Here is a 1,150,861-nt window from a genome sequence, read left to right as displayed (position 1 = left end):
TATATATAAAATAATGATTATAACTTTAGGAAAGGGCATCCGGGCTAGATAATGCGATCTGGAATCGAATAATCGATTCCTCAGACTAAATAAATCGATTTTTTGAATCGATATGTTCAATTTTCGGTCACATTGCAAGTGATGAGCAGAGAATGTTTCTAAAAAGCTTAGATATTAAGTATTGGGAAAATAATTGTTATTATCGAATTCCCTGCACTAAAAAAAACCCCGATTTAGATGATAAGAGATCTCAGAGATTGGTTATTTTGGTATTTTCCTTGTTTTTTATAAAACGGATTCATATTTACATTGTAAATACAAACTTGAAAAACAATAGACTTCTTTTAAAACGATCTCTAGTCCTCGATTTCTTTATCAATCGATTAATCAGGCTGTGATTCGAATCGATTTGAAAATCGATATATTTTGGAGAGAATCGCCGTCCCTAATACGGGACTCCCACAATAGTAACTTGTAAATGAACGATTTATCGGCGAAAAAAAGCTTCAATTTGATAACACTAAATTGATTCAAGATAATGCTTCGTAAAACTTGAAAAAAAATTATTTTACTTGGAAAATTTTGGATTACATAGTAATTAATCCCGATGCTACACGGTTGACAACGTTAGAAATGTAATAACCCTATACGCGAATATTTATTTCACGTACACTTCGGATGTTTCGATCTCGTACAATGTTATGACATATGTCAAAATTACAAATTAAACTTTAAAGTACTGAAAAGACGTCTAACGCATAATTAATATTTAATATCTTTTTTGTGGAGTGAACTATGCATTTTGACAACGTCGGGCTATTTATAAAGGAAATTTGATCACATTTGCTAATTTAATAAATAACAGGGCCGGACTTACTATATGGGAGCATCCACTTAACAGCCCTTCTGAAAGGATTGATTTTTTGATTTTTCATTTTAGGGAATTAATACAACTATACAGAATTTCAGCTTTCCTTCTCGTGATTTCAGTTTAGGGTGATTTTTGGATTATACGACTGGGCTATTAATAAAGAGCAGGGCCGGACTGATTAGGACGTAGCGCAAAACAAGGGAAATTTATTCGGGTGTACTTAATTTGCTTCATTTTCGTATTTTGCACATTTTAATACTATATACGAACATCTATTTTTAACCCCTTTTGAAAATTGTCATAAATTCCGCAGAAATCGCCATTTTTTTCAAATTTTTAACTCGTTTTCAAGCCTATTAAGGCATACTCTACTCTTCTATTTGGGGTAATTTATCATATTAATAACTCTTTTCACTACATTTACATTTTCTAAGCAAAATTGAAACATTTTTTTATTAAATTATGCAGCAATTTTACTTGGGGTAGTTTCTACGGTCCTCAAGATGGATTCTTTTACTTTTTTGGGGTGTCAATTAATACAAATATGCAAAAATTCACCTTCCTTTCTCGTGATTTTAGCTCAGAGCTATTTTTGGTCTCTAGCGTCCAGACTATTAATAAAGAGCAGGGCCGGACTGACTAGGATGTATCGTAACAGAGAGAAATTCATTCCAATGTAATCAATTCTTTTTTTTTTCGTATTTGCATATTCTAAGCAAAGTTGAAGAATTTTTATATAATTATGAGACTTTCACGTATATAAAATTGGAAATTTTACGAAAATTTATACCACTTGAGAGTAATTTCTACCCCCGCGCGTCAAACCTCAAGATGGATACTTTGATTTTATGTATTGGGGTGTTAATTACCAACTACAACTATGCAGAATTTCAGCTCTGAGAGTTTTTTGGTCTCTAGCGACTGGACTATTAATAGAGAACAGAGCCGGACTTCGGATTCACTTAACTCACTTTCTTTGCCTTTCTACTAGTTTTCAAGTATTTTAGGGCGGTTTTCTCCCTTTAATCAGGGGTAAATCTCCGTAACAATGACTTTCTAATATTTAATGCAAAATTGGAAAAGTTTTCATCGAATTACTGCACTTCTACGCATATAAATAATAATGTTACGTGAATTTTTACCACTTGGGGGTAATATATAGGGTCAACACTCAGGATAGTACTTCCATTTTCTATTTTGGGGTGTCAATTATTACAACTGGGCAGAATTCCAGCTTTATTTCTCGCGATTTCAGCTCCAGAGTGTTTTTTGGTCTCTAGCGACCGGACTATTAATAAGAGAGCAGATCCGGACTGACTAGTACGTATCCTAATAGATAGTTATCTCTTCGGATTCACTTAACTCACTTTCTTTGCATTTCAATGCTAATGTCAGTTTTTCTACTAGTTTTCAAGTATTTTAGGGCGGTTTTCTCCCTTTAATCAGGGGTAAATCATCGTAACAATGACTTTCTAACATTTTATAAAAAATTGGAAAAGTTTTCATCGAATTACTGCATTTCTACGCATATAAATAATAATTTTACGTGAATTTTTACCACTTAGAGGTAGTTTATATGGTCAACCCTCAGGATGGTACTTCGATTTTATGTTTAGGGGTGTCAATTACTACAACTGAGCAGGATTCCAGCTTTATTTCTCGCGATTTCAGCTCCAGAGTGTTTTTTGGTCTCTGGCGACCGGACTATTAATAAGAGAGCAGAGCCGGACTGACTAGTACGTATCCTAATAGATAGTTATCTCTTTGGATTCACTTACTTTCTTCGCAGTTCAATGCTAATATTCAGTTTTTCTACTAGTTTTCAAGTATTTTAGGGCGGTTTTCTCCCTTTAATCAGGGGTAACAACGACTTTCTAACATTTAATACAAAATTGGAAAAGTTTTCATCGAATTACTGCATTTCTACGCATATAAATAATAATTTTACGTGAATTTTTACCACTTAAAGGTAGTTTATATGGTCAACCCTCAGGATGGTACTTCGATTTTATGTTTAGGGGTGTCAATTACTATAACTGAGCAGGATTCCAGCTTTATTCCTCGCGATTTCAGCTCCAGAGTGTTTTTTGGTCTCTAGCGACCGGACTATTATTAAGAGAGCAGATCGGGACTGACTAGTACGTATCCTAATAGATAGTTATCTCATTGGATTCACTTGACTTACTTTCTTTGCAGTTCAATGCTAATAATCAGTTTTTCTACTAGTTTTCAAATATTTTAGGGCGGTTTTCTCCCTTTAATCAGGGGTAAATTATCGTAACAACGACTTTCTAACATTTAATGCAAAATTGGAAAAGTCTTCATCGAATTACTGCATTTCTACGCATATAAATAATAATTTTACGTGAATTTTTACCACTTAGAGGTAGTTTATATGGTCAACCCTCAGGATGGTACTTCGATTTTATGTTTAGGGGTGTCAATTACTACAACTGAGCAGAATTCCAGCTTTATATCTCGCGTTTTCAGCTCCAGAGTGTTTTTTGGTCTCTATCGACCGGACTATTAATAAAGAACAGGACCGGACCGACGTTTCGTAAAATAAAGAAATTTATTGGGATGTACTTAATTCAGTGTTAATAATATATAGGAATAAATAATAGCCCAATTTATTTTTAAAGAACATTTATTAAGAAAATAAATAAATTTTTACATAAAATTAATTCACTTTTTCGGTGATCAACTAAAGACCTTTATAAGTGTCCTATGGTTGAATAAAATGAAAAAAGTAGATATAGGGAGAGAAATAAGTAAAGGAACATTAAAAAAATGTATTTACACAATTCGACGGTTATTTACATCAAATTAAAAAAAAAAAAAACCTTCCTCATAACCTACTTTCGATTTTATCGTCAGTTTCAAAAGCTATATTATGAATTCCATCTTCGATTCGTGAAGATTTTTCACTTTTCCTTCTAACGCTATTCCTAAGTCGAGATCTACCGGCGAAATGTTCGCTAATTTCATACAAACTTTTCCCTTCGGTTTCCGGAAGTGCAAAATACAAACCTAACGTACCCAAAATCCCCACTGCAGAATAAAACCAAAAAACAGCCGGTAAACCGAACGTACCAACCATGGTTAAAAAAGTTTTATTGGCTACGAATCCAATAACGTATCCCAAACCAGCGGAAAATCCGGAGGAAAACGCTCGAATTTCCACCGCGAATATTTCCCCGATAAGAATAAAAGGCAAAACTCTTATCCCTAGATAAGAAAAAAAACCGAATAATATGAGAAATAGAGTCGGTATCCAATTATAGGGATTAACTTCCGAAGTGTTGGTTTCATCGAAATAATTGATATTATTAAAATAAGCGTAAGTGGCGACGGAAAAACAACAAATTCCCGATAAAAACACAGAGAAAAAATTGAGTTTCCGTTTCCCAAGGAAACTGATAGACGTAACACAAACCACGGTACCGACTAGTTGCATAGCACCGACAATAATCGTCGAACGATAAGAATCCAAAGAAACTTGCATCGCGTCGAAAATTTTGATAGCGTAAACTTGAAAAGGACCGTAACCGTTGAAAGTATTCAACACGAAAACGAAAGAAATAAGTAGACAAGGATATAGGAAAATCCTTTTCGTAAATACACTCAATTTTTCGATTCTGCTGTTCACATTATCTTGATTCAAATGGATTTGTTTACTGAGTTCTTGGAATTCGTCTTGGATGTCGTCTACGGAGGTCCACCCTCTCAACCAAGCGATACTTCTTTTCGCTTCTTCTGATCTGTTTTTAGACAAAAGCCATACCGGAGTTTCCGGTACGAAAGTTAGTGAAATAAAAGATAAAATCGGTACTATGCAATTGATTAGCGTCACGGTACGCCAACTAGTACATGTTCCTAGTATAAATTGACTCAACATTCCTAATGTTACTGACATTGTACTGGTGGAGGATAGGATGCCTCGTAAATGTGGCTGGGTTATTTCAGCCACGTAAGTCAATACCTACAAAAAGATTAACTCAAAAATATCTTGCTTCTCGTTAAATGATAGACGTGTTTATAATAATACTCGCAGAATCACAAAATGTCGGCTAACGCACCAGGGATGCGGTAAACGTAGGGAATAGTAGTAGATTTCGAGGTTATGTTAGTGGTTTTGTTAATTTTTATTCATGACAAGGTTCTCACTCTCTCACACCTCTTATTTGAAAAAATAGACTAAAACTTGTCAAATACTAAATGCGCGGAATTTGTTGAAGAAGTTTTATTATTTCTTTCATTCATTTCATACCAAAAATTGGAAAAAAATTACAACGTGGCATCGATGTAAAACATCTGTGATATAACTTTAACGTTTACTGTATATGAATAAAATAGAAAAAAATATTTGCAATTTCTTCAACTTTCTAGACTTTTTTTATATACTTTTATTAATAAATCATCTTGATTTTAGGTCTTTTTTGATAGAAAATTTGTTTAAAAAAAATTGACGTTTCGAACTATCATAATATTTTGACAATCACCGAAATAAGTCGTTTCTAGTAACTTGATTTGAGAAGTCGGCCATATTGTCGTGGTGAACAAACAAAAAATTTATTTCATTTGTTTATAGAGAATTGATTGTTTGTAGCGCTTTTTTTATTGAAATTAATATCTTTAGCAAAAAAAACGAAAAAAAAACACCAGTATAACCATAATTTTAATGTAATAATTTTCCACACAAGACAATATAGCGGCTAGTTATGACATCATCCCAAAATGACATATAGGTCGAAATGTCAATTGTTAGCTGTTATTTGAAACTTATTCTCTATCAACAAACTCGATTTATCAAGAACAAAAATATGGAATATCTCCTGTATATAAAATGATTAATATATAAAAACAGTAATTATGCGACATTATAGAAAAATAAAGTGATGTTTCGTATATAAATTATAAACTTTTCTATGTTATATACACGTTAACGTACTTATAGACACAACTGACATATGTCATCAGTCAAAACATAACGTGATAAATAATGAAACGTTTGAATTTATTATTTTTTTATTACTAAAATGTTAAGAAAATAGTAATTATTATTGATATTACAACATAAATTTTGTGTTAGTGTTACTAAGTTGACAAATTAAACGAAAAAGTCTTCGAGACTTGGAAAAAATCGAGCTCAAAAAATTATCAGTTTATTAAGCTGCGATGATCTAGAAAAATATCCAAAAACTTCCTCAATGTACAAAAAAGTGAGTATGTGTTTGTGACAAGTTGATAATGCATTCATTGAAAAAACAAACGTTATCTTATAATATAAATATATAAAAAGGCTTGGTTGATAATAAAACAGTATAGTGATTAATTTTGACCAATATGAAGTTTTTAAATGAAAATAAAGACTAGAATCAAAATTATTTCCACTTACCGGAGCTTCCATTAAACCTCCACTAAATCCTAATATACAAAGAGCTAAAAATATCTGCCATACGGTGGTAGAAAAAGTTAAAATAATCCATGCTGTAATGAAAGGAATATTGATAAACTGCATCGCTCGTTTTCTTCCAACGGCTTGAGTAACTGACCCCGACAGCAGACATCCCAAAGGAATGCAAATTAGATTCAAAGAGCCTGAAAAATATGGATAATCTTTTCATTTGTAATAGAATTGTGGATTCAGAAAGAACAGTACGTACTTATCCACGATATTTCTTCTTCGTTCAATAAAACGCGTTCTGATAAATCACGTCCAGAAACACCTGGAATTAAAATAGTTGGAAACCCCAAACTCATCCCGTGGACGAATAAGAGGCAATTCTTAATACACACAGCTATAATTTGAGGAAGACTTCTTCTTAAAGAGCTATAAGTTGGCTTTACACTATTTGAGACTCTGTAATGAACGTTAACATCAGTTATACTCTCATTTAATTAAATAACCATCAATGGTCGTTGTGTTTGACTTTTTGAGAGTAAAGTCCTCGTAGTGGAAAGTTTGGACAGGAGCTAAAACGCCTATTTGTAAGAGAAAGAACTCTTTGTTCTTTTCTATTCTCTCCTTTCAAGAAATTAATGGCGACCGCATTTTCCAGTTGCAAAAATATTCTCATTTGACTCGTACCTTCTTATAATTTAATTTATGTCTATAATTGTTATATCCTTCATAAAACTTGTATATAATTTGAATATATGTCCCAATATTAAATAACATTGTTCGATCATTTGAACAGACCATTGTTTCGCGCGCTTCTCTTATTGAATCCGCCATTAATTTCTTAATTTGACGCCAACCAATCGCGTGAACGACCACTCGTGTCATACTTTCTAATACAGGGACTTTATTTGGAAGTATCTAAATAGACACGTGGTGACAAGGATAAGGGATTATATATCTAAGAAAACTATGTGCTAATAAAAAATTAAAAGCAATAAGTGATATAAATAAAAAAACGCTTGGGTTAGTTTTTTTTTCAATCATAAGTTTCCTGTTCGTGTCGTAAATTGATAATGTGGTTACAGTCAAGTCAACCAATAGGAAATAAGAAAAAAATTTTAAAAGATTTTGAGAACAATAATTGTTACAACACTGATTAGTTAACACAACTGCCAACATTTGAACTTGAGATTTTGTTTGGTGATTTTTCATTCAATTTTTATTTCGTGTTTTATATTAGAATTTTTTTTCGCTTTGTCGGTATTTTGATTGGTATGTTTATCATTATAGTTATAAAATTATCTGCTCTATTAAAAATGATTTATTGTTTCCTGTGATTAACTCGATTGAATATTTATTGTTTATATTTTTTCGAATTTATACATCCATCTATCATTTATTTTGAAATAAACATTTTAATGTGGTATATTTGGATGTTAAAAAAAGTTTCAACTTGAAAAAATATTTCCATTCACTATCTTAATCGTTAATGAAATTCAGATATATTTTATCAGAATTTATATTTTATACTTCCAACAACATTACTCAACATATTTTTGGCATATTTTATAAAAAAAAAAAGATAAAAATATGAAGAAATTAGATTTTTGTACTACATTTTGTAGGAAAATGAAGAAAACTACAAATAGTGTTTTCAAACCCAACTTTTTGTACGTTCAGCTGATATATGAGAAAAAAACCAGTTAAATAAATGTTATTGATGAAATTTAATATTGTAAAAATTTCCCGTATAAAATTTCGTTCAATTCCAAGCAAAATTAGATATTTTTTCCTCACTTTATGTGATTCAAAGTCACGAAATTATATTTTTTATAATTTAAAACACATACTAAAAAGATAATTAAAATAAATCACCATATTTTAAATTAATTTTAAATGTTTATTATAAACAGAAGATAAAGATAATGAAGAAAATTTTAAAAATTGATTACGTGTATGTTATTTCTAGTATTGGAAAAAATTCTTAGAACAAAGTATCTTTAATAGCAGAGATATTTTCCCATTAAAGTGCTAATAAAATGTCTACCGGATATACTTTCAAAGTAATTACACTCGTTAACAAACAAATCGACCCAAGTAAGTCTCTAGTAAAACATCTGCAGCTTTTATTCTCTTTGTAAATACTGCCCTTCAGGACCTGCAGTGTATGGACGGGCATTAGGAAACTGACGTAGGGGACGAAGTGATCCCCCACCGCCAGTTTCAATATAAACCAACTCGGTTTTTGCTCTACCTCCTCTAAAAGCCACTTTTTCTTTTATGCAACACATTGCGAATATTTCTTACACTTCTTACACTCTTCTATCCCTACCATGCAAACACACTCTGCTTTCGTCTGAGAAGACAACGGAGCCCCATTGTTCGTCAGTCCAATTAACGTGTTTCTTGTTTGTTCTTAACGGAAATGTATATTGTTAAAAAAAAGAAACAACTTGATATAAAACCAAGATAACTACATTGGTCAAAAGGGAGAGAATCCAAAGTCCTTATCTACAAATCTGTCATCAAGCCTATATGAAATTGAGATGTGGGGTGCGCTTACAAATCTAATATAAATATTATTCAAAGATCCCAATCTAAAATATTCCATCAACTAGTAAATTTTTTGCTCACTTAGTTTATTTTTAGCATTATTGGAAATCAATTTATAATATTTATTTCATAATAAAAGTTAATTTACAACATCCTGCTAATGTGGTAGATATTGAAATATTAATAATATTGAAAGCATTAACGTTTAACTATCAATTTAGATAAAACATGTATACAATAATTAATAAAAATAATAACTTACTGCTCCATAATGACAAATAATTAGAATGTTCACTACGGCCGCCAACTACTCAATGTTAGCTAGACATTTAATGCTAAGTATGTACCTACTGTAGTCGGAATAATCTATATTTGATTTATTGTCCTCATTTCTTATTGATAACATGTCGAATATTGTATTAAACAAGATTATAATTATTATGAGTAAATGTTTTTGTTTTGTCTGAAAAATAATAAAAGATTCGTCAATTGAATTGTTTGTTATTGTTTACAAAAGAACATTTTTTTCTAAATCTGTTTCCCAAAAAATTTCACAATTTTATTGTCACAAATAGCATCATTCCTTTATAGATATAGCTCCAACTTTAACACAATTTATAAAGTTCCAGCTGAACAGAATTTTTCATATAAAAATGAAGATTTTGAAACCCTTGTTTATAGTTTATGACTTATCTGGTGTAACTTTAAGAAAATAAATTTACTACTAACCGATTATCTTCAGATGCCATGTTGGGAGAAACTGGATTTACTACTTCAACATCTTCACATAATACTAAGTAAAATAAACTTTCTAATTGTGCAGTATATATTTATTCAGTAATAAACTGTTCAAGGTAAGTGCATTGTTTATTAATGTCACGTCCTAAGGCACTATACTAATAATATTTTCATTTGTAATTTTATATTATGCTAATATGGAAGTACAAGAACAAGTATTATCTAATAAACAAATTGTAAATGAAGAATCTTCTTTATCTCTATTTGTATTTACTGTACATAATTTGTTGAAATATGGTTTTTAATGTCATAAATTGATCATTAAATCAAATACTATTAATTTTTTAAATACGTTTTCATTTATACAAGAGTTTTGGGAATCTTTTGACCCAAATTTGTAACTATGATAAAAAATAACATTTATATTGGAATTTGGTAGCAAGAACCTTCAAATGTTAGATAAATTACCAATCAAATCAAACGTTGAAGATTTTTTTGAGAAATTTTCATAACTAGATCAGTTTTGAGCATGTTTTAGATCAAATTTGCTTCTACTATGGATAATAATGTTTATACATTGGAATTTCAAAATAGGCACCTCCAAATACCAAATAAATTACCGCTCAAATCAAATATTGAAAATTTTTTGATATACTTTCCTCTATACCAAAGAATTTTGTGCATTTTTTGATCCAAATTTGCAACTACAATAGGAAATATAACATGTGCATTAGAATTTTATAGCAGGAATCTCAATATTCTAGATAAATTACCAATTAAATCAAATATTGAAGATTTTTTGATACATTTTTCTTTACATAAGTTTTTTGATAAATTTTCATATCTAGATCAGTTTTGAGAATGTTTTAGACCAAATTTACTGCCATTTTGGAAAATATAATATTCATACATTGTAATTTTATATTAGACACCTCCACATGCTGGATTCATTAGATGATATACATACTTTAAGAAATAAGCTTTAATGATTAATAAATAATTATATTAAGTACTAACTTACCCTTAAGAATTAAATAATATATTGTATTATGAATCGATCCAGTTAATTGTAATATAAGACACTTTGGAATCTGTTAGTGACGCTAATACAGCTCTTTTTTTCACTGAAGTTCCTAACCTACCGAATGCGATTACTTCTAATGGAGAAATATTTTCCTCACATTCGACACATTTAATTATAAAAACCGCGTGATGGCAAATAGGTTCTCCATTATACACTAGAAAATCTCCACCAAACTTATGTCCTTGTGTAATATAATAACCCCTTTCCCACAAATCTGAATAAATTTCACTTTTTAATTTACTTGTAATTTTTAAAATATCGCTTATTGTAACTGTTTTTTTATTTGTTGTATTAGATGTACACAATTGAACGGGCCAAATCATATTTTCTTTTGTTACTGAAGGTGTTCTTTTTAGTTGATCTTCTATAATTTCTTCCCTACTTCGGTTTTCATTTGGTTTAGCCATAATTCTATCAACTATTTTTTCGATTTGGACTTTTCGGGTTTCTTGATATTCAACTATTTGAGCTGATAATAATGTTGTTTCATACTCGTCTAATCGATTTTGATCGTTTTTAGTTTTGATTATTTCTTCAGAAGCTTCTAGTACATTAACAATATTCTTAGACAAGAGTAAGCAAGCTTCTTCTGGGAGAATTTTAACTGGTAGAGATGGTGTATGTAAAGAATCTCCTACTATTTCTCCTATAATTCTATAATTTTTTCTCAAAACTGCCCAATCGTCCACATCGTATAAAAGTATTTCTCTATTTGTTAAATATAAGTTAATCATTATTAGATAAAAAAAATATAGTTAATACTGCTACTAATTATTGTAATAATAACTAATCATACTATAATTAAAGCTAAAAATAGTAAGATTGTTTTTTTTTATTACTCTGATGTTTTTAAAAACGTGTTTTAGGTTACATTCGAAATTTGACATAAGCAACAGGTTGATCAACACTATTTTGAAATTAGTCGATTTTTCGAAACGTTGTATTATAAAACCGGCTAGCATTTAAAAATGTAATTTAATATAATTTATTTATATTTCGTTTTTTTTAGTTAGGTATTCAAATAATACAACAAATAGTCAACAATTCTTTATTGAAAACTGTAAATATTTACAATTTATTTGTGCTATCATTGTTTTGCTCAAAAATTGGCTAAAGCACTAACAATATTGCAATAGGGGCAATATTTTTATAACATTGGCAATAAGTGTTTTAAGTCTAATAGGAGCAACTTCTACTTAGTATATAAGTCCGCTATCAAGATTGTACGTGGGGCACTAATAACAAAAATTGGTGAAAACGCTTAACTTTTAAACTTGTTGGAAGCGTTGTAGGGACGTGAAATTTGGATAATTTCGAAAAAATGGCGTAGTTATAAGATAATACAAGAAAAATTTGTGATCATTTGAAAGTTCGAACCAAATACACCCCAAGTGTACTTTTAATAAGTATTTATTGATAATTATGAAACTAAAACAAAAAATATTCACTTAAAACTAATCAATAAATAATAGGGTTAGTATAAAAGGTTTATTTTTCAATAGTTTTATTGGATCACAGACAAAAGTGGAAAGAAAATATGGAGAGGTTCAGAAATTGAAGAACCAACTAATTTTTTACCAATTTTGCCTTTGAGTTTATAAATTTTTGTAACTTGACAATTGTCAAACATTCAAATTGAATAATGGCTCGTGCTATATAACGAATGTACCTAAATAAGCTGTAGAATTTTTCTGATTCTAATAGTTCTCAAATTTCCGTTACAATCACTATTTAGGTCACATTTTCATTTAGAAAGAGAATAATGTTTCTTAAACCTTTCTTTAGTGCTGAAAAATAATGTAGTTCTGGGTAATTTTCAATTGTAAACCAATAAAATTCATAAATATTCATTAATTACAACTTTAAGTTTGTTTTTGACAGTATTTTTTAAAAAATTTATCATAAACTGGATTATTTCTTCAGTATTTCACTTAGACCTTTGTATAAGTTTTCTGGATAAATCATTTTGATTTTTAGGTTTCTTTTCATCAAAAAATGGTAATAATTGTCGTGCAACCTATTTTACCGGATTTTTCAAATTTTCCATCAAAAGAGACTTAAAATCAAGACGATTTAACATGAAAAACTTTATTATTTGGGTTACTGATCAATTTACTTGAGTGAAATCATCAATTTATCAACCTCTCCGTATTTAATTTAGAATTAATACAAAATAAATGAAATTTTTTTAACACTAATATATTTGATAAATTCAATACCATAATTTTTATTTTTTTATCTCAAAACTACAGTTAAACGAGGTAACTTTAATGTGGAATATACAGAGTTAGATCATTAAATAAACAATTATTTATAACTAATAAAAGTTGTTTTGTGGAAGCAAAATTTTCATTCTTTTATTTATCTTTGTCAAATGTGTCATTTGAACTACTTGCAATTTAAAATTCGACCCGTTTTTAAATAATTTTGGGTAACTAGTACAAATGGGTCATTTGAAATACTGGTTGAGAAGTCTTGATTTTTCTTTACCTGTTACAGAATTCGACGTATTTTTCAATTTATGTTTGTCTGGCTATTAGGAATATAACATTTGAACTACTGGGATTCAAAATTTGAACTACTGGGATTCAAAATTTGAACTACCAGCTAAGTTAAAACAGGCACATTTTTGATAAATTTTTTTATAATTATCACGATTATTCTGAATTAATAAGGATTCTGTCAGATATTTGATATTATCTGATAATTTAATACGAATTGAACCACCAAAATGTCCTAGAAATATATAAATGCGATTTTATTTTTAATAGAATAAATTGACAAAAAGATGAGTTTAAGTTGAAAATAAACGTCAAATTTTGATATACGTTAGTAGTATTAATTAAATCAGCATTTTTGCTATTTATATCTTCTAAATCACCTAGGTAGTAGCGGAAAATGTTTGCATTGAACAACAATGAATTCAAAACAAAAAAAATGATAATTTGCATTGTTTCTGAGTCGATTTAGCCCACAAGTCTTTTATTTAGAATAAAAAACAATAAATAATAATGGACAGTGAACAGAACATAGTAAAACTTAAGACATAAAATCAAAATTTCGACATATTTTGCATCCTATATAATTTTCAACTAACTAAGCGTTGATTAAGGCAACTTTTTGATAAGCGACTAACAAATCGCAAGTGAAAATAAAGGAAACAACTGAATTATTTAACGATATACATAGTAAAGAAAAATGTTAGGTTATTCTTCTTTTTCTTTGTTTTTACAACTTGTACGTTACCTATATAATTATCCACTAACTAAATATTCTGAAATTCTAAAATTTACTATAAACGGAGAAAAATTGACAAGAAAAAAAAAGAGAAATGTTGAATTAAAAGTATATTTTAACACTGGATATCAATTTTTAACGCAAAAGAGGTTTAATCATCTAAATCTGAAGTTTTAATTCGAATTTTGACGTTTTTTAAAACCAAATCTGTGAACTTCACTAAGATTTTTTTAAATATATAGATAAAGGACTAGTTGCAGGGGAAAGAAGAATAATTGAAAATACCGAACAACTTAACCTAACTTTCTTATGTTTGAAGTAAACAATATTTCTACCACATTAAGAAAAGTCTAAAGAGGAAAGGAGTCGCAATATATTGAACTCATTTTTTTTTTGAGAAAAACGTTATTGCGCTTTAAAAATATATTATTTCGATATTTTAACGACAACAAATAAATAAACGAAAAATTTATATATGTATATAAAAAAAAAATTATTTAGTTTCGCTTGATATTTCAATGGTATTATTATCACCGATTCGATCTAGTACTTTTTCGAAAGCATTCAACGCGGAACTTAGAGATAATTTTAGTCCTTTACTAACCGGTACCAAAGGAAATTCGGGAATCAAAGGATCCACTTCCAAACAATAATTACGTAGCCGTTCGCACAATTTACGACCGTTTCTTGTAAAATGCCAAATTATTTCTCTTTTAAACGTTTCCGGAGGCGATTGCAACATTTCCTTCATCGATTGAATCAATTTCAATATCACCAACTCGTTGTAGGTACGAGAATTTTCATAACCTAAAAATATATATCATTAATATTTATTTATTAATTTTTGTTTTAAAAAAAATTATTACCTTGTTGTGTATCGGTTTGTTTCTCGTATCCAGCTTCGTTGTAATAAGGCTCGGAAACTAGAATCAATCCTTGGATGGAGACTATCAGTTGTAACAAAGTACTATTCGGACCCCAAACTTCGGTACCCCTCCCCATCCAAGTACCCAACAGCGATATACAAACTTTACCTTCGACGTACAAATTCGGATTCAATCTTTCCGAACTGTAACTTATGTAATGTACTATAGGAGGCGATCGAGGATAATCTGTACTTAGTTGTATATCGAAGAGAAATAAACCGTCTTCGTAAGGGGTTTTATCAGGTCCCCGAATTAATACAGAAAGTAGATCTATTCGATTGCTATAGGAACGCACCCAAACTCCAGACGGAAGGGAATCTTTCAATAGTTTGTATTCTTTTTGAACTGATTTTAAGAATCTGAAATATATGAAATTTATTTAGCAACCATGGTTGTGTGAAAGCGAAAGATTACTAGTGAAGAGTAGGTTAGATAAAATCATGAAAATCATAACCTTAAGTAGCTGTAATGAGCTTTAGTAGTCTTATTAATCATTAATTAGAAGAATAAAGATTTACTTGTAGTATATTCTATTGTAAAATAGTCAGAACTTATTAAAAAACATTAAATTGTAGGTGAATAAAATTAGCACATAACAGAATTAAGAAAAACCAAATGTTTTGCTACAAAAAAGATGCTGTAGCTTTAGCTTTTATCTGAATCAAATAAGCCATTAATCTGGCAAAGAAGACCGGGGTCCCAAAAAGTCATCAAACTATGATCATAAAGAGTAAAACCCCAGGTCTAAACAATCCAAGACAATTTCTATCTTATTTCACTAACTGAACCCAAAAAGTCCTTTCATTAAGCAAAAAAGAGCTAAGGAAAGTTACTGGCTTCACCAGACACTTTCTCGTGTCGACATCAAGAACGAACAAAAGGAAATGTATGTATAGATTAGGATGTCATTTTGCACTGGGGGGTGATTAAAAATTGTCAGAGGAGATCAGGAAGGAACAAAATGAAAGTTGCAATTGATGTAGGAAGTTGAGTATTAAATTAGGAGAAAGAAAACACAATAATGAAAGAAGCAAATAAAAATGTCAGAAGTTGAAAATTACATTAGAGGAAAGCACAAGAATTGAATCCAATTTTTATACGCTAGAACAATAATTTCGAGTAAAGGAGATCTAAAATCAAGACAATTTATCAAAAAAAAAGTAATATAAATATTAAAATATAAAGTAATAAATCAAATTTTGAAAAAATAGAATGTAATGAAAAGACAAGTAGAAAAGGAAATGATAAGACCAAATAAGGAAGATGAGAAAATAAAAACCTTAATTGAAATGAAACACAAGATATAATAGAAACATCAAGTACAAAAGGACACTTGAAAAAGTAGGTATATGTTAACATAGGACAGACATCAAAATATTTAGAAAATAGATCTAATATTCATAAAAACAGTGAAGAAATAGAAATAGTTCGAAATAGAACACAGGAGATAATTGTGGACATTTGAAAAGGTGGAATAATTAATTAATTTACCTTTGTAGATCTGTCGGTTCGAATTTGCTATCGAAATAGTGATGGGTAACTGGCGCTTCGTCCAATAGTAAATAAGGTTCGTTTTCGCTTCCTTTAGATAGAAATTTCGATTTCAACGGACTCAACGATGAAAAAGAATCGTCAGGCGTGGTTGGTACGCTCGGTAGGGGCGTCGAACTACAAGGCGTCGCAACGTTTTCCGAAGCTTTAGTTAGTACAGTTAACGCTTGATTACCACCGATACGACTTATTATTTCTGCATAAGCTAAATCCATACGAACTTTGAGCATCGAAAGTAATTCTAAACATAGATTGTCTTGAGAGGTAGACGAAGAAATGTCGGTGCTATCTGGCGTTAGAGGAGTCGTAGGTGCTACAAAATACATAAAAAATGAATTGAATATTTAATAGGAATGAAAAATACTCACCGGTCGATTCCTTACAATCCTTCTTCTCGATTTGCGCGTTTATTTTATTTTCCAATTTGATCATTTTATTGATATTCTCTTTTTCGGCTAATTTAATTTTCGATATGGACGGACAAAAATTGTCGCTCGAAAAGAGTCTACCCTTTAATTCGATACCGGAAGATTTCGCTTTTTCTTTGGCTTGGAGTAACAGCACTTGGAAATGTTTACTTTTCAAACTGAAATACGAAGTGCCCAAAAGTTTATCCAAATAACTCGAATTTTCGTAAATCAACAAAAGATCTTTCACGAACTGTAAAAGAAGAAAGAGGCTAAGTTGTTATTTACCGCATATCTGGACGTTTACGAATTTATCATATATTCTAAAATAGAAAACTAAAGACTGTACTGACAATTTAGAAGCATCGGGGGGTTCTAGAATGATAATAAGTTGACTTATGACATCTGACAACAATTTAAAACCCTCGGTGGTTCTAGAATGATAATAACTTGACTTCTGACATCTGACAGCAATTCAAAACTCTCAGGGGGGTTTCAATAATTCATTTAATTATAGTAATCTGAGGTTATAAATTTTCTCATTCGAATTTTGACATTTTTCTAAATTCGAATTTGTCGATTTTAGGCCACTACTTTTATATACAATCGAATATTCTTGCAAGTTCTTTAAAATCAGAGCGGTTCTAGAAGTTTTGACAAAATGGTATAGGCTCTAAACGAAAGGATAACTGTTGACAACAATGGATTAGAAAGTTTCATAAAAGTCGATTTCTGACATCTGATAACAATTTAAAACCCTCGGGGAGGTTTAATTATTCATTTAACAAACTATTTTTCTTAAAAAAATCAATTTCACCATATATTATTCTGTTAATAACAATCTCAGTATAAATTTACTGACCATAAAAGTTTCCGATATAGTGTGCTGTTTAAAAGCATCCCTCAAATAAATAATCCTGTTTCTGACAAAATCCAATCTGGCAGCTAAATTTTGCAGAACGGTTTCGTCTGATAAATCCCCGGCGTAAGATTCTATACTTTCAGTTTCCCAAGATACGCAAGCGGCGTCTTCGTCTGAAGATTCCTCGTCTGTAAAATCCAAATCTGATGTATCCGGAATGAGTTCAATATCTTGCGGCCAACAGTTTTCTTCCGTTCCATCTATCCATTGGACCTTGACGTATCCCTGAAAAAAAAATAAAAATTAAATCAGCAGATAGTCGTTACAGAGTTTGAAAAAAATATTATAAAAAGAAAATTGTTATTGGCTGGTTCGATTATGGTTTCATCATTAACAACATACATTTTACAACTATTCAGTACCGATAATTAAATTACTGACGCACGATCATTCGAACCCAGATTGCACAAATTGTTAAAAACATACTTTGATATCAGTAACAACTGAATACAGTGGCTCCATAATAATCCTGATCTGAATACCATAAAAAAAATGGTGGTTTTTTCACCAATTGTGCTTTTATGGTTGACTATTAACAATTAAAATGGCCACCTAGAAGTCGTGACCTGAATCCTATCAAAAAACGTTGATAGCTCACCAATTGTGGGTTTGTTTTATTTGAATTACTTGTTGTGGCAACATAGTAGCAATAATAATGATTTCATGAGCCGAGTCTTGTCAAAAACATCAATTTTCAATAATTGTGGCTCATTTTGTTTGATATACTTTTTGTGACTGTCCTATATAAACTAAAACGGCCCCCCAAAATTTCTGAGCAAAATCCTATTAAAAAACGTTGGTTTTTCACCAATTATAAGTTTGTTTTGTTTTACTCGCTTCTAGTAGTTACTTAGTAACCATTAAAGTGGCCTCCTAGAAGTCCTGACCTGAATCCTGAATCAAAAAACGTTGGTCAACACCAATTATAGTTTTGTTTTGTTTGAATTACTAAGTGTGGTTGCCTGGCAACAAACAGAGTGGCCTCCTAGAAGTCCTGACCTCAATCTCATCAAAAAACGTTGCTTTTTCCACTAATTGTGGGTTTATTTTGTTTGTGTTGCTTTCTATGGTTGGCTAGTAACAACTAGAGTGGCCTCCTAGAAGTCCTGACCTGAATCTGATCAAAAAACGTTGCTTTTTCCACTAATTGTGGGTTTATTTTGTTTGTGTTGCTTTCTATGGTTGACTAGTTACAACTAGAGTGGCCTCCTACAAGTCCTGGCCTGAATCTGATCAAAAAACGTTGCTTTTTCCACTAATTGTGGGTTTATTTTGTTTGTGTTGCTTTCTATGGTTGACTAGTTACAACTAGAGTGGCCTCCTAGAAGTCCTGGCCTGAATCCTACCGAAAAACGTTGCTTTTGTGGGTTTGTTTTGTTTGAATCAATTGTTGTGGCTATCAAATAACGAATAGAATAACCTCTGGACTGAATCATATCAAAAATGTTAGTTTTCCATTCATTGTAGGTTTGTTTTGTTCGCGTTACGTCTTTTGGCTGTCAATATAAATTAATCAGTTGTTAATATGTTGAGAAAGCAAAACTGAAAATTCCTAAGCTACAATTAAAAAATTGAAATTGCAATGAATTTAATTTAAAATGAAAATTCTTACTTCGATGCAACTGTCTACAACTTTTCCCATTTTGTCATTTTGAGTTGGTTTGGATTTAACTATGCTACGTGGACGGAAAACGAATTTCGTATGTTTCTTTAAATCGTAAACGCTCATTTCATTCATCGACGATTCGGTTAGTTTCTTTTCGTTATCTGAATATGTGAACCATTTAATCTAAACAAAGTAAAAACAAATTTAATTACGAAGGTTTCCATATATATTATCAGCTTTGGCAACACTGAGAAAATTCACGATCCTTTCTATTAATTTTCAACTAATAATATTCAGAAATGGAAAAACACGACCTGGCAACACCGCACTATGATCCAATACACATGAAATTGTATGTCGTGACGTCACAATGATACCCGCTAGAGTTTTTGAGCGTGAATTTCAAAAAGGATCTACGTTATACGAATTACAACGTTGCCAGATCTTATAATTTTTCAGTAGATGCACTTAATTAGGTGATTTATAGTAAATTTTCGACGTTTTTTAGTGAAAACTTGATTTTTTAGAATACTTATATTGGAAATATTCGATTTAATTAAGACGTTTAGTTACTTTTGGGCTTAAGATAAATGTTTTTATCAATTATTTGTATTATAAGTAACAAAATTACGACGTTTATACATATAAATTCATTTTTTTATTAAAATAAATAGAATTCACCATCATTTCTACTAATTTTCGAGTAACAGTATACTAAAATCAAATCACATAATCTGGCAACACCGCAACACATTGAATTACTTTATTATAGGTCGTGACGTCACAATCATACCCGCGAATTTCCAAGTGTACTCAAAAGTACATATTGTTACGAACGCGCCTCCACCCTGGAGGGGCTCTGTCTAGATTTAGTGGAATTCTAAAATTCAGTAGGAGCCTTTGATGTTTCTTTTTTTCTATAGCTTTTTATTATAGCAGGCGGTTTATTTACATTGTTTCTTTTGAATAATTTATAGAAATGTCAATTTATTTATTTGTTTCCTTACTTTATTTTCTAGAGAATTCTTTTGGATTTTCTATAGCGCAGTTTAGTTCAGTTTATAATAAATAGTAATAGTAAACAGAGCGAAACAGAAAGTAATCGAAGAATTTAAATAAATTAGTTAAGTGTTAGTGATAAGTGAATATTATTATAAGTTAGTTAAGTGTAGTGTAAAGTGTTTAAATAAATTAAATAAGAGACAGTTTTTATTAATTAACCCCACGAATAGAAATTTGAAAAACATTATACTATATTAGATCAATCGAACTAAAACGAACATTGCCAGGTCTATTAATTTTTCAGCAGATCTACTTAATCTATAGATTTGTGTTAATTTTTTAATGTTTTTTAACTAATTTTCTCATTTATAAGTAAAAACTTGTTCAAATACAATTATCAAAAATGTCATTGGTCCCGAAATGATTATTTAAAAAAATATACTTTAATTAAATTAATAAATAAAAAAATTTTCAATAAAAAAAAAAGAGGTTGAACTCAACGTACGTTGGCAGTTCTTTCCAAAGAATTGACATATTGAACGACACCATAATTAACGTTATCAGCAGTATTTTCATGTAACACCCATTCACCCGGAAAGAATTCATGATCATCCAATGAAATAGAATAATACAATGTAGTTGAGGGTATATCGTTTTCTTCGGTACCGTCTTGCCAAACTACATCTATTTTTGATTCGATGCATATCACCTGAAAAAAAGATTTAAAAAAAATGACAAATTGAAATAATATAATAATTTGTACATACCTCAACAGCTAATGTATTGCCAGGTATTAGATCTCTCGGTTTTGGTGGGTAGTGCTTCTTCTTTGGTTTGGTGATACTAATTTGGGATAGTTCACCATCTTCAGATTCTTCCGATTCCTCTGTCCACCATTCTTCCTCATCGTTTGCAGTTATTTCTTCGTTTGCTGGGTAAACTAATGATGAACGACTAATTTTAGATATTCTGGTATTCCTATAAATGGATTAGATGTTATTCCTGTAGTTTTATACTAAGAAAATTGGATTTTCCGAAAAATAGGAAATAGAACAAAATTTTCTTTCAGATCCAGAACTTTTGAAAAAAATCAGAAATTTTTGACATGCTTGTATAAAAAATTCAATATTTTCGAAACCATTCGTGATATCGATATATTTTTGACATGAATCAATAGATAAAACGTCTATCTACGTGACTGTGTATATAGGATGTCTTCGGTTCCATATTTGTAGAAAGTATACAGGGTGAAAGTTGAATTATTATTTTTATGGAAAAATAACACTATAAATTTATAGTATCTACAGTTGTGGAATGGCAACGTTATAATACTAAAAAGTCAAAAGTGGAATGTCGATTCTATCATAAAAAAAATACAACAGCCCTTTCGTCATCACATAAATTCAGCTGAATTTCTACACAAAGAGGTTTTTTATACGAGGAGTTCGAGAAATATATCAATTACAGGAATAAAAAAAAATGATAAATCATGTTATTTCCAGGGATTTAAATGTTCACTCATTCAGATATAACATTTTTACAAATCAGCTGGTTTTTACAGCCTAAAACAATAAAAATTTTTGAATATAATGTAATTTTTTATTTTTATCATTTTAATATTCTGAAATCTTACCAAATTATTTTTTTGAAATATAAATATATTGTTTTATTACTACTAAACATGAAAATATCAAAGTTTGAAACCATTAATTAAGTTAGGTTAGGTGTACAAATGTTATTTATAATTGCATTTATTATTTATCATTTAAAGTCCTAAAACCATTTGAAATCTCAAATCAAAATGTTTCCTACATTTTTTTGTAAATCCACCATAATAGCAAACAATTAAAAACAAATTCATTAAAGAGGATGATTTTTTAGAGCCAAAAAACTAGGGGATCACTTTAATATACAATCATGTTCCCTGATTATTGATACCAGCTACCATATATAAAATAAAATTGATAAATTAATAAAAACATACTAATTATACAAAAAAAAACATAAATACTAATTTTCTGTAAAAAACATTGATATTTATTATAGTACTTACATTTTGGAATTGCAACTGACAATATGCCTCACTTTAGGCACATCCGGTTTGTACATCAACGAAAACTTTTTCATCCAGTCTTTTTTCTTCAACAAAACATCACCAGATGATAATTTCAACAATTTACGATCCGATAATTCCAAAAATGTATCACTAGGATGTTCCAGCACCTTCAATCTTTGAAAAATATAACAAATAGATAATTAGATATATAACCCCCCACATGAAATACCCACTTTTTTATATCTTCTTGTGATATTTCCGTTATATTCGAATAACCCAAATTGTTATTATACCAAGCTACTTCTATTAACACGTCTTCGACGTTTTGGACGGTGAAACGTTGACGAGTTTGGATATTTCTTTTCATAGATTTTGATTTTTTTATCCAATGGGGCTGTTCAAAATTGTTCGGTATACATATCTACAAAAATAAAAAATGACACAATAATTTGTTATTTGGACTTCAAACATCATGATTACAGTTTACTATAGATCATTTGGACTGACAAAAACAACCTACAGGGCCTAAGACAAGCGAAAACTATCCTAGGAAATTATAACCAGAGAAGATCTGCTAAATGTATCAACTCAAGTAATAACAATCTATGAATACTAACAGGAGTTCTATTGGGGTACTGTCGCCTACAAGAACATCTGAATATGCAAGACTTTTGGCAGATAATGCAACTTGCAGGTTCTGTTGAGTTTGCTGCAAGAAATAGGGATAAAATTGATCCTTTGAATGGTGTCTATAATACCCCAATATATACATACATACATACATACAGTTTACAAGAGATCATTTCGACTGAGAAAATCACTAATTTTTCAAAACTTTCAGTTTTTCAAGTGGAATAATAAAACAGAAACAATTCAAAACCGTTACTCAAATAATTCATATAAATTTATTCTTTTTTACTTTTTAGACCTTTTATTCACGTTTTTTTTGATAAATTGTCTCTTTTAATGAAAAAATTAGTTTTAAAACTAATTTTCTATTAAAGGAGACTTAAAATCAAGAAGATTTATAAAAAAATTATGTTTAAAACAATAACATAACAACAGTTTGACATAAATTCACAAATTTGTCAAAAAAAATGTCTAATAAATTAGAAAAATGAAATACATACCACTTCTTGTCCAGGATAATATGCATCAAAAGATATCCTGTTCCTTTTGGACAACCAATAATCATCAAGATCATGATTAATACTAGTGAGAACATCGACTATTGAACCACATTTTGATTGCATTGAAACCATTTGTTCCACAGTCTAGCAGACAAAAATTTAATTTATTAGACAATTTCTGAAGGTGATATTTTATTTAACTCACTTCGATTCTTCCGAATTTATTACCCAAGCAAACTGCATCATCAACATCATAAGGCCTAACACTATGTAATCTTTCGCTGGGAATATGTTCAACGATTACATCAGTACCGACAATTTGTATAGTAGCAACTTGCTTGGTATCTTTGCAGTATCCTCTTTGGGTCTCTTTTCCATTTTCTAATCTTCGCACAATATCACCTGGTATTATGCATCTGTTAATTAATCGAACTTTGCTTTGTCTCCATACCTAAAGTATTTTTTTTTAAATAATAGCCTTTTATACGGTATTTTCTTTTTTGTTAAAAAATATGACCTTAATACTTAAAATAAATATCCAAACCTGTTCTCGAGAATTATTGTTCCACAAAACTCTAATCTGCCCTTTTTGCAAAGTATGATTTTCATCTACATCTGAAGAGCCTTCGTAACTATCAACAACAACTCCAAAAATTATTTTCTTGTGCTTATCAAATCTATAAATTATATCGTTTGTATAGAATTCTTTAACTTTTGTATTATTAGAATTAGACATGGCTTCACTAAATACTGTACGTTTTTTACTTGAGCAGAAATATATCTATTTAAAAATGCTTTAAAACTTTTTTTTTCTATTTCTTCGATAGCAACTGACATAAAACTGACGTTTAGCATAAACAAAAAAATGCCGAAAAAATCAGGAATGCTCTGCATATGTCTATAGTCCCATCATCCGTCAATATAATATAAGTGTTTATTACTAATATTGTTACTAAGAAATTACTGAGTATACTGGAAATAATACCACACTTCTATACCAACTGTAATATATTTACAATGTCAAAGGAAAATTTCTTAAAGCAGGTTTTAAAGGATGCTTAATATTAAATACTTGATTAATATACAAAAATTACATAAATTTCGATTGGAATTTGTTTTTTAGTTGAATACAGTGACTCTACTGTCTTGTGAAACTTGTTTAATTGTTTCAGTATAAACACATCAAAAATATAACATAATATAATTATCACTTCTAATAATTGAATTTTTATTATGTAAAAAAAATATTATAATAACAAGTTGATATATTACGAAGTTGTTTTATTATCCAAATTCATATAAAATGCGTTTCAATGTTTTTAAATGGTAGTAGAAGAATTTAATAATTATTAGTAGTATAACACCATTCAAGTTAGTTATTCAATAATAAAATCTACGAACAACGTAAGTGTAGTCACAGTTTAAAGTTGGAAAGTTTTATCGTAGATGTCCCCCATTATTTTCAAATGTAATGTTGGTTGTCTAATCTGTAAAGTACAAATAGAAAATATATAAATTTAAAATAGCTAGACATTTTTAAAAAGAATTTTGGAATAATTTATCACATATTTTAAAAAATGTGGTTTCTAATATATGTTTTTTATTATAATAATCGGACAATTCCACTTTTAATGACGGTGTTAAAGTGATTATTTACGGGTTAAGAATATTTTAAAATGGCGTTAAAAATATTGTTAACAAGGTTTTGAGATTATTTGAATATTGAAATGCAAATTCAATTTTCAAATTTTAAATTCAATTTCATTCCAAATTCGCCTATTTTATTATCAAAGTAGGGCAGTTATGCAAAAAACGTTGTATGATATTTATCTTAAAAATGAATCTATATCTCGCTCTGCTCATTTCACTTCTTTACTCTCAAAATAAAATATAACTGACAACACTCATATCATAAATAATGATTTTGAAAACTGTATTCAAAGTAAGAAATATATTTTTTTATAAAAAAAGTTTCCTTCGAGCCGGATTTGAACCAGCGACCTATGGATTACTATTCCTAACTTTCAACTACAGTCCACCGCTCTACCAACTGAGCTATCGAAGGATATACTATTGTTGTTCCAAATGTAAATTAGGTATTTATTGTTTAATAAACAGTAATTATAATATTTATATTAATAAAAAAAAAACTTCAAATATTATGTAAAATATCATTTTAAAGGGTTTATATACCCTATAGTTTCAAGGCATAAAATTTATTTAACCATCAGTACTAATCATTTTCGTATTTCCTGCTGTATAACTTGAAGGCTGTGAGAAAATGTGTTATCGTGTATTATTGTTATCTAAATTATGTTCCTCCTAATAATAATAAAGAGAACCATGAGAAAGTACCCGAATTATTTGGTTATCAAAAATATTATCGGAATTTATCGTCAACAACACATTGTCTATGTATTTATCGTATTCACGAAAATAATATCTACCTATAACTTTGAATAACAATATTTAATGTAAACAAAAATTATAAGGAAGAAATTGAGGTTGAATTTAATTAATGGAGTGCAAAAACTGATTATTATACAAGAAGTAGTAGTAGTAAATTATACTTCTTAGATCTCTTCAAATGTTTTGTTTTGGATAAAACTTTTGACGCAACTTTTCAAGATACTTACTTTGGGTTTCTGGGGGGATCCAGTTTTGGTTGTTTCGAATATATAAAAAACAATGAAAATATAATCGTATACAGTATGTCCGTTAGTGATATGACGCGTTATTATGAATAAATATGTAATGAAAAACTGTTGAATTTATTTCAATATCAAATATGTCAATAACCACATTTTACGCCGGGTAGATATAACTATAAAATTTGAAATTAGAGTTAACTTACTTTTTAAACAATCTGTTTCTTTTAAAAAACCTTAAATAATAACAAATATACACACAAATCAATACAGCAAGTTTTATTTATATATAAAAATAATACTTAACCTCAAATTGTTGCATCGCCTATATAGTTTTACTTTTTTTATGGACACCGCCTCATAGAAATTCATATCAACATATCAAACCAAGTTGTCGCGGTCTTGAGTAATGGAGTTCAAATAATAATTAGTGGTAGGTTTTGTGGAAAGATTTTTATTAGCGAAACAGAACACGGGCAATGTTTCGGCACTAAACCCTGCGGTTGAAGTGTCGACCGCGTTTACGATCTCACTGTCGTCGATTCTTGTTGGTTATATGTCGCGACCGCATATTTTGCTATTCATCATTGGCTTTTATGCTTTTCCTATACGATTTTTAATGTTTTCTCCTTTGACATTTCAAAATGTATTGTTCGACTATAAATATTGTATACGAGCTGTTTCATACTATGTCTTTACAATGCGGGCGAAAGTTTACTTATAAAATGTTTTATCATATCTTGTTTTATCTAGAGCAATGTTTCCCAACGTGGGCAATATAATTGTTGAGGGCAATTCGAAAATGGACATAACCCTTTTGCTAAAAACTTCTTTTCTGTTCTAAATTACGTATTACATTCAGTAATAAATATTTTAATACAAAAGAGGCACCGATCAACCACCCTGTGTATTAATATATATTTAAACAGGTAAACTGGAACACGTCATACTATATCACTGTCACTTGCCTGCCAACTTAACTAAATTGAAAATTAATATAAACATGGTGACCAACTTTGACTCGATATGAAACAAAATAGTGTGAGATAGGGATAGGTCGGGTCAGCTGTCAATTTGATCAATTCTCAACAATATGTGTACCTCGTATTAATATTTAATCTATAGAATATTATATAAATGGCGCAATCGGAAGCTTATTCAGATTCTCTTTCCGGTTGTTGAAAGATTGAAATCGTTTTGAGGAAATAGTAAGACTCACAATTCAGGAAAAAGAAAATTATTATCTAAAAAAAACGACGATAAAAAATAACTAGTATCTAGGTATCTACGTTATCAAACAGGATTTCAATTAATATTAATCTAATTTGTGGCAAAAACCACGGACAAAAACCCCAAACGAAATGATGACAATCCCGGTATAGATAAAATTCAATATCACTTAAACACTACCTAAAATTTTAATAATTAAAGAAAAATCATCTTCTTTTTTATCATTTTTTCTTTTAGGTTAAGAAACAGAAAGATATTTATACTTATTTTGGATAGGGATACTTTTAAGCAGGCTTGTGATGAATTATGGAAGGGTAATTTGGTGTCGGCTGAAATATTAGAAGCAAAAGAAAGGATTCTAAGAATCAAACAGCTTTTTACGACTGAATAGTCGGCTTGTGAAAGAAGAAAAAGAAGAAGATCTTAAATAGTACTATTATAAATGACATTAATTACATTTCGACTGTTTAAAACTGTTTGATAAAAACAATAAAACTGCGCGATTAGTGTATACATTGTTAAAACAATCCCGTACGTTGTCATTTTTTCCCATACACATGTCCAATACGAATGTTGTATTTAAACTTAAAAAAATAGGTATCGCTTTTGTGGGCGTTTCCACTCATATTTTTATAAAAATTTATCAAATTTATACGTATTAATTACTGGAATTTGAAACGTCAAATCAACAAACGTTCATCAACAGCCTTCTGCTACAAAAATATTTTTATTTACAAGAGTAATGAACAAAGTAGGAAAGTTAATCAAAGATCTAGATCCCGCCCAAAATCCCGCCTTCTTCCGGAAAGTACGCTATAAGTTGAAAACGCTTTCTCACACCACAGTGCGCCTTATGCCGTCTGTTATACGAGTGAAAATATAAACAAAGTGTTTCGCGCGTGCGTTTATCTCTTTCTTTGTTTAAACGTTTCCTTGATTTACAAAACACCATCGCCAGTATTTCCACAGTAACCGCAGTTGACTGTCGAATTTCTCGTGTGGTTCGTCGCGCGTTTTTACACAATTTTATAAGTAGATGTGCGGTTAGTTGTGCGCAAATAAGGGCCAACGAGATGATCCCTACGGCACGTGTTTCTTTGAAATAACCCGCGACAAAGTGTCTAATTCAACATTTATAACGGTGAGTGTATTATTTATTTTTATATATATTTTTTAGGATTGTTACTACGTATTTACCAATGAATCATCGTCAATGTAATAAAAACATGTGAAAGTCAGACGATGCGTGCTGGTCTTAAACCGGAAAGGATTGAAATTTTTTTGGCAAATTTAGTTTATTCTAAGAATTTATAGATGACATTGAAAAAGTCGATAAAAGATTCATTCATAACTACTTGATGGTTAGAGACGATTTTAGTTTCTAACAAAGAATTTAATTATTATAATCAGAAAATTTCGTTTGTCTAATTTATTTTTTTATTAGTTCATCGTATTTTATACAGTATAAATCATTTAAATTGAGAATATAAATGTAAAATTTGGTATTAATCACCCTTTTAGATCAATGTAATTTTGACAGTTCAAATCACTGCTCATAATCATCAGTTTTTTTAAGTATTATTTCATATTTCATTTATATTTTGTGGTTGTATTCACTGGCAAGCGAATATGATATTTTTTAGTAATGAAAAGAAAAATTCTCGCCATTTAAGTATAGTTTTTCCATTATCAATTGCAGATTGTAAAAACCCTTGCCGACAATTTTGTTTGATATACTATAGGCGTGGATAGATAGAAAAATCGTTATTATACCTGAATATTAAATTATAAAACGTAAATAGACGAGTAAAATGTACCTGCCTGTAAGGGAGTTTGGTTTAAACAGGATACCAGACGTGTACTGAGTCTTTTTTGTATCTCATTCGTCTATTAGAACTTCGGTAGTCTTTTATTAGGTTATTGCGCGGTGCTGAAGCTATCCATCCACACTCTCGATTTTTTTCTCGCGTCTTTTATCTCGCTCCAGAAGAATCGATGCGGAGCTTCTCTTTAACAACGTTTTTAACGAAAAATTTAATGTTAACGTATATCGAAAAATAGAACTTTCTCTTTTTCGTCTTCTTTTTTCATTGTCCCTGTATATACTTACGTAACGAATTTATAATTTAATAGAGTGGAACGTAGACATTAAACTATTTTGAATAATGTAGATATTATTATAACATGAGTTTGCAAAATCTGTGTCTGACTAATTATTTAAGAATATTTAGAAAAAACAACAACAACATACATTCCTAGTTTCAGTAAATTTTCCGAGAATCCCCATAAGCCTACGCTTTTAATTTCTTATGTAAACATAGTTATTTCTATATAATTTTATCTGTATTTTCAATATTCAAATTCAAATATATAAATTGCAAAAAAAGTCTTTGTCGACTAGTTTTATTCGTGGGATTGTGGCAATAAAAACCAAATAATCGGAAATTGAAGTTAATCTCGTTCTTGAACTAGCCCGATGTCTCATTTTTCCAAAGTCTGTCTAAAACTGAGTAAAAAATCGTTGCATGAGCTGAACTTTTATGGAACATCTCTAGACCAATGGGTTAATAGCCTTACAGAACCAAAAAAAAAATGATATATAGTTCAGAATACATCAGGAATGTGTTCAAAGCTATTGAAAAGTCCTTTCTTATAAATAATTTATACTTTGATTCGTACCAGACTCATTGGTGTGGAGGAATCATCTTCTTCGTCGGAATCAGAGTCGTCTTTGTCTTCTTTGGAACTCAATTGTGTATCCTTGCACTTCAGGAGAAAGGATTTTGGTGAATGAGCAGTCTGCTTTTGGTACATCAAGTTCCATAAAAAGGAGGTTGAAAACTGGATAGAAAACGTCTACTTTAAGTCGTTCCTCAGAAGATTCTTCATTGGATTTCTCATGGAATCTTTTCTTTTCACGGAATCTAGTAATCTTCAGTTATATTTATACTTTGGGTCGTACCAGACTCATTGGTGTGGAGGAATCATCTTCTTCGTCGGCATCAGAGTCGTCTTTGTCTTCTTTCGAACTCAATTGTGTATCCTTGCACTTCAGGAGAAAGGATTTTGGTGAATGAGCAGTCTACTTTTGGTACATCAAGTTCCATAAGAAGAAGGTGAAAAACTGGATAGAAAACGTCTACTTTAAGTCGTTCCTCAGAAGATTCCTCATTGGATTCATCATGGAATCTTTTCTTTTCACGGAATCTAGTAATCTTCAGTTATATTTATACTTTGGGTCGTACCAGACTCATTGGTGTGGAGGAATCATCTTCTTCGTCGGCATCAGAGTCGTCTTTGTCTTCTTTCGAACTCAATTGTGTATCCTTGCACTTCAGGAGAAAGGATTTTGGTGAATGAGCAGTCTACTTTTGGTACATCAAGTTCCATAAGAAGAAGGTGAAAAACTGGATAGAAAACGTCTACTTTAAGTCGTTCCTCAGAAGATTCCTCATTGGATTCATCATGGAATCTTTTCTTTTCACGGAATCTAGTAATCTTCAGTTATATTTATACTTTGGGTCGTACCAGACTCATTGGTGTGGAGGAATCATCTTCTTCGTCGGCATCAGAGTCGTCTTTGTCTTCTTTCGAACTCAATTGTGTATCCTTGCACTTCAGGAGAAAGGATTTTGGTGAATGAGCAGTCTGCTTTTGGTACATCAAGTTCCATAAGAAGAAGGTGAAAAACTGGATAGAAAACGTCTACTTTAAGTCGTTCCTCAGAAGATTCCTCATTGGATTCATCATGGAATCTTTTCTTTTCACGGAATCTAGTAATCTTCAGTTATATTTATACTTTGGGTCGTACCAGACTCATTGGTGTGGAGGAATCATCTTCTTCGTCGGCATCAGAGTCGTCTTTGTCTTCTTTCGAACTCAATTGTGTATCCTTGCACTTCAGGAGAAAGGATTTTGGTGAATGAGCAGTCTGCTTTTGGTACATCAAGTTCCATAAGAAGAAGGTGAAAAACTGGATAGAAAACGTCTACTTTAAGTCGTTCCTCAGAAGATTCTTCATTGGATTTATCATGGAATCTTTTCTTTTCACGGAATCTAGTAATCTTCAGTTATATTTATACTTTGGGTCGTACCAGACTCATTGGTGTGGAGGAATCATCTTCTTCGTCGGCATCAGAGTCGTCTTTGGTGTCTGTTTTTGCCGCTAAGTTCCATAAGAAGGAGATTAAAAACTGGATAGAAAACTTCTACTGAGTTCCCATTTGTAGTTTCTTGTTTGAATCCTGTTCCTACGAACCTTTAATCGTTTCAACATCACTTACAAAGCTCTTTGATGGGCTCGCTTGCATCAGGAAGAAGTGGTTTTGAAATTTCTCATAATTTTAATGAGTATGTTGCAGAAAATGTATAAATGAAAAAAATGGGGTCTCTCGAGGGGCCCCTCTGGGCCTAAGGCACGGGGCAATCTGCCTTCTTTCGACGGCCTTGAATTTAGTACTTAACCTATAATTATTAAAGATATTTCCACCCAGCGAAGGTATTTTGTAAATTTTACAGATTGCATCTAAAAAGGGGCTGTTATCCTGGTTGAGATTGGATCTAATTAAAATTCAAACCAAAATCCTCAGGGTTCCATAATTATTGTTTCGACTTATATCGATAGTCCTTGAACCTAAATTCCTGTTGGTGATATTGTTTGTTTATTCGTTTTTCAGTGAATGTATGACAATTTTTAAGCCGATCTTCAACAACTCACCCAGGTGATGCATCTACCAGTTCCGGTGCAAACTTGCAACGTTTCAGAAGAAGCTTGGCCGAAATCGACCATGGCTGAGCCTGCTTCAGTCTACCAAAACTCAGATTTCTACTGGTTCGAACACCGAGTCCACGAAGTGCAATCCGAACACCCCGGCGAACTTGTCCGAACCGGTAGTCCGTATATTTTGTGTACACAGTTACCGACGCATTGGCGATCGAACAAAACTTTACCAGTAGCGTTCAAAGTGGTAGCAGTGGGGGATATAGGGGATGGAACCGTCGTTACGGTACGGGCGGGGAACGACGAAAATTGTTGTGCAGAACTTAGAAATTGTACGGCTGTTATGAAAAACCAAGTGGCTAAATTTAACGATTTAAGATTCGTCGGACGAAGCGGTAGAGGTGAGTAGCATACCAATTTATTAACAATTACAGGCTTCCGAATGTTCTAAATCGAATTTTCTCAACTTTCCTCGTCATTATATACCGAATTTTCTCGTAAATAATCAGAATATTCGACAATTATAGCTTATTAATGATTATATAGACAAAGGACAGTTTATATAGAAAAAGAAGAATAACCTAACCTACCGAATCGATCATTTAAGGTCACGTGACTTATGACAGACGCCCTGGAGGGTATACTTTGGTTAATATGCGTATAGTTCAAGTTTTTCTGTTGTTTCTTTGATTGCAGATTTTCTAAAAAGGTTGCGTCATTTTCAAAAGCACACAAAGTATCATTAGAAAAAATTTTACATGCTTCTTGTTGGTCAAATGTGAAGATTTTAGAGGTTCTTTGTCAATTTCTATAGATTCAGCAATACTTAACCAAAAAAACCAAGATTACCGACCGTATTTTCATTCGTTTTCGACGTGGAAGATCGACTCGAACGTGAATTATCATCAACATCTTCTCGATCATTTTGAAAACACTTGAATCACTCAAAAATACGTGGACGCGACATAAATTCATTCCCTTTTACTCGTTTCGATTAAGTATAAGTTTCGGTCGCAAATTTTCCATTTCTTCATCGATCAAACAAAAAAAACAGTCCCTATACGAACTGAGGTAACGGCTACACTGGTTTGTTTATAGAAACCGTTCGTAGGCCTCCAGATAGGCCCGTCGTGCCCCACTTGACGTCCGATGTCCTTTAAGAAGCCGATCAGGCTCTTTGGCTTGAATCCTTTGATGTCGTTAGGCAGGTTACTAGTCTGATTTTGCGCCTATTTAGCTGGAGCAGTTGTTTGGTGAGAGACAAACGGAGTCCATCTGTACGGGTCTTCGCTTATCTCATGCCGGGCGTCTCCATCCATCTCTGCCGAGTCCACCTAGCGAGAAGGCTGTTGAGAGACGTAATGACTGCGCTTTTGGCCACACCAAGAATGGATTCCGTGCCCATTGGTGGGTTTCGACGATGCCAGTCTGGCGAGCGAGTCCGCTTCGTCGTCGTCTTTGTTGCTCGAGTGACCGGGCACCCAAACGAGCTGGAGCTTGCACTCTCTTACACTCCAGCACTAGCCACTAGCCTAGAGTTTACCTTAGCGAATACCTCGGGTTGGAAGGCGGTAGCGTGTTCCCCAAGCGAAAAAGATTCGCTTATTTTGGGGTGTTCCCCGCAGAAACCTGCAACATTCCTCCTAGAATCGTCTGTGTACCAGGTGGATCACGATCAGTGATGTGTACCTCCAGATCCTTATTATAAACGGTCGAAGGCGTCATTTGGTCGCTGCCCATCGGAATAATTGGGCATTCACCTGTCTATAGATACGGTAGACATTGCATTAGGTAATTGGTATCGGAATAATATAAACAATATTCCAAAACATTGCAACATAATGTTTGTTTACGTTTGAAACACTCTACCTCTTGAGTAGCGAGGTCCAAAGGTATGAATCCGTGTCAACATTGAATAAATCAGTTGAATTCCAGACGTCATTTCTAACACACAAATCGAAGCGTTCCTAGTTTCATATTAATTAATTGTTTCCTCTTTAAGTTCCTTTCGTCCAAATTTAATTTTGAAAACCTTACCAGCGACTCTGAAAGGCAAATTAAAATGAGGCTATGCCTCCAAAATTTTTGATAAATTGGTTGTATAAAGAAATCAAATTCGAGGTTCGAAGTACTGTGCCGCGACGTTCCACATCATTTCAAGGTTCCACTAAAGTAGGAAGACCACGGAAAAATTGAGGTTGAGGAAAAGTTGAGGACCTGGTTCAATCACGTGGTGTTGCGGAATTAGTGACTGCTTCGGAAGTAGCAGTACGTGCAGAAGGGAAAACATAAACGAATGTCCAGTAGCTGCTTCTTCTTCTTCTATTATTTAGACTCTAAGTCAACAACGCACACATACAAGCAGACTAGGAAGTGGTCTATGAAGGCAGGTCATGACTTCTTGCCATCCTATTATTGTTTAAGTAAAGCAGAACAAACCTGTTTGCCACCAAACTCAAATCTGGTGCTGAAATCAAACTCCAAGCCATATTGGATTAAACAGTTTGGTAGAAGCTCAAAAAGGTGTTATAGGTGGTGTGGTTCTGGATTCGTCGTTCACTCTTATAAGTAAATGGGGCTGTGACGGAAGTTTGTTTTGGTAGAATCCTCGACCATCATCTACGATGTTTTGCCGTCCGATCAAATTTATTTTCGCGAAGGAAAACTCTGAACTGACGCTAGTGGAAACCCATAAGGTCTTGGAAGGAATAAACAATTTATTTCCAACTTCAGTAATGAGTGGTGCTCGGGAAATTTCTGTACAGCACAATCTTCTGCTGACTATGACAGATGGAAAAGTGCGCAACGCCTTGACAGAAACTCATTCCTCACAGAAATGCTTTATTTGCGGTGGTACTCCAACGATGTTTCAAGGCACTTTGACAGCAATCAAAATCATTTTCGGTTTGGTTTGTCAACTCTTCATGCGTGGATTCGTTGTTTCGAATGTTTGGTACTCATTAACTACGACAAGAAAAGGCAAGTGTAAAACAACGCTCCGAAGAAATTAAACAACGTTTCAAACAACAAATGGGACTAATTGTGGACAAACCAAAGCCAAGATTCGGCTCAACTAAGGACGGAAACACCTCTCGTGCGATTTTTCGGCAACCCTGAATTGAGTGCACAAATCACAGGATTGGATGTTCAGCTCATCAAAAAATTTTACGTAATACTGAGTACATTGTCCTCTGGCTTCGAAATACACGAAAACTTCTGTCTAGAAACCAGAGAACTTTATCTTAGTCTTTACTCATGGTACTATATGCCAACCACGGTACATAAAATCCTCATTCATAGCACAGAGGTCAAAAAACCTTAAATAGTTCCAATTGGCCAGCTTTCAGAAGAAGCCCAAGAAGCAAGGAACAAAGATTGCCGCAGGTTCCGGGAGCACAACACCAGAAAGTGTCCACGTGTTGCCACAAACACGAATTTGTGGCAACAACATCTGATCCTCTGATCAGATGTTATGATGAAGCAGGGTCAATTGTGCACAGAGATTTTAAAGTTGATTGTAGCTCCTACAGTAGAGCCTCCACCTCGGACCTCCACCTCCACCTCCAACGGAATGCTATGATTTTGTCAAATCTGCTTCAAAACAAAGGAAACCCAACTGACTCATCTTCATCAGACGAATCAGTTTGATTTAATAGTTTTAGATTATTTATTTTATCTTTAAGCTTTCGTACCACTTTTTTCTTTGTATCATCAAGTTTTTATTTATAGTTTAAATGTAATTAAATTTTGGAGTTCTGTAAAAAAAAGGAAGAAGTTTGAAATTTGATTATAATTTCATGTGTTCAATTTCATATTTTTGTTTTATTTGAAGAAATAACAAAAATAATTTTGTCCAACTGTGCGTCGCCAAAAATTGCCAATTTGCCACTGGTTTCGCAATAACAAACGTCAATTTTCACATATACAGTGGTGCCACTACAGTGACTTGCTAGTGACAGTGTGGACACCTGAGAATGGCCGCCATATTTAACCCAAATTCAGCTGATTTAGCATTTGCTTTTCTCATAATAAAGCTCATTTTTAACTAAAAAACAATACGAGAATCATTTATTTTGTATCGTAGTTTGGTTTAAACATGGCCGCCACTCTCAACTGTCTATAAAGCCACTGTCACAACTCATTAGCGCCACCTATTGTTCGATTTTAATAACTTGGTACTATAAACATTGCAAAAACTTTGACTTAAATTGAATATTTTAAAAATTTTTTGTTTTTCAGAAACAAAAATTATTTTTTTTTATCTATATTAATATCAAAGATATTTATTTGAATAATATAAAGTCCAGAAGGTCTATTTTATTTATTCAATGACGTATTTGTCATGAATAAACATCTATTCGAGAAAATATATAATAAAATGACCTCGTACACGAATGCTGGTGCATAAAGTTACTTTCCAATTTTTCTGGAATAATTTTATTAACAAATTTCGTAGAATCTATTGGGATTCCCTAATAATTCCAACGCAAATGCTATATTTAAATTTTTCCATTTAATGTCTGTTCTTTTGGATATTTTTTAACAAATTAATTCACGATATCACCAATTTTCTCTATCACGAATTCTAAATAACTTACGTGAATTATAAAGTCTACGACTTCTGGACAGATATTTTACAAACTTTTGAGGATTGGACCATGCTTGAGAAGAGAAAGACTGAAGCTCTTTAGATTATATATAAGTAAATTAACTGAAAAAATGTTTTAAAAAAACTACCTATTCATTAAGTTTTATAACCTAAATGTATTTTTCAATTAAATTTATTAGACGATGACATCTGAAAGTTGTTCTGTATTCATTTACATACCGAAAGTTGCGTTTTGAGTGTTTCATGTAGTACAAATGACAGTTCCGTACTGCAAAACACTTTCGGAACGCTCTGGAGTGACTCTAGTCACTTCAAAGTTGACAGTTGACAGTTTCACTTCGATGATTTTTAAATTTCTTAAATTATTTGTTTTATCCGAAGTTTTGTCTACATTAATGAATAACAATAACTACTTCTGATCTTTTTTGTACTGTGAATTAATGAAACTACAATTATTATATTGTAATAAGCTACTTATTAATAATAAAATATTTGCAATAATTTCCGTTGTTTTACATAACTACTCCCCATTTTCCTATGAGTGCAAAAGCCTGTAAGAACCAAGTAAGTTACGAAATTGGGTTTAAATCTTATTTCACAAAAGTAAAAACCAAAAATTTTACTTAAAATGTGAAGTTACAAATAGAATCGCAAAGGGAGTTGTATAACTGCACTTCGAACCAATTGTTTAGGGCAGCTGTGATTGTGAATACACATAGTTGTCTGGAGATGGCACTCGTCCGAAGATGGCACTTTAAGAAGAAGAAGAATCAATTTCTTGTAGTGCATTCTAGCTGCCATATTGCGGTGGAATCAATTGCAAAGTTTTCTTCGTCTAACCAAACCCAATCGGGATTGGATTGAAAAGTTTTCTAATCAAAATCATACGAATGTTTCTAAAATAAACAAGGCATTCTATACTTTGTTCTAAAAGTACCAATTTCCTTCCCGTTACGTAACAGAATCATTTTTTTATTTCTTATTCATTAAAACTTCTCATCTGATAAAAAATCGTATCTTTCATAAATTCAAAATGTATCAGATCTTCGTGGTGAGGTACTCTAACCAACAACCTGCGGATGTGGTTGGAATTGTCATAAAAATTCCGCAACTTTCGTGATTGCAACATTTGAAACAACAACTCGAATATTTACAAAAATCAGTCGTAAAACTAAAATAATTACGAATATTGTACATTTGTGAAATCTGTCTTATCTAAAATATTATACTGATACTGATTATACCGTTATTTTAAACGGAATGCTATGGTTTTTATTAAATTTTTGGAATCTACGCGAAATTTCAATATAACTTTATATAAGGCATCGTATGTCTAAAGTCCACCATTTTTTAATTATTTCACTTTTTGAGAAATTTTTGGACACATGCAGCCGTCCACTAAAAAACTTATATTTCCAAGTTTAAGTGAGTCAGACCTAATATTTTTGGGATTCGGACAAATAACACTTACAGCTTTCAAAATCTGTGAAAAACTTGACAAACATTTGTATAGGATGTTCACAAAATGGTGCCGAATATTGCTATCTAAAAACTTCCAAAACTAAATTTCCATTTTCTGAAACTTCCGGTTAAACTGTTATTTTAAGCGGAATGCTATAGATTTTATTAAATTTTTGGAATCTACGCAAAATTTCAATATAACTTTATATAAGGCATCGTATGTCTAAAGTCCACCATTTTTTAATTATTTCACATTTTCGAAATTTTTGGACACATGCAGCCGTCCACTAAAAAACTTATATTTCCAAGTTTAAGTGAGTCAGACCTAATATTTTTGGGATTCGGACAAATAACACTTACAGCTTTCAAAATCTGTGAAAAACTTGACAAACATTTGTATAGGATGTTCAGAAAATGGTGCTGAATTTCGATATCTAAAAACTTTGAAAACTAAATTTCAGTTTTCTGAAACTTCCGGTTACACCGTTATTTCACACGGAATGCTATGATTTTTATTAAATTTTTGGAATCTACGCAAAATTTCAATATAACTTTATATAAGGCATCGTATGTCTAAAGTCCACCATTTTTTAATTATTTCACATTTTCGAAATTTTTGGACACATGCAGCCGTCCACTAAAAAACTTATATTTCCAAGTTTAAGTGAGTCAGACCTAATATTTTTGGGATTCGGACAAATAACACTTACAGCTTTCAAAATCTGTGAAACCCTTGATAAAAATTTGTATAGGGTGTTCACAAAATGGTGCCGAATATTGCTATCTAAAAACTTCCAAAACTAAATTTCCATTTTCTGAAACTTCCGGTTAAACTGTTATTTTAAGCGGAATGCTATAGTTTTTATTAAATTTTTGGAATCTACGCAAAATTTTAATATAGCTTTATATAAGGCATCGTATGTCTAAAGTCCACCATTTTTTAATTATTTCACATTTTCGTTATTTTTGGACACATGCAGCCTAACACTAAAAAACTTATATTTCCAAGTTTAAGTGAATCAGGTCTAATATTTTTTGGCTTCGGACAAACAATACTTACAGCTTTCAAAATCTGTGAAAACCTTGATAAAGATTTATATAGGGTGTTCAGAAAATGGTGCCAAGTTCCTCTTCGAAAACTGAATTTTTTCAAATGGCAACCCTCATTTTTTTCCTGTAAATTAATATATTTCAAATTAACGTGCAAACTTAAATTTCCAACGTAATCGCAGAGAAAATGTAGAAAAAAATATTTTTTTAATGTAAATAAACAATGTTGAATAATTGAAAGCTGTTTTTAATTCTAAACATCTTTTCTTTATAACAATTTTCGATATTGTTTACTCTAGAGCAAAAATCACATTTTTTGACAAACCTCGTATACGACTGAAAAAATTTAACATCTGATGATTGAATTTTAGGTTTTGGACCATGCAGAACTTTTTATAACGAATAACTTTTTTTCGTAAAATTAATAATGAAAAAGTTTACAATATGCCGCCAACTTACGTGGACAAACTGTATAGATTTTTTTCTTTGGGGTCGTATAAAAGATATAGTGTATGCTTCGCCGTTAACTACAAAAGAAGACTGTCAGGAAAGAGTTCGGAATGCATTTCGAACTCTTTAACCACAAGAAATTCGAAACGACACTCAGCACAGGTTTTTTAGAAGAATCCATAAATTTTTGGAAGTTTGGGACAACCATTTCGAACATTTACTTTAGTTTAATTTTTGGTTGTGTTCTTCTCTTTGTGTAGTGTTTTTAAAGTATTTTAATTTTTGATACTTTAACTTTTGTTATTCATTATTCGCCGTGACAATTAAAAACCATGAAAATTTCAGTTTTTTCAAGTTTCTACACAAACCGTTAATTTGAGATTTATAAATTTACTAAAGAAGTCTCCTTAATTTAAAGTGTAGATTCCAATGGTAAAGAGAAAAATGTGGGCTGCCATTTGAAAAAATTTAGTTTTCAAAGTTTTTAGATATCGAAATTTTTTGAACACCCTATATAAATTTTTGTCAAGGTTTTCACAGATTTTGAAAGCTGTAAGTGTTATTTATCCAAATCCCAAAAATATTAGACCTGATTCACTTAAACTTAGAAATATAAGGTTTTTAGTGGACGGCTGCGTGTGTCCAAAAATTTCGAAAATGTGAAATAATTAAAAAATGGTGGACTTTAGGCATACGATGCCTTATATAAAGTTATAATGAAATTTCGCGTAGATTCCAAAAATTTAATAAAAACCAATAGCATTCCGTTTAAAATAACGGTGTAACAGAAAGTTTCAGAAAACTGAAATTTAGTTTTGGAAGTTTTTAGATAGCAAAATTCGGCACCATTTTCTGAACACCCTATACAAATTTTTATCAAGGGTTTCACAGATTTTGAAAGCTGTAAGTGTTATTTGTCCGAATCCCAAAAATATTAGACCTGATTCACTTAAACTTGGAAATATAAGGTTTTTAGTGGACGGCTGCATGTGTCCAAAAATTTCTCAAAAAGTGAAATAAGTAAAAAATGGTGGACTTTAGACATACGATGCCTTATATAAAGTTATAATGAAATTTCGCGTAGATTCCAAAAATTCAATAAAAACCATAGCATTCCGCTTAAAATAACAGTTTAACCGGAAGTTTCAGAAAACTGAAATTTAGTTTTGGAAGTTTTTAGATAGCAAAATTCGGCACCATTTTGTGAACACCCTATACAAATTTTTATCAAGGGTTTCACAGATTTTGAAAGCTGTAAGTGTTATTTGTCCGAATCCCAAAAATATTAGACCTGATTCACTTAAACTTAGAAATATAAGGTTTTTAGTGGACGGCTGCATGTGTCCAAAAATTTCTCAAAAAGTGAAATAAGTAAAAAATGGTGGACTTTAGACATACGATGCCTTATATAAAGTTATATTGAAATTTCGCGTAGATTCCAAAAATTCAATAAAAACCATAGCATTCCGTTTAAAATAACGGTATAACCGGAAGTTTTAGAAAACTGACACTAGTTCCAGTACTTTCCCATATACATATCGATTCAGCTCGTCGTGAAGAACTTTGTACATGATAGAGAATATACACCAAATACTGGGATAAGTTTTCCTTATTATTTAGATCCCGAAATGCTTCAATTAGGTCCAGAAGCACTGTCATACGATGTTCCAAATAACCTTGTTGGGATTTTCCCGAGCCCAATGGCGACAATTGTATCGATCGACTGTACCACCTCATGAAAATTTCATAAAATTCCAAATATCAATCATTTCCTTAGAGGACTTAACCAAATTGAACTTTGTAAGGATCTAGTTTTTCTTCTTTTGAAAACATTACTACAAACGAATGAGTAAATTTTTGTTTTAAGGCAATCTATGTCGAAGTTGCAAAATAGTAGTTTTGTAATGACAGCAATGACTGTCGTCAGAACCTCCATCCTTAGAATTTCTATCTTTTCTCTTTGTAAATTTTGTAAATGGTGTGACGTTTATTGTAGATTCATTATTCATTTTACGATGGGTCCAGTATAGTCCCAGACTTGGGCCAAGTATTCAGAACTCTGACCCTAGCTTGCGATCCGTTATCCAATGTCCCCCGCTTGGTTTGGAAGCTTCGACCAGGCCTCGTTGCCTAGATAAACCCAAGACTGGTCTGCATCCCATTATTACTTTTAATGTCAAGATGTCTATTCCGAGGTCGGATTACGTTTGCCAAGGCCAGGTTAGCCCAAGCTAAGCCTCGTCGTTCAAGTCTGAGGACTCCTACATGGAAGGCCCTGATAACGTATAAACTGCTTGATACCAAAACGATATCTAATTCTGCACTTTCTAAGAAACCAGGCGACAAAAAAATACTGTTGGTTCGATAGAAGCATCGGATACAGCATGGAGAAATTATGGAGATTCCTAAAGAAACAGGAACTAACACTAAGAACGTGTGTCGTTCGCGATTGGTTTCCCTTCTGGCAAACAAATGCTGTTATACTATTCGGAATTGACAGTTCTACTTGGCTCTAATGGAACTGAGGCGACATGTCGAGTTATTTCGCAAAAACATTCCATTTGCTACGAAGTTATAATCCAAAGCGAATAAATCTTTTCGACAGCCAAATATTCATGAAATATTAAATGTATGCGAGTGGAACTAACGCCCAAGTAGACCTCAATCTCTTGGTATGTCATACAACGATTTTGAGCGACCTTCAATACTAAGATTGAATTCGGAAAACCAGGGAAACACGGTGGATGGAGATGGTGCTTCATCACCAAGAGTCGAAGCGAGTTGTTGGTTTAATCCACGTCGAAAGTCGCGATGAATTTCTAAGTATCTAAATAGAATTCGTACATTAAAATATCACATTTGACACATTGACAGCAGTGTTGCCATATTTCAAAACTTACGAAGCAATAATCGTGTATACCGTACATTCTAAATTTGGTTTAGAGGCCGCCACTTGGATATCTCTCAATTTCATGTATTTTAGAGACAAATATATAAAAAAAATTAAAAAAAAAACACTTTCGTCAATGATTTATAACATTAATTTCCAAACTATGTACGAATTTTCTTTTATTCGTGCGTGAAAAATCGAACAGAAAGAAATAGATCCACGGACCCGTCATTAAAAATTTAAGGTGCAGTTGTTATATGGCACATGGCACGAGAATAATATTTTACCACATTTCATGAAAAAGAAATTACAATAATTGGGAGTCACATGTGGCATTCGCCAAACTATTGCTTTCTTGTTGATGCGTGGTAGGTAAGGACGAATTCTTTGACCCCTTTGCGTGACACTCCAACGTAGTTTCATTATCATTTGAAAAGAATTATTTAGTCCGTTTTATTCATCGCATAAAGATAAATATACGACTCGTGGAATGTTAGACACTACAATTTTAAACGGACTTAAAACTTGTATCCATTTGTTGCACTGTATTCTTTCTCTTCAGTCTTATGTTTCTTGTTTATTTTTTCTTTTATTGATTTCTTCTTCTATTCTTCTTCTATTACACATTCTATTCTTCTGTTTTCGTTTCTTCTTCTATCCAATACGTGTGCGTGTCTTTTTTTCTTTTCATTAGACGTTCATTGGCTTTTTAGATATTTATATCTTTTTACGTTAATGCAATTTGACTTCTACATAATTTTAATCTTTCTACGTATTTTCATTTTATCTATTTGATTATAGAAGACTCTGTTTCCCTTTTTTATGTTTGTATATCTTATTCACAAAGAATCAAAGACTTCTATCACCAATGAAAGCTTTCCATTTACCCAGTTTTTTAAATAGACAGGATTTAAACTGCCTTACTTATGAAATATCCCACTCTTTATTTAAATGATAAACTGATGTGCTACCAAGACCCTATCATGATGAAAACAATTTTGAAAGAAACTCCTGAAGATGATTTCCATATTTAGGTACTCCAGATACCCGGAGGGCTGATCACTCTTGTTCGTATCGAGAAAAGCCACACAAAAACCATTCCAGTGCGAATGCGGCTTGTTTATATGAATATTTCATTAAAACTCCTGAAGATGATTTCCATATTTAGACACTCCAGGTACCCGGAGGGCTGATAACCGTTGTCAGTATAGATAAGAGCCACCCAAAAACCATTCCAGTGCGAATTCGGCTTGTTTATATGAATATTTCAAAAAAACTCCTGAAGATGATTTCCATATTTAGGCACTCCAGGTACTCGGAGGGCTGATAACCGTTGTCAGTATAGAGAAGAGCCACCCAAAAACCATTCCAGTGCGAATTCGGCTTGTTTATATGAATATTTCAAAAAAAATCCTGAAGATGATTTCTATATTTAGGCACTCCAGGTACCCGAAGGGCTGATAACCGTTGTCAGTATAGAGAAGAGCCACCCAAAAACCACTCCAGTGCAAATTCGGCTTGTTTATATGAATATTTCAAAAAAAATCCTGAAGATGATTTCTATATTTAGGCACTCCAGGTACCCGAAGGGCTGATAACCGTTGTCAGTATAGAGAAGAGCCACCCAAAAACCACTCCAGTGCAAATTCGGCTTGTTTATATGAATATTTCAAAAAAACTCCTGAAGATGATTTCCATATTCAGGCACTCCAGGTACCCGGAGGGCTGATAACCGTTGTCAGTATAGAGAAGAGCCACCCAAAAACCATTCCAGTGCAAATTCGGCTTTTAATGTAAATATTTCAAAAAAACTCCTGAAGATGATTTCCATATTAGGCACTCCATGTACCTGGAGGGCTAATCACCGTTGTCAGAATAGAGAAAAGCCACACAAAAACCACTTCAGTACGAATTCGGCTTATTTATGTGAATATTTCTAAAAAAACTCTCGAGGATGATTTCCATATTTAGGTCATAGTACACCAGATACCCGGAGGGTTGGTCCCTGTTATCAGAATCGAGTAAAGCAATTCAAAAATCACATTGATACGATTTTCGGTTCGTTTATGCAAATTTGAAAAAACTCCTGTAGATGATTCCCATATTTAGGCACTCCAGGTACCCGGAGGGTTGATAACCGTTGTCAGTATAGAGAAGAGCCACCCAAAAACCATTCCAGTGCAAATTCGGCTTTTAATGTAAATATTTCAAAAAAACTCCTGAAGATGATTTCCATATTAGGCACTCCAGGTACCTGGAGGGCTAATCACCGTTGTCAGAATAGAGAAAAGCCACACAAAAACCACTTCAGTACGAATTCGGCTTATTTATGTGAATATTTCTAAAAAAACTCTCGAGGATGATTTCCATATTTAGGTCATAGTACACCAGATACCCGGAGGGTTGGTCCCTGTTATCAGAATCGAGTAAAGCAATTCAAAAATAACATTGATACGATTTTCGGTTCGTTTATGCAAATTTGAAAAAACTCCTGTAGATGATTCCCATATTTAGGCACTCCAGGTACCCGGAGGGTTGATAACCGTTGTCAGTATAGAGAAGAGCCACCCAAAAACCATTCCAGTGCGAATTCGGCTTGTCTATATGAATATTTGAAAAAAACTGTCGAAGATGATTTCCATATTTAGTTTACAGTACATCAGATACCCGTAATGGTGGTTACCATTGTCAGAATTAAGAAGAGCAACTTAAAAACTAACTTGATGCGATTTTTGGCACGTTTGTGACAATTTTTCCAGAAAATTCTCGAAAATCATGTCCAAGTCTACGTTCCGGTATATCAAAGGTGCAGAGGTTAGTTTGGGTACTAGATTCAAGAAGAGCAACCAAAAATCACCCTTTTTCGATTTTCGCTTAGTTATTTGTATAAAAAATCCTGGAGATGATGTCCGTCTAAATTCTAGACTATCAGGTACTATAAATTTGAACGGCGATGTCAGATTTATGAATAGACCACGATTTCATAGAAAAATGCTCCAGAAACCTGGAATTCGCCACCATTGCCAGATTCGAGAAGATCGAGGTATCGAGGTGGTGGTTAGATTGTTAGATTTGAGAAGACTTCAAAAGTCACCAAGACACAATTTTCGAATTTTCGTAGAAAGCTTTTGAAGATGATTTCCAGGTGCACCAAGTCCTCAGATGGTTATTACAGATATGAGCAAAAGCTTTTAGTATTAACTAGCCACCATTTTAGTTAAAGTATAGTCTTGAATCTGGTTTTTCGTCTAAGTATTTCAATTTTCTGCCAAAGAATTTGTTTCTAATTATGTGCCTCACTACTCCACGCATTTTTATAATGACCAACCGGATTTTTTTTCGATGAAAATAAATTTATTACATACATTACCCATTTTTGTTTCTTATAACTTTAAGAAGTGATTGTCGGCTTTTCACTGAAGATTTTGTGGTTCTAATTAAAAAATTAAGCACTTTCAAAAGGTTTGTCGTATTGGAAATACCCAACAATGGCTTAATAATATATTAAAAAGCAGTAAATGCCAAATAAAGCTGCATATTTTAGTACCCTTCGACACGTTCTTCAATATAGCAACAAAATTGATTCTGACACAAAAGATTTATGTATAAATGAGAGATTTGCTGGTACATATCATCGTTTTTATGACGAACAATCCAGAAATTATGTATCATACAACATTTTAATAAACAGGTGTAGTACATTCTTCTTTATTAAAAAGAAATTGTGAAGAAAATTGTTTTCTCTTTCCAATCTAGTAAAAATCTAACAATATTAAGACTTTTGTTGTTATTTACGATAATGATCCAAGAAGTACCTGGTCCAATGAAGAAAACACAAAAATTTTCGAAAAAAATATATTTATCTTTCAATGTAATCTTCTTCTAGCTTCATACACTTTTCCCACCGATGTTCAATAAGTTCGATACCATTTTTATTATAAGAATCGTCATCATCATCATCATCATCATTCAGCGTTATCTCGTCCACTGCTGGACATAGGTCTCCTCCAAATGCTTTCAGTTTTCTCTGCTCTGAGCTGTTGCTACCCAATTCTTCCTGGATTTCGTCTGTCTATTCTCGGTCTCCAATTCCAGAACTCTTTCTGTCCATCGGTTATCTTGTATCCTTGCAACATTTTGGAGAAGGTTGGATTGGAACAGGTGATGGATTAACGACGAACCGATCTTAATCAACATCATCATCATTCTGCCTTATCTCGTCCACTGCTGGACATAGGTCTCCTCCAAATGCTTCCAGTTTTCTCTGCTCTGAGCGGTTGCTACCCAATTCTTTTAATATAGTCAGTCCATCTCGTAGGGGGTCTTCCTGGATTTCGTCTTTCTGTTCTCGGTATCCGATTCCAGAAGTCTTTTTGTCTATCGGTTATCTTGTATCCTTGCACATGTCCTGCCATTTTTGTCTGAGTATTTGGTCTATGATATCTTTAATTCCAGATCGTCTGCGCAATTCGTCCTTCCTTATCCCATCCCTGATAGTGATGCCGAGCTTAGACCTTTCCATTTTACGCTGTGTAATTTGCAATTTAAGTATTGATCTTCTAGTTAATGTCAGGATCTCCGCGCCATAAGTCAGAACTGGGAAGACGCATTGGTTAAAGGCTTTTCTCTTAAGGCCGATTGGCACATCTCCTTTGAACACATCTCGCAATTTACCAATCGAAACCCATCCACGAAACCCTTCCTAGTTTCGTTCTTCGAGACAGTTCTGTTGTTTGGTTGTCTCTAGTAATTTTTATCTCTCCACCATCTGAATATCTTTGTTGTCCACATTTAGTGGCTGGCTAGGAACTAAATTTGTCATCATATTGGTTTTATTGAAATTTATTTTTAGACCAACTTTCCTTGTAGCGATTTGCAAATCTTGTATCATGCTTTTTGCCTCGCCTAATTCATCAGTTATGAGGACAATGTCTTAGGTGATGTAGCCTGGAGGTGATCGTCAAGGTCCTCAAAATAAATCTTCTTTGTTGGAAAATGTTTGATCACCGATTAATAATCCTAGAGAGACAAATCTGGTGAATAGGGTGCATGAAGTAGCAATTCAACAACACTTTCTTCTTAGCCAAATGCGGTCGTTTTTGCTTGATTTCTTCCCTCAATCGTTGCATAATATTCTGCGTTTGATAGTTTTTCCTTTTTCAAGATAATCAATGGAAATTATCGCACGCGCATTCCAAAAAACCGACGCCATGACTTGCTTGCAGATGGAACGGTCTTTGCCTTCTTTGGAGCTGGTTCTCCCTTTTCAGTCCATTATTTTTTTTGAGACGGGAAGTAATGGATCCACGTTTCAACCATGGTTATGGAACGGCCCAAAAATTCGTCTTTTTTATGGGAAACATTGCCAAACACTCGATTGAATCATCACCAATTTTTGTTTAGAAAGTCATTGAAAATATCCACTATTGAAGGCTGCCAAACTTGAAACATAGATTATTTACTTGGTATTTTTCAAGCAACTACCGCCATCTCTTGGTCAGGACCATTTCTCGTAGATATTTGTTTATAGTATATCTTATTATCTATTTTGATTGCAGGTAAATCGTTTTCAATAACAATAACGATTTCAACGACTCCCCCTCAAGTGGCGACTTACAACAAAGCCATTAAAGTTACCGTTGACGGACCACGTGAACCTCGCTCAAAAACTAGTAAGTACTTTTCTCAAGAATTGAATTGAAAGTTACGATTTTCAATAGATATTACATCACTTCGATTTCAAATTAAACGACAACCGTTATATAAAAATTAATCCGAATTAGAACAAATCATGTATATCGTTAATTAAAACGAACTAAATCAATTCGTTTGCTAAAATTTGTATAATTGAACGATTAGAATTTGGGGGGGCTACACGATATTTGACATTCTACCAAAAAAGTGAAATTTTTTTGGTGTTTTTGCTTTGAATTCATTTCTGTTCAAAAAAATTGTAGAAGTGATTCGAATTCCCCTTTTTTAATTTGTCGTAAATTCAAAAAAACTTATCAAACAAAATACAAAATATGATGATATCATAAATAAAGTTTCGTAATTTCATTTACAATTATCAAAAAAAAATCCTAATAAGCCAAAGGTCGACACGGCTACAAGTTGAAAGAGCCTCTTGACTGTATAAATAGAAGAAATGTTTTTAACATTTATTGATCTCAGAGCCGCCTTCGACATGATAGAACGTACAAAAGATGGACTTGCCTTAACGTGGACACAGTGCAAGGGCACGATTTCCGTGGCGCCTGGATTTGATATGCCATTTTGTAAATCGACCCAAAATAAGTCGAAAATGAAAAATAAAATCTTCCGATATCTCGCAACGTTTTCGAGATATCGATACTTGAAGTTGGAAAAATTTATTTTTATTTAATATTTGTATATATCAACCTAACTTTATCGTGGTGCACTTTGAATGCAAAAAGTTCAAAAATCGTGAATTTTTTACAGCCAAAATTATCTTAAAAAAAAATTTTCTCCGCGTGAGGAATATTTTAGTTTTATTTTATTATTATTTTTTTCTTATGGGGGGCTTCGCCCCTTCGACAACCGACAATTCTTAAAGAAAAACATCAAATTATTCATGTATTGCTAAAATTTTTATAGCAAAATGCCTCATTTTGCTATAAAATGTTTTATCAATATAATTTTGGAATTTCACGGTAAATAATATAAAAATTAAATAAAAAATCTTTCCTTTATTGAATTACAAGATTCATATTGAATTTGAAATGATAAAATATTCATTTGAAACGAAGTATTGAACGCCATCTGTTCAAATAAAGCGAATTATTGAACTAAAGTTTGATTATATCTCGAAAACGAATCGAGATATCGAAAAATTTCATTCCTCATTTTCGATTTATTTTGGCCTAATTAAGCCAACCACGGAAATCGTACTCTCCCCAGCGCAAGCACGGCATTGTTAACTACTACCTAACGCAGATGCTGTTTGGACATGGATATTTTCGAGTATACCTGTACGAATACAAATACCAAAATGCCTAGCTAGTACCGCAGCCAACGACATGAACTGAAAACCACGCTGGGTCAAGGCAACAGTAACAACCTTTGCCATAAAATGTTTGCAGGACCTACGACGCGAGGCACCATCAAAATCTTGAACATCGCATCAACTAAGTTGGAGTTTCTGGAACCGTTTTCATTCATACTGAATACACTTTTTACACCAACACTCACAATTACCCTGTCTGACGCGCGTTTCGATAACCAAGTTATCGTCTTCAGGGACTGAAGGTAAACTGAGTTCTCTGGACAGTGTAATTGTGAGTGTTGGTGTAAACAGTGTGTTCATCGATTGAGGATGGTGAAATAACACATGACGGTGGTTTCCGCGAGGAGTATAGGCTCGCAGAAGACATGACTGAGTGGGTTTTAGTGCACACGAGCAGCATACTTCTGCCAGTACTGACTGGTAGAGCTGTACCCTCCAGGGAAGGCTTTGGAGACATAGGTTCGAGAAACCGCCTATTTGGGGCGCGAGGTTCAATCTCACCTGGACTGCTGATCTATATCTGAACAGGTTCTGAACAGAATAAGGAGGCCTAACCTACCCTCTTACTTTACTTCATATGTATAAAACCTACATCTACTCCAAAATCGAATATAGATCAAACATCTCCTCAAAGAAATCTTATTTTGCCAGATTATTCTCGGATACTGACTATACAAGTGCCGACTCAGCACCAGTAATACCGTTTGTGTTAATATTAACTCCAGTTTCGAGGACATAAACACTCTTTGTCAAAAACATCCTTTTGATCTCTACTAGACCATCTCTTTCCTTAAAGCCCAAGTCCATATCATGGGCTGTTGGCTGCTGGTTTTCTGCAGTTTTTCAGTGACCTGGTGAATCTTTTTAACAACGAAATGGCTGATGGTAGAACGCAGCTGTATCCGTCACCCGCATTATTCAAAGAATCGATTGTTTGTCCGGCATTTCTTTCTTCTCCACTCTTCTTTTTTTTTCTTATTCTATCGCAGTTCATATCACTCTACCAACCACCATTACTGTAGACTTGCTTATGTCAGGGCCAAACCTAATAAATCCCTTCTCGAAATGTCCTCATCCAAATCATATCAACCCACGAATCACTGTCTTTCTGTCCATCAATTTCAACTTTTGATTGTGAACCTCGTATGAAAATACAACTTGAAAAAGTGTACGAGTTGTATAATACAGGGTGTTCAGAGACTTGATGAAAATATTTGGTGTGACATAAAACTTCGTTTGTGAGTTTTAGTCTTTTATAGTTGTGATATCAGAACGATTTTTTTTGGCATGTATAACGATCTAAAAATCTACGTATATCCTAAACCACAAATTTCATCGATTTTAACAAAAAGTATCGATTGAAAATCGGTAAAAGTTAGGGATTGTTAACCATTTGGCACGAGCCGCCCCTGGTCTTCGGATAGTTATCTAGAATTATGTATTCCGACAAACACTACATGGACGCACGTAAATATCCATTGAAAGTTCGTAATGTTCGAATGTATAATTTAGAAAATACAGGGTGTTTCAATAAAAGGTGACCCCGTCTCTGGGATAGATAGAAAACTGAAAAATTTTTGTGATTTGGACAGAAAAAACTCCATCCGTATTCAAGATAAATATTTTCCAATTTTTCGCAACTTCGAGTGTCTATAACTAGGGGCCGTACGAATTTTTTTGTACCGGAACACCCGTATACAATCCCGATAATTTTACGAAGAACGAAATTTTTTTACAGTGTATTCAAAAACGATTTTACGATCGGCGTATTTTGTCGTCGGATGAGTTTTCCATATTTGACGTGAAAATAGAACGTACGACCGCAAAATAAATTTGATTCGTTGCGGTACGTCCTGATCCTGATCAAAGTAAAAATATATTCGAATTTTGTGTTATTAATGTTATGAATATCTCAATTAAATTAAATTTAATAAATCGGACTATACGTTCATATATACCTCTATATATTGTCATTCGAATCGTGGAGCATGGAGTCAACCGCGGACGTTAATTAAAATTTTAAAGTGGTTAATTCCCGGAAATTATTCATGTTTTAGAATTTAGTGTCATGTCGGTCGCATAACATAAATTTTATTGGAAAAAAACCGGAATTATTCGATTATTCGAGTTATTGTTTATCGATAGGTATAAAATCGAAATTATTCACTCGTATCGTTAGTACATTTGCGATATCGATTATGTTCGTGCGAAAAGTCGTGTGTGATAAATTGTACGAAGAAAAAATATAGTTTAGCAAACTAACAAAAGCGATTTCAAAGCACATCAAACAAAAATAAACATTCAAAAATAAGGCGCCTCGCGAAGTAGGTCTCAGACCCAGCCTGACCTAGAGATGGCGGTAGTTGTTTTATAAATACCAAATATTCAATCTATACAGTTTGAAGACGCCATGTTGTTTAGTATTTGTTTGGTAGCCATTAATAGAGAACGTTTTCAGTGGATTAGTCATTGTTTTGTGATACATACTTTCATTTGAAAGGGTTTAGTCCAACCAATATAAAAGCTGAACTAGATTCTAGTTTAAGTGAGACTGTTACTTCGTTATCAACAGTGAAATATTGTGTAGCAAAGTTTAGACGAGACCGTACGACCTGCGAAGACCAGCAACGCAGTGCAGTGCACCAAGTGGTGCTGGTTGATCGTCCACTGAACGTGCGCGAGCTAGCAGACATAGTAGGCATTCAAAAAGTGCATATAACTGAAAATTTGGACATGAGGAAGCTGTGGGCAAGATGGGTGCCGCGTTAGCTAACAATGGAACAAAAACAGCGCCTTGAAGATGATTCCATCAAGTGTTTGGTGATGCTCCACAGAAATTAAGTCGATTTTTCGCGACGTTTCATAATCATAATGTTCACCATTTTCAAATCGACACCAATTTGCCATTTTTAGTCATTGTAGTTTCTTTTGTACTCAACGAAACCATTTTTTTCTTCCAGTCTTGCAACTAACCATTCCGAAACTTGTTTAGAACGATTTGAATCTTTTGCAATTTATTTTGGGAAAAGCATTTGATATACCTTCGAAATCATTATCGTTTTGTGATGAGCTTTGTCTTTTGATGTCTTGTTCTAAAGGTTTTAGGGTTTCGATAAACTTACCGCTTACCTATACTAAGGTACAACACTACATAGTGGAAAGAAAAACATACCACAATAAAATAATGAATTTTACAATACAACAAATAGCTTCATGACAAAAGTATTTGTTTACCCCACGGTGGCCATATTTAAATAGACATCAGCTGTTTTTGACAATTCATTAGATTGCTCAATTGACACGAGTCAATATGTTAGCTACTTTCCATTAACATTCAAGTGAACTGAGGCATTCAATTATGTAAATATCCTCAATAACCACATGAAATTGGTGATCCAACAGAAGTTTCGATTTTGTTTACCCCACGGTGGCCATATTTAAATACACATCAGCTGTTTTTGACAATTAATTATGTAAATATCCTCAATAACCACATGAAATTGGTGATCCAACAGAAGTTTCGATTTTGTTTACCCCACGGTGGCCATATTTAAATAGACATTAGCTATTTTTGACAATTCATTAGATTGCTCAATTGACACGAGTCAATATATTAGCTGCTTTCCATTAACATTCAAGTGAACTGAGGCATCAAATTATGTAAATATCCTCAATAACCACATGAAATTGGTGATCCAACAGAAGTTTGGATTTTGTTTACCCCACGGTGGCCATATTTAAATACACATCAGCTGTTTTTGACAATTAATTATGTAAATATCCTCAATAACCACATGAAATTGGTGATCCAACAGAAGTTTCGATTTGGTTTACCCCACGGTGGCCATATTTAAATACACTTCAGCTGTTTTTGACAATTAATTATGTAAATATCCTCAATAACCACATGAAATTGGTGATCCAACAGAAGTTTCGATTTTGTTTACCCCACGGTGGCCATATTTAAATACACATCAGCTGTTTTTGACAATTAATTATGTAAATATCCTCAATAACCACATGAAATTGGTGATCCAACAGAAGTTTCGATTTTGTTTACCCCTCGGTGGCCATATTTAAATACACATCAGCTGTTTTTGATAATTAATTATGTAAATATCCTCAATAACCACATGAAATTGGTGATCCAACAGAAGTTTCGATTTTGTTTACCCCACGGTGGCCATATTTAAATACACATCAGCTGTTTTTGACAATTAATTATGTAAATATCCTCAATAACCACATGAAATTGGTGATCCAACAGAAGTTTCGATTTTGTTTACCCCACGGTGGCCATATTTAAATACACATCAGCTGTTTTTGACAATTAATTATGTAAATATCCTCAATAACCACATGAAATTGGTGATCCAACAGAAGTTTCGATTTTGTTTACCCCTCGGTGGCCATATTTAAATACACATCAGCTGTTTTTGATAATTAATTATGTAAATATCCTCAATAACCACATGAAATTGGTGATCCAACAGAAGTTTGGATTTTGTTTACCCCACGGTGGCCATATTTAAATACACATCAGCTGTTTTTGACAATTAATTATGTAAATATCCTCAATAACCACATGAAATTGGTGATCCAACAGAAGTTTGGATTTTGTTTACCCCACGGTGGCCATATTTAAATACACATCAGCTGTTTTTGACAATTAATTATGTAAATATCCTCAATAACCACATGAAATTGGTGATCCAACAGAAGTTTCGATTTGGTTTACCCCACGGTGGCCATATTTAAATACACTTCAGCTGTTTTTGACAATTAATTATGTAAATATCCTCAATAACCACATGAAATTGGTGATCCAACAGAAGTTTCGATTTTGTTTACCCCACGGTGGCCATATTTAAATACACATCAGCTGTTTTTGACAATTAATTATGTAAATATCCTCAATAACCACATGAAATTGGTGATCCAACAGAAGTTTCGATTTTGTTTACCCCTCGGTGGCCATATTTAAATACACATCAGCTGTTTTTGATAATTAATTATGTAAATATCCTCAATAACCACATGAAATTGGTGATCCAACAGAAGTTTCGATTTTGTTTACCCCACGGTGGCCATATTTAAATACACATCAGCTGTTTTTGACAATTAATTATGTAAATATCCTCAATAACCACATGAAATTGGTGATCCAACAGAAGTTTCGATTTTGTTTACCCCACGGTGGCCATATTTAAATACACATCAGCTGTTTTTGACAATTAATTATGTAAATATCCTCAATAACCACATGAAATTGGTGATCCAACAGAAGTTTCGATTTTGTTTACCCCTCGGTGGCCATATTTAAATACACATCAGCTGTTTTTGATAATTAATTATGTAAATATCCTCAATAACCACATGAAATTGGTGATCCAACAGAAGTTTGGATTTTGTTTACCCCACGGTGGCCATATTTAAATACACATCAGCTGTTTTTGACAATTAATTATGTAAATATCCTCAATAACCACATGAAATTGGTGATCCAACAGAAGTTTCGATTTTGTTTACCCCACGGTGGCCATATTTAAATACACATCAGCTGTTTTTGATAATTAATTATGTAAATATCCTCAATAACCACATGAAATTGGTGATCCAACAGAAGTTTCGATTTTGTTTACCCCTCGGTGGCCATATTTAAATACACATCAGCTGTTTTTGACAATTAATTATGTAAATATCCTCAATAACCACATGAAATTGGTGATCCAACAGAAGTTTCGATTTTGTTTACCCCACGGTGGCCATATTTAAATACACATCAGCTGTTTTTGACAATTAATTATGTAAATATCCTCAATAACCACATGAAATTGGTGATCCAACAGAAGTTTCGATTTTGTTTACCCCACGGTGGCCATATTTAAATAGACATCAGCTATTTTTGACAATTCATTAGATTGCTCAATTGACACGAGTCAATATATTAGCTGCTTTCCATTAACATTCAAGTGAACTGAGGCATCAAATTATGTAAATATCCTCAATAACCACAAGAAAATTCTTCTCCATTATCGCTGGTGATCCAACAGATCCAACAGCGAAAGAAACGACAAGCTTCGCTCGCAGTGCAGCCATTAAATAAGTATATGATTGAAAGCAAGAGTTTTTCCTTAAAAATTACTTTGATTCATCTGTAAAACTTAACAACAAAGGATTTTCTGGCCCCCCAAGAAACTTTACCACTGGAACAGCACATTCTAATAGATTCATCTTTCCGTTTGAAAGCATCGCAAGAATCTTCTTCTTTTTATTCTTCTTCTTCCTCATCGTACGTTAAGATTTAGTGTTTGCATCAATGGTTCGCCTAGCTGCAGCTGGGATGATGAAGACCAGCTCTCATACCATCTTGTAGGTGGTCGGGATGTATTCCAGTAGCCTTTGTAAGTTATCTTCTTCTTCTAAGATGATCACTGCGTCATCAGCATAACACACAATTTTTTATTTCTTTGTTTCCTAGCCAGTATCATTTTCTAGCTTGCTTTATCTCGTTTATAATCTCGTTTTTGATATATGTGTAATGATCGGCGTTCAGGTCTTGCCTGCGATTGCTCTGGCGTTTCTATCGCTCTTCTAGCTGCCTGCAGCGTAGCTTGAAGGACCCCGTACCTGAAGAGGAATTCCAGCTGCTCTCGAAACACTTTGTCGCTCTGCTTGGTGTTGTCTTCTCATATCTGCGTGACCCGGATGGCGGATGTGATGGCTTTAACCTCACTTTTAATCCGAGTTGACAAAATTTGCTAAAGCACAAAGTCTCAAGCTTGGATGGGTAAAAACTCAGTTAGGTCTCGTTTGGAAGACTGAAATGGATGTTGTTGTTGATATAAATGGAAAGCAAATAACGTTTTTATCGAAAAATTATTCTGACGCGAATTGTACTTTCAGTAAATGATATTTTATACAAAAGTCCTTCTTTTTATAGACATATGTTTTTTTATCGTTTCTATACAGATTTTTTTAATAAATACTGTATATCCGATGAATAAATTATGGACTAAATTGTGCCTTATTGTTATATTTGTTTAGGCGTTCGATTGTATTTACACCCCGGAGTAAAATAGATTTTTTTCAATGGGTATAATTTTCTGCACGCAATGTGATTCGTAATGTAGTGGTTGAATTTAAAAAAAAAATACAGAAACAGTAGGAAATTTAATAGACCTCTATACACAGTGGGAACATGAAAATCTAATATAAATACATAAACGTCATAATTGTCATTGTCAGATGTCAGTTTCGTTCCAGCTGACTACTTGATCATGCGCAATATGAAAATTGGGTTACGAGTTCGAGAAATTGAACTTGTTGGGTACAAGTTCAAAACTGTTTTGATTAATTTTTGAGTCATATAGATCTCAATACATATTTTGCATCCTGTATCGAGCTTTTTACAAGGTGTGCTTGCGGCAAAGATTAGCAGCTGTCTGTAGCCAAACCAGTGTAGCCGTGGCCTACGTTTTTTGTCAAATTTCACATGAAACTTGGAAAATCTGCAACTGAAACTAATAATTTATTGAAACAAGTGTATGGCAATGAATGTTTGTCGTGTCCACGTATTTCTGAGTGGTTTAAGCGTGCTCAAAATGGCCGAGAAGATGTTGAAGATGATTCACTTCGGGTTGCCCTTCAACATCTAAAACGGATGATTATAAATCAGGACTTAACAAATAATGTGTGCGGCAATTTTCATATGAAAATTTTAACACGCGAAAAATCTGTACAAAACAATAAATTCGCAAAAATATTTGACCCAAACTTATTAGAAACGTGTGACGAATCTTAGTCTTTTACCTATGATCCATGCACTGGAAGAGTCCAACTTCGTCGAGAGCCGAAACTTAGCTAAACAAAACTCAAAGAAATGATGATTGTTTTTCTCGATATTCATGATTTTATATACATTTACTGGATTCCTGAAGGTGAAACTGTCGATCAATATTGTTATTTTCACGTTCTTACTGAACTCCATGAAAGAGGAAGTAAAACCCATGGCTTCTTCATCAGGACAATGCGCCAACTCCTTCCGCACTGTCTGTCAAGAGATTTCTAGCCAAATACCATATCCCAGTGTTAAACCACCCCTTATATTCGCCAGATCTTGCACCGTGCGACTTCTACCTCTTTCCTAAATTCAAATCTGTATTAAAAGAAACACGTATCCTGAAGAAACTGACAGAAAAATACTGTTTCGAAGTAAAGAAAGAAAGGAGAGGTATATATTGGAGGTGATAATAAAGAAATATACGTTTTTTTTTAAATCTCCGATCGTTACTCGGGCAGAAGAAAGCGCTGTAGGCGACTGCAAAGCTCTCGCACTACACACTCCGCCATTGTTGATACACAAGCGTCAGTCGGCGTTGTGCTACAGCCACGTAAACATGTCCGCCATTACTGATGCTCCCGATCCATCGGAGAATGAGTCGTGTGTATGGGGAAAACCTTATGAGTGATAGTGTTGTGCGATTTTTTTGCTCAAGAGTCAGTTTTTGTTGAAAAATCGATAGAAAAATTCTTATTTGCTATCTTTAGATTGTACGGGTTGTCCATGTAAAAGTTACGGATTGTTAACCATTGGGCACGGGCCGCCCCTTATCGTCAAATAGTAGTACTGATTATGCAACTTTAAAAGCCTTTAACTCAAAAACGAATGGTCTGTGACTCATTAGTCATTTCTATTCTATCACCAGGTTCAAGCAACTTTTCAAAATTGTTAAAAACACGTCTCCAAACAACCCCAAAGAAATATACAATGACACTTGGTATCATCAAATAAAACTTTCCCAAGAATGGCGACACCGAAGGGCTAAATGCAATATATAAAGGGACGTTGTCTAGTTGTATAGAGGCAGAACACACTAGGTGTTGCGGCATGAGTTAATTAGGACAAATCATTAACAGATGTCGGGCCATCAGGAAACGGAAAATTCTACAAATAATTTAGTATTAATGGCGCGGCACGGGGACGTTGGAAGGGAGGAAATGATGCATGGAGGGCTTAATAACTTCCGTAAATAGGATGATAATGTTAGTTATGGAAAATGACGTTGTCTCAATGGAATTGATGCCAGTAATTGACGGATAATCAGGTTGGTAGGGACACGTGATTAATATACATTTATGACAGATGAATTATTAGAAACGAAAAAATCTTTACAATTATTTTAGTTACATACAACAAAGAAAACATATTTTAGAGAAAAATATATTTATTTTTCTCCTATTAGCTCCATACACTTGTCCGAGCGATGTTCAATAATTTCGATACTCTTTTTATAAAAAGAATCGTCAAGCTCCTCAAAATAGGCATTAACTGTCGCCATTGTTGGAAAATCTTCGGCCGCCGAGCTATTTTTTTAAGCCAGGGAACAGAAAATAATCTATGGGGGCTAAATCTGGCTAATAGAGTACTTAAGGTATCAATTCAAACTTTAATTCATTCATTTTAGCCACTGCAACAACGGATGTTTAAGCTGGTGCAAACAACACTTTCTTCTTAGCCAAATGCGATCGTTTTTGCTTGATTTTTTCCCTCTCCGTTGATAATTTTTCCTTTTTCAAGACAATCAATGAAAATTATACCACGCGCATTCCAAAAAACCGACGCCATGACCTTCCCTGCAGATGGAACGGTCTTTGAATTCTTTGGAACTGGTTCTCCCTTTTCAGTCCATTGTTTTCATTGTTTTTTTGTCCAAATTTTCAGTTATATGCCTCCAAAGATTCGCGGAAGCATTTTGTTCTCAAAGTTCGTAGTCTTTCGGATAAAGATTAGGCGCCAACGGAGTAACGAGTGTCTGAGAGAACATGAAGTTGGTTGCCGCTAGGAAACGGCTGTTTTGGTTAGATGGGATGCGACCGATGTACGATTGCTGGTGAGAGTTTCCCGCATCTTCACTCTGTTAATGGAGTCGAATGCTTTGCGAAAATCTAGAAAGATATTATATGTTTCTATCTAGATCTAATGCGTCGTTAAATTAAAATTTTCATTATTTGATTGGTACGTTTTTCTTATTATGATAAAATCGTTTTCTTAAATTTTAATAAAACAATCGAACCGATTCAAGTGAATGCGTATCACGAAATTTCGATCGGCTCTGGAGCACTCTTGCATCGAGAGAAGATAATGAGCTTCGGTCAAGCACCAGGGCCAGTTCTGCACTAGTTCTATCGATGCAAATGGGGTAATTACTTACAGAATAATGAGCCAGTAATTGCAGCAATAGCAGATTTGTAAATTGCTAATCTGACGCATTTGTCAGTGATTGGTTTCTATATGCGTGTCTGTGTGTGTGTGTGTGCAACTGAAATTCTCCCGTATTTCAGTTACATTTCAAATGTAATCCTAAAATAAGAACATTCGGGAAACGTTACGGGTTCGTTCCCATACAACAATCGAAATATTTCGTTTCCAAATTTAAATAAAATACTATAAAAGAAGTTTGACATCAACGTTCCACGTCATCTGTCAAAATTTCGCATAAATCTGACAGATACATTAGTTTTAATACTCATATAAAGAAAACTGTCTATGTTGTTATTGTACCATTATTTTTACGTGGAAAAACAATTGAAGAGAACTAGAAAAAGTTACGTAAATATTATCTTGTGAGTGCTAAGTCCCTTGAAAAGCTTTGTAGTTGGTTCTTCGCTTTTAAAAGTGCCATATGAACACTATAAAAGAAGTTTGACATCAACGTTCCACGTCATCTGTCAAAATTTCGCATAAATCTGACAGATAGATTAGTTATAATACTCATATAAAGAAAACTGTCTATGTTGTTATTGTACCATTATTTTTACGTGGAAAAACAATTGAAGAGAACTAGAAAAAGTTACGTAAATATTATCTTGTAAGTGCCAAGTCCCATGAAAAGCTTTGTAGTTGGTTCTTCGCTTTTAAAAGTGCCATATGAACACTATAAAAGAAGTTTGACATCAACGTTCCACGTCATCTGTCAAAATTTCGCATAAATCTGACAGATAGATTAGTTATAATACTCATATAAAGAAAACTGTCTATGTTGTTATTGTACCATTATTTTTACGTGGAAAAACAATTGAAGAGAACTAGAAAAAGTTACGTAAATATTATCTTGTGAGTGCTAAGTCCCTTGAAAAGCTTTGTAGTTGGTTCTTCGCTTTTAAAAGTGCCATATGAACACTATAAAAGAAGTTTGACATCAACGTTCCACGTCATCTGTCAAAATTTCGCATAAATCTGACAGATACATTAGTTTTAATACTCATATAAAGAAAACTGTCTATGTTGTTATTGTACCATTATTTTTACGTGGAAAAACAATTGAAGAGAACTAGAAAAAGTTACGTAAATATTATCTTGTGAGTGCTAAGTCCCTTGAAAAGCTTTGTAGTTGGTTCTTCGCTTTTAAAAGTGCCATATGAACACTATAAAAGAAGTTTGACATCAACGTTCCACGTCATCTGTCAAAATTTCGCATAAATCTGACAGATACATTAGTTTTAATACTCATATAAAGAAAACTGTCTATGTTGTTATTGTACCATTATTTTTACGTGGAAAAACAATTGAAGAGAACTAGAAAAAGTTACGTAAATATTATCTTGTAAGTGCCAAGTCCCATGAAAAGCTTTGTAGTTGGTTCTTCGCTTTTAAAAGTGCCATATGAACACTATAAAAGAAGTTTGACATCAACGTTCCACGTCATCTGTCAAAATTTCGCATAAATCTGACAGATACATTAGTTTTAATACTCATATAAAGAAAACTGTCTACGTTGTTATTGTACCATTATTTTTACGTGGAAAAACAATTGAAGAGAACTAGAAAAAGTTACGTAAATATTATCTTGTGAGTGCTAAGTCCCTTGAAAAGCTTTGTAGTTGGTTCTTCGCTTTTAAAAGTGCCATATGAACACTATAAAAGAAGTTTGACATCAACGTTCCACGTCATCTGTCAAAATTTCGCATAAATCTGACAGATACATTAGTTTTAATACTCATATAAAGAAAACTGTCTACGTTGTTATTGTACCATTATTTTTACGTGGAAAAACAATTGAAGAGAACTAGAAAAAGTTACGTAAATATTATCTTGTAAGTGCCAAGTCCCTTGAAAAGCTTTGTAGTTGGTTCTTCGCTTTTAAAAGTGCCATATGAACACTATAAAAGAAGTTTGACATCAACGTTCCACGTCATCTGTCAAAATTTCGCATAAATCTGACAGATACATTAGTTTTAATACTCATATAAAGAAAACTGTCTATGTTGTTATTGTACCATTATTTTTACGTGGAAAAACAATTGAAGAGAACTAGAAAAAGTTACCTAAATATTATCTTGTAAGTGCCAAGTCCCATGAAAGGCTTTGTAGTTGGTTCTTCGCTTTTAAAAGTGCCATATGAACACTATAAAAGAAGTTTGACATCAACGTTCCACGTCATCTGTCAAAATTTCGCATAAATCTGACAGATACATTAGTTTTAATACTCATATAAAGAAAACTGTCTATGTTGTTATTGTACCATTATTTTTACGTAAAAAAACAATTGAAGAAATCTAGAAAAAGTTACGTAAATATTATCCTGAGGTTGCTACGTCCCATGAAAGGTTCTCTGAGCTAAAAATTCCCATATGAACAAGATTTCAATAATACTTACTAAATTATATGCCTTTCTGAATTTAATGGAATGTTTAGATCTTTAAACGCAATCAAAGTGAATTTTCTATTTATACGTCATAATAGAAGAAACTGGGATACACCATTAAACTCCAGAAAAAAAAAGACAGCTGAAACGATGAAATTCAACCAAGATCCAGAGAAAACGACAACCGACAATTATTTAGAAGAAAGCAAAACAATGCTGATTTGCCGAAACGTGTTTATATCGAAAAATATGGGGTTTTAATCTTTTTCTCCAATATTGCGATGTTTGTCTTATCTAAATAGAATCATACGAGGAGTATCTAACGAAAATTTTGGAAAAAGTATTATATATTTTTCAACGTGATCCCTTTTTAGCTCCATCCACTAATTCGTAATTTTGGCCATTGCAATAATAGTCCAGTTATTTTAGGTAAATTTAGGCAAGAATATCGGAAAACCGAGATACCCAGCTATAAAGTTGTTTAAACTTGTTCATTTGATATTCTAAAACTCCTCTAAAAACTCACTTATAATTCGATGTGAGCAACTTTAAAAATCGGGGGTCAAAAGTCAAAAAAATCGATTTTTTGCACATTTTTTGCAAATAACTTGTTTCCTATGGGTTTTACGCTATTTGTATTTATTATCAATATTGTAGAGCGTTAAATTCTCCACAACTTTTATTTGAAAAATGTTTTCATATGGTGAATCGTTTCTGAGATAGAGGGCTGAGCACGCGCGGTTAGAACCCCATTTGAAATCAACTGGTAGTCCCGATCTCTTATAAAGTTAATAAATTATTGCTAACTGTATAAATATCAATAATTTTCATTTTTCATCAACAATTACATTATATTTAGATATTTTTTGCTTAATTATTTATTTCCAATCAAGTATAAATTCATTTAATAGCATTTACCTTAAATGACTGGACTATAACGGATGTGTGAGCTGATGAAACAACATTTTCTTCTTAGCGGCCGTTTTTGCTTGATTTCTTCGCTCGAACGTTGCAATGAGTTCGCATATTACTCGTATTTGAATAGTTTTCGCTCTCGCATCCAAAAATCGACCTTACCTGTTGATGGAATGGTCTTTGCCTTCTTCGGAGCCGGTTCTTGGACCCATGTTTCATACTTGGTTGTGAAACGGCGCAAAAATTCGGTGAAACATTGCCAAACACTCGACGGAAACATCTTCGTTACGCAGTTTTAGTTCCATTGTGAGCAAACGCGGCACCCACCTTGCGTAAAGCTTCCTAATGTCCAAATTCTAAGTTAATATGCGTTGTACCGAACTTTCTGAAATGCTCATTATGTCTGTTAGTTCGCAACTACCGCCATCTCTAGGTCAGGCCGTGTACTTCTGGAACCATTTGAAATGTGCTGGATTGTGTGCATAGAATCAAAAATCTAAAATATGTTTTGATCGCGAAAGAAATGAATTAATTGAGGCGTTATTTTTTCCAAAAAAATGGTATTATCTTTTATTCAAAAATCAAGAAGTTATTGATGAAAATGGATTTGGAATAACGACTGACGTCTCTTGATTGACAGCACAAAACTCTATCCCATAAAGTATTCTATTTTATATAAATATACTGGGGTGTGTATGGTCATAGTTCTTCTTCTTTTTCTCGCTAAACAAGGTGGTTACACTACATTTTCCTGTTTTATATGTCTTTGGAACAGTAAAGCTGAAAAAGCCATTGGGGCAAGAAGTAAAGAATTAGGAATCCTCGAAAGAAAAGTTTGTTAAATATCTAGTTATAACCCAGAACACTACTTTTCTTGCATCTGCGCTAATTATGGAAAAAATTGAGTTAGAACTGATGTCTTGGACAGCTCTGTAAAACACAATTTAGAAATTAGATCGAATTTGTAGTAGATCTTCTGTTATGAATCAAAAATATGGCATGCAATCCACTTGAGGAGTCGCCTGGATAGGTTTCCGGAAAATTTTTGGGTATTTTGGGATACGAATATGATGTTTGACTATTTTTCACCATTTTCCAAAGTCAATAGATCATAAAACGAAGGAATTTCCAGCTTAGAAATAGAAAACAGACAAAAAAATCGAAGATAAACTGGAGATGGAGCTATAAAGAAGTTATCGACAAGATCTGTGAATATGTGTCATCATTTGATGGGATTTTAAGGGTAATATACTCTGTAGAATGGTCCGTAATGTATTCTAGAAGGTCTGCCGGAATTTTGTCGTTCAGTATTTGGAGAATTTACCGATATATGATGAGTTTTGTAAAGCTAACACTTGTTTTAGCCAGTACGCGGGTTAATAATATATTAGACTACTAATTGAACCAATTGATGTTTTATAGATTTGTAATTTGTGTCGTACGTGTTTCCTGTTAACAAATTACCCGGCAAATATAGATAAATTATCCAAAATGGTGATTTATGGTTATAAAATTATTTCGAATGAATTTGGATGTTATTGTTTTGATTTCGAGCTACTAAACATTTTTTACTTTTAAAATTCTAACAGAAAAAAACGTTAGGTTAGTCGATTTGACTCCTATTTTGAATCACAACAGCCGAAACAATAAGTTTACGTGAAAAATTTATATAACCTTTTTGGGTTCACGCTTCTAAATCAGTCATGTCAAAGATACGGGCCGTTTCCGGCCCCTGGGCCGTATCGATAAGGCCCGCCATCGCAAAGAAAGAAGAATCATGTTTTTTAGAGTTTTTAGACTTCATTCGTTTCCTCTACGGATGTTTTAAATACTCGTACTCTCAAATCTGCGGATGTTTATAAGTAATTTCAAGGGCAGCGCGTGTCCTTGACAAGCCATCTCTTAGCAGCAAGCGGAAATATCCTATTATTTTAGTCGAGAATTATAGAATCTTCCACACGCTTCGAGTCTAGACTAGAACGTTCCTTAACCATATAAAACGAGTGCGTCGGCGCGACGTGAGTCAGTTGAGTCGAGTAATCGAAGCGATACGGCTGGAGAAGGATTTTAATTGTACCGCGAAGTAGTGATTGTGAAGATATTGTGCAAAATTATTAAAACAAAACTAATTTTAAAACAGATGAGACCTAAAATCAAGACGATTTAGAAGGATAAACATATCAGATCTAAGAAATAAGAAATTTAACCTTTTTTTTTCAGTTCATGAGCAAAAGTTCTAGTTGTGTCTCTAAATATAATTGTCCACAATCACACTCGTTAGCAAAAAAATCGACTCAAGCGACATTCTTACAAAAACTAACCACTGAATTGCGTTTTTCTTAGTAAAATCTCAAAGCTAATCGTATTAGCTTCAAATTTATATAAACTTTACTCCCCTTTTTATGCTCGTTTAAAATACTGAGCCTTACAAAAGGTTATCTACCTCTCCCACTACCAATCGTCGATTTTCTGCGGTTTTCCTGTAACCTGGTGAACCGACCAAATAGTCAACGATAAAGAATGATGCAGCTGCAACTGTATCCGCCCCATAATTACCCAAGAAGAGCCTTTTTTGTATAGAGCACTCTTTTTGACACGTCGTAATATCGGTCGTTTTTTTTTTCTCTTGAAACAGCGCACATCACAGACCAAACACCACAATTCCAGCTCTGCAGAGGATCAACTCCTATATCAGGGCCAATTCCAACGAATCCTCTTAGTTAGTCGACTGACTCTACATCAGTCATTACCAAAAGATTGGTAAATTATAAGAAGACGCAGTTCCGAAAGAAAAAGTTGTACGTTCGGGATAGATGACCGATTCATGGAGTGTTTAGACACTTAGAAGAAGGTTTAAGGCAGTTAACCTTGAGCCAAAAAGGTCAGCTACTGGATCCAAATAAACCCCAATTCATCGAGCAGTTTGCCTGCTTGGTATCGATAAAAGAGGACAAGTATACGGAAGACCTGGAGAAAGATTCGCGTAAGAAAACGAATAAGTTCCTGGATGATTTGGGCGGGCATCACGTCATTCCCTAAGCCAGTATCATCAACGAAAACTTGATCCTAATGCAGGACAATGCCCGTCCACACGGCATTCATGCTAGAAATACCAAGTCTGGCTATTAAATGATGAAACTGGTTACGAAAAAGGGTTTTATTATAAAAATTATTATGCAATCGAATGCTACCCTTCAATATACACCCCTCCCTTACCTTTAGAAATATTTGGAGCCAATTTGGCATAAAGAGTTTGCTTTAAATAATCTAGAATTTTATTTTCCAATCACCTTTGCGGTTGGTTTGAGGCTGGAAAGTTATACAATCGACACATTACTACAAAAAATGGGGCACGCGATGAAAAGTCTTTGGACAAAAGTAAAGCTCGGCTTGTTTTCACAATGGATCTTCAATCTTCTTTGTCCAATGTTTAAGGCATCGAAAATTTATTACAAAAAAAAATGGTGGTTCACAACTTTACCCTATATAATGTGAAACAAATCACGCATATTGCTTTTTTTGGCACGAAGCTGGTGGAAAAGTGTCTTCAGATGAATTTGCAACAATTTTGTACAATTTCATCGAATCCAATACATCTGAAAGGGAAGAAATTATTTTGTGTAGTGGTGGATGCGTCGCGGAAAATAACTCCTTTTGGTTCCAATTTCCAAAAATCAGCAAAATCTTCTGAAGAATTTTGTGCTTTCGAAGACGATTTGTTAGCAACGTACCATGATTTTGCATTTCAACAAGTTCTAATTGAATATTGGCAGGATAAATGACTATTTCAGCCAAACTTAGTACGAAATCTTGAAATCTCCTCTCAAATGACTGCGATCAGCATTTAATTTTAGATTGGTATTTAGAGTAATTAACAGAAACAATATTCGAATGGTAAAGCCCCTTTCTGCTCTAAAAATTGCGTCACCTGTTCTCGCAAGTTGAAGGAACGTTTCGACATTCTTCCCCTCGAAAGCCATTGCGCTGCACAATACAGTTGCAACTCTCCATATTCTCTGATTTCTTCTTCAATTGACGTCTGTTAAAAGCTTTTGCACATATGTAATTTATGTATTGTTAAACCACACTTGCGCGGGCCATTTAAAATTCCTTCCAGGACGCGGGCCACACCGAGGCCCGCGGGCCTGGAGTTGAGCAGTTTGGGCCTAAGGAAACATGAAAAAGCGATTTATCAATTTCAATATATTTAAATTAGAATCAAATCCTTATAAATCACAAATTAATAAAATTTGGGTGATTTATAAGTCTGCGAGATGCGTTTTCTAATCTATCCTACGAGTTTATTAATTTTCGTTTAGCGATATTTTCACAATTAATTTCGAGCTGTTTTGTCATTCATCCTCAAGTTAACGTTATATATATATTGTTAATAATATTTATTTCCTGAGATAACGAAATTGTGATTATCCGCAATTAATAGACCATTGTAAACAAACTTAGGTTAACGGTCTTTGAATAACTTTTCGCACGAATCAATTGAAAAAAAAAAAAACAACTGTTTACTCAGTTATTCAAAACGAATAACGGTACATCTGCAATTCTTCGTCTTCTTAATATTTTTTCCATTTAAAATGAATCGATTTGAATCACATAATATACCGGATGTCCAGATGATTATGAACAATAAAAGAAAAAATTCCTATTTTTCGTTTGTTTTCATTTGTTTTTTGTATTCCGAGCCAAATCTATAAAAGTTTTTTCGCGCTCGAAACACTTCGAAGCATGTTCTTTCGGAATTACTCGACATAGAGCAATGTAGAACGGTCCATTCTGTACGATACACCGTGTTCGAAAAAACCAATCGCAGAAGTCCAAGACGACCACGACAATACGAGATTCCACACATCAGTTTAAACAAAAAAAGATTTTTGAACAGTTAAAACATCGATTTGTTGGTTCATCCGTAACGTGATCAGACGTCCCGTTTGGAACGGGACTGTCCCTTTTTATAGTTACGTGTCCCGGTATCCCCGAAATGAACTCTCGGACGCCGAATTGTCCCGTTTTCTGAAAGCGCGCGAAAATTTGAGTAGTCGAGTCGGCTGGACGCGAGCTGTGTGCGAGTAGAGCGAGCTCGCGTCGAGCGACGACGCGACGATAGCCGAGAGTGGCGAAGACGTCACCGCCGAGGGTTGCCACTGTTTTTTATTAACAAGCTTCTTGATATTTGGCTGCAACTGTGACAAAGCACACCTCAAATCCAGATTCACAAAGGTACGTTGAAGAAAACTGGACTAGGAGCTTTAAAGATTCCAGACAAACTTGAGGGTAAAGAGGAGAATATGTCAACCAAAAATCTTAAATGCTCATATTTGGAAAGTCTGATTTCGCTTGGGAATCGCATTGAAGGTCGATTGAATGTTCCTGCATATCCCCAGGAAGTGTGTCAACTTTGACTTTGAAGGGGTCTCTCGTAAACTTTTCTTTCAATACCAAATGACCTGAAATAAGTTCCTTCATTTTATTTATTCCTTGTTTTCATCGAGGAGGTCATTTAATTTTGGAAAAGAGAAGTTTGGCTCTGTACCTGAAGTCGACGTTGCCAAAGACAAATCTTTTTAGTGGAGGCCTTGACTGCTTCATACGTTTTTCTGACATTGGAGCTTTTGGTTCAAAAAGTTAAGGGATTCGAAGAAATCTGATAAATATGCCAAAAAAAAAAACAAAATTGACATCTGTAAACTTGGAGTACAATCCTTTGCTTGATTATAACATAAGCATGCTACCTTTTGACAGCCACCGAAACTCAGTGTGAAAAAAAAGAGTTTTTTGGTAACTGTTCAATTCTTGACACAAAGCCCTAAAAAGTATGGTTTTCAAAGTACTGGATTCTACATGGTTCACAATTTTTATCGTTGTGTTAAATGCAGAATTCGGTGCTTCTGGATATCCGAGAATGTATGTTTAAATTGGCAACTGGATCCATTCCTGCACTTTCCGATCAAATAGAAATAACACCAAGTACTGATGTATCCTGGAATATCACCTCTCCCATATTTCTGGAGACTCGCCAATCCGTTACTTGCTATCTTACATTCCCATATATCATTCCAGATGTATTGATCTTGAAACTCATTCTTGATTACCAGGTAAAAGATGTACCACGAATCGCGTTTGATTATCAGCGTCCTGTCGGGGATTGGGATCTGCTCTTCAAGTTTTTCTAACCTAACCAAACTTCTTCCGGAAGAAGGTTGATCGTGCTTTCTTCCACAAAAGTTGTATCTCAAGATTGGGGATCATGGAAATTTCCACCCATTTTGTGAAATAGTACATCACGACTAGGATGCATTTAGCACTACTGTTTGTCGTCGGAAATGGTCCTTTCAACATTATACTGTGTCTTACACCAGTTCTTCATAGCGTTGGAGCTGTTCATCAAGGATTCTCTTTAAAAGGCCCTCTTCAAGTACAAGGGATTCCCACTGAGCCCAATATACTGGCAAAAATCTTGATACTTCCTGCCAGGTAGGTTGCTGTCAATATTGGCCGAAATATCATTCTTCAGAATTGAAATCTTCTGTGAATGATACAATGAGAACCTATATTCTTGGGGTTCTTTTTCTTGGCCAACTCAACAAATACTATCATAGCTTGAGCCCCATCAGTGCCTATTCCAATAACTTTCTCTCGTGGAAGGTGCAGAAAATATATCAATAGCCTTGGTGGTTGTTTCCAGTGATTTTGAAAACAATATTTCCTCAATAAATCTGCAGTAAAACTGGGCATGTTTTGAAATATCAATCGTTTCATCACAGTTTGAACTACCTGAGATTTCAAGTCGAGGGACATTGGAATTTTTGATATCATACGACAGCTGTCTTTTCCGAGTAAATCACTACAAGCAGTAATCAAACAAGTGAAACTTTTCTGTTTTAAGGTAAAGCTGGCTACAAAAAACAAGAGTCGATAAGGTGCGCGCCATTTCAGCTTGTAAACTGGCGGCCCCAACTTAGTACATCACCAAACGCCACTTCTTAAGGTCAGCACAGGTCGGATATGAAAATGCTAGCCGGTTTTCCGAACGAAAAAATTGGCTGAAAAACCTCATAACGTACGCGCGTGAAACCTTTGGTAACGTGGGGTTTAAACCTCAAATAAGAGCGGTGTAATAGCGCAAGAGGTTTCGCAGGTCGGAAAACCCTCGTAAGAAGAGATCGAAAATGCCGGAAAACTCATAACGTGTGCGCGCGAAACTTATCTACTAGGTTTTTGGGCAGTGTTATAGCGCAAGAAGTTTTGCTTATTGGAAAATTATTTTTGACGTCTCCATTCGAAATATCTGTTTGAGCTACCCGAAATTGAAAAAAAATCATCAGGATACGATGAAAACTCGCTGAAATATAATCATTTTTTATCGCGCGCTTGATTTTATAGCACCTACTCGAGCCGCCGTCAACAACGCAAAAAACGGGCTTCTAATTTTTCTTAATTCATTTACTGCGCCAATTATCAATTGATTTTGATCAAGTTTTTCTTAAAACTTCTCGCAATAGTTATACTTTTTGATAAAGTTGCTCAGTATTGAGTAACAGCTCGTGGTGCTTCAAGAAACTGCTCCAAAAAGCAGTTTGAGACCCCAAAAACCTAATAAAAAAGTTTCACGCGTTTTCCGATCACTTCTTACGAGGATTTTCCGGCCTGCAAAACCTCTCGCGCTATTACACCGCTCTTATTTGAGGTTTAAACCCCAAAGCTCAGGAGGAACGGAAAAACTTCGGATTACCGAGGATTTCGATATAGGGAGGTTCGAAATCTACAGTTAACGGAAACTGAAAAAAATGTGAGTGGGGCAGTTATAGGTCGTTCTGAGAAAGACAATGCTTCTCGGAACGCTCTGTTCAGATTAAACGCTTCATATTTTTCCGAGTGGGCTTCCGTATGTAGAGGTTTTACTACAAAAACTTCCAAAAACAACAGGTGCGGTGTAAACTAGGAAATTCGATATATGGAGGTCTTCTAAACCGATCCTTCGATATGTGGAGTTAAAAATAACATAGGAAAGATAGACAGATTCAAGGGGAATAAAAAAAAAACAAGGAATTCGTTATATCGATGTTCGACTCTATATTTTTTAATTTGTAACTGACTATTTCTCAATAAATAACCGCAGAAAGTATTTTTTTTTTCATTGACTACTTGTTAATTAACCTAAACAAACCAATTTTGAGTCAAAATATAAATGGTCACGTTAGTCATCCGCCGTACAGTCCTTGTTTGACACCTTCTGATCCCCGCACAAAAATAAAAGCGTTTGATGCGTTCAAATCACAAATGTTTCGAAGGTACCTCAATCAATTGGTATACAAAAGTGTATTGAATATTTTGGAAATACAATAGAGTCATATATTTAGTTGTAAATATTTGTTTTTTGTTTCTTCAACTCCCATACACTGTAACTTTATGAAAAACTTGATGAAGGCGCTAAACAAAAATAGTGATCCGTTCCGATTGCAAAAGATCGTCAGTTCGAAAACTTCTTATCTGTCAGAGTGAAAAATCTGCTTGGAAATCATACAAAAAGTTTGTTGAATAGTTTTCGGGAAACAAAAAACTGACAATCGTGAAAACGTTGTGGATAAATTATACTTCAGGTGGAGGTATAATCTAATTTAACATTCACGTTTAAATCGAAACGTATTGCTTGTACAATTTCTGCTATCTAACAATTTTATTCAAATATGATTTGTATATAAAAAAAAAATCATTAACGAATAAATGATAAAAGAAATCAAAACATACGGTAGCAACGAGGTAGGTTAGTAAATTAGCCATAAAAGCCGCTGGTCAATCACTACTGGATTGATATTCTTCTTCTCAGTTTGTCTACTCTTTAAATCTTTCCGCAGTGGCGTTACCGATAAATTTATATCTCGAAAAAAAGGACAAATAATTGGATATTTCAACTATTTTCATCTAATTTTTAATACTGTTGAAAGACAAACAGATTTCATCCTAATTCGATAAGATTATTTTGCTGAAGTAGTTAGGTGTGGACTATAATTTGTAGATGGCGCGGTGTGAAACGTCAACATCAAGTATTGACCGTAACATGGCGGCTCTTTTCATTTTCGTGTCATTTTCACCAGTTTTTCTAATTAAAAGTTGAATAATACTTCGTGTTTTTGTTAATAATAACTTCAAATACGAATGGACAACACCAAGGAGAGCCATTCTTTTTTTTCTAGATCTCTTTTCACAGTATTCGCTTCAATGTTCATTCTTCTTCTGTCAACTAGGGCCGTCTCTATTAGGGCTGGGCTCTATTAGGGCCTCATAGTTGTACATCCGATACTGGGATAGCCTTCAACTTCAGATGAATTAGAAAGTTTTTATTTGACAAAAATTCGTCAACTGAAATTTCCTGATTTTTCCCATGCCCAAATCGTTGATCAAATTCTACTTTTTCTGTGTTTTTTAAAAGGAAATAGTGCCGCTACTGTCGCGAGACAGTAAATAATCAGTGATAGAATACACGCACCGCTCCTGATCTTGATCTGTTATAATCAAAGTCCAGTTCGGATCACGAACACAAAAATCCAATTTACAAGTGTTCACAAATTACCTGCGATATCAATTTATTCGAACCTTCTGGCCTTTTTTTCTCTAACGACCAGGGCCGGTGTTGACGTCTAATCTCGTCTCGAACTTACGCAGCCATATAAAAGTCGAAGTATTTTAATCATGGGAACTAAGTTTTACGGATTCGGTTTCACACTTGACGGAACCAAGACAGTTTTTTTCGGTTCTACCCGTATATACTATTTTTTTAATTATTTTCATCGCGTATTATAGCCCAGTATAGGCCCAAACTTGCGTCAAGTATATACAACTCTGGCCCTAGCTCGGTTTGCAAGCCTCGACCAGGCCTAGTTGCCTACATAAACTTTATTCAGTTATTCAGAGTTGTGCCAAGCCTGGCTGACTATAAGATGGCCGAGATCGGGTTACCAGGTTCAGCCAGGCTTGGGTGAATATGAGATGGTTGAGATAAGTTCACATAGAGTTGGATCAGGCTTGGTTGACTATAGAATGACCGGGGTTAAGTTACCAAGACTTCAACTGGGCCATTATCGGTTTGTCAAGGCCAGGTTTCCCAACGTTGACCCAAACTAAGTCCCGTCGTTCAAGTCTGGGGGCTCCTACATGGGTTTTCCTGAAATACTGGTTATTTATAAGGTTCCAATTTGATATTGACATACACTTAAGCTGTGATTTTTGCCAATTTGGAAGACTGACAACTCATCTAGGTCTTAATGCGAGTACCGTAGCCAAAGTGAAGAGGCGATGGGAAAAATATCAGGAAAGCGTTGCTATAAAATTAGTGCTAGCAATCCAGAGTTGTGTTTGCACTTAATTTTGTGTATTGTGATCTGGATTTCGTGGTTGCAGACCACCAAATTCAAGATTTGTAGATGTTGACGAGAGTAGTAACAAATTTCCAGCTTGGATGAGAGCAATCGGCTGGTGTTTCTAGAGAATTGGTGCAAGGTTAAGCTCTAAAGTTTACCTCGTGAAGCTTGTAATATAATAGGTCGTAGGAAGCTATCTTAATCCTTCCAGTATAGAAGACGGATGAATCCACCAAATCATTGACGAGGTCTTTACTTAAATCAAACCGGAAAGCAACAGAATTCGCAAACCAATACGATTTGTTTCAATGTTTTCATTCTGTAGCTCTGTTTGGTAATAACAACGGAAGACCTCATCTTTTTACCTTGTTTGTTTCATTGTAGATCACTATGAGCATTTTTCCCAATGCCCAAGAAACACAGGAGTCTACATCAACTCAAGTTCTTCTAGGTTGATTGGTAACAAACAAAAGCCTCAAATCCTTTTTTTTCTGTCTAATTGTCCTTTTTTTGTCAACTTTCAACTGTGATTGCATCTTCTTTCATTCCTTGACACTTTCTACTTTCTCTTTTCTAGTTTTAGCATTATCCCAAGTACCTATAGCGAACTGACAATTTCAGCATTTTTGAATCCTTGAGCCGGTCCTATCGGTTTTACTTTCGACTTGGACTTTAATTATTTTTTTCATCGTACAAATAGATATTTTTATTGATGCAGATGGGTAGGATACTGGACAGGATCGGTAATGGGAACTAGAATCTTGAATTACATAGATTGTGAATGGAAATTCCACTAAAGCGTAGTAAATTTCAGATTACTAACTTTCCATGATCGATTTTTCATATCCCTAAATATTAAGGATTGTCCGCCCCTAACATTTTTTACAAAAATTTTCCATTTTTTTTCATAATGTGGTATTAGAAAATTGAAGGCCGTTGAAGCCGTTGAGCAGATATGCCTTCAGATAGACCCGTCGTGCCCCACTTGACGTTACCAAAGTCCGATGTCCTTGGAGAAGCCGATCGGTCGCTTTGGCTTGAACCCTTTGATGTCGTTAGGCAGGTTGTGGGGTTTGCCCAGGCGTTTAAACCGCGCCTGTGTGAGTGCAGGGCACTCACAGATAACGTAGTCTGCATTTCGTCCTTCCCCATGCACTAACGGATCATCCGTGATGCCCATGGTGACGTCTTGGATGGCAGTGACCGGCTGGAAGTCCGGCCACACTAAGAATGGTTTCTGGGCCCATTGGTGGTTTCGCCGACCGACCCCAGTCTGGCGAGTGATTCCGCTTCGTCGTTACCTTTGTTGCCCGAGTCACCGAGCACCTAAACGAGCTGGATTTTGCAGCCCTGATCAACTATCAATCGATCAGCTTTTGGCCATTTTGTTTTGGTTTTATTTGTGTGTCGATCGTAGCAGTGACTGTTATACGTAATATTTTAATAATTAGGTGCAACTCTCAATTTCATTTTACCGTCATCGTAAGTTTATCATTAATTTCCTTCGTTGTCAGCAGTAAAATATTGGGTAGCAAAGTTTAGACGAGACCGTACGATCTGCGAAGACCAGCATCGCAAAATCCACAAAGCAGTATTCGATGATCATCGACTGAAAGTGTGCGAGCTAGCAGACATAGCAGGGATTTCAAAAATTGCATAGTAGCTGAAAATTTGGATATGAGAAAGCTGCGCGCAAGATGGGTGCCGCTTTTACTAACTATGGAACAAAAACAGCGTCTTGAAGATGATTCCATCGGGTCCAAAGAAGTCAAAGACCGTTCCATGTGCAGAAAAGGTCATGACGTCGGTTTTTTTGGATAGCACGTGGGATAATTGTCATTGATTATCTTGAAAAAGGGAAAACTATCAACGGAAAATATTATGCAAAGTTTGGGGGAAGATATCAAGCAAAAACCACCGGTTTTGACTAAGAAGAAAATGTTGTTTCGTCGATACAATACACCAGCCTATACATCCTATATTGCAATAAACAAAATTAATAAATTAAAGTTTGGATTGCTACTTCTTTCACCATATTCGCCAGATTTAGCCCTCTCGGATTATTTTCTATGTCCAGACTCAAAAAAATGACTCGATGTTCTAATAATGAAAATTTGATGGTTATTTTGAGAAGCTTGAAGATTCTTATTATAAAAAGGGTAATTAACTTATTGAACATCGCTGGGAAAACTGTATAGAGCTGCATACATAGAAAAATGAATATATTTCTTTCCAAAACATCAACCTCAAAATATTTTCTAATGTAACTAGTTTCTCAAAATATTTTCCTCAAATACCTTGAAGGTATATGCTTTAAACGGTTTTTCTCTTTATTTTCAGGTGTACAACATCAATCGTATAGGAACGTAGGTTTAGGACAAAGACCCTTTTTGGAATCGACGCCCTTTTCCCCATTAAGGGATTTGGAGATGTATAAAAACAAAAGTGTACGACTGTCGCAAACTGTTGATGGACCCTTAAATTCGTATAAACAGGAATCATCAGGTTAGAATCTAATGTATTATTATACAAAAATTTGGACAAAAAGGTGTTAATTCTGAATACGAGGGTTGCTACTAAAGTTTTGAGATACAAATATTGATTGAGGTGCGTACGAAAACGTTGATCTCGCAATTTATTTTTGATCTACGGGTAAAAGATGCCAGTACATCGGATGACACATCAATTCGATGTTCAAATACGTTTTTGTTCGAACAAACATGTGAGAACCCGCATTGTCGTGATGGAGAATGATTCGCCTGGTGTACCATTTAGAATTGACACTTCTACGTTGCTCTAACGGAACCGAGGCGACATATCCAGTTAAACCGGAAAACCAGCGAAGCACGGTGGCTGAAAGATGGTGTTTCATCACCAAAAGTCGAAGCGTTTGATCGGTACACTGTAATTGGTTTAATCGCACTCATACGACGACACGTTCTGAGTACGTTCACCCTTTAAAATGTCAAACTTCATTATTGCAATGTCATATTTGACATATTCACAATCAGTGTTGCCATATCTCAAAACTTGAGTAGCAGCTTTCGTATTTCGAACTAAACGGGGTTGATTGATATCTTATTGTGAATGTCATTTAACTACCTTTGCAAAAATACCAAATATTTCACTTTTTTATTAGCAATTCGCGAGAAATAAGATGAAAACTGTATTATATTGATCTGATTAAATAGTAATCTGACATGGTGCGGATCAAGTGCTGGTTTTTTTTATCTACCCCGCGTAATTCAAATTCTTCTTCGTTTACGTCTAACATTTACCTCGTTCGTTTGTTTTATTTCCGTTTCTTTCGACTAAATCAAAACTAAACTAACTTCAGTAATTCATTTCTAAGCAGGTTGTGCCTTATAAATCAAGCGAACTTTCTGTTCAAAGTAAATCCTCTTAAGTTCCTGCCGAAATACAATAAGTTTCGTTATATGATCTTTGACAAGGACAGAAAGCTTATTAATTGCTAACTAAAGTTGCACGGGAGAGGCGTAGGAGACATTTGACCACAGTCTCTGAGGGAGTGCTGCTGACACTACCGTAATTACCCCGCGTAAATGGGGGAGAGATGTGACAAGTCATCTTTTAACAGCCGAAACTTCCATTATCGCGAATCTGATATGTTTCTTAATATTTTTTCGGAAACCGGTAATTGAATATCATATCGACAAAATTTAATGACGTTTACGGTCGTTTCGATTAATCCAAAAGGTCGACGAGACGTTGGGTTAATCAACTATTTTGTGTAAATACCTTTTGAATCATTATTGTATACTTCTGTTCATTGAAATAGCGTACAAGTGTTGGGACAGATGTTTGCAATCTTCTATCGACATTTTGATCTTCACGTTTAGAATTTGGTGGTCTGTAAACGCGATTACGTCCGTCATTGCACGACTTGAATGTTTTTTTTTTATCTGCGAAGACAATTTGAAAGCGCAGATTCTCAAATCCGAGGCTTCAATTCGTCTAAATACCGTAGAAAGGATACACCAGCAGCCGATTCAAAAGGACGTTCTCTTAAAAAATTAATCAACGCAACATCTTGTGCTTACTTTAAGACCTAGATGTCTTCCTTCCATTTTGGCAATACTGGAAGCTTTCTGAATTTGCGAGAATCATTAAAAGACTAACTACGTGCAGAAGATCTTTTGAATTTTCCAAAAAAAAATTTATGGAAGCGTCTAACAACAAAAAAATTCTATTGACACTTCCAAACTAGTGTTTTAAGCATTTAAGTTCAAAGTATGTGCCTCGAAGTCTCAGTGCAGTGCCAAATTAGCTAGATTTTTAGAGTTCTGTCGTCAGGACCGTCAATTTTAACTGGTGATGATAATATGAACTTTTACATTGATCCGACCTCCAAAGGAGATTCCGTAAAGTGGCATCGGAGAGGAAAGCCCGTGCCAAAAGAAGCAAAGGTCACAAAAAACATCTAAAAGTGATGGCTACAACGGTTTGGGATTGCGAGGATATCTATTTGTCGTCAGGACCATCAATTTTAACTGGTGATGATAATATGAACTTTTACATTGATCCGACCTCCAAAGGAGATTCCGTAAAGTGGCATCGGAGAGGAAAGCCCGTGCCAAAAGAAGCAAAGGTCACAAAAAACATCTAAAAGTAATGGTTTTGATCGATATTAGCGAATCAAATACTACAGCGCACACATTACTCTGATTTACTCAAAAAAATGCGAGGTAAAATCAACGTGCGCTTTCTTCATGACAATACTCGAGTCCACGATACTTCGTTTTCCAAATCTACTGTACATGGACATCGCTTCATCGTATAGCCTTGATCCGACACCGTCTTAGTTCGAGGAAACTACCTTTTTATGATGTAAAATGAAGGACGGATTGACTCACGTTGCTCCAAAAAGGACCTTCGCCTTCAAAGAGATATTGGTGCATCATTACTCCAATGAAGATAACCCCGTGGAAGATAAATCTTGTTAATATGCTGGAAAGTGTTAGTAACACCATCAGCACAACCTTCTATTGCAGTTTCTTGGATCAAGTTAAGATTCTCCATTTAACAGCTATAATACACGTTTTTTGATTTGTTTTACTAGTGAAATTAGAGTCTCTTTATAACACCAGAATGTTGATATTAAAGATATAAATTGTTTATAAATCTTTTTAATTGCTTTGAACATTATAAATAACGAGTGATTTTTTTGTTGGTATCTTTTTGGCAACACTATTTTTGACAGATCACGCGTGAATCGTGTCTTGTGTAATTGTCAAATTGTTCAGTCTGATCTATAATTTAATCGTGAATCGGCTTACGAATGAACAACGATTGCAAATTATTGAATTTTACTATCAAAATTCATGCTCGATTAAGAGAGTCCAGTTTGGTCGGCCTACTGAGGGAACTACTCGTTCGCAGCAATTGGGCATCCGTTACTCCATTACGTGGAAAATTTAGCGAAAGGATTTGGGTGTAAAACCTTGTAAGATACGACTGGTGCAAGAATTGAGGCCCCACGATCTCCCACAGCGTTTGGTGAATGGACGCTGGCAAACTTGGCACATTTTTTGTTGAATGGATACGTCAAAATTGCCGCATCTGGAGTTAAGACCAGCCAGAAGCATTGCAATCGATGCATCCCGAAAAAGACATTGTTGGCGAGAACCATCGTGTGATGATTGATGATTTTTTTGCCCAAAATGGAAGAATTGGACATTCCTGACATGTAGTTTTAACAAGACGGTGCCACATACCACAGGAAACGCGAAACAATGGTCAAATTAACAGCCGCCTTCAGTGAACAATTTGGGGCCCGTCGATTGGCCGCCTAGATCGTGTGATTTAACGCATTTGGACTATTTCTTGTGGGGCCATGCCTACAGGGATAAACCAGCAACGATTGACGCCCTGGAAGCCAATATTGAAGCATTAATTCGTGAAATACCGGTCGATATGTTGTGCCAAAATTGGACCTTGCGCATGGGCTATCTAAAGCGGATCCGCGGCCAACTTTTGCATGGAATCATCTTCAAACATCATCGTTCTATCTATTCCAATAAAGATTTCATCAATTATTTCAAATTTTTTGTGGTTTTTTTCAAAACCAAATCCTATATCTCTTAAAAAATCACTGATTATTATTATTATAAACATTATATGGTTATTTTCTGAAGTTGATAAATTGGCGTTAGATATTGGACATTCTGGTGATGGTTGCTTTTTTCGATTACAAGTTTCTCGTTAGACGAAGCTGATTTGGGGAAGTTTTTTTGTATATCTTCTGCATTTTTAGGAATCTCATCGATTTTATCATCGCGGTATCATATAAATATTAATATGTCTTACAAATACTCCTGACTACTCACACGTACACACTTAAATTGTAAACCAAAAAGTAGATAATGATGTGACTCACTTTCTGTTTTTTTATTCATATGGAATTGGATTTAATTGACGAGAATTACTTAGTCATTCTATTAGACTAGAATACGAGGGTTGGTATTTAAGTTTCGAGATATGGCAACACCGATATCAAATATTTAGGTCAGATTTCATACTTTCGCGGTCCCCTCGTTTTTTGGTTCTACAAAATCGAAAAATCATTGGATTTCGATGAATTTTTCTCAAAAATCTTCGTTTTTACGGTGGATTTACGAAAAAAATTCATATAAAAATCATGAAATCATATAAAATCTTCAAGTGAGATACTTCTTAGATTTTGTGCATATAAATTCGCGGCAAAAACGTAGATTTTTGGAAAAAAATCATCGAAATCGGATGATTTTTCGAAAATAACGCAGATTTCTTCTTATTCCTGCAGATCAAAAATAAATTTTCAACGTTTTTCTATACCTGCACCAACGGTTAATGCGCAATTATTTTGGAGGAACCTCAATCGGAATGGAGGAACTGCTTCGACAATTGTTTGATCTTAATGGAGAATATTTTGAAAAACAAAAAATCCATATTCAATTATAAATATTCGTACATCTATCTCAAAACTTAAGTACTGCCCTCGTAAATTATATGAAATATATATCGAGGTTTTTCTATATTTTAGGATTTTACTTTTTTGGTAACAACCTCAAAAATGCATATTTTGATCTATTTTCTCTGCAAATAGCATCAGTAGAACCTCGATAAGTCGAAAACCTCCCAAACTTGAAGAAATATTTCTTTCCCTTCCCCTTCAAGCACCAAAATCTCCCAACAAACTGTTTCTGTACATATTTTCCCTCCATAACTCGAATAAATAAACTTGGACCCCTGAATATCTCGAATATAAATTTATTACCGTTGGAATTTACGGCAATTCAACTCAATTTTGACCTCCACGTGAAAAGATTGATCAGCAATTAGTGTGAAACATAAATCGAAAACCTTGAGTCTGGTTGAAATATAACAAGTACTCGAAGCATTGAAAATTGGAAGAATGGAAGCAATGGATGGTTGGAAAAGTTTGAGCGTAGACACGATCTTGTTTGTGGGGAAAGTGCAAGTGTGATAAATCAAAAAAACTTCGCTGTTTCTCAAAATGTGAATCGCCGCCATTAAAATATGAAGCTTAAATGACTTCTGGAAGCTTCCGAAACTGGCTCATGGACATCGATAAGAAAATTATCAAAGAAAGAAGATAATTAAAACTGTTTCGCTCTCTGTGGTTTTTCTTCGTCATTAATCGAAGAAGAAGTTGAAGATATTTCTCTAAAACCTCCTGAAGATGGAATATTATCGGACGAAGAGATTTTTCAATAAATGCAAATGACACCCACACGCACCCGATTGATTTCCAAACGAGAATCGTATTAAATACTTTACGTACTCAGTAGACAAAGAATTTAACCGGACACTGCCTTCTAAGACATCACCATGGGCATTACGGATGATCCGGAGTGCCGTTGATGCATGGAAGAGGTCGAAAACACCTGGGCGAACCCCACAACCTGCCTAACGACGTCAAATGGCTCAAACCAAAGTGACTGATCGGCTTCTCAAAGGACATCGGACTTTGGTAATATCAAGAGGTCTATCTGAAGCCCTATGTGTTCAACGGCCACCCACATCCCTTGGATTTCGAGTTATAGAGGTGCTACTGTATATATGATTTGCAATGCCCCTCGTACTTGTCTTCTGTTCGTAGACGCGAGGGGTTAAATTTCATGAGAATTTCACGAAGGGAGAAAATGATTTTGTAAAACGATATAAACAAGAAACCTTAAAGTTCGACCTTCCTTTCGGTGTATATAATGTACACAGCTTAAATTAGAAAGGAAGTTGGCCAAATCAGTTTTTTTTTGGAATTTTTTAATACGTTACGTCTCAGGTGTTTTGATGCAATAAAAATTGCACCTGAAAGTAGTCAACCGGAAAGATGGACATGTAGTTGATGCGTTATTATACTTTTCAACTTTAAAACTAAGCCGAAGGTTATACGAGGTGTCATCTGTTGCCAGTTTCACGAAAAACTACATTCTCGTTTTTGTCGTTTTCGTATGCTATTAATTTCACCTCCACTGTTTATACCGTTTCAGATAGTTTTTGTTTTGATGTCATTCTTTGACCTTCCAGAGCCTTCTCCATCTATTTCTTATTAAGTAAGTTAAAACAGTCCAATATCTATCTGGTGTTATCATGTTTTCCCACTTTCTGTTTAATTGAGCGTGCTACATCTAATTTACTTAAAACCAAGATGTTATCCTATAAAATTGTTACGAAATCGTCCACTGGTAAAGACCGTAAAGCCAGTTCTGTTTCATTATTTTAGTCGATGATAAAAGTTGGTGAATGCGTCTTTTTTGTACCTACTTTCGATGTAGCGCTTAATTCTTCGTATTTTTTTGTCAGCTATTTACATTATATTTCAACGTCTATTCATTTGCTTGCGGAAAATTAGAGATTTCCACGAAATCGAACAATCTGGAAAGTGGAATAGTGTATACATAAACGAGTCTCTAACAGCCGCAAGACTCAGTTAATAATTAGAATAATGTTTTTCTTTACTCATTTGACGCATATTTGTATTACCGTCAATATTAATTTTAAAAGAAAAAGAAAACAGAAAAATTTTGGGACAAAATTATTTCCTTTTAGCTCCTGCACTTTTGGAAAATCTTTGACCACCGAGACAAAACTTTCTTTTTAGCCAAATGCGACAGTTTTTAATTGATTTCTTCGCTCAAACATCGCGTTAAACGCTTTGACATACATACAATATTGCATGAGCATTTCGCTGTCAAAAAGATTTGTTCGCGTTGGTTACCGCGACAATTTGACAGTCTAACCTAACCTAACATTTTTGAACAGTCAAAACATCGAATTGATCCGCCGTACATTCCTTGTTTGACACCGCAGATTAAAAATAAATTTCGAGATCAACGTTTTTCTACACCTGAAGCAGCGGTTGTTGTTGTTTCGAACCAAATGTTTTGGAGGTACCCAATCGGAAAGGAAATTGGTTCAACTGCGTGCAAAACAATGGAGAATATTTCGAAAAACAATTTTAAATTGTTATTTTTATTTATCTATATCAAAAGTCATGTAGCAATCCTCGTAATAAACCAAGTAGTTAATTAATTTGACAGGTAACTTTTGTACGGTAAAAAAACTTGGTTGGAGCCTGGTTAGGGGGCTGGGTAGTCAATTATACAATTTTATATGATTGAAGTCGCTTCGAAATGACTCCATATCCAAAATCACTTTATCGCATCATTAATTTCATTTCGAATTTGAAATATCCACATGTCGTTACAAATACCATATTCGAATATTATTTCTGAAGATTTTTTATTTATAATCTGTATATTATGCATTTAATTACGTGGGTATATTTTATCAAATTATCGATAATATTTGGGGCAGATAAAAATAAATCAATTGCGAAACTAAATTATTATCCTAGATTAAATTGGTGTCAACCACACGACGATTTCCTGAATTATTTTTTATTTATCGATAACTATTAATAGTTAAGTTTTTCATTCGCTACTTTGCGGTATTCGATTGGATCCGATTAGTAAAATATCATACAAGCAATAGAAGTCGATTATATTTTGATAATGACACTTAATTAACTCATAATATAATCTATTATACTTGAGCGCATTATACAATTACTCTGTCCCTGGTATATAGAATATTTCGGCTGAAATATCCCCGACATACAGCTGAAAAACAAGGTTGAGCGCTTTTTAACAGATTTCCTCAGTGTCTACGGCTAATTCGCCGTCCGACAAAATACGCCACGTGTGTTACCGGCCTTACTCCCCTTATAAATAAATTCCAATTTGGGATTGTTGTGAGAAATAATAGTAAAACATTGCTTGAAACTAATTTCAATCTTTCACGGGTTCTTCGCTTTTCACCTTTGATATAACACAAAAACTGGACAAAAAGAATGTGATCATCATTTTTTTTTTCTTACAAAATCAATTTTAATTTTACACAGATTACCGATTTTCACGCACCGATTTGATACTCGCATTATATACTAAACATTAGTAGATATAATATTGTCTATTGTGTGTTTTCATTTTAAAAAAAATTGCTTGACGTTTATCGGAGGAATAAAAGTCGGTTTGATATATCGGCATCTTTCAAAAGGTATAATTGATACCGGAAGTACAATATTGGCCCTATTATTAAGACAGACCTGTCATTATAGCGATACAAGCCGCTCGCGGTTATCATCTTTGCGTCTCTCTCGTTTTTAGTAACAATATGATGGCGTGGAAAATTAATACACAAAAGGCACGCAAATACTTTTAATTATATTAACAGAAATTAATTTGTTTATAATACCAATGTTCAAATCTCGTTTTTCAATAATTTTATTAAATCATTAGCTTCTGAAATTAACTAGTTTCTAGTTCTATGATTCTAATGTCAAATCGATTTGGTCACACCCCCTGGCGGCCATCTTGAAATTGTTTAAAATATTCTCAACAATCATTATGAATAATTTTCCAAAAAATCAACTACAAACTGTATTTCTTTATATTCCTGTTAGATTTCCAGACATTCGCATTTTTTATTATTGCAATTTGTGACAATGTGTGTGGCTTTTCTATCCAATCTAATGGTTGATCACATAATACCATAGAATTAAAGAAATTAGTCATCTGGCACAGGTATACCCATAAATCTTTCATTACGAGGAATTTCGTCACTGTAAAAAGGACCGCTAAATATATATAATCGTTAATCATTAACAAACGTGATAATATTTTTTTAATATATATAAACTCGATATAGAAATAATCCAAAATGGTTTTAATAGAAATAGTAAAATCGACAACATCGCAAATGTAAATTAGAACTAATTCAGAGAAAAAATAAAAGTATAGAGGTATCATAAAATTATGCAACCTTATATACACTATTTAATTAATTATAATTGAAATTATAGAAACCTCAAACTACATTCACACTTTTCATAATGACGTTACGTTTTACGTTAATTTTAGCTAAAGATTAACGTTAAATGGCTACTTTTTAATAAGAACAATCGGTGAATCAAATAAGGGACAACCAAATTCGTCACACGATACATCCGAGTAGGCTTGTCAGTTACAGTTAAAAAGAACAACGATTACTCTTTTGTTATTTCTGTATAGATTAATAAGACAAATACAGGACCGTATTGAGTTTATACAATACAATTATTATTGAAATGTCGTAGGGGAAAGGAACCAAAAGTTTTGGATTAGAAAGTTTATATATTAGATTTTAATGGTAAATATAAACAATTCAAACTCATAATAAAATAGAAATTTAATAGTTGTGAATATATATTTTTTTATTTATGTATTAAGGTTGCTGATGTCAAAAAATATTTTGTTGAAATTACGAAATACGTAATAAAAGGTCCTAGAATTGAAAAAAATGTTTAAAATGGACTTAAGATAAATTAAACGAAGAAAACATCTTGGAATTTAATTCATTCAAAAATCTATCACTAGAATACAAAACACCAGAAGCAAATGAATTAATGACGGTCCTGTTCGGGTACGGAAACGAAAAAAAAAATTAAATGCTTCACAGATTTGAACATTCGATATTCATGCTCAATAATTTGTTTCATTCAGTTCGAGAAATCGACGTAACTTCGATTATCAGTTTCTGTAATGGATTTTTGGTTCATTTTAAAGTTACTGAAACACAGAAATTCAATTAAAATATGAAACAGGTGATCGATCGCGTTTCCATTACGTCGAGTCCTTTCTACAATGATATTAAAACAAACGGAAATAATAATATTCGCGAAATTTTTAATAATACATTGAGGTTAAGATATGACAGAAACGAGGGACATAAAATGGACGAAATGAAGTTACGATAACATTGTGGGAGAGATTAAAAGTCGTACGAGGTATAGTTATTAAATAACAACAGCTGTTATAACACATAATAACATCCAATATCCAACCTTGAAATTCATTACTAACTAATATAAAAATATTTATGCAACACAATAAACAACTTATTTTTAGAATGTCTAAAAGAAAATTTTAGTTTGCGGTAGCGTTCCTAATTCGTTATTAGATCGTTTTAAGAATTAAAAAAGTTTTAAACAACCGATGAATGAACTTATCGTCTACGATCTCGGCGTAAGCTTCGGTACTGAATGTGAGAAAATAAGACGATCTCCTCCATTCACAAATTCTTCAACGGTTCTAAAACTTTTTATTACACCTTCCTGGCTCGGTAAAAAGCAAATTGATATTGTGCATATTACTGATATTATTTGCCCGCTATCACTTCTTGCGTTTCGGTTCGAAGAAGAAAATTTACTTTATTGAAATCGTCTCACGGTTGTTTTTATTTTATATATATATATATATCGCTTTTTATGATTATAGAATACATATTTTCATTTAAAATTGTTTGACGATGCGGTTCCATTAAATACCGATTGTTTTTATATGAGGTTTTTATGGGAATGAAAATTTATTATCATCATCGTTTCGTGTGTCAAACTTTCATAAACAAGTCGTTGCTAGGTTACCCAAAGCGAATGCGCATCAGTGTTGTCTGTAGAAAATACCAGTGTTGCCACGAGTTTGTTTCATTTATTAGGAAGGAGCTGGTAACGAAAACGGCTGTTTGATAATTATTTATGAAACATAATTTGTTTTGAAACTCATAATTTACCTATAAATCAATAAATATAAGAGTATGTGACAAAGTGTAAGTTGCAGAACGTACCTATAAATCTACATTACGTCAACTACAACTTCAGAGCATACGTAATTAGTTCTATGCTTGCATCGGTCCTCGAAGGATTTTTTTGGAAACTATGATTGAGTTAACCCGATTATGATCTGATTGATTGAAATTATCCCAGATCACGTTCATTCTTGTTCGGAAACTGATCGAGTTAATCGAGTCTATGGGTAAATGCGATCAGCTGAAGAGGTATTTCATTTGTCTATGGTTTTTTGTATTTGACGTTCGAAATTGTGATCTAAATCTCGTTCTGGGTTAGGATTCTTAATCAGCTGATCTATCTGAACGAACTCGGGGTACAATTTGCGAAAAGTTCTAAAATAATTGTTAAAGATCAAATTTATGGAAAGAACGAGTGGGAAACCACGAAAAAATAATATATTTATATTACGTAAATATCTTATATCTTAAAATGTTCTATATGTATATATTATTACGTCTCATTATTCCGTATTCGAAATTTGGCAATACTGTACTTATTCTAATAATAATAAACACGACAATTTCTAATAGTTTTTATTGAAATTACAAAAATGCAAATAACGGATAATGATACTTAAATCGTTAATAATCTGAAAAAAATACCAAATATTGAACAAAACCTATATACAGGGTGTTTTAATACACATATCTAATGTAATCTATTTTGTTAAATGGTTATTCCAAATATTGTTTGAGTTATAACGGCCATTTTGAAATGAAAAGTAAACGGAGAGGAAAACGTTTTTCCACGTTGCCAAGTCAACTATTTATACGAATAATGTTATATTTATATTTGTCACAACAAAATTCTGCTATAATTTTAATATTGTTAATTTAAAAATAAAAATAATAATTATTTATGAAACTATTAAGCTTTGGAGGCAAATTGTGGAAAATTTACATGAATAGACTATTGAAATCAGATGATTTCTCGTTTTTTTTTAGAGCTTAACCACGAATGGTCCGTAATAGTACTTTTAGGTCTCTATTAATTAAAATTTTGTTTAAAAGCATATAATATTGACGTTTCGACTACTTTTAATCTTCATCATAATATTTTGATACGGAACATCAATATTATGCTTTCAAACGATAACAGGGGCCTAAAATCCAGATAATTTAACAACAATATCATATAAAAGAGGTCTAAGAAGTAAAAAATTAAAGAAATTTTTTTATACATATACTTTAAATAAGAAAATTATTTAGTCGTACCGTCAGCTATCGAATGAAATTGTCTATCACGATATTCTTAAAAAAAGTAACCTTCTCACTGGCCTTGTTTAGTCCGACTATCAACAACCACCCAACCAGGACCGGACCGAGACACAATATAATTGTACGTCATTGAATAGAAAACATTATAAGAATGTGATCAAAATATATCGTTTACAACGTCTCCTCGACGTTTCGTTACATACCATCCATCATCAAAATCTAAGAGTTGTTATTGTTTTTTTTTGCGATTCTGTTCAACTTTGAATGAAACCAGTTTTCCGATTGGGTCAATTTAGTTTCAGTAGATACCCACAACTCGGATTACATTAATTCACCCACTGTATCATTATCTGTTTATCATTTTCTTCCCATTCAGTACATCAGAACTCGATAATAATAACGAAAATCATTCACAACATCCACAATATTTACGTGAGTAGATTGATCTGCTTAAGCAGAAGTTGAAAGCTAAGTCCGAGAGTTTATCGGGATACAGTAAGTGCAAAAAAAGCAATAAAACAACTAGGAGCTATGTCTGATAACAACACCGACCATCGAAAAAGTATTGGTCCTCATTATGACTGACGTAGTTCAAAATACCAACAACTGGAAAGCATCGGAAGCTGATATAATATATCTAAAACTTCTGGTATAAAAAATTCCCAAGCGTACGCAAGGAGTTAGCGATATAATTTACATAACCAAGAAGTTCTAGTCATATAGGGTGACTCTTTAAGTCCGTTGTAGTTTAGCCTTGCAATGATATGAATTACGGTTTTTTAACATCAAAGCTAACAGAAAAACCAACTTCACCATCTCCCATCGATTCTCCACTGATATACGTGTGGAGTTTCGACTGTCTAAGTCATAAACCCAACGGAGATATCGTACAGGTAATGGAAAACAGAAAAACCTATAAAAACCTGGAATTTCAGCAGGTTAAGTTACACTAGTCAACAAACTTTAAACTTTTTTTATCACTCGAAAACTTAAACCAAATTTCGAATGTACTATGGCTACCAAACAATATATTAATGGAAAAAAAATATTGCATCAAGTTTCTTCGTAACGAACAATAACTTAGTAGAAGTGTAAGTGTAAAGTCTGACGTCAAAAAAGTATTTAGAAGGGTTAAGAGGTAAGCAGATTTACGAAGATATCCTTAATACCCTTTGGTATCAATGTTTTTCGTATGCGACCGTGAAAAATTGGACTGCAAGCTTCAAAAGAGGTAAATTTTGTATTGAAGATGTCACCGATCGGGATAACCAGTTTCCGTGTCAATTCTCGAAAATATCGATGCAGTTCATGATATTATTTTATCAGACCGTCGAATTGGGGATACAACGGATATCTGAAGCACTGAATATTTCATACGAACGCGTTCATCATATTGTTCACGTCAATTTGGACATGAGAAAAATTGCTGCAAAATGGATCCCCAAATGTTTGAATGTTGACCTAAAAGCGTGCATGGTTGAGATTTGGGTACATTTCTACGATCCAGAAACAAGCAACAATCGATGGAATGGCGACACTCTGGTTCCCCAAGACCTGAGAAGTTTCTTGTCAAAAAATTTGCTGGAAAAGTTCTTGCTTCAGTTTTTTGGGATTGCCATGGAGTAATCATGATTGATTTTTTGGATAAGGGTAGAACAATAACTGGAGATTACTATTCGACATTACTACGGGAAAAATTAAAGAGAAAAGACCCGGAAAGTTATCCAAAGGTGTTTTGTTTTTGTAGGACAACGCCGCTGCACACAAATTTCATGTTGTCATGCAAAAAATTCGTGATTTACGTTTTGAATTATTAGAACACCCCCCTTATTCACCAGATTTGGCTCCGTCCGACTATCATCTCTTTCCTCAATTGAAAAAAAAGTTTAAAAGCTCGTAAATTTTCTTCCAACGAAGAGGTAATAAAAACTGTGGAGTTCTGGTTTGCGGAACAAGGAAAAACATTTTTTTTAAAGGTCTTGAGACGTTCGAGGTTCGCTATACTAAATATATCCAATTAAGAGGAGAATATGTTGAGTAATAAAATATTTTGACAACTTTTTCCAGCTCATTCAGCTTTCCTCCAAAGTTTGTATCCTTCATTAGTTCCCGTTATTTGTGGACCAATAACTTCTTTAATTTTTGCCTCGTTATACCTCTTTAAGGTATAAGAATCCACATTTTTCATCAGACCGAGCTTTATATGCACCGGTGGTAAAAGTATGTTAGGTCAGAGTTCACTAACGGATCATTTTTAATAGGTTTGTGTCAAATGAGGACGTAAACGACTATTTTAATGAAAAAGACTGAAAAGACTAGAAAAAGACTACTACTGGAAACCAGGATGGGGCAAAATCTGATTTTTATTAAAAAAGTCAAAAACCATTTTTTTAAAAACATCAAGATTTATTTGATTTTTAAAATTTGAACATTTTGATTCTTTGAAATTATTGTTAATTATTTTAATGTATAAATCTAAAGATTATAATACAATTTGCGGTTCAAAAACTTGTGACAACACATTTATCGTGCTTCTTGCAAGAAAATTCTTGTCGCGATTTGTTTTCCTTCTAATACACTCACTATACAGTGCCGAGTACTGCCGAGTGAGGCACGAACGCGTTTGTTGCGCTTTTTGCAAGAATATTCCTGTCGAGGCTTGTTTTCCTTAACCTATAAATTGACCCAACAATTTCACGCATTTCGCTAACTAATTAGGTTAGTTAAGTAAAGTGAAAACATATAAATAAAGTAAAATGGGCTTCTTCAGCTGCAGTACAACGCGTATTCAACTCTTTGGATCTTGTAAACTCGGATATTAGAAACAAAATACGTAATAAAATTTAGGTATTACGTTTAGTTTAAGAATTTGGAATTATGTACTTCCTTTTTTGCAGATACTTCTTTTGATTTTTGAGAAAACTTTTATATTATGTTGTTATCTGGTTCTAAATAAAAAAGAAAAAAATTGATTTAAATCATAATTTTAATCAGCACAAGCCTGCTTGAAAGGGTTAGAAAACTTATAGCATCGTTGTAAAAAATGTATGCAATCAATAATGTTCAAAAATGAAAAACATTATGGGAAAAAATGTCTTCTTTCTTTCCTCTTCTTATTTTTTCATTGCCTTATACGTTGCGAACATTCGCTATTGTCTTGTTTACTGTGTTTCTAAACAGATCAACAGATGACACTCCAACCCATGGATGCCGTCTTCTCCCTGGTCCCCTCTTACCTACTTCGTCTTGAATAATCAACTGCAAAAGACGATATTCGTCTTTGTATGTGAACAAAATACTCCAGTTTCCGTTATTTTTTTTTACTATAAAGACGACTTCCTTTTCTTTCCATAATCGCTGCGTAACTTCCATGTTAGTGAAGTGCTCAGTCCAGGATATTTTCAAAATACGTCGATATCCACCTTTGTGGTCCAATCCTCTACACCAGGGGTCTCCAAACTTTGAAGCCGTAGTTTGGAGTTAGTATTTCTTTGTTGGACAGAAAACTTCACAAACAACCCTCGTATCTTTCAACACAGAAGATTGTGAATAAATAGATACAGAAATCTCAACCTTCTGATTCCTCTTCGTGTTGACGATATTATACCTCTAGACCCGAATCGAAAATTCTTTTTTATTGTTGATAAAAGCGAATTATTATTATAAAAATAATATTATTAAGAACATTATCTGAGATTAACACCGAAACAATTTTGTAATTATTATTATTAAACAAAACAAAACAAAAAAATCGACAGAAATCTTTGTGTAACGTTCCGCACGAACACCCGGTATTCCGATTCAGGTCAGTATCGCGTACTTTGTGTTTTGCCACGGAAGTTTTATTTTAAACATCGTTATGCTGAAGTGAGTACCAATTTTCCATCGATTAGAAAAACCACTCAACCTATATTATTACTTTTCGATTATACCGGATTTATTTGGTAATAACTTTTATTTTAATAATTTAGTACAATCTGTATTTATTATTACACTGTTTACCTATTGTGTTCAGTAATAAAATTTGATAAAAAACTCCTAATAATACGGCCATGTTTTAGTCACGTGATGTTTTACGACAAATAGTAACAACGACGTACATCACGGGGAACAAACAGTAGCGTTATTAAAATATATTATCGATAATCGAGAAATCGATACCAACAATCGATACCCTCTATTCGTAACGTCTTATTTATAATAAATAATACAAGTTATTCGAAAATTTTATCCTCAAAAAGATGTGCAGTTGTTATTAACTAACTGATAATTTTTATGAGCACTTTCTAAATTGTCGTTCACTGGGGGGAGGACATAATAAAGCTATTATTGACAGAAATGTACGTATATATATCGATTGATCATTCTAGAATGACGTCATTGACAGTTCGGTCAGGTTTAATTTTATGTAGAAAACTTTTATATGTCATTTTATATGATAATTCGAAAGAAAATTACTTTTTCCAAATTTCACAAACTAATCTACAACATACGAGTTGTGATAAACATATACGGTGAATTATTTTATTAAAAACAAAATAAAAAAGTGTAAAATTTAATTAAATAAATCAAAGTACTATCATTGACTTGTCTTACCTTATTTAGAAACGGTTTTCATCTGATATCTTGTAGCATGACACTTCACGTCATTTCTTAAGGTCAGAAAATATTAAATTCTTTCAAATTTGTCGAAATAATTGCAAAGAACAATGGGAAAAAGACAAAGTCACAATTAAAACAAATGTTTTGTTTGCCACTTAGTCAAAATGGCCGACTTGTCAAAATCACGTGTTCTAGAATAGTCCATTGTGGAACTTATCTTATTAAATACGAGGGTGTTTCGAAAGTTTCTGACCAAATAAAAAAAATAAGCAGTTTGAATTCACTTGCCTAAAATTTACGGTCGTAAATGATGGTTCAGAGTCTCCGTCTTAATTATGTAGGCGTATGGCCTTCAAAAACAGCTTAAAACTCAGCCTATAAAGTTTTTACTTTTTGGACTCTGGTATTCAGAAAATAGTAATATTGAGTATTTTTTACCTCATTTATAAACCATTTTTTGAGAAAACTAGATCGGGTAGAATCGATTTTTTAGGTTATATGTAATTCAAATATAACTGTACAGTCTCTACGACAATAGTTATTAATACGTGAAATAACAATTAAAAGATACGAGATATTTAATTATGATTACAATAAAATACTTTTAATTATTTCATTATTAAATTGTAAAATCCACTTACCTCTAATTTAAATTACCACATTTTCGTATTCCCCCTGTAATAATTAATTCCTGTACCTACATCTGGTGGCGCTCTAATCAACTGTCATTTATTAAACTTTCTCCACGTAATGTACACCAAATTTAATAGTGTAAATTACACTTTTGAAATCCAATTTAAAGAAAAATAATGACAGATTTTAAACTGAACAACGTAGTATATAATATAAATATTAAATTATTTATTGATAAGTATTATTATTATACACTATATCATATTACAACTTATATATTTATATGCTATAAAAATACTTGTAGGAATGTGAAGTCTGTATCGGTCATTGATATTATTTTCTTGCTTGATTTGTGAGTAAATATATATTTTATATAATAAGAATGCCGAGTTCATCTTATTTAACGAGTCGCTGATGTGTAAAGCTGCAACCGAAATTCAATCCATATTCTACTGCTATCCGTTACTGTGTAATGTAAGATAAATTTACTGCTTCACTGACTTTCAATCAGTTGCAAGTAGAAACCACCATTTTTCTCAATCGACGTCATTCGAATGCCCATTGTGAATGAATCTTGTATCTGTAGTATTTTCTATAATGGAACTCTCAATGTTTATATTTATTTTTTGTTATTATTTCAACACGGATAAATCGTATACCGACCACTGAGATTTATTCGCAGATAATACAATTTATATATCTATATGTAAAAAAAGTTTTGAGAAAATAACTTTTATGAACACGTCAAAATATATTACTGTTTATGAATTGAGAACTGGCAACATTGGTGTTACCAAGTGAAATATTCCGTAATTTTGTTTGATATTTGACAAGGGAATTCAATCGATTTTTTTTTGTATCTCAATTATCAAAAGAGAATATTTACATTTATATTATGATTAATTTTTTTAGGAATTAAAAATTGATTTCGATACCATGAAAAGAATAAAAAATCTTCTAAGACTATAATAATTATTTTCAATTTTTGTAAAACAATCGAAAACGAAAGGGTATAGCGAATCGTGAATAGTCGTGTAAGATCGTTTTGACATTAATTCTTGCAATTTTCGACCAAATTAGCAATCCATGTCACTTAAATTTCAAAGAAAATAATTTTTTATGATGTTTATAAATACCAAAGAGGTAAAAGGTGAAAATAAAGAAATTGTCTGACCTTCGTTAAACAAAAATTGAAAGTCATGACACATAATTTCAATATAATAATCGTGGCGGACTTACCGCCATGTTTAATATTCAAAAGACGTTGCTACGATAAGACATTGTATGTTAAACGTGGTTCATATACGATTCTTTGAAAAATCTTTAACCAAAAATAATAAATCGACCCACATAAAAGAAAAATTTTATTCGTCATAGTTTCTTTTCATATATATATATATATATATATATATATATATATAAATTAAACTTTTGAGGTACAGTTTTATACTGAATATTTAAATGTAACAGATATAAAAAAATATTATAACGACATATGATCGTATTTACATTGTTGCCGGAACTTGTTTTTTATCTTTAAAATTATTTACTTTTTTCCCACTGCAAATAATTATTATTAAAATAATGATATTCTCATTTTGTACCATTACCAAGCAATAAAATATATTAATTAACTTATTCACTAATTAATATTTATGATTTTCAGATGACAACCCGAGCAGTACGACACATTGTCCTTCGAGTACTTGGCCTGAATATACAAATTCGTATGCCCCGTATAGTCCGCAAACAAATTATGACCCGCATCAAGATTCAACGTACGCTACTCACGTACACCTCCCGACAGGTAAATAAACTTTTTTATTATTTTGTTTATTATTCGGTTTATTTTTAATTACAAAATCAAATTTTGATAATATTGGGTATGGCTTATTTGTATGGTAAAAATTTAAATACAGTCAACTTTGAGAAAATAATTTTTTTTTAAAGTTCTTCCAGATTCGAGTTCGAACGAATACATCACAACGTCCCTGACGTCACCGCCGCCGATATTCAACAGTGCCAAATCAGATTTAGATATGATAAGCACGAGGTATCCCGACAACAACTCCTATTGTCCCAACAATTGGTCGGCGAACCCATCGTACAACAACAATTATTACAATCACACCTACAACCAACAACAGTATTTGAATCCGCCGACGATGGTGGTTTATCCCTCCCTTTATTCGACTGTGAATCAAAGCCAAATACATTTTCATCTACACGCGCCCAGTGATAAATTCGATCCTTATAAAAACGAACCTTATATTAAGGGCGAGCAATATTTAACGGATAGTAATGCTCTGACGAACCCTCAAAGGGTAGAAACGGTGCAAAATAGTGATGTAGTGCACGCACACGTGGATCCTTTAAGGATCGAAGAATCGGAACGAACCGCACAATCCCAAAATGATCCTTCGGTGTGGAGGCCGTACTGATATATTTTAAGTTTATTTATTATTGTAAAATATAAAATTAAGATTTATTAAATCGTTTTATTTAGATTCCCTTCTTCTATTTCAGTAAATGTTTTAAAATAAACTAGTTCACAATTTAAAAAAAAATCCCAAATTTCCAGTAATTATTCTAATAGATATGGAAATAAACATCTTTGTACTATAATTTCTAATATATTTGTAAAAAATTCAGTAAATTGTCCCAAAATGTATAGATCAGAATACCCAAAGTAAATATACCACATACATGGTTAACACGTTGACTAACAACTATGAAATAACTCATAATTTACTCCCCGAAGGAATTTTTGTTACATAATCGAAATAAGAAATAAAAGCTCACATTACCTACACCTTACCATGATAACTTTGTATTTAAATTAGTATTTTTAATGATAAAATGCGATTAAACAAAATTGTGAAAATTACTGCAGTCAACGAGTTAAAACTTGCTAGATAGTAAAACTAATGTATTTTTATGAAAATCATTTAAATATAATTACTTACTGAATTATTATTTTCAATAATAACGTTTTCTTCATTCTTACAATGTTACAAATCAGCACAAATATACAATTTCATTTAAACAATCAATGCGATAATTCTTGGTAAATTTCTAATATCTGCTTTTATAAATTTGATGTTCATGATTTGTTTTATTGTTTCAACTACTAAAAAGCAACTTTTTCGTTGGTTTAAAATTATTTTTTGGTAATAAATACAATTTAAAGATTTGAAGCACAAAATCTGTTTAATATAAAAATAATATAAACAAATGAAAATGACATACGAATATTGACATTGTACTCTAGTTCGAAGAGTCGGAGATTGATCGATTCTACTTTATGATCGATTATTCTCAGTACTTACGATGTCAGCGCCTATTTGCTGCTTAAAAATACCAGAAATGTTATATAATTGAGATTATTAGAAATTCAATCATAAAACTGATACACATTTCATTCAAGTTTTGTTATAATTTTTGAAAAGTATTCATTCTTGTGCTATTCGATTCTCAATATCACTCGATTCTTCTACTAAACATACAAAACACGTTAACTCGTTCCAATCACGACGCATATAGTTATCCATAGTTTAAATTTATTTATTATTAAATTTTTATAACCATTATTTAGTGTAATAAATTTGTATTCATATATTTGGTATCCTTTGGATAAAAATTATGTGAATTAAACATTTTTTTAAATACATTTTGATAAGTGTCAAATAAACTATTTTTGAATTTTATAATTTTATTGACATATGTCAACAACGTCACTTCGAATTAAATATCAACCAGAAAATATATACTTGAAAATATCGAATAAATTGTAGTAAAATGGATAAAGACGAAGAAGAAGTAGCCATTAAAAAAGAAACATTTTTTATTTCTGGTATAGTAACAAGCCCATCGTTTCAAAGATGTAGATTCTTAGCTATAAAACTATACAGAAGTTTCCCGAAATTGTATGAGCAACCGAATATTAAACCAATGTTTAATGTAGAATGGGAAGAATACTTAACAAAGGTACAAATCGAATAAATTATTTAACAAATTACTCATTATATCAACTTTTAAAACGTTTTAAACTATAAACACCACTAATCAATTAATTTGAAAATGTTTTGTACGAGGTGTCTCAAAAGAATGTTCACCTTTGTATTGCTTATTGCGCGAACGCAGCTATTCGATGGGGCGCGGGAGGTATGTCAATCGTTAGCTTGGTTTTGGGGAATTTAGTCACTATGGAGCGTTTCTCGGAAGATTTCATTCAGCAAAATTATTTTTTCTTTGAACCTCGCAGGGGAAAGTGTATGGTGCTAAAAGGAGATTACGTAGAAAAATAAATATATTTTTTTCCAAATTTTTTTGTTTTTTTTGTCGAGCCAGGTATTTCTCGGACCATCCTCGTATATCATTTGCAGTTCAAAATATTCAAGGAACTAGAATGTGGAAATCCCTCGTTTTTCAGATGAAACGTACTTACGGCAAAAAAATATGGGCATTAAAAAAACAAGTGACGGTTTTTGTAAACGATAGCTATTTAGGAGATGATACAGATTTCGTTAACCATCTTCAACAGAAATATCATTTCTCCTTGAACTTAGACCTGGATAAAATGGGAAGGTGCCATCTCGTGGAAATGTTGAGAAATATAATGGGTAAATACGTAAGTCGAAAAAAGCATAAATTCACATTTTTTGATAACAGGTATCCAAAATTTTCATCAAGCAAATAACTCATTTTAGAGGCAGATAGCTTATTTGACGATATCGATTAATAACCAAGTGATCGGTTCAATGATGTTCGAGGTAAATTGAATTTAAATCTCAAAAAGTTATTTCTAAATCAATAATATTCTAGTTATATAACGATTTGGTTCCTCTAGCTTCTGAAAATTTCCTTGAAAGATGTAAAGACATGGAAGACGGTTATACAGGAACGCCAATTCATAGGTAATAATTATTTTTCATTCGCAATGAGAAATACGTAACATGGTAACTACAAACGGCAACCCACCATACTTAACTGTAATACGTTATGTCTAATATTTTACATGTCACCACGGACCCATCATACTTATATGAACTGTGTTTTGCCTAACTTCATATCTTATGTGTCAAAGGTGGCAACCCACCATACTTAACCGTATTATGTTACGCCTAACTTTATATATATTACGTGTCAATACGACATACCAACCATGTGAATTGTGTATTGTCTAACTTTTATGTGTTAAAACGAGCTAAAGATTGCAACACACCATACTTACCTGTATTCAGTTCTGCCTAACTCAATTTCAGGATTGTGAAAGGCGGTTGGATTCAATGTGGAGGTTGGAATTTAACAAACAAAATAATGCCTTGTGAGAATTACGTAATTCCACATGACAGGAGAGGCGTTTTATGTACGACAAATATTGGAAGACACAAAGAAAATTCTACACAGTTTTTTATTACATTAGCTCCAGCCCCTTGGATGGACACCAAATATGTTGCTTTCGGGTAAATAAGTGTCAAATTAGATAATATCAATATTATTAATTTATTTACTATACAGGACGTCACAAAACATCATCTTGATTACTGAATACCACAACAATTTACTTGTTTTTGTTGCTTTTGGGTAAAAAAGTGTCTAATTGGATATATTGATATTATTAATTTTTATATTAAACAGGACGACATCAAAATATATTCTTGACAACTAATTATCACAAAAATTTTCTTTTTTACGGTTCATTTTCAGTATTGATACTTTGTCCAGTATTGTAGGCAACTACTTCAAGGAGAAGAAATATTGAGAGCTATCGAAAACGTCCCTACTTATTACGAATCACCCAAATACCCCATAGACATAATAATGAGCGGGGAAGTAACCTTGGACGGTATACCTGATTACTTCACTTCGACAGATCATCCCGGATATCAGAGTATTCAACCCACGGATGACATGTGCTATAAAGACAATTATAATATGGTACCAACAACATCTAGATTCTCTATAACGAAGTTTAGACATGGTTTGTACAGTTTGGAAACAGATATGAGGAATTATCTGACGTTTCCACAATTACCGGATTATCTAATGCCGAGAATTGACAAAACTGGATCCGAAGGAAGTAAGTAACAATATTTTATGTTACAGTAAGTTTTTTCTGACAAGTAATTGTAATATTGATAAACAATGAAGATTCACTTTTTTGAGTAGTTTTATGGTTTAATGTCAAAAAAGAAGACGAAAACAATTGTGTAACTACCAAAGTAAAATTAGTCACTTTCTAGTCATTTTTGGTAGAATTAGATATAGAGTGATTTAGGTGAACCGTCTATAAGTAAATAAGTGATTTATGTTTATAATTGATATAAAATCATTTTATTTTTCAAGAAAATCTCGTGTTCACGTATTTGTTATTACTATTTTGAGGTTATAGCAACTTTTGTTATTTAGATGATCAAAACAGTGACCGAAATTGATTGTTAGTGGTTGATTTTACCATTTTTCACCTAGTAAGTGTTAGTTTTAGAAAAAAAAGATGATTTATATTAACAAAATCTCGTTTTCACGTATTTGTTATTACTATTTTGAGGTTACACAAACTTTAGTTATTTAGATTATAAAAATGATTGTTAGGGGTTGATTTTACTATTTTTTACCCTATAAGTGTTATTATTAGGAGTTTACATCAACAAAATTTTATATTACAGGTAGTACTAGTACTCTCGATATAGGAAAATTCGTTACATTGGACGTACAACCTCTGGTGTTACAAGATTCCGTTGTAGATTTTTCCAAGACTCAAAATATTCTAAAAGATTGCAAAATGCCAACCCAGAGCAATACTACATTGTAGAAGTTTATATATATATATATATCTTTATAAATATATGTTAGTGCCTCGTGAAGGGTTTTTTTTTCTAATTTGAATCACAGACTGGTGAAAACAATACTGGAGATAGAGGAAGAAGAAAGGAGGGGAAAGGATACAAGATAATTTGAGATCAAAAGCAATGAATAGAAGAAGAAGAAACATGGAAGTTATTCAAAGAAATAACGTTCGAAGAAACGTAGGAAGAGTGAAAGACAAAGAAACTAGAGCTCCAAGTAGAACATTGCTAGATAGAATTTCCTTCTTTTCGCTGTAACTTTGTTTTCATTCAAATAGTTAAGTAATTTGGACGCTACATTGTTTATAAAAGCAATGATAACAAAAAGGAATTTGAGTGGATAAAAAAATTTTGAATAGAAAGTTACAAATATTGATTTTTGTTAATATATAGTGTGTTCCAATATAAATATAGTTTTCGATAACTAAAATCTCCAAATGTATTTCAACTCAACACTTTAATTAAACACATTTTAATTAACAACAAATAAATTTTTAATCGCACTCGTTAAATACCTTAATAATTACGTGAGGATATTTCTGTCTCCAAAGATTCACCTGAAAGAAAAATGTTATCCTGTCAAGGATAGGAAGGAAACCGTGCAGGATTACGTACCTCTTCCATCGATATGGAATCGCAATAATACAAATCTAGCAATTGAAGTTTCGGTAAAGACATTAGGGCTTTTTCGCAAATCTGACTAGAGATATTTTTGATACCGAGGAAATCTAATTGAGTCAGTTCTTTACAAGATTTCAAAATCGGTGCTATCAAATTGTCCGTAAGTCCTCTCCATTCTGATAATATCAATCTACGATAACATTTTTATTATTTAATTCCTGCGTCAATAATTTGAGTCATTCAACACGACAGTTCAGAAAAAAAATAAACAAGATTCGAAGGCTAACCTGTCAATGTATTATAGGAGCAATGTCAACCTGCCCTACTACAGCCTTAGAAGCGCTACTCCAGGTCACCTAAGGATTCTAGAGCTAATAAATCTGGAAACCGATGGACCAAATTCATAGCATGTTGGACAAAGATACCCCATTCGAAGTGGTAATTAACGACCCCCAATCATGGATTGGCAACCAGGAAAAGCTGGGACAAAAAAAATCAATAACGAACTGAACAAATAGTTAAAGATTGAGATGGAGTCTTACTGGAGAAACACTCCAAGTTTAAGATGATCCGATAGATTCATAACCTTTTCAGTTTAGAAGTCTGAAGAACTCGTGATTACTAGAAATAACATGAAAGTGGTGGTCGGTTTTGTGGCAGGTCACTACCCCGTCAAATACCACATTAAGACGATGGGCATGTTTGGCTAACAAATAAGTGTCCTATACTGTAACGACTATTATCAAAAGTCTTGAGAAGGGTTCCTGAAGTGCTGATATGTAAACAAATATGTCACCCAGGTAGTAGTATTTACAGAAAACTGCTTGGAAAATGTTTAAAAAGTACTAGTACTTAAAAATGTGCCTTCAACAGCAAAAATTGTGGGGAATTGGTTTGGGAAGTACTAGCACATGAAAAACGTGCACTATACAGTAATAACTATTGACGGAAGTCTTGGGAAAGGTTCCTTAAGTGCTGATATGTGAAAAATGTGGGCAAGGTAGTACTGATGACATAAAACAGTCCGGAAAACGTTTTAAAAGTACTAGTACATATAAAAACGTACCCTAACCAGCAAGAACTATAAACAATTCTTGGACATGTACGGAAAGGTTTGTAGAGTGATGATATGTTACAAAAATGTGCCCTGAGTAGTACTAATTACAAAAAAAACTGTTCGCAAAAAAATTTAAAAGTAGTACTACTTAACAAACGTGCTCCATACAGCAATAACTATCGACGAAAGTTTTGAAAAAGGTTCCTAAAGTGCTGATATGTAAAAAAATGTGCCCCGGATAGTACTTATTACAGAAAACAGTCTGGAAAAGGTTTTAAAAATACTAGTATATAAAAAAGCCCTTCTCATAGGCGATAACTGTCGACAGAAGTCTTGAAAAAGATTTGTAAAGGACAGATATGTAAAAAAATGTGCCCTAGATAGTACTCATTGCAGAAAAAAGCCTGAAAAAGGTTTAAAAGTTACTATTATATGAAAAAACCGTGTCCTAGGCCTCAAGAACTATAGGGGATTGTTGGATACCTACAAAAAGATTTGTAAAGAGATGTTATGTTACAAAAAAGTGCCCAGGGTAGTACTAACTTTTTAAAAAACTTTTCAGAAAAGCTTTTAAAAGGAGTACTACATAAAAACGTGCTCTTTACAACAATAATTATCGACGAAAGTTTTGAAAAAGGTTCCTTAAGTGCTGATATGTAAAAAAATGTGTTCTAGAGAACCATCATTATGGAATAACAATTATATGAAGGTTGAAAAAGTACTAGAACATAAAAAAAAACGTAGCTCGAATAGAAAAAACTATAAAAAATTTGCAAAACGGTTTGCAAATTGCTGAGATGCAACGAAAATGTGCCCTAAATAGTACTCTTTACAGAAAACAGTCTGGAAAAGGTTTTAAAAGTACTAGTACATAAAAAAACCGCCCCATAGGCAACAAGTATTGTCAGAAGCTTATAAAAATGTGCCCTAGGGAGCAATAATTACAGAATAATAGCAAATAAAAGGTTTTGAAAGTACTAAAACATGAAAAAGACGTACCTCGAACAGAAAAAACTATGGAGAATTATAAAAAAGGTTTGTGAGGTACTAGAACATAAAAAACCCGCCCTATACGGCAATAACTATTGTCAGAAGTATTGAAAAAGGTTCCTAAAGAGCTAATAGGTAAAAAAATATACCCTAGATAGTACTAATTACAGAAAAATGTTTGGGAAAGGTTTAAAAAGTACTATAACATAAAAAAAAATATGTCTTGGTGAGGAATCGACATAGAGAACCCTCAGACGTCTAAATAGAGTTTCGTAAATGACCATTACATAAAGTAAAACATGCCAAAGGCAACAATAATTATAAATTACCATCAACAACCATGGATAAAGATTTCTAAGTACCTATATATAAAAAAATATAGACCATACATATTATAAATACCTTTTCAATTTCGGACATCCCTCGGCGATATAATTCAAACAATTCCCAGGATCTTTGTTAACGAAACACCAACCAAGATCTAATTCGGTCAAATTATGACAATTGCTCAATTGCTTTACACCTTCGGCAGTCAAAGAAAACGTTTTCCAAGAACTCCATGTCGACAATTTCTTATTATATTCAACAGCAGTATCGACAACTTGATCTAACCGTTGGATATTTTCGCATAAATCTAAAAATTATATTTTTATCTCAACACCTTCCACCAACATAAAGACAACGAAAGATCAATCATCGTCCTCCGCTAGGGTTGAAAGAAACACACCAAAGGAGATAAAATAGGCTACGAAATAGGAAATGACGGAAAGAGAGAAACAAATAAAAACGAATATTGAGGGGAAAAACCGATAAAAGTCTATAAGAATCGGTAAGCTATGAAGAGAAGACACACAAGGAATGATGAAATTAGAAGACAAAATCCCTGAAATTGATGGAGCTAACTACTGAGGTATGCGGAACAAGTTAAACAACAAACCAAGAGGAACTAACACACTGGTGGAATGAAGAAATATAAATGGAGATAAAAGAGAAAAACCTAATGAAAGAAGCTAAGGATAAGTCTTGGAAAGAGTTCGGAAAAAGTATGGAGAAATTAGCAACTCGAGAACTACAAATGGTAAAATTCTAACTGGACTATTAGACACATGGAAGGTACATATAGAAGCAAATAAAGACGAAGAACAGTCAGAAATAGAAGACGGATATACAATAGAAACAAGCGCAATATGTGCAGAGCCGAAACTAGAAATGAAAAAGAACGAGATGATAAAGGCGATAGAAAAACTAAAAATAGGTAAAACAACGGGAATGTAATATGAGATAAAGACGAAAATGCTGAAGTAAAGTATTTGATTATTCACTTTGAGGCAAATAACAGATACAGAAAGTGGGATTTACGATGCAGAAGTTGATTTAGAGAAAATCTTCGATGGTACAATTTCTTTTTTTGTCATGGAAGAAATAGCTAAAGAAGTGAACGAAGGAGTAGAAAATAATCTAAAAAAAAAAAACGAAATAATGTATGCGAACGATCTACTAACATATATAATATAATAGAAGGGCTACAAAATAGAATACAGAAGTGGAGTAATGATAAAGATACGAAAGACAGAAATAATGAAAATATCAAACGAAGCAGAAGAAATAACTGCGTAATTACAAGAATTGGAAAAGAAGAGTGTTGACGGGTTAACGTCACTCAATAAATCGTATGACTAACTAAGAAAAACACACAAAATCTCTTTCAAGAGCAATTACAATCATTCCAACGCTTCTTTAACTTCTCGATGCCGTGTTTGTAGAAGGATTTGTCTTTTAGCTCAAAATAAGCTTCAGTTTCATCAATTCCTTTTTCCTTTGAGTCACTGGCGGGCAGATTTGGACAATACGGTGGTTGAGGAAGCAATTCGAAGTGTAATTCATCCAATTTAACCATCCTTAACATCGAATTGTGATTCGGTGCATTGTCTTGGTGAAACAGCGGCTTTTTCTTTGATTTTCGTATTCAAACGATCCAATAACTCTTTGTAGTATTCGCTATCGATCGTCTTTCCCTTTTGAACAATATTCCAAGCGTATCCCAAAATACTGAAGCCATAACCTTCCCAGCTGACTGTGACGCCTTTGGACGTAGTTCACCGGCTGCAGTCCATCCAGATGTTGATCGTTTCGGTTCCGGAGTGAAGTTATGGATCCATGTTTCATCTATTGCCACATATCGACACGAAAAATATGTGTAAACATGGCCAAACACTGTTCTGAATCATCAACGCGTTGTTGTTGTTGATAGACTGTGAGTAAACGCGGCGCCCACTTTGAAAAAAGCTTTCTCATCGTGAAGTTTTGGAGTAATAACATCAATTGGTCGATCAGAACGTTCACCATCGTCGGTGTCTGTACGACCACGTAAAACAAATAACAAATTGTTCTTTTCGATGGAGCAGAGTCCGGATAACAAGTTTGAAGCCATTGCTGAGCTTACGTCATGTGGATTCGACAATGGCCGCGCCATCTGTGTGTCAGTCACACGATTTATTGAGTGATATTGAGGGACAATCGTAAGACCAGAAGGAAGAATTGAGTGATAACACCAACCACCAACGCTGATATATTGTTCCGAATTTTGGATGTTGGAAGAGATCCGATAAAATAAGGAATGAAATGAGGGTTACAAACATAAAGAAGAGAAAAGCAGGCCCTGAAGGACATGGAATGGAGGAATAGCAAAAAAACTGGAAAAAACGAACTGAACTGGAGTCGATTTGGGGCTAATATAGATCCACACACCTCTTCAAGTTTATACGAGACCGTTACTAGTAAAAAATAACGTGGATGTTGATTATTTTGATTGAAACTTACCTAAAATAATAACAGATAGATGCGGGTTCGATTTAAGTATCGATATAACGTGACAATCGTGAATATTGGTCGAGGTAAGATCCAAACAAACCAACTTATTCAAGCTAGTCAATAACGAGAAGTTAATGGTGAAACACGATTTGACATTATTCAATCTTAGATCTAAAATAACAAAATTCGTATGAGGACGTCGAGAATATTTCAATTTCAACATTCATTAGTATGTTGATTGTGGAAATATGTTACCTACTAGTTCTCCACACTTGGACGTTTCCAACATGATCTGACAATTTAAAAAATTGCAGTTCGCTAAAGATAAGTGAGTGAGAAATTTCTGATTCGTTCCGATGAATCTAAAAACATTTTTCACTTTGAAATTTTCCTATTTTGAGTTCTATGTGTGTTGTTATAGAAAGTAATGAACAATTAAATGGTGTAGAGTGTATATCAAGTTTTTTTTAATCGATTCTAACTAAATCTGAACAGTTGAAAAAAAATCGAGCTTTTAGTCGATTATTTTGATGAATTCTAATCGAAATCTTAATGATTGAAACATAGGAAACTCGAGGTTTTGGAATTTCGATTAGGTATAAATTGATATTTTATATATCGATTTTAATCGAAATCTGAATATATGAGTTAAAGAACTCGAAGTTTTGAAAGATCGATTATCGAAAAATTGATTTTTTCATCGAATTACTACCATAAATGTTGATGATTGAAGAATACATCGATTTTCTTATCGATTTTAATCGAAATCTGAATATATGAGTTAAAGAACTCGAAGTTTTGAAAGATCGATTATCGAAAAATTGATTTTTTTTTTCGAATTACTACCATAAATGTTGATGATTGAAGAATACATCGATTTTAATCGAAATCTAGAAAATGAGTTACAAAACGTGATGTTATAAAAGATCGATTATCTAAAAATTGATTTTTCATCGAATTACTACCATAAACGTTGATGATTGTGGAATATATCGATTTTTTTATCGATTTCAGTGTGAATCGAAATAAATAAGTTGAAAAACTAGAAGTTTTAGAAGATCGATTATGTAAAAATTGATTTTTTCATCGAATTACTACCATAAACGTTGATGATTGTGGAATATATCGATTTTTTTATCAATTTCAGTGTGAATCGAAATAAATAAGTTGAAAAACTAGAAGTTTTAGAAGATCGATTATGTAAAAATTGATTTTTTCATCGAATTACTACCATAAATGTTGATGATTGAAGAATACATCGATTTTCTCATCGATTTTAATCGAAATCTAGAAAATGAGTTACAAAACGTGATGTTATAAAAGATCGATTATCTAAAAATTGATTTTTCATCGAATTACTACCATAAACGTTGATGATTGTGGAATATATCGATTTTTTTATCGATTTCAGTGTGAATCGAAATACATAAGTTGAAAAACTAGAAGTTTTAGAAGATCGATTATGTAAAAATTGATTTTTTCATCGAATTACTACCATAAATGTTGATGATTGAAGAATACATCGATTTTAATCGAAATCTAGAAAATGAGTTACAAAACGTGATGTTATAAAAGATCGATTATCTAAAAATTGATTTTTCATCGAATTACTACCATAAACGTTGATGATTGTGGAATATATCGATTTTTTTATCGATTTCAGTGTGAATCGAAATAAATAAGTTGAAAAACTAGAAGTTTTAGAAGATCGATTATGTGAAAATTGATTTTTTCATCGAATTACTACTACAAATGTTGATGTTTGAAGAATACATCGATTTTCTCATAGATTTTAATCGAAATCTAAAAAATGAGTTACAAAACGTGTGTTATAAAAGATCGATTATCTAAAAATTGATTTTTCATCGAATTACTACCATCAACGTTGATGATTGTGGAATATATCGATTTTTTTATCGATTCCAGTGTGAATCGAGATAAATAATTGAAAACTACAAGTTTTAGAAGATCGATTGATTTTTCTTTTGATTTTTTTTTTCGAATTAGTACCATAAACGTTAATGTTTGAAGAATATATCAATTTGCTTAACGATTTTAATCGAAATCTAATTATTTAAGTTAAAAAACTCGAAGTTTCAAAAGATCGATGATCTAGAAAATTATTTTTTTTGTATTTACTACGACAAACGTAAATGGTTGAAAAATTTACCGATTTTAACCGAATACTAAATAAATGAGTTAAAAAACTCAAAGTTTTCAAAGATCGATTTTATATAAATTCATCCTTTTCCTATGTAAAACCACAATTATGGCTGTTTTACGAATATATCAATTTTCTAATCGAAATCAATTGAATAATGTGTTTAACAATCGAAGTTATAGAAAATCGATTTTCCAGAAATTAATATTTTTCAGATTACTACTACTTAATAAAACATCGCCGTTGAAAAAATATATCGAATCAAATAAAAATCTGAAAAAATCGAAATTTTTTCCATTCAATCTACTAGTTTCAAATATTTCAAATATTAAAATCCAACCAAAGACATAGTAATTCTATGAATCCAATGAATATAGAATATTTTAGGTTATGTGGATAAATAAACGTAAAGTATAATAAAAAATCCAAATCATTAAAATCGACCTGACATTTACCATAGGTTATAAACACAAACAAACCTCAGATTAAATTTTTTTAAAAGAAAAATTGTTTGTTGTAGTTTTTTTTTAAATAAATTTAAATGGTTAATGTATTAAATTAATAATCCTTAGCACGTCACTTTGTTCTCAAATGTTAAATGAACAGATTGCAACCAAAAATTAAATTATACATATTCTATTGTGTCCTAAAAAGCATTTTAAAGTTTAAAAAGTCTCTCCTGTAAGTCGTTTTCCTTCCGCACCCTTCAATCATTACGCAACTGTCTAAATTTCGAAATTATTTAGTAAAAATAAACTTACATTGCGACAAGTTGATCGAAACCATCGATATCATTACCACACCAAGACAAATCTAATTTTTTCAACGTCTTTGATTTATCCATAAAACACTTTATAGTATCACAGTTAACAAGGTGCCAATATGGCTGAAAAAACCATACAAATTTATATATAGCTCATGTTGATCAACTACGAAATCAATTTCTCACCTTTAAATTTAAATTTTGATACAAAATAGCGTCTGAAGTTATAAAATTCCATCTTTTATTAACTCTCGAACATCTACTTAAAGATTTCAAATCCAAATATTGGAAAATATGTAAAATAACTTCATTCTACAATTCGAAAAGTTGACTTAGTTTTTTGTACATAGGGAAAAGTGGAGCACGATCAACTAGTGACAAAAATTTTTCTAGTTTAGTATTTGTTTAGCAACCATCAATTCGTAAGCATGGAAAAAATTGGTCATCGTTATGTGATACAATACTTCTATTTGAGAGGCCTTAGTCCAACCAATATGCAAGCTGGACTAGATTCTACTCTGGGTGAGACTGTTCCTTTGTTATTAACAATTAAATATTGAGTAGCAGAATTTAATCTAGGCCATATGACCTGCATATTGCCCTAGACAGCAGTAACTATTGTCAGAAGTCTGAAAAAACGTTCATAAAGTGCCGATATGAGACGAAAAAAGGTTTAAAATGTAATAATACATAAAAAAATGTTATTATGTCTAAAAAATTCCCAACAAATGTGAAAACTGTTTGATATATTTCATCAAGAGATTCTCCTTTTCTATTAACAACTTTTTATCAGATAATTCATAAAAAATATACCCTCTTACAATAATTATATATTAAACTAAAAATAATAAATATGTTTCTCAAACTTACCGGTAAATATGAAAAACAATCTAATCTGTTGTTCTGTTCGTCTGCACTTGAAATATTCATTTTTGATGCTTCAAGTTCCACTATTTGAACAGAACTTATACCTCTCGACATTATAGCTTTCTCTATTTGCGAAGCAGGTTTATACCCTCCCAAAAGAATAGCTTCAATAGAATAATGATATTCTAAATGGCTTTGGTTAAATTCCAAACGAATTGTACTGAAAAATGAACTTTAATCACATCTATTATTAAAATAAATAAATATATATATACTTTATTAAGTAATTGACTTCTCGAATTTTAGGATGAAATTTTCTAGCATTATGAGGTAGTTTTTCCGGTGCGCCTTCCCATAATAATATCCACGGTCTATCAGTCCTAAATAATAATTTACCCCAAATTCTAACTACTGCTCCAGGATTAAATACTTCATATACACATATATCTTTTGGAAGAACAGCACCTTCAAATCTATAAATAAATTAACAAAGTAGTATAATTTTTCCAAATTTAGAAAAAATCATCTTACTGGACGATAATATAATCTTGAGCTCCCAAAGGATCGTAATCCTGAGGTCTGTAATTTGGCTGAAGCTTCTCACTACATTTCAACCAATTACCATAATGTCTCTATGAATGAGTTTAATTTAATTATAATAATTATACTTAAATGGCAAAAAACTTTACGAGATTTTGTTATAAGCACATTATGACGTATTATTATTTTACTTACCAAACAATAAGCTTCGGGAAAATCTCCATAAGCAGGATAATGTTCGTATTTACCTATAACATTATTAGGAGAATAATAGAAACTATTAGAATAATTATATCTTGAAGTGTAATCTACAACTTTTTGAACATAATATTCAATTCTCCCCATGCTGAAACACTTTATTATTCATATCAATTATTTAATTTATTTATATTTTGGATTATTTTTGTTGATCACCAGATAATTTTCTGTCAAAGTCATATGGTAAGATACGATGTTCCATTTTGTGCTTCCGGATTCGATCAGATAATATAAGTTTCAAATAAATGAACGCAGATTATAATGGAACGTTCGGAAAGTAATCCGGATCCCGTTTACTGTAATTCAAAAAGTGAATTTTCAAAATTGTTAACCTCCTAAACGGTTATTTTCATTAAATTTAACAACAAAGTGAATAATATGTTATTGAGCCTTGCATTGTTATATAATTTTTAGCCTTTCCGCCATAAAAATAGCTCTTTGTTGTGAAATACGTGTATGTCGTGAATTGCTGATAAATACTCAGTAATGATTATTTAAACACCTAAAATATAATACATAATTAAATTGAGATTCATAAAAAAACCTATAAGTTATGAATTATTAAAGTAGTAAAAATAAACTTTTTGTAAATTGAGTTTACATTTGAATTTTCCGCCAAAAATTCTCATCAAAATCTTGTTTTAGATAGAATCCGCAATCAGCTGATAGGTGATCTATCTGATCCAAAATCAGTTTTCAAAATGTAATTTATATTAAAGAATATTTAATGATGATATGTATTGATTATAGGTTTTCTCAATTGAAATTACTTCTAAAATTAGACCAAAGTAGGTCGTCACGTCAAGATTTTATATTTTAAAAAAAAATTTCAATTGAAAAAGACCTAGAAACAAGACAAATCTTCATAAAATACATATAAAGAGTTGCTAGATATAAAAAGTTGAAGGTATTATATATTATATGTTTATAAATTCTAATAATATCGCATAGAAAAATTATCACGAATTATATTGATAAAAACATAGCATAATAGATTATGCAGTGCAAAGCTCGAACGCAGTAAATTATTATTTTTTACTCTATGTCAATAATCAAACGGATATAAACAGAAAGTGTAAATAGTAGGAACAGTTTTTAAATTGAAAATATTTATTAGTTAATGTTTTTTAAAATACAAATTTACAATATTTATTAGAATGAAACTTTTTACATTTTTTGTTTTAATGAAACTCTTTATTATTTGTTCAACTACTGTTAAAAGTAGTGACCAATTAGGTAAAATATGGGGCCCCGGTTTATCTCCGGAAAAGATGGTAATGCCAGCTAGATATTTTTTTGTTAATCTCATAACCAACAATGGGTAATTATACGTTAATTTTAATTGATATTATTTAATATTTTCTCAAATTTATATCTACAATGTTAAATCTAACTTTATTTTCATTTTAGGAGTACAGTTGATGAAAATACACAGTTACAGGTAGTAGTGGATGGAAAAACAAAGAATAACAAACCATGTCGTATATGGACTAACGTTCTTGATAGAAAAGATAACAGTTACATTGTAAGGTATAAATTATATGAAACATGCTCTTATTTAAAAATTTCTGTCACCTATAATAATGAACATTTAGCAAAATCTCCCTATTTAATAAATGCTCCCGTTAAATCGGATGATTGCGTTTGTCCCACGCGAAATATTAACGAATCATTAAACGCGTGGGAGTGTGGGTCTGTACCAAAGTTTATAAATGATAAATTGAGTGTGTTTAGGAAGATAAATTGGACGGAACAGAGGAAAGAAGTAAATATTTTTGTAGAGCGATTGAATAAACGAAAATAAACGATTTTTATTTGTAGATTCTAGAGAGATTTAATCAACCACACTCTGTAAGCCTCTGTCATTACATAGTTAAAAATAATAAAATATACAGAAAATGTTATGGGAAATATGTTGGTTTTAATATATTTGTAGATAATATATTGTTATCATTAACCAGAAAAGTCGTTTTACCAGATGTAGAATTTTTTTCGAATTTGGGCGATTGGCCTTTATCCACTTTAAAGAAAAAATATCCGATTTTTTCTTGGTGTGGCAGTACTGATACCTTTGATATTATAATGCCCACTTATGATATAACCGAATCTACTTTGGAGAATTTGGGAAGGTAATGTAACTTTTTGTTTAATTTTGGTTTAGCGAAAATCGATTTTAGACACAAATTTGATGGAAACTGACTCGATTTAACCTCTCTCTACTGAACGGCCCAAATTTCAGTCGAAGAAACGAATATATTATAAAATTTTTGAATTAACTCCGAAATTAAATGAAAAATAAACTTTTTTGGGTGGTATTTGTACCATTTATTATGATTATTTTTATTTTCTTTGTTATCTTTCAGTAAAAATTTTGGTAAATGTTTGGAAGTTGTGACCATTTCATTTTTTATCATAAAAAATCGAAAAACTCATATTTTCAACATTTTGTTTATTTTTTCAGTGCGTTTAAGATTAAAATGAAATTTAAGTTATAACCATAAAATCCAAAACTTTTCTCGACTTTTTTTTCAATCTATTTGTCTTCTTCTTTGAGAAACGTAGTATATTTTCAAAAAATACGTAATAAAACACAATTCAAATAAAAAAACAATTGAATTTAATATTCTAAACAATTTTTACAAATCCTAACCTAACTTTATTTAGGTTAGGATTTGTTGTTAGACTTTTAGACATACAATGTCATTCGAATACTTGTTGTATTTGTAAACAATGGAGAGATTTTTATTTTTAAATCCTTAATCTCATGCACATTTATTCGAAACTGTCTGTCTCGAAACTGTTTTTCGGATTTCCTGCCGTTTTAACCAATAAAAAGCATTTAAATGTACTGTCGGAAGTCAGAAGAAATGTTAGTTTAAGTGCTTTGAAACGGACGCCTTCAACAGGCAAAGCATAGGGGTCAAAATTGTTTATAATTTTTTGTCATATCGGCACTTCTCAAGGTTAAATAATACATTAGTTAAGTTATAAGGGATGTAGAAGAAAACCAATCTAGTACTAACATTTACATTTTTTATGGGACACTCTATATTCACTTCGATCCATTTTGTCGAAATAATGAAAAATAACAATACGAAAAACACAAAAAAATCACAATTGAAACACAAGGTTACGTTACAAAATGTAGAATGAATGTTTTGTGTGCCACCTAGGGCAAAATGACCCGACTTGTCAGTCACGTGTTCTAAAATAGTCCATTGTAGAAATTATTTTATTAAATACGAGGGCTTTTAAAAAGTTTCTGGAATGTTCTAAAGATAAGCAAAAATTATCAATAAGAAATAAATCCTAACCTAGTTTTGGTTAGGAATTGCGCAAATTTCTTAATAAGTTGAAAACATTGTTCAAATCATGATATTCAATAGTGTTTTTTTAATTTTTCGTCTTTGTATTTACTTTTCGAAAAAAATACGACTTTTGAGTACAGTTTTCGAGAGACAAATCGGAGAATTTGAGGTTTTTTATTGAACAAAATAATGTTTAAATTTTTGGCTTGCAAACTAAAATTCGTCGAAAATATTAAGAAAATCGAAAAAAATATATTCAAAATACTAATTTTTCGATTTCTGAACATCAAAAATGGGGTAGATCTCACTTCTAACATTCACAAAAATTTATTGTCGAGGAAAATTGTGCTTTTTTGTTAGGTTAGGGCTACTCTGAGTTATATTTAAAGTAAATAACATGTAGAAATCAAATTATGTGAACCATTGAGAGCCAGTGGCGGATCCAGAGACCTGTGTTAAGGGAAGGTAACCAAGAGTTTGAAAACCAAAATTTTAACATTTTTTTACCTATTTGACTCCGAAATATAATAATTCAAACAATTTTCTTAAATTATTAAAAATTTTGAGAAATTTCTAACTTAATTTATGTTGTTATGATTTATTTTTTGTTGATAAAAAATTTTTAATTATTTATACAAATTGTTTAAATTATGATATTCAATTGTTTTTTTTTTTCACAAATTGTTTGTACTTTTCGAAAAACTACGACATTCTTTAAAAAAAAATTTCAAGTGTAAATTATGGGAGACAAATCCGGAAAGTTTGTGGTTTTTGGATTTTTTATTGGTCAAAAAACTGTTAAAATTTTGTTTTGTGAACTTAAATGCGTTGAAAAATTTAACGAAAAGACAGAAAAGTTATTGGAAATATTAATTTTTCGATTTCTTATTATTTATTCATTGTTTTTTTTTGTACCGAGAAGGATGGTTTCATGTGGAGGGCGAACGCTCCTACTGGTAGTACTAAGGTAATTCTACAATTTATTTCTCCACTACTGTGTGTAGTATGTATGTAAAAATTATGTAACTTCCCTCAAATTTCGTTTCTATGGTCTGAAATTTGTATCGTTTGATTGGTTTTCGTTAAAACGAATTTTTTTTCTACATTCAAAGTATATTTTTACATAAATATTGAAAAAATTATTTCAGAGTAACTCTGGATGTACTCTCAGTACAGGGTAATACTGATGGTCCATGGGAAACCCGAATACCCAAATTATTTTGGAGAGGTAGAGATTCTAATCAATATAGATTAGAATTGATAAAACTTTCCAAGGAATATCCGGATTTAATTAATGCTTCTTTAACTAATTTCTTCTTTTATAGAGATCAGGAACATATTTACGGACCAAAGACTGAACATATATCGTTTTTCAAATTTTTCCAAGTAAGTAATCATTCTCACAATTTTCTGCTGTGACAATTTGTCTTAACCATCTTGTTCTTTGTGTTATAATTCAGTTCTAAAGATCTTCTAGATCCTTGGCCTCAATCTTCTTCACTATTCCTCTTCATTTCCTGCAGTCCTTTGCTACTTGCCAGTTTTTCTTTGGGATTCTTCTTCTTCTTCCTAAAGCTTCATTTTCACAATTCTTTGCAATGTGTCCTAACTCTTGTTCTTTGTATTCGAACTATTTGTGTTATAGTTCAGTTTTACAGGTCTTCTTGACACTTGGCTTTAATCTTCTCCACTATTTTCTCCATTTCTTTCAGTTTTTTATCCTTCTTTCTACTAGATCCTTACTACTTCAACTATATCCCACTTAAATTCTTTTAGCTATTTTTTCTTTGGGATTCCTCATTTTCTTTTCCCTCCAGCACGATTCTCACAATTCTTCTTGACCTTTGACTTCGATCTCTTTCACTATTCAGTCCTTTGTTACTTTTCTCTACTTATTCCTTTCTATTTCATCTATATCCTGCTTGACTTCTTGTAGCCATTTTTTCTTTGGGATTCCTCTTCTTCTATTTCCTCCATCAATATTTTCACAATTCTTTGTAATGTGTCCCTAATCATCTTGCTCTTTATGTTATAGTTCAGCTCTACGGGTCTTCTAGACGCTTGGCATCAATTTTCTTCACTATCCCTCCCATTTCCTTCAGTCTTTTGCTATTTCTCTTTATTCAATCCTTCCTACTTCATCTATATTCTGCTTGACGTTTCGCAGACAGTTTTTCTTTGGCTTCCTCTTCTTCTTTGTTACAAAATAGTACAGAAAGATATCTTTGTCTCTTCTATACCCCAATAATTACAATTTTATGGAATTTATTTATAAAACATTTTGTTTCGCCGTCCTTAAGTCTTCCTGTTTTTAGTACAAATATCAGTTAGCTATTGATGGTACAGTAGCAACATATAGAATGCCATATTTACTAGCTGGTGGTTCGTTAGTTTTCAAACCAGAATCGAAGTATTTCGAACATTATTATAAAGATTTAAAACCTAATGTTCATTATGTACCCGTTAAAAGTGACATCAGTGATCTTATTGAAAAAATAAAATGGGCTATAAATAACGACAAGGAAGCTAAAAAGATAGCTTCGAATGCACAAAAATTTGTTAATGAGAATTTGTTACCAAAAAATATATTCTGCTATTATTTCCACTTATTTAATGAATTTAGTAAAATTATCACCAGTAATATAGAAATTTTGGAAGATATGGAGTTTATTGAGCAAAAGAAGATGGAAAAATGTGATTGTAATAACAAAAAAGACGAATTATAAACTGTTTTTTGTATTACAAATGAATCTCTAATCTTGAAATAAAATTACACATTTACGATTTATAAATAAATTTATTTACAATTAATACCATCATTTTTATTTAAAAACCTTTACTGTATCCTGTTTTATCGACATTTATTAGTATTATCTCTAATTCGTGAAGAAGTTCTCTTTTTACAGCATCTGGTACCATGGATCTAGCTTTGGGTGTAATCTGAGCTATGAGCTCATCTACTGTTGGTACACGATTCTCTCCGTTATCTAAAATCGCTTTACGACATGCCAATTTTACTTGATCTCTCCAACCACTTTCAATAAGACGAGTCTGAACCAATTCCCTTACTCTGGAATAAATTTTAAAAAAAAGTACATTACAATTTAAATAACAGGTATTTCAGTCTTTATCAAAATATGTTTTGATAAAAACTGAAATAGGTCGGAGCGTCAATTTCTATCTGTTATTTTAAACTGGTTTTCGATCGAAAGAAACCTAAAATTAAAGTAAATCATAACGAAATACATATAGAAAAAGTCTAAGAAGTAAAAATTTAAAGAAAATATGAGTTTATATTCATACTAATTATAAAAACAAACCTATCTAAGCCCTGATTTATATCCAAGTGAAGACTAATTTTTGAATCGTAATCTTGAGGCATTGTTTTTAACAAAATGTTTTTAAGTTTTGACAAATTGAGGTTAGTTTTATTCAGTAGTTGACAAATTAGGATTTTTCGTAAACTATGATTGGGTTAATCCGATCATGATCTGATTGTTGTTCGGAAATGCGTTCAGCTGAAGGGTTTTTCATTTGTCTATGGTTCTTTGAACTTTAAGTTATTGATTACCCTTAAATGGCTGTTTACCATTAATCCTATTTGACATTTGCGGTTTTTATACTTTCGGCATTTCATGGAAGCATTAATGCCCAAAAAAGTAATAAAAATCGAAAGTACTTGTATATAATATTCTAAATTTAAAATTTTCACCGGAAATTGAACATGTCTTTCTTTCGGAAACTGTGATCTAAATCTCGTTTTGGGGTTAGGATCCTTAATTAGCTGATAGGGTGATCCACCCGAACTCGGATTATAGTTTCCGAAAAGTTCTATTGTCTTTATCAACAATGGTACATTGAACACGAGTGTATATATATATATATATATATATATATATATATATATATGTGCATATTACTGCGGTAATATATCGTCTTATTCTACTTTAGCTGAAACTGAGACTACTTAGTTCTTTTAGGAAAAGAAAATTAATACTCGCAATTAAATTATATTCACATTTTTTCTATTTCTAGCCAAGATATTAGAAAACGTTGAGCGCACAAAACTTAAGTGTACTAGGTTTACTCACAGAACATACCCAAGTATGCTCTGTTGAGTTGCCTCCGTGCTCTTGTCACTGATTTCTGTATTGCTCTTTTTCTAATAGAAAGAAAAGGGCAAGTTAAAATTTGAGTTTATGCCGCCAAGATTTTGTTCAAAATTTTTGAAGACATTGAAAATCTAATAATTTTTTTATTTACCACTTTATTTTATATATATTTATTATTTATTATAAAAACACTACCGGATGCATTAGTGAGCAATCTTCTTCATCATCGATGTTAAAATAGTTTTCGTTAATATTTCAAACTGCACTTTTCGGTTTTTTTAATATTATGATTTTATTTGTCTGAATTTTAAGATACGAAGATAATAAATCTCTGTTTTATGCATAAAACAGTTGAAATATGTTAAACATCCTGGGGTAAAAGAAAAGAAAACGCCAAACTGTGGACGGTGGAAAAAAGCACCTGTTTTTTTTCTTTTTTAGAAAACTATAGTTTTATAGCATTAATAAATTATTTTAAATTCTATATTCTCATACTTAAAGTTAAAATCAGATCTATTATATTTCAGAGAATATTATTTAATTGAATAAATAATATAAATCAGAAATGTAGACATGCGCACTTTAACAATTTCCTCGTGCTTTGCTTGGCAACGAGCTTATTTAACCTTACAATTGAAAATAAATCGGGAATGGGAATAATATCGTAAAACAAGCAAAAATGCAGGTTTCCGATCCTAATAACGTTAAAATTTACAATTTAAGTGCTGGAAAATCTTTACCAGAGGTAAATATTTCCATTTTTTATCATGTAACTATCATTTTTTCAAACGAAACTTTTAGTGGTTATCTGAGAGGAAAAGAAGAGCATTATTAAAAAAAAATGTTGATATTAGAAGACGTATTGAACTTATTCAAGATTTTGATATGCCCGGACTTAGTTCAACAGTAAAAGTTTCAAAAGATGGTCAATATATACTTGCAACAGGTATTTACAAACCTAGAATAAAATGTTTTGATGTAAACAATTTATCATTAAAATTTGAACGGTGTTTTGATTCGGAAGCAGTTACTTTTCAAATACTTAGCGACGATTATAGCAAGGTACTTAATAACTAGATTTTTTTCCATAATTTTATAAAAATTAAAAATTATTTTAGCTCGTTTTTTTGCAATGTGATAGATATATAGAATTCCATGCGGCTTTTGGTCGGTACTACAGACTTCGAATACCCAAATTCGGTAGAGATATGCAATATGATTATCCTAGTTGTGATTTGTTTGTCGTTGGGGCTTCTTCTGATATTTATAGGTTGAATTTGGAAAGGGGACAGTTTATGACACCTTATACTAGTACAGCTTCATCTATAAATAAATGTTGTATCAATCCTTATCATCAGTTATTAATTTGCGGTACACAAGAGGGTAAAGTAGAAGCTTGGGATCAAAGAAGTAAATCTATAGTTGGTACTTTGGATTGCGCTTTTACGTGTTTTAACGAAAATAAAGAGTAAGATTTTTCTTTATAAAAATAGATTACAGGTTTTTACGGGATTTTTTTTAGTATGGAAAGTTTTCCATCAATAACAGCTTTAAAATTTAATGGTGCTTTACATTTAGGCGTCGGTACAGCTTCAGGACAAGTACTTTTATACGATTTAAGATCAAATAAACCTTTTTATATCAAGGATCATATGAATGATTTGCCTATAAAAGATGTAGAGTTCCATTATCAGCAGGATTTGGTGTTTTCTTTAGATTGTTCAGTATTAAAAATTTGGGAAAAAAATAATGTAAGTACCACTGATATAAATATGTTTGGAATATTTTTGTTTTGTTGTTATTTAGGGACAGTTATATACATCGATAGATGCTTCTACGGAGTTTAATAATCTTTGTACAGTACCTAATACGGGATTGTTATTTCTTGCCAACGAAAATCCTAAAATACAAACTTATTACATCCCCAGTATGGGACCCGCCCCTAAATGGGCGAGTTTTCTGGATTCCCTTACTGAAGAATTGGAGGAAAGTAACACTGAGAATGTTTACGACGATTACAAATTCGTTACTAAAGCGGAATTGGAGAATTTGGGACTTGATCATCTTGTAGGTACTAAATTGTTAAGGGCTTACATGCACGGGTAAGTGTTTGTACAATAAATATTTTATTTATGATAATTTTTAATTATTTTTAGTTATTTTATGGATATTCGTTTGTATAAAAAAGCCAGAGCGGTCGCGAATCCGTTTGAATTCGAGGAATACAGAAAGAAGAAGATAAAAGAAACTATTGATAAAGATAGAGAAAATAGAGTGCAAGTTAACAAACTTCCTAAAGTTAATAAAGATCTGGCGCTTAAATTGATGAACGAAGAACAAAATAGCAAGAAGAATAAAGTTAATGCTGCTAATTTATTGGTGGATAACAGATTTAAGGCGTTGTTTGAAAATCCAGATTTCGAAGTAGATAAAAATGCAGATGAATATCGATTATTGAATCCGGTATTGTCTCGCTTGGATACTGCTAAAGCTAAAAAATTGAAGAAATCTTTGATATCGGAAGATTTCGAACCGATCGAGGTGAATATAATTAATTACGAATTTAATTGGAATTGGAAAAAATTCTTAATTTTTCTTAGGAGGAAATGGAAGGTAAAAATAGTTCCGAAGAAGACACAGAAGATGAATTTGAAGAAGAAAGTTCGGATGATGAACATACATGGTCGAAGGAACTTAAAAAACAACATAAAATGATAAATGAAGAACACAGGCAGCAAGAACTAAGGAAAGCCGAAGAAGATTTGAGGAATTTGGAAGAAGAGATTAAAAAACAACCAACTTTGTACGAATTCAAACATGGAGATGAGTTCAAAGGGCTTAATAGTATTAAAAAAAAGACTAACAGGTTAGTAATTGTTATTATAGATTAAGTGGGAAACTTAAATAGGAACACTCTAATGGTACCTCCCTGGACAAGGCCACTCCAAAAAGTGGGAAAACCAAAATAGAAGCACTCTGATAGTGTCTTTATGGAGAGGATCACTCAAAAAAGTGGGAAAAATACTCTAATTTTGTTTTACTGGAAGGGATAACTCCAAAGAATGGAAGAAAATCATTTTGATGGTACTTTTTTGGCCAAAGTTACTTCAAAAAGTGGGAAATCCAAAATAGAAGCACTCCAAAGGAGTCTTCCTGGGAAGGAACAGTTCAAAAAAGTGGGAAACTGAGAGAAAAGAACTATGATGGTGGTTTACTGGAAAGGATTACTCATAAAAATGGAAGAAAATCATTCTGATTGTACTTTCTTGGCCAAGGTTACTCCAAAAAGTGAGAAAACCAAAATAGAAGCACTCTGAAGGGGTCTTCCTGGACAGGATCACTAAAAAAAGTGGCAAAACCGAAATAGTAACACTCTGATACTATCTCTCTGGACATGATTGCTCCAAAAATGGAAAAAACATTAATAACAAATAAAGTTTTATTGGAAAGGATAACTCCATTGATGGTGTTTTTCTGGCCAGGATCTGCCTAAAAAATGGGAAAAACAAAAGCATCTACCCCTACCAGGATCATTACAAAGAGTGGGAAAAGCAAAATAAAAACACTAATTGAGTTTTACTCGAAAGGGATACTTCAAAAAATGAAAGAAAAGCACCTTGATAGTGGTTAGGATCACTCCAAAAAGTGTCTTCCTGGACAGGATTGCCCCAGAAAATTGAAAACTGGAATAGAAGCCCTGACAAGGATTATTTCAGGAAGTGGGAAAACCAAAATAAAAACAATCGGATGGTGTCTTCCTGAGAAGATTCGCTCAAAAAAGTGGAAAAACTATATATAAATAGAATTAGAATTTTTTACACTGTCTCTTGTACAAGGTGGAAGATTTGAGAAAGATGAAGAAACTTTTAGGAACAAAAAATAATCTAGAATCCAATACAGGTACTGGAATTTATTACAACTCTTGAACTTGGTATGGAAGACACAATTGACTTATAGTTTAACCCCTAATCATCTGTCTACCTACAAAAAATTGTTTTTTTTTTTATTTCATATCAGCCTGTGAATAAATTCCTAATCTAAAAAAATTGTTTAGTCGTGTTTACAAAAAAATCAAAACATTGGCAATGAACGTGTTAAATTATCATCTGCACTTTTACATATATGAAATTGTTGGTTACGCTTTTCCACTGTCTCCTGTGCTTGGGTTAGGAGGACCAAGTACGGGTCCTGGAATTTATCAGGATTCTAGAACAGGTTATAAAGGACACAATAGACTTTTAGTTTGTAGTGCAATATAACCATAAATTATCCGTTTAATAACATCCTGTAAAGAAAATTATTTCTAGGGCTCCTCTTAGTGAACGGTTAAAAGAAGAAGATGCCTCAGTTAAACTGTTGGGTTCCGTAGGTAATCGAGAAATGACTTTCTCGACTAGGAAAAAGAAGAATTTTTCATTGGAAGAGAAGAACCGAAGACATCGAGAAGAAAGGAAACGTTTAGTACGACCTGGTTTCACAATCAAATCCAAATACAAAACGAAATTCTCAGGTGGAAAACGACGTTAATATCATGTAAATAATAAGTTTTATTTCAGTTATTTGAAGTTTTTTTTCTTTTCGGTACCCCCCTGTAGTTTTTTAAATTATCTCCCTTAAATTATCCCTTCGGTAGTGAACGTGTTAATTTTTGAATCGCATTGTTGCCAATTATAAAATAAACTAAATTGCGGCAGTGAACGTGTTAAATTATGAACCGCATCGTTGTTACTATAAAAAATATCTTGATATCGGCTGTTAACGTGTTAATTTATCAATCGTCAATCCAAACAGTTTCAGTAAACGTGTTCAAGTATGAATCGATCTCCACCTATACTTTTATAGAAAAAAATTAAACTAAGTCGGTGAACGTGTTGAAACAGCGATCGTGCTAATTCATATAATAAAAATATATCATTTATTAACCATAATTGCAAAAAAAATCTGAACAGTGTCAATGAACGTGTTAAAATATCAACCCTATCGTTACCTTCGAAGAAATCTTGACATCAGCAGTGAACGTGTTAATTTATAAATCGTATTGTTGCCAATTATAAAAAAATCCAAACAGTGGCAGTGAACGTGTTAAAATATAAAACGCTCATACCTTCATATGTGTTTCCATGAAAGATAGTCGAAGCAGCGGCAGTGAACGTGTTAATTCATCAAACGCACCGTGGACCATTATAAATCAAGCTTAGCAGTGGCGGTGAACGTGTTAATTCATCAGACGCTTATATCTCCACGTTTTTCTAAAAACCCTGGCAGTGAACGTGTTAACCGTTCATATCTACAGCGATTACCTTTCAACAGTATTTATCACAAAATTAATCGTTTTTTTTATATTTACATTAAACGATACCCGAAATTATTTAACATTGAAAGAACGTATTGGTATTACACGTATTTATGTACAGAGATTTATTAATGCCCGATAATTAAAGGTTATCATAAATATGCGTTGAAAAAAAAGGATCACGTTGAAATTATATCTTTCATTACAACTCCGAGTTTTATAAAAACACCATGTGTTCTTTATAGTAAAAACGTTCAATATATTGGTATCGGTAAGTTTTTAATAAATACAAACACGAAAGGTATTTTAATTTATTATTTTAGTACGTAATATGAATTGATATGTTAGTAAACAATATGGCTTCCGGAGAAGAAATCACAAACTGGTCGTCCAGCATCGAGGTACGTTCCGTTTTTACAGAATAGTATGGGTTTATAAACAGTACCGGCTTAAGGGTGATTTACGTCGGGATTAGTTGAAATAAAAAATGTTTTTAGGACACGGAGATTGTTAGCGTTGTAGTACCTGATAGTTCTACTCATCTAACAGTTACGGTAGTACTGAATTATTGTAAGAAGAAAATTTTAATACCGTATTTGCGTTATTTGAGTTTCATTGGATTTCGACCGCTTTTGAATGATCAACAAGGTTCATGTTTTTGTGGAAAACTTCTAAATTTTCTTTATACTTGCCTTATAATTGTTGTGATGTTAGTTGGATATATGGTACACTACATGGCTTGTTTCAGGTGATTTTTTTTAAGTTATTTTTTTATAGTACGGGGAAAATTTTTTTGATGAGTTAAATGGGGGTGGTAATTGTACTAGAAAAAGGAAAAATTCGCTCAGATTCGCAATTGGGAAGTAGAGGGTGGACATTTAGGTTTACGCGTAAACTGTATTTTATATTGAAAAATATGGCGGATAAAATTTTAGAGGATTGAAAAATCTACATAACCTCAAAATTTTTGTGGAAAATGTGTTTTTTTTGTTATTAAAAAATTGGTAGAGAAGTAGTTTTCATTGTTTTGAATCGTTTTATTTTTTATTTTAAAAAATGCAAATTTGTTTCTGATTATTATTACAGCTACTTTATTTAAAGGGTTGTATTCAGGTAAAAAAAATTGATATTCCACAAATTTTAATAAAAAATCGATATAATTTTGTACAAGGAAAAAATTTAAAATTAAAAATGAGTTTTTTTTGTACTTTTTCCCAAGATTGAGGTTAGGTTATTGAAAAAATAATTTTTTATACGGTTTTAATCGTTCGAAAAACTTATAAATATTTTAAAAAATCGATATTTCAGTATACGAAAAGAAATTGAAAACCAAAAACCGTTTTTTTTTCAAAAACAGGATACAGAAAACCGTTTTTTTTGTTTTTAAAATTATTTTCTTATAAAAAACCATATCGATTTTTGTGAAAAGTGGCATATTGGTTTGTTTTTTTCTTGTATTGAAACTAATTTTCAACAATTCATTTCAGGAGCTTTACGATTTTTTGAAAAACAGTTACTACAATATTTATCGGGTTGTATTCCAGGCGAAAAAATTAAATTACGGCAAATTTTAAAAAAAATCTGTACTGTTTTGTATAACAAAAAATAAAAAATTTAAACAGCAAAATTGAGGTTAGGTTACATGGAAAACAATGTAAAGTCAAAATTCGGTTTTCTAAAAAACATTTTCTATAAATTTTATTCAATTTTAATGAAAGTGTTTTTATTAATTTTTAGAAAAATCGATACATTTTTGTATTAAAAAGAACGGAAAATTAAAAACCTGTTTTTTTTGGGTTTTTCGTGCAAGTTGAGGTTAGGTTATGTGAGGAAGAGTTTTTTCATCGTTTTTTTTGAAAAGTGATGCTGCAAAAAACTGTTATTTTGCTTTTTTAATTTTATAGATTTTGTTAAAAAGTGGTGGGAACGTATTTTAACTTGTTTTTGGTTCAATTTTATTTTCTATTTTTGAAAATTTGAATTTACTCAAAAAATTTTGTTTATATGCATATGTTTATAGGATTCAATTGAAGAAACACAGATTTTTCAAAAATCAGAAAAAACTTGAAATCAAAAATTATTTTTTTTCCAAAAAAAACCGTTTTTTCAGTTTTTAATTTTTTTCTTCCATTTGTAGTTTTATTGAAAAAATGGCGGTTTTTAATACTTTTATCGTTAGTTAGACTTTTTTAGAACTTGTTATTTTCAAAAAACTAACTATTTACGAATTTTTTCAAGAATTGAGGTTACAAAAACCAGTTTTTTCATAACAGAAATTATAAATTTGTGGAAAAATTGGCTGCTGGGAATATTTTTATCCCGAATTAAATTTTAAAACTTCAAGAAAACACAACTTTTTTGAATTTTTTTCAAAAATTGCGGACAAAATTTTTTAATTTTTGTTTTTAATTTTATTTTCTTATAAAAACATTTATAGATTTTTTGAAAAATTGCTCGGAAAAAATTTTTTATTCTGAATAAAGTTTAAAATTTCCTTTTTTTAACAAAAAACTAACATTTTAGAAACTCTTTCGAGATATGAGGTTACAAAAAACCATTTTTTTCGGTTTTTAATTTTTATCTTTCAACATCGTAGATTTTTCGAAAAGTTGGCCGAAAGGATTATTACAATCTTGATTTAAAATTCACACTTTTTCTATTTAAAAAAACTAACTTTTCATCAATTTTAGAAAAAAATCTAAACATTTTTATACAAAAAAATTGAAAATACCTTTATTTTTAATTCATACACCAAATTTTCTACATCAATATAATAATAAACAAATTTGTATAGAATAAAACCAAATTTTGATTATATAACCTCAAACTAAATGACATTTAAAGCGCTAAAATTGAATTAATCTCACTCTTTTTACATTGAGGTTAGGTTAAAAAGCAACCGAAGCTAGGCCCCTTTCACACCAAACGAATCCGAATCAATCTGGATCACTCCGAATAAAGTTGAATCTGATTCGTCATCTCCACTCTTTCACACCAGCTGAATCAACCTGAATAATTCTTACCTGGAATGTTTAATTCTTCGCCAATCAAGTGCCATCTCGAATCAAACCCGATTGAACCAGATTCGTCCGGTCTGAAGGCGGGAAAAGAGTCCCTTCACATTTAAACGGAGCGCTCGAAGCCGAATCTTGGTGGTCAATCAGATTCAACTTGATTCGGAATGATTCTGATTGATTCGGATTTGTTTGGTGTGAAAGGGCCCTTATAACGACGACAAAAGCGAAATTCTAGAATAAAATTATATTTTTTCTTCATTTTACCGCGTTTTTAATATAAACAAGCGTTTACACGCATCCACCGGTATCGTTGACATATTATTGACGTCTTATGAATACTTTTTCTCTCTGTGAAAATCGATGTCATCACAAAAACGAATCACGTCGGCTTCTCTCGTTATCATAACCTAAAAATATCATTTCTATATATGAAAAATCACACGTACATTCAAAAATAAACTTTTGAAGCCTTTCTATTGACAAAAATAATTTCGAAATCGATAAAATCGATTAATCGATTAATCGATTAATGTATCATTTGATTGATTTGTCAAGCATCACTAAATAACAATTATTGCTATACAAGGAATTATATCTTTTTTTAGGAGAGACAGGGGATTTTATTACGTGTTTTCCAGTTCAAATAACACCCTAAAAGCGGCTTACGACGCCATATTTACAGAAACCTGTGATCGACCGATCACTTTCACATTCGTTTTACCAAGTTTGCTCCATCTATCGGCCTATCTACATACCTTGATCGTTTTTAGAAACACAGACGACGAACAGCTTCCCGTACTAATGGAAAGGGTGATATAACAAAATTTTTTTTTTTGGATTTTTTTTAATAGCATCGTCGTTGGATGGTTTGCAGGTGTTTCTCGCGTCGACTAATCTATCGGACGGTTTCATAAGTCAAAGAAAATTAGTGAAAATACTTTGGTTGTTCGTTATGTGCAGTTTGGTGTGGATAAGCGTTTCGTTTATCATTTCTATTTTTATGTTGGTCAAAGGGGATATTACTTTCAGATGGATTGAAAACGGGTAAGTATTCAATAATAAATTATCTATTTAATATATTTTTTATCCGATAAATCCGTAATTTTACCAATTTCTTAGCTAAAAAGGCAACACTGTACTAATCCACAATCATCTACCGAAATTTTAATAATCTGCGTCATCATTTCGGGGAGAAATTAAAAAAAAAAAAGAAATTTAGCGTGTTTGGGTGGTAAACAAAGTTTTTAATGAATGACAGATCATGCTGAACGTTCTGGTGGCTAAATTGAGGCTTTCCACAACTTTGCAGTATTGGTTAACGATTTCCAAACGAGTTTTGTCCCGTTTCCTTTTCCCCCCAAAGACCGAAAATTGTCGAAACAACGGCAACAGTTTGTTATCAACCAATAGATAGATCAATGTTACTTCTTCAGATATATTGTGGTCCTCTACATCCACTTTGATTCTAATCCTATTAGCCTATGGGCTGAATCAAACCTCACTCTTTCCTAATCAGGAAACTTAGCGAAATTCCAAGGGCTCTGCAAGGACAGGGACCACGTCAAATCCTCTTCTTCCTTTCGAGGGCTCTGAAAAAACAGGACCAGGGAACCCACTACCTTCAAAGCATCGGTTTCTACGATGTTTTGTCAAGATCCGGCTTAAATTCTGCAGAACTCCGGAGAAAAAAAGCTAACAGCCTCGGATTCTAAGGTTGCTCGACGTGCAACCCTCCTTCATCCAAGGCTTCTAATCCGGAGATCGATGTAACGCCTATTAATAGACCAACAACCCCTGGTAAAACAACGAGTTAGCCCCAAAAGCCGTAAAACTCCACCCTTCTTCGGCTGGTTAGGAATCATATCTAATTCATCACAAGGTTCAAGTCAAACTACATCGGCCGCGACCTCCAATCCATTGCTTCCAACCCGAGGTCCAAGCAAAGCCTGTTAAGAAGGCAAGAACCCACAGAACTAGTAGCCCCAAACACCGTAAAACTGCACCGGCAATTTTATGGCTTTTGAGGCTACCAGAAATCAGAGGAACAATCGTATCTGCAGCTGGCCGTGAGGCGAGTAGAATAGCTGCCGGATTTCATGGAATTTTAGTTATAAGTTATCCTGCGGGTGAAAAGGCTTTACGAATTCTTAGCAGTACAATCGCTTACACATATTCAATCGCGGATATTTAAAACTTGTAACTCACCAAATTTGACTAGATTTTGTGAAAAATGCCAAAAAATCCAATTTTCACTTAACTTTTTATAATTTTTTAGTTGGTTGCCGGCGGTGTCGTTAAAAATATTATTTGTTGTCTGTACGTTATGGCAAGATTTAATACAATCGGCAATAATATCAAATTATTGCCTTCAAGCGCAGCTGTTGACTTCCCACGTACGATTCATGAGGGATAAACTACTACAATTTCCAGTACAACCTTTAGAATGGATGAGGGTACGTTTAAATCAACAAAATCGCGCATCAAAATGATCTAGGAAACACGATGAAATTGTCCCTTAATTTTTTTCTCGTTTCCTTCAAATCAATCATCAAAAGTTCGTAAAATAAAAATGAAACAAAAGTACCTCAAAAGGTTCTATGGCTTCCACTTGCAGTAAAAACAACGTGGCACGCTGAAAATGAGGTTATCGATTTCCAGTTGGTTACGGTGATGGTCCAAAGATCGAAAATCCCACCTAGAGCAGTATTTGCAAGACCTGTCGACTTTTGAGCTCGCTTGCAAACGCCCAGAACGTCAATTCATCGGGACTCCTTTCTTTGGAGAAGTGGAATCAGCTACCGAGGAACGTCTTTTCCGAACACTACAACATACGGAAATACTACTCGAGTGTAGTAGAGTTTAACCTCTTGCACTTTCTTTTTACATAAAAAAATCTATTAGGTATGCTCTGGAGATCAATTTTCAGTTGGTTGATGGTGGTCCAAACTTGCTGCTTCCTGACAAAGCTTTCCATCGAATCATAAAGGCGTTGGCTAGAACTGAGATCAGGTCATGGCGAAACATCGATTTGCGCATTTCCAGATCTTCGTTTACTAGACATGGTGGGTGTGTGTCGACGGGCATTGTCAGGCAAGAGCTAGAAATCAATTGGTGCAAAGAAATGCTGAAAAAATTGAATCGCGGTGCTTCAAAAGATCGTGACAGGGGAAGAATCCTGGATCTATGCATACCAACCCGAAACTGAACAATAATCGACTGAATGGGTCTCTTAGGACGAGCCAAATCCAACAAGTTGTTCGCGCTCGAAGCAATTCGATGCAAATGATCGCCTGTTGTTTCGGAATAACTAGACATGTCGCCACTGTTTAATTAGAGCAACGTAGAGCGCTCAATTATAGCATTCGTTTGCCAGAAATTTCGAAAATGTCAGGGAAACCAATCGGCGAAAACGAATCATTTTCCACCACGACGATGCGAGCTCTCACACATCAGTCCAAACAAAAACGTATTTGAACATTCAAAACATCGAATTTGTGGGTCATCCGTCGTACAGTCCTCGTTTGGCATCTAATGATTTTTTTTTACACCTGAAGAATCGGTTAAAGGCCGGAATCCACTAGCAACACGCCACCCCACGCCACGCCCTCCCAAGTCGTGTCGAATATAATGATTCAAAACTCTCAGGTGTAACTGACGCGCGTTAAATCGAGTGAATGTCTCTCTCTTGCCGTGCTATGCAAAAAAACAGTCGCAGCAGCATATTCTTTTAAAAATTAAGGTCAAGCTACTGAAAATTTTTCTGTTTAAAATCATAGAATAAAACGAGCGAGTCGTCACTTGTACACAACGATGTACCACGTAAACAGACGTCGTATGGCGTGGAGTGGCGTGGCGTGTCTTTAGTGGCCTTCGACTTTGATGCGTGTAAATCACGCATAATAATACCGGGGTACTTGGAAAAGTATTAAATCGTGTTTCCTAGATTATTTCGTATTGTGTATGAACGTTTAACATAATTTACGTATTGCTTTAGGACATAGAGGATTTTAAAAAACTGTTGAATCATTTTAACAAGAAAATTTCTCCGTCGGTATGTCTGTTGTTAATCATGGATATATCGTTCGCTCTATCTGGAGCTTTATGGTTATATATTTTGCACGTTAGACATATATCGTTACCTATACACGGACTCAGTGCCATAAATATTCTAAATGTTTTCTTTTGGGCTATTATTGCTATAGCACCAATCATACAAGTAAGTTGTTTTAATACTTTTTATTTATCCACGCTGTTTTACGATTTATTTCTGATTGTTTTAATTGTAGGCTTTTTATACTCGTTTTATATACGAGACGTGTACATTAAGCCTAAACTTTCTTCTATTTTTCGACATAATTATTTATATCAATGATGTACCAACTTCTGAGTCGTAGATATTTGCTGCCGCATCTTCCACCTCTTAATCGGTCGTGGTATGCGTTCCCCCCAAGTGCTTCTTAAATTTACACAAAAGATGGTAATCACTGAGGGCCAAGTCTGGGTTATAAAGCGACAGTATTCGATCCAAATTTGTTAATGAGATCAATTGTGACACGAGCGGCGTGTGGACCCGCGTTGTCCTGATGGGAACGCTCTCTATTTGTGAGCATGTGTCTCTTCTTGTTATAAATCGCGCGCTGAAGGCTCTTCAACGTCGTGCAACAACCTTTTTCTGTCCCGAAACACTCGCTATCCCTTTGCCGGAAGAAAGCGTTTGCTTAAATTCCTCCGGTGTCAGGTACATGTCCCAATTGAAAATAGAGTCCAAAAATTCCTCTGTAGGTTCGTCTTTGATTTATCTACACCTTTTGAGCACATGTTGCATATTCATCCACTTTTTCCCATATACCTCACATATTTGGGAATTAATTCCGCCTGAGGAACGTTTTTGCCCACTAAAAAATAGAAATAAATCAAATAGAAGCTTCATCTTTGACGACAAGAACGGAAGTTTCCCAATTGTCGCGTTACAAGCGTCCGTACCTCCTTGGGAACCTTATTTTATGGACAACCCTCGTATTATAATCGAAAAAGTCATTACGATCCCTCTCTCTGTCTTTTGTCGTTGTCTTTATCTTCATCGCCTGTCATCATCTTCTCATCTGTCAACAGCAAGGGATATTGTGAGGTTATCTCATTGATTATCGCCCAATTCTTTTTATTATATTGTACAAAATCCTTTTTCCGGATACTTTTAATTTTATTTCATCAAGAATTTGAGTTGATGAAATGATATTTTTAGGCTGCTAGGTTGTCGAATTCTTGTAAGGTACTAAAAACTGTCGGGCAAGAGGTTAGGGCCCGTCCCTATGTTCATCAGGATACCCCCATTCAGGAATTGGACTCTGTATTGCTGTATACGACTAGTTTGAACATCGATGCCAAGTTATTTTGTATATCAATTACAGGAAGAAGTCTTATTTTTTGTATAACATTGGCGTCGGTTGTTTTTTTGGTTCTAGGTCAAAGTCATTATTTTTTACATTGAAATAGCGAGAAATGTAATTATTCAATAAATATTTAGAATTTCACTCGTATTTTTATTTGAAACTACAATTTAATAAACCATTTTGTTATTATTGACATATGTCTACAAAATTTTGACAGATGATTGACATATGTCTATTGCTATGTTAAAAGTTCAAATTATCTGAAATAATCCCTTAGTCTTTTTCTGATAATTCAAATTCTTTTAATATTTCGATATATTTTTAATTATTTCTCGAAGACAACCTGTATACTGTCTAGAATACACCATGAGTCGGTCGCGTGATACATTTTCAAGCACCCAATAAAGTCTAGCATAGATAAAATTTTTCAACTGTTTTCCTCTAATTAATTCTTACATCTGCGTATTTCTAAAGTATATTATCATAAAAACAACTAAGTGCAAGAAATAAATATTTTCCAATTGTATTCAAATACGTAAAATTTCACTTTTGATTGCATTTTTTTATGTTATCAAACCGTAGAATTAATATTAAAGATAGAGAGAGCGAGTGGGTCCACAATGCTGTTAGAGAGAGAACATCGGTGTAGCTACTCTGTTCTGATTGGATTACAATGACAGTTCCGAGTGGTGAAAAAGGCAAAGGAGGTGAATAACTAGTTTTGATTTTTACAGTGATTAGATAGAGAGTGGTAAACCGATGCTTTTTCTCTCTTTTTAATACATATTCTTTAATATTAACTGTATGTATATTATGCTTACTCCAGCATTGCCAGCTTGAAATTACCAGAAAGGAAAACGATTGTTCTTTGGCAATGACTAGCCTAAGCTATAAAAAAGATTTTATGCCACTTTGCAAATGTTAGATTGAATTCTCAATTAATTCCACAAAATACGTTCAGTTTTTAAAAAATATAACAACAAAAACTCCTAATTTTGAGATTGAGACGTGAAATATTTTGAATTAATTTACCATATATGTGGAGTAATTGCAGTATGGTTGGCAACGCTGGCTTACTCCCACTATAAATTCGTTCTTGTTGATTTAGTTAGTCCAACCGGTAGCATTACATAATTAAGAATTTGTAAAATTTTAAGAAATTCGCTATCAACTTACCTCTGTTTAACTCGTATTTATTTTCGTTGGTATATTTTAAAATTATTAATGTTTCTAGTTGTGTAAATTGACATTTTATGCTTTGGGAGTGTATTAAAATAGAAAAATGCATTTCCAAGGTAAATAAATTTAGATATTAGTATTGAAAGAGCCGTAAAACTTACTTCCGGAATGTTGTGTCGCCGGTAATATTTCTGTTTTAACAGATTATCTAAAGAAAACGAATGCAATCAAATGCAGTGATTTTATAGAATTTATACGCGATTGAAACAACAAAAGCATACAATAATTATCTAATAGTACTGTCTGATCAATATTAACAGAAGAGTATGAATAAAGTACAATAATACGATTTATAATTCTGCAATACCGCTACCGAGTGACAAATTGAACGTTTAAAATTAGCGCCATAACCGGAAATAGCATCACTGAAATATAAACAAACTATAACGATCATTCAATTACAAGCAGTGTTACTAAAATGTGCAACAGTAGTCTTTTTTAATAAGTTTATGTATAAGAACGGGTTTATAATTATGATTCATAGAAACTTGAATTTTTTCGGAATACAATGGCGAAAAGTTGTAGTGTTTATAAATATAAACTAACCATATGATCATTCAATTACAAGCAGTGTTGTCAAAATATACAACATGTTGTTTCGAATAGTGTAAAGTCTTTTTTAATACGCTTATGTATTGTAAGAACGGGTTAATAATTATTATTTATAGAAACTTGAATTTTTTCGAAATACAATGGTGAAAAGTTGTGTTAATAAGTGGTTTTGTGTGTGGACTTGAATAATAGCATTCAATACTGTAGGTAAGTTGTTTTTGCACAATATATCTCAAAGGAAATAAATAGTGAGCATAATTATTATCGAATTGATTGATTATAATGTGCAATTAAGATAAATACATTATTTATTTTTACATTTGAATAACAATAAAATATTATTCAGAATAAACTATATGAGGTTGAAATCCAATGTAACGCCGCCAGTATTTCTTTATACAGGGTATTGTTAGAAAGATCAAATCTAAGCTACATTAATAAAGAAAAATCGTTTATGCAAATTATTTATGATTTATTGTAGAAATATAAAATCGAAACATATTCTCGTCTACTGAAGTATTTCTTCTGGTTCCAGCTTCACTATGTTTTCGCTTATTTCCCAAATATTCTTGCAAAATTTTTTGTTACCACATCCTCTTGGTTTCAATTTCGGTAAAAAGTTTCCATAAAATATGCCTGTAACTTTTTCGTATTCCTTAGAAACACTTAATAGTAAAGCTGGTTGGCAAGCTAATTTTGGATGCTAAAAAAGAAGTACAAGAATTGACTGGGAGGTTAGGCCTTTGGAAAGAAATAGTGTCTGGTCTAATTTAGATATATTGGTGAATTAGATATTAGAATAACTTTATTTGTATCTCTTTCTAATATCTTCGATTGCGCAGTCTAGTATTACTTTTTCTATGATCGAGCTAGAATGAGGTCATATTTCAACAGAGTTGCCAGACTTTGAAATAATTTTTATGATATTTAAATATTAATAGAATTATACAGTTTTGATCGTGGTTTATAGGGATTTATTGCATAATCAAAAAATATATATACTTACAATAGCACCAACAAATACCAGGAATTTTAAAAATTGGAAGAAAGACCAATCTAAAATATTTTCCAAATTTTTCTCAGATTTTGAAAATATAGTTGTATTCGCTACACTAGGATGGTAGGTGTTACATGTGATGTTGAATTTTTTAAGCTTTTCTGCGAAAATATCCGATGCGACAATAGTAAGGAATTTTGTGTTTGTATAGGCTAACCAATCTAACCAATTTGGAGGATCTAAATTGTCTTGTTTTGATAACGACGGGAGTAGCATATGTACAAACGATAATAACGAGCTCGTGAAAACTATTTTCCCTTTTCCAGATTTCTTCAACAAATCTAGAAATAATAAACAGATAAAATATTTATTACGTGTAACGATAATTATACAGGGTCTTTCAGTAGAAATTTTGGCAGTTGATAACGGCCGTTTCATTAAAGCTGCACCTGTCAAATTTATTGTCATTTATTCATGATGTTTTTACCAAATCATGACGATAAAATGGTTTCATCAAAAAATCAAGCTCAATTCAATTCAAATTCAATAAAAAATTCAGCAAGATTTGCCGAAAACGTCGAGGGGCTCACAAGTTCTCAGCCTTTTTCAGACAACATTTCACTAATCAGAAGCTGTAGCTAACTATAAACGACATCTTGTGTTCTTTGAATGGATCCTGAAGATTCATTATATGAACAAACAAAATTTTGGATTGTTCTATGAGTTCCAGGACAGTCTAATACATTCGTGAAAAGTCTATTAATTATAATTGCACCGCATCGGATCTAGGCGACGTAAATTTTGTTTCGTCGCTATGTGCCCGGCTTCCAGAGTGAGAAAAAAGGAAAAAATAGCATGATGGCACCTTCTAGACCAAAATATTCCTGAATTAAAATAGCCTTCCGTTCGGATCTCGCCGCGGAAGCTGGTCTATTAGGCAAAAACTACTTTACCATACCCACCAAAAGCTACAATCGAATAAACTTCATATTCTGGTTCTAATAGCAACAAAGGTGAACTCAACAACATCCAAGGTTCACCTTGTATATCCTTCATGTTTTATTTTGGACTGGCCGTCTTCATTAGGAACGAAATATCTTACCAGCGGGAAGAGAATCTTGTTCTTTCAGAACTCGATTACCTACATCTCAACCATCCAAACGCAAATATTAGCTGGTTGAATGAAACAGAACTGACGATGAAGGGCGAGAAGCAAAAGTTTTTGCCCATAGTCAACTTATCAATGAACCAACCAGTGTCCTCGATCTTTAGCCTTTTAGACCCGTTTCTAAGTAAAGAACCTGATCTGTATAACGCACCACTCAGAACATCAGACCAGCGACCGGACACTGCCATCTAAGACGTTACTTTCACACCATGAGCGTCACGGATGATCCGGAGTGCCGCTGGTGCATGGAGGAGGACGAAACTGCTGACCACGTTATCTGTGAGTGCCCTGCACTCAGACGGGCGCGGTTTAAACCCCACAACCTGCCTAACGACATCAAATGGTTCAAGTCAAAGCACCTGATCGGCTTTTTAAAGGACATCGGACTTTGGTAACGTCAAGTGGGGCACGACGGGTCTATCTGAAGACATACGTGTTCAACGGCTTCACGGCCGCCCACACCTACGAACTATGAACTACTCAGAACATCAGATTACAAATTAACTGTAGCAACGTGTGTACTAGAAATTAAAACTCAGGATCCACCTAGACCATCTTGATAAATGCATTTACGGCAACGTTTCTTAGGTCCGGCGAAGCATGTCAAGCTGTCCTCAATTGCAGTTCGGAGGTCGGGAAGGATGCGTGGTCCTTGAGAAGGCTCCACAGGAAGAAATCACAGGGTGTGATGATAATGATGATAATGAACATTGAGGTATCTGCATCAAATGACGGATGTTCACGTTTGTGCGTCGGCAACAGAGCCCGTTTTTAATAATTTCTGTTACGACTTTCACACCGTTGAACGATTTGGTAGCGGCGAGTTCGGAAATTGTTGTATCGGTTAATAATTCATCGTGACACATACACAACTATGACTGTCTGACTTATGCCGACTTCTTTTCTTTTTAATTGACTTTAAGGCGACAAATACTGTGACTTACTAAGACAGTTCCTTCAAAAAATTATTGTAAAAAGGCGAGGCAAACTCGACAGTCCACACTGTTCGCTTTCCAAGCGCCACTGTACACGAATGTGGCTTCACAGATATTGAAAACCCACCATATAGTCCTGATCTGGACCCGTGCGATCGTTTTCTATTTGAAAAAGCTGAAGGTCGAGATAAGGGGTGAAATATTCAACGGCGACAATGAAATTAAAAAGGCTTAAGCACCGCACTACGTATTTCGGGAAATTCTGGAGATCCGACTACAATGTTCAAATTACTACAACACCAAATTTGTACACAGTAAAAAATCATAAGAGTTTATTTAATTTGAGATATTTACTCACCTATAAGTAAGTGCGTTAAAAGAAAATGGCTGTAATAATTTATCTGCATCGTTGGTTGTAATCCATCTTCTGTTAATTCTCCTTTAGACAAGCCGATACCAGCGTTATTTATCAAAATATCTAACTTTTCTTCGGTTTTGTTTAGTTTTTGAGCAACTCGTCTTACGGATTTAAAAGACGCTAAATCCGCATATTCTAAACTGATATTTGGGTTGTCGGTCTCTTCCACGATTGAATTTTTAATACTTTCATCAACTATTCTATCTATTATGATAACTTTACATCCTCTCGATGCCAAAGAAAGTACTATTTGATATCCAATGCCTTTAAACGAAACATGAAAAAATAATTTAAACGTACTCAACTAATAATAATGAATAATTAAATTTTTTAACTGATATTTTTATTATTTCGTAACAAATATGCAAAAGTTTGTGTGCCCCATCGAAGTAAAATCCTGGTTACGTGCCTGTTGTCGAAATGTCCACTCTATGAAATGAAAAATGTCAACAGTGATAAAATGATTATTGCGGTTCTTTTTTTAATAAAAACAAATTTGAATAATACAGTTTAGGTATTTTTTCGGCCATAAAATTTACCGATATTAACCGCCCCTTTATAAAATTACCCACCTGCTAATGTAAACAGGGATAATTAAGCTATTGAAAAGTGGTACGTGTTAGGACTCAATAAATATTGACAGATCTTCGCTTTCTCGTCATTATTAGGGATGGCAAATGTTAGTGAATCCCTTATCCACCATTTTTTAAATAATGAAACGTGGTACCCAACTACCATATATTAATAATTGTTCTTCTTTCTTCCATAATAGGTCCTCATCCTTGCTCTAGATTTCCATTCCACATCTTTCGTAGTCGACCTCTACTCCCTTGCTATTTTCACCAATCTATCGACTTTATGTTGGTTCCATTGTTTTTACGCTGTGATATCCATTCGTCTGGTAGTGTTTTCTGAGATCTCCAACAGTTTCTGATCTAATTTGCTCTAGTTACTTCTCCTTTGCCCGTAGTGATTGTGGGCTGACTGAGTTGCCTAATGGCATTGTTGCCGCTCCCAAGCCCGGGAAAAAGAGGAGAATGGGGGGTAAGTTTAGCAGCCTACTCCCGATAACTCTTTAATATGCGTTTTGATTGAACCAAACGCTTGTTTGGTTATCACAATCGTTACCTAGGTCAATTCATTTGTTACCAAAAGTGAATTTACTGTTCCGGATCAAACACCTAGTGTTGGTACGTCTCACTCCATGATCAAACGATTTATTTTAAATTGGTAGTCAAGACAGCTCGTGGAGGACTTCCATCACCAAATGCTTTGTTATTTCCGTAACAACTCCCCTGATTTTCATGTGTTTTGAGTCGATCTTCTGGGAAGTGCGCCGGACTATGTCATAAATTAATTATCGCGGTTCTTTTTTAATAAAAAAAACTTTGAATAATACAGATTAGGTATTTTTTCGGCCATAAAATTTACCGATATCAACCGCCCTTTTATAAAATGACCTACCTGCTAATGTAAACAGCTATTGTATTGAAAAGTGGTACGTGTTAGTGCTCAATAAATATTTTTTCTATTATCGGACGAGTATTTCCGTTTTAAAAATAAAGATCCCGCCAGTGTTTTGTCTCTAATAATAAAGAGAATATAACAAAAAACGTAAATATAAAATAAGTATTCTATTATGAACAATTTAATAATATTATAGCTTCGACTAAGGATGTACGGGATGAATAATACTGACCTGAGCTTCCTCCTGTAACGACTGCCGTTTTCCCAATCAAACATTCGTAACTTTCACATTTCAAATGACCAAACCTTGTCGTTATTATTAATAACGTCAAACAAACAATTATAAATATAACAACAGTTGCTAGTATGAAATATCCCAGCATTATTAGGAGTCTTATTATGAACTGAATGTTTTCCAAATGTTTACAAGTAACTCGTCGAAATTTGACCTTAAGAACTAACATATAATTTCGGAATCAATTTCATAATTAGTTGTACAAAACCAGTTTCTCTTTAATATTTCATTTCATTTAAATAAATATAATACAGGGGTGAACTCGACTATTTTAACAAATGATTTAAAAAGATCATTTTAGTTTGAACGTTGCAATATTTAGAAAATATAATGGTAATCGAGGAAATGATGTCGGTTGTCGTTTTCCAACCTCTACCTTTAATTGAATGTAAAAAACAGATTTTTTATTATATTATATTTGTAATACCATACTGTTAGTCTGGTAAAAAATAATAATAACGTGAACTTTGATCATAGTTTGAAAACTTACACCGTACTTAGTTATCAAGGATGCTTCTAAAATTAGTTTGAAATTATCAATAATTTGTGAATGATAATAATATACTCAATGTCAACTAATTTTTTTTTATCGGGTTCGATATAAAAATTATTTTTCTTCCTAGTTTTGCTTTGTTGTTTCATCGAGACAATACACCAGCTCATACATCCGATATAGCAATAAACAAAATTAATAAATTAAAGTTTGTTTTGCTACCTTATTCGCCAGATTTAGCTCCCTCGGATTATTTTCTGCTTGGTGGTCAATAAAGAGGTGATATCGGCAGTTGATGGCTATTTTGAGAAGCTCGACTCCATAAAACTCTCTCCCACTCTTCATGTGTCCAATTTATATGTTCTCTAACCCACTGCAACCTCTTAATTTCTTTTTAACGTCTTAAAAGAGGTCTGCCACCATTCCAAAGAGACCAGCTTCTCTCAATTTCACTGTGGAAGAACTCAAATGCAAATCCCTAGATTCATTGATCTGAGCTGCTGAGCTATCTCAACTGTTGTGGTTTTTCGAAGCCTCCTTGAACGTTTTCTACCTCCAAAGCTTCCGTTGGATGCATATTTTTCAAGTTGTAGTCCAAGATATGTCGAGATATTTGGACTTCACGAAAAGATGTCGTGGTCCAAAAAGTACAAATCACAGCACGTCTTATAAGACTAACTGGAACTAAACTACAATCATAAACAACAAATAAATAATTCATAGCCGGTACTTGCAAGTTTTAACTGGTCGCACTTACCAACTTTGAACCGGTAACGTATTGAAATCCTACCAAATCCAGCATTTAGTCCGGAACTTGCACCGTCAGATTATGAACCAACAAACAATTTAACATAGAAAAAAAAATTAGTGCAAATAAAACACAATTATTTCAATAAATAAATTTAATTCTATATTTTTAATTATTCAAAGTATAAAAATATTTAGTCAGTTTTCGGAACCGGTGATTTCGTTGCATCGTTTGAAAGGGTCACCACCGTCATAACCTACAAAAATAAATATTATATATGACGTCAATATTACACAATAATCAAAGTATGTTATCAATTCATCAAATTGCATCTATACGATTTTATTTAATATTAATATGAAAATTTAAAAAAATAATTACGCTTTTTTTATAATATGCCGTATTAAACCCTACGAAATAACTGATTTGTATTAGTACATTCACTCAGCACATTGTATTCTAACCTCAAATTTACTTGTCAACACTTCTGTCATCTGTCAGATAATCTGAATCGAGTTATTTCCGTAAAACAAAGGTTAGTGCTCAATCGATAAGGGGTGGTGAATTTCTCTATTCATCCGATTTAAATTAAATTAAATCTGAATTTGGATTAAACGAGTTCGAACGTCAAATAAAGGTCACGTGAATAAATTAGCAAAAAAAATGTTTAGATGATGTCCGTATTCGAGAAAATCAAATTTCAATATCGAAATTGATTGGGTATAGTTTAAATATCGTATACAGAGGATTATACAGGGGCTAGTATGTACAAAAGTTGAAAAAAATCGACGGTTTAGTGCTCGAATTAAACATAGTTAGTAGTCAACGGGTTCTTTATGTACGCGTCAGTGACAAGTCTCAAACAAAATGGAGGCTTGTATTTTCAACAATCAAAAATTGGTCTTGGTTGTTTCGCTGGTGACGAGGAGTCTTTAGAAGATGACACACGTGCGAGAAGTCCATGTTCTTTCACTATGATCGCGTCAAAAAAAAGCAAAGGTCACGAAAATCACCAAAGCAGTAATGGTAACAATTTTTTGGGACTGTGGGATGTGGCTTCGCAGAGATTGAACACCCATCATATAGCCCATATCTGGAACCGTCTGACTTGAGTTAAGAGGTAAAAGATTCAACAGCGACGATGAAATTCCGAACTATTTGACGCTGAAAAGTATGTGGAAATAAAGAAAATCGATATTGGAAAATAATCACAACTATGGTGGCTTATTATATGTGGTATAGTCGAAAGTTAAAACTTCTGTTTTCAAGACCTTTTTTTCTAAAAAATCAATTCCAAATTGTGGTAGATTTAGAAGATTTGGAAATAACGTTCATGTATTATCGATAATTTTTGATTTTACGTACTTTGGAATGTCCCAAAAAAGTTTCAACAGTTGAGTTAGCTGGTGGTGTATATGCTGAGATTCCCATAAGTCCAAACAATGGATGAGCGGACGTAGGTTTAGGACTCGTAGCTTGGAGATCGTTGACTGAAATACAAGAATCTTCTTAACTATTTATCGTAACTTTCATATCAATATGTTTTTTCAAAACCAATAGAGAAATTTATTACTTTTTTTACCGCTTTTTTCGACTATACAACCGCAAAACATTCTTTTCACCACTCAAAAGATTCTTTTATGATCCTCGTAACGGTTTTTTTTAGTTTTATGAATAACCAACAATCACACATGGTCAAATCAGGTAAATAGCGTGCTTTCAACTATTGCCCACAGAATTATCTTGACAGACCTTCGCTTTCTCGTCATTATTAGGGATGGTAAATGTTAGTGAATCCCTTATCCACCATTTTTTAAATAATGAAACGTGATACCCAACTACCATATATTAATAATTGTTCTTCTTTCTTCCATAATAGGTCTAACGCCAGTTCGATCTTTCCTCATCCTTGCTCTAGATTTCCATTCCACATCTTTCGTAGTCGATCTCTACTCCCTTGCTATTTTCACCAATCTATCGACTTTATGTTGGTTCCATTGTTTTTACGCTGTGATATCCATTCGTCTGGTAGTGTTTTCTGAGATCTCCAACAGTTTCTGATCTAATTTGCTCTAGCTACTTGTCCTTTGCCTGTAGTGCTTGTGGGCTGACTGAGTTGCCTAATGGCATTGTTGCCGGTCCCAAGCCCGGGAAAAAGAGGAGAATAGGGGGGTAAGTTTAGCAGCCTACTCCCGATAACTCTTTAATATGCGTTTTGATTGAACCAAACGCTTGTTTGGTTGTCACAATCGTTACCTAGGTCAGTTCATTTGTTACCAAAAGTGAATTTACTGTTCCGGATCAAACACCTCATGATCAAACGATTTATTTTAAATTGGTTGTCAAGACAGCTTGTGGAGGACTTCCATCACCAAATGCTTTCTTATTTCCGTAACAAACTCCCCTGATTTTCATGCGTTTTGAGTCGATCTTAGACCAAGGCAATAATTAGCTTGCGAAATTCTTCTGGGAAGTCGCTAGTCGCTCAGTTCGTTGCGAGAAATCATTGCCTGCATCATTCAGTTTTAGGTAAATTGAAGCAGCGGATTATCTGCGGATTTGGTTCAATGAGTAAAGAAAAGTTCGCTTTCATTCATATCAGTGGAAGTTTTCTTTCGCGGTATCACATTTTTTTCTGTTTTGTTGTGGAGGTCGCAACCGGAAATCTTTTGTAGCAACATGGGGTAATGCCAATCCATGCCGGATGCTACATGTTGCCGATTGTTGCCTTGGTGTAACACCGACTTTAGATGTAGTTGCTGGTTGATAGATTGGCCACCCAGATCTAACACATTTCCACCTATTTCTTGGGACTGATCACACAAAAAATTTGCACGATTAGTACAAAAGAAACGAACTTTGTCCACAAAACTTCTACTTACTCAAATGCGGCCACTCGCTATAAACCACTTTGAGGTTGACATCATTCCCGGAATCTCCCTGCCTCGATTCCCTATTTTCCGGCTCAATTCTCACGGAAAACTTGCGAGAATCCAAAGTAACATTGTTTTCGGTTCCGTTTTGTACTTTGGGTGCCATACTCCAGGATACTGCCGGACTAGCAGTAACAAAACTATAAGCTTGCGGGGTGACGACGTAAACCTTTTCCTTAGTATAAGGAGATACTGTTGGATGAGCTGCCCTCCAAGGAGATCTACGCAAAAAGAAACGACAATATTTACACAGGATATCACAAGAATTAAGTAGATCATCTCACCCAGAATCTTCACCAGCACTAGATTTCGTGGGGGAACCAATAGATGGAGCTTTAGTATCAGCGGCTATTATCAGATTAGTTTCTACGTCTGAATCTTGTGAAATAATTTCTTTTCTTGAAGATTCAGCTGAATGATGATCGAATATATATTTGGAAGGTGTAGTATACGTTTCTTTCGGGTTTGTGGTGAGATAATCCCCTGGGATTTGTTTGGGGGTAACAGCACCTTCTAATTTTTCTTTAGAATAAGATTGTTGAGTCCATTTATCTATACTTTTTTGTAATGTTATAATATCGTATGGTAGATTTCCTTTATCTCTATTAGCGGCTATGAAATCGTTAATATTATAAACGGCGGTACTGGAAGTCGAAAAAGGTTTACCGGAAACTTTAGTTAATCTAGTTGTGTCAATGTCATTCAAATATTTCGACCAATCAGATTGTTCGGTAGGCATTGGTGGGGTATAAACAGGAACCAGCGTGGTGTAACCATCTATTATACTTTTAACGTTATCGTGGGCTTTATAAAATTTATTATTAGTGTAAGGTACTATTAGTTGTTTTGTTTTTTGGGTTCCTTTCCACGTCGGTTCCAATTGGTATTTAGGTTTCCAATCTTTGTAATCTAAAGAAGGCGATTTAAATGTTTCATTCTTATTAAAATCTGTTTCGACATTCTCCACTGGTACTATCAAAAAGTTATGTTTTTCGTTGGTGGTAGTACTTCCTTTATTTGGACTAGCAACTGAACCATTTAAATTACTGGCTGATGTTTGAGAATCATCAACAATTATTGGATTTTCACTAAGTTTAATATTATCGTCATTGCCTTTTTCGAAACCATCTTGTTGCGTTTTTGCGATACGATTATACCCCGCTGAATCTTCATTAACTTCAACTTCGATTAGAGGAGATTGAATCACGTTTATTGGATGCTCAATGCTCGCTAAATAATCAGCTACATTAACACTCTGCTGCACTTGAACGTTATCCGTACCACCATATTGATTTTGATGAAAATCTACATGTTGGTATTTAGGTACCACCGGCAGTGGGTTCAAATTTAAAAAACTTTGTCCTCCGTAATCGTCACTATCTCCACTCGGCGCTGGTATCGAATCGAAAGGTCGATTCAAATCCGAATGATCATTGGTGATCGGATTACCGTAGCTATCAGAAGGTACAGGTGGAGGAATATAATTTGATTCCACCGGAATGTTCGTCAAAGCAGAAATATCTTCTACATTGAAAATATTCGGTCGTTGAGTTCTTGGAGGGAATTTATCGAAACTAGTCGGTGGCGGTGGTACCAGATCCGAATTAAATCCATTAGAAACTGGTTGAAGGATTGTAGACTTGATCTCTTGCGCTGGAGCCATCAAAAACACCGGAAGCTCATTATGCGATTTAATTGGACCATGCAACACATAAGGGGGTATCGGGGGATCAAAATTTGTACTTTGAGGACCATTGAATTCCGGTGGACCATAACTAGGTTTTGGCGGGCCATAGTTTGGTTTCGGCGGGCCGTATTTTGGTTTCGGCGGGCCGTAGTTTGGTTTCGGCGGGCCGTATTTCGGTTTCGGTGGGCCGTAATTATCTTTAAGTGGAGGTCCATATAATACTGGTGGTAATTTGTAATTCAGTGGAGGCGGTAACATGTAATCAGCTATGAAAATGTCTCCACCGGTATTGGGTAAACCCAAGTTGTTTGTGATATGTGGTGGTCCATAATAAGGTTTTGGAGGAGAGTTTGGTGTATTGATGAATTGGTTATTTGGTAAGACGCTTACTATACTAGTATCTATACTATGTACATTAGATAAAAGACTAGAAAAATCTTTGTTGGGTACTGGTTTAATTTTGTTATGGCCGATTATTGGTATCCAGGGTTCGAGGTTACAAAGATTACAATCCCTGTCATCTTGTCTATAAGGGGCGGGTAAATATTGTCGTCCTCCGTAACTCGTTTCTGCTGTAGCTAAATCTTTTTTGTTTGGAAAAATCCAAGAAGCTACTCTAGATAATAGAGATTGATTATCTTTTCTGTCTTCAATTGGTTTTTGTACGTCTTCGCCTTGCGTTGAGATCACCAGCCAGAACAGGGAGAAAAGAAGAAGCTGTAACAAGAAAAACATTAATAATTCAACGGATGTTTTCACTTTGTGAAACCATTATTAGCTCACAAACGTAGATTAGGCACCCACCATTAAGAATTGTACTTTATACAACAAGCGAAGATAATTTCAGTTAAATTAAATACAAAGATGAATTACTTATTTTAAACTTTTATATGTGACTTTAAAAGTCTAAGTTATCATTTAAAACGCTGTTAGGAAAAAATTTGAATGTTTCATATAATGATGAATCTTTCTCGATAATGCGATTTCTTTTATATACCAATCGAATAAATAGTCTCACTTTCATCTATTCAAGAACAAATTATCATTCATTTTAATGTCTCGTCTCTCGTGATCGATAACTTTTCTTTGAGAACTCTTTTCACAATCATATGATTGTTTCGTAAAGTGAAAATTTTTCACATACACATCCGCAGTGAATAGAATCTTTTAGTAGGACAAGTGCGAAGATCTTAATCTCATCGACCTTGGTCACGACGATTTTATACTATAAACTTTTTCACCTAAACTAATTCGTATTCGTAAATTCAGAAAAATATAAGTCCATAGGTACAAGAAATCTTGGATAAAAACGTACCATAGCAAACAAAAATAAAGATCTACAGAAGGTGCTAGAATTGTATAATTAGAAACTATCTAATCAACTTTGTTAGTTGAAGGAAGGATTGGATTCATATTGGGGTCCAAAACGACTTGATGATCATTGAAAAAATTCTTTTCGATGCTCAAAGGTACACAGTTGATATATTACAATCAGAAGTTGTATCTTTCTATATCTTTGTTATTTAAAAGTTTTTCTTTGACGTGATGGTGTAAAATAAGACGTGGGGCAATAATAGTATGATGTTGAATCAATATTGTGATCCACAACGACGTGGTGATCATTAAAAAAATTCTTTTCGATGCTCAAAGGTACACAGTTGATATATTACAATCAGAAGTTGTATCTTTCTATATCTTTGTTATTTAAAAGTTTTTCTTTGACGTGATGGTGTAAAATAAGACGTGGGGCAATAATAGTATGATGTTGAATCAATATTGTGATCCACAACGACGTGGTGATCATTAAAAAAATTCTTTTCGATGCTCAAAGGTACACAGTTGATATATTACAATCAGAAGTTGTATCTTTCTATATCTTTGTTATTTAAAAGTTTTTCTTTGACGTGATGGTGTAAAATAAGACGTGGGGCAATAATAGTATGATGTTGAATCAATATTGTGATCCACAACGACGTGGTGATCATTAAAAAATTTCTTTTCGATGCTCAAAGGTACACAGTTGATATATTACAATCAGAAGTTGTACCTTTCTATATCTTTGTTATTTAAAAGTTTTTCTTTGACGTGATGGTTTAAAATAAGACGTATGGCAATAATAGTATGATGTTGAATCAATATTGTGATCCACAACGACGTGGTGATCATTAAAAAAATTCTTTTCGATGCTCAAAGGTACACAGTTGATATATTACAATCAGAAGTTGTATCTTTCAATTTCTTTGTTATGTAAAAGTTTTTCTTTGACGTGATGGTGGAAAATAAGACGCGGGGCAATAATAGTATGATGGTGAATCAATATTGTTGTCCACAACGATGTGGTGATCATTAAAAAAATTCTTTTCGATGCTCAAAGGTACACAGTTGATATATTACAATCAGAAGTTGTATCTTTCAATTTCTTTGTTATGTAAAAGTTTTTCTTTGACGTGATGGTTTAAAATAAGACGTATGGCAATAATAGTATGATGGTGAATCAATATTGTGATCCACAACGACTTGGTGATCATTAAAAAAATTCTTTTCGATGCTCAAAGGTACACAGTTGATATATTACAATCAGAAGTTGTATCTTTCAATTTCTTTGTTATGTAAAAGTTTTTCTTTGACGTGATGGTGTAAAATAAGACGTAGGGCAATAATAGTATGATGGTGAATCAATATTGTGATCCACAACGACGTGGTGATCATTAAAAAAATTCTTTTCGATGCTCAAAGGTACACAGTTGATATATTACAATCAGAAGTTGTATCTTTCAATTTCTTTGTTATGTAAAAGTTTTTCTTTGACGTGATGGTGTAAAATAAGACGTAGGGCAATAATAGTATGATGTTGAATCAATATTGTGATCCACAACGACTTGGTGATCATTAAAAAAATTCTTTTCGATGCTCAAAGGTACACAGTTGATATATTACAATCAGAAGTTGTATCTTTCTATATCTTTGTTATTTAAAAGTTTTTCTTTGACGTGATGGTGTAAAATAAGACGTGGGGCAATAATAGTATGATGGTGAATCAATATTGTGATCCACAACGACTTGGTGATCATTTAAAAAATTCTTTTCGATGCTCAAAGGTACACAGTTGATATATTACAATCAGAAGTTGTATCTTTCTATATCTTTGTTATTTAAAAGTTTTTCTTTGACGTGATGGTGTAAAATAAGACGTGGGGCAATAATAGTATGATGTTGAATCAATATTGTGATCCACAACGACTTGGTGATCATTAAAAAAATTCTTTTCGATGCTCAAAGGTACACAGTTGATATATTACAATCAGAAGTTGTATCTTTCAATTTCTTTGTTATGTAAAAGTTTTTCTTTGACGTGATGGTTTAAAATAAGACGTATGGCAATAATAGTATAATGTTGAATCAATATTGTTATCTACAACGACGTGGTGATCATCTGAAGAGAAGATATCCATGGCAGAGGTCACCAACTGGAGATTCTGCAAGAGATCTACTCCTGCGCATTCCATTAACAACCTTGAAGAAATACTTCTAATGCCTTGGGACACAAAAATCCTTGATTCCTTCGGGAGGAGATAACGTATTCTTTTATTGTGAGTTGTAGGAGGTTCAACACCTTTTGTGTTACAAAAACACATAGAAATAACATCGAGCAAACGCTTTTTGTTGTGCAGACACCATTTTGACCACTAATAAACACGGTTTTAATAGAAACGCGTTGCTGCTATCTATCGGAAACAACGTTAAACTCTTTCTAACAGTTTATAGTTGGATCAAATCGTATTCATAGATGTATAGCTACCATCTTTCTAAATTTTACGATTCTTTTTAAATACCCCGTATAATTGCGTTCTAAGAAAAACGAAATGCATCTATCTGATGAGTTTTTTTGTTTATATAAATCAAGGCCATAGAGAGTATACTTTAAATGGTCGTAGTTGTATTGAAAGTAAGAGAAACAATGAATGATGTCGTGTATATGTTAATTTGGTATCCACCTGTTTATATTGTTGAGTAAAAAGTGGGTAATAACGTGGGATACGAGGTTTATACCTGTTATTGTGATTAAAATAGTAGCGAACATTATCATTCAACAAAAAACAAATAATTTTTTTAAAAATACGAAGCATATAAATATTCTGTATTCTATACAGGGCGTCCCACGACGAGAAAACTATCTACCGGTTCTACCAGAAGTCGACCCTGAACACCCTGTATATTGATACATTTTTGAAATTTGCGTAAAATTTTAGTATACTTTTGTTCAGAAACTTTTTTCGAAAAATGCATACTTTTTTAGTTATTAATTTTTTTGTAAAAAATTTCACCGTTGCAGACCCTTATACATTATTTTTTTTCGAAAATACCCTTAAAGATATGAAAATGGTTTCTGTTCGGTTGTTTTTAGCAATGTCAGGAGTATTTAAATCTATGCTGCAAAATTTTTCATCCTATACAGGGCGTGTATAAAAATTGTTCAAAATTTAACTTTATAAATATGAGATTTCTTTATTTTTTTTGAACCACGGTATTTGTATGTATAGGAAAGTATACATGTATTTGTCTTATTTTTCACTCCTGAATGCATTAAAATGGAAAAAACCGGGTGGTTCTATTTAAAAAAAAAGAAATTTGATATTTATGATATTAAACTTTGAACAATTTTTATACACTCCCTGTATAAAATGAAACATTTTTTAACATAGATTCAAATACGTCTGACCTTGCTAAAAGCAATCGAACAGAAACTATTTTTATATCTTTAAGGGTATAATCGTAAAAAAACTATTTATAAGGGTCTGCAACTGTCAAATTTTCTACAAAAAAATGAATAATTAAAAAAGTATACATTTTTCGAAAAAAGTTTTAAAACAAAAGTATACTAAAATTTTACGTAGATTTCAAAAATGTATTAATATACAGGGTGTTTTATTTGAAATAACAAAGTTACAGTCGACTTCCGGTAGAACCGGAAGTCGGTCATCTTTGAAAATATTTTAGTTAGAAAGATCGTATTCGAAAACCCAAACGTAGAAATTTTCATGATTTTACTATAAGTATTTTGCCCCTATATATATAAAAATGAGATGCTGTTCGTTAGTCTCGCTATAACGCGAGAACGGCTGGACCGATTTGGCTCATTATGGTCTAGAATTATTTGTGAAAGTCCAAAGGAGGTTTTAAAGGGGAATAAATTTGAAAATACTCGGAAGTAAATGAAAACAACAATTAAATTCAACGCGAACCATAATATTTGACATTTGACAACTAACATTTCGATCCGTCCTCTATGTCGATCAAAACCTCAGACAAAGACCTTCTATCCACTTAAACAAATCATTGTGCACCAAATTAATCATATTTTGTTATTAGTTTGTGATGGATTGCTTAGTAAATCAACTTTACGAGATTGTGGATTGTGGACGATGTGATATTGTCGTCATTCCGCTTCGTGATCAACCGAGTAAAACGAGAGTGTGGATAGCAAACACATCTGCCGCCTCCAGTCGCCAGATTCGAGAAGAAAACCTCTAGGAGGCGCCTCGTGACAGTTTGAAACGGAAACGCACGCAAAGTTTTGGAAAACGGACTCGGATTCATCTTTTAAATACCTTCTCCTTCTTCTGGGTAAACACCTATGAAAATTGTGTAATCACGTGCGTGCATAATCATAAATCGTTTAGATTTTGGTGTACATTTTCCACTGGTTCTATTGAACTACATATTTATTCATGGAAAAATATTGTTAATTGTAACGAATAAACTGTTGTCTGAGTGCACATACTAAATGGATATCCTTAATTAAAATATAATAAATATCGTAATTAAAGTCAACTTAATTGAACAACAATCAGTTATTCTTATATGCTTAGTGCATCGTATCGCCATCAGCCATTCAGGTCATCGCCGATACCAATAGATCTTCTGGAAGAAGAAATGACAAAAATACAAATAAATACAAATAAATTTTTAAAAATCCCCATCGATCCCATGTGTGCTACAAAATTTATTCGGGTCAAAGGTCAAACTTTGAGGTTTTTTGAATTTCTCTCGAAAACAGTAAGTTGTATAAAAAAAAACCTCTAAGCAAAGTTGTAGATCTTAAAATTCTCTACAAAAATTAACCCTATGATTTTTTTTCTAAGAGTTACCATTCCTGAGATATCGCGATTCTAAGAGTCACATTATACGTGGTATGCCAGTCAGGCTCTAGATGTTATCTTATTATTGATATGACCTTGGCAATTGACACAGTACACATGAACACAGCAATACGACTTTTTACAGCCACATTTGGCACTACAACTTTTTTTAGCAATTACAATAAATAGTTTTTTTTGGAGCAGGTAGAGGTGAAGTTTGAATCGGTTCTAGAGTATTTCCAAACCCAGTCTTCTGAGTTGGGTTAGGTTAGGTTAGGATATAAGACTTGAATAGCAAATGTCGATGCTGGAGCTCAATCTTTAGCACTAAAAAGGTGGCTTATATGTATAATGTGATTCTTAGAATCGCGATATCTCAAAAATGGTAACTCTTAGGGAAAAATCATACACACCATTTTTGTAGAGAATTTTAGGATCTACAACTTTGATTTGAAGTTTTTTTTAATAAAACCCACCGTTTTCGAAAAAAATTTGAAAAACCTTAAATTTTGACATTCGACCCTGAATTACTTTTGTAACACACATAGGATCGATGAGGATTTCAAAAACTTTATTTGTAATGGTAAATTCCAGCTCTCCACCAATATTTGACTCTCCGGGAATTTTTGTTATTTTAAATACCTATATTGACCGGACTATAAAAGTTGCACCTTGTATATATTATTAGTTATTTTTAATATATCAACTAGCAGATGTAATACTTTTAAATTTGATAGTTAGACTGTGGAAATTGAAATTTTTTTATGCCAAAAAGCGATACTTTTGAAGATTTGAATTTTTATTTTGATACAACTTGCTGTTTTCGAAAAAAATCCAAAAAAATAGCAGATGTCGATGCTGGAGCACCATGTTTGTAGAGATTTTTACGATCTACAACTTTTGTTTCAAGTTTTTTTTTGATAAAACTCGCCGTTTTCGAGAAAACCTCATAAAAACCTCAAATCTGGACCTTTGACCCCGAATAAATTTTGTAGCACGCATAGTATCGATGGGGATCTTTAGAAATGTATTTGTAATGATAAATTCCAGCACTCCACCAATATTTGACTCTCCGGGAATTTTTGTTATTTTAAATACCTATATTGACCGGACTATAAAAGTTGCACCTTGTATATATTATTAGTTATTTTTAATATATCAACTAGCAGATGTAATACTTTTAAATTTGATAGTAAGACTGTGGAAATTGAATTGTTTTATGCCAAAAAGCGATACTTTTGAAGATTTGAATTTTTATTTTGATACAACTTGCTGTTTTCGAAAAAAATCCAAAAAAATAGCAGATGTCGATGCTGGAGCACTATTTTTGTAGAGATTTTCAAGATCTACAACTTTTGTTTCAAGTTTTTTTTTGATAAAACTCGCCGTTTTCGAGAAAACCTCATAAAAACCTCAAATCTGGACCTTTGACCCCGAATAAATTTTGTAGCACGCATAGTATCGATGGGAATCTTTAGAAATGTATTTGTAATGGTAAATTCCAGCTCTCCACCAATATTTGACTCTCCGGGAATTTTTGTTATTTTAAATACCTATATTGACCGGACTATAAAAGTTGCACCTTGTATATATTATTAGTTATTTTTAATATATCAACTAGCAGATGTAATACTTTTAAATTTGATAGTTAGACTGTGGAAGTTGAATTGTTTTATGCCAAAAAGCGATACTTTTGAAGATTTGAATTTTTATTTTGATACAACTTGCTGTTTTCGAAAAAAATCCAAAAAAATAGCAGATGTAGATGCTGGAGCACTATTTTTGTAGAGATTTTTAAGATCTACAACTTTTGTTTCAAGTTTTTTTTTTTATAAAACTCGCCGTTTTCGAGAAAACCTCATAAAAACCTCAAATCTGGACCTTTGACCCCGAATAAATTTTGTAGCACGCATAGTATCGATGGGGATCTTTAGAAATGTATTTGTAATGATAAATTCCAGCACTCCACCAATATTTGACTCTCCGGGAATTTTTGTTATTTTAAATACCTATATTGACCGGACTATAAAAGTTGCACCTTGTATATATTATTAGTTATTTTTAATATATCAACTAGCAGATGTAATACTTTTAAATTTGATAGTTAGACTGTGGAAGTTGAATTGTTTTATGCCAAAAAGCGATACTTTTGAAGATTTGAATTTTTATTTTGATACAACTTGCTGTTTTCGAAAAAAATCCAAAAAAATAGCAGATGTAGATGCTGGAGCACTATTTTTGTAGAGATTTTTAAGATCTACAACTTTTGTTTCAAGTTTTTTTTTTTATAAAACTCGCCGTTTTCGAGAAAACCTCATAAAAACCTCAAATCTGGACCTTTGACCCCGAATAAATTTTGTAGCACGCATAGTATCGATGGGAATCTTTAGAAATGTATTTGTAATGGTAAATTCCACCAATATTTGGCTTGTTACTTCACCACTATTTGTATGTTTAAATTGACCGGACTATAAGTTACTATTTCCTTTTAATCGAATTTTCCCGATGGACTTTTTCTTAAATCAAAATATTAGTTTATAAATCAACGGTATAAATTGACGTAAACGTTTTCTTGACGAAATTAGACAAAAGTTTATCGACTCGCGTGCTAGTGAAGAGAATCAGTTCGTTAAATTAGTTTCTATGTTAGCAAAAAACTGTGCATGAAAATATCGCTGGATCTGTTGATTAAGTTGAAATTTCATTACCACGTAGCCTAAGAGACATGTTTGTTGGTTACTCACACTATTTAAATACGAGGTATATCCACAAAGTAAGATAGAAATTAATTCATCATTAAGAATTGTACAGAGTTGTACTTAATATAACGAGCGAATATAATTTAAGTAAAATTAAATACAAATATTAATTTGTTGTTTTAAAGTTTGTTATATAACTTAAAAAGTTAATGAAAGTTACTCATATGGGTAAAAAACTTTGTCGGGTACAGTTTTATAACAGTAAAATCAAACTGGGGATAATTTAATAGTTATGACAATTTCCTGGTAATTGTGACTTACCAAATTTTTCCCCCGTGGTCTTAATTTATCATCTTCCTCACAATTACTGTCGTTTGAATCAATTACAAGTCTGTTTAAAACTGATACATGTTGCTACATTGGTTTTCAATTCTCGTTGTTAGCATTTGAACATTTTTTCATTATCAGTTCCTCAACTAACTAATTTAACTAACGCGTCTCGACAATTAAGATCATTGACACATTATCTAAACATTCTTGGAGCGAACTTCCTACCTGGTGGCTACGGCGCTTATTGGAGTATTGTGTAAGTTTCTGAAGTCGATGGACCGTTCAATTTAATGTAGCTTGTTCAGTGGTTTGCCACAACAATTCAAGGATATGTTTCCTTTTCAGTTCTGCCAGAATACCTTGAAGATTTGGCATTATGTTTGATACCAACACACTGTAGATTGTTTTGCATATTGTACTTAACCTGTCGGTTTGATTTTTGGACAAATTTCGAAAATATTTCTTCTTCGTGTATATATAGGTATTCAGTATTTGCCAGAAACATCTTTTGGACATTTCTCGACTAAGAAGTTGACTAAAAACAATTCAAATCACTTTTTTTGGGCATCTCTTCTCAACTGTTTGGATTCTCTCTTTGCTAGGTTCTAGTAGGACGTTCACTGAATCTGCAAAACGTCTTGATGATGGTTGATCTTGAGGAACTTTTATTTAAGGATAATTTTGACCTTTAATACACTAATAACTACCGACTGGGAATAAATATAATGTAGGAATTTCAAGAGTTTCGTTTTTTGTGTAATATTGTTGTTTATCTATACTTTTGAATGATTCACTGATTATTGGAATTGAATATTGTCGCAAAGGGGCGTCTCTTATATAAGTATTTATACTATAAGGGACGTTGTCAATTCTCATTAATATTAAATACCCACATATAATTAAAAATGCTGTTTTCATTATTGTACCACTGAAGATGGAATTGAAACTGAACCAGGAAAAGGAAAACTCTTTCACTTTTAAGTTGGTAATGTCGCCATCGGAATTTACTAATTGTTTAAGGTAATACCGGTTTCAGTAACAACAGGAAAAGGTATAAAGATAACAAAGAATTTCAGAGAAAACATTGTTTGTTCCAATAAAACATCGAGATGTTTATTTAGTTGTAACACGTACATGAAAATGTGTTTAAAAAACAATCCGGGTTAAGTTAATACTTGTAGAAAACAAAATTAAGTGAAATCTAAAGAAACCGATCAACTATATTGTTCAATATTTATATAAATTGTTGGAGTATGCGAAGAAATGTTAATCGATATTGTAGGAATAAAAAAAGTAATTTCAAGCTTTGGAAAACCTACGAGGACGGTCCCAGAAGTACCTGAACCAACAATAAAACTTAATAATCTTCTAGCTCCACACACTTTTTCCCAGCGATGTTCAATAACTTTTCATCGTTGGAAAATCTTTGACCAACGAGTATGGGGACAGAAAATAATCCGAGGGGGCTAAATCTAGCTAATACGGTAGCAATTCAAACGGATGTGTGAGCTGGTGCATTGCCTTGATGAAACAACACTTTCTTCTGTACCAAATGCGACTGTTTTTGTTTGATTTCTTCGCTCAAACGTTGCAATAAGTTCATAGTTTTTCATTTTTCAAGATAGTCAATAAAAATTATCCCAAGCGCATCCCAAATAACCGACGACATGACGTTTCCTGCGGATGGAACAGTTTTTTCCTTCTTTGGAGCGGGTTCTTCCTTTTCAGTCCATTGTTTCATCATGATTAAGGTGCAGTGCAAAAATTTGACTTTATTTCTGTAGAACAATGCCAAACACTCGATGGAAACTTTCATGACGCCGTTTCTGTTCCGTTTTGTGTAAAAGCAGCTTTCTCATATCTAAATTTTCAGTTAATTTTCAGTCGACGATAATCCAGTGGATTTTCTTCAACATTTCTGGAATCGTCACCTTATTTGGTCGACAACTACGATGCTGGTCCTGGCAGATCGAATTCAGCTTTTAGGTTCACTATTGATGATATTTTTCAAGCAACTGCCACCATCTCTGGATCAGACCAGGAACTTCTGGGTCCATTCTCATACATTAAGTGAAAAATTGTATTCTTAATGAAGTGCATTAAGGAGAAATAAGTTTCCGAAATTCTAAAGTTTCAAAGTATGTACAGAGCAAAACAGAAATCAGGAATTTTGAGTACAAACTAGCGCGGTCTGTAATTTCTTAGCCTAATATAAAAAGAAAGTTCATTTTGCACATTATGTATGTCGTTTGCTTTATAGTCTACCACAAATCGTTTGACTCTATTCGGCATGACTTACTGCTTGACATCAAACAGCGGAACTGCGAACTAGCGACTCTCTAACTACGGAACGCCTTCAGATACTTAGAGGAGTCCATCAGGGATGCATGGCCTTAAAAGACCATCAAAAGTATGCCGACCTACGAAATCACAATAAACGTTCATAAAACCAAACTAATGGTCATAAGCAGACAACGACACGTCGAAGCTCAATTACTTGTCAATGGAAATAACATAGAGGGACTCAAAAAATTCGAATACCTTGGATATATGTGGGGGATTGCGATGAGGAAGTTAAAACTCGGATAGCAATTGCAAAAACAGCTTTTACAAAGTTTAATGAGTACCTAATCCGCCGAGAAGTCCCCCTAACCCTTAGATTGATAAACTGTTATATTTGGCCAATCCTTTTGCACTGTGTGGTCCCTGAAAGAGAGGTCCTTGAACAGAATAGAAGCAATGGCCGTCGCGCAGGCTTCTGCGGATCCCATGGACCTATCAAATAACGAATGAAGAAATCCTGCGAGGAGAGGACGTAAACAACATTCCTGGCTACGGAATATAAGAGACTGGTGTGGCATTCAGGGTGCGGCAACAATTTTTCGTGCCTTCGAAAGTTTTGTTACTAATATAAACAGAAAAGTTGACTAATGAGAAAGAAGAAAACCCTTCGTCTGTCTGGTTTAAAAAGGTTTATTGGAGTTGGCCCCGATATAGGAATTGCTCCTCTGCAGAGCTGGGATTGTTGTGATAGGTTTGTGGTTGCGTTGCGAAGAATCTTCCAATCCGGAAAACAAACGGTTACTTCCAGGTTTAGGGATATATTTTTCAGTTTTTTTGTTGGTTTTTCTGTTATTTGTTTTGGTTAATTTTTTGTTTTGTTTATTATTTAATTGGAAACGGGTAACAAGGAAACGGGCGAGTACAACTAGGTCTCTGCATTATTCCGTATCGTCTGCCATTTGGCTGATGAACCGGTTACAGGAAAATCGCTGAAAATCTGCAATACCGACGATGTTTGACGGGATTTTTTTGTCTTTTTATTGTACATTGTGACATTGACAGACGTATCGATTATTCTTAGTCGTTAATTGACTCATTTCTACTTTATAATAGTTTCTTGTTTATCGTTTCGTGAATTTTGTTTTACCCTCGTATATTCAACTGAGTTTTTTAAAATTTTAAAACTTTGGTTCGTCGTATACATTTTTATTTTCAAACATCTAATTATCCAATTATTTATTACTTTCACGTAGCTTCAAAAAAAAAGAAATAGATAAATAAAAATTCAATAACAACATTCATTTTATACGATTCAAGTGAAAATGTATTTTTTTTTTATTACTATTTACTCTTACTTTTACTTGCGGGTAATTTGGCAAAAAATTTCTTTTCAAACCAATCACGTATTATAAGATGGCGACTATCCAACTGTGAAAGCTATCGAAAGCAACAGCCGTTAAAAAAATAAAGTTACTGTAAAAGCTGTTAAGTGGAATAAACAACAATTGGTCGATATTTGATTATACTTCTAATTATTTAACTATAAACTTTATGATCCTTAAATTTAGCTAATTTATATATTGTATTTTATTCTATCATTCATCCTAGATTCATGTGTATGTGCGCACACAGATGGCGCTGCCAATGTCAAATCCACATGACGTTTATGAAGTACCAACTGTCAAAAGACTATGTGTCAAAGTTTCATAACAATTCGATTGTTATTTTCAAAACAATCGATTCAAAACAATCAGAATACTGTACAAGCTCAGCAATGGCTTCAAAAGTCTTATCCGGACTCTGCTCCATCGAATAGAATCATTTGTTATAAATTTGCTGGTTGAATTTAAACGTGGTCGTACAAACACCGATGATGGTGAACGTTCTGGTCGTCCAATCGAGATGGTTACTCCAGAAAACGTCAAAAAAATCCACCAATTGGTTATATCTAATCGTAAATTGAGATAGCTGAGGCTCTAAATATATCAGAAGGCAGTGCGTTTACAAGTATGCATGAACATTAGACCAACAACTCATTGATGATTCAGAGCAGTGTTTGGCCAGGTTAACACGTAATAAATCAGATGTTTTGCCTCGATATGGGACGATGAATGAAATATGGATCCATCACTTTACTCCAGAATCAAAAAATCATCATCTGCGGCAGGTGAACCACGTCCGAAGCGTCCAAAGGCACAACAGTCATCTGGGAAGGTTATGGCTTCAGTATTTTGGGGTACGCATGGATTCTTGTTCATCGAATATCTCCAAAAGTGAGAGACAATCAATAACGAGTTGTTGGATCGTTTGAATGCAAAAATCAAGTAAAAATATCAAAGAGTTCCATCAATTATCAATTCAGTAGCAAAAATGGTGAAATTTAACGACTTACACTTCGGACTGTTTCCCCATCCAACGTATAGTCCGGATATGGCACCCAGTGACTACTGGCTATTCGTTGATCTCAAAAAAAATGCTCGTCGGTAAGAAATTCAGCTCATATGAAGACACAATTGCTGAAATTGAAGCTTATTTTGAGGGAAAAGACAAACCCTTCTTGTAGAAGGCAGGAGAAGTTGGAGAAGCATTAGGATAATTGTATTCTTCTTTTTCTTAATTAGTCATCGAGTCGCTGGTGCTATTTGGTCATAGCCAGTAAAAATAATTGCGCATTTAACTGCTTTTAGTTGCTCCAATCTTCATTTCGTCGAGGATATTCAACCTGCTGACCTCATAGCTCCCAATTATATCGTTAAGTCCACCAATGGAATATCCAGTAGAACCACAAGGGCACTAGTTAGGGAAGTTTGTAGTTAATCATCTTTTCTTCCATCTTCTGTAGCAATTTTTTGATTACCTACAGATTATCTTTCAAATTTTTAATCAGCATTTAATACTAGATGGGTGACATCTAAATCGTTCTTTCATATAAACTATTTAAACCAATAATATTTATAATATCATTGAAACAGTAATTTGTTATTTACTCACCTTATATCTAACCATATTTCTACTTCTAAATCTCATAAAATCATCCCTTACATATTTTTTGGTTTTGGGTACGTTAACAGCAACTGAAAAAAAAAACAGAAATTTTAATAACTATGAAAAAAACGAAGAAAAAAGTGACTTTTCCGTGGTTATCTTTAGTAAAATATCGGGTAGCATAGTTTAGACGAGACCGTACGATCTGTGAAGACCAGCAACGCAGTGGTCCACCAAATTAGGTGACGACTCCAATTTCCATTGAATGTTTGGTAATGTTTCACAGAAATAAAACCGTTTTATTAACCATGGATGGCAACGTGGATCCGTCACTTCACACCCGAATCAAAAGAACAATCAAAACAATGGATTGAAAAGGCAGAACCGGCTCCAAAGAAGGCAACTAACTTTCCATCTGCATACAAGGTGTTATCCGTTTTTTTTGTCCAGGTACTTCTGGGATTATCCTCGTAGTAATGGTACTAGCAAGCAATGACTGTTTAAGTAAGAGAAAGTGACGTGGTGATTTATTTATATATGCCCGGGTCTTCAAACATTCGTCTGCGGGTTCAATCTTAATTAAAAATTAGAAATTCATGTCGATTAGTTATAATTATAAATACGAATCTAATGCATTTAATTGCTTTTAATTGATGACTTTTGCTGACTGTCACTATCAAAAATCGACGATTTCTAATAGGTATTGGTCAATTAATGTAATTCCAACTGAATTTTACAAAAAAATCCATTTTTTTCAAAAGATATTTTATAATGAAACTGAAATAAAGAATTATGCCAATCGTAAATTACCTGTGTTAAATTTCTGATATTATTTATTGCGTTATATTGTTCATTGTCAGCTTCATAATATTTATCCATTGATTTTTGATCAAGTCAAGTCAAGATAAATCGAAGTTCATGACAACGACAACACCACAAAGGAAAATAGTAATGAGAAGTTCAAACATACAACTGAACGAAGAAAAGGCAATAAACTTAAAAGTTAGAACTTCAAACATATAACTGAACGAAGAAAAAGGCAATAAACTTAAAAGATAGAAGTTTAAACATATAACTGAACGAAGAAAAGGCAATAAACTTAAAAGTTAGAAGTTTAAACATACAAATGAATGAAGAAAAGGCAATAAACTTAAAAGATAGAAGTTTAAACATACAACTGAACGAAGAAAAGGCAATAAACTTAAAAGTTAGAAGTTTAAACATACAAATGAATGAAGAAAAGGCAATAAACTTAAAAGATAGAAGTTTAAACATACAAATGAATGAAGAAAAGGCAATAAACTTAAAAGATAGAAGTTTAAACATACAAATGAATGAAGAAAAGGCAATAAACTTAGTAGTTAGAAGTTTAAAAATACAACTGAACGAATATAAGGCAATAAACTTAGAAGTTAGAAGTTTAAACATACAACTGAACGAAAAAAAGGCAATAAACTTAAAAGTTAGAAGTTCAAACATACAACTGAACGAACAAAAAGGCAATAAACTTAGAAGTTAGAAGTTTAAACATACAACTGAACGAAGAAAAGGCAATAAACTTAAAAGTTAGAAGTTCAAACATACAACTGAACGAACAAAAAGGCAATAAACTTAGAAGTTAGAAGTTTAAACATACAAATGAATGAAGAAAAGGCAATAAACTTAAAAGATAGAAGTTTAAATATACAAATGAATGAAGAAAAGGCAATAAACTTAGTAGTTAGAAGTTTAAAAATACAACTGAACGAATATAAGGCAATAAACTTAGAAGTTAGAAGTTTAAACATACAACTGAACGAAAAAAAGGCAATAAACTTAAAAGTTAGAAGTTCAAACATACAACTGAACGAACAAAAAGGCAATAAACTTAGAAGTTAGAAGTTTAAACATACAACTGAACGAAGAAAAGGCAATAAACTTAAAAGCTAGAACTTCAAACATACAACTGAACGAAGAAAAGGCAATAAACTTAAAAGCTAGAACTTCAAACATACAACTGAACGAAGAAAAGGCAATAAACTTAAAAGTTAGAAGTTCAAACATACAACTGAACGAACAAAAAGGCAATAAACTTAAAAGCTAGAACTTCAAACATACAACTGAACGAACAAAAAGGCAATAAACTTAAAAGTTAGAAGTTCAAACATACAACTGAACGAAGAAAAAGGCAATAAACTTAGAAGTTAGAAGTTTAAACATACAACTGAACGAAGAAAAGGCAATAAACTTAGAAGTTAGAAGTTCAAACATACAACTGAACGAAAAAAAGGCAATAAACTTAAAAGTTAGAAGTTCAAACATACAACTGAACGAACAAAAAGGCAATAAACTTAGAAGTTAGAAGTTTAAACATACAACTGAACGAAGAAAAGGCAATAAACTTAAAAGTTAGAAGTTCAAACATACAACTGAACGAACAAAAAGGCAATAAACTTAGAAGTTAGAAGTTTAAACATACAAATGAATGAAGAAAAGGCAATAAACTTAAAAGATAGAAGTTTAAATATACAAATGAATGAAGAAAAGGCAATAAACTTAGTAGTTAGAAGTTTAAAAATACAACTGAACGAATATAAGGCAATAAACTTAGAAGTTAGAAGTTTAAACATACAACTGAACGAAAAAAAGGCAATAAACTTAAAAGTTAGAAGTTCAAACATACAACTGAACGATCAAAAAGGCAATAAACTTAGAAGTTAGAAGTTTAAACATACAACTGAACGAAGAAAAGGCAATAAACTTAAAAGCTAGAACTTCAAACATACAACTGAACGAAGAAAAGGCAATAAACTTAAAAGCTAGAACTTCAAACATACAACTGAACGAAGAAAAGGCAATAAACTTAAAAGTTAGAAGTTCAAACATACAACTGAACGATCAAAAAGGCAATAAACTTAGAAGTTAGAAGTTCAAACATACAACTGAACGAACAAAAAGGCAATAAACTTAGAAGTTAGAAGTTCAAACATACAACTGAACGAATAAAAAGCAATAAACTTAAAAGTTAGAAGTTTAAACATACAACTGAACGAATAAAAAGCAATAAACTTAAAAGTTAGAAGTTCAAACATACAACTGAACGAACAAAAAGGCAATAAACTTAAAAGTTAGAAGTTCAAACATACAACTGAACGAAGAAAAGGCAATAAACTAATAAGTTAGAAGTTTAAACTGAATGAAGATATAGATACATACCTCTATATGTGACCCAGCCACTCTATTCCAGTGCCAGTTTTTAGAGCAACAAAAAAATTATGGACATAGAACAAGGAGGAACAAGAAAAAAGGAAAATCAAGGAAAAGATGGTACGCAGAGGTAATGGAAAACCTAAGAAAAAGAGAGAGAAACAGAGGAATTCAAGACTGGAAAACGAAAGCAAAAAATTGGAAAGAGTGAAGGTAATGAGTTCCATGCTATGGGCTTAAAAGGCATTAATTTCACCATTTTAAACATCAAAGCATATTAAATCGTCTTTCAAACACAATATTTTTTTTATTTTTGATCTGATGAATAATTAGAAAAAAATATGCTTATAGTGAAAAGTTTACAGTGGCCCCTCTCAACATTATATGTTGATGAACTAGACTTATGAAATATACAGGGTGTAATTAGTAAAGTATGTTTATTTCGCAACAAAAATATTCAAATATATTTTGAATTATTGATTAAGTTAAGTCGTATAAATATTAAAAACTTACTCGATTATGTTTTTTTTTACGAAAAAAATAGCACTAGAATATCATCGACAATACGCACTAACCGATAAATACAGGAACGCACTCTGCAAACAACAAATTTTCATGAACGTCTATCGAAGCGAGTGAAAGCTCTAAAGCGCAATTACTATGTGGGAAAAACGTAAAGAAATACCACTCCGACCGTGTTGTACCGACGTTCAAATCATCAAATAAACTAAGAAGAGTCACAAAGATGTTTTATACCGGCGTGACCCATATAGGGGTACCGTCAAATCGTTTTGATACCTACCTGCTAGCGGAAGACATTCGTGGGGTGATACGAGATTCACTTTTGGTCTGGTATTTCATAAATCTAGTTGAGGAATGCGTTTGTGGTAATATCTATGATATACGCGCAATAAAAAAATTTATTTCATTTATTTCTGTTGGCATTTCTAAAAAATATGATAAAATAAACTCATTAAATGCATTCGAACTAAATAATTTTGTTTCAATTAGAATTAAAAACGTTTATTAAGATTTATGAAACTTGGGGTCGTTTATAGAACGCCAGGGGATGTTGGAAATATAAAGAAAACCCCACTAAAGAGATGGGCAGAAACTTACATGGGTATTTGAAAAATAGATAAATAAATTGAAAGAAATTCTAGTGAGACTCATAATTGAATAAACCATCCCCTTAGTAATATCATCCCTATAACATGGCGTATAAAATTGAGCTATAGTTTCGAAGAAGATAACATCATTATATTCAATTTTTAATTGATTATAAATTACGTTTCTAAACTGGAAAACAATCATAATTTTAATTCACCGAATTTACTATTTATAAGTATTTTACGTGATATTTTCATTGCATTAATACCCAAACTTTTCTAAATTTTCACCAATACTGACTTTCCAAGCATCTGTTTAGTGTACTAAATCAGGTCCGGACTTAGTACAAAAGAGCAACGCGAAATGAAGAAAAACAGAGACAAAAACGTTTTTTTTATAATTTAAAAATAGAATAAATGTTTACACGAGTTATTAAATAGCAACAAAATAAAAAGATAACCAAAAAATAATACGAAACGACGGAAACATTATCAAAGTATAATTAGAAAACGTATCCTGGAATGAATCAATCATCCCAGGTGCGATGAATAAATAAATAATAATAATAAATAAAAATGTAATTAAAGTCTTGTTTTAAAATGATCTCCTTGTTTGTCCAATATACATTATAATATTAATTAGAATGTAGTTGATTCGAATGTATCGACCTTTGAAAATTAAAAAATTTGGGACGTTCTATATATTTTTTACGCTTCCTTATCTCAAAATTCGGCCATCAAAAAAAATTCGAATGTTCTAAGACATTTCGTATAATTTCATATATTTTTGCAAAATTTTTTCAATTTTCCAGTATCGAAATTTAACAATAGGAAAATTTGGGACGTATTTTTGACGTATTATGAAATTTTTTTCTTGACATTTATTCCGTTTTTATTTTCGATTTTTCAATTTAAATTTCATCATTAAAAATTGTTTTTATGTGTTTAAGCATTTTTTTTATTTTGTGATGAACAAATTTGAAAATTTTGACGTTTCTTGCTTTTTTTTGGTTTTCGTGATACTGAAATTCAGTAATCCAACGTTCTGTCTACCGTTTATTGTAATTTATCAAATTCTGGGACGCTCTGTATATTTCTAGTCGTTTTTTGCCTTTTTTCTCGATTTTTTTGTTTAAATTTTATCATAAGAAATATGGAAAACATTTTCTATGTTTTTATATGTTTATTGCACTTATACTTTTATATTGTTTTGTTGCAATTTCTAAAATTTTTACGATGTCGAAATTCAAACATTTAAAAGTGTCGTTCTGTATATTTTTGTCGTATTTTGTGATTTCACTCAAGTTTTTCTGATATTGATTAAAATCAGTAGTTAAAAGAATTCAAATTCGTCCTGTATATTATTTATTGAAGTTTAACAAATTCTTGGACGTTCTGTATATTTTTCTTTGCGTTTTTTGCATTTTTTCTGTGCTTTCTAATTGAAATTCAATTTTTAAAAATTCAGGAGTCATTTCCTATACTTTTATATGTTTTTGTTGCATTTTTTAAAAATTTTGTTATGTCGAAATTCAACTATTTAAAAATTTGGGACGTTCCGTATATTTTTCACGTATTTTGCGATTTTTTTCCAGTTTTTCTGATATTGAAAGCAAGTAATTAAGAAAACGAACGTCCTGTATCTTGGTATAGTATTTCTTGGCGTTTTTTGTCTTTTCTTTTAGTTTCTTTTTACATATATTTTCATTCAAATGTGATTATAAAAAATTTCTTTTATTTTTATACGTTTTTGTAGCACTTTTTAAATTTTGTTGTATCTAAATTTGATTATTGATAAATTTGGTACCTTCTGTATATTTTTGACGTGTTTTGCGATTGTTTTTAAGTTTTTCTGACATTGAAAGGAAATAATTAAAAAAAATTCAACAATTTCTAGGACAATCTGTATATTTTTCATGTTATTTGCTTTTTTCTCCATTTTTTAAATTGAAATTTGAGAATTGCAAAATTTTGAATTATATTTTTGATGCATTTCTTTTTTAATATCGAGATTTTATAAATGAAAAAAATATGACGTTCTGTATATTTTTCTTTGCGTTTTTTGCATTTTTTCTGTGCTTTCTAATTGAAATTCAATTTTTAAAAATTCAGGAGTCATTTCCTATACTTTTATATGTTTTTGTTGCATTTTTTAAAAATTTTGTTATGTCGAAATTCAACTATTTAAAAATTTGGGACGTTCCGTATATTTTTCACGTATTTTGCGGTTTTTTTCAAGTTTTTCTGATATTGAAAGCAAGTAATTAAGAAAACGAACGTCCTGTATCTTGGTATAGTATTTCTTGGCGTTTTTTGTCTTTTCTTTTAGTTTCTTTTTACATATATTTTCATTCAAATGTGATTATAAAAAATTTCTTTTATTTTTAGACGTTTTTGTAGCACTTTTTAAATTTTCTTGTATCTAAATTTGATTATTGATAAATTTGGTACCTTCTGTATATTTTTGACGTGTTTTGCGATTGTTTTTAAGTTTTTCTGACATTGAAAGGAAATAATTAAAAAAAATTCAACAATTTCTAGGACAATCTGTATATTTTTCATGTTATTTGCTTTTTTCTCCATTTTTTAAATTGAAATTTGAGAATTGCAAAATTTTGAATTATATTTTTGATGCATTTCTTTTTTAATATCGAGATTTTATAAATGAAAAAAATATGACGTTCTGTATATTTTTCTTTGCGTTTTTTGCATTTTTTCTGTGCTTTCTAATTGAAATTCAATTTTTAAAAATTCAGGAGTCATTTCCTATACTTTTATATGTTTTTGTTGCATTTTTTAAAAATTTTGTTATGTCGAAATTCAACTATTTAAAAATTTGGGACGTTCCGTATATTTTTCACGTATTTTGCGGTTTTTTTCAAGTTTTTCTGATATTGAAAGCAAGTAATTAAGAAAACGAACGTCCTGTATTTTGGTATAGTATTTTTTGGCGTTTTTTGTCTTTTCTTTTATTTTTTTTCCATATATTTTCATTAAAATGTGATAATAAAAAATTTCTTTTATTTTTATACGTTTTTGTAGCACTTTTTAAATTTTGTTGTATCTAAATTTGATTATTGATAAATTTGGTACCTTCTGTATATTTTTGACGTGTTTTGCGATTGTTTTTAAGTTTTTCTGACATTGAAAGGAAATAATTAAAAAAAATTCAACAATTTCTAGGACAATCTGTATATTTTTCATGTTATTTGCTTTTTTCTCCATTTTTTAAATTGAAATTTGAGAATTGCAAAATTTTGAATTATATTTTTGATGCATTTCTTTTTTAATATCGAGATTTTATAAATGAAAAAAATATGACGTTCTGTATATTTTTCTTTGCGTTTTTTGCATTTTTTCTGTGCTTTCTAATTGAAATTCAATTTTTAAAAATTCAGGAGTCATTTCCTATACTTTTATATGTTTTTGTTGCATTTTTTAAAAATTTTGTTATGTCGAAATTCAACTATTTAAAAATTTGGGACGTTCCGTATATTTTTCACGTATTTTGCGGTTTTTTTCAAGTTTTTCTGATATTGAAAGCAAGTAATTAAGAAAACGAACGTCCTGTATCTTGGTATAGTATTTCTTGGCGTTTTTTGTCTTTTCTTTTAGTTTCTTTTTACATATATTTTCATTCAAATGTGATTATAAAAAATTTCTTTTATTTTTAGACGTTTTTGTAGCACTTTTTAAATTTTCTTGTATCTAAATTTGATTATTGATAAATTTGGTACCTTCTGTATATTTTTGACGTGTTTTGCGATTGTTTTCAAGTTTTTCTGACATTGAAAGGAAATAATTAAAAAAAATTCAACAATTTCTAGGACAATCTGTATATTTTTGACGTATTTTACAAATTATCTAGATTTTGTGATATTAAAATTCAATAATCAATACTTTTGGAACAAACTTTTTCTATTCAATATAATTAAATCCAATCCTGTTTCTAAAAAAATTAAAAATAAAACATGTACAGTAAATATCGTGTCCTACTGCAAAATAATCAATAATTAGTATGAGCAGCAAGTCCGTGGTTTATTTGAGTATGAATGCAATAAAATCTAAACGACTTACACAAGCCCGGTGTCGCATTTCGTATTAGACACTTTCCCTTATGCAAAATAAATGCAAATTTCTGAAATTTTGATGGCAAGTATGTGGAATATGCACGAAAGAAAAAGTCTAACAAAGGAAAACGGTTCGGTTCGAACAATTATTCTAAAAACATTTCGAACATTCAGTAAAAAAGTCACGAACGCCATTTTGTTAATTATTGAAAGCGAACAAATTGTTTCTTAATACCACAATGGATCTTTTTTAATTTGAATCATTCTGAATATATTCAAGCACACAAGCATATTGCAAAATAAAAATCAGGTATTGGCCACTGTCACATGACAAACCCTGTATTATTTATCAACGAATTCATTCCATTTGCCTGTACCACACTGTATAAAAGAGTCGAGGTGATAATTCATTTAAAAAAATATGTTGTTGCTATTTAATATCCGAGATATGGCAACACTAACGTCAATATGTCAAATCTGTCATTGTCATCATGAAGTTTGACATTTGACACAATTCATGTTCAAAAGATGAAATGATTTTGTATGACTTTTGGTGCCACATAAACCAACACTCACAGATAAATAGTTTACGGTGTGTGATCTTAGTGGAGAATATTTTGAAAAACATTTATGGCATTTATCCAATTATGAATATTTATTTTTATTTGTTTCAAAATTTCAGTAGCAAGTGTAGTATTAGAATAGTAAAAGTTTTAGGCACTAATTTCTTTTCGTTCGTCGGTGTTATCTAAAAATAAATCAAAACAAATTCGTCATGATGAATCAATGCATGAAAATAAATAATTACACATGCATAGACTTCCATTATTTAAATGGGATTTCACGATGTAGGCGAGTGGAGACGAATAAAGATACACTTTACACACATACATACACACACACACTCACACTTTTTCTTAAAATTCCAATCATTTCTTCAAACATTGTTATCTCTCGCTTTGTCGGGTGTGTTTAGAAAATAGAATCTTTGTTCTATTCAATAATATTTTCCCATTGTTGGTAACTGTGGCAGGTTAATTATGTGCGGATTAAAATTATTCAAAGGATCTGATAAAGCCTTTTATGGGTAAGTTATTAGTTATAATTCCATATAATATATCGAATTGAATTATATTGAATTGTATATTTATTATACAAATTAGGTCATAATTCACGCAGATGAAGCTGTTATTCATCGAGTGAGTTATGATCTTTTCCACGAGATAAACACTATATTGTATCTTGGAACTACAACAACATATATTAAGATACGATTTATCATCAATTTTTGACTGTAAAAATAATATTTTGGTCTAGTACTGCAGGTATTTAAAGCCCATTCCCATTAACTTCTTTCACCTTCTTCCTCGTCTTCAATAAACTATTTCCTGGCATCTTTTAACTTCCCAACCATCCCTTTGAACCCTTATTGGGTATTTATACAGATTCTTCAGTTCTTGGTAAATCCTTTGACAGTTGATTGCTCTAGATCTTATTAACTTAATTAATTATAGATGTCTTCTTCATGGACTTCTTTATTTGTCAGGTATTAGAATTCTTTCAATACGCTATATGGTCTTTTCGAAGCATTTTATCAACATTTTCAATAGTTGGTCAAACAAGGCGAGGTTCATCTTTAAGATCAACATCACACAAATCGTGTATAGAGAGGTATACTCTTCAGGATTGGGTTATAAATTTGATTCAAGATGGCCCAGAGAACAGGGTTTGTTTTCTCTGTTTTCTCTTATGTTGGGATATATTTTAGGGCTCTTTCAGGTGTGGGATCTTATGGATTCGTTACCTATGGTGTCTCTTTCAATTCAATTAGAATAACTGCAATATCGTTAAATAAATATACTGCACCTCAATCTCCTTGATATTCATGATGTAAATTCCTAGACTGTATTTCATTTACATGAATATAATGAAAACATATTAGTTTAGCGTTTGAGCTATCGTAGAATCCATTTTTAATCAGGTTCTATTAACAATTGAATTGGTTCTACTTTTTGACTAGATTTATGAATTAAGCGAAAGGTCTTTTTTTGAGAGGGCTATTTGTAGAAGATGACGGCTTGGCTGAACAGGGAAAAGACGTACAATAAGAAAAAAACTCGTTAATCACGTTTGTTTTATTCAATTTTTATTTATATTCGAATTGCGAACTGTCTTTCGTAGGAACGGATCCATTTTTTGGTTAGGTTAGGTTTACTTTAGCTTCCCTTAGAATAGGTTTACCTCAGCTTCGATTAGGTTTATTGTAGCTTCCATTAGAATAGGTTTACTTAAGCTCCAATTAGGTTTACTTCAGCTGCGATTAGGTTTACTTTAGCTTCAACTAGGTTTACCTGAGCTTCCATTAGAATAAGTTTACTTTAGCTTCAATTAGGTTTACTTTAGCTCCCCTTAGAATAGGTTTACTTCAGCTTCAATTAGGTTTATTTTAGCTTCCATTAGAATAGGTCTACTTTAGGTTCAATTAGGTTTACCTCAGCTTCGATTAGGTTTATTTTAGCTTCCATTAGAATAGGTTTACTTCAGCTTCAATTAGGTTTACTTTAGCTTCCCTTAGAATAGGTTTACTTCAGCCAATTGGGTTTATTTTAGCTTCCATGAGAATAGGTCTACTTTAGGTTCGATTAGGTTTACCTCAACTCCGATTAGGTTTATTTTAGCTTCCATTAGAATAGGTCTACTTTAGGTTCAATTAGGTTTACCTCAGCTTCGATTAGGTTTATTTTAGCTTCCATTAGAATAGGTTTACTTCAGCTTCAATTAGGTTTACTTTAGCTTCCCTTAGAATAGGTTTACTTCAGCCAATTGGGTTTATTTTAGCTTCCATTAGAATAGGTCTACTTTAGGTTCAATTAGGTTTACCTCAGCTTCGATTAGGTTTATTTTAGCTTCCATTAGAATAGGTTTACTTCAGCTTCAATTAGGTTTACTTTAGCTTCCCTTAGAATAGGTTTACTTCAGCCAATTGGGTTTATTTTAGCTTCCATTAGAATAGGTCTACTTTAGGTTCGATTAGGTTTACCTCAACTCCGATTAGGTTTATTTTAGCTTCCATTAGAATAGGTCTACTTTAGGTTCAATTAGGTTTACCTCAGCTTCGATTAGGTTTATTTTAGCTTCCATTAGAATAGGTTTACTTCAGCTTCAATTAGGTTTACTTTAGCTTCCCTTAGAATAGGTTTACTTCAGCCAATTGGGTTTATTTTAGCTTCCATTAGAATAGGTCTACTTTAGGTTCAATTAGGTTTACCTCAGCTTCGATTAGGTTTATTTTAGCTTCCATTAGAATAGGTTTACTTCAGCTTCAATTAGGTTTACTTTAGCTTCCCTTAGAATAGGTTTACTTCAGCCAATTGGGTTTATTTTAGCTTCCATTAGAATAGGTCTACTTTAGGTTCAATTAGGTTTACCTCAGCTTCGATTAGGTTTATTTTAGCTTCGATTAGGTTTACTTAAGCTTCAATTAGGTTTATTTTAGTTTCCATTAGATTAGGTTTACTTTAGCTTCAATTAGGTTTACTTTAGCTTCGATTAGATTTACTTTAGCTTCGATTAGGTTAGTTTTACTTTAGCTTAAGCTAAGTTATCTAATCTTAATTGATTGATAATGACAGTTCATAAATTCAGTCAAAAAGCCGGAAGTACATCATTCCAATTATTGTGAGTAACAATTTTTGACAAGTAGATAAATGGATTCTACGACTTAGAAAACGCCTAATCAGCGTGGTTTTTATTATGATTCTAAACCGGGTTCTAGTTTCTTCAATTTTTAATTTAAAAACTACGAGAAACATAGAAAAAATTTTATATAAATACGTAATTTTATATTTTGTTTGTTTCAGTTTTAAAGAAGGTAAAGGAAGTCAGTATAATATACCAGGATTGGAAGCAGACGTCAAAATATCAACAAATAATGAAAACTATAAGAAAATTAAATCAGGATGAGAATTTATTTAGGAAAAAAAAATTTAAGCAATTAATATTTATAAAAAAAATTAGATGAATTCGTCAAAATTATTAATTAACTTTGTAATTGACTAAAATAAGTTTTACGTCATCCCGTTGAACTTAACTAGCAACAAATCTATTAGATTTCGAGTCCTGAATTATTTCAATGTCCTTTCAAATCCTTTTTTGTTATTTTAGCACGATTTTTTTTCATAATAATCCACAAAAAATAAAATAAAAATATTGTCGTTTTTATGACAACAAAATCGAATCAATTGTCTAGTGTATTAACCTTAAAAATGTAAATAAAAGTTGTTTTATATGAAAAAATTAATTTAAATACCTTGATTCCCATTTTTTGCTCAATAATTTCGAGAATTTTCCAGAAATATCGATGGCAGTGCGTCAGCACGATCAATATGTCACATTTAGCGATCGGACTCGTCAATTTTCAAGAAATAATTAGAGATTATGCAACTAGTAACATAGCGGCTCACACAACGACCTTTGGACTGTGCGAAGGTCGAGCATGTTTCCATCTCGAATTCTCCTCTACATAGTATCGACCGTTCTGCTAATTCTGATCCATATCAACTTTTTATAGCTTCAAAATACTTTCAATTTTTACCAAACGCAAATCCCTAGATTCATTGTACTGAACCGCTATCTCTGGGTCCGTAAGTCGTCGTAGTAAGTCAATACAGTACGTTATATTCAACGCCAAAACTCCTGGTGCAGGCACGTTCAAGCAAAAGTTGAAGGCGACGTCTGTCACCCATTACTGCGTCTGGAATTTCTCCAGTCGAATTCTACCTATTGAGGAAAATACGGGCCGAACTCGATACTATTTTTCCCCCAAAGGAATCAGAATCCTCATCAACTACAACGCCTAAACGTTCCTTATCAGTAGAGGAGAGGATCCAGGTGCGCTTTTGTCGTTGTAACTAAGTGCGTTGATTCGCGCCATTACATGGTGAAACTAGATGCTGGACGTGTGCTGAAGCGACACATTAAACAACTTTTTTCGTCCAGGGTGCTAATTCCTAGCGGTTCAACTGTTGGCATTCCTCAAGGTCGTCCTCAAAACCCTACTCCAGAGAGTCATGGTCCAGTTCCAACAGCAGCCAGCAATCAAAGAAGAGCAGCTGTCTACAACGCAAGAACTCGTTCCATTCGCACCAAAAAAACTCAGGCTCCCTCAGAGACTATATAAAATAAAGATTTTACAAATTTCATATTAGTGGGGCAGATCTGCTGTATCTACAGTTATTGTTTATTATTCCATACATAACCTCAAATTTATGCTTCACTACTTTTCTTAGGACTAATTTGACCAGACTATGAATGAATGAATTTACAACGTAATTGTTTATTAATATTTCCAATACTATGAAAAATGATCTCATGTTTACAAACATTCAGTCACTTTATTTATATCTTTTTATTATTGTAGTTTGTAGTAAAGTTATTTGCTCAATGATTTTTCTATTCGGAATCGCGGGTGTCAATTTCTGAAACTAAATATTTAGCTCAGTTTCAGAAACGCTCGAACCCATCCAATTAATATTTACGGTTTTTTTTTATCATTGTACGAGGATAGTCCCAGAAGTACCTGACCAAACGGATATTTATTTCTAGTTTCACACAATTTTCCCAACGATGTTCAATAAGTTCGATATCCCTCATTAACTGCCAGGATTAAGTCTTCATTGTTGGAGAATCTTTGACCACGGAACCAATTTTTTCAAGTCTGGGAACATAAAATAAACCGAGGGGGCTAAATCTGGCGAATAATGTGCCTGACAAATAAAATTTGCATGATCACTACGCTGTCTGTTCCATTTTGAGTAAACGCGGCAACCATCTTGTGCACAGCTTTCTGATGTACAAATTTCCAGTTAATATGCGTTGTACCGCACTTTTTAATGCTTGCAAGCTCGTCCACTGAAGTGGACGATTATCCTGTACTACTTTGTGAATTGTCTGCGATGCTGGTCAATATTTTAGAGTAGAATCTAGTTCGGCTTTTATATTGGTTGGGCTAAGGCCAACATAGGTGTTGACGTTATCGTCTACAAGTGAAAATTTAAGGTCAGGAAACAGGAAAAAGTCCCTATAAAACCTTAATTCGTTATCGACGCCAATGGAATGAAAACACATGAATTTCTAAAGCGATAAATATTTTATTTAAGGGGCAACGACAGTTGTATTTGAGTATGCGATGCCGGTGATCAATTGCTAAAAAGTAGGTAGACGAAAATTTCACTGAATTAGTTTCAAAATAATGATTTTATTTCATTGCTTCATGGTATTACAAAACGTTAATATAATATTCCGTAGCAGCAACGATTGTTTCAAATAGAATAATCGAGATTAAAGTTTCTACATACTTTCGGTTGACATGGTTAATACTTTCAAAGTGTTTCAAAAATATTTTCTCCTTTAAATACTTGAAATTATAATTTAAAATGTAATTTTTTTTAATATAGGCGTTCAGCTCTTAATGGAGAGCCCATATTTTTCTATTAAACCATATAAAATAGGAGAAGGTAGTTGTGTGGTAAAATGATGAAAGAAATATTTTTTTGGATAATCAGTATAATTATAAGAAAATATTTTAATACAATGTAACTATTATGAACGTTGAAATAGACGTATAAAATCATAAATATTATTACTTTACAAAATCAATTATTAAGATGAACATTGACATTTATAACCTGCATCGCAAAGTTGCTTTTCGGGATTGAAATAAGAATTAGTTGGACAAGAATATTTGGTTTGTATGACACGACCACTACTCAGGATGTTACACAAGAAATAAGTTTGACAAGTCTTGTCGTTTGCATTTCTGAATCTACCTTTAACAGTACAGGTGAAGTAATTTGGATCAGAATTGAAAGAACATTCATCAATAGACGTAGTATCAGTAGAAACCCCCAAAGTGCTGGTTGATTCCGTTGAATTTCCTATTGTAGTTTTGATATCATCATCTTCAGTAATCATTTCTTCTGTAGTTCCTTCGATTATGTCGGTTTTAACTCTTTCTGTGGTGATTTCAGTCATTTCTTGTGTCGTGATCGCTTCAGTTGTAGTGGTTTCTGATGAAGAACAAGGACAATCATAATCTGCATCGCAAAGTTGCTTTTCGGGATTGAAATAAGAATTAGTTGGACAAGAATATTTGGTTTGTATGACACGACCACTACTCAGGATGTTACACAAGAAATAAGTTTGACAAGTCTTGTCGTTTGCATTTCTGAATCTACCTTTAACAGTACACGTGAAGTAATTTGGATCAGAATTGAAAGAACATTCATCAATAGAGGTAGTATCAGTAGAAACCCCCAAAGTGCTGGTTGATTCCGTTGAATTTCCTATTGTAGTTTTGATATCATCATCTTCAGTAATCATTTCTTCTGTAGTTCCTTCGATTATGTCGGTTTTAACTCTTTCTGTGGTGATTTCAGTCATTTCTTGTGTCGTAATCGCTTCCGTTGTTGTAGTTTCTGATGAAGAACAAGGACAATCATAATCTGCATCGCAAAGTTGCTTTTCGGGATTGAAATAAGAATTAGTTGGACAAGAATATTTGGTTTGTATGACACGACCACTACTCAGAATGTAACACCAGAAATAAGTTTGACAAGTCTTGTCGTTTGCATTTCTGAATCTACCTTTAACAGTACAGGTGAAGTAATTTGGATCAGAATTGAAAGAACATTCATCAATAGAGGTAGTATCAGTAGAAACCCCCAAAGTGCTGGTTGATTCCGTTGAATTTCCTATTGTAGTTTTGATATCATCATCTTCAGTAATAATTTCTTCTGTAGTTCCTTCGATTATGTCGGTTTTAACTCTTTCTGTGGTGATTTCAGTCATTTCTTGTGTCGTGATCGCTTCAGTTGTAGTGGTTTCTGATGAAGAACAAGGACAATCATAATCTGCATCGCAAAGTTGCTTTTCGGGATTGAAATAAGAATTAGTTGGACAAGAATATTTGGTTTGTATGACACGACCACTACTCAGAATGTAACACCAGAAATAAGTTTGACAAGTCTTGTCGTTTGCATTTCTGAATCTACCTTTAACAGTACACGTGAAGTAATTTGGATCAGAATTGAAAGAACATTCATCAATAGAGGTAGTATCAGTAGAAACCCCCAAAGTGCTGGTTGATTCCGTTGAATTTCCTATTGTAGTTTTGATATCATCATCTTCAGTAATCATTTCTTCTGTAGTTCCTTCGATTATGTCGGTTTTAACTCTTTCTGTGGTGATTTCAGTCATTTCTTGTGTCGTGATCGCTTCAGTTGTAGTGGTTTCTGATGAAGAACAAGGACAATCATAATCTGCATCGCAAAGTTGCTTTTCGGGATTGAAATAAGAATTAGTTGGACAAGAATATTTGGTTTGTATGACACGACCACTACTCAGGATGTTACACAAGAAATAAGTCTGACAAGTCTTGTCGTTTGCATTTCTGAATCTACCTTGAACAGTACAGGTGAAGTAATTTGGATCAGAATTGAAAGAACATTCATCAATAGAGGTAGTATCAGTAGAAACCCCCAAAGTGCTGGTTGATTCCGTTGAATTTCCTATTGTAGTTTTGATATCATCATCTTCAGTAATAATTTCTTCTGTAGTTCCTTCGATTATGTCGGTTTTAACTCTTTCTGTGGTGATTTCAGTCATTTCTTGTGTCGTGATCGCTTCAGTTGTAGTGGTTTCTGATGAAGAACAAGGACAATCATAATCTGCATCGCAAAGTTGCTTTTCGGGATTGAAATAAGAATTAGTTGGACAAGAATATTTGGTTTGTATGACACGACCACTACTCAGAATGTAACACCAGAAATAAGTTTGACAAGTCTTGTCGTTTGCATTTCTGAATCTACCTTTAACAGTACACGTGAAGTAATTTGGATCAGAATTGAAAGAACATTCATCAATAGAGGTAGTATCAGTAGAAACCCCCAAAGTGCTGGTTGATTCCGTTGAATTTCCTATTGTAGTTTTGATATCATCATCTTCAGTAATCATTTCTTCTGTAGTTCCTTCGATTATGTCGGTTTTAACTCTTTCTGTGGTGATTTCAGTCATTTCTTGTGTCGTGATCGCTTCAGTTGTAGTGGTTTCTGATGAAGAACAAGGACAATCATAATCTGCATCGCAAAGTTGCTTTTCGGGATTGAAATAAGAATAAGTTGGACAAGAATATTTGGTTTGTATGACACGACCACTACTCAGGATGTTACACAAGAAATAAGTCTGACAAGTCTTGTCGTTTGCATTTCTGAATCTACCTTGAACAGTACAGGTGAAGTAATTTGGATCAGAATTGAAAGAACATTCATCAATAGAGGTAGTATCAGTAGAAACCCCCAAAGTGCTGGTTGATTCCGTTGAATTTCCTATTGTAGTTTTGATATCATCATCTTCAGTAATCATTTCTTCTGTAGTTCCTTCGATTATGTCGGTTTTAACTCTTTCTGTGGTGATTTCAGTCATTTCTTGTGTCGTGATCGCTTCAGTTGTAGTGGTTTCTGATGAAGAACAAGGACAATCATAATCTGCATCGCAAAGTTGCTTTTCGGGATTGAAATAAGAATTAGTTGGACAAGAATATTTGGTTTGTATGACACGACCACTACTCAGGATGTTACACAAGAAATAAGTTTGACAAGTCTTGTCGTTTGCATTTCTGAATCTACCTTTAACAGTACAGGTGAAGTAATTTGGATCAGAATTGAAAGAACATTCATCAATAGACGTAGTATCAGTAGAAACCCCCAAAGTGCTGGTTGATTCCGTTGAATTTCCTATTGTAGTTTTGATATCATCATCTTCAGTAATCATTTCTTCTGTAGTTCCTTCGATTATGTCGGTTTTAACTCTTTCTGTGGTGATTTCAGTCATTTCTTGTGTCGTGATCGCTTCAGTTGTAGTGGTTTCTGATGAAGAACAAGGACAATCATAATCTGCATCGCAAAGTTGCTTTTCGGGATTGAAATAAGAATTAGTTGGACAAGAATATTTGGTTTGTATGACACGACCACTACTCAGGATGTTACACAAGAAATAAGTTTGACAAGTCTTGTCGTTTGCATTTCTGAATCTACCTTTAACAGTACAGGTGAAGTAATTTGGATCAGAATTGAAAGAACATTCATCAATAGACGTAGTATCAGTAGAAACCCCCAAAGTGCTGGTTGATTCCGTTGAATTTCCTATTGTAGTTTTGATATCATCATCTTCAGTAATCATTTCTTCTGTAGTTCCTTCGATTATGTCGGTTTTAACTCTTTCTGTGGTGATTTCAGTCATTTCTTGTGTCGTGATCGCTTCAGTTGTAGTGGTTTCTGATGAAGAACAAGGACAATCATAATCTGCATCGCAAAGTTGCTTTTCGGGATTGAAATAAGAATTAGTTGGACAAGAATATTTGGTTTGTATGACACGACCACTACTCAGGATGTTACACAAGAAATAAGTTTGACAAGTCTTGTCGTTTGCATTTCTGAATCTACCTTTAACAGTACAGGTGAAGTAATTTGGATCAGAATTGAAAGAACATTCATCAATAGACGTAGTATCAGTAGAAACCCCCAAAGTGCTGGTTGATTCCGTTGAATTTCCTATTGTAGTTTTGATATCATCATCTTCAGTAATAATTTCTTCTGTAGTTCCTTCGATTATGTCGGTTTTAACTCTTTCTGTGGTGATTTCAGTCATTTCTTGTGTCGTGATCGCTTCAGTTGTAGTGGTTTCTGATGAAGAACAAGGACAATCATAATCTGCATCGCAAAGTTGCTTTTCGGGATTGAAATAAGAATTAGTTGGACAAGAATATTTGGTTTGTATGACACGACCACTACTCAGGATGTTACACAAGAAATAAGTTTGACAAGTCTTGTCGTTTGCATTTCTGAATCTACCTTTAACAGTACAGGTGAAGTAATTTGGATCAGAATTGAAAGAACATTCATCAATAGACGTAGTATCAGTAGAAACCCCCAAAGTGCTGGTTGATTCCGTTGAATTTCCTATTGTAGTTTTGATATCATCATCTTCAGTAATCATTTCTTCTGTAGTTCCTTCGATTATGTCGGTTTTAACTCTTTCTGTGGTGATTTCAGTCATTTCTTGTGTCGTGATCGCTTCAGTTGTAGTGGTTTCTGATGAAGAACAAGGACAATCATAATCTGCATCGCAAAGTTGCTTTTCGGGATTGAAATAAGAATTAGTTGGACAAGAATATTTGGTTTGTATGACACGACCACTACTCAGAATGTAACACCAGAAATAAGTTTGACAAGTCTTGTCGTTTGCATTTCTGAATCTACCTTTAACAGTACACGTGAAGTAATTTGGATCAGAATTGAAAGAACATTCATCAATAGAGGTAGTATCAGTAGAAACCCCCAAAGTGCTGGTTGATTCCGTTGAATTTCCTATTGTAGTTTTGATATCATCATCTTCAGTAATCATTTCTTCTGTAGTTCCTTCGATTATGTCGGTTTTAACTCTTTCTGTGGTGATTTCAGTCATTTCTTGTGTCGTAATCGCTTCCGTTGTTGTAGTTTCTGATGAAGAACAAGGACAATCATAATCTGCATCGCAAAGTTGCTTTTCGGGATTGAAATAAGAATTAGTTGGACAAGAATATTTGGTTTGTATGACACGACCACTACTCAGGATGTTACACAAGAAATAAGTCTGACAAGTCTTGTCGTTTGCATTTCTGAATCTACCTTTAACAGTACACGTGAAGTAATTTGGATCAGAATTGAAAGAACATTCATCAATAGAGGTAGTATCAGTAGAAACCCCCAAAGTGCTGGTTGATTCCGTTGAATTTCCTATTGTAGTTTTGATATCATCATCTTCAGTAATCATTTCTTCTGTAGTTCCTTCGATTATGTCGGTTTTAACTCTTTCTGTGGTGATTTCAGTCATTTCTTGTGTCGTGATCGCTTCAGTTGTAGTGGTTTCTGATGAAGAACAAGGACAATCATAATCTGCATCGCAAAGTTGCTTTTCGGGATTGAAATAAGAATTAGTTGGACAAGAATATTTGGTTTGTATGACACGACCACTACTCAGAATGTAACACCAGAAATAAGTTTGACAAGTCTTGTCGTTTGCATTTCTGAATCTACCTTTAACAGTACACGTGAAGTAATTTGGATCAGAATTGAAAGAACATTCATCAATAGAGGTAGTATCAGTAGAAACCCCCAAAGTGCTGGTTGATTCCGTTGAATTTCCTATTGTAGTTTTGATATCATCATCTTCAGTAATCATTTCTTCTGTAGTTCCTTCGATTATGTCGGTTTTAACTCTTTCTGTGGTGATTTCAGTCATTTCTTGTGTCGTAATCGCTTCCGTTGTTGTAGTTTCTGATGAAGAACAAGGACAATCATAATCTGCATCGCAAAGTTGCTTTTCGGGATTGAAATAAGAATTAGTTGGACAAGAATATTTGGTTTGTATGACACGACCACTACTCAGGATGTTACACAAGAAATAAGTTTGACAAGTCTTGTCGTTTGCATTTCTGAATCTACCTTTAACAGTACACGTGAAGTAATTTGGATCAGAATTGAAAGAACATTCATCAATAGAGGTAGTATCAGTAGAAACCCCCAAAGTGCTGGTTGATTCCGTTGAATTTCCTATTGTAGTTTTGATATCATCATCTTCAGTAATCATTTCTTCTGTAGTTCCTTCGATTATGTCGGTTTTAACTCTTTCTGTGGTGATTTCAGTCATTTCTTGTGTCGTAATCGCTTCCGTTGTTGTAGTTTCTGATGAAGAACAAGGACAATCATAATCTGCATCGCAAAGTTGCTTTTCGGGATTGAAATAAGAATTAGTTGGACAAGAATATTTGGTTTGTATGACACGACCACTACTCAGGATGTTACACAAGAAATAAGTCTGACAAGTCTTGTCGTTTGCATTTCTGAATCTACCTTGAACAGTACAGGTGAAGTAATTTGGATCAGAATTGAAAGAACATTCATCAATAGAGGTAGTATCAGTAGAAACCCCCAAAGTGCTGGTTGATTCCGTTGAATTTCCTATTGTAGTTTTGATATCATCATCTTCAGTAATAATTTCTTCTGTAGTTCCTTCGATTATGTCGGTTTTAACTCTTTCTGTGGTGATTTCAGTCATTTCTTGTGTCGTGATCGCTTCAGTTGTAGTGGTTTCTGATGAAGAACAAGGACAATCATAATCTGCATCGCAAAGTTGCTTTTCGGGATTGAAATAAGAATTAGTTGGACAAGAATATTTGGTTTGTATGACACGACCACTACTCAGAATGTAACACCAGAAATAAGTTTGACAAGTCTTGTCGTTTGCATTTCTGAATCTACCTTTAACAGTACACGTGAAGTAATTTGGATCAGAATTGAAAGAACATTCATCAATAGAGGTAGTATCAGTAGAAACCCCCAAAGTGCTGGTTGATTCCGTTGAATTTCCTATTGTAGTTTTGATATCATCATCTTCAGTAATCATTTCTTCTGTAGTTCCTTCGATTATGTCGGTTTTAACTCTTTCTGTGGTGATTTCAGTCATTTCTTGTGTCGTGATCGCTTCAGTTGTAGTGGTTTCTGATGAAGAACAAGGACAATCATAATCTGCATCGCAAAGTTGCTTTTCGGGATTGAAATAAGAATTAGTTGGACAAGAATATTTGGTTTGTATGACACGACCACTACTCAGGATGTTACACAAGAAATAAGTCTGACAAGTCTTGTCGTTTGCATTTCTGAATCTACCTTGAACAGTACAGGTGAAGTAATTTGGATCAGAATTGAAAGAACATTCATCAATAGAGGTAGTATCAGTAGAAACCCCCAAAGTGCTGGTTGATTCCGTTGAATTTCCTATTGTAGTTTTGATATCATCATCTTCAGTAATCATTTCTTCTGTAGTTCCTTCGATTATGTCGGTTTTAACTCTTTCTGTGGTGATTTCAGTCATTTCTTGTGTCGTCATCGCTTCCGTTGTTGTAGTTTCTGATGAAGAACAAGGACAATCATAATCTGCATCGCAAAGTTGCTTTTCGGGATTGAAATAAGAATTAGTTGGACAAGAATATTTGGTTTGTATGACACGACCACTACTCAGGATGTTACACAAGAAATAAGTCTGACAAGTCTTGTCGTTTGCATTTCTGAATCTACCTTGAACAGTACAGGTGAAGTAATTTGGATCAGAATTGAAAGAACATTCATCAATAGAGGTAGTATCAGTAGAAACCCCCAAAGTGCTGGTTGATTCCGTTGAATTTCCTATTGTAGTTTTGATATCATCATCTTCAGTAATCATTTCTTCTGTAGTTCCTTCGATTATGTCGGTTTTAACTCTTTCTGTGGTGATTTCAGTCATTTCTTGTGTCGTGATCGCTTCAGTTGTTGTAGTTTCTGATGAAGAACAAGGACAATCATAATCTGCATCGCAAAGTTGCTTTTCGGGATTGAAATAAGAATTAGTTGGACAAGAATATTTGGTTTGTATGACACGACCACTACTCAGGATGTTACACAAGAAATAAGTCTGACAAGTCTTGTCGTTTGCATTTCTGAATCTACCTTTAACAGTACACGTGAAGTAATTTGGATCAGAATTGAAAGAACATTCATCAATAGAGGTAGTATCAGTAGAAACCCCCAAAGTGCTGGTTGATTCCGTTGAATTTCCTATTGTAGTTTTGATATCATCATCTTCAGTAATCATTTCTTCTGTAGTTCCTTCGATTATGTCGGTTTTAACTCTTTCTGTGGTGATTTCAGTCATTTCTTGTGTCGTAATCGCTTCCGTTGTTGTAGTTTCTGATGAAGAACAAGGACAATCATAATCTGCATCGCAAAGTTGCTTTTCGGGATTGAAATAAGAATTAGTTGGACAAGAATATTTGGTTTGTATGACACGACCACTACTCAGGATGTTACACAAGAAATAAGTCTGACAAGTCTTGTCGTTTGCATTTCTGAATCTACCTTGAACAGTACAGGTGAAGTAATTTGGATCAGAATTGAAAGAACATTCATCAATAGAGGTAGTATCAGTAGAAACCCCCAAAGTGCTGGTTGATTCCGTTGAATTTCCTATTGTAGTTTTGATATCATCATCTTCAGTAATAATTTCTTCTGTAGTTCCTTCGATTATGTCGGTTTTAACTCTTTCTGTGGTGATTTCAGTCATTTCTTGTGTCGTGATCGCTTCAGTTGTAGTGGTTTCTGATGAAGAACAAGGACAATCATAATCTGCATCGCAAAGTTGCTTTTCGGGATTGAAATAAGAATTAGTTGGACAAGAATATTTGGTTTGTATGACACGACCACTACTCAGAATGTAACACCAGAAATAAGTTTGACAAGTCTTGTCGTTTGCATTTCTGAATCTACCTTGAACAGTACAGGTGAAGTAATTTGGATCAGAATTGAAAGAACATTCATCAATAGAGGTAGTATCAGTAGAAACCCCCAAAGTGCTGGTTGATTCCGTTGAATTTCCTATTGTAGTTTTGATATCATCATCTTCAGTAATCATTTCTTCTGTAGTTCCTTCGATTATGTCGGTTTTAACTCTTTCTGTGGTGATTTCAGTCATTTCTTGTGTCGTCATCGCTTCCGTTGTTGTAGTTTCTGATGAAGAACAAGGACAATCATAATCTGCATCGCAAAGTTGCTTTTCGGGATTGAAATAAGAATTAGTTGGACAAGAATATTTGGTTTGTATGACACGACCACTACTCAGGATGTTACACAAGAAATAAGTCTGACAAGTCTTGTCGTTTGCATTTCTGAATCTACCTTTAACAGTACAGGTGAAGTAATTTGGATCAGAATTGAAAGAACATTCATCAATAGACGTAGTATCAGTAGAAACCCCCAAAGTGCTGGTTGATTCCGTTGAATTTCCTATTGTAGTTTTGATATCATCATCTTCAGTAATCATTTCTTCTGTAGTTCCTTCGATTATGTCGGTTTTAACTCTTTCTGTGGTGATTTCAGTCATTTCTTGTGTCGTGATCGCTTCAGTTGTAGTGGTTTCTGATGAAGAACAAGGACAATCATAATCTGCATCGCAAAGTTGCTTTTCGGGATTGAAATAAGAATTAGTTGGACAAGAATATTTGGTTTGTATGACACGACCACTACTCAGAATGTAACACCAGAAATAAGTTTGACAAGTCTTGTCGTTTGCATTTCTGAATCTACCTTTAACAGTACACGTGAAGTAATTTGGATCAGAATTGAAAGAACATTCATCAATAGAGGTAGTATCAGTAGAAACCCCCAAAGTGCTGGTTGATTCCGTTGAATTTCCTATTGTAGTTTTGATATCATCATCTTCAGTAATAATTTCTTCTGTAGTTCCTTCGATTATGTCGGTTTTAACTCTTTCTGTGGTGATTTCAGTCATTTCTTGTGTCGTGATCGCTTCAGTTGTAGTGGTTTCTGATGAAGAACAAGGACAATCATAATCTGCATCGCAAAGTTGCTTTTCGGGATTGAAATAAGAATTAGTTGGACAAGAATATTTGGTTTGTATGACACGACCACTACTCAGAATGTAACACCAGAAATAAGTTTGACAAGTCTTGTCGTTTGCATTTCTGAATCTACCTTTAACAGTACAGGTGAAGTAATTTGGATCAGAATTGAAAGAACATTCATCAATAGACGTAGTTTCAGTAGAAACCTTCAAAGTGCTGGTAGATTCCGTCGTATTTCCTATTGTAGTTTTAATATCATCTTCAGTAATAATTTCTGCTGTAGTTCCTTCTATTATGTCGGTTTTAAGACTTTCTGTGGTGATTTCAGTCATATCTTGTGTCGTGATCGCTTCAGTTGTAGTGGTTTCTGATGAAGAACAAGGACAATCATAATCTGCATCGCAAAGTTGCTTTTCGGGATTGAAATAAGAATTAGTTGGACAAGAATATTTGGTTTGTATGACACGACCACTACTCAGGATGTTACACAAGAAATAAGTTTGACAAGTCTTGTCGTTTGCATTTCTGAATCTACCTTTAACAGTACAGGTGAAGTAATTTGGATCAGAATTGAAAGAACATTCATCGATAGAAGTAGATTCAGTTATATAGTAGGAAGTACGTTTTGCAACAGTTTCCGTATTAGTAGTAGACACTACAGACGGTTGATACATAGTTGTAGATTCAATTATCGCTGGAGATAGTGACATAGTGGTATCTGAGTATAACGAATCACCATTATTTGTAGTTAAATTATTATTGCAAGGACATACATAATCAATTTCACATAGTTTCGTATCAGGATTGAAGTACGTAGCAGGCCCACAATTCAATTTAGTTTTTAGAATCAAAATTGGGAAAATGACATTGATACAATGAAAATAAGAACCGCAAGTAAGATCGTTGTAATTCGGAAAACGTCCGCTTGTTTTGCATTTGAAATGATTCAAATTCGTTCTGTATAAACACAAATTTGAAAATCTTGATTGATGCATTTCTTCTGTTGTTGTCCTATTTGTTGTCGCCGTGGTTGTTGTAGTTAGATGATAGGGGCATACATAATCTTTCGTACAGCTTATAACATGAGGATTGAAATATGTCCCAACCGGACATGACAGGTAAATCCGTATAAAATTTTCCGAATTTTTTATACAAACAAAATATCTACGGCAATCATAATCGGTTTTATCTGGAAACCATCCGTTGGAGTAGCAGAAAAACTCACTGGCATTGCTGAAAGGTTGTAGCCAATCTATTCTTTCGCATTTATCAGTAGCAGCCAACTTGAATGTCTAAAAATAAACAAATAGTTAAAATTATGGTTGGAAATGCGATTAAAATCAATAATCTTGTATAAAAACTAGTTTTTTTTTGGAAATTGTTGAACAATTTTTAATTTTTACGAGAAAATTCAGGTAAATGTCAAAGAAAACGAAATCGTCTATTGATATAGACCGTGAAGCCAGTACTGTTTCTCGAAGCCAAAGTTTGTTGGACGCGACGGCGATTTGTACTTATATTATGATTATTCGTGACCTGTTTTTATAGATATAATTTCAAATAAGACATTTAAATTTGTTTAAGGCAAACTGGATATTTCCACTAATCGTAGATTCTAGAATATGTATATAAAACGAGGCTCTGGCAGCAGTAAGGGACAGTGACAGTGAAGATAAAAGAGAACTAAATGGTGGCTTTTAAATAAATTAGTGAATAGTTTAGCGTGTAAGTGTCAAGATGTACGCTAAAAATTACAAGTTACAACAAGTTTTTCACGAAAAATCACTTTTGTATTTATTTCGCTAATAAGAATCGATCTACTACTAATCTACAGGCTTATACAAATCTAAAAAATTTGTAATATCCAATTGATTTAATTAAAAATACAATTTTAGAATGACAGAAATGGAAAATTGCATTACCCAGTCGGATTTGAACCCGAGATCGTTTGATAGCAGCGCGAAGACCTCACCGCGCGACTGTCGACGCATTTTTCTTATAAATTTTGTGGAAAAAACTCATAAACAAAATTCAATGAATGTTATTTTGATTAATGATGTCAACAGTAAATAAAAATTCAAATAGTAGTCTTATTACTTTGATAATAATAAAAATATTGAATAATCATCACCTTATTGAATGCATTTATTTATTATCTACATTCATTTGCTTAAAATAAACAAAATTTTTAGTTTTCATTCACTAAATATTTACAAAGCAATAAAAAAAATTCACTGACGTAATTTTTGTTTCACATTTCATAGACTTAATAGCCAACATAAATCGTAGGTAAATATCATCTGATTCATTATTTTGTATTGATATTAGTATTATTGACTTTACCATTTAATCTCAAGTCTTAAATAACAACTTTCTGCATGTTTCCTATACTCCAAATAAAAAAAAGTTGTAAGGAACTATGTGGTTTTCAAAAAAGCATTCGACGTAGTAAGATTGGCCTTTATTTTCGATATTTTTGGCAGCCTATGATATCCAGATACAAAATTTTGATAAATCTTATTCGTTATTACAAAATTTATATATCCTCGACGTTGCCATATGTACAGTTTCTGATATATATATATATGGATTTTTAAATGGATTCGACCATATGTGTGAATCATCAATAAAAAAAAAACATTTTTCGTATCCAATTAAGAAAAAATCAATAATAGATGACGCTTATACACCCCGTTTGTCAAATACTCAACCTAAAAGTGAAATAAATACTTTGACTGTGACCCTTGCAAAGGATATTTTCAATGTTTCCATTTTCCAGCCCCCCTGCATGAATTACTAACTTCTGCCCCTACGTAACTGGTTTCCGTAGCCCTTCGTTGTCTTTTGGAAAGCAGATCAGACGCTTTGGCTTGAACCTTTTGACCAATTCAGATAACATTCCCAACCAACAGAAGAGGGTGAAACTGCGGTGGCTGGATCCGCTGTTGAATGGAGTCAATCTGTATCCCCAATTTCACGTAGTTACCACAGGGTCCTGCCGCAGGGGCAGTTTCAAGGCTTTTAGAGCAATTTCGTTGTCCAATGGGCGTAGAACTATTGGTGTTTCGCCTCTTTACAGGCTATAACTGGATCTGAGTGGAAGAGGGTTAGAGCTCGAGGCAACCTTCTTAAAAGTACCTAGGAGAGCTTCGATATTACTAGAAACCGATGTTTTGGAAATAGTGATTTTCGTGGTTGCTCAGAGCCTCCAAGGGAAAAAGAAAGTGCGTTTTCCAATGTTCAGGCTATTTCAGGATTAACTAGATGGGCGGAGAAGTTCGTAGATTGATACATAGATGGCGTTATATCTATCTCAATAAAATTTCTATTAGATATTAAATATTTTCCGAACTTTTCAGTCCACTTTAAAAATATCTTGCTTGAAAATTTAAAAAGTGAAATTTGAATATTACTAAATTAAACACTTACTGCCAATAAAAGTATGAATATTCCCATAAACATCACTATCAACTTGCTAATACACACATTAGCAATATGGTAATGATTTCCTAAACAGATTCAGTTAATCTTCTTACATAGTAAATACAAGAGATTAAGATTAGGATAATCAAATGTATATGACTTAATTAACAAAAAAACATGAGCGGTAAGATTACAGCAGAGCTTACAAATCATTAAGAGTAGAGTAAATTATTTACAAATAATTTCTTTGTGTATATATGAATAACAAATACCTCGCGTATTATCCACTTAACGACGTTCAAATTCTTGGTACAGACTGATAAGTCCTAATATACAAGGAGGTGTTTACTGCTTGCCCGGGATCGACTGCTTCGTACTGTGACTCTTGGCAATGTATCACCACATCAAAAATCCGCTCATTGGTCCAGTTGGGATATCACTTCTATGACTACTCCCAGCCCTTCATCTTACTTCAAGATATTCCTGTAAACCATACCTGATTCCAGGTATTTATAGAATTTAGCAAGTCCTCCCGTTATCTTCTCAAGACACTTGTAATTTTCTGTCTTAATACACTTTGAGGTGTCCAATACTTGCTCTACGAACGACTGCTAGCCCCAGGATGATATTCTAATAGTGACTCTGGGCGAGGTATCACCAAACGTAATCCAATCAATCATTGTAGCACTATGGGCAGCAATGCGCCTTATTAAAAATAAGGGATCTAATTTCAAAAAAGGTTCTCACTGGAAACCTTGCTCGTCCTTCTGGAGATGAGCAGACTCTCTGGGTATCTTCTCAAGGTTATCATGATCTTGAATGCTTTTCCTGGCTTATTGTAACAGCACTTGGTATATATAAACTGTGTTGATGGGTCAAAAGGTATCTACTGACTGCTCCAGGATCGAATGATTCCTGCAGGGTCGACTGCTTGCCCTCAAATACTATTCTGTTGGACTTTCAGCTTCTTACGGTGACTTGCTCGTCTTTCTGGAAATGAGCAAACTCTATGGATATCTTCTCAAGATTTTTTATGATCTTGGAAGCTTTTCCTGGTTTAGTATAGCAGCACTTGGTATATTTACACTGTGTTGATGAGCGGAAAGGTATTTATAGACTGCCCCAGGATCGACTGGCTGCTACAGGTTTGACTGTTTGCCCCCAGATGCTATTCTGTTAGACTTCCAGCTTCTTACGGTGATTTGAGGCGAATTTACTCTCTGGCCAGGTGTAGATTGGCTTTCAGTACCAATTTGGATCTTACTCTCGTTAATTTTCAAAGGTCAGTCATCTAAACAATAGCTAATTTCCTAGCCGATTCATTGCAACTATAACCGACCTCAAATAGTTGATCTATTTACAAAAAAGGCTCTCACAGGAAACCTTGCTCGTCCTTCTGGAGATGAGCAGACTCTCTGGGTATCTTCTCAAAGTTTTCATGATCTTGGATGCTTTTCCTGGCTTATTATAACAGCACTTGGTATATTTACACGGTGTTGGTCTATAGTCTGCCCCAGGATCTACTGCCTGCTATAGGGTCGACTGCTTGCCCCCAGATGCTATTGCGATGGACTTCCAGCTCGTTACGGTACCTTTAGACGAATTTACTCTCTGGCCAAGTGTAGTTTGGCCTTCAGTACCAATTTGGATCTTACTCTCGTTAATTTTCAAAGGTCAGTCATCTAAACAATAGCTAATTTCCTAGCCGATTCATTGCAACTATAACCGACCTCAAATAGTTGATCTATTTACAAAAAAGGCTCTCACAGGAAACCTTGCTCGTCCTTCTGGAGATGTGCAGACTCTCTGGGTATCTTCTCAAAGTTTTCATGATCTTGGATGCTTTTCCTGGCTTATGATAACAGCACTCGGTATATTTAAACTGTCGATGCACCAGAAGGTGTCTACTAACTGCCCCAGGATCGACTGATTCCTTCCAGCTTGCCCTTAGATGCTATTCTGTTGGACTTCCAGCTTCTTACGGTGTCTCTAGGCAAATTTATTCTTTGGCCAGGTGTAGATTGGCTTTCAGTACCAATTTGGATCTTATTCTCGTTAATTTTCAAAGGTCAGTCATCTAAACAATAGCTAATTTCCTAGCCGATTCATTGCAACTATAACCGACCTCAAATAGTTGATCTATTTACAAAAAAGGCTCTCACAGGAAACCTTGCTCGTCCTTCTGGAGATGAGCAGACTCTCTGGGTATCTTCTCAAAGTTTTCATGATCTTGGATGCTTTTCCTGGCTTATTATAACAGCACTTGGTATATTTACACGGTGTTGGTCTATAGTCTGCCCCAGGATCTACTGCCTGCTATAGGGTCGACTGCTTGCCCCCAGATGCTATTGCGATGGATTTCCAGCTCGTTACGGTACCTTTAGACGAATTTACTCTCTGGCCAAGTGTAGTTTGGCCTTCAGTACCAATTTGGATCTTACTGTCCATAGTTTTTAAATCTAAATAATAGATTACTTTGTAGCCGATTCAATTTTTGATCTATTTTCAAAAAAAGGTTTTCACTGGAAACCTTGCTCGTCTTTCTAAAGATGAACAGACACTATCGGTATATTCTTAAGATTTTTATAGTCGTGGATGATTTTCCTGGTTTGGTATAGTATATTTGCTGTTTCTTTATATACCAAGAGATTTCGACTGCTGGCTAGAAGATCGACTGCTTGCCACAAGTTCGACTGTTTCCTCCAGCATCGATTACTTGTCCCAGGCTGATATTCCGCTCTACTTGCAGCTTTTCACAGTAACTCTGGACTAAGTATCACAACACTAACTCTGTTCGAGTGTAGTTTAGACTGATATTTCAATTTCTTATAAAGAGATCAGTCTGGCAACGCTATCGAAAAATCGGCATAACAACAGCAACTCTCATAAGTCTTCTCAAGGACCGCGTTTTTGCAGGAGGACAAAGCAACCTTCCCGATTTCCGAACTGCAATTGAGGACAGCTTGACCTGCCTCTCCATTGAGAAACGTTGCTGTAAATGCATTTATCAAGATGAGCACCAAAACAAAACTTTATGTGATCTAGGTGGAGTTTTGATCGCTCTTCAACTTTCCTTTGTCTTTGAACGTCATTTATTGGTCGAAATTGACTTCCAGGTATTATAACTATTAAATCACGTTGCCAAATCGTTCTATACCGGTTGCTTTTGACATATGTAGAAGATTTATAGGATGTATAGGTGAAATAAATGATAAAAACGAAGAAACAATTAGTTAACTGAGTTTATTGTATAATAATTTTCATTTATTGTTAATTTAAGAACAAGTCAAAGTAGAATCACATGTTCCTGTGGCATTATTGAAAGGTCTTCCCGTTGGACAACTGAAATTATTCAATATGTAGTACCCATTATAGTAAACGCACCAATAATAATTATAACAACCGCTACCGCTAAATTTTCCAGCTTCCGTACATTCAAACGTGGTGGAATTCGTAGTTGTAGTTGAATTTGTAGTAGTCGTAGTATTACTACAAGTCGATGAAGAGTCACATATTCCGGTCGTACTGTTGAAAGGTCTTCCAGTTGGACAAGTGAAGTTGTTTTCGATGTATGCGCCGTTGTATAGAACGCACCAAGTGTAACTGTAACAATCGCCGTCGACGGCGAATTTCCCCGCCGATGTACACACGGAATCAACGCCGTAGTTCTATAACCAAGAAAATAATCAATCAATATAATTCCTCAGTTAGGTTGTAAAACCTAAACCTAGTTATTTATATGATCCACTATACGTGTTGATGATAAAAAATGAAAAATTTTGATTAAATGTGGTGATTGTGACGGGAAATATATTGGGCAAACTAAAAGATCCTTCACTGTCCGGTTTAAAGAGCACACAGCTCGTGTTATAAATATTAATAATGTAAAATTGTTAAAGAATAAATGTGAAGATTCCCGCCAAGAAGGTTTAAGTTTACCTTCGGTCTCTGAAGACGTTAACTTGGTTACCGAAACGCGCGTCATACAGGGTAATTGTGAGTGTTGGTGTAGCTGTGACTTATTCGTGAGGTAGGTTCCTATTAAACTCATGCCTAACGCTACGCAAGTGCAAAACATTGATGTAATATTTTGAAATTTCGTTTCTTATGTAGTCAAAATGAACGAATGATCTGATGATTCTATAAGAAACTTATTTAGTCTTGGATATTTAGTTTGATGCCTTCCTGATTGAGTATTTAGTTAGCTTTGCAGCTTCTCATAATTTAATTTAGAGTTAAAGCCATCAATATTCTTAATTAGTGGATTATGTGAAGTTACATATGAAAAAAAAATAAAGTAAAGAAAATATGAATTTCCCACAAGAAGCCAAGAGTGTATAGCCGACAGGCTAACTCTTGACTTAACTTAAGACTTACTGGAATCTCTCATAGAACTCGGAGGAGAAGAAAAAGGCTACGCGCGAAACAGAGACGCGAATGAGGATGAGGATCTGTCGAAATGACAGGGGGTTGGTGGAATGTCCTTCTTCGCACAAATACGTGGATTTATCCGGGGGTGGATGCTTAGAGGGGCGGTCTCACGTCTCTTTTTACTTCTATTTTCTGCCTTTTTACTTTCCGTGCCACTTTAAACAACTATTTTATTTTTTTCCTCCTTTTCAAGCTTTTCTTTAATTACTTCATTCATCATCCTATCCATATCCATTTTCTGTGCTATTTTCATTAATGGTTTGACCTCTGCTGATACTATTTTGCTTGCCAGTTTACTGTTGATTCTTTGTGTAAAACCTAAGTGATTTAACAGGCCCAAAATGCGTTTAGATCCTTTAGATTGTGGCAAGAATTGTTGCGCTGTTACAAGATGGTCGGAGGCAACAAGAAACTGCAAGAATTGTTGGTGCTAGTCTTTGTGGTGTGCAAAGGGTGTACCAGACTGGCCTGATCACTAGAAGACCAGGATCTGGGCGAAAAAGAGTTACCACTCAATGAGATGACCGTTTTTTGGTGTCCACAAGTTTGCTGAATAGGACAACTACTGCGGTTTCACTGCGAAATCAATTGGAACAAGTGGGAATTGTCAACGTTAGTGAATGGACTTCATGCTGCTGGACTGTCATGCAGAAGAATGGCTACTGGTCCCCCGCTGCAACGCCAGCATCGCACTGCAAGATCGATATTTGCCAGAGATTGAGTTCGATGAAATGTTGATGACTGGAGATGGGTATTGTTCTCAGATGAGTCGCGTTTTTGCTTCACCGGGTCAGATGGACATCGACGAGTGTGAAGAAAACCTGGGGAGAGATATGCTGAAGTTTGCATTGACGAGCGTCTTCCATTTGGTGGTGGGGCAGTTATGGTTTGGGCGGGAATCACTGCACAAGCTCGTACAGAGTTGGTCTTCATAAAAAATGGCTCCCTAACCTCTCACAGGTACATTACGGAGGTGCTAGAAGACCATGTTATGCCTTTCATAGTGACTATGGTAGAAAATGGCATTAATTCCTTATCTATGATTGTTTTTAGGCTAATTAAGATAAGATGTAGCTTTCCAGTCTTTGGGTATTTTGTTTTATAACCACCCCTTTCCTGTTTGTCCTAAACATTTAATCATTTCCGCTTCTCTAGGAGCTAAGAAGATAGAAAGTCAACAAAGAAGATCTACAACATTTTAGAATAGGTGAAGATACAACACATGAAATAAAAACAGAAAGAGAATGTAGAGGAAACATCATAGGTAAAATTGCTGAGTATAAATGAGATAATAGCATAAAGTGTGGACGTTTTATGAATTGGTTGATGTTGTTGCTATTCTTTTATCAATAGATTATGGTTTAATCGTGAATAAACAGTTTGAAACGATGATCTATTTCAGGATATTTCGATGTAGCACCAAAAAATTATAAATAAATGATATTAACAACGTTTAACAATTAATGTCGTATTCAAAAACATAGTTTTATATGTTTATTTACTTAATTGTTTTAAATGAATACAAAATAGATAAAATTTACAAAAAAAATCAACAAGGAATGTTTTACGAATCCTGTAAACCTGCAATTCATAAATTAAAAAAAAATTGTTCATGTTGGAATATCAATTTAGAAAGCTATATCTTGTTTAACAACTTGAAATATTGAAAATTAGTATTAATGATGTTTTCATCGTGTCTAAGTCATTAAAAATACATTTTACGTGCATTTAAATCATTATATAGTCTAGTCAATTAATTTTAACCATCGCTACTTCGTCAATTAGTAGAATTTTAGAAATTATTTGGAATACAGTTGAATAATATATTATAAAAGAGCTTTTATTAGAAACCACACCCGATTCCACACAATCTATAAAAAGTGTGGTTCTTACAGATGTCGGCATAAGTCAGGTAACAAATTAGGAAAAAGATTGCAGCCCCTAAATCACAAAAGGGATTCGAATGAAGGTTACTGCCTATCTTCAACAATTTCAAATTTTATTTCAATTGCATTTCGAAGATCGAGAAGTGTTGAAGAGTGTTGGATCGTTGTCCATTTGTCCACGTAAATCTTCGAGCATTTCCAGATAACTTTGGCCACTCACACACACACACACACACCCCAGGCAGGTTTAATTATTCTTCGATGAAGACGTAAGGATTCTGGTCCTTCCAGTACAGGCAGTTATGCCGATTGATCGTTTCAGTTTGAAAGTTGCTTCACTCGACCACAAAATGGAATGCTGGAACTGCGAATCATCCTGAACGCATCCGAGGTACCATTCCAATCAACGATCCAAATAATTCTCGCTCAATCAACGCCAGCGTTTCCATATTTTCGTTAGTTGTTACAGATACAAGTCGTCGAGAACGCGGCGCGTCGGCAACAGAGCCCTTTTAAATAAATTTCAGTACGTATTTCACACTTTTGAACGATTTGGTAGCGGAGTTCGTACGTGTCATTCTAAAGACGCGTCTACTCGAAGAACACGTATTATCATAACACAAACACAAATTTCTGAAGTATGAACGTGCTACGGCGTTGCCAGACTTATGAGCCTTGTCGGAGTTATACCGATTTTTCGAGAGTTTTGTCTGACCACCACAACCCCAGTCCTGCAGAGGAATATTTGCTACATCGGGGCCAAACTTAATAAAACCCCTTAACCTCTTTAAAAATCGGATTATTTGTGTTTCCGCACATGATATGGTCACGTCGCACTGTCACGTGGTCAGTTTATGATACTTCCTTAGAATCATTTCCCGCATTTATTGTTTATTTCTGTATGAGAAGCTGTTTTTCTATTTTGCTCACATCTATAACAAAAACTACTGAATTGCCATTATATAATTTTTTTGTTTAATATTCACTGCTTAAGACCAATAATCAACAAAATTAAAAATACGAGTATACAAGGGATAATCAGAAAAAAGGTTACAAGGCGATGTATTTGAAAACTACGTATTATGTTGTTTCTTCCAATTGGAAATAGATGGCTCTACATTTTGTTTGCGGCCAGTAGATTTGGTTGCGCGGGAAACGAAACCTCTATCCACATTCTCTCGAAGTGTGAAACACTAAGTAATTCCATGGCACTACACCTGGGAGCGCTTAAAATAGAAGACGAAGATTTTGTGGCAATCAAAACTATTCTAGACTTTTTAAAAGAAGTGGGATCGATGGATCAGCTGTAAACACAATAAAGGGGTACACAATAGATCCTTTGGGTTGCAGAGACGTCAAATCTATATATACATACAACGAAACTAAACACTTTTCTTTACTCGACTTGTAACGTTTTCTTTGATCACCTAGCGTATATTAATAAGTGTCGTCGTTTATGAATCGCATGTAAGTGATGAATCGCACGATCCTGTAGCTTCGTTAAAAGGTCTACCAGCGGGGCATTCGAAATAATTGATGACATAATTTCCATTAGAGTAAACGCAATAATAATACGATAAGCAATCAGATGAATTCATAGAATATTTCCCTACAGGTGGACAACTTATTGTACTTGTTGTTGTAACAGTTGTTGTTATTGTTTCAGTCGTTGTTGTGGCATCCGTTATTGTGCTACTTGCATCTGTTGTCGATGTATTTGCATCTGTTGTTGATGTGTTTGCATCTGTTGTTATTGTATTTGCATCTGTTGTCGATGTATTTGCATCTGTTGTTGTTGTATTTGCATCTGTTGTCGATGTATTTGCATCTGTTGTCGATGTATTTGCATCTGTTGTCGATGTGTTTGCATCTGTTGTCGATGTATTTGCATCTGTTGTCGATGTATTTGCATCTGTTGTCGATGTATTTGCATCTGTTGTTGTTGTATTTGCATCTGTTGTTGATGTATTTGTATCTGTTAATGTAGTTTTTATTGTTGTACTCGAATCTGCTGATGCTGTTGTACTAGCATCTGTTGTTGATGTTGTAGTAGCATCACTTGTTGTGTTCGTTTCTAATGTTGTCGATGTTGATTGAGTGTTTGTTGTTGTAGAAGTGGTTTCTGTATTAGAGGAATTGTTTAATTGTTCTATCAAGGAGTTTATCTGAAACAAATAGATTTTATTGGGATCCTTGCTAACTGATATAGTATCTAGCAATGAATTGTTTGTTTCGCTATCAAAATGTCGCATTTTATATTTGATTTTCTTTTTTATAGATCAAATATTTGTTATTTCTGTGCTTTATTTCATCAAACAACATTTTCATATTTCCGCAAATCGATTTATAAAGGGCTAGTATTGAAATAATTTTGATACAGACTTAATTTCATCATTTCGCAATGTTTAAATTGCAATTTGTTTTATTTGTCTTTCCTCAAGGTCCCAAGCAATACTTGGAATTAATAAAAACGTCAAAATAGTAAATTAACATCTTGGTGCTTCTACCACAGCAGGCTGAAGGTTTCTCCAAATTCCTTTCATAATCGTCAGCTTCGCTTAATTCCCAGCTGCAATGCAATGAACCTTTTGAAGGCACTCCATTCCGATTGCAGTGCGCTTTGACATATGACCAAAAGCTGTTTGTATACCAGTCGGAAGAAACCTCTCTTGTGGCCCCAAACATCTCCAAAAGACTGGTTAAGTATATTTAACAGTGCTGCGCGTAGCTCGAGCTGTTTCCGACCAGCAAAATTTTGTACCTGGATAGAAAATAGATTGTAAGTGCGTTCGCCGTTTCGCCAGTTATACGAATTTTATGCAAATTCAATCGATTTGTTGATTTTTCAAACCAGCCATTGCTGGTAACGAAATAAGCAGAAAAGCTTTCAGCTTCTTGACGTTTAAGGTTGTCATATAAACAAATCTTGATTCATTGGAGCATCTCCAAGCATTTGCCCCTTTTTTATGAAACACCAGGTCTTTCCCGAGTAATTTTGGACGCACCAATAGGCGTCCTTTATTCACTTATAACCAATCAAAGCGTTCGCGTAAAACAAAGTCAGTTAACGCGAATTTTAAAAACCGTGTTATAACGAGTTAATATTGTACATTGTTGAAGCCTTGGACCTGATTCAAAACATCCTGCGAGTGTGGTTTCAAATAAACGAAGATTGTTTCAACCTTAACCTGAAGATGGCAGCACTGAAACGAAAAAACAGTCGAGATAATGGATTGCAAGGATTGAAGCTGCTCCGAAGGCAAAGACGCTTTCTTGGGATAGTTATGGGAGTGTGTATATATGTACGTACTATCCTCAAAAAAGTAGCATAATAACAGGAGAATAAATTTGATAGGATAAATAAAGGAATTGCAAAAACGCGATCGAATTTAAAGGAAAAGAAAATTATTTTTCACCAAAATTTTCGGGAACTGATTGTTTTACAGCTTCAGTATTCACTAGATCTAACCCCCGGCGACTTTTTCCTGTTTTCTAACTTTAAAACCTCGCTGGCACATACGTAAACGCCTATTTTGGGAAAAAAGACGGCAGAATCATTTGTTTTTTATACCTGCGCACGTTCCGATAGTAAATTACTCCAACGATATTGGCGCCATCGGACGGCAACGCTAAGAACTTACCGAACTGTCCAATACCAAGATACTTCAATTTATTTTCATCATAATCTAATAAATTTTATTTTAGATTGGTGGTGAAACGTTCTTTAATTATTAAATATTGTTTTTTGCGCATTTTAACCTAACCTAACCTAACCTAACCTAGAATATTAATTGACATGGACGCGAACTGACGTCAATAGACATCAATCAACATCAAATGGCAATCGACTTATAAACTTCCTTTAATAAATTATTGGCTCTAGTAGTGGATAATTGAGTACTTACCTCAAATATTATAACGAGACCTGCTAGAAGTGCAGCAGCACCGACCCACGAAACGCTGGCCATTTTGAATTAGATCAGGTTTCAGAATAACGAACGTTTAAATTAAAAACTTTATTATAATTATATGTAGGATAATAACATTCGACAATGCAAATATTTACATTTTTATTATTTTACTACAATTGTTAATATAAATTAATATCAACGTGATTAAACTTAATTCTTCTTTGGGTTAGACTCTTTATTATAACCGGTCTGTAAACTACTTCTTTTCGTTTTATTTTCATTTTGAACCACAACCAAACATTCCTCTTCAACTATAAATACAGTAGAATTTTCATCTTCAGTATATTTTATAGAGGAATTGTTGTTTTGCTTTTTTATATTCACTAGAATTTGAACCTTCAACACAAAAGAACGATTTTCGTCAACAGGACCTGCCAGAACGCTGTCAGGAAAAAACCATTTACCTAAAGAGATTTTAGTACTATTAGAAGTACCTATAAGAGCTCTGCTTTTATCCCTTATTTCCTTACAAGTACCAAGACCGTCTAAAGTACAATTGAAGTTGCGAGCTAGTAAGGATTTTTTAATTTTGTTTCCTATCGGTTTTTCGGGTAATTCCGTATTGTTTCCATCTTTGGCAGGCTCTAAAACGTCTATAACATCATTTTGATCACCGCCTCCGATTATTTCGTCGGGTATACTTCGAGTTAATTCCCCGTTTCCATACATGGCACCGATACTCTTCGTTGTATTATCTTCTTTATCGAATGGCTCCTCAGTTATATCTTCGATATTTCTGTCATCAAAAATACTATCTTCGTCTATAATTCCCAATAGATTATCTTCTTCGATGTCACTACAATTCTTCAAAACGTGTTGTACCAAAGGATTTATACTGATTTCGATTTGTTTCCGTTTCAATTTAGGCCAAACAACGTAATGTTGAGATAGCACGGGTCCTGCACCACAAAACAAAGTTTTATGTTCTCTGATAACGTAATTATCATTTTCTTTAACAGTAGTAAAGTTCAACATTTTCTTCGGCTTCTTATTTTGATCTAGAACTTCGAAACAAGACACGTTCTGATTTTCTTCTGGACTACCGACTAAATTTCCCGGTGAATCTATCAATACCGAATATGCTTTTGATATTGTCTTTTCTTTAGTACGTTTATTTTCGGTAATTATGTGAGATTCCGCCCAACATATGGCGGTTACGTCAGGATCGCTGTTATGGAGATTGATAAGAGGTTGATTGATGGAATCGAGCTCGTTGTTTTTAAGTACGGCATCTTGGATATCGTCTAAAACTGACGCTACTTCTCGAAATGGGGATGATATGGAACCCTGGAAGAAATTAATCATATCAATCAACAAATTCCCAAAATATTCATTGTTTATAAGAACGGTCGTGATATGTTGTAGATCCACACAATTATGGATTCTGAACACGACATTGTCATCATCTAAACCATCAAGTTATCCGATAGACATCTTTGTTACCAACAAACAAGGATTCTACCTAAAAATCGACACCACAAGTGCGCTAGTGCGCTGAATATGAGTCAGCTTGCTGTTTTTAGAGTTTACTGTCGTTACCAAGAGACTGGAAGACATGGAAGACGTGGTTCCGGAAGGAAAAGGTGCAAATATGACCGAGTGGTGTTCAAATTCACCAAGAGCTCCGAGAAACACGGGAAGCGCTTGTGAGTAACTGGACATTCAGAAGAAGACTTAAGGCAGGTAACCTTGAGCCACAGAATCCAGTTACTGGCCTCACTAGGACTTGCCAGAGAACGCTTTGGACTGACGGACAATGGGATCCGTTCTCTTGGTAGCGTGCCTGCATGGTAGCGATAGAAGAGAACGAGTCTACAGAAGATTTGGAGGAAGATTCGCGCAGTGTTGTATAATGTTGTTTACGAGACTTTTCAAGACCTAGAACTTCTATGGATATTGATGTTTGGAACTTGCAGGAGAAAAACCGTTTATTTGGCTAAGTAACTTCCATGGCAGTGAATCAAAGACTATAATAAATAATTTGAGGTTTGGACCACGCGGATACATCGAGGGTTGTTTATAAAGTCAACAGGGGATCAAAAAAATTGGTGGCGCCGTTTATTTTGCGTCCTAATTGATGTGGCGTTTGTAAATACTTATAACATAAACGATGTGGAACCATCAAAAGACGTTTTCCTGATGAGACTAACGTTAGTTCTAATAATAGAAGAGGTGGACATGGATATTCCATTCAATCGTTCAATTGAGGCTTCATTTTAGTTGTGGAATCGGTAAAATGTTTAGGAAAAAAATGGAATTAAATACGTTATCAATATTTTTAACTAAATTGATACTCCAATCATAAAATGTTAATAAACGAATAAAATGTAATTAAGCAGAGATTTTGTAATAATTATAAAAAGTAATAAAAACCATATTATAATCTAAATTATTCAGTATCATGATTATAAATATATATATTGTTATTAATTCCCATTTTATAAGAATCTCGTAATCTTTCGGTAATTTGTTTACCATTTTTATAACAAATGTTGTTTGTTGACGGGTCAGATTTCAAAGAAAGCAACAAGGAATGGAAAATCAGTCGAAGTCTATTTCGAAACAAAAGAAAAATTGTATAGAAAAGTTGGAAAAGCGTCGGACTTTTTACCGTATAGAAAGCTTAAGTTTTGATGAAGAAAAAAGTTGGATATAGATGTTTTGAAGATTGGAAAACTTTTTTGGAAACGAAATTTCAAACCAGATATATTTAATTTATCGAAATTTTAAATACTTGACGTTAAACACGTACAGATCAGTATGATAATTCAATTATCGAATACTACAACACAAATATATGTTTTCAACTCTTTTTTTCTATCAGAAGGTCGATTAAATAAATCAAATTAGCCTTTTATCGATTATTCTGAATCATCAGAAGTATTCATCTGTTTAATAGACATTCTAAAAGCATTTGACAGCGTTTCAAGATGTGAACCTGTACTTTTAGGCCTATTTCCTATAGAAATTATAACTAGATGTTCGGGGATTCCCCGAATTACCCTTTTGTTTGTATCTGGGACTCACATTAACTCACAGGTGTGCGGAATTTTCACCGCTTTTGAGCGGGGATATTTACATACTTTGCTGGGATGTTTGTAATGCCATTTCAGGTGATATAAGTGGGTTTTTATTTTAATATTTGCTTAAATAAAAATGTCCTTTAAAAGAAAACACAAAACATTGTTTTTAAAACGAAAAAGTGAAATTATTGAAAGACTTAACAAGGGAGAAAGTGGAAAAGTGCCGCTGAGTATGAGGTTGGAAAATCTACAATCTAAAATCGACACGTAGGATTAATTTTAAAATAATTTTAGTGCTTTTCTTTGTACAACTGGTTCCTAAACATGTACATACGATCTAAAAATGAATTTTATTTTTTCGAGCAGTCTAAACACATCAACAATTTGATACATTTTGCAAATTTAAATCAATTTTATGTCAGATTGACAAGAATAATCATTGATTTAACACTCTTTGGCTACTAAATCAACATTTCATGGTAAAATATACATATATTATTTAGTAATTACCGTTTTTTTGCGTTTCATAATAAAGACTTTGATAAAAAACAACTGCTTTGGTAATTCGAATTATTTCTCAATCCGAACCGCCTTGGATTTTATTAGTTCGGAATATCGAGTCTGCACAGTATATAAAATTCTGGTGTGGCGGTGTTTTGGCTTGGAATGGAATGGAATATAATAATTATAGTACGATAAATTCTTATTTATAATTCAAATTTCCTTTTTTGTATCGGTCGTAGCAGTGACTTTTATACGTCCTATTTTGAATTTTCTGTGCAACTCTCGTGTTTTAAAACGTTGAGCCCCAACCAAAATTGATAAACTGTTCCCTGTTTTTACTGTTCATATGGGGTGTGGATCCCGGGAAAAACGAAGTAAAAGTTTATTTGATATAAAAAGTGCGAAAATTTTTGCGCGCGGCCCGAGGAAAAGATTATTTACTACAAAAACTTTCCCCCTCACACAAAAAACATCATTTTTGAATTTATGCTTTCATGTAGACTGTACAAAAATGGGTTTTTTTGGGGATTCTATATGAGATCAAAAATAATGCTTTTGAATGTGTTGAAACATTCAGAATGATGTTGCCTGAGTTCTTCCTCAAGGGTTGGTAAGATTAGTTTGATTTATGGCCGATCCAAACTGTGGATAGTCCTCACAACAATATATTCTTCCCATTGGGCCATGGAGAAGGTTTCATCCATTCTGGGCTATGCGGAGAGTTCAATAACGGGCCGTATGGGACTCAACGTATTAATTTCAGTCTCAACGTGAATTCTTAATAAAGTTCAAGTGCAATAATTATTTATTAATAACTGAAAAAACGGTTTTTACTCTCATGTATTGATGAAGATATAATTAATAGTCGAAACGTTAATATTTTCATGAAACAAACATTTAAGATATAAAAATTTAATATATTAAGTTCACGTACATGGAAAAAAGAACTAAATTGAAACCACTGTATATTACTTACTTTGATTAATAGAAAGAGCAGGAATTGGCACTTAATCATTGTCAATAATCACAGTTGTACTATAATTTTTCTATCAAAATCTCGCGTTTAAATATAAACCAAAAAATAAACAAACCAATATTTATTAAAATAATAAATATTATTTTCTTTTTCTTGTAAAACGTGATAAATGTAACAGAGAAAAGATCGTGATATGCATCATAACTTTTTTTATGTCCTAATACTTTTTATTGAATTAAAGTAAAAAAAAAATTGACAACAAAGAAATTTGTTTAAGTTACGGCACTTATTCAAGACTTGAAGGCCCATAATTATTTACTAATAATAACTAATATTTACAAAAATATATTTCAAAATCATTAAACTCTGTTTTGTTTATTTTCAGCTACTCTTTTTGCTATAACTGTAACTCTCCATCCATTTCTGTAATCTGTTCTTTCTCTCCGCTCAGTTATTCCCACTCTTCTCCAATCCGATGTCACATCTCCTATCAATTTCTTTCATTTTTCGGACTATCTTCTTCTTCTTGTAATTTACTATCCTTCCATTTTTGCTACATGCCCCAACTACCTGATTCTTTGGGTTTAGACTATTTGCGTTATATCAGGCCTTCGCCTGTATTTAAAAGGGTTAAGAGGTAAGCAGATTTACCAAGATGTGCTTAATACCCTTGGTGATCAATGTCCTTCGTATGCGACAGAGGAAAATTGGACTGCAAGCTTCAAAAGAGGAAAATTTTCCATGGAAGATGATGACCGATCGGGAAGGACAGTTCATGACATGATTTTCTCAGACCGTCGAGTTGGACTAAAAAGGATCTGATCTGAAGCACTAAATATTTCATACGAACTTGTTCATCATATAGTTCACGTCAATTTGGACAAACTGCTGCAAACTGGATCTCCAAATGTTTGAATGTTCACCAGAAGCGTTCGATCTGTGCTCGATTTGAAAACGATGTAGACTTCTTAAACCGAATTGTTACTATGGATGAGACTTGGGTACATTTCTACGATCCAGAAACAAAGCAACAATCGATGGAATGGTGACACTCTGGTTCTCCGAGACCTGAGAAGTTTCGTGTCCAAAAATCTGCTGGAAGAGTTCTTGCTTCAGTTTTTCTGGGATTTCCATGGAGTAATCATGATTGATTTTTTCCAAATGGGTGGGAAAATAGCTGGAGATCACTATTCGACATTACTACGGGTAAAATTAAAGAGAAAAAACGCGGAAAGCTATCCAAAGGTGTTTTGTTTTTACAGGACAACGCCCCTGCACACAAATCTCATATTGCCATGCATAGAATTTGTGATTTAGGGTTTGAATTACTAGAATATCCCCCTTATTCACCAGATTTGGCTCCGTCCGACTATGATCTCTTGCCTCAACTGAAAAAAAGTTTAAAAGGTCGTAAATTTTCTGTGGAGGTCTGGTTTGGACAAACTGCTGCAAACTGGATCCCCAAATGTTTGAATGTTGACCAGAAGCGTCCGATCTGTGCTCGATTTAGACGATGTAGACTTCTTAAACCGAATTGTTACTATGGATGTGAAATATGTACATTTCTACGATCCAGAAACAAAACAACAATCGATGGAATGGTAACGCTCTGGTTCTCCAAGATCTAAGAAGTTTCCAAGTGTCCTAAAATCTGCTGGAAAAGTTCTTGCTTCAGTTTTATGGGATTGCCATGGAGTACTATGTAAAAAAATTCGTGATTTAGGGTTTGAATCTTCCTTATTCACCAGATTTGGCTCCGTCCGACTATGATCTCTTTCCTCAACTGAAAAAAAGTTTAAAAGGTCGTACATTTTCTTCCGACGAGGAGATAATAAAAACTGTAGATTTCTGGTTTGCAGATCAAGAAGAAACATTTTTTTTAAAGGTCTGGAGACGTTGGAGGTTCGCTGTACTAAATGTATCCAATTAAGAGGAGAATATGTTGACTAATAAAATATTTTGACATTGAAATTTTGTTTGGTAAAAATTTTTCAATATACCCTCGTATTAGGCTCGTTGTATATTTCTTTCAGCTTATCATTTGTTCTGCTTTTCCTTGATTCATTGTTTATTTTCCCACACTGCTATTTTTTCAGCACTCTTCTTGGTTAACACCCAGGACTCACATCCTTTGAGTAAAGTCGCGCTGATCATTGTTTTTTTCGTATTAGTAATCGGTCAAAGGAATCAACTTTTTCAAAATGATATTCCTCGTTTTCCGTTTCTGAAAGGTCTGATAGGACTCTTGTTAGTATTCGTAGGGTGATACATTCATCAAATCTTCTCTGGTTATAGTTTCCCAGGAAAATATTTGCCTGTCTCAGCTCCTGTTGGTTGTCCCAATAATTGGTTTTGCTTTTTCTATTATCCCGTAGCTGATACCACAGAAGGGTTCAGGTCTCATGAAGGGCTTGACTGTAGATTAATCCCTTGGTATTAAAGGAAGAACCTCGTCATAATCGACCGCCTAGTGCTGTAAGAAAACTGGGAACCGAAGATCAACCAGTTATATAAGATGTGAAGACGGATCGATGGAAAGACATATGCATGAGGAAAATTTGATTTGATAGACATGCCTTGCAGAGCCATTAGTGTCTATGCTGATATTTGTTTTATCTTTTGCAGCAAGCTGATGACTTAGTTATATAGGGGGTAGTGCAAAAATTGTAAATAAATGCAATGGCGGATACAGTTTTGTTCTGAATTCTGATTTTGAGACGCTATAGGTTTTGGATAACGTTAATTTCAACTATATTGTTGTTACGGATGAAGCACTTCTGATTATACCGGAAATATATGTCAAAATACGAAATATACAGGGTGTCCCACGAATAGCTAAAACAATCTGTATATGGCAAAATACTTGTAGTAAAATCATGAAAATTTCTACGTTTTAGTTTTCGGATACGATCTTTTTAACTAAAATAATTTCAAAAGACGACCGATTTCCGGTAGAACCGGAAGTCGATTGTAACTTTTTTGTCTAAAAACTTTTTTCTAAAGTTGTTATAAGAACATGTTCTTTATTTGCAGAAAACATTTAATATCTAGATAACGGTAAGGTTTAGGTATGAATTTGCCTTATTTTTTACCCCTGATTGCATTAAAATAGAAAAAACCGGGTGGTTTTATTAAAAAAAATTAAGAAATTTGATATTTATGAAGTTAAACTTTGAAAACTTTTTATACACACCTTGTATAAAATGATAAATTTTCAAACATAGATTTAAATACGTCTGACCTTGCTTAGGGCAACCGAACAGAAATCATTTTCATATCTTCAAGGGTGTCTTCTTAAAAAAATAATTTATAAGGGTCTGCAACTCTTAATTTTTTTACAAAAAAATTAATAATTAAAAAAGTATGCATTTTTCGAAAAAAGTTTTCAGACAAAAATATACTAAAACTTTACGTAGATTTCAAAAATTTATTAATATACAGGGTGTTCTATTTAAAATAACAAAGTTACAGTCGACTTCCGGTAGAAACGGAAGTCGGCCATATTTGAAAATATTTTAGATAAAAAGATCGTATCCGAAAACCGAAACGTAGAAATTTTCATGATTTTACTATAAGTATTTTGTCATATACAGATAGCTTTAACTCGTCGTGGGACACCCTGTATTTCAATTTATATTGAAATTCTATTTGGAATTTTAGATAAAATGTTGCAGAAGTGGTTGAATTTTGCTTTAATAAATACCGATACCAAACGAATTAGTTTAAAAACCAGGGGAAAATGTGATAAAATACAGGGTGTTCTATTTAAAGTAAGAAACTTATAAATGATTTAAATTGTGTATGTTGAGGGCTAAATTTGAAACACCCTGTATGAAATATCAATAAGTTGGACTTATGGAATTAACGTGTGTACGTCTGTTGTATATTGGTTATAATTTCACGACATTAGTTTCGTTATTATTGGAAATATTGTTATCCAATGTGGACTAATATTTTTCCAAAAATATCTCGAAAATACTTCAATCTTGTTTAAATATATTATGGAAAAATTTTATCCAAAATTTCATGTAGAATTCGAAAATTAAATAAAAAAAATTTGGGTTCTATTCAAAATAACAATTTCGTAATTTTAGATTTTTAACTAATTCCACCATTACTTTTAATTAAAATTGTTCGCGACTCACCCTGTACAGTTGGTTTATAAATAAATAAAAGTTAGTGAAATTATCATCATTGTTATCGATTAAAAAATATACTCGAAATTATGGATTCATTATTGATCCAAGAAGCCCTTCAACTTTTGCCTCAAAATAGGCTTCAGTTTCAGAAATTGCTTCTTAATTTGAGCTGAATTTCTTACTGGCGAATAATTTTTTTGGGATCAGCGAATAGCCAGTGGTCATCGTGGACCAGATCTGGACTATACGGTGGTTGAGGAAGCAATTCGAATTGTAATTCGTTCAATTTAACCATCGTTGCTATCGACTTTGAATCGGTGCATTGTCTTGGTGGAACAGAGGTTTTTTCGTCGACGCTTCTCCATAATTTTTGCATTCAAACGATTCAAAAACTCTATGTAGTATTCGCTATTGATTGTTTCTTCCTTTTGGATATACTCGATGGACAATATTCCATGCGCACAACAAAAGTAGATTCACTTAAATGGCTGTCACTTTTTTCTGACTAATCGAAATGTCATGAAATTTTGACACATAGTTTTTAGAAAGTTGGTACTTCGTAAACGTCATATGGATTTGACAATCGAAGCGCCATCTATGTGTCAGTCACACGACTTATTGAGTAATGTTATATGATCCACAAATTTTATCCTAAATATAAATTTTTGGGGATCTAGCGGACAAGTTTTTAGTGAATTTATACAAGGATGCAGTTATTTTTCTTACAATAAAAGGAAACCTGAAAATTCTGAATCTATACGAACTCATTGTTTTTTAATGAGATAATTAAACGGTGAAAGCAGTTCATCGGATCGTGTTAATGCGTAGAACGTTCATATTAGTCATAGACATTAACGAGAAGATCGATAAACTTTAAAATTTCCCGTTTGACCTTTAGTTATAATTTTGTTAACGATATCAGTCTGTGTTGGTGTTTTGTAATTACGTACGTGCATAAACTAAAATGATTTCCAATATATTAACAAAATGTGTCATATTCTTATATTTGATTTTATTGGTGAGTCGATTTTTACAATTTTCGTCATTAAAATATTAAAAATGCAGATTCACCAGATAAATTTCGTTTAATTTCGATTGGGGGTAGAAAATAATGAAAAAATGCACATAAAATACTCTTAAAAACATCGAAATTTAGAAAAAATGAAATTTTAGATGTTTTAAATGATGTTTCATCAATTTTGATGTTTTTACAACAGAAACAATAAACAATTCAAATTTATGACTCAAAACTTATGAAAAAAAATTGAATTTTTATATTTATTTTATTTTTAACATATCTACAAAGTTATATGAAAGTTATAAATCTCTATATTATCGAAAATATGTTATTTCGAATCTATTTCCAACTAAAAAGTAAAAAATTAAAATATATTATTTCTTTTATTGATGGTTTTCTTCCAAAACAAGGAAAAATTTCCTTTTTAATTTTCTCAGCCTCAAATTATTCGATTTTATTTCTTTATAATTTCCTTTAAACACAAATTTATAAAGGGCCCTGACGATTCTTAACGTTATTCAAATATCTTTATACCAAAATATATGGGGTTTTCCAATAAGAGCTGCTGTTTTGATATTCAAAGAAAAATGCCATTTTTTGAGATAAATGATCGGATGTTTATTTCATTATAAAGAGAAAGGTATGCCGTTAATAATGGAAAACAACATCAGGCAAATGGCCGCCACGACTGCGCTTACAGGGACCATATCCTTTTCATGAAATTTTCCGTAACCAAATTGCAAAAGCGGCTGCCTTATGTCCTCGATAGCCTCACGAATTCCATCTTTGAGGTCTTGAATCGATGCTGGACTGTTGGCGTAGATCTTATCTTTCACGTGGTCCCAAAGGAAAAAGTCGCAACGTGTTAAATCACAAGATCTCGGTGGCCAATTGTGATCAACTCAACGGAAATTTTTCCCGTGAAAGATCGAGATGGTTTCGTTGCTTGTGTGGCACGTAGCGCCGTTTTGTTGAAAGTAAACGTTGTCCAAATCAATACCATCCGATTCCGGCCATAAAAAATCATTAATCATCTCTCGATAGCGCAATCCATTCACCGTAACTGTTGCTCCAGCCTCATTTTCGAAAAAGTAAGGTCCAATGACACTGCCCGACCATAAACCGCACCAAACACGCGTTGAGGATAGAGAGGATTTTCAACAATAACTCTTGGGTTTTCCGAGCCCCAGATTCGACAATTTTGTTTATTGACGTAACCACCATGGTGGAAATGGGCCTCATCAGTTAAGATGATTTTTCGATGAAATTCCGGATCATTTTCATACATTTCAAGGACCCAATCAGCAAAGACACGACGTTGTTGATGATCGGCCGGCTTGAGTTCTTGTGTCAATTGAACTTTATAGGCCTTAAGACCCAAATCTTTATGCAAAATACGGTGTAATGACGTTTGTGGAATGGCTAATTCCAAAGAACGACGAGGAATGGACAAATCTTCAACACTTTGGGCTACAGCAGCAATATTCCAGTTGTTCTTGAGCGACGTGCACGGGTTTTATTCTTCACATCACTAACTTGTCCCAACAGCTCAAATTTTTCCACCAATTTCTGTATTGCGGTCTGAGAAGGTGCTTCACGTCGACCCAAAAATGTTTTAGTTTTACGAACCGCCTCTGCCAAACTTTCACAATTTTTATAGTGAATTTTAATAATTTCAATGCGTTGTTGAAGCGTGTATCGTTTCATTTTCATTAATGGCGTAGTTTCTACTTGTCAAATGTCAAAAAGTGACAGCTTCAAAAGTGACATAGCGGGCTATTCAAAATAACACCTCTTATTGGAAAACCCTTTTTAATAAATATTTTGATAAAGACTAAAGTAATAAGAAACGTGAATTTTTCAAAAATTATTTAAAAAAACTAATTTTAAACCGAAGAGACTTAAAATCAATCAATTTAGAAGCATTTATATACCAAAAGGTCTAAAAAATGAGAAATCAAAGAAATTTATATCAAAATATCGATACTTTTGATGTCAAATTATTGATATTTATTTTTAAATATAAAATTCGTTATTTTTTATCAATAATTTTGTTGTCATTCTATTAATAATGCACAAATATCTATTTATAACAAGAAATTATCTACTATCAAAGTTTTTCGACATTGGAATATTTTTTTATATATAAGATATAATGATCCGAGTGGTTTTAAATAAAACTTTTTACACCACGTGTATTTATTCTACATGTTCAAAAAACTGCCTGGTTGGACTCCTCCTCTCTTATGATTCCAACACTGGCCTCAACCCCCCATGCCTGTTGAGCCAATTAATTGTAACTTATGACTTGTTACTTGACTCGTACATAGGTGGCGGCACAGCTATTATATTAAATAAATACACAATTCATAATCTATATAATACAATTTTGACAATTTTCCCATTAATCACGTTTCGAATTCTAAAAATATATCGATACTTACACAAATGTGTGAAGTAGCCTTTTTTCGACGATTGCGACAATCTCATGAATTCAAAAATGACTTTACACACGAATTGCATACAATATTTTTTCTACTAGAGAAAATTTCATCAAAATACAAAAGTTTTAATGGTAATTTTCCTTATAAAATATATGTTTATTAATATTTTGTGCTTTTTAATCAAAATTACAACAAAATAACAGACGAATGTGTGTTATTAAATTTTTCAAATCTAGAAAAATAGAAAATGGCATCAGCGCGACTTGAACCTGGGACCTTCCGCATGTAAACATCCTTCTCTATCCACTACACTACGAAGACGTTAATAATACGTTTGTTACGCACTCGAAAGTACGTACTTTACGCACGGTAGTAGAAAAAAATGTTTCTAGTTCCCCAGTTCGAGCATGGTGGCAGCACTGCGGTCTCATAATGTCTGTCAACTGACAACGTGACAATAATAATCATTTGGTTAGGTTAGACATGTAATTGTGCTTCAAGACGTGTGAAAATGCAAATACACAATTGAAAAGTGTTTTTATTACGTTTTTTCTAATGTTTACAACGCCTTGTATGATATAGATATTTTTTTTTCAGGTACTACCCACCAGTACATCTATGGAAATATCCTGTGCTAGGAAAGGATTCCTTTGCTACAAAACAAATAAATTTTTCCAATGCGTCCATAACAATGGAAAATATTTTCCATCTGGGGCGCCAATAGATTGTCCAAAAGGGTTTATATGCAAAGACAATTCCGAATTAGAATGTGACGTCGAAGAATTTTTGATCGAGAGATAATCATAATAAAAATTTTGTTCTATATACTTTCAATTTTTTTTTGCTTCACCAATAATTCCTTTTCTGTAGCTCGCTTTATTATTCTTCAAATCTCTACGCTTATTTTTTTATCCTTTCTCATATGGAATAAGAGCCAGTACCCCTAATACAAATGTTAAGCTTGCCTCAAGCACAGTTGCACAATAAACGTATCGGTAACTAAGTTATTAACTTACTACACCAATGTACAACATCACTCATTAAGCCGTGTAACTGACACACAGATGGCGCTGCCAACTTTCGAAAGATTATGTGTCAAAATTTCGTGACATTTCGAGTTTTGCGTGTCAATTTATCATTGCTTGACGTGACATACGATTGACGTTTCAATTGAGGTACAAGTTTTACACTAGGTGGAAAACGACTTTTATAAATTTTGATTGTTGAGGATTCTACAATACGGCCGAATTATGGTTTTTACATTGTTATTAGATAATTCGTTTTCCAAAAAATATAATGAACTTCGTTATACATATCCATCACAAATTACAAAGATCCTTCCAGAAAAATTAATGATCTGACAACAATGTAAACATCACCATAATATTGGCCGTAATATTAACTCTGTATTAAATCTGTTATTAATATATTTAGTTTGAATATATTTGGTAATGGTTTAATTATGATTTTTTGTAATATTTTCCACAATTTTTTTTTCTAAACGAATCTATTATTATTTGTAATTCACTGGTAGGTTTGGTACTCATTATAAGTTGTTTATTATATTTCAATCAGTCTTCAAATCGATATAAATGAAACTATTCAAAAAAACATAAATAAATACCTTTATTGATAAACAAATCACAAAATACTACCACTTTCACTTCTTCTAAAAGACTTATTCATATATACAATTACATCTTTAATGATAGGTATGACCAGCCAGGTCACACCGACGACGAAATAACAAATGGCAGTAGTTAGGGGAAAGAATGCCGCTAAATCTAAATTGTAAATATAAATTAAATAATAAATTAATATCACAAGACAACCGGAGATAGTGTTGAGGATTCCTTCCAGTCTAGAAAACTTTCTTTTGCCTACGAAGAATCTGTATACGGACATTTCCGCAAATCTCGATAAACCATAACCGAATCCGAAAAAGAGGCAGCTCCAGGTGATGAAATCGTTGGACATTTTTCTCTTTGTTAGTACTGAAAATATCGAGACTTGATGATATATATATATATATATATGAAGTAAACAAAAATGTTATATTTATATCTAATCGCGCAACTAACGATTGGAAAAAGATTGTTGGCAACACCGACTTTGGGCTTTGTGAGAATCATTTAGTTCCCAATCCGCGTTGCCAAGTTTAATAGTTGACTTTACTCGTGAGAATAGTAAACATCCATTGAAGAGGAATAAATAATTTTTAAAGGCAAATGAAAAAATCCGTTAAATTATTCATTACATTTAACCACCGGTCTACCAGGATAGAAAATAACGTACGATCGTATAATATGACAACGACCCGGCTAACTCGATATATTTCCAAACAATAATGAACGTGATCCGAGTTAGTTTCCGAACATTCAGATCATGATCTTATCATAACATTTTAATTATTTTGTTTATTGTGTAAAGGTATAGTGAAATGCATATTTCTTCAATATACTAATTATATTCAAAGTTTGGCAACGGTGGGGAAATAGCCCCATGCGTATAACTCACACAACTAGTAGAGAGAGATAGCGAGAAAATTTGCCGGTTCCTACACATGCGCTGAGTAGTAATTTCGTATATGTATTGTTCACAGACTGTGTTGTCGATTTAAAACATATTTCCTATATTTTAATTGATTTTGAAAACAATGAAAAAGTTTAAACATGAATAATATACAATAAAAATAAATTTACATAACACATGTATGAAGTCGTGTTTTAGAAGAATATTGATTAATAGTTTTATTTAATATATTTGTTAGATTGAAAATTTCAATCTAGAACGATTTTTATACTTTTTACATTTTATTTGGCAACATGGTTGCTCCATATGTTTGCTGTCTGTCAAAGTTTCAAATTATGATATTAATTTAAAGCATTTTATTGGTTTACGTTTATTTGTAGACGTTTTGTTAATATTTTTATCATTATATTTTATTTTTAAGTAAATTCTATTAAAAAATGTTTTTTTAACGAGTAACTTCAGTTCGTGAATGTTAAATAACACTAAAGTTATTAGTTTTGGTGATTTGAATTTATTTATACAAGTTTTATTAAAATTTCCACCATTGTATTTCACTGGTAAGTACCTTCTATTGATAAATAAATTTTCTTAACAAGTAGGTTCAGTTCGTAAAAAATATCGAATTTATTTAATACAATTTAAAGCAAAGAAATCCATTTTTAAAGTTAGGTTATGTTAAATAAATATTTGTGTTCAGTTTTCAATCATATGGAACTATTTTCATACTATTCTTATTGTTTATGTTAATTTATGATGACTTTCATCAATTTTTATAACGTAAGTCTTAAACTAAAGCCGTTTTTACACGTTTTATCTAAATTTTTCAACGGAAAATAATCAATTTATGATATAACAAATAAGTAACTAGTAAATTTAATTTCAAACAAATATAATTTACTTACGTAACATACTGCAAGTGGAGAAGGCGAGTCCAACAACAAAGGTAATCCTCAACTTCGTAGCAGAGAATTTCATCAATAACGGTAACAATACCAAAGATAAACACCAAGAAAACGCGATGTAAGACAATAAAAACGCCATGTCTTCTTTTTTATAACCGTCATTTTTCTTTAGAGTGATATACGGGGTAAGAGAAATGAAAAAATTCGAACTTACACCTAAAAGTACTTTCGAAATCATAATTGGATAAAAATGTGGATCGGTAAGGGACCGAAATAGAGGTACGAACACCGTATCTAACAAACAATCTTTCCACGATCTTATTCTTCTTTTCCACAAGAATATACTATAAGGAGAACAAGAACAACACGGTTTCTTTTTATCGAACTTCATATCTTTCAAAAATAGATTCTTCTTTTCGGTATAATTCGGAATATACTCGATGTTCTGAATCAGTTCGGGTTTTATCACGATCTCCTTCGGTATCACAATTTCCTTCTTTTCGATCCTATTCAATTCTTCCAGGGCCGTACTGATCCTACTCAACCTCTTAGGATCGATCACGTTGATGTTAGTTTCGTCTATTTCGTCTACTTCTTCAGGTATTTGCGGTAAAATACTCACACCGGCGTGACTGTAGTATAATTGAACCGTAGTGGGGGTTAAAGGTGCCGGGGGTAAGTAAATATTATTCGTTTTATTATAAGATTCTTCTTGTATTATTAAATCGTCGTTATCTTGGTTTTTTCCGTCGTCTTCGTTATCGGATATTTCCTCGTCGGATATTTCGTCGTTGTTGTATAATTCTCCGTGTTTCATATCGGATGTATTAGCAGAATTTGCGAATACTTTCATCTCTTTCATTTGCTGCGAGAATCTATTTAAAAAAAATTGATTATCATACTAAATAAATGGAAAATAACGTTTCACTTACGCTGGTAAAGTTTGATATCTACCCATTCCTGGTGATATATCACGGTCTTGTCGAGGTTCTTTCAAAATGAAACTAGCGGGAATAACTATGAGGATAATACCAGCGTAAATCATAGTTACATAATTCATCGTATAATTATCGATCAGGATTAATACTATATGAGGCATTATCATCAAACTTATCGCCCTCGCTGATTGGATGTTACCTTCGAATGCTCTTTCCCCGCTCTTGTACTTTTTCCGAACCAAATATTTTAATTGAGTATATATTATATTACTAAAAATACCTCCGAATATTCCGTAACATAATATATGATAAGGTATCATAATTCCACCGGCTAAACATATCGCAGACGCCGATATCAATGTTTTATAAGGAAAACATCCTTTATTATCCCAATATTGTACCAAAAGATGTGACCAAGGTGCTGAAAATTTAATGGGAATTGGTGAAAATATGACATAAATTACAATACAATTACAGTATTTGATCAATTTGCTATTACTACAATTTTAAAAATAAATATTATCATTCTTAAATTAATTTTGTTGATTTGTACAAAAAACCTAGTACAACTCTGTCTAAAATCAAATGCGTATACATTGCGTTCGTTTCTTTATAAATGGAGTATTCTGGTTAACCGATACTAAACGAACGCTTACTGTCAAAATTTTTATCTGTTCTATGTTACACTATAATTCTGTACCATAGAATAAATCTGATATTATAGAGTGCACCGTTGCGTAGTTCTAGGTTTTATTACTGCTTATGTCAATTTTGTTGCTTATCAATAAAAATGTTATTATACATTTACATATTATTTTAAATGATAATTTTAGATTATATAATATGATAATGATAAGATTTAATTGTATTTAATATTTGAATAAACTATTACCAAGACATAAGTGTTTTCATTTACTATTTAGAACGTTGAAAAAACAATACTAAAAATTTATAAGTTGACCATATAATTAAATTTTTCGAAATTTTGCTCTATTCAAAAATATATATAGTTGTTTCTTTTTACAATTGAATTGCTTTTCTATATTTTTTAACTACAATTTTGGAAATTATTATATAAATTCTCATAGTCAGGAATTAAAGCACAAAATTTAGTAATTTCTGAGCAGTAAGATAAAGATGCATCAAAGTGCATTCAATGTGGAAGAGCCTCAGGAAAATTTTTTAACAAAAAATATACATAAAAAATGAAAATTGCATCTTGGGGGGTTTTGGAGGTCGCTGGACACGAATATCAAAGCGGCGATAAACTTCGAGCTACCGACATCGACATCATGAATATCCTGCCAAAGAAACAGCAGACGAAGATTTCTTTCACTATTTTTTTGGTAAAAAAAATTAATTTTTATAATTAAAAATGAGCTAGTTTCTCAGTGTTATACCAACCCTTTTTTTGTCGTGATATTCGTATTCAGCTAACTCGAAAACCCCCCAGGATGTATATATGTATATGACCAGGTTCATAATGAATGTCCACGGGGCTCCAGGATACGACCTATAAACCTGCCAACCCTCGGGATGTATATATTTCACCATATTCCTAATGAATGTTCACAGGACTCCAGGATATGACCCATAAACCAACCACTCTTAGTGCCAACCCCCAGAGTGTATATATTTCACCAGCTTCTTAATGAATGTTCAGGGGTCTCATCCCTAGCACCAGGTGATCGATGTCATGATATTTGTGTTCAAATTTAAATCCGTCTTGCTGTTCAGAAATTTCTAGGATTTACTATTTTTTTTTTGCTTCATTTATTCGACTAACATTAAGAAATAAACAAACATTTTTTTTATATCACCAAGCTACAATACAGGCTTAGAACCTCTATAGATACAGAAAAACCCTAAAGAATAAAAAAAAACAAAGAGAAACTGAATTAGAAAACAATTAGGATTCGAAATCGCATCAAGAAGACCTCTAAATGAGAAACAATTATATCTGGCATCTGTGTAAAGTAAATTCCAACTAAAAATGATTTTAAATTCTCATTTATTTCATTCATTTTGGAAATTGAAATACATTCACGTTTCAAATTTAAACGCCTAATTACCTGATACATTCCATGCTGCTATATAAATAAATGTGGTCCATGTGACCTTTTCTACAGGATAAATCCCTTGTTCAATCAAATTAGCGAGTATAATTCCATAACATTGATATACAGATGCAACTAAAAACTAAGTTTCATAAATGTAAAACAATGAGAAGAAACTATCCCAATTTTTAAAAACATATCGGTAAGTAGACAACCCGCAACACAAAGCACGCGTTCATTATTACAATATACATGTATATAATAGCAAAAAATATTTGATTCGTATATTATATTATATAAATAATTTAATCAAAACAAATTTTAGGTATAAGACTTTCAACTTGTACAATAAATTTTCAACTTATTTACAAATCGAAAAGAACGCTATCTAGTAGTATCTTTATAAACTTATCCTATCAGTTGTCAAATCAAATTAATACGTCGTAAATTTTAATTATGAAATCTTATTAATTACATTGTGATATGATAAAAAAACTCACCTCAATAATACCCACTGCAATTTTCAACACAAACTTTTCTTTATGGTTTTTATAATTTTCCCTTTCACCTACATTGTTTGTGAACGTTGAAGAAACTATTTCGGATAAAGTAATACTCCTATTCATGTCTATTCTTACTTATGCCTTTTCATTTAAACAGATTTATTTTCAAATATTTTCATTCGAAATCATTATTGCAACGTTTTTTCAAGTAATGCACAGTTCAATCCTACGGTTATCTCTTATCTATTTGATTAAACATTATCAGGACAATAACGTATTTATAAATTATCAAAATTGAGTCTATTTGTAAGATGTTAGCTTGTGTCATGTTATATGTAGACTGGAATGGGTAGCGAGTTTTCAATTTACCATTTTGATATCATAAATAAACAAGTAAACATTCTTTGTCTGTATATCATGGATAATAGTCATCAAATAAAGATAATTTTATTGATAACTGAATGCAATTATTTGTATAAGTGTAATGTATGTTGCCTAAATATTAGTGAAACATAATAAAAAAATAAAAATAAAACTAGAAAAATTTCTAAAATAATCATATATATCATATAAAATCAAATTTTTTCATACGCTATAGCAAATATTACTTAAAACCTATTAAATTATTATAAACCGTAAATATATCTGTCAATTGTAATCAAAACAATTTTTTTAGGTTAGTTTTTAATAAAATGTCAAAATGCAATCTTTTGAAAGAATATAAAAAAAATGTAGTTGAATTACAAAATCGTGCCAAAATTCTAGGTTTAAGTAAAAAAGAAGTTAATCAAGTGTTCAAAGAATCATTCGTGAAATTACAAAATGAGTTAAACGGCTCAAATTTGTCCCAAACTAACAAAGCTCAAAAGATTTGTACCAATTTAAAAAATGTACTCGTTTTATTTACCGCTTCTTTTATCTTTATTTATATTTTACTTAATGTTCATCAACCAACGACGAGTATAGTTTTAAGAAATGTCCAAGGTTTAACGTATCCAACACTGAAATTTGTAAGGTATCTCTCTGTTCCAATAATTAAGTTATTTCCTGCTCTTACAGGTACGAATTCGTTATAAAAAAATCAATATTATTCATATTTTTTTTCTTTTTGTATAGATTTATATGATGAAACATGTCTAGTAGAAAATCCCTATTTTTATGTAGCGGATATGGAATGTTGGCCTTGTGAAAATGTTTTTACTGTATTGAATATTTCAAAATTCGAAGATAGTTACCTGAAATCAGGAACTGCTGCTCCGTATATTGTAAAGGTAAGATGAATTCATATTTTCAAAATAAATCTTTAAAATATGTATTCATCAGTCAACTCAGAAGACTGTAAACTTTGAAAAGCTTAAATACCATTATGAACAAAACAAAAAAACTTTGAATAAAGAAACTAGAAGACTAAAGTCCACAAATTCAAGTATCATCACTTTAGAAGACTTATTTGGAAAAAATAATAATTTAATAGCTTCTGATCCAGACTTACATATCTCCTGGCGCATTACCAAAATGACTTCTGCCAGGATTATCCGGCAGCTGTTTCCAAAACCATTTTTTCTACCTGATAGGTAAATTATTCCTCCCAAAAAATTCAAAATGTTATAGTATTTTGTTTACAGGTCAGGTCAAAGTGTTGAAAGATTCGTAATGATAGATGGTGTTCAATCAGGTCCTTATGTATTACCAAACACCGAATGTAGTTACGTATTTATTACTCAAGGGTCAGGGGAGAGAACTATTGTTCTAAAACCTTCCAAAGAATGCACTTCCAAATGTCGTACTATATCAGTAATATTGAGGCCGTCTTATATTTGTTAGTATGCAAATTTATTATATTGGGGTGTGAATTCCGAAAGATTTTGATGAAATTTTTACCAAACCTTATCTTTGATTAAAGTAGATTCTTCCTAAAATGAGGTTTACCGATAAAGCGTCGTTTGCCCCCCAGCCCAATTCAAAGTTTTAACTATTTTACTAAATATCTTCGAAAATATTGATTGAAAAAAAATTCCAAAAGAATAGATTTACCATAAAAATGTATATAACCTTTTTTGTAGAGCTTTTTATGAACTTCTTTTATCGTTCAAAACTTTTTTGTCTAAAATCAATATTTTCGAAAATATTTAGTAAAATTTTAAAACTTTTAATTGGGTTGGGGAGCAAATGAAACTTTATCAGTAAAAGCCTTTTTAGAGATAAGATTTTGCAAACATTTCATCAAAATCAGGATATTTTATCCTTGTTATCGAAGCTATTTCATTTTGAAGTGATATAATTTTTTCGTATGTTACAGTATCATATAATTGGTGGTATTGGCGCCCTATTAGTCTTCCTGTAACAAATGCTACTGGACCTTCCGTAACTTATATCAATTCATACTGTTAACAATTTTATGAAAAACTATTTATTCTATTTTATCTCGTAGATTTAAGTGGAGTCAATAAAAGGCTGATTTTACAAAAAAACTGTTTTATTTATTTATACCCAAATTATACCTGAGTTAGGAAGTCGAAATACCGGGTTGTCAGGGAGGTAATGCATTAAACTCTATTAATTAAATAAAAAAATTCAATGTTTCATTTTTCGTACGTACCCTGTAGTTTTTTCCCATTGTATACGTCAACAGACTATTGACAGAAATGGTGTAGGCCTATTAAAATAGCTGTCACATGAAACCAATAATCTGCTTATCTCATTTGATTCAAAAAGTTCTTTAAGATTCCTATCAGCGTCGAGGGTCAATAAGAAATTGCATCTTACTTTCATAACCACACTTCCAGATTTATTTCAATTAGAAAAATATACCTTGGACCAAATTACTTATTTGGGAGTACTAAATTTTTTAATTAAACGTGATTTTCATCCTTTTTTTTTCTAAAATGATTACCCATGAGAGAAAATTTATATATTTATATGAAGGCAAGTATTTCAACTGAATTAAGCAAGACATGCATTGCAACGACGTACGTATGTTATAACAAAGATATACAGGGGTCAAAACAATAATAATGAAATTATTTAAATAATTAAACAAGCAAATGAAATAATTAAAGTAGAGTAATGCTGTTATCTTCACTAATGATCAAACATTTAGATTTCTTACAGTGATGTCGCTGGAACTGAGAGTTCTAGATTATAAATTCTCAATATTCATTCAGAAAGACGTTGAAATATCAATTTTTAAGCTGTTTTGTTCTTATTAAAATGTTTAGGACTTTTAATCAGGTGAATTATCCAGATATTTAGTATCTTCTCTTAATGGTAGTTAATGCAGCAAAAGGGTAAATTCTGAACATACAATTTTGATGTTACGAGGTACTTAGGATAAGTTATAACCTCACTAAGTCGTAAATTTGTCCATTAATGTTTGTAATGAATAATTTTTGGGGTTTTTAAGGATGATATATTCTCTTTAGGGTTGATTAATGGATAATTCAAGTGATTGAAGGTATATTAAATGAAAAAAAAAATATTATATTATAAACTTCTATATTTCCAATTTGCAAAATTTTTTTCATAATATTTAATCGAAGAAAACAATTTTTTGACTGTTTATTTAACGAAATTGTACTGAGATATGAATAAAAACAAAAAAAAATCAAAGTCAAACAATCGGATTTAGATAACACAAAAATATGAGTTTTTATAATCACTTTCATAATCTGACTAATTTTGTTCTAAAACTGTAGGTACAATCGTTTTTTTTTCACAATTATTGAAGTGATTTGTTAAGAAAAAATCAGATGATAAATTAAAAAGGGGTAACGTTACTATCCTTAACAGATACACCAAGAAATCTGTTGTAATTTCAACATTTAAAAAATTAGAAATACTAAATGTACTACCAGTCAAAATCTAAACAACTGCCACCATTAATGTTATCAGTAGACCTCAAAAATAATTTTACCTTCCAAATACCTCGATCTACAATCCTGTACTAAACTTTAATTAACCCAAAATTTTTTTTATTCAACTTTCACGACCTGTATCTCAAAACCGCTACCGTCGACGACGCTCCTATTTATTTGAACCTCTTAAAATTTGAGTTCTCTATCACCATTATTTACCCCAACAATATTTTTTCAACTAAAGATACATCATTACATCCAAATTATAAATTAGAATGAAAAGAAAAACATTATACCTACAGTTTAATAAGAATAATCTATACAAATAAATAAATAGCATACACACACACATCAAATTTATTCAATTTTCTCCCTGATTTTACCCTTTAAAAATATAGGAATCAACGAAACGATCCCGAATACTAACAACCACATCAACGAAGTCAAATTGAAGGCTGTATCACTAGCAGTCATCTCCTGTAAAGTCTGCCCACCCTGTATGGCTATGAATGATGGTGGTGCTACCCCAAAGAATGTACCTACAGCGAAAGGATATAAAGGCACTCCAATCACCGGGGCTGTCAAATTAATAAACCAATTTGGCAAGAATGGTGTCACCCTTAAAAACACTATATAATTAAACATATTGGATTTGTGTTTTTCTACTTGTACTGCCCAGTTCCTGGCTCTTTCCGGGAAATAACGTAGCACTAATTTTCTCCCTAATAGTTGTGATAGAAGAAAACAAAGTGAAGCTCCTAACATCGAGCAAGTACAAACTAGAGCTAATGCTGTGAAAAATGGAAATAAAAATCCAGAGAGGATCGACAGAAATAGTGATCCAGGTATCGCGAACGTTTGAAGACTACATATCTGTTAAGAAAAATATATTTTTTTCAATAAATATTCCATAAAATTGAATCTACCTGCAAAATTTAGTTAAAAAAAGGATACAATATATATGCAATGAAAACACCCGCCATAACTTGATAATAATTATCAATTTTATATTTATTCAAAACAATTCCTAAATTTTTAGCATCCTCTATATTCCAAGGTACTTTTAAATGTTGTCTTTCTTCGCTAAAAAAATGTGATAAAAGTAAAGAGATACATTAACGTATTCTATTTTTTACTCACTCTGTTACTTTAGGGAATGTACTATAAACAAGAAATAATACTAATATAGATGTTAAGAATATAAATACAACAGATACTGTTGCAAATCTAGTTGAAAGTGAGTTATTTGAAGATTCATCTAAAAATTAAAATACGTATGAGAATAGCGTTAAAATAATTCTATACATATAAAGCAGAAAGGGTTACCAATTATCGGTATTTCGTTCATGGATATGGTGTTCTGGGTTTCTAACGGATTAAAGGATCTTCTGTAGGAATTTCTACCTTTAAAAACGAATCGGGACTCGAAAGGATAGGAAAACAAATCTGAAGTTGAACTAATTTCTTGACACTGAATAATATCACCTGTTATTCTTGAAGTCATTTCGGAGCTGTTCGAATTAAATCACTAAATCTTCTCGTTTATTAATTAGAAATATACTTATAACAAAAACATAATTTTCACTATATAATAATACAACTTCTGATTTTGATACTGACTAGACATAAATAACTTCAAATACATGTGAGAAGTATGGTTAAGCGCATGTGCGGTACACGTGTAGGACCGTCAAAATCAGGTGACTTTTTTAATTATAATTAAAAGAAAAAACTTGGAAAAATAATAAATTATCCATTTTGAAACTATTTCATGACGATTATCAATAAAAAATAATATACATACGTAAATAATACTTTGAATTAAAAGTTTGTAGGTTATGCAACACAATTTACACACAAGTTAATGAATTGCATAGCTATTTGATTTCCATGTTATGAATAACGACCAGGTCCGTGCTCAAAATATTTATTCGCTATTTTCCAAAATGGTAAGAAAAATTAGTGAAAATATAAAAATATGCGAAGAAAAAATAAAACTGAAGAGGCTAAACTCATTGTATTTAGATCAATATTTGACTTCTTTCTTAACAATAATAGTTATTGCCTCATTCTATAAATATGCCACTGTTCCAGCTCTGTTCTAAACTAATTTGTTTTGGCTTAATCGTTTTTTTTTTGTTATGAATTTCGTTTAGATCACGAAGTCTGCTTAATATTGTGATATTTATTAAAGTATTGTTTTTCATTTTCTATAAATAAATAACCTTACGACTGAAATACGATATATCCCATTTTTTACCTGCTCTTTAAAATTACTTAAATTTGAAACCTTATATACTGGACAGTTGTTACCGAATATAATTCTGTTTTCAAAACATAAGATTGCGTATTTTCGGCACATTCCTAAGGGGTCTGTTCCAAACCACCCTTCAAAAAACAAATTTAGTCATTACTTAGCTTAAATTTGAACTCCGAAGACATTACAAACAGCACGCATTTGAAATATATACGTGAGCATGTGTTTGTATAGCTGTTTCTTGGGTATCTGTTATTTCTGGGTTAGGGAGGGTCTAACGACGTTAATATGGGGTGTTTTATGTTTTATGTAATAATAAAGACACGGCAGATAAACTTTTATTATTTTCAAATATTTCTTTGAACCATAGACGGTTCAGTTGAGTACTAAATCAAAAGAAGAAAGTAAATACAACATTCCAATGAAATAAATATAGGTTATGATTGCGTTCAATATATATACGGGGGTTTAACTATATGAAGTTAGTATTTTTAATCATAATCGTCTACAAGAAGTTAAAACTAATTACTGTCAATTTAAGGAATATATGTTCATGTGTAAATACAAAGTTTTACGAAAATGCGTGTCGAATATTTCTATATACAAACAAAAACATCGATTTTAAAGAACCTTCGAGGTCGCTATATTACAATATATATTCAGAAAACGTAATGTTTGAAATACAATTAGAATATTATAGTCATGTGCGTGGGGAAGAAACGGAAGTGAAAAAAGAGAATATAACGATTTCTAACGCTGCTAATGTATACCAGGTGACACACATTATAGTTGTAATAGTAATAATCATTGATAGAAAATTTAGATTTAGAATTATTTGTTCCAAAATGAAATTTGGTTCCCTCTTTAGTGTTAAATGTATAATGACGTTCTTGTACATGAAAATTTGAACAGTATTGTTTCTAAGTGTACAAATATCATCAAGGTTGGAGAAGCAACCGTCTATAGACTTTTGAAAAACTGAAAACAATTAGGTTATGAAAGCGTTTGAAATGTGGATAAAATAAGGATAAAAAGAGAGACAGTCATAGTGAGTTTATGAGTGCAAGCAAAGGCACATGGATAAATTGAAGGTTTGAATGTCAGATTTGATAAGAAGTGACGTAAGAAATATTCATAGAAAGCGAAATGTTAATCACGTCATCAGCTTACTCGACATTAAACGAACAGGGCTCAAAATGGACGCCATTACATTGAAAATTATATAATTTGATGAATTATTTGTAATATTAGGGTAGTTAAAAAAATGATTTGGTCACAGAAAAAAATGTGAAGTGATCAGTATTTCTATTAACACTTTTACGTTTAAGTCGACACATTTATGAACTATATAAAATAGTTATAATGTGTAAACTAAATTGTTCATCATCTTATTCGTGGAATAAGTCTTCAATGTCTTTATATGATACGGGGTTGTACGAAAAGTGAGCTTCTTAATGCCCTACAAGCTTAAAGGGAAATGTTAGGGTAAATCCGACAATAGTGCCGTGCACAGTGCAAAAAAAAGTTATTTTCAGTATTTTTTTCCATTTTGTTAATTTTTTACGCATTTTTATTAACAAGAATCAATTTTTTATCCATTAATCAAATTATAATGAAATGTAAAGAAAGCATGAAGAAACGAAAACGTAACCTAAAAAATATGAATTTTTCGATTTTTCATGACCAAAACAAGTTAAACCCCACTAATAATCGATTCTTACAAATAATTCGAAATATCTTGATCACATTAAATCATAGTATCATGAAAATTCAATTCTCTATGCTTTTTATTTGTCTATGACACAATGCAGATAAAAAAAGAAGAAAAGTGTAATAAGATGTTGAAAATGACTAATAATTAATAAAGATATAAAAACCCAACACCTAATGCTAATCACAACAAATAGAAAGTACAATTAAAAAAATGCAAACATAACACTGATTTATTTGGTGGACCATCCCGTATAAAAAAAACCTAACAGTCTCGATAGCGTTATTAAAATAGGAAGTTGACAGTAAACAATAAACACACAGAACGTATCTAGGATCAGTTAAATAATACTTGTACCCTATATTATATTAAAAACAAAATCTCATTTTTTTGCCAAATCTAAATTTAGAATTATACCTGACGCTATTCAGGACGTTGAATAATTTCGAAGACTGAAGTCTTTACGCGAGACGATCGACTTTGTGAAATTTTCAGTTGCGTTTAAACTGTCGACAGAGGTAGGCGCACACTTGGAACACTTTTAACCAAACGCGCGAAATTGTATGCGAGATCTTGTTTTTGAAATAGTATGTGTCGGAAAAGTGACAGGGTTTTTGTGAGTGTACATTTTCGACATTATTGAGGATATCTCAATTCTCTACGGATGGCTATTCCAGTAGTTTTCAGGGTGAGTTTGTGTCTATGCATTATTGATATTTCCAATTATTGCTTAAGAAAACTTGTCATGAACAAATTTTAAAGAGTATAGTTGCTTTGTTTATATTGTGTTTGTAGTAATATTGGTAGTAATAACATATCTTAAACTACGTTTCGAACTGTCAAAAAAACCTGTCACTTTTTGGCTAAAAGTACAGACATTGCAAATTTTTACCACGAGCTGCTTGACATCGTTTTATTTTATAAAAATCCTCCTATTTATATTAATTGTGAAGATGTGTCATTATAAAACCCATTACACCAAACTAAATATATTCTAAATATACAAAACTCATGTCATAATTCATTCGAGCTGATGCAGAACAATATACCGTACTTAACCTTAAATTTTGTATTTTGACAAGGAGAAAAAAATCGTTTCACATGGTAAATAAATGAGTTGAATCAATTTACTTGCATCAAAAACTGAATCTGCTAAAATCAATCTAGTGATATTTTTGAAAAGAATACATTAAAAATTAAGTGATGGATGTTTTTTTTTTCGTTTTGTTGGCCTTGAAATAAATCGTCCTCCGTCACTGCGTCTGTTTTGAGAAATAACAAATTTAATACGGAACGAAACATTGGATTTAAACGTAAATTTTCTATCGTTTTAGCCTGTGTTTCGGTCTAAATTGACTCGAGGCTAACATAATGTTTTGAAAGATAATATATATACGTCTATAAACTTTCTTTAGCAAATATATATCTTTCATTTTGATTTGTCTTTTGGTGTATTTTCCACACTTTATTTAACTTGCTCACTTACTTTGTCTGTTTATATGAAATTTTCTAAATTTGAATCAACGTATTGGCTTGCAATTTCGTATAATTTCTCACTTTTGATGACACGGATGATTCGGTAAATAAAATGGTGGAATATTCAATAATATTTTTTATATTCTATATTTATGACATTTTATAAAAGATTCGGCAACTCTATGTGTTGTAAATGAAAATTTAATTCATATATCATGGTTTCTTGCACAAAGATTACATATTTTTAACGTTTAAACCCTTAATAATCACCCTAATCATTTATTAATAGTTTTTTCTTCTTAATATTTTTAATGACGTATTTATATTGTTAATATAAAATATTTCAATAGTTTATTGTATAATAAATATGTAATTATAATAATTGAATCATTGATAACCACCCTTACGATTATTGAACATCATATATTATTAATTTTCCACCCCTTATTCCGTTTTATATGAACAAAATATTTTTTTGGATTCTTCTTCGTAGAATACCAATTTTTAGACTTGCCTGAGACAAAACATCCGAAAACTAAGTTTTTCTATAGACAAAAAAATGTATTTTGGTAAGAAATTTGTTTTTTTTTTCGAGGTATGTTTATATATTTTCAAGTGTAATGAATTATAAAATCAAATTTCAAGACATGATCACGAATCATTTATTTTTTTATCCAGAATAATATCGAGATTTTACAAACTGTTGATACAATCTGACAACAGCGCCACAGATATTTGGCTATTCGACAAGAGACACGCGCTTTCTCTTGCTTGAGTTATAACTATTTTATATAATACATAATTAATAAATTCTTATATATTTATGACTAAAAACTATAAAATTGCATATAAAATCATTTTGTGTTTAGTACATTTGAAATTCAAACCTTAACCTAAGTGACGTTTTAGGTTAGATTTTTGGTAATTTAGATAAAAATGAAAGCTTTGAATATTTTTTTTAATGATTATAAATTTCTTTTCAAGGGAAATCTCGTCTTTGTTTAATATATCATATTAGTGTTTTGTATTTCATCTTTATTTTCTCTAAAACGAAATTTTAATTAATATTTTGTTGTCTGTAGTCTTTTCGCCGGAAATGGTTTTCAATTATACTGTTAAGAAGGTCAAGTAGGGACGACCGCAGGTGTTCTAAACCTCATTGTCTTCTTAGTCGTCTGTTTTTCTTCAAATCGCCTCACTGTATACTTTAAAAATCCCTTTACTTTTTACGATAAATCACTGTTTTTGTCTTTCTCGAAGAAATTGAAAGAGATGTAAAGCAATTAGCGCGGCGGGTAATTCGATAAACTTTTTTCCCATTATTTTCTTTTGAAAATGTTTTGAACAATTTCTGGAACGACAAATTTATTTCTACTCAGATATTGGTTTGGAATCGAACTCAATGGGAGATCTTTTGTATAATTCACTACCATCGTTTTAATTTATAAACAAAGTAATTAATGGGATTGTCGATAAGATCGATTTAATTACCTTTTCCTATTCATTAAATCGGAAGTCACATAATTTCATACTTATCTTTCGGAGACGCAATGTCGTCTACTAATTAATTCAATTATTGTAATAATTGATTCACTACATCTGGCGCATATAGTATAGTCAAATTAGACGAAATCTAACACAATCACTGGGTAAATAATAGTAGTTGACGTCACACACCGCCATTGTTAGGTCAGAGATCACTTTCCAAAGTTTCTACTGCCTTGACGATAGTATAAATGTTTAGTAATTTATTATTTTTTCGTATTAACACATTATCATCGCATACAACAGTAAACTAATTAAATAACTTTAAAGAACACAAACTTTATATAACAATATGACAGCCGTGACGTCACGATCCGGTTGTCTATTCAACAATCATTCTGTTGACAATGATTTAAAACAGTAAACAACTCGTATGAAATAATAGGACGATTTATATTTGTTTAATTAATTTTTCTTTGATTTAGAATCTAAATACGAAATCATGTCAATTTTCCCGACTACTTTTGTCAATAATAGGTACAACGAATTATGACTTTCCCTTATAATCGTGATTCTACGACTCTCATTCGTATATACTCGGCACATGCTTTAATTCGACGTCAGTGACCCTTTTATAAAAATATACCTGCACTATACATCAAAGAAAAATAATTGGAAGCCTGTTGGTAACACAGACGCGATTTACTAAAACGGAAAGAAGGCACAAATGAGAGATTATTTATTAGTTTTTAAATTTTTTTAAAACTCAACGGATATTGATATTATGATTCGAACATCTGTGCAATAGATATTATTGATATTATTATTTCGAACTATAAAAAAAATGTCAAGATGGCGAGGACAGGGTTGCCAGTTCTCATTGTATAAATACAGTCCGTTATTCACGTTATGTCAATTATACCGTTATCTGTTTTTACTATCTTATGTTGTTGTAATTGATTTGACTATTGGCATGAATAAATATAGTGAGATATTAAATTAAATTATTTTGATATTCGATTAGGAAAAAACACTCGTCTTAAATTTCGTCTGAGTCGTTTAAATTGTCTTAATAGAGGTCATTTGTTTCTTTGATTCGTTCAATTCAACAATTTAAGAGATTTAACAAGATACATTACTTAATTCGACTATGAAGTATTATTGTTCATCATCAAGCGTTATGCGTAGATATCTGCTAAATTGTTTTTATTAAATCATTCTCAGAATAAATTCAAACTTGATTAAATGTAGCCCGGGAGTTGATTTGAATATTTTACTTGAATTTAATAATATAATTGCATTGTTTTTTCTATTTCCATTGTAATTAATTGCCGCATTTCTACTATAAAAACAATACTACTCGAGACAGATCTCAGATTTGAACATCTGCTTCGTCATTAGGGTCTCGACAAAAAAAAGTATCACATAAAAGTTTATGGAGTTGTGTTGTCATGAAATCTGATTTAAACGTTATTTTGGGAAACAATTTTTAACTATTATTAACTCAGTTCTTTTTATTTAGTGTTTTTTCGTGATTTAATACAAAAAAAATAAACTGTACTTACGTATTTTATGAATAAATTGTATAAAAAAGTAGTACTATCTTCGAAGTGCCAATACCAGTGCCGTATTCAGCTAGTAATGATTAATTTAATAAACATAGTACATAATACGTAATTTGAATAGTTAAATTGCCCTCGTATATACTTTTATTTAGCAAATTCACTAGACTTTAGAGAAATAAAAGTCTAGAAACCGAGATATTTTTAAAGAACCAATGAACTCGAAATTACTTGGCTAGTCGCTGACATTTTTTTGCGTTTTTCTTAACCGTTTTATGTCGAAATACTCACGAAAAAGATATTGTTTTCTCGAGAAACCGTGACAAAATTTTTATATAACAAAAAAACCTTGATTTCGATATGGATTTTACTTACGGTATTATAATTTCGAAATCGGAATTCGTGCTACGAAATTGTCGTGTTAAGCAAAATATTACTTCAATTTCAGAGGTTTTTTTTTCATTTTTCACCATAGAAAATAGTTTCTAGCAAAATGGTTGATATGATCACAACAACCAGGGTGGCAAACTCACAGAAATCCTAGACACTAAATCAATAAATAAATATATTACATCATTCACTAAGTCGTGTGATTGATAAACAGATGGCGCTGCCATTGTCAAATTCATTTGACGTTTATGAAGTACCAACTTTCAAAAAACTATGTGTCAAATTTCATGACATTTCTATTAGTCAGAACGCTTTTTTCCAAGTGGGTGCCGCGCCAACTAACAGTCGATCGAAAACAACAACGTGTTGATGATTTAAATCAGTGTTTGGCCATATTTACACAGATTTTTCGTGTCGATGTGTGGCAATAGATGAAACATGGATCCATCACTTCATTTTGGTATCAAAACGATCATCATCTGAGTGGACTGCAGCCGGTGAACCACGTCCGAATCATCCAAAGTCACCACAATCATCGGGGAAGGTTATGGCTTCAGTATTTTGGGTGACGTACAGAATTTTCTTCAATTTTCATCAATCATTACTCTAAACTTATCTCTAAATTTAAAGAAACGAGAAGTTTAGCTATAAATCCACGCTACGCGTGTCACATCTGACCCCCAGCTGGTTCTACAATCTACGGAGTTATTTTTCGCAATGCCCAGTGCAGTGGCAGCTTCTAAAAGGCGTTTAAAAGAGATATCCTCTATCGTGGATATATTATAAGATATTTTCTTTAAAGGATTATCGTCATTGAAATCAAAACGCTTATCTAAGTAGTGGCAAATGTCATAAAAATTTGAAAATCGGACCCTGTACGAATCTGCTTGCTTCTTGGTTTCAGTTTTCTGTCTATTCAGTGTATTTAGTTTTTACACGGTGGTGCATATATTAGCAAGAACACAATTGATCCGTTTGAAGAGAGCAGTAGCCGAAAAACGCCCGGAATAATTTTCCATCGTGATAACGCTCGGCCCCACGTTGCTATTCCGGTTAAGAACCATTTGGAAAACAGTGGATGGGAAGTTTTACCTCGCCCTCTTTATAGCCCAGACCTTGCCCCTTCTGACTACCATTTGTTCCGGTCGATGCAGAACGCCCTCACTGGAATACGGTTCACATCAGAGCAAGATATCAAATTTTGGCTTGATTCATTCTTGATTGCCAAACCGGCGCAGTTCTTTTGGGATGGGATCCACAAATTGTCAGAAAGATGGGAAAAAGTCATAGCTTCAGATGGGCAATACTTTGAATAATACTATTTTCGTAAATAAACGTTAAAATTTTGAAAAAAAAAACCGCACGAATTAAGTTGTAAACCACAATATATTTAGATTCTTAAATTCAAATTACCTGTGTTCAATAATCTTGATCACTACATAATAATTAAAACAAGCTTCAAGTGGATATAAAACAGGAAGTGATCACTTTTGTTATATCAGTAGCGCGTACATACGAGGGCTAGTTAAAAATTAAACAACGTATAAATATCATAATACGATTTATTCAAAAACCAATACTTGACCTTGCTAGCTTTCAACGAGGAATGTTTCCCACGTTTATAACCATCATCAGCGACTTCATCAAAGACGAACACACGAAACGGAAGGAAGAACAAAAATTTGTGTAGAGATGTATATAGTACGTCAAGCGGAGCCGGTGAAACTATTATGGTGGCCATATGTTTAAAGCTCGGCTAATGCAAACAGCATGACTTTCGAGATTCAGGCTTCCATAAACGCTTCAAAGAATTTAAAAGGAATATGTACCCACAAACCAAACAGTCAACTTTTCTATGCATTAGCGGAGTTTACGAACGCCATAAGGGTTTTGAATTGATTATATATTTAAGGATATTGCGTAGTATGTGATAAAATTTCATAGTTGTGCACCTTTTGTGAAATTTATATCTTTAATTCTGTTCGTTTCGCGTAACACAAATCTAGGATGGTGGAAATCAATCGCGAGTTACCGACGACAACATAAATATCAAGTTAGAACTGAGATCGAAAGCCCTATCTCCGAAGAACAAAATTTTACAGGAAAACCAATTTCTTCACCTGCATCAAAGTTTTGATACTTTAAAAGGGGGTTTTGATGTGTACAACTTTGTTTTAATGCTAAATTAATTGATATTTCATATTTATTAAGAAAAACTGCAAAAAGTTCAACAATTTTGAAGTCCTTCAATGCAAAAAGATCCCCAACACCAAGTTCTTTGGTGTTTACTTTTCCTGAGTTTGATTGTCGAACACACTTAACAAAATAGAGCTGAACTGCTGCAGCTATGCTTAGTGTGTACAATATAGAGAAACAATTGAGTTGTTTGATGACTCAGCCGCTAGGTGGTGGCGAAAACAGTCAGTCACATTGACATCTTTGATGAAAGAAGGCCCTAACTACAGGAAACCATGCAACTAGGCCCTAATTCCATGGTAGCACGGTTAACTTGAAGAGTAAAGGCACTAAGTACAACTCTTTGTGGATTTAGGGTGTTTTTAGTATTTGTTTGTTACATAGGGCCTTTTTTTCTTGAAAAACTGGAGTTAGAGCCAATATAAATATAAAATACAAGACTAACTTATCGGTAAGATAGAGCGGGGTCTGAACAACATTGCCAGACTTTTAAAATAGAATGGAAATTAAAGAAAAACATAGTGCGGGCCATGAATTCTGATCTTAACATCAGAACGTCTGACTAAAACTTCTACGCCACTATGAAAACGATTATTTGGAATAAAAATGTTCGTTCAAACACAAGATAGTCAGATGGGGGAAAATCTGGTGCTATCTGGTGGGTGTTCGATGTCTGTGAAGCCAAAATATTATAGCCATTCCTTTTGGGAACTTTGCACATTCATGAAATTCAAATTTCAAGAACTGACCTCAACCTCAGAATCCATTAATGGGTATCTCAGCCTCAGACTATCTCAGCCTTGTTTTGAATCTTATTAGCATCGCCAGAATCACGCATTTTCTCCGAAGGTTCACCTCAACTAATTTAGGAATACTCAATGTAGATAATAGAGTGAAGAGTATTAAAAATTTGAGGTTAGAATCAGCTTTTAATGAACTAGTATTGGAAATCAAAAATATCTCTTTGGAATTCTTCTAATTGCCACTTCAAATAGCTCCCCGCATAGATTTATTAATGATTTTAAATAAGGTAGAAGTCGAAACGTTCATTAAAAATTTCTACTGAAATTTTAGATGATAAATGAACGGCAGAGACAAAGATATTTCCAGCAAAACGGACAATAATAATTTGCACGAGATCGCTCCCAAAAATAAATAGAATAAAACCAGGAATAAATGAAATAGAGTAAGCAGACTTGGACCAGACGTCAACAGTGACGTACGTCAATGGAAATTTCGAAAGGAAACAAAAAATTCGTTGAATAATTTTACAAAATAAAAAAGAAATTGTTTATTAATGAGTATTTACTAGAAAATATGTTTCCCTTTTGTGATTTTTCTCTTTTATAGCATTTTCTCATGCTAATGTAGTCGTAGAATCATAATACCTAAACACACTATTTTTTTTGAACGGTTCACAACCAAATATCAACGTACTTTAATCGTCAGACTGTTAATACAATTATTTTCTTTCTTATTTATCTCGATGACCAAATAAAAATATAATTATTGATATCGTTTCATCAATATTTAAACTATTTCATTAAACAGACATTATATGTATTGATATAATAGATCTGGTTAATTTCATTTTTTGTTTGTTACATTTTATTTGAATCATATTGTTATTTGATATTATTAGTCACATAAATATCGCTATCACATGGTACAGCCTGTATAAAAAATATCATTTGATTTGTTTTAAAATCGATACTTGTTTGGATGATATACGAGGGATATACCGAAAATCTGAAGTCACGTTTACACATTTCTTAAGATATCTCGTGACTGTAAAAAGATATCGTCATACGGTTTTCGCTATTTTAATGTTAATTTAGTTTATTTTTAAAAGATATACTGGAATTTTCATGATTCTATTTAAGAGAAGTCAAGAGAAATCACAATATCTAAAATATATAATCCAACGCCCTCTAGCATTCACGTTGCTAATTAAAATGATTACAATTTAAATATTTTGTATTACTGAATAAAATCTTTTTTATACAACATCAGGTTTATCAAAATCGGCTTAGCAGAACCGGACTTACAGATATTTTTTCATAACAAGGTTCCTACTCTCCCCCATCTTTTATTTTAACAGATAGACTAAAACTTGTGGAATAAAAAATGACCAGAATTTGTTGTAGAACTCGACTATTGAATATAAAGTGCAACTTAATTGGGAAAGTTTTGAAAAAATTTGCTTTTTAACGTTTTACGCAATAAATCCGTTCCTTAATTGCCAACCCTGTACATTTTTTTTAAAACATAATCATTATATTATAATTTTGAAAAGAAATATCGATAATCAACATTAATTTGTTTCTATTTGTTTGGATCTCTCTCGATAGCTGTTTATTAAAAACAAACCTGGCTAAATATGAAATATTAGAATAAAAAAACATTTATTAAAGCGATTTAAGTTTGAAAACATAGTTTCGTGACTCACCTGTATTTGTTCAATCACAATTTCGACACAAAAATATCACTTTCACTCCTAATAAAACGAAAATTAACTTTATGCAAGCGATATTCGATGTATATTGTGTCTGAATCCGACCCTGTGAAATAAATAACAAAAAATTGTGTTTGTGGTATTAAGTTTAAAAGGTCCGATGTTTCCGTATCTTATTAATCGTACTTTTCACTGAGTCTCTTTATTTAAGACCGCGTTTCACTTTCGACGTTATTTCGAGGGAAAAAATAAGACTGTGACGATATTTATCTATCTAAGTTGTCACTTAATATTGTTACCGGGGAACGGACCCTTAATTGATTAAAAGGCAAGGCGTCGAATTTGGGTAAAAACTACTTAAAAGCTTTCACGTCGAATCCGCACCCGCGCATTCTGTCCAAGTAAAGTATAACATACAGCTGCTTTGACTTTAATTATTATGATGCAGAAATTTATTATAACTTTTGTACGTGTTCGTTTATTTTGTGTTGACTGCTGTAGCAAATTCTTAGATACTTTTATTGTAATATAAATACGGAAACATAGTTTTTAAAATAGCACACTTTTATGCAACTGATCAGACAGTTTATATATAATGGCAAATATAAAAATGAAAGCCAAAGCGATGTTGCCAGATTGTACACAAAGTACGGTAGTTAGTTTTTAAATATTTTTAAATACATTTTCACGTTTGAATCTTGTAACATAGATAAATATTTGGAATAAAACTTGAAATACAACGGTCAGATTTTTTTTTGTATCAGCAATTTGTGTATATATTCAATATTCAATGACGTCAACGTAAACGTCAAATCTATAATTAGATTTTATATAATACAAAAAATTACAGTTACGTTCAATTGCGAAAAGAAATAATGACCCTACACCCTACAAAATGAATTTTATCTCTTCACTTTTTGTTTATAAAATTAGGAATAAAAAAAACCTCATATGGTTATTACTGAATTGGTATATGTAAATAAAAATTGTATTTAAAAAAATAAACAGCATTAGGATGTAATTTCCATCCATATGCAAATACAAATAAATTCAACATCCCAATCGTACATGTGTCTACCTTTTGTCTACTGCTACCACAGAGACTGGTGTGTTTATTTTCGTATGCTTTTTAGACATTTAGTTGGTTGTTTTGATTATTTGGGAGCTTCCAGTACTGACATTTATTGAAGATTTTATTTATGTCACTTTTCCATATACGAAATTTCTCATACACTTAAATACCTAATACTAAATTATATTATTCAGAAAGATATGGCAACGTTGATAGCCAGTTGTTCTCATTGTACGTACAGTGTTGAATCTTCCATATAAAAAAAATTTAGTGACTGAATTTAGGTTTACAATAAAAGCTACTCTTGAGCTACCTAATTTTAGTTCTAGTTTAATTCTATAACCTATTCTGAATTGATAATAAATCTATGATTCAGAACGCACCTGAATCTGCTTCGAAATCAGACACGCGAACAAAGCTATTTATCTCTATGGATATCATGGAAATTTACAGAGACGTACTAGTTTCTTCACGATTAATATTAATAATGAATTTTTAAATGGTTATAGCAATGATTTAATCAAATTTAAGATGAAGATTCAAATATAACATTGAACCAAGTATATATTTAAATATATTTACCTCAACGTATCTTATACAGGGTTAATTAAAAGTATAGAAACATCTGAATATCTCACAAATAGAAAACGAAATTTAAACGTCAAAACTAAACATACAGGGTGATCTCATAAAGCGTAGTGATTGCTATGGTGAATTAAATTATATCAAGTTGTGAGCTCTACAGCTCCTTAAGGTCCTATATATGTGTAAATTATTAAATGCGTGTTTCTTGCATATAAATAAAAAAACGACATTTTTCATTTCTACAATCAATCCTCGAGAAAACTGATAAAAAGTCGTGGATCAAATTTCTATAGTACTTTGGAATTCTCTCGGGAATTTCGTATATTAGAAAAGCATTGTGTGAAGTTAGAAGGAATCCACTCGGGACGAATGATGTGTCAAAAAGTCTCCTCATATATCATCAGAGACGTGACGAAATATTTCTGGAAATATTAGAAACAACTAAACGACACGGCGGCTCAAAAAAATTGATCAATACGAGGCAGTTTGAAAAAAAATTAGAACAAAAGAGAGAAACTAGAATGTGAAAACTGTATAGCCATGTTTATAAAGTGCTATATACTGAAATTGATGGACACTAATTTGGTTTTAAACCGCTCTACATCTGCTCAATCTTCGTCTTATTCGAAACAGCGTGTGCAACATACATACCAACTTTTTATCTACTTCAAGCAGGCCTTGGAATGGACCAAACGTAACGAATCGTTTGTGGTGATGAAGCTCGGCTTTGAAACACTATTTAGTTACTCTAAGCGATACTAGATGGTACTAGATGTACTGAAACAAAGCTTTAACAAGAAAATACGGTAAATATTGGAGGTTATGTCTTCGAAATTGAAGACGGCGAACCGAAATTGATAAATAATGATAGAACCTCCAAGACAATGTTCGGTTCTTTGATAAAAAAGTATCTACAGGTGATGTTGATGACGAAATGAAGAGATTAGTTGTTAGGTAGAAAAGGTTGAATAACCTTTTGTTTATTATATATTTTGCATACATATATTTTTATATTAGCAAAATTATACGACTAGAAATATAAATATTGACTGTCGAAGTACCACTATTTCCACCATAACCTACACCGGAAGACGGAAACGTTCGCAACAACACTACTGAAGACACTTTATACGTTTTTAAAATTTTAATGACTTTTATTTATATTTAATATTAGATAGTTGACTAGAATATTTCGGCATTGAAAATATTTATAATAAGGTAATTTAGAATGTTAAACAAATGCCGGTAATCCTAGCAAAAATTACAAGATAATCGTATATACAGGGTGATTAATGTGATAAAGTCCTTTGAGGCGTTTTTTTAATGAAACACCCTATATTTTATTGCATATTTTGTACCAACTTGACTTCCCCATTACAATAATATAGGGTTGTGATGTGTTCTATGGGGTATTTAAAAATTTATGACCGATTTTTCATAAAAATCGCGAAAAATAAAAACTACAACGTATTTTTCGATAACTGCCCGTTCAGAACTGCTAAAACCAGAAAAAAAATGTAGTATGTGCTTTATATATTACGAAAAAGCTTTTGACAGAATGCAACACCATAACCTCGTTCAAACACTGAGGCGATTTGACATAAACCAGGAAGATAGTATCGATTGGAACCAATCACCTGCAGTTAGACTTGACAACGAACTCTTAGAGGCCCAGAAAATGCTTAGAGGTGTTAATGACCTCTCCAAAGGCTCCTTTACATAATTCTAATACACAGTGGGTTTATGGGAATCAATACCAACATAAAAAAGACAAAATTCCTGGTAATCACTCGTAAATTAGATGAGCTCCTGAAGGCTGGACAATGAAAGTTAACACCATGAACAGATTGGAGGCGTTTGAGATGTGAATTTACTGAAGAATTTTGGAAAATCAACGTAGAACTTCTGATGAGAATAGAAGGAAGAAAATTGGGCAAAAGTGGGATGTCATAGTTCCACAATACCAAAAATTAGACAGGGAAATGAATTCATACCACCAGAGACGAAATAAAATTGTCAGGAGTGCGAGAATTAGTAGCGCGTCGGCAACAGAGCCCGTTTTTAAGAATTTTTGGTACGTTTTCCATATCGTTGAAACGAACACGTGTTATCAAGACACAGACATAACCGTTTGAAGCACGAACATTGTTTGAATCGTTTTCGATTGATTTATGCCGATTTTCTGTGTTTAACACACAATTTTCATAGAAAATCTGAAGCGAGATGTTTTCGGAATTATGTATGATTAAAAAAAATTGGTTCGGTTAGGGGTTGATCACATTTTTCGTGTCGTGAGTTTATTGGAATAGAAACAAACAGCTTATTTGAACTTATTTATCATTAGACGCAATTTTTTATGAAATAATTCGTTAATTTTGCGACGCAGTGTGTATATTCATTTAACAAATCATCGCCGTAATCTATTACCTTCAAACATTTTATCGTTCTAACCCTATTTTAACGTCGAGAGAATTCCATGTGTTTGGCAACGGTACGTAGACGTTTCGGATCCGATATTTTTTTTGCTTTGCCATTTTAGAGAACATCTGGATGTGTCGTTAATAAATCTGTATAACAACACATTAGTTTTTTTGTTTTTGTGTTAGAGACAAGCGTTAAGTACATCTGGCGTGCTGCTGAAATTATTGTTAAGATGGTTTTATTGAAGTAATAAAAAAATATCGATAATCAATTATCTTCGATAGTAACGAACATATTAAGTGCTTGTTATCCTTTTTGTGTCAACAAGGACATGCGTACGTTTGATAAATAATAGAATAAACATTCTTCTAACGATTTTTTTTGTTTCGTTTCCGCCGGTTGAGATTTGTTTTTAATTACATCAGCGGTACTTACTTACGGATTCGTAAAGATTTATTATTATCGGAAACGCTAACAGTTATTTTTATGGTTTTACATTTTGGTGTTGCTAAAAATCGTGTTATTCGAGGAAGCGAACACGCAAGAACCGGATAGTAATCCACGAGAACATCTCCCAAAATATTGAGTTGTATCTGTCAGATCGACAGTAATTTAGGCAAGCTAAATCTGGATACTGCATAAAGCGGAAGAGAACGAGTCGAATATATGGGACACCCGGTATATTAATACATTTTTGAAATTTACGTAAAATTTTAGTATACTTTTGTTTAAAAACTTTTTTCGAAAAATGCGTACTTTTCGAGTTATTAATTTTTTTGTAAAAAGTTGCAGACCCTTATAAATTATTTTTTTACGTGGATACCCTTAAAGATATGAAAATAGTTTCTGTTCGGTTACTTTTATCAAGATCAGACGTATTTAAATCTATGTTTGAAAATTTATCATTTTATACAGGGTGTGTATAAAAAGTGTTCAAAGTTTAACTTCATAAATATCAAATTTCTTAATTTTTTTCAATAAAACCACCAGGTTTTTTCTATTCTAATGCATTCAGGGGTAAAAAATAAAGCAAATTCATGTAAACTTTCCTATATATAAACCTACAACCTAAACCTAAAAGTATACGTAAAAAAAATTGAGCTTGTTAAAAAATACAATAATAATTTAAAACCTCAAATATCTCGGAAATGACTAAAAGTGGGAATTGGATTAGTAAATACAATTTGATTAGGTTTTTTCACAGACTTTGAAAAAATAAACAGAAATACTTTTATTTCTTAGTGCTTGTATCAACGGGCCAAAACAAAATTTAGTCCATACCTGCATCTCTACAAATTTACAGAAAACTTTTAATACCTGGATAACGGTAAGGTTTAGGTATAGGAAAATATACATGAATTTGCTTTATTATTTACCCCCGAATGCATTAAAATAGAAAAAACCGGGTGGTTCTATTTAAAAAAAATAAAGAAATTTGGTATTTATGCAGTTAAACTTTGAACACTTTTTATACACACCCTGTATAAAATGAAACATTTTTCGATATAGATTTAAATACGTCTGATCTTGATAAAAGTAACCGAACAGAAACTATTTTCATATCTTTAAGGGTATCTTCTTAAAAAAATAATTTATAAGGGTCTGCAACGGTCAAATTTTTTACAAAAAAATTAATAACTCAAAAGGTATGCATTTTTAAAAAAAAGTTTTTAAACGAAAGTATACTAAAATTTTACGTAGATTTCAAAAATGTATTAATATACCGGGTGTTTCATTCAAAATAACAAAGTTACAGTCGACTTCCGGTAGAACCGGAAGTCGACCATCTTTGAAAATATTTTAGTTAAAAAGATCGTATCCGAAAAGCCAAACGTAGAAACTTTCATGATTTTACTATAAGTATTTTGTCATATACAGATAGTTTTAACTAGTAGGGGGACACCCTGTATCTAAAATACTTTTTAGGAAATATGTGTTACCAACTTTCTACACTTAAATTCCCTGTCTACCAAGTATTAATCGTATTTACGCCTAGTTTCTTATTGTTAACTATAAAAATGTCAAAATTAACATAATGAAAACAAAAATATGATAATTACTGTTTGTAACTATCGACGTTTCGACCTTATTTTAATCTTCTTCAAAATACAATTAAATTTTTGTTTGTTGCAGGTGATGGTGTTAACCTATACCTCCATCCTACTACTGACTTGCTTTTCGTCGTTCATTCTAGCGTCGTTTTGCCCCGAAAGACAATATCTAAACGCTAAATTACAAATATGCATGAACTGCACTCAATGCAAAGATAATACAGTACTTTTAAGACCTTGTGAATTCCATCGCGACACACAATGCGGGCCGCTGATCGAGTTATTGAAAGCGATGGATACGGGCAACCCGCACCGTCACAAACATCAAATGCACCAACACCAAAAGCCCGCTAAAGACGAAGGAGAAATTATCTGGAGGTTCGGCGACGATATTAAGGATAACACTCACGATTCTGGTGTTAATTCGGTAGAAGACGAACCTAAAGCCGCCGCATCGGAGGTAGCTAGCTCCGAAGCGCCGTTTTCCAGTACGGAAACTTTGGTTTGGGATTGGCAAGCTATCGCGTTGACTTCGGCGGTATTTTCGTGCATACTGTTTTTTCTAGTTATCACCCTCTATTCATTGCATCAGGCTAGGCAGTGGAGGAGGTTAAAAGAAAATTTCGAGGCGGGTAAGTCGCTTATATAATTCTATATTAAAAATTCGGTTAAATATGATTGAAAGAATTTTTTTTTGGGTCTTTATCTTCCTTGTTAATGTAAGGAATGTGCCAAAATGTTCTATTTTAATATATATTTCACTTTCACAACCACCACCCATGGATGAACTTTATGATATCTGCTACCAGAAACCAACCAGAAGCTGTTTGAATAACTAAGACATCGTTTGGAAGATCTATGAATTTTGATCTATGATCTATTTACAGTTTTCAAGAAATTTCTTACGAACTGCTATAAAAATAGTCTTGTATTTGGTACTGTTGGAAATATCCATCTTCCTTTCTGTCTCGGGGTCATAATCGTGAACTTTTTTGGCACCTTTTTCACAAATTCCCATGTTTTATGTCAACCACAAACGTTATCTCATTATAATAACAGATTGACAACTCATTATTTTGTATCACACCTTGTATATTGAATCATTTTTGACAATATTTGTGCAGCATCATGAAATAAATGTTCAAAAGGTAATTAAGAAAAATTACACATTATTGCAAGCTATCCTGAATGCGGTCCTGACTCCTGTCTAACGTGTTTGAGGCGTGATGAACTTTTGCACAGTTCGATTTAAATTATTAAAATCAATATCGAAGGAATACTGTAAAATTATATCAATATCCTGTGTTTTTAAATTCATATTTAAAATAGAAATTACTGCTATAAATCGTGTTTATTGCCCGCCGTTTTAACCACGAGATTGAAATTAAATTTTTGAGTCCAACGTCATAAAATGTTTTATAAAAGTCGTTACCTTAAAACGTTTGGCAATAAGATGCGATATTAATTCAGAAGAAAAGTATTTATATTGATACTGTCGATGGTCTGGTAGCAGAACCCTGTTGTGCGCATGTCAAATTGAACATAGACAAAACGACATGTTTAAACCCACGTGTTTAAAAAAAGAAATTTATATCTGTTTAAAATGATATTTTCATCCTTCTAATTAAGTTTATCTGATTCGCCCCTGATTCTTTGGCACGTGTTATAAAATTATAATAAAGTTGTTACAGTTTTTCTTCTTCTTCTTATCCGTTACACAAAAAGTTTTTTAAGCAGACGTACATTAGTTTAATATACACACATACGTGCGACATATGCTCAAACTTGTAGAAAGATTTTATAAACATGAAATATAGGAACTCACTTCAATGCCTTACATTGTTTACATAATTGCTATTTGGGTCATTCCTCTTACGGAGGTTAATATAAAGTTTAGTGTAAACATGTCAAACAGTAATACGCTTGGTGTAGATAAATATTGAAAAAATCGTTAAAATTGATTTAGTACATTCGTGACACGTGCGATTTGGATATTCGATACGTAGCAGTTGAACTTTGAAAAAATTATAAAGTATACAGGGTACATAATAAAGATAAAAATAACGAAACTATATAAAGAAACTAATAATACGTTCGTCCTTCGGAAAACAAAATAATACAAAGCATATACAAAATGCACCTGATGCATTGTAAATAAATACAATAGTTATAAGGTAGCTTTTAAAGATTAGTGCAAAAAGAACGTCACTTCCGTACCGACGAGGCCACACAATGGCGTGTTCCGCATTACAAATCAGACATATCGGAAGCATCCGTTTAATGCGCGGGAATTCATTTCACAAAGAGTATAAATTACTATCATTTAATAATAATTAGAAGCGTTTATATCCATTTATGAAAAAACTACTTCAAATCGTTGTAAATGTTTTTTTTTTTCTAACATGAACTTGACTATTTATGGTACAAGTGTCAAATTAGTATTAATCGATCCAGTTTTGAATCGATTTTTGTCTTTGATATTAAACTCAATGTTCCATAGTTAGACAAGTGTCAAATGATATTGTATAGAACATAAGATGTTTTGAATAGATTTTTTGTTAAAGGGAAGATAGTTAGTTTAATATTTCATGGTTCAAAATGTGTCTGATGATATTATATATCGAACAGAAGTTGTTTTCAATCGATTATTTTGTTATGCTAACGTTGCATTTGATATTAAATTTAATGTTCCATGTTAATACAAGTGTCAAATGACATTGTATCGAACAGAAGTTGTTTTGAATCGTTTTTTGTGAAAGGGAAGTTAGTTAGATATTTAACTTCATGTTTCATGGTACGACAAGTGTCTGATGATATTATATATCGAACATAAGTTGTTCTGAATCGATATTTATGTTATGCTAACGTTGCAATTGATATTTAATTTAATGTTCCATGGTTAGACAAGGGTCAAATGATGTTGTATCGAATATAAGTTGTTTTGAATCGTTTTTTTTGTGAAAGGGAAGTTAGTTAGATATTTAACTTCATGTTTCATGGTACGACAAGTGTCTGATGATATTATATATCGAACAGAAGATGTTTTCAATCAATCATTTTGTTATGCTAACGTTGCATTTGATATTAAATTTAATGTTCCATGTTAATACAAGTGTCAAATGACATTGTATCGAACAGAAGTTGTTTTGAATCGTTTTTTGTGAAAGGGAAGTTAGTTAGATATTTAACTTCATGTTTCATGGTACGACAAGTGTCTGATGATATTATATATCGAACATAAGTTGTTCTGAATCGATATTTATGTTATGCTAACGTTTCCTTTGATATTTAATTTAATGTTCCATGTTAATACAAGTGTCAAATGACATTGTATCGAACAGAAGTTGTTTTGAATCGTTTTTTGTGAAAGGGAAGTTAGTTAGATATTTAACTTCATGTTTCATGGTACGACAAGTGTCTGATGATATTATATATCGAACAGAAGTTGTTTTCAATCGATTATTTTGTTATGCTAACGTTTCATTTGTTATTAAATTTAATGTTCCATGTTAATACAAGTGTCAAATGACATTGTATCGAACAGAAGTTGTTTTGAATCGTTTTTTTTGTGAAAGGGAAGTTAGTTAGATATTTAACTTCATGTTTCATGGTACGACAAGTATCCGATGATATTATATATTGAACATAAGTTGTTCTGAATCGATATTTATGTTATGCTAACGTTTCCTTTGATATTTAATTTAATGTTCCATGGTTAGACAAGGGTCAAATGATGTTGTATCGAATAGAAGTTGTTTCGAATCGATTTTTTGTTATACGAACGTTGAGTTTCATATTTAACATGAAGTTTCGTGGTACGATAAGTGTCTGATGATATATATCGAACAGAAATTGCTTTAAATCCACTTCTTGATGAAGGAACTTTTGTTTGATATTTAACTTTATGTGTCGTGGTACAAAAATGACAACTGACATTACGTCAAAATAGCTACTAAGAATCGATATAAAAACGAGGTATCGTCCATGAATACGGGAGTTTTTAGCCACTAAAGATCTAAAAGTATGTTACATCTGCCTTACTTACCATATGTAGCACCGCTTTTTGCACTGGATATCTTTTCTCTTTGTTTTCAATAAAATAAGTCATCGTATTTTTTTCATCGCACCTGGTAGTTACATTGTAGTAGGAACGTTTTGTTTTATATATAACTTATAGTTCCGTGGTACTACGACAATTGACAGATTACATCGAATAGAAGATTCGATAAATTTAAAAGTCATTTTTCTTACATAAATTTCGTGGTACCACATGTAAAAAAATCATATGATATCTCCAAGTATCTACTTAAAATAGATTTAAATATTTATTTCTCGTAGAATGATATTAAAAAGTGTTTGTTGTTATAGGAACGTTCATTATATTGAAAAATTTGATGTTTAGTGATGTGACAATTGACGTTATATCAAAAAAACTGCTTAAGAATCGATTTAAAATTTTAATACGTTGAAAAAAAAGGATTATTTTTGTATCAAACTCGACGTTCCGTGGTACCAAAAGCGAGATATAGAAAAGAATTTACTGTAGAATCGATTTAAATATTTATATGGTTGTAGAAATGTATGTAATGTTATTAAATCGAGTAGAAGCCATTGTGAATCGATTAAAAAGTGTTTGTTGTTATAGAAACGTTCGTTTTATAATAAATTTGATGTTTAGTGATATGACAATTGACATATCACTTTGAATCGAGAAGAAGTTGTTTTAAATCGATTTTTCTTATCAAGTGATTTTTTAAGTAAGTCTATTTCGATATTAATAATAAATAATTCAACACCGACATGAAACTCGAAATAAATTCCACTGGAGAGGAATCTCGAATGATTGAATACTTTTTTTTATATTCAACTGTTATATTAACTGTATAAACATACATTCATTCATTAAGTGAACCGATTTACAAGGAATAAGGCGTCGCCTAGTCGACTTTTTGATCGGTTGATTTTGTATGCGCTTTCAGTACATCTTGAATTAATTCTTTGTACGTCTTGGGCCACCTATACTTTGACAGAACCAAAACAAACCGCAAAACCTCAATTAAATACCACGAAAAGGATTATTACTATTAAATAGTGATTGATGTATCGATAGTTGTTAATAATTAAACGATTACTAACCCATTCACGAAACAAATTTAAAAATATTTATTTTCAACTATACCACCCTGTATTATAGCGCAGTGACTAATGTATTAAAATCAGATCATGGACAATGTGATTGTCAATCAAGTTGAGAAGATAAACATCAAAAAGACATTAGTATTTATAAGCACAATATACTTTTGGTCACAATAGAATTTGCGACACATGTTGTATGTTTAAACTTTCTAAAAGTGCCTTTTATGGATGTTTTCAGTATCTACCATAATGATTCTCGTAATCCTTATTCGTATAAAATTATTTATCCATGTCACTTTAACCTTAAATTTGTTGTACGGCAAGAATATATAGTTTTGTGGTCACATATATCTCAAGCATTTTTAGCAACCATATTTCACAGTGAAAATTACGCAAATATTGAAAAGAAAATTATAAAAATCCATTTAAATATTCGTATTAACGAGTAGGGGCCATTTTGAATCGATGGTTTGTAATATGACAATTGACGTATCACATCAAATAAGAAAAACTAACAAATCGATGCAAAAGTATTGATCGATGTTTTCAAAATATATCTCGATGTATCTAATGATATTACATCAAGAAGAAACTATTGTAAATCGATTATTAAATGTTTATATTATAGGAAAGTTTGTTTTATAAAAATTTGATGTTTAGTGATATGACAATTGATGTTACATCAGAAAACTGTTTATAATCGATTTAAAAGTGATTTTTATCAATATAACGATTAAAAAAAAAATTTGCCTTGATGTTTCGTGAAAAAAGGATACTAAAAATCGATTTAAATATTTATATTCTTGTAGGAACCTATAAATAATATTGAATCGAAAAGAAATCTTTGTGAGTCGATTAAAAAGTGATTGTTGTTTAGGATCGTTCTTTTTATAAAGAATCTAATGATTAGTGACATGATAATTACCTTTTCATGAAAAAAACTGTTTAATATTCGATTGACAAATGTTTTTCGTCAAAATAAACGTTTTTTTAATATGACTTAATGTTCGTGGTAACACAAGTGAAACAGACCATATGATATCGAAAAATACCTTCTGAGAATCGATTAAAATATTTATATTATTGTAGAAATGTATCTAATATTTTTAAATCGAGTAGAAGTTATTGTGAATCGATTATAAATGGTGTGTTGATATAGGAACGTTCGTTTTATAAAAATATCTGATGTTTATTGACATGACAATTGACGTTACAAGTAAAACTGGTTAATAATCGATTGTGAAGTGTTTTTCGTCAAAATAACGATTTTTTAAAACTATATATCTATATTTCGTGGTACTACAAGTGAAAAAATCATATTAGATCGAGAAGAATTGACTTAGAATCGATTGAAATATCGTAAAAACGTACCTAATGATATTGAATCGAGAAGAAGCCATTGTGAATCGATTAAAAAGTGTGTGTTGATATAGGAACGTTCTTTTTATAAAAATATCTGATGTTTATTGACATGACAATTGACGTTACAAGTAAAACTGGTTAATAATCGATTGTGAAGTGTTTTTCGTCAAAATAACGATTTTTTAAAACTATATATCTATATTTCGTGGTACTACAAGTGAAAAAATCATATTAGATCGAGAAGAATTGACTTAGAATCGATTGAAATATCGTAAAAACGTACCTAATGATTTTGAATAGAGAAGAAGCCATTGTGAATCGATTAAAAAGTGTGTGTTGATATAGGAACGTTCGTTTTATAAAAATATCTGATGTTTATTGACATGACAAGTAAAACTGGTTAATAATTGTTGTGAAGTGTTTTTCGTCAAAATAACGAATTTTTAAAACTATATATCGATATTTCGTGGTACTACAAGCGAAAAAATCATATTAGATCGAGAAGAATTGACTTAGAATCGATTGAAATATCGTAAAAACGTACCTAATGATATTGAATCGAGAAGAAGCCATTGTGAATCGATTAAAAAGTGTGTGTTGATATAGGAACGTTCTTTTTATAAAAATATCTGATGTTTATTGACATGACAATTGACGTTACAAGTAAAACTGGTTAATAATCGATTGTGAAGTGTTTTTCGTCAAAATAACGATTTTTTAAAACTATATATCTATATTTCGTGGTACTACAAGTGAAAAAATCATATTAGATCGAGAAGAATTGACTTAGAATCGATTGAAATATCGTAAAAACGTATCTAATGATATTAAATCGAGAAGAAGCCGTTGTGAATCGATTAAAAAGTGTTATGTCTATTGCAACGAGTGTATAAGTATATGTTCTTATATATTTTTAACCTATCATTCATACTTATTGAGAAATCGATAGAATTTGTAAATTTATATACTATAAAATGCTTAAAAGCAGTTGAATACTTGATATATGAATGAAAAGAAGTAGATAAACGAGTTTTTAAATAATCCCGGTACATCTCGTCGATTTATTAGAAAATACGAAGTCAATTAATCATTTGAACACTCGATGTCAGTTGCCATTGATGCGTTTTCCGCTTTACACGTACTTTTATCTCAACTAGAACTGCTGACGTCAGTAATGAACGAAAATTATTTAATATATCGACTGTCAAGTGCTTTTTCCAAATTTTCAAACCCATTCATAATCGATTCATTCTACAACTTCTAACATAAATAATATTTTATTAAGATAAAATATTCATACAATTATTTGCTGATATTTTGGAAATTTCGAATATGAAACCTAAAACACGGAATGTAATAACTTTCGCAGCACTTTAATAACTCAATTAACAATAAAGTGATTTCAATAATGTGACGAATGTCAAACGTCAAACTAATAAGAACCCGGTCGCTGTCTTAAATACTAAACTGTCTAAGGGACACTTGGAATCCCTTAACTATTACGTTGGTTCCCATTAGTATAAGACAAAAATTAGTTAATCCGAGACGTAAAATAAGGGATACTTTGTATCACTTAACAATATGACTATCAGATCTTAATGTTTCCCATCAGGATTGTTGAGATAATTTAGGGAAGTTAATGATAAGTTTAGTTCCAAATCTACTACTTTAACTAAATGAAATCAATTAAGCAAAAGATGTCATGAAACCTTAGAAAAGCACCTGGATGTGACTTGGTCACAAGTGGAGTTCTGGAGAAACTTCCAACATAAGATTTCGAACCAATAACCGTGATATTTGATGCCTTGGTGAGTTTGGGCTATTTCCAATCATATAATTCTCATCCACAGACATCAGAAAAATACGGAGTCATGTCGAACGTAAAAGATGTTGCTCTGCAAGTTCCGTTGATGTTACTTTGGCATTCGACAAAGTTTAGTAAGAAGGACTGATGAAAATAAATTGACTTAACCTCTATTTTCGAAGTATTGCCTCACAGAAACACACTTTCAAGTGAAATATAGGGAATCGAATTCGCAGTTGCAGCAAAGTTCGGAAAGTATTCTTACCATCATCAGAGAAACTTGTCGCTCGTTTCTATATCTAATTTATCGTCTTCAGAGAACTTTCCCAGCGAAGTTCTTTCTTTTTATAATAGGAACTCCTCAAAATATCCATTAACTGCCGATATTACTTCTTCATTGTGGGAAAAACTTTGACCACCAAGTCTGGGAATAGAAATTAATCCGAGGGGGCTAAATCTGTCGAATATGATCTTCACGAAGCTGTTTTTGTTTCATTATTAGCAAACGCGGCACCCATCTTGTGCACAGCTTTCTCAAATCCAAATTTTCAGTCGCTTTGTGGATTTTCTTCGACATTTCTGGAGCCGTCCCCTCATTTGGTCTACCATTATGCCCCAAATAAAAAAATATTATACCACGATAACAAATTTTTCCATGTTTACTGCCAAACAAATATTAAACAACGAGGCGGCTTCAAACTTGCTGTTTAGAATGTGTACTTTCTAATTCAGTGGTATTTTCAAGCAACTACCGCCATCTCTAGTTTAAAATCAGGTAATTCTGGGACTATCCTCTTATATTAAAATCAAGTTTACGTCTTTCAATGTTGTAATTTCCAAAATTTTAAATTCACAAGGTTATAGAAGTATATTATAATAATAAGTCTGATCATGTATCTTTTTAGTATTCAGTTTGATATTTCGAAAGACTGGTTTCAAAGAATGTCGATGTTATTTAAAAATCTATCGTACAACAAGTAAATACGTTGTTTGAAAGTGAAACAAAAAACGTTTTATAACAATTTATTATAGTTAGTTATGTGTTAACAATAAAAATTTTCTCAACTTGATGCATTTCAAGACTATGGTGTGGTTTTTAACCTTGTGTATCATTTTCCTCCACTATTTTCTGTCTTCTACTATTTCCTACCGATTCGTAGCTCCTGGTACTTCCAGGTCTTCGTATATTTGATCTTCCCATCTGGATCTCGATCTTCCTGTCGGTCTATTTTGATTATTTTCAAGAGGGAGTCGTCTTTCATTGTATATGTCCGAACCAACTTAGTATCTGTGCCTTTACATACCCTATTATGTCTTCTTCTTTCATCTGGTTATTTATTTCGTAGTTCATCTTCGGCTCCGTTACTTTGGAGTACAACAACATGCCGTTATTTACGATACTGTGGGCTCCAAGGTAATCCTGGTGCACATACTTTTTGCAATCGTCTTCAAACAAAGATTAAATGAAAGAAGACATTTCGCGATTGAATGCGACACCATCAGACCTAACCTAGCCTATAACATGAGAGGCTGGTTTTGTTTTTAGCGGTTTTATGTGAAGTTATGATAACTGTCAATCTATTTGAATGCGACGACGCTAGTTACTATTTTCTCAACGACCCTCGTATAGGGAAAGTGTCGATTTAATACTATTACTTGTCCAAAAGCATTTGGATAATTGAAATATAAGGAGTAGATAAAAATATTTTGTTCATTTAAACTGAGGCTGGCAATTAACGTGTTAATTATAATAACAAATGATAAAAGAAAATTGAAAACTATGTTGTTTGAATCTACGAGCAAAACATCGTAAATCTTCTTTTAATGACGTTGAGATTTAAATCGGTTCATTTGTCATATAAATTCCTCCCAGTAGATTTATTTATCACCTTAACTAGTGATCGCATTAAATTCTCGTTTAGTATATGAAGCTATCTATTTCTTTCGAAATAACTAGACAAAGATTCCCACACTAGTAAATTAAACTTAATTGAATGTTTACTTTTTGTTGTTTCACTTTTTGACTTACCCTGTATGTAGGTATAACAAAACAATTTATGTAATCGTACTAATATTGGGTGTAAACTTCGTGTCAATAAAAAAACATCCCAAAAAAACCTTCGAATTTATTTTGAAACATGTCAAAATATTTTAAAATTCAGTTATGTCGTCCTTATACAACGATGAATTTTGATTAATTGCAGTACATGATATAAATATTCAAATAAATCGAAAACGTTGCGAAATTTTCGTACTGGTATGTGGTAAGTTATTAGCGAAAAAAGTACTGATATTTTTTATTCAAACTAACACGTTGGGCTCGGCTTGTCGAAACCGTTACTTAGGAAAATTTTTTGTTAGGTATATCAATCAAAACAATCTCCAGTTTTCCATTTTGTAGATTACTAACACCAATTAACTGGACTATATTAACTTTAGACAAATAGATGTCGCTAGCAAAGACACCTGAATATAATTTGTTCAAAAATAAAAATGATTATTGAATAAAACCAAAATGTTATAAGTCTTATATAATCATAAATTTTCCACAGATGATGTTTGTTGTCATTATGTTAATTATTATATAAATAATTTGATTTTCCATTATAAATAATGCTAATGCGCAGTCGCCATCTTTCCCTTCTAAGAATCAGTCGTAAATTGAATATAATTAATAACAATCAGTAATAGATACTTCAATGAATGTAACTCGGTATAAGGAGTTTTAAAAAATTAAAAATTTATAATATATATTTAGTTTTTGTCTCCATATCTTGTGAATTTACGCATATTAAATATAAATAATGTTACACTGGACTAAAAATGAAGTTTTGACATTTTGTCGAAATCGTTACGAAATTTTAGTACTGTTATGTGGTAAGTTATTAGCGAAAAAAGTACTGATATTTTTTATTCAAACTAACACGTTGGGCTCGGCTTGTCGAAACCGTTACTTAGGAAAATTTTTTGTTAGGTATATCAATCAAAACAATCTCCAGTTTTCCATTTTGTAGATTACTAACACCAATTAACTGGACTATATTAACTTTAGACAAATAGATGTCGCTAGCGAAGACACCTGAATATAATTTGTTTAAAAATAAAAATGATTATTAAATACAACCAAAATGTTATAAGTCTTAAATAATCTTAAACTTTCCACAGATGATGTTTGTTGTCATTATGGTAATTATTATATACATAATTTGATTTTCTATTATAAATAATGCTAATGCGCAGTCGCCATTTTCCCTTCTAAGAATCAGTCGTAAATTGAATATAATTAATAACAATCAGTAACAGATACTTCAATGAATATAACTCAGTATAAGGGGTTTTACAAAAATTAAAAATTTATATTATATGTTTAGTTTTTGTTTTCATATCTTGTGAATTTACGCCTATTAAATATAAATGATGTTACACTGGACTAAAAATGAAGTTTTGACATTTTGTAATACATGCGAAATTAATACCAATTTTTTTATATATTTTTTTAAATAAATATAATAAAAACTTGTACAGTTTTTCAAAATATTACGTATCTTACATTGAAATAAATAATTCATATATTATATGTAAAAAAATGTATTATGAAATATGAAGCGCCATCTATTAAACATCGATTGTATTACTTACTACTTTCGATCATATTGATAAAACATTGCGATCTAGATATAGAACTAATTATTTGTAAAATGGAAGCCTAAAAGTAGAAAAAAAAATTTGAATACTCCAATTTATAAGTTTAGATGCTTGAAAATCTTGAAAACTTATTATTATTCCAAGGGTATTGTTTACAAAACATTTATTTCATTTTGAAGACAAGTCTAGATAGCGTCCTTGCTTCTAAAGAGCTCGTAATATAACCTTGAAGTTAAAATACATGTTACCGAGGTACTTCCAAAAGTAGTTTATGATAATACGTGACTTTAATCGCTTGAAATCGCTTTTTTTAATTAATTTTCTGATAGAAAATAATTTTTCAATAGTTATTCCACGAGTATAAAAATATATCATGGATAAATTTTATACGAATAAAGAAATATTTGATTTTATAATAAAATGACAATTGAATAACAGCAAAATTCTCAAGAAAATTACATAACGCAATAGATTCGCATCTAAATTTGTAACAAAGACGAAAATAAGTTTCTCTAACCGCCTACAGTTTTAAAATTAGACAACAACATCTTACTCGACATATGCAGTTTGTCCACCATCTTGTAAAATATTTCAATTTGATTAACACGAACTCGCCATGGCCAATTTATCACAGATATATTCTGAATGAAACGAATAACAGTGACAGGTGCTAAACTGAACGTTCTCCGCATTTAAGAGAAAAAGGAAGGCCCCAGATTTTAATTGAACTTTACCTTAAAACAGGAGACATACAGTCTCAAATTGTGAAAACTAAAATAGACACCTAATACTTGATTTAATTCAAGAAGTGAAGATCATTATCATGGGCTTTTCAATGCCGGGAATTGTGTCGAAACGTTTATATTCTAGTACCATGGTGTTAAATTTGGTAATAGAGGTGGATGTGGCCAACAAACCACGAATTAAATGTCGTTTTTTAATCAAATTGCGTGTGGTACGAGGGGCGCGTAAATTTTATCAGCAATTGGTACGGGATGTGTCAACCTCCTAGAAACGGGGTCATATTTTTGATTGAAACAAATACGAATTAAATTCGGTTATTTTTTTTTCATGAATCTCCCCTTATACCGTTTCCCATTATTCCAATTTACATTTTAAAGAGCCTATTAAATGTATCCATCCATTTATTTCAACACAAATACATTATCCCTAATTCTTCTTCCTGCCTATCCTGTTTTTCGCATCCTACGTCCTGTTTATTGTTCTTAAATTCAATTTCCTCTCGTATTTCATTCAAAATCAAATAGTAAATGAGGTTTTTGTTATAAACCATTTATTTATGTTGTTTGAAATCGATCAAGTAGATAATTATTGTTTTAAATATGATTTTGACATATGACATTGACATGTTTATTCACAGTATGCAATTTTCTTCAGAACTTCTCTTTATAACGAACGGTTCCCGAATTTTTTGCATCAATTATAGTAGTAGGTCGAGCTCGATGATCTAAAGCAGTGTTGCCACAGCATATTTATTTTCGTATTTCTCTAGAATTTTGGTTTTAAACGAAATTTTTCGTATCATAATTTACATTTGGGTTTATTTAATATATAAAGGAAGATCTAGTTTCATTTTGATTGTAAAAAAATGATTTATGACCTTCAGATGATACGAAACTTCTTTTATATTGTCATACACGTTCTAAACAAGGTGTTACTAAATTTGAGCCGAAAATGTTTGGACAAAAATCTGAAATTACGGTTTTAAGACCGCAGATTTAAGAAAAAAAGGAATTGTAGTGAATAATACAATTTTTAATCAACAGCCAAGCCAAATATTTTTTAAATTAACAGTTTTTGGTGTTGGAGTATAGAAAGAAGACGCAGGGCGATAGATCCGGCGAATAGTGTGGGTGTGTTATCGCTTAAACCATTGTAGAAGTTTTTTCAAATCGATTGAGTACTTTACGATAGATTATTCATTACAAGGTATGTCCAAATGGACCGAACTCTTCCTGGATCATCCCACGGTTACAAAAGAAGCAATTGAGTACCGTTTTCACACTGTATTCATGCTCCTAATCATTCTAGAACCTAAAACTGAGTCCCAATCAACGCGGAATTGGCAGGAGCATTATTTTGCACTCTGGTGGTTTTATTTTAAATCTATCCAGTACTTAACGCTTGACTATTCAATTCACGGTGTGTCCAAGTTGAAAGAACTCCTTCTGGTTCACCCCGTGGTTACCAAATTAGCAGTTGAGCATCGTTTTCACGCCATGTTAACGTTTGCAGCTAAAAATTGCCTCACAATTAACGCGCCATGGCAAAGTGTACTGTCTTGCACTTTGTTCGAGAAATTCGAGCCGCAGTCTGTCCAAGTGGAAAGAACTCGTTCTGGATCACCCCGCGGTTGTCAAATAAACAGTTGAGCATCGTTTTCGCGCGCTGTTGATGCTTGAATCATGCTAGAAGGTAAAAACTGCTTCAAAGAGTTTTCCGCTTTGGTGGTTAGGTTTCATGGTGTGTCCAAATGGAAGTAACTCCTTCTGGATCACCCCGTAGTTGTCGAAGAAGTAATTGAGCATCGTTTTCACTTTCTACTCGTTTTTTGTCTTGGTACTAGCAACTATTCGCTTGGTACCGACAAAACCATACAATTAGAGGAGCTTAGGATGAGTTTCTGTTTGTTCTAAACAGTCTTCTGTCTGATTCAAGTAAAATTTTGACTGTATGATATCAGAAACATGGCGGGAACTAACAATATAGCGAAATTATCGCAGTTTTTTCGTGTTCTAAATTGAAATTTTCTAGGGTTCGTTAACTTATGAATCTAACAGCAATTAGACAAGTCGTTGAAAGCAACTTTAAACGGCCGAGGTTTTTTTCAGTAATTTATTACAATATCAGCATAAATTTTGCGTATTTTCTTTGGCTTATATCCAAATGAAAACAATAATAACTTAGACTAGGTCGAAGCGAGTTACTACAAACAGTACAGACAGAAATAGATGTTTGTATTAAAACTGTTTAAGACTGACATGATTTTTTTAAGTAAATCGGATTTTGTTGTTTGTTTCTATAGAAATTTACACTCAAATTTCAATTAAAAGACATAACATTCATGATTTTAGTATATAAACACGTCAAACTGGGATCTTAAATTTTTTATTCTGCTACGAATTTAAATGTGCCCATTGTGTATGGTATTTCATAATTTTTGATGAATTTTCACAAAAATATTTTGATTCAGTTCTCGTATAGTTAATTTAGAAATAGCTCGAACCTTTTAAGGCTTTTCCACGTATCTATGGGGTCAACTAGATACTATCCATTACAGCGAAAATTTCTTGTTTCACTAGCTGCGAAAATGCACTGGCGGCTCTAATCAGTACCGCGAGTTCTCGGTATCAATCCACGGCACAAATCGTGCCCTCCACATTCACGGTATGCTCTAAATCCCGTGGTAACCCGCCGCGAAATAGACGTAGAAGCTGCTGCTGCAACTTATCATTATTTAGACGTCCAAAACACGAAATTAAGTCTTCATCGAATGATCCATATACGTATAAACCAAATGGGCTCCAGCTCCAGCCCATTAGCAACTTGTTCCTTCAAATAAGAAGGAAATAAGTTGCTATCAAAATTTCATCAGTTTTTGGTGTTGGAGTATAGAAAGAGGACGCAGGGTAATAGATCCGGCGAATAGTGTGGTCGTGTTATCGCTTAAACCATTGTAGAAGATTTTTCAAATCGATTGAGTACTTTACGATAGATTAATCATTACAAGGTATGTCCAAATGGACCGAACTCATCCTGGATCATCCCACGGCTACCAAAGAAGCAATTGAGCACTCCTAATTATTCTAGAAGCCAAAACTGCGTCTCAATCAACGCGCAATGTGAACGTGCATTATTTTGCACTCTGGTGGTTTTCTTTTAAGTCTATCCAGTACTTCACGCTAGAATATTCATTTCACGGTGTGTTCAAGAGGAAATAACTCCTTCTGGTTCACCCCGTGGTTACCAAATAAGCAATTGAGCACCGTTTTCACGCTGTATTCATGCTCCTAATCTTCTAGAAGCTAAAATTGCGTCCCAATCAACGCGCAATGGTCAGAAGCATTATTTTGCACTCTGGTGGTTTTCTTTGAAGTCTATACTACAGTACTATACATACTATAATCATATATATATTTTTCGATAAGGACGATAACTGGACGGCAAAAAATAATACGTTTCCAGGCATCATGTATCTTATTTGTATCTTTTTGACGCGGGTTTTGCGCATCCCACAGTATATTTCATTACCGAATGAAGAAAAAAAGGTAACAAAGATTTTCTTCGATAGTTATTTTGGATAATTCCATTATTCGTCGCCAAGTATCACTTTTTACGTTCCACGATTCTTGTAACACTAGTATGGCCGCTTCTTAGCATTAATTCCCGCGTTAATCTCTTTGATGTACCGCCTAACGCCAAAAGGCAATGGAAATGCCGTTAAGGCCTCTTTCATGCACGCGTTTTTTATCGCTGGTCGCGGGACGACAAGAAACGCGGCGTTTTCTAAAAGCGCGTTGTTGCATCGACGCCAATCAGCCGCTCGCCGCCTGAGTCGCGGCGTACTGAAATCCTGTCGCGTGGAATTACAAAACCTGTCGCGACAGGCGTTTCGAAAGTACATTGATTTCAATTGGTGCTTCTATGCGGCGCGTTTATTATCGTCAGTTTGGAGAGTTATGTTGATGTGTGAAGAAGTACCATGGAAAATCTGGACGTTGAATTTTTTATTAATACAACAAAAGAAAAAACATGTTTCTTTGTACTTACCTCAACGTCAATGATAACATTTTCCCTGGTTCAAACGCAAATCCCCGTCCACATTTGTAATAAAAGTGCTTTTTGGCTTTTTTGTATAACATGCGCCTCTAAGAAGTCTTGCACTGTTAATTGGTTGCACATCCCAACCTCTCTGACGTTTTTTTTCAATGAAATTTTTATATATCAAATACGTAAAAACACACGGATCCATTTTTAATCACTGTCGTTGTATGGTCCACTTGCAACAGTTGAAATTGATCAAATTAGAAAGCGGCACGCGACAAGAAACGCTTGTATATTGTTTCATAAAATAACGCCGCGTTTTTTGTCGCTGGTCGCGGGGCGACAAAAAACGCGGCGTTTTCTAAATGCACGTTGTTAAATGTGCACTTTTATGCATCGACGTCAATCAGTCGCTCGCCGTTTGATTGACGCGTCGCGACAGGCGTTTCAAAAGTACATTGATTTCAATTGGTACTTTTATTATCGTTTGTCGTCGTTATTTTGAACAGTCAGTTTGCAGTTTATGTGTGAAGAAATCGTAGCTATACCTTCGGTTAACGTCCAGTTCATTTGCGACTCTATTTTAAGCGTGCTTACTTCGAATACACATGTCCTTTGTAGCCACCTGGCAAGCAAACTAAGACTGTATATTATCAGAGCTTAATCACTACGTTAATTAATTCAGTTTTTTATAATATTCTGACACTATAAACAAGCATTTCAAATAACACGTTTGTTTGAATCGAAGGAACTGCCGCGCGATCGCAGCGCCGCGCCTAATAGTAATAGAAACGGAATTTAAATTGTGGATTTACCTCGTATAACCAGTAGTTGTTCATAGAAATATGTATTTATTAATAAATGCGATTAAAAATTACGAATATTCTATTTAAAAAAATAATGAGCACCTGCATCTGGTAACGGAAAGGCACGAGCCAAATCGTTCGAAAAAAAAAAAGTATCACCTATAAGTCACGTCAGTCATCCATTCGATACTTATATATGAAGAGCTTAATTATTTTCTAGCGTATCCAGGAAGTCCTAGAATAAATTAGGGTGTAACACGATTTCGGTTGTTAGGTTGTCAACAATGTCAACTATTGAGTAAATTACGTAGGATCTTGTAAGTCATTTTTTATTTAAAGACAAAATTTCTTTTTCGAAACACCATAAAAAAGATTGTTTCGTGAAGAGAGCTTCGGTATCCGGTTAGGGATTAATGCTTAATGTTCTTTTGTCGTTTTTTATACGAGGAATTCTAGAAAAATAGACCCAAATGACCATTTCTATTGATGTGGCATGCTTTTGAACAAAACTGATATACAAAACCGCAGAATTACCATAGATATTTGTTTAATCAAATCAGTATAGTTATGGTAGTCATAGTACCGGGAGTGATGTGACAAAAACCGCCGTAACCTAGTACAGCCGCGCGCTGTTGCCAAAAGGTTTATATCTACGAAGAAACTGGTTAAATTGGTTACTCTGGTTAATTCGTTTTGTATAGTACATTGTATTGGTGTGGATCTAAATGCCAGAGATCTTCGTCTTCTAGCCGACATTGCTCCAATAGGACACTTTTTGGTATTTGTAGATTTCTCTTACCCAGATCGATACATTCAATAGAATTTCCATGGTTATGATTTCCCACGAGTAGTTTTGACTATCTCAACCCCTGAAAACTGTTCCCTGTAACCGGTTTTCTACTTTCTTTTCCAGTATTTTCCAATATTTTAGCGAGTCTGACAACTATGTCATTTCCCTCATTGGACATCTCAGTTTGTCCAGGTACTCCTAAATCAGTTTGGATTGCATGAAATTGGAGCTTATAGCTAAAAAAATGATGATCTCTTTGTGATAATTTTCGGTATATTTTGAGGCATATCCCAGATTTGATCATTCTTTGAGATCAGCCCAACGACAGTCCCAACGCAGAGATCGTGCCGGAGGATGAATTGTTCCTGAGCAAACTGGTCCACGGAATCCTCTACCCCCAAAGCAACTCTTGCTACTGATGTCGAAGCCCTGACATGTGCTTTTGACAAGGCTTGTCTCAGAAACCGCAACAACCGATATGCGGAGAAAAAAAAGGAAGGAACGTGGATCGTATGGTTTCCTCTACTTCCACCCAGGGCTTCCTACCCGGAAGTTTAGGTGAAGCCTGTTAAGATTATACTCGCAGTTTGGCCCGAAATCGGAGAGACGATCGTCGAATCAGCAGATAAATTTTTTGTATTTTTGTATTTGATGGTAGCTCTACAGAGATCGGCATAAGTTCGGCAACGCTGTTGAAGAACATTAAAACGAAAAATATTCGTGGTTCACTCAATTGTGTCTGTGTCGTGATAACACGTGTTTCATCGAGTAGAAGCGGTTTTTCCGAACTCGCAGCTACCAAAGCGTTCAACAGCGCGGAAGACGTACCAGAAATTTTGAAAAACGGGCTCTGTTGACGACGCGGCGCGTTTTGGATGACCGGTATCGGTTGCAATTGACGAAAATATGGAAACAGTGGCGTTGGCGTTAGTTGAGCAGTCGAACCAATTAAACCAGGGGTGTGTGTGTTTTTTGAGGGTCACGTGACCGGCCAAAGTTATCTGGAAATTCTCGAAGATTTAAGTGGGCAAATAGACAACTAACCAACACTCGTGAACATCCGTCATTTCATGCAGGATGTTAATTTGAAAGACGAGGATTAATTAGTAGTCATATGATCTGACACCATGTGATTCCTTCCTTTGGGACTTTTTCAAATACCGTTTTTTCTTTGCAAGATGACCGCGCACCCTTCTCGACCTACGAACTGCGATTGAAGAAAAATTTGAAAGTCTTCGCGGACATCTTGTGATTTGCTTCGACGGAACTGCTTTGATCGAGATGGGCATGAATTTGAACACTTTTACCAATTCTTTGTTGTATGTTAACATTCGTGGTAATTAATCACTTGAAAAGGCCAAGAAAGACAAGAAAATATCCTAGTCATTATTATTTTGGTTCGTACAATAATATTATTTCAACTGGCGGTATAATTTTTTTGTCACACTGTAAATACATTCAAATTCTTTCGAAATCTTTTCAGTCTATCGAAAATAAACAATTTTTATGATTTGATATATCGTTTCCTTTTTAAAACATGGCAAGTTTTCATTTTGGACATTAAATATATAAAAATTCGATACCTGTCTGGATATTTTCGATTAAAAAAAAAATAAACAGCGTTCGAAAAGGTGAACTTGGATAGTTTTGGCGTCGAATATAGTTTATTTTTTCAACGTGCTACCAGGTGCAATATCTACGGCCGTTAAATATTTTAATTTTAAGTTCGATTGAAGCAGAAACAGATGCTGATAAATAATTTCATTTCCAAAACAGTGGCGTAACAAAAAAATCGTAAAATACGATGAAATATAGAATGAAACACGAATGAGTTTAATTTGGTTTTCTACGATTCATATTGTAAAGAATGTTTAAGAAGATGAAGATTTAAGGCGACGAAAAAAGGACGAAACTACAAAGGAGACAAAGTATACTATAAAAATATGAAATATACGTGGGTGGTTCGATAAATTCGTTAATTTTTGTATAAACACAAGTTTTTGGGATAGTGTTTTTTCCATTTGTTGTCCTAATACTCTTCCGCCCAAAAAGGCACAAAGATTTATAAAGAAGAGATATCTACCACCGATATTATCTGAAGAAGATCAGAAAGTCAAAATTTGAGCAATGTACGTCATGCTAGGAGGAGAAAGACTCGACTGAACGTTCCTTCTACTAGTTGTCAGACAATCATCAGAAAAATGATCGAAGAAAAGAAAATATGAAGCGATGTAGGCAGCAGAAGATCAGAAAACTTCCAAAAAAAGTTCGAAGGGCGACACATAGATGCCGGTACTAGTTTTTGAGTTAAAACATTTTGATTGAAGCCACCAGCGACTTTTTCCTGTTCTCAACCTCAATAGGATGAACGTTGGGCATGAATCTTACTACTAACTTTCGGCTCGTGTAGTGTATACAATTTTTTCTTCGTACCTTCGGTCGAAAGTACTTTGTTAATTTTACTTTTTTCAAGTTTAAATGTTGCCAAGCATGTTTTTCATGCCTGCCCCTGGTACTAATGACGAAATAACGTACTTTCGACCGAGGTATGAAGAAAAATCATACACATTTCAACTTTCGTCCTTTGTAGTGCAATATACGCGTGTCCGGTGGCAGAATTAGGATTTGAATTACGAATTTTTCCGTATTAGCGGAGGGGTGGGATTCGTGTGCAATTGCTCGTCGAAGATTTTGTCCACGTTACAATATTCGAGGGTGGAGAGTGAAGATTTGATTAGATCATGGGTGCGAAGATTCCGAGGAACAAGTGCAGCGGAAAACAACCCAGCCGGACATCAAGAACGAATGACAACATTGAGTTCGTCGCTGTAATCCGCGTCAGTCCGTTCGTAAGGGAGCGACTGTCTCGGGGCTTCCAAAAACTGTAGTGAACGAAATATTGAAGAAGGATCTGAAATTTCATCCATTTAAAATTCAAATTGTGTAAGCGCTTAACCCTGATGATCACAATATGCGTAAAAATTTCTGAGAGACATTGTTGGAGCGATTTCGCACACTATCTTTTGGAATGATGAATGGAGGTGCAAAATTGCCACTTCACAGTCCCAAAGCGACGAATTGGACCCTATTTATTTGAAAATATGTTTCCAGTAAGATGGCGCCACGGCACACACTGCTAGGGAGACCACGGCGATGCTTCGCGATTTCTTCCCTAGCAAAGCGATATGGGTGACATCCCATTGTCACCCAGGTCCCGGATCTTACCCCCATGGACTTTTTTCTGTGGGGTATCTCAAAAGTAAAGTGTACGAAGCAAGTCAATGGGGGGACTTCTCCAGAGAGTGGCAAGAAATACCGAAGCCCCAGGTTCCAAGAATATTATTATGTTATGTAGATTTTAAATCGTAATTTTACCACATTTTTGGATACAAAACTATCTCTAACTACCTCTATTTACATTATTCGTTTATTTCCAGATGTGGAAGAACTTTCTGCAAGACTTAGTCTAATGGCAGCTGCCGGCAGCGAAAATCAGCTTCTGAAAGAAGCGGGTATAACTTCTACAAGTTCACAAGATGTCGCTAATTACCTGGATAGCAAATGTGTATATTTGGAACAATTACTTAGCGGTAAGTATTTTATAGTTACTTTTGAACACTATAATATGTCGATATTTGTTCCATAAAATGACTGATTATTTTTTTTTTCTTAATAATAGCATTTTATCGATTCTACCTAATTGAAAGCAATAAAAATAAGGTTAATTTTCCTTAGTAATAACCCAAGGACATTGGTAATTGTTCCAATAAATTTTGGAACAGATTTCGAAAGCTTGTTGCTTGGAAACTATAAGCAACAAGCTTGAGAAAGTTTTGAGAATTTATCAATGTTCGAGTGATAGAAAATTTGCTAATTAGAGAAAAATACAGAGCAGAAACAATTTATTTAACAGTGCAATTAGCAAAAGAACAATGAGAAAAGTTAAGTGAAGATCCAGACTAATGGAGATGTATTTCCAATACGCATGCTGTTAATAATTTGATTATGATCTTCTTCATCTATATTCATGTAGGATTGGCATTATTTCGAACCAAATTGTTAAAAACTCCTGCTTTTGTACACCAATTTTGGCCATTCGATTAACCGCGGGCCCCTTTTTGACATAAGGGGTTTTCTAATAAAGACTTTTTTTCAAAATAAAATAAAAACCATTTGAGATATTGCAAAAACTTTATTATCGGATTAAAGTACATTCAAAACATTTATGAATGGAACTCGTCTCCGTCCATATGCCCACCGCGGGCACGTTTGCAGCGGTTGATTCGTTGGATCCAATTTTCCATGATTCGGCCGAAACGGCTGCTATATCGCGTTCAACGTCGTCGGTTTATTAGCATAGACCAATGACTTGACGTAGCCCCAAAGAAAAAAATCTAGAGGCGGCCAATCCACTGGTCCATGAGGTAACACGCTCATCAAACTTGTTCTTCAATAAATCGATTGTAACGTGTGCTGTGTGGCTCGTGGCGCCGTTCTGTTGAAACCACATGCTGTCCAAGTCCATATATTCCAATTCGGGCCAAAAATCATCGATAATCTTGGCGCGATAACGATAACCATTCACCAGTAACGTCGTCGACGATAAAATATGGCACTACGACGCCGCCGGTATGCAAACCGCACCAAACAGTTGTCTTTTATAGATGAAGTGGTTTTTCATTAAGCACATGTGGATTTTCACTCGCCCAATACCGCATATTTTGTTTATCGACAATCCCATTGAACCAGAAATGAGCTTCGTCTCTGAAGATGATTTTGCGATGAAATTCATCATCTAGGCGCATCTTTTCCAGGCCCTCGCCAAAGAAGACTTCCAGCACTTCGTAACCAGTCTCGTTATTTTGATAATCGACTTGTATTGAAAATTCCAATCGTGAATAATTTCAAGAATCTTTTCCGATTTACTGTAGTAGTAAATAAAAACTTTCATGTCTCGAAATAGGTATTAGTTAATTCAATATTCGACTTGAAACTAAAATACATTTTTATTTTATGCGTACCGATGTATAAGACATCCTGCGGATGATATATGATCGAGAACATTCTCCGAATATATTTGGATGCGGTTAAACTAGATTAAACCGATTTTTTCAAAGGAAAAAATAATTACGTGATGTGATGTAATTCCGGGTCTAGTCGGCATATTTGACAGGAAGTTTCAAAATATACCTACCTACCGACTTAAATAAGTTTGAATGAGTTATTTTGATGTTGACGAGACGAGGCTTGGATTTCCTGTATCAAAACGTAATTTCTAGAATCATTTAACTTGAAATAGAAAATGATTTCTCGATTTCAATAAATGATTTTCGATATTTCAGTTAATTGTTTATACGACTAAGATATATCAGGTGAAAAATTCATGCTATTATAAATTAAATCTGGATTTACGTAAATAAATTATTTGCTGTCCGAATAAAACTCTAAAAGTGAGTTTTAGAAAGTTTCCATTTCTCTCTCTCTCTCTCTCTCTCTCTCTCTCTCTCTCTCTTTAATAATAATTCTATATTCACAGGGCTACGATATTTCTAGAGTTTCATATGGCAACACTGGTTGTCAATGTCAAATAATATATTGAAAAATGTCAGTCGAAATGTCATAAAAATAAAAAGATCATAGACATATGTTATATTGATCCTTATACATATGGATTATTTATTATATGAAAAACTACGTTATATAGAGAAGTTAGACAACGTTTTCGAAAAATCGTTATAATTCCGGCAACGATGTTGAAGAAGATTAAAACGAAAAATGTTCGTGCTTCAGTCAATTGTGTCTGTGTCTGTGTCGTGATAACACGTGCTCGTCGAGTAGACGCTTTTTCAGATTGAATAACTGATACAAGTTCACGTTTCTTGAAAGACTTTTTTTTATTACGTCACATTTGCGTCGAATTTCTATAACAATTTCCAAACTAGCAGCTATAATATCGTTCAAGTACCAGAAATTGTTAAAAACGGGCTCTGTTGTCGACGCGCAGCGATCTGGTCCGTAAAGGGTATCGACTTCGCTGGAAAAATTGCATTTTCTTTATTGGGTCAGGACCATTTTAGTAATAAACCATTTTCAATCCTTGTAACTATACAAAGTTGTCACTAAATCGCAATTTTTCATTTTCAGAACGCAAGGAAGGGGATAAAGTAGGGACCATACCAAGAGGAAACGTGTATATAGAAGAAAGCAACTCGAAAGGACAATAAATAGAAGTTATACTAGTTGTCATAGTATCTATCTCATTGTAGCTATATGTGTATATAATTGTTATAGATTTATTTTTGTTTATGTTTATTGCTAATTTTTATATAAAAAAATCTGTCTACACAAAACTAGCAATGTACAGACATCATATAGACAAAATTTTATACAATTCGATTGCCCGAATAAGAAAAAAATTTACAGTACGTCCTTTGATTCTGTGATCTTCCTTTTGTACTTCCATACAAACCTGGAACATCATTTCAGACAGCTTTATGGAGGTGAATGTGCTACAGCTCTTCATAAAGCCCTGGAGCATCATTTGAAACAAACTTTATGTAGTTAAATGTGCTACAGTTCTTCATAAAGATCTGGAGCATCATTTCAGGAGAACTTTATGGCGGTAAATATGCTACAGCTCTCCATACAGACCTGGAGCATCATTTCAGACAAACTTTATGGAGTCAAATGTGCTACAGCTCTTCATAAAGTACTGGAGAATCATTTCAGACAGCTTGATGAAGGAAAATTCTCTGATTTCAAAGTTAGTTAATCCCAATACTCGGATACAGGTGCCTGCTGACAATGGTATACAGAAATTATGTGTTCTGATCAACCTTCTCCTTGACAGGAATCCTGTGACAGCTGATGGATTATTCCTACTTAAGACCACAGACTTTTCTCAGTGATAGTTTCCACAAAACGGTCTTGAATGTATAAGACTTCCATTCTTCAATTCTACACCTGTAGAATAGTTGAGGTTTGACTACAAAGGATCTTAGCACCCTTTTTAGTTAAATATTTACTTCTTCATTCTCCATCCTAGTTTAATCATGTTTCTAGATTAACTATGACTTGATTATTTGGGATTTGATCCCTTTAATTCATTCAATTGTTAGGAATTTTGCTTAAAAAGTATTAGAATGAGTTCCAATTCAAGTTAATACTTCCAATGTTAGAATTTTTGCTTGAAAAGTGCTAGAGTGGGTTCCAATTCACATATATTCTTCCAATTGTTAGGAATTTTACTTGAAATGTGCTAGAAATAGTTCCAATTAACTTCCATTCTTCCATTTGTTGGGAATTTTGCTTGGAAGGTGCTAAAATGGGTTCCAACTGATTGGATTATTTCTGTTTGGGCCCCAAATAAACCTTTGCCTATTTCTGATTGAGCAGAGTGGGTCGACTTTCCTATTTTTTCCAAAAAATTACCTGTTTTTTGTAAATCCTATACCAGGAATTCTAGAAAGGGCACTTTACTTCCTGTTCTCCTTTTCCTAAATACACTTTTGACTATCCTGACTATATAAGACTCTATGATACTTTCAGATAGGATAACGTCCTTTGCTATCGTTGAACAAGTCTTCATGGTCTCTAATATGCTCTAATCCATGCATTTTGCTTAGTTGACTGTTGCTTGAGTTTTTTCTTCCAGATAATTGCTCTATAGGCATTATAGACCTTAAAATCATAGTGTACTACTAGCACAATAAACAGGGGCTACATCCTCACTTTTTATACACCATTAGATTGTATCAAGCAATAAGAGCAAATAATTTAAGCTAAGAGAAAATGGAAATGAACGTCCCGACATTTAAAAACATTATTCAAACAAATTTTGATCTTAGTCAAGTTTTGGGTCGACAGATTTTTAATCTGTGCTATTACTTATATTAAGTAATCATATTAATCATGTGTACAATGAGAAAATAGAAAAAATAATTAAAAAATCAGTAATTTAGAGAATTAGAAATTGATCCACCTAAGGCAGATCATTTCATTGGAATTATTTTCTAGAATCAATCAATGTGGTTGTACTACCAATTTCCTTTAATAGGAAATGTATTTTTTGCTTAGTATGCAAAAAAAACCTCAAATATGTCAACATTTTCTGCCAATTGATCTCATATCACCTTCAAAGTTAGAAAAACAAAATATCTAGTAATTTACCTCATTTCCCCTAGTTTTTCTTATTTTTCAAAAAATCCTTTTGTTTTTTTAAAATTCTTTACCTACCTGTCGTTTTTATTTCATTTTTTACCCTTTCACCCCTTTGTTTTTCATATTATCTCAACCACTTTGATTATTCATCATTCAATCCTTTTTATATTTTTTTCTTTCTCATTCTATTATTTCTCTATATTGAAGAAAACAGTTATAAACATAAAGTTATATTATTTTCTCATTGCACCTCTCAATATACCTAATACGTCTGAATAAAAGTTAACTGCACAATTTAGTTACATGATACAGTTACTAAAAAGTTATTGAACCCCATAATTTTTTTGTTGAATCTTTGATTTTGTAAAAAAACAAAATATCAGATAATTTCATGCCCAAAAAGTTGCCAAATTTTCTATTTGAAATATTAAGATTACCTTATTAAAATGAGTAGAATCTACTTCTGTACATCTCACTTCTGAATCTCTAACCTTCAGGTACCCTCTAAGTATTTACTACATCCAGTTAATGTTGATGGATCATTCTTTGTCTATTATTTAATCCCAAATTTGTCAGCAGATATAACATTGAAGAATTTGATATTTCTAATATTATATTTCACAATAACATGAAATTAATTTTTTTTAATTAACTTGTTAAATACAGATAAAGATGTATTACGTTTTTTTAAATATTTGTAAACACGTTTAATAAACAATGTCATGTCGTAATACAAAAACGTCACTATAATAATTAAATGACATTATAGGAGCGTTCGGTATTATAGACACAATAGCACACTTTTGAATATGGGATATGTTCAGCAGTAACTTTTATTAAATAACCAAACGCAGTTCTGTCATTTATTATCACTAAAGGTGCGGTGTTAAAATTAATGGTAAAATATTATAAAATATTTACCTCGAAGTTCATTCCACTTTTCAAAACAATAGTAAACATCTGATAATCTAGTATAATGCAATAATACCCGATATAAAAAGCTAAACCCTTAGTTTAACTGTATTAATTTAAGATGACGTTCCAGGCAAAATTGTACCACGTGACCTCATTTAACGCTTTAAGACAGCGTCGAGCGTCAACATGAAATTGCACCTTAATATTATTTTGAAATATAACTTATTTAAAATTAATGAATTCCACAAACGGAACGTGACTCGTTAAATATATTTTTTTTTTCTAATTACAGCTAATGTAGTGGAAATTTTCAATATTCTTCGAAAATAAACTTGATCTGTTCAATGTTTCAAATTTAATTGAAGATCCTAGAAATGGAACATCAACATCGACTTTAATTTTCATTTAGTTGATCTAAATAATGTACCAGATGTTTTTTGCAAACTCGAAAAAAAGATTGTTTAAATTTTCCAAAATGTATTTTTAACAATTTTCACTGCTGGATTTGTTTACACTGTTCATAGGTATTAACTTTTTTTTTATATATTAGTGTCGTTTTGTAGATAATTGAATATGTATTTATTAAAAATAATATATGTACATTATTGCCAAATAAAGATTTATTTATTTTAAATTTTGTACTTTTATTTAAAGTAGAAACGTTACTAATATGTCAGCACAATATTCATATTAATCGAATCAAAATGTCTATCAACTCAATAGAAATAATCGTTATGACTAATATTCCAAAGGTCGGACTTTTACGAATTGTTATAAAGAAGAAATTTATTTTTTAAATTTTTTGTATTTTATTTATATGGTTAACATAAACATATTCACCAAAACTCTTTTGATAAAAATATCGATATACTGGGTGAATAAGTTACAATATACAAAATTAATATTAGCCATTAGTGGAAAGCTGATTTTTTTGCAAAATGAAATATTTATATAGTTCAAAAAAGTGACGTAAAATTTAGTCTATCAACTGGATGTGGACTATAAATATTAAATAGAAGATTCCTAGACAGCTTGAACCACATTACCATCATCAGGGAAACGGATAAATGAAAATATACATAACAAACGTCAGAAATGAAATGTAAACACGTATAGGTACCAGAAATACAGGCCCAACAACTTTTCCCAGCGTAGCAATTCAAAATTTGATTTCATCAATTTTAAAAATAACACAGCAAACAAAATTCACATAACCTCAAAATACGGTAATATCAAATTTAACTTTTAATACGTTCAATTATTAATGATATCGTTGTCTCTTTTTACGGTTACTACCACCAATTCCAAGAAACTATTACGTATGTCTTGTAGTTGGTCTTATGAAGAAGACAATCGATTTTATATGTTGTTATGTTTGAAAGAAGAAGATAGTATATAGTAAATATGTGTTAGATAAATCGTGATGGAATACCGTACTTTTTTCTGTAAAACTATTCGTTAATTTTATAAACTCTAGTACATAACCTCAAATTCGAAAATCCTGTGGCAATATGGGCCAATTCTGCCCTTAGCAAACAGTAACTTTCGAAATGATATTCACTTTCCAAAAACAATACCACGTCAAATTATATATACATTAATCTCGTATAACGTCACTAACGACTTATAATTTTCGTTTTGTTTACTTTAGAATGATAATTTAAAAACGTTTTATTTTTGAATAGTCTTTCGTACAAAAATAAATATCACCACCAGCTGTAAGTCTAAATGTAAACATATGTATATATATATTTTAGTCCCATCATCAAAATTTGTTTCTAATGCCAAATATTTCGAGATTTGACTTTGCCAAATGGTCGAGTGGGAGTTCATTCATGCCCGTTGACTTAATGTTTTGATTTCAATTTAAAAAAAAATCATTAAGACTTCGCCGGCGATTTCATCGTTTTGGATAACTCGAAATAGAATTTAATTTAATCAAAGAAACCTCGAGAAATTTATCGAAAGTTTACGACTATTTAGATACATAACTAAATCCATATATATTTGGCATTTTAAAACTAATTTATCCCATCTAAAACTTTTATATACTACGCCTTTTTTTCTCTGTATTCATAATGTCATTTTAATGGTTTCTATTTAGTACTTAGTATCAAACAATGTAAATATTTAATAATATAATAAAAGAATCCCATTAACAATAAGAAAATCCTTCTTTCAATTCATTACGTTTTAACACGTTGCCAAATAATCACCTAAATATACACCTTCCTTTTTATATTATCAATTTTAACCTGTCCGCCCAGCCTCCTGTGGTGAGGAAACAAAAGAAATCCCTTTTTCGACCCTAAGAATGAAATTTATTTTACCTCTAGACGCCAACGTGTATATCAAGTGAATTAAATAAAGAAAAGTTAACAGGCAACACACTTTACTGGACCAGCTCGATTCAAAATGTTAAAGTCAACTTGAATCCCAATCCCGTATAGAGGTGGACGTAAATGTTTGAAAAACGTTACGTCTTTCTACTTAACACAGTTTGACGTAAATCGTAAATAACTTATGATAAATTAGAATTTAATTAGAACGTAAGAAGGTGGTTTCGGAATTTTATTTTTTTGAAGGATTTATACATATTTAAAACAGGGGGTACGATGAAAAGGGGAAACATAAAAAACCACTTAATAACTTCTTGATTCACGGCTTATTCTAGTACTTAAATCGTACCAAGTTAATTAATAATCATTTTGAACGATTTCTTTGTAATCCAATGATTGTTTACGCATTTTTTGAAATTGGTAAACATGTCAAGTTCACAATTGAATTTTAGACATCCGGGTAAATTCGTTACCGTAAATTAGTCCCGTCCACCTTTATAAAATATCTGCAGTAATTCGACAGGGTCGCATTTACAATTTCTGTTAACACATACAAAAATGTTGGTGAAATTAGAGTGTCAGATTTTATTCTTTAGATAATATTTTATAACTAGTAATTCGGCACGAAGGGGAACTTTTATTTATAAATAATGTTTTAAAATTAAAATTTACCTCATAAGAAGTTTTATACGTTGATAATTAATATACAGGGTGTTGCGGCACTTCAAAAAATTTTTTGTCATAAGTCGTTTCTGAGTTATAAGCATTCAAAGTTGCGAAATCAGAACTTATATTTCAGTATATTTTCTTAATTATTCATTCGAACATTATGAAATTTTAATAGATGATTACGTATGTCCGTAACTTTTACAGGGACAACCTGTACAATCTAAAGATAGCAGAAATGGATTTTTTAATCGATATCTTAACAAAAAGGTACTCTTTGTTTAACACGATAAATATTTCGATTTACAAAGCTAAAAAAATACTGTTCACACCGACAAGATGAGTTTTGAAAATTTTACACAAATAAAAGAAATTTATAAAAACCGCAAAAATGTATTGTAGTATTATTGATAATTAAACTCATACTGTAATGCCAACAAATAATTATTTAGGTAACAAGTGTCAAAAGAAGCCGATTTCGACGAATGTGAATGTTGACGACAATCGCATGTGCCGAGAAAAGACCTTTACACACGAATTGCATACAATATTTTTCTCTACTACCAAAAATTTTAGAAGTTTAATAGTAATTTTAAAAGTTCTCCTCACTCCCGAATATTTCGCATCAAACCACGGAACACCCTGTATTATATTTTGCATTTTATAAAATTGAATTTTCTTTATAAACCTATTAAAAATAATTTGCTTGTGTCGAAATTATAATAATTAAGTATGTAGTTCTTCTACCCATCACATTATACCCTTTTAGTAAGAAAAAAACGGGAAGATCTATTTAAATATTTTTAATCAATTACCAACTATTCTAAATAGAAATTAAAGTTTCAAGTCTCTTTTTATTTAGTTTCTTTTTTTTTTAGTTATAAATAATATTCCCGACGTCGTTTAGTGTCGGTCCGTCTCTGTCCGACCAACATTCCCACTTCCTCGGCAGGTCAAACCTGGAATGGATGAAAAGCGGTCAACACAGTGTACAGGTGTTTTTAAATGTTGCTTTATTTTATGGTGTGGTGAATATTAACAAACATATAACTACGTAAGTCAGCTTTTTTCATCAATTTTATAGGTCAAATTAGTTATACAAAGTTTGCAGGTTATGTATACTATCGACGATAGTTTAAAATTTGTTGATATGTAGTGCATAAAATGTGGAATGAGTGCAGTGGCAGTGAGCGAGTACTTACTGGGACTCGGGCCTCGTTCCCAAATATAACGTTACTTTTGTAAGTAGTACTGTCGACGTGTTCTTTTGGATAGTACGGTACTCGCAACATACTTTTCATTTTCGCGATTTTCTCACAATATCTACGTTCAATTTATGTTACGATATTTGTTTTTGGTATTGTTATTATTTTCGTGATGTAACAGTACCGTAAATCGTAATTTGCTTAAGAGTCGAACACTGCGATTTCTACTGATTTTGCAATTATAGTAACCTATTTTTTTCGGATGGTCATTGCCCTTGATGTGTTCTACTAATCAGGTTATTGTATCAAGTTGTAAGTGTAATTTTCTATTATTTTTTTAACGAAATTGTTCTGGTTATTTATTTTTTTCATAATGTGATATGGACGTATGTCTTATCTAAGATTAATATTTTGTTTGGGTTCTGCCAGGGTCGGCTCTCATTTCTTTCATCGGGGTAGTTTTAAAATATCTTTATTTGTAATATAAGATAATTATTGACCATTTCTCTAAAATTATCAATTCCTCATTACCGAGCAATCGAAAATTTCCAGTAATTATTGGTTTTGTTTTGTAAATATTCCTTTTTCTAAAAATTTTAATAATCACACGCTAATTTCTTATAAAATAATTTGAAAATTTGATTGACCAATAGAATTTTGAATAAAAAAACCAGATTTATCCACCCTTAATCATGAAGTTCGTCCTGTGTACAGTGTTTTCCAATGTTTATATCAAACAGTTTGTTATAATGATTTAAAAATTGAATATTTATGTTGTTGGTTTTGATGGGGACTATAAAATGATTCCCCAAACAATTTCATAATTCAACCACAAATAATCTTAATCTGCATGGTTTATAGGTTGGTTTGGGAAATTTATTATATCCGTTGCTGTAATTTTAAGATTCATTTGTAAAACAAAAAGTTATAAAGATAACTGGACTCAGTTAATCATAAATAATATCTAATTTTAATTATTCCTTACATTTATCTTAAGAATATTCATTTAATTACCTATAATTTAAAAGTTTCCAATACGAAGTTAGTTTTCATGTTTTTAACAATATTTTGTAAAATTAAATAAAACAGAGGCAATCTATGACTCTTGTTGTGATGGACTTTATTTAGCTATCAAATTCCCCTTTTTTCTAGTTCTAATAACAATTTTAGGGGTTGATGGAATCACAAGCTCAAGCAAAAGTTAAAATTACCCTTATACGGTGATCATGGCTAACACTGCTGCTGAGAATGAGGCAGATTCAGGCAGTGGTGTAGTGACGACACACGTAACACCCAAAGAAGAAGATGCAGATCAAAACGAAGCCGATCGATTAGTTACTGGTTCTAATATAAATTACGATACCACAGAAATATTCAAATGTATTAAATGTGATTTCGAGGCCAATACACAAGTACAATTGACATTACACGTTACAAAAGTTCATACTACCAACGAAGCCTCTGCAATGGAAGTAAGAAATTAATTTGTTTATTAATAATTTTTAATTTAAAATGAATTATTTCCAGGTAGAAAATAATAATCCCCCTCCAGATAGGGCGCATCGAAAAATGTTCGAATGCGACGTCTGCAATATGAAATTTTCCAATGGGGCAAATATGAGACGCCACAAAATGCGCCACACCGGAGTCAAACCGTACGAATGTAGAGTATGCCAGAAGAGATTCTTCCGAAAAGACCATCTCGCTGAACACTTTACCACGCACACCAAAACTTTGCCGTACCATTGCCCCATCTGTAACAGGGGTTTCCAGAGGCAGATAGCTATGAGAGCCCATTTTCAAAACGAGCACGTCGGCCAACACGATTTGGTTAAATCGTGTCCTTTATGCAGCTATAGAGCTGGTTCCATGAAAAGCCTCAGGATACATTTTTTCAACAGGTGAGTTTTTCTCGTTTTCTGTGGTAATATAATTAATTTGAATAATTTCAGACACGGTATTGATCTCGATAATCCCGGCCCTGCTGGTTCTCAAGCTTCTCTAATAGCTGCCGCTGCCCAACAGGGTTTCGCTATGGACGGAACTCTAAATTCTCTGAGTCAATTCACTGGAAGTTTATCAGTGAGCGTGACGGGGGGCGCTAATTATAGCGATTCCGGGGATTCTACAGGAGCCCGTTCGACCGATAATGCCACGCCGCCGATGCATTTTTTGACGCCTCACGTGGAGATTTCCATGACTGATGCTCCTGTGCCTGTTTTTTCACCATCCCCGGTAAGTTAACTTTTATATTTTTTATATCACGGTTTTAGAGAAAAATATTAATTTTTTTTACATATTTTACTTTATATTCTCTAATCACTGTAGTGCAATTAATTTAATTAATATTGATTAAGTTAATCCTGAACTGTCATTGAATCGAATTTTCTGGATGCTTTCCGGACAAGATTCTCGAAATTTCTAGAAAAAGTCACTAGGTGACGTAAAAAAAGCGCAGAGTAGGACTGGCGAATACTGACGACATTTAAACTTTATTTAATATTTTTTGTAAGAATTTGTACGTTGATATATTATCTTGACTTTAGGTCTCTTTCAATTGAAATTTCGTTTAAAAGCATAAAATCATGACGTTTTGCCCTATTGCGGTATTTTTTTGTATGTATCATGTACACCGCTACCCAAATAATATATTGTGTCATCTTTTGTGCTGTATTTACAGCCGATCTATTAATTCCATTCCTGTAAGATTTTAGACTGTCCGATGGCTGTAGCTGAAAGAGATCTTCTTCTTCTATTTCATACATTCCCAGGTGTCGTGCTCTGGAGCCCCATAGTGTCTCACACTTTAAAAGAACATAGATATAGAGAGGACAGAATTTGCATCCTGCATTCTCTGCTAAATCTTCCAATGTTATACAAAGGCCATTGTAGTCTTCTATATATTCTCAACAGGTGTCTCCATGTTATTACATATCTCAAACCAAACAAATACTGACTTTGAAGAATTGGTTGTTCCAATTTTAATAGGCCAACCTTTATATAACATTAATGAACAATTCGCAAAATTAACCTTAATATTCATTTTATTAATCAACATGTATAAAAAGTTTTTTATGATTATTAAAATTATTCAATATCAAATTTTTGTAAACAAATTTCAACTGCAGAAGTTTACTTTTCTTGTTTCCTTGATATTCGTATTTTTTTGAAATTGTTAATCTTATATCTGATTTTAATATATTGCTTTTTTATTCAGCAGTTAATATTAATATATCCAATAATCTTTAATCTTTTATTAAATAGGAAGCAAAAACTTACCCCTTCTAAAGAAATTTGGATCTTATTTTAAACCTACAAAGAAAATCATCATATTCTATCTTAATAATATACCAAACAAATTTTTACCATTATTTTTCTAAAATTATCAAAAGTATTTGATGTCTTTTAACTTAATTTTATATAACCTATGTTTTTGAATGATTCCTCTTACTTCATGCAGTTTATGTTTTATTCTCATTGTTCCCCTAGCAATGAGGCCAACTGAATCTTTTTTGCAAACCTTTGCTAAAATCCCCTGAATTTAGTTAAAATACCCTAACATTTGATGAAATTCTCGTGTGACGCCATAAAACATATTGGTAACATTCATTAGTTGTTTTATCACAATAAAGTAGTTTGAAGGTATTTTCCCCGTTAATATGTTGTGGATTTTAGTTATTAAAAGTAGTATTAATTATAAAAATTACTGCGTTTCACGTTGTTTTTGGAAAATGGAATTTGAGATATTTTATTGAACGTATAAAAGTGAGTATATAATGTTTATTCTAATTTAAATGGTTAAAATAACAAACAAAGTGAGGTTATGAAGTGAAAATATGTTCAATTATTGCAATGATAATAAAAACACACAAATAATAGCAGTATAAATAATGAAATATGAACTTAACACTAAGTTTTTAGAAAAAAATGTCTTAATTTCTTTACGTAACATCATTTTCATTTACACTCATCTTAATATATCAGTTTTTGAATATCAGACCCGTTAAAAACAGATTAATTTTCATAATATGGTAACATTCTTGCAACTAAAATAATATATTTTTACCAAAATAACAAAGACCGCAATGTTTATAAAAAAATTTAATGAATTAATGCGTACTTGTACTGGAAACCTATTCAAAAAAGGGCAGTACCAATCAAAATTTATAAAAAATAAGTGTATCTATTCAACCATAACAATATTTATTGAGTATATACAGACAGTTTAAAACAAATGTACTAAATTTTGAATATTGATACAGTTAATTACATAAAAAATTTGTTTGCTGTTCTTTGATTCCTTGACATCTTTCACTGGTTTATTTAAAATATTTTGTTTATATAAGGAAAACTTGGATACCTGATAATGGCTGATATCAGTTTTTTTTCTTATAAATTCTTTTTACTTATTGGTACAGTTCTGAGCAGACTTTACTGCAAAATTTAATATTTGAAATACTTTCAGGACTAATAAACATTCTCTTTTTTTTTCGTTTTGAGTATTTTGGCTTCAAAAGTACGTTTATGAATATTAGAGCTATTTTACACTTGTTCTTTCATAACTGTTATATTTTTCGTTTTTTACATATTTATTATCTTTTTTGTATTGTAAGAGTATATGCTACAGAATATATTTAAAAAAAAATATGTAGGGAGATCAACAAAATTCGAATCAACCTGGCCAAAGCAGTGATCCTCAAAGAGTGAACGGGGATTGTCCAAATTCCCCTCAATCTGCAGATTCCAATTCCAACGCTCCATCTAGCAGTCATATCCAACCAAACAGCTTAAGAATCGACCAAGAAACCAGCATCACCCCATCCATATCATTGATTCCCATAAAACAAGAACCAACAGAAGAATATGAAGGAGCTAAAAGAAATGGACCTGTTAATTTAAGCACTTCACCTTCAGGTATTTATTATATAAAAGTTTATGATTTAAATCTTGTATATTTATTTAAACCCACTCAAAAAATAGGTGAATGAAGTTTTAGGTCATTTTCTGTTATACTCATTAAGCAATTTCTACAATTTTATTAAAATATTGTATTTTGTATCCTCAGGAACATAACTGGTTATGCTGAAGCTTTCTTCATTCTGTTGGATTTTAATACAGTCTTCTTTTAAAGGTTTTATCACTTGTAATGTAAAATAAATGTCTTGGTCATGATTTTCTTCAAATAAGTCCAATTTTTTCCTTTTCAATTCGTTCGTGGTTTATTACAGAAAGAAGCAAACAACTTTCAACGTAAAGGGGTTTGTTTGATCTATATTGTAACAATATTTATGGTTTATTCCTTGATTACATGCTTTCTTTCATCTTTTTTTGAATAAAGTTAAAAAAAGTTCAATAATAGTCTAGGAAACAAGCAATGAGTTCTAAAATAACATCACACCATAAGAAACAAGGCATTGTTTTTTTTCTATAGTTATTTGTAATTATCTTTCAATTCAGGTGTAGATTACACCATCCAACAGGATCAGAAGCCTTAGTTAAGTCAATAAAGATACAAATCATTGTATTTTTAAGTAAAATTTTATAAATTTTGTTTTGAGATGTGCCAGAAACTAAATTATTTATCTTATAATCAAATATTTTATAATTTGTTTTTATATAAGTTATATTTATATGAACAGGTAGCATACAGATGCAGTCAGCAACGTCTAGTAGCTTAAGTTCATTAATCAAGGTATCTCCGTTGAAGAGTCTGTTAAGAGACGATCTCAAAAGAAAAATAATATCCAGAAATGGTTCGAGCAGTAGAGGCAGGTCAACAGCTTCCCCCGGAGCTAATTCCGAATCGCCAAATGATCCAGCAACCACTACTAATGGTACTATTACTTCCACAGGTACCTACTGATATTGATAATTTTATATTCGCCCCTTGAATCCATTTCGATGACTTTTAATTGATTTTTCAGGTTTAGAACAACCTTCGGATTCTTCTTTATGGACTCGGATGAGTAAAAGAGCGTTGAACGGTCTTCAATGTATCTTTTGCGGTATAGGATTCCCAGATCAAACTCTCTATTTTCTACATAAGGGATGTCATTCTGACGCGAACCCTTGGAAATGCAACATATGTGGGGAACAGTGTTCCAATGTGTACGAATTCAATTCTCATTTGTTAAGTAAAAGCCACCAATAGCGTTCGGTGAATCCGTAGGTTACTGGAATATATTATTTTTGTTTTGTTGAACTATTTTGTACAGGAAGTTGTACTATTGGACCTATTTTTTTGATAGGAATTGTTTTAAATAATTTCCATGATGATTTTATAGGAAGGAATTTGAAATTTTCGTTTTTTTTTTTTGGTATTTTAATTGTATTTTAGAAGAATTCGTTGAATATGGTATAAAGTGGAAAAAGATGAGACGAGGAATAACGTCATATCTCAAAAAAGTTGTATTATAACCTATAAGAAGCAATATCTCTAATTGTTATTCCTTTATGTTCAATTTAATTTTTATACTGTCGGTTAGGTTTTGTTTTTTTTTTATTTTCTAGCATATATCTTTTCTTTTAGGGATTAGAAATTATTTTTTGTCTTTAGTGAACCATATTTTTGTAAATTTATCAAATTAACAACAAAATTTCTGTTTTTGTGTTCTTGAATCGTTGAATTTAAACTCTTTATAGAAAGAAAACCTCAAAAACCCTTTCATTTTTGGTGGGAAATTTAAGTATCTTTGAAATACGAGGGTGAGTTGATGGTTTAAATTCTGTTTTCGGAAAATTTACAATATCACAAAGAAATTCTTCCATTTTGCTATAACTTTTTACCGTATATAGAAAAAAACTTTGAAATGATTCTATTTTCGATGGAAATTGATGTATATTTGAAACAAGAGGCTGTTTTGATGCCTTAAATTCTATTTTTCTCTGTTTAGTTCACAAAATTGTTGAAAATTTTCAAAAGAATTTCCATTTTTCGATCCTATATAGTTGAATTTAAACTTTTTTTAGGAGAAAACCTCTAAAACTTTTCGGTTTTTTAGGGAAATTTAAGTATTTGTGAGATACGAGGGTGAGTTGATGGTTTAAATACTGTTTTTGGAAAATCCACAATAACATGAAGAAATTCTTCCATTTTGTTTCCATATTGTTATAACTTTCCTCTGTATATGGAAAAAACCCTTGAAATTATCCTATTTTCGATGAAAATTGATGTATATTTGAAATACGAAGGTGTTTTGATGACTTAAATTCTGTTTTTTCTCTTTAGTTTACAAAATTGTTGAAAATTTACAAGATTATCAAAAAAATTCCATTTTTCGTTCCTATATAGTTGAATTTAAACTTTTTTCAGGAGAAAACCTCTAAAACTTTTCAGTTTTTAAGGGAAATTTAAGTATTTGTGAGATACGAGGGTGAGTTGATGGTTTAAATTCTGTTTTTGGAAAATCTACAATAACATGAAGAAATTCTTCCATTTTGTTACCTTATTGATATAACTTTCCTCTGTATATTGAAAAAACCCTTGAAATTATTCTATTTTCGATGGAAATTGATGTATATTTGAAATACGAGGGTGTTTTGATGGTTTCAATTCTGGTTTGCTGTTTTTAGTTCACAAAATTGTTGAAAATTTACAAAATCAACAAAAAAATCTCAGTTTTTGTTCCTATATCGTTGAAAATAAGTTTCATATATAAGAAAGTCCTTGAAACTATTTAGGAAATTTGAGTATCTGTGAAATACCAGGGTGGGTTGATGGTTTTGAATATCATTTTCTGTCTTTGATGGAACATATTTTTAAAAATCTATAAAATCAATGAAAAATTTCCTCCGTTTCTTTTTATACCCTTATAACTATATATAATATACAATAGAATCTTTGGAAATTGCTTGTTTTCGATTGATATTCATGTATATGTGTAATACGAGAGATTTTGATGGTTTCGATAGTGATTTTTGTCTTCAGTATACCATATTTTTGAAAATCAAAAACAAAATTTTTGTTTTCTTTCCTATATCGTTGAAACTAATCTCCATATACAAAAAAATCTCAAAATTATTCAGTTTTTGATAGAAATTTATGTGAAATACGAGGGTGTGTTGATAGTTTAAACTCTGATCTGTCTCTTAAGTGGACCACATATTCAACAAGAAATTTTCTCTTTTTGCACCTACATCGTTATATATAAATACCCTCTATAAGAAAATTACTCAACTATGTATGTCAAAAATCAACTATCTATGAAATACGAGGGTATGTTGAAAGTTTATCAATTCTTCGTTATATTATTTATTTAAAATACCTCAAAATTTAAAACAAATCACATTAACGTGTTTCTAATTTTCACGAGGTGCTTAAGTGTAATGAACATTGTTTTTTAATAATTTTTTTCCACATTATACCAAAAAAAATTTACATATCAATAATGAGTAATAAAAAAACGACTTAGTGCCTACGCCGAGGCCTTACCTAACTCAACCTGATAATTGCTCTAATTATCCGTCCATTGTTAAACAAATTGTTATTAATAATATAAATCCTATTTACAAAAATTTTCCTAAAACGTGTTAAATTCCTCCCACGTCTAAAAACTCATCGATTAAGAGACTTTACACTTTTATCAAGTCCGGGACAAACTGTATATAAGTTTAATCGATTTTTTTTGTATGATATGCTCAATATTTATACTCGAAATATGGCGTGGGGGGGAGGGGGTAGATATTTTGTTATTTTTGAATTTTTTAGATAACGCAGTTTCGAAAATTGTGTATCGGTCTTGTTTTTTGAAAAAAAAGTCATATTGAGCAAAAGTACCTGTGGAACAATGAAAATATGACTTCAAATATTAATATATAGGGATATTTTAGTCTTTAGTTTATCAATTTTTAATTATTCTATACTTATTTGCATTCCATTTATATTTTTCAAAAAAAAATGTACAGTATTTATTTTAATTCGAGATATTTCAAAAAAAAAATGTGCAATAACTAGGGACATTTTTTTTATTGATTTTATTTGTGGAAATAGACCGGGGTCGATAATTTTGTTACTAAAAAATGGAAAGGGGGGTCAATCTTTAAGGGTGTAAAATGTTTTTTTTTGTTTCCGGCAAAATTACAAGTCATATGAAAAAAAGTCAAAAAGCGAAGTTGTAGGTAATGAAAAGATCTAAAATTTTTGTAATAACATTTTCTTTACATAACCTTAAAATTTGAGTGAAAAATTCAAGTTTTTTTCTTTTATTTTTTACAAAAATTATTTTTACGCACTAAAACTTCTGTTTTCACACTATTTTCACATAACCTCAAAATTTTTCACTTAAATTTTGGGGTTATGTTAAAAAAGTGTGAAAACAAAAGTTGTAAATCCTTTTATTACCTACATTATTGCAATTTAACTTTTTTAATCAAGATAAACTGTTTTTTAAGCCTTAAAAACTCCCCACTTCCACTTCCCGACCTCAGATCGCCCGTAAATTATTTTTTCTTTTATTTTTCTTATATTCTCCTTATTTCCCAATGTGTTACATCTCACTATTATTTTTTTTCACTTTTTATCATTTTTATTAGTACAATCCTATTGACTGCGCCACATATATAAACTAATTAAATGTATATAATATGTTGTTGATTTAAAAAAAATGTCTCGTTTACGTTAATAATGCAATATATACTGTGGGTCTAAAAAAGACTCAAAATTTTGATATTTACTAAATACGAATTATTTTATTTTATAAGAATTATGATGATTTATTGATCATTCATGGTATATATTGTTGCACGTCTCTTTATACTGATTTTTTGTATTGTTTTCTTTGGTGAATAGTTCCGGAAAACATGTATACAATGCGGGCGAGTTAAAATATTTATTTTCCGTATTTTGAAAATTTAATCACGAAAATTCTTTATGCTTTTTTCTTAATTTTGTTTTTCTCGGTATTTCGAAATGAATATGGGATCAAATCCTACCTAAGATCGAATCATTTTTTGGTATTTTGAGGTTAATATGGACTCAAATCATATTAGAGCTCAATAGTTAGTTGGAACCTCGTAATTGTGACTATTTTAGAAGATATAAAGGATTAGTGAAGGATAGGAAGACAAAATAATGTTCTGGAAGTATTTAGGAACAAATTGGAAATCTTCCGGATGAACTATATCATTAACGAAGACCCAGAGGGTTGATAATCATACAATTTTTGTTGTTATCACCCCCTTTATACCGAAATTTTTTGTTGATTCCTGTTTGATTTACCATTTTCAAAAAAGTTACGAGGGTTATATCAAACGTTCTAGTGATGAAAATCATTTCTAGAGATTTTGTGTAGTGTTCTTCGTTTAACTGTTACAAATAACAAAATTATACAACGTGGACGGTTTAAAAGGATCTATTTTCACACTTAGGAACGAAATCATGAAAATTTTCGTTTATTTCCCCGTAACTTGGTTTTTCTTGGTCTTTTGACGCTAATAAAGTCTCAAATCACATCTAGAATGAAACTGGAGCCGCATTATTAGTTACAACGTCGTAATGGTAACTATTCTAGAATATATAAACGAGTTGTGAAGAATAAAAAGATAAAAGAACGTTCTGGAAGTATTAGGGAACAAATTGGAAATCTTCCAGATGACTATAATTAATAACTGAAAACCATAGGGTTAATAAACATACAACGATTGCTTCATTGTTCCTTTTCATACTAAAAAGTCGCCAACGACAGGAATTTAAGTGATTTATTTTCAAAATATTGCCAGGGTTATTCCAAATGATCAATTTGAAATTTTTTATAAGTTTAATTTACTTTCATTATGAATATTGTATACATAATTGTAATTTTAGGGAAACATATACATTCCTTCTATCTAGATGTGATTATGAAGAAATGTACCTATTTTATATTTATTTTTATTTATATATATATATATATTGTAATATGTAAATCACAATTTGTTGTATTTTTCGGTGAGAGGGGTAAATAAAGTTGAAATTTTATTTTATAATTATTTCAATCATTTTTCCGATGATAACAGACATCGCTCGACGAGGAATAAGGTAAGTGGAATGCGTTAATTAGAAAAAAAAATTAAATAAAAATTCCTTTATTCGTATCTACACTACAAACAGCAACCCTTAGAAAACTAAATGTATTTGTAGAAGTACATGCAGTAAATAGAAACGTCGCAATATATTTTCCCACAGTTTAATTTTTCCATCCATTTAATTAAGTCAGAGTTTTTCCCGTATATTTAGTATTAACCTCGTATTGTATGACTACATAATACCCCCTTCCAAATTATTTTAAAGTAAAAAATTTACCAAATTTATTCACCACGTAGTTTTATTCAGATTCATATTTGAATAAAAGATACAGTTGAAGGTAAAATGCACGGTTTTTAGCACTGAATTTCATTAGAAATACTAGCATGGTTTCTCATATACCAAGCATGTGTGCCGTGTTTCCTCTAGGCCCGTGAATTGCATCAGAAATGTACCCTTATTGTTATTTTTCTGTCATCACTACCAATATAGTAACTTTTTTAGTGATTTCTAGTGTTGTGATTGGGACATGAAAATTATATGAATTTATGTTGGCAAATCTGCATGTATTCACTTTGACTTTTGACATATTATTAAATGAATGTGTATATTGTAAACAAATGATATCCGTAGACTCTAATATTATTTCAAGCACTAATAGATTTTCTATGCCCTGTAAACGAATGTTTATATTGGTTCAATTATTATTTAGTTTTGGATTCTAAATTTTCATTCAGGTTTCTTAAATTACTCTTACAAGTTAACAAACAGACTATAGTGGTAGTAAAGTCATGTGAAATGTAATATTAGATGGTTAGTGTTATTAGTGAAGTTGCTTTGTTCTCCATTCCTGTTTATTTCCATTATAATATAATATACAAAGTGTCTCAAAAAAAATTCCAACAGTGAGTGAAAAATTACATGCACTTATAGTTGATGATTTGATTGATAAAGAGATCTTGAAATGTGGAAAAATATATTAAGAATGTTTATATAACTGTTTATTATTCTTGATAATACTACGAATCTGCAAAATTTTCTTCATTAAAAACGAAACAAACAGATTCAAAGAGAGATGTACGAAAATTCTAGAGAGGATCGAAGATGTGAGGAATTAGCACCAAGTAGAAACAATAATTCAGAATAGATAAAAATAGAAATAGTTGGTAAATGAAAAAATATTATTAAAACCTTCTACTTTAACTAAAATTGGGCCAAGGAGAAGAAAAAAAATGATAAACAACAGCTATGAAAGAAGGAGAAAAAAATATGATTTAGAACATTGCAGATGCGTATTTTTACAAAATGTATAGAATCTAGTTGCTGTAACACTTTTTTATCAAATGGTACAAGAACTTATTCATTTTGATTATGATGAAAAAGTTGAACAGATACTCAAATATCACTATTAATGAAGCTGTTACTAATATCCCCAATAAATTTCAATATAGATATTTAATGAAAACCTACCAAGCCACAAAATCAGAAAATCTATGAAAAAAAAAATGAAAAATGAACAAAATTGAACAATTTCTTCTACTTATATATCAGTTTCTTTTCTTTTGTTCTTTCACCTTGTTTATATTTATATGGGTTTCAGTTGTTCTTCTAGAAGATATTATAAAAACAGTTCTATTATTATCAAGTCTTACAAGTTACTTAATTTTCTATAATGGTGCTTTAATTTTCTTACAATTCTATTATAAAAGTAGATTCAGTGTTTCAACCAAACAAATCAAAACTTTTATAAATATAAAGACAAGACACAACCCAATAACACTCCAAATTTAACTAAGAGGTGATCTGGAAACAAACAGAAAGTTTTACAAGAAATTCAAGATGTTAAATATAATATAAACAAAAATATTCAAGTTTGTATTCAATTACAGAGTGGAACAATTTATTATTGTATAGTCATTTTAGAAGCAAGGTATTCAGCTATGCTTGTCAACAATGAAACCATATCCAATTATAAATATTTGCTTTTATTTGTCTATCTCAAAACTTAGTAGCAACCCTCGTATATATTATTAAAAATATTAATTAGAGATGAAAACTTTTTATTGTAGATGCAGTTTTGACAAAATATTATGTAAATCACTAAATAATCCGAGTTTATAACATATAATTGTATTTACGTCTAATTGAAACACTTAATCATGTTTGTTACTATATAAAAATTGAATTTTACTTAAAAACAGCGAATGGCGAACTAATTTTGACGTATATTCAGATAAAGTGCTTTTAAAGTGACATTATAAAGCATTTAGCTATGTTAACGTAATAGTTTTCAACTACACTCGGTATATTGTTCGCTAGCTTTGTCAATTAAGGTCATCGTTTGGATATACATACTTTCTAAATTCTAAAACGTTCATATATTAGGCGTTAATAATATCTAAATCTGTAAAATTTTATATTGTCATTTAAAAATACTTTACCGTGTTATATTTGGTGCACCCCATATGGACGATTTTTAAGTAATGGCAAGGTATGCGTTATGTTGCTAGTGAAGTAAAATTTCAACAACTTTCCGTTGTACGCCACTGTGTTAATTTCTATAATTCAGCTTTTTAGTAACAATTCTTTAAATATATAGTAGTAGCAGCGTTCTCCGTGTTTTTCAAAACTAAAAAGGAGAATCAATCAATTTTTCTATATCCCTATAGCATAAAGTCATAATTTCAGATTAAATATAAAGTATCCAAACAAAATTAGCTCGATTTATAGCTTTTTGAAATTTGTATGCGCATTTTTTTTACATACAGTGGTTGATATAACCTCAAATTATGACGTAAAACTAAATCTGCGTGCCACAGTGACGTAATTTCAAATCTGCAAACCCAATTTAAAGTTGTAAATAAGAAATGGAACGATTTGAAATTGTGATTATTCGTACTGATATGGTCACAAATACAAAATTCTAACATTCAATATTTTGTAGCTTTATGATAATTGTATAAAATAGTTATTCAAAATTTGCAGTTTTACATTGAGAGACAAATTCTGAGAAGTACCTTTTAGAATCACAGAGTGATAATTTTTGATTTTGAAGACAATAAAATATTAATTTTTGATACAAATATTGTGAAAGGTAATATGAAGTAATAATTAATGACAATGATGTGGCCGCCATCTATCGGTATCAATTGAAACCTGAATGTTTGTTCTTTTCCCGTTGAGTTCCAAGGCTGATATATAGATGGCGTCGTCACTTCTACGAAAAAAGTTAGATCCACGTAAATAAAAATATATGGAAATAAATGAAATGTAAGGAGAATTAAACACTGATTAAAGATTAGGAAAAAAAATGATTTAGGAATTATATATTCTTTTGAATCATATTCGAAAAACTGAGAGAACTGACAAACATCTACTTTGAAACTTTACTAGCAAATTATGGGGGGAAGCTGGAATGTTCAGAATAACAATCAGTATGTTGACTTTTATACAATTGTGAATTTTGTCGATTGATTGAATGTATGAAATGGTTAACGTATTTCTAAATTTGATCACTTTAATCTATTTAAATTACAAATAATAATTTTTTTAAGCGTGTTTAGCCAAAACCCTTTCTATATACAATAACAAATAATGGGTTTTTTAAATTACGAATATCTAGTATATATCTATAGATAATATTACGAATCAAGTTGTGAAAAAATTATCCAAAATAGCGTTAACTTCTGCGATACTATAGGGTGGCGTAAAAAAAACGCAGAGATTACAGTAGCATAATATTAAAGGAGGAGAGCTGTCAATGACCGCCCAACGACACAATTTTGTAGAATAGATCGACTAGTTCAGTGTTGCCACACGGTGAGGTTTTTCAGTAACTTAAATTGACCAGATTCAACGCAAGTTAGCCGAAAAACTCATATACATATCAAAGCACGTTTTACTAGTTCAAAAAACACAAAATGGAAAAATGAATTAGAAGTGCAATAGGCTAAAATATGCAGTCAATACGCAACAAGGTGGGTGTAGCCGTAGAGCCTTGAATCGATTGCCCCACCTTCTCCCACTTATTGTGACGATAAAAAGCCAGCCATTATCGTCGCATCGTTGGTACTCTTAAATCATTGTAAATACCATCAAAAGTCACCTATAGTTTAATAAACGTCAAATTTCTGTTAAAAACATATATTCCCGTCATACTAATATTAATTTTATAATAAGTAGAGGTCATATATTTAAATTTGGTTCAATGTTTTCACACCATGATTTTACACTTATTTTAACAATTGGTTTTATTGAATTAATTTTTATTACATCTACAAACTAATGGTCTTTTTCGGGTACACATGGCGGATATATTTTTATATTAAAACGTCGAATATATTTTTCAAATCGTAAAATCAAAGAAAGGCACACCTTTGAAGACAATAAATAATTTTAATAAATCTTGCAATTAATAACTTGCTCGGCTGTACGTACGCCACTGTCTACCTCTGAAATCGACATCTTGTTATTCAGAATTTCGATCTGTAAGCGATGCCTTGTTGCCAAGATGTTGTGTTTGAGCGGTTTTTAAGGACAGTTCTGTCATTATATTGTTTGATTTGAAAATTGTCTTCCTAACAGTGATTTCAATGTTGCTAGACCGTTAAAAGATTCATATAATTATAGAATGAATATCAAAGATTACTATGAAGAGAAATGATAAACAGATGTTAGGTTCAAGGTTATGTCGACACTTTTTTTTAATTTTTTATTCTTATCTAATTACAGATCCATTTTTGCCTTAAATCAAATAAATTATGATATTCAATAAAAATGATATGAAATTTTAACTATTTATAAATAAAATTTATAAAAAATGAATATAAATTGAATTAAATAATTGTCAAATAAGAATGAATAATTCTAAATAAATGTGAAAAAATTCGATTCAATAAAAATTCTATTTTTCTAGTTTTTACTTATATATTAGTGGAACGTATTTGTTTTTATTTTTAATATTATTATTTTTCAAAATATTTCATGACAATGCATCGATTTAAAACGTAAAAAATGTCCTAAAAGCTTATTAAATGAATACAATCTTTCGCGAAAAGATGTTGCCACGTTTATAATAAATAAGTGAACTCGAAGAAACAATTCGGTCTACAATAAAGTTTAAAAACAATATATTTTGTTTAAAAGGAATATATGATATTTTACCATTATCATGAAATGATATATTTCCATTTACCCGCTTAATTTATCTCACTACACACTACAACCACCCAGCCGAAGGTCCATTATGCCCGCTCAGCGGTATAACGCCGGATAATTTAGGATGACCGTGCGTCCCCGAAGAGATCCTGTTATACTCCTCATCCGGAGTTTGAGTCGAGCCAGTAGGATTACTAGAAGAAGAGTTGAAGATCAGCGGTTCCCTCGATGTACCACTTGGTGGAATGGTGGGTCCTACTGTATTAACGCTTTCTTCTGTAGTGGATGGGGTTAGAGTGGACGGCACTGTTTCTGGGATTTCCATAGAATCTTGTTGGGATTGAGTCTTTTCGTGGCGCGGGAGCAGTTGAACACCTTCCGGTACTCGAGTGGGAACGCTCGAAGCTCGTTTTAGAACCTGTTGGAACTATTTAGAAAAAGTATGATTAAAAAAAGGGTTTTTTTCTGTGAAGGGTGAGGGGGGAGGGTAAATCACACTTACTTTCTTCGGTGGCATTTTTCGATGGTGGTGGCTGTGTTCAGGTGGGTTTGCTGGAGGCACGATCGGACTAGAATTCCTCGACGCTGAAAATTTCTTCCTCTTCTTTTTTAAAAGCGCCAAACCTTGTGCGATACCGTGTAATTCTCTTTCTGGCGGATCAGCCACATCCAAGCTTGGATTCGAATCCGACAGACTGACAGACCTTTGAAATAGAAAATTATTTAATTGAAGTGAATGACTCGATTTTTAAAATTTTCAAAATTTTTGATATCATTATACAAAACATTTTCAAATTCATGTGGGTATTTCTAGTGGAAAATCCCATAACAAAATTTCCTAAGCATACTCTTTTCGGATATATCACCCCTACTAATCTTCGAACTTTATAAATTCCGTGTAATAGCAAATATAGGTTAGGTTAGGTTATAGAGGGGTTAAATTAGCTGCCCTTATTTTATTTATTACCATTTTTCGAGACTTAGTTTTGTGAAATAAAAATATTACTTAAAACTCCTGTTGATTGGAAGTCATTTAAACATAAATTTGAGACAAAATAATTAAAACTAAATTTTACTTGTTGAGGTGATAGTACATTATAGAAGTAATCACCTCATCAGTTTAGAAATACCCTGTATGTTTTTAATTGTGTATAGTAATAATTAGTATACATTTTTTATTGTGTCAAAAAATGGTTAATTATATTTTCCTTCTATTGGGAATTCCCCTTTATGAAACATTTAAAGAAATAACAAAATATATTAATTTCCTTTCTTAATATTTGCATTAAATAATGAAATCTCATTATATTCACGGTTTAAAAACTTTTCATTTCTTTGTAAACTTTTTGTAATGTTGGTTGCATACTTTGCTACTTTCAATAGTCGATAAAATCAGGAACGTTCGCCTGTTGTAAAATGATCATTTTCAATTTTATATAAAAAAAAACTTGCTTAAAGATATAAATAAGATTCTAATGAATTGAAAAGGTATTTGAAATGAAATATATGGTAAATTTTGATAATCATTTTCGAACTAATACCGTGATAATTTTTATGTATCAGTTTTTAATGATTTCAAGTCTCTCCTAAAAATTCAGTAATGTTGGTTGCATACTATGCTTTTGCCTTTTACAGTCTATATTTTCAGAAACGTTTGTTTGTTACAAAATGAATTATTTTCAACTTTATATCAAATAAAACGCGTTTAAAGGTATAACTAAGATTCTAATGGTTCAAGAACGTATTTAAAATAAAAGAAATAATAAATTTCACTGATTATAATCGAGCTAATACATTGATAATTCTTAGGTACTCAACTATTTTCAAGTTCTACGTTAACATTCTGTAATGCTGGTTGTATACGAGGATGTTTTGTATTAAAGACAATAATGTTAATACAGGAACGTTCGTTTGTACCAAACTAGAACGTATTTGAAGTTATTAATGATATTTTATTTGAAACAAGTAAAAGCGAAAATTACACTGATGATATACCAACTTTGCTAACGTTTACGTACAAGTCTTTGTTAAAAATCTGTAATGCTGGTTGCGTACGACGATGTTTTGTATTAAAATCGATGATATAAGTTCAGGAACGTTTGCTTGAACCAAATTAAAACGTATTTAAAGTTATTAATGTTTGATTATTAATTGTTTAAGATTGCATCTAAAATAAGTAAAATAGGAAAATTTTATTAATTATACACGATTTAGTAAATGAGGACGTCAAGTAGAGATGTGTAATAAGACATTGTCTAATCTTCAATGACGTTAGTAATGACAGCATTGCGTATATGGTTATAAATAAAATAATTTTTAAATGTATTGACAATATAAACAAGCAGTGCCGGACTAGTACGCTCAGTTCAGTTTAAATAAATAGTTTAACATTTATGAAATCATTAAATAAAGAGTAGAATATGAACCAAAATATTTTAATCAAATTTATTTTAAGAAAAGTGAGAAGGAACAATAAAATTTTTAGCGGAGACTATGGAGAATTTGAAAAGTAGAAGAAAAACTTTGCAATAAATGATTTTATTACAATTTTTTTCTTTATTGTTTTCAAATATGGAAAAATGTAATTACCTGTTATCGTCAGACGCAGGACTATTACTATGACTGTGAGAATGATTAGTACCGTTTTCCCTACAACTATTACACACCGAATCTTCGGAACGAGACCTCCCTATAAGTCTGGATACTTTTCCGGTTTTGGCCGCTTCTATAAGTGTACCCCAACGTCTTTTGTGCGAATGACTCCTCTTAAAATTCATCCTAGAAATTTTTTCTCCATAAAATAACCCACAAAACACGTCGGACAAATTCTTTTACCTTTTATGGTGACCGTTTCCCTCGTTGATACTGCCTTGAGAAGACGATACCGTGCTACCGTGAAGGTGTAACTTCCTCGAATGCGGCGTGAAGATTCCCGATAAAGTAGAACCGAAAAAATCGTGATGGGAATCGCCGTGGTGATGCTGTTGTAAAGACGCTATGAATTCGGCGACGGGTGGTAAAGACGACGACGTCGTCGAAGGTTGGGGAGCTATATTGAAACCTTTCATAAGCCGGCGTTCTTTTTGTCTATTTTTCTTTCCGCCAGTACCTAAAGAGAAACTTGATTGTATAATACATTTTTTTTTATTAATAGTCGGTTTATTAACCACATCCAAATACAAATCGAAGGCAGTTTAGTAAATGAAGCTGATACGAGGGTTGCTTTTACAAAAAGTGAAACAAAAACGAAAAAACTCGAAAAGACGAAAACCTAGGTATAAGAGAAGAAGTATTAAACAAGAATAGAAGGACTAAGCTCGAATTTCTGGAACCGTTGGTGATATTTGTACTGAACACACTATTTACACTACCACTACACTAATACTCACAACTACACTGAAAATAAAACAGTTTTATCTTCATTTTATGAAGACGATAACTAAATGTTTGTGTAGTGGTGGTGCAAACAGTGTGTTCAGTAAGAATATGAGGAGACTGATTGAATTCTGATTGATTTCCGTAGAGAAGTAATTTTCACCTGGAAAATTCTAACAAACCTCAAATCAGATTATTACGAAATCCATTACAACATCGTTAACCGTCCGTTTCCCCCATTCCATTCTTCTTAAACTGATCTATGTGATTTTGAACATGTTTAGTACTCTAATACAATACTTCCGGACCCGATGAAATTCCTGTAGAATAGGTAATAACATGATGACGAAAGCATATCTGTAGAAATGGATCTTCATCGCCTTACCCAAAGATAACTAAGCCAGAAGGGGCAATTACTCATTAGCCCAATGAGTCATACTTTAAAAATACTCTTGAACAGATTACTCAATAGATTTTATGCCAAATGTGAACATAATATTGACCAATTTGAATTTCGTAGCGGACTTGACACGCACGAAGTCCTTTTCTGCATTAGGACACTACTACAAAAGAATAGTGAGCTTCGAGAATATATCTAAATATGTTTTATTGACTCTGAAAAAGCGTTTGATCAAGTTCAACACACAAAACTTTTTTAACGTCTAAAATCATATAACTCAGACTCTATTGTTAAACCTATACTAAAATCAAACAGTAGTAGTCAGACTATATGACAGTGTTAACAATGAAATACCAATAGAAAGCGGGGTAAGATAGGGTAGACAAATTCCCTGAATAAAATGGTAATCCGTCTACATCTGAGTGACCGATACCTAACCTAGAAAACTCTTAATATCCAAATAGCATAAAATTACATTTAACCTCCCCAATATACCTGATTTTGGTAAAAACCAAAACCTTCTACCTGCTCTTTGTCCTATATTTACACAAACCCAGGGGAGGCGTTGAGGATCGTGGGGAAAGCGAGAGAGAAATACCCTCGACATTAAGACTATCGCCATCATTGAAGACTTGTGAATGTTGCTGGACATCGTGCGCGAGGCTGGTCGAAGATGGTTATTTATATCAACAAAATGAAATGGATAATAAGATATATCGATTTTCTCACTTAATATTTGCTTTAAATAATGTAATTTCATTAAATCCACCGTTTAAAAACTTTTTATTTCTTTGTAAATTTTTTGTAATGTTGGTTGCATACTTTGCCACTCTCAAAAGTCGATAAAATCAGGAACGTTCGTTTGTAACAAAATAAATCATTTTCAACTTTATATATAAAAAACTTGTTTAAAGTTATAAATGAGATTCCAACGAATTAAAAAGGTATTTGAAATGAAATATATAGTGAATTTTAATAATCATTTTCGTGGTTGCATACTGTGCTTTTGCCTTTTACATTCTATATTTTCAGGAGCGTTTGTTTGTTACAAAATGAATTATTTTCAACTTTTATATCAAATAAAACGCGTTTAAAGATATAAATGAGATTCTAATGATTTAAGAACGTATTTAAAATAAAAGAAATAATAAATTTCACTGATTATAATCGAGCTAATACATTGATAATTCTTAGGTACTCAACTATTTTCAAGTTCTACGTTAACATTCTGTAATGCTGGTTGTATACGAGGATGTTTTGTATTAAAGACAATAATGTTAATACAGGAACGTTCGTTTGTACCAAATTAGAACGTATTTGAAGTTGTTAATGATATTTTATCTGAAACAAGTAAAAGCGAAAATTCCACTAATGATATACCAACTTTGCTAACGTTTACGTACAAGTCTTTGTTAAAAATCTGTAATGCTGGTTGCGTACGACGATGTTTTGTATTAAAATCGATGATATAAGTTCAGGAACGTTTGTTTGAACCAAATTAAAACGTATTTAAAGTTATTAATGTTTGATTATTAATTGTATAAAAATGCATCTAAAATAAGTAAAATAGGAAAATTTTATCAATTATACACGATTTAGTAAATGAGGACGTCAAGTAGAGATGTGTAATAAGACATTGTCTAATCTTCAATGACGTTAGTAATGACAGCATTGCATATATGGTTATAAATAAAATAATTTTTAAATGTATTGACAAGTGACGTCGCAATATAAACAAGCAGTGCCGGACTAGGACGCTCAGTCCAGTTTAAATAAATAGTTTAACATTAATTAAATCGTTAAATAAAGAGTAGAATATGAAGCAAAATATTTTAAATAAATTTATTTTAAGAAAAGTGAGAAAAAACTATGGAAATATTAGCGGTGACCATATAGAAATTGTTGTAAGAATAAAAAAATAATTTTTTATATGGTTTTCAACTAGAACCGAAACGAAAAAATGTAGAGAATGCGTCTAAAATAAGCAAAACAGGAAAAATTCATCAATTATACTCTATTTTGTCGAAGTGTAAAAGAAAATATTGAAGACTTGCGAATGTTGTTTGACAGCGTGCGCGAGGCTGGTCGAAGATGTAGTATATATATCAACAAAATGAAATGGATGATTGCATATAGAACCAATAGCACATTTCAAATATTTGGGTAGCTGGACGTTTAAAGCTAGTATCATGAATAAAGAGATGTGGTTCGATCGGATCCCGTGGACTGCACAAACCAGTAATGAAGAGAGACTCAATAAGGATCTCCTAAATATCATAAAAACAAAAGAAAAAGTCAGTTATTTCGGGTATATGATGCGGAGTACCAAACCTCGCCTGATTATTCAGGGAAAGGTTGATGGTATAACTTGCAAGAAGCTTTCGTGGATACGAGATATTAGATACCAAATCAACCAAATTATCATGGAGATAGTCCACATTTGAAGACAGGCACGACACCGAAAGAAGAAGAGAATTGCTATGGTTTAGTGTAATGTAGGGTGATTCTTATGGCAGCAGTTATACGAGGACGGTCCCAGAAGTACCAAAGAAAACACAAAAATTTATTTATTTTCCATATGTGAAGTGATTTTTGTTCTATTCGGATTAAACGTGCAACCAATCTTGCGCATAACTTTCTCTTGTCCAGTTTTCTTTCATCCAGTATCGTTTCATAGTTTTTATTCAACATTTCCGGAGTCGTCACCACTGCGTTGCTGGTCTTCGCAGGTCGTACGGTCTCGTCTAAACTTTGCTACCCAATATTTTACTATTGATAACGAAGGATCAGTCTCACCAATAGTAGAATTTAGTTCAGTAGGTTGGACCAAGGTCTTTCAAATAAATTGGGGAGGCAAGGTGCTTCTGGGACGATCCTCGTTCATAATAAACTAGCCGTTGCTACGTTCACCTAATCACCAAACTAGAGTTCATAATTGACGTTTAATTTATAATAAAATAGATTAAAAAACACTCACCCATAACATTGTGCGCTGTCGAAGTATTCATACCGGAATTTTTGAGGATTTCGATAAGTTCGAATCGGAACGCAGAAATGTCTTGTTTTATTTCGTTGACGTCGTCCTCGGTGACGCCCTGATTTTCCGCTTTTCGTTGTTCGACCGTCACGTATCTTCTAACTAAATTTCTCATAATACCCTGTCCGCACAAATAATAATTGTACTCAAAAAACTGTTTCTACTATTGAAATATGTTATTTTTGGATAGAAATATTTTTGCCAACAATTGAAATGAATTTATTCGTATTTTACGCTAATGCAAGAATTAAAAGTAACAAATAAATGTTTCTTAATGATATTTCTTTCGAGAAAAAAGTGAATAATTAATTTGTTTACCTGATATCTGAAGTCTCGTTCGTTAGCTTGTTTTACCTTGCGCTGAAATAAGATGATTTAACGTTGATTAATTTTATTTGTAATTGAATTTCTTATGATTTCAATTTTTTCACTTATAAATAAACGATATAAATAAAACGTATTCAATCAAAATAAAAGTCAATAGTCACAGCTTTACGAGGATGATTCCAAAAGTACCTTTATTTTTCAACTTAATCTTTTTTTAGCTCTATACACTTTTCCCAGCGATGTTCAATAACTTCGATTCCCTTTTTATCTTCAACCAACGAGCCTGGGAACAGAAAATAATCCGAAGGGGCTAAATCTAGCTAATACGGTAGCAATTCAAACGGATGTGTGACCTGGTGCATTGTCTTGATGAAACAACACTTTCTTCTTACCCAACTGCGGCCATTTTTGCTTGATTTCTTCCCTCAATCGTTGCATAATACTTTCCGTTGATAGTTTTTCCTTTTTCAAGATAGTCAATGGAAATTATTCCACGCTCATCCCAAAAAACCGACGCCACGACCTTCCCTGCAGATGGAACGGTCTTTGCTTTCTTTGGAGACGGTTCTTCCTTTCCAATCCATTGTTTTGATTATTTTTTTGTCGATAATGAAGTGATGGACTCACGTTTCATCCATGATTAAGAAACAGCGCAAAAATCCGGGTTCATTTCAGTGAAACACTCGATGGAAACATCTTCACGACGATGTTTTTGTTCTATGGTGCGAAAAGGCTGCACCCATCTTGCGCACAGCTTTCTTATGTCCAAATTTTATTTAATATGCACATTTTGAAATGCCTGCTATGTCTGCTAGCTGGGGCACTTCAAGTCGACGATCATCCAGTGGATTTTCTTCAACATTTCTGGAATCGTCACCTTATTTAGTCTAAATAATAATTTATTTGAAATTAACCTATCATTATTGAGTGTCCCTTCTCCTGGGCTTAATAATAGCGTCCAATCGTTCGTCACATATATGCTCTATAGGGTTTAAGTCCGGACTACACGCTGGCCAATCCATAGCGACAATCGCTTACTTTAATATAGCATCATAAGACTTCTGGATCTTCCTGCAAATAAAACTAAAACTACTGCTTTACGAGGACCTCCTGAACGTTTTTTGAAAAAAAAAAACCAATTCAACAGTAATTTGTGGAGCGGTGGAGTGGAGCTAGTTCTGAACAAAAAAATTTCTTGGAAGTATGATCCTGAACATTGTAGTTTCTGAAGTCTAGTTTCCAATCAAATGGCAAGCCAAAACGTCCAAATTAAGACAAACCCTTCATCAAAATGAGAAATTCATTGAAAAATTCGTAACTCACCCTTATAGTTCGCATATGTTCTTTCTTAGCTGCTCTGGAATGTCCGCAAAATTTTCTCCTCACCCAACAAATGATGTACCACAGACTTTTAGGAGTGGGAATGATATTAAATGGTACCGGAACGGTACCACCTTCTTCGAAATAGCTTATCCATAGTTTACTGCGGGCAAATTTCCATTCAGTATCGGCACGTTCCTAAAAAAAAATTGCACTTTCAGGTGTTATTTTTAACATCATCTAAGAGATGAAATTTAGTATTTGGTGCGTTAATGTAAGAACCCTGAAGTGGAACCGGGGTATTAAGGCTGTACACCATGATTTGTGAGAAGATAGACGAAGAAATGTTTAAGAGAGAGATTTGATAACCAAATTTGTTATTTCAAACAACACCCAACGTTTTTCTACACCTGAAAAAGCGCTTGAGGTATTGGAGGTACCTCAAAAGTGTATTGATCTCATTGGAGGATATCTTAAAAAAATTTAAACCATATCCAATTACCAATATTTGTTTTTATTTATTTCAAAACTTGAGAAGCAGTTTTCCTTAATTTTTGCAATAAAAACTAAAGCTTTAATACGCTCAAATTTGTATAGAGTATATTTTAGAGCTTCTTTTATAATTTACTACCTTTCTCATCAAAGCAATAACTTTCTAAAACTTAGTTCCGTATCCTGAGGTTATTGGAAAGTGAAAGAGAATCTCGAAAAAGTTTCGAAAGCGATAGCGGTAAATTTGATGAAAAATTCCAAATACAAAACGTCGATGGATGTACCACTGATATGAAATCGTGGAAACACAAATATTTTATTGGTTTCCACGATAAATTCAATTCCGACTTCCACGAAAAGAAGTTGTTAGTAGAATGGTAAACTTAATTATAATTTACAAGATACTGAATGCGGCAATCAAAAACGGCAATTTTCAAAAAAATTCTGATACGTATTTCCTAAAATTTTCTAGTTTTTTAGAAAACTCTTTTCCATTGATACCACCGAGCATTTCCTCCCCTGGCAGGAAGTTTGAGCAAATATTGAGATGATTTTGTGCGAAAGAAAAACATTCAAACGACCCTTCAAGGGAAATAAACTTATTCTTGATTTGCACATTCAAAAATTTGCACCAAATGCATCATTATCATTAGAATAATCTGTTATGTTCAGATATATACAAAGGTCACCGAGAAACCGACTATTAAACATCTTGTGGATGCGATTAATGCAGTCATATTTAAACAACACGTGACAGGAGCTCTTCGTGCAAATAGGAAGAGTCTAACATAAGAAATAATCCGTTGACATATGAGGAGAACATGTATCTGTATCCTTCCATTTGGACGGGTCTGTCAGATTCTGGAGTCGCCATACATGTTCTCCTCATAATTCGACGGGTTATTTCTTATGGTAGACTCTTCCTATTTGCACCAAGAGCTCCTGTCACGTGTTTTTTGATACCTAATTTGAATTGGTTTATCTTTTCCCGTATCTTTCCATTTGGACGGGTATGTCAGATTATGGAGTCGCCAGACATGTTCTCCTCTTAACTCGACGGGTTATTTCTTATGTTAGACTCTTCCTATTTGCACCAAGAGCTCCTATTACATGTTTTTTGATACCTAAATTGGATTGGTTTATCTTTTCCTCTATCTTTCCATTTGGACGGGTATGTCAGATTATGGAATCGCCAGACATGTTCTCCTCATAATTCGACGGGTTATTTCTTATGTTAGACTCTTCCTATTTGCACCAAGAGCTCCTGTTACATGTTTTTTGAGACCTAAATTGGATTGGTTTATCTTTTCCTCTATCTTTCCATTTGGACGGGTATGTCAGATTATGGAGTCGCCAGACATGTTCTCCTCTTAACTCGACGGGTTATTTCTTATGTTAGACTCTTCCTATTTGCACCAAGAGCTCCTATTACATGTTTTTTGATACCTAAATTGGATTGGTTTATCTTTTCCTCTATCTTTCCATTTGGACGGGTATGTCAGATTATGGAATCGCCAGACATGTTCTCCTCATAATTCGACGGGTTATTTCTTATGTTAGACTCTTCCTATTTGCACCAAGAGCTCCTGTTACATGTTTTTTGATACCTAATTTGAATTGGTTTATCTTTTCCTGTATCTTTCCGTTTGGACGGGTATGTCAGATTATGGAATCGCCAGACATGTTCTCCTCATAATTCGACGCGTTATTTCTTATGTTAGACTCTTCCTATTTGCACCAAGAGCTCCTGTCACGTGTTTTTTGATACCTAATTTGAATTGGTTTATCTTTTCCTGTATCTTTCCGTTTGGACGGGTATGTCAGATTCTGGAGTCGCCATACATGTTCTCCTCATAATTCGACGGGTTATTTCTTATGTTAGACTCTTCCTATTTGCACCAAGAGCTCCTGTTACATGTTTTTTGATACCTAAATTGGATTGGTTTATCTTTTCCTCTATCTTTCCATTTGGACGGGTATGTCAGATTATGTAATCGCCAGACATGTTCTCCTCATAATTCGACGGGTTATTTCTTATGTTAGACTCTTCCTATTTGCACCAAGAGCTCCTGTTACATGTTTTTTGAGACCTAAATTGGATTGGTTTATCTTTTCCTCTATCTTTCCATTTGGACGGGTATGTCAGATTATGGAATCGCCAGACATGTTCTCCTCATAATTCGACGGGTTATTTCTTATGTTAGACTCTTCCTATTTGCACCAAGAGCTCCTGTTACATGTTTTTTGAGACCTAAATTGGATTGGTTTATCTTTTCCTCTATCTTTCCATTTGGACGGGTATGTCAGATTATGGAGTCGCCAGACATGTTCTCCTCTTAACTCGACGGGTTATTTCTTATGTTAGACTCTTCCTATTTGCACCAAGAGCTCCTATTACATGTTTTTTGATACCTAAATTGGATTGGTTTATCTTTTCCTCTATCTTTCCATTTGGACGGGTATGTCAGATTATGGAATCGCCAGACATGTTCTCCTCATAATTCGACGGGTTATTTCTTATGGTAGACTCTTCCTATTTGCACCAAGAGCTCCTGTCACGTGTTTTTTGATACCTAATTTGAATTGGTTTATCTTTTCCCGTATCTTTCCATTTGGACGGGTATGTCAGATTATGGAGTCGCCAGACATGTTCTCCTCTTAACTCGACGGGTTATTTCTTATGTTAGACTCTTCCTATTTGCACCAAGAGCTCCTATTACATGTTTTTTGATACCTAAATTGGATTGGTTTATCTTTTCCTGTATCTTTCCGTTTGGACGGGTATGTCAGATTCTGGAGTCGCCATACATGTTCTCCTCATAATTCGACGGGTTATTTCTTATGTTAGACTCTTCCTATTTGCACCAAGAGCTCCTGTTACATGTTTTTTGATACCTAAATTGGATTGGTTTATCTTTTCCTCTATCTTTCCATTTGGACGGGTATGTCAGATTATGTAATCGCCAGACATGTTCTCCTCATAATTCGACGGGTTATTTCTTATGTTAGACTCTTCCTATTTGCACCAAGAGCTCCTGTCACGTGTTTTTTGATTCCTAATTTGAATTGGTTTATCTTTTCCCGTATCTTTCCATTTCGACGAGTATGTCAGATTATGGAGTCGCCAGACATGTTCTCCTCATAATTCGACGCGTTATTTCTTATGTTAGACTCTTCCTATTTGCACCAAGAGCTCCTGTTACATGTTTTTTGATACCTAAATTGGATTGGTTTATCTTTTCCTCTATCTTTCCATTTGGACGGGTATGTCAGATTATGGAATCGCCAGACATGTTCTCCTCATAATTCGACGGGTTATTTCTTATGTTAGACTCTTCCTATTTGCACCAAGAGCTCCTGTTACATGTTTTTTGATACCTAATTTGAATTGGTTTATCTTTTCCCGTATCTTTCCATTTCGACGAGTATGTCAGATTATGGAGTCGCCATACATATTCTCCTCATAATTCGAATGGATATTTCTTATGTTAGACTCTTCCTATTTGCACCAAGAGCTCCTGTTACATGTTCTGTCGAATTATCAGTAGAACATGGCAACATACGTGTCCAAATGGAAAGTAAAATGGGATATGACCAAAAACACCTAAACAAGAAAAGATGAAACCAATTAATTAATCAATTATTATCAAAATATGTCATCCTATTATTCCTGACAACGAAAAATGAAGTTTGTATTATATAATTAGAATAGAAGGTCTTTGGTTTAATTTGAACGCGCACGAGTTCAAACTATCGAAATCAACTACGATGGAAAACATCATGCAAAACATCACAAAACGCCCAAAACATGTTTTCAACGTTGTAAACAGGGAATAAGGACTAGAAGCTCATATGCATGCCAAAACCTGCGTCTTGTGTACTCACCGATATCAGTTGATAAGAATGATTCATCATGGCGATCAACAGATTGAGTAGCACCACTATGTTGATAACGGAATAAGTGCCGAACATCAACATCCCCCAAAACCTCGTAAATATTTTGATTTCGTTCAACTCGAAGCTTTCCAGATCTATTAGACCGAATACTGCCCAAAAGAGAGTTTGACTAGTTTCGAATAGACTGAAATGAAAACAACAATTTTAATGAATAAACAATTTTCGCGTCCAATAAAACTCACTTTGAAAATCTCCTCCATATCGTGCAAGCGTTCGAATCCGGTTCGGTTTGGTTGTGGTTCAATTTAGCTCCAGTTTCTTGTCGACATCTTTGTTTTTCGGAATCGGCGTAGTACCATAATAACTGGTTCAAACCTGTGATATAATTATTGATAGAAATCATAATAAGAGTAATTTGATGATTGAGGATGAATAAATTGATCTTCCTAGAAATTATTTAAAAGAAACAATGTAAATAAACCGCCTGCTATGATAAAAACTTATATAAAATAAACCCCAAACGAATTCCGGGTAATTCCAGCGTAAATCCAACACGATTGCGCCGAATTTTAGAATTCCACTTCATCAAGGGATGCAGTAACGCGTTCGTAACTTGGGTATACAGTGTGAAACTGTATCAACAGGATATTCGAATTGAAAAGTGTTTGATATGCCTAATGAAGATTTAAGTACCAATCCTATCGAATTATTTCACTGTGATTTGGTACTTTTTTTTATTTCTGCAAGGTTTAAATACATGTCGGGTCAATGTTTTAACAATTTTTTTTTCAATATAAACCGTCTTCTACCATTTTGTTAATTCTTATTGCTTCATTTATTATTTCTTGTCAGTTTTCTACACATTGTTGTAGATGTCTTCTGTCATTATTATCATGTTTTTGGTGATAGTTTGTCTTTAGGTTTCGTGTCAAAATTGACGTTTCGACCTTCTTCGGTTATTAGTAAACTATGACACAGCTGCTTCCATTTCTTGCTATTCTTATTCATGGTTTCTCCGCTGTCATTTTTATTTTTTCTGCTCTTTAGTTCTCGTATTTATCATGTTCTCCCAAAAAATATCTCACATATTTTCTCCATATTTATATGTCATTATCTTCTCTCCCTATTTTTGCAATGTTGCCATTTTCGTTTCCAATCAGATCTTGTTTTATGTCTTTTATGTTTATGTCTTTTTTCTTTTTTGCGTTTTCACTGACCCCAAAGGATAGTTTTTGATTTCTTTGTCATCTTCTTTCCAAATTGTTGCCACGATGTTATCTTCGTTTGTTTTTATATCTTTATTTGCATCTTTAGTGTTAACCAGTGAGATTTTGTTATTATTTTTTGTTTTTAATGTATTTTCAATGGATTCAAAGGATAATTTTGAATTTTCTTCGTCATCTCTTCAAATTTTTGTCACGATATTATCTTCGTTTGTTATTATATCTTCATTTGCATCTTTAGTGTTAACCAGTGAATTCTCGTTATTATTACTTGTGCTTATTCTGTTTTCAATGCTTCTTGAGGAAAGTTTTTGATTTTTTTGTTATCTTCTTTCCAAATTCTTGTCGTGATGTTATCTTCACTTGTTATTATATCTTCATTAGCATCTTTAATGTTAACCAGTGAGTTTTTGTTATTATTATTTGTTTTAATGTATTTTCAATGGATTCAAAGGATAATTTTGAATTTTCTTCGTCATCTCTTCAAATTTTTGTCACGATATTATCTTCGTTTGTTATTATATCTTCATTTGCATCTTTAGTGTTAACCAGTGAATTCTCGTTATTATTACTTGTGCTTATTCTGTTTTCAATGCTTCTTGAGGAAAGTTTTTGATTTTTTTGTTATCTTCTTTCCAAATTCTTGTCGTGATGTTATCTTCACTTGTTATTATATCTTCATTAGCATCTTTAATGTTAACCAGTGAGTTTTTGTTATTATTATTTGTTTTAATGTATTTTCAATGGATTCAAAGGATAATTTTGAATTTTCTTCGTCATCTCTTCAAATTTTTGTCACGATATTATCTTCGTTTGTTATTATATCTTCATTTGCATCTTTAGTGTTAACCAGTGAATTCTCGTTATTATTACTTGTGCTTATTCTGTTTTCAATGCTTCTTGAGGAAAGTTTTTGATTTTTTTGTTATCTTCTTTCCAAATTCTTGTCGTGATGTTATCTTCACTTGTTATTATATCTTCATTAGCATCTTTAATGTTAACCAGTGAGTTTTTGTTATTATTATTTGTTTTAATGTATTTTCAATGGATTCAAAGGATAATTTTGAATTTTCTTCGTCATCTCTTCAAATTTTTGTCACGATATTATCTTCGTTTGTTATTATATCTTCATTTGCATCTTTAGTGTTAACCAGTGAATTCTCGTTATTATTACTTGTGCTTATTCTGTTTTCAATGCTTCTTGAGGAAAGTTTTTGATTTTTTTGTTATCTTCTTTCCAAATTCTTGTCGTGATGTTATCTTCACTTGTTATTATATCTTCATTAGCATCTTTAATGTTAACCAGTGAGTTTTTCTTATTATTATTTGTTTTTAATGTATTTTCAATGGATTCAAAGGATAATTTTGAATTTTCTTCGTCATCTCTTCAAATTTTTGTCACGATATTATCTTCGTTTGTTATTATATCTTTATTTGCATCTTTAGTGTTAACCAGTGAATTTTTGTTATTATTATTTGTTCTTATTCTGTTTTTAATGCTTCCTGAGGAAAGTTTTTGATTTCTTTGTCATCTTCTTCCCTAATTCTTGCCACGATATTATCTTCGTTTGTTATTATATCTTTATTTGCATCTTTAGTGTTAACCAGTGAATTTTTGTTATTATTATTTGTTCTTATTCTGTTTTTAATGCTTCCTGAGGAAAGTTTTTGATTTCTTTGTCATCTTCTTCCCTAATTCTTGCCACGATATTATCTTCGTTTGTTATTATATCTTTATTTGCATCTTTAGTGTTAACCAGTGAACTTTTGTTATTATTTTTTGTTTTTATTCTGTTTTCAATGATTCCTGAAGAAAGTTTTTGATTTGTTTGTCATCTTCTTTCCAAATTCTTGTCGTGATGTTATCTTCTCTTGTTATTATGTCTTCATTAGCATCTTTAATGTTAACCAGTAAGTTTTTGTTATTATTATTTGTTTTTAATGCATTTTCAATGGATTCAAAGGATAATTTTGAATTTTCTTCGTCATCTCTTCAAATTTTTGTCACGATATTATCTTCGTTTGTTATTATATCTTTATTTGCATCTTTAGTGTTAACCAGTGAATTTTTGTTATTATTATTTGTTCTTATTCTGTTTTTAATGCTTCCTGAGGAAAGTTTTTGATTTCTTTGTCATCTTCTTCCCTAATTCTTGCCACGATATTATCTTCGTTTGTTATTATATCTTTATTTGCATCTTTAGTGTTAACCAGTGAACTTTTGTTATTATTTTTTGTTTTTATTCTGTTTTCAATGATTCCTGAAGAAAGTTTTTGATTTGTTTGTCATCTTCTTTCCAAATTCTTGTCGTGATGTTATCTTCTCTTGTTATTATGTCTTCATTAGCATCTTTAATGTTAACCAGTAAGTTTTTGTTATTATTATTTGTTTTTAATGCATTTTCAATGGATTCAAAGGATAATTTTGAATTTTCTTCGTCATCTCTTCAAATTTTTGCCACGATATTATCTTCGTTTGTTACTATATCTTTATTTGCATCTTTAGTATTTGTAAGTGAATTCTCATTATTATTACTTGTTTTTATTCCGTTTTCAATGCAACCTGAGGAAAGTTTTTGAGTTTCCTCGCCATCTTCTTTCCGAATTCTTGCCAGGACGTCTACTTTTATACCTTAACTAATATTTTAACTTCTGTCCTGTCTATTTTGTATTTTCATGGACAATAGTTTTGTTTATAAATTCATTGTGAAAGATGATATCTTTTAGTGTTGATATATCGTTGAACAAGCCATTTATTATGAAAAATACTTACCGCAAGAGAAAGCGAACAGTACTAAGACGTAGAGGAAAAAAAATTTCATGATATCCATTACCATTCTGGATAGAGACACCTGTAATGGCCCCAAATGTGGGTTCACCGAAAATATGTACACAAGTTTCAGAGAACTGAAAAAAAAATGATAGAAAAAATTTGTGCTTTTTACGAAGGTGGAAATTTGTTTTATGAATATATATTTGGAAATGGGGTAAATTTTATGAATTATTATCATTAAACATAATTTGTGTCGCTGCCTTTTGACTGTTGGTTCTTGAATTTCGACCTTAATTGTAAAACCAATTTCTACTACGCTTTCAAAATGTATAAAGATGGGATTCTGTGTGATTAAGGTTATTTTCGTTTCTGTCTTATATAAATAGTCGTCATAGCTTTCCTATCTCATTTAGAATGAAAGACATTATTACAAGCTTCTCTTTTATTCTGTTTAAATACGCTTTAACAGTTTCTCATTGTTCTGAAGAATTAATTAAACATACAATGCGATGAAAGCTTCGTTACCGGTATATAAAAAAGTGTTAAAACTAGCTTGAAAACGATCAACATAATCAATTTCACTGCGAAATATGTTTATTTCGTTTTTTCCTATATCCCGACAGGTGTTCATTAGCGACACATGTTTATTATGAAGGACATAATATGAATTATGAAACTGGCAAAGTTTTGACAACTAGAAACACTGAAAAAAAAACGTCTATTCTCAAAAAAACAACATGTATTGCCCAAAATGGTCAATGCATTAATAAATAAACTGGTTAAAATGATCTTAGTGTGAATTTAATGTTTTTTTAGAAGAAACAACGAAATTCTACACATTTTTATACTTTACTTGATCATAATTTCAGTCCCAGATGATGAATAAATAACTATTCGAAAGCCCTGAAATATATTAGAGTTAATACACTTTGGTACTTAATGTTGCCACAATCCCACTACGAAAACGTTATATATATAGTGGTTGAATATACCTTGTGAGCTGCGTTGTATAAATGCTTTATGGATAAATGTTTTGAGGTGCAGAAAATAATGTATAAGGAAAAAATCAACTAAAACTACTAATAGTTTCAAAAAGTATGAATTAACAATAGCAAATTATGGAATAATACAAAAACTAGGAACAAAGGATAGAAAGCGGTTGAGAAATAACAATAACCGGGAAAAATACGAAAAAAAAAAAACGAAAAACTCCTAATAAATAACAAAACTTACGAAGACTACAAGAATTTTGGTCAAAACTACAAGAAAATTGGGAAGAGTCTACTAAATAAATAACAAAAAATGCAGAGAATTAGTAAAAATAAAGAAGAAACCACAAAAAAGTAGATAGAACAAAAAATTATAAATAAACAAAAAAAAAAATAAAATGACTAACACTAAAAACTTCAAAGAAATGACAAGAGCTACAGAAAAGTCATAGAATATTAGGGAAAAATTATCTAATTTAGGATTAAATGACAAAAAAATATGAAAAAGTGCAAAAATTACGAAGAGACAACAAAAAACTACAACAAAAAAAACAAACACTACAAAAAGGCTACACAAAATACGAATAAATACACAAAAACCTACAGGAAAATAAGAAAAAACTAAGGAAAAGTAAAGAAAACTGAAGGAAAACTACAGAGAAACTTCGAAATAAACAACAGAAAATGTGGCAATGGGTTAAAACTAAGAAGAAACAACAAAAATTTCCATAGAAATAACAAAAAACTCGGAAAGAATAGAAAACTATGATGCCAGCTACCAAAAAATATATTATTAAATAAAAAACTAAGAAAAAACTTTCAAAACTAAAGGAAATATCTGAAAAGTACGAAATTATCAAAAAAGATTAAGAATAATCAACAAATATTGAGAAGAACTAACAATAACAGAAAACTCAGAAAGAATAGAAAACTGTGTTGCCAGCTACTAAAAAATTAAATAAAAAACTAAGAAAAAACTTTCAAAACTAAAGGAAATATCTGAAAAGTACGAAATTATCAAAAAAGATTAAGAATAATCAACAAATATTGAGAAGAACTAACAATAACAGAAAACTCAGAAAGAATAGAAAACTATGTTGCCAGCTACTAAAAAATTAAATAAAAAATTAAGAAAAAACTTTCAAAACTAAAGGAAATATCTGAAAAGTACGAAATTATCAAAAAAGATTAAGAATAATCAACAAATATTGAGAAGAACTAACAATAACAGAAAACTCAGAAAGAATAGAAAACTATGTTGCCAGCTACTAAAAAATTAAATAAAAAATTAAGAAAAAACTTTCAAAACTAAAGGAAATATCTGAAAAGTACGAAATTATCAAAAAAGATTAAGAATAATCAACAAATATTGAGAAAAAATAACAAAAATTGCATAGAAACAACAAAACAATGAAAAATGTTTAACAAATCACAAGAAACAACAAAAAATTACGACAGAATCAAGAAAAACTGAGAAAAAACGACAAAAGTTACGTAAAACAAACAAAAATAACGGTGAAACAAAGAATTATTAGGAAGAAATGACTAAAGCCAATAAGAAGACAACAATAATTACGAAGAAGCGACGAAAAAGTAGGAAAAATAACGAAAAAAACTTAGAAAAAGCAACGAAAAATACGGAGAGTTAACAAAAACTCAGAAGAAACTACAGAAAATTATATGGAAACAACAATAAATGAAAAGTATGGAGGAACCAAAACTATTAAAAACAGAAAAATAATGAGAGAACAAAAAAAATGCGGAGAAACAAAAAAACTACGTAAAAACCACAACTACGACTAATTACTTATATCATCATTCTGGGGTGGACCGACTCCCATTATTTCAATATTTCTTCGTCTATTATTCTTTATTATTTACAATTAACGATTCCTGTCATTTTCAAAACCTATTATATTCATTTTAAACATTTTTTTATATATTAAGCTTTTTTCTTTGCCTTTTTATTCTTTTCATTATATCTTCATCGTTCATTTTTTTCAGTATTCCATATTTCAAACGTTGCCACATCATCTCAATAGTATCTTTGCCTTCTAAATATCAAAATTTATTAGTTCTTTAGGAAGGCGTTGTCGCTTATCATATTTCGATGATTTGATATTCCTAGATCGGTATGATTCTGCAGCTTTTCCATAATTTCCATTTTTTGGAATACAACGCGGTATAAACCGATGAAAAATAATGGTAGGAAATGAAAATTTTGGCGGACGCAATTGGTATAAATTTTGGCGAATGTGTCACAAATAAACAATCAATAATTGGTTCGAAAACAAGTTATCGTTTCAGTTTTTTTTAAATATTAGTACAAATTACGTTTCAAAAAAAAATCCGATACTAACTCAACTCAAAATATCTATAGTAACTAATTTGTATCGGGCTTATTTCTAAACAAAAGCGTAGCAGGAGAATTTATCTAAAACGCAACTTTGTGAAGTCGTAATGAACTTTTTAATGGAGTTACTAACTTCGTTTAGCATTTGAAAGCAAAACAAAACGGAATTTAAACTTTTTGAGGTTATTTTCTGGCTTGTGAGGTATTAAAACCATTTTAAAAACGCCGAAAAGTTGATGTAGGTGTAAAGGCGTTTAATTCAATTTTTCGTACAACTAAATCGCAAAGAAAAATCTATTCTTTCATCTAGAAATTACTCTTATAAGGAGGTATAAAAATTAAAGAATTTCTCAGATATAATAGAGTATTATCGGTCTAGAAAATATCAAGAAACAAAAACTAGGAAATGAAATGATAATTGGTAATGAAAAATAGAAATAAGCCATAAAAAACTACAAAAAACAATCAAATCTACGAAGAAAAATATGAAAAAATTATAAAAATCATGAAAAATCAACAGAAACTATGAACAAACTAAGAAGGAATTATCAAAAATTAGGAAGATCCTGAAAAAATTTACGAAGAAATAATAAACATAAACAGAAACCTCAACAAACTACGATGAAACAAAAAAACTATATGAAACTACATAAAACTATGAAAAAAGAACGACAATAACAAAGAAACAAGAAAAATTAGATGGGAAGAACGAAGGATTGAGAAAGAAATATAAAAATCAATTGAAATTACGAATAGAACAACAAAAAATCACGAAAACTCAATAAAAATTGTAACGAATAAGAAGGAATGATAAAAAACTAAGAAGAAACAATAAATATGAAAAAAAAACTCCAAGAAACTATGAGAAAACAACAAAAACTACGAAAAGGAAACAAACAGGAAAAGAAACCATAACAAACTAAGAGTTAACAACAAAAATTAGAGAAAACTAAAAAAAATTAAGAGGAAACTACAAAAACTGCGATGAAACAATAACAAAAAATACAGAAAAATAACAGGGACTATAAAAAAACAAAAAAAAAAAAAATAAAAAAGATTAAGAAAAATTACTTGGGAAGAGCATAGGATTGAGAAAGAAATATAAAAACCAAGCAAAATTACGAATAAACAACAAAAAATCAAAAAAAATTGATAAAAATTACTAACGAACTAAGCAGGATAAATAAAAATTACAACGAATGAGAAGAAATGATAAAAAACTGAGAAGAAACAAACAAATGTGAGAAAAAAACTTGAAGAAACTATGAGCAAACAACAAAAACTAGACAAAAATAAATAAGAAACTACAAAGAAACAAAAAAAAACAAACATGAAAAGAAACCGTAACAAACTACGAGGAAATAACATAAATAAGATAAAACTACAAAAAATCTTCGAGGAAACTACAAAAAGTGCGATGAAACAATAACAAAAAATACAGAAAAATAAAACAACAAAAATAACAAAGAAATAAGAAAAACTACTAAGGAAGAATATAAGATTGAGAAGAAAATATTAAAACTAAGGAAAAAGCAACCAAAATCACGAATAAACAACAAACATTATGGAAAACGAAGAAAATATTAAGAAACAACAAAAGAAAACTTCTATTTAGCCACAAAAGATGTGGAGAAACGAAGAAAAAACAATAAAAACTACGATAGAAAGAACAATAAACCATTAGCAAGAGTAAACAATGAAAAAACTATTTGAGAAAATCAAAAGATCGAGAAGAAACAATAAAAACCTACGATAACACAAACAAAAAATTTGAGAAAAGATTATTGAGTAAAAAACTACGAATGAACAACAAAAGTTGAGAGAAAACAATAAAATCTATGAACGAAGAATAGCAAATTACTAAGAAATAAACAAAAATTACATAGAAATAATGAAAAACTACAAATAAGGAACAGAAACTGCGAAGAAATAATAAAAAAATATGAATTATTCATAAAAACTTCAAATAAACAATAAAAAACTACTTAGGAGGAACAAAATTAAGAAATTTCGGGGATACAACAAAAACTACAATGAAACAATAACAAAAAATAAGCAACAATAACAAAGAAACAAGAAAAAAAAGTTGGAAAGAACATAGGATTGGAAGAAATATAAAAACCAACCAAAGTTACGAATAAATAACAGAAAATCAAGAAAAATTAATAAAAATTACCAACAAATTGAGAAGGATAAATAAAAATTACAACGAATACGAAGAAATGATGAAAAACTGAGAAGAAACAACAATTATGAGAAATTATGAGGAAACAACAAAAACTAAAGAAAAATAATATGAAATCACAAAGAACATAAATAATAGGAGTAAAGATTGGGAAGTGACTACGAATAAATGACGAAAACAACAAAAATATAGAGAGATACAATGAAGACTATGGAAAAATAACAAAGAAATAATAAAAAGCTACAAATAAAGAACAGAAACTGCGAAAAAATAATAAAAAAAATATGAATTATCCATAAAAACTACAAATAAACAATAAAAAACTACTTAGGAGGGACAAAATTAAGAAATTTCGGGGACACAATAAAAACTACAATGAAACAATAACAAAAAACTATAAAATAAGCAACAATAACAAAGAAACAAGAAAAACATTAGTTGGGAAGAACATAGGATTGAGAGAAATATAAAAACCAACTAAAGTTACGAATAAATAACAGAAAATCAAGAAAAATTAATAAAAATTACCAACAAATTGAGAAGGATAAATAAAAATTACAACGAATACGAAGAAATGATGAAAAACTGAGAAGAAACAACAATTATGAGAAATTATGAGGAAACAACAAAAACTAAAGAAAAATAATATGAAATCACAAAGAACATAAATAATAGGAGTAAAGATTGGGAAGTGACTACGAATAAATGACGAAAACAACAAAAATATAGAGAGATACAATGAAGACTATGGAAAAATAACGAAGAAATAATAAAAAGCTACAAATAAAGAACAGAAACTGCGAAAAAATAATAAAAAAAATATGAATTATCCATAAAAACTACAAATAAACAATAAAAAACTACTTAGGAGGGACAAAATTAAGAAATTTCGGGGACACAATAAAAACTACAATGAAACAATAACAAAAAACTATAAAATAAGCAACAATAACAAAGAAACAAGAAAAACATTAGTTGGGAAGAACATAGGATTGAGAGAAATATAAAAACCAACTAAAGTTACGAATAAATAACAGAAAATCAAGAAAAATTAATAAAAATTACCAACAAATTGAGAAGGATAAATAAAAATTACAACGAATACGAAGAAATGATGAAAAACTGAAAAGAAACAACAATTATGAGAAATTATGAGGAAACAACAAAAACTGAAGAAAAATAAAATGAAATCACAAAGAACATAAATAATAGGAGTCTCGAGGGAATAATAAAAAAACTATAAAGAAAGATTGGGAAGGGACTACGAACAAATGATGAAAACAACAAAAATATAGAGAGATACAATGAAGACTATGGAAAAAAAAAACAAAGAAATAATGAAAAACTACAAATAAAGAACAGAAACTGCGAAAAAATAATTAAAAAATATGAATTATTCATAAAAACTACAAATAAACAATAAAAAACTACTTAGGAGCGAAAGAAACTTAAGAAATCATGAATTCAACGAATAAACAACAAGAACTATGAAGAGGGAGGAAAACATAGAAAACGAAAACGAAATGAATAACTCTTTTAGTGTACCCACCGTATAGTCCAGATATTGCACCGCCCGACTATCATTTTATCCATGTAGCCAAGTTTTTTATTACTAAATTGAACCAACGAAATTTGATACTATTCCAAACATTGGCAAAAAGTCATTGAGATAATGAAGTTAACTTGCAATTAAAGCTTTACGTATTCGTTAATTGGAAAAGCGACTAAAGGCATTATTTCAAAGGCAATCAGCTCAATTTTTTCTACTTTTTTCTTTAATTTCTAATACAAAAATCACCTTGTACAGAATATATTAGTTTAGAATTCATAAATCAAACAAATAAACGAACTACGATCATAAATAATGGTTTCAATTCATCCGAATTTCAATCGTTCCCAAATTCAGACGACTTCCGATTGAAACCGATAAAAACCATTCGAAATTAATTCGATAATGTGCGTTCCACATTGTTCGTCCGATAAATTGTTTGGTTATTAATGGAACTCATTCGATAACGAACGTTTTCGAGTGGATGCGTTCGAACAATCCTAGACGCGAACGTCACTTGATTATATTCCGAAAGGATCAATTCTACAATGACACTCTTAGACAGTGGAGTGGCAGTAATCAGCGAAAATATCAAATATTTTAAATCTAAGAGTAGAGGACATTACAGACGATGGGAACAATCGAAATAAAAATACTAAGAAGTATAAAAGACATAAATTTGTTAAAAATGCAAAAATGAACATCCCAGAAGGATAGAATGCCTACCAATACGGTCATCCATGTTAGAAATAAGAAGAAGAAGAAAGAAACGTCATTATTTCTGTAGACTGATTATTTTGCATGTTTCAGGTTCTTCATATATGGTTTTTGGAAGTTAATTCAACATGAACGTGGTTCCTAGACTTTAGTTTATCATCTTCCTCTAACATTATATTGTAATTTGATTTTTTAGACGACTCCGTCGGAAAGTTATTCGTTCTGTATTAATTTACATACCGAAAGTTGCGTTTTGAGTGTTCCATGTAGTGAAAGTGACAGTTCCGTACTGCAAAACACTTTCGGGACGCTCTGGAGTGACTCTAGTCGCTTCAATGTTGACAGTTGACAGTATCATTTCGATGATTTTGCATGACATTAAATTTTTAATTTTCTGAAATGATTTGATTTATCCGAAGTTTTGTCTAAATTAATGATTAATAATGAATGATGATGAAAAAAAATTATTTTGAGTCCTTGGTATACAAATAAATATTTCTAAAGGTTCTGTATGACGTCTACCATTAATTACACTCTATGGTCGTCTAGTTTTGAGGCGAATTTTAGCGAAGCCTCTCACAAGAAGAAGTTACGGCTATGATTGTCTAATTCTAAAAGGGATGAATCTCGAATTTAAACATGACGTAGGAGCAAATATATATCTGGAAAATTAAGTGCTCAATCTGTCATTTTATAACAATAGGGGGATTAGATTAATGGTTTAGCTGTAAGGAGAAGAGACGGTGGTGTAAGATCGAAAAAAGCATAAATGAGATTTAACAGTTATAATATATCTTATTTTTATAACCAGGTAGATTAAAAAATATGAAAAATTGGTGTATGTATATAATTACGTATATATATGGAGTTGTTAATAATTTTTTTTGTACAAAAACGTAGATAAAACTTTTTTCTTGTTAGTAAATTAGCTGTAGAAGAAAAATATTATTTAGAATGAATGTAGGGACAAAATTACATTTTATTTATAACGTTTTAGTGTATATAATTAATTCCTATTGGTGAAACTTTTTCCAAAAACCAACATACATAGATTGAAACTCAAAATGTATCTCTCTGGTCCACAAACGGTTCATAGCTGATACAAGAAACTGTATTGGACATTTCTGAACCAAAATGCAAGATATCCATACCTCTAGATCCATTTTTCAGGTAGAGTTTCAGATAGAAACCTAAAAAGTACACCTACATTCTCTCAGATAGCCAAGCAGCCTTGAAGGAACTGAAAGCTATTGAGTTTGCATCCAAATTAGTGTAGGAGTGAAAACAAACTCTGAAAGTACTAGCTAACAGAAAAAAAGTAACACTAATGTGGCTTCCAAGCGACCAGGGTATATCAGGAAATGAAGAAGCAGACAGCCTTCTCAAAAAAGGGGCAACGACTCCATGACTTGGACACTGTCGTCTCTCGAGACGCCACATCAATAACGAACTGAACGAATATCTAAAGAATCAGATGGTGTCTTACTGGAGGAACTCTACAAGATTAAGATAATCCAAAAAATTCATAACCATATCAGTTAAGAAGTCTGAAGAACTCGTGATTACTAGAAACGATATCAAACTGGTGGTCGGTTTTGTGGCAGGTCACTACCCCGTCAAATACCACTTTAAGACGATGGGAATGGTAGATCTGCAGATTCTGAAAGCAAGCCAAAAATAGAGCGAAAGTTCTGCCCATGTGGTTAAAGCACTTAAGTAGATTGAGAAGTGGGACAGAAGAACCCCCCCAAAAAATAGCCTGAGCTTCTCGTGATTACTAGAAATAACATGAAAGTGGTGGTCGGTTTTCTGAAAGGTCACAGTCAAATACCACTTCAAGACGATAGGAATGGCAGATCTGCAGATTCTGAAAGCAAGCCACAAAAAGAGCAGAGCTTAAGTACATTGAGAACCTAACCTAGTCTCCTTTGAGAGGACTCTATCTATTTTGGAAACAGAACAATAAGATGTTGAGTCTTGTACAAAATAACCTCCAAGTATGGGTGGGTGTGAAGTCAAAACGATTTCCCAAAACAATCTAAAATCAACGTATATGAACGACAAAATAAAAATGAAAAAAATGCCTCAATATTTATTGAAATTGAGCAAAAAATGGTATGAATTATATTGATGGAAAATAGAAAACAGTACGATGAAAACTAATAGAAACAAATTTAACTAAATGTCGTAAAAAATCCTAACCTAAACACAAATAAAAGAAGAAGAAATGATATTGTTCATACAAAATTTAATATAGGCGAAGGAAAATTTATTATATACCATGTAGAAGTGAAAGAAACAAAAATAAAAGCTTCAATACGCTGTATATCCATTATTGTTCATTTTTCTTTCAATTTCGGGTCTATTTTTATAAACACAGACTTTCCAGCTTCTCAGAAAACATTTTATCATATGAATGGAAAACGTTTCGTTAAATTCCAGTTTAGGATTCACCTTCAACAACCAGCAAGACTAGAAACGTTGTTAGTGAAAAATGTTAACTTTCTAACCGTATCCGCGAAGAAATTTCACGAGTTTATCGTGAAAAAGCAAATGGAGACGATATACCCGGTGTTATCACATTTTCTTTTATTAAAAACTATGTGAAAACCTAATTTAATTTTTCCGTTTTGTAGCAATTCACTTGAATAAGAGAGTAGGGACACTATTAGCCTCCAAAAGTAACTTTTGATAAATGATTTTAGGTCTTACATTGTTGTAAAAACTTTTTGTTTTCGAATTGGAACTATTTTTGAGCTCGAAGGATTGTTTCTAGTTTCAACCGTTTCTTAAGCTTTTTTAGCCTTTCTTTTTAAATAAAACTTCACATGTTGTTTAATATGCTTGGTTTTCTGTACAACAAACTCGTTAAAACAGATTAATAAACCAAAATGTGATTTAATTTATCTTAAAACGTTGCGGTTTGAAATATAGTACTAGCGAGCAAAAAAAACTACAACTAAGAAGATAAGTATATAATGCAGATCGAGTAGACAGTAAAATTTCATTTTGAGAAACTTACCTAAATATATTCGCCGCCGAAAATAAGCCTTCAGATATTAACATGGGGTCCCAAGCGTCCCAATCTTCTCTTCTGATTTTCGACGTTTCCGGTGTCAATTGAACCTGAAATATCAGACTAACCTGTAAGGGAGTGGATAATTTTGTATTTTTAGTATATAAAAATTTCAATATACAGGGAATAGTTGGAAAAATTAATTGATAAACGTAGATATTAGAAGACACGTTTACTGATTGATATATGAGGAAAAAAAAAAAAAAAACGTGAAGAACGTACTATATCCCGTGATAAATATAGATTATTGATAAGCAATATTAGTAATATTCATATTGAAATGTATAATTTATACTCCACGGGAGTCTCTTCCTAAATAATATCCAGCTAGGCAAACGTAATGTTTTGAGAATAAAACATAGAAAAGTTTTTCAATAGAATTCACATTAGTCGCATAATGAAAACATCAATTCATGATTATATTAATTTATCGAATGCCTGATGCATATTTCGAAAACAAAAGATTCGAAATTATGAAAATTACACTTAACAATACAAGTTATAATAATATACGCGGACTATAATCATCAGAATTTTATATTTAAATCAATTTTAAAAACAAATTGTACCAATATTTTCAGGAAAATTTGTTTTATGGTGCATTTTTGATAAGATGCGGTTTTTAATAATTTGTTCACTTATTTTCTTTGTGTATTTTGAGTTTTCTATTATTATTTTCATTCAGTTATATAACGAACATCGTTTACCTGGTATATGGAAACGATCCTTAAGGCTACTGTGGCTACATACAAAGAATTGGTGATGAAATCTATGACATTCCACATATCTCTGACATATTCTTCTAATCCTACGTCCCAAAGTTGTTTTATTTCGCTCCATATTAAACCTATGGAAAAAATTCACTTTGTGAAATCAAAAGACGTTCACATATAAACTGGAACCAACGAATTTATTTTTTTCTACATAGAAATAACTTTCAAAAACATCTCCCCAAAATTTCAGTACAATGCTTCAATTATTTTAGTCTGAGTGACTTTATAAAAACGCAGATGTTTTCCTTTATTATTTGAACAAGTTTTAAACCTCGTATTACCAATATTGTGAAGCTTATTAAAGTCTCGATTTTTTTCTACATTCAAATATCACTCAAAAACATCTCCCTGAAATTTCAGTACAATGCTTCAATTATTTTGGCGTGAGTGACTTTATGAACACGCAGATGTTTTTCTTTACTATTTGAACAAGTTTGATCCTTCTTGTTTCCAATATTGTAGAGCCTATCAAGGTTTTAATTTTTTTCTACATACAAATAACCCTCAAAAATATCTCCCTGAAATTTCAGTACAATGCTTCAATTATTTTGGCGTGAGTGACTTTATAAACACGTTGATGTTTTTCTTTACTATTTAAACAAGTTTGAGGCTTCTTGTTTCCAATATTGTGAAACCTATCAAGGTCTCGATTTTTTTCTACATACAAATCACCCTCAAAAATATCTCCCTAGAATTTCAGTACAATGCTTCAATTATTTTGGCGCGAGGGGTTTTATGAACACGCAGATGTTTTTCTTTACTATTTAAACAAGTTTGAGGCCTCTTGTTTGCAATATTGTGAAGCCTATCAAGGTCTCGATTTTTTTCTACATACAAGTAACCCTCAAAAACATCTCCCTGAAATTTCAGTACAATGCTTCAATTATTTTGGCGTGAGTGACTTTATAAACACGTTGATGTTTTTCTTCACTATTTAAACAAGTTTGAGGCTTCTTGTTTCCAATATTGTGAAGCCTATCAAGGTCTCAATTTTTTTCTACATACAAATAACCCTAAAAAATATCTCCCTGAAATTTCAGTACAATGCTTCAATTATTTTGGCGTGAGTGACTTTATGAACACGCAGATGTTTTTCTTTACTATTTGAACAAGTTTGATCCTTCTTGTTTCCAATATTGTAGAGCCTATCAAGGTTTTAATTTTTTTCTACATACAAATAACCCTCAAAAATATCTCCCTGAAATTTCAGTACAATGCTTCAATTATTTTGGCGTGAGTGACTTTATGAACACGCAGATGTTTTTCTTTACTATTTGAACAAGTTTGATCCTTCTTGTTTCCAATATTGTAGAGCCTATCAAGGTTTTAATTTTTTTCTACATACAAATAACCCTCAAAAATATCTCCCTGAAATTTCAGTACAATGCTTCAATTATTTTGGCGTGAGTGACTTTATAAACACGTTGATGTTTTTCTTTACTATTTAAACAAGTTTGAGGCTTCTTGTTTCCAATATTGTGAAGCCTATCAAGGTCTCGATTTTTTTCTACATACAAGTAACCCTCAAAAACATCTCCCTGAAATTTCAGTACAATGCTTCAATTATTTTGGCGTGAGTGACTTTATAAACACGTTGATGTTTTTCTTTACTATTTGAACAAGTTTGATCCTTCTTGTTTCCAATATTGTAGAGCCTATCAAGGTTTTAATTTTTTTCTACATACAAATAACCCTCAAAAATATCTCCCTGAAATTTCAGTACAATGCTTCAATTATTTTGGCGTGAGTGACTTTATGAACACGCAGATGTTTTTCTTTACTATTTGAACAAGTTTGATCCTTCTTGTTTCCAATATTGTAGAGCCTATCAAGGTTTTAATTTTTTTCTACATACAAATAACCCTCAAAAATATCTCCCTGAAATTTCAGTACAATGCTTCAATTATTTTGGCGTGAGTGACTTTATAAACACGTTGATGTTTTTCTTTACTATTTAAACAAGTTTGAGGCTTCTTGTTTCCAATATTGTGAAGCCTATCAAGGTCTCGATTTTTTTCTACATACAAGTAACCCTCAAAAACATCTCCCTGAAATTTCAGTACAATGCTTCAATTATTTTGGCGTGAGTGACTTTATGAACACGCAGATGTTTTTCTTTACTATTTGAACAAGTTTGATCCTTCTTGTTTCCAATATTGTAGAGCCTATCAAGGTTTTAATTTTTTTCTACATACAAATAACCCTCAAAAATATCTCCCTGAAATTTCAGTACAATGCTTCAATTATTTTGGCGTGAGTGACTTTATAAACACGTTGATGTTTTTCTTTACTATTTAAACAAGTTTGAGGCTTCTTGTTTCCAATATTGTGAAACCTATCAAGGTCTCGATTTTTTTCTACATACAAATCACCCTCAAAAATATCTCCCTGAAATTTCAGTACAATGCTTCAATTATTTTGGCGCGAGGGGTTTTATGAACACGCAGATGTTTTTCTTTACTATTTAAACAAGTTTGAGGCTTCTTGTTTCCAATATTGTGAAGCCTATCAAGGTCTCGATTTTTTTCTACATACAAGTAACCCTCAAAAACATCTCCCTGAAATTTCAGTACAATGCTTCAATTATTTTGGCGCGAGGGGTTTTATGAACACGCAGATGTTTTTCTTTACTATTTAAACAAGTTTGAGGCCTCTTGTTTCCAATATTGTGAAGCCTATCAAGGTCTCGATTTTTTTCTACATACAAGTAACCCTCAAAAACATCTCCCTGAAATTTCAGTACAATGCTTCAATTATTTTGGCGCGAGGGGTTTTATGAACACGCAGATGTTTTTCTTTACTATTTAAACAAGTTTGAGGCCTCTTGTTTCCAATATTGTGAAGCCTATCAAGGTCTCGATTTTTTTCTACATACAAGTAACCCTCAAAAACATCTCCCTGAAATTTCAGTACAATATCTCAATTATTTTGGCGTGACAGGTTTTATGTTTTTCTTTATTCTTTGAACAAGTTTGAGGCATTGTGTTTCCAATAATGTGAAACCTACTAACGTCTGGATTTTTTTCTTCATACAACTAACTGATGATGATTTGTTTTGTATAAAAACGAATCAAATTATACCAGATTTCAAGCTCAACTCAATTTTGATTACGTTCAGATACCGCGTCTCTACGATTTCAGATCTTTCATTCATTTATAAATTAGCATGATAATAAATTGTTTCGAATTATGCAGATTTAGTGCTTCCCTCGACGGAATTATTAGGTTTTAACATCAATTAGTCGATCACAATTACATTTTTTGCTTATTATCAACAAGAAAACGTCTTTTTTTATCTAGTTTTGTCATTTATCAACAATATAAATAGTTAAAATGATTTCGAAATAGAAAAAGGCAACTTACCACCAACGTATGAAAGAATTATCCATTCAACCACCGAGGGTTCAGCCCCTCGTTGTATAAATTCTTCTTCTGGAGTACCCATACCGAAAAATGATTGAAGAAACTGCCTTTGAGATGCCAGAATTAATAAAACTGCCGAACAGAAGATGCAAATGTAAATAACTGGTGGATATGTTTTTAAAAAAGATATTCAAAAGAATTTCACTCTCACATAGATTGGGATGGACAAATTGAATCATTTAGAAACTGAAATATTTGTTTGATTAATTTTTATGTCCAGATTTCAGTACTTCCAAACGAAGAATCCCACGGACACGCCACCAAACACAAAGAAGTTCTTTTTTTGGAACGTTAACCCTGCACAGTTGTACTTCGTGATAATTTACTACTTTTTGAGTTATGCATTATCGTATACGATACTTTTTTCGTCCTCAGTGATCAAGAGATGAGAAAAAAAAACGGTTCTTTCTAATTATTCTCAAACGCAAAAACATCCGAATCACTCTGCGTATTATTTTTTCATTTTGAGTCCCCCTATATAACTTGCGTGATTATCTGAATGTTCACATCGTTTTTTGTCATATAAATTCATTGTTCAGCTGTTATTTCAGTCCGAAATAATTTAGTTCCTGTTATTTTTGAAAATATTGACACAAATGATGACCCGAATGGGATATCTTCAAATTTATTGCTGCGTCCTCGTTACACAGACAGTCCAAAGTGGAATTTCGGGCTTGTACCTGTAGTAGAAACGTCAATTTACCCGTAGGATCTATTCAGGATGTTGTCGGATCCTTAAGTTGGACGTAAACCAAAAAATTACGAACATCATCTAAAGAAATGATCTATTTCTGATGTATTCCTTCAATATCTGATTTATAAACTTCGGTTTTCGTGACATTTTATTACTTTGTCGCCATGTTATCTAGAATAGCTGAAATAAATGGGGGTTTGATACTGAGAGAAGGATTTCCTTATAAACGACGCGTCGTTCAGCTCGCGTTCAAATAATCGGGTGATTTACGTCTTGCACGTTTCCAGACAGAGATATTTGCCAAGGCGTTTCAAGAATAGCCTTTTCGTTAAATCGAATAATCACAATCGAGTACATTTAAAATTAAAATGTATTTATAATGTTTATTTAAGAGAAACATGACGAGAAAAGACAAGATGATGATGAAAGATATCACCAAAGGTGACTGCTTGGTCTTCGGGAGTACAACTTGGTTATGTAGTTGTAGTTATATCTTGCTGATCCAGATGGAATACCTCTAAACTAACAAATCCGTTATGGAAACTCTTTGTTCTAACACATCGGAAACGTATTCGGGTTCAACCCATAACGAAAAAAGGAAAAAAGACAGTTCCCAGGAACTACCATCCAATTGCTGTAGTCCCTGCAATTGCCAATGCGATGAAGAAGGTCGTTAACCATAAATGAAGATCATACGGTTTGTCATCTTCACTTATCAGCTGGTTTAGTAGCTTTCTATCCATCCAGGTCGCTATCGATGGACACATCTCAGAAAGGTTTGGTGTTTGGATCGATTACCACCATCAATATCGATTTTGGAAGCATTCTGGCTTGTCGGGGGTTGAGGTTTGGAGTAATATGTTCTGGCATAGTCACGTGGCTGATTCAGCCAAGGCACCTTCACAAAAACTTCTTAAGATCAAAAAGCTACATCTTCTAATCATCTACAAGATTCAGGTTTGTCTATTTTTTTATTATTACTCGCTAATTTGGAGCTTGGCTCGGACTTATAGGCGATCCAGAGCTGACCAGAATCTTGGATAGCTTGGAGCATAGAAGAAATGGCAAATGCTTTTCCTAAATTTTCCTAAAATCGATTTCGCCTTTTTTGGAGCGTGTTCACCTTCAGCAATCGACTTTTCGTTCTTTTTAAGAGTGTATTGGTCGATTCAATTGAAAATCAATGTAAAAAACCGAATCATTCTGCTTATATTGCGTCGATAAGTTGAAGGAAATGTTTTCAAACGCGCTTTTGGTCCAAAGCGATATACCGATGGCCATTTCCGTCTCTGAATGCTTTCCAAAACCATTGAGTGAGCTGGTTGTCACAGGTTTTGGCCGGCACGTGCTAATTTCCCAACTGAAGCCTCCACTCTGTCTTCTATTCTTTCTTGGCTAGAAATTCCTGGTTTACTACTTTTGGGAGATTCAGAACAAGGTATTTCCACTTTACATTCGACTACAGCACGGTAAATGCTTCTGGATTGTTACATTTTATTGCATCTGGTGTAAAAAAGGACTTATCTAATTAATGTTTGACCGTTAATGTTCAGTAAGAGTTCGGAAACTTGAACTTTTCAATTCCATTTGATGAAAGAAAATTTAGGTGATGAAGCTTTCATTTAAAATTTAGGTGGTGGAGCTTTCATTAAAAAATTTTGGCGGCGAAGCTTTTTCATTTAAAATTTTGGTGATGGAGCTTTCAGTTTAAAATTTTGGTGGTGAAGCTCTTTCATTTAAAATTTTGGTGGTGGAGCTTTTTCATTTAAAATTTGGGTGATGAGGCTTTCGTTTAAAGTTTTGGTGGCGAAGCTCTTTCATTTAAAATTTTGGTGATGGAGCTTTCAGTTTAAAATTTTGGTGGTGAAGCTCTTTCATTTAAAATTTTGGTGGTGGAGCTTTTTCATTTAAAATTTGGGTGATGAGGCTTTCGTTTAAAATTTTGGTGGCGAAGCTCTTTCATTTAAAATTTTGGTGATGGAGCTCTCATTTTAAAATTTTGGTGGTGAAGCTCTTTCATTTGAAATTTTGGTGATGGAGCTCTCATTTTAAAATTTTGGTGGATTCGTTATTAGCGCGATCGCCAAAATATTAAAATTTCATTGAAATCGAAACGTTTAGATTACAAGGATGTAATTACTTACAAAGAAACAGAAAGTACGAAGCGGAATGGCATATGAACTTGATGAAAGGTTTCCGCATGGTTTGACCGATAACGGAATGCGGTGCGGCGATGTAGGCGATAGAGAAAAACGGAAACAGAATTCCTATCCGGACGATCTCTAGCGCTTGCAAAACCATATTTTTACGTCGAAATCCCGGTAAACCCTCGTACCAAAGGGAAGCCAGAAGTTGTTGAACGTTAGAATGGGCGACAAACTAAAACAAAAAAAAATTGCTATACATATTTCGATTCCTCTATAATTTTAAAAACTTTTTCAGTACGTTAAGTAAGTGAAACCAAATAAATTTAACATTAAAATACTTTCAAGTAAACATCGATAGTTCAGACTTGAATTATCTAGTGCATTACGGTTAATTCTATACAGGGTAATTGATTAGTGTGATAAAGTTCGAGATCTCCTTTGTCCTTTGAAAATTTGAGAGATTGTAGTTGTTATTAGTCTTCAAAAATTATTTACAATCTTATAGGGTGTTTTAGAATGCTGTGCGATAATTGGAATCACCGCGACTTTCTCTTTAGAATAATATGGGGTTGTGATGTGTTCTACGGGGTGTTTCAAAAGTAATAACAAGTGCAGTACCCTGTATAATGTAGGAGAAATCCAAGATTGACGATCTGATGCGGCCAAAGCATTCGAATAGTAGTAAAAATTCTAGAAAATTATTTATATCGTTGATATTCATTGAATCTGGTACAGGGCGAATCGAAATATTAATACATTATTCTTTCGGGTTTTTTCAAATGGATCGCTCTGTACTTTATGTTCTATCTTATGTCTCAAATTATTAGTTCTTATTAGAATTTTGAAGTTGGATCTTAAACTGCATCCTTATAAGCTCCAATTGACACAGGAATTAAAACATACCGACTTTAGAGCATGGTTGGCATTAGCTGAAGAAACGTTTAGTCGATTTTCCACTTTTGGCGACATCCTTTTATCAGATGAGGCTCATTTTCATTTAAATGGGTTAGTAAATCGTCAAAATTGTCGTTATTTATTATTAATGAAGTATCAGAAACCACTGTATAGTCTGAAATTAACGATTCACGAGGACGAAACATCACCGTTAACACCGACCGCTATGTTGCGATGCTAGAGAGATATTTGACTGCAGAACTTGCGAGATCAAGAATATCGGATACGAGAACTTGGTTCCAATAAAACGGAGCGACCTGTCACACATCAAATGTCTCTATGGCGTCTGTGAGACAGATGTTTCCTGCATGACTGATTTTCCAAAAGAGGTGATATCCCTTGGCCCCCACGTATTCCTGACTTAACGCCTCTTGATTTTTTCACCTCGAACATAAAGTCTACATGAACAATCCGAGGGACACAACCCCTTTTTCGAGAGGGCCGTCATTTAGATGATGTTATTTTTAGAAAATAAAGTTTATTCAATTAACTAATCACATATTTTCTTTCAGCAATACCTAATGAATCATTATGCTCCTAAATGATCTTGATTTTCGGTCTCTTCTGTTTCCAAATTAGATTGATTTGGTATTTTAAACTTTCAACGACACTCCAAATCTTGCCGTCACAATGGTTCTAATTAATAAAAACATTTTACGAAGTGCGCTTGAAGAATCGTATTTCAAAGGGCCAGGTAACGATGATGCCGGTTCAACGATCGAAATTGCACTTTAATAAGGAAATTTTCCTTCGAAAAGTGGAAATGCAGACCAGGTTATTATGTCGAATAACTCATGACACACTTTTAGGACGTTGAACCTTTTTATAGAAAGATGTAAGAGAATTTCGGTCGATTTTAATAAAGACCATTCGAGTCAATTACATTTATAATTAAAATATTTCGAAACCTATGAATTTTGAAATTTTTTACAAGAATACGATTCAAAAACACCGAAAATCTTGATTAATTATTTCCCAGACGATGAATACATAAGTTAGTCCACTTTGGTGTTTCATTGCCACGTTCCCAATAAGAAACCGCTCACAATATAGCTGGCAACGTCTTCTTTACAATTCACATATATATATATATATATATATATATATATATATATATATATATATATATATACGGGGTCTTTCAAAACGTTCGCACGCGAGTTATATCACTGTATTAAGCGAAATAAATCGATTAATAATCATCAAACAATCACAAGTCTATAACGAATAGAATAATCGCAAATTAACAATAAAGTTTAGCCAATCAAAGCTTGTTGAACGTTTAACTTCCTCCCTAGGTCGAAAGAGCCATAAAAGTATTCAGCTGCTGCCGCATTTTTGAACTTTGCGTTATATATACATGTGAATGTGTGTCGATTTTTAATCGATTTTTTTCGCTTAATGTAGTGATATAACTCGCGTGCGAACGTTTTGAAAGACCCCGTATATATATGTGAATTGTAAAGAAGACGTTGTCAGCTATATTGTGAGCGGTTTCTTATTGGGAACGTGGCAATGAAACACCAAAGTGGACTAACTTATGTATTCATCGTGTGGGAAATAATTAATTAAGATTTTCGGTGTTTTTGAATCGTATTCTTGTAAAAAATTTCAAAATTCACAGGTTTCGAAATTTTGTAGGAATATTTTACAAGAATACGATTCAAAAACAATGAATACATAAGTATTCGATAGCTCGGATAATATATTAAAGTTAGTCCACTTTGGTGTTTCATTGCCACGTTCCCAATAGGAAACTACATTAATACATTAATTAATAGCATTAAATTTTTGTAGTTTAGTATAAACAAAACTTGATAAACGACATGTAACACATCACTTACTTTTTTTTGCCTTAATTTTATAGCTAACTTCAGTCTGTTCAAATGCATCCTATCTCCATGTTCGAAAGCAGGTCCCGTGGGGTCGTGATTTAGAAGAACCTCTAATTCGTAAGAGCTTCTGGTATGGTCTAATAGAGCCGTTGCGAAATCCTGACATTGTTTCCTCAATTCTTGGTACTCACTTTTGAATTCGTGTTCCATGAAACTTAATCTGAAACAAATCGCAATATTTTAATTTCAGATCAGTTTTTTAATACTATTTTTTTTGTCGGGTGATTTTTCTCGTGATAATTTCCATTTTTTCCTCATAGTATCACGTTATATAAACACGTTCACTGCCGTTTTCGATCTTCTAAATCATGTGCATAAGAAGCGGTCACGTGAAACGTGAAAAAATCCATACAAACTGTTTTTTCTAAAATTCAATTCGTGCACTTTACGAATATTACGAATAATAATTAATACACACACTTTATACAGGGTGTTCCCGTCTCTAGGATAGATAGAAAACTGAGAAACATTGAATACAAAGGACGTCGAAAAAAACTCTCATAGAGGGCACTAGTTACACGGTTTATACTAAGTAGTATTGAACATAACTTTTTCGAAATTAGATCGATCGAGAAAAATTTCAAGTGAACTAAAACATCATTTAATTTTACACCGAAAAGATATTCTTGAAAAAACTCGATACTGTGAACCGTTTTCGGAATATTTTGATTGGAAAATCATGAAGTAATAACCGATACTGGTATGAACGTTCGGGAGTGAGGTATGAGGTGACGTTGCATTCTGTCTTTCAATTCTTGAGGTGAATTTACCTCTGTAGCATAAACTTTTTCTTTGAAATACGACCGAACTGTATAATCCAAGGGATTAAAATCGTATGACCGAACCCATTCTTGGCGTGGCCAAAAGCGTTGTCACCACGTCTCTCAACAGCCTTCTCGCAAGGCGGTTTCGACAGAGATGCATGGAAACGCCCAGATAGATGGACCCCGTTCGTTTCTCACCAAACAACAGACCGGACACTGCCATCTAAGACGTCTCCTTCACACCATGGACATCACGGATGATCCGGAGTGCCGTTGATCCATGGAGGAGAACTCAACTGCAGACTACGTTAGCTGTGAGTGCACTGCACTCACAAGGGCGCGGTTTAAACACCTGGACGCACCCCACAACCTGCCTAATGACATCAAATGGTTCAAGCCAAAGCGCCTGATTGGCTTCTCTCAAAGGACATTAGACTTTTGGTGAGGTCAAATGGGGCACGACGGGCTTATCTAAAGGTCTATGTGCTCAACGGCTTCAACGGCAGCCCACAACTACGAACTATGAACTATCGCATGACCGAGGAGGCCAATGAATCGTAGCTTCTGCTATCAAAGAAAGATGGAGCTCAATCGTGCTTAAAACATAGAGATCTTCACTTATTTAGCGTTAAATCTTCTAAAATATCGAATAAGGGATTGTTTAAAACATATTAAGTTGTTACCTAAAGTTGCTGCCCGCCAAACATTAACTTTAATTGAGTCTTGGTAATATGATAACCTTTTGACATGTGGTATCTCTTCACACCAGAAGTGTGCGTTACGGTTAAATATACCACGTCCGTAAAAAGAATACATTTTAAAAAATTGGTTTGAAGGCTTGTCCTTTCTTGGAATGTTTAACAAAAATCTACTTTACCCGGTAGATCGTTTGGAAAGAGCTCTTGGACTTTAAGTATCCTCCAAGAATTTGAAGATGACTTATTTGTTTGTCTTACCATATGGTTCTTGTTGTTCTTGGCCTACCAGAATTTCTATTTCCAGTTTCTCGACAATTTGGTAAGTTTCTTCGGGGAAACTTTCCCGCATAACGCGTACTGAATGACAGTTTTCTGAATCTCTGCTTTCGTTCTTTTCCTCCATTCATGTTGTTCCACTCGTATCCCTCCAAAACTTTCTCTAAATACTCTTCTTTCTTTTGCACTTATCCCCTTACACCGTAGATTCTTAGCTTCGCCACCCTCGAGATATCTTTGCACCTTAATAAGTTTCCTAGAGCTCCAACTGTTTTATCTTGTCGAATTCCTTAATTTCGTCCACTTTACTCCCAGTTATTGAACTCTATCAAAGAGGAAGTTCTTGTTTTGGTCTGTTGTTACTGTTAATCGGTTTTTGTTACCAATTTCAATATACTTGGTCTTATTTTTGTCGAAATGTAGGCAATAACTTTTTGCTGTCTTTTCAAATAGTCAAAACATTTTTTGTAGTTTTTATTTTGTTTTGAGCACTACGTATTCTGCATATTCCAGGACTTGCTTTATGTTATTATGAATAATCCACTACCCCTTAGAATCACCTCTAGCAGGGATAAATTCTTAATTTACTCCATTATCACTCCTGTTAAAAGTAAAATATTTCTCGTCGTCGTTGATGATTTCCAAAACTTTAGCAGATGTAAACTTGTTTTCATTGAGATAATTGTGGATTCTAAGAATATTTGAGTGAGGATTTTCTTGATTTTTGAATTACATTTTGTTCCTTTAGAATGCTGCAACCAAAGCTTCTCTCTACTTTTTTGGCTTTTGGCTTTGTTTGGTCTACCCTTCTGGTTGAAGATATTCCTTTTGGACATAATCAAGAAACCAAGATAGTTAAAATTGTCAACCACTTCGTAGCCTGCAATTTCTGATGTTTGTGGAGAATTGTCCACAAACTTCTCGACAGTTATCGTAAATTGTTTGTTCGGTTATTCCAATTCTTTCAAAGTGATTGACCGTAAACGATTTCTTCAGATCTTTATTGACTCCTCGATTTTTTTTCTTTTAGATTTTTCTTGAAACCGAGCTTCTTTCATGTTTATACTTGGAACATTTGACAGCTGTCAAATTACTAGCTAAACTGTTTAAAAACGTAGGAACTTCTTGTAGATATTTTTGAATGAAATTTTGAATTGAAGCTGGCAGTTAACGTGTTAAAACTACATGCGAAAGTGTTAAATATTGTTGTCGAGTTCGTTAGTCTAATGATATAAGTCATGTTGAGTAGGTGAATTGTTTTTTCTTTGTAAAATAATTCGGATAAAGGTATTTCCATATTATTTATAAATTCAAATTTCTAATTGAAATTTTCTACTACATTTTTTAAAAATGTTAATGTAGGAGTTTATTGGCATAAGACAAAGATTTATTAAAGCTTTTTTGACTTAAGTGATCGTCTTTTATGTGACATTTAATAAATTACATCCCTCTTTTTTCACTTTTTTCCTAACAAAGATTGATTCTTTGCTTTCTGGATGTAGACAAGAGGGTCTTGTCGAGTTTAGATACAAGACACAAATAATTGGGAATGTTAGACGTGGGATAATAGCGAAATTTTTCATTCATATTGAATTTTCATAGATTTATTGAATTTTTCTTACAATATCCACTTATTTGATATTGAATTCGAGTTGAATTTCGTCAAAATGGCCTTTCTGCGTTGAAACTTACTTATACCAGTTTAATTTTCTCACAAAATAACTTTTCTGGTTTAATTTATGCCAAAAATGTTTTTTTCGGTTCAAATTATATCTAAATTTTAGCTAAATTCGATTTTCTGAGCTGGATTTTGTAAAAAACAGTCTAATATTTCAATATATAACATTCTGTATCCATAAGGTAAAAATTGAATCAAGAAAAAAGTTTTCTTATCGTGAAATCTTCAATTAAAATTAATCTGACGGTTTCGTGGTGAATATCGACGATCTTAGTAAATTACAACACGTCAGTTCGTTATTCGCCCGGTTTTTTTTCTTCCGTTTCGTTTTCCACGTTTTCACAGTCCTTCTTAAACATTCTAAACCAACGAAAAAATCTTGTACGTCCCATAGAATCATCAAACATAAACGTATATAAAACAGAGTTATCACTTTGTATGGTAGAAGATTTGTAGATGTAGACTTGGAGAAAACATATAAAAAAAGTTTTTCATTATACTGATATCAATTTTCAATTATCTAAAATCGAATAAATTTGTTTATATATTATTCCGATAGCGTTTTCCCTCATTTCCAGCTAGGTCATCTCACATATATTGAATTTTCCAAGTTTTTTGCCGTAAACCCTTAACGAACGATGATGATACAGCAGTTTTTTAGTAACTCAGACGTAATTAGCTTTTTATTGAGCTCGGTCTAAATATTACCTCGCAACAACAACTTCGATTATCCATTCAAAGATAAAAAGTAGCGTTTAAATTCTAACGAGAGAGAAAATAACGTTGTTCATAGACTTTTTTTTCCAAAAATAATCTTCATTGATGTCTGCTCCGAATATTTATGCTGTTAGTTGAAATATACACTGTAAAATTCGTATGTATATTGATTTTAGTTCACCGGAGACTTCGAAACTACTTCTTTTAGGCCAAACAACGTGTAAAAGTCTATTAAGATTACATAAACATCGTTAAACGTTCAGCATTTCTATCTCTGTTCCTATTCTTTCTACATCTTCTCTACATACTATTATCTTCTTCCATTCTGGCTATATATCCCATCTTTTGAGCTCCATAGTTTTCCTAGTATTTTGTCGATTTCCCTGGTTTTATCTCCTTCGTTGGTCATGTCAATCCCAAGTATTCGAACTGCTGGATTTTATCAAATCTATATTTGCTCAGTCGTCATTTTTACATGGTAAAATTAATCTTCATGGGATACATAAATAAGTTTAGATGACTAGAGCAAATTAAAGATTATTGAGCACCCATCGACTCTATCGATGATGTAGAGCGTGGAAGATTCAGGCAGTTGAAACCCCAGCAGTGTTTGTCGAAAAACTAGAAGAATGTCAGAAGAAATGATCTGGATCAATCGATATCTAATGCCTAGTAATCACCAGACCAATTTCCACTTTATAATACCAAGAGTACAGAAGTCGAGCCCAGAAGAAGATCAGTCTGAAGTAAGCAGTTCAGAAATATAAAGGTGAATATTTTATTTGGAAAAGACACATTTTCAATTGATTTGTTGAGCTGGTTGTTGTTGTGGAGACGAGTCGGTGTTCTAAAGAGACTTGGCTGGAAAATTGGACGAATCCAGTTGAGTTCACTCTATTTTGGAGTAAAGTCTTTAATTTAGGTTTTGTTCAATTGATTTCGCATTCACGGATTGAGGAATTGGTAGAGGCATATTAAGAAGATGAAGCGGTTTACTTACTATGGATTTTTGAATCGAATTTGGTCAAAGATTAGCATTTCTGAGTTGCTTTCTGAGAAAATGTCACCTTTCTGCTTTATATTCGTCAAAAATCACTACTCTGAGCTCAATTATAGTGGAAACTGGCTTCTGAATTCATAATTGAAAATTGCTCTATCAATCAAGACATTTTGTGTGAAATATCGCCAAAATTGTTTAAATTGGATTAAATATCACTTATAGGTTGAGTTTTGTAAAAAATATCGCTAAAATAGTTTATCCTCGTTAAAACTGTAATTTAAGGATTGAAATTTGTGAATAATATCGCTGAAATCATTTAACACCGATAAAAATGCTATTTAAGGGTTGAATTTTGTAAAAATATTGCTAAAATAGATTATCCTCGTTAAAACTGTCTTTTAAGGATTGAAATTTGTGAAAAAATCGCTAAAATCATTTAACTTCAATATAAATGTTATTTGAGGATGAAAAAAATCGCTAAAATTGTTTCAAATATCATTTATTGATTGAATTTTGTGAAAAATATCGCTAAAATCATTTAACTTCAATATAAATGTTATTTGAGGATGAAAAAAATCGCTAAAATTGTTTCAAATATCATTTATTGATTGAATTTTGTGAAAAATATCGCTAAAATCATTTAACTTCAATATAAATGTTATTTGAGGATGAAAAAAATCGCTAAAATTGTTTCAAATATCATTTATTGATTGAATTTTGTGAAAAATATCGCTAAAATCATTTAACTTCAATATAAATGTTATTTGAGGATGAAAAAAATCGCTAAAATTGTTTCAAATATCATTTATTGATTGAATTTTGTGAAAAATATCGCTAAAATCGTTTAACTTCGTTAAAACTGTAATTTAAGGATTGAAATTTGTGAATAATATCGCTGAAATCATTTAACACCGATAAAAATGCTATTTAAGGGTTGAATTTTGTAAAAATATTGCTAAAATAGATTATCCTCGTTAAAACTGTCTTTTAAGGATTGAAATTTGTGAAAAAATCGCTAAAATCATTTAACTTCAATATAAATGTTATTTGAGGATGAAAAAAATCGCTAAAATTGTTTCAAATATCATTTATTGATTGAATTTTGTGAAAAATATCGCTAAAATCATTTAACTTCAATATAAATGTTATTTGAGGATGAAAAAAATCGCTAAAATTGTTTCAAATATCATTTATTGATTGAATTTTGTGAAAAATATCGCTAAAATCGTTTAACTTCGTTAAAACTGTAATTTAAGGATTGAAATTTGTGAATAATATCGCTGAAATCATTTAACACCGATAAAAATGCTATTTAAGGGTTGAATTTTGTAAAAATATCGCTAAAATAGTTTATCCTCGTTAAAACTGTCTTTTAAGGATTGAAATTTGTGAAAAAATCGCTAAAATCATTTAACTTCAATATAAATGTTATTTGAGGATGAAAAAAATCGCTAAAATTGTTTCAAATATCATTTATTGATTGAATTTTGTGAAAAATATCGCTAAAATCGTTTAACTTCGTTAAAACTGTAATTTAAGGATTGAAATTTGTGAATAATATCGCTGAAATCATTTAACACCGATAAAAATGCTATTTAAGGGTTGAATTTTGTGAAAATATCGCTAAAATAGTTTATCCTCGTTAAAACTGTCTTTTAAGGATTGAAATTTGTGAAAAAATCGCTAAAATCATTTAACTTCAATATAAATGTTATTTGAGGATGAAAAAAATCGCTAAAATTGTTTCAAATATCATTTATTGATTGAATTTTGTGAAAAATATCGCTAAAATCGTTTAACTTCGTTAAAACTGTAATTTAAGGATTGAAATTTGTGAAAAAATCGCTAAAATCATTTAACTTCAATATAAATGTTATTTGAGGATGAAAAAAATCGCTAAAATTGTTTCAAATATCATTTATTGATTGAATTTTGTGAAAAATATCGCTAAAATCGTTTAACTTCGTTAAAACTGTAATTTAAGGATTGAAATTTGTGAATAATATCGCTGAAATCATTTAACACCGATAAAAATGCTATTTAAGGGTTGAATTTTGTAAAAATATCGCTAAAATAGTTTATCCTCGTTAAAACTGTCTTTTAAGGATTGAAATTTGTGAAAAAATCGCTAAAATCATTTAACTTCAATATAAATGTTATTTGAGGATGAAAAAAATCGCTAAAATTGTTTCAAATATCATTTATTGATTGAATTTTGTGAAAAATATCGCTAAAATCGTTTAACTTCGTTAAAGCTGTCATTTAAGGGCTGGATTTTGTGAATATTATTGCTCAAATCGCACAATTTCATCGAAAATGTCATTTATAGGTTTAAGTCTGTGAAAAATATCACTATAATCATTTAACATTGTCAAAAATTTGTGCAAAATATCGCTAAAATCATTAAACTTAGTTAAAAATGTTATTTAAGGGTTAATATTTGTGAATAATATCGCTAAAATCATTTAACTCCCATATAAATGTTATTTGAGGATGAAAAAAATCCCTTAAATTGTTTCAAATATCACTTATAGGTTGAGTTTTATTAATAATATCGCTAAAATCGTTCAACTTGATCGAAAATGTCATTTATAGGTTGAAGTCTGTGAAAAATATCACTATAATTATATAACATCGTCAAAAATGTGACGTATGCGTTGCAGTTGTGAAAAATATCGCAGAAATCGTTTAACTTTGTCAAAAATGAAATTTATAGATTAAATTTTGTGAATAAGCCACTAAAATTGTTTAACTTCGTTTTAAATATCATTTATAGGTTGAAGTTTGTAAAAAATATCGCTAAAATCATTTAACTTCAATATAAATGTTATTTGAGGATGAACAAATCGCTTAAATTGTTTTAAATATCACTTATAGATTGAATTTTGTTAATAAGATCACTAAAATCGGTAAACTTTATCGAAAATGTCATTTATAGGTTGAAGTCTGTGAAAAATATCACTATAATCATATAACATTGTCAAAAATGTGACGTATGCGTTGCAGTTGTGAAAAATATCGCTAAAATAGTTCAGCTTCGTTAAAACTGTCATTTAAGGGTTGGATTTTGTGAAAAAATCGATAAAATTGTTTAACTTCGTTTTAAATATCATTTATAGGTTGAATTTTGTTAAAAATATCGTTAAAATCGTTTAACCTCGTTAAAACTGTCATTTAAAGGTTGGATTTTGTGAATAATATCGCTAAAATCACACAACTTCATCGAAAATGTCATTTATAGGTTGAAGTCTCTATAATCATTTAATATCGTCAAAAATTTTACTTAGGCGTGGAAGTTTGTGAAAAATATGATTAAAATCGTTTAATTTGATCATAAATGGAATTTATAGTTTAAATTTTGTGTAAAATCTCTTTTCCGTTTCCACTCTCCCCTAGGCCTCATTCGAGTACTTAGAGTAAAATTCATAGCATGAAATTTACGTAAAGTTTCCCGAAAAATAGGACGATCAATTTAATTTAATGAGGCTCACACTAATATATTTGCATTTTCAACTATTTTCGAGTTCACTTTCCGCAGCTATTTTCCAAGCTACCTTTATTATATCACCCTCTATAACATTTTGTCCTTGGCAAAACTGAAAATTAAAATATATAACAAAGTTATTTGAATTGAATCACTAAATATTTATCAGTTTTTCAGTATAAACAGAAAAAGCTTTCAGGAATTTGTTAGGCGTCAGCGCTTTATTCCATCGTTAGTAACGAAAATAAACAACAATCCAACTTACCTACGCAACTCCCAAGAGAGTTCGAAAGCGGTTAGAATGGGATCCTTCGAGGAGAGGGCTATAAGGGACGGCGAAGCTAGGGCTCTGTAAGCGTTGATCCTGCTTCTCGAGTGTCGCAAAGAGTCCTCCATTCTAGATGTAACACACTCGTCGCAACCGCATCTGAAAGTTTAAAGGAGTAGCTAGGTCAGTAAGTTGATTAAGAATTTATTGGAACTTTGATAAAAAAATTCGATTTTGTCGACTATAAACTAGGATAACGTCCAATTGAGAAGATATCGTACGGTAGAATCGTAGCTCCCGCGGTAAATCGTACGAAAAAATAACATCGAATATCTTATTAAAATATATCCATGTAAATTCATGAAGAAGATGTTGTATATGAGTAGCAGGTTTCGTTGATTCATGCTGGTGGCTTACTGCCTATTAAGATAAAGTTTATACTGCATTCTACCGTAAGTTTACTGGTCGGATCTGTGGACGCATCACCACATCACCTTGATTGTTCAAATCAATAACGATTCAATCCCAATAGACCTTCTGGAAATTCTGGAAACGACGGTAGAATACATGAAGCAGTAAAATCAGAGAACGTTGGATATAAGGAACGTCAAGGTCTTCTTTGGTATACAAAGTAAACGGTGAGTGGATTCACTACTCAATGAAATGATGACACAAATTTGTTTATTCAAAGTCTAATTTCAAGCTTAATTTGGAGTGTCAAGGACGTAAAGTAGGTAAAGACAACAGTTACCAATGTAAATTCTTTCTCGTGCCCAAAAGTAAACGCAATCTCTTGCGAGATGTGAGTTGATTTCATTGGAGAAAGATCTGGTACATGGTAAAAGTGACGCGATGCTAAAGAAAGTGAAGCAGAACCATGGACAGAGCAGAAATAACGGTCCTCCCGAAGTTACACCGGAAGTTCCAGATGTTGGAAGATGAGGAAATGTGGTGGGAGTTCCAGCTGATTGAGAGGATTTGTGGATTCACCCCCGAGAAAAATAATTTGAAAAAAAGGATCTGCTACTTAGGAAACAACTTTTTGTTAAAGACAAAACAGGGAATGGACAGAAAAAAATTAGAAAACTCTTAAGGAAAAGCGACGCGATGCTAAAGAAAGTAAAGCAGAACCATGGACAGAGCAGAAATAACGGTCCTCCCGAAGTTACACTGGAAGTTCCAGATGGTGGAAGATGAGGAAATGTGGTGGGAGTTCCAGCTGATTGAGAGGATTTGTGGATTCACCCCCGAGAAAAATAATTTGAAAAAAAGGATCTGCTACTTAGGAAACAACTTTTTGTTAAAGACAAAACAGGGAATGGACAGAAAAAATTGGAAAACTCTTAAGGAAAAGTGACGCGATGCTAAAGAACGTGAAGCAGAACCATGGACAGAGCAGAAATAACGGTCCTCCCGAAGTTACACTGGAAGTTCCAGATGGTGGAAGATGAGGAAATGTGGTGGGAGTTCCAGCTGATTAAGAGGATTTGTGGATTCACCCCCGAGAAAAATAATTTGAAAAAAAGGATCTGCTACTTAGGAAACAACTTTTTGTTAAAGACAAAACAGGGAATGGACAGAAAAAAATTAGAAAACTCTTAAGGAAAAGCGACGCGATGCTAAAGAAAGTAAAGCAGAACCATGGACAGAGCAGAAATAACGGTCCTCCCGAAGTTACACTGGAAGTTCCAGATGGTGGAAGATGAGGAAATGTGGTGGGAGTTCCAGCTGATTGAGAGGATTTGTGGATTCACCCCCGAGAAAAATAATTTGAAAAAAAGGATCTGCTACTTAGGAAACAACTTTTTGTTAAAGACAAAACAGGGAATGGACAGAAAAAATTGGAAAACTCTTAAGGAAAAGTGACGCGATGCTAAAGAACGTGAAGCAGAACCATGGACAGAGCAGAAATAACGGTCCTCCCGAAGTTACACTGGAAGTTCCAGATGGTGGAAGATGAGGAAATGTGGTGGGAGTTCCAGCTGATTAAGAGGATTTGTGGATTCACCCCCGAGAAAAATAATTTGAAAAAAAGGATCTGCTACTTAGGAAACAACTTTTTGTTAAAGACAAAACAGGGAATGGACAGAAAAAAATTAGAAAACTCTTAAGGAAAAGCGACGCGATGCTAAAGAAAGTAAAGCAGAACCATGGACAGAGCAGAAATAACGGTCCTCCCGAAGTTACACTGGAAGTTCCAGATGGTGGAAGATGAGGAAATGTGGTGGGAGTTCCAGCTGATTAAGAGGATTTGTGGATTCACCCCCGAGAAAAATAATTTGAAAAAAAGGATCTGCTACTTAGGAAACAACTTTTTGTTAAAGACAAAACAGGGAATGGACAGAAAAAATTGGAAAACTCTTAAGGAAAAGTGACGCGATGCTAAAGAACGTGAAGCAGAACCATGGACAGAGCAGAAATAACGGTCCTCCCGAAGTTATACTGGAAGTTCCAGATGGTGGAAGATGAGGAAATGTGGTGGGAGTTCCAGCTGATTAAGAGGATTTGTGGATTCACCCCCGAGAAAAATAATTTGAAAAAAAGGATCTGCTACTTAGGAAACAACTTTTTGTTAAAGACAAAACAGGGAATGGACAGAAAAAAATTAGAAAACTCTTAAGGAAAAGCGACGCGATGCTAAAGAAAGTAAAGCAGAACCATGGACAGAGCAGAAATAACGGTCCTCCCGAAGTTACACTGGAAGTTCCAGATGGTGGAAGATGAGGAAATGTGGTGGGAGTTCCAGCTGATTAAGAGGATTTGTGGATTCACCCCCGAGAAAAATAATTTGAAAAAAAGGATCTGCTACTTAGGAAACAACTTTTTGTTAAAGACAAAACAGGGAATGGACAGAAAAAATTGGAAAACTCTTAAGGAAAAGTGACGCGATGCTAAAGAACGTGAAGCAGAACCATGGACAGAGCAGAAATAACGGTCCTCCCGAAGTTATACTGGAAGTTCCAGATGGTAAAATATGAGGAAATTTGATCGGAAGATATGATCTGTGTTACCTTTCAACTCCTTTATTGATTTTAATATTAAATGTTTTGAAATATAAGCTCGAGTATTTGTTTTATTCATTTTTCTCAGTTTTTCTACGAACTTCTGTAGCCCTACTTTGGATGATTAATTTTCATATTAAAAAGGTATAAAATTATCGATAAATTTCATTAAAGAAAAGTTGTATGACAAAATATTTCCATTAAAGTGAACGATCAGAATATAGGAGAGTCGGAAAAAGAAGATGACGTGCTTAGAAAAATACCTTGAATTCTAAAAATACTGATAGGATGTCGATATGACGATACTGAATGTAAATATGCGTTTCATCAAAACTCCTCCTATAAAAAACATGGAAAACACTACGTCAACATTTTATTCGGATTAAAAATTGCAGTAGAGAATTTAAGTGAAGCTAGAAGAGTCTCAATTTCATATGAAAATTGAAACAACAAAATTAGTTCGAAAAAAGGAAACCGTTCGCCATAAAGAAACATTCTTAAAAAAATTATCATAAATTGTAATTGTTTATCGAAAATACTGACAGGGGGTGTTTGATATATGCGTTTGGTTTCTGGTAACTCGTCAGAAACCAAAAGTTTGTATAATCAACGCTTTCCGTGAAGAATTATACCCGACTGCGATCAGACTCTGACTGGCGTCATAACTTGAATAAAAATTTACGTATAAATGAACTTTAAACCTAAAAAAGTGAAAATTTATGTAAAGCCATGAGAATATCAAAATTTTTTGGTGAGTATCTGTTTCAAGGACCTCAAACTTTCAAATCTACTCAAAATAACAGATTATGAGTTCTTACCTAACGTCATGCGGCATTGGTAACGTAGCGCCTCTATCCAACAGAATTTTGATAATTTCGTAGTTATCTCTATGGGCTGAAAGGATCAGAGGAGTGATGTCCGGAGTGAAAGTCGCTGTATCTGGAGGAAGAGCTTCCCAACTCTGTAACAAACAATAAACCCATTCGATTTTTTCTGTGACGATTAAGCTGTTACAAGCCAATATAGAAAATAGTAGGAAAATTTTAGCTTTTCAATTGGATGTGAAGAAAATTTGATATTAAGGTATTGCTAATGACTTTCCAGCATATAAACTGACTTTACTCAATGAAATTTAAGTTCTATAGGACTTACAGGCTAGTTAATTATTTTTGATTAGATGAAAATTTCTAAAATGACCTTTTCTGAGTGTTCTTTCGTCCATAGTTGGATTTATTTGATTAAGAATAGCTTCTCTAAAGTTAATCTCATCAAAAATGAACTTTTTCAAGTATAATTCCGTCCATATTGGATTTTATGAGCTGGATTTGGTAAAGGATCGGTTTTCTGAAATTAATCTCGTCAAAAATGAACTTTATTGAACTTAATTTTGTACGTAGCTGGATTTATGAACTTGATTTGTTGAGAGATCGTTTTTCGGAAATTATCTCATCAAAAAATGAGCTATTTCAAGTTTAATTCTATTTATATTGGATTTTATGAGCTTGATTTGGTGGAGAATCACTTTTCTGAAATTAATCTCTTCAAAAATCAACTTTATTGAACTTAATTTTGTACGTAGTTGGATTGACGAACTTGATTTGTTGAGAGATTGTTTTTCGGAAATTATCTCATCTAAAAATGAACTTTTTCGAGTTTAATTTTACCCATATTGGATTTTATAAGCTTGATTTGGTGGAGGATCACTTTTCTGAAATTAATCTCTTCAAAAATCAACTTTATTGAACTTAATTTTTTACGTAGGTGGATTTATGAACTTGATTTGTTCAGAGATCGTTTTTCGGAAATTATCTCATCAAAAAATGAACTTTTTCGAGTTTAATTTTACCCATATTGGATTTTATAAGCTTGATTTGGTGGAGGATCGCTTTTCTGAAATTAATCTCGTCAAAAATCAACTTTATTGAACTTAATTTTTTACGTAGCTGGATTTATGAACCTGATTTGTTCAGAGATCGTTTTTCGGAAATTATCTCATCAAAAAATGAACTTTTTCGAGTTTAATTTCACCCATATTGGATTTTATAAGCTTGATTTGGTGGAGGATCGCTTTTCTGAAATTAATCTCGTCAAAAATCAACTTTATTGAACTTAATTTTTTACGTAGCTGGATTTATGAACTTGATTTGTTCAGAGATCGTTTTTCGGAAATTATCTCATCAAAAAATGAACTTTTTCGAGTTTAATTTCATCCATATTGGATTTTATAAGCTTGATTTGGTGGAGGATCGCTTTTCTGAAATTAATCTCGTCAAAAATCAACTTTATTGAACTTAATTTTTTACGTAGCTGGATTTATGAACTTGATTTGTTCAGAGATCGTTTTTCGGAAATTATCTCATCAAAAAATGAACTTTTTCGAGTTTGATTTCACCCATATTGGATTTTATAAGCTTGATTTGGTGGAGGATCGCTTTTCTGAAATTAATCTCGTCAAAAATCAACTCTATTGAACTTAATTTTTTACGTAGCTGGATTTATGAACTTGATTTGTTCAGAGATCGTTTTTCGGAAATTATCTCATCAAAAAATGAACTTTTTCGAGTTTGATTTCACCCATATTGGATTTTATAAGCTTGATTTGGTGGAGGATCGCTTTTCTGAAATTAATCTCGTCAAAAATCAACTCTATTGAACTTAATTTTTTACGTAGCTGGATTTATGAACTTGATTTGTTCAGAGATCGTTTTTCGGAAATTATCTCATCAAAAAATGAACTTTTTCGAGTTTGATTTCACCCATATTGGATTTTATAAGCTTGATTTGGTGGAGGATCGCTTTTCTGAAATTAATCTCGTCAAAAATCAACTTTATTGAACTTAATTTTGTACGTAGCTGGATTTATGAACTTGATTTGTTGAGAGAGCGTTTTTCTGAAATTATCTCATCAAAAAATGAACTTTTTCGAGTTTAATTTCACCCATATTGGATTTTATAAGCTTGATTTGGTGGAGGATCGCTTTTCTGAAATTAATCTCGTCAAAAATCAACTCTATTGAACTTAATTTTTTACGTAGCTGGATTTATGAACTTGATTTGTTCAGAGATCGTTTTTCGGAAATTATCTCATCAAAAAATGAACTTTTTCGAGTTTGATTTCACCCATATTGGATTTTATAAGCTTGATTTGGTGGAGGATCGCTTTTCTGAAATTAATCTCGTCAAAAATCAACTCTATTGAACTTAATTTTTTACGTAGCTGGATTTATGAACTTGATTTGTTCAGAGATCGTTTTTCGGAAATTATCTCATCAAAAAATGAACTTTTTCGAGTTTGATTTCACCCATATTGGATTTTATAAGCTTGATTTGGTGGAGGATCGCTTTTCTGAAATTAATCTCGTCAAAAATCAACTTTATTGAACTTAATTTTTTACGTAGCTGGATTTATGAACCTGATTTGTTCAGAGATCGTTTTTCGGAAATTATCTCATCAAAAAATGAACTTTTTCGAGTTTAATTTCACCCATATTGGATTTTATAAGCTTGATTTGGTGGAGGATCGCTTTTCTGAAATTAATCTCGTCAAAAATCAACTTTATTGAACTTAATTTTTTACGTAGCTGGATTTATGAACTTGATTTGTTCAGAGATCGTTTTTCGGAAATTATCTCATCAAAAAATGAACTTTTTCGAGTTTGATTTCACCCATATTGGATTTTATAAGCTTGATTTGGTGGAGGATCGATTTTCTGAAATTAATCTCGTCAAAAATCAATTCTATTGAACTTAATTTTGTACGTAGCTGGATTTATGAACTTGATTTGTTGAGAGAGCGTTTTTCTGAAATTATCTCATCAAAAAATGAACTTTTTCGAGTTTGATTTCACCCATATTGGATTTTATAAGCTTGATTTGGTGGAGGATCGCTTTTCTGAAATTAATCTCGTCAAAAATCAACTTTATTGAACTTAATTTTTTACGTAGCTGGATTTATGAACCTGATTTGTTCAGAGATCGTTTTTCGGAAATTATCTCATCAAAAAATGAACTTTTTCGAGTTTAATTTCACCCATATTGGATTTTATAAGCTTGATTTGGTGGAGGATCGCTTTTCTGAAATTAATCTCGTCAAAAATCAACTTTATTGAACTTAATTTTTTACGTAGCTGGATTTATGAACCTGATTTGTTCAGAGATCGTTTTTCGGAAATTATCTCATCAAAAAATGAACTTTTTCGAGTTTAATTTCACCCATATTGGATTTTATAAGCTTGATTTGGTGGAGGATCGCTTTTCTGAAATTAATCTCGTCAAAAATCAACTTTATTGAACTTAATTTTTTACGTAGCTGGATTTATGAACTTGATTTGTTCAGAGATCGTTTTTCGGAAATTATCTCATCAAAAAATGAACTTTTTCGAGTTTGATTTCACCCATATTGGATTTTATAAGCTTGATTTGGTGGAGGATCGCTTTTCTGAAATTAATCTCGTCAAAAATCAATTCTATTGAACTTAATTTTGTACGTAGCTGGATTTATGAACTTGATTTGTTGAGAGAGCGTTTTTCTGAAATTATCTCATCAAAAAATGAACTTTTTCGAGTTTAATTTCACCCATATTGGATTTTATAAGCTTGATTTGGTGGAGGATCGCTTTTCTGAAATTAATCTCGTCAAAAATCAACTCTATTGAACTTAATTTTTTACGTAGCTGGATTTATGAACTTGATTTGTTCAGAGATCGTTTTTCGGAAATTATCTCATCAAAAAATGAACTTTTTCGAGTTTGATTTCACCCATATTGGATTTTATAAGCTTGATTTGGTGGAGGATCGCTTTTCTGAAATTAATCTCGTCAAAAATCAACTCTATTGAACTTAATTTTTTACGTAGCTGGATTTATGAACTTGATTTGTTCAGAGATCGTTTTTCGGAAATTATCTCATCAAAAAATGAACTTTTTCGAGTTTGATTTCACCCATATTGGATTTTATAAGCTTGATTTGGTGGAGGATCGCTTTTCTGAAATTAATCTCGTCAAAAATCAACTTTATTGAACTTAATTTTTTACGTAGCTGGATTTATGAACCTGATTTGTTCAGAGATCGTTTTTCGGAAATTATCTCATCAAAAAATGAACTTTTTCGAGTTTAATTTCACCCATATTGGATTTTATAAGCTTGATTTGGTGGAGGATCGCTTTTCTGAAATTAATCTCGTCAAAAATCAACTTTATTGAACTTAATTTTTTACGTAGCTGGATTTATGAACTTGATTTGTTCAGAGATCGTTTTTCGGAAATTATCTCATCAAAAAATGAACTTTTTCGAGTTTGATTTCACCCATATTGGATTTTATAAGCTTGATTTGGTGGAGGATCGCTTTTCTGAAATTAATCTCGTCAAAAATCAATTCTATTGAACTTAATTTTGTACGTAGCTGGATTTATGAACTTGATTTGTTGAGAGAGCGTTTTTCTGAAATTATCTCATCAAAAAATGAACTTTTTCGAGTTTAATTTCACCCATATTGGATTTTATAAGCTTGATTTGGTGGAGGATCGCTTTTCTGAAATTAATCTCGTCAAAAATCAACTCTATTGAACTTAATTTTTTACGTAGCTGGATTTATGAACTTGATTTGTTCAGAGATCGTTTTTCGGAAATTATCTCATCAAAAAATGAACTTTTTCGAGTTTGATTTCACCCATATTGGATTTTATAAGCTTGATTTGGTGGAGGATCGCTTTTCTGAAATTAATCTCGTCAAAAATCAACTCTATTGAACTTAATTTTTTACGTAGCTGGATTTATGAACTTGATTTGTTCAGAGATCGTTTTTCGGAAATTATCTCATCAAAAAATGAACTTTTTCGAGTTTGATTTCACCCATATTGAATTTTATAAGCTTGATTTGGTGGAGGATCGCTTTTCTGAAATTAATCTCGTCAAAAATCAACTTTATTGAACTTAATTTTGTACGTAGCTGGATTTATGAACTTGATTTGTTGAGAGAGCGTTTTTCTGAAATTATCTCATCAAAAAATGAACTTTTTCGAGTTTAATTTCACCCATATTGGATTTTATAAGCTTGATTTGGTGGAGGATCGCTTTTCTGAAATTAATCTCGTCAAAAATCAACTCTATTGAACTTAATTTTTTACGTAGCTGGATTTATGAACTTGATTTGTTCAGAGATCGTTTTTCGGAAATTATCTCATCAAAAAATGAACTTTTTCGAGTTTGATTTCACCCATATTGGATTTTATAAGCTTGATTTGGTGGAGGATCGCTTTTCTGAAATTAATCTCGTCAAAAATCAACTCTATTGAACTTAATTTTTTACGTAGCTGGATTTATGAACTTGATTTGTTCAGAGATCGTTTTTCGGAAATTATCTCATCAAAAAATGAACTTTTTCGAGTTTGATTTCACCCATATTGGATTTTATAAGCTTGATTTGGTGGAGGATCGCTTTTCTGAAATTAATCTCGTCAAAAATCAACTTTATTGAACTTAATTTTTTACGTAGCTGGATTTATGAACCTGATTTGTTCAGAGATCGTTTTTCGGAAATTATCTCATCAAAAAATGAACTTTTTCGAGTTTAATTTCACCCATATTGGATTTTATAAGCTTGATTTGGTGGAGGATCGCTTTTCTGAAATTAATCTCGTCAAAAATCAACTTTATTGAACTTAATTTTTTACGTAGCTGGATTTATGAACTTGATTTGTTGAGAGATCGTTTTTCGGAAATTATCTCATCAAAAAATGAACTTTTTCGAGTTTGATTTCACCCATATTGGATTTTATAAGCTTGATTTGGTGGAGGATCGCTTTTCTGAAATTAATCTCGTCAAAAATCAACTTTATTGAACTTAATTTTTTACGTAGCTGGATTTATGAACTTGATTTGTTCAGAGATCGTTTTTCGGAAATTATCTCATCAAAAAATGAACTTTTTCGAGTTTAATTTCACCCATATTGGATTTTATAAGCTTGATTTGGTGGAGGATCGCTTTTCTGAAATTAATCTCGTCAAAAATCAACTTTATTGAACTTAATTTTTTACGTAGCTGGATTTATGAACTTGATTTGTTCAGAGATCGTTTTTCGGAAATTATCTCATCAAAAAATGAACTTTTTCGAGTTTAATTTCACCCATATTGGATTTTATAAGCTTGATTTGGTGGAGGATCGGTTTTCTGAAATTAATCTCGTCAAAAATCAACTTTATTGAACTTAATTTTTTACGTAGCTGGATTTATGAACTTGATTTGTTCAGAGATCGTTTTTCGGAAATTATCTCATCAAAAAATGAACTTTTTCGAGTTTAATTTCACCCATATTGGATTTTATAAGCTTGATTTGGTGGAGGATCGCTTTTCTGAAATTAATCTCGTCAAAAATCAACTCTATTGAACTTAATTTTTTACGTAGCTGGATTTATGAACTTGATTTGTTCAGAGATCGTTTTTCGGAAATTATCTCATCAAAAAATGAACTTTTTCGAGTTTGATTTCACCCATATTGGATTTTATAAGCTTGATTTGGTGGAGGATCGCTTTTCTGAAATTAATCTCGTCAAAAATCAACTCTATTGAACTTAATTTTTTACGTAGCTGGATTTATGAACTTGATTTGTTCAGAGATCGTTTTTCGGAAATTATCTCATCAAAAAATGAACTTTTTCGAGTTTGATTTCACCCATATTGGATTTTATAAGCTTGATTTGGTGGAGGATCGCTTTTCTGAAATTAATCTCGTCAAAAATCAACTTTATTGAACTTAATTTTTTACGTAGCTGGATTTATGAACTTGATTTATTCAGAGATCGTTTTTCGGAAATTATCTCATCAAAAAATGAACTTTTTCGAGTTTAATTTCACCCATATTGGATTTTATAAGCTTGATTTGGTGGAGGATCGCTTTTCTGAAATTAATCTCGTCAAAAATCAACTCTATTGAACTTAATTTTTTACGTAGCTGGATTTATGAACTTGATTTGTTCAGAGATCGTTTTTCGGAAATTATCTCATCAAAAAATGAACTTTTTCGAGTTTGATTTCACCCATATTGGATTTTATAAGCTTGATTTGGTGGAGGATCGCTTTTCTGAAATTAATCTCGTCAAAAATCAACTTTATTGAACTTAATTTTTTACGTAGCTGGATTTATGAACCTGATTTGTTCAGAGATCGTTTTTCGGAAATTATCTCATCAAAAAATGAACTTTTTCGAGTTTAATTTCACCCATATTGGATTTTATAAGCTTGATTTGGTGGAGGATCGCTTTTCTGAAATTAATCTCGTCAAAAATCAACTTTATTGAACTTAATTTTTTACGTAGCTGGATTTATGAACTTGATTTGTTCAGAGATCGTTTTTCGGAAATTATCTCATCAAAAAATGAACTTTTTCGAGTTTAATTTCACCCATATTGGATTTTATAAGCTTGATTTGGTGGAGGATCGCTTTTCTGAAATTAATCTCGTCAAAAATCAACTCTATTGAACTTAATTTTTTACGTAGCTGGATTTATGAACTTGATTTGTTCAGAGATCGTTTTTCGGAAATTATCTCATCAAAAAATGAACTTTTTCGAGTTTGATTTCACCCATATTGGATTTTATAAGCTTGATTTGGTGGAGGATCGCTTTTCTGAAATTAATCTCGTCAAAAATCAACTCTATTGAACTTAATTTTGTACGTAGCTGGATTTATGAACTTGATTTGTTGAGAGAGCGTTTTTCTGAAATTATCTCATCAAAAAATGAACTTTTTCGAGTTTAATTTCACCCATATTGGATTTTATAAGCTTGATTTGGTAAGAATGTCTTTGTCGAGTTTCATTTCTTGTGATACGAGCTTTTATCAATTTAGTTTCATCCATGGTTGGATTTATAAAGTAAAAAAATATAAATATCACATCAAAAATTAAATTTTCTGTACTTAATTTCTTCCGTAGCTGAATTTTATGAGTTTAAATATATGAAAATGACTGTTTTAAGTTTTTTAAGTTTAGTTTATCAAAAATTAGGTTTTTTAAACTTAATTTCATTCGTATTTTATGGCTTCTTTGAGTTTAATTTCGTGAAAAGTGACGTGTCTGAATGGAATTCCATTGAAAATAGATTTAAAGAGTTTTATTTCATCAAATATGATGTTTTGGATTAAGTTTCGAAGAAAATTCGCTTTTACTAGCTAAATTTGGGCAAAATTGTTTTTAATTTCAACGGAAAAAGAAGTTTTTGAGTTTAAATCAATCACAAAAAAAGCTTTGATAAGGTAAAGTTAGATTTTGTTCTATAAATTCAATTTTCTGAAATAATGAGTTAATTTTGTGCGAAGAATTTGCTTTTTTGAGTTTTATTCGATAAAACAATGGCAATTTGCTTGAATTTTACTTAAATATGGCTTCAATAGTTGACATTTATGATAATAATTTAATCAAAAAATACATTGCCAGTTCAGTTTTTTCACAGACATGAGTTGAATTTGTTCCCAAAATAGCTTCTAGCTTAGACTTTTGGAATGCTCTAGTAGATTATCAACAACAGATATGAAATGTATGAAAGATTAGGATTAAATCGTACATTAAATACGAGTTTCAATGAATTCGCAGTCCCTCATTCCATTATTTATTATCATCTCTACTTATATTATGATTAAAAAAATCCAAAGCTCTTCCTAGATCCAATTTTTTCTTTCCGAATTGTTTGAATTACCTTATAAACCTGAATATACTGCAAAAGAAGTGCAATAAAGACATTTCTCCTTAATAAAAAAGAGAAAAAATAAAAGTGATTGAAGATAATAGGAAACATTTTGCGTTACAGACATAGAATTAAATAACACATATCAAAATAAATAATCAAATCTATTTTGGGGGTTTAATCAACAGAAATATGTCACACAAAACTTCTACAAGGTAAGTTTTTTTAAAAAAAAAAATCAGAATACATAAAAATGTTTTGAATAATTTACTCTTTCCACTTTATTCCTAAGATGTGTCGAAAATATATAACAAAAGGTTTTTTCCTATTTTGGAGCTAAGATATTTATGTCGTTTTGAGCTACAAATAAGATTCGGAAATTTTGTAGTCACTTGGAGAAGTTTTGGGTCATTGAATATAGATACCAAGGTCGCTGGGCTTGTCTCCTGGAAAGTAACACAGGAATGTTTTGATTAGAAAATCTGGAACAAAGTTTTTTAATTTCTAGTTTTGTTTAACAAATAATTGTAACAAATTGTTTGTTTTATAAATTTGAATTATACCCAGCTTGGTAAGATGGGTGGGGTTTCTCCCATGACCAGTCTATATATCAAACCCCGTCCATCGATAAAGGATTGTTTTTCTGAAATTAATCTCATCAAAAATTAACTTTATTTAACTTCGATTACTCGACTCAACTGACTCACGTCTCGACGACTCACTCGTTTTATATTGTTAAGGAAGGTTTTAGTCGTCTCGAAGCGCGTGGAAAATTCTATAATTCTCGACAAAAATAATTGGATTTTTTGAACTTGATTTGTTAAGAGATCGTTTTTCGGAAATTATCTCATCAAAAAATGAGCTGTTTCAAGTTTACTTTCATCCTTATTAGATTTTATGAGCTTGATTTGGTCGAAGATCGTTTTTCTGAAATTAATCTCGTCAAAAATTAATTTTATTGAACTTCGATTACTCGACTCAATTGACTCACGTCTCGCCAAAGCACTCGTTTTATATAGTTAAGGAAGATTTCTAAAAGCTGTCAAAAAGATGATTCTTCTTTTTGTGATACATTGCGATCGTGGGCCTTATTGATACGACCCAGGGGCCGGAAGCGGCCCGCGGGCTTTACTAGATATTTATGGTAATCTGATTCATAAAGATCACTTTGTATTCTGCTAGGATTTCAACAGGATCGAGTTAATGCGACTAGATTCCGTATAATTAGGGATTATGACTTTGTGGACTTTAAATAAGGAATACAATCAGAATATCGGATATTATTGAAGTCTCCTTGTAAACTAAGTAAAAAAATTATTTTGTCGACTTTATTTGAGAGACATACCGGTCTATTTCCGTTTTCTTTGCACCATTTATCGTTGCAGTTACGAAAGGAGCAATTTCCGCATCTGGGAATTGTATTAACTGCGTCTCTTTTGATAACTCATGTCATTCAGAAAACGGTAATGGTACTGGAAGTGGAAATATGTTACATAAACGGTCCTCTGAAACTGGGTTAATTTATTTCCATATGAATTTAACAAAATAGTTCATTATTCATCACTCTTATCACACTAGGTTCATAAATTAATTTGTTTTTGAGAAATTGATCGTATCATCAAGAAGGATTCTTGGAATTATTTATGAAAGCAGATGTCAAATAGTGACAATTTTTTGATGATACTATTCTATTAGTTACCTAAGTTTGCATCTTTTGGTAAATGTGTGTAGTTCAATAATTCCTCGCGTCGTTTTTTCCAAATATTTCATTATTAAATGTTGTCGTTATGAAATTATTTTATATCACGTCCCAGATATAGTTTAGTTCCACACTAAGGCCGGGCTTCTTCACTTCCTGAAAGTCCCTACTAACTATTATCTACCGAATAATCAAAAATAGTCAAAAACCTCGCAGGGCGGGTTTATTCACTTCCTGAAAGTCTCTACTAACTATTATTTACCGATAATGCAAAATTCAGTGTCTTCACCTTCTAAACCTCGCAGAGCGGGTTTCTTCACTTCCTGAAAGTCTCTAATAACTATTATTTACAGAATAATCAAAAATTCGGTATCTACACCTTCTAAACCTCGCAGAGCGGGTTTCTTCACTTCCTCAAAGTCTCTACTATCTATTATTTACCGAATAATAAAAAATTCGGTGTCTTCACCTTCTAAACATCGCAGAGCGGGTTTCTTCACTTCCTGAAAGTCTCTACTAACTATTATTTACCGAATAATGAAAAATTCGGTGTCTTCACCTTCTAAACCTCGCAGGGCGGGTTTCTTCACTTCCTGAAAGTCCCTACTAACTATTATTTACCGAATAATCGAAAATTCGGCGTCTTCACCTTCTAAAGCTTGCAGTGCAGTTTTCTTCACTTCCTGAAAGTCGGTACTAACTATTATTTACCGAATAATCGAAAATTCGGTGTCTTAACCTTCTAAACCTTGCAGGGCAGTTTTCTTCATTTCATGAAAGTTCCTACTAACTATTATTTACCGAATAATCAAAAATTCGGTGTCTTAACCTTCTAAAGCTCGCAGGGCAGGTTCCTTCACTTCCTGAAAGTTCCTACTAACTATTATTTACCGAATAATCAAAAAATCGGTGTCTTCACCTTCTAAACCTCGCAGGGCGGGTTCCTTCACTTCCTGAAAGTTCCTACTAACTATGATTTACCGAATAATCAAAAAATCGGTGTCTTCACCTTCTAAACCTCGCAGGGCGGGTTTATTCACTTCCTGAAAGTCTCTACTAACTATTATTTACCGATAATGCAAAATTCAGTGTCTTCACCTTCTAAACCTCGCAGAGCGGGTTTCTTCACTTCCTGAAAGTCTCTAATAACTATTATTTACAGAATAATCAAAAATTCGGTATCTACACCTTCTAAACCTCGCAGAGCGGGTTTCTTCACTTCCTCAAAGTCTCTACTATCTATTATTTACCGAATAATCAAAAAATCGGTGTCTTCACCTTCTAAACCTCGCAGGGCAGGTTCCTTCACTTCCTGAAAGTTCCTACTAACTATTATTTACCGATTAATCAAAAATTCGGTGTCTTCACCTTCTAATGAAGTAAACCTCCAAATAAATTGAGTTATTTGCCAAATAAGTTATTAGGCAGTTACAAGTGTCAATTGAATAGTTTAGTAGAAACTTAACCTCCAATATAAATCAAAAGTGGTTTGTTTGTTTATTATTTATTATTATTATTATTATTATTATTTATTATTTGATTAGTTCATTATTGGAAACATTCTTCATACAAATAATTAAATATTTAAAATGGATGCTCTCAAGATTTAGAAGATTTGTTTGATGAAGAATTGATTGAGGAAAAATTTCAGAACGAGCTTATTCCGTTCGTTATCAATTTTTTGTCCTATAATGAATTTTTTTTACCGTTTTCTTTTTTCTTTTCTATCAATTATTTTCAATATAAACCGTAATTTCGAGACCAACACATCTTTCTCCAACTACTTCAACATTAACCTTAACAAAACACGTGCAAATATAATGACGCACAGATAGTTGTCACAAACGTCAATGGAAGAACGTTTTTTTGGCTTATTTCTTTCCTTATTCAATACATGGACGATTGCTATATAGGCATCTTTCATAGTGTTACCAACTGTAGACTATTTGTTGAAAACATAATGAAGTGACAACTAGGGCGAAGAAGCGGTAAACATTTATTCGACAATTAAAAGTTCCTACTAAATTATGAGACTAATAAATATACTACTTACGTGTGGTTCACCTTTACGATGCACAGTTTCTTCGTGTTCCAATAAAACTTCGACGGCTTCGACGAATTCCTCGGAGATAGCATGCAATAAAGCGTCTTTAGTTTCCACCCTATGCTCGATCAACAATTCCACCATCTCTAAATTCTCGTTGTCTATGGCCATAAGGAGGGCGCTTCTACCTAACGGATCTACACAGTTTATGTTTATGTAGTTCGTTTCTTCTGCTTTTTGAAGCATTCTAATGAAAAATAAGAGAACTTTTAATAAATATATTGATTAGTAAGAATATGAAATGACGAAAAGTTAGTAATCTAATTGTAATTATATGATTAGCAATTTGAGGTTAGTTAACATCTTAAAACGTTGTTGCGGCCTCTATGACGTCAACAAATTTACGAGGATGGTCCCAGAAGTATCTGGCCTGACGTAGAGATGGCGGTAGTTGCTCGAAAAATACAAAGTAAATAATCTATGTTTCAAGTTTGAGGACGCCACGTTGTTTGGCAGCCATCAATAGTGAACGTTCTCAGTGAATGTGTATACTTGTGATACAATATTTTTGTTTAAAAGGATGAACTAGATTCTACTCTAGATGAAATATTGGGTAGCAAAGTTTAGACGAGACCGTACGACCTGCGAAGACCAGCAACGCAGCGGTCGACCAAAAATCCATGAAGCGGTACTGGATGATCGTCGACTGACAAGTGCTTGAGCTAGCAGACATATCAAATGATTCAGTCAAGTGATTGGCAATGTTTCACAGAAATGGAATCGAATTTTTGCACAAAAGAACAATAAAAACAATGGACTGAAAAGGGAGAACCAGCTCCAAAGAAGGCAAAGACCGTTCCATGTGTAGACAAGGTCATAGCGTCGGTTTTTTGGAAATCTCGTTGGATAATTTGCATTGATTATCTTGAAGAAAGGAAAAACTATCAGCGGCTAGTATTATGCGAACTTATTGCAACGTTTGATCGAAGAAATTAAGCAAAGACGTCCACATTTGGTAAAGAAGAAGGTGTTTCATCAATGCAATGCACCAGGTCACATATGCGTTAGCGCAATGGCCAAAATTAATGAATTAAAGTTTGAATTGCTACCTCTTGCTCCCTATTCGCCAGATTTACCCTCCTCGGATTATTTTCTGTTCCGCGGGTCAAAGGTTTTGTAGAGCTTGACGATCTTTATACTTCCCAGGAAAAAATTCAATCATCTGAGTCGTGTTTTTACACAATAACCACACAAATTTTCTAAAAGAAACTTTTTCTAAACTAAAAGTCATATATTCTAGAGAATTCTTCGTTGCGTTGATTGTACGAGGCTTATCCATAAAATAAGGTTCCTGACAAATTTTCCCAATGAAAAACATGTTTATTGGCATTCAATAATACAAATTTGGAAAACTTAGACTTTCTTCTATTTTTTGACATAATCACCGTTCAGATAGACGCATATTTACATGAAGTTTACCATCTTTTTTATGCCACGCCGCGAGTATTATCACTGGGGGCGGCTTCCACACGTTTGACATCCATCTTGCACAAATCTTGGCATATCCTAAGCGGTCTCTTCAAATTTTATGAATGCAGGATTTGTTGACATCAAGAATCCTCCTGTTAAGGTCCCGAATCGTCACCCTTTGATCTTTCAACATTGATGTACATCGGTATTTGAATGCTGTACACTCATACACCTCACATACTTGGGAATGAAGGTCCAGCGGAAGAACAAAAAAAAATGAACCACGGAGAACGCACCTGACATAAGAATCCAATTGAAGCTTCTTTTTTTAAGGTTAAAAGACAAGACAAGATTAAACGTTGTAACAAATTTAATGAACAGCCCTCGTAGAAGATTTTCCACCAGTTTCGAATAAAATTAGATTTTAAGGTTTCATTATTTGGTAAACTAAAGAAGTTACCTTTGGATTTACATTTACCTTCTCGTCGATGCTACATCTCCTCTCTCGACTGCTAATAAAAACTTCTTTTCGTCAAGCGTAAGCTGCGCGATTTCCTGGTGGGGTCTTATGACGTTTTCCTCTTCCATCATACCATGGATACTGTGCCTCTATAATGAAAATTGAACATAATTAGATTGGATATAATTGTCTGAGCAAGCCTAGTCGCAAAATGGTAGATTAATTACATTAAGCGTCTAATAATTCGTTTGGTTGAAATTGAAATGCAACTAATTGTTTAGACTATTCCCACGACCTGGATAGAGCCTGAGAATCATTTAAACACAATAAAATGTAGAGTTAACTAAACCTACAGTTCAAAAAATTACCTAATTTCTGTCTTATAATATTAATGTGATTATAAAGAATCATAAATCTACCTATTTAACTTTCACTTACTATTCGTTAAGATTTATTGTAAACTGACCATCCTCAACGTCTTCCTTAAGCAATTCCAGATGTACTTTAGATACTTGAAGTTATATTAACTTATCAAATTACTTACTGTGTTTTTTGTATTGATGTGGCGTGATGACCATGAATATAATTAATTGTAGCTGTTGTATACAATAGGATTAGTATTTAAGATTGCATAAACACGCATAAAGTGTTCTATATAGTTTTGACATTCAACTATAACTGTAATCATTGAAGCCACTTTATTCATTTATATTTTATGTTAATAAATAGTTTTTCAAAGTTGTGAACTCCCAAGAAAAAAATACAATAAAGTTTTTATCAAGATTTATTAACATAACCTTTAGTGACTGTTGATGTCTTCCAACCGCCATGTTTCTTTAGTGTCATCAAGTCTCCCCCTGAATCAACTAAAAGTGTAACAGATGAAATAACCTGATAAAACTGGTTTTTACCCATAACCTGATTGATACATTTTCTATGGATAAAGCAGGCAGCTGCTGGACGTAGATTCTGTCAATTTTGACTTATTTCAGACAAGCTCCTGCAATCTTAAATATAACAACAACCTTGACCATCATGACCATCAAATGAACCTCATCAGGAGCAATCACTAACTTTTGTACTCGTAAACATCGCAGCTTTCTTGGGCTTGTAACCTTTCCCTTTATGTTTCAAGAATGTAATTACGAGGATTGTCCCAGAAGTACTTGGCCTGACCTAGAGATGGCGGTAGTTGCTTGAAAAATACCAAGTAAATAATCTATGTTTCAAGTTTGAAGACGCCGCGTTGATTAATATTTGTTTGGCGGCTATCAATAATGAACGTTCTTAATGAAATTGTATAAAATATTTTTCTTAAAAGTCGTTATATCAACCAAAATTAAAGCTGTACTAGATTCTACTCTGGATGAGACTGTTTCTTCGTTATTTACAATAAAATATTTAGAGTTTAAACGAGACGAAGACCAGCATTGCTTGGTCGACTAAATGAGGTGACGACTCCAGAAATGTTGAAGAAAATCCTTGAAGTGGTACTGGATGATCGTCGACTGAATGTGCGCGAGCTATCAGGCATGGTAGGCATTTCAAAAAGTGCATATTAACTAAAAATTTAGATATTAGAAAGCTGTGCGCAAGATGGGTGCTGCGTTTGCTCACAATGGAACAAATATTTTGCCATGGAGTGTTTGGAGCACAGTTTTTTAAACATGAATGAAACGTGGGTCCATCACTTTACACTCGAAACAAAAGACCATCAAAACAATGGACTGAGAAGGAAGAACCGGTTCCAAAGAAGACAAAAACCGTTCCATCTGCAAGCAAGGTCATGGTTTCGGTTTTATGGGATGCGCGTGGGATAATTTTCATTGACTACCAACGGCGAGTTTTAGACGAACTTATTGCAACGTTTGATCGAAGAAATTAAGCAAAAACCTCTACATTTGGTAAAGAAGAAGGTGTTTTATCAATGCAATGCACCAGGTCACATATGCGTTAGTGCAATGGCCAAAATTAATGAATCAAAGTTTGAATTGCTATTTCTTGCACCCTATTCGCCAGATTTAGCCTCCTCGGATTATTTTCTGTTCCCAGATTTAAAAAAAATCGCTCGGGGGTCAGAGGTTTTGTAGAGCTTGACGATCTTTGTACTTTCCAAGAAAAAATTCAATCATCTGAGTCGTGTTTTTACACAATAACCACACAAATTTTCTAAATGAAACTTTTGAGCGAAGAAATCAAGACAAACTTCATTAATTCTACTTCACTGTTGCCGGATTTTGTTGTTGTACCTGCATTATTGGATTTTGTTGTTGTACCTGCATGCATTTTGTTTGCAATAATTTTTGTGACACTACTTTGGCTACTTCTAGTATTTCCGGTGGAGTCGAAGAAAACTCGGAATCAAACATTTTTACTTTTAAACAACCACCAAACAACCAAGTTTTTCAATCGAATCACAAAATTGAATTGACAGCTCTTTGAGAAGTTTTCTCAGCAACGCAGCTCTAATTGTCTCTATAAGTACAACATAACCTATAATTTCACGTTTTCTGATTCCTTGTATAATAATACTTAGATAATACGTAAATAATAATAATAATATTCGTTTTATTATCTAAAATGTTTTTTTTTTGAATAAAAAACTATATATCCGTAAACTTCTACTTTTAATCAGTAATAACTAATGTTTAAGATGAAAAATTGAAAGTTCTATGATAATATTATGTAGTAAGCGTTGTTTCTATGAAAATAATTTAAAATTTTACGAAATTTTTAAATAAACAATTTCGTTTAATTTGTGGTAACCAAATTGAAGCCTTCATTTGTGTGTAAACAATTTAAGTGGTCATCAATTTTGTTTATTAACATTTCAATGGGTTCCAATATTATTTCAAAATATTTATGGAAATCTATTTTCAAGGTTTGAGTTATATATATAACTAATTTCCAGCTTCGCGTTTGCATATTGAATAAAAAATATGTTTTTTTTAATTTATGGTTTCTTAGACTTTTTGATATATTAAATCATCTAAATGTTTTGATAAAGACTTGAAGAAAAGTCGTAACGTCAAATTTTATATTCTAAAAATTATTAAAAAAACTAATTTTAAAACAGAGACCTAAAATCAAAAACATTTAGATAAGCAAATAATTGCGTTAGGATGATTTTCAATTTCGCGAACATACTTTATGTGAAAGTTGCAAGCGATGATTTTATTGCTTACATACTATTCACAAGAATAATTTTGACCTAAATCTTTTTATATACAGAGTGTTTCAAAAAAAGGTGATCCCGTATCTGGTATAGATAGAAAACTAAAAAATATTTGGGGTTTGCTCAGTAAAAAATTTTCGTACGCCATCCGTATTCAAGGTAAAGGACAAAAATATGTTTTGGAATTTGATACATCCAATGAATTTGTTTTTATGTCTGAGTCTCATAGATGGCGCTAGTTACACGGTTCATACCAAGTAGTATTGAAAATATAAGATTTATCAAGCAAAATTTCAACTTAAACATCATTTAATTTTTAACCAAAAAAATACAATTAATAAAACTCGATAACCGATGCTAGTATGAAGTATTGATAAAGTTATTAATTATTATTATTGATTAGAAAATATTACGTGAAGTAAAAATTGTTTGTCGCGTAAATGAGACCCCATCGATGAAACGGATACATTGAAAAAAATTGGGACTGAGGGCTTTCGTTTCTTGTAACGTTTCACAATAATCCAGTCTAATAAGTATGGGCACTCAGTTATTGGATGTCTTAGTATGAAACAAACAACAATTTGATGATTATGTATTACGGTTTTGGGACTCAAACTTTTACACTGCAGTAGTATTTTCTCGGAGCTTGCCATATTAACTAAACGAGCGAAGATCTCTATTTTTTAGGAACGATTGAGCTCCATCTTTCTTTGATAGAAGGTGTCAAATCAAAGTATTGGTAGAGGTGCAGAAACTCCGATTCATTGGCCTCCTCGGTCACGCGATTTTAATCCCTTTGATTACACATTTTTGTGGTATCTTAAAGGAAAAATTTGACCTCATTGCTGATTCCCAACCGTTTATAAGATCAATGGATTCTTTAGAAACAAAAAACGTCCTTTATCTTGAATACGGATGGCGTTACGAAAATTTTTCACTGAGCAAACCCCAACTATTTTCCAGTTTTCTACTTAACCCATAGACCTATTTTTGAAACACCCTGTAAAGGATATAAAAGAGAATACGTTATGCAGAAAAGGCTTAAATCATCAACGAAGAAAAAGAAAAAAGAAGAGAACTGGGACGTCGTAATTGACTATGAAACCTCGAAGAGATTACCTTGAAGGGAAAGGGTTTTAGTGGATCATACAGCTCCACACAGAGGTCTGTCACATATGACCTCTGATGGTGCGGACGTTGGTTTCCCTTCTTTTCCAATAAAAATAAAATCCAGATGGATTTCAGTGGGACTTTATAAAAAGATTGTTAGTTGGGATTTTTCACCTATTGATCAGTACAACTTACTAAGTTCAGCTAACTGTTTTCTCTTCGTCTTGCTTAGTCCAGATGTATTGTAAGGTAACTTGCACTTTTTTTTAGCTGTAGAAGATACTACTTTAACACCACTGTTGAACAGGTTCCTTTCTGATGTAGGGAAGGATCAAGTTAATTGTATTTTCCTGTGGAATATCTGAGCTTAATGGATGCAGATTTATGGTATGACTCAGAATTTTGTGTTTTGACGGTAGGTTTTTCCATATTTTATACAGTAGTCCTTAATGCCAGACCTAGTCGAATACCTATAAGATATCTAAGAATGTAGTCGATCCATATTATTTGTTTTCAACTGATTTGTACAATTTTTTATGACTTGATGGACTTTTTTACGAAATCGTGTTACTTTCTAAATCTAAATTGATGTTAAGGTATTAGCCGATTGGCTTTCAGAATCTATTTTCTTCATAAATACTTCTAGAGTGGTCTGGACATAGCAGTTAATAAAGTAATTTCCATTATTATAATTGATTATTGCTAGAAACAAAATTAAATCTACTTTGAGTAATGGTTTCAAGTTTGAAAATGGTTTAAATACTTCAAAATTTTATTGCGGTCAACTCACAAATAAACAACGATGCAACCTTAAAAGAATAATGTGAAAAATGTCTGAAATTCAACTGAAATGGATGATTTGCTATACTAACTTTGACTTTTTTGTCTATAGGTGGTTTTTCTAGAAGACACGTGGATGTGCGTGGAATTTCGATGCATATTTCCGATCCTCGCTTTATATTAGACACCATACGACCGTCCTCATTTTCTTCTTCTTCTTCTTCTTCCTCATTTTCCGCCGTGCTTTCTGGAACAAAATAAAAACTAACGAACTGGACCAAACATAAGTATATAGTCTAAAATCTTAGGTTGACAGATAGATGGCGCTAATAGTATGTTTTTCAGTTAGTTCTAACCTCGAAACGTAAATAAATTTGACAGCTGTCTAACTATAACTTTATTGTTTATAGCATTTTGAGTGCAGTAGCTTGTCAGTTTGAAAAATTTACTAAAATGTAAATTTGCGCGTTAATAAGGAATTACTTTGTGAAAAAAAGTACTATTGAGGCTTAGAAAGCGTTATTCGGACTTTGCCCCAAGAAAATCAACCATTTAGATTAAGTTTAAATAAGCACCAAGGACGATGTAAACATTGGACGTTTCCACCGACAAAAACATCAATAAACCTCACAAATAATTTCGGATAACTGTGAGTTGAAGCTAATTGAGATAGCGGAGACTCTGAAGATATAGAAGGAACGTGCTGGACATATGAATAACTTTGTTCTGATTCCGGATCAGTTTATGAACTGACCGCATGTGCACTTTCAAAATTATTGTCTCGACTCCAAAGCTTGGAAAGACGGTTTAAAAGGTTAAGACACTAGTATTTTTGAAGCATTGGGTAAAATATTGAAAACGGTTACAAATCAATAGAAAAAAATGACAAAATTGCATGAATAGGACTTTGAATTGCTTCCTCATCTACTAAATTCCCTAGATCAATCCCTCATTGGCTTTTTCCAGTTCTGAGACCTCGAGATGATGCTCGCAGTTCAAAAATTTGGCGCCAATAGAGAAGTGCCGAAATTGAAGCCTATTTTGAGGTTAAGAACATGTATTTGTCATGGTGTAAAAGCTACTAAATTCGAAAATGACTATATAATTAAAACAAATTAATTAGGGGTTGTAGGTATATAATGAAAACTTTGAGGTACACAATCCAGAGAAGTTAGAGTTTTTATGTCCACAATTGAGCCTCCAAGCATTTTCTTGAAATCTACAGTGTGAAACATCCAAATTGAATAAAGAATTTTATGGATTCGTAGTCAATGCAACTGACCATTTCTTAGTCACAAGTAGATTTCTTTTGACCAAAGTAAGTCCTGAAAAACAAATATTTCGTTAGTGTTTTGCACCGGTTCTATTAATGAAAGATCTAATGGGAGTTAAGAGTTACATTCTATGGAAAAAGAATATGTAGAAGATGACCAAAAAGTTTTTATAAACCTACCAAATCAAAAATATCTACAGGGACTTGCATGCAAAGGCGATTTATAGCCTTTAGATAGTAGTCTAGAATTATTTATTCACTCTACATGGACATACGTAATCATCCTTTGAGAATTCATAATATTCGAATGTATCATTTAGAAAAAAAACTTAAATATAAGTTCTAAAGACAGAAACTTGTCAGCGAAAAATTCGGGAGTGGGACAATCATAAAGGCCAGGGGCGACTTATGCCCAATGGTTAACAATCCGTAATTTTTACAGGGACAACCAGCACAATTTTTTGAATCGGTTTTTAAATAAAAATATACTGTAGACTCGAGAAGTGTGTGAAAATACAAGGTGCAAACTTCTAATATTTATTATAGTTTTTATTTGTTAGAATTTTTCTACTTTTCAATCTTTTCCTTATATAACTAACACGATTTTTGACAGTATGCAGTTCAATTAAGAATGTTTGATTGTTTTAATACCACCTGCGGGTATTTTTACAATTTATGATATTTTTTTTCAGATTGTTTCTTTACGGCGAATTATTTTCTTGGTATGTACAACGATCTAAAAATCTACGTATCTCCTAAACCATAAATTTTATCGAGTTGAACAAGAGTACCTTTTTGTTGTAAAATCGATTGAAAAATCTATTTTTGCCATCTTTAGATTGTACAGGCTGTCCCAGTAAAAGTTAGGGATTGATAACTATTGGGTTAACCTTCAGATAGTAGTCTAGAATTATTTATTCACTCTACATGGACATACGTAATCATCCTTTGAGAATTCATAATATTCGAATGTATCATTTAGAAAAAAAAACTTAAATATAAGTTTTAAAGACAGAAACTTGTCAGCGAAAAATTCGGGAGTGAGTGGGACAATCATAAAGGCCAGGGGCGACTTATGCCCAATGGTTAACAATCCGTAATTTTTACAGGGACAACCAGCACAATTTTTTGAATCGGTTTTTAAATAAAAATATACTGTAGACTCGAGAAGTGTGTGGAAATACAAGGTGCAAACTTCTAATATTTATTATAGTTTTTATTTGTTAGAATTTTTCTACTTTTCAATCTTTTCCTTATATAACTAACACGATTTTTGACAGTATGCAGTTCAATTAAGAATGTTTGATTGTTTTAATACCACCTGCGGGTATTTTTACAATTTATGATAATTTTTTTCAGATTGTTTCTTTACGGCGAATTATTTTCTTGGTATGTACAACGATCTAAAAATCTACGTATCTCCTAAACCATAAATTTTATCGAGTTGAACAAGAGTACCTTTTTGTTGTAAAATCGATTGAAAAATCTATTTTTGCCATCTTTAGATTGTACAGGCTGTCCCAGTAAAAGTTAGGGATTGATAACTATTGGGTTAACCTTCAGATAGTAGTCTAGAATTATTTATTCACTCTATACGTAATCATCCATTAAGAATTCATAATATTCGGATGTATCACTTAGAAAATATACTTAAATATAAGTTCTAAAGACCTCGTAGAAGCGAGGGGTCGTACGAGAAATTTTTTTCTATGTCGCAGTTTTATTTTTCCCGACATCTACTCACAAATTATAGTTACTGTACCTTGAGTAAAGATGCACAGATGACTTCCTTTTAATCTTTTGAAATAAATACAAAAATTTTTTTTTGTCATAATTATAAAACGGTTTAATGTTAAGTATTATTATACTAACGAAGTCACTGCCACCAGATATTTACGTTTACTGATTCTAGTTGCTGTTTTTTTCACTATAAACAGCACGATATTTCTGGGATGAAAACATTATTTCCATCACGTCATGTCACCTCAATACTCCTAATAGGATTAATTTTTATGCAGAAAAATAAAAGTTTCGTCCTAAGGGACATGGGATATTAGTCGGGATGATGATTCTAAGTATTTATTCAAAATATAAATTGTTAAGTATAAAATAAAAGTTATTATTACCAACATTTGATGCATTTTCTAAATCTTATACTCTTTATTTTAATACTTTTTCCACGCCAAAAACTGCTCTATCGATATAAATGGAAAACCAAGTTTGATCAATATTTTCATCTCAATAAAATATGTAATAAATTTTATATAGATCAAAGATACTGATGGCTCAAAAATATATTATTAATAACATTGAACAACAAGGTTTTTTCCCACTATAAACCAACCACTGCTTGGTTCGATTCTTGGTTTTGGAAAAGATATTTTTTGTTGACCAGCGGAATTAGTGAACACACTGTAGTAGAAATATGTGAATAGGCTTCAATAAATATCAAGGAAAACGAACAGACACAACTACCCTGAACAAATCTGCCGAAAGAAAAAGGAAACACAGAAAAAGTTGCCAAACAGATTAAACCAAATCAAAAACGTTGCATTAAGTAATGATCTAACAGATCTGATAGATCGAAAAATGTCTAATTCGAAATTTAAAAACATCTCCTCGTATAACTTTGATATTTTCACGACTCGAGCAGTAACTGAATCTATCCCAGAATTACCTGGCTTCACCTAGAGATGGCGGTAGTTGCTTGAAAAATTACAGCATGTTTCAAGTTTGAAGACGTCACGTTTTTTAGTATTTGTTTGGTAGCCTTCAATAATAAACGTTTTCAGTGAATTAACTTAAAAGACGTTATCTCAACCAAAATAAAATCTGAACTAGATTCCACTCTAGGTGAAACCGCAGAAATAGCAGAGTTTAAGCGAGGCCGTACGATCTGCCAGGACCAGCATCGTAGTGGTCGACCAAATGAGGTGACGATTCAAGAAATGTTGAAGAAAATCGACTGGATGATCGTCGACTGAAAATGGTAAGCATTTCAAAAAAAATGCATATCAACTGAAAATTTGGACACAAGATGGGTGCCGCGTTTGCTCACAATGAAACAAAAACAGCGTCGTGTTTCACAGATATAGAGTTGAACTTTTATGGCGTTCCTTAACCATGGATGAAAAGTAGGTCCATCACTTCACGTGGGAAACAAAAAAAAACAATCAATGGATTAAAAAGGGAGAATCAGCTAAGAAGGCAAACACCGTTCCATTTGCAAGCAAGGTTATGACAACGAACGGTGTTTTGGTATGTTCGTGGGATAATTTTCCTCGACTATCAACAGCGGGTATCAATTAAAAATCTAGCACAATGCACCAGCTCACACATCCTTTAATGCAATAGCCAAAATTGATGAATTAAAGTTTGAATTGATACATCATTTACCAGATTTAGCCCCCGCGGATTATTTTCTGTTCCCAGACTTGAACAAATAACTCGTTGGTCAAATGGTATCGAACTTATTACTGGGAGGAATGTATGTGGAACTAGTAGAAGATAACGTTGAAAAAGAAACGTATTTTTTCCCAAAATTTTCTTTGTTGGGACAATTACTTCTGGGACAATCATCGTACAAGCGAAAATAAAATCATACGACAAGAGAAATGACGTCATAAAAGTAATAGTTAATTTTACTGACGACATTTTTCCGAATGAAGCTGCGTTTTTTGCGTAAAAATGTTTTTATTTCCATCAAAACCTTTAAATACCCTTCGAATGAGTTCAAAGCCCAAGCAGGACTGTTTTTCTTCAATTTCCAACACGTATCAATAATTAATAGTAAATGTATGTTGTAGAGAAGAATTTGGCGAATTAAAAATTGCTGATTTAGGTTTAAAATCATTACATACAAAATTTTGCTTCAATAGTTTCTTCACCACCTGTAATATTACTCGATTTATTATAATTCCTGCTCGAAATTTCACTTTTTCTTGTCCTTGATTATGATTAAATATCCAGTACGAATACTTTTGTCGATTAACCTCATCATTTAACTTAAAAGCAGGTTCATCATAGATTAAAATGTTATACGTTATACCAAAATACAAGTCTGCAGTTTTCTATCAGGATGAGGATTATTATACAATATATTTGTTCTTCAGTAACTTTTTTTGCTCTATTTATATTTAACGCAAACTATACATCTTGTAATTAAGAATTCTCTGTCTACAATATTTGAATGAATCAAGTCATCCAAATATTGATGATAAAATCTCAAAAATCTTCATGTTAATCCATATAATATCGGACGCAATATTGTCCAGCTTCAGAACCAAATTCTGTTTAGTCGTCAAAATTGAGTAACGCGGCGAAACGAGGGGAATGAATCGGCAAAATGGGAAGGTGTTGTTTGTTAAATGTTCATAAACACCCTATTATTAAATAGGGCGATAAATTAATAGATTCTCATCCTCTAAATCATCGTTTTACATCAATTAATTTATATAATGACTTGTTTTTAATGGAACTATTTATATTAAATATAAATTGGATATTGCGGATCAAATTGATCTTTACTATGACGTCGATAGTTTTAGAAATCATTTTTTCTTATTATTTCCACTGTTTACGATAGATATATCTATCAATTTCGTAATACAGACACTAATTCCGCCACAGAAACATCTCTACTCAAGATTTAGGGTTTTGTCTTTATCTATGTTTAAGAAAATGCTTTGAATTTAGCCCAGTTACTGTTATCTTCAACATAACCTAAAATTCTACTTCAATCTTCGTTCGGTATAGCTCGAAGTGGTGTTTGTATAAGATCGAGGATGTGATTGCCCTTCACATCATCCAGTAGTTAAAATAGAAGCTTTTTACACGATACAGATACACAGATTACCAAATTTAGTCCAAGACATGTTTTTTAGCTAAAAAGACCTACACCAACATCGTTGAAGCATAGAAAGAATTCTGATGTGAGTCATCTAATTTGGAGCTGATCAGTTTGAAGCTAACTTCTTAAGTTTCGTACTAGGCATCTTCAAAATCAAAATTTTGATCAATCCAGTGATAATTTTTTACTATCATTCCGAACCACAGCTTGCGACGTCACCGTTCGCGTACGAAGGCTTCTTCCTCTGCATTGTTTTCAAATCGCAGTTTTCCAAGTGCCGCTTTAAATGAACCAGGTAAATAATAGTCGCATGGCGACAAATCGGGACGATAAGGAGGCAGGTTTCACATTTTATCCTTCCTCTGTAGGAGACGCAAGCAAACTTCCCAGCGTGTGAAGTTCTGCAATACCACGTCGGAGGTACTCTCTCTAAATGCCACGCGTGTTTATTCAAAAATTTCGATTTATATTTGGAATTAGAACCACCTGTATGTGGGATTGTGAGTTTGTCAGTAACTCTCCTTTGAATTAAGAGAAAGTAGCTTGTTAAATGAAAATATCGTATCGTATCTCCGATCTCTGTGTTGGAAATCAAGCGATTCGCCAACCTCACCAACTACAACGTAATGGCTCGATACAAGTTTCGACGAGATGTAGGTATATAAGCAGCGAAGGCCTTATAGAGGGTTGTATCGAATAAAAAACGGAGGTCATAGAAAAAATATGCTTATGACGTTGCGGCGGCGCGACATGAAAAAATATTTTATACGGGACATACAAAAAATAGTTATGCTAAATTCCAGAAGTAGCTTCTGGAGACTATTACAAGAAATGTTTGTTTGTTCCAAACAAAAAAATATTGGAACTGGATTGTATTTTCAATTAATTGAATAATATACAAAAAATAAATGGTTGTGTCTAGTTTTAAGTCACTTTTTATAACAAATTCATAGTAATATAAATATCGTTCCATCGTTAAATATTGTTATTTTGTGTGTGTATCCGATAACTCTTTGATTGTCTTCTTCTGAGGTCTTTCTGGTGTTTTCATCATTCACAAACTTTTTACACCTATCGCTCATTCTTTCAAGCGGCTGTACCATTTCTTTTTATGGTATCAACTCTTTTTGATACCGGTTTAACGTTTTCTTTTATTTTCATTTCGTATTTTGTTTATTTTTGTTACTCCCAGGATTATTCTTACATACTGAGTGCCGCCTGTATGCTTGTCATATTCTGTCGCTTCTACTAACCTCTTAATTTCGATACTTCACTTCACTATTATTTAAATTACTTGTTTTTCAAAAAATTATGATTTGAGAGCTAGAATTTCTTGTAAGATTGTTTTCACGGCAAAGAATTTTGAGCAAAGAAAATTTTAACGTTACAAAATATCTTTGTGGGCCTTCAAATTGGTGGAATCAGTTTTTTTGCTGGTCCGCCCTGTATTCGTGGAATTGTGAGCGCATTCCAATATTTCGCAGGTGTAAAGGAAATCATCCATCAGTCCATCTATTAATCCATCAATCCTGCATTAATTTTTCTTGCAAAAAAACGTCGAAATGTAATAAACACAATTACTTTTTTTCCGTACGGATTCTTGGTAATTAAAACACAGTTGGTGTGAGTATAAATAAACTTTTATAGCGGAAACGAAAAATTATAAAAGAAAAATAATATATATATATATTGATATCATTGAAAACCGAGTTTATTTTCGATTCATAAATCGCAATGTTCAATAAAAAATATTAGATGGATTTTGTGCTGTTAATATTCATGGAAATTTAAATAAATAAACAGATTCATAAAGAAAAAATCGATATTAAACTATAATATATATAAAAAAAGATATACTATGAGTTTATATGTAAAATAAACGTAAAAATATGTCATATCGTAATACTGATTATTATACTACAAAGGGAGTTTTATAAGTAATGTCGGTAAGGCCTCAATTTGACACACACATTAAATTGTAAGTTTAAATACTTACAACAAAAAACAAACTACGTACTTTCAACGCATTTTTTACCGTTAAAATCAAGTAAATATTAACAAAAATTGTAATTCACGATTATGGTCCCAGGCCTGACCTAGAGATGGCGGTATTTGCTTTATAAATACCAAATATCAAATCTATACAGTTTGAAAACGCCATGTTGTTCAATATTTGTTTGGCAGCCATCAATAAAGACCGTTTTCAGTGAATTTGTACACTTATGATACAATATTTTTATTTAAAAGGCGTTAGTCCAATCAATATACGAGGGGATACCCAAATATAACCGGAATTATTTTTTAAATGCTATATATTTACAAATATTTACAAAACAACCTTATCCCCTTCAAAATACTCCCCACTAGAAGTAATACACTTGTTCCAGCGTTGTTTCCACTGTCCGAAACAAAGTTTGAACTCATCTTTAAAGATGGCTGCAAGTTCCTGTCTCGTTATTTTCTTGATGTCTCCAATGTTTTCAAATCGCCGTCCTTTCATGCCCCTTTTCAAGCGTGGAAACAAGAAAAAGTCACACGGAGCCAGATCAGGCGAGTAAGGTGCGTGGGGCAGCGGAACCATGTTATTTTTAACCAAAAACTGGCTAACAGAGGTGGCAGAGTGTGCAGGTGCGTTGTCATGGTGGAAGAACCAGTTAACTGTTTGCCGAACCCAGCTCCAAGATATTCCAATGATTTCAGACAGTTGATCAATAGTCTGTCGACGGTCTGAGCAGCACAAGCTCTCGAATTCTTTCAACATTTTCATCGATTCGAGTAGTTGATGGACGTCCAGAGCGAGGTTTGTCATCAATCGACATGTCGCCATTTTTAAATCGAGAAAACCACTCATACACCAGAGTTTTCCCCATAGCTTCGTCTTTGTAAGCAGTTTTCAACATTAAAACAGTTTCAGCAGCGTTTTTACCGAGTAGAAAACAAAATTTCACCACGGCACGTTGTTCCCTTAAAATTGCCATCATAAAAAAACGAAGCAGCAGTGAAACAGCACTAGCAAAAACGGTCACTAGTGACGAACAGAACGTGGCTGGCCAACGGCCCGCGCGGCACTGAACTGGCGACGAGTTGCGCTAGGCAGGCGGCAGAAATCAGTACTACAAAAGCTTCACCCATGGCAATGCTATTCCTGTTACTTTTGGGTACCCCCTCGTAAAAGCTGAACTAGATTCTACTGTAGGTGAAATTGCTCCTTCGATATCAACAGTAAAATATTGGGTATCAGAGTTTAAATGATGCCTTACGACCTGCGAAGACCTGCAAGGCAGCTTTTTAATCTGAAACCTATTCTTTTGAATGCGATGTCTAACGCGTCTGTAGACAAATCAGTGTAGCCGTGGCCTCACTCCGTAAAAAACATGCGATTTCATGCATCAGCGACATTTCGGATCACGTGTTATGCCTTTAATATAAGAATGGCGTCCTAAATAACCGTTTGGGGTTAAAAGACATCAGTTTTTTCTCAATTTTCTAATCATTAAATAACTATTAACATAAATCTTGAACATTTAACCTTCTGTATCTCACTAAAGGACAGATTCATTGATTTTATTAAAAATATTATTATTATTGTTATTTTTTCATTGTATAAGAACGATTTGGTTGATCACTAGAGTTGAATTTATTTGAAAAATAAACAAAATTCCGTAGATTCAAAAATTGTATAGTTGAATAAACGAAAACAAAACTTACTTTGTTTCCAGAATCCAAACATTTTAAATTTCTTTTTCATAATCACGCTTAAGAAAACATAAAACGTTGCGGAAACGTTTTCATAGTTCAAAACTTTTCCGTCTATTTTTTTTTTGTGTGAAATAATCGCGTTTTCCCGATGCAGGTCGTATTGCGACTAGCAATAGAGAAAATACCAACTGTCAAGATTTTTGTTTATGTGAAGTAACAAAGAAAAATATACAACTGGAAATACGGATTATTTTCATCTAAATTTATGCCGCTTGAAAAAGAAATCGTTTGATTTGGTGGATTTCAATGTGAAGGATGTCTTTTTGTGATACTAGATAACCGCTTTTTCAAAATTAATACACATAATAAGATTGCGATTTGATATTTGCTTGTTCTGATGTATCTGTCGAAATTTTACATAAATCTGATTAGTTTTGAAACTGATATAGTTTTCTTCGATGAAAAGAAACCATAATAAACATTATTTTTCACGTGGATGGGCAATTAGAGAAACCGAGAAAAAATTATGTAAAAAGTACTCTGTTGCACGAGATAATTTGGTGCCGCGACTCCTTAATGCTGATCAAAAGCAACAGAAACATAAACGTACACAAATGCATTTTCACTGTAGCTGGAACTTGAGCATACCCCGAAAATAAATAAACCTGTTTCCAAGAAAGCAGAAATTGTCGCCAATAAGGTAATGCCCACAGTGTTTTAGTATTCTAAAGTTTAGTAAAAGTGAAAATGATAATTTATCAATATAAAACTGATTTTTTTATACGTTTTGAGGACACAAAACAGCTGCAGCTGATAAACAACTGGTTTGATTTGGACATATGGGAATTAGGACGGTGAAGAAGATGGAGAAAACTTAAGAGGACAGGCTGTATGAGCGGAATGATTGGAGAAATCAAGAATAGAAAAAAGGTACAGAAATGAATTTCTGGTGAAAACAAGTGGGAAGATATCTAGGATTGGGATCTTTGAAACCAAAACGTAATGGAAGATATTAAAGAAAAGCAACTGGTCTGGTTTAAACATGTGGAAACTAGGAGAGTAAAGAAGATAAGAAAATCTTGGAAGGACAAGCTGTATGAGCGGAATGATTGAAGAAATCAAGAAGAAAGGAAGTTGCAGAAAAGATATTGCTACAGAAATGACTTTCTGGTGAAAACAAGTGGGAAGATATCTAGGACTGGGATCTTTGAATCCAAAACGTAATGGAAAATATTAAAGACAAGCAACTGGTCTGGTTTAAACAAGTGGGAACTAGGAGGGTGAAGAAGATAAGAAAATCTTGGAAGGACAAGCTGTATGAGCGGAATGATTGAAGAAATCAAGAAGAAAGGAAGTTACAGAAAAGATATTGCTACAGAATTGAATTTCTGGTGAAAACAAGTGGAAAAATATCTAGGATTGGGATCTTTGAAACCAAAACGTAATGGAAGATATTAAAGAAAAGCAACTGGTCTGGTTTAAACATGTGGAAACTAGGAGGGTGAAGAAGATAAGAAAATCTTGGAAGGACAAGCTGTAGGAGAGGAATGATTGAAGAAATCAAGAAGAAAGGAAGTTGCAGAAAAGATATTGCTACAGAATTGAATTTCTGGTGAAAACAAGTGGGAAGATATCTAGGATTGGGATCTTTGAAACCAAAACGTAATGGAAGATATTAAAGAAAAGCAACTGGTCTGGTTTAAACAAGTGGGAACTAGGAGGGTGAAGAAGATAAGAAAATCTTGGAAGGACAAGCTGTATGAGCGGAATGATTGAAGAAATCAAGAAGAAAGGAAGTTGCAGAAAAGATATTGCTACAGAAATGAATTTCTGGTGAAAACAAGTGGGAAGATATCTAGGACTGGGATCTTTGAATCCAAAACGTAATGGAAAATATTAAAGACAAGCAACTGGTCTGGTTTAAACAAGTGGGAACTAGGAGGGTGAAGAAGATAAGAAAATCTTGGAAGGACAAGCTGTGAGCGGAATGATTGAAGAAATCAAGAAGAAAGGAAGTTGCAGAAAATATATTGCTACAGAAATGAATTTCTGGTGAAAACAAGTGGGAAGATATCTAGGATTGGGATCTTTGAAACCAAAACGTAATGGAAGATATTAAAGAAAAGCAACTGGTCTGGTTTAAACATGTGGAAACTAGGAGGGTGAAGAAGATAAGAAAATCTTGGAAGAACAAGCTGTATGAGCGGAATGATTGAAGAAATCAAGAAGAAAGGAAGTTGCAGAAAAGATATTGCTACAGAAATGAATTTCTGGTGAAAACAAGTGGGAAGATATCTAGGATTGGGATCTTTGAATCCAAAACGTAATGGAAGATATTAAAGAAAAGCAACTGGTCTGGTTTAAACAAGTGGGAACTAGGAGGGTGAAGAAGATAAGAAAATCTTGGAAGGACAAGCTGTATGAGCGGAATGATTGAAGAAATCAAGAAGAAAGGAAGTTGCAGAAAAGATATTGCTACAGAAATGAATTTCTGGTGAAAACAAGTGGGAAGATATCTAGGACTGGGATCTTTGAATCCAAAACGTAATGGAAAATATTAAAGACAAGCAACTGGTCTGGTTTAAACAAGTGGGAACTAGGAGGGTGAAGAAGATAAGAAAATCTTGGAAGGACAAGCTGTGAGCGGAATGATTGAAGAAATCAAGAAGAAAGGAAGTTGCAGAAAAGATATTGCTACAGAATTGAATTTCTGGTGAAAACAAGTGGGAAGATATCTAGGATTGGGATCTTTGAAACCAAAACGTAATGGAAGATATTAAAGAAAAGCAACTGGTCTGGTTTAAACATGTGGAAACTAGGAGGGTGAAGAAGATAAGAAAATCTTGGAAGGACAAGCTGTATGAGCGGAATGATTGAAGAAATCAAGAAGAAAGGAAGTTGCAGAAAAGATATTGCTACAGAATTGAATTTCTGGTGAAAACAAGTGGGAAGATATCTAGGACTGGGATCTTTGAATCCAAAACGTAATGGAAGATATTAAAGAAAAGCAACTGGTCTGGTTTAAACATGTGGAAACTAGGAGGGTGAAGAAGATAACAAAATCTTGGAAGGACAAGCTGTAGGAGAGGAATGATTGAAGAAATCAAGAAGAAAGCAGAAAAGATATTGCTACAGAATTGAATTTCTGGTGAAAACAAGTGGGAAGATATCTAGGACTGGGATCTTTGAATCCAAAACGTAATGGAAGATATTAAAGAAAAGCAACTGGTCTGGTTTAAACATGTGGAAACTAGGAGGGTGAAGAAGATAACAAAATCTTGGAAGGACAAGCTGTAGGAGAGGAATGATTGAAGAAATCAAGAAGAAAGCAGAAAAGATATTGCTACAGAATTGAATTTCTGGTGAAAACAAGTGGGAAAATCTCTAGGATTGGGATCTTTGTAACCAAAACGTATTGGGAGATATTAAAGAAAAGCAACTGGTCTGGTTTAAACATGTGGAAACTAGGAGAGTAAAGAAGATAAGAAAATCTTGGAAGGACAAGCTGTAGGAGAGGAATGATTGAAGAAATCAAGAAGAAAGCAGAAAAGATATTGCTACAGAATTGAATTTCTGGTGAAAACAAGTGGGAAGATATCTAGGATTGGGATCTTTGAAACCAAAACGTAATGAAAAATATTAAAGAATCAACGGTTCTGGTTTGAATGTGTGGGAATTAGGAAGGTGAAGAAATCAAAAAGAGGGGAAGGTGCTGAAAAGAAGTTACTACAGAAATGGATTTGTTGTGAAGACAAGTTGGAAGATCTAGGATTGGGATCTTGGAAATGTAAACATAATAATGAAGGATAAGATTGATAGACAACTGGACTGGTTTGAACATGTGAAAACTGGGAGGGTGAAGATGATAAGAAAGTCTTAGAAGGACAATTGTCTTTTACACAATTTTCTATATACAATTATTGTTTTATATACGTGTATCTGAATTCCTTTTGAAATTTTTTTCATTCCCAGATTTTTTTCTGAAACTCATTTATGCCTGTTATAAGTTATTATTAACAAGTTTCCTTCGATTTGTGTGTCCAAACACCTAAATTCTATTTGTTTCTGTTCAACGTTTTCTTTTTTTTTGTAATAGCGTCTGAAGTTCCGGAAGCATTCGCTTAACGGTAATTTATAATTGCACCTCGTATACTAATCATTATGTATTCACTCAAATTATTATCAATCAATTTATAAACAAATAATTATACTTTATCTACTTTAAACACAGAAATATATGAAGATTAACGCACCAGTCATTTTCTTTCAGAGATTGTTGTGAAGATGTTGTTGAAATGGATTTGCTGTGTGTTTCTAATAGTTTTAATAATAGATGTCGATCTAATTGACTGCGGTTTTTGTAAGTATTCAAACTATTTTTTATAATATTAACATATATTTTACTTTCTAGTATTATATTAATAATATTAAACCATATTTTCCTTCAGAAACTTTCCAATTAAAAAAATGTTGTTATGAAGATTACGAAACTACATTTTTCTCATCAAGTTATGATTATCTATGATTAGTATCGTTTTTAATTAAAATTTTATGCCCTTGGTTGACTAATATCAACTTTTTAACGATTTACCGATATCTGCTAATGTTCGGATGTTTAGAAAAACATTTTCAAAGTGAAAACATTTTCCTCTGAAATCTTCGATTTACTCCAATGCGAGTCACGTACATTTATGTAAACTTAATCTCAAAGTTTCTTGAAAAATCCGTTTTTCTTGTTGTTTCCATCGATTTCATTAGATTGTTGCCACTAGTACGAGGGTCGTTCGAATATGAATCGGAATTTTTGAGCCGAGGCTACGTAACCTCGTTTTTTAGTGTACTTATAGCAATGAACGAAAAGAATGTCGTCAACGTCTGACGCGATGTATTACTGAAGAAAAAGGCATCATAATAGGTAGCAAATTTTCAGCTAGATAGGTACCAAAACTTCTGGAGCATAAATTCACACGCTAAGAATTTTGCGTGCGTCTCCTGTAGCTATAAGAATATTCTTATTGGGTATTGGATCACCTTCTTTATACCCCCGATTTGACGCTATGGGATTATTATTTATTTAGTCTATAAATCTAGAAAAATCGTAAGGATTTTCAGCTCTGTAACTTAATGATAAAATTTTTTGTAGCGGTACATATTTGAACCGCTCTCGTAGCATAGATAAAAGTCTAAGTTTTTATCTGATGTCTTTTCGAATTTCTGTAGTTTTCGAAAGAAACTATAATATTAAGAATCGGTTGTATTTGAATTGGTACATTGAAAAACAACATAAGATAAATTTAGATAAATTGGTAGACTTATTTACGCAAATGAGATAACTTTACGCCGGGTCAATCCTGATTAATTCTGAATAACCAAATACACAATTTTGAAATAATAAAAATATAAGAAATCGTTTTTTACATTCGTATATATTTGTCTATTTGGAAAAAAAAACAGTTAAAAATAAAGTTTTATCTTAAATCTATGTAATTATGAATTATTCAAACTTGGTATGTGTAAGTGAAAACGGCGGCTATTTGTGAACCACTAGCTACTGAAGGAGGACAAGGTTTTTAATAGTGCAGGGCATTTACGAAATTAATAGTAGAAGAAAAAACACCGCCATCGTGTTTTAGGGGTTAAATAAAAGTTATGTGTATAAAATTCATTTTTTGTCTATGCGTTATATTTTTAAATAATAAAAACACCAAAAAATCGGTACAAATTTTGTTTTTTCAAGACTCGTCTATAGGCAGTATTGTAGAGAATTGAAAAATCTACAAAATAAAATTTTATAAATTGAATTTCGATAATTTGTTGCTTAGATAATTTAACGGAAAGGAAAAAATTTTTAATTTTTTCAATTATTTATAATTTGTTCAATTTTGAATATAAAGGTTTCTTATTTAATGAAAACCGAGATCTCGATGTATTTAATCAATGCTCTAAAGATGGGCCCTGCGGCCCCAATAGTTTTCGCAAAATGGCAATTAAACCATAGGAGGCTTTTTTAAAAGGACTCAGTTTTTTTATTTGTTTTGACTTCAAAAAGTGTCCAAAAAAATTATTTAATAATTGAAAATAATTATTCATTTATGCTACACGTAGTATTCAAGCTGAAAAATGATTGTTTCACTGTATTAGGGTACAAATAAAAATCTTTTTATAAACAACATACAAAAAAGGAGTATTTTTGAATTTTTTTGTATGGAATCTATAAATGCATTCAAGTAAGGCAGTAAATACGAAATATTTCCCCATAAAATTAAGTAAAAGATCAAAATCGGCCCAATAGTTACGGAGATAATTAATATTTTTCAGCGCTCTGTAAATTTGAGCATTTTTGAGCGCGCCGGAGCAGCGGAAAAAAACAGTGTCACTTATACTGCCACCAAATGCGCATTTTCAATAAAAGATTATTGAAACTTTTATTAATAAAAATTTCGAGCTTCCCCTACAAAATGACGCAAAAAACATTCCCTAATATTGAAAAACAAAGCCGCAGTGAATTTAAAAAGAAAATGTCCAACATTACCCCAAATTAAATTGTCGGCTTTCCGAATATGACATTTGGTATTACGATATTTTTATAAAATGTTTAATAAACAATATATTTTTTATAACTTTTTTTTAACATTTTTTGAACACTTTTTTGAGATCAAAAAAAATATTTAAAAATCTAAGATGGGGGATATGTATTTAGTTCAACTCTTGTTCTTTCCAACGCGACTTTCCAAATGATGATAGGACCATCCGGTGGTAAAAATTATCCTTTGACAAAAAAGGGCCTATTGGGGCCACGGGGCTAATCTTTAGAGCATTTATTAAATACATCGAGATCTCGGTTTTCAGTGGATAAGAAACGTTTATATTCAAAATTAAACAAATTATAAATAATTGAAAAAATTAAAAATTTTCTTCTTTCGGTTGAATTATCTAAGCAACAAAATATCGAAATTCAATTTATAAAATCTTATTTTGTAGATTTTTCAATTCTCTACAATGTTGCTTATAGACGAGTCTTGAAAAAACAAAATTTGTACCGATTTTTTGGTGTTTTTATTGTTTAAAAAAATAACGCGTAGACAAAAAATGTTGAATTTTATACACATAACTTTTATTTAACCCTTAAAACACGATGGCGGTGTTTTTTCTTCTACTATCAATTTTGTCACCAAAAGCCTTTTTTTTCGTAAGTCACCTGGCCTAAACCTAACCTAACCTAAAAGGCAACGAAAACTAAAATCGTAGAGGCGGAAGTTAGATATAGTTTATAAAAAATGAAAAAATTGATGTATTCTAATTTCTTCGTTTATATTCAGAAGCAAATAGGGCGATTTTCATGACGAAATTAACTTGATCATACCCCTCCATCCGTTTCTGTTCTCCTCTTATCAAATCTGATATTATTTCTTCTATCCATTCCTTTTTTGTCCTGCCTCTTCGTCTTCTAATTCTCTATTTCTCTTTTTGTGCTACGCGTCCCTATCACGTCGTTATTCAGGGTGTCCCACCAGTTAAAAACTATCTGTATATGACAAAATACTTATGGTAAAATAGTGAAAATTTCTACGTTTGGTTTATCGGATACGATGTTCTTAACTAAAATATTTTCAAAGATCCGGTTCTACCGAAAGTCGACTATAAGTTTGAACACCTTGTATATTAATACATTTTTGAAATCTACGTAAAATTTTAGTATACTGTTGTCTAGGAACTTTTTTCGAAAAATGCATAATTTTTGAGTTATTAATTTTTTTGTAAAAAATTTCACCGTTGCAGACCCTTATAAATTATTTTTTTACGATGATACCCTTAAAGATATGAAAATGGTTTCTGTTCGGTTACTTTAAGCAAGGTTAAACGTATTTGAATGTATGTTGGAAAATTTTTCATTTTATACAGGGTGTGTATAAAAAGTGTTCAAAATTCAACTTCATAAATATCAATTTTTTTCATTTTTTTAAATAGAACCACCCGGTTTTTTATATTTTAATAAATTCAAGGTTAAAAAATAAGACAAATTAATTCATTTCAACCCTGAATGCATTAAAATAGGAAAAACCGGGTGTTTCTATTCCAAAAAATAAAGAAATTTGATATTTATGCAGTTAAACTTAGAACACTTTTTATACACACCCTGTATAAAATGAAATATTTTTAAACATAAATTCAAATACGTCTGACCTTGTTAAAAATAACCGAATAGAAACCATTTTCATATCTTTAAGGGTATCCTCGTAAAAAAATAATTTATAAGGGTCTGCAAGGTTTAAATTTTTTACAAAAAAATTAATAACTCAAAAAATATGCATTTTTCGAAAAAAGTTCTTGGACAATAGTATACTAAAATTTTACGTAGATCTAAAAAATGTATTAATATACAGGGTGTTTCATACAAAATAACAAAGTTACAGTCGACTTCCGGTAGAACCGAATCTTTGAAATTATTTTAGATCAAAAAAAACGTATCCTAACACCCAAACGTATAAATTTTCAGGATTGTTACTTACTTACCATAAGTATTTTGCCATATACAGATAAATTCAACTGGGACACCCCGTATATTTTTCAGTTTTCTATCTTTATGACTTATTGTTCACTTCCACGCTATCTTTTCCGTTTTATCATCCGTTATCACTTATTTAAAATTATATTCCTCGTTTTCCGTCTTAAAAAGTCTGTTTTTTTTCCACGATTCATCCATTGACGTTGTATTTCCATATATTTAAACTTCCCGCCATTCACCTAGAAACCGAATCTTTTCGATTCTTTCTCCAATCGATTATATGATTACTTCCATTGTGAGGTTAAGGAGTAAAATGGATCCACCCGCTTCAGCCTCTTTTTTCCTTAAAAACTTTCTGATAGCCGCTAATTTTCAGACAATACTTCGATCTCAGTTCCATCCAGAGTCAGACATCTAAAAATTCTAAGGCCTCGTCCAACGTTGTCTTCTCTATTGTATCATAAGCTTGCTTATAATTTACAAACAATAGATTTTGCACTGTACGGTTTTGAAGATGGAAATCTGCTTTCCGAAACCTTTGAACGACTTCATGGTTATGAATTGGTCACATGACTTGAACTTTATAATATAATAGTGCGGCCCTGCATAATGCCCTTCGATTAAATAGTCATAAATTGACGATTTTTCGATATTATCGAATTTTATAAAGTTTCAGTGAATTATTTATATTTCAGTTTCTTCCTCTCGTTCATCTGGCTCCCGCAGTTCGAGTTCTCGAGGATCTAGCTCATCGGGATCCCGTAGTTCTACGTCATACGGTACCCGAAACTCGGGTTATCGAACCACCCCACGACCTACTAGAAGAACTACTAGGTATTACCCTGTAACTACAATGCCTACTAGAAGAACTACTAGGTACCATCCTGTTACTACAATGCCTACTAGGAGAACTACTAGGTACCATCCTGTTACTACAATGCCTACTAGAAGAACTACTAGGTACCATCCTGTTACTACAATGCCTACTAGGAGAACTACACCTACTAGACAACCGCCATATAATCCACACTACAATTCTTCTAAAATAACTAGTAAACAGCCGCCTTATAATCCATTCTTTTCTTCCACGACCAAGCAACCTCCGTACAATCCCTTCTGGACGAGTACTAGTAGAACAAATCATTCTTCTGGCTTGGGAGTCACTAAGCAACCACCTTATAATCCTTTTTTAACACCTACCACTAAAGCAACCTTCTACTCGTCGACGCCTTCTCATCATTTCAACGGTTCTAATTTCCATACAACCCCATCTTATAATAATAACAATGGAAGACCTCTAGGGATACATACGACGAAGATGACCTCACTAGGAAGCGGTAGAAGTGAGTATGAAATATAATGATTGAGATACATTATTTTAATTGAGTTTATAATGATAAATATGTTTTTTTATTTCAGATAATTATACAAATTCCAATCAAAATAACTGTGAGTATCTTTTATTAAGTACAACTTGATTATAATGATATTTAATTTTTTTTTTATATATTTTTTTAGTTGGTCAAACACCTAGACCTGTATATACGACGAGTAAACCCAATTATCAACCAAAATATAATTCAAGTAGACCCATAAATCAAGGGATACGCCCTACGTACAATACAACCAAACCTTTTTATCAAGGACCCGTTTATAATACATCAAACTACAAACCTGGTAAGAACTTTTTGATACCCATGTATAATTATTCAAATAAATTTCTTTAATTTCTTGTTTTTTGGACTTTTTAATATATTCATTTTAGGTTTCTTCCGTTTTAAAACTAGTTTTTTTAATAATTTTTTAAAGAAAGATGAAATTTGACGTTGCGACGAAGTTTTTATCAAAATTTGATATTGACACTGACAATTTGCGTTTTAATTTTTCTTATTAGAACATTTTCTATTTTAATTTTATTCTTATTTTGTTGTTCATTATGTAGGTGAACCCACGGCGAGTTGAAACTACCTGTATATGGCAAAATACTTATAGTAAAATTATGAAAATTTCTACGTTTGGGTTTTTTGGATATAATCTTCTGAACTAAAATATTTTCGGAAATGGCCGATTTTGGGTTCTACCAGAAGTCGACTGTAACTTTGTTATTTTGAATGAAACATCCTATATATTAATACATTTTTGAAATCTACGTAAAATTTTAGTATACTATTGTCTAAATACTTTTTCCGAAAAATGTATACTTTTTTAATTATTAATTTTTTTGGAAAAAATTTCCCCGTTGCAGACCCTTATAAATTATTTTTTTACGAAAATTCCCTTAAATATATGAAAATGGTTTCTATTCGAGTGCTTTAAGTAAGGTCAGTCGTATTTGAATCTATGTTGGAAAATTTTTCATTTTATACAGGGTGCGTATAAAAAATGTTTAAAGTTTAACATCATAAATTTCAAATTTCTTTATTTTTTGGAATAAAACCACCTGGTTTTTTCTTTTTTAATGGATTCAGGGGTACAAAATTTTAACGATTTTCGAAATTATTGACAATTGACTAATGACAGTTAAATAAGTGTCATTTATTTCAAAGCCACTAAAAGTATACATTAAAACTTGTTAAAAAATACAATACTAATTAATAACTTCAAATATCTCGGAAACGACTATAGGATTAGTGAATGCAATTTGATTTGATCTTTGTTTTGACCTTAACAAGATAAAAAAATATATTTTTTTATTTCTTAGTGCTTGTATCAACGGGTCAAAATAAAATTTAATCCACACCTGCATCTCTAAAAATTTACAGAAAACTTTTGATATCTGGATAACGGTAAGGTTTAGATTTAGGAAAATATACATGAATTTGCCTTATTTTTCACCCCTGAATGTATTAAAATAGAAAAAACCGGGTGGTTCTATTTAAAAAAAATAAAGAAATTTGATATTTATAAAGTTAAAATTTGAACACTTTTTATACACACCCTGTATAAAATGAAAAATTGTTCAACATAAATTCAAATACGTCTGACTTTGCTAAAAGCAATCGAACAGAAACTATTTTTATATCTTTAAGGGTATTTTCGTACAAAAATAATTTATAAGGGTCTGCAACTGTCAATTTTTTTACAAAAAAATTAATAACTCAAAAAGTATATATTTTTCGAAAAAACTTTTTATACAAAAATATACTAAAATTTTACGTAGATTTCAAAAATGTATTAATATACAGGGGTTTTATTTGAAATAACAAAGTTACAGTCAACTTCCGGTAGAGCCTTAGGTCGGCCATCTTTTAAAATATTTTAGATAAAAAGATCGTATCTGAAAAGTCAATCGTAGAATTTTTCATGATTTAACAATAAGTATTTTGCCATATACAGATAGTTTTAACTCGTCGTAGGACACCCTGTATAAAAATACGCAAATTGTCAGTGTCAATATCATATTTTGATAAAGAGTTAGAGAAAAGCTAAAACGTCAAATTTCATCTTACAAAAATTATTGAAAAAACTAATTTTAAAATAGAAGAAACATCAAGAACAATTAGATGCATTATTATTAAAATATCTAGATTATTAGTTTTAAATTATTCATCAGAATTTTGACGTATTTAAACGAGTTTAAGAGAGAACGGTACTGCTAGAGTGGGAAAGGTACAATCGTGTTCACTCGTCTTCCCTCGTTCCGCTTCGTGTTAGTTTTTCAGTCGCGAGTCGAAAGATGATAATAAAGTGAATTATTCAAAAATTCATTCATAGAATAGTGTAGAGAGCTTCTAGGAGGCACCTTGCGAGTCTGACTCGATCTTGGATTTACTAGATAGAATACTTGATTGTTCGATTGCTATAAAAACCGATTTCGAGTGTAATAATTACGAAAAATTTTCAGTAGGTTCATCAGTTAGACCCGGTAATGCAGGAGTGTACCAACCACCAGTGGGTAAGTAAGCTAATTAAATATAATATTACAAGAAAGGTTGTAAAGTCAATTGAAAAACTACTAGTACATTTCTATGATATTTTTGAGAAATTATATAAAATTTTTCAAGATACACGACTAATGAGGTCATGGTCGTCACATTTTTTTTGTTTGTGATGATAAAAACCATAATAACTTTATAAGTTGCGTAAAATTTACGAAAAAGACCATGAGATCATCAAAAAAGACGTTTTTGTTTGTTTGACATTGACATTTAACAGTGACAGGTTGTCATTGTCAACTTCAGTCGAATTTGGGTTAAATATGGCGGCTACTTTGATGTGTCTATCAAACGTTGTTCTGTCATATAAATTATATCAACGAAATATTTTACTAGTTCAATAAAAATAACTAACTTACTATGAGCGCTGTATAAACAATGGATGTAAGCTTTATTTAGGTTAATATTTATCAAATTAACAAATATATTTCAAATAAAATTCTCGAGTTCTCTTAAAATGGCGGGGACAAATAATTTTTTTTAATTTTTTTGCTAAATCGTTTATTCTTGATTGTTCGATCAAATTTGATGTTTGTTCGAAATTCATTTTTTCATCATCATGTTCCAATTAACATTTCTGCGCGTGCGCAGTTTATACAAGATTACGCGGTTCATTTGAATCTTGTTTATATCAACCAACACAAATAATAATTACACCGGCAAACAAAAAAAGTGCTTCGTACATTTGACCGGACCTTTCGAAGCCTTTGTATTTTAACCCGCTGAATCCGAATCCGAGGTCAGTTCGACCTGTATATTCCTAAAATTTCAAAAAAACTTGAAAAAACCGAAAAATAAAGGAATTTGTCAGTTATGGTGATATAAAAAATTTTTTGGAACTCAACCAAATATGATTATCGTGCATTTTGATCCGCCGAATATAAGTCTAAAGTTTATTATGATCATTAGTTATTTAAAATCTAAATAAATGTTAAAAAATGCTAGAGGATTACGATTTTGATGATGTAAAACATTTTAGGGAGCCGATTTATGATTTTCATGTATTTTTTTACTGAACAAACGATAACTGACTGAGATTAAGTAGAATAATAGAAATAAACTCATAATTGATTACCTTAAGAGCTGGGTTAAGGCCAAAATTTTGTTAATAACTTATAAAAAATGAACAGTGACTCAATATTGTATTCGTTTGCTTATTATTTGACTTACTTTTCACAATAATAAAACTATTTGCAAAAAATGTTAAGTACAATATGTACAGGTACGGTAATGGCCGTCGTTAGCGGGAGCTCAAAACACGTTTTTATTTACATGAGAGTAAAAACCGTCTTTTCAGTTATTAATTAATAATTATTGTACTCGAATTTGATGATTGAAGTCAAATTAAAATGAGAGTTACACAGAAAAATCAAATTGATACATATAACAGTCACTGCTACGAAATTATTATGAATAAGAATTTATCGTACTATAATTATTATATTTAATTGCCATTTTGCAATCCCTTCGCGGATATGTGGATAAATTAAAAAAATCGCGAAAGAAAAATAGGGATTGATCGTAGAGGGGTGAAAAATGCAGCGTAATATAATAATAAAAAATAAAAATATTGCTAAAAACATTGAAGTTTATAATTATGAAATACAAAATAGGGTTTGATCGTAGAAGGTTGAAAATTTGGGGTTGTGTGTAAAATTTATCTAAAAAATTACAAAAAAAGTTAAGGGTGGACTACCCTTTAACATTTAGGGGGATGAAAAATAGATTATCTACCCGATATGCACACAAAATTTCATGAGAATCGGTCAAACCGTTTCGGAGGAGTTCAAAAACACCTCGATCGGACAATTTTATATATTAGAAGATTTTTATTTTTTCCTAATATTTTTATGATTATTTGCAGTACACAGAAACAGCACGTTTACTACTGGTTCCGGACGATCTCCAAATTATCCCGTACAACATTTAGTTAATCCCGTACAACCATCACATACGACAACTATAATCAACAACAACAACAACAACAATCATTACTACGGACGACCTGGTTATTACACCCCAGGATCATCAGGAAACACACACGTGACTATAATTAACAATAATTACAACCCGAATCATCACGTGATCATTCCTTCGACTCATTATTACAGTTACGGTCCGCCAGCTCTAGGAATAAGTGTTGTTAATACAAATTACTACGATCCGTTTAGTACCAGTCATTATCGTACTACTTATCATTATAGTACCTACGATACCGGTAGTACTTCTTTAGGTTTCTTCTTAGGTTATCAATTAGGTAGGATAAATCGACCTAGTTACTATTACCATAGTACTACGTACGTAGATCACGAATACGTACCGAGATACGATCATTACACAGTACATCATTATTATCACAACGCTGATAATATTCCCACCGAAGCGCCGATACAACCTAACGCCGTCGTGACATGCGCTGGCGATAGCAGTAATTTATGTCCCCCCGGTAACTATCCTTTGTGTACCAACAACGGAGCCGTGATGTGCGTTGTATCCGCTTCTTCGACACAACCGTGCAGTACTAATTCTAGAAAACTTAATTGCGTAACTAGTACTATACCGTGCGAAGGTAACAACTCACCGGAATGCAAACAAAAATCCTCAACATCTGTAAGTATACCGTGCGTTTCTACGGCCAGTATCGCAGCTGGAGTCAACTATGTTAATAATAGTATAATCGTAACCGACGCTGGCGATACTTCCGTTAAAAATTTCTGCGTTACTGTTTTAGCACTACCAACTAAAAACGAAACTAAAACTAATACTACCATAGAACCAAAAGTACCATTCCAATATACAACAAATATCACAGGGGTAGATATATTAGGATACTATTTAGGTTATAAATTACAAAAACTGTTAGAACCTAGTTATAATTATCTAAATTACGACGCTAATTATAATTACGTAGAAAAGTACGATCATTACGACGTTTTCCATTATTACCACGGAGGTAATTTCCTAGCGGAACAAGTGGAATTCAAAGCGGAACAAATGATGAGTTGCGCAGGAGATAGTGGAACGTTCTGTCCATCGAATACGCTTTCTTTATGTCTAAACGATGGTTCAGTAGCTTGTGTAACTGATATATCCACAACATCTTTTAATAACTATACTAAAACTAACTATTTAAATAGTACCATTGCCTGTGATAAGTTAAAATCGCCTGTTTGTATATCAAATCAAACTTTAAATTTACCAGTACAAATACCTTGTATATCTAAGGCTAAAGTTTACGCTAATGTTAGTTTTATGGTTAAAAATTATGGTAACGGCATCGAGAATGTTTATTATCGTACTATCGAGGTAGTAAACGGTACTCAAAATGTCACTGCACCGCGTGAATTTTGTGTAGCTATATTAGTTACGCCAGGTATTAAATTCCTTAGTACTACGCCGGATAAAAGACAAATAACTGGTATACCAAATAGTAAAAGTTACCAAAGTCTACCAAAATATAATTATAACCCAGGGAATAAAACCATAGAAGCTTATATGGCTTATAGGTTAGGTATAATGGCGTATCCTACTATTTATTACATGAACGCTTATTGGTTTTCCGTTGACGGTACTATCCAAAAGTACGATCATTATACGCCGATTTCTTATTATTCGGGTAAAGAAGTTATACCTAAATTTTTGGAATTTCAAGCTTTCGATTTGAGGGCTTGCGATGGCGATAGCGGTTTGTTCTGTCCTACAAATACGTCTTCTATTTGTTTGAACGACGGGGCGGTGATGTGTTTAACCGATTTGATGTTGACGGTGCCTTGTTTGAAGTACAACGACACCGTTTGCGTTAGATCGACGGTATCTTGCGCTAATAATTATCCTTGTCAAAAGACGAGTAGGAGTAAAAGGGTTAGTATACCTTGTATTTCGACTGCGACTATTTACGGCGATGTAAAACTCGAGAGAAATTATATCTATAAGAAAATACCATCTGCTGCTAAATTATATGAGAATTTGCAACCGATTCCTGGTACTAATGTCAATAATACACCTGTGTATCATAAGGCGCAACAATTTTGTGTTACCTTAACCGCTTTACCTGCTGAAAGGATTATTTCGGAAGGAGAGAAGTTCCTTGAAGGTTCAGAATCTTTATTTGGGAGAATTACTTCGAAAATCTTCGGGTTTTAAACTTGTTGTAAGTATTATATGTAAATAATTAAAATAATGAAAAGTAACATTTTTAAAGGGGTAAATGTTCATCTAGAAATATATTCCAATAGGAATAGTAACCTTTGAATCAAGGGTCAATCCACGTTCTAACCTTTTTCTTCTTTTTTAAACTAAAGTTCATTGCGTTTTGATGTACCTTTAAAATAGGGGTGCAGGGAAGTCTCTCATAACTTTTAGTTTTTAACTACTTTTTCTATTCAAGGATATTTTTTTCAAAACTTCAAAAATTTCAATACTTTACGAGCTGTAAGTGAAAAACCAAAGCACCACGTTTTAAAGGTGTGTAATTTTTTAAGAATTACCAATTTTTTTACGGTTTGTCGACTAGATTATTCCAGGGAAATCTCATAAAACGAAAATGTACTTATGACAAAGAGTTTTTCCTGTCACCGGAAATTATAATATAGGTTAGGTTATTTCCTTACTTCAACCACAAAATACGTACCTCAGATTTTTGATTTTACAATGTTTTAGACAAACTTGTACTTTTTTATTAATAGATTAATAAATAATTAAAGTGGAAAATAGCATTTTTTATTTACGATGGTAGTTAAGAAATAAACCGTCATTTGATTGGAAAGACGACTCGGAATGGCCTCAATCGTCTGCACAAGCAATTTATATTGCCACTCATACTAGTTTGTTGCATAACTTACTTTTGGTACGCTAATTATGGCACGCATTTTCCAGAAGACCATACAGACACTATAAAATTTCGCTTATCATAGTAATTCACTTTATTGATTCTAAAGACAGGCTTCTAGGCAGCTTTTAAGCCCCCAAATATTTTTTTGAAGTTCATTTCACTTACAAGCAAACTTCATAACCTTCCAATGGTACTGGGAAGGTTTAGTTTGTTTAAAGACACTTCTAAGTGTTTAAAGATAGTTGAAAGTTGTCAGAATAATTTTAGGTAGTTTTTAAATCCTCAAACATTTTTCTATAAGTTCATTTTACTCACCAGCTTGCTTTAGAAACTTCCAGATGATACTGGAAAGGTTTAGTTGGTTGTAAGAAACTTCTAAGTGTTTAAAGATAGTTGCCAGAATAATTTTAGGTAGCTTTTAAATCCTCAAACATTTTTCTATAAGTTCATTTTACTCACCAGCTTGCTTTAGAAACTTCCAGATGGTACTGGAAAGGTTTAGTTGGTTGTAAGAAACTTCAAAGTGTTTAAAGATAGTTAAAAGATGCCAGAATAATTTTAGGTAGCTTTTAAATCCTCAAACATTTTTCTATAAGTTCATTTTACTCACCAGCTTGCTTTAGAAACTTCCAGATGATACTGGAAAGGTTTAGTTGGTTGTAAGAAACTTCAAAGTGTTTAAAGATAGTTGCCAGAATAATTTTAGGTAGCTTTTAAATCCTCAAACATTTTTCTATAAGTTCATTTTACTCACCAGCTTGCTTTAGAAACTTCCAGATGGTACTGGAAAGGTTTAGTTGGTTGTAAGAAACTTCAAAGTGTTTAAAGATAGTTAAAAGATGCCAGAATAATTTTAGGTAGCTTTTAAATCCTTAAACATTTTTCTATAAGTTCATTTTACTCACCAGATTGCTTTAGAAACTTCCAGATGGTACTGGAAAGGTTTAGTTGGTTGTAAGAAACTTCAAAGTGTTTAAAGATAGTTAAAAGATGCCAGAATAATTTTAGGTAGCTTTTAAATCATCAAACATTTTTCTATAAGTTCATTTTACTCACCAGCTTGCTTTAGAAACTTCCAGATGGTACTGGAAAGGTTTAGTTGGTTGTAAGAAACTTCAAAGTGTTTAAAGATAGTTAAAAGATGCCAGAATAATTTTAGGTAGCTTTTAAATCCTCAAACATTTTTCTATAAGTTCATTTTACTCACCAGATTGCTTTAGAAGCTTTCAGATGGTACTGAAAAGGTTTAGTTGGTTGTAAGAAACTTCAAAATATTTAAAGATAGTTAAAAGATGCCAGAATAATTTTAGGTAGCTTTTAAATCCTCAAACATTTTTCTATAAGTTCATTTTACTCACCAGCTTGCTTTAGAAACTTCCAGATGGTACTGGAAAGGTTTAGTTGGTTGTAAGAAACTTCAAAGTGTTTAAAGATAGTTAAAAGATGCCAGAATAATTTTAGGTAGCTTTTAAATCCTCAAACATTTTTCTATAAGTTCATTTTACTCACCAGATTGCTTTAGAAGCTTTCAGATGGTACTGAAAAGGTTTAGTTGGTTGTAAGAAACTTCAAAATATTTTAAGATAGTTAAAAGATGCCAGAATAATTTTAGGTAGCTTTTAAATCCTCAAACATTTTTCTATAAGTTCATTTTACTCACCAGCTTGCTTTAGAAACTTCCAGATGGTACTGGAAAGGTTTAGTTGGTTGTAAGAAACTTCAAAGTGTTTAAAGATAGTTAAAAGATGCCAGAATAATTTTAGGTAGCTTTTAAATCCTCAAACATTTTTCTATAAGTTCATTTTACTCACCAGCTTGCTTTAGAAGCTTCCAGATGGTACTGGAAAGGTTTAGTTGGTTGTAAGAAACTTCAAAGTGTTTAAAGACAGTTAAAAGATGCCAGAATAATTTTAGGTAGCTTTTAAATCCTCAAACATTTTTCTATAAGTTCATTTTACTCACCAGATTGCTTTAGAAGCTTTCAGATGGTACTGGGAAGGTTTGGTACTCACTCTACCAGAAATTCTGTGCTCGATTAGTACCGAAAATGATCACGATGATGAATAAAACCATTTAGAGTTTCTCACCGACACAAAACAGTAGTCTGTAGGAAAAGATTTCCCAACCTGAATAAAGGGAAACCAGAAATTTCGATCCTATTTCGTATGGAGTCAAGGATAATGCATCCTAAGCGCTAATATTAGTTTTTCAGGATCTCTTATTGAAATAATAATGTCAATATTCGTATTAAATATTTTATTTGTTGCTCTTGGATTGTCTATAAAGGTTAATTCAGGGAAATAAACTGTCTAACTAACTAAAGTTTAATTTAATAGTTATTATAAAGCGCGGATCATATTCAAACACCCTGTATTTTATTTAAAAAATAAATTATCAATATTTCCACAATATTGATTGACGTACCAATACGATGATTCACTGTAGTACCACGAATTCGTATTCTCAGCGATTTGATTACACTGACCACGCTACGTTGCCAAAGTTACTTTTACCAAATTCATAGGTGAAGTTTTCATAGTCTTAGATTGAATTGTATCAAGGAATAGTTAGTTTTGTATTCAGTATTATTCGTTTAAATTATTATGAATAAGAACTTTAATTGTTTTAATTGGACTTATTGGATTTGTTTGAACATCAGGCAACCGCGTGGTCGACTTCGTCTTTTAAGATTTAACAACATGTAGAGTTAGTCTGTTTAAGTTTATCGTTGAACTGTGTTTTCATGTGTGATTATTAAAAAAAATGTGTAGAATTTCGAAAGTTTTTGTGATTCTAATATGGACTAACGTTTGTTTGGTATACGGTCGTCGTGGTGGTGGTGGAAGTCGAGGGGGTAGTCGAGGTGGTGGATACAGTCATAGCTCTTGTAAGTATACAGATTTATAACAAATATTTTCTTAATCTAACTTTATAATAAATAAATTCAAAACTGTTTCAAATAACGAAGAATCAGGTGATTGTAATAGAGAAAGTTAATAGTTTAAATCATTCAATCAAAAAAAGAAATAACATTGAGGTCGTTCAAATCTGGAACAAAACTAAATAGGTTATAAAATTGGTTATTGATATACAGGGGGCAACAAAAATGATTTATTCACTCTTTGTTTTGTTTTAATACGAAATTAATATCGTAGAGTGTTGATTTAAACTGATTTCCGTGATGAAATTGTTTTAATAATATCCACACCATGTGTGTTAAACTAACCGATATTCACACTAAGCGGTTTAAATTCAATCCATTTGTCAAAACGTTTATGAAATCGAAACAGATGCGAGAACTGAATTTGAAGTCTAAATTCAACTATACATTTAATGCTATTTATATTTTTAGCACATCAAGTATTTATAACGTAAATTAGTTTTTCAAAATATTTTCAATTATATACCAATACATTTGTTGCTAATGCGTTTCTTCCAGTCTCTCTTTGAAAAACAAGTCATTGGGATACAAATCAAGGCTGTATGATGGATTGGTAATTAACTCAACTTTCTAAGAGGTTGAAAATTAATTTATTTCATCCAGTGGTCTAAGAGATTTCATTATAACGATAAAGAACAACGAAGTGTTGTAGTAGAGGTTATGTTCAACAATGTAGAATTCACACCGAAAGTATCGGTGACAATAAAAGTCAGTCAGCATTGTCAACGTCAAAAATATTAATAACAACGTATAATTCTCATCAATTCGATCTTCTGTCAGGTTAACAATTCATTTACTTCAACAATAGACGAAGAGCTTTCATTGTAGCCATAAAAAACAACGAAATGTTGTAGTAGAGGTTATGTTCAACAATGTAGAATTCACACCGGAAGTATCGGTGACAATAAAAGTCAGTCAGCATTGTCAACGTCAAAAATATTAATAACAACGTATAATTCTCATCAATTCGATCTTCTGTCAGGTTAACAATTCATTTACTTCAACAATAGACGAAGAGCTTTCATTGTAGCCATAAAAAACAACGAAATGTTGTAGTAGAGGTTATGTTCAACAACGTAGAATTCACACCGGAAGTATCGGTGACAATAAGAGTCAGTCAGCACTGCCAACGTAAAAAATTTAAATAACAACGTATAATTCTCATCAATTCGATCTTCTGTCAGGTTAACAATTCATTTACTTCAACAATAGACGAAGAGCTTTCATTGTAGCCATAAAAAACAACGAAATGTTGTAATAGAGGTTATGTTCAACAACGTAGAATTCACACCGGAAGTATCGGTGACGATAAGAGTCAGTCAGCACTGCCAACGTAAAAAATTTAAATAACAACGTATAATTCTCATCAATTCGATCTTCTGTCAGGTTAACAATTCATTTACTTCAACAATAGACGAAGAGCTTTCATTGTAGCCATAAAAAACAACGAAATGTTATAGTAGAGGTTATGTTCAACAACGTAGAATTCACACCGGAAGTATCGGTGACGATAAGAGTCAGTCAGCACTGCCAACGTAAAAAATTTAAATAACAACGTATAATTCTCATCAATTCGATCTTCTGTCAGGTTAACAATTCATTTACTTCAACAATAGACGAAGAGCTTTCATTGTAGCCATAAAAAACAACGAAATGTTATAGTAGAGGTTATGTTCAACAACGTAGAATTCACACCGGAAGTATCGGTGACGATAAGAGTCAGTCAGCACTGCCAACGTAAAAAATTTAAATAACAACGTATAATTCTCATCAATTCGATCCTCTGTCAGGTTAACAATTCATTTACTTCAACAATAGACGAAGAGCTTTCATTGTAGCCATAAAAAACAACGAAATGTTATAGTAGAGGTTATGTTCAACAACGTAGAATTCACACCGGAAGTATCGGTGACGATAAGAGTCAGTCAGCACTGCCAACGTAAAAAATTTAAATAACAACGTATAATTCTCATCAATTCGATCTTCTGTCAGGTTAACAATTCATTTACTTCAACAATAGACGAAGAGCTTTCATTGTAGCCATAAAAAACAACGAAATGTTGTAGTAGAGGTTATGTTCAACAACGTAGAATTCACACCGGAAGTATCGGTGACAATAAGAGTCAGTCAGCACTGCCAACGTAAAAAATTTAAATAACAACGTATAATTCTCATCAATTCGATCTTCTGGGGGTTAAGAATTCAATTGTTTCTTCATTTGTTTGAGAGCTTCCAATTTTATTACGAAAATTGATAAAATACGGTTAAGGTTATATGCAAAAATGTAAAGTTTACATGGATCAGTGACAGGTAGTGTTGCTAAGGTCAATAATATAACTAACAACGTAAAATTCGTGTTTTCAGTAAGTTTTATCAACTGCTTCCATTTATTGAGGTCATGGGAGACATAATAATAATAAAATACGGAATTGGATATTCCTAACCGCATAAAAACATAACGTTTTATGTAAACTGATCTACTTAAGGCATCAATTTTCCTTTCGACAAAAAAATGATCTACATATTTGATTTGATATAAATATCTCACAGTTTGGCAACAGTGCTCGATAATTCAGATACTTATTACGTCACAAATCGTCAAAAACGTCAGTACTCCAATTTATCAATTGTTTTGAGTGACCTCAGCTACAAATAAAATTTTAATCGAATATTCTGTTTTACTTTTAAATGGACGCTGGGTAATTTTAGTCAATTTGTCAGTTTTAACAAAATGCGCGCTTCAATAACATTGATTCTGTTTACCTTCACTGTAATAAACGTCGTAAAATGTAGAACCGGTCACGGCTCAAGTCATAGTAGTCACAGCTCTAGTCACGGTCATAGCTACGGTCACAGTTCTTGTAAGTCTTATATACATTAATCAATATAATTTTCTTTAACGTCTTAGACTTTTTTATGAATGAGTATTTCCATAATTTTCAGCACACTCCTACTCCCATTCATCACCATCTTACTCTCACCCATCGTACTCACATCCTTCTTACTCTCATCCATCCCCATCGTACTCACATCCTTCTCCATCTTACTCCCATCCATCCCCATCGTATTCACATCCTTCTCCTTCTTACTCCCATCCATCACCGTCGTATTCTCATCCATCTATATCCCATCCGGCCAGTCTTTCGTATCCAGCTTACAAACCTCTTCCTTCCGCTCCGGTATATCGACCAATCGGATGGAACACCCAGAGTAATACGAACACGAGACCCATCGGATTCGGAGACAGTCACCCAGGACCTGTTGGTCCACCTAAACAATCATCTACACTAGGAAGTTCCTCTTCGAATAATGCACCAGGTGAGTAAGTTGAAGATAAACGTTTGACTCATTTTACAAATTGGAATCGTGTCTAAATTTTGAATGCATAGTGCGATGAATTCAATAAAGATCTAGATTAACAATTTTTACCACAACAAAACGAACATTTCCGCGTATAATCCACCAAACGCACAGATCCATCTATTGGGATGTAAACCTGGTTTCCCAGTACCTTCTGGTAAGTCACTGGAGGGTGCTACTGCCTTTTGCGTTCGTATGGTCATCTTCAGTGATCAAATGAACAAAAAACGGTTCTGTATGGTGCCGTTGAAGCATGTGGCTTTGTTCCCTTCGCACAGATTGTTGTTTAAGGTTAGTCAAGGGTGTTTGAAAGCTAACCAACTGTCTTTGTCTCGATATAAGTCATAGAGATGTAAGATCTAAGAAATTACTAGATTTAAATGGATTTCGAAGTGAGCAAGTCTCAATATCCTTAGAATGAGAGACAAGACTTGAAAGTACATAACGATGTGACAGATGACACTTAAATTTGCGCAGAAACTTCATTGCTTTCCGGTCAACTTTATATGTTCTTGAGTATTCTTAGTATAATGATGAAATTCCATCGATTCTGGATAGAATTTTTTATTGTTTGTTTTGGTACTAGTTTGATTTCTGTGGCGCCAGGATTTGGCCAAAAATGAATAATAAAAATTGCCGATATCTCGCTTTGTTTTCGAGATATCGATCCTAGAAGTCGAAAAAACCTAATGCTACCCCACGGGGGTTTTTCCTTTGAAAGTATTCGTACTTCTTGCTTGATAAGCCCGGAACAGCATATTTTTATATTGAATTATCGATGAAATCTTCAATCGTATCATGATAACAGGTCCTCGCGCGGATTAAGAAACTATGTTTACCGAATTTCAACAACTTCTCAACCCGCCGCAACCAAAGACGTAAAAGAAATTCTCTAAAACGGGCTCTGTTGCCGACGCGCCGCGATTTTGACGACCGGTCTTCTCTGATCGTTCTTTACGAAGAATGCTGAAACGCATGCTGTATCGAGTTTACCATCCGCGTCTTCTCCTTCACATCAATGCGCATTTTGGAGAATGGATAGGCAGACGAGTAGTCGTCGAGTGGCCCGAAAGGTCATGTGAACTGAAACTATGTGATTTCTTCTTTCTCAAAGACCGCGTATTGGCAAGAGAGTGTGTGAAAGAGTTGTTCAATTAGGGGAAACAAGGGTTCCATAAAGGGGTAGTGGATAATCGGCCACTGAAACTGCGCGAGCTAACAGATATTTCAAAATGTGTGTTCATCGCATATTAACTTAAAGATGGCGCGTTTGTTAACAATGGAATAAAAACAGGAGTGAAACAGGACTGGACTGAAACGGAAGAACCTACTCCAAAGAAGGCAAAAACCGTTCCATCTACAGGCAAGGCCACGGCATCGATTTTTCATTGTCTACCTTGAAAATGCGAATTTATTGCAACGTTTGAAGAACGAAATCAAGCAAAAACGGCACCAAGCAGCACCAGCTGATACGTACATTATTCCAATGGCCAAAATTGATAAATTGAAGTTTGAATTGCTACCTCATGCACCATATTCGCCAGATTTAGCCCCTTCGGATTATTTTTTATTCCCAGATTGGGAAACATGGCAAAATGGCTCGATGGTCAGAGATTTTTCAATAATGAAGAGGTGATGTCGACAATTAATGCCTAAAAGGAGGTTACGTTGAAAAATAAAAATATTTTTTTCCAATATTTTGTTTGTCGGACCAGGTACCTCTGGGACCACCCTCGTAATACACTCATATATTTATAAATTATTGTACAGAACCCGAATGATAATAATACGTAATTATCATATTTATTTTATCCCAGTTGCAGACGTTGTTTATTCTAAATTGTTATTGTCTTGTTTCTTTGAATTAAAGGAAGTCAAAAGTTTATTTATCGGAATATTATGTTGAGATGACATTCTTTAAGTTTGTTATTACAACGATAAGATAGCAATAGTAGCGGCAAACAATTTAATTGGTTGATAAAGAAATAAAATCGAATGTTCAAAACAACCTATTTGTGTAAAAATGGACGATTTTTATATTTGTGATTAGATCAAACTTGATGTTAATAAAATCTTGAACAAATTTATTGGAAATAAAATTATCAGTTCACTTTATTTTATAGAGGGTGTCTCATGAATAATGTCTTGTTGTCGACTTTTTTGTGTGTATGAATGTACGAACCAAAAAACACACATTTTAAGTTCCATTCCACAAAATGAAGAATATAATTTTTTTATAACCGTGTTGAATTGTTGTTAGTTTTTAAAATCTTTATTTCTGGAATCTAATAGTCTCCGGACAACATTCCAATTGGAAGAACATCAGCTTTTATTATATCTCCTCCCTATTTCTACACCATACCAACAAGACATTGTTTACAATATTACAGAAAATCTATATACTTGATTTTGGTGATGACGCCAATGATGGGTTCACAAAAAAGCATCTGGCTGTGATTCCGTCTTTGGTTGTCCCAAAAGCTAGGTTTGGGAATGTCAACTCACAGCCCCATGTCAGATCTTAGTCTTCCTTTTATCCCTATTGCCTTTCTTTGACAACTATTTTATCGTTGGGATCGAAAACTTGCCATTTGCTTATTGTCGTACGGTAAACAAGTCTTAAAAGATCGGTTCCATTCATGGATGAAGTGTGGACAACCCATATTTACAATCTTCCTTAAGTGGTTTTTCCAAAACTTCATCGTTTTCGTATTCCACAAATCTGTATAGATGTGTCTGTTAATGCTGCAAAAACTTTTCCGTCTATCATGGAAAGTTGAAGAACCTGGTTAATAATTATTTCTCTATCATTTACGATAACTTTCGTTGGCATAAATTTCTTGATTTGCTCTTCCACTTTTTTCATTTCACGTTTGGAAATCGTCTACAAAACCTAGCGAACGAAGGACGCCGATTATCCGTCTGCCAGCAAACAAATATTAGTCCGCGCGAGCTGCAAGAGAACCTGCACAAAATTTTTGTTTATACTTGTAGTTCCCTTAGCCGTATTACTTAAAAGAAATGGTCCAATTTACAGTTGTATCTTCCTGGTTAAAAATAGTGCTTTGAGCCTGTACGAGTCTTCTAGCTCTATGATCCACCAGAGACATCATAAATCCCATTCACAAGAAGAAGGAAGGAAAATATAAGAGTATCTATCCTTAAGGGAACTAAATTAATAATCTCCAATGAAGAAAAATGTCTAGGAGTCATCCTGGATACTTGGAACCATCACCTCGACAAGGTAATTGCGAAAACTAGTGTGATTTTTGGCAAGAAATTGGGACTAAAGCCTAAAATGGTATTCCTAGGGAAGTAGGATATAAGAACCGCCCAAAAATAGTCTTCTTTGTACAAAATATTTTCCAGATTTACGTGCAGAGTGGCTATAAAGCCCAAACGACTGGATTATTTGTCATCGATTCATTGGTGAAGCTTGAAACATTGTCCTTAGAGGGAAATTACTCTATATGAAAATCTGCTCACCAATTGCACCCATCCATAAAACTTTCCAAATACTGAGCAGTTTTAGAACTTATAGTTAATGCTCTTCGATTTAAATCGATGGATATGATCGCGGTGAAGTTTTCAGAAAGAATCGTTTGCTTGAAATCTTCGTTGGAGTTTGATAGATCAAGTACTAAAAGTTGTAGTTCTTCGTAAATCGAAACTATGGACATCTCAATTGCTCATAGAGCCTTTAACGTAAAAACCAAATTTCAAAATTGATTTCTTCTTAATTCCAGTTTAATTTTATTTACGATTAGATTTATCCTACAATTGTTGTATCCCTAACTTTTGATTGAAGTGAATTAAAACTAAATTCTTTATTTGATCGCTTGTTCCAGCAATTAGTAGACCAATAGGATTCGTTCCACCAGGATCCCCGGGACACGGTAAGTACTTGATTATAATTGATTTATGTTTTTACGAAGGCTGCTACTACAAATAAAACCAAATATTTATAAAAGAGAAAAGAACCGAAAGAAAGATAATGACACACCACAGGAAGGAGAAAGAAGAGCGAAGAAAAACGAAGAAATAAAGAGAGAACTGGGGAAGGAGAATATAGTAAGATACTTGAAAGCACAAAGGCTCAATCGGGCTGGTTATATAATGAGAAGAAAACCAATTGAAATGACCAAAAGAATAACGCAATGGATCCCATTGGAGCACTCAATATAGAGCAAAATGCCGGAACCGAAAATAACAAAAGCACCCAAAACAAACGACAAACTGTAGAGAAAATAAAAATTAGAAAACGAGGACTGATCCACCTAAAAATAAAGGATTTAAAGCGCCAAGACCGATAGCCATAATCCATGGGATTGAAAGGCTTGATGATGATGATGATGATGAGACATGACTTTATAGTTTTTCAAAATATTCTCCATGAAGAAATCATTGGATACCAACGGCTGTTGACCCATCAATGTTTTCGTTTGAACTAATTTGCGAAAGTCCGCATTGTCGTGGTGGATTGTCTTCTGCGATTGGTTTCCCTGAGTTTTTCGAACACTTCTGGTAAACAAATGCTGGTCTACCATTCACAATTGACCTATGTTGCTGTGATTAAACAGTGGTGACATGTCCAGTTTTCCCGATAAAACTAGCGACCATTTTCTTCGTGCGTTAACAACTTCTGTTGCATTTGGTCGATCTTGGAAGACCCATACGTACGGATTCATAAGCGTAGGTTCATGAATTCGATTGATTGAATTCGGAAAACTAGTGACACAGAGTGGTTCGAGATGGTTCTTCATCACCAAAAGTCGAAAATTTGATTTAATACCAAGTTGAATGTTTCAAGTATCTGTTAACAACTCAAATAGCACTCGTATGATACCACGCTCATTTAAAATGTCAAACTTCATGACAGATTTGACGTATTCACATCAGTGTTGCCACATCTCAAAACTTAAGTAGCAGTCCTCGTATAACTTATCTCAAAATAGATATTTTATGTAAATTTGTGTGCTTGTTAATATTTTTTGTTGATATTTTAGGTACAGGGGCGGTTGGACCTCCAAAAACAGTTGCTGGCGTTGGAAATACACCTTCAGGTAATACTTAACCTCAATCTTTTATTTCGTTATTGAATTACGTTGAAAGGTAATTCTTTTCTATTTTCTATTCAGCATTATTTTAATATTTGCTTTATTAATTGAATGGTTGTTAACCAATATTATACAATTGATATCCGTGACAAATATTTTTCCAGAAACGTATCATCAATTAGTTTAATAAGCAATAAGGCCAATTAAACCAATTAACGTTATCAACGACGATGTCGTCTCTGGACGGAGGCACTGAAACAATTAAATAAATTGGTCAATGACGTCGCCGTTTATTTTCGCGTGGGTTTCCTTCTGAAACGAACAAATATTTATTTGCCACGTATATAATCTTATCATAACATCTGAGTGACATTCTCCTAAATCGCAATAAATTTTTAATCAACCAAAACATTAATTTCTTCATTTGAGTCTATTGATGTCTATCGTCGGTTAGTCGGGCTCAAGTTGTGTCTGTTGGTTTTTCATATCATGGTCTCATCTTAGGTTAGGAATTGAGGAATTGCATCATGAGGATGACGTCTAACCTAACCTAACTTAACTTAACCTAACCTAGCATGTCTCGTTCCATTGATTTTTGTACAACCAGGAGTTTCTTAGTGATTTTGACCTTGAATGTTATATTTAAGCCAATCTGATTATTAATTATTACAACTTGTAAACCCCTCCACCACTAAGTGATGTATATTTTTTTTTTATTTTCATATTCTTTTAACTGATCGTTATTCCTTCAACTGTTGTAAGTGCTACGGCTACACTGGTTTGTCTACAGAAGCGGTAGGCTTCAGGCTGAACAGTTGACAGTCGCTTACTCTTGTTACATGCTAGCAGACTCGTTACTTGATATTCACACCTGGTACATCAATTTTCTTACTGATTTATTTAGTTTAACGATTTTTTTTTTCAGGCGGGCATTACGGAGAACGACCACCAGCCTACAATCCCCACTACAATCCAGCAGGTTACGGTTCACCTTCGACAGGTTACAACTTCCCACCTCCAGCTTACAGCCCGGCCGGACATCCCGCTTATAGTCCAGGAAGTTATCACGCTCCTCCAGCTTATAGTCCAGGAAGTTATCACGCCCCTCCAGCATATACCCCGCACGCGTCACCGGGAGTTACCGTTATTAATAATAACTATCATCCACCAGCTTACGTACCTACTTATCATTATAGTACTATAGATACAGGTAGCGGGAATTTGGGATTCTTCCTCGGTTATTCCTTAGGTAGACTTACATCTCCGAGTTTCCATTATCATTCTAGCAGTTATTACGATCCAATACCGAGGTACGACCATTACACTGTTCATCATTACTACCACAACAGTAATACGGTACCAAAAGAAGCTACCATACAACCAAACGCGGTAGTTACTTGCGTCGGGGATACAGGATCTTTCTGTCCATCTAATACCACCTCTTTATGTACCAATAACGGAGCCGTGATGTGCGTAGCTAGCGCTTCGACTACAGTACCATGTACCGATGTACAAAATACGAATTGCGTCAAAAGTATGGTACCTTGTTTGAATAATACGTCTCCAGAATGTGCAGGAACTTTGAAAAAAACAACTGACGTTACTATACCATGTATTTCCACTGCTAAAATATTCGCTAACGTCAGTTACGTTAATAATAGTGTTGTTATAGTCGATACTAATTCGACTAGTATCGATATTAATAGTACTACTACTGTTTCAACTGTAACTACTACTCCACAACCGACTACACCTCAAACTTTTTGCGTTACTATTTTAGCCCTACCCGCAGAAAGAAAAATTCCTGAAAATGAGAAAGTTATCGAAAAGGCTGATCAGATTTTCGGTAGTTTTGCTACGAAAGTGCTGGGCTTAGCGTGAAGTGCTAGATTTCTTGTAACAAAATTTCTTCAGCCCACCCCTTTCCGAGCCATCACGCTGTAGCGACTACAATGGAGGTTTTATTTTTTTTTGCTAAAATTTAAGTGAAATAACAGTAAATAAGTGGTGGTAATTTAACCCCGCCATCACAGGAAGACTGAAAAATAAAAACTCAACTCAAGTCACCAAGTTTTTAGGGTGCAGGGGTGGGCTTAGGAAATTTTGTTATAAGAAAGACCAAATTTTGTCGCATGAATTTAGAAACACACTGTATTCACTCAATTTTTGCTTATAAATCGTCAAACAATCGAAATAATAAGAATGTTGACTTATTTTCTCAACTTGTTTTTTTTATGAACATGAAAATAATAATTGTATATAAAGAGAATAAATTTTTATTAAGAATAATTATGCGTTTTATCAAAATTACGAGTTCTCACGATGGAATTTAATAAAAATCGTATTTTTTGCAATTTTGAAAAGTATCGACTCGCCCTGTAAGTCTTTATAGACATAAAGTTACTTGATTTCTTGTTTCGAGCAAAGTACAAATAAAAATCATTCAACATTCAATGAAAAAATATTAATTACATTCACGTATGATGAAATTCAATAAAAATCGTATTTTCAGTAATTTTGAATAGAATCGACTCACCCTGTAAGATTTTTCAGACATTGGGTAACTTGATTTCTTCCTTGAAGTAAATTACAAGTAAAAATCATTCAACATTCAATGAAAACATATTAATTACATTCATGTATGATGAAATTCAATAAAAATCGTATTTTCAGTAATTTTGAATAGAATCGACTCACCCTGTAAGATTTTTCAGACATTGGGTAACTTGATTTCTTCCTTGAAGTAAATTACAAGTAAAAATCATTCAACATTCAATGAAAACATATTAATTACATTCATGTATGATGAAATTCAATAAAAATCGTATTTTCAGTAATTTTGAATAGTATCGACTCACCCTGTAAGATTTTTCAGACATTGGGTAACTTGATTTCTTCCTTGAAGTAAATTACAAGTAAAAATCATTCAACATTCAATGAAAAAATATTAATTACATTCATGTATGATGAAATTCAATAAAAATCGTATTTTCAGTAATTTTGAATAGAATCGACTCACCCTGTAAGATTTTTCAGACATTGGGTAACTTGATTTCTTCCTTGAAGTAAATTACAAGTAAAAATCATTCAACATTCAATGAAAACATATTAATTACATTCATGTATGATGAAATTCAATAAAAATCGTATTTTCAGTAATTTTGAATAGTATCGACTCACCCTGTAAGTCTTTATAGACATTAAGTTACTTGATTTCTTCTTTGAAGTAAATTACAAGTAAAAATCATTCAACATTCAATGAAAAAATATTAATTACATTCATGTATGATGAAATTCAATAAAAATCGTATTTTCAGTAATTTTGAATAGTATCGACTCACCCTGTAAGTCTTTATAGACATTAAGTTACTTGATTTCTTCTTTGAAGTAAATTACAAGTAAAAATCATTCAACATTCAATGAAAAAATATTAATTACATTCACGTATGATGAAATTCAATAAAAATCGTATTTTCAGTAATTTTGAATAGAATCGACTCACCCTGTAAGATTTTTCAGACATTGGGTAACTTGATTTCTTCCTTGAAGTAAATTACAAGTAAAAATCATTCAACATTCAATGAAAACATATTAATTACATTCATGTATGATGAAATTCAATAAAAATCGTATTTTCAGTAATTTTGAATAGTATCGACTCACCCTGTAAGTCTTTATAGACATTAAGTTACTTGATTTCTTCTTTGAAGTAAATTACAAGTAAAAATCATTCAACATTCAATGAAAAAATATTAATTACATTCATGTATGATGAAATTCAATAAAAATCGTATTTTCAGTAATTTTGAATAGAATCGACTCACCCTGTAAGATTTTTCAGACATTGGGTAACTTGATTTCTTGTTTCAAGCAAAGTACAACTAAAAATCATTCAACATTCAATGAAAACATATTAATTACATTCATGTATGATGAAATTCAATAAAAATCGTATTTTCAGTAATTTTGAATAGAATCGACTCACCCTGTAAGATTTTTCAGACATTGGGTAACTTGATTTCTTCCTTGAAGTAAATTACAAGTAAAAATCATTCAACATTCAATGAAAACATATTAATTACATTCATGTATGATGAAATTCAATAAAAATCGTATTTTCAGTAATTTTGAATAGAATCGACTCACCCTGTAAGATTTTTCAGACATTGGGTAACTTGATTTCTTCCTTGAAGTAAATTACAAGTAAAAATCATTCAACATTCAATGAAAAAATATTAATTACATTCATGTATGATGAAATTCAATAAAAATCGTATTTTCAGTAATTTTGAATAGAATCGACTCACCCTGTAAGATTTTTCAGACATTGGGTAACTTGATTTCTTCCTTGAAGTAAATTACAAGTAAAAATCATTCAACATTCAATGAAAACATATTAATTACATTCATGTATGATGAAATTCAATAAAAATCGTATTTTCAGTAATTTTGAATAGTATCGACTCACCCTGTAAGTCTTTATAGACATTAAGTTACTTGATTTCTTCTTTGAAGTAAATTACAAGTAAAAATCATTCAACATTCAATGAAAAAATATTAATTACATTCATGTATGATGAAATTCAATAAAAATCGTATTTTCAGTAATTTTGAATAGAATCGACTCACCCTGTAAGATTTTTCAGACATTGGGTAACTTGATTTCTTCCTTGAAGTAAATTACAAGTAAAAATCATTCAACATTCAATGAAAACATATTAATTACATTCATGTATGATGAAATTCAATAAAAATCGTATTTTCAGTAATTTTGAATAGTATCGACTCACCCTGTAAGATTTTTCAGACATTGGGTAACTTGATTTCTTCCTTGAAGTAAATTACAAGTAAAAATCATTCAACATTCAATGAAAACATATTAATTACATTCATGTATGATGAAATTCAATAAAAATCGTATTTTCAGTAATTTTGAATAGAATCGACTCACCCTGTAAGATTTTTCAGACATTGGGTAACTTGATTTCTTCCTTGAAGTAAATTACAAGTAAAAATCATTCAACATTCAATGAAAAAATATTAATTACATTCATGTATGATGAAATTCAATAAAAATCGTATTTTCAGTAATTTTGAATAGAATCGACTCACCCTGTAAGATTTTTCAGACATTGGGTAACTTGATTTCTTGTTTCAAGCAAAGTACAACTAAAAATCATTCAACATTCAATGAAAACATATTAATTACATTCATGTATGATGAAATTCAATAAAAATCGTATTTTCAGTAATTTTGAATAGAATCGACTCACCCTGTAAGATTTTTCAGACATTGGGTAACTTGATTTCTTCCTTGAAGTAAATTACAAGTAAAAATCATTCAACATTCAATGAAAACATATTAATTACATTCATGTATGATGAAATTCAATAAAAATCGTATTTTCAGTAATTTTGAAAAGTGTCGACTCACCCTGTAAGTCTTTACATACATTAGATAACTTGATTGATTTAATTGATTGAACTATAAAATTGTTATAGTTACGTCACATCCTAATAAACGAACCTGTCAATATCAATAAATCGTGAGAGAGTTTTTATTAATACTGACTTACCCTGTAGGTTTTGAAAGACAATAATTAACCTAAATCCTTTCTATTTGTAATGGAATTAAGAGATAGACTGTTACAGTATAAAAAAATTAGACTAACAAGATATAACTTTATTAATTCGATCTTTTATATCCCTTGGATGTTTTTCAAACAAATCTTCCAAAAAAAAATCAATCATAAACCTGTCCATGAATAATTCGCATTTATCTTATCCATACTTTTGGTCTACCGAAAATATTCAACATAGAACGTCTTCTATCCGAACTAATTAGAGTTCCAAGTCGTCCAGATCTACCTTATAAAAACGATGACAGAACCTTTCAACCTTTTGGATAACCCTTGTATATAATGGAACACTTTTTGCATACAAAAACTTGAATTGTGTCTTCTGTTATCTGATTAGAAGAAACTGATCTTCTGTTGTCTTTCTTTGGCGCTATTCTAAATCCAAATCTTCAATCGAAAAATCAACTTAGTCTTCGACTTCACTAATTTAAAGCTTGTAGTTAATAGGATCATCTACTTCGACATTGTTCTCATCATCTACTTCGACAGTTTTTTTATCGTCTACTTCAACATTGTTATCATCAACTACTTCAACAGTTTTTTCATCGTCTACTTCGACAGTTTTTTCATCGTCTACTTCAACATTGTTATCATTAACTACTTCAACAGTTTTTTCATCGTCTACTTCAACATTGTTCTCTTCTGTTATTTTGCAATAGTCACACTTCTTCTGTTGAAATGTGATAGTCTGGATCTGGCTCATCTGCTCCTATCTACAACTCAGTATACACCTAGTGTAACAGCATCGTCACACCACAATGAGTCAGAATGTTACGTTTCAAATGGATAGCGTCTAGTTTGTTTTTTTAGAATCAATAGAAAGAACTTGAAAGTACTTATTTCTTTTGCTATAATAATGTTTAACATTAATGAAAGAAGTCTTTGTAGTAGAAATTTTTTAAATTAATATTAACAAAAATACTATAAAAGACAACTCGATAGAAAATAAGAATTATCTTTAATTATATTGTTCAACTTTCTGTGATCTTAACGAGAAAAAACGTTTTTGCCAAAAGTTTCTGTGTTAATAAATATTATCACATTTAATTATTATGTAAGAAATGAAAATAAAGTTTTTATGGTACGTTTTTGTATGATTTTTATCCAAACCAACAAATCTTTTGATGAAATTACCGTATATCAAATTTCGGTAAAATATTCGGAGCTGGAACCACTGGAAAATAACTGGATAAACGAGAGTAAACTTTGCATCAACTATACTAAACAATTTCATCCAGAATGATCTTAGGGGATGCAGAGAAGCGGGGTAGCAACATTCAATGGAAATATTCAATAGTTTACCAAATCGATGGATCCGAAGGTGACCTACGTAATTGCCCGCCAGAATACCCTATTTAATCCCATTGGACTTTGTGCCGTTGTTTGATATATATCATATTCTCTTCATAACTTCATTTAATAAGTAGTGTGACACATTTTTTGCCAAAAATCGATTTTATTTATCAATATAATCACCAGTTTCAGTAATTGTTTCTTCATCTGAGCTGAATATCTGAATTTGAGATCAGCGAATAGCCAGTAATCACTGTAGACCAGATCTGGACTATACGGTGGATGAGAAAGCAATTCGTTCAATTCAAACATCGTTGCCATCGATTTGTGAATAGGTACATTGTCTTGGTGAAATAGTGGTTTGTCTTTCGGCATATTAGACCGATTTTCATTGATTTTTGCATTTGAATGATCCCACAAATCTATGTAATATTCGTTTTTGATTGTCTCTCTCTTTTGGAGAACAATATTCCATGCGCATCCCAAAATACTGAAGCCATAACCTTCCCTATTGTACCTTTGGACGTTTAGGACCTGGTTCACCGTTGCACTCCACTCAGATGATAATCATTTTGATTCAGGACGCAAAAAATCTGATTTACTACGTGTAAACATAACCTAACACTGCTTTGAATCATCAACACGTTATTGTTTTTGAACGATTTACTTAAACGCTGAAGAAAGCTTTCTCATAGTCAAATGTTCATGCATAATTGTAAACATACTGATATCTTTACGGTCTTAGCTATCTCACGCTATTTCAATTTACGATTAGATATAACGAACTTAACCTAACCTAACCTAAACATCAATTGGACAACCAGAACGTTCACCGTCATCGGTGTTTGTACGACCACGTTTAAATTCAGTAAAAGAATAACAAAATGTTCTTTTCGATGGAGCGGAGTCCGGATAACACTTTTGAGCTTGTAGAATATTTTTTTTCTTCAAGAAGCTATGATAAATTAACACACTGTCACTTCTTTCTGACCAATTAAAATGTTCCGATATTTTTGACATAGTTAGTACTCCATAAACGTCATATGTCACATGACAGCGCCATCTGTGTGTCAGTGATATTTGAGAAAATGATTGAGTAGGGGTTGTTCTGCTTTTTAATATGAAGCAATTACGTGGTAGTCGTCAGGATATTGTTCCGTTTAAAAACGATAGATTGAGTTTTAGACATTAGTGACTAGATAATCCTCATTATCTTGTACGTAAGTAGAATTAACGTAGTTGGTAGAATTGAAGCTTCTTGTATAGGAAAATATCTTGAGTCTAATCCGATTTATTACAACAAAATATAATTTATATTAATTTAACAGCGAATTCTCCAAATATATCATTAATATCGTTAAAAAGTTCTTCGCCTTCTGTCAATTTGGCAGGTAAAGCTAAAACTGTAACACAAAATATATCCGGCGGATAAATTTTGATCAAATCTTGAGCTATGACAGTACCGTTGACATAAACCAAATTCACGTACATCTTTAACATCGATATACAAGGAATATCTATCTCGAAATATTTTTTCGTTCCATTTCTACATTCCGGTAAATAAGGAAAACAAGGAAGCTGAGCTTGAGCACAATGTTGGTATGGTCCTTCGTCGCATCCTAGTGTATCCCATAAGCTACTGATACATCTGATTGCTCCGTTTTTGGTACAAAGCGCCCAGGTACCATTGGGACAGAAAGATCCTGGATTCCCTTCGCATATGGTTATATCACGTGGCAAAACGTGTATTTCTTTCAATACTTTATCTCGGTTGTGATAATGATGATGGATTCGATAATGATAATTTCGTCTTGGAACCGGTAGGTGTTTTACGGAATTGCTCAGAAATAAACCAAGTGATCCTATTCCGGTATCTAACACTGATGTTTCCGATGATATATCTTTTTGATCTAAAATATGAAAAGATACATGAATAGCAATACGGATTTATAGGTAATTCATTATAAAAATGTATGTACGAGACTGGCCCAGACATGCGTAGTTCACGTATAATTCTATTGGAATAAAATCATATGATACAATTGATCTGTTATTCAAAATTTGACATTGAAAGCTGTTGTATGTTTTGCTCAGGCACCATTTTACATTCTGAAACGACATATTTGCGTCCTTGGCTCCCTTCATAACGCACATCATTACGGCCATCTTTAAACTTTCCACACCATCACTCATGAAGTTTTCCCCATACACACGACTCATTTTCCCATCGATTTCTGCAACAATATTCCCTTCACACTTCGGAATTCACATTAAGTAGGAGCATCAATACTTGCGGACATGTTAACGTGTCTGGAGCACAACGCCGACTGTCAACAATGGCGGATTGTGTAGCGCGAGAGCTTCGCAGCGCATCGGAGGTTGAAAAACCAAAGGGCCTTCGTACAAAGCAGCATTGGTAGGTAACTTTGAGTTAATTAGTTCATTAAACAATCAATCAACATCTATACATCAACTAAAATCAGATAAAAGATCATGAACAATTAAAAAAATCAAATGAATTCCGTGTCTGGACTCGAATTTAGGAATATACTGATCGACAAAATCTTTAAGAACATTTCCAAAAAGATATTGATGTAGATGTTAGGTTAGTTGCATCATGCTTGAAGAACAAGTGCTATAGATCGATATTAACCAACTTTTCATGACCAGAATTAGATTATATGGACATCAAACACGTGGTTTCAACACGTGTACAACCAGATATTCTTCATGAACGATTTGAAGGTCCTTTCAAGTGCACTAGCCATAGAGGTTGTGGGATTTGACTCACCTAGTTTTTTCTGGTGGGTCTATGCGGATAACTTACAAATTCCTGCGGTCTTCATCTATATCATCGATAAAATTTAGTCTGATCATAGAAAAATAACATTCCAAAGTTGTAATGACTGGACGATGCAGGTATTTAATAACAAACTTATCGTCAGACTACGACGACCTACTTCAAGTATTAAAACTATTAAATGTTGAAATAAAGTTTATAAAAGGAAATATTCGACGTACTTACATAGTTTTTTGGATTTGTGGCAGCACGAACAGCTCGAAATTGTTAAAATCAAATATAGGAACAAAAATTTAATATTAACAAACATAATTTAATCGTATTGGTTTCAATTTATCTCTGTTAATATGACTTTCTTGAAAGGTTAATAAAATGATAAACGCAATTTTTATTCGGCATGATTAAATTTAAATAAAATACGATACATGAAAATCGTTGCAAAAATTTAATTAACCAGTTGTAAATCGGTAGGATGATTATATTTTATTACATAAATATTAAAAGCTGTCAAATTCCAGGAAAGATTTGATTCAATCAATAATAAAAATAAGATGAGAGCTCCGAAAGACCAAGGGATAGGAACGGAACTAAGAAGGCTTTCTGCAATGACCATGCAGGAATCAAAAACAAGTGTACTGACTAGTAAAGCTCAAAAAGTAGTAAGATAATGTGGGAGAAGAAATGGGAATAAAAATAAACGAGATTTATGAGTTATGGCAAAGAAAAATACAGCAATAGAAATATATAAGTAGACGATATGAAATAGAAGAAAAAATAATTCACATCTGATGAAATTTATCTTGGAAATGAGAAGACGAAGATTTGCAAACAACTGCACAATTTATTTCATTCAGTACTTTGGAAAATTTAGAATCCATAGAATGGCTTTCGTAAAATACGTATAAAGCCAGTGAAGATATATCAGGGTACAATTTGCTGTCACTTTTGCGAAAATAATTCGATTCTTCGATTTAAACAATGAATTTAATGAGATGTTCAAAGTTTCTACAAAAAATGAAACAGAAGTTCGAAACAAAATGTTTCAGTGCTTTTTGAAATATTCGTCCTTAAGGTTTAAACATTTTGAAAGTCTTCCACAGCTTCTTGAGGTGATGAAGATTGCTGTCCACCCATTAGGTGATAAATTTAGTAAGAAATTAATTTGATGATTTTCTTCTGGTATACGGAATCCCTCCGGAGCGTATCTTACTCATACTTCATGGAAAATCGATTTTATTACAGTATGCGATATCCTAAGAGAATCCTCCATCTATCTGTAAGTCACAAGCCGAACTTCTTTAACCCGTTGTGCACAACATCGAAATGACAACCGATTGTTTCGTCATTAATCACTGACGGAGGCATGGCCGTGACGAAACTCTGCAAACCAAAAAGTTGGACGAACCGATTGAATGCGTTGTTATTGAGTCTTTCTTAAAATTTTTGCACAAATTTACTTGTTCTAAAAGTCATTTTCTTGATTGTCACTAGATTCGCAGTATCAAACGTCAATGTTCAGAGTAGTGCCAGAACCTATTAACGCCATCTATTGTTCGATAGTAAAAACTTAAAAGGCATCTTTCTATGTTTTATTTAACTCAAAGATGTTTATTAAGTAAATGATATATTCTCATAAATGATACTTGGAAAATGTAGTAGAAATAATTACATTCAATATAAAAATACGAAAAATTTCCTTCTTCCAATATTCATCTAACAAAAGACCTCCATACAAAAAGCGTCGCTCGTCCTCGTATCATGAGATTAAGGGATATATCTACAAAAATATCCAGATAAATTTCCAACCAGTTTCAATCGAAAGACATTTAGTTCAATAAATAAAGATTTTCTCGTGTATTTTTTTTTTTATATTTCCGATCATTTATTTTATCCTTTATTTGAAATGCAATGAGAATATATAAAGTACTTACCGACATCGGCTGGCCCTGTGTCATGATCCGTCCATTCCGAAAACTGAAAAATAAAAAAACACTTTTACAAATATGGAAGGTTTGAAACAAAAACGTCACAATTGTGAAAGGGAACCGTCGTTGATGATACAGATTGATATAAATACGACAGCAACTGATAAAGTTTTGAGATATGGCAACACTGATGATAAGTATGTCAAATATGACATAAAGTTTGACATTTATAATGGTCAACGTACTCAGAACGTGGATTAAACCAACAGCGGTGTGCCGATTAACTCGCTTCGACTTTTTGTAATAAAACACCATCTCAAACAACCGTTTTTGATTGGTTTTCGGGATTAAACCGTTGTCGCACTTCGCTACAGGATGGTAAACTCATATTGTAAGATTGTCATGTGACATACCGTGAGATAGAGACATACTTGGGCGCTCGATTAGTGCAAAAAATATTCAATCGCAGTGTTTTTTCCATGTTTACAAATTCACTGAAAACGTTCACTATTAATGGCTACCAAACAAAAACTAAACAACGTGGCGTCTTCAAACTTGAAACATACGTTGTATAGATTGTGTACTTTCTGATACGGTGGTATTTTACAAACAACTACCGCCATCTCTACGTCAAGTCAGGTACTTCTGAGACCATCTTCGTATCACCCTCTAAAATCTAATCTCTATTGTACTGGATGAGCTAATGATGCAAAATTAATAGCACAGTTCCTTATTAATGGTTAATAACATTGATATAATCAACGAAGATAATTCAAAATCATGCCGGGAGTGAGTAATCAACCGATGCCACTATCATTATAATTGTCGTTCAAAACAAAAGTTCGACGTTATGGAATTCCAGTAAATTGACGGTTATAAATTACGAAGATTAATTAGAAGAAAATAATTAAACCCATTATTAGAGTGAATTTCAATAAGTGGTTTAATAAAAATTAATTTAAACGCTTTTAATATTCAAAATGATGATCTCTCAATCACGCATCTTTACACGTCGATGAAAAAGATTGAATTTAAATTGTTTGGATATTAGAATCCTTAATTGTTCTTCCTTATTATCCTTTATTATCCTATATAACCAACTCGAACGAAAACAAGCGACACGATTGTGTTGGACCCCCCTGTAACTTCGGTGTGGATAATATCAGAAACCTGAATTTGAAGTAACTGAATAAACATTTCATAATCACACTATATTTCAAATTTCATTCAATTTGAACTAGTAATTTGATAATTATAACTAGTCAAAGTTTTTTCACGCATTCAATGACATACTGATCGATCATCAAAAGTTAGAGGTACTTCGAATATATATAGAAGCTTAAAATTCATAATACAATTAGTGTTTGGAGTGTTAATCAAGAAAATACTAAAATATTTTAAAATTCTAGTTCATTTTTTTTGTTAAGTGCTAAGTACGCTGCAACCGCTGATCTGATATATTCTACAACAACCTACGTAAGGGAAAAGTCTTTTTATAAATCTATCGACTGCTGAAACTAGTTTAGATTTCGTATAGTACGTGAACTTGAAGGCTAGTACCATTTTTCAATGTTAAACTCCCTAACTTAACCTAACCTAACCAAACAACAGAATTTTTATGTTGATTATTGCCCTCAGAACAGTGGTTGAGTTTTGACAGCTGTCAACTTTACACACGTGTCTTTTGGAGGTTAGGATTAACTGAAAATCATACGTCAACTCACGAACTTCTTACCGAAGACTAAAAAGCATTTAACCTGTAGGTCTACGTTCAAGAAGTTGTACCAGAAAAGAAAAAAAGAGGTAGTAAACTGTGTAATTTAAATTTAAATGTATAACCTCTATTTTCAACAAAACAAATTACATTTTATTTTTCTGCAATGGTAAAGTGAATATGAAGAAGGAATAAATTATGAATTCAAATAGAAATTCATCAAAAAGGAACGATTCAAGAGAGGATTTATTCTACGTGAAATAATTAATATTTAAGTAACGTTCGGGATGATTTCATTATAAATACATACACTAAATATTCATAAGAACTGTCTCGATGTTATTTGGGAAGCTTGATTTTCAAATACATATAAACCCAATCTAATCTCGGAACATCCTGTATACTACTGCGCAAAATATACGATGTGTAGAATATAAAAATATACACTAGAAAAAAAAATTAATTATTTGTATAATATGCTGATAATTTTTAACTTATCATACAAAATGTATTACAAAAAATAATCGAAAGAAAACATAACGAACTGAAATCCACTTGTTTGGATTATTGCTTAGTATAGGTTCGTGATTACAATTTGATCCCATTATAACGATGAAAATTCATCTGGGTCTCTGTAGAGCTCTAATTCATTGACTCCAATGATCCAATGAGTGTTAAATAAGATGTTTACCTATTACCGTGTATTATCATGTTTTAATATGTCTTTTAAGTAGCTGTCCAACAACCGTCGCGATTCAAAACTAGTTCAGAACTAATCTTATAATCATGGAGAACTAGATTTTATCGACAACGCAAGTCGCTTCTAAATCGCCTACTTCCTACCTCAATTTGAACTAGTAATTTGATAATTATAACTAATCAAAGTTTTTTAACTCATTCAATGACATACTGATCGATCATCAAAAGTTAGAGGCACTTCGAATATATATAGAAGCTTAAAATTCATAATACAATTAGTGTTTGGAGTGTTAATCAAGAAAATACTAAAATATTTTAAAATTCTAGTTCATTTTTTTTGTTAAGTGCTAAGTACGCTGCAACCGCTGATCTGATATATTCTACAACAACCTACGTAAGGGAAAAGTCTTTTTATAAATCTATCGACTGCTGAAACTAGTTTAGATTTCATATAGTACGTGAACTTGAAGGCTAGTACCATTTTTCAAGGTTAAACTCCCTAACCTAACCAAACAACAGAATTTTTATGTTGATTATTGCCCTCAAAACAGTGGTTGAGTTTTGACAGCTGTCAACTTTACACACGTGTCTTTTGGAGGTTAGGATTAACTGAAAATCATACGTCAACTCTTTTAAGTAGCTGTCCAACAACCGTCGCGATTCAGAACTAATTCAGAACTAATCTTATAATCATGGAGAACTAGATTTTATCGACAACGCAAGTCGCTTCTAAATCGCCTACTTTGGTCAATAAAAATCTGTTCACATCCGCTTAATTCACCAGATTCACAGCCATGGGAATTCTAACTCTAATCGAAATAAAAAAAAGTAAAAATAGGAACGCGAGTGACTATTTTTGACGGCCAATACACACGAGACGGCAGCAATTTCTATGAAACTTTTTTTTCGAATTTCGTCATATATTTTTTTAAATATTCTTCGTGTATCGGAATGTCTGTTTTCATTTTGTAGAAATTGATGTATACAAACTGTTAATATCACTATAAACAAATTTTAAAATGTTAATAGAACTGATCAATAATTCCTAACCCTTACAAATCGTTCAACAACCTCATATCGATCCATTTTCGTTCTTAATACCTTAGACGCTCAAAGAAAACGAAGTTTCGATGATAAATTATGACACAGGAAAAAATATTATTAACGAGTTTCACACAAAAAAATCTACGATCCAAAGAAAACAGAAGTTTCTAGACTTAATTACAACATTGTTTTAATAGAAAATAAATGAAAAATTTCAATTCAATCACGAAAAACTGGAATTTCACTGTTCGCAATTATTATGGAAAACTATGATGTAATAAAACAACTTTTGAAGCGTTTAATTAAAGTTAAGTACCACCCTGTACATGTAAAAAATAGTATAAAGTAAAACGAAACGAATCCAAACCGATTATCGAACTCTCTTTGACTTTTTACTCGCCAATCAAAATTATTAAACGAGTTCTCGTAAAATCGGCATATTTCCAACAACTCTCATAAGTCTGGCAACGCTGTCGAGAAGGTTGTTCGCGTTTCGGTTAAGTGTGTGTCGTGATAACACATTCTCATCGAGTAGACGCGTTTTCAGAATGAATAATCGTTTTTTTTTTGTTACGTCGTAAATTACTGAATTTCAACAATAATTTCCGAACTCGAAGCTACTAAATCTTTCAACAGTAAAGAAGACGTACCAGAAATTCTTATAAGCGGGCTCTGTTACCGACGCGCCGCGATCTGGACGAACGGTATCTGTAACAACTAACGAAAATATGGAAACAGTTGAGATGGCGTTATTTGAGCAGTCGAATCGGTCTTTACGTCCGCGTCTCCTTCAAACACTCCAAGAATTTCGCTGGATGAAGCTGAACGTTCTCGTCGATCCGTATTTTTTTGAGGATCAAGTGAGGGGTCAAAGTTCGAAGATATTCGTGGGCAAATGGACTCACGAACATCCGTCATTTCATGCAGATTGTAGCTTAGCCGCACTAGGCATTATGTTCATTTTGGAGAGAGGATAGATTCGTTGAGTGGCCCGCACGGTTATGGGACCTGATACCCTGTGATTTCTTCTTGTGGGACCGCGTTTCTCCAAGAGGACCACGCACTTTTCCCGATCTCCAGACTGCAATTGAAGAAGAATTTCAAACTCTTTATATGCTTTGCCGGACCTGCAATGATGTTCTCGGATCCATACAGTATCAAGTCCGGATATTGCAACAATTTAGTTGGTCTCAAAGTTAATTTTGTGGGATAATTTAATAAACAAAGCGAATATTGGAAAGCGTCTAATAATTATGAATAGGAAGACCTGGTTTGTCTGGGTTACATCCTCGCAGTTGTTTTGATTGCTCTAGCCTCTGATAGTACTCCAAAATTGGAATTTCCTTCAGGTCGAACAAAGATAAACCAATAAATCAAATTCTAAGTTATCTTCTGTATGTTAATAAGAGATTCGTACATTCTGGGTTTCTATATCAATTTTTTTTAGGAAAAATGCGTTTTTATATTATTATATGGAAAAATTATAATTTTCAAATTTCATATACAGCGAAAATAAAACCCATAATTTTCCTTTACCATAAATGAGTCCCTTTTCCATTCAATCGAAATCTTTACGAACGGGGTAAGTCATCGACCGGCACCGGGTCTTTGACACCATGACCTGGTGATTATTGCACCGTCACGGTTACCCATAAACCCAGAGTATCGATATGGGGGACGAACGAAGTCACGACTATACCAAATACGTCGCGTGTGAGGGAAAACTATTTAGGGTTGAAACGTAATGATTTCTGAATATTTTTACCGTGATAAACAATTCAAAAATCAATTTTTATAATTTCTTAAAATTCCATGTGTGCATAGAAACGTAAATTCAAAACAAACCAAAACCGAATCACAGTATTCCTCAGGTTACAATTGAGGTTAATGACGCCCTACACAAATCGGTGTATTTTAGACATCAACGAAACACGCAAATCGTGGTTTTCCCACAGAAAGGGTTAAAACATAAATACATTGTAAAGGGTTGTTTATTTACAATACATAATTCTATAATAATATTTGATAGAAATTCCGCTTCGATTTCCTTCTTAGAAATTAAGCACTTCGATAACCTTACCAACTACACCGTCACGGCTCTATACAAGTTAAGAGGAGATGTAGGTATATGAGTAGCGAGTGTGGTATTAATTAAAAAAAAAACACGTTTAGCCACATCAAACAATTTTCAAAATAAGTTTAAAACAATGATAAATGAAAAATACTGCTGGATGTACTAGAAATATGGAAGGAAACGCCTCACGCCAATCGAAACTAAACAACAATCGACCGTGTGTATCTTTAAAGATGAGGAGAAACCAGGAAAAGTTCCAATAGAGCAATGTAGAACGCTCAATTCTGTTTGGTAGACAAGCAGTTGTATGCAGGAAGTATGAGTTAAACTAATCGCAGAATTGAATCATTATCCATCACGACTGTTGAAACAAACACGTTTTTGAACAGTCATAACATCGAAATTATGGATCATCTACCGAACAGTTCTTGTTTGCCACCCAATGATTTATTTTTATTCCCGCAGATCAAAAATAAATTGCGAGTTCAACGTTTTTCCCATACTTGAAGAAACGATTGATGCGCTCAAATAACATGTTGATTTGTATATCAAATTCATCGATCTCTTTTGCAGTGTTTTGGTATCTGTCGTGAGGATTTTCGCTTTTCACCCATAACGTTTTTCTGCCTAGTGTTTACCGATTTCATGTTTACTATCTTAGTTTTTAAAAGTATAAAGGTGTTAATAATTCGTTACTAACTCTTTTTCGTGATTTTCAGTAAAACGGTAAGTTTTATCATGGAAATACCTCAGACAAAAATTGTAGATCATAAAATTATCTATAAAAAACGTATCAATACTTTTTTTTCTACGAGTCACCGTTTCAGAGATATAATGATTCAAAAAGTTGTGAAAGTTCTAAGACATTATAAGTTTTACAACTTTTTGAATCGTTATATCTCAGAAACGATGACTCGTATGACAAAAATTATTGACTTTCTTTGTAGATAATTTTATGATCTACAATTTTTGTCGACAGTTTTTTTTGATAAAGCTACTGTTTTGCTTAAAATCGCGAAAAGCTCAATATTTGACCTTTGGCCTTCAATAACATTTTTTCCACTGAAGGGAGTGATGGGGAATATCATTTTGAATTATATTTTAAACAAATTTACTGATTTTTAGCTTGATGGGAATTTATGTAACTTCGAATGTCTAGATTTTAAATTTTCAAGGTCAAAGGTAAAATAGTGAGTTTTTCGTGATTTTCAGTAAAACGGTAAGTTTTATCATGGAAATACCTCAGACAAAAATTGTAGATCATAAAATTATCTATAAAAAACGTATTGATACTTTTTTTTCTACGAGCCACCGTTTCTGAGATATAATGATTCGAATAGTTGTGAAAGTTCTAAGACATAAGTTTTACAACTTTTTGAATCGTTATATCTCAGAAACGATGACTCGTAGGAAAAAAATTATTGACTTTCTTTGTAGATAATTTTATGATCTACAATTTTTGTCCACAGTTTTTTTTTGATAAAGCTACTGTTTTGCTGAAAATCGCGAAAAACTCAATATTTAACCTTTGGCCCTCAATAACATTTTTTCCACTGAAGGGAGTGATGGGGAATATTATTTTGAATTATATTTTAAACAAATTTACTGATTTTCAGCTCGATGGGAATTTATGTAACTTCGTATGTCTAGATTTTAAATTTTCAAGGTCAAAGGTAAAATAGTGAGTTTTTCGTGATTTTCAGCAAAACGGTAAGTTTTATCATGGAAATACCTTTGACAAAAATTGTAGATCATGAAATTATCTATAAAAAACGTATTGATACTTTTTTTTCTACGAGCCACCGTTTCTGAGATATAATGATTCGAATAGTTGTGAAAGTTCTAAGACATTATAACTTTTACAACTTTTTGAATCGTTATATCTCAGAAACGATAACTCGTATGACAAAAATTATTGACTTTCTTTGTAGATAATTTTATGATCTACAATTTTTGTCGACAGTTTTTTTTGATAAAGCTACTGTTTTGCTTAAAATCGCGAAAAACTCAATATTTGACCTTCGGCTTTCAATAACATTTTTTCCACTGAAGGGAATGATGGGGAACTTTAAAATTTTATTTTTAATTATATTCTGAACAATTTTACTGATTTTCAGCTTGATGTAAATGTATGTAACTTCGAATGTCTAGATTTTAAATTTCCCCATCATTCCCATGTATGGAAAAAATTTTATTCAATGTCAAAGGTAAAATAGTGAGTTTTTCGTGATTTTCAGCAAAACTGTAAGTTTTATCACTGAAACACTTCAGACAAAAATTGTAGATCATAAAATTATCTATAAAAAATGCATCAATACTTTTTCACCTGCAAGCCACTGTTTCTGAGATATAATGATTCGAAAAGTTGTGAAAGTTTTAAGACATTACAACTTTTACAATTTTTTGAATCGTTATATCTCAGAAACGGTGTATCGTAGGAAAAAAAATTCATACGTTTTTTGTAGATAATTTTATGATCTACAATTGTTGTCTAGGGTATTTTCATGATAAACCTTACCGTTTTGTTGAGTAATCGCGAAAAACTAATTTCTTTGACCTTCGAACTTGAATAAAATTTTTTCCGTACACGGAGCTGATGGGCAACATACAAATTTTATTTTCACTTGTATTTTAAACTTCACTCTTATTTTTTGATCTAATTTGACCTGACTACTAGGAGACTTTTAGTAGAACAATTCGAAGCAACTTAAACCAGTTATTTGTCGTAATTAAAATGGGACTTTGTAACCTTAAATCCTTCCTCAGAAACTGGTATGCGGCATCAGTTAAATTAATATTAAATTGGACGCCACTAGCTTTTTAACGAACCACGTTTATCCAAATTAATATTTATTGCTAAGAACAATAAAAAAAAGTTTCAGCAACAAATAAATTTATTGAAAAAATAATTAATTCGCATTAACCGCGTATCCAAAAGAGCACAACGAACAAAAACAGTTATAAATTTAAAAAAATCAGACTAGGATTCATCTATGGAAATCTGTGATGGTTGCAGCCCTCAACTGGATTCCCAGATGTTAGAATTGAAGTTGAGTTTGTAGTCTGTTGATTGATGTAGAAACTCCCAAGAAATCTAATCAATTTCGAGGTTTTATTGAATTTTTCGAGGCGATAACAAATTAATTTCTTCACAAACTCGAAAATTAGAATAAATAAATCCAAAGTGACTACTGCGCCACAATACGTGAACAGAATATTTAAAATGTAACTAGTCGAATGGCAGGTTACAACTTTTTAAACATTTTTTCCTTGTTTTAAGTCGAAATAACCCTCTTACCACTTGCGAAGAGTCTTCAAAGTTACATATAGATTTTAATAATTCGTGGAGTTGTTGAAATAACATTCAACGAAACAAAAGCCTCATATATGAGTTTTTTCCGACATTCATGGAGAGCCCGTCCATTATTTTTCAAATGATTTATTGTATTTTATGTTTGTTGGTAACGATATATGGCGTCATTTGTCTGCAGAAGATTCGAATATTAAATTGTTTTATAGGGTTGTAAAACGTGCTCTGAAAAAAATTCATTACATTTATGGAAAAATCTCTTTATTCGCAATTTATATTTTTTTATTTTCTCGTTTTATAATATACGTACTTAATCTGAAATAAACAGGTAATTTAAGCAAAATTTTCGAATTATTAAACTGCGGAGTAGACATCATAGAAAAAAGAGCGTTAAATCTAAAATTAATAACATTGTTTACACGATTTATAATCCAGTGATTGCTATTAAAACAATTTTATGGGAGAACCCCAGCCCTCGACTAGCTCTAGAAGTAGATGCCAATTAATTTCCACTAACAACTCCACCGAAATTAATTCAGAAACATTCTTTTGTAAATTTATTCACAGACAACTTCTGCGCGTTTCCGCTTTTGTTGTATACAGATTTCCGGTTTTTACAGCCCCTAAATTAAAATGATCTTCGAATTTCAATACAGATATTTCACCCAACTTCGGATTTGTCTTAAAAGAATGATTGAATACGGAAAAATAGACAACGAAATTGAATAAAACAGCGGGATCTGATGAAACAAAAGATAAAAACGATGGGGACGATATTAACGAATTTGGTAAACCGACAAATGGTGATAAATATAAAAGAAAGGGGGCACAATATGATGTGAAAGCTACAGACAAATAATAATACTGAATACGATGTACATAACTGCGATATCGCTAACAAGAAATCTAATAATACCGAAAAACAAATAGGAGAATAAGGCTCCAGAAATAGAGGACTGACTTGAAACAAATTGTCTAATGAAAGTCTAAACTAAAATTACAGAAATTTGCAAGAATAATTAATCTAGAAAGAAAAGTTTATGATGAAAACACAAGCAACAAATCTAGCAAGGATATCAGAAACATTATTTGCTTGTCAACGTTGATAAACTGCGAAAAGTTCGCGCTTTGAACGCCCAATGCCCTTATATAAAGGTCTTGAAATGAGAATGGCGCTTAATTATCACATTATGTAGCCCCAAATGTGATCGATCCATCACATAAGGAAAGTAGTTTAAAGGTGACGATCGCGATCAAATGTCTCTACCAAAAAATCTGTAGTACCCATTCTTATTTTGATATTACCATCACAAAACCTTTAGTGTCTCACCGCCAGTCTTAATGAAAACCAACTCCATTGAAATGCCCGCCCAAACCGTTCAGGAAATCCCTCCAAAAACCACGTTTTCATCTTTCTCCAGACTTTATCTACCACTACCATTTAGGTATAAACACAATCATAGACGGGCTGCTTGGTGGGTTGGGGTCAATTAGGGGCCAGTAGATGACCTTTTCGACTCAAAATTAGCGGTCCAAAGTCCTCTTCTGAGTGTCCAACCACTCTTTATGTTTCTCTGACCTCTTGGTTGGACTTGGATGATGATAATGAATCTCGAATGCAGTTGGTGGAACCACGTTTTCGATTAAAGTTACCAGTCTCATGGTAAAGACAGTAAACTTTGGAAACATTAGATTGACCCATGAATGCCGTACGGAACCTGCAGTATGTGCATTGTCCTGCATTAGAATGAAGTTTTCGCCGATAGAATCGGCGTAGTGAACGAAATTATCCCCTAGCATTTCTTCTACGTATCAGTTCGCCGTTAATAGCCATAAACAAGTTTAAACACAAACCAAATCCATTGAAATGCCCGCTCAAACCAATCAGGAAATTCATCCAAAAGCAACAATTCTTGTCTTCTGTAGATTCGTTCTTATCTACCACGTAGGCACACACACATTCCTAGCTCGGTGGGTTGGGGTTAATTTGACGCCAGTAACTGACTCAAGGTTAGCGTCCTCTTCTGACTGTCCAGCCACTCAGAACCACACTTTATGTTTCTCTGACCTCTGGGTTAGACTTGGATACCAGTAAGTTACCAGTTTCATGGTAAAGACAGTAAACATTGGAAACAGTAGATGTTTAGCGTGCTGGCTAGTTCTCTGACCTCTGGTTTTATCACTTGTTGTGTCCATTTTCAAGGTAGGATTCTTGTTTGGTGTTCAACTTTTATAAGGGTCAGTTACCCCTAATTAGCACTATTGTAAATAAGTATGAAAAGGGTGGTCAATGACTAGCGATTGCAGTCGATTTTTTGTCCGCGAGTGTATTCTTTATCTTGAGTTGTTATCAGAAGTGTGTTTCGAAAATTGATAGACTGATAGACGAAAATCTTGTGGTACTAAACTTATTTTGTTTCTAATGTTTCTAATTTGAATATTAGACGACTTATACCGAGTATTAAATTAATTAGATCATGATATAATGCTTTTAAATAAATGGGAAAATGAAGTAAATCACTGTTTTATTTCTTTTAATAAATAGGCCTATAAAATCAAATTCTCCGATGTAATAAACTCCACGAAAACGTAAATAAATTATGTAAGTTTTTAGGTTGAATAATCGAAAATGCATTAAATATATTGGAGGCAAATTGAATTTATACAGAGTATAGTGAAAATTTAGTACAACGGTACACAACTGACATGAAAAAGATCTTCCTTAAATCGTCTATAAGGGCTCAGTTTTAAGAAGAAAAATGACTGAACACCCATCTTCCATCTCAACTTAAGAAGTAAAACAATAAGGGAGACTTAATATTTCAAAAATTCAAAAATCTGTTCAGAAAAATTGTGGATTTCAATTTCTTAGCCAAGTAGCTAATATTTTAGAGAAAGATTTGGATCCTGCGATGATAGGGAACTATAAAACCGCCCCCAATTACATCAGTTGATGTGGAAAGAAGTTTTTCCATTTATGAATCTTTATATTCACACAGGAGACAAAATTTTCCAAATTTGCTTTGTGTAATAAATAAATATTTACATTCAGGTTAAGTTTGGTACCTATACAAAAAAAAATTGAAGTCAACATATTTTCAACATGTTTGTGCATATTTTGACAAAATGATTTGCATATTTATGCGCATATTTTGGGGTTTCCAATTGCATATCTGGGCTTTTTTATTCATACGAACCCTCGTTTCTTAGTTTAGGGCATTTAAATCAGGACTGAACTGCATAAAAACCGCCCCCAATTACATCAGTTGATGTGGAAAGGAGTTTTTCCATTTATGAATCTTTATATTCGGACAGGAGACAAAATTTTCCGAATTTGCTTTGTGTAATAAATAAATATTTACATTTAGGTTTAGTTTGGTACCTATACAAAAAAAAAATTGAACTCAACATATTTTCAACATGTTTGTGCATATTTTGACAAAATGATTTGCATATTTATGCGCATAATTTGGGGTTTCCAATTGCATATCTGGGCTTTTTTATTCATACGAACCCTCGTTTCTTAGTTTAGGGCATTTAAATCAGGACTGAACTGCATAAAAACCGCCCCCAATTACATCAGTTGATGTGGAAAGAAGTTTTTCCATTTATGAATCTTTATATTCGGACAGGAGACAAAATTTTCCGAATTTGCTTTGTGTGATAAATAAATATTTACATTTAGGTTTAGTTTGGTACCTATACAAAAAAAAAATTGAGCTCAACATATTTTCAACATGTTTGTGCATATTTTGACAAAATGATTTGCATATTTATGCGCATATTTTGGGGTTTCCAATTGCATATCTGGGCTTTTTTATTCATACGAACCCTCGTTTCTTAGTTTAGGGCATTTAAATCAGGACTGAACTGCATAAAAACCGCCCCCAATTACATCAGTTGATGTGGAAAGGAGTTTTTCCATTTATGAATCTTTATATTCGGACAGGAGACAAAATTTTCCGAATTTGCTTTGTGTAATAAATAAATATTTACATTTAGGTTTAGTTTGGTACCTATACAAAAAAAAAATTGAGCTCAACATATTTTCAACATGTTTGTGCATATTTTGACAAAATGATTTGCATATTTATGCGCATATTTTGGGGTTTCCAATTGCATATCTGGGCTTTTTTATTCATACGAACCCTCGTTTCTTAGTTTAGGGCATTTAAATCAGGACTGAACTGCATAAAAACCGCCCCCAATTACATCAGTTGATGTGGAAAGGAGTTTTTCCATTTATGAATCTTTATATTCGGACAGGAGACAAAATTTTCCGAATTTGCTTTGTGTAATAAATAAATATTTACATTTAGGTTTAGTTTGGTACCTATACAAAAAAAAAATTGAGCTCAACATATTTTCAACATGTTTGTGCATATTTTGACAAAATGATTTGCATATTTATGCGCATATTTTGGGGTTTCCAATTGCATATCTGGGCTTTTTTATTCATACGAACCCTCGTTTCTTAGTTTAGGGCATTTAAATCAGGACTGAACTGCATAAAAACCGCCCCCAATTACATCAGTTGATGTGGAAAGGAGTTTTTCCATTTATGAATCTTTATATTCGGACAGGAGACAAAATTTTCCGAATTTGCTTTGTGTAATAAATAAATATTTACATTTAGGTTTAGTTTGGTACCTATACAAAAAAAAAATTGAACTCAACATATTTTCAACATGTTTGTGCATATTTTGACAAAATGATTTGCATATTTATGCGCATATTTTGGGGTTTCCAATTGCATATCTGGGCTTTTTTATTCATACGAACCCTCGTTTCTTAGTTTAGGGCATTTAAATCAGGACTGAACTGCATAAAAACCGCCCCCAATTACATCAGTTGATGTGGAAAGGAGTTTTTCCATTTATGAATCTTTATATTCGGACAGGAGACAAAATTTTCCGAATTTGCTTTGTGTAATAAATAAATATTTACATTTAGGTTTAGTTTGGTACCTATACAAAAAAAAAATTGAACTCAACATATTTTCAACATGTTTGTGCATATTTTGACAAAATGATTTGCATATTTATGCGCATATTTTGGGGTTTCCAATTGCATATCTGGGCTTTTTTATTCATACGAACCCTCGTTTCTTAGTTTAGGGCATTTAAATCAGGACTGAACTGCATAAAAACCGCCCCCAATTACATCAGTTGATGTGGAAAGGAGTTTTTCCATTTATGAATCTTTATATTCGGACAGGAGACAAAATTTTCCGAATTTGCTTTGTGTAATAAATAAATATTTATATTTAGGTTTAGTTTGGTACCTATACAAAAAAAAAATTGAGCTCAACATATTTTCAACATGTTTGTGCATATTTTGACAAAATGATTTGCATATTTATGCGCATATTTTGGGGTTTCCAATTGCATATCTGGGCTTTTTTATTCATACGAACCCTCGTTTCTTAGTTTAGGGCATTTAAATCAGGACTGAACTGCATAAAAACCGCCCCCAATTACATCAGTTGATGTGGAAAGGAGTTTTTCCATTTATGAATCTTTATATTCGGACAGGAGACAAAATTTTCCGAATTTGCTTTGTGTAATAAATAAATATTTACATTTAGGTTTAGTTTGGTACCTATACAAAAAAAAAATTGAGCTCAACATATTTTCAACATGTTTGTGCATATTTTGACAAAATGATTTGCATATTTATGCGCATATTTTGGGGTTTCCAATTGCATATCTGGGCTTTTTTATTCATACGAACCCTCGTTTCTTAGTTTAGGGCATTTAAATCAGGACTGAACTGCATAAAAACCGCCCCCAATTACATCAGTTGATGTGGAAAGGAGTTTTTCCATTTATGAATCTTTATATTCGGACAGGAGACAAAATTTTCCGAATTTGCTTTGTGTAATAAATAAATATTTACATTTAGGTTTAGTTTGGTACCTATACAAAAAAAAAATTGAGCTCAACATATTTTCAACATGTTTGTGCATATTTTGACAAAATGATTTGCATATTTATGCGCATATTTTGGGGTTTCCAATTGCATATCTGGGCTTTTTTATTCATACGAACCCTCGTTTCTTAGTTTAGGGCATTTAAATCAGGACTGAACTGCATAAAAACCGCCCCCAATTACATCAGTTGATGTGGAAAGGAGTTTTTCCATTTATGAATCTTTATATTCGGACAGGAGACAAAATTTTCCGAATTTGCTTTGTGTAATAAATAAATATTTACATTTAGGTTTAGTTTGGTACCTATACAAAAAAAAAATTGAACTCAACATATTTTCAACATGTTTGTGCATATTTTGACAAAATGATTTGCATATTTATGCGCATATTTTGGGGTTTCCAATTGCATATCTGGGCTTTTATATTCATACGAACCCTCGTTTCTTAGTTTAGGGCATTTAAATCAGGACTGAACTGCATAAAAACCGCCCCCAATTACATCAGTTGATGTGGAAAGGAGTTTTTCCATTTATGAATCTTTATATTCGGACAGGAGACAAAATTTTCCGAATTTGCTTTGTGTAATAAATAAATATTTACATTTAGGTTTAGTTTGGTACCTATACAAAAAAAAAATTGAACTCAACATATTTTCAACATGTTTGTGCATATTTTGACAAAATGATTTGCATATTTATGCGCATATTTTGGGGTTTCCAATTGCATATCTGGGCTTTTTTATTCATACGAACCCTCGTTTCTCAGTTTAGGGCATTTAAATCAGGACTGAACTGCATAAAAACCGCCCCCAATTACATCAGTTGATGTGGAAAGGAGTTTTTCCATTTATGAATCTTTATATTCGGACAGGAGACAAAATTTTCCGAATTTGCTTTGTGTAATAAATAAATATTTACATTTAGGTTTAGTTTGGTACCTATACAAAAAAAAAATTGAGCTCAACATATTTTCAACATGTTTGTGCATATTTTGACAAAATGATTTGCATATTTATGCGCATATTTTGGGGTTTCCAATTGCATATCTGGGCTTTTTTATTCATACGAACCCTCGTTTCTTAGTTTAGGGCATTTAAATCAGGACTGAACTGCATAAAAACCGCCCCCAATTACATCAGTTGATGTGGAAAGGAGTTTTTCCATTTATGAATCTTTATATTCGGACAGGAGACAAAATTTTCCGAATTTGCTTTGTGTAATAAATAAATATTTACATTTAGGTTTAGTTTGGTACCTATACAAAAAAAAAATTGAACTCAACATATTTTCAACATGTTTGTGCATATTTTGACAAAATGATTTGCATATTTATGCGCATATTTTGGGGTTTCCAATTGCATATCTGGGCTTTTTTATTCATACGAACCCTCGTTTCTTAGTTTAGGGCATTTAAATCAGGACTGAACTGCATAAAAACCGCCCCCAATGACATCAGTTGATGTGGAAAGAAGTTTTTCCATTTATGAATCTTTATATTCGGACAGGAGACAAAATTTTCCGAATTTGCTTTGTGTAATAAATAAATATTTACATTTAGGTTTAGTTTGGTACCTATACAAAAAAAAATTGAACTCAACATATTTTCAACATGTTTGTGCATATTTTGACAAAATGATTTGCATATTTATGCGCATATTTTGGGGTTTCCAATTGCATATCTGGGCTTTTTTATTCATACGAACCCTCGTTTCTTAGTTTAGGGCATTTAAATCAGGACTGAACTGCATAAAAACCGCCCCCAATTACATCAGTTGATGTGGAAAGAAGTTTTTCCATTTATGAATCTTTATATTCGGACAGGAGACAAAATTTTCCGAATTTGCTTTGTGTAATAAATAAATATTTACATTTAGGTTTAGTTTGGTACCTATACAAAAAAAAATTGAACTCAACATATTTTCAACATGTTTGTGCATATTTTGACAAAATGATTTGCATATTTATGCGCATATTTTGGGGTTTCCAATTGCATATCTGGGCTTTTTTATTCATACGAACCCTCGTTTCTTAGTTTAGGGCATTTAAATCAGGACTGAACTGCATAAAAACCGCCCCCAATTACATCAGTTGATGTGGAAAGGAGTTTTTCCATTTATGAATCTTTATATTCGGACAGGAGACAAAATTTTCCGAATTTGCTTTGTGTAATAAATAAATATTTACATTTAGGTTTAGTTTGGTACCTATACAAAAAAAAAATTGAACTCAACATATTTTCAACATGTTTGTGCATATTTTGACAAAATGATTTGCATATTTATGCGCATATTTTGGGGTTTCCAATTGCATATCTGGGCTTTTTTATTCATACGAACCCTCGTTTCTTAGTTTAGGGCATTTAAATCAGGACTGAACTGCATAAAAACCGCCCCCAATTACATCAGTTGATGTGGAAAGGAGTTTTTCCATTTATGAATCTTTATATTCGGACAGGAGACAAAATTTTCCGAATTTGCTTTGTGTAATAAATAAATATTTACATTTAGGTTTAGTTTGGTACCTATACAAAAAAAAAATTGAACTCAACATATTTTCAACATGTTTGTGCATATTTTGACAAAATGATTTGCATATTTATGCGCATAATTTGGGGTTTCCAATTGCATATCTGGGCTTTTTTATTCATACGAACCCTCGTTTCTTAGTTTAGGGCATTTAAATCAGGACTGAACTGCATAAAAACCGCCCCCAATTACATCAGTTGATGTGGAAAGAAGTTTTTCCATTTATGAATCTTTATATTCGGACAGGAGACAAAATTTTCCGAATTTGCTTTGTGTGATAAATAAATATTTACATTTAGGTTTAGTTTGGTACCTATACAAAAAAAAAATTGAGCTCAACATATTTTCAACATGTTTGTGCATATTTTGACAAAATGATTTGCATATTTATGCGCATATTTTGGGGTTTCCAATTGCATATCTGGGCTTTTTTATTCATACGAACCCTCGTTTCTTAGTTTAGGGCATTTAAATCAGGACTGAACTGCATAAAAACCGCCCCCAATTACATCAGTTGATGTGGAAAGGAGTTTTTCCATTTATGAATCTTTATATTCGGACAGGAGACAAAATTTTCCGAATTTGCTTTGTGTAATAAATAAATATTTACATTTAGGTTTAGTTTGGTACCTATACAAAAAAAAAATTGAGCTCAACATATTTTCAACATGTTTGTGCATATTTTGACAAAATGATTTGCATATTTATGCGCATATTTTGGGGTTTCCAATTGCATATCTGGGCTTTTTTATTCATACGAACCCTCGTTTCTTAGTTTAGGGCATTTAAATCAGGACTGAACTGCATAAAAACCGCCCCCAATTACATCAGTTGATGTGGAAAGGAGTTTTTCCATTTATGAATCTTTATATTCGGACAGGAGACAAAATTTTCCGAATTTGCTTTGTGTAATAAATAAATATTTACATTTAGGTTTAGTTTGGTACCTATACAAAAAAAAAATTGAACTCAACATATTTTCAACATGTTTGTGCATATTTTGACAAAATGATTTGCATATTTATGCGCATATTTTGGGGTTTCCAATTGCATATCTGGGCTTTTTTATTCATACGAACCCTCGTTTCTTAGTTTAGGGCATTTAAATCAGGACTGAACTGCATAAAAACCGCCCCCAATTACATCAGTTGATGTGGAAAGGAGTTTTTCCATTTATGAATCTTTATATTCGGACAGGAGACAAAATTTTCCGAATTTGCTTTGTGTAATAAATAAATATTTACATTTAGGTTTAGTTTGGTACCTATACAAAAAAAAAATTGAACTCAACATATTTTCAACATGTTTGTGCATATTTTGACAAAATGATTTGCATATTTATGCGCATATTTTGGGGTTTCCAATTGCATATCTGGGCTTTTTTATTCATACGAACCCTCGTTTCTTAGTTTAGGGCATTTAAATCAGGACTGAACTGCATAAAAACCGCCCCCAATTACATCAGTTGATGTGGAAAGGAGTTTTTCCATTTATGAATCTTTATATTCGGACAGGAGACAAAATTTTCCGAATTTGCTTTGTGTAATAAATAAATATTTATATTTAGGTTTAGTTTGGTACCTATACAAAAAAAAAATTGAGCTCAACATATTTTCAACATGTTTGTGCATATTTTGACAAAATGATTTGCATATTTATGCGCATATTTTGGGGTTTCCAATTGCATATCTGGGCTTTTTTATTCATACGAACCCTCGTTTCTTAGTTTAGGGCATTTAAATCAGGACTGAACTGCATAAAAACCGCCCCCAATTACATCAGTTGATGTGGAAAGGAGTTTTTCCATTTATGAATCTTTATATTCGGACAGGAGACAAAATTTTCCGAATTTGCTTTGTGTAATAAATAAATATTTACATTTAGGTTTAGTTTGGTACCTATACAAAAAAAAAATTGAGCTCAACATATTTTCAACATGTTTGTGCATATTTTGACAAAATGATTTGCATATTTATGCGCATATTTTGGGGTTTCCAATTGCATATCTGGGCTTTTTTATTCATACGAACCCTCGTTTCTTAGTTTAGGGCATTTAAATCAGGACTGAACTGCATAAAAACCGCCCCCAATTACATCAGTTGATGTGGAAAGGAGTTTTTCCATTTATGAATCTTTATATTCGGACAGGAGACAAAATTTTCCGAATTTGCTTTGTGTAATAAATAAATATTTACATTTAGGTTTAGTTTGGTACCTATACAAAAAAAAAATTGAACTCAACATATTTTCAACATGTTTGTGCATATTTTGACAAAATGATTTGCATATTTATGCGCATAATTTGGGGCTTCCAATTGCATATCTGGGCTTCTTTATTCATACGAACCCTCGTTTCTTAGTTTAGGGCATTTAAATCAGGACTGAACTGCATACTGTCGAACATAGTGTTACTTACAAAGGAAAAAATTTAAATGTAGAAAAATTTAGTTAATTAGCCTACAACTAATCAAATAAAAATAAAAAATAACTATAATAAATGTTCAAAGTGGGACTTCTACACACTTCTAGAGTCTTCGGAGGATATTTCTTTGAACTTGCGAAAGATTCTTCCCTGTCTTTCGGATACTAAGCATTTAAAAGATTCTCAAAAAAATGAATCCATTGCATTCAATTCAGGGGAACGTGGTGGCCATGTAAATGTACCTCCTCAACCAATCCACCTATTAGAAAAAATGTTATTGACATGATTTTTTTACGTCATTTAGGAAGTGAACCACGAATGTTTAAAGGAATATCACATAAAATGGATGGGAAATCATTTTGGGGAAATTCTAAGTATCGCTGACCATTTAGGTTATTATCAAAAACAAATTTGGACCTACTAAATCGATGTTGATCCCTTGTTTGAATTATACCGTCAAAGTATGAAACCAGCTTTACTAGTAAACAGTTTTTTTCCAATAAATAGAACAATTCATTATATATCTAGAGATGTTTGATTGTGTTTTAATACATCCTGCGGTAATTTTCTTCGGAATGTTTCTTTATGGCGAACGCTTTACTTGACACATATAACGATCTAAGTCTCTGAACTGAAATTTTAAAATTAATCAATCATTGGGCGTGAACCGCCCGTGGTCTTATTTATTCCGTCTTACACACTAAAAAACGTCGTAAGAGAAAAATTTTTTTGTATGCCACAGTATTATTTTCACCAGACCGAATTTTTTTGCATCAAGTTCCGGAACGCTCCGTATAACCAAACAGGCTGGTTCGGTCGTGTTCAGAATTTTATTTTATAAACATATAATTAATTATTTATTCTAATTAACTTATTTTCACATACAATTACTTCGTGATCAGTTGAAATATTCAATCGGCGAACTTATAGATAAAAACGAGATATGTAAATCAAAATCTATATTAATTTGGTTGTAACAATTTTTGTGGCAACCTTTTCGTTCCTTACCTTTAAAATGAGGACGATTTCTTCAATTTTAATCATAGTTTTAGTTATTACTAGTTCACATTGTGTTGTTATTAAAAATTCAGGTAAACATAAAAGTTTTATTTTACTTTAGACAAAAGGTATAATTACAAACAAAACGTGGCACTTAGCGATTGTTAATTGATATCAAGGTACAATTATCGTAGTTTTGGAAGGTTTTGAAGAATACAGAAGAACTGGAGCCCCTCCATCTTCTCTAATCGCAGCGGTTAAGCAGTACAACACCCAAAATTTCTCATCTGGACAGTTTGATAGCGATCCAGCATGTGCGACTTGTTCCATTATAGCCGATAACATGATAAAACAAAGAAGAAGTGGCACGAACGACACAGAAATTCAAAGAGAATTAATATTTTTCTGTAACCTTTATGAAGTATATGATGAAAAAGTTTGTGAGGGAATGGTTAATATAAGTTTAGTAAGTTGGGTATACGTAGATATTTTCCACACCCAAAACAACTCTCATTTTCCATTTTTCAGTCCACTTTTTTATATATACTGGATAATACTCCGGATCTTGAGGGTAGCGATGTCTGTGGTATTACTCTTCAGTATCGAAATTGTGTTCAAAGTGGAAGATTCAACTGGAGCATCGAAATTCCTCCGGAACGAAACTTTATTAAATTATTAGTAAGTTTCACATATAAATCATTCGGTTTGGGTACTATCAAATCTTATATTTTTCAGTCGACATCAATATCTGAAAAACCTATTAGAATTCTTCATATATCTGATATTCATTACGATCCTAGATACACTACAGGTAAAACTAATAATTGCAAAGAACCAATTTGTTGCCAAGACGATCAAGCTGATGGTCAAACAGAAGAAGAAAGTTGCGGTTACTGGTCTGATTATTTAAAAGCAGATTTACCTTGGAGAACCGTCGTAGATGCTTTAGAACAAACTACGAATCATGTAAGTAGTTTACAGACATGTAAATGGGCCTTAAAGTCTCTTTGTCTACTGCTCTAGTCTAGCACGTAGGCAAAAGAAAATTACTATTAGTATCCACTAAAGTATCTTCCTACTAAAATCTAACTAACTAAGTTGTTCTGTAGAATTTTGATTCAAGAACTTGCTTAAATAACACCACAGACATGTGAAAATAGGACTTATCACTTAAAAAATGGTTTTATCGTGAAGCAAGTCAACACTTAGCAGGATATTAGTTCCGGTAAGCACGTAGGCAATAGAAAATGACTATTAGTATCCACTAAAGTATCTACCTACTAAAATCTAACTAACTAAGTTGTTGTTCTGTTGCAATTTTGATTCAAAAACTTGCCTAAATACCAGACATGTGAAAATAGGACTTATCACTTGATAAAATGGTTTTATTGTGAAGCAAGTTAACACTTAGCACGATATTAGCTCCGGTAAGCACGTAGGCAATAGAAAATGACTATTGATATCCACTGAAGTATCTTCCTACTGAAATCTAACTAACTAAGTTGTTCTGTTGGAATTTTGATTCAAGAACTTGCTTAAATACCACCACAGACATGTGAAAATAGGACTTATCACTTGATAAAATGGTTTTATTGTGAAGCAAGTCAACACTTAGCACGATATTAGCTCCGGTAAGCACGTAGGCAATAGAAAATGACTATGGGTATCCACTGAAGTATCTTCCTACTAAAATCTAACTAGCTAAGTTGTTCTGTTGGAATTTTTATTCAAGAACTTGCCTAAATACCACTACAGACATGTGAAAATAGGACTTATCACTTGATAAAATGGTTTTATTGTGAAGCAAGTCAACACTTAGCACGATATTAGCTCCGGTAAGCACGTAGGCAATAGAAAATGACTATTGGTATCCACTGAAGTATCTTCCTACTGAAATCTAACTAACTAAGTTGTTCTGTTGGAATTTTGATTCAAGAACTTGCCTAAATACCACTACAGACATGTGAAAATAGGACTTATCACTTGATAAAATGGTTTTATTGTGAAGCAAGTCAACACTTAGCACGATATTAGCTCCGGTAAGCACGTAGGCAATAGAAAATGACTATTGGTATCCACTGAAGTATCTTCCTACTGAAATATAACTAACTAAGTTGTTCTGTTGGAATTTTGATTCAAGAACTTGCCTAAATACCACTACAGACATGTGAAAATAGGACTTATCACTTGATAAAATGGTTTTATTGTGAAGCAAGTCAACACTTAGCACGATATTAGCTCCGGTAAGCACGTAGGCAATAGAAAATGACTATGGGTATCCACTGAAGTATCTTCCTACTGAAATCTAACTAGCTAAGTTGTTCTGTTGGAATTTTGATTCAAGAACTTGCCTAAATACCACTACAGACATGTGAAAATAGGACTTATCACTTGATAAAATGGTTTTATTGTGAAGCAAGTCAACACTTAGCACGATATTAGCTCCGGTAAGCACGTAGGCAATAGAAAATGACTATGGGTATCCACTGAAGTATCTTCCTACTGAAATCTAACTAGCTAAGTTGTTCTGTTGGAATTTTGATTCAAGAACTTGCCTAAATACCACTACAGACATGTGAAAATAGGACTTATCACTTGATAAAATGGTTTTATTGTGAAGCAAGTCAACACTTAGCACGATATTAGCTCCGGTAAGCACGTAGGCAATAGAAAATGACTATTAGTATCCACTAAAGTATCTACCTACTAAAATCTAACTAACTAAGTTGTTGTTCTGTTGCAATTTTGATTCAAAAACTTGCCTAAATACCACTACAGACATGTGAAAATAGGACTTATCACTTGATAAAATGGTTTTATTGTGAAGCAAGTCAACACTTAGCACGATATTAGCTCCGGTAAGCACGTAGGCAATAGAAAATGACTATTGGTATCCACTAAAGTATCTTCCTACTGAAATCTAACTAGCTAAGTTGTTCTGTTGGAATTTTGATTCAAGAACTTGCCTAAATACCACTACAGACATGTGAAAATAGGACTTATCACTTGATAAAATGGTTTTATTGTGAAGCAAGTCAACTCTTAGCACGATATTAGCTCCGGTAAGCACGTAGGCAATAGAAAATGACTATTAGTATCCACTAAAGTATCTACCTACTAAAATCTAACTAACTAAGTTGTTGTTCTGTTGCAATTTTGATTCAAAAACTTGCCTAAATACCACTACAGACATGTGAAAATAGGACTTATCACTTGATAAAATGGTTTTATTGTGAAGCAAGTCAACACTTAGCACGATATTAGCTCCGGTAAGCACGTAGGCAATAGAAAATGACTATTGGTATCCACTAAAGTATCTTCCTACTGAAATCTAACTAACTAAGTTGTTCTGTTGGAATTTTGATTCAAGAACTTGCTTAAATAACACCACAGACATGTGAAAATAGGACTTATCACTTAAAAAATGGTTTTATCGTGAAGCAAGTCAACACTTAGCACGATATTAGCTCCGGTAAGCACGTAGGCAATAGAAAATGACTATTGGTATCCACTGAAGTATCTTCCTACTGAAATCTAACTAACTAAGTTGTTCTGTTGGAATTTTGATTCAAGAACTTGCTTAAATACCACCACAGACATGTGAAAATAGGACTTATCACTTGATAAAATGGTTTTATTGTGAAGCAAGTCAACACTTAGCACGATATTAGCTCCGGTAAGCACGTAGGCAATAGAAAATGACTATGGGTATCCACTGAAGTATCTTCCTACTAAAATCTAACTAACTAAGTTGTTCTGTAGAATTTTGATTCAAGAACTTGCTTAAATAACACCACAGACATGTGAAAATAGGACTTATCACTTAAAAAATGGTTTTATCGTGAAGCAAGTCAACACTTAGCAGGATATTAGTTCCGGTAAGCACGTAGGCAATAGAAAATTACTATTAGTATCCACTAAAGTATCTACCTACTAAAATCTAACTAACTAAGTAGTTGTTCTGTTGCAATTTTGATTCAAAAACTTGCCTAAATACCAGACATGTGAAAATAGGACTTATCACTTGATAAAATGGTTTTATTGTGAAGCAAGTTAACACTTAGCACGATATTAGCTCCGGTAAGCACGTAGGCAATAGAAAATGACTATTGATATCCCCTGAAGTATCTTCCTACTGAAATCTAACTAACTAAGTTGTTCTGTTGGAATTTTGATTCAAGAACTTGCTTAAATACCACCACAGACATGTGAAAATAGGACTTATCACTTGATAAAATGGTTTTATTGTGAAGCAAGTCAACACTTAGCACGATATTAGTTCCGGTAAGCACGTAGGCAATAGAAAATGACTATGGGTATCCACTGAAGTATCTTCCTACTAAAATCTAACTAGCTAAGTTGTTCTGTTGGAATTTTGATTCAAGAACTTGCCTAAATACCACTACAGACATGTGAAAATAGGACTTATCACTTGATAAAATGGTTTTATTGTGAAGCAAGTCAACACTTAGCACGATATTAGCTCCGGTAAGCACGTAGGCAATAGAAAATGACTATTGGTATCCACTGAAGTATCTTCCTACTGAAATCTAACTAACTAAGTTGTTCTGTTGGAATTTTGATTCAAGAACTTGCCTAAATACCACTACAGACATGTGAAAATAGGACTTATCACTTGATAAAATGGTTTTATTGTGAAGCAAGTCAACACTTAGCACGATATTAGCTCCGGTAAGCACGTAGGCAATAGAAAATGACTATGGGTATCCACTGAAGTATCTTCCTACTGAAATCTAACTAGCTAAGTTGTTCTGTTGGAATTTTGATTCAAGAACTTGCCTAAATACCACTACAGACATGTGAAAATAGGACTTATCACTTGATAAAATGGTTTTATTGTGAAGCAAGTCAACACTTAGCACGATATTAGCTCCGGTAAGCACGTAGGCAATAGAAAATGACTATTGGTATCCACTGAAGTATCTTCCTACTAAAATCTAACTAACTAAGTTGTTCTGTTGGAATTTTGATTCAAGAACTTGCCTAAATACCACTACAGACATGTGAAAATAGGACTTATCACTTGATAAAATGGTTTTATTGTGAAGCAAGTCAACACTTAGCACGATATTAGCTCCGGTAAGCACGTAGGCAATAGAAAATGACTATGGGTATCCACTGAAGTATCTTCCTACTGAAATCTAACTAGCTAAGTTGTTCTGTTGGAATTTTGATTCAAGAACTTGCCTAAATACCACTACAGACATGTGAAAATAGGACTTATCACTTGATAAAATGGTTTTATTGTGAAGCAAGTCAACTCTTAGCACGATATTAGCTCCGGTAAGCACGTAGGCAATAGAAAATGACTATTAGTATCCACTGAAGTATCTTCCTACTGAAATCTAACTAACTAAGTTGTTCTGTTGGAATTTTGATTCAAGAACTTGCTTAAATACCACTACAGACATGTGAAAATAGGACTTATCTCTTGACAAAATGGTTCGCTCTTTTTATAAATAGTTACCTAAAAAACTGTACTTTGAAAGAAGTACATCTGAACTGCAAAAGCAGTTTACTCATTCAACTAAGTTAGAACCAGCTGACGATGAGCTAGAGGTTAACTTCGTTCGTCCAATATGTACCTACTATCTTTTCTTTGTTTAGTATGGAATATCCTGATTTTTTAATGAATCTTCTCAGTTATGAGAAAAAAACTGATACAGCTTTTTCCTTGCTTTGTTTAAATTCAAAGTGGCATATAAGATCAATGAATGGTTTCAACAAGGTCTTAAAGGGTTTGGTTAAAGCCTAGTATAAGATGGGCTATACTTCAAATTTCAAGACTTTTTTTGTATTATTATCTAACAAGCAAAGGAATTTACGAGACATTCTCTATACTTCAGAAGACTAAATAGACCTTAAAATTGAATTATGACTCTTCAAATGTCTTTTCTAGGTCTTGGAAAACCTTTCACCCATTCAAATCTCTGGTTTTGTTTCTAAAATTTTATTGAACACGAGCTAGGTCACTTCAAAGTTGAATTATCAATCTTCAAAAGGTTTTTCTAACTCTAAGAAAACCTCTTTTCCATCTTAACATCAAGATTAGATTATTAAATTTTCTACAACTTGAACTGTGCCTTCTTAAAGTTGAATTATCATAAGTCAAACGTTTTTTCCAAGCCTCTTTCTTCAAAACTTCACTCAACACGATTAATATATCTCAAAATTGAATTATGACTTTTCAAAAGTCTTTTCCAGATCTTGGAAAACCTTTCACCCATTCAAATCTCTGGTTTTGTTTCTAAAATTCTATTGAACACGAGTTAGGCCACTTCAAAGTTGAATTATTAGTTTTCAAAAGTTTTTTCCAAAGCTTTTTATCATCCAGATTTCAGGTTTTGGACCAAAACCTTACTCAACACGATTTATATATCTAAAAATTGAGTTATGACTTTTCAAAAGTCTTTTCCAGGTCTTGGAAAACCTTTTTCCCATTCAAATCTCTGGATTTGTTTCTAAAATTCTATTGAACACGAGTTAAGCCACTTCAAAGTTGAATTATTAGTCTTCAAAAGTCTTTTCCAAAGCTTTTTCTTATCCAGATTTCAGGTTTTGGTCCAAAACCTCACTCAACACGATATATATATCTCAAAATTGAATTATGACTTTCTAAAAGTCTTTTCCAGGTCTTGGAAAACCTTTTTCCCATTCAAATCTCTGGATTTGTTTCTAAAATTCTATTGAACACAAGTTAGGCCACTTCAAAGTTGAATTATTAGTCTTCAAAAGTTTTTTCCAAAGCTTTTTCTTATCCAGATTTCAGGTTTTGGTCCAAAACCTCACTCAACACGATTTATATATCTCACAATTGAATTATGACTTTCCAAAAGTCTTTTCCAGGTCTTGGAAAACCTTTTTCCCATTCAAATCTCTGGTTTTGTTTCTAAAATTTTATTAAATACACTTCAACGTTGAATTATCAATCTTCAATAGGTTTTTCAAAAGTAAAAATATTTTAGATTATAAACATTTAAACTTATTATATTTTAAATATTTGGTTTTTAGGAATACGATTACGTTTATTTCACTGGAGATATAGTGAGTCACAGGATATGGAATACCAGTGTTCAAGAAAATGGTAGAATCATTTCTAAAATTTTAGATGCTCTTTCCCAGTACTATAAAGTGCCGGTTTTTCTTTCCATAGGAAACCATGAAACTCATCCATCGAATTTGTAAATATGATTTCAGTTTAGTTTATCAGTTTTGTAAGGTACCTCAAACTGTACCTACCTTTCTTCGACCTGGAAATGTTAAATCATATACTACTTAAGTTTTGAGATAAATAAAAACAAATATTTATAAAACCAACCAATTGTCGAAGCATTCCTTCCATTCCGATTGGGGTACCTCCAAAAGAATTGATTTGTACGCCTTAACCGCTTCTTCAGGTGTAGATAAACGTTGACCTCGCAACTAATTTTGTATCTACGGGATTAAGAAGGAATATTTGGGTTCCAAACAAGGACTGTACGGCGGTTGAACCATCAATTCGATATTTTGACTGTTCAAAAACGTTTTTGTTTGAACTGATGTATAAGAGCTTGCTTGGTAGTGGTTAAGAATGATCGTCTTCTGCGATTGGTTTCCCTGATTTTTTCACACTTTTGGCAAACAAATCCTGGTGAATCATTCAGCATTGACAAATATTTTTACCCGTCAAATGTCCATGCAAAAATTTCTGCCACAACAGTCAAAAGTCGAAGTGAATTGTTGGATTAATCCACGTCGCAGCAAGTCATCGAAAAATGTTCGCGATTTTATTCCTTTTTCAACCAAAATAAATATTCTGAGTACGTTCACCATTAAAAATGTCAAAATTCATGATGGAACTGTCAGATTTGACATATTCACATCAGTATTGCAATATCTCAAAACTTGAATAGCAACCCCCGTACAAAATGAATATTCTGAGTACGTTCACCATTAAAAATGTCAAAATTCATGATGGAACTGTCAGATTTGACATATTCACATCAGTATTGCAATATCTCAAAACTTGAATAGCAACCCCCGTACAAAATGAATATTCTGAGTACGTTCACCATTAAAAATGTCAAAATTTTCGATAGAACTGTCAGATTTGACATATAAACATCAGTATTGCTCAAAACTTGAATAGCATTCCCCGTATTTTCAAATCATAGAAATTATATAAAATATTTAAATTTAGGAAACAATATTGTAATTTCTTATGTTTCCAGATACTCTGAAATAACCTCTCCAGAGAATTTATCATCGAAATGGTTATTTGATCTAATATTTCAAAAGCTTTCAAAATGGCTACCGGTTGACGATATAAAAGACACTATATTAAAGGGAGGTTACTATACAGTTAGTCCTAAAAAAGGATTCAGGGTAATTGTATTAAACAGCAACGTTTGTAATATAAACAATTGGTAAGAATTATTTCCATTATCACCGAATACTGTTTCTGGTCATAATAACATCTCATTAAAATGGAAAGAGAGGTCTAGACGAAGGAGAACACCCAGACAAAAGCTTTTGAAGGAGATTCGTATAGAAATAGATGACGTAGCCATAACCCACAAAGATATAAATGCGATCGACCTCAACTCAAACCATTAATCTTCTATTTTGATAAAACTTTCGTTAATAGAAAAAATATTGTATACAACTCGTGTGTAAAGGCCTTTTTTTCGATTCGTTTGATCGTCGCATCAACTTTTTACGTAAATAACTGTTTTAGGTGGTTGTTGTATGATCCCGTGGATCCTTACGGCCAATTAAAGTGGTTGACGGAAGTTCTCAAAGAAGCTGAGCAAAACAACGAAAGGGTTCATATTTTGTACCACATGCCTTCAGGAGGGGGTGTATGTTATTCAGTATGGGCTAGAGAATTTCGAAGAATTGTTGCTAGGTTATTTAACGATAAAAAAAATTCGTATGAAAATGATATGTGAAGAATTATTTGTAGGTTTGCTCATACTATTGCCGCTCAATTCAACGGTCATACACATAGAGACGAATTTTACGTTTTTTATAATATTTCGAATCCAGAACAACCGATTAATATGGCGTGGAATGGAGCTTCTATAACTACATTTGATTTAGCAAATCCAAGTTTTAAAATTATATCTATCGACGAAAAAACATTTGTAAGTATTTTATTTGTCTTTTATTAACTATTTCCCACTAGTTTTCGTTGGTTTTACTTCAGTTATTCCGTTGTAACTAAATATCAAATTGTTGTTTTTGAGGTTATGTCAAGATTGTAGTATTTAATCGAGAAATATTTGGTTTATGGCCTCATTCATACATACAAACCTTCTATTTAAAGATATCTATATTTCTGTACGATTTTTGACGCAATTCGATATAATTTTTTTCGTTTTTGACGTTTATAGTTTGTAGAATGTTCTAGATTTCGAAGAATGGACCTACAATCTTACTTTGGCTAATCTAACGCCCGAAAAAAATCCTTCTTGGTATAAATTATACGCATTCAAAGAAGCCTTCGATGTTGAAAATTTAGAAGCAGACCAGATTCACAATCTAGTGATGAAAATGACGCAACGTCATGCACTACTCGATCTTTATCACAGGTAAACTCTTTTTTAATAATAAAAAATTGAATTCTTTCATTGTAGTACATATATAATATACACAATATACAAAATACTCCACCTCTACAATTTTAAATATTAAATACTTGTCTTGTTGAGAGAGTTTGAAATATTTTAGGTTATAAACACATAAACTTATTTGAGGTTATGTAAGAGAAGAATGTTGTTTGGGATTACTACAAATCCTACAAACTGTACTTACTCAAACTTATGTACTTAAATTGATCAGGATAAAAAGAATGTTTTCTGATGCTTGTGAAACACTTTTAAAGAATTATAATTCAATTTAATTCCAATATTTCTTCAAGTTTTGCTTTGAGTATGTACAGTTTGTAGGATTTGTTGTAATTCCAAATAACATTGTGCTCTAACATAACCTCAAAAAAGTTTATGTGTTTATAACCTGAAATATTTTCACTTTTAAAGGTTAATAAGTCAACTTTGATTTGGTATAACTCTTAATCAACAAAATTTAAGAAACAAAAGCCAAGATTTGGGTGGAAAAGAAGTTTTTAATGCCTGGAAAAGACTTTTGAAGAATCAAAATTCAATTTTGAGATATATAAATCGTGTTGAGTAAGGTTTTGAACCAAAACCTGAAATCTGGATAAGAAAAAGGCTTGGATAAGAAAAGAGTTTTTCTAAGAGTTATAAAAAGCTTTTGAAGACCAATAATTCTACTTTGAAGTGGCCTAACTCGTGTTTTAAAGAATGTAAGAAACAAAACCCGAGATTCGGATGGGAAAAAGGTTTTCCAAAACCTCAAAAAGACTTATGAAGAGTTAAAATTCAATTTTGAAATATTTAAATCGTATTTAGTGAAGTTTTAAAGAAAGAGGCTTGGAAAAAACGTTTAACTTATGATAATTCAACTTTAAAAAGGCACAGTTCAAGTTGTAGAAAATTTAGTAATCTAATATTGACATTTGGTTGAAAAAGAGGTTTTCTAAGAGTTAGAAAAACCTTTTGAAGATTGATAATTCAACTTTGAAGTGGCCTAACTTGTATTCAATAAAATTTTAGAAACAAAACCAGATATTTGAATGGGTAAAAGGTTTTCCAAGATCTGGAAAAGACTTTTAAAAAGTCATAGTTCAAATTTGAAATATATAAATCGTGTTGAGTGAAGTTTTGAAGAAAAAGGCTTGGAAAAATCGTTTGACGAATGATAATTAAACTTTAAGAAGGCACAGTTCAAGTTGTAGAAAATTTAGTAATGTAATCTTGAGATTTGGATGGAAAAGAGGTTTTCTAAGAGCTTTTGGAAATTCATAATTCAATTTTTAGATATATAAATCGTGTTGAGAAAGTTTTTCAACCAAAACCTGAAATCTGGACGATAGAAAGATTTCGAAAATACTTTTAAAAACTTTTGAAGACTAAATATTCAACTTTGAAGTGGCCTAACTCGTGTTGAAAAAAATTTGAGAAACAAAACCCGAGATTCGGATGGGAAAAAGGTTTTCCAAAACCTCGAAAAGACTTTTGAAGAGTCATAATTCAATTTTGAAATATATAAATCGTGTTGAGTGAAGTTTTGAAGAAAAAGGCTTGGAAAAATGTTTAACGAATGATAATTCAACTTTAAGAAGGCACAATTCAAATTGTAGAAAATTTGATAATCTAATCTTGACATTTAGATGAAAAAGAAGTTTTCTAAGAGTTAGAAAAACCTTTTGAAGACCGATAATTCAACTTTGAAGTGGCCTAACTTGTATTCAATAAAATTTTAGAAACAAAACCAGAGATTTGAATGGATAAAAGGTTTTCCAAGATCTGGAAAACACTTTTGAAAAGTCATAATTCAATTTTGAGATATATAAATCGTGTTGAGAAAGTTTTTGAACTAAAACCTGAAATATGGATGATAAAAAGGTTTGGAAAAAACTTTTGAAGAGTTAGAGAAACCTTTTGAAGTTGATAATTCAACTTTAAAGTGGCCTAACTTGTACTCAATAAAATTTTAGAAACAAAACCTGAAATCTGGATGAGGAAAAGGCTTGGAAGAAACGTTTTACGATTGATAAATCAGCTTTGAGGAAGCACAACTCGAGCTCTAGAATATTAAAGAACCGAAACTAGATATTTGGATGGAAAAACGGTTTTCTAAGGCTTAGAAATGACTTTTGAAGATTATTAACTCAACTTTGAGATGGCAAAACTCTATTTCTAGATAAAGTATGAATTGAAACCCGATATCTGGATAAGAAGAAGTTTTTGTATTTGACTATTTTGATGAATTGGTTATTTTTTCAGATACAAATTCAGAGAAGGAGATACTGAGTTGGCGAAAGGATGTGACGATGACTGTAAAAAAGATTTGTTATGTTCAATGGTCAAAACTCAATACGGAGACGATTATATGTGTAACAAAGTCAAAAAATTATTTGACAGTATTCCTGACGCAAAACTAACTTCATAATTTTTATAATCTAAGTAAATTAACATGATATTTAAATAAAATAGTAAAATCGGAGAGAACTTTGTCTTTTATTATATATATTCTTTAAATCTACTAGTGCTGATCAAAAAATAAATATAACAGACATAACCAGAGCTCAGAACTCACTCGTTTAAATCGTCTTGGTAGAAATCAGGTCCATAGGTTTCCATATCAATGTTCTAAGAGATATAAAATAAGAAATATTCAAAAAAACTGGATTATTATAAGGAGATTTTCCAATTAGATCGTCGTCATAATGTCCAGACCTGGTATCAGAAATCCAACAGGACAACAACACTCATTGAACCTCTAAACAAAATCGCCACTGGTATAACGTAAATTTATTCATCATCGATATTCCAGGGCGTCCAATATTTATTGTTTTCTCCTTTCTTGATGTGATATTGGGGATCCCAGTGAACCCAGGCGTATATACTGTACTTAGTCGCAGATCTCACAAAATTACTCCCAGATTTACCTTTAGAATTTATCTACAAGTTTTCAGCTTATATTTTATTCATTATAAACCTCCACGATTTGATTGTGTATGTTAAATTGACAGTAGATAATTTTTTTCTGTATTAACAGATTCATCGATTCTGTTATTCATTCTGGTACCAAAAATATCGATTTTACGTAAGTATTTCATCGAGCTTCAAAGCTTTATTATAAAAAAGACTAATGATTCATTTTTTTCATGATATTCTTTCCAGAATTTAAGGCGTCATTAATATTTAATAATACAAGGGTAGTTAGATAAATCTCACAATTTATTGAACAGAACTTCGACTGAAAAGAAACGATTCTAACCGAGCTTCAAAATTTCATTATAAAAAAAAATACAATTGATTCAAATTTTTTATAAACTCGTCTTCGATATTTGAAGCGTTTTCAATATTAAAAACGATCAAAAAATACGAGGGGAGTAAAATAAAATGTCTGATATCACTTATTGAGAATTGAGGATGGTCCCAGAAGTATCTGGTCTGATCTAGAGATGGCGGTAGTTGCTTGAAAAATATAACTGTATCAGAAAGTATGTTTGTAAGTTTGAAGACGCCACGTTGTTTAGTATTTGTTTACCAGCCATCATTCATTCATGAAAACGAGAAATCGCTTTTTAATCACGTGTTTTGTTCTATTTACATCCACTTTATTACTAGATTTAGTACCACGCGACTTATTGAACCTATAAAATGTGTTAAAAGGGATGATGCCTTTCCTGGCATTGATAAAAATAAATTGTTATTCAAGTACTTCGAAGAAAAATCAAATTTTCTTCATATCTCGGTCGAAAGTACGTTTTTTCTACACTAATAGTGAATCAGGAGGAAGCAGACATCAAAAACATGCTTATCAATATTAAAACTTAAAAGATACACCACACGGTCCGAAATTTTAAATCCCGGTCCTGCCAGGATTTCCGAGACGAAGCTTATTTATCACATTAAGTAATTAAAACGCTAATTTCAATTCACATCCTGTAAGTACGATTATTTTTGCGCCGACTAAATAATAAACATCCGGCAGCAATTTCAAAGACATTCCCTAAGGAAAATAATCACCTGTCACATTTGAGGATATGTGATGTTGTTGATAAAATCGTCTCTAGTTGACTCGGAATCCATTATTTTTGTTTTCTCAACTGTCCCCAATTCCTTTATCGTGTAATCGATTAGATTTGTTCTAAAAAAATCTTCATGTTTCTTTTGACATAAGGGAAATTAGCAAAATCTTAATAAAAAAAAAATGGAAAAGCAGTTACATGGCCTGCTACTTCTTCTATTCTCTTCAATAAAGGAAAATGGCAAAATATTACAAGCAGCCAGGGCCGCAATTTCTAATGTCAATATAGCTAACCTAACCTAACCTAACCTAACTTTCGAAATGAGGATAGTACGTACAAGAACAAGAAGAAAAAGAAGAAGAACAATTAAAGGATTGTATAATCATGCGTAGTCGTGCAAGATCATTTAGGTTCTCTTTTTTTCTTACTTTTTGTATGCTCTAGTTCAATACGCAAATATTTAATAATCGTTCGAAATCTATTAACGAAGATTAGGCATCTACTTTTTTTCTCGGCGACTTAACACACGTCAAGGATTGCATCTGAAGAACTGTGATTTCAAAAACAAACCAAAAATCTTGGAAAAGATCAAAAATTTGCTATTATCCGTTAAAACAGAACCAGATAGAATAACTAAAATGTCTTCAAATGTAACATATTTGTCGGTGGTACTTTCTTCTGCCTTATCACTTGCTATCGATGAGTCATGCGACGTAAAAGACAAACTGTTCTTTTTGTTAGATATATATCTTCCCAAGGTCCAAAATACGAACTTCTAGAGAGCTAGCGCTCTAGAGACAAACTAGAGGAAAAGATATAGCGAATGGCGTGCAAAAATGCCTTGAAAACAATGGGATTAATTTGAATGATATTCAATAGCAATTGATGGAGCCAGATATATGACAGGAAAAAAATAAAGAGGTAACAACGATTAACAACGATTCTTGAATGAAAAATGAACCACGAAATTCTGAAGTTTCAGTGCATAATACACCAAAAAGCGCTTCGTCGTGGTTATGAATTTAGTAATCAAAATTGTTAATGTCAAAAGCACTCTACCATCGCCAGTTTAAATAAATGAAGACTCAGTATGCCGAATTTCTTCTTCATAATAAAGGGAAAAGGCTTTCCATTCAACCTCTTAAATTCGACGCATGGAATAGTCTTCCAGATTGCTACAATTAGGTGAAGAAGCTAGCAGTTGGAGTGCTGACTACGAGGTCTGGTTGGCACACACCTTTCCAAACGTTGTTTCCATTGATCGAAGCAGTGCTGGAAGTCTTCTTTTGGTGAGTGCTTTTAGGAGCTCTGCCGTTTTTTCCTTTATCGCTTCCTACCACTCAAATCGGATCGCCTTTCAAAGCAGATCTTTTTCTAACCATTCAAGGAAATCTGACAGACTTTTGTCATGTGTAATTCCTCGTGTAAGGTTTTTAAAACCGGTTCTTTATCGGCGTTTACAGCCTCAGCAATCATCCGAATGCTCATTCGACGATTTGGTTGATTTTGGTCACTGCTTCCGGAGTTGAAACAGTCACGGGGCGACCTGGGCGCTGGTCATCTTCAGTGCTCTAACTAAAGCGCCTACACCACTCAAAAACAATTGAACGAGAGAGAGAATTGTCCCCAAAGGCCTCTTGCAACAATTTATAGCATTCGATCGGAGTTTTTTTCAATTTAACGAGAAATTTGAGATTAATACGGCGCGCTGTCAACTTATTTAATAGCCAGACCTCGTATCTTCGGATCGACATATTAGTGCCCACAAGCGTTCTTTTGCATGAATATAATTAAAAGTAAAATAAGAAGCTAATTAACAAATGAAAATTTGGAGTCGTGTTTGAAACTTGAAACAACAAATTATGACCCAAATTTACCAAAAATTTCGTTTGCTCAAATGTATGTTATTGAAGTTAGAGATGTAAGTAAAAGTTTAACTGTTTTTTTACTCAAATGATGTTGAGATGTTGTTGAAAAAAATCTACAAATATATGAATAAATAGATATTTTTTCTCGAAAGTAAAAGATTAGTTTTGATATCAAATCTTCATGCAAGTACTACAGACAATAAAAAATTTTGTGGCTTTTTAAAAACTCTGAAATTGTGATTTTTGGTTCTCCTGACTCAAAAGGTTGCCGACCCCCGGGAAATAATAATAAAAAATTGTTTAAAAAATGTGGTAGTGTGTATGACATGTTTTTTTAAGTCATATTTAATAATTTTGTACCAATTAAGATCAAAAATTGATGACCACCCTATATATTTTTTCAATTATCAAACATTCTAACTTCGTTCGGAATTTGAGATTGAAAACTGAACAAAACAATTTTCATATCAAAAAGATATTTTGGTTTTTATATAAGTATACGAATTGTTGATAGTTAAAAGTTAAAAATTTTGAATACCACAAAAAATACAAAATAAAAATACAAAACTAAGATCACAAGTGTTTGGATTGGCAACATTGCATATTCTATCAGAAAGTGGACAGCTGTGTTCATAGCGAGACATTTTGATCCTTCAACAAGATAACCGCTTCACATAGAGGCGGCAATTAAATCTTTTAAAAAATTAGAGGTTACTGGACGTTATTAATGAAAAAATAGTCACTTTCGGTTAAAGGGAGCCAAAGAAAAAACAAAAATTAGTTGCAAAAAATGGATGAAAACCTTGGAAAATCAACTCATCTAAAATCTAATCGATATTGAATAACGAAATTAAAGTAACTATCAATCAAAAGGCATATATTTATGAGTATATTTTTTTGCAATCAAATTTACTATAAATTTTTTCATAATCACTCACTCCAGATGATCTTCCAGCTTTCGAAATCCTTTTTCTCACTTACCTTCGGGTATTTTATGACGTGGAGAGGTCGAGGGAAGCTACGAGGAATGAAATATCATTTGCAATACTGGTTTAAACTTGTAATCGGAGATAAGGAAAGTGATGTGGGCTCCAGCATTGTCCTGGTGCCACCTCCAGTTAACTATAATGTCTGGCCGAACGTCTTGAGCTACGCTACGTTCAGTATCTTTAGTTGTTATCAGCTGAGGATCATGTTTGCATACATCTAGGATATCTCGGCTTAAAAATATTTACTATAAGTCTAAAGTCGGTTTTGTTGTTCAATGGAAACGAAAAGCCATCCGTTCCGAAGCCCCAAAGCATAGTCCGGTCAATTTAGATATTCGAAGTTACATAAATTACTATCAAGCTGATAATCAGTAAAATTGTTTAAAATATAATTAAAAATAAAATTTCAAAGTTCCCCATAATTCCCTTGATTGGAAAAATTTTTATTCAAGTTCAAAGGTAAAGAAACTGAGTTTTTCGTGATTATCAGCAAAACGGTGAGTTTTATCATGAAAATACCTCAGACAAAAAATCTAGATCATAAAATTATCTACAAAAAACGTATCTACGCTTTTTTCCTCACGAGCCACCGTTTCTGAGATATAATGATTCAAAACGTTGTAAAACTTATAATGTTTTAGAACTTACCACTTTTTGAATCATTATATCTCAGAAACAATGGCTTTTAGGAAAAAAACTATTTATACATTTTTTGTAGATAATTTTATGTTCTACAATTCCTGTCAAAGGTATTTTTTTGATAAAACTCACCGTTTTACTTAAAATCGCGAAAAACTCATTTTTTGCACTTTGACCTTGAATAAAATTTTTTCTATACTCGGAAATGATGAGGAACATTCAAATTTTATTTTCAATTGTATTTTAAACAATTTCACTAATTTTCAGCTTGATGGGGATTTATGTAACTTTGAATGTCTACATTTTAAAGTTCCCCATCATTCCCTTGATTGGAAAAAGGAAAAAATTTTATTTAAGTTCAAAGGTCAAAAAAATGAGTTTTTCGTGATTATCAGCAAAACGGTGAGTTTTATCATGAAAATACCTCAGACAAAAAATCTAGATTATAAAATTATCTACAAAAAACGTATCTACGCTTTTTTCCTCACGAGCCACCGTTTCTGAGATATAATGATTCAAAACGTTGTAAAACTTATAATGTTTTAGAACTTACCACTTTTTGAATCATTATATCTCAGAAACAGTGGCTTTTAGGAAAAAAAGTATTTATACATTTTTTGTAGATAATTTTATGTTCTACAATTCCTGTCTAAGGTATTTTTTTGATAAAACTCACCGTTTTACTTAAAATCGCGAAAAACTCATTTTTTGCACTTTGACCTTGAATAAAATTTTTTCTATACTCGGAAATGATGAGGAACATTCAAATTTTATTTTCAATTGTATTTTAAACAATTTCACTAATTTTCAGCTTGATGGGGATTTATGTAACTTTGAATGTCTACATTTTAAAGTTCCCCATCATTCCCTTGATTGGAAAAAGGAAAAAATTTTATTTAAGTTCAAAGGTCAAAAAAATGAGTTTTTCGTGATTATCAGCAAAACGGTGAGTTTTATCATGAAAATACCTCAGACAAAAAATCTAGATTATAAAATTATCTACAAAAAACGTATCTACGCTTTTTTCCTCACGAGCCACCGTTTCTGAGATATAATGATTCAAAACGTTGTAAAACTTATAATGTTTTAGAACTTACCACTTTTTGAATCATTATATCTCAGAAACAGTGGCTTTTAGGAAAAAAAGTATTTATACATTTTTTGTAGATAATTTTATGTTCTACAATTCCTGTCAAAGGTATTTTTTTGATAAAACTCACCGTTTTACTTAAAATCGCGAAAAACTCATTTTTTGCACTTTGACGTTGAATAAAATTTTTTCTATACTCGGAAATGATGGGGAACATTCAAATTTTATTTTCAATTATATTTTAAACAATTTCACTAATTTTCAGCTTGATGGGGATTTATGTAACTTTGAATGTCTACATTTTAAAGTTCCCCATCATTCCCTTGATTGGAAAAAGGAAAAAATTTTATTTAAATTCAAAGGTCAAAAAAATGAGTTTTTCGTGATTTTCAGCAAAACGGCGAGTTTTATCATGAAAATACTCTAGGCAACAATTGTAGATCATAAAATTATCTACAAAAAACGTGTTTATACTTTTTTCCCTATGAGCTACCATTTCTGAAATATAACGATTGAAAAAGTTGTAAAAGTTATAATGTTTTAGAACTTTTACAATTTTTTGAATCATTATATCTCAAAAACAGTGGATTGTAGGAAAAAAAGTATTGATACGTTTTTTGTAGATAATTTTATGTTCTACAATTCCGTGCTGAGGTATTTTTTTGATAAAACTTACCGTTTTACTGAAAATCGTGAAAAACTCATTTTTTTTGAACTTTGACGTTGAATAAAATTTTTTCCATACACAGAAATGATGGGGAACATTCAAATTTTATTTTCAATTGTATTTTAAACAATTTTAGCGATTTTCAACTTTATGGGGATTTATGTAGCTTCACTCTTAATTTTTGGTCTAATTTGACAGAACTAATAGCAGAGCCAAAAACCACATTATTAAGTTAAAGATAGGCTTATAATAAATTTTGTTAAAGCCTTAGATAGTCAATGGAATGCGTTTCTTAATTTGAAACAGAAATTTCCTCGTATAAGTGATGCAAAACTTGAGAATATGTCTTAAGCCGTATTGCCTCTACTACCATTTAGAATTATTCCCCTACAATCTGGATGTTGTTTCAGACGAGCACTGGGGGATATTTCAGCAACAAATTGCTCAGATAGGAAAGCGCGAAAGTGAAAAACGTGCCCCAAAAATTACAATTGCAAACTAAAACTACAAATTAAAAAACTGATACTACTATAAAAAAATCATCTTACCTTTACTTTCTTGCCGCGCTTGGCGGCAATAGACCGCGACTTTCTCCGTATCCGATCCAGAGATAACAATTAAAAAAACTCACTATTTAAAACGAATCTGCAGTTCTCTTTAGTTCAAGTTAAACTTCGATAAACTCCCTTGGGGCATTAACTTTTCCACTACCAAAGTTCCGTCGATTTTAGTTACTCTCGTGTTGTTGCAAACGTCAATATTCGCCTGAAATATGGAAATGCCATGTTTTTACAATCCCATACTTCTACATTTCATTCATATTCGTATTCTGGACAACTTTGTTTATGCTAATGAAGTTATTCATGTTACCTTCGAAGTTTTTCGTAACCCGACTGAATTTATTATAATTTGTTTCACACAAAAACTGATAGTTTCCGAGATATAATAGTTTAACATTCTTAAAATATTCTAGAGAAATCTACGATTCAACAACAACAAGTACATCAACACAGAACTTACATCAAGATGAGGAACGGATTGAGAGATGTACCAGTAAAGCTCAAGGTATTGACGAAATATCAAAAGAGATAATCAAGTATGAAAGTAACACGTTACACAAAGAACTACGGACCATTTTCAATACAATACTTGACACCAAGAGTATACCACGGTCTTCATCATCCCTGCTGCAACCATTGAGGTAAACACAGGACTAAATCCTTTCTTTCACACACACACACACACACAACCAGTAGACTTGTCTTCATATCCTTCAGCCACCAGGTCTCTTCAAATTTTCGATATTTACACCATCATCAGCAAATAACGTCCCAAATTTCCAATACCAGCAATCTGAATCGAACATGGGGTACCTGGCCACACCGGAGTACTCCTTTCATAGGATCACAACCTTTCCCAAAAAATCCATCAAATCTTAGTGATAAAGAAGTGGGAAAACGGGAAGAAATCAAAAATATAGAATAAGACCCAGGTCTGAAGCAATCGAAAAGATTTTTTTACTATTCCGTGAGCTGGTCTGGAAAGGCTCTTTCATTGAACAAAGATGAGTTCAGGAGAGTTAGTGGTATGGTTACTGCATACTGTACGATGAAGTACCACTCGGAGAAACTCTCGACAGCTCTTGTCGCTTCTGTAAAGAACTGAAGGTCCATAGACAAAGACTTACGGGACTTGTATTCGAGCTTTTAAAACACCTTCTTGGTGAACGGTCCGGGATACACAATAGATCAACTAGAAACTAAAAAACAGCGAAATACTTTTTTATTTTCCAACAAAATTGCCTTTCAAGTCTAAATACTTGGTCTAATGACGCTTCAACCTTCAGACAAAAATTTTCCCAAGTCTATAATTCCGTAGAATGAATATCATTCAATTTTCTTGCTTTATTAACTCAAATTTCGAACTAATTTGATACCAGACACTACCGCAGCTTCCTCTAGATTCGTCTGGTGACAGAAGCAGTGAAGCAGACTTTTTGACCTTCGTGAAAGCACCCTACCGGTCAAAAGTTTTTGCCCGCAATGATCCCAAGCATTCCTCGAAGTTGTGCAATTTGGAAAGTAATGATTTGGCCGTCTTAGTCGCCCGACTTCAACCCAACTGATTTATTGTGGGACAAATTGGACAGAGAAATCAAAAAGCAATGTCCTACTTTCACTTTACATCTTTGGAATATCCTGAAAAAGGAATTGTCCCTATTTGATTATCATTTGTCAGTTTATTCTGTATTAGAAATCGTGTCAAAAATACTTTGAAGTTTTTGTGAGACTTTTTTGTAATTTATCGTGAAAATACCATGAGGGTATACCCAATGTTGTTATTGCTACCAAAAACATTTGCTCTAGGTATTTGTGAATGCCCCTCTAAGTTTAGATCCAATAAATATTAGACAACGAAATGACAAAGACAGAAATGGAAGCCATCAACCGACCTTGATCGATCGTTCAAGGACATTTGTGGCAGATTGACTCAAAAAGTAGAACTAGAACTAATGTGTACCTAGAGAATGAATCCAACTAATGCTGAACCCTGAAGGTAAACAGTTAGCTGCAGTTTCTGAAGACGATAACTTGGTAATCGAAACGCGCGTCAAATAGTGAGTGTTGGTGTAGTGTTAAGTGTAGTGTTAGTGTGAACAGTGTGTTCAGTATGAATACCACCAACGGTTCCAGAAATTCTAACTTAGTAAAGCCAACTAATACATAATACAGTGTGTTCTTACGCAAACTATAGGGTGGGCAAAAAAACATTTGACCGTTAATGTATAAACAGTAAATTCTAAAAATGAAATTGATTTGTATTTCTTTTAATATTTGAAAAAAGGCTTAATGGAATTGAAATCGTTGTGGTACGTACTATAATCGATAAATTTCGATGTTTATGTGTATTTTTATTAATTTGTACAGTAAACTTTATTATCGACATTCGAAAACTAGCGATGTTAAACACCGTATCTTATCTAGACAATATTCATAATCATTAGTGAGAATAAACACGATATTAGATTAGCGATACGGATAAACTAAAACATACATATATTAAAATGTTTTCTGGTATAACATTTAAATTATACAGGATGTCTCGCGTACTATTCGAGCCGGTGCACTTTCAATTAACATTCACTCGATATCCCGAACCTTACGTTCTAAAATTCAACTTGGTGTTCAACAAAAAGCATTTTTGAGTTGGGCGTAATTTAATCAAATAACTACAGAAGGATTATTTCAGTATACTACGAAGAATGTAACATTCTTCTTCTTTTTCTTCATCGTACGTTAGGACTTTTTCTGGATATTGTAAACTACGGTATCCAGAGAAGAATGTAACATAACCTATTTATTTTCCTAGTTTTTGCTGCCGTAACATTGATAAAACATACAGGGGGCTGCAACTTAAGTTTTGGGATAGACAAATGGTTTAATTCACGTCAAAAGTCGTAGGAAATCCTCGGACGAAAATGTTTGCGATTTAATTCAATTTTTTAAACAAAATGAATGTTTCAAATATCAGAAAAATCAAGTGATACTCGTATGACAACACGTTTTTAATACATTCACCGTTAAAAATGTCAAACTTTATTATGACACATCCACATCAGTGTTGCCGTATCTTAAAACCTAAGTAGCAACCCTCGTATAAGATGAACGTGAAATATACTATGTCCTAACAAAACTTTTCGTTAACTAAAAGTAAATAACGACGAATAGACTCTAAAACTATGTAAAATTCGTCGTCAAAAACATTATAAAAAATCAAGATTTGCTATTTCAAATCGATTATGCAATTTATGATCAAATGTACCAATAAAAATTACGTTAAACGCTTGCTGAAATGATTTTAATCACTTCGGTTTTTCGATAGGTCTTTTGGATTCTCACAAAAAGTCAAAAAAGCCTTTAAAAGGCTACTAAATAGCTTCAAGTTTAGAAATGATAATCCTTGAGTCCCGAAAAATGCTGGAAATACCAAACGAGAAATCGAAATTAATCGATTATAATTTCACATTAGTAATTCGAAATGACTTATACGAGTGCCGTTTTTTTTTCAACCTCCGATCGATCCGTGCAGACGCTACTTGGGTACTATGGATTCCGTCATTGTTGACATTCAGGCGTCAGTCGGCGTTGTGCTATAGCTACGTAAACATGCCCGCCATTATTGATGCTTCCGCCAAGTGTGAATTGCGAAGTGTAATTCGTTTTTTACACGCTGAAGGCCGTTGTGCTGCAGAAATCCATCGGAGAATGAGTCGGGTGTGTATGGGGAAAACTTTATGAGTAACGGTATCGAAAGTTTGAAGATTGCCGTAATGTTGTGCATGATGAAAGGGGAAAGGAGGCAAATCTGTCGTTTTAGATGACCTGGTTCAACGAGTTTAGAGAATGGTTAAAGAAAACCACAGATTTACCATTACTGCTTTGTCTACGAAATTCCCAGAAATTTCCAGGTCTGTTTTGTAATCTTTGTCCGCAGATAAGACAAATGACTTAATATCCCCGTGATTATGTCGAAAAGTAAGCGTACCAATGTTTTGGTAATAAAATATCGGAGGTTGAAAAAAAACGGCCCTCGTAAATGTGGCATAGACGTAAAAGATGCTAAAAAAAAATCGAAAACTTCGTACTTAATGAAAGAAAATGATTACAAATTATAAATTAATGTAAAGTTGTGAACCAGTCGAGTAAATAAACACGCTATTGCAAGTAACTTACTTTATATCGAGTTATGTATGCAATTTTTCATACGAAAAATAATGAATTGCATTTATTTTCGTGAATTTTGAGGAAGAACTTAGTACTCAGTGAGTTTTTTTTCATAACTATGAAAATATATTTGCGACAGATGTGAGGAAAAGTACTTTGACAGTTACAGACATCTAAGAAGCAAAACTTAGTTTTGGAATTGGATTATATTGAATAGAACTTCCAAGGATATTTGTTTTCCTTATACTTTGATTCATCGCATTTTTTTATTGAATTAAACTTCTCATTCTCTCACTTTATGACGGAAGAAATTTTGAAAAACAATATAAATATCTTTCATTGCATTTTTTTAGAAAGTAGTGTTTTATAACGATGTAAATCAAGTTAAATCTTTGAGTTGGCAACATTGTTTTATTTAACAGCCCATTTAACAGCTGATGATTGCTTTTTGTTTAGTTTGCTTTGACATTTCATTACATATAGACCTACACCAGAACAACTCTCGCAAATTATTGAAATTGTTTATGAAAATAAAGTTTCTATTCGTCCCTTTTTTATAACGTCCTTAATCAGTTTATCTTCAGACGATAACTTGGTTATAGATAACCAAGTTGTCGTCTTCACAGACTGAAGATAAATAGCTTACCTTTGGTAAACAGTTTAATGCAGTCTCTGAAGACGATAACTTATGTATCGAAACGCACGTCAGACAGTGTAATTGTGAGTGTTTGGGTATTGTAAACAGTGTGTGCAGCTGCTGTACAAAGAAGCATATAAGGAGATCCAAATCAACCATTTATACGTCGACAATTTGATATTTTTTGAAGGGATCTTGGTCTGTTTTTCAAGATACCATTTGGGCAGGGATTGAAGCCAAAAGATCATCATATGCGCCGGTAACTTTACGTATGGGTTAGAGCACAACTTTATATTAAATTTCCATTCAAAATTTGGTTCTCTATGGATAGGTAAATAAGCAAAATTGTTAAGAGGATAGTCCACAAGCTTTCCTCGAAAGGCCAGTACATCCACAGACTATTCATTGCGCTTTAAAGTACTAATTTTTCCGTTATTTGGACATGTAGTTGGAACAGGACGGTGTCAAATGCTACAAGACGTCTATTGGAATAAATTTACTCGAAAAAAGTATTTAAAAAAGAATCAATTTATGTAATAGTTCGATTAATATGAGGGTTGCTACTTAAGTTTCAAGATATGGCAACACTGATGTGAATACGTCAAATCTGACATTGTCATCATAAAGTTTGACATTTATAATGGTGAACGTACTCAGGACGTTTCGAATGTGACTTTGACTTTTTGATTGGTTCGCATTGGATTTGACAATCGCTCAAACAAAAACCTGGTGTTTGATGATGAAGAAATTCGACTGTATGGGCCTTTCCCTGGTAATGTGGAGCGCGGTATGGGTTCGCTTTGGTGGTGGTTTCGCTGGAGAATGGATAGTTTTGTCGAAAGGTAGGAGGGCTTTTGACCACGAGGCCGGATACTCGCGTCCCTAGATAATGGGACACCTTGATGAAGATGAAACGCTTTGTTCAAAACTTGAGTACCAGCCACAAATATCGTGTTATTTAACACCAATTGATTATTTTGTTTGAGGTTATGTTATGAAAATGTGAAAATTGTAGAATATTTCTTTGTTGTAAACTTATTAATTGCTGATTCTTAGTTTCATTGTCTAGTTGGGACAATACTAGTTGTTAGTTTGAGCTTTGTTCCGCTTCTATATGTAGAAGTTTATAATTTACTGAAGCCTGCGGGTAGCACCATGAATTTTGACTAAATCTCTGTAACCAGACATTTCGATGTTATATTATCTAAACTCACAACTTTACCAGATTCCCGAGGACGATTCCTAGCAAATATATTAAAGCTGAAGATCTAAATATTGAAGTTATAAATAATTCTCCACATACGAATATTTCTGCTACTAGTATTGATGGAAAAACATTTACATGACATTCCATTATCCATTATTAATAATCAAAATATAAAAAACAACTTTACCAATCAAAAACCACTAAATCTTATCGAGAAAATCACAGCAAAAATGTTCCTGTCCTCGACACGTGATATATCCACGGCTCCGTTTTATAAATGACGAAACCCCACCGCACGAGTTGATGCGAGAAAGAAGGAGCGCCGGTTACTGACGCCTGGCGTCGAATTTGTACGTCCGACGTCGTGATTATCTCCAGACGCCGCGCCGAACGTGAAACTCTCCGCGAATATTGATAAAAAAACAATGGAAAAGAGAAATTGTAAGAAATTAAGTTTTGCTAAACAATTTAGGTATTCAAACCGTTAATTTATACAATTAATTAACTCAATGCTTGTTTTTTCCACTTCAAACTCGTGTTATCATTATTTTTTAATAATTTTGATTAATAAATGAAATGGGGTAAAATTTTGTATTAACTTCACGTCAAATGTCTTGTCGTACGTCACGTCAAACGTCATACGTCAACTATAACTTTTTTTAGGTTATCTCACGATATTCAGGGAGGTTTTTAATAAATTAAAAATGATTTTAGATTAAATTTGTATTACAATATTTTTATAACTTTTTACAAATATTGGTCTCATTATGCACAGTGGTAACTATTTCGCATAACAAATTTTTCTGACACTCTTTATCACATTCCTTTTGAGCCTCAACTGGTCCGTCTTTGTAATAATACCTGGATAATATAAAAATGATGAAAAAAAGTTTTGAGAGCAACAAAAAATCTCACCTGTGGTACAAACTAGCTAAAGTTGAGTTTTTATTTAAACTATTGAAGACTAAAGCATCCAATTCGGTCGGAGTTAGAGCGTTTTGAGTACCAAAAGCTTCTCTAAATGAATACAGTTTTTTCCAATCGATACTTTTTTTTTCATTGGCAGTTTTCAAATCAAAAGTATATGTTTCGGTGTCCCAAACATCCTTAAAATATTAAAACCAATAAATTTTGAAAAAATATCGAATATTCTTCCTATTTTATTTGTTTTTTTTTTGTTTCCAATTGTATTAGTTCTACTGAAAATGGAATATTTTTTCGCTGTCGAAAAATCGGCATAATCCGACAGAATTTCAACAATTTCCGAACTCGCCGCTACCAAATAATTCAAAAGTGTGGAAAACGTACCAGAAATTCTAAGAAACGGGCTCTGTTGCCGACGCGCCTACCGATTACCAACTAAAATATGTATGACTGGCGTTAGTTGACTTGATTAGTGTACTGGAACAACCAGAATCCTCATATTGTCATTGAAGAAGAATTAAACCTGCCTGGGATGTGTGTATGGGCAGGTATTTCAGCGAATCACTGCGAAAACTTCATACTAATGCAGGACAATGCCCGTACATATTTGTACGGCAGGTATTTAGAGGTTGTTTGTCGCTATGGATTAACCAGCGCGTGGCCTGGACTTCAATTCTATCGAGCATCCATGGGTTGAACTTAAGAGAAAAGTTCAGGCCAAAAATCCTGTACATAGAAATCAAAACTGAAGAATGGGATAGCATCGAACAAGATCGAGTAAAGACCACTAAATTTTGATGGGTTAATTCCAAATAAATCATTATTTTGACGAATTAAAGTTTGTTTTTTGTTTACAGTTTTCTTTCCTTTTCGTTTGATATTTTTACTTCGCCAAAAAGGTAAAACCGTTGAAGGTGTTTTAACTCAACTCTCTTTGGACAGATCAACTATTTTGAGGAGGAAATTAATAAAAATTTGACAATTATCGTTTGGAGGATACCGTGATTTGTATACTTACAAAACCAGTACTATCCACCAAATGTACTTTATAATTAGGAGCGCCTCTATCTGCTATTAAAGAGCCCCCATTGAAACTGACTCCTATAGGTTTATCATCGCTGTTATAGTGAACGAAGAACTGATCCCTGTGCGTGTGTCCGTTGAATTGTGCCGCAACTGTATTCGAAAATCTTCAAACAAAAATTTCTCAAACTTATCGTCATTTTTGTATTTAATAAACTACCTACCTGTTAAGAATTTTTCGAAACGCCTTACCCCAACTACCAAGACAAGAAGAAGTTTGTATATGATACAAGATGTGAACGATTTCTTTGTCTTTTTCTGCTTGTTCCAGAACTTCTACCAACCATTTTAATTGACCGTAAGGATCGTTGTTGTCATAAAGATTCCACCTGGGTATTGAAAATAGAAACTGGTATCAAAAATTTGTACTTAACGTGTTTTTCTTTTGGTCCGAATTAGCTGGATTTCAAACATGATATTTTTTGCGCTATTGCGTCTTCAGATCCATTACTACATCTGTTATTCTGTCCAGGTCAACTTCCAGAGATTCCAGGAATAACAAAATCTAATCAAATTTCTACTAGGGATTCAAGTATGTTCAAAAAAATCGCCTCTTTCTGTCCTATTCGATTCGCAACAATTCTTTGTACACCATTCAGAGCAACCACAGACGCTGATTGAGTAAAACAACAACTGGAATTTTTAGTATAACCCCTAGATTTGTAAACCGATAAGAAACGTCCAAAAAAAGCTACTAAAGGTAATACTGATGATTTTTTTTCGAAATCCACTGTATCTATGTACTCCTGCTAGTTAAACAGTGACTAGACAGATCGCCTAAAGCAGCAGTACGACCAGGCATCTTCAAGATAAGCTGTATCTTGCATTACGACAACGTACCAGTCCATTCCTCTTTAATTGCGCAAGAGTTTTTAGCAAAAAAGGATTCAAAATGCGTTTCTTTCACGAGGTTTTCATTTTGGGGGAAGATCCAACGAATAGGGTACCTTTCGTATCATTCTGGAAGCGTCACATTCCAAGTACAATGACTGGATACTTTGTCGAGATGCAACATCCATTTCGTGATTTCTAAGTACACACTATCCAGGTACGAACTTTTTTCGGACCATCACTAAGGTATCAAAGATGGATTAATCACAATAACCGCAAAAGAGAAAGCGGGGTAGCATGTTTGCTACTAAATTAGCTTTCCTGCAGTTAGTACATCGATGCCAGACATAGAATATTGTCATCGAGATGTGGCAAACTTCTCAAAGATTTGGACATCAATAAAGATTATGCGCAGACAGCTCCCAGCATTAACTATCCTAAGAAATCTTGAGATATCTTGAGCCTGCTAGCCTGATTGATCAATCGTGGATCTACTGACTTATGTCACTAAAATATGGACTGGAGCTATGGAGAATCAGCTATCGAGGCACGTCTTTACCGTTCATTACAATCCATAGAAGCTTAAACTCAATACCTACAGGCAACTCCACACGGCAGACACCAACTAGCGAGCTTTTTTTGTCTTTAATGTGATTGTGTGTTTGCAGTGGATGGACAAGTTAAAAAAATAGCTAAAGAAGTAGTATTATTATTAGATTAGCTCCGTACTTACCAGTTTTCTATAGAGCAAACGTTGTTGTTCAAAACTACGACTCTAAAACCTTCTCTTACAAGAACGGTATAGAAACCTCCTCTTCTAATAGTTTCTTTAATCGAATCGGTATTCAACCACGCAGACCATTCATCCAGAATCAAATCGTACAACCACTGCGTGTTCAAATCATCACCGATAGATAGTGGAGCGAATCTGTAAGAAACGTCCTCTTCGTATCAAAGATACAGATGAAGAATAAGAAAAAATTTCGTTTTATACTCACACGTTCACTGGATGGGCTTCGTGGTTCCCGAGAACGGGATAAACGGGAATATCGTTAAAAGTAGATTTAAATAATTGCACGATTTTTTTAATAGTATCGGTATTTGATTCTCTGCTCGTTTCCCAAACTCTATGAGACACTAAATCGCCAGTGAAATAAACGTAATCCAAATCCTAGGATACGTAAAATAAATAATGATTTCAAAAATCTATCGTTTACTTCACCTTCTTAACCATTTCTTTGAAAACTTCTTCGACCAATTGTAGCGGGGCGTCGGAATTCGATGAAGCGCCCCAGTAACCACAAGCTTCTTCGCCCGATTTGGCGTCGTTTTGATCAGATTGACAGCACAGAGGCTCTCCGCAATCTACAGCTTTACCTTCAGTGTAATTAGGATCGTAATGTATGTCTGTTATGTGTCCGATTCTGAAAGTTTTAGCACCGGTCGACTGAAAAAGAATTTCCTTGAATTTCTCGAAGAAATCGGGCTTTTAGCGCACCATTCTTGACGATTCCTATGTAAAATGACCTCAATGATATCCCCTACTTATTTTTCTCGGCAAACTCACCAGCTTACTCAATCGGAATTCCTTGGAAGACCTCCGACACCAGATAACTTCTTAGTTAGAAAGGAGGTAAGAGCAAGTGGCCTTGTTCATCATCCTAAAAGGTTTATACCCATTTTGGCACGAAGAAGAAGGTCAACTCCTATTGTCCAGGCCCGCCTAAAGACGACGACTACATGGCGCCCAACTAATGGGATATCAACCAACTTCCGAAGGAGAAGGCGAACACCGAGCCCAGACCACTGCGCTTGCCTGAGGGTTCCAACCAAGAAGATTCTTCCGACAGGAGGGATGTCGTGCCATTGATCGGTTCTGTTAGGAAGCCAGAGAGGCGGAATAACATAAATACGTGACCGAATCGATCCTACGACAGTCAGGTGCACTTGGTCGAACGAGAACCTTCTGGGATTGAGCTCATTAAAGTCAGACATCGTCCTTGGAAGACCTCCGACACCAGATGATTTCTTAGTTAGAAAGGAGGTAAAAGCAAATGGCCTTGTTCATCACCCCAAGAGGTTCGCATCCATTTTGGCACGAAGAAGAGGACGAGGCCCTCCTAAAGACGACGACGACGGTGAAACCTTTTAGATGAAGACCTAGTGTTGTGCCTTAAGACCAATTCATTCATAACAGAGCTAAAGATGTTATATGGCCCAGGCAAATGGAGACTGTTTATAGATTCGTCAAAAACGAAATTAAAAGTTGTCCTTTTGGCAAATGGGAATGACTTACCATCAATTCCAGTTGCATATTATGTTGACAAGAAGGAGACGTACTTTACACTGACTTAAAAGTAGTTACAGGCCTGCAGTCAGGATTCACAAAATATTGCTGCTTCCTGTAGTCCCGAAGGAAAATATTTAGTTACCATTTTTGCATATCCAGCTTGGATTGATTGATCAAGCAGTTTGTGAAAGCAATGCGCAAGACATGTGAGGCGTTTCAATGTTTGAAAGCGAAGCTAAAATCAAGAAAGGAGTTTTTGTGGGTCCCCAAATTAGAGAACTAAGTTGGAATTTCCGGAACCGTTGGTGATATTTGTACTGAACACACTGTTTACACCACCACTACACCAACACTCGCAACTACACTGTCTGGCAAGCAGTTTACCTTCAGTATCTGAAGACGATAACTTGGTTATCGAAACGCCTAATCAAAAAAGAAATCTGAACTGAAAATTTAGGAGCAGTCTCCGATGAACATCCATCAAGACACCGCTAAGATGGAGAAGTGGAATGCAAACATGCTGCCGCAGTACTGCTGGGTTTTGGGAAGAGACAGCTTTACCTCAGGGTACAAAAGGATTCCCCTGAAAATGGTGGGCGATGGAAGAAACCGGCAGTTACATTTGGATTCATTTTACATAAGAATCGCCAAGCTTGATGAATTTTTTTGCAGCAGTATTATTGGTGATACATTACTTCTACTTTTTCTACAGTTTCGCCTTCGGGTATATCCAAGTCCCAATCGAAATAATCTTGACCTTGTTCGCAGTCCAAAAGCATGGCGCATATATTCAGATTATTTATAGTAGCTTCTTCAACAATGTAACTCAAAACGTCCTGAAATGTTGAAAGTGAAATAAAATATTGCTCTAAAATTGAGACAGAAATAAATGAGGGGAATGCTGCAAGAAGATTTCTTAATAGTTTTGGTACAATGGAACATCGATTTTTTTCACTTTTTTATCATTGTTCATTAAACTATTTTTTGTTTTTCATATAGGAGAACAAAGAGGAGTGGAAGTCACCAAAACATTCAATGCAGATGCAGCAAGAAGATTTCTTTTTGGTTTCGGTTCAGCTGAACGTTGATTTTTTCACTTATATCAGTCAGATTGTATCAGATTGTTAGTTTTTTTATTTAGGAGAAGAGGAAGAAGGCGAGGTCCACAAAAAATTCAACTATCAACAACCTAGAGCTAAAAAGGTGCAGAAAACTCTCTAAGAAGATCTCAATCTTGTTTTGGTGGAGCTGAAAAGTGGTTTTCACTCTATTTTCTGCCATTTTCTATCTAATTTTGCGCTTTTTCATTTATAAGAAGAGGAAGAAGGAAAAATCATCAAAAAACTCAATCCAGAACTGTGAAAATAAGGAAGATGCAGCAAGAAGATTTCTTTTTGGTTTCGGTTCAGCTGAACGTTGATTTTTTCACTTATATCAGTCAGATTGTATCAGATTGTTAGTTTTTTTATTTAGGAGAAGAGGAAGAAGGCGAGGTCTATAAAAAATTCAACTATCAACAGCCTAGAGCTAAAAAGGTGCAGAAAACTCTCTAAGAAGATCTCAATCTTGTTTTGGTGGAGCTGAAAAGTGGTTTTCACTCTTTTTTCTGCCATTTTCTATCTAATTTTGCGCTTTTTCATTTATAAGAAACGAAAGAAGAGAAAGTCATCAAAAAACTCAATCCAGAACTGTGAAAATAAGGAACATGCAGCAAGAAGATTTCTTTTTGGTTTCGGTTCAGCTGAACGTTGATTTTTTCACTTATATCAGTCATAATGTATCAGATTGTTAGTTTTTTTATTTAGGAGAAGAGGAAGAAGGCGAGGTCCACAAAAAATTCAACTATCAACAACCTAGAGCTAAAAAGGTGCAGAAAACTCTCTAAGAAGATCTCAATCTTGTTTTGGTGGAACTGAAAAGTGATTTTCACACTTTTTTCTGCCATTTTCTATCTAATTTTGCGCTTTTTCATTTATAAGAAAAGGAAGAAGAGAAAGTCATCAAAAAACTCAATCCAGAACTGTGAAAATAAGGAAGATGCAGCAAGAAGATTTCTTTTTGGTTTCGGTTCAGCTGAACGTTGATTTTTTCACTTATATCAGTCAGATTGTATCAGATTGTTAGTTTTTTTATTTAGGAGAAGAGGAAGAAGGCGAGGTCTATAAAAAATTCAACTATCAACAGCCTAGAGCTAAAAAGGTGCAGAAAACTCTCTAAGAAGATCTCAATCTTGTTTTGGTGGAGCTGAAAAGTGGTTTTCACTCTTTTTTCTGTCATTTTCTATCTAATTTTGCGCTTTTTCATTTATAAGAAACGAAAGAAGAGAAAGTCATCAAAAAACTCAATCCAGAACTGTGAAAATAAGGAAGATGCAGCAAGAAGATTTCTTTTTGGTTTCGGTTCAGCTGAACGTTGATTTTTTCACTTATATCAGTCAGATTGTATCAGATTGTTAGTTTTTTTATTTAGGAGAAGAGGAAGAAGGCGAGGTCTATAAAAAATTCAACTATCAACAGCCTAGAGCTAAAAAGGTGCAGAAAACTCTCTAAGAAGATCTCAATCTTGTTTTGGTGGAGCTGAAAAGTGGTTTTCACTCTTTTTTCTGCCATTTTCTATCTAATTTTGCGCTTTTTCATTTATAAGAAACGAAAGAAGAGAAAGTCATCAAAAAACTCAATCCAGAACTGTGAAAATAAGGAACATGCAGCAAGAAGATTTCTTTTTGGTTTCGGTTCAGCTGAACGTTGATTTTTTCACTTATATCAGTCATAATGTATCAGATTGTTAGTTTTTTTATTTAGGAGAAGAGGAAGAAGGCGAGGTCCACAAAAAATTCAACTATCAACAACCTAGAGCTAAAAAGGTGCAGAAAACTCTCTAAGAAGATCTCAATCTTGTTTTGGTGGAACTGAAAAGTGATTTTCACACTTTTTTCTGCCATTTTCTATCTAATTTTGCGCTTTTTCATTTATAAGAAAAGGAAGAAGAGAAAGTCATCAAAAAACTCAATCCAGAACTGTGAAAATAAGGAAGATGCAGCAAGAAGATTTCTTTTTGGTTTCGGTTCAGCTGAACGTTGATTTTTTCACTTATATCAGTCAGATTGTATCAGATTGTTAGTTTTTTTATTTAGGAGAAGAGGAAGAAGGCGAGGTCTATAAAAAATTCAACTATCAACAGCCTAGAGCTAAAAAGGTGCAGAAAACTCTCTAAGAAGATCTCAATCTTGTTTTGGTGGAGCTGAAAAGTGGTTTTCACTCTTTTTTCTGCCATTTTCTATCTAATTTTGCGCTTTTTCATTTATAAGAAGAGGAAGTAGGGAAAGTCATCAAAAATCTCAATCTAGAACTGTGAAAATAAGGAAGATGCAGCAAGAAGATTTCTTTTTGGTTTCGGTTCAGCTGAACGTTGATTTTTTCACTTATATCAGTCAGATTGTATCAGATTGTTAGTTTTTTTATTTAGGAGAAGAGGAAGAAGGCGAGGTCCACAAAAAATTCAACTATCAACAACCTAGAGCTAAAAAGGTGCAGAAAACTCTCTAAGAAGATCTCAATCTTGTTTTGGTGGAACTGAAAAGTGATTTTCACACTTTTTTCTGCCATTTTCTATCTAATTTTGCGCTTTTTCATTTATAAGAAAAGGAAGAAGAGAAAGTCATCAAAAAACTCAATCCAGAACTGTGAAAATAAGGAAGATGCAGCAAGAAGATTTCTTTTTGGTTTCGGTTCAGCTGAACGTTGATTTTTTCACTTATATCAGTCAGATTGTATCAGATTGTTAGTTTTTTTATTTAGGAGAAGAGGAAGAAGGCGAGGTCCACAAAAAATTCAACTATCAACAACCTAGAGCTAAAAAGGTGCAGAAAACTCTCTAAGAAGATCTCAATCTTGTTTTGGTGGAGCTGAAAAGTGGTTTTCACTCTTTTTTCTGCCATTTTCTATCTAATTTTGCGCTTTTTCATTTATAAGAAGAGGAAGAAGGAAAAATCATCAAAAAACTCAATCCAGAACTGTGAAAATAAGGAAGATGCAGCAAGAAGATTTCTTTTTGGTTTCGGTTCAGCTGAACGTTGATTTTTTCACTTATATCAGTCAGATTGTATCAGATTGTTAGTTTTTTTATTTAGGAGAAGAGGAAGAAGGCGAGGTCTATAAAAAATTCAACTATCAACAGCCTAGAGCTAAAAAGGTGCAGAAAACTCTCTAAGAAGATCTCAATCTTGTTTTGGTGGAACTGAAAAGTGATTTTCACACTTTTTTCTGCCATTTTCTATCTAATTTTGCGCTTTTTCATTTATAAGAAAAGGAAGAAGAGAAAGTCATCAAAAAACTCAATCCAGAACTGTGAAAATAAGGAAGATGCAGCAAGAAGGTGTCTTTTAGGTTTTTGGTTCAGCTGAACGTTGATTTTTTTTATCACTAGCCTAGAGCTAAAAAGATGTAGAAGATTCTCCAAGAAGATCTCAATTTGGAGCTAAAAGTTAATTTCAACACTTTCGTCCCTCTTTTTGCATCAAACTCAAAAGGAAAAAGAGGACATAAAAAACTCAATCTAGAGCTGGGAAGATGCAGTAAGAAGATCTTATTTTTGTTCTGGTTCATCTGAATACAGATCTTGACTTTTTTGTGTCATTTTCCATCAAACTTTCCATTTTTTTATTTAGAATGGAAGGAGGAAGTTTGATCTAGAGCTATAAAAGTAAAGATCAACATAATAAGAAGACCTCTTTCTTGTTTTGATTCAAATGAGCTTTAATTTGATTTATTCCTGTAACTTCTAGTGGGACTCTAATTTTTTTCATTTAAATGCAGTTTGAACTTCCGAAAAACTAATGTAGTTATTCTTGAGAAGCTAGAGATTAATTTCGAAGTAGTTCCTCGTGCAGAATCGCTCAATAACCTCAAAATTTTGTGTAAATCTGGCCTACAATTTTAGGCCATAAATCCCTAACAAATAATATCATCTAGGTACTAGACATATTACATATCAACGTAACTTACTTGATGATGATAAAAACAGTATCATCAAATATTATTAACCTCTTTTTCATCGAGATATCGTAACTTATAACTTAATATTCAGTTCAAGTTGGAACTTATGTAATTTTTCTGCAATTTCAGGATGTAATTTTGATCTTTATGGACTCAAAAGTAGCCAAAATGCTACATAACCTCAAAAGTTACGCCGCTATTCTAGGAGCAAGAAAGAATCAAAATCATACGTTTCCTAATTTAATTCAATATCATTATATAAAAATATTTCAAGTCTTTTCTGTTTTAAAATTAGTCGAAAAGTTAATTTTTCATCGATCTCTTAAAAACCATTGAAAAAACTAATTTTAAATCAGAAGAGACCTAAAATCAAGAACATTTAGATGTATTAATATATCAAAAGGTCTAAAAAATAAGAAATTAAAGGAATTTATTTAAAAATATATAAAAAAATAACAAAAACTTACTACGTGCGGACCTATAGCCCCTTCGCAAACTTTAGCGTCTTCAATTTTTAAAACTTCACAGAAATATTCGCCTTCAGAAGATAATTGAACGTTAGTCATGCCGAGAGATTTCTCTCCAAGTAAGAGACCTATCAAAACATCACACAAAACACAAATATTTTGATCAGCTTCTATACTTTTTCCTAGTAAAAGTGAGGCGTAAAGTCGATTTCCTTGGATCTTTTGCATCACACGTTCAGGCCATCGTAACGAAGAAACGATATCTATATTAAATATAAATAGACAAAGTTATTGAAAACAAATATCTAAACCTTCAAAAGATCGTTTCAGAAGAAATGTTTTTATAAAATATCAACCAAAGTGAATCAATAACAAACATATTTATGGTCAAAATAACAACATAACCTCAATCTACGAGTTGCGGCAAAAAAGTTAGTTTTTTTTATTAGACTGCTACAACAGAATACACTAAGAAAAGTTTTCTATTCCTACATTATAATTAATTGTATACATGTGTCCATTAAATATCTAAATTTTAATTACGAAAATTCCATTCGGTATTCGTTCTAAGAGAATCTCTGTGTGGTGAAAATTTTTGTTAGCCGATAATCAACCATCTCTTCAGTGATCTCTTCTTCTACCTCTGAGTTATTTGATATCTTCCACTTTGCGAATATATTGAGCAGTCTAACGAATTGTCAAAATCAGCATTTAAAAATGGCCGCCGTGGGGTAAACAAATGCTTGTTCCTAAAGTTTTTATGTGCTTTGTTAAATTTTAGACCTTATAATTTGCAGTTCTATTGCAAAATGGCTCATTAAAGAGCTGCTACTTGAAAAAGTACGAATTTTCCTCCCGAAAGCATGGCTTTGTTATTTTATTTTTTTCGACTATGCAGTGTTGTTCTTAGTTAAGGTAAACGGTAAATATAGTTTGAAAGGCATATACATTGGAAACTAATTAGCAGAATTCTGAGTTATTATTTTGCAACATTCAAAAGTACTCAATCGTGTTCGATAAACTCAAATGCAACAGTGGAAAGCTTACTTGCTGACTGACTAAAAAACCTTTAAAAATTCCAGTTTCCGCTGTATTAATTTCAATGAAAGAGACCTAAAAAAAAGTATCTATGGTTTCCTCTTAACATCATAAAACCAAAAAATAATACAAAACAACTTCCACTATCGAGAAAAAACCAAAAAAAACCTAACACGGATACATTCGATAAAATTGATTGTTTACCCCACGGCAGCCATTTTGATGTGGATTAGCTCTTTTCTTATATTACCAAAATTTTATATTATTGTTTCTGAACTATCCTAGTATTCTCATCCTAGCTTTTTGGAGAATATCATTTTTATTAGTTTTTATAAATTTTCCTTTAAAAATCTCGGTATGTTACTTGCCGTTGTCACCTGTCACTTCACTTTTGATTCTAGTGCTATATTCATTTTTCTCAGTGTAGTTATTTCAGCTTCATTTCTCAGTGTATTCTGCTACACTTTACATCATATGTCGTTGGCGATTTCATAATTCATGTGTGTGGTTTTTCCTACTTACTTACTTAAACTTACTTTTAACTCAAGTTTTTAGTTTCATGTTGAATTAGAGGATTTCAAAGTATTTTTAAAATGAAGAACTACGCGTTTTAGTCTGGATACTCAGATTAGATAAATATTATGTGTTCCAATTTTGATATTACAAATGATTTATCTGATCAATATTTTTATCTATACATTGTTTGTTAATAAGAGTTAAAAATCATAAAAAATGACATAGTAATCAATCAAGTATCATTATCGATGTTGTTTAGTTAATTTAAAACAATTTCTCAATTTGCATTAACATTTTCCAAAAGTTTTATGCCATAAAAGTACCACACATGAGTAAACAAATAGAAAAAAAAATAACTATTAATAGATTTTTCCAAATGTATCTTATAGAATGACCAAAATAAAACCAAGCAATAAATAAAGAAGAATTTAATTTCTTACACATATATTTGATTATAAAACACTCACCAGTTTTATTAGCATGTGAGTATACGATACATATTAATAGACACACCCCTGAAAAATACGTAAAACTTTTCATTGTCTATTACACGTTTTCACTCAATGACCACCAAAAACTTAGTGAAATCAAAAAATTTAATTCGAAAAGTATATCTATAAGTACTCATGTTTAGATTAGATTATGTTTATATTCAAATAGGTTTAAATTATTCGATTCAGCGTGATTTTTTTTATATCTAAAACACTATTTTCATTGTGTTCTCCATAAACGTCAAGATTTATAATTATTACTTGTATGTAACCTGCAATCAAGTTACATTTTCATTTCCAATGTTTTCAAATTAAAACACTGTATTCATATATGTAAAATCAAAATAAAAGCATAAGTTGACCTAAAGGGTAGAGATATATATGTTTATACATGATGAATAAAAAAATAAAAATCATAATTAAAAAAATTATCAAATTTTGACTTATATTTCAAAACGAATACTGAAGTGCGCATGCTGGTACGTTGACAACTACCAAAGATAACTAATATGTACGGAGGGAACCACTAGATACGTATTACATTAATTATGCATAAAAATTGTAAGAAACTAAAAAAATTGAAAAAACCAAGCATCCAAAAGACTCTAACAACTCAAAACAACGCTGAAAAGTTTCTAATGACAAGTGACGTTTCCTAATTATCTTGATATGCTACAAAAATTTCAATCATTGCTGATTTGTATACTACTAGGTAGACAATTTACATTACAACAACAATATAAAAATTGGTGAATACCCAATAAATAACTCGTAATTATAGGCTATAATTAAATTTTTGAAATTTGAAACTAATTTTGACTTTTTATTTTATATATATTTCCAAATTTTAATTTAATTTAATGAGTTTTTACTTGTACATGCTAGTGAAATTTAGTATTCATAAAAGCAGAAGTACTTAACCTTGTTTAAAAATCTCGTAATTTCAAAAAATAAGTATTTAAATAAATATGTGTATTTAATTATTAAATAAACATATGTTTTGTTGCTTTGTTATCAAATAATATGTTATTATTACGGGTACAAGACGTTATAGATAGGTATATTTGTTAGAACAATAAAAATGGATCATTACGAAAACAGGAAATTCAAAAGATATTTAGGATATTTCTTAATTTTATCTTCTATACTCATATTTTGGAAAATAATGACAATAGAAAAAGGTAAGATAGTTGATTTTTATAGTTTTCAAATCTATTCAGTTTATAATTGGAATTGCATTGAATGTTACCAAAGTAATCATCTTCAGATTGGTAATTGTGAGTAGTGGGAATAAATAGTATGCTTTTCTAATTGTTAGGGAAAAAGTTACATTTGAAATTATTCATTGCAGACAATGGGTTATTAATAGGAGATCTTAAGGATAGATTGCGTATATACCAATATAAATTGCATCTTACACCTCAACAGATGATTTTATTGAATATGCTCGAGAATGATAAACATTTAGACGATATGCCTTTTATTTATGCCATAACTCCTACATATTATAGGTATTCACTATATTAACAATAATATTAGTTTATCTTTGTTTCTATTTGTTTATTTTTATTGTTAATACGAGGGTTGTCCATAAAATAGAGTTTCTAAGGAGCAACGAACTCTAGGAACGTCGTTAGACGGGATTAAACGAGGCTGGACTGTAGCTTGGCTCCTTTTCTTCCAGTTTCCGCCCTGGAGAGATGTTTACAACTTTCATTCTTGTCTTGGTAGCTGTGAAATGTGGAACTTCCATTTCATTCTCACTTTAGATGTGAATTATGCTCATTGATTTGTTTTTTGTGTGTAAAGAACGTTCCTCCAACTATGTGAAGTGTAGAAAAGTGAGCAACATGGTGTATAGAATTCAAAGACGGATATAGACAGAAAACCTCACACAACAGGCATTATTCAAGTTTAATATGGTGCTTTCCAAACATTCAATATAAACATGTTTTTCATTGTGAAAGTTCGTTGGGTACCTTATTTTATGGACTAACCTCGTAAAAATTTACCTCTTGTATTTAATACATAGTGTATGAAATAATTTCACAGGTATGTTCAAAAAGCTGAACTCACTAAAATATCTCAAACTTTAATGCTTGTACCAAATATCCATTGGATAGTTGTTGAAGATTCCGAAGAAAAAACTGCTTTGGTGACTAATTTAATAGCAGAATCGGGGTTGAAAGTAACACATCTCACCGCTAAAACACCCCCGTTTGAAAAACTTAAAGCAAAGGTATTTTAAGATCTTCAATAATTCGAAAATTTCTTATAATTTTTAAAAATTTTTCCAAGGATCCAAGATGGAAACGACATAGAGGTGTAGAACAAAGGAATAAAGGACTCAGTTGGTTGAGATCCAATATGCAACTGGGGAAAGATAAAGGATACGTTTATTTCATGGATGACGATAACACTTATAGTATTAAACTTTTTTCAGAGGTAAGTGGATAATTTTTAGACATACACTCGTTTTATTGAATTTTATTTAGATAATGAAAATTAAAAAAGTGGGTGTTTGGCCAGTTGGACTTGTCGGAGGGTTTTCAGTTGAAACTCCTATTTTAAATCGGGAAACTGGTAAGGATAAAGTGTATTAGTCCTGATGTGGTTCAATAAAAAAATTTCCATAGGGAAAGTGGAAAGTTATAAAAGCGGTTGGAAACCTCAGCGACCTTTCGCTATAGACATGGCTGGATTTGCTTTGAGTTTAGATCTAATACTAGCGAAACCGGATGCGAATTTTTCTTATAAAATGGATAAGGGCTTCCAGGAGAGTCAATTTTTGAGTTATTTTACAACTAAAGAAGAATTAGAACCTCTAGCGGATAATTGTACAAAAGTTTACGTGTGGCATACTCGTACAGAAAATCCAGTAGTTAGGGCTGAAGTTAAAGGTTATGAAGTATAATTTTTATCCATAAAAAATTTAATTTTAAGAAAATTTTCTGATTTTCAACAATTTTGTTTTGTTTAAATCGAAGATTTTCTCACAAATTCGTATTTACAGGGTGATGTGAAATATTTGAGATTACAGATTTGATTATTAATTTTTCTTTCTATAATGCATATCTATATAATAAAAATATATTTTATACAAGGGGTATATAAAAAGTTTTAACTCATTTTATATAAAAATCATGAAAAATTCAATTTACAATAACAAAATCTGTAAAATATAAAATTTTATAGTTCGATTTTGTTATATTTGGTAAATTTATTATAGGGTGGGTCAAGATATATAATTTTTTCTACTAAATCGCCCTGTATTCTATATTATGATCCAATTTTTTAATAAAATTCATCATTCCTTGTACTTGTCAATTTTTTTATGATCATATTTTTAAATTAGTACTTAATGAGTTTTTTTTAGAAAAAATTTTATAGCTTCTATAAATTTATTTCTTATTTACCTTTTCTGCAGCTGAGGTATGCTAATCTAACTTAAAATTGTGATAGTTTTGCTCATTGTATTTTTTTATATTTTTAAAAATAAATTATTTGTTTATATTTAAATTGTTTTATTATTTCTCAGGTCTGCCGTTGATTTATTGTAGCAAATATTAAGGATATCGATTCAAAACCATATCTAACGAACTGGTTCGTGAAAAATCGAGATCGATTTTGATAAATCGATATTTTTTCGATTTAATATAAATAACGATTTCTATAAAAATCGTTGTATGGAAAGTTGTTCATAGACAAATCGAAATCTCGTAAAATCGATTTTGAAAAAATCGATTATTACTACAAATGTTTCAGAAATACTCTAATGGAACGGATCGACATGTGAATTAGTCATTAATAAAAAAAATCGAGAATTAAACATAATGAATGAAATCTGATTAAAGTTACCAAAAACTCAAAATTTTACAAAATCGATTTACTACCTCAAATGTAGTGGTTTAAATAATATATCGATTCAAATCGAAAACTGAAAACATCGATTTTATAAGAAACGAAACTATTTCGATTCACTCCACTAGTTTTTATTTTCAATATTAAAATCCAACAAATTGAGCTTATTATAGGTTATGTAAATAAACGTCAATGTATTTCTATTAAAAATGGGGAAAATCGAACGGCTTTTATCGAATAATAACAAATTGAAAACTCCGACATTCTCGGGGGAAAATCGATTCTAGTAGTATCGATTATCATTCCCCAAAAATTGATTCTATATCACTTTTTTAATAAAAACAACGAGAGGGCAAAGAAAAAAAATACTCATACTATAAAAAAAATGTAATTTCACAATTATTTACAACAAAACAAAATGAAAAATAAATACCTAACAATATTTACGCGGAATCTAACAATTTATTTAACGAAGTTGGTACCCAAGCTGAAAAATTTTGTGAATAAAAAATAACGTTTCTATCGATATAACACTGCATCCCGTTGGAACCGATTTTATACACCTGTTTCGCTTCGTGGTACTTATTCGGAATTGGTACAAAGAGCATTCCCCTCTCCTCGCATTTCTTCATCACAAGATCCTTGAATCCTTGAGGAATCTTTGATGCCGTTTTAACAGCTTCGGCTATCGTCTACAAAATTAACAAGAAAAAAAAACAATAAAAAACATCACATTACCTCAAAATACTCACCTCTACTCTAGGTTGTGTTACCGGTGGTGCTTTAATACCGTTTTCTTCCATATTTTTCAAATATAAAATGGATTCCTTAGCCCCCGGTTGGTCTACGTTCACAGCCCTGTTCATCATCTCCAAAGCGTTATGAAAATGTTCTAAAATAATCGAACAATAAAAAATTTATAATAACAAAAATGGAATCTAACCTTTTATTGTTGGTTGATTGATTAATTCGTCCGAAAGCATCCTCTTCCAACCAGAATACCATTCTGTAACTTGAGTATAGTTCGGATTGTGATTTAACCACATAGCCAACGTTTGTAACCATCTCGGAAAGAAGAATTTATCCAATATCAATGTCATATTACCGACGGAAATCATATCGCTCCAATCCATTACCCAATTCCAAGGATCTGTAACAAACAACATACTAGAATCTTTAGACAGGTTTCGAAACGTTTGGATCGCATCAGAACAATCGACGGCTTTTAATTGCTGTTTAAATCTAGCGAAACCATTGAAATTTCAATGTTATGAGTTAGAAAATTGATCGGAGAGGTTAAACAAACATCCCTGAAATAATTTAGAAAACAAAATGGAAAAGTACAATTTGAGGCGTTGAGTCAGAAATGAGTGAACGTCACGACAGACGACAGGAAAAAACTACAGTTGACTGATGATAGATGACAGAGAATAAACGACAGTTGACTAATGATAGTTTATGTCAAAGATGATGGAAACGACGTATAACACAGAACAAACGACATTTGACATCAATGATAGTGGAAATTGTGGATGACGTCACTTCCTTTGACATTCGCATCCAAAATGGCGGAACAACTCACTCCTTATGACGTACTTCTGGTCCAGAACGTACATAGCTTATCTACTGACATCAATAATCGAATAGAAATTACAAATTCTACTCCAATCGACAGATTTAGATCTATTAGAGTCTCGTTAGTACATAACAATGCTGTTGGATTAATTTAACTGGTTTTATACGGGGTAGTATCAAACATTTATATTAGATTTTACAGAACAGCTGACGGAAACGATAAATGACAGAGAACAAACGACAGTTGATTGATAATAGATGACAGTTGACGTCAAAAATGGAGGTAGATTGCGGATGACGTCGCTTCCGTTGACATGACTTATTTCCTTTCCACAACATACATGGCTTATCTACTGACGCCATTAATTGTCTAAAAATTTGAAATGCTCTTGTGGTCGACATGTTTCGATCTATTGGGGTCTAGTCAGTACATGGCAACGCCTATAATCGCCGTTGGGTTCGTTTAACTGGTGCAGTCTTCATGTTAAACATTTTACATATTTCGGTGGGTGTTTCCATTCCGGTTACGGTAGAGAAAAAAAATTAAATCAAATCGAATGTCTTCTCGGATATAAAATTCGTCCTACCTAAGTGCTGTTGATGGGGATTAATGACTAAAGACTGCATACATATTTGCAATTTGGGTACGATGTGTTTTAGCAAAAAAGCCACGAAAGATCCTTGAGATAGAACTCTCTGCCAAGGTTGGAGCATCAATTTTGCCGATCTATCCGAAGGATGCCAATTCGTTAAAGCGTTGCCTAATTTTTCTTGGATCACTGGGTAGACGGAAGTTTGAAGTTTTTCATCTGTAAAAAAAATTAATTTCTCTATAAATTAATAAAAAACTATTTCACTAGATAAAAATTGATATATTTGTGGGATTTATAAGGACTCACCTAATAATGGTATCCAAGGATGTATCCAGACGTGTATGGGAATAGTATCGGTGACAGGATTCCAATTATTGACTTCTTTAAGTATTCGAGGCATTATTAAATGAGTGAAAACGTTTTCCAAAATCCACTGAGGTAATAACGGTTTCCATATATCGATGAGGGTAATCAGAGAATCGCAATCTCTTGGATTCCAAGAACTACAATAAAAAAAATATACAATTAATGATTTATTCGAGGCTATCAACACATAAAATCCAGAAGATGATGAAACACCAGTCATTCGTACTGTCAACGAGCCCCAACGGAGAAGAGACCATTTGGATATCCCCAAAGAAATCATTAAGCAGAATATCTCGATACTATCGGCATCAAGGATTGGATGGAGGATACAAGAGATTGAAATTAATTGAGACATGTGGTACAACATACGATTAGAAAGATAGGAAATTTATTGGTCTATATTTTAGAATTGATGATTGGAATGATATTTCGAATAACATTTATAACCTCAAATTAACACATAAATCGACAGATTCATAACCAAAATATTAAAATAACGATAAAGTCACGTTCAAAACTCGCTGCAATCAATTGCTTAGTTGTATAAGGACTCTAAGGACTCTGAATTTGAAAATGGTTTTATCAACTAATAAAGACAGGCACCAAAGATTTGATGGAGAATGCAAGGGATGGAGACATCTTATCTGAATACATGAGAGATATGAAGATATTGTTATATGATCAGAAAGAAGGTGATAGGAACTATATTTTAGAACTAATGGTGGAAATGGTATTATAAATATTACTTATAGGAGCCAAAGTTAAAGGATTCATAACACAAACGAAATTAAATATCATTTGAGGACAGCTGCAACTAATTGTGGTGCTAAATAGACTCTTCGATTCACTTTTACCCACTGCCAATAAAAATTTCAAATCTTATCTTTTGATAAACACAAAAATTGGTTAACAAATTCACCTGAAATGTTTCCTGGTGACTTTTTACTACGTCCTAACCTAAAAATTGCATATTTTTTCTAACTGTTGATTACAAGCAAAAATAAAATCACTAAGACTTTCTAACAATGAAACATCAAGTCAATGGTAGTGTGTCGAAGCTCCAACAAAGAAGAAACTATTTGATACCTTAAAGAACCACAATAGTAAAATATTTCAAAATTAGCTGGATGTAAAAATAGTCTTATCAGCAGGAATTGATTAATAAATTGACCTGAAATCTTTCCTGGTGACTTTTTACTACATCCTAACCTAAAAATGGCAGATTTTCATCTAACTGTTGATAATAAGCAAAAATAAAATTCAGAAGACTTTGTAAGAATGAAATACCAAGTCATTCGTAACATGTAGAAGCTGCAACAAGGAAGAAACCATTTGATTCCTTAAAGAAACAATACAGAAAAAGATCTCAAAAAGTTTTGCATCTAGAATTGAATTTTTGATGGAAGAAATTAGAAAAGATAGCAACATGAACTAGTCCTAAGAGCTCAAGTTGACAAATTCATAACTAAAATGAAATTAAATAACATTCGAAGACATCTGCAATCAACCATGGAACTGAATAAAGATTCACTTTTACCCACTGCCAATAAAAGTTTAATAATGGTCTTATCAGCTGATAAAGAGATAAAATGGTTACCAAATTGACCTGAAATGTTTTCCATGTGACTTTTTACTACATCCTAACCTAAAAACCGCAGATTTTCATCTAACTTTTGATGACAAACACCTGATTTGTAAATAACTATTATTGGGAAAAGTTAAGGCACAATGTATAAACAAAAAAGACTAAATTAAAAAACGAAATTGAAATTTAAGAAAAACATAACCTAAATCATACTCGGATATCCTTTTAGAACTACTAGGATTCCCATTTTCTTTCATAGAATTAAAAAGATATATATAAAATATAAAAAAAGGGATAAATATATATGTTACCGCTAAGTTTTCGAAAAAAAAACACAAATTAAAATATTTCTCATCTCCGTCCCATACACATAAACAAAAAGGTACAAAGCTTAACTTACCTAACACAAGTTCTCATAACAGGCATCCAAGTATGCCAAATTAGATTATCATACGGCTGTATTCCCATTTTATTACCTTCTAGATTCCCACGTTGATGAAACCGCCTTTCCAGGATCTCCTTCCATTGTCCGTATACATCGGTGTACTGATGGGGATGAATCAAAGGATTCCAATTAGCCAGAGCGGATGTTAACAAAGGACCTATCAATCCTGGAGCCAATTCGCCCAATTCGTACAACTCGTATTCTTCCCGATGATCTTCCTAAAAGGATTATCAATTAAAAAAGGATTAAAAAATGTGAAAAAAAATTCAATTGAATCACCTGTAATTGTTTGAATATATCGGCGATTTGGCCTAAAGAATAAGTCTGTGAGGTATCCATTAATTTGTCAACTATATTTCGAACGTTTTTTAAATTATTCAACAGAACGTCCTCTTTCCTTAACGCTTCCTTCAGGGATTTTTCCTCTTGTTCCAAAGCTATGATCCTGTCTTCGTTGAATCTTGTATTTCTGTCTATTCTGATGATATCCTTTAAAAAAACAATTATTAAGTAAAAAATTATTCAACAATTATTTTTGTATCCTATTTGAACTACTGAAATCGATTTTGTAATCGTTTGTCGGTTTTGGGGGCTGCTTTGACTTCACAAGTAGATCACTACCCTAAAAAGGTCTTATATGTGACATTTACAATGTAGCAGACCTGGTGTTTAGTATATTTGACTCTCCAACAAATAAAAAGGGTAGGAAACATTGATGCACCCCTTTTGTATCTTTCATAGTAGTTTTGGGGATTTTGTTTCATTCCACTAACTTCAGTTGACGCGAAGCATTTCTGGACACTTTTTGTACTCCCCTACTCTTTCTTTTAGCCTGATGAGAGAAAATCCATTTAAAGTTGTGCAAAAGTGATTTCTTGATAATTTTTCTTCACAAGCAGACCAACTCCCTAAAATGGTCTGTAGCAGATCTGGTGTTTGGTATATTTGACTCCCTAACAAATAAAAATATTTTGTGTCTTAGTCCAGGGGATTTTCTGTCACTCCACTACTAACTTTAGTTCATACAAAGCATTTTTAGACTCTTCTTGTATTCCCCGTAAATTTTCTTTGGTGCAAAGGTGGTTTCTTGACAATTTTTGAAAAATTTTATATTTTCACTACTACCTATAGAATTAGTAGTAGAAAAACAATTTTTAAATATTTTTTAGAGGAAATTCTTGAATATGTAAGCTCTTACGGAAAAATCATTGGTAAGTCCTAGACTAATAATTCCAATACCCTCATTATCCTTACGGTATCCTGTATCTTTAATACCTACTTCTTTATTTAAATATTTTGGAGTCGCATACTTGAAATTTGCTATTGAAAATAATTGCATTTTAGGTTAGAGGGTGTAATTAAAAAATGATTTTTGATATAATAATAAACCTAATCAAATAACTTGTATTAAAATTATTATTAACCCTAATATTAGTTACATTATTTTTTTATAAATGTTCTCTAATATCTTTGATGTGAAGGGCTTGATAAAAATCTAATTTGGTAGCTAGGAATTTTTGAAAATTAGGTAAAAATGAAGTAACGGAAATAAATATATATTAACAAAGACAAATAAAAGAAAATATATTATGGAAGAAAAGATAGAAAATGAAAGAAATAGCAACATGAAACATTAGAGAACTAGCAGGAAAGGAAAATGAACTAAGTGAGAATTTGAAAAAAAAAATACTGAAAGAATAACTAAAGCATAACAATAATTATCATAGTGTATGGTCCAAATGAATATGCAAGTTTGAAAAAGAGAAAATATTTTTGGGACATATTGAGTGAGACAATAGAAGTTGCTGGAGATGAGTAATCCATTTTTAAGCCATTCTCTTCACTCCACTACTAATTTTGGTTGATGTGGAGTCTTTTTAGACATTTTTTGTGCTTCCCGCAAACTATGTCGCTGTTTTTATTTGTTTTAGCTTCTTGAGTAGTATTTCTTGTAAATCCATATCCGTATATGTATCATTTCCAACATTGTATACCTGGAGTTTAGTACAGTTCTATTTTTGCACCTATCAATTTTTTTAAAGTAATCCTGATGATTGGGAGTTATTCTCATCACTTCACTACTAATTTTGGTTAATTTGAAGCCTTTTTAGACACTTTTTCTACTTCCCACAGACGATTTTACTGTTTTTTTGTTTGCTTCTTGAGTAGTAATTCTTATAAATCCATTCCTCAAAATGGTGTTATATGTATCATTTTCAACATTGTATACTTGGGACTCCATACAAGGTATTCTACAGTTCTATTTTTGCTCTTTAACAAACAGAAATCGAAGGAATATCCCTTATTATACACTTATTAAATCTTCATAGTATTCCTAAGGATTTTGAATAATATTTTTCATTCCTTTATTAGCTTCAGTTCCAATGACATTTCTAAATACTTGAATATACTTCTGGAAGACCATTTCCTTTTAACCTGAAATAATACAAATTTCATTAACTTTAAAATCTACTTACTTGTTCACACATATCGACTAATAAATCTAAATTATGTTGAATTTCAGGCAAAGCAAAATTCGAACATTTTTTATGGATGACATCTTCAAAATGTTCAACTCCAGGAGGTGCTTTTAGTCCGCTTAGAGCATGATACCCACTAAGAACTCTCTGTTGAGGTCCTGTCATATCTATTACCTTAACCTTGCTGAGTTCGCTAAAATAAAAAGGATATACATTAAAAATAATTGTTAATAAACAATTAGTTATAAATTTAATTTGCTGGTTTTAATTATAAATTGAAAATAGAATTATTGCTTAATGGTAATATTTGGAATTTCAGATAGTTTCGTATCCGAACCCTTGCTTCTATCATTGAAAAAGTTAGAATAAGACAAAAATGACTACGGATTAGACACAGAATGATACAACAAAGAGAAATGGAAAAGTTTCTTGTACAAACATATTCCAAGAGAACAAATTGAACTTTAAATCTATTTTACAACACAGTTTTTGACTAATAACTTTCTTGTCCTCTATTTTATGAACTAAATTGCCTATACAGTTCCAAATTTCAAATAATTTCAAGGGAAAATGTTTTTTTGAAAAAAAATAAGGGTGTAGAAATTTATAAAATAATAGTTATACCCATACTAACATAAAGTTTGCAAACGTGGACAATGGACAAAAGAGATAAAGGAAATGAGATTCCTACAGAAAACTGGGAACAAGACTAGATTAGACCACGAAAATACAATCAAATATTAGATATAAAACTTGCAGAACAATATATAGAAGAAAATCAACTGAGATGGTTCAAATATGTGAAAAAGATGAGTGACGAAGTTACTGTAATGTATCTTGGAGCTAACCAATGATGGCTGACCATATTCTATGTATTAAAACATTCAAACTATTTATTATGCAAGAAAATAATTATTTAAACTTGGTTTCAATAATCTGACTACCACACTATCAAGAAGCGGTTTAAATACCAAAATCCTATTATACATAAAAGCTATAAATAATGATAACTATGGTCGTTAGATTCATATCAATATAAAATAGAAGTAATTTGATAAGTTAATGGAACTTCAAGTGTCTAAGGGACACTTGGAATCCCTTAACTATGACGTTGGTTCCCATTAGGACCAGTAAGTGTACAATAAATCTCAACGAATACAATAATCAATTTAAGTTAGGTAGATAAATTTAGTCACGTTAATATAAGACAAAAATTGTATAATTCCAGAGATGATACATTAATGGTAGGTAAAACAAGAGACCCTTTGTATCATTTAACTAAATGATTAACAGATCCTAATTGGTGCAATATTGCCTAATTTGGAATAGGAAATTATTGTCCTGGAACAATTACTTCCATTCTGAAGGGAGGGGGGGTTACAAAGTCCAACAGTTTGTTTTTTAATTAAAAATTTCCAAATCGTACACCCATAAGGGTGGATGAACTAAAGTATACAATATCTCCAAAAAAATTCACAATAATCACATTTAGACCTCAACTATATATTTTTTACCTTGCATTTCCCAAATTTCTATAAGCTCCTGGTCGTTTACCTTTTTCGATAACATCGTCAACACTTCTGTAATAATATCTGCTCTTCTTGCTTAAAGATTCAGTTTTCTTCCACTTTGATTCGCCTTTCGTTTCGTCAGTTTCGTTTTCTATTTCCATCTTCAATGTATTATCCTAAAATAGAACTATTATCCCATAATTTTTAAATTGAAAAACAGTTTTACCATCATTTTAGGAATGCTGGCGGATTTTTCAGGTCCGTAAGCCCCAATAGCTCCTCTTCCTTTTCTTAAATGAGCTTCAACTGGAGCTGAAATACCTTGTAGGTCTTTTCCGAGACCTTTCCCAGGTTGAAAACCCATTTGAAGTAACAGTTTAGCTCCGATTCCTTTTGTATGCTTTTCCCAATGACCTACACCTTTATTAATCAATGATTGATTTACAGTACTCTTTGTTCTCATTCCAGCTATATCAGTATTTATTTCAGTGACAGTCGATTGGATGGATTTTTTATTATTACTGATACCGAAACCTGAAAAAACAATAAAATTCGGAAAATAAATTTTAAAAAATAAAAATATACAACCTGCTCTCGTTGGAATTTCATCCTCTGATTCATCTGAACTATCGCGTAATTTGAAAGATTGTTTTGTTTCCACTTCCTCAGAATCCTCATCCATTTTAGTGGTTTTTTTCTCATCATCCTTTTTCTTACCAACTTGATGGACTCCACCAGCTACAAATCCTATAGGTGCTGAATAATTTTTCGGTTGTTTTTTGTATTTAAAAGACTTCTTATCATCTTCTCCGTCGCTATCGTCTGCCCATATGCCTATTATACAATATAAATACGAATATCTAATATATTGACTTGATTAAAAATGTTAAAAATGATAACTCCACAATTGGGAACACAAAATTGAAAAACTTATATACAATATATGAAAGAAAAGTGTTTAAAATGAATTTGTTACCATAAATTTGGTGGTGTTTACTCTGTTTTTTTCTAGTTCTATTAATATTAAACTCATTTTCCAGATCATAGTCTGTGATCTCGAATTTTTCCATTTCGTCGTCAGACATTTTAATAAATTTTTTCCCAATTTTATAATAAACAGAATTATTTTAGTAAAGCATAATCATTTACGTTTTTGTACAACTGACCAATTGACAGTTGAATGACAGGTGTTATACGTTCTACCAACTTTCAAGTTATTCTTTATTTTTATATTTATTATTAAAAATTATTTATTTCCCTTAAATAGATATTCTCAAAAAATTAACACACAAAAAAAGTAATAAAATAAAAAGTTCTAGTATGATCTAAATATTATGGGTTAGAATCCGCAATCAGTTAATAAGTGATCTACCTGAACCTGGGTTATAGTTTCTGAAGTATAATTAGATGAAATTATTCGATAAATTTAGATAAAATACATTAATTTATCAATAAATTTATGTTTAGGATAAATTTTTACGAATTCAAATCATTTTTACCTTTTATTAAGTAATATTAGTTATTAATGTTGGTATAACTGATTGACTGAGGGCTAATTATTAGTAAAATGTAATATAAAAAGAATAAGAGGAAAAGGTTAACTTGTCTTTCTTATTTCTAGCTTGTTGAGTATTTACAATCTTAATAATTTTGTAAATAGTACTAATTACGACGAAAAAATGGCAGAAGCTATGAAGCAAACTGTAGCTTTTATGTTAAAAGGTATAGAAAGGTAACAATTTTATGATTGTTCAAAAACACATGTATATAACCTAATTTGTTTGCAGATATAATCCAGATAATTTACCAACTTTGGAACGTTACGTAGAAGTTCAATCGCGAGAAAATTCGTACGATTTGGAAGCGAATTTAGCTGTACTCAAATTATATCAATTTAATCCTCTAAGCTTCAATATTGATATAACTTGCCAGATTTTGTTGAAAGCATTGACGAATTTGCCACATACAGATTTTATTCTTTGCAAATGTCTTCTCTATGATAAACAATTGTCTCAAGAACCAATCAATCAAATTGTATATCTAGCAGATATATTGGAACAGTGTGATTTCCAACGTTTCTGGACAAGAATCCATACATTACCTGATTTATTCCAAAATATCACTGGTTTTGTGGATTCTATTAGAAAATTTGTTTGCCACGTAGTTGGAATTACCTACCAAACGATTGAGAGATCTCATTTGGCACAGCTCCTTGGTGACGTTGACGACAGTACCCTCAAGTTATGGGTGAAGAAATATGGATGGAAAGAGATGTCTGGGAACTTGATTTTCATTGCTAACCAAGACGAAAATATTAAAACCAAAAATATAAATGAAAAAATTGATTTTGAGAATGTGGGAGCTATTATGGCGTCATGTCGTTAAAATATAATAAAAAATTTTGTAATGAACTTTGGTTTTTTATTTCAATATATTTAAACAAGTAATTATTGATTTGAAAAAATTACAAAACTTTTAATTAATTAAAAACTGGAATTACATAACGAAATAATTACAAAACATTATGGCAAAAAGTTAAGGACTCAAAAAAATATTTTTTCTTACAACCCCCAAACAATAACATTTTGGTAAAACATTGAAAGTCTCAAAAAAATATTTTTTCCTATAACCCCCATGTTATTTGATTACAAAATACTTTGAATAAATACGTGATTTCCATTCCTAGAAAACAAAATTCTTGCAGCTTTATTATACAAGACGTATTAAAATTATCTATAGATAAAGACAGGTCTAATTTTAATAATTAAAATAAAATATTTAAATTAAAATAGTTGCTACGTCTCTATTAAAATTAATACATTTTTATATATGTTTAAATCGTTATAAGATATAATAAAGGGGTCCATGGGGAGGCAGGAAGCATACGCAATATTTCCAAAAGTTAACATGAAAATTTGCTGTATTTCTTTCTTAGTGACTTATATACCAGGAATATCATATATATGATTGATTGATTTTTATTGTATTTAGTTGGTTCTAAAGTATGTCTTAGATAGGCAACCAACTTCACTTCAATGTGATATATGTGTGGACTATAATAGGGTAATAATTAGATCAATCAAGTCAATATACCAAATATTGAAGCATTAACATTTTTTAAACTGCTTACAAGCTTAGATAGTCGCGAAACAGAATATGGTTTGTTATATTGTGGAAATTATGAATATTTCCTTATTCATGAATCGTTATTTGTATAGGAAATTAATAAATTGATAAAAACAGTTGTTTTATCGATATTAGCGGATGGTTTATTTTCGAAAATTCAAATATTCTTATATGAGTATTCGAATACGACTTGTCCTTAGTCATTATCATTGTTGTTTATCGTTTACAGTACGATAACAATTATTATAAAATAGATACTCCTTCAAAGCAGGCAACCAGCATAACATCGAAGTAATGTGTGTGGACTATACTTGTTCAATAAATATCTCTATAAATCAACCGTACCAATTAATCGACACTTATAGTAAATATATAGACCAAACGTTTTCGTGGTTAATGTTCGCATTCCTACTTCAAACTGTTTATAATAAATCATCAAACATCGATAAATCTAGTCTGCCTCTAAAGCATTACTACGTTTATTGAACTGTTTATTTCTTTGTATCTGAAGTTGCGTGTTTTCAGTCTAAGTAAAAATTATAGTTGGTAATTACTAAAAATAACTGGAAAGTTACAAGTTGCATGAATGCGCCATGTTAATCCTCGTGTTCGTCTGGTTTTATCCTGTTTTTTTTTGCTCTACGCGCCTTGTAGTTTTATAAATAAAATGGCGTTTTCCAAACGTGCGTGATACGAACTAAGTATAAATAAACGTTAAGTGCACGTCATATTCTCGTTGAGATTATACTATGTTTATATCACCTCTTCCACTAAAGATATTTTGACTATTAGTTTAATAAACCAGTGGATCGATATATTTCTTTCTAAAAAAATCGAAAAAGTAGTCTACAATATTTTTTGTTGTACTTAAAAGCTTGTTACAGAATCGATTCTTTAGTAAAAGTCAAAAAATCGATTGTATGAACTGCATTATTGGACTTTAGAGCTACTCATCCTTTGACATCCTTTTGAAATACTACCCTTAAGTAGGGGGAAGGTTAAGAGTATAGTACAGAAGTTTCCAAGCTTTTTTTTGATAGACCACTTTCAAAATTACTAGTTTCAGTTTATATATTTACATCTAAAGATGAAAATTTACATATACTGCTGTTGGAAAGCCTCCCGTTGATTCCTGGCGATTCATCCCGTGGACATTTGGGTTCACCTAGACCACTGCGACATTTTTTTAAGCAGACTTGCACGAACAGTGTCGTACTGATTAAAATAAGAAATACTACGTCCAGTTCTTACTGAACACACTATTTACACTACCACTACACCAACATTCACAATTACACTGTTTGACGCGCGTTTCGATAACCAAGTTATCGTCTTCAGATACTGTAGGTTCACCAATATGAATATGACCAACGGTTAGGAAAATTACCAGTTCTAGCCACAAAATGGTGGGGTATTATGGAATAAGAGTGCTGTGTACTGTTCGTGGACCCAAAGACACAAACTTATCTTTGGCATCTTCGGATGCTTGCTTAGACATTACTTCCTGTGCCATCAGAAGTAACTGATCTGGTTTTTACAATTTTAGATATCTTAGGATTGAACTTTATTCCACTAGGATTAGATATTGCTGCAAAAATACTATTTTTTTTCTTCGTAAATCTTCCTTTTTACATGATTTTTAGATGCAGGTGTTTCCGACCTATAGTTCCATAGTCAATATGGAAGTGATTGAATTTGATTGGCCAAAATTAAGTGAGTGGTAAGGATTCTTCACTGCATGTCAAGGAATTGTTCGAAATCTTCTGCTTGCTGCTGTTTACCATCTCTTGCAGTTGGAATTTCTGTGATTCTACGATGAAATCTTCGTCGCCCGTCTTTCTAAAACCACTTATAATTTTGGACATTCAAATAGGCCTTTACGAAAAGGTCATTAAAGTCAAAATGATTTGGACTGTTGTTTATTTTCAAAAACTAATTCCCTCGCTACAAAAAGTTCTTAATGAGCCCATTATTGTTTTATCTATTGTGACGTGTGAGGGTCGTAAGCATATCATGGAGACAAAATACTGAATATCGTCTTCAGAGACTGTTTACCTTCTCCAATTCCAACTTAATGGTGCCGAATCTTTCAGCAATTGGCCTAACGTGTTCAAGAAAGCAAGAGCCCCATTTGCTTTTTCCCTCTCATCGAACAGCCTTCGGCGATATTGAAGACTCTGTTTGGGTGGTGTTAAATCCCTTCATAAAATATCAAAAAAAAACCCAAAGCTCGAGAAAAGGAAATTCCAGTAGGCCTTTCTTTCTCTTTGCAAGTTGGAAAGCTTTTCCTGTTATTCCACAAAAGGTCCGGTCCATTGCAAAGCATGTTGCATTCCGAAGATTTCTATCGGTCAGTCTCTTACCTTCATGTTAAAGTAAAATATTTGTCCAGAAGATGGTGCCACCAGATTTTCACAATTTAGATCTAAAAGTCGTGAAACTTGTTTGGGATCGCTTAAGGTCTGATAGTCTTCTTCTTGACCTGAAATCTTCTGTAAACTTATTCGAATTATGAAGTTGGAGGTACACTCTAACAACGATATTAATTCCTTCGGCCAAACTACAGAAAAGGATTACACAAACGGTTGGTATTAATTAGGACACAATGAAAAGTGTCATCAAGCAAAGTTTACTGTAAAGAATGTAATAACATCTTTTAATATCGATCACAACGAATTTGAAACGTTAAAATAATCATGATTATGAATTATGTTGGACAAACTAAGAGATCTGTTGATGTTTGGTGCAAAGAGCATCTGGCTGATTTGAGAACGTCACCAATTTTTATTTGTACATATCACAGTTGTATGTCAGAATATGTAATGTGGAAATTTTATTTATATTGATACGAACATTCTTTTTTGGTTATTGGGACTGGCCTAACGCAAGTGTGAATTCACATAGCGACAATAAGAAAGTCGACAAAAAAATATTTAATCTCAGCACCGAAGACGCAGTTTAAAATATGCATAAATAATGTAAAAGAAGGCATGCTACATTTTAGTCTGCCATATTTATTGCAAAAGCGTTCATATAAGTCGAGGATTTATTGTAATCATATGTGAAGTCCTTGCACTGAGCCTGCATCAAAAATCTTCGTACGCGGATTTTAGCGATTTATATAGGCCGGGTGAAAAAAATCGATTATCAATAGGATTAAACATATTAGAATTATCCTTAATATGAAATTATTTGTGACAAAAAAAACACGAAATCCATTATTTTTTTTTGTAAATATAATCGTAAATGGAAATATGTGACAAAACTAAGCACATTTTTTATTATTTATAAAATCCTGCTGGACGCAGTTAATTTTCCCGAACAGTTGCAGGAATTTGCATTGATAAACATCAAGAAACATTAACGCTGGCTCAACACCAAAACCCCAGTTGCCAATTACTGGAATTTGCGATAAGAATATTATTTTTTAGCAAAATTGGCCAAATTTTTTCAAACTTCTTGTGTCTCAACAATTCCTCTAGTGATGAATGGCGGTCTTAGAAACGAAAACCAGGGTGCTACTTCGGAAATGTGCGATAAAGATTTGTATAGAAATATAGAGACATCAATAGTAGCTCAGAAACGAAACCCAGTTCCCTTACAGGAATTTGCGATACGTATATTTACTGATAAACGCTTAAAAACATGATCCCTGGCTTGAAAACGAAATCCAGGCTTGCTACTGCAGGAATTTGCGATATGAATATGTATCGACATACAGAGACATCAATAGTAGCTCAGAAACGAAACCCAGTTCCCTTACAGGAATTTGCGATACGTATATTTACTGATAAACGTTTAAAAACATGATCCCTGGCTTGAAAACGAAATCCAGGCTTGCCACTGCAGGAATTTGCGATATGAATACGTATCGACATACAGATACATCAATAGTAGCTCAGAAACGAAACCCAGTTCCCTTACAGGAATTTGCGATACGTATATTTACTGATAAACGTTACAAAACATGAAAGCTGGCTTAAAACCAAAATCCAAGTTGCCAGTGCAGAAATTTTCAGTTTCTCATGACAAACTTTAATTAATAATCAGAATATTTACATTCTTTTAGTTAATTTGCTCGCGATTGCTATGTAATTAGACATTTATTAAGTCTTTATGAGATTTATATCCAGTAATGTAGCTTCAGTTGCCTCATAATAGGTCTAATGGCCAATTTTTTCAGTTTTTCTATGTTTTTTGATATCAACAATTTCTCTAGTAGTGAATGGCGGGCTTAGAAACGAAAACCAGGGCGACATTGCAGAAATTTGCGATAGAGATTTCTATCGACATATAGAGACATCAATTCTAGCTCAGAAACGAAACCCAGTTCCCTTGCAGGAATTTGGATTAAGGATATTTATTAATAAACATATTAAAAAACATCAACGCTGGGTCAGAAACAAAACCCGAGTTGCCACTGCAAGAATTAGTCGCAATAATATTTGTCGACGTACGTTAGGGCTTGAAATCAAAACTCGAGTTGCCGCTGATGTAGTGGGAATAAATTTATAGCGACTCCTTATTATGAAAATATTATTGCGTATTTTTGTGTGCGCTCATCAACAAATGAGCCGCGAATAGACAAGACAATAGAGTGTTTCTGTTACCCAGACAATGAGCGACTAGAACAGTCCCTGTTTTAAACTTGCCGCCGTACCTGTATACTCTTTCGGTCCATCGAGACAGGTAGAGGGGCACGGAGAGGTGTCTTGGAATGCAGTGGGGGCCGTGGCACTCACCACCAGCTCAGTTCATCTCGAATATCGAGACCGAGAATAGCCCGCGAGGTTTTTTCGTCCGCGACAGTTCTACTTGTTTTTATTTTGCACCGAAAGTATCAAAAATAGTCTGGATTACATTTAATTCGTGATAAATTGTGTGTGTTGCTATTAAATTGTGCTCTTATGTTCTTTTTGGATTACTTTTAAGTGAGAAAATATAATTAATTTCAGGTACATATATTCATTTATTTCAATTGATCCGAAAGGTAATCGAATTACAGTTTGAAAATATTTTTTTTAAACATTAATGTCTCAATTGATCGTTATTTTGAGTTACGTATGTTCAAAATGAGTATTTTAAATTATATATTTATAAACATAACCTTAAAAATTTTTTTTGGACGGTGTACAAGTACAAGTAATACTTGAAAATTAATGGAAATGCACGTTTGAGGAATTTGAAAATTTGGGAAACTATTATAAACAAACCTAAAGATCGACAACACATCTTCGGATGTTGCGGAGCATGTTTTTACAGAAGATAGTAGCGCTTTTGTTCTGGTTATTATGGCAAGTGTGTATATGTGTCTTTTTTGGGGGATGTTCTTCTTCTTAATACTCTTTTAATTTGGGGAAGGTAGCGGAACTATCTAAGTGAATTTTTATTGACGAATGGTTGTTTTTCCAGTCCAGTTTCCACCATTTCAAATCCAAAATCATCTACCGCATTGATATTTTATTAAATATGATCATTTATATGGTAATAAACTGGCTGTTGTTGTTGACAAACTTTTTCTATTACCATCACATTTTCTTTTTATTTAATTTCGAGAATACTCTGAGAGTTGGACTGGTTTTGGGTTTATCTATTTGTTTACATCATTTTCGATTCATCTTAATTCACTTGATGGAGTTCAGATGATGGAGTTGATGGGTATTTCCGTGTTCTTTAAACTTCTAACATTATAAAGATGTGTTCAGAACCACTCAAAGACTCTTCTTCTTAACTGAGACTTTATTTTCCTTTCCAGCAGTCCGTGTTGTCTCCTTTCTTGTGAATGAAAATAAAAATACCAATTTCAATCAGTTCCATAACAAATTGTTGCCAGTAGGGATCATTTTGGGATCATTGATTTACGTCCTAAGTCTTTCTATGATTTCTATAATTAAAACTTCTCGTTAATTAGAGAATTTTATACGGGAGATCCATGAATAGAAGCGAAATAACGTCTCTGTAAAGACCATAACTTAGTTTTAGAAATTCCATCTTCTTCAGAATGAATTTCTTCAATTCTAATGATACTTTTATTTGGGTGAAAGTTTTTTGAGGTTATGAAACGATTTGGAAGATAATAGAAGAATTAAATCAGTGAAAAAATAATCAAAGATGTTATCGAGAGTGAATCGTTGTTAATGTTGATATAAACCCTCGTAAGTTTGTTTATCTTAATGCTGATTTAATATTATTACATTTTAAGTAAATTGATTTATTTACTTAAGATTTTTTATCAGTATTATATGGGTAAAAAATTCTCGAAAACCAGCATAATCTAATTATCACAGTTGACTTAAGCATAATACCCAAGAAGGCCAGGTAGATGTCGACCTTAGTCCTTTTATTATTTTGAAAAGGCGCTCTGTTTGTATAGCGAGAAAATTAGGCGCCAAAAATAACAATAGATGAAATGAAGCGTGAAAAAAATTATCTACTCCATTTTGTGAAACTTTCGAGCTGTAATTGATGCCTGGTATCAAATCTGTAAAATATTTTACCTGGAATTGTTTCGCAATACCATAATTTTGAAGCAGCTCCTCACTAATGGTCAATTTTATAATTTTAAGAAAGACGTCCTGTATATCATCCAAGAGACATTTTCCAAACCATTAATTAATGAAAAAGCTGCTTAATTAAGATGTGAAAAATAATATTTTCATTAATATCATCGTCGGTATTACAACAAAACCGTGAAATTTTGAAATTTCAAATGTAAAATTTCTTACTTCCATGGTATTTAGTCATAGAGTTTTGTTGGTGTTGAAGTTGAGGTAAAGCAAAAGCCATTGAATTAACTCTAAAGAAAAAACTGTCATTAATAACCTATTCAACGACAGAATTGATTCATTTTTTAAATTTTTTGGGTAATATCATAGTCGTGCATTGTAGAATAATGAAAATAATCAAAACCTCATCAATGTTTATCACTTTAATTACAAAATCATCATCTTTTAATGACCAAAATATAGATCTTCCTGGTATCATAATGATCTAACCTTTTTTGGCAACAGTTATCCACTATACGCGTTGGAATTCATAGCTCGGACCATCTGGAATGTTTCCAAAATACATAATTCTACCAGAACAACAAGATTTTACTCCTTAATCGACTTTCATTTGCTCTGGTTATTGCTCTTCATCCAATCAGTTCCATTTTTCAAGTAACAAAACTTCTATTGAAATGATCATCTTTCAGCAGAGCCTTTCGCTAGAATCTGTGTGATTGAACACCCACCATATACTCCCCATTTGGCCCCGTTAGACTAGTTTTTGTTGGCAAATATGAAAGCCTGTTTCTTCTTCGATATCTTTTCTTATCCTGGCTCTAGATTATCACTCCAACTCTTTCATGGTCGACCTCTACTCCGTGTTCCAATTGGAGATTTATCCTTGCCAAATTTCTCAGTCTATTGTCGTACCTTTGTTTCTTGTCTTCTTTATTTCGTCATACTACTTTCTGAAGACATCCCGCGATCTAATTTGCTCCAACTACTTGTCCTTATACCTCGTCTTCTACGTCTCCATAACTGCTTATGTCAGGTCAAGTTTTTTTTAAATTTTCCTTTGAATTTGAAGATATTGAATAATCTTTGATCATCTTCACGTTAAAAAACATGATCGCTGGCTTGAAAACGAAATCCAGGCTTTTCACCGCAGGAATTTGCGATATGAATACGTATTGACATACAGAGACATCAATAGTAGCTCAGAAACGAAACCCAGTTCCCTCACAGGAATTTGCGATACGTATATCTACTGATAAACGTTTAAAAACATTATCCCTGGCTTAAAAACGAAATCTAGGCTTGCCACTGCAGGAATTTGCGATATGAATACGTGTTGACACACAGAGACATCAATAGTAGCTCAGAAACGAAACCCAGTTCCCTCACAGGAATTTGCGATACGTATATCTACTGATAAACGTTTAAAAACATTATCCCTGGCTTAAAAACGAAATCTAGGCTTGCCACTGCAGGAATTTGCGATATGAATACGTGTTGACACACAGAGACATCAATAGTAGCTCAGAAACGAAACCCAGTTCCCTCACAGGAATTTGCGATACGTATATTTACTGATAAACGTTTAAAAACATTATCCCTGGCTTAAAAACGAAATCTAGGCTTGCCACTGCAGGAATTTGCGATATGAATACGTATCAACATACAGAGACATCAATAGTAGCTCAGAAACGAAACCCAGTTCCCTCACAGGAACTTTGATACGTATATTTATTTATAAACGTTTAAAAACATTATCCCTGGCTTAAAAACGAAATCTAGGCTTGCCACTGCAGGAATTTGCGATATGAATACGTATCAACATACAGAGACATCAATAGTAGCTCAGAAACGAAACCCAGTTCCCTCACAGGAATTTGCGATACGTATATTTACTGATAAACGTTTAAAAACATGATTCATGGCTTAAAACCAAAATCCAAGCTGCCAGTGCAGAAATTTTCAGTTTTTTATGACAACCTTTTATTAATAATCAGAATATTTACATTCTTTCAGTTAATTTGCTCGCGATTCCTATTTAATTAGACATTTATTAAGTTTTTATGAGATTTATATCCAGTTATGTAGCCTCTGATGACTTATAATAGATCTATTGGCCAATTTTGTTAGTCGTTCTGTGTTATTTGATCTCAACAATTCCTCTAGTAGTGAATGGTGGGTTTCGAAACGAAAACCAAGGTGCTACTTCGGAAATTTGCGTTAAAGATTTGTATAGAAATATAGAGACATCAATACTAGCTCAGAAACGAAACCCAGTTCCAGGTTTGCACTGCAGGAATTTGCGATATGAATATGTATCGACATACAGAGATATCAATGCTAGTTCAGAAAGGAAACCTAGTGGCTTTGCAGGAATTTGCGATGAGGATATTTATTAATAAAAATATCAAAAAACATCAACGCTGGATCAGAAACAAAACCCGAGTAGCCGCTAAGTCTTCATAACTGGTTATGTCAGTTCCAAGTTTTTTATTTTTCCTTTGAAGTTGAAGGTATTAAATAATCTTTGAAGATCATCTTCATTATCGACACATCTTCCTTAAAGTCGTATCTTCTTATTAAAAACATTTTCCACAAAACATTCCATCTACTTCTTATTACGTATATTAACTTTGTTTTACTTTCGCAGAATGTGTGAACGTTGACGAAGATGATCCCGATAAAAGCGGTAGTGTGGTTGGCAAACCTGTTAATCCTAGCGGCAACAGGAGCCGAGCACGTCCGCCAGCTCGAAATATCCGAAGGAGTACCAGTAGGAACAAGAATCGATTTCATAGGCGACGGTGCGTCACCCGACAGCGGTCCTCCTTATTTAATAGTACCCGTAACAAGCACCGTAGAAACAGATCTATCCATCGATCATAATACGGGAGAAATACGAACTAAAGTACCTTTGGATCGAGAAACGAGAGCTAGTTATTCCTTGGTAGCGATATCGATTGTAAGCGGTAACAACGTCGAAGTTATTGTTAAGGTTTTAGACGAAAACGATAATGCTCCTACGTTTCCAGTGGCTGTGATGGATATAGAATTTCCGGAAAATACTCCTAGAGATGTTAAAAGAACGTTACATCCAGCGCGCGATCTAGATCTCGATATTTACAACACGCAAAAGTATAATATAGTTTCGGGAAATATAAATAACGCTTTTAGACTATCGTCTCATAGAGAACGCGATGGTGTTCTTTATTTAGATCTACAAATCAACGGCGTATTAGATAGAGAAACAACAGATTCTTATACTTTAATAATTGAAGCGTTAGATGGAGGTACGCCGCCTCTAAGAGGCGAGATGACAGTTAATATAACCATACAAGACGTCAACGATAATCCGCCGGTGTTTAATCAGAGCAGATACTTCGCTAGTATACAAGAAAACGCTACGATCGGTACTAGCGTGTTAAAAGTAACAGCTACCGATGCCGATGCCGATGAAAACGCACAAATTGAATATTTCATCAATAGAAGACAAAGCGATAAAGATAATATGTTTCGAATCGATTCTTCTACCGGTTTAATTCACGTTAATAAACCTCTGGATTTCGAATTGAAGGAGTTGCACGAATTGGTAATAGTTGCTAAGGATCACGGTTTACAACCGCAAGAAACGACGGCTTTCGTTTCGATAAAAGTGACTGACGTTAACGATAACCAACCGACTATAAATGTTATATTTTTGAGCGACGACGCTACTCCGAAGATAAGCGAATCGGCTCAACCTGGTGAATTCGTAGCGAGGATAAGCGTCCACGATCCCGATTCGAAAACCGATTATTCCGACGTTAACGTTACACTTTCAGGAGGCGACGGTCACTTTGGTCTAACCACCAGAGACAATATAATATATTTGGTTATAGTATCTCTACCTTTAGATAGAGAATTGAAACCTAATTATACTTTGAATGTCGAAGCTACCGATAACGGTAATCCTCCTCTTCGAGCTACAAGAACCATCGATCTACAAGTAACGGATATAAATGATAACGCTCCAGAATTCGATCAGGATGTTTATAAGGCGAACGTTATGGAAGTTTCGGATCCGGGTACGTCGGTTTTACAAGTTATCGCCGTCGATAAAGATGAAGGTAATAATAGTGCTATTAGTTATTCTCTTCTCGATACTCCGGATACGCATTCGGGATGGTTCCGTATCGATGCTAGAAGTGGTTTAGTGACTACGCGCGCTCATGTCGATTGTGAAACTGATCCAGTGCCTAAATTGATAGTAGTGGCTACGGATAACGGTTTCCCGCCGTTGTCTTCATCGGCGACAGTGTTAGTGACTATTCATGATGTTAATGACAACGAGCCTATCTTCGATCAAAGCTTTTATAACGTGTCCGTGGCGGAGAACGAACCCAAAGGGCGATGCATTTTAAAGGTATGTTTTTGTTTACACATTCTTTTATTCTAAATCTCTCGTATCTTTCGTATCATGTTGATTATTAGATTTTTTACAGGACATTTGTACAGGGTCCTTCACGACGAGCTGAATCGATATGCATACGGGAAAGTACTACGACTAGTGTTTTGAAAATTTGCTTGCATGGGTTTTCCAAAATGCTCGTTTCAACTAAGATAATTTTAGTCTTCTGAAACTTCCGGTTATACCGGAAGTTGACCAAAACTTCGTTATTTTAAACGGAATTCTATGGTTTTTATAAAATTTTTGGAATCTACGCAAAATTTCAATATAACTTTATAAACAGCATAATATGCCTAAAGTCCACCATTTTCTAATTATTCCACTTTTTGGAAATTTTTGGACACATCCACGAAAAACATTATATTTCTAAGTTTAAGTGAGTCAGGTGTAATATTTTTGGGATTTGGACAAAAAACACTTACAGCTTTCGAAATCTGTGAAAACCTTGACAAAAATTTATGTAGGGTGTTCAGAATAAGGTGCCGCTATTTAAAAACTTCGAAAACTAAATTTTTTCAAACGGCAGTCCTCATTTTTCTCTTTACCATCGGATTCTACGCTTTAAATTGAGAAGACAACTGGAAGTTTTTTAGATAGCAAAATTCGGCAACATTTTCTGAATACCCTATACAAATTTTTATCAAGGTTTTCACAGATTTCGAAAGCTGTAAGTTTTATTTGTCCAAATCCTAAAAATATTAAACCTGTATCACTTAAACTTGGAAATATAAGTTTTTTAGTGGACGGCTGCATATGTCCAAAAATTTCGAAAATGTGAAGTAATTAAAAAATGGTGGACTTTAGGCATACTATGCCTTATATAAAGTTATATTGAAATTTCGCCTAGATTCCAAAAATTTGATAGAAACTATAGCATTCCATTTAAAATAACAGTGTAACCGGAAGTTTCAGAAAACTGAAATTTAGTTTTGGAAGTTTTTAGATAGTAAAATTCGGCACCAATTTCTGAACACCCTATATAAATTTTTGTCAAGGTTTTCACAGATTTTGAAAGCTGTAAGTTTTATTTGTCCAAATCCTAAAAATATTAAACCTGATTCACTTAAACTTGGAAATATAAGTTTTTTAGTGGACGGCTGCATATGTCCAAAAATTTCGAAAATGTGAAGTAATTAAAAAATGGTGAACTTTAGGCATACTATGCCTTATATAAAGTTATATTGAAATTTCGCCTAGATTCCAAAAATTTGATAAAAATCATAGCATTCCGTTTAAAATAACGGTGTAACCGGAAGTTTCAGAAAACTGAAATTTAGTTTTGGAAGTTTTTAGATAGTAAAATTCGGCACCAATTTCTGAACACCCTATATAAATTTTTGTCAAGGTTTTCACAGATTTTGAAAGCTGTAAGTGTTATTTGTCCAAATCCTAAAAATATTAAACCTGATTCACTTAAACTTGGAAATATAAGTTTTTTAGTGGACGGCTGCATGTGTCCAAAAATTTCGAAAATGTGAAGTAATTAAAAAATGGTGAACTTTAGGCATACTATGCCTTATATAAAGTTATATTGAAATTTCGCTTAGATTCCAAAAATTTGATAAAAACCATAGCATTCCGTTTAAAATAACAGTGTAACCGGAAGTTTCAGAAAACTGAAATTTAGTTTTGGAAGTTTTTATATAGTAAAATTCGGCACCATTTTCTGATTACCCTATATAAATTTTTGTCAAGGTTTTCACTTATTTTGAAAGCTGTAAGTGTTATTTGAAATTATTTTAGCTGAAACGAGCATTTCGGAAAACCCATACAAGCAAATTTTCAGAACACTAGTCGTAGTACTTTCCCGTATGCATATCAATCCAACTCGTCGTGAAGGACCCTGTATAGTGGGGCTGTCACGCCATGTGTCCTCGCATTTAAATACTCAGAATTATCCGTATAACTTTCTCAATAAAACAATAATCCTTTGATCACGAGAATTTCAATTTACCTTCTTTTAAGAAACTTCTTATTATCCTAAAACCATGCAATTAACTTAATTCTCTACGATATACCTGGTACACGATTTAGGAAAAACCAACACACTGCCACTCACCCAGATGATTTTTTTTGAATCGAAGAGACTAGTACTCGCACGCCTACATATATGCGGAGCTACGCTGCTTTCAGAGATTTCGCACGCGCGATTTAGTTTAGTTTATCGGCTTGTTTATAATTCTGTGTATATTGTTTTGTTTGGTATTTATGTATGTATAGAAAGTCTAAGTAGTTATCGAACTTTGATGCAATGTTTCCGAACGAACTAAATACACAAAATTTCACACACTATTATAGAACATTCGTGAGAAAAAAATCGAGGCAATTTCGACATCCTGTACGAAATCTAAAATTTCTCCTATGTATCGGTTAGCCATTAATCTCCTTATCACCGACAGTTTCAATAAAAACCAAACATGGTTTTTGCTTCCGTTGAAATCCCCGCCTAAACCATCCAGGAACCACCTCCAAAATTCACGGTGCAACACTGCCGAATCTTCTTTAGGTCTCCTTGAGACTCGTCCTCGTCCAATTAATTTGTTTTCTGGCAAATCGTAGAGGGGCTGGGCTGCTCGGTGGGCTGGGATTGAGCTTAGCTGCCTTAAGTCTTCTTCTGACTGTCCACTCACTGCTCGGTGGTCTTGGGTTGAGCTTAGCTGCCTTAAGTCTTCTTCTGACTGTCCACTCACTGCTCGGTGGTCTGGGGTTGAGGTTAGCTGCCTTAAGTCTTCTTCTGACTGTCCACTCACTGCTCGGTGGTCTTGGGTTGAGCTTAGTTGCCTTAAGTCTTCTTCTGACTGTCCACTCATTGCTCGGTGGGCTGGGGTTGAGCTTAGCTGCCTTAAGTCTTCTTCTGACTGTCCACTCACTGCTCGGTGGTCTTGGGTTGAGCTTAGCTGCCTTAAGTCTTCTTCTGACTGTCCACTCACTGCTCGGTGGGCTGGGGTTGAGGTTAGCTGCCTTAAGTCTTCTTCTGACTGTCCACTCACTGCTCGGTGGGCTGGGGTTGAGCTTAGCTGCCTTAAGTCTTCTTCTGACTGTCCACTCACTGCTCGGTGGTCTTGGGTTGAGCTTAGCTGCCTTAAGTCTTCTTCTGACTGTCCACTCACTGCTCGGTGGGCTGGGGTTGAGGTTAGCTACCTTAAGTCTTCTTCTGACTGTCCACTCACTGCTCGGTGGGCTGGGGTTGAGGTTAGCTGCCTTAAGTCTTCTTCTGACTGTCTACTTACTGCTCGGAGGGCTGCGGTTGAGGTTAGCTGCCTTAAGTCTTCTTCTGACTGTTTATTTTCACGCAGAATTCTTCTTTTTTTGTTAAATATTGTACACCGTTGGTCAAAATGCTTAATAACAGTATTGTCCACTCTTTAGTTTCTGAATTTTCCACAGACACCATTATGACTAACTTCTGTCTTATCTGTATTGGACACAACAAGCCAGAGATTCACATGTCTGCCTTTTGTTCAGTTTTTCAAATTGTGTGAGTGTTCATTCTGCTGATAGAAGTTTAATATATGAATTAACTCGCTTCATTATAAGCTATTTTTTTACCAACTCCTTTTTTAGGTTGAGAAGTTGTTTTTTTCTATTTACTTCAGCGTAGATTATCAAATATGACGCATCAAAAAATTGGCGGTGTTTTTGTAGTAATACGTTGCATATGATGAAGCTGAGGGCTTTGTTACCCGAAATGTTTTGGTATTAATTACATTTTGAATGCTTCAATGAATCTAAAACGCCTCGATTACATTTGAATATAATAAAAATTGGACAAACTTCTATGTTCTTCATTTCTAACCTCAACATTGTTAATTTCGTGTGGTTTTTTAGTACTCCTTGTATATCATATGTTTAGTTTTGCGTAATCTTCACCTCGGGGACGTATGAATACCAAAAATCATCGGCTTGGTGAAATGTCAAATTTACTTTCCAAATTATACATCGTCGGTTGTGATGAGATGAAAAACTGTCTTAAATATATTTGTTCAATCCTAATTGAACATGCTGAATTTTTTAATTGTTTTTAAATTGAATTTCTTCAAGAGAATCAAGGTCCTGTCGCTCCTAGCATATTTGTAACGTTACAAGTTTCATATTTGGTACCAGTGGGTGTCTTTTTTACTGCAGCCAAATAATTTACCTTTATACGTTGTAGACAGTGTTTTGTTTTACTTTTACGATCATATTAGTTCAATTTTTTCTTCCTTAGATCTTTTTAACACTCTTTTGTTGAAAAAAATTGACCTCTCGACCTAATAGTTCATCTTATCTATGATATTCGTCATTATCGTCTTTTATTTTTTTAATTTTATCTTATTATAGATTTATCGTTACAAGTAATTGACTACCACTCGTATAGTGAAAGCAATTACGTTATAAACCTGTTTTGAATTTAGTATTGTCGAGTTCAGCAATAACGAAACGGTTCACTCTTATTATCAGGCCTCGCCTCGAAAAAATTCTATTGAAATTTTCGATAAACGAAATAATTTGTAGCTTCCTTATTAGATTTTGAAAAATTCATCAATCAGATATCAAAGTCTCTTAAGAATAACTCCATAACTGTTTACTTCGCTTCTATAAGCGATATTTATAGTGGGATCACGTCTAAATCAAATCATATTTAGAGAGTGTGAAGATGAATTTGTTTCTGCCAGCATTAAATACGAAATTTTATTAATTTTTATCTGGGTATGTTCTTGAAACTGAAAGAATCTCAACTGTACATAAACACCGACAACAATCGACCCTAGTTGATGAATATTACAACGACGACATCATAAATAACAAGTTGAAATGATTATGAAAGTGATTAAATATGATAACTGTACATATTTGTGTTGGTTATTTTTTTATTTGATTCCTTTATCCACATTAGATTTACTAAATCATTATCATTGGGAAAAGCTTAAAAACATCAAGTTGAAAGATATGCAGGAGATGAAATAGTCCTTGGAATGATTATAGCTTGAGGTACATATGAATCCAAGAATAAGAAGGAACCAGATGGAGAAGAAGTTTGTTGTTTGGTCATATTAATAGAAATCTATCTTTTGAAGGTTCTTTCAAAAACTTCTGCTGTTTTGTCTACCAATCTACCATAGAAATCTTATATAAAATGACAGCTGACATATTAGAACGCACAGAATTAATCACGAGAATATTGATAATGTTGATAATATTGTTAAAAGTTTTTAGTTGTGAGTCGTTTCTGCTTTCCACGTCTAACAAATGCCGGCCACGAAGAAACATTTTGCGGTTCGAGAACGAAAAGAAGTCGCAACGGACTGAATCGGGTGCATAAGGCAGGTGATCTGTCACGGTGATTGAGCTTCGGGTCAAAAACTCACATCCACAACAAGTGACGTGTGAGAGAGCGCATGATGAAGGATCCACCTGCCTCCTTACGCCAAATCCGATCTAAATCGAACCACACGAGCTCTAAGATTTCAATGTCAAAATTTCCGTTCAATCTCTGGTCGGAATGGACAAATTTCTTGTGAATAATGCTACTAGATCAAAGAAAACAATCAACATATTGGACCTTGAGTTGGTTCCTTCAGAGAATTGTCTTCATAAACTTGTCACAAACACTCAAAGGCCACTTTTCTCTAGTTTTGCAAGAAACTTGATGTTGATGCGCTGTTCCTCAATTAGAAAGAGCTTCATGGCGACGGCAAGTGTTAAAAGGTAACTTTCAACAAGCTCGTACTTACACGAAGAGCGCTCCGACTCGAACTGAGTGCTGCTACAACAACAGTGCCTGAAACCTATAAAATAAAGTTATAATTCAACTTTTATACGTATTTTCCGGATAAACCTCGTATACAAACAATTGGGTGGTTTTATTTTCACATACTCGAAATTTATACTATATATTGTTATTGTTAGTAGGAAGTCTTCGGTTTGTCCTTATTAAATACATAATTAATGTTTGTTAAATTCTGATTTCGAAACTTGTTTTAGTCACACCACCTGCTATTTACTTTTTAATGCAAATCATGTTTGGTGGCCTACATTTCGTGTTGTTTCGCTAGCGATACTGATGCAGTTGAAAATAGTTTCTATAATTTTAACATTGTTGTTACAACTTTTAATCGTTTATTTATTTTTTACGCTCCGGTGCTATTTAACGCTTCCAGAAGTGTTGGATATACAGATTTTCATGTAATGCTTTTAATTGTGCTCTGAAGCACGTAATTCATACAAATTTGTATCACTTTAACGCACTATTGACTGTATAATGTTATGGTAAAATACTCTTCCTAACTAAAATATGCTAAATTTGTAGTTTGTTTTTTGATATTTAGTTGCTGAAGCCGCGATTTTGTTGCTTAAGTCGTTCGCGAAAAATATCCAGTCAACTAGAGAACCAGCAGTAATTTTTGTGATACATGCTAGTTTGAACTCCACTTGTTAGACAGAAAATGGGGAGAAGATTTAGTTGCTTCATTGAACAATGCTCAAATGAGCCTAAAGAATAAGCAACAAAATCGATTTTTAAATGTGGTCCTTTTGAAATAATTTTTAAACGGCTCTACAGATCGATTTCAAAAATTTATTTGCTGTTAACCTCAAAAAACCACATCGATCGCCGCCAGTCTCGTCGAAATTAGTTGATTTGTTTGCGAGTTATCGTTGAAGAAAAAAAACGAAAATAAGGATTTTTTCAACATTCCGCTAAGAGAATTGAAAATTTCCAAAAATCAGGAAATTTTGTTTTTACCCCGTTTTTCGAAAATCGAGTTTTCCTCAGATCTCGACGTTTTGAGGTCCTAATAAGCTTCCCTGAATATTTCTGCGATGATTTTCATCATATTTTTGCGATGAAACTCAAATTTTGAGCACAATTCAGACCAGCAGATTTTAAGAAATCGAAAAAATTTTTTTCAATGTGGTTTAACGGCTGATATATATATCGGGCATGACAATGCAAGGTCAAATCAAATTACATTGCAAAAGTTGGTTAGGACTGTCCACCATACATTGCTGATCTAAATCAGATAGAACATTAATGGGATGAGCTAAAAAGAAGAATTCGAGTTAGACTTTCTACCCTAAACAAAAGAATAGTGACTTAACATTGAGATGTTATTAGGGCAAGAGGAGGTCATACCCATTATTAAGAAATCAAGTTGTGAATTGTCGATTCCTTGTAGGGACTTGTGCCATTAAAGCTTTTCTGTATTGTAATTTCGTTTTCTAGCTACGTTTTCCAAATATTGCAACATTTTCTTCATGCATAATGGTGATAGTCTCCCAGTATCAGCATTACGTCCTTGATAAAGGTTATTTTTGTTCTAAACTCCATAGTCGGGCTGCTCGGTGGGCTGGGGTTAAGGTTAGCTGCCTTAAGTCTTCTTCTGACTGTCCATTCACTGCTCGGTGGGCTGGGGTTGATTTTAGCTGCCTTAAGTCTTGTTCTGACTGTCCATTCACTGCTCGGTGGGCTGGGGTTAAGGTTAGCTGCCTTAAGTCTTGTTCTGACTGTCCATTCACTGCTCGGTGGGCTGGGGTTGATTTTAGCTGCCTTAAGTCTTGTTCTGATTGTCCATTCACTGCTCGGTGGGCTGGGGTTGATGTTAGCTGCCTTAAGTCTTGTTCTGACTGTCCATTCACTGCTCGGTGGGCTGGGGTTGATGTTAGCTGCCTTAAGTCTTCTTCTGACTGTCCATTCACTGCTCGGTGGGCTGGGGTTGATGTTAGCTGCCTTAAGTCTTCTTCTGACTGTCCATTCACTGCTCGGTGGGCTGGGGTTGATGTTAGCTGCCTTAAGTCTTCTTCTGACTGTCCACTAACTGCTCGGTGGGCTGGGGTGGATGTTAGCTGCCTTAAGTCTTCTTCTGACTGTCCATTCACTGCTCGGTGGGCTGGGGTTGATGTTAGCTGCCTTAAGTCTTCTTCTGACTGTCCACTAACTGCTCGGTGGGCTGGGGTGGATGTTAGCTGCCTTAAGTCTTCTTCTGACTGTCCATTCACTGCTCGGTGGGCTGGGGTTGATGTTAGCTGCCTTAAGTCTTGTTCTGACTGTCCATTCACTGCTCGGTGGGCTGGGGTTGATTTTAGCTGCCTTAAGTCTTCTTCTGACTGTCCACTAACTGCTCGGTGGGCTGGGGTGGATGTTAGCTGCCTTAAGTCTTGTTCTGACTGTCCATTCACTGCTCGGTGGGCTGGGGTTGAAGTTAGCTGCCTTAAGTCTTGTTCTGACTGTCCATTCACTGCTCGGTGGGCTGGGGTTGATGTTAGCTGCCTTAAGTCTTCTTCTGACTGTCCATTCACTGCTCGGTGGGCTGGGGTTGATGTTAGCTGCCTTAAGTCTTCTTCTGACTGTCCACTAACTGCTCGGTGGGCTGGGGTTGAGGTTAGCTGCCTTAAGTCTTGTTCTGACTGTCCATTCACTGCTCGGTGGGCTGGGGTTGATTTTAGCTGCCTTAAGTCTTCTTCTGACTGTCCACTAACTGCTCGGTGGGCTGGGGTGGATGTTAGCTGCCTTAAGTCTTGTTCTGACTGTCCATTCACTGCTCGGTGGGCTGGGGTTGAAGTTAGCTGCCTTAAGTCTTGTTCTGACTGTCCATTCACTGCTCGGTGGGCTGGGGTTGATGTTAGCTGCCTTAAGTCTTCTTCTGACTGTCCATTCACTGCTCGGTGGGCTGGGGTTGATGTTAGCTGCCTTAAGTCTTCTTCTGACTGTCCACTAACTGCTCGGTGGGCTGGGGTGGATGTTAGCTGCCTTAAGTCTTCTTCTGACTGTCCATTCACTGCTCGGTGGGCTGGGGTTGATGTTAGCTGCCTTAAGTCTTGTTCTGACTGTCCATTCACTGCTCGGTGGGCTGGGGTTGATTTTAGCTGCCTTAAGTCTTCTTCTGACTGTCCACTAACTGCTCGGTGGGCTGGGGTGGATGTTAGCTGCCTTAAGTCTTGTTCTGACTGTCCATTCACTGCTCGGTGGGCTGGGGTTGAAGTTAGCTGCCTTAAGTCTTGTTCTGACTGTCCATTCACTGCTCGGTGGGCTGGGGTTGATGTTAGCTGCCTTAAGTCTTCTTCTGACTGTCCATTCACTGCTCGGTGGGCTGGGGTTGATGTTAGCTGCCTTAAGTCTTCTTCTGACTGTCCACTAACTGCTCGGTGGGCTGGGGTTGAGGTTAGCTGCCTTAAGTCTTGTTCTGACTGTCCATTCACTGCTCGGTGGGCTGGGGTTGATTTTAGCTGCCTTAAGTCTTCTTCTGACTGTCCACTAACTGCTCGGTGGGCTGGGGTGGATGTTAGCTGCCTTAAGTCTTGTTCTGACTGTCCATTCACTGCTCGGTGGGCTGGGGTTGAAGTTAGCTGCCTTAAGTCTTGTTCTGACTGTCCATTCACTGCTCGGTGGGCTGGGGTTGATGTTAGCTGCCTTAAGTCTTCTTCTGACTGTCTACTTACTGCTCGGTGGGCTGGGGTTGATGTTAGCTGCCTTAAGTCTTCTTCTGACTGTCCACTAACTGCTCGGTGGGCTGGGGTGGATGTTAGCTGCCTTAAGTCTTCTTCTGACTGTCCATTCACTGCTCGGTGGGCTGGAGTTGATGTTAGCTGCCTTAAGTCTTCTTCTGACTGTCCACTAACTGCTCGGTGGGCTGGGGTGGATGTTAGCTGCCTTAAGTCTTCTTCTGACTGTCCATTCACTGCTCGGTGGGCTGGAGTTGATGTTAGCTGCCTTAAGTCTTCTTCTGACTGTCCATTCACTGCTCGGTGGGCTGGAGTTGATGTTAGCTGCCTTAAGTCTTCTTCTGACTGTCCACTAACTGCTCGGTGGGCTGGGGTGGATGTTAGCTGCCTTAAGTCTTCTTCTGACTGTCCATTCACTGCTCGGTGGGCTGGAGTTGATGTTAGCTGCCTTAAGTCTTCTTCTGACTGTCCATTCACTGCTCGGTGGGCTGGAGTTGATGTTAGCTGCCTTAAGTCTTCTTCTGACTGTCCACTAACTGCTCGGTGGGCTGGGGTGGATGTTAGCTGCCTTAAGTCTTCTTCTGACTGTCCATTCACTGCTCGGTGGGCTGGAGTTGATGTTAGCTGCCTTAAGTCTTCTTCTGACTGTCCATTCACTGCTCGGTGGGCTGGAGTTGATGTTAGCTGCCTTAAGTCTTCTTCTGACTGTCCACTAACTGCTCGGTGGGCTGGGGTGGATGTTAGCTGCCTTAAGTCTTCTTCTGACTGTCCATTCACTGCTCGGTGGGCTGGAGTTGATGTTAGCTGCCTTAAGTCTTCTTCTGACTGTCCATTCACTGCTCGGTGGGCTGGGGTTGATGTTAGCTGCCTTAAGTCTTCTTTTGACTGTCCACTAACTGCTCGGTGGGCTAGGGTTGATGTTAGCTGCCTTAAGTCTTCTTCTGACTGTCCACTAACTGCTCGGTGGGCTAGGGTTGATGTTAGCTGCCTTAAGTCTTGTTCTGACTATCCATTCACTGCTCGGTGGGCTGGGGTTGATGTTAGCTGCCTTAAGTCTTGTTCTGACTGTCCAATCACTGCTCGGTGGGCTGGGGTTGATGTTAGCTGCCTTAAGTCTTCTTCTGACTGTCCATTCACTGCTCGGTGGGCTGGGGTTGATGTTAGCTGCCTTAAGTCTTCTTCTGACTGTCCATTCACTGCTCGGTGGGCTGGGGTTGATGTTAGCTGCCTTAAGTCTTCTTCTGACTGTCCACTAACTGCTCGGTGGGCTAGGGTTGATGTTAGCTGCCTTAAGTCTTGTTCTGACTATCTATTCACTGCTCGGTGGGCTGGGGTTGATGTTAGCTGCCTTAAGTCTTGTTCTGACTGTCCATTCACTGCTCGGTGGGCTGGGGTTGATGTTAGCTGCCTTAAGTCTTGTTCTGACTGTCCATTCACTGCTCGGTGGGCTGGGGTTGAAGTTAGCTGCCTTAAGTCTTGTTCTGACTGTCCATTCACTGCTCGGTGGGCTGGGGTTGATGTTAGCTGCCTTAAGTCTTCTTCTGACTGTCCACTAACTGCTCGGTGGGCTGGGGTTGATGTTAGCTGCCTTAAGTCTTCTTCTGACTGTCCACTAACTGCTCGGTGGGCTGGGGTTGATGTTAGCTGCCTTAAGTCTTCTTCTGACTGTCCACTAACTGCTCGGTGGGCTAGGGTTGATGTTAGCTGCCTTAAGTCTTCTTCTGACTGTCCACTAACTGCTCGGTGGGCTGGGGTGGATGTTAGCTGCCTTAAGTCTTCTTTTTACTGTCCACTCACTGCTCGTGAGTGGAATAATGAATCGGTCACATCTCTCGGATGTGCGCTTTTGAATTTGAGGAAAGTTACCATTCTATTGGTAACTTTGAAAACAGCGAACTGACCATTGTTCATTGCAGTTTATTAACTCTCATATTGATACTGGTTTCCACGGTTGTGTTTATCAGCATAATCAATTATCATTTCTTTAAAAACTTCATCAATTTTTTTAGAATATTTACCATCTAAAAACTTCACTTTCACATTTAAACATTTAACTAACGCATTGCTGTTTTTTTACGAGGTTAAATAATAAACTAAAATCGGTTGCCGTTTTTAATATACCGTTATACGAGATATGTTTGTCGGAATGTATCTTTCGATCTTTTGATAGCGAGAACACCGTTGTTGTATGTATCTCTTTCAGTTGTCTGTACAGATAACGCAAACATGAGAATGCAATGATACTTTTTTTAATTTCTTTGTAAACAAATTTATTGCGATAAATGTTATTGTAAATATTTACGAATAAAAAGTTCCGATTCAAATTTAGAATAAGAAATATACGGATTTAAACATGCTAGAATGAATTATGAAGCTCTAAATCATTTTCAAAATGAATTAAAGTGGTTACAGGAGAAGTCAAATTCTAATCAATTGGTAATTGTTCAAAGTAAAAACCTTCGGCTGTCTGGAAAACTATAGATTTCAAATAGCCCTAAAGACATACACAAAAACCTCTGGATAAATCAACTGAAGGATATTCCACCAGCTCATGTCACAGTCTTCTTCTTTTCCTTATAGTATCGTGGAAGATTCCAGCAGGTCTTCACGTCTTGTTAAAAGTTAGTTCACAAATTCGCGTGTTTTGCTTCCTGGAATTGTTATTTCAAAAATTATTCCTGCTTAGTTCAGATCGTAACATTGAAGATTTAGTCGCTCGTGCGTTGGTCGGAATGTCTCTGTGTAGTTGGTTGCCTCGGATAAACGCTTTGCAACCGTCTTCGGCAAAAAAGATCCTCGAGGTATAACTCGGAACTTTGCCGATGTTTGGACTTTGGGATTGAATCAAATAATAGATACTGATGATGACAAAAATAAAATTTATATTGCGATTATACTTAGTAAGTGAAAATTGAATACGATTTGTGTTTTAGCTTCCCTTCAGCTATCTTTTTATGAATTCATCGAGTCCTAGGAGTTTTTTGGGGAGATTTCCTTTTTGATTTTGTGTTCCAAACAAATAAACTAACAAAGTTAGTTAAGTAAAGTATGAAAATGATATATATCTTTTCAATCTATTTTTATTTTTTATTTTCGGTTTATTTATAGCCCGAAAGCATATCAAAACACATACAGTTTCACCATTCCAAATAGTATGTAGCCTCTATTGTTCGGTACGGAAATTTATGCGTTTCAAGGATATCTTTCAACAGGTATATGGCCCCCTGGTGGGAGCCAGGATTTTGACCCATGAAGGTGGCATATGGCGGTTATATTTTCGTTTATGTAACAACATATGTACGATGATATAAAAAAGAAATAAATTACGTATAACTTGTGTAATAAATGAGAAACAGATAATTATTTATAACTTTTTCATGTATTTTGAGCTGCAGGAGTCCACATTCTGGGCCTCTTTGGCAGAAACTTTGTGAGTAAGTAGCATTACCTAATTTGGGGCAGATATTATAGAAAAACGAGGATTTAATTCGACATTTAAGATACAAACTGATTAATTTAGATGTGCCTGGTTTACCAGTACAAAATTTAAGACTATAGTTTGGTTTCGAAGGTTCCCAGGATCCAGATGGTCTCAACAGATTTGCTGTTTGAGTTTAAGCGACTTCCGACCCGTCTTGCATATCACAAAGGCCAATATTTAGAAGTTTGTGATCTGAATATGGAAAATCCATGTTTTTCTCATGGTTAATTATATGTGGTTTGTGTACGGGTCGGAAAATCAACCGAAATATATGTTTTTTCGTCCGATAATAATTAAAACAAAAAATGTTTTCTATCAAAGGTGTTTCAGTGCAACCTATGTACCAAAATACCTGTTGAAATATTGAAAAATTTAGTTGGTTATCCTACAACTCATTAATTTTTAATGTCACAGTATACGAACACATAATATTCATAATTATTTCACAAGAAATAATATAAAACTGAATAACTGGCAATCTCGCAGTCGCAAAATAAAAAGAAACACTCTTAAGTTGTCGAACTAAGTATATCATAGTAACTCAACTGTTGGTACGGTCAATTTAGACATTCGAAGCTACATAAATTCCCACCAAACTGAAAATCGTTTAAAATATAAATAAGAATTAAAATTAGAACGTTTCCCATCATTTTCTTCTAAGAAAAAAAATTTTATCCAAGGGAAAAGGTGAATGAAATGGATTTTACGGGATTTTCAGCAAAACGGTAAGTTTTATCATGAAAATACCTCAAACAAAAATTGTAAAACATGAAATTGTCTATAAAAAACGTATCAATACTTTTTTCCTCACGAGCCACTATATCTGAGATATAATGATTCATTAACGAAAACTAGCATAGATTGAAAATTTTATCGTCCGAGTCGTAACTTTCAACTTGTTCTTCTTCTTATCGCCTTAAAAAAAGTCTGACTTTTTTGCAACCACTTTTAGCACTTGCAAAAAATGGTATTCAGCAGTTTTACCGACGCAAGTGGATGTAAAGTTTGAACGGGTTCTAATATATTGTTGACCAACTTCCAAGCTCAGTCTGTAGGGTCTAAATCATAACCAAGCCGCATTTTGACTTGGTAATATACCCGAAAAATATGTGGATGAATAACAACTGAGGTTGGATGAAGACAAGCCAATTAAACTCGTTTTTTACTTCTTTATTTTCAACAAAACATGCATATCGATACTTATTTGAGCAGATAGGAACTCCGTATTGTTCACTCAAATTATTGTTTTTAAAAACTGTTATTTCACCCTTCCTGTAAGATAGAGACGTCGTGTCGTATAAATTAAGGGACTGGGTTTCATTTTACTTGATATTCTTATAGTTATAACTTATTATCAGTGTCAGTGTAAAGTTTGACGTCAAAAAAGTAAATCAGAGTTGGAGTATCGAGCCATCATCAAGTACCTGTATTTAAAAGGGTTTAAGAGGTAAGCAGATTCACGAAGATATGCTTAATAACCTTGGTGATCAATGTCCTTCGTATGCGACCGTGAAAAATTGGACTGCAAGGTTCAAAAGAGGTAAATTTTACATTGAAGATGATGACCGATCGATGCAGTTCATGCCATGATTTTATCAGACCGTCGAATTGGATTAAAACGGATCTGATCTGAAGCACTGAATATAAGAACGCGTTCATCAATAGTTCACGTCAATTTGGACATGAGAAAAATTGGTGCAAAATGGATCCCCAAATGTTTGAATGTTGACCAAAAGCGTGCAAGGGTAGAAACGTCGCGTTCGATCTGTGCTCGATATGAAATCGATGTAGACTTCTTAAACCGAATTCTTACTGTGGATGACACTTGGGTACATTTCTACGATCCAGAAGCAAAGCAACAATCGATGGAGTGGCGACACTCTGGTTCTCCAAGACCTAAGAAGTTTCGTGTCCAAAAATCTTCTGGAAAAGTTCTTGCTTCAGTTTTTCTGGGATTTCCATGGAGTAATCATGATTGATTTTTTCCAAATGGGTGGGAAAATAGCTGGAGATCACTATTCGACATTACTACGGGTAAAATTAAAGAGAAAAGACGCGGAAAGCTACCCAAAGGTGTTTTGTTTTGCAGGACAACGCCCTTGTACACAAATCTCATGTTGCCATGCAAAAAATTCGTGATTTAGGGTTTGAATTACTAGAACACCCCCCTTATTCACCAGATTTGGCTCCGTCCGACTATGATCTCTTTCCTGAACTAAAAAAAAGTTTAAAAGGTCGTACATTTTTTTCCAACGAGGAGGTAATAAAAGCTGTGGAGGTCTGGTTTGCACAGCAAGAAGAAACATTTTTTTAAAGGTCTAAAGACGTTGCAGGTTCACTGTAATAAATGTACCCAATTAAGAGGAGTAATAAAATATTTTGACATAGAAATTTTGTTTGGTTCTATAGTAGATGTTCTCTAGAGATGTATAATTGACGATTTCAACTTTTACAACTTATATATCAAAAACGGTAGCTCGTAGGAAAAAAGGTATTAATACGTTTTTTGTAGATCATTTTATGATCTACAATTTTTGTCTGAAGTATTTTTATGATTAAACTTATCGTTTTACTAAAAATCGCGCGAAATTCATTTTTTTTTTCGACCTTTGAATAAATTTTTTTCTATACACGGAAATGATGAGGAAGTTTCACATTTTGTTTTTAATTATATTTTAAACAATTTTACTGATTTTCAGCTTGGTAATATATTATCACTCTTATTTTTTGGTCTAATTTGACCAGACTATGTATATATAGTAAAAAAAAAAACCAAACAGACTAGTATAGAAAATACAGACGATCAAAAGTAGTAGAACATGATCGTCAGTCCATTGGGTCTATTAATGTCCTTATTACGTGTGTCAACTCGATGAGTGAAGCACTTGAAATATGTCACATATCTGGTCTGTTCGTGGTAATCCGCCGTGTGATACGGACTATACAATTAACAGTCATTTTCTACAACTGCGCAACTCTTACTTTTCATTCTGTAACCGTTTTGTTAATTGTTAGCGATGTGATGATGAAGTTACTCGCACTTTTTTTTATCGTATCGGTTTTTGGAATTGTCGTGGACTCTAATTTCCGAGAATGGCGCATGCGATCATATATTTATAATATCTCTACCATTGGACATTATAACTCGATATTACAATTTTTTTTACGTTTTTGAAGCTGAATTACTTGAATTTGATCTATATCTAGACCTATTTTTGCCGATACAAATTTCATTTTTGATATAGAAGCTTTCGCAATTTTAGTAATAACGATTTTTTATGGACTATCATCAATTGGCGGCTCATGGTAACGATTATTCCTGTGTGCGAGGTCTAGCTATTGAATAACTTCCCTCCCCTCGACACACACCTTTCCATAAGTTTTTTCCATTCATCGAAGCAGTGCTGGAACTCTTCTTTGGGTTCCAGAAGACTAGTTAACATGGTGGGGCTTTTCGATTGTCTTAAGCTCGAAATGCTTCGGAACTGATTCAATATATGGAATTTCTTTTTGGCTGATTGCTTTCGTATTGCCTGGTAACTACATTTGGGTTACTTTGTTTTTGTTTTAAGGTTTTTCGTACTTCTACACAACCTTTGATGCGCACTAAATACCCTTCTGTACACATACATTTTTAGAAGACGCCATCTGAAAGTTATTCGTTCTGTATTCATTTACATACCGAAAGTCGCGTTTTGAGTGTTCCATGTAGTACAAATGACAGTTCCGTACTGCAAAACACTTTCGGGGCGCTCTGAAGTGACTCTAGCCACTTCAATGTTGACAGTTGACAGTTTTACATCGATGATTATGCATGACATCCCAAGTTTTGTCCAAATTAATGAATAACAATGAATGATGATGAAAAAGTAAAAAATTAATATTGACATTGCAAATATCATTAAGTACATTATATTGTTCAATAAATGAAATGTTTATAATTCTCTCTATCATTTATTTTCTTTCCTCAGTGTAATTGAAAAAGTTTTGGATCTTATGCATCGCAATTTTCGGACAAAGTAGCACTTTCAGTCCTTGGAATACAAATAACTATTGTTGACAGCGTAATAAATAGTGAGTTTATTCCCTAGTGGTATAGAGAGCTCACATTTTGGTTTAAAAATGCCCAAATCAGCTTCTTGCTTTAGCTTCGAATCATCTATATACCAGAAAGATGCATTTAGAGCTTTCTCTAGAGCCCATAATTGATGAATATTTATTGAGAATATGTTGTGTGTTTAAAGATGGATTTGCTTGAAAAAAAAAAAATAGTTTTCTGATGTTGTAGACCTTCAGTAAACTATATTTTAGTTGTTTGACGTAAAAGTGGATCTCTGCTTCAAGACAATTTTGTATTCCAGTTGCTAGACATAGTGTCTAACTTCTTATTCATACACTTAATATAATATAATATAAAAGTTGATATTATACATGAGATTTCCAATAAAAACCGAAATTAATTATGAACTGTTTATCAATTTGAATAAATAATAAATTGCAACTAAATTTTTAACTTTCTCTTCAACGCCTACTCGTTAATATTTGATTGGAATAAGCTCTACACCGGCGGCGGTTAGCAATGCTTTTATTAGACTATAAAATACTCTTATCTCTGTCTTACATATTTTTAGTGGGTTTGGCTAAACAGATGACAAATCGTTAAAATAAATCATTGTATTAATTTGAATAAAAAATAAGGATTTCATTCGATTTAGGTTACGAGCATTTGTCACTACTTATAAGATAGTACCCAAGATATGTCAAAGAATATCGTGACAGGTGGTAAACTGCACACCATCTTGATACTCCATCTTGATACTCCATCTTGATACTCCATTTTGATACTCCATCTTGATACTCCATCAACAATTGGTGCCCATAGCTCGTCATGAGTTCGTATCTCACTATTCCATAGTCTCTAACAATTCGAGATAACATGGATAGAAGAAGACTTGGCAGAAGTTGCTGGTTAGTTCTAGCTCTATCTCAAACCCATTAGATTATTTCATTAACTGTTTTTTTGCTATATATCTACTTTTTTTTCGTTTCCTTTTATCCAGTTTTGTACTTTTGAGTTTCTAAATTGAATTGAATACATTGCAATGCGATTGCATATATTTTGGATCCAGAGTTTTTGGTTCTGGTCTATTATAAATCTATTCCAGATCTCTCTGCTGTTTTGGAAGTTTCTTTTTATCATGTGATGTCGTTTCTGCTCATTCCAAATATCGTGTCTTAATCTACATTTTAAATTTTTTCTTAAAGCTAAACTTTTTCGTTGTTTGGACTGATGAAACTAGAAAAAGTATCTACAGAGAATCATGTCACCAAAGGCGATTCGAAGTGTGTTTCTATGGAGGAATCATGGGAAAAATAATGTTTAGATAACCGAAGCAATAAATTTAGTTCGAATGAGCTGTTCCATTACATCAATTTTCACGATTTAGAACAACCAATTCACCTAATATGAATCAAGTAGATAATTTTCTGTAAATATGAATTCGATCATTTTTTTTATATGATCGTATCTTAAGAGGAGAGACAAATATGAGTATGTTCACAATTAAAAATGTCAAACTTCATCACGGCGATGACAGATTTGACGTAATCACATCAGTGTTGCCATATCTCAAAACTTAAGTGGCCAGCAACGTATTTCATGCTTGGTTTAAATTATTTCTCATCATAGTGATATTAACAATGGAATAAGGATCAATGTTTCTCTCGCGTGCTAACAAACATCACAATTATTTTTTATTTGAATGAAAAATTATAATTACGTCGACGTCACGATAACAGTTGTCATAGAACTTGAGAAAAAGAAGCAGAAAAACAATTGTGACGTGTTTCCGCTTCGAGGCAATGACGAAGTGGGTGATTATAATGACATTAGCACATCAATTGTTTTATATAGATTCCTTTTTTTTTTGAAATTTTTTCGTCGCTTTTATGGTACAACGTATCGCAAAATGCCCAATTAAAAACGAATTTAGATCTGGTTAGTTCACTAGACCATTAAAAAAAAAGAGATTCCTGATTCGAGGATATGAAGAGAGAATAAGACAAAATGTAAATTTGTAATGACAGTATCCATTAAACTCAAATAATTTTCGGTCATTTTGGTTATAAAAAAGGCGTGTAAGTAAAAAAATTAAATACTCATCAAATTACGCATTTTTTAAAATTCCTAATTCTCGTTTTCGTTTTTAAAAAGCTGTACAATGACATTAACTTACAGGAAAATCAATTTGTGTAAAAACTCATTTTGGAATTTAATTCATAATGACCATTTTAATAATTCAACACACTAAATATGAAGGCCTTGGGCCGAGCGAGAATTTTTTTTATTTATGACCACACCGGTAAAACTTATTGTGTTTGTTATTTCGATGGAATCTGACAGACACATTTCGGAGTTTGCGCATTGTGGTAGTGGGGCGTTTGCCTGTCAAGCTGACGCAAGGTTGTCAATTTTATATAAAAAAAAACTATAAGCAAATTGGTATTTCGTTTTTGTTACTTTTATATTTTTAAAAAGAGTAGACCCGTGTTGAATTGAACAAAGGATTTCTATTTACAATTTGTGTATTACCGAAACATTTTTACAAGTGATGACCAAGATTACCATGGATTTATTTTACTAACCTCAAAAACATAAGTCTAATTCTTCTTTTTCTGTTGACCACTGAATTATAGTTAATAAGAGAAGCTTTACACTTGTAAAAAAGTGAAACTAATAACAACTCGTTGTTTAAAGAGTGTATATTTTTATTATTTTAGATTTCCTATACATACAATCAATCTTTCAAACCTCTTCGGATTATTTTAGTGCCAGTGATTTTTTTAACAAACATATATTAATATTTGAACAAATTTGAAGTATCTTATTTTCGTTATTGTGAACTCTATTGAAGGGCCGATTTTTTTCCACATACAATTAACCTTCAAAAACGTTTCTCTAAAATCTCTGCTCCGTACATCAATTATTTTAGCCTGGGTGATTTTCTAACAAATATAGATTTTTCAGTAATATTTGAAAAAATTTGAAGCCTCGTATTTTCATTACTGTGAACTTTACCAAAAGCCTGATTTTTTTCAACATATAATTAACTTTCAAAAACGTTTCTCTAAAATCTTTTCTCAGTACATCAATTATTTTAGTCTGGGTGATTTTCTAACAAATATAGATTTTTCAGTAATATTTGAAAAAATTTGAAGCCTCGTATTTTCATTACTGTGAACTTTACCAAAAGCCTGATTTTTTTCAACATACAATTAACTTTCAAAAACGTTTCTCTAAAATCTTAGCTCAGTACATCAATTATTTTAGCCCGGGTGATTTTTTAAACTAGAAGATACTTTTCATTAAGATTTAAACAAGTTTAAAACCTTGTGTTTCCAATATTGTAGATCCTATCAACGTTATAATATTACATAAAATATAATTAACCTTTATAAACGTTTCTCTAAAATCTTAGCTCAGTACATCAATTATTTTAGCCTGGGTGATTTTCTAACCAATATAGATTTTTCAGTAATATTTGAAAAAATTTGAAGCCTCGTATTTTCATTACTGTGAACTTTACCAAAAGCCTGATTTTTTTCAACATATAATTAACTTTCAAAAACGTTTCTCTAAAATCTTAGCTCAGTACATCAATTATTTTAGTCTGGGTGATTTTCTAACAAATATAGATGTTTCAGTAATATTTGAAAAAATTTGAAGCCTCGTATTTTCATTACTGTGAACTTTACCAAAAGCCTGATTCTTTTCAACATACAATTAACTTTCAAAAACGTTTCTCTAAAATCTTAGCTCAGTACATCAATTATTTTAGTCTGGGTGATTTTCTAACAAATATAGATGTTTCAGTAATATTTGAACAAATTTGAAGCCTCGTATTTTCATTACTGTGAACTTTACCAAAAGCCTGATTTTTTTCAACATACAATTAACTTTCAAAAATGTTTCTCTAAAATCTTTTCTCAGTACATCAATTATTTTAGTCTGGGTGATTTTCTAACAAATATAGATGTTTCAGTAATATTTGAACAAATTTGAAGCCTCGTATTTTCATTACTGTGAACTTTACCAAAAGCCTGATTTTTTTCAACATACAATTAACTTTCAAAAACGTTTCTCTAAAATCTTAGCTCAGTACATCAATTATTTTAGTCTGGGTGATTTTCTAACAAATATAGATGTTTCAGTAATATTTGAACAAATTTGAAGCCTCGTATTTTCATTACTGTGAACTTTACCAAAAGCCTGATTTTTTTCAACATACAATTAACTTTCAAAAATGTTTCTCTAAAATCTTTTCTCAGTACATCAATTATTTTAGTCTGGGTGATTTTCTAACAAATATAGATGTTTCAGTAATATTTGAACAAATTTGAAGCCTCGTATTTTCATTACTGTGAACTTTACCAAAAGCCTGATTTTTTTCAACATATAATTAACTTTCAAAAACGTTTCTCTAAAATCTTAGCTCAGTACATCAATTATTTTAGTCTGGGTGATTTTCTAACAAATATAGATGTTTCAGTAATATTTGAACAAATTTGAAGCCTCGTATTTTCATTACTGTGAACTTTACCAAAAGCCTGATTTTTTTCAACATATAATTAACTTTCAAAAACGTTTCTCTAAAATCTTAGCTCAGTACATCAATTATTTTAGTCTGGGTGATTTTCTAACAAATATAGATGTTTCAGTAATATTTGAACAAATTTGAAGCCTCGTATTTTCATTACTGTGAACTTTACCAAAAGCCTGATTTTTTTCAACATACAATTAACTTTCAAAAATGTTTCTCTAAAATCTTTTCTCAGTACATCAATTATTTTAGTCTGGGTGATTTTCTAACAAATATAGATGTTTCAGTAATATTTGAACAAATTTGAAGCCTCGTATTTTCATTACTGTGAACTTTACCAAAAGCCTGATTCTTTTCAACATACAATTAACTTTCAAAAACGTTTCTCTCAAATCTTAGCTCAGTACATCAATTATTTTAGCCCGGGTGATTTCTTAAACTAGAAGATATTTTTCATTAAAATTTAAACAAATTTAAGGCTTCGTATTTTGAACATTGTAGATCCTATCAACGTTATAATATTACATAAAATATGATTAGCCTTTAAAAACGTCCCTCTAAAATCTTTTCTCAGTACATCAATTATTTTAGTCTGGGTGATTTTCTAACAAATATAGATTTTTCAGTAATATTTGAACAAATTTAAAGCCTCGTATTTCCAACATTGCAAACCCTATCAAAGTTCTAATTTTTTATAACGTACAATTAATCTTTAAGAACACTGTTCTAAAATTTTAGCTCAATATACCAATTTTTTAAGCGTTATTGATTACATCTTGGACTTGGAGCTTCTTGGGTTTCCATAGCCACTTTATTCGCCGGATTTATCTTTCCTAAAATAAAATAAACTTCGATTCTGATCTTGACTAACTTCTTTGTCACACATGGAGTCTTTTGAGACTTTATTTGTATATTTCTGTCCACGAGGAAAATTTAGGTCTACGATTCTTATCATTATTATTTATTATTATGACTCCTTTGACCTTAGAATACTATTCAATCTCTAAACAGACTATAATAATCTGTAGTTTATAGTCTCATCAAGTGATTAATTATTAAAACTAACGAATTTTACAATAAAGTGTTAAAAATGACAACAATTTAAAATAAAAACGCTTATATAATTAAGTGTTAACAAGTTTCAATAAAATCGAACTGGTTTATTATGCATATTGCGAAATTACAAATAAACGGAACACAAAACGCGGAGTCAATGATTCGAATTAACCATATGACTAGTCGTGTTGAGAATCTTCCTAATACCTTCCCATCACGCAATCTTATAATTTATAGAGAATGTTAGAAGTGCTTGTCTACGATACGTCAAAAATTTCATTTTAAAATTATTACCGAGACTTTATAGTCGAGATATTGAACTTTGAACAGTCACAAAGACACTGTGCAATCAATCTAGTTACTAATCAAGTTAAAAACTATATTTTAAGACTCTACTGGATCCTCAGCTCTAACAATATCCTTTTGTACTCGAGGTATTCAACTTTCAACAGCGAGAAAAACATTTTTTCGTATCTTTGATTCTATCTTCTTCTGTAATCGAGATATCAAATCGAGAAAAACAATCTGCAATGAATCTGAATATATTGAAGGACGATCAGAACTCAAAATTTTTGGTTCTAACGTTTTTCTTGTTAAAAATCATATTTTCGAACTCTTTTGGGAGCTCAGCTCTTTTAAGATTCTTTTGGTCGCGCCCTCTATGATTTCTCCCATCTAATTAATAATTATTTTTACCAAAATGTTTAGCGAGTTTCGAGGACTGTTTATACTATACTTATAAACAATTTTTTGCAGTGTACGTATCATTTTCTAAGTGTATTAGTTTGTAGTTATCCGATTTGAATAAATTGGCGAATGGTTGTCATTTTTCTTTGTTTAATGTTTACTTATTTCAATATTATATCCGTAAAAAGTTAGGTTAGGTTAGGTTAGATCTTTGATTGATGGTTTGACATTTAACATCTATAACCTATTTGAACTACAATTTGAATGGTTTTCTAATCACCATTCTCCAATTTCGTTGTTAATTTCAAAACTTTCCTTATTAATAAAGGTCCAATGGTATTAAATCAGAAGTTTTCTATGGCTACAATCGATGTAACATGTAAGATTTGACACTTATATTATGTTAAAATGTTTGTTTATTTGTTGATGGACAATCTAACCTCACTTTCTTGTTTTTGTTGTTCAGCTTCTGAAACAAAATGTAGTCGAAAAATTTGTATAGTAAAAAAACTTTCAAGATTTTTCTTCGTTTTAATTCTCACGTAGCATCTATAAAAAAGGGTCCAAAAAGGGAATATTATACTGTGAGGTCTTTTCGGCAGTACCTGTAATAACAAACGTATTTTATTATATTTGCCAAATTTATTGTGTTTCATAAAACTTGGGACTACTGTGTCCATCAACAAATTTTACCTTATGATCTTTTTTCTTAAACGGCGGCTTTTTAAGAAGTAGAATATACTCGTGAAGAAAAAATGCAAATTGTGTGTACAGGTATTATGACTAAGGGCTAAGTAAGTGGCAATTTGAATGCCAGTCTTCTATAAAACTTCTTTTAGCACATTTTAGAATGTTTGAAAAGAAATAAAACTCAATAAATTCCAACAAATACAACAATTGAATATGTAATTGATGAGATATTATTTCATATTCAGATTATATTTTCTCTTTGTTTTTTTGAGTATCCTACTGCAGTTTTGAGATATGGCAACGTTGATATGAATTGACGAGCCCAGTCAAAACATCGAATTGAAGAATCTTCCACCGTACAGTCCTTGTTTTACTAGACCTGAAGAAGCGGTTGATGCTTTCAAATAACATGTTTTTGAGGTACCTCAATCGGAAATAAAATTGGTTAAAACTTAAAAAAAGTGTGTTGATCTTAATGGAGAATATTTTGAAAAATGTTAAAGCCATATCCAATTTTAAATATTTGTATCGGTGTATCTCAAAACAAACCTTGTTCAAAGGAGCTTTCTCTACAATTTTTGCTTTGATCGCGAAACTTCCAAGTCCTATAATTTAATATATTAACACGCTTTCTCTTTAACTAATATAAAAAAATTAAATTTGCTACTGCTACATGATGATTTTATTTTTTTTTTACATCAATTATTTTAGCCTGGGTGCTTTTCTAACAAATTTTTCAGTAATATTTGAACAAATTTGAAGCCTCGTATTTTCATTACTGTGAACTTTACCAAAAGCCTGATTTTTTTCAACATACAATTAACTTTCAAAAATGTTTCTCTAAAATCTTTTCTCAGTACATCAATTATTTTAGTCTGGGCGATTTTCTAACAAATATAGATTTTTCAGTAATATTTGAACAAATTTGAAGCCTCGTATTTTCATTACTGTGAACTTTACCAAAAGCCTGATTTTTTTCAACATACAATTAACTTTCAAAAATGTTTCTCTAAAATCTTTTCTCAGTACATCAATTATTTTAGTCTGGGCGATTTTCTAACAAATATAGATTTTTCAGTAATATTTGAACAAATTTGAAGCCTCGTATTTTCATTACTGTGAACTTTACCAAAAGCCTGATTTTTTTCAACATACAATTAACTTTCAAAAATGTTTCTCTAAAATCTTTTCTCAGTACATCAATTATTTTAGTCTGGGCGATTTTCTAACAAATATAGATTTTTCAGTAATATTTGAACAAATTTGAAGCCTCGTATTTTCATTACTGTGAACTTTACCAAAAGCCTGATTTTTTTCAACATACAATTAACTTTCAAAAATGTTTCTCTAAAATCTTTTCTCAGTACATCAATTATTTTAGTCTGGGCGATTTTCTAACCAATATAGATTTTTCAGTAATATTTGAACAAATTTGAAGCCTCGTATTTTCATTACTGTGAACTTTACCAAAAGCCTGATTTTTTTCAACATACAATTAACTTTCAAAAATGTTTCTCTAAAATCTTTTCTCAGTACATCAATTATTTTAGTCTGGGCGATTTTCTAACAAATATAGAATTTTCAGTAATATTTGAACAAATTTGAAGCCTCGTATTTTTATTAATGTGAACTTTACCAAAAGCCTGATTTTTTTCAACAAGCAAGTAATCTTAAAAAACCTTTTTCTAGAATCTTAGCTCAGTACATCAATTATTTTAGCCCGGGTGATTTCTTAAACTAGAAGATATTTTTCATTAAGATTTAAACAAGATTAAAGCCTTGGGGTTTTCAAAATTGTAGACCCTATAAACGTTCTAATTTTTTTCTAACATACAATTAATCTTTAAGAACGTTTCTCTGAAATCTTAGCTCGGTACATCAATTATTTTAGTCCGGGTGATTTCTCAAACTAGAAGATATTTTTCATTAAGATTTAAACAAGATTAAAGCCTTGGGTTTTTCAAAATTATAGACCCTATCAAAGATTTCTTATTTACTAGACCTGAAGAAGCGGTTGATGCTTTCGAATAACATGTTTTTGAGGTACTTCAATCGGAAATAAAATTGGTTAAAACTTAAAAAAAGTGCGTTGGTCTTAATGGAGAATATTTTGAAAAATGTTAAAGCCATATCCAATTATAAATATTTGTATCGATGTATCTCAAAACAAACCTTGTTCAAAGGAGCTTTCTCTACAATTTATGTTTATTTTTGGCTTCATTCAGTAAGTTTGTCAACTGAAAAAAAAATATGGTAATGAATTATGTTACGTGAAATTAATTATGCGTGTATCTGGTTGATCGCGAAACCTCCAAGTCCTATAATTTAATATATTAACACGCTTTCTCTTTAACTAATATAAAAAAAATTAAATTTGCTACTGCTTCATGATGATTTTATTTTTTTTTTATTTTCGGATCCATGTGGTTTCTCGCTTTCTCTTCACCTAGACCTCGATTCCGAAACCACGAAAACTTGTAAATAAAAAAATTAATTAATTCACGATTGTTGAAAACCAAAAAATCAATCGGCGGCGTACGATTCAAAAATCGACTGACGGACAAAAAACGGGCCTTACCTTTATTGGTGACTTTCTCTTTTATAGAAAAAGAGTTCTTCAAAGCAAGTTGAGCGTTGAGAGATTTTCCAGTGGCGGTTCTATTTCCAAGAAATAATTTATTTTAATCTTACGAGGATGATACCAAAAGTACCTGGTTCAACAAAGAAAATACTAAATTTCGCTAAAAAATATATTTATTTACCATTTAGTTTCATACATACAAGCTCAAAACCGACATCAACTCTTCATTGCCAATCTGGGAACAGTTTAAACTCTTCAGGAAGACAAGCTAGACTTCAACAGAAGATTAATCACTAGGTGTGTATTGGAGATATGTAATTGTGAATTTATGATGATAATAGACGTCCTAATGGTAAGAAACAACTTGTTGCTTGTCCACCAGAACTCAATCCAAAGGAAAATATGTGAGGTCAGCTAAAAGGAAGATCAGAAAGCGTCGGAAACGTAACAGGATTCATCCAGACATCATCAGTTGAAAAATTGTACTTTTTTTGTTTTATATACCATTTTCAACATTTATATTAAAACAGGTAGCAAAGAAAAGCATCAAATATCTTTTCTAACAAAGATTTTGAACACAAAATCAGATGGTCTAAAGAAAATATACAGGATTCGTTTGATCCTCTTGATAATGAACGAAATAGTAACCGAATCCTTCACTATATATAACCCAAGCGTTGTAAATGGTTTACAGCGTCTTCAGGTGTAGAAAAAAAGTTGAACTCGCAATTTATTTTTGATCATTGGGCGCCAGACAAGGTCTGTACGGTGGATGGATCATCAATTCGATGTTTTGGCCGTTCAAAAACTTTTGAACATTAAAAATGTCAAACAAAAAGCAGCTTCTTCTAACATCGGGCACAACGACGAAATTACGTAGTGGAATTTGCTGTTAGATGGGTCAGAGATCAATTAAAAGAGTGGAAAGATCATGTGGATATTGATCGTACAGCAACACTAGTCAAAAAGAGTTTACCAACTGAAGAAAGATCTCCGGGTAGACTACTGACCCTGTATAATATGATAATCTGTAAAAAATACCGGGTGTTGTCTCGAAACAACTAAATTTCCCACTATTAATAAAGGTATGTGCTGGTGAATATATTAATAACGATTTATTAGCATTAACAAGGCATAAAAATTAATGGATTGAATAAAAACGTATTAAGTCCACAACGACCTTGATTTTAATGTGTCACCCACATCGATTTCAAACTATAGGCTTGTCTTTGAATTTATTTTACACATATAAATATTTCCATTTAATTACAACTATTAAGAGCTCTGTAAAAATAAAAAAAAACGGTTTGCGTGTGTAATTGTACTATTGAAAGAGAGAGAAACAGCATCGGTTTACCGATCTCTATGTTCCTCTACTGAATAATGTCGTTTCCACCAAAGGAAACTTCGTTGTTCCAATAAATTAGAGGTAGTGACTTACAGATATTCTTTCTCTTTTTATTAGTTATAGTTAGGGTTGAACTTGATAAGTTTTCATATATTTCGTTCTCTTTCTATCTATAATAACTGTATTATCTAAAAACATCAGTCGTAGTTTTAGTATTTTAATATTTTCTCATCAATTTGTTTTCTTTCTGTATGTCGTATTAGCTTCCGAATCAACCTTTTCAGAATTTAATTTACTATTTGCAATTTACATTTTTTGCAGTCCAGGAATGTAATTTTTCCAAATACAAATATCATTGTCCTCTTCATTATTAAAATAATAACCCAAAAATAAAGAAAAAAAAGTATTTTTACTATTTGATTCTGATAAATTTAGACGCTTCACTAAATTGTATGAAACGAAATGAATGAATCAAAAAAAAGTCCCGGTTTTCCGATACATTTCATAATACCAACTCGTGGCCTATAGATTTCAAAGATTGCAACAGCAGGACAACGAAAAAAAAAATGCAAGGACGACTGCAATCTTCGTGTTGTACTGATTTTCGAAATATATCAGGCTTAGTTTGATTAAATATTCAAATTTGAACTCGTAGTTTCGTAGTTTATCTACATAATTTTTTGGGACTTCGTTGGCTGGATTTTTTTTTAGTTTCTCACAGGTGTCAATAGGTATTTACTTAATTGTACAATAATGACATACAGGACCGTCTTATACAACAACAATTTATTGAATATTTAATACGTACATTCCTTTTTTGGGTATTTTAAAATAAAAAGCGTTCAATCTGTGCTCGAATGGTTACTATGGATGAGACTTGGGTACATTTCTACGATCCAGAAACAAAGCAACAATCGATGGAATGGCGACACTCTGGTTCTTCAAGACCTAAGAAGTTTCGTGTCCAAAAATCTGCTGGAAAAGTTTTTGCTTCAGTTTTTTCTGGGATTTCCATGGAGTAATCATGATTCATTTTATGGATAAGGGTAGGAAAACAACTATTCGACATTACTACGGAAAAAATTGGAAAGAAGAGACGCGGAAAGCTATCCAAAGGTGTTTTGATTTTGCAGGACACGCCCCTGCACACAAATCTCATGTTACTATGTAAAAAATTCGTGATTTAGGGTTTGATTTACTAGAACACTCCCCTTATTCACCAGATTTGGCTCCGTTCGACTATCATCTCTTTCCTTAACTGAAGAAAAGTTTAAAAGGTCGTAAATTTTCTTCCAACTAGGAGGTAATAAAAGCTGTGGAGGTCTGGTTTGCAGAGCAAGGAAAAACATTTTTTTTGAAAGGTTTTTGATATTGAAATTTTGTTTGGTTCAATAGTAGGTTAAGAATTTTTCAATATGTCCTCGTATACAAGAAGTGATCCTCCAAAGGAAAGAAAAATAATCTACAAGCAAATGAATATGAATCCAGCTTCCTGGAGAAGCTTCCTTCTAAGAGATGAGGTGTCACATCATTGTCCTTAGAAGGACAGATAATTTTGTGTAATCATCATCTTCATATGGATTCAATTGCTTAACTTAAATCCTGATTCCCAGAAGGATTATATAAACCAAGCTTCCTTCTAGGAAACTAGAGCTTACAAAGAAATATCGATGACTCCAGGTATTAAATAGATAATATTGTGAAGAAAAAAGAATCTTGATAATAGCAAAGCAGAAGGAAAATTATAAAATAAAAAAACATAAAATATAATATGTGAGGTTAGCTTAAATGAAAAATAGAAATAACAAATTACTAAACATTAGAAATTCCAAAAAGAAATAACTACATAATAATAAGAAAGCAACCATGGAAGGAATGGCCAGATGATGATGGTGCAATTGTATACTTAAAGTACCTAAAAAGAAGAACAGGAAAGGAAGAGAATATAATAAAAATGATAGAAGAAAAATATGGAAATTATGAGATCAAAAAAAAATTACGTAATAAGTAGCCTGCCATAGATCTTTCTCCTCCAGCTCTCTCCAGCTTCCTCGTGGTCTTCCTCTTCCCTTGAGGTACCTACTTCAGATCCTATTCAGGTATCCTGTTGTCTGACATTTCTCTGTCCTTCTTTGATTGCTACGTCGAGTGTTCCACCGTGTGTTATAGTATTCATATTCCTTGCAGTGTTTTATTTCTGTCTCGTTCTCCAGGTCCTCCAGGTCGATGTCTTGTGCTGTTGCTCTGATGCCTGCCTGCTCCAAGTGGTTGTAAACCCATCAGATAATTCTCAGTTATCTTTAATTCTTCGTGTTCGTTGGACTGCTTTTAGAATTCTTGTCCTTTTCAATCAGTTGTAAAGTTGTTCAATGTGAATCTGGCGGCTCTAAAACCAGCCTCGATGTCCTTATATTCTCTTTCGATTTTGGTTTGCAGTATTTTGTAAAACAATCTGCTAATTGTACTGATCATTGCAATGCCTTTATAGTTTTCGTATTGGTGTCTGCTGATCTGGAATGTCGACAATGTGGGGATTCGTTTTCTTAGTACTTCCACACTTTTTATACAGTTCTGGAGCAGTTTTTTCATATATTCGTAGAGTGTCTCTGTTCCTGCTTTAATTAGTTGAGCAGGAACATCGGGGATTTTCCCTTTTCTCTGGGACCTAAATACTTCTTCGATTTCTTTTTTTGAACGAGCCTTACTGGAGACGAAACTACATTTATTTGTTATTCTCATTTACGTTGAATTCTGGTCTGTTTTTAGTTAATAGTTTCCGAGTTTCCTGAGTTCAAAAACTTAACTCAGCAATTTTCGAGTCAACTCGTATGAAAGTTTTGACTGGATGCCAATTTAAATACGGTTGGACGCTTATGTCGAAACGAATCGATCACGATATTAACAAATAAAATCTAATGCCGTCAATAACTATATTTCGCATATTACATTTTCATCATCATCAAAATTCTTCTTCCTAAAGCGTTTTTAAAATTTGACCTACAATTTCTAAGTCATTATGCTGGCAGCGTTATTTGTTCGCAGTGGGTTCCGAATACCGAAGAACCCCGCGGTGAATATTCCAATGGACATACGTTTTACAAAATTAATATGAACGTACTGACTGTCGACACCTTTGAAACGATATTGTTTTTTTGTGATGTTTTTTTATTCGATTTGATGAAAGAAAATTTTTTATTTAATGTATTAAAGTGTATCAGTATCAATGAATACGAAAATATAAAACAACGTTGTGAAAAAAAATTGCTACGTATACGATTATAGTCCGTTCGTTCAGTTGATGATTACAGTCCATTCATTAGACGATTATAGTCTGTTCATTGGAAGATTATAGTCCTTTCATTAGACGATTATAGTCCGTTCGTTCATTAGATAATTATAGTCCGTTCATTGGACGATTATAGACCGTTCATTGGACGATTATAGTCCGTTCATTAGACGATTATAGTCCGTTCGTTCAATAGATAACTATAGTCCGTTCATTATATGATTATAGTCCGTTCATTAGACGATTATAGTCCGTTCGTTCATTAGACGATAGCAATTACGTACTGACTGTCGACTAATTTGAAACTATATTGTTTTTTGTTCGATTTGATGAAAGAAAAGTTTTTATTTAATGTATTAAAGTGTATCAGTATCAATGAATACGAAAATATAAAACAACGTTGTGAAAAAAAATTGCTACGTATACGATTATAGTCCGTTCGTTCAGTTGATGATTACAGTCCATTCATTAGACGATTATAGTCTGTTCATTGGAAGATTATAGTCCTTTCATTAGACGATTATAGTCCGTTCGTTCATTAGATAATTATAGTCCGTTCATTGGACGATTATAGTCCGTTCATTGGACGATTATAGTCCGTTCATTAGACGATTATAGTCCGTTCGTTCATTAGACGATAGCAATTACGTACTGACTGTCGACTAATTTGAAACTATATTGTTTTTTGTTCGATTTGATGAAAGAAAAGTTTTTATTTAATGTATTAAAGTGTATCAGTATCAATGAATACGAAAATATAAAACAACATTGTGAAAAAAAATTGCTACGTATACGATTATAGTCCGTTCGTTCATTAGATGATTATAGTCCGTTCATTAGACGATTATAGTCCGTTCATTAGACGATTATAGTCCGTTTGCTCATTAGACGATAGCAATTACGTGAATGATAATGATAAATCCGATAGTACATCACTATTAACAACACTGGTACGACTTTTTCGGCAAACCATACTAGTTTGGACGTGCAAGCTATCTGAGAGAATGTATATGTGCTTTTGACTTGAGATTTCTATCCAAACACTTCTCAGCACATTTGACTGATGTTCCTAGACGTACGAAGAGGTAGCATTGTGGTCCAGAAATGACCAGACCAGCTTCGAACCGGGGGGATGATAATAACTATCAAAGGATAATGAGAAAGATCTAATAATGAATGAAACAAATGATAGCCAAAGTGAAAAATAAGATTCAGGTGGAATAAAACCAGGAGTGATGAAAAAACTAAGGAAAAGAGAACCCATGTAGAGTCTCTTTATATCAACCTTTCTATCTGTGTCTTCGTTCTACTTATTATTTGGTAATTATAACAAATTTTACTATCAAAACATGATATTATTGAAGAATGAACAATGAACTAGGTCGATATGATATAAAGGTCGATCCCGAAGAAACATACCTTCGCGGTCAGCCTTCAGAACAAACTCGAGAGTAGTGTGCACGCCACCCCTCGCCACGCCTTTACACATGAGACGATTCTAAAAATTACTAGACGAATTTTTAGTGAGCTCCATAACGTATTTTTATGTTTAAAATTATGAAATAAAATTCAGTGTCGTATTCAATGTACTATATGGCATGGCTTAGGGTGGCGTGGCGTGGAGTAGCGTGGCGTGGCGTATTTCTAGTGGATTTACATGGATCCCCTTTTTCTTTTTTTCTTATATCTTTTTGTTATTAAAATAAAATAAATGATAGAGAGAATTATAAACATTTCATTAATTGAACAATATAATGTACTTAATGATATTTGCAATGTCAATATTAATTTTTTTCTTTTTCTTCATCATTCATTGTTATTCATTAATTTGGACAAAACTTCGGATGTCATGCAAAATAATCGAAGTAAAGCTGTCAACTGTCAACATTAAAGTGGGTAGAGTCACTCCAGAGTCACTCCAGAGCGTTCCGAAAGTGTTTTGCAGTACGGAACTGTCACTTTCACTACATGGAACACTCAAAACGTAACTTTCGGTGTGTAAATGAATACAGAACGAATAACTTTCAGATGGCGTCGATTAAAAGTAATTTTTGTCGTTTTGTAGACAAAAGAAAACAACCGGACTATTTCATTGTCGTTCATGTTGTTGAATTTTTCTTTGGTGGTCGTATTGTATATATATAAAAACTTTCTCATTCACCACTCTCGAGAAGACTGGTTTCATTGGGTAATTCAGTTAATTTTCTAGTCATAAGCTTAGTTTCAAATTTTAATTAATTATACTGACGAGGTCAATTAAATTAATGGTTTTTGTAATACATTGCTCGAATTTGATTATTATCCACGGTTGATGTTGCTGCTTTCAGCTACGAGATTATAGAAGATATATATTTATAATAAATTTTAGTTACAACTAAATTAAGATTGATTTAAATATATTCACTAACGATAATTGTACTTTTTGTGTCTTTCTATTATTTGTTCCGCAAACAACAACATACAACAGTAATTTCAACGTCAAAAACACTTATTTTTCTAAAAATGTGTTTTAAGTCGACGTGGATCTTTTTTTATCGAGAAATACCAAAGATAAAAACAAAAACTAATTTTCTAGATTTTCTAAATTCAAAGTGAACTGGTGGAAATGTAACTTTAGACCAGCAGAAATTAGATCTTAGATCTTTCGTTTCCTTAACTAAATCGTGAGAAAAATAGCTGAAGAAGCAACAACATGGAAGAAACTTCGGTTTAGAAAAGAAAAATGGTTAAAATGTTTATTGACTCACCACAAGAATGAGTCAAAGAGCTGTTGATTGAGCGGTTACTATTCCTGTTAAAATATACAATCGATTATAGTCCGTTCGTTCAGTAGATGATTATAGTCCGTTCATTAGACGATTATAGTCCGTTCGTTAATTAGACAATAGCAATTACGTACTGACTATCGACTAATTTGAAACTATATTGTTTTTTGTTCGATTTGATGAAAGAAATTTTTTTATTTAATGTATTAAAGTGTATCAGTATCAATGAATACGAAAATATAAAATAACGTTGTGAAAAAAAATTGCTACGTATACGATTATAGTCCGTTCGTTCCTTAGATGATTATGGTACGTTCATTAGACGATTATAGTCCGTTTATTAGACGATTATAGTCCGTTCGTTAATTAGACGATAGCAATTACGTACTGACTGTCGACTAATTTGAAACTATATTGTTTTTTGTTCCATTTGATGAAAGAAAAAGTTTTTATTTAATGTATTAAAGTGTATCATTATCAATGAATACGAAAATATAAAATAACGTTGTGAAAAAAAAATTGCTACGTATACGATTATAGTCCGTTCGTTCCTTAGATGATTATAGTCCGTTCATTAGACGATTATAGTCCGTTTATTAGACGATTATAGTCCGTTCGTTAATTAGACGATAGCAATTACGTACTGACTGTCGACTAATTTGAAATTATATTGTTTTTTGTTCGATTTGATGAAAGAAAAAGTTTTTATTTAATGTATTAAATTGTATCAGTATCAATGAATATGAAAATATAAAACAACATTGTGAAAAAAAATTGCTACGTATACGATTATAGTCCGTTCGTTCAGTAGATGATTATAGTCCGTTCATTAAATAAAAGTGAGGATAAAAAATAACAGAATGTGGAAAAATAGCTGAAGAAGCAACAACATGGAAGAAACTTCGATCTAGAAAAGAAAAATGGTTAAAATGTTTATTGACTCACCACAAGAATGAGTCAAAGAGCTGTTGATTGAGCGGTTACTATTCCTGTTGAAATTGAAGTTTTGCATTTAAATTATCTTATGTTATTGTTAATCTTGTACAGAATAGCATCAAGAATTTTGTTCGATTTCGATGTAAATTGAAGTTTCTTATGATAACAATTGAATTTTTGATATGTAGTCCAGGCCACCAAAGTTTTCACCTCCGATTTCCATGAAAGTGCATCGATTTTAATGAAATTTTGACAGCATGTAGGGAATACTTCAAAATGTAAAGTCTACCCTACGAAAATGTTTAAAATAACCGCGGAAATTGATAGAGGTTTTAATTTTAAGTAAAAAATGTTCAAAGCATTTTTTTTGAAAAATCGTTAGTTTTTTAGTTATGCGCCATTGAAAACTACTATTACTACGTTTTTAATCGATTTTTCATGAATAACTCAAATACTTTTGATTTTATGAGAAAAAGAGTAGAGAGCAAAAATAAAGCTTATAAAAAACCCTAGAAAATGGTTTTCTCAAATTTGTTTTAGGCATGATACAAACCGAGTTATGATTTATTGTAGGTTGAATATTTTTATCGAACGAAAATTTTTTTAAATTAAACGTCGAGTAACGGAAAAACGGTCAACTTTTCGAGGTAATTGTTTATTACTTTTTTCAAAATACTTTCAAAAAGCTTCAAAATGAGAGTAGGTGGAACTCTTTAGGATAAAAACTAAGAAAGTTATAGCCGAAATAAGATCGATTTATATTCTTTTTTATAGAAAAACTTCAATTTTATCTTTAGCAATAGTACTCGAATTGTAATAAAAATATAATCCAGTGATGATTTAATTTATTCACGTACTTATAATTATTTTTAAAAGTTTGAACGATTTAGAATGCATAATTTCGAAAAAAAATATGTTTAAAGTCGAAAAATCATTTTTTCATTTTTAAAAACTGCTAATTTTCTTCAAAATTCCTGAAAAACTATAAGATATACATAAAAATTGATAATAAACAAAAAGTTAGTGTTTTTTTTAACAAAAATTTTGCTTTTTCCAAATTTTTTGTAACTTTTAAAACAACTGTGATTTGATCTTTCAAATTATACCCTAACGTATGACTGATATCGTTTTCGAACTTTTTGAACCTTGTCCTTCAAGAAATAGAGGGCTAAAAAAATTTAAAACGTTTATAAACTTATAGTATATAAAATTTCCTATAAATCTACGTTTTGAGCGACTAATTTGCTTGAAAATTAACTGAGATATGCCCAAAAAACTAAATACACATTTTGGAGCAGGTAAATTTTGGAGTATAAGTGAAAGTATGCATCGGAAATGTAAAAAATTTTTCCATTTTTTTGTCTTAAGGGATGATTTATAGGGGTTGAAAATTTTTAATACATAATATTCAAGTTGAAAGAGATAAAAAATGTCAATTTTAAATAAATAAACCAAAAAATTGTATAAGTACTTCTGTAAATATTTTTTTCGAAATAGGGGATGATTTGTGGGGGTTGAAAATTACAAATACAAAATATTCAATTCAAAACAGATAAAAATATGTCCAATTAAAATAAAAACAGTTATCAAAAAGAATAAATACGTCTATAAATATATTTTTATCAATTTTTTCGAAATAAGGGATGATTTATAAGGGTTGAACATTTGGGCAAAATATTTGAGTTGAACACAAACAAAAAGAGTCAATTTAATATAAGTAAGCTAACACAAAGTAATTAAATAATAGATTTTTAATTTTATATTAACCGGGGGTGCTTTATAAGGGATGAAATACATCAAGCAGTGTTGGAAAATTATAAATACTATATTAAAGCTTTAACCAACCTTCATTCAAATCTTAAAAGTATTTCAAATGTTTATACTTATAATTTTATTGATTTTTTGCAATAAGAGGTAGTTTTCACCCTTAAGGGTAATAAGCACATATCGGCATAGGGTAGATTTTGAAGATAAGGTCTTAATTCCAAATTTTCATGCAGATGCGGGTTGATTATAATATTGAACCATAAATTTGTTTATATTTTTCATTTTTCTCCAAAACCACGTCATATTTATTTTTGGAAAGGGCATTTTCTAGGCTAGTTTTTAACTAAATTCCATCAACCCTGTAACGTGAGGGGTGTACGCAACCACTAAAATAGATTCTATTATCAACTCGCACGCAGATATGAAATTATTTACGAAAAATTTCAACTTATTAAAATTTTAACTATTCTGCAATTAATTAAGAAGAAAGTCCAAATATGATAAAATCTTTGACGTTCACCAACTTGATTGACATTTCTTTAGAGACTTATACAACCGTTATGTTACGAGAATCGGTATCGTTTATTAAATCAAGAAAGCAAGTACTGATTTTACATATAAACATTTGAATAAATTAGTTAATTGTGAAAAGTGTACTTTCTCTCGTTAGTATTCTCAAGTTTAGATTTTTCTAATTAAAATTGCTAGAATTGTCTTTTATCCAGTATTCAGAAATCTATTTTTACCTTTACGAGGGTAAATAAGAAATTTGTATCTATCATAATGTATATCCTAACCGAAAATAATATCAACTGTCAATTCTAAATAAGATGCTGCCAAATAATGTCACCAGCTGCTTCTAATCTAATCATACCAAAAATTGAAAAACTGAATTAACTTGAATTGGTTAAGCGTCTATCATATTCTCCAGTTTTGGTATCGAGTAACTTTTATCTAACCTTAAAATTTGACTTGAAACATAGTAAAACAGTTCCCGTTAATTCAATAAGAAATATTTCCGAATAAACCTCATGAAATTTCCCCTTGATCATTATCACGTGTTTATATTTTACCCAAAATTCATTTGAAGGGTTGAAGACTGTAAAGTTGCATTGCTACAACCCTTCTTAAATGAGTAGAACAGGGATAGATAACAAATTAAGACAAACAGCAAAGGTAAAGGTGTAGACCATCATCTATTGATATAGAGAAAGTTTTTGACCAAGTTCTAAAGGCAAAAATATGGAAAAAGTATAATAGATATTAACTTATATACAATTATGAGTCCGAGGTTATTTATCGAATTTTTTTACCTTTCCACTTTTTTCAGAGTATCGATGGGTGGGCCCGATGCCTCACCCCTGTCCTAGAAGAATAGGATTCTATATCGGAGTTTCTTATCGTAGATAAATTGCCTTCTCTACGGCTGATGATCTGTATCTACCCTACTATTGCTTTTATACTACCCCTAAAAAGCAGGGCTGCCATTTACGCCGGATCCGACGTATCAGAGCTTCCCTTTTCGTCTTCCCCACCGGTGTAGCTTTCATCCGTAACCCTAATCAAGAGGCCTCAACAAGGAACCAGCAGAACCTTGGTTTTACTGCCCGATCCCTCCTCCTACGTTACCTCTTGCGTGGTAAGGTCCCAGGCAAGCAACTGCTGTGGTACGAACATGTGATGAAGATGGAGCTGAACTTGTGGCTGAAGAAAGCGTTGATGCATCAACCATAGAATAGAAGCAGACGAGGAAGACCCTCAATTACCTAGAAGGAAGGAATTGAAGAAAACATAAAAGACAGAGCTATCCAGGAAAACGAGTGGATAGATAAAAAAGTGTGCAAAGACAGCTCTAAGACCTCCACTGTCATTCAAGGAATTAATTAAACAAAAATAGTTGAGTAGGTGGGGTTATTTACAAATAATGGACGATTCAGGACCAGTAAAGGAAATATGGGGCATTAAATGGGCAAAAATGAAGACCTAAAGTGACGTTTTGAATAATTACTTTCCCTTCTTGCTAGTGGCTGTTTTGTACCTTTATATAATTACAATTAATTTTTAATATCTTCAGGGGTGATCCCTGAATGTAAATCCAAGTGAGCCTCATGGGGGGGGGGCTTCACTTCAGCCGCCATCTTGAAAAACACGTTTTATCAAAAATCTCGAGAACCGCGTATCGTACGACAAAAATTGTGTAAATCATTATTGTAGATAATAATATTTGCCATCTTTTTTATTTGAAACTTTTTTTTGTATAATGTATAGGGTTTTAATTATAGCGCCCCAAACTTTCTTCAATATGGTTTTTGCTAAATATACGCTAAATCGTAAGAATTGTTATTATTAATAATATTATTATTATTAATTAACGTTATGCTTGTATTATGCTATTTTATATTGTAGAGTATCATTTTATATTGAATATTATAACATATTGTAATATTAAAAATGATTTTCTCTGTCTAAAATTGTCGAAATCACTAAAAGAAAAAGAACTTTACGAATTTTACTTCAAAAAAACTATAAATGATACGGGAAAAAGTTTCCGATGAAATTTATAAAAAATTTTATGCTCTATAATTCAGCTACCACCATTTTTAATTTATCATAGACCATTAACCAAATATTTAGAAAAAATCATATTGAAAAAAGTTTGGAGCGCTATAATTAAAAACCTATGAGTTATACAAAAAAAAGTTTCAGATAAAAAAGGTGGCAAATATTATTATCTACAATAATGATTTATACAATTTTTGTCGTACGATACGCGGTTCTCGAGATTTTTGATAAAACGTGAAGTCCCCCTACATGACGCCCACTTGGATTTAGATTCAGGGGACACCCCTGAACATATTAAAAAAATACCTGTTTCCGTACGTTTTTTTAGTACCTACTTTTTTAGTTGGGGCTCTTGGACTATTATACAATACGTATAATGTAAATTTAGTCATAAAACATGAACGAACCCTCTATGGTATTACCACTTTTTGATAAAGACAAAAGTCAATAGACAAAATATAAATACATCGCTAGAAATTGTTTATTTATCTTGACTCATTTTCAAATAAACAAAATATAATAAATATCCATGCAAATAATTGCATTATCATTTCCATATACTCCATTTTGGTAATGTATACCAATTTCAGTAGACGGCAGTCCAATATGAGCGTTCGATTGCCTAGCCCCAAGTGTTAATAAATTTATCGCGATGAAGAAAAAGAAGAATACAGTGTCTTCCGCATATGTACTATAGGCATTGATTATAGAAAAGGAAGTTGAAAATATGATCAAGAAGATGGTTGGTAACTGAGGTAGCTGCCGGTTTGTTAGTACGGGCGATGTACGTCAAATTTTAGTGAGGTTATGTTATCATACTTAGAAACAGTAGATTTTAATAATAAAAGAAATTATTCTCAAATTCAATCATTATATATTTTTTCCACATGGTATATTGAAGACATTGTGTCTTATAAATAACTATATTAGTTCAAACTTCTTTAATTTCTTAGACCTTTTGACATATCAATGTTCTTGATTTTAAGTCTTTTCTGTTTTAAAATTAGTTTTTTTTAATAATATTTGAAAGATTGATAAAAAATTGACGTTTCGACTTAACTTCAGTCTTTATCAAAATATTAAGTGAAAGAGACTCAAAATCAAGAACATTAAGAAGCATTAATATAGTTTAAACTTTGAATAATTTCAATTTAATAGAGTTACTTCTTATAAATCCGAATCGGAATCAGAAGAAGAACTCCTGCATGCAATATTCACAATGATTGGTTCGATTTGCTTCAAAGTGCATTGTGCTCTATCTTGACTCGTCTTGAAGAATCGATTGTTGTTTAGTTTCGATTTCATATACATAGATCTATGATTCGTCGCCTAATATCATCTTATACAAGTCTTTTGAGCACCGCGTTTGATTTTTATTCAGCATTTCTTTGCACTAATCGACACGAGCGAACAAATCTTTCTAACAACCACATGTTCACGCCATTTTGTTAATATATGCGAGTGGAACTAATGCCAAAGTTTGCCTCAAGTTAACGCAAAATATCGATGGTTTTTAAGTTTGAATTCCTTGAACCGTTCACTACACTAACACTCACAATTACACTGTTTGACATAACTTGGTTATAGAAACGCGCCTCAGACAGTGTAATTGTGAGTGTTGGTGTAGTGGTGGTGTAAACAGTGTATCGATGGTTTTTGGATTATTATTATTTGTTTTAGCTTTAGTGAGTTATTTTTTAAATTGTTTTTTAGTTTTTAGAAGCTTATGTCTACAAATTGTAACAATTTTTTGACAATAACGTATTTCTCTCTCTCATAACAGTCGAAACGAGTTGATCGACGTACTGCTGTTGGTTTAATCCACGTCGAAAGTCATATGTCAAATGTCAGATGTCAATCCTTATATGGTCAATGTCAGATTTGTCATATTAATAGCAGTATTGCCATTATAGCAATTATGGTATCGAGTTAAATGTTTTTATATTTGTTTTCGTCGTCCCCTGACTATAAGGACCACAAACGGAGTCGTTCGGACAGTATCTCCGCATTGTTCGCAGCCCTGTTTTCTCGTATCGGATCTCGAAGAGATCGTCGAAAGGGAATACGCAGCGATAACCTCGCTTAATGGTTTCATTATTATACTGGTTCCGATAGCGATATAAATCATCCGAAGCGATCTCGTTATAACATATATCAAAATTAATGCTGCAATCAGTAATTAAACAGCTAGGATATTGATATTTTTTTCGAGAAAAGAGTCAAATGGAAGGCAATGAAGGGTCGCACTAGAATTAAAATACGAAAGAAGAGAGAAAAAAAGAGAGAAAGAGAAAGAGAGTAGAACCGCTGTGCCATCATAAACTAATTTCCACTGATCGAATTCCTTATCAAGATCAAATTAACTCGGTGGAATTCGGTCTTGCTAGTGGAATATCGCGCAAACATCTTCGAGATCTAGTTACGCAGAGTCGGTTTAAGGTAATACACGATACAATATCGATTGAGGATGTTGCATAATTTTATTTAAGATAAATTCTAATTGGTAATTGGGATGATGAGTTAGTTAATCAGCACGACATCGAAATTTTTATTAAAAAATAAACGTAATATGTATAAGAAACTAATCAATTAAGCGGCTCTAAACGTAAATATATTATTACTTACATAAATTTATCTAAATTATAAGTTTAACTTTTAAATTCGTTGTAAAATGATAGAAAAAACACGTGGGTGAGATGGCGAGGTAACATTATGGATGAGAGTGTTTTACCTCTCAATTTTTTACTAAAACCTGCTGCGGTAGTCTTCTTATGTAATGCAATCTTCGTTGCTACATTGCTTTCTTCTCCGCAGGCACTACACCAGGAGTTTTCTTTCTCAAATGACACTCTTTTATCTTCTAAGAAGTCTTGCTATTAAATAACGAGACTGGTTACGAAAAAGGGGTTTAGTTTAAAAATTATTCTACATTCGAACGCTCTCCTTCAATTTATTCCCCCTCACTAACGCCACACACCTTTCCATACGTTTTTTCCATTGATCGAAGCAGTGCTGGAAGTCTTCTTTTGGTGAGTGCCTTTAGGAGCTCTGACGTTTTTTGCTTTACCGCTTCCATCGACTCAAATCGGGTCCCTTTCAAACCAGATCTTTTTCTAACCTTCCAAGGAAATCTGAGCAGATCCGTTGAAGCAAGAGATTTTGGTCAGAATTTTTGGCACCAACTTTTGACATCTGTTTCTTTATCTGCGTTTACAGCCTCGGTAATCACCCGGATGCTCATTCGACGATCTTTACGTACAATATGGTTGATTTTGGTCACTGTTTCCGGAGTTGAAACGGTCACAGGACGACCTGGACGCTGGTCATATTCAGTACTCTCTCGGCTCTCACTAAAGCGCTAACACCACTCAAAAACACGCGTACGAGATAGAGAATGGTCCCAATAGGCCTCTTGCAACTATTTATAGCACTCAATCGGAGTTTTTTTCAATTTAACGAGAAATATAAGAATTACCTGAAGAAGATAAGTTGTTGTTGTACCGAATATCATGATTTTGATTTAGTTTTGTTTTTAATGATGGTTTTATTAATTCCGATTGCGACGTCCCCTTCATCAATAGTACGTGGACATTTTCTGAAGATATTTTATGCTAACCTTGTATTCTTCGACAGAGCCACTACCTCATGAGTTTTCTTTTTTCTTTCTCCTTCTTGGAATATTAAATCTTCGTTAGTTCCGTAAACATTGTGCTATACTGAGTATCTTTCGTTTCATTTTTTTTGTTTCCTTGGTATGCTTCATTCTAGTAGCTAATTCTCGATTCTAACTGCACAGCATCTGATTTAGGTAAAATGTCACGACACGAGGTGACTTAAAGAAGGGAATTCATTCCAAAAGATAGAAAAATTGATGCTCGAAACTGACGATTATTGTTTAAGTTAACTAACAGTTTAATTATTACGGAAGAGTGTGCTTTCCAACAAATTGCTTTCCGAACTGTTTGTTGAACGACTGAGTGACTTTTCATTTCACAATTCTATTGGAATTACATGGAATAATCCCATTTCTTTCGAAGCCAGGTTCTGCAATCTGATAAAAACTCTTCATCGATTCAAAAACTCTGTCTAAACACTCATCTATGTACTGAATTTGTATTTAATTTTGGAATGGTGTGCCAAATATTCAGCTTCTCAAAAGAAAGGATGTTCTAGGTGTCTGAAGACAAAATCGGAGTTCGTAAGTCACAAGGTCTTACAAATACTTCTCTAAGTGGGATTATGTTGAACAGCTTGGATAAGATTGTCAGGATTATAGCTGACGAAACGTAAATCTGCAAGTTTCGTTCCATTCTAGACATTACGGTAATGCCTTTCTTTTAGGAGTACGTTCTATATTAAACCCAGTATTATTTGTAGATGTTTGCGGATATTCTTGGAAATTGATTTTTCTTCGGTCAAGATTTTTGCGGTCCACCAATTACCTGGTCTTCTAACTGCACGACTTGCCCAGTTCCATTTCAAACTCATAATACAAATTCTTCGTTATATTACCTGGATTTTGTTTAAGGTAGCTTTTGCTGAGGCTAGAGCTTTATCATAGGTACCAGCATCTTTCTCTTTAAGCTGATTAAGCTCACCAAAAGCGGCCAATAATATTGGATCTACTACACATTCTAGTTTCAACTCAATAATATGAACCGGTTGTATCCTGTTAGAAACGTCTTCATTATTTGATGTAAAATTGAAATAACGAGAATTGAAAGTGAAAAATATTCCGGAAACGATAAATTTATAACTGAATAGTTGTGATAAGAAGCCACCCTATATGTTAAACGGCATCTGACATAAGAAAACCTTGGTTGGTGGTCACCCAGTGTATCTCTACGCATACAATCAAACAGATAATATAAATTGAATGGAGTTTATTTCCCAACAAAATCGCAAATCTTTATCTTAATCGTTTTGCATACGAGCAACGCGACTTGAGCAGATATTTGACAGACAAGCTCTACAGTTTTAGATGTAAATAAGCAGTAACTGATGGTACCTACAAGTCCTCTCGGTACTTGTTGGAATTATGTGGCAGTCAGCTACGACTTCACTGTAATTAAAATACAGATTGTCTCAATATAAAATTATTTCTATTCGTGTTTTTATTTTTTCTACGTCCGGTATAATATTCACGTTTTTATTCATTCATTTGCGTTTAGAAAGAATGTTATTTCTGAATCGGTCAAAAATTTCTCGATATTCGTTCAAGAAAATCCGTTTTGTGTCTAAATAAATTAGTGTAATAGTAATAGTGAAGAAAGTTTAAACTGCACACCAGAAGATGTTGAATCTGCGACTGCAGCGACTATGAATCTTCTCCCTGAGAAATCCAGGGAACAGTATATAATTATTTTATGGAGTGGCGTGCTATAAAAGGCATAAACAGCTTCACAGAAATAGTTGTTTAAGCTACTTTTGAAACTAAATCCAAAATGTGAAGTTTTCAGCACTTTGGTCGATTATTCAAAACTGAAAGGCGCCCTAATGGTAAATAACGAGGTAAATACTCGAAAATCATCGCATATTTGAAAAATAAATCAAAAAAAATTTAAATATTATTTGTAACGTCCTTCAAGTGCAAAGGTAGGAATTATATAAAAGCCAACGACCCACCAATATCAAAACAGATCATTTTTTTTGCAGTATAGAAATGGAAAATGCAAAATCAAAATAGTTTCAAAAATTCCCTCGCTTTACACAACATATTTTAATTTACTTAATCCAAAAAACTACATTTCGAAGCTTTTCGGCGTCTCTATTCCGGTGGTGATATAATTCAAGTAAAGAAACGGGTGGAAATCCAACACAATTGTGAAGGGTTACGTAGACGACTCAATAAAAAACAAAAACAAAATTTTAACGGAAACAACTAGTTTGAACAACATTGTAAATGTTGTACCAACAATCCAATAAGTACTAATACAACTATAGACAATGTTATTTCTTTAAATTCGTTAAATGTTGCCAATTCAAGTACCAATAGTAACGTAACTTCTTCTTCACTACAAATTAATAATGCTCACAGTTGTACTTTTAATATTACTATCACAAACTAAAAATTGATAAAAGTTTTGTCGAATCCTTTTAAATCAACGGACGTAGAAAAAGTTTTGTGTGAAACACGTGAGTAAAATAACTTTTTTTTACTACGAATTGCATATCATCTTTATAATTAACCATAACAATGTCTTGCCAAAAGAAAAGTTCTGGTTATGGTTGATTATAAGTTTGGAAATTCAATATTTTTTGGTTAGGTTATACAAAAATAACGTCATCAAAAAATTTGGCGTATTTTCAAACTGTGAAAGGCATACTTCTTCTCTTTTCATTCATGGAACCAATGAAAAGCTGTAAACGACATGGGGAGCTCACTGTCTTGATTCCAAAGGTAATAGTACTGAACAAGTGAACTCAATACTTGGTACGTGAAATCCGCAGACGTGAGGAATCAGCAGGAGGATAGGTTTAATATGCCTCGCTTTCGGTAAGCTTCATCATACCTTCAGATTTGAAATCCTTGTCAGTTTGAAGGGAAAAGTGCTCGAACCTGTGCCGAAACTCTAAACTCAACAAAAGCCACCATAAACAAAATCCTTGATTGAAATGTAACTGGGCAAGTCATGTGGTCAGAAGAACAGATAACAAAGGCCAACGTTGAAAAAACTTTTTTACTGAAAATACCTTATTATTATGTTTTTTAGGTTGCTGAATCCAAATATGAAAAAAATTGAAAAAATAGGTCTAATGAACCAAGACCGACTACATACCTATCTAGGGGTATTTAATGAACGAAGTAGTACTGCTGAAATACATGTTAAACAGCTGATGTTTAGTTTAGTTTCAACCTAACCTCAGTTTCACTTTTCCGTGTCCTGTATGTACATGTGCTCAGTACAATGCCTAATCGCGATTGTAAAAACTCTGCTGACAGTTTTTTTTTATATTTGGGGCGAGTTTGTTATTAAAAAACACCAAAGAAACATTACAGATTTTGTAAAAGTGGTTTATCTAGCATACTTTGGAACTAAACTAGGAGATCAGGATAAATCTTGGGCGCTGCATAAGATTTGCTATACATGTGTTGAAGACCTTAGAAAAAGGTCAAAAAAAAAAAGAAAAAACACTTCAAATTTTCTAGAGGGAACCAAGAAATCATTCCAACGACTGGTACTTTTGCAGTTTTGATATTACTGGTCATAACTCTAAAAACAACAAGGTAATAAGCTACCCTAACCTTCGGTCCGTTCTCCGACCAATAGGGCACGGTGTAGAGATTTGCCGGTCCCTGAACCACCAGAGGACTTAAATTCTATTGCAACAGAAGAAATGTAGAGCCTAAATTGTTTACTCAGGTCGAGCTTAACGAAAGAAAACCTCGTTGGCGGCTGGAACTAGCGCTCATGTGTATAGGAAGAGAGAACAAAGTATTTTGAACAAGAGGGTGATTTGGTGTAATGCTCAGACATTCCTGATCTAATGAGTGAGTTTGGAAGAAGACTGGAGGCTGTTTATTGATTCATCGAAAATAGTTTGAAGGCTGTTTTACTACACAATGGTAACGTGTTTGCTTCTGTACCTATCGGTCATTCTGTACATATGAAAGAGAGCTACGAAAATCTAGAAATAGTGTTAAATAAAATTGGTTATTCTGCACATGGTTGGATGTTCTGTGTTAATTTGAAAGTAACGTGCATGCTCCTTGGTCAACAAGGTGGTTTTACCAAGTTTCCTGTGTGAATGTGGGACAGTAGAGCTAGGAATCAACATTGGTGCAAAAAGAACTGGCCTACTAGAGACTCTTTAAAGCCTGGCAAAAGAACATTCCACGCAAAAACCTTGTAGACCCAAAAAACGTGTTCCTACCACCACTACATATTAAATTAGGCCTAATGAAACAATTTGTAAAGGCTTTGCCTAAAGGCAAAATATCTCTGTCTGAAATTTCCACAACTTTCAGGAGCTAAATTGAAAGAAGGCGTCTTTACCGGACCTGACATTAGAAAAATGATGTTAGACGTTAATTTTCAATCCACAATGACCACAAATGAAAAAGAAGCATGGGTATCCTTGGAAAAAACCCAGAATATTGTTGCCAAAATGCTAAAAAAGTTTAAAGAGTTAGGATGTTTGATGAGCTTGAAAGTTGACTTATTGAACAGCCACCTCCATTACTTTCCGGACGATTTAGGAAATGTTTGTGAGGAGCACGGTGAGCGTTTTCACCAGGATGTTAAAGTGATGAAAAAACGTTACCAGGGCCGCTAGAACACCATGATGGGGGATTACTGTTGGTCACTTCACCGGGAAGTTCAGCAAGCGAATCATCGCAGAAAAAGTTGCACAACAAGTTTTAAAGAAAAAAAGATATTAGATTATAATAAAATAAATATTGCTTGGAAACTATGGGTGATACAAAAAAAACGAATGCCAGATTTGGATTCGGCACATAAAAATCCATAAGGATAAAAAAAGTTGTCAAACAAAAGTTTTTTGTTGGCATGTGTAATTGGTGAGCCTAAAGAATTATTAGGTGGAGGCTGATAGAAGATGCTATTAGAAGCAGAGGACATCCACGACACGCTGGTCTGACGATATTGAGAGAATGGTTTCCAGTTTGATAACAGGGACCATGCACAGTGGCAAAGATCAAGAGAGGCTCATATGTCCAGCAGTGGACAAGACTGATGATTTAATCTCAAAACTTATCAATATTCTATTAGCAATGCATATGAAGATGCTATTAGAAGTAGTGAACATCCACGACACGCTGGTCCGACGATATGGTTTCCAGCTGGACGACAGAGACCGTGTACGTAGAGGCCTGTATGACCAGCAGTGGATTGTTTGATTGTTTAATGTCATGATTCTATTAGCAATCCATTGATTCTTCGATAATTAGCAATAAATTGTTTAATATTTCTACTTTAATATTTTTAAAGACGTACTAAGTTTGTTACGCAGTATTTAGTATTGGAATCGTGATTATTCTATTAAGAATCAAAAGGTAATTTTCAGCTTCCTGGTGAGACGTAACAAAAAAAAACGGTTACAACAGTTTTAGTCCGTGCTGCGGTCGTAATAGCAGAAAATATATACTTTTCTCATTATACAGTCATTTTTGACATGATTATCCGCGTTGTTCTTCCAGATACAACTATAAACTTGGATGGATATTATTATCCGTAGCTAGTAGATACCTATTATTTCTACTCTGATGGTAGAAAATTATATATTGAATGAAATAAAAGTGGATTTTTTCGACTTTATTCCATTAACCTGTCATTAAAAATAGAATACGGACAATGAAATTGTAAAAAGATAAATGAGTGTCTCAAATACGTTGAATTCCTACCAAAACTATACAAATAACAATCTAAAAGTGAAGAAATTAGTATTGTTTATAATATTTTTATGTAATTTCAAATATTGGGTGTGTCTTAATAGTAATTGAATAAATTACATTTTTAGACGACGCCATCTAAAAGTTATTCGTTCTGTATTCATTTACACACCGACAGTTGCGTTTTGAGTGTTCCATGTAGTACAAATGACAGTTCCGTACTGCAAAACACTTCCGGGACGCTCTGGAGCGACTCTAGCCACTTCAATGTTGACAGTTGACAGTTTCATTTCGATGATTTTGCATGACATTAAATTTTTAATTTTCTGAAATTATTTGTTTTATCCGAAGTTTAGTATAAATTAGTAAATAACAATGAATGGTGATGGAAAAGAAAACATCAGCGATGAACAGTTACTCGAATCCGCGCCGTTGGTGTCACTAGAAAAAGGCGAAAAACCCAACGGGCTAAAATCTGGGAAAGCTCTACTTTATAGTCTACATTGTCGATGTTTATAAATTCTCTATTATTTACTTTGTTTCCTCGGTGTAATTTTTTCAATGGAAGAAAAACCGTTTAACATCCACTGCATTGTTCTTATTATGCAACCACTAGACAGTACTTCGACTAAAGCCCCTAAAAGGTTCTGTGCAACCTTTTTGGTAGTACTAGTAGTTAATTTCAAAAAGTAATACACTTTTGAATCTCGTTTTTTATTTTTCTTTTCCACAAATCACCATATTGTGCAGTAATTTTCTTTTGTATCCAACATTTGTATCAATAGAATATTGGGGTTTGAGTTGGGCATTCCCAAGAATGTTTGTTCTATTATGACATTTTTATATTCCAGTGAGAAGCTGGGTGGGCTCATATTTCACCTCTTCACCAATTGTTCAATGTTGACTATCAATCGCGTTAGCCAGACTCTGTCTTGGTCCCTCCTTTCCATCATTGAATCTTCTCTGTCCTGTTTGATGTCTTTGTGTGCCTCATGTGTGTCAGCACCAATGAAAAGCGAAACATAACCTAATGACTATTTGCTTTTGAACTCCCAAGAACGTCAGTCTTTTTTCTGGACATAGAATCTCGCTTTTTCCTTTAGTAGGTGAGAGTTTCATAGTTAGATCTGATTTTTTGACGTACGCATCAACTAAAACTAGTGATAAGTATCTTGAAAGTGGTTTACGAGGAAAAAGGTTTGGGAACGTCTGGTTTAATCCATCTTCTTGTGAGGATGTTATTTATGGAAGATACAGTATTTAGAAAACTGTAAATCATATATTTCTGCGATAAATGTCACGATTAAACTTGATTTGTTTAAAGTTGTTGTTTAACATTTTTCTAACGACACCAAGCGTTCCATTTCTTCTTTTTTTTACATCCTCAACTGTTTATTATTATTATTATTCCAAGGTATTGGAATTTCTTCACCATTTCAAACACACATCTTCTCTCTGCTTCATTTCAGATCCATTTTTTCGTCTTCAGCCAATCTTCTTATATTTATTTCATCACATTTTTATTCTTTGTAACTATAACCATGAGGATGGTTCCAGAAGTACCTAGCCTGACCACTGTATTCGATAGGACACAATTTATACAGGAAATGTTTCAAGTTTGAAGATGCCACGTTGTTTAAAATTTGTTTGACAGCCATTAATAGTGGACGTTATCAGTGAATTTGTAAACATCATCGTTATATGATATAATACTTTTATTTGAAAGGCATTAGTCCAACCAATAGAAAAGCTGGACTAGATTCTACTTTAGGTGAGACTGTTCTTTCGCAACAGTAAAATATTGGGTAACAAAGTTTAGACGAGACCGTACGACCTGGGAAGACCAACAACGCAGTGGTTGACCAAATGTGGTGATGTCTCCGGAAATGTTTAAGAAAATGTGTTTATGTTTGATTCACCACTTTCCCTTTTAATCTGTCAACTTTACCGAGTCTTCAGTGAAGAATGAGATTGTTTAATCCTTTCTAATACATCTTTTATCCTATTTTTCTCTTGTAGGATAAGAAAGGACGCTGAGACTACGGATAAAGGACTTTTCAATTAAGTTACTTCATAGTACAAATATTATTTTCATTTCTAACACATACTTTTCTTTGAAATGCGTTAACTCAACCAATATAGAACCTAAAGTAGATTCTAACCTGGGTGAGACTGCTCCTGGCAAAGTTTAGACGAGACCGTACGAACCTGCGAAGACCAGCAACACTGTGGTTGACTAAATGTTGATCAAATGTGGTGATGTCTCCGGAATGTTTAAGAAAATCCACAAAATGGTACCGGATAATCGTCGACTGAAAGTGCATGAACTAGCAGACGTAGTAGACGTTTCAAACGTGCGGTACATCCCATATTAACTGAAAATTTGGACATGAGAAAACTGTGCTCAAGATGGGTGCTGCGTTTGCTCAAAATTGAGCAAAACCTTCACACCCGACACAACAGAAGAATTAAAACAAAGAAATTGAAAAGAGAAACCGGCTCCAAAGAAGGCAAAGACCGTTCCATCTGCAATCGTCGGTTTTTTGAGATGCGCGTAAGATAATTTTGACTTAGGAGAGTTGTTTCATCAAGACAATCCATCAACTCATACATCTGTTATTGCTATGTCCAAAATTAAAAAATTAAAGTTTCTACTTCTACTTCATGCACCCTATTCGCCAGATTTAACCCCCTCGGATAATTTTCTGTTTCCAGACTTGAAAAAATCGCTCGGCGGTCAAAGATTTTTCAACAAAAAGATGCGATGGCGGAGTCAATGGCTATTTTGAGGAGCATAGCAGCTTATTGTATTATAGTACTTTCCATTGTCCTTTCTATTAGTTTTATTAACTTGAGTGATATTCTGGAGTATTCCAAAGCTTTTTCATTTTAATTGTCGATTGGAAATTGTGTCAAATGCCTGCTGGAAGTCCACAAATAAAATTTCTATATTTATATTACTATCGCTTGACTTAGCATATATGTATTGCAGTAATATTTGAGCTCGTAGGCAAAAAACTACTTTAATAAGTACTTATATTTTCTTACACTGTATAAATTGTTCAAATAATCAAATAATATCCCGGGTTATTATTATAACAGCAACATTTGTACCTAATTAAAATGTTTTAATCTGTCATTGACAAAAGGAAGCAGATAAATCGAAATAAAATCGAAAAACGATCAAATAATCGATATCAAACTTGAATCGATCGTATTTCTGTATATATATTATATAAATATATATGTTTCAATATGTATATTCTATAGAAATACCGCTATATCGACAAAAAGGCACTGTAATTGCCATTATTTCCATCTACTTTTTAAGTACATACTTTAATGTGTAAGAGTCGACACGTGAAATTCCTTTTGGTTCACTCTAAGCTCGGTTCGTGAATGCTCTGTTAGCTTTCGATGTTGCCAAGTTTATTAGTTTTATTTGAAACGTCGTGAAAATATACAGAATTTTTTTTTGTATCCTTTGAGAACTTACAAGTCATCTAAGATCACAATATGGTTGCTAATATATGATGTGTTATACAGTAATGTAAAAAATTAATATTTCGATTTGTATTTTAAATTATTGGAAATATTAGAAATGACGGAGAAATAGTGTGGGCAATAATTTACATTTGGAAAAGGTATTTGTAAAGTGGGTCACGATTGCTTAATGCTGATTAAAAGCTTTCAAAAATCAAAATGTAACAATGATATTACGAGTATGGTCCAAGAAGTACCTGACCCGACAAAGGAAACACAAATATTTTGGAAAAAATATATTTATTTTTCAACGTAACACTTTTCCAAGCAATTTTCAAGAAGCTCCATACTTTTTTTGTAATGAGAATTGTCAAGCTCCTCATCAACTGACATAACCTCTTCATTGTTGAAAAATCTTTGACCACCGAGCGATTTTTTCAAGTCTGGGAACAGAAAATGATCCGAGGGGGTTAAATCTGGCGAATAAGGTGCATGAAGTAGAAGTAGAAACTTTCATTTTCTAATTTTGGCCAGTGCAATAACGGATGTATGAGCTGATGGATTGTCTTGATGAAACAACTCTTCTAAGTCAAAATAATCTTACGCGCATCTCAAAAAACCGACGATTGCAGATGGAACGGTCTTTGCCTTCTTTGGAGCCGGTTTCTCTTTTCAATTTCTTTGTTTTAATTCTTCTGTTGTGTCGGGTGTGAAGGTTTTGCTCAATTTTGAGCAAACGCAGCACCCATCTTGAGCACAGTTTTCTCATGTCCAAAATTTCAGTTAATATGCGATGTACCGCACGTTTGAAAGGTCTACTACGTCTGCTAGCTCATGCACTTTCAGTCGACGATTATCCGGTACCATTTTGTGGATTTTCTTAAACATTCCGGAGACATCACCACATTTAGTCAACCACTGCGTTGCTGGTCTTCGCAGGTCGTACGGTCTCGTCTAAACTTTGCTAGGAGCAGTCTCACCCAGATTAGAATCTACTTTAGGTTCTATATTGGTTGAGTTAACGCCTTTCAAATAAAATTATGTGTTAGAAATGAAAATAATCTTTGTACAATGAAGTAACTTAATTGAAAAGTCCTTTATCCGTAGTCTCAGCGTCCTTTTTTATCCTACAAGAGAAAAATAGGATAAAAGATGTATTAGAAAGGATTAAACAATCTCATTCTTCACTGAGGGCTCGGTAAAGTTCACAGATTAAACGGGAAAGTGGTGAATCAAACATAAACACATTTTCTTAAACATTTCCGGAGACATCACCACATTTGGTCAACCACTGCGTTGTTGGTCTTCGCAGGTCTCGTCTAAACTTTGCTAGGAGCAGTCTCACCCAAATTAAAATCTACTTTAGGTTCTATATTGGTTGAGCTAACGCCTTTCAAATAAAAGTATGTGTAAGTCATTTATCAGTAGTCTCAGCGTCCTTTTTTATCCTACAAGAGAAAAATAGGATAAAAGATGTATAAGAAAGGATTAAAAAACCTCATTCTTCACTGAAGGCCTTGGTAAAGTTGACAGATTAAAAGGGAAAGTGGTGAATCGAACAGAAACGCAAAAAACTATACAAACAGCAAGACAAACAATGTTCTCAAAATTAAAGGCGGTGATTAGCTGGATTCGTGATACTTAAGAAAGCCTCTACTAAAAAAAATTATTTTTGGTTGGATGTGCTTGAAAATAAAGTATGAAGGAAAAAAATCTACTAACCTAACCTATTTCCAGATATTTGTCAAGTAAAATGTGTATTTATTGATAGACTTGGCAACGTGTGTATTAAAAAAGGACTCGAAGTATGGCCGCGAGGTAGCCCATTCCTCTTACCTTGCATCCTTATTCTTCTTACTACTGTAATTTCTTCATCTTCGTCTTCAGTTAGATCGACGTCTCTCTTTCTCGAGCAGGTAGCTCTTGCTTTTACCTGACCGCGTGCTTCCTAGAGTTGGACGCAATAGTTATTTATCCTCGTCAAGGTGTTTTTCTATGTATTGTTTCTTTTGAAAAGGATAAATTACTTAAAAAATTATTGCAATTATTGCTTCTCGTATTCATTTAAGTGAAAGTTGGACTAGTCGTTCAAAAATCGATTCCGGTTGCATTCGAATTATCAATCAAACAGAATCAACACTTTCTGATTGTTTTTTTTTGGGATTAAATGATCGAAATAACAATTTTTGAAAATCGAAAATTACTTTATAACCTTCTCGTTTCTTTTTAGAATCATTGAAAGTAATCAATTTTTCTTTAGTCATTTCGTCAGATTTTCGGTAGCGGTATGGTCTAATCTTTATAAGGATATTATTAATTGACTACCATCTCTACTCTCCCACCTTTTCTTGCTCGCATAGCTTGCACGTCTAATACGTTAAAAATAGTGATGTCAGTCAATACAATGATTTACAGAGAGTTGACGATATTGAGGTCAAGCAGGAGCTTATCGTCGATTCTTATAAGGACTAATTATCCTGACTTTTTTTTTTATCATTATCTTAACGGTGTCAGCATTATTGACAGGATTTAGTGTGTCGGTTTGGTTTATGTGAACGTCTCATTTAATCTCGTCTGCTGTCTTAATTATTCAAATTAATTTTCATAATTTTTATGCGTTTATTAGTTTTGTTATCTTCTAAAAGCTTCTTAAAATATTCCTTGGGAGGGAGGCTTGAAGTTTTCTTCAAACTAAGCTTGAAAAAACTAGTCGAAATAATTTCTAAATTGATTTGTTTGTATTTTTAAAAATTTTGTACATGAAAATATAACTTAAAAATGTATTATTTGTTTCAGGTAAGAATTGCAACCATTTTAAAAATATAATAGTAAGTATTAAGATCCATATTAAACTGATATGACTGATTGAGAAAAAAATTAATACTTCTTCACTTTCAACCATTAAGACTTCACTTTTAAATTATTTTTTAGATTTTTGCTGCATATCTTGAGTTCTAACTGAAGTAATTTGTTCGTTTCGGTCTGAGGATACTCAGTAAATTGTTCCTTTTTATTTGAGACATAATATGAGTGAATTGGTTAAGTCAAAGGACATTTAAGTGCGGAGATTAACTTCACTTCCAAATATTTCAGAGATTTTTTCCAATCAATGCTGCATATCTCGATTTCCAATTGAGATGGGTCGTTCGCTTTGGTCTAAAAGCACTCAGTAAATGTAGATCTCTCATTTGGGATATAATATCAGTGAATTGGTTGAGTCTGAGGAGAATCAAGCGCGAATATTTAACCTCACTTTCAAATTTTTCCGAGATTTTTGCTGCATATCTTCAGTTCTAACTGAAGTAATTTGTTCGTTTTAGTGTAGAAACACTCAGTAAATTGCATTTGCTGCATATCTTGAGTTCTAACTGAAGTAATTTGTTCGTTTCGGTCTAAAAACACTCAGTAAATTGCATTTGCTGCATATCTTGAGTTCTAACTGAAGTAATTTGTTCGTTTCGGTCTAAAAACACTCAGTAAATTGCATTTGCTGCATATCTTGAGTTCTAACTGAAGTAATTTGTTCGTTTCGGTCTAAAAACACTCAGTAAATTGCATTAGCTGCATATCTTGAGTTCTAACTGAAGTAATTTGTTCGTTTCGGTCTAAAAACACTCAGTAAATTGCATTTGCTGCATATCTTGAGTTCTAACTGAAGTAATTTGTTCGTTTCGGTCTAAAAACACTCAGTAAATTGCATTTGCTGCATATCTTGAGTTCTAACTGAAGTAATTTGTTCGTTTCGGTCTAAAAACACTCAGTAAATTGCATTTGCTGCATATCTTGAGTTCTAACTGAAGTAATTTGTTCGTTTCGGTCTAAAAACACTCAGTAAATTGCATTTGCTGCATATCTTGAGTTCTAACTGAAGTAATTTGTTCGTTTTAGTCTAAAAACACTCAGTAAATTGTTCCTTTTTATTTGAGATTGGTTAAGTCTGAGGAAAGTTAAATGCAGACATTCAACTTCACTTTTAAATTATTCTGAGATTTTAGCTGCATATCTTGAGTTCTAACTGAAGTAATTTCGATCTACAAACACTCAGTAAATTGATCCCTTTTATTTGAGATATAATATGAGTGTATTGGTTGAGTCTGAGGAAAATTAATGTGAATTTTCTCAGAAATTACAAAGAAATGCGAACAAACTCCGAATCCGAATTTTTTTTCAATTAACATGTACATTTTGAGCTATTTATAGTTATTTATATCAGCTTCAGACTTGACTGTATAACGAAATGACAAGAAACAGTGAAACTAGACATTGTGGGAAAAAAAATTCAAATGAAATTATGGATTTAGAACCTATTTAGAACCAAAAAAAATAATAGGAAGATTTTAATTTAATAGTTCGATTTATATGTATGTTTATAAATTATTATTAGATTGTCTATGACAAGAATGTTATGATAAATCAACTTTTTACTAAAAAAAATCAAATTTCTGCACTTTTTTGCGATATTTATGCCTTATACATTAGATTTTTTCTTTATTTGTCAATACAACATTTTCCGACTAATGGTTTACCCCAAAATTGTACATTAAAACGTTAAAAAAAATGATGGATTCGAATGTTTTCGGTTTCGTTTACATTTGCTGATAAAGTTTATCAAAATAATGTATATTTTTTCAATATTAAATCAAAATAAAGTGAAAAATAAATATTTTTAATGAAAGAAATGTATTTGGACCTTACAAAAGGTATAAACCAAAAAGTAATTTTATATTTCGTCTTTTGACTCTAGAAAATCGAAAAATCATCCGATTTCGACGAATTTTTTTTTAAATCTTCGTTTTTACGGCGGAGTCACGAAATAAATTATGGGAATAATCAAAATGGAAACTTATATTGGTTTTCGGGGCATTAAATGTTCATGAAAATGCGTTCATTCACGTATAATTCTTAATAACTTTTTTCCAAATAATCAAATGAAGTTGTTATATTTTTTTTTCATAACTTACACAAAAAAACGAACAAATTGAAAAAAAAGTATCCAAAAATGTCAATTTATTATGTTTTTACAATTAAAAATAATACAATTTATCTTAAAATTGACTTTTTCTCACATATAATCGTTTGTACTTTTTTTTCAAATAATCATTAAAGTTTTATGAACAAAAACATTCTCAAAATCATTTATTGTAATCCAGTGTACAATATTAAAAGTTAACTTTGAAATATTAAAAATTTTCATCATTAAAAACATGGTATCTTACTAAGGTTGACTGTTAGAGATAAAAAATTAACAAACAAATATTTTTCAATTTTTTTTCTCAAAATGTTCGTTTTTTTGTAGATTAACAAAAAAATTTAAAAAAAAATCACCAAAATCGGATGATTTTTCGATTTTCTGTAGCCAAAAAACGAGGGGACCTCGAAAGTATAACCAATTGTATTTTTGACATCAATTTTGAGGTTATAAGAAAAAAGTGTAAATATAAAAGTTGTAGATCTTCATATTATCTACAATTTTATCATCTAACTTTTTCTGTAGTTTTTCTAGAAATCAAGATAAACCGTTTTAAACTTTTAAAAAACCACCCCTACCTCAAATTTCCCGTAAATTATTTTTTAGTTCGATTCTCTTCCTTCTCCAATGATTTTCATCCAACTTTTATCATTTAATTTAAACAATTATTTCAAATTCTATCGATTTAAATGATAATAAACTGTTTATACCCTGAATTAGTGGGATTTAAAGACAAACGTAAATTGAAATTATAGTCTGTTTTATAAAAATGACGTTCCTATAAATAAATTCTCTAAACCTTCAGAAATCTTAATTAAATAATCTAACTGTATATATAAAAACCGGCCATTAATACCGATGGAACCGTAGTAATAAAAAAATCTTGCGTCATCCACATTTTACTGAACTTTGTTGTGATATATGTATATCATAAAGTAATAAAATGTTAACGAAATTAATTTTAATATGTTTTTCGAATAAAGATATTTCGAGATTAGTTAATATACCCAGTGGTCAAAGAAACTCTAGACAAGTCTAATGACCTAAATGTTAAATTGGACTTTTCAATTTCATTTTAAAGTATAAAGAAATTTAATACCTAATGAGTTTATCTTTGCATTCACTTTCTTATTTGTTGTCGCCCTGTATCTCCACGCTTTTAAATTCGAGTTTTTTCCAGTTTTTTTATTATATCTTTCAATGTAAATACATGATTCTGACTTAAAGCTGCTTAGCGAATCCTCTTAATCATTTTCGTGGACTTTCAGTACCACTTAACCTAACATAACCTCAATAAATACCGCAGTCTGTTTTCTACATTAACTGTATTTTTGTTAAAAGTTTTTTCAACCTTTTTACTTTGCATTTTATAATTTTATTCTTATTACATTAATATTTATCACTTTAAATGAAAACCTTGTATATTTTCGACGCATTAAATAGATAAAAGTATTAGATAGATGTGAGGTTATGTCCTAGATCTATCTAACACTTATAAATAATAATGAACTTTGATTATGAGGTTATGTTATGACTACGTTTGTATTTATAGCGGACATTCGGTATATTTCCCGGCATCTAATTAAAATATCTGCTGTTATAAATCGTATAAACGCGAGATAAACTCATGGGTTTGTTCGGTAAATAATTACGGCACTTTTGCGGAATTCCAATATTTCTTATCAGCTACTGAAACAGATGCTTTCTTGTGGTTTGCCATTTTACTCAATCGCACTCATTTAACCATAATGTATAAAAGATCGAGTGTCGGCCATTTTAAGCGAGATTAGTACAGAACCCAACATAGATATTCAACTTGTTGCCGGTGACTGTCTTTCTCTTCCTGCTTAGATAGTGAAAACTTTCTGGCGGCTAAATGTAAAACACTTTGTATCAGTGGCGACTCGCCACATTATCAATAGTGAAAAATATGGAGATTTTCGTATCGATTATGAACACTGTAGAGACTTTTGTATTAATAATTAGTTTGGAAACAGTACGAAGTCTTTTCAAGCAATTATGAGAGCTTCGTGCAAGGTTTAGATCTTTATACATTCATTATGAATGGTTTTTCGAAAATTTGGAACCTGATCTTTAATTGTAAGAGGTTCGTAAATATCTATACATCCATTATAAAAGGTTTTCGAACACTTTTTATTTATTATAAATGGTTTTTTAACAATCTGGGTCAATCTTGTTAATTGTGAGCCCTTCTTAAATTATGTAGAACCTTATATATCCATTATAAATGGTTTTCGAACGTTATGGAACCCTTTTTATTTATTATAGATGGTTTTTGAACAATTTTAGGCCGAATTTTCGATTGTCGTAAACGCTGTAGAGCCTTATAAATCTATTAATCATAATTTTCGAACATTATCGAATCATTATCGAACCTACTTTTCACTTGTGAGAACTTCCTTAACGGTTTAGAGCTTTATTTTTCTATTATAAATGGTTTGCTAGCATAATGAAACCATTTTTATCAATTTTAAATGGTTTTCGAAGAATATAGAACCTACTTTTCACTTGTGAGAACGTCCTAAATGGTTTCGAGCTTTATATTTCCCTTATAAATGGTTTGCTAACATTATGAAACCATTTTAAATAATTTCAAATGGTTTTTGAATAATATAGAACCTACTTTTCACTTGTGAGAACTTCCTAAATGGTTTCGAGCTTTATATTTCCCTTATAAATGGTTTGCTAACATTATGAAACCATTTTAAATAATTTCGAACGTCTTTTGAATAATATAGAACCTATTTTCCACTTGTGAAACTTCCTAAATTGTTTAGAGGTTTATATTTTCATTATAAATGGTTTTCTAGCATATCAGAGCCATTTTTATTCAATTTTAAATCGTTTTGAACAATATAGAATCTACTTTCTACTTGTAAGAGCTTCCTAAATGGTCTAGAGTTTTATATTTCCATTATAAATGGTTTGCTAACATTTGAAACCATATTAATTAATTTCAAATGGCTTTTGAACAATATAGAATCTACTTTTCATCTGTGACAGCTTCCTAAATGGTCTAAGCTTTATATATCCATTATAAATGGTTCTATAACATTACGGAGCCTTTTGTGAATGGTGTTTGAGCAATTTATAGCCTCATTTTCAATTTTGAGTACTTTGTGTATTGATGTAGAACTTTATATATAAATTATACGTAGTCTGGAGCCTTTTATATTAATTATAAATGCTTTGAAGAAACCATAGACCACTTTGAATCAATTACGAATGTTTTTTCAACTGCGTGGCCTTTTATTTAACATAATAAATGCTTCTGAACAAATTGTTCGCTTAGGAATGCTTTGGAAATAGTATACATCATTTATAAATGGATTTTTTTAACAATTAGGATCCTTTTTTCGATTATGAATGGTGTGGAATCGTATATTTCAATTATGGGTTGTTTTTGAGCAATATCGAGCCTCTTACATCAATTTATTATCAATGCTTTTGAATATTTTGAAGTTGTTAAATACATCAACTGTGAGAAGACGTTTGGATTGATGTCGAATAATTTTCAAACAATGTGGAGAATTTTGTTTATTAATGGACAGTCTGGAGCATAATAGAGTTTCTTTTCCACTACGAATGTTTCGTAAATACTGAACACTATTTGTGTGAGTTATAAATAGTTTATGAACAATACAAAGCGTTTTGTGTTGTTGTGGAATGGTTTTTGGACAGTATGGATCCTTTTCTACGAATCATACAAAATTTAGCAACATTGTAGAGCGTTTTTTGAACGGTTTTGAACTTTTATAAGAATCGTTGATTATTTTGAACTGTTTGTAGTCGTTTTATCAATAATTGATGCTTCTTGAACGATGTACAGCTTGATGTGTCACTTATGACTTATTTTTTGTTAGTTTAAAGCCTTTTTTATCACACGAGAAAGATTTTTGAATAGTATGAAGCCCTATTACAATTGATTTTCGAACAATATGAAGCGTATATTAAATTTTTTTATGCGCCGCTACTGGTAAGTGCTAACGCTAATTCTTCGGAGACGAATGTTTCAAGTTTTATATCCACGAGATTTTTTTTCTCGAACATGAGACACGATATACTGCACGTTTACATAATGTATGATGTAAATTTTTGAATTTTATTGTTCCGTTGCAATAAGATGCAAATGAAAATGACTTTATGCAATAAACAGTCGAGTGAGAATCTGATGATGATTCTGCAAAAGGGGACAGAAAAAGTTTATGTGAAATTGACGCCTGAGGTTGATTAGAAGTTTATTACTTTATTTAGTTGCGGTAAATACTTTAAATTCGTTCTAAATAGAGCTAATTTCATACATAACGTTAATGTATCGTTTCGTAGAAAGTTGTGACGATTTTAACAAACCGTGGTCTGTTTTGAGGCATTCTACTTTAATTTTTGTGCTTCTACAACTATCTTAATCATAGAATCCCATTATAGTAGCTTTATAAAAGATTGGTTGAACGTTGGTAACAGGAAAAGTATTTTAAAGTTGTCGAATGCTTACAGGAATGCTGTAATTTTGATAATAAGATGGTTTTCAGGAACAATCCATAATAAAGAAGCATAATTTGTTTATAAAAAATAAGTTTTTATCGATATTTTTCAATAATTAATCGTTTATTTATAAAAATACGAGTTCAAAACGTCTCGCGACGTTGTCGATGCCTCTATTTCCACTTTTCTTTGGGATCTATTACATTTTTTTTGGCCATTTTTTCTCCCTCATCCTCTGCACGTGACTGTACCAAATAAACTGCTCTTTCAAGTTTATTTTTTCTTTTATTGTGTCTTTTTGACCTTCTTAGGGCGTCCTTTTTTTCTTTTGTAAGTAGTGGGACCTAGGGCTAAAATCGACTAGGGGCCCACATCAAAATCAAATCAATCTAGCCCCCCCTAGATACTTCCTGAATCCGACGCTGTATACCAACGTTCATTTTTCCATCAGTGGATCGGTTATTGCTCTAAACCAACTCTAATCAACTTCTTCATAATTAGTGTATTCAAAAATGTTCACTTTGTTTAAAAAAAAATGATTCTTCAAAATATTTGGTAGATTTTTACTTGAAGGGTGCTTTACAAAGAATTAAAGTATATTTGATATACTAAAACACGTGTTTTTAATACACATTGTACATTTATTCTTTTTCCTTCATACTCTCGTATATTATAAAGTTGTATTTAAAATGACAAATACAGACAGTTTCACATTATACCTTTTGTATCAGTTTTACATCATATCTATAATTGCTTACATTCATATATGGAAAATACCATAACGACTTAACAAACGAATATAGAAATCTACATGTACATAGAGTTAGTCTATGATATTTCATGGGAAACAAATATAGATGCTGCGCTATCTTATAACAGATCTATTTCAAATTTGTTTCGTTGAAGAACTTTATTAACAAACTAAATTCAAGTAAATCTCCATAATAAACGTTGTTTTCATCGAAATATTTTGAATTTTGTATCCTTTATGATCTATAACTCTATAGTTTAACGTTCAAATAGGACAGCTGTCAAAATTTAAGTTCAGTCATTCCAATAGAATGTTTTCAAGTTAACAACTATCAATTTTGGTTTACTAAATTACGTGGTGGACCCCAAAAGAAATTTTTATAGCAAAAATCCATCAATTACACTATGAATGTTTCCTTCATCTGCCCTGCTCTTAAATTCAGCCTCAAGTGACTTTTTCTTGTTACTAAACTTGATGTAATAACTAAGCCAAAAAAGATTTAATCCCAAGAAAGAAATCATCTCATAAATACCTTTTTTTCAATAAAAAAACCTGTGTTGTATTAGAAATAATAACTAACTTATCAACTTACCCTCGTAGTTTAATTTATAACGATAATATTCAATAAAATAAGAGTTCAAGACGTAAAGTATAAATTAGAGTAAAGTTACAATTTACGAGACATTTATGAATATCCTCGTAATTTTTATTTTCTCTACCCAAGAAACTGAGGCTATCAAATGGAATTTTTAATCATTTCAAAGTCAAGATGCAGTTAATTACGTCGGCCATTAAACGCAGTCAGTTCTTAAGCGCCTTTCACAGAATTAAAATAAATTGAATATATACAATAACTACCTATTGTTTTAAAACATTACCAAAGAAAATTATTATCTATTTACAAGTAATAATAAGCACCTAACTTTATATATATATATATATACGAAAATAGAAAGTTTTTTCTGTAGAATTGTGACGATAATTTATGTTTTCAATTGAATTTGTAATAACTCTTAGTAGAACCTAAGTCGTGGAAACACAACAAGACAAAAGTCTGCTAAAATAAACCCCACTTTTTATTTTACACTTATTACTTACGACAGAAGTCGTAATCTCGACACGGTACTAAACCATCGAGTTTCTTAAGGAACTCTATCAAAAGAAATCGATAAATATAAAAAATTATCAACATTAAAGATAAAATAACATTTAATACGTAATGACATAAAACTTATCAATATAAACAAAAATATAGACAACACTTACTACACTTGTCAAATGAAGTTTAATAGTATAGGCAACACTTATTACGCATTTGAATTAACGAATGTAGATTAATTTTCAAGGTTAATAATATAGGCAACACGTAATACTGATCCTCAATATATAATCGTAATTAGAGTCAATATTTAATGCTGATTTCAATGCAAAAAGATTAGAATTAATAGATATATAGCCAAAATAATTGTCACAAGAATATATTTATCAAAATATTCGTATATTTCTGCAAATAATAACATCTCGGAATAATAATTGACACGTTTCCATTTAACTCATCGATAATTGATTGTAAACTATAAATTGATGGGATAAATACTTTTTTATTGTCTCTTTTTCAATAAAAATCTTTTCTTTACTTTGTTTGTTTGGTGATATTCCCTGATTGAGAAACCTTCCTCAAGTAATAGTATCCTAAAAAGTGTATATATATATATAGTGTGGCGCATAAAGTATTGTAAGCCATATTGTGGAGTGAAAACGCATAGATGCGTGCAACATTGCCGGTTTGTTGATGAATACATTGATTTTTGGAGTTTGTATTCACTATTTTTACAATATTTTCTTTATCTATTGTTCTTTAGGTCTTGAAAGATCCCCATAAAAAGGGAGGTTTACAAAAACCCATAGAGAATAAACTAGCGTCATCAGAAAAACTTCACAAACATTTTTTCGAGAGTTATAGTCAAGTTTTGACAATCTCCAACTCGAATCTTTGGAAATGTAGTTATTCAAGGAGAAATCTCAATATTTTCATGCGTTCCAGCGGTATTCATTATGTGTATTATTAAATAAAAATAGAGTTTAAATTACAAATAATTACATATTGGAATATTACGAATAACGGATCTTTCGTTGAAATTCATTTATAAGAAACTTAATAAAACCGTTAGTAGAACAATCTTTCCGAAATATTAGAGGTTATGTAGTGGTAATATTGTTTTTATTACGTAATAGAGTTATCACGATTGCTCGAAATGATTATATACGAGCTTACGATTTATTCTATATTAATGTCGACACGAAAATAACAGTTTCATCTCTATTAGAAGTACTTAAAGGCGTATACTTTCAATAGTACTTCAAAAATAATGATTTATCATATGTCTAAATCGTTGTACAAAGTAGAAAAACGTTGACCTCTCAATTTCTTTTTGATCTGCAGAAAGAAGAAGAAATCTTTGGGTTCCAAATAAGGACTGTACGGTGGACGATCCTTCAATTCGATCTTTTGACTGTTCAAAAACGTTTTTGTTTGAAATGATGTGTGATAGTTCTCATCGGCGTGGTGGAGATGAAGATTCATCTTCATCGATTGGTTTCTTTGATTTTTTCCAACACTTCTGACAAAGAAATGCCGGTGTACCATTTAGAATTGAGCGTTCTACGTTGTTCTAATGGAATGGAATTCGGAAAACCAGTAAAACACGGTGGTTCTAGATGGTGCTTCGTCACCAAAAGTCGAAACGAGTTGATCGGCATACTGCGGTTGGTTTGCCTCGTAGGAAGTCGACTTTACGCTGAACTCTTCAAAACTCCACGGGGCATCTAAACGACTATGTCTAACGGTGTCCAACGGTGCCCAACGGTGTCCAATAACTATCGTTCAAAAAATTAACTCCCACCGATTGCCAAGACCACGGAAAAAGTCATTAAGCAGCAAATAATCTGCTACGGTCAATAAGGCTTCTAAAAACATAGATCTCTTGGACTATATCACCTAGTAATCCTTCGGGATTTTCTTCGTCCTCACTTACCGACTGATCTAATAGTCAGATTCATCGATGTCGCTTCAGAAGGATTTGAAACCATCGCCATCATCAATTCGACTAGTTGGTGTTGAGATTAGGAACAATGTCTCGGCTTGGAACTTTCTTTAAGACTGCTCGACAAGGCGCATATTAGATAGTTCACCTCCAGTCTCTGAAGATGATAACTTGGTTATCGAAACGCGCGTCAGACAGTGTAGTTATGAGAGTTGACCAGCGACATCGATTGTTCTTTCAGATTTGAAGAAGACGGGAATTTGGTACAAAAAAATTGTCCTATAGGTATTAAGAAACGTGCATAGGGGTGCAGAAAATACCCAAAAAATAAAAATATGAACAAAACAAAACGCGTTGAAAGTTGACTTTTGTCTTTTGTATATTCTGCTTCCATGTGCTGTCTTTTAAATTTGACATTAAATATCACGCGACAGTTAAATTTCAACTTACAAGTTGGTAATACAATGATTAGTAAACAAAGTTAAGGTGGCAGGTGAAATCTGAGGTTTAGAGTTGTTTCGGTTTCTGAAAGTAACTTTGCACACAGGGTCAGGTACGACTGGTGTTCATTATCGACCATAATCGTGATAGAAACCGATTATTAAAGCCAATTCCACTGTTCGGCTGGTACTCGGCTTCAAATCACATTTTAATATAAGCACTTAAAATAATTTTGTGTAATAGCAGTGCCTTAACGGTATTTTCATGCATGTTCTTTCGAGATTTTTTTTTTAAATCCTAAAAATGATGTTTTGTAATTTTTGCTAAAGCTTTTAATGATTGCGTCAAATTAAATTGGCACTAAGATAATTATATCGATTGAAAAAGCAATTTTTAAACTTTAAACTTTCAGCTTTTAGACATATTTCTATGCCACCAACTAAATTTGTTCCTGAATAGAATCATTTACAAAAATATAAGTAAGTATAAAAGATCTAATCTTTTGAATAAAATAAACTTGAAACAAACAAAAGGAATCCTTTTTTTATTAAAACAAATAAAAAAATGCTCGGTATGAATTATTATTTTCGATTAATTACATAAGACGTTTTCCTGAAATACTGATTATTTATAAGGTTTCAATTTGATATTACCAAACACACACAGTTATTATACAATCTGTTAATCAATTTAAAGCTTTCTGATAATCTATTTTTTTTGTTGTTGTGCGCGAATAAACATAGATGACGACGTCTGCGCGAAACAAGAAAGCTCAAACTTCCAACGGCGATTTATTTCTGGTCAACGCAAAGTCAAGACGAATCAGAAATTGTAAACGCTCAAAATCGAATGATAAATCAATTGGGATCATTAATCTGCCTTAGTTAAACCTAAAAGTGTTAACAGAAATATTTTATCAGGTCAATAATTTGCTTCAAACGACAATTATCTTGTTTCGGATTGGTTCAAATTATCAAGTAGAAACTTCTGATAGTTTTTATTAGATTTGTGGATAGTTTATATTTTCAAACAAAAGAAGACACATTTTAGATTCGCGATTAAGTGCAAATTTGGAAATCATGATAAAAATCGGGCGCCATCAAGAGAAAACGTTTACCTTCCATTTGGTTCACTAAATGCTTTGGAAAGAATGAAGAAATGATTGTTAATTGTGTGTTACCAAGACATTGGGATCTGATAAAAAAAAATAAGGCAAGTTGCGTCTGTTATTAAGCCCATATTACATTCGATCTACTACATCCAGTGTGACCCGGTCATTAGAGCGCAAATATTATAGATAACAATGAATCCTCAGTTTGAAAGCCTTTTAGCTGTTAGGTGAAAAATCTGCTTGTCATTAAATATTCATTTTCTGTACTAGCATCTTAGTTTTATCCCTGAAACGGTAACGTGCTCACCAAGATGGCCGATTCATAGACTTGAATTTCCGTTTGACGTTCCTGTTGACGTTTGCTGTTTGTATTTGACGTTTGACGTCGCCGTCTGCCGTTGGTGACTTTCAACGAATTTTATCTTTTCCCTTCGGCCGTTCGTTGCAACTTTCTTAGCTAATCACATCCGTTTGCGTTTGTCGCGTTTGTCTTAATGAAAAAAACTCGGATTATAAACAAAAACTCACGAAAACAAAAAGCAGTACATACGTCAAAGCAAAATTTTTAGGTTAACGACAGCAACGTCAATCGGCAAACGAAAAGTCAAATTTATGAATCGGCTATTCGAAAAACTACATCAAGTATTTTGAGATGAAAATATGTTAGGGGATAACTGTTTGTCTATTATAAGAGAAATTAATTGAAAAAGCAAAAATTAGTCATTATGAAACTAGTGGAATCGTTATTTTGTAGGGGTAAACAAATTAAAAAAAGGGGTTAGTACGATTTTAATTAACAGTTGTTGTACTTATTACCCAATCGAGTAGCGACCGTTAAATGCGGAGGTTCTTCGTTTCATTAAATAAATTACAAGTTGTTTATATTTTTTTTATTGGCTATCGACATCTCATTCTGATCGGATAGGCGTTTCTAGTTAGGTTACATTAGCAATTCAAAGTTTCGAAACGAAACCCATACACACACAGAGTTTAGCAAGTTTAGAATAGCTGATAGATTTTTAAGATAAACGTATATGCAAATGCGGTATGTAGCTCGGTTTTATTTCAATTCTGAGGTTAACAAAGATTTTTTTTTTAATGAACTAACTACCGTAAGGATAATTTAAAGTTGTACTATGTGGGAAGATACAGGGCGCAGTTACTGTCTTATTCTCAACATGATTTAGATAATACGACGTATTTGAAACTAAAAGCCAATCCATAGGATCTTTCTGGATGTTTCCGCAAATAAAACTACCACTCCTGACATTCGAAAACCACCTCAAATCCTTTTTCAAAAGAAGCCTTTCGTTCAACAGTAATTTGAAGAAGATTATACTCAAAGATCTGGCTGAGTGGAGTTGTTCTGGATCTCTGGGTATGGAGGAATAATAAATTTACTTAAAACTATGAGCCTGGACCTTATTTGTAGCAAAAGAAATAAGTCACGCTGGGAAATAAAGAAAAAACCGAGTTGAAATAGCTTATTCATAGCAAATCCAGCAAATTTCCATTCAATATCGGAAAGTTTCAGTATTTGGACGGGCATTGTCATGCTTTAGGATGAAGTTTCTTCTATGGTAATCACATCTTCCATCAGTCCAATTGATGTGTTCGTTGACAAATCGTAAACGGATCAGGTCTTCTGAGGGTCCAGCTATTCACAGCCACTCCTAGCGTTTCTCAGACGTTTTATTGGACTCGCACCCCGACGAGGTCTCGATTTCTCAGCGATGTGCCTTCAATAAAAGTTACCATTCCATTGGTTGTCTCAGCAGACTGACTTACGGCCAAGTCTCGTCGAAACTGGTCTTGTCGCAGTAAGATGACCTTACAACCCTTAAGAGACATGGGGATTGGAAATCAATTATAGTGTGTTTACCTCAAAAATTTTGATTAACTGGGTGATGCAATATGATGGAATTTTCGAAAAAACGACATCGATGTAATTTTTTTTATCATTAAACTACATCTCAATCGATTTTACTTAGAAAAAAAAACCTGGGAGCTTATAATTATAGTTCTAACCACGTTTTCTGTATGTGTATTTCATTATGATACAGATTATATACACCATAATAATATCACGTTATTGATCTGTAGAAATACTATGCTTAATAATTAAAAACCTGACATTAAGAACCGTTATTTTTTTTTGATGGTCGAAAGCCGTTCCCGTACATATATAAAATCTACTTACAAGTTAATCTTTTCGAATTTTTAATAGCGTCTTGTTTGCATAATCTCAACAAGTGTTATATATTCTAAAAAAGAAGAAGCCTGTAATAAGAATTTTGTTTAATGCTTTATATGCCGTATTAGTAGTGACGCCACATCGCCATTTTTAAATTTCCAAAGCAAAATAAACTAAATAAATATTTTGAGGTTATTTATAAGTCACATTTTATCAGTTTTACATGGAATAATGTCAATGTCATTCTTTACGTCATAGAAACGCGTCCTATTGCGACAAAAGCGACATCTGTTTGTTTCATTAAATCATAATCGTACTTTTTTTACCATTCAGCTATTTTTGCTTGTATTGTTGGAATCATCAACACATTTTGAACCGTTTTCGTTCACTTTTAACGTGTTTATTTATATTAAGAGCATGATTTAACGAAAATTGTACCACATCGAGCGCTGTGATCGATTCAGTTCACTCAGTTCACCAGCCAAATGGTAAACGACTGGGAATTAGGGATGGGTATCGGTAGACAAAACATGGATGTTTACCATCGATGTTTTTTCATTTAGTGAACAATAAAAAACAATTCAGATCACTAAAGTAGTTTCAAAATTTGCATTTTCAACGCAAAAAGCTTCTTCTGGAATGCATATACTGTATGGAACTCGACCTCAAATAACTTTTTCCAATATCAATTGCAGATGATAAAAACCTTTGCCGACAATTTTGTTTGATCTACCTTTGATCTACCATAGGCGTAGTAAAATATAAAACGTACATAGACGAGTAAAATGTACCTGCCTGTAAGGGAGTTTGGTTTAAACAAGCTACCAGACGTAAACTGAGCCCTTTTTGTACTACATTCGTTTTATTTTTCTGGAAAACAATATTTGAAAGCAAAAACCATAAAGGAAAATAAACTTATTACAAATAAAACAAAAGAAAACATTCCAATTCCAAAGTAGTCGGAATCGTCTGAACTAAAGTCATAATTTGATTGAATTATGAAAGGTTGTAAAGAAGGTGATACCACATAATCATCTTCTTCTTTGATAACATGTTCAATACAGTTTTTCCACAGCTCTTGGAAGGTTTACTGCTAGAACTTGTTTACTCATTTCTGGAGACTGATTCATGATAATCAGCTGCACAGTTTTTAATTTTTTCAGCAGTTTTTAATAACTTTAGAACATTCAAACAACAATCTTGGGTTATTCTAGTTAATTCAGCAATTCTTATTATGATTGCATTATCATATTCGAATATATTGCTAAATCTTTATTATTAAATTTATATCTGTCTTTATTTTCACGCCATATTTCTACGCCTTCCGACAGCTTCAGCCAATAGAAATGCATTTATGTTAACGATTCGATTGGTAAACAGTGGAGATGATGAGTCCACGTGGACTAACGGTTTGTTAGATGTTTACCGAATTATATACGGGGAGTAAACATTATATTTTAACTATCTCACGTTGCTATTACATCACAGTTGCTAAAGCCAAAGGAACAGGACACAATGAGATTATTTTGACGGGAATTTTAAAGTCATAATGACAAGAAGTTGAGGTTATGTCCAACAATGTAAAATGTACACCGGAAATATGAATGACAGTTGCCAATAGATACCATTTTCCTAAAACTAATAGTCATAGAAACGTGTGAAGTTGTAACGCATGCGCCAAATAAACAAAATATATAGTTGTAAACTTCATTCTAGTGTAATTTAATTATTATATCATCGCTGATATACTGACATCTACACGAAAGAATCTGTATAATATATCAATCGATCTTCGTAAGAGATAATTCATTATAATCCGAAAAACCTGTTTCGGCAATCATTTACAAAAATACTCATTAGTCGACAGTTCTTTATACATAAACGATAACTGTAATATAAAGTCGACCTGCTAAATACTAAGTTTAACGTTCGTATAGAAATATTCAGAATTTATTCGAGCTATTGTAATATATCGATTCTCGATTAATAGAATTCGGTTTATTGAGTAGAAATTTCCCACAACATTTCACGTTAATCGATTCTATTACTGTCAAAAATTGTTATGAATGTCTTAGTATTAAAATTTGCTATTATTATTGGAATTATTTAATTAAATAAAGATTTTTTTTAGGTTTTGATGTCAGTTATAGTATCTAGTGTTTCTTTTTTAATTTCTAATTTATGATAGTCGAAAAATATATTGAATTAATTGAAATAGATTAAAAAATCGGTTTCTGAACTTCTGGAATGTCTTCCTCGGAAACTATTCGAAAATTATGTCCATATTTCGTACTTTGAAGATTCTTCTTTTGCGCTTTGAGTTTTCTCGGTGTACTCTCCCATCTGTTATCGCTTCTCACTATCCTGTTTTACTCCTTTATATCCTCCGCCACTTCTTTTCAGTTTCTTACCCTCACAGCTACATTAATGGTTCCTAACGTGCTTTCGGTCGACCTCTTGGCTCTTCTATGGCCGACCTCCGTTTCAGGATCTCTTAAAGCTTTTGGATTTTTATCACCTTATTTAACCTCGTTATTGATCTCGTGGTTTATTAACCTTTTTAGGTATCTTCCTTGAGATCTTTCTCGAAAATCCTGTTCATCTTTTCCCGACAGGAACGACGTTTCGGCTCCATATGTAATGACCCTCCGCGATTACGGATTTGTCCAGTCCGGTTCTGGGTGTTTGACATATTTGATTACATCATTAACATCTTTCAATGCGACTTAGTTTGACCATATAAACGATAATTATCGAGTCAAAAGGCATAGGAGACGAAACATTTTCAATACGACATAAAAGTAATAGTCGCGATTAGAATATAGATCAGATATATGTTAGTCGTTGTGTCGAAGATAGTCATACTATGAAGAAAAAATACTTTTATTATATGGTACCGACTAAAAATATTCGAAGTAGCTTGAGCTTCATCATTTCCAAGAAGTTATACAATGATACAATAAACATTTTATTATCCACATCACTAAGAATTTCACTGATTCAATTGTGGGGTTATTCAGTACAAAAGGCTGCAACGGGTTGCTCCAAGAGAAACTAATATCATCGTTGATAAACCGAGCCTTGAAGCACTCTATCGCAATCGAAAAAAATTACCCTTAAAGTATAATTAAAATTGTGATTCTTGAATAATTTTTTTATTGCAAAGTCTAACCAAATAATTAAATTATTCGTATTGACACTTTTACATGTCAGTTGTCAAATTGATCAATACCATAGAACTATATTTTTTCCTAATAGTTTTAGTACTTAGTGTGACCATAAAACTATACTTTATATTCGTGATTATAGAACTGTTGGATAAAATACAAACTATTTCTGAAATAGAGATTCTTGAATCCTTTTTTTATTACCAAGTCTAACCAAATAATAAAATTATTTGTATTGACAATTTCACATGTCAGTTGTCAAATGATCAATACCATAGAACTATATTTGTTCCAAATATTTTTAGTACTTAGTGTGACCATAAAACTATACTTTATATTCGTGATTATAGAACTGTTGGATAAAATACAAACTATTTCTGAAATAGAGATTCTTGAATCCTTTTTTTATTACCAAGTCTAACCAAATAATAAAATTATTCGTATTGACAATTTTACATGTCAGTTGTCAAATGATCAATACCATAGAACTATATTTTTTCCTAATAGTTTTAGTACTTAGTGTGACCATAAAACTATACTTTATATTCGTGATTATAGAACTGTTGGATAAAATAAAAACTATTTCTGAAATAGAGATTCTTGAATCCTTTTTTTATTACCAAGTCTAACCAAATAATAAAATTATTCGTATTGACAATTTTACATGTCAGTTGTCAAATGATCAATACCATAGAACTATATTTGTTGAAAATACTTTTAGTACTTAGTGTGACCATAAAACTATACTTTATATTCGTGATTATAGAACTGTTGGATAAAATACAAACTATTTCTGAAATAGAGATTCTTGAATCCTTTTTTTATTACCAAGTCTAACCAAATAATAAAATTATTTGTATTGACACTTTTACATGTCAGATGTCAAATTGATCAATACCATAGAAATATATTCGTTACAAATATTTTTAGTACTTAGTGTGACCATAAAACTATACTTTATATTCGTGATTATAGAACTGTTCGATAAAATACAAACTATTTCTGAAATAGAGATTCTTGAATCCTTTTTTTATTACCAAGTCTAACCAAATAATAAAATTATTTGTATTGACACTTTTACATGTCATATGTCAAATTGATCTATACCCTAGAAATATATTCGTTACAAATATTTTTAGTACTTAGTGTGACCATAAAACTATACTTTATATTCGTGATTATAGAACTGTTCGATAAAATACAAACTATTTCTGAAATAGAGATTCTTGAATCCTTTTTTTATTACCAAGTCTAACCAAATAATAAAATTATTTGTATTGACAATTTTACATGTCAGTTGTCAAATGATCAATACCATAGAACTATATTTGTTCCAAATATTTTTAGTACTCAGTGTGACCATAAAACTATACTTTATATTTGTGATTATAGAACTGTTGGATAAAATACAAACTATTTCTGAAATAGAGATTCTTGAATCCTTTTTTTATTACCAAGTCTAACCAAATAATAAAATTATTTGTATTGACACTTTTACATGTCAGATGTCAAATTGATCAATACCATAGAAATATATTCGTTACAAATATTTTTAGTACTTAGTGTGACCATAAAACTATACTTTATATTCGAGATTATAGAACTGTTGGATAAAATATAAACAAATACATTTCTGAAATAGAGTTATATTGTTTAATGTGGAAAAAACATTCAATTGTGGTGTTATTTAGTACAAAAGGCTGTAACGTATGTTTATGTAATGAAACTTAATTTTTAAAAAGTTGAGACACGTAAGATTATGCTTTAAGGGTGGTTAGGTCAATAGATATGGTCCTATGAAGTGCAGGATTGCTCCAAAAGAAACTAATATCTTCCGCGAAGAGATATATTTTACAGATGATGTTTAGCACTCTATTGGCTTGCAAGAAGACATCGTTGTATCAACCCTTATAAGATTACTTCTGTTGGTACGGTTTGACTTGAATCATTCCAGAGGTATTCCCCTGAAACCGTAGTACTGCAATTAAAACATTAAACACAAACGAAAGCCTTGAAAAAATCACAAAAAAGTTGTTGCAACGGATTTGGTGGTTTAGGCTGGAATGTGGATCAAATTCCTCTGGAGTTTAGTTCTTGTTTATTTTTTATAATGAAGTTTGAAGTATTTTTGTTACTGTTACTTCACCTTCTAAAAGTACGGTTGCTCCGTATATTTTTAAAAGTTAAAATCGACACGTTCCCAAGGTATTCGATATACAAGAAAGTACTTTAATAAAACGTAAACCACCGTCAGAGGTATCAAGATACATGTTCGGTGTTCTAGGGTCAGACAATAAATACTACATAGTATTTAGTATCTGAAATACAATCGATAGGTATGCGGCCAGTCGGCAAAGATTTTTTACATCGAATTTCACACTTCACCAACGGTATACATTGCAAGAACGAAATGTATCTCCCACTAATGACCTTTGAACTATAAGTTATGAGCTAATTTGTTAATATATCTATAGGAAATGTTTCACAAAAAAACTTTTAGATAATACTCCCTAATAAATTGATATTAAGTGCTGTTTGTATGATACACTGGTCTGAGTTAAAAACTTCTATATCCAATGCTCGGCATCATATCATATCATCATATCCAAAAGGCTGCGTGGCTTGTATCCTGTTTCTTCATTCTCATTCGGAACGTATCCTTGATAAACTATTTGGTTTACCGATACAAAAAATGCAGTAATGTAAGATCCAGAATTATGGTTATACTCAATTTTCCAAACATCTCCAACAACTCTACATCTCTTTGTAAAGTTTCAAAGTCTTTAGGAAAACGATTGACCATCTGATCAGATTGTCTTCCACCTTCCAATAGTTATTGATCTCGAGTATTTGATTCCTCGACCTTTTACATCTTTCCTATCCATGATGTGCTCTTCCATTTAACAATACTAAATACAGATACACATTTCTCTGAAGAATTACCTCAACAAAATACCCCTTGACTGACCGATACCTGACCAAGGAAGTTCCAAGTGATCTTTTCAATAATAGGATACGATTAAATTCGATATACCTGATACACTTTTTGGGAAAAACCAATATAACTGTATCCTTCTATTTTCTCATTGTTCCATACTTACAAAAACCCAAGGGAGACGTTTGGAAGCGCGATCAGAATTCGAACACCGAGATCTCAGCGAAGCTACGCCGTTTCCTTCCAGAGATTTTTTGTTCCTCATGATAACATTGGATAAATCTCTTTTCCAGCGACTATGGCTTGGATCCAGTTCCACAGACTTGTATTGTTTCTGTTATTCGTAGTCCTCTGGATAATATCGTAAAGATAACCTCAAAATTTTCCTCTTGCAATTAGGATTCTGTAGTTTGTATGCTTTGAAAATAAGTGTGTTGTTGGTTTACGTATTTTTGAATTGTGTGGAGCGGCAACAACCTTTATTCTTTAGTTTTTATCTTTTCCCAAAAATAATAAGCGTCATAGCAACAGCTCCAACTGCCTGCTATAAGTAGAATAATTATCAGAAAAATTCGTTGCACCAATTCACTTTGATACTACTTGTAATTTTCACTTTGAGTTGAAAGGTTTCAAAAAAAATATTGTTGGAATAGCAACTAGTTTCGGCATACCATCTGACAATTAGACCCATGTTTTAAAACACAATGGCATGTTTTTGGAAAATATAATGGGAGACACTACGAGCCGGGCTTGTTAGCTGAAATGGAAAACGACGTTACATGCGCTTGGTACGAAATATTTTTTTTTAAAGCCATAACTGGATTTATCGTTGCATGTAGATATCGAAGGCCTTTTTTAGTAATGTCTACCGTTCAAATTAATACGCTGTGAATTATTTTCCATGCTGTAACTATATACGGGATATGTCGTATGTAAATATTAGAAAATTCGAAGTCTTTCGTTGGCTATAATGTACTTTAAATAGAAAAATATCCCCTAAAAGTTTCATTTACTCGCCCCATTGAAGGCTTGTTATCAAAAATTACGTGAAATCGAAAAAAATTACCCTTAAAGTATAATTTAAATTGTAATTCTTAAAGTGTCACTCCAATTATTCGTATTGACACTTTTACATGTCAGTTGTCAAATCATTAATACCATAGAACTATATTTGTTCCAAATATTTTTAGTACTTAGTGTGAACAGAAAAGCAACACTTTATATTCGTGATTATAGAACTATTGGATAAAATATAAACAAATACATTTCTGAATTAGATATTCTTGAATCTTTTTTTTATTACCAAGTCTAACCAAATAATAAAATTATTTGTATTGACACTTTTGCATGTCAGTTGTCAAATGATCAATACCATAGAACTATATTTGTTCCAAATATTTTTAGTACTTAGTGTGAACAGAAAAGCGACACTTTATATTCGTGATTATAAAACTGTTGGATAAAATATAAACAAATACATTTCTGAAATAGAGTTATATTGTTTGATGTGGAATTTTTTCACTTTACCCTAATATAACTAACAATGTTTTAACCCCAAGGCGTTCTCTTTATAAACATTACCTGTATAATATAAAAAAATGTTTCGCGTATTATTTATAAATAATTGTATTAATTCTGTGGTCCTTACAACGAACATAGATCACAGAACTACACTTCTAATATAGTTTTGTGAATTAAATGTCAACTGTCATACAATAAAAAAGTTTCTCGTTTATATACGTGAACACATTCATTAAAGTCGGCCATTTTGTAATCGATTTAAAATTTTGGTGCTTGGTTTCCATTATTTCACGCTCAAATCCAAAATATGTTCACGATATGAACGTGAAGAAAAAGAACTAAACAATCTGTTTTTTTTTGGAAAATTTTGTCATTGTTTTCGACCCTACTCGTATATTTCCGGAACATGTGTAAACAAAACGAGTATTAACAATTACAAATAGCATAGTGAATTCGTTTGGATTGCTACAGAGATAACATTTAAATTAATTAAATTGTATTTTCGATATACAACTTCGAATATTTCGTTTTTAAGCGGCTTACAACGAGATATTTATGCCCGCCAGTAAATTGTTCTCTTATTTCAAATCAGTGGTGTACCGGAAACCGTCTCCATTGGAAAAAAAGGACACTAGACTGAAATATTTTAGTATCATTCTAAATGTTTGTTAAGCAGTTAAATTTCTTCTGGATTAAAGATTATTCCATACTACAAGATCTAGACTAAGGAATTCTCAAAAAATCTGGAAAAAATTTTTGATTTCTAGTACTTACAGTTCATCAGAATCAGATATATTATAGTTTCTTCAGAAAGAGATATTTTTTCACTTTTTGACTAATTAAGCGACTTCCACTGAATAGAATAAGATCAAGAAATTAATTTTTCACCTCCTAGGATATTTATCATTTGAAGAAGAAGATAGTGCCAAAAATACCAGTCATCAACCATGAGACAGATTGAAATTTCCTCAGAAAACGGAAAATCCAAAGTTTTTTAGCTCTATTGACATCTCAAACAACTCAAAGCTGTTGAGGTCTTACTTGAGGAAAAAAATCATCGGATCCTTTCAACTTTTTCCAAGAATCTTCGATTTTTAGGTGCAAAGATCTTTGTCTTTGAAGACATGATTGACTCAACCTCAATTGGAAGTCATCGGGAGTCTCAAAGTAGTTGAGGTTTAACTTGAGGGAAGAAAATAAGCGAATCCTTTCAGGTTTTCGAAATAATCTTTTTAGAAGCAAGGATCTTTGTTTCTGAATTGAATTCGCCGTAATTTATCAAGAATCAGCTAAATTGTGGTTTCTTCAGAAAAAAGATTCACGACTCAGTCATCAGGAATGATAGAGATCGCCATTTTCCACCAAAAGACAGGTTTTTCCGGATTATCAACAAATCAAACAACTCGTAGTATCCAAGCTTGTGCTGAATGAAATACGATTAAAAAATCCGCGGGGAATAAAGTACTGTTCAAATCCAACTAACTTAAAATGGAGAAAGTGTCACCTTAATCTTACCATGACAACTAGAGCCACCTGTTGATTCAAAAATCAAGCTCCAAACTTGTAATGCTACAACTAGATATGTTGAGTTGTCTAATTGTTGTTTCAACATCAAGTTATCATGAACTTATATAATTTTGAAAACCGAAATTTCGCCAAATTTGTAGTTACCTGGTTGCGGTACTCACCCCACGATATACAAAAGGTGTTGCGCCCCTGTTTCAGCCCGTCTTGCAGTCTAAACGAGTTCACCAAACTCTTTCGAATTCCTGAACAGATGAAACTGGCAAATAAATAAGGTTTTGCTCAAAAAATCCAAAAATTTTATTTTATTTGGTATATTGATGGAACCAGTTAAGAAGAATTTAAAATCCTATTTGGGATTTGGGACTATATTAATCATACTTGGTATATGGGTGGTGGAGGATTTCTTTGACTTTTTATTAATTCTTATAATCGGCTGCTGTCACCGATCTGCAAAAAAATTGCAAGATATCGTTAAAGTTAAATAAGATGAGGCCATTTGATAACTTATCTGAGGGTTTCTTATTCTGTACTAAGATTAATACATTTCTCTATGCGTTTCTCCATGTATTTGAGTCCATATTCGAAGCACTTTTTCCATTTCAACTTGGAGTTGAGACTAAATCAACCAGCTGTATGATGGTTGTCTATCAATTGGTTCTTTTGGCTGGGAAAAATTTATAATATGCTGTTTCATGATAATAAATGATTCTTCGACGTTTACCATTAAAATTCATTGCACCAATAAACGCAAATCTTCTTCAAGTTGTAAGTTATACGTGGGTGATTCAAATATAAACAGAAATTTTTGAATAAACGCGCGAAAAATTTAGTATCGTTAAAGTTGTTGCAATGTATGTTAGACTATTACCATAACCTTGTATGTAAGTAATAATTGTGAAAAAAGTGTATAGAAAACGAAAACGGTGTAGAAAAACAACAAAAATAGAATACAAAGTGTCTAGGAATTGACGGCGACATATAAAAAGTGTCTAAGAATTGACAGCGGTATATAAAAAGTGTCTAGGAATTAGAAGCGGTATATAAAAAGTGTCTTAGAAATGACAGCGGTATATAAAAAGTGTCTAGGAATTGACAGCAGTATATAAAAAGTGTCTAGGAATTGGAAGCGGTATATAAAAATTGTCTTAGAAATGACAGCGGTATATAAAAAGTGTCTAGGAATTGACAGCAGTATATAAAAAGTGTCTAGGAATTAGAAGCGGTATATAAAAAGTGTCTTAGAAATGACAGCGGTATATAAAAAGTGTCTAGGAATTGACAGCAGTATATAAAAAGTGTCTAGGAATTGGAAGCGGTATATAAAAATTGTCTTAGAAATGACAGCGGTATATAAAAAGTGTCTAGGAATTGACAGCAGTATATAAAAAGTGTCTAGGAATTAGAAGCGGTATATAAAAAGTGTCTTAGAAATGACAGCGGTATATAAAAAGTGTCTAGGAATTGACAGCAGTATATAAAAAGTGTCTAGGAATTGGAAGCGGTATATAAAAATTGTCTAGGAATTGACAGCATTACATAAAAAGTGTCTAGGAATTGACGGCGGTATATAAAAAGTGTCTAGGAATTGACGGCGGTATATAAAAAGTGTCTAGGAATTGACAGCGGTATATAAAAAGTGTCTAGGAATTGACAGCAGTATATAAAAAGTGTCTAGGAATTGGAAGCGGTATATAAAAATTGTCTAGGAATTGACAGCATTACATAAAAAGTGTCTAGGAATTGACGGCGGTATATAAAAAGTGTCTAGGAATTGACGGCGGTATATAAAAAGTGTCTAGGAATTGACAGCGGTATATAAAAACGCTTTTTAGGTACTTATAGTCTTGAGCAAGAATTATGTACCAGTGCTTGTTGCGCAACGCGTCATTATTCTTTTTGGACAAAAATAATGTGAAATTCGCGTTAATTTTGAATTTGTCCAGCTGCTTTTAACTTTTTGAAATGGCTGCTTGAGTGACACCCAAAGATTCTGTTGGGCTCTTCTTGTATTTGACAACAATCTTCATCGAGTAATGCTTCCCGTTCTACATCTTCAAACTTTTTTGTCTGCCCAGGACGTTCATTGTCTTCCAAGCCAAAATCACCACTTTTAAATCGTGCAAACTACTTTTGGCACGTCCGCTCAAGTAGAGCATGTTCACCATAAACTTCCACCAAAATACAATAAGACTTTCGGCAGCATTTTTCTTCATATTCAGATCTTCTTTTTTATTTAATATTTTTGTTTCCATGGCGTACGAAATCACTTGTTTTATTAATGTTTTATATATTTTTATTTTGTTCTCATTTACGAATATTCGTACTTTTGAGTAACGTCTAAGTTTTTTTTTGGTTTATTCCTAGACCGATTTTTCCTGTTTCTGTTCTAATTTTGTTGATTGCTTTTATTAGTTCTTCTCTTGTATCAATTCTAGATAGCAAAATATTTATTAAAACTTTCTTTAAAAGTATAAACATTGAATGTTTTCCAATTTTGTTTTAGTATTGATAACTTTTGTAAAGGAAAAGTATTCATTAGCATGTATCGGAACAGGTACCCATTATAGACACCCACTATCTCCCTTAATCCATCGGAATGTCTGTTTTAAGTGATTATTTTCGTTTATAATGAAAATAAAAAAGTCGATAGTATGTCTTATGCCCAAATTCCCACAATAAGTACCGAGCACATTGTTCGGATTCGACGAAAACTTTAGATGGGCTTTACAATTGACAAACTCGTATTTTTAAGTCTTTAAAGGAATCTGATAAAACTTAGCCCTTAAATTCGCGAGTCGATGTATTTACCAAACTTCTTCCTTTCTCCAGGACCGGTTTTACTTCATTAAACAGTTATTTATAAGAAAAACTCGTTACTACTTTTCTATTTTAATCCACTTTATTTCTTTATTTATCTCATCTTTCATTTTTTTAATAATTTCAATCAAAGGATCTTTATTCATTTCCTGCCATTTTGAAAATGAAAAACGTTTCTTCAAAGGATCATAGTAATTGGCAAATATCTAATACATCTGTCAGATTTACGTAAACTTTTGACAGATGACATATCAGAAACATGGCGGAAACTAGTAATACGAGGGTAGCTTAATAAATATTTAAACTACAAATGGAATACAATTGAATATAGCCCCATTTGAATAAATTTTCCACCTGATGACAGTGAATTATTGGCCTTTATGAGTGGAAAATATAGCGAGTGAAGGAATTGAATTAAGCTCTGGAGCAGGAGGATTTTTTGGACGTAGTATTCTCATATGTCTTCACAAAAATATATAACTTAAATTTTAGTGTGTTAGAATGAGTTTAGACCGAAATAATTTCCAAATACAACTTCAAAAACACATATTAAGGGTGTGGAGGACAAAAAATATGTACAAACTGTTTTATATAACTGAATCAGCACCCAGTAGGCTCACTTGAATAATTTTTGCTTTTGTATGTTGCATTAAATTGAGTTTCAATTCTTCTAGTGTCTAGTTGCGTCCCTTCAAGATATGCTTTTGTTTCAAATTTCACCAAAAACGTTCAATTGTCTTCACTTGAGATACATTAGAAGCATTCCTAGACTTCTTAATCAACTTGAGGATGCTTTTTCTTCATGAACTGCATTAATCTAGATGTAACACAATGTTTTTTATATATTTTGACGGTTACAGAATTTCCAGGACAAATGTTTGTTGAAGAACGGCCACGAGAATATATCGGCAACACGACTAACGCATTTTTACACCTTTACATAACATAACCTCAGATTAATGAAATGGTTACTTTTCCGTCTCACCTCGTATAAGTATTACGTTAATAAAAATAAAATGAGCTCGGCACGAGAAGTCTTTGCTAACATACGCAACAATTAAGAGCAAAAACGAAATGGAAAACGCACTCTTCCAAGAAACACTAAACGAATTCGTTGTAAAACTAAAAGTCACCTGTATCGTAACTTAGATACCTAGTTTGTTAGTGTGACTCTCGTTCCGTGAAGGTGTTGGAATTGTCGACCGCCGCCATTTCTATTTTATGGTGATAATTAGAAAGAATGTCGCCAATGCCGAGTTGACTTAGGACTACAGCCTTCAACTTTATACACCGAATAGCATCTTGCGGACGTCTCTCGTATTTTCTCAACCACTATAGTCCGGTATTTATTTGCTCAAATAAAACTTCACAACATTTAAGTGTCGAACTTATTTACGGATCTGATTGCGTGGAAACGTATAGTGATGAATAGTTGATTTGTTTCGTCAGTAAAATTCTTCACTTTCTCTTTTTGTTGTTGTCGTTTTTTCAGCCAAAACATTCGAAATCCTTTTATGAGTATTAAAACTAATTCATCTGTCAGATTTACGTAAACTTTTGACAGATGACATATCACATACATGGCGAAAACCAGTGAAGGAGGATTTTAGAACAATGGCTATTCGTTTTTTAATATAACCTTATTTGAATAAATTTTCTGCCCGATGAGAGTGAATTTTTTATTTTCCCTTCCTCCAAAAGTCAAGGGCTATCTGATAAACAAAAGCTAGGCAAAATATTGTTCAAACGTTCACTCAAAAATGCACAGTTGTATTTATATGAGCGTTAAAACTGATTCATCTGTCAAATTAACGTAAACTTTTGACAGATGTCATATCAGAAACATGGTGGAAACTAGTAATACGAGGGTAGCTTAATAAATATTCAAACCACAAAGGAAAAAGGAGGATTTTAGAACATTTGTCATATCATAAGATGGCGGAAAAAAAATTTTAAAATCAATTTTTTAATATAACGTCATTCGATTCAATTTTTTGTAATGTAGAAGTAAACAGTAATCACAAGACGCCAAATCCAGATAATATGATGGATAGTACAGCGTTTAGTAACGCCAATTTGACTAAGTAGAGGATGAAATCGTGACCAATTGGGTTGTCACAATGAAGGAGCACTCATTTTTCCTCCAAATGGGCCAGTAATTTGGCATAATATGTGAATTAAGCCTCGGGAATCCCAGAAAACAGCGATCATCATTATGACCGGTAGCCTTCTACAGTTTAGACTATTCCTAGGCTTTAGGCATAGAATCAGAGCTCAGAGGAACAAAAATGTATGAAGAGAAAAGCCGGGGAAGTGATTAACCACGATAAATATTAAATTGCCATGATTCCGCTAATCCATAGAGCAATAAATAAAAATATCGTAATGATAAACCCGGTCCTGTTAGAACGCATATGTTCATGATGAAATTTAATTTGACAGAGTCCAAGATACACCATGTTATTAATTCTGTTTTATCTTAATTGAGACGATGTTTTACACCGAAAGCCCAACTATGTATGCTTAATAGCTCCATTCCTTTAAATTTGGTATAGATATATAATTATTTTGAAATGGTTCATAAAACTCTGCATTCCCGACCGGTATAAGAGATTTAAGTGCCTTTTCTTCTCTATATAAGTCAACAGAGACGTAGATAAGGGGAGTCGAGGTCCTTTTTGATATCCGCAAACTACATATTGAGATATTTTTGGAAATACCCTAGTGTAAACTATTGATTCGAGAAAGATGTGATTATAAAAGAAAGTGAAAGACGCTTTCTCCAGAAACAAGCAAAACTTCACTGGAACTCCGAGAACCCTTAGTCTCAGACTTTACAACCAATCGAAGGCAGTACATTCAAAAAGAAAATAATATATCTTTAAAAAACAGCGAATCATCAACCAGCAGGTTTATGATGAACTTTACAATGGTGACCACCAAATTTCAGGCCACCATCCCATAGGAATATCCCAAATAAGATTCTGTAGAGAAAATAATTATCCTGATTAAGCAAAAGCCACAAGTTTTCAAAGGTTCGTTTAGGAGATATTTTGGTATATCTACAAAAGCTTTTTGATGTCACTAAGTGATTTTTGTTGATTGCTATTGTTCGTACAACGAAACTAGGATTAAGATCCGGATGAAATATCGATGATAACCAAGTAAAGAAACGTAGTACATGATTGCAAATTACTTTGCTGCAATGTCGTCATTATGTTAAGTACCTTACGTACTGTCTTCGTATTTGATTTATTTCTCTAGATGTTTTATTCCAAAATAAAATAAAAATTGTTTAAATACCTGGAAATAGAGAAATTTTGATCAAAAGATAAAAAAACGTTCGTAGTTTTCACATCTTGGCATTTTTTTCTAATTATTCCCTATCATACGACATCAAAATTTTGTTTTACTAATTTTTTATTTTCTTTTTATTGCAGGTGAGATAAATCGAAGGATAATTAATTCCCAGTAATTCTGTAAGTAAAATTTAATCGGGTTACACACATATGCATCTCGCACGGTGCGATGTTAGTCATCCTTTTGATGTTAGTAGCAAAGTTACTCTCCGCGCACGAGCTAAATCAAGACGCACGCTACCTGTAGCTTCAAAACACTTTTCTTCTCTTAGGATCATAACACATGCAGTTGCCTTTTTTTACGTACGACATCAGCAAAAACATTCGAAATAATATTATGAGTATTAAGACTAATACATCTGTCAGATTTACGTCAAATTTTTGACAGATGACATATCAGAAACATGGCAGATGCACCGTGCGAGATGTATGTGTGTAATCTTGCCTTAATATCATCGAAATTTTATATATAGTCCGGTATTTATTTGCTCAAATAAAACTTCACAACATTTAAGTGTCGAACTTATTTACGGATCTGATTGCGTGAAAACGTATAGTGATGAATAGTTGATTTGTTTCGTCAGTAAAATTCTTTTTCTATTACTTCAAAAGACGAGGACAGGGTGATAAACGAAAATCAGTCAAAATATTGGTCAAAGATATCAAACTTTTCTCCTCTTAGGGTCATAACACATGCAGTTGACTTTTTTTACGTACGACACCAGCCAAAACACTCGAAATCCTATTATGAGTTTTAAAAGTAATTCATCTGTCAGATTTACGTAATATTTTGACAGATGACATATCAGATACATGGCGGAAACTAATGAAGGAGGATTTTAGTACAATGGCTATTTGTTGTTGAATATAGACCCATTTGACTAAATGTTCCGTCCGATGAGAGTGACTTCTTTATTTTCTCTTCCTCCAAAAGACAATGGCAAACTGATAAACAAAAGCTAGACAAAATATTGGTCAAACGTTCAGTCAAAAATGCACAGTTGTATTTATATTAGCCTTAAAACAAATTCATCTGTCAGATTTACGTAAACTTTTGACAGATGACATATCAGAAACATGGCAGATGCACCGTGCGAGATGTATGTGTGTAATCTTGCCTTAATATCATCAAAATTTTATATACTTTTAACTGCTAATGATAGTTTAGCGGTTCTACAAGATCTACGGATTACCCGCCTCATTAAAAACTTTCTTTACTGCACATTATATTGAATACATTGTTGCTATGTGCATCATGGAATTTATATTGAGTGCGAGCTGAAAAAAGTTTTGAAAAGACAAAGAAATAGTCAGTGGCATCACGCACAGTTGGACAAAAAAGAACATCACTTGTTCTTGGTACAATTTTTTGCAAAATTTTGGTCCATATTATTTGTTCTATCACAGAAATTTTAAATTGGATTGAAATAGAAAGTAACGAACGTGTCCGAATGTATTATGAAAAGTATTTAGATATGACTATGGTAACTGTGTATCTGCTCTGACTCATGGAATTAGTTAGTAGTCCGCTTTGTGTGGGAAAATTCACGAATTACAAATTTATGAAAGAAGGAAAATGTGACAGGAAACCTAAAATAGAAAATAGACAGTAGACAAAGTTTCTTCTGGAGTCTCATCATCATCATCATCATCATCATCATTATCAAGCTATTGGATTATGGCTATCGCTTTTACGCTTTAAAATCCTTTTTTGGGGTGGATTACACCTCATTTTCTATTTTTGTTTTCTTTATAGTTTATCATTTATCTTCGTTGTTTCTGTAATTCTTTTCGGTTCCGACATTTTGCCCTCCACTTTCTCTTATGTCCTCCTCTATTTCGTTTCTCGGCCTGCCTCTTCTCCTTGGCCAAAATGGGGTTCAATGCGTTATCCTTTTGATAATTTCAGTTGATTTTCTTCTCATTATATGTCCAGCTCATTTGAGTATTTGTGCTTCAATGCATCTCAATATATTTTCGTTCCCCGGTCTTTTTCTATTTATTCGTTTTTCTTCGATCTCTTTTCTCCATCTTGTGTTATGTTACGTGATTACTGGTCTTATTTTGGAGGTTTTGTACATTGTTATTTTGTTTTTGTTTTTTAATAGGTTTCTTCCATAATATTTACAGTTTTTTTGTATCCTTTCCTTTATCCTGTCTCTGGATGTTTGTCCCAACGTTAATCCTAGATAGACAGATACTATTTCAAAAGTATTTGTAAGTTTTCAGTTGGTTGGAGTCGAATCATACCATGAAAAAAATTAGAAACCGAAGAAGAAATATAATTGATTCAGATCAAACATGGGTCAATTGAGGACCTAAACGCAATAGATTTTGGAAAATTAAAACTGTTACAAGTCGAAGACGAATTTTTGAAATGATTTCTGTTGTAAATCCACCAACACGAAAAGGACGCAGACTGATACACATCGGTAGCTGAAACTGTTTTGTTAGAGGTGGTTTATTGATTTTTGAAACTACTTATGTCTTTAATAATGCAAATTATTACTCTAGATTTTCATAAAAAATGCTTTAAACCAAGTTGCTAGATCAGCAACATATTATTACAAACTAAGCCCGATTCAATTGGTATGGACACAAATAAAGTTGTTTTTGGACTTTACATCATACAGTTAAATAAAAATATAAAATTTAAAAGCTGAACAATATTACTGATGACATGATCAAACCACTTATTTTGATTATTGTTGATTATCTTTTGATTACGATTCTGATTTTGATTTGGCTTACGAATGCTTCATTATTTTAATACTCTCTCAATACCAAACATAGACTATAACCAAAACGGCACGTATTATGTATAACCTTGAACATTCTCGCCGAATTAACCCTTGTCTTTCGCACCCTAAGGGATTAAAATCAACTTTATTTAAAAATGCCATGTTTTAAACACAAGATGTGCGCTTTGGGAACCATTTTATTTCAGTTAATTTGAATTATTGAATTGAAATAATGCCACATGATATTTAAATAGCCATAACCTCACATTTTTTTGTTCAGTGTTATTCACCTGAGGCAATTGTATTAACATTGTTTCTACTTTGAGAAACGGAATGTTGGTGAGTTCAGCTATTAGTCTTTGGAAAAGAATTTAATACGTCAGGCTTTTGAAAAAAGAAAAATCGTTACTACCCATTGTTTCGGATTTACATACTTCATTAGATTCGTATTTTAGGAATCTCGCAAAGGTTAATTGTTGTTTCGAATGAATTGCTTGATTTGCCGCCAAAGACAACCAGCAACGGCATTTGTACCATGTCGTAAAATTCATAAACTTCGTCATGTTCACTTTTCGAAATTAATTTAACGAATTACTGGATATTTTTTTGTAGTACCTCGTACGGAAACTATCATCGAATCCTATTACTAAAAAAACCACGTTCATTATTTCGGGCATCTCTATCCCGGTATACCGAAACTGAAACTGAAAAAGGTCCAACTATCTCTGCCAATAAACCGTAAATGTGTGGTTAATTTCAGAGAACCTTCGGAAATGACTCCATCATTATACATAATTAGGCATACTTTTGTTGAATTGATTTGAAATATAATATCATCGAAATTGTGATTATGCCTGCGTATGAGAATTTCCATTAAGTTTTTTTGAGTACCGATAATGACGGGCTAAGAAAAAAATACTAAGTAAGAGCTCATAAATTTTTTACACCTTCTCCAACTTGTTGAAATAATACTAAAATAAATGAAGAAGTCTTTGCGTCATCGATATTAACTATTATAATTCATTTTCTTCTTTGTCCGATGCTTTCACGACGTAAAGAAGAATCAGCATTGTTGATTATAGCAAATTAGCTTCTTTCAACACAATTATGAATAACAATATTTGAGAATGTATCTTCCTAGTACCTTAATTCAATCTTTTATATCTACCCCGAGAGTACTGTTACTATATTTGAGGTTAGAATGGATGAGCTAACGCGTAAAGTCTGTCAATCAAGTGGATCTTGGATGCTAGGTTTCAATAATATTGAGCTAGAGCTACAAAATGAATCGAAGCGTTTCTAATGGAGATAAAATTTTGATCCTCGACGTTAATATAGAAACCAAAGAAAAGTAATAGCCATGGTTGTACACAGGAAACAATAATAACCTAGAAAATTTCTCCAGTTGACGTGTCGTTTAAGCCTTGATGGCTTCCAAATCTCTCAAATGCCGTCCTCGTAGCACCATTTTGCTTTTCGGGAACAAGAAAAAGTCACGAGAGGCTAAATCGTTTGAATAAGGCGGATGGTGATTGAGCTTCAGACCAAAAAGTCACGTACAACGTGGGACGTGTTAGAGCGGCCGTTTTTCACGCGTTTTAACAATGAGGTAATGAATTTCTTGAAGAATAGTGTTACTGGAAATGAAATTTTGGTCCTGGACGTTAATATAGAAACCAAAGAAAAGTAATAGCCATGGTTGTACACAGGAAACAATAATAACCTAGAAAATTTCTCCAGTTGACGTGTCGTTTAAGCCTTGATGGCTTCCAAATCTCTCAAATGCCGTCCTCGTAGCACCATTTTGCTTTTCGGGAACAAGAAAAAGTCACGAGAGGCTAAATCGTTTGAATAAGGCGGATGGTGATTGAGCTTCAGACCAAAAAGTCACGTACAACGAGGGTCGTGTTAGAGCGGCCGTTTTTCACGCGTTTTAACAATGAGGTAATGAATTTCTTGAAGAATAGTGTTACTGGAAATGAAATTTTGGTCCTGGACGTTAATATGGAAACCAATGAAAAGTAAAAGCCATGTTTGCATACAAGAAACAATAATAACCTAGAAACTTTACTGTGAAATGATTATTCTGTGGCAAAACATTAATAAAATCAACTTGTTACCCCAAAACGTTTCAGTCTTCCAGAATTTGAAAAAGCAGCACTTTTGAATGTGTGAACCTGAATCCAACGAACAGTTATATAAATAGAATAACGTGACATACGAGGTTTGTCTAAAAATAACTTCATTTTTACAATTATTCAGAATGTACTTCTACCAAAGCCGTTTCCACTATTCATAACTTTGCTGAAAGTCTTCAGTTGACGTGTCTCAAATGCCGTTAGACCAAAAACTCACGACACGACACGAGCTCTAAGACGTAAAAATTTCGCTAATTTCGTTTCACTCTCCGAATGGAAGTGATGAATTTCTTTCTTTTTTACTCGACTTTTTTGCTCTCAGTTCGTACGCTAGCTTCCGTTCCTTGCCCCACATCGAATTCGTAAAACCAAAAGTCGTCCTCAGACCCTGCTTCCTCTACTTCCAACCAATCCTCGCAGCACTACACCCCCTTCGATTTTTGTTCTGAAGTCAAAAAATTCGGTACACAATTTCTTCATTTCAAGTTTTTGTGAGAGAATTTCGGTTGTTTTAGGGATCATTCTGACTATCAATCTACGGTTTTTAAGAATACAAACTTCAAAATTTTTAACCACTTATTCACGGTTGGTTCCTTCAGATAATTGTCACCGTAAACTTGTTTTGAAAACTCAAAAATTCTCGTCTAGCTTTGCAAGAATCTTGATGTTAATGCGCTGCTGATAGAAGGTAAAAAATGGTAACTTTCGACTTCCTACTTACACGAAGAGCGCTCTAACTCGAACTGAGCGTTGACGGGATTGGCTACAGCTGCTGTGCAACCTAAGGACTCCTGAAAGCTGTAAAATAAAATTAAACTCCAATACGTGACATTAAATATAATATTCATGCTTTCGGGGCTAATTGTAGAAATGATTTGCTTAAAAATTTTATTCTAGATGCATAAAACTAATCGAGAATTGTATATTCAAACTCTGATCGTTGAACTAGTATCAACAATATCTATTATAAGATTCTTACTAAGGTATTTATATATAACATTTCCAAATTTCGTTTTGAATGTTGCGTTATCTATATATCATCTAAATTTTTAACTAACTTTGTAAAACTTAATTTTTTCAAGTACCTGTACTTAATTAATTGGACGACAGTACTAATCAAATGACATCTCCGTTGCTAGTACTAACACGTGCTATGCAATAGCCAACGTCACGAAAATAATGTTATTCCTAGACCTCACAAACAAATACTTCCTTCCCCAGGTTCTCGTGAACTAGTTTCATGTAATTGACATATCAATAGCGTCCGTACAGCACTAAATACTATGCCTGATTCTAAGATATAGATATATATATATAGTACCCAGTTCGGTTTTTTTGGTTCATGACATTACAACTACGTTATAAAATGTAACGGGTACTAACGTGCTTTCAGTGGTACTTCCTTGAGAGAGTTTTAACATATTTGTGTTTTAGATTCTATAAAAATTCATCCATTTATTGTTAATTAAGTCGAAAGTACTTAAAATATTATACGTGGAAAAAATAATGTTGGTTCTTGTCATTGTAATAATTTGGAAAAATTCCTTCCTGATCCTTCCAATACGATCTTTGAGGTAAAAAAGAATGAACCGTCGGTTCTAGTGGAAAGATAATAGTTAAAGGGTTACTACACCCCCTTTTGAAAACGCTGTGGTTCACCAGGGGTTACTTCTTTGTCTTTTGCTATCAACTGTTTTGTTTTTTGGTATCAGAGATGTAGTGGTTTCATCTACAGTTCTGAATGGAGTTATTTTGGCTGCTAAATGTCCAGCAGCTTAGTACTTCGTCTTTGGTGATTCTGTCAGTCCAGGGTATCTTCAGGATGCGTCTATAGAGCCATATCTCAAAAGTTTTTCGATACTTTGAGCTTTCAAGGTTCAAGTTTCCACTCCGTACAGTGGCATCATTAAACTAGAGTCTGAAAAAAGTATCGGTGGCGTATCTAGATGTGACACTCGACATTTTCCTTTGAATAACTTAAAAGGCTAATGATCCTTTATTTTGCATATAATAAAAGTATCCTAAATTCTCAAAACAAAAGACATTTTTCCAATCCCCTTCTCGTCCATTGTCTTGTCTCCGATTTTGCATTAATTAGTCCATCCCAACGTTTACGAATTTACATGTAACAGTGAGTGTATGCCATAAATTTGGATTCATCGTCAGAGGATGTCGTCCGGGTAAACGAGAAACGGGACATCAGTTCAAGAGAGAAGAATAGTCTCTTTAACAAAAGAAAAAAGATAAGTTTTGTGATTCACGAGAGCAAGATAGGCATTGCCAAATTCAAAAGTATTATAGAAATAAAACAAAACGAGTATCGGTTATTCCACAGTGGCGCGCTTAGAAACTCGAAACTAAATTTTCAAAAATGTTCCATTAATATTGTTTTTAAAAAAAGCTCAATACCTACGAGGTATTTGTCCTTTTCGCGATCAAATTTTTCACTGCTCTTTTTTCCCAAATTATGTCTCCAGAAAAATACTTCTTTTATCTTCTTTTTTTGCACCCTGTATTATTCTTTGTTGTATCATTATTACTAAAAAACAACTTTGAATCCTTACTGCTAATTTTCTATTGACTAGCAGTGCTTTTTTATCTAGTTATTTTTAATTTCTTCAATGCCGATCGTGTTCTAGTTACTTTTATGTCATCTGTCATAGTTTTCTGTCAGTTACCTAACCTGAATTTTGTATAGAAACTTTGAATCTTCTTATTCATGATGCTTCTAATGTCGTCATGATCTAACTGTCGATGGAAAAGGAAATCTTGAAGATATATGACCTCGTGTGGTATCATTCATTCCTCCCATGTAAATTGGGAGATGGTTAAGAAAATTATGAGAAATAAGATCGAAGAACTTCATGGTAGTGAGTTACTACAATATCCAACATTTAGTCCAGACCTTGCACCGTTAAATTACTATTTATTGTATCATAATTATTACTATTAATACAAATTATTATTTTATATCATTTAAAATAAACTTGTCCATTCCGCGTTGCATCCCAATCAAATTTTTCACTGTTCCTTTTTCCCAAATTATGACTCCAAAAAAATACTTCTTTTATCTTCTTTTTTTGCCCCTGTATTATTCTTTGTTGTCTCATTATTACTAAAAAACAACTTTGAATCCTTACTGCTAATTTTCTATTGACTAGCAATGCTTTTTCTTCTAGTTATTTTTCATTTGTTCATTGCCGATCGTGTTCTAGTTATTTTTATGTCATCTGTCATAGTTTTCTGTCAGTTACCTAACCTGAATTTTGTATAGAAACTTTGAATCTTCTTATTCATGATGCTTCTAATGTCGTCATGATCTAACTGTCGATGGAAAAGGAAATCTTGAAGATATATGACCTCGTGTGGTATCATTCATTCCTCCCATGTAAATTGGGAGATGGTTAAGAAAATTATGAGAAATAAGATCGAAGAACTTCATGGTAGTGAGTTACTACAATATCCAACATTTAGTCCAGACCTTGCACCGTTAAATTACTATTTATTGTATCATAATTATTACTATTAATACAAATTATTATTTTATATCATTTAAAATAAACTTGTCCATTCCGCGTTGCATCCCAATCAAATTTTTCACTGTTCCTTTTTCCCAAATTATGACTCCAAAAAAATACTTCTTTTATCTTCTTTTTTTGCACCCTGTATTATTCTTTGTTGTATCATTATTACTAAAAAACAACTTTGAATCCTTACTGCTAATTTTCTATTGACTAGCAGTGCTTTTTTATCTAGTTATTTTTAATTTCTTCAATGCCGATCGTGTTCTAGTTACTTTTATGTCATCTGTCATAGTTTTCTGTCAGTTACCTAACCTGAATTTTGTATAGAAACTTTGATTCTTCTTATTCATGATGCTTCTAATGTCGTCATGATCTAACTGTCGATGGAAACGGAAATCTTGAAGATATATGACCTCGTGTGGTATCATTCATTCCTCCCATGTAAATTGGGAGATGGTTAAGAAAATTATGAGAAATAAGATCGAAGAACTTCATGGTAGTGAGTTACTACAATATCCAACATTTAGTCCAGACCTTGCACCGTTAAATTACTATTTATTGTATCATAATTATTACTATTAATACAAATTATTATTTTATATCATTTAAAATAAACTTGTCCATTCCGCGTTGCATCCCAATCAAATTTTTCACTGTTCCTTTTTCCCAAATTATGACTCCAAAAAAATACTTCTTTTATCTTCTTTTTTTGCACCCTGTATTATTCTTTGTTGTATCATTATTACTAAAAAACAACTTTGAATCCTTACTGCTAATTTTCTATTGACTAGCAATGCTTTTTCTTCTAGTTATTTTTCATTTGTTCATTGCCGATCGTGTTCTAGTTACTTTTATGTCATCTGTCATAGTTTTCTGTCAGTTACCTAACCTGAATTTTGTATAGAAACTTTGAATCTTCTTATTCATGATGCTTCTAATGTCGTCATGATCTAACTGTCGATGGAAACGGAAATCTTGAAGATATATGACTTCGTGTGATATCATTCATTCCTCCCATAAAAATTGGGAGAAATAAGATCGAAAAACTTCGTGGTAGTGAGCTCCTACAATATCCAACATTTAGTCCAGACCTTGCACCGTTAAATTACTATTTATTGTATCATAATTATTACTATTAATATAAATTATTATTTTATATCATTTAAAATAAACTTGTCCATTCCGCGTTGCATCCCAATCAAATTTTTCACTGTTCTTTTTTCCCAAATTATGTCTCCAGAAAAATACTTATTTATCTTCTTTTTTTACACTCTGTATTATTCTTTGTTGCCTTATTATTACTAAAAAACAATTTTGAATCCTTACTGCTAATTTTCTATTGACTAGCAGTGCTTTTTTATCTAGTTATTTTTCATTTCTTCATTGCCGATCGTGTTCTAGTTACTTTTATGTCATCTGTCATAGTTTTCTGTCAGTTACCTAACCTGGATGTTGTAGAGAAACTTTGAATCTTCTTATTCATGATGCTTCTAATCTCGTCATGATCTAACTGTCGATGGAAACGGAAATCTTGAAGATATATGACCTCGTGTGGTATCAATCATTCCTCCCATGAAAATTGGGTGAAATAAGATCGAAAAACTTCGTGGTAGTAAGCTCCTACTATATCCAACATTTAGTCCAGATCTTGCACCGTTAAATTACTATTTATTGTATCATAATTATTAGTATTAATCCAAATTGTTGTTTTATAGTATCTAATATAAAATTGTGTTGATTATTCCATTAAATTGTAAATTTTTTTAATGACAATAACTCTTATTTTCTTTCTTTAATCAGATCGATGTCGAAATTCATGTGTGAAAAAAAATTTGAATCCAAAACATCTAGTCCTAAAGCATACTGTCTATTTTCGTATAATTATTTAATAAAAAAAATGAACATTGGAAACAAACACCCCCTATGTTTGTATATTTTGTAATTCTCTTCGCCGGCACTGACTCAACGGTGCATTTTCACGTCGGGGTGATGAAGGGGGAGCCATTGCTACATTTACTTGTCTCTTTAACAAATTTACTGCAACCGATAGAAATCTGCAGGTCGCCGAAAACCGTGGACAAAGATGAATTTGAATTCTTCGTAGTTGAAGTTATTTTTTCCATTTAACGATTTATAAATGTGAATTTCTGGAAATGAATCGGTTTATTTATATTTAAAAACACCTGACGATATCTATTAAATGTTCGAAGTGATAAGAAACCACATAAAGTACGTCATGAAGTTGGTTGAAGTTGGAAATGATCAAATGACGATTTAAGATCTGGGCAATCACAACCATTCAATTATTACAAACCCCTGCGAAGAAAATAATTCAAAAAAACCTTTCAATTGTCAACTTACATAATAGAATAACTAAAAACTCACTATCTTATGATGAAGAAGCTTGTGAAGGACTTTTATCGCCAAATTCGCATCGTAAGGAATTTTATTTGATCACCAAATGCGTTTACTTGGCGATTTTCTCTTAATATCTTCACCACGATGTTATCTGCATCTGCATCTGCATCTATTTCCTCTCTGCATTTCTATCCAAGATTGCACGCGTGGTATTAATCACTTTCCCTTCGATCTTGCTTCCAGGACTTTTTCTATCGCGCCAGCTCTTGCTTCCTGTGCTATTCCCGCGCCTATTTTGCTGCTCCTAATTTGAGCACATGGTAATTTTGTAAATACCTTGATCCATTGATCCATTTTCAACGGTTTTTTCTTTAAGAAAAAGACAATGTCTGTAGCTGCGATTGGTGATTCTATGGTGTCAAAATCGTGGTAGACACCAGGTAAAAAGGAGCGTTGACATCCTTGAACTACGGATAAGACTCCAACGAGCTTTTAAACGAAATATCCATTTCATTAAATAAACTTTCGGTTTCTTTAGTTTTCAAATCCGATCACCCTGTAGGATTTTGAACGAGCGTTTCTCTGTAAATTGTGGATGTGAAGAAATTAACAGCGATACTTCTGTAATAAGATATTGTGAGGTTTCCTTCGTAGCGAAGAGATGTTAGAAAGATGGTCGTGAAAGAAACACGTTTAGTCACTACTTAAGGCAATTCATCCTGTTTGAAAAATTGCTGGTTTACATCAGATTAGACGTTTGCGATGTGGTCAAATTTATTATTCGAATTAATATCACTAGTAATAATACTGTAATTACATTGGTGAACATTTTTATTTGTTTTGGTGTATCTTCGTTAGAAAAATTATTATTTCGTTTCAGACATATTCATTTTTTTTATTTTCGGTTATATCTATGAAAAATTTATTTTTCAAACTCAGCGAGGTACAAATCGAAGAAGGATTATTTATTGGCCCACAAGTACGGAAACTAATCAAGGATACAAACTGAGTAATTTGGAAAAAGTCGAATGGAAATGTTTTGTGAATGTTGTCCAAAAAAAAACCATGAGGTGGAAAATTATAGACTTAATCAATGAGGCTTCAATTTCATAGGAAACTTTAGGATGTTATATGTCTTTAGAAATAGATATCCTGCACTTTCATCTGGATTTCTTCGACGAAAATTTGAATACTGTGAGTGACGACTATGACGAAAGATTTCATCGGGACATTTCGTTAATAGAAAAGCGCTATAAAAGGAAAAAAGTCCAGGAATGTCGTCAGATTACTGTTGGGATCTACCAGAAGTCAAGCATTCACGAAAATCATTTAAGGATTAAGTGTTGTGATGGTTGTATTTATAAAAATATTTGTCTTGGTATCAGAAAGAAACCTGATGTGTCAATTTTCAATTTTCATTTATATATTATTGTTTGGTGGCTATAGTATATTCAAAATTTGGTACAATTTTTGTATATTTTGTTTGTATATTCGACCGACAACGCTCTACCACATAAAGATCTCAATAATTCACTCATTTTCATATAGGAATACGAACCGTTACGGGGCCTAGTTGCTGAGATATAGTGTTTTCAAAATTTGAAATAAAAAATTTGTCATAAATCAAGAACGCTTTCAAATTTTTTTTACAAATTTCGTGACCAATATGCTCCTTAATAAAGTAATATTTCGACATAAACAAACTTTGAAAATATTTAATCAGTAGCGCGCTGTCAGGGTTAGTTGTCAGTTTTATACCCCTATTTTTTACGCCACTGAAGCAAATTCTTTTTTTAATTTTGTTTTAAATTGCCTGACTATTTTTAGTTGAAAAAACTAATAACCTTTTATGGAGTTAAAATGAACGGTGTTGTAGAAAATTTGCCTCTAAACAAAAGTCTGCAGGTAATTAAATACTACTCAATGTTTCTAAATTATAATCTAGTAGACACGTGTCATATTTTTGATAATTCGCGACACTTTGTATGTTTGACACGATTTTCCAAAATATGTGTTGTATACCGACGAGGGTAGATTTACTAGTGAAGGAATTTTCAACTCTAGAAATAGTCACGTTTGGGATGGAGAAAATTTGCACTTTGTTCGAGAAAAGGGATTTCAGCATAAATATTCGGTTAATATGTGGGTGGACATGGTTGGAAATTACTTAATCGGGCATTAAATTCTACCAAATAAATCAAATGGATCAATTTATACGAGCTTTCTGAAAGAAATGTTGCATAATGTACCGTTAAATATAAAACAACACATGTAGTTTCAACACGATGAAACATCTGTTCATTTTGCTACAGCGGCAAGAAATTACTCAAATAGACGCTTTAGAGAAACATGGATCGGTCGGGATGGACCAAATTGTTAGCCTCCGAGATCACCTGACTTAAATCCTATCGATTTTTAGGACTATATGAAGTCTTTAGTGAACGAAACACTCATCGAATTTGAACAAGATCTAATAGCTAGAATTCAAGTCAGAAATCATTCAATCCCATCAAGATTTATTCTCAAAGACACGTTTTTCAATGACAAAACTGTGTATTGAAGTAAGTGGTCAACAGTTTGAACAACTACTGTGATTTTGCCAATTTTGTTATTGTTTTAATACATTTTTGTTTGAAATTGAGATTACGAATAATTTTTATTTGTTTTGAACTAATATAATTCTAACTAATTCTACTAAACCGTTCATTTTAGCTCCATAAAAGGTTATTAGTTTTTTAACTAAAAATAATCAGGCAATTTAAAACAAAATTAAAAAAAGAATTTGCCCCAGTGGCGTACGAAACGGGGATAAAAGTGACAACTAACTCTGACAGCGTGCTACTGGCTTCTGATTAAATTTTTTCAAAGTTTCTTTATGTCGAAATATTACTTTATTACGGAACATATTGATGACGAAATTTGAGAAAAAAAATTGAAGACGTTCTTGATTTATAGTAAATTTTGATTTCAAATTTTGAAAACACTATATCTCAGCAACTAGGCCCCGTAATTGTTCGTATTCCTATATCAAAATGAGTGATTTATTGAGATATTTATGTGGTAGAGCGTTGTGGTTCGAATATAGAAACACCCTGTAGAAAAACGGACGTTTACTAACAATATTTCCATATAAACGTATCATAGTATTGTGAAAATAGTTTGGGGTGTGCGTGTATTGCGGGAGGACCCCCGCCGATCTACCTTCTTGAGGTGGCATGTTTTTCAGCAGGGGGTCCTCGACCCTGTTACCTGCCGCTATAAAGTCGGCGAGCTCCGTTCGGGGACGCGGTTAGATAATAGCTGTCATCGATCTTATAATGTATATGACATATTTCGAGATAATGGTGATAATGAGTGAAAGGTAGAGGGTTTATAGAAACTAGTTTTATATTGATTCGATTCTCTGTATTATTATACTGCTTTAAAAACGTTTAATAGAATCCGTACCCGATGACACGAATCATCACGCAAATAAGAAGGTTTAAATATTTTGGTGAAGCTTATAGGGAAAGGTTGAAGCCTTTAGAAATGGTGAAAAGTGAAAAAACAAAAATAGTAGTAGGATCAAACCGGTGGGAAACGGTGGGGAATATAAAAAAATTGTGTGTGTCAGCTCCGACGCACGACTGGAGTTTACTCCTTAAGTTCGATAATAAAACCAGACGCAAAAAGAGTTTATTTCATTTAAAAAAGATTGATACTGTATAAAAGGGTAAATTTGTTATTTAATGAAAATAATATACATATATAAATATATTTTATAACTAATCGACGAAATATTTTACATTAAACTTTTTATAATAGTCAATAATCTCGATAATTCATATTTGGTTGATTATCTAATTTTATGTGTTGTTTTCAAATATATATTTATATGAACTACATCGATAATTATTGAAATATTTAATAAATACAAATTGCACATGCTCATACATATAATACATGAATTATAACGTACCTTGCAACCACGTGTTTGTTAGATGTTCCGGCAATATCATCTACACCTCTTTTTGACATAGTTATTTGTAAATACTTTCAGTTCACTTTAGCGGAACACAATGATAAAAATTAAAACTTCACAATAACAATATTAATTATTGATATTTATAACAAAAACAGCAATATAAGTATGTCGATACTGACAAATTAGAAAGGTGCGCACCAAAAACGTAACGAGGTCATTCATCGATAGATTTTACTCCTCACATTTTAGTCTTACCGGGCCCCTTATATATGCATATCGATTCTTAAGGAGTAAACTCCAAGAATATTGAAATAAATTACGGGAAGTTAGAGGTGGTGAGTTTTTAATAGTAATAAAAACATCTACAACTTTCTTATTTACAAATTTTTCACAAAACTTCAAAATTTATGTGAAAAATTCAAGTTTTTGGTTTTTCGTTTTTATCTTTTTTAAAAGAAAATTGTCAGTTTTGGATCTTTTGAAGTGGAAACCTCGTAACAGCGACTATTTCACGACTATTATACGCGATTTTTTTTTAGTAAACGCTATCACAAATTTTCTTGATCTATAGAATAGAAAGTACAATTATGTTATCACAAATTAACTGCACTTAGGACCATTTAACAAAAGATACACGTGTTTATTACACTAAGAAAATTTCGAGGTTTCGTCGATAGAGCGCAGCACGATTAATATTAGTTTTTATCTCTTTAATATTGTCAGTTACGAGCTTATCCATCTGTTGACGTCGAGAGGTTATTTCAGCTTTTTTTTGAGATACGTTTTCACTCTAGATAATTGATATTTTTATACAGGTTGTTTCTATATTCGAACGACAACGCTCTATAACATAAAGATCTCAATAAATCACTCATTTTGATATAGGAATACGAACCGTTACGGGGCCTAGTTGCTGAGATATAGTGTTTTCAAAATTTGAAATCAAAATTTACTATAAATCAAGAACGTCTTTAATTTTTTTTCTCAAATTTCGTCATCAATATGTTCCGTAATAAAATAATATTTCGACATAAAGAAACTTTGAAAAAATTTAATCAGAAGCCAGTAGCACGCTGTCAGAGTTAGTTGTCACTTTTATACCCCTTTCGTACGCCACTGGAGCTAATTCTTTTTTTAATTTTGTTTTAAATTGCCTGATTATTTTTAGTTAAAAAACTAATAACCTTTTATGGAGCTAAAATGAACGGTTTAGTAGAATTAGTTAGAATTATATTAGTTCAAAACAAATAAAAATTATTCGTAATCTCAATTTCAAACAAAAATGTATTAAAACAATAACAAAATTGGAAAAATCACAGTAGTTGTTCAAACTGTTGACCACTTACTCCAATACACAGTTTTGTCATTGAAAAACGTGTCTTTGAGAATAAATCTTGATGGGATTGAATGATTTCTGACTTGAATTCTAGCTATTAGATCTTGTTCAAATTCGATGAGTGTTTCGTACACTAAAGACTTCATATAGTCCGAAAAATCGATAGGATTTAAGTCAGGTGATCTCGGAGGCTAGCAATTGGGTCCATCCCGACCAATCCATGTTTCTCTAAAGCGTCTATTTGAGTAATTTCTTGCCGCTGTAGCAAAATGAACAGATGTTTCATCGTGTTGAAACTACATGTGTTGTTTTATATTTAACGGTACATTATGCAACATTTCTTTCAGAAAGTGCGTATAAATTGATCCATTTGATTTATTTGGTAAAATTTAATGCCCGATTAAGTAATTTCCAACCATGTCCACCCACATATTAACCGAATATTTATGCTGAAATCCCTTTTCTCGAACAAAGTGCAAATTTTCTCCATCCCAAACGTGACTATTTCTAGAGTTGAAAATTCCTTCACTAGTAAATCTACCCTCGTCGGTATACAATACATATTTTGGAGAATCGTGTCAAATATAAAAAGTGTCGCGAATTATCAAAAATATGACACGTGTCTACTAGATTATAATTTAGAAACATTGAGTAGTATTTAATTACCTGCAGACTTTTGTTTAGAGGCAAATTTTCTACAACACCGTTCATTTTAACTCCATAAAAGTTATTAGTTTTTTCAACTAAAAATAGTCAGGCAATTTAAAACAAAATTAAAAAAAGAATTTGCTTCAGTGGCGTAAAAAATAGGGGTATAAAACTGACAACTAACCCTGACAGCGCGCTACTGATTAAATATTTTCAAAGTTTGTTTATGTAGAAATATTACTTTATTAAGGAGCATATTGGTCACTAAATTTGTAAAAAAAATTTGAAAGCGTTCTTGATTTATGACAAATTTTTTATTTCAAATTTTGAAAACACTATATCTCAGCAACTAGGCCCCGTAACGGTTCGTATTCCTATATCAAAATGAGTGATTTATTGAGATCTTTATGTTATAGAGCATTGTCGTTCGAATATAGAAACACCCTGTAGAAATAAATGTTTTGCAACAGAATACATTATTCAACAAAATAGCCTTAGAAATTTTGGAAAAAGCTTATTAAGTAAGAGGAAATATATTTTTTATAATTCTAATTTGACGCGGATGTAACGGCGTGCATAATTTTTTTCTAACATTAAATGTTATTTTGAAAATTTGAACAATTTCCAGTATCTTATTAACACTTGAAAGAATCGAGTCCCGTTGGAAAAAAAGTTTTATCGTCATTTTTCAAAAAGTTATTGAATTGTTAACTAATTTAATCTAGAGTACACCCTCTATAAATGATTCCTGCTTGGTATTTCTTCTTCTAATTTTGTTAATTTTTCTCTATTTTTTCTCTAGTTCAGTACAAATCTTCTCGTTTAATTTTAGATTGTTACTTTTTATTTATTTTGTAAAATGAGCAAAATTAAAGTTGGAAAACTTGCTGTGAAGTTTTAAGTTGTAGACTAATCGACTAACTTTTTTTTTCTTATGTAAGTAACACGACAATATGCAGATCAATTAGAAATGTTTTTTTTCAATAAATAATTACAGTTTATGTTAATTTTCTTCAGAATGTCCCTTTACGACAAACGATATCCTTTATTTCCTAATTTTTCAAGTCACGGCATTTCACGTCGACTACTCACCCCCGAATTTTTTGTATCAACTTTCGAAACACCCTGCGTAATAATGAAGAAAATAATTAATCAACGACCTACAACAATAAAAAGTGCTATTAAATAATGATGCTAATGAAAAATGAACAATGGTGTAAATTTTCACCGTATCGCAATATACCAGATCTAATTTAAGTTACCACACAAGAAAAGATTATCTCTAAATCATTACAATTGCAAAAAAAATCTAAATTACCATCTATTGGCGTGATACTTTAAAAATACAACCGTTTGTTTCTATTTAAAAAGAAAATAATTTAATTGTTAAGTCATTAACTTTTAACAGCAAACCCATTCCCTTTTATGCTCCCATAAACTGTAATGTAATGCTTCGAAAACCAATTTCCACTATGCTATTTTAACATGGATTTTTGTGGTTCGTACGTCTCCGCATCGTTCTCTTATATCGGCGAATTTCACAGCAATCTGGATAAATAGCTAGAGACAACTAACAACGCTGCGTCACTCGTATCTTATTAATGTCAATTATATTTCTTGGTACGAGATCACCTCCTGACATTCACTTGAAATTAGTCATGTTAAATTTATTAAGTTTCCATGTTATGGTTGAGTTTTAAAATTGTTTCAAAATAAATACAGAGTGGAATCTACCTTGTTCGCAATAAAATACTTTATATACAAACTGACACATGACACATGACACATGACACATTTATTAATTATCGATAATATAGTTACACATTTTTACCGACTCTCCAGAAGCTTTTTGATGCCGGTATCGAAAAATTCCATTCGAAGCTTGGACAGACGTTTACGCGCAACCTTTACCTCGTCATCGATGTTGAATTTTTGACTCCGAGGGCTTTTTTTAGCGTTCCAACTATGTTGTAGTCGCAGAGTGATAAATCCGGACTACCTCGAATTGCGTCAGCAACTTCCAACCGTAAAAATCTTTGCTCCAAATTCAACAGTTTGGGAATCCATAGACTATGCACTACAAATATTCTAAAATTCGTTTAAGATGTTCCCGTTAATAGATAATAATCCGAGGAGCTAAATCTGGCGAATACGGTGCATGAGGTAGCAATTCAAACTTTAATTTTGATCTAGCAATAACGGATGTACGAGCTGGTCCATTGTCTTGATAAAACAACCCAAATACGACCGTTTTTGCTTCATTTCTTCGCTGAATCGTTACAATAAGTTTCCTAAATACTCGCTGTTGATAATTAATGAGAATTATCCCACGCGCATCCCAAAAAAACCAACGCCATGACGTTGCCTGCAGCTGGGACAGTCTTTGGATCCGATTCTCCCTTTTCAGTCCATGGTTTTGATTGTTGTTTTGTTTCTTGTGCGAAATGATGGACCCGTGTTCATCCATGGTTATGAAACGGGGCAAAAGTTTCTGATCCCACTATACCAAATCTCATATATAGTAAAGTATAAGATCAAAATTTAGGTGCACGTTTACCTGTGACAATGTTTATTATTCTTCGTTTAAACCCTTTCCATTGCAAGTGGATTATACGTAGAGACTTTCTTACAAGCAACTGATAACTAAACACCCAGCCATCTTCAAGAGTGAAATATCGATTTATTCGTTCCGAGGAATCGATTATTCGATTTATCGATTCCATATCGCTATGTCTAGATCATAATAAGTGAACAAATAGGTTATGTTATTTTAATCTATCATATTATTACATATATTACTATTCCAATTAATTAACTATGGGAAAAATATGATAGAATTGCGTCATAGGAATAATCTAGCAAGGTAAATCAAGTTTTACAAAAAAAATTTGAAATATATTCTGTACATTCTGTTTTTCGTCAAAATTAAAATAACGATCAATGCTAATGACTTATTTTACGTATCTTTGGAATTAGTAAATGAAAATTGTTGACAAAAAAGAAAGAATTTCATTGTCAGACATACTCAAGTTTCGCATCAACCAAGTCTTCCACCGGTTATGACCTTAAAATAGTTGGGTAGACTCAATCAACAGAGACGTACTACAAAGTTAATTATACTTTGTTTAAAAACCACACTGTATTTAATATATGATATTGGTTGTTCAAATCAAATCTACGGATTGATGATATCAAAAATAATTTTCAAATTCTTTCATATTTATATACAAATATGACAAGTGTCAAATTAACATAACCTAAAAAAACAGGAATTGGTCTTTTCCTATATTCAACCAGCTGTCAGATATTTTGACAGAATCGGCATCGGTTCATAATTTCATTTGAGTCAAATAGAAGAGAATATTATTAATAAAATTAAAATTAGATCAAAATAATTAATTATTATTAGTAAATTGAGTTAATTTTAAATAATATGTAACTCTTCATATCTAAATAACTAAAATAACTAAAATTAGTAATATTTAAATGACATTTATTAAAAATTGACGTTCCAAATCATCGTCAAAGCCAATTATATTAATATTTACGTAAAAAATCTTATTTTTCTTTATATTTTAAATAAAATGTGGTTTCAAGAATTTTTTTTATATAACTAAAAATAGTTTTAGATCAAAAAAATTGTTCTTAAAAAATTGACTTGATTTTCCCAGTCAGATTTGAACCTGCGACCAATTTACCGCAAGAGGATGATCTAACCACGCAATCGTCAACTCCAACTCAAAGGTTTGCCCTTTTGAGACAAAAGTTTAGGTCAAACAAATCATTCTTGTATTGGCATAAGCACTGTCAATTGCTTCCAGATCTCCTCATCAAAAATTAATGCATATAAACAAAATATTATTGAATCAGGAAACAGAAGTGGCCCGTTTCATTTTTTTGAAGATATTCAGGAAGCAAGTTCGGCAAGAATGTTCGAAGTTGCTTCGAATTCGCTGGTTGGACATTTGATAATCTTATGCAACAAATGTATACGAGGAAAACCGAAAATATCAAAAATAATTTCAAAATGTTCAAACACAAACAATTATAGGCACATAGTTTTTTTAACTGTGATCTAAGAAATATTTCAGGGTTTCAAAAACACAAATCCACCGTTCAGGCAACCTTGGACGTTATTAAAGGCATAGTTGAAGGTCTTGATGAAGCTAAACCCGTTTGTCATTATTTGTGACCAAATGACTGAGTGTTGCTTTAGATGGAACGACACGTGTTCCGAGATAAAAAGTTGGAGCTGTCAGCATCGAGAATCTTGATTTTTATTCAAAAATTTTGACATTAAATAAATCAAAAACTAAACGATGAAATTGGGGAAGGCATATGTTCAAAAATTTCATCACAGCTTGCTTAATGCAGACGATTTACTTTGCTTTGAACCACAGTCAGTTGGCTCACAGTCCAAAGTTCACAGTTCTACCACCACCAGACTTTTTGTACGTGATGTTCACAGTTCTACCACCACCAGACACTTTGTACTATTTTCTAGGCTACGTCAAACACTTCTTCTTTATTATCTCACATTCTTGTTCACCGTTAAGTAATTTACTACTGGAACTAGACTCGATAAATCGTATCATTTTTGTGAAAAATATTTTAGCGACTAATCAATAATCCTTTAATAAATCTTTGCAGAATTTGAAAGTGAGTAAACTGGTTCGAAATTTCTTCAATAAATGAAGATTGAATGCTTCCAATATCGAAAGTACATAAGAAGAAAAATATAGGTTAGAATATACTCGGAATCATAGATAAATGAATTTTTATCATGTGGGATGTGAAATAATTTATAAAATGGGTACGTCCATCCAATTTGATAATATTTTGTGCCGACCCTGTCGAAGGTAGACCTCTGAGAAAACGATGCGGCGGAGTATCGGCGATTCCCTAACTAGACTCCGCCGTAGTATAATCATAACAAACCCAAGCATTAATTACACTGTTGAAGAACGGTGAAGTCGTCGGTTGTAGAGCTAAATGACCCTGCAAGGTAATTAAGAAACTCATTAACAGTGGGATTATACAGTGCGTTCGAGATTTAACGGCCAGTCGTCGGTTAAAGTAATAGCGATATTACACATATATGTAATATCTCAGTAGCTCTGAGTGGTTGGATGTTTGACTCGTGACTTCAAGGTCACCAAGTTCAAATACCACCGCGGGAGAAAATTTATTGCTAATTTAATTAATCAGAAATTGATTTTGAGATCAAGTGCGAATACCCGTTGAGGTGCAACACGTTACGATACGCAGGTACTGTTTCAACGTGTGGAGGATTAATTCTATTAGTTTACTGGCGATTTCCACAGAAATAAATATGTGTAAGATGTATGAAACCTTTTTTTGTTTCTTCATCCTTTTGTCTCTTCGTTTAACGCCCCTCATCTGCCAATGTTTTTCTTTATCTTTCTGTACCTTCCTTTATTTTTTTGTCTGTCTTAGTTATATCCATGAGTTTTCAGTTGTCCTTAGTTCTTTTTCTTTATCATTCTTTCTCTTCCTTTATCCATCTCTGTTTTCATATGTCATTCTTTGACTAATTGTGTCTTACTTCATCTTTCTTTGATTTCGTATATCTTGCTTCAACTTTCTTTATCAATATTCACGTTTTCTTATCTTTTTATATATTTTGTCTCCTTTTGACTAATTGTGCCCTCCTTTATCTTTCCTTTATCTTTCTGTGTCTTGTGTGTCGTCCTTTATCTTTTGTCTTCTTTTATCTTTGACTGTTTACTTTGGTCTTTATTTTCCATTCATAATTTTTTTTGTCTTTTCTTATCTCCCTTTACTTTTTTAATCCTCTGTTTTCTTTCTTACCGTTTCTTTGTCTTTCTTCTTCTTTCCTCACTTTTCTATGCTTTCCTTGTCTTCTTTCAACTAACTGTGTTTATTTTGTCATTTTATTTTTCTCTATGCCTTTTTATTTCTTCTCATAACTTTCTCTCGCATTTATTTTCTTTTCGTGAACCTTTTTCTCTTCTCTCACCTTTATACGCTTTTCTTTAATATTACTACTCTGTTTTCTTTTGTCGCTTATTTGTTTTTTCTTATTGTGTATCTTTCTTTGCATATTTTCATCTATATCGGTCATTCTTTGTCATGCTTTATCTTTTTGTGTTTTTCTTTGCCTTTTCTCATCTTCTTATGCTGTCATTTGTCATTTTTCTCTTTTCTCTATCTTTATTCGTCTTTCTCTGCCTTTATAGGTGTTTCCTGTGTCTCTCCGTTTGTTGAAGTTATTTGTCGTGTTTTGTTGACTTTAATTCTTTTTATCTTGATCATATTCCTCTTTTTCAATATTATCTACCCATCAAATAAAAAATTTCGAACATAACCTCGTACATTCAAGACATATTTCAATTCCGTTTAGTACGAGAAGGCGAACCGCTTATCATAATTAATTATTATGATAACATATCAAAGTATCTGATCTAGTTGTTTTACATTCAAATTGTTTAAACATATATATATATATATATATATATATATATATATATATATATATATATATATATATATATATATATATATATATACTCAAGGTCAAACGAGTTGCACTTCAATCACCATGGGAATGTAATCAGCGAAGGAATTAATGTTATTTGGACCATTAATTTTTATTTGAGTGGAAAAAGGCGTTTATTCACACTTCATAATATCGAAATATATAAATTGGAAACAAACCGTGTCTTTTGTTGTCTTTTGTTGTCTTTTGTTGTCTTTTGTGTTGTCCTTTGTTGTCTTTTGTTGTCTTTTGTGTTGTCTTTTGTTGTCTTTTGTTGTCTTTTGTTGTCTTTTGTTGTCTTTTGTGTTGTCTTTTGTGTTGTCTTTTGTTGTCTTTTGTTGTCTTTTGTGTTGTCTTTTGTTGTCTTTTGTTGTCTTTTGTGTTGTCTTTTGTTGTCTTTTGTTGTCTTTTGTTGTCTTTTGTTGTCTTTTGTGTTGTCTTTTGTTGTCTTTTGTTGTCTTTTGTTGTCTTTTGTTGTCTTTTGTTGTCTTTTGTGTTGTCTTTTGTTGTCTTTTGTTGTCTTTTGTGTTGTCTTTTGTTGTCTTTTGTTGTCTTTTGTGTTGTCTTTTGTTGTCTTTTGTTGTCTTTTGTGTTGTCTTTTGTTGTCTTTTGTTGTCTTTTGTTGTCTTTTGTGTTGTCTTTTGTTGTCTTTTGTTGTCTTTTGTGTTGTCTTTTGTTGTCTTTTGTTGTCTTTTGTGTTGTCTTTTGTTGTCTTTTGTTGTCTTTTGTGTTGTCTTTTGTTGTCTTTTGTGTTGTCTTTTGTTGTCTTTTGTTGTCTTTTGTTGTCTTTTGTTGTCTTTTGTTGTCTTTTGTGTTGTCTTTTGTTGTCTTTTGTGTTGTCTTTTGTTGTCTTTTGTTGTCTTTTGTTGTCTTTTGTGTTGTCTTTTGTTGTCTTTGGTGTTGTCTTTTGTTGTCTTTTGTGTTGTCTTTTGTTGTCTTTTGTTGTCTTTTGTGTTGTCTTTTGTTGTCTTTTGTTGTCTTTTGTGTTGTCTTTTATTGTCTTTTGTTGTCTTTTGTGTTGTCTTTTATTGTCTTTTATTGTCTTTTGTTGTCTTTTGTGTTGTCTTTTATTGTCTTTTGTTGTCTTTTGTGTTGTCTTTTATTGTCTTTTGTTGTCTTTTGTGTTGTCTTTTATTGTCTTTTGTTGTCTTTTGTGTTGTCTTTTATTGTCTTTTGTTGTCTTTTGTGTTGTCTTTTATTGTCTTTTGTTGTCTTTTGTGTTGTCTTTTATTGTCTTTTGTTGTCTTTTGTGTTGTCTTTTATTGTCTTTTGTTGTCTTTTGTGTTGTCTTTTATTGTCTTTTGTTGTCTTTTGTGTTGTCTTTTATTGTCTTTTGTTGTCTTTTGTGTTGTCTTTTATTGTCTTTTGTTGTCTTTTGTGTTGTCTTTTATTGTCTTTTGTTGTCTTTTGTGTTGTCTTTTATTGTCTTTTGTTGTCTTTTGTGTTGTCTTTTATTGTCTTTTGTTGTCTTTTGTGTTGTCTTTTATTGTCTTTTGTTGTCTTTTGTGTTGTCTTTTATTGTCTTTTGTTGTCTTTTGTGTTGTCTTTTATTGTCTTTTGTTGTCTTTTGTGTTGTCTTTTATTGTCTTTTGTTGTCTTTTGTGTTGTCTTTTATTGTCTTTTGTTGTCTTTTGTGTTGTCTTTTATTGTCTTTTGTTGTCTTTTGTGTTGTCTTTTATTGTCTTTTGTGTTGTCTTTTATTGTCTTTTGTTGTCTTTTGTGTTGTCTTTTATTGTCTTTTGTTGTCTTTTGTGTTGTCTTTTATTGTCTTTTGTTGTCTTTTGTGTTGTCTTTTATTGTCTTTTGTTGTCTTTTGTGTTGTCTTTTATTGTCTTTTGTTGTCTTTTGTGTTGTCTTTTATTGTCTTTTGTTGTCTTTTGTGTTGTCTTTTATTGTCTTTTGTTGTCTTTTGTGTTGTCTTTTATTGTCTTTTGTTGTCTTTTGTGTTGTCTTTTATTGTCTTTTGTTGTCTTTTGTGTTGTCTTTTATTGTCTTTTGTTGTCTTTTGTGTTGTCTTTTATTGTCTTTTGTTGTCTTTTGTGTTGTCTTTTATTGTCTTTTGTTGTCTTTTGTGTTGTCTTTTATTGTCTTTTGTTGTCTTTTGTGTTGTCTTTTATTGTCTTTTGTTGTCTTTTGTGTTGTCTTTTATTGTCTTTTGTTGTCTTTTGTGTTGTCTTTTATTGTCTTTTGTTGTCTTTTGTGTTGTCTTTTATTGTCTTTTGTTGTCTTTTGTGTTGTCTTTTATTGTCTTTTGTTGTCTTTTGTGTTGTCTTTTATTGTCTTTTGTTGTCTTTTGTGTTGTCTTTTATTGTCTTTTGTTGTCTTTTGTGTTGTCTTTTATTGTCTTTTGTTGTCTTTTGTGTTGTCTTTTATTGTCTTTTGTTGTCTTTTGTGTTGTCTTTTATTGTCTTTTGTTGTCTTTTGTGTTGTCTTTTATTGTCTTTTGTTGTCTTTTGTGTTGTCTTTTATTGTCTTTTGTTGTCTTTTGTGTTGTCTTTTATTGTCTTTTGTTGTCTTTTGTGTTGTCTTTTATTGTCTTTTGTTGTCTTTTGTGTTGTCTTTTATTGTCTTTTGTTGTCTTTTGTGTTGTCTTTTATTGTCTTTTGTTGTCTTTTGTGTTGTCTTTTATTGTCTTTTGTTGTCTTTTGTGTTGTCTTTTATTGTCTTTTGTTGTCTTTTGTGTTGTCTTTTGTTGTCTTTTGTTGTCTTTTGTTGTCTTTTGTTGTCTTTTGTTGTCTTTTGTTGTCTTTTGTTGTCTTTTGTTGTCTTTTATTGTTATTTTTAATTGTCTTTTTAAGTGCCTTTTTGAGTGTCTTTTTAAGTGTCTTTTAAAGTGTCTTTTTAAGTATCTTCATAAGTGTCTTTTTAAGTATCTTTTTAAGTGTATTTTTTAGTGTCTTTTTTAGTATCTTTTTTTAGCGTCTTTTTGTCTTTTGTTGTCTTTTGCTGTCTTTTGTTTCCTTTTTCTGACTACCGTTGCCTCTTGTTGTCTTTTGTGGCCTTTTGTTGACTCGGGTCAAAATCTCTGTTCCTTGGCCAATTTGAACAATTTTCAAATATAAAAAGTTATGGTGCAAACAACGATAAAATCATTGTCAATATATTAATAAACTGTAACTCGATAGTGTAGTTTCGTGCTTTTATATTCGACAATATCGTCATCGAATTGTTCATCTGATTGGAAACGAGTCAATTCATTCATCACATGGATAATAATTGTCGGTTGAATTCATTTTGTATGCGTTCGAAAACAAATGTCATTGTTAACGTCAACGTTAACCTTATCTTGATGTACAGAACTTAAAATAAATAAACGTAAAATTACAAATAAATATTACGAAATAGTAAAAAAGCTACTACTATTATAAATCGAATTTATAATCGAGTTTTTTTTTTCTATTTAATTAAATATAGGAATGTGTTTGATAACGGCCATCAAATCCCGATTCTAACATAGTAGGAATTCGCCTGAATTGATCTCCGAGAAAAGAAATCGACTGAGAATAGTAAGAAGATGAAAGAGATAAAAACAGACGTATTCGTCAGCCGTCTCGCAATGACATGGTTCTACTCTGTCATTATTTCAGGCAGAGCCAACTCAAATTATATAGCAGTGTACAATTTTTGTCATAATTATTCCGAAAATTCAAACCTGTTAGACCGAATAACGAGGTTGACTTTCGGAGAAATCTCTGTGATGGTTTGGCGAATCTATTCATAACGAAAATTCAATTATATTTACAAGTTTTCTGTTGGAAAAAATCAGTTTGAAAAGCCGGTGGACTCATATACAGAGTTATTCTGATACATATTGAAAACTTATAATGCTTCCATCATTTTTTTTTAGAATAAGTACTAGAGCCATATATAGACAGCAATCATGAAAACCTATAGGCGTACTTCGAAATAAGTGATTAATTCGTGAAACTCATGATTGTTGGATATACTATGGTGGTCTAAATTTATTATTGCACGGAAATTCCCTTAAAAACATGTATCAAATGGTTTTAAAACCTGATTTACAGTGTTTTCATGATTTGGTTGGAAATTGTTTCAGATATACTAGTATTGAACAAAAATAAATTTACTGAGAAATGGAAAAAACTTGCTGAGAATCCTGTAAAAACAGATCATTTGTAATAATACCAAGAGGTGCTACTAAAAGACGAAGGAAAATTGTCTTTTGTTGTCTTTCATCATATTTTGACGTTTTTGGCTTTGGTTATCTTGTTTTTTCTCATGGTTGTCTTTTATTATCATCTCATGTCTTCTATCGTCTTTTATCGTCTATTGTCTTCTTTGGTTGTTTTTGCTCTCTTTTGTTGTCCTTTATTGTATCTCCATGTCTTTTTTGTTGTCTTTTATTGCCTCTTACAGTCTTCTATTCTCTGATCTTCTATTATCTTTTGTTGTCTTGTTTTTCCGTGTTTTTTGTCTTTTTTTGCTTTTTGTTGCCCTTCGTTGTCTTCTATTGTCATTTGTTGTCTATTGTTATCTCTTTTTGTCTTGTTTTTTTGGTAATTTTTGTTATCTATTGTTTTCTTCTCTTGTCTATTTTTGTTATTTGCTGTTTTCTGTTCTCTTTTATCGTTTCTATTGTTTTTTGTTTCCTTTTGATGTGTTTTATTATCTTCTGTTTTCTTATATTTCTCACTTACTGTCATTTTTTGTGGTCTTTTGTTGTCTTTTGTTGTCTTTTGTTGTCTTTTGTTGTCTTTTGTTGTATTTTGTTGTATTTTGTTGTCTTTTGTTGTCTTTTGTTGTCTTTTGTTGTCTTTTGTTGTCTTTTGTTGTCTTTTGTTGTCTTTTGTTGTCTTTTGTTGTCTTTTGTTGTCTTTTGTTGTCTTTTGTTGTCTTTTGTTGTCTTTTGTTGTCTTTTGTTGTCTTTTGTTGTCTTTTGTTGTCTTTTGTTGTCTTTTGTTGTCTTTTGTTGTCTTTTGTTGTCTTTTGTTGTCTTTTGTTGTCTTTTGTTGTCTTTTGTTGTCTTTTGTTGTCTTTTGTTGTCTTTTGTTGTCTTTTGTTGTCTTTTGTTGTCTTTTGTTGTCTTTTGTTGTCTTTTGTTGTCTTTTGTTGTCTTTTGTTGTCTTTTGTTGTCTTTTGTTGTCTTTTGTTGTCTTTTGTTGTCTTTTGTTGTCTTTTGTTGTCTTTTGTTGTCTTTTGTTGTCTTTCGTTGTCTTTCGTTGTCTTTCGTTGTCTTTCGTTGTCTTTCGTTGTCTTTCGTTGTCTTTCGTTGTCTTTCGTTGTCTTTTGTTGTCTTTCGTTGTCTTTTGTTATCTTTCGTTGTCTTTTATTGTCTTTCGTTGTCTTTCGTTGTCTTTTTTGTTGTCTTTTGTTGTCTTTTGTTGTCTTTTGTTGTCTTTTGTTGTCTTTTGTTGTCTTTTGTTGTCTTTTGTTGTCTTTTGTTGTCTTTTGTTGTCTTTTGTTGTCTTTTGTTGTCTTTTGTTGTCTTTTGTTGTCTTTTGTTGTCTTTTGTTGTCTTTTGTTGTCTTTTGTTGTCTTTTGTTGTCTTTTGTTGTCTTTTGTTGTCTTTTGTTTTTTTTTGTTGTCTTTTGTTGTCTTTTGTTGTCTTTTGTTGTCTTTTGTTGTCTTTCGTTGTCTTTCGTTGTCTTTCGTTGTCTTTTGTTGTCTTTCGTTGTCTTTCGTTGTCTTTCGTTGTCTTTCGTGGTCTTTCGTGGTCTTTCGTTGTCTTTCGTTGTATTTCGTTGTCTTTTGTTGTCTTTTGATGTCTTTTGTTATCTTTCGTTGTCTTTTATTGTCTTTCGTTGTCTTTCGCTGTCTTTCGTTGTCTTTCGTTGTCTTTCGTTGTCTTTCGTTGTCTTTTTTGTTGTCTTTTGTTGTCTTTTTTGTTGTCTTTTGTTGTCTATTGTTGTCTTTTGTTGTCTTTTGTTGTCTTTTGTTGTCTTTTGTTGTCTTTTGTTGTCTTTTGTTGTCTTTTGTTGTCTTTTGTTGTCTTTTGTTATCTTTCGTTGTCTTTTATTGTCTTTCGTTGTCTTTCGCTGTCTTCTGTTGTCTTTTGTTGTCGTTTTTTGTCTTTTTCTGCCTCTAGTTGTCTTTTGTTCAACGAATATAAATTAGTTAACAGTATTTATAAGAATATTTTTTCACAGTAAATAACAAAACAATAAATAAGGAAAGTTCGAATAGATTTCTTTACAGGGTATATATAATACAGTAAATTATATAAATCTAATAGGTTGCGATAGACATAAAAATATTTCGACAGTTCTGCTTCTCTCCTATCATTATATCAAGTCTGGTCTGACGAAATAGCCTTCGAAAAACAAAAATAATAATTCTGGCTCACAAAGACATATTTAGTTCGAAAATAATTGCAAACACCCTCGAATTATCTAGATAATTATATTTTGCGAGACTCTAGAAGATTCTAAGATTGTAGCACGCGATTGATATGGAATTTCTTCAGTTATAGATTTTCTTCATAGAAATATTATTCGCAGTAGCCAATTCCACGTAGGAATTTTCGTTTGAACACTATTATTTGGGTTTATTAAATGGAATTTACATAATATGTAGGTACTTTCTAATGATACAGGTTTATTTTTTATTTCTAAAATATATATAGAGAAAAATAAGCCAAATATTTTTTTTTTCTATAATAAAAGAGTGATAAAATACAGGATGTCCTGTCGAATTCAGAAAAAGTCTGAAATATAGAGTCAATTAAGCAATAAAATCATTGTTGATCCGGTGTTTTTATTATGGGTAAGTTTCAAGCAACTACCGCCATCCCTAGGTCAGACCAGGTACTACTGGAACCACCAATATCTATTATATTGATTGCTGTACATTAAAATTTTTCTTCACTTGTCCCGGCAACCCTTTTGTTACAAACAAAAAAAATCCTTAGCGCTACCCGATCACAGTGTATCGATGGTAGCCCATTAAAATTTTGAAAAAAAAATACTTTATGGGATATATATTGACTTAATGGTTCCCGTAAACGTTGTTATGTTGTTATCTGTTTTAATGTAAAAGAAGAGGTGTGAAGAAACTCGTTTTTTTTTTGTTGAGTGTCATTAAATTTTAAACGAGCGCTATTTTTCAATGCTAATAATTAATTTATTTATGTACGAAAGTATTTATCTAGACATGGCCGGTTCTTGGAGAACGATATACATTTGAAACTTATAATTCCTAATTGACTCGTTCGATGGGTGTAATTTCGAGAATTAATGTCAACTGTCATCGCACCGGTCACTAATTCGATTTAAAGTCCTACCGGACGTTTCGGATGAGCTTCTTCAACAAAAATTACGAGCAAGATTAAAATATTAACAATAACATTCACGCTATTTCAATTGGAACAAACATTAATACCATTTTCACTTAAATTTTAAAACAAAACAGTTAAAAACGAGAAGGATTATCCTAAAGTAAATTTAAAAATATTTGGTGGATACTTTTCATAGTCCTGCCACGATTTAAAACATTGAAACATTTAGAATAAGCAAGACCAAGACCTCTTAATTTTATTTAGACGTTTTAAAAGGGGTTTCACAGTAGGTGTACTCAAAGGCATATTGATCTGAGCTACTATCTCTGGGTCTGTGAGTCTTCGATCAATAGTTGTGGCGTATGTGGGCCTGACACGGATCATTTCACATTGTCTCTATCTGGTTTGTATGAGAGGTTCAAACAAGCAAAACATTATTTATAAAAATTACTTTATTGATCATAGAAACTCGTCCTGAAGGATTCTTTGCATTGGCATTCATTTATTTACAGTGGGATCAAACTAAAGCTATGCCAGTGTGGACATTATCAGCATAAATTGAGATCCTAAAAAGTTTCTTGTATAGGAAAGCCTGAGGAAACACTTGCAATTAATGCAGGAGTTTAAACCAATAGCTGCTTGATATCACTGATTTTAAAACTGTAATTGGGAGAACGAAAACGATTCGTATACGAATTTCACAAACAGATGTCTTGGTGCAAAAAGTATGAATCACAGCACGTTCTTATGCCTAACAAGGACTAAACTACAATCATAAACACCGAAAAAATTAATCACAGTCGAAGAAAAATAAACAAATCAGTCGTACTAACCTACAAAATATAAACATTCGCTTGCATGCAGTAAATAAATAAGACAGATTATTATTTTTGACGTCGTTTCGACCTTAGTTTGTCAATATGAAAGAGGAATTTGTTGAAGTGGGTGGGTGAAAGCTTTTTACCGATAGTGTACATGGTAAAAAAAGTGTCTGTTGAATTTGAAGTAATTGAAGTTAATGTTTTCTTCTTTTTTACCTTTGTGGAGCAGTTTATTTTTCCAATTGGGTCAAAATAAATGAAAAGAATAAAAAATATTTAATCTCATATCTAGTAAGGATGTAAATGTCATCAATAGAAGGATTAACAAGATCATAATTTCATGGGGATAATACTAAATCGTTGGACTTGTTTACAAATGGAAACCCGTACTCGCAGTTAACATTTTACACTTATAATTAATAGGTCTCGCTCCTTTACGTGCCTATTTGAATAACAAAGACACAACAAATGCCAAACAGCTTTTCTAGTAATCGTTTTGAATAGTCATACATAATGTTGCTATTTTCATAATTTTTTTCCTTTTATATTATAAATCTGAAGAGTTTGTTTGTTTGGTTGAACGCGGTTATTTCAGAAACTAATGGTTCTTCTTCTTTTTTAAATTTAACCCTAATAGATTATTTACCTACATCGTACTTTTTCTTTTTTACGGTTTTGAGTGTATGATCGTCAATTATAACATCTTCCATTCCATTAAATAACCATATTTCTATTATTTCAAGAAAGTTGACTCACTGAAACAAAGAATTATTAAATGTTATATTTGGTCTGGGCTGTTGCACGGAGCTGGAAGTCTAGACACTAAAATCTGTCAGAATCAACTAAACACAAAACAGTTAAATGACAAGAACTGTCATGTCCTCATAGGAATTGCGAATTGACAGGGCAGAATTTGTTAATGGGCTTCTATATACTACTACGTTTTGTGGATATTTCTTGAAAGTCCTACAAAACGTCAATAACATTAATTCGATTGATATTCCTACATTCTAGCTCTTCTTTTTTCAATTTTTCGTATTGAATGTACCTGATATATCATAAACATAGTCATCTACAATCAATTAAGTCTTAACAGACTTTAGTTTCTGCGGTAACTTCTTCATCGGTACAAAACTTGTCTGTTTGATTATTATATGATTTATTTTCTTTTATTTTTGTTTTAATTTCTTAGGATATAATCTATTCCATTTGGTTCTTATAAGTTGGATTCTTATCCCTCTATCAAGATGGTCATTGTATGATTTTTAAAATCACTTCTCTTATTATACCATCATGTACATAGTAATGGTTTAGAAGAATCCAACGATCCTTCTATTTAGGTCTGACACCAGAAGGGGCTATATCTGGAGCATAAGGAAGTGCAGAAGCAATTAGAAGGCCAATTCAGGCAATTTTTGCCATCGTTTTCATTGGTTTGTAGCACTGGATTATATTAATGAAACAGCACATTCTTTTTCTTCAAATGATTTTCGACGATTACGTCTTCCAAATGCTTCAACAACTCTACAAGTCGACTTTTGCGTTTTTGTATACTTTGGAGTCGGTTCTTCACTTGTAGCCCACTGGACTGACTATCGATTGGACTCTGGTTTCAAATGAATGAGATAATGTTACGTATTGATTAAAAAATTCGGTTTCATTACCATTAAACTCTTTTTTTTTGGTCGATTCTGAAAATATGCAGCACAGTTTTCGCATAACCAAATATTAATTGACTATAAGTTCACCACGTTTCTATACTTCCAAAACTTTGACGTTTGTGATACCAATATGGCCGCTGGGAGGCAAACGAAACCTTTGGTTGCCATTATTTGGTTTCTGTTTCTCGGGCTTTTTAATACTTTTTGTTTTGTTTCAATTTTTACGTTTCATAATTATTTATTTTGTCGCTTTAAAGATAACTTGTTTAATTTTAATGAAACTATTGAATAATTCCAACTAAAAACCTGATATAAATAACTCAATCATACAACACTGACAGAACAATATTCTTTGTTTACCTCCCAGCAGCCATATTGGTTTTCATTTTGACAGCATGTTGGAATGTCGTATAGCGTGACAGCTGTCGAATTTATACACGTATATCTATCATACATAATTTTCATATTTACTATTATTAATTTCTAGTTTCTTTCAGATACGGTTTTGTGTATGTTGAGTTGTTATCAACTTGGTCGAATTTTGTATAATCCAACCTAAAAACGTTTCCGAAACTTTCGATATAATATACCGTCGTTTTAAATTCATTAGAAATCACGTGATAGGTAGATATCGCTCAAGGATTGATTGAGGTGTCAAATACGTATCAGTTTGGTTAATTACTTTTTTCTGTAACATTTCAAGTAAAACCTCATTTAGGAACAGATCAAAAGCGAACAGGACCGTATTATTAATCATTTCATTTGTCGAAATATTCATTTCGATACATTAAATTGCGTACCGTCGAATAGTTGAGTACATAGATGAACAATTTTGATTAGTCGGTACAAAAAAACTATCAATTACATTGAAAAGGTTTCTAAACAACATTTTTGGGCACTCTTATACGGATCATTCTGTATATTTCCATGATCTATTGATAGAGTTATAGGAATCTGTTGTTTATTGATTAAAAATATTTTTTTTTGTTGTTGTTAGTCTATTATCTGATTTTAATAGCCTGGGAAATTTCACACATACCATTAGATCGTTTACTTGGAGTTTAAATACGATTTAACTGAAGGTAATAGTCTATTTTCCCGTTATAAATCCATTACTTGTGTATAAAATGAGATATTCAATATTAATTTTAATTATATAAACCTCATTATCTATTTATAATATTCATAAAAACTTCCCGCTATCATTTCCTGATCCGATGCATTCCTTCAAAATTTGTTCCACGAATTGACTAAAGATTAGAAATCTCGACTTGGTATTGGTACCAAAGGCATTTAATCTATTCTACTCTGGGTGAGACCAGACCTTCATTATCATTAGTAACATATTGGGTAGCGAAGTTTCGACGAGAAGGGACGACCTGCGAAGAAATGAGGTGACGATTCCAGAAATGTTGAAGACAATTCACTAAGCGGTACTGGATGACCGTCGATTGAAAGTGTGCTGTGCGCAAGATGGGTGCCTTGTTTGCTCACAATGGAACAAAAACAGCGTCGCGAATATGTTTCCATCGAATGTTTCATAGAAACAAAGCGGAATTTTTCACACAAGAAACAAAAGAACAATCAAAACAATGGAGAGAACCGGTTCCAAAGAAGACAAAGACCGTTCCATCTGCAGGCAAGGTCATGGCGTCGGTGTTTTTTGGGATAATTCCCAAAAGCGAGTTTTATTGCAACGTTTGAGCAAAGAAATCGAGTAAAAACAGCCGCATTTGGCTAAGAAAAAAGTGTCGTTTCATCAAGACAATGCACCAGTTCACACATCCGTTATTGCAACGGGCACAATTATGAATAAAAGTTGGAATTGTATAATTAAGATGCAGCAATTAATAAGGAGATACATCTTGGTTCGTATCAGAATATCTAGTTGGTGAGAAATATCCAACATAACCTACAAGAAGCCACAATAATGTATGGATTCGACCTGGGTGAAAATAGAAGAGATTGCATATCAATTTGATGGTCGCTATTTTTTGTATGTGTTAATATGAATGTATAGATGTTATGAAAATGAGTGGATTAATCATATAAACGTTTTTTTTTCTGTTTTGGAAGGAGTTATTTACAATAATTTTAACAACGAACAACGAATTTTGTAGATCGTCGCTTGAAATACGGCCAGAAGGTATACCATGGCGTAATTGCTTTGGTAAGTTGATAGTTCTTAGTACTACTGTACTGATCGACGATTCAAATCTAGCTTAACCAATAGTGTTACTGAACAAGTGTCCTTAATATGGTATCAGTTTCCAAAGAGAATGAATACTTCAACGGTTATTGGTAGACAAGCTTTGGTATTACCACCATGGACGTCGTTGAATCTGTAAAATTCTTAGAGCAAGATGTCGATAATTCCTTGGGAGCTAGATATTGCCGCCTTATCTAAACTATTTCCTCCTGCTTTGCGTAGTTTCCAAAGAACTGAACTTATCCATCTCTTCAACAGTCTATTATGCCCTTATTGAAATTGAACGAATCTTCAAACTACAAAACAGAGTTTTAGATATTAACTCGAACTAAACAGCAGATCTAACTGCAGGAATTTCTTCAAAAGATTAAAAATTCTGAATCTTCCTTCCTTATTTATCTTTGGATCCGTTTGCCTAATTCGTAAGCACGTTTCTCCAATTTCGGGAAGGACATTGCACTGCTATCCGCTTAGGAACGCGGAGCACGTTCAAAATTAGTTAAGGGCTCAATATTTTACAATGTAAAAAAATGCACAATCACTTGCCAATTGAAATCAAATCGATATAATCTTTTCCCGCATTCCGCAACAATTTGAGGGCATATTTACTGGAAAGTGACCTTATTTGTATCTTTATTTAGTTATTTTTATATTTGTTTGTATTTATTTCTCTCTCCATTAGTGAATAGAGTATCCAACAAGAAATTAACCCTAGAACATTGATTTTAGCATGATATTATTCTTATAGTTTAGTTTACGAACAACTTTGAATAACATATTTCTCACAAAATTAATTGTCGATATAGAATATTATTAACAAATATGAAGTAGCTGTTTCCTTTGGACTCTTTTTTCTACTAGACAGCATGTTGCCGTATTTAAATTTCTAAACATATGTTAAATGTTAGATAAATCATTGGTAAAGAATTTTAATAACTATCGGTGTGTTGTATGAAATAAAACGCATTAATTGTTATATTTTATACAAAGTATGATATATTCGAGTAGAATAATGCTTGAATAGAAACCGGGTTTGAATAAATCGTTGACATAAATTTACGTCGATAAACTGCACCTTTACAACGCATATTTTAGTCAATTAAAACAACCTTATTTGATTTTATTTTACAAATACAGAGGGTGTCTTATAATTAAATCAATTTAAAACCCTCTCTCTCTCTCTCTCTCTTTTGTTTACAGCTCCTTGTCTTAACACATGAACATATTTACCCAAACAACCCCAACGTGAAAATTAAATTCAAATTCTCACGATATGCGGAAAACACGTATATTATAGATTTAAATTCAATTGGCAAATGATTGTGCATTTTTCCCAATTGTACAGTGTTGAGCTTTTAGCTAGCTCTGAGCTTGGAATAGGAAGATAGTGATCGTGCTCCGCGTTCCTGGTTAGACAAAAGCCAATTACCAGCACCCGTTGCAAATACAAGTCGATTCGAGCGGAAAGTGCAAGTTCAATCTACAACTGCCTTTTGAAGAGATGACTGAGATGCAGTAGGTGCTTACTCTAGATTGCGGTTGCAGGTAGAGCCTCTTGCCTTCATACTCTATCCAAAGTACAGTTCAGATCAGCCCTCCAACTGAGAAAGTGAGTATCATAAACACTGTGACCAAAAGGATCCTTCCTTGCTGTGATGCTGAGGAACCCACTCCTCTTAGAAAGTCTATGTAGATCGCTGTTGCTGCCAGAGATCTTCGTCTTCTATTTAAAACAGTCCCAAGTGTAGTACTCGGTAGTTCTGTAGTGTTTCACGCTCCGAGAGAATGTGGATTGAGATTTCGTCCTTTGTACAACAAAATCTGCAAGCCGCATTATCTATCAAGTCTAGCGTTGCTTTTTATATTATTCAGTAGCTGATACCTCAGAAGGGTTCGGATCCCAGGACTTGTCTACTACTTCGGTGTATCCTGGAATCCATTTTACTTGCCTACCTCGTTCAATGTTTTCAGGCGATCCCAAACCAGTTTGGATTTTATGATATTGGAGCTTAAAGCTCTAATGGTTACCTGGGTATCGGATAGGATGATGATCTCCCAAACAAACAGTTCCTCTGCGTAAATCTCGAGACTACTCTCTCCTTTAGTGGATTGCGTGGTGAAAGTGTTAAGATGGTTAGGTTTTTTGAAAATTGAATATCCATCTTGTGCACCAATCTGAGATTTAGTTAACGAACTTTGAGTGATCGTATGTCTGATGCATTTAGTGTGGTATCGCTCGCATATAATTGGACCGTTTCTAAGTGATGAAAAGATGCTGGTATAACGTCAAAGAATGCTTCATTGTCAAATCAGTGTGTAAAGAATTGAATACCCTTCAAATTCTTACAATATGCGGACAAAAGATTTAAATTCAATTGGCAAATGATTGTGCATTTTTTGCCATTGTACAGCATTGAGCATTTAGCTAACTCTGGACTCGGAATAGGAAGATATTGATCGCGCTTCGCGTTCCCAAGTGGATAGTCGATCTAAAATAGGAGAAGCATGCTTATGGTTTAGGCAAACAGATTCAAATATGGATAAGGAATATTTTGGATCTTCTAAGTCCTGGCACTGAGTTCTACTGTTTAGTCTGTGTAAATATCCAACATGTAGTTTGAAGATTCGCTCATATTGAGTCGTACTACACGTACTCCAGAAGGGAAAGGGCATATCGAAGATGCGATTCAAAAAGTGCATAGTAAACTGTTATGGAGGTTAATTAGTCAAGTTTCTTGGAAACTTAGCGCAAAATAGGCAGAACTTTTAGATGAGACGGCTCCAATTTGTCTACAAGAGGCACTAACTCGTATCTATATCTAAAATAATTTTCGAAACCGTTCGATTTCAATATCTTGTATGACATTGTCAGTGGCATTGATAAGTATCAATCTTTAATCGTATCACCCTGTAAATACAAAATTATCTATGGTTTTAATAGACCATCGGTGGATTTTGTTTTGTCATCGTTAATTCTTTTATCAAAAGCGATATACCGTCGGTTATAAATTGAAAAAAAAAATATCATTTTATGGAATTATTTCCTCAGAAGTATTCAGTCATTGTCTATAACGAAGAGAAAAGGTGTTTCTCGACTGGACGAATCCTGTAATTTGGTTTGAAAAACCGCAATGACCCTCGCCCAACATATAAAACAAAATATACAGAGAAACGGAGAGAGAAATGTTTGGGAAGTACCGTCACATCCAGTGACGGTACTCAGGAACAAACTAAAAACTTAGCACATTGTAAAAGATATAATAAAACTTCATCTTACCATAAATTAATAGTGTATTAGTTACCGATCGGTAATGTAGATTATAAATCACGTTGATGTTGCCATTAACGCAAATAGAACTTTACGATTACGACAATAAACAAAAAGATATAAACAAACTTTAAATACAAATATTGATAGTTACCTATCAATGCTATAAACATTTTAATTATAATCACTAATTTCGTTATTTAATTAAACTAACTGTAAATTTTAAACAACCTTCTTCTTGTGGCGCATTTCGCTACAATATATTGAGCATAAAGAAAATATTAAAGATAGAGTGAAATTGTACTATTGAACGAGAGAGAAAGAGCATCGATTTACCGCTAACTATCTGCCTCTATTTACCAATAAATTCAAAAATTGTTAAATCTCCTCTTAATCCATTGATACCAAACGAAACTTCGACGTCATTTTAATCCAATTAGAATAGAGTAGAGAGAAATAGAGAGTGGTATGCCGATGTTCTTTCTCTTTCTACCAACCGTTCGGGCGTATTTAAACAAGATTCAAGATTGCAAATTATCTACAGACAAAAAAATTTTCGATGGGGATTATTCTGTTGATAATGTAGTAGTGGACTGGAAGTTTTGTCGAAGAAATGCCAAAAGCACTGAGATTAATTAAAATAAAGTGGACGGAATTTGTATTTTTGCTAATTATTGTGATTGTAATTGATTGTCATCTCCATTCTATAGTTTTTTTCAGTAAAGTAAGAAGTATTCAAAGTTTAGTCAAACTATTTGCCATAAAAAGGCATTTAACTCTATAAACCTCGATGAATTGTTTAATGCTGTTGCAAAGTGTCGTAAAGTCCACCATTTAGAGATCAGCATGCAACATCAACAAATTTGCTGAATCGAAAAGGGCGTTTGACACAAAAATGTTTGAAAAGATCTCAAAGGCGAATCGAGACAAATGAAACATTACCAAGACTCGATTTATGACAAATTAAGTCACCAGTGGTAATTATGGAGATCAGAATGAGCAGATACCATCTAACCTACGCACTTAACAGAAAGGTAGGACTGACTTTGGCAAGCTGAGGTAGACATATCTTTAAACGAAGTACTTTGACCAGTATTGACTTACGATTTGGGAACACTAACATTAACACAATAAAAGCTGTAGATAAAATAAAAATAATACAACGAGTCAAGGAGAGGTCCGTGTTAGAATTGACATTACGACTACGTGGACGAACAAAAGTTGGAATTGAGCTGGCCATGTCGAAAAATTGGTAAATGGACGAAGAGAATACTAGAATGGAATCCTAGGGATGAAGAAGACAGAAATAGGATCCAATATGTCGACGACCTAGCACAAAATTGTACAGTTTAACCCATCGGGACCTGGCGTTACATATAAGTAACGTTTGCAGCATTTGGTTTAAAATTAAATAAGTTCTATACCTCAACATTTTGTGATTAAATGGTGTCATCTTGAACTATTATGTTGAAAACTTGTTTCTACAAACGCTGGGCTATTGGACACTATTTTTTTGTTTCTTGGTGTTCTCTAACGTTAAAAGAGGCCCTTGGAATTGATGAGGTACAAGTTCCATTGATGAGGACTCTACCGACGAGGATCAAGGTCTAAAGAAGAATCTGAAGCTGAAATAGAGCTTTAAAATGAACGCATTTGTTCTTATGATACTGAAGACCTAATTGAGGCAAATCTTCTTAGTGTCCACATTACAAAGACTTTTTTCTAATGTTAATCGTCCAATCATCATCCAATTAGAAATTATTTTCCCGACAGGTGGATTGGAAGATCGAATGGCTGGCTAGATCCCCCGATTTGACTCCTCTCGATTACTTCTTATGGGATTATTTAGTATATTTTATTGGACCAGACAATATTGCTGATTTAAAAGTTAGAATAACGGAATAAATTAACAAAATAACCTCTGAGGTTATACAAATTCGTCCAATCTGATCAACAGTTCAAGATAAAGAAAAATGAAGTAATTTGAAAAATAATAGAGACTAGAATTAATCTCCAGATACGCCACTGGAATGTAGTGTTTTGTAGTAATTTAACGACCCCCTTATACACAAAACTCGGCAGGTAGGAAAGCCGGAGATCTCATAAAGAATTAATGGGAAATAAAACTAGTAGGATACCTTGCGCTGGTTCTATTCAGGTAATGTGCAAGTTCGAATACTTAAATGAAAAACCGACATAAATCATTTTTAAAAATACGAAATTAATAACATAACTACAGACTGCAAATAAACGATTATCGGTAAGTGAATAGGATGCTTGAAAGGCGAATAAAGTATATATTCATTCATATATTCGAGATAATTAAATCAACTGTTGTATAAACACGGAGAAAAATTAATTATCGCGAAATGGATCAAAAACAAACATAGTAGAAAGTTTATCCACAATTTATAAGGTCCATATGGTAAAGGATACTTTAAAATAAAGGTGAAATCGAAATTTTATAGTTTTTTGACAAAAACTATAGTCTTACTAATCCAAAAGATAATTTTAAATATTATTATAGAATAATCCGAGTATTTCCTATAATTTTCATAAACATACCTGAGTTAATACAAGTTTTCGAGCTTTCATTGGTTTCTTATAACAATAATCTGTACAGAACTATGGGAAAATGGTTTGGACAGGCCAAAAGCCCCTATGTCCGTATCTGCAGTCTTAAAGGTATCACCTCCTGATGGGTTAAGGCTATATACAAGGATATATTGAAAAATTCTTAGTCTACTATAGAACCAAACATAATTTCAATGTCGAAATATTTTATTACTCCTCTTAATTGGATACATTTATTACAGTGAACCTGCAACGTCTCTAGATCTTTCAAAAAAAACGTTTCTTCTTGCTCTGCAAACCAGACCTCCACAGCTTTTATTACCTCCTCGTTGAAAGCAAATTTACGACCTTTTAAACTTTTTTTCAGTTGAGGAAAGAGATGATAGTCGGACGGAGCTAAATCTGGTAAATAAGGAAGATTCAAACCCTAAATCACGAATTTTTTGCATGGCAACATGAGAATTGTGTGTAGGAGCGTTGTCCTGCAAAAACAAAACACCTTTGGATAGTTTTAGCTTTAATTTTTTCCCGTAGAGTGGTCAGTGATGTCGAATAGTGATCTCCAGTTATTTTCCTATCCTTATCGAAACAATGAATTCCCAAAAAACTGAAACAAGAAGTTTTCCAGCAGATTTTTTGACACAAAACTTCTTAAGTCTTGGAGAACCAGAGTGTCGCCATTCCATCGATTGTTGCTTTGTTTCTGGATCGTAGAATTGTATCCAAGTCTCATCCATAGTAACAATTCGGTTTAAGAAGTACAAATAGTTTTCAAATCGAGCAAAGATCGAACCCGATGCTTCTATCATTGCACGCTTTTGGTCAACATTCTAACATTTGGGGATCCATTTTGCAGCAATTTTTCTCATGTCCAAATTGACGTGAACTATATTATGAACGCTTTCGTATGAAATAATCAGTGTTTCTGATATCAGTTTTAGCCCAATTCGATGGTCTGATAAAATCATGTCATGAACTGCATCGATATCTTCGGGGACTGACACAGAAACTGGTCTTCCCGATCGGTCATCATGTTCAATGGAAAATTTACCTCTTTTGAACCTTGCAGTCCAATTTTTCACGGTCGCATACGAAGGACATTGATCACCAAGGGTATTAAGCACATCTTCATAAATCTGCTTATCTCTCATCCCTTTTAAATAGTCAAATTTTACACTTACACTTCTACTAAGTTATTGTTCGTTGCTATGGTAACGTAATATTTTGTTTATGCATGGAACTGGCCTAGGCTAACTAGATATCAATACTTCTTCGTATTTCACACCCAGGCGTAGTTCAGAGTGGCTAATTCAAAGTGAGATAGACAGAAAAGACAAAACTAACTATATCATGAGATTTTGAAGACAGTCGCCTTATTTAATGCCAGTAGGTTCTCATAAATATACAAAAGAAGTTGGAAACTTGGTTTTATCCTAATTCCAAGATTGTTTTCTCGATAAATTTCACCGAAAATACGATTTTAGGTTTTTAGTTGTGTATTCTCAACAGTTTTTTTAGTTGTTTTAGTTGCAAGGTGCAGTATAATGTAAATTTTAGTATGATTTGATGGAAAATTTGGGATTAAGGGGAAACATCATTAATATTTAATTGTTTTAAATCATATTCAAACAAACAAAGCATTCTAGAAAAGCCATTTTGTTAGAAAGAAGCGATATTATAGTATGGAGATGAAATTATCCAAGAACTACAAAAGTAATGAGAAACCAAAAAAGAAATATATTTTGTTTGGATGAAACATGGATCAACAAACGAAATAAATTACATAAATTCTGGAAATATGAAACTTTTATAGGTCAAAACCAAGCTTTTTCGAATAGTTTATTTACTGGTTCAATTCCACCATCAGGAAAATGACGCAGACTGATAATAATACAAATCTGGAGTTGAAACGACATACCAGTGACTAGCATGACATGGATACTAATATCTCAAAACTGTTTTATAATAATAATTGATTAAAATCCCTTAGATTTTCTTGTTGGGATGGGTCAATTCCCATGGATTATCCTCCATCTCTTTTAACCATTTTTATCCGCGCTTTTTTCTACCACCGAGATCCCATTACATCATATTGAATGTTATAGATTTTTTCCTTTTCTCCCTAACCACTTAACTCACTGGGTTTCGATTTTTTCTACAACATCTTCGCCACTAAGTTAGTCAGCTACTTCTAGGATCATTCTTAATCCATATTCAACTTCACTAACTTTTATTGGTTCCGTTATTGATCTGATTATATTCCTTTCCGTTTTACCAAATTTATCCACATCATTTCTTGTTATTATCATCAACTGAATACATCATTACCCTTTATGAATTTGGCAAACCTCGTATGAATCCGCATTGATATGAATCTACTAGTTCTTGAGTGTTACTAGCTAGTAGTTTCGAGATGGTGGTCTCCCTATAATTTTTAGTATTTCCCATTCTTTTGGCATCCTTTCTTCTTCTTCTTCTTCTATTATGTGTTCTGATAAAGTTCCTTGATCATTCTCTTCCTGTCAATCGTCTTCTTCTGTGCTTGGTTCAGTTATCAAGTAATAGTGATGAATTATAAAAGTTATTACTCCATTACACCAGAAAAATTACCCACAACCTAGTATTTAATGAAAAGATCTACAGAAATGGCTAAATTCGAAGAATATTAAGTTTAATAAGCCATAATTTCAATTTTAAGACATAGAGTTTCTGCAATGGAAGTTTTTCGATGTTCCTAACTTTCTTCGTCCTGTAGAAACATAGCTTGAATCCTGTAGGATTAATAAAAATTGATTAGTACAAAGATACACCTTTAAATATTTATTTACATCGGATGCTTCTTTCACTTGGAATCTAAAACGCGCTTTTAAAATTATTGTTCTAAACAAATATTCGAATCAACAAAAAAAAAAGTATTTCAACCAATATTTTATATTTTAACACAGGAAGCGGTTTTCTTTAAATTTCAGTAAAACTTACTAATTTTATAACCAAAGCTTTTTATGATTTGTTTGTATAAATGAAAAAGCACCCAGCAGATTTATTACTAGGTAACGAAACCAGCCACGTTGCCAAATCATAAATATCTTATTAACCCGAGAAAAATGATATTCGTTACATCTTGCAGGACCGGCGCTAGGACAATACGATTTAATAAACGTTCGCCGTTTCAATAAAAATCGACTCAGTTTTTGCTCCTATTGAAATGCTTGCCCAAACAATTCAGGAACCTTCTCCAAAAGCCATGTTTTCTTTTATGCAACTGCGCAAATCTCTCTATAAATCTTCTATGGCTGCGTCCTCATCTGTCACAGGCACAGTCTACTTTCTTGTGAAAACAGAACGGAACCCCGTTGTTATTCAGTCCAATTAACATGTTAGGGTTAATTTAGAACCGGTATACTGGTCTTTTTGGTTCAAAGTTAGCTGCTTCAAGTCTTTTTCTGACTGCCCAGCTACTCACAGCCCATCCTCTTGTTTTTCTTAGATCCTTTAAGAAGTTACCAGAAACTGAAATATTTTCCTAGATCTTGAGAAAACAGAACGGAACCCCGTTGTTATTCAGTCCAATTAACATGTTAGGGTTAATTTAGAACCGGTATACTGGTCTTTTTGGTTCAAAGTTAGCTGCTTCAAGTCTTTTTCTGACTGCCCAGCTACTCACAGCCCATCCTCTTGTTTTTCTTAGATCCTTTAAGAAGTTACCAGAAACTGAAATATTTTCCTAGATCTTGAGAAAACAGAACGGAACCCCGTTGTTATTCAGTCCAATTAACATGTTAGGGTTAATTTAGAACCGGTATACTGGTCTTTTTGGTTCAAAGTTAGCTGCTTCAAGTCTTTTTCTGACTGCCCAGCTACTCACAGCCCATCCTCTTGTTTTTCTTAGATCCTTTAAGAAGTTACCAGAAACTGAAATATTTTCCTAGATCTTGAGAAAACAGAACGGAACCCCATTGTTTATCAGTCCAATTAACATGTTAGGGTTAATTTAGAACCGGTATACTGGTCTTTTTGGTTCAAAGTTAGCTGCTTCAAGTCTTTTTCTGACTGCCCAGCTACTCACAGCCCATCCTCTTGTTTTTCTTAGATCCTTTATGAAGTTACTAGAAACTGAAATCTTTTCCTAGACCTTGAAAAAACAGAACGGAACCCCATTGTTGATCAGTACAATTAACATGTTGGGGTTAATTTAGAACCGGTATACTGGTCTTTTTGGTTCAAGGTTAGCTGCTTCAAGTCTTTTTCTGACTGTCCAGCTACTCACAGCCCATCCTCTTGTTTTTCTTAGATCCTTTATGAAGTTACCAGAAACTGAAATATTTTCCTAGATCTTGAGAAAACAGAACGGAACCCCATTGTTGATCAGTACAATTAACATGTTGGGGTTAATTTAGAACCGGTATACTGGTCTTTTTGGTTCAAAGTTAGCTGCTTCAAGTCTTTTTCTGACTGCCCAGCTACTCACAGCCCATCCTCTTGTTTTTCTTAGATCCTTTATGAAGTTACCAGAAACTGAAATATTTTCCTAGATCTTGAGAAAACAGAACGGAACCCCATTGTTGATCAGTACAATTAACATGTTGGGGTTAATTTAGAACCGGTATACTGGTCTTTTTGGTTCAAGGTTAGCTGCTTCAAGTCTTTTTCTGACTGTCCAGCTACTCACAGCCCATCCTCTTGTTTTTCTTAGATCCTTTATGAAGTTACTAGAAACTGAAATCTTTTCCTAGACCTTGAAAAAACAGAACGGAACCCCATTGTTGATCAGTACAATTAACATGTTGGGGTTAATTTAGAACCGGTATACTGGTCTTTTTGGTTCAAGGTTAGCTGCTTCAAGTCTTTTTCTGACTGTCCAGCTACTCACAGCCCATCCTCTTGTTTTTCTTAGATCCTTTATGAAGTTACCAGAAACTGAAATATTTTCCTAGATCTTGAGAAAACAGAACGGAACCCCATTGTTGATCAGTACAATTAACATGTTGGGGTTAATTTAGAACCGGTATACTGGTCTTTTTGGTTCAAAGTTAGCTGCTTCAAGTCTTTTTCTGACTGCCCAGCTACTCACAGCCCATCCTCTTGTTTTTCTTAGATCCTTTAAGAAGTTACCAGAAACTGAAATATTTTCCTAGATCTTGAGAAAACAGAACGGAACCCCATTGTTTATCAGTCCAATTAACATGTTAGGGTTAATTTAGAATTTAATTTAGAACCAGTTTACTGGTCTTTTTGGTTCAAGGTTAGCTGCTTCAAGTCTTTTTCTGACTAGCCCATCCAGTACCAGAAATTGTAGTGAGATCTTGTAGCCAACGGTAGGAACAGACCTTTTTACAGCTACAACTAGCACTTGCAGCATTCATTGTTGTGGAATCAACAGTTGGGAACATAAATATATGTGTGACTCAATCAATACTGTTTCCGGTAGTCCCCTTGGCATCTTATCCACGTCAGGCCTTGTTGGTAAATTCTGAACTAATTTCTGGATGATAGTTGCCTGGTTAATCGAGTTTTTGAAAGTTAAGTGTTTAAATATATGATTAATATCATGCAAATTGTGATATTTATGCAAATGAATAATAGTTTTTTTGATTAAATACAGCTATAGATAAACTTTGAGGAAAACTAGGATACAATGTGAACTAACGCGTGAAGAAACGATTATATAACTTTTAAGAATATCCAGTAGACTTGTTAAATAAACCAGGCGCCTTTACAAATAGTTTCTGTTTGAATATAGCGAGAGAAAAAAAAAGAAACAAAGCAGGTAATAAAACGAAGAATGTATTATTTGTTCCAAGCTATTAAAAAAAAAAGATGCTGCTGGTAATTTCGTTCATTCAAACAAAGAAGAGATGGATTTGGATTCTTAGTTTTTCTTTTTCATACTGTAAAGTATTTCGTTCAATTATCATCAATTGTTGTTTTAAAAAATGATTTATCAATTGAACTTAGAACCAATTTGATGTTAGTTAACCCTCACAATGTTTCGAGCCGGATACGAGCCGGCGACGTATGGAGGAAGGCTCGAAGGACCAGACAAACGTTAATGTAGTAGTTTCCTGAACTATTTTGTAAACTCATTCGCTCGTATTGAATCGAAATTTATAGATGTATGAGTAAATAGAGCTATAATAATTGCTCTTACGAAACATTAAATGCAAATTAAATTGTAAAACATGCGAGCGAAGTGAATAAATAACTGTTTGTGAGAAAATGCCGCGGTGTACTGATCCAATTCTCCTAAACTGGTAAATGAACGTTGTAATAAACTGCAAATATTTTTATTACTTTTGGTGAATGGATTAAGTGCAATTTTCTTTATGGTATTTGTAGCTTTAGATATTTGATTACATTATATAGATCAATTTTAGCACAATTTTTGTATAAGAAGCGTTTTATCCGCCCATTTGTAGCAGTGACATCTCCTTGCACGAAGCTTGTAGCTTCCAAAAATATATTTTTATGACAAATGCACTATATAAGTGATATTAATAAACTGTTTTATATTACACAACTAAATCTCACCTAAAAAACAAAGAAACGACATTTAATATTTATTTCTTCAACTTTGTCTTAAATAAGCCATATTTCTTTGCCTACATTAATTAACCTCTATTATCTTATTCTAATCAATCAAAATTGACACTTGTGACAGTGACATTTGTGACATTCGTGACAGATCTATCATAGACATCATAACTTACAGATGAAGTGAATCATATTAAACTAACTGTTATCAACTGTTGCTATTGAGGTTATGTAATAAATATTTGATTTTCCATCACTTTAAGGCAATAGTGTCAATTCAAAACGAAGTTTTTCCATCCTTATGTTCTTTCTTTACTGAAGTAAACGAAAAATGTCGTTTTATAAGATGATTTTCAAATTAATTGAAATATATAAATATGTTGCTCTAAAAAAACAAATATTTTATTTTTATGACGAATGCACTACATAAGTGATATTAATAAACTGTTTTATATTACATAACTGAAACAAAGAAACGACATTTAATGTTTATTTCTTCAACTTTGTCTTAAATAAGCCATATTTCTTTGCCTACATTAATTAACCTCTATTATCTTATTCTAATCAATCAAAATTGACACTTGTGTCAGTGACATTTGTGACATTCGTGACAGATCTATCATAGACATCATAACCTACAGATGAAGTGAATCATATTAAAACTAACTGTTATCAACTGTTGCTATTGAGGTTATGTAATAAATATTTGATTTTCCATCACTTTAAGGCAATAGTGTCAATTCAAAACGAAGTTTTTCCATCCTTATGTTCTTTCTTTACTGAAGTAAACGAAAAATGTCGTTTTATAAGATGATTTTCAAATTAATTGAAATATATAAATATGTTGCTCTAAAAAAACAAATATTTTATTTTTATGACGAATGCACTACATAAGTGATATTAATAAACTGTTTTATATTACATAACTGAAACAAAGAAACGACATTTAATGTTTATTTCTTCAACTTTGTCTTAAATAAGCCATATTTCTTTGCCTACATTAATTAACCTCTATTATCTTATTCTAATCAATCAAAATTGACACTTGTGACAGTGACATTTGTGACAGTGACATTTGTGACATCCATGACAGATATATCATAGACATCATAACCCACAGACTAATGAAGTAAACCATATTGAAACTAAAGAAATACCATACCAAATATAATAATGCGTTTTGATGTCTTCTCTTCGAGTATACAGCAAAGATTAAGTACAAGGTTGAGGTTTGACAAGGGTGAGACAAGCCTTTACCCTTGTGGCAGTTAAATGTGGCAGGCAGCTCTTACCACCAAGCGCTTAGCTGTTGTTTAGAAGTATTTGAACAACAAACGGTTGAAACTCGTGCAAAAAGTAATTGAAAGAATCGAAATGTAAGAATTGACTGAAAGTTATGGTTTGGACTCCACAGTTGCCCGAAATCAACTCGATTAAGTTTTAGCGGGACAATTTGGACAGTAAAGTCAAAAAGCAGTCTCTTACATCTTCTTCACATCTTTGGGCAATACTAAAAACGAATGGAACTAAATAGACGACGATTATTTGTTGATATTGAAATAGAATTCTAAAATTGCGCACCAAAATCATTAATGTTCCTAGTCAGCAGCTAGGTGCGGTTCTTGGTGGCTTAATCTTTCTTTTACATTAACTGTCACAAGAGTCAAACCTTGTCTCAACCTCGTCCAGCATCGAGCTGATTTGCTGTATGATCAATCTTAATTCCAGCTGTACGTAATCGTGTACCCACGTGCGATAGTGATTATGACGCTCCTAGTACTTCCACGATAGTTCTACAAAACTTCGGATCATTTCAAAAATACCTTCCACCAAATAGAACATTCTTAGTGCTATATACTTGTAGATAAGGATTATCAATAAAATAAGAGTTGAATTAAGTACTTTTAACAATTATAAAATGTGAATAGACGAGTAAAATGTACCTGTAATGGCGTTTGGTTTAAACAAGGTACCAGACGTGAAATGTTGGCTCGTTTTTTTTATCTGGAAAACGAAATTTCAAAGCAAAAACAATGAATTCTTGGCAAATAAAACATTTCAATTCCAAAGTATCTTTATAAATAATCATGTAGTTAGAATCGTCTGAACTAGAATCATCATTTGATTGACATGTTTAATACAGTTTTTTCTAAGCTCTTGGCGATCTGCTGCTAAAACATTCTTTTTATCTAATTTATTTAAAGAAATCGAAAATCACCAAACCCCGCCAATGCTTATCGTAAACTTTCTGGCAGGAATATTTCGAAAAAAACTGTGTACATACAGCTTCGGTCAATAGAAATGCTTTTCATTGGTGAACAATGGAGATAATGAGTCTACGTGGACTGACGGTTTGTTAGATGTTTACCGAATTTTATACGGGGAGTAAACATTATGGAATATTGATTGTTTCACGCATAACTATCTGATATACAATTGATATTGGAAGAACTATAACCAAAGCACCCTCGTACATTCTTACATATGTAAACTCAAAATTAAATAGTTAATAATGGAATTTTCATTAGTTTCGAGGTTTTGCGAAAAGATAGTGATCTCGGTGACGGTATAAACGAGAAGCTCGTAAATATTATACTTGTTACTTCAAAACCAACATAACCTGCAAAATAATATAATCGAAATTATACCGTTCCACCTACACGCATTCAAATTTTCCCCGGGGGCTTCGCAAAGCACGTCAAGAATAGTCTTCACCGAGTTTTTTCTTTTTTTCGTTATTACGAAACGGCAAACTGCACAGTATCTTATCGTACTATATTATCAATGCCGTATCGAGTATCTGTTAATTGTAGAGTCCAACTACAGTAAATTAAAAATAATTGAATAGTTTTCGATGACGTGTGTTTGGGATTATGTTTCTTAATCTGTATTTTTCAATATTGATTTATGCCGTCGGTTGTGCCAACGAATTACTGTAAGTATGTTTTATTTTTCAAAAATTTAGGACTTATTTCTAACGAAAACAATGATGATGATGATAATAATAATGATAAATGTATATAAATCAACTTTTTACTTTAAATAAACTTCCCTATAACTTTTTAACATCTTTATCGTTAATAACAACTTGGATTGAACTGAGCATTGTATTTACAAGTTCTGCACAATCTTCTATGTCGTAAACATCATTTCTGCCATGGTATTTCTATGGTTAACTTGCTCGAAACATAACAATTTTAATACTGTTTCAAACTTACGATATGCAGCTTCATTTTGTCAAAATATATAATCCCCAGTGATAATCAAAAGTTCTTACATCTTATCCACTAGATATCTTTGGACAACATAGTTTTGTTTTGTTCAAATGGTCTATTTTCTTTAGTATTAAGATCAGTACAAGTTTTTCTTTACAGTGGATAAAGAGGAAATTACAAACGTGTCAAAAAATTAGACATTCACATTCACTGGGATAGTCGTGAAGAATTTCCTTCAATTATGAAATAATTGATATTGAAACTGAAGCTTATCGTGATTTAATCTTCTGCCTTCTGTCTAATATTCTCAATCCCGTTTCCTAATAAGCTTGCAGACTCAGGATTGTTGTTTTGTTTTTGACATACAAGGTATGATAAAAAAAATTAATTTAAACTGATTTAAAAATTGAAATGAATCAGTTAACTAAAATGATCCGATTCAAACTGTTACAAATTTTTCTTCGTAAGTTACTGTAGGATACTGGGAGGTTTACGAAAGGATTTCTGTAGAAAGAGACCTTAAAAACCGATGTTATGGCTATTACTTCACCATGGAAACTCACCTTACCATAAATATAACTTTCTGACACCGAAAGTTTTTCTTTTATTTACTCACTACCAGATTTAGTAGAATTCAATATTAAAATGAGTAAAAAAGCAAAAAAAAAATGTTGTTGAGAATGAATTTTTATCTTGTGTGCATGTCACACATCATTTTTCAATGCATGTTCTTCTGATTTTGCCCCCAAAGTTATGTTCTTCACTTACTTGTGTACCGATGAAAATATAACCTTTAAATTCACCCTCTAGAAGTTTAGGGAACAAAATATTCAACAATTTCTGTATTTCGATCTGTTTAAGCCTCGAATGCTGCTTGTGGTGAATTTCCACTATCCCACAAGCATAAATAGCATGAATAGTAGATAAACTACCATCTTGAAATCTCCCGTCATTGGTCAAGCATGTTTTAAAGTTTGAATAATAATTTCATGATGCTATCTTTCATTAAGGCCGCTGGATATGAGGTAAGACAACGTGCAAGATCAAAATATTGCATAAACGAATATTGCACGCTGCTTAACATTATGCAAGTCTCTTCCCATGGCCTCATGGTTGCCAATAATCAAAATTCCATAAGAAAAAGCAAACAATTTCTTAACCTCATCTTTTATTTTATATTTTGTGGTCAGTTTATAAGCTGTAGTCTTGGTTTTGGAATTTGATGGGCAGAAAAGAGCACCTAGGCGATGGTGGGCCAAGACCCAGCCAGATATATAATGAAAATGGAACCGAACCGATAATCAGCTGAACTTCATCGCGAAATATTGCATCTTGCATTGCATTGCACGTTTTCTTGAGTAATGTCAAGCGGTTTTTAATAACATCAAAGTCTTTCTTCAGCAAATACTGTTCGTGGTGAAACCCTACCTCCTCCAGTACATAAATAAACTTCATTTACAATGAATTGAGCTTCTGGTTATTTGTAGCTGTATAAATTTTTTATTTAATAACAAACTTTGCGACTTATGACATCACGAGCTTTGAATGTTACTAAAATCGATGTAATTATATTCGAAACGTTCCCATAGTAGTAAAAGTCGACTCCATTGGCTCCTCATACATTGTTAATTAGCTTTTTCCATTTGCACTATGTAGCTCACTAATCTAGGTAATGTCTTGTCTTGCTCATAGGCGGAACCGAGGAGGCGTAACAAAATGGCCGACATATTTACATATAAATGAAGAAAAAGTGCAGCATTCCTCATTTAGTATACTACTACCAACTTAATTATGATATTTATTACAGTAGGTATTTATAATTTTCTTTGGTTAATCGGATGAATATGTTTTTGTTCGTTAAAACGAACAACTAGATGTTTCTTGAAAACATTATTTTAAAAAGAAGAATGCTCTCGCAAGTTCACAACTTAAGTCTTATTAAACGCCGCTTGACATAATGCAACACAAAGTGCAAGAAATTGCATGCAAGTCTATGTAAACAGTAAAAGTAAACAAATTTCTAACCTCAAATATTTTTTACCTAGTTTAACAATGAAAATAACAAAGCTAAGCTTTACTAAAACCGATAATATCAAGATCTTGCATCAAACAACTTCATCTGCACGTTGTATTGCGGCATTTAAGGAAAATTTGAAGGTTATTGCCTTTTTTTCTTGGGATCTTCGAAAAAATACGAGAAGTGAAGCTGTTTCTCGATTATTCACCACGCTCCTCGGTCGGATTAAGCGGCTTTGTGGAAGTTTGTGGACGGCTTCTGGGCTGCAATATAAGCGAACTCAAAGCGAATAAAAATGAAAAGTGGTGGACGAATAGTGAAGAGAATTAATTTTAGTGTAGTGTTATTGGGTGATCGTGTTAAGGATAGAAATTTGAATGAAGGGGAAAAAGGAAAATGGTGATAAATTATGAACTACTTCAAATCAAAGCCCTCTAAAAACTAAATCCTGGCTACGCCCGTGTCTTAACACCTAGTTGAGGTTAATCTGTGAAATTTATCAAGCTCGAACCCAATAAGATCCAGATTTATATTCTTGGTAGTGCATATACAAACTTCTAGTTGTGAATTCTCGTTCTCTGCCTACAATATTATACTTTACAAGACATTGGCGTTCGTACATGAACCCAATGTATTCACTGGGAGTCCCACACAAGTTTCTAGTTGAGAAATCTTCTCGTTCCGAGCCTAAAAACTACAAAATTGCAGATTTACCCTTTACATTAATTAAAACAACAAGAACGTACATTGAATTATAGATTTGAATTAAAGACATAAAATTTTACGGCTGAAAACAGAATCCATAGACAAACGATACCCGAGTCCGTTGGTTAGGTTAGGGAAAGCTAAGAAACGTGTGCATTGCTTCGTTGCAAAGGGATTCGAAGAAAAGTTCAAATTGATGCCCATCTTGATCAATGATCAAGCAAGACCAGTTAAGCATGTCAAGCTGTCCGCGAAGAGTTTCAATTGCAGTTCGGAGGTCGAGAAGAGTGTGTGTGATCATCTCGCAAAAAAGCGGCGTTTGAGAAAGTCCCACAGGATGAAATCACCGAGTGTCAAGTCACATGACACTAGGTACTCCCGCAGACATAACGCGTAGTACGACGAAGCTCCATTCTCCACGAAATGACGGATGTTTGCGAGTGTTGAATCGTTGTCTATTTGTCCACGTAAATGTTCGAACATTTCCCGATAACTTTAGCCCACGCACACATCCCAGGCAGCTTGAATTCTTCTTCAATAAAGATGTGAGGATTCTGGTCGTTCAAGTACAGTGCAGTTATGCCGAATGCAGCTTGAAGGTTGCTTCATCCGACCATAAAATGGAAAGCTGGAATTACATCCGAGGTATCACTCGCTAAATTCCAATCTGCTATCGAAATAATCCTCGTGGAGTAGACGCGGACGATAAAATCGATAATCGTGAAGAGCGAATAGATATTTTGAGTTCTCCCGATAGCCGTACTGAAGATTGGTTCGGCTGCTAGCGCTACTGTTTCTATATTATCGTTGTTACAGATACCGGTTAATCAGAACGCGGCGCGTCGACAACAGAGCCCGTTCTTATAGAAATTCAAGGTCAAACTCTTGTTCACATTTTGTAGTATCCTCTGTATATTATTATTAAGAACTCTCTCTCTGTCTCTACATATTCTCGTTCTAATTTTTCCACTAGATAATTCTATTTTTATTTTATTTTCTAATATATACTTATATTTATATATTATATCAATTTTGATCGAATGGTTTTCGGTTACGCAAAATATTTTCATCGTTAAAAAACTTCTCATTAAGGAGGCGTGAAATGTAAGAAAATAAAAATGAAGAAAGGCATGCCTCGCTTTCGTCCATTCTTCAAATAAGTGACTAATTGACTCGGAATCGGTGGTATGTTAATCTAAGAAAAGGACAATAAAAGTTGGAATGCTAAAAACGTGATCAGGTAATTAGGAGATAGATCCAATTCGACGAATCATAGTTAAATGAAAATATAGTAATTTTTAGGTATAAAGATTACACTAAATAATATGGTACGTTTCACTGGGCATTATTTGTATTATTACGTTTCAAATAAACAGCTTCATTTCCATAACTTGTTGTATTTTTTGTTAAAAGGAATTTCAGTAACCTCACATACCAATCAGAAATAAGTATCAACGTCTCCCTTATAATTAACATAAAAGTTAAATAATCTAACGATGTTTAGTCACATTTGGAAAACAAAAAAAAACAAGTTTTGCAAATCGGGAAACATTAAATTTAAAGAAGAAATTCAAGATTCATCATCGACCTTATTTTTCGAATTTAGTCCTGATTGAGTAGGATGAAAATTGGATAGAATCCGCCTCCTCTAAATAGCCAGCTCGAGTTCCCGTTGCAGCGCCATCTCTAGGTTCATTAGCAGAAATAAACGTCCATGTACAGTTTCCATTCTGTTTTTGGCGCCATATTTCAAATTCAAATGTTTATGAATCAAAAATGTATCATAAATATTTTTACAATAGTTCTTAGGTAAATTCTACGATGCCAACTGGATAAAACTTAGCTTAGATTTGGAAAATGATATAATTTCACTCAATCTACCTAGTAAATGCACTCAAGTTATTCAAACATTAGAAAAAAGCTTTTTTGGTCTTCGCTAAACCTTTTCGATAGTAGATAATGTGTCTCAACAAGAGTTGGGCGTAAAAAACGACAACAACCATCGAAAAAATTGTACAAATGGTACACAGATACTACCCCAGAGACTTTTTTCTGTTTCCTAATCTTGAAATTCCACTTACAGGAGAGGAATTTCCATCAGACGCAATCACATAACTTTTCCTTGTTTTCAGATTATTTCTAAAGAAAAAACAGTGAAGAAACAGTTTGTGCCAATATGATTAAGCAATTTTTTAATTAGAAAGTACTTTGGGTGTTAAGTTTAGTCACCATATCGATTTTTTAAAACAAAAGTTCGAAGCAATTCAATAAAAACAAAATAAAATTTCCATTCAAAATCATGCTAAATTTTTAAATAAGTTTCCTATTTTCTTGAAAAAAGTAGTCCAAAAAATGATATTTCGACGTCACTTGTCGTTGAAGCTTTAAGAATAATTACAATTGGCTTTTTATTGACTCGGACGCTCAATAACTGTGACCCGGACGCTCAATAACTGTGACCTGGACGCTCAATAACTGTGAAACGGACTCACAATAACTGTGACCCGGACGCTCATTAACTGTGACCCGGACGCTCAATAACTGTGACCTGGACGCTCAATAACTGTGAAACGGACTCACAATAACTGTGACCCGGACGCTCATTAACTGTGACCCGGACGCTCAATAACTGTGACCCGGACTCTCAATAATTGTGACCCGGACGCTCATTAACTGTGTCCTGGACGCTCAATAACTGTGACCTGGACGCTCATTAACTGTGACCCGGACGCTCAATAACTGTGACCCGGACGCTCAATAACTGTGACCCGGACTCTCAATAACTGTGACCCGGACTCTCAATAATTGTGACCTGAACGCTCATTAACTGTGACCTGGACGCTCATTAACAGTGACCCGGACTCTCAATAACTGTGACCCGGACTCTCAATAATTGTGACCCGGACGCTCAATAACTGTGACCCGGACTCTCAATAACTGTGACCCGGACTCTCAATAACTGTGACCCGGACTCTCAATAATTGTGACCCGGACGCTCATTAACTGTGTCCTGGACGCTCAATAACTGTGACCTGGACGCTCATTAACTGTGACCCGGACGCTCAATAACTGTGACCCGGACGCTCAATAACTGTGACCCGGACTCTCAATAACTGTGACCCGGACTCTCAATAACTGTGACCCGGACGCTCCCTAACTGCCCGTTTCCTATGGAGGAAAGTTCATTGGTAATACTACAGATGATGGACAGCTACATGTGCCACATCTTTGACATAGAGCAAATACTAATAACCAGTAATTAACCTAATTTCGCTCGTGTCGAATCATTTTATTTTCCTGTACTTAGATATCCTCCCGAAGAATGTTACATTGTGTCACATGCCGGTGGATTTCGTCCACCTGTTTAGAAAGCTGTATCCAGACCTTCTGATCATTAGACATTTGATGAAAACATCGAGGACGGGAATTGGGAAGACCAATTGGAGTACTCATTGCACTAATTTTTCCTAAGTTTTTTCATTTCGTTGGACACCAAAAGATCTAAATGTCCATACAATCTTGCTGTTTTTCTTTGGCACCTTCTCCAACCGCTCAAACTGTTTTGGCGATACCCACTGCTCCAAGTGTCTCGAGAACTTGTCGGTTAGATGAAAAATTTTAATTGGGAGTCTCCTCCTTTCAAGGCTCTGTACCAAACATGCTGCAATCGTCTCCTTGTGATTGTACCATAATCGCAGTTTTCACCACCATATTTTCAATTTCAATCTTGTGTATAGTGAGTTGGGGCTGGTTGTTGATGAATTTTTTACCTCGTGGGGGTACAGTACACTTTTCGAAAATGTTTCTTCAAGTCCAAAAGTAGCAGCAGGTTAAATTTTTAACTCTAGTAAACTGCAGTGACGCACGCAAATTTTTTTTCAGTTTTTGATTAAAATTTGACGTTTTTCTTGTTTTTTTTTTAAGAAGAAAGAAAGTTTAAAAGGAGGAAACTATTTGAAATCGGAAAAATATTAATAAGAATAAATGAAAATTTCGAAATCGAAGAATATTTTGAAATAAATATATCGATACGTATAATGGTCCTTCGAGCCGGAATTTCGGGGAATGTTTATATTGATATGATTAGAAAAACAAAATTTCAAATTTAAAATATCCAAAATATCCTTACTTTGGACGTATTTATCCGACGTCGACATGGTTATATATTCGGAATCGTGCTATTTGTTATACCAATTGAGCAGAAGGTGGCTGACGCAATCTTTTTAAGTACTTACTGTATATTTAGTACAGTCTAATTTGAAAATCCAGTTTGTCATAAAAATTTCACCAGGTAATTCATAAAAGAAGTAACGACCTTCTGGTGAAAAGAGATTACCTATATATGAATCAGTGGCGGAGAGGACGTCTCTACTAGTGTCGTTATGGGGTTGCCTGCTGAATATCATAAAATTGTAAAACTGTAAGCTAAAAAGGTCCAGTTTCAACTCTGGCTTTCTTCCAGCTCCACAGCTTCCAATATGTTTGGGTTTAAGTATGAGACAATATTTATTATTACTCAAAATATGTTCAAGATATGATTTCTTTCGATCTTCAAGAGTTGCCTCCTGGTTTGTTCGTTGTTTACATACAAATACGAAGCATTCTTCTGTGAAGCCTCATTCCGAATAACTCCAGTTAACCGTCTTTTACAGTCCACGTTTCTACTCCGTACCAACTGTATCTAGTATTCAACCATACGTTATCTCAGCATCTCTATTCGACACTTCATCTCGCAGTCCAGATTTGGTTGATTCTTCCAAGGTGTTTTGACATAAAAACCCTTTCAATTTGATGTTCATCAAGTTCTAGTTTAGTTTCGTTATGGGGTTGCCTGCTGAATATCATAAAATTGATATTTGCTATATCGATTTTTGGACCAAAAGTATCTTCGTCTTTTATCTGTCTAATCTCCCTGACGAAGGCCATCACCTTGGTAAAACTGTTAGCTAAAAAGGTCCAATTTCGACTCTGGCTTTCTTCCAGCTCCACAGCTTCCAATATGTTTGGTTTTAAGTATGAGACAATATTTATTATTACTCAAAATATGATTTCTTTCGATCTTCAAGAGATGCCTCATTCCGAATATCACCAGTTGGTTAATCGTCTTTTGGTGTCCACGAATCTATTCAATTTGATGTACATCAAGTTCTAGTTTAGTTGTGGGATTGCCTGCTGACTATCATTGATATTTGCTGTATCAATTCTCGAACCAAAAGTTTCAGCAGCCTTATCAAATGTAGATGATAATATTTTCTCTTGGGATATTTTTCTAATTCCGTCTAAAATCAATATCCGATCAATGGAGATATACAAAAAGAAGAATTCTTTAACCATATGAGTTTTATGTTATTTCAACATTTGTTTAAGACTATTTGAATATTTCTGATCCTTTCTGAATGTTAATCGGGTACGTACAGTATATACCCAACCAGCATGTTATTACTTTGTAATTTTCTTTTGAGCCTAAACCTGGTCTACGTTATATTACGAAAATATGCTCTGGCTTCCATTTTTAATTCAGTAATAAAATAACACAGAATGTGCAATTAATTTTAAAATGATTTTCACGATATTATTAAAGATAAGTGGTCGAGTTCGCCATCAGGTAGTTTAGTACACATACAGAGTCGGAGGAAGGATTCGAGAATGCGAATTGTCTTCCAAACAACTCACATTATTTTTTTTATAAACACTGGCATTTTTTTTTCTAATATTCATTTAACTAGGTACCAATCTAATATCGGTTTTGATGAGAAAAGATATTTTTGAAAATAAATGCTTTAAGAAGTTTATTCCATCAGATTTAAGGCAACAAAATGTAGTGACTTCGGGTCTATAAGCCTTTAAAAACATTTTTAAGAGTAATTTACAACAAAGTATATACAAAAAAGAATTGAAAACATTCATAATTGTCTCCGAAATTAATTACAACTCAAGTACTGGTTCAAATATACGGATTTGATATAGAGATGGCGGTAGTTGATTGAAAAATATCCTTCATTCATTTTTTTTTAACTAAATATTTTCGCTTTGTCTTTTTTCTACTATAAATACGATAAAATTATTTTGATCACCATATTTTACGAGTATAATATTTTATTACAGTTTAGATTCTAGATGAGAAACTATAAAATATTTAGTATCATAAAATGAGCACTTTTTCGAATACCCTCGTAATACAAGTAATGCTAGTTAGTTAGATCGGCTTTTTTGCTAATTTAGTTATAACCTTTTTCTTTCTATTTCGCGCAGATTCCTTCGATGTTGTTAGGTTGTTGACTTTCTAGTAGGAAGGTCATTGGCTACGGATACTTTTTGGTAAATTAAATTCCAACCGATATTTGATTATCATCTTAGCGTGAAAATTGTGGCTATACCGAAAATAAAAAAGCGCAAATGACTATATGAAAATGAAGTCTACACTTTGATCTAATTACAAGACAAAATCCACCACGAATTTTGCATTAATTTACTATATCTTTTATTCCATCTTTTTCTATGTTCGATACATTTTTGTTGAATCGGAATTTAAATAATCTACTACCACATTATTAACATCTTTGGAAAACAGGTATTACATCAAAAAATATATTTATAAATTCTACTGTAATCTGGAGGAGTCAAAACGAAAATTGAGAACAATATTTGCAAAAATATGAAATAACAATCCATATAAAATAATAAACTATTTGTTTAAAAGAGAAATCTTTTGTCTATCTGCTTGTACGTTCCTAATGAGGCTGCCCTCTCGTTTTCTAACTCTCTGGAAGTCTTCTTTGGTGCCATTTTTTGCTTTACCGCATCAATGGAATGAAATCGGATCCCTTTCAAAGCAGGTATTTCTCTAACCTTTCCAATCTTTCTTTTGGCCAGAAGTCAGATTTATTGACACCAACTTTGAACTAACTTTTGTCATGTGAAAAATTTTTGTAACCGTTACTTCATCGACGTTTACAGCTTCGACAATCATCCGGATGTTCAATCGAGGATCTGCACGTACAATTTGGTTGATTTCGGTCACTGTTTCCGGAGTTGAAACAATCTCTGGACGATCTGGGTGCTGGTCATCTTCAGTGCCTTCTTTAAAGCGCTTACTTCACTCAAAAACACGCGCACGAGATAGAGAATTGTCCCCATAGGTCTGTTTATAGCATTCAGTCGGAGTTTTTTCTATTTCCATCTCTTCTTGTATCATATCCAGTCAATTATTATCATCATCCCAGCTTCTGGTTCAGCTCTTAATATCAGGAATGGAAAAAAGCTAGTTTCTTGGTAAAAATGTACACTAATCATTTAGAAACACAATTCTAAATAAATATTAATAAAACCAAGCTCTAGATTATTAAAAAATCTAAAAGAGTGATCGATTTTAAGTCAAGAAAAGCTAAACGTTTCAGCTCTATTATGCATAAAGTCAGACCTGATCAACAAGATTTCATACGACGTTTCATACGACTTCAAAAGCTCACAAAAATGTATTGTATGGAGTACATAACATAAATTGTATGGATAAAAAATGTGATTTGAATAATTGGAAACTATGGTATCTAATTTCGAAGAGCTGGAGAGGCGGCAAAAGATAAATAGCGTACAGACGGCGAATCCGTAAATCCGCCCCATATAGCATCTAAATACTCACGAATAAACCCTCAATTTTTCTTGTTAATGCTTTACAGTATTTCTATAGAAAGTGTATTAATATCTAAGCGTTTATTACTGGTAATTAGAGCACTAGTAACTTAGATCCGACTCATAAAACGTACATCAATCATATACCGCAACTAAAACCATCTACTGTGGAAATTCGATCACGAAACTCGTGTTTTATCCCAACAATGGATTTTTCGGTCCTAAACTACATATTTGAATGATAAGAAGATTTGCTAAATGACGTAAAGGGTACTACGCAGATCAAACAGCTCTACGTAGTTGCTCCAAGACATGAATTTAGTCTTAGTTTTGAAAGGAGGAGTAATAAAGATTATTTCTTGTACGTCACCCGTATTAGTTGTAATTAAGTTCAATTATCTATGTATATCCGGTAAATATGTATTAGCTGTTATGGCTCACCCTGTATGGACTTATAATGACGGTCGTTAATTGCAGGCAGAACGACGGTCTCATGTGAAAATCCCAATACTATGCTGGCATGAGTTCAACAACTAGAACCATCGAAGTGGGCGTTACCGTTCGACATTTATTATTTTTTTTTTTTTGTACATTTTGCAATTTATTTGAAATTACTAAAATTATCTATAAATAAAATCGGGCAATTAAGAGGCGTATAGAAAATATTCAACAGGAAACTGGTCTGCTTTTCTTGAGTAAATATCCCATGAAAAAAGTTTTATATATAAATTTTGATTAAATTCTTCGGTTTTTTATTCAAGTTTCAATTGAAAATTGATCGCATCGCGTGGATCTTTTTCTTTTTTTTTTCTATAACGTTTAAGGCGTATTTAAAATTTATAATGAATTGTTACCCACTTCTTTCATTAATTGATTTATAATGTTTCATCGTTTCATTCATTTTGCTCTACGACCTTGTAAATGGCGAATATGATGGACACATATCCATTTATGAAGAAATTTTCCGTGTAAAGTCAAAATTCGTCACACTTTGGAAGAAGATAACGAAGCAAAACTGTTGCAGTTTTGTTTGTCTTTTAATTTTACTACCCAAAACTGCCAGAAAATTACTGCCAAGAACGGAAAACAGTACGACCTAGGAATCAGCATACAAACTGAGCTAACTTCCTCTAAACATTCGACGGATTTATGTCTTACAACTGTCCTGCTCGTTCTACATCAAGACTCTTATTAGACGAGGCAAACAAGTTGCACAACCAGTTGGACAACCAGTTGCCAGTCTGACAATCAAACAGAGCAACCACAACATCACCAATTTTGAAAGAAGATCAAAAAAGAGAACAATTCGATGATCAGTATAGACGAGAACGTTTAGTAAATATGACAGTCGAGATATTTTTTCTTCTTCTGTCGCTACTCATAAAAAAAGAAGACGAAAAAGCGACTGGCTGCCTCCGTACAATAAGTTCCGACGCCAGGCGACGAGGTAAGCGACTGGGCGTAACTTCGTCTCTGTCTCGAGAAACAAATTGTTAAACATGATAACTTTGGTAAGGACTATGATACAAAATTATAAATTTAGTATATTCCATCGATATTTTAGAATTGTGCTAAATTTGAATCTAAAATTCATTAAAATAGAATCCTAAAATTCTATTGGATGCTGTCCTGATGAGTCTGATACAGATAATCGCATGAATTTGTTAAATAAGTATCAGTAATTATTATAATAAAAAAGAATGAAATCTGTAGCTATATTAGAACCTGAGATATAGATCTTTGAATGTAGAAAAATTGCCAAAAACCTACAAAAATCCATAACTCCGCATTGAATGTCCGCGCCTAACTCCTCTCCAACTCAACCGATTTAAGTGCTCAAAAACTCAAAAGAAAGAAGGTATTTCAGCGAGGGTTTTCAAATCAAAACGAACTCTGTAGCTATATTAGAACTTGAGATATAGATCTTTGAATATAGAAAAATTGCCAAAAACCTACAAAAATCCATAACTCCACATTGAATGTCCGCTCCTAGCTCCTCTCCAACTCAATCGATTTAAGTGTTCAAAAACTCAAAAGAAAGAAGGTATTTTAGCGAGTGTTCTTAAACCAAAACAAACTCTGTAGCTATATTAGAACCTGAGATATAGATCTTCGAATGTAGGAAAACTGCCAAAAACCTACAAAAATCCATAACTCCACATTGAGTGTCCGCGCCTAACTCCTCTCCAACTGAACCGATTCAAGTGCTCAAAAACTCAAAAGAAAGAAGGTGTTTCAGCGAGTGTTCTTAAACCAAAACGAACTCTGTAGCTGTATTAGAATCTGAGATATAGATCTTTGAATGTAAAAAAATTGCCAAAAACCTACAAAAATCCATAACTCCACATTGAATGTCCGCGCCTAGCTCCTCTCCAACTCAACCGATTTAAGTGTTCAAAAACTCAAAAGAAAGAAGGTATTTCAGCGAGTGTTCTCAAATCAAAACGAACTCTGTAGCTATATTAGAACCTGAGATATAGATCTTTGAATATAGAAAAATTGCCAAAAACCTACAAAAATCCATAACTCCACATTGAATGTCCGCTCCTAGCTCCTCTCCAACTCAATCGATTTAAGTGTTCAAAAACTCAAAAGAAAGAAGGTATTTTAGCGAGTGTTCTTAAACCAAAACAAACTCTGTAGCTATATTAGAACCTGAGATATAGATCTTCGAATGTAGGAAAACTGCCAAAAACCTACAAAAATCCATAACTCCACATTGAATGTCCGCTCCTAGCTCCTCTCCAACTCAACCGATTTAAGTATTCAAAAACTCAAAAGAAAGAAGGTATTTCAGCGAGGGTTCTCAAATCAAAACGAACTCTGTAGCTATATTAGAACCTGAGATATAGATCTTTGAATGTAGAAAAATTGCCAAAAACCTACAAAAATCCATAACTCCACATTGAATGTCCGCGCCTAGCTCCTCTCCAACTTAACCGATTTAAGTGTTCAAAAACTCAAAAGAAAGAAGGTGTTTCATCGAGTGATCTTAAACCAAAACAAACTCTGTAGCTATATTAGAACCTGAGATATAGATCTTCGAATGTAGGAAAACTGCCAAAACCTACAAAAATCCATAACTCCACATTGAATGTCCGCTCCTAGCTCCTCTCCAACTCAACCGATTTAAGTGTTCAAAAACTCAAAAGAAAGAAGGTGTTTCAGCGAGTGTTCTTAAACCAAAACGAACTCTGTAGCTATATTAGATCCTGAGATATAGATCTTCGAATGTAGGAAAACTGCCAAAACCTACAAAAATCCATAACTCCATATTGAATGTCCGCGCCTAGTTCCTCTCCAACTCAACCGATTTAAGTGTTCAAAAACTCAAAAGAAAGAAGGTGTTTCAGCGAGTGTTCTTAAACTAAAACGAACTCTGTAGCTATATTAGATCCTGAGATATAGATCTTCGAATGTAGGAAAACTGCCAAAACCTACAAAAATCCATAACTCCATATTGAATGTCCGCGCCTAGTTCCTCTCCAACTCAACCGATTTAAGTGTTCAAAAACTCAAAAGAAAGAAGGTATTTCAGCGAGTGTTCTCAAATCAAAACGAACTCTGTAGCTATATTAGAACCTGAGATATAGATCTTTGAATATAGAAAAATTGCCAAAAACCTACAAAAATCCATAACTCCACATTGAATGTCCGCTCCTAGCTCCTCTCCAACTCAATCGATTTAAGTGTTCAAAAACTCAAAAGAAAGAAGGTATTTTAGCGAGTGTTCTTAAACCAAAACAAACTCTGTAGCTATATTAGAACCTGAGATATAGATCTTCGAATGTAGGAAAACTGCCAAAAACCTACAAAAATCCATAACTCCACATTGAGTGTCCGCGCCTAACTCCTCTCCAACTGAACCGATTTAAGTGCTCAAAAACTCAAAAGAAAGAAGGTGTTTCAGCGAGTGTTCTTAAACCAAAACGAACTCTGTAGCTGTATTAGAACCTGAGATATAGATCTTTGAATGTAGAAAAATTGCCAAAACCTACAAAAATCCATAACTCCACATTGAATGTCCGCTCCTAGCTCCTCTCCAAATTAACCGATTTAAGTGTTCAAAAACTCAAAAGAAAGAAGGTGTTTCAGCGAGTGTTCTTAAACCAAAACGAAGTCTCTATCTTGAATAGAACCTGAGATATTGAGAATAGAACGTGTGTATGTGAAAAACTCCCATAAGTAATGTACAAGGGGAAATCGCATTTGAGTATAACTTGAGAATGGTGAAAATTAGATGAAATCCGATGGTTGATGGCTGATCTGTGCATCAATACCTTTCATTGAAAAAAAAAATTAAGCAAATCGGTTGGGTAGAACGCCTGAACGGACTCGGAATGGAAATCATCAATTTTTTTAATATATACGATTGTATCGGGATAGATCTTTATTGAATTTGCAAAATTTGAAATAAATACGACTTTTTAAAATGAAAGAAAATTGATTTTTCATACATTAGAACAAGAAATAATCAAATAAAAAATAGATAAGAGTATATGGGAAGCGTGAACAATGGGTAGAAGGAAAAGAGGAAGGACCATGAAAGGAACCAATAGGACCAAAAAAAGATGGGTAAATGGATAAATAATACATTTTCGACGCCTTAGAAAGGGCAAAAATTAAAATGAAAAAACGTATTAAGATGTATTAGATCGCTTCCCCTTTTTTTCCTTTTCTACATTTATTTAATTAAATGTCTAGTTTTCTACACGAATCTGCTTAACAAAAACCTGTGTAACATTGTTAAATTCATGAAATATTCCAAAAATTTCAATACAAAATGTTCAAACATCATTTTGGAATTGTTTTCAAAACCAATTTCCCATCGAATCATCATTAATTCATCGTTCTTCCCGTCTTAAACTCGATTTTACTCAAAATGCATGTTGTAACGTTATAGGAAAATAATCACCACCGAATTCCATCATTTTTATGGTTATATCTCCGAATTAAGATAGGGAACTATAAGTGTAAAAGCGGTCACATAAAATGAGATAAAAATATGGTCGAGTGAGAATACGGAGCAGTTCATTTAACAGATCACTTCACACTCGCCAAGCGTGAAATAACCCGAAGAATCATATCGCAATGCTTAGCCCCAAACGCACGGCTAATTGTACTTTATGACGTCACGGGGCGCGTGTTTTTTTTTTTTAATGATATATTTTGAATTTGATTCCGAAACGTTGTTTTTTCGGCCCCTACGAGAGTTATTGCTAATGAAGAATCAACTTCGTTGGTGGGAACGAGTCCGATCGAAATGTTTTCTCAAACTCCACCGAGTTATTATTTTAAATTCTCGATTAAAACATTTCGCATCTTTAATAATTTTTGGCAGGACTAATGCCGATAATATCGATAAATCAAGACCGAGACGTAATTATGGAACGTTGTGTGTATTTATTCCCAAACGGATAAATTACACCGCATGCCATACCCAAATACGAGGGCTATCTATAAAATAAGCTGCAGAATCTGGCAACGCTGTTAGACAGACGAAACTGGCGTGTAGCTTGGCTTCCTTTCTTCCAGTTCCGAATCTGGAGAGTTGTCTACAACGTTTTGAGAGCCGTGAAAGATTGAGCTTCAATTCGATTCTTTTTTTATTGGTAAAAAACATTCCTCCGACCAGTGTCATAACTGATTTTATGGATAGATTTGGATGGAATACACCGCATGCAAAAATGTATTGATTTGAACGGCGATTGTGTCGTAAAGTTTCACGGAAAAGTCTCTTATATAGGTCTGAACCCTTTTCACTTTTTTTTTCATGAAAAAACGTCTATTTTCCACTGTTCCTTCCAATATTTCTGCCGTACAAGAAGTACTTTGCCTAGCCGAGAGTTTGGAGACGCCACCTAACCTAACCTAACCAATATAAAAGCTGAACTAGTTTCTACCAACAGCTTCTTCGTATAATTTTGGGTAGCAGAGTTTAAACGAGGACGTTTTAGCAATGTGTCGAAGATATTTTATCTTTTCGTTTCTACAACTAACTCTTACTTTTACTTCTTCCTTTCTAATTCTGATCTGATCTATAAGGCTCAATTTCGTTCATCACCTACCAGAAACAAATAAGAAACAAAAATTATGAAGCCCTCATGCACTCTTGTGAGTTTTTTCTTCAACAACTACATCATAGTTCAAAACTTCAACCAATCGGTCTTTGTTTAGTTTTTTTCTTATCCCCAACACATACAAGACCTATGTTAAAGCATTGTATCTTTTTGTTCAAGCAATTTTGGTATTTTAGAAGGTTTTTCTTCATCCAAATATTATTGATGTTTTAACTAAGTTCACAGTTTCCAAAATTGAGTTTGTCCCTGTTGCTTTTGATATACCTCACACATTTCTTTGAAATGCAGTTATTGTTGTGCAGCTGGCAACAGCGTCGCGGTCTTGTCGATATTGCACATATCATAAAAGTGCCCCCACAATGAAGATCCTTTCCAAAGCGTTGCACTCTCGCAAGTTATATAAATTATAGGATCGTGTTTATGTCCCGGTCAATATGAAAAACAATAATTCTTTGCTTTCAGGCTATGCCATTTTCATATCTCATTTTTCCATTATGTTTTTTTTTCAATAACTGATACAAAAGAAACTTCAATTCTTGCCAAACACTTTTGAGTGTCTCAATAAGATTTTAAAGTATACTTATAAAAAAAATGTAATTGGATTAACAACTTATAATCAGGTAGATTAGAACCAACCTTTTCTTGCATTTTTTCACCCTAATGCTTGGTATAAATGCAGTCATTTAATCTGCAGCTTTATTAGATTATGTAGAACTACGTTAAAAACAAGTTTTTTCCTCAATAAAGTAGATCTTCCGTTTTCTATCAAACCTCCCTCGTAGCAATAGATGCAGCGTAAATAAATAAAGTCATACGCGTATTTGGTCTCACACCCTGTATATTATATAAGAAATAAATCGTTCGTTATTGTTTTCTATACAATTTTTCTTGTAAAACAATAAAATTTTATTTATATTCAATGTTACATTGAATAATATTTTCATGACAACAAATCTGAGGTTTATTCGATTCGATATCATTTCTGAGAATCAGGTTATATTAAATGTCAGTCAATTTTAGCTACCGGTAGGTCAAACGATCATTCTTCTTTTTCTTACTTTAATCAAGTATTTATCTATGGCAGTAAATTCATTCAAAATAAATTTATGAATCATTCGATATACATAATCGATTTTTATTTGGCTTATTATTTCTATGATTTATTATGTTCCAGGGAAGATGGAATGGATGAGAAAAACATAAAATTTAGAAACGTTATAACCTCAAAATAGAGTTTAAGTTTATGTTATATCGAAAGAAGTGAATTTAATCGATTATTATCGTTGGAGAGGATACTCGATGTCATAAAAAAAAGAAGAATTGATATTTTTAATTAAATTTGTGTAGATTATCAATAACACTGCTCAACAAAAAAATATAGTAACTATTCATTACGAATATATTAATTAAAAGTACTAAATAAGTTTTTATTTTTATAATTATGGTATATGTTATGTTCTAAACAATTAATAGTAATGAAATTTAATATACATCTAATGGGTTTTCCAATAAGTGGTGTTATTTTGAACAGCCCGCTATTTCGGTAAATGTCACTTTTGAAGCTGTCATTTTTTGACATTTGACAAGTAGAAACTACGCCATTAATGAAAATGGAACGATACTCGCTTCAACAACGTATTGAAATTATTAAAATTCACTATAAAAATGGTGAAAGTTTGGCAGAGACGGTTCGTAAAACTAAAACATTTTTGGGTCGACGTGAAGCACCTTCTCGGACCGCAATACAGAAATTGGTGGAAAAATTTGAGCTGTTGGGACAAGTTAGTGATGTGAAGAATAAAACCCGTGCACGTCGCTCAAGAACAACTGGAATATTGCTGCTGTAGCTCAAAGTGTTGAAGGTTTGTCCATTCCTCGTCGTTCTTTGGAATTAACCATTCCACAAACGTCATTGCACCGTATTTTGCATAAATACTTGGGTCTTAAGGCCTATAAAGTACAGTTAACACAAAAACTCAAGCCTGCCGATCATCAACAACGTCGTGTCTTTGCTGATTGGGTCCTTGAAATGCATGAAAATGATCCGGAATTTCATCCACCTTGGTGGTTACGTCAATAAACAATTTTGTCGAATCTGGGGCTCGGAAATCCCAAGAGTTATTGTTGAAAATCCTCTTCATCCTCAACGCGTGACTGTTTGGAGCGGTTTATGGTCTGGCGGTGTCATTGGACCTTACTTTTTCGAAAATGAGGCTGGAGCAACAGTTACGGTGAATGGATTGCGCTATCGAGAGATGATTAATAATTTTTTACGGCCGGAATTGGATGGTATTGATTTGGACAACGTTTACTTTCAACAAGACGGCGCTACGAGCCACACAAGCAACGAAACCACCGATCTTTTACGGGAAAAATTTCCGGACCATGTTATCTCTCGAAGAGGTCATCACAATTGGCAACCGAGATCTTGTGATTTAACACCTTGCGACTTTTTCCTTTGGGGCCACGTGAAAGATAAGGTCCACGCCAACAGTCCAGCATCGATTCAAGACCTCAAAGATGGAATTCGTGAAGGTATCGAGGACATAGGGCAGCCGCTTTGCAATTTTGTTACGGAAAATTTCATGAAAAGGATATGGTCCTGTAAGCGCAGTCGTAGGGGCTATTTGGCTGATGTTGTTTTCCATTATTAACGGCATACCTTCCTCTTTATAATGAAATAAAAATCCGATCATTTATCTCAAAAAATGGCATTTTTCTTTGAATATCAAAATAACACCTCTTATTGGAAAACCCCTTAGTAGAATACTCAACTTTAAGGTTATTGGTATGTAGTTTTCGCTATTTGTATATGACAATTTATCTGCTTCACTCGTTTTGTTGATTCTGATTTTTCGTATTCGATTTTTTCGATTTCTTCATGATTTATTTCTCATTTGCATTTTCTCTTTATTTCTCTTCTACCATGATGTTTGTTTGGGTTGCTTCTTCTTTGAATTCGTCACGTATTTATACAACAAAAAATAAAAACAGAAATATCAAATTTTGAAACAACATTAGAAAGGAAGTTATTTAATTAATTGAACATGATTTTCTTTTGGTATTTTCCAAAATAGATCTGCGTATAGTTCGTTGTTTTTCGTATACTTTTTTTTTTCTTCAATTTCATCAATCGAACAACTTCGAAATAGTTTCATAAAACTTCTCATTTAATCACAATCTTTCAATCTACTCAACTAATGGTGTAAGTTAGTGGCAGAAAGGAGAAATAAATTGTAATGTTCATTATGGTCGTCGTGTTTTACTTGTTCCAGTGTTCAGTCAAAACGACTTATTGGTAGGAGAATATAAGAGATTGCATGATATTTGTTAGCGTATCTGAGTTTCGACATCGCGAATGTATCAACTTGTCTTTCGTTAAAGAAACCAACATATGCATGTAAGTGCGGTGTTCTTGATGCTAAATTCCTTCAGGCGTACATTAATATCGTAAGCTACGTTTGAGATTCAATGTATTCCAAATCATTTATTTAATATTTATTATACGAGTTGACAATGTCTACTACCCCTATCGAACACTATAAAGTATATAATTCCACATTACAGCCTCGATATTTCGAAAAATAATTTGTATTATTTCAACTCTGTTAAATATTCCCCAGGACCTATTACTCCTTTTCTAAATATTCTGCTGAGTGATTGCTGGCATAAAAAACAGGGTATGCCGAGGTCAATTAGTCAGTAAGTTTATTTATTACCAAACTCTTCAGGATTAGAGTATTTGTTTTGAATTATAAGTATTCTGTCGAATCGAAGAAACAAATCCCTGGTATTGTCCTAATAAATGAAAAATCTATTAACTCTTTTAGTAGAATTTCTTGTTTAATAATTACTGGACATCTTCGTGAGAGAGAAGTTGATGAACATCATAAATCACATTTCTCACAAGCTCCAGCCATCACCGGTTCGACGAATAACTCGGAGATAATCAAAAATGGGGCCCGGATACGCTTTCGACTTATCTATTCTGAACATCAGAGCTGCCTCCAACTCAGGTAGGCGTCATAAAAGTTGTATCCATTTCACTTACGTTAAACGGTTATATTATAATTGGTTATTCGCCAGATGAAACTAATAACTTATTCTTATAAACGTTCTCGACCAACTTGAATTATTTTTATAATAAAATTATCGGGAAAAAATTATATTAATAAACTTAACTGTTCCATTAAGTTTCCACCGTCATTTATTATTAATAAAAGATTATTCGTGACTGTAAAATTAGAAAAACTTGTTAGAAAAAGACCAAGAAGAAGATGGTTCCAGAAGTACCTGGTCTGATCTAGAGATGACGGTAGTTGTTTCAAGTTTGAAGAGACCACGTTGTTAACTTTTAGTTGAAAGGCATTAGCATAACCAATAAAAAAGCTGTACTAGATTCTAGTCCTGGTGAAACAGCTCCTTCGATATCAACAGTAAAATATTGGGAAGCTGAACTTGAACGTCCTGCAAAGACTAGCAGCGAAGTATTCGACCAAATGAGGTAACCAGAAAATAACCAGCGTCGAATGTTTCAAAACCAGAACAATCAAAACATTGGACTAGATAGGGAAAGTCGTCTCCAAAGACTGTTCCATCTGCAATCAACGTCTGTTAAATGGAATGCGCTTTCCACGTAGCTGAGTTTCACAAGGGCCGTTCTTGGTAACTCCTCTCCTGTTATTATGGGATTAATACCATTTTTAATCACTTGTAATCACACCTCTGTATGTGTACTATGTTCTATTTTTTCTTGGCCTTCTTAATGAATATCCCCATTATCGTCACTATCGATTTCATCATTATTATCTTCGTTAGTAGTTTGCAGACTAAAGGCCCGTTTACACCAGTTTAGTGAGCAAGTATTTAGTTAAGTGTTTAGTTAATTTAAAGCCGTGTGAACAGACAGTTTAGTGTTTAGTACTTGTACTACACCCGGCTTTAAATTAACTAAACACTTAACTAAATACCTGCTCACTAAACTCGTGTAAACGGGCCTTAAGGCTAAAATTATTTCTACGAAACTAAATAAATAATTTTGTTAACGTTCTCCTTTTTATTTGTAGAAAAAGCAACGAATTACTGAAAGCGAAACAAATAAACATAATCCCCGAAATGCAAATATTTGCTTTTAAAGAATTCTGTTATTTCGGCTCGATCGTTTAGTCGATTTCAAATCAGTATATTGGTCGTAAAAAGAAAGTAACCTACCAGTGTTGCAGCAGGTCCGAACAGATAAGCTCAGCGTGTGCTAATTATCCGTATACTTAGGCTTTCGTCTACTTATTTCAACTTTACAAACAGGGTCGGACTTCCACGTTATTTACAAACTATAATGATAAATGGGGAACGCGCTAATAATTCAATTATATTGATATTTTTATGTAGCTACTTAGTATACGAGGGTTTTCGTTTGAGGAGGGTATAAAAGCGACTAATTTTACTCCTACTACGTCAATCAGCTCGAGAATTGTTGATTGTAATGCGCTTTTGGTTTAAAGTGAAAATACGCATTCGTTTGATATGCCGATTGACTCTTATATTAATAAAACATCTTCAGGTTAAGTTAGAAAACTTTTTCACATTTAAAAATATTGTTTATTCACGACTGTTGCATAATAAATCAATTAATAAATCAATTGAGCACTGCTGTCAGGTGCTTACTTGATTTAACTATATTATATTGTAAAGTAAATTTTCTTATGCCAGAAACGAAATCGGAATCTCCATTTTGAATGAGCTGTGAACGACATGAATTTATTTGACGTTTGAGGTTTCTTAACGTGACATGGAACTTAGAACTGTCAACTTCATTGTGTGTTTAGATTTAGCAGTGTTTTAATATTATGTTTCAATTTGGTATTGACAGATACAAACAGTTATGATACAGTATATTGATTAATTTGAAGCTTTATGATAAACTATTTTTTTGTGTTTTTTTTTGTCCATGCGCGAAACTCCAAGTTGATTCCTCAAACTGCCAATGACTAGACTTGCGATTTATTTCTGGTCAACGCAAAGGCCAGTCGTACCGGAAATTGTAAACGTTTAAAATCGAATGGAATCATCGGTATTAAGGACATTCTTTCCTTTGTATTTTCCCTTTATGATTTTTGCTTCAACGACGTTAATCATCACCTTTTTCTTTAAACTGCAAATTGTGAGGTGGCAATCCAGACGATTCGAATGAAGATCACCGTCACTCGCAAACAAAGAAGGTTGCACTCTTTGTCTGAGGTATCGATTGACAGTATTAGTTGTCAAATGTCAAATATTATGGTTGCGTTCAGAAATTTAATTTGTAAACTACTTCATCTCAGTTTTGCCGCCCTATAAATCAAGGGAAAAACATCGTTTAATAATGAAACAAGACCGTACAAAAATTTAAAACTATTTATCAAATATTTACATTTTTAGTGATGCACAAATATCCATAGAAAAATGCGTAATGCTATTTCTGTATATGGAAATGCTTCCATTGAATCTCTTTTATAATAAATAGGTTAAGTTGCCTTAAACTCATGACCAAGTGGGTATAATTCTTGTAGTTTTATGGCGTTAACTCTCACTTCCGGTTCAGATATTGTATCAAATTTGCCTACAAATGCAAAATTGGCTGTTACTGCATCATAAGAATATTTACGTCTGCTAAACTCGCTCAATAATTATTCGCATATTTGGTCCTTGTGTAGTTTATTCCTCTTAATTATTCTCCTGGATTCTTCTGAGAATTTTCTTTCTCCAGCTTCTTCAAAAGTATCAAAAACACCTGGTAAATTTAAAGACACAGACCCTCAAAATTCCGATAATATGACTGTTTTTAGACAATTTAGTTGAGCCAAAAGCTTCATTTCTAACCGAAACCTTCTGTGGGACAACTTTTTATACCTTCTAGAACCGATATTAACTTATCCTGGGCTGTCCATAGACTCGTGGGTCCCCATGGCCCTATGGCTGCTTCATCTCGTGAATTGGCTATTCTACAAAGGACTATACACATAGAAATATAAATCCTCAACTATAGTAAATATCTTCATTTGTATTAAACATCTGACACGAATATTTTATCTGTTTTGTAACTAAATCCGATAAAGAAACTCGGTACTTTCTTAATGACGTTTATAAATTTCAAAAACCTTGATCTCATTAAACGTCGCTGAAAGGATTCTATTCGAAGTGAAAACAAAGCGGTTGGTAAATGCAAATTCGAAGTTCTTAGTTCTTTCTAATCAGGTTCTGACGATGAGGCGAGTCACTCGCACGGTTCTGGTGTTCACAGAATTAAAGATAACCATTTGATGTGTGCAAGAAGACCTTGTTAATTTAGTGTAAACGTAAACAGGGGCGCAGTTACCTCTTTCAAACAATTTCCAATGAGTTATTTTACGAGAAAAACTATTTATCGTAGATATAGGTTATAGAAATTAGGTAGCGGCGTTAATTTCATTAAATTTAGTTGAAAAAATTGATAAAATCAGCACCATAAGAGCTAGTGGATGATGAAGTTGCTAGATATTGGGAAAACTTTTTCCGCAATGGCATTTCTTTAACGGAATGATCAGACTAACCATCTACCATGGTGTTTATCTCCGTAATATTTAATTCTGATTCTGCTAGAGGATCTACGAAGACAGTGGCCTATATATTGCGCTAGTTTTGGTAATTCGGCAACAAATTTATACCAACTAGATTTAGCAATGCATTTTTCAATCATCTATTTCAGAAAAAGACGACGATGTTGATGATGATGACGATGAATTGACAATGAACGACTGATTTTTCTGTTTTGTGTTTGGAAGTTGTTTGTTATTTCGATATTTTTTACTAAATTAATCCTCGCGCTGACGGGCTCCACATAATCTGAATATAGTTGCAACCTCAACCATCAAGGTTCTGGTCGTTAAATTGAGATGGTTACTCCAGAAAACATCAAAAAAGTCCACAAATTGGTTATACATAATCGTAAATTGGAGTTGCGTGAGATAGCTAAGGCTTTGAAGATATCAGAAGACGGTGGGTTTACTGAGAAAGCGTGGGTGCCGCGTGTACTCACAGTCGATCAAAAACAAAAACATTGGCCATGTTTACACGTAGCAAATCAGATTTTTTGCGTTGACATAAGACAATGGATCAATCACTTCATTTTGGAATCAAAACGATCATCATCTGAGTGGGCTGCAGCCGGTGAACCAAGTCCGAAGCGTACTAAGCCACAACAATCAGCTGGGACGGTCATGGCTTCAGTATTTTGAATTGTTAGATCGCTTAAATTCAAGAAGCAAAGAAAAACGACTTCATATGTCGTAGAAAAAACCCTTGTTTCGCCGATTTCACAAATCGATGGCAACGATGGTTAAATGGAACGAAGTACATTTCGAATTACTTCCTCAACCATCGTATAGTTCAGATCTGGCCCCCAGTGACTACTGATCTCAAAAAAATAAGAAATTCGGCTCAAATAAAGAATCAATTATTAAAATTGATACCTAGTTTGAGGTTTTTTTTTAGTAGGTGGGTGATGTATCGAGGTTTTAGTTTGAGATTACTCAGAAACTATAAGACAGAATCTTTTCAAGTTCGATAGCCTCAGTATTGATTGATTAAAGAATATAGATAACTTATAAAGAAGTATAAAGATATATAATTGCGCAGTACACTAATGTACGCCACTTGTCCCCCAGATTTTTTCCCAGTTTTATATTTTTTTGGTTTTGTTTTGGCTCGTCGATGATCCCACGACTTTGTCGATAACATCGCGCCTGGTTCAATGTTTAATTCAAAACGGCGTATACGTATACGAAACAATGAGTATACGCCTCGTCTTTTTTTTTTCGAAAATGCACTCTCCGCATTTTTTTCTTTAATTAGACCTATCTACTAATTGACTTAATTGAGGAACTATCGATTAATATTGAGAATAAATAGACGATAATGAGATCAGAACAATCGCTAATTAAGGCTTAAAGTTATTAATTATTGTTTATTTAAGCCGGTACTACACGATGCGTCGACATAAGTGGGCTTTTTGATTGGGCGACATTTGTTCACTAAAAGTTAATTTTTATTTTGACCAAGTGTAAAATCTTGAAAAGTTTTTCCTTGATAGATCAGCAATGGACGAAAGAACGCAACAGATTACATGTTGACATTGTTGCCAAAATGTTGGTTGTAGAATTTAATTTAAAACATTTTGAAAGAAACTGACCCATTGAAGCAGATTCCGGCAAACCAAAATATGAATAATTATTTTTATTGTGCTAATTAAAGAGAAAAAGTTTTGTTCCAGTTAAAAAAGTTTTATTTGCGCCTTTCATTAGTACTTGAAAATAATCTGAATCTAATTTCGATTTATGGCCGATGATTTCTTCAATTCCTATCAATTGAAAAGTTTCAAATATGACAAATTTAAGAGACTTTCAAACTGGGCAACTTTTATAACATTATTTTCATATTTTAAAATGTTTTACTTCATTCTTGTACATACTTTGTACAAGAAAGTAATAATTAAATTCAAGTATACGATATAGTAAGTGTTTATCGTCGTCTGGTATCAAGAAGGCGTGTCTTGAAACTTATTGTCATTGGAAATTCTTGAATAATACGACATTATCTGCGCAATGTGCTAAAAATTCTAACTAGAACCGACTACTGGTACTTAAGCACCAGCGGTGGTATTTAAGCACCAGTGGCATGGACGAATGACATTGTTTAGGATGCCAGTCCGTCAAACAATGTCTTCAAAGTTATAATAATAAATATTTTTGTATAAGAAAATACTGAGATGTACATTCGTATCTGTAACTTCCTTTCTTTCCCTTATTTTAGCGTCTCAAAGTCTTAGCGTTATAATGAGAGGTCTATGTTGTTATTGATTTATTTTTTAGCACAGAAAAAATATCAAATGAAAAGGAAATTTATTTACAATTAATCAATAATTGGTGTTCTCTCTTTTGGCACTAACTACAGCTTCCAATCGCTTTTGAATGGATCGAATGAGTTCATTCACTCGATGCTATCCCATTCCTCAGTGAGCACCGTATTGAGGATCAATTCTAGCCCAAACTTTTCTCTTAATTCAATAAAAACCAATTTTATTTTGCATCCTTGGATATTTCAAACCGAAACAATTAATCAATAATGGTTTCCTTTCTTTTTTGGCACTAACTACAGTTTCCAATCGCTTTTGAATGAATCGAATGGGTTCATTGACTCGATGCTATCCCATTCCTCAGTGAGCACCGTTTTGAGGATCAATTCTAGCACAAACTTTTCTCTTAATACAATAAAAACCAATTTTGCTTTTGAATCCTTGGTTATTCCAACCCGAAACAATTAATCAATAATTGGTTTCCTCTCTTTTTTGGCACTAACTACAGTTTCCAATCGCTTTTAAATGAATCGAATGGGTTCATTGACTCGATGCTATCCCATTCCTCAGTGAGCACCGTATTGAGGATCAATTCTAGCCCAAACTTTTCTCTTAATTCAATAAAAACCAATTTTATTTTGCATCCTTGGATATTTCAAACCGAAACAATTAATCAATAATTGGTTTCCTCTCTTTTTTGGCACTAACTACAGCTTCCAATCGCTTTTGAATGGATCGAATGGGTTCATTGACTCGATGCTATCCCATTCCTCAGTGAGCACCGTATTGAGGATCAATTCTAGCCCAAACTTTTCTCTTAATTCAATAAAAACCAATTTTATTTTGCATCCTTGGATATTTCAAACCGAAACAATTAATCAATAATTGGTTTCCTCTCTTTTTTGGCACTAACTACAGCTTCCAATCGCTTTTGAATGGATCGAATGGGTTCATTGACTCGATGCTATCCCATTCCTCAGTGAGCACCGTATTGAGGATCAATTCTAGCCCAAACTTTTCTCTTAATTCAATAAAAACCAATTTTATTTTGCACCCTTGGATATTTCAAACCGAAACAATTAATCAATAATTGGTTTCCTCTCTTTTTTGGCACTAACTACAGCTTCCAATCGCTTTTGAATGGATCGAATGGGTTCATTGACTCGATGCTATCCCATTCCTCAGTGAGCACCGTTTTGAGGATCAATTCTAGCCCAAACTTTTCTCTTAATTCAATAAAAACCAATTTTATTTTGCATCCTTGGATATGCTCATCCAAACCTCATGCAAAAATCACGCTTTTTGAGGATTACGAGCAATTATTTCTTCATGTCTTCTGTAGACTCATCCTCTCCTATCGCTACCATGCAGATACACTTTGCTTTCATCTGAAAACAAAACGAAGATTCATTGTTCGTCAGTTCAATTAACGTGTTCTTCGGCAAATCGTATACGGGACTAATTTGGGACCAGTAACTGTTTTTTTTTGGCTCAAGATCAGCTGCTTCAAGTCTTCTTCTGACTGTCTAGTCACTCGTCGTGGTTTTCTGAGCTCTTGAACACCAGTGAGGGTTCAATGTCTCAAAGATGTGCTGTCAAGTTACCAGTCTCTTGGTATTAAAGGTACATTCTGGCAATCGGCAGACTTTGGTCTCTATGAGTAGCCTTATCATTTATGCCCATTTATTTATATAGTTGACAAATGATATAGTTTTGCTGGTCCTTCCATTTGGTATCTACCTCTGGTGTGCGTACGATATTTCAAAATTTAATTATGTCTCGAAATTTGACTTTAAAGTTAACTTGTTCCATACCCCGCCACTGTTAGTTCACTTTAGATCAATCTGTTCAGTCGCCATCCAATTTAACTCTTATTTACTTTCGTTTGTTTGTTTTTTCTTTCTTCTGTTTGCATTGAAGTGATCAAACTCGCGGCCGCTTCTACGTAAAAGTCATCTGATGGTAATATATCATAACAATATAGAAATATGATGGTAAAGATAACCGTTTAATATGACATAATCATTTTGTTGTTTACCTATTCAAATTATACTCTATTTTCTGATGCAAAATTTAGTACAGTCATTTTAAATATTATTACAAAATAATTTAAATATTTCCCAAAATTTTGACTAATGCATCTGAGCTAATACAAATTTATAACTTTAAACGTGGATTAAACCACCAGCGGTGTGCCGATCAACTCTCTTCGACATTTGGTGATGAAATACCATCACCAGCTACCAGTTGTCGCCGGTTTTCCGAAATCAAACATGATAGGTCGTCCAAAATCGGCTGTTGTGCCAAGTAATATTGCCAGATCGTCAGTTGGCATACCGTGAGATTGAGGCATCCTTGGGCATTAATTCCATTCGCATACATGCTATATTGCATGAACGTTTGACTGTCAAAAAGATTTGTTCGTGCTGGATACCGTATAATTGAGCAATCGCTCGTGTCAGTTGATTGAGCGAAGGAGGTACCTCAATCGGTATGGACAATTGTTTCGAACTTAAGGAGTTCATTGAAACGGTTTATAAACAAACTAAGCCCTTGATTAAAAATATCTATCGACAAAGGTGGTTAAATTGAACTAAATATTGTGACTGTTGCAACAAAATTCACGTATCTTGACACACATTCACGCGCGGTTATAAAATAAACAATTTCTCACCGAATAGAGACATTATTTTTAACGATCCTTCAAATACATCAGCTTGAAATTGTTATTCCGTGCTCAATTATATTCGCTTCTAGAAAAAAAAAACTCTCGACAAGCTCATAAATCATTGCAAAATGAACACACGCATAAAATTTTACTAAAATATGTTTTCTTTTGCAGGTACGTGATTTCTATGAGACTTCCACCCCAGTCAAAACATAAATAAAGTGAGTAATAATATTTTTTTTATAAACAAACGGCAACTATAATTGAAAAGCCGGTTATATCGTCTTTATTCTGGTTCAAACCGATCAATTACGCAACCTACATTGAGATATATTATATAAGTTCTTGTCTAGACTAATTACTTTTTCCGTATCCCACTCCCTCTAATATCAAATCTCTTCCTTCCTCTTCCACACCGTATGGGTTTTCTAATTCTTTTTCTAAAAAATTCGCATCCAAAGACCAACAAGCATTTAACCGGTGGTAGCCAAAATCATAGAAAGTTTTATATTAAATCAAATAAGTGAGTTAATCCAGCTGGTAATCACTCAAGTTATAGGAAATTTTTGAGTACGTTAACAAGTTTAATGAAATTCGTAAATGACTTGAGGTCTGGAGAAAACTTAGAAGAGGTTATCTGCTTGTCGCTTTCGATACCTTTGATCATACGTAATATACTTTTAGCTAAATTTATTTATTTTGGCTTTTCTAAACCACCTACCGATAATTTGGATCGTATTTTCGAAACAGAAGTCATCGGGATATAATTAAAAATAATCAGGTCCTTCATTACTTTCTTCATATGTAGCAGATATTGAAAACATTACCAATGTTATCGAAGATAATTGGAAAACTAATAAAAAATCGTTTATTGCCTTTTTATTTTTAACATAAAAATCTTGAAACTTCAACAATTTGGTTTCCTACCTTATAAATTCCAATTCTTTTGGTGAATTTATTAGCGGAAGACACCAGTATAATCTGGATGGGTCCAGATATACAAGCTGCAAATTCCTGATCTGTTGCTAACGGGCTGTATTTAAACACCAAAAAAAATTCTTTATATCCTACAAAGGGAATTAACAACTTCTAAAACTCAACAATGACTAAATACGATCCCCAAAGTTTCTTCGAATCCCATGGTTTGCCTTACTGAGGGTCTAGAAGTTTCGAAATTATCTTCAAAAAAGAACTATTCGCTACATTCATGATTGGAGTAGTAGAGCGCAATATTTGGACAGTTTTTGAAGAAACATTTCTAAATTAGTGATGTAACCACTCACCATATTCACCAGATCTGACCCCGAGAGACTATTGCCTGTTTTTTAGCCAGCTGGAAGATAAAATGTTTATGCAAAACTGTTTGTTAGTTTGTTCAATAGGAAACTTTTTAAATATTCCTCGTATGTATTTTTTTTTTTGAGAAATCGACGTGATTATACAATTTTTTAGAAAGTTTTCCCCGCATACAACGCGTATAACTTTCAGTGGGATTAGATCATTGATATAAAGAGCAACAACTTAAGCGTTCGCATCAGCTGGTTTTTTTTTGTTATTTCTTATTTTATTTTTCTATTCGTTACTGATTGATTTATTGCTGAAAGTTATATTGAAACTAAACACAATTGAACCTTGATACGTAATTGAAGACTTTATAAAATATATTGCTAAAACAATAGAAATGTAATCCGATGTTAATGGAATAGAAATTGATTGTATTAAACTGAATATTTTTACTAGAACTAAATTTATTACGAAATGGATTGTTTCATCTACCAATTATGAAGAATTTTTAACACAAAATTAGTTATTAAAGTGAATAAATATATACAACTACGAGAATGGTCACAGAAAGAAATCCAAAAAAAGTCTAGGAACTGAAAATAATTCGAGGGGGCTAAATCAAGAAAAAACAGTGTATGAGGGTGCAATTCAAACTTTTTTTCGCCACCACGTTGTTTAGCAGTGAACGTTTTCGATGAATTTGTAACTAAAACTTTCATTTGAAAGGTCTTAACCAATATATAAGCTGAATTGGATTCTACTTTGGATAAGACTGCATCTTCGTTATCGATAGTAAAATATTGGTTGACCAAATGTGGTGACGACTCCAGAAAAGTTGAAGAAAACCCAGAAATTGGTACTGGATGATCGTCGAGTGGAAAAGTGCGGTACTGACAAGGATATGAGAAAGCTGTGCACAAGATGGGTGCTCACAATGGAACAAAACCAGCTCCAAAGAAGGCAAAAACCGTTCCATATGTAGGTAAGATCATGGCGTCGGTTTTTTGGGATGCGCGTGGGATAATTGTCATTGACTATCTTGAAAAACAAAAAATTATCAAAGGCAAGTGTTATGTGAAATTTTTGCAACGTTTAAGGAAAGAAATCAATCAAAAAAGTGTTGTTTCATCAAGACAACGGCCAATATCAATGAATTGCTACATCATACACAGTATTAGCTAGATTTAGCCCGCTCGGATTATTTTCCATAGCTCGGTGGTCAAAGATTTTCCAATAATGAAGAAGATGTCGGCAGTTAATGGCTATTTTGACGACTTTTACCATAAAAAGTGTATCGAAGTTATTAAACATCGCTGGAAAAAGTGTTTGGAGCTGAAAGGACATTCCGTTGAAAATCAATCAAAATTTTCGTGCTTTCTTTGTTGGACTAAGTACTTCTCGTATCGTAAAATTACAAAATGTATTCTATTGTTAACAAGGTAAAAATGATGGTTGATTTTTTTTAATTTCTTTCATCCCTTTGACAACATATAACCTATAATTATCCATTGCTGCGGAGCACCACGGGTCCACTAGAATCTTTTTATGAAGATAAGTTCAGAACAGACTTACCTTCGTAATTGTTTATAATAATTTAGTGTAAAGTTGAGGATTTCTATTAATTCATATTGAAATTCAACCTTCTGAATCAACTGAAAGTGTTTCGGTTTGGGTGTTTCGTATTTATTTTTGGACTAACTTTCATAATATATTGATTTAATCGTAAATAAGAAAAAAAAAGGCGAAATTCGTCTATTTTAAAGTACGATCTTGTTCAATATTTGCTATTCACATTGATGTGTCAAAAAAGTCGAGAAATACGATTCAGTTTATTTCTTTTTTGTTTATTACTACATGTAATGCATATCTAGCGGTTATTCCTACTACCGTTGAATGTATAACCAAACAGTTTATTATGATTATACTAATTTAGATTACATCAAGGAAGTCGATCGAAATAAAAAAAAAAACTATTCACAGAAGAATGAGAAAAGAAAATAAGATGTCGATTGTTCTGCGAAACAATATCGAAAGATGATTATTTTCTTGGTAAGACGTTTACGGTTTTTAAATTTCGTCAATAACTATTTATACAAGGGAGGTAGTAAAATTTTACGCATTCAGTACCGCTCTGAGGATTTCCTTCAAGATTTCTGACCTCATTTCGTCGAACACTGCGCTGCTGATCTTCGCATTTCGTACAGTCTCGTTTAAACTGTGCTATCCGATATTTCACTGTCTCACTCAGAGTAGAATCCAGTTCAGGTTTTGTATTGGTTGAACTTAGACCTTTCAAATGAAAACATCATTTATAAATTCACTGAAAACGTTCATTGCCTTAATTAAACTGTAATTTTTCAAGCAACTATCGCCATCTGTATGTCAGGCCAGGTATTATCAGTGATAACTTTGCCTTGGCAGTCGACGTGTTAAATGCTGGATCGTCTCACACAAACTTTTATTTCCAACACGATTTTTTCACTTCTCTTGATCTGTTTGTTTTCTATTATTAATTACTTTGAAGCGTTTAATTAAATTAGCACTTGGACATCAGTTGAAATAGTCTAATTGATAATACAATCAAATGAGACTATAATTTGCTTACTATTCGATAGTGGATTCACGATTCGGAATTTCAGAAGCACCGGAAACGCGGTCTATAAGAATAAGGCACGATACCCGGTAGTGGAAGATGACACGCCTCACGAACCAACGTCTCCTCAACTTACGATTCTCCGTCATCGTAACTATAACTTTTAGAAGCATCGTTTTGTCTTTTATAGCGCATATTTAAAACGACACTCCACGTGGTATCATTTTCTCACACTTAAATCGATATTAAATTGACTATTGAATATCTATTATAGAAAAAATTGTAGTAATCAATCTTTTAAGTTCCACGGAAACGATTGCCGTTTGGAAATTGTGAGACACAAAGGAAAAATACCTGAAAAATCGGCACCGCCTCGTTAAGGTGTGCGGCGCACCTATTTCTGCACTCGAAGAACGAATTTAATCGAAGGCCGATTGCAATTGCGTCATATCAATAGAATTGGATGTTTATTAGATATATTATTACACTTGCCAGTCAGCTTGTCTCTCGTTTCTTGTTGTGGCTAATATTACAAAACACGTTCCTTTTGTTTATCTATCATTCATTCGTATCTCAATTTTTTTTAAAATGAGATGCAATTAACTCAATTTTTTTGCAAGGAAAGAGTACAAAAGAGAATTTTCACGCGATATGTGGGTGTTTTCTTAAATTGGTAAGTAATTCATAGCGTAATTCATAAATTTGTTTCTATATTTTTCTGTTAACAAGCTCTTGATCATTGGATCCAATTGCTCAAAAGGTTCCTCTTGAACGGTAGAGAAGAGCGCCTTAGTTCCTTTTGAACAGTTCAGAAAGAATCCTTAGGCTCCTCTTGATCAATGCAGAACGACGCCTCTTGATCATTGCAGAACAAAGCCTTTTCTAATAAGAATCTCTCGATCACTTCATCCAATTGCTCAAAAAAATTTTGAACAGTACAGAACAACGCCTCAGGTTCCTTTTGATCATTGCAGAACAAAGTCTTATCTGATAAGAATCTCTCGATCACTTGATCCAATTGCTCAAAAAGTTTTTCTTGAACATTGCAGAACAACACTTTAGGTTCCTTTTGAACTGCGCAGAACGACACCTCAGGTTCCCTTTGAACAGTACAGAACAACGCCTCAGGTTCTTTTAAACAATGCAGAACGACGCCTCAGGTTCCTTTTGATCATTGCAGAACAAAGTCTTATCTGATAAGAATCTCTCGATCACTTGATCCAATTGCTCAAAAAGTTTTTCTTGAACATTGCAGAACAACACTTTAGGTTCCTTTTGAACTGCGCAGAACGACACCTCAGGTTCCCTTTGAACAGTACAGAACAACGCCTCAGGTTCTTTTAAACAATGCAGAACGACGCCTCAGGTTCCTTTTGATCATTGCAGAACAAAGTCTTATCTGATAAGAATCTCTCGATCACTTGATCCAATTGCTCAAAAAGTTTTTCTTGAACATTGCAGAACAACACTTTAGGTTCCTTTTGAACTGCGCAGAACGACACCTCAGGTTCCCTTTGAACAGTACAGAACAACGCCTCAGGTTCTTTTAAACAATGCAGAACGACGCCTCAGGTTCCTTTTGATCATTGCAGAACAAAGTCTTATCTGATAAGAATCTCTCGATCACTTGATCCAATTGCTCAAAAAGTTTTTCTTGAACATTGCAGAACAACACTTTAGGTTCCTTTTGAACTGCGCAGAACGACACCTCAGGTTCCCTTTGAACAGTACAGAACAACGCCTCAGGTTCTTTTAAACAATGCAGAACGACGCCTCAGGTTCCTTTTGATCATTGCAGAACAAAGTCTTATCTGATAAGAATCTCTCGATCACTTGATCCAATTGCTCAAAAAGTTTTTCTTGAACATTGCAGAACAACACTTTAGGTTCCTTTTGAACTGCGCAGAACGACACCTCAGGTTCCCTTTGAACAGTACAGAACAACGCCTCAGGTTCTTTTAAACAATGCAGAACGACGCCTCAGGTTCCTTTTGATCATTGCAGAACAAAGTCTTATCTGATAAGAATCTCTCGATCACTTGATCCAATTGCTCAAAAAGTTTTTCTTGAACATTGCAGAACAACACTTTAGGTTCCTATTGAACAGTACAGAACAACGCCTTGGGTTCCTTTTGAACAGTACAGAACAACGCCTCAGGTTCTTTTAAACAATGCAGAACGACGCCTCAGGTTCCTTTTGATCATTGCAGAACAAAGTCTTATCTGATAAGAATCTCTCGATCACTTAATCCGATTGCTCAAAAAGTTTTCCTGGAACGACGCAACAGTACAGAACAATACAGAGCTACAATTACTCAAAATAGGGATATGCATTATCTAGATTCGGTAAAATTTCACAGATATTGCACCAAATACACAGAAGAGTCATTTGGAGTTGTAAACCCGGGTCAGCACTACTTGTTGTGGTTGATTTGGGGAGTGCCAACGCTTTTGCATTTTAGATCATCAAATAAAACTCATTGCTTAAATCCAGTAATCAAGTAATACGTTGCATGTTATGGAGCAGTATTATCTATTTGTACAAGATTGAACACTTGCCTTGTTTATTTTTCTAATCTACTTTAATGATCAACCAAGGTTGGTTAGGAAGTTTCTTAACTGTCTCACATCAAAACGATTCAAAGAGATCTAAATTACTTTGACATTTACGAAGGTGTCATACATTTTGACAAAGATCAAAAACACTGATCATTGTTTTCGAAAAAAAACTAGTCGATACGCAGCGCGGTACACTTAGGATTAAGTGCTAACAACTTCAAGTTAAAAATGAAGAGTCTTCAATATTGTTAAATATATAATACTGTCTTTTTCGTTATTTGTTTTATGATAAGATGGGTTAAAAATTTATTGTGTTATCTATCGTGAAACGACTTAAATAATTTACACTCTGGCAAAGTGAAATTTCAATTTTAATTTGTCCTTCGAAGTTGTAGCACTAGTAAAGATGTAAATGTTTATTCTATGGTGTTTTACAACGATCAGGTGAATGTGAAAGTTGACACAAAAGCGAAACCACGGTGTTTTCTAATATGTATGAACGTTGCTGAACGAGTTAATTTGCATGTAATTGCACGTCTAAATTTATGTTATTTCTATAATATTTCATATAGATACTTTCCGAAGGAGTGTTATTGTATGCACTGTGTAAAAATTAATCAATATTCGCAAATACAAAAACAAATATTAACTTTGCCAAAAAAGCATTCTAAAACAAATTTCCTAAATACTATAGGATGTCAAATAAATCATTTGATGAAGATTCAATGACAACCTCAATACAACGACTTCCTCGATTTAAAAAATTATTCGTAACCCCTTGAATATTGTCAACACAAAACTTTCCCACCAATGTATGATTCTTAATCGCATAGTATGCGATTTATGTCCTACGTAACGATGAGGTGAATAAAACAATTTGTTTACCTCTTTATAACGAATTTTTGACCTACGTAACCTCAATATAACAAACCTCAGTTCAACGAAGATTTACTTACTTCGAACAGAAATTACTTCTACTATTCGTCTCGATTGCGGCCAAAAAAAAACAACCGAAACGACCAGAATTTTTTGTGAGTACCCTATAACCAACCTGGTAAGGTATACATCAGGATAACTCAACAAGGACTTGATGAGAATGTAACACAGATCTCTAATGAGGTCCTGACTAGGTTTAACTTATATGGTTCTTTTAAGGATTACCTTATTTGGTCCTGCTCAGAAGTGCCTTATGAGATCCTTATCAGGATTACATTATGTTTCTATGAGGATTACTTCACATGGTACTTATCAGGATTACCTTGGACTGCTCTAATCATGATTACCTAGCATATTCCTGATAAGATTTTCTTTCTGGTTTGTATGGGTTTGTATTGAATTTTTTGTGAGGATCCTATAAGGACTTTATCGAGTTATTCCGAAACTGTATATCAGGATAACCCGACAAGAACTTGATGAGAATGTAACACAGATCTCTAATGAGGTCCTGACTAGGTTTAACTTATATGGTTCTTTTAAGGATTACCTTATTTGATCCTGCTCAGAAGTGCCTTATGAGATCCTTATCAGGATGACATTATAAGATTTCTATGAGGATTACTTCACATGGTACTTATCAGGATTACCTTGGACTGCTCTAATCATGATTACCTAGCATATTCCTGATAAGATTTTCTTTCTGGTTTGTATGGGTTTGTATTGAATTTTTTGTGAGGATCCTATAAGGACTTTATCGAGTTATTCCGAAACTGTATATCAGGATAACCCGACAAGAACTTGATGAGAATGTAACACAGATCTCTAATGAGGTCCTGATCAGGTTTAACTTATATGGTTCTTTTAAGGATTACCTTATTTGGTCCTGCTCAGAAGTGCCTTATGAGATCCTTATCAGGATTACATTATAAGATTTCTATGAGGATTACTTCACATGGTACTTATCAGGATTACCTTGCACTGCTCTAATCATGATTACCTAGCATATTCCTGATAAGATTTTCTTTCTGGTTTGTATTGGGTTTGTATTGAATTTTTTGTGAGGATCCTATAAGGACTTTATCGAGTTATTCCGAAACTGTATATCAGGATAACCCGACAAGAACTTGATGAGAATGTAACACAGATCACTAAGGAGTTCCTGGTCAGGTTTAACTTATACGGTTCTTTTAAGGATTACCTTATTTGGTCCTGCTCAGAAGTGCCTTATGAGATCCTTATCAGGATTACATTATAAGATTTCTATGAGGATTACTTCACATGGTACTTATCAGGATTACCTTGGACTGCTCTAATCATGATTACCTAGCATATTCCTGATAAGATTTTCTTTCTGGTTTGTATGGGTTTGTATTGAATTTTTTGTGAGGATCCTATAAGGACTTTATCGAGTTATTCCGAAACTGTATATCAGGATAACCCGACAAGAACTTGATGAGAATGTAACACAGATCTCTAATGAGGTCCTGATCAGGTTTAACTTATATGGTTCTTTTAAGGATTACCTTATTTGGTCCTGCTCAGAAGTGCCTTATGAGATCCTTATCAGGATTACATTATAAGGTTTCTATGAGGATTACTTCACATGGTACTTATCAGGATTACCTTGGACTGCTCTAATCATGATTACCTAGCATATTCCTGATAAGATTTTCTTTCTGGTTTGTATGGGTTTGTATTGAATTTTTTGTGAGGATCCTATAAGGACTTTATCAAGTTACTCCGAAACTGTATATCAGGATAACTCGACAAGAACTTGATGAGAATGTAACACAGATCACTAAGGAGTTCCTGGTCAGGTTTAACTTATACGGTTCTTTTAAGGATTACCTTATTTGGTCCTGCTCATAAGTGCCTTATGAGATCCTTATCAGGATTACATTATAAGGTTTCTATGAGGATTACTTCACATGGTACTTATCAGGATTGCTTTGGACTGCTCTAATCATGATTACCTAGCATATTCCTGATAAGATTTTCTTTCTGGTTTGTATTGGGTTTGTATTGAATTTTTTGTGAGGATTCTATAAGGACTTTATCAAGTTACTGCGAAACTGTATATCAGGATAACCCGACAAGAACTTGATGAGAATGTAACACAGATCTCTAATGAGGTCCTGACTAGGTTTAACTTATACGGTTCTTTTAAGGATTACCTTATTTGGTCCTGCTCAGAAGTGCCTTATGAGATCCTTATCAGGATTACATTATAAGATTTCTATGAGGATTACTTCACATGGTACTTATCAGGATTACCTTGGACTGCTCTAATCATGATTACCTAGCATATTCCTGATAAGATTTTCTTTCTGGTTTGTATGGGTTTGTATTGAATTTTTTGTGAGGATCCTATAAGGACTTTATCGAGTTATTCCGAAACTGTATATCAGGATAACTCGACAAGAACTTGATGAGAATGTAACACAGATCACTAAGGAGTTCCTGGTCAGGTTTAACTTATACGGTTCTTTTAAGGATTACCTTATTTGGTCCTGCTCATAAGTGCCTTATGAGATCCTTATCAGGATTACATTATAAGGTTTCTATGAGGATTACTTCACATGGTACTTATCAGGATTGCTTTGGACTGCTCTAATCATGATTACCTAGCATATTCCTGATAAGATTTTCTTTCTGGTTTGTATTGGGTTTGTATTGAATTTTTTGTGAGGATTCTATAAGGACTTTATCAAGTTACTGCGAAACTGTATATCAGGATAACCCGACAAGGACTTGATGAGAATGTAACACAGATTTCTAATGAGGTCCTGATCAGGTTGAACTTATACGGTTTTTTTAAGGATTACCTTATTTGGTCCTGCTCAGAAGTGCCTTATGAGATCCTTATAAGGATTACATTATAAGGTTTCTATGAGGATTACTTCACATGGTACTTATCAGGATTGCTTTGGACTGCTCTAATCATGATTACCTAGCATATTCCTGATAAGATTTTCTTTCTGGTTTGTATTGGGTTTGTATTGAATTTTTTGTGAGGATTCTATAAGGACTTTATCAAGTTACTGCGAAACTGTATATCAGGATAACCCGACAAGGACTTGATGAGAATGTAACACAGATTTCTAATGAGGTCCTGATCAGGTTGAACTTATACGGTTCTTTTAAGGATTACCTTATTTGGTCCTGCTCAGAAGTGCCTTATGAGATCCTTATAAGGATTGTCTCGTAAGATCCTCATCAGGATTAAATTATAAGGGTTTTATCAGGATTACTTCATATGGTACTCATCAGGATTGCCTTGGACTGCTCTAATCATGATTACCTAGCATATTCCTGATAAGATTTTCTTTCTGGTTTGTATTGAATTTTTTGTGAGGACTCTTTATCCGAAACTTGGTAAGGTGTATGTCAATGTTTCAAGAAATATTGAATAAAATCAAAAACTTCCATAACATCTTCAGATAAACCCAAAAAATCCTAATCCTAATGTGATCCTAGTGTGGACCTTGTCAGGTTAACCTGATAGGAAATAATTGATGATAGAATCCTGATGCATTTCTAGCATGGATATCGTCAGGTTTGGTCCTGATGTGGTCATGAAATGAGGAAGAAATTGTAGTCGAGGAACCGAATGAAACCGAACAATCCAATCGGGGTTTGTTCGCAATGATATAATGGAGATCTAACCTCGGTTTTGTGTAATTTTAAATTGACTTTTTGTAGCGAAAAGCCTAGTTTTTATTATACTTGATTTTTTTCATATCGATTACTACCACGAATGTAATTATCATACAAAACAGGATGTAAGGAAATTAAGGATAATAATTTTTTTTTCTAACCATATCCGTGGAACACATATTTGTCACAGTGAAAGATCGAAAATTTCAATTCAACAAAGTTTTATTCAGTATCTAATGATATAATTTTTTTAACATTTGAATGGCGGTTACTATTTATATAAAATTGTTATTAACGAGCTACGTACCGTTATTTTTAAGTATGTAATAATATTCATTATACTTTTAACACCCGTTACGTAATATATTTATCAGACACGCAGACTTTAATCGTGTATATATATTGAATTCTGTTAAAATCAACACGAATTTTGTTAAATATAATTGTTTATAGCAGTGTATTTACTATTTTTATCGAAAACTATTTACCTACAATTCATTTTCAGCGCCACATACGCAAGAAACACGTGGGCAAAAAGTTTTTTTTATGATTAGATCGCTGAGAGAGCCGCTTGGAAGGAATATTCCTTTTTTTAGAATTATCATTTTCTTCTATTTCTTCTCTATATTAGTACTAGTCCGTCTCTGTTGTTTTTGCCTGTTATAATAAAATTTAACGCTTATCTGGTTATACTTGTTCATAGTTTTCCTAGTATATGACCTATCGATCTCCATTTTCTCTTATTTTCAAATAAATTCATTGCCTTATACCCAAAAATTAAGGTTTGTATCGAACTCATTGGCATCTGTTGATCGAAGAAGTTTCTGGTACATTTTTGGATTGTTGTTTTGGAATTTTCATTACCTCCTTTTGTACGGCTTTCACAGCAAAACTTCTGGACTATTCTAAGTCCTCAAGTTTTCAAAATATGTTGATACAGTTGATTTTTGACTTCTGTTTTACTCGTCATTCAATCTACTACAATATCACCATTAATATTACTCTATACATACATGTAGCTGATATGTTTTAAACTTTAGAAAAATCTATATTAAAGCTATTATTGACGAAAATTTGTATATCTAAATATTTCATCAAACTAAAATCTAAAACACAAACAAATGAAGGATTATTATATATTAAGTATTCTGTTCAACATAGGACAAACAACTCAGTATTTAGAAAATAGACTACAAGTTCAATACGATAAAAACTGCATTATCGAATCAAGGAATATCAAAAAAAAAAACATAAATGCAGTTATGAAAATTTAAAAAATTCTTGAAATAATTTGACTAATAGCTACTACATATTTTTGAGATATGAAAATTAAAAAAATAATTAATTTTTTATGTAAATCAGATATTTATTTTGATATTCATGATGCAGATGATCTATTGATTAATATAAATACGAAAATTTGTCGTTGTCACGTGATATTTTGATGAAAACCGCAACGGGTCTAAACGTCAACGTTTTATGGATCTAGAAAAAACTAATTTTAGAGCAGAAACCACCTAAAATCAAGACTATTTAGAAACAAAAATATTTTATTGTCATAGTATCTATATTTATTGATTATCACCTTCAATATATACCCCTCCTCTATCCCTACATCGCTCAAGCGAATTTGAATTTTTCGACAAAGTACAAGAAGTCTCTTTTCTGTCAGTTCCTTCAAGATGCGCATCGTTTTTTATTCCAAAGCTTCAGCAGGCTCAAATCTTGTTCATTATAAAGCAGACTTCACCTTAGGAAGGAAATAGAGGTCGCACGATGCAAGATCCGGTGAATAAGGTGGTCTAACACCTTAGGTACCAGTTTAAGATGCCATTTTTTAAGTTTCATGTGAACTTTCACAACATTCCGTTGCTCTATTTTGACGACGATTCAACAAAAATACAAACGAAGACCACGGCTACACTGATTCGTCTACAGACACGGTACACATCGCGTTTTAAAGAGTAGGTATTGTTGTAAACGATGATTACTTTGAAAAAAAAACTTTTTTCGTAACTCAAAATATACAAAGTCACTATAACTGGCCTAAATAATCAGTAACAAGTAAACAGCTTCTTTTTTTTATATAGGATATTCAGTAGTCGGAATGAATATGATAATAACTTGTAAATAGGTTGAAGTAAGGTTGTAGTATGAGTAGTTAATAATTGAGTAGGAGTTGTGCATTTATACGTGTCGTTTCATAATTATATTTATCATTTAACCTCTAAAATAATTTCTCATCCAAGTTTGTATATTTTATATTACTGTCGGTGAAGAAACTAAAAAAGTATCTTGTCGAAAATATGGTTCCATGACCGTTTAATGAATTTTTTTCCGTTTTTATTATTTTTTTTTTTGTTATTTTAATACTGATAAAATGAGAAAATTTGTATTCAGGAAGGTCTCTTCGTTGGTTTATTGTTTCCGAGATAGGCAACCCACGTATAAAGCCGCTCCGAATGTCGATATAATCTGACAGATAAGCACCCTCCTCAAATCCTCAAGTACTCGTTTAATGGTTACGGCAGAGGTCATAGGCCAGTACATCAAAAATGTATATATTAGTCCAGGGAAATTACTTAAATTTCATCATTTATGTTTTGATTCGTAGTTTATTCACATACAAATATTTACAAAGAATTTTTTCATAGTTTTTCGTCCATATATATTGGGAAGTGCGCCAGCTCGTGATCGTGCTTGTCATGAAGATTAAACAACTCGTAACGGAGGATTATGAAGCTCGGGATTTTAATTAGGTACGTTATTCGGTAAAAAGGCAAAACATCAACGGAATATAACGTTCATTGTGAACGCCATGTATGGTGGACAACTGGGAAAACTAATTTGAACAGTTTAGAAATTCTAGGTTCTAATTTTTCGATTTTCCAGCTTTACAAAATGGATTTGGTATTAAATTTCTGATAATACTCTTAATAAATCCATCGAGAGTTGTATTATGTACTCGAACTACCTTTTCGTTTACCTGAAATATCCCCGTCCCGAGTTGGCGCATCCTTAACTGTCTAATCGAAAATACGATTTTTACCCAAGGACTATAAAAGGAATGAGAAACCAAAGAAAAAATATTTCGTTTAAATGAAACATGGATCAATAAGGGACATACGCCAAATAAAGTCAAAGACAAGCTTTTTAGAAGGATGTATCTACTGGTTTAAACCCACCAAAAGGATACTATCCAGTTTCAATGTAAACCAACCCACTTTTTTGTGTTGGTTTGGAAATCTAATGCGACAGCAGTTCTTTTTGAAGACCGATTTGTTCATCATCTTATTTTTTATATCGGAAATTATTGAAAATTTCGATCATCGAACTAGAGTGGCATTTATACCAACAGCTTGCTCCAACTGATTGATCAGGAAGTCATTAAAAGACATCTAAATGAAGTTTTGTCCCAAAATAATGAGATTTTATGTCAAATAAATCGAAATTTCCTCCCGAAAAATCAATCTCAGACCCTTAGCAAATCGATTTGATATTACCGAACAATTAAATTTAGATATGGGCGGTGGTGGCGTCCACGGGATTGCTGGAATCATATAATATGAATGCGTAAGCATAATCAAGATGTTGAAAAGATCATTAGACCCAATTGAAGAGGAAAATTAAGTAGAAAGGTATCAGTACAATCAAGGAAATGTTACAAATTCTAGTGAAAACAGATTTGAATAACCAGCATGTTTCTAATACAAAATGGACCTTGAAAAATGTTGTAAAAACACGTTCATATTTTTTATTTTAACAAAATTACCTGTACTAATATTTATATATCTACGAAGTAACTGAATGAGTGGGAGACAGTCGAGTACATGGCGAAATTTTGATTAATGTACATGTTATTATGTTTATTGCCCGAAGTATTAAAATTATTAACCATATTTAAAGTTGGACTAACTTGAGAGACTTTAGAAAAATTGTATTCAACTAAATTGATAAATAAAAACGTTTACAGAGAATCGGTGGGCTCCATAATCTTCTCTCCTCTCCTAGATATCTTTACCAAATCATAGATGTCGCCTTAAACTTTCTCACGCAGCAGAAACGGTACAGCCATTGACATACATCATTTAACATCATCCAGTGTTGAAACACAGTTAAAAACTATTTCATAGTTTCAGGCTGAACATAATTATATTTGTTAATACAAACGACGAACTAATCATCTTTATTCAGAGTCTAAATCTATTTGTAATAATCATATGATCAGTAAAATAAACATTAAGTTGTCTCTTAAACTTGTCCAGGATCCTACAATGGCTGCGAAAACGTTTGACTCGAAATTTTTAATTTCTGGGCATTCGTTCCTTCCCAATGACTCAGAGTTGGGCATTATAGAATCATCAAGTAAAAAATGCCAAAGCATTTTCGTTCCAAAAGATTGGTTTAACGTTATAAAGATCCAACACTTCTCAGATGCAACGGAATGAATTTTTAAGTACATCGGCATTCGAGGATGCTATTACAAATAGAAAAAAGAACAGAGTTTACTTGCCTTTTAGTTCACCAAAGATCCGTTGGCTTCGCTTTCAAAGGGGCCATGCGTTTAAAATAAAAATTAGTGGTGCTGGAAGAAAAAACATTTCGTAGACCAAGACTGTTTTCACATTACACCTGTAACTGCTACCAAAACGAAAGATATGATTAATCTGTTGCCTTATATTCCACCTGTAGACCACGGTTATTTTAAAAACTTACCTCAAGTTTCTTCCACAATAAGCGCAGTACAAACAATCGAACTCGCTGAAGACGAAATTGGTTCCGGTGATGATACTAATCAATAATAAACCTTGTAAACGTTGTATATAACCTTAATCATGCAAATTAAACATATTTACTTTAAAAAGTTGTTTATTTATTTATACTTTTTACAGAATGTCCACTGGAAAAGTGAACCAAGTCCAGTAGAATGATCGATTAGTGTTTAGACTGAAAAATGATATAAAACATCTTCTCAAAATCACATATTATGGACTTGGTCAACTTCAGCTTTGAACCCCTCGTATAATGCTTCTAATTTTCAACGGTCTCGTTTGAAACTATACACAATACTATCATTAATCATAGAACAAATTAAAATAAATTCAATGGCGTTACTATTATGTTTATTAATATGAGAAGCAGATTGTTGTTTGTAATTTCAACAAACATAATTCTTTGTTATTAGCTTTCGCTTTTCAAAATATCGAAAGCAGTAATTGGAAGTCAAAAGCAAGAATGTCTAAGCAGGTTCTAAAGTGGAAACCAGAAGGAAAAAGAACAAGAGGAAGACCACGAAGAAGACGTCCAGTATATACTCACAACATGATCGGCAGCGTTCTGCAATGTGCTATCACCAAACTTGGTGATAATTTCACTAGAAACGTGCTATTGATTCGAAACAAGAGGTTGAGGAATCTGGAACTTCATTTTAAAAACAGCGAGGTATTGATGTGCGGAATGTGTAGATCAACTTAAGACGTATTGACCTTGAAATAATCAATTTCAAATGTGATTACTTTGGGAACACGTGGGGAAACACCTGTTGAAAACTCTCGAGAAGTTTTCGTTTGAAAAAAATTAACAATCTGGAGTGATTAGGTGTTAATTAATTATAGTCAAACCGATGTGGAAACTTATGGAATCCGGCTGGAACTAATTTTAGTTTTCAATAAACTTATGTTAGTAAATCGAACTAGAACATGAATTGTATTTAGATCATAAAATGTCTTTATAACGTAATGGGTGTCGAGCTGTCTAGATTGTATAATAAATATGTTTAATTAATTAATAACAAATTAAATGATAAATAATTCACAAATGAACAGCTGACTTCGTGGTTTCCTTGTAATATCACAATTTCCTTGTTATTGAAATCAATTCTACATACATTTTGCATTTGTTGCTCAATAAATTGTAATTGTAATACGAGGCTAACAAAAAAAGATAATATATAATGTTTAAAACTCACGTACGTAAAGAAATTTCAGAAATTCATTCTACGATTTGTATATTTCAATCTATAAAGGCTTTTTATAAGTATGTACGTTTTTGCAATCCACAATTTTTCAAAATAATCTATGGAGTTGATTTATTAATGTAGTACAAAATTTTACAAGTAATACGTACATTTTAGGAAATTATTAGTAAAAGTATACCATAATAAGTTTATTTAATGGAAATCCAGGTTCCTCTGGCTACCAATACCTCCAGACCTTAAACCTATTGATTAATAACAATAATAATAAAGCAAACATTTGTAATCTCGATAGGAACACGATTTTCCGTTATTCTGAGCAACATAAACATAAATTTTCATCATTAAATTAATGAGTAAATAACGACGCTACTGGTTAGTGAAGTAGAACAACGATATACGGGGGAAATACAAAAAGATGTTTAGTTTTAACTTCAAACAGCACTTGAACGACAAATTTGCGATGGTCAGAACAGTCTTAGCACTAGTAATACTCAACATAGGAGGTCAAAAGCATAAAAAGATCAGTAGTGACCTCTCCACTCTCTAATCCGAAGCATTAGAAACTCAGTAATCTCGGAAGAAGGTGTGTCAAGATAGCCGAAACGTTTCTACCTAATTAACCCAAGCAGAACTCATGATTGAAGAATGACACTTGGGTAAATCGGGAGCATGGAAAGTTCAATTATTACTTAACACAGATGATATCAGGGAATAGATGCTTTCGACAATACCTGTACCATTTTAAGCACGACATTAGTCCGTTCTGCGCTGGTTCAAACTAAGATGCGGAACAAGTATTTTTTGCGCGTCCTCGAAAAGTACTTGGAAATATATGTTGAAGCAGAAGCTTCGTCTTGATCAACACCACGTTCTCATCGGAGAGAGCTTGAGGTCCTCAAAAAACTCCGCTGTTTAGAAAGGGAAGAAGATGCTGTGGACTTCGAGAACCTGAACTAAGAGTATGATTACCAGATTGTGATAGATTCAGACCCGTTAACAAGAATTCGCCATATTTTTAATCATCACTGATTTGCGGACCTTAGTGTGAATCTACTAAATATGTTGCACCGGTAAATCTGTTGGAGATGGACGTGGACTCGAAACGCTACCTTGGGGAACTTCTACCTTGATTAGATGTAGTGTTCCTGGATCTGATTTACATCGAGGAATATCCCAAAGTAGTACTTTCTATCTACCAGGTCTTGTATCATTTGATTTGTTCACTAATCCGAATCCAAACTCTGGAATAATTTGGTTTGTCTTGAGAAGTAAACTAATTGATGTTTGGAAAGCAGCTTCTTCGTTTAATTTTTCAGGTTTATGTATAAGGATTATTTCATATACTTGTTGGAGAATTTTGGTTCAGACAAGATCGTGACATGGTGATTTACTAGTTAACAGTAGGTTAATAGCATCTTGGACTTGTTATTTTTGTGTTGGTAGTCATCAGATTGAAAAACGTGCTATCAATTTTTAGCTATTTACATTTTTCTGTCAGTAGTACTTAAAATTGTTGAATCCCCAACCGACACCACAAAAAAAGAGAAATATTTAAAGAAGAAGATGTAAAAGACGAAGAAATATAATCGGGAGACGGTTATGACCAAATAAAAAGATGATAACGACAAACAATGTTCTGAAGAAGAAAGTGATGTCATAAATAGAGATGTTTATGTAAAACTTGTGGCTCTGGAAGTACTCTACATGTTTCTATATAGAATGTTGTGAGGAAATATTCTAGACCTTTGAAAACGACCAATTTGAAAATTGCAATAACTACAACGACGGTGATGCAATTATTATTAATTTTTTTTCGTTAAAAGCATTTTTTTTAAATAAATACTTTTTATAATAAGTAATTTTCAAGATGTACCCCGTATAATATTCCGTTTTCTTGTTGTATTAATCTTCCTTGATGATTATGACTGTAAATACTCTAGCCTCGAGGTACTAGCATCAAGATACGTCGGAGTACCCTTAAGACAACATTGTTCCATTAAATTAGATTTAGAATCATTCTCTTAATGTAATAGAAGAAGACTTAAACCTCTAACAAATTTGCGGGTGTGGGTAATGTATAGAATTATTAGAAGTAACACGCACTAAACGTGTCATAATGCAAATCGTTTATAACAGTGTTATTTAATTAGTTATTATAATAAATAAATTATGGTGTATGTATACGAAGATGTGATTCATTATATTATTTATAAAAATAGTCAGTCCGATTCTGTAGAAGGTAATATAAAGCAGGTAGGCCCTGACCCTGACGGAGCAATTTTACAAGTAAACGCCCACAGAAAGGAATCACCGGCTCTGTAATCGGAGACGTCATTATCGCAAGTCGCCCTCTACCTCGTCGCCTATCCGGCCACAATAACCACCGGTAAAAAAAATTGAGAACCAAACGGCTCAAAAACTCACAAATATTACTTTCATTGGCGTTCAAATAAAAAAGAACAACTCTCTTAAATGTAATCGTTATCGATCTAATTATATTCAAATTACCATAAATTAATTTATTAATTGATTATATCAATAAGACGGAGGCGGTTAAAAAAATTAAAATCCAGCTACCTTCATGTCGATTACTAATAGTATAGAGGTTGTCTCATTTGTCTCATTCCAACTCAACAACAAAACTTGGTACAACCATTCTTTTGGTACACAGTTCAGACTAACATTAGATGCTACTCGCAGTTTGGAAGTGATTCCCTTCCAACCTCATATTTTTTACTTTCTTTTTCCAGTCCTCTCTATCTTTTATCACCTCTGTTTCACCGTTTGTTTTTGTTTCTTTCCCATATATCTAACTTCACTTCATTGTTAAGAATCTACGTTTCTTCCATGTTGATTTCTTTTCGTCATCTTTGCTAGTAGATTTCTTCATTCCATCGTCATCCTCAATCACCATCCCAACAAATACATAGCTTTGGACTTGCTCTTCACTTTTTTTAACATTCAGTTTTATTGAAGAACTTTTCATTGGTCCTTTCCTTTGTGGCGTTATCAGGAACGAATTATCTTCGTTGACTCGTAGTTTTTGCGAATTTTCTGAGCTGCAGATAACTATAGAATAGTGAAAGAACTATTTACCAGTGTACATTCTTTGGAGTCGAGATCGCAAACGCCAAAAACTAACTAACCCAAGACCTTCATATGGAAAAACAAATGTATGTCCACAAATAGGAAACTCGAGCGGACACGACAGAAACGAAGTTACGAAGAACATGATGAAGACAACAACAAAACTGAAGCTTTAAGAGAAGATCTGAAAATTCAGGATTAAGTACGATTCACTAGATCGAAGATTGAAGAGACAGAATAATGGAATATCGATGGGTAGAGGATGGAAAACCATCTTCCAGTAGACCTATAGAGATGGCATGAGAAACGTATGGCAGTAGTTTTGTTGAAAAGTATCTACTAACCAGTCTAAAACTATATTGAACAGCGTTGTGGATATCGGATCTCCCAGAAAAACATTCTGATATTCTTTGGTATATACTTTGTATATTTGATTGATCTTCCAGCTCTTAACCCGTATTGGTAGTTTCCGATCATGTTTTCTCCATATTTTATCAACATTCTTTGTTTTCTTCATTCCCAACAAGTTGGTAATTGTTTTAAACCATCTCTAATTGGTTCTAAATCTGAGTTGCACCATCCCTGGTGGTGAGGTTAACTTTTAGTAGCCAAAAAACCGTCAAATTATTGTACTAGATTTTTACTTGTAGCTAGAAAATGTCTTTTTACTTAAAAATGCAGAGGACTAAATTCTACGTCGACTTAATCCAAGTATGCATATTTTTACGTTACATAGAAACTTTAGTTTTAAATAAAATTCGACATTTGACATTAATACCAAATCGTTTTTGGTAATTAATGTTATTTGAGGTAAAAAATATCAAATCGAAATTCGATTAGTACAAATCAAAACCAATATCAAGTTTATTAAAACTCAATATTACCATTAAATCGTATAAGTTTTATTATTATTAATAATTTCCTGATAACTAAAGTCCTGCGAGCAGTGGGGACGGGAAGGACCACAGCATTAATTATTACGGTATTTTTCCCTTTATGGGGTTTACAATTGCCCCAAAAGTACCTTCAGAGTTTCTGGAGTATCATTCTCAGCGTACTTCCTTCAAAAATTCGTATACTTTGGGGTAAGTAACCAGGGGATGAATCAGTCACATAAAATCTTTTCACCTTGACATCCTTGGAGACTTTCTGACAACGTAAATTGAAACTTGATCCTGTAGAAGCGGTGGTACCGCAACCAGATCATTTACAGGACGAATTCTTTCAAGTATCTCTTCATCCTGCCATCCTGCACGGTAACTTGCCTGTTCAGCTACAAATTCCTGTAATGTGTCTTTCCCCCATAATACGACAAATCTCTTAGAATCAAAAGTCGGGAACATGTCTGTCTACGCCTTTTGGGGTTTTCTTCGTCAGGAATAAACTTTCCTGCATCTTTCGTGGAACAAAATTGAAGCGAGGCCTTAAAGTTGGAAGTGATTTTCATCCTTCTTTGCTGTACTTTTTTTTATCAATGTTTCTATTCCTTTTTAATTTACTGTAGTTGAAAAGACTGCGGTTTGACTTAATATGTGTGTACCAAAATACGAATTCTCTTTCTTTCTTTTTTAACATTCTTTAATATTGAAAATAAATGTTGTTTCGAAGAAAATATCTCAAATCCCCACCTGTACATCAACAGGTGGGCGCCTATGATTGAAACTAATCTTCTTTATTATTATTTTTACTTTGACCCAGAGGAAGTAGGTACCACAAAAAATTGGTTTCGAGCATTGGCTTTTTTGCGGTTGTTTCAATTAATAGATTCTGAAATTATTAACTTTTGGTCTGTAATTATAATTTTTAAGACCCTTTGTTTCAGTTGAAGATAATTTACAAATAATTCGAATGTGAATATCATTCCAAAGTCGTTTCAAAAGTTAATTGATGGTATAGATTTGTATAATAATAATAATATCTTGTAGATAATTATCGGCCTCTACAGGAACTATCGATGAAATTACCAGTAAATTCCTTGAATGATTAAACCCAATTTTTTTTATTTTTCACGTTTTTTTTTACAATTTCCCTAAAAAATAATCCACATTGTCCCGCACCTCAATTCGCTATTGATTTCACTATCAAACGAAATGTTTTTTGAATGATTTGAGTGAGTTCTACCAAAGAAAATGGACTCGAAATAAAATGAGGAAATTGGTAAACAAGAAGAAAGTTATCAGTGCATCACTAGCATTAATTATCTAATCCTAACCTCAAAATTCATTTGATATTTTGTGCCTGGCTTAACAATGATAATAAAACAAAGTTTTACGAAAGTCAGCTGATCTGTTGGAGCCAAAAGTAACTAGATTTCTTCCTATCATTGCACGCAATATAAACATCGAAACGATGAAGTTGCAAATGCATGAAACAATCAGATAAACTTCATCTACGCATGCTTTTGTTAAAGAAATATTGCGTCTTGCATTGCATTGCACGTTGTCTTCCATTTTGTCAAGCGACCTCAAGACTTCAACAAGATGTGGTATTAAAAACTAATAACAAAACTAACGAAATAAATGTCAGTAATAGAGAATCAAAGTTAACATCTCAAAGACTTTGAAATTCATATCAACAGCCTAGTAAAGTATATGGTTAATGAATCGTACCAAACTGTTTATTTTCAAGTGTGTATTGGGACATGTTTGGACATAACGGGGTCAAATCTGGGGAACAACGAGTGGAAAGTGTTGAGACAAATCTGTTATGTCTTTTGATACGTTCCTAACAATGTATTACATGGAAACCTTCATATAACATCGATCAAAGATGCCATTTATTCACCGAATACAAAGTATCAGAATAAATAACAAGACGATACCAATACACTAGTTAACTCCACTAGAAACTAGAATATTGAAAAGATTCTTTGGGGCAGTACTCGTAGACGAAACTAGTAGACATCTACTGGGTGTATATCATTCTTTAATAATCTTAAGGATATGAAAAAACATATTAAAGAAAGTCTCTCTTTGCCAATAAAACCGACTCCATGACCTTGCCTGCAGATGAAACGCTCTTTGTTTTCTTTTGAGTCTGTTCTTCCCTTTCAGTCCATTGGTTTGATTGTTCTTAGGGTGTGATAAACCCACGTTTCTGTGAATCGTTGGAAACATCTTCACGAGGCTGTTTTTATTCCATTTTCAGTCGACGGTGATCCACTACCGCTTTGTGGGGATTCTTCAATATTTCTGGAGTCGTCACCTCATTTGGTCGACCACGCGATGCTGGTCTTCGACTCGTTTAAACTCTAAATATTTTACTGTTAATAACGAAGGAACAGTTTCACCCTGAGCGTTGGTGTATCACATAAAGATGATTATTTTTTTCACGTTTTTGGCGTCTTCAAACTCGAAACATGTGCTGTATACTACCGCTAGGTCAGGCCAGGTACTTCTTGGACTATCCTCGTATTTAATACTCGTTTTTTTTTCTCTTATATTGTTCTCTCTGCTACGAAAATGTCAATAAATGTATCTCGGAAAAACTCATAGAATCTTGCGGTTTCAATAACCTTTTATTATTATTACCATCATTTTGAATTTTGATTTGTAATAATTACAGATATTGATTGCGGTTGGATTGTAAATGAAAATATAATAGAGACCACAAATTTACAGCAGGAAATTGGCCATTTTGTGGTTGTCGACATACACTTTTATCTACGTACTGACACCAATTCAGAGCTTAAAATTTTTTTTATTTAAATTTCGATTGAATTTAATACAATTCGAACTATATTCGCAAGCAAACAAAGCTAGAAGAAACAGTTGTTTATGTATATTTACAAATATTAACACATTTTAAAAACATTTGAGGAAAAACTGTAATTTCAAAGAAAAAATTCTTTCTGAACAACGGCTTGACAATTCACTTCGGTTTTTGATACGTTGCAATGATTTTCTTTCTCAAATTGGGTATCTTACGACGTCCCAGAAACTAAAAAGACAATCAATAGAGACCTAATCACATCTTGAACACGTGTACCGTTTGTTGAGACAGAAAAGGCATTTTTCACATGCCAAAATAATGTTTACTACGAGACCATCAACAAATTGCGCCGAGGAGATAAACCATGCCAGCCCAAATCTATTTCCAGTTGATTTCTTTTCATGAACGTACTGCCATACGAGTGCCATTTGTACAGATACTTGAAACATTCATCATTAATTCCACGGTGTTTCGAATGTACGCGTCTTTAAAGACGAAGAAAATCAAAAAAAGTTGTTCGCGCACGAAGCACTTCGAATCCAATTGTCGCACTTTACTACAGGATGAATTCCACGGTGTTTCAAAAGACTTCTATGAGATCGTTTATAGATTTATGCATATAAATCCGAAGCTAAACAACAATCGAATGTGTGTGTCTTTAAAGACGAACCAAATCAACAAAATTTGTTCGCGTACGAAGCACTTCGAATCCAATTGTCGCACTTCGCTACAGGATGAATTCCACGGTGTTTCAAAAGACTTCTATGAGATCGTTTATAGATTTATGCATATAAATCTGAAGCTAAACAACAATCGAATGTGTGTGTCTTTAAAGACGAACCAAATCAACAAAATTTGTTCGCGTACGAAGCACTTCGAATCCAATTGTCGCACTTCGCTACAGGATGAATTCCACGGTGTTTCAAAAGACTTCTATGAGATCGTTTATAGATTTATGCTTATAAATCCGAAGCTAAACAACAATCGAATGTGTGTGTCTTTAAAGACGAACCAAATCAACAAAATTTGTTCGCGTACGAAGCACTTCGAATCCAATTGTCGCACTTTACTACAGGATGAATTCCACGGTGTTTCAAAAGACTTCTATGAGATCGTTTATAGATTTATGCATATAAATCCGAAGCTAAACAACAATCGAATGTGTGTGTCTTTAAAGACGAACCAAATCAACAAAATTTGTTCGCGTACGAAGCACTTCGAATCCAATTGTCGCACTTCGCTACAGGATGAATTCCACGGTGTTTCAAAAGACTTCTATGAGATCGTTTATAGATTTATGCATATAAATCTGAAGCTAAACAACAATCGAATGTGTGTGTCTTTAAAGACGAACCAAATCAACAAAATTTGTTCGCGTACGAAGCACTTCGAATCCAATTGTCGCACTTTACTACAGGATGAATTCCACGGTGTTTCAAAAGACTTCTATGAGATCGTTTATAGATTTATGCTTATAAATCCGAAGCTAAACAACAATCGAATGTGTGTGTCTTTAAAGACGAACCAAATCAACAAAATTTGTTCGCGTACGAAGCACTTCGAATCCAATTGTCGCACTTCGCTACAGGATGAATTCCACGGTGTTTCAAAAGACTTCTATGAGATCGTTTATAGATTTATGCATATAAATCTGAAGCTAAACAACAATCGAATGTGTGTGTCTTTAAAGACGAACCAAATCAACAAAATTTGTTCGCGTACGAAGCACTTCGAATCCAATTGTCGCACTTTACTACAGGATGAATTCCACGGTGTTTCAAAAGACTTCTATGAGATCGTTTATAGATTTATGCATATAAATCTGAAGCTAAACAACAATCGAATGTGTGTGTCTTTAAAGACGAACCAAATCAACAAAATTTGTTCGCGTACGAAGCACTTCGAATCCAATTGTCGCACTTTACTACAGGATGAATTCCACGGTGTTTCAAAAGACTTCTATGAGATCGTTTATAGATTTATGCTTATAAATCCGAAGCTAAACAACAATCGAATGTGTGTGTCTTTAAAGACGAACCAAATCAACAAAATTTGTTCGCGTACGAAGCACTTCGAATCCAATTGTCGCACTTTACTACAGGATGAATTCCACGGTGTTTCAAAAGACTTCTATGAGATCGTTTATAGATTTATGCATATAAATCTGAAGCTAAACAACAATCGAATGTGTGTGTCTTTAAAGACGAACCAAATCAACAAAATTTGTTCGCGTACGAAGCACTTCGAATCCAATTGTCGCACTTTACTACAGGATGAATTCCACGGTGTTTCAAAAGACTTCTATGAGATCGTTTATAGATTTATGCATATAAATCCGAAGCTAAACAACAATCGAATGTACGCGTCTTTAAAAACGAACCAAATCAACAAAATTTGTTCGCGTACGAAGCACTTCGAATCCAATTGTCGCACTTTACTACAGGATGAATTCCACGGTGTTTCAAAAGACTTCTATGAGATCGTTTATAGATTTATGCTTATAAATCCGAAGCTAAACAGCAATCGAATGTGTGTGTCTTTAAAGACGAACCAAATCAACAAAATTTGTTCGCGTACGAAGCACTTCGAATCCAATGGTCGCACTTCGCTACAGGATGAATTGCACGGTGTTTCAAAAGACTTCTATGAGATCGTTTATAGATTTATGCATATAAATCTGAAGCTAAACAACAATCGAATGTACGCGTCTTTAAAAACGAACCAAATCAAAAAAAGTTGTTCGCGCACGAATCACTTCGAATTCAATGTACGCCTGTTCTTTTGGAATAACTGGACATGTGGTTATCGTTTCATTAGAGCAACTTAGAACAGTTAATACTCAATAATACACCAGCATTTGTTTACCAGAAATGAGAGATACCAATCGCAGAAGACAAATCATTCTCCACCACGACAATGTGAGCTTCCATACATCAGTTCAAACAGTAACGTTTTTGAATAGTTAAAAAATTGAATTGATGGGCATTCGTTAAACAGTCCTTGTTTGGCACCTAATAAATTACGAGGTCCACGTTTTCCTACACTTGAAGAAACGTTTGATGCACTCAAATCACTTATTTTGGTACCTCAATCGGAATGGAAATTGATTTAATCGCATGCAAAAGTCTTGTGTCTTAATGGAGAATATTTTGAAAAACAACAAAGCCAAATCTAATTATCGAAATTTGTTCTTATTTGTCTATCTCAAAACTTGAGAAGCAACTCTCGTAATCCTTCATTTAATCTAATTTTATACAAAAATTTGTTTGTTATCTCAAATACAAAGTGTATAAAACAAGTAAATGTATAAATAAAACGTTATTCAAGAATTTTGTAACAAATTGAAACCAAATGGGAGAATCCATCTCTGTATCTCATCATAATGTTGAGATTCTCGAATCTCTTCAAGAATGCGTCTCTTATTATGACTTGCACACGTGTTTTTTGTTAGTTACACAATGGGTTATTTGAAAATTTTAATTTAGAAATAAAATCCGCCTTTTTCACGTAGTCGTTCACAATTCAATAAGTATATATGCAACTATGTATCTGGGGGAAGAAGATATTAGATAAACTAGAAACAATTCGTCATATATATTATTAATTCTAATTATTTTATTCAAGTTGGAATATTAAAACAAGTCAGATCACTTGACTACGACGATAAATATTTATTGATCCAGTGACAGATGTCATATTCTGAAACAGATTTTAAAAAGTTCTGCTCTGGAACGGAGCTGAATAAATGAACAGATTTTTTTGCTGCTGGGTTGCCAACTGTCAGTAGTGTACACTTTAGAAGGAACTATAATGAATGACAGTATACAGTCTGTCTTATTAAGAATTAGTCTTATAATAATAATAATATTTTTGTTTTAAAACCAAAGTTTTATTTAGCAAATATTATTATTACACATAAATTTTGTATCTACAATAAAAAAACATCATTTTTATTGACGAAATATAATAATAAAAAAGACCTAAATTATCCTTAAAACCAATATAATATAATTAAGTTTAATCTTGTCCCAATTAGTTTCAGCGGCAGTGTATCTACTGCTGAATCACTACGCGCTATGCAATCATAGAATTTTGAGGCTCTTTAAGAAGAATGCTTTCAGACCACAAATGAATAAAGTAAACCGTACGTCTGAAGAAATCGAGATAAAATCTTTAAAATACCTCTCTCTCTCTCTTTGTGGGATTGTTTCTTAAAAATTACAAACGAAGAAATACAGAATTCAGTGTGTGTGAAATTATTTATGTGGGAAATCTAAATCTCACGAACAAAGATAATCATTACTACTTCTAAGTATCATTTGGAAGTTTGATTCAATCAATAGTACGAGGGTGGTTCAAATATAAACCTTGAATTTTTGAAAAAACGCGCGAAAAATTCAGTGGATGCACTGCAGGCCTGTTACGAAGCGTAAACTCGCATTTTAGTGTACTTATAGCCAACGTAGAGTGGCTCTCTAAGACTCAAAAGTATGAATGGTTTTGCGCTTTCCGAAAACGCCAGGAAGTGGTTGTAAACTTGCCTTATTCGCGGCATGTCCTTGAGGATCTATGTATAAATGGTTTTGCGCTTTCCGAAAACGCCAGCTCAAATGTATGGATAGTTTTCCGCTTTCCAAAAACGCCAGGAAGTGGTTGTAAACTTGCCTTATTCGCGGCATGTCCTTGAGGATCTATGTATAAATGGTTTTGCGCTTTCCGAAAACGCCAGGAAGTGGTTATAAACTTGCCTTATTCGCGGCATGTCCTTGAGGATCTATGTATGAATGGTATTCCGGTTTCCGAAAACGCCAGGAAGTGCTTGTAAATTTGCCTTATGCGCGGCATGTCCTAGAGGATCTAGGTATGAATGGTTTTGCGCTTTCCGGAAACGCCAGCTCAAATGTATGGATAGTTTTCCGCTTTCTAAAAACGCCAGGAAGTGCTTGTAAACTTGCCTTATGCGCGGCATGTCCTTGAGGATCTAGGTTTGAATGGTTTTGAGCTTTCCGAAAACGCCAGCTCAAATGTTTGAATAGTTTTCCGCTTTCCAAAAACGCCAGGAAGTGGTTGTAAACTTGCCTTATTCGCGGCATGTCCTTGAGAATCTAGGTTTGAATGGTTTTGCGCTTTCCGGAAACGCCAGCTCAAATGTATGGATAGTTTTCCGCTTTCCAAAAACGCCAGGAAGTGGTTGTAAACTTGCCTTATTCGCGGCATGTCCTTGAGGATCTAGGTTTGAATGGTTTTGCGCTTTCCGAAAACGCCAGGAAGTGGTTGTAAACTTGCTTTATGACATATCCTTGAGGATCTATGAATGAATTATGCGCGGCGTGTCCTTGAGGATCTTCTTCGTCTTCTATTCTGCTCTACTCCATCCTCATCATTCCACTCAGAGCTTCCTGAATGTATATTTTAAATAATGTTGATGGTAAACTGCACCCTTGTCTCAAATTTAACAAAAATATTGTTGAGGTCAGATTTCTTCAATGTATCCAACAGCGTTTTCAACGGTACCGCGTCGTAGACTATTTTAAGATCGACAAATACGAGATGAGTGGCTGTACGTTTCCGTAAACGTAAAGCGTTGAGTTAATAATTCGTGGTTACCCCAAAGTTTCAACCAAATGAGTGCCCAAGACATCTGAATTTATTTACTTATTTTTCTTTATATTCAAACAGGTTTTTATAATAAATTTAGTTTATGAATAGAATTCCTGGATGACTTGGTACTATTAAAATAATTTTTTAATGAATAAAAACATTAAAAACGATATTAATATTTTCAAGATGTTTTTGTACAAATTATTAATATTCTTGCCGTTAGTTTCTATTATGACTCGTCTGTTCGACGGAATACTCACGTACCTAGACGGTCACGTGATTGTACTACATATTATTGTATTAAAGCCACAACTTATTCAAATGCATCTTTTTGAAATGCGCTTTGTTTCCGAGGACAGCGAACCGAAGATAGTATGAAAATTTTAAGACCAAAATGCGTTTATATGAAAATTAAATGTTAGATTCAAATATTTATTTATCTATTTTTGAAAAAAATATTGCAACGAATGTTGATATTGAACTATTTATCGACAACACATAGTTTATTTATGAATCGTGATAGAGAAAGGTACTTGACTATATTAAGATCTATTAGACACGATTTTACAGTGTAGTAGTCTAGTCTAGTTTTAAAAGGGTAACCTCGTAAGTCTATTATCGATTTTATGTACGAAATCTTCGGATTAACTAATTTAATATTAAAGAAAAGAAATGTGCCGGCTTCCAAACATCACGTAAAGTTTCAGGAAAACTAAAATATCAAACAGAAAATCATTTGAAAGAAAAAAAAAACGAAAGAAAGAAAATAATATCCGACAGTAATCAAAGTTGTTGCCACGGTACTGTTTCATAACAAGCAACATGCTTTTTGCATAATCTAAAGTTTATTTTGGTTAAATCAAATCATCTTTACAAGATTCACTATTATAATTAAGTACGTGCCGTTTGTCTTTACACTTTTTGTTTTAGTTTTTCGAAAAGTTAAAAAACGTTTAAAAAAATGGCATTGAATCCATAAAAATCAATTAGAGCTACGCTAAAAAATACGTCTCGTTACTAATATGATATTATAACTGAAAATATTTATAACTTTCTAAAATACATGTTGTCAAACAAGCTTTTGGCTATATATATATATATATATATATATATATATATATATATATATATATATATATATATATATACGAGAGAAAAAATGCCGTTTTCGATTTAGAAGAGGCCAATTAAACATCCTGTCAATACTGAAATTCAAATATTGAATAGTGGAGAATCTTTCGAGTTCGTTAAAATAAAACGTGTCTCTGTTTGGTTTGGCGTTTGAGAAGCATCTTCAAACGTATCAGGCCATGTCGATCTTTGAAGAAGAAGAGTACAGTCCGTCCAATTACTGTCACTTTGTGTAGAATTTCAGCTGTCGATGAGGTTGCTGAATAACATGAACTGCCAAAATTTGCAATTCGAAAAAGAAGAATAAAAATGAATGTGGCTATCGAGGAATAAATAGTTCCGTTCTATTTAGAAAAGTAAATGATATGTTTTTTGTTACTATGAATAAATAACGAAACAAAATAAAAAATGTAGACGCTCAGATATATCTATTAGAACGTCAAAACAGAAAAAATACATAAAAATTAATCTGCCTTTTGTGACATCATCTCAACTAACGAAAACTTGCTCTAGATACTGAGTGTAAATAAGATATTTACATCACCATTGAAACGATTTTTTCTATACACTGTATATACCAATTTGATCTAGAAGTATGCAACATTAGTTTCCATACCAAGCATCCTCATTCTCATCTAGGTTCTTGTCAACAGCGCTTTCATTTTCAGCTTTTACTGTCATTTTTACGTTGTTAACTCGTCTGAATATGAACCACGATGTTTTTAAAGAACTGATTCAACCATAAGAGACGATTATCGATTCTCTACTCGCAAGAGATCGTCCATCTTACCACGACGATCTTAAACTGCATCCATACAAGCAACATTTGAAAGAACGTGATTCAAGAGGAAAGCACAATTGCGTTAAAACTCTGATGAGACCCATTTCCATATAAATGGAACTGTTCTTGTTTCTTTAAAAAACTCGTGGGAAAAGCCTTTTCTTTCGTGGGGATCATACACAAGCCAACAGTTATAATCTGAAGAACATCGATCAGCTCGAGAGAATATCGATTAAAAGAATAACATCGAAGAAACGGTCATTCGATCTTTCTATTTGAACTATACCTTTTGCACATATTAGTTAATCTATTCTGCACTTTCTATTGAGCCTTTATCATTTGTTTTTGAGTGGAAACTACTTAACCTCGTGGTCTTATACAACTTATGAAAAGTGTTGACCTAAAAGTTGAACTAAGGACTGAAGTACAGTCGCAAGAATATTTAGGTTCCTCTCTACAAGACTAAAAGTTAAGTTTATGATGCCTGGTTTATAAGGAGGTTGATACAGTCAATTGTAGCCGGAGCAAATAAGGTCGCGGGATATTTCTAGGACGTAGTAGAGCATCTTCAAGAGTACGAGGTAGACTTGTCAGATTGGCTTATTCATCAACAGCAGAGAACATGATTGAATGTTTGTGATTGCCTATATGCAGAAGGCCCATTCGGAAACTTTAGTAGATGCTTCAACTGTTGCTCTTGAATATGAAGCAGCTGCGATGGCTTCATATAACAAGGTCACACAAGTCAGCCCAAGACAAGGAATAAAGGCATGAATTTACAAAGCAAGGCTTGAAAAATCAAAAACGAAACAACTTTTGGAGAGGTCGACCACAAAAGAGGTAGAATGGACCAGGATAAGATATCGAAAAAGGGATAGACCTATAACGGGGGAAGAGGTAGAAGTAGAAGACAATTATTATCTTTAAACTATATGATATCTTTTTAGAATAATAAAAAATATTGGTGGCGTTGAAATCGTGTACAAACGATGTTGAATTCCAAACTCGTAGAGGTGAATGGGACGCCCATGTTTCAGTTCCATTATATAAATCAATTTTCATACAAAATGGCATCCTGGTAACATAGCATTTCGATCACACAGATACGAGGTATCTTATTAGGCACCAACTGAAAAGATAATTTTCACTATGGTATTATCAAATGTAGATAACGTATGTTACTGTTAGCAATATATAATTATGAATTACAGTATAATGCCATTCCAGCCATTTTACTTTCAATCTCGCCGTGGAAAATTTTTTTTCTGAGTTTCAGATAGCACTAATTGGGTATTTGTAATTATAATGCCAACTGCGGCAATTTTAAATAATTTACTTATATATCTGATGTGCTATTTATTATGAGATGCTCAGATCGACTTTGTCGGTTGGATTATGAAAAAAATTAGTTGATTGTATAAAACGACTACTAATAATTCAAATTCTTCCACCTTTACATCTATCGAAGGGATTTTCTCTGGTATCTATCACTTCCTGTATTTTCTAATCGTTTTATTACAATTTGGGAAAATTTTTGGCTAAAGAAGGATTAGCCCCAACATGTCAGCAATTACTAGTAACTTACTAAACCAATTGCCTCAATTTATTATTGAAAACGGGTGTGACAAAATCAGTCGAGGTGTGTGCTTGCTTTATTACAATACTCCAGTTAATACTGCTTCGTTTTCCAAGGCTACTGTACAAGAATGTGGCTTCGTAGTAGTTGATCACTATATAGCCATGATCTGAACCTATCCGACTATTTTGTTGTTCATAAAGTTGAAGTTGGTGAGGGGTAGGGCTGAAGCTAAATAGAGCAAAGCTGGAGGGATGAAATATTTGATAGCGACGATGAAATTGAACTGGCTTTAGTCAGACGTTGTGGAATGTGTGTGAAAATAAAGGAAAAATGTATCAAGATTAAAAAGTTTATGTCAATAAACATTTTCTAGGCAATATCGACGTAGTTCAAGCAAAGTTAATAACTGTAGATGAAACCCAGATTAACCATTCTACTTATGAAATGAAACTGTGGTTTGCAAAGGCATTTTCATCGGCTGGAACATTGATAGCGACTGTTATTTTTTTTTGTAGTGGTCTACGACTATATTCTGAGAGTTTGACAATATCAAGAGAGTACTACGCAGCTTGATAAGGTAAAGGAAGAAATTGCTAGAATATGACGAAAGTATTTTACCCACAGGTCACACTTTGGTGATCCCCATAGTACAAATTTGTACTTTGAATTGGTTAATTACCCACGATATTCACCATATTTGGTTCCCTGTGACTTTTTATGTTACCTAGCGCTTAAGTTTCACTTGTAGGAGATAATTTTTCATCAGAAAACGCGCCTATTTTGAAGATAGTTCCAGAACTACCTGACCCAACAAAGAAAACATAAAAACTATATTTATTTTTCTACGTAATCTTTTTTTAGCACAATACAATTTTCCCCCTAGTTATGTTCAATAAGTTCGATACACTTTTTATAATAAGAATCGTCAAGCTCTTCATTGTTGGAAAATCCTTGAGTACCAAGTCATTTTTTTAAGTCAGGGAACAGAAAATTATCCGAGCGAGCTAATTCTGGCAAATAGAGTGTATCAGGCAGTAGCTCAAGCTTTACTTCATTAATTTTGATATTGTAATAACGGATGTGTAAGCTGGTGCAATATCTTGATGAAACAAAACTCTCTCCTTAGCCAAATGCGGCTGCTTTTGCTTGATTACTTCCTTTTTCAATATAGTCAATGAAAATTATACAACGCGCATCCCAAAAAACCGACGCTATGACCTTCCCTGCAGATGGAACGATCTTTGGAGCTGGTTCTCCCTTTTCAGTCCATTGTTTTGATTGTTCTTTTGTTTCGGGTGTGAAGTGATGGTGCCACTTTTCATCCACGGTTATAAAACGGGCCAAAAATTCGGCTTTATTTCTTTGAAACATTGCCAAACACACGATGGAATGATCTTCAAGACGCTGTTTGTTGTCCGCACTTTCTGACATGCCTACTATGTCTTCCATGGTTACAAATTTACTGAAAACGTCTTCAAACTTAAAAAATATGCTGTATAGATTGTGTACTTTCTAATACAGTGGTATTTTTCAAGCAACTACCGCCACATCTGGGTCATTCCATATACTTTTTGGACCATCTCAGTATATAAAGTATATTAACTTTTTCTGCGTGTATTATATTAATAAACTATTAATAAAATAATGAATTAAATGGTAGTAATTGACTTTTTGTATAAAAAATTCATTGTGTCATCACAACAAATTATAAAATTATCGTAGTCATAAAGTTTAAATGAAAACAAAAAAAAATATTTTTCTTCTAAGCTATCGAATGTCGATTTACAGCTATTTTCATAATCTGAAATATAAAATTTGAGGTATCGAAAGAAAAAATAATATAAAGAACGATTTAAAATTGAAAAAAATCGATAGAGTTTTTTTTTAAAGTAGCACTTTTGTTTTATATCAACGACTTATCTTACGAGCCTGTCATAAACGCTACAAATTGACTTTTGGGTATCAACATAAAATTTCACTCATCTTTGAGTCGCCGTTTCTTTAATTCCCCTCAAAATCATTAGTGGAAAGTACCACATAATGGTTCCGTTCTGGTACATTTAGAAAGAAATTATATTTTATAGCAAGAAATTTAAAACCTATAAAGACCCAACATAAATACTATACGTTTTAGTATAGTAACTTATCAGCTAAAATAATAAAAAAGCCGTTTAATATGTTCACATAAACAATCTTTTTCTTTTTGTGCACCATTACCTTGTGCACCTTCTTTTCTTTCATTATTTATTTCACATAAGACAACTTCTTCTACTTAATTACGCAACTTCCGTTTATTCTTAGTTGTCTCTAGCATTTTTACTTGCTGAACATTCCTCATATCTTCTATGGTACTCTCAGCGAGGAAAAACTCAAAACTTTATAAGTCAGGAAACTTGAAAGGCCTAGTATTTGTAATATTACCGTTTCCTGCTAGAACCAAGACGTTTGGTTTGTTGTGGATGCTCTGATTTTGCTTCTCAATAATATCAATTGAAGCTAGCTTCTCAATAAAATTTCGTAGCGGTAAGGTGATAAGAACATGGCTACTTGAGTTTTGAGTTATGGCAACACTGATGTGATTATGTCAAATCTGACATTGGTATCATTAAGTTTGACATTTTTAATGGTGAACGTACTCAAAACATGTCATCCGCCGTACAGTCCTTATCTAGCACCCAATCATTTCTTCTTATTCACGCATATCAAAAATAAATTATGTTTAGACATAAAGACGACAATTGGTTCTCAAAACTTGAGTAGCAACTTCTGGTATACTACCAAGTACGATATCTAGAATTCTTATAAGAAGAATTAACACTGCAATCTCTTGGACTTTTATCACTTGAAAATAGAATTTTTAAAGACAAATTAATAAAGAAAATGAAAGCACTTGCACATGCTACGATAAGTTGTAGCAATTTATTGATGTTGAAGTTGGATTGGATGGTTGAAGTCTGCATCTGGTGAAAGTAACGATAAGTTTGAACGTGCAATAGTTGCAGGCAAAATTTCATGTCCTTCAAACTCCTTATAGTGACAAGGAATCATGAGGTACCTTAGAGCCTCTCGTGGGGAGAGACAAATCTTTAATCTTTAGCAACCACTCGTGGCTTCACTCTTTTCACCTTTCTCATTAAACAACCGATGTAAAACGACTCAGCAACGTTACTTCTTCCATAGTTATAAGCTTTTCAGGGGTCGACAGCTTTTAAATAAGTAACATTTGATGAGAAATGTTTAGAATTTATCTTAAGGTATAAACAGAGCTCTACTTTTTCGATTTGTTGTAGAAATAAATTGGCCAATCACATTGTCTTGATTTATCGTAACGTGTAAAACAACATGCACGTCGAGGTCTTGCCTAATCTACTATGGTAAACATCATAATTACCTCATCAACATTCCAAGTATCTTCAGTGCTTTCTATAGAAGATATCTGTTGAAATTTCTTCAATATTATTAGTATCAGTCTTCTTTATCACAGAACTTAGTCCTGGGTTTGCATCAATGGTTGCCTAGCTGCAGCTGGGATGATGAAGACAATTAATATTAGTAATAATTATTACCAGTTGAAATGTATGGTCAAGTTTACCTTAGCAGCTATAATATTGGTCAAAAATAATACTACAATCTACCAAACTATTTGATGTTATTTTTAAAATGGTCTATGTCTATAATAAGAACAAAATGGTGTACGCTGTATAAAGTTAGCGTGACTTGTTCGTGGTTTTTTATATCTTCAAGTCAATTATTTTGTGATTAGTTCTTTCAACTGGCGTAATTATGACTTTGCATTGACATGAGCTCAAAGATCTTTTCGGATAGTCGTTAAAAAAACCTCAACGTTGGAAATGTTTTATGGATACAATCTCGTTTTATTATTAATTTATTGTTTTATTACTTAATCTCAGTGGTATTATGTTGAATTTATATAGACAGTAGTTTAGTAGGGAGTGTAGTCGGGAGAAATATATAATGAAGCGATTTTAAAAGAGTTATCCGGAGTCTGCTCCATCGAAAAGAACAATTTGCTAAATATAAACGTGGTCATACAGACACGGATGATGGTGAACGTTCCGGTCGTCCAAATGAGATGGTTACATCAAAAAAGTCCACAAATTGGCCCAACAATCAGCTGGAAAGGTTATGGCTTCAGTATTTTGGGATGTTTTAATGCAAAAATTCAAAAAAAAACGAATGTTTCACTAAGACAATGCTCTGATTCACAAGCCAATGGCAACGATGGTTAAATTGAACGAATTATAATTCTAATTGCTTCCTCATCCACAGTATAGTCCAGATCTGATCCCCAATGAATACCGGCTATTCACTGATCTCAATAAAATGCTAGCCGGTAAAAAATTCACCTCAAATGAAGAAGAAATTGCTGAAACTGAAGCCTATTTTGAGCTAAAAGACAAATCCTTCTACAAGCACGGCATCAGGAAGTTAGAGAATCGTTGAAATGATTGTATTGTTGTTTTGATTAATAAAGTCGATTTTTGGCAAAAAAATGTGTTTTTTTTTATTAATAACACGATTTATTGAGTGATGTGTTATTAAAAGCGTTACAACGAAGTTTCTGAAGGACATCTCTGTCCCAAGAAGTCTTTACCGCATGGAAACCTCGATGGCAACACTGTATTGATGCAAGACGGTCGTATTTTCATAATAAAATATCAATTTAACATTTTAAAGTTAATTTTAATCGATTCATGAAGAAAAAATAATTATTTAATAAAAATCTTGTGTGTGTATAAAATAATTTTTTCAAACTAAAAAAAAATATAAAATCTTGACTAGATTCAATGTTTTTTTTTTGAATAAATGGGAAAATAACGATTCCTATTAACGTCGGTATTAACATACGAGGCGGTAAAAAATTATCTATCGAATCCATTGTTTCCGAAAACCACTTCGCTGTAGGCATTCTAAAATTATAAGTAATTAACTAACAAAAAAGAACTGACGGTCATAGATTTGGAAAAATGTATTTCAATATTTTGATGATGGTGTTAAAACGTTTTACCGGTATTTAATGTATCGAAGCTTATAATCTTCATTAACACCTCGATGCTAATTCGGTTTCTCGAAATACATTTATACCTTTTGCCGAAGAAGAAGCTTTAAATTCTTCATCGGAGCCCTTGAGAGAACTTTTTTAATAATATCCGTTTGGATTTTAGCAAACAACTATTATATTTATACGTGGGTGGTTTGAAATTGTGAGAAGAAATTCGTGTAGAATCGAATTAGCGTTTCCAGTCAATTAATTTACGAGGGGTGATTTAAAATAACCTAGAAATCTTTCTAATTTCATAAATATTTTTTCTTTGAAACGTTCCTTTACCATTATAGTCCTTGTAACTTGTTTTCCTCGTGTTTATTTCGTCTCTTACACACTTGTCAGATTACGAGGTGTGATTATTAAGTAACGAGACTAAGCATGCGTCAGAGGTTGACTACTGTCAGTTGTCAATTGTCAGAAGCCTACTCTTTCTAATGCATTATGCACCGTATCTGTAGACAAATCGATTTATGTTTTTCTGATTTTCTGTTTTGTCGTAAAAATAAAGCAACGGATTTATTTGAAATATCACATGAAACTTGCAAACCAGACGAATAATTTATTGAAAGATGTCGCGTTTGTTTGTTTGTCACGTGGGTAATTTTGATTGAATCTATAGAAAAAAAAATTTAACAAAAAGCTCGCAAAATTATTTAAATTGACACTTTAAATGTGATTGAAACTGATTGGAAAAGATAATAACTTGTGACGAATCGAATCTGCATTGAAAGATTTGAATCAGTTAAAGCTGTGAAAGAAAAAGCGACGCGCGACCTGAAGAAACTGACAAAAAAAGACTTCTAGCACTGTTTCGAAAAATATGGGGGTTTGATAATAGATAAATATACATAAAATCAAAATAAGAAGTTATATATCATCAGTTTCGTTATTTAAAAGACACATCTCGTATTGTCGATCTTAAATATTCAAAAGTTTGAGCAATATGCTTATAAAATTTTGTAAATTTCTTCAGTTTCTTTTTCCTAAAGCCCTTTTTTATGTTTTTAATGCGAAATTGTCATGATTTGAGGTTTTGTTTTGATTAAAAAACTATCTATCCATAACTAAATCTTCCTAGACGTTTGGTACGTGGATACCCTCTTCTTCTTTTTGAGCTTTCTCATTCTCTTTTCACTCCAATCATCTGGCTCCACAGGTTTCCTAGAGCTCCAACTGTTTTATCCTGTAACTCCTAGGTATTCAAACTCTTGTACCCTATCGAACTCGAACTCTGTTGTGATTTGTAATTCGATGTCACTTGAAGAGTCTTTTCCTTTTTCTCCTTCTTTTTCCACTCACTTGGTCTGGACAGGTGAGCCTCAAATATTTATTGTAAAAAAATCTACAACTGTGAAATTAAGTTTTCGAAAGTTTGTAGACATTAGTCAAATTTTCTCCACCACGATCCGTTAGATCATCATCTTCGTTGACCACCATAAAAAGATTATAGGTGCTAGAAGAGATAAAAATCGCCACGAGCGTGCTCCGAGCAGTACGAACGTCCCAGTAAAATTCTTATAGTTTTTTTTGTTACGTTAGAAGTTTGCGGTTCTGTATTATTGTGGAAAATGTAATCCTTGATACCTTGGTCTGTACAGCGCGACCCAGTTTCTTAATTATCTCGAAGTATTGATTGTTTGGTAAGAAATTGATCAATAAATTGCTTTTTTCTTTCCTTCTTAGATTTTAATATCGTTGGGGACGAAGTGTGTAACCTAACTTAACCTAACTTAAACTAACTTAACCTGACTTAAACTAACTTAACCTAACGTAACATAACTTAAAACGAAAAAACTTTTTAATTTAAGAATGATTAGATTAGATTAAGTCTTAATGATGATAATTATTCAAAATTTAGTATGTTTGTCCATCTCTAGAAGTCACTTCGGAAGATCAAATTTTCTTGTGCGCTCGTCGAACGATATTTTGGATTTAACAACAACAATGCGATTATAGTTGAAACTTAACCTAACTTAACCTGACTTAACCTAACGTAACCTAACTTAACCTAACTTAAACTAACTTAACCTGACTTAAACTAACTTAACCTAACGTAACATAACTTAAAACGAAAAAACTTTTTAATTTAAGAATGATTAGATTAGATTAAGTCTTAATGATGATAATTATTCAAAATTTAGTATGTTTGTCCATCTCTAGAAGTCACTTCGGAAGATCAAATTTTCTTGTGCGCTCGTCGAACGATATTTTGGATTTAACAGCAACAATGCGATTATAGTTGAAACTTAACCTAACTTAACCTGACTTAACCTAAAGTAACCTAACTTAACCTAACTTAAACTAACTTAACCTGACTTAAACTAACTTAACCTAACGTAACATAACTTAAAACGAAAAAACTTTTTAATTTAAGAATGATTAGATTAGATTAAGTCTTAATGATGATAATTATTCAAAATTTAGTATGTTTGTCCATCTCTAGAACTCTCTTCGGAAGATCAAATTTTCTTGTGCGCTCGTCGAACGATATTTTGGATTTAACAGCAACAATGCGATTATAGTTGAAACTTAACCTAATTTAACCTGACTTAACCTAACTTAACCTAACTTAAACTAACTTAAATTGACTTAAACTAACTTAACCTAACGTAACATAACTTAAAACGAAAAAACTTTTTAATTTAAGAATGATTAGATTAGATTAAGTCTTAATGATGATAATTATTCAAAATTTAGTATGTTTGTCCATCTCTAGAAGTCACTTCGGAAGATCAAATTTTCTTGTGCGCTCGTCGAACGATATTTTGGATTTAACAGCAACAATGCGATTATAGTTGAAACTTAACCTAACTTAACCTGACTTAACCTAAAGTAACCTAACTTAACCTAACTTAAACTAACTTAACCTGACTTAAACTAACTTAACCTAACGTAACATAACTTAAAACGAAAAAACTTTTTAATTTAAGAATGATTAGATTAGATTAAGTCTTAATGATGATAATTATTCAAAATTTAGTATGTTTGTCCATCTCTAGAACTCTCTTCGGAAGATCAAATTTTCTTGTGCGCTCGTCGAACGATATTTTGGATTTAACAGCAACAATGCGATTATAGTTGAAACTTAACCTAACTTAACCTGACTTAACCTAACTTAACCTAACTTAAACTAACTTAAATTGACTTAAACTAACTTAACCTAACGTAACATAACTTAAAACGAAAAAACTTTTTAATTTAAGAATGATTAGATTAGATTAAGTCTTAATGATGATAATTATTCAAAATTTAGTATGTTTGTCCATCTCTAGAACTCTTTACGGAAGATCAAATTTTCTTGTGCGCTCGTCGAACGATATTTTGGATTTAACAGCAACAATGCGATTATAGTTGAAACTTAACCTAACTTAACCTGACTTAACCTAACTTAACCTAACTTAAACTAACTTAAATTGACTTAAACTAACTTAACCTAACGTAACATAACTTAAAACGAAAAAACTTTTTAATTTAAGAATGATTAGATTAGATTAAGTCTTAATGATGATAATTATTCAAAATTTAGTATGTTTGTCCATCTCTAGAACTCTCTTCGGAAGATCAAATTTTCTTGTGCGCTCGTCGAACGATATTTTGGATTTAACAGCAACAATGCGATTATAGTTGAAACTTAACCTAACTTAACCTGACTTAACCTAACTTAACCTAACTTAAACTAACTTAAATTGACTTAAACTAACTTAACCTAACGTAACATAACTTAAAACGAAAAAACTTTTTAATTTAAGAATGATTAGATTAGATTAAGTCTTAATGATGATAATTATTCAAAATTTAGTATGTTTGTCCATCTCTAGAACTCTCTTCGGAAGATCAAATTTTCTTGTGCGCTCGTCGAACGATATTTTGGATTTAACAGCAACAATGCGATTATAGTTGAAACTTAACCTAACTTAACCTGACTTAACCTAAAGTAACCTAACTTAACCTAACTTAAACTAACTTAACCTGACTTAAACTAACTTAACCTAACGTAACATAACTTAAAACGAAAAAATTTTTTAATTTAAGAATGATTAGATTAGATTAAGTCTTAATGATGATAATTATTCAAAATTTAGTATGTTTGTCCATCTCTAGAAGTCACTTCGGAAGATCAAATTTTCTTGTGCGCTCGTCGAACGATATTTTGGATTTAACAGCAACAATGCGATTATAGTTGAAACTTAACCTAACTTAACCTGACTTAACCTAACTTAACCTAACTTAAACTAACTTAAATTGACTTAAACTAACTTAACCTAACGTAACATAACTTAAAACGAAAAAACTTTTTAATTTAAGAATGATTAGATTAGATTAAGTCTTAATGATGATAATTATTCAAAATTTAGTATGTTTGTCCATCTCTAGAACTCTCTTCGGAAGATCAAATTTTCTTGTGCGCTCGTCGAACGATATTTTGGATTTAACAGCAACAATGCGATTATAGTTGAAACTTAACCTAACTTAACCTGACTTAACCTAACGTAACCTAACTTAACCTAACTTAAACTAACTTAACCTGACTTAAACTAACTTAACCTAACGTAACATAACTTAAAACGAAAAAACTTTTTAATTTAAGAATGATTAGATTAGATTAAGTCTTAATGATGATAATTATTCAAAATTTAGTATGTTTGTCCATCTCTAGAACTCACTTCGGAAGATCAAATTTTCTTGTGCGCTTGTCGAACGATCTTTCGGATTCGCTAGATGCACGAAATTTTTTCTAAATGTGTCTGTGCGCTCCTCTCACCCCACCGTATTAGTAGAAAACATTATCGTGAAAAAAGAAGAAGAAAAGTGTATAAAAATGTAAGTACCACTTAAGTTTTGACACTAAAAGTGTAATTAATATTAATTCCTATGTGATACGTAAGAGTAAAACCTAAATTTGCAACTATAAAATATTTCCTCGTATATTTTCCAGATTGAAATTGCCATGTTTACAATTTTTTATTAAAAAGCTTCTTACAAGAATGTGCTCTTAATGTTTCCACTCGTGACTACTAAATATTTATATTCGAGTTAGGCTTTCTCACATAGCCACTTTACATTCAGGTCTACGTACATTTATCATAGTGCCCCTTTTGTAGGTAAGGTGAGGTTTGTGTTACACTCGGTTAGTTTTGTGTACACATTGTATTTTCTTAACGCTTTACATCAATACTTATAGTATGCGCATGCATACAGAAGTCGACGATTTATTTTGTAATAAATATATACAGAGTATTCAAACTGTTCTTTTCTTTTAACGCGTTCGGTAAAAATCTTAAGAAGTAACTATTGAAAGACCCTACTTCAAACTATCTCTTCAATGAATATTATCTTTGTTTTGATAATGAACACGGCCTCGATTGAGTTCTTCCAGCATTTCTTTGCACTAATCGTTTTTTATTTATAAACGGTTTCCATTTGATATCTCGTGGCGTATTCAATTCGATGTTTTCTGTCAAAAAAATGACAAATAACAAAACGAAAACGCATATTAACAAACGAGGAGTAAATCTTTTGTTTGCTACCCCAGTCAAAATGGCCGACTTGTCAATGTCATGTGTTCCAAAATGACGTAATTGACAGTTAGACTATCTTGGTTCAAAAATTACTCACTATTGTTATATTGTGAGTGTATTGAGCGTGAAAATTGATCATTTTTTCGATTTCCTGTCATTTTAACCTATACCTCAATATTATGCGGTATCCAGCGCGGACAAATCTTTTTAACGGCCAATATTGAATTTTGAACGACCTTCATTCCTTACCAACAGAAGGATGTCATGTGGAGAGCCCCAAGACTCAGTACTAGGCCATATTTTATTTGTTCTGTTTCAACGATTCTAAAACTAAAGTTTTTTAATTAAATTAACACCACCGTTGACGTCGTTGAATCTGTAACATTCCTAGGGCTTGTTGTGGATAATTTCTTCAAGTGACAGTTAAATATTGCCGCCTTATCTGAAAAATTAATTTCCTTCTGTTTTGCGCTGAGATATCTTTCTAAAGAACTTAACTTATCCATCTCCTTAACAGTTTTTTGTGCCCTTATTGAGTCGCATCTCTGATAAGCCCTTCCCTTTTGGGATACGTGTGGTGGGACTCAATTTGAGCGAATCTTCAAACTACAAAAAAGAGCTGTTAGATATTTACTGGGGCTAAACATCAGGGACTTCTTCCACGTTCAGAATTTGTCAAGGGCTCAATATTTTACAATGTAAAAAAAATGCACAATCACTTGCGAATTTAAATCAAATCGATATCATATTTTCCCGCATTCCGCAATAATTTAAGGGCTTATTTACTGCGAAGTGCCTTTATTAATATTTTATTTAGTTATTTTTATGTTTGATTTCTAGTTTTTGCCTGCAGATTGTAACATTTTTTTGACAATAAAGCATATCTCTCTCTCTCTATCTCTTCAAGGAACTCATGTTGTAGCAAAGTGCGACCAGAATTGAATTCGGATCTCCAAAAGTGTTGGTTTAATCCACGTCGAAAATGTCAAACTGATACAATTTTCAAATTATTATTATCACTACAGTTTCGATGTCATGTATCGAACATTTTTTTTACGTTTGATTGTGTTTAAAAGTTTTCTTCTGATCCCCGTATAACGATTATCGAAGGAAGCCATATTTTCTTGGTAATTACCGAAGACATTCCTTTTCGTCACTATCCCAAACTGTGAATGCCGTTATTATTATTATCATTATTATGTGATTCAAGCGCTCTGGTAGGAAACCAGTAGCCTCCCTCCTATCACCGCCGCGACCAATCGGCTTAGCTCTTCGACCGGTCCACCGCCGCCTTCTTGATTAAACTACCGAAAATTAATCAAGTCAGTCATGAACCGAAAACATTCCGTTTTTTGGTATCAGTACATTTTTCAATTAGAATTTTTTCTCTCTCTATTCGTTACAAGACGTTTGGCATTGACATATTACCAGGAAACTGACAATAATATTTGAAAGCTTTAAAGTGCAAATAGTCGAAGAAAATAGTACAAAAATTAACTACAATTAATAATAACGAAATCCATAAAGTACCGAGTTATATAATGTATAACTCATCGGGAACAGCTGTAGGACCACTCGGATTAAATCTTTTCTTGCCGAAGAAGTTTAGGAAGACAACGAACGCATTAAGACGTCCAGACAAGCAGAAGACAACAACAACAACAAAATCTCCCATAGTACTCATGTACTGCACTGTACTGTACTGTAACGCGAACGAGGATGAAGACCTGTCGAAATGACAGAAGGTGGACCCTTAGTTTTAATCTCTACATTGACATTTTTGAACGATTTCCCACGTGATTAGGGCTACATACAACTGACCATGACCGAAGACTGGTTCAGACAAGTTTACACTCACCCTGTCAATGAATTATCCTTGATAAAGGTGATGCAGAATATAATTATCGTAGGAAACCGTCAGATGGTGATAAGTCAATACGAGGTTGTCGAAAATTTAACCAGTAATTATTTTTCTGACAATCAATAATCCTTCTACAGGAATCAAATTCTTCGAGGTTGGTTCAAGCCAGCATTCAATCAGAATGCATCATTTATATTAGTCGAATGTAGGTTAATGGTTGAAGACAGCTACTAATCAGATTTAACCGCATTTAACTGTCCTCAGACTTAACGAATTCACTCGTATCATATATCAAATGAAAGGGCTTGATTTACTGAGTTAAAACGAAAAACTAGATCTCCAAATTTAAAATAAGAAACCTATTAAGTTATAAAAAGCAGTAGGTTAGGTTTGTCGAGCAATCCTATCCTTTAACATTATTCCAACTCAGAAAGTAGTTTGCTCTTTAATACTTAACCAAATCGCTTTGGATACCATGCGATTTTGCATGTGATGTCTGTATCAATAGCATCTTTTAACAATCAACATCAGTCCATAGCGTCTAAATACCCAGCAGAGGCTTAGTCCACAAATCCAACTGCCTCAAGCATTATTCTAGAATAGAAAGAAGTTTGATTTGATCTTAGACCAAATCGTTCTCGAAATCTTATCATGGAGTGTCTGTTTGTATTTGTATCCTATTGTTTGGCTCCGATTTCTGTATCGATGGCATCTTTTAACAATTCCATCAGTCCATAGCGTCTAAATACCCAGCAGAGGTTTACTCCATAAATCCAACTGCCTCAAGCATTATTCTAGAATAGAAAGAAGTTTGATTTGATCTTAGACCAAATCGTTCTCGAAATCTTATCATGGAGTGTCTGTTTGTATTTGTATCCTATTGTTTGGCTCCGATTTCTGTATCGATGGCATCTTTTAACAATTCCATCAGTCCATAGCGTCTAAATACCCAGCAGAGGTTTACTCCATAAATCCAACTGCCTCAAGCATTATTCTAGAATAGAAAGAAGTTTGATTTGATCTTAGACCAAATCGTTCTCGAAATCTTATCATGGAGTGTCTGTTTGTATTTGTATCCTATTTTTTGGCTTCGATTTCTGTATCGATGGCATCTTTTAACCATTCCATCAGTCCATAGTGTCTAAATACCCAGCAGAGGCTTAGTCCACAAATCCAACTGCCCCAAGCATTATTCTAGAATAGAAAGAAGTTTGATTTGATCTTAGACCAAATCGTTCTCGAAATCTTTTCATGGAGTGTCTGTTTGTATTTGTATCCTATTGTTTGGCTCCGATTTCTGTATCGATGGCATCTTTTAACAATTCCATCAGTCCATAGCGTCTAAATACCCAGCAGAGGTTTACTCCATAAATCCAACTGCCTCAAGCATTATTCTAGAATAGAAAGAAGTTTGATTTGATCTTAGACCAAATCGTTCTCGAAATCTTATCATGGAGTGTCTGTTTGTATTTGTATCCTATTTTTTGGCTCCGATTTCTGTATCGATGGCATCTTTTAACCATTCCATCAGTCCATAGTGTCTAAATACCCAGCAGAGGCTTAGTCCACAAATCCAACTGTCTCAAGCATTATTCTAGAATAGAAAGAAGTTTGATTTGATCTTAGACCAAATAGTTTTCGAAATCTTATCATGGAGTGTCTGTTTGTCTTTGTATCCTATTGTTTGGCTCCGATTTCTGTATCGATGGCATCTTTTAACAATTCCATCAGTCCATAGCGTCTAAATACCCAGCAGAGGTTTACTCCATAAATCCAACTGCCTCAAGCATTATTCTAGAATAGAAAGAAGTTTGATTTGATCTTAGACCAAATCGTTCTCGAAATCTTATCATGGAGTGTCTGTTTGTATTTGTATCCTATTTTTTGGCTTCGATTTCTGTATCGATGGCATCTTTTAACCATTCCATCAGTCCATAGTGTCTAAATACCCAGCAGAGGCTTAGTCCACAAATCCAACTGCCCCAAGCATTATTCTAGAATAGAAAGAAGTTTGATTTGATCTTAGACCAAATCGTTCTCGAAATCTTTTCATGGAGTGTCTGTTTGTCTTTGTATCCTATTTTTTGGCTTCGATTTCTGTATCGATGGCATCTTTTAACAATTCCATCAGTCCATAGCGTCTAAATACCCAGCAGAGGCTTAGTCCACAAATCCAACTGTCTCAAGCATTATTCTAGAATAGAAAGAAGTTTGATTTGATCTTAGACCAAATCGTTTTGGAAATCTTATCATCAAGTGTCTGTTTGTCTTTGTATCCTATTGTTTGGCTCCGATTTCTGTATCGATGGCATCTTTCAACAATTCCATCAGTCCATAGCGTCTAAATACCCAGCAGAGGCTTACTCCACAAATCCAACTACCCCAAGCATTATTCTAGAATAGAAAGAAGTTTGATTTGATCTTAGACCAAATCGTTCTCGAAATCTTATCATCAAGTGTCTGTTTGTCTTTGTATCCTATTGTTTGGCTCCGATTTCTGTATCGATGGCATCTTTCAACAATTCCATCAGTCCATAGCGTCTAAATACCCAGCAGAGGCTTACTCCACAAATCCAACTACCCCAAGCATTATTCTAGAATAGAAAGAAGTTTGATTTGATCTTAGACCAAATCGTTCTCGAAATCTTATCATCAAGTGTCTGTTTGTCTTTGTATCCTATTGTTTGGCTTCGATTTCTGTATCGATGGCATCTTTTAACAATTCCATCAGTCTTGGCAGTATTAGAACCTTTTCTATTGGATAAATTTCCGTTTGAAGGATATTCCATCTAGTTTCCTGTCTGTACGATTTCTACGTACCCTTTTGAAATAGAAACCTGGTTCTGTTCAATTAGATGATTTATTTTTCTTCCTTCTTCATATATTTCTTGCAAGTTATTTGTAAGTTATTATTATATAATTATATAAATAAATTGATACATTGTAGATTTTTCGCGGATTCTTATAAATGTAATTAAGCGATCTCGATTTCATAATTATAATGAACCATCAAAGGTTATCTAAAAAGCAAACATTTTTTTTCTGTAGCATGCTCTCGAAAATTGTTCACAACTGATTATTATCTCTGGAACTTGTTATTAAATAGTGATTTATAGTGAATTGAGAGGATATTAACATTCTGAAGATCACGTAAATATACACCTGTTTCAAAATAACTCATTAGGATTGAAACTAAATTCGTCCTATAAGAAAAATGGAAGAATTTCGAAAATTTCGACGTAAAATTTGTTATTTAAACGATTTTCCACTGTACAAGCTCATGATTCAAATAGAATCGACTGACCTAGGCGAGATAAACGGAAATTCAAGAGGCAATTAAAAATAAATGCGCAACCAGTTATTTAAATCATAATGCTCGAGTTTAATCATATCAGTTGTATTTATGTCGAACGTAAACACACTACTTGTAAACACCTAATCGTTTAGATTTTTTTTCTTCTTATGTTTTTGAAATTCAAATGCCAGCCTACCACAGCGACGTTGAGATAACGAAACGATTTGCGATTTGTATCGAGAAAAGTCCTTCCATCACTTCGATGGAATATATTAATACACATGGACGAAACGTAGTGTCATAGCGGATCGATGCAAAGGGAAAACTTAAAATCTCAAAATGAATTACCGGAAATCGAAAACAATCTATCAGATCAATAGTATCATCATCAAACAATAAAAAAAATGTAACCATATACCAATAGGTTTGTAGACCGTCAAAATTGTCGTTCTAAAACAAACTAAACCACTAGAAATCATTGCGAAGTTCTAAAGTGATAATATTTCGTATTTCGTACTTTTTACTTTGAAAACGCGCGACTGCAAAATGTCACTGTTAATATCATAGGCCATGTTACGATATTTTTTATATCCAGTACTTAAAACTTCGAGAAGAGTGATTTCTAAGACTAGGCTTCAACAAGACACGTCAAATGACTTCATGTGAAACAAATGTTTCCAGGTAGACTGGTTTGACTCCCTCGTAGTCCAGATTTGATGCCTATTGCGCCAAAAACTATATCAACAAACACATTTGGCTGCTTATAAAATCAAAGAAATTTAATACTATTACTTTATAGAATTGATTTAGCTCTGTCTTTAATCCTTCTAACCCAACAATACGAGAATGATCGAAGAAGTTTCTGGTCCAACAAAGAAAACTTATCTAGCGATTTTCAATAAGTTCGATACTCTTTTTGCAATGAGAATCGTCAATTTCCTCAAATTAACCATTAACCGAGAGATTTTTTTAAGTCTGGGAACAGAAAATAATCCGAGCGAGCTAAATCTGGTAAATAGGGTGCATGAAGCGGTAACTCAAGCTTTAATTCATTAATTTTGGCATTGCAGTAACGGATGTGTGAGATGGTGCGTTGTTTTGATGAAACAACTCTTTCTTCTTAGCCAAATAAGGCGGTTTGTAAGGTTCTTTTGTTTCGGGTGTGAAGTGTTTGTCCCACGTTTCGTCCGTGGTTAGGAAACTGCACGATAATTCGGCTTTATTTCTTTGAAACATTGCCAAACACACGATGGAATCATCATCAAGACGCTGTGTTTGTTCCATTATGAGCAAACGCGGCAACCATCTTGTCCAAATTTATGTCTACTATGTCTACCAGCTCGCGCACTTCGGGCGACGATCATCCATTACTACTTCGTAAATTTTCTTCAACATTTGGTCGCTGGTTTTCGCAAGTCCACGAAGGATTCTCACCTAGAGTAAAATCTAGTTGGGCTAACGTCTTTCAAACTTGAAACATATGCTGTATAGATTGTGTACTACCGCCATCTCTAGGTGAGGATAGATCCTTCTGGGACCATTCTTATACTAGTTCAAACAATGATGCCATAGTACTAAATTATTTATTCCCACGGGCTTATGTAGATTTGCCCTTCTGGTAATTTAAAGCAAAGCATGTTCTCCAGTTTGGTTTCTGACTGAATCGATTTTCATGTCAAAAATACGCGTAATTTCATATAGCAACTCACAGCGAGTTAATAGTTTTGTCTTGAAGTGTTCGGTAGAAAATTATTCGCGCTTTTTGAACAATAGTGTATTTTAAAACTCCAAATCTTCGTATTGGATTACCAACAAATGTTTTCATGATTTAAGTAGATACTGCGTATCAATTTGACATGTAACAATTCACTGTTGACTTGGGTTATCATAATAACAATCATCCATAGAAAAAAAAAAGTTATTTTGTTCTACCCATCTCTTTTTTTTTGTGTAGTGTACTATAGTACTGCGTTTGTCTCTCTCATTCCCTCTGAATTTGTCTGAAATGGGTTTCCACAAATGCTTTTTTTGGTACCGCGCGTAATGGGAGTCAGATCAGGTAAATTTAGCGGACTAGGCATTAAATCGTAATGCAGTTCGGTTAATTTACCAGCAGTAATACGTACCTGGCACTTCTTGTGTGATTTCTTGTTGTTAAACTTTGTTTCTTTTAATTTTATTTATATTATAGTCAATAGCATGAAGAAATCAAGTATTTTTGGTTTTTTATATTTAATTTCCTCATTATTCCTAACAGTTTTCTGTCAGACATGGGCTCTGCTAACATTAGATCTCTATCGCGATATGGAATTATTCATAATTTAGCAATTGACACTTGTCCCATGTTCCGGACGATTTTCTCATGAGTACGAACCAAACTGGAAATAATTTCAAAAGAATATTCATACATTTACTAGCAATTATATACCGTAACCATTAAATTTAAGAACCAACTAAGCGTTATTAGATTTTTATCTACGCAATAATCAAATAACTTTAATTGCCATTCTTGCACTTAAAAATAAATAAATTAACTCATAATTTCTTCAATTACTCAGTAAAGGTTCGTGTATCTACTATGGTTGTTTATTGAAATGTTTCTTTGCTGAAAGTGGGTGTAATTTATTCAGTTATCTATAATAAATGATAAACAGACTTCCAAATTTCCATATTTTTAGTTATTTGAATAATTTTTCATTGAATCACTTATTCCTAGACAATAAAAGTGCAATATTTTTATTTCCTATAACCAATTGATTTAGATGATGACCTTTTGGTGTGGTAAATGCTTCCAGAGGAAGTTAGAATCCGATATTTGTACATGTAAACTTCCCTAATCGACATTAGTGCCCCACCGAACGTTTTGAGCTGTTTCTTAGCTTCAATCTCTATTCTCGTGCGTTTCAGGCTCGAGAAAAGAGACCTACTGAGCCACTCCACCAACTTCAAGGTCTTACAGCTCCCAGGAGTGGAATCTAGCCTCCGCCAATTGATTTACATCAAGAAATTTGGAAAAAAAAACAATAAAAAAGGTAATAACGACATTCCAAAGGGGTCAAGTACCTCATGAGGGAGGAAACGAGCCGATAGAAAGAGATTACTATGCATTTTAATCTTATGTTTTGTTCTATTGGTGATCCTGATCCAACTGAAGTCTGTTGCCTCTTCATAAATTCACTAAAAATGTCCACTATTGAAGGAAATGCTTCCAGAGGAAGTTAGAATCCGATATTTGTACATGTAAACTTCCATAATCGACATTAGTGCCCCACGGAACGTTTGGAGCTGTTTCTTAGCTTCAATCTCTATTCTCGTGCGTTTCAGGCTCGAGAAAAGAGACCTACTGAGCCACTCCACCAACTTCAAGGTCTTACAGCTCCCAGGAGTGGAATCTAACCTCCACTAATTGATTTACATGAAGAAATTTGGAAAAAAACAATAAAAAAGGTAATAACGACATTCCAAAAGGGTCAAGCACCTCATGAGTGAGGAAACGAGCTGATAGAAAGAGATTGCTATGCATTTTAATCTTTTGTTTCGTTCCATTGGTGATCCTGATCCAACTAAAGTCTGTTGCCTCTTCATAAATTCACTAAAAATGTCCACTATTGAAGGAAATGCTTCCAGAGGAAGTTAGAATCCGATATTTGTACATGTAAACTTCCATAATCGACATTAGTGCCCCACCGAACGTTTTGAGCTGTTTCTTAGCTTCAATCTCTATTCTCGTGCGTTTCAGGCTCGAGAAAAGAGACCTACTGAGCCACTCCACCAACTTCAAGGTCTTACAGCTCCCAGGAGTGGAATCTAACCTCCACCAATTGATACTTTGCAAATGTTTTAGTACAACACACTATTTTTTACAAAACAGTGCAAAAATAACAGATTAACCCCATCACGTATCTTTACAAGAAGAAATATGGAAAAAAACAATAAAAAAGGTAATAACGACATTCCAAAGGGGCCAAGAATCTCATGAGTGAGGAAACGAGCTGATAGAAAGAGATTACTATGCCTTTTAATCTTTTGTTTCGTTCTATTGGTGATCCTGATCCAACTGTAGTCTGTCCACTATTGAATGATACCAAACAAATACTAAAAACGTGGCGTCTTCAAAAACATGCTGTAATTTTTCAATCTCTATGTAAGGACAGGTATTTCTGGGACCCTCCTCGTATATTTGTACAACAAATCCGTAGAAGTTACCGAGACTGGTCTGGTACTGAAGCTGATTGGCTTATTGTAGACCTTGATCTACTCGTCCAAGGTCTGTTTCCCTTAACCTGTTGATGAAACTTTGGGATCCATTACCATTAACTATTTTTAGTTGACAGGTAAATTATAACATTTAACTTCGTAAAGTACCTCTCGGTATTGTGTGAATATATAGAATATGTAGAAACAGAAACTGCATAAATCCATATACGTTCGACGTCGTACCAATCAACTTTACAGAGGGTGTTTCGTAAGTTGTAACTGCAAATAAACCTGTTACCGTAATTGCGTCTAGCTTCATAAGTTGGAACTATCAGCTTTACATTATTTTTCAATTCAAAATAAAAATACGTAAAGCAAAACTCAATACATATAGGTACGTCGGCTGTAAACCACAAGAAAATAGCCAAAAAAAGTTAATTAAATGAAGTAATCGGACGTTTACTATATAGTGACGTCATTCGCAATTATTTCAGATCACGTAACAAAGTGCTCGACACTTATTAAACAAAAAAATTAGAAAAAAATGTTTGTTTTACGAATTTTAGTGTTACAACTATCAAAAACTCGCGAACATCCAACATTTCATGCAGGATGGAGGCTTAATATTCATTTTGGAGAATGGATACGCCGACGAGGATTCGTCGAGTGGCCCGCGCGGTCACCTGATCTGACACTCTGCGATTTGTTCCTGTGGGGTCTTCTCAAGGATCGCGTTTTTGCAAAAAGACTACGCACTTTTCCGAATTGGAATTGAAGAAGAATTTGAGGTAATTATTTAGTTTAGGTTGCATACGTCCGATTTCCTTGAAATTTTAGTATGTTACACAGTTTTTTATGCTGAAAAACATTCCTTCACATAGTTTTTATGGTTTGAACATCGAAAAATTTACGCTAATGTACCTAATTTAAACTATATTTTAACGCCCCACCCCGCCCCCTATCCTCTCCAATATTAAATACAATTAGTTACGACTAATCGAATGACACAAATCAATTTCTAAATAAATAAATTCTTCGATTCTATTTGAACATGAATAATATCTTTAAAATAGAAATTGCCCATAATCTAGTCGCTCAATATTTTGAGTATGAGCCTAACCTAACCTGACCTAACCTAACCTAACCTAACCTAACCTAACCTATCTAAATTTTCAACCTCGAAAAAGTATGTGAAGGAATAATTTCCGCGCCCTATATAATTATATTAAATTGATCAGCATAATTTTTTCCACAATATATTAAAATTTTAATCAAATCGGGCGTATGCAACCTAAACTAAATAATTATCGAATTTGAAACTCTTCGCGGGCAGTTTGTCATGTTTCCACGGATGTGTTTTCTCGTTTTTTTTCAATCACGGTAACCCTTCTTCGAATCCCTTTTGTAATAAATTCATTTTGACGTTGTATTTTTTTCTCTTAATGCAAATAAAGGTAATTATACACTTTTGGCTCTAGAAAATCGAAAAATGGATGGATTTTAATGATCTTGGTCTTAAAATGTTCCATTTTACGGCGGATTTATAAAAAAAATTAGTAGAAATAGCTGGAATGAAAATTTCTCATAGTTTTACTGTTTTAAATCGTAAAAAAAACGGTTTAGCAAAATAATCCTTTACAAAAAATTATGTTAATTATACACTTTCGCGGTCACCTGGTTTTTTGGTTAGGTTAGGTTAGGTTAGGTTGGGTCTAGAAAATCGAAAAATGGATGGATTTTAATGATCTTGGTCTCAAAATGTTCCATTTTACGGCGGATTTATAAAAAAAATACGAAAATTAAAAAAAAAATAAATATTTTTTACAGTTTCATGACTTTGAATGCAAAAAAAATGACTTTCTACATATAATCCTTCGTAACTGTTTCTGACGTCGTGGAATCAAGTCCGCATATTTTTTTTCGCAATTTACATAAAAAAATGAATATTTTGAAAAAAAAAAAAAAGTTTTTCTACTATTTAAGGTTTAAAACTATTAAAAACCGCAAATTCAGCCCTACCCCCGTGTTTTTCATAAATTCGTCGTAAAATGGAACATTTTGAGACCAAAATTATAAAATTTATCTATTTTTCGATTTTTAATGGTCCGAAAACTATTAACATTGAAGAATATAGTACGAAACTATTCACGAAAATTGATTGTTTTTCATCGATTTCATTTTAAGCTATAAAAACTGAAAAAATCATTCTTTTTGGATTTTTCTTTTTTAAATTGTTTATTAATTTATGTAGAATACAAAAAAATATATAAGAACTTTATCTGATAATGAGATAATTTTTTGTAAAGGATTATTTTGCAAAACCGTTTTTTTTACGATTTAAAACAGTAAAACTATGAGAAATTTTCATTCCAGCTATTTCTACTAATTTTTTTTATAAATCCGCCGTAAAATGGAACATTTTGAGACCAAGATCATTAAAATCCATCCATTTTTCGATTTTCTAGAGCCAAAAAACCAGTATAATTACCCAAATAAATTAACTAACTTATGCTATTATCGTTTAGTATTTTTCAACCAAACCCTGTATACGTTTTTTTATGTGCCGTTTGTTTGCTCTGTTTCATTATATATATTACATATGTATTAATAAAGCGTTTATTAAAACTGACGTTGTATTAAAAATCGTTCGTCCTACGCATGAACGAACTTTTCAAATCCGCAAGTTGATTAAGAAAAATCAAAACACCTTGACGTCCAATTTACTCTAGCGATATATCTACGAGGCAGGCGTTTTGTGATACATGTTGTTCGTGATCGTAATTTCCAATATATTCAAAAGTTTTTCTTTGTTTATTTTTTTTTTTTTTTAAGTAAACGAAACTGCTGTCATTATTCTTGTTCAGTTCTTATGGGAAATGAAAATTGGTTTTTGCAAAGAAAGTAGTTCGAAATATAAAAAATATCTCATGGATAATGCAGGTTTTTGATATTCACTTTGTTTATATTAAATAATTATACAAAAAGAAAGTCTTAATATTCGAAATATACCTTATCGTATTGTATGGTATTATTTAACGTTCATAAAGGTTTTTGACACAAGTTTCAACCCTTTATTTTACGAAAATTTGAAAATACAAATTTGTTTTTTATTCGCTTTTAATAGTGTATCATTTTTTTCGTCATTTCTACTTTGATTGCTGCTTTGATGAAAACTGGATAATCAAGAGATGAAAATTCAAAGCTTTTTTACCACTTTTCCATAATCTTGAATTCCACAAACAATTCTCGAAGTCTAAGATTAATTTTTAATCATTAACATCCCAAAATACGCAATTTTCACCAAAACCATTTGTAACTTTTGCACATTTAAACATTTTTTTTAATGTATACTATATGTGGCAAAAAAATTTAGACCTCACCTGCATCTCTAAAAATTTACAGAAAACATTTAATATCTAAGGTTTAGGTATTGGAAATTATAATGTATTTTCCTCATTTTTTGCCCTGAATGCATTCAAATAGAAAAAACCGGGTGGTTCTATTCAAAAAAATAAAGAAATTTGATATTTACGAAGTTAAACTTTGAACACTTTTTATACACACACTGTATAAAATAAAAAAAAATTTCAGCATAAATTCAAATAAGTCTCACTTTGCTAAAAACAACCGAACAGAAACTATTTTCATATCTTAAGAGGTATTGTTAAAAAAAATAAATTTATAAGGGTCTGTAACGGTCCAATTTTTTACAAAAAAACCAATAACTCAAAAAGTAAGCATTTTTCGAAAAAAGTTTTTAGACAAAAGTATACTAAAACTTTATGTAGATTTCAAAAATGTATTAATATACAGGGTGTTCTATTTAAAATAACAAAGTTGCAGTCGACTTCCGATCGAAACGGAAGTCGGCCATCTTTGAAAATATTATCGATGGATACGATTGAAAAAATAAGGTTCCCAACGAATTTTCACAATGAAAAACATATTTATTGATAGAAACTCAAAAATGATGCAAATAACAAACCTGATTTGGTGCCAATGTATGCTTCTACCTCAGGGGTGAATGCCACCCTTATTCGGGGGTGGAAATTTAAATTTTCAAAATAACACCGGGAATCGATAGAGAATTGAATTTTATGACGAAAATGTGGAATAAAGTTTTTTATTTAACTCAATAATTTCTGAGTTATTCGCGATTGGAAATTGAAAAAAACCACGTTTTTCAACATTTTTTCGCGAAAAACTCGAAAATTACGCATTTTCTGGAAAAAATTATTCTTATCAAAATTGAAGCTTATAAAAAAACAAAGAAATTAGTCAGTTTAAATTGAATTTTTTAAATAATATTCAGCAACTTATGAGTCACTGAAAGCCAATTTTTTCTTTTTCGTAAATTTATCCAGAGGTTTGAGCTCAAATAACGGAAAAACGATACATTTTTCATAAAAAACTGTAATAGACATTTTAAAAGTACTTTTTCAGACTTTTAGAATGAGCTTTCATAAAACTGTTTAGCATGAAAATTAAGCGAGTTATGACGAAAATTTAAAAAAAACACGTTTTTCAACAGTTTTTCACGAAAAACTCGAAAATTACGCATTTTTTGGAAAAAATTATTCTTATCAAAATTGAAGCTTATAAAAAAACAAAGAAATTAGTCAGTTTAAATTGAATTTTTTAAATAATATTAAGTCACTTATGAGTCACTGAAGCCAATGTTTTCTTTTTCGTAAATTTATCCAGATGTTTGAGCTCAAATAACGGAAAAACGAAAAATTTTTCATAAAAAATTGTAGTAAACATTTTTAAAGTAATTTTTCAGACCTTTAAAATGAGTTTTTAGAAAATCGTCTATCGTGAAAATTGAGCGAGATATGACGAAAATTAAAAAACACGTTTTTCAACAGTTTTTCACGAAAAACTCGAAAGTTACGCATTTTTTGGAAAAAATTATTCTTGTCAAAATTGAAGCTTATAAAAAAACAAAGATATGAGTTATTTTAAATTAAATTTTTTAAATAACATTCAGCAACTTATGAGTCACTGAAGCCAATGTTTTCTTTTTCGTAAATGTATGCAGAGGTTTGAGTTCAAATAACGGAAAAACGATCAATTTTTCATAAAAAATTGTAATAAACATTTTCAAAGTACTTTTTCAGACCTTTAAAATGAGTTTTTATAAAATCATCTATCGTGAAAATTCAGCGAGATATGACGAAAATTAAAAAACACGTTTTTCAACAGTTTTTCACGAAAAACTCGAAAGTTACGCATTTTTTGGAAAAAATTATTCTTATCAAAATTGAAGCTTATAAAAAAACAAAGAAATTAGTCAGTTTAAATTAAATTTTTTAAATAATATTCAGCAACTTATGAGTCACTGAAAGCCAATTTTTTCTTTTTCGTAAATTTATCCAGATGTTTGAGCTCAAATAACGGAAAAACGAAAAATTTTTCATAAAAAATTGTAGTAAACATTTTTAAAGTAATTTTTCAGACCTTTAAAATGAGTTTTTGTAAAACCGTCTAGCATCAAAATTAAGCGAGTTATGACGAAAATAAGTTAAGTAACTCGAATTTTTAAAAAAAAGAAGTCGGTAAATTTGACACCATGTGCGGCAAAATTAAAATTAATCGTAGCCCATGTAAAATTTTCTTTTTTCAAGCCATAAAAACGTTCCAAAAGTGAAAAAAGTTGTTAAACATGAAATTTTTTTTCGATTTTTTAAAAAAAACGTTATTTTTTCAAAATATCTCAAAAACTATTAGATCAACGAAAAAAATTTTTTGTAACTAAATATTAGCTTTTATTTTACTGAACAATTTTCTTTGTTTTTAAACTCACGTAACTTGAAAATTAAACGAGATATAAGCGTTTAAAGTATTGATTTCAACGCCCTTTAACCCCTTAACATCAAAATTCTCTGAAGAAAAGGGCCTAGAAGGGCTGCAACTCTCATGGTTTTGTACCTTATGAAATTCCCTACAAAATGATGTATGGATGAATCCAAAAACTATAAAGGGAAGCCGAGTTATTATTAAAAAACCGAATACATTTTTCTTCTTCGTCGGTTGTAAGATGCGTCCGTGTTTAATTCAGAAAAGAAATGATAATTACTGAAAGCCAAGTCTGGACTGTGAGTCCGTCATTGAATTGTGCACATATTGCACACTCTTCCCCGTATAGAAATGAATGTCCATCGAAGGAACGTTTAATGCAGACAAAAAGTGTTCCATCTAACAAGACAAGAATGAACGTTGCACGACGATGGTCCTACAAGTACCTGGCCTGACATAGAGATGGCGATAGTCGATGTATTAGAAAGTACATAACCTATACAGCGTATGTTTCGTGTTTAAAGTCCTCCACGTTGTTTAGTATTTGTTTAACGGCCATCAACAGTGAACGTTTTCGAAGAGGTGACGCAGACTTATTAGACATTGCTGGGAAAAGTGTATTGGACCAGGTACTTCTAGGACCATCCTTGTAGCTCGCCGGAGGGGGAGCTGGAAAAAAAAAGAGACAGTTTCACCAAATTTTGCCTAACAACGTTTCTAGCGTTCGCAGCTCCTTTTATTTCATGAGAAACTTTTAACATCAACGAACTGCCAGTGAATTTCATCAGGACGAAATAATATGTTGTTTACTCCCCATAAAAAGTTCGGTATCCATGTATTAATTGATTGTCTTCAATATATATTTACAGGCCTTCAAGACCCATGATTTATTTTTCTTTTTTCATTGGTCTTAAACTCATTTCAGAATTCTTCGCCACTTGTTGCGATTCGGTTCTACGTCTTTAATACCCTTCAAACCAGCATCCCACCATTTTTATTTGGTCTCCTCCTCTTCCTTGCATCTTCTTCCTCTTCTTTAACGCGTCCCTTTTTGCAAAATCATCTTACTCTTTGGGATTTTATGTAAAATGTTATTTGTACAAATCCAGTTCTTAGTTATTTTCCTTTCCCATAAAACCATGTTCCGAATCGTAAAGTAAATGCATTTCTATTGACCGAAGCTGTCGGAAGGCGTATGTACACTATTTCTTCGAGATATTCCCGCTGGACAGTCTGTTATAAGCAGTGGCGTGGCTCACAAAATATTCTTATTCCTGTCAGCGATTGTACAAGAAGCCCAACAAACAATTTGCATATGTAACCCTATAGAGTTAATATGGGAAAAATTACTAATCAGTCTCCAGAAGTAAAAAGGTTGTAGAACTCGCAAGGAAAGTTCTAGCAACAGACCGCCAAGAGCTTTGGAAAAACTGTATTTTATAGTATTTATAAATTGAGTTATCTACGCCCATGGTAGATCAAACGAAATTGTCGGCGAGGGTTTTTATATAAGTTTTTATAATCTGCAATTGATATTGAAAGTGCAGACGTCGATATGACAAAACCTGGTTCAAATAAATGTCATAAAAACTATCGTTTGAGTATTAAATAATTCGCAAATATGATGCATTTATTATATTAAATCATTGTCGCTTTTTAAATAACTCGAGACGTCGAGAAATTCTAACAAGTATCATAATTTAATAATTAACATAAAGCGATAAGGAAATGATTTATACGCGCGTATGAAATCAGTTGAATAGTGAATAGTGGCAACAATTAAAATATGGCTGCTTGTTTGAATTAATACCTACTTGAGATTTCTGCATGGTAATATCGTAGATTTTTTGATAAGCACTCCCTAGACGTCTGTAGATATAATTTTAAAGTAATTGGAACTACTCGTTTGTATTTCATATGAAATTCAATTAGTCGGAAAAAATAATAATTACAAAAAAATATTATCTTCACTATAAATATAAATAAATTAACTCAAACATATAAAACAAGTTTGAAACAACCACCCTAAAACGATGTTGAACATACCTACGGAGGACCACTCTGTATTTTTTGACTTGAAGGAGTTGAAACTGGCAACACTGCATTTTAAAATGGTTCAATGCAATTGTATCGAAGTAATTAGTGGTACATACGATTTAATATCGAATCGTGTTTAAGCAAATTTGGTAATAAAAAACCTCCATGAGGTTGAGGTCATAAGGTACGCCCGGTTCCTCCTCTAACTGTGAGAAACATCCACTCTATTTGCCTGATTTGATGTGTGATTTCTTTCACGACGACAGATAATATAGAAAGACTGTATATTAAAGCTACTATAGGTGTTTTCCAACACGAAAATATGACGAGTGAATTTCTGAGTTACTTAAATTTTTCGTTTTTGTTAACATACTGAGCAAGATCGCTGGATTGGTGGAATCTTTCGCTGGAATTGGCGGTAATAATGATGGGAAATTCTCCATCAAAAATTGTTATAAATTGCTTGATTCAATGTAGTAATTGAATAAAAACAATCAAAAACTAAAACTAAACAGAATCTATTGTTTTATTTTTTGAATAACTTATGTTAGTGCTGTACTTTGACGTTTGTCACGTGATGTGACTTTAAAAGCAGGTTTTGCGTGCTTATAATTAGTTGTGAGTTAATTTCGAATGGAGTTTCCGTTCTGGAAAATCCTCCCTCAAAGATGATCAACGTTCTGGTCGACCTACTGAAGAGGATTATGACCAAATCAAAGTCATGATTGAGGAGGATCGTTCGAGAGGTTACAAAGTCCGAAAACGATAATGGAGCAAACATGGTCAACCAGCACAAACTACATCGAAAGATAAAAAACACCAAAGAAAGCTCATGATGTCAGTTTGGTGGGATTACAAAGATGTTTGGGTTTTTTTGAGCTGCTTCCAAGGTACCAAACTATCAATTCTGTTGTTTACTGTTAACAATTAATGAAACTAGATGAAGAAATCAAAGGAAAATGACCAGAATTGTCAAATAGGAAAGGTTTAGTATTCCACCATGATAATCCAAATCCTCATACATCTTTGACAACTCGTGGGAGCTATTAGAGCTTGGTTGGAAAGTGATGTTACCTCCTCCATACAGCCCTGATCAGGCACTATCTGATTACCATTTATTTCGAAGTTTTCAGAATTCTTCAAATGGTAAAACTTTCACAAATGACGATGACCTTTTAATCGAACCTAGTTCAGTTTTTAGCTTATAAAGACCAGAAATTTTATGAGCGCGGAATCAAAGAGCTGAAAGGAAGTTGGCAAAAAGTCATTGAGCAGAAGGGAAAATATATAATTGATTAAAAAACATACTACAAAACCAAAATTTGATTCGGAAGATAGTTGATTTAAAAATTTTAGAATTTATATATTTTCGATACTACGAGTTTTTCAAATTTGATTTGGAAAGTCGAATCAACTTAAAAATAATTAAAATAACTACTTTCAGCGTAAGTATTATTTCGAATTGAGAAAAAAACATCAAAGATCGTTTCACAAAGGAGTTGAATCACGACCAAAAGTTAATAAACAATTTGTACATTTGTATTAACTATCCTTGAACTGAGATGTTGAAATTCAACAAAATAATTACCAAAACCGATTTTCTACACACACATGATGCCTTTGAGGTATAACTAAGGTCAAAGAACCTGACGTGTTCTAAGGCACCATCATTAACTCGTTAATTTTCCAATTTGTTTTTGTGTAATTAGATTACGATGCAATTTGTTAACAAAATATTAATGTGAGAATTCAAATTGAAATATAATATTTCTCCTGAAATCAAACATTTTCAATTTTTACTATGTTTCATTCGACAAATCAACACATACGACTGCTCAATGCTCAATGCTCAATGCATAGGTTTAGTTTTTTTTAACTTTTGGAAGATTTTATCAACTTTATTTCAACTATGTAGGTAAAAACCTAAGAAAAACTCCGTGTTAATGATCTTCTTTGATGAATAAACTTTGGAAAATTACGTTTCAATGACCAACAATAATCTCTTGCTACTAAATTTTGAGATATGGCAACAATGGTAAACGTATTCGGAACGTGTTGTCATACGAGTGCTATTTGAGTTGTATACAGTTACTTGAAACATTCATCTTGGTCAAAAAAATGGAAAATACGACGTGGATTAAACCAACAGCAATGTGCCGATCAATTCACTTCGACTTTGGCTGATAAATCGTAAATAAATTGAAAGAATGTATATAATACGTATAGTGTGTTGCCTAAACTTCGATAAAATGTAACGATGGTTGCCTGCATTTCAATGTAAAGGACTAAATTGATTATTATACACTTGAAGATACAATCTAATCCGTCTGTACCTCGTATAAACATTATATTTCACTTAAAGATTAGGTTAATATACGTTTGAAATAAAAAATATGATTTCCTCACAATTTTCCTCTTTTTGACGTAACTTACATCTATTGCAGTACTAAAATAACTGCTCCACCTCTATATAAGTGTTCGAGAACCACGTAACTCTTTTTCTGACCCCAAATAAATTATACAGGGTGTGATAATACAATGAAAGTTGTGGAATATCATTTTCTCGTTGACATTGTGACATTTGTGACTTCTTGAAGTGGAAATACTTTTTTCCGGCAACCATAATAACATACAGTTTTTCGCGAGAGATTGTAGGATGAACTCATACCATAATTTTTATTTGTATATACAGTAGATACTTGTGTTGTAAAATATAAGTCGAAACAACTTGTACTTATACTTATAATGAACGTCTGAACTCATGTCATAACTAAATTAGAAGACTGTATCAAAATAGTAATTTTTTCACGGAAATTCGTCATTTTACAAAGTATTTTTATCTCTAGATGATTATTACATATTTTTCTATCACTATTTTTTCGTAATTATGAAAAGTAAATTCTTTTAAAAATTATTATAGTCCTTATTTTTGCGGTACTCAATATTGTTTCATCAGCTGGTTAATTTCATGTTTAGTTCGTTATATTTCAAGTAAATAAACGAGTGAGGTGATACTTCAACTGAAACATCGTAAAGCATCCGAACATAAATACTTTTAATAATATTTTGTAACATTTAATTGGTCTATTCTATAAAACACTCCATAAATCAAATCGCAACTCGTCTCGACCAACTCTTTTCGTAGATGAATTATTTATGTATAGGTGCAATATATTTTGAACCACAAGAATAGAATAGAAAGCTTGCAATTCTTCAACATGTAATTTGTATTCTTATTATATTCCCGACACCACGATAGTGCTATAACTGTGTATATAATTTTGTTAGTTGATGTGTGGTTTAACATGTCCGCTACATTTTCCTACGAATTAGTCATAATTCGCTATATCTAGCAGTATCATTTTCATATAATACTAGATTTTATTTATTAACGCCATCTAGTATTTCAGTTAGAAAGTTTAATTACCGATATAGAGGTGGGAACGTCTTATTTCACATTCAATTGTATTAATATCTACAAGTTGTATATAACCTTTCTTTTTCTTCTTCTTTGTAGTTATTTGAGGACTTATCGACTGAGTATTTTCAGTCATATTTTCATTTCAACTGTATAAAATGAAATTAAAAGACTATTTATGGTTTTTCGTGACTATATAGGCCTTCAATATCACATACAGTAACCAATACATTGCACAATATGTTTTTTATGACTGATTACCGACGAGAGAGTTTGAATGTATTGTTCAAATATGAGCAATAAGTGACCTTACTTAAAGTGATGGTTCGCGTGTCAGGTACTTTTATAACATAAATCATTCTTAGTATTTATGACCTCATGGTATTCAACTGAAGTAAGTAGTTCATTCAAATGACAAGTTGAGAAACAATAAATCGTCACCCGATCCTCGATTTAAATAAAAAAAAAAAAGTTTTTAACAAGTGAATTTTGATGAGTCATATGTCAATATTAGTCCGGGAAAATTGGTATGTAAATACGGTTGTGAGTTGTGAAGGTGAAAATAATAATGGAAAGTGTTTTTTTGGAAATTTGGAAAAACGGTTAAAGTTAGAAAAAAACACTTATGATCAAAGTTGTAAATCTTTTAATTTTACATAAAAATGATGTATAGATGTTTTTCATATTTCTGATATTTACGAAGTTAGGGTGACTAGAAGTTAAGGGAAGATAATTTCAGGATAACACGCTGAAAAAATGCAATTTTTCAAGAAAAAATTGGACATTTGAAAAAAAATTGTGAATTTTAATTTTATATAATGTTTTTTAATTGTTTATAAAAAGAAATTGTGATAATTCTTCGAATTATACAAAAAATCTTGATTTGCTAGAAAAAATTAATCTAAATTTTTAAATTTTTATACATATTCGATGTTTTTTTTCCTTAAAAATTCAGCGAAATAAAATTTTTAAAAGTTGTATTCATAATCCCTCAAGCTCTAGCCTCTCTAACTTTGTAAATATGAGTTATATCGAAAAACCTCAAAGCGCAATTTTTGTGTAAAATTAAAAGATCTACAACTTTGATCTACACTTTTTTCATTTTTTTCCCCCTACCTTAGGAATGGTGGTATAAATACAAAGTTGACACCATTATTGACTGGACTAATGATGAAAAACGTGTTTTTTTTTCATAAAAAAATCGTTAAATACTTCTAGAGCATATAAATAGAGAGAAAATTGAATTCCAACCGTTATAATTATAAACAAAGTAGCATGAAAAAGTCTAGTCAAAATCAACAGTCGATTACGTGGAAAAAAAAACTATAATCGAATATTTCTGTAAACAACTCGAATAAAAAATCATTTCATCTCCAATATTAAGCATGATAAAACAAAGCGTGATATTCTTAAATACAATTTTCTCAACCGCATAGAAACGTGAATGGCTGCATTCGATTTAAAACAAAACAAGAAATAATGTTTTTTTTTCCATTATTTTTCATTATATTTCTGAGAATGTCTAACCATCGGATTTCGGTTCCACTTCAATACATGACGAGACGATTAAGGCTAAGCATATCCGCCAGGGTCGGTGTTTATATACGAAGACATTCAATACCCAGCAGAAATAAATTATTCGAAAATTAAATTATTATATTATTAAGTTGAAATTTCTGGAACCGTTGGTGGTATTCATACTGAAGACATTGTGTACACTACACTGACCCAATCGCACTCTGACGCGCGTTCTATAACCAGACAATGTTAGTGTAGTGATAAACAGGGCGTTCAGTATTTCAAAGTAATGCAACCATCTTTACACGACACATCTGAAAATCCTATTTATTCCAAATAAACGTTCAAATTAATATGTAACAATGATCGCCGGCACTTAAATATTTAAAAAATAAAATTTTTCAATTAAAATGTCTTTATTCAATTATAATACTAATTTTTTTTATTGTGTGGCAATAAAATCATATATAATAAGTGAAATTCACGCAACCAGCATTACAGCAGTAAACATTAAACGTCGAAATGTAATATCAGTGAGATTCCACGTGTCTGTTTTAATTCAATTACAACAATAATTTTCTTCAGAAGGGCAATTATATGAATTAATTATTTTGTTTACTTAAATCATATTAATAATTGAAATTTATACTACATTACATCACGTAAATTAAAATATTTTAAATAATGTATCAGGAGGCGATAACTAGAGGAATATATTCCATCATCTGCGCATGCGAATAAATAATAAATTATAATATAACATAACTTTAAATTCGGTTTTGTTTTGATTTTTTGAATACTTTTCACTTTTCTCAAACTACTCTGAATCTGAATCTTTTTTGTCCTAATTTTAAGATGCCGGTATTGTGTTTTGAATGCGACAAATTTTTTTCAACCCAGTTTAACTTAAATAAACATTTAAGAAACATTCATAATAAATCATCCAAATGGATTGAATATGTGTGTGGAATGCAGTCTCTTTTTTAAATTTAATGGAGCACAAACACAATTTTAAAAATAATATAGTACAGTTTCCAACTTCCTCTTGAAATCTCAACGTATACATTTATTTGTCCTAATATACCTATAACGGAAAGCATAACGCACAATTTAGGAGTAATATAAATAATCCCTCGTATAAATTCATTACAAAAATTGACCGATGTATCCGACCGACCCTCGTAGCAAGAAAATGATGATGGAATATATTCCTCTAGTTATCGCCTCCTTATGTATCTACTCTGTATATAATTATAAATTTATTGTAAGTTATGCAACCAACATTACTTAACTTAAGTTGCGATATTGTAAGGGATGAAAAATTATATTTATATGTAATTTCACTTACGGATAATCAAATAAGTTTTAAAAATTGAAAATAAAATCGCAGATTATACTATTTATTTAAGTAAAATGCCTTTATTTAACTAGAATTATTACGGAGTCATTGCGTCAAAATAAACACACCTCCGTGAAATTAACCTCGTTATTTAATTATATTAAAATTCCTTTAATGCTAATTGTTAGTGAGGTTAAGGAAGAAAAAGGAAAATTGTTAGATAGTGATTGGTTTTCATTAATTTACTGTGTGGCTTCGTCAATAGTGTGAAGGGAGCCAGTTTTATACAATAAATTCAAATTGTTTTTAAATAAAAATTACCCTGTAACAATTTTTCTTATCCCCTATCAACGATTAGCCTTAACGAAATTTGAAAATAATTGAATCAGAGGGCCAACTTCACGGTGGTAATGAACACACGTTATTTGTGAATCATTATGCAACCAACATTACTAGGAACATTTCACATGTCATTAGAATAATTTGATGAATCTATAAGCTTAATTAGATATATAAATGTAAAGCATTGAAATTTATGCAACCAACATTACATGACGTAAGTTAAGATAAAAATTTAAATATGATATCCCTAGCATAAACGATTTTGTTTAGGTTTAATTGATTCAATATACTTTTGTATAAGGGTAATATATTATACATACTCTGTATATAATTGTGAATATGTAAGTAATCGTAAGTTATGCAACCAACATTCTAATATTAATATGTTATGCTGGTTGCCAGCTTACAGATTGATACAGTAGTGTCAGTCACGTTTCTATTTTAATTTAATTGTATCAATAACCCGAGAAATAATTATAATAAAACGGCAATTACGCGAACAACAAAATAAAATTACTAACACCTTTATATGGTAAAAATCTATTAAGAACATTTCGTACTTTTATCCCGTAGAAAAAATTGTGCGATTCTTTTCAGAGATTTAATAGAGGTGTCAGCTCGCATCGAAAGCGAATAATTTCATTTGCATGGGAATCTTGTAAATAATTAAAAAGAAAAACACTGTAAGCGGTAACCGAGTTTTTTTTTCGTCTTTTCTTCAAGACATTGAAGCGTAAACTCGTTTCCAACCGACAAGTTTTTCTCTAAAAATACTCAAATCATTATATATATATATTTTTTTCGTTTCCATCTATATACTTTTCATCCAGAAGGAATGGCGTGACTGCTGGCGTGTATTCAAAGTTTCAGTTAGTCTAATTTACATTATCTAATAATTAAATTTTATTAACGATTTCCGTTCCACAATATTAGTAAACATTCAAAAATATCTTCATTAATATTTTTGAGAAATTATTAATTACAACGTTGCCGGATTTAATAATAATCATTTTTATTTGTTAAAATATGTTTACGTGTATTATATTATGTATAATTGTAAATATATTAATACAAATACAAACGTTCAATAACCCTGATTTACTACAAATAATTCATCTATTCACTGCGTTTTTATATACGGTGAGACAATATAAAAAAAATCACTCACCTATAATTAAATCAGTCAAACACCAAAAATTTCAATTCAATTTATAAAATAACGAATGGAATAGGCGCGTCTCGGTAATAAATCCCCATAATTTTCTATTAGATGTCATTCGTAGTAATGGACTTTATACTCATATTAATTATAAAATTTAACAGCTCCTTCAGGAGATATCGCTACACAAATTTTAATCACTTTGTGTATAAAAAATAATTAACTATATAAAAAAATGAAATATATGACCTTGAACAACTACATCAAATGATAAGTTCCTCGACTGCTGTATAGATGGCGGTTCAATCACATTTATTGTGTAGTGGCTTGATAAAAGCAGTGCGGTTACATGAAAATGGCCGCCGTGTCACAAAATTAATTATTTTCGTGTTCTATTTTGGTTAATAATACTATTGAGCTCTTGAAAAACCTTTTTGATCAAGTATTTGAGAATATAATTCTCGATCTTATTACGAGAAGAGTAAATGCTAAATTAAACGAGTTCGGTTTAAACATGGCGTCCGCTCTCATGTGACCACACTGTCTCACAAGCCAAGTAATTAATTTACAATGAATAAACGAGTTAATTAACAATTATAGTACATTCTAATTATATTATTTTTGTTTCAGGTAATGGAAGAGTCCCCATAATTCATTCTAATTGATTGGGTTCGGTCCTGATAGGTAAAAGAAATATTAATTGACTTGCCTTATATGTCTGCTTTATATTTTCTCATACTAAGATGGTTCCAACAAAGAAAATCTTTGACCACCTAGTCTGGGTACAGAAAATAATCAGAGGGGGCTAAATCTGATTGTGTGAGCTAGTGCATTGTCTTGATGAATTAACACTGTCTTCTATCTATCCACTCCCGAATTTTTTGCCCCGGAACACCCTGTAGAATTTGGTAATTTGTTGCAGAAAAGTCCAACAAAGAATTAACAACATATTTTTGTCAACGTTCAGTATTTCTGTTTCTATGATTTTCTATTCAGTCCATTAATATTAATACCAATGTTGAAATGTATCTGTAGCATTGAAGCATATCGAACAGACATTCTGTATAAACTAATTGCAATTATAATTATGAAAATTTTTAATAAAATATCGCTTGTTTATACAAACGACAACTTCTACCCATATAAGTTGATAAAAACGTTGTTTGCCGACGACATATTTTTTCCAATAACCTCACTTGTGTTCCTTTCTATCATAATGGCTTACCAGAAGGTTGATTTATAATTTCTATATTAAAGAAAAACCCAAGAAGAACTGATAATTTTCTATATGACTGGTTCTCAATTAAGGTCATATATATATAAAGTTGTTTCTATTAGATGATTCCAAGTTTTTTACACCGTCTCGATACGTATAGACGTAAATACAGGGTGAAACACGCGTCTACAGACCCCATTGATTTATTTTAAAAAACATTGATTAGACTGAAAATTATATTACATAAATTCAATCAAATTATCTACAAAAATTTCTTTCTTTTAACATAAAAACTTCATTAATTTTAACTTTTAAAATAATTTATATATCAAATAACTTGTTAATTATAGTAACAGCACCCTGTAAGTATTAGCAGAATAACTATAGTCAACAAAAAACGATCAGATTTTCACATGCGGTAGATCTAATTGTTGAAAGGAATGCATTTCAAGAGGTATTTATCTCTTGTTTTGAAATAGATTCGCTAATTTCTATATTTGTTGAAACAGAGACGTATTTTAAACTCGATTATACTTTTTTAAATTGAAACTAAAACTTTGTTTACATAACGACAGCTGGTCTGTAATTTGTTTAATTAAATACTCACCCATCTCTAATTTGGAACCGAATAATTTTACTGTTTTCTAGCAGTTCTCTACGTACTTTAATTATGTATCATGGCTACCAGATGGCGCGCTGTTCGTTTTAAAATAAGTTAGAATAATTCGTAATAATGGTTTTATTTTATAAGTTGATTCATATTACTAGTAAAAATACCATATTTTATCATGCTTTCATATTTTATTCGTCATCTTTTTGAGTTTCCATTCGATATTTTTGGTCTAATGATAATTTGTTTCAAGGTCATAAAAATAGCAATGCACATTCTCGAGATCTCAGTTTAAAGGAAAATTTAGACGATTGTTTAAATAGTGAGGTAGTAGTATTATTTAAAAACTTTATGTATAATTAGTACTATCGCTGTCACGTTCAGTTGAACTGACAGTAATTATTATAGTTAGAATAATAATCCGACGTTTGATGGTATTAACATACGTCTTATTATCACCAAAGGTATTTTCGTGGGTTTTTAAATGTTGTAAACTAGTTTTTTTTTCAACAGAGAACAAGATTCTTCGCCACTAAGAATCTCTGTTCACTCTACAATGTTGCATTTATGTAATTTATTTATATAGTTTATCTTTATTAATCTCGTAAAAATTCTATTGAAACACGTGTATTTAACGTCAATGAAGGTGAAATTGTTTTCTCATTCTCGAAGTGTTGTAAAACTTCATATAAAAGTCTTAAAACTAATAATAGAGAAAAATTAACACGCTCAAATACGAAATTTATAAACTGGTACAAATAAAAGTTAAAACTTCCATCTTTATATCAAAATATTTTACAGTTTCCTGCAATTCAGTAGAAATTAATCATTAATAATAAGTAGAGGTGGGAGATCACAGTTCAATCTTTATTCATCTCGTATAAAATATATTGAAACACGTGTATTTAACATCTATGAAGGTGAAATAGTTTTCTCATACTTGAGGTGTTGTAAAGCTTCATATAAAGTCATTAAAAATGATAATAGAAAAAAATTAACACGCTCAAGTACGAAATTTATAAACTGGTACAAATAAAAGTTAAAACTTCCATCTTTATATCAAATTATTTTACAGTTTCCTGTAATTCAGTAGAAATTAATCATTAACAATAAGTAGAGATGGGAGATCACAGTTCAATCTTTATTCATCTCGTATAAAATATATTGTAACACGTGTATTTAAAACTTCCATCTTTATATCAAAATATTTTACAGTTTCCTGTAATTCGGTAGAAATGAATAATAATTAGAGATGGGAGATAACAGTTCTATTATAACAATATTGATAATTCGATTTATAGAAGTATTTGGTTGTATTATGAGAAAAAAACATCTGCTCGAATAAAAATCGCATCGTATAAATTAAATGAATCAAAATATCGCATCGAATTACTCATCAATTAAATTTTGATAACCACCTTAATGGAAACAACACCTATAAAAACCTAACCCCTTACCTCCCGCTAATTCCGAGACATGAGCATGCGTGCAAAGATTAAAATTATGTCGGTACACACGTATAAATAAAGGTGATACACAAATATTTACGAAATAAAAGGAGTAATTCATGTGGAAAGTATCTCCGATATAATTTACAAAGCAAAAGGAACAAAGCAATACCGCAAACGATTATATATACTGAGAGTATCATAATTTCTTATTGATTCCAGTAACGGATCAAGGGGGCGACGAGACGTTCGTACTCAATTTTAGGAAAACGTTTATAAAAACTATAAATTTATATTACTAAACATAACCTCACTATATTTATACTTGTTATGATTAGACAAGCTTCTTTGAAATAATTTCAGAATAAAAATTTTGAATTATAAACAGCCATGTTTGGTTTTAAAAAGTTAGGTTATATTTTTGGGAATATAAATACCGACAAATCCGTCTCTGTCGATTTTATATGAGATCCGCCCATAATTTCTTATCGAGGTGCATGTTAACAGTGGCGTAGAGCAATAAATCTATGTGGTCACAATTTTTTATGGTTGTTTATTTTTTTTATAGACAATAAACTGTCTTATAGTTAAAAAAGTGCGAGGTATTTGAAAGATGGTTAGAATTTCATGTTGCAAAATATGTGTATATAAGAATTTTGCAGTTTATTAAAGTTCTATACGAGTTTCTAATAAATTTTCAGTTTTCGGATCAGAAAACAGTAAATTTTAATTCTCTGCATGAAAATATACGTATTAGCACGAAGAAGACATATCATTTTGTCATTATTATACATATTTTTCTAGAAAAAAAGTTTTTCTCGACGTTTAAAGCAAACAATTTTTTTCTGAAATCTGGAATTGATTGGTCAACTTTAAAGTCATGTAGCTCAATTTGTATCATCATTAAAAGAATGCCCAATTTTTGCATATTAGTTTAAATAATCTATTCTCGATTTTTATAATGTTTTTTGCGGTTCCTTTCCATAGGCATAGACAAATAGTTTTTTTTATAACAATGTGTTATAGAAATTTTCACATCAACTTTCACCCTGTATAATCCTTAGGAATCTGATATTGGAAAAATGAAATAATATCATTAATTTAGTTTCATATTTTATCTATACAATGCCGTAATCAAAAGTTGCGCAATCCTCGTAGTTTCAGATTTATTGAAATTGATACGAGGGTAAGCAAAAAATTTTATCGAAATATTTTTGTTTTTCATCAGAAAATTCAGTTAACAGCATGGAAATAATAGTTGTTACTTTGATTTTTGCGATGCAAATTACGAAAAACATTTTAATCTCTTATTCTAATGCATTATTTTCCAGAAAAGACTGTTCTAATATAATCTTTCTCAATTTTCAATGTAAATAGATTTTTTAGTGACATCTTTTCTAATTAGTTTAACTTCAAAGTCCTGTAATTCAATTTGTATAATCATTATAGATATATATCATTTTTTTATACTATAATGAACAATTTTCTTTCGATTTTCAAATTCTTAAGACTTTCTTTTCCATAGGCGTAGATGAATAATTTTTTTTTATGATAATGTGTTACAGAAATTTTTATCTCAACTTTCACCCTGTATATTTCCTACGAATTTAATATATGAAAAACTAAATATTGTTATCTATTTAGTTTCATACTTTATCTATCCAATGACGTGATAAAGAATTGTGTATTCCTTAATACGGGGGTATGTAGAAAATTCTAGTAAAGTGTTTCTGTTTTTTATTAAAAATTTCAAGTAAAATCTTGTAAATAGTAGATATTACCTAGTTTTTTCTAATGCATATAACTAGAAACTTTTCAGACTCTTATTCTAACGCATTATTTTACAAAAATGACTATTTTAATATAATTTTCCTCAATTTTCAATCCAAGTAAATTTTCTGTTACGTCTTAACTAATTAGTTCAACTTTAAAGTCCTGTAACTCAATTTGTATAATCAATGTAAGTATACATGATTTTTTTCATATTAGTATGAACAATTTTCTTTCGATTTTTAATATTTTTTGCCTCTTTTTTTTTTCATAGGCATAGATAAAATTTTTTTTATAATAATATGTTACAGAAATTTTCATCTCAACTTTCACCCTGTATAATCCTTAGGAATCTGATATTGGAAAAATGAAATAATATCATTAATTTAGTTTCATATTTTATCTATACAATGCCGTAATCAAAAGTTGCGCAATCCTCGTAGTTTCAGATTTATTGAAATTGATACGAGGGTAAGCAAAAAATTTTATCGAAATATTTTTGTTTTTCATCAGAAAATTCAGTTAACAGCATGGAAATAATAGTTGTTACTTTGATTTTTGCGATGCAAATTACGAAAAACATTTTAATCTCTTATTCTAATGCATTATTTTCCAGAAAAGACTGTTCTAATATAATCTTTCTCAATTTTCAATCTAAATAGATTTTTTAGTGACATCTTTTCTAATTAGTTTAACTTCAAAGTCCTGTAACTCAATTTGTATAATCATTATAGATATATATCATTTTTTTATACTATAATGAACAATTTTCTTTCGATTTTCAAATTCTTAAGACTTTCTTTTCCATAGGCGTAGATGAATAATTTTTTTTTATGATAATGTGTTACAGAAATTTTTATCTCAACTTTCACCCTGTATATTTCCTACGAATTTAATATATGAAAAACTAAATATTGTTATCTATTTAGTTTCATACTTTATCTATCCAATGACGTGATAAAGAATTGTGTATTCCTTAATACGGGGGTATGTAGAAAATTCTAGTAAAGTGTTTCTGTTTTTTATTAAAAATTTCAAGTAAAATCTTGTAAATAGTAGATATTACCTAGTTTTTTCTAATGCATATAACTAGAAACTTTTCAGACTCTTATTCTAACGCATTATTTTACAAAAATGACTATTTTAATATAATTTTCCTCAATTTTCAATCCAAGTAAATTTTCTGTTACGTCTTAACTAATTAGTTCAACTTTAAAGTCCTGTAACTCAATTTGTATAATCAATGTAAGTATACATGATTTTTTTCATATTAGTATGAACAATTTTCTTTCGATTTTTAATATTTTTTGCCTCTTTTTTTTTTCATAGGCATAGATAAAATTTTTTTTATAATAATATGTTACAGAAATTTTCATCTCAACTTTCACCCTGTATAATCCTTAGGAATCTGATATTGGAAAAATGAAATAATATCATTAATTTAGTTTCATATTTTATCTATACAATGCCGTAATCAAAAGTTGCGCAATCCTCGTAGTTTCAGATTTATTGAAATTGATACGAGGGTAAGCAAAAAATTTTATCGAAATATTTTTGTTTTTCATCAGAAAATTCAGTTAACAGCATGGAAATAATAGTTGTTACTTTGATTTTTGCGATGCAAATTACGAAAAACATTTTAATCTCTTATTCTAATGCATTATTTTCCAGAAAAGACTGTTCTAATATAATCTTTCTCAATTTTCAATGTAAATAGATTTTTTAGTGACATCTTTTCTAATTAGTTTAACTTCAAAGTCCTGTAATTCAATTTGTATAATCATTATAGATATATATCATTTTTTTATACTATAATGAACAATTTTCTTTCGATTTTCAAATTCTTAAGACTTTCTTTTCCATAGGCGTAGATGAATAATTTTTTTTTATGATAATGTGTTACAGAAATTTTTATCTCAACTATCACCCTGTATATTTCCTACGAATTTAATATATGAAAAACTAAATATTGTCATCTATTTAGTTTCATACTTTATCTATCCAATGACGTGATAAAGACTTGTGTATTCCTTAATACGGGGGTATGTAGAAAATTCTAGTAAAGTGTTTCTGTTTTTTATTAAAAATTTCAAGTAAAATCTTGTAAAGAGTAGATATTACCTAGTTTTTTCTAATGCATATAACTAGAAACTTTTCAGACTCTTATTCTAACGCATTATTTTCCAAAAAAGACTATTTTAATATAATTTTCCTCAATTTTCAATCCAAGTAAATTTTCTGTGACGTCTTAACTAATTAGTTCAACTTTAAAGTCCTGTAACTCAATTTGTATAATCAATGTAAGTATACATGATTTTTTTCATATTAGTATAAACAATTTTCTTTCGATTTTTAATATTTTTTGCCTCTTTTTTTTTCATAGGCATAGATAAAATTTTTTTTATAATAATATGTTACAGAAATTTTTACTTTGATTTTCACCCTGTACATTCCCTACGAATTTGAGATTGGAAAAACGAAATATTGTCATTCATTTAGTTTCACATTTTATTTATCCAATGCCGTGATAAAGATTTGCGTATTCCTTGTAGTTTCATAATTATTAACATTAATACGGGGGTATGTTAAAAACTTTCCAAAGTCTTTTGGTTTTTTATTATAAACTCTATTTAAAGTCATGAAAATACTCAAAATTTTTTTTGTTTTTCTTCAATTAAAAATCTGAATTGAAAACATAAGAATATATAAGTACGTATTTTGAAAAGAGCTATTAAATTTTTTATTACAATGCGGATAAGAAAATGTTTAACTTTGATACCCTGTAACTCGATTTGTATTGTTACTAGTAAGTTTTTGTATTTTTTTTATAATAATATGAACATTCCTCTATAGATTTTCATATATTTTCACATTTCCGTTCGATATGAGTAGATAGTACAATTTTTTTTATCGAAAAGTGTTTCTAGTCGTTCGATTAAATGTTTAAATTAAAATTTGGCGTTGGCCTTTTTCGGAAACATACAAAACCTATTAAAGTACGTTAACCGAAAAATCGATAAGAAAGGAATTCACGATTCTTTAGATATAAGTTCGCATAGAAACTGCGGAAAGCTAAACGGTAGCTAGTGACTAGATTGCAGCCATCTTTACGATTTTGCGAGAACAGTCTTTCGTCGTCGCCACTTTGCATTTCAAATTTACATGTTTTTACGCCAACTTCGTGCTAGATCGAACTCAGATATTTTGCATAGAGATATGTACTGAGTATTATCCACGGTGTCCTCTTGTTTGAACACGTTTTAACCTACGCTTAGGAGTTGGGACTCTCGTTTTCAAATGAAGATCTATTGAAATTCTTGACGGTAACGGTAGAATTGAATTCTCTCTTTGGTTTGTACCCAAGTGTATTGCATTATTTGACTTACCGTTTTAGAATCGTGTTCAAATGAATGCTGCTACAGGTTCACCCAGATGCTTAGTCGCGAATGAGAAATTTTTAACATTATCGAGATGTATCTAACGTAAATCATAGTTTCGTGACACTTTTAGTGAAAATTTTTATTTATTTCCATTGCCTTGTTGTAATTTGTCATATATATTAATAATTTGACGTTTCGTCTTTATCTATTGATCAATATAAATGCGCGAATTGTCTGTGTCGATATCATATCAAACGTCAAATTTTATCTTAACCTCACCTAACCTAACCTAACCTAACTTAACCAAAAATTATTAAAAAAAAACAAAAAAAACCTGATACAAAAACATTTAGATGCATTAATATACAAGGTTATATATATATAATAAAAATAAATTTAAAAATTAATATACACAAAATATTTGTCTATAATTCATGATGTAATATCCCAACACTACTGAAACAAGCCTTCATTGGTCGTCAAAGTATGTTAGTTGCTACCAAGTTTTGAGATATGACAACACTGATGGGAATATGTCAAATCTGACATTTTCCATCATTAACTTTGACATTTTTAATGTTAAATGTTTTCAAAACGTGTTGTCGTACGATTGCTATTTACAGATACTTAAAACCAGCATTTTTTTGCCAGAAGTGTTCGAAAAACTCAAGGAAACTATTCGCGGAATCATTTTCCATCACAACAATCGAACAAAAACGATTTTGAACAGTCAAAACATCGAATTGGTGATCATCCGTCGTACAGTCCTTGTTTGGCATCCAGTGATTTCTTATTATTTCCGCAGATCGAAAATAGAACGTTTTTCTACATCTGAAGAAGCGAAAGATGCTTCAAATCAAATATTTTGGAGATCATAAATATTTGATTTTCACAGACCATCCTGGTACTAGCTTCGGTACGATTACGATTTCCGTGGCGCCATTTTGTAAATCGATCCAAAATAATGCGAAAATGAAGAATAAAATTTTTCGATATGTCGCTTCGTTTTCGAGATATCGATACTTGAAGTTGGAAAAATTTATTTTTATTCAATATTTGTATATATCAACTTAACCTAACCTAACCTAACCTAACCTAACCTAACCTAACCTTTCCGCGGTACACTTTGAATGTAAAAAGTTCAAAAATCGTGAATTTTTAACAGCCAAAATTGTCTAAAAAACTTTTCTTCGCGTGAGGATTGTTTTAGTTTTATTTTATTATTTTTTTTTCTTATGGGGGGCTTTGCCCCCTCGACAATCGACAATTCTTTATGAAAAACATCAAATATTTATCGTATATTAAGTTATATTAATCACAGAATGATGAAAGTTATAAAAAATGCCTCATTTTCTTTTAAAAATCTGTTTTTTTCAATATAATTTTGGAGTTTCAGGGTAAATAATATAAAAATTAAATAAAAAATCTATTGTTTATCGAATTACGAGATTCATATTGAATTTGTCATGATAAAATATTCATTTGAAACCAAGTATTCAACGCCATCTGTTCAAATAAAGCGAATTTTGAACTAACTTTTGATTATCAAACTTTAAGTATCGATATCTCGAAAACGAAGCGAGATATCGAAAAATTTCATTCCTCATTTTCGATTTATTTTGGCTTAATCCGCTGTTAAATCGCGGCGCCACAGAAGTCGTACTCTCCCCCTAGCTTCTAATGAAATTATAGATCTCGTATCCTAATGTGGTAGTTCTATTTCTCTAAAAAAGAACAGGAATGAACCTGTTGTTTATCCAACAAATACACAATTCACTTTATAAAAACCAAAGCTAAAACCTGATATAAAAAAACTGTTCATCAAACCAAAAATTCATGATCTAAAACCCAGAACCGATATTCGAAGGTTGTTTTCTGGTCGTTCAAGATCAAAATAAACCACAACAAATGGTTTGTACAACAGACAAAGTTGTACATTTTGGTTATTAGCATCTAGTTGAACCTCTAAATGCAGATCGAGAATATTTCACACAGTAGAAGACAAAGCAGCCGTTTTCAAATTAAAGGTCACCAAAACAAACCTTGTTACTAGAAATGTAACTCGGAGCCCACGCAGAATCACCGATCTAAATAAGAACCACCCTCTTCATACACCCTTAATTATCTGTACCTTTCATCGAATTTCTGAGCTGCAGCAAACACCGCAGTAAAAGTCTATCAAAGGCATTTGTTCTTTTGTAAACCCAACCAGGTGCTTCAACTTGAATCTTTCGACGAATCAGGATATGATTCCTAACCAGTCGAAGTTCGTCCAAGAGCCCGGTTGTCTCGACTCACGGCCAGCTGCAGATTCGATCCCCCCACCGATTTCGCGTAGCTAGCAGGTTTTTGGAGCCAACTCCAACCTCCAGGTTGGAAGCCTTGGGTGGAGGAGATTTTGAGGTCGTGGCAACCTTTAGATACGGAATCGTTTAGCCTCAAGCCGTCTCGGCGGCCTCAGCCTTGTCATAGGCACCGGTCACAGCTTCGACATCTATAGAAACCGAAGCTTGAGGGTAGTGGTCGCTGTTTGCGTCTTCGGGAAAAGGGAAGATCAAGTACCATTCATCCTTTGGACTGGCCCACCTTCTCATGCCCATGTAGGCGCGCTTGGGGTAATTTTGAACGTTAATTTTGATCATTGAATGTAATTTTATGTAGTTTCTATAATAATCATCCTTCGAAGCTAACGATGGCTTTCATTTGGTCTATGGTGGCTTTTGAAATGTCAGGAATTTTTCTTTTTACTATAAAATTTGTTGTCCCGAAATGACTTCGCGTTTCGTTGTTAATTTATTAGTATTATCTAATCAAGTTTCCGATTTCTGTTCGTATATTTTTTTCTTTTGATAATTATTCGATTATGACTATATTATTGATGATCTTTTTAACGAGGATGTTTCGTTCGAAATGCCCCTTGTTCAATTAATTAAAAATAAAATAAAAATTCGTTACAGTAAAACACTTCCTTTAAGTTCTTTTTTCAATCGATAATATTTTTTTTTCCGTATTGACATAACCAAAAACACCGATATCTCTTTAACTAGATAATTTGTCGGAACATATTAAGAAATGATTGATGACAATCAGCTTACAGATAAAGCGTGGACAAATTTCGAAACCATCATCCATTATATACTTAGATTAGTTATCTGGTTTGGGTGACTCGATCAATTTTGATCAAGGTGACAATTCCCACCTAAAAACAATAACCAACACGAGGAGATCGTTTCAATATCGAAATTAATAGAAAAAAACTGTCAGTTTTATCAAATCTTATAGTTGGTAAAACTGGAAAACCCAAAATATTCAAATCGTTTAGTCAAAATAAGCAGAAAATTGATGACAATGTGGGAAAAAAATCTAATAAATCAATTTATTCATTCCAAAAGAGTACAACGAACAAAAGCTGTTTTATATTAAAAAACAGTTTATCTCTGGAATTCCGGGATGGTTGCAGCCCTCAACAGGATTCCAAGATATTCAAGTATACACAAATAAAGTTGATTTCGTTAAAATCGCCGTTCCCCTTTCAGGTATTTTAATTCATATTTTTTTTCTCTTCAATATCGAAGAGAATTTAATGCGAAAAAACCATTTTTGAAAAAAGTATACAAGAAAAAGTTGATTTTTTCGCGAAATCAACATTCAAAAGTGATTTTCCAAAAAGAGAATCCATTTTCTACTAAATTGAATATCAAAAAACCTTTTTTGGAACATGTACTAAGCTCTGTAAATGAATTTTTGATCATTTTTGGTTTCGAATACTTGGGAAAAACCATTTTTCAACAAATCGTACATAGAAAAACCGTTTTTCTACCGAATTTAATGCGAAGAAACCATTTTTGAAAAAAGTATTCAAGAAAAAGTTGATTTTCTCGCGAAATTAATATTCAAAAGTGATTTTCCAAAAAGAAAATCCATTTTCTACTAAATTGAATATCAAAAAACCTTTTTTGGAACATGTACTAAGCTCTGTAAATGAATTTTTGATCATTTTTGGTTTCGAATACTTGGGAAAAACCATTTTTCAACAAATCGTACATAGAAAAACCGTTTTTCTACCGAATTTAATGCGAAGAAACCATTTTTGAAAAAAGTATTCAAGAAAAAGTTGATTTTCTCGCGAAATTAATATTCAAAAGTGATTTTCCAAAAAGAGAATCCATTTTCTACTAAATTGAATATCAAAAAACCTTTTTTGGAACATGTACTAAGCTCTGTAAATGAATTTTTGATCATTTTTGGTTTCGAATACTTGGGAAAAACCATTTTTCAACAAATCGTACATAGAAAAACCGTTTTTCTACCGAATTTAATGCGAAGAAACCATTTTTGAAAAAAGTATACAAGAAAAAGTTGATTTTTTCGCGAAATCAACATTCAAAAGTGATTTTCCAAAAAGAGAATCCATTTTCTACTAAATTGAATATCAAAAAACCTTTTTTGGAACATGTACTAAGTTCTGTAAATGAATTTTTGATCATTTTTGGTTTCGAATACTTGGGAAAAACCATTTTTCAACAAATCGTACATAGAAAAACCGTTTTTCTACCGAATTTAATGCGAAGAAACCATTTTTGAGAAAAGTTTTCAAGAAAAAGTTAATTTTCTCGCGAAATCAACATTCAAAAGTAATTTTCCAAAAAGAAAATCATTTTCTACTAAATTGAATATCAAAAAACCTTTTTTGGAACATGTAATAAACTCTGTAAATGAATTTTTGATCATTTTTGGTTTCGAATACTTGGGAAAAACCATTTTTCAACAAATCGTACATAGAAAAACCGTTTTTCTACCGAATTTAATGCGAAGAAACCATTTTTGAAAAAAGTATTCAAGAAAAAGTTGATTTTCTCGCGAAATTAATATTGAAAAGTGATTTTCCAAAAAGAAAATCCATTTTCTACTAAATTGAATATCAAAAAACCTTTTTTGAAACATGTAATAAACTCTGTAAATGAATTTTTGATTATTTTTGGTTTCGAATACTTGGAAAAACCATTTCTCAACAGATTGTACATAGAAAAACCGTTTTTCTACCGAATTTAATATGAAGAAACCATTTTTGAAGAAAGTATACAAGAAAAAGTTGATTTTCTCGCGAAATTAATATTCAAAAGTGATTTTCCAAAAAGAAAATCTATTTTCTACTAAATTGAATATCAAAAAACCTTTTTTGAAACATGTAATAAACTCTGTAAATGAATTTTTGATCATTTTTGGTTTCGAATACTTGGAAAAATCATTTTTCAACAAATCGTACATAGAAAAACCGTTTTTCTACCGAATTTAATGCGAAGAAACCATTTTTGAGAAAAGTTTTCAAGAAAAAGTTAATTTTCTCGCGAAATCAACATTCAAAAGTAATTTTCCAAAAAGAAAATCATTTTCTACTAAATTGAATATCAAAAAACCTTTTTTGGAACATGTAATAAACTCTGTAAATGAATTTTTGATCATTTTTGGTTTCGAATACTTGGGAAAAACCATTTTTCAACAAATCGTACATAGAAAAACCGTTTTTCTACCGAATTTAATGCGAAGAAACCATTTTTGAAAAAAGTATTCAAGAAAAAGTTGATTTTCTCGCGAAATTAATATTGAAAAGTGATTTTCCAAAAAGAAAATCCATTTTCTACTAAATTGAATATCAAAAAACCTTTTTTGAAACATGTAATAAACTCTGTAAATGAATTTTTGATCATTTTTGGTTTCGAATACTTGGAAAAATCATTTTTCAACAAATCGTACATAGAAAAACCGTTTTTCTACCGAATTTAATATGAAGAAACCATTTTTGAAGAAAGTATACAAGAAAAAGTTGATTTTCTCGCGAAATTAATATTCAAAAGTGATTTTCCAAAAAGAAAATCCATTTTCTACTAAATTGAATATCAAAAAACCTTTTTTGAAACATGTAATAAACTCTGTAAATGAATTTTTGATCATTTTTGGTTTCGAATACTTGGAAAAATCATTTTTCAACAAATCGTACATAGAAAAACCGTTTTTCTACCGAATTTAATATGAAGAAACCATTTTTGAAGAAAGTATACAAGAAAAAGTTGATTTTCTCGCGAAATTAATATTCAAAAGTGATTTTCCAAAAAGAAAATCCATTTTCTACTAAATTGAATATCAAAGAACCTTTTTTGAAACATGTAATAAACTCTGTAAATGAATTTTTGATCATTTTTGGTTTCGAATACTTGGAAAAATCATTTTTCAACAAATCGTACATAGAAAAACCGTTTTTCTACCGAATTTAATGCGAAGAAACCATTTTTGAGAAAAGTTTTCAAGAAAAAGTTAATTTTCTCGCGAAATCAACATTCAAAAGTAATTTTCCAAAAAGAAAATCATTTTCTACTAAATTGAATATCAAAAAACCTTTTTTGGAACATGTAATAAACTCTGTAAATGAATTTTTGATCATTTTTGGTTTCGAATACTTGGGAAAAACCATTTTTCAACAAATCGTACATAGAAAAACCGTTTTTCTACCGAATTTAATGCGAAGAAACCATTTTTGAAAAAAGTATTCAAGAAAAAGTTGATTTTCTCGCGAAATTAATATTGAAAAGTGATTTTCCAAAAAGAAAATCCATTTTCTACTAAATTGAATATCAAAAAACCTTTTTTGAAACATGTAATAAACTCTGTAAATGAATTTTTGATCATTTTTGGTTTCGAATACTTGGAAAAATCATTTTTCAACAAATCGTACATAGAAAAACCGTTTTTCTACCGAATTTAATATGAAGAAACCATTTTTGAAGAAAGTATACAAGAAAAAGTTGATTTTCTCGCGAAATTAATATTCAAAAGTGATTTTCCAAAAAGAAAATCCATTTTCTACTAAATTGAATATCAAAAAACCTTTTTTGAAACATGTAATAAACTCTGTAAATGAATTTTTGATCATTTTTGGTTTCGAATACTTGGAAAAATCATTTTTCAACAAATCGTACATAGAAAAACCGTTTTTCTACCGAATTTAATATGAAGAAACCATTTTTGAAGAAAGTATACAAGAAAAAGTTGATTTTCTCGCGAAATTAATATTCAAAAGTGATTTTCCAAAAAGAAAATCCATTTTCTACTAAATTGAATATCAAAGAACCTTTTTTGAAACATGTAATAAACTCTGTAAATGAATTTTTGATCATTTTTGGTTTCGAATACTTGGAAAAATCATTTTTCAACAAATCGTACATAGAAAAACCGTTTTTCTACCGAATTTAATGCGAAGAAACCATTTTTGAGAAAAGTTTTCAAGAAAAAGTTAATTTTCTCGCGAAATCAACATTCAAAAGTAATTTTCCAAAAAGAAAATCATTTTCTACTAAATTGAATATCAAAAAACCTTTTTTGGAACATGTAATAAACTCTGTAAATGAATTTTTGATCATTTTTGGTTTCGAATACTTGGGAAAAACCATTTTTCAACAAATCGTACATAGAAAAACCGTTTTTCTACCGAATTTAATGCGAAGAAACCATTTTTGAAAAAAGTATTCAAGAAAAAGTTGATTTTCTCGCGAAATTAATATTGAAAAGTGATTTTCCAAAAAGAAAATCCATTTTCTACTAAATTGAATATCAAAAAACCTTTTTTGAAACATGTAATAAACTCTGTAAATGAATTTTTGATCATTTTTGGTTTCGAATACTTGGAAAAATCATTTTTCAACAAATCGTACATAGAAAAACCGTTTTTCTACCGAATTTAATATGAAGAAACCATTTTTGAAGAAAGTATACAAGAAAAAGTTGATTTTCTCGCGAAATTAATATTCAAAAGTGATTTTCCAAAAAGAAAATCCATTTTCTACTAAATTGAATATCAAAAAACCTTTTTTGAAACATGTAATAAACTCTGTAAATGAATTTTTGATCATTTTTGGTTTCGAATACTTGGGAAAAACCATTTTTCAACAAATTGTACATACAAAAACAGTTTATCTATGGAATTCCGGGTTGGTTGCAGCCCTCAACAGGATTCCAAGATATTGAAGTATACACAAATAAAGTTGATTTCGTTAAAATCGCCGTTCCCCTTTCAGGTATTTTAATTCATATTTTTTTTCTCTTCAATGTCGAAGAGTATTTACAAACACCCATGTATTGTGATGTCAATTTAATAATACGTAAACTAAATGACATACTTCTATGTTTTTTTTCCGTACTGTAGATTTTCTAAATGATATGTGAAAACATTGACGTGGTAAGATCATTTCGATCTTGAAGCTACAATGGGCATTGTTAGTCGCAAGGTAATAAATTTTTCTTGTTTCTCAATACATCAGTTTGGTTTATTGAAACGGCTACTACAGACACCCTGTATTAAGGTTGGGTTACTACTACTATTGGAACCACTATCCAATTACAATTACAGAATTTGTTTTTATAAGCAGCCATTGAAAACTCGTACGTGTTTATATCAAATTAACAAAAAAATTGTTTCCCCTTCTTAACTATGTAGTTTTTTTTGCATATTGCCTTCTCCAAAATTGTATCTTTTCCAATATGAAAGTCTAGTTCTTGTTTGCCACAATTTGTCTCGGTTATCTTTTGACAAAGTTTTACCAAATTAAATCTATTTTTTTATTAATAGAAACGTTTTTATACTATCATCACTTTCTGGAATTTCCGATTCTTGGAAATATGTAATTTGTAAACAAACGAAAAGGTCACAAAAACATATTAAAACAGGACCAGCTTCACGGTCTACAACAATTTTAACTCAAACTTTGCACATTTACCACGGATTATCCCGATTAGATTCGACAGGATGAAAGTAAAAAACATGTTCCAACATTAAAATACCTTGGTGAGTTTCTTACAACGCGTACTATCTGTCAAATGGGTGAATCTTAAACGACTAGAGAGGTAGCGAAAGTGATCATCGAAGAAATCTGAAATCTTAATGATGTTTTGCAATAGTGGCATTCTTGAGTGCTGATGGTCGCGCAAAATCGTGTTTTGTATTCGAATGAATCGTGACAATGAAGGTGCCAGATACTCTCTACTGATAACACCGAAAACGTTTTCACTGAGGCCATTTAAGCGATACGGAGGGTCCTTTAAATATACAGAGATGAATCCAGCCGATTTACTCGAAAAATCATATCAGTATCATAAAAACATGTACTAAACTCTGTAAATGAATTTTTGATTATTTTTGGTTTCGAATACATGGAAAAACCATTTTTCAACAAATCGTACATAGAAAAACCGTTTTTCTACCGAATTTAATATGAAGAAACCATTTTTGAAGAAAGTATACAAGAAAAAGTTGATTTTCTCGCGAAATTAATGTTCAAAAGTGATTTTCCAAAAAGAGAATCCATTTTCTACTAAATTGAATATCGATAAACCCTTTTTGGAACATGTACTAAACTCTGTAAATGAATTTTTGATCATTTTTGGTTTTCGAATACTTGGAAAAACCATTTCTCAACAGATTGTACATAGAAAAACCGTTTTTCTACCGAAATTAATATGAAGAAACCATTTTTGAAAAAAGTATACAAGAAAAAGTTGATTTTCTCGCGAAATTAATATTCAAAAGTGATTTTCCAAAAAGAGAATCCATTTTGTACTAAATTGAATATCGATAAACCCTTTTTGGAACATGTACTAAACTCTGTAAATGAATTTTTGATTATTTTTGATTTCGAATACTTGGAAAAACCATTTTTCAACAAATTGTACATACGAAAACCGTTTTTCTACCGAATTTAATGTGAAAAAACCATTTTTGAAAAAAGTGTACAAAAAAATTGATTTTCTCGCGAAATCAACATTCAAAAGTAATTTTCCAAAAAGAGAATCCATTTTCTACTAAATTGAATATCGAAAAACCCTTTTTGGAACATGTACTAAACTCTGTAAATGAATTTTTGATCATTTTTGGTTTTCGAATACTTGGAAAAACCATTTCTCAACAGATTGTACATAGAAAAACCGTTTTTCTACCGAAATTAATATGAAGAAACCATTTTTGAAAAAAGTATACAAGAAAAAGTTGATTTTCTCGCGAAATTAATGTTCAAAAGTGATTTTCCAAAAAGAGAATCCATTTTCTACTAAATTGAATATCGATAAACCCTTTTTGGAACATGTACTAAACTCTGTAAATGAATTTTTGATCATTTTTGGTTTTCGAATACTTGGAAAAACCATTTCTCAACAGATTGTACATAGAAAAACCGTTTTTCTACCGAAATTAATATGAAGAAACCATTTTTGAAAAAAGTATACAAGAAAAAGTTGATTTTCTCGCGAAATTAATATTCAAAAGTGATTTTCCAAAAAGAGAATCCATTTTGTACTAAATTGAATATCGATAAACCCTTTTTGGAACATGTACTAAACTCTGTAAATGAATTTTTGATTATTTTTGATTTCGAATACTTGGAAAAACCATTTTTCAACAAATTGTACATACGAAAACCGTTTTTCTACCGAATTTAATGTGAAAAAACCATTTTTGAAAAAAGTGTACAAAAAAATTGATTTTCTCGCGAAATCAACATTCAAAAGTAATTTTCCAAAAAGAGAATCCATTTTCTACTAAATTGAATATCGAAAAACCCTTTTTGGAACATGTACTAAACTCTGTAAATGAATTTTTGATTATTTTTGGTTTCGAATACTTGGAAAAACCATTTTTCAACAAATTGTACATAGAAAAACCGTTTTTCTACCGAATTTAATATGAAGAAACCATTTTTGAAGAAAGTATACAAGAAAAAGTTGATTTTCTCGCGAAATTAATATTCAAAAGTGATTTTCCAAAAAGAGAATCCATTTTCTACTAAATTGAATATCGATAAACCCTTTTTGGAACATGTACTAAACTCTGTAAATGAATTTTTGATTATTTTTGATTTCGAATACTTGGAAAAACCATTTTTCAACAAATTGTACATAGAAAAACCGTTTTTCTACCGAATTTAATATGAAGAAACCATTTTTGAAGAAAGTATACAAGAAAAAGTTGATTTTCTCGCGAAATTAATATTCAAAAGTAATTTTCCAAAAAGAGAATCCATTTTCTACTAAATTGAATATCAAAAAACCTTTTTTGGAACATGTACTAAACTTTGTAAATGAATTTTTGATCATTTTTGGTTTAGAATACATGGAAAAACCATTTTTCAACAAATCGTACATAGAAAAACCGTTTTTCTACCGAATTTAATGCGAAGAAACCATTTTTGAAAAAAGTATACAAGAAAAAGTTGATTTTCTCGCGAAATTAATATTCAAAAGTGATTTTCCAAAAAGAGAATCCATTTTCTACTAAATTGAATATCGAAAAACCCTTTTTGGAACATGTACTAAACTCTGTAAATTAATTTTTGATTATTTTTGGTTTCGAATACTTGGAAAAACCATTTTTCAACAGATTGTACATAGAAAAACCGTTTTTCTACCGAATTTAATATGAAGAAACCATTTTTGAAGAAAGTATACAAGAAAAAGTTGATTTTCTCGCGAAATTAATATTCAAAAGTGATTTTCCAAAAAGAGAATCCATTTTCTACTAAATTGAATATCGAAAAACCCTTTTTGGAACATGTACTAAACTTTGTAAATGAATTTTTGATCATTTTTGGTTTAGAATACATGGAAAAACCATTTTTCAACAAATCGTACATAGAAAAACCGTTTTTCTACCGAATTTAATGCGAAGAAACCATTTTTGAAGAAAGTATACAAGAAAAAGTTGATTTTCTCGCGAAATTAATATTCAAAAGTGATTTTCCAAAAAGAGAATCCATTTTCTACTAAATTGAATATCGAAAAACCCTTTTTGGAACATGTACTAAACTTTGTAAATGAATTTTTGATTATTTTTGGTTTAGAATACATGGAAAAACCATTTTTCAACAAATCGTACATAGAAAAACCGTTTTTCTACCGAATTTAATGCGAAGAAACCATTTTTGAAGAAAGTATACAAGAAAAAGTTGATTTTCTCGCGAAATTAATATTCAAAAGTGATTTTCCAAAAAGAGAATCCATTTTCTACTAAATTGAATATCGAAAAACCCTTTTTGGAACATGTACTAAACTCTGTAAATTAATTTTTGATTATTTTTGGTTTCGAATACTTGGAAAAACCATTTTTCAACAGATTGTACATAGAAAAACCGTTTTTCTACCGAATTTAATATGAAGAAACCATTTTTGAAGAAAGTATACAAGAAAAAGTTGATTTTCTCGCGAAATTAATATTCAAAAGTGATTTTCCAAAAAGAGAATCCATTTTCTACTAAATTGAATATCAAAAAACCTTTTTTGGAACATGTACTAAGCTCTGTAAATGAATTTTTGATCATTTTTGGTTTCGAATACTTGGGAAAAACCATTTTTCAACAAATCGTACATAGAAAAACCGTTTTTCTACCGAATTTAATGCGAAGAAACCATTTTTGAAAAAAGTATACAAGAAAAAGTTGATTTTCTCGCGAAATTAATATTCAAAAGTGATTTTCCAAAAACAGAATCCATTTTCTACTAAATTGAATATCGAAAAACCCTTTTTGGAACATGTACTAAACTCTGTAAATTAATTTTTGATTATTTTTGGTTTCGAATACTTGGAAAAACCATTTTTCAACAGATTGTACATAGAAAAACCGTTTTTCTACCGAATTTAATATGAAGAAACCATTTTTGAAGAAAGTATACAAGAAAAAGTTGATTTTCTCGCGAAATTAATATTCAAAAGTGATTTTCCAAAAAGAAAATCCATTTTCTACTAAATTGAATATCGAAAAACCTTTTTTGAAACATGTAATAAACTCTGTAAATGAATTTTTGATCATTTTTGGTTTCGAATACTTGGGAAAAACCATTTTTCAGAAATCGTACATAGAAAAACCGTTTTTCTACCGAATTTAATGCGAAGAAACCATTTTTGAAAAAAGTATACAAGAAAAAGTTGATTTTCTCGCGAAATTAATATTCAAAAGTGATTTTCTAAAAAGAGAATCCATTTTCTACTAAATTGAATATCAAAAAACCTTTTTTGGAACATGTACTAAACTTTGTAAATGAATTTTTGATTATTTTTGGTTTCGAATACTTGGAAAAACCATTTTTCAACAGATTGTACATAGAAAAACCGTTTTTCTACCGAATTTAATATGAAGAAACCATTTTTGAAGAAAGTATACAAGAAAAAGTTGATTTTCTCGCGAAATTAATATTCAAAAGTGATTTTCCAAAAAGAGAATCCATTTTCTACTAAATTGAATATCGATAAACCCTTTTTGGAACATGTACTAAACTCTGTAAATTAATTTTTGATTATTTTTGGTTTCGAATACTTGGAAAAACCATTTTTCAACAGATTGTACATAGAAAAACCGTTTTTCTACCGAATTTAATATGAAGAAACCATTTTTGTAAAAAGTATTCAAGAAAAAGTTAATTTTCTAGCGAAATCAACATTCAAAAGTGATGTTTCAAAAAGAAAATCTATTATAATTGAATAAATTGAAATCGAAAAACCCTTTTTGGAACATGTATCAATATTTGTAGTATTAATCTATTCTAGTACGTAGCAAACGCTCCACGACTCCATTTACTTGGAGGACTATAAAAAGTACAATTACCATTTTTTTAGCTCAGTAAAGTAAAAATTAACCGCTATAAGTCATAAAGAAGATTTATTCGGAACCACTCACGGCTAAGAGGCGTTCTTCCTATCCCTCACCTGGGTAGTAACCTGCGCTATGGGATCAGCAATCCACTAGGAAACCCAACCTAACCTAACCTTTTTTTCCTATGAGGTAGAATAGAAACAAAATTGCGCGGTAGGCTGTACAATTCCTTGCGCCAGTGTGGAACTCTAACCTCACTAAATTACCTTTCTTCTGTTCCGTCTGGTATCGGATCAGCAACTCGGAAATATAACCTAACCTAACTTAGCTTTTCGAAAAAAAAAAATTCATCGAAAAACAAATTTAAAGTACAGTTTTTGGATTTTATATTGGGCATAAAAGAGTTGTGATTTTGATTTCCAAACTTAGGTTTCATTGTTATTTTACATATAACGAAAGAAATGCAAAAAAATTATTGAAATATTAGTTTTTTTTGACCAGAAATATATTAGACCTCGATTCCAAATTGTAGGAATGTTGAATGCAAAAATCATTCTCTTTTAAGACGTTTTCAAGCTACGGGTGAAAAAAACCAAGTTTAAATGTCATAAGGTTAGGAAGTAGGTAGTTTAGTTCTCTCCGATCTTTAACATTGTAAAGACATACCTCCGAAACTCTAATTGAAATGAAATAACCTTCTAATTGATAATGTATTTAGTTTTTTTTTCATAAATACACCGTTTTTTCCCCATTCCAAGGTTTTTCACTGAAACTAATGCGCGAAATAAAATGTTTTAAGAAAAATAAGTTAACAACTTTGAACAGGAGTGTAGCAAATTCACAGAAGAAATTTCCACTGCCCACATTTACCAATATCTCATCGCTATCATCTCGATAATATTCAACAAAACAAAACTTTCGTGTTCAACTATCGATCTCGACGAAACGAACAAACAAAACAACAAACAGCTTTCAAACAACGAAAGATAACTTTCATAAAACAATTTTATTATCTCGGTACCGTTAGAACATTCCTTTTTGTTATTTATCATATTTCACCTAAAATGCCAGTGGTAATGCGAAGAGAATCCAAAACGATAAATCCAAGACTGAATCAAAATTATATTCCACAGATTTCCGTCATATCTAGTCTCATTATGAATATGAAATCATAAATCTCCTATTGTGGTATGCGCGAAGCCGAAGTAACGAAGATATACACCAGAAATGGGGTACGACGCGAGAAATCTATGTCTTATTTTGTCTTAAAACATTAATCCAAGACAAAAGATGTCACTAATTGAAAATATATTTTGATTAATCTTGAAGCAATGATACTTCGACCTGATATTTTTTTTCTGGAGGCCTTGTAAGCTAGATTTATATAAATAAATTTCATTGTAGTGGGATTGTGGCAATTAAACACCAAATTATACACTTTTTATTAACTATAAAACTGAATATTCGTCATCAAACGAAAATACAATTTTAATGAAAGTTTTAATTCATTATTGCAAGTTCTCCATACCTCTAGGACGACCACTTACCATTTTTCAGTTAAATTTGTTAGGAGTAAGCACTGCTCAGGAGTGTTTGGATAACCAAGCGGCCTTGAAGGATCTGAAAGCTATTGAATGCACGTCCAAACTAGTGTGAGAGTGCAGACAAACTCTAAAAGCACTAGCTAACAAAAACGAAGTAACTTCCAAGCCATTATCAAACAGTCTTGCCAAGAAAGGGGGAAAGGCTCCATACCTTGGACTAGAACTCTGCCGTGGCCTAACGAGATGCCACATAAATAACTGAACGAATGGCTGAAGAATCAGATGGAGTTTTACTTAAGACCTAAGACAATCCAAAAGGTTCATAACCATATCAGCTCAGAAGTTCAAAGAACTGTTATTATGACCAGTAACGACATGAAACTGGTGGTAGGTCTTCGAATAGGTAACTGCTCCGTTAAATACCACTTTAAGACGACGGGAATGGCAGAGGACGACGACCAAGCCATGGAAACAGCAGAGAATGAACTGTCTATTTCACTAAAAGGCTTAAGTACTTTGAAGTGGGACAGAAGAAAATAGCCTTCTTTGGTAGGTGTCTTCGTATTTTGGAAGCAGAATAATAAGATGTAGAGTCTTGTACAAAATATCTTCTAGGTATAGGTGCAATTTCAACTTCCAAAATGAAAATAAGACGTAAATATGAAGTTTGTTGATTTTGATTGCTATTTAACTGTTTTTTGAAATTGAAATGTGTCCAATTAAAGGTTAATATTAATTTAGGCCTCCCAGATACTAGCATCCTAGTATAAATGGTAGCCTAACAGTATTTAAACAACATCGTGGTCTAGATAATTGAAGGAACTGAGACGAAACATTTCAACAGATGTACAATGACACATTTCAACGTTTTCTAAGCTATCGCATCAAAAATATCCAACAATTTTTCATTTTAACTTTTTTCAAATCGACGCCAAACAATATTTTGTCTACGTATTGTTATTAAATTCAAATCGGTAGTATCCGTCGTTACCTTCTCTTGTATAAACCTCGAATTATACTCGACACCAGTTCCTCGCCATTAATTAACTGAATTTGAAAGTTTCCTTTAATTTCTTGGTGCGATTATCACTTTGATAAATTGTTAATATTTACAAGAGGGTTCGTTCAAAGAAAATTGAAACGGATACGAGCTAATCAAGTATGATTACGAATTTTATATCCCGGTTGCCGTTACAACTTATATTAGAAGTTTGCGAAACGATTACAGACATAATTTGAGGTTAAATACGATCCAATGTTTACTTTTCTTGTGTTTTGAGGAAAGAAGAAGATATTAGTTAGTTGTATGATGCTAATCACGTATCTGATTTAGGGCAGGGGCTGGGACTGAATCAGTACTTGTATTGACATCTTTCTATTAGAGACTTGAAAATAAAAAATGGAATAAAATGGCGGAGCATTAAAAAATGATGTCATTAACTGTGATTTCATATATTTGGTATACGAGGGCTGTAAATATAAATGAAAAAGGTTTTTTGTATAATCAGCATAAATATTTTGATCCCTTTTCGTTGCAGTCAAAGTTTCGGGTATTAAAAAGTACAGAAAATAATTAATTTAACTACTTTTTTTTCCTAATGAATATATCGGGTATGTTTTCAGTTAAGTGGCTCTAATCGACCTTCCCTCGTATGTATTTCCATTTGTAATCTATTACTATAAATTGAATATGATGTGATGTGATAGATTCTTTCGATTTTTTTTTGTATTTATTCCGTATTTTTCTCGTTTATCGAAATATTCGACTGGTTTTTCGTTATTTTTTTCTTTGCGTTTAAGAATATAATCAAAAACACCAGAATAGGTGTTTCTACTGATTGATAATGTCCATAAAGAAATTGGTCACATCTCAATTTCTCGGTGCGGACTCTATTAGCGCTATCTCGGTCAACAGCACACAAATAACAGCAACATTAAAAATTTCTAAGTGCCCCGACTTGTTTAGATAACAGACTCTGTATGCTTTCCATCATGTTCTCCTTCTCCTTTTCTCGAAGGAATTCTTCCGAAACGATTTATTCGAAGTGGGAAACATTCTGGTTTCGAACACAGACGTTCGTCAAACTATAATAGAGGGCAAATAATTGAAAAAATTGAAAAATCGATTCGAGTTTCACATAATGTGTCAATCTAGTCTTGAGTGACAAAATTTTTGTTACTGCTCGCTTTCATTTTGCGGGATTCTCTTTCTTTTGAACATTTTGATTGGTAAGGATCATAGGGCCAAGTTAAAACGTCGTACTATTACAGTCAACGGTTCGAAGTTTGTTTGGAAATAGCCCTTGGAGAGATAAACGATATCGAAAGAGGATTTAGATAAAGCAAACAGAAAAGAGAAATTTTTTTCCCAGATATCCTTGATTAGATCATCTCTTAAGTGAATCTACTTCGCAAAAACTTTGATCGACAGATTCATCCCAGATTTTTTACCTATCAACTGGAAACCTGTCTGAGAACTAGTAGACTTTGTCCCCGCACATATAAAGTGGTGGACTGTTTCCTTTGATGCGTTTTCTTCGATGTTTTTCAGTTGACAGTGTCCAATGAACACACCAATAACTGTTCTCAACTCATCTTTTGGAACCAGTTAACAGAATTAGAAACAAATCTTTTCGATTGTTTCAAACCCGGGGTCTTTCTCCATGTTTATGATTCCTTTACGTTTTTCAATTTTTGTATGACCGTGATTTGTTTGGAAAACCTTTAAAATGTTGTGGTCCTATGGAAGGATTTGTTTAATTTGAACACTGAATTCATTATAAGGTATAAAGGAATTTTAAATAGGTTAATTAACAGTCATATTAAGAAATCTTTTTATGAAAATACCTTTCTGCAAAATCTAACTGAAAAATAGCAAAAATTTGTTCTGGTACCTTCCAATTTTCTTTATGCAAAAGGATTCGGAACAATTTTTAACAGAATGTTGTTAAATCCCGATGTTGTAACAGGAAATATATTGGACAGACTAAGAGATTAGTTAATGTTTGGTTTAAAGCGCATACAGCTCATTTAAAATTATTAAAAAATCTATACAACAATAAATTATGAGATGTATTTGGAAGAATTTTGAAAATAGTTTAAATAGGATAGTTTAGGGATTAAGGAATGTAAAATTTGGACGATATTTCGACTGGTACGAGATGAATAGAATCGAATTTTAATCACAGATACGGATACCCATAAAAATAAAATTGTAATGCCTCTGATTCACGGGGTTTGAATCCTTCAGACATAGATCTAATAAGATTCAGATGACGGTAATGAATCTTGTTTTAAAGTCTTCCAATTTTATTAGTTTTTTTTTTGTAAGCTTATCTCGTTCACGAACCGATGGATCTAGTGAAAAAGTAATACCTGGTAGTTATAGAGTGTCATCTACATCTTTTCTTAATTTACTGTTATTTAATAGATTTCAACATGCTGCTTAAATAACTAAACAAGAAAGGAATGTGAATATTTATATAATTAAGGTACAGTCGGCGCCAACAAAAAACGATTTTGGGCTATCGTGAATAAAAATTTTGATAATATTGAAACAATTCTTTACATTTCTATACCGTTGTGTTTGTAGGTATTATCGAAATTTGAAATCTGCAACTTTTTTTACTCAGAAGACTTGAGCATGAAGGGATTTGATGTTAAAACTAGTACCAAACATGATGAAGATGATGATATGCCGAAAAGATACTTAAAACTAACAGCACTGGAAAGTTTGTCATACCAAGTGATTTACAAGAAGTTATGGACACAACAGGGTCAAATTAAGAGGGTGAAAAGATACATTATCCTGATGGAAAGGCATTTTCTTCTCTTGAACCGATCAAATGCGATATAATCAACATTTGTCGTCCATAAAAACACAATTCATAGGATGAATCCTTGGTCTAATGAAATGTTTAATTATCTTCCCTTGGAAAGGAACATGCTGTATAGATTGGGTACTTTCTAAGTGGTATCTTTCAAGCAGCTACCTCCATCTCTAGGTCAGACCATGTAGGAACCATCATCGTAAATTTAACACACTCTTTTTCATATATTTTAACGGTTAACAATATTTGTTTTGATTTTTGCTCTATTGGCTGCTCTTCAGAATATTCGGGTGTCGATTTTCTAATTTTTTAACTACATACTATTCCTTTAGTATGTTGCTTACGTATTTCTCATCGATTTTGAATTTGCAGCCCAATTTTCGTAAACTTCCTCCCAGTTTTCCTTGATCCGCTTTAACCAAAACTTCTCACTTCGTTTTTGGCATTTTTTTGCTTTTTTGTCTCATTCCTATTTTCTTTTAATCTAAATACATATTCATCCATTCCTTCAAAATGGTTACCCCTAAACGATTTCTCCTGATCTTGATTTTGTTTATGAAATTTGGCAATTCTTTAGCAAGAGTTATGCAGATCATTCAGGTCCATAACCTTGTAATTTCTCTCCACTTCTTTAGAATCCCTTGTTTTTTCTCTTCAGCTCTGGACGTTTCTCTCTCTAAGGTCTTCTTCCATCGCTTACCTCCACCGATTTTTTGGTCTACCTCTTTTCCTCTAGCCTTCCGGTATCTTCCATGCAAATCGTTTCATTTATAAGTCTAATGTCAGTAATTAATCTGAAAAAGGAAGTTTCTATGTTGAAGTATAAACTCCTTCGAGGGCTCTTAAAGAAGCTTTACAGGGTGTTTAAATAATACTCTTTGTTTAACCGTTCGCCATAAAGAGACATTCTGAAGAAAATTATCATAAATTGTAAATCATTACTTACAGGAGGTAGTAAAAGAACAAAAATTAAATTTTGGTATATTTAGACTGTACAGGTTGTCCCTGCAAAAGTTTCGGATTGTTAACCATTGGGTATGAGCCGCCCCTGTCCTTCAGATAGTAGTGTAGAATTATTTATTACGTAAAACACACTATAAGAACATATATAATCATCCATTGGAAATTAATAATGTTCTAATTAATAATTATGAAATTATACTTAAATATAAATTTTGATTTCTCAATTTGAAACCCATATAACTTATAAACGAGGAATCGTATGAGAATTTTTTTTATTTTCACGTCATCTACTCATTTTCAAAATTTTTTGAACAAAATATATCTAAAATTAACAGCTGCGGGTTTTCGACAGTCCCGAAATTAATCGTTTTATTGTGATCGCTTTGTATAAAATTGATTTTGGATGTCCATAAAACAGATGATGACCATAGTTATGAAACAAATATCCAAATACTAATTTCTTTAAAAATAATTGCTGATATATATTTCGTATTATACGAGGAACGCTCAAGAGTTTTGATTCAAATTTATTTTCAATTCGACTAAACAAAGTAATAAATTCATATTTGTTTTATTTTAAAAGCGTTGTTATTCAAAATATCGCAAATATTATTGAAAATAGTACCAATATTTACTTTTGAAAAGTACTTTCAATCCCTGCCAATCATAGATAAATTAATTAAATATGTTGACGATAGTTTCTTTAGTTATTTTTAACATTTCGAAATGGAAATTTGTTTGTTCACGTAATATTGTCATAAAGCTAAAATAAAAACGAGAAAATGTGATAATCTATAATGGGTTTCATCAAATATTATATATACTTAAATAAATATTTACTTAATTACAAATTTTACCTTTCGAGAAACTTTAAATTAATCTTTAAAGTTACTAATGATAAGTTTCTTTATACAAAAATGTTTGTCAAACGTCAAATATCGGGAAGAAATGTAAAAGAACTTCAAAAATACATGTCAAACGTCAAACATGTGTCAAACGTCAAAAATAAGTGACAGGTATCGGACGTTTTGAAAATATAGCTGATGTTAAGAAACGAAATCGCTAATATTTATCTCAAAAACTGCCGAAATAAAATAATTTCCGGTTTTTTACGTATTTTTTCCAAATTAGAAACTTTTAACCGACATAATTTTGAGTAAAAACATAACATAGACGAAATCGACCTACTTAAAATCAACGTAAGCGCACCCAGGTGATTCAGCTTTTATAAAATCTTCACCCGAGGCCGAAATCGTAATAATGTTTAATAAGTGACCAATTATATTATCCGATCTCCTTTTTCCTTATCGGAACGTTTCGTTCTCTATCTCTCACACTATTACCAAGTGGCGCTACGGTAGCGTCAGCCCTAGGCGACGACATGCAAATTGGGCTTTACTTTACGCCGACAGATTTGGCGATTTAGTAAAAATTTCGTACGGAAGCCACTGATTTGTGCCAGATAATTGAATTAGGTACTGAAATTCAGGGCCGGATCTTAAAATATTAACGCCCCCAGCAACAAACTGATTTGTCCTCCTTTTTTTTATATTAAATCAAACCAGTAATTACGCGTCTTTGAACGAGCAGACGATGTGTTTCGACGAGATGTTTGATTACAGCGAATCACTTGTTAAGTATTATTTATAAGTAATTTGGGGGATATTTGGATCCCAAAGTCACTAAAAATCTTTGGAAAATCTAATTTAATGAGGTATCTTGGATTGAACGACGTTTTGTGCATTTTCTTCTTCCTACATGCATCAATGGATTATCCACGGAGATGGCATTTTATATAATCATCTCTAATTCAAATACCAGCCACCAGTGGTTGGTAAGACAGCCAAAAGGTTCATGTATACGAGGTCTGGCTATTAAATAACGAGACTGCGCGCTTAGAGGGCGATCTAGACGGGTGGTGTGAAAACCAGCGCCCATGTCGCCCTGGGAGCTGCTCAACAGTGACCAAAATCAACAAAATTGTGCGTGCAGGTTGTCGAATGAGTATCAGGATGATTGCCGAGGCTATAAACGTCAATAAAGAAAACTTTACACGAGGAATTACACATGACAAAAGTCTATACGAAGTTGTTGCCAAAAAATCTACTCCTGACCAAAAGCTCTTGCGTAAAAGATGTTCAGATTTCCTTGAAAAGTTAGAAAAAGATCTGCTTTTAAACGGCCCCGATTTGAATCGATGGAAATGGTAAAGCAGCGGCTCTTGAAGGTCCTCACCAAAGAAGACTTCCAGCACTGCTTCGATCAATGGAAAAAAACGTATGGAGAGGTGTGTGGCAAGAGGATGGGAGTATATTGAAGAGGAGCATCCGGATGTATAATAATTTTTATAATAAAACCCTTTTTCGTAACCAGTTTTAATTATTTAATAGCTAGACCACGTATAACCTTCTTTATCTTGAGATCTGACTTCTCAAAGAAATGATTACAGTTAAAACGGGCTCTGGACTCGCTGTGGTGGTTTTCCAAATCCTAGTCTAGTGAAAGAATCAACTTCTGTCAAAATTCTGTCGATGATATCGATGATTCAAGCTTGGTTCTATTCCTCGCGATCCACATTTGATTCGGAGGTTGTTTTGACCCAGTTGAGTTGCAATCACATAAACATGGCTGTCGCTATTGATTCTCCAGCCAAGTGTGAATTGCGAGCTGTTATTTTTCTCGCAGAGAGAACAGTGCAGTGGAAAACTCTGTCGCTACAGACGATATTGTTCAGCGAGTTGACCAAGCAGCTGGAGAAGCTCGAATTTTCAAGATATCCACTTAAAAAAAAAAGTTTACTTTTACTGGGTTTCAACTAAGTTGACTGACAACCACAAAACTCGCCGAATTAGTGCAGCTTTGAAGTTTCTTAACCGTTATAATATTGATGAAGAAGATTTCTCGAAATCCATTGTTACAGGTGATGAGATGTGGATTGTATATGACACGTTCCAAAAGAAATGACCACCATAACAATGGATGCAAGCAATTCCTCTAAAGAGAACTTCAAGAGCCGTAAGATCGTCAAAAGGTGTGTTGCTTGTGGAGAGCTTACTTAGTGAGGGCAAAACAAACGAAGAGGCATGGTTTTGGAATTGCTCTGATTCACGAGAATCGACTCCTTCGGCATTTTCGACCTTATACCCAGAGATTTTCATTTTGTCCCTGAACTGAAGCAGTTACTTGGAGGGCGACGCTTCCAAAACAATCACTAGTCTTTTCTGTAGATTAAAAAAATAAACAACCCTCGTAGTTCAAACGGAATGAGTTAGTTCGTGATTTGGGGTTGTCAAAGTTTGGCCTGGACCGATTATTTCGTTTGCTAGTTCTCCAGATATTGTTCCTGTGATGTGATTATGTTGAGGGACGTTCTGAAGAATTGATCTGCGAAGAAAAACTTTCTGCTGATGGTAGAAACGTTCAATGGGATTTATTCAACAAATATATGACACAAGAAGCAGTATAAATTCTTAATTTTGATTACCAACTCATTAAAAAGTAATTAAGTTGAGCCGGGATCTTATGATAGCGAATAAAAAAATTTGTCGGTGCTCACTGCTTTTTTCAAAAAATACTTCGAGTTCTATATATAGCAGAGGGAAAAAATAAGCAAATAAAAAGTGTAATGTGAAACTAATTCATTATGTTTCACAATTACTATAGGCTTTGTCCTGAGCTAGAGGCTGGGTTCAACCGGTTGTGAGCAATCAATTAAAAAGAACTTGCTTATTTATGCAAACTCTTCCTTACAACCATTAGCGGTACAAATATTTTTAAGCAAAGGAAAATTTATTCGTGGTAAATATATAAAATAGTGTTTTGGTTCTAATACGCATTCTGCTTGTTCGATGATTTCGCTGGTTGATGCAGTTAATGTGCGCGCCGCGCCATCTATATTATAGATAGGTAATAGCTTTAAATGACAAAAAGATCTGTTGGATCCCTTTTTGTTGCAACTCTTCATACAGATCCAGGACTTTAATCAGATAGCTTCAACTCATTCTTATGATTCAAAACACAATATTTTTTAAACTGACATTATGATATATGATATGTCAAATGTCAAAAGTCAAAAATAAGTTTTAGGCATCAAAAATCGATATAACATATGAAAAATAAACTAAAATGTATGTTAAACATCATTATGATTTATTAAAATTCGGCAAGAAATAGGTGACAAACACTAATTTATTTCAAACGTCAAAAATTTGCGTCAATTGTCAAAAATGTATGTTAAACGTAAGAAATAAGTAGCAGTAAGCGGATAACAAATATCAATGAGAACTATAAAATTTCAGATTAATATGTCATATTTCAAAAATGTGTCAAACTTCAAAATTAAGTGACGTGCATCAAAAATCAATAGTGAAGAAAATTTGGTTATTACGCCAAAAATGTGTTCCAAACTTTAAAAATGTGTGTCAAATGTCAAAATTTTGGTCAGGCGTCAAAAATCAATGAGAAATATGAATTATTTGGTAATGACATGAATAAAATGTATGTCAAGCACCAAAAAATTATTATTATATATTAAAAATTGGTAAGAAATGTGAAAAATTGTTGAGAAACTACATTAGTGTGAGTCAAACGTCAAAAATATACATCAATTGTCAAAAATTTGTGTCAAACGTCAAAAATAATTGTCAGATAATAAAAGTCGGGAGAAACTGTGAAGATATTTATGACAAATGGCAGAAATATGTTTCAAACGTCAAAAATTGTATGTGAAACGTCCAAAATAAGTGTCGAGCATAAAAAATCAATAAGAAATATGAATTATTTGGTAATGACATGAATAAAATGTATGTCAAGCACCAAAAAATTATTATTATATATTGAAAACCGGTAAGAAATGTGAAAAATTGTTGAGAAACTTCATTAGTGTGAGTCAAACGTCAAAAATATACATCAATTGTCAAAAATTTGTGTCAAACGTCAAAAATAATTGTCAGATAATAAAAGTCGGGAGAAACTGTGAAGATATTTATGACAAATGGCAGAAATATGTTTCAAACGTCAAAAATTGTATGTGAAACGTCCAAAATAAGTGTCGAGCATAAAAAATCAATAAGAAATATGAATTATTTGGTAATGACATGAATAAAATGTATGTCAAGCACCAAAAAATTATTATTATATATTGAAAACCGGTAAGAAATGTGAAAAATTGTTGAGAAACTTCATTAGTGTGAGTCAAACGTCAAAAATATACATCAATTGTCAAAAATTTGTGTCAAACGTCAAAAATAATTGTCAGATAATAAAAGTCGGGAGAAACTGTGAAGATATTTATGACAAATGGCAGAAATATGTTTCAAACGTCAAAAATTGTATGTGAAACGTCCAAAATAAGTGTCGAGCATAAAAAATCAATAAGAAATATGAATTATTTGGTAATGGCACGAATAAAATGTATGTCAAGCACCAAAAAATTATTATTATATATTGAAAACCGGTAAGAAATGTGAAAAATTGTTGAGAAACTACATTAGTGTGAGTCAAACGTCAAAAATAATTGTCAGATAATAAAAGTCGGGAGAAACTGTGAAGATATTTATGACAAATGGCAGAAATATGTTTCAAACGTCAAAAATTGTATGTGAAACGTCCAAAATAAGTGTCGAGCATAAAAAATCAATAAGAAATATGAATTATTTGGTAATGGCACGAATAAAATGTATGTCAAGCACCAAAAAATTATTATTATATATTGAAAACCGGTAAGAAATGTGAAAAATTGTTGAGAAACTACATTAGTGTGAGTCAAACGTCAAAAATAATTGTCAGATAATAAAAGTCGGGAGAAACTGTGAAGATATTTATGACAAATGGCAGAAATATGTTTCAAACGTCAAAAATTGTATGTGAAACGTCCAAAATAAGTGTCGAGCATAAAAAATCAATAAGAAATATGAATTATTTGGTAATGGCACGAATAAAATGTATGTCAAGCACCAAAAAATTATTATTATATATTGAAAACCGGTAAGAAATGTGAAAAATTGTTGAGAAACTACATTAGTGTGAGTCAAACGTCAAAAATATACATCAATTGTCAAAAATTTGTGTCAAACGTCAAAAATAATTGTCAGATAATAAAAGTCGGGAGAAACTGTGAAGATATTTATGACAAATGGCAGAAATATGTTTCAAACGTCAAAAATTGTATGTGAAACGTCCAAAATAAGTGTCGAGCATAAAAAATCAATAAGAAATATGAATTATTTGGTAATGGCACGAATAAAATGTATGTCAAGCACCAAAAAATTATTATTATATATTGAAAACCGGTAAGAAATGTGAAAAATTGTTGAGAAACTACATTAGTGTGAGTCAAACGTCAAAAATATACATCAATTGTCAAAAATTTGTGTCAAACGTCAAAAATAATTGTCAGATAATAAAAGTCAGGATAAACTGTGAAGATATTTATGACAAATGGCAGAAATATGTTTCAAACGTCAAAAATGTATGTCAAACATCCAAAATAAGAATCATTATCATGGTGGAACACTAAACCTTTCAGATTTGACAATTCTGGCCGTTTTTCTTTGATTTCTTCATCTAGTTTCGATAATTGTTGACAGTAAACATCAGAATTGATCGTTTTGTTCCTTGGAAACAGCAAAACAACACAACTCCATCCCACCAAACTGACAGCATGAGCTTTTTCCGTTGTTCAATCAGCCGAAAATTTAACTTAGTAACAAAATTTTTTGTGTTAAAACTATTGGTACATAAGTTAAATTACAAATTTGTACGTCACTGAAAAATGTAAGAACGGGATCTAGTAGTTCGATTTCGGGGAAGCGTCTCAATACGGCGCGAGAAACGCCGAGATTAAGCCATTTGCTTGGTTTTGTTCATCTTGCACGAGCTTCTTCGTTTCCAACTCTTTTACACGATTGCGATTAACCTGAGAAATCGCGACAAGGAAGATCAACATGTCCTCGACTAGTTTTTATAAGACAAACATAACAATTACCGAGAAGTAAATTCATCGGAAAATGCGATCGGATCGCGGATCTATCAGTTATGGTCGATTTCGAGTCGTAAAAATCCCGATTCATACTATTTGTATAATCTAAATGTATACTGGTTGTATTATATAAAAGTATTTCATATTTGATTGATAGAAACAGTTCTAAATTATATAGAAAAAAATAAAAGTGCTATAAATTGTTGCAAGAGGCCTATGGGGACAATTCTTTATCTATTTTTTTCGACATTAATGATATCGTGATGACTGAATGTCAACCAGACTTACACTATTAAGAAATTTGTAAGAATATTTCACAAAATTCCAAACATCCGTCCTGTCCTGAGAGTTCGTGAACAAGAACTTCGAATTGCCTCCTCATCCACCGTATAGACCAGATCTGGAACGATGCATGAAACGTGAGTCAATCACTTCACACTCGAAACGAAAGAAGAATCAAAATAATGAACTGAAAAGGGAGAATCGGATCCAGAGATGGCGAAGACCGTTTTATCTGCAGGAAAGATCACGGCGTCGGTTTTTTGGGACGCGCAATTTTGATGGATTATCTATGCGAACTTATTGCAACGTTTGATCGAAGGAATCAAGCAAAATCGGCCGCATTTGGTTAAGAAGAAAGTGTTGTTTGTTGGGGCAGGTATTTCAGGAACCATCCTCGTAATGCTTCTCGCAACGCTTATTTCTGGTCTTCCAGACTTTGTGACTTTCCTCACGCTTCTCGTCTCATTGAATTTAGCAACAATTTTGCTTCATCTTTTTATTCTTTCTCTTTGATGGCTTTCATAACTTTATCTTAACTCAGTTTAGTCAGTATAGAAATATTAAAACACTCGTACCAATTTATAAATATTTAATTCAAATTATTTCGAACATAAATTCGATTAAAGGTAAGTCGGGGTCTGTTTGCGAATATCCACTTGTAGTCTTTTCGTTTTTAATCTGAAATCTGTTCGAAATTTGAATACAAGTTTGGTACATGCAAATGAACATCTTTCTTCTTCTGAATGTGTTGTATATTTTCGAAACGTTTTGTATGCAGATTTAGTATTACCATCATCACGGTTCTACCATAATATTTTCGATATTACTGGTGCGAATCCATTGTCAGTAAAAGGAATAGAAGACAATGGAAGGTGTTGACGTCGTGGTGGTGGATTCACTTTACGTATTTTAAATTCTAATATTGGGCTTGAAATATTTGAATATATGCTTCTATAAATCGTTTATTTTCTTTATTATATCTGTATTTTATATGGAAAATGGGACGTTAGGGGTTGTCGTTTAATACAATGCAAAAACACTTGCTAAGGTAGGTCGAGGTTAGAGCGTCAAGACTTTTAGTACTTCGACGATCAGATAATAAAAAAAAATAATAAGTACAAAAATGTTTATGTCTTTACCAACTATAAACCAATGTCATGATCTTCCCGTAGTTGTCACGTCAGTAGAGGATGGAACGGTTGGAAAAGACGTTTAAATGTTCAATCTACGGAGCTTTATCGCTTCTGGCGGGAAAAATTTACTTCTTATCGCGTTTTTATGGCGTCACAACAGTCCGTTGGCGGGAAAAATTTACTTAATTAATAAATCGCGTCGCCGGTTGGCGGGAAAACCCCCGGTTTACGTGGCGGAGGATTATAGAAGAGTCGTCGGGGTGTTGGAGAAAAATATACGGTGCGTATCGTAGCTTCTGTCGGAGATTTGTAGAAGAATAATCGTCGAGGAAGGCGGAGTACATAAGATATCGAAAAAAGGCATGTTTCGAGTCACGTGACCGTCTATTTATTGAAAGACGTTGTTGGTTGTCATTTGTCAGGCCGAAAATACGTCGATGTTCCCCTATCTTTAATAAGACACACCTAGTTCGACAGCGACTATACGGGATGATGTCAATAAGGCATTATTGGTTGGTTATCCAGGTGTTAAAAAGAATAAAACACTCAATTCGAAGCACCCGCCAAAATTCTCTCTATCTCTCTCACAAAACGAATAATCTCGATGAAATTACTTTAATTTGACGTATTTTTTCCCGCCAATCGACTGTTATGATGTGATAAGATTGTTTCCCGCCAAACAGCGACGTGATAACGATCCGCCCATCGACAGGCGGATTGACCTTTAAACGTCTACCGCAACCGTCCCATCATCTACTCACGTCCTACCACGAAAAAACTGTCCGAATAATCAAATTTATGTTAGTAACGAAGATTTTGAGATCGAAATTGAAGATATGTAGTTGTATAGTATAGGTACACAAACTGACAATCCAATTTTTTCAATAAACGTCTCAAGATCAGGTTTTAGTATCTTGTTTGTGTTTCGTCTGCGAACAGATCCAATGTAGACGGTAGTGATGGTGGGCTGGGGTTAAGTTGGGTCTAGAATCTGGCCTTTTTCGCTCAATTGACTCGAGGTTAGCTACCTTAAGTCTTCAATCGACTGTCAAGCCTTTCGTAGCAACTCAACGCGTTTCTATGAGCTCTTGTTGGACTTGAACACCAATGAGGGTTGATTTCTCACCAATGAGCTGATAATGAATCAGCACACTGGCCACATCTCGCTAACTCTGGCCTTGAGCAGCTTTATCACGCATTTTCAGGTGGAGGTCTTGTTTGTTGTTAACGAAGATGTGTATCGGTTGACTTGTAGATGGCAAACTGATAGTGGTTGGTCAGATAGATAACCTGACCAACCACTGTTATATCTGGAGCAATTGCTTTAGCAGTGACAGTTTATAATTATGAATGAATGAATGATAATATGCTAATGTGTATTTTATTCAATAATTTTAAAAGCAAATTTCAAAACTGCAATTGAATATTCCTTGTAAATTGATTATATTGAACTGAATAAATATCGTGCCAAATTTGAAAGCAGATTTCTTTGATTGGTATTAATAGCGGATTTTTCTAAAAGAAAACATGTCGATAGACATGATTGTACCAGTGTGGTCCGTACTACTGATTTATTGCGAGATAAAACGTGTATCTGCTATTACTTAATGATTATAGATAATAGAATGTGTACAATTGCGAAATTACCTTTACAACCAGGGACGTAACAAATATTTTCACTCGAAACAATCAATTCCGATCATTTCATGACTAGAAATTCATTCATTTTACGTTAAATCATGAACTGGAAGTGACATTGTTGAATGCTCTCTCCAAATCCAGGAAACTATCTTTTAGCATCTTTTTTCGAATTCTTAAGTCAACTATAATGTTTCCAATTCTAATCTTGTGAGGAATCATATAATTTGTGATGGAAATTGATAAATTTCGTTTAATTTGTGACAGTTCCAGTGTATAACTCCAATCGTTGTTCTGGTGGAATTTGCTGCAGTTGCTTCACTGATTAATTATTGCCGACCATGTCTAGTATGTCGTTGAAATTAATAATGCATACTTTAATTAATATTCTATACGCAAACAAATTAAATTAATTGAGTTTTGCTTTTCAAAAACAGTTTAATTATAAAAACAATAATTAAAACAGTATCTCGTTTATCTGGTTAGGTTTAGAGCGTTCGGTACCATTGGGATTACTTTAATCAAATAAAAGCAGAAAAGAGGAAATTTCCTCGATGTAACATTATATAAAAAAAAACAATAACAATATATTATATGAACAACAAAACGAACAAGGAAAAAATATCGTTGAATACGATGTTTATCGTGATGTGATTGTGACGCCGTTCACGTAGGACAAACATCACAATATTTGAAAAATAGATTAAGAAGTCATCAACATATAATTCAGAAGTTTTCCTCTCGATTATAAGTTGTTCGCCAAATCAAAACGTTATTGAATAAAAGATATTCGTACCAAAAATGATTAGATTTCTAGTTATAAGCAAAAATATGCATCGTAATCTTTCCCTGCTTACTTTTTAGTAACTATAAAGTTGGAGATAATGCGTAGGATGGATTTAAAGGAGTAGAGCTTGGTTGCAACATTCCATCATTTTAAAACTTGCTTTTAGAGCGTTCAGCTACTTTCAAACAATCAGAAACTTTTCTGTTAACGCGGCGGAATGGATTGCGCAGAATATCGATTATTTCTGATTGTAACTGGGACAACAAACACATGTTTTGTAATAAGTCGCTATGAGCACTTGGTTAACATTAACAGTCAATTAGACTTCATTAGACTGATTCGCACGAATGGAAATTCTGATAATAATCTTATTATTGGTGCTAGATGGCGTTATCTGTAAATGTAATTAATATTACCAATAATTACATAAACCATGTAATAAAACGAACAATTAATAACTTAGATAACTAATTAGTGGCGCCCTAGGTGTTGGAAATGTCGTCCATCATTTTCTTTACATAAAATCAGTTTCTGACGGGTGGATAGGACAGTAATTTCGATTCCTGCCATTTGATGGTTTAATTGGGGTCTCTTATTCGGCCCCACCAATAAAAATCTTAGCTAGTTAGGTCTAGATAAACTTCCACGTCCTATCCTAATTGTAATTAAAATGCAGTTTATCTTTTGATGACGCCATCTATTGGTACTAATAGAATTATTGTGAGAACGGTTTAAATTACTGCAGGTAAGACAATATATAAACTTTACAACCAGAATAAGGGTTTCTGGAGTCCATTTTTGTAATTATTTTCTCCCTGGAACATCCGTTGTTACTTGCCCACCCGATTTACGCCCTATATACTAAATTACATCAGTTTGAATATATTTTGAGGACACGATAAATCCAGAAGGTGTGTGATCGTATGAAATCAAGATGGATGCTTCCAATAGGAAAATTTCCTCAGTCCGCTCCTTTCCGAGATACCAGTGGTGACTGAAATTGACTTTTTAGTAGATTTCAGTTAGAAATTCTGTGATTTTCGTGTTTAAAATTAATTTATTTCGTATCAAAACTTTTTTCAAGACGTTTTATCGAATGGACTGACGAAATTTTATTATAGGAAAGATTCCTCCAAGTTTCGTAGGAAAAATCACCTCCCGAATCGTCGTATGGATTTAGAAACATCCTGTATAATAAAGAGTATTCGAATAAAACGTTTAGACATAGAATTTTTTGGTTAATTGTATCGGGATGAGATTATATTTTCCATTAAATATATTCCGTGTATATTTTAAGAAAACTGATAATAAAATGTTTACCACTTTCTTCTATATATAACATTGTTTTCCATTTCAACAGATCTCTAATAAATCCGTCCGAAAAAGGTATACCGCAAATATTTTCAGAAGCATTAGTTTAATTACTTTAATCTACCATATAAAGTGTTTAGTGACATAGTTTCAAGTTCATAGTTGTGATACTGTTCCCGAAAAGATGATTCTCGATCTCAAAAAATATGTGTTTTATAACAAAGGTGATATATTTCAATATGTCGCGAGTATTGCAGGTAAATAATTATTTTTCCGCGTCTTTACACCGTCTAAACTTTCCTATAAAAAAATTGATTTGGATTGTAACATGCCATTCGACTTGTTACATTCCGAATATTCCTTCGTTCACGTATTGTGGCACAGTAGTCACTTCGGATTTATTCTTTTTGTTTTAAGCAAATTTTATATTAAGTTTCCGCGTAAATTCGTATTTTCTATTTATTTGGAAAACATAACGAATAGGATAGAACAGATTCCTGTCTGATTTTATTTCAAAAAACTATAAATTCGGCTTTTTTTGTACGTTAGAGCAGAAACACCTTTTTTATTCAGATTTCTTCTACCTACTCGTTTTTTCTCCGTAATTTCCAGCTGTAGAACTACGGAAAAAAAAATAAAGTGAGGAAGGAAACAGGAACGCAGTTGGATGGATAGATAAATACAAAATTTGTTAAAAACAAAAGGAAATCAATAACGATAACTGGAGTAAAATGATAAAAAAAGTAAGGAAAAACTTACCGGGGAATATAATGAATAAAATCACCACAAATTTACTAAAATTAAAAACTGGTTTTATTTTAAAAAAAGATAAATTCGGTTTTTTCCGTATATTAGAGCCGAAGTCCCTTTTTTATTCAAATCTATTCTACCTACTCGTTTTTTTTCCGTAATTTCCAGCTGTAGAACTACGGAAAAAAAAATAAAGTGAGGAAGGAAACAGGAACGCAGTTGGATGGATAGATAAATACAAAATTTGTTAAAAACAAAAGGAAATCAATAACGATAACTGGAGTACAATGATAAAAAAACAAGGAAAAACTTACCAGGGAATATAATGAATAAAATCACCACAAATTTACTAAAATTTAAAACCGGTTTTATTTTAAAAAAAGATAAATTCGGTTTTTTCCGTATATTAGAGCCGAATCCCTTTTTTATTCAAATCTATTCTACCTACTCGTTTTTTTTCCGTAATTTCCAGCTGTAGAACTACGGAAAAAAAAATAAAGTGAGGAAGGAAACAGGAACGCAGTTGGATGGATAGATAAATACAAAATTTGTTAAAAACAAAAGGAAATCAATAACGATAACTGGAGTACAATGATAAAAAAATCAAGGAAAAACTTACCAGGGAATATAATGAATAAAATCACCACAAATTTACTAAAATTTAAAACCGGTTTTATTTTAAAAAAAGATAAATTCGGTTTTTTCCGTATATTAGAGCCGAATCCCTTTTTTATTCAAATCTATTCTACCTACTCGTTTTTTTTCCGTAATTTCCAGCTGTAGAATTGCGAAAAAAAAAATAAAGTGAGGAAGGAAACAGGAACGCAGTTGGATGGATAGATAAATACAAAATTTGTTAAAAACAAAAGGAAATCAATAACGATAACTGGAGTAAAATGATAAAAAAAGTAAGGAAAAACTTACCGGGGAATATAATGAATAAAATCACCACAAATTTACTAAAATTAAAAACTGGTTTTATTTTAAAAAAAGATAAATTCGGTTTTTTCCGTATATTAGAGCCGAATCCCTTTTTTATTCAAATCTATTCTACCTACTCGTTTTTTTTCCGTAATTTCCAGCTGTAGAACTACGGAAAAAAAAATAAAGTGAGGAAGGAAACAGGAACGCAGTTGGATGGATAGATAAATACAAAATTTGTTAAAAACAAAAGGAAATCAATAACGATAACTGGAGTACAATGATAAAAAAATCAAGGAAAAACTTACCAGGGAATATAATGAATAAAATCACCACAAATTTACTAAAATTTAAAACCGGTTTTATTTTAAAAAAAGATAAATTCGGTTTTTTCCGTATATTAGAGCCGAATCCCTTTTTTATTCAAATCTATTCTACCTACTCGTTTTTTTTCCGTAATTTCCAGCTGTAGAATTGCGAAAAAAAAAATAAAGTGAGGAAGGAAACAGGAACGCAGTTGGATGGATAGATAAATACAAAATTTGTTAAAAACAAAAGGAAATCAATAACGATAACTGGAGTAAAATGATAAAAAAAGTAAGGAAAAACTTACCGGGGAATATAATGAATAAAATCACCACAAATTTACTAAAATTAAAAACTGGTTTTATTTTAAAAAAAGATAAATTCGGTTTTTTTCGTATATTAGAGCCGAAGTCCCTTTTTTATTCAAATCTATTCTACCTACTCGTTTTTTTCCGTAATTTCCAGCTGTAGAACTGCGAAAAAGAAAATAAAGTGAGGAAGGAAACAGGAACGCAGTTGGATGGATAGATAAATACAAAATTTGTTAAAAACAAAAGGAAATCAATAACGATAACTGGAGTACAATGATAAAAAAACAAGGAAAAACTTACCAGGGAATATAATGAATAAAATCACCACAAATTTACTAAAATTTAAAACCGGTTTTATTTTAAAAAAAGATAAATTCGGTTTTTTCCGTATATTAGAGCCGAATCCCTTTTTTATTCAAATCTATTCTACCTACTCGTTTTTTTTCCGTAATTTCCAGCTGTAGAACTACGGAAAAAAAAATAAAGTGAGGAAGGAAACAGGAACGCAGTTGGATGGATAGATAAATACAAAATTTGTTAAAAACAAAAGGAAATCAATAACGATAACTGGAGTACAATGATAAAAAAATCAAGGAAAAACTTACCAGGGAATATAATGAATAAAATCACCACAAATTTACTAAAATTTAAAACCGGTTTTATTTTAAAAAAAGATAAATTCGGTTTTTTCCGTATATTAGAGCCGAATCCCTTTTTTATTCAAATCTATTCTACCTACTCGTTTTTTTTCCGTAATTTCCAGCTGTAGAATTGCGAAAAAAAAAATAAAGTGAGGAAGGAAACAGGAACGCAGTTGGATGGATAGATAAATACAAAATTTGTTAAAAACAAAAGGAAATCAATAACGATAACTGGAGTAAAATGATAAAAAAAGTAAGGAAAAACTTACCGGGGAATATAATGAATAAAATCACCACAAATTTACTAAAATTAAAAACTGGTTTTATTTTAAAAAAAGATAAATTCGGTTTTTTTCGTATATTAGAGCCGAAGTCCCTTTTTTATTCAAATCTATTCTACCTACTCGTTTTTTTCCGTAATTTCCAGCTGTAGAACTGCGAAAAAGAAAATAAAGTGAGGAAGGAAACAGGAACGCAGTTGGATGGATAGATAAATACAAAATTTGTTAAAAACAAAAGGAAATCAATAACGATAACTGGAGTACAATGATAAAAAAACAAGGAAAAACTTACCAGGGAATATAATGAATAAAATCACCACAAATTTACTAAAATTTAAAACCGGTTTTATTTTAAAAAAAGATAAATTCGGTTTTTTCCGTATATTAGAGCCGAATCCCTTTTTTATTCAAATCTATTCTACCTACTCGTTTTTTTTCCGTAATTTCCAGCTGTAGAACTACGGAAAAAAAAATAAAGTGAGGAAGGAAACAGGAACGCAGTTGGATGGATAGATAAATACAAAATTTGTTAAAAACAAAAGGAAATCAATAACGATAACTGGAGTACAATGATAAAAAAATCAAGGAAAAACTTACCAGGGAATATAATGAATAAAATCACCACAAATTTACTAAAATTTAAAACCGGTTTTATTTTAAAAAAAGATAAATTCGGTTTTTTCCGTATATTAGAGCCGAATCCCTTTTTTATTCAAATCTATTCTACCTACTCGTTTTTTTTCCGTAATTTCCAGCTGTAGAATTGCGAAAAAAAAAATAAAGTGAGGAAGGAAACAGGAACGCAGTTGGATGGATAGATAAATACAAAATTTGTTAAAAACAAAAGGAAATCAATAACGATAACTGGAGTAAAATGATAAAAAAAGTAAGGAAAAACTTACCGGGGAATATAATGAATAAAATCACCACAAATTTACTAAAATTAAAAACTGGTTTTATTTTAAAAAAAGATAAATTCGGTTTTTTTCGTATATTAGAGCCGAAGTCCCTTTTTTATTCAAATCTATTCTACCTACTCGTTTTTTTCCGTAATTTCCAGCTGTAGAACTGCGAAAAAGAAAATAAAGTGAGGAAGGAAACAGGAACGCAGTTGGATGGATAGATAAATACAAAATTTGTTGAAAACAAAAGGAAATCAATAACGATAACTGGAGTACAATGATAAAAAAATCAAGGAAAAACTTACCAGGGAATATAATGAATAAAATCACCACAAATTTACTAAAATTTAAAACCGGTTTTATTTTAAAAAAAGATAAATTCGGTTTTTTCCGTATATTAGAGCCGAATCCCTTTTTTATTCAAATCTATTCTACCTACTCGTTTTTTTTCCGTAATTTCCAGCTGTAGAACTACGGAAAAAAAAATAAAGTGAGGAAGGAAACAGGAACGCAGTTGGATGGATAGATAAATACAAAATTTGTTAAAAACAAAAGGAAATCAATAACGATAACTGGAGTACAATGATAAAAAAATCAAGGAAAAACTTACCAGGGAATATAATGAATAAAATCACCACAAATTTACTAAAATTTAAAACCGGTTTTATTTTAAAAAAAGATAAATTCGGTTTTTTCCGTATATTAGAGCCGAATCCCTTTTTTATTCAAATCTATTCTACCTACTCGTTTTTTTTCCGTAATTTCCAGCTGTAGAACTGCGGAAAAAAAAATAAAGTGAGGAAGGAAACAGGAACGCAGTTGGATGGATAGATAAATACAAAATTTGTTAAAAACAAAAGGAAATCAATAACGATAACTGGAGTAAAATGATAAAAAAAGTAAGGAAAAACTTACCGGGGAATATAATGAATAAAATCACCACAAATTTACTAAAATTAAAAACTGGTTTTATTTTAAAAAAAGATAAATTCGGTTTTTTCCGTATATTAGAGCCGAAGTCCCTTTTTTATTCAAATCTATTCTACCTACTCGTTTTTTTCCGTAATTTCCAGCTGTAGAACTACGGAAAAAAAAATAAAGTGAGGAAGGAAACAGGAACGCAGTTGGATGGATAGATAAATACAAAATTTGTTAAAAACAAAAGGAAATCAATAACGATAACTGGAGTACAATGATAAAAAAATCAAGGAAAAACTTACCAGGGAATATAATGAATAAAATCACCACAAATTTACTAAAATTTAAAACCGGTTTTATTTTAAAAAAAGATAAATTCGGTTTTTTCCGTATATTAGAGCCGAATCCCTTTTTTATTCAAATCTATTCTACCTACTCGTTTTTTTTCCGTAATTTCCAGCTGTAGAATTGCGAAAAAAAAAATAAAGTGAGGAAGGAAACAGGAACGCAGTTGGATGGATAGATAAATACAAAATTTGTTGAAAACAAAAGGAAATCAATAACGATAACTGGAGTAAAATGATAAAAAAAGTAAGGAAAAACTTACCGGGGAATATAATGAATAAAATCACCACAAATTTACTAAAATTAAAAACTGGTTTTATTTTAAAAAGAGATAAATTCGGTTTTTTTCGTATATTAGAGCCGAAGTCCCTTTTTTATTCAAATCTATTCTACCTACTCGTTTTTTCTCCGTAATTTCCAGCTGTAGAACTGCGGAAAAAAAATAAAGTAAGGAAGGAAACAGGAACGCAGTTGGATGAATAGATAAATACAAAATAAAATCACCACAAATTTACTAAAATTCACTTTAATTTAAAGTGTAGGTACATAGAGGACGATTTAGCATACACTCCGAGGTTTTTTTTCTCGAATGAAGTGGGAGGTCGATAACAGTGACTACTGCGCCACAATACGTGAACAAAGAAATATTCAAAATGTTTGTAGAAAAAACAAGCCGAATTTCATGTTACAGGATCATAAATCGTGTTAAATTCAAGAAAATAACTTCAGAAATTTGAAATTTGTACCGTAGGCGTAGAAACTTTCGTTGTCAATTTGATTTTGAATGTATTTCTATTGTGATTTTTGTGAAATTTTGATAAATCATATTTCACGTTCATATTTATTAATCATCATCTTTGGCGATGCAGAATACTTCCATAGATATCACAAATTTAGGTTTTCGGCGGATGAAATGCATTCAAGCGTAGATTGTTAGACTCCTCTTACCAACAACGACCCCAGCCTCTTCTTCCAAACGCCAACTTGAAACTTTTTACACGTTCTATGTTGTCCTTTCATGGTGTGCAGAACGTCGGCCATCTGGCGTTTGCCGGAGCTACTTCCCAACCTTCAGAATATATTTTTCGTTTCAAATTTTTCGAAAAACATTCAATATGACTCAGTTAAGGCACGTTAGGAGGATTCTAAGGCATCACAAGCTCTGCTCAACTCTACAAAAGCACCCACAACGTACTCTGCCTAATGAGCAGTTGCCATATCTAACCAAAATACGAAATTTTCTTTACTCAAGAAGTCGTGCGACTAACTAAAAAAAAAACAATCTTTCTAACGCTTTCTAAGGCTTCAATTTCATCAACTTCTTCTTTATTTGGGCTGAATTTCTTAGCGGCGAGCTTCTTTTGAGACCTGCGAATAGCCAGTAGTCACTAGTGAGCCAGATCTGGACTATACGGTGGATGAGGAAGCAATTCAAACATTGTTGCCATCGGCATATGAATCGGTGCATTGTCTTGGTGAAACAGTGGTTTTTTCTTCGACTTCTTCGCTATTGATTGTCTCTTCCTTTTGGAGAAAATACTGAAGCCAAAATCTGAAAGTTTCGGACCTAGTTACCGCTGCATTCCACTCACATGACAATCGTTTTGATTCCGGAATGAAGTGATGGATCCATGTTTCATCCATTATCACGTTGACAAAGACATTATCACAAAACGTTCACCATCATCGATGATTGTGCGACCACGTTTAAATTCATGGTTCTCTTCGATAGAGTAGAGCCCTGATAACACTTTTGAAGCCATTGCTGAGCTTGTACACTATTTTTGTCAATCAAGAAGTTCGGAATCCATTGTTTTGAAAATAACAGAAGTAGCTTCACTTAAATGGCTGTCACTTTTTTCGAACTAATCGAAATGTCATGGAATTTTGACACATAGTTTTTAGAAAGTTGGTACTTCGTAAACGTCATATCGATTTGACATCAACAACGCCATCTGTGTGTCGATCAAACGACTTATTGAGTGATGTAATATCGTCAACCATATCATTGAACTTTTTTGATTGTTTTTTCAATATGATTCAATAAAAATATAATATAAATCTGTCAATTTTGTGTCACGATAATGGTCTAAATCAGCTTTACTTCCATTCTAAGCACTTATATTATTTCAGGAGCTTTTTCCATCATGAGTTCGGGGGTGAACCTCGGCTGGACCTCGCCTTATTTACCAATATTAACGAGGGACGATTCGCCGATACCAACAACTAGCGAACAAGGTTCCTGGTGTGCTATAGCTCCATTGCTAGGTTCTCCTTTCGGAGCATTATCGGCGATGTATTTATCAGATATATTAGGAAGGAAAATAACGACGCTGCTGATGGCGCCGATTGTAGCGATTTGTTTTGTATTGATAGCGTTTTCGAAAAATATTTGGGAACTAACGGCGTATAGGTTCATAATAGGAGCGACGGAAGGCGCTTCCTACACAGCCCTACCGATGTATATTGGAGAAATATCGGATCCGAAGATTAGGGGGTTTCTTACAGCTACTATAGCGATATTTGCGATCAGCGGTACATTATTAATAAACGTAATAGGATCATTTATGGGCATATTTACGTCTAGTATAATTTGCGCTGGTATTCCACTAATACATTTTATAATATTCGCTTTTATGCCCGAATCTCCTTATTATTATATAAAGAAAAATAATCATTTGGCAGCGAAACAATCTCTGGAGATATTTAGGGGTAAAGCTGATGTTGTTAAAGAGATGGAGAATTTACGGAGAGCTGTTACTAGACAAGAGAGATCGACGAAAACTGGTATTATCGATATATTTAATGTGGCTAGTACGAGAAAAGCGTGTTATATCTTTTTAATATTAAATCTTACTAATAAATTCAGCGGTAAGAACCCTTGTTTGTTCTATACGGAAACGATTTTCACGGAATCGGGTAGTAGTATTAACCCTACGTTATCAGTTATTATTTACTGCAGTGTAGAACTAATAGCTGTTGTTATATCCACTTATTTCATCGTTGATACGATAGGTAAAAGAAAATTGATGATAACCTCTACTGCCGGTTGTGCTTTATCAGTATTTTGTCTCGGTATGTTTTTCTATTTAAAAGATTTTCATATCGGTGTAGTAGAAAACGTCGATTGGTTACCCATAACGGCACTTGTATTATACAACATTTTCTTCAGCGTAGGATTGTCCTTCGGTCCGGTATCAATTTTGAGCGAATTATTTCCTACTAACGTTAAAGCTAAAGCTTTGGGTATAGCCGATACTTTTTCGGTGCTGATGGGTTCTTTGGTATCGAAATTATTCCAAATCACCATGGACGAATTCGGTAGTATGTCCGTACCGTTTTTGTTTTTCGCTGTTTGTTGTATAATCGGTCTCGTTTTCATCATCAAATATTTTCCCGAAACCAAAGGTAAAACTTTGGAGGAGATCCAACAATATTTGATTGGAGAAAACAATACATCTTTGGAAATGGCAAATTGTAACAGGATGTGATTCAATCGAACAAATTGATGAGACTGAATTGAGAAAAATTATTTTTCTCGAATATCATCTAACATTGAAGGTTATATTTTCACCTGGAAAATTTTTATCTCTAGATAAAGCTTCGTTGCTATTTGCACAATTGAACATGACAAATACTTATCTTATTTTTGTATAAATATTGTCTATATATATTATATTCATAATCCGTGAGATCAAAAGTCACTAACCTCACTTTTATATCGACTATATAATTGTTTATAACTAGTATAGTTAAAATCTAAAATGTAATTTTCTATTAGCTATTATGTTATAATAAAAATTTTCATTTTTCTCTTAGTTTTTGTTCCCGATATAATAATTATAAAACCACCCTTCCAAATGTTCAGATATGAGCTAGACAATGGATTCCAGGACACACCAGAACAGAAATAAATTAAGCTTCCTTTCATAGGTCCTTAATCCTTCTATGGTATCAGCTACAGAAAACCGCTATAACCAGAGAAGATCAGGAACTATCCACAATAGAAAATTTTTTGTTCCCGATATAATAATTGTAAAACCACTCAACCAAATGTTCAGATATGAGCTAGACAATGGGTACCAGGACACACCAGAACAGAAATAAATTAAGCTTCCTTTCATAGGTCCTGAATCCTTCTATGGTATCAGCTACAGAAAACCGCTATAACCAGAGAAGATCAGGAACTATCCACAATAGAAAATTTTTTGTTCCCGATATAATAATTGTAAAACCACTCAACCAAATGTTCAGATATGAGCTAGACAATGGTTTCCAGGACACACCAGAACAGAAATAAATTAAGCTTCCTTTCATAGGTCTTTAATCCTTCTATGGTATCAGCTACAGAAAACCGCTATAACCAGAGAAGATCGGGAACTCTCCACAATAGAAAATATCTGATTCCAAACTTTCTAAAAGGAGTAGGATTAACAACTCAGATGTTAAAACTGTATCACAGCAATAAATAGGGACAGAATAGATGATTTGGACCGCGATGTATATGATACCAAACATACAAATTTGATGTTAGGAAACAGGTGGCCGGATCTGTTGGATACGATGAGCGATCAACCAATTTGTAATTGCAATTCGTATTTTTCTAATCGTATTTTGCATGATAGTTTGCACACCATAAAGGCGATTGCTTAATGCTGATTTAAAGTTCGGATTTAAAATTCATTGTTGGGAAATCATCGAATACAATCCATATCAAGTTTCACAAGGTATTGAAATGGAATTTTTGACAAAAATTAGAGAAAATTTTGCAAAAATTGCATCAATTTGCAAACTTAGGAGCTTTGTTCAATTTTTTGAGCTCATTTGAATCAACCGAAAGGACTGGATGATAAAAATAAAACTTGAGTCGTTCAATATGATCCACAAACCCGAAAACATAGTAAGTTGTACGTTAAAGAAGATGGATAGCATCATTCAACAGCAACTAAAGCTTTCTACGAGGACGTTTCCAAAAGGATCTGTACTAGGATTATACGTTGCGACAGGGGTGGATTCTTCACCACGACGTTTACTAGCACATTCGTCGTTAAGAGCCCAATAAACATATTTCTGGAATCTATGTAAGATTTTAACATCGGTAGACTTCCAAATTTGCTACAGGAAGCTAAAGAGAACTCCAGGGTGGTTATTGTGGAGGTATGACCATTTATAGGGTATACACAACGTTTATAAACAAATTCTAAACACGTAATTTACGAATCTTCTAAACCGTCCAAGAACCGTACGCGGCTAAGTGCTACTACATCTGATAGATATTAGATTCTTTACTTAGAACGATCTATTCCGAAAGAAAATATAAAATCTGATGATCTGGTTAAAGACTATTGGAGAAAATGAAATTAATAAAACCCACCCGACGTATTTTATTTATAAACAGCGTATATCAAAACTAATTTACTATACTTCAACCTGTTTCGGTGTTGTTTATGAAAATTACATCTCATGTTGGAAATTTGTCACATTTATGATTAATATATTATATTTTCAATATTCTCGCAACGCGAATAATCACAAAAAGACACCGAAGAAGTCAAAACTTTGATTATGTGCATGAATGATGCATTAGCGTGTTTCAGAATCAGTAACAAATATCTATATGTCCTGACAAGCATTGAATTACATCTTATTTGAATAAATCTATGTAATTTATCTTCTGGTGAAATTTATTTTAATAGTTATATGGAATAAACTCGATAAATAAAAATGTACGACAGATTGCGAGTAATTTTCATTTTTTTTTTATATTGAATATCGAAATAAACCAATAATAATGTATACCGGACGTCCTAAGGAAACTAGTTTACGGGGATGAACCCAGAAGTTTCTGGTACAACACAATAATTTTGGAAATATAAAAATATCTTTATTGTAGCTCAAAACTCAGCGATGTTCAATAAGTTCGATTCAAACTATAAATAATCCTACGTGCATCCCAAAAAACCGACGCCTCCAAATGGAACCGTCTTTGGAGCCGGTTCTACTACTTATTTTGTTTCTGGTGATATCTGATGTTCAAACTAAGTCTGCATTACCAATCGACGATCATCCAATACCACTTTTTGGATTTTCTTCAACATTTCCGGAGTCGTCACCTCATTTGGTCGACCACTACGAACCTGGTCCCACCGCCTCGCTTAAACTCTGCTACCCAAAAGATTTTACTATTGATTAAGAAGGAGCGGTCTCAACCAGAGTAGAATCTAGTTCAATTTTTATATTGGCGTGTGCTAAGGCCTTTCAAATAAAAGTAAACAACATGACGTCTCCAAATTTCAAAAATATGTTGTATAGATTGCGAACTCTGTACTCTGGGTCATACCAGGACCATCCTAGTATATATCGAGATACAGAATCGGACTAATATATTTCATTTGAATCTATACAGAAAGTAGACAACGGATTCTTCATAATAGCGTTGATGAAATGATGAAAAAGCTCTTGGAAGAATGATTTAAATTTTAAATCCTTGGGGGTAACCCCATTACGATTGAAACGGTCTTATTTACAAATAAAGAGAAAATTATTTATGAGAAGTGCCTTAATCTTGGACAGAAGAACTATCCGAACTGGTAATTGAAAACCAAAGAAATGCGACGCACCAAAACTTTCTTCTAAGGTAAATTACTGATTATAGTTGTACGAGGAAACATCTCGGAACGATTGGTATCACGTAAGAAGCTTAGTATCCAAGATGCACCCTCTGGAGTGTTTGATAAGACATCCCATGAAGGAACGCGATTAAACTGAGTTTTTAAATCAAATTTCAGATTGTATTTAAATTTTTTTTGTGTCACTCTGTATTTTCGTTATTATGAGCTGTGACATGAAAGAGAACCCACGCTGTTATGTCTATCAGCGCCATCTCATGGGTCAACGGCCGTTCTTTCTAGAAAATGTCTTACGGACTTGAGTCGAATGAATTTTATATTAAAGAACAAAAATTTTATTCACTATTTGGAATGTTTTTTTTTCATAAACGATGCTGCGAAGTTTAAAATAAAATAACTAACGTTGTAAAAAGTTTTCGAAATATAAAAATTCCCTTGGACGTTTTATAATATAAAAAAAACAAATTATAAACTTTTTTACATTGTAGAAAATAAACTAGTTGCTCTATCCCCTATCCAACTAATAATTATGGTAATATTCATCTTTCTCTTCGACCTTAACGACTTGAGATCGTCTTAAACTGATAGGGGAGAGTTGGGTAAATAAATATTTAAATATCTTGTTTTTCCAAGAGAAAAAAAGCGACATTTTCTTCTAGACTTCTTCAAACATATTTTAATATGTTTTTTGTTGTATTAGCGACATCCGTGAAAGAAAACAAAACTCATACAGAATGATTATTATACGTATTAAACTCACGAAGCTTTTCTTGCTTAGTTTGTCTAGAACAAAGTAACCCAGAGATCACCACGTGGAGGTGACTGATTATTGAACTCCTCCACGTCCAAGTCCTACCACCCAACCTATGTCAAATTCCCTTTTAATTTCAAAAAGTGTCATCAAAGTTTGTGACTTCAGCTTTGGTTTTCTCTTCTGTGAGCCCACTTACAGACGAAGAAGCCTCAGTACATGCTTAATTCTTCGTTTCACTGCTTGTGTGTGACAAAGAAATTAAGTCCAGCTTTCTTTTTACTCGAAGATCTATAATATGCCGAAAAGCTGTTGGTTGGGTTACCGTTAAACTTTGCCAATAGATCCTCACTCGCGTTAAAGTTAATTGCTGGTATTTAGAAAGTTTTAGCACTCGAATGAGTTTCTTGCTAGCAATTTCCTTCGCATCCCAGTTTCCTGGAATCTGCTTCCATTCATCGAAGCAGTACTGGAAGTCTTCTTTGGTGAACGCCTTTAGGAGCTCTGCCGTTTTTTGCTTTAGCGCTTCCATCGATTCAAATCGGGTCCATTTCAAAGCAGATCTTTTTCTAACCTTTCAAGGAAATCTAAGCAGACTCGTTGAAGCAAGAGCTTTTGGTCAGATTTTTTGGCATAAAATTTTGACATCTGTTTCTTTATCGACGTTTACAGCTTCGGCATTCCTCGGACGCTCACTCGACGATCTGCACGCACAATTTGTTTGATTTTGGTTACTGTTTTCAGGGTTGAAACAGTTATTTGGGTGCTGGTCATCTTCAGTGCTTCCTCGGTTCTTACACCACTCAAAAACAAACGCGCACGAGATAGAGAATTGTCCCCATAGATCTGTTGCAACAATTTATAGAACTTAGTCGGAGTTTTTTTCAATTTAAAGAGAAATTTGAATGGTTTTCGGCACGAGAAAAACACACGTTCTTTTTAAACCCGCGCGCAGTCTCGTTATTTAATAACCAGACCTCGTATTTGTTGTTTTTAAGGCCGTGGCGGGCACTCTAAATTATTAACCGCAGCTATCACTTTTATACATCATCCATTATTACTATATTTGTTATTACTTTTCATTAAGAAATGCAAAGTGTGTTTTAAAATCATTTAAAAAACAAAACAGAAAGTTCAAAACGTAAAACTTTTTCCTTACCATATGTACAAAGACTTTCCCAACAATTATCGAATTATTTCGATAAATACACCAAAAAACAAAGGAATTAATATTATACATCAAGTGCCTTGTACTAATTGTGAAGCTGTTTACATAGGGCAGACATCCAAGTATTTGAAAAATAGACTGAGGGATCATCAATGCGATAAAAAAATAAAATTGCATTAACAAACCATGAAATATTGAAAAAAAACATAAATTCAATTATAAAGATTGGAAAATTCTTGAAACGGAAAAGAAAATTTCTAGAAATTGTTCATATTCATAAGAAATGATGAAAAACATCTAAAATAATTTAAGTAAAAGTTATAGATCTATTTTGTGAATTATAATAACTAATAATTCAATATTTGAGATGTAAGGACTAAGGAAAAATTAATTTTTCTTATTAGAACAAAGTTCTAGTTTGATTTTGATATTCAAGATGATCAATATAAATACGCAAATTGTCAAAAAACAAATTTTGAAACAGTACAGACCTAAAATCAAGATTATTTAGAAACATAAACAATAAAAATGTATAGCAAATTCAAATCGCTTAATTTGTTTTTATCAAAAAAAGTGTCCCGCTTCCCCCTATTCGTTATACGGTGCTGGAACTTCTTTTTCCACCTTGCATATACCTTGGTAATGACGTACCTCCCACCTCATACCAAAGATATAATCACTCATGTCTAAGAAAACACTTTAAAAAATGTCCGGGATGGGACTTTGATATATTGTTTGTGTTGAAAACATCCAGAATTTGTTGTAACGTCTTGTCAAATGTACCCCCTCTGCATACCTATTAGGTTTCGTTCGTATACCGGGCCACACAAAAATCTTCGCTTGTTGATAACAATTTTCGTTCTTCCAATATCAATTGCAGATTGTAAAAACCCTCGCCGACACTTTCGTTTGATCTACCATAGGCGTAGATACCTTATTTTATAAATTTATTATTTTTAAAAATCTTACGCTATGAAAATCATTATAAATTGGGCAGATGCACTTGGAACTTGAAAAAAATCATCGTTAACTTGCTACAAGCTGAATATTAAATCATAAAACGTAAATAGACGAGTGAAATGTAAGGGCGTGTGGTTTAAACAGGGTACCAGACTTAAACTGAGCCCTTTTTGTACCCCTATTACACTTTTTCATTACTATCATTATTATATCTACCTAATTGTTCATTTGGTGTGTTTTTTCTTAATGATTTAATACATTTTCCCTGATTATCTTTCAAAGAACGGTAATACTTTAGAAAATTATATCTGACAAACTTTTTTGTTACAGGTTTCCGCAACTGATCCAGATTGTGGTGTAAACGCTATGGTAAATTACACCCTGGGTGATGGTAATACGAGAAATAAAGATTTTTCAGTTCGTTCCGAATCTGGAGAAATCTGCATCAGTTCTACTTTGGATTATGAAAAAAGAAATGTGTACGAATTTCCGGTGATCGCTACAGATCGGGGTGAGTTAAATTAAATAATTTACCGAACGAAATCTACTTTCTATTCCTCCAGAGCATTAAAACCCGTAAAATCTATTCGTGAAATAAATAGATCCTCAATAATAATTTCGAGTTTCACTAAACGTTGAGTTTTTCGCCCAACTATACGAAGATCCGGAACTACCACTCCCATTGTTGGAAAATCTTCGACCAACGAGACATTTTTTCCAATCTGGAAACAGATAATAATCCGAGGGGGCTAAATCTGGCAATTGGGATGCTGGGTGTGTGAGTTGGTGCGTGGTCTTGATAAAACAACACTTTGTGTACTTGTGTACTTTGTAATACATGAAGCAACTACCGCCATCTCTATATCATGCTCCATACTTCAGTTAGCCACCATGATTAACTGATTTGACATCGTTAGACTTACTTTTTGAAAGTATTTAGAAGATTACGCAAAACAAAAATAATGAGATTCGGAAATCAATGTCAAGGGGGAAAGTATGAATTTATGGTAATGTTTCTGCGTTATGATCAATAATAGAGAAAGCAGGTGTACTGAAATTCAAGAAATAATAATTAATACAAATAGAAATTTCCATGCTCATAGGAAATTAATGGAAAATGAACTACCGACAAAAAGAACGATGACACTAACAACAAATGATGAAGAAAAACAGACAGAAGACATAACTAACGAATTTAGTGTTGTAAACATCAAGAGGTTGAGCCTTGTATGAAAAAAATGCAGCAAATCTAATAAAAAATGCTTTGAAGATGTAGTAGATCAAGTAAATAACCAAAATAATCAAATAATATTCTAAACCATCGATGCATCATCTGTGGACGGGTATTCAAAACATTATTCTGATAGCTGTAAGGCATAATCTATCAGCTACTTATTTATGAAGTGCAAACAAAACAAAAGGTACAGATCACGATGTCATTCCTCACTATCGATATACCCACGATAACGTGCATCTTCACCATACCCAAACACCGACTCCAGCATCATTTTTATATAAATAAATAGAGATGGGATTGTTATTTTTTGTCGGTATCTTTTGAAATCGATAGAAGCTTTTGGTTTGGACCACGTTATTAATTTCTCACAAATTACAGTGCCGTACTGAATATAATTATAAAGTATAGGTCGAAATACACAGAACCGTACTAGGAAATATTTATTAATGATAGGCATTAGCTTATTTTACAGAAAAACCGAAACAAAGACGATTGTAAGTGAAATGATTTCCGGATCAGTGATTCCGGTACTTAGGCGTACCAAATTCGGTGCACATTCATTTTGAAGATATATTTTCTGATGTAAAATCTACAAGCAGCTTTGAAATAATCTTCTTAACGATTTGGCACGACTTGTTTTGAGTTATTGACCAAAAAGAACGAGGATTTTGAATTAAAATTAATTTCGTAAATCTAGTATAGCCTGGTGAAGATAATAAATCTTTGTTTGCGTCAATCTTTGGCTTAGTTGTGTAGGCTGGGATCAGAATCAAATTAAAGTCTTTTTTCCTCTTGGCAATCTTCATTCTCTCAGGTTTTCACTTGAAAGGAAAAGGGTTTTTCCTTCTCGTCTTCCACGACTTTCATATTCAAACTTATCCCATTTAAGTTTCTGTCAAAGTAAAAATCAATGTGGATTATGGTACCACAGCTATGATTTTTGTGACATCTTTCATTGGAATAGTGACACTTGACGCCTCAAGCCTTCAAGAACGAAAACGTCAAGTTAAATTTTTTAGAGATAAGGCACTATTATAATAGAATGTGCAGACTTACGTCGATCGATGCAGTATGCTATTAAACGCTATATGCGGCGTCCGACTTGAGCGTAAACGTTCCGATCGACGTCTGAACGCCGGGCACAGCGTCAACGGTCAATACATCTCATACGCTATGGACAGCGTCTCGACAAACAGTGCTTGCGTGATATATTAGTGATATATAGCTTATATTACTTTAAAAAGAGACAGAAGACGAATGCATACAAAGAAAAACCAGAGTATCAAGGAACCGTTTGATTTATGAAAAGGATTTTTCCAGATTTTGATAATAAAACACTTAAAAAACAAAAATACTAAATTTATTACATATTTTCGTGTCAATCAAGATCAATTCAAACATATTGTAGAATTTTTGAGGGAATATATGATACAACTGTCATCAAAAAGTCTATATTACCTGGAGATAAGTTGCTTGTCGATTTTTTCGTATAATGTACAACAACATTGGACTGATTCAATCAATAAATCGTGATGACGCCAAATACTTTGTAATAGTACATCGTGACGCGGCGTACGGCGTGACGCTGTACGCAGCCGACGGCGTTTATAGGAAATCATGGCCTTAGACCGTAACTAATTTATTAATTAAGATAATCCTAATATTCGTTTATTTTTTAATTCTAGGAGGTCTAAGTACAACGGCAATGGTGAAAATCCAAATAACCGACGTCAACGACAACCACCCGATCTTCTACCCATCGGAATACAACGTTTCGCTTGGAGAAAATGGATCATCTTCATCGACTACGATACCGGTAGTAATAGTAGCAGCTACCGATTCCGATTCGGGTAAATTCGGTACTATAACCTATAAAATCGTATCGGGAAACGACGCCGGTGTATTTAGAATAGAAAAATCTACGGGGGAAATATTTATTAATAGACCTACGTTGTTATCGGCTAGAGGACAACCGTATCACAGATTGAACATCAGCGCCGTCGACGGGGGAAATTTGAAATCATTGAAAGACGCCGAGGTGTATATCAGCGTTATCGATTCCACTCAAAGACCACCGATTTTCGAACATCCCAGGTACATATATACGGTTAGTGAGAACGTTTGGAAAAATACCGTCATAGGGACCGTCAAAGCAACGGTATTCAATAACGGTAAGTGTGAATATTTCTTAATATTTCTGATTATCATGAAGATATTAGTTGAAAAAGGGTTTAATGATTAGTATTTACCTAAAATTCCACCACAATCAGTAATCCTTATGAATTGGGTACGAAAAGTTCAGATCTGGTACCCTGTTTAAACCAAACGCCTTCACATTTTACTCGTCTATTTACGTTTTATAATCTAATATTCAGTTGTAGCACGTTAACGAGGTATAATAATGATTTTTTTCTATTCTGATCAACAATGAACGTGATCCGGATTAGTTTTCGAACAATTAGTTCATATATTTAACGCAGTTTACCCCAGGTGACAAAAATATCGTTGATATTGAAGTCGAACTTAATATTTGTTATAACTAAGGTGTAATGTATCTAAAAACAAAAATTTAAAGACTCAAATTGCTAAAAGTTTTTTTATGTGAAGTACAGGCGTTGAAATCTATAAGTAGATAATCAAATAAGCGTAAAGTCTCCAAGAATTATAGATCATAGGCGTATCACTAATCTAATTCATGAAAATATTAATTTCTTAGGTAAAAAATAGTTAGTAGATCAGTTAATTTACGTAAGACAGTTTTAATTGTAGAAAAACAAAAGTTTTCTTGGAAACAGTATAAAAGTTTGTGGAAATTTTACTATAAAACAAGATATAAATAGCAATTATTATTTTATGTTATCAAAACTAGAAAATCAAGTTCGTCTATGTTTCCTAAGTTATTGAAGGTCGAATTTTACGATAATTTTATTACTAATTTGCGGTTTTAATATCCATAAAATGCATTTAAGTCGGTAAAAAGTCGGTAGTTTAAAGATTTAGGTTATTTCAGGGCCGGATTAAGCTAGTGGCTTGGGGGGGCTATAGCCCCGTGCCCCAGGTCCAAGAGGGCCCAATCATTTGGAAGTCATTCTGTATTTTTTGATGTGTTGATACCACAAATCTAACGTATTGATATTATTTTGTGAATTTTTCCGGGTTTTCAAATTCCTTAAGGGGCCCCCGTCATTATTTTAGCCCCGGGCCTTATAAATCTTAATCCGACCCTGGGTTATTTATATACCGAGGTATTTCGAAAAATACGGAAACCGGGTCATTGAACTGTGAAATATTAGTACAGGAAAATTAGGGAAACTGTATTATTTTTAAGAAGCGATATCATGTCTGTAAAAAGAAAGATATTGGAATCCAATTATTTTTTGATGAATTCCATAGAAGCTTGTGAGAAATTAATCATGTTTGGTCGTAAAAAAAATGACATCGAAGTTGTAGGAACTCGATTGGTGTATAAAATTATAAAACAAAATTTCCAAATTCTTATCTTTAGTTTTTAAAAAATTGATAAAAACAAAAAAATTAATAGTTTTTTTCAAAATTCATAATAAAAAAATCTGTAATTTTATGATTTCGCGGTTTTTTGGCTCTTAAAAATCGAAAAATCATCGGATTTCAATGAATTTTTTTTTTAAATCTTCGTTTTTACGCAAAAAATTATTGGAATAGAAAAAATTTAAAATTTATATTAATTTCAGGGCTTTAAATGTTCATGAAATTGCACTCATTCACGTATAATTGTTGATAACTTTTTTCCAAATAATCAAATGAAGTTGTTATATTTTTTTTTCATAACCTACACAAAAAAACAAAAAATTTATACAAAATTGTTGATTTATAATGTTTTTATAATTAAAAATCATAACAATTTCTCTTTTCTCACATATAATCGTTTGTAACTTTTTTATTAAATAATTATTAAAATTATATGAACAAAAACATTCTTAAATTCATAAAATCACTTATTGTAATCAAGTGTCCAGTATTAAATGTTTTCTTCTTTTTTTTTCTTTTATTTTCTGATTTGGTAATTGTCCTGTCCCTCGATGTACGTAGATTTCTTGCTTCAGTATTGAAATACTGAAAAATCGTGACCGCACGAATCCGAATGACTGCGCCAATTATATTTTCGATGTCCGAAAATGTATTTTAGAAAATTTATTAGTGAGCAGAATTAATTTCACAAGCGAATTAACTGCAATTCATTACCAAGTATTCACAACGATCCTATTTTTATATTAAAATAAATTTTGACACATGTTTACAAAATATGATTCGTATTAGTTTTTAAAATATTCTAAATTTTTCTTCATGTAACTGTTCTATCCCTAAGAATGAAAAATAGCGGTGATATTTTTCAGATCCTGTCCTATGGTTCCTCTTCTTTCTTCGAATTCATTTTCTTTTCTTCAATTTTCTGATTTAGTAATTGAAGTCCTGTCCGTCGATGTACGTAGATTTTGTGCTTCTGTATTGAAATACTTAGCCGGCTTTTCTTTTCGCAATATGCGGAAAAAATCGCGACCGCACGAATCCGAATGACTGCGCCAGTTATATGTTTACAAAATATGATCTTTTTCAAATTTTTTTCCAAAATGCTCGTTTTTTTGTGTAGATTAACAAAAAAAATATATAAACGACGTTTGATGCTTTGTAAAAAAGTTATTAACGATTATATGCGAAGAAGTGCGTTTTTGATTGCATTTAAAGTCGTAAAACTATATGAAATCTCCAGATGAGATATTTTTTTTCATAAATTCGCAATAAAAACAAAGATTTAAAAAAAAATTTCATCAAAATCGGATGATTTTTCGATTTTCTAGAGCCAAAAAACGATGGGACCGCTAAAGTATAAAATTACGAAAAAATCTTATATACATAACTTTCTTAAAGTGCGTTGACCTTTAGAAAACACAAAAATACCATCATGGTCACATATATAGGACGACAGGACAAATACTTAAAATATAGCAAACGAAAAATCAGCCCAATAATTTAGTAGTTCGTGGAAATCACCTTCTAAAGTTCCTAAATTCAATATGCTGAAGCGTAAAATCCGTCCAAAAAAGAATCCACCCTGTTTATTAGTAAATTCATCAAATAATTTAATTCAAAAAGGTTCATCTCATAAATTCGTTCCTCAACGGAAAGAAACATCAAACTTTCCGCGAAGAGTTTCAAATTCTTCTTCGGAGGTCCTCTTGCAAAAACGCCGTCCTTGAAATCAGGAACAAATCACATGGTATCAGGTAACATGACCGTGCGGGTCACTCAACGAATCCTCACCCGCAGCGAAACTCCATTCTGCATTAAAATTGTCCATTAGCCAAAGTGAATCTTCGAGTAGTTCCAGATGATTTTGCCCCGAAAAGGTACGGACCTACAAACACACTCCAGGCAAATTTAATTCTTCCTCAATGAAGACGTGAAGATTTTCGTCGAATCAGTACACGCAGTTATGTCGAATCCAGCTTCATCCGACGACAAAATGGAATTCTTGAGCTGCGGATCATCCTGAATGCATCCGAGGTACCACTCGCAAAATTTTAATGTGCGAATGAAGTTTTAATATTTTTCCAGCACGCATTTTCTACTTTTGTAATTGATTTGATAAAAATATCTGATTGTCCTGATTAATGTCGCGAGGATTCAGGTGTTGTTTTTTCTTATATCCTTTGCATGAGAGTAAAAAAGATAGAACTTTTTAAGGAATTGTGAATCAGGATGAGAGATCTATTGGTTACAAAACGCAGAATTAGTTAAAAAAGGCCACAGAAAACACCTCACGGTTTTATAATAATTACATCAACTTTTTCTACAGTAATTTTAGACTTGTACAAAGTCCACCTCAATTTATTGTTGTAAGTGTGTCAAACAGCGTCAAGAAGCGAAATAATCCACAAAATAAACATGAAATATTACTTTCTGAATGATTTATTTATAATATAACTAATTATTAATTGCTGATAGTAAATTACTTCCAAAGTAAAGTCCCGAAGATGTTTCACGTTGTTGTTGTTGATCAACGATGTCCAATAAGTTCGATAAAGCTCCTCTTTGACCACCGAGTCATTTTTTCATGCCTGGCAACGGATAATAATCCGAAGGGTCTAAATCTGGCGGATAGAATGGTTGAAGTAGCTTTCCTTAATGAAACGTGACAATTTTTGCTTGATTTCTTCGATAAATCGTTGCAATATATTCACCGTTGTACAAAAAATGTTGTTTGTATTTCGTGTATAAAATTTAGCCTCAACCGGCGGTTAAATCAACACAATCATGTGCCTTTAAAAGAAAATTATTCATTAAAATATAATTATTGTTTTTTCTCGTTATAAATATTACGATTTTATGGAATACCGCAAATTTATCGCGAATATTCTTCCTCATGACCATTAGGTATTCCGAAATCATCGATAACGATCTTCAAATACATTTCATCGGTAGTCTTCTTCAAAAATACGCAAGTAGCAGACAACCGCATCGCTTTTAATGTGACTTGCCGCTTGTCAACTTCCCCGTCTCTTCTGCTCCGCTCCCCTTCTTCTTCGCGAAGCTTGACAAGCACTGACGACCCGTTTGGTGAGCTTTTGGGGGTTTCAAACAACAAACCAACTTTTCACCACGGCCATAAATCTTCGTTCGGTGACAGCCGGTCTGCGATTTTCAATAGGTTGTTGCTACAAACGAAAAATTCACTAAAACTGGGATATTTAACGGAAATTAGTTTCGAGAAATATTTTTTTATTAAAAAATAGCGATTTTTTTCCATTATTTCACTATTCCTTGCGATTCCTCTGCTGTTCTTATCTTCAATTAACAGTTGCAGAAATTGATATTTCGTATTTTGAATTACATACTCTAAGTATGCCGTTTTCCTTTTTTTTTTTAATAATTTCAAAGAATTCTCGTTGTTTGTTATCACGTCTTAATATCTTTTCATTTTATCCAACCTTCCATAGCATAGAGCAACACAAAAACATTTGATGGACCTTAATAATACATTAAGGTCAAAGTCGTAATAGGTAAACACTCGTCGAAATTTCAGAAATGTCTGTTGGGCTTATTCGATGCCTAAATAATTAAGTATTTCCAAAAATGTATTATCACAAATATTGAGAATAGGAAAATGAAAAAAATCTTCCTTGAAATATCTCGATTTGAAGTTCAGAGCCTTGGGACGTCATTGTAGGCGTTAAACGCGTTTTTGGGGGTCTTAATCTCGGAGTTTGGGGATCTGTTTGGTATCAAATTTCCAGGATAGATTTTTTGGAAAGTCAAACATTAAAATTTGGAGGAATGAGTATTATGGAGGCTTAAATTTATGCATATAATCTGTTCCTCCAGATTAATATTGTTTTTAAACAACTATTCCCAATAACTTTTCAATATATTCCACATAAAAGACATTTTTTCGTAAAATTTCGATTGTTCAAAGCCACCATTTTATCTCTAACATCTTCACCTATTTCATCTTCTTTTTTCTCGTCAACTAATCTTATAATAGTACTGGTAATGATGATTTTCCAATCAAAACAATTTCCGCTCGAATGTACGTTTCCATTTGTGTACCAGCTACAGATATTCAAGAGTTTACCACATCATCTTCTAGTGTATTCGATAATTTTCGATGAGAAGTATCTTTGGAAGTATCAAAAATACCTTTTTGGCAAAGAAAGTAAAACCCAAATTATGGTTTGGATATGTTACGAAGAATGGGAGAAAACAAAAGGTTTAGAAGCAAAAAACAAACAAAAACGAAAACCACGAAGCAAGAAAAGAGAAAATTGAGATTTAAATATTAAATGGAATGGGATAAGAAAAGAACGGAGGATCAAAAGGGCTGGGAAAAAAGCTTAGGATTAACTAAATAGTACGCAAGGAAATCCCACGAAAAGTTTTTATCCAACTACTTAAACTGGATTATGAGAAAGTCTTACAAGAACTGGTGAGTGATAGCTACAGGATCTAGCTCCTTTGGGTGCGGGGCAACAAGGACAACGACAACGATGAAGATCACCAGGATGGACACATCTATCAAAGGGCCTAGAGCACATTCAAAGTCATTTAGGACACCATCTCCATGCTATAGGTATCACAGATTTAGCTGGTGCGTGGAGAAGGATGAAACCGCAGACCACGTCATCTGTGATTGTCCAGCATTCCCACGGACGCGGTTCAAACACTTGGATAAGGCCCGTCGAATGTCTAGTGACGTCAAACCTTTGGTAATTTCTCGAAAAGTTTTTATTATTGTTGTTTCCAACTATTTAAGCTGGATTATAAGAAAGTCTTACAAGAGCTGGTGAGTGATAGCTACAAGATCTAGCTCCTTTGGGCGCGGGGCAACAAGGACAACGACGAAGATCAACAGGATCATCACATCTACAATGGGCCTAGAGCCCATTCAAAGTCATTTAGGACACCATCTCCATGTTATAGGTATCACAGATTTAGCTGGTGCGTGGAGAAGGATGAAACCGCAGACCACGTCATCTCTGATTGTCCACCAGCATTCACTAACACTTGGATAATACTCACAGAATGTCTAGAGTCGTCAAAAGTTTTAAACTTTTGGTAATTTCATGTGATTAACGTTCCTTGGGGGCCAATTATCCTATTAATCAACCAGATGTTCAAATTAGCTCAAAAATGTTTAGGAGTATAGAATGTGGATTTCTAAAAACATATTTCCAGAAAAACAACTTTGTCCAAAACATTTACGTTGAATAAGACGACAATTTTTAATTGTTTGGGTGCATTTTAAGAGAAACAAGTTTATATAAAAGTCATTTATGTTTTATAAATGGCGTCATAATTCTCGATGTGTTAATAGTGATTGTAACCTTCATGGTGAATTTTACTACCATAATAACTATAAAACGGCCCAAAGTAATTGCGTTTCTTCTGTTTTTCCTTTTAAAATTGATATTACATACTTTCAACTAGGTCTTAGGCTACGTTTTCATTACATTCAATCTCCTCATTTTAGATAACAAAAAAAAATTATTTTCGTATAAATTTCGGTGTTAGAATTGATGGTGTCTTGTGGGAACCTATTGAGAGCCACTGATTTTCGCAATCGTCTACCAAAAATTCATTCCTATTGAATTGCGTTTACCGGACGCAACGAAGGCCCTTCTCGAATACAATGGCCATCTCTTCACTTACTACCGAAATGTCGTTCGAGACATACACACACAGACATACATAGCCATCTGTAAAAATAATTGCCCCTCGACGCTTCAGGTACGGATTCAAAAAAAATTTAATAACTAATTTGTTGCACTTGACCATTATTTCGGTTTCAGATTATGAATAAATAATAAGTATTCGAAAGCTCGGAATATATTAGAGTTAGTACACTTTGGTGTTTAATTTTACCACAATCCCACTACGAAAACGCTCATAATCTGTAATATAAAATTGATCTTTGATCTATGAAATTTTTTATGAAAGTCAATACTTTTCGACTTATTCGCGAGTGAAATTGTCGGTTTTCTGGCAAAAAACACGTTTTCTGACGGGTTTTTTTTATTGTCGAGAGCTGATTGGTGCAATGGAAGTTAACGTACAATAACGTACAATAACCAAAAGCCAGTTTTTCTTGAAAAACATCAAACTCATAGAACCTTTTTTTTACAGTACTTGGAAAAACTTTTTTTTTGGTTTTTCATGAAAAAATCGGACTTGAAGTGAGAAAATAATTTCGCAACTTGGGGAAAAATCGTATTTTCATCAAAACAATTCAAAAATTATTAACGATGCAACCATTATTTCGGTCTCAGATTATAAATAAATAATAAGTATTCGAAAGCTCGGAATATATTAGAGTTAGTACACTTTGGTGTTTAATTTTACCACAATCCCACTACGAAAACACTCATAATCTGTAATATAAAACTGGATAATTCTACGCAACTTTTGATCTATGAAATTTTTTATGAAAGTCAATACTTTTCGACTTATTCGCGAGTGAAATTGTCGGTTTTCTGACAAAAAACACGTTTTCTGACGGGTTTTTTTTTATTGTCGAGAGCTGATTGGTGCAATGGAAGTTAACGTACAATAACGTACAATAACCAAAAGCCAGTTTTTCGTGAAAAACATCAAACTCATAGAACCTTTTTTTTACAGTACTTGGAAAAACTTTTTTTTTGGTTTTTCATGAAAAAATCGGACTTGAAGTGAGAAAATAATTTCGCAACTTGGGGAAAAATCGTATTTTCATCAAAACAATTCAAAAATTATTAACGATGCAACCATTATTTCGGTCTCAGATTATAAATAAATAATAAGTATTCGAAAGCTCGGAATATATTAGAGTTAGTACACTTTGGTGTTTAATTTTACCACAATCCCACTACGAAAACGCTCATAATCTGTAATATAAAATTTGGATCTAGGTTTTACTTGTCCTCTATTACAAAATCCAGCTAGGAATTGTTTTCTCCCTGGTGGTGGATGCAATTTTTCATAAAAAAATAATTACGGATATCGATAAACTGGATAATTCTACGCAACTTTTGATCCATGAAGTTTTTTATGAAAGTCAATACTTTTCGACTTATTCGCGAGTGAAATTGTCGGTTTTCAGGCGGTTTTTTTTTTTGATTGCCGAGAGCTGATTGGTTATGTCAGGTCAAATCCTGAAATGGAAGTTAACGTACAATAACCAAAAGCCAGTTTTTCGTGAAAAACATCAAACTCACAGAACCTTTTTTTACAGTACTTGAAAAAACTTTTTTTTGGTTTTTCATAAAAAAATCTGACTTGAAGTGAGAAAATAATTTCGCAACTTGGGGAAAAATCGTATTTTCATCAAAACAATTCAAAAATTATTAACGATGCGCAAAATTTCGTGGAAAACAATATTATCTTTCCTAAAAATTTTGATAAGTCATGGCCGTTTTTTAAAACTGCCTAACGACATCAAAGAGTTCAAGCCAAAGCGCTTCTCAAAGGACATCGGAACTTTTTTTAGCATAAAAAATAAAATATGAGAAAAAAATGTATAAAAAAACTTGTTTTTCAGTGTATATGAAGTATATTTTATTCGCTGTTTAGTTCAATTTGCAATTTTTTGCCCGTCTTTAATATGTACAGATGTGTTGATGATTGCATATCGATCTAGCATTGCGCGCTTACGTATCTCGTCCACTAACTCCATCTTTCTTAATCTCATGCAAAACAAAGAAATTCCAGCGAATCTAATCATCCAAAAAAGTCAGCTAACGAAAATGTGTTAATAAATTGAGGTTTTTAAATCGAAATCCGTCCCTGTGTACCTTTTCACAGTTGTTCTTTCTTTCCGAACTTGTCATCTTATGAACGTGAATCCGTTTTGCCTAAATGCTAATAAGGCCCTATACAATTGGCAACACAAAAAAAAACTATCAAGCTATTTATTACCACGTTATTTGATTTAATTAGTATGCTTGGGTATTATGTTCGTTCTGGGTGTACAGAGCGAATGTTTAAAAAAATTGATTAATTTTTAATTAAATACTTATAATTTTATAAGTCTTCATTGATTGTCAAAATATTCTCCATTAAGATCAATGTCGAACTTTATGATGGCAATGACAGATTTGACATATTCAAATCAGTGTTGCCATATATCAAAAATTAATACCTAACCTACGACATTGTAACATCTACTTTTTCTATAAATTTTTTCTCTTATTAATAAAAAAATTAACGCGGAGTATCGAAATATAATCAGAATATTATAAAAAAAACATCTTACTTGCTTGGTAGAGACTGAATTTCTAAAAAAGAAGTCTTGGCCTCCATTCTGCATAGTCTAGTTAATTAAGGCAAGGTCGAATTGACAAGAAAGAAGAAGACAAGCGAATTTACGAGTTGGACAAACAAAGGTGACGATGCGAATGAGCATCCGATTCAAACGACGAAACTTTTAAATTTGTGTGGGAAACAATCGCCGTTAATTGAACGAATCAATGTCATCTTGTAACGTATGAAGGCTTCATTATCTTCTATCTCCGTATTTATATTTAATGCTTATTGTTTTTTTGTGTTGCGGAGAACGTTGAATATAATTAATTTGAGTTAATGATGTCGAGCTCCGTTCGGTGAAAGCGCGCGATGTCAACGAGAATTATTTTAAATACTTAATGATCGATATCAACTTCATCTTAAGGAAGTTCGTTCTGGTGACTTTCACGTCAAATATTTTTCTTATTTATACATGTAATCTATTTCCTTTTATCCTCCTGAGTATTTTCCTTTCTCATATATCTAAATTCTCTTTCTCTGCTTTGTTAAGAATCCACGTTTCGACTTCGTACCAGGATGGTCCCAGGAATACCTGACCTAACAAAGAAAATATTCTGCGGCCGTTTTTGCTTGGTTTCTTCGCCGAAACGTCGTCATGAGTTCGTGTGATACTCGCAGTTTCCTTTTTCAATCTAGTCAATGAAAAATATTCCACGCGCATCCCAAAGAACGGTCTTTGCCTTCTTTCGAACCAAGTCCTCCCTTTTCAGTCGATTGTTTTTATTTCGGGTGTAAAGTGATGGACCCATGTTTCATACGTCGTTCCAAATCTGGACTATACGGTGGTTGAGGATGCAATTCGAAGGATAATTCGTTGTCATCGACTTGTGAATCGGTGGATTGTCTAGGTGAAACAGTCCTTGATGTTTGCATTCAAACGATCCAACAACTCTATGTAGTATTCTCTATTGATTATCTCTCCCTTTTGGAGATAATAGATGAACAATATTCCATGCGCACCCCAAAATACCGAAGCCATAACATTCCCAGCTGACTGTTGTGCCTTTGGACGCTTCGGACCTGGTTCGCCGGATGAAGTCCATTCAGATGATGATCCCAGACTGAAGTGATGGATCCATGTTTCATCCAATGTCACATATCGATCCAAAAATCTGATTTATTACGTGTAAGCATGGCCAAACACTGCTCTGCATCATCAACATCATGCAATTTTAATTTACGAGTAGATATAACCAATTTGTGGACTTTTTGATGATGTTTTCTGGAGTAATCATCTCAATTGGACGACCAGAACGTTCACCATCCTCGGTGTCTGTACGACCACGGTTAAATTCAGCAAACAAATAATTCTTCTCGATGGAGCAGAGTCCGGATAACACTTTTGAAGCCATTGCTGAGCTTGTACAGAATTTTTTTATCAAGAATCATCAAGAAGTTTAGGATCAATCCATTGTTTTGACATTAATCACTTAAATGGTTGTCACTTTTCCTGACTAATCGAAATGCTGGATGGATTCGACAATGGCAGTGCCATCTGTGTGTCATTCACTCGACTTATTGAGTGATGTATTTCGATCTCAATTCCTTTTCGTTTATCTGCCTCTATACGTCTTCTGCGTTATTCTTCTTTGCTGTTTAAACTGTTTTTGTCGTTATCTGTAATATTTTTTGTTTTGCTTTTAATCTCTTCTTTATATTTAGCATCCAATCGTCCTTTTAGCCTGTTTTAGTTTCTGCGGTTTACCTTCCACGAATGAATTTTAATTTTTTTTGTTAAAGTTCCGGTTAAAAAACATTATACTAATCTCGTTTGAAGAAAAATGATTATTTTTTTTTGTTCCAGTTGGCAGATCCAACGTGAGATATTCCATTTACTCCGGGGATCCAGACGGTTTGTTCAGCATAGATAGTTTGACGGGCGTCATAACTACTGCGTCAAATTTAGATCACGAAACCAAATCTAGTGTTCTATTGAACGTCCAAGCAACCAGTGGAGAACCACCAGTATACGGACACACCCAGGTATTTATACAGTAACTGTAATCGCGGTCTTACAGTCTTGAAACCGAGATCAACTTCTACACACCGACGTAGTTCTCATAGTGTCCAGGTTTTAAGTTTTCGAAAGCGCGGCGCTGCTATCTAGGGATGGGGGAGTTACTTGGTAATCCAGTGAGATTAACCACTCCCTCTACTCTCGTTTCAAGACCTGTGATTGTCATACATTTTGACACACTATACATAGTGGCTCTAAATTAATTTGTTTCATTTTCATTTGTTATTTTAGGTGAATATAGAGATAGAAGACGTAAATGACAACGCTCCCGAATTCGATTCGTCGATAGTTCGTATTTCGGTACCGGAAAACGTCGAAATAGGTTCCCCTCTATATTCAGCCCACGCCAAAGATAAAGATTCCGGAAGTAATGGAATAGTTAATTACAAAATTATCAACAATCCTTACAGCGGTTTATTTAAAGTCGATACCAAGAACGGAGATTTAACCATTACCAGACGTTTGGATTACGAAACGTCGCAAAGACACAGCTTGGTGATAACTGCTACTGATAACGGTGTTCCATCTCTATCTTCCAACTTAACTGTATTGGTTGAGGTGCAAGACGTTAATGATAATGCTCCGGTGTTTGAAAGGAGCGAATATTCTTTGAGCATATTGGAATCGCTCGCAATTAATACTCAGGTAAGTTTTAAATTTAGACAGGTTCATCTGCATCAATGCACTTTTGAAACAAAAGTTTCCAAAGCTTAAAGATCCCAAAAAAGGTCAAAAAATTAACAGGAATCGCACGTTGTCGAATCAGGAGACTTGTATGGACGTAAAATGACTGTTACCTTTACCAGAAATTACCTGGGATCGAATCAGGAGACTAGTATGGATATTACGTTTACCAGAAAGTATACATGGTTCAATCTGTAGAATAGAGTGGACGTTGAACAGTTTTTACGTTTTAGTCACTACGAATAGAAGATTGAACATTATTTGTTTACAAATAAAGGAAAAATAATCAAAGAGATTATGGAAAACGTAACCAAGAAGCAGGTAGAAGTAGAATTATGACACAAACTGGAAAAATGTACGTGGTAATAAAGATGAATGGTATTCAAGATAAGATGATTCAAAATACAAGCAGGCTGAAGATGATTATAGATTATAAGAAAAAAAAAGAACTGGAAGAAAAGACAGGACGTGGCAGGATACAGATAGATGAAGTGATTTGAAAAACCGAAATTTCGCCACATGAGTCTCTTAAACTCATTGATTACGACCATAACGAAGATATTACTGAATTTACTGATAAAGAAGAAGAAAAAAATGAAAATAAAAGTGAAAAAACATTAGTTCGAATGGAAAAATTGATAGGAGAGGTGCACGAGGAACCGGAATCGCCCTCAGACACCTAAAAAAGGAAAATTGAAGAAGCTAATTCAACAGGTAATGTTAGAGAAGAAAACAACCCTCTAGTTAATCTGTGGGGGTGAAAATTTATGCTACTATCCACTAAAAACTACTCTATTGTCTCTACGCTTTACAATCAACCTTCGGAATAATCAACAAATTGGATATACTACAGAGAAATTTGAGTTTCTAATCTTCTACTCTATACAAACATTATTCTCTGGACCACCTCTGTATTTCCCAGGATTCCTTCAACTATGTACGGTATTTCAGATCTGTCTACATCGAAGCATCATCCTCTTCAAGGTCTCCTTTGTTATTTGGACGTAAATTTATCGTTTTTATCTAATAATCTTCATGCCTGTTCCGTCCACTGATTTTCCAATTCTTTTTGCATCTACTCCGAAGTTTTCATGCGTTATATTAATTAAAAGTTTGTTTTTCTTTGCTAAGTGTCATCCGTCATGTTTTACGTTCTGTAGTAGTTTCCTGGTCCATATCTATCCCTCCATGTACCAATTTGCTGTAACTGTTTATTGATCCTCAAGCTTAATTCCTTTCACTAATCCTTACTTCCGAATAAAACTGCGTACTTAATATCCTTGTTGGTGAATATTCGCCGGATTTCCTAAATTCTGACTTGTGGAAGCCCTTAAGCGTATGTGGTACTCAACGAGTAATTTCTTTTCTCATGAAATGACTTAGATCAAACGTGTTTTTCTCTCAATGCTTCCGACACGTGTCTAATCACCAATCTGTATACATCTTTCGACTTAGTTAAACCAGCTAAACACAATTTGCTTCTGAAGGAATTTTATCATCAAATTCGTTCCTAACTTCGTCAAATCGAAGTAGATATTTCGATGGCGAGTGTACTTTGAGAATGATTCTTGGTTTAAGCGTCAGCATTTTGAAAAAACCTAAGTAAGCATCTGAAATTTCGGAAAATCACGTTTGAATTTCTAGTTTCCTTTAACACGAAACAACCAGATTTTGCTACGTAGAGGAACAGCCACAATATGTAAAAGCTGCTCCATTATCAAATTTTGTACACATAATCGAAGTTTGTAATCAAATTCTTCAAATTTTGTATAGTTTTGATTATACACTCATTTTTTTCAAGGTAAAGTTACACGTGAAACAAATTCGAAGACCGAGTATCTTCTTATATACCCCCTGTATAGGAATCAGCCGCGCTTTACGGTATTTCATAGTTTTCCGTTTCCTTTATAATAATTTTATAATTGGAAAGACGGTATCTATTCTTTATTTATATTTTACTAACCTCATTCTCGTCACATCAATCATTCCGGATTTTTGTTATTTTTCTCGTCGAATTTCTAGAAAAAAAAATGTTTCCTCTATTTATGGGAAACAATTCTAAATAGGTAGGTTCTTTTTTGAAATGAGTTGCAAAAAAAATTACCGCGTTCACGGTACGGCAGTGAAAGAATCCAACCGTGTCAAACTTATATAAAGTAGCATACGTTCGATTTGTTATACTTTTTTTTTGTGTTTTTAAATCAATTACTCATTAGAAACGACGTTATTCGATGGAATGTTAGTTATTCTGTCAAATCACGTCATGGAAGACTCTAGATTTTTTTTACAAAAACCTCTATAATAATTTGTAACGTTAAAATACTAGAATTCCAATTACGAAATAGTTTGTAACTAATCCAGGATCGTCGCAATATACATGTAAATAGATTACGAATCCAATTAAATATTTTAGAACCATAGAATATTTAAATGGTTGGTCTCTCTTACAAACGAGACCAACGATTACCTACACTACACGTCAATTGTTCTATGTTCTGGATAATGAAAGGTGACAGATGACAAGTAAGAACGTTAACCTTTGCAAATTTTATGTGAAAAGGATTAGGAATAAATCAAAAAAGACTTTTTTATTTTGATGTGTTGTAAAAACAATAATTTCATTATAAAAATATAAAAAAAACTTGTAAGAGGCTATAACCAGGGCAGACTTAATAGAATCTAAAATAAAATATGCATTTATTGGTTCTAATTGAATCAATTATGTGGTGTTCTTAAATGTTAATTAAACTTCATATTTTTTCTATTTTGGGCCCTTTATTTCTTAAAACTATGCATTAAACACAAAAACAACGAAACAAAAAATTTAAATACAATTTAAATCGCACGGTTATAATTTTTTTAAACTATGTAAAATGTATGTAAAATTTTATAATAACTAATATTCCGTGAGACGGGAATATTACAATTATTATTTGACTACTTATTAGTGGTAAATAGGGTTTATCATTTTGAATGTTGAGGCCTTAGAAGTTTGCTAGAAAATGAAGGTTGGTTAGTCATTCTGATTTTAAATTTGTAAATTATGACACTTCAGGGACCTTCACTGAGGGTCTCAGCAGTAATAAATCATTAAAACTTTCGTATTTTTTTATTTGTTTGTTAATAATTGCTGCTGTAAAGTACCGGGTACTATTTAGACATAAATTATTTTTGGTTTCCAGCTAGAACTCGTCAAATTCGTCTTTGTTATTTCAATTTCTAGTACCTACATATTTTCAAATTTCATTTCTATTACGGATATTTTTATTTGTGTGCTGCCCTGATTATGGTAACATATTTACCGAAACGTCAAGACACCCAATTACGTTACTTTCTAAGTTACCCTGCAAAAACTCAGCTCTCTGGATTGTTTAACATATTCACCCAGTATATAGATAATTTTATCAAAAGACCTTTGTTAAATATGTCGATGTTAACCATATAAATAAAATACAAACAATTAAAAACTTTCTCTTCTAATTACCAATTCGTAAAAGACCGACCTTTGGAATGTTAGTCACAACGATTGTCTCTATTTTGATTTGATTCATATAGATATTGCTGCTGACGTATTAGTCACGTGATGGAAGATCTACACCGTTTCTAGTTTATCTATTTTCATAAATATATAGTTAGAAAAATAATTATAAGCATTCTCAAGATTTTTTATTTAAAATATTTGTCTTAGTAACATTTCCTTTTTACTGTCGCATTCACTTAATATACATACAATCTACGTTCTTTGATTACATATATTGCCAGTTTATATGTATACATATATGGTTATTAGTAGTAGATTAATTTTAAATATTTTTATATTTTTTTCTGTGTATATTCAGATACGATTATCTTGCAGCAGATTAAATTAAAAGACGATGACAAAGCTATTATTTAATATCGAAGTAGGTGCATCAAAAAACGTCCAAATAATAAGGCAAATACCCTCTGATACTTCACGAATTTACATAAGTCTACTAAAATCCCGCAAAACAAACAATGGTCTATTGTTTCTTAACGCCTATTGTTGCCGATGTTATTTTTTATTTTTATTACAATTTTTATATGCGGATAATGAGAGGTTTTGCTAAGAATTTCCTGGCTTTTAGCTTCTTCGAAATCAATACGACCTTGTTACTATTGAAATGAAATTTTTTCTTCAACCTTTGAATGATAAAGTCTAAAAATATAACTGAAGATACAAAACACATAGGGATATCGCGTACATAACCTATAAAAGTTGCGTGTTGATAGCGTGACGGTTATACTGAGAAATCTAATAGAATAGTTTGTATAATAAATAAATAATATATTAAATATTTTATGGAGGAAGTAATTATTTGTTAATCACACGTGCATAATTATTCGTAAAATTATCCATTAAATAATTAGGTATAGATACAGGAACTTAGTTGGAGGTGGTATTTTCCACGCAGTTTCGAAATACCATCTAATTTTCGTCAATTTGAAAAACGCAAAGCATTTATGACCGTAATCGGTTCTGATTACAACTGACTACATGTAATTTATTGGTCATATAAAACGATTTTTTTTATTAGTAAACTTTGTTTAATAATCTTATTCAAGTTCAATGCCCCCAAAGTATATTCATTAAATGGTGAAGTTGTGAGAGTTTTTGCTTAAACATGACTTACGAGAATTAAACGAGAATATAATCAACATTACAAAAGCATTAAAGCTCGAAAAATAACAGTTTTTTATTATTTTTTTGTTTCATACTGTAGATTTTTAATCAATAAAAGATATTTTACAGTGGGCATTTTTCACTTTAAAGTTATGATATTAGGATAACTTGAATTGTTTTCATTTCATTATAGTAATAATATTTATTCTAAAGTTAAAATATGATTATGACACTTCTTAGGTACTTACATCAAAGTGATTTTCTCAAATATAAATTGAAGTTGTAGTTTTTCATATGTTTTCATGTTGTTACTATTAGCCCCAGGGCACTATACACCAATTATTTGTTAATTTTTTCAACGTTTATTTCACAAAAACAAATAAAACACTAAGGAAAGCCGTTAACTGTTTACAAACTCACTATTTACTATCAACAATTTACCGCCATTTTGGTAAGAAGCGTTTTAGCGGGAAGTTACAACCAATAGTTTAAAACTTGATTTTAAATGTTATAATAATTTTAAAAAACTATTATAATAATTTTATAAGTCAAATTGGAGGTATATATTATTTCAAAATTTGTCAAATACTCTTAGCTTTAGATACAATTGCGGTGGATATAACTTTTTCCCTCCTGTGAATATTTATCTTTTTACAAAGTATTTGTTCCTACAATTCGTTAAATTCAAATACTGGCAATTAAAGTACGGAATGGTAGAGCAATTAAGTGAGTAAACAATTGATATATTGTTAAGAAACGTGATAATTCTTACAATAACTAAAAGTCTAGATGTGTTGGAATGTAAAAAGTGTTGTCTGAATCTAAATAGAGTGGGCGTGTTTGTTGTTAATGTTTACGCGAAAACAAATTAATACTTCGACATTTATTAATTTTAAATAATGAACGTTGTGGTTACCAACCGCACTTGTTTACGAATTAACTGAATAATAATATAATAAACAACTGACGAGAATAAATAGTTGCATACATACCAGGCGTTACTAATAAACAAACAAATTAGTTCCAAAGTAACAATCTAAAATAATTAGAAAAAGAAGAAGATAATTTCAAAATATTTATTTGGGTTTGTGGGATAATTATTTTAAAAAACTGTGGTAATTAATATATTATTAGTGAATATCGATCATTCTAGATTTATTGATTTTTCTAATTATTGTAGATACTTCAGCTTACAGCCATTGATGCCGATAGCGGAAACAATGCAAGAATAACGTACAGACTTATAACTTCGAATTCATCTCATGATACTGATAATCAAGAAACTTTCGGAATTTTTCCCAATAACGGTTGGATTTATCTGCGCGCTCCTTTAGATAGAGAAATAAAAGATAAATACGTTTTGACCGGTAAGTGCAATAATAATAATTTATAAAACTCTCTGTTACCAACTATTGTTGTATTTTTTTTCAGTTGCTGCAACTGATAATGGTACTCCATCAGAAACAACCACTACAAAGGTGCTACTAGAAATCCTTGATGCTAATGATAACGATCCAGTTTTTGGAAACGATTCGTACGAATTCAGTATAGAGGAAAATTTAGGAAGAGGCACTTTAGTCGGAAAAGTGTCGGCCACGGACGCGGATATAGGAAAAAACGCTGCCATCAGATACAGCTTGATACCAACAAATAGTAGCTTTCAAATCAATCAAATCAGTGGTAAGTTATCTCAAATAGGATATTTTAAAATCGTCAATTAATCAAAAATTTCAACTGTAACATTTTTTAACTGCAATATTTATTGTTTTAATTGAAAAGTCAACTGCAACATTGAATGTTTTACATATAAAACACAGTGTTCCATCTGAAACATTGAAAAAATTTCCTATTTAAACAAAAATCAATTGTTCCAGCTGCAAAATCAGATATATGGCAACGAAACAGAATGTTTCCACTTCAATATTGATTATTCCAACTGCCCCAATCATAAAATTGCATATTTCAACTTTAAAACTAATAATTTTAAATTTGAACATCATAAATATTTTGTTTCACCTGCAAAACGAAGTGCTCCAATTGTAAAATGAGTCGTTTCAGTTGAAATATGAAATATTCTGACTATAACATTGAAAATAATTTCATTTATTGTTTGAAAGTGAATAATAACAAATGCAAAATGAGCCGTTTCACCCGCAAAATTCGCTGTTTCAACTGTTCCAACAGTAACACTAAAAATTCTAGCTGAAGAAATAACTTTTCTTGCTAATATTTTCAAAAATCATAAATCAATTGTTCCATCTGCAAAATGTAGTTGTTACAGCTGCTAAGTTGATTGTTCCAATTTTGACTGTTTCAACTGTATACTTTTTGAAATTCATTGCTGTCAATTATTTTTTGAAAATAAATAATACTTTCAATTCAATCATCACCAATTAATTGTTCCGCATGCAACCTTAAGTATTCCAACTGCAAAATTTATTGTTTTAGAAATTTGACTGTTCCGTCTGCAAAATTCAATGTATCGTTTCTTAAAACGCTTTATTCCTATTTAGTACTTTAAATTTAATCAAACTTATCAATTTGAACATAATTAATCAATTCTTCCACCTGCAAAATGCAGTGTTTTAACTGCAAAATTGATTGTTTTTGTATAAAACAGTACTCTAAAATAAACAACCATCATTTAAAAGTGTTTTCTTATTAAAAATTGTGCGTTTCATCTATAGTATAATGAAAAATAACATTGTTGAGATGAAAACTATTAAATAGGGTTTTCCAATTGTAAAATTAAGTGTTTCAGCTGTAGAATTAACTGATTTTTGTATAAAAATTAGTGTTTCATCTGCAAATCTGGATTTTATTGAATCAAAACCTGTTTTTTTATTATGTAAAATTAAATGTGTTTTGTAACGAAGCTTTAGCCACTTTGTACTGATTTCTATTATGATTTCAACGGTATAAACTCAGTTGCAGCATACAAAGAATGTTAAATATTAATTAGTTAATGTTTCTTTTTATTAAATTGTGTATCTACAACGGTTTTACAAAAGTTTAATATCTTCTCGATGGAAATACAAACAAAAGCGATTTCATAGGGCGCTCCCTTTCAGCCCCAAGAGCGTAATTGAAAGCGAGATCCTGTTTAAATAAAAAAAAAAATTTACCTGTTATTATTTCCCGTATTTTAGTTAATAGTAAATCCGTGTATTTCTTTTCTGTGTAAACTTTGAGTAAAAAGCATCTTGATTTCGTAAGATGTCCACTAAATGAAATACAAATAATGTTGAAAGCTTTAGTTGAACCGACATCTTTACTTATTACATTTGATGATTTTAGTGCAGTCATTATTTCAATATATATTTACAATACAGAGTGGATTCTACATAACTATCGTTTTACGTTGTGTACATCTGTCATTTGTCAATAACGAAAATTAAACGCTGTTTCTAAACAGTTCAATAACACTCGTTTTTCTTTCAGTATCAGTATTAATCGAATATTATCTATGGATTGAAAACAAAACGTTAAAATTTAATTTCTTGCTCGCCAACAAAAGGCATTACACCGATTTTTTTGTCGCCAATCAACAACAAAAAAAGTGTTAGATCGCATTCTATAAACTGTTTTGATTGACCGCAGCTCTATTGTCCGTTAAGTATTAATAAACTATCCGTGGTGTGTACCTAATCGATTGGTTTTACCATCTTAACAGAACCGGATTCTAAAATCTCACTACACTTTATGACGTATTTGTATTTTGACAAATAGAAAAACGTGTCTCTTAAGGCCAATTTTATAACCTAAGGTAAAACCAATGACATTTTTTTATCAGTTGTCTCCAACGCGGAAATATAACTAAAATTTTTCCCATGTGGTTTAAAGTAACGTTGAATAATTAAACTTGTAAAATAATAGAAAACAGAACGTCATCAGGTGTTATATCTGTTCTGTGTTTCTGATTCTACTTGTTTTGTGTCAGTTTATTTGATAACTGAATCATTTAGCTACCACCTTTTCTATACGTTCTGTGTTTCGCGTTTAAAGGTTTTGTAACGCAAAACATTATTTCTTCATATTGTCAAACGCTTCTTCTTTCTTGATTCACTTTTGACAGCCAATATTCTTCTCATATAAAGGGGAATATTTGTTTGTGGTTTCCAAGAGTTGTTTTCTGATGTACAAGTCTAATTTTTGCTTTGTAAACTCGTGCTTTTGTTTCTTGTCGTAGATATTTGTTTCGCATCACGCGAACTTATTTCCTCTGGTTACCCGTCCTCTTATCCCGTCTTCTACGTCTCCATAACTGGTTACGTCAACTCGAAGGTACTTGAATTTCATTTTCTGTTGTATTATTTGACCTTCTAGTTCTAATTTGCATCTAATGGTCTCTTCTGACGTTGTCATGCATATGGTTTTTAATTGGTATTTAATAATTGTTTAAGATCATCTTCATTTTCGGCTGTTGGCTGGCATGGATTTTGTTTACGTTCACCATTAATGCGAGCTCCAACTTCAAGGATTTCTTAACCAGTTGTCGTAGATGGGATATTGGCCATCGTACTTAAGTTCATTAAGAATTCGATTCTGTCCGTGAGATTTTCTGTTTTTCTTTGCCTCTAGTTGACTTCTTGAATGGAAACCTCCACGTTATTCCTCACGTATGTCGGTTTCCAGAGTATTACCTTCTTCTTCGAATAGTTCTGTTTGGTAATCTATTTATCCTCTTTTTTGCTTACTTTTATTTGTGAGTTCATCTCGTATCTAACGTTCTGTACGCTCAATAAATACTCGTTTTTGTTTGTATTTGTTTCAAACTTCTCGACAGAACCATGGACTATGTGTGTGTTACCATAAAAATGGTAAGTTCATGGTGGTATTATTGCTCCTAGTATGTAGTTAAGGTGCTATTTCAATAGAATAGAAAACAGAACGTCGTCAGATATTCTATCCGATTGTGCTTCGTGTTTCGAGCTATAGAAACATCTGTATACTTATATATTTTCCTTACAGGTGAAATCACTACAAAAGAATCCTTAGATCGCGAACAGAAACAGTCGCACGATATCGTCGTAGAAGCTAGAGACCAAGGAGTACCGTCTAGAAGTATTAGAAAAACCATCGTCATAACAGTATTAGACGTAAACGATAACGCTCCGGAAATAGTAGATCCTCAAGAAGACGTCATTAGCGTTCGAGAAGAGCAACCTATCGGTACCGAAGTGGTCAGAATAAGAGCTGTAGACCTAGATAACGGTTCCAACGCTTCAATAACTTACTCGGTTGTAAAAAATCGAGATTACGATGGACATAACGTATTTTCCATAGATCCCGTAACTGGAATTATCAAAACTCGCGCCGTACTAGATCACGAAGAAAAAACAATCTATCGATTAGGTATTGCGGCTACGGACGGCGGTCAACCTCCCAAAGAAACCGTTCGAATTTTGAGAATCGAAGTTTTAGATTTGAACGATAACAGACCGACGTTCACCAGCTCGAGTTTGGTATTTAGAGTGAAAGAAGACGCTCCAATCGGACACGTAGTTGGATCGATATCGGTATCAGAACCGACGCACGAAAATTCGTTGAACGGAGCCGGAGGATACGTCACTTATACGTTAACTTCCCTATCGACGGACGTTTTGAACGACGCTTTCGATATAGATAGAAGCACCGGTACTTTAGTCGTCTCCAGACAATTAGACAGAGAAACCCAATCGGAATACAAGCTAGAAGTGAGAGCTTTAGATACTAGCGCTATGAACAATCCGCAAAGTAGCGCGGTTACCGTAAGGATAGACGTCGCCGACGTCAACGACAATCCTCCCAAATGGTCCCAAGACCCGATTACAATCCAATTGAACGAAAACACCGATATCGGTACTGCTATATACAATTTCACAGCTTCGGATCACGATACCGGTACAAACAGCGATCTACGATACGGTTTAATGGAACAATTTCCACGGGACGGGAGTTTTTCCATCGATTCCTTAACCGGTACGTTGATTCTAACCTCGAAACTCGATTTCGAAACGACGCAAGAATATACTTTAATCGTATCAGCAACCGATCAATCTTATAACGTATCTGAACGATTAACAGCTTCGGTTACGGCGAAAATATCCATACTAGATACCAACGATAATCCGCCGGTGTTTGTTACACCCTTAACGGTCGTTTATATTACGGATACTACCATCGTCGGTATGACCATCACCCATATCGTAGCTATCGATAAAGATAGCGGCGATAACGGTAAAGTCAGTTACGTTATCACTAACGGCAACGAAGAAGGAATTTTTTCTTTGGGATACGATACGGGATGTTTGACTTTGGCGAAACCTCTAAGTGGTGATCGAAAAAATTTCGTTTTGAATATAACGGCCAACGACCGCGGCAGTCCCACTAGGAAAGCTACGGTGGAATTGAAATTGATGGTTCGCGGTTCGGTGGATAACGTTCCGAAATTTTTGGAAGCGCAATATATGATCGAGGTGTCGGAAGATGTCGCCGTCGGATCTGTCGTGACGAAAATGTCGGCCAAAAGTGGATTCGTAAAGGAAGGTATGTCGTTTTAATTTATTTTTATCATACAAATTTGAAATATTGTTACACTATTATTTACATTAATGAAAATACTGTAAAAATTAACAATGCGTTAAATATGGCTTCTGTACCTCTATGGTTACTTGTATTGCTCGCCGTGTATCTTCTATATGTCCTTGTAATAATTCTAGAACATTATAGAATGTTCCTAAAGTGTCTAATACTAGATAAACTTCTGTCCAGTTATTTGGAGTAACTTCTTCTTGAGAACAATCCCCCGGAGTAACTTCTTGAGAAAAATCCTCTGGATTAACATCTGAAAGAAGTTCTTAGGAACATTCCACTGGGATAACTTCTTCTTCAGAACAATCCTCTGGAGTAACTTTTTCTTAAGAACAATCCTCTGGAGTTACTTCTTATTAAGAACAATCCTCTAGAGTAAATTCTTCTTAGAAACATCTGGAATAAGTTCTCAGGAACAATCAACTGAAATAACTTCTTAAGAACATTCCTCTGGAGTCACTTCTTCTTGGAAACATCTGAAATAAGTTCTCAGGAACAATCAACTGGAATAACTTCTTAAGAACATTCCTCTGGAGTCACTTCTTCTTGGAAACATCTGGAATAAATTCTCAGGAACAATCAACTGAAGTAACTTCTCTTAAGAACAATCCTCTGGAGTCACTTCTTCTTAGAAACATCTGGAATAAGTTCTTAGGAACAATCAACTGGAATAACTTCTTCTTAAGAACAATCCTCTGGAGTCACTTCTTCTTAGAAACATCTGGAATAAGTTCTTAGGAACAATCAACTGGAATAACTTCTTCTTAAGAACAATCCTCTGGAGTCACTTCTTCTTAGAAACATCTGGAATAAGTTCTTAGGAACAATCAACTGGAATAACTTCTTAAGAAAATTCCTCTGGAGTCACTTCTTCTTGGAAACATCTGGAATAAATTCTCAGGAACAATCAACTGAAGTAACTTCTTCTTAAGAACAATCCTCTGGAGTCACTTCTTCTTAGAAACATCTGGAATAAGTTCTTAGGAACAATCCACTGAAGTAACTTCTTCTTAAGAACAATCCTCTGGAGTCACTTCTTCTTAGAAACATCTGGAATAAGTTCTTAGGAACAATCAACTGGAATAACTTCTTAAGAACATTCCTCTGGAGTAACTTCTTCTTGGAAACATCTGGAATAAATTCTCAGGAACAATCAACTGAAGTAACTTCTTCTTAAGAACAATCCTCTGGAGTCACTTTTTCTTAGAAACATCTGAAATAAGTTCTCAGGAACAATCAACTGGAATAACTTCTTCATAGAAACATCTGGAATAGCTTCAGCTATTAAAGATCTTTGTTTTGTTTTCCATATACTTCCATGTATAATGCTGTGGAGTCGATAGACTCGATAAAATGTGGATAGAGGCTTCGTCCTCTACGTAATAGAATCTATACGTTTCCAAAGTCTCTACTTAACAGATCTTCCCTGTTGATTGTTCCGTTAACTAGTTTTTCTTTATCTACCCTCTTTTCCAGTGTTTTTTTCTCTTTTGTTTTGTAGTAAATTCCCCAAATGGGTTCGGGTCCTATGATGGGTTTATTCGCCCTTACTTTAACAAACCAATTTCATTTCCCTACACTCCAATGTGTTCCAGAACCCATTGGAGTGTATCTAGCTGATTTAACTTGTGCAGAAATTACTAAATCAGCTTGGATCTTATGATATTCGTTTTTCCGCTATAGTTTTATATATACTATATAACAGATGCCGTTAAATGGCGTGCGGCTGTGTACCCGTCACAATCTTGTTTCCAATACATAATATTTACAATTATCAAAATACCAAAGATGAAATAGGGCAATTTTTGATTATCTTTTTTTCGTTTTCATATCATAAATTTTTGTAAAAAAATTACCTTTTTTACTATGGAGTTTCCCTAATCACATTCTGGTAGTTTTTCGAATTGAAATTTCCCTATTACATTTTCAGGACACAATCTAACATTCGTGTTACCTTCTGACGAAACTTTCGACATAATTTCATCTACCGGTGAAGTTATAATTAAAAAACCCTTGGACAGAGAAAAAATAGAAACCTACGTAGCTACGATTTACGTCAGCGAATCCTCTCACAAAACCACCCTATTCGATACGACGACGTTGGTAATAAAAGTGACGGACGTCAACGATAACTTCCCCAAATTCCAACCGGGTTCTTGTTACAAACTATCCGTGCCGGAAAATTCCGATACGGCCGTCATTCACACGATAGTCGCCGAAGACGAAGACGAAGGCGCCAACGGTGAAATTTATTACAGCATAACCGGCGGCAACATCGGAAATAAATTCAGCATCGACGTCAAAAGCGGCGAAATATCTTCCAGACCGTTAGATAGAGAAAGCCAATGGAGATATTCTCTAACTATAGTGGCTAGAGATCGAGGGAATCCGTCTTTACAGAGCGACTGCAATTTGACGATTTTCGTTGAAGATCAAAACGATAACGATCCGAAATTCGATCTATCCAAATATTCCGTAGCCATATCAGAAGACACGCCGATCGATACCTCGGTTTTAAAAGTACACGCTTCGGACGCCGACCAAGGAATCAACGCCAGGATCATATATTCATTAGCCAACGAAAGCCATTGGTTATTTCGGGTCGATAATAAAACCGGAGTTATCACTACCGTTGGGTAAGTTCATATTTTGACTTGAAATTTATTTTTATTATCAATTTATAGGTTATAATTGATAAATATATTCGTTTTTGTATAATTTCCAAGTCTGGCAACGTTGTTTAACTAACCTAACTTAGTTTTTATGGTGGTAAATTATTACTAGAAGAAAATCTATCTCAACGTTGACAGTTTTTGGTAGTCGTATGAAAAATATTGTTTTTTAGTCGTCTTACGATTAACATAACCTCAGCAAGAACTTCAACACCATGAGGTTATGATATCTGTGTACTCTATTTTCTACTTTTTCGTTTTCTTTATCTATTTATCCATCTTTTTAATCTACATTTAACTTCTTTTATCTTCTGTTGCACCTTTCGAGGTGGTGTGTTTTCCGTAGTCAAATTATTACGATTAAAAAGGGCCTTAAAGAGTTATCAACTACATGAACATCAGCAACATCGAGTAGTTCCTCTTTTTTCTTTTGGAATTGTTTTCTCAGTGTATTGGTGCTTGGTGTGGAGAGTTTCCTTCAAGATTTCACGCGTCTTCTTGGGAAATGGTAGGTTTCTTTCTAAGTGATCCTTCTTCTATCTTTCTTCTTCCTTAAAGTTTCTTCAATATCATTATGAAACTTTCCTTACTCAAAATTCTTCTCAATTCACTTGGGAACTTTCTTCTTTTTTCTCAATATTCTTGAGTTCCTTCTATGCTGAAAACTATGATCATTTCCTGGAAATCAACAACTCTGAGAGGGTTCTCTTTTCTGTTTCAATCTTGCGGAGTCTTTCCTAGTCCTTCCTATCCTATAAATTCAATAATTTTTTGGAAATAACAGGATCTTTCCTAATTGATCCTTTTCTTCTTAATCACCTTAAAGTTTCTTCAATGTTGTAGTCAGTTATGAGTTTCCTTAGCCAGAATTCTTCTTATTTCTCTTAGAAACTTTCTTAAGTGAATTCTTTACTTTTTTCTCAATATTCTTGTGGTCCTTCTGCTAAAGTTGTCTATGCTCAAAATTATGGCCATCTTCCTAGGAGTCAAACGTTTATCTGGATGTCGGGGTTCCTTCAACATTTCTGATTCATCACTTCACTCTTCCTTGGTGTTTTTCTGGATGTCGGGGTTCCTTCAATATTTCTGATTCATCACTTCACTCTTCCTTGGTGTTTATCTGGATGTCGGGGTTCCTTCAAGATTTCTGATTCATCACTTCACTCTTCCTTGGCGTTTATCTGGATGTTGGTGCTCCTTCAAGATTTCTGATTCATCACTTCACTCTTCCTTGGTGTTTATCTGGATGTTGGTGCTCCTTCAAGATTTCTGATTCATCACTTCACTCTTCCTTGGTGTTTATCTGGATGTCGGGGTTCCTTCAAGATTTCTGATTCATCACTTCACTCTTCCTTGGCGTTTATCTGGATGTTGGTGCTCCTTCAAGATTTCCAGTATCTTGTTTAGGGTCAATTTTTGGTATAGTTGCTGTTTATAGATGTCCCAATCGGAATCGACTACTACCCCAAGTTGGAGATTCTACTACTAGTACTTTAAGTTCGTAGATAGATCAAAATGGTATCCAAACTATTATAGTTTCGTCCACCTATTATGTCTACGAATGGTTATGAGTTTCAAGATAGATTTGATGGTGTCTTTTTATTTTTATTTCAGTTCTTTCGATCGAGAAAAGCAGAGTACGTACAGTTTTCATATAGTAGCAACCGACAGTGGTAAATACAACGCTAGATCCCAAAGCGTTCAAGTGACCGTTAAAATTTTAGACGTCAACGACAACAAACCAATATTCACCCAATACCCTTTCAAACAAAAAGTCCTCCCTTACATTCAACCCGGTCAAATAATACTTAAAGTAACAGCTAACGACGCCGACGAAGGCACCAACGCCGATATAGTTTACAGTTTATCTAGAGGAGATTCTTACGGGAAATTTAGAATACATCCCAACACAGGAGTATTGACAACAACGCAAAGTTTAGCTAGCAACAAAGGAAAAGTGATCTATTTAAACGTACAAGCGACCGACAAAGGAAATCCGTCGAGGAGTTCGTCCGGTCTGGTGGAAATCACCGTCGGCGACTTGCAAGACGGTTCGCCGGAACTGAAATTCCAAAACGATACTTATACGATACGAGTAGCCGAAAACGCCGAACAATTCACCGATATCGTTCAAGTATCCGCTATAAGAACCGACGGTAGACGCCAGAAGATATTATACAACATCGGTAGCGGTAACGAAGATAATATCTTCGTTATTAATTCCGATAGCGGGATAATACAAGTGCGCGATTCCAAAAATCTCGACTACGAACTACATAAAACTATCGAATTAACGATAGAAGCCAAAACGGAAGGTTCGCCGTCTTTGCGCGGTTATTGTAAAGTCGTGATTCGATTGACCGACGAAAACGATAACGCTCCGAGATTTACCCAACAGCGGTACGCCGCCAGCGTCTGGGAGGGTAATAAAAAAGGGGAATTCGTTTTACAAGTCATCGCGTCGGAACCGGACGAAGGCGCGAATTCGCGAATACTGTATCATATAGTGGACGGTAACCACGATAACGCGTTTAAAATAGAACCGGCGTTTAGCGGTATATTGAAAACCAATATCGTATTAGATAGAGAAATTAGGGATTTGTATAGATTAACTGTGATAGCTACCGACGAAGGGGTACCGCAAATGACGGGTACCGCGAGAATCCGCATCGATGTTGTCGATATTAACGATAATCAGCCGACTTTTCCGCCTCACAGTATCATTACCGTTAAGGAAGATACTTCCGTCGGAACGGTATTAACGATCGTAAAGGCTAACGACGTCGATACCTATCCGCCGTTGATTTATAATTTCGCTAAGGATAATTTCAAAAACGATTTGCAGTATTTCAGTATCGATAGGTATAGCGGTAAAGTGGTATTGATGAAAAATTTGGATTTCGAACTTTGGCGGGAATGTAAAATCGGTATAGTAGCATCGGATACGGCGCATTCGGCTCGAACTACTTTGACCGTGAAAGTTGACGACGTCAACGATAACGCTCCGGTGTTCTTACAATCGTCGTACGTCGCCAGTTTACCGGGTGAGTAAAAATAGTTTTACATTTTAAATAGATATCTGTATTAAAGCGGTTTTGTAAGTATTTTTTTCATTGATATAATTGGTTCTTTATAATTTACCTTGTAGAATATTTCTTTTCAGCTTTTTTGGACTCGTAATTGACCTCGTAGACTTTTTATTCAGTTCTATTGGGTTTATAGTTGACTTTGTAGCTTTTTTAATGCCTTTTGGCATAATTCACCCGGTAGAATATTTTTTTAATTCTTTTGGGCTTATAATCGACCTTGTAAACTTTTTTTAGTTCTTTTGGGCTCGTAATTGACCTCGTAGACTTTTTATTCAGTTCTATTGGGTTTATAGTTGACTTTGTAGCTTTTTTAATGCCTTTTGGCATAATTCACCCGGTAGAATATTTTTTTAATTCTTTTGGGCTTATAATCGACCTTGTAAACTTTTTTTAGTTCTTTTGGGCTCGTAATTGACCTCGTAGACTTTTTATTCAGTTCTATTGGGTTTATAGTTGACTTTGTAGCTTTTTTAATGCCTTTTGGCATAATTCACCCGGTAGAATATTTTTTTAATTCTTTTGGGCTTATAATCGACCTTGTAAACTTTTTTTAGTTCTTTTGGGCTCGTAATTGACCTCGTAGACTTTTTATTCAGTTCTATTGGGTTTATAGTTGACTTTGTAGCTTTTTTAATGCCTTTTGGCATAATTCACCCGGTAGAATATTTTTTTAATTCTTTTGGGCTTATAATCGACCTTGTAAACTTTTTTTAGTTCTTTTAGACTCGTAATTGACCTCGTAGACTTTTTATTCAGTTCTATTGGGTTTATAGTTGACTTTGTAGCTTTTTTAATGCCTTTTGGCATAATTCACCCGGTAGAATATTTTTTTAATTCTTTTGGGCTTATAATCGACCTTGTAAACTTTTTTTAGTTCTTTTGGGCTCGTAATTGACCTCGTAGACTTTTTATTCAGTTCTATTGGGTTTATAGTTGACTTTGTAGCTTTTTTAATGCCTTTTGGCATAATTCACCCGGTAGAATATTTTTTTAATTCTTTTGGGCTTATAATCGACCTTGTAAACTTTTTTTAGTTCTTTTGGGCTCGTAATTGACCTCGTAGACTTTTTATTCAGTTCTATTGGGTTGGGTTTCTGATGCCTCATTGACGTTGGGGAATTTTTTTTGCGTTTTTTGAGTTCGTAATTGACCTTGTAGATTATTTTTAGTTATTTTGGCTTCATAATTGGCGTTGCGAAATATTTTCTTCTGTGCTTTTTTGAATTTATAGAGTAGGTTTTGTAGAGTATTTTTGTTTTTTCAGTTCCTTTGGGTTTATAATTGACCTTCGGAAATATTTTTTTCAGTTTTTTTGGGTTTATGATGTTGTAAATTTTTTCTTTGGCTTACAGTTGACCTTGTAGCTTTTCTAATGCCTGTTGGACTCATAATTGACCTTGTAGATTTTTTTTAGCTCCTTTGAGTTCATAGTTGCCCTTGGAGAATATTTTTTTCAATGTTTTCATTCATAATTGGCTCTGGGGGATGTTTTTTAGGTTTAAATTTAGTATGTAGAGTTTTTTCAGTTCTTTTGTCTGGGTTTATAATTGAGCTTTTAGAGTATTTTTGCTTTTTACAGTTCTTTTGAGTGTATTATTAACCTTGGGGAGTATTTTTTCATTTTTTTTTGGGTTTATGACCTTGTAAATTTTTTCTTTGGGTCACAGTTGACCTTGCAGCTTTTCAAATGCTTTTTGGGCTCATAATTGACCTTGTAGATTTTTTTAGTTCTTTTTGGTTCATAATTTACCTTGGGGAATATGTTTTTCAATGTTTTGATTCATAATTGGCTCTGGGGGATGTTTTTTAGGTTTAAATTTAGCTTGTAAACTTTTTTCAGTTCTTTTGGGTTTATAATTACCCTTGTAGAATGTTTTCAATTCTTTGTAATTGACTTTGGGGAAAGCTTTTTTCATTTTTTTTGGGTTTATAATTGTGCTTTTAGAGTATTTTTGCCCTTTGCAGCTCTTTTCATTTCATTATTGACCTTGAGAAGTAATTTTTCGGTTTTTTTGGTGTTTAAAATTGACAATTCGTAGTATTTTTGCTGTTTATAGTTCTTTTGGGTTTTTAATGGACCTTGCGGAGATTTTTCAGTTCTTTTGGGTTTATTATTGACATTGGGGAATATTTTTTCGGTTTTTTAAGGCTTCTATTTGACCTTGGAAAGTATTTCTGCTTTTTACAGTTCTTTTAGGTTTATAATTGAGCATGAGGAATATTTTTTCTTTTTTTTTGTATTTATAAATGAATTTGTAACGTATTTATGTTTTTTTTTCCGTTTTTTTGGATCCATAATCAACCTTGTAGATTTTTTCAATTTATTTGGGCTCATAATTTTAGCATTCAAAGAATAATTGTAGAAGTAGATTGTGATATTAGATGATTTCATGATGAATTAGAGAAATTTGTTCATAGTTATAGATATAGTTAATGGTATCTTCTAGTTCTCGTCGTTTTTCGAGATACATTTATTTGTTTTTTCACAAAATCCCACTCCCAATCTTAACGATTCTTATTTCATTTCTCTTTTTAGATGGTAATTCATCACCCCTTAGCGACATTCTCGCTTTAAACGCTAGCGACGCAGATTCCGGCGATAACGCAAAAATAATTTACTCCCTAGTAGATCCGTTACCGGGTTTTTCCATTGACGCAGAAGACGGTATCCTACGAGCGAATATTTCCACGTTATCCCATTTGAACGAAGATATTTTACTAACCGTAAAAGCCACAGACTCAGGAACACCACCACTACATACTTTGGTGTCAGTTAAAGTAAAAACCAACGGGGGCGTCGCTACCGGCACGAAATCGTCGAACAAAATGGATTATAAGTAAGTTTTGACAAAATATAATATTAATTTGAGGTTATGTATATGATTTTTTTAGGGTTAATATACCGGAAAATACGACCATAGGAAGTTCCGTTATACATTTAACGAAACCAACGGACGCTCTCTTTAAAATCGTAGAAGGAAACGAAGAAGGAATATTTGAGGTTATAAATCCATCCGGAGACGTAGTTTTAATCAAACCATTAGATAGGGAACGACAAGATTTTTACAATTTAAAAATATCCAACGATATTTCGTCTACATCGATGATAAACCTCAAAATTGAACTAGAAGATTCCAACGATAATCCGCCGATTTTCCAAATCATCGATCACGAAAAAACCATCAGCGAAAATCTTCCGATCGGTTCAACAATCGAAACTATATCAGCAACCGACGCGGATTTAATCAATACGCCGAATTCTGATGTTTATTACGAAATTACATCGGGAAACGACGAAGGAAACTTCGAAATACATCGACGAACCGGAATATTGACGGTGAACAAAACTTTGGATTTCGATAAAGGAAACACCCGGTATAACATTGTTATAAGAGCGTGCGATCGAGGCGTACCGATTCTATGTACCCTTAATACGTTCACGATAAATTTACGCGACGAAAACGACAACGAACCCAAATTTCCCGTAACGGAATATTTGGAATTCGTTAAAGAAAACGAACCCGTCGGTACGGCGGTATTCACCGCACGAGCTACCGACGCCGATAAAGGACCGTTCGGACAATTAACTTATAGTATAATACCGTCATACGGACAATTAGACAATTCCTGGAAATTGTTTAACGTCGATAAAATCACCGGTTTAGTTACCACATCGACGGTATTCGATTACGAACAACGTAATAAATACAATTTTATAATACAAGCGCGAGATACCGGCGGTAAATCGACATCGATCAAAACTCGAATCGAAATCGAAGGTAAAGACGAATTCCATCCGCAATTTACCGAAAGAACGTACAAATTAACATTAGCTACGTCTTCGATTTTACCGATCGGTTATATAGCGGGTCGAGTTACCGCTACAGATCGCGATAAAGGTCCCGACGGTAGAATCGTATATCAATTGGCAACGCAGCATCCTTATTTCAAAGTTAACCGTACCACCGGCGATATAATGATCAAAAAGAAATTAGATTACTCCGAATTACCGATTACCGGTAGAGAAATAAGTTTAATTATAACCGCTACTTCAGGTCGACAGGGTTCTTTAACGAATACTACAGTAGTGGAAATAATTTTAGATCCCCTAGCCGATCCGGGTACTAATCTAGCGATAAACGGCGATATAAATACTTCGATACCGTCTACCGGCGGCGGTGGAATCGCCGATTGGGTAATGGGGCTATTAATAGCTTTAATATTACTCGTTATAACATTCGGCGCCGTATTCGTCTACCTACATATGAGAAATAAACGTAATAAAAAGATAAATAAACCTACTTTGGGTAACGAAGCCGTTTCGTCGTCGAATAATTACGTCGATCCGAGCGCTTTCGATACGATACCGATTAGAAGTCGAGTGGGTTCGTTACGTAACGGTAATAATCAATTTGCGCCGCCGAAATACGACGAAATCCCCCCGTACGGCGCGCCGCATCCGGCTAGTTCGAATTCCGGCGCGGCGACTACTTCGGAATTATCCGGATCGGAACGATCCGGTTCGAGCGGTCGGGGTTCGGCGGAAGACGACGGCGAAGACGAAGAGATACGAATGATAAACGAAGGACCTTTACCTAGAGATCAAGGAGCGTTACAAGACGGCGACGCTCTATCGAATAATTCTGTTAGAAATACGCAGGAATATTTGGCGCGATTGGGTATTGTCAATAATAACGTTTCTAATTCGAATAGTAATAATAAAACGGTACCGCCGATGGATATATTCGACGAAGAAGTCGGTACGGAAAACGATATAACGAATTTGATATACGCCAAATTGAACGACGTCACCGGCGGCGGTAATAGCGATCGCGTCAGTTCGACTAACGACGGCGGTATGATGAACGGTTACGGCGACGTCGCCGCCGTTACGCATCAACCGTCGATGAACGGTTCATTGAGTTCGATAGTGCATAGCGAAGAAGAATTGGCGGGTAGTTATAATTGGGATTATTTGTTAGATTGGGGACCTCAATATCAGCCGTTGGCGCACGTTTTTTCCGAAATAGCGAGATTGAAGGACGATACAGCGTCGGTGCATAGCGGGGCGAGTGCGACGTCTAGCGTTAAAAGTAAAAATTCGGTAGCTCACGCGAAAAGTGTTCCGCCGCCGTTGATAACGAGCATAGCGCCGCGTTCTATAGCGATGCCGGTTTTGAATAGTAGGAGCGCCGTTCATCATAATCAAATGATGTTGTTACCTAGATCGCCTATTAGTCACGATTTGGCGGGCGCTACTTCGACGGCGATGTCGCCGAGTTTCTCGCCTAGTTTATCGCCGTTGGCTACTAAATCGCCTTCGGTATCGCCTTTAGTGGCACCCGGATTGCCGGCGTCTCATCACGTTATGGCCAGACAGACGGCGTCTAGGAATAAATCTGTCGTTGATGCGGAACTGAGGATTTGATTAGTGATTAGTGTATGTGCGTGTGTAGGTATATATATATATATAGCGTTTTGGCTGTGTTGCGTTTTACAGACTGATAGAATTGATACAAATTATTTTGAAATAGCATTTTTCATCTAAAATTGATTCATTCCGTGAATGAATTTTTTTGAGTAATAACAAAGTTTCCTTGGATATTTGTTGTTCCTAAAAATTCATAATCTTATCGAAACGACAAAACCCGTTGAGGTGCATTGAAACTTTCTAAAATCGTTTTATTTGAAGGTTTAGTTAGTTTCTTATCATTTTGATTTTTTTTTCTTATGAAACTTCGTCAAATGACCTTGTAATCCCCTATCGGTCACGTAGATTAACAATTTTTTTTTCAATCCTGTAACAATTCTTGGTCATTTCTTATGCACTTCAGATATTTGCTCAACCACTTTTTCACTTATATAACGTTCTCTAATATCCTTTTATCTCTTGTTGTGATACCTCCAGGTCGTCTTTTAACTACTTTCAGTCTTGTAATATCTCCAGGTCTCTTCTAATCATTCCTTGCACCTCCAGATCTTTTCCCCACCACTCTATTTGAAGTATTAGTTCTTTTCATATCGTTTAAGAACTTTCTTACTGATATAACGTTGTCTAATATCCTTTTCTCTCTTGTTGGGATACCTCCAGATCATCTTTTTACAGCAAATCTTCTCATAACCCCTTGTTATGCCTACAGGTCTTTTCTTAGCCACCTTCATACTGTTTCTATACTTTTCACTCATTCTTTTTTGTCTAACTCTACGTAATGTCCTTTTGGTCTTTCGTGTGATACTCCCAAGTTCTTTTTTCACCACTTAAAGAAACAAATTCTTCTCTCAGTGTTTTAAGTCTCCTTCTAACCATTTAATATTGCCTCCAGATCTTTTCTTATGTAAAAATTAGTCATCTTTATATTATGTTTGTACTTTTCACTTATTTCTTTATATCTAACTTTGTCTAATGTCATTTTATTCCTTCTTGTGATACCTATTTATAACCATTTGATCTAAATATCTATCTTTTTGTTTTTTGATACCTTCAAGTTTTGTTATATTATTTTCTCTATCACTTTTTCCCTTTTTTTCTTTTTATAAATATGTCTAACCCCTTCTGGTTTCTTCTTTCAATACCTCCTGGTTTTCCTTCAACCACTTAAGACTAAATCTCCTTCCTTTTTGTCCTTTAATACCTAAAAGTTATAATATTTTTTCTTCTTTCCATATTGTTATACCTCCTGGTCTTTTCTCAAACATTTTATTGAATAATTTAGTCACTTTCACATCTCCAAATTTTATTTTAATCGCATTTCTCTTTTTTATTTTTTGGTGTACCTCCAAATCTTCACTCCATCAATTTTTTTTCAGAATTTCACTTATTCTTCTTCATATAAATCTGTATTACTTTTTCCTTTAATACATCCAAGTCTTTTTTAACCACTTTTTTATCTTGCTTTATAGCCTTCATTCAACCATTCATTCTTCTATTTGTCTACCTTGTAATATCTTCAATTTTGCTTCTAACCACATTCACTAAATCTTGTATTCACTGGCTTTTTACATGTTGTGAAAAATGGTAGTCATCTTGTACCAAAAAAAATTGTATTAAATTTCAGTTGGAACATGATATTGTGTGAAAATAACTATCAACTGAAAAAATTGGAATATTTCGAAGGAACGATGTTTTTTTAATGAAAATAGCTATTTTAAAAAATACCAGAAACCATTTTTTTAGTTAGTCCATGTTTTAATGTTTGTAAATAACAAATAAATGCTCATATAGGTAGCAGCGCTGCCTGCCATTCTTAGCCATACAAACAACTAACAGTTTTACTTTTTATTTTCCCAACAATGAAAATAATTCTTTGATTTTTCTAATTTTGATCTTAATAAAAAAATAATGATTTTTCTTCCTTAAGACTCCTTTTGTCATTTGTTCAAAATTTTGAATCGAAGAATATTTTCAGTGTACTGTTGTATGTAGGATTTAAATTATTTTTGTACAAATATTGTAAATTAGTTTTTTTTGTATTATTTGTTCATTCACAATGTAAAAAAACTATTAGTCAAATTACTACGTTTTTGTAGAATTTATTTTCTGTAATAGAATATTTTTTTCCATACCTGTACTTAATCGACTGAAAAAATACTGATTTTTAATCGGGTTGTAAAAATGTAAAGTATAAATAAATGAATTATTAATTATCGTTGTATTTTTATTTATTCCTGTATATCAAAATTTTTTATAGTAAAAAAACATTTGAATTAACTAACCTCTTAGGTTAATGTCAAAATCAGCTGATTATTATCTCTTATTCATTTGTGTGAATCATTTTAGAGTAAAATTAAAATTTCGATTAACTATCTTGGACCAAATGATACATTTTCAAAATCACCTTCAATCTTCTTATTACAAAAACCCACCTCTTATATAGAGGTCTCTTCTTTCTAACCTATACAGTCACTCTAAGAAATATAACTTCTTATAAAGGAATATTGTTCCAATACTCGCCAAAATAGCGCTAGTGTAGCAAGTGGAAATGATATGATTTGATAAACAAATTTGCTAATTAATTTGTACATAAATAGTTTTGTTGAAATCCTACTCTAATAATTTCTGGAGCTGTTTAAAATCTTCCATTAGTTACTAAAGGACCACCTTAATTTACTTTCTTTCAACGGACACTCTTTGATATAGGTTCTCCTTTCTTCTACACTCCTTAGTTTATGTGGTATATTATTTTATAGTGTAAAATTAACTTTTTAATTACTTATCTATTTCTATTATCACTCTCGTATCTTCTTTCTTCATAAACAAAACCTCGTGTATAAAGGTCTCTCCTTTCATCCCTATACAGTCACTCTACGAAAACTAACCTCTTATAAAGAATTTTTCATTCTAAAACGATGTCAAAATCTGCTGATTTTTATCTTTTATTCATTTGCGTGAATCATTTAAGAAAAAAATAACATTTCAATTAACTATCTTGAACCAACTGATACATTTTTAAAATCTCTTTCTATCTTCTTATTTCACAAACAAAACTTCGTATATAAAGGTCTCTTCGTTCAACCCTATACAGCCACTATAAGAAAACTAACATCTTGTAAAGAATAGGCAATTCTAAAACGATGTCAAGTTAATGTCAAAATCAGCTGATTTTTTTCTTTTCATCGTAAACAAAATACTTTTGGTGAATAAAGTATTTATTTTGTTAAAAATTTTTTGTACTATTGGAATCAATTTATAAAAATAATTTTTGGTTGTGTCGTTTTTGGAAAGTCAACTAGATTGATACTAAACGGGTCCAAATTGTGCACAAGGCCTCTAAATTCACAAGGATTGGAGTCTTACAACTATGCTTTAGGCGCAGAAACCTCTTCTCTGAAATTAATTGAGATATTTTTTGATTTAGAAAAGAAATTTTAAATATTCTCATTATGTACATTTCTGAATACAACTGAGGTCAATAACCGGCGTTCTTAAACGATTCTTTGAAGTAAACTTGTTAGGTTCCGGTAGGCTCCAAAAACCTAAAGGGCGATTCTTAGTAATCATATTACAAGTTTGATCATTCGCGTATCTTAGTATTGAACGTCTTAAATTATGAAAATTGTTACAAATCACATTTTAATAACATTTTTTGTTGTATCACGTTTGCGCTGATAAATAAAAAGTCATTTGGTCCATAACTTATAATTAACGACTGCATACAAATTTGGTATTTCTGCTGTTTGTTTGTGGGTGTGTGTAATTTATACGAGACTGTTTAGGTAAATTGAGAGATATAATGAGAACGATAATCATTCGAATGTGTGATCAAACATTGTACCAATTCGGTAAAAAAATATAGTGAGTAATTTTAATCGATGCGTGCGCGACTTTTTTATCTAATCTACTGTTTGCAATATGAAACAGACACTGTTTTATTTTTATACACACTAAATGTGTATGTATCACCTTTTTTTTCGTCAAGATAACGTCATAGTTGTAATATGATAACAACTTAGAACAAATATGGAAATTAATCCGAGACCAGTGCCAAAATTCACCTGTTATTTCTGTAATAAAGTTATCGAAAATGACACAGAAGTGGTAAGTTTTCTTGATTTGTCAACAAATATTTTTTTTGAATTGATTTTACATCAAAAATCCATTAAAAAATCTTAAAAAAACGTATTATTATACACTATTTTTGCCGCTTCATTTCTTTTTGTTTTGTACTCCAAAAATAAAATTTATAGCTGTATATTTAACCCTACGACCCTTAATAAGATTATTATTTCATAGTCAAACTCTATATATGGGTATTAATTTCAACCAGTATACTTTCTCTGATGAAACTTTCTTTTCAACCCCGGTAATAATAACTGTTGTAGTTTCCGTATAATATAATAGTAATCTAAAGCAATTGATTATTTACTTTATTTTCGTCATGATTCAAAGGGGCATACTACAGTATGTGGGAACGTTTTGGTACCGTGTGTTAATAAATGCGGTGCTTATGTACCAAGAATGGGATTACAAAAACACAATAAAGAGTGTGTCAACAGGACTACTAATACTTTACCAAAACAACAAAAGCGACGAGTACCAAATACGTCTTATGGGCTAGCACCAGACAGTAGGAATATAGCTTCAAACAATTCCACTAGAAGTAAGTTGGATATATATGATTTATTAATATGTTCAAAAGGGGTTGTTGGTAAATGTCTTCGACTATAAATTACTATAACTTTAATACATAACCTCAAAAGTAAACAAGATGCCATTTTTAAAAAACTAACTTCTATACTATACCTTTTTCAGTTGTAATGAGGTCATAAATTAACGCCATATTGTACTGATGAATACAGTTTTACCTAACAACGATAGATTATTTTTTATACCCTTGCCATCGGGTAATAATTGTGAGTTCTTTAGAATTTTTAACATTTTCACAATTAATAACGCACTCTCAAACATATTCCAAATATATCATAAGTAAAACGTCGATTCATGACGTCATTATTATCACCGGCCGGAGTATTGGTGTAGATTTCGAAAAACTAGCCTAATCTTGACATTGTTGTTGATTTATTGACATTAGTGACATTTAAGGGTTATCCTAATAATATGCATTATTTTATCTTCATTGTGTTACTTTCAGATATAAAATGATTTTCGGTACGTTTAGGTGCGTGTAAATAGTGAAAAATTTTGTGTAACATCACCAAGAATGGATTTTGTGAAAATTGAGGATTCTTTCATTACGAATCAAACTTTCTATAATACATTGAAGCAAATCAAATGAATAAAAATGCTTTTATTGTTACACAAAGAGGAGATTATTATTTTTTTGTAATGAAAAACGAATTTTTACACCTGATAGCTCTGATAAATACTTACTCAATATACTATTATAAATTGCGTAGAAACAAATTCGACTGGATTTTATATTGCTCTCGTTTAAATAGCTTTTGCAATTTATTATGAGTGTAGGTAAAGGAATTTTGAAAAATTTTACACTGTTTCCACCACCTCTCATTGTACAAATCATTATCTGATGTTGAAATTTTTATGTTTTAAGAAAAAAATATAAGAAATAATTCTTAAAAATACGAATAAATCAAATTCTAGACACCATATACTCATTATTCATGAAACAACTGCTTTATCTGTCAAAGGTCAAAAGTTTTTACCTACCCTATAGTTTGCCTGATACACAACAACCCTCTTTTGCTTCCCTGTTCAATTTATTCCACAACAACTCAATCGGGTTTAGGTCGGGCAACTGTGACGGCCAAATCATTACTTCCAATACATTTTTCTTTTCAAATTCTTTTGAATATTCTTTGTTCCCTGGGATCGTTGTCATACTGGATGATAAATTTTCTTCTGATCAAGCACTGGCCAAAACGTATTACAATTGTTACCAGGTCTTCAGACGCCTTTCCTTCAAAACATCCCCAAACCATCATCGAGCCTGCGCCGTGTTTTACAATCGGGATTACGTATGGTTCTAACAACCCCTTCTAAAATTGACCTACGCACAAAGACTAAAACTTCAAACTTTGACTGAGCGTCTCCTTTTCACTGTAGAAATACTCTAAAGTAAATCCCTGGATTAATTAATCTGAGCTGCTTTGGGTCCGTGAATTATCAGTCTTTATTTATCTTCAGCGATTGTGGTTCTTCGTAGCCACACTGAATCTTTTCTATCGCCAAAGCTCCCGGTAGTCCTCCGGTCAAGAATACAAAATTAGTGATCAGGAATTCTCGAGCGTTATAAAAGAGAAATTATGGGATGGGCAAAACTTTTGATCGGTTGTGTAGGTGCCGACATGATTTGAACCTAAACAATTATCCTCTTTGTATTCTAGCCACGAATAATGGATTGATGAAAAATGACAATCAAAACGAACTTTACAAGCTCTCTAGAAAAATTGCAGATCTCGAAAGCAGATTTCAGTTCCAACAGGACAACAATAACCATCTATCAACTTCATTAACGAACTATGAGAAATTGAAAACGTCTCAGCTTCAACTCAATCTCGATATAGAAAAAATCAAATATCAAAACCAACTTGCTTACGATTGGAGAAAAAAGACTGATTCAATTCTGGAGGCTTTGAAAGTGAATTTATCAAGTATAGATAGAGCGAAAAGAGACTTAGATAGCAAGGTTATGGGTTTGCAGACTAGGATGATGCTTATAGAAAAACTACAAGACCAAATAAGTGGACTTGTAGATAGTTTTCGAAGAGAACAAGCTTACAACAGACAAGTAGATATGAGCTTCGAAGAAAACTTCGAGGAAATTAAAAAAACGTCGGCTCAAGAAAATGCAAAAAATCTAGCGATACTCGGCGACGTTAAAGATGCTTTAGACATAACAAAACAAGACATGGAAAACGCCAAAGTTCAACTAGAAGATCATGGAATCAAATTCACTAATATCATCTACGATTTGAGAGGAGTAGGACAAAGCGCTTCCGAAGCTATTAAAAAAATGGAAAATATGGAAAAAGAATACGAAAATTTGAAAAAAGAATTCACCCAGATGAAGTTAGATATGGAAATATTAGAAGGACTTACCAGTTCGAATGATTTCAGACCAGGACCTGGGAGATTGTTATGGAGGATCACAGAAGTCGATGCTAAAATGATTCAAGCGAAACAATCAGGAAATGTGGTTAAAAGCCCCATATTTTTCACACACGAATATGGATATAGGGTTAGGGTAAGTATTTACCTAGTGCGCGCACTACCCAGTAGGTTTCCCTACTTCCCACTTCCATCAATGATGATTAGGAATTCGGGATCTATCTTTCACTTAGTCTTTCTCCTTCTTGGTGCAATCTTTTTGCATGAACGTGGAACACCTCATACCCTGACCAAACTTGGCTTAGGAAGTAGTCAGTTGGACGGTGGTCGTAGTCTACCCATTCACGGCTTTCGTTGTCTCGTTTTACCGTCTTCTTGCCACGTTCTTCCTCTGGTTTCGCTTGTAGGTGACCTCTGGAGGCTCTCCCATCTTCTAGAGAAGCATTGAAGGATAGGCTACCAAGTTTAGGGGCAGTGCGTCATTGCGATGCAAGAAATTCCGGACCTATCCACCTGGGGCTGGAAGAACGCCGATTCGTGCGGTAGTTCTGTGTTTTGGGAACCATTTTGGACAACGAGCAAGATGTACTTGCGATCTTAGTAAACAAAAGTGTGATGCTCGGTGTAACTGCTACGTAAAGAACTGTTTCTTGTGTCTGCAGGCCTCTTTTAACATAACATCACTCAATATTGGTGAGTTGAACCCCTTAACCTCCGATCTATCAGAATTTTAATATTTTAGGTGTTAATGTATATGAATGGATTAAAAAAATGGAAAGATAGATATGCATTGTTATGTCTGCATGTTCTTAAAGGAGATTTCGATATGGTACTAAAGTGGCCTTGTAATATTGAAGGAACCGTAGTATTACGAGATCTTGATGATTTAGAAAAGGTTCGTGTATGTTTTAATGATAATTTTTCTGTTTGTCACTGAGTAAAAAAAATTGTTTATAATCTACAGTGACTTTGAATATGTGGTGAATTTTTTTTCTCATTTTAGTTTTATTATAGTAAATTTGCGATTTCAGGCGAAGCCTTTTACTAAAGTAATAACCGCAAAACGACAAACAGGAAACGAAGAATGTGAAGAACCACAAGAATCTTCTTCGTGTTATATATTCATTCCCCACTCAACTCTTTTGAAAAGTAACTATGTTAAAAACGATACGATATTTCTCGATATCAAAATACGCCAAAATAATAAACTTGAAACTAGTTTGTAATAGAATTTGTACCTGATATTAAAATTTCATTTTGAATTTGTGATTATTTTTTATTCATAATATATTTCGTTTTATTTTCTTCTTCTTTCTTCCTTTCCTAAATTCATTTGGGAAGAGGACATAAGAGGTTAGTCCATTGACATTCCAAGCTATCTAGAAAGACGACTAAGGGTCGGTGTTTTAAAAATTTTGGTTCTACCAGACGTTATTAAACCGTTGGTCGCAACTCCACCCATGGTTAACATCTTCTCGGTATTATAGCCCATTTGCAACCATCAATTGGCCTAATGGAGCTGCACTGCGTTGGCTGCACTGACAGTTCAATTTTAACCAATCAAATCCGAGTGAACTGTCAGTTACCGGGGAAATGTCAGTAGCCTAGTTTCCACGTGTAGTTCCAATATTATATAAATTTAAAAACAAAAACTGTTATCTTTCTAAAGTTTCGTAAAATTTCGAGAAAAAATGATGATATCGTTCAAATGATTCAATTAATTCATCAAACGCAAGCCAAAGTAAACAAAAATTGAGGTTAGAAAGTACATTTCAACTCTCGGTTGACATTTCAAACTGAATTTTCGTTATGGTTGAACCCAGGGCCTGTGCGCTGGAATAGGAGAAGTTCAGAACGATTTTCAACGCCAACTATGTTACCGGCTCACATCTAAAAGTTAGATCAAATCTTTGATTATAGAAATCTTTTTTCTTGGTACGGAGCCAGTAGGAGAGATGTCGCTAGGATCGAACTTTTATACAGAGTGGCAGATCTATTCGAGTATATAATCTTTGGTTAAACCAACCAATAGTCAACCATCCGTTCGACCCCTGGCTAACGTTTATAATACGTAAACTCGATTTCAACAGTTTAATCTCAATATTTGGTCAACCAGACTTTATAATATCGACTCAATTTTACAAATTAGGGTAAAAGTGGAGATTAAACTCTAGTTTAAACCTAGATAACTCTATTTTACAGTTGAACTGACATTTTTCTGTCAGTTTTCATCATCTTCATCAATTCTACCAAAACCCTTTATAATATTGTATAAATGTAAACAATTTGATAAAGTTAGATCCGGATCCTCCGTTTCATGTTAAACTGAAATTTAAACTACCCCCAGACCGCCCGTAACGTTTAAACAAACGCCATCTATAAAACGAAAAACAAAAAACGGTATCTGTAGTTTAAACCGACGTTTGAGGTTTAAACTTCAGTTGTAAAATTGGGACGAACCCCTTATTTAACTTGGGGAGAACGAATGCTGCTACGGATTCGTGTACTAAATCACTTTCTCGTTGCACAAAATGAAAATACTTGTGACTCTTTTATGTCATTATTTTTTACTTGAACTAACCCTTAACTTTATTTTTCCTTATGCATCAAAAGAAAAAGAACCACCACTGCACCAACTACAAGGTCCTTTAGTGCCCAGAAGAGTAACCTAACCTAAATTAATCTAACTTAACCTAACAAAACGGTGTTTGTAATAGATTTTTCACAGTTAATAGCTACATTCTGGGCGGCCAAAGGGCCGTTGAGCCATCCTTCAGTACTTGTAGTTACCAAATGCCGATGTCCTTTGAGAACCCGATCAGGGGTTTTAGCTTGAAACCTTTGATGTCATTGAGCGAGTTCAGAGGTTTGCGTGAGTATTTAAATGATGGCAGAAGACGTGGTCTGCGGTTTTATCCTCTTCCATGCACCAACAACACTCCGGATCGTCCGTGATGAATGTAGCAGTAGTTTGGTGTAACGTTTGCTTGTCTTTATCCATCTCTGCAAAGCCCGCCTTGCGAATAGACCCAAGGATGGGTTCTGGTACCATCGGTGAGTTCGTCGATCCCAGTTTGGCGAGTGAGTCAGCATCGTAGTTGGCTTTGTTACACGAGTGACCGGGTACCCAAACCAACACCAGGTTTTGTAAGACTTTCTTTCATTCCAGCACTAGTTTAGAGCTCACTTTGTCAGGGGTACCAACCCACTAGAAAAAATCACCAAAAGTCGTTTAAGAAAATGGATGCAAGAATAACGTTGATCTAATACCGAAACAAAGAAAAATAATAAGAAGGGTAGCAGCCCATTAAACTGTGTGGTTAAAAAGGGTTTCGTTAAAATATCTTTTCGGGAATAAAAAACGCACATTTAGCTTAAGACATAGCATTTATTAATAAAAAAAAACAACCATTTGAGATTCTGTTAAGTGAACTGTTTCAACAACTAGTGTATTCCAATATGTGCACTGTTTATATACTAATAAATGGTGAAATAAATAGGTTCAGAAATAATATATACATGAAAAAAATTCTATTAACCTCAATATTTCTGATAGATCTAGTCGATTGTAATTATTAGACTCAGGTTTTCAACTTTTGATTTCGATAGCTACATTTGAAGTTCAAATTGTTAGAAAACTGTAATAAGGCACACAATGTTCGCGCTTGTACGCGCTCTCGACGTCGAAGTTAACTTTTTACATAACATAACCTCACTTTTCTAGTGTAGTTTATAGTTGCAGATACCCTGAAAAATGACTTCTACGTGTGAAAAACTGATGGAATTTGTACGTGCTCGTGAGTGTTCATATAACAAACAGTCGGCTAGATACAAGAAAACTAAAATTTGGAATATAGGAAATCGTTTTCCCGTTTGAAAATTCCATGATAAGAACGAGTGATTAACTTCCTGATCTAATCGTAATCATGTTTCGTTGAGTCTCTACTCAATGAGTTTATCATATAAACCCCGATTCATTCATCTATGTTTAAAAAATTCGTCTGGATCCTTTTTGTTCATTTTAAAATCTATTGTAGTAAAGCATCTGTTGATATTTCTATTCAAAATGGGTCTTACCAACCAACGCCGAGTCAAATGTAGTAAATTTCTTCATATACTTGGAGGTTATGTTTATTAGCGTCATTCTGCACACCGCTTTACCATCCGCAACCGTTTTAATGCATGCTCTGTGTTTTAAGGTTAGATTATGAATAATTAGTGACAATTGACATTTGACATCGAACTTTTGATAATTCCGATTGAAATATTTTTTTCATTTAAATCAAAACTCACTTGAGACGTCACAACTCGGTTGAATGCACGTCTCACAACTGAAATGTAACTGACTTTTTACCAGCGATCTGTATAAGCTTGAGACCGTGTGTTTTAGTGAGTTTTGTGAACTCAGATTCACTCGTAAACATAACCTTAAAAGTGCGTATATATAAAGAAATTTGAACGGTGATCAACAATTAACATATGTCAATTGTCAATTGTCATTAATTATTCACAGTGTAAATCGGATCTAACCATTAAACATGGAGCTGTCTAATTGGAAGGTTGCTTGCATTAAAACGATTTTGGACAGTAAAGCGGTGTACAGAATGACAACATAACCTCAATTGTGCATGTATATAAGGAAATTTGCGACATTTGACACGGCGTTTGTTGGTGAGACCCATTTTGAATAGAAATATCAACAGTTACTTTACTACAACATATTTTAAAATCAACGAAATACATCCGGACGATTTTTTGATAAATAAATCAGAGTTTATATGATCAACTTTCAAACTCATTGAGTGACTCGACCAAACATAATTACGATTAGATCGAGAAGTTAATAACTCGTTCTTATCATGGAATTTTCAAACGGGAAAATGATTTCCTATATTCCAAATTTTAGTTTTCTTGTATCTAGCCGACTGTTTGTTATATGAACACTCATGAGCACGTACAAATTCCATCAGTTTTCACTCGTAGAAGTCATTTTTTAGGGTATCTGCAACTAGAAACTACACTAGAAAAGTGAGGTTATGTTTTTGACGATCAGCGCGTAAAAAGTTAATTTAGGCGTAGAGAGCGCGTACAAGCGCGAAAATTGTGTGCGTTATTACAGTTTTCTTAACCAATTGAATTATTTTTGACATTTATGAACGTCACAGTGATTCTGTGTACCGCGGTTGTATCACCGATGATGATAGTGAATTTTTTGTGGTTTTCATTCCTTTCATTTACTGAGTAGTGACGCCTTAATCTGAGAATAAGATACTCACATAATTGAGTGTCTTAGTTCACTTGAATGTAAATGGAAAGCAGCTATTGTTAATAATAATTTCATAGTTTGATGGTCCTTCGAACATTTAGAAAATTCAAGGCTCAAACAATTACAATTGAGATGTTAGAAAAGCAAAAATCCAGAGTCTAATTCGACAGTAGTTCCAACAGAAACGAAACGATAGTTACTGCACAAAAAATAGTCATACAGTAACTGTAACCCCATATATTTACAATTGTAACCTATTATTTTTTTTTAAATCGATGAATAGGCAATATTTGAGCATATCTTACAAAAACAAATAACACAATAGTAGATAAAACATACCATTATAAACAAAATGAAGGGAATCCATTTCGAGTGGCACTCAGTTGTGATAAATAATGTAATCGGTATCATAAAATTCATAAAAACCATAATAATGCATTGCTAACTTCACGATATATGAGTATGTTCAATTTATTAAGCAATTGTCAAAATCAGCTGATGCTCATTTTGAAAATGACAGCCGTGGGGTAAACAAATACATTTGCCATAAGTTTTTAATGGTTTGTGGCATTTATTTAATCGAATTTTCACAGAAGGTATAGAATAGCCCAAGGATTATTTTCTATATCATACCGGTGGCTAAAAGCCTTGTGGATGGTTGCCACACCTTCTCGGGGTTTGTCTTAGTAAGCTGATCTACGTCAAAATGGCCACCGTGGGGTAAAAAACCTGTACCTGGGTTAGCTTTTTTGTTTTTTTTTCTGTTACGAGGATTGTTTTGCATTGTTTTTTGTTTTATAGTATTAGATCTGTTTCAGCGAAATTAATTCAGCAGAAGCTGACTATTTTTGCAGTTTTGTCAATCAGTCTGCGAATAAGCTTTCAAGCGATTCCCAAAATTTATCAAGTGACAGCTGAAAAGTACAAGGACAAACTCTTTTTCATCAGATGAAAGAGCTTTAGTCTGAATTCTGCTCATTTTCCACCATTTTCCTAGCTTTTCAGACCTAACCACGTTTCCGGTAGGAATTTCGCATTCCTTTAAATAGCATCTCTTTAAGAACGTATTTCGAAATAAAACAGGGTATAATAATGTATAAAATCCAACAAATAACTTCACAAACCACACAGAAACGACAACAGCTTTTGTATGCCCCACAGCGACCATTGTTAAATAGGCATTAACCGATTTTGACTCAATAAAGAAAGTTAAAAAGAAGAAGACTTTAAGTCTATTTAATACGTTAAATAAAGTTTTTTGATAAAACTAATGATTTTTCAATTTTTTTTTCAAATATAACTGTGATAAGAAATTTTAGATAAGAAACAAACAAATAATGTACCGAAAAAACTGATACTAAAAAATAATAAGTTATGAGATTGGAAATAGGAGAAAAGCGATAATTGTAGTTCATCCAAGGGTCGACAATAAGAAAGAAGAAAGTGACAGTTGACAACTTATACAAAAATATTGAATAAAGCACGTTTATGTATTATAGAATTAAATATTACATCACGAAATAGAAAACCTAATCAAACAGATGCTAATTTCTTTAAACATTTCATTGATACTGAAAAAGAATAAACTCAGAGTGATTTAATAAATAAGAGAAAAGCATTCAGTGTGATTGAGTTAAGCAAAGGTCCGACAATAAGAAGAAAATGACAGGTGACAACTTGTACAAGAATATCATTAAATATAACATGTTTACGTATTAAAAAATTGAATATTACATCACAAAATAAAAAAAACGAGTCATACGAATGTTAATTTTTTTAAACATTCTAATGATACTGAAAAAAATGAACTCTGAGTGAGAAAAAAGCGGTAACTGTGGTTGAGTTAAGAAAAAGTCGGAGAATAAAAGAAGAAAATGACGGAAAGTGACAGTTGACAACTTGTACACATAAATATGGAGTAGTAAAGAATATTTATGTAGTAAACAAATTAAGTTCGAATAAAAAAGGGAGATCAAAATAAGGTAAATCGATAAATTATTTTGAAGTTAGGTACCTCTAACTACTCATAAGAATGAAATAAAATCAAATTGTAATACGATAAATTAAGTTTTTTTGAATTTTACTTTACCGATTATAATGACAGTACCAACTGTTTTAATATTTTTTTTAAATCAAATACAATCACAATAATTACAGTAACCAACAACAATATTATATACGAATACCTCGATTATTCAAAAAATATCATTTCTAATAATATATATTTTGGCAGGATGAATAATATAATATAGGTAAATGACGGAATGTTTGTTTAAATATAAAAGTTATCAAAGACTTAATTAGACGAAATCAAAATTTAAAAAGTATTTTACAACTTTATTAGCCAGTTGAATAGGATAAAATATCGAATTATGAGCGATTTTATTAATAAAACAGACATTTGATTCATAGAAGTGCAAATATTTCCATTGGGTTGAAATTTTAACACGTCGACTGCCAAGGCAATTTTCACAATTTTATTTAATCGTATTGTATCATTAAAAATTCTAATGTGAATACAACGTTTTCACCAAAAGGTATAGAGAATGCAAAATCTCTTCAGGGAGTGTAATTACACGCAAAATCTCTTTAGGGAGGGTAATTACAAGTTATTTTGTAGTTGGCAGTCAAATATGAAATAGGAGATAAAAAAAAAACAAATTTTCTTTGATGTAGATTTGTCGAAATGTATTGAATTTTTTCATTTTGCATTTCTAATCGAAATATAACGGATAATAGTGGGAAAATCAATTCTTAACACTGACATGGTAGAATAATTTGGAAATAAAAATATTTCAATATCTGTGATTATAAAAGAGATATTTTGAAGCTGGCTATGCAGTTAATACTGAGTAGTGTCTACCGGTACAAACTCAGGTATTAGATACTACATTATATAAGATAAATGATTATCTAGGTAGTAACTAAGTATTGCAAACTTTATAGAAAATTCTCCAATAATATATTGTCAACTTATCTTGTTTAAATTATTACTAAATTTCATATCCTGCAGCATATTTTGTAGTTTATAGTTCTCATCACTTTTTTTAACTTCAATTATTGCAAATAGGAAATTTTGGAATCATTTTTACTGGTCCTTCGAACCGGCTATGAACCAGCAACCTCCTATTGAAGGCTCGAAGGTCCAGATCAGATGTTCTCAAAAATAGCAGAAAAATGTGGTAGCTATAGATATTTGAGTGTAAAGTTTAATAAAGAAGGTACAGATGACACTGAAGAAAAATCGAGAAGAAACAATGCAATGATTCCAAGCATAGTTCCAGTTTATACAGAGGATATTTCAAAAGGAAAGGAGCACAACGGATGTAAATAAACACGGTTTGGCAACTGTTAGAATTGTTAGAACCATTTATACTGGACGCTCTGGTCCTTCGAGCCGGATATGAAGCAGCAACCTCCTATTGAACCAGATAATGTTATGGAAAATAGCGAAAAAAGGGTGTCAATAAACAAAGTTCTTTAGAATCCGGATCTCAATCTCAATGAACTTTTGTTGGAAGAGATGGATAGAAACGTTGATGGAAAGCTGGACAGAAGAAAATAAGGTGGCTTGGTCAAATCGAGGAATAAAAAGGCGGGAAATACAACAAAAGACACTGAACAGGAGAAAATACGATGGCGGGATCAACTCTAGGAATAAAAAGGGGAAATGAAATAAAAGACACAGGATAGGAAAGAATTTAACTGCCGTTGAAGAGGGAATCCACATAATCCCTCAACTCTAGTATACCCTACACCTGAAAAGGTAAAAAGGATCCAGGATTAAGTAAAGATTTACTGATTATAAGTCAATTAACCGATATATGAATAAGGAATATTTTTCTATAAAGCTTGCTGGAAATTTGTTCGTTATCGAATATCAAAAATTGAGTATTAAATGCTAGTAAAAAAGTGTTTTAATATAAAAAAAAACCCTCGACATTGATGTGTTTTAAATGTCAGCCTTCATCGTTCACTGACTATGCAGTCGGTTCTGTTTCAATTTCGGTTGCGCGTTAACGGCCAATGTGCCCTTTGGTACGGCGCCTACTATTCTAACTCTAGTTACTTGTCGGTTATCACTGAATTGCGGCGGCGGCGCCACTACCACCTCACTAAAATTCGGATTGTTTTCACCGAATTCCGGCGGCGGCGGTAAACAGAATTCTTCTTTTTCGTCAGTTTCGTTTTCTATAGGTGGCGGCAGTTGAGCCAAAGAAACCGCGTGTCGCTTAGACATACCTACAACAATGAAGCATTCTGTTAAATAATTGACAGTATATCGATTGACAGTGTGTCAATTGTACTGTAAACAGCAACTGCATTTACAAGACGAATTAATTGCTGTTATAAACGTCATAAAAAATTTATTTTCGCGCGCTTTCATTCAAATTGCAGTACATAAAGTTTATAAATAAATAAACAAAGTTCTGTATCTATAGCGATGACTTACCTATTTGTGGTCGTTGATTTTTGGCGGGAGGAATGATGCTGTTAGAATCGGTGATGTCGGGATTACCGCATGGCGTAATTTCTTGATCGGAACTAACACCGGAAGAACTGTTATCGCCATCTGCGTCCGCGACATCGGCGTCTTTTTGTTTCTTCAATAGTTCGTCCGGATAAGATTTAGAAGATTTCAATAAGGATCGTCCTCGTTGGATTTCTTCGACGCTGAAACTATGAGGAACGGAGCTGCTACCGGAAGAACTACCACTAGATTTCGAAAAAGAAAAATAAACGAAAATTGAACGTTCAGTAGAATATCGGAGGTTAGGAATAGTTAGAATCGGGGTTTTTACTGTGAACACAGGTAGAACCACTGGCGACAACACTATTCATTTCCTTACTGGAGGGAGCATCCGAACGATTCCAGGAGGAACTATTTGCAATAGGCTCATATAGCACTTCGCCTATGCGGATGATGTTGATATAACCACTTCGGTTCTAACAGCGAGCAGCTTAAGCAAGAGGACTCAACGAAAAAAATCATTACAACCTCAAGGAAAAGCACAAACCACGTTCCAAGTCGCAGAACTTCGCTTCCCTGTGTGCCACCAATTCAAACATCTTGAGGCCTTGATAACTGAAAATAATGACTTGACAACAAGAGTTGCTGCGGAGAACAGATTCTTCTGGGCGCTCCAGTGAAGGCTCTCTCGATGCTGGCAATTTACAAGACAATAATCCGTCCCGTAGTCACACACGGATGGACTATAACAACGACAAGTTTGCGAGAACGATGCGCGGAGGATCCGGAGAAATGCTGAGCTGAGAGAGATGTACGGCGAACCAGATTTGATGGCGTTTATCCGAGGGGCGCGTCTGAGACATGCCTTCTGATCGATACACGCGCAGAGCTATGTACGGAGTACTTGGAGGACGGCGACTGAGAGGAGGACCGCGCCTTCGCTGGTTGGATGAAGTTTAGGCGGACCTGATCCAGCTAGAGGTACGATGTTGGAGCTCAAGACAGAAAGGATTGGCAATCAATTGTTGGGAAGTCTTTGGTTCTCAGAACAAGAACAAGAACAGTTCGAAATCAACAATTATAAATTAGGAATACATTTAACAAGAACCAGAAGCGTTTAGCTAGTAAGAATGTATAAATAAAAATATTGATAACAAAATATGTTTAGACTTATAAAAGATGATCAAAAAGAATTTTAAATGTTTTAACCAGTAAAAAGTATGGAAAAAGTATTGAAATAAATTGGGTAAGAGCTAAAAATAATTGAAACAGTGAAAAACCGAAAAAAATAAGGTAAAACACCTACAAATACGGTAAGGAAAGTAACAAAAAGAATACTAAACTTATTAAGGATCAACTTACCTTGCGTTACTGTTTCCGCTATTTTCAGTAGCTTGTAATTGTACATTATTGATTCGACTAGCCAAACTGTCACATTTCCTTGGTATACTATCGCTTTCTCCATCGGAATCGCTACAACTATAGTCAGGTTCCGGTATGGGAGGTGCTCCGGGTAATACTGACGATTTAGTATTCGATTTATTGGATACTGTCTTTTTTCTACGTTCTCTAGATCCTGAAACGTCGTTTAAACATAAAATATATGAAAAGAAATGTTTCATCTAGTGTTAGCGGTCTAAATTCAAGGCCGTTGAACTTTTTTCTTGAATTGAACGATGAAATTGTAGATGATAATGTCGATATATGAATTATTTTTCACTATTTGAGAAATATAAATTGAAATTCGTGATAAAGATTCAAAGTTTCCACCTCTGAATATTGGTGGCTCCTCCACAATCCTAAAACTTGAAATCAGCGCCCATACGTTGAGCTCAAAACAAAGTATAAATGCAGAAAAGTACGTTATTGGAATGAAAAATGAACGCTAGAAATTGAAAATTTGTATGTAAATCATGATTCTTGATCATATTAACGAGTAAACTGTTTTGTTTTTCGTTTTCTGTCAATATAAGACAATATTTTCGAAAACAGAAACATAAACTCATCTCTAAAACACTATATTTGATATTGGTACGTAATGTTGGTTGCTTATAACGTAATGTTAGTTGCCTATAACCAAATGCAATAAAGTACATGATTGAAATGAAAAGTGATCGTTAGAAATTGAAAATTTGAATTTAAATCGTTAATCTTGATCGTACGAGCGAGTAAAATGTTTCATTTTTCGTTTTCTGTTAATATAAGACAATATTTTCGATAATACAAACATAAGTTTATCTTTGAGATACTCTATTTGATATTGGTGCGTAATGTTGGTTGCCTATAACGTAAAGTTAGTTGCCTATAACGAAATGAATTAAAATACGTTATTGAAATGAAAAATGGATTTTAGAAATTGAAAATTTGAATTAAAATCGTTAATCTTGATCATATAAGCGAGTAAAATGTTTCATTTTTCGTTTTCTGTTAATATAAGACAATATTTTCGAAAATAGAAACATTAAATTCATCTCCGAGATACGTTATTTGATATTGGTACGTAATGTTGGTTGCTTATAACGTAATGTTAGTTGCCTATAACCAAATGCAATAAAGTACATGATTGAAATGAAAAGTGATCGTTAGAAATTGAAAATTTGAATTTAAATCGTTAATCTTGATCGTATGAGCAAGTAAAATGTTTCATTTTTCGTTTTCTGTCAATATAAGGCAATATTTTCGAAAATACAAACATAAATTTATCTTTGAGACACGGTAGTTGATATTGGTGCGTAATGTTGGTTGCCTATAACGAAATGAAATAAAATACGTTATTGAAATGAAAAATGGATTTTAGAAATTTGAATATAAATCACAAATCTCCATGTCGTGAATAAATAAAACGTTTCTTGTTCATTTTTTGATAATAGAAATAAAAAATAAAAAACAAGCTCAGCTCAGAACGTGGTATTCAACTTTACGCTTCGTTACGTTGGTTGCCTACATAAATTAAGTTCAAAACTTTGTACAACGTAATGTTGGTTGCCTAGAACTAAATGCTATTAAGTAGATCATAGAAATGAACGTAAGTCATAGATCTACATATATAAGTGACGCGTAAAGTTGGTTGCCTACAATTATATGCAATAAAGAATGTTTTTTAACAAAAATATCATTCAAATTATTTTTATTAATGGAAAGGGTAATTTTTATGTTAGATATGATTATATTTCAGACATATCTCTGATATAGGAATTTTTTTCTACGCAGAGCAATGAAACGATAATTGATAGAAGAAGAATATTCTTGAAATTAAAAATTGTCGATACTTACCGGTTGAATGTGACCTCGAGGCCCTAATGGGCTGTGCGTAAGGGTTATTATTAACTTGAGTTTCATTAGATGAGTTATTTGTGGGTTTGAATGTATTATTCGCTCGCATACTTTGAGATTTCCTCAATTGCGTCTTGGCAACATGGGAAGGCAAACTTTTAGATCTGTAACCAACGGTTTTCATATCTTCCGGAGAAGCGTACAATTTAGCGTTCGCCGTAGGATTAAACGAAGACACAATACCTTGAAAATAATAAAAAAAAAATAATAAATCTCAACACTCAATACAAACAGGAAAAAAATTGTTAATAACCGTAATAAGACGGCGACTTAAATGAGGTTATGTTAAGTGAGGTTAGGTTACCTTCGTCGGGGATATCCCTATTTAAATGATCATATTCGGCGTGTTTGCTCCTCGAAATATCCACCTTGACTAATTGCACTTGTGATGGTATCGGCGGCGGAGGATGACTAGGAGGCGGTAAACTTCGATTGCCCAATAAAGAAGAAATATCTTCTTGACTACGATGGAATTTATTCGGTAATGTTTGTGAATTATACGCCATTTCTTGAACCAAATCGGGGGTACTGTGAAAATTTCGTTTCAATTCTTTTCCGCCGGCGAATAATTCGACGAATTTCGTTTTTGGGTTCTATATACACAATTTAATCAATCAATATTAATCGATAGATGCACAACGGTTTAGGATCATAATAAAAAAAATTAGTTTAGCGTTTTCGAAGTAGTAGAATCCATTTATCGAAGTACTTCCGGTTATACCGATAACTGGATTGGTCGTACGGCCGGCTTGAAATTTAGAATTGTATTTACAAATTGTCAGGATGGTTTTGTTTTGGAGGAAGGGGATATTTTTAGTGGAGAGGGGTTTGACTGGAGCGGGGAGAGTGAGGAAAAATAAAAGGTAAATTTTGTTCACGTTTTTATTTATTCAACTTTCATTTAAATTCGAATTTTGGGAACTGCCTTTTGATGTTATTCAGCTGACCGAGGACTGGAACTATTTATAGTTAGGTTAGGCTAGCTTCGATTAGGTTAAGTGCAGTTTAGCTCAATGTGTGTCAGGTTTTTTTCATCTTCGAATTTATTACTTCAGATTCAACTAGGTTAGGCTTACTTTAGATTTGATTTTATTACTTCAACTCCAACTAGGTTAGGTTTACTTAAAAATTAAGTTAGATTTTCTTTAGCTTCGATTAGGATAGGTTTACGTTAGTTTAAATTATATTATGTTTACTTTAGCTTCGATTAGGTAAGGTTCACTTTAGCTCAATATTTGTTAGGTTTTCTTCAGCTTCGAATTTATTACTTCAGATTCAACTAGGTTAGATTTACTTAAAACTTAAGTTAGATTTTCTTTAGATTCGATTAGGTTAGGTTTACGTTAGCTTTAATTATGTTAGGTTTACTTCAGCTACGATTTTATTAGGTTTACTTTAGCTTCAATTAGGTAAAGTTCACTTTAGCTCAATATGTGTCAGGTTTTCTTCAGCTTCGAATTTATTACTTCAGATTCAACTAGGTTAGGTTTACTTTAGCTTCAACTAGGTTAGGTTTACTTTAGATTTGATTTTATTACTTCAACTCCAACTAGGTTAGGTTTACTTTAACTTACATTAAGTTAGATTTTCTTTAGCTTCGATTAGGTTAGGTTTACGTTAGCTTCGATTTTATTAGGTTTACTGTTTACTGTTTACTTTAGCTTCAACTAGGTTAGGTTTACTTTATCTTAAATTATGTGAGGTTTACATTAGCTACAATTTTATTAGATAAACTTTAGCTTCAACTAGGTTAGATTTACTTTAGATTGAATTATGTTGAGTTTACATTAGCTTCAACTAGATAAGATTCACGTTAGCTTTGATTTGATTAGGTTTAGTTTATCATCGATTTTATTAGATTCAATTTAGCTCTAGTTAGGTTAGGTTTACATTAGCTTCTATATGGTAAATTTTACTTTATCTTCGTTTTTATTTAGTTTACTTTAGCTTTAACTGAATAAGGTTTAGCTTAGCTTCGATTAGTATAGATTTACTTCAGCTTTGATCAGGTTAGGCTTAATTCACTTTAGCTTCGATTAGGTTAGTTTTATTTTAACATTGATTATTTTAGGTTCTCTTTAGCTTCGATTTTATTATTCTAGCTCCAATTAAGTTAGGTTTACTTCAACTTAAATTATGTTGGGTTCGATTAGGTTAAGTTTACTTTAGCTCCAACTAGATAAGGTTCACTTTGATTTGGTTTATGTTTACTTTAGTCTCGATTTGATTAGAATCACTTTAGCTTCAGCGAGGTTAGTTTTACATTAGCTTTGATTTTATTAAATTTATTTTAGCTTCGATAAGGTAAAGTTTACTTCAACTCCGATTAAGTAAGTTTAGATTAAATTAGGTCAAGTTTAGCTTTGATTAGTATAGATTTACTATAGTTTCCTTTAGGTTAGGATTAATTTACTTTAGCTTCGATGAGATTGTATTAATTGGTAGATAACTCGAGAAGAATATATTTTTCTAAAGATTTTTATAATCAAAGGAAACCTGCGGTTCGTATAATTCATAAATCCAGTTTATAAAGTCGAACCAGAAGTCAACTTATCGTAGAACTAATTTCCGATATCTTTAACTTGGATAAATGGATTTTAGGATGTCGAAGAAGCTTAATTAGCGTGATTTATTATGATTCTAAACCGGATAGATGGGAAAGTATTCGCGAAGAAAAATCCAAAACTTACTTTACTTTTACTTCTCTTCATCTCTGCGACGCTGGCGTACACCCTTCCTTTGCTGGGCGATCCGGAAGCGTTCGAGCTAAGAAATCTCGAGCTGGTCATCAATGAGCACTGACTCACGGCGTCGCCGTCTCTTTGTTTTTGAAACAATTCTTCTAACACGGAATTTTTAAGACTAGCCGAAGAAGGTCGCTGTCTTATAGACGCCGTTCGTGGTTGAACTGGCGTTGAAGTACAAGTTCCTCCGGGAGTCGATTGGTGAATCGACTCGGCGGAACTTGATTTAGTTATATCATCAGTCTCGTCTTTTTCTCCTCCTGAAAATCATCGAAATTAAATCAAGAAAATGTGAAAAGTTCCGTTAGAATTTCACCTAAGCCCGCAACCATACTTTTGGCTCTGGCTCTTCCAACGCTTAGAGTCGTTTTGGGATCTCTTCGAGGCGGTAAAGGCGCTTGCGTCGACCTACCCAACGTACCGGAATAGTTGATCGCTTTCCTTGGTAAAGTAGCGAATTGTCTACCCAAAGGTACCGCGCCAGCTCCTCCTGGTAAAATCGTAGATTTGCTCAAAGGTAAACCACCGCAAGTTGGAGGTCCCATCGACATCACCGTCATTTGCACCAGGTCACCAGATTTTCTTAAAACATATACTCCTTTAAAATAATTGTAATTCGATGACGTATCGAGTAAATACCTTATCAAATCGACTACGTGTTCGTGTGAAGCAGAAGAAACGTCTTCGTTATTTATTTCCAATAGGAAATCCCCTTTCTTCAACCCCGCTATATCTGCAACACCCCCGGGATCGACGTCATCGAGATATTGTAGAGCAGGACAAGTTTCAGAAGGAGTCAGATCCATTAGAGTCGATGTAGCCTTAGCTCCTCTTAAAATAAAACCGAAACCTTTTCTACCTTTGTGCAGGACCACTGTACGCGGTTCGGCAGGAAGATGTGAGTAACTGCAAAAATTAGTAGCCGATATTCAAGGAGGTTCAACGTACTCTTCAAATTTTATAGAAATTTTTTAATCAAAAATTAATGTTTATTGTTAATTATTATTAATTGATTTGGACTTAAATCTTATTTATAAGTCAAAGTCGTAAAAATATGTTGTCATCAATTTTTAATTTTTAATAATGTCGATTCACCCTGTAAAAGTCAAATTTGTTTATATTGTATCGAATCTCAGACTGTACATTTACTTTTGTGTGGTAAGTACAGTTACAAGTAACTGTTTGATCTAAATAACGAGGCTAAATAGGTTATTCTTCTTTTTTTTTGGAACTTTGCCTTTTCCTATATTGTAACACAGCTACGAATGATTCTGTGGTCTTTAATTGGCTATAACAACAGCGAACGACAAGAGATAAAAGTTAAAATAAAGTCAAAATTTGAATTATAAATTTATTTGCACTTTTTCTATGTGTAGAAAGGTATTTATTTATCTGTCAAAGTAGTAAAATGACTTTAAAAATATATTAACATCGATTTTTAATTTTTAATAATGTCGATTCACCCTGTAAATGTCAAATTTGTTTATATTGCATCGAATATCAGAGTGTACATTTACTTTTGTGTGGTAAGTACAGTTACAAGTAACTGTTTGATCTAAATAACGAGGCTAAATAGGTTATTCTTCTTTTTTTTTTGGAACTTTGCCTTTTCCTATATTGTAACACAGCTACGAATGATTCTGTGGTCTTTAATTGGCTATAACAACAGCGAACGACAAGAGATAAAAGTTAAAATAAAGTCAAAATTTGAATTATAAATTTATTTGCACTTTTTCTATGTGTAGAAAGGTATTTATTTATCTGTCAAAGTAGTAAAATGACTTTAAAAATATATTAACATCGATTTTTAATTTTTAATAATGTCGATTCACCCTGTAAATGTCAAATTTGTTTATATTGCATCGAATCTCAGAGTGTACATTTACTTTTGTGTGGTAAGTACAGTTACAAGTAACTGTTTGATCTAAATAACGAGGCTAAATAGGTTATTCTTCTTTTTTTTTTGGAACTTTGCCTTTTCCTATATTGTAACACAGCTACGAATGATTCTGTGGTCTTTAATTGGCTATAACAACAGCGAACGACAAGAGATAAAAGTTAAAATAAAGTCAAAATTTGAATTATAAATTTATTTGCACTTTTTCTATGTGTAGAAAGGTATTTATTTATCTGTCAAAGTAGTAAAATGACTTTAAAAATATATTAACATCGATTTTTAATTTTTAATAATGTCGATTCACCCTGTAAATGTCAAATTTGTTTATATTGTATCAAATCTCAGACTGTACATTTACTTTTGTGTGGTAAGTACAGTTACAAGTAACTGTTTGATCTAAATAACGAGGCTAAATAGGTTATTCTTCTTTTTTTTTGGAACTTTGCCTTTTCCTATATTGTAACACAGCTACGAATGATTCTGTGGTCTTTAATTGGCTATAACAACAGCGAACGACAAGAGATAAAAGTTAAAATAAAGACAAAATTTGAATTATAAATTTATTTGCACTTTTTCTATGTGTAGAAAGGTATTTATTTATCTGTCAAAGTAGTAAAATGACTTTAAAAATATATTAACATCGATTTTTAATTTTTAATAATGTCGATTCACCCTGTAAATGTCAAATTTGTTTATATTGTATCAAATCTCAGACTGTACATTTACTTTTGTGTGGTAAGTACAGTTACAAGTAACTGTTTGATCTAAATAACGAGGCTAAATAGGTTATTCTTTTTTTTTTTGGAACTTTGCCTTTTCCTATATTGTAACACAGCTACGAATGATTCTGTGGTCTTTAATTGGCTATAACAACAGCGAACGACAAGAGATAAAAGTTAAAATAAAGACAAAATTTGAATTATAAATTTATTTGCACTTTTTCTATGTGTAGAAAGGTATTTATTTATCTGTCAAAGTAGTAAAATGACTTTAAAAATATATTAACATCGATTTTTAATTTTTAATAATGTCGATTCACCCTGTAAATGTCAAATTTGTTTATATTGTATCAAATCTCAGACTGTACATTTACTTTTGTGTGGTAAGTACAGTTACAAGTAACTGTTTGATCTAAATAACGAGGCTAAATAGGTTATTCTTTTTTTTTTTGGAACTTTGCCTTTTCCTATATTGTAACACAGCTACGAATGATTCTGTGGTCTTTAATTGGCTATAACAACAGCGAACGACAAGAGATAAAAGTTAAAATAAAGACAAAATTTGAATTATAAATTTATTTGCACTTTTTCTATGTGTAGAAAGGTATTTATTTATCTGTCAAAGTAGTAAAATGACTTTAAAAATATATTAACATCGATTTTTAATTTTTAATAATGTCGATTCACCCTGTAAATGTCAAATTTGTTTATATTGTATCAAATCTCAGACTGTACATTTACTTTTGTGTGGTAAGTACAGTTACAAGTAACTGTTTGATCTAAATAACGAGGCTAAATAGGTTATTCTTCTTTTTTTTTTGGAACTTTGCCTTTTCCTATATTGTAACACAGCTACGAATGATTCTGTGGTCTTTAATTGGCTATAACAACAGCGAACGACAAGAGATAAAAGTTAAAATAAAGTCAAAATTTGAATTATAAATTTATTTGCACTTTTTCTATGTGTAGAAAGGTATTTATTTATCTGTCAAAGTAGTAAAATGACTTTAAAAATATATTAACATCGATTTTTAATTTTTAATAATGTCGATTCACCCTGTAAATGTCAAATTTGTTTATATTGCATCGAATCTCAGACTGTACATTTACTTTTGTGTGGTAAGTACAGTTACAAGTAACTGTTTGATCTAAATAACGAGGCTAAATAGGTTATTCTTCTTTTTTTTTTTTGGAACTTTGCCTTTTCCTATATTGTAACACAGCTACGAATGATTCTGTGGTCTTTAATTGGCTATAACAACAGCGAACGACAAGAGATAAAAGTTAAAATAAAGTCAAAATTTGAATTATAAATTTATTTGCACTTTTTCTATGTGTAGAAAGGTATTTATTTATCTGTCAAAGTAGTAAAATGACTTTAAAAATATATTAACATCGATTTTTAATTTTTAATAATGTCGATTCACCCTGTAAATGTCAAATTTGTTTATATTGCATCGAATCTCAGAGTGTACATTTACTTTTGTGTGGTAAGTACAGTTACAAGTAACTGTTTGATCTAAATAACGAGGCTAAATAGGTTATTCTTCTTTTTTTTTTGGAACTTTGCCTTTTCCTATATTGTAACACAGCTACGAATGATTCTGTGGTCTTTAATTGGCTATAACAACAGCGAACGACAAGAGATAAAAGTTAAAATAAAGTCAAAATTTGAATTATAAATTTATTTGCACTTTTTCTATGTGTAGAAAGGTATTTATTTATCTGTCAAAGTAGTAAAATGACTTTAAAAATATATTAACATCGATTTTTAATTTTTAATAATGTCGATTCACCCTGTAAATGTCAAATTTGTTTATATTGTATCAAATCTCAGACTGTACATTTACTTTTGTGTGGTAAGTACAGTTACAAGTAACTGTTTGATCTAAATAACGAGGCTAAATAGGTTATTCTTCTTTTTTTTTTGGAACTTTGCCTTTTCCTATATTGTAACACAGCTACGAATGATTCTGTGGTCTTTAATTGGCTATAACAACAGCGAACGACAAGAGATAAAAGTTAAAATAAAGACAAAATTTGAATTATAAATTTATTTGCACTTTTTCTATGTGTAGAAAGGTATTTATTTATCTGTCAAAGTAGTAAAATGACTTTAAAAATATATTAACATCGATTTTTAATTTTTAATAATGTCGATTCACCCTGTAAATGTCAAATTTGTTTATATTGTATCAAATCTCAGAGTGTACATTTACTTTTGTGTGGTAAGTACAGTTACAAGTAACTGTTTGATCTAAATAACGAGGCTAAATAGGTTATTCTTCTTTTTTTTTGGAACTTTGCCTTTTCCTATATTGTAACACAGCTACGAATGATTCTGTGGTCTTTAATTGGCTATAACAACAGCGAACGACAAGAGATAAAAGTTAAAATAAAGTCAAAATTTGAATTATAAATTTATTTGCACTTTTTCTATGTGTAGAAAGGTATTTATTTATCTGTCAAAGTAGTAAAATGACTTTAAAAATATATTAACATCGATTTTTAATTTTTAATAATGTCGATTCACCCTGTAAATGTCAAATTTGTTTATATTGTATCAAATCTCAGAGTGTACATTTACTTTTGTGTGGTAAGTACAGTTACAAGTAACTGTTTGATCTAAATAACGAGGCTAAATAGGTTATTCTTCTTTTTTTTTGGAACTTTGCCTTTTCCTATATTGTAACACAGCTACGAATGATTCTGTGGTCTTTAATTGGCTATAACAACAGCGAACGACAAGAGATAAAAGTTAAAATAAAGTCAAAATTTGAATTATAAATTTATTTGCACTTTTTCTATGTGTAGAAAGGTATTTATTTATCTGTCAAAGTAGTAAAATGACTTTAAAAATATATTAACATCGATTTTTAATTTTTAATAATGTCGATTCACCCTGTAAATGTCAAATTTGTTTATATTGTATCAAATCTCAGAGTGTACATTTACTTTTGTGTGGTAAGTACAGTTACAAGTAACTGTTTGATCTAAATAACGAGGCTAAATAGGTTATTCTTCTTTTTTTTTTGGAACTTTGCCTTTTCCTATATTGTAACACAGCTACGAATGATTCTGTGGTCTTTAATTGGCTATAACAACAGCGAACGACAAGAGATAAAAGTTAAAATAAAGTCAAAATTTGAATTATGAATTTATACTCCGATAATAAATATCAAAATTTGATAAAATTTAAATTATTTAAAAAAATTATATATTTTCGGACTTACGTTTTTTTGGTAGCCCTTGGAGCTGTAGCAAAATGTTTCGAAGTACTCTCTCTTCTTCCCAATACTCTACTAGAAGTCTGACTCGGCGGTCTGGGATCTTTAGCCACTATCATGGTAGCCTGTATATTATGATGACGCAATCGGACTTCTTGAACGCAAGCCGCGGGAAAATAACCCGTTCGTCCTCCGCCGCTTTTCGTCTTTCCTTCCAAATAACCATCATCGGTTGCAGCAAGAACTGAAATATAATTTTTTAGCGAAAATTGAATAATCATCGGATATTTTCGAGATATTCACCCTCTATAATATCTCCTTCCCTTATATTAATATGTCCTTCTTCCTTCGACGAATACGATTCGATACAAACCACAGTACTACCAGGCATCCATATGGTGCAATTGGTGGTATCGGAATTGGCGGTGCCTACTCCGGAGCTATCGCTGATGATGTCGCTGGTATCTCCGAGACTTTTATCTGCAACACCCAGTGCGAACACTGAGTAACATCATATCATTTGTAAAGGCACAAGGTTAATGTCAAGTGAATGAAATAGATGTATCCGGATGGTAGACATTTAAAAAAAAATATGTCAATATGTCAATAGCAGTTTAAATTTTTTAATTCCACAAAAATTTCAACTATAATTGAAACGCTGGAGGTATTCCATCACGTGACTCAATATACATACTAACTTGACGTAACGTTCTAAACTAAAATTTAAATTTGACACTTTGAGGTTATGTTTGCTGTGTTTTGAACGTGTATTAGATTTAATCATAGAAGTTATGGATAATGAAGTTTTAGAATACAAAATCTATGTAAAGTACTACTTAGATATAGAGGGCTTTGGATTCCATTTAGAACCTTTCAAAAGTCTGTATTCTTGCGAAAAATCGATATTTATAAGTCTGGCAACGCTGTCGCAAAAGATCAATACGAATCATATTCGTGATTCAGATAACGATAACACGCGTTTTCACTATGAATAACCGATACAAGCTTACGCTTTGGGAAAATTTTTTTTTGTTACGTCGTATCTGAGTATGAACGCGGATTACGAAACTATGTTTAACGAAATTCGACAACAATTTCCGAACTCGCTTCTACAAAATCGTTCAACGGAGAAGAATAAATTTTTGAAACGGGCTCTGTTGTCGACGCGGCGCGTTCTGGACGATCGGTAGCTGTATCTCTATATGGAAACAGTGGCGCTGTCTTTAGTTGAGCAGCGGAACCAATCTGCAGTGCTGTTATCGAGAGAATTTCAAATATCCGATCTCACAGTAACCTTTTTTCGAATTCATTTTATAAATTATTTCAATAAATTCGTTTTTACGGTACATTTTTTTTCTTATGACTGACATATCGACGTCTGTATGTGTTTAAATTTTAATTCTGACGTCTGTTATGTATATTTTTGTGAATGGTACCCTGATGATGGTGATATATTTACCGAAACGTCGATATTCAAGCTTTTTAGGAAAAAACGTTCTAATATAAATCAGTTCATAAATTGTAATTTTAATTTAGTTATTGGTAGATTAAATATGTCTTTCTTCAAAAAATCAACTCTCCAGTAATAATTTAAATTAATTTTGGATTTTGAAACTTGTTCACCCAGTATATCGATAATTTTATCAAAATAGTTATGGTAAATATGTCGTTGTAAACCATATAAATGAAATTTCTTTTTTAACTATCAATTCGTAAAAGTCCGACCTTTGGAATATTAGTCGATTATTTCTACTTGTCAGTTGTCAGAAATATTGATTTTAATCATATGAATATTGTGCTGACGTATTAGTCACGTGATAGAAAACCTTCACCGTTTCTACTTTGGTTTTGCATACGTCATTTTTTTCGTATTGTGTATTATTCGTGGACATATTTAGCTATGACGTTACGAGGAAACAATTCCAAACAAAAAACGATTCCAAATCGTTTTGTTTATAATTTGCGTTGTCTACGCGGTAGGTGGTTCATTTTTTTGACAAAAATCATTAATAAAATTAAAATGAGAATTTTGAGTTTTAAAACAAAAAGAATGTAATATTGTTGTGTCAAATAAAAAGTTGTTGTATATGACGTAATGGTTGACAAAGTTATTGACATATGACATTGTGTCATACGTCATTTTGGTGTGTAATGTTTATTGTTACCGTACTAAAGTAGATAATGTATTTGAATAATAATTATTATAAATAAAAAAAAAAAGAATTATCACGTCATTGTTGTTCTTAATCTGTATTGTCAGTAATTTATCGACACAATCAAATTGAAATATTGACTTAAATAAAATTTTAATTTGATAAATAAACAGTTTTTGTAGTTGACTATATAGGGACACCAAAGAGAAGATCTAAGTGAGCCATTCCTGAATTAGAGCAAGGCCCTGGTATTGTTTTAGAAAATTAACATACAAGGATACATTCACTTATGCACATGCTGTAACCATATCAACAAAAATTACAATAGGAAATTTTTAATTTGTGAATGAAATAATAATTATAGCCGTTTTTGGACAAAACAACGTTTTTTTTTCTATTTGATTGCGATAACCTCAAAAGTTACCAAACAGATAGTTCATTGTTCAAAGTACGATTGTGGACGGCCAAAAATTCGTTGAGTAGGCCTTCAGATAGGCCCGTCCTGCCTCACTTAACGTTACAATACTCGATGTCCTTTGAGATACCGATCAGGCGCTTTAACTTGAACCCTTTGATGTCATTAGGCAAGCTGCGAGTGTTCGAACCACTGGGCACTCACAGATGACGTGGTCAGCAGTTTTATCCTCTTCCATGCACCAGCGGCATTCCGGATCGTCCGTGATGCCTATGGTGTGTATTTCGTTTGGTGTGAGACGCACCAGGTCCAACAATGTGTGTCTTCGCTTGTCTCATGCTAGGTATCCATCTTCGCCGAGCATACCGACCGGATTTCCATGAGGTTTTCACCAATAGATAACGTGATTAACCCATTTCGTTAAATCTTGGTGTCTTCAATCGAAGACGCTGGACGATGAAGATTCTCCAGATTGGAGGTATCAAAGACTCACCGACGAAGAAAATGTCGATGATGGCGATCTGGAAGCTCCCATTGTTGGTGATATCGCTGGACATTATGAATTGGACATCATTTTGACTCGAGTGACGATAATTTTGATAGTGAAGACAACAATTTTGTCAAAAGTCTATTTAGATTTGTACAAGATTTCTTTAAATGTTGGTGTCTTAAATCGAGGTCTCTGGACGTTGAGATTGTCCAGATTGGAGGGAACCGCGGATTATTAATACCCGGAAGGTATCGAAGCCGAAATAATCACTCCACCTCCCGAGGTTGACTGTCTCACCGACGAAGAAGATGTGGATGATGGCGATCTGGAAGTTCCCAATGTTGCTGGACATTATGAATTGGACATTATTTTGACTCGAATGACGATAATTTTGATAGTGAAGACAAAAATTTTGTCAAAAGTCTATTTAGATTTGTACAAGATTTCTTTAAATGTTGGTGTCTTAAATCGAGGTCTCTGGACGTTGAGATTGTCCAGATTGGAGGGAACCGCGGATTATTAATACCCGGAAGGTATCGAAGCCGAAATAATCACTCCACCTCCCGAGGTTGACTGTCTCACCGACGAAGAAGATGTGGATGATGGCGATCTGGAAGTTCCCAATGTTGCTGGACATTATGAATTGGACATTATTTTGACTCGAATGACGATAATTTTGATAGTGAAGACAAAAATTTTGTCAAAAGTCTATTTAGATTTGTACAAGATTTCTTTAAATGTTGGTGTCTTCAATCGAGGACGCTGGACGTTGAGATTGTCCAGATTGGAGGGAACCGCGGATTATTAATATCCGGAAGGTATCGAAGCCGAAATAATCACTCCACCTCCCGAGGTTGACTGTCTCACCGACGAAGAAGATGTGGATGATGGCGATCTGGAAGTTCCCAATGTTGCTGGACATTATGAATTGGACATTATTTTGACTCGAGTGACGATAATTTTGATAGTGAAGACAACAATTTTGTCAAAAGTCTATTTAGATTTGTACAAGATTTCTTTAAATGTTGGTGTCTTAAATCGAGGTCTCTGGACGTTGAGATTGTCCAGATTGGAGGGAACCGCGGATTATTAATACCCGGAAGGTATCGAAGCCGAAATAATCACTCCACCTCCCGAGGTTGACTGTCTCACCGACGAAGAAGATGTGGATGATGGCGATCTGGAAGTTCCCAATGTTGCTGGACATTATGAATTGGACATTATTTTGACTCGAATGACGATAATTTTGATAGTGAAGACAAAAATTTTGTCAAAAGTCTATTTAGATTTGTACAAGATTTCTTTAAATGTTGGTGTCTTAAATCGAGGTCTCTGGACGTTGAGATTGTCCAGATTGGAGGGAACCGCGGATTATTAATACCCGGAAGGTATCGAAGCCGAAATAATCACTCCACCTCCCGAGGTTGACTGTCTCACCGACGAAGAAGATGTGGATGATGGCGATCTGGAAGTTCCCAATGTTGCTGGACATTATGAATTGGACATTATTTTGACTCGAATGACGATAATTTTGATAGTGAAGACAAAAATTTTGTCAAAAGTCTATTTAGATTTGTACAAGATTTCTTTAAATGTTGGTGTCTTCAATCGAGGACGCTGGACGTTGAGATTGTCCAGATTGGAGGGAACCGCGGATTATTAATATCCGGAAGGTATCGAAGCCGAAATAATCACTCCACCTCCCGAGGTTGACTGTCTCACCGACGAAGAAGATGTGGATGATGGCGATCTGGAAGTTCCCAATGTTGCTGGACATTATGAATTGGACATTATTTTGACTCGAATGACGATAATTTTGATAGTGAAGACAAAAATTTTGTCAAAAGTCTATTTAGATTTGTACAAGATTTCTTTAAATGTTGGTGTCTTAAATCGAGGTCTCTGGACGTTGAGATTGTCCAGATTGGAGGGAACCGCGGATTATTAATACCCGGAAGGTATCGAAGCCGAAATAATCACTCCACCTCCCGAGGTTGACTGTCTCACCGACGAAGAAGATGTGGATGATGGCGATCTGGAAGTTCCCAATGTTGCTGGACATTATGAATTGGACATTATTTTGACTCGAATGACGATAATTTTGATAGTGAAGTCAAAAATTTTGTCAAAAGTCTATTTAGATTTGTACAAGATTTCTTTAAATGTTGGTGTCTTAAATCGAGGTCTCTGGACGTTGAGATTGTCCAGATTGGAGGGAACCGCGGATTATTAATACCCGGAAGGTATCGAAGCCGAAATAATCACTCCACCTCCCGAGGTTGACTGTCTCACCGACGAAGAAGATGTGGATGATGGCGATCTGGAAGTTCCCAATGTTGCTGGACATTATGAATTGGACATTATTTTGACTCGAATGACGATAATTTTGATAGTGAAGACAAAAATTTTGTCAAAAGTCTATTTAGATTTGTACAAGATTTCTTTAAATGTTGGTGTCTTCAATCGAGGACGCTGGACGTTGAGATTGTCCAGATTGGAGGGAACCGCGGATTATTAATATCCGGAAGGTATCGAAGCCGAAATAATCACTCCACCTCCCGAGGTTGACTGTCTCACCGACGAAGAAGATGTGGATGATGGCGATCTGGAAGTTCCCAATGTTGCTGGACATTATGAATTGGACATTATTTTGACTCGAATGACGATAATTTTGATAGTGAAGACAAAAATTTTGTCAAAAGTCTATTTAGATTTGTACAAGATTTCTTTAAATGTTGGTGTCTTAAATCGAGGTCTCTGGACGTTGAGATTGTCCAGATTGGAGGGAACCGCGGATTATTAATACCCGGAAGGTATCGAAGCCGAAATAATCACTCCACCTCCCGAGGTTGACTGTCTCACCGACGAAGAAGATGTGGATGATGGCGATCTGGAAGTTCCCAATGTTGCTGGACATTATGAATTGGACATTATTTTGACTCGAATGACGATAATTTTGATAGTGAAGTCAAAAATTTTGTCAAAAGTCTATTTAGATTTGTACAAGATTTCTTTAAATGTTGGTGTCTTAAATCGAGGTCTCTGGACGTTGAGATTGTCCAGATTGGAGGGAACCGCGGATTATTAATACCCGGAAGGTATCGAAGCCGAAATAATCACTCCACCTCCCGAGGTTGACTGTCTCACCGACGAAGAAGATGTGGATGATGGCGATCTGGAAGTTCCCAATGTTGCTGGACATTATGAATTGGACATTATTTTGACTCGAATGACGATAATTTTGATAGTGAAGACAAAAATTTTGTCAAAAGTCTATTTAGATTTGTACAAGATTTCTTTAAATGTTGGTGTCTTCAATCGAGGACGCTGGACGTTGAGATTGTCCAGATTGGAGGGAACCGCGGATTATTAATATCCGGAAGGTATCGAAGCCGAAATAATCACTCCACCTCCCGAGGTTGACTGTCTCACCGACGAAGAAGATGTGGATGATGGCGATCTGGAAGTTCCCAATGTTGCTGGACATTATGAATTGGACATTATTTTGACTCGAATGACGATAATTTTGATAGTGAAGACAAAAATTTTGTCAAAAGTCTATTTAGATTTGTACAAGATTTCTTTAAATGTTGGTGTCTTAAATCGAGGTCTCTGGACGTTGAGATTGTCCAGATTGGAGGGAACCGCGGATTATTAATACCCGGAAGGTATCGAAGCCGAAATAATCACTCCACCTCCCGAGGTTGACTGTCTCACCGACGAAGAAGATGTGGATGATGGCGATCTGGAAGTTCCCAATGTTGCTGGACATTATGAATTGGACATTATTTTGACTCGAATGACGATAATTTTGATAGTGAAGACAAAAATTTTGTCAAAAGTCTATTTAGATTTGTACAAGATTTCTTTAAATGTTGGTGTCTTCAATCGAGGACGCTGGACGTTGAGATTGTCCAGATTGGAGGGAACCGCGGATTATTAATATCCGGAAGGTATCGAAGCCGAAATAATCACTCCACCTCCCGAGGTTGACTGTCTCACCGACGAAGAAGATGTGGATGATGGCGATCTGGAAGTTCCCAATGTTGCTGGACATTATGAATTGGACATTATTTTGACTCGAATGACGATAATTTTGATAGTGAAGACAAAAATTTTGTCAAAAGTCTATTTAGATTTGTACAAGATTTCTTTAAATGTTGGTGTCTTAAATCGAGGTCTCTGGACGTTGAGATTGTCCAGATTGGAGGGAACCGCGGATTATTAATACCCGGAAGGTATCGAAGCCGAAATAATCACTCCACCTCCCGAGGTTGACTGTCTCACCGACGAAGAAGATGTGGATGATGGCGATCTGGAAGTTCCCAATGTTGCTGGACATTATGAATTGGACATTATTTTGACTCGAATGACGATAATTTTGATAGTGAAGTCAAAAATTTTGTCAAAAGTCTATTTAGATTTGTACAAGATTTCTTTAAATGTTGGTGTCTTAAATCGAGGTCTCTGGACGTTGAGATTGTCCAGATTGGAGGGAACCGCGGATTATTAATACCCGGAAGGTATCGAAGCCGAAATAATCACTCCACCTCCCGAGGTTGACTGTCTCACCGACGAAGAAGATGTGGATGATGGCGATCTGGAAGTTCCCAATGTTGCTGGACATTATGAATTGGACATTATTTTGACTCGAATGACGATAATTTTGATAGTGAAGTCAAAAATTTTGTCAAAAGTCTATTTAGATTTGTACAAGATTTCTTTAAATGTTGGTGTCTTAAATCGAGGTCTCTGGACGTTGAGATTGTCCAGATTGGAGGGAACCGCGGATTATTAATACCCGGAAGGTATCGAAGCCGAAATAATCACTCCACCTCCCGAGGTTGACTGTCTCACCGACGAAGAAGATGTGGATGATGGCGATCTGGAAGTTCCCAATGTTGCTGGACATTATGAATTGGACATTATTTTGACTCGAATGACGATAATTTTGATAGTGAAGACAAAAATTTTGTCAAAAGTCTATTTAGATTTGTACAAGATTTCTTTAAATGTTGGTGTCTTAAATCGAGGTCTCTGGACGTTGAGATTGTCCAGATTGGAGGGAACCGCGGATTATTAATACCCGGAAGGTATCGAAGCCGAAATAATCACTCCACCTCCCGAGGTTGACTGTCTCACCGACGAAGAAGATGTGGATGATGGCGATCTGGAAGTTCCCAATGTTGCTGGACATTATGAATTGGACATTATTTTGACTCGAATGACGATAATTTTGATAGTGAAGACAAAAATTTTGTCAAAAGTCTATTTAGATTTGTACAAGATTTCTTTAAATGTTGGTGTCTTCAATCGAGGACGCTGGACGTTGAGATTGTCCAGATTGGAGGGAACCGCGGATTATTAATATCCGGAAGGTATCGAAGCCGAAATAATCACTCCACCTCCCGAGGTTGACTGTCTCACCGACGAAGAAGATGTGGATGATGGCGATCTGGAAGTTCCCAATGTTGCTGGACATTATGAATTGGACATTATTTTGACTCGAGTGACGATAATTTTGATAGTGAAGACAACAATTTTGTCAAAAGTCTATTTAGATTTGTACAAGATTTCTTTAAATGTTGGTGTCTTAAATCGAGGTCTCTGGACGTTGAGATTGTCCAGATTGGAGGGAACCGCGGATTATTAATACCCGGAAGGTATCGAAGCCGAAATAATCACTCCACCTCCCGAGGTTGACTGTCTCACCGACGAAGAAGATGTGGATGATGGCGATCTGGAAGTTCCCAATGTTGCTGGACATTATGAATTGGACATTATTTTGACTCGAATGACGATAATTTTGATAGTGAAGACAAAAATTTTGTCAAAAGTCTATTTAGATTTGTACAAGATTTCTTTAAATGTTGGTGTCTTAAATCGAGGTCTCTGGACGTTGAGATTGTCCAGATTGGAGGGAACCGCGGATTATTAATACCCGGAAGGTATCGAAGCCGAAATAATCACTCCACCTCCCGAGGTTGACTGTCTCACCGACGAAGAAGATGTGGATGATGGCGATCTGGAAGTTCCCAATGTTGCTGGACATTATGAATTGGACATTATTTTGACTCGAATGACGATAATTTTGATAGTGAAGACAAAAATTTTGTCAAAAGTCTATTTAGATTTGTACAAGATTTCTTTAAATGTTGGTGTCTTCAATCGAGGACGCTGGACGTTGAGATTGTCCAGATTGGAGGGAACCGCGGATTATTAATATCCGGAAGGTATCGAAGCCGAAATAATCACTCCACCTCCCGAGGTTGACTGTCTCACCGACGAAGAAGATGTGGATGATGGCGATCTGGAAGTTCCCAATGTTGCTGGACATTATGAATTGGACATTATTTTGACTCGAATGACGATAATTTTGATAGTGAAGACAAAAATTTTGTCAAAAGTCTATTTAGATTTGTACAAGATTTCTTTAAATGTTGGTGTCTTCAATCGAGGACGCTGGACGTTGAGATTGTCCAGATTGGAGGGAACCGCGGATTATTAATATCCGGAAGGTATCGAAGCCGAAATAATCACTCCACCTCCCGAGGTTGACTGTCTCACCGACGAAGAAGATGTGGATGATGGCGATCTGGAAGTTCCCAATGTTGCTGGACATTATGAATTGGACATTATTTTGACTCGAATGACGATAATTTTGATAGTGAAGACAAAAATTTTGTCAAAAGTCTATTTAGATTTGTACAAGATTTCTTTAAATGTTGGTGTCTTCAATCGAGGACGCTGGACGTTGAGATTGTCCAGATTGGAGGGAACCGCGGATTATTAATATCCGGAAGGTATCGAAGCCGAAATAATCACTCCACCTCCCGAGGTTGACTGTCTCACCGACGAAGAAGATGTGGATGATGGCGATCTGGAAGTTCCCAATGTTGCTGGACATTATGAATTGGACATTATTTTGACTCGAATGACGATAATTTTGATAGTGAAGACAAAAATTTTGTCAAAAGTCTATTTAGATTTGTACAAGATTTCTTTAAATGTTGGTGTCTTCAATCGAGGACGCTGGACGTTGAGATTGTCCAGATTGGAGGGAACCGCGGATTATTAATATCCGGAAGGTATCGAAGCCGAAATAATCACTCCACCTCCCGAGGTTGACTGTCTCACCGACGAAGAAGATGTGGATGATGGCGATCTGGAAGTTCCCAATGTTGCTGGACATTATGAATTGGACATTATTTTGACTCGAATGACGATAATTTTGATAGTGAAGTCAAAAATTTTGTCAAAAGTCTATTTAGATTTGTACAAGATTTCTTTAAATGTTGGTGTCTTCAATCGAGGACGCTGGACGTTGAGATTGTCCAGATTGGAGGGAACCGCGGATTATTAATACCCGGAAGGTATCGAAGCCGAAATAATCACTCCACCTCCCGAGGTTGACTGTCTCACCGACGAAGAAGATGTGGATGATGGCGATCTGGAAGTTCCCGAAGTGCAAAGAAAAGAAAAAAGTGGAAAAAAGTTCCTACGCATATTATAGTCCTTGTCCACTAGGAAATAAGTGGGAAGTTGGAAAATATGACCTGCTAACTTATATCCAGTTAAAATTTTTGAAGAAATTGTTGATGACACAGTGTGCGATGTGATAATTAAATAAACTGGTCCGAAGATGAAGACTTTGGTGTACCGATAGTACTAGTAGGAATGCTTATCTTGAATTGATATCTGTGCTTCATTTTCAAGATAACGCTGAAGCTGTCCAGAACAAAGAAGACAGAATTATCCATCGCGATTTAGCAATGATTTTTAGATTTTGATGCAATTTATTAGAGCCAAACCCATTAGATAGGGTTGCAGACTTTGGGCAATGTGCGAGACCCCGATGGATATTGCTACAATTTCTTCTTGTATGGTGGAAAAGAAAATGGCGAAGCTGCAAGTGAACCTTTAGGAACGTTTCTAAGATTCTATGCATTGTAGAAAATCCCCTTTGTCTATTTCGACAATTTCTTTAGTAGTCACTTGTTATTTTTAAAACTAAAAAGGGAACTATTGGAAAAAATAGAACTGAAAAGTGTCCAATTTCAAAAGAAATGTAAAAATCTGGAAAGGTAGTTCCGATGACCGTTCCGATCAAAAAATGAGATACTCATTTTGAAATGGAATGACAATAAATGTGTGTCAGTAGCTTCCAACTTTGACACAGTAGATCCTTTGGTAACAGTACACCGATGGAGTAGACAAAAGAAGCCAATTCTACAACCCAATAATGTGAATAATTACAATCGACATATGGGAGGTGTAGATCAGCACGATTGGTTGCTAGAAAAGCGCTCAATAGCAATCGAAGAAAATAAAAGTGATACCGATGATAACAATAAATGTTTTCCGGAGGCAAATTGCTGTTCCTTGCCTGAAAATTGGACATGGGAAACGAGTAATGAAGGGTTGAACACTCAGCTTACCGTCGATAATAAAATCAAGTGTTGAAATTAGTGACAAGTATGATGAAATAGAAGATTTTATCGAAAAACGAGACAAACAACGTCGGTGTCAATTTAGCGGTTGCAAAGACAAGCCGGCAACGTTTTAAGATAAATGTCATTAAATTAGTTTGAAAAAACGTGAATTGGGCATTAATGGGTTAATGAAAAAGGTTTAAGTATATAATTTTTGTCTAAATGTTAAAAGTATGATGAAAAATTGAATAAATTAAAGTTTTCTACAGTAAGCATCTACCTTTAAATAAACCATTAAAATTTTTCTACACCCCGTAATTTAAATTGAAATTACAAAAAATTTAAGAGCGCGAAAATAGATTCTCACATATTTTGGCGTAAGTAACGAACTCCTTGATTATTTAAAGTAGTGATTCCCGAAGTAGTCCTCCACACAGGATTATGTTTTTAATACGGCAAAAATATATTTTCAAAATGATAATGGAAAATGTAATTTAACAAAAACAAAAAGTTCCTATTGCAATTTTTGTAAAGATAAGATAGAAGAAGATACGTTATACTTTACCTGTCACGATGCTAGCGGTGTCTGTTTCGTGTCCCGGTAGTGCGCTTCCTTCCGAAAGACTCGAACTGGCCGAACTGAAAGGTGCTGAGGATCTGTCACTAGGACAAGGACTTGGAGGTAGGGCAAGGGTACTCATGGACGGTGCCCTGTTCAGCCAACCAATCGCGGATCTACGCTTCGGATTATAACTAGGTGGGCCGCGAAAAGGGACTGAAAGTAACACGTTCGACATCAAGAAAGTGGAAAATCGATTCAATCATCAATTCTTTTGATATAAACTAACATAACCTCATTTTTATTAACAACTTTTTGTATTAACATCGATTTTCCACTCTAAGTTTTTATAGTTCAAGTATTTCAGTGTAACATGCAAAATTTACGAGGGTTTTTCTGGAAATACACATATGAATCGGTTATGCTTAATAAACTCGATAAATTATGTGTTACTTAACGTTTTTTTTTTCGGTTTTAACCCCTACCATATGACACATTACGTTGAAATTTCATTACCAAAAAGATTGGTACAACTACGGTTCCTTTTCGACATAATCACCGAAGAGATCGAGACATTTGTGATATCTGTGGACAAGCTTTTCAATACTCTATTCAAAGAAAGTTTTCGCCAATTAACAGACCTAGAAACTTCTGGAAATTCCGTACACAAAGCAGTAATGGTGAATTTGGAGTTTTCCCCATACACACGACTCATTCTCCGATCGATTTCTGCAGCACTACGACCTTGGGCATGTAGAAAACGAATCACACTTGGCGGAAGCAAGGCGAACATGTTTACGTGGCTGTAGCACAACGCCGACTGACGCCTGAATGTCAACAATGGCGGAGTGTGTAGTGCGAGTGTAAAAGGATTCAACCTCTTGTGCTTGTTTTTACATGAAAAACGTCTTTTGTCCTTAAAATGCAGAAGTCTTGGTACCCATCGCGTACAGTCAGTCTTGAAGAGGATCTTATTTCCGCAGATTTTCGCTCAAGTACACTAAAAAGTGAGTCTCTACGCTTCGTAAACGTCCAGACTAAATTTTTCGCGCGTTCATTCAAAAATTCCAATTTATATTTCAACGTAATTTTCTATATTATTCGAGTTTAATGAATTTTGATTGTACTCAAAATGTTGCAACGTCTTCTAGACATTATTTGAAGAATAATGGTAAGCAGATATAATTTTTTCCATCAAAATTAAAAGTTTAAATAACCATTTGTTGAAATTAAATAATTAAATGACGTTTTATAAGTTTGACACCTAACGGAAAGTATTCTGTCAAATTGATTTGCAATTACGCGTAATATTGTTGTGTAATTTCGAAACCACCCTCGTAAAGAATTTTATGAAAATGTAATTAAAGTGAAAGATAAAAGAATCGCATGCCATTGTTGTTATAAAAAAATTTTCTTATTTTGCAGAAGAAGAGACACAATTAAAACACTTTTTATATACCTTCAATTAAAAATTGATAAAACCATTTTCTGCTTCAATATTTTGTTTTTTGGTTACTACCAGATTAATTTTGTTGTGGTGGGAGTAACTCTAATGGCCCGATTACACCTACTGAGTGTTCGGCAGAAGTTTAGAGTGAAATTTCACAACAATCCGTTAGATAAGGGAAAATTTTTATAGAAAAAAAGGTTTGTAGGAGTTGGCCCTGATATAGGAATTGCTCCTATGCAGAGCTGGGGTTGTGTTGACCTGGCAAAAAAGAGGTAAAGCGATCGACCATTGGCCAGAAGAGAATAAAAAGAGAGCTCAAGATAAGTGAAAACGTTCTTCTAGGTTAGGAGATACGTTTTTTGTTTTTTTGTTTATTTTTAATTTGAATTGGGGAAAGATGGCTACAGCTTCGGCTGCATTATTCCCAATCGTCGGACATTTGGTTGCTAAACTAATTCACCAGGTTACAGAAAACCTGCAACACCGACGATTCTACAAAAAAAATCACATACACTACGTCAGTCCCAACGAAGAAAACACAATAAGTTTGGAGACATTTTTCAACGTAATCTCCTTTTAGCTCCATACTCTTTTCCCAGCGATGTTCAATGAGGTACTTCTGGGACCATCCTCGTATAAACGGCTACACTGATTTGTCTACAGACGTGGTAGACATCTAATTCGAAACAGTAAGCCTCAGAATAAAAAACTAGATAATCAAGTTATCGTCTTCAGATACTGAGGATTAACAGTTTACCTTCACTAAATAGTGCACCTTCAGTCTCTGAAGACGACAACTTAGTTATAGATAACCAAATTATCTTCTTCAGAGACTGAAGGTGAACTATTTAACTTCAGCCTATGAAGACGATAACTTGGTTATCTATAATCAAGTTATCGTCCTCAGAGACTGAAGATTAACCGTTTACCTTCACTAAATAGTGCACCTTCAGTCTCTGAAGACGACAACTTAGTTATCAATAACCAAATGATCTTTTTCAGAGACTGAAGGTGAACTATTTATCTTCAGCATATGAAGACGATAACTTGGTTATCTATAATCAAGTTATCGTCTTCAGAGACTGAAGATTAACAGTTTACCTTCACTAAATAGTGCACCTTCAGTCTCTGAAGACGACAACTTAGTTATCAATAACCAAATGATCTTTTTCAGAGACTGAAGGTGAACTATTTAACTTCAGCCTATGAAGACGATAACTTGGTTTTCTATAATCAAGTTATCGTCTTCAGAGACTGAAGATTAACAGTTTACCTTCACTAAATAGTGCACCTTCAGTCTCTGAAGACGACAACTTAGTTATAGATAACCAAATTATCTTTTTCAGAGACTGAAGGTGAACTATTTAACTTCAGCCTATGAAGACGATAACTTGGTTATCTATAATCAAGTTATCGTCTTCAGAGACTGAAGATTAACAGTTTACCTTCACTAAATAGTGCACCTTCAGTCTCTGAAGACGACAACTTAGTTATAGATAACCAAATTATCTTTTTCAGAGACTGAAGGTGAACTATTTAACTTCAGCCTATGAAGACGATAACTTGGTTATCTATAATCAAGTTATCGTCTTCAGAGACTGAAGATTAACAGTTTACCTTCACTAATTAGTGCACCTTCAGTCTCTGAAGACGACAACTTAGTTATAGATAACCAAATGATCTTCTTCAGAGACTGAAGGTGAACTATTTAACTTCAGCCTATGAAGACGATAACTTGGTTATCTATAATCAAGTTATCGTCTTCAGAGACTGAAGATTAACAGTTTACCTTCACTAAATAGTGCACCTTCAGTCTCTGAAGACGACAACTTAGTTATCAATAACCAAATGATCTTTTTCAGAGACTGAAGGTGAACTATTTAACTTCAGCCTATGAAGACGATAACTTGGTTATCTATAATCAAGTTATCGTCTTCAGAGACTGAAGATTAACAGTTTACCTTCACTAAATAGTGCACCTTCAGTCTCTGAAGACGACAACTTAGTTATCAATAACCAAATGATCTTTTTCAGAGACTGAAGGTGAACTATTTAACTTCAGCCTATGAAGACGATAACTTGGTTATCTATAATCAAGTTATCGTCTTCAGAGACTGAAGATTAACAGTTTACCTTCACTAAATAGTGCACCTTCAGTCTCTGAAGACGACAACTTAGTTATAGATAACCAAATTATCTTTTTCAGAGACTGAAGGTGAACTATTTAACTTCAGCCTATGAAGACGATAACTTGGTTATCTATAATCAAGTTATCGTCTTCAGAGACTGAAGATTAACAGTTTACCTTCACTAAATAGTGCACCTTCAGTCTCTGAAGACGACAACTTAGTTATCAATAACCAAATGATCTTTTTCAGAGACTGAAGGTGAACTATTCAACTTCAGCCTATGAAGACGATAACTTGGTTTTCTATAATCAAGTTATCGTCTTCAGAGACTGAAGATTAACAGTTTACCTTCACTAAATAGTGCACCTTCAGTCTCTGAAGACGACAACTTAGTTATCAATAACCAAATGATCTTTTTCAGAGACTGAAGGTGAACTATTTATCTTCAGCATATGAAGACGATAACTTGGTTATCTATAATCAAGTTATCGTCTTCAGAGACTGAAGATTAACAGTTTACCTTCACTAAATAGTGCACCTTCAGTCTCTGAAGACGACAACTTAGTTATCAATAACCAAATGATCTTTTTCAGAGACTGAAGGTGAACTATTTAACTTCAGCCTATGAAGACGATAACTTGGTTTTCTATAATCAAGTTATCGTCTTCAGAGACTGAAGATTAACAGTTTACCTTCACTAAATAGTGCACCTTCAGTCTCTGAAGACGACAACTTAGTTATAGATAACCAAATGATCTTTTTCAGAGACTGAAGGTGAACTATTTAACTTCAGCCTATGAAGACGATAACTTGGTTATCTATAATCAAGTTATCGTCTTCAGAGACTGAAGATTAACAGTTTACCTTCACTAAATAGTGCACCTTCAGTCTCTGAAGACGACAACTTAGTTATAGATAACCAAATTATCTTTTTCAGAGACTGAAGGTGAACTATTTAACTTCAGCCTATGAAGACGATAACTTGGTTATCTATAATCAAGTTATCGTCTTCAGAGACTGAAGATTAACAGTTTACCTTCACTAAATAGTGCACCTTCAGTCTCTGAAGACGACAACTTAGTTATCAATAACCAAATGATCTTTTTCAGAGACTGAAGGTGAACTATTTATCTTCAGCATATGAAGACGACAACTTAGTTATCTATAACCAAGTTATAGTCCCAGATAAACAGTCTGAAGACGACAACTTGGTTATACAAACAAGTTTTAGACAGTGGATGTTGGTGTAGTGGTAGTGTAAACAGCGTGTTTGATATAAATATCACCAACGGTTCCAAAAACTTCAGCTTAACGAAGAAAAGAACAAAATTAGAGATTCAAAAAAATCTCGTAACGGAAAAAATTGGTTTTATGAATCTAGTGTTAAATGGCGAATATTAGCGAGAAGAAAAAATCCGTTTTCGATCTGATCAGTTGAAATGTAACCACCCATTCGTCCGAGCTATCTAGTAGGTGTAATTGGGCCTTAAAGGTTTGTCAATTTCGTTGGTTGAGTATCACGCTCTTCCTTCTTTTCTCTTAATCATTATATAAAAAGCGTTTCAATCCGAATTCCCTGTCCCATGCCTTACGTCAATATACAATCGATACATGAATGAGACAATCTCTATTTCGAACCAAATTGAATAAAGTTAAAACTTACCGACATCTTCTTGTTTATAATTTTGGATGATATCCGCTAGGTCCATATTACCGGCGATGACGGCGACTTGACAAGGAGTTTGATTGGCGAAATTCAAAGCTTGTCTATCAGCGCCGCGGAATAGTAACAATCTAGCGCAGGATTCTTGACAATTTACTGCGCAAACGTGTAAAGGAGTATTACCAGAAGCGTTTTTGGCATTCATGTCCGCTCCGTAGAACAGAAGGTGTTCTAAATGGGATAGAAGACCCGTTCTACAAGCCTAACAAAAAAAATTTCAATAAAAAATGAGTTATTAACAAATTTGAGGTGTTATTACTTGGTGCACTTCGTGCCAGCCTTGAGCGTCCTGAGCGCCCGTTGTAGCGTGATCGTGTAATAAAGTTTCGGTGAAAGTTGGGTCTACGTTGAGACTTATTGTATAATAAAGCGGAGTTAGTCCTTTATTGTCCTTATAATTAGGAGACGCCCCTAATTCTAACAAGGTTTTTAAGGCTTCTAAGCTTCGATGTTCTACGGCTCGATGTAAGGCTGTCGAACCGTCTTTTTTTCGGTAGTCCAATAAAGCACCACCATTCACTAATGCCATTAATACTTTCGCCGGTTTTTTTATGCCCGTTGCCATAGTTAATGGCGTTTCTAGAAAATAAATACACGTACAAGAAACGGCCGCGACGTGAAAAAGACGAAGATGGATCGAATAAAGGGAAAAGAAACTCACCACCTGTTTCTTGGCAGTGAAAGTTAGGATCTAGGCCTTTGGAGCAAATTTTAGTAATTTTTTCCACTTGTCCGTTTTGTACGTAGTCTATGAATCGCCGAAGATTGGCCCTTGTATGTAGACTTTTCAATTGTTTTTCGTCGAGTGACATCATTTTATACACCCTTCTTTTATACTTCAACTAAAAAATGAAATGTGATATAGATACTTGAAACATTCACCTTGGTCAAAAACTGGAATTGAATCATTTTCGTGGGATGATTTTCTATGGAAACCAATATTTAATTATGTTATTAATACACTTGATTTCGGATTACAACACTTTTAATATACGTTATTTTGTTTCCACGCCGATTTTTACATTTGTTATCTACAAGTGCACGAATTCCATGTGCACACGGACCAGTAAACAAACTCAAAAAATGGAATGTGATATATTTGACTACGAATTTTACGAAAGGAAACTGGATAATAATGTTTATAGATACTTGAAACATTCACCTTGGTCAAAAACTGGAATTGAATCATTTTCGTGGGATGATTTTCTATGGAAACCAATATTTAATTGTGTTATTAATACACTTGATTTCAGATTACAACACTTTTAATATACGTTATTTTGTTTCCACGCCGATTTTTACATTTGTTATCTACAAGTGCACGAATTTCATGTGCACACGGACCAGTAAACAAACTCAAACGTTGCTTTAAACTGCCGCGGCGACGGGGACTGTTGATTGTCTTCAACTTGCACTTTTTATTACGAAATAATGAATCGTTTTTGAGATAAAACCAAATATTACTAATAATAAATTTTTATTATTCCTCCGTTTTTGCCAACTAGTTTATGAACAATTTATTAATGGGATTGTGGCAATCAAATATCAAAGTGTATTCTTTTCAGTATATATTTCGAGCTTTGGAAAATTCATTATCGAGAATTGAGTAACCATTAATGGAAGTGAAATTTTTTTCTTTCGCCAAAAATCAATATTGAAATTGAGACGTGACATAAATTTAATGATTCATAGAATGCGTGATGTGTACTTTAAAGTATCAGTTCTTTCAGCAAGAGCTTTAAAATAGCTTTCTGTCACGAGTGTTTTATACTATTTTCTCCGTTTTGTGTGCTAATCAAAGTGTATGAATCTTTTGTTTCATTTGTCTATATCAAAACTTATGTATCGACCCTCGTATAGCGTCGGATTATGGAAAAGTCTAAGCGGGACTTAAGCCCCGGGCCCCTCCAAATTACTGATGTTATCATTCATTTCAAAAGCAAAAATTACGTTTAAAAAATTTCGAGTTCATTTTGATTTTCGTAAGTGGGACCTGGGTCCCATAAATTACCAATAATGCTAAAAGAAAAACGTTTTTTTACATAATGTTAAAAGTGATAAAGGTACGACACGACTTTTTATACGTATATAGTTATATATTTTGTGAAACTAACCTCTAAATAACCAACAGGACCGTTAAAAGGGTAGTCCCCAAGACGTCTCTCTTCATCCAGAAATTTACCAGCTCTTCCGTTATCCGGAGGAGAAAATAAACCATAGTTGAAGCTTTCTTTTAGCTCCTGAAATGCGGATATGTAAGGAAATTGTAAATGTACGAGGATGGTCCCAGAAGTACTTGGCCCAACAAAAAAAATAAGTTCGATACCATTAATTGCGGACCGCATCTTCATTGTTTGTAAATATTTGACCACCGAGCCATTTTTTTTAGTCTAAGACCAGAAAATGATCAGAGGGGGCTAAATCTGGTGAATATGGTGCATGAGGTAGCAATTCAAACTTTATTTCATCAATTTTGGCCATTACAATCACAGATTTGTGAGCTGGAGCAAAGTCTTGATGAAACAACATTTTCTTCTTAACCAAATGCTGCCGTTTTTGCTTGATTTCTTCGCTCAAACGTTGCATAATAAGAGTTTTTCCTTTTTCAATAAAAAATATCGACATGACCTTGCTTCAGATGGAATGGTCTTTGCCTTCTTTAGAGCCGATTCCCCCTTTTCAGTCCATTTTTTTGATTGTTCTTTTCCTTCGGATGAGAAGTGAAGATTATCCATGGTTAAGAAACGATACAAACATCTTCACGACGCTGTTTTTGTTCCGTTTTGAGCAAACGCTGCAGTCGCAATCATCCACTATCGCTTTGTACATTTTCTCCAGCATTTCTGGAGTCGTCACCTCATTTGGTCTACCATTGCGATGCTGGTCTTCGCAAATCGTACTCAATATTTAACGAAGGAACAGTCTCATCCAGAGAAGAATTGGTTGTGCTAAGTATTGAATGACATAACGATGGCCATTTTTACAAATCCACTGAAAATGTTCGCTATTGATGGCTGCCAAACAAATACTAAACAAGGTGCAGACTTCAAACTTGCTTTATGAGATTTTTGAGATTTTTCAAACAACTAACGCCATCTCTAGATCGGGCCAGGTACTTCTGGGATCATCCTCGTAAAAGAAGTAGAGAACATTTGTATTTGATAAAGTTCTAGGTACTAGAAGCTAAGTTTGAACAAGAAAAATCACAATTTCTAAAATGATTTGCTGAAAATAAATTTAATGCAACGTGTAGTAGTTAGATGTTCTAATCATAACGCACGATATTAAGTTTAAATTTTAACCTTTAACTCGACTTTCAGATTTACAAACAAAAAATAGTCAGACGGAGCTAGATCAGGGCTACATGCTTGGTGTTCCAGTAGCTTTGGAGCCTCAATAATCTAAAGGTATTTCGTGGAATCTCTTTTGGACATCGGATCATGATAAAAAACCATCCATCAGACATTCCCTTGGTCCTAGTGTCACAAATATTCTATTCGACGCTACTTTTGAGATTTCGAAGCATCTATCTTGAACATATTTGAATGCTCATGTAGAATCCTTAGAGCGCTTATTTTGAAAATGCCGGTCCGTACTGCAATTTCCAAATTAAGTCACCGTAAACAGCCTCTAAACTATTTTTGATTTGGGTTTGTGTTAATCTCAACTCAATTTTCAAAATAGCTCAACTTGGTGGTAATTTGAGCTCTACTATAATAAAATGGATGCTTGAACGTTGATCAACGAATCCAAATAAATGTCTAATAGAGGTAATAACACACGATTAACATTATTCCCTCATATTTGGATCACCCTATAACTCGTAGAGGTATATTTCAAAAGTTGTTGCAATATAAAATTAAACCGGAATTATTTTGTTTATTCCAATACGAAATAAATATTTTTTGTTGTCAATATTTCGTCCAGGTGTTATATCATTTGATCGCGTTCGCTTTCTAACCAAAAAAACATGAAAATAACTCGTTAAAAATTCCAAATTTCTATAAATAGAATTTTTGTACATAATATCTGTCATTGTGAATCAAATTTACAACAACTATAAAATTTAAATATAATTTTTTAATCGTTGTTAAATTAATATTAATAGTTTCGTGATATGATTGTATTACAAGTTTATTCCACCAAAAATTAATCGTAATCTTATCTAACTTTAAACATAACGCGGTTTCAATTTATTTACGTTATTAACTTCTCTATTATTCATTAATTCATTTAATCACTGTTTTTATTTTTAATACTTCATTATAGAGCCGTTCCCAATTTACGACAACTGACAGTTTAAAGTTGGTAAACCTGGAGCGTTACACGATAGAAACGTGTCTTCATTATTAAACGAAATTTCAAAAATAATGGAAATTTGGCGATACAAGGAGATGGGATCCGTTGGAGATGCCCATTTGTCTTACAAAAACAAGTCGTTCAAATGTCAATATCGAAAAAATGTGCGCGAAAGTGTCTGTGAGACTTGGATGATATTGATGTGGCCAATATTTGGTTTCAACAAGACTTGATGGTGCGCGAGACATTTCCAGGTCGTGTACTTTAATTTCGGTGATCAGCATTGGCCTCCTAGATCGTATGATTTAGCACCATTAGATTTATTTTTGTAGAGTTATTTGATATCATAGGTCTACGACAACAAGCCCACAACTACTAAAGTATTAAAGGATGGGATTCGACGAAATTCAGCCATATTTATGAAGAATGGTCATGGAAAAACCTTATCCCGTGTACTTCATGACTAGTCGTAGCTTTTGAATATTTTCAGTTACATCATTTTGTTTTTGAAAGTTTATTTTCACACATTCATATCTAATTCTTCTCAGGAATATTTCGTGTTATTAGTTGGAAGAGATGGAAGTCTCAAAATTTTGATAATTGAAGATTTGAGTTTGCCCAACTAATCAGAAAAGTTGATTCAAAAATTTCATTTTCTCAACACAGTTATTTTGACTTTGTTTTTGAATTAATTATTTAAATAAAAAATATTTTAACTACTTGGTAAATAAATGAATTCAATTCGATTCTTAAAGACACTTCAATATTAGTATTGATTTTTGGTGGAATCAACTATTTATATGGATGATTGTTTTAGTGAAAAACATGGTGAATTTGATGTGGATGCTAAAGCCATGCAAACAATATCTGAAATCATAAAAAAAGCCACAGCAAACGTTTTGAGCATAATTATAAATTAAAAAAAAAACATTTAACGTCTTTTTTAGATTCCATGCTAATTGCTTTGTACTCAACTAATCAAATTGTGGTGAAAAACGTTTGTAATAAACTTTTTCTTTAATTACAATAAAAATATATAATAATGCGACAAACTCATGCAGTTGAAGTGGTGGGCTAAATACAAGAAGACGAAGAAAAACTAAGAACAATTGGAACTAACAAGAAAATGATTATGAGCTGCGAAATAACAATCCCGATGGAAAGAAACGAAGATTGTTTGACATGTACAAAGAAAAATGTTGAAAAAATCATCAAATGGAGACCAATAGAAGATAGACCATGAGGTAGACGATAATCCAGATGGAAAGACCAATTAAATGAAAACTTTGAAGAGAAAGTTAATACTGAAACAGAAAAGACTGAAAAAAGATGGTGATCAACCAATGACCAATGACTTTACACGAAAGTGGACGGTGCCACATGCCATACAGCCCATTAAACACTTCAATTACTGCATGGGACATTTCGAGGTCGTGTACTCTAGTTTCGGTGATCAGAATTGACCTCCTAGATCGTGTGATTTAACACCATTAGACTTATTTTCATCCCAATGGAAAGAGAAGACATTGTAAAGTACGTAATAGCGCAGAGACGAAGTTGGAAAGATGGAAAGACCAATTGTATGAAGACTTCAGAGAAAGGAAACACTGAGAGTTAAAATACTGAAGAAAGATGGTACTCAAGGTGAAAAACCATATTTTTTATAGTAGAAATATGTGTAAAGAGGATTGACCCATCATGATAAATAACAGTATGTAATCCTTTTAAGAACTCCATATTTATTTCTCTAATAATTTGAGTCGTAGAGAAACACAGTACTCAGTTTGGCTTGTTCAGCATTCAGGTCTTGGTGCAGAGGTGTGGAGATGTCAAACGCAACGTATATTTATGCTTTATAGATTTTGAAAAGGTATTCGACAAGGTCCGTCATCATAAATTAATAAATATCCTACTGGAATTGATAGCAAAGATATTAAATTATAAAAAGAATGTAGTAGGGTTTGGTCAATGGAAATCGTGCAGAATATATTTTAAATAATACCACTATCCACAGCAATCAGATTTATTACCTAATTTTATATAATACAAGTAAGATAAAATTAGATAATGTTAATGCAAATTGTACAATAGCTACTTCAAAGAATTAAGTACATGCCTAGTCAATATTAATAAAAACAATAAGTGATATCGGGATTTTATCAGAATATCTAAGTTTTAAATATCATATATATTGAGTATCAAATTTAATATCAAGTCTTTAATGTAAGTATTTGTGTAAAAAATGAGGGAATACTCATCCGTTTCTGAGCAATAAGCGGCTTTAACGTATATTTTGGAACTTATGGAACGTTTTTTTGAAAAAATAGTCAATATATACAGTACCCATAACCCCACAAGTGGATCTGGTTGTCTTTGTTTCGACTAACGATCCTTCCTCCTTCTTTCTCCATTCTTTAGACAACACTCACCTTCGGGAGTGTGATAGTGTACCCCTCCGCTTCTTTTTGCTTCAACATCTTCCAAAGTTATTAATTTTTGCTGCAAGATCAAAAGTTTGGGCATCCATTGCACCTACTTCACGATATTGGAGGTGATCTGGTTGTCTGGTGCGAACCTGGTTCGCCGTAGACTAATTCTTGATTGTTTCGCGTCCATCTTCGACCCATTTAAATACAGCAGACTTACTCAGACATTTACTTTAATGCCTTACCACGACGAACGCGTCGGTATTTCGTACCAACTTTCTTACCAATAGAAAAGAGCCAATCACATCCGTATGCGTTAGTCACGTGAGTTTGCCTGATGCTCCCAGTTCGTTATTTTCAATATATACCGGTTTACAAAAAAAAAACGCGAAAATATCACGAAAACAGAAAGCAGTACACTCGTCGAAAAAAAGAATAACAAATTCAAAATCAAGTTTATTAAAAGGGTTAATAAACGTCGATCGGCAAACGTCGATCGGCAAACGTCGCCCGCGATCGGCCAACGTCGCCCGCGATCGGCAAACGTCACCTGTGATCGGCCAACGTCGCCCGCGATCGGCAAACGTCACCTGCGATCGGCCAACGTCGCCTGCGATCGTCAAACGTCGCCCGCGATTGGCAACGGCAAACGGGAAGTCAAGTTTAGGAATAGGGTTAATAAACGTCAATCGGCAACGGCAAACGGCAAGTCAAGTTTATGATTCGGCCTTTTGGCACTTCCTTATGTTAAACAGGGTGAAACATCATAAAAAATCCTCTATATTCAGATATAATTATAACATTTTTTTTATTAAATTGACTGTTGGGATTAAATTATAAAAGTTTATTTTGTGTTATAGACGATTCAATAAATGTATTTGTTCTGATCTTAAGTGAGGATTAGATATTAATAACACATTAATAAAAAAAACTATTGTATATCTGTTCTACGTATTCATCGTCAAGTTAGATCATGTTGGAGATATAAGAGGCGATGAACTTTTAACTTTCATTAAACAAAATCTGCAAGTAATGTTTTTTTTTTTCAAAGGAGTGGTTCATTATGTTAATTTTTTTTCTTATTATAATATAAATTTAGAAAAAAAACCTATTGTGTGTTGTTGATACATTATTCTTGACCAGGATTCTCATTGATAATGTTATAATATACAAAAATTTAGTGTGAAATAGCCCTTATATTGATTCGATGTCAAAATAAGTTATAAATTCACCTAAGGTTAAATTTTACGCGATAAAAACATTCCTCCAATCCCTAATTATCACTAACCCTTAACCGGATTATTGTTGGGGAAAATAAACTAGTTCATAAGGCTGGGTTCACACTATAAGGTCGATTACGGTTCGTTCGCGGTCCGATACCGGTCCGGTGAAATCCATGAAACCCTCTACTTTCCAATCGGGATATTTAATGTATTTATATTCAGTTAGAGTATGGATCCAGCTTGAAAATTTCAACAATTGTCTATAAATTTTTGGTTCAATATTATAGTGCTAGATGAAGGATGAACTTTCCTTCACATTCTCCAGACCTCACATCTCCAGCCGCGTACATTTGGGGCAAGGCTGCCGTTTTTAAACACGGCAAATACAGATTTTCATGGGATGTAATCAATATTTCAAATTAATACATATAAAATAGCGAATAACTGTCCACAAAAATAACTTTTTTCCTCGTAAACCACTTCTTTACTCCATATTACCAAGTCCTCAAAAAATCAGCTCTAATTATGAAAATTCCTTTTGTATAGTATCCCGTGGAACCCTAGGATTCCACTTGGACCACTTTGGGAAGCCTTCCAATATAGATTTTATCAGTAGCTAACTAAATGATAAGCATAGACTCTTGATACAAGATTTAAATATTCATTTGTGGCAGTTACAAAACTTACTATCATTGAGTAGTCACCAGAAACTGTTTGCGATCACTTTCGAACATTTTATCTTGTCTCTGGTGCTATGAATTTCTGATATTATGGAGCTATGACTATTTGTCCAATCCCCTTCATCTCAAATGCTTCGAACCTGTTTATGGTGTTAACTTTCGCATTTCTACGTCTGATAACCAGTTTTCACATAACCGAGTTCCCAGATAGTTAAATTTTCGCGTAGTCGTCTGCCAGATACCACCTTTCATATTAAGGGTTAATAAGCAATTGACATGACTACGAACCCCAATCAGAGTAAATTTTCCTAGACCAGATTTGAACAAAAGACCTCAAGGCACCAAGCATTAACTCTGAGTGTAAACGATATGGATTTGTACCATGGTACAATTTATGAATCGAGGTGTTTCTAAAAACAAAATTTGATTTAAACCTGTCAACATTATTATGTGTTTAGATTTTGTCTGTGTTTGGAGATTTTATGTTTGCCCGAAATTTAATTTTTTTGTATAGTGTATAACAATTTTTTTTTGTTAACCGACCCACACACACACACACGAATCTCGGAACAACTGACCTTGCTACAAATGTCAACATTGAAGGTTAATTTTAAAATTTATTACCTTTTCTAACACCTGTTGATTAATGTATAATTATAGTAGTTGATTTATTAACTGAGTTAACTCTCGGAACCCACAGTTTTTAGTTAATGTCAAATATCATGCGTAATTATAAAAAAAGAACTATTATCGTATACGAGGATAGTCCCAGAAGTACCTGGTCTGACTTAGAGATAGCGGTACTTGCTTGAAAAATCTCAAATTTCTCGTTAAATTGAAAAAACTCCGACCGAGTATTACAAATTGTTGCAAGAGGTCTGGTGTAAGCGCTTTAGTAAGAACCGTGGAAGCACTGAAGATGACCAGCACCCAAGTGACTGTTTCAACTCTGGAAACAGTAACCAAAAGCAACCAAATTGTGCGTGCAGATCGTTAAACTTTACACGATGTCAATTACACAAACAAGACAAAAGTCTGTGCGATGTAGGTGCCAGAAAATCTGACTCCTGACCAAAAACTCTTGCGTCAACGGGTCTGCTCAGATTTCCTTGAAGGGTTAGAAAGGATCTGCTTTGAAAAGGATCCGATTTGAGTCGATGGAAGCGGTAAAACAAAAAATGGCAGAGCTCCTAAAGGCACTCGCCAAAGAAGACTTCCACTGGTCGACCAAATGAGAAATGTTGAAGAAAATCCATGAAGTGGTACTGGATGATCGTCGACTGAAAGTGCGTGAACTAGCAGACATAGTAGGCGTTTCAAAAAGTGCATATTAACTGTAATTTTGGACGCGAGAATGTAAAGTTTATTGTAAAACATAATTGAAGAAGTTGTACAAGTTTTGGAAACAGATGATTATCGCTAAGAGCCAAATCTGGAGAGTATGGCGGATTATCAACTAATTTGAAGTCTGCCTGAGCTATTGCGGATGTTGCAATGGCACCAAATCTTTTTTAATTTGTAGAAACTCTTTTAAACTTGAGTATTTAATAACCTCGAGTTACACGACATGATTAAATTTGATACTGAGATGTGACTTACTCAAATTTGGGCTTCTACTGCACTTCATTAGGTTCAGACTTGTCAGTTTCTAACTTTGTACATAATAGGTTACAATGTGAGGTGATGACAATTGTTTTGATTTATAAATGGTCAGGGGCGGAACAAAGATATCGGACAGATACTTCTGGAACCATCCTCTTCTAATAGCTAGAATAACTTTGACAGTTTTTGTTTATTTTTGCTCTGAGACCTGCTTCAAGACGACAAGCGTTTCTGGTTTCTACTGCTTTGAGAAACCGAGAGATCAGGGCAGTTTCGCTTCGAAATCATCTACAAGAAGTGAGAACAGTAAACATGAGTGGACACTTAATGCTGTTGGATTATCTTCTCGAGCTAGAGCTACTGGACCTTCGAACACCCATTGCTAGGTTGAATTTGGCACGAGAGAATTTTGCTTGGACAAAAGCGTATCGTTTTCTGAAGAATCGGGATTATTCCTCACGGAATCAGCTAAATGTGGGGACGACAAGGCGATAGATATGTTTAAGTAGAGCGACGATTTTTGAAACTCACACAGAGTTAGTCTAGTGATGTGCCAACTTAAAAAAAACATTAAATGGATGGAATATTGAATGATTATTGAAATATATGTGGAAAGTTGAACTAACTGAAAAATGAAATAATTGTTTGAAATCATGATTAGTAAACTTCGTTCCATGCCGGTTTCATTCACTCAAGTCGGATTCAAATCAACTGAAATTGGCTCGAATTATCTTTATCTTATCTTATCATTAAATTAATCTTTATCGAGATAATTTATTTCGCCTGTTTGCAGTCTAGACTTATGCCCCATTGAATATATTTGAGATGAGATGGGGAGACGCAGAACTTGGTACAGTTTTCCGCAGAATATGATCCAAAGTGCGCGTCGTCGTTGGTAAGCTGTTATTACTGCCAGGGGAGAAAATACTAGCTACTGAAGGCTTTAACATTTCTTTTGTTTCAACGAAAATCATAGCAAAGTAAAAAAAATCAAAAGTATGACAGCATTCTTCACTATCTATCCCATATCCTTCTTCTGTATCACGTCTAAAATTATACTAACTATATAAGCAAGACAAAATTGAAGCAAATCATGCAAATATACTTTATAGTACATTTAAAGAAGATACAAGCAAAAACCAGCGTGCTACTGGGTGTACCTACCCTATACCAAGTGGACACCTACGAGTGTACGTGTCAAAAGCACCGCCACAAATGAAAAATAAAAACAAAATATTAAAAAAAATCATCAAATTCACCTAAATATTGCTAAAATGTGACTAAAATAACGTTTTGTTTTTCTTTTCGTTAGTATTTTTGTTTGAAATTCAATCAACTGGAAGAGTATTAAACATTTACGGGCTCTGTTGCCGACGCCTCACGTTCTGGAGTATCGGTAAATGCTGAAACGCATCCATCCATCCATCCAAATTGAAATTCAATCAACTGAAAGAGCATTAAACATTTTCATCAATTGTTACGTCGACCATTGTGGATTATCTAACTTTTTTTGTACAGTGAAATACTACAGAGACGCTTCAACTTATCAATAATTCCGCTTAGTAAAGCCCTGTGATCCCCATACCGACCTGCAGTCTTCGCCTTGTTTGTCCACTGTTTCGACTGTTTCTTGGTTTTTATTGTGCACCAAAATTGTGTGCACCTGGATGTGGATCAACATAAACCGACAAACGAAAACGTTGAAACGAAATTTTACACAGTTCCAATCGAGGAAAAGTCTTCCGAACGTTATTTTATTTCGTCGGGTGCTTTCCAAAAAACAAGAATACCATGATCGACCAGTTTCAACGTTTTTTTTTTTATTTTTCTAAAATCTTTAAGCACCCACAAAACGAAAAGTTTGATTTAGTTGAAATTTTGATTGTAGGTATTTACGAAAATGTACTACGGTGGTAAAGATGAATAATTATCGTACTGTCCTCGTATATCACCCTCCGTATTAATTGGTAACAAGTTCTATGAGAATAATGAGTATTTTTTCCGATGAAATTTTGTAGTAAAAGTGTACAAAAATTACTATACATAAATCAATGTAATGCCAACAAATTATTTAATATTGTTTCCAAAGACATGTACACGATTAAAAAGTTTACATAATATTTTAATAAACATTTAAATTGTATTTGTTCTCAAGGTAACGTCAATTTTTTATTTATATAAATTCTTCCGTAAAAACTATTGTAGACTATCATTAAACTGTCGTGTTTAAATTGAAATTATTGATTTGGAATTCCTCAATTATATGAAAAGTACGTTGACTCACACATAGATGGCGCTACTAGTATTAAATCCTCATGATTTTCAGTTAGTCCTAGTCCTAATTTTTGAGTTATAACATTTTGAATAGATCAACTTTTCTTTGTATCATTTCACACCGGAATTCATTCGACAGTCAGTCGTTTCGACTGCACTTAATGAATCTCCAAAATGTTTCAATCATAGAGAAAATTTTAAACGTAGAGAAAGTGACATATTCCTAAGTGTTTACCACTCTACATCATTTGAAGTTCGACGTCATTTCGATCCAATCAGAATAGAGTTTAGAGAAATAGAGTATACCGATGTTTTTTCTCTCTCTGCCAGTCTTTGGAATCCACTTGAGCAATCTCTATCTTTAGTATTTTCTCTATGGACGTCGTTAATCAAATATGAGAAAGTTGTTTGCGTTTTTGACCAGCCGCAACATCTACAGGGGATTTTTAAGAGCATTTGGAGTTTAACCTCATTATAGAAAACTGGTCGTTACAACCAACGTCGTTATAAATAAAGTTAATTGTACGAGGATAGTCCCAGAAGTACCTGGGCCGACAAAGAAATTTTTGGAGAATCTACAGGCTACTCAAAATAGTATTTCATTGTTGGAAAATCTTTGAACAGAGTCTGGGGACAGAAAATCATCCGAGGGGTCTAAATCTAGCAAATAGTGTACATGAGGTACCAATTCAAACTTTAATTCATTAATTTTTGTCATTGCAATAACGGATGTGTGAGCTGGTGAAACGAGACTATCTTCTTAGCCAAATGCGGTCGTTTTTTTCTTGATTTCTTCGCTCAAACATTGCAATAAGTTCGTATAATACTCCCCGTTGATCATAATGAAAATTATCCCACGCGTATCCCGAAAAACCGATACCAAGACCTTGCCTGCAGCTGGAACGGTGTTTGCCTTCTTTGGGGCCGGTTCTTTCCCGATGCTTGTCTTCGCAGGTCGTACGGCCTCGTTAAAACTCAGCTACTCAATATTTTACTGTTGATTACTCATCTAGAGTAGAACTACCGCAATCTCTAGGTCAGGCAAGGTACTTTTGGAAGAATCCTCGTATTAGGTATAAGCATCAAGTATTCGTCAGTTATTTCTGATGGTAATTTGATATTATTGCAATCCCTTCGTTTCTAAGTCGAACAATTCATCGATTTTTTTATTATATACAAGAAAACTAACGATTTGAAAAACTTACCTTGGGTAACGCCGCTAGGCATTGCTGCTTAACGTCCCAGACGAGTTGGTCCCTAGGAAATTGGAGGCATTTTTGGACGTTGAGTTCAGGGACGTGAATCCTGACTAAGAGGTGACCCTCTTCGGGGCCTCTCTCGTCCTCCTCCTCCATTAGCCTAACTAATTCTTCACATCTGAAACAAATTAAGAAACTCCGATTTTTGTTTTCTTAACTCAATAGCATAACCAAAAACATCTTTCATCTTCAGCTTAGCTACTTTACATCCATCGTTACCAACTTCAACTTTTACAGAAATATTACAGTTTCTATTGCAGTTTCTAGTGATATAAATTGTTAAATTTACAAAAAAAGTATAGAAAATCCGGCGAACGGGCTCTGTTGCCGACGCGCCACGTTCTGGAGGATCGTCGAATGCTGAAACGCATGCACAGATGGGAATTTGCGAGTGGTACCTCGGATGCAGTCAGGATAATACGCAATACCAAAATTACGTTTTGTGGTCGAATTAAACAACCTTCAACCTGAACGATAAGGTTAATAGGTATAAATGCGTGTACTGGAACGACTAGAATCCTCACGTCTTCATTGAAGAAGAATTAAACCTGCTTGGGGTATGTTTGTGGAAGTTTATCCGTGCGTGAGGTCTCGTAGATAAATACGTTTTTGACTGTACGTATAAGTTATCTAGAAACTCCGATTTTTGTTTTCTTATCTCAATAGCATAACCAAAAACATCTTTCATCTTCAGCTTAGCTACTTTACATCCATCGTTACCAACTTCAACTTTTACAGAAATAGTACAGTTTTTATTGCAGTTTCTAGTGATATAAATTGTTAAATTTACAAAAAAAGTATAGAAAATCCGGCGAACGGGCTCTGTTGCCGACGCGCCACGTTCTGGAGGATCGTCGAATGCTGAAACGCATGCACAGATGGGAATTTGCGAGTGGTACCTCGGATGCAGTCAGGATAATACGCAATACCAAAATTACGTTTTGTGGTCGAATTAAACAACCTTCAACCTGAACGATAAGGTTAATAGGTATAAATGCGTGTACTGGAACGACTAGAATCCTCACGTCTTCATTGAAGAAGAATTAAACCTGCTTGGGGTATGTTTGTGGAAGTTTATCCGTGCGTGAGGTCTCGTAGATAAATACGTTTTTGACTGTACGTATAAGTTATCTAGAAACTCCGATTTTTGTTTTCTTATCTCAATAGCATAACCAAAAACATCTTTCATCTTCAGCTTAGCTACTTTACATCCATCGTTACCAACTTCAACTTTTACAGAAATAGTACAGTTTTTATTGCAGTTTCTAGTGATATAAATTGTTAAATTTACAAAAAAAGTATAGAAAATCCGGCGAACGGGCTCTGTTGCCGACGCGCCACGTTCTGGAGGATCGTCGAATGCTGAAACGCATGCACAGATGGGAATTTGCGAGTGGTACCTCGGATGCAGTCAGGATAATACGCAATACCAAAATTACGTTTTGTGGTCGAATTAAACAACCTTCAACCTGAACGATAAGGTTAATAGGTATAAATGCGTGTACTGGAACGACTAGAATCCTCACGTCTTCATTGAAGAAGAATTAAACCTGCTTGGGGTATGTTTGTGGAAGTTTATCCGTGCGTGAGGTCTCGTAGATAAATACGTTTTTGACTGTACGTATAAGTTATCTAGAAACTCCGATTTTTGTTTTCTTATCTCAATAGCATAACCAAAAACATCTTTCATCTTCAGCTTAGCTACTTTACATCCATCGTTACCAACTTCAACTTTTACAGAAATAGTACAGTTTTTATTGCAGTTTCTAGTGATATAAATTGTTAAATTTACAAAAAAAAGTATAGAAAATCCGGCGAACGGGTTCTGTTGCCGACGCGCCACGTTCTTGAGGATCGTCGAATGCTGAAACGCATGCACACATGGGAATTTGCGAGTGGTACGTCAAATTTTGAATGTTATACCAGAATTTGTTTGTCAAAATTGTTCAAAAAACCAGGAAAACCAATCGATGAAGACGAATCATTATTCAATGCGAGCTCTGACATATCAGTTCAAACAGAACCGTTTCAACTGGTGGATCATCCACCATACAGTCCTTGTTTGACACTCAGTGATAATTTTTATGTATTTATTAGGAATTATTTTATATTTGACGTGTAAAAAATGAAAATATAGTTGATAATTGCTTTTTAGATTCTAGAATAAATGTTTTTTATTTAAAATTAATAATAAAAAAGATTTTATACGATAGGGAGACGTCGAGCTACTATCTTTATTTACTTTATCAAATAGTACAACTACTAGCAATTGAATTTCAATGAGATAATGAAAAATATTCATGAATAGGATTAAAGTGTGATGAATTGTTGATATTATTTCTATACGTGAAGATTTATGGCGCTTTTTATTATAATATCGTGGATATACGCATAAAGATTAAAATATTATAAATTTATAATATTCGCAAGTTTTTTAAATTTTAAATTTTAGTAACTTATGCTGTTTGAATCGACGTAGAAACCCAAGCAGGGTCTTAAAGGTCTTAAATTTTTTTTCGGATTCTTTCTAATTTTTTTTATAAATGAACAATATATCGAGAATATTGTGTACAAATTTTAAGTCAATCCGATTGAAACTAACGGAGTTACAACGTTTTAAACAACCGGCCTCGGTACCCCTAGTAGAAAGTTTGTTTTCCCGAATCTCTTCGAATTTTCACGAATGAAAAATGTAAATCGATTTTCCCGAAAATGTCACTTTTGAAGTTGGGAACCTACTGAACCGATTCCTTCGAAAATTCGAACATTTTTCACATAAATCAACAAGTAATCAGGACGAGTTTGTTTTTGTTTTTTTTATTTTTTCGATAAGAAATTAGAAGCATTTTTTTTTCACTTCCAAAAGTGCTGCAAAAAAAAACTTCTTCCTGACTACGTCGAAATATACATCACCTTCAAAATTCATATCAATTTTTTTGTTTCAATCCGTCACAGCAAAACCACTTCTTCGGCGCCGCTAGAGATTCACCGTCACCGGCTTATTTATCAATATTTTTTATTGAAATTTTTTTATCGCTTACTTCGAAAGTCGTGCAAAAATATGTAATTGAATTTAATAAAATTATATTACTCACGTCGCCGCAAAAAAATCACAAAAATATGCTTTTAAAACTTTACCACCCCATGAAATAAAATTATTTAAAAAGTTTTATTTCAAATCAAATGTTTTGACGTAGCTTCTTAGCATAATCATCGTCTAGCAGCACGGTTACAGCTTTTTTGAGCCCCATAAGTTAAAAAGTTTTACATTACGAGTTTTTCTTTCAAAAATATGAACAGCAAAAAAAACGTGCAAAAGTAAAATCTTCGCCTTGTTTGTCTACTGTTTCGAATGTTTCTTGGTTTTTATTGTGCACCAAAATTGTGTGCACCTGGATGTGGATCAACATAAACCGAAAAACGAAGACGTTGAAACGAAATTTTACACAGTTCCAATCGAGGAAAAGTCTTCCGAACGTTATTTTATTTCGTTGGGTGCTTTCCAAAAAACAAGAATACCATGATCGACCAGTTTCAACCTTTTTTTTATTTTTCTAAAATCTTTAAGCACCCACAAAACGAAAAGTTTGATTCAGTTGAAATTTTGATTGTAGATATTTTTTAAAAAGTTTTATTTCAAATCAAATGTTTTGACGTGACTTCCTAGCATAATCATCGTCTAGCAGCACGGTTACAGCTTTTTGAGCCCCATAATTATTTGAGAAGTTAAAAAGTTTTACATTACGAGTTTTTCTTTCAAAAATATGAACAGCAAAAGAAACGCGCAGAAGTAAAATTAATTAGAAGGGTGCACTGCAATTCGTTATTATTTTTAATCCGTTTAGACGCGCCAACTGGCGACGGAGATATTTCAGGTAAATGAAAAGGTAAGTGCCAAACAACATACAATAGAGAAATGAATTTTCAAAATTTGTGGAATTTGTAAAATCCAATGCAAACTTGAAATTGTTTAAAATTGTATCCCCAATATTGGGTGTTTATAATCGCTTATAATTCATTATTTTAAATTTGAAAAACAGATATTACTAAAAAAATGGCAAAGTTTAGTTAGGTTACTGTAAATATATATTTTATTTTTGTTTTTTGATCTAATAATTAAAAGCCCGAGCTTCATAATCTTCCGTGATGAGTTGTCTAATCTTCATGACAACCACGATCACGAATTGTAACAAAAGTTATAATTTTATGGCGCTCAACCAATTAGAGGGGTTCTTTTGGTGAACTGTGTTGTCTAATCTCGAGTTTAAATATCCAATTTGCAGATTAAATCAATTCCCATTGTCTGCTCATTCATTTTCATCAATTATTCTTTTCTTTATACGATTATTTCTGTTTTGTCTATTTTTGGTCTTATTTTTACATTCGTAATCTTTCTAATGACTTATTTTGATGGTTCCTTTCCCATTTTCTCCCGATTCATCCAAATAACAGTTGTAAAAAATGCCTGACTAACTGACATTTTTTTTTAACCCACTTCTATGCTTGGTAAGTATTTATTTCGTAATATTTCTTATTTTTTCCATTCTCTTGTAGTTTTTCTAGTAGTTTTGTAGCATTTTTTTCTTGCCTTTTCTTCTGATAATCACGATAAATGCGAATGAGATGATTTCATAGAAAAACTTATTCAACCGGGTTAAAAAATTGATTGGTAATAGGTAATAATAAAATTTTACTCGATAGGATGGAGAAAGTATTAACTACGAGTGGAATACTATACTTTTTCTACGGAAAACAGATAATAAAAAACTGATTATGTCGTTTCTAGGTGTGGTCGATTTTGTTATACGGATAATTCATTTATTGAGTTGTTATAATCATCGATTCGATCCGTATAGATCGATTCTTATAGATTTAAATTAATATACATTCGATTCTAATCGATTTCCATTCGTATAAATCGATTCTTATAGATTTTTATCCATGTAGATTAGATTAATATCGATTTTGATTGATATAAATTCGATTCTTCTAGATTTTGATTCATATGAGGTCAATTTTTATGGATTTCGATATATTAATGCATCTAAATGTTCTTGATTTTAGGTCTCTTCTGTTTTAAAATTAGTTTTTCCAATATTTTTTGGAAGAAAGATGAAAATTGAGTTTCGATTTTTCTACAAGTCCTTACCTAAATATATATGATACATATACATCGATTCTTATCGATTCGATTCATATAAATTCGATTCTCTAATTTAGATTCGAATCTAATCGATAGGATGCAGAAAGTAATAACTGCGAGTAGAATACTATACTTTTTCTACGGAAAACAGATAATAAAAAACTGATTATGTCGTTTCTAGGTGTGGTCGATTTTGTTATACGGATAATTCATTTATTGAGTTGTTATAATCATCGATTCGATCCGTATAGATCGATTCTTATAGATTTATATTAATATACATCGATTCTTATCGATATTTTCATTCGTATAAATCGATTCTTATAGATTTTTATCCATGTAGATTAGATTAATATCGATTTTGATCAATATAAGGTCAATTTTTACGATTTTCATACATTAATGCATCTAAATGCTCTTGATTTTAGGTCTCTTCTGTTTTAAAATTAGTTTTTCCAATATTTTTTGGAAGAAAGATGAAAATTGAGTTTCGATTTTTCTTCAAGTCCTTACCTAAATATATATGATACATATACATCGATTCTTATCGATTCGATTCATATAAATTCGATTCTCTAATTTAGATTCGAATCTAATCGATAGGATGCAGAAAGTAATAACTGCGTGTAGAATACTATACTTTTTCTACGGAAAACAGATAATAAAAAACTGATTATGTCGTTTCTAGGTGTGGTCGATTTTGTTATACGGATAATTCATTTATTGAGTTGTTATAATCATCGATTCGATCCGTATAGATCGATTCTTATAGATTTAAATTAATATACATTCGATTCTAATCGATTTCCATTCGTATAAATCGATTCTTATAGATTTTTATCCATGTAGATTAGGTTAATATCGATTTTGATCAATATAAGGTCAATTTTTACGATTTTCATACATTAATGCATCTAAATGCTCTTGATTTTAGGTCTCTTCTGTTTTAAAATTAGTTTTTCCAATAATTTTTGGAAGAAAGACAAAATTTGAGTTTCGATTTTTCTTCAAGTCTTTATCTAAATATATATGATACATATACATCGATTCTTATCGATTCGATTCATATAAATTCGATTCTCTAATTTAGATTCGAATCTAATCGATAGGATGCAGAAAGTAATAACTGCGTGTAGAATACTATACTTTTTCTACGGAAAACAGATAATAAAAAACTGATTATGTCGTTTCTAGGTGTGGTCGATTTTGTTATACGGATAATTCATTTATTGAGTTGTTATAATCATCGATTCGATCCGTATAGATCGATTCTTATAGATTTATATTAATATACATCGATTCTTATCGATTTCCATTCGTATAAATCGATTCTTATAGATTTTTATCCATGTAGATTAGATTAATATCGATTTTGATCAATATAAGGTCAATTTTTACGATTTTCATACATTAATGCATCTGAATGTTCTTGATTTTAGGTCTCTTCTGTTTTAAAATTAGTTTTTCCAATAATTTTTGGAAGAAAGACAAAATTTGAGTTTCGATTTTTCTTCAAGTCTTTATCTAAATATATATGATACATATACATCGATTCTTATCGATTTCGATTCATATAAATTCGATTCTCTAATTTAGATTCGAATCTAATCGATAGGATGAAGAAAGTATTAACTGCGAGTAGAATACTATAGTTTTTCTACGAAAAATCATCGTAAAATAGTAGTAATTTGAATAATCCTTATTTTATAGTCAATTTTTTGTGCAATTATAAAAAGTTGTATTAAATATTAATCAATTACGTTGATAATTATTAAAGCATAACTTTTTATATATTATAAACTTTTTATTCCATTTCCAAACTTTCACATAACCTCACAAATGGTACAATCAACGCATTATTTTGTGTCAAGTTTTCAAAGTCCAAGGTTATATATAAATATAAATATAAATATAGAGTAAAATTTTTAATCCACCGGTAACTTACGTGCTAGTTGATACAGAAGACCACGAATCGATATCTTTCATATAATGTCTTCTTTTTTTCTTCCAAAACAACGACATGGTTTCGAATCGAACCGAATACAAGCAATCGAAACGTCTTTCAAACAACAAAACACATTTTAACCAAACGAAACCTCGTTACTGACTTCGCACTTATTATTTCGAAAGTCCCACTACACGCATGTAAGCTCCACAACTGTTTTGCTGATAATACATTTTGAGTTAAACATTTTTTTTATCTTTTAACGTTATCAGATTAGATACCCAGGATTGTAAACATCCAGAGGTGTGGCATTGGTTTTGAGAGGGGTTTTGGAATGTCTTGTGAAAACTTTCAAAATTTTATTGTTCAAAAATATGATCCTCTTATATATTTTGGTAATTTGGACCTTTAAGTCTAACGCTTCAAGGTCCAACATTACTTCAACGAATCTCAAGGTGGTTGCCCGTTGGTTTCCGATCAATCGAATCGAATCAAAATCTAGAAGAATCGAATTTATACTAATCAAAATCGATATTAATACAATGTACATGGATAAAAATTTATAAAATTCGATGTACATGAATCGAAATCGATAAGAATCGAATGTACATTAATTTAAATCTATAAGAATCGATCTATACGATATTATTAATAAAAATCGAGAAGAATCGAATCTATATGAATAAAAATAACTATAAATCGAACCTATATGAATCAAAATCTATGTGAATCGAATTCATATTAATCAAAATCGATATGAATACATACGACGTGGATCAAAATCTAGAAGATTAGATATATACGAATCGAAATCGATGAAAATCGAATATATATTAATTTAAATCTATAAGAATCGATCTATACGGATCAAAGTCGATTGGATTCGATTCTAAATTAATAGAAATCGAGAATAATCGAATGTATATGAATCGAAATAACTAAATTGAACTCAATTGAATCAAAATCGATTAGAATCGATCTATATATATTAAAATCTATTAAAAATGTCCTAATATAAATCAAATATAGAAGAATCGGATTTATATGAATAAAAATAACTATAAATCGAACCTATATGAATCAAAATCGATAAGAATCGATAAATATGAATCAAAACCTATAAAAACTGACTTGATATGAATTAACATCTAAAAAAATCGAATCTATATGTATCAAAATGTAAGAATGCATCTATAAGAATCGAAATCTATGTGAATCGAATTTATATCAATCAAAATCGATATGAATACAATCGACGTGGATCAAAATCAAGAAGATTAGATATATACGAATCGAAATCGATTAAAGAATCGATCTATACGGATCAAAGTCGATTGGATTCGATTCTAAATTAATAGAAATCGAGAATAATCGAATGTATATGAATCGAAATAACTAAATTGAACTCAATTGAATCAAAATCGATTAGAATCGATCTATATATATTAAAATCTATTAAAAATGTCCTAATATAAATCAAATATAGAAGAATCGGATTTATATGAATAAAAATAACTATAAATCGAACCTATATGAATCAAAATCGATAAGAATCGATAAATATGAATCAAAACCTATAAAAACTGACTTGATATGAATTAACATCTAAAAAAATCGAATCTATATGTATCAAAATGTAAGAATGCATCTATAAGAATCGAAATCTATGTGAATCGAATTTATATCAATCAAAATCGATATGAATACAATCGACGTGGATCAAAATCAAGAAGATTAGATATATACGAATCGAAATCGATTAAAGAATCGATCTATACGGATCAAAGTCGATTGGATTCGATTCTAAATTAATAGAAATCGAGAATAATCGAATGTATATGAATCGAAATAACTAAATTGAACTCAATTGAATCAAAATCGATTAGAATCGATCTATATATATTAAAATCTATTAAAAATGTCCTAATATAAATCAAATATAGAAGAATCGGATTTATATGAATAAAAATAACTATAAATCGAACCTATATGAATCAAAATCGATAAGAATCGATAAATATGAATCAAAACCTATAAAAACTGACTTGATATGAATTAACATCTAAAAAAATCGAATCTATATGTATCAAAATGTAAGAATGCATCTATAAGAATCGAAATCTATGTGAATCGAATTTATATCAATCAAAATCGATATGAATACAATCGACGTGGATCAAAATCAAGAAGATTAGATATATACGAATCGAAATCGATTAAAGAATCGATCTATACGGATCAAAGTCGATTGGATTCGATTCTAAATTAATAGAAATCGAGAATAATCGAATGTATATGAATCGAAATAACTAAATTGAACTCAATTGAATCAAAATCGATTAGAATCGATCTATATATATTAAAATCTATTAAAAATGTCCTAATATAAATCAAATATAGAAGAATCGGATTTATATGAATAAAAATAACTATAAATCGAACCTATATGAATCAAAATCGATAAGAATCGATAAATATGAATCAAAACCTATAAAAACTGACTTGATATGAATTAACATCTAAAAAAATCGAATCTATATGTATCAAAATGTAAGAATGCATCTATAAGAATCGAAATCTATGTGAATCGAATTTATATCAATCAAAATCGATATGAATACAATCGACGTGGATCAAAATCAAGAAGATTAGATATATACGAATCGAAATCGATTAAAGAATCGATCTATACGGATCAAAGTCGATTGGATTCGATTCTAAATTAATAGAAATCGAGAATAATCGAATGTATATGAATCGAAATAACTAAATTGAACTCAATTGAATCAAAATCGATTAGAATCGATCTATATATATTAAAATCTATTAAAAATGTCCTAATATAAATCAAATATAGAAGAATCGGATTTATATGAATAAAAATAACTATAAATCGAACCTATATGAATCAAAATCGATAAGAATCGATAAATATGAATCAAAACCTATAAAAACTGACTTGATATGAATTAACATCTAAAAAAATCGAATCTATATGTATCAAAATGTAAGAATGCATCTATAAGAATCGAAATCTATGTGAATCGAATTTATATCAATCAAAATCGATATGAATACAATCGACGTGGATCAAAATCAAGAAAATTAGATATATACGAATCGAAATCGATTAAAGAATCGATCTATACGGATCAAAGTCGATTGGATTCGATTCTAAATTAATAGAAATCGAGAATAATCGAATGTATATGAATGGAAATAACTAAATTGAACCCAATTGAATCAAAATCAATTAGAATCGATCTATATGTATTAAAATCTATTAAAAATGTCTTAATATAAATCAAATATAGTAGAATCGAATTTATATCAATCAAAATAGATATGAATACATACGTCGTGGATCAAAATCTAGAAGATTAGATATATACGAATCGAAATCGATAAGAATCGAATGTATATTAATTTAAACCTATAAGAATCGATCTATACGGATCAAAGTCGATTGGATTCGATTCTAAATTAATAGAAATCGAGAAGAATCGAATCTATATGAATCAAAATCGATAAAAAATGATTTTATACGAATCGAAATCGTTATGAATCGAATCTCTATTGATTAAAATTAATAAGAATCGAATCATATGAATCAAAATCTATGAAAAATGATTTGATACGAATCAGAAATCTATATTAATCGAATTTTAAATTAGTCAAAATATATAATAAAGTCAAGCAAGAATACAAGTTGTTTCATCACTTTTTCATGAAGGAACCTCACCAAGAGTTCCTGCCAGCCTTAACCACGATTTTATACGAAAGATGGAATTCAATTTTAGAAAAAGAATCAATTTATTATTTATTGCAATAATATAGAACAGAAAAAAAAACTTTCTTCTTACATTGACATTATTATTTAATAGTGCGATGAGGTTGTGGATGTTAAATGATCCATCCGGTTCCGTTTGTAAAGTAAAATGAGGGATCAAAACACAGGATGCGTTATTAGCGAAATTAACCCTTTCAAACATTGACGTACCGTGATAATCAGTACACAAAATCGAATAAACAAATTTATTATAGTCTGTTTATTCTTGACATACAAAATGCTGTCCCGCCATAACAAAGATAATTAATTTATTCACTATTCCATTTGAAGAAGTTACGTCAAGTTTTTCTTAAATTGAATTCATATTTTTGCGAAGAAATTTGTAAACAGCGTAGATGATTTTACAAAATTTTAAAAATTATATACTTTCCATTCAGTATTATACTGTCAAAATTTGTTCAAATTAGACGAAACGTTTATTTTTTGTTATGTGGAAAAAGTCATATCGAGTCGATAAGAATCGAATTTATATTGATAAAAATCGATAAGGATCGAATCTATATGAACAAAATCGAAAAGAATCAAACCTATATGTATAATACTCTATAAAAAATGTCTTTATATGAATCGAAATCGATATGAATCGAATTTAAATTAATCGAAATCGATAAGAATCGAATCTATACGAATCAAAATCTATAAAAACTGACTTTATGTGAATCAAAATCTAGATGAATCGAATCTATATGTATCAAAATATATAAGAATGGATCTATATGTATCGAAATCTATGAAAATCGAATTTATATTGATAAAAATCGATATAAATACAATGTACATGGATAAAAATTTATAAAATTCCATGTATATGAATCGAAATCGATAAGAATCGAATGTATATGAATCTAAATTCATAAGAATCGATCTATATGAATCAAAATCTATAAAAACTGAATTAGTGTGAATCAAAATCTAGATGAATCGAATCTATATGTATCAAAATATATAAGAATCGATTTAAATGAATCAAAATCGATAAGAATCGAATCTATATGAATCTAAATTCATAAGAATCGATCTATATGAATCAAAATCTATAAAAACTGAATTAGTGTGAATCAAAATCTGGATGAATCGAATCTATATGTTTCAAAATATATAAGAATCGATTTAAATGAGTCAAAATAGATAAGAATCGAATCTATATGAATCTAAATTCATAAGAATCGATTTATATGAATCAAAATCATTGAAAATTGATTTTATATGATTCAAAATCTAGGAGAATCGGACTAAATCAAGTCGCTTGCTGTAGCCAAGAAATGAGTACGAGCGCGAGCGCTTCAAGCATATCGAGCGATTTCCATATTGTTTTTCTTTATTGGTTTCTGGTACGATTTTAGTATTTAATAGTAGAGGAATATAATTTTACATTGTTTGACAGAAATACAAAAAAACTGTGTTTGTTACTTCTACATTTTTTTGCGCTTCTTTTGATTGTTGCGAAGTTTTCTCTTGTTATCTAAATTTTTTTATTGAGATTTAATTCTAATAATGGATTAGTTTTTTATTACATACCTTAAAAGACAATAAAAAAAATTGTGGCTTCATTGAAGGATTGTAAACAAATTTTAAAGGACCAAAATAATGATGAGGGAGCTAAACCATCGAAATATATGCAAACAAATTATTTTGTATTAATATAATATGGAAACTTTAACAACATAAATACGTAAAATTACCACAAAATAAATATATCTCATTATGATTTTCGACAACTTTTACTGTGTTATTTACTTTGAAAATATTTATAACAACGTAGGAAATGTATCGATATTAATTTGATGGAAATTTAGAATCTATTAGAGTCTTATGGAAAATTCAATATTGCTTACAGCTACTTGAAACACTATGAATATCTGCCCACGCGATTAGAGTGAAATCAGTAGCGTCACACGAAGAATATTTCGATCTAAACGAAGCGAAATCGAAGAGAATCGAATCTATATGATTCAAAATCGATAAGAATTGATCTATTCGAAGCGATGAAGATAAGAATCGAATCTATACGATTCAAAGTCTATAAAAATCGATATAAACGAAGCGAAGTCGAAAAGAATCGAATCTATATGATTCAAAATCGATAAGAATTGATCTATTCGAAGCGATGAAGATAAGAATCGAATCTATATGATTCAAAGTCTATAAAAATCGATCTAAACGAAGCGAAATCGAAGAGAATCGAATCTATATGATTCAAAATCGATAAGAATTGATCTATTCGAAGCGATGAAGATAAGAATCGAATCTATATGATTCAAAGTCTATAAAAATCGATATAAACGAAGCGAAGTCGAAAAGAATCGAATCTATATGATTCAAAATCGATAAGAATTGATCTATTCGAAGCGATGAAGATAAGAATCGAATCTATATGATTCAAAGTCTATAAAAATCGATCTAAACGAAGCGAAATCGAAGAGAATCGAATCTATATGATTCAAAATCGATAAGAATTGATCTATTCGAAGCGATGAAGATAAGAATCGAATCTATACGATTCAAAGTCTATAAAAATCGATATAAACGAAGCGAAGTCGAAAAGAATCGAATTTATATGATTCAAAATCGATAAGAATCGATCTATTCGAATCGAAGTCGATAAGAATCGTATTTATATTAATGAAAATCGATAGCATCAATTATTTAATACAAGAAATGAATGTTCGTAAGTCAATTTACAGTAAAGCGAAGTTATTAAATATACAAGTCATATAACTATTAAATTAGATTCTCAGAAAATTAACAATGAAATTTTGAGGTTAAACGCAATGTATTGGTATTGCAATCTCAAATACTACAACAATCTTTAACCTCTTACAGTTAATATAGGCTAAATCAAGGAATATTTCATTTTGAAGAAGACATTCAAGTATCTAGAAGCAACAGTAATTGTAAGTGGGACCCTGTTTTGAAATATTCTTATCAGTATATTGTTTATCTTTATCAAATTAATAACATTTCTTACCTATAAATTACTATTATTATCATCAAGATTATTGTTTTTGTCTGATAAAACAGGCGCCTAATTCTCGAATTAGTGTAAAAATAAATTAGTAGATAATCTAGATTCCTGTAAACTGACTAAACCGGATATTACAACAAGTGCAAATTTTTTATGTAAACAATATTGTTATATATCTAATTACTCGTGAGTTATTTGTCTATTTACGTTGAAAAAATAAAATACAGTATGAATAATGATGTTATTAAACAAAAAAAAGTATAACACGTTCTAAAAATAACGTATATAACAGAAAAATTGATGAAAATATCGATTTTTTATCCTAATTTAGTATTTTTTTTTTAATTTACGTACGTCTGTATATTCAAAATAGGATAATTTTAATCAAAGTATAACAAACTAAACTATAAATATTATTTCATTAACTTTTTATTCCCCCTCGTATACGTATATTTAGCGAAAAATAATTCACTTATAGTCATGTACATTCGTTATTTGTTTAGTCTTTTTGACACCTAAATATTATTTTGCAAGTTAAATAAAATTAAAATTAATAATAAATGATTATATAAATGACACGATAATATATTACGTAAAAAACAATTTTAAAACCATTTACGATATTACGTTGATAATAAAAAACAACTATAAAATTTATGAGATTCTCTAAGACATAACCTCGATTTTTGTGGAAAATTTAATTGACAATTATAAACAGTGAAAGTATCGATTGTTATTATATATTGTTAAATGACAACATCTATTTTTTTACTACTGATTATTATTATTATAAAATTGAATATTATTTACAAGTGGTAAACTTACCTCTATAAAACGACAATCTAATAATACGTCCGCCTATGGCGAAAAGAAGCCGCTTTGCATAAAAATCATTAAGAGAATAAAATCGCATATCTAAATCCGTTAAAATCTGGATCTACATGTCACAATAAAAAAGCTTTTTAATATTTTTCGCCTACTTAAATAAATGTTCATCCTACACAAACGGTAAACATAAGCTTTTTACAGTGTTGCCCAACTGCGATTATAAATTTAATACTTTCGCTAAATTACAAAACGAAAATAATCGTCTTAATAAAAGTTTAAATAACTAATAACACAACTTCCCTATAAAAACTAATTATCCGCAGCACTGTTTTCATGAATAACCTAAAAATAATGGAATAAAGATGTCTACTGTTTGACGTACAACAAAGTACGGTAATTAACTATCACGCTACATAGATGGCATTGTTAGTTATATAATTTTTAATCGACTTCCGTTTCCCACTTGTCATAATACCAAAGAATAGTTTAAAACATTGAAATCAAGGTAGTTATGGTAATGTAATTAAATAATGTCACTGGTAATTCTAATTTGATTAATATACAACGTATATATAATTATTTGGCGTTTATCTTTTTCTATTAATTTTTATTGTGTGTCTATGGCAACAAACAATGCACATCGTGCACTGCGGTCTCTCACGAACAGACAGGCATTGACCGCCAACGGGGTAGAGGGAGGGGTCACAGTAAATATTTCCAAGTGTCAAATCATATCTCGGAGGTAGCTATATGATATAGGTATACAGTGTGGGGGGTAGGTACAACATACATTCTTCATGGCGATAAGAAGAATACCAAGTCGAATATTTTTTTTTATGTTTGCGATGGTGGTACGCCTGTAAATTTGTACTTGGAATGTCATAACTAAACTTATTTATATTTCTTGAAACACGTTTCCTATAATCTATAATAATAATAATAAAAAGGTACATTAATTGATTTTAAATTTTTTGTGCAAAAAATATGCTGCTATTATTATTATTTTTTTTTTTTGAGAAAACATAGATTGTAAGTAATATCAAAACAAGATTCATTGGCGTAGCACCATACTTTTTGCTTGGTACAGAAAAAGGACATCTGCTTTGTTTTTAAATATATAAATTTTAATGTGCTACACCACTGTAAAAAATGTTCGTTTCAAATTGATTTACAGACACTTACTATTGAGCTTCAAGAAGAATTTGCAATATTTCTTCAGGTGACATTCATGAGGACGTTTGAATTCTTCAATTAACTGAAAAAAAAAGGAATTGTGTTTAACAGTTTAATCAAAAATGAGAAGGAATTCATTTAACTTTATATTTTATTTGCTTTGTTTAATAGTTTTTCCAGAAAACATTAATTCCGAAATAAATACATTTACACGCAATGTATGTAAAATAAATATTTTTTAACTTCCCCTGCCGTAAATTACGAAATTTCCCACATATGATATATTGCAAGAAACATTTTAAAATTCATTAAAACAATGTATAATTTGCAATAATTGTTTCTCATTATATTTAGGTAAATATGTTGTTTTATTTATTACGTATTGAATTAATTATTTGGACTTCTTTTAACTACGCTACTGATCGGTATAATTATTGCCTATAAATAACCGAATTCAAATGGATTCTTTAGAATAAATAAAAATATATTGAATAATATGAATTCCACATTATTAATTCACATTTTTTAAATATAGTACAAAAAAAGATTTTTCATTATTCTTATGTCCATTTGTCTTCTTCTTTTTCTCATTCCGTGAATCGAGTAGGCAATGAGTATGAAGTTTGAGTATTGATGATTACAGATCAGACAAATTAATTAGAGCGTGGTAGTGGGTGTTTGTTATTTTCGTAATATTTTTATCAAAAAACTTTTAATTAAACGGGATTTTCAATTGTGTATCGAAAAAAAAAACTAATTTCAGTGATTAGTTGAAACGACGGTATCGTACTCAATAGCCGGTAAGTCTTTAAATTGTTATAATTTTAATATGTTTTATGGTTTCCTTTGAGGTTAGATCATTCGACCGAATCTTGTTTGATTGTTTATACTGCACTAGATTTGTATATTATAATAACTGTTTTAAATAGATAAATGTAACAGTACTTAGGTGTGACCTTATGTATTTAATCGAATCTTACATTGTCACTGATTATATAAAAAAGTTTAGAACAATACAAAATGGGCGCGTGAAATTGGAAAGTTTGAGAAAATTTCATTTTCGAACGTGGTTGTTGTAAAAGTATTTATTCAAAATTTTGTATGATTACATCATTTAGGGACATATTTATTGCATATTTTTAATATTATAATTTGGGTACAGAGTAGGTACACAAGACTTTTATTGCTTGACGTTTTTTCCATTTGAAAAAAAAACAGGCTTCTTTTAAACTATTATCATGTAACTTGTTAATTACATTATTATCCCACTTTGTAACAAAAATCTGCTGCTGCACATATGTTCAAAGTCATTTTAAAAAATTAAATCTTATTTATTCAACATGGTATGAAGTTCTTGGTCATTGACATAACCTATTTCGCAACAAAGTGAAATCTGTATCAATGACAATATTGCCGTGTATCTACAGGGTGAGTAAATAGCTGCATCTGTATATTCAATAATTTGATTTTCCTAAGATATAGTAAAAAAAGTTTTAATACAAAGTCAACAGGTGTTATAATATATTTTTTACCATCGGATATTCAAAAATTTGTCATCGGAAGTTTAATTATGTTATATAAGTTTAATTTTATTATATTTTGGTGATTTAGGTTATACAGGGTTCTTTTAAATATTAAGTCATCAAGTATTTGAATATTTTTTTGATAAACGGCAGTTTCTTTTTTTTTGGAGGTAATTTTTGAATATTGTATACCCTCCATGTATAGAAAAAAGTTTTACTTGAATTTATTGAGGTTGAATTATTTGAATTTATTTTATTTGCGATTTTAATAAACTGTAAATATTTATAATGGTTTCTATTACTCATTACCACATCACGCTCGAATTCTTTTGCCAAATTAAACCGATTAATTTCGAGTTAATTTACTTAATAGTTATATAACAGAAATTGTATCTTAGAAGAGCAAATTTGCTTGAAAAAAAAATCGATTCAAATATACCAACAATTCTGATTTATTATTCACCAAATTTCTGGGTTAAAATTAGTTAAAGTCCACGCTACAAGGAAGATTTTTTTTGCTTATTTCGTATCTTCGTCCGAACGTAATTTCAACAATATTTTCCGAACTCGTCACTACCAAATCGTTCAACAGTGTGGAAGACGTAGCGGAGATTCTTGAAAACGGGCTCTGTTGTCGACGCGCCGCGTCCTAGACAACCTGTGATTTCTTCCAGTGGGGCATAAATCTTCATGATTCTTGCAAAATCGATACAGGGTGATCCATTTAAACGTATCGTTGATTCTGTGGATAAAATGTAATAGGAAATCGTTCATTTCGGAAAATACTATAGTATGATGTTTAGCTTTATGTTACAGCAAGACTTCCCGTGTTGATAGTTAAGTTGTAACTTCCTAGAAAGATTTTTCGAAACATCATATTTCTTGTCTTCAACAAATTATGACGAAATAATTGGGGAAATCGAAATGGGATCTTGAACCGGTAAAAAAAGAGAAATTCCATTCTCCGTTATAGCAATAAGAAATCAAATTTGATACCACACATTGAACGAAGCGAGATATAAAAGTAGAAGAAGACGGAATTATGGCGTCGCCACGGGCCGGAGACAAGGACGGCTAAAAAATAGAGTGTAGAGTCGCGCTGGTTGCCTAGCGACGTGTCAGACGCCGGCTGATCAATAGCACTATATCCAGAAAATGTTTCCAGATGCCGGCGGCTCGGCATATAGGGAGAATTATAACTGAATTTACCGTATATTTTTTTTTCTGTTTTCCAAATTCGTAATGGCCGTGTAGGAAACGTGACAGTGAAAAATTAGGTTGATAACGAGATTCTGAAAGCACCGCGAAAGTAACTTGAAGCAAAAACGTTTTCAAAATAATAAAAACAAAAATAGAGACGTGAATTATGTATTATATAATACAGTTTGTTGAATTTTTTTCCAAATTTTGTACCACAACTGTCATAATAAAGATGTACACGTTAAACGAATGTTATTTCCTCAAAATTCCATGTTTGAGAGGTTATATTACAAAAATTCAATCGTATATATTCAAAATTTATACAATAATAGGAATATCATTAATCTTTGGTGGAATATTTGCAAACAATAACGTTTTATTTGACAAAATTGAATAGATAACGAGACTAAGCGGGTTGTTTCAAAAATTTTTAAATCTACACGTTTAAATCTAATCGTCCAATTTACTCGCGACCTAACCCATCGTGTATTACGCTTTGGTCTATTTAAATCACGCTGGAATTAGAATGTAGATCATGGAAAGATCATGCAGAGCACTTTGGCGTATCCCAGATGCAACTAACTCCCTCTAGGACGAGCATCGGTTATTTCATGTAGCTCAGAAAAATCGATGTTTTAATAAATCGATTATTTGAATCAAGATAAGTTTGTTTTTAAAACGGTCGTATATTGGAACATCACCCTGTAGAATGTACGTCACAAACGCGCACGTTAAATATTCGATTTTCTTAATTTTTTTTTTACATTTCGTTTTATTTGTATTAAGACGCACAATAAGTTGATTGTTGTCGGGCGGCCACGTGCAATTTTAACGTTAATGTGTGAATATTAAAAATAAAAACGCAAATGCAAAATCCATTAGCAACTTGACAAACATGCCGCTAGATCCGTTTACGGAAAATAATTAACAAAAAGTCCCTTGATGTCGTTTTTTTTTTTAAAACACTTTATTCAACTTAGTTTTTACTAATTTTAAATGAAAAAAATTCGAAATATTTCAATCTGAATTCGAAACTTTAATATTTAATTAATAGATGACACCACACGGAACAAAAAGATGGCGGTACATGATTTCTAATTTCACCAAAAGATGTCGTTACTAATTTACGACGGAAAACAAATTTTTTTTGGCACAGATTAAGCGCTCGAATAGTGAATAGTGCGTGAATAGGAAATTTTCGAAATTTTTATTAACTGAAAAAATAAAATACATTCTATATTCAAACGAAATCGCATTCCACAACAACTTGACTGTTATCTCAAACCGAACAGTTAACTTCTATTGTTACTGAGTTCATTACATCAATAACTTATTTGAATAAATAATGTTGCCCTAGGGCGGTCTCGTATCACCTTAAACTATGCGTGCGTATAATTCTGACATGCAAGAATTTTAAATGTTTATTATACGAGGTGTTAACAACAAAATTTACGAATCCCACGTCAAATTTGAAGAAATAAATGTAAACATAACCTTTAAACTAACACGTCAAATTATTTAAAGCGCGAAATAATGAAAGGTGTACATTTGGCAACGTTGTTTTCATATTCATTCTATTTATTCTTGATGGATGACAGATCAAGGACTCCAACTCACTGTGGAAAAAAAATGAACTGACGTTTCTCACCAGGAAACGTATACAGAGGAATCCAAGCATTTGGAGGTAACCTTAGACACGAAGATGTCTTTCTGGTCTCTTATACAGAATCGGGAAAACGAAGAAGGCCGAAAGGAAAGAATCCTTGAGTAAACATGGTGGGAAAAACGAAGATTTGGCACCGAGGATATAGAAATACTTCAAAGCGATGACGTTAGCACAGAGGCAAGACACCGACGACCATCAAACGTGCTAGAATAATACTTACGAAGGACGACTGATAAAGGACCTCAACTAGAAGAAATATCACCATCGTTCCTGGTTAGATTGGAAAGACAGAAGATGGCGGTTTAGTGTGTAGACTAAGGGAGTCCCATATATCAGCGATCCTGGTGGAATTCGCTACTTGGTAACCGCATCTTCATCAAGTAAATGCATGGTTTCATGAAAAATTTGGTGCAGAACATTTTCTATGGGGACCTATTTAAATATATTACTTTACGTGCACCAAAATCTTCACAGACGTTGTTTAAATCTTGATATTAACGCTTTCATTTTCCACCGCTTCTATTTCAAGTTATAAGGGAAAAAATTCAAATGTTAATGCAGAAAATGAATCTTTAAAGACATATTGTTGATTTTTCTTGGTTTTTATTTCCTGAAAACTTTTTTTAATGGCTTCCAAGCACCTTAAAACCAGAATGCATCACTATACTGGTTTATACCAGTACATAGAGATGTACAGTTAATTTTGAAAAGCCCTTTATCTGTTACCTAACGAAGCTCATTGGTCCTGCTATCCCATAGACGAAGGAACCAACACTTTTAACCCGGAACTGTCACACTATGTCAAAATGACCCCAGGCAGTTTTCGAATTGATGTAATTAGAAAAATGAATTTCTAATCGAAACATGTGTTGCCATCTTTTGTTGTCTGAAGGTAGTACAATGAACTCTAACGGTTTTTGTAAGCCATCATGACATCAGTGTGTCTGTAACTCTTAATGTGCACAGACGTTTGTGCACAGAATGTGACCACAGTGTTTGTTTTCATCGTTAGAGTTGATAAATTTTTTTAGTTTGTTCCTCAAGTAGTTTTATTATCAAAAAATATGATTTACTATAGATGGCATACAATTTACGGTCACATTCAATCACCGACTCTTTACGAAATGAAGAAACTGGCGGAGCCATTGATGGGACTGATTTCAGCATCTGCGGATCATGTTTCGGAGGAGTCTGACGAATATTAAGTTGAGTCCGATCCGATGGTCAAACTGAGGAGGATATGGAGCAAAATTGGGAAAATGCGTCATTGGCACAGCGCCTTTTTGCTTCTAATGCTCGAGGGGGTCCAATAAGTAAGCGGGGAACTGACAGGAAGTCCAAGTTTCTTTGTAACAGACCGATGTGCGATATATATGCCGGTCAAGCATGATTTTTCAGCTCAAAATGTATTTTTTACTTGTTTTTGATAATATAATACGCATAAAAAAATAATTTTTCAGTTTGAGGAACTTGTAATACTTTATTCTTAATTAATTAACTAATTAATTTTTGTTTTCCCGCAAGATTTGAATCGATACATTAAAAAGAACGCAATTAATATATGGCAACACTGATTTGAATATGTCAAATCTGACTTTTTCCATCATAAAGTTTGACATTTGACATAATGTTGAACGTATTCGGAATGTATAGTCGGACGAGTGGTATTTGAATTGTTAACAGATACTTGTAACATGTTTATACACCTGAAGAAGTTCAAATCACACGATTCGACAATTGGTGGCATTTAAAAGTGTATTGATCTTAATGGAGAATATTTTGAAAATCTCTAAACTTGTGTAGCAACCCTCGTAGATTAAAGTTTATATATCACCATCAAGTTTAAATATTACGGGGCGCGTAGCAATAATATTTTTTTCCTAATTTCCTATGCAGTTCATCGCCTTCTAGTTCAAACAGGAATTTTTAGTTCATACGACGCATAATTTTCCCTATTGAACGGGGGATGCTGCTGGAATTTCAGCTGGTAAAGTCGAGTTATCGAGGTCGTCGAACTTCTCCAATGGTTCGAAATCCGAAGCGGGGTTTTCGACGTATCCGCATTATTATGTAACGTAGAAAATAGGTCAAACTCTTCATTTTGCACGTGCATCTGTATCGGATAAGTTAGTTTATAACCTAAATTTTTATTTCTAGTTAAAAATTTCGTTAAGGAATAAAGTAATTATTGATCAAAAAGAGTTTAAACATTCCCATTTTCTTTACGTCGATATTAAATGTACACAATTATTTTTCAATCACCATAAAGCGATATGTATACGTTCTCAGTTATAAAAATTTTTTGTTACAAACCACCTCGGTTTTATAGAGTTTTTACACCAGAATACCTGCCAGTATTTTACTGCACACCATAAAATCTTCCTCTATTGATAAGGGAGTTTATGGCGGCGATCAAACAAAACTGTCTTGATTGAAATTTATGTTCGGGTTGGTCTAGCAAAACAGGTGTTTTTATTTCCTCCCCACATTCTCACCTTGAACTTGCTTATTTACATTCAAGTACGAAGGTATGTCGAAAAATATGATTCGCATTCCGACGTTTATACTATTCGTTAATTAATACACGGATGAACAGTCTTTGGATTATTTCGATCATGCAAAATGTCCGCAGCATGGGACCAAACGATTTTTTCAATAATACTGAATCAAATGCATGATGATACAAATAGTTTATCCTTGAATTAATAATGCGAATAATTTATTTCGAATTAAGTATCTTCTTTTGTAAAAGTACAAGGCCTTTTCCTTCATTTTTTCATCTATCCTCTTATTACGCTAATATATCATTGATTTAGAGTGAAACTGGCGCGGTCAATAGGCTATTCCACATTCGATTCCAATGTTTTAGTGAAAACTGTACATTTTTTGTCATTATTCTAGTTCGTAATAAACACAAGCTTGAGAATTGTGAAGATATAGCAAAATAAATACTATACAGGGTGTCCCACGACGAGTTAAAGCTATCTGTATATATGACGTTTGAATTTTCGACCGAAAGTCGACTGTAACTTTGTTATTTTGTATGAAACACCCTGTATATTAATACATTTTTGAAATCTAGGTGAAATTTTAGTATACTTCGGTCTAAAAACTTCTTTCGTAAAACGTATACTTTTTGAGTTATCAATTTTTTTCGTAAAAAATTTCACCTTTATAAATTGTTTTTTTACTAAGACACCCTTAAAGATATGAAATTGGTTTCTGTTCGGTTGCTTTTAGCAAGGTCAGACGTATTTGAATGTATGTTGAAAAATTTTCCATTTTATACAGGGTGTATATAAAAAGTATTCAAAGTTTAACTTTAAAAATATCAAATTTTTTCAATAGAACCACCCGGTTTTTTCTATTTTAATGCATTCAGGGGTTATGTAAATAGCAGCAAATAAAAGTACGTGTTCTTGTAACGGCTTTGTCACATGTATTAAAAGCAAATTTACATAATCTTTGTAACCACACCTGCATCTCTAAAAATTTACAGAAAAATTTATTATTTGAATAACGGTAAGGTTTAGGTATAGAAATGTACACATAAATTTACCTTATTTTTACCCCTGAATGCATTAAAATAGGAAAAACCGGGTGGTTCTATTTAAAAAAATGAAGAAATTTGATATTTATGAAGTTTATCTTTGAACACTTTTTATACCCACCCTGTATAAAATAAAAAATTTTTCGACATACATTCAAATACTTCCGACCTTGCCGAAAGCAACCGAACAGAAACCATCTTCATATCTTTAAGGGTATACTCGTAAAAAAATAATTTGTAAGGGTGTGCAACTGTCAAATTTTTTACAAAAAAATTAATAACTCAAAAAGTATGCATTCTTCGAAAAAAATTTTCAGACAATACTGTACTTAAATTTCACCAAGATCTCGAAAATGTATTAATATACAGGGTGTTCCATTCAAAGTTACAGTCGATTTGGGGTAGAACTTCTGATAGTGTTAACTCGTCGTGGGACACCCTGTATATATGTTACCGGCCAAATTTAAACATTATAATTTTTATTTTCATATAATTTTATTTTCATCCATTGTTTTTGATCTGCTTGTCGACTTAACGTAGGCTAAATTGGTTTAGACTGGTTCATTCTAGAATGTGAGTGTTTATATCAGGATCAGATATGAGAAAATGCAAATTTTCTATCTAAAACCTTGAGGAAGGATTAACTGAGGATTCAATAGTTGAACAAGACAGGAAAACCTTTAAATCTAGTTAACGATTGTCCGTTTACAAAGGATTCACTCACAGACGAAGAAACTTTTGATTTGGCGAGGAAAATTAAGAATTGTGACCAAGGAGGTGAAGAGGTCCTGAAACCTCGCAAAGTTGGAAAATTATTATTGCCAAGATACTTTAATATCGAAAGTTTTGAATGTAAAATTGTTTTTATGTACAAAACTATCAATACTAGTCTGAAATCAAATTTTTATTTTTCTAATTCCGTTTCATCTCCTCTCCATTTAACGACAACTTTCTATAACGCCCCAAAATGCAGATTCTCCCTCGTATTTTCTTTTTTAAACAAGAAGTACAACTTTGTCAATGTATATTCTCAACAATGGATTTCATCTATGGTTTCTATGTAATCGTTAACATCGTTATTTATAATAGTTTTTCAAAAAGAACAAAAGATCATTCCATTTGAAATATTTTCAACATTCTTCTTTTTTTTTTTTGTTGCACTACGAACGCTTCCCGAAACACGTCAGCAATTAAGTGAAGAGGCGTCATCTTTTAGAATCCGAACAAAAAACTCTATAGAAATACCATAAAACGCTATATTCGAAAAAACATGGGGACGTTTTGTTCTGTCTGTTAGGAATTGAAACAGTAACGGATCTAGGATTGGAAGCAAAAAAAAAGAAGTCAAATTTGACTAAGATTTATTTCCAGACCATCTTTCCAGAAGGAGCTTTCGAGTTTCGAAATCTTGATGAAAAATTATCTGCCCATGAATCCAATAGTTCCAAATGGTCAAGTATTAACAATTTGACCCTCTGGAACTAATTCATGGCGAACCTTCTTCTTCTTCTTAGCTGACGTTGAACCATTCTCTAATATTCTTCATACCAAGAGGCTTGTTTCCTTCCAATTCCTCTACGATCTTCAACTTTACCTATTACGTGTCCTAAATAAGCTATTTTCCTGCATTTAATGTTATCCACCAAGTCACGAACCGCATTTGATTTGTTAAGGACACATTTTAAAAGCCTCTAAGCGATTAATGGTAAAATCCATGCCATTTCCTTAATATATTTATTAACTTGTCGTGATGTACTCGATCGAAAGCCTTTTCGTAATCGATAAAAACCTCATCAAGGTAAAAAGCCAAAAAATGTTTCGTGTTACAGCATAATTTAAGTAGATTAATTCTTATTTGCAATCCGAAAATACTTTTTTGCACGAAAATTTGTTATGTTATGAAGCCGTTTTCTGAAATCAGAAAAAAAAATAATTCCTTTCTAAAACAATGAAAGGTTCTACACTTTTGAAACAAAATGCGCGACTCGATTTGATTTGATGAACGGGTTACTTTTCAATGGAATAATAATGATTATTTTACAAGGTTTTAAAATTACGAGGGTGGTTTGTGGAGAGAGAAACTTAATAAAGAAGAATTCAATTTACCCGAAAATAGAAAATTTTAATTGTTTTATTAATAATTATATAAATAATGTCGATTTTCAATGTTCCTTTTGTTGATTAAATAATTATACAAAAAGAAAGCCTTAAGGCGTTTTTCCACGGTCCGATTCGAAATCGGACGACGGACGGTTATGTCCGATGTCGAAAATGCGGACCGGAAAAAGTCTGTCCACTAAACTCGTGTTTAATATTAACCATTATTCAGCTGAAACAACATTATTATGTCTCCCCAAGTAGAAAAACGATATGTGCTGACATTGTTGTTATACGAGGGCTGCTACTAAATTTTGATTTGTTTTTCGAAATATTCTCCATTAAAATCAATACTTTTGCATACGTTTGAGTAAACCATTCTGATTTGAACGTATCAACCGCTTGTGTAGAAAATTTATACATACGACACACATATACGGGGTATTTCGAAAATAAACATCTTATTCCGAAACCTGGTAGATATTTATAATATTGATAGCTTGCTGTTAGAAATATGAACCTCTGGTGTTTCTTGTAGTTTTCGCTAGATAGTGCAAGTGTCTTTCTGTTAACGTCCGGTTTAAAATGGCGTTTGTACAACAGAAAACGCTTTGCTAAATTCGATTCCCTCCATTTCCTTTCAACGTCAAAATCTTCCTTTAATATGGAGCATAAGAAGGTGGTATGAGTGATACAGGATGTCCCATGAAGACGCCTCGACATCTATCTTGTTGGACCAAGTATTTTTGGGACTGTCCTCGTACATCGTAGTGTTACCAACAGTAGAAAAAACCAGGTTCCAGTGAAGGTATATTGGTATGATGAAATAAACAACGCGCTCTTTTTTTTATATATACATATATATATATATATATAATTTGAATATCGATTATTGGTGTTACGAGTTACATAAATACATTACATATTATAATTAAGATAGGACTCGTTAGATAAAAAGTACTTATCTTATTTAAGTGAGAGAAAGTACCACGGATTAATGGTATCTACTTGTCAGAACAAAAAAACTAGTCATTGATACAGAATTGATAACTATCATTATTACAAATGAACTAACTTTAACAAATAGAAGGTGATTCAAATATTTTTTTACTATTAACAAACTTCTATTGGTTTTTGGACTTTTTAGCTAAGATTTGATTCAATTTAAACTTTGCACATAGAGTTAATGGGAGATTTACGTAAGCACGCAGTCCCAAACTTACAAAATCGAGATGCAACCATCAACACATAATCGAAATTTGAGTTTTTTACTCTGATTTTTGCTTGTACTGGAAAATTATAGCTAGTGCCCTATAACATAATGATTTTTGAACAAAATTTCAACGCCAAATTTTTCAAACATTGATTTGAGATTCATTTTGATTTTCACTCATTTTTTGAAACGAAATATTGTACAAACAAAGTACGGTTTTTGGTGTTGTTCGACTGAAGTCCGGTGTGTTTCGTTTTTAACTTTTTTTTGGTACCTTTACAAGCTGCGATCGGTTCTATTGGGGACATGGCACGAGTACGATTTCCGTGGCGCCAATTTGTAAATCGACCCAAAATAATTCGAAAATGAAGAATAAAATTTTTCGATATTTCGCTTCGCTTTCGAGATATCGATACTTGAAGTTGGAAAAATTTATTTTTATTTAATATTTGTTTATATCAACCTAACCTAACCTTCTCGTGGTGCACTTTGAATGTAAAAAGTTCAAAAATCGTGAATTTTTTACAGCCAAAATTGTCTAAAAAACTTTTCTTCGCGTGAGGATTGTTTTAGTTTTATTTTATTATTTTTTTTTCTTATGGGGGGCTTCGCCATGGATAAATTCGGAGCGAGTAGATTTGAAAAGATTTTTCACAGTCATTTTCCTTATTTTTTTTGCTTACTTACTAATTAAATCTTCAAATTATCATTAAATATTTTTATTTATTTTATAAATAATGAAAAACAACCGACAATTCTTTATAAAAAACATCAAGTTATTCATTTATTTATCGTATGTTAAGTTATATCAAAAATGGTTCATTTCGTTATAAAAATCTGTTTTTTTCAATAAAATTTTGGAGTATTAGGGTAAATAATATAAAAATTGAATAAAAAAATCTTTTGTTTATTAAATTACAAGATTCATATTGAATTTGAAGTGATAAAATATTCATTTGAAACCAAGTATTGAACGCCATCTGTTCAAATAAAGCGAATTTTGAACTAACGTTTGATTATCAAACTTTAAGTATCGATATCTCGAAAACGAAGCGAGATATCAAAAAATTTCATTCCTCATTTTCGATTTATTTTGGTCTAATTAAGCCAAATCCGTTAAATCGCGACGCAACGGAAATCGTACTCTCCCCGGGGACATTATTCGGGGGAGGTGGATCTATTTAGATATTACCCTGATATCGAAAAGACTCAGCGAGAGAGGTTGGTTGGGTTGTTTGTAATTTGGATTGAAAGGGATTTATCAGGTGTTTTCCCGCTGGCTGGTAATCAGGTTCACCAGGTTTCAGAAAAACTTGCATATCTTGACGAGCAATGATTATTGCCGACTGTCTTTCTGGAAAAACAACTAAAAACGATATCACAAATACAAACCACAAACCCACCCATAGACATCGACTTTAAGATGGATAATGGACGCGACGATACTAGATGACAAAGACCAAGACTAAGAAGTAATAGATAGAAAAACAAAATACAAAAGATGAAAAATATAAAACTGTTTATGTTATTTTTGATTTAACTGTGTTTCATCAATTTCTTTCTCTTTCAGTCATTGGTATTCTTTGTAAATCTTGTTTTATTTTAGATAAAAAGGTCTGCTTTATAGAAGATGGATAGCTAGAGCTAATAGAAGGTTTTTTGACCACGAGGCTTCACACTAGCTCTTCGAGGTGATGCTAAGTGGAAAATAAACTTCAATTCCACGTCTTTCTTCGATTATAACGATCTTCGTCAAGCTCTTTTTCTTTATTCCTAAAATCACGTTGTTTATTGTAAAGTAGAGACAAATTTTCACTCAAAAGAGGGATATGAGATGGTAGCTGGAAAGCTGTTAGCCATATGACGAGAGATAGAAGGGTTTTTGACCACGAGGCTTCACACTAGCCCTTCGAGGTGATGCTAAGTGGAAAATAAACTTCAATTCCACGTCTTTCTTCGATTATAACGATCTTCGTCAAGCTCTTTTTCTTTATTCCTAAAATCACGTTGTTTATTGTAAAGTAGAGACAAATTTTCACTCAAAAGAAGGATATGAGATGGTAGCTGGAAAGCTGTTAGCCATATGACGAGAGATAGAAGGGTTTTTGACCACGAGGCTTCACACTAGCCCTTCGAGGTGATGCTAAGTGGAAAATAAACTTTCATTCCATGTCTTTCTTCGGTTGTAACGATCTTCGTCAAGCTCTTTTTCTTTATTGCTAAAATCACGTTGTTTATTGTAAAGTAGAGACAAATTTTCACTCAAAAGAAGGATATGAGATGGTAGCTGGAAAGCTGTTAGCCATATGACGAGAGATAGAAGGGTTTTTGACCACGAGGCTTCACACTAGCCCTTCGAGGTGATGCTAAGTGGAAAATAAACTTCAATTCCACGTCTTTCTTCGATTATAACGATCTTCGTCAAGCTCTTTTTCTTTATTCCTAAAATCATGTTGTTTATTGTAAAGTAGAGACAAATTTTCACTCAAAAGAAGGATATGAGATGGTAGCTGGAAAGCTGTTAGCCATATGACGAGAGATAGAAGGGTTTTTGACCACGAGGCTTCACACTAGCCCTTCGAGGTGATGCTAAGTGGAAAATAAACTTCAATTCCACGTCTTTCTTCGATTATAACGATCTTCGTCAAGCTCTTTTTCTTTATTGCTAAAATCACGTTGTTTATTGTAAAGTAGAGACAAATTTTCACTCAAAAGAAGGATATGAGATGGTAGCTGGAAAGCTGTTAGCCATATGACGAGAGATAGAAGGTTTTTTGACCACGAGGCTTCACACTAACTCTTCGAGGTGATGCTAAGTGGAAAAGAAACTTTCGTTCCATGTTTTTTTTCGATTATAACGATCGTTTATTGTTAATACTGCCAACTTTCCATTTCGAATTCAAAATCCTGCAACTCCCTATCAATGTCAGCATTGTTTAGTCAATACGGTAGCACGTAGGTTTTCTAATATTCATAAATATAATTGAATAAAATTAACTCTGGATAAAAACCTACACGTATACAATTACAAGAAAATCCGTACGTCAGCGTCTTCATAAATCATATATTATGAGATAACTATGTGTATACTACCTGACAGCTTAAGCTCATTTCCTTATTTAAATCAATGCGTCATTCTATATCGAATTATCATTTTATTCATTACTATCGATTTATGTGTTTCACTACGTTTTGAATACGATTAATTAGTACGACCACGCATGATACATTAATTCATAAATGGTTCATAACTTTTATTTAAGCAATACTAATTTTTTCCACGGTTATTACGGTTTACTTTACAAAAAAAAAATGGGTCCTGCTGCGTTGTTCTGCTACCCGTCATATTTATAGAACCCTCGTATATGAATAACATTTTTATTATTATTATTATTGAGTCGAATTAGTTGATTAGTTCAAAACAATTTTACTCTTTTGTACGAGAACGGTGGCAGAAGTACCTGTCCTGACCTAGAGATGGCGATAGTTGCTCGAAAAATACCGCTGTATTAAAAAGTCTACAGCATATGTTTCAAGTTTGAAGATGCCACGTTGTTTACTTTTATTTGAAAGGCTTTAGACCAACCAATAAAAAAGCTGTACTAGATTCTACTCTGGTTTAAACTGTTCCTTCGTACGACCTGCGAGAACCAGCAACGTAATGGTCGACCAAGTGTGGTGGTATTGGAAGATCATCGACTGAAAGTGCATGAGCTAGTAGACAGTTCACAAAGTGCATATTAACTGAAAATTTGGACATGAGAAAGCTCTGTACATCGAGTGCAGCGTTTGCTCACAATGGTACAAAAAGAACAATCAAAACAATGGACCAAAAAAAGAGAACCGGTTCCAAAGAAGGGCAAAGACTATTACATCTGGCGTCGGTTTTTTGGGATGCGCGTGGGATAATTTTCATTGATTCCCTTCAAAAAGGAAAAAACCATCAATCAAGCAAAAACTGCCGAGAAGAAATTGTTGTTTCATCAATACAATGCACCAGCTCACACATTCGTTATTGCAATGGCCAAAATCAATGAAATAAAGTTTGAATTGCTACCTCATGCACCATATTTAGCTCCCTCAGATTATTTTCTGTTCCAGTCTTGGGTGGCTCGGTAATCAAAGAGTTACTAACAATGAAGATGTGATGGCTATTTTGAGAAACTCGTTGAGCATCGCTGGGAAAAGTGTATGGAGCTAAAAGTAGATTACGTTGAAAGATAAATATTTTTTTCCAGAATCTTTGTGTTCTATGTGTTGGGCCATGTACTTTTCGGAGCATCCTCATATAGCAAAAATTCTGTTGAAGGTTAACAGCCAGCCGGAATATCTCTGCCGATACGCACTATTAGATCGGATATATCATCGCTAGTTTATAGAGAAAAAAAAAAACTTCTCTTGAATCAGTAGGTGTTTCAACATCGAGACATCCTTTATTATAATGAATATAAAACCCGCGTCAATTTAGTGCTAATAGCCGAAGAAATTGCCGTATACATGATGATACTCCGGCCATAATATTCAATTTTTTTTCCTGATAATCTTTGTCTTTCCTTTATAATCTTCCCGTACATTTAACAATAATGATAGCGTACCAAAACATTTAATGAAAATGCGGAGATTTAAAACTAGGAATATACTGAGCTAATGCATTGATATTAACACTATTAAAAGTTATTTTTTTTTCTTCTATACAATTTGTGAACGATACGTATAATGCTAGGAATAAAGAATAATCATTCATTGGTCTTGATTTCATTCAGATTTTAACAGAAACATAGCAACCTCAATGGGGCTTCCAGGCTACCAGGATATTCCAGGAACAACGACTCCAAATCTTGGAGCAGAACCCTACTGGGGCCTCACATTAATAACGAACTGAACGGATGGTTAAATATTTAAATGGAGAAACCTAACCAAGGATAAGACAATCTAAAAAATTTGAATTTAGGAGTCTGTAGAACTTCTAGTGACGATCAGAAACGTCATGCCCCTTCAAATACCACCTTGTACTAAAGTGGTTTGATTGAATACTCCAACAATTTAAGCTAGTTAAAAAATTTACTTAGAGGATTTTGGAGGAGTTTCTAATAAATAAAAATGATGCAATCCTCAAAGCAGAAACTGAAGACGACGAAGCTAAACATGGTAAGTTCATCCCAAAAAAAAAACAAAAACACTGGTCATTAGAAAAGAACCGATTAGATGTAAGATAGAAATTGACGGTACCAGCATTGAACAGATTTTGGAAACCAACTACTTAGGCATCACACTATCAATCTATGGAGGATGAGAAGTAAAAAAACAAACACAGAAAGCCAATAGAGCTGCAGGATGCCTCTATAATACAATACGGAGAAACCTACATATTAGAACGGCTTCCAGGCCTCCAGGATATACCAGGAACAACAACTCCATACCTTGGAGCAGAACCCTGAGTTTAGAAGTCTGTAGAACTTCTGGTGGCGATCAGAAACGTCATGCCCCTTCAAATACCACCTTGTATGTCAGGGAGGATCTAAATCACTGGCTCCTGTCATATTTGCTACAAAAGAACGATCAAGAAAAGGAGAAAGACACGAAAGTCATGCTGCGATTGAAACAAACCCGTCTGTGACGAACATTCTACAAAGTGTCACGAATGCAGGGGCTAATTCATTTTCCACATTTATTTTTATTATTTTTATGTATAATGTATAATCACAAAACATTTTCAACGTATAAAAATTGAACAAAACTATCCCGAACCGTTTTTTTTTCCAAGTACCCCGGGTGCGTCCGTGACATTCGATTATTTCTTGGAAATCGAAAAAATTATTTTATCCCAAACAAATTACCTGCTCATAATTGAGTCAAATAACGATAATTCGGAGGTTTTTTTGCCGGAATTTTTAATATTGACCATGTTACATTCAAAAATGTACCGTGGTGTGCTTAGAGGATTTTGGAGGAGTTTCTTGGAGTAAGAATTTAGCGTTCTGAACTTTAATTGAATTTCTATTAGCCACTAAATAAAACTGAGTATTGAAGAGTGGCGGGAATTTATCAAAACATGTAAAGCGACGTAAAATAAAATTAAAGATACTAATTTATGAAGAATAAAGAATTCACCCAGGGGCTAGATTTGTACATTTATATTTGGTTAGGTGCGTAGTTGCCTCTACAAACTAATTTTCGACAAAATACGTGATCGCCCCTGAGCGGATGATCTAATAATACCAAGGTCGTCGTTTTTAATTTTTTTTTTATTTAAATCCATTGTTTTAATTGAAGCCTATTATTGCATAAAGTATCTCATTCATGAGCAAAAAGTATACAGCAACGATGAGGTAATAATAATATAGTTTATAATTAACGGTTCAGTTTCAAACCGCAAACTTTTTTACGTATATTTGAAATCTCGTAAAACAATATTGAATCTTGAAAATACCGGTTCGATATTAAAAAATTTGTTTAGTAGTATATATATAATAATATTGACCACATATTTGATGTACAAACAAACAAAAATAATATTTTAAATCTATTTTAACGGTTTTTCATCATCCAAATTGACTAGAATTTATTTCAACTTCGAAATATTTGAATTAAATATCAGTACCTTTCTTAAAAGTTGGAGAAATCATACAGGCGTCGAATATGTGTTCAAGTTATGTTCAAAATATTACCAAATCAGCGAAACGAGTCCAAATAGTGGTAAATTCAGTTAGGGCATGATTGAAATCAAATCAAATCAAAATGTATCAACATAAAAATAAAAAAATAAAAATGCGCGTCGTTTTGAACTACCTCTGTTAAAGCAAAACACCTCTAAAGAGTTTCGGACTTTCCATTGAACAAACAATGGGGAAACAAGTTTGTCAAACGCGTTGATTAAAGTGCAGTTTTCAACAAACAATTGCGATTCGGCATGAAACATTAGTCAGTTAGGTTTTGTCGAAGAATGTCTTGTCTGGCCTGCATTGCAGCAGCTTATATTTTAATGGAAGAACCTCGTGGAGGCAGAGACAATTGTTTTTACGGCGTTATGAATACAGTGGTGATGATTTCCGAAATGATTTGACAGCCAAGTGTGTTTGTTTACAAATTTTATTTTTAGAATGTCAAATGGGGATTTTGAATTGTTAATATCGATGATAGGACCAGCGATAAGTAAAAAAAATACTAATTTTCTCCAAGCAATCAACGTTCAAGATCGTCTGGCTCTAACACTCAGGTTTTTGGCTTCTGGTGATTCCTATCATTCGTTGATGTATTGTACCAACTTGACTGTCGCTATTTTCCAATTGGACTGATACAACGCTGGAAAACGTTTCTCGAGTGTTGATTTGTCAACCAAAAAATTAAAATATTGCACTAGAAGAGTTTGAATCTTTCTTTTAATCTCGGCGACATTATTTACACCTAAATCTTTTACAATGTCATCTAATGCATCTTTTCTTTTGATTTTGTTATTATAATCATCATTATTAGGGTCCTACAATAAAGGTTTACCTTCGTAAACGTTAATTAATCTTATCAAATTCTCCTGGCTCCAAAACTGTTTACTCATTTTGCGGAAAAACCACACACACACACACACACTTTTCCAATGAATATTTTCAGTGAAAAAATACAAATAATAATGTTTATATCCAAAACTTACGCCGGAAAACCACTTCAAAATACACTAAAACAAGCCAAACAGATGGTAGGAGAAGTCACTGTCAAACAATGTTCGATCTAGGACGGGAACATTCTAGAAAAACAAAAATGGCGGCTCATTTTCCTTCCATACATGAAATGTTTGTTGGGATAGCGTCCACACCAAAAACAATGTTTGTCCAGTGGGGACGCGACTTTTGAGGAACAAACTTTCCAAATATTGAGATTCTATGGGATATCAAAAAGCTCTGAAGACGTGCTAAAACAGAGGCGATTGCCCACGTATATCATGATAGTGAGACTAGGAAAAGCCTCGATTTGAGAATGTTGTGAACCAAGACACTGGACATCGTCACAGATCTCCTAAATCTGCTTCTAGTGACAAGTTACCACGAGAAGCAATTCTTAGAATACCTTTGTGACGCAATTATTAAGAAAAGGATTCGCATAATCGAATCAAACAATTTTTTTGGCAATAACAACGTTCTCAATGCTTTCCATTTCTAGGAAACTGCTCCATCCTACTTTAGTTTACGTAGATCTTCTTGACAACTCCCTTTTCCAACTTCGTCGATAGTCTCTGCTTTAGATCCGTGCGGATACCATCTATTGGCAGTTCATTCATTTATTTTATCTATGGTGTTTTGTTAGTTCGTTGGTATATCAGGATCAAACCCACCAAAAAAAGAGTTTTTAACATGAAGATTTTGTGGAGAAGAGGAAGACATACCAGATGATCTAGTCGCTTGGCGAATGGAGAAAATACTTTGAACAAAAAGAAAAGATTTGATCACCTTAAAGCTAAATTAGAGGAAGAGCGTCTGAAAGTGGGATCTCAGGGGCACACAGATACATTGATTGATGATTATAATAAAGTGAGAATTTAATTTAATTTCGACTTTATAAAATTTGGCGGCATCTCTCAAAGTACTCACAGTTTAATCTTGGATGTATACCATTCATTCAATAATTAAAATGCATTTATTTATCTCACGTATACGCTTGAATATTAAACAGATTATTTCTAGTACTACAACTAGTACTCTTTTAATTAATTCACGTGTAGATTTTTTTTCTTTTCATTTTCCCAGTGACTGAAAATACCGTCAATTTATTGTATACACGTATAGATAAAGATAAATTTAAAATATGGATTTTCTCACGTCGTTTTTTTCTTTTACATTAACGTGTTGAATATTAAAACTCAATCGATCATTTTGATGGAAATTTATAGAGTATTGTGATAAAAAAAAAATACCACCAAAATTAGTATTTGCATGAGAAAAACAAGTAGAAAGTAGTTCATGTGAACGGAGGTGGTGACAACGCTTAGAGAGTGGAAATTGGGAAAACAATTCATTCTCCAGCACGACAATGCGAGCTGTCACACATCAGTTCAAAGAAAAACGTTTTTTTATAGTAAAAACATCGAATTGATGGATCATCCACCGTACAGTCCTTATTTGGTACCCAAAGATTTCTTCTTATACACTCAGATGAAAGCCAAATCCAATATTGGAAATCTTATCTACTAGAGACTTAGTAGCAACCGCCCTTGCTAGTTTATCTGGAACGTTTTGGTATACTGAATAAATCTAAACTCTAAACAAAATTACGGGCACGGATTTTCGAAATTTTGGGAATTAAATGTCAAAAAATTTTTGAATAACTCGAAAACTATAAGGAATTCGAAGAAAACTACCGTAACAAAAAATGTAGAGTAAGAAATTCTCTACAAAAAAGTACCCCAGTTGTTTATTCCTAACCTCAAAATGAGTTTATACACTCAAAAATATTTTGAATTGCGAATAACTCGAAAACTACGAGAAATTCGAGAAAAACTACCGTAAAACAAAATGTAGAGTAAGAAATTCTCTACAAAAAAGTATCTCAGTTGTTTATTTCTAACCTCAAAATGGGTTTATACACTCAAAAATACTTTGAATTGCGAATAACTCGAAAACTACGAGAAATTCGAAAAAAACTACCGTAACACAAAATGTAGAGTACGAAATTCTCTACAAAAAAGTATCTCAGTTGTTTATTTCTAACCTCAAAATGGGTTTATCCACTCAAAAATACTTTGAATCGCGAATAACTCGAAAACTACGAGAAATTCGAGAAAAACTACCGTAACACAAAATGTAGAGTAAGAAATTCTCTACAAAAAAGTACCCCAGTTGTTTATTTCTAACCTCAAAATGGGTTTATACACTCAAAAATACTTTGAATCGCGAATAACTCGAAAACTACGAGAAATTCGAGAAAAACTACCGTAACACAAAATGTAGAGTAAGAAATTATCTCCAAAAAAGTACCCCAGTTGTTTATTTCTAACCTCAAAATGGGTTTATACACTCAAAAATACTTTGAATTGCGAATAACTCGAAAACTACGAGAAATTCGAAAAAAACTACCGTAACACAAAATGTAGAGTACGAAATTCTCTACAAAAAAGTATCTCAGTTGTTTATTTCTAACCTCAAAATGGGTTTATCCACTCAAAAATACTTTGAATCGCGAATAACTCGAAAACTACGAGAAATTCGAGAAAAACTACCGTAACACAAAATGTAGAGTAAGAAATTCTCTACAAAAAAGTACCCCAGTTGTTTATTTCTAACCTCAAAATGGGTTTATACACTCAAAAATACTTTGAATCGCGAATAACTCGAAAACTACGAGAAATTCGAGAAAAACTACCGTAACACAAAATGTAGAGTAAGAAATTCTCTACAAAAAAGTACCCCAGTTGTTTATTCCTAACCTCAAAATGGGTTTATACACTCAAAAATATTTTGAATTGCGAATAACTCGAAAACTACGAGAAATTCGAGAAAAACTACCGTAACACAAAATGTAGAGTAAGAAATTCTCTACAAAAAAAAACCCCAGTTGTTTATTTCTAACCTCAAAATGGGTTTATACACTCAAAAATACTTTGAATCGCGAATAACTCGAAAACTACGAGAAATTCGAGAAAAACTACCGTAACACAAAATGTAGAGTACGAAATTCTCTACAAAAAAGTATCTCAGTTGTTTATTTCTAACCTCAAAATGGGTTTATCCACTCAAAAATACTTTGAATCGCGAATAACTCGAAAACTACGAGAAATTCGAGAAAAACTACCGTAACACAAAATGTAGAGTAAGAAATTCTCTACAAAAAAGTACCCCAGTTGTTTATTTCTAACCTCAAAATGGGTTTATACACTCAAAAATACTTTGAATCGCGAATAACTCGAAAACTACGAGAAATTCGAGAAAAACTACCGTAACACAAAATGTAGAGTAAGAAATTATCTCCAAAAAAGTACCCCAGTTGTTTATTTCTAACCTCAAAATGGGTTTATACACTCAAAAATACTTTGAATTGCGAATAACTCGAAAACTACGAGAAATTCGAAAAAAACTACCGTAACACAAAATGTAGAGTACGAAATTCTCTACAAAAAAGTATCTCAGTTGTTTATTTCTAACCTCAAAATGGGTTTATCCACTCAAAAATACTTTGAATCGCGAATAACTCGAAAACTACGAGAAATTCGAGAAAAACTACCGTAACACAAAATGTAGAGTAAGAAATTCTCTACAAAAAAGTACCCCAGTTGTTTATTTCTAACCTCAAAATGGGTTTATACACTCAAAAATACTTTGAATCGCGAATAACTCGAAAACTACGAGAAATTCGAGAAAAACTACCGTAACACAAAATGTAGAGTACGAAATTCTCTACAAAAAAGTATCTCAGTTGTTTATTTCTAACCTCAAAATGGGTTTATACACTCAAAAATACTTTGAATCGCGAATAACTCGAAAACTACGAGAAATTCGAGAAAAACTACCGTAACACAAAATGTAGAGTACGAAATTCTCTACAAAAAAGTATCTCAGTTGTTTATTTCTAACCTCAAAATGGGTTTATACACTCAAAAATACTTTGAATCGCGAATAACTCGAAAACTACGAGAAATTCGAGAAAAACTACCGTAACACAAAATGTAGAGTACGAAATTCTCTACAAAAAAGTATCTCAGTTGTTTATTTCTAACCTCAAAATGGGTTTATCCACTCAAAAATACTTTGAATCGCGAATAACTCGAAAACTACGAGAAATTCGAGAAAAACTACCATAACACAAAATGTAGAGTAAGAAATTCTCTACAAAAAAAAAACCCAGTTGTTTATTTCTAACCTCAAAATGGGTTTATACACTCAAAAATACTTTGAATCGCGAATAACTCGAAAACTACGAGAAATTCGAGAAAAACTACCGTAACACAAAATGTAGAGTACGAAATTCTCTACAAAAAAGTATCTCAGTTGTTTATTTCTAACCTCAAAATGGGTTTATCCACTCAAAAATACTTTGAATCGCGAATAACTCGAAAACTACGAGAAATTCGAGAAAAACTACCATAACACAAAATGTAGAGTAAGAAATTCTCTACAAAAAAGTATCCCAGTTGTTTATTTCTAACCTCAAAATGGGTTTATCCACTCAAAAATACTTTGAATCGCGAATAACTCGAAAACTACGAGAAATTCGAAAAAAAGTGCTGGAACAAAAAATGTACAGCACAAAATATTTTCTACAGATTGGTCTCCAAGCATTTTTTCCTTATCTCAAAATTTTCACCGTAAAATGGGTTCATGTACTCAAAAACATTTTGAATTGCGGATAACTCGAAAACTATGAGGATTTCGACACAAACTATCGAGACAAAAAATGTGAAGCACAAATTTATATACAAAAAAGTTTCAAATTTTTTCCTAACTTCAAAAAATATTTTGAATCGCGGATAATTCGATAGCTACGAAGTAATTTTACAAGAGTTAGAGCAGTTTCCATGTGCGCCTGGAAGGTAAATTGGCTTGAATTCGCATTGGTGGGAATTCGCTCCGGCTTTCGGCGTTGATGGAGATTTACTCAGAAATAGTGGCTCCAACGATAAAATAACTGAGGACCTTTTTTGTAGCAAATTTCGGGCTCTACATTTTTTATCCGTGCAGCTTTTTTCGTATTCCTCTTAGTTTTCGAGTTATTCGCGTTTCAAAATTTTTTTAAGTTACAAGTTCCAAAATTTCGAAAAACCGTACCCGAAATTTTGTTGCTAGGCTTATTCAGTAACACTACAATTATAATGGTTTTTTAGTTTACAAAACAGATGGCGTTATCTGTTATCTTGAATAAAATATGAATTGTTGATGAAAGATGGATAATATTCAAAGCATACCCATGGTAAAACACAATTATTTACCCCTGAAAGGTACTTCTTTCCATACGAATTAATTTTTACAAAAAAATTAATAGTCGTTTCTCGGTAATTATTCAATGTAAGTACATAGATGATACATGTCGTTATTATAACTACAAGAACGTAGAACTGATCCTCTCTTCCTGTTTAAAAGTCGTCATGGAATTTTAATAAGGAATAGAGAGGTCGAAATGACCCGAGTTTATACTCGGTTTATGAATAATTCACACCCTGTGTATACCGTGAACAAGAGGTTGATAATCAAACGGCGCCGACGTCGTCTAACTTTACAAACTGAATTTTCTGAGGAAAAAATTAAATTACGGTTTTTGTACGCCGTTGCTACTGACAACATCTAATGGAATATCATAGTAGGACATTCTTTGTCGTTTTTTTTTTGAATTTCGCCCGGATATTCGATGAAAAGTTTTTACACACCCCATAATCTCATTCCTAAATTTCTCAATCGTATTATTTGTTTACTTTATACTAGCAAGACGGGTAAGTTTCAAAATGGGTAAAATCAAGGACCTATCGTTTAAAAATCGTGCGTCAATTACAAGTATTCGTTGTCAAGGCAAAACCAACGTTGCCATTGCCTCCGAATTAGAAATACTTCGACGTAGACGTACCGTGGACTAAAACGTGAAAAAATATGCATCAATCAGGAGCTTTGGTGATAAAACACGATCATGGCGGCTTGGAAAACCACGAACGCTGAAGATTAACGTGTTGTATTGATCAGTAAACGTGATTGATGACTAACGGACTCAGAAATAGCAGCTCTGATCAATAAATCTGGGGATCTGCCTGGGAGATCTTAATAATACGTTCTGAACGTCAGAAAATTTATTTTCAAGCTTGTCAACGACCCCAAGCATTCCTCGAAGCAGTGCAAAGATCAGAATTAGAAAGAAATAATGTATTAACAGTGGCCATAACAGTCACCCGATCTCAACCCGATTGAGTTGTGGTGGAACAAATTGAACCACCTCTTTGTAATATCTTGAAAAACGAATGGAAACAAATAGACCGACGATTATTTGTCGTGGTTACTGATTTCAAACGTGGTTTCTACCGATTTTTTTTCACTTCAAGATAACCGCAATGTTGATGCGTGCTTATATTTTACAAATTTCGTGATTCTAGTTTCCAACCATAATATTGTAAGCAGCATTTATAAACCATTCGGCTGTCGATGCTATTTTACATTTGAAACCTCATTTTGCTGTAAATGATTCATTTTACATACATTTTTGTCTACGAATTGATGATTGAGTTGAGAATTATTGAACGATACGAACGATTTGGTTTGAATTTCTAATGGATTCAATTGAATGTCTCACGCAATTTTTAATTACGAAATGGAATCATTTGAACGTAACATTTCTAATTAAAACACCAATGAATCGACTTGAAACAAGTTTATTGTTGTCGCAGAAACGGTTTTTGGTATTTGTTGTATACAAACATCGACATTTGTCTCAGAAGTGCCTGAAAACATGAAAAATTTTGGAAAAAAATATATTTATTGTTCAATGTAATATCCGTACACTTTTTCCAGCGATTTTCAATAAGTTGTTTAACCACCGAATCATTTTTTCGAGTCTGGCAACAGAAAATAATCCGAGGGAGCTAAGTCAGCCAAATAGGGTGCATCATGTAGCAATTCAAATGTTAATTCATTAATTTTGGCCATTGCAATGAGCTGATGCTTAGTCTTGATGAAACAACATTTTTTTCTTAGCCGTTTTTGCTTGATTTCTTCGATTAAACGTTACAATAAGATAGTCAATGAAAATTATCCAAAAAAAAACCCACACCATAACCTTGCTCGAAGATGGAACGATCTTTGCATTCTTTGGGGCCGTTTCTACCTTTTCAGACCATTGTTTTGATTGATATGTTGACAATGAATCAGTCATTACTCTCGGATGTGCAACTTTCTCTTTCGGAATCTTCGTTAAAAGTTACCATCTTTTGGTAAACTCTGGAAACAGCACCGAACTCATGTTAAGGGTACTTCTCGTTGACTCTGGTCTTGTCGGAATAGAGTAGCTTTATCACATAGTGATGGATCGGGTAGATAACCTTTTATAAGGGTCAGTTTTACTAAGAAAGATACAATTTTTGGACCAAATTTTTGGCAACAGACTTGCGATTGCAGATGTGTCGCCTGAGTCGTTTTTTCTTGCCCACGATTATAGTTAAATGAATTTTTTTATTTTGGAAATTAACACCATCAGGCTACTACTGATCTAAACCGACAATATTGTAGTTGAATTATTTATAAAAATTTCTTGTTATGGTGAAAACTATCGTCCGTAAGTTTATAAGCACGCCCATGTCTCACCAACATATAAGACCCGCATTATAGTTAATTTATGATGAATTTATTTTATAACGAGGCTTTCAAAATGATCATACTCGAAATAAATTGAAAAAAAAAATTAGAAATTACGTATCGCCACGTCACTGATGCGAGAGACATTATTTTAAATCCAACAACCAGTCAAACTTTGCATACAATGAACAATATCGAATGGAAACACCTTCGTCATTTCACATATCGAATTTGAAGAATATATTTGAATAATTTACTAATTTATTGCAAGTTCTGATCAATATTAATATATATTTTTTGGGTTGTACTTTTAACCGTTAGAAAATTTAGTTTACAAGCATCCATTACGCCCCCTTCGAGGAGTGTCTTTGGAAACTAGTAGTTCTTTCAACTCTGATCCTTCTATGAAATTTAATACATCCACGGCTTTCAGTATATGTAAATCTTCCTGTTTTATCCATTATTCTACAGAATCTGCGGTCAACTCAACTATCTACAAGTTTGAGTATCTTGAGGTGTGCACATCTGTTGAAACTCTGAGGGCCAGTACCTTACTGTGCTTTTTTCTGTTTATTTTCTATCATTTTTTCCAGTATTTTATCTGTGCTGATTCCCCCAAAGATGGATTGGGTTACTTTCCTTGTTTATATGACTTGATACCCCCAACAGAGGGAGCTCAAAGCCTCAATGTCTTTCTGGCTATCGATCATGATTATTGATATTTCCTTTTTATATATCTTAATGATATTGGATGCATCTCCCAATCCAATCAACTTGACCTTCTAATTAATGCAATAGTTTCAGTTTTCTTAACATCTACAATGATTTTTGATAAACAACTATAATCTTCGGTTTATTTTTTTATGAACTTCGTCGGTGTTGCAAATTTTCTGCTCGCCCCCCCCCCAAAAAAAACGAAAAAATTACAAAATATATTCCCAAACTGAAAGGAATCGTTTTTAATTAGATCGGAGCTCAATAAGTTTCGTTTTTTGCTCGCCCCCCCCTTCAAAAAACAAAAAAATTACAAAACATATTTCCAAACTGGAAGGAATCGTTTTCAATTAGATTGAAGCTCAATAAGCTTCGTTTTCTGCTCGCAACCCCCCCAAAAAATCAAAAAAATTACAAAATATATTCCCAAATTGGAAGGAATCATTTTTAATTAGATTGAAGCTCAATAAGCTTCGTTCTCTGATCGCAACCCCCCCAAAAAAACGAAAAAATTACAAAATATATTCCCAAATTGGAAGGAATCGTTTTTAATTAGATTGAAGCTCAATAAGCTTCGTTTTCTGCTCGCCCCCCCCCAAAAAAAAACAAAAAAATTACAAAATATATTCCCAAACTGAAAGGAATCATTTTTAATTAGATTGAAGCTCAATAAGCTTCGTTCTCTGATCGCAACCCCCCAAAAAAACGAAAAAATTACAAAATATATTCCCAAACTGAAAGAAAACGTTTTTAATTAGATCGGAGCTCAATAAGCTTCGTTTTTTGCTCGCCCCCCCCCCTTCAAAAAACAAAAAAATTACAAAACATATTTCCAAACTGGAAGGAATCGTTTTTAATTAGATTGAAGCTCAATAAGCTTCGTTTTCTGCTCGCAACCCCCCCAAAAAATCAAAAAAATTACAAAATATATTCCCAAATTGGAAGGAATCGTTTTTAATTAGATTGAAGCTCAATAAGCTTCGTTCTCTGATCGCAACCCCCCCAAAAAAACGAAAAAATTACAAAATATATTCCCAAATTGGAAGGAATCGTTTTTAATTAGATTGAAGCTCAATAAGCTTCGTTTTCTGCTCGCCCCCCCCCAAAAAAAACAAAAAAATTACAAAATATATTCCCAAACTGAAAGGAATAATTTTTAATTAGATTGAAGCTCAATAAGCTTCGTTCTCTGATCGCAACCCCCCCAAAAAAACGAAAAAATTACAAAATATATTCCCAAACTGAAAGAAATCGTTTTTAATTAGATCGGAGCTCAATAAGCTTCGTTTTTTGCTCGCAACCCCCCCAAAAAAACGAAAAAATTACAAAATATATTCCCAAATTGGAAGGAATCGTTTTTAATTAGATTGAAGCTCAATAAGCTTCGTTTTCTGCTCGCCCCCCCCCCAAAAAAACAAAAAAATTACAAAATATATTCCCAAACTGGAAGGAATCGTTTCTCTTTACGAACAATTTTTGTTAGATTTGACTTGCTTTGAAATAATTGATTGCTGTTTTCTTATAATTTTAAAATCCTTGATTTGTTTTAAATCCGTTAATATGTAGCTCAATATAAGTTTAATTTTTTATGTTTGTTTGATTCTTAGACCACCGATGAAAGTGACGACTTAATTTTTTGATCTCTTGACATTTTAGACCATAAACTCGTTCTTATACGAGGTGAAGCTATAAAAATAGAAAATACTTGATACGAGGGTTACTATTAATTTTGAAAACAAATATTTATAATTTGATATGGTTATCGACTAAGATCAATGAAGTTTGGTATGCGTTTGAACCAATTATCGAAGCATTCTTCAGGTGTATAAAAACATTGACTTCGCAATTTATTTTTGATCTGCAAGACAAGGACATCGTTTGGCACACAATGTTTTGTTTGAACTGTATGAAAGCTCGCATTGAATCCCCGATTTTTTCGAAATTTCTGGCAAACAAATGCTGGTGAACCATTCAGAATTGACGTTTAAAAATGTCAAACTTCATTATTGCAATGTCATATTTGTCATATTCACGTCAGTGTTGCCATATTTCAAAACTTAAGTGTATTATTACTTGAATATTTTATCTTATATTGATTTTGTTTATAAATCTACCGCTTTTATGAATAAACAGCCACCAGATGAAATTCTTGATTATTATTAATAGATTTTTAAAAATTACGAAAAAACTAATTAAACCAGGTCGAATTTAATGATTTCTTCTATAAATCGATTTGGTTTTTCCTTATATACAATAAATTATTCAAATTTTCCTAAAACGGAATCCGTCTCTGTCTAAATATTACTAAAAAATTGATTGGTTATCGTTAAAGATATAAAAACCCAATTCACTTTAATTCAAATTTAACAATGGGTCCTAATTTGTCTGACTAAATTAGCACATGAAGAAATCATAATTTATTTCCAGGTATATACGGACAGACTATTCATTCCGACATGTTTTTTTCTTGTAGAATCGCTACCATGAAAAAGTAAAACATCGAACCAAGGTTTCAACATGTTTTTTTTTGGTATACTGTACGTCCCACTAAATGAAATGATTTTTGATAAGTAAATATACAAGAAGTCTTCAAAGAAACTTTGTTTGAAAAAGAATTCGTGGTTGAAATTAATGGAATGGAATAGAGAATAGGACTGATTAGACAAGGTTCATACTCTAACCAGACCTCAACGAGTCAACACATGTTAAGAGGCACCCTAAAAAAAGGCAATTTTTGGAAATTAACCAGTGAATCAATCGTTTTAAAATTTTGAGGGTATATTTATACATGTTTTGAGAATACACAGTAAAATTTTTGAAATGACGCGCGATCTCCGGAGATCCTCCACTGCTGGAGTAATTGCAGCCTTCTCCGTTGATAAAACCTAACAAAAAAAAAAACTTCTCTTCAAACTAAAACATATTGTCTATAACAAAAAATCAAAAATTGACGAAATGGCGGCATGTTGGAAAAAAAAGTTAAATTTCACCCGAAATTTTGGTCGTTTTGCCCTGCCAAAATTCGATTTTTGATCAGATTAAACAAACTGGAGGGTCATCGTATGGAGAACTATATAGAGAAGATGCAAAAAAAAATTTGATAGCGATCGGATCATTTTTCTCCGAGTAATTTCGAAAAATGCTGTTTCGAGAAAAATGCAACTTAAATGGCTGTAACTCAAAAACTATTCAAGATATCGATTTAAAATTTTAGTATGTTATTTTTAACGGTATAACCTATCGAAATATGAATCGATTTTTTGGAAATTTCACACTAGGTGTGCCCCTTAAAGAACAGAATTTTGACTGGATATCCAATTTTGAATAACCTGGTTGCTACAGCGCCGAGCAACTGGTATCGGATAATGAAATGATTCATAATTAAATCACGAATATTCCAGAAGATGAGATCATCATTTTGTAACGATAGTTCGAACTTGAAATTGAGACAAGGCCGTCACAATCAATCTAGAGAAAAACAGGGCAAATGCAGTTCGCGATCTTTTGACAGTTTAATGCCGAAAAGTCCAATACCCCAGTCAAGTCGTCAAAGGAAATCGATCAAAGGAATATCCAACAACGAATTGGCGTACATACAAATTAGCTCGCCATTGTGATAGTCAGAATCAGCAGGATCTGACAATAAGAAGTAAAAAAAACACTTTCTCATGATCCTTTCTAGTCTAGTTATCTTTCCATTTTTTTCCTGCAAATATAAAGATAAACGTACCTACGATAATCATTTTAGTGCTGATCTCGATCACATTTTTTCCTGACGCAGCAATCGCATTCATAAAACAAACAATTTGTTGTAATTACTTGTTAAACAAGACTACTTCCTACCTTTAAACCTCGCACACCTTTTAAGCGTAGATAACCGAAAAACTTTAGATCTATTAGTAAATTTTATCAAGGATATTAAAATTAATATCCAAGCCATCACACAAAATGTAGATGAACTTGCTGTCTGGATTTAATTTATGATTTTGTTAATTAATACTTCATCTATTTGGGATGGCCCTGATAAAGGATTATTTCCCTCTGCAGGGCTCGGGTAATCGCAGATAATGTTTGTTCTTAATAAAATATGACGAACAAATGACTAATCTTATGCAGGGCAGTGTATAATCTCAATTCTCGTTGTAATAAAACTTGTTTTCACTTTAAGAAACTTTTATATTATAAGTCAATATGAAAATATTCACGATTATTTTAAATAGTCATTATTATGACTGCTTCTAACCATGACCTCCCCAATGTTATCTCCTCCAGTGGTCTATTAATCATTTTTTAATAAAAAAAATCTAACCATAAATTAATATTTCGAATATATAATTTATTATTAAAACATAACAAATGTCTATTCATTATAAAAAAAAATGTATGACCTCCAAATATAGGTGGGATCATTACATAAATACAGATTGGATTTTTCATTTGATTGAGAAATATTTCTCTATTAAAGGGACAATGTGTATATACGTAAATGAGTAGGAGAAACTGGGGTAGAATGCGTCGTACTTGGAGTCAAGCGTCAGATGTAGATTGCTTTTTACGCACATAAAGATCATGCTTTAATAATTATATCTAAATTACTTCAATGCGTTCAGTAAGGATCATTATTAGAAGGAAACAGGATAATTTCAGTGGCCTCATTCCGGTTCATTTCTTTGGAAACGTATCACAAGGAAAAGCGGAAGATTTTTCATTAAAAAAGTATTTTAGAAACATTTTATTAAGACTGACCTTTGAGTCCAATGGATTTAGTGCGTTCTATGAATTGTTCAATTCATTGGAATCGTATCAGAGAAAAAAAAAACACTTGTACCAATCGCAAATGAAGAACCGAAGGCAGATGCGCGATGAAACTCTTCAAGAGTACGAACACCAGAGAACACGATAGAATGTTTTGGCATCCAGGCACTCATTGATGCCCTGCGCGACCATTATATGAAGAGGACGCTTCGTTTAGCTCGTCCAAACACTTTGGTAAATGACCTCACTGCTGTCGATTGAATTGAGGCTTTGGAATATAACGAGAATAGAACCCTACAAGAAGAAGGTGAACGGGACCATCTGGACCAGATCGTCAACTTGTTGAAAAGTATCCGGGACAACAAATCGCCTACAAGGAGGAAGAACCGACCCGGGATCGTAACCTTGTCTTAAGAACTACAGTAGCCAATGAAAAATGGTCATCTAGAAGGATAAGGACAGTGATCCTCACCTAAAAATGATTCGGCAAAGAAAGGAAGGAAATCTGGCAAAAAGTGTCAAGATTTTCATCGGAATATTAAGACTCCTTTGTCCTGGCCTTTCAAACCTTGAGAACGTCGATGATTTCGAGAAGAAAATAGCCGAGGTACTGAAGAAGTTAGACGACAGTTCGTCGGGAGGTCATCTGGTAATAAAGAAAACCCTTTATCGAGTTTTATTGGAACAGCTACGACCATGTAAAGGACTAGTGTGAGAAATTTACCTTTTGAGCTACGAGTAAGGCACCCATGAAACAGTAGTATAAGTGGAAGTCCACAGCGATCAAGGTAGAAACTTCGAAAAAAATATGTTCCAGGAAATCTGTAACCAGCTGGGAATGAAAATGAACAGGACGACAGCAGATATCTGTCCAAAAGTAGTTACCAATCACCAGAGAAATTGGGATCAGTATCTATCCCTATTTCCAATGACTTATCAATCTGCTATCAACTGGTGAAACACCTGCCAAAAATTCTGTTTTGACGCGAGGCTTCCTTGTGACCTAGAATTTGGCTGTAAACCTGGATAAGACCTAGCGGGAGAAGATTATGTGATCCAATTGGTATCGAATTGGTCCGTTCGAATCTTCAAGTTGCCAGTGACAAAATAAAAAAGCTATACGAAGCCATAGAGGATTTTCTCCAAACAAGATAGAACGATTGGATTACAACCACAATCAGATGGAATGGTCGAGAGATTCAACTGAACCATTGGTAGATATCTGTCCAGTAATTTCCGGCCACCAAAGATGCAGATTTACTTTGTTTTTAAATGACAAAGCGAACAAGATTTAGTGCACAAAACGTACGCACATATACCCTGTATATTTTAATTACTTTGTGGTAAAATTTAATAGTCGTGATTCGATGTTGATTTCTTGGTATCAGATGGGTGCTACTTTCCAAAGAATTCGATATTATAATTAATTTAATACACCCAAAATGCGAATTTGGAATATAGAATAACTAGAAAAACAAAAACCTAGAGGAGTGTTTGTCATTCTACATTCCATATTAAATTATTGTCAGACCCGAAATTATAATTATTTTTATCTATGTCAAAAATATAACATACAACAACTCACTTTCACTGAACGTTATTCCAATTTTTTTCTTTTTAAAATCGATAAATCCTTGCGATGTAATTTTTCTATTAAACCGGTCACATACACAAACTTCCCTTGCTGTCAATTTACCCCGATTTGAAGATATGTTGAAACAGAACCCGCGCGCGCGAAATAACCGACACAAATAAATGGTTATCGTCGTCTTCTTCGTCGAACGCGCAACAGACTAACAAAAGCGTTCACAGTTAATACACAGTCGGTCGTAGTGAACCGTTCTCTCCCATACCCAAGCACACACACACACACACATACTATCACTTTTTTTCGTATAACAATTTGATATTTTCCTTAGGCAAGTTAACTAACTATTGACTGGATTTTTATACAATGTTACGTTCGAAAGGTTAAGTTAGCTAATTCAGAAGGTTCTCCCATAATTTTATTAACCTCCTTCGTCATCTGTGGTAGCTATTATTTCATCTACGTCTTCGCGTTCCTCTCCTGGAGGTAGCTACGGATCATAATTGGGTTATCTTGTTCTACCAACGCAATAAGACGATTTATTCCATAATTCAGTTTTCTCTCGTTCTGATTGCCCATATTTTTGCTGCGGTTATATATTTCAAAATTTCGATTCATTTTTCGCAATTTTACGGAAACCTTCTTCAATGTTTCTTCTCAAAAAATCCTTGATCAACTTCAATCGACCAAAGTTACTTGAAGAGGCTTATCGAAATCACTAGCTTCAGTTTAGCGCCCAGAAGTTCATCGTCAGAACACACTATCGACAAAGAACAATTTGTCAAATGACCCTCAAAAAAGTACCCACGAGACCTCTTCCATGGATCCTTGCCCACACACCCCAGGTAGGTTTAATTCTTATTTAATGAAGACGTGAGGCTTCTGGTCGTTTCATTACACAAATTTATGCCGATTGACTGTTCCTTTTATCTTGAAGTTGCTTCATCCGACCATAAAATGGAATGCTGGAAATCATCCTCATAAGTATCGTCGTTGTTCAACCTTTATCATCACAGATCCTGGTGGACAGAGTGGCTGGTCGAAGATGGGGAACCATTCAACGGATACAACATCGAACTGATATCATATTTGGTCAGCTGCTTGAACAATGCGACGAAGAGATGACATTCAGTAATTGGAAACCAACGCTAACACTCCGAACCAGTGGACTATACATACCAATAAAGACGAGGTACTCAGGAATAAAGACTGGGGTTAGAACAACTATTTCGAATAGAGGCAATCGTCTTGAAGATATCCCAAACTTAAAAGGTACGGCACCGAAAGAAAAAGGATAGATCGTGGACGCTCTATTTTTAAAATTATTTCTTCTTGTCTTTTTCTTATATCTTTTTATACATCAGGTTCTCCTCAACCCCTTTTTGTATTCAGTTCCTTCATTTGATCTAACCTTTCCTATTATTTTGTTCTTCTTTCCTATTATTGCTACCAGTTTTTTAACTTTTCTAATATCTTCGTTGTTTATTTCGTCACGTCAACAAATCCACATGTTTGTACGCACATTTTATTTTATTACGTCTTGTTACTGTTAACGATTTCATAAATAGGTAAAAGTTATATGGCAATTAAGATATTTGTAAGTTGCATGCGTTAGCAAGTGAGAAATTTCTAATGTTCATCGTGTGAATATAAGGATATTAAGGTTCGATGGTATCTTACCCAATATTAACCGGAGAATTATTAGATAGCGTAACTGATTATTTCATTTTTTGTTCTTTACTTGGCTTGCCTATGAATTTGTTTCGTTTTTATCCATGCCGTCCAGTGACAAAAGGTCTTCAATGAGCTACATACTCGAAGAAAAGTACTACTCTACATACGAAAAAAGTCGCTCAATCGCTCAGTTTCAAATGCGAGTTTTCTCCACGCAAAGAAATTACCATCCATGGAGATTCTTCTCCAACTCACTGTTCTGCAAACGATCCATGACTTTTGCTAAGGATCGAATGGAAATTCACGATGAACAACGGAGTGGAAAACCGCCAGCTCCAGATGCGATTGTCCAGAAAATCACCAATGAGCTGCTCAAAGTCGGAAGGCCACTGTCTTACCATGTCACAACCATATCACCAACTGCGCTCGCAATGTGGGAGAGTAGGCAACAAGGAAAAGTTGTTGGACTCTATGATCATACAAGATGAAATGTGGACAAAGAAATTGAGTTAGCAGGAAAGCTAATGGCAACTGTGCTTCAGTATCGGAAAGAAATACTGCCTCATCGATTTCATACAATCTGAGACGAAAATAATCTCAGGCAGATCTTGTGAAACATTGACCAAACTCCTGCGATCATTCCAGAATAACCGGCTCATGAAACACAGATGTTTTTGACGAAATTTAAGTGGACTGTTATGCTCCATGCCGCGTACAGCCTGGACTTAGCCACTAGCGATTATCACCTCTTTCCTAAACTAAAGGAACACTAAAGTGGTGAACGCTTCAAGAGCGACGATGAAGTCCGAGCAGAGGTCACACGCTTCCTCAACGGATCGGTGGAAATCGTCTTCCTCTAAGGAATACAAAAGCTGGAACATCAAAGGTCATTACTAATGATGAACCATGGTGTGATTATTATGACAATTTTAATAGATTTGATTAATTGAAATTTTAAGTTGAGCAATCTCTAATAGTCCATAACTTGAAGGATTAGACAGAAGATGTTTGGGATTTTCTGATTCCTGCCTTCTGGAATACTGAAAAAGTATAAAAAGTATTCGTGGAAAGCTCATCGAGTTCCCACTGATATTTTCAGGAAAATGTCACTGGAAATCCAAGGATTTTTCCAGAAATTATACTTTCTATACTGTTTTATCAAAGTCTTCTCTTTCAATTTCGTTATTAATTTCCTCAACTTAATCTAAGTATCCAGATATACTGCTTTGACGAAAAAACGACCTCAATGGATCGGAGACAACACAGTCTCAAGAAATAGCACAATTAGACATTGAAAGAAAGGAAAAAAAGGGAAAAATGATGTTAAATAGAAGGTAACCAAGATGGGAGTACCAACCAAACCTTGGTGTCCCTTTTTACTTAGCCCTAGTGGGGGTTACTGTTATTAAAACCAAATGGTAAGTTTTTGGGTTCAGCTTGATAAAACACGATATGAAAAATCCATCATTGTACCTTAAGACTTTGATTTATCTATCTTCTCGAACGAAGACAGGAAGATATCTAAATTTATATAAAATTATTAAGTGGAGATGCGACATTGTGTATTACCTACCTGTTTCTTCAGGTAATTAGAAGCATCATAAGTAATAATTATCTGGTTTTACGTCAGAAATATTATTTGAATTACTAATTGAAACGTTTTCTGTAAAGAAAATCGCGTTAGTTTATACGGTATTAGGAAATTTTATATTTAAATCAACTTACTTTTAATATATCAGTGGGAATTTGAATGATTTATTATGGGATCTCAACTGTTTCACTAGATTTCCATTCCATTTTTCGATATTCTCGTTATTAGAATCGAAACCGATCAGTATCAAAATAACTGCGATTATTGTGACAAAAGTCTAGTTGTTAATGTTTTTAAGACATCTCGAAACCTCCTCTTTAGTCAAACCTATAGGTTTTAATTTATCTGCCCCTAATTTTACAAACTTAAATGATGGGTACATTCTTATTTTTCGCTCTTCAAATATCAGTTTCCTGCCTTTCTAGAACTTCTTAGTATATTCCTTCAATTGTTTATTATGACATCAGGTATCTGAACTTGCACGACTTTCCGCGAAAATTTCGATTTCTTGGGATCAAAATACATATAAAAGCGCTATTGCCAGACTTCTGGGTTGATTTGGTATTATTAATTATTTTCTACATCTCATTTGGGATTTTTCATTCACTACTTGTTCCAAAGCTTCGATGATGTCTTCGACAAAGTAAAAAAGTGCATAGACTCGCGAGGAACTCGGCCTCTTGAAGTTAGCGCGCTTACCCATAGAGTTCCAAGGGCCCAAGGTTGGCCCAGGTTTGGCCCAACTATGTAGAACTCTGGGCCAAGTTTGTAAGCCAGGCTTTGCCCAGTCTTGGTAAAACTCTGGAGTGATAACGATGGTCCAAGCTTGGTCGCCAAGACCGGGCTATGCTTAAATTCCATGGCTCATGGCTCCATGGTCAACCTTAACTCTCAGGACAGGAATAACAAGACTTATTCATTACATAACTTTTTCTTCTTTATCTTTATTATTAAGCTTTACCCTTTCACAATTGAGTTTTTTTTCTCTATCGAATGCACGCCATCTTTGAACTCGAAGATACGCATCAGCCATGGTTACTTTCAGTAGTAGTAAATGATAAAAATGTGATAAGAAAGACCCACACTGAATAAACTAGAGATCGGATTGATCAGAACCACGCCGTATGTGACCGAACAGCCGAAGCTTGGGCCCCCAATGAATGGCCAAGGCTGGGTTAACCAGGTTTTGTCCAACCTTTGCCCAAGCCTGGATTGTCAATGAATGGCAAAGGCTGGATCAACTAACCTTGGCCCGAGCCTGGGTAATCATCGGTATCATCGAAGCTGAGTTAAGTAGCCTGGCCCACGCATGGTCCAAAACATCGACGTCCAAGTGGCAGCTGTTGTTATAATATACACTATTATTTATTATAAATACGATCTGGGGAAAGTCAATATTTTCACCAACTGTTTTTGTACGATTTTGATCTTCTGCTTACCAAACTAGAACCCTCAATCTCCAAACAAGATACGCTTTTATAAGAAGTAAGCAGAAAAAAGATTAGCCTGAAAAAAAAAGAAGACAGTGAATGAACTAGTCTTGGTAAAGCAAATACCATCGTAAACAGAAGTAGATGTCTTAATAAATAATATGAATAAAGACAGAAATGTCCGTAGAAATGAAAATTCCAATAGAGGTTATAAAGTATAATGGTGAACCGAATGGCAGATGCCAAAGCAATGGGATGAGATAATTATTTACCCAATACATAAAGTATACAAGTAGGTTGTTTTGAAAAGGTCACAGAACAATAGCTGTGTCCCAAGGATTAAACCTGAAGCTTCTCATTGTGGATTTCAAGCAAGCCTATAAGTAGAAGACATCCGTTCCAGGCGCTAGCAGCACGAAGTAGCTGTCGAAGGAAGCCTATCAGAAAATTTTGAAACATGAAGAGGATAGAATGGAAAAGAATCTAGAAAAAATGTTCCTACACGGAAAAAAATAAGTCTCGGACCTATGAGGCTTGTTGAGCTTGTAGCTTCGTGTTGAACTTCTTGAACTCTACTTGACTTAACGTTGGTTAACTTATATTGATCGCGATCGAGGGTGCCAACTCGAGCGCAAAAGGTTATAAATTGACCTTAATTCGGTTAACTTTTCGAGTGAAGGGATGAAATTAATAATGCAATTACTATTTTGATTCCTATTGACGTTACTATAGATTTAAATAATATTCGGTCGGTAATAAAATTTTCTCACACATTCGCGGACACACCGAATAATCAGCAAAAAAATAATAAGAGATAATTAGTTTTTTATGAAAATAAATATGGTGATTACTGCTTATGTAAGTAAAATCATTATTGCTTCCTTTATTTAACGATTTTACCGATATACGACAAGTTAATTTGGTGAAACTTGCGAAAGAAGTTTGATTCATTTCAATAGGTAAAGTGTATTTTGAAAAATTGTCAGTAAAATTTTGTTTTGTCATTGAAATGTTCTAAAAATCATTTTTTTTTTTATTATGGATTCTAACTTCTGGGACCATCCTCGTAATGATGAATAATTCATACTTTTTTATGTGTACAGGTAGTCATTATTTCGTTTTCAATAGCGATGTACGAGGTCTGGCTATTAAATAACGAGACTGCGCGCCTAGAGGGCGCCCTAGACGGGTGGGATAAAAAACAAGTAGTGCGTTGGGTATCTAGATATCTATGCACGTCCCAAAACACGTTTTTGTCACTATTATAGTATTTGTGCAATAGCTGTTTGAAACAAACGTGTATCAATCTCAAATTTCTCGTTAAATTCAAAAAAATTCCCGACTGAGTGCTACAAATTGTTACAAGAGGCTTATGGGGACAATTCTCTATCTCGTGTGCGTATTTTTGAGTGGTGTAAGCGCTTTTGTGAGTGCCGAGACAGCACTGAAGATGATCAAAGCCTAAGTCGCCCTGTGACTGTCTCAACAGTGACCAAAACCAACCAAATCGTTCGTGTAGAACGTCTGTAAACGCCGATAAAGAAACGATAAGAAAAATTTCTTGCTTCAAAAGGTCTATCTGGTTTGAAAATGATCCGATTTGAGTCGATGGAAGCGGTAAAGCACAAAACGGCAGAGCTCCAGAAGGCCTTCGCCAAAGAAGACTTCCAGCACTTCGTAACCAATCTCGTTATTTAATAGCCAGACCTCGTATATCGTTATATTAAAACTTCCTAATGTTTTAATCGAAGCACTTCCCCCCCAGTCGACTTATTATGCAAATGCAAATTTCCAAAACCTATTCACGTTCGAAATACGTTGTGAATAATCAACCTCGAGGGTTCGATCCGCATGGGCGTTCTAGGAAAAGTGGAAAATACACATGCACGCTAGAAAATTATTTATCTCTCGTATTAAAACACATTTTGGTGGTTTTTCATATTTTTTTGTAGATATTTGATAAACTTTAAGAAGAAACAAGTGCGTATCTTCCAACTAGCAGATTGATGTCTTCGATTGGTTCTATTCTTCTTGCTATTATCTCTTCTATCCAGTCTTTGATTGGTCTAGAGTCGAATATCGCCACATTTAGGTAGATCCTGCAGTTAATTTCTCTTTTCGGTTTATATGCTTCTATGAGAATCTTTTTGAGCATCTCCACTTGTTGGCATATATCTTCCAGCGCTTGGTGGGTCTTCCGACCGCTTCCTCTGGGTTAAAACACGCAATTTCAGGAAGAATGTTCTGGCCCACGATGGCGTTCTCCTAATGCTTTTTCTCCTAATGAACGGGTTGATTCCATCAGGTTTTTTTTGCAATATCTCTATTGCCTTCTTGCCGGGTTAGCCACCAAATGGGATCCGCAGTCGCTGGCTGAAGGTCCGGTGGGGTTTACTTTAACATCGTCCTCTTGCACCGTAACCTATTTCTTATTCAATTATTAAGAAAGAGGTTCTTCTATTAAAACTGGTATCCAATATTTTCCAAACAATTTAATAAAAAATTTGATGGTTGAATACAATCTAATTTATGTCTGCACTAATTACATTCACTTACATTCTCCCCCAATTGTTAATCGATTCAATGACCTGAAATTTGTGATATCTATTATAAACTTTCACTGAAATAATGTACTGGGGGTTGAAACAGACAAAAAAACCGTCGGGAGTCTATAACGAAAACATAAAGTGTCAATTTTAGGTTTAGAACTAATATTTCTTATCCGTTTGGTTCTATATTTGGTTTCAGTTTAGTCCGTTTCCAGTTAAGTCGTCCTCTCTTTCTAAGGTTTTTTCTGAGTCTACATCTTCTTTTTGGTTACAGTTTTCCATATCACCTTAACTGTCTTCGTTCAATGTCACATGTCAGATCCAAACGATCTGAATTGTTTGATTTTCTGCATCCACTACATCCAATTGGCTTCTAATTGTGCCCTGCCTTATTTCATCAAGTTTTTCTCAGTATCTTCATTTCACACGTTGTCACCTCTTCGTCAATTCTTCCATGTGCTTTTACAAGTGTCCCTTCTTTTTCAATTTTTTTATTTATACAGCCATTTCTTCTGGTTTGTTCGATACTTTTAGTATTTTTATTTTTGGTATGTTTATCTGTGTTTTCTATGTGTATTTTCTTTACTTCTTTGTTTATTTTAATTGCTATTTCGGAAAAAATAATGATTTGTAACACCTCCTTGTCTTATGGGGATACTCGATATATTTCTTATTACCTATTTAACAATGTTGACTTGTTATTGTTTTTTTTTATATAGTTAGTTTACCAACATAATTGTCCCACTTTTCGTCGTTATTTATACAATTTTAATAAATTTCGACAATGAGGTTACAAATTTCATTGTTTTTATTGTGAATTCAATCACGACGTTGTTTGTTTAAAAGAATATGAAAACTTTCAATTATTGAAGCATGAATCCAATATGGTTTTTTTTTTGAATGTATACGAGATAATAATTTTGCAGACACTATTAGGAAAGTACAAATGAAATATTACTGATACAATTGATTACGTCATCTATTAACACAAAATTTATGCCGTGGTCACACTAAGCTGTGTGTGGGTGTGTGTTCACCAATATCTCTGGTCGAAGCTTCTGCTTCAACAAAGTTGGGAATGACTCGAAACGAAGGCATTTAAAAAACCATGCTCATCATCTTGGTTCACATCGGCGAAAGACACGACACTCCTGCTTAAAACGATGTAGGTATTCCCTGAAGCTCCCATACCCTGATATCATCTACGTCAAGTAATAACTGGGTTCACCCAGGTGTCTATTTGTGGAATGAGAAGGCAATTCCACTGTTTTTTCATTCTTTATTCTTTAGTTCTGCTTGGGTTAATTCAGTAGAACCTTTCCGCCGGTGGAGAACACTTCTTTCTTCAGTTAGTAGGCTTATAGACAGGCTTGTGTTCTGAGACAACGCTGAGAAAACGCTTCCAAAGCAATAAGTCAATATACTGGTATTACCTTCTTCTATATTTCTGCTTTAGACCTCCTTCATTGGGCATCAGCCTTGTTAAGAATGATCTGACCATCGAATGTGTTTGTGTGTTTGGAACGTTATGGGATTAGAAATTGAAACGAAAAGTTGATGGTGAGCTAGATCCTCGGTATTAAGAAGAAATGATCTGGAAACACCTGTGTTTTTGGCATTTTTGTTAATGTAGTCTGAAGAAAAAGCGTCCCGCAGCGAAGATATAATAAATCTGGGAATGTTACAATTTCCGCTAGAAATAGAAAATAATATAATAACATTTTAATTCACCAGCACCGCTTGTGGGCTACTAAAGGTTCGCATTGGTTAGCTAGAGCAAACGAGGCAGCCGCTAACTTCACCAAATCTGATCCCCAGCGACTTTTTGCTGTTCCTAACCTTAAAGTTCTTCATTTAAAAAAAAAACGTACAAATATTTGAACAAAATCAATTATTAAATGTAGTACTTCGATTATTTAATATTTTAGAATGTGTATCATTAATTGAAGGCATTCTAATTTCTGAATTAAAAAACGAGCTTGATTATGGATAAAATAATGGAAGCAGATCACTGTTCTATTTCTATATATACACACTAAATTAATAAGAAAATTAGGTCAAGTCTTTTCCTTTGTTTGTATGTCTCATAATTAATTGACCCCCTTAAACTGAAACCCCTCATCTACCGCCTTATCTATAATCGAATTTCGATATTTTTTGCATTTTCTATAAAAAAGGAAACAAAGACATCATACCTTTTTCCGACAAACTCCACTTGGTGTACTAATATCCAATTTCTAATATCCCCACAAACACATACATCACAAAAAAAAACTAATAACAATAATTAACCGTTTTTGAATTAGCAAAATTGATCCGCTTCAACCGCCCCTTAATATAACCGTTTTCACCGCCTCCCGGCAACTGCCTCCTGCTAGGAAAACGTTGAATTGAATTGTTATTCTTGGGGGGTGGCGAAACAACGTTGCCATATCTCCGATGATACTAGATAGAGTCCGTTTGAGTGTTAAATCTTTTTGCACGACAACTATCACATAATCTATGGTTTACTTAGAAAATAACGAACATAGAGGTATTATAGTTTGCGACGAGGACGATGTAGATTATATGCTGAGAAAATTGGGCGACGAATTTGCACAATGGAGGCTGTGGAAATAGCCTAATTGAGAAGATCGTACAGGATATCCAGATAAAAGGTCGTGTATACACGATTTTAAAGAGAATGCAAATTAAGCTCTGGTACGAACATGTAATGAGGATAGAGCAGACGACTAAGACCCTCAAGGAAGGAATTTAATAGACCATGGAAGACTGAGATATCCAGGAAAACGAGTGGACAGATAGTGCAGCGTACGAAATACGATCTTGGTGGTAGTAGCGAATACTCCAGTGAGGCCCTGGAGGAATTAGATTGTACACACCCATCGGGCGAAAGGGGATCCGGTTCCTATTCCGGATTCCCGTCGAGACGCCGTCAAAAGATCCGGGAAGAGTCCAAAAGTCGGGCCACGACAAGAGAGTTCGTCGGGGTAACACAAAAGGACCTGGAGACGCCGTCGACAGATGCGGGAAGAGTTTTCTTTTCTGCATAAGCGTTCTATGGAATCCTCTAGCAAGGAGATATGGTTTGGAACGCGAAGAGAACCGCAGTTACAGCGGGAAAACAAGCAGGAAAATTAATTGACACTACTTCTTTCTTTTTCTACCAACTGATCAAAAAATGCGCTTTCTTTAAACAAATATGAGCTAAGAAGAGTTTACTGGTTACTAAAACGGTAAAACTCAGCTTTTGACGTTTTTGTAAGAATCAAAAGAAACAGCCAAACATTTCCATTGTGAATTCGAGGCCATAGACTTCATTGAAGCCTCTTAAATCCAGAAGTGGTAAGCAGTCCAGCCCTAGTTCAACTAATCATCATTGAAACATACATATTTAAGTGCCACGAGATTTCTACTGTTTTAATATCTTCATTATTAACTTTATTCGTCGTTTTATTCATTTTCTAAGTAAAATTATATCAATAAAAGATTTTTTACCTTCGAATTCGAGTTTCGTAATGATTCGATAGGAAATTTTCCATACATCCCTTCAAACATTTCGTTTCATAAATAAAAATTTCCTTGTTAGTTTTTAATATATTCAAAACTACTTCTACCCTTTAATCCTTAAACTTTATAATCATCTGCCCTAAACTCGACATCATTTACATTATTAATTTCCACTCAAACGACTACTTGACGTTACGATCTGGCAAAGACGCAATCGAAAGCAAAACGCAAGCGCCCGTTTTCCCTTCGAATTTACACGTTGCCAAGCTGCACAAACTTCAAATAGAAGAATGAATTTAGGGAAATTACGTCCATTGTTTGGAAACTAGGACAGATAAAGCAACTAAGAAAATGATAATAATTAATTTTACGAAAATTAATAAGTATTGTCTATTTATTCTATTCTCATGGTATTAGGTTCTAATTTTTTTAATTTTATCGCAAGATTTCGATGGAAATATGACAACCTCGCAAATTACCCTCATTCTTATCGCTCGACTCACATTAAACTACAACAACCGCAGTATTTTAAGCACGCTGGAACAAATATCGTTCCAGGTATTTGAGCTGAGACAGTCGAATTATAACTGTTACTTATTATTGAAACTGTCGCCACCTCTACAACAATAGTGACAGGGATGATTAATTGTAGGGTTGTTTCCCTGTCTCGTTATCGAAAGAATATGTCCGATCATAATATGATGTCACGACGATGGTTTCTTTTGATATAACTTGACAGAGTGGTTGAGTTTAAATGTAGTAGATGGCGTTTGTGTCGGTGAAACTGTTTGTTCTGTTAGACAACATCTTCTCCAACGATGGCACTTGAAACCGTCGAATTGAATTATTAAAACTGTGATTCTTAGAAAAAAAAACCAGGCTGGGTAATCAGCAAGTACATATTGAAGAGACTGAATGATTTTGAAGACATGGAGCAAAAATAAGTGAAAAAAAAGTATAGATGATAACGGAATGTTGAACACTTGTCTATCGCCTGTTTTTTCTTCGATATCTTTCCTTATCCTGGACTTAGTTTATCACTACACCCCTTTCGTGGTCGACATCTACTCCGTGGTCTGATTCGAGATTTATCCCTCGTTAATTTTACCAGAGTTATCTGTTGGTTTTATTGTTGTCTTTGGAGGAGGAGGATCGGAGAATAAGGTTAATAACCTACCACCAAAAACAGATAACTAGGTGAAAGTACCGAGAGAAAGCATTTCCAGGACCTGAGCTACTTAGTACAAAACGACTAGATCCCGCAAGACCAAAACCAACCCGGCGATGATATTTTTTTATTGTCATTATAGTCGTAGATAAAATATAGTATTAAAACCGCGGTAATGGTTATAACTCTTTTGTATATGGGTCGCTGGATTTTCCTTCATAATTTTTCGTAACTTTTTTATAAAAATTATTCAATAATCTAATAGAAAAGTTCAAAAAACTTCGCCTGGAGTTCAAAATCACCAAGTTAGAAATGTGCTTCATCACTTGGTTGATATTTTCATTCTCAATAATCTTCCCATGGTTATTGGGCTTCAGTTGTTGTGACCACGACACCGATTTCCAGATCTTATATCCGAACCAGAACCTTGCGCTTCCTAGAGAATCTCGACAGGAATATTGGTGAGCGGTAACGATGGTATCCATATTGTCGTCATTCACATTGTTTTCATCTTCAATCTTTAAACTCGTGCTTGAAAAACTGACCGAGTTTCCGAGATAAAAGTCGAGGGAATGCAACGCGTTTATACTCGTTTCCAAAACAGTTAACGTATTTATTTTCGGACATCCTATAAAAGTAATTATATTCATGGCGTAACTACCCGTAATATAAACATCCATCGTTGGTTTGAGATGTAAAAAAAACCCATAACAGTTTCCCATAAGATGCGCTTATGCTGTGCGTTCTTTTAATCGTTTTCGGTATACTTTGATTTATTAGAAATGGTTGGTGCTTAACATATGGATAGTCGTGTTATTATCATTGTCAACTGCTTTTTATCTGGAAAATTACGACCGTATCGCGGCTTATATATTATACTATAGGTCGATTGCAAGGACACTGAATTCCTACAGGGTGATACACAACTAAAAACGCCCTATTCGTTCTGATCGATCTCATTTTACATTAATTGAAATGTCTTGGGTCAGATTTTTGCGATTTTTTAGTCTTGTAAATTTATTTGGCATTTATTGACATGTCTACCTTTATTAAGTTGATAAAATCCATTTGTTCTTTACAAGATATTGGCGAATATTATAGTGGAGAATCTTTTTTTTTTCTTCTGAAGACCACTAGAGTCCATCACTCACTAATACTTTTGTCTTTGTATCTATAACAACAAATAATCTTTTTACTCGATCTTTCTGAATCGACGTAGAAGATCTTAAGTTGATATGGACACCTAGTCAAAAACTTTCTTGGGTAATAGAAGAAATGCTCATTGTGATTTACGATGAAACAAAGTTGATAAAATGATGAGGTCAGATCTACCGAATGAAACCATTGAAACAAATCGTATTGGTTCATACTCTAGTATGGTGGATAGATTCGTCTCTTGTACTGGAAGGATCAAGATAGCCTTCCAGTAATCCTCCAACAAACGCCAAACTCATTGATACTAGTTCAAATCTAAACATTTACTATTTGCCGGACTTATCACTTCCATAAACGTATTGGTTCATACTAGAACAGCGAATTCGGTTGCTTTCCGGTCTGATTTCAGTACCTCGGCAATGATTTGGTGGATAGATTCGTCTCTTGTACTGGAAGGATCAAGATAGCCTTCCAGTAATCCTCCAACAAACGCCAAACTCATTGATACTAGTTCAAATCTAAACATTTACTATTTGCCGGACTTATCACTTCCATAAACGTATTGGTTCATACTAGAACAGCGAATTCGGTTGCTTTCCGGTCTGATTTCAGTACCTCGGCAATGATTTGGTGGATAGATTCGTCTCTTGTACCGGAAGGATCAAGATAGCCTTCCAGTAATCCTCCAACAAACGCCAAACTCATTGATACTAGTTCAAATCTAAACATTTACTATTTGCCGGACTTATCACTTCCATAAACGTATTGGTTCATACTAGAACAGCGAATTCGGTTGCTTTCCGGTCTGATTTCAGTACCTCGGCAATGATTTGGTGGATAGATTCGTCTCTTGTACCGGAAGGATCAAGATAGCCTTCCAGTAATCCTCCAACAAACGCCAAACTCATTGATACTAGTTCAAATCTAAACATTTACTATTTGCCGGACTTATCACTTCCATAAACGTATTGGTTCATACTAGAACGGCGAATTCGGTTGCTTTCCGGTCTGATTTCAGTACCTCGGCAATGATTTAGTGGATAGATTCGTCTCCTGTACTGGAAGGATCAAGATAGCCTTCCAGTAATCCTCCAACAAACGCCAAACTCATTGATACTAGTTCAAATCTAAACATTTACTATTTGCCGGACTTATCACTTCCATAAACGTATTGGTTCATACTAGAACAGCGAATTCGGTTGCTTTCCGGTCTGATTTCAGTACCTCGGCAATGATTTGGTGGATAGATTCGTCTCTTGTACTGGAAGGATCAAGATAGCCTTCCAGTAATCCTCCAACAAACGCCAAACTCATTGATACTAGTTCAAATCTAAACATTTACTATTTGCCGGACTTATCACTTCCATAAACGTATTGGTTCATACTAGAACAGCGAATTCGGTTGCTTTCAGTAAAGATTCGGCAGATGGATTCGTCTCCTTTACTGGAAGGATTAATATAGCTTCCCACGACCAGTTTTATTACAGACCATGTCATAAACGAATCTTAATCTTCTTGGTGTGGAGTGGATTGAATTCCGACGAATATTTCCATTTAAATTAAGGTCTTTCCTTGATGTTTCAACGCCTTCTTATAGCTCTTCTCAATTTCTGGGACGAAAGATCCTTTTCTAATTTTTTTTTATCAATCGCCCGCAAAAATTTTCGATGGGATTTATATTAGGAATCTTCGCCGGCCACGGAAAAATCTCAATATTGTTTTTAACTTATGCGGGCGTTGTGGACAGGATAATAATGGTTTTGGTAAATAAAAACGTTTCCATCATAATTTTACCGATGGTAACAATGTCGGGATAAATTTCAGAATTGAACCTTACACCAATTGTTCAAGAAACGCCAGGCCCATTGATACTCAAAACATTTACTGAAATCACTGTTTTTGTTTGTTTTTGAAATCTTTAATTTGTGTACATCGGGATCCTGGAAAGTTTGTTCCATATGTAGTCGATTCGAAGGGATGTTTTCTTAAAAAACATCATCTAAGTTCGTTTTTATATTAATCTGTGTGCTTATTATTATATATATTACATCACTCAATAAGTCGTGTGACTGACACACAGATGGCGCTGCCATTGTCAAATCCTTATGACGTTTACGAAGTACCAACTTTCTAAAAACTATGTGTCAAAATTCCATGACATTTCGATTAGTTCGAAAAAAATGACAGCCATTTAGGTGAAGCTACTTTTGTTATTTTCAAAACAATGGATTCTAAACTTCTTGATGCCTCTTAATGAAATACATTGTTATTGATTTGTGGAATTTAAACGTGGTCGTACAGACACCGATGATGGCGAACGTTCTGGTCGTCTATTTGAGGTGGTTACTCCAAAAAAAACATAAAAAAAAGTACACAAATTGGTTATATCCAATCGAATCGAATTGAAATATTTGCGTCCGTGATTCGGGAATTCCGGAATCAAAACGATCATCATCTGAGTGGACTGCGACTGGGGAACCACGTCCAAAGGCACAACATCAGTTGGGAAGGTGATGGCTTCAGTATTTTGGGATGTACATGGAATATCGTACATCAACTATCTCCAAAAAGGAGAGACAATTTTACGTAGAACTGTTGGATCGTTTGAATGCAAAAATGAAGGAAGAACGACCTCATATGTCGAAGAAAAAACCAAAACAATGCACCGATTCACAAGTCGATGGTTAAATTGAACGAATTGCTTCCTCATCCACCTTATAGTCCAGATTTAGCTCAAATTAAGAAGAAATCGCTGAAACTGGAGCCTGCTATGAGGCAAAAGACAAATCCTTCTACAAGCACGGCATGGAGAAGTTAAGGAAGCTTTGGAACGATTGTATTGCACTTGAAGGAATTAACATTGATGAATAAAATGAATTTTCGGCATTAAAATGTGTTTTTCTTAGTTAGTCACACGACTTATCGTTGTTATATGGAAACCACAACGTTATATAAGTTAATAATTGAGAAGAATTCTCACAATATTGCGTAAAATTATTAATTAAAGTTTTTTGTTGTTGTAATAATGTCGTTAAGAAGATCGTTCACCTTTTCACCAATGTCCAATTTACTATAACGTATAACGAATACAAAATTATAATTTCAATGTCAGTAACGGATCTCACAAATTGCTCTCACTAAATTCGCCACTATAACAAACAAAAAACGCTAGTAATATTAATGACGTTGTGAATGAAGATATCATTCGACTTAAGAGATGTTGCTAAGTTTAAAATTATATGTGTAAAAAGGTTAATTGAATCACCCATCTCATTTCAACGATATTATTCATCAAATCATAACATTCTTGTCATTTACTTAACGATATATTTTTTGTTTCATTCAATCTTATAGGTAAGGTTCGGTTAAATTAACAAGAAAAATAATAGACACCATTAACTTAAAGAGAAAACCAAGTTTAATCCAAAAAAATCTCCAGGATACAACTTAATCGCTGGTAGGATGATCTACATAAATGTAAAATCATTATCATGGAAGGAAGCTCAACCAAATACTGGAAAAACTTAAGCCCAACTCTGAGGATCAAGCGATAATACCTGACCACCAATTTAGCTTCAGATCCCAACACTATATCTTGGAAAAAAATAAATCAGTTCATTTGAAAATGAAGAATAATGTTCTGCTGAATTTCTGGACTTAGTCCTGTCCTTTGACAACGTCTGGATTGATGTTTTACTTATATATGATCAGAAAAAACCTCCCACATAACCAATTCCTCATCTTGAAATCCTATCTACAACAACAGCAAGTACAAATAAAATTCCTAGACGAACTACATCAAGTACGCCTTCAGCTGATCTTTCCACTAATCACCAAGAGCTACCTGCAGCATCCCGCCTCATGCAAATTAACCTTGAAGCTCTGGATCAAACAATGACAAGACAAAAACAAGGACACGCCAAATACTTAGGAATATATCTGGATTGCAGAATTAGCTAGAGATTACAATCGTAGATGATTCTCCGAGTGTTTGGTTGACATAAAACGTTCAAAGAGGTTCATGGAAGCGTAGAATACGAAGCATGACACTAACGCGTAGCATATACGCACCCAAAACCACCTAGATAGTCAGTTATTGGTTAAAACGATAGCAGACCAAGTAAATATCAATTGCCGAACAGTCAGACTGTTCTTAACTCAAGATTTCGAGATAAGATAGATCTGAGCCAAAATGGTTCCGAAGAACCTTTCAAAACAAGACTTTGCTAGATCGCTTAGCTCTAAGTATCTCTAAAATCAAACTACGTACAACTCATAGATTAGTAAGAAAGAAGTTGGTAATAATACCCGAGATTTTTCTTCTAGTTGTTATGTAAATTTAGCATCGTTAACAGGAAATTTCAAAGAACAAAACAACAGCAAATGTTGCAAATGTGACTGAGAAAAAATAAAATGAAAAGTGTGTATTGCATTGACCCCAACACGGAATATATATACCATAGTACACAAAACGAGAACTTGATCTGTTTACTCACGTACTTAGGGCATTCACGTTTTTCAAATCCTCACGTTCACACGTGCTAATTGTGGGCATTCTTCTTCGCTTAGATAACAACAAGAAAAATTTATACACTCAGGTTAGGACTTCCGCCATTTTGTTGATCTCAAATAAATTATTGTCTCGACACTTAACGCGACGTAAGATGGATTCAGAGTAATGTTGATTTGAAATTACAACGAAAAATGTATTCATTACATTCTATTGATATTATTCCGTTTTTACAAGTTTTTCCGAAGGTTCTTTTCAATTTACAAGACATATTTTCAATTCAATTCAAGTCCGTAATTATTATATTATGATGTCATACTTCAACAGCTTATTGCTGTATACAACTTCCTAACCTAACATTTTACAAACCATAATAAAATTATCAGCTTTGTTCTGATTGGAGATTCTACTTATACAAGTTCAAGTCGTTATTAGCTGTGATTTAGTATGAACTAGAGAGAGAGACTGATTTTAGATAGCCCCGATGTAAGAGTTGTTTCCTCTGCAAGGCTCGATTAGGATGTCAATATAAAGTATTCTTTTTTATTAATATTAAGGTGAAAAATGAGTAGCTGAAATTATTAGATTGTGACGGTTGTTGAACCATAAATAGTAAATCAAAAACGTGCAATGCGAGTTGATTAACAAACGCATACCATCAGAGTGCAGCTCTGGACAGTAACAATTAAAGGAAAAAATTTATAGAGATTAAGAGCCTCAACAGGATGTAGCACCATAGAACACGAAGTAAACAACATGGAATCTTCAAATTCAGAGAAAGTTTATATTAAATAAAGACCTAACATTAATATACGTTTAGTATCTGGATAATGCGCCCGAGGCGAATTTATAACTCTCGATGCACATTAAAAAGCATGAATTACCTCAACAAGTATTCCGCAACAAATATCCTTACGAATAAAACGTTAAGATGGACATAATTTAATTCAAAATAGTGTGTGTACAATTATCGAGAATTTATTTAACAACCCAAGCACAAACACTCTCATTTTTGTTGTCCGAATGCGATGAGAATATTAATAAAGCTATCAGAAAGAACTAGCGACAATAAAACTTTTTTATCGAATATGAAGTGTGCGCCAGCAGGAATTCCTCTTCGATGAAGATAATATACTTTATTTTGAAAAAAGAAAAAGGATAAACGACTTCGTACCGAAAGGGATTTCTTTCTAATAAGACAATCGTACAAGTAATATTTCACTACGAAAGAAAATCATCGTGAACCAGAAAAAAACATCAAACATTTTGACATACATCATTTTTGCAACAATGCAATGTACAAAATGTAATATTTCCGTTGAAGCATCTAGTTGAAACCTACGGCCAATCGAAGGCGATGTTCGCGACGACGTTCGGTTCGCGTTGCAAGTGGGGACGCGGCTTAAGATATAAACGAACCAGAGAAACGTAGTTACAGTAGCGTTCGGTAGAACCCGAAGAAGACCAGAATCGTCACCTCCTAGCCGTCAAGCGGTAGAACCTGACAAAGACCAGAATTGTCGCCTATTAAGTCACAGAGGAAAGTTACTGTATTGAGCGACAAAACCATGATGAAGACCAGAATCGTAGCTTTCTAAATCAAAGAGAAACACAGTTACAGTAGCGTCCGGTAGAACCCGAAGAAGACCGGAATCCTCGCCTCCTAAGTCAAAGAGGAAACAGTTGCTGTATTGAACAACAGAAGCTGACGAAGACCATAATCGTAGCTTAATCAGGTTGTAAAATGAGTAGCTGAAACTATCAGATTGTGACGGTTGTTGAATGAAAAAGTCGTTAAATAATAGTAAATCAAAAACGTGTAATTCGGGTTAATTAACAAACGTATAACATCAGAAACGTTGAAAGAGTGTAGCTCTGGGCAGTAACAACCGGAGGAGAAAATTTAGGGAGACAATAACCTCAACAGGCTGTAGCATCATAGAAAATATAAACTTATTAATCTGAAGCAATATTTGCTACAAGAATTAGTAAGTGAAGACAAAGATGCTTCACAAACTGCAGGTCACTGGTTTCGTCGATCGTCAGCTACTTTGCTAACAGGATCAGAATCAAAGGAACAAAATCAACTATTCAAACATTTTAATACTTTTTTCTGTATTATCTGCTTCGTTATATTCAAATTCTAACAACATATAAAGTTTTTTCCGACTATAAACGTTTCTCCGTTTTACATGATATCGTCAATCTTTTGATAAGTTTTTTTCTACGAACGTGTAAAACAAATAACATTTATCACCTACACGGATACCTATTCGACTTTTTGTCGATCTGTGGCAATACGTCTCCTTCTGTCTCTCTCAGCACACGCTACTTATTCTTATCCCCTGCCCACATACATCGCAACTATAACTATCAAATAACATTCATCTAAATCCAGGGCCGGTTTTGGTCAATGCCCTTCGGTGGCTTACGTAAATTACTTAAAAAAAAAACCACGTTCCTAATATCTACCTACGAAACGACTCACTTTAATAATAATTTTATCGCTTTAATAACATCTTTATCGAGCACGTTTAATAGAAAATAATTTCGTAATACTGAGAGCATTTTTTTGTTATAATATCGCCGCAAAGTTGACTTTGGTAAATTATTTTTTTTTTGGGAATCTCGTAGTGAGTTCGATATTTTGTATTTGCCTTGTATGTACCCGTTTGAATTGATTAAGTGCCTCGAAACGTCTCAAACCAGTTTTATCCGCCTAGAGCAATGCAAACAGTTAGTTTATTCTTATACACGATCCAGATGATCGAGGAGCGCTTCCTAGAGGCTCTCGACAAAAGTCTTGGCGAGCTAACGTGGCAGGAGTGCTTGCACCCGCAAAATCGTACCAGATCTGTACCACAAAAAGGTGAGATGAAGAAAAACGAAGATTTTATTGCTGGTCTTGAACGTATTAACGCAATTAGGTGCTTGGGTTCCATTCAAAAATGGAGTCACAACCTTTTTGGGGTTTACATAGAAAGCTCAAGGGTGCAACATCTCCACATCTTTGACTCTCGCTTTCGAAATCAAGTTGTTGCGTGTTCATAAATATTTTTCGTGGTGCGATAAATATATATTGTTCGGTTTATAAACGGATTGGAATGGAAGGTGATAATCTATCAGGACAACGCTTCTAAACATCTTGGTATTATCCTTGAATGAATCAATGATTAACCAACCATGGAAGTATTTGGTAGTGATGTCAAAGTATTCTCCTATATATTGTTTATAATTGGATCAATTTTATCATCGAAATCAACCCTTAATGTGAGCTTGATCCGATCCTGCGCGAACTAGTACATACGGGATATGGTAGGCTGTTATATGAACCATCTGACAGACGGTAAAAAAAAAAACAACAAATGATAGCATATCAACACAAGTCGTACTGCATGTGACCTAATCTAGAGAAGTGGTACCGTTAGATTATCGTTTGTGGTGCTCAAGTACGGAAAGACGTACTTTTCTTAGATATATCTTTTTTATAAATTATAAATTTGAGCAGGTACTAATGGAATTAGGTCAAATGGGAACAGAAGATATTTTTATCTAAATATGTGATTCGTAATTCTTATAAAATAAATAAATAAGAAAGGCGAAAAAAAATATGAGGCCCGTCATATATTTAGTATCTACGAAACAGCGTTTTATTATCAGCACCAAAAAAAAAAACATGTTTTCTTAGATCGTCTTTTATATTCGGATTCCGGAGTGTCTCTAATCAAAGATCTGCTAGCATTGCTGGTTACCATTTTCTGTCTACTTATATTCATTGTTTTCATTAACTTTTGTGGTACACGATCCTAATGGGGACCCACATCAAAGATCTGAAAGCATTGCTGGTTACTATTTTCCTGGTAACGCTTCTTTTGACATAATAATTTCCCAATCAAAATTATTTTAATTTAGAAACATTGCACAAATGTTACCCAGACCGAGATACAATCTCTTGTGTGTAAATTAACTCATTCCCGGTGCCAACCACGTATCCTCTCGGATTACCGAATTTTTGTCTTATATGTAACTGTGTAGAATCATAAATTTAGCTACTTATATTCATTGTTTTCATTAAATTTTGTGGTCCACGATCCTAATGGGGACCCACATCAAAGATCTGCAAACATCGCTGGTTACCATTTTCCTTGGTAGCGCCTTTTTGACATAATAATTACTCATTAAAAATTATTTTAATTTAGAAACATTGCACTAATTCAACCCAGACAAAGATACATTCTCTTGTGTGTAAATTAACTCATCCCTGGTGCCAACCACGTATCCTCTCGGATTACCGAATTTTTGTCTTATATGTAACTGTGTAGAATCATAAATTTAACTACTTATATTCATTGTTTTCATTAAATTTTGTGGTACACGATCCTAATGGGGACCCACATTATAAATGATTGATTTCGGGCGTCCCTTGGACACTTGAATTCTATTAAGGTATCAAATTACGTACTTTATTTTGTATCGATGTGGCTCCAACGTCCATACTTATAGATAATTATAACCTTTCTTATAATAGAATTTTTCAGTATTTAAGAGCGGTCTGTGAAAAGATGTCTTAATAATCTGACGTTCGTTCGAGTTATTTTCAAGGACATATTTCATACCAATGCATTGAGCATTTTATTATGAGGTCAGAATATTGAAGAGATCTGCTTCTCTCACATTTTTTTTTTGATTATCCCTAATTTGATATGCAAAGGTGGTAATATTATTTTTCAAGGTTTTTCAGATCTTTTCTACCTCGGCTGTTCAACTCGTAAACTTGTAGTCCTAAAACCAAAGCAATAATTATCAAAATTGAACATATAAACCGTTGTTGTTTTCTGTATTCTATTCAGTTTTGGGTATATCAAACTAGCTCCGTAGCCTTCAGCTTCATCATCAAGCTCCAATTGGTTAATCAAATGCGGTGCTTGAGGACTGACAGGAGCTGAAAATTCCGTTTCAATTTCTTCCTTTCCGGAACTGCAATAAACTGGAGAAGGCACAGGAACTTCCGATTGGGGGATAGTTTTTTTACAAAAAACACCTCCGCGTATTTTATAGTATGCTTCGATTTTCTCGAAAAGCATTATATTGATCATGTCTTGGCTGAGGAATATAAGAGTGGATATGCAGCAAGAGAAGAAAAAGAAGAAGAAGAACTACTGATAAAGAGAGAAATAATTTTGTTATATTACTATTTATCTCTCTCTACTTCATTCTGATTGGATCGCCATGCTGCAAAGTTTCGAGTGGTGGAAATGACAAAGGTAACAGTAACGATTAGAGAGAGATACAAATTGGTATACCGATGTCCTTCCTCTGTCTGCCAATAATACATTTTCACTTAGTTGCATCTCTCTCTATCTTTAATATTAACTCTACGTTAAAAAATGACAGTTCGTGATTTCAAAAACCCAAAACGTGATTCTACATTCAATAAAATGATATTAAATAATCAAATTTTTGTATGGACGTCCTGTAAAAAGTATAAACAAAACGATGACAAAGCCGTGACCATTCTGCACAATAATAAATCACAATCATAGACAGTTTTATTGTATTAGGAAGCCGAAGTTGGGCGTCACTCAATATCGCTCTGATTATTTTTATTTTTTTTTAGAAAGCAGCAGATTGCCGAGCGATAAAGCACGTACAGTTTACTCAGTATCTTAATTTGTTGATTTTAAAATGTCTCACTTTTTGGCAAACGTTGCAGTTTTTACTACAACAAAAAAAAAACGTTGATTTAATACAATAGTACAGAGAATCAAGTTACATTCGTATGTCTGCGAGTTATTTCAACGAAAGATTTTTACATTTTTAAGTTCGCTTGCACAAACAAAAATTTTTTTGTGGAAATGAGCTTCAAATGAATTTTATTGATGAAAAACTTTGAGTTACTTCGGTTCAAGAATTCAAGAAGAATCGAAAACGTTTTAGTTGACGCCATCTAGTGAGAATCGTTCGAACCCGTACATTTTCGGATCAAATTTTTGGTGGAATTCCATAGATTTCAAGTGATATTCATTTGACGGGCTCATTTAAATGAAAAACCTTTTCACGCACCCAAAATTGGGCACAGAAATTTAAAGAAATGAATAAGACTTTCACTCGAACAACTCGGTTTTTGGTGGAATTCCATAGATTTCAAGTGATTTTCATTTGACACGTTAATTTAAACGAAAAACCTTGTCACGCACTCATAACGGGGATTTTTCTTTAGTTACTTCGGTTCGAGCAGAATCGAAAACTTTATAGCTGACGCCATCTAGTGAGAATCGTTGGAACCCGTACATATTCGGATCAAATTTGAGTGGTTTTTGGTGGAATTCCATAGATTTCAAGTGATTTTCATTTGACGGGCTCATTTAAATGAAAAACCTTTTCACGCACCCAAAATTGGGCACAGAAATTTAAAGAAATGAATAAGACTTTCACTCGAACAACTCGGTTTTTGGTGGAATTCCATAGATTTCAAGTGATTTTCATTTGACACGTTAATTTAAACGAAAAACCTTTTCACGCACCCATAACTGGGATTTTTCTTTAATTACTTTAGTTCGAGCAGAATCGAAAATGTTATAGCTGACGCCATCTAGGTAGAACTTGTACATGTACGAATCAAATATGAAGTGATAAAGAGGATTTTACAATTTGGTTTTTGGTGGAATTTCATAGGTTTCAAGTGATTTTTATTTAACGATCTCAGAATTAATCTAAAGTATAATGAAAATCCATATAAAAAGACCATAAAAACTGTGTTATAATCAGATACTTTTGGCCATAATACCGATTCATCATACAAAAAATCATCGAATTTGCAGTTACGTTTTTTACTTGATCATTGAACTAGATGAGGAGTGTATTTAGTACTTATTGAACCGTATATACGAATCAAGAGACCAACTCTTTGTTTTTTCATAAACACTTGTTTTCTCTCTCTTTTTTTTTTCTTGTAAGAATGTCCTCAAGCCGATTTATTAGACATGGTGGGCGAACAAAGATGCTTATCGCTTTTTTAATTCGGATAGTCGCAGAGACAACTCGTTAAAAGGCGGATATTTAACCTCAAAATTAGTTATCTTTATCGTGAAAGAAATAAATTTTTATACGATATCTTATATCCTATGATGCGAAAAATAATTGCGAAAATAATGATCAGATTGACCGGAATGGTGTAGATCAGTCATGTGAAAGATACGGCCCGCGGGCCTAAAGCGGCCCGCGGGCGCGCGATCTGGATCCTGGAGCTCAACAACCATCTTTTATAACTTTGATATGATTTTTAACAATCGTATATTATAAACTTATATAATTTAATAAATAAAACGTTTAAAAATTATTAAAATTAAAATTATCTCCAGCAAAAAATTCCGCGGCGTATTTTGTTCATATGCGAAAAATTTAGTTGAAATATGCCTACTTAGAAATTACGAAATATGCTCAAAATAAGCAAAAAACCTTTATTTACATTTATTAAGAAACCTGCAAATTTCAAAAATTTTCTACTATAATTTATTACGAGGGGTTTTTCGAAATTATCTACGGGGGCTGCTACTTAAGCTTTAAGATAGACAAATACTGCATTTTTCAGTTTTCAGAAACAAAAAAAACCTTCAATTTGGTCGACTATCAGTCACTAATGAGGTAAAGAAAGGAAATTTTTTTTCGTTTTGTACCAAACCATAACAAAAATAAAAAATCTTGTCTCTCCATCTCCCAGAGCTTAATCGGCGTGAATTTGATCACGAGCGCGGGCGTTTGTGTTTATAAATTGATCTTCATAGAGAGAAAAGTTTCTGGAGAAAAAGTGAAGCCTCATTTTCTATTTAGCAGTACTGCAGGAAATAGCAAATCAACAAACCTTAAAAAAAATTAATTATTGTGTACAGAGGAAGAACGTTTAGTCGCAGTTTTGATTAGTTCCAAGTGAAAACAATGGAGTTAATTAGTTTTTTTTTTTATATAAAAACTTAAAATTTCAATACACGACACTGTAGTACATCGAAATTAACGAGGCGGAAATATGAACCAGCTAATAAACTGTCGTTCGCCGTTGTAATTGTTACTAAATGCTAAACGAGATCATAGTTGATTTCATTTTGATTTTCTTGATTGTAATATAAGATTTATACCGATGATTTCAATATTCATGATTGTTTATTATCGAGATTTCGCTCAGAGTTCATTACTAAATGAACATCGATAGTGGGTTTTGCAATTACACTGAGAATTTAATGGAAATGACGAATGGAATCGTAGAAATTGATATTGTGAAGTGATATAATGGAAAGTTAGTCAGAAAGTCGAATGACTAACTAAAAAAAAAACACATTTTAATGCCGAAAATCGATTTTATTCACAAGGTAATCTCTTTCAAAGGCAATACAATCATTCCAACGCTTCTCTAACTTCTCGATGCTATGCTTGCACAAGGATTTATCTCTAGCTTCGAAATAGTTATCACCTTCATCAATTCCCTCATCATTTGAGCCGAATTTCTAACCGACGAGAATTTTTTTGAAATCAGCTAATAGCCAGTAGTCACTGGGGACCAGATCTGGAATATACGAAGCAATTCGAGATGTAATTCGTTCAATTTAACCATCGTTACCATCGACTTGAGAATCGGTGTATTGTCTTGGTGAAATAGTGGTTGTTTCTTCGAAATTTATGTAAAACTGAATACATAACCTCCCCAACTGATCGTTTTGATCCCTCGGTGAAGTGATGGATCCATTTTTATCCATAGTCTTAAAAAATCTAATTTATTGCGTGAAAACATGATCAAACACTGCTGGGAAACATCAACACGTTTGTTTTTAATCGACTGTGAGTAAACCCAGCACTCACTTTGATAAAAGCTTGCTCATTGTCAAATATTAAATAAGATATTGAATTCCAATAGAGAAAATGCATAAATCCCCCCTAATAAATCAATGTTAACAACTATATCTTGACAAAAGGACGATTCGCCCTTCGAAAGATAAGGCATTTTAAGCCGTTTACCCACAAAAGTTGTTTTTGACAGCATAATGACGAATTTTACACAATTTTTATTTTAAACCTCAATTTTTCATCGACTTTGAATCATATATCACAACGGCCTTTTATAAGAAACAAAAAAACCAGGTTAATTAATCGGGGTTCGTGCCCCCCAAGACCCATACCCTGGAAACGCGCTTGTATCAAATCTCCACAATCTAAAAACGTCAATTTCATATTCTTGTAAAATATTATCGAAGGAAGTTACACAAATACGATGATTTACGATCCTAAACATTTCAAGGAATCATAAAATCCATTAGATTAAAAAATAATTTGACAAATTTGTGCGAAAAACGTATAACTAATTACCTACATGAAAGGTTGTTCGATACGAATGGATTTTTAAATCGTCGGCATCCATCTTAATCGGTTTTGATTCTAAATATTCCGATGACGACATATATAATCAACGCACCGACATCGGCGTCGCTAAAATAATCGTCACGGGGTACAAACACCTCAAACCTTTTTCCAAATGAAAATACTTAATTAGAGATTCAAACTCTTAAGTCTTTCATTTTTCCATGGAATAGAATTCAACATAATGGTTTGACCACCCAACATCTCCCGTGAGGCATTGAATGGTGTCGATCCATGGTAAAGCGCCTCTACATAATCTCGAAAGTTACAAAGTTCCTCCTTATACCAAAATGCGCTCAAACATCAAACGATTCACCGTTTTTTTTTTGTGAAACGCCTATGAATCAAGTTCATGAAGACTTCTGAATGTGTAGGGGTCTTCTTCTTCATAGTAGGTTAGGACTTAGTCCTGTGTTTGCATCAATGATTGCCTAGCTGCTACTGGGATGATGAAGACCAGTTTCCATACCATCTTGTAGGTGCTCGCGTGGTATTCGGTTTTTTTCCCTTTGCAACCTGTCATCTGACATTCTATCCACGTGGTCTCTCCATTCCCTTCGCCGATTTCTCGCCCATCTCGCTACATCCTGAATGTCACATATTTCACCATTTCTCTTGTGGTCAAATAATGTGTATTGATCTCAGCTCTGGTCTCTATCTCCTATATCTTTACTGGCCTCTTGTATATATTCCGACTTTGCTCCTGGTAGTCAAATTACATCTCTCAGGTGGTACCCTGCTAGTTTACATCTTCGTGGTTATCTGGATGTTGTAAAAGATTTGTTATTTGTTCAAACCAGTTGCATAAATAACACTTCTTCTTCTATCCTTCAATTGTAAAGCACCTTCAAGTGTTTGAACGTGGTACTTTTGAGTTTTGGATCGTTACTGATGATGTGGTGTGCAATTTTTCTTATCCTTGTACCTATGGTATCATTCGTGATGTCTATAGCGTGAAGATCACCACGACTAGTAGAAAACCATTGACCAGTCGAATTTCGCGTCCTGCTGGCAGCAGGGATCATCACTTAGTTCTTGTAGCCTGGCTCAAGCATATTGTTCCAGCTCCTCAATCATTCATGCACTGATGACTCCATTATTTAGTGTTATAGATCAGATTTTTTTGTCATTGGCAGTGGCAGTCGTCATTTGATCAGTATTCATAAAAATGATGCTGTTTGCGTCAAGATTAATGCTAGTTTCTTCAGTTAGTGATTTATTGAGGATAATTGGACATTAGGTCCAAAGGAAGAAGATTCTAAAGGACCCGAATAGAGGTCGTAAGCCGATATGATGAAATTAGTAACAAGAAAACAGTTATTAGTAAATTATCATTATCGAACTAATGTTTAAAACCATTCAGACGAAACGGTGGATTTTTTAAAATTTAGAACCGTTCTATTCGTACCGACTAGTACATTAATGTTGCTTCAACTGTTGTCTTTAACATTTCAAATGCAATATGTGCAATAAATGATCGGACAGTTGAAATATTATATAAGAACAAACAAGAGTAAGTGAAATAGGTCTGAAGACGGCGGGGGGCGGGAGAGGAGGAAGTTTGGCCGCGAGCTAGAAATTAAACATTCCAACGTAATACCTCATATATTGAATCAATCAAGTCTGCCCTGCTAGGCCGGTGGAAATTCATGTTCTCGTTCGAGATAGTTACACGCATAAAAATATATTTTTTTTTTAATCAATCGTCATATTATTTGTACATGTAATATTTATACACCAAATATTTTTCAAACAGAAATTCATGCAATTGAAAATTGAGTCAAGTTCAACCAAGGAACTAGCGCAAATCATCATCCAACTATTAGAGCTTTGAGCTCCTAAATCAAAAAATCCAAACTAAATCTAGATTAGGTTACACCCCTACGATTTCGGTAAAATTTTAGAATGATATAGAGAAAATTATGCTGAAAAATTTGATACATACATGTAGGGCGCGGAAATCATCCCTTAACATAGTTTTTCAACTTTGAAGTTCCAGAATTTCTCTCTTGAAAGGCCAGAATAAATTCAAAAAAAAACTTTTTCAAAATGATCTTTGTTTTTATTGTGTTTACATCTATCTGACCCAAGTCTCGATCAGTGTTACCGACCTAACCTCTCAAAATTCCCTTTCTAGAGCGCGAAATTCGAATTAAAATATAAAAATGCTTACACGTCATAGTTTTTGCAGAGAATTTAGTCTAGTTTGTTCACATACAACTATCGTTAGTAAATCAATCGATATTTGTTTTTTTTTCTTCGTGTTTGACCACGAAAAAGATAAAATTCTATGAATTTTTGCGTATTGCTGTTTATTGATTGATATTATATCAATATTCTTAGTTAAAATTAGTTATTAGGTTGTAAATGAATTGTTTTTCTTTTTCTGGAAAGTTTCAGCATTATTTTCTTTATAACATACTAAAATTTGAACGCAATCGGAGGGGTGTAAACTAATCTAGATAATTACCAAATAAAGTTACCCTACAATAGATTCCGGGATACACCGAAGTAGCAGACAAGCCCTTCATGGGATCGGAACCCTTCTGTGGTATCAGCTACTGAATAATAAAAAAAGCACCGGAAAAGAAAGTAGATAGAAACGAAACCAATTATTGGTTGTGGCAGGTTTCTTCAGGGAAACTATAACCAGAGAATGTATCAATCTAAGTAAGAACAATCTACGAATGCTAAGAGGAGTCCTATCGGAGCACTGTCACTGCCTAAATAGACACCTTAGGTTGTTAGACTTAACAGATAATGTGGTGTGCAGCTTCTGTTGTTGAAACTTCTATCCACGTTCTAAAAGAAGTGGGATTAACAGATCAGTTGTAAACACCGCGACAAAAACTTTGTCTACTGTCGGAAATTCTTTCCCAAAGTACTCTCCTCCGAATTTTTCCTTTGAAACGATTTTCTGTTGACTAAACTGTTGAAAATACACAACTTGAACGTCCCAACTATATGGATGAATCTAAAATCGTATTTGTAGAGAAGAAATTCAATTCTTGGATTTCTTTTTGTCTTTTTTCGAAAACGGTACACAGTACCGAGTAAAATTAAATGCGTAACTAGCGCCCTCTATAAGATTCAGACAAAAACAAATTCGTTGGATGTATCAACTCTCAAAACATAATCGTTTGAAATTTCAAGTAGTTGCAGCTAACTCCAAACAGTTTTCAATTTTTTATCTATCCTAGAGACGGGATCACCTTTTTTTAAACACCCCGTATAAATGTTGCTTTTGAATAATAATTTTTTTTTCTTTTTGGTTCCGATTCTGGCGATCTGTCCGATTAGTGGAGCGACTAAAATCTACCCCAACAACGACATTTCTATACAGATCCGAGTTTTTTCAATTAAAAATTTTTCTCAGCGTGAAATAAATAAATCAAATATGTCTTGCTAGACCAGAAGAAACAAGCATCGAAAGACAAATGGCAGTTAACTTTGCTGGCATTCAAGATATACTTCTAAAGTGGAATTTTCTAAACGTATCGGGTCGTTTGATATATAGACATTCCAAAGGATCTATTCGATTGTTGCATATACGAAAATACTGTGTATTTCGTTTAAAAAAAAATCTTTTATTAATGATTATATAATATCTAGTTATTGTGTCATTTGCATACCCGAAAATAAAATAGACACCTGCTGTTTGAACTGTTTCTAGCTTTTTCTTCGCTTCATCATTAGAAAAAAATGCTTTACCGGTTTGTACTAGATACGATAACAGAATCTGTACGAGACGAAACCGTTCCTTTACTATATTTTAGGCCGATCTCTTTTCGTATGTCTAATTTCGTTGAAAATAACCACTAACATTTCAAAGCCTTCAATTTTTTTGTAAACAATGCTATTAAACTTGAAATTTTCGCGAAGAATCTATCATTGAAATAGTTTTAAATAGGCGGGATTGTTTTCCATATCTAATTACTCAATTTTTTTGACATAAATTGTAGAAATTATGATGGAACTTTTCCGCTATTCAATCTTGTTAGTATCTGCAAAGCTCAGACATACTTGGTAGCTCGTTTCAGGAAAAACCAACATACCTACTTCCCTCTACCTTTTCACACTGTTTCACGACGCTCCCTTCTTTTTATTACTTACATCAAATTGATTGAGAAAACAGTCATTGCAGCAAAACATCTCGAACAAGAAAGGATATGGGCTAAGTCTAATTTTTCGTTCCGATTTACAGTAACCTTTTGTCTTCAACATATAATATAAGTGTCATTCTAAATATCAATGTGCTAATCATTTAGCTCGTTACTTTACCAGAAAATAGATTGGTTGAAAAACCAACAAATAACTTCTTCGTTTCTTTCCCTTTTATAGATTATTTTCAAGCATAGTTTCCAGCTAACTATTTAGCACGTTGTGCATTTTTTTATAGCGTAAATTTCTGCTTGAAGAATATCCAGTTTTCTGTACGACTTCTGGATGTTCTGTTTGGAAACAAACCAGTTCTATTCGTTCTATTTTTTCGACCGATAAATCGGTAAAGATTGTGATTTCTTTTTCCTTTACGATTTATTGATAACAGACTCCTGAAAAAAGTTTTCCTTAAACCATCGAGATCATAAAACAACCGACAGATTACAAAAACGATCGTTTTATTCTAAAGGAGCGTCCACGTTATGCCAAAACAGGTCGTTCGGCCTATACCGAGCAGCATGTTCGGGTCGGCACGACGTCCACATTGACTGTGCAGTAAAGACGTCCCGCGCAGTTGTTTAAAATCATTTCTGGTTGCAGCTGCTGCTATTATTATCTGCGTTGCAACTCGTCAGAGCCGATGTCGTCGCTCTCGAAGATATTGGATTCGCCCCAGCAGAAAAAAGTACAGAATCGACGAATTTATGGAAGACTTACTTCTTGATGAAGCTGATGAATACAGAAATGACGTAGGGTTGTAGTTCTTGCTTTCCGTTTCTTTTTTCCTTTCCATCATGAAATTACTTTGCAAATTTTTTATTTTGCGCTCAATTTCTTGCTTCTCCGCGCCAAATGAAACGGCGATTTCAATGAGGCCATCATGTCTCCGGTTTATATTTTTATAGTTGGGATTAGACCTGTCCTCAACGGACGGACGGCACATTGCAAAATTTGTGCTGATTCGGTTCGGCTTTATTTGATCCGTACCGACCTAATTCGGCTTTTCCATCCAGCCTGTGCCGAATCATGCATCGGCATAATGTGGACGCTCCTTAACAGCTTGACTGGCGTGAAGGAGGCGGGTTGTTTCGGATTAGAACAACTTAATACGTCCAGCAGAACACGCCGGGACACGGGGCACATTATGTTCCACACTAAAGGCTCCGTCGAGCGTGATATGACTGACTTCATTTAGAGGAATCGTTTGCGTAATACTACTACTTAAATATTAATTAGCTCTACTTTTATCAGGGGTTGACCTTTCTCTTTTTAAAAACCAACAGTAATCACCCATTATGGTCGAAACCCATCGTCCTTTATACCGAATTTTCATTGTTTTAATGTCTTGGTGGAACCTTTCACCCAGCTGATCACAGCTCCCAAATGTTCGTGAAAAAGTGTCAAATAGAAATTGAGGAAATGAATTTTCAATGACATTCGAGAACCAAGGGATTTGTAGGCGCCTAGAAGTTCATCAACTAACTGTTGGTAGTTTGGATCCATATCGTTGCCCAAAAATCCCCTCACTACACTAACAAATGCCTTCCATGCTCTAAGTTCCTGCCTGTTGAGCTTTTTTGCAAAAGTGTCATCGTCTTGTCATCGTGGCCTTCCTTTAATTTGGCATCATTCAACTGAGGAAAGATTTTCTAAGGTATTGGAATCTATCACCTTCTTTATCCACAGCCTTTATAAAGCTTTTCATTAATCCAAGTTTACTGTGAAGGGGGATTAGAAGGACATTTTTGGAATCTACTTAACATTTTGAGATTCCGGTTGAAACTCACTTCTTGCTTGCCATTTTTTTTTTACATAGTGTTGCAATGTTTCGTAAACCCTCACTCACTGGGATTATGCTCAATATCAAGTTCCTTCATTAGACCATCAATATCCATACAAGCACACAACGAATTTTCCATACTGTAGAATTTTTGTCTCTTTGGTTAATTGCAAGTTCCACTTTGAACAATCAAATGTTGTTCGCCAGAACTGGTACTTGGAGTAAAAATAGAGTCAGTGCATTATTCTTCGGAGCTTCCTGATGATACGTTGTCTCCAGTATCTTCTAAAACAGTATTTTCCGGATCTAAAGGCGCAATCGGTACTGGTAAATATTCGTGTTATGGGGAACAGGTCGTATAGAAGACGACAAATTTGGATACTCGATTTTGTGCTTTCCTTTCTTAGAATAATCTTGTTAGACAAAAATAGTGATCGTCAAAATGGTTGCCATACCATTGGAATTGCAATTTGCATGCTTTTATTCTTCCCATTCATCCACTGCACCAGAACGCGTGGGGAGCCCACTGCTTGTCTTGGTCTCCAATTAAAGTTCCAAAATATTTGAAATAAGCTTTTTTTTGACAGTTTCGGAAATTGCGATTTCACCATATATATAGCAAAATTTGTCGGTATTTCAGGTATTTTTTCGGCTATAAAATTTTACCGATATTAACCGTCCCTTTATAAAATTACCTACTTGTTAATGTAAACATGGATAATTAAGCTATTGAAAAGTGGTACGTGTTAAGGCTTAAGGTTCGGAAAATCTTGTACGAAAAAGTTTCAGTAAGTAGTTTCGACAATTTTCAATTTCTGTCGAACATTATTGACCTACCTATTTTTATTATTTTGAGTACCATCAATTTACGTTGAAACTAATTAGTCGATTCTGAAAAGGCAGCAAAAAAGCGGTATCAACATCACCTAACGGTAGCTGGGAAAAAGTTGAGTTACAATTCTGACAAGAAGACAGTAGCGTACAACAAAAATTTTCAACCTACTCCAATTATAAACTACCACAATGTTTTTCAATATCTTCATATACGCCAACGATAATTCTGAGCGATTTGAACTTGTTCTTAGTAATGTTTTCATCACCAAAACGTGTGCTTTCCACGAGGATAACAAGTAATTATCTACCTGGGAGTCACATTTGACAGAATCTTCCGAAAAACGCCAATGAAATTTTACAAGTGACGTCGATATTTTTGAAATTCCCGCGACCTCGCAATGTCGAAAATCGCGGTCCAGCTGGAGGCACATGAGAAGAAGAATATCGAGGGGAGGATCATAAGTAAGTTGGACCTGCATCCTTGTGAATTGCTCTGGAGACGGCGAGTCCGGCGAAAAAATGTGGATCCATTCGGTGCAATCATTGTAGATATAAAATTTTTGTATCGTGGAAAGAATGATCGACCTTCAATGGAAGAGGATTTTTATCTTCAAATTCTTCTTGACGTTTTTCGGAAGTTTATCCAACATCTCCATGAGAAAAGCACGTGGAAAATGGAGCTGACTACTCTACGAAATAAATCACACGATATCGCCGTTTGTAACACGAAATAGCGAAATGGTTGGAAACATCTAACGCTTGGATAGCCGAAAAAGCTTTCTACATTCCACTTAACCCGACTACGTAGTACCAAATGTTTCCGAAACATTGTGTCCTCGATATGAAACTGAATTTAAAAAACGAATTTTAAATGTATTGAGGCCATCCAAACAGCCTTATCATGATTTCCAGTATAGGCTTGTTTCCACTAAGAATAAATCGGATGGCTTTGAGTTTCTAGTCAATTAATAATATTTTTGGAAAATAAAATCGACAAAATGAAGCGCTAAATCACGTGACATTAAACGCCAATGAGAAAAGCGTGACGTCATACCTCGCTAAACGCCATGTTGTAGCTGTCATTTTCGTATAAAGTGTCCGAGTTATTTAGAGTTTTCAGCAATTATTGTTGAATTAATAAAGTTCGTTTTTAGTTTTAATATTGAAAGACAGGTATAATTTGTCATGGAATCAAGATTTAACAAAACGAACTGCAGTAATTTGTCCAAAATTGACGCGGTTATGCTTGACAAACTTTTCGCAATAAACACCTACTTTTGTTCATCGGAAATCCGCAGTGTTAAAACTTATATGTAAATATTATGTGAAGAAGAAACAAAGACTTACTTAATTAGCAGTTGAAAGTACTTAACTGATTTTGAGGTTAGCGAATACAAAGTTTTAATAACTTTAACGTTGATTCATATATGGTCCAGCCAGTCCGAAAGCAAGGCTTTTGAGGAAGTTTGCACGTGAGTGAACTGAAAATTCCTCAAAATCTGAGTTGCATTTGAATATTGCAAATGCATTTATACCTGCAATGTCGAGCATTCCAAAAAAATACCCAATGGACCATCTCCTGCTCTTTCATTTTGTTGTTTAATCGTGGGAAAGTCAATTATCTCCGGTTTTCCCGAGTCACTGTTCTCTTCCCCTCTTTGGTGCATCGCCGACAGAGACAGAACCTTTTTTTTTTTTCAAGTTTTGGTGCACGAACAAGAATAATTTTGTTGTCTTGGTACAGGTATTTGGTAGATAATAATGAAGGCGGTATCTGTGGTTCATTTTTACGAAGTGTACCAACGATTGCTAGTTTTAGTTCACAAAAAACTTCTTCCAATTCAATACAAGTGTACTCCTATTAGTTCCAGTTATTGTTGAGTTGGGTTTTAGAACATATTGAGCAGGAATTGACAAATCATCTTTCTTATTCGTTATCTCCTTTCCAACGTACGAGATACCGCTCATAAAATAGAACAGCCCAGCGCCTACTGTAGGCGTGAAAACCAGCTCCAGTTAATCTAGTTCCGAGCATCCCTCGAGGCCAACTGATAGGATTCCTCGGGCTCTCGTACTACAAATAGTTGGTGGGGAGATAAGACACTCAATATGGAAGGAAACGGGTCGGATGTGGCCCCCCGCCTTATCGTTAGAGGGTTAATTAAGTGATAACATTTGTTATTTGTGGTATATTATGGTAGATTTTGCAAAATTCATTCCTTCTTCTTCGCAGAAATAATTTGTGGAATAATCATCGTGCCCCCTCGCCATTTTTAACCACTTTCTTCGTATTTCTTTATTGTTTGGAACGTTTTTGAATCATTTGTCCGCCGTTTTTATCGTTGTATTCCCACATCGGGGCCTTTTTCGCTGTCAATTTATAAAAACCCAAAATACTGACGTGAAAAATCTATTTTTCTTAAAATAATATATTTTCGGGGTGAAATAGATGCTAAACTATAATTTTAAATTTCCAAATTTCGTCAACTAGCCTATTGTATGGAAAATTCGCCGCGCGCATATGAAATCTGTTCGCGAGTAAACTCCGAGTATGAAATTCGTACTTTATAAGTTTCGTTGATTGAAATTAATTTATTTTTACCTCGTATAATACAATGCTCCGATACGGATGGACGCTAGTTTTTTAGTCGTGACTATTTTCTTTAATGACAAAGCGTATAGATGATACTAATGGTACCGGTTGCCGCGAGCTATTCTCCGCTCGTCCCGTCTTCGTATTTTCCAGAACAAATTTCAAAACTTATAATATTCACAGAAATAAATTTAAATACGACAGAATATTCTCCATATTATTATACCGGCATAGAGCATTGATAGAAAATATATATACAGAGTGATTTAAATACTTTAACGGTTTCTATCTGTCACGTGTTTTGTCTAATTTCCGTTTGGACACTCTCCTGAACTAGTGTGACACTAAATTAACCTGTAAATGAGTATGTAAATATACAGGGTGTCAAACGACGCAAGGTGACTTATTCTCAAAACCTCATAAAAAAACTTTAATTACAAAAATTCTTTGTATATAGAGGAATTTTTAGATTATTCACATCAACTTTGGAATTTAAAAGGAAAAAAACCTTTAAATTATATCCTTTCTTTGATTTATTGGTGAATTTAATGAATTTTCGTGATTTTCGAGTGTAGAATCATATTTTTTTTACTGTCAATAGAAGTTTGGAATTTTGTAAATAGCAAAATCTTTTTTTTTTAGTGATACACCCTGTATATTATACCTTCAATAAAACGCGCATAAAAATAAGAATCAGTTCATATATATACAGTGTGTCTACTTAAATTGGATCCATATGGAAAACTTTTTTATTAGTAATTTTATGAAAAAAAGTTATTTACATTTAATTGTTCTTTTGTAAAACTCTTGTTTTATTTTTCGTATCATATTTGGAGTATTTTTTTAGCTCTCCAAATATTCCACATCATCGAATGTCGCTAATAAACCTGCTGTTTTAAGTAACCGTATAAAAAGTAGTCAAGGGGAGTCAAATCAGCACAACTAGGAGGTCAAAAAATATCTGAATACGTGTGAATCACCTTCCCATTAAACATAACTCTAACGTTTAATGTACTGTGGATGGAAGAACCGTCTTGTTGGAACCAAATTGTCATACGTCGTACAAAAAATCAGTATTGTTCGGCATTTAACCCTTAATTTGGCAACGATCCAATTTATTGATTAAAAAAATTTCTTTTGAAATTGTTCTTTAAGGTCTAAATAAGCTAATTTCAAAGTTTGATAAATTTGAGTTCATTTTTGGATGAGATATGCAAAATGTATCTCGTAGGATACATCGCGAAATAGGCTGGTTTATGGTTGGCGACAGAAGTAATGGTGTGGGTTGATGGCTCCAGAATGTGATGATGGTGATCAATTGTGCTTACGGATGGACAAACATTTCTCATCAGGAGGTCTGTGTACAATTCATCTACCGGTACCGGTTCGTCAGCAATCGACCGGTCCATCATTGTCTCATCCTCTGAAACTTCTGAAGCTTGTGATGGATCCTCTGTATCAAAACTTTCTTCATTGTATACTTCTAAAAATTTGCGCGCTGAATGAAGTAATACATCTTCACTCACCAAATTTTCTTCCTCATCTCCAGAGTCCGCCTTTGGTTTAGGAAGTGAAATTTTTACTCTGAAAAACTGCCAAATTAAGGGTTGAGGAATGTCGACAAAAAAGTCCAACTAATTTATTTTTGTACACACACATACATTGGTTCCGAGTTTTTGTTACAAAGTTTGGATTACTGTTAGTCCACCAGCGATAATTTCGTGATGAGACGGTTCCGTTTTAAGAAAATGTTGCCTCATCGGGAAATGTTACAGTTCTTTTAACAAAACGGATTTTCATCCGACTTTCTTTAGATCAGAGCGTAAATAAAAACAAAACCTGGATTTTCATAATAAATAGCTGCAATTGCATATTTGAATATAACTTTTAACTCAAAACAACTTTAATTTATAACATTTTTCTGAATTGTAAATTCAAATTTTTCGACAAACCTCGTATACTGCATTAAAAAATTGATATCTGATGGTTGTATTTCAACTTTTGGACTACGCAGAACTTTTTATAGTACATTAATAACTTTTTTCGTAAAACCACCAATAAAAAAGTTTTCCATATGGTTCCAACTTAAGTATATTATGGTTGTGGAATTTTATGACTTTTTTTCATTTTTTCGACAATTCTATATTGAAAATAATGTAGCACGTTGAGCCCCGGCGCGGTCCATAGGCCCGAAACTAAACTCAGAGCTGGCCTGTGGACCGCACGACGTAGTTTATTTTAAACCTTTTCCGCGGCCCAAGGGACCGCATTTTCTTAGGTTTTGCAGTTGGGTTGGACCGCCCTGGATCCTTGAAACATTACACTTGGGCCGTTTGATTTTTTTGTCCTAATTTTCTACTCCATCGTAAACCAAAAAACCATATTTTGATTAGGTTTTTTCGACATTATTCAAATAAACTTCACATTAAATATGTGAAATGTTTACATTACGTACATTTCAAAATGTTTTAACACAAAAATACAAGGACATTGAAAATTTTTGGAATAGTGAAATTTCAATTCTCCAGAGCCGAATGCTGCCAGCGTTTGAGCATTATTTTTATAATTTTTTATATGAAATATAATTTTTCATTTTACACATCGCATACTTTTTTTATGCTTTTATATAAATTATTTTGCAAAATTCATACTGCAAGTAGGGTGAAAAGATTCATTTCGAATGAAAATTGCGAACAAATTCATATTTTTTGTGTGCGGTCCAAAGGCCCACTATAGGCCCGGGTGAAAGTTGTACCGATAACTTTCCCTCGGGCCCAGAGCGGGCCTATGGACTGCACACAAAAAATATGAATTTGTTCGCAATTTTCATTCATTCGTTTCATTATTTCTACTTGAAATTACACCCCATATGGAGACTAAAATAGGACAAAAAAGAATTATTCGACCAAGGGGGAAATTTCATCCATTTTTACGGTTCGAGATATTTAAAGTATGAATACGCAGAAAATTAATAAAATATACTCAAATAAAATACCAGAATCATATTTAAAGACAGGCATTTCTGTGGATTCCCCATTTTCTGCATTGCAGGTAGTATACCTTTCTGGTAAACCTCCCATTTCAAAACCCCAACTGGGATACTGCGTTTTGTCTAATTTTCATTTCAAGATATCTAGATCTAGATTTTCTGTACATGTACGTGGGTGTTTTGTACTAGTTTTTATGATATTATTGAAAAGGACAAACATTGGAATTCACATTCACACATGCTTAGTGACGCAATTTGAACGAAAATAGTCGATTTTTTTTATTTCTAAATGAAACCTGAAAACTATGGATTGTGAAAAGAAAAAATCGCATTTGGAAACAAAAGAAAATGCTTTTCCATCAGAGCAACGCATATTCTCACACTTTTTCCGGTTTCCTAACCTTAAAACTTCATTTGAAAGAGAAAGATTCCTAGTTATTGTTACCAATAACCAAATATTTTCTGCTGTTTTCTTAGTTCCAATCGGAAAACATCAAAATTTCTTATAAATAAACCAACATTTTATAAAAAGATTAAAAAAACTTATAATTTTCAGTTTAGCAAGCTATTCAAATGTACGAAAAGTGTTTTGATTATTCTTTTGTTTCAAGTGCGAAATGATGGACTCATTTTTCATCCAAACTGCGCAAAAATTCGATGGAAACATCTTCACGACGCTGTTTTTGTTCCATTGTGTCAAACGCGTCACCCACCTTGCGCACAGCTTCCTAATGTCCAAATTTCCGATCTTCCAGTATCTTCTTCAACATTTCTGGAATCGTCACCTCATTTGGTCGACCACTACGATGCTGGTCCTGGCAGATCGTACGGCCTCGAATGATCCCAACCAGAATAGAATCTAGTACAGCTTTCATATTTTGTTGGGCTAACGCCTTTCGAAATAACGATGACCAATTTTTTCCATGTTTACAAATGATACAATTGGTGGCTGCCAAACAAATACCGAACAACGTGGCGTCTTCAAACTTGTAATTTTTCAAGCAACTACCGCCATCTCTAGGTCAGACCAGGATTATCGGCAACAAGTCCCCAGAAAGAGTGAAAAACTTCTGTTTTAAAACGGAATAATACAGGGTTAGTTTAAAGTTTAGAAACGGGATATTGTTAGTGATGAAATTATACAACGATTATGTTAATAATTTATGTATGAATTTTTTGTTTTTTCTTTTCAAAAATGCGAGCTCGAACAATCACAGAATCACCGTATTGAGTTGGTATACACAAAAAGAGAAGAAGAAGAAAATAAACGTTGGGAATATAAAGATACTAACAAAGAAATGATATTCAAATTGTTGCGAGATTACCGGTCGATGGAATTAAACGAATGAAAGGAATCATTGATTGCTCCATTAATATTTATGAGGAAAATTATACGAAAAGAAGAAAAATGTCTGTAAACTACATCGGGTTATAGTCCAGGTTAAAAACGACGAAATTATATTCCTTTAAATAAAAAAATTTGTCAAAAAATGCCGAATACAATGTAAGAAAAATGGAGGTTGCCAATTCCCAAATAAAAGGAACTTTTTGTAATAACCCCGTACAATAAAAAAGGAACAATACACGGTATATGATTAGTTGTATTGTGATTACATTCTTATTGCTCCTATCATGATCTTAGACCGCGGTTTCAAATTTAATCAACCAGAAACAATATCAATATTTTCGTTATCGTATCAAATCTAAATAAAATCAAAAGGAATGAAGAAATACTGAATCGTGGTTAATCTCGATATATACATGCAGTGGTACGAGGGTGATACTACGAGGGTGTGCGGAAATAAGTGTCCAACAATTCGATGTTTTGTCTGTTGAAAAACGTTAATGTTTGATACCTGATTTTTTCCAACACTTCTAGCAAACAAATGCTGGTATATCATTCAGAATTGAACGTTGATGGAGCTTCCGAAAAAACAAGAGACCATTTGCTTAAAAGTATTTCGGGCGTGATCAACTATTGTTGGATTTGGCTCATCTTGAAAGACCAATAAAGTGAATTTCGGGTTCATAGGTATAGATCCATGATTCGTTGTCTGTCTCGATTTTATAGACTTCATTTGAAGAACCGCGATTGATTTTTTTCAGTATTTCTTCACGTTAATCGATACTAGTTTCTTTCTGATTGATTTTCAAATTATACGGTACCCATCTTTTTGATAACCAAACCCTCGTATATATATTTTATTTACCAGAAAAGTTTTTCGTTACCAAAATCTTCAAATTCGAAAATTTGCAAACAAAATCCTGTAAAATCAATTATTGTCAATTATATTAACATTTTTAGTCAAATAGCAACAAAAAAATATCATTTGTTGAATATGTTTATAGTTTTCCAAAAAAATGTGATAAAATTGATTAGATTAGATATTATCAATATTTCTTGCTACGAATTTGAAGATTTTTCCAAAAAAATCCAATAAAACCAATTAAATTGGATAATATCAACATTTCAAGACGAATTTCACTAAGAACATTATAGAATATCGTTTGTTGCGTATTTTTATAGCTTTTTATTATATACTGCCCTACCCAAAATCTGCAAATTCGAACTTTTCCACACAAAAATTTGAACTATCTAATACGAACATTTTTACACAAATTCTATCAGGAGAAGAGGATTTTTAATCTTATTTGGAGCATTTTGATAAGTTGGAATCATAAGCTGCTTTATCAAATATTCTATATTATACACTGCCCTGCCAAAACCATTAAATTCGAAATTTTTCCAAAAAAAAAAATCTGTAAAAACCAATTAAATTATATAATATAAACGAAATTTGACAAAAAAATTATTTTCCCTTGTTTGTTAACAATTTTGATAAATTTATATCATATACTGCTTTACCAAAACTTTTAAATATGTTTTTTCTCAAACAAATTTTAATTTTTTTTTCCAAAAAACCAATTAAAATCAATTATATTGGGTAATACAAACATTTCTACACAAATATCAGTTAAAAAAATCAATGTTCACCTTTTGATGACTACTTTGATAAATTTCAATTATACACTGCCCTACTAAAAACTTCAGATTCGTTTTTTTTTTTCAACAAATATCAAATAAAACCAATTAAATTATAGAATACAGACATTCTCACAGGAATTTCAACGAAAAAACTTATTTTCATCGATTTTGATGAATTTAGATCATACACTGCCCTGCCAAAACCCTCAAATTCGAAATTTTTCCAAAAAAAAATCTGTAAAAAAAAAATTAAATTATATAATATAAACGAAATTTGACAAAAAAATTATTTTCCCTTGTTTGTTAACAATTTTGATAAATTTATATCATATACTGCTTTACCAAAACTTTTAAATATGTTTTTTCTCAAACAAATTTTATTTTTTTTTCCAAAAAACCAATTAAAATCAATTATATTGGGTAATACAAACATTTCTACACAAATATCAGTTAAAAAAATCAATTTTCACCTTTTGATGACTACTTTTATAAATTTCAATTATACACTGCCCTACTAAAAACTTCAGATTCGTTTTTTTTTTCAACAAATATCAAATAAAACCAATTAAATTATAGAATACAGACATTCTCACAGGAATTTCAACGAAAAAACTTATTTTCATCGATTTTGATGAATTTAGATCATACACTGCCCTGCCAAAACCCTCAAATTCGAAATTTTTCCAAAAAAAAATCTGTAAAAACCAATTAAATTATATAATATAAACGAAATTTGACAAAAAAATTATTTTCCCTTGTTTGTTAACAATTTTGATAAATTCATATCATATACTGCTTTACCAAAACTTTTAAATATGTTTTTTCTCAAACAAATTTTATTTTTTTTTCCAAAAAACCAATTAAAATCAATTATATTGGGTAATACAAACATTTCTACACAAATATCAGTTAAAAAAATCAATTTTCACCTATTGATGACTACTTTGATAAATTTCAATTATACACTGCCCCACTAAAAACTTCAGATTCGTTTTTTTTTTCAACAAATAGCAAATAAAACCAATTAAATTATAGAATACAGACATTCTCACAGGAATTTCAACGAAAAAACTTATTTTCATCGATTTTGATGAATTTAGATCATACACTGCCCTGCCAAAACCCTCAAATTCGAAATTTTTCCAAAAAAAAATCTGTAAAAACCAATTAAATTATATAATATAAACGAAATTTGACAAAAAAATTATTTTCCCTTGTTTGTTAACAATTTTGATAAATTTATATCATATACTGCTTTACCAAAACTTTTAAATATGTTTTTTCTCAAACAAATTTTATTTTTTTTTCCAAAAAACCAATTAAAATCAATTATATTGGGTAATACAAACATTTCTACACAAATATCAGTTAAAAAAATCAATTTTCACCTTTTGATGACTACTTTGATAAATTTCAATTATACACTACCCCACTAAAAACTTCAGATTCGTTTTTTTTTTCAACAAATAGCAAATAAAACCAATTAAATTATAGAATACAGACATTCTCACAGGAATTTCAACGAAAAAACTTATTTTCATCGATTTTGATGAATTTAGATCATACACTGCCCTGCCAAAACCCTCAAATTCGAAATTTTTCCAAAAAAAAATCTGTAAAAACCAATTAAATTATATAATATAAACGAAATTTGACAAAAAAATTATTTTCCCTTGTTTGTTAACAATTTTGATAAATTCATATCATATACTGCTTTACCAAAACTTTTAAATATGTTTTTTCTCAAACAAATTTTATTTTTTTTCCAAAAAAACGAATTATATTGAATAATACAAACATTTCTACACAAATTTCAGAAAAAAAATCAATTTTCATCTTTTGATGACTACTTTGATAAATTTCAATTATACACTGCCCCACCAAAAACTTCAGATTCGTTTTTTTTTTCAACAAATAACAAATAAAACCAATTAAATTATAGAATACCGACATATTCACAGGAATTTCAACGAAAATACTTATTTTCATCGATTTTCAAGTATTTTGATGAATTTATATTATACATTGCCCTTCACTATTGATTTTTTTCTAAAAATATGTTATGAAACCAATTTAATTATATAAAACAAACATTTCTTCAAGAATTGCAACAACAAAAAATTATTTTGCAATCTTTTTTGACTATTGTGATAAATTTATATGTTACACTGTCCCACAAAAACTTCGAAATTGAATTTTTTTATTACTAAATGCAAATAAGTAAAACAAATTGATTTTTACCAAAGAATTTCAACTGAAATGATTATTTTTCATCTTTTGATAACTACTTTTATAAATTTAAATTATACACTGCCCTACTAAAATCTCCGTAATCGATTATTTTCTAAAAATATGTGATAAAACCAATTTAATTATGTGAAACAAACATTTTTATACGAATTGCAACAACAAAAAAATTAGATTTTCATCTTATTTGTTTATTTTAATAAATTTATAAATTACACTGCCCCACGAAAAACTTGAAATTCGATTTTTTTATCACAAAAAGCAAATAAAACCAATCAAATTATAGAATACAAACATTCTTAAACGAATATCAATGAAAAAAATGGATTTTTATCGTTTTTTAAGTATTTTCCTAGATTTAGATTATACATTGCCCGACCAAAAATTCCAATTCGAAATTTTTTCCCACAAAAAACTATGAAGCCAATTGATTTTCACCATACGATCATTTCTACACGAATTTCAACTGAAAAAAATCATTTTTAATTTGTTGATGACTACTTTTATAAATTTTAATTATACACTGCCCTACTAAAACCTTCGCAATCGTTTTTTGTCTAAAAATATGTGATAAAATCAATTTAATTATGTGAAACAAACATTTTTATACGAATTGCAACATCAAAAAAATTATATTTCCATTTTGTTTGAGAATTGTAATAAATTTAGATATTACACTGCCTTACCAAAAACTTCGTATTCAAAAAAATTAAATAAATCAATAAAATTATAGAATACTCACATTTTTAGACGGATTTCAATGAAAAAAATGGATTTTTATCGTTTTTTAAGTATTTTCCTAGATTTAGATTATACATTGCCCGACCAAAAATTCCAATTCGAAATTTTTTCCCACAAAAAACTATGAAGCCAATTGATTTTCACCATACGATCATTTCTACACGAATTTCAACTGAAAAAAATCATTTTTAATTTGTTGATGACTACTTTTATAAATTTTAATTATACACTGCCCTACTAAAACCTTCGCAATCGTTTTTTGTCTAAAAATATGTGATAAAATCAATTTAATTATGTGAAACAAACATTTTTATACGAATTGCAACATCAAAAAAATTATATTTCCATTTTGTTTGAGAATTGTAATAAATTTAGATATTACACTGCCTTACCAAAAACTTCGTATTCAAAAAAATTAAATAAATCAATAAAATTATAGAATACTCACATTTTTAGACGGATTTCAATGAAAAAAATGGATTTTTATCGTTTTTTAAGTATTTTCCTAGATTTAGATTATACATTGCCCGACCAAAAATTCCAATTCGAAATTTTTTCCCACAAAAAACTATGAAGCCAATTGATTTTCACCATACGATCATTTCTACACGAATTTCAACTGAAAAAAATCATTTTTAATTTGTTGATGACTACTTTTATAAATTTTAATTATACACTGCCCTACTAAAACCTTCGCAATCGTTTTTTGTCTAAAAATATGTGATAAAATCAATTTAATTATGTGAAACAAACATTTTTATACGAATTGCAACATCAAAAAAATTATATTTCCATTTTGTTTGAGAATTGTAATAAATTTAGATATTACACTGCCTTACCAAAAACTTCGTATTCAAAAAAATTAAATAAAACCAATTAAATTATAGAATACAAACATTCTTAAACGGATATCAATGAAAAAAATGGATTTTTATCGTTTTTTAAGTATTTTCCTAGATTTAGATTATACATTGCCCGACCAAAAATTCCAATTCGAAATTTTTTCCCACAAAAAACTGTAAAGCCAATTGATTTTCACCATACGATCATTCCTACACGGATCTCAACTAAAAAAAAATCATTTTTAATTTTTTGATGTCTACTTCTATAAATTTGAATTATACACTGCCCTACTAAAACCTCCGGAATCGTTTTTTGTCTAAAAATATGTGATAAAACCAATTTAATTATGTGAAACAAACATTTTTATACGAATTATAACATAAAACAAATTATATTTCCAATTTGTTTGAGAATTATAATAAATTTAGATATTACACTGCCTTACCAAAAACTTTCAATTTCAAAATTTCAAAAAAATTAAATAAATCAATTGAATTATAGAATACTCACATTTTTACACGGATTTCAATGAGAAAAAGTATTTTCATCGTTTTTTCAAATATTTTCATGAACTTATATTATACAATGTCCTACCAAAACTTTCAAATTGAATTTTTTTTCAATTAAAATCAAATAAATTATATTATCCCAACATTTCCACGCGAATTTCAACAAATAGAAAAAGAAAAAATTTTAGGTATAGTATTTTTCACAATCTTAGAAACTACGTTTACTACCAAAACCTAAATAAAACTCGAAAAGACCCAAAAGTCGTAAATTTTTGGTTATTTATTGTGAACTATTATTTTATAATGCCTGGCATTTTCCTTATAGTTTTAAGAGAAATTCAAATTCGTTTTTAATACACCAATGTTTTTCGTGGCTCGAAATAAACTGACACAGACAATCTAACCCTGTTAGGGTCAGGTATTAATATAAGGGTAAAGTCTATTCTATCGCATCTCATATGTATATTTACGATTCGTTATTGTTCAATTGACACATTCTGCCAAAAAAATTGAGAAAACCTATTTTATTTTTTCTTCTTTCTTAGGGGTATTTAACTACAAATATCCACATACCATTAAATTATGAAATAAATACTAGCACACTCATATAAACGGTTTGTTGGTCGGTGGGTTGTTGCGACAGCTGAAATCTGAGACATACAAGGTTCGCAGATAAGCCGGCATTCTTGCTAAGAGCTTACGCAACGGTTGTTTTTTTTTTCTCTCGATACATAATTCTTCTGATAAATTATTCGCGTCGTTGAACCGAAGTCATTTGATAAAACTGAAATCGAGAAAATATCATTTATTTCATTCGAACTACCTTTTTGTATACCACCTAACATTAAATGACGATTAAATATATGTATACAGCGTTTAAATAAATTTAACTGCCGACTAAAACACTCCCTAAAGTCAGAGAGCAAAGTCATAGTACTACCAGATCGCCCACGTACCTTGAAGATATGGGAACTATTTCAGTAATACTGTTCATAGACGGAGAATATATTCCTGATGAATGGGGTTAATATCGGAATTGTAAAACACACGTTTCGGTTTCTAAACAAAGAACGTCGAATCACAATTGTCCAATCGCGCCGAAAACGCCCAATCACCGTGGTTTTCACTCCCCTTTAACTTATGAAGATTAACTAGGTAATTCCAACGTTTTAAACCGTTTTAGTTCGAGATTCGCGAGCCTGGGTCCATGAATTATCGTAACAGTCAAAAGTCGTTCAATTCCTTCATCAAAATGGATTCAAATCATATACTGACGAGACCTTAGACAACTAAAACCGATCTGTAACTTGTGACACCCTTAATTTGATGTCTGATCTCTTCGGGAAAATTTATTTGATTCAATACTAGTTGTGGAATACAAGCGCGGATCCAGGGGGAGTCATGATTAATTAACTTGGTTTTTTGTTTCAAAGTTAATGAGGAATTGAGGTTTAAAGTAAAAATTGCTATCAAAAACAACGTAATTAACTGATATTTTGTGGGTAAAAGGTTTAAAATGCCGTGACTTTGGGGGAGGACTCCTCCTAATACTGATGACCCCCCATTTATCAAGACCCTGGATCCGTTCTTGGTGGAATATGGTAAAGTTTTGTTTCTTTGCGAACGTGACATTTTCGATTAATCCTGGATAGTCGCACCAGGTATATTTGACCCAGACCGTTGAATTTGTACTGTTGCAACATCGTAGAACGTACACGGTCTTACGAGGGTGGTTCCAGAAGTACTTGGCCTGACCTAGAGATGACGGTAGTTGGGCTATTATGATTTTTTAGACACTTTTTTATTTGGTTTGGGTTTTAATGTGTCAAAAACAATGTTTCGTATTTTTTCTTTTGTATGTATTTTCTATTAGTTATGATGATCCGGCGCGACCATAACTTGCCAAAAAACAGAGCGCGATTACTCCAGATTTGAAAGGATTAATCGATGGAAAATGTTTTCCAAGTTCCGCCGCTGTCCATGTGGGCTATATCTTCTTTCTTGCATTGTAGTTTTGCGACGTAAAAATCCCTATAAACGTTGAGAGCTATAAAATAATGATTTGTTTTTAGTTGTTGCTTGGAGCATTCTTTTATCACACACACCGTCTTAAATGAATCTCATTGTTACCACGGACGGAATTATTGCTTGAAAGTACATGTAACTGTATCCCTATAAATTACCCATCCCTTATCAATGCTCGTATTATTGCGGACAGTAGAAAAAGTTTCGTGGTTAAGACTAGCGGACTTTTAAAAGTACAGATCCCTTCGTAAAACCAAATAACTTTTACTTTTCACTTTCTGCTCTTAATTAATACATATCTCTTATTAACACATCACTCGATAGGTCACGTGACTACACATTTTTTGTGAAAAATCGATCTAATTTTCCTTCGAGAGCAATACAATCATTCCAACGCTTCTCAAACTTCTCGATGCTATGCTTGTACAAGGATTTGTCTTTTGCGTCATGATAGGCTTCAGTTTCAGCAATTGCTTCTTCGTTTGAGCAGAATTTCTTACCGGCAAGCATTTTTTTTGAGACCAGCGAAAAGCCAGTAGTCACTGAGGGCCAGATCTGGACTATACTGTGGATGAGGAAGCAGTTAGAAGTATAATTCGTTCAATTTAACCATCGTTGTGAATCGGTGCATTGTCTTGTCGAAACAGTGGTTGTTTTTTCGACGTTTTTTTTTTATTTTTGCTTTGAAACGATCCAACAACTCTGTTTAGTATTCTCTATCGATTATTATTATTATATTCCATGCGCACTCCAAAATATTGAAGCCATACCTTTCCTAGCTGACTGTTGTGTCTTTGGATGTTTCGGACCTGGTTCACCAACTGTAGTCCACTCAGATTATGATCGTTTTGATTCCTGTCTCATATCGACGCAAAAAATCTGATTTATTTCGTATACACGTGACCAAACATTGCTCGGAATCACCAACAAGTTGTTGTTTTTGATCGACTGTGATTAAACACTGCAGTCGTTTTCTCATGGTCATATATTTATGCATAATTGTAAATACATTGCCTTCTGATATCTTTAGCGCCTCAGTTATCTCAAACAATTACAATTTACGATTAGATATAACCAATTGGTGGATTTTTTTGACGTTTTCTGGAGTAATCACCTCAATTGGACAACCAGAACGTCCACAATCATCGGTGTCTGTACGATAACGTTTTTTTCTATGGAACTGATAACACTTTCGAAGCCATTGCTGAGTTGTGAAAATAAAATAGTCTTTTGAAAGTTGATACTTTTTAAACGGATTCGAAAATGCGACTAAAGAAATCCAAAATTGGAAATTATGACATATTTAGGCGGATAAATTTTCACTACTAACTAAGTACTTAAAGACTATTATTCGATGGCTTTGATACTTATTTTTCCTTTTATATACTTCTACTATGATTTGAAAAAAATTTTGTTTCGTCATTTTGTATTTTGTACCAATGAATCATCCGCCTTACTATCATTTATCTTTCTCATCCTCGAGTTGATAATTTCTCTTATTACTACAGTCAATGAGCCATATTTGCATAATCAATTGTACGAATGTCTCAAGGTAAAATATGAAGCCTCGACCGCGTAATCCAACACTATCATCAACCTCTTCGACATGAAGACATAACCTTGCTTTTCATTTACTCTCATAATGTTTATTCGAGTTCTTTTTATATCAAGTGCTGTTTAACAATATAAAATTTTTAAATATTTTCAAAAATTAATCGATAAATGACTGTATGTTATAAATTGGGGATGTTAGTTATTCTGCAGATCGATTTGATCTAGTTTACATTACATTTTTGACGTAATAATATTTCAGTTCCATACACTATACCCAGCCTAGTTTAATGAGTCCTCAAAATAGCCATCACCTTTTTGCGGATTCTACTCTGGACGGTCGACCAAATGAACAGACCTAGTAGCCGTTTCAAAAGATGTGGATGAATGGGTCTATCCAAACAATGGACTCCAAAGAAGACAAAGAACGTTTCATCTGCAGAGAAGGTTCGATAATATTGAACCAACTTCAGCAAACGTTTAATAAGTTCGATACCACTTTTATTATAAGAATCGTCGAGTTCCTCAAAATAGCCATCACCTTTTTGATCATTGTCTGCAACAACACCTTCTTCTTAGCCAAATGCGGCTGTTTTAACTCGATTCCATCGCTTAAACTTTGCGGATTCTGCTCTGGACGGTCGACCAAATGAACAGACCTAGTAGCCATTTCAAAAGATGTGGATGAATGGGTCTATCCAAACAATGGACTCCAAAGAAGACAAAGAACGTTTCATCTGCAGAGAAGGTTCGATAATATTGAACCAACTTCAGCAAACGTTTAATAAGTTCGATACCACTTTTATTATAAGAATCGTCGAGTTCCTCAAAATAGCCATCACCTTTTTGATCATTGTCTGCAACAACACCTTCTTCTTAGCCAAATGCGGCTGTTTTAACTCGATTCCATCGCTTGAACTTTGCGGATTCTGCTCTGGATGGTCGACCAAACGAACAGACCTAGTAACCATTTCAAAAGATGTGGATGAATGTGTCTATCGAAACAATGGACTCCAAAGAAGACAAAGAACGTTTCATCTGCAGAGAAGGTTCGATAATATTGAACCAACTTCAGCAAACGTTTAATAAGTTCGATACCACTTTTATTATAAGAATCGTCGAGTTCCTCAAAATAGCCATCACCTTTTTGATCATTGTCTGCAACAACACCTTCTTCTTAGCCAAATGCGGCTGTTTTAACTCGATTCCATCGCTTGAACTTTGCGGATTCTGCTCTGGATGGTCGACCAAACGAACAGACCTAGTAACCATTTCAAAAGATGTGGATGAATGGGTCTATCGAAACAATGGACTCCAAAGAAGACAAAGAACGTTTCATCTGCAGAGAAGGTTCGATAATATTGAACCAACTTCAGCAAACGTTTAATAAGTCCAATACCATTTTTATTATAAGAATCGTCGAGTTCCTCAAAATAGCCATCACCTTTTTGATCATTGTCTGCAACAACACCTTCTTCTTAGCCAAATGCGGCTGTTTTAACTCGATTCCATCGCTTAAACTTTGCGGATTCTACTCTGGATGGTCGACCAAATGAACAGACTTTGGGTCTATCGAAACAATGGACTCCAAAGAAGGTTTTTTGGGGATAATTTTCATCGATTATCTTGAAAAAGGATAAACTATTAACGGCGAAACTGATTGAAACGTTTGAGCGAAGAAATCAATCAAAAACCTCTGCATACCTTGGTGGACTGAAGAATCACAAACGATAATATTGAGCCAGCTTCAGCAAACGACAGAATCATTAAGTTAAATACAAAAATTAGCAACGTAGTAAATAGCAAAAACGATTCACACGATACAAATAAATATTGAGTATGACGCTTTAACATCCACCCCTTTTAGTGGATCTATTGCCCCGCGATTTTTTTCTTTTCCGTTCGATTCGATTCATAATTTTCCCTCATATCTTCAAAGAAAATTGATTACGTCTTTAAACTCTGAATGATTAAAAAAAAAATTAATGTTATTATCAGATAATACTTGTAACATAACGCGATAATTATATAGAGGTATCTCTATCTTTCAATATTAAATTCACGTTTTTAATGTTATTTTAATTATATATTTTGAAAGCGGCACCGGTACTACGGAAAAAAAACTCGTGGCTGTTGATACGATTATATTCCATAAAGTTCTACGAAGGTATCGTGGTTTTCACTAGCATTTATAGACAACAATCTAATGGGCTCTCGAATTCGGACATCTACTACTTTTCTATGAAAGAATTTTTGACGATACGAACATTGGAAGATATTTAGACAACCTGCGTTCTAAATTAAAAAGAATATAAAATATAAACAATCTATTTCTACAATTAACTATCGAGTACTGTTTCTGGAAGATTCTACCCCGAAAAAACCCAGCTCATCAACACGAGTAAGTGTTTATGTAAGAATATAGTGATTATCAAGTAATTTCACGGAACGTTTGGGTTTTCTTTTCTAAAATCCATATATTCATCAAATTATGACCGAAAATGATCCACACATTTATCAATTTTTATTAAACAGACGTTTAACCTTTTAAAAGTGAGTTTATACAAAAACAGTGAATTATAGACCGGTTTTAACCTTCTTAGATCTCCTCAGTATAAAGTACAAATACTTAAAACCCCTCAATGTTACCCACAGAAGTTCTCAATCATTTTTTGTGTGGATATACATTATTCTGATCAAATTTCTTCATCTTTCTTCCATAATGATTCATTCGTTAATTTATCTACGTTAGATAATCAATCGTCGATGTTTTTTTTTTACTTCTTTCTCGGTCTGATAGTGTTTTTCCCGAGATCCGTTTGATAATTCTCATTTCCGTGGTCTACAAGATTTGTTTCGTTTTTGTTGTTTCTTGTCTTAGGTGTTTCTTCCGCCATACTACGTTCTGAAGACATCCCGCGACTTTATCTGCTCTAGCTACTCCTCTTACAACGTCTCCTATGTCTCCATAAACTGGTTTATTCAATTCCAAGGTATGCTGATAAAATTTTACTGATAAATTTGGGTTTTGGATATGCTAGACTCGTCCTCAAAGACCTCAAAGACACAAAACATTTATCAGTTTCAAGATATGGGTTCATGAATATGATACTGCACAAAAATATAGCGAATGACACCATAAATAAGAGCCGAATCGAAAAAACACATTAGGGAAGTCGAAACCCAAGCTAATGTTCATTGTGACTGATTTTTCGGGCAAACACGAAACGAAAACCAAAGTTCAGCCACCGTATTCTTCAGATTTGGTCCCGTGTGTAAATAAAAAAAATGGAAAATGAAACGGACAATATTTTAAACATTGAAAAACTGACAAACATTGAAAAAATGAAAAATTTGATTGTTTAACTGAAGACAAAGACAAAAAGATTCGAATACAAAGATACGCGAAGTCTCAAAATCATTTCTACGGTTGACAAAAAGATCAAGGACTTATTTCAAAAGGATAGTGAAGATCAAAAATGCAGATTGCTGGAAGAATTTTTTTGTTTTAACTATGAAAGGGGAATCGATCTGAGCAAATTGCAAAATTTAGCATATAGACTTGAAGCATTTAAGCAAGACTTTACAGACGATTTCAAAAATATTGAGCACATTACCCGAAAGATTTAGATTTTTCTAGAACTGCTTGGGAGTCGACTCCTCGAACTGAAAAGACGCTGGAAAACATCATTTCGAAATTATAATCTGAAGAAAATATTAATAAAAACAAAGAAAAAGAAACCAAACCATACAGAAAACGATTGTTCCTTCACAGACAAGCCAGGCAAATGTGGTGAAAACTGAAAGGAATCCAGATGAAATACATACAAGAAGTGTACGAAAACTTGAATGAAACATTGGCATGCTTCTATAGTCCAGAAAAGATTTGTTAATAAAGATTTGTACTGTAATGAAAGAGTATTTTTCAACAAAATTCGATGTCAATAACCTACACCGGTCCTGTACGTGGTCATCTACGTAGTTGTTCATATATGGTTAGGTTGGGACCCCGGGGAGTAGGAACTATTTAAGTTTATTATAGTTCAGTTAAGTTCAACTAGCTATGGCTCCTTTTAAGGCTACAACCAGACTTGTACATAAATCAGACATAATTTCAAAATTTAAAAATAATTAAAATTCTAATTTCATTCATTTTTTGCGTATTAATGAATTTTTCATATAGTTTTAAACGATTGGACCTCTGAAGGAAACTACCGCGGGTATATTCCTTTGAATCCCACTCTTAACATCGCCTCCTACAGGATTCCGTGGAAGCTAGCGCCGCCGCCGATTAACCGGACAATCATTAACTAAATACCAGTCGAAATTTTCAAGAAAACTCTCAACTTATATAAAATTTTGAAAGAAGATGCCGAATATTTGTACATGTTGCCGAAAATTTTAACAACAGACGTACAAACTAAAAAGCTTCAGTTACGTCCCGAAATCATAGAATGCAAGTTCGGAAAAGGGAAAGAAAAAACAGTAGGAATCAAAATTCCTACTGGTAAATAACTTGCACGGACTTTAGATTAACTGCAATCTCTTGGATCAAGTTTGATTTGGAAATAAATCGCAACCCAAAACAGCAGCTGCAGAAACTGATGGAATTGATAACGAAACCACTTCCAGTCCAGACTTATCGAGTTGTTTCGACCAATTTAAGAAGCACTTCATATTCTTTCTCTATAAAAATGATACTTCAAACTGGATTTCGGACGGTTCTTTTGAGGAAAATATATTTGAAGAGAAAGACTTACTTCCAAAATCCACAAGTATAAGATTGAAGCTATAGAATCACCATATAAACTGTAAGGTCCATATAAAACCAACTGACTACTCTTCATTGATTCATCTTTGTGTACGTTTAAATCAAATTAAACCTGCTCCCAATTTTACTTACCTTTCTGAGTCATAAAATCATCATTGAGGGTCTGAGTTGGAACAACTCGCGTACGATTTTCGTTTTTTTTTTTTGTTAATATACATGCAATTAATAAAGAAACAAATTAAGTAGAAATAAATTAGATGTACATGCAACCCCCTTAGACATACCACTACGTCACATCACACGTGTTCAATATATCCGTGGTATGTAAAGTAGTGGCGGGACCGGGGGGAGAAATTAAAACAATACCATCACCATCCCTCCACTTTCTACTACCGCCACCTAAAAAAAAAGAAAATATTTTCACTCTTGCATATATTAACATAATGATATGAAGTAATTTTCCGTTGTAGAAACACACCCTGTAGTCCAGTGAGTACAGTCCGATTAGAATCAAAATCCACATCAAAATTTTGGCCACTAAGCGATATATTTTTGTTTGAATTTGCCGAATTTCGAAAAAAAATTAAAGGATCAAAAATGTAATTCGAAAAATTTCCTACAAAAAAAGTTCCTTGGGATTTTTTCCTAATCTCAAAATTACTCTTACAATAAGCTAAAATTTCGTTTAAGACTCGAAATTTTGAGGTAAATTTCTGAAATCAAATACAAAGCAGAAAATTACCTTCGAAGAACAAAAAACTCTAAAATAACAGAAATTTTGACTCTAAACTTAAGTGTGGGACAGGGATAATCCTTAAAAACGCTATTAGTAATTTAAACATTTATCAAAAATAGAGAAAATATAAAAAATCAATTGCAATCTAGTCGATTTCATCATCACTCTTCCAAGAGGAATTCCGTGCTCGTCAGGGTGTCTTCTCCCGCAGGACTGGTCTCTCCGTCAAAACGTCAAAAAATTCTCCTTCCCCCAAGTCAACAGGAATCAGATTAGTCTTTAATAATGGTCTTTATAGATTGGGATCTTTTTTTGAGATCAAGATGACCTTGGTACACCTTCGAGTTGTCAAAAAAGTGTTATCATATCAGTAGAACAATCATCATGTATTTGTTTCAGTTTGGTGCCCACTTTGGTAGTCTGAAGGAATACCTTTCGTCCTGGCGCTTTGCCAATTTGGGATATTTCCAGCTACTTCAACTATTTCTTGATCAATAAAAGGTTCGGAGTTTTTTGTGAATTTTCGCTTGGTCATTTTTTCTCTTTTGCTGGAAACAGTTCCTTCGAAATTCTCGGTCATTTGTATAATGGGACCCGATATATAAATATACTATGCAGAAACAAAAAATGAAACACCAATAATTGATTTCAGATGTGGATTTTGTGCTTTAACGTTTTCTACGTGTGCGATACTCCTAATTTCTGGGTTTATTCTTTGATTGATTCATCAGTACGAATAGAAACATTGCACTTGAAGTGCAAATTTATATGGCATTAGATTAGATTAGATTAGGGTGTAAAGGCCGTGATTCGATTTCACTAATGGAGCTACCGCTCTTAGAGTCCACGCAATTTACTTCAAATTCACAAAGGAGGTGCTTGACCTTTTCTTCAGGTCGTTTAGAAGAAACTACAAGAACTTTTGGGAGTTTTTCCTCTATTAGCCAAGTGGTAGTTCACACAATGGCCAGTGTTTTCAGTTTATCTGGGGTTGTTTCCCCAATTTTGGTTTTTGCTCTAGTGCAATCGATGATATTGTTGCAGACACTCGTACGATTGTTAAGGCTGAGATTGAGAAGGCCAAGGTGTATTTGAAATGAAAATGAAATTTTGAATTATGATAGAAGCACACGCGAGGAATGTCGAGAGTTATCGGGAGGTCGAGGTCTGATTGACTGTCAGTAAAGCAAGACGAAGAAGTTAAATCGATCGTGCACTCATGGAATGGATATTTCCCTACTTATAAGGGTAGGAGGTGGTTTTTGTAGGAAATAAATATTTATTTATATAGGGTACTAGACAAACAGTCCATCACGTGAAATCAATGGCACAAATCACGAAAAATATTCAAAACACACACGCACAGGCTTCTACATAGCAGCCCAGCCTTTTACAACCTTTTTGGTAGTTACAAAAAATAATTTTTAAGATCTCCGAGGGCGCTTCCGGCGACAAAAGTCTCGAAACTCCCATCTCCACTTTACTGGATCTAAACTGGTATTGGAGAGCCATTCTTAAACCTGGAAATACACTCTTAAGCAATGCAATTTGGCTGCATCTGAGGTTGGAGGAGATTTACTACATTTTTCTTAACGACACGAATATCTATACAAATCGAGGTCAGAGACATAACGAGACGCATTATATAAAGTAAAAACTGCATTCAATCGCGTTAGTAAAAGTAGTTTTTTTTTCTACCACAGAGTGAGTTCAAAGGTATAATTGGTCTCATTTTAAAGGTAATCGTCTAATTGACGATCTCAAGCAAGGGTTCGGTGCTGGGTGTAGCAGAGTCACAGACACATGGGTTTTAAGTTTACCCAGGCAACCATCAAAAAACAATCCAGTTCTTGTCGTTTTCCAAGAAAATTTTACAAGTCTGAATTTTTTTGTAGATACAGTTGGAAGGTACAGACTCTAACGAGTAAAATGCACTTTCTTTCGTCCCGAAATGTTGAGTTTTCGAGGAGACACAGCAGTGTCTTCTTCAACTTTGGACGTAATTTCCCTCAGACTCTACGTGGCGCGAAAACTCTTTAGTAAGATGGGATGACCCCGAAGTTTGAGCGCATTTTACAAAGAAATGACAGCTCTTAGGGAAAAATCACAGAGAACCTTTTTTGTAGAAAATTGCTTAAACTACATTTTTGATCTTTTTAATTTTTCCGAAATTTGGCATAGATTTGGAGTTATTTGCAAAATTCGGAATTTTGAAAATTTAAACAAAAATACGAGGATGTATTGATATCTAATTAGTTCCACGCATAAACAAAATATTGCGTTACCATAGCAACGAACAATAACTTATTAGAAGTGTCAGTGTAAAATTTGACGTCAAAAAAGTAAACCAGAGTTGGAGTATCGAGCCATCATCAAGTACCTGTATTTAAAAGGGTTAAGAAGTAAGCAGATTTACGAAGATGTGCTTAATACCCTTGGTGATCAATGTCCTTCGTATGCGACCGTGAAAAATTGGACTGCAAGCTTCAAAAGAGGTAAATTTTCCATTGAATACGATGACCTATCGGGAAGGCCAGTTTCTGTGTCAGTTCCCGAAAATATCGATGCAGTTCATGACATGATTTTATCAGACCGTCAAATTGGGCTAAAACTGAATATTTCATACGAAAGCGTTAATCATATGGTTGACGTCAATTTGTACATGAGAAAAATTGCTGCAAAATGGATCCCCAAATGTTAGAATGTTGACCAAAAGCGCGCAAGGGTAGAAGCATCGCGTTCGATCTGTGCTCGATTTGAAAACGATGTAGACTTCTTAAACCGAATTGTTACTATGGATGAGACTTGGTTTCATTTTTAAGATCCAGAAACAAAGCAACGATCGATGGAGTGGCGACACTCTGGTTCTCCAAGACCTAAGAAGTTACCAAGTGTCCAAAAATGTGCTGGAACAGTGTGCTTCAGTTTTTCGGGATTGCAATGGAGTAATCATGATTAATTTTTTCGATAAGGGTAGGAAAATAACTGGAGATCACTATTCGATATTACTACGAGAAAAATTGAAAAGAAAAGACGCGGAAAGCTAACCAAAAGTGTTTTGTTTTTGCAGTACAACGCCCTTGCACACAAATCTCATGTTGCCATGCAAAAAATTCGTGATTTAGGGTTTGAATTACTAGAACATCCCCTTTATTCACCAGATTTGGCTCCGTCCGACTATCATCTCTTTCCTCAACTGAAAAAGAGTTTAAAAGGTCGAACCTGCAACGTCTAGCTAATTAAAAGGAGAATATTTTGAGTAATAAAATATTTTGACATTGAAATTTTGTTTGGTTCTATAGTAGGCTAAGAATTTTTCAATATATTTGATGTTAACTTTTACTGTACCCTTAGAACTACGAAAATCGGCGACGTAACTAATTATCGTGGGTCAGAAGCTGTGATCACTGGACTAATTTATTTTATAGTCATTCATTTCCGCTATATCAACAAAGAACTATGCGTAGGATTATGTAAGTAAACTATATCTTTATATAATTTGCATAATATAGAAAAAAAATCTTGTCACGCTGTGTATTCTACTTGAACTCATAGATACTGAGCCGAACCAATTCACGTATTAGACAATAATAGTGAGAAACTAACAGCAAGTAATAAAAATGATGATAAACATCTGACAAAATCAAAATATCAATAGAAAGAAATATTTTTTTACTAAAATCCAAAAATTTTCCATTAATCCCACTAATTACAGAAAAATCAGTATGTATGATGGATCTTGCTTCCAAAGATCTTCGTTTTCTATGCCCCTCGAGCATTGTCTCGCACCTCGAGAAAATGTAGTTGGTAGTTTCGTTGAATTATCTACTAAACCTTCTTCAGATGTCCATCGAGGTGACAACACCTCAACAGACCTCCTACAAGTCTTCATAAATTGTTCTCTTCTATATTTACTTACTTTACAATTCCGTCAGGTACCACGAAATATCATCTTAAGATCATAAGCACCAACTGCACATTCTGGACACACCAAAACGACTATTATCAAAACACCTTGGGAAATGACACCATGAGATTTAAAGTCCAGTACGAAATACCTTCTAGGTATAGGTGCAAACAATCTATTTGTAATTTCTCAAATATAATATTGTTAAGATGGAAATCCCTCTTAGTACGTTCATATAATAGAGTGAACATAAATTTAAAATGCAAAAATGTCGTAATAGTCGTTGAGCGCATGTATAAATTATGATAATGATGGTCTCGGTGGAATTATATCTGTTATATATCGCCCGTTCACTGCTTAATCACACCCAATTATATTTCGAAATAGCTTTATATAGATACAACTTTACCTCGCCAACAGTCGTTCTTAAAATAATTCTCTCTTTTACTTTACCTGAAACCAAAAGAAAATGTAAATATAATTGACAGTATATAATTTGAAAAATTCAACAAACTTATATATACTACAAATACCAATTATGTGTGCCCAATTTATTGATTCAGTCATTTATTCATGTAAAACAAAAAACATCAACCACGAAGATCATCAAGAAACAAATTATAATATAGAAATTATCAGTTAATTTTTCCTGATTGATATGATGACTATTCCATCACTTGAGCATACCTAGTGGAGTCCTGGTTCATCTGTATCGAATTGAGAGTTGTCTATGAAGAAATCTTATGAGTAATACCTGGCCCAAAAAGTTCTATACCCTTTTCATTATAAGAATCATCAAACTCCTCGCAATAGTTATTGATTATCGACATTCTTTCTTTATTGTTGGAAAATATTTGACCCCCGAACCATTCTTTGAAATCTGGGAACAGTTAATAATCCGAGGATGCTAGATCTGGCGAATGGGGTGTATGAGGTAGCAATTCAAACTTCAATTCATTAATTTTGGCTATTGCAATAATGGATGTATGAGTTGGTGCATTATCGACGCTCAAACGTTGCAATAAGTTGATAATTATCCCACGTACATCGCAAAAAACAGACGCCATGACCTTCCCTGCTATTGGCACGGTGTTTGCCTTCTTTGGTAACGTACCTTCCCTTTTCAATCCATTTTTTTTTAATATTCTTTAGCTTTTACATTGTTTGGATCTTTCAAATAAAAATATTTTTCAGTTTTCAAACAACTACCAACTCCAGATCAAACCAGATCTTCTAGGATCATCCTCGTATATTAATATCTTGTTGGAAACGAAGAGCTCGGTCAACATTTGTCGCACATTATAGAAAATGTTTTCGTTTCTACGCGAGACCCATCGCTCTAAACGTAACTACTTCAATTTGTTCTTCATCGGAATCATTGTCTTCGTCTAATTTCTTTGGTTAAATTTACTTCTTCATCGGCTACTGTTTCCTTTATCTGCTTGAGAAACAACTAACAGAAATCACGAAATCATTTTTTTAATGCATCGGCAGTAAAATGCTTTTTCATTTGTTATCTAGCATAAAAAATGTCTATTCCTTTAAATGGACGTGGACATGAATTATTTGGAACAAAAAAAATTGCTGCTGGTTGATTTTTTATCAGCCTTAAAGACTTGATTAGAAATGTTGGCATTTGTTCATCAATTGTAGGTTGATTCGACAGAAAATCGATTTGAAACATTTCTCGTATCATGTGGTACTATGGTCCTAAGCCAACAATCAAAGTAATCGAAGACGCTCTTGAAAGAAAATTTTCTTTGGAAATGTTTGTTAAAAGGACCCAATTCCTGAGAGCTTACGCAGCCATTTTCTAAGTACGAAAAGCATTGAACAGATCGAAAAAAGCATGAAAAAAGCTGTCAAATAATAGCGAAAGCACTAATTTTGAAAAGAATAATTAAAAAAATTGCATGATGTATAAAATCAGTTTATTAAATGAATAAGAATTATACGAATCACCCTATATATTAATCGAAACTGGACGTATCTTTTGATGAAGAATAATAACAGCATAGCTCAAACTTTCTGTAGTATAACGAATCACAAACTCATAATGAGGTGCTGGTTGCATCATAAAGAAATCAAAAGTGATTAAAAATTCCAAACGGTCGTATCTCTTTCAAAGTAACCGTTAGTTGAACATCGAGTCCTTTAAATTAGTGACACAAAAACAGGTATGTAATAAGCAGTTTGTGTTCAGTTTACATCACTCATTATTTTTCCTTGCAACTTCTGTGCCCAAACCAATTCAATCGAGTTTAGTTCGCAGATAATTTTCTGCTATTTCAAGTTTCGAGGAAGATCTATCACTTGTTCGAACCATTCATGAGATGGTAGTCATGCTGATGCTGATCAGTCTGCGCTCCTTTCCTGATGGTTAATCACTTGACTACCACATCTTCTACCATAGAAGTTTCCTTTTGGGACTGTCTCTTCTCAATTATTGCTGTTCAATTTTTTTCAACTGCGCTAGCTACGTTTAATTCGCGTCTAATTATGTTCGTTGGTTGGCACCCAGGATTCGGAACCGTAGATCGACATTGGTAAGTAGTATTGACTCTATTTTGTAGCTCTTCTTTTGTGTTAGCTTGATCTCCATCTTTGTTCACTTCTTTAGCTATTTCGTCCACGACCAGAAGACAAAACAACTTATATCACTTATCTGTGAGTAACTACTTGTCGATGATGGATTTAAACCAACAGTATATTATTCGAAAATACTAGTTTCATTTAAATTATAGTTCTTCTTTGGTTTTTTTACCTTTTTAAATTCATAGCAATTCAATCTATCGGTTGAGGGTTGAAATAATAGCCCCTGGATCGTACTGTATTATTTTTATATGAAAATCCGGCTCTGGAGAAAGTTTTCAATGAAAGATATTCGCTGGAGGCAACTATAAAATTTAACTGTTCCTACATTTGTTTACATTACGTGAAGATTTGTCATATTGATAGCGACCAGTTACCGGTTTAATAATCATGTAGTTGAAAATATGCAACAAACTCATTCAAAGTCATTTTAACCTACGAAGATGCTTCAGTCTCTGCTCTGGCACGAATAAGTAATGAGGATGATGTCCGAAGAAAGCATTGATGTTTTAACCGCAGAATAGAAGAAGACGACGAAGACCCTCAAGGACCTGGAAGGACCATGAAAAACACAGCTAACCAGGAAAGGCAAAAGCGATAACAAACGATTCCTCCGTATTCAGCAAATATGTTAATAGGCATTGAATAATACATGCTTCGGAAGCTTAGATTTTACTCTATTTTTCGACATAATCGACATAGTAATCCATAAGAGCCAAGTCTGGGCTGTAAGCAGGGGTCGAGACAGTATTTCATCCAAATATGGTGTGTGACACGGGCGGTGTCCACTCAATTTGTGAGCATGGTTTACACCGCACGCCAAAGGTTCTTGGACGCTTCTTGCCATAGAAGCAAATGGAAGCTCCGTGTTTCATTCCTTCTAGGACAAGAAGAAGCCGAGCTACGTGACAGTCTTGACTTATTTGAGTACACACAAAACCCATATATGTAAAAAGTCTATAAAATAAGCGATGTGTGGATAGATTCTTCTTGATCCATCTCCATTGCGATTTTATCTTTTTCCCGTTGCTTCCCATTGGATCTTTGGATCTTTATGTTATATCAGCTACAGAACAATAGAAAAAACATTGGAAAATAAGGTAGATCGGACCATAACCAACAAAGATCAGCTGAACGTCTCAACTTTGGTGAAAACAATCAACAAATACCAATAGGAATCCATCGCCTCAATAGATGCTAGATAATGCGGCGTGCAGATGTACAGAGGAATAAACTTTTATCCACATTCTCTCGAATAGAATCCCAAAGTACTACGTCTGGAAGGGTATGAAATGGAAGACCAAGGTCTCTTGCAGCTACAGCCATCACTCATTCTGGACTGTGATCAGGTATAAACACTGGATTATCCAATATCGCAGCTTGGAAGGGGGACATAATAGATCTTTTGGGGTCGCAGTGTATATGATATAGATTTTCTGGTTTGTTTTTTTGTCTAATTCTCCCTTGTCCTCAAATACCTCCCATTTCCACGGTTTGTGGTACATTACGTACCACTTTTTTAATTTGTACTCTTCGTAACCATTCTGCGGTTTCCTCTTTTTTATTTTAACTATTGATTTTTTTATACGTCTTAATTATTGCACTTTGTCTATGTTCTCGCGTCTTCTATACTTTCTAATTTATTTTTTTCCAGCTATTGCTGGTTGATTTAATCTTTTCACTGTTATTTAGTTTATTTTTACTTTATCTTCGCCATTTTGTATGTTTGTAAGATCAGATAGAGCATACAATAATGCCTAAAAATTGAGGTTAGAGACTAAATTTTCCTGTAGTATAAATTTGTAAAGTGCTACGATGCCCAATTTTCGAAAATTTCTCTGCAGACGTGTGAGATACGAGAACCGTTTTTTTTTTTAACTTCCGATAGGCTAAAAATATAAGACAAATTCATATAAAATTCTCGTATCTGTAAACAAGTTTTTCAATACCCTCTTCAAAGGAAGTTGCCGCCAATTAATTCAAGTAGAGTACAAACTGGACCTTGAAACTTCTGGAAACTCCGTAGACAAAGCAGTTATGGTGAAATTGGGGTTTTATTTCTGTCAACACGTTGAACCAGGTCTTCTGAAACGGCCTTGGCTACCTTCATCATCCACATCATTACGACCATCTTTGAACCTTCGACACCATCGCTCACGTTTTCCCCATACACACCCGAATCATTCTCCGATGGATTTCTGCAGCACTACGGTCTTCGGCGTGTAAAAAACGTATCCCATTTGGCGGAAGCATCAATAATGGCGGACATAGTTGTAGCACAACGCCGACTGACGCCTGAATGTCAATAATGGCGGAGTGTGTAGCGCGAGAGCTTTCTTCTGCAGCATAGCGTCTGCACGGAGCGATCGGAGGTTGAAAAAAAACTGCCCTCGTATATGTAACGGGTGTGGCAGCTCGTTTGTTAGTCGGTGGTACCGCGACGATAACGTACTAGTAAATATTTTTCTTTTCTTTTCTCCTTACATTCGAATCGAATTCGTTTCCTGGTAAAAGCATCCACATCGCCGCCATAGTCATGTACAGATTTCTATCGATATCTTAATTTACGATTTCCCTTATTCTTATTTGACTTTATGTATATATTTGTTTGAATCCGTTTCCATTGTTTATATTTAGAATTATATCAATAATAATGTAGATGAATTTTGATTTACTCTCGTAATATATTTTTCAATTCCAACAAATTTTATTACGGTTTGTTAAGAGCCGACAAAGGATACGAATTAGTAACTGGGATGAGTCCTACGCATGGAAACGACCACTTTTGCATCATCATTTCAACATCGTCTTCTTCTATTTCTTCTTCTTTTTACTTCCTAGTCCATTAAGTCAGAAAACAATGTTTATCTTTGATAGAACGTCACTCACCGACTATCTACCGTCATCGGGTCGATGCTACGGCGGCTTTGAAAACTTTTTCAACATATACTGTATATATTTGTATAAACAAACGCCATATTGTTATTTCAATATGCTGAATCAAAATGGAACATGTTGTTAATGTATTTTTTTACTGAAATTTGATATTTTATAAGAAACAGCCGACATCACCCCTCCGTTATTGGAAAATCTTTGACTATAGAGCCATTTTTTCAAGTCTGGGAACAGATAATAATCCGAGGGGGCTAAATCTAGCAAATATTGTACATACAACACACTTTCTTTTAAGCCAAATGCGGCCGTTTTTGTTTAATTTCTTCTCTGAAACGATGCAATAAATTCTCCGTTGATAGTCAATGAAAATTGACCCATAAAACCGAAACCATGACCTCGCTTGCGGATGGAACCGTCTTTGCCTTCTTTGGATCCGATTCTCCCTTTTCAGTCCATTGTTTTGATTGTTATTTTGCTTAAGGTGTGAAGTTATGGAGCCACCCTCCATCCCTAGTTATGAAACGGCTTTATTTCCGTGAAACATTGCCAAACACTCGATGGAAACATCTTCACGACGCCGTTTTTGTTCCAAACGCGGCATCCATCTTCTTCACAGCTTTCTCACGTCCAAATTTTCAGTTAATATGCACTTTTTGAAATGCCTATTGCGTCTGCTAGTATATCCAGTATCGTTTTGTGGATTTTCTGAACTCATCACCTCATTCGGTCGACAACTGCTATGCTGGTCTTCGCATGTCGTAAGACCAATATTTTTCTGTCGATAATGAAGAAGCAGTTTCACCCAGGGTAGAATCTATTTGAACTTCTATCTCTAGTACATGCCAGGAACCATCCTCGTAGTATGGAATGCGATAAATATAAAATGTGTACATGGACAGCTATTTTAAAGTCCCTTGGTTCTTCATAATGACTCCAAACGATTTTCTTTTGGTTCTCATAAATATTTTCCTACTCTCTGTTCTCTATATTTTTGTTGACGTTTCGATTTTCAAATAGAGCCGATGAGAATCAGTTTATTGAGACATAATTGTTGTACCCCAACTTTGAACAAATGTGTGAACGAAAATGAGTCGCTTGGCTACCGTACTAAAACTTATATCTTGAGGTTGAAGTGAAGAAATGACCGTGGACCGTTAGCCATTCAAAGTACATCATCGCCAATGAAGAAGAACTCAAGGAGCGCCGACGCATCGCCGTTTGCTACCTGATCAAAACAGAACATCTGTAGAAATACTTGGCAACCAACTAGAATTTGTTTGAGGCGATTGGAAAAATATTTCGCGAAGAAAATACGAGTTTTTAAAAGGAGAATCATTTCATTTTATTAGCGATAACTATCCGCCGTAAAAGAGACCTTTTTTCTCGTTATTTAATGATTAATTTCGGTATCATCCCCAAGCTAATCATGAAGGTGTCGTTTTAATAAAAATTTTTCGCTATTAGAACTGCGAAACATGAAGTAAGCGTTTCAGAATTCAGATAATCCGAAACATCAATGTGTTTATTAGCGGAAACTTGTTGAAGGAAAAAAGTTTGTGCGGAAATTGTTGATGATGATGATGCACGGTAAATTGAAGACCTTGTTGACAAGACGTTTACTTTTAAAGATGAAAAATGTCATGGGGAAAACATAGTAAAGAAAAGTCGACAGTTTTACTTGCAGGACGCATCGGAAAAACCGCGATGTTTCAAACGATTGAAATAGTTTCCTTAATACGGACTTGAAACGATGCACACTGTCCACAACTGTCCTCCTACATTGTCCAACGTGAAACTCTACTTCTTTCCGCCAAATACAACTTCCAAATTGCAACCATTGGACCAATTTTAAGACGTTCTATCGCAAAGAAATTATTAAGTTAACGCATGGAAAGTTGTAAAACCTCTAACGATTCCCAACTGCTTCAAAAAATCCGGTTTCTTAAAAGAATACTTATGGATGATGAAGAACCAGCAGTAGAACCATTAGTTGATAAAGTGGATGAAGATGTTGTTGTTTCGAGTTTAGCGAAAGTTTCTCTGCGACAGATACAAATGAAAAAAGTAACGATGAAGATGAGGACGATACTTCAGAACCTTTGGCAGAACCAAGGTCCTCATTCGATACAAACCTCTGTCTACAAAAGAAAAGTGATGAAAAAGCATTTCAGGCACTTTTTATCTTAAAAAAAAGTTATTGAACAACAGCAATTCGCTTCGAAGCAAACCGGTATAATAAAGTTACAGATCGATCAACTAGCTTTGTCTTTAAGAGGGTTAGTGTGCGACAAAAACCGACTTCGCCCTTTCACCAGGAAGTACAATCGGATTACGAGCAAGTATTTGGGAAAAATGGCAATTCTTCGATTCCGTATAGATTACAATCTTTATCTTCCTGTTCTGATTCAGTGTCGCTATCATCTACGATAATGTCTATTATGGTTTCATTCCTCATGAAAGAGATTTCCACTGCTCTGGAGAAAATTCTTTGAAAACAGTTCATTAAATAATTTCTGTACTGACTGTACTATCGCCCCATTCCGCCGATTAGTCTACTGCGCATCAAATTCTCAGAGGCGAAGCTATGTTGGTCGATCTATATATAAATAATAATTCCAAGTTTTATTTATTTTTTCTCGCAAATTTCGATTTCGTTTGATATTTCAAATATTCGTAATACATTTAAAGAGTCCCTCGAGTTTCGAATTAGCGAGAGTATTGCACTAAATGTGGAAAAAGCGGGTTATTTATTCGAGATATTGAAAAAAAATTGGAATATAATGTTATTCGATAACGTAAATCAAGAAATCGACCTTCAATCAGGTTGATGTATTCCAAGTCGACTAAAATGTATAATTCAATATTTTTTCACGCACATACATGGATATTAAATGCTAATCATAACATGTACGTTATTCTATAAATTGACAGGGCTGTAAAACTAATAAAATAAAATAAATCCTTGGGGGAGACGGGAGTAAGTCATTTTTAAACATCATAAAGTAATTTGGTTAGGTTAGGTTAGGTAATTTGGTGTTTCGATTTCTTTTCTACAATTTTTTCTCAAAATAATTCAATAACTTACTTAGAAATATACAGAGGACGACGTTTTTTTCCATTTAAAATTGGGATTATAAAGTCGTAACTAAATATATAGATACTAAATGAAAATTCACAGGCCCACTCTATGCAGAATGTTCCGGGACTTGATGCAAAAAATTCGGTAGTGAATAGATGACGTGACATAAAAAAATTTTCTCATACGACCCCTCGTTTGAAGTTGCCGAATAAAAACTTATATTTAAATATATTTTCTTAATTATAAAATCGAATATTATAAATTTTCAATTTTACGTATGTTCTTTTTAGTGTGTTTGACGGAATAAATAATTCTACACTACTATCTGAAAGCCAGAGGCGGCTCATGCCCAATGGTTAACAATTAGTAAGTTTTACATCGTATAATCTAAAAATAGCAAAAATAAATTTTTCATAAAAAATTGTAATAAATATAATAATAAGTACTTTTTCAGACCTTTAAAATGAGTTTTTAGAAAATCGTCTATCGTGAAAATTGAGCGAGTTATGACGAAAATTAAAAAACACGGTTTTCAACAGTTTTTCACGAAAAACTCGAAAATTACGCATTTTCTGGAAAAAATTATTCTTATCAAAATTGAAGCTTATAAAAAAACAAAGAAATTAGTCAGTTTAAATTGAATTTTTTAAATAATATTAAGTCACTTATGAGTCACTGAAGCCAATGTTTTCTTTTTCGTAAATGTATGCAGAGGTTTGAGTTCAAATAACGGAAAAACGATCAATTTTTCATAAAAAATTGTAATAAACATTTTTAAAGTACTTTTTCAGACCTTTAAAATGAGTTTTTATAAAATCGTCTATCGTGAAAATTGAGCGAGTTATGACGAAAATTAAAAAACACGTTTTTCAACAGTTTTTCACGAAAAACTCGAAAATTACGCATTTTTTGGAAAAAATTATTCTTATCAAAATTGAAGCTTATAAAAAAACAAAGAAATTAGTCAGTTTAAATTGAATTTTTTAAATAATATTAAGTCACTTATGAGTCACTGAAGCCAATGTTTTCTTTTTCGTAAATGTATGCAGAGGTTTGAGTTCAAATAACGGAAAAACGATCAATTTTTCATAAAAAATTGTAATAAACATTTTTAAAGTACTTTTTCAGACCTTTAAAATGAGTTTTTATAAAATCGTCTATCGTGAAAATTGAGCGAGTTATGACGAAAATTAAAAAACACGTTTTTCAACAGTTTTTCACGAAAAACTCGAAAATTACGCATTTTCTGGAAAAAATTATTCTTATCAAAATTGAAGCTTATAAAAAAACAAAGAAATTAGTCAGTTTAAATTGAATTTTTTAAATAATATTAAGTCACTTATGAGTCACTGAAGCCAATGTTTTCTTTTTCGTAAATGTATGCAGAGGTTTGAGTTCAAATAACGGAAAAACGATCAATTTTTCATAAAAAATTGTAATAAACATTTTTAAAGTACTTTTTCAGACCTTTAAAATGAGTTTTTAGAAAATCGTCTATCGTGAAAATTGAGCGAGATATGACGAAAATTAAAAAACACGTTTTTCAACAGTTTTTCACGAAAAACTCGAAAATTACGCATTTTCTGGAAAAAATTATTCCCATCAAAATTGAAGCTTATAAAAAAACAAAGAAATTAGTCAGTTTAAATTGAATTTTTTAAATAATATCAAGTCACTTATGAGTCACTGAAGCCAATGTTTTCTTTTTCGTAAATGTATGCAGAGGTTTGAGTTCAAATAACGGAAAAACGATCAATTTTTCATAAAAAATTGTAATAAACATTTTCAAAGTACTTTTTCAGACCTTTAAAATGAGTTTTTAGAAAATCGTCTATCGTGAAAATTGAGCGAGATATGACGAAAATTAAAAAACACGTTTTTCAACAGTTTTTCACGAAAAACTCGAAAATTACGCATTTTTTGGAAAAAATTATTCTTATCAAAATTGAAGCTTATAAAAAAACAAAGAAATTAGTCAGTTTAAATTAAATTTTTAAATAATATTCAGCAACTTGTGAGTCACCGAAAGCCAATTTTTTCTTTTTCGTAAATTTATGCAAAGTTTTGAGCTCAAATAACGGAAAAACGATCAATTTTTCATAAAAAATTGTAATAAACATTTTTAAAGTACTTTTTCAGACCTTTAAAATGAGTTTTTATAAAATCGTCTATCGTGAAAATTGAGCGAGATATGACGAAAATTAAAAAACACGGTTTTCAACAGTTTTTCACGAAAAACTCGAAAATTACGCATTTTTTGGAAAAAATTATTCTTATCAAAATTGAAGCTTATAAAAAAACAAAGAAATTAGTCAGTTTAAATTAAATTTTTAAATAATATTCAGCAACTTGTGAGTCACCGAAAGCCAATTTTTTCTTTTTCGTAAATTTATGCAAAGTTTTGAGCTCAAATAACGGAAAAACGATCAATTTTTCATAAAAAATTGTAATAAACATTTTTAAAGTACTTTTTCAGACCTTTAAAATGAGTTTTTATAAAATCGTCTATCGTGAAAATTGAGCGAGATATGACGAAAATTAAAAAACACGGTTTTCAACAGTTTTTCACGAAAAACTCGAAAATAGCGCATTTTCTTGAAAAAATTATTCCCATCAAAATTGAAGCTTATAAAAAAACAAAGAAATTAGTCAGTTTAAATTAAATTTTTAAATAATATTCAGCAACTTGTGAGTCACTGAAAGCCAATTTTTTCGTTTTCGTAAATTTATGCAAAGTTTTGAGTTCAAATAACGGAAAAACGATCAATTTTTCATAAAAAATTGTAATAAACATTTTTAAAGTACTTTTTCAGACCTCTAAAATGAGTTTTTAGAAAATCATCTAGCATCAAAATTAAGCGAGTTATGACGAAAATAAGTTAAGTAACTCGAATTTTTTTAAAAAAAAATATCGATAAATTTGACACTATGTATGTAAAATTATCTTTTTTTAAGCTCTAACAACACGTTTCAAAAGTTTGAATGGTTTGGAGCACGTGTATTTTGAAAAAAGTTGCTTAACGTGAATTTTTTTATCCCTTCAACATCAATATTCTCCGAAAAAAAGGGCCTAGAAGGGTTGCAAAATTTCATGTTTTTTTCTACATTTTTCAAATAATCTTTGTATTAGGGGTTGTTTTTAGGGGTAGGTAAGCTGTAAAATATTAAAGTCTTGATACAAAACAATCAACATCTATTATATTTGAACATAACTATAGCCAATTACCGCTTTAATTCATTAGGTTTCAATTTATTTGAGTAAGGGGTGATTTTCACCTCTTAAAAATAAAAAGCACACTTTGCGACCAAGTCAGGTATGAAGAGGAGGGTAGTATAAACTTAATTCCAAATTTTCAAGATCCATGAAGGTCGGTTTTAATCTTGAATAGCTGGTACTATGTATGTACATGGTTCTTGTAAAAGTACTTGGCTACCAGCCAAATATCAAAAGAACCGTCCTGGAAACGATTCACAGACAGTAACTAAATCTGTTGGAACGCGTAATCTCTATTGCGTTCAATTTTTCTCCGCATCAAGTACATGATTTTCTCGGTTTTTGTCCTTTTACGAAGAGCCATTAGTTTGATACATAACCTCACTTCTCGTTACCACAAACTATGGGTTTACCGAAAGCTGAGTATCTCTTCAGATGTTGAGAACCTCTGCTTTCTCTCAATTATCGACACAACGATTTTCCAACACCATTTTCTCATTTTTTTTTCTATATTATAGTCGCGGTAAGTTTTCAACGACACCACGTGCTTCACTGAAAGCTTTCATCCACTCGTATATACTCCATATTTGAGTTTGAGATACAAAAGATTTCCTAAAACATTTTCCACGATTCAGTAGCTGCAATTCTATTAGAAACATAAAATTTCGAGCAAACTCGTTTCGTATTCGAACCAATTGATATTTGACTATCATTTTACCAATTTATGCTTGGGGGGCAAATCAAATTTGATCAGACCACGTATATAAGAATACGTAACAACATAATCTAAACACAAATCAATCAATTAGACATTGCCGTTTACAAAATGAAAAAAAAAATTACGATTCGTCACGCGATGCATGTTTTTTTTTTAACAACTTTTACTTTTTCGATTTACCTGTCGAAATAAAGTTAAAGGGAACGAACACATCTTTGTATGGTCATCGTGACACACTTGAGAAAAATTCGTTACTTTCGATAAAGTTACAGTCGTACCATGTTTGGACACTTGTTGTCTTTTTTCCGATTCGGTAATTGCATCTTATAATGTGAATTTGCACAGTGGCGTTTCGAAATATCACTGTATATACATGACATCAGTTAATTTATTATGAAAAAAAAAATTATTCATAATACGCCCCCGAGTGATCTATACCAAATTATCTCACGAAAAGGGAAGAATATTCTAAAGGGAAAATGTATAAAGAGAAAAATAAATTCTGGAATGATATAAAACAGATTAAAAAATAAAACAATAAGTAATCATGAGTGATACACGGTAATAAAAGAACTCCAAGAACGGAATGTAAAAAAAATTAATTTGTTGTCGAAATTGGAAAATACGAAAATGGTCCTGGAAGTACCCGGTCTGTCCTAGAGATGCCGTTACTTAAAAAATACCTTCGCAATTTATGCGGCATATGTTTCAAGCTTGAAGACTCCACGTTGTTTGGGTGGTCGACCAAATGAGGTGACGACTTGGTACTGGATAATTTTCGACAGAAAGTGCCTGAGCTAGCAGACATAATAGGCATTTCAAAAAGTGTGGTACATCGCAAATTAACTAAAAATTTGGACATTAGAAAACTGAACGCTGGATGAGGGCCGCGTTTGCTCAAAATTGAACAAAAATAGCGTCGCAAAAAGATGTTCCATAACCATGGATGAAACTTGGGTCCATCACTTCACAAGTGAAACAATGTACTGAAAAGGGAGAACTGACTCCAAAGAAGGCAAAGACCTTTTCATCTGTAGGCGTTGTTTTGTAGGGATTATATTCATTAACTATCTTGAAAAAGGAAAAACTATCAACGGCGAGAATTATGTAATGTTTGAGCGAAGGAATTAAGCAAAGACGTCCACATTTGATAAAGAAGAAGGTGTTTCGTCAATACAATGCATCAACTCACACATCCGTTATTGCAATTGCCAAAAGTTTGAACCAAACTTGAAAAAATGGCTTGGTGATCGAATATTTTCCAACAATGAGAAAATGAAGGTTATTTTAAGGATCTCGATGTTTCTTATTATAAAAAGGGTATCGAAAAACGCAAAAAATTTAGTATCTGCACTGGATATTAGCCTGGTCTGTTACGGAACCAGGACTGCGTAACCTCACTTTTTACTATACTTGAGCAAAAAAGATATACCGATGTCTGTTGTGCAACGTTTTTTGGTCAAATATACGAGGCATATTATTTAAGTAAGTACCGTTTTACGATTCCGCCGCCGTAACCCCAAGGTCCGCGTTCCGCACATGCGCGCTGGTTACCTACATCTCTTGTATACGCACTGACGCCATTACAGTCTGATTCTTTATTGTGTACGTTGTTTACTGAGTGTTTAAGACGCCTCCGACAATCGTGAGTCCCGCCGATTGTGAAGTACGGCCTGTTATACGATTTCTTAGTGCCAAAGGCGTAAAACTGATCGATATTCATCGTGAGATCTGTCAAGTTTACGGACAAAATATTATGAGTGATGGAATGGTAAGGAACTGGGTGAGAACGGATTGGGCGTCCTTCGGTCGTTAATGAAAATTTGGCGCAGAAAGTGGACGAAAAGGTGGGAAAAAACAGACGCTTCACAATTTCATCATTGTGCGACTACTTTCCTCAATATTCTCGTATTGTGACGTTGGGTTCCAAAAATGTTGACGGATTTGCACAAAACCCAACACGTTTAGGCAGTGCATTGATTTTCCTTGAGCGGTACCACAATGAAGGTGAAGATTTTTTAGACCAAATTGTTACTGGTGACGAAACATGGGTGGCCTACGTCTCACCAGAATCGAAACAACAATCCATGGAATGGCGACATTCATCATCACCCAAAAAAGTGAAGTTTAAGCAAACAATTTCTACCCATGTGCACAGTTTTTGGCGACAGAAAAAAGGAGTATTGCTAGTGGAGTTTCGGCCTCGTAATGAGATAATAAATGCAGCGTCCTATTGTGAAACATTGAACGATCTGCGTCGTACAATCCAGAACAAAAGACGTGGCAAGTTGAGTAAGGTTTTGCTGCATGATAATGCCCGTCCACATGTGGCTAATCGGACCAAAGATCTCATCAAATCTTTTCAATGGGAAACTCTAGATCATCCTCCCTACAGCCCTGATCCGGCGCCCGGCGACTACCATTTGTTCCTGCACTTGAGGAAACACCTGGGCGATCGACGCGTCTTCAAGACGATAACGAAGTCAAAACAGCTGTGATACAGTGGGTGGCAGAATTTTATGAGGAGGGTTATTCAAAAACTGGTGCCACGTTGCGACAAGTGCCTCAATAGTCACGGAAATTATGTAAAAAAGTAGATTAAAGTACAGGCTTTCATGTAAAAATAAAATTATCGCGATATCTTCGCACTTCTTTTTTTTGTAATTCCAAAACGGTACTTACTTAAAAAATAAGCCTCGTAATATAAAATACGATTTCTATCTAATAAACCTCGTAGGTACCTATGAAAATTTTGATAAGAATAAAAAATTTGTCTTTCCTTTGTTAGAAGAGTTTTATTACAAATGATGCATGATATACGCGTCAAAAGTGATTTTATTCAGTATACACAGGGTGTTTCAAAACGTTTCGAACGCATTAAGCGAAAAAAATCGATTAAAAAACAATCACATGTCTATCTACAATCGAAGCTTGTGAAACGTTTAAGTTCCTCCCTTTTGGCAAGAGGGAATGTAATATAAATCTGAAAATATCGAACGTGTTTGGTAGTTTCCCAAAGTTACAGCCAAATCGGTGATCCGAAGATGCGGCACTCTCCTTGTCAGTAGGCCAGGGCGGGTAATGTCTGTTGTCGAAATTGATATTTTTTGTACCACATGGACGGAAAACTCCTCCTTTTCCATTCCCTCTTGCCAAAAGGGGGGAACAAGCCTCGATTGGCTAAACCTTATTGTTAATTTGCGATTAATCTTAGAGAAATGTGATTTTTTGGTGATTTTTAATCGATTCTTTTCGTAGTGCTATAACTCGCGTTCGAACGTTTTGAAACACCCTGTATATTTACTAATTTATTCAGCTCTGTGTAATAATAATCACGGCTACAAAAATTTTCATCTATATACGTTAAATACCACGTAATTATCCTCGAAGTTAATAATAATAATACAAATCGGTCGTCGAAACTTCCCGATTTATTTTTTCTAATAATTATTTTGACATTGACAATTATATCGAAGGCATAATGCGACATTTATTCATCTATTATGTAAAATGGTGTCGAAAGTTAATTTCACGTATGGAATTTATCTAACTGTAAGTACAGTTGTTTTGCGCTGTAATTGGAAGGTTGCAAATCAATTAATCCATCAAATTACTACGCGTTATCTTCAATACAGAAAACCACTCGCGGTTAAATTCGTTTTTAATTTTTATCTAGGTCAGTAATGGATGAATTCATTCCATTACGTTATATGGAGAACATTCTTTCATATTTTACAATTGCGTTTATTTTTTTTTTTATTGATTATAGTTGATTATAGTTAATATTGGATACCAAGAAGTTGATGAAGTTTTCAAATCAAATTCAAAAATGAATATTTTAGGCATATTTAAAGTTTTTGCCTACCGCATAAACCATTCATTTAATTTCAAAATAATACAAAGTATTTATTAATAATTCTTCGACTGTGAATAATTTTTTCGGTGTTTATGATTGTAGTTTAGTCCAAGTTAACCCTGTGAAAATCGTTTTCAAAACAGGATGCGTTTTTCTACGACGTTTTCAAGTTGCAAGAAGGGTTGAAAGAAGCCTCTTAAAGTTCGAATAAAATATTGAAGTGGATTCGAAACTATCCGAAACTCAAAATTTGCGTAAGGCGTCGAACAACGTCGATAATAATTTTTTTGCAATTAACCTTATGGAAACCCCGCTTTATTAATTTCAACGATAAGTCGATGGAATTTCTAAATCATTGGTAGGTTAATACCCACAAAAGGCGTAAAAATCGTCAAATTCCCCTCGATATAATTGGCTAGATTTCAACAGAAAGGGCAAAAAGTATGGCCTATGTAAGTAAAAGGATTTGTTAGTATTTTGAAAGAAAAAATCACGAGATACCATTTACAAAAAATCGCAAACATTTCCGAAAGAAATTTGTAAGTTATGGAATTAGAGAAAATTAGGGAAAATCGTTATCAATTCCAAGAATTTTTATTTGAAATGGAAAGTTAGTTTCGTATCAAGAGGGAATGTTTCAAAACGTTTCGCGTGCCTTTTCTGGAAATTGAAGCATCTCTCCTTGAGAAGGGCGTTCACTATCCAGACCATCCGTAGAACGATCCAAAACTTTTTTTTTCGAAACAAATTATTCATTTTTGCTTAGGATTTTGAAAGGGAAACATCGTTTCAATTTCTCAGCGGGTTTAAGAACAGCAAAAGTCTTTGTGTTGAATTGCGAAGAAATGTGTTCGCAATACAAGAAGTCTGCTTTTAATGACCTGGAGAAGGAAGACAACATCGTTTTCAACGCTTGGAATAGCCTCTCGCGATTGAAAAAAACTTCCGTTTGCTGTTTTTCCCTTTTCAGTAGAATAACATTTTGAACATTATCAAAAGTTAACTTGGAAGTTGTCTTATTGAATTTGGAATTTGGAATCATGTTTAAAATTAAAAACAACAACATAAAAACCTCTCCAAGGAGTACTAAGCACATTGTTAGCATTAATAAATATCTATTGAATGTGGAATTCAATTTTATTTAGTGTACTACGTATTAATTGTAATAAAAGTTTAGTAAACAAGCAGGTTTGGCTCGCAATTTTTTTAAAATTGTTGTAATATTCATATTTGGTTCTTTGGCTAATTATTTTGCCGTCCACTACCCTAAACAATTAAACTAAATTAAACTAACCCGATTTGAGATGGAAAATAGGGCAGATTATGACAAACTTAGGTTCGGAGATCATTTGGGTTCATTACAACAGACAAAAAAAGGGTAAATCGACGCCAATAAGGGTTTGTCAGTCATTCAAATGAAAGGGAAGCTCCCGATAAGACAATTATAGTTTTAGAATATTATAGAAACTTACCAGATCGTTTTAATGAAAATTTAGATTACATTCGGTAGAGAAAACAGTTATTTTGAACTAGGACTATGCCTTGGTACCAATTTTCAAACGAAAAATCCACGAATTAGACATGAATTCTTTCCAACGAATTTTCATAATGAAAAACATGTTTATTATCAGTGAATAATAAATTTTTGGAAAGCTTAGACTTTACTCTGTTTATTGGCACAATCCCCGTTTAAATCAGTGCAATTTTGCATACGGGGTACCATCTTCTTTATGCCCGCCACGGCACCACGAAAGTAGCTTAAAACCTCTTCTATCAGCTCTTGATGAAACCATCTCGTTAAAGTCCCGAACCGTCACCCTTCAATCTTCCAGTATGATTTTAACAACTTTTGCAATCTTTTCGTCTGTAGGTCCGTCTTTGAATTCCCTACACGAATTACCGAAAGTAAGTTGCACTTGGACAAAAATCAACGTTGTGGACAGGGAGACAGTCTCGTCAAATACTGCTTAACTACTACCCTTATGAATTAAAGCATTTTCTGTTGAATAATTTGAAAAAAATAATAATAAAAATTGAAATTGTTATATTATTTAACTCGTATCAGCTTACGTAAACATACACCGTTTATGTTTATAGTTTTAATTCCTAAAAGTCACGTATGTATATATGCAAAAGATAACATGCACAATATCAAATATTAATATGCGTAGCCATCAAAACAACTTTTTCGTTTTTACTCGGTGTCCTTCCAAGGTATAAAAACAGGAAATAACAAATAAAATTTCGTCTCCACTAGCCGACAAAAACATTGCAATAAAAAATTGCGAAGAGTTTTAGCAAATGCTTTCCGAGACTTGACAGCTGTCATTAGCTGTCATTCGATGTATTAGACTTTGATGAAATTGAATTGAACATTCACATTTCCCTTGCCAGTTTACTGTTGTTTCTTTGTGTAAAACCTAACGTGATTTAACAGGCCCGTAATGCCTTTAGATCCGATTGTTGTGGCATAAATTGTTGCGCTGCTACAAGATGGTCGGGGGCAACGTCAAACTGCAAGAATCGTTGGTGCTAGTTTTTGTGGTGTGCAAAGGGTGTACCAGACTGGCCTGATCACTAGAAGATCAAGGTCTGGGCGAAAAAGAGTTACCACTACTGCGGAATCAATTGGAAGAAGTTAGAATTGTCAACGTTAGTGAATGGACCGTTAGAAGAAAACTTCATGTTGCTGGACTGTCATGTACAAGAATGAGTCGCGTTTTTGCGTCACTGGGTCAGATGGACGTCGACGAGTGTGGAGAAGAACTTGGGGAAAGAAATTCTGAAGTTTGCATTGACGAGCGTCTTCCATTTGGCGGTGGGTCAGTTATGGTTATGGGCGTAAATAACTGCACAAGCTCGTACAGAGTTGGACTTCATAAAAAATGGCTCCCTAACCTCTCACAGGAGGTGCTAGAAGACCATGTTATGCCTTTCATAGTGACTATGGGAGACCGTGACATTTTTATGCAAGAAAATATGATACCACTTACAGCCAGAATTGTTGGGGAGTATCTGGATGAGGTAGAAATTAGGCGGTTTTACTGGCCAGCCCTGCAGTCCAGACATGAATCCCATAGAACATGTCTGGGACGAGTGGAGAGTATCCGCAGACACACACCAGCATCAAGAACTGCCCAAGAGCTGAGAAGATTGCTGTTGCAGGAATGGGATAACATCGACCAGAATATGATCCGCAATTTAATTCAAAGTATGCCGCGCACGCATTTGAATTTCGCCCAAAATGTTAATTTGTTGCTTTTCCCAAATAAATCATTAAGTCCAAGAAAAAAATGCATTTTTCTTTAGTATAGAGTAACACATTCAGCTTACAAAAGCACGTGCAATGATGTACAGTTTGCGAATACTATCTGAAAACGTAAAATTTCAAAGAACATGAAAATTTTAAGGAATTTTTCGCTCGCCAGTATATATATATATATATATATATATATATATATATATATATATATATATATATATATAAGTGTTACAAAAAAAGATTATGAATAAATAAAAGTTATTATAGATCAATTCAAAAGACGACAACCGCAGCCATATCCCTGTAAAAGGAAACAAAGTTCGACAGCATTAAGCTCCGTAGAAATAACGAAAATGAGAAATTTATGGAATGAAAATATCCCTGAAGGTCTATAACGGAATCAAACAACGACAGATTTTTCCTAAGAATAAATCGTCACTGGAAATCGTAAAATGTCCATTGGAAGGAATACGATTCAAAATTGGACAAAAAAAATTACTAATCACTCCAATAGATCGATCGCGATTAGTCGATTGGCCAAAAATGGTGTAGAAAAGCAAGAGCTTATATAAATTATGCCAACTCAATGAAACCCTACTTGGAAATTGGCAAATAACATCATAATCACATGCGTATTGAAATACATCTTCATCAGTTACAGAAACACTAACACTGGATCTTCACTCAACTTTTCTAACTGCTCTTATGTTGATAGCACCTTCTAATAAATTGTTTTGTATTTTTTCTATAATTAGCAAAAAAATTTCTATCCCAATAACCCTGGAACATTGATTAATGTTCAAAAATTTGATAACAACTTTTTCAAGCTTATTGCTTAAAGACCTAACAGACCTCCTGTTTCCAAGCGAGACGCTTTCAACATCTGTTGTAATCTTTTTTCTAATTTATCAAAGTTCTTGAATTATTACTACTGATTATCGCAAACTGAACAAAAGAAAGATTGAAGGAATAGCAAACTGCAAAAAGATTGAAGGAATCGCAAACTGCAAAAAGATTGAAGGAATAGCAAACTGCAAAAAGATTGAAGGAATCGCTAACTGATGGAAGAAAGATTGAAGGAATAGCAAACTGCAAAAAGATTGAAGGAATAGCAAACTGCAAAAAGATTGAAGGAATCGCAAATTGCAAAAAGATTGAAGGAATAGCAAACTGCAAAAAGATTGAAGGAATCGCTAACTGATGGAAGAAAGATTGAAGGAATAGCAAACTGCAAAAAGATTGAAGGAATAGCAAACTGCAAAAAGATTGAAGGAATCGCAAACTGATGGAAGAAAGATTGAAGGAATCGCAAACTGCAAAAAGATTGAAGGAATCGCAAACTGATGGAAGAAAGATTGAAGGAACCGCAAACTGATAAAAGATTGAAGGAATCGCAAACTGCAAAAAGATTGAAGGAATCGCAAACTGCAAAAAGATTGAAGGAATCGCAAACTGATGGAAGAAAGATTGAAGGAATAGCAAACTGCAAAAAGATTGAAGGAATCGCTAACTGATGGAAGAAAGATTGAAGGAATAGCAAACTGCAAAAAGATTGAAGGAATCGCAAACTGATGGAAGAAAGATTGAAGGAATCGCAAACTGCAAAAAGATTGAAGGAATCGCAAACTGATGGAAGAAAGATTGAAGGAATCGCAAACTGCAAAAAGATTGAAGGAATAGCAAACTGCAAAAAGATTGAAGGAATCGCAAACTGATGGAAGAAAGATTGAAGGAATCGCAAACTGCAAAAAGATTGAAGGAATCGCAAACTGATGGAAGAAAGATTGAAGGAACCGCAAACTGAGAAAAGATTGAAGGAATCGCAAACTGCAAAAAGATTGAAGGAATCGCAAACTGCAAAAAGATTGAAGGAATCGCAAACTGATGGAAGAAAGATTGAAGGAATAGCAAACTGCAAAAAGATTGAAGGAATCGCTAACTGATGGAAGAAAGATTGAAGGAATAGCAAACTGCAAAAAGATTGAAGGAATAGCAAACTGCAAAAAGATTGAAGGAATCGCAAATTGCAAAAAGATTGAAGGAATAGCAAACTGCAAAAAGATTGAAGGAATCGCTAACTGATGGAAGAAAGATTGAAGGAATAGCAAACTGCAAAAAGATTGAAGGAATAGCAAACTGATGGAAGAAAGATTGAAGGAATCGCAAACTGCAAAAAGATTGAAGGAATAGCAAACTGCAAAAAGATTGAAGGAATCGCTAACTGATGGAAGAAAGATTGAAGGAATAGCAAATTGCAAAAAGATTGAAGGAATAGCAAACTGCAAAAAGATTGAAGGAATTGCAAATTGCAAAAAGATTGAAGGAATAGCAAACTGCAAAAAGATTGAAGGAATCGCTAACTGATGGAAGAAAGATTGAAGGAATCGCAAACTGCAAAAAGATTGAAGGAATCGCAAACTGATGGAAGAAAGATTGAAGGAACCGCAAACTGATAAAAGAAAGATTGAAGAAATCGCAAACTGAGAAAAGATTGAAGGAATAGCAAACTGATGGAAGAAAGATTGAAGGAATCGCAAACTGCAAAAAGATTGAAGGAATAGCAAACTGCAAAAAGATTGAAGGAATCGCTAACTGATGGAAGAAAGATTGAAGGAATCGCAAACTGCAAAAAGATTGAAGGAATCGCAAACTGATGGAAGAAAGATTGAAGGAACCGCAAACTGATAAAAGAAAGATTGAAGAAATCGCAAACTGAGAAAAGATTGAAGGAATCGCAAACTGCAAAAAGATTGAAGGAATCGCAAACTGCAAAAAGATTGAAGGAATCGCAAACTGATGGAAGAAAGATTGAAGGAATAGCAAACTGCAAAAAGATTGAAGGAATCGCTAACTGATGGAAGAAAGATTGAAGGAATAGCAAACTGCAAAAAGATTGAAGGAATCGCAAACTGATGGAAGAAAGATTGAAGGAATCGCAAACTGAGAAAAGATTGAAGGAATAGCAAACTGCAAAAAGATTGAAGGAATCGCAAACTGATGGAAGAAAGATTGAAGGAATCGCAAACTGAGAAAAGATTGAAGGAATAGCAAACTGCAAAAAGATTGAAGGAATCGCAAACTGATGGAAGAAAGATTGAAGGAATCGCAAACTGATGGAAGAAAGATTGAAGGAATAGCAAACTGCAAAAAGATTGAAGGAATAGCAAACTGCAAAAAGATTGAAGGAATCGCAAACTGATGGAAGAAAGATTGAAGGAATCGCAAACTGAGAAAAGATTGAAGGAATAGCAAACTGCAAAAAGATTGAAGGAATCGCAAACTGATAAAAGAAAGATTGAAGGAATCGCAAACTGATAAAAGATTGAAGGAATTGGTGTTACAGATATATATTTTATTAACCTAACTGAAGCCTTCGGAAAAGTACGATTGAGAAACGTATTTAAAAACAACACGGACCATAAATTCTACTATTTTATTGAAGAATAAGGATGATCGGGATACTACAGGGATACATCTTTAGCCTTACACTATTCAATATATTCAAGGACAGTACAAAAAGAAAACAATTAAGGGAATGAGGCTCAAAAATATGATGATATTAAAGAAGAACTCGGTTTTCAGAGACCATACACACGCAGACCACTGGACTGATATAAAAAAAAGATGGTATAAGAGCTGTCATTTAGAAAATATTGTTTCATATTCCAAAATATTACTAAAAAGTATTATTGTCTTGTTAGACTAAAAGTATTGTACTTAAAACGACTGACCAACTCTTATCATCATCACTAGCGTTAGACTTTTACAGTGGGGCCTAATCTCGTATATCATCCTTTCCGATCCAGTTTGCATCACCAATCTTTGAAGCACCTTCAGAGTTCCCGTCTCTCCAACTTAGCCTTGATCTTCCACCGCCTCTACTTCCCGTTGGTATGGCCTTAATTTTTTTTTTGCTTTGGTCACGCTGTTCTCGATGCGTGCTACATGTTCTGCCCATCTAAGTCTGTCAATATTGATTGTTGTTATCATTTCTCTGTTTCCTGATCTTCTGTATAAATTGTGCAGCCCAAAGTTATATCTGCATCTCCGGATGTTATTTTCTTGGACAAAAATTTTTCTCGCCTCATTTTTTGTTAGGGTCCAGGTTTCAGAGCCATCAAAACTGATGCAATTAACGTCTTCTAAACAGATCAAAAGATGACGCTGCAAACTTCACTGGCGTAAGTTGTACAACCATGAATGCAGTCTTCTCACAGCAGTCGCCTTGTCTTGGACAATCAACTGCAAAAGACGGTATTTGCTATGTCTTCGAATGGGGCCAAAACCGTTTTTTTTTGCTGTTCTTCCCTTAGTCTTCGCATAGTTCCATGTTGTAATATGCTCCGTCGAGGATATGTTCATTTCGAAAGGTTCCAATCAGCTCGAATTCTTTCTATTGTGATCCTATTTCTGATACCTGGTTCCGTTTCGCTTTTACTGTGGTTCCTGTACGTTTCTTGACTGCTAGACGCATTGGGGGATGTTGTTTGCTTCTCAGTTGATTTTGATGTCTTGATATGATACTTCCGCCAGTACTTTTCCAAATATTTCTCCGGTGAAAATGTTGAATAGGAGAAGTCTTATACGTCCACACCAATGTTTCTAAGAACCTGGATAAGTTCTTCGTGTTTGACGTAATCGAAAGCGTTGGAGAAATCGATAAACCACAGGTAGACGTCTTTGTTTATATGTTTGAGAATCTGTAGGTTAAAGATTGTGCCTTGTACCTAATGCGCTTGATAAAAACAACCTTATACACTTTATTAGAAATAATTCGTGTTTGGATTTTGCCAAAGCGACCACAATTATTGGTTAACGCCCAAAAAAATGATAGTTAACGTTATACCGAATCTAAGTTGTATATTTAGTTAATATCTAACACTTTATTGGAATCTTATCAACCTCTATACCCTACCCTGTAAACTCATGTTCGTGCATTTTTTTCTTTCATCTAACCAGGAAAAACTTTGTTGCCGGTACCGTCAGAGGCGATTCACGACCTAAAAATTAATACCAAGATATTCCCATTATCGGAACCCATGAACCGGAACCTATTTCTTGAAAGAAGATACTTTGAGAAACCACAGGAAAGACAATAAACGTGTACTAACTGTGATATCTTGATAAGGCGGTGTGTAGTTTAGAGGCCGGTACTGTTTTGATGAAGGTAATAGTACCCATGTAGCATTTAAACGGGGAGAAAGGAAAATTTAATGAGAAATTTTCAAAAAACATATTTGAGGTTAGAAAATTATTATTATATCAATCGTCGTCCTCTAAATTTTTCTTCCTCATTGCTTCATCGACATTATTTCACTAAGACTTCTGTCAATCTGCCATAATCCATTCCCACGCTGTGATTTTGTTTTCATTTCTTTTATTGACCACCCAGTTTTCATCGCCGTATATTTCGAACCATCAACATTATGCTGCATATTCAGTTCTTTCTTATTTGTAATGTTTCGTGTTTGTCTACGACTTGATCTATCTTTTTAACTCCAAAGTTTCCATCTACTCCTCCTTAAACTTCTTCACCATTTAACCCATATCCTCCTCATCCTGAACTACAAGGTGTCCAGAAAGGGTATCGGGTATTTGTAAGTTCAAGTATTCCCATACAAAATAATCAAGCGGGCTAAGGTCGGGGCTTCTGAGAGGCCAGTTGATGTTACCCCTTCGCGAAATGACTTTATTAGGGAATAATTCATTCACAACTTCCATCGAGTGGTTCTTGAGTTGAAACTTGCAAACTCCTGCAACTCTGGAACCAAAAAGTATCGCAGTAACGGTCACTATTCAAATTGATTGCTCGGTCTCGTTGATCTTCATGAAAATAAGGACCAATAATTCCTTTAGCAGACATAGCGGCCCAAACAACGACCTTTGGGCCGTGCAGGGGTCGTTCATGCTTTCGTCTCGACTGCCCAGTACCGACAATTCTGCTTATTAACCTAACCATTCAGGTGAAAATTTGCTTCGTCGCTGAACAGTATGTTTTCAAAGTTGTTAAATCGCTGCATCATTTCGTTCGCAAAATTCAGTCGATTAGCATAGTCCGTATCCTTCAATTCTTTAACCAATTGAATTTTATAGGCTTCTAAATGCAAATCTTTCTTTAAAATCAAATGTAAGGACGATTTTTTGTTGTTTAACGCTTTCGGATGGATAAAGATGGATTTCGATGCACCGACGCCTCAACTTCTTCAATTGTTTCCTCATCGCGAACTGAACGAGGACGACCAGAGTTTTAAATTTTAACTGTCGCACCTGTATTCTCGAACATCCCGATCCATTTCCTAATGCTATGGTCACTTGGCGTGGCGTGGCGTGTTCTCACATAGTTTGCGATCCCTTTTTGAAAAACCAGATGTCAAAAATTTTTGTTGTCATTTATAGGTATATTCGTAGTATTCGTAGTAGTTTGATGGATCCGTATTTGCTAATTCCACCTGACCCAGCACAATCAAGAAGTCTACCTTGAAATGGACAAAACAAGTGTTTTCTTTTCATCTTGTGTTTTTGTGGTTAATGTCTTCTTCTCTTTTATCTTTACGATGGTGTTGTCACTAACTTTGTTTTCCGTCTGTCGATTATTGTCCATCAAATTCAACAATTGAAAATTGGTTGTTTGGGACGATAATTATAAGAAAATGACCCACGTGCAGGAGGTCCAGAGGTAGAGACAACTCAAGACAACATTTAAATTAGTGAAATAAATTGCAGCACAAACTGGCATTTCGTAAACAAGCATCCTACATGAGTATTTAAGCGTCGAATAAAATGTTATGAACGTTTCCACGAGGACCAAGAATGTATAACTCAATCAATTATAACGAGTGATGAAATTGAGGTCTCTTACTATGACCCAACACCAAAAGAGGTAGCACTGGGAAGAAAACCCCTTCCAAAAAAAAGCGAAGAACACGAAAAGCACCAGAACAGTTATGGCTACAATATTTTAGGACTTTTTGATTGACTTCAAGGGATCAAATACAACGAAACTAATAATTAAAGCAATTAGTATGAAGAGAAACCAGTAATAGAAAAAATTCACTAAAAATAAAGACATAAAAGCTTAAAGTTCAAAAAACTATGACATCTGTGGATACCTAAACCAAATGAATGAAATATTTTTGTCTTTTTTCATACTTTAAAAGCAGCAGTTAGATAATGTACAAAAAATAATTACATATGTGTTTGAAAACACTAAACTTGTTATAATCGAATATTATTGTTTATAAAAAATTTTCAAAAATATCTCACCTCGAAGTCCTGTGATTAAAAAAAAATATCTGGATATCCTCAATAATTTTTAAAGATGATCTCGAAACCAGCGAACTGTTTTCCAAAAAAAAAAAATTATTTCTCGAACAAAACACCACAAATTCCGTAGAAGTACCGCGTGGTAATCTAAACTTTAAAAAAGCAAGCAGAAGTACCGCTAGTACCACTATAGTTCCCGTTCGTTCGAGAGGCCAACTTCGACTGATTTCTTTAGTACGCGTCGTACTGCTAGGTAGAAGTACCATGGTGGCCGTACTATTGGCGATTGCTGTTTCATTTTTTTTTTCGAAGACTTTGCAAAAAAAATGCTGGATAGGCTAGATTAGTTGAAAAGTTGCCGTGTGGTACTAGTATTACCAGCGGCGGATTTCCAACTGATTCTAAAAGGAAACAATCGAATTATTAATCCAAAATTTCAAATAGAGAAAAAATAGAATCAAATCTGGTTTGTACATATTTCCCGATAAAAATAGTGCGGTCTATAAGTTCTTAATCTACCATAGAAATAAAGGTCATAAATAACAAAAAATAGTCATACGAGGCCAGATCAGGGCAATATGGTGGGTGTTTAGTCCCTACGAAAGCCCATTCGCGTACAGTAGCCTTGGAAAGCAAGTTTTCCTTCTGGAAATTGTTATTTGGAATTGGACATCAAAAGTCTACAAAATAAAATACTATTAGGTTAATTATACTGTCGTTTAACTAGTTTGTTGTTTGTTTTATGCTGGACAAACATATGTAGTAGCATTTATCCGTTTAAGTTCGTTAGATATAATTCAAATTACTATCGCGGGGAGGTTTCAGTTGCTCTAATAGAATCGACCAAATTTAGGAAAATAATAAACTTCCATTTGCACTAGCTTCCACCAGATTTTAAGGAGGCTCTATCCAATATTGCTTCACAACCAGATAAAAACTGCGTTCATCACTTCACACCTGAAACCAAAGAACAATCAAAATAATGGACTGAACAGGGAGGACCTGGTTGGAAAGAAGGCAAAGACCTTTTCCATCTGCAGGCGTTGGTTTTTTTTGGGGGCGTGTTGGATAATTTTCATTGACAATCAACGGCGAGTTTTATACGAACTTATTGCAACGTTTGAGCGATGAAATCAAGCAAAAACGGCCGCATTTGGCTAAGAAGAAAGTGTTTTTCATCAAGATAATGCACCAGCTCACACATCCATTACTGCAAGTTGGAATTGCTACCTCATTCGCTAGATTTAACTCCTTCGGATTATTTTCTATTCCCAGACTTGAAAAAATGGTTCAGGGGTCAAAGATTTTCCAACAATGAAGAGGGAATGTCGAGAATTTATATCTATTGTGAGGAGCTCGACGAGGTTGTTGGGCGGGGTACTTCTGGAGCCATCAGGAAAAGGATATTGAGAAGATAGAATAGCAAGGATAAAATGATTAGAATAAATAGGAAAAGAATTGATTTAGATAATATACAAAGAGGACAAATCGAATAATTTCCTACATTTAATAATTCCTTTACCGAGTTAGAGGCGCTAATGGCGCAACGAAGACTATTTTCGAACTCAATTTCCGGTGGAATCGCTGAAAATATAGAGTGATGACGAAGTTAAATCTGTCATAAACTAATTTATGTAGCTGCTTAATAGGCAATCGATCAACTTACGTAACTACTAATAGCTTCTGATAGAAGTCGTTAGTCCTCCAAAGGGTCGAAATAACCGTAGGCTTTATAAACTTTATCAAATATACAGTTTAATCGATTCTGATGTATAATTAATCTATAAATAATAATTGTATCGAATACAGGATTTGTATTTGGTCGTTTAAAATGATAAAAAGTGGAAAAAAATGATGATGAACCAAAAATTCGCTGACTTTTTAAAAAACGAGAGAATTTTCGATTGAAAATTGGGTCAAAATGAATTACAGTGTGTTTGGGAGTTGAAAAGGTAAGTTTTCACAAAATTTCGTGAAAAAAAAAACCAAAAACTTGCTTAGTTTCATTTTTTATATAAATTCTGAGGTTATATCAAAAGTGTGAAAACAAAAGCTGTAAAACTTCTTACTACCTTCCCATAGAACTCGTAGTTTCGCCGGAAATCGACATAAACCGTTTGTTACCCTTAAAAACTCACCCTCTTGCCTTTCCGACCTTAAATTGCCCGTAAATTAGTTTTCTTTCAATTTTTATCAAATCGTTTCATTCTACTATTATTTTTTTTTTTTCGAAAATAAATTTATACAAAGACCCACCTATGGTAACACAACAAACAATATTTTTGTCAATTCGACAAGTATAAAACAAAAGGTCATCGGTACTAATTACGACAGAAATGTCGTAAAGATTCATTTTTCAAAAAGTTGCAAAATTTGCATTAGACAGGAAATTGTAGTTTACAATTACGAAACTACGAATATTGTTTGTGATCCTTATGTAGATCAATGAAGTTCAACGCCCATATCGTTCTTGTTGTAACCAGAATTATTTTATCCTGTTGATAACTGTGCATCTTTATACAGTATCGGATCGAGAAATTAAACTCTTCTTGATATTTCCAATTTTTAAATTAGAGAGGAAAATAAAATAGAAATATTGATATTTACACAAATTTATTCATTTAAATTAATACATCTATGAATCAAAAACAGAGGAAATAATTACATAAAAATATTTTTGCTAAAATATATATATCAAAGAACAAATCCCAGACTGTATAAAACAACTTATGAATTATTAAAAAAACATGTTTTTTTATAAAAAAAGAACTTTTACAAAATTTCAAATACAACATTCCGAATCGAAAGATAGTTTATCGGTTCACAATCAGATTTTTAATGTTTTTTTAATACAATTATCAAAGTATATATTTCAATATGAGTATGACAATTACATCTTAGGCGGTAATAAAATAATAAACTTTTAAAAACAAGTTTTTGAATCGAATTACATTATTTGCTATATCAAAAAATATACACATTACATAATCTCGCAAACGACAGAATATTCATAAAGTAACGTAACTTTTTGTTATTATATGAAAAAAATAGTCTAAACGTGTGCTTTTTGGCCATTACATAATACCTCTCCTTTCCTTCCAATCCCTTGGAAAACTTCAAAAAACTGTATAACTTATTGTTAATTTCTGAACAAATCCAAATTTACAACGACTATTTCCAAATAAAGTGAGTTATATAATTCAGATCCTATTTCATATATCACCTATTTATTTCAAATCCATCTCCACTTCATCCAATTTCGTTTCCATATCCAACTCTTCGTATACAGGGTGTCTCACGACAAGTTAAAATTATCTTTATATGACAAAATACTTATAGTAAATTTCTACGTTTGAGTTTTCGGATACGATCTTTTTAACTAAAATATTTCTAAAGATGACCGACTTAGTATACTTTTGTCTAAAAACTTTTTTCGAAAAACGCATACTTTTTGAGTTATTAATTTTTTTGTCAAAAATTCGACCGTTGCAAATCGTTATATATGATTTTTTAACGAAAACACCCTTAAAGATATGAAATTGGTTTCTGTTCGGTTGCTTTTAACAAGGTCGTATGTATTTGAATCTATGTTGGAAAATTTTTCATTTTGTACAGGGTGTGAATAAAAAGTGTTCAAATTTAGATCACACCTGCATCTCTAAAAATTTACAGAAATCATTCAATATCTGGATAACGGTAAGGTTTAGGTATAGGAAAGTAAGAATAAATTTGCTTTTTTTTAACCCTTAATGCATTAAAATAGAAAAAACCGGGTGGCTCTATTTAAAAAAATAAAGAAATTTGATATTTATGAAGTTAAACTTTGAACACTTTTTATACATACCCTGTATAAAATGAAAAATTTTTCAACATAGATTCAAATACTTCTGACCTTGCTTAAAGCAATCGAATAGAAACCATTTTCATATCTTCAAAAATTTGTCTAAAAACTTTTTTCGAAAAATGCATACTTTTTGAGTTATCAATTTTTTCGTAAAAAAATTGACCGTTGCAAATCGTTATATATGATTTTTTAACGAAAACACCCTTAAAGATATGAAATTGGTTTCTGTTCGGTTGCTTTTAACAAGAACGTACGTATTTGAATCTATGTTGGAAAATTTTTCATTTTGTACAGGGTGTGAATAAAAAGTGTTCAAATTTAGATCACACCTGCATCTCTAAAAATTTACAGAAATCATTCAATATCTGGATAACGGTAAGGTTTAGGTATAGGAAAGTAAGAATAAATTTGCTTTTTTTTAACCCTTAATGCATTAAAATAGAAAAAACCGGGTGGCTCTATTTAAAAAAATAAAGAAATTTGATATTTATGAAGTTAAACTTTGAACACTTTTTATACATACCCTGTATAAAATGAAAAATTTTTCAACATAGATTCAAATACTTCTGACCTTGCTTAAAGCAATCGAATAGAAACCATTTTCATATCTTCAAAAATTTGTCTAAAAACTTTTTTCGAAAAATGCATACTTTTTGAGTTATCAATTTTTTCGTAAAAAAATTGACCGTTGCAAATCGTTATATATGATTTTTTAACGAAAACACCCTTAAAGATATGAAATTGGTTTCTGTTCGGTTGCTTTTAACAAGAACGTACGTATTTGAATCTATGTTGGAAAATTTTTCATTTTGTACAGGGTGTGAATAAAAAGTGTTCAAATTTAGACCACACCTGCATCTCTAAAATTTACAGAAAACATTTAATATCTAAGGCTTAGGTATAGGAAAGTTTACATAAATTTGCCTTATTTTTTACCCCTGAATGCATTAAAATAGAAAAAACCGGGTGGTTCTATTTAAAAAAATAAAGAAATTTGATATTTATGAAGTTAAACTTTGAACACTTTTTATACATACCCTGTATAAAATGAAAAATTTTTCAACATAGATTCAAATACTTCTGACCTTGCTTAAAGCAATCGAATAGAAACCATTTTCATATCTTCAAAAATTTGTCTAAAAACTTTTTTCGAAAAATGCATACTTTTTGAGTTATCAATTTTTTCGTAAAAAAATTGACCGTTGCAAATCGTTATATATGATTTTTTAACGAAAACACCCTTAAAGATATGAAATTGGTTTCTGTTCGGTTGCTTTTAACAAGGTAGTATGTATTTGAATCTATGTTGGAAAATTTTTCATTTTGTACAGGGTGTGAATAAAAAGTGTTCAAATTTAGATCACACCTGCATCTCTAAAAATTTACAGAAATCATTCAATATTTGGATAACGGTAAGGTTTAGGTATAGGTAACTTTACATGAAATTGCCTCATTTTTTACCCCTGAATGCATTAAAATAGAAAAAACCGGGTGGTTCTATTTAAAAAAATAAAATTAGATATTTATGAAGTAAAACTTTTTATACACACCCTGTACAAAATGAAAAATTTTTCAACGTAGATTCAAATACGTCTGACCTTGCTATAAAAACAAGCAAACAGAAACCAATTTCATATCTTTAAGGGTGTCTTAGTAAAAAAACAATTTATAAGGGTCTGCAACTTTTTACAAAAAAATTAATAACTCAAAAAGTATGCGTTTTTCGAAAAAAGTTTTCAGACAAAAGTATACTAAAATTTTACGTAGATTTAGAAAATTTATTAATATACAGGGTGTTCTTTTTAAAATAACAAGTCTACTTCCAGTAGAGTCGGTTTCATCGCTTTGAGATTTCGATAGAATCAACCTCCTTTAATGCATTGATCAAGATGGGCATCAATTTGATCCCTTTTGTATTTTCTTTTAATGCCTTTTTTTCTCTTAATGCAATTTGATTGATGACTCCCGCGACCTCAGTTCTATTTTATGGCAAACTTGGCATAAAATCCTAGAATATTTCATCACTAAGTACGTTGTTTGGTCGATCAGTTTTTTGGTAAACTTACTGCAATAATGTCCCAATATACTATTTGAAAAAAAATGTCAAAAGTAGACTTATACAGTCTTTGGTAGAAAGTTATGTTACTTTATGAACACACTGTATTGTATCATATCCGCCGTGCATCGTCCTTCGTTTTGGTTATCCATTCTACCGGATGTGATCAGAAAGAAGGTGCAAAATAACATTTCCCATATCGTTTACAAATCCCATCACTTCATGGAACCTACCACTATGATCATTTTGAATACAAAAATACAAATACGTTTACTCCAGTTTACTGGCAGTTTTCTGTAAATAATTTTGTAATTTCTTCTCTCACAACATTCAATAATTGATAAAAATTTTGGTTACTTTTCTTTATTTAAAATATAAAATACAAAACTTCATATTTTACTTATTTCAAAGAATTAAGATTTGAATTTCTAGATAATCAACTCAATCTCAAAATTCAACCCCGTATAATTGTAATTCATTTCATTTTAGAATTAAATTAGCCAGGACTTTGGTGTAGAGTTAATAATGGTTCCATAACCTATGGAAAAACAACATTAAATATTTTTTTTTTCGATGAAATTAATAGTGACAGATTGACATTCAAATTTGAATTCCTTCCAAATATCGAAAATATGTCTCCATCTTGAATCAAGTGTAGAAATTAAAAACAATTATGACGTGAACGTAAAAATATTTACTAGTTTTTGAAATTTCTGTTTATACATTCTAGGAGTTGTTCTGTATAAACAAATTCTTTCAAAAAAAAAACATACAATCAGTGAGATAGAACTTGCTTAAACTTTGACAACAACTAAAAAATATATACAAATGACTTTTTGCATCCGTAGCACTAGTTTCAGTCGCTACAAGAACATCTGCAACGAAACATTCGTTCAAACAACGTCATTTCAAAAACTAAGTTCACCAAAATTTCCACACAATTGAGAAGAAGAAAAACAATTACTTCACTGCTTATACGTCTCGACGGGTATTGAATTTTCGCGATTTATACAATTTGCGCCTCCTCAGCGCAAGGTATATTCTATATTTTGTATCCAATCTGAATAGAATTAGTACGAGTATCGCTATTTATATTTTTGGTCTTTCACGATTTGTTAAAAAAAAAGGGTGCCCACAATAACGAATCATTAAACGGGAGAACCTGCTCAAAAGAAGGTAAAAACCGTTCCATCTGCAGACAAGGTGATTACGTTGGTTTTTTTGGGTGGCACGTGGGATAATTGTCATTGATTATCTTGAAAAAGGAAAAACTATCAAACGCAGAATATTATGCAACGTTTGAACGAAGAAACAATTAAAAACGGCCCCATTTGGCTTCAAAGAAAGTGTAGTTTCATCAAGCCAATGCACCAGTTCACAAATCCCTTAATGCAATGGCTAAAATCAATGTATTAAAGTTTGAACTGCTACCTCATGCACCCTATTCGACAGACTCATCCCCATTGGATTATTATCTGTTGCCACACTCGAAAAAATGGTTCGTAAAGGTTTTGGTTTTGCTAGAAGGACTAATCTGGTCGTATTATGATCGTTTCTTCCCTGGTAGACCGGTTAGTAAATGCGATCAGATGACGGGTTGCTTCTTTTATCTATGGTTTAATTAATCCCCCTTAAATGGGCATTTCAGCATGAAAATAACAATTAGCTACCTAAATCAAAGTTTCCTTAAAACCCCCAGATTTGATGAACTCGACCAAAATCAGTACCCAGTTGTCGCACCATCTTTAAATCTTAAAACTATTCAAGCAGATTTTTTTTCTTTCGGAAAGATTGTGTTATATTTTCACCAGGATGACAACTGCTAGTTTCGACTGCGATGCTGTGCTAAACTAGAGTTTATACAATCTCCAGTTTTACCCTAAGCTGCGAAATTGCGTTAAAGAGTAAGAAATTGTTGAAAAAAATTAGGAAAACGTTAAAGAAGAGGCGAAACATTGATCGATATGACACCGTTTAGTCAAACAATTTCCAACCAGTTCGAATTTACTGCCGTGATTCCCAAAGTGGTCCCCAGGTAGACCACCAGGGGTCAACGGGAGATTCGACGGGCTCTACGTTGGTCGTAACAAAAAATCCACAATCGCAATTTAGTTGAACGCGTTGAGACTTGCCATAGCAACGCCGGCGGCCGTCCCGTTCGCAACGCTTGTTCAAACGTGCAGACATGTGCTGGCATGAACTTGTTTGATTCTCCACCAATATAAATACTAATGTCAAGGATAAACGTTAGTCATTCGTTTCCGGAGGTGAATCGATGTTAGTTTTAATGCCTGAACATAGTAGAACGGGAAAGTTTGCGGAAAAATCACCTAATGAAGATCTAATTTTGATTGGGTTAGTCCACACATATAAATAGCAACGTTCGTACGTTCTGAAGATAGTTACAAAGCTATTATATACATATACAAAGGGTGTCTCATAAATAATATCGCGGTTTTCATATGTGAAAAGTCTTACGACTCAATTTAAACATGTCGGAACTTGTTAAGACCAGTCTCCAAATCCATGATAAGTAGAATTTTTCTCATTCACTCTCTCTTTGTTTATTGATATGAAATTCCTGTATTATTAAGACGTTATTGGAAACAAAAGTTTAAAGCAGCAGTAACAACCCAACCAATATAAGTAAAAGACATAATTGAAACGTCGAGTAGAGGTGTGTAAATAACTCTTAGTCAAAAAATGATCAATTCAATAAACAAAACGAACATCGGAAATCGAAATTGTTACTCGTCATATGACGTAGACCGTGAAGCCGATCCTGTTCTATGATATAAATAGAATCTAAAGTTTGGCGGATGCGTAGGTACAATTCCTAGAAGTACGATTTAAATTATATATACGCCGGCAATTTTATTATGTTTTTACTTATTTACAGTGTGTTTTAGTTTATAGAATCATTTTTTAATAAGATCTATTATATAAATTAGAGATTTCGAACGTTCCGGATATGATTAAAGTGTGGCTAACAGCCACAGTAGTAAATAATCGAGATAAACAAGTAAACGGCGTGTTTAAATAAATTATTGTGTTTAGAATTAGATAAGTGTTTAGTAATAAGCATAAGATATCATTTATGAGGCGCTCTCTATATAATACAATGATTTGTTAAACCTCTGAATGTTTGAAGAATCGATGAAAACACAAACAATTGTTATTAGATTTTAATCGCTCGGTAAAAAATATTGCGAAACTAGAATATAGGAAATAATCGAAACACGTTTCGATTTCGTAAAATTCAAAATTCAAAATTGATTCCGACATCTACTAACTCGGCAATATTTTTTTTAAACAATTTTTAGTTGTCGTTCTAATATAGTTGCAGATATTCTCATTTATCCTTCCGTGTATCTTCTTTGTGTGTTAGTGTGTCCTGGATACTACGAGAAACAATTTTTCTTTATACATAAAGTACAAATTTAACAACATCATAATCTATATTTACCTACACTTTTTATTTTCCCTACTAAGAAGACTCCATTCGATTAGAAACAGAAGAAAATAGGATCGAAGATGATTATAACCTCCTTTCTTTATTAATTCTTCTTTTTTTTTTGTATTGAAACTGTAGATATTGAACGGCAACATTGAAAATAAATTCAAATACCATCAGATTATCTGATATTAATATCAAAAACAAATCAAAAAGGAACGAAGTTAATCATGTGATTTTCTCTTTTATTTTCAATTTATTGAATCTATATTGAATACATCCAGGACTTCCTTCCACGTCTACATTTTCTAACAACTATACTATACTTTTCGAATTAATTATGAAAACATATTTTTCTGCTAGATCCCAACATCCCAAAACGTCTCTAACCATTCATATTTGACTAGAGGTAGTCTACAGTATCAAAAACTCATTCGACAGGATCTGTCAAGCAATAAACATGATGCTGTTTATATAGTTGCAGAAGCTTGGAACTAAAATCAAGTAGGACACACAAACAAATCAAAAATGGATCGAATGACGTTTGTCAAGTATTCCTCAATGTTTGGAAACAGAAATCTAAACCTCCACGTCAGAATAGGATATCAAGAAAGTTGAAACGATCAAAAAACTTGAGTTGTGGTTCTATAGACGCATCCTGGACTGATAGAATCACCAACGACGAAGTACTAAGACGCATCGCTCGCAAAAGGAAGCTGTTGAGGATTATTAAGATAAAAACATCTTATATAGGACAAATCTTACGCAAGGATAAATACCTACAGCTACAGGACGTAATTCGGGGCAGTGTAGAGGGAAAGAAAGGCATCGGCAGGAAGAAGAAATCCTGGCAGAAGAGAATGGACAAATAATAGAGTCGGAGAATTGTTTCACGTTGCAAGACGCATTTAAAATTTTGATCAATGAAAAGTCGAAGAAGAAAGCCGGTATTGAAGAAATTTTTGTCCAACTGCCACTACTTTGACACCTGAAGAACCCCCAAATCAGGATTATTTGAAATCAATTAGCAGGATTTGAAGAAAACGATGATGATGTTGTCGTAGAAAAGGATTATGAAATCAACTCGTTGATGGCAGGAAGAAGAAATCCTGGCAGAAGAGAATGGACAAATAATAGAGTCGGAGAATTGTTTCACGTTGCAAGACGCATTTAAAATTTGGATCAATGAAAAGTCGAAGAAGAAAGCCGGTATTGAAGAAATTTTTGTCCAACTGCCACTACTTTAACACCTGAAGAACCCCCAAATCAGGATTATTTGAAATCAATTAGCAGGATTTGAAGAAAACGATGATGATGTTGTCGTATAAAAGGATTATGAAATCAACTCGTTGATGGCAGGAAGAAGAAATCCTGGCAGAAGAGAATGGACAAATAATAGAGTCGGAGAATTGTTTCACGTTGCAAGACGCATTTAAAATTTGGATCAATGAAAAGTCGAAGAAGAAAGCCGGTATTGAAGAAATTTTTGTCCAACTGCCACTACTTTAACACCTGAAGAACCCCCAAATCAGGATTATTTGAAATCAATTAGCAGGATTTGAAGAAAACGATGATGATGTTGTCGTAGAAAAGGATTACGAAATCAACTCGTTGATGGAAAACGTAATACCGTGGTTGGAGCAGCTGGAAGAATATGAGGAATGACCAATTATCCCACAATTAGGATACCTAAACCTTGAATTTCGAAAATAGGCTAGATTATGGTGGCGAAGAGAAGAAAACTAAAGAAAAAACAATTTCCAAGTCGGAAAATGATGACGAAACGCTTTTTTATGGACGAAATATATCGATTAAGATCCTTCGACGATTGGAAAAAGTTTAAGACCAAGTCATATCCAACTGATTATTAAACACCATTCTAAATAGATATTTTTCGGGGTTTTTCACAGTAAATTGCAGTGAAAACTTATTTCTATTGAAAGTATTATGAATACTGTCAAATACATTAAAATATTACGTCTTATTGAATTCACGAAAACATTGAATTGAATATTTCAACATTATTAATTAATCCTAAGACGTATCGTGGGGGTATTTCTGTCAATTAGGGTCGTACTACTATTAAATCTGATAACGGTAAATAATTACTTGGTTTTTTTTGGGAAAAGAATATAATTTGTTTTATATAATTCGAATAGTATAGTATGGGGTGAAATAAATTTTTTTATATAAAAATTTTACATCCAAATCAAGCTTTTTTACACGTCTCGTATCTTTATTATTAACATACTCTAAAAATTCATCCACTAACACTTAAATACCGTATCGATTCACGAAATTATCTTAAAGCAGTAGCGCCATTTACATTTTTTTAATACGCTACTGAATTAAGCATTCGTGGGTCTTTATTAAACTATTCCTCTACTCGCAACAGGTGAAAGAGAAAAAATAAAAGACAATACAGGATATAATTCTTGTCAAAGTTAAATCATACGCAACTCTCTAAACCTACGCAAGATTTCTTGGTGCAAATATGGTTCCGAAAACCTCCCTTAAAAGCAGAAACGACATCGAAGTTAAACAAATGTTTCAAGACAAAAAATAAGCCGCAAGATCAAGTCCAAAGTGGAAACAATTATTTCTTTGGTAGAAAATAACAAAACTAGCACTAACAAGTCTTTATCTGCTTGTTTGACAGCCTAGTTCCATCCGGTAAGTTAAGTATTCCATCGTGGAAGACTTTTAAAAAAGGTCAAAAGACATCGCGGTTTTAAGCTTCCAGAAAGATTCTGAAGTTACCACAACCGCTTCGTTCGCTGGATCTATCGCTTTGTGACTTGTTTCTTTTCTCCAAAATCAAAAAAAAAGTCGCGATTTGAATAAATTTAGGGCATACAAATGACTTAGACAAAAGTGTTTCCAATCAAAAGGAAAAATATCTGGTTTAACTTATCGATTACTTAATTGTCATATTTCGACCCAAAAATTGACACTGGGTTCTTATTTATCGTTATCTTTTTATTTTTTTTTTGAGAATTTTTTACATACAGATGTTGGAGGAATGTTCAACTCTACCAAAACAATGAAGAAATGTTGGTAATCTTCATTATAGGGTGCATAAACTGAAACTAAAGTTTTTACTTAGAAGAAGTATTCATGAAAATATTAATGTGTAAGGAAATTTTTATGTTTTTTTTTTTCTCAAAAACTAGCGAATGTATCTTCTATTTTCTCCCTTAATTATTAATATTACGTTAATGATAAACTATCATAAATAATTAATAAATTTATCGATAAAAATGAACATAGAGAATATTAAAAACAATTTAGTTTGTGTAGGGCATTGTATAATAATTTAAATCCACATATGACATTCATAACCTAAAATTAGATATTTATGTACAACCATTTAATATTCTGTATAATTATAAAAATAGTAGGTTCTTCCATATTACATTCATTGATATTAAATTCTTTTTTATATTTTGGTCAATAGTTCAATAAAGAACTTCATCTATTCCGAGATTCTAAACATACAAAAATTTTGTACTCATTTCGAAATTCTATTTGTAAATCTAATATCGAATAAATATTTCAATACATTCTGCAATATATCTGCTCAATTCATCCCTGTATTAAAGCCTCTAACGTAGCCTATTTATTTTTCTTTCCACTGTCGTCTTCCTCGAATTTTCCAAATTTCTCCAATAGATGGCTGTAGGGAGCTTTCTGATGTTTGAATTACGATCGTTCCAATCCTCATTATCGCACAAACAAATAGATCTGGAAATTCACTCAGTTTTCCAATCAGTTTTTGCTTTTCACACAGATAGAGGATATTTATAAGGCGTATTTTCCAGAAGTCGTTGGAGTTGTGTGAGCCTCTATTTATACTAAAGCTCACGATTGCGTTCAACTACAAACGACTGCTTTAATGAGTCTAAGTACTTTTGGTTCCGCTGAAGCGTCCCAATCGCTCAAAGATCGAGCGAAAAAAGTCTTAGTGCAAGATGCTAACCCTAAAATCCCATTTTTAGAAACCTGACACCACAACACCTCCATTAAACACGATTCAAGCAGAGCCTTGCTCAATATAACCACCCCTCAACATTTTTACTTTGCTTCTGATGGAATGAAGGTTACCATAATGATCGTAGACATTCGTCACGGATAGGCTCAACAAGAAGAAGAGTAGATATGCTACGAAACTTTGTGGAACCAGAGTTGCAGGAGATTTAACCCAAAAAAGTGGTTCCGAAAGGATATAACATCAATTCAAGCAGAAAACGCGATTGAAGCAATATATCGGGTTAAAAATGGCCTTTTATCACCAATCACAATTTTATATTTGATTAAAAACTACCCTATACTATTTTTAGAAACTTGGTATTTCTTTTCGAATATAATAATCCTTGAGCAGATAGTTGTTTATTAGAAAAATTACTATTTATTTATTTTAGGTTATGTAATGTTAAACGTGAATAAAATTTTAAAGGTACCCAACTATCTAAAATCAAATGTTACTAGTAAAAATTTTCCTAAATATTAAGATATAATTTTTCGACAGTCTCAATCTTTAGAGATTACTTAAATATATTGTAAAAGAATAGTTATTTTTATCTATTTTGCAGAATAGATTTAAATTTTGATTTAAAAAAAAACTAAATAAAATTAGGTATATTGAAAAGTCTTTAATAGATGACCGCTCTGTCATACGTCATACGTCATATGTAGTTGTCGTTACTTGTATTTTTCATTTTGGTTTTAGGTTAAAAATAATAAAAGACAATGTAAATCTCTGCTAAAACGTTTGATTGAGTTTTAGAAAAAATAATTCTTAATTACAAGAAGAAATTAGTTTAACAAAAAAAAATTCATAGAGACATTTGACTTTCCAATAAACCTTTATACATACGTGATTTTTAAAATGATAAATTATTGCTTTTGAATCGTTTTAATATCGGTTATTAACTATTTCGATGATTATAATTATAAAACAACGACTTATTTTTTGCTAATGTTGCATCAAAATCAGAAAATTTCTAAAAGATATATAACAGATGTATTTGACGTCCCCATACTTAAATACGGTCCTGTATACGTCAAAATTTAGTTTTTTCCTCTCCATTAACACGAAAACATTCTGTTGAATTTCCATTGAAAGTATTATTTTATTTATTCACCTGCGAGATAGACAACCCAAACGTCAGCCTGTAGTAGTCGTGGTTGCCTCTATGCTGGCGTTTATTATAGATTTTTTACTTCACGTTCGAATTTATAAACGGAATTAAACTAATAGAAGTTTCAAACTCAAATATACACGTAGTAATTTTTTCCTTTTTTCCAGTTATATAAAAAAGTGATTGATTAACGAAATTGTGTTGGAGATGACGACTTTTCGTTTAATGTCTGCAGGACTTCAATAATTGTGATTGTTTGGGGGGTTATCTTAGCTTTTTAGCCAATCTGCACCTATATTTGGAAGATGTTTTGTACAAAACTATACTTCGTCTTCCAAAACACGTAGAATCTTCCCAAGGAAAACAATTTTTCTGGAATTTGCAAGTCTCAGTTCTCAAGGTTTTTATATTATTATTACTTAAGACTTTTGATGAAATATACAAGACACTCCACCCTAAAGAACTTGATAAGTCGTTTCAATCTTCTTTCTACACAATACATCACCCAATAAGTCGTTTGACTGACACACAGATGGCGCTGCAATTTTTAAATCCATACGTACCAACTTTCAAAAGATTATGTCAAATGTCACGTCATTTGAATTAGTTACAAAAAGAATGACACCCGTTAAGTGAAGCTACTTGTGTGTTAATTTATCATAGCTAATTAATAAAAAAAATATTCTACAAGCTCAGCAATGACTTGAAAAGAACAATTTGTTATTAGTTTGCTGAATTTAAACGTGGTCGTGCAGACACCGATGATAGTGAACGTTCTGGTTGTCCAATCGAGGTGGTTACTCCAGAAAATTATCCACGAATTGGTTATATCTAAACGTAAATTGAAAATTCGTGAGATAGTTGGCAGTGTGTTTACAATTATACATGGACGTTTAACCATTAGAAAGCGTAGGTGCCGCGTTTAATCAGAGTAGATCAAAAACAACAACTTGTTGGTGATTCCGAGTAATATTTGGTCATATGTACACGAAATAAATCAGATTTTTTGCGTCGATATGAGACAATGGATCCATCACTTCAGTCTGGAATCGAAACGATCATAATTTGAGTGGACTAAAGTCGTTGAATCACTTCCGAAGGCACAACAGTCAGCTGGGAATGTTATGGCTTCGGTATGCGTGCTCAAATAGAGAAGAAATTGATGAAACTGAAGCTTATTTTGAGTCAAAAAGAAAAATCTTCTACAAGCGTTGGAATGATTGTATTATATTAATGTAAACAATCGATTTTACGGTCCAACATCTCGATAGTCCACACTTTTGTGGATATCGATACATTTTAAAAACAATTAGCTTCTCATTTATATTTTTTTCAATATTTTCCGTTTCGTATTTTCAGAAATAAATATACGTGAATAAAAATGTGAATAACTATATTAGAATAGTGAAAAACCAAAAATAAAACGATTCAATTTTGGTATGTACATTCCCGAAAACGAGTATCATCGATATTGCATATAAAGTTGTTTCTTTTTTATTATATAAGTACAAGCTGGTGTTTCAATTTAATAATATCTAATTAAAAGACAATTCATGTAGAATCCGAAATATTTAAAACATAATAATTGTGGTACACAAATTATTTACACAGATTGAGTACAATCAATGAATGGAAATTGTTTCTTTAGTTCGTTGCAAACAATAATTGTAATTGTTCATAAACATAAACAAATCGAATCAATGGGAATAAGCAATTTTTAAATTATATCCGAGACAAACACGCAAAGCAAGGAACTAACTCCAAATCAATAGGAACCCTTCTAATTGGAAGATCTAGTAGTTGCACAATTCAGGAATCATCTATGACAGTCGAGCCTCAACTCACACAAATAATAAAGCCGAAATTGTTTAAAAATGGGGCGCAAACAGAACTAAACAACGAAAACCCAGTTCTGGAACTCTAAAACGTTATTTCTTCCCATGAAAATAGGAACCTCGGTCGAATGAGAGTCGCGAATTGTTTGGAAACTAGGTAAGTAAAAACGGAACACTGTCACTTGTAGAGCAGAATACGATAAAACAGTTAAATACATCATAAATGTAGCAAACATTTTTATCGAGTATAGGAATCGATCGAAATCGACACCCTGCCTGGAATAAGTACCGTAGTCTCTTGAATTTTGTAATTTAATCCGATTTATTTGGAGGTTAGAACTAATAATTCATGAGAAAACGTTTGGTATTTCGATAAATCGTTTAAAATCATTTTATTTTCGTTTGTTGCAATAAATTTTCGAGGTATAGTTAACGATAAAAAAGTATGAATATAATTGAATTAATTCCCTGTTTATTTAAAGAAAAACTTTCCATTCATATAACGACGAAATCAATAAATAAGGTTTACGATAATTAATTTCAAAATATGCTCACTTTTCGAAATATTCCAAATTCCTGAATGTCATATTTATTATTTGAAATACAAATCGAAATTTTGTTAAACAAAGTTTCAAATTAATAAAATTAAAACTTGATATCCTGATCCCGTAGGGCCTCACATAAATCTAGTGAAGCCTGATGTCCTTGGAAAAGCTAATAAATCATCCTGATCCTGCACGTGTCGATTCTGGACATCTTTTAAGATCATTGAGTCAACTGTCAAGCTTCCACATGAGTTTGAACCTGCACGTCAGCACCTTTTAACGTCACCGAGTAAACTGTCAAGCTTTTCCATGAGTTCGGACCTAACGTGTTGGCGCTGGGTGCTTTTTAACGTCACTGGATAAACTGTAAAGCTTGCACATCGTTTAAACCTGCACGTGTCGATTCTGAACATCTTTTAACGTCAGTGAGCAAACTGTGAAGCTTCCACATGAGTTTGAACTTACACGTGAGCAACTTTTAAGGTCACCGAGTAAACTGTCAAGCTTTTCCATGAGTTCGGACCTAACGTGTTGGCGCTGGGTGTTTTTTAACGTCACTGGATAAACTGTAAAGCTTGCACATCGTTTAAACCTGCACGTGTCGATTCTGAACATCTTTTAACGTCAGTGAGCAAACTGTGAAGCTTCCACATGAGTTTGAACTTACACGTGAGCAACTTTTAAGGTCACCGAGTAAACTGTCAAGCTTTTCCATGAGTTCGGACCTAACGTGTTGGCGCTGGGTGCTTTTTAACGTTACTGGGAAAACTGTCAAACTTGCCCATGAGTTTGAACCTGCACTGAGCACTTTTTAACGCTCTATCTGTATGTGGTAGGTGTTTCCATCCATCTCGACAGAGGCTAACATAATTTTTTCTTATTTTTCATTGATTCCAAGTTACGTTTCAATCAGTTTGGACATCATCATCAGCGATCTTTAATTGTTCAAATGACCATATTGCTGTACAAATTTGGTGATAATTTTACAAAACCTTGACTGATCATTTCCGATTTGTTTTTTCATCTTCAGAACTATTATTTGTACTGTTTATGATTTTAATATTCATTTGGGAACAATTTCTAATCTGATGTATTTTTTGCTTGTAATAATGATTAAATTGTGAACCTCCTTTTGCAATCCACAACTTGATTTTTTTAGAGGACTTAAACCTCAAAATGTCCATCTCTATTACCAGATTTACATATTTGTGATTCGTAAATACATATAGAAAAATCATCCAAATTGAAAAAAACTATTTTTCAAGCTGTAGCCAGACATTCCTCTTCAACAGACACCAGATTATCTCATACTTTCTTGAGTCACTATCAACTACTAATTATCTCTTGATACTAATTCTATCTGAAAAAATTCATCGTTAAATAATATTTATAGAAATACTGTACATAGTAAGCATATTTTGTCATTACTACATTTCTAATTGAATATCAAACAGCAGTTACGTCAAGTTAGCAAATCTAAGATAGTGACCAAAACTGAATATCAAAAATGTAAACGGAATCAATACTCGTGTATTAGGAAAAATTTCATTCTAAACGTTGGTAGTTGTGTGGCATCGATCTTCAGTGTTGTAAGATTTATTTGTCTCAAATCGGGGAAATAATATTGATTTTTTGGTTTCGTCTAATCAAATTTTCTAATAATCATATTAAAATGATAATTTGAATCTTGATTGTCTCAAAATATATTCTATTTCTTATATTATATTAGTTGAATCATATCGTTTTAATACTAACAATTAAAAAACTTACAACGTGGCAACGATGTAAAACATCTGTTATATGCTTACCCCAATCGGTGTTGTGTTTTGAGTAGTTGACGCAAAGGTTCATAACCTTTATAATGAGTGAGTATTTACAACAATATTTCATCAACTGTTTAGAAAATATTTTAACAATTTATACGATAATACGATTACTTTTTTTATACGGATCTTTTTAGAATCATCAGTACGGTAATTCACAACATTATATTCCAAAATCCAAGTTGTGTATTTGCAAACTTATCGTAAAAGCCGTTTATATTGAATAAATTATAAAAAAAATTATGTATGAATGGCACATAGTGAACACTTGCAAATTTCAATGACGCGTACCAAAATGAACTTGATGATAATGGCGTAAAACGACTGGAAATGTAGAAACCTGTGCATAGTTATTATTGTTGATAGTAACCATTATTCTTTATTACTTACTTCAGGAAAAATCGAGGGAAAAAAGGTTTTTCGAGTATATTAAAATTAATTTTCATTTCAAATCACCATTAAATCCATTAAAATCAGTTACTTTGCACTATAGGAAGTTTTCTCAAAAAGTATATACAGTGTGAATTGGAAAAATAAGGTTAGATAGAAAGAAATTCGTTATTTTTAATTGGAAAGGAATATTTTCATATAGGGAATGTGTTATATTTTTGTGTTAACTTCACCTATTGTGTTTGTGTGTGAAAATAATGGATACAAAAAAGAGGCTCGATACCCAAACAGCTTTTGGAGTTAATTGGTTGAATTATTTCTCATTATCGTGTAATTTTGTTGATGAAAAATAGTGAAAAATTTCTGTTATTTCAAATTTTCAGTTTGTGCTCTACATGTCGTCATGACAGATTATTACCACCAGACTTATTGATTATTTAATATGAGGGTTTCTCAATAATAATAACAAAACCTGTAGATATACATGAATTGAAAAGAAGATTAAGCATGAAATAAACATATTTGATTATAACCTAAATTGTGGAAAGACATCTTCAGTATTTAATTCGATAACGATTCTCCTTCTTTGTAGTTACATTATTTCCGAAATGGATTTAGTAATATGTAAGATTTTCATACAGGAATTTTTTTATTATGCAACATTTTTGAAAAAATCTAAAGATTATATGCGCGACCAATGGTCCGTTGAACTCAGCCCATCGTGCTCTACTTGACGTTACCGCCGATGTCCTTGGAGAAGCCCATCAGGCGATTTGGCTTGAACCCTTTGATGTCATTAGGCAAGCTGTGAGATTTGCCCAGGTGTTTAACCATAGACAATTTTAGCGCTCGATTAAATGAATGCTGGTGTAAATAACGAATTTTTTTTAATAAACTCCATACTTGAAATTGCTTTTTTTTAATGGGAATTTTCTTTTGAGACACCTTGTATATAATGCATAGAATTTGATACGGGATATATAAGGAATTTTATTTCTGAAGTTCTCTGAGCTCCATTCGAATTTTAACCACAAGATGGCAGCTCTTTCGAGGATTAGTGAGTGAGTGAGTGGTTATGAGTGGAATATAGTGACAGCTACCTAGGACAGAATATAAAGGGCGCATTGGTTAGGTTGGGTGAACTTAAGTTAGGTTTGTACCTCTGAATGCCCGCCCCGTTTTATCCGTTGCTTCTTTTTGGTGTTTTATCGCTTCTTTATGTACATTTTAGTTCCCTTTCCTCCAAGTAAAAGATTGGAACTTCCATATTTCCGGATGTAGCCCTTCCGGAGGATGTTAAATGTTAAATTTCAACGGATCAGAAGTGGGTGGTAAACTGAAACCTTACTGGGGGTTTTGATAATGAAAATATCACTAGTGGAAAGGATTTTATAGATAAATGATTGTTTTATTGGAGGGAACGAAAGGAGAATCGAGATTATTGCTGGAGGTTCGATATTGGTTAATATTATACATATTTGGATATTATAATATCATGTGACCTATTTCCCTAGATTTTTCTAGTGTATTGTATAAAATGTTACATTTTGAAGACGTTGAATTGTACACATTCATTTAAAATAATACTTATTGTTGATATAAAAAAAGCAGCCGCCATTTTTTATGTACAATTTGCGAAATTTATTTTTTTTTTCTGATAGATTTTTTTCAATATTTCCAAATAAATCCCCAACCATACTTGATACTAGTTTTAAATTAAATATTATTAAGAATAATTTTTCGAAAATTAATTTTAAATTACTGTGGCAATCAATTTATTAAAAAAATTGTTATAATTTTCTTTTTAACAATGTTTCTAAAATTAAAACTATTATTTAGACAAAAATTCTAAATTATAAACTAAAATGATGATATTTTGAAAGTTATTAACAAAACTAAATTTTTATATCAACATGTTGGTGCTGAAACCTGAAACCTAGCTCAGTAAATACCCAAATATCAAAGAAATATAAATTAGGATTTGCCCTGAGACTTTTTGAAGATATTCAGTTACTTTTTAGTCAAAAAGTGTGAGAGTTTCCCAAAAGAAAACCAAATTTTAGAGTAGTACGGCTTGCATGCATGTTAAATTACAACCTAGTGCTTTTTTACTCCTAACTCAAACTCTATTTTCTTCTTCGGTCACACTTCCATCCTCAAAATAATTTTCAACGACACAAAACACCAAGATAGGCTCTAATAATTTTTTAAAAACTCATTTTCAACTAACTCTACCAAATCGTATTATTTCTTTTAGCAATATTTACAAAAATCAACTTTTTAATGAAAAACCTTTTGTTTTTTTATGTCAATTTTCCTCCTCCTCATACTTTTTACAAAAATTGTCGAAAACAACAAGAATACCTTCGGACTATTTGATAGCTGCATACTTATTGAGACAAAACACAAATTACTGGTAAAAGAAGAACCTAACCTCATTATTTTGGATTCGCAGAATCCCACATATAGGGATATCCATTATTTATATAGTGATAAAAAATTTTATGCTACTATAAATTCTATCATTCTCATTGCTTTTATAACAAATTCGATTCTCTATCGAGCAGTCTAGAAGGCGAAAAAACATTCTAAAATACCCGATAACTACGGAATAATACAGACAAAGGCCAAGTTGCAATAGATAAAAGAAGAATCTTCCTAACCTCATTACAATGAATCAGAAATAAGTTAAGGAAAATAAGGAAATATATTGGTGACGGGTTATATTGAAAAAAAAAAAGAATTGGAAATGTATGTGTAGATTTTTTGTGACTGATTAAGCCAATAAAATCAGTGGAATACTTTTTTGTTACCGTGGAACGTAAGGAATAAATAAATTTTCTTAAAACAATTGATTATTTCGTGCTTTATTTTCTATAATTATTATATATAATTAATTTTGTACATTTCGCAGTGAGCAATTCGAATATTTATTCACTGTCAGTAAGTCTCTCGTTTTATTTATTTAAGATTATACTACAAAATTTCTAAAAAAAAATGGCGGCTCCTAGCACATCCTAAAGTCTTTAAAAACGAATTTTCTAAATCTGGAAGCTTCGCAATAAGTTTTAATTATTTTTGATGTCATGTTTCGCCGGCAGTACATTAATGGCAGTGAAGTTTTCAGATTCAATAGAATCAATAATAAATTGATCGCGTTTATTGATTTTTCACATTGGCTCAAGACTTGGATGGTCAAACTTCAATTTTATTATTCAATAAAATCAACCAATGAAAATGCATCTCGAATTTTTAGTATAAAAAACTACAAGTCGACTAGGAACAGACTCGATTTTTTAATAAATGAAAATACAAGTCGACTAGGATTTTGCAAAATATGCTGCAGGTATTTTTTAAACCATTTTTAATAGTAGATTTTGTCCAAATTATTCAAGAAATATAATTGGATTTTTCAATTTCAATTAAATACTGCTTTTATTGTTTTCAGTTATTATAGCTATCAATTGAATTTTTCCAACATATCCTAATTTTCTGAAATGAATTCGAAATATATTTCCAATTATAGAAAACCTTAAATTTTGTATATTTTAATAAAATTTTGCGCACTATGGAGATATTTTTTCTATTGAAGTACTTATCACTATAATTTTACGTTTTTATTTTTTTTGCTGATAAAAATCGATTTTCAATTGATCCTGTTGACTGCGCCAATTCGTTTTTCGCCAATAAAAAATTTTAAGAGTCCTAATTTTTGGAAATAATTACAGTTGATTTATGTTATCTTAAGCAAAACGCCTTTGAATTAACTTTTATTTTATTTGATGTTCGAATTTCACTTCATTTGAGTTTCTCTCAATAGTTTTTATTCGATATAAGTTCGTTTTATTCCAAAATCTAAAATAAAATGAATCCAAGTTGTTTTTCAGGTATCAGTAATTATTTTGAATCGATTTAAGTAGTTTTCAGTTAATCCCAATTGATTTAAGCTGCTGAATTTCTTCTACTACAAAAACAAATCGACTTCAAGATGGTTTTATTTGAAGATTTAAGCGAAATGCTTTGAATTTACTCCTATTTTACTTAATATCAGAATTTATTTTAAATTCAAGAAGGTTCCATTCGTTTTCGCTGTTATTTCAAACTGATTTAAGCAATTTTCAAATATTTTTAGTAAAATCAATAGAAATCATTGAATAAATTGATTTTCACTTGGTTTTTATGTATTAAAATAAATTTCAGTTGTTCTTGGTAATATTTATTCGATGTAAGATTTTTTTATTGTGAAGTGAATTCAAAATGGTTTTAGTTGATTCTACTGTTATATCAACAATGAATACACTTAAAATTTGAATGGATTTTACTTAATCTTAAGAGTTTTCATTTATTTAAGTGAATATAATTTTCATTTCCCTAATTCCAAATATTTTCACTTGATAGAGTGAACTTTAGAGTTCCAAAGTGATTTAAGTTATTTAAAGTGAAACTTTTATAGAATTCTCTCAATTTAAGTGGTGTTTGTTGAAGCAAGTGGATTTTACTCTCCATTCATTCAATTTCAATCATTTTCACTTGATATAAGCAGTCCTTTGGAATTCAAAACTGATCTAAGTTGTTTTCAATTCATTTTGATGTTATGTAAACTAATTCTAGTTGATTTAAGTTCAATCAAGTGAAACCGATATACATTTCACTTAATTCCAAAGGTTTTTATTGATTCAAGTAAATTTTACTCGTCATTCATTCGATTTCAATCATTTTCACTTGATCTAACCAATGTTCTGATAATCCAAGCTGATTTAAGTTGTTTTCATTCCACTTTACTTTCATTTCAATCTGATTTAAGTTCACATACAAGTGAAGCTTCACTTGATCCAAGCTATTTCACTTTACTATCATTTTACACTGACTTTGGTTGATTTAAGTTCTTTTGAGTTGATTCAAGTTCTTCTCGTTAACTTATTTACAGTTGTTTCTATTGATTTAAGCGAATTCCACTTCCATTCATTCGATTTCAATCATTTTCACTTGATATAAGCAGTCATTTGGAATTCAAAACTGATCTAAGTTGTTTTCAATTCATTTTGATGTTATGTAAACTAATTCTAGTTGATTTAAGTTCAATCAAGTGAAACCGATATACACTTCACTTAATTCCAAAGGGTTTTATTGATTCAAGTGAATTGTACTCGTCATTCATTCGATTTCAATCATTTTCAATTGATAAAAGCTACGTTCAACTAATCCAAGCTGATTTAAGTTAACTTAATTTCAGTGGTTTTTATTGATTCAAGTAAATTTTATGATTCGAGTTGATTTTTTGGTTATAAAATATGGTGAATTTAAGTTTTTTTTCACTCGACTCAAATATAAACAGTCGGTAGATATTTCAAGTTGATTTAAGGGCTTCATTTTATTGTTTCTGATACAGTGGGGGTTTCGAATGCAGCTAATAATCGAAATGTTTTATTAAAATTAATCGAATTATGACTATATTTTTTACTTGGGGGTTTCGAGTATTTTGTTTCGGTGTAAATTCGAATTTTAATTTCGATAAATGAATTGTTTGACCCTCCGATTCGTCTTGAGCTTTTCGCGAAACAAAAATCACAAGTCCTAACTAATTTTTTTTGTAAATTCTATAACAATGAAAGAGTAAATGTCGCAATAAATAAAGAAAGGATGAAATAGGAATGTAACAAAAAAAATTAACTAATTAAAAATTGTTTTAAAAAAGCATAATATGTATATGTATAATTATTTAAAAAAAATTATCGATTTATGTATAAACATTGTGAACACACAAAATAATTATTACAACTAAAAAATTTTTTTATAAATACATGTGTCAGCGGAAAAGGGGATTTAAATTTAAGTTTCTTTAAGCGCCCGAAGGATAACGCTAAAAATTGAGTAGAATTGACGTCGATAGATGGCACGTCTTTATTTTTTGTTAGGGGAGGTGGTAGGGCACTTAAAGTATCTTAAACGTCCGCGAATTAATCTAATCTAGATAGAAAGGGTTTTACCAACTATTCAACCAGGTTGTTATATATATATATATATATATATAATGGCAGTGATATCAGGCTGGTTGTTAAATGGTCAAAACCACAAACAGTTTCTCTCCCAAATAGTTTTCCTTACGCTACTGTACATATACATAACCTAACTTTACATAGTGAAAGACTTTCACAAATATACACATCCATGTACCGTATTTTACAAAAAAATTTCAGGATTTAGGAAAATCCTATCGAACCTTTGCTTACAGAGATCCTTTTTTTTTATACACATTATTACAATTTGGTACCGTGTACAAATTGACAAAAATTAATTACATGGCAGCCGTTGTAGCTTTTTGAAAATATTAGCCTCTTTTTAGAACACAATTAGGGGTAAAACTAAAAATATACGCCTTAATACTAGAAATTCCCGTCGACGTTCACCGGCACGGGGTAAACGAAAAACTTCACATATTTCTACCATATGTCCCCCGTAGAGGATAACGTGAGGTTACTAAAAAGTGGCACTTCCTTCGCTACATTCATTTGTAGGGTGAGAATTTTTTTAGTGGTACACTACTATGAAAAATTGTGATAAATATTCCAAAAAGAATTACATTTGATACGTCCATGAACCCAATTTTACAGCATGTTTTGTGTTGTTCATGAATATTGTTTTGCAGTGCTTTTACTACCGAATGCGGTTTTAAATTGATGAATTTAACCCACATAACAGTGCTTTTATTGTGGTTTTTAAATGAGGAATTTAACCCCTTTAACAGTGCTTTTACTACGGTTTTTAAATGGTGGTTTTACTCCCATAACAGTGCGTTTACTGTGGCGTTTGAATGATAAGGTTTGCTCTCACCACTGTGGTTTTTAAATGATGAATTTAACCCCCATAACAGTGCTTTTACTGTGGTTTTTAAATGATGAATTTAACCCCATAACAGTGCTTTTACTACGGTTTTGAAATGGTGAGGTTTATTCTCATAACTGTGGTTTTTAAATGATGAATTTAACCCCCATAACAGTGCTTTTACTGTGGTTTTGAAACTATGAGGTTTACTCACATAACTGTGACTTTGAAATGATGAAGTTTACTCCCATAACAGTGCTTTTACTGTGATTTTGAAATGATGAAGTTTTACTCTCATAACTGTGGTTTTGAAATGATGAATTTAAACCCCATTACAGTGCTTTTACTGTGGTTTTTAAATAATGAGGTTTACTCCCATAACAGTGCTTTTACTGAACGTGTCGCAAATGTTGTAAGCTGGGTTGGAATCGGTTCTGATAGTCGTTAGACACATTTTAGTTTTCAATATTTATTCATGAAAATAGTAGAAACTTTTGGAATATGTGTCAAGCTTGGTAAAATGGACAAAATGTCTCACGACAGCGATAGATCGTGTGTTTTAAGTGGCACAAGCTGTTCCAAGAAAGTAGGGAAAGTGTAGAAGACGACGACACTTCTGGACCCCCTTCGGTTAGCGAGTACAACGCATACGTGTCGTTAGTAAAAAGTTCATTTATAATAGTGATCGTAAACTAAGTTGTAGTTTGAGCATTCCTCAAACTCAAGTTTTTCAAATCGTGACAGAAAACTTAGCCATGAGAAAAGTTATTTCCGCGAGTGTTATCAGAAGAGCAAAAGGTCAACCGGAAAGTGTTCTTCCAGTATCTTTGTCTGCCCTAACTTGGATTTTCTGGTCCTGGAGGCGTATGGAAATGTATAGTTGCGGAAGGGTGCCAAGTTTGATAATATTTGATCGTTCATTAACAATTGAATAAAAATTTCATCAATTATCGCATTAAAAAAAATGTATCATACAGAGTGTAATATTCGATAAGAATCCTTAAATAGATTTTCCAAAACCGGTCCTGGAATTTCTAAGTTTTGCTAATATCAGTCGAATGCTCGATAGTAGTGTACTAATTTTAAAAATAAAATCCACAAATCACCCTGTAAATTAATAAAAAAAAAGTGACACTTTTCAATAGCCTCTAAGGTATAGTTACTCTTGATTCACCCGGTATATTCTTTATTTGTAATGCCCACGGGAATAAGAAGTCATTATCATAATATTTTGTACTTTTATCTCGCACATTGGCGCCCGACGCGACGCGGGCTTCTATAACATTAATTACATCAAACACGAACGAAAAAAAAAATTAAAAAATTAATAATTATTTAAAAAAAAATTATTTTCGTTCTAAATACTAATCGTATTGCTAATATTTGTGCGTTGACTACTAAATTCCGTAAATAGACAATTAATTAAAAAAAAAAATATCACATTTAAAATGTTCAGTTTGTACACGGTATGGGGGGCAGTACAATCTTTGACCATTTAAACCTAAGTAATTTTGCTTGTTGCTGACTCGCGTTTTTTGTTTTAGAGCAATAATATTGGGCGGTGGTATAGAACCATTATGGCAAAAATAATAATCGAAATGACTTTCATGCCGTTTTGCTTCCATCAGTTAAGTATATTCCTTAATATCCATTAAAATAATCTGATTATTCTAATTCCATTGTCCCACTAAAGCCTCCATTCACAATTTTTCCGAAAAATTTAACTTTTTCAAACATTTAAATAATTCAAACTTTTCATAATTCATTAAAAACAATAAAAGGATGTTTCCACCATTTTTTTCTATTTCGTAAATACCTGTACATGTCAGTAGAACTAAATCTTTGGTAAAAAGAATGAAGTTACCCTCCAATTGGTTTCAAAACACTTTGGAGTGAAGGAAAATTAAATATACTTGCTAATGTAGAAGTGTAGATAAACCCTTTGTAGGAACTGATCGTTCTTGTTGAATTAGTTATAGAAAAAAAGAAGAAATACTAAAAAAGAAGATAAATTGGAGGTTAAACAGTCACTGGAGGGTGAAGACAAGCAAAAATCCTCCTGGGAAACTAAAACCTGTTGAAGAAAAATCTACGAATAATGAAGGAGGTTTGTTGGGGGTTTAGCTGCCTAAATGAAAGTTATGGGGTATACCATTTGCAGATTTTGTTACATAAAGGGGATACAATGGGAGAGTAGTAAACCTTTTATAGGACCTTAATTAATTTTTTTTGGTATTAGTTAAGGAACAATAGAAAAACAGTTACTAGAAGTATCTACAGTAGTGAAGACAAACAAAGATCCTCTTTGGAAACCCTTATCCGTTGAAAAACAATCTATGAATACTAATTTGGAGTCTTGTTGGACATCTGAAGAAATTAATTTTTAGGAAACAATAAAGGACGAATAAATTATTTATAGGACCTAAACCTTTCTGGTGGAATTAACTATGGAATGATAGAGAAAATACTAGATGTTATTTAGGAAAAATTATTTTCAGGAATTTACGAACACTAATTGAAGTCTTTTCGTAGCATTGTTGTAACAGTTTTTCAAAAACTTGGAATTCATTATCGGCAACTATTTCTTGCAATAAAATGATGTTTCCACCAACTAAATGCTAGATAACAAGAATGAAATTAACCTCCGATGGGTTTTGGGACGCATTGAAGTGAAGGGAGATGAAATAGCTATAGTACTGACAAAGGACCTGAATCCTTTTGCGGTATTAGCTAGAGAACAATGAAGGAAATACTAGAAAAGAAGATATTTAATGGAAAAATAGTTACTAGAACGAACTACAGGGGTGAAGACAAGTAAAGAAACTATTACCAGTGAAAAACAAACTGTGAGTACTAACAGAAGTTTTTTTGGAGTATTGGTGAATTATTGGATACCTGAAGAAGTTAGATTTAGAAGGTAGTACAACGTGTTGCATAAAGAAGTCACAACAAGGGATGAATAAACATTACATAAGGTGTAAACAATGGAGAAAATACCGAAAAAGGGAGAAAATTGGGAAAAACAATCTATAAGAGAGAAGACATGCAAATATGCCCTTGAGAAACTATTACCAAGGAGGAACAATCTACCAAAAGTAACAGGAGTCTTGTTGGGGTATTGTGGACACAATAAGGGATGAATAAACATTACATGGGATCTGAACAATAGAGAAAATACTGGAAAAATTGGGAAAAAATAATCTGCAAGGGTAGAGACAAGAAAAGCTACTCTAGAGAAACTATGACCAGGGAGGAAGAATCTACCAATAATAAAAGGAGTCTTATTGGGGCATTTCTACCTCAATGGACAGCCAAAGAAGTTACATTTAGCAAGGAGTATAACGTGCATAATTTGTTATATAAAGGAGAGACAATGAGGGAGGAATAAACCCGTCCTAGAACCTTTTTGTGGAATTAGCTATAGAATAGAGAAAATATTAAAAAAGACGATATACTGTAGAAAGATTCAGTAGGGACTGCAACGTGAAGATACTGTTGTGTCAGGGGGACACTATAAGGGAGGAATAAAAGAAAGAAAATAGGGAAAAAACAATCTACGGCGGTTGAAACTAGCACCAATACTCCTAGGAAACTATAACCTGTTGAAGAACCATCTCCCAACTCTAACAATAGTTATGTTTCGGGCATCGATAACTCAATGGACATCTGAAGAAGTTAGTAAACACTTCATAGGATATTTAATGGAATTTGATTATACTAGAAAAGAAGATAGGGAAAAACAATTACTGTAACAATCTATAGGGGTGTAAACAAGCAAATATATTCCTGGGAAACTGTAACCTGTTGAAGATCAATCTAAGAAAACTAAGAGTGGTTTTAATTGGGTGTTGCTACCTCAATTAGAATTAGCATGGAGTACAACTTTTAAGTTCTGTTAAGTAAAGGAGGCATAATAGATCCTTTAGTTCGAAGTGTATAGGATATCCTAAATTGTGTCTCTTTTTCATTACTTTGGTAGGACGATGATCTAAGACTGGTAGAAAATATCCAATACTAGGTACATCGAATAGTTGGTGTACCATGAATTTAATTAAATCTAGGATTGAGTTAGTTTTTTCAATCGCTTTGGTAAATAATCGTCCAATAGAGTTTTTCTCCATTTGATATTTACAAAACGGCATAAATCATTTAAAAATTCATCATATCACATGTTTGCTCTACAAAAATACTTTTTTTTTTTTTTTAGTCAGTTCTATAATGACGAAATTCAATATTATCACACTAACGTTGTATTTTTTGTTATTTTTTTTTTGCTTAAATACAAAGGCTCAAAAATATTTTAATATTACTTTAAATAACAACATTATATCACGTTCGCTTGGAAATCTGTTTACGTCTATGCTTTTGTCTAGGTTGCGTCTGGTTTTCCGGAAAGAGTGAAGGACTTAAAGCGCTCTTCGAAGATGGTTTCAAATGGGGTATCGATACCACTTTCGTCGGTTTGTACTCTTTTTCAGACACCCATTCATCGGCGACACTAAAAATAAAACCAAACTAAAAATATAATAACAAAAAAAAAGACTACGTATCATTTATTTATCCTATTTTGGATTCTAAAAACAATTATTTCATCGTAAATGATACTCACATATCGGCGGGATGCCATTTTAGAAGAAACTTGACGCTACCGTCGGTTTCTATCCGTTTCGCTAGCACCTGACTCTGCAAATGAACCGTATCACCTGGTTCGTTTATCTTTCCCAACGTCCTTTTCTGGGTGAGGAGTAGGAGTTTGTATTGAAGGCCTTCCATGATACCGGCGTCGATAAAATCAAACATCCGAGCTGAATCCAAAACACGAATAAATAATTTCAATTTTAATAACGAGACAAAAGATTTATTAGATCCTGACAATTGAAAAGGATTCATCATAAAAGGATGGAGATATTTGGAATATTATAGTGAATTTATGTAAAAAGCAAGCAGACGTTCTCGGTGTTCATGAGCCACATCTACCTGTCGAACTGTCCAAGTTTGTGGTGAAGTCCGGATCACCTATAAGTCGAATTGCTCTTTCCTATATTGAGCCGAGCATCCCAAGGGTATTTTTGGGAATTGTGCAATCCAAATGAGCGAGCAGTACTTCAACGATAGACGAATCAGGATCTTGGAGAAGATCAGAAGCTGCCGCAACTTATCCAACATTTTAATCTAAAGAGAATGAATGAAGATAGAGCAAATCAGAAGATCTAATAGACGATTCATGATACTGTAGAAGATTGGAAGCTGTTGTATGAATAAAAAGAGTAGAAATTGGAAAAACAAGGTTAGGAATCAGACGATAAAGTAGGTCAAAGTCAACCATGGGTTATAAAGCCGATATAGAGGGTATACACTGCAAAGTAAAGTCTATTGTATCGTTTTCAATATCTGTAGCTCTAGAGTCCTAATGAACTCGAGTATCTGGAATACCTTCAAATAGGAGAGATACTCGCTTTTAATAAAGCATTTTCTGCGATGTCTTGTTATTTTGTAACCATCCCTGAGGATTTGGATCTGTCTCTTCATAACTCATCTTACTCAACTCAATGTTAGAAACAATCTATTTCGACTCGAGTCCAGTTCATTCTTTTGCATTAAAATTATCGAAAGGGAAAGAACGGAAACATCCATATTTTTTTTGGGAAAAAAATCGATCACGATTCCTTACAAGCAGCCAAGGGAATATAGAATCGTGGAAGATCGATTTGACATTAATTCTTTTAAATATTTTACCACTTTTTCGGTCAAAGTAGTACTCCATGTAACTGTATGCTCTATAAACGTAATCGTCTGGTTCGCCAAGGTCGAGCCTTGGCAATAATGAAACTGAAAAGTTTCAACTTTGAAACTACCTACAGAAGAAAGTACCACGGGACCTAGTAACCTTGTAACTCAAGCTTGGTCCAGTTTTAGTAGAAGTCTAAAGTGTTGACGATGGGCTCGAACTGGGCCATGCTTAATACTCAGCACTCGGCGATGCTTGGTTCTCAGGATTCAGCAAAAAAGTACTTTAGAAAATTGCGTCGGTTTAAGAAGAGTCGAATGAAATACATCTCACAAGAACCAGCAGTGTTAAAACTCGGTTTGACCTGACACAAAATGAAAACAAGAATCACGTACGTAATCGAACCATCTAAACTTGGGTCCCCATTTAACAGCCAAGACTAAGTTATACAATCTCGATGCAAGCTAGAATGATCTGCGCTGCGTGGGTTAGCCAGTCTTTGCTCAAGCTCGGGTGATCATTGACTTCGTCAAAGCTGGTTCAAACTGCCGTGGCTCGAGCTTGGGTATTAATTGGCACGACCGGAGCTAGGTTAAGCAGCTTGGCCAACGCATGAGCTGATTTAGATACGTCGAAGCTTGGTTTCTCGAAGAAGACAAAGAAAAATGCTTGAGTTCCTATTTAAGGCCCAAGATTGAGTTATACAGTCTCGATGCAAGCTAGGGTGATATGCGCTGCTTCAACTAGACTTGGCCTAAGCTTAATTCTCCAATGAATGGTCTAAGCTGGGTTAGCCAGTCTTTGCTCAAGCTCGGGTGATCATTGACTTCGTCAAAGCTGGTTCAAACTGCCGTGGCTCGAGCTTGGGTATTTACTGGCATGGCCGGAGCTGAGTTAAAAGAACTCTGGCCCACACATGAGCTGATTTAGATAAGTCGAAGCTTGGTTTCTCGAAGAAGACAAAGAAAAATGCTTGAGTTCCTATTTAAGGCCCAAGATTGAGTTATACAGTCTCGATGCAAGCTAGGGTGATATGCGCTGCTTCAACTAGACTTGGCCTAAGCTTAATTCTCCAATGAATGGTCAAAGCTGGGTTAGCCAGTCTTTGCTCAAGCTCGGGTGATCATTGACTTCGTCAAAGCTGGTTCAAACTGCCGTGGCTCGAGCTTGGGTATTTATTGGCATGGCCGGAGCTGAGTTAAAAGAACTCTGGCCCACACATGAGCTGATTTAGATACGTCGAAGCTTGGTTTCTCGAAGAGGACAAAGAAAAAGGCTTGAGTTCCTATTTAACGCCTAAGATTGAGTTATACAGTCTCGATGCAAGCTAGGGTGATATGCGCTGCTTCAATTAGACTTTGCCTAAGCCTAATTCTCCAATGAATGGTCAAGACTGTGTTAGAAGGTCTATATCTAAATTTGGGCGATCAAGGGCTTCGCCAAGACTGGTTCGACCTGTCTTGGAATCATTGGCATGGCCGGATCTGGGCTAAGCTCTAGGGGTTTCCTGCATGGGTAGAAGCAACTAGATAGTACGACAAATCTAATAACGTACATATTACGAGAGGAAAAAGAAAAGTCAAAAGAAACAAATTTTAGAATATATCTGATTGTTGTAAATAGCAGACATACCTGACCATGGTTGTCTTCTAAACCTGATCCGTTTCCCGTTCCGTTTGAGTAACTTACAGGAATTGTCTGGCGATTTCTTAACACTATTATTTGGACTACCATCCGAATTAAAGTGACTATTCACGTGTCTCTCCAACATCAACTGTGAATCGAAATAAATGTTTAATAAAAATAAATTTTTCACTATAGTGGAAACGTAACCTGTGAGTTAAATCTTTGGCCGCATCCATCGACTATGCACCTAAACGGTTTCGTACCCGCGTGCGCCAACACGTGCCGCTCCAACCAGGATCTTGAGCAAGAAGTCCTACCGTGTACTTTACAGCCTAACCATAAGCATACGTAGTGTTCTTGAGTCGCTTGAGATATCACATGTTTTACCTATTAAAGAAAACTCATAATATTAATATAATATATAGGGGCTGTACGAAAATATAAACTACTTAGTTTTCCAGCTAAAGAATATTGAATAGTTTGCAAAACTATTAGAAATATACAATCATTTATCATCTGGTATCTACCCAACACAATGGAGAATGTATATTACATACACACACGAGCACTAAGGAATACGAAATTTTATTAAAAAATAACGTTAATTACTAAATTATTAAATAAATAATATAAATTTGGAATTGTATAAATCATAACGTTTAATTTGGAAGGTTAATTTCAGAAAATTGCCTTTAGTCTAGTCTATCTAGGATCTATCTTGCATAAATTACGTCACACGAATTTCATGATTTTTTTTACACCCCCCTCCCCTCCTCCTCTTCATCCTTATACGTCCTGGTCACATTTGTGAGTTACAACAAGCCGGAAATTAGTAAAATTGTTCAAAAAATTTACTTAAGGTCAAAGTTCAAAAAAATCGCGATTTTCAGCAAAACGGTAAGTTGTATCAAAAAAATACTTTAGACAAAAATTGTAGATCATAAAATTGTCTACAAAAAACGTATCAACACTTTTTTTCCTACGCGCTACCGTTTTTGAGATATGATGATTAAAAAAGTTGTGTAAAAGTTGTAATAACGGAAAATTAGCTACAATTGGAAAAAATACAAGCAATGTCAAGTAGTGCAGATTCATAACTTTCAAATTGTTCTGGTTCTTCTTCTTCATTCTGAGTTCAAGTAAATTGCATGTTTGGCATGTCATCTCATTGGAATCAACCGAAACAGTCCGACTTTTTGCAACCATATTTAGCGCTGCATCTCTTTTTGTTTGTATTGTACTCAGTATTTTTTCCGTTTTCAGTTTGAACTGGTTGTAATGTATTGTTGATCAACTTCCAACTCCACTCTGTAGGGTCCAGCTGATAACCAAGCCACACAAAATATCGTAATAGACATTAAAACTCCGGAGATGTATGTATGTACGTGGCGTACTCATGTTTATTATGACGATTACAACTTTTGAATCGTCATATCTCAGAAACAGTGAGTCGTAAGAAAAAAGTATTAATAGGTTTTTTGTAGATAATTTTATGATCTACAATTTTTTTCTGAGGTATTTTTACGATGAAACTTACCGTTTTGCTAAAAATCGCGGAAAACTCATTTTTTTTATCTTTAACCTCGAGAAAAATTTTTTCCGTACAAGGAAATGGTGTGGAATTTAAAAATTTCATTTATAATTATGTTTTGAATGATTTTCAGCTTGTTGTAACTTCATGTATTTTCACTCTTATTTTTTGGGGGGCGTAGCGCATAGCGCATAGCTCTACTGGCATTGGGAAACATTTTGAGGCTGTTTTGATTATTTTCATCGAACTTAATAAGTGTTACATTAAGTCTCTACAATCATTTTTCTTGTAATTGACGTTTGATCACAGCTACCGCTACGGTTTCGTCCTCTAAATGCGAATTTTGGTAAAAATACCATACAGAGTTAGAAGCCGCGTGATGCTGAATGTGCTGAGTAGGATGGATGTGTATAGACGCCGAAAAAATTACGAAATAAAAATAATTTAACATACGGGGCGTTCTGATGGTGAAGAAGTACCATTTTTGACTAGGAAGAACGTCGGAACGGTTCAGCGTCGTAGATACATTCCAATATTTCGTAAGCTTCTTTTTTTCAACTTGAAAGCAACTTAACATCTCACTATGGCATCTCTTGTAGTTTGTCCTCTTTCTCATTTCATTAATTTATGTATCTAATCTTTAATTTCGTGCCTTTTCTTCTATTTTACTTTCATTTTTGTCTTACATTTCGTTTACTTTTATTCTTTGATGCTGTTTGCTTTATAAATTTGTATTTCATGTCTAGATTCCTTATTTCTTTCTTTATTTGTCCTTTTGTGTGTGGTGTGTAGTTAGATAGACAACCAAAATGGCAAATAACTCTATTTCTTAAGCTATAATTGGGTCTATGAATATTTGCAATTAACTCAGTCATAGATTTGCAAATTTTCAAAGTATTCATTTTAATATTATTCACATGCATCTCTTTTGATGATTTGCATAATTACATACACACCCCTGTATAAATTTCATTTTATATAATACATACAAAAACACCTAAGATCCAGAAAAAAAAATAAACATGCTAATGATTGACAGATTACTACAAATTTGGCAGCAGCCCGAGTCGGGCTGGAATTGAAAAAATTCAAAAAACAAATTGACATGATTTCTATAAACTCAAGGCCGAAATTCATACAAATTCTGTACTTGTAAATAGTTACACTCCATCAAATTGACCACTATTCTGACGTCATACCCAGCAAAATCTCAAAATTAATCAAATATGTCAAAACGAAGTGGCTACGCTTACGCATGTCGTTAATTTTTTTGTTATTAATGAGATTTCAAGTAATTTCACTTCACTAACAATTCTGATAAGTGACAGGATTTCTAATATTCTTTGAAAATTATTTTGTATTTGCTTTTTTTGCGAATTAGTGCACTTTCTTTTTATTTATGCTAAAGTAACTAAAATAAAGTCGAATCAGTTGACAGTATATTCCAGCCACACGAATTTTTGAAATGTCAATCGAGCGAATTGTCAAAATCAACTGATAATAATTTTGAAAATGGTCGCCGTGGGGTAAACAAACACTTTTGCCGTGATTTGTGAAGTTATTTGTTGAATTTGATAATTATTCCCTGTTTTTTCTACTTAAAAAAGTACGAAATTTCCTCCCGGAAAAGTGGTTTAGTTGTTTTTAGTATTTTTGAAAAGTAAGTATATTAAAAACTGGTGGAAAATGAGCAGGATTCTAGCTACAGCTCTTTTCATCTAATGGAAAGGAATTAGCACTTTCTAAATTTTCAAGTTTGTCCTTGTACTTGAAAAGTACTCGCTCATGTTTGAAAAACTTGAACGCAACAGTAGAAATTTCCAAAAAAAGCCTAACTGTTCTAAATTTTATGAATTGGTTGAGAGCTTACATACAGACTAACTAAAAAACTATTAATTTCAATGAAATAGATCTAAAAAGTATCTATGAAATCCTTTCAACACCATATAACAAAAAAACAATGCAAACCAACCGAACTACCGGAAAAAATCAAGAAAAGCTATCACGAGTACATACGAGAAAGTGTATTGGTTACCCCACCGCCGTCATTTTGACGTAGATCAGCTATTTTTTAGATTACCTAATAGACAACTTTCGTGACGATATTTTAATGTTGGGACAGTTATAAAATATATTTAAACACAAACTACTTCTCCTGAAATTGACATTTTTAAAAATGACAGCTGTCAGAATTTGATTATTAGTTACTGGTCATCCCTTTTCAATATTGTGGTTTTGTAATTAGCCCAAATTCGTAAGTAGCAACATATCATCAGCATCAATACCGATCTTGAAAACATACTGGAGAGGGTTGGAAGCAATCTGATTCAGTTTAATGTAACCAAGACTCAGATTACTGGATTTGGTCCTGACTGGACATAAAATATAACCCAAATCGTTTGTTGGGTGTTGAGATTGGAAGCAATATGTCCTGGCATAGTCATGAGTCGACTTAGCTAAGGTAGCTTCACGAAAACTCTTCAAGACCAAAAAGCTATGTACTTCGCAACAGCTTCTAATCATCTACAAGGTCCATCTTTGGAATATTGTTCGCACATTTGGAGTTCGACTCTCAAGCATACCCTGAGGATGCTCGACTCAATACAGAACAGAGCAAATCGATTTAAAGGCAATCCACAATTGACTAGAAACTTGTACAGTTTAGAGCAATAACAACGACCACGTGCTTCAAGTGGAACGATCTAAAGGGTCTTTCGATAATTGTGGGCATCGAGTGGAACGTATCCAAGAAGGCGTCCAAATCCTAACTTGAATAACAACGACCACGTGCTTCAAGTGGAACGATCTAAAGGGTCTTTCGATAATTGTGGGCATCGAGTGGAACGTATCCAAGAAGGCGTCCAAATCCTAACTTGAATAACAACGACCACGTGCTTCAAGTGGAACGATCTAAAGGGTCTTTCGATAATTGTGGGCATCGAGTGGAACGTATCCAAGAAGGCGTCCAAATCCTAACTTGAATAATAGCGACCCCGGGCTTCAAGTGGAACGATCTAAAGGGTCTTTCGATAATTGTGGGCATCGAGTGGAACGTATCCAAGAAGGCGTCCAAATCCTAACTTGAATAATAGCGACCCCGGGCTTCAAGTGGAACGATCTAAAGGGTCTTTCAATAATTGTGGGCATCGAGTGGAACGTATCCAAGAAGGCGTCCAAATCCTAACTTGAATAACAACGACCACGTGCTTCAAGTGGAACGATCTAAAGGGTCTTTCGATAATTGTGGGCATCGAGTGGAACGTATCCAAGAAGGCGTCCAAATCCTAACTTGAATAACAACGACCACGTGCTTCAAGTGGAACGATCTAAAGGGTCTTTCGATAATTGTGGGCATCGAGTGGAACGTATCCAAGAAGGCGTCCAAATCCTAACTTGAATAACAACGACCACGTGCTTCAAGTGGAACGATCTAAAGGGTCTTTCGATAATTGTGGGCATCGAGTGGAACGTATCCAAGAAGGCGTCCAAATCCTAACTTGAATAATAGCGACCCCGGGCTTCAAGTGGAACGATCTAAAGGGTCTTTCGATAATTGTGGGCATCGAGTGGAACGTATCCAAGAAGGCGTCCAAATCCTAACTTGAATAATAGCGACCCCGGGCTTCAAGTGGAACGATCTAAAGGGTCTTTCAATAATTGTGGGCATCGAGTGGAACGTATCCAAGAAGGCGTCCAAATCCTAACTTGAATAACAACGACCACATGCTTCAAGTGGAACGATCTAAAGGGTCTTTCGATAATTGTGGGCATCGAGTGGAACGTATCCAAGAAGGCGTCCAAATCCTAACTTGAATAACAACGACCACGTGCTTCAAGTGGAACGATCTAAAGGGTCTTTCGATAATTGTGGGCATCGAGTGGAACGTATCCAAGAAGGCGTCCAAATCCTAACTTGAATAACAACGACCACGTGCTTCAAGTGGAACGATCTAAAGGGTCTTTCGATAATTGTGGGCATCGAGTGGAACGTATCCAAGAAGGCGTCCAAATCCTAACTTGAATAATAGCGACCCCGGGCTTCAAGTAGAACGATCTAAAGGGTCTTTCGATAATTGTGGGCATCGAGTGGAACGTATCCAAGAAGGCGTCCAAATCCTAACTTGAATAACAACGACCACGTGCTTCAAGTGGAACGATCTAAAGGGTCTTTCGATAATTGTGGGCATCGAGTGGAACGTATCCAAGAAGGCGTCCAAATCCTAACTTGAATAACAACGACCACGTGCTTCAAGTGGAACGATCTAAAGGGTCTTTCGATAATTGTGGGCATCGAGTGGAACGTATCCAAGAAGGCGTCCAAATCCTAACTTGAATAATAAAGACCACGGGTTTTAAGTGAAACGATCTAAAGGCAATTGTAGATTTGTTTCTATTGTCAGTTAGTACGAATAAAATCAAGTTTTTGTAAACTCGTTTAATGACTTTACTGTAAAGATCAATTTGATCGACTGTTAATCGTAATATCTACATCAAAATCAATTATACATTGTCCTTCGTTTTTATTGTATCGGGGAAACGAAATTTACAATTTAATTTTATGGAATTTGTTATTATAAAGAAAAAGATTTTATTTTATCATTGAAATACTTTTAAAACGAGGTGTGTATGCACGTATGTAATATGATGTGGATGATATGGATATTTTTTTTTTTTTTTTTATTCCAATTAAATGATTATTTCAAATAAAACCTTATTATCTTGATCTAGACGTTGAAGTTCTAGTCTAGTGCCTGGAAAAGAACCTACAGAAAAATTTTAGTACATTGTATAATAATAATACGTAGAAATAGTCCGGAAATTTCAGTTGCCGACGACGAATACCCTCAATTAGATCGCCCATTTTATCGTAAACCATCTGGAATATAACTAACCTGTAGATGTTCTAGTAAGGCCCCACTGGTGTCAAAGCAAGAATTACATTCCGCCCATCTACACTGACCGTCCGTGGAGTGTTGAGATGATTTCCCTTCGTCTTTGTCCGCTTGCTTGGCTGGAAACCTGATGGTCTTCGGTTTCGATAGAATCGGCGATTTCTGTTCTTCTTCCACCACCACCGTTTCACTAACAAACACTTCTAAGCACTCTTTGTTCGATATGGATATGCCACTATCAGAGTCCGGCGTCGGAGATTTTTCTTTCGTTTCATCTCGGAAAATCTCCTCTCGCGTACACTTTTCTGTCCTATGCGGTTCTTCGGTCCTCGAATTTTCTTCGATCCGATATTTGTTGCGCACGTTTTCCAACGGTGTGTTCGTACATACGGTATTTACGTCGTTGTGTTGTTGATGTTGTTGTTGTTGTTGTTGTTGTTTCGGCGGCGACGGTACGCCGAGAGGTGCGGTACATTCTTGTATCTTCGGTTTCGCCGTTAGCACCGTAGGTATACCGGTCTCCACGCTAAGGTTAGGAATAATCGGCGGATTCACTGGCGCCGTATTTAACCTCGAAGGCATAGGATTCACCTTAACTATAGGCACTACCGTAGCGTTTAATTTGACACAATTGAAATTATTGATTGTTGTTAGTTTTTGGACAGGTTGTATCACGTTCAGACACGGCGATCGATTGATTATCGGTAGAGGTATCTTGTCGTTAGATATTGTAGCGTATTGCGGTACGAAAATTGGAGTTTCCGGCGGTTTAGGACCTTTAGTATGAAGATACGTGTAATTCGGTGGAAAACTTAACGCCGTTAAAGTGACCGTCGGTGTAAATTTAGCTAAATTATTTAATTGATCGTTTATTGTTAATTTGTCCGTTAAATTACTCGGCGCCGGTAAAATTTTCCTTGGTACTGTCATCGGAACGATCTTCTTCATTTTCGATTGCACTATTTTCTTCGCCGGTAGAATTTTCTTCGGTTCCTTTCGGATGTTTTGCGATTTGATGCTGTTGAATTGCGTCTGTTGATCGATTAAAGTTTTCGTAACTTTAACCATGTTATTGAGTAGATCTTTTTTTATGCCGTTCGATTTAACTTGAGATTTGAAATATTCCGTGATTTTTCCCTGTTGCAACCTGGACGTCGTATCGCCTTTTTTAATCGTAGCATTTACTAATTTATCATTTGGACTAGGTATGGATGGGACGATGATTTTAACGAAATTCGATTTTGTGATAAATGGTGTAGCGCTAACCGTTGGCTTCTTTTTGGGTTGTTGTTGTTGTTGTGTGGAGGCGGTTTTAAGCGTTTTCTGAAAGGCAGTTGCAGTTTTATCTAACAGCGACCGTTTACAAGGTGGTCCCTCGTCGGCGGTCCAAGGCCAAGGTGGATGATGGGCTACTTGCGTCGGCGGCATTTTAGTTGGTTGCGAACCTGAGTCTTCCGAATGACTCGAAGTCGTACTGAACGGTGATCCCGGATCTGTGATATCACTTGATGCCGTACTGCTCCCGCTGCAATCTGTGCAGCTTAGAACCGCCACTCCACTGAAACAAAACCAAACTATTAGATATTTATTAATAAAACTATAATTTCAATATACCGAATCTTTCCAAAAAACAAACAATTGATTAAAATTTAATACGAGGATGGTCCTGACCAACAGGTGGCGGTAGTTGCTTGATAAATACCACTGTATTAGAAAGGACACAATCCATACATGTTTCAAGTTTGAAGACGCAAAGTTTTTTAGTATTTTTTCGGCAGCCAACAATAGTGAACGTTTGCGAACTTATTGCAAAGTTTGAGCGAATAAATCAAGCAGAAACGGCCGCATTTTGCTTAGAAGAAAGAGTTGTTTCACCAAAACAAAACACCCGTTATATCAATGACCAAAATTAATAAATTAATGAATTACTGCTACCTCATACACCCTATTCGCTAGATTTAGCCCCCTCGGATTATTTTCTGTTCCCAGACTTAAAAAAATGGATATTTTGAAGAGTTTGATGATTCTTATTATACAAAGAGTGTCGAACTTCTAAAACAACGCTGAAAAAAGTGTATGGAGATAAAAGGAGATTACGTAGAAAAATAAATATATTTTTCTCCAAAATTTTTTACTTTTTTGGTCCAGGTACTTTACATTTGGTGGAATATTTCCGTACGACATGGCCCCTTGTCGCAATTCAAAATTAGTTTATACTTTCTTCGGGAATGTAAATTGTTGGATTGACCTGGTAATTGACCTGACCTAAATCCAATTGAGAAGTGACACATTTTCAAGGAACTATAAAAGAAAATGCTCTAAACTAGAGGAATGAATACCGAGAAACATTTTTGATATAACATCTTTTGCATAATCTATATTTCAAAAAATCCAAAATTTCCTTCGTTAAATATCGTTGATTAACGATTTTTTATAAATCGAAATATCAATAAAATGACAACAGCGCATCAAAACGTCAAAAGGCTAAGAGCCAGGTAGACATCGGCTCCGACAGTTACACACAAAAAAAAAATGAAATCGAAAAGTTTCGTCAAAGTTTATTATCGTATTTTTGATGCAGCGCCTGTTACGAGTTGTGTTCCAAGCGATGTTGCCATATGTTTTTACTTGTACTTAATATTTTTATTCAATTACATTATCACAAAAACATTTTGACACAAGAATTAAATTAATTTAAAAAGTATAGATGAATATTATTGTTAATAAATACTTAAATAATTAAAATTTACCCTACTAATTAGATCTAATCATTATAAAAATGAAAAAATAATAATTCGTTTAGTAAAAAATTTATTAAAATATATTCAGGTATTATGAGGAGTATGTGGCAACGCAGCGTTTCTGGCAAAGAGGGAGAGACCGATCGATGCTGCCATCTGCATGTATTATAGAAATAATTTCATTGAATGGGTTCAGTCATGCAAGAAGTCAGCTGAATTGCTGACTACAATGACCTGTTGTTTTAAATTGTTACGACATAGTTTACATTTTTTTTTTATTTCGTTGTATTCTATAAATATTACAATTACGATCTGTTTACTAGAGAAATTATCGATATTTATTTGTTTATCAATTCAATTTATTTGATAAAGTTTTGAACGTTAATTCGGGCGCCGAATGCTTATTTATTCGATAAATATTATTTGATCGAAGTTGTTTAATTGACTTTGGATGTAACGTTAGTCACAATGCAATTTTTAACAAACCTACGTTAAATAGATAGATCATAAATTGCAGCATTAAATTTATTATGGTCGTCAACAGTCTTTAAGAATCGTATATTAGAAATCTCAGAAAAGAAGATTCATGTAACTGTAATTTGAAATTATTACTTAATAAAACGTACTCCTCCGATCGAAAATGACTATAAACAGGGACGGATTATCCTGTGGGTTAACACAAGATCAGTAGGAACATATATGAGTAATATGCATTAGAATCGGGATTAAACTTAACCTCAAAATTTGTATAATAATGCAATTTATATTTGATTCAATTCAATTGAATTTTCCTAAGTATTCGAACGTTCTAGATGTTTCCTGATTCGTCCAGGACAAGTATTTAATTCGCACTTAGAAATTTCGACAAAATTCACCTAAAATTAAAGGTTTCGTACGTTCTAGATGTTTCTTGATTCGTCCAGGACAAGTATTTAATTCGCACTTAGAAATTTCGACAAAATTCACCTAAAATTAAAGGTTTCGAACGTTCTAGATGTTTCTTGATTCGTCCAGGACAAGTATTTAATTCGCACTTAGAAATTTCGACAAAATTCACCTAAAATTAAAGGTTTCGTACGTTCTAGATGTATCTTGATTCGTCCAGGACAAGTATTTAATTCGCACTTAGAAATTTCGACAAAATTCACCTAAAATTAAAGGTTTCGAACGTTCTAGATGTTTCTTGATTCGTCCAGGACAAGTATTTAATTCGCACTTAGAAATTTCGACAAAATTCACCTAAAATTAAAGGTTTCGTACGTTCTAGATGTTTCTTGATTCGTCCAGGACAAGTACTTATTTAGCACTAAGAAATTTCGACAAAATTCACCTAAAATTAAAGGTTTCGTACGTTCTAGATGTTTCTTGATTCGTCCAGGACAAGTACTTATTTAGCACTTAGAAATTTCGACAAAATTCACCTAAAATTAAAGGTTTCGAACGTTCTAGATGTTTCTTGATTCGTCCAGGACAAGTATTTAATTCGCACTTAGAAATTTCGACAAAATTCACCTAAAATTAAAGGTTTCGTACGTTCTAGATGTTTCTTGATTCGTCCAGGACAAGTATTTAATTCGCACTTAGAAATTTCGACAAAATTCACCTAAAATTAAAGGTTTCGTACGTTCTAGATGTTTCTTGATTCGTCCAGGACAAGTATTTAATTCGCACTTAGAAATTTCGACAAAATTCACCTAAAATTAAAGGTTTCTTACGTTCTAGATGTTTCTTGATTCGTCCAGGACAAGTATTTAATTCGCACTTAGAAATTTCGACAAAATTCACCTAAAATTAAAGGTTTCGTACGTTCTAGATGTTTCTTGATTCGTCCAGGACAAGTATTTAATTCGCACTTAGAAATTTCGACAAAATTCACCTAAAATTAAAGGTTTCGAACGTTCTAGATGTTTCCTGATTCGTCCAGGACAAGTACTTATTTAGCACTAAGAAATTTCGACAAAATTCACCTAAAATTAAAGGTTTCGTACGTTCTAGATGTTTCTTGATTCGTCCAGGACAAGTATTTAATTCGCACTTAGAAATTTCGACAAAATTCACCTAAAATTAAAGGTTTCGAACGTTCTAGATGTTTCCTGATTCGTCCAGGACAAGTATTTAATTCGCACTTAGAAATTTCGACAAAATTCACCTAAAATTAAAGGTTTCGAACGTTCTAGATGTTTCTTGATTCGTCCAGGACAAGTATTTAATTCGCACTTAGAAATTTCGACAAAATTCACCTAAAATTAAAGGTTTCTTACGTTCTAGATGTTTCTTGATTCGTCCAGGACAAGTATTTAATTCGCACTTAGAAATTTCGACAATATTCACCTAAAATTAAAGGTTTCGAACGTTCTAGATGTTTCCTGATTCGTCCAGGACAAGTATTTAATTCGCACTTAGAAATTTCGACAATATTCACCTAAAATTAAAGGTTTCGAACGTTCTAGATGTTTCCTGATTCGTCCAGGACAAGTACTTATTTAGCACTTAGAAATTTCGACAAAATTCACCTAAAATTAAAGGTTTCGAACGTTCTAGATGTTTCCTGATTCGTCCAGGACAAGTACTTATTTAGCACTTAGAAATTTCGACAAAATTCACCTAAAATTAAAGGTTTCGTACGTTCTAGATGTTTCTTGATTCGTCCAGGACAAGTATTTAATTCGCACTTAGAAATTTCGACAAAATTCACCTAAAATTAAAGGTTTCGAACGTTCTAGATGTTTCCTGATTCGTCCAGGACAAGTACTTATTTAGCACTTAGAAATTTCGACAAAATTCACCTAAAATTAAAGGTTTCGAACGTTCTAGATGTTTCCTGATTCGTCCAGGACAAGTACTTATTTAGCACTTAGAAATTTCGACAAAATTCACCTAAAATTAAAGGTTTCGAACGTTCTAGATGTTTCCTGATTCGTCCAGGACAAGTACTTATTTAGCACTTAGAAATTTCGACAAAATTCACCTAAAATTAAAGGTTTCGAACGTTCTAGATGTTTCAATTCAGTTCAAAAAGAGTAGCCTTTATTTTCATAATTGAAATGTAAAGAAAATTTTTTTGGAACGTGTACATTTAAACAAGAATTTGGATTTTGAATTTGTCATTATAATTATCAAAAGCAGATTAAGGCCTAGGTCTTGGGGTAGAGTAAAATAATTTGAAAAAATCATTTCAAAAAGCTCATAAAAATGTGCAATGGAAAAGTAAATACAACAAATATAAGAAACAAGATGCCAACATACAAATTTATAACCATAAATTCAACTTAACAATTCGGAAGTGTCATTTTGAACAAACGATTTACCGAAACCGATATAATAAATAATAAAAATAATAACAAATCCACTGTAGCTGTCTTCTTGGATGTCATCGATGTGTTTGATACGTAATCCCGATATATAATATCAACCGGATAATCCAGAGCCTTGACGAAGGTGCTATGCACCTGAAGAACAGATTATTATGAATCACGGACAGCAAGACAAGATCCGAACTGAGACTAAAGAAGAAACAGATATCTCTTCAGTACTTCACAACATCCATCACCAAGACAGATAACACCTTAACGATTTTCTAACTTTTTTATAATTACATCTGTGATATCGGTTTTTTCTATTCTAAATTTCCAAATCCCGAAGTTCCATGATTATTTAAATGGAGTACATAAAATGATAAGTTTAATGAAACAACACCTTGCCTTTATTTTATTCTAATGATTGAGGTGAGTACCCGCCTTTATCTACCTTTTTTAACCTCACTTTTTAATCGATGCACTTCTTCAATGGGATTTTTATGATTGAAGAGTAACCACAATCCGGCTCGAAGGACCAAAATATGTGGGGATACACTTTGATTGATTAAAAGAAACTTACATACTTCAGTGAACTGTAACAAGCTGTTGCCACTGACATACCTGATAGAAGCACTCAACCGGCGATGGTAATATGAAGATGATGATGAAATCAAATTGAATTTTTTAAAAATATTGACCAAAAAGGATGAATAACGAAGAATCGAAGTGGACCAAGAAATGACGAATAGTAGGACAATGATTCAAGTTAAAACTGAAGATCTTCAGATCTAGCTCGTTCCCCATCGTTTTGTATCACGAAGAAACCTACAAGCTACAACCCGAGGCAAAAATTAAACGCCTTTTAATACACCAGGACCTAGTGTATCTATCCAGAGCAGCGACTAACCGAAGGAGCTACATCAGGCATCGAAAACCGAGAAAATAGCTGGACCACGACCAGCAAGAGGATATGAGAGAAGAGAAGAGAAGGATCTCGAGTAGGGACAGCTTTAGGTTTGTTATTGCCCTTTATAGAATCTGCGAATAATGCTCAGTCGGCGTGCAACCTTAAACAAAGCAAAAAAGAGTGACGACACCCTCTGAAGAGATATAGGGGGAGGTGGATTTGAACTAAAGTTAAATATCGAAAAATAATTGTATAAAAAATACAGTTATTATCAACGGATTCATTTAGGAACTTTTTAAAAAAAATGTGTTGGCTATTTCTTCCGTTTTAATCTAACTATTTCCTTCGTTTTAATTATTTATATTAATAAAACTATACCGTGAATTTTATTTGAATAAATTAGAAGTTAATGGAGGTGTAGTTGGGTTTATTTTTATAAAAATATGTGTGCGTAAGCACGTTTCTTTGTTTCACGTGCAAGGAATTTATTAATACCCGACTTATCTGAACTGAATGTTTCAAATGGATCACATAACTCGTAAATAAACTACAGGGAAGGTAAAAAATATTGTACAACTTCCAAATCAAACAGTAATTTATGCAATAATCAATCGAAAAGACCTGCAGTGTTCTAATGAATTTATAGTAACCAGTTATTTAACTGTTTATCGTGTAGTTTCTAATGAATTACGTAATTAACAACGAATCATCATTGCTAATCAAATGCGTTATTAAAGACTCAGTTCTCGTAGAAAATAATTAAATTAAGTATCAAATATACAACATCTATCATTTCTTCAATATTATTTCATAAATTCATCAACTATAAACCGGTTTGATGTCGCTACTGTTTTTTACATTCATTATTTGGTTCCCGCCGTCAAATTTATTGATAACCCCAAGTGATTTATCACATATATCTATAACTGTTTGTCTAGAGTATCCATAGCACTCAATAATTATTATCAAAATATACTTTCACTCGTATAATCATTAAAATGTTTGTCCTCTATTAGTACGAGGCTGTCCATAGACAAAATCCGTGGTATTTACATTAGAATTTCTTAAATAAGGTTTCTAACGAATTTTTCTAGTGGAAAACATGTTTATCGGCATTGAATAAAACATGTATAGAAAGTAAACCTCCCATGCAGGGCCGGATTAAGATTTATAAGGCCCGGGGCTAAAATAATGACGGTGCCCCCTTAAGGAATTCGGAAACTCGGAAAAATTCACAAAATAATATCAATACGTTAGATTTGTGGTATCAACACATCAAAAAATACAGAATGATTTCCAAAATTGGGGCCCTCTTGGACCTATAGCCCCCCCAAGCCCCTGGCTTAATCCCGCACTGCTCCCATAGTTTCTATCAGACGTTGTCGCTCTAACTCAAAATTTTGTACACGCAGGACTTGAAAATATCAGGGATCATCTCGCTGAGGTCCCAAAAACGATGGTCAGCCAGAACGTTGCTCGTCGTGGACATACACCTCACATACCTAGTCGGAGGAATGTTTTTCGCACACAAAAACCGAATCACAGAGCTTAATTCGCACCCGGTTTGAGAATCAGATGGAAGCTTTATCTTTTACGGCTACCAAGACAAGATTGAACGTTATGCAACACGTCGATGTTGCAAAATGTCGCCTAACAGCTTTCTTAACGTCGGCAACTTCTTGGGAATGTAGATTCTCGACTTTTACACCCTAGATAGTGGATAGTTCGCACCAAACAATGTTTGAATCTCAATAAAAGTTGCACCTCTTCTAGTTTCTTCTCAGGCAATGTAGAAAGTATAATTCATGACGAAGATGACGAACTACTAGGTTCTAGAATGTACTAGAAACTCGTAAGAGAAAAGATTTAGTTTCCTTGAAGCTACCACATAGTTCTAGTTCTTAGGGAATAATAAGGAATAGCGAAAATCCGGGGACAACGAAATTACCATTACATCAAGACTGATACTACCCATTTTCTATGCTGTGTACCTGCCCCCGAGTTTGCACTTCCAGTAAATCTGAAGAAAATTCCAATAATTTTGAGCTAGAGCTAGTAAAAATTCGTACTCAACAACATTTGAACCAAAAGAATGGAAAATACAATCTGATTTAAATTCCTTCGTTATCAATAAGTGATTTGGTAAAAAAAAAACAGATTACTAAGAAATTTCAGCAGTTTACAGACCAAATTTGGACATCAACCTAAATGATTTCAAGAAGAAATCATCTATTGGTATAAAACGACCAAGATTACGAAATTTATTTAATAAAATCGACCTCAATAGATCGATATTTTTGTGGAACAAACGGAAATAAGCAATGAGTTTGATGAAATTAAATATTTATTTTACGATTCCATCCGTACCATCTGGTACAAAGGTCTAGAAAACTATTGAAATAAATAACCCATTTCAATCAAATAAGTACCTACCATACTACGTCAGCATTTTTAGATTATCCCGTATCCACGTTAAATTTTCAAACGAAATCTGTTGAATTAGACACATGATCACAAAAAAAAAATACAAGCACTTCAAGGAGACGACGCACGCGCATTTCTTATACAAAAAAACATGAAAAAAACTAAAATAAACGATAGAGAGAGAGAAAGACCACGCGGTTTACCCTACAAATTTCGAAAATGTACTGGCAAAGGGGCCAGAACTGTTTAAGGTTAGAGACCCGCTCGGCACTCGGGATTCTAGTCCCAGACCCATTTACAACACACAATAAAACTACGACCGTCCGTCCGTACTCAAAGTGTGCCTTTAGGCGTAACAGTGGCGTACCGATAACGAAAAAATATTGTCTTTGATTTACCAAGTTAATAATGACCCACCAATATTTTAAGTTGAAATTACTCCTCTGCAGACCTGTAGTTGTGGGGAATGGTAGTGCGGTTTGTGCTGAAGAAGAGTTCTTTTCAGATATTACGACATTTGACTGATGAATGGGTTCTTCTGGTTATAGGAAAATCGCAGAAAACGCCGACGAAATGACGAGGTGGGATTTGGAGTAGCAGTTCTTGAATTTTTAATACTACACTGTTTACATTCAATCTCTGAAGACAACAACTTGGTTATCGAAACGCGCGTCATAAACGAAGCTCTTGATGAGGAATACTTGGCGACAGTATTTTAGGTTATTTTGAATTCGGGGATCCAATCCAACACGTAAATCACACGGACCACCAAATCGAAATACGAGGAAGTTATATTGGACGAAGGGGTGAAAAGACGGTGTTGATTACCTGGTGGGTAACACGAGGGAAACAAGAAGATGAATGGTAGAAGTTCCGAGCTTGAAATGAAGACCTAGCTCCACCTGAACAGAGTTATCCTTACTTTAAGCAGATACAGGGATTGAGGGAGTATCGAATTAAGTTCCAAAACTAAGATAATATCAGCATGAGACAAGCAATAAACGTTGATATGTTTGAGGTATCAATTACAAACTGAGATTTTTTATAGTTCTCCGGTTTTTTTGTTTTGCTCCTTCTGCTTATGATTCTTGCTTGCCGTATTCTCTTTTATTTGTTTCTTGTTATAAGTTATTTCTTAACTTATAACTTACCATCTTTCTTTTCTGAATGCTGTTTATTTGTTCTTCTTCCAGTTTCTTTTCAACTTCTCTGCGTTTTTCTTTGTCTTTCTTCGTCTTTCTTCTCTGAACGCTGTTCATTCTTCTTTTAGTTTCTTCTCAACTTCTTCTCTTTCCTCGTCTTTCTTTTCTGAATACTGTTTGTTTGTTATTCTTCCAATTTCTTCTCAACTTCTTCTCTTTCTCTCTCTTTCTTCTCTGAATGCTGTTCATTCTTTTTTTAGTTTCTTCTCAACTTCTACTCGTTCTTTTTCCTTCTTTTCTGAATGCTGTTCATTCTTCTTTTAGTTTCTTCTCAACTTCTACTCGTTCTTTTTCCTTCTTTTCTGAATGCTGTTCATTCTTTTTTTAGTTTCTTCTCAACTTCTACTCGTTCTTTTTCCTTTTTTTCTGAATGCTGTTCATTCTTCTTTTAGTTTCTTCTCAACTTCTACTCGTTCTTTTTCCTTCTTTTCTGAATGCTGTTCATTCTTCTTTTAGTTTCTTCTCAACTTCTACTCGTTCTTTTTCCTTCTTTTCTGAATGCTGTTCATTCTTTTTTTAGTTTCTTCTCAACTTCTACTCGTTCTTTTTCCTTTTTTTCTGAATGCTGTTCATTCTTCTTTTAGTTTCTTCTCAACTTCTACTCGTTCTTTTTCCTTCTTTTCTGAATGCTGTTCATTCTTCTTTTAGTTTCTTCTCAACTTCTACTCGTTCTTTTTCCTTCTTTTCTGAATGCTGTTCATTCTTTTTTTAGTTTCTTCTCAACTTCTACTCGTTCTTTTTCCTTTTTTTCTGAATGCTGTTCATTCTTTTTTTAGTTTCTTCTCAACTTCTACTCGTTCTTTTTCCTTCTTTTCTGAATGCTGTTCATTCTTCTTTTAGTTTCTTCTCAACTTCTACTCGTTCTTTTTCCTTCTTTTCTGAATGCTGTTCATTCTTTTTTTAGTTTCTTCTCAACTTCTACTCGTTCTTTTTCCTTTTTTTCTGAATGCTGTTCATTCTTCTTTTAGTTTCTTCTCAACTTCTACTCGTTCTTTTTCCTTCTTTTCTGAATGCTGTTCATTCTTCTTTTAGTTTCTTCTCAACTTCTACTCGTTCTTTTTCCTTCTTTTCTGAATGCTGTTCATTCTTCTTTTAGTTTCTTCTCAACTTCTTCTCTTTATTTTTCCTTCTTTTCTGAATGCTGTTCATTCTTCTTTCTGTTTCTTCTCAAAATCTTCTTTTTCTTTGTCTTTCATATTGGTCTGTCGTTTTCGTAATTCGTTTGTTCTCTTTTCTTGTGGATTGGTACTAGCAGTTTCTCCTCCCATTGTTGTGGTATTGTTTCAGACCTCCTCGATTACTCCATCATGTTTTGCCTTTTTCTTCCAGATATTTGACCATTTCTGGATCTATCTTATCTGCTCTGCTTGTTTTGTCGATTTAACGTATCGCCTCTTTGACTTCTTTATAGCCGATTTCTTCCAAATTTTCTCTTTATCCTTATTCTTCCGTGTTTGTGTATGGAGTTGTCAATCCTCGTTATTTCTCCAGGATAGTACCAAGTACTTATTTTTTTTTTCGGTTTTAAATCTGTCCCTATTCGAGATATTTCCAAAAAATTGTATTGGCGGAATCACTTTGATCTTTTTCTTCTGGTTTCTTTGCTAGTCTTGGTCTTGGACTTAATGTATAAGTATAGCTCAGATGAGATGTAGCTTGATCCTTAATTCTAGCTTAGATCGTCCTCCGACGCCCTTTTGTCCTCTAGATAGAGGAAGTAGTCTTTGAAGATCAGTGCTTGGTCCAAGATGACCCCCAGGTATTTGTTAGGAAAAGAGATACAAGACACGCAAAGACATTTGCAATAATTCTTTGGTTAGGTTACTTCTATGCATATTAAGTTATATTTTTTTTGTATAATATACGAGGTGCGATAAAGAAATACGATCAGTGACTAGATATTAAAAACACCACGTCAGAACATACGGAAACCTTCTAGAAATGCTTGTAGTGAACTAATCCATCATATTTATTTTGATATTGAAATAAAAAAGGTCAGTAGACGGTAAGAACGCAAAATTAAACGACCTAGAGAGTAAAAGGGCACTAAATGAGAGAGGGAGAATTGTAAACTGCCGTTTCTCTACGCCTATGAGACAAACAATCAGGTTTTCCCTGTTTGAATCGGTCCTACACCCCAATTCAGTATCTCCCTTCTCTCATTTACCATAGAAGACATTATATCCCGTTCTACACACTCAGAAATATAAATCTAGTTGCACTTTTTTCCCTCTTCATTGATACGAAAATCAAATTTTATAAATGACTTTGAAATAATTCGGAAATATGCCAATTTGTTAATTAGCTTTGTGGCTTCTTTATGATAATAATATTAATAATAAGAATAATTAACTTTTAAACCCAAAATTTTGTATTCGATCAGTATATTTTCATTAATATCTGAAGCGCATTCTGTTGATACTAAACTACTTCACTTATTAATATATTTAACGGCTTTCTAGATAATTCGGATTGTTAAAATTTCTCGAATGCCGTGATAAAGACATTGTCTTCATAAAAACATTCACATACACATGAATTCTTCATTAATTTCGTCGGAAAATGTTACTATAGTCTTTAGCGGGTTTAACATAAACTATACGGTATGTCAAAAGGAAATTTACCACTGCGCAGCTTTCCTAATAGTGGAATTTCGTCGGAATTACAATAATCAAAGTTCAATTAACTACTTGAAACTGCAACCTCGCGCGCCTAATCTCTAGAAGCAACATAGCTCGGTTAAACTCGACTTAGACCTCGTCCGAGATGCGTTCTCAACAATGCTGGGTGGAAAATTAATTCGGTCAACACTTGGTTTAAAAATGTCTCCCTTGGGGTCGTGTGGGGGTGTCACGAAACAGTTGGGAAGGTAGAGAGACGTATCTATGTTGGTTTTTCCTGAAACATTCAACCAGGATAATGTTAATTGCGTACAATAGGAAGGTTGACGTCCCAGTCAGTCGTAGGATAAAAAAATATTGTCGCTTTTGGTGTAGATTGTTCAAAACGATGGTTTCTTCTTGGACTGTGCTTTCTTTTTCTACAGTCATGTTTCTAATTATGTTGTGCACGACTAGATATATTCAATTAATCCATTTTATTAGGCCAAATAAAAAGTTTTGATTCATAAATTAGGTATTGGGTCAAAAGATATTGCTTCGACATCCTGGTACATTACAAGAAATATATTTGTTATTTTCTCTCGATAATTTTATTGACAATAAAATCATAATTGCAGAAGTGATAATTGTAACCTACAAACCTTCAAATAAAAACAAATGATAATAAACTACTTATTAGAAATAATGTCAAATATTATTAATTTTTATTTTCAAGGTTAGGGCATGTGCTTTCTATCTATAGTTACTTTAAGCAATAAATCCCATTCTTCGATAGAAACCAAACAGATACAATTAACAATTACATTGTCGAAGACATTACACGACACACGGTGTTTCAAAACGCCAATTCTAGGTGTTTCTTCTGATGATGAATACGTAGTTAGTCGAAAGCTTGGGATACATATTATGCTTTAGTGTTTGATTGCCACAGTCCCTCATAAATAACGTTTATAAACTAGTTATGTATTAATATCAGGCACCGAAATCGATATTCGAATTGATTCGTAACATAAATATGAAGTCTATTGATTTTGGTTGCTTTTTAAATTGTTGGGAGTTGAATTTTTTTTCTCTGAAGCCATTTAAAACAGTTTCTTATTAATAAGCTGATGTATGTATTCCTAAAAATAGGCAATTTTCCAGTTGTTAAAACTCTGGCAGATACATAATTCGTAGAATAACGTAGCATAAAAAACGTGTGAAAGCAACGAACATTCATCGGGATGTAATTATATGAATACTATTGATTTATTATAAATCCTGTCTCTTCGAGTCTGTCCTGTATATTTTCGGAGTTTACCAAATGCTTGGTTTCAATATTTAATAAAAAAGAGTGAAACGAATATTTATTTCGGAAAGTTCATTTTGCACGTTTAACAAAGTCAATTCTTGGAGTAGTTACCAACCAAAAATTATGGTCCTTTTCTGGGTAAAATATTATGTCAAAGGGAAGAAACATTTTGTAAATGAATATAAAAGTTTATAACGTTGTATTTATGTCATAAAAATCTACAAAGCAAAATTACCTGTAGCGGGAATTGGTTACAAAATCAAGCATTACGAAAAACGTTCCTTTATTCTATACCTTCGGTATCTTGAATATTTATTTGACATTTACAATTTGATGTGGGCGTTATTGTAGTAATAGACTGTATAAAATGGTAAGTAGACGTTACCTCAATTTCCAAAGCTTTCTAAATATGGTATTAATACATCTTTAAAAACGATATCTAAGATTAATTTCCATTAAATGTCATCAGTTGGAGGTTAGAAGCAAATTTTACTGTCGAATAAAAAGTTCTACATCAACTAATTTGGAAATTCTGGAACCTTTGGCGATATTAGTCTCTGATGACGATAAGTTGGTTATCGAAACGCGCGTCAGAGAGTGTAATCGTGAGCGTTGGTGTAGTGGTGGGGCAAACAGTGTATTCAGGTAAATTAAGTCAGTCTAACTACCCAGAGTTGATATTTACGAAGTTATTCCCAAGCAAATGAAAATTTTTGTTCGTAATTGATATTTTTAATTTGTTTATATTGTTATTTACCAACAACAAAATCGACAGAAGCTTTTATCTTTATAAAATTATTGCGTTCAGCAAAATTAAAATAAAACTCAACTTGAGTTAAATGGTTCATTTATCGGCTTCAATAAACTAAAATAAATAATATTTGTCGTTACGAGAAGCCGATATTTACATTTTCATTTCTTTTCGATGTTAGTTAAGGTGTATAAATATATTTAAACCGACAAAAACACTATGAACATAAAGTAAAAATCGCACACAACACGTTTATAATACATATTCAGACAGCTTTACGTTATATTTTTACCAGTTAGTACACAAAACATAAATGATCAGATTTCACCAAATGTATCGGTCATACCAGTTTTATTTTTAATCTATATTCCAGTATAAAATTGACGTTCAATTGTCTCGCTAATTTAAACCTCTTTCAAAACAGTTTCCATTCTTTAATTCCCTTCTATCTTATTCATAGATTTCCCCCTGTCATTTCGATTCCTTCTTTCAAGCTCCTCATCGATCTTTCCCTTTTTTCTGGCCGTGCTTCATACATCTCCCGTATTAATCGTTCTCCTCCAATTCCCAAACCATCTTTATGGGCCTTCTTCGATTTTTTTTGAACCGATTTTGAATTCTATTATTCTGGTACTTATCTTTCTGATTGTGCTTTATAATGTAATTCCTCAATAATTGTTTTTGTCTTTTTTCGTGTTTGTTGCAGTAATTCAGTTTTTGTATTGCTTGTTGTATAGTTCATAGGTCATAGAGCAAATGGGTCTTCAGATCTTTTGAGAAGCCGACCAGGTGTTTTGTCTTGAACCCTTTGATGTCATTAGGCAAGTTGTGAGGTTTGTCCAGGTATTTAAACCGCGCTCGTTCGAGCGCAGGCCACCAACAGATGACGTGGTTTGCGGTTTCGTCCTTCTCCATGTACCAACGGCACTCCGCATCGTCCGTAATGCCCATGGTGTGGAGATGGCGTCTTAGATGGCCGGTTAGACGTCGGATTTCGCGCTTGTTTAGTTGGAGCAGTTGTTTGTCTTCGTTTATCTCATTCCAGGCGTCTTCATCCATCCCTGCCGACACCCTTTGGATTCTTGGTCCATTGGTGGGTCCGCTTCGTCGTTGCCTTTGTTTCCCTAATGACCATGCACCCAAACGAGCTGGATCTTGCAGCCATCATTCACCAGATTCTCTAGGACTTTCTTGCACTCCAGCACTAGATCACACCTTTTCATCTCTATCTTTCCATGAAAGAAACGTTCCATAATTATGAATCTACAACCAAGGATTAGTCCATAGTCGACTAAGAGCAGTTATAAGTCAAAAAGGCGATGTAACACATTGTCGAATTATTTTTATTTGGATTTTTTATCTTTTTTAAGTTATAAGTCATCGATACGTTGGTTTCATTGTGTCAATATCACCGAGACGAAGCTCGTTCAACCGGAAATAGAGCCGAGTACTTCGAATATTTCCAGTAAATGACTGGCAGATATTTCGAACTGGCCTAACAGGGTACGATCGTACCGACCGGGCAGTTCTCAGCTGTGTTGTGATCGCGGTACCTGAGTTGGGTTTCGAGCGGTTTAAATTCATTTTTCTAAGAAGAATGCACCTTCCTTGGTAGAAAACGGTGGTTCGAATGACCGTAGGTACGTGTTCGTACGTCCGTTTCGTTAACTAACACTCACATACGCACATATATGAAGAGCTCATGGCATAGTGCAACAGGTTCAACGGACCTTACAGAAGGTCATTTGCGAACAGGGCCGCACGATTGAAAGATACATATATTCAATTAATTCGGAGATTCCTTCAGTTCTATATTCTTTTTTTTTTTTATATACGTTATTCAATCTAAAATTGAAAGTATAATCTTGTATAATGAGATTTTTTTACAACTTCTCCGTGTTCCAGCACTGAATTAAGATTTTAACTTTAACCTGACACGTGTCCCCAAGTCAACAATACGTTTCCGTTGCCCACGCGACGGTTTTTTTTTTAAAATTATTTTCGTTTCGCTTCGATGTTACGTAAATCTTTTGTTTTTTCGCTTCCAGGGGTGGTTCCTCTATTATACATTTCCAATTCTTTTTATCTGTTGCATTATGCATACCGTGGGTGTCATATTTGATGATTTGTTAGATAAAACAAAGTAAATGTAACTGCAATACCCACGCATTGTTTCAAGTGCACAATTTCTCGTATTTCAATTAAAGATTAAAAGAATTGAAAGATAAACTGTTAAATGTATACTGGCTGACAAAAAAGGAAACCCAAAGCTTATGGGGAATATTGAAAATTCAACAGCCTGGTAAAAATCAATTGGAAACAAATTGGGAGAAACGGAAGGTCTTTCTAAAGCTTCTATACATCTTATTATCTCAACTATAACTGCCACAATGCGAAGAATATATGAAATTGCTTGCCAGAACTTCGTGCTATCTCAACTAGAAGATGTCAGCACTTCTCAATATAAGATTTTCAGACATCCACGTAGATTGCGACCCAAAGGATCCTTTTTTCTTGCTATAATCCCAGGTGTAATGTTCTAAAATTTCTTCGACTTAGAAGGGAGAAAAATTTGACAATCATGGTATATCAAAGCATACGCCTACAACGTTGTTTAGTTGTCAATGTTGTCAAAACTTTGTACTCCACCAATGCACGTTTCTGTGATCCTCAAAGCAACGATTCACTGCTAAACCGATTTCTAAGAACCAAAATCTATAATCGACGGTTTCGTTATGTCATTGAATCTGTAACATCGATTTTCTTGATCCCACACTAGTTTATACCGCGGTAAATATACGTTGATCCCTAATGGATAGACCCAACTTCACGTACCTCATCAATGAGACCTCTGTTAAAGTCAAGTCGTTTGAGAAACTTCAGGTTCTGCTTGATTTTCCAACCATGTTGCTCGTGGTCTTCCTGGAATTTTATTATCTCGAGTTTTTTTAACTGGCACATTGTAGATGTGTGAATTGGTCTCTAAAGCTCAGATCGCCTCCTAATCGCTCTTCTTCTAATGTTGTGAACGTTTTTGATTTCTTGAATTCTTGTTAACAGGTTCTTCTCCAATATTTTGGTACGTGGGACTTTATCCAAAGCTTTTTTCCATGTCTACGAACACTCGCGTCATCTTCGAAGTTAGTTCTATTATAGCTCGAAGTGTCTTTTCGATTATTTGTTTAAAAAGCTTCAAACTTCAACCCCATTTTTCTATCTTTAGCTGCTTTATTGCTGCAACCTATTCCTTGAAGTTCTGCTTCACATATATAATTTTTTATACGTGAAAAGATACAAAGAAAGCTTTATACTACGACAGTTGGTTATTTTTTTTTAACCAGACATATCATTATATTAGTGTCGGGATATATAATAAACGGTACCTTTGTATACAGTGAAAATGTTTACTACAAAACTGAAAACGAACGTTTGCATGATTATCGCCGCCTCGGGACATTTACAAAGAAAAAACAGAAGAACCCTCGACGAGAATCCCACATCCTTTCATTACGTAATAAAGTAAAATAACACATAATTTAACTACCGTTGTCAGCTGTTGCACATGCTGTGTCGTATTTAATCTTGACTAATATAATTATCTTTAACCTATATAAAGTCGCTATTAATTCATGGTGAAAGATATCCACAAGAGAGATGCTTCCCTTCTAATGTGGAGCATAGTAAACCTGGGATACAGTTCACAGAGTAACTGGTGTCGATCGGATCCAATTACCTTCACTATGAAGGAAAAACTGAATCTCAAGACCATCCGTTTGGATGAACAAACAATTCACCTGAAAGCAGAGGAGAAATACCAGGAACTAGATAGTAAACTCCTCTAGAATAAGCACGAAAAGGAAATAAACATTGAACCTGCAAAAGTTCCGATGGTTAGCAGAAACTACGCAAGAAAGAGTTGGTGTAATCACCCGTAGATCCTATTGACCACCACGACAAACATTGTCCCAAAGTAGCAAAGATTTGCGTGTGGATGCACAACTTTGTCCTTGAGATCATGTCAAAAGGCTGTTGTAGAAACGATCCGGAATCTTCCACCTTTTCTCGGGACGTTTAGAGGAATCATCAAGTCCAAACTCGTGTCAGAAGATAACATGCGTCAGGAAGATCATCCATATCGATGAGCAAATAATTCACCTAAAAGCAGAGGAGAAATACCAGGAACTAGATAGTAAACTCCTCTAGAATAAGCACGAAAAGGAAATAAACATTGAACCTGCAAAAGTTCCGATGGTTAGCAGAAACTACGCAAGAAAGAGTTGGTGTTATCACCCGTAGATCCTATTGACCACCACGACAAACATTGTCCCAAAGTAGCAAAGATTTGCGTGTGGATGCACAACTTTGTCCTTGAGATCATGTCAAAAGGCTGTTGTAGAAACGATCCGGAATCTTCCACCTTTTCTCGGGACGTTTAGAGGAATCATCAAGTCCAAACTCGTGTCAGAAGATAACATGCGTCAGGAAGATCATCCATATCGATGAGCAAATAATTCACCTAAAAGCAGAGGAGAAATACCAGGAACTAGATAGTAAACTCCTCTAGAATAAGCACGAAAAGGAAATAAACATTAAAACTGCAACACCTCCGATGGTGTGCAGAAACTACGCAAGAAAGAGTTGGTGTTATCACCCGTAGATCCTATTGACCACCACGACAAACATTGTCCCAAAGTAGCAAAGATTTGCGTGTGGATGCACAACTTTGTCCTTGAGATCATGTCAAAAGGCTGTTGTAGAAACGATCCGAAATCTTCCACCTTTTCTCGGGACGTTTAGAGGAATCATCAAGTCCAAACTCGTGTCAGAAGATAACATGCGTCAGGAAGATCATCCATATCGATGAGCAAATAATTCACCTAAAAGCAGAGGAGAAATACCAGGAACTAGATAGTAAACTCCTCTAGAATAAGCACGAAAAGGAAATAAACATTAAAACTGCAACACCTCCGATGGTGTGCAGAAACTACGCAAGAAAGAGTTGGTGTTATCACCCGTAGATCCTATTGACGACCACGACAAACATTGTCCCAAAGTAGCAAAGATTTGCGTGTGGATGCACAACTTTGTCCTTGAGATCATGTCAAAAGGCTGTTGTAGAAACGATCCGGAATCTTCCACCTTTTCTCGGGACGTTTAGAGGAATCATCAAGTCCAAACTCGTGTCAGAAGATAACATGCGTCAGGAAGATCATCCATATCGATGAGCAAATAATTCACCTAAAAGCAGAGGAGAAATACCAGGAACTAGATAGTAAACTCCTCTAGAATAAGCACGAAAAGGAAATAAATATTGAACCTGCAAAAGCTTCGATGGTGTGCAGAAACTACGCAAGAAAGAGTTGGTGTTATCACCCGTAGATCCTGTTGACCACCGCGACAAACATTGTCCCAAAGTAGCGAAGATTTGCGTGTGGATGCACAACTTTGGCCTTGAGATCACGCCAAAAGGCTGTTGTAGAAACGATCCGAAATCTCCTACCTTTTCCCGGGACGTTTAGAGGAATCATCAAGTCCAAACTCGTGTCAGAAGATAACATGTTTCAGGAAGAAACACATTTAACTTCAATAGAGAAGATACTAGGAAAGGAAATTGATTGGGAAAAATATGGGGCAAACTAATTGAAGCTTGGAACCATAGATCTCTCACAGTTGAGGCATTGTCCCAACCTATATCTACGTTCTCTAGAAAATACGAGATGGAAATGTGTTTGACGGAGGATATGGATGTTGTAACCGTTTGGGTTCATTATCTACAACTCGATGTGTCGAATCACACTTTATCGACTCGTAATTTTCCCTTAACTTCAAAAAAAAACGTGTAAGTATGTGACGCTTAGACATTTATAGTTATTATAACCCGATTACGGCGATTACGGTTCGAAGCATTTCAACGACGCAAAAAAGAAACCGCCGCATTAAAAATAACCCTACGGAATAGTTTCCAACCGGTTTTTTTTTTAAAAAAGATTCATACTTCACTGAGAAACCAACGGCCCACAGGAAATTGTTGGCAAAATAGACGACATCGAAGTAGATAAAGGAAATGAAGGTTTTCTTACCTGATAGCAAAAAAATTATGAATAATAGAAGGCTATTGACGTGTTTTTGATTATTTTCTTGGAATTATAAATTGTACTTTAATAAGAAGGATTAGAAAGCTTCCATAGAAACGTTAATTTAGTTTATTTTTGAAAGATCTTAAACTTTTAAACTTCTGCTAAAGTTCTTAAAATATCAATTGCAGATTGTAAAAACCCTTGCCGATAATTTTGTTTGATCTACCATAGGCGTAGATACCTCATTTTATAAACTAAAAAATCATCAATATTAAATAAAATAGACGAGTAAAATGTACTTTCCTGTAAAGGAGTTTGGTTTAAACAGGGTACCGGACGTGTACTGCTCCCTTTTTGTACCCCATTCGTCTAGTAGAACTTCATTAGTCTTTTATCTGACGCAAATAATTTTGTCTTTATCGAACTATCCTTGGCGATTCAGTTATTGCCATCCGTTTATTGATTTTTTTGTGTTTGAAAGTTGTGACAAAACTTGACGCAATGTTTCTAAGCTGTCCTACTTATATAAACTACAAATTGTCCTACGTTAAAAATCTTGAGTAGCTGTCAACTGATTTCAGTTTTTCTTTACACGTTTTTTCGGTTTTGTGAATGAACAGGTACGAATTAAATTCATACCTGTCTTTATTCTCATTACATTGTGCAATTGTCTTCATTCGCCCATATTTCTATTCATTTATGAATGAAATAAATTTCACCACCACGCCACTGCTTATCGCAGACTGTCTGGCAGGAATATTTCAAAGAAACTGTGCATATACGCCTTCCGACTGTTTCGGCCAATAGAAATGCATTTAAGTTTACGATTCGATGTTTTCATTGGTAAACAGTGAAGATGATGAGTCCACGTGAACTGACGGTTCGTTTACTGTCTTCTGCAATTGATATTGGAAGAAGTTTTGAAATAAGCGAATAAATCTGCGGGAATAATAAGAATTCATTGACGGATGACTGTTCAAAAACGTTTTTGATTGAACTGATGTGCGAGACATCGTGGAGTTGAGAATGATTCGTCTTCTGCATTTGGTTTCCACGATATTTTCGAACACTCCCGGTAAACAAATGCTTACGTTCCATTCAGAATTGAAGCGAGTTAATCGACTTTCTGTTGTTGGTTTAATCCACGTCAAATGTCAAAGTTTATGACGGCAATGTCATATTTGACATAATCGCGTAAGTGCTGTCATATCTCGAAACTTAAGTAGCGATCCTAGTATATAAAAACCAATGTTAAAATACAATGTAAAAATATCAAAATGTACAGAGTGTTTTCGATTTCGAGGACGTACTAAACGAAAATTAAATAATAATAATAAATAATTGAACGAAAACAAGTAGAGGTTATGTCGGTTTAGTTGAGAAGGAAGTCTTCGAAAGTTTGAGAAACATACATGCGCATTAACGTCGATGATTACAGATTCTTCGCGATAATCACCATTAACTATAATTTCAGTATCCATCGAATTGTTTTTACAGCTGTTACTATGAAATAACAACGTGCATTCCTCATTACATTTAGAAAACATAATTATCGACAAGTTTTAGGTACAACAAAGTAAAAGTAGGTTAAAATGTACGTTTTTATAATTAGTTATAGTCTTAAAACCGAACTGTAGTTGATAATAAAATATTGACAACGTTAAAGTTGTTGTCAACGAATTTAGTTGTGACTAATCCCGTTTCAAGCGGATCTTCAAAAATTGTACACCGTAGAATCAGAGACAAAACAAATTTGTTCACTTCGAGGGAGGTTCGAGGCTTTTATTTACCCAACAGGTAAATTTCGGTCGAAAAAAAGATTAGGAAAGTTGTAAAAGTCTTTTGTGTCTACCATAAAATCTTCTATTGAGATTTGTAAGTGGAAAAAAGTTTATTGTCGAAAGTTTTGTGAAAGAAATATAATCGTTCTTTCAACACAAATATTTCAGAAATCTTGCAAATACATTTCTAGGGTTTCATTTACATTTTTCTCCTCCTCTATCGAAATCCCTGTAACGCGTCTCCGTTGGACTGAACTTCTTCGAGGAAACGGCCAAGGGATGCCGGGCGTCCTGCGCCTACCGATTATTCCGAGGCGTCGTAGATGAGTTGGTTTTTGAGTGTACGAGTAACGTGGTCTTATTTTGTCTTTTCGAATGCCAGCGTCGCTGTTGGAGCCCATCATATAGTGGCCTTTCATTTGAGTTTCTTTTCAGCATCTCGTTCCAAAGAGCTTGCGTTTTCAAAAACCCTCCAAAGGGGAAGGACGGGTTAAGATTACTTTAGTACCTCGCCCAGCTCTGATATTTAGTACTAAGTTCGTTCAAATTTATAGTCCATTCGTTAAACAGACGAAGCTGATGAGGAATTTCAATGTGACTATTTTAAAAATCTAACTATTCGACATTATATTTAAAATCAAAAACAAATCAAATTACATTGATCATGGTAAACAGGTTTATGAAAATTATCCTTATTTTTATTGCTTTCAATCGAGTAGAATTACTTCGCAACTTAAACGAACGGACTATAATTGAAAATTACTTCATATATAACAATTTGCAAAATGAAGGGTACGAAATACGAAATGTTCAACGAGAATTGTTCTACAAGTTTCCGACCTCAAAATAAATCGAGCACTTGTTCTACGAGGGTTGTTTGATAATTTACCGAACTCGATTTAAGTTGGTAGATTCTTACTAGAATTTCGACCATTTTTGACGCTTAGTTTTCGTTTGACATCGATATTCATGAGTTTGTGAATTTGTATAAAAAATGGAGTACTAAAACCGCTTCGAATGAACATTTCCTCAAACTTATTGATGAAGTTTTTCGCATCGATGAACTAGGATCCGCTGAAATGGAAAAAAAATCAAGACAGTGGATCGTCAAGGGCGAAACCAGATTAGAAAATAGCGACGGACCGAAAATGGTGATGGAGCCTGTTTTTTGGGACAATCACCAACTACAGAATAGCACAGAAGAAAAAGAAAGTGCTTTTCCGTTTAACAGCAGGTCGACGAAAAATTAGAAAATAAAAAAGAAAAATCCGCGGGACAATTTAGTTACATTATTTAACAGTCACACGTTTTATCTATAATCGAACAATTCAGTGTCGCTTAATCTTTTCGATCAACCAACAGGTAATAAATATGGGCGTAATTTGAATCACTCAAACGTGAACGAACGATGACGATATTAGTGTCTTTTACAGAATTTGATGAGGACACACCCCATCACCTACTACAATATGGAAATAGTATACAACTTCCGCCTCCGCGTTTCCGGTTGACCATGTTCATTGATTTAATATCGTCGTGAACTTAATTATTTTGTAAAAAACTTTTTTAGACGACTCCGTCGGAAAGTTATTCGTTCTGTATTCATTTACATACCGAAAGTCGCGTTTTGAGTGTTCCATGTAGTACAAATGACAGTTCCGTATTGCAAAACACTTTCGGGACGCTCTGGAGTGATTCTGGAGTGACTCTAGCAACTTCAATGTTGACAGTTGACAGTTTCATTTCGATGATTTTGCATAACCTTTTTAATTTTCTGAAATTATTTGTTTTATCCCAAGTTTTGTCTTAATTAATGAATAACAATGAATGATGATGAAAAAGAAAGAATTTAATATTGACATTGCAAATACTACTTTGTTTCAGACTTCCACTTCCAGTCCTTGGCATACAAATGCCATCTAAATTAATTTCGAGATATCTAATTTCAAAAATTCATCGATTTCTTAAAAAAGTCTTGTGTTTATCTGTAATATCCTTTCCTTTTCGACACTGCGTTCCATTCTGGTGCTCTGAACATAACGAATTTTCGCTCAAATATCTCGCCAACAACGCCTCTTTATACTGAACACACTGTTTACACTAACACTACCCCAACACTCACAATTACACCGTCTAACAACAAAGGTATCGTCCTCGGAAACTGAAGATTGGAGACAGTTTCTGAAGACGATAACTTGGTTATCGAAACGCGCGTCAGACAGTGTAATCTTGAGTGTTGGTGTAGTGGTAGTGTAAACAGTGTGTTCAGTATGAATATCACCAACGGTTTCAGTAATTCCTTTACGTCTGGCGCCCTGGGCAGTCGCGCTACCCGCTACTTTAATAATTACAGATGCGTTGATGATTGCATTGCGATTTTATAAGTTTGGAACTGCGCGCTTAATTAGTTGGCCCACTAGAGTGTTTTCACATTTCCGGGAACACATTATATAATTAAATATTTCAATTTTTTCATTGTTCTTATTTGTTTAATACAAAATAACTGATTTTATAAAAAAGGTCCAACTCTAATAGCACTTTGTTGCATTAAAACAATATAGAATTTATAGAATGGCATATAATTGGATTTAAATTTGCTTTGATGTGTATTCCATAGGAAAATTATATAGATGCCGTGAAAATACAGTTAATTTTCATTCAAGCTAATATTCAACGTAAATAATTGAACAAGAAAATATCAGTGGAATATAGAAAATCCATTCAATTATTCATCAAGCTATTACTTGTTAATTTTGATACAAAGTATTTAATTCAGTTTAATGACGTGTTTATAATTGTGTACTATAGTCTATTTTTATTAATGACAGAGTAATAAAATGATGAAGCATCATTTCTGTTTTGAGATCGAGAACTTTCTAAGCAAATTTTGTTATTGTATAGTGAAAATTTTGATTTATTTTGTTAATAATGGATGTGCCTCAACGTTTAACAAGTCATGTGACGAATGAAGAAGCCGCTAGAATCATCGCGCTCATACAAGATGGCCGAAGTCAAAGGTACGTCGCCGGGGTAATTGGTGTTCAACAAAGCACCGTATCCAGAGTTGTTATTCGCTACCAAGAAACACGCCAGCTCACCAGAAGACCCGGATAAAGCCGCGGCAGGGTAACTCCGGTAGTAGATGATCGATATTTGAGGTTAACGTTAAGAATTAGGCATACCACCTTTCGAAAACTAAACAAATCTGTTGGCTGCTCGTAATGTCCGAATTTACCTAAAAAAAATTCGAAATAGGCTGAGAGAAGCAGGTATACAAACCATAGTGCCAACTAGAGGTCCACGTCTTACCAGTAGCAAGATTGTCAAATTGAAAGCTTTGGTGGTGGCTCTATCAAGGTTTGGGGAGGAATTTCTTTCGAGGATCGCACGGAGTTAGTACCAGTGAATGATGGAAGGCTAAATGCTAACCAATATCCTAGAATCCCATGTATTGCCCTATATGCCTCATATCGGTGGTTCGGCAGTACTTAGAAGTGGTCGAAGTACCCAACTTGAATTGGCCTGCACGAAGCCCGGACCTTAACCCAATAGAGCATGTCTGGGACCATCTAGGATGACAAATTCAACAACATCCGGCACTAAGATGATCTTCAAAATGTTCTTTTCAACTTCTGGGATAACATACCGCAAAGTTACGACCAGAACCTGTTTAGAAGCCTTCCAAGACGAATGGAAGCTGTAATTAGAGCGAGAGGCGACAACACACACGCTATTAGAAATTCATTGGCTGGTTTTGTGGTAAATCAAACTTTTTGTCCTCTGTAGATTAAACTGATATAAAATAAATGTTGCAAAAGGCGTATCTATTGGTGTATCAATGTTATCTCGTTCATGAACAATACAAACATTCCAATACTTCTCGATGCCGTGCTTGTAGGATCAAAGAATAGCCACTAGGATCCAAATCTGAACTATACGGTGTACGAGGAAGCAATTCGAAGTGTAATTAGTTCAATTTATCTATCGTTGCTATGGATTTGTGAATAGGTGGATTGTCTTGGTGAAACATTATTTTTTTTCGCCGTTCTTCCTTGATTTTTGCATTCAACTAGTCGTTTTTGATTGTTGCTCCCTTTTAGAGATGCCCATCCCAAAATACTGAAGCCATAACCTTCCCAACTGATGTTGTGCCTTCGGACGTGGTTCACCGGCTGCAGTCCGCTCAGATGATGATCGTTTCGATTCCGGATTGAAGTGATGGATCCATGTTTCATCTATTACCACATATCGAAGCAAAAAATCTGATTTATTAAATGTTAACATGGCCAAACGGTACTCGGAATCATCGACACGTTGTTGTTTTTGATTAACGCGGTAACTACTTTGAAAAAAGCTTTCTCATAGTCAAATGTTTATACAATTTCAATTAACAATTAGATATAACCAATTTGTGGACAATTTTCTGGAGTAACTACCCCAATTGGACGACCAGAACGTTCACTATCATCGGTGTCTGTAGGACTACGTTTAAATTCAGGAAACCGATAACAAATTGTTATTTTCGATGGGGCAGAGTCCGGATAACACTTTCAAAGCTATTGCTGAGCTTGTACAGTTTTTTTTTCAACAAGAAACACGAAACTGTTTTGAAAATAACTTCACTTAAATGACAGTCACTTTTTTTGACTAATCGAAATGTTGGTACGTCATATGGATTTGACAATCGAAGCGCCATCTATGTGTGAGTCACACGACTTATTGAGTTGTGTTATATTAGTACAAAACATAAAATAATAATATATAGATAGTGCACGTAAGACTTGTAGTACACTAAATGCTTCAATAAGCAATCTCACTCGACCGTTAAGAAATGTTTTATTTATCTAATGATGTACGAAGAAGAAGAAGAACTGACTGACTCTTATATTCTGTTCATTTCGTGTTTCACGACTCGACGAAAGACTGCAGAGCAGGCGGTAGTCTCCTAATGAAATTCTTTCGAAATTCCGCGTCTTTCACAAAGCCCTAAGGGTAGATTTTAATGCTTTTCCAGTTGGCGTAAGATTAATTCATTATTTTCAACTACTGCTTCTTTTTTTTGAGGACTAGACGAAACGAAACGATTAATACTTTTTTTTTTAATAATTTTGTATGTCAATTTTTCATAAAAAGCATGCGCAAATGAAGTTCAACTGATTGTTTCATGGAACTCGCAACATTATCAGATTGGTACTATTTTTATTACGTGCTAACTGCAATTCTAGGGAGAAATCTAGTTACTTTTGGTTTAAAAACCAACCTGTCAATCAGGCTCCAAATGCAAGGCAGCAGCATGATTGCCAGTGATCTACTGACCCCTTTTTTTGGTTAATATTGAAACAAAATGGAGGTTAGGAATTTCTTTAATTTTACTTATGAAATTTACTTATGAAATACCAAGATATGTCTAGATGAGATGGAAGTAACTAGTGAACTAAATCAGGTCCACTCAATATATTTTGAGATGCTTAGAGCTTGCACCGATCTTCAAATAACACCAGCTTTAAATACTAAGCTTTGATTGCATACAGTCGCTCCAATCACGGAGGAAATAGTATACGAGGATTATCTAAAAACATACATACGATTTTTATTCATACAGTAGTATATCATTCTGTATATACGAGGATATATTGAAGAATTCTTAGCCTACTATAGAACCAAACAAAATTTCAATGTCAAAATATTTTATTACTCAACGTATTTTCCTCTCAATTGGATACATTTATTACAGCAACGTCTCTGAACATTTCAAAAAAAATGTTTCTTCTTTACAACCTTTTAAACTTTTTTTTCAATTGAGGAAAGAGATGACAGTCGGACGGAGCCAAATCTGGTGAATAAGGGGGATGTTCTAGTCATTCAAACCCTAAATCACGAATTTTTTTACATAGTAACATGAGATTTGTGTGCAGGGGCGTTGTCCTGCAAAAACAAAACACCTTTTCTCTTTAATTTTTCCCGTAGTAATGTCGAATAGTAATCTCCAGTTATTGTTCTCCCTTATCCAAAAAATTAATCATGATTACTCCATGGCAATCCCGAAAAACTAAAGCAAGAAGTTTTCCAGCAAATTTTTGGACACGAAACTTCTTAGGTCTTGGAGAACCAGAGTGTCGCCATTCCATGTACCATGTACCCAAGTCTTATCCATAGTAACAAATCGCGTTTGTATGAAATATTCAGTGCTTCAGATCAGATCCGTTTTAACCTAATTCGACGGTCTGATGAAATCATGTCATGAACTGCATCGATATTTTCGGGGACTGATACAGAAACTGGCCTTCCCGATCGGTCATCGTATTCAATGGAAAATTCACCTCTTTTGAAGCTTGCAGTCCAATTTTTCACGGTCGCATACGAAGGACATTGATCACCAAGGGTATTAAGCATATCTTCGTAAATCTGCTTACTTCTTAACCCTTTTAAATACAGGTACTTGATGATGGCTCGATACTCCAACTCTGGTTTACTTTTTTGACGTCAAATTTTACACTTACACTTCTACTAAGTTATTGTTCGTTGCTATGGTAACGCAATATTTTGTTTATGCGTGGAAGTGGTCTAAGGTATTAAGTAGTACGTACACAGACCTCCACGGGTACTAGAAGTAGAAATAATAGCAAACGAAGCAAAACGTTGAGAAAGAAAATGAAAGTAACCACGAAATCATCAAAGTCATCCAGCTGCCGGACCAAAATGAAACAGTGACAAGACCAAGAAAATTTAACGATTGTTGTGTAGTTTGAGAACGAGGACAGGTAAACTGAGGAAACCCCAGTAGCAAGAAAGTTGAGAAACCACGAGAACTCCAAAGTAATCAGACCAAAATGGGAAATGGAAAGACTAAAACGTTTGAGATAGTGTAGTGGTGGAATACCAAAGCACAGTCAATGTTGTGTAGTGTAAAAATCGAGACGAAAACACTGTTTCACTAAAATAAGAGGAAGAAACCATCCATCTTGGGCACCAAGTACCTCGTAGACCCGAGATTGCATGTATTACTCCACCGAAATTCCAAGGTTTTGCCCTTTTTGCGCTTTATTTCTTCGACTACTACTAGATTTGAATATGAAACCGCAAATCGTACATATTTTAGTTAGCCTGTTATAAATATAACAAGGCCGACCGGTTGTACTTAAAGCGACAGAAATTAAAAAGGTACCCATGCGTGTATTTCGTCCGGTCGTGTACCGATAACGTTATCCTTTCTAAAAATACGATGCAACTAAGATTTTCTCGTAGTAACAGCGTTGCCAAACGAACACCAATGCTAAGAACTGGACCAAACTCGAAGTCGCGTGGTACACCGATGCTCTTTCTCTATCTCACAACAGTACAAGCTATTCTTCCTTTCTTTAATTTAAAGTCTACGGGAACAAATTCGGGTAGATAACTTGAGGATTTTCATCTGCCCATAAATTACACCGTGTCGTGTGAAACCAGCTTCATCAGTACACAGTACTTTTGCGACAGCATCCTTACTGGATAATCCTCTTGTCTCCTCTAGAATCCTTAGAATAGTTGTCGTTGAAACGTTAAATTGCGAGAACTGTTAACGGAAGCCAAATCATACATCAAATGCATGTCGGCATATTCACTGAAGGTGAATTCTACCATATTGAAACTTTAAAAACAATGTGATGATTGGTGATGATAGATTTTGAAAATATTGACAACAATTTTATCGAGTTAAGCAAAAATTAGATTGTACAGGTTGTTATTGTTAACCATTGGGCGTGAGCCGCCCCTGGCTTTCAGATAGTAGTGTAGAATTATTTATTCCGTCAAACACACTAAAAGGACATACGTAATCATCCATTAAAAATTCATTATGTTCTCGAATATATAATATATTTAAATATAATTTCTGATTTCGCAACTTTGATTGCCTATAATTCAGAAACGAAGAATGGTATGAGATCAACACCCTGTATAATAAATTCGAAATTAGTAGAAAATGGAAACAATTAGCGTAGAAATATCGTAAAAAAATTATTAAAAGGTAGATTTGTATTGATCGGGTGGGAAATTTTTAAAAAATATCAGTGTCTGTCGATGTTTAAACGAATCAAAATTTTTGACTCATATTTGTGCGCTCAACAGGCAGTGAATATTTTATGAATCGCATATCGGAAATCTTAAAACTTTTTATGAAACCGACAACATCGATTTACTTGACTAAAACTACACTACACTATTCCTATAAGTCGAACTTGAACCCGTAGAGAGCGCAACGCGCGTCCTTGATTGGTGCATTCACCTCGCGGCGCGTTGACGCGGCGGCGCGCCCGAGAATCGGCCCCCCTCGGCAATTCCCCCGCTACCTCCTTTTCTCGTAACACGCCCCATCGTAGGCCGCGTTCTCTTTTAGGTTAGTGGACCTGCCGACGAACGTTGCTTTATCGTTATTTTGGTTATTCCTCTGTCGTGGAGACGACGTGAATGTTGACGACTATCACGAATTGTGATTTGATCATTCGTTTTCGGATACATTCATTTATTTATACCGATTTTTGCGCAGGGATTCAATTATAGTCCATTCGTTCACCGTCGTAGTTGTGAAACCAAAAAAACAGTTAAAAATATAAATTGGGGTGTTAAATATGGCGTTAGGAATCAATTTTATCACTTCTAGGTCAATATATGAGAGGAATGGACTATAAATAGAACAAATGTTCACGGAACGTTCGAATCTATAACAAATTTTGTGATTCAGGGATTTGAGCGAATGTACAAGAAGAAAAAAAGTTTGAGAACCTCTGCTTTGGTATTTTATCATTTCATAGAAAGTGATATCAAAGTTTCATTTTATATAATCAGAGGAGGAGCGATTTAATTGAAATATATCTGAGAAACGAAGATACGAGGGTTGCTACTAATGTTTTAAGATAGACGAATATTTATAATTATTGTTTTCCAAACCATTCTCCTTGACGATCAATTTTGCATGCAGTTGAACGAATTCATTTATTTGTACCGATTTTTGCGCAGAGATTCAATTATAGTCCATTCGTTCACCGTCGGAGGGAGTTAAATATGGCGTTATGAATCAATTTTATCCCTTCTATATCAATATATGAGAGGAACGGACTATAACTAGTATTTAAATTCATGGAATTTTACAAGCAAAATGAATTGTGACGCCCAAATGTTCACGGAACGTTCGAATGCAGTTGAACGAATTGTCGAAGCATTTTTACCATACCGATTTAAGTACATGTGATTTGAACGCATCGACTGTTTCTTCAGGTGTAGAAAAACGTTGACCTCGTATCTTTGGGTGTCAAATACGACACAGTACCCATCAATTCGATGTTTTCACTGTTAAAAAACGAAATTCATTCAATATTTCAGGTATCTGTAAACAACTCAAATACCACTCGTATGACAACACGTTCTGAATACGTCGAACATTAAAAATGTCAAATTTGATGATGACAAGTCAGACTATGATTTCTGATCATTGCAATGAGATACAATTCTGATCAAGTCCTCCGAATAATTTTGGTACAAATTCCCTCCGTAAGTTACTAACACATTTTGCAGTTAAAATTTTCCTGGTATCAAATCTGGTACGTGCAGGTCAGTTTAAAACTACAATATTGCTCCCTTGAAGGTACTGGTGTACAATGTGGCTCCTTTAAACAGGTATCCTCCGGTCCGAATGGACAAAATTTGGACTCTTCGCTTGAATCTTGAACATTCCAACACGCACGTTCTTGTGCGAATATTACCCTGGTTCCATGGTGTTCCCTGGTCAATGCAGGAGCAGTGTCAGCTACTCTGGTTCTAATTCCAGCTATTGTTGAAGCTGTCTTGGAAAAAATATATCTCGGGACTGATTAATGACCAAAGTACCTCTGACTGCGCTCCGTCTTCAAAAAAAGTTATTATTTGTCGCGGATCTGATTCCGAATCGATTTAGGAACCGATCGCATGCGCACTTTCGAAATTGTCGTTCGCTAGGGAGGGGAGAAGGCAATGTTGCCGTTTTTTATGAGTGATATTTCATGCAGCAATTAATGAATGAATGTTTCAAACGATCTTAGGAAAAATTAGTCACGCTGTTAATAATTGGACTTACTGTTTTTCTAATCTTTAAAACGCATACCTGACACAAAAAAGTTTTTCAAAAACAGAAGCAGAATTTTTGAAAAGAGAATGCGAGTATTGTTATTGTACCCGGATATCCCGGAACATTTTGAGGCAATTAATCAAAACTATCTTTACAAAACAGTTCGCAAAATGAATCGAACCTGTCTATCTACAATGGAATTTTAAAATTTGGTGGAAGCGCATATGGCGGAATTCATTTGATGTTTGATTATAAAAATTTTTTACAGCAAGCGGTTTATTTACATTGTTTCTTTTGAATAATTTCTATTTATTTTGTTTCTTTTTGTTCTACATCGAGAGAATTCTTTTGCGATAAGTATAAAAGTACATAGTGCAGCGCAAAAGGACGCCCCCCGACACGGTAACTAGCTATAGAGAAGGCGAAGGACTACCCGGATTAGATCTTTTCCCGCCTAAGAAGGTTGGAAATAGTTTACCAAAAAGATTAAGACGTCCAGGAAACCAGGAGACAAGAGTATATACTTTCTTAACCAAAAGATAAAACTTCCATAGAACACGTGGAAGAGTAAGGAGTCTACGCGCGAAACTGTGACGCTAATGAGGATGAGGAACCGTCGAAATGACAGGAGGTTGGTGGAATGTCCTTCTTCGCACTCATCCGTAGATTTATCCGAGGGTGGATGCTTAAAATGACGAATTTTCTCACGCGCACGTGTCATAATCCAAGTGATATTTATAAGTAAATTATTATAAGTTAAGTGTAATCCACGAATAGAAATAGTGTAAGTAAATACGAAAAACGTTACTCTATGATAAAGTGGAGCTTTTTCATAGACGAAATATAGTCTAAACGATGAAAGAACATCAATGGAAAGAGTGCGGCGACCTCAAAATCATTGGTAGGTTATTAGGATTGCAGGGATTGTTTGTGGGACAGTAGGGATGAAGTATATTCCTGGCAAAACGAATATAAAACATGAGCTGTTGGAAGATCCCAATAATTTCACTTTAACCTCTTTATACATCAAATTGGGGCTCATGAAAAATTTTGTGGAGGCTCTTGACAAACACAGTGATGTTTTCCGATATCTACAAAAACCTTTCCAAACATTACAGATGGCATATTTGTCCCACTTGTCTCAGTTTGTTTATTTGATTACTGTTGATTAATTATAAGAAATATTGATTCAAAACGAAAGCAAAAACTAGTAATTTTTCAATTTTTTTTAGTTACAAATAAATTATTTGTTAAACCAGACGTGACAAATTATTTTTACTGGCTAATTTCACCAAAATGAATGAAAAAATAACAACATTCGGTTTTGGGTGTGAAAACTAGTGTAATTGTTCGAATTTTATAACCTCGTCGTCGAGTAAACATCGCACGAACGCGAGAGTAAAAGTCAATAAGAGTAAGAAAGATAGGGAATTGCAAAGAGTGAGACGACTAGAAAACCGTTCATCAAACAATCCACAATGTAGGTCAACCAAGATAATCTGTCAATTTACATAATATAAATTCAAACAGTTTCATTTTCAATATGTAACAGGAAAATTCATCTTTCCAATCTTAATTTCTGGTAATGAATCATTCTCAATATTGAACCTCAATATATTGATGATTTCATCAAAATAATGGAAAAGATCCTCCCAAATTTTAACAAATAATATAATGCTAGACCTAGAAGATGAAGAGTACTACTACGGGATATTCCTTGATGTAAGTCTGGTCCTAGTATCTACTTCCAAACTTCCTTCCCTTAAGTTACTTCCCAATCATCAAGATCGGTATTTCATGGTCAATTACCAAAACAAATACCCGTATATTTATATCTAATCAAGGTGTTCCTCAAGGTAGCGTTTTGGGTCTGCTACTTCACCCACACCAGATAACACACAGTGCAACATATGCCGATGACATCACCATATATCTTGGGATCCATTTGGGTACGAGATTGACTCAGAAGAAATATCTTTCCACGAAAATGAAGCAGCGTTAGTCCAACCAATAAAAAAGCTGAACTAGATTCTATTCTGGACGAAACTGCTCTTATTAACGGGAAGCCGAGTTTAAACGAGGTAAGACCAGCACGGACCAGCATCGCAGTGGTCGACCAAATGAGGTGACGGCTCCAGAAATGTTGAAGAAAATACCCATTATCGAGACATTTCACTCAAAAGATGATACCAAACACTGCGTGGTATATGTCCAATAGCATCATTGCGATGGATCTGCAAGTCCTTTCAGTTAAAGAAGACATTGAAGTGACTACTGAAAAGTACAATGAAAAACTTCAGTTTCACTCCAATCAACTGGCCAAACATTAAGACAGATTGTAAATAATTTTGGTAAGTAATTAAAAGTGTGATCAACATATTCTTGAGGAATGTCCAAAATTCCAAGAAAAAAAGAAACAGAACTTCTAACGAAGGAAACAAAACTCTAAATCAAATACAAAAGTTAAGACATCAAACTGTGGATATCTGGAGGTAACTGTTGCTGCTGGTGCATATAATACGTTGATCATTATGGCTGCAAATGCTGAAAGAAAAGGAGGTGGCGACAGAAATAAACAACAGAAGAAATCTCGATGTTTCCGTTACTTTTAATGATGGTATTTCGTCACATTAACGAAATCGGATTTGGAAGAACTTTTGTCTTTAACCTCAAAAAATAATACTGCTACTTTTTTATCAATAAATCTGGCAGTTACTTAGAGATATTTAGCTATTCGTGACTGGGTTAATCTATAGTAGATGGTCCCATGTTGCCATGTAATAAATTTCAATCAATCGTCAATCAATACACATTTTCGTTGACAACAAAGAAGAATTCTATCTGCAAATGGATACAAGGGTCACCATCACCCTATTGCGACAAGGCTAGAGTCGGCGAGAAGTGGCTAGTACGCTGAACATAATTCCGTCTGCTAGTTCACCATCGTTACGACGAGACTGGTAACTTTCATCGAAGACGCGGTTCCGGAAGAAAAAGATACACATCGCTGAGAAATCACTGGTGTTTAAGTCCAACAACAGCTGAGAAAAATCGAGAGAAGTAGCTGTGGGTAGCTGGACAGTCAGAAGAAGAATTAACGCAACTAAATTTGAGTCAAGAAGGCCAGCTACTAGCCCAAATTTAACCAGAGAATTCGTTAATTGGACTAACGAACAATGGGACTTCGTTCTCTTTTCAAATCAAAGCAGAGTATGAAGAAGACATGGAAAAATATTCGCAATGTTGTATAAAAGAAAACGTGAATTTTGGAGAAGGTTGGATTGGAACTGGTGATGGATTAACGACGAACCGATCATAATCATCATCATCATTCAGCGTTATATCGTCCACCTCTGGACATAGGCCTCCTCCAAATGCTTCCAGTTTTCTCTGCTTTGAGTGGCTGCTACCCAATTCTTTTAATATCGTCGTTCCATCTCTTAGGGGGTCCTCCTGGTTTAAGTCTGTCTATTCCCGGTCTCCAATTCCAGAATTCTTTTTGTCCGTCGGTTATCTTGTATCCTTGCAACATTTTGGAGAAGGTTGGATTGGAACTGGTGATGGATTAACGACGAACCGATCATAATCATCATCATCATTCAGCGTTATATCGTCCACCGCTGGACATAGGCCTCCTCCAAATGCTTCCAGTTTTCTCTGCTCTGAGCGGTTGCTGCCCAATTCTTTTAATATCGTCGTTCCATCTCTTAGGGGGTCCTCCTGGATTAAGTCTGTCTATTCCCGGTCTCCAATTCCAGAATTCTTTTTGTCCGTCGGTTATCTTGTATCCTTGCAACATTTTGGAGAAGGTTGGATTGGAACTGGTGATGGATTAACGACGAACCGATACATTGAAGAAATTTCAGGGGATCACGTCGTTACCTACACCAGTTTCGTTGCACTGTATCTTAATGGGAGCTCCAAATGGAAATAGTATTAAACAAAATCGAAAAAACTAATTCGATGTATGAAAAAGCGATTGGAAGGTTGTTGCCGAAAGGAGATGAAACTTTTTTAAACAAAGACCACAAATTATAAATCTAAGACCTGGCTTTGAGATGCTAAAATCAGGAAATGGAAGGTACAGACGAGTGCACATAGAAAAATGAACACCATTAAAAACCAAAAGATATAAAATGATTTTTTTTATTGAAATATTGAAGTATTTTAGATACTGTTGTGGATATCTCGGATTAACGGTTCTGGTCTAGACTCAAAGTATGTAATTATAAATCACAAAAGCGGGAAAATTACTTTTTTAACACGAGATCTCGACTAGAAACGGTACTTTTGTTTTTTCATTTACAACGTTCAAATTATAAAAACATAATGCGTCTCTCGTCTCGACGTTCAATTCTTAATCAACTACAAATTACCGTACGGCAATTTACCTGATAATTGGAAATATTAAAAGCTAAACAACTAAACAAGCGGAAGATAATATATACGAGGGGAACAGGACAAGTCACTTAAATATTTTCCTATCCTCGTAAACACAAACAAAACAAAGTTCGATGATAATAAGTAAAAATCACAAAGCGTATCCTAAAAGAAGGAAAAAAGTCTTTACCTATTGATAATCTCATCATTTTATATCATTTGAACTAAATAATTATTCAATTGTGACATAATTAGAAAGCTGGCAACGCTTTAATTTATCTGAACTATAATAAATACGGAAAGTTTCTTTTAGATTAAAAATTCGACTGAAATATAATCAATTTAATGGAATAGCGACGTTTCCAACTACGTTCTAAAGTATTTGAAGTGGAGAAAATAAGAAAAACGTCTTACGATGCATCCGAACGGGGATATTTTGCGATAAGGGTGAGAAAATTTATCAATATTAGTCTTCGAATCGTCACAGCGAATGTACCAACTTAAAAATCATCATTAACTTATATATTCTGGATCTAACTAGTAAATATATCAGCATCCCAAACACCCTTTTCACCCCATGGATCACTACCAACCGAACCCTTTCCTCAAAGCCCATTCCTAACCCCATTAAGTGAAACCTTCTACAAATTCCACCTCGTCAATCTTAGGTATTGCACCAGGAACCAGGTGCACCGGTTCTTTGTTTTCTATTGCAGTATATATCCCACCAAAACTGCAGGTCTGCAGAGGAATCGTTGCTAAATCAGGGCCAAAACTAATATAACCCAACGAACTTTTATTTCTCAATGTAGTTGATTCATAAGAGAACAATCTCTTATCTATTACGATTTCAAGAGTTTCAGTTTGGAGACATCTGATGATACAAGTCTTTCGTGATTAACTATGTTTTGCTGGTACTAGTGATGCTTGGTGATGAGCGACGTGCTGGTAGATCAAGTGATTGAAGGAATTTTTAGTATCAGATCACAATACGTCGACGTTTCATGACTGAGGATGAATTAATGAAGAGCATTTAGCTTTGGTTACAAAAGTGTATCCGATGTAGGTGGTGGTTACTTTTAACACAAATAGCATCACCTACAAAAGATCGATTTAACTGAGAACTGAGTTTTTTATCTTCGTACAGCCCAGATTTAGCTCCCTGCAAGAATTTCCTTTGAAAGAATGATAAAAAAGCTGTTTCCGGAAGTAGAAAGTCTGTATATGCTTGGAAATAGTTCAAGAGAGTGTTTAGTTTAATTTATAATTTCGTATGAGTTTTTATGAAATAATCCTGCCCGGTTGAATGGCGACTAACTCGCCATCGGCTATTCACTTGAAAAGACTCGGTATAAGATACATTATTTTGTAATTAAAGCGAATATAATTAGTCTAATTAAGTTGTTAGCGATACCGACAGTAGAAATTATAATTAGTAAAGCAATAACTGGATTTATAACAGAAGATATCATAACATAGCATTTATCATCATCAAAGGCTTTTCTGCTTTGCGAAAATTATTGATTTATCGATCAATTTTACATTTTCCTGGTTTAATACAGTGGATGAAGTCGAAAACCACAGAACAAAGAAATGTTTTGTGTCATTGAGAATTGTCAATATGTCATTTGTCAGTACTTCGAACACGTGTCAATCACATTTTGAGGTTATTGTGACTTGTTCACTTCTAAATTGTTATAAAAGGTGTCTCGTACGAACGTAGATAGTCGAAGGGGCGCGGGAGGTATGTCAATTGATAGCCTGGTACTTGGGAATTTAGGAAGCCTGCAATATTCGGCGACGAGAAGTAGTTGTAATGACAGGCAACTAGTTTGGTGGGGAAGATACTTTTGTAGAGGTCAAGTTCCAGTCCTGTTCAATAGTTCTGATGAAGATGCAGCTGGAGTCGATTACCTTTTAACGAATTTGTATATTAGACATATTTAGTAGTTAAAACATTGGCTAAATTCGAACAATTGACGTTCAAGAGGAACTCGTTTTGATCGTTTCTTACCTGCCGCTAGAGGCGAAGTTCAACAAGCGTTATGGCTTTTATCCGTACAGTATTCTTATTCAAGAGGAATGGTTCTTAGAAGGGAGTAGTAGAATCATCATTCAATTGGAAGATTTTTTCTGTATCTTAGCGTTACTACTCCAGATTTGATCTTGTTTTGATCATCACCATCAGTGCACATTCGCCTGTCGGGGATTGCTCGATTCAATACAACAAAGATTATATATTAGATAGGAAGACGTGGTTCATGAATACAGAGTTCGCCCGCCAACGTAAATTCGTGGAATCAGCTTCCAAGACACTAATATATAAAGGCATCTCCACACTGCAGTCACCATTCGAATGTGAAAGTGTTGACCATTTTATGCTTGATTGGTAATAAAAAACTGGCTGATGATTGACTGGAAACTAAAATAAGGCTACAAAAAGGGCGGTGATACCAAATAGAGGCTTTCTACGTTAATACTGAATATAGAGAGTAGCAAACGGTATCTTTGGTGGTAGTGCTGGTTATATCGAATGACTTTATGGTTACTTAGAGGACGTTTTAGATCCTACAGTTATTGGACTTTAGCGATAAAGCGCCAAAATGTTTTAAAGAAATTTCGTCAATACGATCTTACATTCATTTGGATGCTTTTAATGAATCAATCATGAAGGATTTTCGAAGATTTGGGGAGTATCACGAGACTACAAACATCATTCTAGCTATTCCGATTGGTTTTAATAGTAGAGGTTGACAGATGGTTAGGTTATGTTAGACAGGATGAAACATGGTGGCTACAACGACTCTATCCAGCCACTATAGGCATGGGGAGTGGTAGTGGATGGATGATGACAAAATATAAAAAGCGTATTGGTTTGATTGCCTATTTTTGGTGTTCAGCATCGAACTCTACCAATATCGAGACCCATTATCCTCTTCCATTAGCAAAATATTGGAACTTCCATATTTCTCTTTGCATTAAATCAAATTTCAACAGGATCTGATATTGGTGAAGTCTTAGTAGACTTTTGAAAATGAAAATATCACCAGTGGAGAGGATTTTCTGCTATTTGGGGTTAAATACCATAAGAGAATATATGGTACTGTGTGATTTTAAAGATAGTCACGCAGATACCTTGACAATCTTGTGGTTCATTGGGAAAAGTATACAGAAGAATGGAAAAGGAAATAATCGGACTCATGGTAAATGAGGAAAAGAATAAAGATATGGAAATCGGGAAGAGGAAAGACTTTCCAGGTTGAGGCTCAGTCAGTACAAAGGAAACTTGGATGGAGAATTAATATAACAATCCAAAAAATTAATGGTGTTACCTTTTTCTTTTCATTTACGCGATCTAATCCGACAAGTTAAAATGATAAAACCACAGATTTTCACTATGTTGTTGTTTCGCTTATCGTTAGATCGAAAATTAAACACAACTGATTACTTTATGAATGTGTCATAATTAAAACGATCTATTTATAAAATTAACAACCCCACACAAGGCTTGTGCTTTATATTATGTTTCAATCTATTTTAAAACACGTACAAAAAGTCACTTCAAAGTAGACCAGAGGCGTGCGTGGATGTCTTCCCCGCCGGTTAGCTCGGTATCTAGCAATACGATGACGTTTTAAACTATTAAAAACTTACGTTTTCAATATTTTCTATAATCAAATCGAACTGAAAACTTGGAAATGTCGCAGCGGCATACGAAGATAAACATCGACAGACGTTTTTACAAAAAACTTTCCAATCATGAATCTGATCGATATAATCAATGATCGGTACTCAACAAAACAAAAACCCACACCAAAAAAAAAAGACGATTCCTAACAACTACCGTTCAATTGTTTCATTTCCAGCAAATGTTGATTTCGCTAACGTCAATAAGGTCTTCGGAAGCAAAGATCAACTTTTTGTGCTTGCTGGGAACTAAAATAAGGCTACAAAAGGGGCGTTGATGCCAACGAGAGGCTTGATAAAGATCTTGCGCGTATCGAACGGTATCTTTGGTGGTAGTGCTGGTTATATCGAACGATTTTATGGATATTTAGAGGACGTTTTAGATCCTACAGTTATTGGACTGCTATTTTAGCGATGATGTCTGAAAGGAATTTCGTTAATACGATTCTCCATTCATTTAAATGCTTTTAATGAATCGATCAAGAAGAGTTTTCGAATATTTCACGTGATATTGTTAAAATTATTGAACAGTGGTTGCGAAAACGTGGAAAAGTTCTTACTGGAAGAAATGGAACATTTTGGTATTTGCTTGCGTAAATCTTCGAGCATTTCTAGATAACTTTGACCCTTCAAAAACGGGGGTACCTGTCCCCCACGCACAACCTAGGCAGGTTTAATTATTCTTCAATTAAGACGTGAAGATTTTGGTCTTTCCAGTATATGCAGTATACTGCGGATCGTCCTGAGTTCATTCGAGGTACCACTCGCAAAATTCCAATCTGCGATCGAAATCATCAATCGATTGGGTGGAGGAGACGCGGACGGTAAAATCGATAGTGCATTCGTCGTAAATAATGCGGCGCGTCGGCGACAGAGCCCGTTCTTAACAATTTTTAGTACGTCGTCCACACTGGCGAACGATTTGGTAGCGGCGAGTTCCGAAATTGATATAATTCGGTAAATATGGTTTCGTAATCGTAATTAGAAATGCAAATATCTATTACCATAAAACAAGCATGTCCATTATCTTTTCAACTACTTTCATCGATATATTAAACGAAGTAAACACCCCGCAAAGGGAAGTAAGGGTGGAAAGTAGGTGTGTATTGTAGGAAGTGTCCATTTAACACTCAAAACTTACGTTTCAGTTCCTGCAGTATATCCGTCGTCTTTATCACACGCATATCTCGCCCTCTTGTGTATAAATGTATAAAATTTATTCATAATTATGCATAGGAACTTTGACCGGTTAACCTTATTAACGCACACCCTTTCCTACCCTATTAAAATAATCTTGAATCTATGATAATTTTTTTAATGGACCTTGACCTCTAAACAAACTAATTTCCGAACTTTTTGCAAACCGAATTTTTCATTTAATAGTTTAAAATAACTTGTTTTATGTTCGGGACGAAACGTCGGAAAAAATTTTTATCCAACGAACGATAAATCGAAAATTTATCGAAAACCAGCTGGCGATTCGATAATATGCCTTCCTAGATAACACACACCAACATTGACGCTCCCATGGAGAGTTTACACTGTTGTCAGATTTATATAATCGCTAAAAATAGCTTCAAATCTATAGTAAACATTTCAATTTTAAGATACCACGAAACTGGAGAAGTTTGAGCTAGGAAAAGTATATTTTTTAATCTCATCCCATATGATTTTGAGGTCAGTTTGAGTTGCAACGCGATTGGGTGATGGAAATCCTCCACGAGGATATTGTTGACGCAGTTTTCTCAAGTGAATCTTGAGTAATGAACTAACAGATACAGATAATAGCAGCAAAGATGAAACAACTAAGAAAAATGACGTGGAAGACGAAGTAGGATAAAAATTGAGGTAAAAAGGAACCTAATGTGACAAAAGCAAAAGACATAAGAAAAGAAGAAGAGGAATACCAACAAAACTTTGCCTACAACGAGTAGAACAAAAAGGAAAATGGAGGAAATAATACGGCAAATGAATGAAGTAGCCCAATACGGTGATGTTCGAAATGGTTTTAGAGAAGAAGAAAACCATTTTTATTCACAGAAAAAAACGTTTTTATGACGATTATAGAAAGAAACAAAGGAATTCAGAACAAAAAGTGGCATTGACACAAGTTTAATTCTATTCCTTGTATGATTTATCTCCTGGAACTTCGTGTGGTTGATTTTGATTTCAAATTTCAATAGTTGGACATTTTCGTTGCTTATGTCTCACCAAAAAAAGCGCAAACCGCCGTTTACAAAGGGAAATCACGGGGAGTGTACACCCCGATCAATATCCCTTTGCGTTCGTGGTGCCCTACTACACAGAAATATCGTAGAGCTTCTCTCGACTTTGCGGAATATACTTGACTACTCAGATGGATTTTTCCGCGTTTTCTTTTTTCCCTATTACTATCTCTCTTCCGTTTTTCTCCCTTCTTATGTTCGAAGGGCTCCCTCGACGTGGAAAAGTTGTCTCGGAAACATCTGTTTTCTAGTGTTGAAGAGATTGCTGACTGTTACTTTCTTTTATATCTTTTTGGAAAAGATTTTCGTCGGATATTAATTAATATATTACGGAGTTTTGAAGATTGGCGAAAGTTAAAAAGAGTTTCGAGGTCATGAATCCGATGTTTAGGGTTTATTTTTGGATCTATAGTATATTTTAGATATATTGTAACCTAAAAGGTCACATTTTGGGTTCCGATTAAGCTCATCATGTTAATGTGTGTTGTCGGGGTTCGTTGCAAGATTATGGGGCGTCGCTCAGTTGAGGTATCTGTAGGAATAAAGCTACTTGTTGAAAATAAAAGAGTTGATGTGACCTTTAATAACACAGAACCGCATCCGTGGAATGCGGTCAGGAATCAAAGAAGTTCATTCAGTCAATCGTCCCGGACTAGGTAGTTCTAAGAGTCAAAGTTTGACGATAAATCCCAATTAAAATCCCAATAAACGTCCTATATCCAAAACAAGGTCCCTTTCTTTTTCTTGGACGCTACCACGGTCGCTGACCAATAGAACCAGGAACTACCTCTCCAATAGTCAAATTCTCCGTTGGAAATAACACGACTTCCGCAAATATAGAAGTTGGAGCCAAATTTAAAAATTTATAATCAAATCCCTAATGAAAAATTCCACATCGGTTGACAGTCAAAAAGAAAATATGAATGAAGTTAGCAGCAGACTTCTTCTTCTTCTTCTTCGGCAGTCAGGTGCAACAATAGCAAAATTTCAAAAACGCCAGGTAACAAATCACTCATCAAAACAACTTTTCAACGGACTGAATTTACAAAATACTGCACGAATAACGTAATTCGTAAACAGTTAACTAGTTAGACTACGTCTGGCAAATAACGAATAATGCTCGCGTCCTGTAGACCAAGACTTAACCTCAAAAGAAAATAAACCAAACATTCAATTTGTTTATGTGAAAACTAGCTTTTACCCGCGGCTTCGCTCGCATCGAATCCATTAAATGAGTATCAGAAATCATTATAATAGAAAAGAATGAACTCTGTAGCTATCTTAGAACCTGAGATATAGATCTTTGAATGTAGAAAAATTACCAAAAACCTACGAAAATCCATAACTCCACGTTGAATGTCCGCGCCTAGCTCCTCTCCAACTCAACCGATTTAAGTGTTCAAAAACTCAAAAGAAAGAACGTGTTTCAGCGAGTGTTTTTAAACCAAAACGAACTCTGTAGCTATATTGGAACCTGAGATATAGATCTTTGAATGTAGAAAAATTACGAAAAACCTACGAAAATCCATAACTCCACATTGAATATCCGCGCCTAGCTCCTCTCCAACTCAACCGATTTAAGTGTTCAAAAACTCAAAAGAAAGAACGTGTTTCAGCGAGTGTTTTTAAACCAAAACGAACTCTGTAGCTATATTGGAACCTGAGATATAGATCTTTGAATGTAGAAAAATTACCAAAAACCTACGAAAATCCATAACTCCACATTGAATATCCGCGCCTAGCTCCTCTCCAACTCAACCAATTTAAGTGTTCAAAAACTCAAAAGAAAGAACGTGTTTCAGCGAGTGTTTTTAAACCAAAACGAACTCTGTAGCTATATTGGAACCTGAGATATAGACCTTTAAATGTAGAAAAATTACCAAAAACCTACGAAAATCCATAACTCCACATTGAATATCCGCGCCTAGCTCCTCTCCAACTCAACCGATTTAAGTGTTCAAAAACTCAAAAGAAAGAACGTGTTTCAGCGAGTGTTTTTAAACCAAAACGAACTCTGTAGCTATATTGGAACCTGAGATATAGACCTTTAAATGTAGAAAAATTACCAAAAACCTACGAAAATCCATAACTCCACATTGAATATCCGCGCCTAGCTCCTCTCCAACTCAACCGATTTAAGTGTTCAAAAACTCAAAAGAAAGAACGTGTTTCACCGAGTGTTTTTAAACCAAAACGAACTCTGTAGCTATATTGGAACCTGAGATATAGACCTTTAAATGTAGAAAAATTACCAAAAACCTACGAAAATCCATAACTCCACATTGAATATCCGCGCCTAGCTCCTCTCCAACTCAACCGATTTAAGTGTTCAAAAACTCAAAAGAAAGAGCGTGTTTCAACGAGTGTTTTTAAACCAAAACGAAGTCTCTATCTTGAATAGAACCTGAGATATTGAGGATAGAACGTGTGTATGTGAAAAACTCCCATAAGTAATATACAGGGGGATATCGAATTTGAGTATAACTTGAGAATGGTGAAAATTAGATAAAATCCGATGGTTGATGGCTGATCTGTGCATCAATACCTTTCATTGAAAAAAAAAAATTAAGCAATTCGGTTGGGTAGAACGCCTGCACGGACTCGAAATGGAAATCATCAATTTTTTTAATATATAAGATAGTTCAACAAAAGGACAAACTAAACTGTGCTAAATAACTCAAATTCCAGGAACCCAGTATGTATGTATGAAATATAATATGTAAATATTTCTACTCAAAGGTTGAATAATAAAAATTCTGATTTGAAGCGCTTTTTCTGCAATTGTATATTGATATTTTTCGTCATAGATAAAATACAGTGTTCAACTTGCGATAACAGTCATAATTAAGTGGAAAATTCGATGTAATCAACAGCGTTTCGTGCTGGAAATTATATAAATCTATTAAACATTTGAATATACTTATTTACATCATAGAAATAAAAAATTTTATTCAAAATATCCCCCTTTTTAATTAATTAATGTTTTATTTATGATTTTTTTTCTAATTTTCCAGTGAGTAAATACTCTATTAACCTTGAATAGCGTTAAAATATTATTTTTATGCACTACGAGGGTTGCCACTTAAGTTTTGAGATATTGCAACACTGATATCGATATGTCAAGTGTGACATTCATTATGACACATGTCATATGAGTGTTATTTGACTTGTTCACATTCATTTTGGTCAAAAAATGGAATTAAAATGCAAACATGGTCTGTCCAAAATCGGCTGTTGTGCCAGAAAACATCGATGGTAAAATTGATGGGCCGTAGGACCTCAACCGGACCTCAGTTTTTTCTGATGTCTGTTGAGAACTTTGTGAGTGTTTGGTATGATGATGTCCACAGGAAGAACTGAATTTCCAGCACCAGCGGCTGGTACTTGTAGTACGGCGTACTTTAAGAACGAAACTTATTTTTATTATTTTCAATCGTGTAAACTCATTATAAACGATAGGATTCTGAAGTAACTCTGGGTTCAGTTAGAATAGAATAGAAACGAACAGGGTCGGTTTAAGGCGTGTGCGACGTGGGGGGGCGCCAAAAAAGGGAGAAACCATAGGCATGGAAATTGAATTTCTAAAATAACCGGCTAAGAAAATATTTAAGTGGAAAATGAATGTTTATTCTTGGTATCATAGAGGGCGTTATTTACGTACCGGACGTAAACAGATGATCTTCATCTTTTGCGTGGATTCACTAACCTGAAATAGAAATTTTACTATTAATTGGGTACTTATGTAAAAAAATTTACTCAAAATTTCGTATTATCTCTCTTTTTTCACTATATTTGTCTCGGGCATTATGACGCGCCGGGCCGAAAATTCAACTTTTCGCCCTTGTAGTGTAAAGCACGCGCGTAATTCTCCAATTTTAGTCCTTACATTAGATTCCTTACGCTTCTGAAGAACCCGCGAATATAATGAAACAGTTTGACCGTAAGGGGTAATTTCAGAATTACAAATTATCCATTTAAATGTCCTTTGAATGGACGTCATTAGATTTTTCAAACCTTGAGAAAAGTACTTGAAAAGTGCGTTCATAAACTTATATAACGCGCAACTTGAAATATCACAAGATAAATCATATACGGGGGATAAATCGTGTTAACTTATCAAGGAACAATACAAAGTGTGTCAAAAACAAAACGAAGAATGAATTTTTATAACTAGATCTATTTAAATGTTTGGTTTAAGCTCGTTCTAACTTGTTGATTTGAAATCTGCGTCAAATAAACTAACGAAATGTCAAAATTTTTATAAAAGTAGACAGATAAAAATTTGTTTAGATTGGACAAACATCATTCAAATAGACGGTTAGGATACAGGAACATCTGAGGAATGTCTATATGGCAAAATGGAAACGAATTGACACCATATTTAGAGCCATTCCGGAATGCTTCTAGTCATATTTTCAACAGTGAAAAACAGAAATAACACTTTGATTTGATTTGAATTGATCATGTTAATTTTTCGAACATTTCCTGTGCTTCTCCAGTTCTCCAGAAGCTGGTGCTCTACCATATTTTTGGTCTATTTTCTGGTATTCTTACCAACTTTGTTCACGTTCTCTAATTTATCTCACCACATCCTGAATTCCTAGTTTTTCTCTAATATAATGACTTAGAATTACGTCTTCGAGGTTTAACTAACTTTTAAATTATACAAACTCAAACGGTTTAGTTTTTTTGAGCTTTCGTATACGAGATAATTATCTATGAAGTTGGGGTGTTTGAGAAGCCTCTTTCTAGGGCGATGAGAGGGCCATCTGGCGCTCTTTTTAAATAGTTTCATAATGGATATGAAATATTTTACATAACTTTCGAGGGGGAAAATCATTTTGGAAATATGTTGGGTGTTGTTTCCCAAATAAATCAATATAAAATTGAGAGCATTAGATACTAGGTATTATTTCCTTCTTTGTATTTTTAAAATTAAAATTTGTAATGTATACAATCATATTTTATACTGTACAATTACAACAAAGTATGCAACGTTCGTGTTTGTCCTTAACTGATCCGAGTAAGACAAGTCGATAAAGGAAATGCAAAATTAATTTAATCTGACGGTTTTAATACTAATAATTATTATACCAGATACGATCTCGACGTGTGAATGAGAACAAGAAGACATTCGTTTAAAAATTCGACTTATATATACCGTGAAACGCGTCGAGTTTAAAGCGTAAATTTGTAAGTTGGATTTAATTAACAAGTACGTATGATAAAAACTAGTTTTATTGTGTTTTCTCGTGCTAGTACAAGTGAAAAATTACTTTTCAATTAACTGCTCTAGCCTCGCACAAAATTTTATATTTGAGGTTATGTTTAATAATGTGACAGTTGAAGTTTGCACCGTAAACTTCAGTGACAGACAGTATTGCCAAAGATAAAAATAATTCTTGATTTTCTATACTACTAATACTAATTTCAGTACTTTGTTCAATGCAGGCGTTTCCGCCGCTTGTAATTTATTATTTGCACGATAAATCTTAATTAAAAGCGTTGATATACGACGTCATGATGGTGAAAATAATTTGTATGAAACACCCGCATAGGTCTCGACATCGGCTATTCGTAATTTTTTTATAAAAACTTCTATAAGCATAACCATGCACCTTGACCACCATTTTGGCGAACGGTGTTGTATGGGGGCATCTATTAAAAACTAACAGGGGAAAATATTTTATATCCCTATTATATAATTGAAAATAGAAGAGAAAAGAAAAAATTGAGGCTGCTAAAAAACCGTCAATAAAAAAAATCATAAAAAAACTCGAAGAATTATGGAGGAATATAAAAAAATGGAATTTAAATATAGAAATAACTGTTAATTACGAGAAGATTCAAAAATAAAGATTATAAAGAGGTAATATACGATAAAAACGTGAAAAAACTGATAAAAAAGGAAAAGACGAGATGGAGAAGGAGATTGAAACGAGAAAAATTTCAATGTAGAAGAGAAAATTTAAAAAAAATTAACGATAAATGAGTAATTGAGCCCAAGAAGAATGGACATGTGAAGAAAGGGGAAAAAAGAAATGAAAAAACAAACCTCACTAATATACGAGAAATAAGGGATGAACAGATGATGAGAAGAGTGGATGAGAGAAATAAGAAAAAAAAATTGTAAGTCAAGTGAAAGAAAAAATGAAAACCATATTAATATATTAGTGTTGAATACGAGAAAATAATGGAAAATGAAGAAAGAGAGAGTAAGATTAAAAAGTCACCATAACAGGGAAAGCAAAAATAAGACCAAAAAAGAAAACGAAGGAAAAAAACATGGAAGAAAAAATCATGAAAACTTTGTTGAAAAAACTATATGAAACGAAAGAGGTAAATAACCCGAAGAAGATGAAAAAATAAAAGGATAAATGGAGAAAGGGAGAGAAATAACAACAAAAATGGCAATTAAAGTGAAAGAAACAATCGAAAACATAAGGAAATTCTTGGAAAAACTATATAAAACGATTAATACACGATGAAGAGATAAATAACTCGAAGAAGATGAAAAAATAAGAGGATAAATGGAGAAAGGGAGAGAAATAACAACAAAAATGGGAATAAAAGTGAAAGAAACAATCGAAAACATAAGGAAATTCTTGGAAAAACTATATAAAACGATTAATACACGATGAAGAGATAAATAACTCGAAGAAGATGAAAAAATAAGAGGATAAATGGAGAAAGGGAGAGAAATAACAACAAAAATGGCAATTAAAGTGAAAGAAACAATCGAAAACATAAGGAAATTCTTGGAAAAACTATATAAAACGATTAATACACGATGAAGAGATAAATAACTCGAAGAAGATGAAAAAATAAGAGGATAAATGGAGAAAGGGAGAGAAATAACAACAAAAATGGGAATTAAAGTGAAAGAAACAATCGAAAACATAAGGAAATTCTTGGAAAAACTATATGAAACGATTAATACACGATGAAGAGATAAATAACTCGAAGAAGATGAAAAAATAAGAGGATAAATGGAGAAAGGGAGAGAAATAACAACAAAAATGGGAATTAAAGTGAAAGAAACAATCGAAAACATAAGGAAATTCTTGGAAAAACTATATGAAACGATTAATACACGATGAAGAGATAAATAACTCGAAGAAGATGAAAAAATAAGAGGATAAATGGAGAAAGGGAGAGAAATAACAACAAAAGTGGCAATTAAAGTGAAAGAAACAATCGAAAACATAAGGAAATTCTTGGAAAAACTATATGAAACGATTAATACACGATGAAGAGATAAATAACTCGAAGAAGATGAAAAAATAAGAGGATAAATGGAGAAAGGGAGAGAAATAACAACAAAAGTGGCAATTAAAGTGAAAGAAACAATCGAAAACATAAGGAAATTCTTGGAAAAACTATATGAAACGATTAATACACGATGAAGAGATAAATAACTCGAAGAAGATGAAAAAATAAGAGGATAAATGGAGAAAGGGAGAGAAATAACAACAAAAGTGGCAATTAAAGTGAAAGAAACAATCGAAAACATAAGGAAATTCTTGGAAAAACTATATGAAACGATTAATACACGATGAAGAGATAAATAACTCGAAGAAGATGAAAAAATAAGAGGATAAATGGAGAAAGGGAGAGAAATAACAACAAAAGTGGCAATTAAAGTGAAAGAAACAATCGAAAACATAAGGAAATTCTTGGAAAAACTATATGAAACGATTAATACACGATGAAGAGATAAATAACTCGAAGAAGATGAAAAAATAAGAGGATAAATGGAGAAAGGGAGAGAAATAACAACAAAAGTGGCAATTAAAGTGAAAGAAACAATCGAAAACATAAGGAAATTCTTGGAAAAACTATATAAAACGATTAATACTCGATGAAGAGATAAATAACTCGAAGAAGATGAAAAAATAAGAGGATAAATGGAGAAAGGGAGAGAAATAACAACAAAAATGGCAATTAAAGTGAAAGAAACAATCGAAAACATAAGGAAATTCTTGGAAAAACTATATAAAACGATTAATACACGATGAAGAGATAAATAACTCAAAGAAGATGAAAAAATAAGAGGATAAATGGAGAAAGGGAGAGAAATAACAACAAAAATGGCGATTAAAGTGAAAGAAACAATCGAAAACATAAGGATATTCTTGGAAAAACTATATAAAACGATTAATACACGATGAAGAGATAAATAACTCGAAGAAGATGAAAAAATAAGAGGATAAATGGAGAAAGGGAGAGAAATAACAACAAAAGTGGCAATTAAAGTGAAAGAAACAATCGAAAACATAAGGATATTCTTGGAAAAACTATATAAAACGATTAATACTCGATGAAGAGATAAATAACTCGAAGAAGATGAAAAAATAAGAGGATAAATGGAGAAAGGGAGAGAAATAACAACAAAAGTGGCAATTAAAGTGAAAGAAACAATCGAAAACATAAGGAAATTCTTGGAAAAACTATATAATACTATTAATTTACGATAAAGAGATAAATAACTCGAAGAAGATGAAAAAATAAGAGGATAAATGGAGAAAGGGAGAGAAATAACAACAAAAGTGGCAATTAAAGTGAAAGAAACAATCGAAAACATAAGGAAATTCTTGGAAAAACTATATAAAACGATTAATACTCGATGAAGAGATAAATAACTCGAAGAAGATGAAAAAATAAGAGGATAAATGGAGAAAGGGAGAGAAATAACAACAAAAGTGGCAATTAAAGTGAAAGAAACAATCGAAAACATAAGGAAATTCTTGGAAAAACTATATAAAACGATTAATACACGATGAAGAGATAAATAACTCGAAGAAGATGAAAAAATAAGAGGATAAATGGAGAAAGGGAGAGAAATAACAACAAAAGTGGCAATTAAAGTGAAAGAAACAATCGAAAACATAAGGAAATTCTTGGAAAAACTATATAAAACGATTAATACACGATGAAGAGATAAATAACTCGAAGAAGATGGAAAAATAAGAGGATAAATGGAGAAAGGGAGAGAAATAACAACAAAAATGGGAATTAAAGTGAAAGAAACAATCGAAAACATAAGGAAATTCTTGGAAAAACTATATAAAACGATTAATACACGATGAAGAGATAAATAACTCGAAGAAGATGAAAAAATAAGAGGATAAATGGAGAAAGGGAGAGAAATAACAACAAAAATGGCAATTAAAGTGAAAGAAACAATCGAAAACATAAGGAAATTCTTGGAAAAACTATATAAAACGATTAATACACGATGAAGAGATAAATAACTCGAAGAAGATGAAAAAATAAGAGGATAAATGGAGAAAGGGAGAGAAATAACAACAAAAATGGCAATTAAAGTGAAAGAAACAATCGAAAACATAAGGAAATTCTTGGAAAAACTATATAAAACGATTAATACACGATGAAGAGATAAATAACTCGAAGAAGATGAAAAAATAAGAGGATAAATGGAGAAAGGGAGAGAAATAACAACAAAAATGGGAATTAAAGTGAAAGAAACAATCGAAAACATAAGGAAATTCTTGGAAAAACTATATAAAACGATTAATACACGATGAAGAGATAAATAACTCGAAGAAGATGAAAAAATAAGAGGATAAATGGAGAAAGGGAGAGAAATAACAACAAAAATGGCAATTAAAGTGAAAGAAACAATCGAAAACATAAGGAAATTCTTGGAAAAACTATATAAAACGATTAATACACGATGAAGAGATAAATAACTCGAAGAAGATGAAAAAATAAGAGGATAAATGGAGAAAGGGAGAGAAATAACAACAAAAATGGGAATTAAAGTGAAAGAAACAATCGAAAACATAAGGAAATTCTTGGAAAAACTATATAATACTATTAATTTACGATAAAGAGGTAAATAACCCAAAGAAGTTGGAAAAAAATGAATAAATGAAAAGAAATTGAAGGAAAACAAATATGATACGATAAATATACAATAAATTGGTATATAACTCAAAGAAATGAAAAAAAAAATAGTCAAATTGCATATATGAAAATGTCCTCCAAGGCGTTCCGTAATTTTTTCCCTTTTCTCGATCTACGAGTTCGACGAGTCCTTATCTCCATCAAGTGCTAGGATCTGTTTAGAAGAAAAAGAAGAATTCAACGTTTAGATCTTTTCATCTCGAAAACAACTACTTTGTTTGGTCTATGTTTCTGTGCTGCAGCTACCTTAATCAACTTTTTCTGGATGACCGTATTGAGGCAAAAAGTCATATTTATGTATCGGTTCGTAAACAAAAAATTTAGCTCGAAACCTGTAAAAAACATTCAAATTTTCACGTAAAATTGTCGTCGATGGTGAAAGTTTTTCTGCGGATCTTTGTTTCAATTAAATCCACGCGCGATAGTAGACGGAAACACGCACGTGAGATGATGAATTCCAGCTCTGTAGAGAAAAATCTTCGCTACGTCAGGACAAATCGTAAAATATGCCTTAGTTTTGTATATTGGACGGTAATTTGACGCGATTTTATCTAAATGGCACGTATTTCAATCAAATCTATGTTATTTTTAATGAAAAATAAAAAAAAAAACAGAAAATAACAGTACATCTATTACATTATGTACGATTTTCTTCTATAATAACGTCGCATTCTTCTCAAAATCGATACCGTAAAACAACTGGCGATCATCGCATTCGATACGAATATATCGAACGACAATTTCCTGGCTTTAGAAATAGAAGAACAAGAAAAAAAGTCTTTTGTATTTTATCGAAGAAAAAGAAGTAGCAGAAGTAGAGGCAGCTGCCACTTAATTTTCTGTTAAAAACATCTTGCGATTGATACAGGTATAATGTAGAAAAACCAACCGCCATTATGGCGAGATTAAATAACGCTCCAAGGTAGAATTCGATATTTTCGCAGGGCAGTGGATATTTTACTTAATCATGATAGTCGCTAAGTGAATTTCGATGTTTTTTTTTCCATATACATACGAGGGTGATGTGATATGTGAATATGTCTGACATTTGAATCGTGAACGTACTTAGAACGTGTGCTGTTCGCAGATGTGTTCACAGATACTTGAAACATGCATCTTGATCAAAAAAATTGAATTAAATCCCAATGATGTCTTCTTATTCCCGCGGATCATAAATAAATTGCGAGGTCTACACCTGAAGAAGCGGTTAATGCGTTCGAATCAATTATTTTGGAGGTTACCCAATCGGAATGGAGGGAATGCTTCGACAATTGGTTGGTCTTAATGGAGAATATTTTGAAAAACAATAAAGCCATATCAAATTACAAATATTTGTTTTTATTTGTCTCATCTCAAAACATAAGAAGCAACCCCCCTCGTATTATTTACATTTATAGTCATCATAGCAGTCCAAAACATCGATATTAATGTAAATACAATCAACGAAGTCAATAACTCCAAATTGGCCAGTTTTACAATTTGAAAAAGGAAAAGTTTCTGTAGTAAAAATGATTGTTTACCAGAGTAGATATCCACCTGGAGACGCACAGATTTCTTTAGAGAAGTGCAAGCCTGTGGAATATGCTACCAAAACACGTTTTTGAATAATAAATCAAACCTCAAATAGAAAATAAATTCCTCATTTTCAAAAGTGTAATGGACCATTCTGGACTCAGGATTCATATCTGGGGCACTGATATATGAAAATTCAATGATTCAAGCTTCTAAGACCAAAATATTGAGTGACGAAGACGACTGTTGTTGTTCAAATCACTCTCTGAATCTTTTTCAAAGTTTTGTCATGTTCAAATCCACAAATTGGACACCAAATCGTAGCTTCATCACATCCAATTTTCTTAACAATTTCCAAGTGAATAGAAGCTGTGTTTTACCAAAATATTGAATGACGAAGACGACTGTTGTTGTTCAAAATACGTACAGAGTCTTTTTAAAAGTTTTGTCATGTCCAAATGCACCAATTCAACACCAAATCGTAGCTTCATCACATCCAATTTTCTTAACAATTTCCAAGTGAATAGAAGCTATGTTTTACCAAAATATTTAGTGACGAAGACGACTGTTGTTGTTCAAATCACTCTCTGAATCTTTTTCAAAGTTTTGTCATGTTCAAATCCACAAATTGGACACCAAATCGTAGCTTCATCACATCCAATTTTCTTAACAATTTCCAAGTGAATAGAAGCTATGTTTTACCAAAATATTTAGTGACGAAGACGACTGTTGTTGTTCAAAATACGTACAGAGTCTTTTTAAAAGTTTTGTCATGTCTAAATGCACCAATTCGACACCAAATCCTAGCTTCATAACATCCAATTTTCTTAACAATTTCTAAGTGAATAGAAGCTATGTTTTACCAAAATATTGAGTGACGAAGACGACTGTTGTTGTTCAAAATACTTACTGAGTCTTTTTAAAAGTTTTGTCATGTCCAAATGCACCAATTCGACACCAAATCCTAGCTTCATCATGTCCACCTTTCTTAACTTATCCAAAATACTAAGAGTGCCTTTTGTAAACTTATATCAGTTCCAAAAGCACTTAATCTTCAACCCATAACCCATACACAATTTCTTGTTTAACAATTAATGAGGGAGTTATTTCGTGCTATAGCAAAGATGCCTTTCGTAGGCTTCTTGGCTAAAAATCAAACTTAGCAATTAAATAAAGAAGATAAGATATGAAATCAGACATTTAACAAAGGGAAAATGATATGTAAAATAATTTCCCAGTCTATTTGAGGAAGGTCATTGCATTTTAATATGAAGTATGTTGCACACTATTTCAAGTCGAGCATTAATTATCTGATATTAAACTGCAGCGGATTGTAAAATTACTCGGTGTTACGGCTTATAAATATTTATACTTTTATGGCGATGAGATAGATACCTTGATTTGTATAATGATTCTTTGCGAAATATTGTTTGAATTCATTTAACATCGAGTTGCGATAAATGAACGAAGAAAAAAATTCAATAACGAAATATACTGTATTTTTATTAGTATCGGAATCAAACAGTATAAAAACAAGATAGTTGATTCCACAAAACCCGAATCATTTTTTTCGGCGATTTTTTTATATTTAGGACTGTTTTGTACTTATTTTAACCTCTCGGATCGGGAAAATAAAATAATCCAAAGAGGCTTAATCCGGTGGATAGAATATATAAAGTAGTACACGTTAATTAACGATTTGTGAGCTCCTCCAAGTTCTTGACTGTAGATGAAACGATTCTCTTTGGAACCTGGTTTTCCTTTTCGGTCAACGGGCAAGAATTTAACTCTGCTGCTAACTTTGGTAAACAGATAAAAGATCGACCATCATCCAGTATCGTTTTGTGAAGTTTCTGATGATTTCACTACCCAGAAATTCATAAGTTCATCTAAATCAGCAATCTTGAGTCTGGTAACACCATAAATAAGGTTTAGATCCAATCGCATTGGACATATCGAAAGCTTTTGACAGGGTTTAGCACGCCAACCTTCTAAATCAATTGTGTCGTTCTTATTTATCGACTGACTTAGTAGCTGTCTCAAAGACCGATCCATCCAAGTTGCTATCGACGGTCACACACCACAGAAAGGTAAAAGGTCAACGCTGGTATTCCCCAGGGATACATCTTGTTACCTACTCCGAACATCAAGGATCTGCTCGACGAAACTGCAAACCCGATATATAGTTTCTCATAGATCACCACCATCAAAACCAAAAACATTCTAGATTGGAGTAGAAGTAATCCGATTGAGCTTAAAGCAGTAAAGATTTGGAAATTTAGAAAATCGAATAACATTTCTTCGAAAATAAGCGAGGTGGAAATTTTCTAGAAATAACTCTTGGCAAGCAGATACCGGAAATGTGGTTTAAAAATGCAATTCTAATTATTATAAACGAATCTATGACGTTACCATATAATTAATGTAAAATGCATAATAAGGAGTTATAATTTATTTAAAATAATAAACAACAATTTGAACAATAAATATTTCGTTCATGGTATTATGAACGAGAATAATAGAATGTATTTACAAGGCTCCTATTTTCTTATCTGCATATAACGCTACGAAACCGATCGACGTTAAAATACCAATTATATAGTTTATATTAGTACGCCATTTTGATTTTTACAAGATAAGTAGACAGGAAGTGAATTCGGTTGAAGCAAATCTTAACAAACCAATATTCAGACGATGAATCGTCGTAATCTCGGAAATATATTAGAGTTAGTACACTTTGATATTTAATTTTGCCACAATCCCACTAGGAAAACGCTCTTTAATCCAATACTATATTCGATATTACTAGACAAGTAAACAGGGAGTGAATCGGTTGAAGAGAACACCGAAATATTCGTATATTTTTGTGGCAAAATTAAACACCAAAGTGTACCAACTCTAATATATTCCGAGATTTTGAATTCTTATTAATTCATCGTCTGAATATTGATTTGTTAAGATTTACATCGTTTCAAATTTCTTGGTTTCTTTTAAATTAAATTCTTAACTAATTGTTCAATTATTTCCCAAACGATGAATATGTAAGTATTGGAAAGCTCGAAAATATATGAGAATTAGTACACTTTGGTGTTTAATTTTGCCACAATCCCACTAAGAAAACGCTCTGAAATATTCCAAATGTGAATCTCCACCTAGATTATGATCGTTTGCGTAGTGGGATTGTGGCAAAATTAAATACCAAAGTGTACTAACTATAATATATTTCCGGGGTTTCGAATACTTATTTATCGGAAATATATTAGTGTTAGTACACTTTGGTGTTTAATTTTGCCACAATCCCACTAGGAAAACGCTCTTTTTTCCAATACTATATTTGTTAAAAAATATATAATTGGTTGTAGAACAATCCCAATACGAAATCGAACTTGTTTCATTCAATAATAGTCACGTTTATTGCATCATCATCAAATTACTGGTAAGGCTTGTATAATGATTCATCGATAACGGGGTCGGAGCAGTAGTCACTGCATTTAATCAGTGTTACATGAATTTTATCACAGAGTAAGTGAACTGTATAGAAACAAGACTGATAGTCTTGTTAAAGTAGAACAAAAAATTATTTTGAATTGGTTTTTATCGAACTTATATCGTTTAATTAATTATTATTGTTTTGAATATTTATTAAATCATTTGAAAACAAAGTTTGGAACAATTTCAGTTATTATGATGACGATAAAATGCAAAGACGGAAATAGCAACGGTAAATAAACAAGTATACACAAGAAAACTACAATGAATGGGTAATAATTTGTATAAAAAATCAAAAATAACATTGAACCAATCAGCGGGATGCTCCCAATCAAATATTTTTGTTAGAGTAGGAAGTACTTTCCAGTGGATATACCTTTAATTTCAATTGGCAAATGATTGTGCATTTTTTGGGTTGGTAAAGTATTGAGCCCTCAACTAATTCTGAACGTGGAGTAAGTAGGTAAAGGTCGTACGCGTTCCTAAGTGAATAGCTCTTTATAAAATTGGAGAAGCGTGCTTACGAATTAGGCAAACTGATTCAAAGATCGATAAGGAAGAAAGAGTCAATATTATTAATCTTTTAAAGAAGTCCTGGTAGTGAGCCCTGAGGTTTAGTCTAAGTAAACATCTCAACAGCTCGAATTGAGTCGCACCACACGTACCCCGGAAGTGAAGGGTATTGCGAAGATGAGGCTCAATAAGGGCAAAACAGGAAGAACTTCATTTCTTAGATAAAGCAATATGTAAATCCCATTTCAATGCATTGTCCACAACAAGCGTTAAGAAAACAATCAAGAAGTATTTCTCCATCAATGGAAGTTAATATTCTACAGCGTCTTTAATATTTCGTAATCTATTTACTGATACGTGTGTGTGAATCAATTTTTGTTTTGAATGATTGCAACCTTGAACATATTTACGTCCAAAAACAACAACCACGATTTGGCCAAAACAAAATTTGTAATTGAAATTTGAATTACAATAAACGAGTACGTCTCATGATATTTCGAGGACATTCAGTCTAGAATCCATTAATATTTAATACTCGCTTCGACTTTTGATGATGAAACACCATGTAGAACCATCGCTTTCGCTCCATCTCCGAATCCCATCGCTACGGGATAAATTTCGAGAGGGTCGCCCAAAATCGGCAGTTGTGAATTCAAAAGTGTATGGAAAATATTTTGAAAAACAAAAAGCCGTATCCAATTTTGAAATGATTGTTTTTATTTGTCTTTCTCAAAACTTAATTAGCAACCCTCGTACGAGGTACGGTTATTAATTCACGAGAATTAAACCAAACGACGGTTGTGAAACTATGAATGCTTTTCGTTAATGTAAACAAATCAGTATAGTCGTAGTATTCATTTGATTTGAAAGTACTTGCCGTATCATTTATATTCATAGCGTATCTCTTAGAAAATTAACAGCAAAAACTACCCACTAACAACCCTCTCGGTTCTCTCCGATCCCATCATCAGGCCAGAACACAAAAGACAAACGAGGGTTCAGACGGACACTCGCATGTATAAAATTAATCTTCAAGTTGGCATTTTAGTGAGGGAGACGGATGTTATTGGACGCTTAAGGGGAGGAAGAGAAACAGATAGAGGATGTCATAAAAAGATGGATGAGTGCGCGTTTGAGGGGTTGAAGATAGGGGAGAACGATTGATCTTTATAAAGGATACAAGTGTTTGGTCACGTACAAATAAAAATTATATTGGCCCGGATTAAAAACGAAATTTTATCGTTCTTTTTTGGAAAATATCATTTGTTTTACAAAATGTCATGGATTTCCTCTTGTACGTCAGCTGTCAAAAAGTTTCTAACCTATTTAATAATCGCAGAACATGCGCTTTAGTCGCCAGTTCTCGAGTCGCGCTTTTTTTATATCCTTAGCTGAAATGTACGAGGTTTGTCGATAAAATAAGATTCCCAACGAATTTTCACAATGAAAAACATGTTAATTGACAGTGAATAAAACAAATTATCATTATCTACGTATTAGATCAGGCCCGGTTTAACGGATATCGTTAATGGCGGCTGACAACAACCGAAAATCGCGCCGCCTTTTTGTTAAAAATCTAGTGGCTACAGATCTGCATTCCTCTACTTTCTCATTGTTCTTACACGACCCCAAACGAGGAAAAACTAATTCCGTCTCGAAACAGCGACGTGATCAAATCTCAAACGCCGAGATCTCAGCGGATCTACGCAGTTACCAGAGATTCGGCTCGCGCGACGTGGTTCAACTTTTCGTTGTATATATCTCCGTGTATATGGTTTTGTGTGACTATATATAGAAAGTTTAAGTAGGAGGGTTGGACACCCTACAAGGAAAAGTCTTTTCTGAAATAATATTTTGATGTCAAGCATCAGGATACAGTTTAAATGTTATCATTACTTTCATTTTCGTCATAACTGATCCTTTTACAGAATTTTTGTAGCTCGTTTTCCATGTGCGTCTATCTTAGATCTCTTAGTATACGAGGGTTGTTCGAAAAATTTTATGGAAGGTTCTGTTTCTCCCCGTCAGCCGCACAATTTACATTTTCAAGGTATCACCTTATCTTGAGTATTACGTCATTTGATACGAGATTTAAAAAAAAATGTATTACGAAATCGGTATCGCATGTCGCAATGGAATATTTGTACTATGCACCTGCTCAATTTAGTATCTCGAACCGATTGTTATAAATTTTCATATCATTAACGACAACCTGTTTTTAATAGCGAGAAAAAATTATTTTTCACTTGCAGATAACATGATATGTAAATCGACTATTACGAGTGTTGATTCTTGAAATTATAGCGGCGATAATTTCATTAATACAATCACGATAATTGTCACGGACAATTTTGTCGTCGATATTTTAAACGGACAGTACTACTCCGATCATTTCCAAACTAGAAATTTCGCGAATCAATTTTCTAATCAAAGTCCAGATCCCCAGATGGATCTGCCCTTTATATGAATCTTTTCATCCAACTGCCTTCTTCCTCATTGGCTCCAACGTAGGCTTTTTGCTGATCTTGGTCTTGATGGTTAGTTGATGAGGAAAGACATGCCTGGATACCGTCCCACGGGCTTGCACTTCTCCAAGTAGGTCTTGCAGATACTGCTCTATAATTGAGATTATGTCTATGCTCTAAGCTGCTCGAGTTTCTGGTCGACTCTGGATCGCGCCGAGCTCCAAATGTGCGAGCAATACTCCTAGGTTGTAAGAATCTATCCTCGTGGAGAATCGGAAGCCTTTGCGGTGTATACAGCTGTGAATATATATAGCACGAATGTCTTGTAATCTTCCAGGTATTGGTTTTGCTTTTTCTCCAAGTAGGTCTTGCAGATACTGCTCTATAATTGAGATTATGTCTATGCGAGTTTCTGGTCGACTCTGGATCGCGCCGAGCTCCAAATGTGCGAGCAATACTCCTAGGTTGTAAGAATCTATCCTCGTGGAGAATCGGAAGCCTTTGCGGTGTATAAAGCTGTGAATATATATAGCACGAATGTCTTGTAAACTTCCAGGTATTGGTTTTGCTTTTTCTCCAAGTAGGTCTTGCAGATACTGCTCTATAATTGAGATTATGTCTATGCTCTAAGCTGCTCGAGTTTCTGGTCGACTCTGGATCGCGCCGAGCTCCAAATGTGCGAGCAATACTCCTAGGTTGTAAGAATCTATCCTCGTGGAGAATCGGAAGCCTTTGCGGTGTATACAGCTGTGAATATATATAGCACGAATGTCTTGTAAACTTCCAGGTATTGGTTTTGCTTTTTCTCCAAGTAGGTCTTGCAGATACTGCTCTATAATTGAGATTATGTATATGCTCTAAGCTGCTCGAGTTTCTGGTCGACTCTGGATCGCGCCGAGCTCCAAATGTGCGAGCAATACTCCTAGGTTGTAAGAATCTATCCTCGTGGAGAATCGGAAGCCTTTGCGGTGTATACAGCTGTGAATATATATAGCACGAATGTCTTGTAAACTTCCAGGTATTGGTTTTGCTTTTTCTCCAAGTAGGTCTTGCAGATACTGCTCTATAATTGAGATTATGTATATGCTCTAAGCTGCTCGAGTTTCTGGTCGACTCTGGATCGCGCCGAGCTCCAAATGTGCGAGCAATACTCCTAGGTTGTAAGAATCTATCCTCGTGGAGAATCGGAAGCCTTTGCGGTGTATACAGCTGTGAATATATATAGCACGAATGTCTTGTAAACTTCCAGGTATTGGTTTTGCTTTTTCTCCAAGTAGGTCTTGCAGATACTGCTCTATAATTGAGATTATGTCTATGCTCTAAGCTGCTCGAGTTTCTGGTCGACTCTGGATCGCGCCGAGCTCCAAATGTGCGAGCAATACTCCTGGGATGTAAGAATCTATCCTCGTGGAGAATCGGAAGCCTTTGCGGTGTATACAGCTGTGAATATATATAGCACGAATGTCTTGTAAACTTCCAGGTATTGGAACTCCTTCACTGTTTTAGTGCTTTATCGTTACTTTTAATTGATTGATTCCCATTTCACAGATGACGCGTCTGATTTCGAATTTTAGAGCATAGATACTAATAGTACGACAAAGTATTTTATTGTTGCCGAAATAATTTTCGAGTAATACACATAAACAAGTCAAAGGCAACATTAAAATTCCGATAAATCATATGTAAATTTGTTTTCAGTGACAGTTTTGTCCCATATTAAGGGTGTAGAAAATTTTAGGAGACAATCAATGTCGAGACATTGAAAAAAATGAAGATATTTAAAGTAAATTCTTGTAAACTTGGCAACATAACGTATATTAAAGGATTCCGACTCGAAAACTGAAATACCGCGAGCGATGTGGATTTATAGCAACGAAAGGATAATTTTCAGTCGGTTTATTCATTGAAAATGTGAATGCGAGTAATTCAAATAAGAATACAATCAAAATAAGATGTTAAGATGTCGAAAGAAGTTGTTGATATTTACATATGACACATGTCGTTTGAAGATTCGATCCGACTTCTTGAGGTAGACGCGAAAATCTATAAAACTACATCGTTTCCTGTAGGATTTAGATTTATTACTACCTTTTAACGAATGCAACGTGTCATAAATGCATGGGAGACTTTTTGTAAACACGACCATCTAGCAAACTTGAAAGAGAAACCTCATCGCGTGAAATGAATGTTGACGTGGAGATTTCGATATCGCCGTTCCGGAAAAATGCCGATATAAATGGAAAAACTTGTATAAAACAATTGGAAAAGGTTGAATTTTGAAAAGATTAGCATGTAAATATCCTAATTTCAACCCCCAAATATCGATTCGTCAATACCAATTGTCCAATGATCCATGTGGCACTGTTTCTTCGAACAGCTATGTTGCAATAGGGTTTTTCCCTGTGCTTAGGATGTTTGTCTTATATTGCCTATGAACTTATTTCCATTTGACACAGTTACGTCCTTTGGGAACAACGGTATTGAAATATTTGACCGAGACATCCCCTGTTAGCTAGGCAAAAGGGTAGAATAATCATAGAGACCTAAAGTAAGAGCTTAGCTTTAAAGCCAGTGACGCCTTAAGGATCTATGAGGGAGTGTAACTACCCTAGCGGTATTAGTATTAACGCTGCCGTTTTTGCTTGATTTCTTCGGCTCAAACGTTGCATAATACTCGCCGTCGATTGTTTTTCCTTTTTCAAGCTTGTTAAAGAAAATTATCCCAAAAAAACGACGCTATGACCTTGTCTGCAGATGGAACGGTGTTTACCTTATTTGGAACCGATTTTCACTTTTCAATCCATTGTTTTGATTATTATTTTGTTTCTGGTATGAAATAATGGACCATGTTTCATCCATGGTCATTAAACGACTCAAGAATCGGCTTTATTTCTGTGAAACACTCAGACGCAGTTTTTAGTCCATTGTGAGCAAACGCGGCAACCATCTTGTCCAAATTTTCAGTTGATATGCTTTTTGAAATGTCTGCTAGCTCGCGCACTTTCAGTCGTCGATCATCCAGTGGATTTTCTTCAACATTTCTGGAATCGTCACCTCATTTGGTCGACCACTGCGATGCTGGTCCTTGCAGATCGTACGGCCTCGTTTAAACTATTCTACGCAATATTTTACTGTTAATAAGGAATGAGCAATCTTACCCAGCGTAGAATTTAGTTCAGCTTTCATATTGGTTGGACCAAGGCCTTCCTAATAAAGGCATTGTATCATATAATGATGACGAATTTTTTCTATGTTTGCAAATTCATTGAAAACGTTCACTATTGATGTCTGCCCAATACTAAACAACGTGGAATCTTCAAACTTGAAATATATGTCGTATAGATTGTTTATTTTCTAATACAGCGGTATTTTTCAAGGTCAGGAACTTCTGGGACCATCCTCGTATTCATTTCAAGTCTTCATCAAATACTTATTGGAAAACCATTCAGAAAAATTTATTTTCGCATTGTGACTCACCCTGTACTTGATTTAAAGACTATTCTTGAAGAAACAGATCGTTGATTATTATTCTATTATACAGGGTGGTGAACTCCGGAAGATCTTGTATTGTCAATTTGAAAATATACAATTTGTTGACCCTGTATATTTTTTATCGATTCCATCTAGTCGTATTTATCAAAAATCGCAGCCTCATTTGTTTACGTCGAAATATTTTGTAAACTCAATAAAAGATCAATTGAAAAAAAAAAGTATTTATGCATTTATATCAAATTGGTATTAACATAAAACATTGTTGTTTATGAGATTCTGAAAGTCAAGGTTATTGTGAAATAACCGCCGCGGCTTTACAGTTATGACTTGAAGGTGAAGTTGCATATATTTAACGAGCAATCGATTCCGAAACAATGAAAAAATGGATGCAACGTAAAATTTTCCAAAAGTTTCGTATTATAGATTCCAAATTTTGCATAGTTTTCTTCACTGGACCATCAACTAGTCCAACGGAATCTTTTTCTCATGTGAAACATTTTTTACGTTGGCTTGTTCTCAAATTATGTAATTAAGTTATCCGCATATCCTTCGTCTTCTTCACAGACTCGACAATTATTATTTTGATGCACCATATTTTTATCAATAATCAAATGTTTTTCTAATTTATATAAGCGTTTTCGTTGTGAGATTGTAGCAAATTAAACACCAAAGTGTACTAACTCTAATACATTTCCGAGATTACGAATACGAATTAGGTATTCATCGCCTGGGACTGAAATTATGGTCAACTACAAAATAAAAGTATGTATAAAAGTATAAAAATAACAAAAACTACTTAGATTAATTACTTGTTGTTAAATTTTGTAATATCTTTGATTCATAAACATTAAAATTCAAATTCAAATCGACGCTTGATAGATATATTAAGGTTATTGATTACTGTTAAGTTTCATTGGTTAGATTATGAATTATATTAAATTTTTATGGGTTAGATTAGGCTAGGTTGTTATGAATAATGGTGAATATTGATTCGTTATTGAATAAATGACATCAAATTGTAATAAACGAAATCGTTATCGATTGAAATGAATATTTTTTGGTTAGATTATGAATTATATCAAATTTTTATAGGTTAGATTAGGCTAGGTTGTTGTAAATAATAGTGAATATTGATTCATTATTGAATAAATGACATCAAATTGTAATAAACGAAATCGTTATCGATTGAAATGAATATTTTTTGGTTAGATTATGAATTATATCAAATTTTTATAGGTTAGATTAGGCTAGGTTGTTGTGAATAATGGTGAATATTGATTCGTTATTGAATAAATGACATCAAATTGTAATAAACGAAATCGTTATCGATTGAAATGAATATTGTTTGGTTAGATTATGAATTATATTAAATTTTTATAGGTTAGATTAGGCTAGGTTGTTGTGAATAATGGTGAATATTGATTCGTTATTGAATAAATGACATCAAATTTTAATAAACGAAATCGTTATCGATTGAAATGAATATTGTTTGGTTAGATTATGAATTATATTAAATTTTTATAGGTTAGATTAGGCTAGGTTGTTGTGAATAATGGTGAATATTGATTGGTTATTTGATAAATGACATCAAATTTTAATATAAACATCGTTATCGATTGAAATGAATATTTTTTGGTTAGATTATGAATTATATTAAATTTTTATAGGTTAGATTAGGATAGGTTGTTGTAAATAATGGTGAATATTTATTGGTTATTGGATAAATGACATCAAATTTTAATAAACGAAATCGTTATCGATTGAAATGAATATTTTTTGGTTAGATTATGAATTATATTAAATTTTTATGGGTTAGATTAGGCTAGGTTGTTGTGAATAATGGTGAATATTGATTGGTTATTGGATAAATGACATCAAATTGTAATAAGCGAAATCGTTATCGATTGAAATGAATATTTTTTGGTTAGATTATGAATTATATTAAATTTTTATGGGTTAGATTAGGCTAGGTTGTTGTGAATAATGGTGAATATTGATTGGTTATTGGATAAATGACATCAAATTGTAATAAACGAAATCGTTATCGGTTGAAATGAATATTTTTTTGTTGGATTATGAATTATATTAAATTTTTATAGGTTAGATTAGGCTAGGTTGTTGTGAATAATGGTGAATATTGATTGGTTATTGGATAAATGACATCAAATTGTAATAAACGAAATAGTTATCGGTTGAAATGAATATTTTTTTGTTAGATTATGAATTATATTAAATTTTTATAAGTTAGATTAGGCAAGGTTGTTGTGAATAATAGTGAATATTGATTGGTTATTGGATAAATGACATCAAATTGTTATAAACGAAATCGTTATCGGTTGAAATGAATATTTTTTTGTTAGATTATGAATTATATTAAATTTTTATGGGTTAGATTAGGCTAGGTTGTTGTGAATAATGGTGAATATTGATTGGTTATTGGATAAATGACATCAAATTGTAATAAACGAAATCGTTATCGGTTGAAATGAATATTTTTTTGTTAGATTATGAATTACATTAAATTTTTATAGGTTAGATTAGGCTAGGTTGTTGTGAATAATGGTGAATATTGATTGGTTATTGGATAAATGACATCAAATTGTAATAAACGAAATCGTTATCGGTTGAAAAGAATATTTTTTTGTTAGATTATGAATTACATTAAATTTTTATAGGTTAGATTAGGCTAGGTTGTTGTGAATAATGGTGAATATTGATTGGTTATTGGATAAATGACATCAAATTGTAATAAACGAAATCGTTATCGGTTGAAATGAATATTTTTTTGTTAGATTATGAATTACATTAAATTTTTATAGGTTAGATTAGGCTAGGTTGTTGTGAATAATGGTGAATATTGATTGGTTATTGGATAAATGACATCAAATTGTAATAAACGAAATCGTTATCGGTTGAAATGAATATTTTTTTGTTGGATTATGAATTAAATTAAATTTTTATGGGTTAGATTAGGCTAGGTTGTTGTGAATAATGGTGAATATTGATTGGTTATTGGATAAATGACATCAAATTGTAATAAGCGAAATCGTTATCGGTTGAAATGAATATTTTTTTGTTAGATTATGAATTACATTAAATTTTTATAGGTTAGATTAGGCTAGGTTGTTGTGAATAATGGTGAATATTGATTGGTTATTGGATAAATGACATCAAATTGTAATAAACGAAATCGTTATCGGTTGAAATGAATATTTTTTTGTTGGATTATGAATTATATTAAATTTTTATGGGTTAGATTAGGCTAGGTTGTTGTGAATAATGGTGAATATTGATTGGTTATTGGATAAATGACAACAAATTGTAATAAGCGAAATCGTTATCGGTTGAAATGAATATTTTTTTGTTAGATTATGAATTACATTAAATTTTTATAGGCTAGATTAGGCTAGGTTGTTGTGAATAATGGTGAATATTGATTGGTTATTTGATAAATGACATCAAATTTTAATATAAACATCGTTATCGATTGAAATGAATATTTTTTGGTTAGATTATGAATTACATTAAATTTTTATAGATTAGATTAGGCTAGGTTGTTGTGAATAATGGTGAATATTGATTGGTTATTTGATAAATGACATCAAATTTTAATATAAACATCGTTATCGATTGAAATGAATATTTTTTTGTTAGATTATGAATGATATTAAATTTTTATAGGTTAGATTAGGCTTGGTTGTTGTGAATAATGGTGAATATTGATTGGTTATTTGATAAATGACATCAAATTTTAATAAACGACATCGTTATCGGTTGAAATGAATATTTTTTTGTTAGATTATGAATTATATTAAATTTTTATAGGTTAGATTAGGCTTGGTTGTTGTGAATAATGGTGAATATTGATTGGTTATTGGATAAATGACATCAAATTGTAATAAACGAAATCGTTATCGGTTGAAATGAACATTTTTTTCTTAGATTATGAATTATACTAAATTTTTATAGGTTAGATTAGGCTAGGTTGTTGTGAATAATGGTGAATATTGATTGGTTATTTGATAAATGACATCAAATTTTAATAAACGACATCGTTATCGATTGAAATGAATATTTTTTGGTTAGATTATGAATTATATTAAATTTTTATGGGTTAGATTAGGCTAGGTTGTTGTGAATAATGGTGAATATTGATTGGTTATTTGATAAATGACATCAAATTTTAATAAACGACATCGTTATCGATTGAAATGAATATTTTTTGGTTAGATTATGAATTATATTAAATTTTTATGGGTTAGATTAGGCTAGGTTGTTGTGAATAATGGTGAATATTGATTGGTTATTTAATAAATGACATCAAATTTTAATAAACGACATCGTTATCGGTTTAAATGAATATTTTTTTGTTAGATTATGAATTATATTAAATTTTTATGGGTTAGATTAGGCTAGGTTGTTGTGAATAATGGTGAATATTGATTGGTTATTGGATAAATGACATCAAATTGTAATAAACGAAATCGTTATCGGTTGAAAAGAATATTTTTTTGTTAGATTATGAATTACATTAAATTTTTATAGGTTAGATTAGGCTAGGTTGTTGTGAATAATGGTGAATATTGATTGGTTATTGGATAAATGACATCAAATTGTAATAAACGAAATCGTTATCGGTTGAAATGAATATTTTTTTGTTAGATTATGAATTACATTAAATTTTTATAGGTTAGATTAGGCTAGGTTGTTGTGAATAATGGTGAATATTGATTGGTTATTGGATAAATGACATCAAATTGTAATAAACGAAATCGTTATCGGTTGAAATGAATATTTTTTTGTTAGATTATGAATTACATTAAATTTTTATAGGTTAGATTAGGCTAGGTTGTTGTGAATAATGGTGAATATTGATTGGTTATTGGATAAATGACATCAAATTGTAATAAACGAAATCTTTATCGATTGAAATGAATATTTTTTGTTTCAATTATGAATGACGTTTAATTTTTTAAGGTTATATCGTTATGAATGAAGTTGAATGTCATATGTCAATTAAGCATAGACCCTAAGGTTATTTAAATCAGTTTTCTTATTGATACATTTATCATGTTGGACAATATATGTTGTTTCTAGAAATAGACGTGTTTCGTAGCTATTTTCATTTGTCAAAACTTTGGCAGATTCATGTCCTTCATAATAGACATGTGTAGCTAACGAACACCTATCAGGATATAATTTGCCATCGCTTTTGTGAGAGGTTATCCGATTGGTGACTGACCTCTTCGACTGACCAATGTATTTCTTGTCATAATTCGAACATTTCAAATACAATATTAAGTTTAAATAGTTATTTTGGACTTATTGAACTAGAAACAAAAAATTCATCAGTACAATTGAATGGAAATCGAATATAAAATGAAAATTTCATTTATGTAACTTAATTTTTTTTCTCGATAGTAAAATTTTATAAGGCAATAAAACTAAACGTTTAGTCAGCAGTAATAAAAATGCATGAAACTTTCTAAAATGTATTCGGAAACGGACAACGACCTAACATATTTCAACTATTTCACAAGAAATTTGTACAAGGTCGAAAAGAATTTCAAAAATTAACTCATTATCTAAATTCAATAGATGCAGAAACAAAAATGTGATTGAGATATCGAGCAATCCACCTTCCGATGTTGGTTGAACATTGGACAAAGACTGGAACTTTATCTAAGTTTCCCTAAAGAAATAAAAACGTGGCAAAAAATTATGAACAGCATACAATTAACTGGATGATACCGACAACTTTGGTTGGACAAGAAGTGTCAGTAGTTGTACCCCAAGTGTTGGTTTTCGCGACTAGTATTTTCCTGATCATGGAAAGTCGGTTTTTTTCTTACCTAACGTTGGAACGAAGTTGAAACCAACATTTGTGGTACAACTGCAACTCTTCTTGAATTCTTGCGCGTAAACCAAAGTTACCAGTGTCCCTAATTTGTCGTTCATCACTTTTTGCCACGTTTCCATTTCTTTGGGTAAGTCTAGGTGAGGTTCCAGCCTTCGAACAATGTTCAGTCAACGTTGGAAGGTGTATCGCATCGTGTAGTTGCAAATCTGCATCCAATGTCCAGACATAAGGGGCTGCCCAGCTCATTTTATATAAAGAATTTGTGATTGGCTGGATGATTTGGAAAAATGAGAATGAGAAAATATATTTTTTGGAAATTTTCCGAGGCACAATTGAATTTTCAAAAGTCAAATTATGTTTTATCTCCTACAAGAATCGTTTTACATAACCGGGGACACATTGTAGATTAAACCTCGTTATCTAAAAATCAATTTCGATTTAATATTTATTAGGAGACACCTGCATTACCGGTAAAATCGATAGCAGGTTGTGTAAATAAATTTCTGCAATAGACAGGCAAGTGCAGATTGATATCGATAATCAAATGATTATAATGAAATTTGTGTTTGTTCGTGAAAATTAAATAAATTTTTAGTTAAATAGGTTATTTTCATATGTCTCGTGACTTATCCGTCGCCTAAAGTAGTACGCAAAATCACCAGGATAGTATAAGGTTGCTACCACCGCAACTTCATGAAAAAATGCTTCATTGAATCAATTTTATAGTATTTTATGGTGTGGTGACACTCACAGATAACGTGGTCTGCGATTTCGTCCTCGTCCATGCACCAACGGCACTCCGGATCGTCCTTGATGCCCATGGTGTGGATATGGCGTCTTAGATAGCAGTGTCCGATTAGAAGTCCGGATTTCGCACCTATTTAGTTCAAGAAGTTGGTTGGTGTGAACTCACCTTGCGAGTAGATCGTCAGAAACGCACTGACCACGCTTTTGGCCACACCAAGGATGGGTTCTGGGCCTATCGGTGGGTTCACCGATCCCATTCTGGCGTATGATTCCGCTTCGTGGTTGCCTCACTTGGAAGACGATAGCGAAAAATATTTGGTTATTTTGGGGTATCTTCCGCAGAAGTTTGCTCCGGCCAAGGAGGTATCTATGTACCAGGCGGCTCCACTAATCAAAATAGCGTACATGGAGTCACCATTCCACTGCTCCAACTCATAGAAGTTATTTGTTAATATGTAGACCAAGAAACTTCGAATTTGAGGATCGTCATCGTTATTAATTGTTGAAATTGATGGACACGATCCTCCGTGGATGCAAACAAAACCGAAAACATGGAAAAATATTCGCATTTACGTATTTTTTTCATCGAAATGATCTATCTACAAAAAAAAAATCGAATTATATTATCGATTCCCGACGTAATAAAAATATGTCCGCTGTCAGTTATTGTTCTGTTTTGACAACTTCCAATATCCATATTACGTTCCGGGAAATGATGTTATTGTAAATAACCATTCTCAATATTGATTATTTACACAATCATTATCAGGAGTCAACAATGAAACGTGTAAGCGAAACGATTTTAGAAATAAAAAACTTAATGATAACTTATCGGTTAAATAAATATAAATGTACATATTTCATCGATTCCAGTTCTTCGAAATTATGATATAAACGTCTAACATCTAGTATACAGTGTGTTTTGGAAAAGCAATAAAGAAATTAGATAGATACAGATTCCATCATCATTTGCGAACGTAAAATTATGGACGCGAATCGAAGATGGTCGAGAACTTAGACGATAATCAGTCTTTCGATCAAATACCAAAACTAAACTCAGCCGAGATGACCTACCGCTAGGACAAGCGACTTGGGCGTTTGAGATCCGCTCTCTCTCTTTCTCTCTCTCAAAAAAGGTGTGCCATGAAAGTGTGGAAGGTAGAGGAACGTAGGTATGTTCGTTTTTCATGAAACGTGCTAGCGGGTATATCTAAAAGGGTTATGTTAATAATGTTGTTAGGAGCGTAGAGCTTTAAATTCAAGCTCTATAGAAAGAGAAATAGTTGCTCTATAATTGGACTGAAATTCACTCTATGAATATTAGTACATTCCGAGATACAGGCTCTAAAAGTTGACATTCGGTTTAAAATTTGTCAAAAATGCAATTATCTTGAAACCTTTCATATCTCCAAGAAACTTAAGCGTAGAGCTTTAAATTTAAGCTCAATCGAAATAGGAAGAGTTGCTCTATAATTGTAGAAGATTTCACATTATACATATTAGTACATTCCGAGATACAGGCTCTAAAAGTTGACATTCGGTTTGAAAATTGTCAAAAATGCCATTATCTTGAAACCTTTTATATCTCCAAGAAACTTAAGCGTAGAGCTTCAAATTTAAGCTCCATCGAAAGAGGAAGAGTTGCTCTATAATTGGACTGAAATTCACTCTATGAATATTAGTACATTCCGAGATACAGGCTCTTAAAGTTGACATTCGGTTTGAAAATTGTCAAAAATGCAATTATCTTGAAACCTTTCATATCTCCAAGAAACTTAAGGATACAGCTTCAAATTCAAGCTCTATCGAAAGAGGAAGAGTTGCTCTATAATTGGACTGAAATTCTCGCTATAAATATTGGTACATTCCGAGATACAGGCCCTAAAACTTGACATTCGATTTGAAAATTGTCAAAAATGCAATTATCTTGAAACCTTTCATATCTCCAAGAAACTTAAGCGTAGAGCTTCAAATTTAAGCTTAATCGAAAGAGGAAGAGCTGCTCTATAATTGGACTGAAATTCTCGCTATAAATATTGGTACATTCCGAGATACAGGCTCTAAAACTTGACATTCGGTTTGAAAATTGTCAAAAACGCCATCATCTTGAAACCTTTCATATCTTCAAGAAACTTAAGCGTAGAGCTTCAAATTCAAGCTCTATCGAAAGAGGAAGAGTTGCTCTATAATTGTAGAAGATTTCACATTATACATATTAGTACATTCCGAGATACATGCTTTAAAAGTTGACATTAGTTTTGAAAGCTATCAAAAACGCCATCATCTTGAAACCTTTCATATCTTCAAGAAACTTAAGCGTTGAGCTTCAAATTCACGCTCTATCGAAAGAGGAAGAGTTGCTCTATAATTGGACTAAAATTCACGCTATAAATATTGGTACATTCCGAGATACAGGCTCTAAAAGTTAACATTCGTCTTGAAAACTGTCAAAAATGCCATTATCTTGAAACCTTTCATATCTCCAAGAAACTTAAGCGTAGAGTTTCAAATTTACGTAGGTGTGCTGGTTTTTCATGAAACGTGCTAGAGGGTATATCGAAGAGGATCAGGTTAATAATGTTGTTAGGCGATTAGGAAGGTTATAAAAGAAAGGTAACTGGGAATTTATTAGGGAAAGCAACTTGGGTCGAAAAAATTTTGATTTATTGAGAAAGTAGTACGGGGAAATATCGTAAATGAAATTGTACCGTTATTACGTATTTTTGAATTCGATGGGAGGGGTACACATAGCTTGGTTACTACGTAATCCAGCTTCCAGTGATGTAGTCACGAAAATGAGTTTGTGTATGTTGGTCTAAGTGCGTATTTGTGTGTACGTGTGCGTGCTCACGTAAACGCTACTGGATATTCAGATATTACTATAATTTGAAAGAGTTAAAAAGGTTTGAACACTGCTGGACTTTGAAGGAGATTATTTTGAAAGAAAAAAATGATTATTGTTTGTTTATTAGGTCGGAATCAATTCAAACGACCCTCGTAGGTATCAACTTGTATACTTCAAGTAGTTCGATATTCCATTATAGCATCAACTTCCGATTAAAAGCACAGTGATGTTCACAAACAATTACCCGCGATTTTAGTGACGTAAAGAGACCGATTGGGGGGAGGAGATGAAGGCGGCGACATATCCACAGTTACGTTTCGATGCCGGAAGCTTAAATATGCGCCAAACTGCATTTCAGCTAATTGGTTATTTACCAGGTAATGATCTGTTATGATGTTACCGACAATTCTAATTTAAAAAAAAAAAAGTTAATCTAAAAATTATTGTACAAACGATATTTGCAAAATATAAATCGTTTTTCAAACGAATTCTAAGAAGAGATTGATTCTGAGACAAACCGATGAAAAATAATTTGTATAACAGATAATTATAGGCATAAAAATATTTCCTATTCTCGTGAGATATACCGCGAATCCAGGAAGTCGTTGCGGGTTTTTTTTATGAAGCATACCGTCATTATGAGGTCAAGTTCAATTGGTATTAATTTTTTTTAATATCCGGTTTAATCTAATAACCAACGGACGACAGGATGGATCTTGTCATCGAGCAATATTATTATAAAGTGGGTCCCAGAAGCTTTAAATTCAAGCTCTATCGAAATGGATAATCTTTAAATTAAGTAGATTTATTAAAAGTTTTTATTTATAAGTCATTAGCTTAAAATTTCACTTTTATTTTCAAGATACTTACACATAGAGTTTCAAATTTAAGCTCTATCGAAAGAGGAAGAGTTGCTCTATAATTGGACTAAAATTCACGCTATATAAATATTGGTACATTCCGATATACAGGCTCTAAAAATTGACATTCGTTTTGATAGTTGTCAAAAATGCAATTATCTTGAAACCTTTCATATCTCCAAAAAACTTAAGCGTAGAGCTTCAAATTTAAGCTCTATCGAAAGAGGAAGAGTTGCTCTATAATTGGACTAAAGTTCACGCTATAAATATTGGTACATTCCGAGATACAGGCTCTAAAAGTTGACATTCGTTTTGAAAGTTGTCAAAAATGCAATTATCTTGAAACCCTTCATTTCTCCAAAAAACTTAAGCGTAGAGCTTCAAATTCAAGCTCTATCGAAAGAGGAAGAGTTGCTCTATAATTGGACTAAAATTCACGCTATATAAATATTGGTACATTCCGATATACAGGCTCTAAAAGTTGACATTCGTTTTGATAGTTGTCAAAAATGCAATTATCTTGAAACCCTTCATATCTCCAAAAAACTTAAGCGTAGAGCTTCAAATTTAAGCTTAATCGAAAGAGGAAGAGTTGCTCTATAATTGGACTGAAATTCTCGCTATAAATATTGGTACATTCCGAGATACAGGCTCTAAAACTTGACATTCGTTTTGATAGTTGTCAAAAATGCGATTATCTTGAAACCTTTCATATCTCCAAAAAACTTAAGCGTAGAGCTTCAAATTTAAGCTCTATCGAAAGAGGAAGAGTTGCTCTATAATTGGACTAAAGTTCACGCTATAAATATTGGTACATTCCGAGATACAGGCTCTAAAAGTTGACATTCATTTGAAAGTTGTCAAAAATGCAAGATTTGAGCTCAAAAAATTGACATTTTCTTTTAGAATATATCAAAAATGTTTTTAGCTCAAAGCTTTGCTCAAATCGAAAGATCTTCTGTATAATTTGATCATCATCATCATCATATTAAAAATATTGATTAAAATTATGAGTCCACATCTAGGATCATATCTTTCGAAATGTTGAACGTGCTACTTTAAATCAAACATCGATAGAAAGATAAGGAAAAATTTTATCACAAAAATGCTGGTACAATAATTAAAACATTAATATAACAACAATTACAATTCAACAAAAACTTGCTCATAATTAATGACAAAAACGAGATATACTTTCCAACACCCACTGTATAGTTTGACTCATTCTACAACTACGTTCGAAGAATTCCAATGAATTATATGTGCATTCCACAATTCACTTTCAACTAATGTTGGCATTTTGAATATTTGAATATTTTAAATAAGTTTCATTACGTGATAAATAATTGTTTCCATTCACTACTAAACCAATTTTGTTAATAAAAAATACTTATTGAAGCGTTAATTTCACGTCGCGTCAATGAATATACACTACCAAGTCGAAGTAAATCTCAGATGACTCATGAAGACTGTCATATCCATAAAATATTACTTCTAAGGTGTTGGTTATTACTAAAGCCGGTTCTATACGATCCGGATACAATGTTTTTATCGAAATTATTTCTTTTTTAAAAAAAAATTTATATACATTTAATTACTGACCAATTTATTAGTACGGGAGATGAACAAATAATTTAAAATCAAAAATTTTTGCTAAAATAATTCTTCACATTACATAGAACACACCAAATTACGAGGATGGTTCTAAATGTAGCTGGCCTGACCTAGATATGGCGGTACTTGCTTGAAAAATACCACAGTATTAGAAAGTAGACTATAGGTTTGTTCTTGGTAACTGCACTGGAACTGTACTGAACTCGATCAAAGCAGGCCAGTTCGTAGGTTTGTTTTTGGTATCTGCACTGGAACTGTACTGAACTCGATCAGTGCAGACCAGTTCATAGGTTTGTTCTTGGTAGCTGCACTGGAACTGTACTGAACTCGATCAGTGCAGGCAAGTTCATAGGTTTGTTCTTGGTATCTGCACTGGAACTGTACTGAACTCGATCAGTGCAGGCCAGTTCATAGGTTTGTTCTTGGTAGCTGCACTGGAACTGTACTGAACTCGATCAGTGCAGGCAAGTTCATAGGTTTGTTCTTGGTATCTGCACTGGAACTGTACTGAACTCGATCAGTGCAGGCCAGTTCATAGGTTTGTTCTTGGTATCTGCACTGGAACTGTACTGAACTCGATCAGTGCAGATCGGTTCTTAGGTTTGTTCTTGGTATCTGCACTGGAACTGTACTGAACTGTACCAGTGCAGGCCAGTTCATGAGTGTATAGAATTAGTTCGATCGGATATAGTGCAGAGACCAATGAAGCGTTTGTTGATTGTTGTATTAGAGGTTATTTGACGTGATTCAGGCCTTGCACTATTAAGAATAATGGAAAACGATTCAGTACTTTTTGATATGCCACCGTTTCCAGATTGAACTTATTGCACTGGCTGAACTGACTCTTAGACCTAGTGCAAGCAGTGGACTGAGTGAACTAGTTATTTTGCACTGCTATTAAGAACAGCGACACTAGAGTTGGTTCAGTTACAAAAAACGTTTTAGTGTACACTTTTTGAACTAGTTCCACCAGTGCAGCTACCAAGAACAAACCTAATTTATGCAGCTATCTGTTCTATCTGCAGGCGTCGGTTGTTTGGGATGCGCGTTATATAACTTTCATCAACCATCTTGAACTGAAGCTAATCTTTGTCTATAGAATATAAAAAAATCGTAAATTATACGAGGGTTGTTAATAAATTACTTGAAATTTATGAAAATAACGAAAAATTACGTAATTTCCATTCGGGTATTTAGGAATTTAACTGTACTATAAAATATTCATCAGAATGCAATTAGATTCATGATCTAAGTTTATAATTAGATGACCTCATACGATTTTTATAATCACCCAAGTTGTTGTATGACTTTGTTGAAGCAAGGTAACTTAACCCTTTTGAATTTCAAGATTTAGAAAAAAAAAGAGAGTAATTAAATTACTACGCTTCATTAGTTTAAAGTTAACTGAATAAAAGCAATAAAAATAAGGTCAGGGAAAACTCGGGAACCTATACAGACAACCAGATATTGTGGCTGTGGTAAGAAATAGAAGAATTGGGTGGCTGGGTCATGTAAGAAGAAGAGATGAAGAGACAACAATAAGAAGAGTGTGGAGAAGTCAACCAGAACGGAGGCGTCCACTGGGAAGACCAAGAGCAAAATGGAATGACCAAGTTGGTGAAGATGTTAGAAGACTTGGTGGAGAAGTAGACATGGCTGAGGATAGAAAATTATTGACGCAAATTGTTGGCGAGACCAAAAATCAACTTGGATTTGAATCTACGCAGTAGTAGTATTGTTTTAATGTTGAAAACAATTTACTAGATCACAAATGGCGACAAAAAAATCAAAATCTTGTTTTCCCTGACCAACTATTAGTGAGTAGTACGTTTCTTTGGAGTTCTGAGTAGGAAATAAAAAGATTTTCGCTCAGTTTGTTTCTCGATCTCGCAATGAAAATCAGCAAAAAGACCAAGTGTCAAAAAAGACACACTTTGTGACAAACAGGAGACTATTTCTACCATTACAATGCATCTGCACACACAGTCATCTCCGTTCAAAAAGTTTTGGTTAAAAAAATAATTCCTGACATGTTAGGGTCCAAGCGAACTGTTTTTTTTTTGGTCTCGACAGACGAAACCAATTTAGATACATAAAAAGTCCTCAAAACATTGGAATAGATACGGGTTTCAATCGGAAAATACTTTTATTAGTAGTTAAATCCAAATAAATTTCAAGTTTTTCGTCAGATGCTGTATCTTCAGCAAAATCATCAAGTTATTATCGGGGCTGAGAGACTGAGACACATCCGCCTCCGTACTATGTCCAGAGTATCATGAGTTCGGCCATCCAACTGAGAGTGTGAAGCCCCAAGTGGAAATTGCGTGGTAGAAGATCAGAATGGATGGAAAATTCAGAGAGACGCTTTCCATCTTCCGCACCAATCCGTGAATTGGGTCAGTTGATTTCGGAATCTTTGGGTGAAAACCATTGAAATGATCGGTGAGTCAAGAGTCCGGAATCCAACGTTTTCTGGACATCCATGAAGATGACGACAACGAATTAAACCTATCCGGGGTGTGTGTGAAGTATCCGTGGGAGAGGTCTCGTGGGTCCGCACTTTTTGAAGGCAATTCCTGAAGATTTACGTAGGAAAATACGACAACGATTCAACACTCGTGACATTCGTAATTTCGTGCAGGATGTACCTCCATGTTCATTTTGAAAATGTTTCGTTAAATGGCCCACTCGGTCATGTGACTTGACACCCTGTGGTTTTTCCCATGGGGCCGCGTTTTTCCAATGGGGCCACGCACACGATCCCCGAACTGCAATTGAAACGTTGCCTTAAATGAATTTGAACACTTACAGTAATTTCGTAATTTTTTTTAAAAAATTCGTGCCGACCTCCGTGGAATTTGGGTAAAAGTTGCGCCGCTGGTTTTGTATTGATAATACAAAGCTATGGGTTGATTGTATATCAGGTATAAGTAATGGTCTACCTCTTGTTTACCATTTCAAAGTCGCCTGAACAGCTGTTAGGACCAGAATAGACAGCGGGCCTTTTTTTATACTTGCCGCATCAAAAAAATCATAAAACGCGTCGTACGGTTTGCTTCGGCAACTATTCTTGGATGTTTTCTTTCGAATCGTCCTTTTGGATAAAGCAAAACAATAAAAATATATATAAATCTCTGTAGGTATTGTGAAATAGCATCAAGGACGTTATCAGTATGTTTTCCATCGCCGTATAAAATCGCGCATTTTGTAAATATTGTTATAGGTAGTAGTTTATATTTAGAATGTTAAATTAGTACAAGGACGCACTGATTCAATGACTACTTACGTTAGGATTGTACACAATGTTGCATTTTTTCAGCGATTTTATTGAAAAAATTGCCATCTTCGAACATGGCAACCGTTTAACGCATTTTGGATCATGTTTTCTTATTTATTTTTTCGAAAATAGGTACGTAGGTGCTTGAAATAAAGCAAAAAACTGAACTACCAGCTCGCTAGTAACGGTGGAAAAGTCTTCTACAATCCTACTTTTATCGTTTTTGAAATGATTTGTCAGATCCATATTCTATCTCAGTAACCAAGCCTGGTCCAGACTTCTAAACAGTCTTCCGCCTACCTAAACAACCATGCCTGGCTCAGACTTGGTTGTAAACCAGTCTTGGATCTAGCTAGGCCTAGTCCAGGCTTTCGAACCAAACGAGGGACATTCTCATCATCTCAGAGTCCATTCTCCACTACGACAACGCAAAAAAAACGTTGTTGAACAGTCAAAAGATTAAATTGATGAATCATCCTCTGTACAGTCCTTGTTGCCAGCTAGCCGTGGGACTATCTAAGCAACCAGGCCTGGCCGAAGGTTGTAAACCAGTCTTAGACTAGCTAGGCAGCCAGGACTTGTCCAGACTTGCGAACTAGCCGTGGGACATTGTTATCATCCCAGATTCCAACCAAATCTGAGCCAACAATGGTTTCTAAGCTAGTGCTGGGTCTATACTGAGCCCATCGTAGAAACCTATATGGTAGACGCATCATTTTCCACCACGAGAATGCGAGATTTCACGCATCAGTTGGAAAAAAACGTTTTTGAACAGTCAAAACATCGAATTGATGGTTCAACCGCCGTTTGGAACCCAAAGATTCCTTCTTAATCCCGTAGATATAAAATCAGTTGCGAGATCAACGTTTTTCTACACCTGAAGAAGCGGTCGGTGCGTTCGAAACACAATTTTCGGAGGTAACGTCAATCGGAAAGAAAATTGGTTTAAAAAAAGTGTGTCGATCTTAATGAAGAATATTTTGAGAAAGAATAAAGTCATATCCAATTGTAAATATTTGTTTTTATTTGTCTATCATAACATTTTGTTTGAATAAATGAATTTTTCAAGAAATCTCGCTCGGTTTGTAAAAGTGCAACAAGAGCGCAATTCTTTGCACAATTTCTTATTTATATCTAGGTTAATTGCGATTGTTACGTGTTCTAATGCAGTTCTCTTTCATTTCATGCCACTTTCAGTTTAGTTCAAGGTGCATTGCATTCGGATTGATTTCTCGTTGCGATTGCATCGAGAAGGCGACGATCGTTCGGTTTATTGTTTTGTAATCGACAGATCGTATCGAAATATGAAATTGTTCGTTCAGAATCCATGAAAACAGCAGAAAATTCGTGTAATTTCATATAAACAATACACAAAAAAAAATCTAATCTTGTGGCTTGTTTCTTTGATCCACTCTGTACCTTTAAAATAAAAAACTTTTCAGTTAACCCTTGTATACGCAAGTTATTGTTGTTGAGGACAACGTAAATATTATAAATACGGGATGTTCCTAAATTCATGCGACTAAATTTAGCGTAAAGAAAATCAACATTAAACTTTTGTATTTCGATAAAATGTTCGATAATAAAAAAAATATTGTATGCAATTCGTGTGTAAAGGCCTTTTTTCGATTCGTGAGATTGTCACTTGTCACATTGTCACAAAAAGGCGCATATATATATTTTTCGAGGGTTCAAATCTATGAAAAAAGTTATTGAACATTTTTTTCACCCCCTTACGTTGCGATAAGCCAAAAATCCTTTCGGATGTACTTATTTTAAATATATTTGAGTGTATGTACGAAAATACGGGTGATTTTGACAGTTCTTGTTTAGGGAAAATTAAAATGAAATATGAAATGAATAACGGTTACTAATTCACCCTAATTTGACCCCCGTATAAAGTTACAGGCGATTAGTCCTTTGTTATTGCACGGAAATTACACAATTTCAAGTTTATAGTTCAAGTGAAATCAATAAAAAAATAATAAAATCGAAAATGAAAATGAATTTTATATTTTCGCGGTCCCCTCGTTTTTCGGCTCTAAAAAATCGAAAAATCGTCCGATTTTGATGAATTTTTTGTTAAAATGAACACATTCACGTATAATTGTTGATAATTTTTTTCCAATTAATCAAATTAAGTTGCTATATTTTTTTTCGTAATCTACACAAAAAATCGAATAAATTGGGAAAAAAATTTATACAAAAATGTTGATTTATCACGTGTTTACAATTAAAAAAAATGAATAAACAACAATTTTTCAAATTTTTGTCCAAAATGTTCATTTTTTTGTGTACATTAACAAAAAAAAATATATAAACTACGTTTGAAGCTTTGTAAAAAAGTTATTAAGAATTATATACCAAGAAGTACGTTTATAATCACATTTAAAGTCATAAAACTATATGAAATCTCCAGGTGAGATATTTTCCACATTTTTTTTCATAAATCCGCCGTAAAAACGAAGATTTTAAAAAAAAATTCATCGAAATCGGATGATTTTTCGATTTTCTAGAGCTAAAATACGAGGGGTACGCGAAACTATAAAATAACCAAAATAAAAACTCAATTTCACCACCTTTTAGGGTGGGTTGGGGAAATTTTGTTACCCTAATTTCATACGAGCAATCACCTTCCGAATTTAAAAACACCCTGTACGTTTGTACTACCAAAAATACTCGTTAAACCATACGTGGGATGACGATTGTTTCGACAGTTACGCAAATTCGTCTGTTATTGAAATTGAAAAATGAATTAATGCGCGCGAGAAACATAAAAAAAAAGAAGCAAAAAAAAAACGTTACTCACGCTAGTGACTAGGAATGTTGAGTAGGTCAAGAAACCATAACAAAACTTCGCGGTTGAATAACCTAATTGGAGAATGGGATTGCGAATTTTTGGTTGATTGTTTACCGTCTTACGATTCGTTATTATTCACACAAACCGCGATTCTTGTTATTTTTGAAAAAACGGAAATATTTCCATGTACCCTTCGGTTCGATGAAAAAGTTTTGGTTTCACATTTTCCCTGCGTAAATCATAGTTTCCGCCTAATGTAGCTGTCATTGTCAATGTGACAGATAATTCGATAATTAGCCTCTGCCTCTTCGGTTAACGAAGATTCAGAAAGCTGCCATTATTACCAAATTAGAAGATGGCTGATCTATCAGAAGACTGCCAACCCATCTAGGTCTCAATGCGAGTACCGTAGCCAGAGTGAAGAAGCGATGGAAACAAGACGGGACCTTCTGCCGAAAGATTGGGTCTGGAGGAAGACCAAATGACACAAAAGATGTTGCACTGGTTCATACTTTTTCAAGAAAACATCCCTTTGAATCGATTGCTAGAGCTGCATATACAACAAACTTTTCGGGATCCCGTCCTAGGAAAGCATCGCTTTCAAATGAGTGCAAGCAATCCAGAATTGAGTGTTTGCACTCAGTTACGTGCATCCATGTCTTCAATTCAAGATTTGCAGATGTTGATAAGTCTGGCAAATAGTAAATTTTTAGATTTGAACTAGTATCAATGAGTCTGGCGTTTGTTGGAGGATTGCTGGAAGGATATCTTGATCCTTCCAGTACAGGAGACGAATATATCCACTAAATCATTGCCGAGGTACTGAAATCAGACCGGAAAGCAACCGAATTCGCCGTTCTAGTATGAACCAATACGTTTATGGAAGTGATAAGTCTGACAAATAGTAAATTTTTAGATTTGAACTAGTATCAATGAGCCTGGCGTTTGTTGGAGGATTGCTGGAAGGATATCTTGATCCTTCCAGTACAGGAGACGAATATATCCACTAAATCATTGCCGAGGTACTGAAATCAGACCGGAAAGCAACCGAATTCGCCGTTCTAGTATGAACCAATACGTTTATGGAAGTGATAAGTCTGACAAATAGTAAATTTTTAGATTTGAACTAGTATCAATGAGCCTGGCGTTTGTTGGAGGATTGCTGGAAGGATATCTTGATCCTTCCAGTACAGGAGACGAATATATCCACTAAATCATTGCCGAGGTACTGAAATCAGAATGGAAAGCAACCGAATTCGCCGTTCTAGTATGAACCAATACGTTTGTGGAAGTGATAAGTCCGGCAAATAGTAAATGTTTAAATTTGAACTAGTATCAATGAGTTTGGCGTTTGTTGGAGGATCATTTGAAGGATATCTTGATCCTTCCATTACAAGAGACGAATCTATCCACCAAATCATTGCCGAGGTACTGAAATCAGACCGGAAAGCAACCGAATTCGCCGTTCTAGTATGAACCAATACGTTTATGGAAGTGATAAGTCTGGCAAATAGTAAATTTTTAGATTTGAACTAGTATCAATGAGCCTGGCGTTTGTTGGAGGATTGCTGGAAGGATATCTTGATCCTTCCATTACAAGAGACGAATCTATCCACCAAATCATTGCCGAGGTGCTGAAATCAGACCGGAAAGCAACCGAATTCGCCGTTCTAGTATGAACCAATACGTTTATGGAAGTGATAAGTCTGGCAAATAGTAAATTTTTAGATTTGAACCAGTATCAATGAGCCTGGCGTTTGTTGGAGGATTGCTGGAAGGATATCTTGATCCTTCCATTACAAGAGACGAATCTATCCACCAAATCATTGCCGAGGTACTGAAATCAGACCGGAAAGCAACCGAATTCGCCGTCCTAGTATGAACCAATACGTTTATGGAAGTGATAAGTCTGGCAAATAGTAAATTTTTAGATTTGAACCAGTATCAATGAGCCTGGCGTTTGTTGGAGGATTGCTGGAAGGATATCTTGATCCTTCCAGTACAGGAGACGAATCTATCCACTAAATCATTGCCGAGGTACTGAAATCAGAATGGAAAGCAACCGAATTCGCCGTTCTAGTATGAACCAATACGTTTATGGAAGTGATAAGTCTGGCAAATAGTAAATTTTTAGGTTTGAACCAGTATCAATGAGCCTGGCGTTTGTTGGAGGATTGCTGGAAGGATATCTTGATCCTTCCAGTACAGGAGACGAATCTATCCACTAAATCATTGCCGAGGTACTGAAATCAGAATGGAAAGCAACCGAATTCGCCGTTCTAGTATGAACCAATACGTTTATGGAAGTGATAAGTCTGGCAAATAGTAAATTTTTAGGTTTGAACTAGTATGAATGAGTCTGGCGTTTGTTGGAGGATCATTTGAAGGATATCTTGATCCTTCCAGTACAAGAGACGAATCTATCCATTAAATCATTGCCGAGGTACTGAAATCAGACCGGAAAGCAACCAAATCGATGTTCTAGTTTGAACCAATACGATTTTTTCCAATGTTTTCATTCTGCAGCTCTGTTTGCTAATAACATTGGACAACCTCAACATTTTATCTTCTTTGTTTCATAAATCACTATGAGCATTTCTCCTAATACCTAAGGATCACAATTTTGGACCAACCAAAGCCCTTTTAAAGATTATTTGTTGTTATAGATACAAAGACAAAAGTATTAGTGAGTGATGAACTTTAGTGGTCTTGAGAAGAAAAAAAAAAAGATTTTCCACTGTGATTTTCACCAATATCTTGTAAAGAAAAATCGGTTTTCTAAATTAATATTGGTAAACATGACAAAAGATGTCAAATAAATTTACACGACTAAAAAATCGTCCCAAGACATGATTATTCAATAATCTTATCGATGTTATATATGATTGTTGCTTTTCCTTCTTCTTCCACGTATGTAAATGAAATTAGAAGTCGAATGGGTCTATTTGAAGCCCTAAAAAAAGGGGTGTCAGCTTGATTCGACCATTTGTTGATAGGCTCTTATCATATCTAATATCAAAAAGGGTCGTTGAAGCGTTACGTCAAATACTAAATCGTAAATAATGAAGGGGATAATATACGAGGTACAATATATAATTTCAATGTTTGTGAAAGGTTAAATTAATTTGTAGTGGAATGAGGTTATTATTCACGATAATAATTGTTACAATTTAACATATAAAAAAGGAATAATTACGCAGGAATAAGATTCTTTTTAAAAAAGGTCAGAAACGGATTCATATTTGAGGGTATCTTTCGATCACACCTCGTAACTAAATTCGTACTATTGAAAAACAACTTTTTATTAGATGAATAAAATTAGGCGCAGTGTTATTAACGAAAAATATCAAAATATGTCAAAAACAAAGGATAATTTAACGAATTGATTGTTTTTTAGGTGTAGTGTCAAAATTTATTGCAATATATTATTATTTAGGGCCTTTTTCGAGAAAGTTTGAAACGGAGTTTATTATAACATTAAAATTTTGTTGTTTACTATGAAAACTGTCAAAAAAAATAAGGAACGTTTCGAATAATAACACAATTTGGATTGTGCTGTCAAAATATTATACCCAAATCGAGAATAATCTGTCAAAATTTGACGTTGTTTTTAAATAAAACCGTTCAGAACCAATCAAGGACTTGAATTGATTTGTTTTGTAAACAAAATTCCAATATTTGAGTACAATTCAACTAGCACATTTCATATTTGTCAAATTTGACATATATATTGAATTTAATTTCGAAAAGCTCAATTTGGGCATCTTAATATGATACGAAGATGGTCCCAAAAGTACCTGGTCTGACCTGATGATGCTTGAAAATTGCCACTGAATTAGAAAGTACACATTTGAAGACGCCACGTTGTTTAATATTTGTTTGGCAGCCATCAATAGTGGAAAGCCAAGAAATCAAGCAAAAACTGCCGCATTTGGCTAAGAACAAAGTGTTGTTCCATCAAGATAAAGCACCAGCTGACACTTCCGTTATTGCAATGCCCGAAATTGAGGAATTAACGTTTGAATTGCTACCTCATGCACCATATTCGCCAGATTCAGTCCCCACTGATTATTTTCTATTCAATTCTATTAAAAAGGGTATCGAACTTACTGAACATCGCTGGGACAAGTTTATGGACCTAAAAGGAGATTACGTTGAAAAATAAATATATTTTTCTCCTAAATTTTTGTGTTTTTCTGGTACTTCTGGAAACATCCTCGTATTTCTGACCCATATTTTCATCGTAGAAAACTATCCTTGTAAAATGATACTCAAATGAATTTCAACTTTGAGAAAGCTGTCGAAAACAACAGAATTTTGGTAAATAAAGCAAAATTTGACACCTACTTGGCACGATTTGACATCCATAATTATACGAAACCTGTCAAAACTTGACGTATATCTCTGAGAGCAAAACTAACAGTTTTTCTTTATAAAGAAAACTGTATAAACTGTAGTATAACACAAGAAGGTACAAATTTACGTTAAACTGTGGTTGGGACATTATTAGACGTACACATAAGACTGTCATTTATTAAAAACTGTCAAAACTTGACGTATATCTCTGAGAGCAAAACTAACAGTTTTTCTTTATAAAGAAAACTGTATAAACTGTAGGATAACACAAGAAGGTACAAATTTACGTTAAACCGTAGTTGGGGCATTATTAGACGTATACATAAGACTGTCATTTATCAAAAACTGTCAAAACTTGACGTATATCTCTGAGAGCAAAACTAACAGTTTTTCTTTATAAAGAAAACTGTATAAATTGTAGTATAACACAAGAAGGTACCAATTTACGTTAAAATGTAGTTGGGGCATTATTAGACGTACACATAAGACTGTCATTTATCAAAAACTGTCAAAACTTGACGTATATCTCTGAGAGCAAAACTAACAGTTTTTCTTTATAAAGAAAACTGTATAAACTGTAGTATAACACAAGAAGGTACCAATTTACGTTAAAATGTAGTTGGGGCATTATTAGACGTACACATAAGACTGTCATTTATTAAAAACTGTCAAAACTTGACGTATATCTCTGAGAGCAAAACTAACAGTTTTTCTTTATAAAGAAAACTGTATAAACTGTAGGATAACACAAGAAGGTACAAATTTACGTTAAACCGTAGTTGGGGCATTATTAGACGTATACATAAGACTGTCATTTATCAAAAACTGTCAAAACTTGACGTATATCTCTGAGAGCAAAACTAACAGTTTTTCTTTATAAAGAAAACTGTATAAATTGTAGTATAACACAAGATGGTACCAATTTACGTTAAAATGTAGTTGGGGCATTATTAGACGTACACATAAGACTGTCATTTATCAAAAACTGTCAAAGCTTGACGTATACCTCAAACTGTCAAAAAATTATTCCAATTATCCCTCGTACAATTAATCTGGCTTAGTTATGATACTCCCATTGTATATTTTCTTCAAAGGTCAGTCTTACATTTGATTGTTTCAAAACCGGATTGACATGAAAGAAAATTAAGTCTGTTTTGAATAATTCGTTGCTATTGTTTCTCATCCTGATGGAGATCTCGATCGCGAATAATGTATACGACGTTTCGTCTTTCTTTTTCTTCCTCGTGTTATATCAATTTTGTTATTCAGATTCAAATCGAAAGATATTACTACGTGGGACGTACTCGTATAAGCCGAAAGGATTTTCATAAAACTCTCTTATTATATATAATATGTCGTCATTTAGGTGTTATTCTTCTTCTTTCTCTAATTTGGCCTCTGCCTAGTAGATTACAAAGTTTTTTAAGTATTCTACATAACTTACGAGAAAGCAAAAGCTTCCAAGAGGACCTTCATTTAGAAAAACATCAAAAGTTCGATTACGAATAACGTAAAATTAAAATTTTATAAAAATTAGTGTCGCATAAGGGGTTGTTTTTCAAAGAAACATGAAAATCCTGTAAGAATTCAGTTCTTTTCTCACAGAAACTGAATCGAACTTAATATTCCTTATATTTAGTCAAAATTTGAAAAATATACCTTTTAAAGATGCTTTCATTACGAGATTTTGTTATTTTCACTTTTAAATTACTAAAAATCACTAAAAAATTATCAGATTTTAAAAGAAAACAGCAGTATTTCTGAAAAAACATTTTAATTTAAAAAAAATTTACATTTATTTCATAAAAATCTGTTCAGTACATCCCTTTGCAAGCTTCCAATTTGATTATCGCAAAAAAAAACTAAAAAAAATATATAACGGAAGGGTGGAAAACAGTAAGAAAGCAGGATCGTACTTAGCCAATTCATGTATGTGAAAATAAATCATTTTAAATTAAATATATAATATACAAATTATAATCCTTGGTTTTGAATAAAACTTATTTCGAAATATTGTCGTATACAAGCTATTTCATTAGATGTAATGAAAATTTGAAATATATTTATATAAAATTACTGAGTACAGTACTGTTGTTCAATCCTTTATACTCTTTCAAAAGAGAAACACGCGTTTCGCAGCCTCAATTTGCATTTAAATCAAGTAAGGTCTTTGCGTCCATATAACTAAGTTGGGTGTTCATAGAAAAAAAAATTATTTGGGTCAATACATTTAGACGAAATAATTCATACGAAATTCAATTATGCGAAACAAATATCGAATAAATCACACATTTGACTTAGAAATTGATTCATTTTATTCATCCCTAAATAAGATTTTTTTTATTTTAAAATAGCACACCCTTAAATCTGCACTGCATCCCAAATTACACTGGTCGAATTTACCAGGTCATCTACCTGCTATCTAGTCGAATTTACTACTACCGAATGAAATATTTTCAAAATAATCATCAAAAATACGAATTTTCTTATAACGTGAAAAGTTGTTTTATCAATTATGTTTTAAAAAATTGAAGACTCAATATAACTAACAATCATAGTCCAACTGACACTTTTCTTAACCAACCCTCAGCTTCCAAACAACTGCACGACGTGCATCAAGTAAGCGTGCGTGTGTGTGTGTGTGTGTACTGTACGGTGGAACTGTCGTGGACAATAGCAAATGAATCATCTCCCGATAAACGGATCAAGTAACACATGTCTCCCCGCCTTCCATGACCAATATAAAGGGAAGCGAAGAGAAGCTGACTACTGATGAGGTCCTGCAGCGTTGTGGGATTTAATTATCATATACACCCGCCATTTCCCTCCGATCCAGAGGGATTTACGGAAAAAAAATTTGAATTGTAATTAAAATGGAATTTGTCCTCGATATCAGATTGATTTTGAAAAAAATTATTTATTAAAAAATCTTTGCATCTTTTGTTTAGAAACATTCGCTTTCGATTATTCAAATAACGATTAGTTGAAATTCACAAGAACCAGTCTTTCGTAAAAATTAAACTACAGTTACATCTAACACCTAACGAACTGGCAACACCGTAATCGCATTACATTATGCGGTCAGTGCATCCATCAGCAGCAAAGGAATACAACGTTGTCGATATCATCAAAGTTTCTATTATTATGATAATTAACTAAAATATTAACAGTAATAATATCACGAACAGTACCAATATACTTTATATTTACAACAGTTTTTACTTTGGTACTACTTTTATTTTAATATTAAAAAAAAATTATGATAATTACAAATCAAAAACTTTCTAATTGCATAATTTTGTTATTTTAAAATTGTAGTTTATTTGGCAACGCGGCGTTTGAAGTTGCACGATCCAAACTCGAACTTGTTTGTGTGTTGTTTTCTTCTTTTTTTTTACGGTCTCTCCTCGCTAGTGCTTTGCGCACAGCTGTATCGTCTGTTTCTCTTCAACACGCGACATGGCGATGTACCGGAAAAAGGATGGGATACTAGGGGCTTTTCGACAGGGCTTTAGAACAGGTTGGGTCTTTGTCTAGGCGGCCCGCAGTGGCGGACGTCTATTTTTTTTTACAAATTTAACGCGTATGTTTATACAAACACGAAATAAAATGTACGTAATGGCTTAGAATTTATCAATGACTTTTAAGATTAAATTCTTCTTTTATTTAAATTTCTATAACAATGCGCTATCTTAATTTTTATCTATATTGTTTATTTATAATAATCGTTCGTAATTCATATTCAAGGTCAAGTTTACGATAGAACCATAAATATTTTAATAGTTTGAATGATGATCTATCTAGATGGCTTTTAGTGCATCACCAGTGTTATACGAGTGTAGATTTTATATTATTTAGATTTATATCTGAGAATTGGCAACGTTGTTTTATTCGATACTTGATTAAAATGATTTATTTCTGTGGATGAAACAAATAATCAAACAATCTATTATCCTCTCCTTTTATATATTTTTCTCATCATTTTATAAAGATACTACGATTAAAGAACCTTTTAATGAAAACTCATAGTTTCGACGTATTCTTGTTGATAGTTTTATCTCTTTTCGATACGCATGACCGAAGCATCATTCCATCTTTATCCGTAAAACGTGACATCTGCACGTACCATTTCTATTAGCGGCCATAGGCGGAGAAAAGTAAAAGAAAACATGAACAATACTCTTATCTTTTGAAAGAATATTCGTGTAAATATTTAGCAGTAGTGTTAAATATAAAGAATAACAATTTCAACGTCAGAATTTATACATATAAACAGGTTAAATATCTAGTTTGTAGTGACGTAACTGACAGACTATCTCTCTCTACTTTAATACATTTCGGTAACACAGATATGTAAGCCACGCCCACAAAGATAGAGGAAGCGTTCTTTTTATTAACTAACGTCGTTTTCTATGGTTTTCTAGAAAACTTCACGTTTTCTTCCTTTCGAACGGAATAGAAATTGTTATATAAGTAAAATATAATGGATGTCATCTGTTTCGTTAACGCTGATATACTAATTTTAACTATCTTTCAAATTAAAGCAGTTGTAAACGCCAGATGGCAAGGGAACATAAAATTACACATATCGAGATTTGAGACGTCATTCGTATATATATATATATACATACACATAATACGCATCCGTCCTTGTGTTAGTAAAATCAACGTCGGTGGTCTGGAGCGAGGGTGTAAAAAGGGTTGAGTACTTAACAGACAGCATTTTGTCATTGGGTATCAATGTTATACGATCCGAACAAAAGAATATTAATGGGACGATATTTGCGATGTTGCCAGATGATTATCGAAATTAAAAAAAAAAACGTAAAACTGAATTTTGAAATTTTGTATATATGAGCGCATCAGAAGTACTGAATTTACTCGAGTTACGAAATAATAACAGCATACATATAAGAATCTAAACACGTACGCATATACTAGAATTTCAAACCTCGATTTGAAAGTCACAAAGGTCACGTTACTAGTTATAAAAGTCGAAATGGCCTAGCTACCGTGTAATATGTGTAAAAGTATGTATAGTTACAGTTTCAAAATGAAAAACAAACGTGTCAAATTAACTATACGAGTTTGTTTAATTTTCTTCAGGTTTTTTCACAATGACCTTCTCGCCAATTTGCCATTTTTATCCAATATCTTCCTTATTTGATTCATACACTTTTTCTTCTCGGTCTCCCTCTTCTTCTTACTCATTTTGAACTTGCACCCATATCATTTTAACTGTTTTTTTTTTTCTAGTTTATACTGGTGTCAAAAATCAAGGTCAAATTCGAAAAATTGTTTTACGCATCCACTATATTCACCAGATCTGTCCTCTAAGGACTACTTATCTGTTTAAGACTCGCTACAGGGAAAAAAGTAACAATAAAAAGAGAAAATCCCAACTGAAACAAAATTCTAATGGAAAATTCTTTGGATTCTTTGTAAATGGTGAAGAAAAGCTAGAAGTAAACTATTTTGATACTATAAATCGAATAAAATGAGAAAAAAGATAAAAAATTTAATAATTTTTAAAATAAATCTCATGTTTGGCCCCCGTATACATCGATAAACGGTACTTGTATATCTTTCATATTCGTAAATTGTTCCTGACTATCACCCATCGTCCGAGACAAGAGGTACACATTTCTTCTTCTTTTTTTTTATTATTTGCCCTTCCAAAAACTGAAAACGAGTTTGCTGGTTTCGTTTCGAGCTCCTGGAGTTACAAGAGTTAGTCGGCCCATCAATCTCCGTCGTAGACGAAAAGAATTTGAAAGTTTCTTTTTTTTTCGGTCCGTTCACTTCGATAATCTTTTACTTTAAAAATTGTCGTTTAAAGATTTTCTTTGTGTTGATAATTCGACTATCGAAACACCCCTTGTATATTAATTTACGTCACCTTTAAACTCATAATAGCATCCTTCTTGTCGTCTCTCTTATTATTATCGCATGAACCAGGTAAAAGTCTGATTAGGGAAAAAGCACACACACACAACAAGAATTCGTTCTTTGTTGTCCGATTCACAAATATAAAAAATACCAGCTGCTCTATTACCTGCTGGTCGTGGTAAAGTAGGCGGTTGATTCTGTCATCAAAATTATTTACAAGCCTCTTTCTTACCATCAACAATATCGAAAAAACTCTAATCAACAATTTGTCTTTTCATTTACAAATTTTTTTATATTAATACGTTTAATCACATAAAAACTTCCTAAACTTGAATTTTAAAACAATTTTTCTTATTTCTTATTGATTAATTATATTAATAATTATAACCTTTTATTTTCTAAAAGAAGAAAAACCAACCGAGATTGCAATTTTATCATTGAGATTCAAATTAAAAAAAAAAACAAATGGCAACTAAAATACGAAATAATAAAACAAAAAAACTTATTTGAAAAACTGTTACGTATATATGTCATTAAATAATGACGTACATTTTGACAGAAATACCTTTCCCTCCATTTCGACGCCATTAATTCAACTATAATTTGAAATATATTTTGATTCGAAACAAATTATTAACCTATCTTTAGTATTCTCTTAAATAAATGAAACCATCACATATATTTACACAATATATACACGAAATTTGATAATCGTTAATAAAAATTTCATACTAGACGTAAAAAACAATGTCATTGACTCATGATTCCGAATCGTAATCGTGAAAGTTGAAAAAAAAAAACCAGTACACTGTCGTTTTCAATTTCTGTTGGTTAAGGTAAAGGCCAAGATCATACACCATTGAGAGATTATCTTTTTGCACGAATTTATTGTCTAATAACAGGTTACTACAGAGCGATAAACAGAAAGTTCGAAAAAAAATTGTTTTGATTCATTTCGCGACTATATATAAGATGAGAAAAAGTTACTATAACGAATTAGTAGACTGTCGGATATCGATGGCCGATCGTCGTGTATACTTCCGCTATATACGTACTGTCAAAATTTATAAGATAACTAAAGTGATAAATTTTGAATGAAAGTTGGTGAAATAACGCGTGGGATAAGTGAAATTTATACCTGTCAGAGGATTCCGAACTATCGTATCTGTCAACGCATCTCTTTTTCCTACAATCGTCTTCGAGAATCCCTTCGTGTTTGATTCCATCTCCAGTACACAATTTATTGAAAATCTCACCACTCGCACTCTCTACTAAATAGTCTTTCACTTTCTCACTAGCAGAATCTGTCATACTATCAATTGTCTCACATAATACGACATTGTCACTAGCATTCGAAGCAGTTTTTTCGATAACATCTCCGATCGGATCCTCCGTACACAACCCGTCTGCCATTTTGAGAACACACTAGGTAGTTAAGTTATCGCAGCCGCATTCGAATGTGGTCGGAGCATTGCGGTGCGCAGCTGCGTTTGATGACAGAGGGGCCAGAGGAAGACTTGCACTATGACGTCACTCCCCCTCTAGATTTGTAGTGCATTAGACTGCGTTGCCACATCGGCCGATCCCGAAAATTAATCCTGGATTAATTTTTTCCACCAAAAGTTAATTCATTTCGTTATCAAATTTAAATCAATACAATCAAATAATATTATCAATTTTACGGTTTAAAATCCACTTATGTTGATAATTCGGATTGTATACTCGATAACATATAGGATTTTATATATTTTTTAAATTGCATAATAAATATTTATGATAATATACGATTTTTGTTTTTACATTTACTTAATCCATTTTCAAAAAGTGATGTGTGAATATATTCATTTATATAAATACAATGTGAATTCACAGGGAAGTTTAAAGTTTTAAAGGATAAATTAACGTTTAGGTGGAATAATTCGGGCAAAAATGAACCTCGCATGTAAGAATGGATAGAAATAAATTGGTTTACTTTGTATAGACGGTCTTCAGCTCAGCAGTTCGGCACGAAATATCAAAAAGCTACATAAACATCTATAGATGGCGTGTGTTTTAACCATACATAAATGCATCTGGTAAACATTAACTTTTTTCGGAACGTAATTTTCAAACTGTTTCTAACGTAAAACACAAAACGAATTAATTACGAAAGTGCATGCAATAAAAAAGATATAAACACGTTTTAACTGTTTATATCCATCAAAATGGTTCTTTGGGAGGAATAAAATTTTATATCTTGACAAAATAAAAGTTATAGATAATTTTGATTGACAAAAATAAAGTTATATCTACTTTTGTTTCTAACTTATAACACGTATAATATTAATAACCTATAAATTCAATATATTAAATAATCTGAACATTGTTTTGTGTCTTGCATTCACGGTGTAAAATATTAACAGAACAAAAAGAAAAACAAATAAATCCGACAACATTGCGTTCATTGGCCGCTTAGAATACCAATTACATAATTTACTTGACCAGAGCGGGTAATGACATCGACTATGCACCGAGATCTCCAACATAAACTGCATTTCATTGAGACGATGACGATGTTTTGATTTTTTTAGTGATACATTTTAGGTGGAAGTACGACAGTTTGTGATTCATTACAAAAATTTAGTCGTGGGAGAAAAACGCGGTTTTAAAATCTGTGTAAACAAATCCAAGTTGTAGTCTATAGTTTACGGTATTTAAATATACGAGGGAGCAATAGAATCGTATGAATGAGTTTTTAAACAAACAGAAAAAGTTTTTACGCAAAGGTAAAATAAAATACGTCATTGGAGATGTAAAGTAATGAAATTATTATACAGTTTGATGGACTATGGAAGGTAGGGGTAAAGAGAAGTATCTCATATGCAAAAAAAGTAGAAAAAGTGTCTGTATACGATAAATAATATTTCAAAATGGCGCCGTTATAGACAAACGGTATGGTATGAATAGCAATGTAGGTGAAGTGAAGTGTACAGAGTTGAAAAATTTAATTTTTTTTTTCGATTCAAGCAGTTCATTATTGAAAATTTCAATGACATGCATTGCATAAAATAATGCACTGAATATAACCTAAAAGAATGCTAATGCTAAACACATTTCGACGGACACTTTGTTATATAAACAAGACTTTGCAGTCGAAATTGACAACACCGCGGTAATTGACGTTTAGTGACTACATAAACAAAGAATTATGATAAATGTTCACTTAAAAACAGATTATTTGTAATTATCTTTTTCTATAATAATTTGTGAATATTTTTTGACTCTAAAGTATTCGAAATTTCATTTATTATTTATAGGATGACGAAAAAATTTCCAGTAGATAACTTATTTAATAACGCCATGTTGCCTAATTTCTTCTAAGGTTTCATCCATTGACGATCTTTTTGTTACGAA

The 1,150,861-nt window shown here is 33.0% G+C and overlaps 36 protein-coding genes, 4 long non-coding RNA genes and 1 other non-coding gene across 68 annotated transcripts; 18 read left to right on the top strand and 23 right to left on the bottom strand.

Annotated features, from left to right (window-relative positions):
• Positions 1 to 3,500: 3,500 nt before the first annotated feature.
• LOC130902180 (facilitated trehalose transporter Tret1-like) lies at positions 3,501 to 11,525 on the bottom strand. Of its 4 annotated transcripts, none has more exons than XM_057814076.1 (5): positions 10,588 to 11,525; positions 9,091 to 9,291; positions 6,538 to 6,734; positions 6,270 to 6,472; positions 3,501 to 4,853 (listed from the first exon to the last, which is right to left on the bottom strand). In XM_057814076.1, the coding sequence occupies exons 2-5, from the start codon at positions 9,096 to 9,098 to the stop codon at positions 3,720 to 3,722; spliced, it is 1,542 nt and encodes a 513-aa protein (XP_057670059.1). In that variant the 5' UTR covers positions 9,099 to 9,291; positions 10,588 to 11,525; the 3' UTR covers positions 3,501 to 3,719. The 4 variants fall into 4 exon arrangements, with proteins under 4 accessions (XP_057670059.1, XP_057670060.1, XP_057670061.1 ...); XM_057814077.1 differs by lacking the exon at positions 10,588 to 11,525 and adding an exon at positions 9,558 to 9,608; XM_057814078.1 differs by lacking the exon at positions 9,091 to 9,291 and having other exon boundaries at positions 10,588 to 10,701.
• LOC130902182 (tRNA-splicing endonuclease subunit Sen34) lies at positions 9,637 to 11,384 on the bottom strand. Its single transcript, XM_057814081.1, has one exon. The coding sequence runs from the start codon at positions 11,382 to 11,384 to the stop codon at positions 10,614 to 10,616; it is 771 nt and encodes a 256-aa protein (XP_057670064.1). The 3' UTR covers positions 9,637 to 10,613.
• Positions 11,526 to 11,684: 159 nt separating the features above from the next.
• Positions 11,685 to 24,346, bottom strand: LOC130902179 ((E3-independent) E2 ubiquitin-conjugating enzyme). Its single transcript, XM_057814073.1, has 13 exons — positions 24,032 to 24,346; positions 23,693 to 23,938; positions 23,488 to 23,631; positions 22,591 to 22,778; positions 22,355 to 22,531; positions 21,069 to 21,279; positions 20,807 to 21,010; positions 19,306 to 19,482; positions 17,634 to 17,918; positions 16,733 to 17,024; positions 16,305 to 16,677; positions 14,754 to 15,172; positions 11,685 to 14,694 (listed from the first exon to the last, which is right to left on the bottom strand). The coding sequence occupies exons 1-13, from the start codon at positions 24,221 to 24,223 to the stop codon at positions 14,381 to 14,383; spliced, it is 3,222 nt and encodes a 1,073-aa protein (XP_057670056.1). The 5' UTR covers positions 24,224 to 24,346; the 3' UTR covers positions 11,685 to 14,380.
• A 1,114-nt stretch (positions 24,347 to 25,460) lies between these two features.
• Positions 25,461 to 25,552, bottom strand: Trnay-gua (transfer RNA tyrosine (anticodon GUA)). Its single transcript is given in 2 exon segments — positions 25,461 to 25,496; positions 25,516 to 25,552. It is a non-coding gene; the product is annotated as a tRNA-Tyr (tRNA).
• Positions 25,553 to 28,318: 2,766 nt separating this feature from the next.
• On the top strand, positions 28,319 to 95,641 carry LOC130902176 (runt-related transcription factor 3-like). Of its 2 annotated transcripts, XM_057814070.1 has the most exons (6): positions 28,319 to 28,506; positions 32,042 to 32,486; positions 48,104 to 48,217; positions 75,848 to 76,012; positions 94,815 to 94,955; positions 95,099 to 95,641. In XM_057814070.1, the coding sequence occupies exons 2-6, from the start codon at positions 32,090 to 32,092 to the stop codon at positions 95,587 to 95,589; spliced, it is 1,308 nt and encodes a 435-aa protein (XP_057670053.1). In that variant the 5' UTR covers positions 28,319 to 28,506; positions 32,042 to 32,089; the 3' UTR covers positions 95,590 to 95,641. The 2 variants fall into 2 exon arrangements, with proteins under 2 accessions (XP_057670053.1, XP_057670054.1); XM_057814071.1 differs by lacking the exon at positions 75,848 to 76,012 and having other exon boundaries at positions 28,322 to 28,506.
• LOC130902074 (nucleolin-like) lies at positions 30,310 to 31,311 on the bottom strand. Its single transcript, XM_057813883.1, has 4 exons — positions 31,165 to 31,311; positions 30,894 to 31,055; positions 30,611 to 30,697; positions 30,310 to 30,414 (listed from the first exon to the last, which is right to left on the bottom strand). Exons 1-4 carry the CDS (start codon positions 31,309 to 31,311, stop codon positions 30,310 to 30,312), a joined length of 501 nt encoding a protein of 166 aa, XP_057669866.1.
• Positions 93,418 to 110,272, bottom strand: LOC130902175 (F-box/LRR-repeat protein 4-like). 2 transcript variants are annotated; one of them, XM_057814068.1, is made up of 11 exons: positions 110,002 to 110,272; positions 109,798 to 109,898; positions 109,542 to 109,739; positions 109,270 to 109,486; positions 108,586 to 108,711; positions 108,398 to 108,522; positions 105,731 to 105,837; positions 105,485 to 105,646; positions 103,067 to 103,298; positions 100,612 to 100,807; positions 100,435 to 100,553 (listed from the first exon to the last, which is right to left on the bottom strand). In XM_057814068.1, exons 1-11 carry the CDS (start codon positions 110,149 to 110,151, stop codon positions 100,491 to 100,493), a joined length of 1,677 nt encoding a protein of 558 aa, XP_057670051.1. In that variant the 5' UTR covers positions 110,152 to 110,272; the 3' UTR covers positions 100,435 to 100,490. The 2 variants fall into 2 exon arrangements, with proteins under 2 accessions (XP_057670052.1, XP_057670051.1); XM_057814069.1 differs by lacking the exons at positions 100,435 to 100,553; positions 100,612 to 100,807 and adding an exon at positions 93,418 to 93,740 and having other exon boundaries at positions 110,002 to 110,261.
• LOC130902178 (probable inactive peptidyl-prolyl cis-trans isomerase-like 6) lies at positions 96,861 to 100,014 on the top strand. Its single transcript, XM_057814072.1, has 7 exons — positions 96,861 to 97,135; positions 97,581 to 97,778; positions 97,858 to 97,920; positions 97,973 to 98,064; positions 98,413 to 98,613; positions 98,884 to 99,230; positions 99,817 to 100,014. Exons 1-7 carry the CDS (start codon positions 96,947 to 96,949, stop codon positions 99,960 to 99,962), a joined length of 1,236 nt encoding a protein of 411 aa, XP_057670055.1. The 5' UTR covers positions 96,861 to 96,946; the 3' UTR covers positions 99,963 to 100,014.
• An 829-nt stretch (positions 110,273 to 111,101) lies between the features above and the next one.
• Positions 111,102 to 116,180, top strand: LOC130900792 (protein O-glucosyltransferase 2-like). Of its 2 annotated transcripts, none has more exons than XM_057811662.1 (5): positions 111,102 to 111,385; positions 111,475 to 111,829; positions 111,886 to 112,193; positions 114,521 to 114,758; positions 115,688 to 116,180. In XM_057811662.1, the coding sequence occupies exons 1-5, from the start codon at positions 111,222 to 111,224 to the stop codon at positions 116,096 to 116,098; spliced, it is 1,476 nt and encodes a 491-aa protein (XP_057667645.1). In that variant the 5' UTR covers positions 111,102 to 111,221; the 3' UTR covers positions 116,099 to 116,180. The 2 variants fall into 2 exon arrangements, with proteins under 2 accessions (XP_057667645.1, XP_057667646.1); XM_057811663.1 differs by having other exon boundaries at positions 111,125 to 111,385; positions 114,698 to 114,758; positions 115,688 to 116,173.
• On the bottom strand, positions 116,114 to 116,815 carry LOC130900793 (enhancer of yellow 2 transcription factor-like). The gene is made up of 2 exons (XM_057811664.1): positions 116,693 to 116,815; positions 116,114 to 116,442 (listed from the first exon to the last, which is right to left on the bottom strand). Exons 1-2 carry the CDS (start codon positions 116,752 to 116,754, stop codon positions 116,199 to 116,201), a joined length of 306 nt encoding a protein of 101 aa, XP_057667647.1. The 5' UTR covers positions 116,755 to 116,815; the 3' UTR covers positions 116,114 to 116,198.
• A 1,242-nt stretch (positions 116,816 to 118,057) lies between these two features.
• On the top strand, positions 118,058 to 122,039 carry LOC130900724 (nucleolar protein 10). The gene is made up of 8 exons (XM_057811533.1): positions 118,058 to 118,229; positions 118,286 to 118,546; positions 118,603 to 118,952; positions 119,007 to 119,235; positions 119,291 to 119,586; positions 119,641 to 120,025; positions 120,085 to 120,350; positions 121,792 to 122,039. Exons 1-8 carry the CDS (start codon positions 118,164 to 118,166, stop codon positions 122,009 to 122,011), a joined length of 2,073 nt encoding a protein of 690 aa, XP_057667516.1. The 5' UTR covers positions 118,058 to 118,163; the 3' UTR covers positions 122,012 to 122,039.
• A 576-nt stretch (positions 122,040 to 122,615) lies between these two features.
• Positions 122,616 to 131,325, top strand: LOC130900817 (uncharacterized). The gene is made up of 8 exons (XM_057811708.1): positions 122,616 to 123,048; positions 123,101 to 123,178; positions 123,275 to 123,525; positions 126,400 to 126,604; positions 126,669 to 126,838; positions 128,070 to 128,247; positions 129,789 to 130,010; positions 131,037 to 131,325. Exons 2-8 carry the CDS (start codon positions 123,119 to 123,121, stop codon positions 131,280 to 131,282), a joined length of 1,332 nt encoding a protein of 443 aa, XP_057667691.1. The 5' UTR covers positions 122,616 to 123,048; positions 123,101 to 123,118; the 3' UTR covers positions 131,283 to 131,325.
• A 2,101-nt stretch (positions 131,326 to 133,426) lies between these two features.
• On the bottom strand, positions 133,427 to 138,706 carry LOC130902392 (retinol dehydrogenase 13-like). The gene is made up of 4 exons (XM_057814500.1): positions 138,193 to 138,706; positions 136,434 to 136,757; positions 133,982 to 134,313; positions 133,427 to 133,678 (listed from the first exon to the last, which is right to left on the bottom strand). Exons 1-4 carry the CDS (start codon positions 138,422 to 138,424, stop codon positions 133,484 to 133,486), a joined length of 1,083 nt encoding a protein of 360 aa, XP_057670483.1. The 5' UTR covers positions 138,425 to 138,706; the 3' UTR covers positions 133,427 to 133,483.
• Positions 138,707 to 139,632: 926 nt separating this feature from the next.
• Positions 139,633 to 162,950, bottom strand: LOC130902388 (uncharacterized). 2 transcript variants are annotated; one of them, XM_057814494.1, is made up of 6 exons: positions 162,253 to 162,950; positions 158,560 to 158,642; positions 142,714 to 144,833; positions 142,379 to 142,650; positions 140,862 to 140,986; positions 139,633 to 139,752 (listed from the first exon to the last, which is right to left on the bottom strand). In XM_057814494.1, the coding sequence occupies exons 2-6, from the start codon at positions 158,593 to 158,595 to the stop codon at positions 139,690 to 139,692; spliced, it is 2,616 nt and encodes an 871-aa protein (XP_057670477.1). In that variant the 5' UTR covers positions 158,596 to 158,642; positions 162,253 to 162,950; the 3' UTR covers positions 139,633 to 139,689. The 2 variants fall into 2 exon arrangements, with proteins under 2 accessions (XP_057670477.1, XP_057670478.1); XM_057814495.1 differs by lacking the exon at positions 162,253 to 162,950 and adding an exon at positions 161,749 to 161,770.
• Positions 162,951 to 167,457: 4,507 nt separating this feature from the next.
• On the top strand, positions 167,458 to 171,214 carry LOC130902396 (uncharacterized). The gene is made up of 2 exons (XR_009060387.1): positions 167,458 to 168,005; positions 170,779 to 171,214. It is a non-coding gene; the product is annotated as an uncharacterized LOC130902396 (long non-coding RNA).
• A 2,250-nt stretch (positions 171,215 to 173,464) lies between these two features.
• Positions 173,465 to 178,602, bottom strand: LOC130902073 (serine-rich adhesin for platelets-like). The gene is made up of 2 exons (XM_057813882.1): positions 173,942 to 178,602; positions 173,465 to 173,764 (listed from the first exon to the last, which is right to left on the bottom strand). The coding sequence occupies exons 1-2, from the start codon at positions 178,436 to 178,438 to the stop codon at positions 173,579 to 173,581; spliced, it is 4,683 nt and encodes a 1,560-aa protein (XP_057669865.1). The 5' UTR covers positions 178,439 to 178,602; the 3' UTR covers positions 173,465 to 173,578.
• A 147-nt stretch (positions 178,603 to 178,749) lies between these two features.
• LOC130902072 (serine-rich adhesin for platelets-like) lies at positions 178,750 to 186,925 on the bottom strand. Its single transcript, XM_057813881.1, has 3 exons — positions 186,837 to 186,925; positions 178,823 to 184,699; positions 178,750 to 178,773 (listed from the first exon to the last, which is right to left on the bottom strand). The coding sequence occupies exons 1-3, from the start codon at positions 186,867 to 186,869 to the stop codon at positions 178,750 to 178,752; spliced, it is 5,934 nt and encodes a 1,977-aa protein (XP_057669864.1). The 5' UTR covers positions 186,870 to 186,925.
• A 3,180-nt stretch (positions 186,926 to 190,105) lies between these two features.
• LOC130902065 (uncharacterized) lies at positions 190,106 to 191,496 on the bottom strand. The gene is made up of 2 exons (XM_057813871.1): positions 191,470 to 191,496; positions 190,106 to 190,498 (listed from the first exon to the last, which is right to left on the bottom strand). The coding sequence occupies exons 1-2, from the start codon at positions 191,494 to 191,496 to the stop codon at positions 190,106 to 190,108; spliced, it is 420 nt and encodes a 139-aa protein (XP_057669854.1).
• An 11-nt stretch (positions 191,497 to 191,507) lies between these two features.
• On the bottom strand, positions 191,508 to 197,151 carry LOC130902395 (uncharacterized). Its single transcript, XM_057814504.1, has 2 exons — positions 197,053 to 197,151; positions 191,508 to 195,312 (listed from the first exon to the last, which is right to left on the bottom strand). The coding sequence occupies exons 1-2, from the start codon at positions 197,113 to 197,115 to the stop codon at positions 194,602 to 194,604; spliced, it is 774 nt and encodes a 257-aa protein (XP_057670487.1). The 5' UTR covers positions 197,116 to 197,151; the 3' UTR covers positions 191,508 to 194,601.
• A 9,438-nt stretch (positions 197,152 to 206,589) lies between these two features.
• Positions 206,590 to 210,047, top strand: LOC130902397 (uncharacterized). Its single transcript, XR_009060388.1, has 2 exons — positions 206,590 to 206,778; positions 209,820 to 210,047. It is a non-coding gene; the product is annotated as an uncharacterized LOC130902397 (long non-coding RNA).
• Positions 210,048 to 210,829: 782 nt separating this feature from the next.
• On the bottom strand, positions 210,830 to 216,497 carry LOC130902390 (uncharacterized). 2 transcript variants are annotated; one of them, XM_057814496.1, is made up of 5 exons: positions 216,152 to 216,497; positions 215,667 to 215,793; positions 213,589 to 214,015; positions 212,657 to 213,531; positions 210,830 to 211,216 (listed from the first exon to the last, which is right to left on the bottom strand). In XM_057814496.1, the coding sequence occupies exons 1-5, from the start codon at positions 216,275 to 216,277 to the stop codon at positions 210,864 to 210,866; spliced, it is 1,908 nt and encodes a 635-aa protein (XP_057670479.1). In that variant the 5' UTR covers positions 216,278 to 216,497; the 3' UTR covers positions 210,830 to 210,863. The 2 variants fall into 2 exon arrangements, with proteins under 2 accessions (XP_057670479.1, XP_057670480.1); XM_057814497.1 differs by having other exon boundaries at positions 215,667 to 215,786; positions 216,152 to 216,348.
• A 313-nt stretch (positions 216,498 to 216,810) lies between these two features.
• LOC130902391 (uncharacterized) lies at positions 216,811 to 218,625 on the top strand. Its single transcript, XM_057814499.1, has 5 exons — positions 216,811 to 217,213; positions 217,271 to 217,425; positions 217,478 to 217,728; positions 217,780 to 217,973; positions 218,454 to 218,625. The coding sequence occupies exons 1-5, from the start codon at positions 216,847 to 216,849 to the stop codon at positions 218,543 to 218,545; spliced, it is 1,059 nt and encodes a 352-aa protein (XP_057670482.1). The 5' UTR covers positions 216,811 to 216,846; the 3' UTR covers positions 218,546 to 218,625.
• Positions 218,626 to 219,632: 1,007 nt separating this feature from the next.
• LOC130902393 (transmembrane protein 41B) lies at positions 219,633 to 221,714 on the bottom strand. 2 transcript variants are annotated; one of them, XM_057814501.1, is made up of 4 exons: positions 221,335 to 221,714; positions 221,149 to 221,266; positions 220,963 to 221,091; positions 219,633 to 220,873 (listed from the first exon to the last, which is right to left on the bottom strand). In XM_057814501.1, exons 1-4 carry the CDS (start codon positions 221,510 to 221,512, stop codon positions 220,366 to 220,368), a joined length of 933 nt encoding a protein of 310 aa, XP_057670484.1. In that variant the 5' UTR covers positions 221,513 to 221,714; the 3' UTR covers positions 219,633 to 220,365. The 2 variants fall into 2 exon arrangements, with proteins under 2 accessions (XP_057670484.1, XP_057670485.1); XM_057814502.1 differs by having other exon boundaries at positions 221,494 to 221,690.
• A 2,508-nt stretch (positions 221,715 to 224,222) lies between these two features.
• Positions 224,223 to 267,706, top strand: LOC130902394 (tumor necrosis factor receptor superfamily member wengen). Its single transcript, XM_057814503.1, has 4 exons — positions 224,223 to 224,664; positions 239,752 to 240,301; positions 261,435 to 261,587; positions 264,142 to 267,706. The coding sequence occupies exons 1-4, from the start codon at positions 224,641 to 224,643 to the stop codon at positions 264,219 to 264,221; spliced, it is 807 nt and encodes a 268-aa protein (XP_057670486.1). The 5' UTR covers positions 224,223 to 224,640; the 3' UTR covers positions 264,222 to 267,706.
• Positions 267,707 to 271,005: 3,299 nt separating this feature from the next.
• On the top strand, positions 271,006 to 280,387 carry LOC130901670 (zinc finger protein ztf-16). 3 transcript variants are annotated; one of them, XM_057813199.1, is made up of 7 exons: positions 271,006 to 271,131; positions 272,453 to 272,754; positions 272,810 to 273,183; positions 273,235 to 273,517; positions 275,935 to 276,196; positions 276,922 to 277,134; positions 277,207 to 280,387. In XM_057813199.1, the coding sequence occupies exons 2-7, from the start codon at positions 272,509 to 272,511 to the stop codon at positions 277,431 to 277,433; spliced, it is 1,605 nt and encodes a 534-aa protein (XP_057669182.1). In that variant the 5' UTR covers positions 271,006 to 271,131; positions 272,453 to 272,508; the 3' UTR covers positions 277,434 to 280,387. The 3 variants fall into 3 exon arrangements, with proteins under 3 accessions (XP_057669182.1, XP_057669184.1, XP_057669183.1); XM_057813201.1 differs by lacking the exon at positions 271,006 to 271,131 and adding an exon at positions 271,187 to 271,318; XM_057813200.1 differs by lacking the exon at positions 271,006 to 271,131 and adding an exon at positions 271,260 to 271,594.
• A 1,942-nt stretch (positions 280,388 to 282,329) lies between these two features.
• LOC130901664 (transient receptor potential-gamma protein) lies at positions 282,330 to 360,463 on the bottom strand. Its single transcript, XM_057813188.1, has 21 exons — positions 360,377 to 360,463; positions 357,434 to 357,588; positions 352,295 to 352,425; positions 350,356 to 350,593; positions 337,743 to 337,885; positions 333,920 to 334,081; positions 324,987 to 325,197; positions 322,186 to 322,420; positions 319,288 to 319,419; positions 315,859 to 315,998; positions 315,098 to 315,201; positions 304,283 to 304,416; positions 300,529 to 300,661; positions 300,275 to 300,470; positions 295,901 to 296,095; positions 294,569 to 294,610; positions 294,191 to 294,371; positions 290,274 to 290,547; positions 290,028 to 290,216; positions 287,941 to 288,142; positions 282,330 to 287,865 (listed from the first exon to the last, which is right to left on the bottom strand). The coding sequence occupies exons 1-21, from the start codon at positions 360,444 to 360,446 to the stop codon at positions 287,500 to 287,502; spliced, it is 3,633 nt and encodes a 1,210-aa protein (XP_057669171.1). The 5' UTR covers positions 360,447 to 360,463; the 3' UTR covers positions 282,330 to 287,499.
• Positions 360,464 to 371,378: 10,915 nt separating this feature from the next.
• Positions 371,379 to 384,313, top strand: LOC130901665 (mucin-2-like). Of its 5 annotated transcripts, XM_057813193.1 has the most exons (7): positions 371,401 to 371,522; positions 376,364 to 376,502; positions 376,545 to 377,011; positions 377,088 to 377,117; positions 377,187 to 377,345; positions 379,513 to 379,563; positions 381,468 to 384,313. In XM_057813193.1, the coding sequence occupies exons 1-7, from the start codon at positions 371,447 to 371,449 to the stop codon at positions 383,744 to 383,746; spliced, it is 3,201 nt and encodes a 1,066-aa protein (XP_057669176.1). In that variant the 5' UTR covers positions 371,401 to 371,446; the 3' UTR covers positions 383,747 to 384,313. The 5 variants fall into 5 exon arrangements, with proteins under 5 accessions (XP_057669172.1, XP_057669174.1, XP_057669176.1 ...); XM_057813189.1 differs by having other exon boundaries at positions 371,379 to 371,522; positions 376,364 to 377,011; XM_057813190.1 differs by having other exon boundaries at positions 371,412 to 371,522; positions 376,364 to 377,011; positions 379,516 to 379,563.
• Positions 384,314 to 386,926: 2,613 nt separating this feature from the next.
• On the top strand, positions 386,927 to 402,513 carry LOC130901671 (DNA-directed RNA polymerase II subunit RPB1-like). Of its 2 annotated transcripts, none has more exons than XM_057813203.1 (5): positions 386,927 to 387,321; positions 390,319 to 390,693; positions 394,584 to 394,631; positions 395,742 to 395,798; positions 396,718 to 402,513. In XM_057813203.1, exons 1-5 carry the CDS (start codon positions 387,198 to 387,200, stop codon positions 397,671 to 397,673), a joined length of 1,560 nt encoding a protein of 519 aa, XP_057669186.1. In that variant the 5' UTR covers positions 386,927 to 387,197; the 3' UTR covers positions 397,674 to 402,513. The 2 variants fall into 2 exon arrangements, with proteins under 2 accessions (XP_057669186.1, XP_057669185.1); XM_057813202.1 differs by lacking the exon at positions 386,927 to 387,321 and adding an exon at positions 389,986 to 390,236.
• On the bottom strand, positions 401,461 to 405,873 carry LOC130901675 (uncharacterized). The gene is made up of 2 exons (XM_057813206.1): positions 405,750 to 405,873; positions 401,461 to 404,634 (listed from the first exon to the last, which is right to left on the bottom strand). Exons 1-2 carry the CDS (start codon positions 405,832 to 405,834, stop codon positions 404,036 to 404,038), a joined length of 684 nt encoding a protein of 227 aa, XP_057669189.1. The 5' UTR covers positions 405,835 to 405,873; the 3' UTR covers positions 401,461 to 404,035.
• A 1,278-nt stretch (positions 405,874 to 407,151) lies between these two features.
• LOC130901677 (uncharacterized) lies at positions 407,152 to 453,926 on the bottom strand. The gene is made up of 4 exons (XR_009060306.1): positions 453,800 to 453,926; positions 447,593 to 447,809; positions 407,456 to 407,498; positions 407,152 to 407,301 (listed from the first exon to the last, which is right to left on the bottom strand). It is a non-coding gene; the product is annotated as an uncharacterized LOC130901677 (long non-coding RNA).
• Positions 428,036 to 440,262, top strand: LOC130901668 (sphingomyelin phosphodiesterase-like). 3 transcript variants are annotated; one of them, XM_057813197.1, is made up of 10 exons: positions 428,036 to 428,259; positions 428,362 to 428,633; positions 428,696 to 428,845; positions 428,903 to 429,133; positions 435,200 to 435,369; positions 436,399 to 436,593; positions 436,905 to 437,075; positions 437,133 to 437,313; positions 437,570 to 437,760; positions 440,038 to 440,262. In XM_057813197.1, exons 1-10 carry the CDS (start codon positions 428,184 to 428,186, stop codon positions 440,201 to 440,203), a joined length of 1,803 nt encoding a protein of 600 aa, XP_057669180.1. In that variant the 5' UTR covers positions 428,036 to 428,183; the 3' UTR covers positions 440,204 to 440,262. The 3 variants fall into 3 exon arrangements, 2 of the variants coding, with proteins under 2 accessions (XP_057669180.1, XP_057669179.1); XM_057813196.1 differs by having other exon boundaries at positions 428,038 to 428,259; positions 428,347 to 428,633; XR_009060305.1 differs by having other exon boundaries at positions 428,052 to 428,259; positions 428,347 to 428,633; positions 437,580 to 437,760.
• Positions 453,927 to 454,320: 394 nt separating the features above from the next.
• LOC130901669 (sphingomyelin phosphodiesterase-like) lies at positions 454,321 to 466,340 on the bottom strand. Its single transcript, XM_057813198.1, has 10 exons — positions 466,223 to 466,340; positions 464,202 to 464,464; positions 459,436 to 459,576; positions 457,673 to 457,897; positions 457,449 to 457,621; positions 457,184 to 457,378; positions 455,784 to 455,948; positions 455,555 to 455,726; positions 454,528 to 454,718; positions 454,321 to 454,473 (listed from the first exon to the last, which is right to left on the bottom strand). The coding sequence occupies exons 1-10, from the start codon at positions 466,293 to 466,295 to the stop codon at positions 454,350 to 454,352; spliced, it is 1,722 nt and encodes a 573-aa protein (XP_057669181.1). The 5' UTR covers positions 466,296 to 466,340; the 3' UTR covers positions 454,321 to 454,349.
• A 620-nt stretch (positions 466,341 to 466,960) lies between these two features.
• LOC130901674 (galactosylgalactosylxylosylprotein 3-beta-glucuronosyltransferase I) lies at positions 466,961 to 469,765 on the top strand. The gene is made up of 6 exons (XM_057813205.1): positions 466,961 to 467,427; positions 467,598 to 467,757; positions 468,299 to 468,485; positions 468,545 to 468,691; positions 468,742 to 468,829; positions 468,883 to 469,765. The coding sequence occupies exons 1-6, from the start codon at positions 467,328 to 467,330 to the stop codon at positions 469,158 to 469,160; spliced, it is 960 nt and encodes a 319-aa protein (XP_057669188.1). The 5' UTR covers positions 466,961 to 467,327; the 3' UTR covers positions 469,161 to 469,765.
• Positions 469,766 to 470,479: 714 nt separating this feature from the next.
• On the bottom strand, positions 470,480 to 479,854 carry LOC130901667 (tuftelin-interacting protein 11). 2 transcript variants are annotated; one of them, XM_057813195.1, is made up of 12 exons: positions 479,639 to 479,854; positions 479,251 to 479,496; positions 478,889 to 479,196; positions 478,666 to 478,838; positions 477,149 to 477,344; positions 474,951 to 475,160; positions 474,627 to 474,889; positions 472,582 to 472,778; positions 472,270 to 472,491; positions 471,051 to 471,257; positions 470,860 to 470,999; positions 470,480 to 470,799 (listed from the first exon to the last, which is right to left on the bottom strand). In XM_057813195.1, the coding sequence occupies exons 1-12, from the start codon at positions 479,745 to 479,747 to the stop codon at positions 470,551 to 470,553; spliced, it is 2,520 nt and encodes an 839-aa protein (XP_057669178.1). In that variant the 5' UTR covers positions 479,748 to 479,854; the 3' UTR covers positions 470,480 to 470,550. The 2 variants fall into 2 exon arrangements, with proteins under 2 accessions (XP_057669178.1, XP_057669177.1); XM_057813194.1 differs by having other exon boundaries at positions 478,889 to 479,496; positions 479,639 to 479,837.
• A 360-nt stretch (positions 479,855 to 480,214) lies between these two features.
• LOC130901676 (eukaryotic translation initiation factor 3 subunit K) lies at positions 480,215 to 481,073 on the top strand. The gene is made up of 2 exons (XM_057813208.1): positions 480,215 to 480,394; positions 480,450 to 481,073. Exons 1-2 carry the CDS (start codon positions 480,342 to 480,344, stop codon positions 481,045 to 481,047), a joined length of 651 nt encoding a protein of 216 aa, XP_057669191.1. The 5' UTR covers positions 480,215 to 480,341; the 3' UTR covers positions 481,048 to 481,073.
• A 5,466-nt stretch (positions 481,074 to 486,539) lies between these two features.
• LOC130901663 (protein dachsous) lies at positions 486,540 to 821,010 on the top strand. Its single transcript, XM_057813187.1, has 13 exons — positions 486,540 to 486,743; positions 490,942 to 492,693; positions 780,978 to 781,158; positions 783,570 to 784,055; positions 795,500 to 795,678; positions 795,944 to 796,357; positions 802,219 to 802,405; positions 802,470 to 802,718; positions 806,010 to 807,566; positions 809,542 to 810,247; positions 811,898 to 813,327; positions 815,909 to 816,209; positions 816,265 to 821,010. Exons 2-13 carry the CDS (start codon positions 490,963 to 490,965, stop codon positions 818,798 to 818,800), a joined length of 9,957 nt encoding a protein of 3,318 aa, XP_057669170.1. The 5' UTR covers positions 486,540 to 486,743; positions 490,942 to 490,962; the 3' UTR covers positions 818,801 to 821,010.
• LOC130901673 (facilitated trehalose transporter Tret1-like) lies at positions 765,809 to 774,950 on the top strand. The gene is made up of 2 exons (XM_057813204.1): positions 765,809 to 766,021; positions 773,273 to 774,950. Exons 1-2 carry the CDS (start codon positions 765,949 to 765,951, stop codon positions 774,628 to 774,630), a joined length of 1,431 nt encoding a protein of 476 aa, XP_057669187.1. The 5' UTR covers positions 765,809 to 765,948; the 3' UTR covers positions 774,631 to 774,950.
• A 1,725-nt stretch (positions 821,011 to 822,735) lies between the features above and the next one.
• LOC130900719 (TNF receptor-associated factor 5) lies at positions 822,736 to 827,184 on the top strand. 3 transcript variants are annotated; one of them, XM_057811525.1, is made up of 5 exons: positions 822,736 to 822,907; positions 823,259 to 823,469; positions 825,175 to 826,034; positions 826,641 to 826,793; positions 826,930 to 827,184. In XM_057811525.1, the coding sequence occupies exons 1-5, from the start codon at positions 822,830 to 822,832 to the stop codon at positions 827,122 to 827,124; spliced, it is 1,497 nt and encodes a 498-aa protein (XP_057667508.1). In that variant the 5' UTR covers positions 822,736 to 822,829; the 3' UTR covers positions 827,125 to 827,184. The 3 variants fall into 3 exon arrangements, with proteins under 3 accessions (XP_057667508.1, XP_057667510.1, XP_057667509.1); XM_057811527.1 differs by lacking the exons at positions 822,736 to 822,907; positions 823,259 to 823,469 and adding an exon at positions 823,897 to 824,293; XM_057811526.1 differs by lacking the exons at positions 822,736 to 822,907; positions 823,259 to 823,469 and adding an exon at positions 823,900 to 823,978.
• A 2,082-nt stretch (positions 827,185 to 829,266) lies between these two features.
• Positions 829,267 to 937,728, bottom strand: LOC130900717 (SH3 and multiple ankyrin repeat domains protein 2). 7 transcript variants are annotated; one of them, XM_057811523.1, is made up of 19 exons: positions 937,567 to 937,728; positions 894,583 to 894,655; positions 878,616 to 878,787; positions 876,301 to 876,318; positions 867,021 to 867,146; positions 865,568 to 865,748; positions 865,166 to 865,485; positions 864,847 to 865,108; positions 859,611 to 859,820; positions 847,859 to 848,056; positions 847,562 to 847,799; positions 842,352 to 842,618; positions 842,029 to 842,294; positions 841,659 to 841,972; positions 839,273 to 839,561; positions 838,909 to 839,151; positions 836,998 to 837,211; positions 835,618 to 835,880; positions 829,267 to 835,406 (listed from the first exon to the last, which is right to left on the bottom strand). In XM_057811523.1, the coding sequence occupies exons 3-19, from the start codon at positions 878,763 to 878,765 to the stop codon at positions 835,138 to 835,140; spliced, it is 3,828 nt and encodes a 1,275-aa protein (XP_057667506.1). In that variant the 5' UTR covers positions 878,766 to 878,787; positions 894,583 to 894,655; positions 937,567 to 937,728; the 3' UTR covers positions 829,267 to 835,137. The 7 variants fall into 7 exon arrangements, with proteins under 7 accessions (XP_057667506.1, XP_057667505.1, XP_057667507.1 ...); XM_057811522.1 differs by lacking the exon at positions 937,567 to 937,728 and adding an exon at positions 928,125 to 928,425; XM_057811524.1 differs by lacking the exons at positions 876,301 to 876,318; positions 937,567 to 937,728 and adding an exon at positions 928,125 to 928,425.
• Positions 937,729 to 982,395: 44,667 nt separating this feature from the next.
• Positions 982,396 to 1,014,959, bottom strand: LOC130900720 (uncharacterized). The gene is made up of 2 exons (XR_009060213.1): positions 1,014,672 to 1,014,959; positions 982,396 to 988,245 (listed from the first exon to the last, which is right to left on the bottom strand). It is a non-coding gene; the product is annotated as an uncharacterized LOC130900720 (long non-coding RNA).
• A 12,208-nt stretch (positions 1,014,960 to 1,027,167) lies between these two features.
• On the bottom strand, positions 1,027,168 to 1,148,960 carry LOC130900590 (uncharacterized). Its single transcript, XM_057811289.1, has 6 exons — positions 1,148,607 to 1,148,960; positions 1,054,359 to 1,055,916; positions 1,048,143 to 1,048,322; positions 1,047,942 to 1,048,083; positions 1,045,191 to 1,045,386; positions 1,027,168 to 1,045,079 (listed from the first exon to the last, which is right to left on the bottom strand). The coding sequence occupies exons 1-6, from the start codon at positions 1,148,879 to 1,148,881 to the stop codon at positions 1,044,911 to 1,044,913; spliced, it is 2,520 nt and encodes an 839-aa protein (XP_057667272.1). The 5' UTR covers positions 1,148,882 to 1,148,960; the 3' UTR covers positions 1,027,168 to 1,044,910.
• Between the last annotated feature and the right edge of the window lie 1,901 nt (positions 1,148,961 to 1,150,861).

Source organism: Diorhabda carinulata, chromosome X (genome assembly GCF_026250575.1).
Source record: "Diorhabda carinulata isolate Delta chromosome X, icDioCari1.1, whole genome shotgun sequence".
NCBI classification, from domain to species: Eukaryota; Metazoa; Arthropoda; class Insecta; order Coleoptera; family Chrysomelidae; genus Diorhabda; species Diorhabda carinulata.
The sequence above is the reverse complement of the archived record's forward strand: the minus strand, read 5'-3'. Positions and strand labels throughout refer to the sequence as shown.

Bases quoted from the DNA above. Each gene is read 5' to 3' on its own strand.
- LOC130902180 (XM_057814075.1), bottom strand. From the start codon at position 9,577: ATGGCATCTGAAGATAATCG. The intron at 6,735-9,557 runs GTTAGTAGTAAA...CGTTCATTACAG, and splicing joins ATGGCATCTGAAGATAATCG to AGTCTCAAATAGTGTAAAGC. The intron at 6,473-6,537 runs GTACGTACTGTT...CATATTTTTCAG, and splicing joins AGAAGAAATATCGTGGATAA to GCTCTTTGAATCTAATTTGC.
- LOC130902182 (XM_057814081.1), bottom strand. From the start codon at position 11,384: ATGATTAACTTATATTTAACAAATAGAGAAATACTTTTATACGATGTG.
- LOC130902179 (XM_057814073.1), bottom strand. From the start codon at position 24,223: ATGTCTAATTCTAATAATACAAAAGTTAAAGAATTCTATACAAACGAT. The intron at 22,532-22,590 runs GTGGGTATTTCA...TATTTTTCAAAG, and splicing joins TCACAAGAAGATATAAAAAA to ATTGAAGGTGCTGGAACATC. The intron at 14,695-14,753 runs GTAATAATTTTT...ATATATTTTTAG, and splicing joins ACAAACCGATACACAACAAG to GTTATGAAAATTCTCGTACC.
- LOC130902074 (XM_057813883.1), bottom strand. From the start codon at position 31,311: ATGTACCAAAAGCAGACTGCTCATTCACCAAAATCCTTTCTCCTGAAG. The intron at 31,056-31,164 runs GTATAAATATAA...TTTTCTATCCAG, and splicing joins TGAGTCTGGTACGACCCAAA to TTTTTCACCTTCTTCTTATG. The intron at 30,415-30,610 runs GTACGACCCAAA...TTTCTCCTGAAG, and splicing joins CCTCCACACCAATGAGTCTG to TGCAAGGATACACAATTGAG.
- LOC130902176 (XM_057814070.1), top strand. From the start codon at position 32,090: ATGCATCTACCAGTTCCGGTGCAAACTTGCAACGTTTCAGAAGAAGCT. The intron at 32,487-48,103 runs GTGAGTAGCATA...TTTTGATTGCAG, and splicing joins CGTCGGACGAAGCGGTAGAG to GTAAATCGTTTTCAATAACA. The intron at 94,956-95,098 runs GTAAATAAACTT...TTTTTTTTAAAG, and splicing joins TCACGTACACCTCCCGACAG to TTCTTCCAGATTCGAGTTCG.
- LOC130902178 (XM_057814072.1), top strand. From the start codon at position 96,947: ATGGATAAAGACGAAGAAGAAGTAGCCATTAAAAAAGAAACATTTTTT. The intron at 97,136-97,580 runs GTACAAATCGAA...CTCGTTTTTCAG, and splicing joins GGGAAGAATACTTAACAAAG to ATGAAACGTACTTACGGCAA. The intron at 99,231-99,816 runs GTAAGTAACAAT...TTTATATTACAG, and splicing joins CAAAACTGGATCCGAAGGAA to GTAGTACTAGTACTCTCGAT.
- LOC130902175 (XM_057814068.1), bottom strand. From the start codon at position 110,151: ATGGGGAGAATTGAATATTATGTTCAAAAAGTTGTAGATTACACTTCA. The intron at 109,740-109,797 runs GTAAGATGATTT...ATTTATTTATAG, and splicing joins CAAGATTATATTATCGTCCA to ATTTGAAGGTGCTGTTCTTC. The intron at 100,808-103,066 runs GTATTTATAATA...ATGTTATCGTAG, and splicing joins GGATGTCCGAAATTGAAAAG to ATTGATATTATCAGAATGGA.
- LOC130900792 (XM_057811662.1), top strand. From the start codon at position 111,222: ATGAAACTTTTTACATTTTTTGTTTTAATGAAACTCTTTATTATTTGT. The intron at 111,830-111,885 runs GTAAATATTTTT...TTTTATTTGTAG, and splicing joins GGACGGAACAGAGGAAAGAA to ATTCTAGAGAGATTTAATCA. The intron at 112,194-114,520 runs GTAATGTAACTT...AAATTATTTCAG, and splicing joins ACTTTGGAGAATTTGGGAAG to AGTAACTCTGGATGTACTCT.
- LOC130900793 (XM_057811664.1), bottom strand. From the start codon at position 116,754: ATGCCTCAAGATTACGATTCAAAAATTAGTCTTCACTTGGATATAAAT. The intron at 116,443-116,692 runs GTTTGTTTTTAT...AATTTATTCCAG, and splicing joins ATAAATCAGGGCTTAGATAG to AGTAAGGGAATTGGTTCAGA.
- LOC130900724 (XM_057811533.1), top strand. From the start codon at position 118,164: ATGCAGGTTTCCGATCCTAATAACGTTAAAATTTACAATTTAAGTGCT. The intron at 118,953-119,006 runs GTAAGATTTTTC...GATTTTTTTTAG, and splicing joins TGTTTTAACGAAAATAAAGA to TATGGAAAGTTTTCCATCAA. The intron at 119,587-119,640 runs GTAAGTGTTTGT...AATTATTTTTAG, and splicing joins TTAAGGGCTTACATGCACGG to TTATTTTATGGATATTCGTT.
- LOC130900817 (XM_057811708.1), top strand. From the start codon at position 123,119: ATGTTAGTAAACAATATGGCTTCCGGAGAAGAAATCACAAACTGGTCG. The intron at 123,179-123,274 runs GTACGTTCCGTT...AAATGTTTTTAG, and splicing joins ACTGGTCGTCCAGCATCGAG to GACACGGAGATTGTTAGCGT. The intron at 130,011-131,036 runs GTAAGTTGTTTT...TGATATTTTTAG, and splicing joins CTATAGCACCAATCATACAA to GCTGCTAGGTTGTCGAATTC.
- LOC130902392 (XM_057814500.1), bottom strand. From the start codon at position 138,424: ATGTTAGTTCTTAAGGTCAAATTTCGACGAGTTACTTGTAAACATTTG. The intron at 136,758-138,192 runs GTCAGTATTATT...TTTCGTTTAAAG, and splicing joins CGTTACAGGAGGAAGCTCAG to GCATTGGATATCAAATAGTA. The intron at 134,314-136,433 runs GTGAGTAAATAT...TATTATTTCTAG, and splicing joins TTTAACGCACTTACTTATAG to ATTTGTTGAAGAAATCTGGA.
- LOC130902388 (XM_057814494.1), bottom strand. From the start codon at position 158,595: ATGAGATTTAGAAGTAGAAATATGGTTAGATATAAG. The intron at 140,987-142,378 runs GTAAGTAGAAGT...CTTGTATTTCAG, and splicing joins TAGCGAGTGGCCGCATTTGA to TCAACGATCTCCAAGCTACG. The intron at 139,753-140,861 runs GTACGTAAAATC...TTATTTTTGTAG, and splicing joins CTTTTTTGGGACATTCCAAA to GTTATGACGGTGGTGACCCT.
- LOC130902073 (XM_057813882.1), bottom strand. From the start codon at position 178,438: ATGACTGAAATCACCACAGAAAGAGTTAAAACCGACATAATCGAAGGA. The intron at 173,765-173,941 runs ATCACCACAGAA...GATCCAAATTAC, and splicing joins CGACACAAGAAATGACTGAA to TTCACCTGTACTGTTAAAGG.
- LOC130902072 (XM_057813881.1), bottom strand. From the start codon at position 186,869: ATGTTTATGGGAATATTCATACTTTTATTGGCA. The intron at 184,700-186,836 runs GTAAGTGTTTAA...GTTTATTTTTAG, and splicing joins TATTCATACTTTTATTGGCA to ACATTCAAGTTGGCTGCTAC. The intron at 178,774-178,822 runs GTTAAAACCGAC...TGATTACTGAAG, and splicing joins CTGAAATCACCACAGAAAGA to ATGATGATATCAAAACTACA.
- LOC130902065 (XM_057813871.1), bottom strand. From the start codon at position 191,496: ATGGATATGGATAGGATGATGAATGAA. The intron at 190,499-191,469 runs GTAATTAAAGAA...TCTTGGTTATAG, and splicing joins TGGATAGGATGATGAATGAA to AACTACGGCGTTGATTCCGT.
- LOC130902395 (XM_057814504.1), bottom strand. From the start codon at position 197,115: ATGGCCAGCGTTTCGTGGGTCGGTGCTGCTGCACTTCTAGCAGGTCTC. The intron at 195,313-197,052 runs GTAAGTACTCAA...TATTTGTTTCAG, and splicing joins GTCTCGTTATAATATTTGAG to ATAAACTCCTTGATAGAACA.
- LOC130902390 (XM_057814496.1), bottom strand. From the start codon at position 216,277: ATGAATAGGAGTATTACTTTATCCGAAATAGTTTCTTCAACGTTCACA. The intron at 214,016-215,666 runs GTAATTAGGCGT...TTAAATTTTCAG, and splicing joins AGCAGCATGGAATGTATCAG to CACCTTGGTCACATCTTTTG. The intron at 211,217-212,656 runs GTAAGTAAATTA...CGATATTTTCAG, and splicing joins CTCCACTTGCAGTATGTTAC to TACTAACAAAGAGAAAAATG.
- LOC130902391 (XM_057814499.1), top strand. From the start codon at position 216,847: ATGTCAAAATGCAATCTTTTGAAAGAATATAAAAAAAATGTAGTTGAA. The intron at 217,214-217,270 runs GTACGAATTCGT...CTTTTTGTATAG, and splicing joins GTTATTTCCTGCTCTTACAG to ATTTATATGATGAAACATGT. The intron at 217,974-218,453 runs GTTAGTATGCAA...CGTATGTTACAG, and splicing joins ATTGAGGCCGTCTTATATTT to TATCATATAATTGGTGGTAT.
- LOC130902393 (XM_057814501.1), bottom strand. From the start codon at position 221,512: ATGACTTCAAGAATAACAGGTGATATTATTCAGTGTCAAGAAATTAGT. The intron at 221,267-221,334 runs GTAACCCTTTCT...TTTAATTTTTAG, and splicing joins GAACGAAATACCGATAATTG to ATGAATCTTCAAATAACTCA. The intron at 221,092-221,148 runs GTGAGTAAAAAA...ACATTTTTTTAG, and splicing joins ACATTCCCTAAAGTAACAGA to CGAAGAAAGACAACATTTAA.
- LOC130902394 (XM_057814503.1), top strand. From the start codon at position 224,641: ATGGCTATTCCAGTAGTTTTCAGG. The intron at 224,665-239,751 runs GTGAGTTTGTGT...TGTTTGTTGCAG, and splicing joins CTATTCCAGTAGTTTTCAGG to GTGATGGTGTTAACCTATAC. The intron at 261,588-264,141 runs GTAAGTATTTTA...TTTCATTTTCAG, and splicing joins TTTGGAACAATTACTTAGCG to AACGCAAGGAAGGGGATAAA.
- LOC130901670 (XM_057813199.1), top strand. From the start codon at position 272,509: ATGGCTAACACTGCTGCTGAGAATGAGGCAGATTCAGGCAGTGGTGTA. The intron at 273,184-273,234 runs GTGAGTTTTTCT...GAATAATTTCAG, and splicing joins AGGATACATTTTTTCAACAG to ACACGGTATTGATCTCGATA. The intron at 276,197-276,921 runs GTATTTATTATA...TTATATGAACAG, and splicing joins TTTAAGCACTTCACCTTCAG to GTAGCATACAGATGCAGTCA.
- LOC130901664 (XM_057813188.1), bottom strand. From the start codon at position 360,446: ATGACAAAAAAAAATTTTTGTATTTATTTCAAAAGATTAAAAGGAAGT. The intron at 300,662-304,282 runs GTAAGTATTTTT...ATTATATCACAG, and splicing joins ACTGTTCGCTTTCTCTTGCG to GTTTGAACCAGTTATTATGG. The intron at 300,471-300,528 runs GTGAGTTTTATT...TTTTCATTTCAG, and splicing joins ATATGGAGGAGATTTTCAAA to TCTATTCGAAACTAGTCAAA.
- LOC130901665 (XM_057813189.1), top strand. From the start codon at position 371,447: ATGTTGTTGAAATGGATTTGCTGTGTGTTTCTAATAGTTTTAATAATA. The intron at 377,346-379,512 runs GTAAGAACTTTT...AAAAATTTTCAG, and splicing joins TACATCAAACTACAAACCTG to TAGGTTCATCAGTTAGACCC. The intron at 379,564-381,467 runs GTAAGTAAGCTA...GATTATTTGCAG, and splicing joins AGTGTACCAACCACCAGTGG to TACACAGAAACAGCACGTTT.
- LOC130901671 (XM_057813202.1), top strand. From the start codon at position 390,107: ATGCGCGCTTCAATAACATTGATTCTGTTTACCTTCACTGTAATAAAC. The intron at 390,237-390,318 runs GTAAGTCTTATA...CATAATTTTCAG, and splicing joins TAGCTACGGTCACAGTTCTT to CACACTCCTACTCCCATTCA. The intron at 390,694-394,583 runs GTGAGTAAGTTG...CGCTTGTTCCAG, and splicing joins CTCTTCGAATAATGCACCAG to CAATTAGTAGACCAATAGGA.
- LOC130901675 (XM_057813206.1), bottom strand. From the start codon at position 405,834: ATGTTTGTTAATATTAAATTTTTGTTCCTATATTTGATTTTAACAATT. The intron at 404,635-405,749 runs GTAAGTACGTCG...TTCATATTTTAG, and splicing joins CCACAAATCCAAAAAACTAT to ATCAAAAAGATATATCATCG.
- LOC130901668 (XM_057813196.1), top strand. From the start codon at position 428,184: ATGAGGACGATTTCTTCAATTTTAATCATAGTTTTAGTTATTACTAGT. The intron at 428,846-428,902 runs GTAAGTTTCACA...TATATTTTTCAG, and splicing joins GAAACTTTATTAAATTATTA to TCGACATCAATATCTGAAAA. The intron at 437,314-437,569 runs GTAAGTATTTTA...TATAGTTTGTAG, and splicing joins CTATCGACGAAAAAACATTT to AATGTTCTAGATTTCGAAGA.
- LOC130901669 (XM_057813198.1), bottom strand. From the start codon at position 466,295: ATGAAAAGTTTTACGTATTTTTCAGGGGTGTGTCTATTAATATGTATC. The intron at 457,898-459,435 runs GTAATGTATCAC...ATTCTTTTTCAG, and splicing joins AAACTGTAGAAAAAGTAGAA to TCGACCGGTGCTAAAACTTT. The intron at 455,949-457,183 runs GTAAGTACGGAG...TTCAATACCCAG, and splicing joins GTTTGCTCTATAGAAAACTG to GTGGAATCTTTATGACAACA.
- LOC130901674 (XM_057813205.1), top strand. From the start codon at position 467,328: ATGGATCATTACGAAAACAGGAAATTCAAAAGATATTTAGGATATTTC. The intron at 467,428-467,597 runs GTAAGATAGTTG...TATTCATTGCAG, and splicing joins AATAATGACAATAGAAAAAG to ACAATGGGTTATTAATAGGA. The intron at 467,758-468,298 runs GTATTCACTATA...ATAATTTCACAG, and splicing joins ATAACTCCTACATATTATAG to GTATGTTCAAAAAGCTGAAC.
- LOC130901667 (XM_057813194.1), bottom strand. From the start codon at position 479,747: ATGTCTGACGACGAAATGGAAAAATTCGAGATCACAGACTATGATCTG. The intron at 479,497-479,638 runs GTAACAAATTCA...ATTGTATAATAG, and splicing joins TAAACACCACCAAATTTATG to GCATATGGGCAGACGATAGC. The intron at 472,779-474,626 runs GTAAGTTAAGCT...TTTTTATTGTAG, and splicing joins GTTATGAGAACTTGTGTTAG to TTCTTGGAATCCAAGAGATT.
- LOC130901676 (XM_057813208.1), top strand. From the start codon at position 480,342: ATGGCAGAAGCTATGAAGCAAACTGTAGCTTTTATGTTAAAAGGTATA. The intron at 480,395-480,449 runs GTAACAATTTTA...ATTTGTTTGCAG, and splicing joins ATGTTAAAAGGTATAGAAAG to ATATAATCCAGATAATTTAC.
- LOC130901663 (XM_057813187.1), top strand. From the start codon at position 490,963: ATGATCCCGATAAAAGCGGTAGTGTGGTTGGCAAACCTGTTAATCCTA. The intron at 784,056-795,499 runs GTAAGTGTGAAT...TTTTTGTTCCAG, and splicing joins AGCAACGGTATTCAATAACG to TTGGCAGATCCAACGTGAGA. The intron at 796,358-802,218 runs GTAAGTTTTAAA...TAATTATTGTAG, and splicing joins CGCTCGCAATTAATACTCAG to ATACTTCAGCTTACAGCCAT.
- LOC130901673 (XM_057813204.1), top strand. From the start codon at position 765,949: ATGATTCTCGATCTCAAAAAATATGTGTTTTATAACAAAGGTGATATA. The intron at 766,022-773,272 runs GTAAATAATTAT...ATATTATTTCAG, and splicing joins ATATGTCGCGAGTATTGCAG to GAGCTTTTTCCATCATGAGT.
- LOC130900719 (XM_057811525.1), top strand. From the start codon at position 822,830: ATGGAAATTAATCCGAGACCAGTGCCAAAATTCACCTGTTATTTCTGT. The intron at 823,470-825,174 runs GTAAGTTGGATA...TTTGTATTCTAG, and splicing joins TTCAAACAATTCCACTAGAA to CCACGAATAATGGATTGATG. The intron at 826,794-826,929 runs GTTCGTGTATGT...TTGCGATTTCAG, and splicing joins ATCTTGATGATTTAGAAAAG to GCGAAGCCTTTTACTAAAGT.
- LOC130900717 (XM_057811518.1), bottom strand. From the start codon at position 885,834: ATGTCGTTGTTTTGGAAGAAAAAAAGAAGACATTATATGAAAGATATC. The intron at 865,486-865,567 runs GTGAGTTTCTTT...TTTATTTTCTAG, and splicing joins TCACTGCCAAGAAACAGGTG to AAACGCCATTAACTATGGCA. The intron at 835,881-836,997 runs GTAAGTTGATCC...TTCGAAATCTAG, and splicing joins AGCGGAAACAGTAACGCAAG to TGGTAGTTCTTCCGGTAGCA.
- LOC130900590 (XM_057811289.1), bottom strand. From the start codon at position 1,148,881: ATGGCAGACGGGTTGTGTACGGAGGATCCGATCGGAGATGTTATCGAA. The intron at 1,048,084-1,048,142 runs GTTACGTTTCCA...TTCGATTCACAG, and splicing joins GCCAAAGATTTAACTCACAG to TTGATGTTGGAGAGACACGT. The intron at 1,045,387-1,047,941 runs GTATGTCTGCTA...TTTTGGATTCAG, and splicing joins TAGAAGACAACCATGGTCAG to CTCGGATGTTTGATTTTATC.